The sequence below is a fragment of the Peromyscus californicus genome, unplaced genomic scaffold (assembly GCF_007827085.1).
Source record: "Peromyscus californicus insignis strain IS unplaced genomic scaffold, ASM782708v3 Scaffold_4__1_contigs__length_199733344, whole genome shotgun sequence".
Lineage (NCBI taxonomy): Eukaryota > Metazoa > Chordata > Mammalia > Rodentia > Cricetidae > Peromyscus > Peromyscus californicus.
In genome coordinates, this window is record NW_026294562.1 from 18,842,690 (window position 1) to 19,902,539 (window position 1,059,850).

General features: G+C 41.4%; 5 protein-coding genes and 1 pseudogene across 22 annotated transcripts; 4 read left to right on the forward strand and 2 right to left on the reverse strand.

The window, feature by feature from the left end:
- The first annotated feature begins 26,710 nt into the window (after positions 1-26,710).
- Positions 26,711-696,526, forward strand: Hpse2 (heparanase 2 (inactive)). Of its 2 annotated transcripts, XM_052713473.1 has the most exons (12): positions 26,711-26,997; positions 30,136-30,293; positions 139,451-139,612; positions 469,417-469,590; positions 483,646-483,817; positions 507,620-507,667; positions 547,016-547,109; positions 563,378-563,484; positions 568,137-568,251; positions 669,424-669,569; positions 676,303-676,449; positions 693,974-696,526. In XM_052713473.1, exons 1-12 carry the CDS (start codon positions 26,711-26,713, stop codon positions 694,137-694,139), a joined length of 1,776 nt encoding a protein of 591 aa, XP_052569433.1. In that variant the 3' UTR covers positions 694,140-696,526. The 2 variants fall into 2 exon arrangements, with proteins under 2 accessions (XP_052569433.1, XP_052569434.1); XM_052713474.1 differs by lacking the exon at positions 469,417-469,590.
- Positions 696,527-701,284: 4,758 nt separating this feature from the next.
- Positions 701,285-729,603, forward strand: Hps1 (HPS1 biogenesis of lysosomal organelles complex 3 subunit 1). Of its 9 annotated transcripts, none has more exons than XM_052711766.1 (20): positions 701,289-702,392; positions 703,737-703,821; positions 704,140-704,256; positions 712,052-712,189; positions 712,417-712,559; positions 713,463-713,571; positions 716,016-716,176; positions 716,468-716,585; positions 717,103-717,201; positions 717,363-717,432; positions 719,598-719,647; positions 721,057-721,224; positions 721,319-721,498; positions 722,579-722,640; positions 723,042-723,176; positions 723,259-723,323; positions 724,244-724,389; positions 726,848-726,961; positions 728,384-728,466; positions 728,965-729,603. In XM_052711766.1, the coding sequence occupies exons 3-20, from the start codon at positions 704,140-704,142 to the stop codon at positions 729,125-729,127; spliced, it is 2,121 nt and encodes a 706-aa protein (XP_052567726.1). In that variant the 5' UTR covers positions 701,289-702,392; positions 703,737-703,821; the 3' UTR covers positions 729,128-729,603. The 9 variants fall into 9 exon arrangements, 6 of the variants coding, with proteins under 6 accessions (XP_052567728.1, XP_052567726.1, XP_052567727.1 ...); XR_008212792.1 differs by having other exon boundaries at positions 701,290-702,392; positions 726,848-727,083; positions 728,965-728,993; XM_052711767.1 differs by lacking the exon at positions 701,289-702,392 and adding an exon at positions 702,458-703,142.
- Positions 729,604-730,938: 1,335 nt separating this feature from the next.
- On the forward strand, positions 730,939-758,523 carry Pyroxd2 (pyridine nucleotide-disulphide oxidoreductase domain 2). Of its 2 annotated transcripts, XR_008213004.1 has the most exons (17): positions 730,939-731,294; positions 734,119-734,138; positions 735,765-735,858; positions 735,930-736,003; positions 740,921-741,076; positions 743,225-743,378; positions 746,701-746,762; positions 746,842-746,939; positions 748,693-748,834; positions 749,163-749,297; positions 750,523-750,595; positions 750,815-750,971; positions 753,727-753,881; positions 754,802-754,908; positions 756,745-756,865; positions 757,487-757,664; positions 757,810-758,523. XR_008213004.1 is itself a non-coding variant. In XM_052712965.1 (16 exons), exons 1-16 carry the CDS (start codon positions 731,168-731,170, stop codon positions 757,555-757,557), a joined length of 1,746 nt encoding a protein of 581 aa, XP_052568925.1. In that variant the 5' UTR covers positions 730,939-731,167; the 3' UTR covers positions 757,558-758,523. The 2 variants fall into 2 exon arrangements, 1 of the variants encoding a protein (XP_052568925.1); XM_052712965.1 differs by having other exon boundaries at positions 757,487-758,523.
- A 9,814-nt stretch (positions 758,524-768,337) lies between these two features.
- On the reverse strand, positions 768,338-769,435 carry LOC128095161 (actin-related protein 2/3 complex subunit 1B-like; annotated as a pseudogene).
- Positions 769,436-864,237: 94,802 nt separating this feature from the next.
- Positions 864,238-883,607, forward strand: Loxl4 (lysyl oxidase like 4). 6 transcript variants are annotated; one of them, XM_052762249.1, is made up of 15 exons: positions 864,249-864,385; positions 868,744-869,039; positions 869,594-869,772; positions 870,561-870,766; positions 872,144-872,182; positions 872,333-872,552; positions 873,174-873,360; positions 873,502-873,656; positions 874,305-874,472; positions 875,250-875,412; positions 877,571-877,814; positions 878,895-879,010; positions 879,660-879,796; positions 880,140-880,251; positions 882,362-883,607. In XM_052762249.1, the coding sequence occupies exons 2-15, from the start codon at positions 868,763-868,765 to the stop codon at positions 882,430-882,432; spliced, it is 2,274 nt and encodes a 757-aa protein (XP_052618209.1). In that variant the 5' UTR covers positions 864,249-864,385; positions 868,744-868,762; the 3' UTR covers positions 882,433-883,607. The 6 variants fall into 6 exon arrangements, with proteins under 6 accessions (XP_052618205.1, XP_052618206.1, XP_052618207.1 ...); XM_052762250.1 differs by having other exon boundaries at positions 873,177-873,360; XM_052762247.1 differs by having other exon boundaries at positions 864,242-864,385; positions 880,140-883,607.
- A 224-nt stretch (positions 883,608-883,831) lies between these two features.
- R3hcc1l (R3H domain and coiled-coil containing 1 like) lies at positions 883,832-972,550 on the reverse strand. 3 transcript variants are annotated; one of them, XM_052762251.1, is made up of 7 exons: positions 972,441-972,549; positions 917,031-918,811; positions 902,785-902,960; positions 897,206-897,276; positions 896,225-896,320; positions 895,617-895,757; positions 883,832-887,286 (listed from the first exon to the last, which is right to left on the reverse strand). In XM_052762251.1, exons 2-7 carry the CDS (start codon positions 918,795-918,797, stop codon positions 887,219-887,221), a joined length of 2,319 nt encoding a protein of 772 aa, XP_052618211.1. In that variant the 5' UTR covers positions 918,798-918,811; positions 972,441-972,549; the 3' UTR covers positions 883,832-887,218. The 3 variants fall into 3 exon arrangements, 2 of the variants coding, with proteins under 2 accessions (XP_052618211.1, XP_052618212.1); XM_052762252.1 differs by lacking the exon at positions 972,441-972,549 and adding an exon at positions 919,036-919,151; XR_008223106.1 differs by lacking the exons at positions 883,832-887,286; positions 897,206-897,276 and having other exon boundaries at positions 895,730-895,757; positions 972,441-972,550.
- Between the last annotated feature and the right edge of the window lie 87,300 nt (positions 972,551-1,059,850).

Here is a 1,059,850-nt window from a genome sequence, read left to right on the forward strand (position 1 = left end):
AGGAGGCGCCTGGGGACCTGAGATCTGGATTGGTGGGCTCTCTCTCTGTTGCGGGACCCTGGACTGGAGAGGTGTACCAAGCAGAGCTCCAGAGAACACCGCTGGACTTCGATACACCTCTTCAGTATCTGTTTACCTTGTTTACGTGAAGCCTTAGTCCTTAGGTTATTTCGGTAGATAAGACTTATAGATTTATAGTCACCTATGCTTGTCATCTCTATAGTTACGTTAGTTAGGTTATCCAGATTTACAGATACATAGGTCAGATGGACAGGTAATCTTCAAACACTTCATAGACCTAGAAAATATGGCATTTAAATAACTTAGAATTCTGTTGATGTGAGACATAATTGCTCCTGGCTGTACCAATTTGATCCCGAGAGAATGTTGGGCTTCTAAGACATTTCCATTTGGAAGTTTGTCTTCTTGGCACAAAATGGCCTACTGGGCAAAGAACTGCCCTTGCCTCGACGGCTGACAGTACTAATGCAATGCTATCCTTTCTGGACAAGCGGGACACAAGGAAAGCGACCACTGTACTCTGCCAAGACAGGGTAAGATGGTCTTTCAGAATTCCTGCTTCTGAAAATGGTCTGTCAGATACTTTAGGCCTGTAGCCAATTTGAATGCACCAACAATGCTGAGAAACATTAGGTGACTGTCCAGGCTGCCAGCTGTCTCCGTCTACTCTCGCAAGATTCCCGAAAGTTGCTTGCATCCATCTACCATTTCTCAGGTACCATTATATTCCTTCTCAGGTCTTTGATGGGATTGAAGACTAGCAGTTATAGTTACAACTTAGTAGATAGAACATATTAAGTATTAGATTCAGGTTCTTTAGGATAGGACACCTTTTGGAATGATCTTTGTAACATGCCATTTACCTATGCTCTATACTTCTCTGGATTATAGTATGTGTTTCTTGCTTGATATTGTTTGCATTGGTTGTAGTTCCATCTTATCTAGGTCATTATCCCTCATTATTCCTGGACTATATTTGATAACCATTCCTTTGTATATAGTCTTGTATTAGGTTAGAACTTTCTTATTTAGACAAAAAGGGGGAGATGTAGTGGGTAGCCATTCCAGCTTTGATCTGGAAGTTCCAACCCCCATTGAGACTTCGGCAACTGTCACGCCTACAAGGCGGGGCGAAAGGAGGCGCCTGGGGACCTGAGATCTGGATCGGCGGGCTCTCTCTCTGTTGCGGGACCCTGGACTGGAGAGGTGTACCAAGCAGAGCTCCAGAGAACACCGCTGGACTTCGATACACCTTCCCCAGACTCCGCGACCTACCTATCCCTTAATTTGTAAGTTACGCCATTAAATAAATCTCCTTTTATCTACGTGGAGTGGCCTTAATAATTTCACCAATAAATGGCCAATCAGTGTTTTATTTATTGACCAATCAGCAACACACTTGACATACAGACCATCCCACAGCACTTCCCCCCTTTTTTTTTTCAAAAAGGAAGGTTTTAACCTTAACAAAGTAAAATTACATATAATTTGGGAATTTGGGCGTAGCTTCTCTTACTACTTCCTGCTGGAGGGGGGCGCTGTATCTTATGGGGACACAAAGAAAATTTTAGGATTATGGAATAGTCCATGAGGGTGTATTGTCTGAGCCAGTTGCCTTCAAACCATTCTGGATGTTGGATCATCTGGGCCATGGTTCATCGGAGACCTTTCAGGGGGTCTTGGCTGGTCAAACCTGATGTATCTTTTTTTTTTTTTTCGAGACAGGGTTTCTCTGTGTAGCTTTGCGCCTTTCCTGGATCTCGCGCTGTAGACCAGGCTGGCCTCGAACTCACAGAGATCCGCCTGCCTCTGCCTCCCGAGTGCTGGGATTAAAGGCATGCGCCACCACCGCCCGGCCAAACCTGATGTATCTTAATCTGGAACAAATCCATAGCCTCTGGTTTTCTGTGAGAACAAAAGCAGAGTCTCCTTTCCAAAGCAACATATCCTTATATTCAAATTTTGAAGTCAAAGTATCTTTAAAATATACATATTGGTTGTGAGCCTAGCCTTTAACGGCTGAGCTATCCCTCCAGCGCAAAGCTACGCAGAGAAACCCTGTCTCGAAAAACCAAAAAAAAAAAAAAATACATATTGGTTTAACTCAACATCTTTTACGATCAAATGTTTTTCTGCAGTTAAAAATCCCAAAGACAACACAATCCAGATTCTCTGTGTAATATTCATCTTTACGTGGCTTATTTTTTATATTAATTTTACTGTCTCTTTAAAGACTTTATTATTTTAAACTATGTATTTGTTTATATAACTGTATATATCACCTTTTTTGTCTCTTTCAAGCCTATGTATATTTTACACACATTGTAAACTATTACATCTGAATCTGTCTTATTGTGAATCTCTTGCTTTAAACTGCAGCAGCTGTGGCTGCTGGCTCTGCCCACCTCACCTTCCCAACATGGCATTTTCCACCAGCTCTGGGAGCTATCGTGGGTCTCTGTGCTTTTATCCAAGCAGCGTGTAGCCCAAAAACCTCTTTTTTTGTTTTGTACTAGCAAAGGCTAAATCCACCACGCAGCTTAATGTGCCACTTGCAGAGGCCTCATTCCCGCCATACTGCAGGTTGAGCGTGCACGCTAGAAACCCGCCAGTAGCTCAAACCCACAGCTGCCGCTCATTTGAGAGAGACAATTAGGAACTGTTTTTAGCTCCGTTTTAGAATCTTTTTTCTCAGTTTTTAGGTAGAAACTCTTGCCCCACGTTGGATGCCATTTGTAGCTAAAGTTTTCCTGCCTGGCCCACAGTCAGGACAAATCTCTCTCACCTGCCAGTCCCACAGCCGCTCAGACCCGACCAAGTAAACACAGAGACTTATATTGCTTACAAACTGTATGGCCGTGGCAGGCTTCTTGCTAACTGTTCTTACAGCTTAAATTAATCCATTTCCATTAATCTATACCTTGCCACGTGGCTCGTGGCTTACCGGCATCTTCACATGCTGTTTCTCACTGTGGCGGCTGGCAGTGTCTCTCTGACTCAGCCTTCCACTTCCCAGCTTTATTCTCCTCCTTGTCCCGCCTACACTTCCTGCCTAGCCAATGGCCAATCAGTGTTTTATTTATTGACTAATCAGCAACACATTTGCCATACAGAACATCCCACAGCAACAGTATAGATCAAACAAAATCTTATCAGTTAAATAATAGTAAACATCAAAATAAAAACACAACAATTTTTTTGTGGATTTCTATGTTGCAGTCATTTGATTGGGCATTTTATTTGCAATTTTTCTTCAAACAGTCCCATGGATATAGATATTATTGTTCTCATGACTATTTTGCTAGTGAGAAAACTGGAGATTAGAGAGCTTAAGTGATTTGTATTTTATCAACTAGTATATGGAAGAACCAGGACTTAAATTCAAACCTGTCAGCCCTTACAGCGTGCATTTTTAAGCTTTCAAAGAAATCTTACCAAATGGTCTTTGGTAAGATACCTCTCCTTTTGAGTAAAATGCCTGAGATTTGTTTTGTAAAGACCAGGTCTGGCTGTATAGTCCAAACTGGCCTTGTATGCTCCTGTGTTTGCTTTCTAAGTGCTGCTCACAGGTGTGTGTCACCACTTCTGGGAATTCTTTACAGTTCTTTTAGACAGGATATTCCTGTGTAACCCAGGCAGGCTTCAAACTTGCGATCCTGTTGCTCTCATCTTTCAAGTGCTAGAATTATAGATGTAGGCCTCTATACCTCACATAGAAGTTTATGATACACTAAAAACCATGTGATAGACAAAGAATCTAATAATGTCAGACTGTCTACTGAAGATGAAGTGATTACTGGCATTAACAGCATCATTATTATTATTTTTTTGTTTTTGTTTTTGTTTTTTTGTTTTTTGTTTTGGTTTTTCGAGACAGGGTTTCTCTGCGTAGCTTTGCGCCTTTCCTGGAACTCGCTTTGTAGACCAGGCTGGCCTCGAACTCACAGAGATCCGCCTGCCTCTGCCTCCCGAGTGCTGGGATTAAAGGCGTGTGCCACCACCGCCTGGCTATTTTTATTATTATTATTACTATTATTATTATTATTACTATTATTGAGACAGCGTTTCTCTGTGTAGCCCTGACTGTCCTGGAACTTGCTTTGTAGACCAGGATTGCCTTGAACCCAGAGATCTACCTTCCTCTGCCCCCAGTGCTGAGATTAAAGGCATGTGCCACCACACCCAGCTAAACAGCATTATTTCTGCCGTAAGCTTTTAACAGAACATATATAAAGCTAGAGCAATAATACTTAGAATAAAATTGGAATTTTAGAAGTTCTTAATTACCCTTCTTTGACATTATGAATTAAATTTTATTTCTTATATTGCTGAGTGTATTTTAAATTTCTAAAAATAGTTAGTGTTTTTATTTGTATTTGGTTTTATAAATAATAGGTGTTTTTAATAGAACATTAAAAAATACAGAAAAGAACCAGGCAGTGGTGGTGCATGACTTTGGTGTCCAGAGTTTTCCTTTATTATTCCCCATCTTGTTTAGACATCCTGTTGAGACAGGGACTTTCAACGGAATCTCAAACTCTTCTAGTGTAGCTGGTCTAATTACCCAGCGTCCTTTAGGGACATCTCTGGTTCTACCTTCTGAGCACTGTAATTGTAGGTGGATTACCAAACCCACTGGGCATTTGCATGACTTCTGGGCATCTCAGCTCTGATTCTCATGCTTCCTGCTTGCTTGCACGTAAGTGCATTTAACCACCGAGTCTTCCTCCTTACAGTATATATTTTTGGGGTAGAGTGGGAGGGGAGGAAGGTAGGGTGGCTGGTGCTGGGGATTAAGTTTAGGGACTTTTGAATTCTAGGCAAATATTTTGTTACTGAGCTACATTTATAGCCTCTAACATATTTTTGTGTATTTTAAATGTACATTATTTTATGATGTAGTAAATATATGTAATTAATGAACTAATATGTGGCTGGGTGGTGGTGCATGCCTTTAATTCCAGCACTCGGGAGATGGAGCTCTGTGAGTTTGAGGACAGTCTGTTCTACAGAGTGAGTTCCAAGAGAGCTAAGGCTACACAAAGAAGCCTTGTCTCGGAAAACCAAAAAACCCAAATTAAACAAAATAAAAAAAGCGAACTAATATGTGTATATTTGATTTGTTAAAATATTGTATAAAATTTAGAATCACTTTTATGTCTGATAATTCTTCCAACTATTTGATGGCTCTTTTTTTATAGCTCATTTTCCAGCTAAGAAGTCTTCTGAACATTTTTTTTTACTTGATCTTCTTTGACGTAGTTTCTCTTCCCAGAAGGTTTCTAGTTTATTATTGTTCTTTATGTGGGCTGTCAAGGTAGGATAAGATTTTGTGAGGATAAACTTTGTTGTTATGCTGTATGGACATAATATGAGTTATTTAACCTTTTTGTTTATGGGTTTAGATTCTTTCCAACTTAAAAATAATGCTTGGTAGTTATGTTTGTACATGAGTACTTAATGTAGCACTCTATTTCTGTAGGAAATTTTCTAATGGGAATTGGTAAAAAAAATTAATAAACATGAACATGTAGAGAGAGCCTTTGATATATATTGATAATTTGTCTCCTATAAGGATTATATGATTTGATTTGTCTACTAGAAGTAGATGAGGGTGTGATAGTGGCAGTGTACACCTTTAATTCCAGCACTTGGGAGGTAGAAGCAGGTGGATCTCTGTGAGTTCAAGGCCAGCCTGGTCTATAGAAGTGTTCCAGGACAGCCAGGGCTACACAGAGAAACCTTGTCTCAAAAAAATTAATGAAAAAAAAGAAATACATGTTATTATATTATGGGCCAAAATTAGCTGTATTATTGAGTATTAATATCTTATTTTACACTTTTATAATTAAATGGCCAAAAATGAAATTTGTGAGTTTTACTTTTGCTTTCTTTGACTCTTGATATTCTAGTTTGTGCAACTAATTTGTTTTTCATTGAGTATTGTTTACCTTGCATGTCACAAATGTCACAAATGTGCCCCCTTTATCTGTAGTCTTGCTTTCTGTGATTTTACTTGCTTGTGGTTAACCAAGTCTGAAAATATTAAGCAGAAAATTCTAGTGGTAAGTTCATGTTTTCAATTGCACACTGTTCTGAGTAGCACAGTAAATTCTAATGGTGCTTCACACAGGGCATGAATCATCCCTCTGTCCAGTGTGTCTGTGCTGCATGTGCTGCTTCTTATTAGTCACTTAACAGCTGAGTGGCTAGATTGATTGTGGTGTAGCAGTGTCAGGTAACCCTCTTTTACGTAAGGATGACCTGAGAGTGCAAGTGTATTGATACTCACAATTCAGACAAATCCTGAAATGTTTTCTGTAAGTGAATGGCTTGACTTAATAAAGAAAATTATATGATGATGTTGGTATGGTAAGAATGAATTTTCTGTACATAAAATTATGAAGGAATAAAAGAGAAACTCTAATTTTGCTTTTGTATCACAAACTTCAAAATTTGTTGCTACAGTGTATTATAATTACTTAGTAAGATATCAAATTTGTATGTGCACATATAAAGAAAAGAGTACTGACAGGTTTTAGAGTATTTTCCCTGCAGATAAGTGATAGGGCTAACAGTTACTGGATTTGTTCAGAACATTGTGTATTCAGTATCTGCTAACTACTTTCTTCCTTGATTTAATTTTTGGGTTAAAAAATAAATATAAAGTATTAAGTAAGGCATTTTATTCTCTATAGGAATAAAGAAACAGAACCTTAATACTGACAAAGTTGATTTAGTATATTACTGCTATCAAAATGTAGATCAGTAGACTGGAGAAATGCAAACAATTTTATTGATTTAAAGTTAATATTTAGTTTATTTTAGGATCTTAGCAAAATTTTTTTCTTTTGTCATAGTGTGTTCATATTTCTTAAATGATTCAAATTGCTCTGTATCCCTTGAGTGTTGTGTGTGCATGTGTACATTTGGGCTTTATAATATCATATATATATGTGTATATATATATACACACACACACACACACATATATATATATACACATATATATAAATAAATTGTCTTTATACTATTTCTACCTCTGAGAGATATCTTGACTCATGTGAATAAGGGTAAATCAACTTCCAACAATTTCCCATAATTTTGTTTTAAATATTTTCCCTGTAATTAGGTAAAAGCCCACAAGATGGCAGTCATTATCCATTTTCTCCTCTTTGCCCTATTTCAGAATTGGCAAAGTAAAGATTATAACTGGATAATATAGGAGCATAATTTAATATTTGTGTTCTAACTAGGTGGTAGAAATGTAAATGGTTGTAAGCAGATATTTCTACTTTAGTTTTTAATTACAAATATTTCCCGGTATTATAACAGAATAATATTTTTTTTAAAGATTTTTTATTTATTATGTATACAGAGGAGGGTGACAGATCTCATTACAGATGGCTGTGAGCCACCATGTGGGTGCTGGGAATTGAACTCAGGACCTCTGGAAGAGCAGTCAGTGCTCTTAACCTCTGAGCCATCTCTCCAGCCCCACAGAATAGTATTTTTATATTTTAATGTTCTTTCTGGTATCCAGATCACTACCTGGTATTTAATTCAGTGTACTAGACTGTTCTGAAGAACTGAATAACCCCTGTGGCTTGAAAAATGAATTTGCCTCTAAGTATTTGTGTCATTGTCACTGTTTGAATAATCTCTGAAGAAAACAGAACTCAATATTGTTTCTTGTCTGTTGTTACTAATAGCAGCCTTTGCCAGCTATGGGATTTTCAAGTCTCTCAGCAAAGATTTAAAGAAATAACACTGATTTAAAAAAAAAAAAAACTTCTGGAATGCCTAAAAGACCATTATAAATGTAAATTGGATGAGGCTGTGAATGTTTGAGGGCATCAGAGAAAAGAAGGGATCACCATCACCACCACTACCACCACCACCACCACCAATGTAAAATGCTATTTGAAACCTAGACATGATAGAGATCAGTGTGTATTGAAACCTTTGAGCTGGAAGAAAAGGTTTTGCCTAAGCAAAAATGCTGTACAAGTGCCCAATCATGAAATAGTAGTGATTTTTGTTTTTTGGTTTTTCGAGAGAGGGTTTTTCTGTGTAGTCCTGGCTGTCCTGAATCTCTGTAGGCTAGGCTGGCCTTGAACGTAGAGATCCACCTGCCTCTGCTTCCTGAGTGCTGGGATTAAAGGCATGTGCCACCACCACCTGACTTCCATTTATGCTAACAAAATAATGATATTTAGTGACACATGGAATAGTTCTTGGCTGTAGGGTAAATATGATATTGTAAAGAGAGTGTTTTAGATGCATTGAAGATAGTGTAGTTAGTAAATGAGCTATTACGATTGCTGTTTCAATGAACAATGTTATATTACTCTTTTTTGATGAAACTAATACTGAGTTTTGGAGAGACTAGATTCTAGATTTAGCTGTGTCACATACTATATGACTTTTCCCTCTCTGGCTTTACAAGAGTCTCAGATGAAGGATTGAATTAAATGGTTTCTTAGGTCTTTTCTAGCTCCCATATCAAATGATTATTTTTTCATGAGATATTGGGCTAGAAAAGAGCGCTCTTGCAGAATTTTGTCATAGTGTCAAAAGTTATACTTGTGAGATAATTAAATCTGTTATGGGTGAAGTATATTTCCCAGTTGAGCATTGTGTGTTTGTTTTTATGCTATGTGAAGACTTGCTTACTTGTTTATTCTGTGGAAATGTATGTGTGTGTGTGTGTGTGTGTGTGTGTGTGTGTGTGTGTGTGTGTGAGAGAGAGAGAGAGAGAGAGAGAGAGAGAGAGAGAGAGAGAGAGAGAGAGAGAGAGAGAGAGAGGTGGGGGGGGCAAGAGTTTCTTTTCAGATAGCTGCCATGACACCTTGTTAGAGACTTTTGTTATCTGCATTTAGCCCCTAAAGAAATGATCTCAGAATGGGAAACAATTTCTGTTCTTGTTTCTCCAGGCTTCTTAATTGGCATTTGGCTAGTTTTCAGTTATACAAAAGTTGCATGCTATATGACCTGAGAATCTGTTTACCTTTACCTTCTGAGAGGGTTTGGTTAAGATTATGTCTTAGAGCCAGGCGGTGGTGGAGCACGCCTTTAATCCTAGCACTCAGGAGGCAGAGACAGGCGGATCTCTGTGAATTCAAGGCCAGCCTGGTCTACAGAGTGAGATCCAGAACAGGCACCAAAACTACACAGGGAAACCCTGTCTCAAAAAACAACAACAACAAAAAATCTTAGAAATCATATCTCTGATAGCAGAAATAGTTATATAACTTTACTGGCCAGAGCATCCTGGTTTTCTTTTTGTCTCCACTGTGCATAATAACCGGCCAGAGCATCCTGGTTTTCTTTTTGTCTCCACTGTGCATAATAACCACTCCTTTTGTATTGTTTATTATTATTTTAGTAGGTTCTGTTAGTGGATCATTTATGTGTCTCTTCCTCTGTCCATCCATCATTTGTCCATCTGTCCATGTAATATGGCTTTGATTAAATTTCTACATGAAGCAACTTCAATAGAGACATGTGTCCTTTGCTTTTCTTGGTAATGAATCCCATACCTGCACCTCTCTCTCTCAATCTCTCTCTCTCTCTCTCTCTTTCTCTCTCTCTCTCTCTCTCTCTCTCTCTCTCTCTCTCTCTCTCTCTCTCTCTCTGTCTCTGTGTTGGTATATGTTGGAGGCAAGTTATGAAGGGCTCAATTTTTTGAAATTTTAGTGCCTAGTTTTAGAGCCCTGTTTTCCTAGATTCTATTTTCTTTACTCTATCCTTTGTTAGTTGTTACATTTAGGTTAAAAACAGAGTCAGGAAGAGAGAGTTCACAGGCCATGATTTTTTTTTTAACATTAAAAAACCCCTTTTTGTTGTACAGTGTTTCCGTAAGATCTCCAAATAGAATTGTATAGTGAGCTTCTCTCACTCAGATTCAGTAATTAACAGTGCTTTGAGAATGTTTTTGTCATTTGCCTCTATTGCCTTTTCCTAGACTATCTAAAACAGCCCCAGTATGTAACTTGTAAATATTTCAGAATACATCTCTTACTATTAACTTGAAACAAATATGAATCACAACAGCCTGAGTTTTGTAGAATTTTTGTGACTTAGGTTTTGCTTACAGGAAACTTCCATAATGGAAAGATTATCAGAAATGAAGGAAAAATTGGGGTATATAAACAGGGGTTGGGGGCTTTGTCAGTAAGGGCCAGAGTTATTTGTTAAAAGAATTTTCATCCATTTGCTACCAAAAACATGTAGTGAGATAATTTAAGCTTTGATTCCAGGACGTTACTATGTTATACCCAATTTCACTCACAAGTAAATGCTCTTTGTGGACTTTTTGACATTGGGCCAAGTTTTAAGGATTTTTGTCATACCTGGCATGAAATTCCCTTCTCTGGAGCAGGCCTCAAATACAATCAGAATACTGTGAGTTGCCCTATAACAGTCATGTGACTATTGCAGCAATGGATGCATCTTGCCTGGCAGGTTGGTATTACAGCATGCAGAGTCTAATGCTGCCCCCCAGCAGCCTGAATTTCACCTTCTGGCACTGTGACAGTTAGCCAGCAGGTAGGAAGCTTCCTGGTCCATTTGAGATTATTAATTGTTTTTATGTCCTATTGCCAAAATGAGTAGTATTTTCAGAAATAGAGTCTTCAAAATTTTATCTTAGGTTTTTTCTTATTATTTTAGGTATATTTTGCCTGCTTATATGTTTGTGAACCATGTATGTGCTTAGTGCCTGTGGAGGTCAGAAGGGAGATGTTGGATCCTCTGGAACTGGAGTTACAGACAGTGAGCTGCCATGTGGATGCTGGGAATCAAACCCAGGTCCTCTGGAAGGGCAGCCAGTGCTCTTAATCAGGGAGACATCTCTCCAGCCCAGTAATAGGATCTTACTAACCTTGTAGTTATTATGGGTAACCAGGGGTGATGACAATAGCTTGAGTTGTTTTAGAGACCTCTGGTTCCTCCTTGACCAATAACTTATGTGGTAGTATCCCATGCCTTATGCTGCACTTTTCATTTAATCGTCTTCTGCAAGTGACATTGTCCACCCAACCAGGGTAGTTTCATTTGAACTTATTTTTTTTTTAAAGTTGTATTTGTACTTACTAACTAGTGTGTTTTCACATTCATGGGCTTTTTCATACATACTTAGTTTCGGGTTTTCTTCATTTAAATTCAGAGCTACAAGATTTTTTACTCAGCCTCATAGATTTGTTTGATTTTTGATATTAAGTATTGTTCTAATTATAGTTCCCTTCATCTATACAAAGAACTCCAGTTCTCCTGAATGCTACATACTATAGACTAAAATAGACTGCCACATAAAAATTTATTTCATTTATTAATCTATATTATACATATAACAGTTTAAGAATAATAATACCAAAATTATCACTAACATACTATAGGGGTCATTAGAGATGCACAGTAATATTCTGATATAAAATCACTTGAAGTAATTTTTCCATGTATGGTTAACTTCTGCCTGGACACATATTTAGGTTGCCTTGTTTTATTTTCAACTTTAAGAGCTGTCTTAAAAATATATGTTCTGTTCTGGGTTGGTATGTAAAATGAATAAAAATATTTCTTTGAAAAATATATTTTCTTTTGTATTTAAGTAAAGTTTACATCAAAAAAGTCAAATTAATAGAGCAAGCTATATTTCAAGAGTCTAACTTCCCTAGGTAATATAATAGTCTACTTGTGCTTTAGTTTCCTTTTTTTGCCTCCTAGTAATAAGCATTATTGAAATGATGCATAACCTTCTTTGTCATTCCTTCTTTCCCAGCTTCTAATTTAAAGTTCTTTTTTTTTTACTTCAGTAAATCAGTCAGCAAACTTAATATATATATGTATATGTGTGTTTATATATATATGTATATATATATATATGTGTTCATCTTTGACTTAGTTTTTACTTGTAATACTGGATCTACATTGTTAGAGAATACAGCTGTTACCTCCTGTGTTCTATTCCTTGTAACCATTGTTTAGTTTAGTTCTATAAGTACATGTATAGCTAATGATTACAGTCAGTTCTTAAATAGAAATCTTGTCAGTCATTTGTGTTATATGGAGGTTTTTTTTTTTTTTTAACAGATTTCTCTGGAAGGCCTCCTGGGAGCATTCTTTGAGTTATTACATTCTCTAACAGGCTTTTGTGTGGCATTTATACTTGGAAATCATCATTTTGGCTTCATATAAAATCTCTGGTTTACATTTTCAGCCCTTGGGTATCTCCAGCCTGTTGTTTTATCATCGCCCAGAATAAAATATTGGTGTTGAAAACTGATGATAAATTTAATTTTCACCCTTGTAAATAAATCTTTTTGCCTGTGCCCAAATAATAATTTTTCTTCAAAAATAAGATTTATTTTTATTAGTTTTAATTGGTATTGGTGGTGGTGGTGGTGGTGTGTGTATACTTCAGAGGTGAGAGGTGTCATATCATACTGGAACTGTAGTTATAGGTGCTGGTGATTTGCCTGATTTGGGTAATGGGATCTGAAGAAAGACTTCGGGCTTTTCTAGGAGCAGTACATCTTGCACATGTACATCTTAACTGCTGTTTCCATATCTTCTGGCACTTCTTTTTTTATGGAACATTTTACTAGAATATATGTATCTGTGATTCACTGTAATACAACACCCTTTTAATATATAGTTTAATTTTTTCCAAAAGAATTTTAATTATTTTTATATGTATTTTTGTCCCACTACTTGGTTTTCTTCTGTAGGAGCTCCTATCATACTTATGTTACATCTTTCTTAAGCCTATTTTTGATATGTGTCCCTTTCTGTGTTCTTTTTATCTTATTTTTTTACTTTATTTTAATCTGTTTTCTCTTTTGAAAAATCAATTTCTTTTAAGACTATTTAAAGTGCTTATTGAATCTTTTCTTTGACAATTTTGTACATATGTAAAGTATATTCTTATTACTATAGTCCCCTATCTTTTCACCAGACATAGACAGACTTTTCTTTTTGGGCTACCAGCTCACAAAAAAATGACACTGAGATTTATTATTAATTATGAAAGTTGGTTTTAGCTTAGGCTTGTTTCTAACTAGCTCTTATAACTTGAATTAACCCATATATATGTTTTTAAATCTATGTTCTTCTATATGCTCATTACTTTATCTCCATTATGCCCATCCTGGTTATTATGTGTCTGACTGGCGACTCCACCTTTCTTCTTCTCTTGAGACCTTTCTGTCTCCAGAAGTCCTGCCTAACCTCTTGCCTAGCTATTGGCTGTTTATCTTTTTATTAAACCAATCACATGACATATCTTCACACAGTGTAAAGGAATATTCTACAACATTTTGGGTGCCATATGTAGTTGGACTTTTTCATCGGGACTGCCAGCTCCCCAAATATGACATGGAGACATTATTAATTATGAAAGCTTGGCTGATAGCTTAGGCTTATTTCTTACTAGCCCTTATAACTTGAATTAACCCATTTCTGTTAATTTACTTTCTGTCTTGTGACTTTAGAGAAAATACTCTATTATCTATCTTATCTTGATGAATTTAAAGTTTTATATCGGAACCATTTTCCATTATAACTTGTATTACCATCTTAAAACTATCTTTTTAGATCTCAAAACATTTTTTAGATAAATAATTCAAGCTTTTATGTCTCTGAACCTTATAAACTTTACATCTTTTATGTAAGTTTTCTTTCTGAATTTGGTAACAAGGAAAATTTTAAAACTATAATCTTCAGTCTCCATCAGAGACCTGAGAAGAATAAAATATTATTTGAGTAAACAGGAAGTGCAGAGCTAACAACTTCTAAAACTATAGAAATGACAGCAACAACTGGTTGCCTGGACAGTCACCTAAGGTTCCTCTCACACACTGGAGCATCCATCTTTGGCCTAGAGGCCTAGAATATCTGACAGATTTCTCTGTGAAGCAGGAATTTTGAAGGACTGTCCTATCTTGTCTTGGCAAAGTTTGGCAGTCTTATTCTTTTGTACCCTGCTTGTCCAGTTTGGACAGTATACTGTCAGCAATTGAGGCAAGGGCAGTTATTTTGCCCAGTGGCTAGCTTTTGCCACAAAGAAAGCAAATTCCATATGAAGGTTCTTCAATACCCATCATCTTTAAGTAGATTGGGAGCAGATGTATCTCACTGTCATGAAAAACTTTGTTATTATAACATTTTAAATGCCATATTCTGTAGGTCTTTGAAGTGTTTGAAGATCACTTATCTAAAATATATCTCTTTATGACCTTGAAAACATACCTAACATGACTATAATTTTGATAGTTATAGATGACTATTTAACCTGTATTTCTTTATTATCCTAAATAGCTTTCAAACACTAAAACTTTACATTACATTTTTAAATGAGACTCATAGGTACAATACCTTAAACAAGAAATAGAAACATATAGTATAACAAAAATAACCTTAAATTTGTGGTAATATGCAAAAATTTATATCAATGTAAAATATTTGAGAGTAGTGGTTGTTCAAAAGTAGACTCAATAATCCACCCTTTTATCCCATAATTTCTATACTATATCCCCCCTTTTTCCCTTCAGAAAGAGATACCTGAATCTAATCTTCTTCGTATAGCTTTCTCCCTGACCATAACCAGTAACAATTTGTAATCAACCCTCGTAAATGATGACAAACATCCATAACCCACCAAACATCCATAACCCACCAAATGACCAGAACCCACCCACCCAACTCTTGGGAATGTGGGTGTTGTGTTCTCTAGACTGCTTTTTGTTGTCTGGGGGGTGCTGGCATCTTTAAGGGACCCTGGGAAAATTGGAATAATGGTCAAGTCCTGGGAGAGCTAGCCATAACATTTGTTGTCCAATCTCTGTGCAATGGGAAAGCGCAAGGCTTATCTGCAGTCCTGGCTAGAATAGTCTGTGAGGCTCAACCATCTCAGCAAGCAGCCTTGAAGCTCTTCTGGATGTAGAACTCTAAGGAAACTGCAATAGAGGCACTCTGAGAGGCTGGATCACCCGGGCCACCTGTTTTCATTGGTGTCTGCCTTGCTCTGAAAACAAACTTTCAAAGGTAACAACATTTCTGCATTAACACAAGTATGGAATGTGCAGTGTGCACAAGTCAATTAAAGATGATTTTTTTGTTCTATGTTTGAGCAGGTAAAAGGCATCTGTCAACTTTTTAGATCTGTTTGGACTGCATAGCCAAACTGTAATATAAATCTCTATCCATGCCATATGAAAGGACGGTATGTAATAATAAGTCATGAGGACTCTGTAGTCAACAAGATTTACCCACTTCCTTATAATCCTTTTTAATGATTTCTTTAACAGTTTTTCTTTCATTCAATTTCATATATTTTTTTTTTTTTTTGGTTTTTTCGAGACAGGGTTTCTCTGTGTAGCTTTGCGCCTCTCCTGGAACTCACTTGGTAGCCCAGGCTGGCCTCGAACTCACAGAGATCCGCCTGGCTCTGCCTCCCGAGTGCTGGGATTAAAGGCGTGCGCCACCACCGCCCGGCCAATTTCATATTTTTAATGACAAAGTAACAACTAATATAATTGAAGGTTCTCAAGGATCATGTCCAATGTTGTTTTCATCTAGCTTGCTCTTGTTCATCACTTGGGCCGTCATACTGTCTGTATCAAAGAGGTGCTGCTGCTGGGTTTGAGATTGCTGATCCATGGCTCAGTATTTTATTAAACATGTACAAAGGTATCTGTAGGCATTAATTTTTATGTTTATGGTTGATCTATTCCATAGTTTGCAATGGCTTATTGATCTTAGTAACAGGAACCCTGTACTTTCATAATCTTTGTGGTATTTGCCCAGTCAATTTACGTTTGGGCTTTGGAATATTACTCTATTAATGACATATTGTTGAATATGATAAGATGAAAAGGTCAGTTTTTGAATCTACTTTTAAAAAGGAACTACTTGTTTTAAATAGGATAAGTAAGGAATTTTTTTTGTCTGAGTTTATCAAATGTTACTGGACTGGACATTGTTATATATTAATGGAGTTATTCGTCTGAATCTTTCAAATGTTAATAAACTAGACATTGTTAATTTAACTCTTGACCGTATTGTATATACTTATTGGATAGTTTTTCTTGTATTAGTTATAAGCTTTTTTAAATTTTAGACAAAAATAGGGGAAATGTGGTGGTATTGTGTTCCCCAAAATATTGTTCACTCTAATGTGAACAATATTATCTGGGGTCAGAGAACTGGAACAGCCACTAGATACAGAGGCTAGAAAATGGTGGCACTCACACCTTTAATCCTAGCCTTCTGGAGGCATGGATCTCTGTGAGTTCAAGGCCACACTGGAAATAGCCAGGCATGGTGACTCACGCCTTTAATACCAAGAAGTGAGCCTTTAATCCCAGGGAGTGATGGCAGAAAGCAGAAAGGTATATAAGGCGTGAAAACCAGGAACTAGAAGCATTTGGCTGGTTAAGCATTCAGGCTTTCGAGCAGCACAGTTCAGCTGAGATTCATTCTGAATGAGGACTCAGAAGCTTCCAGTCTGAAGAAACAGGACCAGCTGAGGAACTGGCGAGGTGAGGTAGCTGTGGCTTGGTCTGCTTCTCTGATCTTCCAGCATTCACCCCAATAACTGGCCTCAGGTTTGATTTTATTAATAAGACCTTCTAAGATTCCTGCTACATATTGTTATTGCTGATACCTTTTTTCCTTATTCCCCTGGATTGTATGTTGTATATTATATGGAGTACAAAAGTGAGTTTTACTGTGATTTTAAAAAAACTGAAGATTATGTACTTAATTGTTAAAATTTAGATACATTTAACCAAAAGGAGTTGAACGGTAGTAGTTTTAGAAGGTCTTCTGAAATAATGGAGTTAGATTTTGTTTAGCATCTAGGTGATACTGATACTGCTGAATCTGTGGACTGCTCAGATATGTAGTATACTATTACAACACATTTTACATCCTACGTGCACTTTTCATGAAATCAGTGTTATGGGGTGTCTTAGATTTTTCAGGTATTTATAGTATAAATGCAAGCATCAAAGAAAATGATACAGGATTTGATTTTCAGCTTCATAGGATAGGTTAGAAATCACATTAGTATTAGGGGTAGTTTAGTCACTAAACTTTTCTGACATTGCCGTGTATTTTATTTTTATATACACACTCCCACATTATTATAAGAACTCTCTGCTCTTCCTTTGTGCATGAAAGGGGATACAGGAAATTTAAACATCTTCCTTAAGGCTTTGTAATACATGATAAAGGTGAAGTGAACGTAGGTCTAATCTCAAAGCTGCTTTTTATACTGAAATAAACTGTCTTCTAAGGAGTTCTACTTGGAAATGAGCTCTATAGAAAAGTTTTAAAATTTCTTTCAGAATCCTTTAAAAGGGTTTATGTTTATCTGGAAAATAAACCTTGCAAGTGTGTATAGCCATCATCCTCTACTTTAAAGAAGATGAAATCTTAAACCATAACTGATGGCTTAGGACTGTAATCTCAGCTACTCATGAGGCTGGAGCAGGAGGATTATAAATTCAAGCCTGAGAGACAAAGTAAGTTCAAGGACAAGTTGTTAACTTAGTGAGACTCTGTCTCAAAATAAAAAGTAAAGAGAAAATGAGAAGTAGGACTCAGTAGTAAAATGATGGTTTTGCATTCCCAAGGTCCTGTGTTCAATCTTCAGTCTCATAATAAAATGTGAACTCTTATAATTTCTCCTTTATAAAACCAGACCCCTGAACTAGGTGATTTCTAAGATTTCTTTAAGCCCAGTTATCCTACTCTAGATATGATGATTTTGTTTATATTTTTGAAAACAATTTGTGAAGTAGATTGTGGGGAGCAGAGTGAAGTAGTAGTGGGGGATTTGAAATATTTCTACCAGCAGATGGCACCGTAACATTTCTACAACCTGCACCCTTAACTAGTCGCAATCAGAAAGTAGGTGAAATCTTACATAGACCCAGGGTGGTGGTGTGCATGCCTGTAATCTCAGCCCTTGAGAGGCTGAGACAAGCTGATTCTGAGTTTGAGGTCATCCTAGGCTATATAGCATGACTTTGTGTCAGATAAACCTACACACCTTAATTAGCTGGGCATAAAAGTATGAAATATTTCATTCATTATTGTGATATAAAATATTATATAATCAAGTAATCGACCTCAGATATAAAAATAAATAATAATTAATAACCTTTTAAGTATTCCTTGGTACTTTTCACTAAACTCTGTCATAGTACCTATCAAATGGATATATGTTTGTCTTCCCAGCCAAATTGTGAGGTTAAGGAAAGAATGTTTATTCTTTTATAATCTTGGAGGGGAAGAGACCAAAGTTCCTGGCCCATAGTTGTCACTCAACAAATATTTCTTCATTTCCTTCATTTTCCAGAAAAATTGTTAGGTATTGCTTTGAAGGCATATGAGAATTTATGAGCATTGGTCAACTCAAAGCTTTTTTGTTTTTCCTGTTAGCAGCTACATTTCAGGTCCAATTCTAATGTGTTTGATGTATGTTTCATGATATTTTAAAATCATCTTTCAAAATAATGTTTTTTCACATGTGTGTTTAGTTTTCACTCATATTTTTATAATATGTTCTTGTGTGTGTTTTGCACATATCACAGCATTCAAGTTCTATGTTGTTGTATATACACAAGTTCATTGTTTCTAACAGCTGTCCTCATTTTACCTACCCATGTCCCTACTGATGAAAATCTAATTCCTCAATACTAAACTAGCACCCTCATTCAAATTACTTTATGAATCTTTTTTGAGTTTCCTGGAAGTTTATACCCAGTATGGGATTACTGAATGTTGGGGAATATATATATATATATATACACACACACACATATATATAGACATATATATATGTCTATATATAATGTTAATAATTTATTTTATGTATATGAGTAACCTGTCTTCACAAACACCAGAAGAGGGAATCAGATCCCATTACAGATGGTTGTGAGCCACCATGTGGTTGCTGGGAATTGAACTCAGGACCTCTGGAAGAACAGCCAGTGCTCTTAATGCTGAACCACTTCTGCAGCCCCTATGTACTTAACCTTTACAAAATATTGATGGATAGCTCTCTAGAATGGCTCAGTTTACATTCCTAGTAACCTGCAAATGTCTCCTGCCTCCCTCTGTTGAACAATTAGAGTTGTATAGTATTTCAGCTTTTGCTACTGTATAAACTGAAAACATTTCTCAAGTGAAAAAACAACTGATCAGTTGAAAATCTATTAAAGCTAATGGGAGTCAGGTATGTAGGATCATAGCCATAACCCTAGCACTTGGGGGACTGAGGGAGGATGATCTCTGCAAGTTCAAGGCCAGCCTGGTCTATGTAGTGTGTTCTAGGTCATTCTGCACTAAAGATTGATATCCCATCTCAAAAAGGAAAAAAAAAAACCAAAACACCTGCATAATTTCCCCCATTTGATGATGGTTCTCTACTATCTGAACTTTCATTGTTTATGCTTAGTATTAACGTAAGTTCCAATATGTATTGTTAGATATTTCTCAGAATCTGGAGTCCAATTATCTGAAAACTGCGAATCAAATAGGTTCAAATTATGTGACATCCTTTGTCATCTAAATTTTTTCTCTGGAACCAGAAAAAAAAATAGCATTATTGAGTGAGAGATTCAGGTTCTGTTCAAGCTCTACTCCAAATTATGATTTGAGTTTTTTTTCAAATTTTTATTTATTTTATGTATGAGTGCACTATCTTCATGTATGTCTGCATGCCAGAAAAGGGCATCAGATCTCATTATAGATGATAGTGAGCTGCCGTGTGGGTGCTGGGAATTGAATTCAGGAAGGACCTCTGGAAGGGCAGCCAGAGTTCTTAAACTCTGAGCCATCTCTCCAGTCCCAAATCAGTGATTTGAAACCTCCTAAGATGATTTCAATATGCAGCTGGGGCTGAGAATCACTGCCCTAGAGTCTTAGGTTTTTATCATTTTCGCCTGACATGGAAAATATTATTTTAAAGTAAACATAAAACACTATTTTGTTACATTGGCTAGGTTTAATTAAATCAAAGAGGAATTTAAAAATTTAAATATCTTGTGGAAACTACACACACTAAGAGTCATCAATACTAAGTGTTTCTAGTTGTTCAAAAGGATGAGGAGAACTGGAAGATTTTGGTGGCAGTTAAGTCCGGTAAGGCTGAATTTAACTTACATTGAACTAAGGAAGGACTTGGATCTGCTTATCTGGGGACACAGCTACTCCAAAGAATTAGAAGTAGATTCTATTTCAGGCAGAAATAAAATATTCAAGTAGGTATGTATCTGCAAGTACAGTCTTATCATCCATCCAATTTTGGCTGTCGAGGAGTAGACTGAAACAAGTACTGAGCCAACATTTGTTTAACTCTCATTATGAAGTAAGCACATTATGGTATTTTGAAAGGACAAAATGTGTCATTAACAGTGGGATCCAAAGCAAATGCAATTATAGCTAGTCACTGTTTTGAGGGTCAACAAACAACATTTTGCTCTAGATAAATGTTTTTTATAGGTCCAATTTCTCAATGTCAGGATTAGTATATCAGATATATTGAGACAAATAGATAAGGTTTATGTATTTCATTTTCTTGGAAATTGTCTTCAGCATTGATACTTAAGAGTAGTCTGACTAGGAAAGTAGTGTGTATAACTAATCTTATCTCTACTTGTATAGTTAATGAAACTATAGAACACCTGAAAGGCAATCTAAATTTGTTTCTCTGGGACACTAAATATTAAAGCCCTAAGGTATTTTTAATAACAAACATGTCAAAATTATAATCTAGTTATCAGTCAGAAGAGCAGACTTTGGTTTCATTTTCATCAAGGAACAGCTTGACCTTTTGACTCCCTATTTTCTTACCTGCATTATGAGACTAAATCCTGTCATCTAAGCATAAAATGAAATACAATACTTTTTATTTATTGCTGTAATATTTCAAAACCTTAGGGTTCAAGTGCATAGTTTCCTTCTGACCTGTCTATGCAAATTAAACTTATTTCCCCAATGAAATCCAACCAGGAGAAGAAAAATAACAAGTACTGAAGATACTACTGTGTTTAATTCTTACAACACATGTGGAACGGCAGTACTTATGCCCACTGTTCAGGTGAGTCACTTGGAGTAAGGATGAATGACTTGTCCAACAAGGACCATGTTAGAGATAGAGTAAATTGTGATCTATATTTTAATCAAAGACTCCAAAACCCATGCTGTTTCCAGTATATGATACCCCTTTTTTTTTTTTTTTGTAACCGAATGGACTACAATGTAAAATACAGACTTTTTAAAGGGTATGATTAAGATGTGAATAACTTTCATCTGTTACTTGATTTTCTACATATAGAAGTTCTTCAAATTAACTGTCATGGTCACTTAACATGCCAAGGGTTCACAGACAGAACTTATTAAACTATATTTATTATGGATATGCTCTTCCCTGTACAAACGTGCTGCTTGATGGCAGTGATGGGCTAAATACCATCCAGGTATATATCAGGAGATAGAATAACCGTAGTCTCAGATGCCTTCTTCTTCAGCTGTTCATAGAAAGTATTTTCATCCCTGATCTTCCAAATATACAGTGTCTTCACATGTATAGTTTGCAGCAATACTAGATAGATGGAATTTGGTCATAAGCACAGGGAATATCAATCATTAGTCCCAGTCTCTAGTCTTAGTGTTCATTCTGGTAACTGGTATATTTCCACTTGTCTGTAAGGACAGCCAGTGTTTGAGGATGAAATGACACTTTCTAACTAGCATTTGCTTTTACCTGCCTTTGTTTCTCTTCTAGTGGAGACTCAGAAAGACACGTAGAGCTCACTTAATGTCGCTTTTCCTTCTTTAGATGTAAGCTGTTATAAGAGCCTGAAATATGTGGTAGGCACTTTATTGCCTCATTTACTGACATCACATTAGAGTTGGTTTTTTATTTCAAGGTTATTATGAAGACATTTACATGTATTATATAAACATTTATGTTTATATTTATATATACTATTCTTAACTCTGCCATCAGTTAGGAAAGTATATTTGTGAGGTGTAGAAAACAATGAATAAAAATGGGAAACAAGTAGCACAATTATATATTAGAATTTACAAAGCACTTTCCTTAATATTAATTTATTCAATTACTGTTGCATTCATTAATATTATGTTAATTTTACATTCTAGATGACTGAGGGTTAAAATATTTTAAAAAATTACTCAGTATCACAAAGCCAGGTCCAGCAAATTCAGGAGTTTAAATGTAGATCTTGCAACTCCTAGTTTAAGGGTCCCCCCATATACACTTGTAAGTAGAGGGTGGTGATAAAGAACACACACAAAAAAATAGGCTTTGATGGGAAGTATTCCTGGGTGTGTTGCCATTTATTAGTTATGTGCATGAGAAATTGACTATCATTTGAACCTTCATTCACACACACACACCCCTATGGTAAGGAGTTATTCTACCTCTCTGAACTATTCAAGGTTAACAAGATAATGTGTATAGCCATTGAGTACTGTGTATGCTCCCCACAATCTCAGTAAACAATCATCACTGTTCACAAGTTCACAAGCATGAATAGTGCCATAGTGAGTAGACTGCTGTATCCTTATGTTTTCCCTTCTTGCTTATGATAAGAAGGGTTTTTTTCCCTTGCTATTAGACAGGCTGGGCATAACATTCTTCAGAAAAATGGAATAGGTATAGAGATAACTAATCTTTATTTAGTAGAAGGAAAAGGAGGTGGTGTATATGAGCTAAAGTTTGTGGACAGGCTGAAATTGAGAAAAAAAAGCACAAAAAAAGTGAGGAAAAAATTATGTAGTCAGGGTGGTAATCATTAAAATCATGTAAATCTTGCTGTAATATCTGTGTGACAAAAAAGAATTGACCATAAACAGAAGCATTTATTAGTTTCAGTCCCAGTTCTAGTACTGTGTTACTCACTGGCATATTGTACTTCTCTGAGATAAAATGGTAAGAGTGAAAATATGATGATTTTCACAAAGCTTAATTTGTCCAGTTCAAATACCTGCTTTTTGATATTCAATTTTTCTGATGATTAGGTATTCTTTTCTTTTGGAATGTAATATTAGTAAACAGTTGGTAGATTTTTTTTTTTAGAAAGGCCTTTACTAGTAAAAATAAAATGGCAGATAAATGTCTGTTCTTTACATTGACTAATATTATTCCAAAATCCCAAAGCCTAGAAATTATGAAATGGTCAATCATCAAGTTTTTTATAGTTTTGGGAACTTAATCTTCTAGCTAATAAAAGAAAAACCATACAGACTATTCAGTAGAGAATCAAACATAGTGTTCTGAAGGAGACATTGTGATCTTTAGTTTTAATTGTCAGCTTGAAGTCATCTAGCATCAACTGGAAAGCATGCCTGAGAGAAGGGTTTCTAGAACAGCTTGTCCTATGGGTTTGTCTGTGGATATTGTCTTGATATGTTAATTGATGTGGGAAGACCCAGCCTAAAGGTGGGTGGCACCACTCCCTGGGTTTGGGTCCCAGGTTCTCTAAGGCTAGAGAAAGCAATCTTAGCAGTAAGCTTACATTCATTCCTTCTCTCTCTGCTCTCGACTGTGGATGTGATATGACTGGGTATTTTTAGCTCCTACCGCCTTACCTTCTCTGTTATGATGGACTGTAAGTGGGAGTTATGAGCTAAAACAAACCTTTAAGTCCCCAAGATGCTTTTTGTCCAGGTATGTTGTCACTGCAGAAGAATTGAAAGTAGGGTGGAAATCAGTGCATTAGTTTCTAATAGTTGATAGTTTTGGACAGAGTCTCAATGATTAGTCTGCAGGGAATTGTACTCTAAGATAGAAATGACATGGAGGTTGTTGTCACTCAGCACAGAGAAAATATGCTAGAAGCATCAGCATAATATATAGATTAGTAAAGAACTATCTACAGGATGTAGTTTAGGGGCAAATGAGAGGCAAGATAAAAGCCATGGTAGCAAGAGAGATTATATACAAAGAGTAGCTCTGGAAGTTTGTACCAAGATAGATCAGAGGCCCCCAAATCAGATCATCGTGGAGTCAACCAAGGCTATCTGGAACTCTTTAAAATGTTACCAAATTGATTTTTTCCCGTTATGTCCTGAGGCTGGATATAACTATTGAATTTCAGTGGGTAGGCTAGAGATGGTGTTCATCAGCAATTAAGTAAGTTTGTTTTGTTTTTACTACTACATACAGGTTTTATGTAAACATTAAACATCAATAGTTAAAGTAACCAGGCAACCAAAGTATTACATAACAGTAATCAGTAAAATTGCAGAAACTCACAATTTAGCAGATTCTCCATATATTCAATATACCTTAGTTGAATGAATACCTTTGAAAGATATATTAATTACAGACATCTAATAGCTAAGTGGTTTATTTCATTGAAATGATTTTCTAATGGTCTTAATTAATGTAGCTTCCAAAGTTCATTTACTTGTAAGCCAAAGGGTGTTTTGGTCTTTGGAAAATTTAGCTTTCTGTTAAGAAGATATAGTTTATTTTAATTCTGAATATAATAAATGAACTAACAGCTTTTCAAAAGAAGTACTTTCTGAAGGAGATGGCCAGGAAAGTGTTAATAACTATGAAAACAAATCAGGGAACAGATACTCAAAATACAATTATTGTGACAAATAACATTCTTCTTGAGAGCAGCATATGATCTTAGTGCGTTCAGCAGGGTTTGACTTACTATTACTGTATGTCCTAGATATTTCTTGGGTGTTCACTAAGTGTCTGAGTCTGGGGATACAGAGAAGTCTTTGCTCACCAGGCTGTTACTATTTCCAGGAGGTGTCAGTAATCTTAAAAATTACAGTGCTTTGTACTGGAACTTATGGCTGTCTCATCCTAACCCCAGGAGCATGAGTATATCTTTAAGGACATAGGGGTATTAGAAAATTGAAGGAAGCAGGTGTTAAGGCTAGAACCAGTATTTAATTCATGTTATAACTTAGTTTTAGACACCATCTCTCCATGATCCAATCTGAGGTTAGCTTCATTCTGTGTAGTCATACCTTTAGAGGGTTCTCAGCACTTCCCAGTTCAATACAGCATAACCTCCACATTTTCTGCTTGCTTAGATTGGCAGAGAATTACCAGGGAATGTTAGCTGAAGGTGATCTAGTCCAGTTCTATCCAGATTTGTTAATCCCTTCTGGCTGAAGGAAGGAAAGTAGATTTTTATAGTGTTTTCTGAGCTCTGATACTGCCCACCGTGCATCTACCTTAGGCTGGGTTGGGTGGGGTGGGGGAAAAGGGGTGGGGGGGCTGGGGTGAGGGATGGACCTATGCTCTGCATTCAACTGTCATCTAGTCTATTTTACCCAAGAATGCCCTGGGATGTTCCTATGTACCCATTTTTCGTAAAGTAACTACCTTCATCTGCCAAGTAAGAGGGCTTGTATTATCCCAGAAAGAAGCTGAAAGTGGGGCCAGGGGTGCGACTGACTCAGAGTGTGTCTGGATTTTCTTCTTCTTTCTGGTGCTAAGATGGGCCTCAGAATAATCTACAAGCTATTGAGGGTGGGAATTTAAAGAGCAGAGGTTGTAGTGCATCTGGAAGCCTAGACTGATCTGTGTCCAGGAGTTATAAGCAGGCACACTCTAATTTTTGACCAGGGGCTGGATCTGAAAGGCTTTATAGCCCCTTTCTTCATCAGACACACTCACCTGCAGGAGGGCTAAGTCTGAGGGTTGTTGTTAAGGAGACATTGGAGGAGCATCTTTACTTTTACAGTGTAATACATCGGCCAAGGAGTGGCTCAAATCTACAGAGTACCTTGAAGTCCAAGTGCAGTCCAATGGATTGCTTGACCTTGCCAAAGTCAACAATGTATGGAAAGCTCAAGGCTCTCTCTCCTACATAAGTAGCAGGACCATGGAGCATACTGATTCTTTTGGACTCTCCTGATTAGGAAACTCTTTGACCTGGGCATTCTGTTTTCTCTCCCCCAGCTTGGTCTCCCATTTCCCTTTTCAGGAGAAATGATGTTTCTCTATAGCTGTCCTGTGAGGCTCAGAGTTCTGCACTCCTAGGCACGGACTCTCCTTTGCTCTCTGTGCCTTGGCAAAAATTATAGTCACCACCACAAAACCCTTTACAACTAACAACATTTACTGCTTTAACCCCCAAAGGAAGGCACAGAGTGGACAATATGACAGAAGTACTCAGGACAGACTGACACTCAGGCAGTGAAGTGCCCTTCCCAGAGCCTCCTGGGGAGGGGATGTGAAAACAAGACATCTGCTCTTGCCCAAGATGGTACCACAGTACTGTTTCAATCCCACTGGCCGCTTCCTGACCCTAGAGGGTTAAATCAGTAGGGCACAATGACCACCCTTCCCCCTTTTTTCTTCCTTCCCCACCCCTTACCTTTAAAAAGTTAAAAAATGTCTGCAGTCAAATCTCTTAAAGGGGCGGTGCTGGTGAACAGTGCTCTTGGCACGAGTTGCTGAGAAGGCTGGCTAGGGGCGTGAGTTCGCTCCACCAGCACCAAAACACTGAAAAAAAAATGCGAGCAAGCAAGCAAGAGCGAGCGAGCGAGAGCGAAAGAGAATAAGGGGGGGGGGGAGGAAGGGGAGGGGGGCAGATAGACACACACTTTAGATAAGGACAATTAGTCACCATCGAGACCCAGTAGGGAGAGAAGTTTAAATCAGAGGGATTTAATGAGGGTGCTCTGTGCTTTCCCTGAAGCCATGTCCTCCAGCAGCTCCTGCCCCCCCTCGTGCCTAGCCCTGGTGGCTCTCTTGGCTCTGTTGCTCCATCTCTCTCTCTCCTTTCAAGCTGGAGACAGGAGACCCTTGCCTGTAGACAAAACTACAGGTTTGAAGGAAAAGACCCTGATTCTACTTGATGTGAGCACCAAGAACCCAGTCAGGACAGTCAATGAGAACTTCCTCTCTCTACAGCTGGATCCCTCCATCATTCATGATGGCTGGCTCGATTTCTTAAGGTAAGGCAGGGGCTTCGATGGATCATTTAAAAATTTAAGTACCCCCACCCCCATTCTCTTCCTGTCCCCTGCTCCAAAGGGGGAAGAAAAGAGGAGGAAGAAGAAGAAGGTGGAGGAGGAGGAGAAGAAGAGGAGGAGGTACAGCAGCAGCAGCAGGAGCAGCAGCAGAAGCAGCAGCAGCAGAAGCAGCAGGAGCAACAGCAGCAGCAGCAGCAGAAGCAGCAGCTAACTGATCTGTCTTTCAAAGAGAAAAAAGGAGGTTTCCCCCCTCCTGGAATATTTGCTGTGAGGCTGTAACTAGTGATTGAGAAAAGCAATGTTTTCTATTAAGATGCACATGTTTGCAATGCAGAAGGCATTTCAGAAACTTATCAGTTATGACTGAAAAAATGTTGTGCTTACATATATCCACAATTAGCTTCCCCTTCTGAGAAAGAAACAAGAGGTTCAGGGAAGTTACAAAAGGGGAGATCTGGAACAACAAAGACTCCAGAGGAGTGGCTGTGTGTGTGTGAGAGAAAGCAGTGTGCGTGAGTCTGGGTGTTCAGTTGGATTGCATGAAAGTGGAATTTGCCACGGAAAGATGGTTTCATCAGTTTTTCACTCCTAGACAGAAAATGAATTTAAGGAGAGTCTGGAGTGGTGAGCGAATTGAATTGGAGTTAAAATGTTTTATTTTGTATTCTCCGCTGTCATTACCAGACTTGAGGACTTTGTAAGACACTTTTTATGGATGTAGCCCTTCCCCCTCCGCCCTCTTTGAGTTTTCCTTGGTAACTGCATAGTTTAGTTTTTCTTTACAGTGAGAAAAAAAAAAAATTGTTGCTCGGGTCGTAGTGTACATCATACGCGATCCATAAAGGTCCCAGAAACTCTCAGGGGGAAGAGTTGGGGGTTTTGAATCCGACCCTGGCGGTGGTGGATTAGCAAACTCGGAGGTTGAGATTCTCTGGCAATCTAATTGGGTTCACCCTGTTCCCCAGTTGTTACTATTCTGGCAATTGAGCAACCTCGATCCCTTCTCTTCAGGGACAGTTGTAGGGAGGGGGGTGCTGGAGATAAAAAGAAAAAATACAAAAGAAAAAAGGGAGGAAAAACTTCTGTAATATCGAATCTCCAAGTGTTAAGTTTTTGAAAATTCCCTCCAAGTTAGAGCCTCGGTTTGGGCTCTTCCAAAGAGCCTAGAGTGCTCTCCATCTCATTCCAGATCCGAGGCTGCGTCCGACACACATCTTTAGTGAGCATTTTTCACTCATCGAGAAATTGGAGTTTTGCTTTTCCGGGTGCGCCCGCCCCTTAGTGCTCTGCCTCCAGTCTGCGGATGCAGCAGGTAGCTGTGGGCGCTGCTCTGAGCGCTCCTACCAGGTTCGGGTAGCGTAGCCCAAAGACCCAGAGGTCGCCGCCGCCAATGCAGAGGCCGTTTTGGGGTTCCAGAGGGTACAGTTGTTGGGAGGGCAGGAACAGCGCTGCACTACCGGGTATCGTCCTTGAAAGCTTTTCTGTGCAGAACTCTTCTCTGAATTCATCCAAATGTGGGGTGCAACAGGGGTTTTCCTAAATGCACACCCCACTTGCATTGCACTGTTCAGCTGCCCGGACTTGGAGTTTCTTCTTCCTCCTCCTCCTTAAAAAAAATGTCAGCTTGTTCGCGCTAAATATTTGCCTGCTGCAGAAAAATTCTGGAAGGCAGCTTTTCGGGGAAGAAGCCGTGGCGGGGCGCATTTGCATTGGCTGTGCAGGCTTTATCCGGAAGATTGGAAATGCTGCGTTTCCCTGGGGCCACACTCGCACGGACATCCCTCCTGTGCTCAGCCGGCCCACGCGACGCCTAAACTGCGCCCGCACTGGAACTCGGTCCGGGAAAGCCTAGCCAAACCTTCGGCCATCGGAACTCTCAGGGTAGACATGTATCTTCCCCACAAGTATCTGAAAGTGGAGTTTCCATTTGTTCTGTGCCTTTTGAATCCACCTCCTTTATGATACTCTTTAACGTCTCCATTTTGATTTGGATTCTCAGAACCTGAACCAGCAAAGCGTTAAAAACAATGTATAGACCGGAACTCAACAGCTGATTGCTTCAGCATTTACAGCATCTGCAGGGCTGGTTCCCCCTTCCTTCCCAGAGTAGCAGTCTTTGGCTTTTAAAAACCTGTTGATGGAAATCATGAACTTGAATAGATGCAAATGTTATTGTTTTGGTAATCAAAATTTCCCCGACGCTCAAGTTCCAACATTCGCCAAACTTTTTTTTTTTTAATCCGTCGCTACCAAACTGCTTCAAGTGGCAAGGAGTTGGGGCCAGGAGTGGTTTGTGTGTGTGTCGGGAGGGATGGGGAGAATGCTATTTTTCTTGAAATCAGGTTGAGTTATTTCAAGTGCCAAAAAGACACAGATTCTAACTGTGGGATTTTTTTTTCCGCGGCGGGGGTGGGGGTGGGGGTGGGTGGGTGGCGTCCTCTGAAAGGCTGGGATTTAGCCTGGGAACCTCTCTGCCTTCCTGGAGATTTGGGAAGCTACTAAGTTACAGTGTAGTTAATAGGAACGGAAAATCAGTTTTGGCATTAAAAAAAAATCCTCTTAACCTTAGGTGCTGTGCCTGGATTTAGACAAAGTAGGCCAAGTTTCACCATCTTAGAGGTTACTATGCCCCTGGGGCCGAGAGGCAACGCGGACTTCAGCTTGGAAGTTTGGCAGCAGTAGGCTGGCGGTCCGCTCTTTGCGCGTCTGTGCCAGGAGCGCTTTCCTAGTAGTGGCAGAAGCCAGCCAGTTGCGTCTGGGCCCCAAGTTCGCCGCACAAATGCCCCTACCCCAACACACGGAACAAACACTTCTCCAACCCTTTAAAAGTCAGTTCTTAAGGCATCCAGGTGGGAGGGCGCAGCTGCGGCCGGCCGGGTCAGGAAGAACAGCCCCAGGGAATCCGGAGGCTGAGGGTAAGGCAGGCAGCAGAGCCGGTTCACCCGAGCCGCCGCCGCAGAGCAGCCCCCTGCCTCTTCGGACAGCAAACTGGAGAGGGCTTAGATAATAAATCTCCCGCCGTGTCTCCTGCAGGGAGTGAGAAGGGGCCTTGCTCCCTGACCAGTGCGCTCTAGCTTTCTCCCGGGATCCTTTCCTCTCTCTCTTTCTCTACCCCTGCAGCTCCAAGCGTCTGGTGACCCTGGCCCGGGGACTCTCGCCCGCCTTTCTGCGCTTCGGGGGCAAAAGGACGGATTTCCTGCAGTTCCAGAACCTGAGAAATCCGGCGAAAAGCCGCGGGGGCCCGGGCCCGGATTACTATCTCAAAAACTATGAGGATGGTGAGAAATTTGGTCCCGATTTTGAGTGTTGGAGGAAATTGGGGGTGGGAGCAAGCACTCTGCCGTGTGTGTGTGTGTGTGTGTGTGTGTGTGTGTGTGTGTGTGTGTGTGTGTGTGTGTGTGTGTGTGTGTGTGTAGGGGGCTAGGGGGCAGACTTGGAATAGAGAGTCTGTTTAAAGTTCCCCTGAGAAACTACAGCAGCATGCTAGGGTTCACAGAGTGTGAGACTCCTGAGGTGACCATGCAGAGAGAGCTCCCCAGGTTGTCTATACCCAGGCTGTCTGATTTTGTGCTGTGCCTTGGAGACTCCAGAGTTCTGGAACCTATAGGCCACACTTCGTTTGCCTAGTTCTGAGTTTTATTTTGTTTTGTTTTTGAGAAAATATAGCCAGGTTCCCAGATTATTGAAGAGCCAGACACAGTTCATTCCTAAAACTCTAGGCACGTGTACCTTTTGTTTGTCTTATTTCTTATTTTCCTGGAACGGAAGATAGAGAATTTAACCTTTTTAGAAGCCCACTCTAAAATTTAATGGAATAATATGTCTTAGATTGTTTCTCTGTGAGGAAACCTTCTTTGGACTGCTTAATCTGCCGTCATATGTTTTCCCTCAGTTTAACAGTGGCATTGCAGATGTCAGCTTTCTTTACAGCCAGAATCAGATGACTGAAGTTTTGCAAAGGCTTTGAAAGCTCCAAATTCTAGTCCTGTGTAAGAAGCCAATCATTTTAAATTTGAACAATTTTGTTTTTATTAAAATGAATGAAAATGTAATTTGAAAGTGTTCTGTAAAAGGTTTGGTGTTAATATCTATGAACTTTTCAGTGTGACCAGAGATACAATTTCTTTCAGAGATAGGTGGCAATTGTAGCATCTTCAGCTACCCATGCTGTTAAAGTTGGTAGAAGAGACATTAGTGTCTCTTTTTTGAGGGCTCTTTCTCCTGCTGTTCCTTCTCATATTATTATTATTATTATTATTATCTTAAGGAACTGGGCACAGGTTTTCAGAGTCCTTGGGATTTTGTTACAGCTTGTTCTTATAAATCACCCAAACAAGGAGATAGCTGTTATTTTGGGACTTCACTGAGAGGTATTAGGATCTATTTCAAGGATAGGGTAGCTGATGAAATTGTGTATATGTGTATGTGTGTGTGTGTGTGTGTGTGTGTGTGTGTGTGTGTGTGCGCGCGCGCGCGCGCGTACCCGCCAGAGTAGACAGAGGGCAAGATTACAGCTTGTTGAGTTTGAAGCATTACTAAGACTTACTCTTTGAAGTATTTGCGCAGAGCAAAGGTATTTAAGACTTTATCTTTTCAAAGGTGAAAGTCATTGCTATAAAATGTGAATTGCATGTAGCATGAAACACTGAAAGTAAAAGACAATCTGAACAGCATCTCTGGTGGTGATGTGACCCCGGGTCTCATTGCTGTCAAGGTCACTGTCAGCTCTGGCATCAGACAGAAGAGGGGATGTATTAATGATTTTCCTGATGAGATAGTTTTTGTTCAAATTCATTAAAACTACTTCCTCTTTAGTTTGTGGGAAAACTTATAAGACATCCAGAAATTGCTGGGAGGAGAAAAAGAACAGGGTATAAATTTTAGAAATTGACTCTTTTCTTCAAACCTTGCATTAAAATTCTGCCAACCCTTCATTGAGTATAGTGAATTCTGCTTAAAGTGAAGAATACAATTTATTTACCTTTATAAAAGGGGAATGTGGGCATCATGTGGAGAAAAGGAATTGGCAGAGTTGTGTCTGTAAAACTTCGCAGAACTAAAAACCAAAACACCAACCCCAAACCGAAGACTAGAAAAGTCTATTCCCTTTCAGTCCTTCTACTACTTCGGAGTCAATATAGGGCTATCCCAGGTGAGCTTTTCTACCCACCAAACCCAGCATTAAAACCCGTAGGAGGAGAGTTTTCATGCCTGAGGGAGAGAGTTCTCCTACCTTTAGTTTTTCTTTTTTGCCTGCAAATTTCTCCTGAACTTACTTTTTCTAAATATTCTTCAGATATTTACAGTGATACTTGTATATTTTTAAAGATACATACCTTCAAAATAGCTTGTCTTTGGTGTGGGCACCAACCCCACAGACTACCTGGATTTAATTCTTTTAAAACTTTCTTTAAAGTCAGCCCTTCCAGACCCTAATCTGTTTTATTGCTCCTAGCTGAACTCCTTCTGATTTATGTCTCCCTGGTAATAGGATGCTATGAACTATATCAGCAGTTGAGGCCTTACCAGAGTTAAAGAGAGTAGGAATGCCCTATTCTTGCCCTTTGATTCTCATGTATCCTTAAATCACCCATGGTGTCTTTGCTGTTAAATGTTACATTGCAGAATTTCAGACAAAAGTATTTTTGGTATAATAACAGTTTTACTAACATTCTATTTCCATGTCACTTTTTACCCAGTGATAATTGTAATTATCACAGACATCTCAGAATAATTAGATTCTTTTAGTAAATGGCTCTGCATTACATGCTTGACTATCAAGTCATTTTATTAAAATATATTCACTTGAGGTTCAGGCCACACTAGTCAGAAGAACAGATGACCTGTCTATTGGAGAAAGCAGGGTATTGAAATAACTTATTGTTCCAGGCTATGCTCAACATTTGTAACTAAAATAAATATCTGTGCAAAATATAAATAAAAAGACTACTACTTGAGAAAATATTCACTTAAACATGTTATTGAATAACAATGTACTCATGAATGAATTATGAAAACCAATGATACAGTGAAGAAAATATGGAACTTGGGCTTAGAAAGCTCACACTGTAGGCCTGGATCTAACACTTAGGCCTGTGTGGCCCTGAGCTTCTTGCTTCTCAATAACATGTAAATAATGATGATGATACCTGCTCTGCATTTTTTTTCTGTGAGGACTCTAAAAGGTAATTTGTAAATATTTTATTGATGACAAAGCACGATAAGAAGGCTAATGCTTCTTACAACATTTACATTTAATGTTGTAAAGTGGTAAGTGAGTAGGATTAAGATCAAGAAAGATTCAAGTCAGTGTGAAATAAAGAGTTTGGCTTAAGGGATCATTTGAGAGAGAATTTAAAGAATATAGGGACACTATAAGATAGCGAAGTGAGATGCCAAAGAAGCCTTTTTGTGTGTGATGATTAGAGAAGAGATTAACCTTTAGTTTTATGATATACTAACATTAAAATGAAATGTAGCTCCTGCTTGGGCAAACCCCACATTTTTCTAGTTAATTCACTCATAATGCTACTCTGTTGTGAATTTTTCTCTTGAATTAATAATGTAATTAATAAGTCATGTGGTTTCTATTTTTCAAATGCTTTGAGCACAGTAGAACAATTACACTTTCTTGAAGTTTGTGAAGCCATTGTTTATGTATCAATTTGGTACAATTACTTATTTTACTGTGTGCTGGGGCAATTTGAATTTCACCTAAGCATAGTAATGATGGAGGAAGTAAAACAGTGATTTCTTTTTTAAACCCTCTGAATCTCACTTTGCCTAACTCTCTCTCTTCTGTGTGATGTGTTTTACTTGTTTGCTACAACATAATGGGTGAATATTTTCTTAGGTCTGTTTTGTTCTAGCCTACCCCTCTTCATTATGTCTTTAGTGTTCTTTATTTGTATGACCTTCTTTGTATGGCTATAACCATATCTGTAATGAAGATGTATACCGTTTATTATGCATATTAAAAACTAAATGTGTAAAATTATATGTTTATCATGTTTACAATTTTTTTTTTCTGCTAAAAAGCCTTGGTTATTTGCGGATTGCTTATATAATCTTTTCAAACTCTTCAACATGGTGTTTAAAACCTTTCACATCAGTCTCTGCTTTTCCTACCCTGTATTTCTGTGTACTTTTTAATATGGCCTTCTTTGATTATTCAGATCTCCCTAAAGTACCTTTTTGTTTTAAACCCATGGTTTTTCTTTTCTTTCTTTTTTTCTTTTTTTTTTTTTTGGCTAGCATATTTCTGCTTGGATGTCTTTCTCCTGACTTTATTCAAATCTCACCCCACTGCACTTGATTCTTAAAGGGATACTGCAATACTTTATTTGTACAGTCTCTTTTGAGCAGGAAGTTCCAAGTGATCTTTTCTTATTCTGGAAGGCATGCTTTTATTCTTTATGCTCTTTTGGCTCTTTCTACTTTGTCTTGACATGTAACTTCCCATAAATATGTTCGGTTCACCTTTCCAAGTGAAATGCAAAGTATAGGAGGGTATTGTAGCTACATATCATAAAATTGACACATGATAGATCTTCAGTAAGTATTCCCAGTAGTTTATTATTTAGCAAATATTTCCAGTAGTCTAATAGTCCTGTGAAAAGCTCTAGGAAGATAGAGTGACCAATGAAGCAATGAGCCAAGGTAGATGTAAAGGTTTTTTTTTTTTCTTTTTGGTTTTTTCGAGACAGGGTTTCTCTGTGTAACTTTGTGCCTTTCCTGGAACTCACTTTGGAGACCAGGCTGGCCTCGAACTCACAGAGATCCGCCTGCCTCTGCCTCCTGAGTGCTGGGATTAAAGGCATGCGCTACCACTGCCCAGCAATGTAAAGGTTCTTTATTCTTTTGCCTCCATTGCATGTGCCTGTGAAGTCCATTCTAAGTGCTATTTTAGTAAATTTTTTACTTTTTCAGCTCCATATACAGACATTTTATCTCTGTTTATTAAAGTTGTCTTGGTTATGTCCAGGCTATGCATTAAGTCTAACTTTACCATTAAATTTGAACCTTTGCATTGGGACAGAGGTAACTGTTACTGTACATGCTTTTTTGTCTTTAATTTTGCTTTTCCTTGTTTGCTTTCTGTAGTTCCTATGTCTGATTTTATTGTTCTTGATATATTAGTGCTTTTTCACAATTTCATGTACCTTTAATCTTCATTTCTTGAAGACTTTTCAGAGAGCTTCTGCTATTCTTTTTTTTTTTTTTTTTTTTCGAGACAGGGTTTCTCTGTGCAGCTTTGCGCCTTTCCTGGGACTCACTTGGTAGCCCAGGCTGGCCTCGAACTCACAGAGATCCACCTGGCTCTGCCTCCCGAGTGCTGGGATTAAAGGCGTGCGCCACCACCGCCCGGCCGAGCTTCTGCTATTCTAAACAATGAATTTGAGCATACATTGTTAAACTCTAAGGCATAGTAAAAATATTATTATTGTTCTATTTTTTTCTAGGAAGATTTTCCAGTTTTCGTGAAGATGAAGTAGTTAATTCCTCTTCTTTCTGTTCCTGTTTCATCAACAGACTCATGACATAGGAACAGAACAGCTTTCAAAATACGCATATTGTCTTGAACTTACAGGGTGTTCATTATCTCATTTTATTTCACACAATATTTCTTGAAACTCAGTTAATAAAAAGCAAATATTATTAATTACCTACTTTGGGTTTAATTTATGCTAAATGATGAAAAGAAGAATAGAAAATGAATAAAAGATAGTGTCCCAAATCACCGTTTGAACGTTAGTGTTAATTGCTTTGGGAGAAATCCATAACTCAGTGTTGAAATAAATAAGCCAAAGTTTAAAGCAAAACAGGCTATTTACACTGCCTTGTAATAATTTATTAACAGATGATAGTGCTGGTTTCAGTATATGTTCATAGCTTTTCTTCTTGCGTGAAGAGCAACACCAAAACAACATAGAATTACCATCTAAGGAGAATAAATTAGTTTGCTCAAGTATAGCAAGACTTAGGTAGCCAGACTTAGGTGCAAGTCTGGTTGAGTCTGTAATGATGGTAGATTTTAGAGTTGTAAAGACCAGGAGAGAAAGAATTTAACTTGAGAGAGCATGAGGTAATAATGGGCCTGACTGGATAGTAAGGTGACTGATCATCCTGAAAAAGTTCATTAGAAATTTTCTTGCTCCATGTACCAGAACGGTGTCAGATTTTTTTGTACAGAAACATATTTCTACATTTTTGTTAATTATGAAAAGTTTGTATTTAAAGAAAAGTACATGTTATAAATGATTCCAAACAAATGTATGTTGCTAGAAATTACATCTAAATTGGTTTTTATGATGTTCAAATGCATTTTTGGTAGACATGAATATGTAATTTTCCCCCACTTTCCCTTTCTATCTCCCATACTTCTTCCCTAGCCCCTACCCTGTTGACCTCCCCAGATTTTTTTCATGGTTCTGGGGGCATGTAACTCTAGGTTTTTGTACATACTAGGCAATAATTCTACCAGTGATCTATTAATATATCCCCAGCTCAAGGGCATACTTCAACCTGGGCTTTCAATGACATTTGGTTTCATATATCCTTTTCTGTCCATTCATGTCCTTTAGCCAAAATGTGTTATAATAACTACACTTGATAAAGTTTGAGTTATGAAGCATATTTGAAAGATAGATGATTTAAAATTGAATTATTTATTCACTTACAATGGCAGGCTTATAAAATGAAGGCCTTAGAAAAATACTTAATAGTTGTTTTTATTTATTTAAGAAAATTTCCCACTCATTCTACATATCAACCACAGATGACCTTCCCATCTGTCCTCTCACTCACCTCCTTCCCCCCAACCATTGCTTTCCCCTCCGCAGATTCGGAAAGACAAACATGGTATATACTCACTCATAAGTAGATACTAGATGTAAAGCAAAGGAAAACAGACTACAACCCACAGCTCCAGAGAAGCTAGGCAATAAGGAGGACCCTAAGAGGGACGCATTTTTTTTTTTTTTTTTCTGAGACAGGGTTTTTCACTGTGTAGCCTTGGCTGTCTTGGAACTCACTCTATAGACAAGACTGGACTTGAACTCACAGGGATCGCCTGCCTCTGCCACCAGAGTGGTGGGATTAAAGGCATGGGCTACCACCACCCATGCTTGATATCTTTTATGCTATATTTTCTTCTTTTGTAGAGCAAAAGCAGGCTAATGTTTTGTTATGTTAATTCATTTACTCATTGAAAAGCTTTTAGTTTCAGATCTGTAGTTGTTATTTATTTATTTATTTATTTATTTATTTATTTATTTATTTATTTATTTATTTATTTGGTGCAGTACTAGGGATGAACCCTGGGCCCCATGCCAGCTGGGCGAACAGTATCACTGAGCTACAATCTCAGACCTTTAAAATTTTATTATTTAAAAATATTTTAACTTTGTGAGTGTATATGTGTCTGTGTGTAGTTAGTACATGTATGTATGGGTACCTGGAGAAGCCAGGGCATCAGATACCTTTGGAGCTTGAGTTAAGGACAGTTGTCTGACATAGGTACTGGGAACTGAACCTTACAAGAGCAGTATGTGCTCTGAACTGCTGAGCTACCTCTCTAGACCCTTAAAAATTTAATTTTGAAATGGTCTCTCTAAGTTGTCTAGGCTGATCTTGAATTTGTGATCTTCCTATCCCAACCTCTTGGGTAGCTGAGATTATAAGCATTTGCCACCATGTCAAACCTCAGATATTTGTTTTCATGGAGTCAGAGAAAATAAATGAAACCAGGTATGGTTGTCAGATTAGTCACAGGCAATCGATCAAATTTCTTAAACCACATAAACTGTAGCACTGTTACCCATATGAAACATCATTATTTCTCCTGCCAAATTTATTAAAAAATTTCCTTCTGTTATCCTAAGTCCTGGGAGATGGGGACTTTATAAAAACTAAGTTGTTTTCCCTTCAAAATTGCCTAGGCTTGTTTAGTCTGCCAACCTTCTGGTCAGGTTCTTGATGGCAGGAGCTTTCTCTGAGAGTCCTTCAGAATGGTTAGATGTTAGTCAGCTTCTGTGCCTCTTCCTGCCTTCTGTGACTGCTCAGCTGTCTCAGTTCTTTCATGTTCTACCCAAGCACTCACTGTATATGGGAGGGAAGGAAGAGGAGGAGATGGGAAAATGAGAGAATTCAACATTTTATTTCATGCATTTGTCTGTGGATTGTGATTTAGACATAATGAATGCACACTCCAGACTTGTTCTATGAATAGTTGTGAAAAGTTGTTGACTCTTTTGTCCTTGACTTTCATGTTCCTATCAGAGTTCAAATCCATTCAGTTTTCTTTATATAGGAAAAGTGAAAAATAGTATTTTTTTATTTTAATAAGTATCTTTTGATTATTAGTGATATGTCAAGATTGTGCTAGATTTTGAGGCCATAAGAGGACTAAAACATGAGCAGTGCTCTCAAAGTGCTATGGTCTTAACATAGTCACTATAATTTTGCAGTAATCTTTAGCATCATCTTTTGACTTTATTCAGGCTAATGTTTGCTTAGTCCTTCTACCTAAGTAAGTAGTAGATGGTATACCTGCCACCTTGAATCCACATCCTACCTTTTAAAATTCCAAATTTCACTTGTCTTTCATAGCTCCAAGTCCACTTGTTCATTAGCCTAGTGCTAATCTAGTGTGCACTAATCTCTATTTTTCTGAATTTTTAAAATTTTTCTGTATGTACTATCTACATTAGTGCAGGTGTCTTCAATTTATGTTTGGTTAACTTAAGGAGATCATTTGTTTGTCTTTATAAGTTTATCATTAAAACATATTGGCCTTGATAAACACATAGAAATTCAAATAGATATAATCATACTGCATGAAGTCAAAGTATTTTTGTTATTTACAAAGATAAATGTATTTATTTTATTTTATGTGGCAAATAACGAAGAGTGAAAGATAAAACCTTCATAGTTAGAAAGATGGGGTGCATGTATGATATTGTTACAATTGCTGTATTTTCAGTTTATTTTATTTTATGTGTGTGAGTGTTTTGTCTACATATATATATATTACATATATATGTAGAGGCCTGGTGCCCTCTGAGTTCTAAAGAGGGTATGGGATCCCTTGGAACTTCAGTTGTGGATGGCTGTGAACTGGGATTCTGGGAACTAAACTTGGGTTTTCTATAAGAGCAACAAGTGCTCTTAATCACTGATTGATCTTTCCAGCCCCAAATTTCTCTGTTTTAATATTAGTTATTATTGCACTGTATTTAATTTATAAATAAAGCATTATCATAAGTATGTATATGCAGGAAAACATAGTATATGTATACATATATTTATTTATATGTACACAATTCAGTACTCTCCACATTTTCAGATAGCCACTGTAGGATTAGAATATATTCCCTGTTAATAATGGGAAGTGGTTTTGTGTGTGTGTGTGTGTGTGTGTGTGTGTGTGTGTGTGTGTGTGTGTGTTTGAAGGAATTAGATTTTAAACTCAACTCTTTTAATTTGTTCTGGAAAGAAAATGCACCAAAGAAAAGTGGGGTTGTAAAGCTAGGAAAACAAATTATCCAGGTTTGTATAATTTTTAGATTTCTTGAAGAATGACTGTTTCTCTACATAGCAATAGTTATAATAATTACACTACTCAATATTGTTGTGTACTTATTATGTGCCAGGCACTAGCTAAAGCAGTTTACATGCATTAGCACATTTATCCTATCACAACCCTCTGAGGAAAGTCTTATCTAATTCTACAAAATGGTGGCACAGTGCAGGGAATCATCCAAAGCTACCTACCTAAGGAGTTGTGGAATAGGAACTTAATGATGTCGGCCATTGAACTTGCAGACGTAAACTCTACCTCCTTCTGAGAGATTCACAGGGATTTCAGCAGTAGTCTAGGTTCTTATACCAATTGTATACTATTGGGATTGTTGCTAATTCTTCTGAAACCTTCCTTAAATTTAAAATGCAGATGGTTAACTCTGTAGTCTCTGTATAATGTCTGATTTTAATATTCTGTGAAATACAGACTTCTTAAGGTTCATAAGATACACCAGGAAAATAGCTATAAGATCAAAAAAGGAGCTAACCATAGGTCAAAGGATATAGAAAAAGCTTTTAGTGTTGTTATAGTTGAGAGAAGGTAATTAATCGAGAGCTGAATTATCAGAAGAGGAACCTAGGAGAAGGGGTTTCAGCCTGAATAATGTTAGTGAAAGTTATTGACCTCTGTCCTACTTTGATTTCTATTGCTGTGATGAATACCATGGCCAAAAGCAACTTGGGGAGGAAAGGATTTGCTTGTCTTACATGTCCTGAGCACAATAGATCACTGAGGGAAGTCAGGACAGGAATTCAAGGAAGAAACCTGGAGGCAGGAACTGAAGCGGAGACCATGGAGGAACACTGATTACTGACTTGATGTCCATAACTTACTCAGCCTGCTTTCTTACACAATCAAGGACCACCTGCCCATGGCTGACACCACCCACAGTGGGCTGAGCCCTCACACACCCAATTGTTAATCAAGAAAATGCCCCAGGGACATGCCCACTGGACAGTCTGATGGAGATAGTTCCTCAATTTAGGTTCTTTCCTCTCAGATATGTCCAGGTTCGTGTCAAGTTGACAAAAACTAAGCCAGCATACATATAGAGTAGATAGTACAACCAGGATTAGCATATGGTCCTCTACTCACTACATTTGGTTTAGAGAAGAGAAGGATCTGGCCTTTTACTTATGAATTTGCTCATCCATTCATTTATCTGGAATCTGGAAGCCATATCTTAAATCTTGTGGAGCATCAAAAGAACTATGTATCATATGCATATTCAAAGGTCTTGTGGGTTAGGTTACAAGATGGTTGTTAGATAACACAATGAAAAGATAATTACAGGGGAACACGAGAATAATTGAAAGAGATGATTGTCATCTTTTAGGAAACACTGACAGTAGACTAAAAGTGCTGGTGTGGACAGGTCTTGTAGTTTCTGTTGCAGTGGGAATATCTTGGAAGCTCATGTATTGGAGGAGTGATGGAAATGGATCAGCTGTGTTATTGAGGTAAGGAATGGCAGCAAAAAGTAGATAAGATTTTTTTGAAAAAATATTGGAAAAACTTGAAAAATTCTTGGGTAATTTTAGATTCTGGTTTATTTTTCCTTTAAGTTCTAGGTATAGTGGAAATTTGTGAATGGAAAGGGTGAAATTTTAAGAAAAGCCTTGTCTTTGTTCCATTCCTTTTTTTCTATCTTTCTTTTGAATTGACATTTGTTAAATCCCATAGATAACCTTTTAAACAGCCACTTGAAATGAAGACTCAGAGGAATCGAGAGGTTCCATTTTTCACATTGTCTCAGAGCTGTTTAAGTAACCATGCTAGTAATCGGATGGCATGGTTGATTCCAGGACAGTCTCACTTCAGAATGTAAGTTTCCCCACTCATTTCTAGCATAGTGAATAGGGATGGGTACTTGTGTTCTGTGGTAGTGGGTTGATCACTTCTCTGGGAGGCTAGAATGGCACTGTGGTATTTGTGAGAGGCATGTCTGCTTGTATATGTGCTGGAGTTCAGTTTAGCCCTAGATGCTTCCATGTTTTTAAACTATTTTTTATTGACAAACTCAAAAAAAATTGCAGAATGTCACTCTTAGAGATTTAGGAGTCAAATTCCAGGTACCATTTGGATTTAGGACCTGAGCCTGGGATGAGCGTAGGAGTACAGAGAATATCCAGAGGATAGAGGAGATTTTGAGAGTGTCCTGTGAGACGCCAAAGTCACTGCTGAGATTTCCACAAAGCATTTAGAAGCTTTTCAAATGAAGACATTAATTACCTGTTACAATACACCTAACACAAGGGAGGAGGTGTGTGTTTCATTTATTATGTAGGAGGTCTGTGGTGAGTAAGCAAAACTGAAACTAGAACTTGAGATTTCTGGTGACACAGTCTTAAGTTATGAACACTGCATGAAAAACACATGCAGTCACCACTAAGATAAATCTTTGTGTCTCTCATTGCCCTGATATAGCTATGCTATTCTCAATGGAGTGTTTATTTTCTTATAATTAGTGGAAAAGCAGATTGTAGATTTACTTGCCCAGCTGTTAGGAGCCCCCTTGGAAGAGTAGACTTTAAGCAAATCTAGTGAGATTTAGATTTGAAAGGAACTCCTGGCCAGACTTAGCCAAGTTCAAGTCTGTAGGTGAAACTGAATACGTAACATAAAACCATTGGAAAAATAAATGCTATTGTTTCCTAGAACATTTGTATAAAAACCAGTGACTGGCACCCAAGTCCAAAGGTCAGGATTTTCAACAGAAAACTTACACTTATTAAATGTCTTCACTAGGGCTTTTTGTGTTAGTGGATGACTGAGGTCTTTTGTTTCTTCTGTTTTCTCATGGCAGTAAAGTAGAAATTTAGAAAGCTTTAAAAATGAAATTTCTCATAGAAGTTATAACCACAGGTTTTAAGTTTTCATCACCTAAATGTGGAGCTGAACAATTGAAAACTTGGGGCGGGGGTAGAAAAGAGAGTTGAAGACACATGTGGTGTGTATCAAAAATCCGTGTAAATCAGGAAGGTGCGTTAAGGGGATTTCCTGTGTTACAGAACTGAAGTTCTTCCCCCAGTTTCCATCAGTAAGTTGCAAGTAAAGTGTTGGCCTTTCTGACACCTTGGAGACACCTTTGCCCCTTATTTGACACTGTGTGTTTCCTTAAAGCTACAATCAACATTTTGCAGCAAGAAGAAACCTTGTCCTGAGGATAATGTCCTCTTTGATTGTATCCTCTTTGATTGCGGCAGGTACCTACCTGTATTATGGAACTCAGGCTAGTATTTCTCAATCTCTTCATGTTACCTCTGCTGCAGAAGGATTTATTTCTCAGTTTCTAAGTATGACTGTGACACGGTTTGTTGAATACTTAGATGTCCCAGCTACTGGGCACGGCAAGCTCTTCAAAGGTGATCAGTTTTGGGCTGCTTACTAATTATCTCATTTGATTTAGGATTGGAGAAGTTCATCATGGCTTCCAACTTCTGACTCGCCATTAGAATTAGCCAGGGAAATTTTTAAAACTTTGAGCCCTAGGCAAATTAAGTCAGTATCTGGGAAGCAGCTCCAGCATCACAATATATAAAGCAAACCATTTTCCCCTGTGGGTCTAACGTGTAAGAATCTCTGGGTGAAGTGGTTTGTCTAAGATATCTTAGCTGTATAGAATTCCAAATCTAGAACCCAAGTGTAGCCAAATATTTTAGAATGCCTAAACTTATGATGTGCATATTCATCATTTGGGGATTTGGTTAAGAGTTACCACTTTCTGACATGTTTCCATGTGATTTTTATGCTACTAGCTTGCAGACCATACTTGGAGTGGCAAAGCTTGGCTCTATGGATACTAGTATTGATATTGATGATAGCCATAAAGAAAAAATGTTCACTGAAAGGCAGCAGTAGTTGGGAGCTGGGTGGATTTTCCCATCCAGTTTGCTTTAGCTATGATGGCAGTCTGATTAAATGTACTGTTTTCTTTGGGCTATTGTTGGCTTTGTTAGGGCTACATCATCTGATTAAAGTTATTATTCTGTTCTTGAGATTCTTGGAGGTGAATTCTTTGAATGAAATGTCATTGAGACAATTTCATCTGGTAGAGATATTGCAATTGTTAATTGGTTGGTCATTAAAACTCCTTTCCTTTTATTAACTAATTTTACTAGTTAATTAATTTTATTATTGAGTGTATGCATCGTGTGTGTACACAAGTATGTCACTGTGTGCAGGTGGAGGTCAGATGAAAACTTTGTGGAGTCGATTTTCTCATTCACATTCACATGGTTCCTGGGAATCAAATTCAGATCCTTAAGCTTGCACACCAAATGCCTTTACCCACCGAGCCACCTTACCAACCCATTTACTGCTTGTCTTAAAGGAGGCACAGCAGAGTTTTAGATAAATGACAAATTTTTAAAAATTCAGACATTTCCGAGTGAAATCTTCATTTAATTGGGTACCTACTGTGTACCAGCCCTTCAATAGACTCCTCTTCTAGGCCCTAACAATGAGGAAGACATTGTCCTTGACCTATAAGAGCTCATGTTTTAGTGGGAAAAATGACATAGACTCAATAATGGTAAAATAAATACAAACACAGGCATTTCTGAGGAAGAAATAATAAAATGTTTCTGAAATAGTTGAGAAAGACTTCAAAAGGTATCACCAGATAAATTTACTCTTGTTTCTTATTGTTGAAAATGTTTATAACTGGTCATGGGGCCCACTGGTCAGACTGTGATTATCATTACACACACACACACACACACATACACACACACACACACACACACACACACACACACACACACAATGCATTTTTCTGGAATCTGCATAATGTCATCAGCCTACATTTATTGAACATTTCTAAGATTGATACCATGCTATGAACTTTATGAGCATTTGTTTGTTTAATTTTTTTAAAAAAGCTTTTTTGAGATGTAATTCAATTTGCATACAACTGATATTCCACTTAAAGTTTGCAGTTCAGTAACCTACTGTATTCCTAGAGTTATGCAACCATTTCTTCTAATTTTAGAACATTTCCCTCATCTCTAACAAAAGCCTTTTAGTCCTTAGCTACTTCCTCATTACTCCCATAGTCCCCCAGTGGTAGACAACCACTGATCTTTTTGTCTTTCTGGAAGTTCAGATGAATGAAATAATATGTTATGTAATAATACTTTCTGATTGATTTTATTTGAGACAGGATCTATGTAGCTCTGGCTATCCTGGAACTTTCTATATGGACCAGGCTGGCCTCAAACTCAGAGATCTGTCTGCCCCTGCCTCCCAATGGCTGAAATTGAAGGCCTGCACCATAATATCTTGCTTGTGATTGACTTTTTAAAACTTAACACATTGTTTTCAGTGTTCATCCCGGTTCTACCATATGTCAGTGCTTGATTTCTCTCTATTATTAAATTGTACCCAACCATATAGATACCAATAGATATCCATTTATCAGCTTAATGGACATTTCAGTTTTCTTTTTGACTCTCATTTATAATGCTTCTTATGAACATTTATATGTAAGTTGTTGAGTAGACATGTGTGTGCCTTTCTCTTGGATATATAACAAAGAATAGAATTATATTCTGGGACATATAGTAATTCTATGCTTAAACTTTTGAGGAACTGACAAATATACCCGAGGATTGTACTATTTACATTTGAACCAAAAGCTATGAGGGTTTCATTATTACATCTTTGTGTTATTTTTTTATATCTTTTTTTGATTCTAGCAATTCTTAGTGCATATGAAATGGTATCTTACTGTGGTTTTGACTTATAGTACCTAATGGATAATTATATTCAGCATCTTTTCTTGTGCTTTTGACCATTTGTATGACTTTTGTGAGAAATTTCTATTCAATGCCTTTGCTGTTCTTTTTAAATTATGAAGTTGTTAAAGGTTTTAAAAGTATATATTCTAGGTATGCAAGTACCTTATCAGATATATGGTTTGCACAGTTTTCCTCTAATCCAGTGGCCCTTTCCCCCTACAATTTCTTGGTTATGTCCTTGCAATATAGTCCAGGCATGCCTCAAATTCATGGTTCTCCTGCCTTAGTTTCCAAAATGCTGGGATTACAGGTGTGCACCACCATACCTGTCATTTTAAAGTTTCATAATACCACAGAGGTAAATTCTTTATTATACTCGTTTTGTGGAAGAGGAAACTGAGGCTCAGAGAGGCTAAATCTTTGCCTAAATCCTATATAGATAACAAAGAGCAGTGCCAAGGCATTATGCTTCTCTGCACTTTGGTGGACTATTTGACTCTAGTACTTAATTCTTAACACTTCTTTCGAATTCCTTTTCCTGAAGAAGTTGAGCTCAGAGCACCAGTACTCAAGGGAAACATAACCCTTCTCATCTCATTTGAGTGCCTGTTTTCTTGACAGTGACATTGAGTAAGGTATCTACTTCAAACTGCTTCGAGTGTGTTTACCTCAAAGGAACTGCCCTCCACCCCAACTTTAATGAAATAAGATGCTGTGTTGTTGTTTGTGTTTTACTCTTTTTGAGGAGCCGACCACTCAGCTCCCAAATAAATCACACACAGAAGCTTATTCTTACTTATGAATACCCGACCTTAGCTTGGCTTAGTTTCTAGCCAGCTATTCTTAAGTTAAATTATCCTATCTACATTTTGCCTCTGGACTTTTCCCTTTCTCTTACTTCTGTGTGGTGATATATTGTGTACCCTAATAAAATTTGTCTGAAGATCAGACACCAGAACAAGCCACTAGATTAAACATAGATGTCAGGCAGTGGTGGCACACATCTTTAATCCTAGCACTCCAGAGGCAGAGATCTCTGTGAGTTCAAAGCCACCCTGGACTACATGAGATTGATTCAGTCTAGGAGAGAAACAGAGCCACGCAGTGGTGGCACACACCTTTAATCCCAGCACTTGAGATCTCATGCCTTTGCTTGGGAAGCATGCATGCCTTTAATCCCACCACTAAGAAGGAAGTGATATGGTGGGCGGAGAAAGGTATATAAGTCATGAGACAGGAATGGGCAGAGAAAGGTATATAAGGCATGGGGAGACAGGAACTATGAGCGCTTTTTGGCTGGAGAGCTTGCGGCTGAGGACTCAGAGGCGTTCAGTCAGAGGATTTGTGGAGTTGATGAGGTGATACATGGCAGTGGCTTGTTCCATTGTCTCTCTGATCTTCAGGCAAATTTTATTAGGGTACACAATATATCACCACACTTCTGTAAATCTTACACCGTGACTTGCTGTGTAGCTGGGTGGCTGGCCCCTGGAATCCTCCTCCTTCTCTGGCTCCTCCCTCTCTTTTTCATTGATCCTTCTCCCAGTTGTCTCCTTCTATCTGTACTCTCTGCCAGCCAGCCCTGCTGTCCTTTCTCCTGCCTTGTCATTGGCCATTCAGATCTTTATTAGTCCATCAGGTGTTCTAGACAATCACAGTAATACACCTTCACAGGGTTAAACAAATGCAACATAAACAAAAGTAACACACCTTAAAATAATATTCTACCACAATGCTGTCCTTTGGTCATGGACCTTGTGATCTTAGGTGCATTGGCGTGGAGCTCATGACCAGATAAGGCCTGTGTAATCATTGTGTAACTCTGTATCAGAGATTGTGAAGGAATTTATTATTAGTGACTTCCTCAGAAGTTTTTTCCTCTTAATCAAGTATAATGATTTAAAATATTTTACCCCAAGGATACCAAGGCTATCTGTTTTCTCTTCTCTGCCTCTGCCTCTTGGATTTTTCCTTAGCAGTATTTTCTTTTTCTTTAAGATAAAAAAAAATCATCCATATCTTGACATGAATCCTCAAACTGAAAAAGGAGCAGTCTCCACCTGCCTTATATTCCTATCTCCACCTCCCTAAACTCCAGGCAAGCTTTATTTGTTAGAACACAAACAAAATATCATACAACGTTCTATTAGTCTATCAGTATACTGACTCCTTTACATGTAGTGCCAGCTCTCTTCCCAGCCTGTCTGACAGCCTTTAATGTCTTTAACCATTGGTCTGTTACTGGACTATTAGGCTTTCTCCTAAAATGGTAGCCTACTAATTGGAGCCAGAGATGGTGATGCTTTAAAAGAAAAAAATAATTATGGAGCATCTACCTTTTGCAAGATGTTTTATGAGCTTACCTTTTAATTAATAAAAGTTGTATGTGTTTATGTATAACATATTAAAAATTTCTATACATTTTGGAATGGCCCATTTGAGATAACTAACATACATAATCTCACATACTTATATTTTTTTTGTGGTGAGAACATTTAGCGTCTACTTCATAGTGATTTTGAAGAACCTAATAAATGATGATTTACTTTTTTCTGTAGTGGTACTGTACACACAAATCTCTCACATTGTCTTTATCCATTGGTTGACATCTATATTGCTTCTATGTGTTGACTGTTGCAAATGATGCAATGAACATAAGAGTGAAGGTGTTTCAACATACTGACTTCATTTCCTTTGGATATATATACCTAGTATAATGATTACCAATCTTATGGTAGTTACATTTTAATATTCTGAGGAACATTTGCATTATTTTATACAATGATTGTACTAGTTTACATTCTCAACACTGTACAGTGACTTCCTTGTTTTCCTATTCTTACCACTACTTACCATTCATCTTGCAGTGCTGGGGATAGAACCCAGGGCTCTGAGCATGTCAGTCAAGTATTCTCCCAGTAAGCTATACCCCCAGCCTTCATCTTCTTGATAATAGATATTCTAGCAGGTGAGATTTCACTGTGGTTTTTAATTTTCATTGCTCTGATGATTAGTGGCAATAAACATTATTTACATATACTTACCAGCCATTTATACATTGTCTTTTTTTTGTTTTGTTTTTGTTTTTTTTGAGACAGGGTTTCTCTGTGTAGCTTTGCGCTTTTTCTGGAACTCACTCTGTAGCCCAGACTGGCCTCAAATTCAGAGATCCTCCTGCCTCTGCCTCCTGAGTGCTGGGATTAAAGACGTGCACCACCACCGCCCGGCCTGTACAGTGTCTTTTGAGAGAAGACTGTTTAAGCCCTTTCACCATTTTAAAGTTGGATTGTTTCTTGTATTGATTTATTTGAATATTAATCTTATATCAGATGATGGTTCTCCTGTTCTAGAGCTTGCCTTTTCACTTTGTTCTTTTCTTTTCAGTTGGATGTAATCTCATTTGCCTAACTTCTTTTTCCCTTGCTTTTGGAGTCGCCTTGTATCACTGTCTAGACCAAAACCATGGAGCTTTCTTCTATGTTCAATGAAGTAGCAGTTTCACTGTTTTATTCATTGATTTTTAAATCTTATGTTTAGTCATTAATCCAGTTTGAATTGACTTATAAAATTGCATTTACTTATTTAGAGTGTATGTGGTGTGTGTGTGTGTGTGTGTGTGTGTGTGTGTGTGTGTGTGTGTGTATGCATGTGACAGCATGGATGTGGAGGTCAGAGGACAGCCTGCAGGAGTTGGTTCTTTCCTTCTACTATGTGTGTCCTAGTGGTTGGATTCAAGTCATCAGGCTTGTCAAGAAGCACTTCAAACCACTGAACCATCTTGTTGGCCCTGAATTGACTTTTATATATGGTATAAGCTAAGGATTGAATTTCTTCTTCTGTATCTGGATATCCAGTTTTCTAAGTGCCATATGTTGAGGAGACTAACTTTTCCTCATCTCATGTTTTTGGCATCTTTGTTGAAAATGAGAGAATAAATGAGTGAATTTATTTCTGGGTTCTTTATCTGGCTCCATTGATATATGTGTCTATTTTAATGTCTATGTTCTACTGTTTGGTTTCTATAGCTTTGTTCAGATTAGCTTGTGGATGCTTAAAGCCCTATTCTTTTTTGTTCCCCTTCAGGATTTCCTAGGATGTTTAGGGTGTTTCCCTAGTTCCATATGAAGTTTAGGGTTTGTTTTTCTGTTTTTATGAAAACTAGTATGAACTTGGGATGGACTATGGGACCACAAGAGCCACCCTAAAAGGTATGGTTCAAGGATCAACCTGGCACTGAATAGGTCTGAAGCAGTATGTATAGGAAGCAGGGCAGTGAGTGAGGTCAGGGTTGCTGACCTGGCTGGGACTTATCTGAAACTTGTAGTGGGCCTGAAACCTGGGACCACAGGGTTTGAGCTGTATCGAGTTGTTCCAGGGCACAGGTCAGCATGGAGGCAGAGGTCTAGCCTGGTGTCAGGAGTGGTGTGGAATCTGAGATTGTTGAGACCAGCTTGGCCTAGAGCAGTGGTTCTCAACTTGTGGGTCACAGCCCCTGGGTGTGTGTGTGTCAAATGACCCTTTCACAGGGGTCATATATCAGATATCTTGCATATCAGATATTTACTTTACAATTCATAACAGCAAAAGTACAGTTATGAAGTAGCAACAAAAATAATTTTATGCTTGGGGGTCACCACAACATAAGGAACTGTAGTAAAGTGTCACAGTATTAGGAAAGTTGACAACAACTGGCCTAGAGTCTGAGTCTGTGGGTCTGGCCTGTTGCTAGAGCAGCTCAAAGATTGTTTTCTTGATGTTCAGTTTTTTTAAATTATAGTCTAGATATTACTCCTCTATTACATACTATCAGATGTATAACTGGTAAATATTTTCCCTTATTCTCTAGACTGCTGTTTTGCTGGAATGATGGTGTCCTTATAAAGATCTCTCTCTCTCTCTCTCTCTCTCTCTCTCTCTCTCTCTCTCTCTCTCTCCCCCCACCCTCCTTTCCTTCCTTTCTTTCAACTTCATTTATTTTTATTTTATGTGCATTGCTGTTTTGCCTGCATGTATGTGTGAGGATGCCAGATTCCCTGGAACTAGAGTTACAGACAGTTGTGAGCTGCCATGTGGGTTCTGGGAATCACCCAGGTCCTCTGGAAGAACAATCAGTGTTCTTAACCGCTGAGCCATCTCTCCAGCCTCTGTAAAGGGATTTCTTTTAAAAAAAAACTTTTTTTTATTCATTTTACATACCAACCACAGATCTCCCTCTCATCCCTCCTCCCACTCCTCCCTGGCTCTCCCCCACTCCTCATCCCCTTCTCCAACAGGCTAAATTCTCCCATGGAGGGACAGCTAAGCCTGGTACAAACAGTTGAGTTAGGACCAAGCCCCTTCCTGCTGCATCAAGAATGAGCAAGGTGTCTGACCATAGGTAATGGGATCCAGAAAAAGTCAGCTCATGCACCAGGGATAGATCCTGATCACACTGCCAGGGGCCCCTCAAAAAGACCCAGCTACACAACTGTCTCCCATATGCAGAGGGTCTAATTTGGTCCCATGCAGGTTCCACGGCTGTCAGTCTAAAGTTCGTGAGTTCCTTTGAGCTTGGTTCAGTTGTCTCTGTAGATTTCCTCCCAAGATCATGATCGTCATGATGGCTCCCTTGCTCATATAGTCTCTTTTCCTTCTCTTCGACTGGACTCCTGGAGCTTGGCCTTGTCCTTGGCTGTGGATTTTTGCATCTGCTTCCATCAGTTATTGGATGAAGGCTCTATGATGACAGTTAGGATATTCACCAATCTGATTACCAGGGTAGGCCAGTTCAGGCACCCTCTTCACTATTGTCTAGTCTGGGGTCATCCTTGTAGGTTCCTGGCAATTTCCCTAGCTCTAGGTTTCTCCCTTACCCCATAATGTCTCACTCTATCAATTATCTTTTATTGATCTCCCACTCTGTCCCTCCCCCAGCTCAACCATCCCGTTCCCTCATGTTCTCATCCCCATCCCCTCCCCTCTATTGTCCTCCCTCATCCCTAGTTTACTCATGGGGATCTCCCCTGTTTCCCCTTCCCAAGGTGGTCTGTTCATCCCTCTTAGGGTCCTCCTTGTTTCCTGGCTTCTCTGGAGCTGTGGGTTGGAGTCTGATTATTCTTTCTTTGCCTGTAGTATCCAATTATGAGTGAGTACATACTATGTTTATCTTTCTGAGTCTGGGTTACCTCACTAAGGATGATATTGTCTAGTTCCATCCATTTGCCTGCAAATTTCATGATGTCATTTTTTTTTTTAGCTGAGTAACACTCCATTGTGTATATGTACCACATTTTCTTTATCCAGTCTTCAGTTGAGGGGCATCTAGGTTGTTTCCAGGTTCTGGTTATTACAAATAATGCTTCTATGAACATAGTTGTGCAAGTGTCCTTGTGGTATGATTGAGCATCTTGTGAGTATATGCCCAAGAGTGGTATCACTGGGTCTTGAGGTAGATTGATTCCCAATTTTCTTTCTTTTTTTTTTTTTAAGATTTATTTATTTATTATGTATACAGGAGAGGGCACCAGATCTCATTACAGATGGTAGTGAGCCACCATGTGGGTGCTGGGAATTGAACTCAGGACCTCTGGAAGAGCAGCTAGTGCTCTTAACCTCTGAGCCATCTCTCCAGCCCCTGATTCCCAATTTTCTGAGAAACTGCCATACTAATTTCCAAAGTGGCTGTACAAGTTTGCACTCCCACCAACAGTGGAGGAGTGTTCCCCTTGTTCCACATCCTCTCCAACATAAGCTGTCATCAGTGTTTTTGATCTTAGCCATTCTGACAGGTGTAAGATGGTATCTCAGAGTTGTTTTAATTTGCCTTTCCCTGATGACTAAGGATGTTGAACAATTTCTTAAATGTCTTTCTGACATTTGGGATTCTTCTGTTGAGAATTCTCTGTTTAGATCTGTAGCCCATTTTTAAAATTGGATTGTTTGGTATTTTGCTGTCTAGTTTCTTGAGTTCTTTATATATTTTGGAGATCAGCCCTCTGTCAGATGTGGGGTTGGTAAAGATCTTTTCCCATTCTGTAGGCTGTCATTTTGTCTTATTTAATGTGTCCTTTGCATTACAGAAGCTTCTCAGTTTCAGGAGGTCCCATTTATTAATTGTTGCTCTCAGTGTCTGTGCTACTGGTGTTATATTTAGGAAGTGGTCTCCTGTGCCAATGAATTCTAGGTGACTTCCTACTTTCTCCTCTTTCAGGTTCAGTGTAGCTGGATTTATGCTGAGGTCTTTGATCCACTTGGATTTGAGTTTTGTGCATAGTGATAGATAAAGATCTATTTGCAGTCTTCTACATTTTGCCATCCAGTTATGCCAGTACCATTTATTGAAGATGCTTTCTTTTTTCCATTGTACAGTCTTGGCTTCTTTGTAAAAAATCAGGTGTTCATAGGTGTGTGGATTAATGTCAGGATCTTCAGTTCAATTCCATTGATCTACATGTCGGTTTTTATCCAATTCCAAGCTGTTTTTATTATTATAGCTCTATAGTAGAGCTTGAGGTCAGGGATGGTGATGCCTCCAGAAGTTGCTTTATTGTAAAGGGTTGTTTTAGATATCCAGGTTTTCTGTTTTTCCATATGAAGTTGAATATTGTTCTTTCGAGGTTTGTGAAGAATTGTGTTGGGATTTTGATGGGGATTGCTTTGAATCTGTAGATTGCTTTTGGTAAGGTTGCTATTTTTTTTTAAATGTATCACATTCTCTTTATTCATTCATCTGTTGACAGACACCTAGGCTGTTCCCAGTTTTTGGCATAATGAATAGAGCAGCAATGAACATAGATTAGCAAATGTCTCTGTAGTAGGATTTAGAGTCCTTTGGGTATATGTGCAAGAGTGGTATAGCTGAATCTTGAAGTAGATCTATTCCCAGATTCCTGAGGAACCACCACGCTGATTTTCATAGTGGTTGTACAAGTTTGCAGTCCCATCAGCAATGGGTAAGATGCTCCCCTTACCTCACATCATCTCTAGCATGAGCTGTCATTTCTTTTATTCATCTTGCCCCTTCTTACTGGTGTAACATGAAATATTCAAGTAGTTTTTATTTGCATTTTCTTTTTTATAAATATTTTTATTTTATAATTAGGAACAGAGTGGGAGAACAAGGAAAGAGATATCATGATAAATGAAGACTCCATGGGAATAGGAAGAAGCAGAGTGCTAGAGAGGTCCCCAGAAATCCACAAAGACACCTCCACTGTAGACTACTGGCAATGGTTGAGAATATGCCTGAGCTGACCTACTCTGGTGATCAGATGGCTGAACACCCTAACTGTCATGATAGACCTCTCATCCAGTGACTGATGGAAGCAGATGCAGAGATCCACGGCCAAACCCCAGGTGGAGATCCAGGAGTCCAAACAGAGAGAGAGACAGAGAGACAGAGAGACAGAGAGAGGGAGGGAGGGAAGGAGGGAGGGAGAGAGAGAGAGGGTAGGGGTTGGGGGGAGGGATTATATGAGCAAGAGAAATCGAGACCATGATTGGAAAAAGCATAGGAACAAATTGCCAAACTAGTGGAAACACATGAAATGAACCAATAGCTGAGGAGCCCCCATGAAACTGGACCAGGCCCTCTGGATAAGGGAGACAGTTGATGAGCTTGAACTGTTTAGGAGGCTCCCAGGCAGTGGGACCCGGACCTGTCCTTGGTGCATGAGCTGGCTTTTTGGAACCTAGGGCCTATGCTGAGACACTTTGCTCAGCCTTGGTGCAGGGAGGAGGGGACTGGACCTGCCTCAACTGAATCTACCAGACTGGGCTTACTTCCCAGGGGGGACCTTGCCTTGGAGGAGGTGGGAATGAGGAGTTGATGGGGGTGAAGGCTGGGGGGTGGGAGGAGGAAGGACAGGGGAATTCATGGCTGATATGTAAGATTGCTATTTTTATTACGTTGGTTCTACCTATCTATGAGTATGGGAGATCTTTCCATTTTCTGATATCTTCTTCAATTTCTTTCTTTAAGGACTTAAAGTTGTCATAAAGGTCTTTCACTTGTTTGGTTAGAGTTACCCCAAGGTATTTTTATATTATTTGTGGCTATTGTAAAGGGTGATGTTTCTCTGATTTCTTTCTCGGCCCGTTTACCATTTGTGTATAGGAGGACTACTGATTTTTTTTTTGAGTTAATCTTGTATCTTGCCACATTACTGAAGGTGTTTATCAGTTGTAGAAGTTCCATGGTAGAATTTTTGGGGTCACTTATGTAGACTATCATATCATCTGCAAATAGCGAAAGTTTGACTTCTCCTTTTCGATTTGTATCCCCTTGATCTCCTTTTGTTGTCTTATTGCTCTAGTTAGAACTTTGAGTACTATATTGAATAGATACGGGGAGAGTGGACAGCCTTGTCTTGTTCCTTATTTTAGTGGAATTGCTTTGAGTTTCTCACCATTTAATTTGGTGTTGGCTTTTGGCTTGCCGTAAATTGCCTTTATTATGTTTATGTCTGTTCCTTGTATCCTGATCTCTCCAAGACCTTTATCATGAAATGGTGTTGGATTTTGTCAAAGGCTTTTTCAGCATCTAATGAGATGACCATGTGTTTTTTTTCTTTCAATTTGTTTATATGATGGATTATATTGACAGATTTTTATATGTTGAACCACCCCTGCATCTTTGGGATGAAGCCTACTTGATCATGATGGGTTATTTTTTTGTTGTGTTCTTGGATTCGGTTTGCCAGTATTTTATTGAGTCTTTTTTTTTTTTTTTTTGGTTTTTCGAGACAGGGTTTCTCTGTGTAGCTTTGCGCCTTTCCTGGAACTCACTTGGTAGCCCAGGCTGGCCTCGAACTCACAGAGATCCGCCTGGCTCTGCCTCCCGAGTGCTGGGATTAAAGGCGTGCGCCACCACCGCCCGGCTTTTATTGAGTATTTTTGCATCAATGTTCATGAGGGAGATTGGTCTATAATTCTCTTTCTTTGTTGCATCTTTGTGTGGTTTGGGTATCAGGGTAACTATAGCCTCATAGAAGGAGTTTGGCAATATTCCTTCTGTTTCTAATGTGTGGAACAATTTGAGGAGTGTTAGCTATTCTTTGAAATTCTGGTAGAATTCTGCACAGAAACCATCTGGCCCTGGGCTTTTATTGATTGGGAGACTTTTAATGACTTCTTCTATTCCCATAGGAGTTATAGGTCTATTTAAATTGTTTATCTGGTCTTGATTTAATTTGGGTATATGGTATCTATCAAGAAAATTGTCCATTTCTTTTAGATTTTCCATTTTGTGGAGTACAAGTTTTTGAAGTGTGACCTGATGATTCTCTGAATTTCCTTGTTGTCTGTTGTTATATCTCCCTTTTTGTTTCTGATTTTGTTAATTTGCATATTCTCTCTCTACCTTTTCATTAGTGTGGATAAGGGTTTGTCTATCTTGTTGATTTTTCTCAAAGAACCAACTCTTTGTTTCATTGATTCTTTGTACTGTTCTCTTTGTTTCTATTTTATTGATTTCAGCTCTCAATTTGATTATTTCCTGGCACCTACTTCTCCTGGGTGAGTTTGCTTCTTTTTCTCCTAGAGCTTTCAGGTGTGCTGTTAAATCGCTAGTGTGAGATTTCTCCAACTTCTTTTTTTTTTTTTTTTTTTTTTTTTTTTTGGTTTTTTCGAGACAGGGTTTCTATGTGTAGCTTTGCGCCTTTCCTGGAACTCACTTGGTAGTCCAGGCTGGCCTCGAACTCACAGAGATTCACCTGGCTCTGCCTCCCGAGTGCTGGAATTAAAGGCGTGCGCCACCACCGTCTGGCCCAACTTCTTTATGTAGGCATTTAGAGCTATGAACTTTCCTCTTAGTACTGCTTTTATAGTGTCCCATAAGTTTGGGTATGTTGTACATTCATTTTCATTGACTTGTAGGAAGTCTTTAATTTCTTTCTTTATTTCTTCCTTGACCCAGTGGTGATTCAGTTGAACATTATTCAGTTTCCATGAGTTTGTATGCTTTCTATAATTTGTGTTGTTGAATTCTAACTTTAAGGCATGGTGGTCCAATAAAATACAGCAGTTTATTCCAATTTTTTTTTGTATCTGTTGAGATTTGCTTTGTGACCGAGTATGTGGTCAGTTTTAGAGAGGGTTCCATGGGTTGCTGAGAAGAAGGTATATTCTCTTGTGTTTGGGTGGAATGTTCTGTAGATGTCTATTAAGTCCATTTGAGTCATAATGTCTGTTAGTTCCCTTATTTCTCTGTTAAGTTTCTGTCTGACAGACCTGTCCATTGGTGAGAGTGGGGAGTTGAAGTCTTCCACTATTAGTGTGTGGGGTTTGATGTGTGATTTAAGCTTTAGTAATGTTTCTTTTACATATGTTATTACCCTTGTATTTGGGGCATAAATGTTCAGAATTGAAACTTCGTTTTGATGGATTTTTTTCCTTTGAATGAATATGTAATGTCCTTCTTGGTCTCTTTTGATTAATTTTTGTTTGAAGTTTATTTTGTTAGATATTAGGATAGCTACATCAGCTTGCTTCTTAAGTCCATTTGACTGGAAAGTCTTTTCCCAGCCCTTTACTCTGAAGTAGTGTCTGTCTTTGGAGTTGAGCTGTGAGTCTTGTATGCAGCAGAAGGGTGGATTCATATCCATTTTGGTAGCCTGTGTCTTTTTATAGGCGAATTGAGTCCATCGATTTTAAGGGATACTAATGACCAGTGATTGTTAATTCCTGTTATTTTTTGGTGCTTGTGTTGTGTGTTTCCCTTCTCTGGTATTTGTTGGTGTGGGATTATCTATTGCCTGTGTGTTCATGGGTTCATCTAACTTTCTTGGGTTGGATTTTTCCTTTTAGTGCTTTCTGTAGGGCTGGATTTGTGGATAGGTATTGTTTAAATCTGTTTTTTTTTTATCATGGAATATTTTGTTTACTCTGTCTATTACGATTGAGAGTTTTGCTTGACATAATAGTCTCGGTTGACATCCATGGTCTCTTAGTGTCTGCATAATGTCTGTCCAGGACCTTCTGGCTTTCAGAGTCTCTATTGAAAATTCAGTTGTTATTCTGATGGGTCTGCCTTTATATGTTACTTGGCCTTTTTCCTTTGCAGCTCTTAATATTTTTATTATTCTGTGTGTTTAGTGGTTTGATTATTATGTAGCAAGGGGACTTCTTTTTTGAGTCCAGTCTATTTGGTGTTCTGTAAGTTTCTTGTATCTTCATAGGCATTTCCTTCTCTAGGTTGGGAAAGTTTTCTTCTATGATTTTGTTGAATATATTCTCTGTGCATTTTTGCTGGTATTCTTCTCCTTATATGTCTATTAATCTTAGGTTTGACCTTTTCATGGTGTCCCAGATTTGCTGGACGTTTTGTGTTTATGACTTTGTTGGCTTTAATGTTTTCTTTGACTGATGAATCTATTATGAATCTATTTCCTCTATCATATCTTCAATGTCAGAGATTCTCTCTTCTATCTCTTGCCTTCTGTTGGTTATGCTTGCATCTGTAGTTCCCATTTATTTACTCAGATTTTCCATTTCCAACATTCCCTCGGTTTGTATCTTCACATTTTTTCATATATGTATATATTTTAGGAAGCTTCTACAGTAGTAGGTTTCTATATAGTTTTTCAAATGGCCTTTAGTGTTAGTTGGCCCTTTCCATATTCCTTTCTTTATTTTTCTCTCCCATCCTTATCTCTATTAATCCTCCTATTTTAGTTTTCCTCTTTATCCTTCCATAACACTACATTTTATTTCTCCTTCCTTGGGAGATCCTTTGCTCCCCCAAGTCCCTAGCAATGTACCTAACCTCTCTGGTTATTTAGATTGTAGCACACATTTTGAAAGCTTAAAAGCTAATATCCACACATGTGAGAAAACATACAATATTGGGTGGGATTATCTAAGTCAGGATGATTCTTTCTAGTGCCATCTATTTAGCTGTGAATTTCATAACTTCATTTTTATCAGGCAAGTAATATTCCATTATGTAAATGTAATATATTTTCATTATCTATTCATCAGTTGATGGACATCTAGGCTGTTTTCAATTTCTGGCTATTCTGAATATAGCAACAATGAACATGGATGAGCAAGTATCCTTGTAGTAGGCTGAGAGGCCTTTGGGTATATACCCATATATATGTGGACTTATGTCTGTGCCTTCAATTTAATTCCATTTATAAACATGTCTGTTTCTATGCCAATACCATACTGTTTTTATTACTGTAACTTTATAATACAACTTGAAATCCTGGGTAGTGATTCCTCTAGCAGTTCTTTTATTATTCAGAATTGTTTTAGCTATTCTGTTTTTTTTTGAGGTTTATGTGGGTGTTTCTACAGGAAGTTGAATATTGATTTTGCAATTTCTGTGAAGAATTGTGTTGGAATTTTGATGAAAATCGTATTTAGTCTGTAGATTGATTTTGGTAGGATGGCCATTTTCACAATGTTAAGCTGCTGATCCATGGGCAAGGGAGATCTTTCCATCTTCTGGAGTTTTCTTAAATTTCTTTCTTCAATCTATTGAAGTTTTTTATTATACTTATTATAATTTATTATATATTATATTTATTATAGTCAAGTCTTTTATTTGCTTGATTAGAATTATCCTAAGATTTTTTTTAAGTACTGTGAACTGTGAAAGTTTCTGTTTCCCTGATTTCTTTCTGGGTATTTTTGTTTTATGTATATAGTCAGGCTACTGATTTTTGTGTGTTAATTGTGTATACTGCCACTTTGTTGAAAATGTTTAACAGCTGTGGAAGTTTTCTGATGGAGATTTTAGGGTCTTTTATGTATAAAATTGTATCATCTATCAATAAAGATGTTTTGACTTCTTCCTTTCCTATTTGGATTCCTTGATCCCCTTCAGTTGTCTTATTCTGGTACCTAAGACTTTGAGTACTCTATTGAATAAGTTGGAGAGTGAGGACATCCTTGTCTTATTCCTGATTTAATGGAAATGCTTTGAGTTTCTCTCCATGTAGGTCAGTGCTGGCTGTGGTCTTGCTGTAAATTGCCTTTATTACGTTGAGGTATGTGCCTTGTATCCCTAGTCTCTTTAGAACTTTTATCATGAAGGGATGTTGGATTTTTGTTAAAGGTCTTTTGTAATATCTGATGAAACAATCATGTGGGTTTTGTCTCTAAGTCTGTTTATGTGGTGGATTATGTTTATTGATTTATGCATGTTTAACCATTCTTGCATCTCTGGGATGAAGTCAAATTGATCATGGTGGATAATCTTTTTAATGTGGCTTTCAAGTATTTTAATGAGAATTGTTGCATTTGTGTTTTTAAGGGATATTATTCTATAATCTTTTTTTTGTTGAGTTCTTGTCTGGTTTTTGTGTCAGGGTAATAGCAGTTTCATAAAAAGAACTAGGAAATGTTCCTTCAGTACATGTTTTAAATAATAATTTGAGGAGTAGTGGCATTAATTCTTTGAAGTTCTTCATTAAATCCATCAGGCTTTGGGCTATTTTTTTTCTTTTGGTTAGAAGACTTAATTACTTCTTCTATCTGACTGGGGATTATGGTCTGTTTAAATTTCTTATTTCATCTTGTGTTAACTTTGGTAGGCCATGTGTATCAAGAAATTCATTCCTTTTTTTTTTAAAGGTTTTCTGGTTTGGTATAAAAAAGATTTTTTAAAAGTATGATCTTATGATCTCTCTTTCCTTGGTGCTGCCTGTTTTAATTCCCCCTCTTCGTCTCTAATTTTATTAATTTAGATCTTTTCTCTACATCTTTTACTTAATTTTGTTAAGGAGTTGTCAGTCATGTTGATTTTCTGAAAGAATCAACTATTGTTTCATTGATTCTTTGTAAATTTTTTTGTTTATCTATATTTCATTGATTACACCCCTGGGAGTGATTGTTTCTTTCCATATACTATTTGTGAATATTTTTCCTCCTTGTGTTTTTTTTTTTGTTATAGGCACTTAATGCTTTGAACTTGCTTTTTGAATGGCCTTTATGCATCCCATAGACTTGGGTGTGTTGTATTTTCATTTTCATTATATATATATATATATATATATATCTATATATATATATATATCCAAATATATATATCCAAAAATTTTTATATTTCCTTCTTGATTTCTAACTTGACCCACTTTTCATTCAAATTGACTAGTCGCTCAGTTTCCACGAGCTTGTACACCTCCTGTTGTTTCTGTTGTGATACCTACTTTTAGATAGGATATAGGGTGTTATTTCAATTTTATTATTCTGTTGACACTTGCTTTGTGTCCTAGTATGTGGTCAATTGTGGAAAAATTTCTATGAGCTAGTGAGAAGAGAGTATATTCCTTAGTGTTTGTGTGAAATGTTCTGTAGATGCATGCGAGATTCATTTGATTTATGAAATTACTTAAATCCAGCTTTTCTCTGTTTAGTTTTTTTTCTGGATGATTTATTTATTGGTGAGAGTGGGGTGTTGAAATCATCCACTATTACTGTGTGAGTGAGAGTCAATGTGTGATTTTAGCTGTAGCAGTGCGTCCTTTATGAACTTGGGTGCCCTTGTGTTTGATGTATAAATGTTTATAATTACAGTATCTTCTTGCTGTAATTTTCCTTTAATGAGAATGTAGCCCTCTTCTTAATCTCTTCTGATTAGTTTTGCTTTGAAGTCTATTTTTTCAAATTTTAAAATAATTACACCTACTTGCTTCTTGGGTCCATTTATTTTGGAATAACGTTTTCCATCCTTTTGACCTGAGGTGATGTTTATCCTTGATTCTTATGTGTGTTTCTTGGATGTAGGAGAGGAGGGATCCTGTTTTATAACCCAGTCTATTAGTGTGCATCATTTTATTGGTGAGTTGAGACCATTGATATTAAGAGTTATCAATGAGAAATGCTTATTGATTCCTGTTATTTTGTTGTTGTGGTATGGGTTTCTCCACTTTTCTTGATTTACTGGTCTGGAATTATTTATTCCTTGTGTCTTTTTTGGGTATTGTTAGCCTCTTCAGACTGATATTTCTGTTTTAGTGCCTTCTCTAGACGTGGGATGGTAGGTTGAAATTGCTTAAATTTGTTTTTATCATAGACTTATTTTCTTTCTCTGTCAATTGTTATTGATAGTTTTGCTGGGTATTGTAGTCTGTAGTCTCTCAGAGTCTGTAGAACACCTGTCCAAGACGTTTCACAGTATTCATTGAAAAGTCAGGTGTTATTCAGCTGGGCAGTATTGGTGAATGCCTTAATCCCAGTACTCAGGAGGTAGAGGCAGGTGGATCTCTGTGAGTTCAAGGCCAGTCTGGGCTACAGAGTGAGTTCCAGGATAAGCTCCAAAGCTACACAGAGAAACTGTCTTGAAAAACCAAAAAGAAAAGAAAAAAGTCAGGTGTTAATCTAATGGGCCTGCCTTTATTTATGAATTGAATTGACCTTTTCCACTTGCAGCCTTTAATATTTTTATTTTGTATACTTATTGTTTTGATTATTATGTTTCATGAATAATTTTATTCTGGTCCTACCTATTTTGTGTTCTGTATGCTTTTGTATCTTGATAGGTGCCTCCTTCTTTAGATTTTGGAAATTTTCTTCTATGATTTTATAAACTTTTTTTTTTGGACTTTGATCTGGGTTTCCTCTCCTTCCCCTATCCCTATTATTTGTAAGTTTGTCTCTTCATAGTGTCCCAGGTTTCCTGATTGATTTGTGTCTGAATTTTTAAAAAATTAACATTTTCTTTACTGAGCTATCAGTTCATTCTACCTTGTCTTCAAGATCTGAAATTCTCTCTTCTATGTTTTGTAATCTGTTCTTGAGTCTTCTTTTTGAGGTTTTGGTTTGAAATCCTATGTTTTTCATTTCTGTTTTATTTCACTTTGGGTTTTCTTTAGTGATTCTATTTCTTTTTTCATGTTTTAAAATGTATTTCATTATTTTCAATGTTTTCATTAATCTGTGTTTTCGTTACAGAGTTTATTTATATCACCTTTAAGATCTTTGAAAGTGTGTGTGTACACACACACACACACACACACACACACACACACACACACACACACACTATTGCTATTTTGAAGCCCTTGCCTTGTGCTTCACCTGTATTGCATATTTCAGACCCTATTGCAATAGAGTTACTAGATTCTGGAGAAGGCGTACTGTCTTGGATGTTCATGTTTGTGTCTTTGTGCTGGGATCTAACTTATGATGATTAAGGTGTTCCTTGATGTAGATGTTAGGTCTTTTCCTTTTTGGGTAGGTTTCCATTCTTGCGTTGATGTTGCATAGTCTACATCATAGGCAAGAGTGATAGATGTGGAACCCCTGGTTGTCTTAGTTACTGTTCTATTGCTGTGATAAAACACTATGATAAAGGAAACTTATAGGATGAAGTATTTAATTGTGTCTTGCTTACCATTTCAGAAGGCTAGTGTTGGACGAAATCTAATTGGTTTTATAATAAAAAACCCAGAACCAGATATTGGGGTGAAAGCTGAAAGATCAGAGAAGCAGAGCAATCCACAGCCAGCCTCACCTTGCCAACTCCTCAAGCCTACCCTGTTTCCTAAGACTGAAAGCCTCCGAGTCCTCACCTGAAAGAATCTCAGCTGAACTGCTTTAGTTCCTGTTTCCTCATACCTTATATACCTTTCTCTACACAGCCATATCACTTCTTGGGATTAAAGGAGTGTGTGATTCCCATTACTGGGATTAAAGACATGTGCCACCACTGCCTGACTCTGTTTCCAGTGTGGCCTTGAACTCACAGAGTTTCAAGTGGATCTCTACTTCCCAAGTGATTGGACTAAGGATGTGTGTCACTACTCTCTGGCCTCTATGTCTAATTTAGTGACTGGCTCTGTCCTCCGAAACTCAGGAAAGTTTATTAGGGTACACAATATATCATTACGTTTCCCCCTTTTTCATCTAAAATAATAAAAGAAGGTTATAACTAATATAAGAAAAACTATATACAATAAGTATATACAATATATACAGTCAAGAGTTACATTACCAATGTCCGGTCCATCAATATTTGACAGATTCAGAGAAAATACTCCATTATTTATCCTATTTTGGTGAGTCCAAAATGTTGTACCTAATTCACTTTGTATCCTAACTTGTATTACCAACCCAAAACTATCTTTTGATGTCTTTCAAACTTATAAACTTTACACCTCTTTAGTGAGTTTCTTTTCTGAAATTGTTAACAAGGAAAACTATAACTGTAACTATCTAATCTTCGACTCCCTCAGAGACCCGAGAAGGAAATATTACCTAAGTAAGCAGGAGTGCAAGCAAGTGACTTCCAAAAAATGTGAGAAATGACATAAATAGCTGGTTGCCTAGACAGTCACCCAAGGTTCCTTTGCAACATTGGGGCATCCATCTTTGGCCTACAGGCCTAACATATCTGACAGACTCATCTGTGAAGCAGGATTTTCTGAAGGGCCTTCCTCCCTTGTCTTGGCAAGGTACAACAGTCCTTTCTTTTGTGTCCTACTTGTCCATCTTGAACAGCATACTAGTATAGGCAAGGGCATTTTCTTTCCCAGTGGCTAACTTGCCACAAATCAAGTAAACACCTTATGGAGTTTCTTCAGTGTCCATTATCTTCTCGGAAGTATATTGGTGCTACCATGAACAGACATGTCTCATTGTCATAAAAAAAAATCTATGTTATTAAAACGTCTTAAATGCCATATTCTGTAGATCTCTGAAGTGTTTGAAGATGACCTGTATATCTAAAATATATTTGTTTGACTTTGAAAACATACCTAATATGACTACAAGTTTGATTGTAATGACTATTAACTTGCATTTCTTCTATCCTAATTGGTTGGTAATAATAACTTTCACGGACTAGCAATTTGCATTACCTTTTTAAATGAGCATTATAGGTATAATACCTTGAACAAGATTAGAAATATATGTATAGTATTTTCTAATAAAATCAATCTCAAATTTGTATCATTATACATAATTTGTATACAATATACAAAAATCCAATCCAATGTAAAATATTTAAAACTACTAGTTGCTTTCTAAAAGTAGATTCAATAATCTACCTTCTTATCTTATCATATCCATATCTTCTCTGTAGCTAAAGTTTTCCTGCCTGGCCCACAGTCAGGATAAATCTCTGCCACCTGCCAGTCCCACAACCACTCAGACCCGACCAAGTAAACAGAGACTTATATTGGTTTCAAACTGTATGGCCATGGCAGGCTTCTTGCTAACTGTTCTTACAGCTTAAATTAATCCATTTCTATTAATCTATACCTTGCCACGTGGCTTGTGGCTTACCGGTACTTTACATCTTCCTTGTCCTGATGGCGGCTGGCAGTGTCTCTCTGACTCAGCCTTCTACTTCCCAGTTTTTTCTCCTCCTTGTCCCGCCTATACTTCCTGCCTGGCCACTGACCAATCAGTGATTTATTTATTGACCAATCAGCAACACATTTGACATACAGACCATCCCACAGCACTTCTCTTTTTTCTTTTCAGAGTAGATTCAATAATCTACCCTTTATCCATCATTTCTATATCTTTTTTTCAGAATAGATTCAATAATCTCCATTTTATTTTATTATATCTGTATCCTCTTTTTTTTTTTCAGAGTAAATTCAATAATATACCTTTTATCATATCTATATCCTCTTTTTTCTTTTTCTTTTTCTTCTTCAAGTGAGAATCCTAAATCTAATCTCCTTGTTTAGCCTTTTTTTGACCATTATCAATTAACAACTTGTAACCAATCATCCTAAACAATGACAGTTATCCATAACCTATTGAACAGACCAAAACCAACCCATTGAACCTCTTGGGAATGTGGGTGTGATGTTCTTAAAATTAGTTCCTGTTGTCTGGGGGTGAAGGCATCTTTAGGGATTCCTGAAAAGAATTTTTTTGCATCAATTGTCAAGTCCTGGGAGAGTTATGCAGAGTTTGTTGTAGCTGGAGATTTTCTCTCCAGCCCCTGCCAAGCCCTGGCAGTCCCGCAGCCCACTTATAATATAAACACACAGACTCTTATATTGGCCTAATGGCTCAGGCTTCTAGCTATCTAGTTATTACATCTTAAATTAACCCATTTCTATAAATCTATACCTTGCCACATGGCTCGTGGCTTACTAGTATCTTATATGTTGGTACTCATGGTGGCGGCTGGCATCATCTCCTGACTCAGCCTTCCTGTTCCCAGAATTCTCTTCTCTGCTTGTCCTGCCTATACTTCCTGCCTGGCTACTGGCCAATCAGCATTTTATGTATACAGAGTGATATCCACAGCAGTTTGTCCAGTCTCTACATAATGGGAAAGTGCAGGGCTTGTCTCAGTCCTTGCTCGAATAGTCTGTGAGGCTGGATCATCACAGCTAGCCATCTTGAAATTGTCCTGAGCAGTTTGTAGTCCAAAGCTGATCTTTCGGTGGTGTTTGTCAGCTTGGTGACCTTATCATTATCCTAATGGAATTGTCATTGTGGGGTCCTATCATCGTTTTGGAGACATCAAGATTGCATTGGGTTAGATTATTCCTTTCCTTGGTAATTTTTTCCAGGTAGTTGGGTAGTTCTCCCTTCTTATTTCGATGCTTATTTGTCCATAGGTCTTTAAATTCTTCAAGATGGTTGTTTTTATTTTCCTGGAAGACAAAAACAAGACCCTTCTACAACCCTAACTTTCGGGAGGTTCTAGATCTAATCTTTATCAATTTTGATTTATGGTTTCTCCTGAATTTTTTGTTCTGTCTTCTATAGCTGTTCTATCATCTAGAACAGTATGGTTTTTTACACTAGGCATTAGATTATTTAATTTCTCTGAGAAGGAGTTTCTTCCATGATGACAGGAAAGGACTGAACTGTATTTGTCATGGTGGCCTGCCAGAGGCCCCTCAGGGAGTTTCCCAATGGCAAAGTCAAGGGATTACCTTGTCTGTCCTTTGTTGATCTACATTCCTTAGTCCAGTGTTTGCTTTTGCCACACCTGCATAATCCAGAAGGGAGGGGCATTCTGTTGGGATTATTCCTTGAAAAAATATTTTTTTAGGAATGCCTTGTTTACAGTCCCTTTTTAGGTGACCTTGTTTACCACATTTGAAATATCTGAAATTACTATTTTTCTTTAAACCTCTGGAAATCACCTCTCCTATCCAAGTGTCATCATGGTCATGAGATTCAATATTAATTGTATCTCAAATCCATTCCTCCAAGGGTGCTGATCTTGCCTTTAATGGCCTAATTACCCTTTTGCATTGTGCATTAGCGTTTTCAAAAGCCGGAGATTCAATTATTGTCTGTCTAGCTTCTGAATTTAGTATCATTGTATTTACTGCTGAAGACAGCCTTTGTAAGAAGTTTGTTAAGGTTTCTTTGGGGCCATGTATAACTTTTGCAAATGACTTGATTTTCTTTCCTACTCTTTCAATTCTGTTCCAAGCATTCAAGGCTGCCATTTGGTATAAAGCTAGGGTGTAGTCATCATATAGAGATTGCCTTTCTACATTAGGATAATCTCCGCTTCCAAGAAGTTGATCTTGGGGAGAGTTCCATACCTCTAGCCCTACTTCATTGTTCAGTGGTCTTAGCCTCATTCTACCAGGTCCTCCATAGTAATTGGGGACCAGTTTCTAAAACAGCTGTAACCAATTCTCTCCAGTCTTGAGGGATAATTCTATTACAAGTTGACCACGAGTTTAACGTCTGTTTCACAAATGGGGAAGGCATACCATATGACACTGTAGCTCCTCTGAATCTCCTCAAATTTAACATTTGCACAGGAGTCCAGTCAGCTCTTACATAGCCTTGAGTATTTGGCAGTTCCTGTAAGGTTACTAGATAGATTAAGGTTGGTTATTTGAAAGCCTTAGGCTGTTTCTCTGTAACCTTATAATGAAATGCTGAGATTGGTTCACCTTTAAATTCCTCTGTCTGTATCTGAATATCTCTATGATCTGTTTTAACAAGTTTTTCTAAAACATTTATCTTGGCACTCATATAACCAACTTTTTAAATGATGAAACAAAAATTATCAAATAATATTTATAATTGACATTACATCTATCCCATCAACATTAGTTATCCTCTCATCTAATCATTCCATTTTCAGGACATCAATCGTATTATCAAGCAGAGAATTCACACTATCTATTATAGAAATGTTTCCCATTTTTTAATGTGGGGGGAAAAACTTTCTTTTAACTAATCCCTCCCTTTAAGAAATCTTAATTGACTCACCAAATCTGCTGACAGTGACGATTCAGATAACGGTGTGGCAGCAGCCCAAGGAGTGGACCCAACGGAAAGCCAGAACCCACCAGGAGAGGAAAGAAGCCAAAAAGCCAGCTTTCTGCACTGGGGAACGTGTGAAAGCAACTAATTCTGGGGTGTTTGGAGCTTGAGCCTGGGGAATTTGCTGCAGAGAGGATGCAACAGAAATTTAGCTAGTGGGTTAGGGACTTCAGCCCAAATAGGGTGGAGACTCCAGCCCTGTACAGATCAGGCCTGAGCTGGGGCCTGCAAGGCCACAGGCAAGCAGGTTTTCGTGAATTCATGTCCACAAGTTGGACACCAGATGTTGTTCAAATCCTAGATGGTCTTTTAATGAAAAACCCAGAGCCAGATATTAGGGTGAAACCTGAAAGATCAGAGAAACAGAACAGTCAGCCACTAGTTCTTACCTCTATGAAATCCTCAGTCTAAAGAGAGTGAGTTCCTGTTTCCTCATGCCTTATATACCTTTCCCTGCCCAGATATTTCCTGGGATTAAAGGTGTGTATGCTTCCCAGTACTGGGATTAAAGGTGTGTGCCACTACTGCTTGGCTCTGTTTCCAATGTGGCCTTGGACTCATAGAGATCCAGATTGCCTCCTGAGTGATAGGATTAAGGGTGTGTGTCACCATTGCCTGACCTCTATGTCTAATTTAGTGGCTGGTTTTGTCCTCTAAACCTCATGCAAGTTTATTAGGATACACAATATATCACCACAGGCTAGTCCATGACCATTCTGGCATGTGTGGTAGTTTGAATGTAATTGGCCCCTATAATCTCATAGGGAGTGGCACTATTAGGAGATGTGGTTTTGTTGGAATGAGTATGGCCTTGTTGGAGGAAGTGTGTCACTATGGGGGTGGACTTTGAGGTTTCTTAAGCACAGGATACTGCCCAGTGTCACAGCTGACTTCTTGCTGGCTTCTGGTCAAGATGTAACCACAACATCTGCTGCATGTCACCCTGCTCTCTGTCATGATAATAATGGACTGAATCTTTGAAATTGTAAGTGAGCCACCCCAATTAAATATTTTTCTGTTTGTTTGTTTTTGAGTTGTTGTGGTCATGGTGTCTCTTCACAGAAATAAAAACTCTTAACTAAGACAGGCAGGGAGCATGGAGATAGGCAGGCCAGCAGGGAACTATAGCAGTAACTAAGAGCCTATATCCTGATCCAGAGGCAGCAGGCAGAGAGAGACTGTGCCTGGCTGGCATGGGCTTTTGTAACCCCAAATCCCATCCCCATTGACACCTACTCCAACAAGGCCATACCTCCTAATTCTTCACAAACAGTTCCACTAACTGGAGACTAAGCATTCAGACATGTGAGCCTGTGGGGGCCATTCTTTATCCAAACCACCACAATGGTTGAAAGTGTTTCTGTGTGTCAGTGGGTAACAAAGGAATGGAGGTGGGCTAAGGAGGAAAGACTGGGAGGGACAGCAGTAAAGAGCTAAAACACAAGGGTCCTCACTAAGAGGCAGAGTCCTCAGGGAATGGAGGTAGTGTAGGAAGAGTCTCCTGGTACAGGCTACAGTAGGACTCACGGTTTTGTTTTATTATTGTGATAAATCCCATAAAATTTATCATCTTAGAACTAATTGACTCAGCGAAATTTTTAGATGCAGATACAGCATACAAAAATCAGTTGTATTTCTATACAGTAAAATAGTGTACAGACCAATAAATATTATTCAGGTCAATTAATTGTCTCATTTTAAATAGCATCCAAGAGAATGATACTGAAGAACAAACTTAACTAAAGAATTAAAGTACTTGTACATTAAAACCTATGAAACATTTATGAAAGAAACTGAAGAAGTCACAAATATTTTAAAAGTGATTTTCTGTTTATAGATCATAAATACTATTGACAAATGCCATTCTATTCAAAGACATCTATAGAGTCAATGCAATGCTTATCAAAATTGTAATGTCATTTTTACTTTTTACAGAGTTAGCAAAACCATTTCACTTGTAATCACAAATGACCCAAATAACTAGAACAATCTTAGTTGAAAAGTACAAAGCTGGAGACATCACATGTTCTCATTTTAAAATATATTAGAAAGTTATGGTAATTAAAATGGTATGGTGCTGGCATATAGGTATATATACTAATAAAACAGAATTAAGAGCCCATAAATAATCTTCATGTGTATATAGCTAACTGATCTTCAACAAGGATGCCAAATAGGCACAAAAAGGAAACTTTAATCTCTTTAACAGATGCTTTTGGAAAAACTGGATATGGTTTTAGTTGTACTTCTGTTGCTATAATAAAATACCCTTACAGAAAGCAACTTGGGGTGTGTGTGTGGAGGGTGGGGGGGTTATTCATCTTACAATTCCAGATTACAACCTGTCATATCACGAAAATCCCAGAGCAGCTAATCACATTATATCCACAGTTAAGAGCAGAGTGACAATACATGTATGCATGCTCACTTGCTTGTTCTCAGTTTGATTTATCTTTTACACAGTTCAGGACTTTGGCCTTGGGAATTGTGCCACTCACAGTGGACTGGGTCTTTTCATATCAATTAGTTTAATTAAGACAATCCCACATAGACATGGCTATTTGCCAACCCAATGTAGAGGATATATAATTGAGACTCTTCCCAGGGGAGTCTAGGTTGTGTCAAGTTGACAATTAGAGCTCATCATCACAATATCTATCTGCAAAAGAATTAAGCTGGATCTGTACCTTGAACCATACACACAAATGTACTGAAATACATAAAAAGACGTCTAAGACTTTAAGTGACATAATTACTAGGAGAAATCTCGTGGCAAAATTATGACATTGGTTTTGGCCATGGTTTACTTTTTGGTTATGCTACCCAAACACAGGTAACAAAATAAAGATAGATAATGAGTTTTTATCAAACTAGTCATTTTCTGTACATCCAAGGCAAATATTCAGAGAAGGCACATCCTTAATACATAGATTGTATTAAGAATAGATTGAACTATGTTAAGGTAAAAAAAAATCAGAGAGCGCTTTAGGAGTACAAGTTTGGAAATAGTTGAAATAAATAAAAATGGTAGATGATTTGATGATGATGGTAGTATAAATATGGTAAAATTAACATGTATTGAATTCATCTTATATGTTAGGTACTGTTCTGTGTACTTTATAGGTATTGGTTGATTAAATTATCAATATAACCATATATCAGGAAGTTGATATATACATAATATATTAAAAATCGTAACTAGTTGTTAAGTCATGTTTCTCCATTAAATTGCTTTTGCCAGAGTATTTTGATCACAGCAATGAGGAAGTAAATTAGAGATTTGGTACCAAGGAATTTGATCATTGCTGTGATAATTTTGGCCATGAAGTTCTTAGGCATTTGGAACTGGCTTATGGGGGGATTGTGGAAGAGTTTCAAATTTTGTGTAAGAAAAGCCATTGAGTGCTATTAGCAGAGTTTAATGGACCATTCTGGTGGGAGTTTGGAAGACTAGAAGGTAAAGAAAAATGTGGGATGTGGAGACCTGTCTCAGGAGGTTTCAGAGGAAACGAAGAATCTAAAGGGAACCCAGCTAGATGCCATTCAGTTGTATCCTGATAAAGAATCTGGCTGCATTCTGCCTGTTTCCTAAGAGCTTAAATGAGCCTGAATTTAAAAGTAATGCACAAATTTGTGTGGCAGAGGAAATTCCTAGGAAGGGCAACATTGAGGTGGTATCATTGGTACTACTTTCTGCTCTTATTCAGGTCTACATTGAGAGAAAACAGCAAACGGAACAAAAAGAAATAAAAAAATGTGAAGTTTGGTGAGGAAAGGTGTGTGAAGAAGCTTAAAGGGATAAACAAGGAAAATACAGATTACAATGCTTCTGTAATTGTTAAAGAACTTAGAACCATTGAAGAACTTACTGTGTAGTGGGATAATAAGAAAGGTATCCCAAGGGCAAGACCACATCTATTAAAGGATCCAACTTTCAAAAATGAAAGTTCATTTGAAAGAGAGCTCAAAGCTCAGGATGCTGGAAAGATTTTCTGTTCTGGAAAACAACTGCCTAGGGATGTGTTTCTCTAGAGCAATCACACAAATCTGATGCAACTGTGGTCCAAAGGTTCCAGGATCCATCCTGAGATAGCAGTAGAAACTGGTAGTATCATCCACATGGTACTGGTTTTGTCAGCATGAAGGAGTAAGACTCAGGGGTGGCAAATAGTGACCCTGAAGGGGGGTTGCAAGCTTCTTTTAAGCAGAGTTAGGGGAATTCCAGGGAGGAGAGATTAATCTGGTGCTGATTGGTGGAGGAAAGATTAGTCTGGGAGCTGATTGGTGGGAGGCTGTAGTGGTTAGGGACCCTTTGTTGGTGGTGGTATCTAGTGTCTAGGGGCTTGTTGACAAGAGGGTAAGGAAAGCTATCTTTAGGTAGCAGAAGTCTGGGGGGCATCCTCTGAGCCAGCAGAAGGGGCTTTGGGGCTCCTGGTGAGCTGGCAGGAGGATGGGGGCACTTGTTGATTGGTTGCCCCTAAATTGTGGTTTTCCTGAGAATTGCTTGCTCAGCCCCAGCCCATTCTAGTGAACTGAAACTAAGGCCTGGTCCATGTCAGGGCTGCTAGGGTAGCCTGTAATGGCCCTGGTTTGGCCACCCAGTCCTCTCATTCCCCCCTTGAGTAGTGGGCCATCTCAAATCCTGGAGATGCATCCTCTGGATCTATAGGCTGGTATTGCTGTCTCAGAACCATCAATTGGACCGTAGATATCCACTCCTTTATAAATCTGACTAGGGAATTGATAATGTAAGGTCCACAGTTCAAGGCCAACAGTAAGAGGACCAATGGCCCAGCCAGGGTCAATAGGAGATTAGTTAACCAGGGTGACCAATTGAACAAAGATTCATACCATTCTTCATTTTGTTGTTTTTTCCAGTTTTCTACCATGTAGCTTTTTTCTGATGAGATTCGTGGAGTCTTTTATAATTCCTGAATGGTTAGCATAAAAACAGCATTGTTTCCCAGAGCCAGACATAGACTCCCTTGTTGAATTAACAGTAAGTCTAGTCCCCTTCTATCCTGGAGGACTACCTCAGCTAAAAAGGAGAGTGATTCCTCCAGATGAGTGATGGATTTCTCTAGGGTAGCTATGTCTGCATCTTTTGCTGCACTCAGAATACTATAATGTCAGTCTTGGAGAATGAGGACTGAGATCCCAGTGCCTATGGCCCCTGTTAAGCCCAAGCCTATGAGGGAGGATATTAGGGCAGCTGTGAAAACTTCCTGTTTAGCCCATCCTATTGGTTTCAACTGATGGAGAATCTCTTCCTCAGGGAAATAGGCTGGTCCTGGGGACCAGCTGCACCAAGACACAGAAACCCTGAGTATCATTTAAAACTTGGGCATGTATGAAGGGGGTTAAACCTGTGGTGCAGGCCCACCAGGCATCATCTGGTGAGATTAGATATCCTATCCTGGTGGATTCTGATTTTTGTTGCAGAGGTCAACATCATTAGGTGAGGGTTTGCCCACACAGAGGCTGTTTCCTGTTATAGTCTGTCGGGTAATTCTTCTGGCTGAATGTTGCCATCTGCATGACTGTATATCAGGGGAGCTGGCATAACTTCCCTTTATTGCAATCCCCTTATTATAGGGTGGTTTTGTATCCAGATAGAGCCAACAAGTCTTGGTGGGGCTTGGCTTTGAGGTATGTAGAACCAAATAGATAGCTCTTAGCAGGATAAAGAGGCCTGAATTGGTGGGTAGACTCATGGGAGCAACCTTGGTTGTCAAAGACAATGTTTTAGTTTTCTTAGGCCTAAATTTTTTTAGATTTTGTTTTCTTAAGCTTTGGGGTGCTCATTATCTTATTGGGGCCCAGGGACTTTCATGGCTGGAGGTGTTGAACATCGAATTGAAGGGTAAATAATGCTCCTGGGTCCTTCCCTATTGGTCCTCCAACCCGATCATATAGCCTTAAACCTTAGGTCTTTCCTGATGTCCAACCAGGCGTCTTTTTACCAGAATCAGTAAATTGAATTAATATTGGGTTACATGTCCCTTCTCCAGCAAATTTAGTCCACCAAGCACCCAGGCATTTTGGTTCACTTGCCCTTTTTACGTGGATAAGGTCCCCATCCTTTGGGGCCTTCCATCAAATATGACCAGTGGAGACACAGCTCCATGAAGCACAGAAATAGTCATTGACTCCCCTGCAGGTCTCTATTTGGGCCTTATTTCTATCATACCCAGGGCAAACATAAAAATGACTTCTGGTAACATAGCATCACATTCCTCAGTCAAATCATAAAGCGTCCCCAAGTCAACATGTAAGTCAGGAAACCAGGTCCCCAAAGGGGCTGCATGGGAGGTTTGGTTCAGGACCTTTTCTGAGCCAGCATTGATAATTTTCCACATGAGATTAAAGGGTAGGTGGGGGTTGTGGTCCCTTATGGTGATATGACTGGAAAGTCCCAGCAGGCCCATGCATATGCTGAGGAAGCATATGACAAGCCCATCATTTAGCTGGAATGATGACTTTCTGAATTCTCAGTTTTAAAGGCTCACATGGGTGTGCAATGGCCCTCCAAAGTCCAGGGTTGGCTTCCTCTGGAGGGTAGTTCTCAGGGTCAGTGTGTGGGTCTATAGGCTTCTTGTGGGAATGATGAATCCAAGTGGGGACCCTGTGTAGCTAGAGTTTTCCTGCCTGGCCCACAGTCAGGACAAATCTCTCTCACCTGCCAGTCCCACAGCTGCTCAGACCCAACCAAGTAAACACAGAGACTTATATTGGTTACAAACTGTATGGCCGTGGCAGGCTTCTTGCTAACTGTTCTTACAGCTTAAATTAATCCATTTCTATAAATCTATACCTTGCCACGTGGCTCGTGGCTTACCGGCATCTTCACATGCTGTTTGTCATCGTGGTGGCTGGCAGTGTCTCTCTGACTCAGCCTTCCACTTCCCAGCTTTATTCTCCTCCTTGTCCCGCCTATACTTCCTGCCTGGCACGGGCCAATCAGTGATTTATTTACCAACCAATCAGAGCAACACATTTGCCATACATCCCACAGCAACCCTGTCCACTTGTCCACTTTGACAGTTGTGGGCATTGTCAGGATGACAGTGTAAGGTCCCTCCCAGCTAGGCTCCAAAGTCTCTTTCCTGTGTTTCTTGATGATCACCAGGTCCCCTTGCCAGAAGTTGTGGGGCACAGGAGGTGGTGCCTTCTCATAGACTGTATGCAGCTGAGGCCAAAGTTGTTTCTGCACCTGAGACAGAACTTGTAGGGAGGAGAGAAATTCTTGGTCATCAAATTCAGCCAGCAATTCTGCCCCAAGATTTGGTAGAATGGGTGGTGGCCTGACATACACGATCTCAAATGGAGTCAGGCCTGAAGTGTAAGGAGAATTGCAAACCCGGTAAAGAGCAAAGGGGAGGAGAGACACCCAGTCACCTCCAGTTTCAAGGGTTAATTTATTTAAGGTCTCCTTCAGGGTCCTGTTTATCCTTTGTATTTGGCCTGAACTCTGGGGACGATAAGCACAGTGCAGTTTCCAGTTGGTCCCCATAGCCTTAAATAATTTTTGTGTTACTTGTGAGATGAATGCAGGCCTGTAATCTGAGCCCAAGAGCATAGTGAGGCCATATCTCGGGATAATTTTTTCCAGCAGCTTCTTGACCACCATGGTAGCTGTCTTGTGTTTAGTTGGAAAAGCCTCATCCCATCTGAAAATGTATCTATAAAAACTAGCAAATATTTATAGCCATACAGGCCTGGTTTTACCCCTGTGAAGTCAGTCTTGCAGTTGGCACAGGCTTCATTCCCCTCTCCTTGTGTCCAGTTATTGTGACTTCACTTTTTGCATTGACAAGACGGCAAGTGGGACATCGGCCTATAGCTTCTGTTGTTTTGGACTTAAGGTAAAAAACCTTAAGGTATGCTCTTCTCAAAAGATCCTGTATTTTTCTTTCTCCCAGATGGGCACTCTGATATATTTGTCAGACTAGTTGAGTGGAAAAGTTTGATGGGAGGATGATCCATTCATTGGGGGTCTTAAACCATCCTTTCTCCTCATAAGTGTTTGTACATGAGTGAATTCTCCAGAGCTCTTGGTTGGTGTAAGCTGGAAATTCTGGCAATGTGGATGTTAACATCTTTGGTGGTGTGGTCAGCAGGATGGCTGCCATCTGGAGGGCAGCTTCCTTTGCTGCTTTGTCTGCCCAGCTGTTTCCCCTCAAGATTGGGTCCTCTCCTTTCTGGTGTCCAGGGCAGTGCATGACAGCTATCTCTTGGGGCAGCCATATGGCCTATAAGAGGTCTAAAATTTCCTGTTTATTTTTAACAGTCTTTCCTTCTGCAGTCAACAATTCCCTCTCACTGTAGATGACACCATGGACATGTATCGTGGCAAATGCATACCAGCTGTCAGTATAGATTGTAGATGTAACTGTCTTATTAAATAAGAAATACAGAGCCAATGCAAAGATGAAAGCCCAAGAGGTCAGAGGGATACCTAAGAGCTAAAAACCTTACCCTTCACTACCACTGCTATCTTCCTCAGCAAGAGACCTACTTCCTGTCCATTTGTCTTTTTTATAGACTTACTTTCTATTCTGCCTTCTCATTGGTTGTAAACCCAACCACATGACCTCCTCGTCACTGCCTGTCTGTATAGACCTCCCAGTCTTCTATGGTTGGTATTGAGATTAAAGGCGTGTGTCTCCATGCTGGCTGTATCCTTGAACACACAGAGATCTGCCTAGCTCTGCCTCCCAAGAGCTGGGATTGAAGGCATGCACCACCACCGCCCAGTTTCTGCTATGGCTTGCTATTATCTCTGACCCCCAGGCAACTTTATTTACTAACATACAAATAAAATCACATCAGTACAATTAAAATATCACCATAATAGACATTAATTCTTTTTCCTTTCCCAACTGCAGTGCCTTTGTTAGAGCTATCAGCTCAGCCCTCTGGGCTGACATCACAGAAGGTAGAGCCTCTGTACATATGATTTCTTCCTCAGTTGTAACCGCTGCCTCCAAATAGCTGACACCATCCTTGATGAAACTACTACCATTTGTATACCATGTTACCTTAGCCCTTGACAGAGGGGTGTCCTTGAGGTTTTGTCTGGTCCTATGGAGATAGCTCAGGATGTCCAGACATCGTGAAGAAGCTGGTCTGGATCCGGATCTGGGAGCAGGGTGGCAGAGTTCAAGGCATTGCTGGGGGGTATAATGGATCCTGGGTGGGTTTAGGAGCAAAGCCTGGTAATGAGTCAGCCAAGAATTAGCCATCTATCAGGAGGGTGTTTAAGGACCCCCTCGGTAGCATGGGGGGTGGTCACTTTAAGAGTCTGCCCCAAGGTTAGTTTATCTGAATCTTTGACTAATAAAGCTGTTGCTGCAATTATGCGGAGGCAAGGAGGCCATCCAGCAGCCACTGGGTCCAGCTTTTTGGACAAGTAGGCTACTGGCCTTTTCCATGGACCCAGGGTTTGCATCAATGCCCCCTTGGCCACTCCCTTTTTCTCATCCACATATAGGTGAAAGGGTTTGGTGACATCTGGTAGTGTCAAAGCAGGTGCATTCAGTAGAGCTGCCTTAATTTCATTGAAGGCCCTTTCCATTTGTGGGGTCCAATCTCCCCTTGTGGCCTCCCCTTGTGGCCTCATACAGAGGCTGGGCTAATTTAACAAATGCAGGGATCTAGAGCCTACAGAACCCAGTAGACCCCAGGAACTCCCTCACCTCTTGGTGGTTTCTGGATCTGGAGATCCTCAGGATAGTCTCGTTTCTTGCTTTGGACAGCCATCTTTTGCCCCCCTTTCATATGTACCCCAGGTAAGGTACGTCAATTTGGCAGAGTTGAGCCTTCTTTGATGATACACAATACCCTAGGTCTCCCAAAGTTTTAAGTAGCCTGTCAGTGGTGGCCTTGCTGGCTTCCAAGGTATTGGCTGCTATTAGGAGGTCATCCACATACTGTAGTAAGCTGATGTTGGGGTGGGCTTGTCGGTACTCGCCCAAGTCCTTGTGGAGTGCCTCATCAAAGATGGTAGGAGAGTTTTTGAATCCCTGGGGCAGTTGTGTCCAAGTCAGCTGTCTATTGAATCTGTCCTCTAGATCTATCCATTTGAAAGCATATGTAGGCTGACTGGCTGGGGCCAATGGCAGGCTGAAGAAGGCATCCTTGAGGTCTAACACAGTATAGATGACCTGTTCTGTGGGCTAGACACTTAGAAGGGTGTAGGGGTTGGGAGCTGTTGTATTAATGTCCTCCACCCTCTTATTAACCTCACAGAGGTCTTGCACTAGTCTGTAGTCATTGGAATTGGGCTTTTTAACTGGCAGTAGAGTCGTATTCCAGGCTGACTGGCAAGGGACCAAAATATCCAGGTCTCTGAGGTGCTTAATATGGGGGGGTGATCCCTTGCTTGGCCTCTCTGGGCATTGGGTACTGTCTAATACATGTTGGCATTGCCCCAGCTTTCAGCTGTACTAGAATGGGGGGCTGGTGTGCTGCCAGCCCAGATCCCCCTGTTTCTGCCCATGCCTGGGGAATTTCTTGGAGCCAGTTTTGGAGTAGGTTTTATTGTCTTTCTTCTCTGGGGGGTGGGGCACAAACAATTTATATTTATCCACAAGTGATATGGCGAGCATGTGCAGTGCCTCTCCCTTTTGATCAGTCACTGATATCCTGATCTGGTTAAAATGGATGTGGGCCCCCACCTTAGTTAATAAGTCTCTTCCCAATAGTGGGTATGTGCATTCACGGATAACCATGAAAAAGTGGGTTACCTGGCTTTTTCCTATGTCTACCGATCTTCGAGTAGTCCATGAATATCTTGTTCATCCCTGTGGCCCCTAACACCCAGGATTGTTTTTGTGACATTTTGCCTAGAGTTTTTTTTAAAAAACGGAGTGTTGTGCTCCTGTAATCACCAGAAAATCTGTGTTTCCCTTCCCCCTTTAGGCTTATCCAAGGTTCAGGGAGGGGCTCTGAGCCCCATCCCCTTCAATCACTCATTTCTCCCAATTCCAGTACCTTCGCTTTTGAGTCCTGTCATACAGGGCATTTACTTTTCCAGTGATCCAACTTCATACAGTAGACACATTGATCTTTCTGCAATCTAGGCCTATTGCTCAGTCCTTGCTTCAGGCCTTCCTCCATATGTGGTGAGCTTCTAGAATCCATTGCCCATCTTCTAACCTTTGGGCTGCCTGACATAGGTAGGAGGACTTTGGTGAGCCCCTGTGTCTGCCTTTCTAAAGCCTTCATGAGCCCCTTAGTCTGTCTATCTTCCGGGGTCTCCCTATTATCAAATACTTTCTCAGCAACTGCAATGAGTTCAGCCAACCTCTTACCTTCAAAATCTTCTAGTCTGTGCAACTTACGGCAGATATCTGGTGCTGACTGGTTGACAAAAGCCAGGCTGACTGCAGACCAATTCTCTGGTGCTTCTGGATTCAAGGGTGTATAGGTTTTATAAGCCTCTATTAGCCTCTCTAGGAATGTTCCCGGTGTTTCTTCAGGCTCCTGGCATACTTGACTAACTTTGGACAAATTTGTGGGCTGCCTCGCAGCAACCCAGAGATCCCCCATTAGAGTCTGGTAGTAGACTTTCAGCCTCTCCCCACCTTCCTCTGTGTTGAAATCCCAGTTGGGTCACATCACAGGAAAACCAATATTTATGAGGTATGCATTGGTGGTTGGTCTTCCATCTGGGCCCAGAACCAATTTCTGAGCCTTGGCTATGATCTCCTTCTCAGTAGTAAAGAGGACCTGGAGTTGCTGGAAACAATCATCCCACATTGGCTGGTGTGTGAAAAGGACAGAATCTAACAAATCAATGAGTTTGGCAGGCTTCTCAGAAAACTTAGGGTTTTGTAGCTTCCAATTATAAAGGTCACTTATAGGCAAAGAGCCAATGGACTAGCTGCTGCCTGCCATCAGCATCAGGTGGGCCCACAGCGCACAATGGAAGGGCTATGGCTCCTCCCTCTGAGACCATGCTTGTGTGTGTGTGTGTGTGTGTGTGTGTGTGTGTGTGTGTGTGTGTGTGTGTGTGAACTCCTCGATCCCTCTACTGGAGCCCTTCTGGCTCCTTCATTTTGGGGCGCCTGGGGGTAAGGTGGTAGGGCAGAAAAGAGCTCCTCCTCCAAATCTTCTGGAGATGGAAGGACAGGGTACAGGGGTGTAGAAGGCTGTAGTCTGTCCTTCTCCTCCTTTAGTTTCTCCCTTTTCTCAGCAGCCACAGCCATGACTGCCCCTGGGGGAGGAAGAAAGGGTTTTAACCATGCAGAGGGCTTCTCAATGAAGTGTTGCCAGATGGTGATATAGGGGACCTGATCAGGGTGCCCTGGTGACCCATAGACTATGTTCTTGACTCAATGGACATTTGAGTGGTCGAAAGTCCCCTCCTCACACCATCCCACATCAAAAGCAGGCCCTTCATTCCTACAAAAGACAGTTTTCCCTTCTGGACCATGACTCTCAAGCTTGGAAGTCCTTGAAATGATCCAGCAAGATATTCAGGGAAGTAGAAGCCACCTGTGCCATTTCTTCTAAAGGAACAAATATAACAATGTAACAAACAGACAGAAACACAGGAGGGTTACAGAAATCACAGTGTACCAGTACAGACCTCAAAAGAGACTGAAAATGGGCTGATGGCTTAGTTCTGCTTTTCAGCCAGAGCAAACTGCCTTCCTATTCAACCAGAGGGACCTTCTGTCCCTATTCAACCAGGAGCACCCTCTGCCCCAATTCAACTGAAGGGATCCAGTTTTCCTCCCAGGTGAGTTCAGGATGCCTCCTGGCCCATGTGGCCTCTAGTGCATCTGCCCGCCACCTCGGCCTCCAGATTCACTTAGCTTGAGCTTCCAGGAGGAAGAAATATAGAATAAGGAACAAAACCACATCATGGAACAGAACAGTGATAGTCAGACAGTTAGAACAGTGACAAACCAAGACAAAGAGCGTTCACTCTTAAATTACTGGACAGCCAGGTTTTCAATGCTCATGTGTCAGGGGATCTTGAGGGGGCTTCCCTGCCAATGTACCAATTGTTAGGGTCCAAGAGAAGCCCCTAAGAAAGACCAATAGTCATGTATGCATGAGCATTTATTTCTAGCATGTTGGGGTGGCAAATACCCACCCTGAAGCGGGGGTCACAAGCTCCTTTTAAGCAGAGTTAGGGGAATTCCAGGGAGGAGAGATTAATCTGGTGCTGATTGGTGGAGGAAAGATAAGTCTGGAAACTGATTGGTGGGAGGCTGTAGTGGTTAGGGGCCCATTGGTGGTGGTGGGGTCTGGTGTCTAGGGGCTTGTTGACAAGAGGGTAGGGAAAGCTACCTTTAAGTAGTAGAAGTCTAGAGGCCATCCACTGAGCCAGCAGAAGGGGCTTTGGGGCTCCTGCTGAGCTGGCAGGAGGCTGGGGGCACCTGTTGATTGGTTACCCTTAAGCTGTGGTTTTCCTAACAATTGCTTGTCCAGCTCCAGCCTGTTCTAGTGAACTGAAACTAAGGGCCGGTCCATGTCAGGGCTGCTAGGGGAGCCTGTTATGGCCCTCTCGGCCAGCAGCTTTGTCTCCCCTGCTATGCTAATTGAATACCTCTGGTACTAGGAGCCCAAGCAACCCCTTTCCTCTTAAGTTCCTTTTTCAGGTATTTTATCACAGCAATGAGAAAGTAAACTCAAAAACATGCTGTTTCAATAAAATAATATCTACCATGTTAAATTTGTCTTTCTCTCTCACATACACACACACATACACACACACACACACTTTTGGTTGCTTAAGAACTCTAAGTAAAATTGGGTTTTATGTTTTTGAAAATTTAAGAACTGTGAGAAGAATAAGTTATTTCAGTTTTTTTTTTTTTTTTTTTTTTTTTTTTTTTTTTTTTTTTTTTTTTTTTTTTTTTTTTTTAAAATATTTATAACATATCTAATATGACTACAACTTCTATTGTAATGTCTAACTACTAACTTTCATTTCTTTTTTTTTTTTTTTTATTAATTTATTTTGCAATACAATTCAGTTCTACATATCAGCCACGGATTCCCTTGTTCTCCCCCCTCCCGTCCCCCTCACCTTCCCCTCAACACCCCCCCCCCCATTCCCATCTCCTCCAGGGCAAAGCCTTCCCCACAGACTGAGGTCAACCTGGTAGACCCATCCAACTACTGAGGGATCTGGATGCAGAGATCCATGACTAGGCCCCGGGTGGATCTCTGGGAGTCCAATTAACGAGAATGAGGAGGGTTTATATGAGCGAGAGTTGTTGAGACCAAGGTTGGATAAAGCACAGGGACAAATGGCCAAATGAATGGAAACACATGAACTATGAACCAATGGCTGAGGGGTCCCCACTGGATCAGGCCCTCTGAATGGATGAGACAGTTGATTGGCTTGATCTGTTTGGGAGGCACCCAGGCAGTGGGACCAGATCTTGTGCTCATTGCATGAGTTGGCTGTTTGAAACCTGGGGCCTATGCAGGATTGTTTGGCTCGGCCTGGGAGGAGGGGACTAGACCTACCTGGAAGTTATTTCAGTTTTGAGGATGGCCCATAACATTTTCTTTTCTTTACTTTTATTTATCAGAGTATCTGAATTTTGGATTTGGAAGACACTGTTAGTGAATGTCATAGATACTCTATTAAAGCTGCCCTCCATTCTCCTCTGTCATAGCACCATGATCTTTTCTAGTTCTTGAAACTGAAGTAGAGGTCTAAATGTACTGACAGTATCTTTTTGTTAGTAAAATAATTTTGAGTATTCTCCAAAATTTTGTATATTTATTTATAGAATATAGTTGTATTAGAAATAACTAAAATCCTCATATAATATATGTAAAACTTAAAAACCAAAGAACATTAAATATATAAAAATATGTTACATTGTTTTCTCCTTACATCTAAGATATACACATAACATAGTTTAGAGACAGTTGATGTAGATGGCAGCATTAGATTGCCAGAAGATTATATTCTGTTCCTGGTTCCATTGCCTTGGCCAAATAATTTATTATTTCTGTGTAGCTGCTTATAAAATAATCACTCAGAGGCTTGTATTAATTACAAACTATATGGCCTATGACAGGCTTTTTGCTAGCTAGCTCTTTCATCTTAAATTAACCCATTTCTATTAATCTATGTTTTGCCACATGGCCGTGGCATTAATGGTCTTCCGACATCTTGCTTCTTCTTTGGAGGTGGTTGGTGTCTCTATCTCCTCTCCTTTCTTCTCTCTGTATATCTGCTTGGATTTCCCGCCTTCCTCTAAACTGCCTTGCCATAGTCCAATGCAGCTTTATTCATCAATCAATCAGAGCAACACATATTCACTGCATACAGAAAGACATCCCACGGCATTTCTGAAGTTCTATTTATTTGTGAAACTCTGGCAAACAACTATACATTATTTATTTATTTATTTATTTATTTATTTATTTATTTATTTATTTATTTGAGACAGGGTTTCTCTGTGTAGTTTTGGTGCCTATCCTGCATCTCACTCTGTCGAGCAGGCTGTTCTTGAACTCACAGAGATCCTCTTGGCTCTGCCTCCCAAGTGCTGCGATTAAAGGTGTGTGCCACCACTCCCCAACTTCTATAAATTTATAAAATGATACATGGCTCACATTTACTGATCATTTGATTTCTCCTTCACATAAAGCCTATGGAATAGATTCTCTGTCTTTATTTTATAGACAGATATAGGTACTAAGGAATGAACTGGTCCTAAAACCTCAAGCAAGTTCATTCTACTTATACATGATGAGCTAAGAAAACCCCACACCTAACTTAGGTAGTCTGACTCCAGAACTGATACACTGATACTCTAGCTATTACTCTGTGTTGCAACATCATACTATTATAGAATAGCATCAAGTTTCATTCATATATATATATATATATATATATATATATATATATATATATATATATATATATATGGTGTCTGGTACATAGTAAGTTCTTAATAAACACTGTTCCTTTCAGTTACCCCTTAAAGTGATCTTTGATATATGACTTTTTGAATAAACATGGAAGAACCAAACAGTAAGGTAAGCAGCAGAGTAACCCCTGTAGTGTAATAGAAACATCTACTCAGGCTGATTCTCACAAGATTAGAGCACTGCTTAATGCTCCTGAAGCTCGCCAGAGTGGCTCCTATGCCCTCTCTGACAAGACATTCTAGGTCCTTTCAACGATTTACTACTATCTCAAAACGGACACACATGAGATGTCCTGTTCCTTTTAGAGGTGCAGAGCCTATTAATATTATATTCTCCATTAACAAAAATAAACAAGCAAGTAAAACAGCAGAAAAACTCTTACCTGATAGGTCGTATGTTATCTGTTTCATGAACTCAAGTTGAATTCTTTCAGGACATTTACTTTATTTTATTACTTCCTAATTTAGTGTGAAGCTACAATCTTCAATATTCATGTTAGCTTATTGCAGCTTTTCTTTTCTCCTCCTCCTCCTCCCCTCCTCCCTCTTCTCCTTCTCCTCTTTTTTAGGTCACAATAGTAATCTTCAAAAATTTCAGTAGAGAACACTTATTAAAATTTCCACATAGTAACAAAACCTCTTAAATAGACTCATGCTTTCTAATGGAACTCATTCTTCTCTTCCAAAATTCTGCATGTGAAAAAAAAGTATTTCTGCCTTTTGATGAAATGTAGGATCTTCTATTTAAACTCGATGTTTGCTTTCTTGGCCTTTTTATTTGAATATAAGAAGTCAGAAGCCAGCAAAAATAAATAATCACCAAAGTATCCACAAGACATGCAGAAGCAGCCCTCTTGAATGATGAACAAGCCCAGCTGCAGAAAGATCTGTGGTCTGATATTCATTACTGAAGAACTTCCATTGAGTGGACAGTTTGTCCTGATGAGTTAATTAACTTTAAGGGTTCTCTGTCCTCTTAGAAATACACCATTCCAGATTGGCTGAAAGCCTGTTTACTTTGAACATTCATCAGAAATTCTGGGTCAGCCACCTCACAGCTTGGTTTGTTTTAGTGCCAGCTGCGTGTGGCTGAAAAGTTAATTAGATGTCTCTTGTGGTATTAAAAGGCGAGAAAAGTCATGTGGGGAAGTAGGACTCTCGCAGAGAGCAGAGTACGGAATTTCCACTTTTCTTCAGAACTGTGAGGTCATGAGCATACAAGCTAGTCCATATGGATCCATGAAGAATGTAGGAGCTTTAACCAAGGATAGCTTTTCATCTCTGAAAGTGCATTTCCATTGGAATATTGTATAAATATTTAAACAGATTGTTTCAATTGTCCAAAGGATCTTTTTTCTATTCTAGTTTTACCCTGCCTTCAAACTCCGCTTGCATCCTACTTTTCCTCTCAAATGTGTTCATTGCAATGATTTTGTCTATCTTGTCTAAAGTTTTAAATTTAAACGAATAGGATATAGTAACCACACTCTCTTTCAATGGATTGTACTATTCTTTTTCTGTTTCAAGTGTATTTAAACTTACCTCAATTAAATTAAGGTAAGAAATTACCCATGTGTATGAATAGAACAAGTGACAGCCATGCAAATAACTTTAATAAAGATTCCTGCCTTTACTCTCCTCCTCCTCCTCCTCCTCCTCCTCCTCCTCCTCCTCCTCCTCCTCCTCCTCCTCCTCCTCCTCCTCCTCTTTCTTTCTTCTTTTTTTGAGACAGGGTTTCTCTATATAGTTCTGACTGACCTGGAACTCACTCTATAGTTCAGGCTGGCCTTGAACTCAGAGACTTGTCTGCCTCTCCATCCCGAGTGCTGGGATTAAAGGCCTGCACTACGACCGCCTGGCATCTCCATCTTCTTTTTATTGGCAGTATTAGGTAAAACATCCCAAAATTATTAAACATATTCTTAGGTGATTTTTGCTAGTTTCTACTCCTATTATGGTAAATGATCGAGAAACAATTCTGTTCTTCAAAAAGTTTGTTCTTTCCTCTTTACAGTTAACTCTCTGCTTCACTCTTTCTAAGAACTATAGATTTACTATCTGCTAATAGAGTTTGGCTTTTCCCCTTCACTTAGTGTAATCCTTTGGAAATTCCTCAGCATTGTTGCATTTATTGGAAGTTTGCTCACTTGTATTATTAGGTACTATTTCATTTAGTGTACATACTACAACTTACCTATTCCATTTGGTGGAATTTTGGATTCTTTTCATGTTTTGGCTCTTACAAAGAATATCACTATGAACATTCATATGTGTTTTGTTTTGGGTAAGTACTTAGGGGTAGAACTCCTGGATTCTTTGATAGGTGTGTTTACTTGTATAAGAAATGGCCATTTTCCCAAAATGCTTGGATCATTTTGCTTTTCTCTTAGCAATTTGTGAGAGTCATAGTGTTTTTTTTTTTTTTTTTTTTTCAGTTTGGTGTGTTTCTTTTAGATAAAAAGCAGTTGCACCTGTTAGATAGTCTGCATATTCTAATTGAAGATTTAAGACTGTCTTTATTTACAGTTATCATTGAAAGCAGTTTGCTAATTCTGGCAATTTTGTTGGTGGCTTTTTGAATATTGTTTTTTAATTTTTTTCTCTCACATTCTCAGTAGTGGTGTGCTGATTTTGTAAGTTTGATATCTTGTTTGTTTAATTTTCTTTGTTCATTTATTCTTCTCATAATGACATTTATTCATTCTACTGCTCTTGTTTCAGACTTTTTTCTCCTCTGCATGAATATCTTTTTCAGTGATAGATTTGTGGTCATGAATATTTCAGTGTGTGCTTTTCTTGAAATACCTATTTCTCTGTCTATTAAAAATAACTTTAGTCAGTATATGTTATTGTTTGGCAGTTAGGTACTTTCAGGGCTTGAAATACATTGTTTTATAGTTCCCTAGTTTTTAGGGTTTATGTTGAGATGTTTCAGTGTTCCTCTTTAGGTGTTTGTTTTGTAAGGGAGTTTGCCTCCCTGCCCCCCATTCCAGCTTTTATTGCTCATTCTTTGTTCTGTAGGATTACCACTTTATAACATGCTATGGAAAGACTTTTCTTAGTCATGTTCCTTTGGGGTTCTGAATGATTCTTGTGTTTGGATATCCATGTCTTTCCCAGTTTTGGCACATTTTTCAACTATAATTTCATTGAATAGGTTTTATAAACTTTCAGTTTCTATCTCAACTCTTTCTAACTTATGGATTATTAGATTTGGCCTCTTGATCATGGTGCAGTTATTCAAAGTTGTGATAAGTTTGCTGATTTTTATTTCCTTGTTTATATGTGTGTGTATACTTTCATCAGCTTTGTTATACTCTTTTCTTTCTTTCTTTCTTTTTTCTTTCTTTCTTTCTTTCTTTCTTTCTTTCTTTCTTTCTTTTTTCTTTCTCTTGTTCTTTCTTTTTTTTTGAGACGGTTTTTTTTTGTGTAGTTTTGGAACCTGTCCTAGAGCTCATCTGTAGGCCAGGCTGGCCTCGAACTCACAGATCCACCTGACTCTGCCTCCTGAGTGCTGGGATTAAAGGCGTGCACCACCACCGTCCAGCATTGTTATATTCTTTTCTTATGTCTTGTTTGATACAGTTATTTGGTGAGATTTATATTATGCTTTTTATTATTAATTAACTAATTTCCCCACCCCAATAATATTTCCCCTCCTTTTCTCCCCCCAGTCCCTTCCCCCAACCTTCCCTCTTCTCTCTGCATCCGTTCCTCCTTTCTCTTCAGAAAAGTGCAGTCCTGCCATATGTATCAGCCAGCCATGGCATATCAAGTTGCAATAAGACTAGTACCTCCTCTCCTACTGGGAGGAGACAAGGCAACCCAGTAGGAGGAAGGGGTCCCAAAAGCAGGTAACTCGAGTCAGAGACAGCTCCTACCCCCTCTGTTAGGAGTACCACAAGAAGACCAAACTATACAACTGTAACATATGTGCAGAGGGACCAGATCAGTCCCATGCAAGTTCTCTAGTATTTCAGTTTCCACAAACCCCTATAAGTTCAAGTTAGTTGATTCTCTGGGTTTTCGTTTTCCCGTGGTATTCTTGGCCCCTCTGGCTCATCTCATCTCCCTCATCTCCCTCTTCCACAGGATTGCTCAGTGTCTGCCTAATGTTTGGCTGTGGGTCTCTGCATCTGTTTCCACCAGTTGCTGGGTGAAGCCTCTCTGATGACAGTTGGGCTAGGCAATGATCTATGAGTATAGCAGAATATCATTAGGAATCATTTCATTGACTTCTTTTTCTTTTTTGCCGGTCATGTTTGGTTCTATCCTAGGTGTCTGGCCTGTCCAGCTTCTGGGTTCTGGCCCTCCAGGCTGTGTCAGGGGTGGGCTCCCTCTCATAGTCTGGGTCTCAAGTTGGACCAATCATTGGTTGACCACTCCTATAACTTATTTTCCACCTTTGTCCCAGCGTATCTTGTAGGCAGGGCAAATTGTAGGTCAGAGGTTATGTGACTGGGTTGGGATCCCAATTCCTCCACTTACCTGGTTACAGGAGATGGCCAGTTCAGGCTCTGTGTATCTCCCCTTGCCTGCAGTCTTAGCTAGGGTCACCCTCACATTTCCATTGCACTAGGTTTGTAGCTCATCCCAGAGACACCCCTGATTTCAGGTGTCTTTTCCAGTACTCTCTCCCTCCATCCTCCCCCAACCTGATCCCTCCTGTACCCATGCCCACACCCCCATTCAGACCACTCTCCCCATCTATCTGTGATGTCTGTTCTATTTCCCCTTCACAGTGAGATTCATGTGCTCCCTTGAGCCTTCCTTGTTGCTTAGCTTTTTTGGATCTGTAGATTGTGCATGGTTATCCTTTCTTTTATGGCTAATATTCACCTTTAAGTAAGCATATACCATGTTTGTCTTTCTGGGTCTGAGTTAACTCACTCAGGATGATCTTTTCTAGTTCCATCCTTTTGCTGGCAAATTTCATGATGTCATTGTTTTTAACAGATGAGTAATAATCCATTGTATAAATGTATTACATTTCTTCATTCATTCTTTGGTTGATGGACATCTAGGTTATTTTCATTTTCTGGCTATTATGAATAACACTGCTGTGAATATAGTTGAGCAAGTGTCCTTGTGGTGTGGTAGAACATCCTTTGGGTATATGCCCAGGAGTGGTATAGCTGGGTCTTGGAGTAGATTGATTCCCAATTTTCTGAGAAACCACCATATTGATTTTCAAAGTGGCTATACAAGTTTACACTCACACCAGCAATGACAGAGTGTTCCCCTTGCTCCACATCCTTGCCAGCAGGAGCTATAATTTGTGTTTTCAATCTTATCCGTTTTGCCAGGTATAAGATGGAATCTAAGAGTTATTTTGATTTGCATTTCCCTGATGGCTAAGGAAGTTGAACATTTCTTTAAGTGTTTCTCAGCCATTTGAGATTCTTCTGTTGAGAATTCTGTTTAGATCTGTACCCTATTTTTAAATTGGATTATTTGGTTTGTTGATGTTGAGTTTTTTGAGTTCTTTATATATTTTGGAGATCAGCCCTCTGTCAAATGCCTGGTTGGTGAAGATCTTTTCCCATTCTGTAGGCTGCCATTTTGTCTTATTGACAGTGTCCTTTTTCTTCCAGAAGCTATTTAGTTTCACGAGGTCTCATTTATTAATTGTTGATCTTAGTGCCTGCTTGATTGGTATTTTGTTCAGGAAGTTGTCTCCTGTGCCAGTGCATTCAAGGCTATGTATCAGGTTCATTGTATCTGGTTTCATGTTGAGGTCTTTGATCCACAGGGTGATTGATATGGATTTATTTGCATTCTTCTACATGCTGATATCCAGTTAGACCAGCCATTTGTTGAAGATGCTTTCTTTTTTCCACTGTATACATCTGCCTTTTTTTTTTTTTTATAAAAAATCATGTGTTCATAGGTATGTGGAGTTACCTCTGGGTCTTTGATTTGGTTCCATTGATCAATGTGCTTGCTTTTATGTCAATCCCATGTGGTTTTTAATACTACAGCTCTGTAGTACATATTGGTGTCAGGAATGGTGATACTCCCAGAGTTCTTTTATTGTACAGGATTGTTTTAGGTATCCTGGGTTTTTTGTTTTTTCATATGAAGTTTAGTATTGTTTTTTCAAGTTCTATAAAGAATTGTGTTGGAATTTTGATGGGAATTACATTGAACATGTAGATTGCTTTTGGTATGATGGCCATTTTTACTATGTTTATTACTCCTAACAATATGGATTGGTAGCATGGGAGATCTTTCTGTCTTCTGATATCTTCTTCAAAGACTTGAAGTTCTTGCTATACATGTCATTCACTTGATTAGTCAGAGTTACCCCAATGTATTTTATATTATTTGTGGCGATTGTGTAGGGTGTTGTTTCCCTAATTTCTTTCTCAGCCCATTTATCGTTTGCATACAGGAGGACTACTGACTTTTTTTTTTTAGTTTATTTTGTATCCAGCCACTTTGCTGAAGGTGTTTTTTGTAATAAGTTTTCTATAATGCAATAATAGGTTTCTCCACCAATGCAGTAAGCCAGATCAAGCTGAATTGAAAAAGTAAAAGAACAGATTTATATGAGCAAAGCAACTACTGGGTGAGTTCTCCAGCTCCAGGGATCAAGACAGGAGAAGTCATGTACTCAAACTAAAGCAGGGAGCTTATATAACCTGTAGACAAGGGGTTATGATGTGTTCACTGTTAGATGAATTGCTAAATGGTCTTATAAATAAAAACCTGGAGCCAAATATTGGGGTAAAAACTGAGAGATCAGAAAAGCAGAAAGAAGCCAGCCACGTGTTCTTAACACTTGGAAATCTTCAGCCAAAGAGACCTACTTCCTGTATACCCATGCCTATATACCTTTCTGTTGTGCACCTCACTTCCTCTCTCCGCCCAGCTACATCACTTCCTGTCTGTCTGTACAGACCTCCAGACCTCCATGGTTAGTGCTGGGTTTAAAGGCCTATGACACCATGCCTGGCTCTGTCCCCAGTGTGGCTTTGAACTCACAGAGATCCGAATGGATCTCTGCCTCCTGAATGCTAGGTTAAAAGGCATGTGCTACTGTTGCCTGACTTCTATGTTTAATATAGTGGCTGGTTTTTTTCTCTGACCCTCAGATAAACTTTATTAGGGTGCACAATATATTGAGGGACACAATATATCACCACAGTCCACCACAAGCTGGGTTTGTGCCCAAGTGTGGTCAAAAACTGACCACTTTAGGTGGGGACTTGGGCTGCTGGCAACTTCAGGGGAGGAGCTGCCGTAGCTGCCAAGAATGTGGAACTGGGCTTTTTGGCTCCCTTTCTTTGTTGAAGATTCTCTGAGAAAATGGGGTTTGGAGAGAGAGAAATGGAGCTTTCTGGATCAAGCAGTAGTGAGCCGAAGGGTCCAGTCAAACAATCAGATGTAGGAGTTCCCTGGTAGAATTTTTGGAGTCACTTATGTGTACTGTCATATCATCTGCAAATAGCAATACTTTGACATCTTCCTTTCCAATTTGTATCCCCTTGATTTCCTTTAGTTGTTTTATTGCTCTAGTTAAAACTTCAAGTATTATATTGATTAAGTATAAAAAATGGATGGCCTTGTCCCTGATTTTAGTGGAATTGCTTTTAGTTTCTCTCCATTTAATTCAATATTGGCTATTGGTTTGCTGTATTATGTTTAAGTATGTTCCTTGTAATTTTGATCTCTCCAAGACTTTTATCATGAAGGTGTGTTGAATTTTGTCAAAGACTTTTTCAGCATCTAATGAGATGATCATTTTTTTCTTTCTTTTAGTTTGTTAATATGGTGGATTACATTGACAGATTTTCCTATGCTGAATTATCCTTGCATCTCTGGGATGACACCTGCTTGGTCATGGTGGATGATCTTTTTAATGTATTCTTGGATTTGTTTTGTAAGTGTTTTATTGACTATTTTTTCATGAATGTTCATGAGGGAAATTGGTCTGTAATTCTCTTTATTTGTTGAGTCTTTTTATGGTTTCAGTATCAGGGTAACTGTGGCCTCAGAAAATGAATTTGACAATGTTCCTTTTGTTTCTATGTTGTGGAATCGGAGAACTGGCATTAATTCTTCTTTGAAAGTTTGGTAGAAATCTGTGCTAAAACCATCTGTCCCTGGGCTTTTTTTTTTTGGTTGGGAGGCTTTTAATGACTGCTTCTATTTCCTTAGGGGTAATAGGTTTATTTAAGTTGTTTATCTGATCTTGATTTAACTTTGGTAAGTGGTATCTATCGAGAAAATTGTCCATTTCTTTTAGATTTTCCAATTTTGTGGAGTACAGGTTTTTGAAGTATGGCCTAATGATTCTTTGGATTTCCTTAGCATCTGTTGTTACATCCCCCTTTCATTTCTGACTTTGTTAATTTGAATATTCTCTATTTGCCTTTTAGTTAGTTTGGGTAAGGGTTTGTCTATCTTGTTGATTTTCTCAAAGAACCAACTTGTTGTTTCATTGATTCTTTGTATTGTTCTCATGGTTTCTATTTTATTGATTTCAGCCCTGAGTTTGATTATTTCCTGCCTTTGGCTCCTCTTGTCTGTGTTTGCTTATTTTTGTTCTAGAGCTTTCAGGTGTGCTGTTAAGTTGCTAGCATGAGATCTCCCTAGTTTCTTTATAAAGGCACTTAGTGCTGTGAACTTTCCACTTAGCATCACTTTCATTGTGTCTCATAAGTTTGGGTATGTTGTTCACTCATTTACATTGAATTCTAAGAAGTTTTTCATTTCTTTCTTTACTATTTTCCTTGATCCAGTGGAGATTCAGTGAAGATCGGTAGGGAGTTGTTCAGTTTCCATGGGTTTTTAGGCTTTCTGCTGTTGAAATTCAGCTGCAGTTGATGGGTCTCATAAGGTACGGTGATTATTTCAGTTTTCTTGTATCTGTTGAGACTTGCTTTGTGATGAGTCTATGGTCAATTTTGCAGAATGTTCCATGAGTTGGAAGGAATATTCTTTTGTGTTTGGGTAAAATGTTCTGTAGATATCTGTTAGGTTCATTTGAGTCATAACATCTGTTAGCTCCATTATTTCTCTGTTTAGTTTTTGTCTGGATGATCTGTCCATTGGTGAGATTGGGATATTGAAGTATCCCATAATTCATGTGTGAGGTTTGATGTGTGATTTAAGCTTTAGTAATACTTCTTTTACAGATGTGAGTGCCCTTGTAGCCCAGGCTGGCCTCGAACTCGTGATCCTCCTGCCTCCGCCTCCTTCAGCAAATCCTACTGGCGTGCGCCACCACAACCGGCGTGAGTGCCCTTGTGTTTGGGGCATAAATGTTAAGAATTGCAATTTCCTCCTGGTGGATTTTTCCTTTGATGAGTATAAAATGTTCTTCTCCATCTGATTTGATTAATTTTGGTTAGAAGTCTATTTTCTAGGTATTAGGATGGCTATATCAGCTTTCTTCTTAGGCCCATTTGCTTGGAAATTTTTTTCCAACCCTTTACTCTGAGGTAATTTCTGTCTTTGGTATTGAGATGTGTTTCTTGTATGCAGCAGGAGGATGGATCATGTTTTCATATTCATTCTGTTAGCCTGTGTCTTTTTATTGGGGAATTGAGTCCACTGATATTGAGAGAAACTAATGACCAGTGATTGTTAATTCCTGTTATTTTGTTGTTGTTTTTGGTAGTATGTGTGTTTCTGTTCAATCTGATCCCTCATGTTTCCATCCCCACCTGCCCCCATGCTACCCAGGAGATCTCTTCTATTTCCTATTCCCAGGGAAATCCATGTATCCCCCTTTGGGTTCTCCTTGTTATGTAAACTCTCTGGGGCTGTGGATTATAGCATGGTTTTCCTTTACTTTATAGGTAATATCCACTTATGAGTGAGTACATACATACCATGTTTGTTTTCCTGGGTCTGGGTTGCCTTACTCAGGATGATTTTTTTCTAGTTCCATTCATTTGCCTTCAAATTTCCTGATGTCATTATTTTTAACAGCTGAGTGGTACTCTACTGTGTAAATGTACCACATTTTCTTTATCCATTCTTTGGTTGAGGGGCATCTAGGTTGTTAAAGTTTCTGGCTATTATGAATAACATTGCTATGAAAATAGTTGAGTAAGTGTTCTTGTGTTATGATTTAACATCCTTTGGGCATATGCCCAAGACTGGTGTAGCTAGTCTTGAGGTAGATTGATTTTCAGTTTTCTGAGAAACCACCATATTGATTTCTATAGTGGCTGTACAAGTTTGCACTCCTACCAGCAGTGGAGGAGTTTCCCTTTGCTCTTCTCCAGCATAAGCTGTCTTTAGTGTTTTTGATATTAGCCATTCTTCACCTCCACTGGTGAAGGAGGAAGGGAGGGAGGGAGGGAGGGAGGGAGGGAATCTCAAAGTCGTTTTGATTTTTATTTTCCTGATGGCTAAGGATGTTGAACATTTCTTTAAGTGTTCCTTGGCCATTTGAGATTTTTCTGTTGAGGATTCTCTCTTTAAATCTATACCTCATTTTAATTGGATTATTTGGTTTGTTGATGTCTAGTTTCTTGAGTTTATATACTTTTGGAAATCAGCCCTCTGTCAAATGTGGGATTGGTGACGACCTTTTCCCATTCTATAGGCTGCTATTTTGTCTTATTGACAGTGTCTTTTGTCTTACAGGAGCTTTTCAGTTTCATGAGGTCCCATTTATTAATTGTCAATGTTAGTGTCTGTGCTAGTAATGTTTTATTCAGGAAGTTTTCTCCTGTGTCAGTGTGTTCAAGACTGTTCCCCACTTTCTCTTCTATCTGTTTCAGTGTGTCTGGATTTATGTTGAGGTCTTTGATCCACTTGGACTTGAGTTTTGTGCAGGGTGATAGATAAGGATCTATTTGTGTTCTTATACGTGCTGACATTCTGTTATGCCAATACTGTAGCTAGAGTTTTCCTGCCTGGCCCACAGTCGGGACAAATCTCTCTCACCTGCCAGTCCCACAGCCGCTCAAACCCGACCAAGTAAACACAGAGACTTATATTGGTTACAAACTGTATGGCCGTGGCAGGCTTCTTGCTAACTGTTCCTACAGCTTAAATTAATCCATTTCCATTAATCTATACCTTGCCACATGGCTCATGGCTTACCGGTACTTTACATCTTCCTTGTCCTGATGGCAGCTGGCAGTGTCTCCCCTTCCAGCTTCCTGTTCTCTCAATTTTCCTCTCTGTTAGTCCTGCCTATACTTCCTGCCTGGCCACTGCCAATCAGTGATTTATTCATTGACCAATCAGCAACACATTTGACATACAGACCATCCCACAGCACCTCCCCTTTTCTTTTCTTAAAAAGGAAAGTTTTAACCTTTACACATCTCCAAAGTCAGCTTGGTATATTTGGGAATTTGGGCGTAGCTTCTCTTACTACTTCCTGCTGGAGGGGGGCGCTGTATCTTCTGGGGAAACAAAGAAAATTTTAGGATCATGGAGTAGTCCGTGAGGCTGTATCATCTGAGCCAGTTGTCTTGAAACGGTTCTGGATGTTGGATCATCTGGGCCATGGTGTCATCGGAGACCTTTCAGGGGGTCTTGGCTGGTCAAACCTGATGTATCTTACTCTGGAACAAATCCATAGCCTCTTGCTTTCTGTGGAAACAAAAGAGACTCTTTTCCAAAGCAACATATCCTTACATCCAAATTTTGAAGTCAAAGTATCTTTAAAATATACATACTGGTTTAACTCAGCTTCCTTTACAATCAAACATCTCTCTGTAGTTAAGAATCCCAAAGACAACACAATCCAGACTCTCTGTGTAATAGTCATCTCTACGTGGCTTATTTTTTATATTAATTTTACTGTCTCTTTAAAGACTTTATTTTTTTAAACCATGTATTTGTTTCTATACTGTATATATCACCTTTTTTTTGTCTTTTTCAAGCCTACGTATATTTTACACACATTTTAAACTATTACATCTGAATCTGTCTTATTGTGAATCTGTTGCTTTAAGCTGCAGCAGCTGTGGCTGCTGGCTCCGCCCACCTCAGCTTCCCAACATGGCGGCAGTATGCTTACCGCCAGCTCTGGGAGCTATCGTGGGTCTATGCTTTTATCCAAGCAGCGTGTAGCCCAGAAACCTCTTTTTTTGTTTTGTACTAGCAAAGGCTAAATCCACAATGTAGCTTAATGTGCCACTTGCAGAGGCCTCATTCCCGCCATACTGCAGGTCGAGCGCGCACGCCAGCAACCCGCCAGTAGCTCAAACCGGCAGCTGCCGCTCATTTGAGAGAGACAATTAGGAAGCTGTTTTTAGCTCCGTTTTAGAATCTTTTTTTTCAGGTTTTAGGTGGAAACTCTTGCCCCACGTTGGGCGCCATTTGTAGCTAGAGTTTTCCTGCCTGGCCCACAGTCAGGACAAATCTCTCTCACCTGCCAGTCCCACAGCCGCTCAAACCCGACCAAGTAAACACAGAGACTTATATTGGTTACAAACTGTATGGCCGTGGCAGGCTTCTTGCTAACTGTTCCTACAGCTTAAATTAATCCATTTCCATTAATCTATACCTTGCCACATGGCTCATGGCTTACCGGTACTTTACATCTTCCTTGTCCTGATGGCAGCTGGCAGTGTCTCCCCTTCCAGCTTCCTGTTCTCTCAATTTTCCTCTCTGTTAGTCCCGCCTATACTTCCTGCCTGGCCACTGCCAATCAGTGATTTATTCATTGACCAATCAGCAACACATTTGACATACAGACCATCCCACAGCACAATACCATTTGTTGTTTTTTTCCATTGTATATTTTTGGCTTCTTTGTAAAAAAAAAAATCAAGTGTTCATAGGTGTATGGATTTATGTCAGGTTCTTTGATTCAATTTCCTTGATCCACTGGTCTGTTTTTATGCCAATAGCATGTTGTTTTTATTTCTGTAGCTCTTTAGTAGAGCTTGAAATTGGGGATGGTGATACCTCCGGAAGTTCCTTTATTGTACAGTATTGTTTTAGCTGTTCTTTGTTGTTGTTGTTTTTTTTTTTACTGTGAAGTTGAGTATTGTTCTTTCAAAGTTTGTAAAGAATTGTGTTGTAATTTTCTTGGGGATTGCATTGAATCTGTAGATTGCTTTTGGCAAGATGACCATTTTTACTATGTTAATCCTACTGATCCATGAGCATGGGAGATCCTTTCCATCTTCTCATATCTTCTCTAATTTCTTTCTTCGAAGACTTGAAGTTCTTGTCATACAGGTCTTTCACTTGTTTGGTTTGAGTTATCCCAATATATTTTATATTACTTGTGGCTATTGTGAAGGGTGTTGTTTCCCAGATTTCTTTCTCAATTCCTTTATCATATATCACAATTTTAAAGGGCTGTCTTCACTGGCTTCCTGTATAGGCTGTTTGCTTATTTGCTTGCTTATTTATTTATTTATTTATTTATTTATTTATTTATTTATTTATTTATTTATTTATTTTGTGGTGACCTGGGGTGGGAGGGAGAGATTTTCACAGAAGCATTCAATGTCTCTCAGTCTTAACTGAAAGCTTCCTTTCCAACAACAGCCAGCAGCAGCCCAGACCACTGACATCTACACAGCTTCTGGTGGCAATATTGACCATGGACCTCAACATGGCCCTCAGGGCAGCACAGCTCACGCACATCAGCATGGCTCCTGGTGTCAGCACATCCCATGGATATCAACATGGCTTCAGGTGGCAGCACAGACCATAGACATCATCATGGCCTTTGGTGGTAACACAGCCCATACACATAACATGGTTTCCAGTGGGAGCACAGATCACAGATATCCACACGGCCTTTAGTGGCAGCATTTAACATGACCTCAGCATGATTCCTGGTGGCAGCATAGATCTTGAACCTCATCATAGCCTCTGGTGGCATCATGAACCATGGACATCAATATGGCCTCCAGCAGGAACACAGACTTTAGGCATCCACATGGCCTCAATATCAGCACTGTCCATGATGTCAACATGACTTTGGACAATAGTGTAATCAGACTTTCCTATGGGCTGCCAACTCACAAATAATGACACACACATTTATTATTAATTATGAAAGTTTTTAGCTTAGGCTTTTCCCCTAACTTGCTCTTATAACTTAATTAATCTACATTTGGCCACATGGCTCAGTTACCTATCCTCTGAACCATATGTCCAACTTCTTCAGTGTCTTGCTGGTGTCTATCTTGTGCCTAAATTTGTCTCAAGTTCCTCCCTCTGCCTGGAAGTCCTGCCTATTTTCTCCTGCCTAGTTATTGGCCATTCAGCTCTTTATTAAACCAATCACAGTGACACATCTTTACACAGTGTAAACAAATATTCTACAATACAGCAGCATGGACCATAGACATCAACATGGCCTCTAGTGGTTGCACACTCCATGGACCTCAACATGGAACATGGCATCAACAGTCCCTGGAGTGGCATCATGGACCACAGACAACAACGTGGTCTTTGGCAGCAGCCTGGACCATGGAAGTATTTTGAGGAGGTCCAATCCAAAAAATGAACCATTCTCCATCTCAAACATCCTGTTTTTGCTCAGAGTCAGGGCAATCATGGGTGGCTGGGCAGAGTGTCCTGGGGCAGGACCCGTGTAAGCTCTAGGCTGATGGATACCTTCCTGTCCTTGGTGTCTTCCTGCCCTACAGCTCACTGGGTATGACTGTTGTGCTTGCAGCCTGTGTGCAGCCCCAAGGCTCTGCTCCCTCTTCCTCGCATCAGGGCAAACAGCATGGACCACAGCAGCAGGACCCATGCTACAGGGTCATCACTCCCATACCCTTTGCTACTGTATTTCCAGTTTCCCCATTGTCCACCTTGAGCAGCTCTGCTCCAGCATCTTTCCTTCCAATTTTGTGAGACCACTTTTTAAAAGCATCTTCCTATAAGACCTGCCTTTGTAAAGGTTGTTTCAGAGATACTGCAGGCACTGCAGACTCTTTCTCTACCAACTGGTCTCCCCTTTGATCCTTCAGAGTCTCTTACACTCTTGGGAGCTGCTCCTCCATCTTTCCAGTGGTGGCAGGTGCCACCATCTTGAGTCCGTTCAACCTCAAACTTGTTTTTGAACAGAGTTTTTGAGCAGAGGATGACCTCAAATTCCTAATATTCCTGCCTCCACTTCTCAAGTGCTGGGATTAAAAGCATGCACCACTTTATTCTGCTGTTTGGGGACTCAACCTCGAAGTGCCCAAGGCCTCCACCTGTACTCATGGGGATGTGGTCCTAGGTCTGAGCATCAGCAGGGCCAAAGGCAACTTGTATAAAAGAAAGCATTTAATTGGGGCTTGCTTACAGTTGCATCTGGTTAGTCCATGATCATCATGGCTGGAAGTTCATGGAGCTAGAGCAATAGCTGAGAGCTTTACATCTGATCTGGAGGCAGCAGAAAAAGAGACAATGAACCAGGCCTGGGCTTTTGAAATCTCAAAGCCTTCTCCGAGTAACATACCTCCTCCAACAAGGCCACACTATTCCAAGAAGGCCAATAGTAGCCAACACCTACTCAACAGTTCTATTCCCCAGTGACCAAGTATTCAACTGTAAGAGCCTTTTGTGTGTGTGTGTGTGTGTGTGTGTGTGTGTGTGTGTGTGTGTGTGTGTGTGTGTGAATTTCATCCAAACCACCACATTCTGTAAGTATTCTTTCTTTTCTGAAAATCAGTTTTAAAAGTGTTGAGTTTCTTACTTGTATACAGTGTGTTGATAGCATTTTCCTCACTCTGTTACCTTCTCTTACTCCCTCCTATTCTTGCTTACCCCATCTTTTCCCAATTAGTCCATTTAGGTCTTTATATTTTGAGAGGTGCTGGTCTTTTGCAGGTGATTACAACTACTGTGGGTTTGTTATTGCCACAGTCATGTCATATCCAGAAGACAGTATTTTATGGTGCCCACCCTTACCTCTGGTTCTTAAAGTCCTTCTAGTCATCCCTCTGCAATGTTGCCTGGCTTTGGAGTGGGTGTTATGGATGTCCCATCTGGGGTTGAGCACTTAGTTGTCTTTCATTATCAGTGTTTTAAATGATTATGAACCTCTGAGAAGAGGCTCACTGTGAAGAGATTACTCTGCCTAAGGCTGAGAGTTGCACCAGTCAATGATATCCAGAACTTCTTGGGTTCGGGGGCTCAAACTCAGGTCTTCAAGTTTGGGAAGTAGGTATGTTACTGACTGAGCTCTCTCCCCAGCCTTCAGCAGCTTCATTTTGATGTGCCTTGTTGTTCCTATTACTTCTTCTTAGAGTTTATAGTTTAATCTAATTTATATTTCCAAATTTCCCCCTATAGTCTCTCATTTATTTTGTGGGGGGTCACAAATAACTTGCATGTTATATAATTTAATATTTTCTGAGAGGTTGGTGGTACTCAAAGTTCCTTCCACCATTTCATTTTGGATATTTTGTGATCCTATGTCCTTAACATCATTAAGCTTTCCTTCTATATTATCTGTTATGACTTATCTAATTTGAATATTTTAATTTATGTTACTTTTTATTTCTTTTACATTTATCTTTACTATTGTTACTTTTTATTTCTTTTACATTTATCTTTACTATTGTACTTTTTTATATTACCAAGCACGTGAAATATATTTAATAGATTTTTTCATGCCTTTACTAATTATGTCATCTATGACTGTTGCTCTTCTTAGATTTAATTTTCTTGATTTTTGTGTATGATGAATTTAAAAATTATATTTTAGATATTTTAAACTTAATATTATTTGATGCTCCATTTTCTGAATTTCTTCTAAATATTCTTATATGCTATGGGATCCTAATAATCTGTTTTCCCAGAACATGAATTATGATCATAAACATGACTTTTTCTTGTTCCTGTAATACAGCAATTAGCAACTGTGGTGATTGTTGTATATAAACCTTCTGGTGGTCTTTTCTCACATACAGTGCATAGATTACCAACCAGAGAGGTTAGGTGACTCCTTTGCAGATCTCTGGAGCTTGTGCTGTTGTACAGCTTCTTCTCCTGCTGAACTGTAAGTTATAGTTGCCTTGACTTTTCCTACGTGTGAACTCTGCCTTCTCAGTTCACCAAGACTACTAATTTGTTTTTGGGTTCCCATCCAGTACAGTAGCCTGAAAGCTGTCTATGAGGTAGGATGCATAGAGATAGCTTTGTTTTCTCTTCTTCCTCTGTAATGGTGCTGCGTTTTCTTCTGAACAATTTTTCATGTATTTTGCTCCTTCAAAAATATGTATTTATTTTTTATTTATGTCTTATATGTTTATGCCTACATGATTTTATGAGCATGCCATGTGTGCAGGAGCCAGCAGAGACCACAAGATGGCATGAGATCCCCTGAGACTGGAGTTACAGGTGGCTGTGAGCCACCATGTAGATGTTGGCAACTGAACCTGGGTCCTCTGTAAGATCAGTAAATACTCTTAACTAAAGCATCTTCTTTTATTATTTTATTAATAAAAAATGGTCGGGAGTCAGAAATTAGGGTAAAACCTGATCGATCCACAGAGCAATGGAGAATGTGATCAGCGACCTCTACGTCCATGCTTCACTGCTTGAAAGGGCCCCACATCTCCTTTGGTCCTTCTTTATTCCTCTTGTGTGTCTGTCTCCTCTCAGTCAGCCAGAAAACTCTATAGTCCACTCTGGCCAGCTGAATGTGGACCCCACCCTCTGAACCAAGGCCCAACTCCATTGGAGGTCTCAGAGCAACTACACAAACAAAGCTCCCACAACATTTACCCCTTTTTGTCTAAATAAAAAGGAAAAGTTTTAACTCTAACATAATAAAACTATATTCAGTAAAAACAATTATCAGGTAAGAATTACATCCACAACATCCAATCCATTTGTATTTCACAAATTCAGAGAAAATACTCCATTATCTATCCTCTCTTGGTGAGTCCAAAGTTTTGCACCTAATTTACTTTCTATCATAACTAAGGAAAACTTTAACTATAATTATCTAGTCTTCAACCCCACCAGAGATCTGAGAAGGATATACTATACTTGAGTAAACAGGAAGTTCTCAGCAAACAATTTCCAAAACTATAGAAGTGATAGAGACAGTTGGCTGCCTGGAGCATCACCCCAAGATTCCTCTGCAAAGTTGGGGCATCCATCTTTGGCCGACAGGCCTAGAATATCTGACAGAGCTTTTTGTGAAACAGGAATTTTGAAGGACTGTCCTACCTTGTCTTGGCAAAGTTAGGCAGTCTCCTCCTTTTGTGTCCTGCTTGTCCAGTTTGGACAGCATACTGTCACCAGTAGAGGCAAGGGCAGTTTCTTACCCAGTGGCTAACTTTGCCACAATGAAAGCAAACTCCTTATCAAGGTTCTTTGATGGTCATCATCCTTTTTTGAAGTAAATTGATGCTGCCAAGAGCAGACATGTCTCACTGTCATGAAAAGTCTTATATTATTAAAACATTTTAAATGCCATATTCTGCAAATCTCTGAAGCATTTGAAGACCATTTATCTATTTAAACTATATCTCTATTTGGCCTTGAAAAGATACCTAACATGACTATAAGTTTTTTATATATGATTAACTACTAACCTGTCTTTATTATTCTATAGCTTTCAAGGGCTGGAACTTTACATTATATTGTTAAATGAGCTGCATAGGTACAGTACCTTAAGAGTAGAAACATACATACAATCTAACAAAAATTACCTTAAATTTGTATCAATATATAAAAATCTATTCCAATTTAAAATATTTGAGACTAGTAGTTGCTTTTTTAGTTTAAAAATAGATTCAATAGTTGGGTGGTGGTGGTGCATACCTTTAATCCCAGCACATGGGAGGTAAAGGCAGGTAGATCTCTGCAAGTTTGAGGCCAATTTGGTCTACAGAGTGAGTTTTGGAACAGCTTGAACTGTTACACTGAGAAACCCTGTCTCAGAAAAATAAGCAAACAGACAGACAGACAAACACACAAAAATAAATTCAATAATCTATCCTTTTATCCTTTCATTCCTGTGCTGTGGGATGTTCTGTATGGCAAATGTGTTGCTGATTAGTCAATAAATAAAACACTGATTGGCCATTGGCTAGGCAGGAAGTGTAGGCGGGACAAGGAGGAGAATAAAGCTGGGAAGTGGAAGGCTGAGTCAGAGAGACACTGCCAGCCGCCACGATGAGAAACAGCATGTGAAGATGCCGGTAAGCCACGAGCCACATGGCAAGGTATAGATTAATGGAAATGGATTAATTTAAGCTGTAAGAACAGTTAGCAAGAAGCCTGCCATGACCATACAGTTTGTAACCAATATAAGTCTCTGTGTTTACTTGGTCGGGTCTGAGTGGCTGTGGGACTGGCAGGTGAGAGAGATATGTCCTGACTGTGGGCCAGGCAGGAAAAAACTCAAGCTACATTCCTGTATTCTCCTTTTTTCTTTTCAGAACAAGATCCCTGAATCTAATATCCTTTGCTTAGTTTCCTCCCTGCCCACAACCAGTAACAACTTGTAACCAACCCCTATATACAGTGATGAACATCTACAACCCACTAAATGACCAGAAACCATGTTGTGTGATATTTTGATTGTGTTCTGACAAATAAAGATTAATTAGAATAACACTTCAAACCCCCACCCCACCTCTTGGGAATGTGGGGGTAATATTCTTAACATTACTTCCTTCTCTCTGGGGGTGACAACATTTTTAGGGGACCCTGAGAAAATTGAGATAATGACCATGTCTTGGGAGAGCTAGCTGTTATCCAGTCTTGGTGTGATGGGAAAGTGCAGGGCTTATCTGAAATCCTGGCTGGAGTAATGCATGTGGTTGGACCGTCTCAACTAGCCACCTTGTGTGGTGATATTTTGTTCCCCAGTATATTGTGCAACATAATAAACTTATCTGGGGTCAGAGAACAGAACAGCTACTAGATATAGAGGCCAGAAAATGGTGGCACACACACACCTTTAATCTTAGCATTCCAAAGGCAGAGACCCATCTGGATCTCTGTGAGTTCAAAGCCACACTGGAAACGGCCAGGCATAGAGACACACGCCTTTAATCCCAGGAAGTGATGGCAGGAAGCAGAAAAGTATATAAGGCATAAGGATCAGGAATTAGAGCCTTTGTTAAGCTTTTGGCTTTTAGCAGCAGTTCAGCTGAGATCCATTTGGATGAGGATTCAGAGGCTTCCAGTTTGAGAAAAGATCAGCTGAGGAATTGGCAAGGTGAGGTTAGCTGTGGCTTGTTCTGTTTCTCTGATCTTTCAGCAATCACCCCAGTATCTGGCTCCTGAGTTGTTTTTTTTTTTTTTAATTAATAAGACCCTTTAAGATTTATGCTACAACCTTGAAATTTCCTGATCAGTTTGCAGTCTAAAGCTGGTCTTTGGTGGTGTTTGTCCTCTTAGTGGCATTACCACAATCCAGGTAAAATCGTCATTGTGGGGCCCCATCATCCTTTTGGAGACTTCAAAGGTCACTGTTAGGAATGATAACAGATCACTGCAGATAACTTAAACATTTTAAATGTCATATGCAGTAGATCTCAGAGAAGTTAAAGGACCACAATCAATTAAATACATCCAGGGTATACAGACTTAATTCCTAGTTATCTACTTCAGAATCAAACCTTAAGTCATGTAAAGGAAGCTAGATGAAGACTCCTAGAATTAGTTTATGTTCTGTATGACCATTAATATCATGACAGAAAGTTTAAATACATATGTTTATATATATATTAATCTTATAAATTTTGAGATAATTATACCTTAAGAAAAATTTTAAAGAGTAAAAGTAAACCAAAGGATTATGAGATTAGTGTCAATAGAATATTCCCTTAATTTTAATTTTTATTCTGTCCCATACCAATTGACTCTTCTGACATGAGACAGAGATCTTGGGTTTTTCTTCAACAAGCATGCTTGGGTTTAGAGAAGGAAAGAGCCTTGCTCTAATTCCAAAGCTAGCTTTAATTTTTAATTGAATTGGGAATACATAAAGACCATTTACATTATGTGTCTGTAGAGAACAGCAGAAACAAACATTTGGGAAGATTTATGAGATTTTATCCTATTGGAAGTGTGCTATACCATTAGGTCAATTTAGTCTTTTACTTGGGACATTTTCTCTGGGTGATTCATCTTTCTTCAGATGTCTCATTTGTCCAGTGATCTTCAGATTCTTTAGTTGGATGCTTTTATTCTCCTTGAAAGACAAAAACAAAACTTTCTGACCCAACCCTAACTTTGGGGATTTTCTTTTTTGGCAGGTTATATCTGATCAAATGAAATGCATTTGTTAGTCTTATAAGCTATTTTAGATTGAATGGCCATGCTGTTTGATGAACTATCACCTCTTGCTAATCAAGAAGTCTCTCCTGTTCAAATCTAATTTTTATCAATTTTGATGGTATCCATATCTTTTCTTCTCCTGTGGAAACAAAAGCAAAACTTGTTTTTCAATGTAACACATAACCTAGTTTCCATTCTGAGGTCAACAAATCCTTAAAGTATACAGGCTGATTTAATTCAGCGTTTTTTTTCCCCACTAATATCCAATGTCTCTCCACAGCTGTTCCTTTCTTATTAGCATTTAAAAAATTTGAAGTTAATAAAGCATTGTGTAATCTATTTCTTGGGGTCTTTATTACCATTTTCTGTTTATTAAGCATATCATTTAGAGTGGGATTAGATCTTTCTATAACTGCTTGCCTTATAGATTGTGTGGTATACCTGTGATATGCTTTATATTGTAATATGCAAAAAAACTATTTTATTTTATTAGAGAAATATGCTGGAACATTGTTAGTATTAATTTGTACAGGTATCCCCATGATGTCCATAATTTTAAACAAATGTGTGATTACAGAATTAGCCTTTTCAAATCTCAAAGCAGTTATCCATTAAAATCTTGAATATGTATTTATGGTGTGGTGTATATATTTTGATTTTTCCAAACTCTGCAAAATCAAATATATCCATTTGCCAAATTTCATTTTTTTTGAATACCCTTTAGGTTACTTTCTGTAGCTAGTGGAGTTTGGTTATATAAAGAACAAGTAGGACATTGTCTTATAATTTCCTTGGCTTGTTGCCAAGTGATAGAAAAATCTTTCTTCAAATCTTTGCTATTAACATGGTGTTTCTTATTGAATTCTGAGGCTTCTAGCACATTTCCTATCAATAGCTGATTAATTTTATCATTACGTTGTGCTAGAGGGCTTGGTAGAACTGTATGGGATCTAAGATGAGTTATATACAAAGGATGATTTTTATTTCTGATTATTTCTTGTAATTGAATAAATAACAAAGTTAATTCTGAATCATCTGAAATAATTTCAGCAGTTTCAATATGTAAAACAGCTCTTTATGCATACTGAGAGTCAGTGACTATATTAAGAGGTTCTGAAAAATCTAATAATATCATGAGAATAGCCAGTAAATGTGGTGATATATTATGTATCAAATAAAGCTTGCCTGAGGATTAGAGGACAGAGACAGCCACTAGATTAAACATAGAGGCCAGGCCGTGGTAGCACATACCTTTAATCCTAGCACTCTGGATCTCTGTGAGTTCAAAGCCACCCTGGACTACATGAGATTGACTCAGTCTAGGAGGGAAACAGAGCCAGGCAGTGGTGGCACACACCTTTAATCCTAGTTCTTGGGAGTCACATGCCTTTAATCCCAGCACTTGAGATCTCATTCCTTTGCTACCAGTATTTGGGAAGCACACATGCCATTAATCCCAGCACTAGGAAGGAAGTGAAATGGCTGGGTGGAGAAAGGTATATAAGGCATAAGGACAAGAACTAGAGTCCTTTCGGTTGAGAACTCAGGGGCATTCAGTCTGAGGATTTGTGGAGACAGGATCAGCTGAGGAGTTGGTGAGGTGAGAAGTGGCTGTGGCTTGTTTCCTCTGATCTTTCAGCATTTACTCCAATATATGGCTCCAGGTTTTTATATAATTCTGACTTTTGAGCAGAATCATACAGGCTTTGAGCAACTTGACTTAAATTCCTTGACTTTAACTTTTTTTTCTGGATTTATTTCCATTAGCATAGAATGTACAGGTTCCAGAAATTGGTGTTACGTGTACAATATGAGGAAGGATCCAATTATTTCTTTTTTTTAAACTAAAGTCTCTTGCTTTTGGGATATTTGTTGCTAATCACTCCCAAGAAATTACTGTAAGCTCTTTGCCAATGTTCATTTTCTGCCCATAACAAGGAAATTCCAGCATTATTAAGAGGTATCACAGTTTCTGCTGGGTCTATTCCTGTTAATTGATGAAGTCCAATTTTCCTTTCAGAATCAATTCAGAAATCTTTTCTACATAGATCTTTAGATTTTTAATCTTTGTGTGGCAGAAATATTCATTCTAAAATATTATCTTCTCTCTGCATAAGAAATCCTGTTGGACAATGTGTAGATGGTAGTATGATCAGGATATAATCAAGCTCTGAATCCAACCAATCCACGTATGTCTTGTAGTTTCTTATCTACCAAAGCTAATTCTCTCTCAGTCTCAGCTGATAATTTTCTTAGAGCATTTCAGTCCTTATCACCTTGCAAGGTTTGAAATAAATTACTTATCTCTTGAGTAGTTAATCCAATTATGGGGCACAGCTAGTTAATATCTCCAAGAAATTTTTGACAATCATTAAGAGTTCATAATGGAGCTTTCCTGATTTGCACTTTTTTTTTTTTTTTTGGTTTTTCGAGACAGGGTTTCTCTGAGTAGCTTTGCGCCTTTTTCCTGGAACTCACTTGGTAGCCCAGGCTGGCCTCGAACTCACAGAGATCCGCCTGGCTCTGCCTCCCGAGTGCTGGGATTAAAGGCGTGCGCCACCACCGCCCGGCTCTGATTTGCACTTTCTATGGTTGAATTTTTTGTAAACCTATCTTATATCCTGAATTTCTTTTTTGTATTTTTTCAGGAGCAATTTGTAACCTCCAATAAGACTTTTTTTTTTTTTTTTTTTTTTTTTTTTTTTTTTTTTTTTTACTTTTTAAACATTTTTCCTAAGGTATCTGCATCTGAATCAGCTCGGAAGATATCATCCATATAATGGTAAAATATGGATTGAGGAAACTTTACAAATTATTTCTGATGGCTGTTGTGCAAAATATTGACACAAGGTAGAGCTGTTTAACATCCCTTGTGGGAGAACTTTCCACTGATACCTTTTAACAAGCTGGGAATTATTAGAAGTAGACCCTGTGAAGGCACATTTTTCTCTATCCTGTTCTTGTATAGGTATAGTAAAAAAGCAGTCTTTTAAATCAATCACTATAATAGACCATCCTTTAGGTAATAGATAAGGCAAGGTATTCCAGGATGTAAAGAATCCATTGGCTGAATCACCTTATTTGTGGCTCTTAAATCTGTTAATATTGTCCATTTTCCAGATTTCTTTTAAATGACAAATACAGGAGAATTCCAAAGACTGGTTGATTCTTCATTATATTGAGCATTTAGCTGCTCCTGTACCAGATGTACTCTAATGCTTGTAATTTGTATGATGTCAAAGGCCATTGTTCCACCCAGACAGGTTTGTCAGTTAAACATTTTAAAGGTAAGGCAGTTGGTACTTTTGAAAGATCAGCAGCTGTTTTGACCTGCTTATGTACAACCTGGATGGTCAGTGACTGTTCTTAATAATACCTCTTAATATTTTTCTCAGAAGCATATGTTAGTTTATGGCTTGTTTTCAGATTGGAGGAATATTAATCTGGGTTTTACTTTGCTGTTACAAATCTCATCCTCATAAACTCATCGCTGTGTTAGCCACATATAGCTTTAATTTCCTGAGTATCCCTGTACACTCGACTTTACTTGAGATAAAGTTCCAATCTCTAGATGCTGAATATTTACCTCCTGAAGAGGCCAATCTGGATGCCAAGATTTGGGTGAAATTGTTACATCCACACCAGTATCTACTAAACCTTCAATCACAATGCTGTTATTTGTATTTTTAGCTTTGGTCTTTGATCATTTATAGAAGTTTGCAAAAATACTTATTTTATGTTCTCTCCTGAAAATTTTGTTTTATCTAATGATGCTGTTCTGTCATCTAGAAAAGTATGACTTTAAACAAGCATTAATTCTTTTAATTGCTCTGTGTAGGGGTTTCCCCCAATGCTGACAAAGAATGATTGAAGCAAATTTGACATTGGGGCGTGTGAGGGATCCCCTAAGGCATTTTACAATGGCAAAAGATTACCTTGTCTGCCCCTTGTTGATCTGCATTAATTAGTCCAGTGTCAGCATTTGTCATACCTTCTGCATATTCTAGAAGTCTGGGACCTTCTGTTTGGATCAATTCTAGAAAAAATAGGGTTTGTAAGAACACTTTGCTTGCAATCCTTTTTTTTAGATGACCTGGTTAACTACAATTAAGATATCTAACCTTTTGATTTTTCTTAAAGTTTTTAGAAATCACTTCTCCTATCCAAGTATCATCATAAGACTGAGATCTAATATCAGCTGTTTTTCTAATCCATTCATCTGTGGGTGCTGTTCTTGCCTTTAAAGGCCTAGTCATCCTTTTGCATTCTGAATTAGCATTTTCAAAAGCCAAAGAATCAATTAAAATTTTTCTAACTTCTGGATCTAATATTTTACTTACAGCTGAATTAAATATTCATTAAAAATCAGTGAAAGTTCTTTTGGGCCTTGTATAATTTTAGTAAATAACTCAGTCCTCTTTCATGATTCTTCAACCTTATCCCAAGCATTCAAAGCTGCTATACAACAGCACCAAGGTGTGATCATCCAATCTAAACTGTCTTTGCAAATCACTATACTGCCCTTATCTGAGAGGCTAGTCTTGGGAAATTTCCATACCTCTAGCTCTACCTCATTGTCATTGGAAGGTGGGCTTCAAGGTTTCAGAATGCCTGAGGCAGGCCTTGTAGTTCTCTTTCTCTGGATCCAGATGTAGAGCCCGCAGCTGCTTCTCCAGCACCATACCTGCCTGTGTGCCACCACAGTTCCCACCATTGATGACAGTAGACTAAACCTCTGAAACTGTAAGCAAGCCACAAATAAATGCTTTCTTTTATAAGTTGCCATGGTGTATATGTACCACATTTTGTTTATCCATTCTTCAGTTGAAGGGCATCTAGGTTGTTTCCATGTTCTGGCTATTACAAACAATGCTGATATGAACATAGCTGAGCAAGTGCTCTTGTGGTATGATTGAGTATTCCTTGGGTATATGCCCAAGAGTGGTATAGCTGGATTTTGGGGGAGATTGATTCCCAATTTTCTAAGAAAGTGCCATATTGATTTCCAAAGTGGTTGTACGAGCTTGCATTCCCACCAGCAGTGGAGGAGAGTTCCCCTAGCTCCACATCCTCTCCAGCATAAGGTGTCTTCAGTGTTTTTGATCTTAGCCATTCTGACAGGCGTAAGGTGGTATCTCAGAGTCGTTGTGATTTGCATTTCCCTGATGATTAGGGATGTTGAGCAATTCCTTAAATATCCAACCACTGAGGGATCTGGATGCAGAGATCCATGGCTAGGCCCCGGGTGGAGCTCTGGGAGTCCAGTTAGCGAGAAAGAGGAGGGTTCATATGAGCGAGAATTGTTGAGACCAAGGTTGGATAAAGCACAGGGACAAATAGCCAAACGAATGGAAACACATGATCTATGAACCAATGGCTGAGGGGTCCCCAACTGGATCAGGCCCTCTGAATGGGTGAGACAGTTGATTAGCTTGATCTGTTTGGGAGGCATCCAGGCAGTGGGACTGGGTCCTGTGCTCATTGCATGAGTTGGCTGTTTGAAACCTGGGGCCTATGCAGGATCGCTTGGCTCAACCTGGGAGGAGGGGACTGGACCTGCCTGGACTGAGTCTACCAGGTTGATCTCAGTCTGTGGGGGAGGCTTTGCCCTGGAGGAGGTGGGAATGGGGAGTGGGCTGGGGGGAAGGTGAGGGGGGCGGGAAGGGGGGAGAACAAGGAAATCCATGGCTGATATGTAGAACTGAATTGTATTGCAAAATAAAAAAAAATAAGTTGCCATGGTCATGTGTTGCTAGAGTTTTCCTGCCTGGCCCACAGTCAGGACAAATCTCTGACACCCGCCAGTCCCACAGCCGTCAGACCCAACCAAGTAAACACAGAGACTTATATTGGTTACAAACTGTATGGCCGTGGCAGGCTTCTTGCTAACTGTTCTTACAGCTTAAATTAATCCATTTCCATTAATCTATACCTTGCCACATGGCTCATGGCTTACCGGCATCTTTACATGCTGTTTGTCATCATGGCAGCTGGCAGTGTCTCTCTGACTCAGCCTTCCACTTCCCAGCTCTATTCTCCTCCTTGTCCCGCCTATACTTCCTGCCTGGCCACGGGCCAATCAGTGATTTATTTGTTGACCAATCAGCATCACATTTGACATACAGACCATCCCACAGCACTTCCCCTTTTCTTTTCTTAAAAAGGAAGGTTTTAACCTTTACACATCTCCAAAGTCAGCTTGGTATATTTGGGAATTTGGGCGTAGCTTCTCTTACTACTTCCTGCTGGAGGGGGACGCTGTATCTTATGGGGACACAAAGAATATTTTAGGGTTATGGAGAAGTCCATGAGGGTGTATCGTCTGAGCCAGTTGCCTTGAAACGGTTCTGGATGTTGGATCATCTGGGCCATGGTGTCATCGGAGACCTTTCAGGTGGTCTTGGCTGGTCAAACCTGATGTATTTTAATCTGGAACAAATCCATAGCCTCTGGCTTTCTGTGGAAACAAAAGCAGAGCCTCCTTTCCAAAGCAACATATCCTTACATCCAAATTTTGAAGTCAAGGTACCTTTAAAATATACATTTTGGCATAACTCAACAGCTTTTGCAATCAAATGTTTTTCTTTAGTTACGAAAATATCAAAGAGAACATAATCCAGATTCTCTGTGTGGTAGCCATCTTTACGTGGCTTATTTTTTATATTAATTTTACTGTCTCTTTAAAGACTTTATTTTTTAAAACTATGTATTTGTTTATATAACTGTATATATCACCTTTTTTGTCTCTTTCAAGCCTACGTATATTTTACACACATTTTAAACTATTACATCTGAATCTGTCTTATTGTGAATCTATTGCTTTTAGCTGCAGCAGCTGTGGCTGCTGGCTCCGCCCACCTCAGCTTCCCAACATGGCGGTTGTACATTTTCCGCCAACTCTGGGAGCCATCAACTCTCAGAAATAGTGGGTCTATGCTTCTATCAAAGCAGCGTGTAGCCCAGAAACCTCTTTTTTTTTTTTGTACTAGCAAAGGCTAAATCCACCACACAGCTTAATGTGTCACTTGCAGAGGCCTCATTCCCGCCATACTGCAGGTCGAGCATGCACGCCAGGAACCTGCCATAGTAGTTCAAACACGCAGGCTGCCGCTAGCTTAAAAGAGACAACTAGGAACTGTTTTTAGCTCCGTTTTAGAATCTTTTTTCTCAGGTTTTAGGTGGAAACTCTTGCCACCACGTTGGATGACATTTGTAGCTAGATTTGTCTTGACTGTGGGCCAGGCAGGAAAACTCTAGCTACAGTCATGGTGTCTCTTCACTGCAATAGAACACTAAGTCAGAAGTCCAGGACTGAAGTACCCAAGATTTAGTGTCTTGTTAATCCATGTGTCCTACAACACAAGTGCTGATATATTGCTCTGAAGAAACAACACACTAAGAAAAATAATGAGGAGGCTGCAGAATATGCCAACATTTTGGCTAAGAGAATTCAGGAAACCAAAGAAAACACCAGGAACAGATTGCCAAGAGATGTAGATTGTCCTCACTGAGAGGTTCTGTTTCTAAGTTTGAGTCCAGTTAAAAAAAATAAGTCTTTAAGTGGAACAAACAAATGATCAGACCTTTAATAAAAGAAAAGCATGGAATTAGATGTATGAGACTTGGACAATCACTGTAAGAGATGGACTACTGAGACCTCCTTCATGATGATCCTGGAAGCTAGTACATTAGTTTGCTACACTTGCTATTAACAAAAAATTGTATGCTGGGTAGATTATCACAATAGAAATTTATTAATAATGGTTCTGTTCTGGAAGCTAAAACCACTCACAATACAGTCAGTTGGTTTGGTATTATCTGAAGCCTCTGTGTTTGGTTCTCAGTTTATTTTCACTATGTTCTCTTGTGGGTTTTCTTTGTTCATGCACTTCCTTCATTTCTCTTTGTATGGCATTGGTATCTCTTTTTGTATCTTAGTCTTTTCAGTAAACTGGATTGAAATGAATTAGATTAGAACTCTCTTACTGGCCTTATTTTAACTTAATCCTTAAATGCCCTCTATCCAAATACAGTTGTGTCCTATTCTCCTAAGGTATAGAGAATTAGGGCTCCAAATGGTTTGGGAAATACAATCCATCCTGTAAAAATTAGTATTTTTATAAGCACAAAAATGATAGATCTAATCATTGACCATAAACAGAATTTCTGTGATGTGGCTTGGAAATTTTATCTATTTTGGATTGGAAATGCTGAATTTAAGTAATAATAGTTTATTTAGCTTGCAGAATAGGTTACAGCATGATAGGCCTGACATAACAGAGAGGCTTCCTCTTGTACTATGGCCAATATTGATCATATGTACTCTATATATTTTGCTCTATGACTGGAGATATAGAAGATGTAGAAGTTATAGAATTAGGCCGATGCCTTAGTTCTTAAGAAAAAGTATAATTATATAAACACAGCAAAACTTCCTTAAAACCAAAGTAGGTCACCAAAGAGAATTTAGAGGAACTGGATTATCTATTTTACATGACAATTTAGATATGTTGAACCTAGTAATGTCTGAACAAATAGAATAAGACTTGTGGTAAGGATAGGTACCAAGATGTTCCTTGAGTGATAAGTATGTTTCGATAAAATGAAAAGAAAAAGGTTAGGAAAACTGGACATACATATGTAGAAGACAAACTAGACTCCTGTTTCTTACTCTGTGTAAAAATGTACTTTTTTTTTGGTAAAAATGGATTTAAAAGAACCAAAGACTTAATATCTGAAACTTTGAAACTACCAGAGAAAATATAAGGGAAATAGTTCAATGTGTGCACAGACAATGACTTTCTGAATAGAACTGGCAGCTCAGGAAACAATAGCAAGAATTGAGAAATGGGATTGCATGAAATTAAAAACTTCTGCAAATTAAACAAACAAATACACAAAAAAAACTACAAAAGAAAACAACAAAATAATAATTACGAGTGAAGTGATAATGTACAGAATGTGTCAAAAATATTTGCCAGCTATTATGTGATACTGTGTAATACCTAGTATATAAAAAGAAATTAAAACATGAAGCACTAGTTGGTTGTGAACTGCCCAACATGGGTGCTGGAAAATGAACTCTAGTTCTCTGTAAGAGTTCTTGACTGCCGAGCCGTCTCCTGCCCCTTACCCTTGAGTTCTTAATTGATGTTGTTTATTTAAATGTTTGTTTTTTGGTTTCCAAACATTTTGGAGATTCCCAGTTGTTGTTGTTATTGATTTTTAAATTCAGTTGTACCTGGAGAACATGTATTTTTTTTTTTTTTTTTGTTTTTTTCGAGACAGGGTTTCTCTGTGTAGCTTTGCGCCTTTCCTGGGACTCACTTGGTAGCCCAGGCTGGCCTCGAACTCACAGAGATCCGCCTGGCTCTGCCTCCTGAGTGCTGGGATTAAAGGCGTGCGCCACCACCGCCCGGCGAGAACATGTGTTTTGTGATCTTCTAGAAGCAACATTTTGCCTTAGCATTGTTTTAATTCCTTTACATTTATTGAGACTTTTTTTATGGCTTAGATTTGGTTTTTAGTGACATGTTACCTGTTTATTTAGAAAAAAAACATTTTTTATCTGTTGTTTTTAAAGGAAGCTTTATAGATGTCAACATCAGTTGGAGAGCATTGTTTAAGTCTTCTAAAGTCTGATGATCTTTCTCCCAGTCTATCAATTATTAAGAGACATAGATATTAAAATCTCTGCCTACAATGAAAAAAATAAAAAACAAAAGCCAAAAAAACCCAAACCAAACCAAAAATGTAGTTCTGCTTTTTGATTGTGACTTCCAGCTCACAAATAATTACATGAAGACTTATTAATTATGAAAGCTTGACCATTAGTTTAGACTTGTCTTATACACTACCTCTTATAACTTAAATTAATCTGTTTTTATTATGTACAGTCTGCCACATGGCTTGGTTACCTCTACTCTGTACTATATGTCTGACCTTTTCAGTGTCTCCCTGGAGTCTTCTGCATGCCTAGCTTCCTTCTCTTTTTTCTTTTTCTTCCTAGAAATCCCGTCTATTCTCTCCTGCCTGGCTATTGACTGTTCAGCTTTTTATTACATCAATCACAGCAACACATCTTTACACAGTATATAAATATCCCACAACATTTCCCCTTTTTGTCTAAATAAGGAAAGGTTTTAACTCTAACGTAGTAAAACTACATACAATAAGAACAATTATCAGGTAAGAATTAATTCACAATATCCAGTCCATTTGTATTTGGCATATTTGGAGAAATTGCTCCATTATCTATCCTATCTTGGTGAGACCAAAGTCTTATACCTAAACCAGTTTCTATCATAATTTGTATTACCAACCTAAAAATATCTTTTTAGACCTAGAAATATCTTCTTAGATAAACAACTTAAGCTTTTATGTCTCTCAACCTTATACACTTCATACCTCTTTTGTGAGTTTCTTTTCTGAATTTGGTAGCAAGGAAAACTGTAACTATAACTATCTAGTCTTCAACCCCATCAAAGATCCAAGGAGGATATAATAGTACCTAAGTAAACAGGAAGTGGAGAGCAAACAACTTCCAAAACTATAGAAATGACAGAGATAGCTGGCTACCTGGACAGTCACCACAAGATTCCTCTGCAAAGTTGGGGCATCAATCTTCAGCCTACAGGTTTAGAATATCTGCCAGCCTTTTTTTTTGTGAAGCAGGAATTTTGAAGGACTGTCTTCCTTTGTCTTGTTGAAGTTAATCAGTCACCTTCTCTTTAGTCCTTCTTGTCCAATTTGGACAGTGTGCTGTCAGAAATTGAGGCAAGGAAAGTTTCTTGTCCAGTGACTAGTTTTGCCACAATGAAAGAAAACTCCATATGGAGGTTCTTTGATGCCCATCATCGTTTTTGATGTAAATTAGTACTGCCAGGAGCAGGCATGTCTCATTGTCATGAAAAGCCTTATGTTATTAAGACATCTTAAATGCCATATTCTGTAGATCTCTGAAGTGTTTGAAGACCATCTATCTATTTAAAATATGTCTCTGTTTGACTTTGAAAACATACCTACACAACTACAACTTTGATTGTTATAGGTGACTACTAACCTACATTTCTTTTTTAAAAAAATTATTTATTTATTTTCATTTTATGTGCATTAGTGTTTTGTCTACATGTATATTTATGTGAGGATGCCAGATCTCCTGTAACTGGAGTTACAGACAGTTGTGAGCCACCATGTGGTTGCTGGAAATTGAACCCAGGTCTCTGGAAGAGCAGCCAGTGTTATTAACCTCTGAGCCATCCTTCTAGCCCTACATTCTTAATTATCCTAAACAGTTTGTACTAATTGATTTCAAGGACTAGAAATTTACAGTACATTGTTAAATGAGCTGCATAGGTACAATACCGTAAACAAGAGTAGAGACTTATGTACAGCATTACAAAAATAACCTTAAATTTGTATCATTATAAAAACTTGTGCTGGCCGGGTGGTGGTGGTGCACGCCTTTAATCCCAGCACTCGGGAGGCAGAGCCAGGCAGATCTCTGTGAGTTTGAGGCCAGCCTGGGCTACCAAGTGAGTTCCAGGAAAGGCGCAAAGCTACACAGAGAAACCTTGTCTCGAAAAACCAAACAAAAACAAAAACAAAAACAAAAACTTGTGCCAATATAATATATTTAAGACTAGTAGTTGCCTTTTAGTTTAAAAGGAGATTCAATTATCTACCCTTTCCTATATCCCCCCCTTTTTCTTTCCAGAAAGAGATCCTTGATTCCAACCTCCTTTGTTTAGTTTTTTTTTCCTCTTCTGACCATAACCAGTAACAACTTGCAATTAACCCCCCTAAACAATGACAAACATCCACTGAATGACTAGAAACTACCTCATCTCTTGGGAATGTGGGTATCATATTCTCTAGACTGCTTTCTGTTGTCTGGGGAATGTTGGAATCTTTAGGGGACCCTGAGAAAACTGGGAGAATGGTCAAGTCCTGGAAGAGCTAGCTGTATTATTTTTTGTTTATTCTCTGTGTGATGGGAAAGTGTAGAGCTCATCTGAAGTCTTGGCTGGAGTAGGCTGTGAGGCTGGACCATCTCAACCAGCAGCTTTGAAGTTGTTCTGGATGCAGAATTTTGAGGAAAGTACAGAGTTATTCTGAGAAGCTGAATCACCTAGGCTGCTTGTCTTTATTGGTGTCTGGTCCTTTTTATTTGAAAACACACAAACTTTTAAAGGTAACATATATATCTGCACTAACACAAGTATGGAATGTGTGCTCTGCACAAGTCTTCTAAATATTTCATAAATTTTTTGTTTTATGTTTGAGCAGGTACAAGGCATCCATCAACTATTTTTTTGTTTTTTTTTTCGAGACAGGGTTTCTCTGTGTAGATTTGTGCCTTTCCTGGAACTCGCTTTGTAGACCAGGCTGGTCTCAAACTCACATAGATCCGCCTGCCTCTGCTTCCTGAGTGCTGGGATTAAAGGCATGCTCCACTCCTGCCTAGCAGCATCAGTCAACTTTATAAGTTCATTTGGACTATATAACTGAACTGTAATATAAATCTCTATCCATACCATATGAAAGGATGGCATGTAATATTACATGATGAAGTCTCTGTAGCCAACAGGATTTATTATTGTCTCATCCAGTTTCAGGGCTGTTCCCATAGTATAGGGATCACCTGTCATGGAGTCTTTCTTGGCTTTTTCCTTCATGTCTGTAGCCAGCATCTTCAGCAGGTTTCTCCTGGTCAAGTCTGATCTTGATTAACTTTGACAGAATCCATAGCTCCCCCCACCCCCTGCCACACTGTGGAAACAAAAGCACAACCTCTCCCCCAATGCAACACATTGTCCCACTTCCATTCTGAAGCCAAGACATCCTTAAAGCATATAGGATGGTTTAATTCAGCAGTCGCTTCCACAATCCAATGTCTCTCAGCAGATGTCATTCTCTGTTCATAAGCATTTAAAAAATTCAAAATTAATAAAGCTCTATATAATGTCCAAACTCCTTGTTTTATAATATTTCCCATCCTTACATGACTTTTTTAAAATATTTACCCTGTCTTTAAAATCTTCACTTTATTATTTTAAAACTATTTTTATGACTGTCTATACCCATTTTTTTTCTTTCTTCAGTACCTAAGCACCTTTTAAAGTACTTTGTACCTTTTTAGATGCTTTTTGTGTCGGGACCTGGCTTTCTGCATGTCTGCAGTATTCTCTGGCCTCATGAGCCAAACATTAAAGGGCCAGTACATACACTGCATGATTTTGCTTAGCACATGGCACTGGCTGCTTGCTCAAGCCCATGGGCAGCAGCTGGGAGTCATACCTATGCACACTGTGAGCATAGGCCTGCCTGAGAGGCTGTTGAACTAGGAAGTCATATCCAGCTCCTTGTCTACAACTTTTCTTAACTTTCAAGCTTTCTTAGCTTTTTGAGCCTCCATGTTGGATGCCATATGTACTTTTTCATCAGGACCATCAGCCTGCAAATCATGACATGGAGACTTCTTATTAATTATGAAAGTTTGGGCATTAGCTTAGGCTTGTCCCACTAGCTCTTATAACTTAAATTCACCTGCTTTTATTAATCTATCTTCTGCCACGTGGCTCAGTTACCTCTACTCGGTTCTGTATGTCTGACCTCTTCGGTGTCTCCCATTCCTTCTCCTCTTCCTTTCTCTCCCTGGATCCCACCTATCCTCTCCTGCCTAGCTATTGGCTGTTCAGCTTTTTATTACACCCATCACAGCAACATATCTTCACACAATGCACAAATATCCCACAACACAAAAAATACAAAAAACATGAAACAACAAAAGAACAACTCATAGGCAAGAAATCTAGAAGAAATGAGTGTTCAAGAAATAGGCAAATTAACTAAAATGACATTTTTCATATGAAGAAGTCCTAATAGCTGATAAATACATGAAAAATATTAGTTTTATGCACATAGAAATGCAAATCAAACTTACATTGAGATTCCATTACACCCCCATCAGAATGTGTATCAAAAATTTGATAAGGATGCAGACATAAAGGAACCATTTATACAATGCTTGTTGTAATTTAAATAAGTCCAGCCACTATCTAAATAAGTACAGAGGTTCCTCAAAAAAGTAAATATAGAACTACCATATGATCCACTACCTCCATTTCTAGATAATATCCCACAATGTATGAAAGTCAGTTTACTATTGATATACTTGCACATCTATGTTCTTTGTTGTGCTATTCACAATAACAAGTAATGGAATCAACCTATGTGTACATCAATGGATTAATGGATGAGGAAAATGTTATATACACATGCAACTGAGTTTTACTTGGCTGTAAAGAAGAATGAAATGTCATTTGTGAGAAATGAATGGGAACTGGAGATCATCATATAAATAAACCAGTCTCATAAAGACAGGTACTACATGTTTTCTCTGATATATTAAATGTAAAGAATGAACACACAGGGTGTGAAATAAAAGAGGGACTATTATAGATGTGGAAGGGGGAAAGGAAGTGTGGAGATAGACTAGGAAAAGATGTTAGAAAATTTCAAAATGATCAAAGTATATTACATGTGTGTGTAGAAATGTCTGGCCACTTAAAAACCCTTTTCTGCTTTACTGAAATAAAATACTTGGCCTTTAAAAATTTTTCTTTTAGTTCTCAGATCATAATATAATTGAAAACATTTCCCTTTCCTTTCTTCCTTTCATATCTTCCCATATACTCCTCCTTGTTTTCTTTCACATTCATGATCTCTTTTTTCATTAATTGTTGTAACATGCATATATGTGTATATGCATATACATATTCCTAAATATGTATCCTATTCAGTCTGTCTAATGTTACTTGTATGCATATTTTTAGGGTTCACTATTTGGCATTGGACAACCAAGTGGTGTGTTCTTCCATGGGGAAGACTACTTCTCCTATTTTCAACATTCCTTAGTTGCCCATAGTTCTTTGTATAGGGTCGAGGCCTCATGGTTTTTCCCCATCCAGGCATGTCTATGGTTACTGTCCTTGTTCAGCTTATGTTTAGGCAGTCATGTTAGTGAGAATTCATGGTTGGAGCTTCTGACATTGCTAGGAGAGACAGTCTCACAGCAAACTCCTTGATCCTCTGACTCTTTCTGCAATGTTCCCTGAGACTTCGTTGTGGGAGTTGTTTTATAGTGGTATCCACTGGTGCTGGGCTCCACACCTCTGTATTTTGACTGGTTGTAGTGTTCTGTAGTGGTCTACATCTGTTGCAAAGAGAAATTTCCTTGATGAGGGGTAAGGTGTACACTTATTTGTGTATATAAGGACAAATATTTAGAGTGTAGTTAGGGACTATGCTGGTTTAGTGAAGTGGTGGCTGTAGATTGGCCTCCAAGATCCATAGCTTCACTAGCCCTGGGTAGTTGGCTAGATTTCTAGTGCCAGTCATGATTTTCCTCTTGTTGAGCAGGACTTAATGACCAAAGTCATTACATTAGCTGTCCTTTTCTTGGTTCCATCTTTATAGGCATTTCTTTTCTGGGATAATGGCAAGTAGATTTTTTAGACATTTTTGCTTTGCTTTTTGCTCACACCTTTGTCCATAAACTCAGTTAAAAGCATCCAGCAAAAGCTATACCAAGTATTGAATGTTGGGCTTCTTGGAAAGTTCTTCCATATTATTATTTAGACTGTCAATTTTATTTTATTTTAATTTTTTAAACTCTCTTCTTCTACACTTTTTGTGTCTTTCACATCATGCATCTTGATCCCATTTGTCTCCCATCTTTTTGTATCTGCCCTCTGCACTTGCAACCCCCCCTCCAAAATAAAATAAAATATTGAGACAGAGACAGAGAGAGAGAGAGACAGAGAGACAGAGACAGAGACAGAGAGAGACAGAGAAACAGAGAGACAGAGAAACAGAGAGACAGACAGCAAGATCTTGTCATGGAAACTGTAGTGTGACTCAGTGAGTCACACAGTGTACCTTTTTATCCATATTTTACTTGCAAGTGTCCATTTCAAAGAGTCACTGGTTTGTTTCGAGGCCTTTGGTTTTTGCTACATTATTGTTACTGGGCCCTCACTGGGACTCCTCTTGGATATCCTGTTGTTGTCCTGTGTCTTGGAGATCCTGTAATATAAGATGGTGTTGGAGGGGGAGAGAATCCCCCCCCGCCCCCCGCATTGCTCCCCTTGTGGTGGTTGGGAGAGCTGGCCTTGAGGTCATAAAAGCAGGAGAACTGTTTTTGCCCCTCAGCAGCTGTAGCACTTGGGAGGGTGGCCCCTGCACCTGGCCTGGACAACACAGTAGTGAGCTGGCCCTGCTTGTGTAGGTGTGGGAAAGTCAACCCTGAGGGCATGAGGATAAGGAGAACTAGTCCAGCCCCTTGTTCATTGCTGCAAGGTGTGTACTAGCTGGGGAAATTCAAGAGACCTTAACTTGGTTGTGAGGATGGGGGAGAGCTGGTGGTCTGACAATCCTTGGCAGCTACTCAGGCCCAGAACTAGGGTTGTAAGTTGTCTCACTCCAATATCCACACCATCTATGATCTGCTGGATTATGGGAAGGGGTTGGTCCTACATTTCCAAAGCTGTAGGATCTCCACAACACAGGGTAACAATAGACTTTCAATTTTAAAGGCAATCTCTCAAAGTTTCATGATATGGACAAAATGTAAGTATGTTATTTGCCTCAGTGAACATGACTTCCAGTCTAATTTACAGTAATGTTCTCATTGCCATCTGGAGCCTCTTTACACATTCCTAGGGACAGATTAGTTTCACAGCTGCCACCACAATCATTGATCAATCTCCTTTTACAGCATTTTGGCTTGTCTCTAGTACTTATCTCTAAACTTTTCCAAAACTTCCACAAACCAGTTCCAGAGATTTTTGAACCACATTGTCAGGCAGTCACAAAGACATCTCTCCACTGGTACCAATTTTCTGGACTAGTAAGACTTGTCTCATCACTGTGCTACATACCTGAGAGAAACAACTTAAGGGAGAAAGGATTTGTTTTGGTTTAGTTTCAGAGATTTGATTCCATCGTTGGTTGGTTCCATTTCCTGGGTCCTGAGACTAGTCAAGAAAGACCACATGGAGATGAATATGTTGGAGAAGAATTCCGTAGCATGGCATGCAGCAAGCGAGAATGACGGTGGTGAGGGAGAATGTACATCTTTTAAGAGCATTCCCATTGACCTGCTTCCTCCAACATGGCCTCACCTCTTACATTGTAGTGTTTCTCGCCAGTGCCATCATATTATCAATCCATCAAGGAATTAATCCATTGTTTGGGTCAGATCCCGTAGGATTCTGTTACTTCCACAAAGTTCATCATCTGACAATCAAGCCATAAGCATACGAGCCTTTCAAGTCTTCTGAGATTGAAACTATAACAACTTTCAACCTCTGTGGTTCTTTGTCTTTGTTATAAGTTTCACCATTTACCTATGTCTTAAGGAACTCTGGGTGTAATTTCCATATTTTATTGACCACTATGTATAGCTATTATTATTTCTGGAATCTTCACATTGCTGTTCTTTATCACAGCAGACAGTCTCTTTTTACTTCTTCCTTGGATTACTGTGATAGATTAATAGACTTCCTTGATCTCCAGCTGTCCCAAAATATTCTTCATACAACTTTCAGAGTTATTTGAGTGAATGAACTTCAGTAGGCCACTTCTTTGATTCAGAGACTCTGTCATCTATTCAAGCCATGAAAGATAGAAATTCAAATCTTGAATTTGTTCCTAACCTGTTTTGCTATCTTTCTTCCTGCTCATCTGTGGTAAGAAGTCTTAGTATTCTAAGTATGATGGCAAGGGAGTCATCTAAACAGGAAGCAGAATTAGGGAAGGCTAAAAACATATATGCTTGGGTTCTTATTTAGACTTTTACTTACCTTTTAGTAAAAAAGCCACACCCATTATATATATGATCTCTCATTATCCCTTTCCTATATTTATGTAAGTTATTATATTGTCTTAGCAAAATTCTCTTCTCTTGTTTCCATGATATTTGTTTCAGTTTCACCAACATTTATTCATATTTTATTCCTCACGTTCAATATAGTGTATTTGTTATAGAAGCTAATAAAATTAATAATCAGCATATATAGTGAATTATTTCTCTTCAAAACCTCAGCCTTTCTAAGCTAGCTCTGTAGGTCCCCTGAGGCTGCCACTAGGAGGCTCCAAAACCATCCACATGAGGAAATTTGGTCCGCTTCCAAGTTAGACAAAGATCTGATGATGCTTTAAAAGTCTAAAAATTTAGACATCTAAATCGTTTATATTTTTCAAACTCTACACTTTTCACTTCAGCATCATCAGCCCTGGATTATTAATTTTTCTTTGGAGAACTTATACTAAAATGATAGGGCAAGAATTTGAACATTCTACTCATAGCCAATTTACCCATGTCATAGAGAGAAAGACAATTCTGTAAAAAGATGAGAATGAACAGAATGAAGATAAAGGTGTATTTATTCATCCAAATATGTATATTTAGGGTGATTCTTGGGTTTTTATTTACTAATCATTCTCTTAACTTCCAAAGGATTTAAAAAATATTTCAGTAATTCTTTGAGAGTCTCATAGCATGTATTCTGACCATATTCATCTTTCTACTCTAAGTCTTTCCGTTTTCTCTCCCATTCCCCTGCTCACCCAACCCATCCAACTTCCTGAGGATTTTTAGTATATTAGATTCCAACAGAAATTACCATATAAGTTTATTGCTGCTTAATTACTGAATATGCCAAACTACTGGCCATGTTTGGCATTATGACTATTGTTTTAGTGAAGCTGATACTAAATTTCCAAGAAGGGTGTCTTTCCAAGGTGCCCTTAAAATCGGGGTGAGTCTATGACTTGTGGACATTTTGATTCTTTAATATTTGGAGGTGATGAATATAAAAAGAACATACAGAGCTATTAATACCACCATGTACCTTTTATCTTTTCTTTAAATACTTAATTTTTCATACTTTGTGGAGTTCATCTTTTAAGAGTTATCTAGACTACAACAATCATTCTTTTTTTTAAATTCAAAATAAGTATAACTGAATCTTAGATTTAAAAGAATATTTGTTAATGTAGTCTTTTTTTTAACACAATGCATGGATTCCACTGGGTTTGGTTTAGAGTGAGTGAACCAGCAGATGTCTTGTTTTTTGACCTAGCCTGATTATGTATCGCCTCTTGTCTGAGCCTAATTTTTTTCCCTAAGAACTAATGGTTTGTTCCCAGTTTTATATATCAATGCTGACATTTATGATTTCTTGCAGTCCTTTTATTTAGTATTTTGTGAAAAAAATCCACAAGGCAAGGAAAATATCTTAGTGAATGGAATCTCAGAAATTGCAGATGAAAGAAGTAAAATAGTCCTGATGCATGATGATTCTTTGTTTAGATTAGTTCTAGATCCAGATCTTCAAGGATTCTCTCTTGATAATAGACATCAGGTTGCTTGGATACAAAGACTAGTAGTACTAGTATATAGATGACAAACCAGGGTTGTGGTCAATAGAGTGGGACAGGCCATGAAACATCTAGCAGATGAATGATGCATGCTTATAGAAGACTCTGTTCCATGGTTCAGCATCAGACCCAGTTGTGCATGTTTTCATGAACATGATTGAAACTGAACTGATGTCTTCATCTGGGAATGATGCACAACTAGAGAAATAATGAAGACCACAGAGGAGAGAGCTCAAGGAGAGACTTAAATATTCATGGACATCTGCCAAGTATCAATATATTTATATTTGCATACATTTAGTACAAGTGGAAAAAATACATGCTGAGGCTGGTTCTTTCAGAGGGTCATTTATCCTGTTGAGTGAGGTAATCCAAAGAGCATGACCAGTTAGGAGGCCTGGCTTCTAATCTTTGCTTAGTAGAAAAATCACTAAAATCTCTGAAAAATCTCTTTACATAAACATCCTTTTCTTTTTTTAGCTTTATTTTATTTTTATCTATTTGTTTATTTTTTTGTTTTTTGAGACACAGTTTCTCTGTATAGCCCTAGCAGTTCTAGGACTTGCTCTGTGGACCAGGCTGTCCTTGAACTCAGAAATCCACCTGCCTCTGCCTTCTGAGTGTTGGGATTAAAGGTGTGCCAACTCCCATTTCTGTATCTGTGAAATGTGAGGGTATTTTCTACTTTACCTGGTCCTCTAGATCAGGAGTAAGCAAAGTATAGCTTTTAGATAAAATTTTGTAACCATCTGATTTATTAAAGATACGTTGGAGCATTAGCCATGCCTATTTATTTATATATTACCTATGACTACTTTTTCATTATAGTAGCAGAGTTTTGTAGTTGTAGCAGAGTATCAAATGCAAAATCTAAAATACCTACTGTATCACTATAGAAAGTTTACCAATCCCTGCTCTAGAAAACATTTGAAAAAATTGGGGTTTTCAGCTGTTGAGATTGATTATGTTTCTGGTTCTGGTAGAGCTAAGTATTTCAGACGTTTTGGAGGACAGATGAAGAACTGTGGTGTATGAAATTTCACTAGATTCCTTATCAATACTTATCATTTTTTAAAAGATTTATTTATTTATTATGTATACAGCATGTATGACTACAGGCCAGAAGAGGGCACCAGATCCCATTATAGATGGTTGTGAGCCACCATGTGGTTTCTGGGAATTGAACTCAGGACCTCTGGAAGAGCAGTCAGTGCTCTTAACCTCTGAGCCATCTCTCCAGCCCTCAATACTTATCTTTTTTGATTGTAAGGAGAGCTACTTTTGGAGCTATCAAATGTTTTAAGGCATTAAGTCATCAGTTTCTACATTCCCTATCCTGAAGAAATGGTATCCACCTAGAAACTTATCATTTATTATAATTAATGATGCATTATTATAAGAATTCCATTTAAAATCAGGACAAATACAACAGTGTCTTGAGGTCACTTTTTTTTTTTGGTTTTTCAAGACAGGGTTTCTCTGTGTAGCTTTGCGCCTTTCCTGGAACTCACTCTGTAGCCCAGGCTGGCCTTGAACTCACAGAGATCCACCTGCTTCTGCCTCCTGAGTGCTGGGATTAAAGGTGTGTACCACCATTGCCTGGCCTGAGGTCACTTTTATACTTGGGATACTACCTAGCATCCATCATAAGGTCATCTACTATGAAGGGTCTGAAAATTTTACCTTGCTTGTAGGTGAACAGAGGAGAGCTTACTGTATGCGAAATCCACAAAAGTCTGCTTAAGAGGTATCAGGTATTTATTAAGATATAAAATAGAGAAATACAGGGTATGGTAAACCCAGTTGCAGAGTTTTTTTTTAGGGTGGTTCTACTCCTTGTAACTAGCTCTCCTTGGCAAATGTCTCATGTTTCTGGCATCTTCAGTATTTTAGTGTCTCCATTGCAACCCAGGTTTCACTTTTACACTCCAACAACCTTCTAAAAGGAATTCCAGCTATACCATATATTGCTTGCCCTTAGTAGCTCTCTGCAACCAGGAAGGAAGAGTCCATTACACTGTTTTAAAATTTCTTCTACAAAGAAATTAGTTCATTATTTTTAAATTTAACCTCAGGCAAGTTCTTAGGGCATGGATAGAAGGCAATCAAATTCTTTGCAAAAATATTTTATGGAGCTTCTATAATGGTTCCAGTTACTAACTGAGACTTTATTCTTCTCTGAAACCTTATGAGTCATGCCTCTATTGTCAGCATTATTTTCATCACTACTGTGTTCCGGGGTCTTTCCAAGACAACCTGTTCAACTCTACATAGAACATTCAATCACTTTTCTTGCCCAAAGTCTTTCACATCCTACAAACAAACACACACACACGCACACACAAACCAAAAAAGAAACCTACATGGGCATGTTCCTTATAGCAACAACTTCACTTTTCTGTGCCAACTTCCTTATTAGTTACTTCTTTGCTGTGATAAAATACCATACCCCAAGTACCTTAAAGAAGGAAGTTTATTTTGACTTACAGTTCAAGGGGGCTAGAGTCTGTAATGGTGCCAAGAGAAGGAAGCTGAAAGATTATATTTCAACTGCACAAAGGAAGCAGACAGCACATGCTAGAAACAGGGCAAGGCTATGAACTCTGAAAGCCTGACACCAGTGAAATACTTCCTTCAGAAATACTCCTTATCCTAAATGTTCCATAACTTTTCCAAATAGCACCACCAACTGGGGACCACATTTTCAAATACATGACCTATGAGGGACATTTCTCATTCAAATCACAACACGCACTTCCCAATATTATCATGGTTATGATTAAAATTTAATATTAAGATAGCTAAAATGTTCTTTGTTCCTCCATGTTCAATTGACTATGGCTTCTCATGCCATGCCAGCCATATTACTGAAACAGATGACAAAGACTGGAGAAAATAAATTAAACCCATTTGGTACTTGGTCATCAGGGCTGCTTTTATCTTGGGATAAGTAGGTAGGCACTGTTGCCTTAAGTAACCCCCTTTTTAAACTTAAATTACATGTTCTGCACATTCCAATGTGATCAGTGGCATAATCAAGGCAAAGGACAGGAAGCAAATGATCAATGGAAAGCCCATTTCCATCTTCCAGGAGTGAGTTTGATATCAAATGGAATGATGGTGATATTTAATACACTCCATATCTATAGATATCCCTTCTACCATGGAGAGAACTAGAATATATTTGAAGTGTGGACTCCAAAGCATTCCTTTTTCTGTAGATATTTCCATGTTTGTGCTGACCATTAACTGTGAAAAGTATGACAGCTTCTTGAAGATTTTTTTTTTTTGATACTTTCTGCACCAGTGGATTACCCAGCCTGGGCAAGGTTGTTCTAGACAATTTTGACATCATAGAGGAACTCATGATCATTAATCATGCAATCACTGCCACCCATAAGACTGGTAGACTGGAATATTTTTTAGTTGGAAGACTTTTTATTACTGTCTTAATCTCAGTTATGGGTTTGTTTAGGTTGTTGATCTCTTCTTGGTTTGATGTTGGTAATTTGGATGAATCAAGAAATGAACCAGATTTCCTGGCTTAATGGAATACAGGTTTTTAAAGTATTCCTTTATAGTATTCTGTATTTCTTATGTGAATGATACAATTTTCCATGTTCATCTCTTACTCTGTTAACTTGAGACCTCTTTCTTTTGTTTAGTTTGGCTAAGTGCCTATTGATCTTATTTATTTATCTTTTCAAATAGCCAGCTCTTGAAAATATTGATACCTTGCCTTTTGTTGTTGTTGTTTCTATTTCATTAATTTATGTGTTCATTTTCATTATTTCTTGCTGCCTACAGGGTTTGTTTCTTCTTTGATCTCCCAAATTCTTGAATTGCATCATTAAGTTATTGTGTTCTTTCTGAGTTGGTTTTTTAAAACATGTAGTCGCATTAGGCTATAAAATTCCCACTTAGAACTACATTGAATGTGTCCCAGAAGTTTTGTTGTGCTATGTTTTCATTTTCATTTAGTTACAAGAATATTTTGATTTCTTCTTTGGCCCAGTCATTATTCAGCAATGAATTGTTTCATCTTCATGAGTTTATATAGTTACTAGGGGTTTGCTTGCTCACAATTTTGAGTTTTTATTGCATAATAGTCAGATATTCTACATGGGTTATTTCAGGGTATTTTTTGGTATTTGTGTGGAATTTTCTGCAGATACTAGGTTTATTTGATGTAAGATGTCATTTAATTCAGAGGTTTCTGTCCCTTCCTTCCTTCCTTCCTTCCTTCCTTCCTTCCTTCCTTCCTTCCTTCTTTCCTTCCTTCCTTCCTTCTTCCCTCCCTTCCTTCCTTTATGTTTTGTTTTTTTAAGACAGGATTTCTCTGTGTAGCAGAACCTGGTTGTCCTGAAACTGGCTGTGCTATTTTGGGGGTTTATATTGATCTGTGGTTTTTATTCTATCATTGTGCTTTTTATAAATTAAGTGCACCAGATTTTGGTGCATATATGTTTAGTATTGTAATGTTTTGTTGATTAGTTAACACCATACTTATTGTCTCTTCTGATTAATTTTTAGTTTTAAGTATATTTTATCAGATTAGGATGTCAGTATCTGCTTGCTTTCTAGTCTCATTTGTTTGGAATATTTTTTTCCATCCTATCCTTCTAAGGTGGTGCCTATCTCTAAAGAGAGATGAGTTTCTTGTATACAACAGAGAAATGGATTTTATTAATCCATTTAGTCTGAGGCCATTGCTATTTAGAGTTATTGAATGGTGTGTGCAGATTGTAGTAATTTTGTTCTCTTTTGCCTGGTTTGTGTTCTTAGTTGTGCTTTGCATTTCATTTAATTATAGACTTGTTTCTTTGTAGACTTTCTCAACTGTGCATATTCCTCTCTTTAGGCTGTTTGTATCATGGAAAGATTTTTTTCTTCAACTACAGCAGTTTTGCTGGGTACTGTAATCTAGGTTGCAGTCTTGGCATTTTAGAATTTGGAGTGCATTGTTCTAAACTCTTCTGGCTTTCAGAGTTTTCATGGAGAAATGAGCCATTATTCTGATGGGTTTTATTGTATATATTACCTGTGTTTTTCCTCTTGCAGCTTTCAGTTTTTTTCTCTGTTCTGTATATTTAGTATTTTAACTATGATATAACACAGGGTGTTGCTTTTCTGCTATTTTCTAGTTGGGGTTCTGTATGCTTCTTTATCTGTGTAGGCCTGTTTTCCCTTATAAGGTTCAGGGAAGTTTTCTTTTATGATCTTGTTAAAGTTCTGGTCTATGCTAGTGATCTGGGATTCTTCTCTCTCATCTATGTCAGAGTTTTTTTTTTAATGATGCCTCACATTTCCTGTGTGTTCTTCCTGTGCTTTTAAAGCTTTTTCATATTCTTTTCTTAGTTCTTCTAGATCCTCCACTTTGAATTCCAGTATTCTACCTTGTGCTTGATCCATTCTGCTTGTGAGACTCCTCCTGAGTTTTATAATTGGGATATTAAGTTTTCCAATTCTATCTTTGTTTCAGTTTAGTTTATGTTCTCTTCAATGTATCTATCTCTTTATTGAATTCAGTTTTCAAAACATATTATTTTTGTCATTTCACACAGCTGTGTATTTGTATTTTCTTGACTATAACTCAGACATTTGTTGCTGCCTACTTGAAGTTCAGTGAAGTGTTTGTTGGTGTTTTCTTTAAAATCTTTGGTAAAGGGTATGATTATTATTTTAAATTCTGTGTCTTGGGGTTTATCTAGTCAGTTTTTTTAGAGAACACTTCTATAGGACTAGTGGGTTTGATGGGGAAAACATTCTGTTTTGGGCATTCATGTTATTTTTGTTTTTGCAGTTTGACATGGGCATGTGGTCTTCTTTGGTTGTATGTCTGCTGTGATAATCTGGCCTTCCTTAGACTGGGCCAGTGCAGGAGATATGTGAATTTATCTGGGCCAGGTCAAACTGGTGGATGAACTGTTTAACTGAACCAGGCAAAATTGGTTTTCAAATCATGGGCCTGGAGCTTGGCCTGTGGTGCAGAGATGATGGTCTGGAGCTTAGCCTGTGGTGCAGAGATGATAGGTCTGGAGCTAGGCCTGGTCCTGAGATGATGGTCTGGAACTTGGCCAATGGTGCAGAGATGGTAATTGGTGGAGGTAAGGATGAGAGAGGGAAGCAGTGTCTCGTTTAAACAAAGCAGGATGGAAGGCCACAGATATGGATCTAGGCCTGTGGGTACAGAGATGGCCATAGTCAGAGAGGAATGCAGAAGGGGCATAGAAAAAAGAAGGGACTTACTGACAAAGGGGACTCAGAAGCAAAGAGGATCTCAGGCCCCAAGTCTGGAGCTAGGCTTGTGGATTTGTAATACAATTATTCCTGTTTCTTTCTTTTGAAAAAATTTTCATGCAATATATTTTGCTCATATTTTATTTCTTCCTCCAGCTCCTCCCAGGTCCTCCCCAAACGTCTGTCTACTCAGTTTGATTCTCTCTCTGTCTCAAAAACAAAAAAAAATGAAAATCAAAACAAACAAAATCCAAATAAGACAGAATGTACTAGGCAAGGATGTTCTCTTCCTTATCTCTTATTTAACATCACTGAAGTCCTAGCTAGTGCAGTAGGGGAAGAAAAATAACTCAAAAGCATATACATTGGAACTGTAGATGTTAGTATGTCTATACTCACAGGTAACATGATAATTTACATGAAAACATCGAAGGAATTTTTAAAAACACCTCTAGAACTAATGGTCTTTCTAAGTGCAGATTACAATGTCAATATTCAAAGTAAACTCGATTGTGGTTGGTTATTTTTTAACTCTTTTACTCTTTGGGGGCCCACCACCCTACTCTCAAATAAATCACATGGAGTCTTACTATTTTTTATGAATGCCCGACCTTAGCTTGACTTGTTTCTAGCCAGCTTTTCTTAAATTAATCTGTCTAGCTCTTGCCTTTGGGCTTTTGTATTTCTCTAAATACCTTTCTGTACTTCTTACTCTGTGGCTTGCTCTGTAGCTGGGTGGCTGGCCCCTGGTGCCCTCCTCTCCCTTTGTTGCTCCCATCCCTTTCCCCAGATTTCTCCTTTAATTTTTTCTCTCTGCCTGCCAGCCCCACCTATCTTTTCTCTTGCCTTGATATTGGCCATTCAGTTCTTTATTAGACCAATCAGGTGTTTTAGACAGGCAAAGCAACACAGCTTCACAGAGTTAAGCAAATGCAACATAAAATAATGCAACACATCTTTACATCATTAAAAAATGTTCTACAGCCCCGGGCGGTAGTGGTGCATGCTTTTAATCCCAGCACTCAGGAGGCAGAGCCAGGCAGATCTCTGTGAGTTTGAGGCCAGCCTGGTCTACAGAGCGAGATCCAGGACAGGCACCAAAACAATACAGAGAAACCCTATCTTGAAAACAAAAACAAAAACAAAACAAAACAAAATGTTCCACAGCATAAACAAATGTAATACATCTTTAACTGATATTATACAACACTCTATGTATTCATTTATAATTATAATGAACATTGTAATTTGCTGAATCTATTATTTAGTATAAAAAGATTAACTGTATTTAGCAAAATGTAGAGTACATTTATCCTGAATCATATGAAACAGTGGTGAGAGAAATCAAACGAATGGAGGGAAACTTAAAATTATTAAGACATTATTTCTCCTTAATGTGATCTATAGATCACTTAAATTTCACTTAAATCCACATTACAAAAAAGAAAGCTTTTTTGTAAGTATTTGTGTTGTATGTGTGAACTAGAACATATATTCTTTTTTTCTTTTTTTTTTTTTTTGGTTTTTCGAGACAGGGTTTCTCTGTGTAGCATTGCGCCTTTCCTGGAACTCGCTTGGTAGCCCAGGCTGGCCTCGAACTCACAGAGATCCGCCTGGCTCTGCCTCCCGAGTGCTGAGATTAAAGGCGTGCGCCACCACCGCCTGGCCTAGAACATATATTCTTATATTGCAAAGGAACTCCAATATGTAAAACAGTTACCAACAAAAGCTAAAAAAAAAAACAGAATAAAGCTGAACCTTTTTTTAAGATAGTATAAAGATACAGTAATCAAAAGAACATGATATTAGTAAAAGGATAAACAATTAGATCAATAGAATAGGATAGGATTAGGTTTTTTAAAGTCCCCAAATTTGGTAAAGGGATTTGTACCTAGAACATATAAAGTACTCAAAATTAAAAGATTAGAAAATAAAAAATAAAGTAAATAAGAGCAAGAGATGCGAACAGACTGCTAAAGAAGATATATGGGTAGAAAGTAAATATATTTTAAAATTCTCACATCATTAATGTTAGGGAGATGGAAATTAAAACTACAGTGGGATGCTTCTACATATTTGTTAGAATACCTAATCAAAACTGAATATGCCAGTTATTGAGGAAATAGGATGACCCAAGATGGACTGCATATATGACAAATGAATTTAATTGTCTTATGGTGAATGACACAATCAGATTGAAGGTTTGGAAAGGAAACCAAGTAACATAAGTAACTTTAGTTTTATTTACTACTGAAATACTAAAGGAAATTCAATTACAAAAATACTGTTTTGGAGAGAAAGGGCCCTTGGAGGGAGGGAAAGAGACTGTTATTTAAGGAAGTTTTTTTTTCTTTTAAACAGTTATAAGTTTTATGGGGAAAAAGAATAATTTTGTTAGATATAGTAATTTAAGTTGGCAGTGATCTTATTCAAGGCTTAGAGTACATTGTTCATTGGTCTTAGGGCCTCAAGGATTTCTTATGAAATACCTGCTGTTATTCTGATGAGCTTGACTTTAAATGTGCTTGGATCCTCTCTATGAAACTTTCAATGTTCATTGTTTATCCTTTTGTCTACTGTCTATCATATAATATGTGGAGAGGAGATTCTTTACTTGTCTAGGAGGGGATCTAAATGTATCTTGTACTATACTTTTCTTGAGATTTGGGAAATTTTCTGTTTTAATTTCATGGAATATATTTTTATGCCTTTGTTTAGACCAGGGGTGTCCAATTTTTGACTCTGTGACATGATGTCATCTACAAGCATGTTGGGTTGCATGTATAGCTTTCCTGTTACAGATGTGTTCTATGGGCTGCAGGGTTCACACACCTGATCTAGATTACTAATTTTAAGTTTGATTTCATACTTACATCCTAAATGTCTTGATTATTTTTATCATAATTTCTTTTTCCCATATTACTATTTGAATGTGGCAATGCACCAATATTCTCTTAAAATACTGTTAGTCTTTTTTCCTTATGACCAAGTTGAGACATCAATGTAATCAAGGTGATCAAGTTGAGAGTTAAAATCAATTTTTTTTGAGACAGAGACTTACTCTGTATCTCAGACTGACATTAAACTCAAAATCATCCTGCTTCACTTTCTTGACTCATAAGATTACAGATGAGTAGCATCACAAGGGAAAGCAAATTAGAACAAAAGTTGGTACCAGAGAGTGGGCTGTTGCTGTCCATGTTTTTGAGAGATTATGGAAGTGTTTTGAACTTTGGGCTGAAATAGCCATTGGGTGATTAGAGCTTAATGGGATATCTTGTGGGAGCTTGTAAGAGTGTTGAGAGAAATGCAGATGATGGAGGCCTAGCTTGTGAAATTACAGAGAGAAGCAAAGACTTTATCAGGGCCATTTGAGTGAAGTATTTGAATTAGGAATCTGTGGTTCCTGGCCAACTGGGACTGAAAAAAATCAACTGTGATTAACAAGAGATCATTACCACTGAAATAAAAACTGTTGCTTTACTGGGTAATTGATGCTGATTAGATAGAGCTAAAAGTCAGCTGTGATTAAGAAGAAACAAGCATTATTGAGGCAAAATCTAGGAAATCTTTACTCAGTCTCAGCACACAGAAGCTGTGGCCCAGAGTGAATCAAAGTAGCATCTCAAGATGGTAGTTGAACTTGATAATATGTTTTCCACATGATACTGGTTCTGGCAACATGAAAGCTGTAGGATTAAAGGAGTCAAGAACAGTTGGGGCTTAGTCCTCTGAGAGTCCAGGAGATACCACTGGTGAAGGTGCAAACTCACTTGGAGTAGATACCCAGCATAATGGAGATGTCAAAACTATGGCATAACTACCAAGTATAGAAGCAGGTGTGGAGTGGAGCCAGCCAAAGTCTATCAGCCAAACTGTGTGAGCTGCAGTTGCCAGAGAAGTGAGGCTACCCAAGTCTTTTGGAATCCAAAATATCATGAGGGAGTGCCAGGTATTGGACACTGAGTTTTTATACTGTTGAGGTTTGGTTTTGTTTTGCTTTGTTTTTGTGCTCTCTTTTGTTAATTTTTTTCTTTCCTTTCTTTTTTTCCCTTTCTATCTTTCTATCTTCCTACCACCTTCTTATCACCTTTCTTTCTTTCTTTCTTTCTTTCTTTCTTTCTTTCTTTCTTTCTTTCTTTCTTTCTTTCTTTCTTTCTTTCTTTCTTTCTTTCTTTCTTTCTTTCTTCCTTCCTTCTCTCTCTCTCTCTCTCTCTTTCTTTCTTTCTTTCTTTCTTTCTTTCTTTCTTTCTTTCTTTCTTTCTCTTTTTCTTTCTCTCTCTCTCTCTCTCTCTCTCTCTCTCTCTGTCTCTTTCTTTCTTTTTCCCTCCCTCCCTCCCTCCCTCCCTCCCTCCCTCCCTCCCTCCCTCCCTCCCTTCCTTCCTTCCATCCTTCCTTCCTTCTTTCCTTCCTTTCTTATGAATGCCTGGCCTTAACTATCGGCTTTCTTTAACTGAACCCATCTGTCTTTTGCCTCTGGATTTTCCCCGTTCTCTTCTGTAAATCTTACTCTTTTTCCGTGGCTGGTTGTGTAGCTGTGTGGCTGGCTCCTGATGTCCTCCCCTTCTCTGGCTCCTTTTCTTCTCTTTCTCCCTTCCCAGATTTCTCCTTTTATCTATACTCTCTGCCTGCCAGCCTGCCTTTCCTTTCTCCTGCCTTGTTATTGGCCAGTTCTTTATTAGACCATCAGGTGTTTTACATAGGCACCATAACACTGCTTCACAGAGTTAAACAAATGCAACATAAACAAAAGTAACATACCTTAAAATAATATTCCCCAACATTTCCTCCTTTTTGTCTAAATAAAAATAAAGGTTTTAACTTTAACATAGTGTAACTACATACAACAAGAATAGTTAACAAGTAAGAACTAATTTACAATATTTGTTCCATTTGTAGTTACCATATTCAAAGAAAATAATACATTATCTATCCTATCTTAGTGAATCTAAAGTTTTATACCTAATTTACATTCTACCATAACTAAGAAAAAAACTGCAACTATAACTATCTAGTCTTCAACTACCTTAAAGACCCAGAAGGATGTATATTATCTAACAACAAAGACATCTTTTGTTAATCTTGCAGTAAAAAAAATATTTAATTTGTTTTGGATTTTACAAGAGTCCACAGCTGAGAGTTTGGATTTTTAAAGAGACATTAGGTTTTAGAAGAGAACTTGGATTTTTAAAGTGTTGAAATTTTTAGAGACCATGGGACTATTAAAGTTATACTTTGTGTACTTGGGGAAAAAACAAGGAAAAAAGATTATGGTTTAATGATGGTATATGTTTGTGTATCAAGTTGACAAAGGGTTACTTCTATTGTTTTTTTTTTGTCAGCTTTACAAATCTGGGGAGAGGGAACTTCAATTGAAGAACTGTCTTCATTGGATGGCCTGTGGACATGTCTATGTGTCATTTATTTTGATTGATGGTTGATGTGGGAGGGCTCAGTCCATTATGGATGGTGTCAACATTGGGCTGGTGGTCTTGGGTTGTATTAGAAGGAAAGCAGCAAGTGTGGATGGCAAGTCAGTAAACAGCTTTCCTCTATGGTTCCTGCCCTCTGGTTCTACTTTAGTTCCTGCTCTGACTTCCCTAAAGGATGGACTGTGATCAGGATGTGTAAGCCAAATAAACTTTTTCCTCACCCAGTTGATTTTGGTCAATGTTTTATCACAGCAAAAGAGATCTAACTATGATAGACATGATCTTACTCTGTAGTCCAGGCTGTTCATAAACTCAAGATCCTCCTGTTTCAGCCTTTTGAGGGCTAAGATTGTAAATGAGCAGCACTTTGCCTGGCTTCAACTGATTTTGAAAGCTGCTGTGTTTAGCCTTTCATTTTTAAGGCCCCCCATCCTTTCACAATTTTCATTTCTCTATTGAATTTCTTATTTTTATATCCTATTGCCTTCCTTATTTATATTCAGCTATTTTCCTGTGTTTTCTCAAAGGTCATTGACCCTTCTTGAAAAGCAGTTTTTGGAATTCTTTGTAAATTATTTTATTGATATTAATATATTTTGAAGCAGTTAATAAAGTTATGGACTTTTGGTAGAATCATGTTGCTTATTATTTTTTCATATTTCTTGTGTTTCTATGTTGGGGATTGTACATCCGTTGATATTAATATGTCTTTAACTTTCAATCATAGGTCGTCTTCTGGCATGACCTTATCTTGAGTTTCTCTTTTGTACTGGTGTAGTATTGAGCTTAATTCTTTGTGTGTGTGTATGTGTGTGTGTGTGTGTGTGTGTGTGTGTGAGTGTGTGTGTGTGCATGTGTGTGTGTGCGCACATGCGTGCCAGGGTCAATGTAGTTCAAGATTGTGTTGAATTTACTATATAGATGAGGCTGGCTTAATCATCCCATCTTTACCTGCTGGAATTATAGGTATGTGCTACCACACTCTTGTGTTGAGCTTAATTCTAGTTGGATTATGTATTGTAGTGTTCCTGTGACTTATGAGTCATATTTGGTGGGTTCTGATTGTATGCTTAGTTTTGGAACTTGAGTTACCTACTTTGTGGGACTCAGGTGAGTGTGGTCTGCCTCATAGCTACTTTATAAACAGAAAAGTATAAATGATATGAGGTTTTTGTAGTTATTCCTTTAGATTTGTTACCACTGTGTAGTTTGACAAATAATTGTAGTGACCTATGCCATTGTCTTTTGCATCTGGAGCAATTGCACCAGTTAGGTAATTTTTCCCTTTGTTTTTTAATATACAGGTTAAGGTTTAGTAATCTCTAGCTTTTCCCTTACAGTTTGTACCTCTTTGGAGCAGGAGTGTCAACTGTAGGATTTTGTTTCTCCTTTCTTTATGTTTAAATATCCACCTAAATTTTAGCAGATTAAGTTGTAAACAGTATAAGTGCAATTTCTGTCAATTGGAATATGTCTGTCTCAACATCATAGCACCTACTTTTTGTGTTCAATATGTTAACCTTGATCTTTAGCACCATTTTGGAAAGTAATAACTAAAGTAATTTGAATAACTTAAAAGTAAATCAGTTCTAGAAGTTGCAAAAACAAAAAATGACCCCCCCAACAAAACAAACTCACAAAGCTATTAAAATGACATCTACAATACAAATGACCCTAGAAAAATTATTAATGAAAATATAATTAAACATAAGAATTGAAAAAGAATGAAAATGAGAAAGGACAAAAGAAAATACTGAAGTTAAGTAATTAATAGATACAACTAGAAAAGATTTGCAAAAATAGTGAGAGGAAACAAAGCAAATCTAAAACAATCAAATACATAAAAAGAAAAGAAAAAATATCAAAACAAGCCAGAAGTTCTTCCTTTCCAAGGAAATGTTGATATCTTTTCATTTACTTCTAATTATGTTTTTTTCAAATCACCAAGTGTGGTTGGGGGTATTAGGACAGTGTAATATGTTCCTTCTCAGAACCAGTCAAACTTATTTTCCAGAACCATGTTATATGTGTGGCCTTTTCTTCAAGGGAAGCTACAAACATGATGTAGAGCTTTCAGTCTCTGTAATAGAGGAAGAGAGCACAGCACAAGTGGGTGTATTTCGGGTTTGGGTGAGATTGTCAACAATGTCTGCCACAATCTTTGATAAGATTGTTGTGAGGATTCAATGAAATAATCTAAAGTTTAAATAATTTTAACTTAAATAATTAATTATTTAAAATAAATACTTTTATTCAAAATTCAAAGAAATTAGTAATTTAAATGAATGTGCCTCTTCTATCAGGTAATCTTAAAATCTAGAGTGTGTCTTTGACTTAATTTATTCTCTGTATATAAGTCTCATAAAATCTGAGATTAGTTATTCATGCTAATTAGTTAATTTTTATTGCCTATTTCTATAAATTGGTACAAATATATTTAGGTATAAATAATATATCATTTCCAACCATGTTTTATCTAAGAAGTAGAATGGATGATTTTCAAATCTGGCTAATATTTGTGGTCCATATCCTAGTATGCATTGTGTTGAGTTTCTATTTATAGATGGGATATTCTTTGGGGTGGGGTCTAATAAAAGCCTGCTTGTCCAGAACAACACCCACCCTTCATGCCATGTCCTGCCCTGTATTTTCTGGTATGTGTTTTTTGCACTGCTTAAGGGAATTCTTTCCTATTGGTACACTTACTATGGGCATTTTTACCCCATTGAAACCATTAGTATCAATAGTGTCAGAGACTCTTTTTAGTTCTTAATCATAAAATCTTTTGATTAGCTATGAAAAATTTGAAAATTTCTAGAGTTGCTCTTCAGATTGCTTTGGATAGTATCATTTGTTCCTATCAGAATCGGAAAATTATATTTTAATTGACGAAAATGGACAAGTAACTTCCATATATTATGGTATATAGATTGTGTTTCCTAATGATTGGGAAGCATTCCATATCTATGTTTCTTTTGGAGGAAGACTGGATTCTGGAGGCTATATTTGCTCTTAGTACACAATCAAACTGAGGTACAAAAGGCAACCTGCCATTAATGAAAACACAGCAGGAGAGAGGCCTCAGTGACTTGAGCTCTCTTTCTTACTTCAGAGGCTCAAAAATGTTTCTGAATTGACAAAATGATTTCCTGGTCAGATTGAAACTATTTTTCCAGTAATACATGAAACATAGCAGGAGAGTCCCTGATTAGGTAACTCGTGGAATGGCAGCCCTAACTTAGGCTGAATGGCCTGGCTGGAAAGTGAATTGAAAATAAGCCAAATATTTAGAATATTTATTCTTGATACTAAGGCAAAAGGTAGAGGAAGTTAACTTTATAGTTCCTGGTATTCAAAGTTGTTTTATTATTCCTTCTGGAGAATGGCAGATAATGTTCAGAAAAGACCCCAAAAGGTAAATAAATCCTGGAGGTGAGCTAAGAGGGAATGTGTTTGATTGGAGTCTTTAGTTAGGCCAGAGAGAGCTAAGAAACAGAAATTGCCAAAGAATTGGAAAATAAGGAGAGAAATTTTTAGGATTCAGTATGGAGCTAAAGGACCCTCAGGGTTAGTACTTCTCCATCTTTTCAGTTTGATAAAAAAAAAAAGCTGGTAATTTATAAATTCTGTGATGTTGGGTAAAAACCTTTTGTGCAACTATGCTTGTTTTGTTTTTACTGCCTCTCATCTTTCCTTTTGTAGACATTGTCCGGAGTGATGTTGCCTTGGATAAACAGAAAGGCTGCAAAGTCGCCCAGCACCCTGACATTATGCTGGAACTCCAGAGAGAGAAGGCAGCTCAGATGCAGCTGGTCCTTCTGAAGGAGCAGTTCTCCAATACTTACAGTAATCTCATATTAACAGGTAACAGAACCTTAGAGCATTAGTCTATATCGATGACCTCTGTCAGTGAGCAAGTTAATGCTTGCAAGGTACTAGTGTGACATCCAGATGAATTCACATCTGCCTGTCTTTACCCAACTAAATGCATTTTAATTGTAATGACTCTTTTCTTCCTGTAACAGATATTTCTTGAATTCTGCAGATAATTTTGGTTCAAAGTTATGAATGATTCTCTGTTTTTTTCAAATGACAGAACCAATGAAAAAATAATGAAGTCTTATGAAAATATAGCTTTCTAAATGTGTGCCAATAGGTTTGAGAGGATTACTAAATTTGGAATCTTTTTAAGAACTAGATATTTTCTTCTTTCTGCTTATGTCCTTTCTATGAACTTAGTAAATATAAAAATGAAGTGTAAAAAAGATAATGATCTTCAGGCAGAACTGAGAATATTCTTTTCCTGATAGTGTTTGAAAGTATCTGGGGGATTTGATTTTTCTTTTTAAGCATAAAGAGGTTTCAGGCTGAACTGTACTTGCCCACATCCTTGGTTCTAGAAATAAATATGAGTTAGAGCTGCAAAGAAAAACAACATTTTGCAGGACTGCCTAGGAACCTTTCTAGTAAAGAACATGCAAGTTGCATATTTTATTAGGCTTTGTAAAGATTTTCACATGGATTCTAATGTGAGAGTCCTTTAGGGCAAGGTGAACTAAGAATAGTCTCAGTTGCCTTCACTTTCTTGGGAGCATCTAAGGTAGACTTGATGACTGATTTGAATGAACTTTTAACAAGTCAAAACTGTGTGCTTTCTTTTGTTTATGAATGGTTAAGAATGAAAAAAGATGGAGTATCTGACAGTATGAACATCTCATATTTATTTTTTGTGAACTCTCAGTTAGGAAAATTTTAACTTTTTTTTACAGGCTTCCTGGCATTTCACCAGGAATTGCTGAGTGGCAACCAAATTGTTTTGCTTTTGAAAAAGCACAAGACTCTTCCAACTTTTCATCTTGTACCTGGTGGAAAACCCAGCAGCATGAGATGAAAGCCAGGTTTAAATGTGGCTTTGGTGAGCAGAGAAGAGGATTATGGAATCCATAAGTATAGGCTGTGTTTTGCTCTTTGATAGGTCATTAAGGAGGGAAAACTTAAAAATGATTTATGGCCAATGCATGTATTTCCCTAAATTGGTTAGTAAGACTGAGTTTAAGTTTAGATGTTTGAAAAGAACATAGTTTTTTTTTTCTCCAGGTTTCTTTAGCTTATCCCAAAATGTGCACATGTATACATATTTATCTTTTTCCAATTTAGTGATTAAAATGAAATATTTTATTCCCTCTTATTTTAATAATTTTAGAATTATATTAGTGGGGTCATACCCTGTGTTCTTTATTATGCCATATAGAAGACTTTAGGGTAATTCTAACCCTAAACTGTGGATCCAGAGTATGGCTCAAGGCATATTATCTTTGAAAACACTAGTGTTCTATTGAGTTCAATGGAATCTTTCTAATTCTCAGTAACATAATCCCTTTGGATGTTTATTCACAGTTCAAACTGTTGGAATCAACATTGTCAACTTTTATCCTGACAACTTGCTTACTTTCCACTAAACAAACGTACCCTAGAGGAGAGCCTCTTTCCTGCTCTTACTTCTCCAAGCTGCTTCAAAGCGTCCTCAGGCATTCTCTGCATTTTTCACTCATAGGCCTTTGTACAGAGGTGGTACCTTGCAGCAGACAGAGCATTTGGTGTGCCCTGGTTTGTTTACGTGAAAGTTCAAAAGGTTTCGGTTCCAGGTGTTGGGGAGAGATGGAGTCATTTCAGTTTAGTACCAATGGTAAAACTATTTTAATGTCCTTTAACTAAGTCTTTGATTTTACACAGTGTGGTTTTCTAATTGTTATGAAGTTTAATCCTTGATTTCTTGTATAAATCTTGAGAACATGGTCTCCAGACAGCTAAACATAATATTTAAACATAACTAAACTAAGTTTTGTAAATATTTCCCTTTTCCGTGATGAATGTATATTGGTAAGGAGGATGAAGTTGAAGGGGTAGAGACCACTCTTACGAATTGACTTTCTTTACCAACATATTCAGAACACCCGCTTGAGGGTTTCTACTTGCTGATAGTCTACTTATTTTTTAATAGCTCTGGCATAGTGTATGAAATTTTTGTAATGAAGTACTTAGAAAACTAGGCCACTAAAATCTCAGGAAAAGTTAAGTTTTTCAAAGTTTTTCCTACCCTCCCATATTATTTACAGACTTTCATGTATATAGTTTTGAGTGTATAATAATTGCTTTGTGACAAGTTAGTGGTATATATAACAATATGTTTGAAAGGTGTAGGTCCCCAATCTGATGGCACCTACTCTTGTTTAGGGCAGACCTTCCTCATTAACCATGGTCAGACTTATGTTGTAGTCTCCTTTGGAAACATTGTCATAGACATAGCCAGAATTAGTGCTTTACTATTTTCCTGGGTATTTATTAATCTAATCAAATTAGCATCTGAAATGAACCATCACACCCTTCATCATATGATATACTTAAGAAGTAATTGAGAAGTGAAACCTCTGTGTTATCCTACTCTTTATATGTGCTTAAAGTAGTAAACAATTATAACCATTGACACACTTGATGTGAATTTGTGCTTTTGAAATAAAGTATACATTTATTCAGTCTCTCCTAATTCCTAATGGTGGTTTGAGTTTTAGAATAAATTACTGAAATTAGAGTTCATTTAAAAATATTTTCAGGGCTGGGTGGTGGTGGAGCATGCCTTTAATCCCAGCACTCGGGAGGCAGAGGCAGGCGGATCTCTGTGAGTTCGAGGCCAGCCTGGGCTACAGAGTGAGTTCCAGGACAGGCTACAAAGCTACACAGAGAAACCCTGTCTCAAAAAACAAAACAAAACAAAACAAAAATTTTAGGATCTTTATCCAGGGCAGCAATTCTCAGGTTTGAGAGAGCAAAGATTTCTTTATTAAGAATCAAGTAAACTGGGTGGTGGTGGCACATGCCTTTAATCCCATTTCTTGGGAGGCAGAGGTAGGCCAGCTTGGTCTACAGAATGATTTCTGGGACAGCCAGGACTATTACACAGGGAAACCCTGTCTCAAAAAACAAAACAAAAACAACAAAAAAGAATCAAGTAATAGAGCTTATTTGTGCAATAAAGAGGATTTATAGCAGCTTATTTCCTGCATGGGTGGGGAATGAATAATCAAAATAACTTGATTTAATTTGAAGCAATTGTTTACCAAAGTGCTCATTGCATACTACTGTTTTCTGCTGTCACTCACAAATACTGTACCATGTGAACTTAATGAGTATTGTATAGTCAGCCTTCCGCATGATGTTTCTATGTCAGTTGTTGCCTGTCACCATCCAGACCCTGGTGATCTGTTTATTGGCTCATCTGTAGTCCATGACTACGAATGCATTACTGAATACTATTGGGTCAATGATATCAGATCATGAACGATTGGCCCTTATATCATGATGTTATAGCTTCTTGATAATATATTTTCTCTCCTTTTGTGATAATTAGGAGCTGTAAGGACAAGAGAACTGGAAGGAATTGTGTCATTCAAAAAATTTTCTGCTAACTAGTTAAACAGGAAAATTGTGAGCATATGACTGATTTTTCTAAGGCAGATGATTTTTTTTTCCCCTGAGACAGGGTTTCTCTGTGTAGTTTTGGTGCCTGTCCTGTATCTCGCTCTGTAGACCAGGCTGGCCTCAAACTTACAGAGATCTGCCTGGCTCTGCCTCCCGAGTGCTGGGATTAAAGGCGTGCGCCACCACTGCCCGGCTCAAGGCAGATGATCTTCCTGGTCCTTTTGTGCTTAGTACAGTAGTTCTCAACCTCCCTAATGCTGCAGCCCTTTAATATAGTTCCTCAGGTTGGGACTCCAACCATAAATTACTTTCATTGCCACCTCATAACTGTAATTTTGCTACTGTTATGAATCATAATGTAAATATCTGTATTTTTTGATGGTCTTAGGTGAACCCTGTGAAAGGATCATTTGATCCCAGAGGGGTCACGATTTAAGGTTGAGAACTGCTGATTCAGTACAAGGAACAACTCACTCAAAGTTCTCATGTTTCTTACTTTATCTAAGGAAGAGTCTTCCTCCAATAAATTAACCTTTCTCTTTTGTTGTAAAAGTAATGCATATACATTGAAGAAAACTTAGCAACTCACTGTACCAAAAGATAACAGATAAACCCAGTTCTCTATACCTCAGGTTCTTCACACCATCTCTGTACTGAACATGTATAGCATTTTTCTTCTCATTATTCCCTAAAAAACACAATGTCATACAACTGTTTACATAGTACTTCTATTGTGCCAGAATACTATGTGTATTAGTAAGCTTTTCATTAGTATCAAAATGCTTGACATAAAGTACTTATTAAGGAAAGACTTTCATTTAATTTTCAGTACTGAAAGTTCAAAGTCTAAATTACATTTGAAGGTTGTGTTAGAAGGGCCACCTCTTGCTTGATTCAAATTATGGATGGTTATGTATATATGGAATTATGAAACAGAGGAAGAGTTAGGGTCATTCTTGCTATTTTTATTGCATTCCTCTCATAAGAACTATCTTTCAGAGACAGGATCTCTCAGTTAAGGGTCTCCCACTAGATCACATGTTGTAAAGGTTCTACCACTTCCCAATATTGCCATTTATTAAGCTTTCAATAGATGGACACGTGACTCATGGGAGTAAGTAATTAGAGATTATTTAAAGCGTGAAAGAGTTTTTATGCATAGATGATACACGCATATAATACCAGTTTGTATAAGTGACTCAATTATTTTTGAATTTTTTTTTTTGGTTTTTTTTTTTTTTTTTTTTTGAGACAGGGTTTCTCTGTGTAGCTTTGGAGCCTTTCCTGGAACTCATTCTGTAACCCAGGCTGGCCTTGAACTCACAGAGATTCTCCTCTGCCTCCCAAGTGCTGGGATTAAAGGTGTGTGCCACCACTGCCCAGCTTTATTCTTGAATTTTGGTATTCATAGAGAATCATGAAATCCCTCATGATTACTAAGAATAACTGTTTTTATTTTTTCATATTTAAAAATAATTAAAATATGTGATGTGTGCAGTTCTAGATATATTTTTATAACTAAAATTCTATGTTGAAAAGAGAACATGGTAGATGAGACACATGTATGGAATGCTAGAATCCGTGGGAAATAAATCAGTAATAGTTGAGTGCAGCCTTTCTAAGATGTGGGTGATAGCAGGAAAAATTAGTTTTAGTAAGAAACAAAGAAAGAAACCTTCAGAAAACAGAAGCAGAGAGTCCAGAGTCCATTTTGGACTCTTCTTATTGAATTCAGTTTTCAAACCTGAATTATCTTCATTCATCACCTCATTCATTCAGACTTGTATTTATATTTTCTTGGATATCACTCATGTGTATTGTCCTCTTAGAGTTCAGTGAAGTGTTTGTGTCCTTGTTGAATTCCTTGAACTCTTTAATAAAGTTTATAGCTTTTTTTCCCCTTTTTCATCTGTCTCCTTGGGTTTGTCTAGGCAGTTTTTATTAGAGAATATTCTGTAGACTTGGTGGGATATTAAATAATATAAGCAAATATAAAAAATGCTATAGGAACATAAAAAAATTGATCTTCTCACCCATGTATTATCACTTGGGCTGGAGGCTTTTGTAATTCAAGAAAAACTGTTTGTGGTAAACAGATCTTTTAGCTCACATTTACTGAGTGCGTGAGGTGACAAGCTCTGCCATGCTGCTTCTGTTGTCACCAATGGCTTCTGTACCTCTTGAGGACAGAAATCAAGTCAGGTTTCCTTTTACTAAACAATGTTAAGCATTGTAGTGGGAGGGAGAAGGAATTAAGAAATGATATTTCCTGCAGAGAACTTGTAGTCATGAATTACAATTAATGGAATTCTTTGCATTTATAAGGTGTCTTAAAATTTAACTTAAATTGCTATTTAAAATACTGAAATCAATTAAGAAAAAGATAAGGAAATATAAAGAAGAAATATATAAATGTATAAAAAAGAAACATAACTGACAGTGAATTATGTGGGACAATGTTAACCAACAGAATAAACATTCATAGAAATGTAAGTAAACATTAAAGTGTTAATTTGGAAAGTATCCTAGATAAGGCAGAAGTGTGGCTCTGGAAGCAAAGGTCCCTTCCTTCACAGCTCACTCTGGAAACCCAGAGCAAGTGTCACTAGGCTGCATTTCCATATCCAGCCTGAAGACTATTTAATATATATAATGGAGAAAGCCAGAAGTTCACAGTGTTCCATGAGAAACTGGAACTGAGAAATACGCTCTGAGTTCTAGCTACCACAAAGCGATGGGCTTGGTACCTGTGCCCCACAACTACAAGGAATCACTTGGAGGTAAGGGTACTTGTGTCCTTTCCCCATGAAGGACTGCAAAGAATCAGGCCTTCTCTGCTCTAGTTCTCAGAGGGGAATTGCATACTGACGTTATACCCCTGCCTAGGCCTTTCTTCTTCACTCTTACGCTTCTCTCCTTTGGTAGTTCATTTCAATGTAGTAGGCCAGTGTTGTTCTGTCTTTTATGTTTCCTTCAAGTTTTCAGGTCAGTCTGGGCTTGGGAGTGTTCATGCTTCAGCTTCCTGGGATAGTCTGATTACATTTCTTTTCCTCTTTCTCTTTTCATTCTCTTTAGCTGGAGCTTCCTTGTCTCCTCCCTTCATCTTTATTGTTTCCTCTTCTATTCACTTTTCCTTCTTCTGATTTTCCAATGGAATCTAATGCTAGTTGCTAGTCTTATTCTACTTATTTCCTTTTTATTTTACTCTGAGTAACTAATATCTTAGTGTACACTATACCACCCTTGGTCTTTTAGTCTCCTCAGATGTTTTGAGTTGAAGAAGTGGTTGATAAATCAGCTATTACTATATTTTTGTAGTGAAACTATCCATGGGTGTGCTTATTTACACAGATAGTAATCTGCATTTGGGGTAGTGCTGGAGTGCAAGCCTAGTGCCCTGAGCTTGTGGCTGGGGGTTTCGCTTTTAAACTATACTCCCAATCCAGTGTAATAATAACACCTCAAACCTATTATAATCTACTAACACTTGAATACTGCAAATGCTACTACTAAATGAATGTGGGTGATTTTTAAAAATCCAGGCAATGGCCTAATCCCAGATTTGCACAAATAAACATGAAATATCAAGGTAACATAATTCCTCTGAAAATTACCAATTTCGTAGTAATGGAATACAATGAGCATTAATTATGTGAAATTCCAGACAAAGAATTGGAAAGAATGACTATAACCATGTTTAATGACGTCAAAAGAGTACATGAACAAATCTTAAATGAATTTTAAAAGGACATATCCTCTTCTGAAACAGGATAAGAAAGAGGATTCAATAAAGAAAGGTGTACTAAAAAAATCAAATTGAAAATTTGGAAAGATTGTAGAGTCAGAGTGGATGGAGGACACCAGGAGAACATGGCCCACTGAATCAACTAAGCAGGGCTCACATGGGCTCACAGAGACTGAAGCGGCAAGCACAGGGCCTGCATGAGTCTGCACCAGGTCCTCTGCATATATATTATGGGCGATGGCTTGGTGTTTGTGGGACTCCTAACAGTGTGAGCGGGTGTATCTTTGACTCTTTTGCCTGCTCTTGGGACTCTTTTCCTCCTGTTGGGTTGCCTTGTCCAGCTTTGATATGAGGACTTTTTTTTATTGTCTTACTGTGTCTTGCTTTGTCGTGTTTGGTTGTCTCTTGGAAACCTATAGTGGGTAGCCATTCCAGTTTTGGTCTGGAAGTTCCAACCCCCATTGAGGCTTTGGTAACTATCACTCCCATAAGGCGGGGTCTGGGACGTGCCCTGCTCTCTTGGTGCTGGGAGCTAGAGGTGGACGGAGGAGAGTTCTCCAGAGAACATCGCCGGACTTTTGCTGCGTCTTTCCCAGAACCTTCAACCTAACTATCCCTTCATTTGTAAGTTATGCCATTAAATAAATCTCCTTTTAACTATGTGGAGTGGCCTTAATAATTTCACCAATAGAAACCTGCTCTGAAGGAAATGGAGAGGGAGTGGATTTGGGGGAGGGGGAAAGTGAGGCTGGAGGACTGGAGAGAGGAGAAACTGATCAGGATGTATTATATGAGAGAAGAATTCATTTTCAATAAAAATAAAAGAAAATAGAAATAAAAGAAAAAGTCAAATCAGATAAACAACAGCAATAAACTATAAAACATCTCAGTGAAAGGACTCACCAATAGAATAGACCAATTGGAAGACAGATTATCAGAGCTTGAAGACAAAGTAGATTGAAATAATCAGACAATGATAAAGATAGTATATTAAGAAAGAACACATAGATATAAGATCTATGGAATATTATTAAAAGACTAATCTATGAACCAAGGAAATAAAAGAGGGAGCAGGAGCTCAAGTTAAAGGCATAGAAAACATATTCAATAAAGTAATAGGAGAAAATAACCCAAACCCAGGTAGAGAGATTTTTCATGCAGATAGAGGAGGCATTTATAATGCAAAACAAATGATACCAGAAAAGAACCTCCTCATGTCATACTGTAGTAAAAAATTATGAACATGAAAGACTATATAAACCAGAAAACAACAGCAAATTTCTCAACAGAAATTTTAAAAGCCAGGAGAACATGGGATGTTGAATATCAAGCTTTGGAAGATGGTAGCTGTCAGCCCAGCAAATTGATTCATGAATGAAAAACTTTCCATGATAAGCATGAACTAGAGGAACTCATGACTAAGCTGGGATGGCAGGAATCCTGTATACAGAACCCTATAAACAAAAGAAAAGGAAAACTACATCTACGACGTCACAAGAAAGGGTGAACTGCCCTAGAATAGTAAATAGGCAAATGAAAATTTAAGGAAGTATCAGACATTGAAAAACAATAATGAGTACATCTTTAATCACTCTGATTTTTTTTTGAGATTTTGCTTGCTTTTATTTTATGTCTGTGGATGTTTTTCTTACATGTATGCCTATGAAACACATGTGTGCAGTATCCATGGAGGCTGGAAGAGGATGCCAGATATCCCTGGGATTGGAGCTACAGATGGTTGTTAGCTGCCCTGTGGATGCTGGGAATTGAACGCAGGTCCTCCAGAAGAGCCAGTGCTCTTAACTGCTAAGGTATCTCCCTTTCCACAGTAACTCTGAATCTTAATGTTCTCAATTCTCCAAGTAAAGGCTAGCAAACTGGATTAGAAAATATGATCCAGGAAATACACCTCATTGGCCAAGACAAACATAGCCTTAGGGTGAAAAATGGAAAAAAGATATTCCAAGCTAATGAAATTAGAGAGCAAGCAGATGTAGCAATACTAATATCTGGCGAATTAGAGTTCAAGCTTAGAAGTGAAAGAAGCTAATTTCTTTTTGAAAAATCCGTCATGAGAATGTTGTAACTCTTAATATATGTTCATTGAATACCAGTGCACCTAATGTCATAAAGCAAAAGGTGCAGATTCACCTTTCCACAGTATTAGTAGGAGACTTCAATACCTCACTCTCATGAACAGACAGGTCATCTGAACAAAAAAGTAAGCAAAAAGACACCAGAATTCTAAAAAAATGAATAAATTTATGTACACGTTTGACCTACCAAAATTAAACCAAGAGGATTTCAACAACTTAAACAGATCTATAACAAGTAATGAGATTGAAGCAGAATTAAAAAAAAAATATCTCCCAAGTAAAAGGAAGTCCAGGCTCTGATGGATTCCTCACTCAATCCCACCCAACCTTTAGGAATTAATACCATCCTTCTCAAATTGTCCCATTATGCAGAAAGGAAAGGAATAACAATGAACCTATTCTACAAAGCTGAACTGGAAAAGGAAACAGCAAACAAAAAAAATTATAGTCTAATCTCTGTGACGAACATGGATGTAAAAATTTTCAATAAAATACTTGGAAACCATCATTGCTTGTGTCCTCTCAGTAAATCTTTCCTCATCCCAAGTCCTTAGTTGCCTCAGAACTGATGCTTGTCCCTAAGTAGTATGTAAGTGGAGTAATGAAGTAGTCATTTGTATGATTTATTTCAGTTAGAATAATATTTTTGAGGTTCAGTACTTTGTTGCATAGATCAACATTTCATTCCTTTTTAACTTGATGAGCATTATTTCATTATATGTATAGTCTATAACTTACTTATTCATATGTAGGAGTTAGATTGTTTTATTTTGTGGGAAATGCCTATTTAATTTTACAAAGTATCCCTCAGTCTGTTTTCCAAAGTGACTAAACCACTTTGTGTGTTAAACTTTTGGTTTCTTCACATCCTAACCAGCAGTTGGTACTGTCAGTCTAAATTTTAGCTATTCTTACGCATGAATAATGGTATTCTCTTATGGTTTTAATTAGCATTTCTCCCCTTATAATTTATAGTCTAATTAGGCGAAGAATATTTTTCAATGTTATCTATCGTCCACTTAAGAACATAGTATATCTTTCCACCTGTTCTACTATGTCATTTGACAATATTTTATCATTTTCTTCCTATGACCTCATTATTGATTTATTCTTTAATGTTTCAGTTTTGTTAATGTCAAGGGTAAATTTTCTTATTTTTAAAAAATAAATTTTCTACAATAGAAAGGACTAATATTCAGCTCATGTTCATTTCCTTTACCAAATTTTCATTGTGTGTGTGTGTGTATGTGCTTTATTTCTTTTTACTTTTTTGTTTTAAGTTGTATGTATCCTGTCTGTGGAGCTAATTACAATGTTCATGAGAAGACATGTAGGGTTGGGGTGCCCATTTTCTTCTTGCTAGTTCAAGAAATTCCAGACAGGTATAGATGGGCACAAGCAGGCAAGCACAGTTACCTGCTTGCTGTAGGAGGCTGTAATGATTGTGTTCCTGGTGCAAAATTGCTGGGAGCTGTAGGTGGGCCTACTGCAGGAGGCCATGGTCGGCACCTGGGTATCTTTTCTTTCAATTTTTAGATTTCGTGTGTGTGTGTGTGTGTGTGTGTGTGTGTGTTAATGTGTGTGGGTATGCCTGTGTGCATGCAGGTGCCCACACAGGCCAGGGGTTTTGAATTCCATGGAGATGGAGCTACCAGCAAGTTAATGTGGGTTCTGGGAACTCACCTTGGGCCCTCTTTAAGATTGGTATGTGCTTTTATTTTTTATTTTTTTGATTTTTCTTTTTTTTCCTTTTCTCTTTTTTTCTATTTTATTTTATAATTTAATTTAATTTTACATAGCAGCCACGGATTCCCTTGTTCTCCCCCCCCCACCTTCCTCCCAGCCCACCCCCCATTCCCATCTCCTCCAGGGCAAAGATTACCCTGAGGATTGAGTTCAACTTGGTAGATTCAGTCCAGGCAGGTCCAGTCCCCTCCTCCCAGGCTGAGCCAAGTGTCCCTGTATAAGCCCCAGGTTCCAAACAGCCAGCACATGTACTGAGGACAGGTCCCGGTCCCACTGCCTGGATGCCTCCCAAACAGATCAAGCTAATCAACTGTCTCACTTATCCAAAGGGCCTGATCCAGTTGGGGGCTCCTCAGCTATTGGTTCATAGTTCATGTGTTTCCATTCGTTTGGCTATTTGTCCCTGTGCTTTATCCAACCTTGGTCTCAACAATTCTCGCTCATACAAACCCTCCTCTTTCTTGCCAATTGGACTACTGGAGCTCCACCTGGGGCCTGGCTGTGGATCTCTGCAACCGGTTCCCTCAGTCATTGGATGAGGTTTCTAGAATGACAATTAGGGTGTTTGGCCATCCTATCACCAGAGTAGGTCAGTTCAGGCTTTCTCTGGACCATTGCCAGCAGTCTATTGTGGAGGTATCTTTGTGAATTTCTGTGGACCTCTCTAGCACTTTGCTTCTTCCTATTCTCATGTGGTCTTCATTTATCATGGTCTCTTATTCCTTGTTCTCCCTCTCTGTTCTTGATCCAGCTGGGATCTCCTACTACCCCAAGCTCTCTTTCCCTTGACCCTTGCCCTTCATTACCCCCACTCACGTCCATGTTGTTCATGTAGATCTCATCCATTTCTCTGTCATTGGGCAATCCCTGTGTCTTTCTTGGGGTCCTGTTTTCTAGGTAGCCTCCCTAGAGTTGTGAGTAGCAGTCTAGTCATCTTTGTTTTATATCTAGTATCCTCCTATGAGTGAGTACATACCATGTTTGTCTTTCTGAGTCTGGGTTACCTCATTCAGAATGATTTTTTTCTAGTTTCATCCATTTGCCTGCAAACCTCATGATGTCATTGTTTTTCTCTGCTGAGTAGTATTCCATTGTGTATATGTACCACATTTTATTTATCCATTCTTCAGTTGAAGGGCATCTAGGTTGTTTCCAGATTCTGGCTATTACAAACAATGCTGATATGAACATAGCTGAGCAAGTGTCCTTGTGGTATGATTGAGCATTCCTTGGGTATGTGCCCAAGAGTGGTATAGCTGGATCTTGGGGGAGATGGATTCCCAATTTTCTAAGAAAGTGCCATATTGATTTCCAAAGTGGTTGTACAAGCTTGCATTCCCACCAGCAGTGGAGGAGAGTTCCCCTAACTACACATCCTCTCCAACATAAGCTGTCTTCAGTGTTTTTGATCTTAGCCATTCTGACAGGTGTAAAGTGGTATCTCAGAGTCGTTTTGATTTGCATTTCCCTGACGATTAGGGATGTTGAACAATTCCTTAAATGTCTTTCAGCCATTTGAGTTTCCTCTGTTGAGAATTCTGTTTGGTTCTATAGCCCATTTCTTAATTGGACGGTTGGGCATTTTGATGTCTAATTTCTTGAGTTCTTTATATATTCTGGATATCAGTCCTCTGTCAGATGTGGGATTGGTGAAGACCTTTTTCCATTCTGTAGGCTGTCGTTTTGCCTTCTTGACCATATCCTTTGCTCTACAAAAGCTTCTCAGTTTCAAAAGGTCCCATTGATTGTTTCTCTCAGTGTCTGTGCTACTGGTGTTATATTTAGGAAGTGATCTCCTATGCCAATGTGTTCAAGACTCCTTGTAGCTTGAGTATTCCTGCCTGGCCCACAGTCAGGACAAATCTCTCTCACCTGCCAGTCCCACAGCCACTCAGACCCGACCAAGTAAACACAGAGACTTATATTGGTTACAAACTGTATGGCCGTGGCAGGCTGCTTGCTAACTGTTCTTACAGCTTAAATTAATCCATTTTCATTAATCTATACCTTGCCACATGGCTCATGGCTTACTGGCATCTTCACATGCTGTTTGTCATCGTGGAGGCTGGCAGTGTCTTTCTGACTCAGCCTTCCACTTCCCAGCTTTATTCTCCTCCTTGTCCCGCCTACACTTCCTGCCTAGCCAATGGCCAATCAGTGTTTTATTTATTGACTAATCAGCAACACATTTGCCATACAGAACATCCCAAAGCACTTCCCCCCCCTTTTTTTTTCCAAAAAGGAAGTTTTTAACCTTAACAAAGTAAAATTACATATAATTTGGGAATTTGGGCGTACCTTCTTTTACATTTGCCATACAGAACATCCCACAGCAACCCCTTCCTACTTTCTTTTCTATCATGTTCAGAGTAGCTGGATTTATGGTGAGGTCTTTGATCCACTTGGACTTAAGTTTTGTGCACGGTGACAGATATGGATCTATTTGCAGCCTTCTACACGTTGATATCCAGTTATGCCAGCACCATTTGTTCAAGATGCTTTCTTTTCTCCATTGTATAGTTTTGGCTTCTTTGTCAAAAATTATATGTTCATTGGTATGGGGATTACTGTCAGGGTCTTGAATTCGATTCCATTGGTCCACATGTTGGTTTTTATGCCAGTACCAAGCTGTTTTTATTACTGTAGCTCTATAGTAGAGCTTGAGGTCAGGGAGCATGATGCCTCCAGAGGTTGTTTTATTGTACAGGATTCTTTCGGCTATCCTGGGTTTTTTGTTTTTCCATATGAAGTTGAGTATTAGTCTTTTCAGGTCTGTGAAGAATTGTGTTGGTATTTTGATGGGGATTGCATTGAATCTGTAGATTGCTTTTGGTAAGATTGCCATTTTTACTATGTTAATCCTGCCTGTCCATGACCATGGGAGATCTTTCCATTTTCTGACATCTTCTTCAATTTCTTTTTTCAGGGACTTAAAGTTCTTGTTATATAGGTCCTTCACTTGCTTGGTTAGTGTTACCCCAAGGTATCATTTTTGGCTATTGTAAAAGGTGATGTATCTCCGATTTCCTTCTCAGCCTGTTTGTCAATTGTATATAGGAGGGCTACTGATCTTGTATCCTGCTATGTTGCTGAAGGTGTTTATAAGCTGTATCAGTCCTTGGTTGAGTCTTTGGGGTCACTCAAGTATACTATCATGTCATCTGCAAATAGGGAAAGCTTTACTTCTTCCTTTCCAATTTGTATTCTCTTAATCTCCTTATGTTGTCTTATTGCTCTGGCTAGAACTTCAAGTACTATATTGAATAAGTATGGGGAGAGCGGACAGTCTCGCCTCATTCCTGATTTTAGTGGAATCGCTTTGAATTTCTCTCCATTTAATTTGATGTTGGCTGTTGGCTTGCTGTAAATTGCCTTTATTATGTTTAGGTAAGTTCCCTGATCACTCCAAGACCTTTATCATGAAGGGGTGTTGGATTTTGTCAAATGCCTTTTCTGCATCTAGTGAGATGATCATGTGGTTTTTTTTCTTTGAGTTTGTTTATATAGTGTATTACATTGACGGACTTTCATATGTTGAACCACCCTTGCATCCCTGGGACGAAGCCTATTTAATCATGGTGGATAATTGTTTTGATATGTTCTTGGAGTCTGTTTGCCAGTATTTTATTGAGTATTTTTGCAACAGTGTTCATGAGGGAGATCGGTCTGTAGTTCTCTTTCTTTGTTGTATCCTTGTTTGGTTTAGGAATCAGGATAATTGTAGCCTCATAGAAGGAGTTTGGTAATGTTCTTTCTCTTTCTATTGTGTGGAACAATTTCAAGAGTATTGGTATTAACTCTTCTTTGAAGATATGGTAGAATTTTGCACTGAAACCATCTGGTCCTGGGCTTTTTTTGGTTGGGAGACTTTTAATGACTGATATTTCCTTAGGGGGTTATTGGACTATTTAAATAGTTTATCTGGTCTTGATTTAACTTAGGTATATGGTACCTATCCAGAAAATTAACCGTTTCTTTTATATTTTCCAGTTTTGTGGAGTAGAGGTTTTTGAAGTATGACCTGATGATTCTCTGAATTTCCTCATTGTCTGTTGTTATGTCCCCCTTTTCATTTCTGATTTTGTTAATTTGGATGCTCTCTCTCTGTCTTTTGTTAGTTTGGATAAGGACTTGTCTATCTTGTTGATTTTCTCAAAGAACCAACTCTTTGTTTCATTAATTTTTTGTATTGTTCTTTGTTTCTATTTTATTGATTTCAGCTCTCAATTTGATAATTTCCTGGCGTCTATTCTTCCTGCAAGACTTTGCTTCTTCTTGTTCTAGAGCTTTCAGGTGTGCTGTTAAGTCACTAGTGTGAGATTTCTCCAACTTCTTTATGTGGGCATTTAGTGCTATGAATTTCCCTCTTAGCACTGCTTTCATAGTGTCCCATAAGTTTGGGTATGTGGTGTCTTCATTTTCATTGATCTCTAGGAAGTCTTTAATTTTTCTTTATTTCTTCCTTAACCCATTGGTGATTCAGTTGAGCATTATTCAGTTTCTATGAGATTGTAGGTTTTCTGTAGTTCTTGTGGTTGTTGAAATCTAACTTTAAACCATGGTGGTCTGATAGAACGCAGGAGGTTATTCCAATTGTTTTGTATCTGTTGAGATTTACTTTGTGGCCAAGTATGTGGTAGATTTTAGAGGTTCCATGGGGTGCTGAGAAGAAGGTATATTCTTTTTTGTTAGGATGGAATGCTCTGTAGATATTGATTAAGTCCATTTGAGTCATAATATCAGTTAAGTCCTTTATTTCTCTGTTAAGTTTCGTTTTGGGAGATCTGTTCAGTTGTGATAGTGGGGTATTGAAATCTCCCACTATTAATGTGTGGGGTTTTATATGTGGTTTAAGCTTTAGTAAGGTTTCTTTTACATATGTGTGTGCCCTTGTGTTTGGGGCCTAAATGTTCAGAATTGAAACTTTATCTTGGTGGATCTTTCCTGTGATGAGTATGTAATGCCCTTCTTTTTTTTTTTTTTTTTTTTTTTTTTTTTTTTTTTTTTTTTTTTTGGTTTTTCGAGACAGGGTTTCTCTGTGTAGCTTTGCGCCTTTCCTGGAACTCGCTTTGGAGACCAGGCTGGCCTCGAACTCACAAAGATCCGCCTGGCTCTGCCTCCCGAGTGCTGGGATTAAAGGCGTGCGCCACCACCGCCCGGCTTAATGCCCTTCTTGATCTCTTTTGATTGATTTTAGTTTGAAGTCTATTTTGCTGGATATTAGGATGGCTACACCTGCTTACTTCTTAAGACCATTTGATTGGAAAGTCTTTTCTTAGCCTTTTATTCTTAGGTAGTGTCTATCTTTGAATTTGAGGTGTATTTCTTGTATGCAGCAGAAAGATGGGTCCTGCTTTCGTATCCATTCTGTAAAGCCTGTGTCTTTTTATAGGTGAATTAAGTCCATTGATATTAAGGGATATTAATGACCAGTGATTGTTCATTCCTGTTATTTTTTGGTGGTAGTGTGTGTGTACTTGTCTTCTTCAGGGTTTACTGCTGTGGCATTATCTATTGCCTGTGTTTTAGAGGGTGTATCTGACTTCTTTAGGTTGGAATTTTCCTTCTAGTGCTTTCTGTAGGGCTGGGATTGTGGATAAGTATTGTTTAAATCTGGCTTTGTCTTGGAATGTCTTGTTCACTCCGTCTATGATGATTGAAAGTTTTACTGGTTATATTAGTCTAAGCTGGCATCCATGGTCTCTTTTTTTTTTAATTTTTATTTTTATTTTGCAATACAATTCAGTTCTACATATCAGCCACGGATTCCATTGTTCTCCCCACTCCGGCCCCCTCACCTTCCCCCCAGCCCACCCCCCATTCCCACCTCCTCCAGGGCAAAGCCTCCCCCACGGACTGAGATCAACCTGGTAGACTCAGTCCAGGTAGGTCCAGTCCCCTCCTCCCAGGCCGAACCAAGCGATGCTGCATAGGCCCCAGGTTTCAAACAGCCAACTCATGCAATGAGCACAGGACCCAGTCCCACTGCCTGGATGCCTCCCAAACAGATCAAGCCAATCAAGTGTCTCACCCATTCAGAGGGCCTGATCCAGTTGGGGATCCCTCAGCCATTGGTTCATAGATCATGTGTTTCCATTCGTTTGGCTATTTGTCCCCGTGTTTTATCCAATCTTGGTCTCAACAATTCTCGCTCATATAAACCCTCCTCATTCTCACTAATTGGACTCCCAGAGATCCACCCGGGGCCTAGCCATGGATCTCTGCATCCAGATCCCTCAGTAGTTGGATGGGGTTTCTAGCATGACAATTAGGGTGTTTGGCCATCCCATCACCAGAGTAGGTCAGTTTGCCTGTCAGAATGGCTAAGATCAAAAACACTGAAGACACCTTATGCTGGAGAGAATGTGTAGCTAGGGGAACTCTCCTCCACTGCTGGTGGGAATGCAAGCTTGTACAACCACTTTGGAAATCAATATGGTGCTTTCTTAGAAAATTGGGAATCCATCTCCCCCAAGATCCAGCTATACCACTCTTGGGCATATACCCAAGGAATGCTCAATCACACCATGGTCTCTTAGTGTCTGCATTACATCTGTCCAGGTCCTTCTGGCTTTCAAAGTCTCCATTGAGAAATCGGGTGTTATTCTGATGGGTTTGCCTTTATAAGTCTTTTTTTCCTTTGCTGCTGTTAATATTCTTTCTTTATTCTGTACATTTAGTTGTTTAATTATTATGTGGCGAGGGGACTTTTTTTGCGGGTCTAGTCTGTTTGGTGTTCTATAGGCTTCTTGTATCTTCATAGGCATTTCCTTCTTTAAGTTGGGAAAGTTTTCTTCTATGATCTTGTTGAATATATTTTCTGTGCCTTTGAGTTGGTATTCTTCTCCTTTCCCTATTATTTGTAGGTTTGGTCTTTTCATGGTGTCCCAAATTTCTTGGACATTTTGGGTCATGACTTTGTTGGCTTTAGTGTTTTCTTTGACTGATGAATCTATTTCTTCTATTGTATCTTCAATGCCAGAGATCCTCTCTTCCATCTCTTGCATTCTGTTGGTTATATTTGCATCTGAAGTTCCTGTTCGTTTACTCAGATTTTCTATTTCCAGCATTCCCTCTGTTTGTGTCTTCTTCATTTTTTCTATTTCCCTTTTCAGGTCTCGGACTGTTTCCTTCATCTGTTTTGTTGCTTTTTCATGATTTTCTTTCAGGGATTTATTGTTTTTTTCTGCTTTGTCCTTTCCTCTAGTTTTTTATAGTGTTCTTCCCATTTTTTGTTTGTCTTTTCCTCAATTTCATTTGTGATTTCTTCTATATAAGCCTCTACCCTCTTCAGGATGTTATTCATAAGGTTGCTTTCTTATGCTTCTTCCATTTTGTGATGTTCAGGTCTAGCTGTTGGAGGAGGGCTAGGTTCTGGTGATGCTGTATTGCTCTTCATTTTGTTGTATGTACTTCTGCCTTGACGTCTGCCCATCTCCTTGTGGATTCGTTCTTGGTCTTATCAGTGCTCTTGGTCCAGACAGCTGACAGATTCAGGAAGCCTCTCTCTTGTCCAGATGGGAGCTCCGGGGCAAGATGGGAGCTGGGGGCTGGTGTCTAAGTCTCAGGAAGTGGCTGGGGTCTTGGGCGGATGGGCGTGGGGGCAAGGCTTGGAGATTGCAGGGTCTGCCAGGGGTCTTGGAGAAGGGGAACCTTCCCAGTGGGGGTGGAGGGGATCTTGCCCGATGTCCAGAACCTGGGGCCAAGTTGGGCAGGTCTTGGTATGTGCTCTTAAACACTCGGCCATATCTCCAGCCTCAGATTTTCTTATTTCTAATAGCTTATTTTTTTAGTAGAATTTCTTGTGTATGTAGTTTTTTAGGTATGTCTTATTTTTTAAATCAAAGACATAGTTCATTTTATTTATTCTGTAATTTTCTACCAATTTTACTTTCAGTTTCTTAAAATCTCTAAAATACTATTGTAAAATTATCTTGAACACACATGCATAATATTGTGTATCAATTAAAATGGTATGTATCTATTATTTTGTAACTGTTTTCTTATCAAAATTTGTAGGTATCTCTATTAAATATAGTCTCAATTTTTTTTTTTTTTTTTTTTTTTTTTTTTTTTTTTTGGTTTTTCGAGACAGGGTTTCTCTGTGTAGCTTTGTGCCTTTCCTGGAACTCACTCGGTAGCCCAGGCTGGCCTCGAACTCACAGAGATCCGCCTGGCTCTGCCTCCCGAGTGCTGGGATTAAAGGCGTGCGCCACCACCGCCCGGCTTAGTCTCAAATTTTTATGGCTATATTAGAAATATACTCTGTGGACATAGCATCATTACTCAATATATATATATATATAAAATGGTTTTGTCTAAATTTTCATGATTTTAATGATGTTATAGAACACATCATTTATATATATATATCTTTTTATAACTGTTAAATGTATTATTTTTGTGTCAAAGTATTATACGTTTAAAATTTGAATATGTAGGAAATGCACTTCCATGAAGATGATGCCAGCAATGCACAGGAAAGCTCATTTGTCTTGTCTCTTGCTAATGATTTTTTAATGTGGATTTTAAATTTTTGTTCCTTTTTAATTTATTTTTTAAATTTGTTTTTTATATTATTAAAGGTCTAAATTTTTTTCAATTAAATTTTTTTTAATTCTTTGTTCGTACATTATATCCTGACCACAGTTTCCTATCCCTCCACTCCTCTTAGCCCCTCCCCCTTCTCAGAATACACTTCTTTTCTGTTTCCCTTCAGAAAAGAGAAGGTCTCCCAGGGATATCAACCAAATATGGCATAACAAGTTACAATAAGATTAGACACAAACCCTCATCTCAAGGCTGAGTGACGAAACCCAGTAGGAGGAAAAAGGTCAGAGACAGCTTCCACTCCCTCTGTTGGGATTCTCATAAGAACACCAACCTAAACAATCATAACTTATATGCAGAGAACCTAGCTCAGACCCATCCAGGCTCCCTTATTGTCAGTTCAGTCTCTGTGAGGCCTATGAGCCTTGCTTAGTTGGTTCTGTGTGCCGAGTTCTGGTGTCCCTGACCCCTCAGGCTCCTACAATTTTTTTTTTAATATGCATTGGTGTTTGACCTGCATATCTTTGTGAGGGAGTCAGATCCACTGGAACTTGAATTACAGACAGTTTTGAGCTGCCGTGTGTGTGCTGGGAATTGAACCCAGGTCCTCTGGAAGAGCAGCCAATGCTTTTAACTTCTGAGCCATCTCTCCAGCCCAGCTCCTACAATCTTCCCTCCCTCTCTGCTGAGGGGTTCCCCAAGGTCCACATAATATTTAGCTTTATGGGTCTCTGCATCTGTTTCCATCAGTTACTGGGTAAAGCCTCTCTGATGACAGTTGGGCTAGGCAGCAATCTATGAGGATAGCAGAATATCATTAGGAATCATTTCATTGACATTTTTTGCTAGCTGTGTTTGGCTGTATCCTAGGTTCCTGGGCTATCCAGCATCCTGGCTATCCAGGCAATGTCAGGTGTGGACTCCCTCTCATATCATGGGTTTCAAGTTGGACCAGTCATTGCTTGGCCACTCCCACACGTTTTGTGCTACCATTTCCCAAGCACATATTGCAGGCAGAACAAATTGTAGGTCGAAGGTTTTGTGGCTGGATTGGTGTCCCAGTCCCACCCCTGGAAGCCTGGCCTGGTTCCAGAAGATGACCGGTTTAGGTTCTGTATCCTCCATTACTAGAGGTCTTCACTAATGGATTTCTGGGACTTTTCACTGCACTAAGTTTCCACATTGTCCCCCAAAAGCCACCCCCCAATTCCAGTCATCTCTTCCAATACTTTCCCTCCATCACCCACCATCCATTCTGTTCCAATTTCCACCCATCCCCAATTCACCTGCAAAACCTCCCTTGAAAGGGGAAATAACTAATGTTTTTGATTCTTATATGGTAGGCCATGATTTATGTGACATTATTGTTCTAAGTTATAATTCATTGACTAGTGAACTTTCCTATCTTTTTACATTCAATGTTATTTTTATTTCTTTGGTGAATCTTCTCTTTCTTTAAAAATGTTCATTGAAATTAATTGACTTTTATTTTATGTGTGTGGGTGTTTTGACTGCATGTATGTCTTCATGTCATATGTTTACAGTATCTGCAGAGGACAGAAGAGAGCATTAAATTCTCTGGAACTGGAGTTACAGATGGTTGTTAGCTGCAGTGTGGGTGCTTAAAATCGACCATGAGTCCTCTAGAAAAGCAGCCAATGTGCTTAACCTCTGAGAGATCTCTCTAACTCTTTTTATTCTTTAGTTTGCTTTTTCCTTATGGTACTTTGATGTGTTGCTCAATTGATTGTCAGATGTCTACACATTAGGGAGTAGCAATATTTTTTCATTTTTGTTAAAAAATATTCCAGGTCTTTTAAAATTTGTTGCTTTGTAATCTTTGTTTTCAATTTTATGTTTTTTCCTCCTTTGCTCACCTTGACTAGATTAGCAATGTGGGGCTTATTATCATCCCATCACTAATACCTTCAGTTCAGAATCAGGTTTTACAGTGACATTTGGGGCTCCTACCTTTTGATATTTTAGTATGGGGTACATTGTCCCTGGATCACGTGGTCTGCCTGTGTTTTCAGTGCCATAACTATGTGTTTAACCTCTTGTCCTGTAGCGTCTCCCTCCCCCTTGCTATTTCCCATCTGCAGTTGCATCTGGAAGTAGGCTAAAACCAGCTTTTTCTTCAATTTTCTTTTTAATTAGTGAAGCTGGCTCTAGTTTTCTGTCTCTCAGAGGGAATTTTTAATCTGCATCATCTTTGAGCAGCTAAGCCAGTGCCTGCTGCTGTGACAGTAATGAAGTTGGCAGATGTGGAGCAGGAAATTTCTTCAGTCATGGCAGTCATGGCAGGCCTTTCTCAGTTGTAACTTTCCAGCTGAATAACTGGTTGTTACAAGGCTCAGTTACCCTGCCACTGAAAGGTAAATAGCACCATTTGCATTGCTTTTATCTTGGGATTATTTGGATTAATCATCTTTTTGTAGATTGTTAAAATCGAAGGAACAATGTTCTCTTCTTTTAATTAAACAATAAGATAATAAATGTGAAAATGCTTTATAAATGAAGGAATAAATAAATAAAGTGGTTTCTTGCTGCAGAAATATTAACATGGTCACACCGCTTTCACTTTACACAGCGTTATTGGTTCAACATACTATTTTGCATATTACTTGGCACACAGTGAATATTCAATAAATACCAGATTTTACTATTTTGATTTACTGTGCTTTCATAGTATTTTCTCAACACATTTCAAAGCAAACTCACCTTTGGATAAATCAGTTGCTTTTTTGTAGTGAATTCTTTTTGCTTTTTAAAATCACAGTTAAAATTATGCAACAAAGCTTGAGCATTCAGAAACATTTTTAGTTCTGCTGTTAACTTATAGTAATTTCATGGTAAATCTCCCACTATCGTGAATCTCAGGTTCCTTGGTTTTTTTGGATATGTATAGAGATTGGTTAAAAAAAAGTACAAATAATCACCAAGTTCCCTGGAAAACAAAAATCAGAAAAATGTGTCATGTAGGAAGTATTGTCCCTAATCTTTTGGACAAACATTTTTAATTTTATGAAGGCATAGTACTATTAAATGAACATTAGTTGGTATTAGAATTCTTTTGCTCATCCTCAAATGAAACTGGAAACAGAAATTATATTGTGTTTTCCATATTTAGAATGTGCCTACTTTGGTTATAAACACAATGTAGTATTGGCAACGTGAGGGAATTATAATAAACCACTTATAAGTAGTGGTCATGCATTAGTTCTACTATCTGGAGATTAAAAACACATGAGTAGTAATTTATTTCTTCCACTACTTTTTAGTTCTTATGTAAAAAGATGATAAGACTTTGGGGAATTGAGTGGAACTGACCTGGGAACTTCTTTGAGGTCTGTCTCTCATAGTACCAGAAGATGTACAGTCAGTCAAGCTGCCAAGGGAGAAAATCAATCAATCAGTAGTCTTTCCTAGCTGTAAACACAATGACAAGCATGACAGAGTATCTCCAAGGGTGAAATAGTGGTAGTTAGAGCTTGGCTGTAACCAATAGCTATCTAGTTGACTTAAGGCCTGTTCAACAGGAGAGAATTCATTCCTGGTACTGTAAACCTAGACAACTACTAGTAGCTGGTAAGGTCATGCCTCATAGAGAACTTACAACTGCCACTTTTTAAACCCAGTATAATTTCTTATTTTATTCTAAATATACTCACTAATAAGTGTAGCTTTCACCTCCCACCAAATAATCTTCTTTTTTGCAGCAGATGGAGACTATTAAAAAAAATCCTCAACTGTTCAAAATGAAAAGAACCAACCATGGGATGCCCAATTCCAACTGGTATATCTACAGTACAACCTCATTTCTTATGGTTCAGGAAATATTGTGGGAGGAGGCAGAAAGATTAAGTTACAGAGGACTAAGACACCTGTGAGATAGTGTCTTTTGTAAATCACTGGGAAGATGCACACATGAAATCTCAAAAATATGGTTGCCTAAACTAGAGCTGCAAAGTGACACTGCTAGTTGACATGACAGTGTGTAATGGTAGAAATCTCACAAGGTCCTACCCCTAGATGAATGGTTTTGGTAATTCGTGGCTGCTAAAAGAGGGAGAATCATTCTCTGGAATGAGCCCCCTACATATATAGGCAGCAAAATTAATGTCATGCATTTGAAAGAGAGTGAGAGAGCATGACAGGAAGTGGAGGGAGGAGAGTGATGGATGGAATGATGTAAATATGCTAAACATATATGAAATTCTAAATAAAATTTAAATTAAAAGTGAAGATGCAGTAAGGTATTGTAAATAAACATAAGGAATTGAGCATTGGGTACACTTGGGGCACACTTTTTCCCCAAGTTCTTATCTACTTAATGCTCAAACAATTGGTATCATTGAAAGTGCAGGTCATTTTTTGCTTTAACTTGTAAAACTGTAAATAATGACCATAACTGAATCTATACATGTTATATATAATTAGATTCCATTTAATTATAACAGGAAAGATAGTGTGTTTTTCTGGTGACACAGCAGCTGTACCTGAATCTCTGCTCTTTCATCCAGTAATTGTGTCTCTGCAGTTACTGGCCCGTTTCTCAGGCAGTGGCCAGGTAGAACTTTTATGGCCCACTGGATCTGCCTCCTGCTGCTGCCACCAAATGTAGTTTTTAACTAAATCTCTATTGTTCTATTTATCAATGAGACTCAAGAGTCAGAGGCTAGGGTGAAAACCTGATATTATATTACTTGAGTAAACAGGAAGTACAGAACAAACAACTTCCAAAACTATAGATATGACAGAAGCTGCTGGCTACCTGGACAGTTACCCAAGGTTCCTCTGCACCGTTGGGGTACCCATCTTTGGCTTACAGGCCTAGAATATCTGATAGACTTTTCTGTGAAGCAGGAATTTTGAAGGACTGTCCCATAATGGCAAAGTTCAGCATTCGTTTTCCCTTGTATCCTGCTTGTCAAGTATGTGCAGGATACTGACAGCAGTCGAGGCAAAGGCAGTTTTTTTTGCCCAAATAGCTAGCTTTGTCACAATGAAAACAAACTCCATATGGAGGTTCTTCTATGCCCATCATCCTTTTATGAAGTAGAGTGGTGCTGCCAGGAGCAGACTTATCTCACTGTCATGAAAAAAAAAAAGCCTTAGGTCATTAAACATCTTAAATGCCATATTCTGTAGGTCTCTGAAGCATTTGAAGATCACCTATCTATCTAAAATATATCTGTGTTTAACCTCTAATATAACTACAAGTTTGATTATTATAGATGACTAACTACTAACCTGCATTTTTAAATTATTCTAAACAGTTTGTCATAATAGCTTTTAAGGGCTCAAACTTTATATTACATTTTCAAATGAGCTGCATAGGTACAAGATCTTAAACAAGAGTAGAAACATATATATGGTATAACAAAAATAACCTTAAGTTTCTATCAACATACAAAACTCCATACCAATGTAAAATACTTGAAATGAATAGTTGTCTTTTTAGTCTATATTCCTATATTCCCCTCCCTCAAATGATGACAAACATATAATCCACCGAATGACACAAAATGATCCACCCCACTTCTTGGGAATGCGGGTGTTGTATTCTCTGGACTGTTTCTTGTTGTCTGGGCATGATGGCATCCCTAGGGGACCCTGAGAAAATTGAGATAATGGTCAAATCCTAAGAAAACTAGCTATAACATTTGTTGTGCAGTCTCTGTGTAATGGGAAAGTGCAAGGCTTATCTGAAGTCCTGGCTAGAATAGTCTGTGAGGCTGGACCATCTCAGCTAGCAGCCTTCAAGTTGTTCTGGATGCAGAACTTCAACAGAGGCACTCTGAAAGCCTAGATCACCGGTGGCACTCATTTTTATTAGTGTCTGGTCCCTTTGCTCTGAAAACACACAAAATTTCAAAGGTAACAGACACACAATCAACTCAAATATGGACTGTGTGTTGTACACAATCCAGAAAAAGATGATTTTTTGTTTTACGTTTGAGCAGGTAGAAGACATCTGTCAACTTTATAAGTCTGTTTTGACTATATAACCAAACCTCTATCCATGCCATATGAAAGGACAGCTTGTAAAAATAAGTCATGAGGATTCTGTAACCAACAAGATTTATCATGTCTCATCCAGTCTCAGGCTGTTCCCATGTCAAGAGATCAGCATATACGTCACCTGTTTTGTTGTTTTTTTTTTAGGTTTATTTCTTTATGTCTGTAGCCAAGATTTCAGGGAGTTTCCCTCAATCAAATCTGGTCTCAATTTTAAAAGATCCCACAGCCTTTCATTTCCTGTGGAAACAAAAGTATTACCTCTCCCCCAACACAATACATTTTCTGAATTCCATTTTACAGTTAAGACATCCCTAAAGTATGTAGGCTGGTTCAATTCAGTAGTTCCTGTTATAATCCCATGTCTCTCAGCAGCTGCCATTCACTCATCAGTATTCAAAAAATTCGAAGTCAACAAAACACCATACAGGATCCCAGACTCCCTGTGTGTTTACCATCTTTATGTGGCTTATTTTCTTATATTACTCTACTCTTTCTTTAAAGACTTTACTTAATTATATTTAAATTATTTTTTCCTTTGACTGGCTATATTCATTTTCTTTTCTTTCTTAAGCATCTCCATACACTGTAACTTGTTTAAATATTTTTTTCAATCTGGACCCATTTTTACTGTGCACTAGTATTGTTGTTCTCTGACTGCATGAGCCAAACCTTAAACTGCTAAGTAGCAGCTCGGCCCTCTACTGTGAGGCTTTGGTGTTTAGCTCTGCCCACTCCTTGGGTCTGTAAGAGCCAAGCCTTAAGCCCACAGGCCTGGCTGAGAAATTGCATTTATTTGGGAGCTGCATTTAACTTCCCCAGCCCTACGAAGTTGGTGCCTGCACTGTGGCAGGCGTTTTTACTTAGCTTGCTGTTTCTGTTTAGCATGCTAGCTGCTCAAGTGCTCTGCTGCACAGCAACACTTCTTAAAGGAGCTGTATCTGGTTTCTTGGTTTTTTTTTTTCTTTTTCTTTTTTCAGCTTATTCAGGCCCTGTATGGAAATTTGTTCCCCACATTGGGTGCCACTTGTATTTGCAATTTTTCTTTGGGTCATCAGCCAGCTCCCAAATAAAGACACAGTGATTTGTTATTAATTATGAATGCTCAGCCTTACCTTAGGCTTGTCCCATATTTATTATAACTTAATTTAACCTGTTTCTAGTCATCTATATTGTGCCTTTTTCCCTTTCTTTTATCCTGTATGTCCTACTTTCCAGCTTCCTCTGTGTCTGTCTGTCTGGCCCCTGGCACCTACCTGTCATCTGCTTATGGAGGACCACAAAGTTTTCCTAGTGAGATATGAGCTTGCTTCACCCAGCAGAGCTGCATTAGAGGATTGCTTGACCATGTGCATGGTTACTATGTGATTGGAAGAGTTTGCACTTGACTGTGCTAGGGGGCAGTCTTTACTCCACCCCTTGGCTTTCCTATAAAAAACTCTTTAGAAGAGACAGTAAGGGCTGGTGGATAAGGATCCAGGCCTTCCCGAGGCTATCCTGTATTTCTGTCTGTCTCTCCCCCCTCTATATTTCTATCTAAATCTATTATCCCTTTCTCCTCAAGAGTACCTTGGGGAAAATGTGGGAGCTGGTCTCCCAAAATAGAACCAAGGAACAAGGGACCCAGAAACTTGGTGAAAGGAGAAAGGGGGCTTTGAGGGTATAAGGCATGCCAGGACAAGGAATTGATAAGGGCAATGGTATTTTATTCTTGGGAGTCTAGTTAGGCAGTGGAATGCTGAAGTTGGAAAGTCAGGCTACAGCATATATTTCTCTCTATCTAGGTTTCTTTCTTTTTCTCTCTCTCTTAATTTCTATTTATAAAAATTAAAGAAAAATTTAGAGTAAGGTTGAATATAGAAATATTTGGTTAGGAATTCAGAATATGATAAGCAAGAGGAACTATGTCCTTGAGTTTTCAACTATGGGGCTGTGAACACAAAATCCTGGGGAAGAATCAGAAAAATCTATCAAAGATGAGAAAAAAAGATTCCTGTGGAAGCTTTTGGACTGTGAACAGCTTAAATTCTGAGTCCTAAGTGGCAGAGGAAAGAATTTTCTCTGAGGTGGATGCAGATGAAATAAAACTTTTTGGTCCACTAATGCTGCCACTGTATGAAAACATCATACAATCAAAATTAGTTTCCATTTGGCCATGAAGCCAAGGAGAACAAAGGTCTTAGGAAAAATCTTAGTAATCTCTCTCTAAATATCTAAAAGTTTTTCAGACTTTTTTTTCTTAGATTTTTTCTCTTTTTGTAAAGGCAAAAATTTAACTCACCTGGAAACAGGATCTATCATTATGGGGAAATCACCTGTAATTCCTCTAAGAAAAAAGAAAAAACCTCTTGGAATATGACAAATCCTCTCTGCTAGTCCTGTCTCTCCTTCAAGCTAGTTTTAGAAAAAGAGCATCCAGAGTCCCCTGTGGCTAGAGCCTAGCCATAGACTCTCGTGCAGGCAGAAAGCTAAAGCAGGGACAGCTTCCTCCTCAAAGGTGGAGCCACAACAGAGGCTGTGTGGGACTAGGGGAGGGTCTTCTGTCTTGGAGGAAGCAATGGAAGCTTTGAAATCATCCCTGCAATGAGGGAGGCAGGGCTTAAGTTCTCAAAAAATCTCTCAAAAAGTGGAAAAGACTTTTATTTTCAATACTTGTATTTTCTTTCACTGACATGGTAAGGTGCAGGAGCAAGCCCGGAGGGATTTTTGCTTCTGGCACTAAAGCACCATAAGTGAGCATGCAGATAGATCTGGCCCACTTTGGGGACAGTGAAGTAAAGACACCTATCAATGCCAGCTCAGGGAGAACAGAAACCTCCCATTGCGAGAAAAAGCTCATTTGATCTTGATTTTCAGTATGAAAACAGACTATGTGAATGGAAGTTTTCTCCCAGACCCGAAAGGCTTCCTGGGAAATGTAGTTTGAAAAGTAGCTTGGGAAATGTAGTATGTAATGTAACAGTGTGACAAGGAGAAAGGCAGTATTGAAAATGTAGTTTTTCAGCTCAAAATGGTGATACTGCCCAGAAACTCAGTTTTTTTTTGTTTTTTTTTTTTAAGCTCAGAATGTAGTTTCTTTTCAAAGCAGTGTTAGAAAGCTTAGTCTTACCTCCTGAGAACTAAGAACAGGTGAACAACTTGCCTCTAAGGAGATAATTAAAATGCTAATACCTATTTGTCTACAAGCCACTTTGAAATCTTTTAGAAAACAAGGGAAACCGGTCCTTATACTGGGAAATTGTTTGGGGTGTGAAAAACCTTACCTGATTGAGTTGTGCTTAAGATACAAGAGGCATCATTAAAAGAACTCATGGTAATCTTAAAAAGCAGCTTTAAAAAAATTTAAGAAGAGGGAATTTTACCCTCACTTAAGTTTAAGAGCCACTGATAAATTAGGCTCTGACTTCAAACTCTCAAGAAAACTTTCAGAATGACATCAAAGCTGACTATAAACACTGAACTTTAGAAATGATTTGCGTGCTTTCTGTTTTGTTAATAGTTCAGTTAAGAAACCTCTTCTAGTTGTTTGCTAATAGAGTTTGCTTTTGAATATAAGTTAGGAATCTTTTCTAGATGTTTGCTAAAGTAGTGCTATAGAGTTTGCTTTTGAATATAAGTTAGTTCTGTTAAGAGATTCTTTCTAGATGTTTGCTAATAGAGTTTCCTCTTGAATATAAGTTTGGTAAGTAGTTCTTGTAAGAAAGCTCTTCTAGATAAGTGTTAAAGTTTATAAAATAGTCCTATAGAATTTCCTTTTGAATATAAAGTTTATAAAATAGTTCTATTGAGTTTCCTTTTGACTATGAAGCTGTAAAACAGTTCTATACAGTTTCCTTTTAAATGTGAGTTTGTAAAAAGTATAAATAAGTATATGTTAAATGTGGGTTTGTGAAGGGTATATACGTTGAATGTAGGTCTGTGTAAAGTGTAAATGTTGAATGTAAGTTTGTAAAACATGTAAATGTTAAATGTAAGTTCATACTAGAATTGTTTTTATTACTCCATCAATATGTGTCTAGACAAATTAAGTAACATTAATTTTAAAGGAATGTTTTATCTTCAGATATCTTGAACACTTTTTAATGATTGTCCAAAATATAATTAACAAAGGTGTCATAATTAGAGGAGTTTTTCTGTCTTCTTCCTAGAAGTTTCCACTCCTTCTGTTTGTTTAGAAAGGGGTAGGCCTCCCACAAAGGGATATGCCTCCTACAATTGAGTTAATTTGTAAAAGTGTCTTTATAATGAGCATGCATTTCTGTTTACTTGAGTATGAATAATATTTAGAGATTTATAGAGTGAGGGTGGAAGTATGGTTGGAGTAGGAAGTAGTAAATTGTATTATGTAGCAGATACAAATCTTTCTTCTTTTGGAAATAGCCATTTTTTTCATGTGGCTTATGGTATAAAATACATTATTGTAACAATGATTTTGGGGGCATTGTCTTCATTATCTGATGACTTAATTTTTTTATATGTGTATAATTTTAGAAAGCTTCTAAGTAGCAGATTTGCATATGGCCCTTCAAGTGGGCCTTAGTGTTAGTTGTCTGTCTCTACATTCCCTCCCTTGTCCTTCTCTTCCATCATCCTTCCCAGTTAATCCTTCCACTACAGTCTCTCCGTAACCATATATTCTATTTCCCCTTCCTGGAGAGATTCTCTCTTCTCCTCTAGTCCCCTATTAGGCACCTAACCCTGGTTATAGGGATTGTAGCACACATGGAAGGCTTAAAAGGTAGCATCCACATATAAGAGAAAACATAATATTGTCTTTTTTGGTCTGTATTACCTCACTCAATGCTTTGTTTTTAGCTCTACTTATCTACTGTGTATCTTTTTTTTAATTTAAAATTTTTACTTTTTTGAAAATTATATACATGAGTACTGTATTTCCATCATTTCCACCCTTTCCTTTTTCAACTCCTCCAATGTTCCTTCCATTCCATCTTACCTCTCAAGTTCATAACATTCTTCTGTAATTATTATTGTTACAATGCATCCATATATACATACACATCTATATGCACATATACAACTACTGAGCCCATTTAATTTTGCTCTTATTTACATGTATTTGGAGATGACCACTTGGCATTGGATAGCCTAGCAGGGGACTTGTCCCTGGAGAAGACTGATTCTCCCTCTCTCAGCAGCCATTGATTTCCTGTAGCTCTTCATCCAGGGATGGGGTCTAGTAAAATTTTCTCTGTCTGTGTTGTCATGTCCACAGGTGGTGTCATGATGAAGGTCTCGTTTAGTCAACTATATGATGCTGAGATATCATGAGTGAAGCATCTCTGTCATGTCTAGAAGACACTATTTGGCAGCAGGCATACTGGTCTACTGCCTCTTATAATTTTTTTTTATACCTACTCTTTTATGATGTTCCTTGAGCCTTAGGTGTAGAAGTTGCATTGTAATGTACCAACTGGGGTTGGACACCCTGTGATCACCTAGTCTCTGCTTTTTTTTTTCTTCCCAAATTTTTTGGTGTCTGTTGTAATGTTTCCCTGTTCATCTCTGATCCTGTTAATTTGGGCCTTTATTTCTCTTGGTTGATTGGACTAAGTATCTGTTGATCTTGTTTATCTTTTCAAAGAAACGGCTTTTAGATTCATTGATTCTTTGTATTTTTATTTTGCTTATATTTCATTCCTTTAAAAAATATTTTTAAATATAATAATCACGTTATTTTAATGAAACCATAAGTGAAACAATCACACAACTAGATTAATATAGCCATTCAATATCACTCAGTTTCAAACTCCATACATCTCAATGAACTCTTACAGAGTTATGAATAGCCATTCTGAAGCTATAGATCTTTGTTTAGGGTTTTCCCTATCAATGCAGTTTTATGTACTTATCCCTCTGTCTTCCCATCTCTCTCTCTCTCACACACATAAACCATGACAAAGTTAAAATTAGAAAAACAATTGGCTTGTATCTTTTTTCAGGACTTGTGTCCTTTATTCACATTCTGTCTTTACTTGTCACCTAACATTACCCTTTGTTGTTCTCCTTCCTAAATATTATGCTATGCTTACATGTACATTTAGTTAGGTATATAAATGTAATACATTACAGGTAATGGTCTGTGTATGAGGGGAACGTTTTTTTCCCCCTCTTTCTAACACTGGGTGACTGTCTTAATATTACACATTCTAAGCCCATCCATTTTCTGATTTCATTTTTCTTTAGAACTGAATAATATTTTATTTTATGTATGCACCAGATTTTCATTATCCATTCATCTGTTGCTGAATATCTATGTTGGTCCCATTTCCTAGTGATGATAAATAGAGCAGCAATAAATATGGATCTGCAAATTTCTCTATGGTAGGATATGGAGTTTTTTGGATATATGACCAGGAGTAGAATATCTGGGTCATATGGTAGTTCTAATTTACATTTTTTGAGGCACCTCCAAACTAATTTCTATAATAGCTGTACTAATTTGCACCCCTATCAGCAGTGAATAAGGGTTTCTCTTTATGTTCTCTCCAACATTTGTTTTCAGATTTCTTGATGATAACTATTCTGATTGGGATCAGGTGGTATCTCAAGGTAGTTTTAAATTTTATTTCACTTACAACTATGTATATTGAACACTTTAAAAGTAATTATTTGACATTTGTGTTTCTTTATTTTATTTTTGAAATCTGTTATTCAATTTATTAGCTTATTTGTTGACTGACAATTTAATTTCCTTGGTAATTTCTGCAGTTGTTTGTAAATTCTGAGTATTAACCCTTTACCTCTGTTGTAGCTGGTAAAACCTTTCCCTTCTGTGTGCAGAGTACTTTGCTGATACTTTCCTTTGCTGGGAAGAAACTTCAGTTTTATGTAGTTCCATCTATTGATGTTGGGGGTTAGTTCCTATGCTAATGAAGTTCTGTTCAGAAAGTTGTTGCCTGCCTTAACTCTTGACAAATAGTCCCTGTTTTCAGCATTTCAGAATTTTATATTTAAAATATTAAATTAAAGTTTTTGATCCATTTCAAAATTGGTTTTTGAATAAAGTGGATGATATCCATCTTATTTCATTCTTCTGCAGATAGATCTTCAGTTTTGACAGCACTATTTGTTAAATAGGCTTTTTTCCATTTTTTTTTTTTTTTTGGCTTCCTTAGGTTAAAAAAAATTAGGTGGGAATATCTTTTTTTTTTTTTTTTCTGGATCCTCTATTCTATTCTCTTGGTCTACTTGTCTGTTTTTATGCTGGTACCAGGCTGTATTTATCACTATAGTTTTGTAGTATAATTTAAGATTGGGTATTGTACTATGTCTAGCTTGTGTGTGTGTGTGTGTGTGTGTGTGTGTGTGTGTGTGTGTGTGTGTGTGTTTCTTGTGAATGCTTTGGCTATTTATGATCTTTTGTGGCTCCATATAATTCTTAGATTTTTTTCCAGCTCTGTGTCACAGGGCATCAGGATTTTAATAGGTATTGCATTAAATCTTTAGATTTATTTTGTCAGTACAGCCATTTTCACAGCATTAATTCTGCAAATCCAGGGCCATGAAAGATCTTTCCATCATCTACTATTTACATTTCTCCTTTTTGTGGTCTTGAAGTTTGTACTATAGAGTTCTCGTCTCTTCTTTAACTAGCTATATTCCTAGATGCTTAATATTTTTGGAGATATTATGAATGGGATATTTTTCCTAATTTCTTTCTCTGAGAGTACCTTGTTGGTATATATGAAGGCTGCTGTGTTTTTATATTGATTTTGTATCTTGAAACTTTTTTTTTAGTTCTCAGATTTTATAGGCTATTTTATGTATAGGCTTATGCCCCTTGCAAATAGGAAGTTTGTCTTCTTCCTTTGAATTTTTGTAACTTTTATATCATTCTCTTGTTTAACTGCTGTGATTAAGACTTTGAAGACATATTAAATAAGAGAGGAGAGAGTAAGCATCCTTGTCTTATTCTTGATTTTAGAAGAAATTCTTTGTTTATCTCAATTTAATATTGACTATAGAATTATTGAATATGTATCTTTTATTATTTTGTGGTATGCTGCATCTATTCCTAATGTCTCCAGGACTTTTATCATTAAGGTGTATTGAAGTTTGTCAAATACCTTTACAGTAATAATTGAGATGATTGTGTGGTTTCTATTCTTAAATTTGTTTATGATGTATTACATTTATTGATTTATGTATGTTGAGCCAACTCTACCTTTCTGAAATGGACCCCACTTGGTCACAATATATGGGCTTCATAATTTGTTTATGAATTTTGTTTGTTAGTATTTTGTTGAGAATTTTTGCATCTATGCTCATCAAAGGAATTTTTCTGTAGTTTTTTTTTAAACGTCTCAGTCTCAAAGTTCTTGAAAAAAGAAGCATCCAATCCCAAACCTAGTAGACCACAAGAAATAATTTAAAAAAACATTAAGGATGAAATTAATGAAATAGAGACTAAAAGACCAATACAAAAAAATCAACCAAAGATTTGGTTCTTTGAAGAAGTTAATAAGATTAACAAACTCTTAGCCAATCTGAGTAAAAGAAAAAGGGAGAAGACGCAAATTAACATAATTACAGATCAAAAGGTCTCATTACAATAGACTCCAATGAAATACAGAGCATTATTAGAGAATACTTTGAAAACTTACACTCTAAAAAACTTGGAAACCTAGAAGAAATAGAAGAATTTCAAAATGTATATCATCTACCAAAATGAAAGCCAGAAGATACAAAAAAAGACATAAACAGACTCATTACAAGCAATGAGATGAAAACCAATCAAAAGTCTCCCTCAAAGGAAAGCATAGGACCAGATGGATTCACTGCTGAGTTCTATCAGACTTCTAAGGAAGACCTCACACCAATTCTTTTTAAATTGCCCTACAAAATAGAAAGTTAAGATTCATTCAACAAAGCCAGTATTATTTTGATACCAAGACTGAGTAAAGACACAGCAACAAACAATTCATTAATTTCTGCTGTGATTTTTATAATTTCTGGATTTGGGTTTGTTTTTTTTTTTAACTTTTATTTATTTTTTTATTTAAAAGTTTTTTTTTTTTCCATTTTACATACCAGCCACAGTTCCCTCTCCCTCCCCTCCTCTGAATATGGGTGACAGTTGTGTGGCTTGGGTAGTTTGTTGGGCCACTGGCAGTGGCACCAGAATTTATCCCTAGTGCATGAACTGGCTTTTTGGAGCCCATTCTCTATGAAGGGATACCTTACTGAGCCTCGACACAGGGGGAGACTTGGTCCTGACTCAACTTCGTTTTTTCTTTTTTCCCCAAACTCTTGAGTTGTATTTTTTCTATTTTTTAAATGGTAGGTAAGTAGATCTTTGAATTTCCCTCTTAGGACTTCTTTTAATGTGTCCCAGAGGATTTAAAAAAATTTATTCTTCAATGTTTTTATTTTCATTTATTCCAGTAATTTTTTATTTCTTTTTTTATTTATCATTCATTAGTATGTTGTACAATCTTACTGAGTTCATGTAACTCTTTGAGATTTTTTTTTTTGCAGTTGACTTTAAGCTTTATTGCTCTGTGGTCAGATATACACAGATATTTAATTTTTTTCTATAGTCATTGAGATTTGTTTGTGTTCCAAAATGTGGTCTGTTTTAGAAAAGGTGCTGAGTAGAATATATATTCTTTGGTGGAATATTCTGTAGCTATCTGTTAAGTCCATTTGAAGTATGATGTAATTTAATCCCAATGTTTCTCTGTTTATTTTTTGTCTAGATGACCTGACCATTAGAGAAGGTGGAGTATTGAACTCACTTTATTACTGAGTTGGGTTTAGTCTGTGTCAATTAGGCGCACCAGAGTTTGCTGTATGTATGTTTAGGACTGTAAGTCTTCTTGGTTTATTATTCCCTGGTTCAGGTTGAAATGCCCCTCTTATCTGTTTGCATTAATTTTTGCTGACACCTGTTTTGTCAGATATTAGGATAGCAATGCTGGCTTCTTCTCAGGTCCTATTTGCTCAGAATACTTTTTTAAAATATTTTTTATTTTCCTTATCCTTTCACTTTCAGGTTGTGCCTGTCCTTGAAGGTAAAATGAGATTCTTGTAGACATCAAGAAGATGGCTTTTTTAAAATTAATCTAATCAACTGTGTCTTTTGACTGGGGAGCTGTAGCCATTAATTTTAAAAATTATTATCAAGAAGATGGATTTTTTTATTAATCTAATCAGTCTAGTCAACTAACCTATGTCTTTTGATTGGGGAGCTGAAGCCATTAATTTTAAAATTATTATTGAACGGTGTTTATTGATTACTGTCATTTTTCTTTATTTTTTCTATTTCTAAGTCCTATTTTAAAAAATCATTTCCTTTATTTTTTGAGATTATAATTATATAATTTTCCTCTTCCTTTTCCTCCTTCCAAACCCTCCCATATATTTCTTGTTCTCTTTCAAATTCATTACCTCTTTTTTCATTGTTACATACGTATACACACACACACACACACACACACACACACACACACACACACACACACACACACATACACACACACACACACACAGCCCTTTTCCAACATGTCTGGGACTTGGCCTGACTATCAAGGGAATGGAAAAAGGACAGACACATCGACACCCATACAGAACAGAAAGCTGGGTTCAGGTGGACTCTGTTGGAGCTGCACTTACTACACCTACTACCCAGAACCTCAGCATGTTATTACATATAGGATGGGGGAGGGGCTAGCTAGTCTTAGTAAGAGGTCTCTGTAGGTGAGCAATCTCAGGCTGTAAATATCCCGGAGGTAGAAGTGACACTTGGTAGTCTTTGTATACACTGGTCAATTATTTGTAAATGCTCCTATTTTCACTGGAGGAAGCTTTGCTCTTCTAAGCCTGATACAAGAAGCCTTTGCCAATTTCCCATGGCTCCAGAGCTTTGTTCCTTGACATGCCCATGCCCATCTTAGCAATACATATTCACTTAGGACTTCATCTACTCTTCACATTCAGTCAGGGCTTCCTTGGCTTTCCACACTTTTGATCCATTTTGGATTTCATCTTTGTTCATGGTGAGACATAGGAGTTGAGTTCCATTCTTCTACATATAGACATCCAGTTTTCCTCAATATCATTGTTGAAAAAATTATCTTTCCTTCAGCTTGTATATTTGGTATCTTTGTAAAAAATTAGGTTAGTGTAGTTGCATGAACTTAAATCTGGATCTTTATTCTGTTCCATTGGTTTATATGTCCATTTTTGTGACAGCACCGGGCAGCTTTTATTTCAGTTTCTCTGTACTATAACTTGAGATTGGATATGTAATGCGTCCAGCATTATTATTTTTGCTCAGGATTGCTTTGGCTAACCAAGATCTTTTGTATTTCTACATGAATTTTAAGATTTCAGAAAATATTTATATGAGGAATGTCACTGAGATTTTGATTGATATTGCATGGGGTTTATAGATTGCCTTTGGAAAGTCACCCATTTTCACAGTACAGATTTTTTCAATATAGAGCATGGAAATTCTTTCCATCTTCTAGTGTCTTCCTTAATTTCTTCAGTTCTTTAAAGTTTTCATTGTGAATGGAATTATTTCTCTGATTTTTTTTCAGTTTGTTTGTTATTGTTATACAGGAAGGCTAATTATTTTTTGTTAATTTTGTCTCCTACTCTGTTTCTGAAAGTGTTAATTAGTTCTAGTAGTTTTCTGGTGGGGTCTTTAGAATGTCTTAAGTATAGCATCATATCATCTGCAAACACATACATTGACGTCTTCCTTTCCTATTTGTATCCCCTTCATTTCTTTATCTTGTCTTAATGCTGCAACTAAGACTTTGAGCACTTTATGGACTGCAAGTGGAGAGAATGAGAGGCTTTGCTTTATTCCTGACTTTAATGGGAATGCTTGGAGCTTTTCCTCAATTTAGGATAATTTTGGCTATGGGCTTGTCATATGGAGCCTTTATCATATCAAGGCACATTCCATCCAAATCTAAACTCTCTAGAACTTTTTTTTGTTTTTGTTTTTGTTTTTGTTTTTCGAGACAGGGTTGTTTTTGTTTTTGTTTTTCGAGACAGGGTTTCTCTGTGTAGCTTTGCGCCTTTCCTGGATCTCACTCTGTAGACCAGGCTGGCCTCGAACTCACAAAGATCTGCCTGCCTCTGCCTCCCGAGTGCTGAGATTAAAGGTGTGTGCCACCACCACCCGGCTAGAACTTTTATTATGAAATGATGTTGAATTTTGTTAAAAAGTCTTTCTTGCATCTATTGAAATGATCATGTGATTTTTGTCTTTAAGTACATTTCTGTGTTTTATTACATTTATTGATTTGTGTATTTTGAACAACCCCTGCATCTCAGGGATATAGCCAACTTGATAACGGTGAATAATTTTTCCATGTGTGCCTATATTCACATTGCATGTTTTTTGCTAAGAATTTTTGCAACTATGTTCATTAGGGATATTGGTCTGTGGTTTTCTTTGTGTGTGTGTGTGTGTGTGTGTGTGTGTGTGTGTGTGTGTGTGTGTGTGTATGTGTGTATGTGTGTATGTGTGTGTATTTATTTGGTTTTGGTATTAGAGTAATATTTCTACTTTGTATAGGAGTTTGGAGTGTTCCTTCTGTTGTATGAGTTAATTTGAGTAATATTGGTTGCATTTCTGCTTTGAAACTCTACTAAAATTCTGCTGTGAATCCATCTGGACTTGGGTCATGGGGCGTTTTGCTAATACTTCAATCTCCTTGCCTGTTAAAGGTCTGTTTAAATGATTGGTTTCACCTTGGTTTAATTCAGGTACTAGATGTTTGTGAAAGAGTATTCACAGGAGTTACTACTTTGGAGATCCGGGAACCCTGCAGAAGAGGGGGAGAAAAGATTGTAGGAGTCAGAGGTGGTGGAGGGCATCAGAAGAACATGGCCCACCCAATCAACAAAGCAGGGCTCATATGGGCTAACAGAGACTGAAGGAAGCATCAAGCTTTGGGGCTGCATGGATCTGCACCAGGTTCTCTCTGTGTGTATGTTGTGGCTGTTAGTGTGGGGTTTTAGTGGGACTCCTAACAGTGGGAGCAGGTATAGTTCTGGTTCTTTTGCCTACTCCTGGGACCCTTTTCCTCCTATTGGATTGCCGTGTCAGGCCTTGATATGAGGGTTTTTTGCCTTGTCTTACTGTATCTTGTTCTGTTCTGTTTGACTGACTCCTGCTCTTTTCTGAAGAGGAAATGGGAGGGGAGTGGATATGGGGGAAAGGGGACATGGGGGTATCTAGGAGGAGTAGAGGAAGGGGAAACTGTGGTCAGGATGTATTGTATAAGAGAAGAATCCACTTTCAATAAAAATAAATAAACAAACAAACAAACATAAATAAATAAACGAGTTTCACTTTCAATAAATGTTGTCACTTCCTAAATGCTCTGTCCTTTTTGGACTTGTTCACTCATTTTCTGTTATATGGTTATGGGAGTACTATGGAGAAAAGAATTCTGAAATTATTTAACTTTATCTTATTTTATTTGTTTTTGTCTATGTATGTGTGTGGGTGAGCATGGGCCATGAACATATCTTCTGTGTTTCAAGGACATCAGAGAGCTAGAGACTTATAAACAATGGTGGTATAGAAAGGAGATTTTCTTCACAGGGTTAATGAGGAGGAAGAAGAATTTGGACATTGTATGGGGCAGAGAGGGTCTTAAGAATCTTTCAATTTAGAATAAAGTCTCTAAAATTACCAGAAAGCATCACAGCATTCTGAGTTAGATTTTAATAATCTGGTTAAGAATTGCGACATAAGAGCATTTACAAAAAATAATATTTTAGTGCAGGGGTCATATCTTAATCCTGTTTGAAATCCAGATCCTGCTATTCAACACTAAGTACAGATTTGTTGAATTACATTTATGATTAACTGGCAGAAATAGAGTTTAAGATTGAATCTCTATGTTTAGAATTTTTAGAAGAAATTATTTATAAATTTATTTTAATAGTAAATGCCAAAGTTTAATCAATTTTTGATATTTAAAATGTTGTTACATTCATTCATTAATTTATCTGCTAGAGGTGTGTATGCCATGGTACATGTGTGGAGGTCTGAGGAAATCTTTCAAGAATAGGATTTTATTATTATTTTTTGAGAATTTCATACATAAGTGCTGTACTTACATCACTTTTACCACATAATCTCCCTCTCTGGCTCTTCTCCTATTCCCCATTCCCTATCAAATTCTTGACTTCTTCCTTAATTATTATAACTACACACACACACACACACACACACACACACACACACACACACACGCACGCACACATCCTGCTGAGTCCTCTTTGTGTTCACATATGTTTGTGTATTCAGAAATGACAATTGGGACTGAGATGCTCATTGCCAGAGAAGACTGGCTCTTCCTGCTTTAGCAACCTTTAATTTCCTGTAGTTCTTCCTCTAGGGTTGGGACTTTGTGAGGTTTCTCATATCATTGTACAGGTCTTGTAATTTATTGTTGATATAAACCTGTCATAAATTAGCAAATTCAAGATATGAATAGTCATTAAACATTCTTTTTGGATTTAAAAGCTATGTCTTTCAGTCTTGATAAATTTAAAAACTGAAATACCCTATATGTGTCCTATTTTTATAACGAATTGTACCCATGGCATTAACATATTTATTTATTATCCTTAAGTTATTTAAATCTAGACATTAAAAACTAACAAAGAAATCAGAGCTTAATTTAGATTGCCTTAATCTTATTAATGTGATGGGCAGGTTCATGGCAAAATATACATAACTTTACTGAATTTGTAGTTTTAGACAGTTCATATAATGGGCTATTAAGTATTATCTGAAGAAAATGAGGAACCATTGAGTTATGGGAGTACCATTCTTAGACTTGGAGTTGAAAAGGATCACTCCGTAGGAGTGGAGATAAGGTTCCTGGTTAAGAGCAGCTGCCTTTCCAGAGGATCAGAGTGAGCTTGACTCCCAGCACTCACATCAGGTGGCTTACAACCATTTGTAGCTTCAGCTTCGAGGGATCTAACTCTTTTTCTGGCCTCCAGAAGTCAAATTCTTACTTCTTCCTTAATTATTATCACTACACACACACACACACACACACACACACACACACACACACACACACACCACACACACACACACACATACAACACACACTCGCACACACGCACGCGCGTGCCCACACACACACACTCACACTCACCTGAGTAGTCTTTGTGACCAGTATTTGCAGGCATGGTGGTCAAAGTCCGATAGATGGTATCAAGGCCGAAAGGAGCATATTTGAGTCTCAGGTTTGTGGGTAGTTTCAGATTGCCGTTTTGTCTGTTTGTCTCCATGTATATCAAGTTGTACAAATGTCCTAGAATTATCAGAGGAGTAGTAAAAGTTCAGTAAAAAATAGTAAATATCAAACAATGAAATGCAGCAAATTAATTACTAAAGACTAGTAGTTAATTTGTTTTGCTATTGAGTACATCATTCTAATATTCTTAACTTCTTTAAAGATTACTAGTATCAATTTGATTTCTCTTTAACTAGAAGATGGCACCAGAAAAGGTTTTTTTTTTTTTCCTTCCTTTCCTGACTGGTCATCATGAGCATTACCAGATTCAGGAACTTAATAGACATTTAAAAAACCTCATTATTTGCTTAGGTCAGGAGTCCTGTCCACTGTCCACTGAGCAGTATAGCTCTTTATTTGATCACAGCCTTCATGCATCACTTCTGGTGTTGTATACTCATTGAAGAGGAACAGAGTCAAAATCAAAGCAGACTTAACAAAGAATTTCGGCAGTTACTTTGGGAATATGCAGAGGACCATAGTCTGTCCTCAGATGCACACCCAGAATTTCCATTGACGTCAGTACTTTCTGCTCACACGTATCCAAGGGCTGGCTCTGGCCCTTAGATATTAAACTAAAAAATTCCCTGTGTGGGGACGCCAGAAAGCATCACAGATCAGCCGAGAGGGACAAGCTATTAACTAGGAAAGGGAGGCTTTTCTGCAGTAATTCCAACCCTGATGAATTAAAATGGCCCAGGGACACAAACTGTAAGCCTGAGCATTACTCTTCAAATTTACAAATATGATCTGCAAATGTGCTTTCAAGAATGTACATGCTTTTTCAAGCATGAAGGAGGTGGTTCCAGTGCTTTTTTTCAGCCTTTGCTCATTGTACACATTTAAATGTAAAGAAATAAAATTCTAAGCCCTGATATTCTAAGATTACTTTCATTTTTATAATTTTTGATAATACAGAGTAAACCATAATTCTTTAAACTACTATAACTTTTCATTTATTAGATGTGCTTTCCATGATGGAAGTATCAGGAGTTAAAGAATTGCTAGGAATTCTTTTCCTTTTTTCAGAGATTGATATGCTAGCTGTGCAGACTCTCCTAAACTCACACTCTCTTGTCTAAACCTCCTCAATGCCTAGGCTACAGAGATGCTCAGTCTCCCTTCTCCCAACTATTAGGATTTTGGGTTTTTTTTGATTAAACAAATGAGAAGATCTGACTTGGGGGTTAGATAGAGATGTTGCTAATCCTCAGGAAGAGAGAAATAGTAAATAAGAATGTCACAAAATGTAGGAATGAAAGATGAAATTACGATATTTTTTCCTCCTAGAAATATGACTTGAATGTATATAGAGACATCATTTAAACATTTTTGATGAAAGTACTCTTCTATATCTTCATATTTAGTATGTGTAAGGCTGACTCATGTCATTTCCCCAAACCTTCTATTCTATTAAAGAAAATTTGCTCTATTTCTGCTGTAGTCTAGTTCTAGAGATGGCACTCTGGGTTGAAAATCCAGTCCCACATAGGCAAGTGCTCAATATTTGTTGAAGGACAGACATACTATACTGTACTGTACTATACTATAATAGAATATTTCTATGCTATCCACAGAGGATAGACTATGGTAATCTCTTTCTCCCTCCCTCTTTCTCTCTTTTCCCCCTCCCTCCCTCCTTCCTTCTGTCTCTCTTTCTTCCTCCCTCCTTTCCTCCCTCCCTCCATCTCTCTTTCTCTCTCCTCCTTCCTTCTGTCTCCCCCTCACACACATATTTCTGGAAGATAAGAAGTTGAGAGAAATCTCAGATTTGTCTTCTGTTTTCAGAAAGGCCTCAAGTAACCCAGACCATCTGTGATACACTTTCAAAATGAATGTGGCTTTGACTGGTAACAGAGGTGTGTGGGGGCAGGATAATGAGAACAATAATCCAGGTAGAGTGATATCTGTGAACAGAGAACTAGGCAAGTGTTGGACATGGATACTAGAGAGCAATGAGGTATCTAGTGTGTTAGAACACAAGGTGCATTGAGTGCAGCTGGGACCAACTTTGAGTCCTTGAGTACCAAATTTTGGATTTTGCTTTGAAAACACTTGACATTTGTGACTGTTTTTGGTTATCTTCAATTCATCAGGATAAAATTCCAGTCATTTCTTTAATATTAACATCACAAATAGATGATAAACTTCTGATGCCTAGGGCATGTGTATATGCATGTGTGGGAGAGGGTTTCTGGGAATTGAGCCTGGAACTCCCACATGCTAGGCAAGCACTCTTGCCACAGTGCTTTATTCCCATCCTTAGCTGCATGCCTAGCTTTATTCTTTCATGTAATACTTCTAATAAATATGATTCTCTTCAGGAATGCTTTAATACTGCATATGTAGATTGATCATCTCCTGTGATGGCCATTGGAAGGGATTCAAGTGAAAATCAATGATAGAAAATCTTTGGATGACACACAAAACAGAAAGAGCTTCTAGGTTCTTTTTGGAGTTTTCCACTACTTAAAAAACATCAGGTGGCGTTGGTTTCTAGAACAGCCATACATCTAGCTCCAGCATGGCAGACTGTGGTGCTGAATTAGAAACTTGGGTCTTGGTGTTAACCACAAATATATAGGCTTGGACAAATATTCTTGGACAAATGATTTTGAGATAAGTTATCGCTATAGCCCTGGCTGTCTTGGAACTAGCTCTGTAGACCAGACTAGTCTCGAACTCAGAGATCTGCCTGCCTTTGCCTCCTGAGTGCTGGGATTAAAGTGCTGTGCCGTTCCACCTGGATTGACAAATGATTTCTTTAGACTTCATTTTCTTGGTTCTAAAATGAAGAGTTGGTATAAATAAACCTCAGGTTCCTTTCCTTTTCAAGACTGAGCTTGCATGGCCACACCTAGTAGGAGTGTCCTTTTGGTTCCTTTGCTGTTGCTGGGTGGAGGGAGAGCAGTGGCCTTCACTGAGGATGCATGTGGAGACTGCTGTGTCTGCCTTGTCACCCTTCCTTTTCCTGCCTTGAAGCACATGGACAGGCCAAGTAAAGGGTGACAGAGAAGAACAGTGGTACAATTGAAGGGAATGCTCTAAGAGGTTGGCAGGAAACTGCTAGTTAGAAGTATCCTTTGAGTCAAGAAAGGGAGAATTATAAAATAGGAAGAGCTCATCTTCCTCATTGTGAAGTTTGTTGCTTTTGAAAGTGCTTTATCTGCTAAGCACAGTGTCTACTGAGGCAATTGATATATTGGTTTGTCTACAGTTTTTAAAGATGCAATTGCTGTTTGCTAGCACTCCAAAGCATGCGTTCATAACAGGTTCTGCTGCTCATCTGACTAGGTTTTAGTTTCTGCTTTTTAGATTTTTTTTTCTTAAAGAAATAAAATTTAAGCCATTGGCCTTGTGCAAGTCAGTTTCAAACAGGCAGAGCTGATCCTCATAGTAAAAAGTAGTTCTCAGTGTGATTCAGCACTCATGTTTGTGGAAGCATCTAAATGAAAGCAATCCTTTCAATGTGAGGGAAGGCCCCGACTCTGAAAATCCGGATTTTCCTTTCAGGAGCTTTGGCTTACCTAGGAAAGGATGAGCCACTCTCTGGGGGCTGGGGGTGGGGATGGGGTGGAGTGGGAAGGTTGTATGTGTGTGAAAGGGACAAAGCATAGACAAAGGGCTTCTCTGCATTTTAGTTTTCCCCCAGCGTTTTCCTTAGTGGGGAAAATCCTGAAATCATTGTTTTGTCTTTAGTTTTCTGGAATTCCAAGTATGGACTTCAGCGCCCTTAAATGCACTGGTTACCAAGAAAAGCAAATGTTTCTCTGTGGCATTCTGTTGACATTCTGAAGCATTACTCTGCTTAGCATTTATTTCAGGCTGGGGAAGAATTGTGTTTTATGGTCTTCACTGAAAAGGGCACAAGGCAAATAAATTTGGACTTCTGACCTGGCTGTAAATGGCAGCCTTTTCCCAATAGCTGGTGGTATTTTTCATTTCATGTTTAAAAGGGGGGTAATTAGAGTTTTTCTTTTGGTGGGAAACCTTGAGTGATTACTTGAAAACAAACAAAACAAAACAAAAATCTTTCATATAGCCCCACAAGGCTTTGTGGGTCTTTTGTTCAAACTCTTTAATGAACAATGTTCTTAGGCTCATAGGCATTTTCATTCTGTGTGCTGCAGTTTTTGTTTTTCATAAAATGTATTAGTTATTCTAAAATACCTTATTACATTTTTTTTTTTTTGAGATAGGGTTTCTCTCTATGTAGTTTTGGTGCCTGTCCTGGAACTCGCTCTGTAGCCCAGGCTGGCCTCGAACTCACAGAGATCTGTCTGTCTCCCGAGTGCTGAGATTAAAGGGTGCACCACCACCGCCAGGCCCTTATTACTTTATTAGCTTTTAAAGTTAGTAGACATGGGGCTGGAGAGATGGCACAGCAGTCAGTAACACTGGGTGTGCTTCCAAAGGACCTAGAATTGCTCCCAGCCGCGCATGGCAGCTACAACCATCTGTAATTCAGTGGGCTATGACACCCTCTTTGGGACTCTGTGGGCACCAGACGTACATGTGGTTGATAGACTTACATGTAGCCAAAACCACCTGGACACTTGAAATAGAAAAAAAAGTTGTAAAGTTGGTACAGAATGTCACTATGGCATGTCTATACACATTTAAAAATGTATCCCTCCCTCATCACTTCCTTCTTCATCCCCCATGTCTTTACTGGTGGCCCTGCTCTGCAGTAGCGCCTCCCACTGCTTTTATGTCACAGGGACTCCATTATCCTTTCTTTCCCTTCCTCCCCTCTTAAGAATTCTTCTTTCCCTTTATACTCACACCACACGTGTGTGCACACACACATACACACACACACAAAGAGAGAGAGAGAAAGAGAGAGAGAGAGAGAGAGAGAGAGAGAGAGAGAGAGAGAGAGAGAGAGAGAGAGGAGAGAGAAAGAGATTAAAATCTAGAATCTGCATATGAGAGAACATGTGGCATTTGTCTTTCTGAGTCTGGCATATCCTGCTTGACAAAATTTCCAGTCCCATTCATTTTTCTGTAAATCTCATGATTTTATTTTGCTTTATAGATGAATAGAATTCTATTGTATATATGTGCCATATTGTCTTTATCTGTTGTCTGTTGCTGGGCATCTAAGCTAGCTCTGTTTCTTAGCTATTATGAATAGTACAGCAATAAACATGAATGCGCAGGTATCTCTGTGATAGAACTAAAGAATTCTTTAAGTACCCAGGAGTGCTGTACAAGGACCATATATTGGTTCTATTTTAGTTTTTTTGAGGAACCTCCATACTGGTTTCCATAGTGGCTGTACAAATTTACATTCCCACCAATAGTCGATAAGGACTCATCTTTCCCCATACCCTTGCCAACATCTTTCATTTGTTTTTTAGATGTTAGCCGTTCTTACTAGGATTAGGTGGAATCCCAAAGTAGTTTTAGTTTGCATTTTTCTAGTGCCTAAGGATCTTGAATACCCTTTCAAATGTTTATTGGCCACTTACGTTTCTTTTTTAAATAACTGTCTATTCAGTTCAATAGTTTATGTGTTGATTTGGACACTTTTGTGTTTAATTTTTACAGTTTTCATAAGTTCTGTGTATTAACACCTTGTCTGATGTGTAGCTAAGAAAGCTGTTCCTCCCATTCTATAGGCCATCTCTTCACTCAAGTGGTTGTTCCTTTACCCAGTGGATACTTTTAAATATCATGAAATCTCATTAGCCCATTCTTGGGGTTATTTACAGTCTATTGGAGCCATTTGAAGAAAATTCTTGCCTATGCCTAGGTCTTGAAAGTATTTTTTTCTCTAATAGTTTCAATCTTTATATTAAAATCTTTGATACATTTAAAATAGATTGTTAATGAGATGTATGGATGAAATTTCATTCTTCTGTATGTGGATTGCAAGTTTTGTGCCATTTGTTGAAGAGGTTTTATCCTAATGAATTTTTTGAGATGTATGTTAAAAATAGGGTGACTACAGCTTTGTTGGATTCATTTCTGTCTTCGGTATTCTATCCCATGACTCTCCATGTATGTTTTTATGCTAGCACCATGCTATCTTTGTTGCTGTGGCTTTGTTTTTTCAGGGTCTTTTGTGTTTCCTTTGAATTTTAGGATAAAAATATTTTAAAAAATATTTCTTTATTGAGATTAGGCTCCACAGTGGATACTTCTACGAAATACTCCTACACCTAAGGCTCAGGGAACATTGTGAAAGAGGGGTGGGAAGATGGTAACAGCCAGAAGATCAAGGAGTTCACTGTAAGATTGGGTCCCCTGGGAGTGCCAGAAGCTACACCCATAAAGCCTTACCAACATGATTTCCCAGATGTCAGCTCAACAAAGGTGATGCCAATGGACATATCAAAATGCATGGGGAAAAGCCCACAAGGTTTCAACCCTACACAAAAAACTGTGGGAGACTGAAGAAAGCTGGGAGTGGGAGAGGTGGTCTTTCTCAGGGAAGAGCATACTAACTGATTGTTCAGTGCCAGTGCTCAGCCCTGAAAACATACATATAAGTATGAAAACATACATCTAAATGGACTGAGCAGGCTGTTTAAGATTATGTATGTATATACACACATGCATGCAATAACAGTGAAAAAGGAGACCATGGATTTGAAAGAGGGTAGAGAGGGATATATGGGAGGCTTTGGAGGGAAGAAAGTGAAGGGAGGAGTTTTGTAATTATATTATAATCTCAAAAATATTTATTTTTATTTTACATGTAGAAATGATTTATCTTTATGTATGTATGTATGTGTACCATGTGCATACTTGGTGCCTTTGTTGGCCAGAAGAGGGCACTGGATCTCCTGGAATTGAGGGTACAGTTATGAGCCACCATGTGGTTCTTGGGAACAGAACCTGGGTCTTTTGCAAGAGCAGTAAAGCACTCTTAGTCTCTCTCCAGCTCCCCAGGACATTTTTTTTCCTGTGAAGATTATCATTGGGATTTTTATGGAGATGTGTGTAATCTGTAGGCTGCTTTCAGTAGTATATTTATTTTTAAATATTCTGCAAATCCAGAAGCCTGGAAAGTCTTTCATCAATGCCTGAAAATTTTTAGTTTTAGGATCTTTTATCTCCATAGTTAGATTTATTCATAGGTATTTTATTTTATTTGAAACTATTGTGATTGGACTATTTTTCCTAATTTCTTTCTTGACAAGTTTGTTATATTTTATTTTAATTACTTTTTTTGATAATTTTATGTGTTACATATTTGTATCACTTCAACACTTCAACCCCCTCCTCCTTGCTGAAACTTCTCCCATGCATCCCTCCTCTCAAATTCATGACCTTTTCTTCTTTAATTTAGAATTTATTTCTTCTCTAATTTGTTTTATACACCCCCACACACTTAAATGTAGCCTCTGAGTCTGTTTACTGTTGTTAAAGTTTGTCAGTCTTATTTACCTTTTCAAAGAATCAACTTATTGATTATATTAGCCTCCATTTATTAATTTCTTTTCTATTCTAGTCTTCAGTATTTCTTACTATCTAATACAGTTAAGTTTGGCTTCTTTTTTTTTGTAACTTTGAGGTATCTTAGGTTGTTTGAGATCTCTTTAACTTTCTTTGTAAGTGCTTAGCTATACACTTCTTTTCTTAAAACCCTTTTGGCTGTATCCTAGAGGTTCTGGAAGGTTATGCTAGCATTTTCATTTGATTCTAGGGATCTTTTAATTTCCTCCTTGATTTCTTCTTCTTTTTTTTCTTTATTAAGAAATTTTTTATTCATTTTACATGCCAACCACAGATCTCCCTCTCATCCTTCCTCCCACTCCCCTCCAGCGGTCCCCCCAAATAAACCCCCATCCCCTCCTCCGAAAAGGTAAGGCCTCCTATGGAGAGTCAGCAGAGCCTAGTATATTAAGTTGAGGCAGGTCCAAGTTCCTCCCCCATGCATCAAGGCTGTGCAAGGTGTCCTACCATAGGTATTTGGCTCCAAAAAGCCCACTCATGTACCAGGGATAGATCCTGATCCCACTGCCAGTGGCCCCTTAAACAGACCAAGCTACACAATTATCTCGATTATGTAGAAGGCCTAGTCTAGTCCCATGCAGGCTCCACAGCCATTGATCTAAAGTTTGAGTTCCCAATAGCTTGGTTGGGTTGTCTCTGTAGATTTCCCCATCATGATCTTGATGCCCCTAGCTCATAGAATCCCTCTTCCCTCTCTTCGACTGGACTCCTGGAGCTCAGCCTGGTGCTTGGCTGTGGATCTCTGCACCTGCTTCCATCAGTTACTGAATAAAGGCTCTATGATGACAGTTAGGGTAGTCACCAATCTGATTACTGGGGTAGGCCAGCTTTGGCATCCTCTCCACTATTGCTAATAGTCTGAGTGGGAGTCATCCTAGTGGATTCCTGAGAACTTCCCTAGCACTAGGTTTCTTTCTATCCCCATGATGTCTCCCTCCTCCTTGATTCCTTCAGTGACTCAGTGTTCATTCAAAACTGTTTTGTTCACTCTCTAAATGTTTATATAGTTTTCTTCATGTTTATTTTTACTTTTATCCCAATGTGGTCTGATAATAGGACTTACTTTGATTCTTTTGTATTTGTTTCTTTTTATCCCTTTCATTGAAAATAGATTTTTTCATATAATATATCTTGATTATGTTTTTTTCTCCCTCTACTCCTTTCGGTTCCTTCCCACCTCTCCAGATCCTCTCCCTTTCTGTCTCTCATTAGAAAACAAACAGGCTTCTAAGGGATAATAATAATATAGAGGAAAATATAATAAACTATAATAAAATTAAGACAAAAACTAACTCATTGGAATTGGACAAGACATAAACAGAAGGAGAAGAGCCCAAGAGACACAAAGGCACAAAGAAACAGAGACTCATTCATTTTCTTCTATCAGGTTTAATGGATCTGGTTTTATGTTGAAGTCTTTGTTCCATTTGGAGTTGAGTTTTTGGTAGGGTGTAAAATAGAAACAGAAAGAACATTGCCCAATTCATTTTATGAGGCCACAGTTATTGTGATACCCAAAGCACATAAAGATCCAACAAAGAAAGAATTGCACACCAATTTCCTTTACAAATATAGATGCAAAAAATTCTCAATAAAATATTTTCAAACCAAATCCAAGAAAACATCAAAAAGATCATCCACCATGATAAAGTAAGTTTCATACCAGAGTTGTAATGATGGTTCAACATATGTTAATTGATAAATATATCCACCATATAAACAAACTGAAAGAAAAAAATCGCATGATTATCTCATTAGATTCAGACAAGGCCATTGACAAAATCCAACATCCTTTCATGGTAAAAGTCATGGAGAGACTAAGGATACAAGGGAGATACCTAAATGTAATAAACGCAGTTAACAGCAAGCCCATAGCCAACATCAAAGCAATTCTGCTAAAATCAGGAACAAGACAAGGTTGTCTACTCTCTCCATACCTATTCAATATAGTACTTGAAGTCTTGGATAGAGCAATAAAACAGCTTAAAGAGATCGAGGGGATACAAATTGGAAAGGAAGAAGTCAGAGTATCTTTATTTTGCAGATGATATGATAGTATACATAAATGACCCTAATAATTCCCCTGGGGAAATATTATAATATTACTCAGTTAATATTGTTTCCTTCTTGGGTCTCTGAGTTGAAGATTAGATAGTTATAGTTAAAGTTTTCCTTGTTAACAAATTCACAACAGAAACTCACTAAAGAGGTGTAAAAAGATAGTTTTCAATTGGTAATGCAAGTTAGGATAGAAAGTGAATTAGGTACATTTTGGACTCACCAAAATAGGATAAATAATAGAGTATTTTCTCTGAATTTGTCAAATGCAAATGGACTGGACATTGTTAATGTAATTCTTTACTGTATATATTGCATATACTTACTGGATGTACTATGTGAAGTTTTTCTTATATTAGTTATAACCTTCTTTTATTATTTTAGACAAAAAAGGGGAAATGTGGTGATATATGGTGTATCCTAACAAACTTGCTTGGGTTTCAGAGGACAGAGCCAGCTACCAGATTAGACATAGAGGCACACACACTTACCCTATCACTGGGGAGGCAGAGATCCGTCTGGATCTCTGTGAGTTCAAGGCCACACTGGGAACAGAACCAGGCATGGTGGCACATGCCTTACCCTATCACTGGGGAGGCAGAGATCCGTCTGGATCTCTGTGAGTTCAAGGCCATACTGGGAACAGAACCAGGCATGGTGGCACACACTTTTAATCCCATTACTTGAGATCTCATGTCTTTGCTTAGGAAGGACACATGCCTTTAATCCCAGGAAGTAATGTGGCAGGGCACAGAAAGGTATATAAGGGATGGGGAAACAGGAAGTCTCGCTCTTGTGGCTGAGGATTTCGTAGCGGTAAGAATATTTCTGGCTTGCTCTGTTTCTCTGATCTTTCAGCTTTCAACTCAATATGGCTTTTTTTTTTTTATAGTAAGACCTTTTAAGATTCATGTTACACTGCTTTCTGCTGAAATTCTCCAATCTGAGATCCCCTGCCTGTCAGCTACAGTTTCGTCTCCAGTGTCTGAGGGATTGTTGTTTCTACTTGGGGCTTTCTGTGACTGTTGTAACTTTCTGTGACTTGAGTCTGTGAAGATATTGAAGGTCCAGCCACATGTGTTTAGCTTTGTTACTGGGATGTCTCTTCCTGGTTGTGCCCATCAGTGAGACTGTGCCAAGTTCAGAAGGGGACTTCTCATGTTCCCCTGTTGTCACTTGCGCAGGCAGTGGTGAGGATGATTCTTTCTCAGGCTATTAACTCCAGAGTATCTGTTGGGAATCACAGTTTGAGATTCTCACTTTAGATTTCTGCTCTCGTCCCCACAGACTGTAACACTTTGTTTCTCTGCTCTTGGTATACCTAAGACATTTCTGCAGCCGGGTCAGTTTCTCTCCAGCACACTGTGCTTGTGATACAGGGAAGAAAAACACCTCCTTGGAAGCCACCACTGACTCCATCCTAGGATGAGCTAGCACAGTATGGCTGGGTGCGGGATGTGGTGGCTGCTCCTGGATTCTTCTTGCAGACATCTCATCTAGGCATAGCTCTTCTGTCTTTGGCTTTCTTTTATCAGAATAGATTTGTTGCTTTTTGTTTGTTTGCTTTTTTTTTTCATTTCCATTCTTTTGCCTGGTTACACAGAAGATACTTCTAACTCCCCATCTCTCCTAGGACCTCACAGTATCTTCTGTGACTTTTGTTCTTCTTTCTTTCATGATATATATTTAATTATTGACCCCTGGAGCATTATTATTGGAGAAAAGGGAATTCAGAATCTCTTTCAACAAATATTTCTTCCATAGAAAAATAAATAAAAATAGTTGAAGGGGGATATAAAATTTGTCTTATTCAAAACCAAGTGTCCTGCTCTTTACTCTTTTCTCTTTAATCCTTTAAGCTTGGGCAGGAAGTCTGGGGTTTCATGTCACATAAAAGAGAAATAAAGAGATGAAATATACAAAAGCTCATTGCAAATTGTGAAGTACCCTCTAAATATAAGATCTCATAAAAAATAAAAGGGATTGAGGTTTAAAAAGATCCCCTGCACCTATTACATAATTTATTTTAGGTACTTGCCAACACCCTATTTTCATAGATAATTTTTATTAAAAACTTTATAAAATAGTGACCATGAGATATATAATTCACTCTTGTCTCTGGTCAGAAATGTACTTAAAGCATTTTAGAAATATAGATATTCCTTTTATGGAAATCTATAGAGTAGGAGAATATATTTCTCTTCTGGCAGCCTTTTCCAGTTTTCATATCTTTGAGAAAGGAATTCTGATTTTTGATCTAAGGTATTCTTGCCGTAATTGATGGTTCTTCCTTTTGCCACATTCTCATGACTTTTACAATATTCATAGAATATTCCTTTAAATTCTGGAAGTCTCAGCCTTGTTAGAAGATTCCCCATGTAGTATATATTTCTTAAAACATAATTTTTAAAGCAATTATTCCTCCAGGCATCTTTATTCTCAAACCCATATTGGTTGTAGAGCAAAAAGTAAAGATCTCTAGTTAAAAGCTTGCTGAGTGCCATGAGGTGCATTTGCATCTTTTCATTATTCTTTTTTTTTAATAGCATAATTCTTTATAGATTCTTTGGGAATTTCACATCATGCTCACCTTCCAGTCCCTCCATATCCTCCCTTCATCCCTGTAGCATCCCCCCCCAAAAAAACCCAAGTCAATTAAAAACAAAACAAACAAACAAAAAACCACCTAGCTCCTCTGTCTTTCCAACACCTCTTCATTCATCCTAGTGACATTGGGTGCTGCAGTGTGTTACACAGTATACTTTTTTGTCTGATCATCCCCATCCACATATGTTCATTACAGTAAGTCATCGGTCTGGTTCAAGGCTGTGGTGATATTTTATCTGTATACCCCAATAAAGTTTATCTGAGGACCAGAGGAAAAAGCCAGCCACTATAGTAAACATAGAAGTCAGGCAATGGTAGCACATGCCTTTAATCCTATCACTGGGAAAGCAGAAATTCCTCTGGATCTCTATGAGTTCAAGGCCACACTGGGAACAGAGCCAGGCATGGTGGTACATACCTTTAATCCCAGTACTAACCGTAAAGGTCTGGAGGTCTGTACAGACAGACAGGAAGTGACAGAGCTGGGCAGGAAAAGGAAGTGATGTAGCTGGGCAAAAAGAGTAAATGAGATGGTAGAACAGAAAGGCATTAGGCGTGGGTATACAGAAAGTCGGTCTCTTTGGCGGAGGATCTCCAAGTGGTAAGAACGTGGCTGGCTTCTTTCTGTTTTTCTGATCTCTCAGCTTTTTACTCCAATATCTGGCTCTAGGTTTATTTATTTACTTATTTATTTATTAATAAGACCATTTAGCAATTCGTCTACACACACCATCATCAGTGGACCCTCACCAAAACTTCTCTCAGATACCCTATGGTTGCCCCAAGTTATGGAGATCTTGCAGTATTGTACTGCAGGACCAGTACCTTAATGCACTGCAGCAGTTCTTAGATAGGGTAGATGATAGCTGAACTGGTTGGTCTTGGCCAGTGAGGGGTAGAGTCAAGTCAGCACCTTCCTCAGATTTCAATGTATGGTTCCTATGATCCTCTATGGCAACATGGGCCATGGATACCATCATAGATCCCATCTGCAGTAGGACCACAGACCCAGACATGGCCCTCAGCAGTACCTCCGGGCTGGATGTCGCCATGGCCCCAGTGACAGCACAGGCCACCTAGATCAACCTGGCCCCAGTGGTGGCATGGCCTTTAGACACCAACATGGCCACAGATTGCAGCCCAGACCCCAGACATCTTTGTGGTCTTTGGTGGCACCATGGGCCAGGGACATTAACACAGAGCCCAACTGTGGTAGAACCACAGACCTAGACATGGTCCTCATCAGCAGCCCGTGTGTCTTTATCTTCGGTCTAAATAGGTTTGGACAACTTGAGATCCTGTCTCAAAAATAAAAGTTTAAAAGCAGGGAGGGCTGAAAAGAAAAGAAACTGGCTTGTTTTATTTTTTCATTCTTTTCATAAATATTTTTAATTATAAGTCACAGGCTAATATAAGGAAGGAAAAAGAGGAAGAAGGACTATGTCAGGGTCTTTGATTTCTCATGCTTCTTGGAATATTACTCCTTTCTGTATTCAAAGAAAATTCTGAGCTGATTGGATGCTCTGTCTAGAGAAAGCTATTAGTGCTCACTTGGTCACAGATGTGAACATCTTGGACTTGCTTTGAGTCTTACTGAACTTTCTCATATTATGCAGCCTTTAGGATTATGTGCTTACAGAGCATCATGAAGTTGTATGTGGAAGAGGTGGCAAGGAATGGTAGAAGGTGTATATATATATATATATATATATATATATATATATATATATATATATATTACTCATCTACTCATATTTAGGTTCTGTTTTTCCGTTAGACCTCAGTTACAAAACAAATATAAAAGGCATAATTGTTAAATCACTTCAAGATGATAACAACAGGACATTAAAACAGTAATGGAGTCCATTTAATACCAATGCCTTGTGTATAAGGTAAGTATGTTGTAGAAACTGCACAGTTAGTCTATCATTTGTTATATACTAATGGGGCAGTGAGAAACCATGGAAGACATGTACATTCTTATGTCCCATTAGACTTCACTTAAAAATACAGGTTATAAGATAAAAGGATTATGAACTTAAAGGTGGGAATAATAGAGAATCAAATCAAACCTGGACCACTGCATGACAGCACAAGTTGCACATTTATGAAGTCTGTCTTAGTTTTTCCATTCTTATTTGGTGTTCAGGATAGGAATACTGAAGTTTGGAACTCAGGTAGGCTGTTGAATAGGATACCTACACTTGGTTTTTCAATGAGCCTTGGAGCTTTTCCAATGTGGTAGTTGGGTTCCAAATTGTAAGTTCTTTATAGAGACCTCCCAAGAGCAAGAAATTCAGGATGTCAGATATAACTTATTTCCCTTTAATGACCTAGTGTTAGATATCATATAACATCAGTTTTGCTGTAATGTACTTGAAGTATAATGGTCAGAAGCCTATTTAGATTTGAAATAGAGAGACATGGAACCTAATTTTTGATAGAAAAGAGTGTCAAAGAACTTAGAATCATGTCTTATAACTACTTCAGTGCAGGATATCACATACTTACTTATTTTCTATTTTTTTCACTTTCTATTCCCACATCTTCTCATCTTGGTTCATTTTTCCCTCTCTTCATCCTCATTTTCTACTTCCTTTTCTTGTTTCACTATACTTTTCCTTAGTGTTGAGTAGGAGAAAATATTTAGTGATTTGGAGAAAACCATTAAAGTGAATAGGCTCTCTGGAAAGAAAGATTGGATTGATCTTAGTCCTCACTTCCCTATTTTTTAATGTGGATTCATGGCAGTATTTAAGAGCTCTAGACATTGAGCTTATCATTGTTTATTCCTTGTGTCTGACCCACATTCATTTCCAGAGATTTTGGTTTATACACATTTAATTTTTTTCTGCTTATTTGTCAACTATTTGCTTTTGCATGTAAACACTTCTATGAACCCTGATCTCCTTCTGTGCTTGCTTCTTTACCAAACCAAACTACATTTCTTGAATCTTCTGAAATACAAGCAACACTGCTTAGGTATTCTAAAGTTAGCTTTATATAAAATGCAGGAATTTGTTCCATATAAACTGTGGCAAGATGTGGCTGTTGGAGAAACTTTGGCCTGTAAATGTGAAAAAAGTCTTGTATATGCTAAAAGATGTCATTGGCAAGAACATAGGCTTTAGTAGAAACTGATAGAACTATTGTATGAATCATCTTTGACCCATATGGTACTTGAGTTATAGCTCTGACTCAGTCTCCTTATTTCAAAGGACACTGTTTGAGTAACGCCTCCATATCTCAAGTATCACTTATAAAATATAACCTTGATTAGTTAAATGTAACTATATCAGAAACATGGGATCATTCCCATTTATAAGATGATTGAACAGTGTCAGGCAACACAAAATAAAACAAAATGAACTTTTAAGTATTATTTTCTTATACACCTAAAGCTAGTTCTAGTGTTTTCTTAGTTAGGATGTCTATTACTGTGATGAAACATCCTGGCCAAAAGCAACTTGTTGAGGAAAGGCTCTATTTAGTTCAAGCTAAATAAAGGCTTTTATTTACAGTTCAACACCACAGTCCTATCATTGTTGGAAGTTAGGACAGGAACTCAAACAGGGTAGGAAACTGGAGGCAAGAGCTGAAAAAGAGGCCATTGAGGAGTGCTGCTTCCATGACCAGCTCAGACTGCTTTCTTATACCATCTAGGTCCATCTACCTGTGGATAACACCATCTACAATGGGCTGGGCCCTCACACTTCAATCATCAATCAAGAAATTGAACCACAGGCTTGCCTACAGGCCAGTCTGGTAGGGGCATTTTCTCAATTTAGTTTTTCTTTTTCCCAAATGACTCTAGCTTGAGTCAAGTTGACTAAAACTAGATAAAATTAGCCAGCATAAGTGTCTTGAGAATCAATGCCAAAGGCTTTTTCCCCATGATAGGATTATATGACATTAAGGATGAAATTTACCATATTTGTCCCCAAAGCCATTATTTCCCACAGCCAATATTAGTGTTCTTTATATTGTTTGCTAGATAAGAAACAGTAAGAAACATTTTGCTTTGTTGTTGTTGTTATTATCCAAGGTAGTTCAAACTAAATTCATTAAAGTTGTGTGTTATAATGAATAACTATTAAACTAATAACTCAGAAATAAAACAAAAATACTTTCAATGTAAGAAATTATTGGTGATAAACTAATAACTCAGAAATAAAACAAAATACTTTCAAAATAAGAAATTATTGTTGATCGGTTTAGTCTAATGGCAAAAGCCTATAATCTCAACTACTTGGGAGGCCGAGTCAAGACCACAAAAGATACCTGCTTAGACAACAGAGTGAATTTAAAGCCAGCTTAGACAACTTGGTGAGGTCCTGTCTCAAAAATAGAATGTTTAAAATGGGGATGATTTGGGACATAGCTCAATAGTAGAGTCTTGCCTACCCTGCAGATGATTCTCGGTTCACTTCCTAGTACCAGAGAGTGTGTGGTGGGAAGAGAGGAAGGAAGGAAAAGGAAAGGAAAGAAAGAGAAGAAAAAAATAGGTGATTTGGGATGAAGGAGGTAGGAAGCTATAGATTCTCTTTCCCCACAAACTTATCAATTCAACCATAGAAAAAAATGAAGACCTTCCATTTTTGTGAGATATCCAAAAATTAGTTGAGAAATGCCTGTAGCTCGGGGAAATACATAACCTGCTACTTAGGAATGATAAGAATTCCAGTAAATCCTTTCAGCATTATCTCTTCTAAGGCACAGAACTAAATAACTGGAGGGAACTATCACTCTCCCAAGATCTAGTTTTTTTCCCGGGAATGGATAATGTGTATTGTCTCCAATGTCCTAGTCTATCTGGGGATTGTTTAATAAGACTACTTCTGATCTGACTGTTGGAGAGTGTCAAGGACATAGTGAGGCCAAATTGTTTTGGCCAGCAGTCACTATAACCCATCGCTTAGCTCATCATGGAGTGAATGGAAGAAAACTTCTAGCTTCCACATTATCTCTGGTGAGAAAAGGAAACAGATTATGCATCCAGTGCCCTAGCTTCTATTTTATTTTATGTACATTGGTGTTTTGCCTGCGTGTGTGTGTTTGTGTGTGTGTTTGTGTGTATGAGGGTGCAAGATCTCTTCGAAGTGGAGCTACAGACAGTTGTGAGCTGCCATGTGGGTGCTGGGAATTGAACTTGAGTCCAGTGGAAGAGCAGTCAGTGTTCCCAGCTGCTGAGCTATCTCTCTCTCCAGCCCCAGTTTCTTTGGGGCTGCAGAAAGAATGGATTGTCTTATGGTACTGACAAGAAGCTGGCATAATCTAGTAGCCTTAAGACCTGTGAGGTCAGAGAAAATGGTTTATACTAGCTGTTATTATAGTCTGCCTTCCCCCTGGCTTAGCATGGAGCAGATGAGTAAATGACCCTATAGCCCAGATTCTCTCTGTCTCTCTGTCTCTCTGTCTCTCTCCCTCTCTCCTCCCTCCTTCCCTTTTCTTTCCCTCCCCATTTCCCTCTATCCCTCCTTCCTTAGGGGCCTTGTTAAAAGATTGACATACTTAAATTTCTTTTTTTTTGAAACTATTTCAGCTAAACATTTTTGGTTTTATTCACTTTATCTTTCATTTAAAAACATTTCTATTTAATTGTATTCCACTCTAATCTTTACTATTTCCTTTCTATTTCTGTGATTTGGGTTGAATTTGTTCCTCATTTTCAAGGTTCTTGTGGTGGAAACTTGGCTTAGTGATTTGGGATCCTTTTCCCTTTCTAATAGAGGCATTTAAAGCTATAAATTCCCCTTTAAGTATTGCTTAGTTGAAAATAGATAAATTTATTGCTGATTATTTTTACTTCAGGAGATATAGTAGTAGTTTGTAATCTTGATTTGGCAGAGACTGTCCAGATATTTATTCTGTTAGGACATTGGGGTTGAATATTTACTACCCTGCCAAAGCTACAATCGTTAGTGGTATATACACTGTTGCTGAAAATTCTGTTTTGTCCAAAACATTTTTTCCTCAGCAGATTTTCCAAAACCATTCCCCCAGCCGTCTGCTTGTACTTGTTCCGTTTCTGCCTTGTGTTTGTGGTTTTCTGTGACTTCTCATTTTACTAGTTCAAAATTATTCTATAGGATTCCTTGGAGCTGCCTGGAGGTCAAGTGAGAGAAATGGTATTCCAGATGATGAAACGAACTGGAAATTAGGAAGCTTACATTTAATTCTCAACTTTGGTGCTCATCTGCTGTGGGATGTTCTGTATGTCAAATGTGTTGCTGATTAGTCAATAATTAAAACACTGATTGGCCATTGGCTAGGCAGGAAGTGTAGGCGGGACAAGGAGGAGAATAAAGCTGGGAAGTGGAAGGCTGAGTCAGAGAGACACTGCCAGCCACCACGATGAGAAACAGCATGTGAAGATGCCGGTAAGCCACGAGCCATGTGGCAAGGTATAGATTTATAAAAATGGATTAATTTAAGCTGAAAGAACAGTTAGCAAGAAGCCTGCCATGGCCATACAGTTTGAAACCAATACAAGTCTCTGTGTTTACTTGGTCGGGTCTGACGGCTGTGGGACTGGCAGGTGAGAGAGATTTGCCCTGACTGTGGGCCAGGCAGGAAAACTCCAACTACACTCATCAATACCTTGGATGAAGAGATCATGTGATTTTAGAGGTCTCAGGATGTCATTCTTCATATGTCTTCTTCCCCCTGACTTTCTCTGGTTAATGACCACTCATTCATTAAGCCTTGGCTTGAATGTTTCTTCTAAAGATCTGTGAGCATTTGTACGTGCTTTACTTTCCTCTTCTTTAACACCCTGTCTTAACTGTAGGTCTAGTTTCTCACCTGTCACTTTAACAGAATAATACCCTGACCAGAGAAACTTAAGTGAGGAAGAGTTAGTTGAATTTGCTCACAATTCTGGCTTACAGTCCATCACTGTAGGGAGGTCAAGTCAGCAGGAGTTGGAAGCAGATAGTCACATCACATACATAATTAACAGTAGAGAGCAATAAATTCATGCTTACTCTCAGATAGCTTTTCTCACTGTTATCATAGTTCAGGACTCCAGTATAGTGAATGGTGCTACCTGCAGTGGATGGGTCTTCCTATCTAAAGTAAGGTAATCAGGATAATCCAACACATAAAAGCCCACAAGTTGACCTGATCAAGGTTATCCCTTATTGAGATCCTCTTTCCAGGTAATTCTATCAAGTTGACAATTCAAACTAACCAATACTATCTATTAAAGCAATCACCATAGTTTACTGTACTGCCTGCTTATTTATCTGTTCTCTAAGGACCAAGTCATCAATTTACTTTGCATTGTGTCTATAATGCAACATTTGGTATTCATGTTAAATAAAAACAATTGACTTAGCCGGGCGGTCCTGGCAGATGCCTTTAATCCCAGCAATCGGGAGGCAGAGCCAGGTGGATCTCTGTGAGTTCAAAGCAGAGTGAGATCTAGGACAGGCACAAAACTATCCAGAGAAACCCTGTCTCCAAAAACAAACAAACAAACAAACAAACAAACAAAAAAGAAAAAAAACAAAAAGCAATTGATTCATAAAATTTAGCTTTATTATTTTGTGTATGTTTACTCATCAGTGTGTATTTTTCATGTCCTTTCATTCAAATAGTTTTTGTTAGAGGGGAGCATAGGTCCTTTTTAGAAGTATCACTAGAAGAAAATTGGTACAGATGGGGGAAATGGGCTTCTTGATGGCAGATTTCCCTGACCTAAGGGCAATTTTTATACTCACTTTCCCCAACTCTGAGTAGTGCTTCTTTATTTAGATCAACATGTGTAGATGTAACCAACCGTCTTATTAAATAAGAAATACAGAGCCAATGCAAAGAAGAAAGCCAAGAGGTCAGAGCTAAGAGCTAAAACCTTACCCTTCCTCCTGCGGTGGTTCTACCTCTCCGAAAGAGAGCTACTTCCTGTGTTAAAGTCTTTATAAAGACTTTCAGTTCTGCCTTCTCATTGGTTGTAAACCCAACCACATGACCGCCTCGTCACTGCCTGTCTGTACAGTCCTCCAGGTCTTCTATGGTTGGTATTGAGATTAAAGGCGTGTATCTCCAATACTGGCTGTATGCCTGAACACACAGAGATCTACCTAGCTCTGCCTATCAAGTGCTGGGATTACAAGCGTATGTCACCACCACCCGACTTTCCTATGGCTTGCTAATAGCTCTGACCCCCGGGCAACTTTATTTATTAATATACAAATAACATTTTAATATAAATAAAATATCACCACAAACATGATTTTCTTATAATTATTGTCTTGATTAAATGGCAGCATTTAAATATTATCAGTGATAAAATGAAAAGACTATATATTCAGAATACTAATCCCACAAAATTGACCTGGTAATCTTTTGCCAGAGAAATATGTTCAGATTTAAAATTATGTCAATACCAACCATAGAAGACCTGGAGGACTGTACAGACAGGCAGTGACGAGGTGGTCATGTGGTTGGGTTTACAACCAATGAGAAGGCAGAACTGAAAGTCTTTATAAAGACTTTAACACAGGAAGTAGCTCTCTTTCGGAGAGGTAGAACCACCGCAGGAGGAAGGGTAAGGTTTTAGCTCTTAGCTCTGACCTCTTGGCTTTCTTCTTTGCATTGGCTCTGTATTTCTATGTAGGCCTATGTTCTAGGAATAATGTTAATGTTTGTAATATTCTTTAAGCATGAAAGTAATAATATAAAAGGAAAATTTTTTATAAAAATTTCCCTTGATTCTATTTTCTGTGGTGTGGACCTAGAACATCCTCCAGTGGCCTGCAAGGGGTGTTATTGAAAGGTGCTAAAATCTCTCCAAAGCAAGTCCCAATCAGAAGAGGGTCATGAAGTCATTGGGGTATGCCTTTGAAGGGGATAATGAGACCCTGATCTTCCCTTTCTTTTGTATGGGTCATGAGGTGAGAGACTTTTGTCTGCCACATCCTTTCATCATGATGTGCTATCTTGCCACAGGATGAAAACAACTGAGCCAATCAATCATGAACTGAAACCTCCCCAAATGTAAGCTGAAATAAAACTTTCTTAAAGTTGGTTATCTGAAGTTTTTGTAGCACAAGTTCTTTCTGAAGAGGTATTCGACCCTGAGATGACTCTTCAGTAAAAGTACTTATCAACAAGACTGACACCCAGAGTTCAGTCTCTCCAGCCCACATGGTAGGGGGAAAGAGCTGACTCCTCCAAGTTATCCTCTTTTCTCCACATACAAATCACAGCGCGCGCGTGCGCGCGCGCACACACACACACACACACACACACACACACACACACACACACACAGGAAATAAATGTAAAAAATAGAGAACTGTTTAAAATCCAGAATGATAATATTGTTACGTATACAGAAGCTGACACATTTTTTTTCATTTTCTTGACTTTAAGATAGTTATAAGAAATTATGTTAAGAAATAGCACATTAGTTTTGTACATCATCTCAAGTTTATTTTTGTTAATAAATGTAATTGTACAATATAACCTCTGTACATTGTTTTATAATTTGTACATTGTTGTATATAGTAGTTTTTTTATTTTTGTGATATACTCACACAGTAATAGATTTCATAAAAACAATTGTTGAGGTGCACTATGTACAGTGACTATTTACTTACCCCTCCCTCCTATTTCCCCCACTTCCCTCTTTTTAACCCCCTGTCGTCTTCCATCACTCAGTCTTACTTCTGCTTTGTATGATTTTGTTGTTGTTCTGTTTTTTGTTTCTTCACATTTAAAATTTATTAGTTATTTGAAGTTTTTGTGTGTGTTTTGGCCATATTCACTTTCCCCAACTCTTCCCAAATCTGGTCCTGCTTCCTTACCAATCTAGCTCAATTTTGTTTTCGCATAGCCCAAACATTCTTAGATATATTGTTTTCACTGTAGCGTGATTGACTTATCAGAGCATTTTTGTTTGTTTGTTTTTTTTGAGACAGGGTTTCTCTGTGTTGTTTTGGTGCCTGTTCTGGATCTCGCTCTGTAGACCAGGCTGGCCTCAAACTCATAGAGATCCAGATCCATTGGCTCTGCCTCCCAAATGCTGGGATTAAAGGCATGTACCACCACAGCCCAGCTTACCAGAGCATTTTAAGAAAAACTTTCTCCATCTTCCAGCAACTAATAATTAATAACTCCATAGCTAGGGGTGGGATTTTGCGCACAACTCCCATCTCCTTGATGAGGTTTTGTCTGATTTAGACTTGCATGAATTTTGTGCATGCTGTTTCACTTGTTGTGTGTTTATATGCGCAATAGCCCTGCTGTGTCCAGAAGGCACTGTTTTCTTGTAGTTATCCACTGTCTCTGACTCTTACAACCTTTCTACTCCTCTTCTGTAATGATACTGAACCTTGGGAGAAGGGGGCAAAGTATACATGTTCCATTTAGGGTTGGATGTTCTGTAGCCTCTTATTCTTTACACTTTAGCTAGTTGTGGGTCTCTGTGTTAGTCACCATTTACTGTAAATAGAGGCTTTGCAGATGAGGGTTTAGAGATATATTGATGTAGTATTATAATGCTAAGTTATTAAGGAGTCAGTACAATAGTCTCCATTTAGAAGAATAATAGTAGTAGGTTCTCCCCTAGGGCATATGACCAGTATAGCCACAGGTCCTTGCCCATAATGGTGCCAGGTACCATTATGTGAAACAGGATTTGCATCCAATCAGAAAGTACTCGTTTACTCTCACGATGTCCATGCCACTGTTATACCAGTGCACATGTCTTGCATATACATCTCTCAAGGTTCACAGCTGGCTATGATTGATGACTTTTCTCATCAGATAGTATACATAGCACCTTCTAGAACTATGAAAACTAGCCAGTAGAGATGAAGTTTCTAAGTCTGATTTTTCTATGTTCTATGACTGTAGTATGTGATACCTTCAGTAATAGATTCTTACCATTAAATTCTGGAGGGTAACCAAGAACAACAGTGGCTTTTAATGTTTGGGTATCTATAGGACCTCACTGGTCAACAAATCCTAGAGAAGTAACCCATTTTTGGTACCTGGATTTTTATTTGCTAGGAGAGGCATTGTTGCCTTGTTATAGAGGAACTTCATTTTAACTCCTTATGAATGTATATGAACACATATATGGAAGTTTCTACAGCAGTGGGTTTCTATATCTTTTACAAATGCTTTTAGTGTTTTTTATCCCTCCCCATACTCCCTCCTCTATTCTGCTCTTCATCCTCACCCTAGTTTAATCCTTCCTGTTCCATTATTCTCCCTTTATCCTTTATATCCTTTTCTGGCCCCTCTATTGAAAGCCCCTCTCCATGGTTACTTAGTAATTTTGTGATATGTTTTGGTATCTTATATGAGACACATATATTTTAGGGTAGAAAGCTAACATCTACAGATGAGAGTAAATATGTGATGTTTTTATTTCTGAGTCTGGGTTATCTCACTCAAAGTGATTATTTCTAGCTCCATCCATTTACTTGTGGATTTTATTTCATTTTTCTTTAATGGATATATAAATATACCACATTTTCATTATCCATTCATAACTTGATGAAGAGCTAGGATATTTCCAATTCCTGAAATTGTGACTAGATCATCGATTAACATGATGAACAAGTATCTCTATAGTAGGTATGGATTCCTTTGTACTATGCTTAGGAATGCTCTAGCTGGGGTGTGTGATAGACCAATTTCTAGCTTTATGAGGAACCTACACATTGATTTCCACAGTGATGCTCCAGCTTGCATTCCCATCAGCAATGGTAAAGTGTTTCCCTTTCCCCATCTACACCAGAATTTGTTTTCACTTTTTTTACCTTATCCATTTTGATTGGGGTGAGATGAATCTTTTTATTTAAAAACTATGAGAAGTTTATGTGGATTGGAAAATACTGTGAAATGTACTATAAGAACAACATACATGTATTTAATGAGCACATTTATCTGCTGGATCTGTGTCTGCAAGCAAATAAAGAAAGGCTGCATTCATTCCTTTGTTTCGGACTGGAAAGGACTAGTTGTGGACAGTTTCTCTATCAGGATAGGTGGGAGATATACAGACTATATAAAGTATAAACTTTCCCCTCTATCCTCTACTTATGTTCCCTGATTTTACTTATGTGGACTAGATACTTTAACAGTTGTATAGATTTCCATACTTTTCTTATTAATGTCTAAAAATAACATGTGTAACAAACATGTAAATAAATCTAAATATCTAGTTTTGGTACATATTTTAGTTATTTTAATCTATATCTTTATATATATTTTTTCATGAAATTTTACTAGAAGTAGAATGGCTATTCTTATTTTAAATGTTACAGGTATATTGCTTATCAAAATGGTTTATATTTCTCAAACTGTGAATGTGTCTTGCCCCCTCATACCCTCACCAACATTAATCTTATTGATATTAAATTTCTGTCAAATTGAAAAATGCTTTCTCCCTGATTAGTTTGCAATTTCCTGATCTCTTAAGACAACTGGGCATTGTTAATTTGTTCTGTGAATTACTGATTATTTCTCTTGCCTTATTTTCAAAATGTGAGTTTTTGTTCTATTTGTCATATTAATGTGTAGATTTTATTACAGATATTAACATTTTTGTGAAATATGCATTACACATGTATGTATCCATTGGTGGGGGTTAATGCACATGAGCTTGTGTGTAAAGGACCTGTGAATGCCCAGGCTAACTTCAGTTTGCCCATTGTTCCCTAACTTATGTGTTGAGATAGGGTATCACTAGGAAGGCTAGCATAGTTAGCTGTCTTGCTTAGGGGACCTTCTCTCTACTTTCAGTACACTGAAATTAAGGTGAACTGCCATGCCCACCTAACATTTATGTTGGTTCTGGAGATCTGGACTCAGGTCCTTATGCTTTCTGTTCACATGGCAAGTACTTTAACCATGAAGCAATCTCCCCAGATCCTTATAGTATATTTTATTTAAAAAAATCCATTTTTTCTATTTTGTAAAGTCTCTCTGTTTTTAAAACAGAATTTTTCTATAATTCTGAAATCTATGATACTACTAACATTTAACTGAGGTTAAATGTTTATAGAGGTTAAATCTCATAGAGATTCAGCTACTCACCCAGGGAGGAAAGAAGGGTACACACTTAAGCTTGAACTGCTAGACACTGAATTCATCCTCTAATAGGAGAAACTAGAGACCAGATGAAAAGCGAAGATGCTGCAGAATAAAGAAGACTCTAGTGCCCCGCCCATGCTCTTCTCCAGACTCCACTGAGGCCTCCTTGGGGCCCACTTATTGGTCAGCAGTGTCTTAGGAGGCTATCGAAAGTAGCGGTGATAATCTTGCAATCCCTCTAGGTGGCTGTGGTGAGATGAGGTGTTTATAACTCTCTTGGCTTAGATTTGACCCCATTTTCCTTTCTGGCTTCTCTCTGCCAACTTTATATTATAGTTCTTGGCTTAACTTTTGGGTTTGAACTTTGCTTACATCATGGCTCTGGCTCTGACCACCAACTTTGCTTATGGACAGATTACTGGCTGAAATCTCTATGGATCCCCTGGTTCTAGATGTAAGTCTCTGGTTGAAGGCCACGGGACTGATATTGGTCTCTTAGGCCTTAATATTGTAGAATCAGAGATGGGAAAGATATAACAAAAAAGTCACCTTTTAAAACAGCCTCAAAATAGTTAATGAGGAGATTTAGCTACTTGATACCAAGTATATGTGAGCAAGTAAGGAAAGGTTGGAAGGTCACTATATTTCATTATTCTGTTTATAACTGGAAATAACGAGTTATTTCTCTTTTAGCATGTATTACTGAAGGCATGTAAATCCTAATAATATGGGCATATGGTGGTTAAGAAGAGCAGGGATATTAGAAGAACCTCCCATGTGTCTCCTAGCCAGTTTGAAACCTAGAAAGCAAAGTAGGAGGAGGTTATTACCAATTAAAAAAGAAAACAAACAGGATATATGACAATGTACATGACATAGTATTGTTACTGTAAAATTAAAGACTACTGTACAATGCTATGATTGGTTGTAATTGGAACCCATAAGCAGGAAAATCCTACTGTGGCTAATTGAAGGAGAAAACTTCTTCATAGGGATTGTGGGGAAACCTTGGAGTGACTTCTCATTCTATTTTCCCCTCCACACTTTTCCCACCAAAGTGAACTTATTATATGTATGTACAGTCATTGTCCCTTTATAACCATGAGAAAAGCCAACATCTTCTTTCTACTACCTTTCACTAGATAGAAATTTCTATCTTACAGGTTTAATTTTATTAATAAATATACTTAAAGCACCTTATGTATAGTATTTAATTTGCAGTGTATTGCAGTGGCAATTTCTTGGGTAATTTGGGAGACAATGAGCAAGAATTGGAGTTCTAGCCCTGTCTTCAACTCATTTTGTAACCATGTGTGAATTAGTTTCTCTCTCTTAATCAAAGATTTACCTATAAAATTGATGCATAGGAAGTTCATGTGAAAAGAACTTTTTTATTCTCATCCTCATTGATTACTGTCACAAATTGACTATGTAAAGGAGATGTGGATCTGTCATGGAGTTACATTGCCTAACTATCCAATCTGACATTGTACCATCTAGGCTTTGTGAATCTCTCTCCCACGATTGGTAGATTTTCTTCCTGCTTGGGTTCTGCATCCAGCATCCTCACTCTGTCACTGGTGTACCACTGCTTCCTCATAACATCTGGATATTTTTCTTTGCATAAGCCTGTATGTGGGACCATATTGTTAGAAAATCCTACCCGGTCCACAGCCTTTCTGAGTTTTTTTTTGTTTTGTTGATAAATTTTCATTTATACATGTCACCAGGAAGTTAATTTGATTCTTTTAAAATTATTTATTTTATTTTGAGTTTATAATATAAATCTTTCCCTTCTCTTTCCTCTCTCCAAACCTTCCCATATGCCCCTCCTTGCTCTTTTTCAAATTTACTGCCTCATTTTTCCATTGGTGGTTGTTACTTACATGTATGTACACACACACACACACACACACACACACACACACTACTCCTAAATACATAAATACAACTTGTTCAGTCTGTATAATGTTATTTGTATGTGTGTTTTTATAGACATGCCAACATGGATGTGGGAAAACCAAGAGATCCAACCCTGTGCAAAGAGCTACAGGCAGCTAAGGAACGCTGAGAGTGGGAGAGATAATTTTCCCCAGGGAAGAGCCCACCAGCTGATTAATTTGATTCTTTATTGTTTCCTATTAAAATTTTTTGGTAGAATTTTAAACACTACTTAAACTTTTAAATATATAGTTTACTTTAAATAATATATTCCCAATATATGCCTCAAGGATATTCTTTTAGGCCTTATTATACTTTCATTATGTCCTTTGTGACCTATTTCCCATATTTAACTGTCTTTGTAATGCCTTTTTTTTTTTTGCAATGATCACTCCTTTAGTCATAGTATTTTTTCCATCAGTATTGGGGAGAATGTTTCATTATATTATGATTTTTTCCTTATAGTTTTTATAATTTTGTTCTTGGTAGGAAGAAAAAAATGTTTTCCATATATTTTTGGGACTTGGTATTTTTCATAGTTTTTATTTTTAACATTTATGAGAGATTCCATATTTTCATAAAATTTTAAGAATGACAAATTATGTGAAATATTGAGATCATTGTGCCACTCTTTTATGCATTTTTTTTAATGCACCTACAACTCATGGTGTGAGAGTAGGACCATGTCTATGGTTGTAGCTTCTGGCCTTATAGTCCTTTAAGGGAAAACTGTGAAATGTGTTCATCTGCACTTTAATTATACAATTTAAACTATTCTGTAATTTTTGTACCCGTGTCTATTTGTTTTAATGATGTAAGAATTTCATTACCAGGAAATGAGTCTGTTAAGATAAATATGCTACTTTATTTGGGCTGGCATGTTAATGTTTTGATCTAAAAAAAAAGAGAGAGAGAAATTGAAGGTATCTATATTAGACTTTGTCATCATCAAAGTAAAGCCATAGATACTTGAAAATGTTCAGTATTACCATAAACCAACTTTCTTGAAACTGATAAGAATAAAAGAAGATATACTAATAGAATATGTAAACAAAATATTCTTGAGATTTTAAAGGTGGGAAAGGAATTTATTTTATGTATATATGTCATTTGACCTCCAGTATTGATCTTGAGACTGTATACTACATTCCTTCACAATGCGATGGAACACTTTAATTAAAAAAAAATTATAAAGGAAGGTCATAGGCAAGACTTCTGTTGGAACCATTGTGTAATTCAGGAAATGAAAGTAGGATAATGATCTTTATTGGTATAAAATAGAGATTAGGAAAGTATAGCCCAAATCTGACCTGTAGTAGAATATTATTTTAATGTGTGTTACTTTTGTTTATGTTGCATTTATTTAACTCCTTGAAGCTGTGTTACTGTGCCTGTGTGAAACACCTGATGGTCTAATAAAGAACTGGTCAATAGTAAGGCAGGAGAAAGACAGGCAGAGAGAATATATAGAAGGAGAAATCTGGGAGGAGGAAGAAAAAAAGAGATGGAGGAGTGAGGAGATCTAGGAACCAGAGGAGGAGGAGGACTCCAGGGACCAGCCACCCAGCTACACAGCCAGCCAGGGAGCAAGAGTGAGATTACAGAAGGAAGAGAACAGGAAAAGCCCAGAGGCAAAAGGTAGATGGGATAATTTAACATAAGGAAAGCTGGCTAGAAACTAAGCCAAGCTAGGGCCAGGCATTCATAAGTAAGAATGAGCCTCCATGTGTAATTTATTTGGGAGCTGAGTGGCGGGCCCCCCACAAAAGAGTATAATATCAATAACAACACTGACCTGTTTTTGTGTACTCTGCAAGATAACAGTGGTTTTAACATTTTAAATGACCAAAAAAGAACAAAAGAAGAATATTTGATGACATGTCAAAAGTCTATGAAATTCAAATTTCAACATCATTAGTTATATTGAATGCCACTGCATCTACCCATTTACATGTCTGTGGTGGCTTTTGTGCTACAATGGCAGAGTTGAGTGACTGTAACAGAGCCTGTATGACGTAAAAGTCTAATAATTACTGTCTGGCCTTTTATATAAAGAGGGGATGGAACACAAAATAAACAGACCCAAACTAATCAAACCCAACAGAAATCAAGTGTGTGTCTGTGTGTGTGTGTGGGGGTGGGGTGGGGGGTAATTAGAATTCCTTCAGCTATCTTTAATCCCCCCAATCCTTCTACTTCAAGAAAACTCTTTACTGTTTTCTTGTACACATGTTCCTCTATAAGCCTACATCCCTATTCACAAATATGTATGTTTATGAAAGAAAGAAAACCAACTCTTCATTATTATAAGGACTTGTGTTCTTCATCTCTTAAATTTTATTTTCCTTTAGTGTTTAAATCTTGACTTTGGGCCATCTGGGAAAGAAAATTGAGGACCTTGGTATAAACTCTCCATTTGGCAACTGGCAGAAGTAGTTAGTGCTAAGAAGATCAGTCAAGGAGTAGACTGAAAACAAGGCTTTGTTGGCCTGTACTGGAAATTTGGACCAAATCTGACAGTTTAAATGCCTCTTCTGACCACTATACTAACAGTATTGTTTTGTTCCCTACACAGAAAACCTTTAGGAGTTAAAATCCAAACATTCAACTAGTTGTAAGGAAACGGCACAGAACTAGAGGCTCAATTTGGAGAAGCTGAAGCTACTTCAAACAAGATTTCATTGAATAATTTGGGGAGCATTTGAAGCTATTCTGAGCTATACAATCTCCCCCTTTTCTCATCTCCATTGGCACTCAGAATCAGATCACCTGGGGAAAGCACATTTAAAAAATTCCAGATGGTGTGTGCGATGCTCCAGCTGTGGAGAATCTCTCACAAAGTCAGGCAATCTGCTTTTCTGCCTGAGCCCTCTAAAACTGTGCTGCCCATTTGTCATGCTTCTCCAATTGCAGCCTTCTGGATAGCTTCTCTTTGCCTTGTCTGACTCTTCCTTTCCAGTTTTTATCATCCCCCTCCATGAGCTAATGTAGTAACATCTCTTCATTGGCTATAAATCCATAGAAGAACATGATATAAAATATAGTTTTGTGAAGGAAAATTGGAAAACATCTGGCTTTTTACCCATAAGATTCAGTGTTCACTTGTCTCATATGACGACGTGACTGTTTGTGTATGTGTGAAAAAGAAAAGAAACAGGAAGAGGGGAGGGAAAGGCTAGCACAAGGGTGAGCAAGAAAGAATTTATGCATATGTTTTGCAGCCAGCTGGACAAAATAAGTTCATCCCCATGTCAGCTTGGTAAGAATCCTGGGTTAATGTTGGGAAAGGTCAGTCTTATGACTTGAATGTCCTTGTTGGGGCTAATGGCAAATGATTGCTTCTGGGTTGGTACTGGCTGTTGTCTTGATGACAATATTTGTCTGGAGCTATTCCCAGTTTATGGGGCCAAGGTTGGGAAGGTTATAGGCATTGTTTGATGTTCAGATGGGTTTTCTTTAGAAGTTGAGCACTGTATGGATACAATGGGAAGAAGCAACTGGCAGATTAAAACCATGCTATTGGTTACCTTCTGTCCTTGTCTTTCTGTTGTGAATATTATTGTCCTAATCTGTAGAAATTAAATGCATTTTGAAACTTTCTATTTAGGCTATGTTATCTTCTATTGAAGTTATTAGGGAAGAGGACCCTCAGCTGAGAAAATGCCTCCATTGGATCGCCTGTAGGCAAGTCTTCAGGACATTTTCTTGATAGATGATATGGAATGGCTCAGGCCACTGTGGGTGGTGGTACCCTGACAAGTTGTCCCAGAGCATCTAAGAAAGCACAGTGAGCAAGCCAGGAGTGCAGTTGAGTAAGCAGCAGTGCTTACTCTGCTTCAGTTTCTGCACCCGGGTTCCTGTATGAGTTCCTGACCTGAGTTCCCTTCATTATGGGATATGTATATATAAAACATACACTAAAATAGACCTAAAGAGACCTTCTCTTTTTCAAGTTGATTTTGGCCAATGTTTTATCACAGCAATAGAAAACAATCCCAAACAGTAGGTCTTATTTTACTTAGAAATTGATATCTTGCTTGGCGGCAGTGATGCAAGCCTTTAATACCAGCACTCAGGAGGCAGAGCCAGGTGGATCTCTGTGAGTTTGAGGCAAGCCTGGTCTACAGAGCAAGATCCAGGACAGGCACCAAAACTACACAGAGAATCCCTGTCTCAAAAAACCAAAAAACCAAAAAACCAAACCAAAACCAAAACCAAAACCAAAACAAAAACCCAAAAAACAAAAAAAAACAAAACAAAAACAAAAAACAAAACTAAAGAAAGAAATCGATATCTTTTGATATGTAATGGAATGAACTGGCACTTTAAGAGAATCATATGTAGTACAATGAAAACTTTTTTTTTTTTCCGAGACAGTTTCTCTGTGTAACAACTCTGACTGTCCTTGAACTTGGTTTGTAGACCAGACTGACTTTGAACTCATAGAAATCCTCCTGCCTCTACCTCCCACTGCTAGGTTTAAAGGTGTGTACCACCACTGCTCAGCTTTGAAAACATTCTTAAATGCACTATTTGATTAGTTTTGATGAAAGTATTAGTAGTGTAAACACCATCTCAAACAAGAGTTGTCATGCTTCCTTCACTCAAGAAGTTTCTTTTATTCTTTTCTAGTCATTTCCTTTGAAACCAGCCATTGTTTCTATTTCTGTTATCATAAATTGTTGTTTGATTTTGCACTTTGATATATACTCCTTTGTATCTGGGCTTTAAAAATTATACTTACTTAATGTGTGTGAGTGTGTGTGTGTCTCTATCTCTGTATGCTTGATGCGGCAGAAGACAACCTGAAGAAGTTGGTTCTCATCCTCTGCCATGGAGGTCCCTTGTGTTGAATTCAGAGTGTCAGGATTGGTGGCAAGCACCTTTACTTGTTGAGACAACTTATTGACCCCTGAATCTGAATTTCTAAGGTTGACATTATATCCTCAATACCCATCCATTCCATTATGTTCATTAATTTTCTCCCAATTTCTTTTATATTTATCCATTTATTTTATGTGTATGAGTGTTTTATCTGCATGTATGTATGTGCACCAATTCCTATGCCTGGAACCAGAATCTAGCCAGCTTCCCCAGGCTAGTGAGGTCGTGGATCTTAGGAGAGAATCTGTTACTGTCATTCTGTTAGTCTGGCATAATTCCTAACTTTAAATCTTATCTATACCCACAGATAAATGTAGCTATCACCTCCAAGTCATTTTTAACTGAAAAAACACCCCCAAATTTGTATATGCTTTCTTAGATGATCTTGAAGTACTTTTAAGTTCTGCAGAACACAAGGTTTTGTTTGTGATGTCTAATTTATCAAAACTTTTCTTTTATAGTTAATGCTCTTTGTGTCCCATCTAAGAAACCTTTTTTCTACTCCTAAATCTACATTTTTTTCTCCTATTTTCTTTCAGGCATTTTATAGCTTTAGCATTTATATTAAGTTTATTACTTGGATTTTAAAAGGAGAAAATAATGCTTAATTTTTCATATGTTTATATAGTTGTTATAGTGACATTTGTTGAAAAGAATGTTTATTTCCCATTTAATTATGTAGCTAAGAACTTAGGCTACTGGTCTATAGATTTGTTGTTGTCGCTAAGTTTGATTTTGGTGTCAGTGTTAAGTAGGCTTATTAAGTGATTTAAAACATTTTCTCTTTTATGATTTCAAGAAGTTTTTTAAGTTTATTTTTTAATTGATACTAAGGTTTTTTTTAGAGTTTTATAGAGTTTACCAGTGAGCCCATATGGGTCTAGTGTTTTTGCTGCTGGAAATTTTTCTTATCAATATAACTTCTTGCATACATATTCAGCTTTTTTCTAGTTGTTCTTAAGTTCATTTTATTAAGTTGTAGTTTTAAAAATTAATTTTCTCACCTTACTTAAATTGCTACTTTACTGGCTTATAGATGTTTATAATATGCCCTTATTTTTCTTTAGTGTCTTTAGATTCCATAGGGATGCTGTTTTATTCTTGTTAATTTTCAGTGTTTTTAAATATATTTTTATAGTTACTCCTGTGAGACATTATTAATTTCATATAGGAAACATTTTGAATTTTGTTAGCCTTTCTTTCTTATGATTTCTACTTTGATCTGTATTATTCCTTTCTTGCTACTTACACTGTAATTAATTTGTTTTTCTATTTATTTTTGACATGCCGATTTCTTTTTTGTATATGTAGGCAGCATGGGTTTCTGGTACATAAAATGTTCTATTTTTGTCACTTTGAGAAGTACTCACATTGTATTCCACAGTGCCATGTCAGCAATGTACCAGCAACGCTGGTTAAAAGTTCCCTTTCCGAATCCATGGCTGATATGTAGAACTGAATTGTATTGCAAAATAAAAAAAAAAAAGAAGGAAAATAAAATTGATATAGGTAGAAAAAAAAAGAAATACCCACTTACCTCAAAGTAATTTCTCATGAATTGACCTTAATATAATACAATGTCAAACCATTTTAACACTTTAACTGCACAATACTTTTTTATTTTATTTTTAAGATTGTAACATAATTACAACATTTCTCCCGTCCCTTTCCTCCCTTCAAACCCTCCCATATACCCCTCTATTCTCTCTTTGAAATTCATAGTGTCTTTCTGCATTAATTTTTATTACATGTACACACACACACACACACACACACACACACACACACACACACACACATATATATCTGTCAAGGTTTTAGTTGTTTTATTGCTGGGCTTTATCAGCATTTTCTAAGGTTACACATATGATTATATGTATGTATGTGTACATATATACATATAAATATTCTTGTAGAAAAATCTTTGCATGTACATCATTATGGAAAAGAGGCTCTTGGTGTATTTATTTGAATCATGTAAGAGATGAATATTAATTTGGAGATATTTTGGACATTTTTTAAAGTTGAGCTTTCACTTGACATGTTTGGAATGCAGCAAGACATTAAAACCTGTTGCACCCCAGTTCTCGATATTTTAAAGTTTATCTTCTTATGGATTATAAAGCAGGCTCGGGTTGTTTTTAAAGTATTTTATTTAGGGGAGTGGCATGTATCGATTTGACTTTTTCATCCACTGTATCTTCTGGTGGTCGTACTTTTTATACAAGAAAACTATTTTACTGTTAACTTCGCAAATTTGTTAAAAATGTGTTGTCTTTTACTAGTTTGCACCTGGATTGTCTTGAGTTTTGTGAAATAACAACTGTCACTCAAAAAAAAAAAAAAAAAAAAAAAGAGTTCCCTTTCCTTGCCGGGTGACAGTGGTGCATGCCTTCAATCCCACCCAGCACTAGAGCCAGGTGGTACCAGGCCAGTCTGGTCTGCGGAGTGAGATCCAGGACAGGCATCAAAAACTACACAGAGGAACTCTGTCTTGGAAAAAAAAAAAAGTTTCCTTTCCTCATCTCATGGATGCTTGTTATCCCATGCCCTTCTGATAATATCTATTCTTACACAGAGGTGATACAGTGTTATGGGTTTGGTTTGTATTGCACCGATGATTAATGACACTGTACCTTGTGTAGTTATGGCTGTTGAGTTGTTTGAATCCCTTAAAATGTAGATATTAAGCCCTTAGTTTGTAAGGATTTTCTCCCATTATTTCTCTTCTTGTGGTTTCTTTTTTTCCTGAAACTATTTTGCTGTAAGCCCATTTGTGTTGCGGATTGCCCTATCTGGATGCCCCTTGGGGGAAGGGCTGAGAAAGAGCTGAGTGAACAACACAGACACCAGGAGTCAGGTGAGAAACAAGCAGTGGACGCCTTTATTGAGGCTATGGGGTGAACCTATGTACCTGCTCCCAATTTCCCATTGGCAGCTGGAGACCCTCTTAGCTCTGTTGTCTTTTTCTCATTGGCCCCCAGCATTCTGATGGTTGTGAGTCACCAATCACCAGGTGCAGCGACAGACTCCAAGTTGGCTCAGTGGCAACAGTTGTGGTTTTATCAGGCTAGCTGGCTTCGCTCCTCCTATATATTTTTTTATTTTTTGCCTTTGTTGCTTTTGAGATAATATAAATATGTCCCATCCAGACACATCTCATAAAGCATTTCTCTGTGTTTTCTTTCAATAGTTTTATAGTTTTAGGTATTACATTTAAGTTCTTACTCATCTTGAGTTTATTTCCATATGTGGCATGAATCTAAGGTCCAACTTAATTATGCAAGTGCATACTCAGTTTTCCTACCACATCTTATCAAAAGGGCTTCATTTCCACATTGTTGTCTAGGGACCTTAGTGAATATTAGTTGGCTGTAGATGTATTTCTGGGCTCTCCATTCTGTTTTGTTGACCCATGTGCCATCTTTTATTCCAGTAGCATGTAGTTTCAATTATTATATTTTGAAAACAAGTAGTGTGATTCCTACAGCTTTTTTCCTTTTGATTAAGATTACTTGGGCATTCAGTATCTTCTGTAGTTCAATATAAATTTTAGGATTTCTTTTCTAAATTCTATGAAGAATGTTATTAGGCTTTTATATGGATTTTGTTGAGTCTATAGAGAACTTTGCTGTGAACATTTTAACTGTACTCTCCCAAATCATAAAAATAAAGTCTATTTCCATCATTTTCTTTAACTTCTTTCATCAGTGTTTCAGAGTTTTCACTCTAAAGGTGTTCTCAGATCCTTGAATAAATTTATACATTTCATTTTATGGTATTTTGGTAGCTGTTAGAAACAGGATTATTTTATTTTTCTCTTACTTATTTTGAATCAGGACTCTCTATATAGTGCAGACTATCTTTGAAGTTGTAGTGTAACCCAAACTATTTGTCAAACTAGTCATGCTCCTGCCTCAGCCTCCTGAGTCTCTACCACACTGCCTGGAAGGATAATTTTATTTTTTGCATAGTTATTGTTAGTGAATAAAAATGCTTCTACTTTTTGTGTGCTGATTTTTATAGTCTTTAACTTTACCACATTTGTTTAGTATGTCAGTTATGAGTGAGTCTTTAGGGTTCAGTATATGCAAGATTATATCAGTAGTGAACGTTGATAGTTTCACATCATGCTTTCCTGTTTTAATGACTTTTCACTCCTTACTCTTGTCTATAAATGCAGTGCTGAATTGAATACAACTGATTGTGGTTGGCCTTCTTTTCTTGTTCTTGATCTTAGAGGATAAGCTTTCAACTTTTCACCATTGGTTAGAATGTCAGCTGTCAACTCCTCAGCATACATGGGTTGAATTATATTGAGGCACATTCTTTTTGTGTGTAATCTGTTGCTTTTATTGCAAAAGGATTTTGCGTTTATTGTTCAAATAATTTGTTGTCTCTCCTGAGACTATCATATGCTTCTTTGCCTTTTATTCAATTAATGTGATATAGCACAGATATAAATTTGTATAAAGCCATCTTTTAATACTTGGTATGAATGTCACTTGTTTATGGTGAATGATTATTTTAAATATGCTATTGAATTTGGTTTGTTGAAGCATTTTGCATTTTTGTACACAACATATGCTATATATTATATGCCTATGTATATAAATATACTATATATATGACTAGATTCTACATATGAGGGAGAACATGCTGTGGGATGGTCTGTATGTCAAATGTGTTATTCTGATTGGTCAATATATTAAACACTGATTGACCAGTAGCCAGGCAGGAAGTATAGGCAGGTCTAACAGAGAGGAGAATTGAGAGAACAGGAAGGTGGAGGGAGACACTGCCAGCTGCCGCTATGACAAGCAGCATGTGAAGATGCCGGTAAGCCACAAGCCACGTGGCGAGGTATAGATTTATAGAAAAGGATTAATTTAAATTGTAAGAACTAGATAGCTAGGCCAAACAGTTTAAGTAATATAAGCGTCTGTATGTTTATTTTTTAAGTGGGCTGTCAGATTGCCGGGGCTTGGCAGAACCCGGAGAGAAAACTCTCCAGCTACAAGAACATGTTTTTTTTTCTTTTTTCTTTCTGGGATTGTGTAACTTTACTTAAAATTATACATTTTAAGTCCGTCCAATTTTCTGCAGCTTTTGTGATTGCATTTTCTTCAGAACTGAATAGTATTCGTGTGTGTGTGTGTGTGTGTGTGTGTGTGTGTGTGTGTGTGTGTGTGTGTGTGTTTCATCATCCATTCATCTGTTGGTGGACAACTAGATTGATTTCAATTTGTCGCTATACTGGATAACGCAGCAATAGGCATGGGGGTGCAAATATCTCTATGGTAGGGTATAAAGTTCTTTGGGTATATGCCTAGGAGTGAAATAGCTGTGTCATATGGTATTTCTATTTGTTATAGGGCATTTATAAATTACACATTTCTCATATATATTGTATTTATTGGCTTAAATACATTTAATACAATATATTTTGATCATATTCTCCTCCCACCACTTCTTCCGATCCTCCTCACTTTTCTGACTTCATGCAATTTCGTTCTCTAAAAAAAAAGCAAAAAACAACCCCCGTACCCCCAGAAGTCAAAACAAACAAAAAAAGGCAAAAAATACCAAACCAAACCAAAACAGCATACTAAAACCATGGAGTCCATTTTGTATTAGCAAGCCCCTCTCCTGCAGATGAAGCCTGCTCTGGAGTGCGGTGCTATATACTCAGTGTCATTCCATTGGAGAAAACAGATTTTCCTCTCCTGTCATATATCAATCGCAAATAGCTTCTTGGGTAGAGACTTTGTGTTCAATTCCCCTTCTCCGTGCTGGGATTTTGTCTGGCCTGAACTTGTGCAGGTATTATGTGTACTGTCACAGACTCTGTGAATTGAAATGTGTATCAGTCTTGTTGTGTCTGGAAGATGCTATTTCCTTGGAGTCATTTGTCCCCTCAGGCTCTTACAATTATTTCTGACACCTTTTCTGTATAGATCCCTGAGCCTTGAAGAGAGGCATTTGAAAATACATCCTATTTAGGTTTGACTGTTCCAAGGTCTCTTGCTGTGTGCACAGTGCCCAGTTGTACGTCTCTGTTTTAATTTGCGTGTACTGCAAGAAGAAGCTTGCTGGGGATGCTGTGAATGTGTTGCTCTGATTGATTGATAAATAAAATGCTGATTGGCCAGTAGCCAGGCAGGAAGTATAGTGTAGGTGGGATAAGGAGAGAGGAGAATTCTGGGAAGTGGAAAGCTGAGTCAGGAGACACTGCCAGCCACTGCTGTGATGAGAAGCAAGATGTAAAGTACCAGTAATCCATGAGCCATGTGGCAACTTATAGATTAATAGAAATGGGTTAATTTAAGATATAAGAACTAGATAGCAAGAAGCCTGAGCCATTAGGCCAAACAGTTTAAATAATATAAGCATCTGTATGTTTATTTGGGTCTGAGTGACTGTGGGTCTGAGTGGCTGTGGGTCTGAGTGGGACTGGAGAAAACTCCAACTACAGAAGCTTCTCTGATAAGGGTTGAGTGAAGCACTGATCTATTGGTATAATAATATGTCAGAAGGAGTTATTTAATTGCTATATTCCTTTAGCAGAATAACAGAAGTAGGTTTTCCCTTTGGGCCTATTACCTATCCAGTCTCATGTTCTTGGCCACATTTGCTGTATTGGGTATGGTTATTTTTGAGGAATCTCCAAATTGATTTTTACAATAGCTATATTAATTTTCACCACCCACCAGCAATGAATATAGGTTCCTTTCTCTGCTCATCCTCTGCAACATTTGTTGTCAGATTTATTGATGATCACTGTTCTGACTAGGGTGAGATGGTATCATATAGTAGTTTTAATTTGCATTTCCCTAATGGTTAGTGATATTAAACACTTTAAAAATAGTTATTGGCCAATTGTGTTTATTTTTGAAAACCCCATTCAGTTCATTTGCTGATTTATTAATTAGACAGTTTTATTTCCTTGGTATTTAAGTTTTGCAATTCTTTATAAATTATAGATAATTAACCCCCTGTCTGAAATGAAGCTGGTAAAATTTTTCTTCCATCCTGTGGGTTATCTATTTTGCTTTGCTGATTCTTTTCTTTGCTGTGCAGAAGCTTTATTTTTGGTAGTCTCATCTATTGGCACTTGCACTTAGTTCCTATGCTATTGATATTTTCTTCACAAAGTTCTTGCTTACTCCAATATCTTGACGTGTATCCACTATGTTTTCTTCTATAAAAGCATTTTTCAGGTGTCTTTGATCCATTGTAAATTGATTTTTTTTGTACAATGTGAAATATATGAGTCGAATTTCATTCCTTCGCAGGTAGAAATCCAGTTTGGCCAGCACTCTTTTTTGAATAGGCTGTCTTTTTTCAAATGTATATTTTTGCCTCTTTTGTCAAAACTTAAGTGGACATAGTTTTGTCATTGTATTTCTGGATCCTCTATTCTATTGTATTTGTCCACCTTTTTTATTTTTATTCATGCAACAGGCTATCTTTATCACTGTAGCTCTATATTAGAGTTTGGGTATTGTAACACCTCCAGGAGTGTTCTTACTCCTTAAGATTGCTTTGGTTATTCATGGTCTTTTGTGGTGCCTTATAAATTCTTGTGTTCTTTTCTAAACTTGTGGGACTTGACAATGGAATTTTAATAGGTAATACATCTTTTTTTGTCTTCTGGATAATTGCAAATGGTCTGTTTTTGAAAATACTGATTCTTCTGATTGACAGAACTTCTTTTGAAAATTTTCTATTATATTTTAAATTTTAGTTTCTGTGTTCATCATCTCTAGAATATCTTTTAAATTCTTTCAGGGAGACATGGCTTAGCAGTTAATAGCATATTCTTTGTTTACAGAGGACCTGAGTTTGGTTTCCAGCACCCATGTCAGGCAGCTCACACCTTTTTCTAAGTGTCATGATTCTGATTCTTTGTATTCCAGTGTCCCATATAGATGTTCATATATTTGACTGTATAACCATTTATGATTTTTTTGTCGGTATTCTTAATTCAAGCAGGGACAGGTTTTTTCCTATGTATTATAGCTTCTGATTTTGGATAGACCATCAGGCAATGCCCCTTGCCACACATAGGCTTCTGGGTGGGCCTTTCTCTCCACTGAGACTACTGATGCTAGGCAGCTGCTGCCTGGGCACTATTGATTCACCACAGGCTATATTTCCTAGCCAGGTGGTACTGTTACTTCAGTTCTCCATGTGGGCACAGTTTCAGGCTGAACCAAAAGGATGGGCAGAATTTCTGCTTAGGAGGATGGATGGATCCAGCTGTTATACTTAGAAATGTTTGTTTGAGGTTTATTTCCTTGTCTGTGTGGTAACACCTGGTGAAATTTGAGGTTAAGGTAAATGCTTAAACTCCTGGATATGGTAGAACTGTTCTTTACTATTTACTGAAGTATGCTTAGTGGCTGTTTCCTTTTGTGGACAAAGTGATATTTAAATCATGAGCGACAGAACTACATTTCTCACATTTAAATTATGTAATTCATCTGTTTGCTTACTATATGTGTAGCTTTTATTATTTGCTAAGCTGCACCATGATAGGCATGTCTCTTACAGTTAGAGGCCCTGTTTGTTGGCTAGCTATCTGGAGATTCAAGCAGGTGGACCTTCACACCACTTATGGGAATGAGCATAATAGCTTATGGCCCTGCTATGCCTGGCCATTGCTAGCAGGAACATGGAGCCCACCACCATCATTTACATGCTCATTGCTGGAGCCTCCTCCTCCTCCTTGCTGTTTCTACCAGACCTCTTAGCTCCTGTGATTTGTGAGCTGATACTAGGCAGAACTTCCTGGGAAGTGTCCCAGAGTGTTAGGTAAACTGGGAATCTTAACAACATATGGCATCAAGCTGATTTGAGGAAAGGGAAAGGACCGTTTTTACTCTTCTAATGATGAACTTATTTTATTATAATATCAGCCTTTTCCTCAAATTTTATGATTTTCACAAAAGTATTTTTGTCTGTGGATAAGTATTACTTGAACTTCCTATGGAAGGTAGAGAAGCCTTTGTACATCTTATTTTACCACATTGACACTTTTCTAATTTGGATCTTTGTAATTGCTACATATTTGTACATATATGTACCAATACATATGTACCTGTGATTATATATGTATATATATGCACATATATACATATTTGTGTATATATGCACTAAGGAGGAAAAAGAAGACCATTCTTTTCCTTAGATTTCTTTCTCTAGACTTAGTTTCCTACTGTACCCCTAGTACATCAGAGGTTAATTTTTTAGTGATGTTTATTTCAAATAGTTTTTCTACAGTATTACTCTGGAAGTGGCATTAGTAATACTGAAATTATATTTGTGAATTAGGAGATCACTGATGTATCAGGGGAAAATTGTTTTCTTTTCTTTTTATTTATTCTTCTCTTACAATGCAGCCTGGCCACAGCCTTCCCTCTGTCTACTCCTTCCAGTTGATCTTCCACAACCTCTCCTCATCCAGATCCACTGCTACTCCTTTTCCTTCAGAAAGGAGCAAGCCTTCCAAGGATATCAGCTGAACACAGCAAGATGCAGTAAGACTAGGCACAAAGCCACAAGATTGGACATGGCAACCCAGTAGAAGGAAAAGGATCCTAAGAACAGGCAAAAAGAGTTACACCCCACCCCGCCACTCTTACTGCTAGGATTCCTACAAAAACCTTAAGCTAAATATCCACAACATGTATGCAGAATACCTAGCATAGACCCTTGAAAGCTCTGATTTCTGCTTCAGTCTCTGTGAGCTTCTTTGAGCCCCAATTAGTTTATTCTGTGGACTGTGTTCTCCTGGTGTCCTTAACCCCTCTGGCTCCTACAATCCTTTCTTTCCCTCTTCTACAGGGCTCCTCAAGCTCCACCCAATATTCTCCACCCAATATTTGGCTGTGAGTTTCTGCATCTGCTCCCATCAGCTGTTGGAGGAAGCTTCTCTGATGATAGTTGGACTAGGTACTGATCTATGAGTATAGCAGAATATCATTAGAAAACATTTCATTAACTTTTTTTTGGCCAGTCCTGCTTAGTTCTACCCTAGGTCTCTGGGTTTTGGGTTCCTGGCCATCTAGGCTGTGTCCAGCATGGGCCCCCTCTTATGGCATGAGCCTCCAGTTAGACCAGTCATTGTTGGCTAATCCCACAAGCTCTGAGCCACCACTGCCTTAGCACATCTTGCAGGCAGGACAGGTTGTAGGTTGAAGGTTTTATGACTGTGTTGGTGTCCCAGTCCCAGCACTGGAAGCCTTGCCTGGTTACAGAAGATGACCGGTTTAGGCTCTGTATCCTCCATTACTGGGAGTCTTTGCTGGGGTCACTCTCATAGGTTCCACTGCACTGGGTTTCCACTTTGCTCTCAAATTCCCCCCAAATCTAGTCCTCACTCTGTGCTTTCTCCTCTGCCCCTCCTTCCTTCACTTGATCCCTCCTGTCCCCATCCTCAACTGCTCCCAGTCCACCTGCAAAAACTATTCTATTTTCTTTTCCCAGGAAGGTTCATGCATCCCCCCTAGAGCTCTCCTTGTTACTTAGCATCTCTGGGTCTGTGCATTGTAGCATGGTTATTCTTTACTTAACAGTTAATGTCCCTTATACGTGAGTACATATCATGTTTGTTTTTCTGGGTCTGGGTTGCCTCGCTCAGGGTGATTTTTTTTTTCTGGTTCCATCCATTTGCCTGCAAATTTCATGGCATCATTTTTTTCCCTAACAGCTGAATAACACTTCAGTGTGTAAATGTACTACATTTTCTTTATCCATTCTTTGGTTAAGGAACATCTTGTTTCCAGTTTCTGGCTATTATGAATAAAGCCACTATGAATATGGTTGAGCAAGTGTCCTTGGGGATAGAATGACCTTTGGGTATATGCCTAAGAGTGGTATAGCTGGGTCTTGAAGTAGATCAATTCCCAATTTTCTGAGGAACTGCCATATTGATTTCCATAGTGGCTGTACAGTTTTGCACTCTTATCAGCAGTGGAGGAGTGTTTCCCTTGCAACACATCCTCTCCAGCATAAGCTGTCATTTTTTTTTTATCTCAGTCATTCTGACAGGTGTAAGATAGAATCTCAGGGTCATTTTGATTTGCATTTCCCTGATGGCTTAGGATAATGAACATTTAGGTGTTTTTCTGCCATTTTAGATTCTTCTGTTGAGAATTCTCTGTTTAGATCTGTATTCCATTTTTAATTTGGATTATTTGGTCCTTTGATGTCCAGTTTCTTTTTTTTTCTTCAAGATTCATTAGCTTATTATTTTTTTTATTAAGAATTTTTTTCATTCACTTTACACACCAATCAAAGATCGCTCTCTCCCCCTTATCGCCCCCCCCAGTCTCCCCCTCCCAACCCACTCCTTCCTCCTACCCACAAGGAGGCAAGGCCTCCCGTGGGGAGGCACATTCAGTAGAGGCAAGTCTAGCCCCTTCCCCCTGCCTCAAGGCTGCATAAGGTGTCCCATCATAAGTAGTGGGTTCCACAAAACCTGCTCATGCACCAGAGATGGATTCTGATCCTACCGCCAGGGGGCCTCCCAAACAGATCAAGGTACACAACTGTCTCGCCGTGCAAAGGGCCTAGTCCAGTCCCAATGGCTCCACAGCCATTGATCCAACTTTCATGAGTTCCCTCTAGTTTGGTTTGGTCATCCCTGCATGTTTCCCCGTCATGTTCCTGATGCACTTGCTCATAGAATCCCTCTTCTCTCTCTTTGACTGGACTCCTGGAGCTCTGTCTAGTGACTGGCTGTGGATCTCAGCATCTGCTTCCATCGGTCATTGGAGAAAAGCTCTGTGATGACAGTTAGGGTATTCACCAGTCTGATCTCTGGGGCAAGCCAGTTCAGTTCAGGCACCTTCTCCACTATTGCTAGTAGCCCAAGGGATTCCTGGCAACCTCCCTAGCACTGGGTTTCTCTCTATCTCCATAATGTCTCTCTCTATCATGATATCTCTTTCATTGCATTCCCCCTCCCTCCCTGTTCCAGCTCAACTATCCCATTCCCTTATGTTCTAATTCCCCATCCCCTACTCTCCATTGCCCACCCCTCATCCCCAGTTTACTCATGGAGATCTCCTCTATTTCCCCTTCCCAGGACAGTCCATGCCTCCCTCTTTGGGGTCTTACCTGTTAGTTAGATTCTCTGGAGTTGTAAGTTGTTGCCTGATTACCCTTTGCTTTATATCTAGCATCCATTTATGAGTGGGTACATACCATGTTTGTCCTTCTGAGTCTAGGTTACCTCACTCAGGATGATATTTTCTAGTTCCATCCATTTGCCTGCAAATTTCATGATGTCATTGTTTTTCAATGCTGAGTAGTACTCCATTGTGTATATGTACCACATTTTCTTAATCCATTCTTCAGTTGAAGGGCATCTAGGTTGTTTCCAGGTTCTGGCTATTACAAATAATGCTGCTGTGAACATAGTTGAGCCTGTGTCCTTGTGGTATGATTGTGTATTCCTTGGGTATATGCCCAAGAGTGGTATAGCTGGGTCTTGAGGTAGATTGATTCCCAATTTTCTGAGAAACCACCATACTGATTTCCAGAGTGGCTGTACAAGTTTGCACTCCCACTAACAGTGGAGGAGTGTTCCCCTTGCTCCAAATCGTCTCCAACATAAGCTGTTTGCAGTGCTTTTGATCTTAGCCATTCTGACAGATGTAAGATTAGGTATCTCAGAGTCATTTTGATTTGCATCTCCCTGATAATTAAGGATGCTGAGCAATTCCTTAAATGTCTTTTGGCCATTTGAAGTTCTTCCTTTGAGAATTCTGTGTTTAGCTCTATAGCCCATTTTTTTAATTAGCTTGTTTGTTATTTTGATGTCTAGTTTCTTGAGTTCTTATATATTTTGGAGATCAGCCCTCTGTCAGATGTGGGGTTGGTGAAAATCTTTTCCCATTCTGTAGTCTGCAGTTTTGTCCTATTGACAGTGAGCTTTGCCTTACAGAAGCTTTTCAGTTTCATGAGGTTCCATTTATTAATTGTGTATCATAGTGCCTATGCCATTGGTGTCCTGTTTTAGAAGTTGTCTCTTGTGCCAATATATTCAAGGCTATTTCCTATGTTGAGATCTTTGATCTAATTGGATTTGAGTTTTGTGCAAGATGGTAATTATGAATCTATTTTCATTCTTCTACATGCAGACATCTAGTTAGACCAGCACCATTTGTTGAAAGTGCTTTCTTTTTTTCCATATTCTATTTTTGGCTTTATCAAAAATCAGGTACCCATAGGTGTGTGAATTTATGTCTGGGTCCTCTATTTGATTCCGTTGATCAACATATCTATTTTTATGCCAGTACCATGTGGTTTTATTTATTTATTCAAGTTGCACGCAGTGCAACTTGAAAGGAAAATTATTTTGAAGTGAGAATGATGGTATCTGGTCAGAACATATTTTTTACTTCTACAACTGTATCTGTTTTCATTTCGTTATCTACAATTTTCAGGTATATTCAATCTCTGGTACTCTCAAAGTAATAGCTATCTGATATAAGTTTTGGGAGACATATTCATGTGTTACAAGCATAGATTTTTGGAAAATGAGGAAAGTTAATTACCAGACCTGTCACTTTATTGCAGAGTTAAAAAATTCTAAGTAACCTGCCAGTGTATGGGATAGTTATAAAACACTTGTAAGTTGTCATGGTTCATTGTCAGCAAATTGAGAATCCACAAATGTTTATATGGCCATATAATATAGCATTATTATGGGAATTTCACATATATTTAGTCCTGCATGCTAATGAAAAAAGCCCATTAAATTTGTGTGCATGTATGTTGTCTATTCCTGAGGCATATTCCTTAATAAGAGATACTATTAAGTTTTTAAATAATTATTTATTTGATATCTGATTATTTCATGATATTCATTTTTTAAATTATCATTATATATATATATATAAACTTTTACATTAATTATCATTTCAATAATGTAGGTTGCTACTCTTTGTGCCTTGTATTTTTGTAGTCAGAACAGTATTTATAGATGATGAAAAAGAAACATTATCCTGCCTCCTGAAAAACTTTGGTCTCAGTAGGGGTTGCTATTAATATAGGTAATATCAACACAATACTGTCCAGAATACCCATTTGAAAAATAGTTCAGAGCGGTGGTCATTACCTTCTTTGACTGATTAATATGTTATTTCTAGTAGATATGTCCTTTGCTTATGGTTACTTTATTTTGGAATGTACTCAAGTCTAGCCTACAAAATTTTGGTAGCTAAAAAATAAGCAACAATGTGAAAACTGACCAATCCAGAGACACCTATATCAAACTTTATAAACACAGCAGAAGAACAGTGAGTGATATAGTTGACATGCTCACATCACATTAAATTTTAGTGAGTCTAGAGAGATATAACTCAAAATACCATTAATAAATTTGTGTCTAAGCCAGGCTCCCTTTCTTAGAAGTGGCTTCCCAGCACCCAGCAGACTAACTGCTCTCACTATCTCCTGTCTTTTTCACTTTAAATTATGCTTCCCCGATTGGGTTAGGAGTCGTCACCTTGATGTCCATCCACCCTCCAAATCAGACATTGATAGTAATCTCTATGAAATGTCAAAGTACAAATCTTGAAACTACAAAATATTCTTCTTTTATTATCCCAGAAGCATTGACCAACAATGAGCTAGTACAGAAAACTGAGCCAATCATCAGGCTGAGAGACAGTTTTTTTATATACTGTGAGAGAAAGAGTGAAATACTTCATTATATTCTGACACTGATTGGGAAGTTGACCCTGTCAAATAATCTGTGAAGACATTTGAGAAGTATAGTCCTTGCTTTTATCCCCTCTTTCCCTTCAGGTTTTATGGTAGAATTCCACAATGCTCTGAAGCCACAAAGGAGCAGCTGTTGTAGAAAGTATAGAGAATGAAGAAACATTTTTCAAAGACTCCTGGGACTTGCCATTATCTGGAAGTTTTTTAAAGTCTTAAAATTGGTGCAGAAAATGAAAGTTTTATTTGTTTATTTGTTTTAAAATAGTCTACATTATGCTAATTGGCTTCACCTGTTTGGAATCAGCTCTTCTGTTTTTCACTTAACATGTTGCTGCACACATTTGATTTTTTTTCTTCTCAGAAATATGAATGTCATCAAATGAAAATGTATAATATTACAATTTGAAATAAATAGCAAGTTGGCATTTTCAGGAGAATCATTTCCATGAAAATTTAAACTTTATGAGCTAATGCTAAGCATTTTCAAACTAATTGTTTTAAGGATTTGAAAAATATTCCTATTAAATGTTGGCTAGATAACTAACAATAAAGGGTTATATAATTTCACATTTTTATTTTGGGTCATCAGAGATAAAATGCAGTGGAATATTTTCTGTGAAACCAGAAAAAAAGCTTTGGCAAAGAGATAAAAAAAAAAAAAAAGGTTGCTATTTTGGGAGTCTCATCAGAATGGGAGATGAGATAATACTACTAAAATGGTGTGGGACAGCTTTTTCTCCAAATGATAATTGTAGGATTTAGCAGTTGTTTTTAGTTTACTAGCCTGGGGTGAAGATATTTAAAGGAATTGTTTATAATCCAAGGTTCCAGAACAGCTGTCATATACAGTGATGGTAGGGCAGAAGATGTAGCCAGAAGAGTCTTGAACTTACCTTCCGAGACTAGAGAGGTAGCTTAGGCATTAAGATCACTGACTGTTCTTCCAGAGGACCTGGGTTCGGGTCCAAGCTCTCGTATGGCTGTTCACAACAGTCTGTATCCTTAGTTCCAAGGGATCTGATACCCTCTTCTGGCTTCCAGAAGAACTGCATGCAGGAGGTGCACTGTAGCTGGAAGTTCCTGTGTCCCACCCAGTTCCAAGGTTTCTCGGTTCCAAGTAAACACACAGAGTCTTAAATTAATTACAAACTGTATGGCCTATGGCTTCTGCTTATATTAGCTAGCTCTTTCAGCTTAATTCAACCCATTCCTATTAATTCATACGTTGTCACGTGGTCGTGTCGTTACTGGTCTGCTGGCATATTGCTGTTCCTTCTGCAGCAGGCTGCTGTCTCTCCCAACTCTGCCCTTCTCTCTGTATCTCTGCTTGGGTTTCCCACCTAGCTGTAAACTTTCTTGCCATAGGCCAAAACAGCTTTGTTTATTAGCCAGTGGGAGCAACACATAGTCACAGCATACATGAAGACATCCCACAGCACTTCCCCTTTTCCGTCTAATCAAACAGGAAGATTTTAACTTTAACATAGTAAAATTACATACAACAAAACAGGTATTAAGCAAGAATTACAGTTACAATATCTAGTCTATTTGTATATGGTAAAAATTAAAGAAAATATTCTATCTATCCTATATTTGTGAGTCTAAAGTTTCATATCTAATTTATCTTTTATCATAACCAAGGAAATTATAATTACAACTATCTAGTCTTCAACTACATCAAAGGCCCCAGAAGGATAAAATATTACCAGAGTAAACAGGAAGTACATTGTAAGCAACTTCCATTATTCTAGAAATGGCAGAGACATCTGGCTGCCTGGACAGACATCCAAATTTCCTCTGTAATGTTGGGGCATCATCTTCAGCCTATAGGACTAGAGCCTCTTGACAGACTTTTAGTGAAGCAGGAAATTTGAAGGATTGTCTTGCCTACTGGCAAAGTTCATCAGTTGCTTCTCCCTGTGTCCTGCAGAATATCTGGCAATCTCTTCTGTGAAGCAGGAACCTGAAGGACCACCTCACCTTGCAAACTTCAGTGGTCACCTTTTTATTTTCTTTTTCTTTTTTTCTTTTTTTTTCTTTTTTGAGACAGGGTTTCTCTGTGTAGTTTTGGTGCCTGTCCTGGATCTCGCTCTGTAGACCAGGCTGGCCTCACACTCACAGAGATCCACCTGGCTCTGCCTCCCAAGTGCTGGGATTAAAGGCATGCGCCACTGCCACCCGGCTCAGTGGTCACCTTTCCATGGGTCCTGCATGTCCAGTTTATATAGCATCCTGTCAAGCAGTCAAGGCAAGGGCACTTTTTTTTTTGTCCAATGGCTAACTTTTGCCACAAAGAAAGCAAACTCCATAGTGAGTTTCTTTGATGTTCATCATTCTGGTGCTGCCAGGAGCAGACATGTCTGACTGTCCAGAAAAATCTAAGTTTTTAAAATATTTTAAATGCCAAATTCTGTAGGTCTTTGAAATGTTTGAAGATTGTCTATCTAATTGACATATTTTTTTTGTATACCTAAAAAACTTAACTAACAAGACTATAAGTTTGGTTATCATAGATGACTATTAATCTGTATTTCTTAATGATACATTACAATTTTTAATGAGTTGAATAAATATCATACCTTAAACAACAGTAGAAATATATATATATATATTATAACAAAATTAACTTTAGACTTGTGTCAGTAAACAAAAATCCACAGCAATGTAAAACATTTCAAACAAGTTGTTTCACTTTAAATGTAGATTCAATAATCTATCTTTTTCATCCTGTCATATCTATATCCCCTTTTCTTCTTTAGAAAGAGATTACATTTATAATTAACCCCCTTTAAATAAAAATAAACACTCATAAACAATATTTTGGGAATTTGAGCATAGCTTCCCATACTACTTCCTGCTGATTGGTGGTGCTGGCAATCTTATGGGTATTCTTAGAAAATTAAGAATTATAGTTAAATCTTGGCTGTAGTGGTCTGTGAGGCTGGATCGTCCCAACCAGTTGCCTTGAAGCTATTTTGGATATTGGATCATCTGCGCCATGGCTATTATCAGAGACCTTTCAGGGGGTCTTGGTTGATCAAACCATATTAGTCTGGAAACAATCCAAAGGTTCTCATCTTCTGTGGAAACAAAAGCAGAACCTCTTTTCCAAAACAACATATCATTAAACATAAATTTTGAAGTCAAGATACCTTTAAAATATACATATTGGTTTAGCTTAGTAGCCCCTACAATCAAATGTCTCTCTGTGGTTAAAAATCCCAAAGACAATATAATAATATGCAGTATCCAGATTCTTTGTGTAATTTTCATCTTTATATGGATTATTGTATTTTTTTATATATTATTTTATTTTTTGAGACTTTATTTTATTCTTATGACTATATCCTTTCTCTTCTCTCTCTCAAGTCTATGTACCTTTTTATACACAATGTAAACCGTTTAGAGTTTTATTTCTTCTGAATCTGTCTTATTGTGTATTTATATTCCTTTTCTGGCCAGGAGAGATTTTAAACTGCTAAACTGTGTGGCTAGGACAAAAGCGGCAGCCCTGGGAGACATGCTCACTGCTGACTCTTGTAAGCAGTGGGTCTATGCCTCCATCAAGCAGCATGTAGCCCAGAAACTTTTTTTTTTTTTGGTCTGTACTAGCAAAAGCTAAATCCACCATGCAGTGCACTGTATGGCTTGGAGATGCTACTGTGTACCACAGTGGGGGTCTGCCATGCTGTGCTCAAGCTGAATTGCCAGAGCGTCTCTTATGGCCCCTATGAGACATACAAACTAGCAAGCTGCTCTTAGCTCTATTTTAGTAAGTTCGCTCAGGTTTTAGGTGGAAACTCTTGCCATCACGTTGGGGGTCAAATGTAGCTGGAAGTTTTCTTGTGTCCCACCCAGTCCCGAGGCCTTTCAGTCCTAAGTAAACACACAGAGGCTTAAATTAATTACAAACTGTATGGCATATGTCTTCAGCTTACTTTAGCTAACTCTTTCTGCTTAATTCAATCCATTCCTATTAATCTATATGTTGCTATGAGGAGCATATTGTTGCTCCTTCGGTGGTGGGCTGGCATCTCTTCTGATTCCACCCTCCTTCTTGCTGTATCTTTGCTTGGATTTCCTGCCTGGCTGTAAGCTTTCTTGCCGTAGGCCAAAACAGCTTTATTTGTTAGCCAATGGGAGCAGCACATATTCACAGCATACAGAAAGATATCTCACAGCAGTGCACAGCTGTTCATGCAGGCAAAATACCCATAATACATTGTGATGTAGCCTGCAATAGTGCAGAACACAGAGTCCCAGGCTTTGTGAGACCATTAATGTTTTCTTCACCACCCAGCAGCCTTGATAGGACAGCCTGGCACTAAAAAACGGTTAGCCAGGAGGGAAGAAGTTTGAGATTGATTTTTCTATGTCCTCCAGCTAAAGTGTGCACTTCTGTAGCTCTGTCTCACCATGTAGTTGTGGTGGATGACCAAGGGTAATGGCAATCTCCTATGTTTTTTGGAGACCCCTGGAACCTCCTTGATCAATAGCTTGTAGGGAGGTATCACATGACTTGTACTATGAGATTTTTATTTAATAACCTCTGTCTTCTATAAATGACATTGTCCACTCATGCAGGGCAATTTCATTTAAATTGTATTTTAAAGTTTTGAAATTAGATTACTAAATAGTATGTTTTCAAAAGACTTTTTCACACATCCTTAGTTTTGGTTAATCATCCATTACCCTTCCTCTACTCTACCTTTCCAATCTATTCTTGGCTACATAATTTTTTAACCCTCAGTATCTGCTCCTCTTCTTTCATATCACATGCATTCTACTATACCTCCAATTATATTTGTAATTGGATTGTGAAATAATAGGTTTCCACATATCTTTTTATATATCCTTCTTTTGGGTTAGCCCTCCTCCCTCCTCTGACCTCCTTCATACTCCTGCTCCTCTTGCCGTTTAAGCCTCTCCCTCCCCGGTATTCTGCTTTTCTTTCTTAATTTTACTTATAATCTAATATTTCCTCTCCCTTAACACCCCCATCTCAGAGGCCCCTTTCTGGTGTTTCTACTTGTATTCTACATTAAATACACAAAACAGAAGGTTTGAAGCTAGGATCTACTTATGAGTGATAGCATGCAGCGTTTGTCTCTCATGGCCTGAATTACCTTACTTGGTATTTTTTTCCAGTTCTATTCATTTGCCTTTGAATTTCATGATTATATTTTTCTTTATAGCTTAGTAATATTTCACTGTGTATATGTATAACATTTTTTTACCCATCTATCTGTAAATGGACATCTATCATTCCATTTTCCAGCTATTGTGACTAAAACAGCAATGAACATAGACATGCAAGTTTCTCTGAAGTAACATATAAATTCCTTTGAATATCTGCATTTAGGCTCTTGGTTGTCTTTTAGTAGGAAATTTTAGCCCATGAGATTAGAATTCCAAAGCAAGATGTTAGGTTAGATGTCTTGTAGGTATCTTTGTCTTAGTTAGGGTTTCTATTGCTGTGACGAAACACCATGACCAAAGCAACTTGGGGAGGAAAGGGTTTATTTCAGCTTTCACTTCCAGGTAACAGTTCATTACTGAGGGAAGTCAGGGCAGGAACTCAAACAGGGCAGAAACCTGAAGGCAGGAGCTGATGCAGAGGCCATGGAGAAGTGTGGCTTACTGAGTTGCTCCTCATAGCTTGTTCCACCTGCTTTATTATAGAACTCAGGACCACCAGTCCAGGGATTGCACCACCCACAATGGGCTGTGCCCTCCCCCATCAATCACTAATTAAGAAAATGCCCTACAGGCTTGCCTATAGCCTAGTCTCATGGAGGCATTTTCTTAATTGAAACTCACTTGGGGACTCATCCCAGATAGAGAAGCAATGTGGTGGGGAACCAAGGGTGAGGTTAGAGGAGCAATGTGGCTTTGAGCCAGGAGTAGGTGGGATAATTGGGGTTCCCACAGAATAGAACAAATAACTGGAGATGGAAGGACTATGTGGATGCAAAATAGAGGTAGGTGAGATGGACTATAGTCTGAAGGTGAAGGAAAAACTCACTGGAGCTGCAGGAATCATATGTAACAGTGGAAAACAGAACTGAGGTAGAATGAGTCTTGAAAACAAACCCAGGACAGAGGGGCAATGTGTCATGGATTATGTGACATTTTATGTTTTTTAATGCTTGTTATATAAAATTGAAATCTCAAAGATTTAGTGCATAAATATTAACAATTGCTTTATCTTTTTGATGAATTGCTCCCCTTTGTTAATATGCAGTATCACAACTGGACAATGTGCAGAGAGAGAGAGAGACATTGGAACATTCAGTCCTAAAAGAACTTTCTTTATCTTCCCCCTCCCTGGGGCTCAGGGAGCTATTTGGAAGAGGAGGCAGAAGGACTGTAAGAGTCAGAGGGGTTGATGATTCCAGGAAAAGAGTGTCTTACAGACACCGCAAGACTGAAGCACATATGAACTCACAGAGACTGGCAGCATGCACAGGACCTGCACAGTTCAAGCCTAAAGTCCCAGCATTGAGAGGGGAAAGGGGACACAGACCCCATCCCTAGCTAAGAAGCTATTTCCAGTTGACATCTAGTTGCAAAAGAGAACTTGGTCTTCTCCAGTGGAGTCCCAGTGGGTATATTAGCTACACTTCAGGGGAGGCCATAAGCCCAGCTGTAGATGGCCGACACAAAATTAACACAATGGTATTTTTGTAGACTTTTGTTTCATATTGCTTTGTTTGGATATTTTTGGTCTGCTGGTCATTTGCTTGTATATTATGGTTTCTGAGTTTGTGGTTTTATGAGTATGTTTGTGTGTGTTTCTTGTGTTATTTCTTCTTTAAAATTTTTGGGTTTAATCCTTTTCTGTTTGCCTGTTTGTTCTCTAAAGAGGGAGAAAAGGTGTGGAGTTGGATGGGTGGTGAAGTGGAAAGGAGCTGGAAGGAGTTGGGAAACAGAAAACAATGATCAGAATATATTGTATAAAAAACCTTTTCAATAAAAAAGTGTCATTTTCTAGAGGTGGAATATTCTTTGACCCTTTCTGTAGCTAGAGTTTTACGGCCTGGCCCACAGTCAGGACAAATCTCTGTCACTCGCCAGTCCCACAACCGCTCAGACCCAACCAAGTAAACACAGAGACTTATATTGCTTACAAACTGTATGGCCATGCCAGGCTTCTAGGTATCTAGTTCTTACATCTTAAATTAATCCATTTTTATAAATCTATACTTTGCCACGTGGCTCGTGGCTTACTGGCGTCTTCACATGCTGCTTGTCATGGCGGAGGCTGGCAGTGACTCCGTCCATCTTCCTGTTCTCTCCATTCTCCTCTCTGTTAGTCCCGCCTATACTTCCTGCCTGGCCACTGGCCAATCAGTGTTTTATTTATTGACCAATCAGAGCAATTTGACATACAAACCATCCCATAGCACCTTTCTCTCTTTCTTTCTTTCTTTGGTTACTTTAATTTTCAGCCATTTTTTTCAACTATGTTTTATTCTACCACTTTTGTTTTGCTCTCCTTTTACAATATATCATGATTGATGTTGTCCCATATGTTTTTGAAATTTTCATTTTTTCAATATTTTGTTCTCTCATCATAATAATCTCTAGTGATGCCTTTCTTCCTCCTTTTCTTTCTTCCTTTATTTTCCCCTTTTCTTTCTCCTTTTCCCCCTTTTATTTTCTTCTCCTTCTCCCTTCTTCCTTCTTCCTTTCCTCCCTTCCTTTGATCTGCTGATGGTTGTGTTGGGCAAGAACCCTAGCACTGGACTATGTCCTCAACCCTTTTTGTTATTTTTATTTTGAGACAAGTCTTTACTAAGTTGCCCAGGCTGGCCTTAAACTCACTGAATATTTCAGGCAGCCTCTGAACTTTCAACCTCTGAACTTGTCCTGTGGCCTCAGTCTTTCAAGGGAAGGAATTACAGGATTATGACTTCAGGTCTAGCTCTGTTGACCTGCCTATTATGCTATCTAAAATTTGTCATGTAGCTGTTTCTTTTGAGCCAGACATGACCATCACTGTTTTGAATTTTTTGAATTAGGGACTTTTGATCATCTACAGGTAATACTCATGAAATAGGGTCTGTTAGAATTTCCTCATGGATAAAGGGCTCATGTGGCTTTTCTCCTCTACAAGGTAATATAAGAGTAAGTAATTGACTGGAGCAGAATTCTTAGCTCCCCACACGTTGTCTATGGTGTAGCTTTTCACGAGTTATCTTGTTGTATGTTGAATTGCTTGTAGATTGTTCAGGTGATTTCTTGTTAGTATAGCAGCCTTTTAGTCAGTGATGTTCCTGTGAGTGAGCTTTAAAAAATTCATTTTTTTCACTGATCTGGATTTGGATGGAATCCTATCTTTGGTTTTTCAGTACCTTCTCTGCTTCAAGTAGGTAGATTCTTTTTATTAATTAAAATGTTCTTTAACAATTTCATATATACATGTAATATGTTCTGATTAATCTAACAACTTCTCTTATCTCCTCCTCACCTATGCCAGATTTCTCTACAAATCTCTTTCCTACATCTATGCCTTTTATGCTTTGTTTTGTGAATCACTGAGCTTCTGTGTGACCATGGAGTTGGAATTATCTCTTGGAGGCTGGTGGGCTCACTGATGAGTATACAACTGAACATGATGACTTCTCGTTTCCCAGAATCTGTTAGTAGTCAGTAGTTCAGGTAGGAGAGGTAGGGTCCACTTAGTCCCTCTACAGTCACTGATTGACTGTTGGCCTTGTCTTCTGCAGTCCCAATGAAGGCAGCCACATCTGCTGTGAGATAATATGAGACCACAGCACTGGCTGTGCCACACCCTGAGGAGTATTTTCCAGTATTTCTCCCAGTCTTCTATCACCTACATTCTTTATCCTCTTCCATGATATTCCTTGAACCTCATAGGGGGAGATATAAATGTCTTCTTTAAGGCTGAGCCCTTAACTGCTGTGTATCCTCAACATCTTGGGCAGCCATGAGTCTCTGTGTCCTTCTCCAATTACTTCAATGAAAGGCTTTTCTGATTAAGACTGAGAATAATGTTTGTCTATGGATATAAATACAGATATTTAGAAGGCATAAGACTGAGAATAATCTTTGTCTGTGGATATAAATACAGATATTTGGAAGACAGCTTGACAATATGCCAATTTAGCTAAACAATAGTGTAACCCTCTGCCAGGGACTACATTCTTCCCAGGCATGGGTTTTTGACCTGATTTACAGTATTAGGCTATAAGTGTGTGGTGATATTGTGTTCCCCAAAATATTGTGCACCCTAATAAACTTATCTGGGGTCAGAGAACAGAACAGCCACAATATTAAACATAGAGGTTAGGCAGTGGTAGCACACACCTTTAATCCTAGCATTCCAGAGGCAGAGATCCATCTGGATCTCTGTGAGTTCAAAGCCACACTGGAAATAGCTAGGCATGGTGACTCATGCCTTTAATCCCAGGAAGTGATGGCAGAAAGCAGAAAGGTATATAAGGCATGAGGACCAGGAACTAGAGCTGGTTAAGCTTTTAGGCTTTTGGCAGCAGTTCAGCTGAGACCTATTTGGATGAGAACTCAGAGGCTTCCAGTCTGAGGAAAAAGGATCAGCTGAGGAACTGGCAAGGTGAGGTGGCTGTGGTTTGTTCTGCTTCTCTGATCTTCCAGCATTCACCCCAATACCTGGCTCCCGGGTTTGTTTTTATTAATAAGAACTTTTAAGATTCATGCTACATTGGTAGACTTTTCTGTCCTGCCAGTCAGTTCCCAAATAACCACACAGAGACATATTATTAATTAAAAATGCTTGGCCAATAACTCAGGCTTGTTACTAACAAGCTCTTACATTTTTAACCCATTTCTATTAATTTATGTGCTGCTCTGAGGCTCAGTTTACCTCATTTACATATTTCTCATCCTGTTTGCTCTACATCTCATTATGTGTTTGAGACTCTACCCTTCTTCTCAGTGTCCTCTTAATCTGGCTCTCCCGTCCAACTTCTTCCTGCCCAGCTATAGGCTAGTCAGCTCTTTATTAACCAGTGAGCGTAATACATATTTACAGTGTACAAAGATTGTTCCACAGCACTAGATATCTATTCTTTTCTATGGAGTAGGTCTCAAATCTATACAAAAAGTAGTTGGTTACCTCCATAACAGCCGCGTCGCTGTTGCACACATGGACATACCTTCTATGGCAGGTTGTATTGCAGTTCATAAGTTTAATGCTGTGCAAGATTGTTGATGTCCCTCACCCCCTTACCACCATCCTGGGTAGTATCTTTCAGCGTTATGAAAACTAGCCAGTGTGGAGAAAGCTCCATTACTTTTTGGGTTTTTTTTTTTTTTTTTTGGTCTTTTAATCAAGGTGTGTAGTGTCTTCAGCAGTAGGTCTCATCATATGGACAGCCAAGAGTTATGAAAGCTTATATATGGTTTGGGGGATCCTCTGGGGTTCAGACAAAATCTTGCAATAGTTCTTAAACTAATTTAATAAATTTTTCATTCCGGTTATTACACTTTAAAATTTAGAATCTCTATTTATTAGTTTTTATATTTTCCATTTTTATTTGTCATTCCCTGTTTGTTGACCAATTGTCCTCACATTGTTCTTAAGGCTCTTAAACAAACTCTTTATAATTGCTTGAGCATATTCAAAATAGTGACTTTGAAGTATTTATTTAAATGACATCTAAGTCCACTCAGATTTGGTTTCTTTTTTCCTGTTAATTTGAATATCTCATTTTGTTGTTGCAAGTCAGAAGTGTTTTATAATTTATTTAGCCACTCTAGATTGATTTTCCCCCTGTAGATATTTTTGTTATTTTTCATTGTTTTTAGTAACTTCTCTGAAGTCATTTATATCTCTGCTTAGGATTTTGATTTTTTTAAACATTATAATTTCCTAAAAGTTTGCTTTTGCTTGTATCAGTGGTTATTAGCGATTTGACAAGAAATTATGTTCAAGACTCTTAGGGATCTAAACTTTATGCCTTATCAGTAATGAATCTGTAGTGGCCTAGAGAACATATTTTATACTTCAACCTGTTCATAATTCTATTTTTATTCCTTACTGGGCTCTACCTATTCTCCTCTGTATGTTCTTATTAACTAGGATGGTTTTATTAGCTTAGTTTTATAAGTTTTTATAAGTTGGGCAGCAAGCTCTTTTGTTTCAAGGCTCTCTCCATTCAGTTTTTTGCTTGTATTTCATACTGAAATTGTTTTTACATGGAATGCTTGGTCTCTTTTTCATTTTAAGCTAGACAACTTAGCTTGTAAGAATTATTTGCAATCATAGTTTTTTTCACTTAAAGTCTATGAATTGTAGCTGTCTTTCACTTGGTATTGAAGAGGATATTTTTGTTCACATATATAGTTTTGCTTGAATGATTCCCTTTAATTTTGCTTAAAACTCAACCAACAGACACAATATCTAAATAAAGAAAACAGTGAATCCTTGATGAAATTCATTAAACTGTATATGAATAAATACATACCACATTCCAAGATAGGAAAACAAAATCCATTTCCCTCAAGTTTTGTGTGCTTTATCTTTCATTATATCAGGTGAAACATAATATTTGGTTGTCCCACCATTAGTAATACAATCCTAGTCTGAATTTCAAAGGAGTTTTTGCAAGATAGAATATAAGAAGTTGATTTTAAAATTCATTTAAAGAATAAATTTTGGAGTAAGATATTTTTTAGAAAACCTATCATAATTAAAAAACACTGGAATTGAGGCTAGGGAAATGGCTCAGTTAAGTGTTTGCTGTGCAAGCATGAAGATCTGAGTTTGATCCTTTAGAATATACATTAAAAAAATCTAGAGTGATGGTATAATTTTAGCACTAGAAATTCCTGGATCTCAAGCTGCTAAGCCAGTATAGCTGAATTGACTAGCTCCAGGTTCAGTGAAAGACCCCATCTCAGAAAAATAAACTGGAGAGCAATCGAGAGAGACACCTAGCATCAATCTCTGGTCTCCACAGCTTGCACATAGATACATGCATGCCTGTATACACATGTGAACATCCTTAAAAAAGTCCCAACTGGAATAGATGAAAATACTCTAGACAAAGAAGTATAGTAAAATCAATATGGTTAAAAGTTTTGACATTTGAAATCAGTAAAGGAAAATAGGTTCTGTTTTACATCAGTCATAAAATTCCAGGTAAATTAATCTAAATAGATGGGTTGGAGAGAAGGCTCAGCACTTAAGAGCACTTACTGCTCTTGAAGAAGCTCTGGGTTCATTGCCCAGCACCCACATGATAGACCAAAATTGCCTATAACTCCAATTCCAGTGGATCCAGTGCCCAATTCTAGCCTTTATGGGTTCATGTTTACATGTGGTACACATATCCTCAAGCAAATTAACACACATACAAATCAATTTTTAAAAATATCTGTATAGAGAACTCCTTTCCTAATTATAGAATAGTATGTAATGTGGAAGAATATCCTAAATTTGGGTATAAATATGTAAGTTATAAACTTAGAAATAGTGAAAGAAATTAGTGGCAGATTTAACCTCATAAAATTGTTTTCTTCCTGTTTTATAGTATATGCATGTATATATAAGTATAATTATATATTTTATATTATATTATGATGTATATTACATTATAATGTCATATAATATAGAGCATCATGTATGTTATGTAATATACATTAATTTAAATATGTATTAAAATGAGTAACAGAGAAGAGAATGTATGTGAATATAGAAGACAAAATATTGATTAAGATATGTAATAATAAACATTTCTGATAAGAATATAAACTAGTATAAAATTAATGTTAAGCCTACAGCTCTACCTTATACTAATAATGCAATGAGGTTGATCTTAAACTCAAGATTTTCTAATATTACAGGAATTCACTATTATATTTGTCTGTGTAAGACTTTACAAAATGATTTACATAAACTATCTGTAGATTATTCTAATAGTCCTGTGAATTTGGAACATCAAACATTCACTTGTAAAAGCAGCTTGGCTTGTTTGAGTTCTTATTCAAGATGAGTAGTAAATGTAGAAAGCAAACAAAAGGGTGACAACATGGCCAATGAGAGTGAAATAACTCCATATTTTTAATTTTTAGCCTAAAATTATGTTTTAGAATTTCATATATGATTACTGTATTTACATCATTCTTCCCCTTCTCCCTCCAATTTGTCCCATGTCCCTCCTGCTCCTTCTCAAACTTCATGGCTTCCTATTCTTTAATTATATTGTTTTACACACACAAATATATATATATATATATATATATATATATATATATATATGTCTAAATATAAATAAAAACTACTGAGATCATTTATTATTATTCAGATGTGTTTAGGGATGACTGTAGATATAACCAACCGTCTTATTAAATAAGAAACAGAACCAATGCAAAGAAGAAAGCCAAGAGGTCAGAGCTAAGAGCTAAAACCTTACCCTTCCTCCTGCGGTGGTCCTCCCTCTCCGAAAGAGAGCTACTTCCTGTGTTAAAGTCTTTATATAGACTTTCTGTTCTGCCTTCTCATTGGTTGTAAACCCAACCACATGACCGCCTCGTCACTGCCTGTCTGTACAGACCTCCAGGTCTTCTATGGTTGGTATTGATATTAAGGGTGTGTATGTATATCCAATGCTGGCTGTATCCCTGGACACACAGAGACTTACCTAGCTCTGCCTGCCAAGTGCTGGGATTACAAGCGTACGCCACCACCGCCAGGCTTTCCTATGGCTTGCTAATAGCTCTGACCTCCGGGCAACTTTTTTTATTAACATACAAATAACATTTTAATACAAATAAAATATCACCATAGATGACCTCTTGGGATTGGCTAATTTATCAGGGGCCCTGTGCCTAGAGAAGATAAATTTTTCCTCTCCTAGCGACCATCAGTGGTCAGTTAGTGGTCAATTCTATGGAGGAAGTTCAATGAGAGTTCCCAAACCCAGATTGGCATAATTTTTAATATCATCTTTTAGGTCTTGTTTAGGTAACCATTGCTGTGGATATCTCTCTGTATAAATAAACACTGATTGGCCAATAACCAGACAGGAAGTATAGGTGGGACTAACAGAGAGAGAATTGAGGAAACAGGAAGGGAAGAGATAGACTGCCTGGAGCTGCCACCAGGACAAGCAAGATGTAAGGTACCAGTAAGCCACAAACCATGTGGCAAAGTATAGATTAATAGAAATGGGCTAAATATAAGAGTAAGAGCTAGATAATGATAGGCCTGAGCTAATGACCAAGCAGTTTAAATAATGTAAGCATCTGTGTGTTTATTTTATAAGTGGGCTGCAGGACTTGGCGGGACCTGGAGAGAAAAGTTCTCCAGCTACAAACTAGGTTGTTGAAATTGCCTTAGTGTGGCTTCCCTGTCATATAAATAGAATGTACTACCTTGCAACAGACATCCCATCCTGGTCCTTTGGTGTTTTTTGGTTTTGTTTTTGTTTTTTTTTCCAGTCCCAGAGCTGAGGACCGAACCCAGGGCCTTGTGCTTGCTAGGCAAGCACTCTACCACTGAGCTAAATCCCCAACCCCGGTCCTTTGGTTCTTACAGTCTTTCCATTTCTTCTTCTGAGATGCTCCCTGAGCCTTGAGTGTAGGGTTGTGTTGTAGATGTATCAACTGGCTCTGGGCATCCCAAGTCAGTTGTTCTCTGCCTTTTGACCAGATGCATCTTTCTGTAATTGTCTCCTGCTACAGAAATACATGTCTTTGGTAAGATGTGAGAGCTACACTTATTTGTGAGTATAAGGGTAAGTGTTTAAAATGCAGTTAGAAATTATACCAGTTTAGTGAAGTTGTAGTACTTGGTTCTCTTCTAAGTCCTTGACCTTACCAGCCACAGGTGGTGGGCTAGGTTTACGTTGCAATGTATGAATTCCATACTATTGAGTGGACTTAAGTCCAATTAGATGGATGTTAGTTACCCTCAGGATATAAGTGCTTTTATTGCACCTTTGGTGGTATTTTTTCCATTCTTGTCATTGTTGTTGTTCTTAGATGTTGCAGCTGGGTAGGACTGTTTATTGTTTTTCTCCCTTGGCACCTTGCAAAGCTCCTGATACTATGAGAGCTAATCCTTGGGTAGGAGGCTTTAGGTCATTTACAGCTTGGTTCCTCCAAGTTAGGTGTCCAAAGTATGTTGTATCTTCAGCAATAGGATCTTACCTTCAACTTTATGTGTCAGAGGAGTCCCCAAATAAAGTCCAGAAATTGTGAAGTCCATTCGTCCGTCCTTCCTTCCTTCCTTCCTTCCTTCCTTCCTTCCATCTGTCCCTCTCTCCCTCCTTCCCCCTCCCTCTCTCATTCCCTCCCATTAGCTTGCAAAGAAACAGTTCTCTTTGTAGCATTTTCATACATACTTATTTTGGTTGATTCTTCCATTACCTGTTCTTACACCTTCCTCCATCTAGGCTGAACCCTTCCACCCTTCCACCCCACTCTCTCTTTTATTTTCACATCATGTTCTATTGCCCTTCCTAGGATCTTCTTTTAAAGCTTGCATGTTCTCTCTTCTAAGTAGAGCCCAATTTCTAGTTGCTAAATCTGTGTATTTAATGGGAGTAAGTGTGAGCAGAGGCCAAAAATGTAGAAAGTGATTCATGAGAAAGGAAAAGAGGTTTTATTTAGATTACCCAAGTTTTTTTTTTTAAACCAATATCTCCCTTTGTGATCCAGAATCATATACAGGATAATTCATTGAATTTATTTGTCATGTCTCATTAGTATATTCCAATACCTGGTAATTCCTTTAGTCTTCCCTTCTTTCATAACCTTGACACTTTTGAAGGTTACTAGTCAAATAATTTGAGAAACATCTCTCAAATTTGGTATTGTCTTGTGTTTTCTTGTGTTCAGACTAGAGTTATGGATTTGGGGGATATATCACAGAAGTGGTATGTCTTTATCATCCTATCATTTCAAAGGGTACGTAATAGCAATATTTCTCATTTATCAGTGATATTAATCTTTGTGTTTTAGGTCTTGTGGTGGTTGCTAAGTTTTTTTCATTAATTAATTTTACATCCAGACTACAGTTCTCCTTCCTCTCCCCAATTCCTCCCCCATCTCCCATGCTCCTTCCCCCATCCACTCCTCCCTCATTCCTGTTCAGAAAAGGGCAGGCCTCCCATGGATATCAACAAAACATGGCATATCAAGTTGTAGTAAGACTTAGCACCTCCCCTTATGTTAAGGCTGGGCAAGGTGACCCAGTATGAGGAATAGGGTCCCAACAGCCATCACAAAAGTTAGATACAGTCCCTGCTCCCACTGTTAGAAGTCCCACAAGAAGCTACACAACTGTCCCATACATGCAGAGGGCCTAGGTGAGTCCCATGCAGGCTCCCTGGTTGTTGATTCAGACTCTGTGAGTGCCTATGAGCCCAAGTTAGTTGATTCTGTGGGTTTTCTTGTGATGTTCTTGACCCCTCTGGTTCCTATAATCCTTCCTCCCTCTCTTCAGCAAGATTCCCTGAGCTCAGCTTAATGTCTGGCTGAGGGTCTCTGTTTCTGTTTCCATCAGTTGCTGGATGAAGCCTCCCTGGCACCAACCCATGAGTATAGCAGAATATTGTTAGGCATCATTACATTGACATTTTTTTCTACAGTCATGTTTGGTTATATGAGGTCTCTGGGTCAGCCAGCCTGTGGGTCCTGGTGCTCCAGGCATTGTCAGGGGTGGGCTTACTCTCTTTGTATGGGTCTTAGGCTAGACCAGTTATTGGTTGGCCACTCCCTCAATCTCTAGGCCACGCTTACCCCAGCACATCCCATAGGTAGGACAGACTAGGTCTAAGGTTATGTGGCTGGGTTGGTGTCACAATCCCTCCACTGGAAGTCTTACCTGGTCACAGAGATGGTCAGTTCAGGTAAGATATCCACAATTTCTGGGAGTCTTATCTGGGGTCCTCCTTGTAGATTCCCTTGTACCAGGTTCCTATCTGACTCTGAGTAGCTAAGTTTTAACACATCAAAATCACCATTCTTTATCTTTCATACTATATTCATTTTAAGCAACCAAACATATTAATTACTACATTGAAAATTACTCATTCATATAAAATTGTTCTAAATACAAACTGATCCACAACAGAGGCCATATTACTGTCTTCTTGGAGAAAAGTGGGTGAATGACAAATGATCAAAAGGAAACATTTGCTGTCTTGTTATGTCTTCTTTTTAGCCATACATAGGTAGGTCATGATTACTCAGTCAGTTCTAATTAATTTTAATATATTTACCAGTAATTTGTTTAGGAATGACCAAAGAAGTAAACTTGGAAGACTCCTGGGGTGCTTCTGAGAAAGTTTTCTGTCTTTAAGAAAAAAATGAATTAGAACAAAAAGTTCCTTTTCAATCTATAGAAACAGTATGTGAAGAGGTAATAGCTAGAGCTGCTATAGTCACCCTGCCACTATTAAGGTCTAAACCTGAAGACAAAGTCATTACTTAAAGGAAAGTGGCAAATAGGTTGTAAAGAAATTCACATCATTAGATGTATCTGTCGAGCAAAGGTGGCACATGCCTTTAATCCCACCACTCATGATATAGAGGCAGGTGGCTCTCTGTGAGTTTGAGGCTAGCCTGGGCTACAGAGCTAGTTCCAGGACAGCCAGGAATACACAGAGAAACCCTGTCTCAAAAAAATAAAAATAAAAAATAAACAACAACAAATACCACATCACTGAGCCATTTAGTTAAAAACACCCCAGAACACCTTACATCGTGTCTTTTATTTTTATATACAATACTATACTTATGTATTTTTATTTAACATTTTCTTAATTAAGTGTCTTAATTAGTTCAGAGTAGGGCTCTGTCCAAAGAAAGTGTTTATCTTATCTAGAACCTCAAGGAAGCAATAAATCTGGTAAGTAGGAGCAGGGGAGTTGAAGTGAGTCAGACCTGTGTTTAAATCTGTGCTGTGTCTTGCACTAGTTGATTAACCTACAATGAGTTATTTCACGTCTCTGGACTTTCTTTTCTCTTACCTATGAAATGAGAACAGTATAGCTATCTTACAGTATAATTAGGATTAAACACAATAATAAAAGTGAGAGCTTAATGAATTCTTTTTTTTATGTAAAGCGACATCCTTTATTTGAGGTCTCACAAGTTCTAGACTGCTGCAAAGCACACATCTATCCTTTGCCATTCTATATAATATGGGTTTCATTTTACCTACATAAAAATCTCATTATTTTACTCAGAAAATTGTATTTTTTTTCATTTTTCTTTATTAAGAAATTTTCTACTCACTCCACATACTATCCACAAACCTCCACTCCTCCCTCCTCCCACCAACCCCCATCCTTCTTTCCCAAGCCACACTGAAACCTCACATCCCCCAAATCGAGGTCTCCCATGGGGAGTCAGCAGAGCCCAGCACACTGAGCCTAGGCAGGTCCAAGTCCCTTCCCACTGCACCAAGACTGTACAAGGTGTCACACCACAGGCACTGGATTCCAGAAGCCTGCCCATAGACCAGGGACAGATCTCGATCCCCCTGCCTTGGTGCCCCCCAAACAGTTTGAGCCAAACAACCATCTTCCATATGCAGAGGGCCTAGTCCAGTCCCATGCGGGCTCCACAGCCACCAGTCCACAGTTCATAGGCTCCCACTAATGTGGCCAGTCATCTCTGCACGTCCTCCCATCATGATCTTGATGTCCCTCACTTGCAATATCTCTCCTCTCTCTCATCAATTGGATTCCTGGAGCTCAGTCTGGTGCCTGGCCATGGACCTCTGTATCTGCCTCCATCTGTCACTGGACAAAGGCTCTATGATGACAGCTAGGTTATTTGCTAGGCTGGTCACCAGAGTAGACTGGTCTAGGCACCCTCTGGACCACTGCCAGCAGACCAAGGTGGGGTCAACCTTGTGGATTCCTGAGAGCCTCCCCAGCACCCTGCCTCTTCCTATTCCCATGATGTCCTCATCTATCATGGTATCTTCTTCCCTGCCCTCCCACTCTGTCCCGGTTCCAGCTTGACCCTCCCATTTCCCTGTGTTCTCTTCCCCAACTCCTTGCCCTCTGCCACCCCCCCCACCAAGTCCACTCATGTAGATCTCATCCACTTATCCTTCACAGGATCATCCATGTGTCCCTCCTAGGGTCTTTTCCTGTTAACTAGCCTCTCTGGAGTTGTGGGTTGCCATCTGGCCATACCTTCCCTCCCATTTAGTATCCACTTACGAGTGAGTACATACTATGTTTGTCCTTCTGAATCTGGGTTACCTTACTCAAGATGATATTTTCTAGATCCATCCATTTGCCTGCAAATTTCATGATTTTTTTTTACTGCTGAGTAGTACTCCATTGTGTATATGTGCCATATTTTTTTTAATCCATTCTTTAGTTGAGGGGCATCTAGGTTGTTTCCAGGTTCTGGCTATTACGAATAATGGTGATATGAACATAGTTGAGCATGTGTCTTTGTGGTAAGATTGAGCATTCCTTGTGTATATGCCCAAGAGTAGTATAACTGGGTCTTGAGGAAGATTTATTCCCAATTTTCTGAGAAACCACCATACTGATTTCCAGAGTGGCTGTACAAGTTTGCATTCCCACCAACAGTAGAGGAGTGTTCCCCTTGCTCCACATCATCTCCAACAAAAGCTGTCTTCAGTATTTTTGATCTTAGCCATTCTGACAGGTGTAAGATGGTATCTCAGAGTTGTTTTGATTTGCCTTTCCCTGATGACTAAGGATGTTGAGCAATTTCTTAACTGCCTTTCAGCCATTTGAGATTCTTCTGTTGAGAATTCTCTGTTAAGCTCTGTAGCCCATTTTTTAATTGGATTGTTCAGTATTTTGATGTCTAGCTTTTTGAGTTCTTTATATATTTTGGAGATCAGCCCTCTGTCAGATGTGGGGCTGGTGAAGATCTTTTCCCATTCTGTAGGCTGTTGTTTGGTCTTACTGTGTAGCTAGAGTTTTCCTGCCTGGCCCACAGTCAGGACAAATCTCTCTCACCTGCCAGTCCCACAACCGCTCAAATCCGACCAAGTAAACACAGAGACTTATATTGGTTGCAAACTGTATGGCCATAGCAGACTTCTTGCTAACTATTCTTACAGCTTAAATTAATCCATTTCCATTAAACTATACCTTGCCACATGGCTCGTGGCTTACCGGCATCTTCACATGCTGTTTGTCATCGTGGTGGCTGGCAGTGTCTCTCTTGTTCAAATCGAACCTTTATCAATTTTGATGGTACCCACAGCTTATCTTCTTCTGTAGAAATAAAAGCAAAACCTCGTCCCCAATGTAACACATATCCTGGTTTCCATTCTGAGGTCAGCACATCCTTAAAGTATATAGGTTGATTTAATTCTGTAGTTTTTTCTATTATCCAATGTCTCTCTGCAGCTGTTGTTCCTTTCTCATTGGCATTGAGAAAATTCAAAGTTAATAGAGCATTATGTAGTCTATTTCTGGGGGCTTTTGTTACTCCTTTTTGTTTATTTAGCATATCCTTTAGAGTTCTGTTTGATCTTTCTATAACTGCTTGACCTGTAGGATTATGTGGTATACCTGTAATATGGTTTATATTATAATAAGCAAAAAACGGTTTCATTTTAACAGAGACATATGATGGAGCATTATCAGTTTTGATTTGTGCAGGTATACCCATGATGGCCATAACTTCTAGCAAATGAGTGATTACAGAATCAGCTTTTTCAGAACTCAAAGCAGTTGCCCATTGAAATCCTGAATAAGTATCGATAGTGTGGTGTATATATTTCAATTTTCCAAATTCTGCAAAGTGAAACACGTCCATCTGCCAGATTTCATTCCTCTGAGTACCCTTTGGGTTACATCCTGCTGGTAATGGTGTTTGATTGTAGAAGGAACAAGTAGGACATTTCTTTACTATTTCTTTGGCTTGTTGCCAGGTTATGGAAAAATCCTTTTTTAAACCTTTACTATTTACATGATGTTTTTTTTATGATATTCTGAGGCCTCCAGCACATTTCCTATCAATAATTTTTCAATCTCATCATTGCCTTGTGCTAGAGGGCCTGGCAGACCAGTATGGGATCGGATGTGAGTTACATATAAAGGATGACTCCTTTTTCTGATTGTATCTTGTAATTGCATAAATAATGAAGTTAATTCTGAAGCATCGTGGATAAATTCTGCAGTCTCAATATGTAGTACTACTCTTTCAGCATACTGAGAGTCAGTTACTACATTGAGAGGTTCTGAAAAATCCATTAATACCAACAGAATAGCATACAATTCTGATTTTTGAACTGAATTATAAGGACTTTGAACCACTTTACTTAAATTTTCTGATTTGTAACCTGCCTTTCCTTGTTTGTTGGCATCTGTATAAAATGTACGAACTCCAGATATGGGTTTTTTCCTCACAATTCCGAGGCAAGATCCAATCAGCTCTCTTTATAAGATCAATTCTATTGCTTTTGGGATATTTGCTGTTAATTTCTCCCAAAAAATTACTACAAGCTTTTTGCCAAGCTTCATTTTCTATCCATAATTTTTCAATGTCCTCCTTAGTTAAAGGTACGACAATTTCTGCTGGGTCTATTCCTGCTAATTGACGAAGTCTCAATTTTCCTTTCCAAATCAAGTCAGAGATTTTTTCCACATAAGTTTTTAATTTTTTATTTGGTTTATTTGGTAAAAATATCCATTCCAATATAATATCTTCCCTTTGCATTAATATTCCTGTTGGGGAATGCCTAGAAGGTAAAATAACCAAAATGCAATCCAGCTTTGGATCAATATGATCCACGTGCCCTTCATGTACTTTCTTTTCTACCAAGGCCAATTCTTTCTCAGCTTCAGGTGATAATTCTCTTGGACTATTTAAGTCCTTGTCACCTTCTAAGGTTTTAAACAAATTATTTAGTTCATAATTTTTTACCCCAGCAATAGTTCCTAGATGAGAAATGTCTCCAAATAATCTTTGAAAGTCATTAAGAGTCTGTAGTCGATCTCTCCTAATTTGCACCTTTTGAGGTCTAATGTTTTGAAGTTCTATTTTATATCCTAAATAATTAATAGAATCTCCTCTTTGTATCTTTTCAGGAGCAATTTATAATCCCCAGCAAGGCAAAATTTTCTTTACTTCTTCAAACATTCTTTCTAAAGTATCTGCATTTGAGTCAGCTAATAAAATATCATCCATATAATGATAAATTATAGATTTAGGAAATTTTTTACGTACCACTTCTAATCGCTGTTTTACAAAATATTGGCACAAAGTTGGGCTATTCAACATTCCCTGTGGGAGAACCCTCCATTGAAATCTTTTAACCAGTTGAGAATTATTATAAGTAGGCACTGTGAAAGCAAATCTTTCTCTGTCTTTTTCTTGTAAGGGTATTGAAAAGAAACAGTCTTTTAAATCAATAACTATGAGAGGCCATCCTTTTGGTAACAGAGTAGGCAAAGGAATTCCAGATTGTAAAGAGCCCATTGGCTGAATTACTTTGTTAATTGCTCTAAGGTCTGTTACCATTCTCCATTTACCAGATTTCTTTTTAATAACAAATACAGGAGAATTCCAAGGACTGGTTGATTCTTCAATATGATGAGCATTTAACTGTTCTTCCACCAGCTCTTGTAAAGCCTGGAGTTTCTCTGTTGTTAAAGGCCATTGCTGAACCCATACAGGCTTGTCTGTTGACCATTTTAAAGCTAGAGCTGTTGGTGTTTTTGGAAAATTATTAGTTGTTGTGCCCTGTTCTTGTATGACATGGATGGCTGGTGAGCACTCATTAGAATAATATCTTTTAATATTTCTCTCAGAAACATGTACTAATTTATGATTTGTTTCTGAGATTGGAGGGATATTAATCTGAGTATTCCATTGTTGTAACAAGTCTCGACCCCACAGGTTCATAGCTATGTTAGCCATATATGGTTTTAATTTTCCTTTCTGTCCTTCTGGACCTATACATTCAAGCCATCTTGCACTTTGTTTCACTCGAGATAATGTCCCAATTCCTAACAGTTGAACGTTTACCTCCTGAAGAGGTCAAGTTGGATGCCCAAATTCTGGTGCAATTATGGTAATGTCAGCACCTGTGTCTACCAGACCAGACAACATGGGAAGATCTTTTCCCATTCTATAGGCTGTTGTTTGGTCTTATTGACCATGTCCTTTGCTCTACAAAAGCTTCTCAGTTTCAGGAGGTCCCATTGTCGCTCTCAGTGTCTGCTGCTGGTGTTATATTTAGGAAGTAGTCTCTGTGCCAATTCATTCCAGACTACTTCCTACTTTCTCTTCCATCAAGTTCAGTGTAACTGGATTTATGTTGAGGTCTTTGATCCACTTGGACTGGAGTTTTGTGCATGGCGACAGATATGGATCTATTTGCAGTCTTCTGCATGTTGACATCCAGTTATGCCAGCACCAGTTGTTGAAGATGCTTTCTTTTTCCCATGGTACAGTTTTGGCTTTTTTGTCGAAAATCATATGTTCATAGGTATGTGAATTAATGTCAGGGTCTTCAATTCGATTCCTTTGGTCCACATGTCAGTTTTTATGCCAGTACCAAGCTGTTTTTATTACTATAGCTCTATAGTAGAGCTTGAGATTAGGGATCATGATGCCTCCAGAGGTTGCTTTATTATACAGGATTCTTTTAGAGAGCTTAATGAATTCTTACTGTTGATATTCATAAATGCAGACTGATGCCATTGCTCACATCACTTATGTATTCAGCAAATACTGATTAGGCACATACTTTGTAGACTGAGTACTGAAGACATTTGCTTTTTCCTTGTGGAGAGAGAAATATAAGCTATGAGATGAGTTGTATTTATGGGAGAATGTTTTATGGCTTACAGGAAACTGTTAAGCTTTCAGTGGAGGCATCAGGTATCCAAGAGTTCTTTATTCCTGTCTCCTCGAGGATGAGGAAATGGACTACTTGGTCCTGTATCTCTGAAGTTTGAAACAATGATAAAGAAGGTCATGAATCATCTTGTGTCATAGCTGAGTGTGTTGTCCTTTGCCAGGTCATTTTCATGGCTGTTGTATTCCCTGGCCCTTAAAGCTTTTGAGCTTGTCATTTTGTTTGTTTGTTTATTCATTCATTCATTTAATTTATTTGGTTTTTCAAGACAGGGTTTCTTTGTACAGCCCTGACTGTCCTGGAACTCACTCTGTAGACTGGACTAGCCTCAAACTCACAGAGATCCACCTGCCTCTGCCTCCCAAGTGCTGGGACTAAAGGTATGCACTGCCACCACTATCAGGCAAGCTTATCATTTTAAAGTAGTCTTAAGACAAATATTAAAAGTGATTCTAGAAAATCATGCCTTTCTTTAACCTGTTCCCAGATGTACTTCTTTCTGAAAAGTGATCATGAAAGTGGGCGCTTCTATCTTTTACAGCTTAGCTTAGGAGACCTTCTCTATGATGTGCACCTCAAGGCAACATCCCTTTCCACAAGACATGAATGCACAGATATAACACCTTGCTCTTCATTCAGCTATACCTCAGCAAAGAGTAAACATAAGTAAGTGTATTATTGTTGTAATAGGATGTTAAAAAATTGTAAAGCCCCGCTATTGAGAACCTGCCAAAGAGCACCTTGGAAATAGAATATCCAGGAAAGGCTGGCATCCATGCACTGGAGGACAGAGTAAGAGAGAACTGGGCTAGGAATCTGGTGACCAGTATTCTATGACATATTTACTTCTACACCTTAGAATATTCTAATACTTTCCTGTGTTTATTTACTAATTCTCAGCTAATGAACATGCATCGATTAAATAATTATGTAATATTTTGCTGTCCAATTTATGAATTTTTGATTATTTAATTCAGTGTCTACAAGAGATGAGGGGCCATATCTACTTATTGTTGTAATTGCTTAGGGCAATTCTTGAATACAATAAATGCTCAGTAAATAAACATGAGAAAGTTATGACTAAAGTTATGAGTCTTTAAGGTGAGGGGACTCTAGGGAGAGTCCCCAGGGCCCTACTATATAATAAAAAGAAAGTTACATTCTCTCACACCTTCCTTAGTGTAAGACTGAATAAATCCTTCCTGTAAATTCTGTTTCATTTGAAAGAGTGGCAAACCACCTCAAGATAGAGGTACTAGGAAGAACTTTCAGACAAATTTGATTATTTTAACTTTACAAAATGGGTTTGTCAAAACTTTAAAGTACATACAAATACTTATTTTAAAGACCAATATAAGTGCATGTAAGGACAAGACCATTAACCCAGACTATTTGGTCTCAGTCAGGAATAGGAAAAGACTCACTCAGGAATAGAAAAAAAGCTCATTTCTTTATGTGTTGAAATAAGTTTAGGGGTTCCCATAAAGATTGTTGGAAAAATGAAAGGTTTTTCAAGAGAAATGCAGTCTTACATTTGAGATGCCTCTGATGCTGAGGACATCTTGAAGTAATATGCAGCTCTTGATGACACCTCTTCAACACTTAGTAAATCTGACCTTTCCTTTCATCTGTCATTATGCTGAATCACATGGCCCAGCAAGCAGCAAACACATTGCAACCAAATTTCACAATTGCAGCCTGGGAACATGTGCTCCTTCAAATTGATTAGTGATATTACCAGTGTTTAAACCCATTTCCTGTCACCTTGCAGAATGGGGGTTACTTGACAGGAAGTCATTCTGCTGTCATCCAGCAGGGTTGCCAATGCAATTCTTTAAACTTGTCAGTGAGCAGAGAGGCAGCCGGCTTTGCTCTGGTCTAAAGCTTTTGCACATGTGAGTAATGCAGTTTTTAGAATATCATGGAAGCACCTAGTTTTGATAAAATGGAATGTGCGTTTCCTTGAGATTTCTAAGTTCCCAGGGGTTTTAGAAAATGCTGACCTGGAAACTGTTTTAGTTTTTAAAAAATGACCTTATTTTATGCTTAAAGTTTCATTCTGCATTAGGTGTATCTTCAAGTCTATTTGAAAAATCACCACTTTGGGGAGTGGGCAAGAAAAGAAGTCCCAAGAGGCAACACATTTCCTCTAATAAATTCAAGCAACTCATTCTTTGTATTGAAGATATTATTTGTCATACGTTTCCCTTGTCATATTGAGCATTCCCAGACCATCATTTAAAACAGATTGGTAATTTGGCCCTTAATTTTGGCACCTGTACATCTTTTAAAGCTGTGGACTGTGTTTGGAGACTTTACTACTCTGTAAGTTAATACCCTTTCAGGGCCTAAACACCACCATTAACTGCAAATTGGCCTCTTAGGATGCTGGATAGAACCATTTTTTATATTTATTTGTTTAATCTTTATTAGCCAAGGGTTGTCCAAGAGCTCTAAGGGAATTATTTGCCCATGGGACTTGGAGGCATGTTTAAATCTTTCCTTGTAACTTAAGGGTTAGGAGAGAGTTTGATCTCTGTAAGTACTTTAGGCTGCGTATGACTCTAACCTCTGTGTCTAGGCAGTCTTGAAAACCAAGCCATAAGCTATTGCCATTCCCTGGCATGTAGGCCTAGTGAGTTCTAGATTTTCATAGCTACAGAGGATCACAGCGATCATCTGGTCAAAAACATTTATTTTACGATTGGGGAAACTAAAGTCCAAAGAAAGGAAGTGATCAAACTGCTAGAGTTTTAAGTTATTTCTCTCCCCAGGTGGTATGTGCTTTTTAGTAGAATTTTATAACATAAAAACCTTTACACCCCAGGGGAAAGATTACTACTGATGAGGTTTCACGACTAGTAAGTCATGAGGAGCTATTCCTAGATTGGGAGCTCTTAATAAGGTGCTTTTGACTTCTACTTTTCTTTCTATTACTATTAAGTCCTCCTCTGCTTAGTTAGTCTGACGGTAAACAGGCTTCATTACACATTATGTCAGGTGTGTATGTTTCAAGATACATGTAAATACAATGTCTGGTATGAAGTAGCTTCTTAAATATGTTTCTCAAAAGCAGAGGCCAAAGTGACTTTAAAGATTGGGAAGGTATGTTCTTAACATTGTTACTGTGTCTAAGAAGGATGAAGATTCTAAGCAGGCTGTTTTCATGTTCATTTTCTTAAGTATGCTGTATTTGCCTTTCATAATGATTTCTGCTAAAATATTTTCAGGGAGGTAGCCTGTGAATTTACTTGGTTTCCTTCTTGGTCTTTTGACTTTATCAAACAATAGTTGCCTTATGTTTTTGTTTGTTACTCTAGACAAGTCATTCAATGTCATCTTCAAGTAAAGGATCTTATTCCTAAAGACCTGAGTTTTAAACTACTTCTTTATTGACTAATAGTTTCAGTTCCACAGACTGGAGTCTAAGGGTCTAAGTAATGAAATTTGGGTAACTTTGTTTTCAGTTCAAAACAAGTAAATAAATGGACAATAATATAATGTAGTGTTTCTCTGATCAAAAAGTTTCAGTGACCACAACTATGCTGTATTTTTACCTGAATGTTATTGCATGTTGTGGTGCTGTTCAGCGTTGTCCAGAGTGTAGTAGTTTCAACATTATCTGGGACTGTTAAATCCAATGCTTTGGTGATGGTCCCAAGAATCTGAGACCTGGTAACTTTCAAGAGATTCTTAGATACACTGCAATTTGAGCTGCATTGGTATTAGCTTTTAAAACTGATATTATCATTCACTAAAATGCCCCCAAACCTTTCTTATTCTTTCTGATGATTTTGGCTTTGTCCAAGTTTACACACGTGATACTTCATCACATTTTTTAGCCTCATGTATATCTCAAAGTCTCCACCTATAAGTGGCTCCACCTTTTTTTTTTTACAGCTCATAAGATTTAAATTTCCCTGTACATTAAATTTATCTTTAAATTAGCTCTTCTCCAAAACTCTACCCACTTCCCTTTCCACTGTGCATTATTAGTAGTATTTGTGGAACTGAGTCTCAAATCCAGGACTTCGTATATGTTACTCAAGCACTCTATTATGAGCTATACCTCCAGCCTCTAATTATACAATTATTAAAGAGATAATTTTTTTTATTAATTTTCCATATCATGTAATCAGCACCAAGAAAACAACATACTTAGACTTCAGTGGGTTTTGATATAGCTCTGCCATCGATCATTTTGATTTCTTTTTTGTTTTTTTTTTGGTGTGTGCATGTATGTATTTGTGTGTGTGCAGACCCACATAAATGTGCATATGTGCATGTGTATGCATATGTGTAGAGGCCAGTGGTCAACCTGGAGTGTCATTCCTCAGGCGCTGTCAACCTTGAATTTTTGTGTATATCTATGTATGTCTGTGTATATGTACATGTATGTGCAGATGTACATGTGTGTTCATGTGTATATAGGTCAGATGTCAAACTCAGGTGTCTTTCCTTAGACCCACCTACCTTCTTTTCTGATACAGAGTCTCTCTAGGTTTTGGAACTCACTGATTAGGCCAAGCTGGCCAGCTAATGAGCCCCAAGGATTGACTTGTCCCTGCCTCCTCAGTACTGTGTTTACAGGTACCACTATGCTTGGCTTTTGTTGCATGAGTGCTGGTGATTAAATGCAAAGCCTTATGCTTGTGAATGAGTACTTTATTGACAGAGATATTTTCCCCGGCGTACCTCTTTTGTTGAGGCAGCTTCCCTTGCTGACCTTGAACTTATCAAGTAGGCTAGCCTGGCTGGTCATCAAGCTCATTAGATCCACCTGTTTCACCCTCCCCAGCATCTGGGTTACAGACAAGTGCCAGCATGCCTAGATCTTTACTGGGTTCTGGGATCAGATTTAGGTCTTCATGCTTGCACGCCAACTTCATCGACCAAGCTATATGCCTGGCCCTACCTTGTTTTTGAGACAGTTCTTTGATTGGCCTGTAATTTGCCAAGTTTGGTAGCCTGGCTAGCTAGTGAGTCCCAGAGTTCCACCTGTCTTCATTTCCCTAGTGATGGGATTAAAGCATGTGCTAACATTCTCCGACTTATATTTTTAAATTAAAATGTGAGTTCTGGGGAACAAACTCAGGTTCTTAAGCTTACAATGGAAACACTTTACCAACTCTGCTATCTCTACAGCCCCCAATCTCTTCATCTTCTAGGAAGTTAATGTTTGCATCAGTAAGCTAAAAGAGTTAAGTGAAATGAACATTCCTAAACAGTGGTCTATAAGTGACACCAATCTATGATGAAATTTTCAGTAGCACAGGGTAGAATGAGAAAATAAAAACAAAATTAAATGAACTAAATTTATTTAATTTTTGTTTCAAGCTTATGCCCTAACATTTTTGTTTTTAAAATGTCTATAATATTGTGATAATTGATGATAACTGCCATTTAAGAGTCTTTGCCTTGCAAAAATAAATGACTGGAGAAAATGTACAAAATTATTTTGGTGCTTTCTCCAAAGTATTTATTTTAAAATATTACCAGTTTGTGGAATCTTTTTGTAGATAAATTTTTGGCTTTGATGTGTTCTAATTTTCTTCCAGGATCAGTGTCCTGCAGCCTGTAAGTTTTAGTTCAGTCAAATCTGGAGATGAGGTGGTTATAGAAAGTCAGGTGCTAAAGAAACAGAAATTTCGAGTTCTACAAGAAGCTGAACTTCCTTGCCTCTTTGGTCTACTGTTGAAGTAATCCTGCTGGACAGTGGTGAGCCATGTGGCTGCCAGTTACCCTGTTCTGGGGGAGATTCAAAACTGGGCCTGTTGTTCAGTTTTCTTTTATGAGCCTTCAAACAGCTCTAAAAGCCTTTGCACTGAAACACTACATAATTGAAGCAAAATGGAGATTTTCCTTTTAATTCTTCACCACCCTTGCAGAGTCTGGTTTGCCCTTGATGGGGTGGGAGGAACTCTCAGGTATTAGCTAAGAAAGAAGTGTCTGTTAATAGTGTATGGCAATTCTTTAAAATGTGCGTATTTTCAGACGTAGGACTGAACTTTCTTGCAACAATAAAAGGGTTATTTAGGAATAGCTTATCGAAATTGTCCTGAAGACTGCTTCCTTCTGCTCCACTCCCTTTGCGCATCCCATACTCTCACCACAGATTTGACTGACTGAGTACTGGAACACACTGAAACTTTCTGAATATAATTTTACAGTAGCGTATCTTTCGATTATTAACACATTAAAGTCAATATACTTCTGGCTTAGAAATCTGATGCTAATTGGTTTTGGAATATTTTATTTAAAAATCTTTTTCCAAATGTGGCTGTGAATTCTTCAGTTTCTTGATTCAGAACTAATGAAAACATTAATTCTGCCAGAAAAAAAATTATCTGATGGGGCAGAAACATTTTGCTTTTGGAGGTTACCTGTCAATTTTGTATTTTCATGTTCTTTGTCTAGAAACAAGCCTACAGCTAATTGACTTCTGTTCCTTTCCTCTTGACTTCTCATTTTTCTGAACATAGAAGACTCAAATTAAAACAAAGATAAAATTCCAAGAGAAGCTGGCATTGATCAAGGTTTGCGTTAAATTAAATTAAGTGCTTTTTATTGAACTCAGCAGTATTAGTTATTAAAACCAGAGGGTTTTACCCTGGCTAGTGTAAAAAAAAGAAAACAATGACTCACACAACGGCAAGATTTTATTGGAAAATTAAAGCACTCATTTTCTCTTATTCCACTAAAACTTTTGCAGACAAACACATGTAAACAAGACCAGGAAATGCAAGGCAGTGAAGAGTTAGTGCCTGTGTGCTCAGTGCTGCAGAGGTGCTCGCCCTCTGTTGTAGGAACTTGAGGGAATGCTTTATCTGGGAGGAAACAGAAGGCATTCTAAGGGTTGCCTTCTCTGGAGGACTTAAATTCGTTGACTTTCCTAAGTGCTTTCATGCTTCTGGATTGACTTGGAATTATACATGGAGCGAAAAGCAAGAAGACAATGATGTGGTATAATATAAAGAACATTAGTCAGAAAGTTAGACCTTGAGTCCCAGTTTTCAAGCTGTCACTTCCAAACTGCTTGGCCTGGGATAAGAAGGACACTTTGCACAGCTTCTGCTTTTCGGCTGTAAACAAGGCTCTTTTCTCATTCTGTCTTCCGTTTCTGTGTTTTGTTTTGGGCCTGTGGGAGACCATTGTGACCTATAATGAATATGGAAGGTAGTCCCTACTGGAGTGAAGAAACCATGTCCCCTAGGCAAAATCTTAGCTTGTCATCTATTATTTCTTTTTACAAATGAACTAAAATCCAGACTGATTTCAGTAAAGGTCAGAACAGGACTTTCCAGGGCTCATCCTTCTATAAAAACATCAATCTGAACAAGCATTCGTGCATGGAAATATCTTTACAAGAGTCTAAGAAATGAGGCCAGAGGCTGTAGCACCTGGGTATAACACAGAGCTAAGAAAAGATAAAATCAAGTTTTACACTAGCCATGTAACTGTAAAACATGGAGAGAAATAACCATTCCTTGGGGAAAGGAGAAGTTGACTATTAGATGATGCCTCAATTAGGTTAAGCTGATAATTTTGTTTACTTAAATGCAAAGGAAGATAGAAAGCAAGGGGACAGCGGATCTTGATGACAACCAGAAAAAAGTGTAACAAAACAGGTGTAATAACCTCTTTCCTATCAAAAGTACTTTGAATGCAAGCAGTTTAAATTTTACAATACAAAGGTAGAGTGGCTAAACGGGTTGCAGAATATTCTGTCCAACAGCAGCAGAAAACACATTTTTTTATTTGCAAGTGCACATAGAACATTCTCTATTATAAATAACTTGTTAGGCCAAAAAACAAGCCAAAAGCTAAACACAAAGATTTAAATACTATCAAGTATTTTTTTTCTGGACCCAATGATGTCACACCAGAAATCAATAGTAAAAAGAATTTTAGAAAATTCAAAAATACATGAAATTAAAACACCATGCTCCTGAGCAATCAATAGCACAGAGGAAAAAGAAATGAGAAATTAAGATAATCTTGACTCCAATGAAAACATATACACATAATATCAAAATCTATGGGATGAAACAAAAGCTGTTCTATGAGGGAAGTTTATGGCCATAAATAATACAAAAAGAGGAAAGATCTTCATTTACCACCATATGATTGGTTAAAGCCAAAGGATATAGAAAAAGTACTTGGCAAAATTCAACATCCTCTAATGATAAAACTCTCAATAGAATCAAGTGTGTAAGGAATGTACTTCAATGAAATAAAAATCATGTTTGGCAAACTCAGAGCTAATAATTACAATAAATGAAATATGTTACTCTAAAACAACATACCCACACTTGCCACTTCTATTCAATAGAGTTGTTGTGGCTTGCATATGAAAATTCCTTAAAAGCTTATGTGTTTGGACATTTGATCCCTAACTGGTAGTGTTATCTTGGAAGGCTGTGGAACCTTTAGGAAGTAACCTTGCTGGAGGAAGTATGGAGAAGGTCTTGAGATCTGTAACTGGGCACCAATTCCTGTTTTATTCTGTTTTCTGACTGCGAGTGCAATGTGACTATTCAATCTCCAGTTCCCACTCCAGACTAAAACTGTAGTCTAGAATAAACACTTTTTTCTTTAGATTGCTTCCAGTCAATTTTGTCGTTGTTGTTATAGCACTGAGGAAAGCAACAAATAAAAAGTAAATAAATGATAAGTGGGGCCATTGTTATGAAAAACCTATGTGATTGTTAAGCCTTTGGAACTGGTATGTGGGAGGAATGTGGAAGCGTCCCATGTTATAAAAACCCTCAAATGCTATAAACAGACTAAAGCACCATTCTGGTGGGAATTTGGAAACTAGAAAGCTGAGAGAAATGCAGCCTGTGGAAACCTAACTTATGTTTCATAGGGGAGCAATGACTCTGTCAGAACAGGGATAGAGGGCGTTCAGTTTATATTCGACAAAGAATATGGCTGAATTATGCCTGTGTTCTGAGATCTTGTGTAAGGTGAATTTAAAAGCAATAGAGCTGGAAGGGAAGGACAACACATGCTCCTCAGAGTAGAAATGATACCATCATGGGTTCCAAAGGACAGATGTACACGTGCAGGGTTTCGTAGTTTCCTTTGTGGTTTTGGTTTTGCTTTGGTTTGATCTTTCCTTGCTGTGCACTCATTCCTCTGTTTTGGAGTGGGAATATTTACTCTGAATGCTATATGTTAGAAGTATGTATTTTGTATTTTGATTTTACAAGGGCTCACAGTGAAGAGTTTGCCTTGAAACTCAGAGGGGACTGAGGGTTTTGTACTGTTAGTATATTAATACTGTAGGGACATTTGAAGTTGGAACAAATGTATTTTGTGTTATGAGATAGTAATCAGCCTGTGGGGGCCAGGTACAATGTTGTGGTTTAAATGTAAAATGCCAACCATAGGCTCAGGCTTCTGAATACTTGACCCCCAGCTGCTGATGCTTGTTTGGAAAATTGTGGAACCTTTAGGAGATAGAGACGTACTGGAGGACACTCAGGGCAGGCCTTGAGATTTATAATTTAATCCTATTTCTGTTCATTCTGTTTTCTGACTGTGGAGATCATGTGACCAGCTGGTCTTCTGCTCCTGCCATTTCACCTTTCCTGCAGGGCTGGGACCTCTACCCCAAGACTTCAAACTGGCATGGATACTTCTCCCTTAAATTAATTCTTGTCTGATATTTTGTTAAAATTATGAGAAAAGAGACTAAGAGTTGTGGAAACCTTACCTAGAGAACTTAAACAGGGAGGAAAGAATACAAGCATAATTCATATTTTAAAGGAAGAAGTTATGTAAATGGATGTTTCCTGTCCTGACCACCTGGTTCCAAATAACTGACTCAGAGGCTGAATATGAATTAAAAATGCTTGACTGATAGCTCAGGCTTGTCACTAGCTAACTCTTACACTTAAATTAACCCATATTTCTTTTTGTGCTTTGCCATGTGACTCATGGCTTGTTACCTCATTTTTTAACACATCCTGCTTGTTTGGCAGCTGGCTGGCATCTCCTAACTCCAACCCTTCTCCTTCCTATCATACTGAGTTTGGTTGCTTCCCTGGCTACTGGCCAATCAGCATTTTATTAAACCAATTTGAATGACAAATCTTTACAGTGTACAGAAGGATTATTCCACAGCAAAGTTAAAATGTCCCTTTTTGTGTATGGCATGATCTTATATACAGAAAACTCTAACTACATAATCGAAAAGCTATTTGAACTAATACAAAAATTTGTTGTGGGATATGCCAAAATAATAACAAAAATGATTTCAGTCTAGATTACATAGCAATCCAGGACAGCCTGAGCTATAACATAAGAACCTGTCAAAAACCAAGAAAACAAAATCTGAAACAGAAATCAGGAAGACATTCTCATTCATAATAGTTTCTAAAGAAATATTTAGGAATAAAAGTAAACAATGAAGTTGACAAAAGAAACTGAAACAGAAATAGTGGAAATATGTCACATGCTTATGTTTAGAAGAATTAATATTCTTTAAATATCCATTTATTATTATGCACAGATTTCATACACTTTCTATCAAAGTTCCATTAACATTTTTCACAGAAACAGAAAAAAAATCCCCAGATTTACATGGAACTACAAAAGGATCTAATAGCCAAAATGATCAGGAGTTAAAAGAAGAAAGCTGAAATGAGAAAAAGTAGAATAAGCAAATAAACATTTTTTAAAAGAAGATGCCTAACAGCCACATGATCTCATATATATGGAATAAGGAACTCATGGAAGTTTTGAGTGAAATAGCAGTTACTAGGGCTGATAGTGTTGTGAACCAGCAAGTTAAAGTACACAGAACTTCAGCTAGGAGAGTTAAGTCAAGAGCTCTAATTTATACATAGTTACTGTAGTTAATAACAGATATAAAAAAGTGCTTACCATCACCAGTTATCTGTGAAGTAAAAATTAAAACCACAATTAAATATCATCCCATACATGTTAGAATGCATTATTTTTAAAAAGTTATACAGAGAAAGGAATCCTTAGCACACTATACTGGTGAGCATGTAAATCAGTGTAGTATATCCATTATAGAAAATAACATGTTATCTTTCCCCCCAAACAACAAAACACAGCCAAGTAAACAAGCAAACAAAAACTAAGAACAACAATATGATCCAGCAGATCCAATGCTGAGTATAAGTTAAAGAAAATAGAATCAGTGGATCAGAGAGAGATTTTCACTCATGTGCTTATTGGAGACTACTCACAATAACTAAGATATGGTATTAACTAAGTATTTATGATGGATAGTAGAGAAAATATGATGTATTGACACATAGAATCCTATTCAGACTTAGAAAAAAGAACATTTTATCGTTTGTAACCTTCGGATGTTAAGTGAAGTAAATCAGAATAAAGCCAGCCTACCAACCAACAAAACAAAACACATAAAATCACGAACAAAAACAAAAACAAACAAAAAACGCTCACATGATTTCATATGTAGATTCTGGAAAGATTGAATTCATCGAAGAACAGACTAGAATGAGTTACCAGAGGCTAACAATGGTGAAAAGGTATAGGTTAAAGTATATAGAATTTCAATCAGGAGGTATAAGTTAAAGAAGTCTCATTTGTACATGTTTTCTATAGTTAATAACAATGTTCTCTATTTTGAAAATTACTAAGAAAATACATATTAACTGTTCACACCACATATTAATTAGCCCAACTAAGACATTACATAGTGTATATATATTTTTCAGCATGGGTTATAATAAATGTGTACAAATTTTACTTTTCACTTGAGACAAATTCCAACCTAAAAAAATTAACTGAAGCATATAAATATTCTTAATTTCTTAGATTTTTTTCAAGTGCTATTTTTCTGGAATTTGTCTAGCATGCCATACATCACTGAGTTGTCATGCCTCCTCTTGACTGTTAGTTTATCAATCTCTTGTTTTTAGGATCTTGACAGTTTTGAGTATTGGACAATTATTTTATAGAACATCTCTCTATACTGGTATTACTTTAACATTTATCTCATGTTTAAACTAGAGTTATAAATATTTGGAGGGTAAAGGTCATTGCTATTAAATCATATGAAGACTCTGGTGTCACTTTGATATATTACTGTTGATATTTAACTCTATCACCTTGGATATGGTACTCTCTGCTGAATTTCTTCACTTACAACCTTGCTTTTCTTCCTCCTCTCCCGTGGTGGTTTGAATAAGTGTGGCCCTCATAGACTGTGTGATTGAAGGCTTGACCTATAGAGAGTGGCACTGTTACGATGTGTGGCCTTGTTGAAGTAGGTGTGGCATTGTTGGAGGAAATGTGTCATTGTGGAGGCGGACTTTGAGGTCTCATTTGTTCAATCCATGCCCACTGAGACAGTTCAGTTCCTCTTGCCTGGGATCAAGATGTAGAACTCTTAGCTTATTCTCCAGCACCATGTCTGCCTGCATGCCACCATCCATGATGATAATGGACTCAACCTCTGAACTATAGGCTAGCCTCAATTAAATGTTTTCCTTTGTAAGAGTTGCCATGGTCATGGTGTCACTTCACAGCAATAGAAACCCTATCTATGACATATTCCTACACTGTACTTTTTAGAAGGAAGTGCTATATACACATCACTTAGGAAGCAAAGAGGTATTACCCACTTCCTTGAGGATAAATTAGTTACATAAGAAATTTGTATTATTATGCACAAGAGCTTTATCTCCACATTTATAATTACCTATCAGTATCATTATGGACTATGATACTTATATATTTCAGTATAATCAATATTACTTTATGTACTTCTTTGTTCCGATCATCTCAACTTTGATGAGGCAGAGCTCTTATGGTTCCCATATCCATTTAATATATCTCATCATGTGTGTGGTTTTATTGTTGAATAATTGCTTTTGCCATCTTTTTTTTTATAAATAACATTTATTGGAACATAGCCATGTTTGTTCTATTGCATATTCTTTATGGCCGCTTCTGCATTACAGTAGCAGACTTTAATTATTGCCACAGGGACCATATAACCTAAAGACATAAAATATTTACTGTGGGATTGTTTACAAAATGTTTGATGACTCTTAATCTAGGCTATTCTGTAGCCATTCCCACAAGGCACTGTAGCTGTAACTTGCAGGAATACAACTTTCAGAATTTTCAAATTTACATTTATGTCATGTTTTCTTCAATTTATATCTTGATATTGTTCCTAAAATGTAATCATCAATGTTGCCCTCAGCAAGGCTATTTGAAACACTTATGATTTGGGGTGGCTTTGTTTCTTTCATCTATAACTGACAGTTTCCTTGTCTGGGTACTGATCATTTAGTTTCAAAGTACCTCTCCTCTCAGTGCTTTTTCCTAATTGAAAGGGGAAAAACCCGACCATCAGGTCTACTGTGTCTTATTTCTTTTACTGACTCAGATTTAAAATGTCCATATAATCATCACCTAAACTGTTTCAATGGCTGTACACTTGAGAAATTACTTGTTGATAGCACTAGGTCTGTGCAATGAAAGCAGTTAGGTGCAAAATTTAATATGAAGTGAAAAATGTTGACTAGAGTTTTGTGTAAGTCCATCAAACTTACTTCATTGGTAAATTTAGTCAAATTAGAGTCAATTGTTCCAGCAGTGAAATGTGAGCACATGAACCCACTTTTCCTAAGTGTTCTCCAAGCCATATGCTATGACCTGCATGGAGAATATAAATCACCACACTTCATAGTGGTTTAACATGTTTCAACATCTGGATTTAGACATAAAGCTGATTTCAACATGTTTTTCACACTCCAACATCATAATCTCACCAAATTAGTAAAATTGTCAATAGAGAGTGATTAGAAAAATGGGGTGATTTATTTCAAGTAATAAATGTATTAAAATCCTAATGAAGAAACATTAGTTTTATTAGTTCAAATTGCAGTTCAGTCCTGTAATAACACAGATAGGAGTGGTGTGAACAAGGCTATTGCTCATATGTTTTCTCTGGTGTGTGGAGACCAATGTCCTGTACAATGCACAGAAACAAGGGACAGGATTTGAGGTATAGCCTCATTTAGATCATAGTATAATGGTGCTGTGTAAGAGAATTTTACTGTAAAGATACAAATTACAATAATGGACTGAGAAAGTTAACATTCTGTCAGGCACATGATGTCAAGTTTTAGTTCTTTCATCTTCTACTGCAATCTTTTAAATGAGGAGTCTTTTACATATGCTCGATTCTCTCTCCCTTTAGCTATTAGAAATATTCATTTCCTCCATTCCTTGTATGAACCTGAACTCTTGAAGGTCACTGTGACTTCCTAATTGTCAACTTCAGTTGCCTTTCCAGCTGTGGTCTTCTTGATCTAAATTGATGCAACATTAGATTCTGTTTTGCACTTCTGAGTGCGCTTCTTATTTTACATGTATATCTGATTCTTAGCCTTGGTGTCTCATCACTTCACGTAATTTTCTTTGGTGATTGTTCTCCACTTTGTTTGTAACTCCATAGATGATAGTTAAATATAAATTTACAAACTGATAACACTCCTAAACATATTCATGGAGTGTCTTGAGTTGTCTCCATTACAATGTGCCTTAATCTTATAATATTTTTCTTTCTTTGATTTTATTCCTGTTTCTTAAATTCTTTATATTACTAGTTTAACTGTTACCAAGGCTGTCTGGAATCTAACATTGGAATAATATTTGATACAGTTTTTTTTGTTTTGTTTTTCAAAGCAAATAAATTAACAAGTTTTCAAGATTTTTTTTCTTTCACTGCCTTTTCTCTCCCTTCCCTGTCTTTTTATAAATATTTATTGAGTAATGGCCACTGGAAGCCAGAGACTTTTAAAAGATACTTTCTTCCCCATTCTGTGTTATCTGTGTTGCATTGCTGTGTCAATCTATATGTTTATTTTTACTCCACTAATCACCCCATCATATCTCTTGCCAGATATCTTCCTTAAAATGAGTTTGTTAATGTCATACAAAGAGCTGTAAATGCCCCTCTCTGTTAAGAGAACAAGGAAGTGAAACTAACCTTGGTTCACTATTTGCAAGAGAGTTATGAGGTAACCTGGCCTAAGTGGGAGGGAGGGAGAGAGGGAGTGAGAAGGGAGAGAGAGAAGGGGAGAAGGGAGGGAAGGAGAGAGAATCTGAGAGAGAATTTCTAAGATTAATGGTAGAATTTTTCTATGATTTAACCAAGCCTATCATTGTAGTGCTATTCTTTTTCTTTTCTTTTTTTTCTATGTAATTATTTATTACTTACTGAAATGATCTTTTTTTTTTTTTTTTTTTTTTTTTTTTTTTTTTTTTTTTTTTTTTTGGTTTTTCGAGACAGGGTTTCTCTGTGTAGCTTTGTGCCTTTCCTGGAACTCACTCGGTAGCCCAGGCTGGCCTTGAACTCACAGAGATCCGCCTGGCTCTGCCTCCCAAGTGCTGGGATTAAAGGCGTGCGCCACCACCGCTCGGCGTGAAATGATCTTTTGTTTGGGCTTTTCTGCTTGAAAATTAATAGAGTCTAGCCTGATTACCTAAAAAACTTTCTCCATTCATTCTAGAGTATATCTTTCAAGTCTTAGCTTACATGTAACTTTCAGCAAAATTACATCAGGATGGACTGGCATGAAAGGTAGCATGATCTACAGCACTGGTTCTCAATCTAAGGGTTGCAACCCCCAATAGGGGTCACATATCAGATAATCTTTGTTTCAGATATTTACATTATGATTCATAATAGTAGCAAAATTACAATTATGAAATAGCAATGAAATAATTTTATGGTTGGGGGTCACCACAACATGAGGAATTAACTGTATTAAAGGGTCACCGCATTAGGAAGGTTGAGAACCACTGATCTACAGAAAGAAAAATAAGAGCTTTGAACTCAAAGGACTTCTACTGGCCGTCACATGAATCACTTGGAATCCTGTCCAACCCTTGTTTCCTAACTATAAAAGTATTCATTAGTATTCAGAAACTGCCACAACAGCCTCAATAAAGGGCAGACTGCATCTTAGGAATAGGTGTGCATCTTCTATTGTACGGAAATGTAACTACTGGGTTATCTTTACCTGGACTTAAATAGTACATGACTATCAACAGAGAAGCATTGAAATGCAAGGCACACATCCTTATATAATCCCAAGATTGTTAAGGGAATTACTTTCAGAAGGCTGAGCTCTCATTCAGTGCTTTGTTTGGAAAAAAATGATGTGAGGTCTAGCATCCAGAACAGTTTAGACTAGCAAAATGAAGGATGATCTGTGTTTTGAAGGAGCTGGAGTCATAGTGTGATGAATATTTACAGGCATATTCATGTCCTTTCTAGAAAAAGCTTTCATAGGCAGATAGAATTGGCCGAAATAGTGTGAAGAATCTGTGCTCTTCTCATCTCTTCTATGATTAGTACTTTCCTCTAGGCCCAATGCAAACTAGCTGAAGTTTCTTCATCAGGTAGATGCTTGAAGACAATGGCAGAAAAATATCATTCAAAACTTTAATTTGGCAAAACAAAAGTTTTCAAAAACTATCTAGAGGAAACTGTTTGAATGACAGTGTATTTATAGTCCTTTGACTCACTTCATAACTTTCTCTGGTCTATCTGGCTGTAATGAAATATACTCAAGTAAATGCTGGCTTGACCCTTAGGATAAAGATGCCGCCAAATGTCAGCGTAGTTAAGCTTGTGTGCATTGTAGTGCCTGCAATAGAGCCTTCAGAAAGAACACTTTTGGTAGATGGGACTGGTGGGAGCATGTTTCCTGTTGTATTATAAATAAACTACTGCCCCTGATGGAAGGGAAAGGTCACTGTGCTGTGCAACACGCCTTCTGTGAGATGAGGCTCTGACCACTAATGACACTTGTGCTTTTCATTACGACAGATGTGTTAACCACATCATGCTGGCTGTGCTCCAGCCCCAGCCATTGCTGCCTTCTGCTTCTGCAGCCTTCCTCATCTTTGCCTCAGTTGGCTGCAGAATTCTTCACTTCCTGTCCTAAACTTTTGTGAGGTGTCATGACTGTTAAACAGCTGCCATGTTGCAGGCCAGATGTGGCTGTACTTTAGTGTTCATGAAATGTTCCCTCTATAAAATATTAGATAGTTTAAAAATCTGTTTTGAAGGTTTGTAAAACACTTAGGATTCCCTAAGATAAGAGAGATATTTGTATATTCTTAAATTGTGTGTGAAAAATGTCCTGAAGTATAAACTACAAATGGTGGTAATGCTGTTTCCTTTATTCTCTTGTTTATAAATATAGGTTTGCAGCTACTTCGAGGGGGCAAGTGGATATAATCCTGTTGGACTTTCAAAAATCTGTAACAAGGGTTCTAATCAAAGGCTTTTAAACTGTTGCACTGAGTTTAGAATGGGAAGGGTCTGTTTGAAGTATGGACATTATTTAGGAGCAGAAAACAAAAGGAAGGAATAAGCACACACTTACATTGTTAAAACACTGTATTTTGAAGCTGCAATTTATATACAGTGAAATACGAAGATCTCAAGTGTGGATCAAGTTAATCACAAATAGTTAACCTTGTAGTAGTCCAACTCTATTAGATCCAGTAACTTGGCATCAGCCATTCTACTACCTTAGCATCAGCCATCATCTTCTTTTCCTTCTCAGTTAGTGCCCACCTCCAAACAATCAATGATTGAGTTTTATCACTGTTGATTAAATTTGACTATTCTATACCTGCAAATATATTCATGTAATATTACTGTATGTGTCTGACTTCTTTCACTCAGAATAATGACTTGAGGGTCATATGTATTGTTAATATAAAGAATTCATCCCGTTTTACTGCTGAGCACTATTCTAATACATGAACAAATTACAGTATTTAAAATAATCCGCAGTCTTGTTGATGGACATTATGAATCACTTAGAGTCTTTGCTGAATAAAGCTCCTGTGACCATTCCCTAATTGTTTTTGTGTGTTTGGTTTTTAGACAGGAGTTTCCAATCACTTTTAACTGATTTGGGTTAAATGATGTTCTGTTGGCCTGAGAGAGCTGTAATGACTGACACCTGCAGCAGGTATCATGTGCTCTGCGAGTCAGCTATTCTTGCATGTTTCCCTAGGTTGAACAGTACCCCTACCAATGTTTGGCTGTATTTTTTTCTCAAGCATTCTATGTCAGTATGTTGATGATTGTACTTACATAGTTGAATTAAATGGCATGTAAAACAATAATAAATTTTAGTTGCTAAGTTAAAGAGCAGAGGGTATTCTCTTTCATGTTTAAGAAACTGTGGAACTAGTTTTCCAAAGTAGCTGTCGTCATTTACATTCTTACCAATATCTGAGAGTTCTGATTGTTCTACACCTCTTCCCACATTATTTCCATATTACAAGCCTAGTGTGTATGTACGGGTATTTTATTATGTTTTTATGCTTCTTATTTTAAAATAATTTTGAATTTTACAGTTAAGTTCCCATCACATAGATTCCCCTAATGTTAATATCTGATCAAAACATTATTACAATGCTATTAACTAATGTATAGGTTTTATTAGAGCTTTCTCATTAGTGTTCTTTTGTTGTTTTTCTAAAATCTAATCCAGCACTCCACATTGCATTCGAATTCATTATGGTTGCACTTTCCTGGTGACTAGTGGTGATCATCTTTTCACAGATCCTATTTGTAAGGTGTCTGTCAAAATCCTTGTCTGCTTTTGTTTCATTTTGTTTTGGTGGTTGAGTGCTAATATTATTAATTTTTCTCTTTGATAATTTTTAAAGATTTCCTGTTTGTTCTGGATAGCAGTATATTGTCATATACATGTGTAGTGAGTATTTCTAGTCTATGACTTGCTTATTTTCTTACTGGTATCTTTTGATAAGTAGAGGTAGTCTTAGCTTCATGGGTAAGTATAATATTAGCATTCTTATGAATAAGAAAGAGGACTCAGATTTAGTGTTGAAAATTAATTTGGAGAAAATATACAGTGATGTCTTCAAAGATCAAAGTTGAACTAAAGTTATCTTGACATTGAAATATAAAACTAGAGGATGATATATATCAGAAATGGGACCATATAAATGTAGTAATAAGGATAGTAGCTGTAGCAGTTCCTGGTGATATGTAGTAGACTCCTTTTACAGTCAATATTTTACTTATATGCATTATGTACAATTTTAGTTAAATATAAAATAATATTCCAAATGGCATATAAACTCAGATTTTTTTAAGCTAATATAAACAATGTGACTTTTTAGCTCAAAGCCTTCCAGTAGATTCTCATGTCTCCCAGATTAAAATCACAGTTTTAAATATGGACTACAAAGCTATCTGGTTGGCCGTTTGCCTCCTACTTTATCCTCCACTGACCCCTCCATTCTGACCTGTCTCTAATTGTTCTCATGTTATTCTAACTGATCTCATTGTACTGCTTTGAAAAGACAGATTTGAGTTTCTTCATTGAGGTTCCTGTGTGGCTAGGTTCTAATTCCTTCTCTGTCCAAATGTTAAAAAGGATTCTCTTGGTCATGTATGTAAAATACCAGTCCTTATTCTGACCTCAGTACTTTCTAGTCCTATGATTATTTCTCTCCAAATTTTTATTTATCTGCTTGTCCATTAATTCTATATTACTCCCCATTTGAATGTAAGGGAGTTAATTTGTTGTTATATTCTTGGAGCCTTTGTGTTATAGTCACTAAATGATTGAATAATTGAGATAACTTGAATATGGATAGTCATTTGAAAGGAGAGGCTAAGGGATTTATTCCCTGTTGTTGTTGTTGTTGTTGTTGTTTTTTTGACAACTTGACATATGCTATTATTACCTGGGGAAAGGGAACCTCAGTTGAGAAAATGCAGCCATGAGATTGGCCTCTAGGCAAGTCGGCGGGGGGCGGAGGTGGTTGGCTTTTCCTTGACTAATGATAAATATGAGAGTGCCCTGCTTACTGCTATCCCTGGATGGGTGGTTATGGGGTATGTAATAAAAGAAACTGAGCAAGACAGGAACTAAAGTCAATAAGTAACATCTCTTTGTGGGTCTCTGCTTCAGTTCATGACTCCAGGTTCCTGCCTTGAGTTCCTGCCTTAGCTTCCCTCCATGAAGGTGTGTTAAGTGTAAGCCAAATAAACCCTTTCTTCCCCAAGGTAGTTTTGATCAGTGTTTTATCACATCAGTAGAAAGCAAACTAGGGCATCAGGGAAATGGTATGAGAAAAAAAGTGGGGGTAAGAACAACCATAATTATAGAAGCAGTGGGTAGAGCAATATGATTGGGGTTTAGGCTTTGAGATGGGAAGTAATCAGACATGAATTAGAAACTAATTTGTTGTAGAATTTTCTGAGTAATGAACCAGATATTTTGAATATAAAGTGAATGTGAAATTATTGCAGAAGAGTAAAGCTTCCTTTTTTGAAATATAGCTTAATGCATTTTTGAGTTGAGAGAAACAGTTGACATTGTGACGTTGAAGTTACTAACATGATGTATATCGTAAGGGCTTTTATGATAGAATGAAACATGTCTCAAAATTTTTTGAATGGCTTTCCTTAAACTCAGCTAGCAAAATGTTTTTCAAGCTTTAGTCTTTCAGTAAGTGTTCTTCCTGGTTTCTTGGAATTTGAAAAGTTCTAATTATAATATCCCTTTTTATTCTAGATTAGTATTAGTTGGCTTTCTTATGTTCTTGAGAACTTTTGGCATTTCTGTTTTTGGTGGTTAAATGTTCCTTTGGAAAATAGGAAGAATGCTTGAAAGAATGCATCAGTAAGGGGGACTTCTCTTCTTGCTGTTTTAGGTTTCTTTTCTTATGAACTGTCATAGTGTAGTAGGTGCAGTCTATGAAGTTGTGAACACCACGTTATTACTCCTGGGAGACAAAAAGAGCTACATTTTTGTGAACTTCAAGTCACATTCTTATCGATGGATTAATACTTAACCTGCTTTATATGTGGTTTTACTTAATCACGTATTATTTAATATACAGTAATGCATGAAATTTAATTAAATAACAAATCATATACCTTTCCTTTTGATAAATAGTTGCTGAGAGTAGTGTAGTATTTTCCCAACCTTGAGTGGTATATATAAAGAGACTATAAATTTCTTTGGCTTTCAGTGTTAGCACAATGCTGTTTGATACACTTTTGTAAAACAGGTGATTATGTCTTGAACACATAAATATACTTTTTCAAACATTTCATAGCTTTGTCATGTACTATGGAAGTTATTCTAGTACATTCAGATATAGTTCAGAAAGATTCTTCCCTTTTTTCTGAATGTTATTAATTCCTTACCATTGCATTCTCTGCCAACTGTACTCTAGCTGATGTCTAGAGGGAATTTAATCTAAGAGCTGTATCTTCTCCATAAGGCTCATCACAGCCTCCTGGAACTTAAGAACACTAGACAATAATTACACTCTATGCTTATGATCCATTTAAAACAGCAAAATCACCAATTAAACAAAGAAGTGTGTAAGATGTGAAACTACATAAGTCAAGAACAAAACAGTTGTTTACATTTTGACAATATAGAAGACCATCCCCTAGGTTAGCCTCAGTTGTGAACCTGTATGTCTGGTGACTTCATGTTTTTAACCATTCTGCCATAAAATATCATAAAATTACCAAGAATACACTATAATAAAATACACTTGTATTGAACCTGGCATTAAAAATAAACTTTAGTAAGGAGCCAAATTTGCAAAGATAGATTTAAGGAAAGAAGGGTCAACAATAATAGGATTATTACAAACCACAACTTTTTTCTTTTCTTTTTTTTTTTTTTTAAGATTTATTTATTTATTATGTATACAGTATTCTGTTTGCATGTATCCCTGAAGGCCAGAAGAGGGAGCCAGATCTCATCACAGATGGTTGTGAGCCACCATGTGGGTGCTGGGAATTGAACTCAGGACCTCTGGAAGAGCAGCTGGTGTTCTTAACCTCTGAGCCATCTCTCCAGCCCCACAAACCACAACTTTTTATGTCTTGCAATTTTTAGACCTTTTATGATGCTTTCAGTGAATTGGGAAGAATCTTAAAGTTGCCATGTGTTTTTTTTTTTTTTGTTTTTTTTTTGTTTGTTTGTTTTTTTTTGGTTTTTCGAGACAGGGTTTCTCTGTGTAGCTTTGCGCCTTTCCTGGAACTCGCTTTGGAGACCAGGCTGGCCTCGAACTCACAGAGATCCGCCTGCCTCTGCCTCCCGAGTGCTGGGATTAAAGGCGTGCGCCACCACCGCCCGGCTTGCCATGTGTTTTATTACTATATGTTTCTCAGAATAGACCTGTAAAGGAGACTTTTGGATTAACTGAACAGAAGCTGAAGTTACTAAAATAGTTATTTTCAGTAATAGAACAAGGTACTGGTTAGTAAAAATGCAACTGTCAAATAGCACTGAATACCAGGTACTTTTGCCACTTCTATCCGTACTATCCTAAGCTCCACCCACTTTTTAAGGTCTGCTGATGAAAGGTGATTCCTTTGAGATTATCATTTTTCCTATGCTCACTCAAAGATACATATTTATTTAACAAATGCTTATCTAAAAAAATACTATCTTGAAATTTTGCAAATTAAAATTTTTCATATCAAATCTGAAGTTCTGGTTAACACCTTAGGCAAGAAGCTGGGGAGATAACTCTATTGGTTCAGTACCTGACACACAATTATGATATGAGGATCTGAGTTCAGACCCCCGGCACCCATGTATAAAACTGGACAGGCAATGTATGTCTATAATACTAGTGGTGGGAATTTGGAAACAAGTAGATCCTTATAGCTGATTGGCTGGCCAGCATACTCAAATTGATGAACTTCAGAATCAGTGAGAGATCCTGTCTCAAAAAATAAGGTGGGTAGAGAGTAGTAAACTCCAATGTTGGCTTTACATGTACACACACATATGTGCACATACACACTTATATATACGTGTATGCTTAGCTATATGAACACATACATGGCACACACACACATCACAAAACCAAACCAAACCAAACCAAGCCAAATCTCAGCTTGATTCAGAACTGCCTCTTATTAGTTATGTGGTTTTAGACCTGATATTTGTGCCCAAAAGTCTAATTCTCCATTTGTAGATGAAATAATGGCATATTATATATAATATAAATATAATATAACCACATATAAACTATATAGAATATGTGCATTCTATATTTTATTCATCATATAAATAGTATATAATTCCTTTAATAAAATTTTAGGTTGTATAAGTTAGTTTACACAAATTGAGTATCTCAGAATGCCAAGTAAATATAAGTATCTTATAGAAAATTATGGTGATGATGAAACTCTTTTAAATGAAAAGATAACTCTCTATTGTAGACTTTATTTTTATTTACTTGTTTTATAACGAAATCACAGAAGAAGTTGTTTGACTTGTTTCTAGATTCCACTGCCATTAAGTCTGAGTTATTTGTTCCTCTTAGGAATTGGTAATAAATCCTGTTTTGCTACTCTTGCAGTATTAATTACATGATAATGTAGTAAGTTACTTGACATGACACATGGGCAGGGATCATATTTATTGCTATTTTGGTTCTCAGTTACATAACTGAACACATTGGGTTCTCCTCTTCATAAGTACAGAGAGAAGAAAACATGACTAGAGTATGAAAAATGGAGAGGTGACTTTACCTCCTTTAGCTAAAAGGACATTGGAGTTACTCCAAAGGCACTGAGCCCCTTGAACAAGGCAACAAGGATATTTTAGTCAAGACGTGTATATGTATTATTTGGGTGCCAGGCACATTACTGAACATGCTCAGTTTAAAGCCATACTTCAAGAAGGAGACACATTTCTGGCTATGCTTAACTCGAAGTCATGAAGTAAGTGTCTAAAAAGTAAAAATGGCACGTGAGAACATTCAGATTGTATTATAAAAGATGGTGAACAGTGATACTTTCTGGACATGCTCAGTTTCTTTTGTACTAAAAAGTTTTAGTTGAAAGAAAAGCAAAAGGCATTTGGTTATAATGTTGGGGAGTTTATGGACCCCTTAAGAGGTATGGTCCCTGGCAGAAAGCTTAGAGGGTTTATAGCCTCATCTTGCATCCAATTAGTTCTCTCTGCTTTGTGTTTGTTGTTCAAGATGTGCTCTCTCAGCTTCCTGTTCCAGCCACCTGCTGCCATGCTTCCCCTGCCATTATGGATTCTCTCTCTGGAACCACAAGCTCAACTAAACTTTTTCTTCTTTAATTTGGCTTTGGTACTGGTAGTTATAGCAACATAGGGCAACTAGTAAAGTACTCTACCACTATACTTTCAACTCTTGTTTTTGTGAAGAACAATCTCATTATGGGCTTCAGGCTGTTCTTGAACACAAATGTAACCCAGGCTGACTTTGAACTTGTAATTCTTCCTCCACAGCCTTGTAGCACTTGGATTGCAGGCATGTGCCACAATACAGATTCCACAATGTAAAACAGCTTTATCATTTCTTATTATTATTCCTATTTAATCTACATATTCTTTGGTATTACTCTAGGTTGACAGAGGGAAGAGCACAAAGGCACATAACACACAATTATTTTTCAAGGAGCTACTAGTTTATTACAGAGAGGCAGACAGCATTAATTTTCAATGTGTGCTGTAATAAATTACCTCAAACATGATTCTATAAAACCTTAGAAAGGTATTATTTCATAGTTCTGGAGTCCAGAAGTCTGAAATCAAGGTATCAACAGTGTTAGGCTTCATTACAAGGCTCTAGAGAAGATTGATTTGTTTCCCTTCCACAGCTTCAGTGACACCTGGTGTACCTTAGCTAGTTGTCTACATTATTACTCTGATCTTTACTTTTGTGGGCACATTGCTTCATCCTGTTCTATTTTTTCTCCTTTGTGTTTATTATAAATTCTTTTGTCACTGAGGTCCATTCTTAGAACTCTGGATGATCTCATTGTAAATTCTTTATGCAATTACCTCTGAAAGAACCACACCACCTTTTTAAAAATAAAGCTTACACCCACAGGTTCTATGGATTTAATGTGGATCTTCTGAGTGCCATTTGTTAGCATAGAACAGGTAGGAACAACTGTTAAGTCCATTTACACACATCCTTTATTCAGGTATGAGGGATGATTTTGCTGTCAAGAGTAAATAGGAAGATGGCAGTATGTACAAAGCACAGGTAAGTTACACATAGCAATTTTCTTTTTAGAGTCTATTAGATATCAAATATTTTCCAATCTAGCCAAGCTAAATTTGTATTAGAACAGCTAATGTGCTGCTCCTGTCATACAGTGGAACATAATGGAATGCGGGCTCTGAAACCCCTAGAGAGACAGTGACACTTAGGCTTTGTGGCTACCTTAAGTGGGACTTGCCTATAAAGTAGGAGTTATAGTAGTGGTCATTGGTTTTGTTGAATGGATTAAGTTAACTAATACATATAAATCAATTAGAACAGGGCCTAGCACATAGTGAACACTTAATATAGGTTAACTAGTGTCCTTGTTAGCTTTAACTGTCAATTTGACATAGCCTAGAATCATCTAAGAGGAACTGCCTACATTAAATGGGCTATGAGCATGTCTGTATTATCTTTTTTTAAAGTTGAAAATAGATTCTTCTCTCATGCTGTACATCCTGACTACAGTTTCTCCTCCCTCCATTCCTCCCAGCCTTCCCTCTCCTCTCCCCCAGATCCACTCCCCCTCCATTTCCCTTCAGAAAAGAGCAGGCCTCCAAGAGACAACAACAAAACAAGATAAAGTGAGACAAGACAAAAGCCTTCCTATGGAGGCTGGACAAGGCAACCCAACAGGAGGAAAGGAGTCCCAAGCACAGACAAAAGAGTGAGAGAAGCACCTGCTCCCACTGTTAGGAGTCCCACAAAACACTAAGCTATCAGCCAGATTGTCTTGATTGTTAACTGATACAGGAAAATCCACCCCATTGTGGTCAGTACCCTCCCTAGGTAGAAAGCTAGCTGGAGAGAGCTGACTTCCACTATCACTTGAGGAATTTCATATATTGTATTCCATTGTCCTTCCAGAGGTATTGATGAGAGCTGCATAGTAAATGTTTTTAACAGAAACTTAGCATGGGAGGCTTGTAAGGAATATTTGGAATTGAAAACATATGTATTTATTAACAGTCAAAAGAAAAAAGGAAATAAAAGATTTATGATGAATATATTATGCCACTATCAACACAATATTTTATGATAAGTACATTGACTCCTAAAGTTGAATTGCTCTGTCTAACATGTTAGTTTTAAAAATTCAGTCTTTTTATGTGATTACAGTTATTTATTTTTCCCACAAAGAAGTTACTAAATTAGCTGGGCAGTGGTGGCGCACGCTTTTAATCCCAGCACTCGGGAGGCAGAACCAGGTGGATCTCTTTGAGTTCGAGGCCAGCCTGGTCTACAAAGCGAGTTCCAGGAAAGGCGCAAAGCTACACAGAGAAACCCTGTCTCGAAAAAAAAAAAAAAAAAAAAAGAAGTTACTAAATTATAAAATCCTATATTAAAGGTAATTAAGAACAAAACTATTTGGTATTATGAATTTTTCTTTTTGTTCAATATTTTTTGTTTTGCACCCCTCTTTTGTTACTGTATGTATGTGGTGGGAAGAGTATAGAGTAGAATATGAATATATATAGTGTTTAAAATAGAAGTAGTTTTATTTTTCTGTTTCACTCATTGTAGGCATTTTGGAAGAAAAGAGCAACCAGCAGAAAAGAAAATTAATAAAAACTATCCAAATAATAGCCAGGCATAGTGATGCATGCCTCTAGTCCCAGCACTTGAGAGGCAAAGGCAGGTGGATCTGAGGTTGAGACCATCCTGGTCTTCAGAATGAATTCCAGGATAGCCAGGGTTATATAGAGAAACCTTGAAAAAAATCCTAAAACCAAAAATCAAAACCAAATCAAAATTACCCAAATGTAGTTCTGGAAATTTTCAATGAAAATCTTTGGTCCCTTATTTTTTCCCATTACAAAGTGTTATATTCTTTTTGCTTAGACATTGTTCACATGTGGTAGAGCAAAATTAAAATGTATCCTTTGTTGTAATTGAGATGTGATGATCATGGCGACTGCCTAATACAGAGGTGGTGAATACATGCCCAGTGCATTTTAATTTCATGGGCATGGGTGTTTCACTTTGGACACAGTGCCTTCACTATGCATGGGATTCACCTTCAGAGACAGAAGTGTCTGTGGGAGGAAAGTCTTTGATTCTTCTTGGATGCTGATATAGTGGATTGGACAAATATTCTGAGGTCAGTGGGTCAGCTTGGAGTTGTTACTTGAACAATAGCTATCTTATAAAAGATGTTTTTGTTGTTGTTGTTCTTGTGGCTGACAGTTCATTTAGATAAAAGATTTTTTTTAATTCAAATAATAGGTATAAGCTTAAATACAGAAAATAACAAGCACTGTCATTTTGTGTAATTACTGTATTGGGTCTTTTTTGGCAAGGACTTCTGTAGAATCTGATTAATATAAGGCACTGTAAGCCTTACATTTATAGTTCAATAGTGTTTTTATTATCATTGCTCCTAGAGCTGTAGAAATTATGGGGAAAATATATTGTGTAGTAGAAATCATTGCTGTCTATAAAAGTAAAAATTCAGAGTTTTTGCTGTTGCTTAGTACAATCTAGAAGAACTTGTGAAGTTCATCATGGTGGTAATATTACATATCTCAATAATCAATATGAAATTGCTTAATGTAAAGAAACCCTGATCGTCTGTATCAAAAGTATTTTTTTAAATTTCTGACAAAGGCACATGCCCACATAGAATGCCTCTCTCTCTCTCTCTCTCTCTCTCTCTCTCTCTCTCTCTCTCTCTCTCTCTCACACACACACACACACACACACACACACACACACACACACACACACACACACGTGCACACACAAAACAAAACAAAACAAACAAAAAAAAAACCATGCATGCTTTGTAAGAGAGAATAACAGCATCCAGATACGACTACGTTTATTTGAACTCAAATGTGTTCTGCATTGCTAACCTGAGGTGGAACTTGAAATAAAGAAAACAATTAGCATAGTATTTGTAGACTTCTATTTGTAGTCTGTACTCTTCTATTTTAGGGTGGAGAATTAGGGAGTGGCTTAAATTAAGAGATGAGAGGAAGGAGGGACATTCGCATGGTTGTTTTTATTTCTTGTAAAAAGTAACCTAATAGTACAATGTTAAACAAATAACCCAATGGCAAAGAATAAGAGATCTAGAAGAAAGATCTGGGTGTATGTACTCCTATATAATGAAAGAATGCCACAAATCAATGGGCATTATTATTCATTAAGTTTATGAAGTTAATAGATTGAAAGGTAAGTGTATATTTGGGTGAAGGTCTCAAAGAAGACTTCCCAACAAAAATTTAAATGCATATTCCATAAAGGAAATGCTGACAACTAAAATTGAAAGACTTTGTTTCCATTGATTGTCCATCCACAAATAAAAGCTTGTTGATAGGAACAGAAAATACAGCTATGAGGAAACGCTAAAGCTAAGATGCACATGCATAGAATTCTTATTAATTTTGAAAATATAAATTATAAAAGCATTGAGATACTAGTTTCTGCTTATTAGACTGGCAAAGTTAGAAAATATGCTCAATTATGATATCAAAATTGTAAAAATGTGGGGTAAGGAATGGGGAGAAAGTGAATAGAAGGAAGGAATTTAAACTGTGCACTTTCTGAACTTTCACACTGAGGAAGCAAGGGATGAAGGCCCTTATTAATCGACTCTGAATTCTACTTGTGCTTAGACCTTCATGGAAATTCTCTTGAGGGCTTATAAATGGACACACATATGGACAGTTCTACAGTGCTATTTATGTTTGGGACAGATGTTGAAGCAATTTGGGTGTCCATTACCAGGAGGATGCTAAGATAAAATGTTGTAATTGAACAAGGGAAAATATATGGCCATTAAAAAGTGACTGACTTGCTGCTGCATATAGCAACATACACTTATTGTAACAGTACTGTGAACAAAACAGTACATGTACATGTGTGTGTACACCTGCAATCCCAACATTTGGGAGGCTAATGAAAGAGGATCATGAGTTCAGGGCCATCCTGAACCACACAATAAGGCCTTGTCTCAAAAAAAAAAAAAAAAAAACAAAAACCCTAAAATGGAACCAAACCAAATAAAATTCACCAAAGCAAACAAACAAATATATTATGCTCACACAATAGTGGACATTCATAAAAGCACACAAAGGTAAAACAACAAATATGTAAATGATTGTCTTTTTAAAAGATGGGATATGTGAATGTATGGTTTGTAAGTAAAGAAAACCAAAAATCAATGCAAGAAGGAAGGGATTTGCCAGGATAGATGTTAATGTTATGAATTGAATGTAACTGATTTAATACCTACATTTGAGATCATAAGCAAAACAGAGCAGCAAAAGGCACTATGGAGGATAACATTTTTATCTATCTATCTATTTATTTATTTAAAAATAAAATAGGGCAAGTACAGTTAGTCCCAATAAAGATGACTAAGATTTAAGGAAACAGTGATCCAGTGACCAGTAAGTCCATGGAGCAGGTGCAGTGTGACCACTGGAGAATGCTGCGTATCAGAAGCCAGAAGAGAATAATTGTTCTTATTTATTGGCCACTTAAGGCCCAGATACATTTTCACTTAGTTCTCACAAAAATCTCTTGACCTCCAGTTTGCATATAAAAAAAGCAGTCTTGAGAATAACATTTTTAATACACAATTTCGCTACAAATTTTAAGTTGTTTGAAATAGTTAACTTGTTTTTCTTGTTAGTCTTTGTAACTTTTTCACCTGTTACATAGTATTATGTGTTAAACAAACTTTGGTAATTGAATCATTACAAAGAATGGATGAATACAATTGGGGGTGGGTTCTATATTCCTCACAGTTGTTTCTGTTACATTTTAAACTGCTGGAGATGTCTGCTCACTGTATCAAAGATCATCTCAGTGAGACAGAGGCTTCTTTCTGATATACTCATCTGGTTGCTTCTATGACTAAACACTTTATTGGTTCAATTTATGTCTTAGAAGGAAACATATCTTTCCTCAAAATTTAACCAATACAGTTTGGCATCTGCCTATACCTTTCTTTCCTGCGTCTTTCTCAAGCACCTGCGTCCACGCCTTAGGGAACTTCTTTCATTTCTCAAATATGACATGTTGTTTGATGACATGTGCCTTTCTACATCTATCTTGTAATAATGTAGACTTACAGGACACTTGATACAATAAATAGAACCTACTTTTCGCTATTGTTTGTGATCAACTCTGTCCTAGACTCAAGACATACAGTGCTGAGACTAGGGCCCATTATACTACCTGAGTCACTGTGCTCTTTTAGCATCAGCTCACTTGGCGGACTCTGATTATTTGCAGAGTTTCATTTTGCTTCTTATCCAACCCAGTCTTTGCTTCCATTTGAGCCAGAAAAGCTTCGATAATTATAAAACATTGGAGTTTCAAGGGACCTTTGAAGTTACATTGGTGCAAACTCTTGGGACACTGATTAGTGACTAATAGAAAATATGACTGGCTTGATATCACGGTGCATTCTCTACTTAAGGGTGCTTTATAGGAAGCATACCATGTGGCCTCCCAGTTACCCTGAAGCAAAGACTCAATGTGAACTATTAGTATCTAGGAAGAGAAAACAAGAAATAAGGATTAAAGTACAAACTCCATTCGCTATGTAGTGAAACTTTTTCTTACTGACTAGAAGTTTGGGCATAAATAGTTAATATTGGGCTCCAGACAAAAGCAGCTATTTGTTTACCTGGTTAGCAGTCAACTATGCACCTTACCTTTCTGATGTAAAGAGCGGGTAGGTGGAGAAAAGAAAGGTTGTTATAGAAAATTCATTGGTTAGTAAGACTTCTGTGTAAACTTAGATTTGCATAGTTTTGCAGCAGCCTAGATAACTATTCCTTGGTGAATAAAGTATATATATGTGCCCTCCACTGGGTGTATTTATTGCATGATGAATAAGAAGATCAGACATGAGTTTCTTTGGGCTATCATAGTTTTCCTGTTTTAAATTACATATATGCATTTAATTTTCTAGTAATATAGATAGAGCACCCTTTGATTTATGTGGTTGACTAGTTAGCTAATGTTTCTGTAATAATAACTTTTGGAATTTAGGGAAAAGCAACTGTCAGAATCCCAAAGAATGCTGTTGTGGAGATCCATATAGTATGAATCATTGAAAAACAAGCTAAGCCTATGCTTTGAGTGTCATCAAAAGTTGAGTAGCCAGAATTTTTAGAAAGAAGTTAATTTTAAAAAGTATTAAAGTGGCAACCATGGGAAAATCAGAAATGTGTTAGATTTCCTTATACTAATTGTTTTTGCACTTGGAAGGTAATATTCTTTTACTTAATTATATGATAGGTTATGTGGGGGGAGGGCAAAAGTCTGTATTTTTTATTCCTATAAAAGTCTAAGTGTCATTAATCTGAACAGTTTATAATTTAAGCCAGGAATGAACCATGCATCTGTCAGACTTTCCCCCAGTATTTCCCAAGGCCTCAGATTTCAATCTTTACGGGGTCAGTATTCCTTTCTTCTAGCCCCTGGTCAATTTGGAAAGACACCCACCATAATTGGGTTGTTTCTAAACTCTCCCAACTTAAAATCTTTTGAGGCAGCTGTCCATAACAAGTGGCAGTTGGAGGTCACTAGTTTTTACTCAGCTGAATCGTCATCCAAGTATTTCACTTTATTTGCTTTGCCAGATCATTATTTAAGTTATATTTTTCTAAGCTTAGCTTAGACTGTGTTTAAGGCTTGACCACATGTGAAGTCTGACATTTTAAAGGTCAGCTGGTTTGAATTATTTGTATGTAAGAGTCAACAGATTTATTTTTTATTTTTAAATAGGGAACCATCTATTGTTTTTCCACTTGAAAACTTAAATGAAACATATAAATATCTCACGAACTTTCCTCAGACTTTCTCAGAATTTATATTTGCACTGAGATGAGTCACAGGGAAGATGCAGTCTCACATGGCTTGGAGACAGTTCACATTTCAATAGCTGAAGGGTAGACAGAAGTAAACCTGTGGGAGGGGGTCTTCCCCTGGGTGAAGGGCCAAGAAGAAAACAACTTCTTTGTTTCTGTGGTATTAACACTCTACAGTACCTTAAACTCCAGCATACAACCACATCTGGGGTATAGTTTAGGTGGGGCTTATATCATGGCATGTGGTATGCTACTTCTGGAATTTTCTGTTGCCTCTGAGCTTATCAATATTACCTCAGTTTAAGCCTCTATGGAAAGCTGCTGCTACATGCTCAAAAGAAAACTAGTTGGAGTCTACCACTTTCTCTAATCTGCTCAACCCTCTCCATCTTCGCTCAAATGTGGAAGACAATCTTAGAATGCAAAGTAGACAGAAAATCTTCTTGCATGAAGCCTTAATTAACAGATTAATTAGTTAATTTCTGCATATCTGTGTGCATGTTTGCACATGTGCAACTGAACATGTGCAGAGGAACTGAATGCAGGTCCTCTGGAAGACCAGTAAATGCTCTTCTTAACTACTGAGCCATCTCTCCAGCCCTAAAGCTTTAAAATGTTAACTCGGGACTAGAAAAAACATGGCATGATCTGAGATCAAGTCTAGAAGGATTTTAATATCAATTGAGTTGAGAGGGATGGCTGAAGAGGGAGTGGAGCATCTGGCCAGTGTTTAGTAGAAAAACAACAGAGCAATAGTCAAAATAAAACACCAGTGTTTAGCTTCTCTTTTTGTTATCCTGGCAACATCCCTAAAGTTGTTGCATTATAGAATTAGTGGTTCTCATTCAGTATTATTACTGGTACCTTTGAAAAGAAGTGTGGGTTTGCTCGGGAAAACCAACTGCTTTCCTGTATAACACCTAACTTTTTTTTTTTCAGTTCTTGAATTACCAAGTTCTTTTGGGCCCCTGGATTTTTGTACAAGCTGCTTCTTTTTCCTGAAACTTTTCCCCCCCTCTCTTTATATCACCAATTTCTATTCATCTTTTGGTTTAGGGTTATCTAGTGAAATGATTTGCCTCCGTAAAGAGAGAAAGAATCCAGGAAGTGCCACTAATTTGGGAGAGGCGGCATGGGAAATTGGCTTATTAAAATAATGATGACAAGACATTAATTAGCGAGATTCTGCAGGCATAGTAAGATATGATTGGAGCTTGGAGAGAATGCAGAGGTTTATTGAAATGACTCTTGTTCCTAGCTCCATAAACACTGCCAGAGAAGAATTCTGTGTAACATAAAAGAGATCTTTAAAACATGATGAGTCTCTAACTTACAGGTCCTACATAAGGTTTGGAGGAAATGAGAAATATGCTTGGCCTGCTACAATTCAGAGAACATTAATTTGTGATCTATAGAGGTAAAAAAGGCAGCTATGGGACTATAGAGGAAGCAAAGAATAGTTCTGGCTTTGAGTTATAGAGTGTCTTAGTTAGGGTTTTTATGGCTGTGAAGAGACACCATGACCATGGCAACTCTTATAAAGAAACATTTAATTGGGGTGGCTCACTTAGTCCATTATCATCATGACAGGGAACATGGGAGCATGTAGGCAGACATGGTGCTGGAACAGCTGAGAGTCTTACATCTTTCAGGCAACAGGAAGTTGCCTGTCATACTGAGGGAATCTTAAGCAAAAGAGACCTCAATGTCCACCCCCACAGTGACACACTTTCTTCAACAAGTCTGCTCCTCCTAATAGTGCCACTCCTTTTGGGGGCCATTTTCTTTCAAACTACCACAAGAGTAATATATTTAAAAATGTTTGGTTTTAGATTATATAGTTATCTCCATTTCTAACATTTAACTATCCCACTTTCGTATTTCCCCTTTCTTACAGAGCATTTGTATTTGATCTATATTTTTAACCTTCGTAGTTTAAATGGATTCAGAAAGTAAATCCTATTTTACTTCTATAAATGGAATAACAGTTCACTCACCATGAATAGATGGTAACTAAAAATAAAGACAGTATAAATAAAATGGTGCTATTAAATTCTATCTTAGTAGTGTTGCCTGTTCTTTGGCTCTGAGACTGAATCCTTCTAACAAGAAAGCTTAGTGAGTGTTGGAGATGTGCTAATGATGTATTAGCATGGTATCAAAGACATGCTTCCTAACAAATCAGAATTCAGAAAAAAGAACTGGAAGTTAAACTACTTTCTCTCTGTGTGAATCAATGTTATTCAGTGTCTTTCTATATACTCTGGTACCAGTCTCTATATTTTTGCAAGGACTTTGGTGAATCAGTTGTCTAATTTTTAGGTTTGATGCCAACAATACAACAGAAAAAAAGCCTGAGCTCATGGAAGAAGTGGTATCCGGGGCTCTTGTTTGGCAGAATCTGAAGCAAGAATATTCCTGTTAAAAAATGTAGAAGCACATAGGCTTCTGCCATGGCAGGAGAAAGAGAGATGAATGGAGCTTGCCTCTTCTTTGTAGTCTTACTTTCTTGTTCTCATTTGGCCAAAGTAAGAGTGAGCTAAGGATCAGCTTTCCTGTCTCCTTTCCAGTTGTCTTCATCTAGATGAATGCCAACACCCCCATGCCACTGTATGTCTGCTTTGGATGGTAAAGGTTCTGCAGATGTGAATAATTGGTGCCTTTTCATATGCAGACAAAGTAAACATATGAAAAATGAACTTTACTAGTGACGCTTGCTGGAGTTTATCCTTTCAGAAATTCAACCTTTCAAATATAGATCATCAAACACATCAGTATCATTTCACAACATATCTTGGGCACAAATAGTGCTTTGATGCCATGTAATCCAGATAAATGCTGTCAGTTGAGATAGAAAGTGTTCTTTCTTTATGGGCTGAACCTCTGAAGAGATACTGGTGTTTGGATTTGGCAGGGCATCAGCAGCCACTGGGACTCCTTTCCCATCAGCTCCCCTCCCCCTCCTCAGAGATAATTTTGACAAGAGATTGGAGGGAATCCCTCTGAGTTCTATGAGGAATGTGGAATTATTTGTTCTGTAAGATATATTTTGTTTGTCCTAGAAGAGTTCTGCTATAAACCTAAGAATTGTAATTTATAGCAGTATGTAAAGTAATAACTAAGGCACGCTTAGAAAGTATAACTATGCATCTCATGCTAATGCTTGCAAAAATGATCAATATCCTAGTTACACTCTTCTAGGAACAAAGGTAATGCTCTGCTTTCCGTACTTGCTACATTACATGTCAGGCATACTTTCACTTTATGCGTAGTTCCTCTGTTCACATCTACTCTGAAAAGGTAATATTATTCCCAATTTCAGATGGCAAAAATGATATTCTCATTCAACTGGTCAAGGTCAAATAGCTGGAAGTGATGGAACCTGTATTTTCTGAAAGTCTGTGTCTTTAATTTTTTTCTTAATTTAACATGCAGGTAAACTGTGATAGAAATGTAATTTGGGCAATATGAACTTTGCATATTTGTACAGCTTACGCTTATGTTTTCTTTGCTCCTCTTTTCTTCTCCCCTATTGCATATTAGCACCGCCTAAGTGTAAGAAGTTGTTAAACTACAAGGCTCAGAGCTAAGAAGATTTGATTTGAGTCCAGCTCTATCGTTTACTAATTGGCAAGAAATTCAGTTTGTCCTATGCACAGTTTCTTTATACAAGTTAAATGTAATAGGACCTTCCTTTTAAGGTTATTACTATTAAATGAGATAAGAATAAATAAAATGCTGGTAATAGAGCTTAGCGTGCTCAATATTATCATTATTAACTTAATTCATTTATTTAATCCACATTCCTATTGCCACTAGATTTTCTTTTGTTTCATAGGTCTCTGTGTGAACTTTATATTTTCATTTATTTATGTCCTACTATCTGTTTAATTCTTTACTTTAATTTGGTGTTTACAATGTGCTCTGCTACATTCTACATATATATTAGAAATATGTTATAAACAAATTATTTGGCCAAAGGTGTGTGTGTAGATGCTCACGCTCATGTACACGCGTGCATGTTTGTGTGTATTAGAGTGTGATATGTAGAGAGACAGTAAAGGCCCTTGAGACACTATGGCCTTTATAGGGCATTATTTTATTAACAGTGCTGCTGATCTCTAGGGAATCTAGATTCTTCTTTAAACAGCCGAACTTTCCTGGAAGATCAGAGACTCAGATTGTCAAAGCTTATAAAGGATAAATGCTGGAAGTAGACATCTCTTCCAGCTGTTCTCTGTCTCAGTTCTGCAGATGTGTGCACTCCCATAAGCCTCTGTATGGAATCTAGGGGAAGTAAAATGAAAACTGTTGAGCCTCTTATTTTATTGAAAACAAAGTTTGAGAGGCTTTCCTGAATATTTTTTTTGGAAGCCAACAATGAAATCTTATTTTATTTGACTGATATGTTTACTTTGGGGGAATTTAAGATTTAACTGCCTCAAATTGTATCTCTCTTCATGACATGCTTAAATAATCTTCCTAAAGCCCAAGCACTCTGATGTAACAATTGGGAAAAGCTGCTGAGGAAATCAGCGGGAAGCATTTGTGACTCAGGGACCAGAGCTACTTTAGTGATGGTTCGCCTAGAATCAGAAGGCTGCTGTGTGGACACTGTTTGCAACAAGGGAACTAAGGTAAACTACATGATGCCTGATGATCTCAAGCTGAAGTGTTTTATCTGTTCTTATCCCAGCGTGGAGGACTCTTTCAAGGAAAAAAAAAGAAAAAAAAAAGACTATAAATACTCTAATTTATCCTTTTTACCATGATCCACTGTGAAGTACAGGGAGCCAATTCCATGACTTCATGCTGTGCGATTCTCTTCTTCCTTCAATTTACATCAGTGACCTAGATGTTTGTCTTTCCCAGTTAGGGGGTTTTATCTGTTTTTCACAGAAAGTTTCTACCTCCAGGGCTTTTCAGGGCTGCTGTCTCTCACTGAAGCTTCAGGTCTTATGTTAACGCTTCAGAGAGGCCCCTTCTAACTTCTTTCAGCAAGAATGGTGGTTATTTCCCAATGTTTTTCTCCTTTTTGTTTTTTAGATTGTCACATGGCTAAACAACTATATGGGTTGAATATGTTGAATATGCCCTGTAACTGAGTTCTGGCCCATGAGATGAGAACACTGAAAAGAAAAGAAATGCATTCTTTCCCTCTTCTCTCCCTTGACCCCTATAACAACCTAGTATGGACTGAGTACTAGAAGTCATCTTGGATTACCTGGGAAAGGGCATTCACTAGGTATGGTAGAGCAGAGCTCCTGGGGGATTTGAGAGTCTCTAAAATGTCTCTGGGCCATCTACCACCAAGATTCTTTCAAATGAGAGAGAAAAGATTCATTTCATTTAAATCACTGTTACTTTGGATTCTTTTATATGGTAAGTTAAGCCTGCCACAGCAGTTTTGATTGCCCTCCCCTGCCTGTACAGTGCTCTGTGAGATAATTAGTCTTTTTTTTGCTTTCTATATGGCATTTTCAATGACTAGAAATTCTCATTTCTTTGATTCTTTTGTTCTTGCTACCTAGAATATAAGCTCTGGAGGGAGGAACCTCATTTTTCATGTTCACTGTAGTGTCCTCAGAGAAAATAGTGTCTAACAGACACTTTTTTAAAAATTACTAGGTGTGCACTGCACCAGGGCAGCACAATAGAGCCAACCCTGTGAGTGGAGATGTGGGTGAACCAGCCCCACAGTTGTGAGCATGGGAGAAATGACCCCAATCATCTGTCTTGTGGTGGCATGGGCAGGAGAATGAGCCCTTCCCCCAATCAGTGTCTGAGGGAGGTGGGAAAGCTGGCCCTGTGTTCATAAGTGTGGGAGACCCATCCCCAACCTCTACCAGCTGCAACACCTGGAAGAGCAGGCCTTGCACCTCACTAGGGCAGCACAGTAGAGCCATCCCTGTTAGCCCAGGTGTGGGTGAGCCAGCCCTGAAATGTGAGCATGGGAGGGCTGTCCCCATTACTCATCTGTCTTGTGGCAGCATGGGTGGGGGAGAGTTGTCTCCCCGCCAATCAATGCCTAAGGCAGGTGAGAGAGCTAGCCCTGTGGTCATAAGAGTGGGAGAGCCAGCCCTGTTACTATAGGTGTGTGTGAGCCAGCCCCAAAGTTGTAAACATGGGAAAGCTGTCCCCATTTCACATCTGGCAGCCAGCTACCCAGGCCCAGACCCAAGATTATGACTTGGCTGGCCCAACATCCACCCCATCTATGATCTGCTGGAGCACATGAAGGGACCTGACCTGCAAACCCAAAGCTGTAGGATCTCCACAACACAGAGAAACAACAAAATGTTGAGGAAGAGCTGTACCGAGGGCCCAGAATCAATAGGGTAATAGAAACCAGAGGCCTTGAACCAGACCAATGACTCTTTGCAATGAACATTTGCAGATAAAGATATATGGACAAAAGGCGTGACTCACTGTGTCACACTGCAGCTTCCATGATGAGATTTTTAAGTTTTTCCCCTTTTTAATTCAATTTTTATGTTTTTCTTTTTATTCTCTTAAATTTTGTTTTATTTGGGGGGTGTGCAGGGGCAGAGGATGGATGTGAAGAGCTGAGGGAATGAATGGGATCAAGATACATGATGTAAAAGATACATAGAATAAATAAATAAATAAATATTTAAAAATTGCTAGGTGAATGAAAGATGTAAGCTAAAATTCCCTCTACTCGTTTCCCTATAAACATTTGTCATTGTGGTCTATTTCTTTGGCTGGCCACAGCATTACATTTCATTATTTGGGTAGAATCATGTGGATATGTAGATTTTAGTAGCCTTAGAGTTTTATAATTATTGATGCTTTGATTTATTAAGTACTTAATGCTCAATTTCACCTTCATTTCTAAGGTTGGTTTTTGGTGTATGTGTGTGGGAGGGGAGGGTCATCATTGTCATGCCTAAACATTTATAATTGGGTTATTTTTGGTTTCATTACAATACAACCTATACTATGATAGAAAGGCATAAGATGGAAGCTGCTGTGTTTATGTTGTTGTACTGACATTGTAATTTCAACTGTTGCCTCAAAAAGATTGAAAGATGCTTCCCTTAATTTACTTTTGCTGTGTTCAATGAGCTAGGGTTGGTACTTTGCAGAGCTATACTCCCAGGATCCAGGTGGCTGTGCAGTATTGATGGTATTCGTCTTGCCGTCCCTTTTGATCCTACACTGTAAAGCACTTTCTATTTCCTTAAAGGTAGTTCAGAAACAAGCCAAGCTACTTCTGATATGAGAAAATACTCATTTAGGATACTTTGCAAGTAATGAAAAACCAAGGATGTTGACTAATTCTTGACCATTTCTAGTATTTTAAGGAGGAGAATAAGGATTCCTTAAATCCAAGTGCTATTGATGTGTATAGGGAGTATCAGAACAGGAGTGATTAAAGTAGATATCCTAGGCTCATTAAGTCAGGAATCAGACTTCTGACTACCAGGAAAAAGATAAACTACAACAAGATAAGAAATTTCAGGGTTTTGTTGGAGAGACGATGGGGCAAAGAAGACTATGAGACTGGAAGTAAATATGGAGACTGAAAGAGGACATTGCCAGAAATGCATAGGAGGGAGCACAACACTTCCCACCGAAGACTAGGTCTCCCTCTTTCGGTGCTCTCGGTATTTATACAGGGTTGGCATTAAAGGATGCTCAGAAAATGTTAAATTGAGTAGGAAAAATGGAGCTTTTTGTCTAAGTTTGGTACCGTCAATATTATTCTTTATATCAAGTTGGAATGAGGAAGTAATAATTTTTTCATGAGTCAACAGGTTTTCTCTATCAAAAAATTTAAAGAGCTATAGAAAATACCTCTTTTTAGAGTTGGGAAGATGTGGATAGAAACATTTGCTTCTGTGCAAACAAAAGGACCTGAGACTGGATCTCTAGCCCCCAAATAAAAGCTGGATGTGATAGCAGGTATCTGTGATTCCAGTGTGCAGCGTGGGAGACAGAACCAGCAGTTTCTGAGGGGTCACTGGCCAGCCAATCTAGCCAAAGTGGTGAGTTCTCGGGCCACTGAGAGACCCTGTTTCAAAACTTACTTAGGAAAAAGTGGAGAGTGATAGAGGAAGACATGTAATGTTGATTTTGGCTTCCACACATAAAGTGAGTGCACCTATACACAACCACAACCACACACAAATGCATAGCACACATACACATGGGGGGTGGGGACTGACTTGCTAATCTGAATTTTTTTTTTCATTCACAGAAAAGTAGAAGTATAGTAAATAAATATTTAAGGAATGTCAGGAAGTTACATCAGTACAGTTGCACATATATTCATAGCAGTTGAGTCGTTATGTACAAGACAAGCTCAAGCTAGACAAAATTGGAGAAGGAGGTGGGCACAAAGTCTCACCCTAGTTGAGGAGCTACTAGCAACTGATAATTGCTGGAAGAAGAGTTAGTTTTCTTTAAGGGTGCAGCTCCGAGTGAGTTGACCACCCTCCAGTGAACGTCCTACATTCAAGAGTCTGTAGGCAGAACAAATTGGACTTGATGGTTAAAAAAAAAAAAAGAAAGAAAGAAAGAGGACACGGTTATGTCGGGATAGATCTGGGAGAATGTTGGGAGGAGTTCAATGTGATCAGTATAGTAAAAATATTACTAAAATATAATGAAAGGGAAAAAAGCAAAGGTAAAACAAAGTGTTGAAGTACATGCATTGGAGAGATGTCAACTGAATTTGTGGGCTTTTATCTTTACTATGGTTGATGCTGGTGTTGTGTCTGTATTGGACACGTCTGATGTCTGCCAGAGCTGTTTCCACTTAATTTCCTTCCTTTGAATACCAAGACCTCTGCTGGCCAAACTTAACTTGGCAATCTGTGGACTGTGCAAGTACTTTCTCATCTTCCAAATCTTTCCCAACACATACCTTCTTGGGTGTCTACTCTTCTACTTGGGGTTGGCTTTCAGCTGTGTTGGGAGTATGCGAAGCTAATTATAGCCCTGGTATCAGTACAGTGAAGGACCTATCTTCCTCCTTCCAAGATCTCCTGTTAGAGAAATGCAGCTGTGCACATCAGGTAGCTCACTGGAGCTTCAGTGTTCTCGGGCTTTATACCAGTCAATAGCAAATAAGTGGCTTCAGAGGCTGATTGCTTCTCAGCCTCAGAGCTATCAAACTCCAGTTGCTCCCAGTTGATGAGGCCTGCCCCCAGCAGCCCTATGCACTCACTGTCAGCTTCTGTCCTACCCTCTCTCCACTGCCTCCCTAGGCAGTGTCTAGCTCGGGCTTTGCCTCTTAGTTGTTCACGGTTCTCAGATCCCCAGGATATCTGAAACCATAGGTTCTATCTCCAGGTGGTGCCTAGCTCCCACCCTATGCCTCATACAAAATGACAGAACCGGAATCTTAACCACTGCTGACCCCTTTCCCAGAGGAATCACTATCTCCCCAAACCCACAACTCATCTAGAGACTTGTGAGGGCAGTGAATTTGCCCTGAGGTGGACCTGCCCTGTCTTTGGTTTCAAACCTGGCCACCTAGTTTCCCTTCTGGAGGAGTCCTCCACTTCCCTCCCCCTGCTGGGGGCTCAGTGACTCCCTTTCTCTTCCCTGTTTGGCCATCTCTTCCCCTATGCTTTCCAGATACCCTTCCTAGTTCATCGCCAGGTTATATTTCTGTAGCTCTTCTTTCCTGTCTCCCTTTGAAATAGCCGCCTTTTCTTTCCTTATTTTGACTTTTTACCTTCACTGGCTCATATGGAGGCAGCTTTTAGTTCCCATCTCACCCAGAAGTGAAGAAATTATTCAAATTCATTATTTTAAGATTTGCTGCAACCTGGTCTCACAGTTTCTCCACCTTCTAGCCCTGACTCATTTGTCCTGTCATCCCCACTCGCCCACCACACACACTTTTGATGAGGGAATTCTTCCTTAATAGTCCTTGATTTTCTTGACTACTCTCTTTTGTACACATGAGAGAGGTGGACAGAAAAAGAGGTGATGTATTTAGTAATTCACTTGTGAAAGAGAATTCACCTCTCATAGTAGATTATTTTCTGATCATAACAAGTAAAAAACAAAATCCTGTAAAATATAATCATTCCCTTTCTGTTTCTAAGAATGGCATTTCAAATCAGCTCTCTTTGGTGTGGGGTTCAGAGGGGTTGTGTTGTTGGAGTTAGCCATCTGGGTTCTACAGTATAAGAACAGCTATGTGAATATGGCCATATCGTTTTCTCTCTTTAGAGTTATATGATGGGCTTAGGATAGTATCTGTGGGATTTAGTTGAAAATTCATGTTAAATTTATAGCAGAGATTCTAATGAAGTAGTGAATAAATTGTATGTGAGGGGTGCAGTAAAGAAACCACAAAATGGCTGCTCCATCATTAATCGGGGAAGGTTTTTATTGTAGATAACAGCCAGAGGCATCTCTGGGAGTCTGCTATAGCTACCTCTAGGGGACACAGAGGAGCCTAAAGAAAAGGCAGGCGAGGACCAGACTGGCAATTTCCAGGGCTATGGGAACAGAGATGAGGACACAAATGATGAGAGAGTCCTGCCAGTTCTGAGGGGTTATGCTACAGGGGAAGGAGGGCAGGTTATTTGAAATAGCCCTGTAACCACCATGGAGCTCTGATATGTTGGAACCTTGTTTGAGTTAATAGAGAACTAAATGCCCATTTCTGGAGGCTTGGTGGGTGGATGGGATTGGTGTGGTGGAGGATTCGGGGGAATGGTTAGGGGTGTAGGAACTGGTAAGAAAGTCATGGCTTTTCCTGGCAAGAAAAACCAACTCAACAAGGTTTCTGAGGAATGCTCAGTATTTACTAGGTCAGAGTCCAGCCTGAGCTGATATCAGACCACCATCTTGAGGTTTGGGACCCAACTTAAATGTTTGCTTTTTGTTTTTACTGATCGTCTGTAAAGAACATTATATTTGAAAATAAAGAGTAAGAGAAATATAATGTTCCCTTCCTGCCCTCAGGGAGCTTATATTATAAAAAACAACTTGCAAGATTTCTGTGAAATTCAGAGGACTACATCAAATCTTTTTAAACATTTCAAAATTCTCATATTCAAGTAAAACCACTGTCACTTTTTCCTGCACAAACATTTCATCTGTCTTTTTAACCCCTTTGAAGTCAGTTACACAAGACGTTTTTTGCATCTCTCTTCCTTCCCTGTACACAATGTGGCCAGATATTATACCCAATGAATTGTTTTTGTCATTTCTCTGGTGCTTCTCCCAAAAAGACCCTTGGGAGAACAGATAGTCCAGAGTCTGAATTTCTTGCAAAGATGGTATGTTTTCTTATAATAGCAAAATGAAACAACTCTGTAAGAATGATCTGAATATCATAGTGGTACCAATTAGAATAAAATATGCTTCCTTCCATTCTTCATTAGATCCAGGCCAGGAATATTTCTGTAGTCATATGGTTTTCATCCAAAAAGGAGTATTTCAGTGTGATTTTTTTTATTTTAAAAAGGAAAAAAAGGGCAAGAGTTTCTTTTATGCTGTAGACGGATCTTTCCTACAGCACCTTCAATCTTGTATTGCTTCCCTTCTCTACTTAAATTAGTTGAGGAGGGGCCAGCCACCACTTCTTCTCACCTGTGCTTATAGACCTGACTTCCTTCTAGTCTCTGACCTGAGGTAACACAGAAAGCTACAAAGAGGTTGTGTGTGTATAAACAGTGATGCCAACACCCTAGAAAGTCAAGGGGAGTGGGTTTTTACTACTGTATATTTCTTTAATGTATATGTTGGCCATTGTTCATGTATGTGTGAATGAGTGTTTGTGTGTTTTGTGTGTGTGTGTGTGTGTGTGTGTGTGTGTGTGTGTGTGTGTGTGTGTGTGTAAGCTGGAAGGTGTCATCCTTTCATATAGGGTCTCTTGTAGGTCTAGGCTTATCAATTAGGTTAGACTCGCTGACCAATGATCCCTAGAGATGCTCTTATCTCTGCCTCCCCAGCTCTGGCATTAAGAGCACACACAACCATGCTTAGATTGTTATGTTGGTTCTGGAGATTCAAACTCAAGTCCCTATTCTTGCCAGGTAAGTACTTTATTACTAAGCAATCTCCCTGTCCCTCTTACCTTTCCTTAATTGGCTGAATAGTGCAATGGCACTGTTTTTTTTTGAAGAGGTACTACCATGTTGTCAGCTTATACCTTGATATTTAAACTGTGAGAGGAAGATGCTTGTTTATCAAGCATGTTAATTGTTCTATAAAAATGTACTGATGTATTCTGCCATTATGTAATATCACAGTAAAATGCTACATTACTTATATTGTTTCTGTTTCTGTATTTTAGGAAAATCAGTATAAGGGAAATAATTACAACTATGGATATGGTCAGAAACAGTTAGAAATATTGATAACACAGAAAAAATTATGTCAGAATGGTGTATATCATTTTATTCTTTTATTCATCTTTTTGTTTATGTGGGTGGAATACTGTTCATTTTATTTTTATTTTAAAATATTTTTTGAAATTGAAATATAATTACATATTTCCCCCTTCCCTTTACTTTCTTCAACTCCTTTATTCATTTTTTATCAAAAATAGATTCTTCTCTCCTACACTATATCCTGACCACAGTCACCGCCCCCCCCCCCAGCAGCTCCCAAAGTTCCCCTGTCCCCTAGATCCACTCCCACTGTTTCCCTTCAGAAAAGTGCAGGCTGCCAAGAGACAGCAACCAACCAGGAAAAAAAATTATAATAAGACAAGGCAAAAGCCTTCCCATCTAGGCTGGACAAGGCAAACCAACAGGGGGAAAAGAGCCCCAGGAGCAGGCACAAGAGTCAGAGATACAGGTGCTCCCACTGTTAGGAGTCCCACAAAACCACCAAGGTAACAGCCATGATGTATATGCAGAGGACCTGGTGCATGCCCATGTAGGCCCCGTGCTTGCCTCTTCATTTCTGTGAGCCCTTCTTAGTTGATTCAGTGGGTCATGTTCTGGTGTCCTTCATCCCTTCTGACTCCTACAATCTTTCTGTCTCCTCTTCTGCAGGATTCCCTGAGCTCTGAGGGGACCTCTAATTTTGACTCTTTCTTACTCTCTGTATAATGTCTGGCTGTGGGTTTCTGTATTTACTCCCATCTACTTCCAGAGGAAGCCTCTCTGATGACAACTGGACAAGGCATCGATCTATGAGTGCAGCAAAATATCATTAGGAATAATTTCATTGATTTTATTTTTATTTTTTGCCAGTCATGTTTGGTTCTACCCTAAGAGAAGAAATACAGTCTAGAAGAGGACAACCAGGAAATCAGAGAAATGAAGTGAATCCACTAGAGCCTGACTAAGATGCTCATTCTAGCATTTAGTCTTTTTTTAATTGAAAATAGATTCTAGTTAGGCAGTGGTGGTGCACACCTTTAATCCCAGCACTTGGGAGGCAGAGACAGGCAGATCTCTGAGTTCAAGGCCAGCCTGGTCTACAGAGCCAGTTCCAGGACAGCCAGGGGTGCACAGAGAAACCCTGTGTGTGTGTTGGAAGGTGGAGGGGTAGGTTATTTTCTCATATAATATATCTTGATTATAGTTTCTCCTTCCTCTACTCCTCCACGTTTCTCCCCATCTCCCCTCCCATCCAACCCACTCTCTTTCCATCTCTTATTAGAAAAGAACAGTCTTTTAAGAGATAGCAGCCAAATATGATAAAATAAGATAGAAGATGAAGCAAAAACCATCATATTGAAATTGGACACAGCAACCCAACAGGAGGGAAAGAGTCCTAAGAGGAGGCACAAGAGTCAGAGACCAACTTGTTCTCACAATTAGGAATCCCATACAAATACAAAGCTAATAGCTATAATATATACTCAGAAGACCTGGTGCAGACCCATATAGGTCCTGTGCTTGCTGCTTCAGTTTTTGTGAGATTATATATGTCTTGCTTAGTTGATTCAAAGGGCCTTGTTCTTCTGATGCCCTCTACCCCCTCTGGCTCCCATACTCTTTCTGCCTCCTTTTCAGTGGGGTTCCCTGAGCTCTGAGAGGAGGGATTTGATGGAGACATCTCATTTAGAGCTGTGTGTTCCAAGGACTCTCTCTCTCTCTCTCTCTCTCTCTCTCTCTCTCTCTCTGAGTAATACCTGGTTGTGGGTTTCTGCATATGTTCTTGTCTGCGGCAGGAGGAAGTTTCTCTGATGATGACATTGACCTATGAGTATAGTAGAATATGATTAGGAGTCATTTTATTGATACTTTTTTTATGAATAGTACGTTTGGTTTTACCATAGGTCTCCTGAGCTATCTAGTCTCTGGTTCTTGGTTACCCAAATGTGTTCAGTATGGGTTCCTTCTTGTGGAGTGAACCATAAGTCAAATCAGACATTGGCTGGCCAATCCTCCAAGTACTGTGCATGCCACCATTTCCCCAGTGTACCTTGCACGAAGGACAGATTGTATGTCAAAGGTTTTGTGGCTGGGTTAGTGTGTAGGTTTCTCTTTTGGTAGCCTGCAGAGTACCTTCCCACATCAAAGAGACAAAGAATGTAGGGGTGAAGGCTCCATGCAGGCACCAGCTCAACCTTTCTACATTCAATGAGCTATGTGTATGTTGTCCGTGGCAATGGGGCCTTGCTGTCAGTTTGCAGAGGTAAACCCAGTCCTATCATCAGTTGGGTTGTTTGGGGGATCTCCATAGGACCCGCTTGACCAACAGGTCAATCGAATGCAACCCAGTCCAGCCACTGGGAGGCTTGCTTGGTACAAGAGATGACCAGTTCAGATTTCTGCTCCCATCCTTACCTGACCCCAGTCCACCTGCAAAATCTATTTTTTTCCCCTTCCCAAAGAGATCCTTGTATCACCCCCCATCCCCAGAGCTCTCCTCCTTACCTAACTTCTCTGGGTCTGTGGATTGTAGCTTACCATTTACTTAACAGCTAATATCCACTTATAAGTGATAATATTTGTATTTCTCAGTCTGGGTTACCTCACTCAGGATGACTTTTTTCTAGTTGTATCCATTTGCCTTCAAATTTAATAATTTTTTTAACAGTTAAGTAATACTCCATTGTGTAAATGTACCGCTTTTTTTTTTTTAACCTATTCTTCAGTTGAGGGACATCTAGGTTTCTGGCTATTATCAATAAAGCTTCTATGAACATCATTGAGCAAGTGTCCTTGTGGTAGGATGGTGAGGTATAAACCCAAGAGTGGTATTCCATTTCCCCAGTGGCTAAAGATGTTGAACATTTCTTTGTTTCTTGGCCACTTAAGATTCCTCTGTTGAGAGTTCTCTGTTTAGATCTGTACCCCATTTTTCAATTGGATTATTTGGTTTGTTGATGTATAATTTCTTGAGTTCTTTATATATTTGGGAATCAGCCTTCTGTCAGATGTGGAGTTGGTGAAGATCTTTTCCCATTCTGTAGGCTGCTATTTTTTGTCTCGTTGACAGTGTCCTTTGCCTTACAGAAGCTTTTCAGTTTCAGGAGGTCCCATTTATTAATTGTTGATCTTAGTGCCTGTTTGATTGGTATTCTGTTCAGGAAGTTGTCTCCTGTTTTCTCTGCCTTACACCTTTTTAAAAGCTGGTATTTCCTTCTATGGGTCACATATGTCAAAGCCCTTTTTAAACTTGATGTTTTGATTGTGAACCTAGCTTTTATTGGATGAGCCATCTCTCCATTTCTGACTTTGTAACCTTAAATTTTTCTACACCTTAGAAACAGGAACAATGGTAACATGCTATTTCAAGCATTTTTTTTTTTTTTGCAAAATAGAAGTATAAAATTTATTTTAAACCACCCATGAAGTTCTATATAATCAGAAATGTTACGATTTTCAATAGCTAAAAAAAAAAACTCATGATGAAGATCTAAAATATATTTTCAATACAGTATTCATTTACTCTTATTTAGTTAGAACAATTTTTAAAAGAAATTTTGAGAAATTTTATACTCTAAACCAGTAGTTCTCAACTTTCCTAATGGTGTAGTCCTTTAGTATAGTTCCTCATGTTGATGTGACCCCCAATCATCAAATTACTTTTGTTGCTACCTCATAACTGTAATTTGGCTACTGTTATGAATAATAATGTAAATATCTGTGTTTTCTAATGGTCTCAAGTGACCCCTGTGAAAGTGTTTATGACCAGGTTGAGAACCTCTGCTCTAAACAAATGAGACATATAAGGAAAATATACAATTTCCACAACTATTTTTATATTTATGTTTCCATATTAATACATTTAAATATGTTTTGCTACATAAAAGAAATAATGTACAACTACTGTGCACCAAAATTTAGTTTAATTAGTAAGTAATATACAATCCCAACTAACAGTATTCAAGTGCTGCTAGGAAGTGTTCTATGTATGCAGAGGTGTCGTTATTGATCATGTATTAGAACCATCATGATTATGAGATTGTTTCTTTTCCTTTTACATGGTGAGGTACTTTCCTTAACTGTTTCCCTCATATGTGAAGAACTGAATCAAATATTTTGTGTAATTTTAACAGCATTTTTACAAAATCATTTCAATTAATGAGATATGTACAAAGTAGGATGGCAGTAGGTGAAATCACCCAAAGCAAAGATGCAAAGCTAACCAAATAAATAATAAACATATTTGTAGCTGGAGTTTTCCTGCCTGGCCCACAGTCAGGACAAATCTCTCTCACCCGCCAGTCCCAAGCCGCTCAAACCCGATCAAGTAAACTCAGAGACTTATATTGGTTACAAACTGTATGGCCGTGGCAGGCTTCTTGCTAACTGTTCTTACAGCTTAAATTAATCCATTTCTATTAATCTATACCTTGCCACGTGGCTTGTGGCTTACCGGTACTTTACATCTTCCTTATCCTGATGGCGGCTGGCAGTGTCTCCCCCACCCAGCTTCCTGTTCTCTCAATTTTCCTCTCTGTTAGTCCCGCCTATACTTCCTGCCTGGCCACTGCCAATCAGTGATTTATTCATTGACCAATCAGCAACACATTTGACATACAGACCATCCCACAGCACTTCCCCTTTTTTCTTAAAAAGGAAGGTTTTAACCTTTACACATCTCCAAAGTCAGCTTGGTATATTTGGGAATTTGGGCGTAACTTCTCTTACTACTTCCTGCTGGAGGGGGGCGCTGTATCTTATGGTAATCTCAGGTGAAACAGAGTGCAAGATGGCTCGAATGTATAGGTCCAGAAGGACAGAGAGCAACAAATGGCGTCCAACGTGGTGGCAAGAGATTCCACCTAAAACCTGAGTAAAAAGATTCTAAAACGGAGCTAAAAACAGCTTCCTAATTGTCTCTCTCAAATGAGCGGCAGCTGCCGGTTTCAGCTACTGGTGGGTTCCTAGCGTGTGCGCTCGACCTGCCACCAACTGGCGGGTGAGAGAGATTTGTCCTGACTGTGGGCCAGGCAGGAAAACTCTAGCAACACATATTCCAGAGGAGTCAGGTGGAGAGGAGGGGCCTCAGGACTGATGATTTCTCTCCTAGGAATTCACCACTACTGTATGTCACTGTGGTAAAAATGTGAATGTTTTACCCTCACCAATGATAAACATTTTGCCATTCCTGTAAACCATGTCAATGACATGCATGTGGATTCTCATGGTAGAGCAGTAGATGAGATAAAATAAGCCAACTGGAATTCATGTTGATCTCTCTGCCATGGATCATAGAACTTTCTCCTTACAGACTCTTCATCATTTCCTAGTAACCCAAATAGGACCATCCATCCATGTTTGATTTCAAATGACAGAAATTTGTCTCAGACCAACTTAGGCAGATAATGAAAGTAGAAATTTCTTGATTCAAAGAGAGGTGCGATTGAGACTTAGTATTAGTGACAAGAGGGACTTAGGTGTGCTAAGAATTATTGCTTTTCATCTGCAAACTTGGCCACTCTCTGATTAGCTGAATTTTCTTAGACTATTTACTTTCACATGGCTGGGAATATGGTTACCAGAAGTTCCTATTTAAGTCTCTGAGGTGGCTATGCCACCAAAAGGCACTAAATTTCTGTAAAGCAATTTACAAAGGTTTACATGTCATACATCTTGTAGATAAAACGATGAATTTGCACCAGAGTTCACAGTTGATTGAGTACCCATTACATTATGACAACCAAACAATCTAAAGCAGTCTCAAAGCTTATCAATATATGTGTAAAGTCCATTGAAGAGATACAGCTCCCCCACCCCCATTGAAAATAATAGTGTTGGGGAAAGTACTCAGTCAGCACTGTGGAAAGGTAAAATATAAAATGACTGTCTTTATTAGGATTTTACTGCTGAGACTCTTATAAAGGAAAACACTTGATTGTGGTTAGCTTACTGTTTGTTTAGTCCATTATCATCATGGTGGGAAGCATGGTAGCATGCAGGCAGACATGGTGCTGGAGAGGTAGCTGAGAGATCTACCTCTGGATCCACAGGCAGCAGGAAGAAAGAATGACACTGGACCTGGCTTACTCCAAAAAGACCACACCTACTCCAACAATGCCACAGCCCCAATAATGCCACTTTCTATGGCTCTATGGGGGCCATTTTCATTCAGATCACCACAGTCACTAAACTTGAAAATGTCAAGGATGAAGAAACTTGAAGTTATTTCTGATGGGGATGTTCATGCGTATACATGTGTCCTGGAAGCTTCATAGAGCTGCAGTTATAGGCATGTCTGACATGAGTGCAGGGAACCAAACTTGGGTCCTCTAGAAGAATAGCAAGTGCTCTTTACCACTGAGCCATCTCTCCAGCCCCTCTGATGTTGACAAAGGAAAGAGGTCCCTTTACGCCTTTGGGGAAATTGTGACTGTGTTCGACTAGGCAGAATTAGTAGTGTCTTATGCATTTTCTGGTGAATGCTACTGCATTTCACTGACTTTTTAAATCTCTCCCTGCCTAAAGCCTTAGATACTATGCCTTGGTCTGAGGAAGCAGTCAGTAAACACTTAAGGAATAAATGATATGGCATATTATGAGCTGATTTGCTTTCCAGAGTGAAAAGATGCTTTACCATACCCCTGTCCCTGAGTTCACTGAAACAGTAAACCGACTCACCAAAGCAGTGCTGTTATATCTAGCATTGTGTAAAAAGGGTGCTCCATTGGTAGAGCTTATAATAGTCATTTTACACAATTCTTCCCTTTTTAGATTAGAAAACAGAAGTCTCAGAGTCCAAGGGATTTGTCCAGTTTCTCTTAGAAACACAGCTGGCTCCTAAAATGCTGTTCTCTTGTACCCCCGCTGCAGCGGAAATCTTTCCTTGCCCTCCCTCTTCATGATGCTGCTTTCTGTTGCCGTCAACACTGAACTGCACATATACTGATATATCTATTTGGTATTTGCCTTTTCAACCCTCAACTTTCCTGTGTGTTTTGACTCTCAGCTATGTTCTACCCTTTTCTTTTTATCTTAAAAACAAAAGGTAGGGCTGAGGGTGTAGCTTAGTTATGGGGTAGTTACCACATAGCGTGTATGAGGCCCCAGTCTCTAGGACAGAAAAAAGGCTAAATATGATGGCTTTGTTAGTTGTCTTTTATTGTACGGTAGACTAATCTAAACTAACAGGCTTAAATGTTTATAATCTCAGCTTCTATGGAGAAGGAATTCAAGAGTTATTTCAATGAGAGGGTTTTACTTATATTCATTACAAGATTTCAGTCAAGATACTGCTGGGGACTGCAGTCTATCTGAAGTCTCAACTTGGTTTTGGAAGGCTTCAGTTCCTATTAGCCATAGTTAAATGCTTAAGTTTCTTACTGTATGTGTCTTTCTATATATTGCCCAAGTGGTTAGAAATCATTGACTTCTATGGTCATGCCACCCTGAACATGCCCAATCTTAGAAGCTAAGCAGGGCTGGGCCTGGTTAGTACTTGGATAGGCGTCAGCCTGGGAATACTGCTGTAGGCTTTAAAAGAAAGGAAGGAAGGAAGGAAGGAAGGAAGGAAGGAAGGAAGGAAGGAAGGAAGGAAGGGAGGAAGGAAGGAAGAAGGAAGGAAGGAAGGAAAAAAGGAAAGAAAGAAAGAAAAAGAAAAAGGAAATCATGGACTTCTATCACCCATCTTTGAATAGACAACTTGCCACACATTATGTGTTACATAGACTTCCTGCTGCTGTGTGGAATTGTGTGAATAACAAGAGTTATGGATTACTTATAGACTGCTCTTTGAAGAAGCAATTAAAATTTATTATTTTATTTTATGTTTTTGAGAAAGGGTCTTATTATGTAACCCTGGCTGGACTAGAACATGCTATATAGACCAGGGTAACCTTGAACTCAGAGATCTGCCTGTATCTGTCTTATAAATGCTGGTATTAAGCCGGGCGGTGGTGGCGCACGCCTTTAATCCCAGCACTCGGGAGGCAGAGCCAGGTGGATCTCTGTGAGTTCGAGGCCAGCCTGGACTACCAAGTGAGTTCCAGGAGAGGCGCAAAACTACACAGAGAAACCCTGTCTCGAAAAACCAAAAAAAAAAAAAAAAAAAAAAAAAAAAAATAAATGCTGGTATTAAAGACATGCACAGCCATACCTGACTAGAAAAAATTTTAAAGCTGTTTTAATGGGTAACATTTATATATACCTTTTAAATGCTAATTTAGAGCAGGTTTGAAACCTTTCAATGGTCAGTTAGCAAATACTTTAGGCTTTATTGATCATACAGTTTCTGACACAACTGCCCCACTGAGTTCTCATGGTATGAAATTGCTCACACACAATGAATAAACAGGAAAGCATGTATCTGTGGCAGTAAAACTTCATTTATAGACACATTAAAATTTAAAAAACAATTTTTACTTTATGAGACTTTTTTAGTTATTAAATATGTAAAAGTTACATTATCTCATGGGTTTCATTTAAAACAGGCTGATTCTGTTACTGGCAGTTATCTTTCTGGTCTAGACTTTATGTAAATAAAAGCAACTATGTATGTATAGTTTTACTTTTTCTTCATTATGAGGCTTTTATCTATAGTTGCTCAATCTTTGGATGTTGAAAAACCTTCTGGAAACTGCCATAGGTATCTACATGAATACATGAATATCCCTGAAAGCTGGGCTTTTCCTCCTCCCATGTTTTGTTTGTTTTCAGTATAAGATATATATATATATATATATATATATATATACATATATAATATTTTATCCTTAATATATAATATCCTGTATCAATATAGTGAGAGCTTTTCTTGGATGTCATATTATTTGTCTCCAGAATTTTCTATTTTATTGACAATGGATCTGAGATCTAGAGTTTATTTGTCATTTTATCCAAGATACAGGTATTATCATAATTCTAATCAAGGAAGATGTTGCTCCTCTGTGGGTCAAGTAGGAGATAAGAAAGTGAAAAAGGCCAAAATAGGAAAATGAAAATTTACAGACATATGGCACCTGCTGTCATTGAGGGGTCTCATTTCTGTTTCTTTGCTTGGCACATTGACACAGGCAAATCCACACGTTTTTGTTTGCAACTTTGCATTGACAAGGTCATGTTTGATGTGTGGTGGGTGTTAATGAGACTGTGGCTGAACTGATGTCTGTTAGGGAGCATCAGAAGCAGGAGATGACTTAGAAAAAGAATGGGCTTGTGGTAGAGTAATGGAATTTGGTGGTAGCTGGATATAGAAAGGCTTATATTTATATTCTTTTTCTTCTTTTTACTTGTTTGTTTTCTTTTAAAAGTTTATAGTTGGGGCCAGGCAAGGTTTTAGTGGAATGGAAAGAATAAGGATGAGTGAGGGACAAGATGTATTATAACTTTTCACTTAGTGTGTCCCAATTACTGCCTTTCTTTCTACCATTAGTCTTGTGTAAACAGCATGTCTCGTGTTTTATAGTGCCCTGAGGACATGCTGATTTTTTTGTTGTTGTTTGTTTTGTTTTTTTTTCCTTGTCACAATGACTGTTGTCAATTCTGGGAAGACTGAGGTTAGATAAGGAACATAATAAGAAGGTATTTAGGCATAGGTTGATGACAAATTGAGGAAACCTATTTTATTTTTTTTACAATTCTCTAGAAAGCTAATATGAAGCATGCCATTTTTTTTCTGTTGCCTCATGCTTCATGTGGTGCTTGCTGATCACAGAGGTTTTGTGATGTGTGTGTGTGTGTGTGTGTGTGTGTGTGTGTGTGTGTTAAATATATGTATTTAAGTATGTGAGCACAAATGGTGGTTAGAGGTTGACATAAAATGTTTCTACCATACATCTCTGGCGACAATAGGGTTATAGATGTGTATAATTCTGATGCAGGATTTTACACGGGAGCCAGGGGTTCGAACTCAGCTTCTCATGTTTTTGCAGTAAACACTTTTCCATTGAGCCATTCCACCAGACCTAAAAGCATGTCATTTGGAGCCTCATTTTCTAGCAACAGAATAAAAACAATAAACATTGTAACTGAAGAGAGTATTTTGAAAGGTAATGTCTTCTACTTCCAAGAAGATGGAGTACACATAGTTTTCCCTTTTATTCTTGCTAAGTACAACTAAAAACCTTGGCTATTATGTATCTAATATGAATATAAGAAAACCCAAGGAATGGTACCAGGTAAGTTCCCTGAATTTTCTCTTTTGCTTTCTCATTTTTATTGGAAGATTAAGAAGCTTGCAATTTGAAAGTACCAATGAATAACAGACCACATAGCTCAAACTAAATCAGTTTTTTTTTTCTTTGCAAGAGGGACAATAAAGGCCTAATCTAGCTTGACAGAAAACTTTTCACAAAAATCACTCTTTACCAACCACCATCACAGAAATGTTGTGTCCTACCTCTCATACTAACAAAGGCCAAAGTGGGGAGCCTCTACTTTTACTTTCATGAGGCTCTGCTCTGGTTCCCCACCAGGCTAATATCTAAGTAGGGAGACCTAACACTCTTCCACTGTGGGGTAACGATGCGAGTTCATCCCTTTCACTGCACTGTAACTTACACCCCTCAGTAATAACAAGAAAACAGCACCTTCTCTACTCTCCAGAGATTGTAGGGAAAGAGCCTCCCTTTGTAGATGTAATTCTAAATGGTCTTATTAAATAAGAAACACAGAGCCAAATAAAGAGTTAAAAGCCCAGAGATCGAGCAGTAGCCAAGATCTAAGACCACCTTATCTTACCACTTGCTGCTGTCCTTCCCCTGAGAGAGAGTCCTTCCTGTGCTCTGTCTTTTTATTACCTTCCCGTTCTGCCTTCTCATTGGTTCTAAAACCAACCACATGACTTCCTGCCTGTTTATACAGACCTCTAGGTCTCTATGGTTCATACTGAGATTAAAGGTTTGGATCACTGCTTGGCTGTGTCCTTGAACACACAGAGATTCTGCCTGCCATGTGATTGGATTAAGGGCGTGTGCTGCCACTACCAGACTTCTGCTTAATGGCTTGCTCTTAGCTCTAATCCCCAGGCAACTTTATTAACATACAAATAAAATCACATTTCAGCACAAATAAAATATCATCATATCCCTTGGTCATCAGTGAAGGCTGAGTGGGCAACATGAACTTTTACCTGCACCTGGTGGCAATGAATCAGCAACTCCCCAGCCCCAGTGATCAATGTCCCAAAACACAGTTACACAAAGATGGCACATACTTTGCATCTCAGCAAAGTGGGAAACTGAGGCTGGAAGATGGATTGTGCCTAAGAGGTCAAGACCACCCTGAACAATAGAGACACTATCTCAAAAAACAAATGGACCAATAAACCAACCAACAACAACAAAACCCCAGAGGTTTAAATAATATGCAATTTCATAATAACATGAAAATATCCATGTTTCAGTAAAAAATTATATCAACCAGAAATATCTCAAACTGGATAAAAAGATAATTAGTAGAGAATAAAACCAAGATGAAAGAAATATTAAGATTATCTGTCACATTTTTAAAAAAAATTTTATTTACCTTTTGTAGGGATTGAGATTTAACTTGGGCCCCCACACATGGTAGGTAAGCACTATGCTACTGAGTTATACCCCAGCTAATAATTTGCTTTTTCTGAGATGGAGACTTACTTTGTTGGCCAGGCTGGTATAGAACTCATGGGTTCAAGTGATCCTCCCAAAGAGTTAGAAATATAGATATGAATCTATATACTCAACCAAAAATTTTAAAGTAATCAAATCATGAAAGAAATACTTCATTATGAAATTATGAGTAGATTTTAAACAAAGAAAAAATAGAAAGTTCCAAATGGAAACAGCCCATGTGCACACACACATATGCATATACTCAGTGCATATGCTTAAGAGCACCATGAAAAAGCTCAGTGTGCATATTTCAGAGAAAAACTAGGAAACAGAGGAAAGAAACATTGAGCTAGGATATAATGATAAAAAGTAATCTAAAAAAGAGAGCAAGTAGAATGAATAGAAGTATGAAGAAGGCTAGAAAGAGAAGGAAGAGAAGGCAGCCCTGGAAAGTGTAATTGCAGCAAGAAAGTTAAGCTAATATTCCTGTCACTAGAATATAGGAGAGAAACAATGGTGATAAAGCACTTGAAGTTTGTAATAGGTAAAGACTTGATAAGGGATGTGAACCTACTGATTAAAGAAGCTGAGTGAACTTTAAACAGAACTAGTCTAAATGCATCCATACCAAGACATAACATAATTAAACTTCTAAAAATTAAAAACAAAGAAAAAAGTTAAAAGCAACCAAAGAAAGTGATCCTTTACCTACAAAGAAGAACAATTCAAACAACAGCAGATTTCATTAGAAACCACAAAGGTCAGAAGGAAGAGGCATAATGTTTTTCAAGTACTGAATGAAAAGAGCTGTCACCTCAGAATCCTATCCTATGCATGAAAACACAGTTTAGGAATAAAGAAGTAATTATGACATTCTCAGACTAAGGAAAATGAAAACAGTGTATCACTAGTAGACTTATTCTAAAACAATGCCTAGGGAAATTCTCTAAATATACCAAAATATAAAAAGTGGAACTTGAAACATTAAGAATGGAGAATAATGTGAACAAAATATGAATAAACACAATAGGCTTTTCTTCTCTGAAGTCTTAAAACTATGTTTGACAGTTGAAGCAAAATGTATTACAAGTCTGATGTGGTTCTAAATGTAGTTAGAGAAAATATTTTAAACAATTACAGTAGAGGATGGTGGTGGCGCACGCCTTTAATCCCAGCACTCGGGAGGCAGAGCCAGGTGGATCTCTGTGAGTTTGAGGCCAGCCTGGACTACCAAGTGAGTCCCAGGAAAGGCACAAAGCTACACAGAGAAACCCTGTCTCGAAAAAACAACAACAACAAAAAATTATAAAGAGAAGAGACATTTCTTTTATTGGTTGGTAAGATGATGACTGACATAAGTTGCGTATGTATGATATAAGTAATACCTAGAACAACCACTAAAAACCTGTGTGGAGAGAGATCATATCTGTGCTTTAAAACACCATAGATAAAATAGAATCCTAAAAATTGTTTAACACAAAAGAGTAATAATAAAACAGAAGAATAAGAAATAGGACAAATAATGGAAAATAAAATGGAAGGCATATGTATGTATGTGTGTGTATATATATTTATTTCCTAATATATATCAATAAATACAACAAAAGATAGAAAATGGAAAAGTGGGCCAAAATATGACCCATAAATATATTGTCTCTAGGAAACTCATTTCAGATACATATCATCAAGTTTAAACTACAAGAATAGCAAAACTATACCATGAAACAATTAATCAAAGGAACTCAGGTGAATATATAATAATAACAGATAAAATTTTAATGCAAAGAGATTTGACAGAAACTAAAAGATCATATATAGTGTTACAAGTGACAATACAACATCATTGCCATTGTATACAGCAAGGTTCAATTCAGCAAGAAAATACAGTAATCCTAAATGCACCAAATAATAAGGCTTTAAATATATTAAAAACTGACAGAACTGAAGGTGAAATATATTAATTCACAATTGTAGTTGAAGAAGTCAGTATCTTCCCTTCAATAATTAATAAAAACCTAATAGAATCATCAGTGTATAAAATTCAACAATATCTCAACCAAAGATTCTTATTAACACTTACATGCTACACCACCTTACAGCAACGGAGTACATGCTATTTTCTGGGGTATATAGAATAGCTACTAAGTTAGACAAATTCCTTAGCCATAAAACAAAATTTACAAGTCTAAAATTGAAATCACATAGAATGCTTATTTAATCACAATAGAAATAAAGTGGTTATTAATAACAGAAAGATAGGTTAAATATTAAAACCCTGGAAACCAATAAAAAACCACTTTAACAATTCATGAGATAAAGAGGAAATTTCAAGGGAAATAATTTATCAAAAGAGAATAAAACAAATGATAAAATCAAAAGCACAAATAGATGACATTGAAAACAAAAACAGAAAATCAGTGAAATAAAAATGAATCTTTGAAAAAAGGCAATAAATTAATAAATTAGCAATATAGAAATGAAAATTTTACATATACAAATTATATATTAGGATAAATAGAGTGCCACTCTAGTCCCACAGACATTAAAACTTTAGTGAGGGAATATTTATTATTTAGTGTGTGTGTGTGTGCGCATGCTCACCTGTGCACATGAAACAGTGTATCTGTGGAGATCAGAGAACAATTTTTGGAATCTGTTCTCTTATTTTGCAAGTCCTAGGGCTTGAACTCAAATGATTAAGTTTGATAGTAAGGACCTTTACTCTACTCAGATATCTTGCTGGCCCTTACATGACATTCTTTAAAAAATATATTTTTATTAATTCTTCATTATTTCATATATGCATATAATGTATTTTGATCATATTCAGCTTATTTCTCAAGATTGATCCCTCAACTCCTTCCAGATTGACCCTCTCCACACACAACTTCATGTCCTCTTTTCCTCCCCCTGCCCCATCGATTCCAGTTTGTGCTGCTTGTATGCCCATGGATTGTGGCCATCCAGTACAGCATGGTCAGTCGACCAGGGGCACGTACATAAAGAAAACTTTCTTTGCCTCCCTCAGAAGTCACCCATCAATAGCTCCTCAGCTAGGGATGAGGGCTTGTGAAGCCATCCTGCTGCCTTGAAGTTACAAAATTATAGAAATGGAGAACATTTTAGTGGTTTCCAAAGGTGACATTTCAGGTGGGGAGCATAGAAAGTAAATGAGTGTGGCTACAGTAGCAGAACCTGAAGCATCCTTGAGATGATGAAAATACATGTGTACCATACTGTATCACTGTCAATTTTCTAGTTATGATATTGTACTATAATTTAAATGATACTATCCCGGGAGGAGCTGGTTAAAGAGATATGAGGCCTCACTGTTTCATTCCTTTCAACTGCATGGGAATCTGCAGTAATTTCAATTAAAAATATGATAAAAATCATTATTATGGCTTAATAAAAGGGGAGTTAGGGAAATGGAATTTAATTTTGTATTTTCAGGGAGTGTGTATGATTTTAGAGTACTCAGAAACACCAAATTGAGACAATGACATATGAGCAAAGACTGTTTTAATCCATTTTTCTGTGGAATATAATCCAGTACTACAGATGGAAAAATTTAAAGAAAGCTTTATTTTTAGATCATAGGTCTAACAGTCCAAAGTTGAAGACCACAGTCAATAGTTGAATAGCCAACTTTCTTTTACTGTGACAAAATACCCAAGATAATCAATTCTAATGAAAAGAGACTTACTTTTTAGTCCAGTGCCCTGAAGTATAGCATCTGACTTTGAACCCACTAATAGCAACATGCATGTATTAAACATTTGACTGGTTGGTCTAAATTGAGGTGTGTGGCAAGTCTAAAATATACATGGGATTTTGGAACAGTTTAAAGTTTTTAAAATCTCATCAATAATTTTATAGTGATTACATGTTGAAATGTTTTAGATATTTTGTAATTAAGGAATTTATATTATTAAAATTGATTTTACTTGTTTTCGTCTTTTGGTTATTAGACATTTAAAAGTACAAATATTCATTTGCATTTGTGACTCACATTGTAATGCTGTTGGATACCACAAGTCTAAAGTATATGTAGAGTACATTTACTCTAGACTTGTGGTATCCAACTCAAGGATAGGATATAGAACATACCCTATATTTCACTCTTTTCTTACAGCTGATCAGCTGCATCTAGCACACAAGTCTTTCCCATGAGTTGTCACGCACCAATTTTTAGTTATCAACCTTTACCTTAAAAGAAGAACATGGCAAGAGGTGACAGAATGGTGTGAAAGATAGTCCCTTGGGAGGATTTCTTCACAAGAGCTGGCTCCAACTTCTGGGGAACGGACTTTGAAAGGAGAGTCTGTGCTGATAAGTGACGTCACAATTGGGCAAAGAAGTATGTGCTAATGAACCATGGAAAGCTCCAGTCACTAAAGTTGGGGGTTTACAGATGTATTTTTATGGGTCCTTATTTACCATGAACATTTAGATGGTAATTGGAGCACAAATCGTCTGTTAAAATAGTTATTTCAGCTTTCCCCTGACCGCTGTAATCTTCTGGTAATCCCTCCTTTGGCCTTTTCCAGCTGTCTGTCCCTTTTCAGAGAGAGGCCAGCTTCCCCTTTGCTGCTGTGAGTGAAGGCTGAGCCTTAATGTGTGGCCACTTACATAGCTTCTCAGCTTTCTTGTCAAAAAAGAGCCAGATCATTTTATATGACCATTGGCTTCTCCAAGTATGGAATAGTAACTGTCCACTTTCCGAGCAGATGCTCCCACTAACAATGATGACATAAATAAATAATTTCCAGTTACAGAGTCCTTACTACATGCCAGGAACTGTGCTAAATGTATAACCAACCCTGGCTCATTTAACCCTCTCAACAAGCATGAAACAGGTTCTATTAGTATACTCAATTTACAAAAAGGGGACTGAGGTTAAAACAGGAAACAAACAAACCAACCCTCTGGTCACTCAGGTTGAGCACCTAACGGAACTGTTTAGATGCAAGTGTGTAGGAGCACGGAGCTTACACACTGAGCTGTTGTGCCAGATTGCCTCCCTTGACTAGAATTCCTATGTGTTGACTTTCAGACAGTGTTGTCCAAATATTCTCCTGGCAGCTGGATGAAGCTGTGAGCAGCAGGAAAGGCAAATTCTCCTGAGAGGGAGATGACCGCTGTACTCAAGAGGAGACTATGTTGTCTGCCCGAATTGCTTGTGCCTCTGGGGCTCAAAGAAGAGACTGTGATTATTTAAGTTGAGAATTCATTCTGTTCAAAATAAAATTCTTATGGATAGAGTTTTCACTATTTTTAGTTCAATTCAGTTTTATGAGAAGTTTAATCTAATTTAATTCAATTATATGAAATGTTAGTAAAAGATGTTCTGGAAGTTAGAATGGAACATATGACCCAAGGGAGGTGGGTAAGTTAGGAATAAAGTGTCTGACTATGTGGGCTGTTAAACACTAGGCTGGGTTGTGTAAGCCCAGAAAAATCCTCAAGGTCAGCTAGATTTGTGTCCCTGGGGTAGCTGAGGTGTGAGACTGTCTGAAGGAAGATTTACCTTTCTCTGTAATTGTTCCTCTTACTAAACTTCTTTAAACTGTTGCATCAGTTTGGGAATTTTGAGTAACAGATACTAAAAGGGAATTAGGTTTGGTCTTGAGAAGTTTTTGTGCAGAGTAAAGGGGGAAAACACAAGTGGTCAGCAAGAGCCTCCAGCTGGTGGTGGAGACACTTAAGAAAGGAACAGGCAATGGGAAGAGAATTGGGAAGAGGCTTGGGCTGCAGTGCAGCTCTGAGGAAGTCTTGCGCAGGCTGTTGGGGAGTCTTTAAGTAGAAGTTCCCTATTGGGGAGCTGGCCTCCTTCTCCTGTCCCTCCTGTGCTCAGTTGTTGCCTGGGAGTAGGCTGGGTTTAGAGGGAAAGGTTGGGGTAGTGAAATGTAGAGGATGTAGAGGTATAACAACAGACAGCCCATCCGACAGCCATGCTTCTAGCAACAGGTTCTCTTGAAGGGAGCTCCAAGCAGGGGATGTCTGCATCTGCTATTATTTATGGTCTGGCCAAACTGGAGTACTTTCTTAAAATTTACAGCAGTGTCAAGTGAAGCAAAAAGCAAACTTTCCTTTCCTGTGGTGTTTTTTTCCTAAAACTAACTGCCCTCCTTCAAAGAGCATTTCCTATAAAAATTCCTCATTCTTTCCCCCTGGACACCATATTGAACTGTGGACTCTTTCCCTTTGGAATATGGTAAAACTGCTGTTTTTGTTTGTAATTTTTTTCACATATGTATATGTGTGCAGATTGTGTATGGGCTTGTTCACATGCACACGTGTGCTTGTGTGTCAAAAGCCTTAGGTTGACATCAGGTGTCTTCCTTGATGGCTTTCTACTTTGTGTTTTGAAATAGGACCTCTCCCTGAACCCAGAGCTCATCAGCTCTGGCTAGCCATCTTGTTGGGAGATGCCATCTTCACCTCCAGAAAGAATGCTGGCATTATATGCAGGGTGTCAGCACATGCACCTCACCTTATGTTGTTTCTTGATTGTCAGCAAGTACTTTATCTGCCGAGCCATTTCCCATTTTAATGCTTCCCTATTTTATTGACTGCAAATCTCTACGTAGATGAAAGCTGAAAGAGCATTCTTACTGTACTTTCCTTTCCCTTAAACATTGATAATATGATTGTTAATTTTGTCTCTTGAATATATTTAAAATGTGATCCTTTTGTTGCTAGTCTTTATTACATTGACTAAACTCTCTCATCCGCATGTTTTTGGATTATATTAGTAGCTTTCTGTCTGTTCTCTCTGCCTGTAGTCTTGTCGCTGTTTAGTTTACCTTCTGTGCAGTTATCTGTAATTTGAATTTCTAAACTCACAAGTATTGGGATTAAAGGTGTGTGCCACCACTGCGTGTCTCTGTTTCTCTCCTAGACTGAATCAATCTCATGTAGTCCAGGGTGGCTTTGAACTCACAGAGATCCAGACGGGTCTCTGCCTCCCGAGTGCTAGGATTAAAGGTGTGTGCCACCACTGCCTGACCTCTGTGTTTAGTCTAGTGACTTGTTCTGTCCTCTGATCTTCAGGAAAATTTATTAAGGCACACAATATATCACCACAGTTACCAAATACAAATTTATTACAGAGACCTCCAGTGACTTACCAGTACAAATTGCGTAAAAAACACCAAGTTGGCTTAGTAAAGTGGATGTTGTAAGTTCTCCTACAAGCGCATGACTTCACCAGACTGGGGTAGTTGGCTATGTTTTGTGGAGCCTAGGCCCACCTGATCTGTCTACAACACAACTCCTTCACTTAAGTCTTAGGGATCATTGCAGAAGACAGGGCAGAGAGCCTGTAAAAGCCAGAGGACCAGGGAGTTTGCTCTGAGACTGTGTCTCCTAGGAATGTCAGGAACTACACCCATGACATCTCATCAATGTGATTGCCTAAACATGACCTGAATAAGGATGACCCCAATAGACATGGATGGGCAAAACTTACCAGGCGTCAATTTAAACAGAGAACTACAGGCACCTAAGGAATGCTGAGAGTGGGAGAGATCGTCCTTTCTAGGGAAGGCCACTAATTGCTTATCCAATACTAAAAGCTCAGCCCTGAAAATATACACACAAGTAACATTATACAGATTGAGCAGGTTGTGTGAATGTATTTAGGGAAATACACACACACACACACACACACACACACACACACACACACATATTCACAAACACACACATGCAACAATGATTAAAGAGAGGTCATAAATTTGAAAGAGAGCAAAAGTAGGCACATGGGTGAGTTTGGAAGGAAAAAGAGAAGAGGAAAAAAACAAAATTATAATCTAAAAAAAATAAAATGTTTATATTTGACAAAATCATTGTCTCAGGATAGTTGAAAGCTGAAGATTTCATATTCTTGTTTTTATCTGTCTTGCTGACTTTATCTCCTTTATTCCAAGTCCCTCCCTCCTTGCCCTCTCTTCCAGTGCTGTGGAACTAATTATAGTTCTGTCCACCGCCTGCCTGAGAAAATTTTATTCATAGAATATATTCTTTCACAATTTCATGATTATGTATGCTATTTACTTTGAACATACTACTCATTATCCTCTCTTATCGCCTTTTCCCTCCCACCAAACACTTTGATCTTCTCAACAAGGCCCTTCCGACTTCCGTGCCTATGTGTCTCTCTTCATTTAATTAAGGTTGTCTGCATGAGCATAGATGGGGAAATAGTTGCTTGAGTAACTGCAACTTACTAGTACACCTCTGAGGAATATGACCTCCCCTCCCCCAGCAACCATTAACTGCCTATAACTCCTTGGAGAAAGTGTAAAGCCTGATGATCCCTTCCCCCACCCATGACAGAATGTCGATGGTTCTATTTTCATGCAGCCCTCTTGCAGATAGCCATTGTTGGTCTGAGTTCATGGGTACAACAGCCATTAAAAGTGTTTCACTGTATTCTTCCCATCTTCTCCTTCTTAAATTCTCTCAGCCCCTTCTCTATGATGTTTCTTGAATTTTGGTGGAGAGAATATAGATGTCCCATTTAGGGCTGAGCATTCAACAATCACTTAGTCTCTTCACTTTGACTAGTTATGAGTCTCTGCATTAACTGTTGCCCACTGCAAACAACCTTCTCTGACTAAGGCTGAGACCAGCACTAATCTATGGGTATAAACATATATGCTTAAAGACAGTTTGACACCATGTTCATTTAGTAAAACATCAGTAGATCTCCTTCCCCTTTGGATCTATGACCTCTCAACCCTGAGCTTTACAGTTATTTCTGTAAATACGTCCTGTGGACGCAGGCCTAAAATCCAATCAGGAAGTGGTTGGTCTCTCCCGCAGCAGTCATTGTGCTATTGCACCAGTGGGCATCTCTTGGTTAGAAGGCTGATATCATAGCGTGTAGGGTTCACAGCTGGGTAAGTCTGTTAATGACTTTTTTTTCTCAGCAGCTTGCATAGTACCTTAAAGCACTATGAAAATCAGCCAGCAAGAAGGAAGCAAACAGAGTTCTCAAAAGAAATGCCAATGGCTAATAAATATTTTTAAGCATTTTATATCATTAGCCATCAGAGAAATGAAAATCAAAATTACCTAGAGATTTTATCTCATTCCAGTCAAAATACTATCATTAAGAAAGTGGCTATATTCTTTTTGTCCACTTGGCACACTACAGATTTGGTCAGCGTCCTCGCTGAGTGTTTTCTCAATTTCTGTTCTTCATCTATCACTTGGTCTATTGTATTCTGTTACATTTCTTTCTGCAGCTCCTGCTGCAGGCCTCATGGTTTCCACCACAATTATTTGTTCTCTTTCCTCAAAGATCTAGTCTGTGTCTTGCTTTTCCTTAGAACTTTTTCATCCAACACAGTACTTGATCCATGAAAAATGCTCAATAAATACTGGTCAAATTGAACAAAAATTGAGTTAAAATTTTTATGTTTCCCAAAAATGTCTACCAGAATCTTATTCATAAATATTTGTGCAAAGGGAGTTAAGTGAGTAAAATGCAACTATGTTCCAGAAGCCAAAGAGATACCACTTTCAACATGCAGTAAATGGCTTTGTCACTGATGATCTTACACCTTAATCTCACCTGCTTTATAACTTTGGAAGAGTGCTGTTATCTGCTTTGAATTGGTCAATACCATTCATATTCATGTATTTTCACACACGTGACGGTACAATAGGCAAGAACTAAATGCTTGAGCTATCTTAAAAGAGCTTCCTTGATTTGGTGTCCTTTTTATTTATATTTAGTCTATACCCAAACAATCAGATTGGGTTTAATCTACAGAAAAATATTCCTAGTGATAAGTGACTGCTCTTCATTCTAATTTTCTGTGGAAATCACTGAAATCACAAACGATAACAAAGAAATGAAACTTCCTTGCAAGATGTCTAGTGTCTCCTTTACAAGTGTTTCTAGGTGTTTGTTTATTGTTCCTTTACTTACTCACTTATTATTCAGTTTACAACAGAAGTAAAAAGAAAATATGATAAAAATAGTAGTAGCAATAGTAAGAGCAGGTATCAGTTTTTGAGGGTCCATAAAAACACTTAACTAAGTAACTTGTTCAGTTGGGGAGTGTCATAGTCACTGTTCTACTGCCGTGAAGAGATACTGTGACTAAGGCAGCTCTTATATAAGATACCATTTAATTGGGGCCTTGCTTACAGTTTTAGAGGGCTTAGTCCATGATTGTTGTCATGGTGGGAAACAAACCATCACAGCTCTGGAGCTAGAGACGAGAGCTTTACATCCTATTTCCCAGAGAGAGAGAGAGAGACAGACAGACAGACAGACACAGAGACGCAGAGAGAGACACACAGAGACAGAGACAAAGAGACAGGCAGACAGAGAGACAAACACAGAGAGAGAGAGACAGAGATAGACAGGGATCTGACATGGCCTTTGAAACCTCAAACCCTACTCCCATTAACACACTTCCTCCAACAAAGCCTCACCTCGAATCTTTCCCAAACAGTTCTACTAACAAGGGACCAAGTATTCAAACATACAAACCAATAGGGACCATTATCATTCAAACCACCACAGGGAGGAAATGTTTCCTTTTTAAAGATGAAGGAGTTGGATACTTAAAGATGTTAAGTGGCAGAGCTAGGGTATGAGGGCATGATTAGTATTGGGATAGTCCTATCGGTGCTATAACTGATTTCAGAATCATTCTCATCTACTTACCTCAGGTTGCAGACATAAATTATACTGCCACCCCCACCCCAATCCGTCCAGGAATCTGATAATCAACTTCTGGGTTAAATGATGATATATAAAGTAAAATTCTGGAATCAGCATTGTATTTACTTACTGCTCAGTGTATAGAGCTAGAATGGTTGTAGTTTGGTTCTTATTTTATACTTGGATTGTTTCTATCGAAAATGCTCATTGTTCTTTCTGAAATCTTCAGATTTTCAATAGACTAATGGTGAATTTTGGTTAGAGTCTCTATATTTAAATTGACAGTGATAAAATAATCATGGGTAGTTCTATTTGTATGGCATTTACAAATGACTTCCTCCTTCCCTACTTCTCCCACCAAAACATCAAGACATTGAAAACTTGGCATAACCTGGAATAGTTGGCAATTCCCTATATAAGACTTTTATTTTGCTTTTAATAAAGACAGACCACAATGTAGCTCAAGGGAAACTTCAGTCAGACTATAGCAGCCTCATTTCCTCCCAGCAGGAGGCCTTGTGTGGGACAAAGGGCTGTGAGGGCAGATGCTGTAGAGATGCTCAGAGCAACACTAATGAGGAAAAGGCTGACTGAAGAAAACCCTGGGTGAGGTGGAAATGTGTAGAGACAGAGGCCAGGCTTAAGTGTTACGGTTAATTAGACTAGATGAGATCTGACTATCGGCCAGAATGTAATGCCCTCCAAACTTAATCACTCTATTTATGTTGATGGAAATCAAGAAGCAAATTTTGTTATTTGGAATAAATCTGTATAGACTCAGCAGAACCAGACACCATTGGAAGTTTTGTGACAACCCCAAAACATACATGAATGTGATAACTTTTCCTTTTTTGAAACACTTGATTTTATCAGCATGTTTACCTCTCTGTCACAATCTAACGTAAGACCAAAGAAAGAACAAAGCAAAACAAAACACTTGCATTGACTGATATCTGAGAAAGAGAGTCATATATCAGTTTTCTGCTCTTCATTAAACGCAGTAACAAACTAGTTCTTTGAAAATCACCTAACTAGATGTCAAATAGAATATGACAATGGGCAGATTTATAGCAAAGGGTAGACATTGTCTGTGTAACAAATTGCTCCCTTGCACCACTATTTTATGCACTTAGCAGATAAATAAAAAAACATTTGTTACATTCTCAAATTTATTTTTATTAAGTAGTTAAACAAGGCAAATAATTTTGGTACAGTGTCCTACTTTTCAATTCTTAGGGGAAGGATACTAGTTAGAGTTCTGATAAACCTGTATGCTTACTGTAGCTGGAGCAGAACTGGTTAAATCTTATTCCGTCTTCCAACAGGGAGCTAAAAGTAATTGCAAAATATTTCGTCCCCCTTGGCTCTGCATGTAGATTTAAAATTAAATTGGTTCTGGTTAGCAAGCTAGAACGGGGCAACTAAATTGAATTTTCTGAGGAATGTTGTGAATCCTATGTGAAAATAAAGAAACAGTGAAGGTTTGTATGTCTCCTGCTGTCCGCTCCTTGTGCCATTCTCTGTCCTTTGCACCCTCTTCATGCTGTCCAGCTTGCTAGCAGGGAGAGCCTCTGTTTTATCGCCTGGGGAGTTTAGATGCATTTCTACTACTCCAGACATAGTTCTCCTTTGGGTCACTCCTAAAGCATCTTTCCTCAACTACGTAGTAGTCACTTTCTCTTTTCATTTATGTGTTTCCGTGATATAGAATTAATGTGAATATTTTACCAAATTTACATGGAGGAAAAACAAAACAGAAAAGACTTGATTCTGGGACATTTAAAGTTTTAGGCTGCCAAGGCCGTGACAACACAATCATATACTTTTGATGATGCTAATGTTCAGAGTAGATGATGACATAAAAACTATTCTAGAATTGTTCCCTTGACACTAAATACTTCACTCTCATTGTTTCCTCTCTTAAAATTTTCTTCCTGTAAAACTAATTGTTACTCATTGTAGGAAATATAGAAAAGTATACAGAACAATATAAAAACTGTGTAAAGTTCATTGAAATACATTCAAGTATGGAGAAGACAAAATAATCTTACTAACAAAACAGAAGCAGTTCCTGATTTTGGCATCTTTTCCTCTGTGCTGCTCTTTTGTTTTAGTTTTGTGCTTCAGAACACATTACCTGCTAAACTTGTTGAGATGTTATTTGCATACAGTTTGGGATGTTGCTTTATCTTTGTAATTTTATAGTAAATTTTCTTAAAATTATCTTGATATAGGTACAGGCCTTGGGGTGAAGCCCACTACATGCCTCCCTGCTCAGGTTTTCTGGCAGCTTAGGTAACAGCATTTGGAATGTGATAGAGCTGCATAGTTTTACAGCAGATAGATGATCATCTTCAATTTTTCTCTTTGTTCTCGAGCACAGAGGGCAGGTATCTTAATGTTCCTGTGGCTCAGCTTTCTCAGCTTGTGCTAGGGTGATTTTGTCATAGAACCTGGGCAACTTTTCCTCTTAAACAGTCATTGTATGTGTAAGAAGATAGGGCTCAGACATACATCTGATGCAGAAAGTTACTAAGGATGGCTGTCCTGGATTAAGAAGTGTTTGCTATTTGGCCTTTGGGCAGCACATTGGAACAATCTTACTTTTTATTTTATGGTTCCTTCCAGCAACATAAATGCCCCAACTGATTCTAAATTGTGTGGGCTTAAGAAATCCATGGTGGTTTTTCTTTTGTTTTGTTTTGCCTCTTTTGTTGAAGAAATTGTACCACTTCTCGAAGTACTTAAATTCTCCATTTTCACCTTCTAAAATTTCATTTCCCTCAATGATCTTAAGGGAAAGCAGCAAAACAAAATAAAACAAAACCATAGGTGTTTATTTATTCCCCTAAATTTAAATTTTAAATTCAAGTTATATTAGTCATTTGGTTGATGTGTCGATTTTATTAAAGAAATTTCTCCTTAGTTTTTAACTTATTAAATGCTGCCTTTTTAAGAAATCTTGAAAAAAAAGTTATTATTAGTGTTGGGGAAAGAGGAAGCATGTGCTCCATGTGGAGGTCAGAGGACAACTTGTGACACTTGGCTCTTTCCTTCCTTCCTCCGGGTCCTTGGGATCAAACTTGGGTCATCAGCTTCAGCAGCAAGAGGCTTTACCCACTGATCTATTTTGCTGGCCCTGTTTATAATTTTTTTTAAAGATCCATGTTAGATGCCCGCCATGAGATTGATTCCATTTGATCCAATTCTAATTTAGCCACTTCCAGCTGTAGTGTTCAGTAAGTGACCTACATCCCTGCCACTTTCAGTAGTCTTTACTGCTCGTTTGTAGATTTTAAGCCATTTTTTTTTTGTCGCAAATTAAATTTCTTTAATTGATAGAGATTTCAGAAAGAATCTCAAAGAGAAGAACATGTCAGTATCCTCTGAGGCCATTTATATTTTCCAAATAATGTTAGACCCTGCTTCATCTCCATTGTGTACTCACTGAATATTTTAGATAGGAATTTACACAAAATTGACTTTGCTGCATGAAGAATAATTTGCAGTGACTCCTGTCCAACAATTCATTTCAAAAGATATTCCATTAAAGAAATATCTTTCCATTTGTCTACATCTTCCTTAAAACTTATGTCCAATTAATGTGCAAATCCTATCTATGTTATCTCTCACGTGCCCCTTATGCCACTGTACACCTAATACATTTGTTACGGATGTTCACTACCTAATATGTAGCTAGATACGACAAGATATGTTATCCACCCACGTCACCAGTGCACCGTCAGCTGCTGGGAATTCAGTAGTGCTATAGGCTGGCTGAGAAGTGGTGTCTGTAACTTTGAAGGAAAAGAAATGGAAGCTGCAGGCGGCCATGGAAGCTAAAGCTGAGGTTGAACAGTGCCCCCTGTAGAGGGAGAAAGAGTTCACAGCCAAGGAGGCGGTAGCAGTGAGGTCCATGAAAGCGCCAGCACTGAAATGGAGGAAGCCCCAGGAACACCACCATCCTGAAGACCGACTTGACATGGAGGAAGCCTTAGACACACCTTTTGGACTTTGCAACTCTTGGCCAGAAATACGTGAAAACTACCCATAAACAGACTGGAGAAAAAGGCAGCTCTGTTCTCTAAGTGGGTACTGTGGGCCTTCCTGGTCCATGAGGTCTTAGCAAAGCTCCAGCTCAGCTCTTAAGAAAGATGTTAAACTGTCTCTGCGTGCTATGAAGAAGGTCTTTGCCTTTTCAGAGTAGCAAATCTAGCTTTTTTTTGGTACAGGTTTAGTACTTGTCCAACAATGGTTTCATCTCTTCACTTCATATTTTTAAGCAATTTTATGAGCATTTAGATTAAACAATGTATGTATTAATGTTGTTGTTTTTCTTTCTTGCTTGGATTTAACAGAAAAAAAAACTCTTTGAAGAAATAAAATGATTGAATACTTTTTCTCTGTGCTTTCTTGACAACCAGGGATTTTATGGAACTTAAGGAAAAGTGGTAAATAGTTGTCTTTACCTTATCTGACACAGCAGAAGCCTTGCTGTTGTTCATGTGGGGAGAACAATGAATATTTGCTTTGGCTCTTTTCAGTTTTTCTTAGTCAAAAATGAGGCGGTGATAGAATCCAGGAGCCAGCTGCATATTATTATTTGATGGATCAATCAATACTCAATTTAAAAGTAGTCACTCATTACCATGTAAAAAAAATGAAACAAAAAGCCTATCTTATTTTATTCTCATAATAACAGTTCTGTAAAAACAATTTCTTTGTGTGTATATGTTTTGAGACAAGGTCTCTCTATGTAATCCTGGCTGTCCTGGAGCTCACTATGTAGAAATCCCCCTGCCTCTGCCTGTCCCTCTCAAGTGCTGTGATTAAAGGAATGTGCCACCATGTCTGATCTAAAAACGATTTTTATCTTAGAGGAAACAGATTATTTGAATTATTTTAATTTATCAGTCATTTTTCCTACATTCCTTCCCATTTTTACTTCTTTTCAGTCTTTTTTTTTTTGGTAATACTATGTGAATTCTAACAAATGCAAATGTGTATGTGCACTGTTGCCTGAACAATGTAGTTTAGAATTCCTTGCTTCTTTCACTCTGACTCCAGCTGACCCCTTTCTTCATCTCTGACTACTCGTTGACATGTACCATACTTCTTTGCCTCCCAGTTCTTGGGCTGAAGTTGCATCACACCTGTCATTACCTGAATTCTTAATGTCTCTGGCATTTGGGTTGCCTGGAACACACTCCATCTGCCATTTTTGTGTATGAACTCTTGCTAATCTTCCTAGACCCAGCTCTAATATTCCTTCCCTTATGAGACCTTCTTTAGACAGAATTAGTAATTCTGATCTCTGCACTTCTATTGCATACACAGAGAGCCTTGATAATGCTTATGTCTATTCTCTTTTACAGGCCTTCAAGCCTTTAAGACCAGGAGTCAAGACATAATTGTACTTTTTCCTCCAGCTACTAACAGTCTTCCCATAGACACTAATGTGCTGTCCTAGAAACTGGAGTCACATCATGTCTTAGACAAATACAACTCAGAGACTACAACAATCTTTATTAAAGTCCTCTTTCTCTTCCTACTCTGGGCTCAACAGACTTGCTTCTCATCTGCCTTACACTTTATCCCCTTTACTTCTCATCCTTTTTAGCTAAGTTCTCCTTGTTTTTTCCCTGGGGCTTAATTCTTCCTTGCTATTCTGATTTTTGATATTGTATATTATGAACACAAAGACAGAGATGGAAACTTCTGTAGATGCAGGGATGACCAGCTGAGGTTAAACAGGCAAAAACTCAGTTCTTTCCAGTTAAGCAAGGTTTTAGAGGAACACTCTGAATATTCATGCCTTAATATCATTAGTTGCTTTTTCAATCCACAATGTAGTTTTGTTGAATTTGGTATGGTGAAAAGTAACTGGATATTATTAGCTATCCTTAGTTCAGGACATCTGTTCTAGGTCATCCAGAGCCTTAAATTAGTTATATGATGTAGAAATGTAACAGTTTAGTATCTGCCACTTGAAAAGAACAGTGATTCAAGGTCAATCAAGTTATTTAATCAAGAAAGAAAGTTTATTTGAAAACTAATTCCAACAGTGAATGAAAAAAAAAAAAAGAAAGAAAAAAGGAAGGACATGACTGCTCCTAGGTATGGGGGAAGAGAAGGTTTATTGTTGTGAGGGAGAGCATAGCCAGAGGCAGGGACATCTGGGAGAATCCGGAGTGAACATGACCCTGAGCAGGACCATGTGAGGAGAGGGAGGAGGGGGGAGCCAAGAGTATAAAGGGAAGATGAAAAAGGCCAGGTAGCCAAAATGGCTTGATATATAGGGAAGCAGAGCTAGGGGAAGGGGCTGGAGTAGTTTAGGGTATGGGGCAGGATATGCTGGCCATACCCTGTAACAGGTAGGGACTGAGGGATTCTGGGAGAACCTGGTGTGCTTTGATATGTTAAATAGGCTCCTCAGTTAGCCATTTGTCAGAGGTTTGAGACCTAACAGACAATTACAAAGACCACCCTGCCTGGATGCTGAGGTTTACAGCTTCGGTAAGGAGTTCTGGAGCCATACATCCCAGGTACACAGGCACCAGAGCAGTTACACATTTCAGGTACTTTGTTTTCCTGACACATGGACTTCTCTTAGCTGTAGATTATTAAATGTTCTGGGTTTTGTAAACCTAAAGAAATGATCCTCATTAGAAAAACATTTTTTTGTGATTTATTTTTATTTATTTTTATTTTTTATTTTTTATTTTTATTTTGCAATACAATTCAGTTCTACATATCAGCCACGGATTCCCTTGTTCTCCCTCCTCACCTTCCCCCCAGCCCGCCCCCCATTCCCATCTCCTCCAGGGCAAAGCCTTCCCCACAGACTGAGATCAGCCTGGTAGACTCAGTCCAGGTAGGTCCAGTCCCCTCCTCCCAGGCCCAGCCAAGCGATCCTGCATAGGCCCCAGGTTTCAAACAGCCAATTCATGCAATGAGCACAGGACCCGGTCCCACTGCCTGGATGCCTCCCAAACAGATCAAGCCAATCAACTGTCTCACCCACTCAGAGGGCCTGATCCAGTTGGTGACCCCTCAGCCATTGGTTCATAGTTCATGTGTTTCCATTCGTTTGGCTATTTGTCCCTGTGCTTTCTCCAACCTTGTTCTCAACAATTCTTGCTCATGTAAACCCTCCTCATTCTCACTAATTGGACTCCCAGAGATCCACCCAGGGCCTAGTCATGGATCTCTGCATCCAGATCCCTCAGTAGTTGGATGAGGTTTCTAGCACGACCATTAGGGTGTTTGGCCATCCCATCACCAGAGTAGGTCAGTTCGGGCTGTCTCTCGACCATTGCCAGCAGTCTGTTGTGGGGGTATCTTTGTGGATTTCTGTGGGCCTCTCTAGCACTTTGCTTCTTCTTATTCTCATGTGGTCTTCATTTACCATGGTCTTCTATTCCTTGTTCTCCCTCTCTGTTGTTGATCTAGCTGGGATCTCCCGCTCCCCCAAGCTCTCTTTCCCTCGACCCTCGCCCTTCACTACCCCCACTCATGTCCAGGCTGTTCATGTAGATCTCATTCCATTTCTCTGTCATTGGGCGATCCCCGTGTCTTTCTTGGGGTCCTGTTTAGAAAAATATTTTAATCGTGTCTTTTTTTGTCATTTTTTTCCAGAAATGGTTAATTCTTAAATTCATTATTAGGTGTCTTACCCCGCACCCCCCAAATAACAGCAGACTAATTTGTTCTGAGAGGACTGGGGATATGGAGAGCAGCAGCTTTGCTGTGGTCCACAGGGGAGCATTCTCTGGAGCACTGTTCTTCCCCTGCCAGATGGCTTCAGTCAGATGTAATCTATAGCAGTGCTGCTGCTGCTCAGTTGATATCTTCCCACGGAACTGAAGCCCTGTGCAAGCCTTTATCTGGGCCTGTTTTCAGGCCTGAGAGGAGAATTGTCACTTCCTGTCCTGCTGCCTTCTCTGTCAGCTAGAAGGATATGGTTGATAAAATTTATAAATTTTATTTTTAACTTTAAAAATGAAAGTATCATTGATTACAGTTTCCTCCCTTCAACTTCTTCCGTTTTCCTCTCCCTCTCAATCTGTGGCCTCTTCTTCTTTAATTGTTATTATTATGTGTATGTACACATATATGCATACACATATAAATACAACCTGCTGAGTCCGTCTAGTGTTGCTGTGTGTAAGGGATTTCAGGGCTGGGGAACTTGGTATTGCATAGCCACTTGCGGGGCTTTTCCCTTGGGAAAATTCGACTGTCAGCATTCCTTACTTGCATGTAGTTTTTGTTTGGGGATGCCCGCCTCCAGCAGATTCCCTCCTTTGTCATTGCATGTCTGTTGGTGTGGTCCTTGCTCAGGTCCTGTTTAGCAGTCCTATAGCTGAGGAGCTATGGATGAAGCTGGCCTGTCATTTCCAGGAGACACAGTCTCACAGCAGGTTCCATGGTCCTCTGGCTGAGATCATTACTAAATATAATGTATAAGGTGAAAAGTCTACAAAACATTATGTAATCTTTAACAAAGGAAACCATGTGAGCATAGAAAGAGTATTGTCATCACCCGGAACAGTCTTTTTTTTTGTCCTGCTGCTGAATTTTCTAACTTTTAGTGCTGGCCTCTTTATTACTTTCAATTAAAAATTTTCTTTCCTGATGATTGAGATTCTCCTGGAGCTGCGGCTGTGCTGAGGGTGGCGGGAGCTGAGCAGGGAGAACTATCTAAGGCACCGCTCTAGCTCAGTGCCCACCCCCTGCCTTGGAAGCCAGGGCAGCTAACCTCACTCACAGCAGTCTGTCCCTATGGCTCTGCCATGAACAATGCTGCTGCTGGTGCCATTCTCACAGCTCTGCTAGATATTTCTACACTTCTTTTGAACAATAACATTATAGTCTTCTTTTAGGTAACTTCAAAAAGAGTATAAAGTGGTAATTACATAGAGATCACATATATTTCTGATTTTTCCATATTTGAGCAACGTTCTTTTTCCTTAATGAATTACTTTTATTGAAAAGCTTTTTTTCATACAGTATTTTAGACATATTTTCCCCTCCCCCAGTTCTTCCCAGATCCATCCCAGCCCCCACCCACCCAACCTTGTTCTTTTTCTTTCTTTAAAAACAAAACAACAAAGAAACACATACACACACACACACACACACACACACACACACACACACACACGAAACTTCCACAAAATGGAAATCAAAATAAACAAGCAAACCAATGAGAGAAATCATGCCCCCAAAAAGCAATGAGACAAAAAGTCTACAAAAATAGTGTTGAGTTCATTTTGTGTTAATAAACTAGTCCTGGGTACGGGGCCTTCCTTGAAGTGTGTTTGATATACCCAATGAGACTCCATTGGAGAAAACTGAGTTTTCCTTTGCCAGTAGGTATCACTTGAAGACAGCTTTTTGGTTAGGAGTTTGGCTAGTACCCACTTTCCCTTCTCTTACCCCCCCCTGCCCCAGGAGCTAAGGACTGAACCCAGGGCCTTGTGCTTGCTAGGCAAGCACTCTACCACTGAGCTAAATCCCCAACCCTCCCACTTACCCTTCTCAATGCTGCGACTTTGTCTGGCTTGAACCTGTGCAGGCCTTGTGCCTGCTGCCACAGTCTCTGTGAATTCATATAGGCATCAGTCCTGTTGTTTCTGGAAAACACTGTTTCCTTGAAGTCATCCATCACCTCTGGCTCTTAAAATCTTTCTTCCTCCTCTTTCTGCCTTGAGTTGAGGGGGTTGATGAAGTTATCCCATTTAGGACTGAGTGATAAAAAAGTCTTTCACTCTCTGAACATTGTCCAGATGTGTTCGTTACTGTATATTTCAAGAAAAAAGCTTCTCTGATGAGGGCTAAGTGAAGTACTTATCTATGGGTATAGTAATATGTCATCAGGCATAATTTTGTTGCTACGTTCCTTTTGCAGAACAATAGGAGTAGGGTTTCCATAGGCCCACGACTTATCTAGTCTCGGGTTCTTAGCTGCTTTAGCAGTGTTAGATATGGGTTCTATCTCATAGAGTGGGCCCTAAATTCAATCAGAAAGTAGTAGGTTACACAGTAATGTTTATGCCACTGTTGTACCAGTGTCCTAATATATCACTTAACATAGTATTATAGGCCTTTGCCTATGCCATTAAACATCTTCATTACAATTTTTTGAGTGGCTACCCAATATTCTGTCACATGGGTCTGGTTTATTAGTGTATCTTTATGATTGACATTTTTTTCCTACTTGTTTGTTATTGTTCTTTTTTGGGGGGCCTGCCACCCAGCTCCCAAATAAATCACACTTGGAGACAAATTCTTACTTATGAATGCCTGGCCTTAGCTTGGCTTATTTCTTGCCAGCTTTCCTCAACTTAATTTATCTCATCTAACTTTTTTGCCTCTGGGCTTTTCCCATTCTCTTACTTCTGTAAATCTTACTCTTACTCAGTGGCTTGCTGTGTAGCTGGGTGGCTGGCCCCTGGAGTCCTCCTCATTATCTGGCTCCTAGATCTCTTTCTCCCAGATTTCTCCTTCTATATATTCTCTCTGCCTGCTAGCCCCACCTACCCTTTCTCCTGTCTTGCTATTGGCCACTCAGTTATTTATTAGACCATCAGATGTTTTAGACAGGCAGAGTATCACAGCTTCACAGAGTTAAACAAATGCACCATAAACAAAAGCTACACACCTTAAAATAATATTCTATAACACTTGTTTACAAATTTTAACTTAAGAGGTAGTACCTTTCTGCATAATATTTTTCATCTGCACTTCAGCATATTGGCTGGGTGAAATTTTCCAAACTAAAATTACTAAGTTTAAAGTATTAGATTAAAAAAATTAACATTTTTTGCTAATCACAGAAGAATTATAAGTTTCTTAATAATGATTTGGAAAATAAAGGAAAAGAATAAAAAAGTTTTGTGCAAAAGTTATCATTTAATGAAGTTCCAGATCTTAAATACCATTACCCTCCCTATCGCCATTAATACCTTGACACATTAGTAGTTTCATTTCTTTTTTATTAAATGAGTTCAGATATTTGACTCTCCCCTAAGCATCAGAGATACATGTTGGTTCTCTTGTGGGTCTGTTATTTTGAAGTCACTTTGATGTCACAATTAATAGGAGAAAACAGTTTTAACTTGCATGTTTCTGATGGCTGAAAGTGTTGAAACATTTCTCAAGTATTTATTGACCATTTTATTTCTTCTTTTGGAACTGTCTATTAAGTTCAGCAGCCTACTTATTGATTCTATGGTTTGGGATTTGGGTGGTTATTTTTATAAGTTCTTTATATATTCTGTATATTAATCATTTTTATATAGTCAGCAAATGTATCCTCATTATGAAGGTTATTTCTTTATCTTGGTGATTGTTTCTTTTGCTGTATAGCTTTTTAATTTCATGTAATCCTATTTGTCAATTTTTGGGATTGTTTCTTGTGCCATTGAAGTTCTTTTCAGAAGGTGATTGTATATGCCTATATCTAGATGTGTTTTGCCTGGTTTTCTTCCCCTAGTAATTTTAATGTTTCCAGCCTTACTTTAAGGTCTTTGGTCCATTTTAAATTTATTTTTATGGAAGATGGATCTGATTTTATTTGTCAACATGTGGATATACAGTTTTCCTGGTACCATTTGTTAATTTGTTATGCTGAGGCTGTCTTTTCCCCCCAGTTTTGGAACATGGCACAGGAATGGAGCTGTGTAAAGAGAATTCTGAGTGCTTGTGAGAACATTCCAAGAAAACAAGAGTCTTGGGACTTTAGTTTCTTCAAAACACAAAATTGTTTTTGGAATGTCTTTCATGCTCCTCCCAGGTGTACTGGGTAGGAGTGAATTTATTTCAGCTGTTGTTATTCATATGCTTTTGTGGAAAAGCATGTTTCTGCCATGTGCAGCTTGTCCTTGTGATTGTATACTTTTACTCAAGTGACTCTTAAATTAACCCTCATAGTATAAACTGTCTGATGCTCTGAATAAAACTGGCTGTTGCATGTTGCATGAGACTTTAGTTTGCCTCATTTTTAGGCCCCATTCTTCTGGATTCGTTCTTCTGGATTGCCAACTAGAATGGTAAACATCCAGTGTATGTTTTTTGCTTTTGTTGGAAACTAGGTGGCTGTAGCTGTGTTGGTTTATTCTGTGTACTTAATTAATACTATTGGTATACATGTCTATTTTTTTGTGCCAGTATCATATGAAATTTGTTACTCTCCTCCTGTAGTATAATTTGAGATAAGGCATTATGATATTTCCATCATTGCTTTTTCTATATTGATTATTTTGACTATAGGTATTTTGTGTATCCATACAAACTTCAGGATAATTTTCCTCTAAATTAAAAAAAAATAACATCATTGGAATTTGAGTAGAGATTGCTTTGAATATGTGGATCTCTTTCAGAAATATAGCTATTTTTACCCCATTACTTCAGTCCATGAGGATGGGGATGAGGGTCTTCTCTTGTCAGTGTCTTAATGTTTTTGTTGAAGAGGTCTTTCACCTGTTTTGCTACTTTATTACTAGTATTTTGAGCTACAGAGTTTATGTATGATCAGCTGTTAGCCATAATTATATTAAATGGAGGAAATACTGAGAACATTTCCTTTAAAATCAGGGGAAAGATAATGATGTCCAGTCTCACTGGTTTTATTCAATATATTATTTGAGGTCTTAGTGCAGTAAGACAATTAGAAGAAATAAAAGGGATACAAAGAGGAAAGAAAGAAGTCAAAGACTTCCTGTTTGCAAATGATATCTTAGAAGACCCTAAAGATTCACCAGAAAACTAAGACCCAATAAACTCTTTGAGCAAAGTAGTGGTTCCAAATCAAATTTAAAACAAAAACAAAAACAAAAACAAAAAACTGGCACCAGTGTCTGATCTAAGAACCTGTGGTTAGAGAGATTATAGGCCCTATGGTGAGGGGACCTATTACCATTATTGTGCTAAGTGGACATAGTATTAGATGAACTTTAACAATTTCTCATTATACTTACAGATTAGTGCATCTCTGAAACCTCATCAGAGAAGCTTCTGTTTGCAATAGAGAGTGGTAATGCAGAGATCCACACCTAGTCAAGGAGCAGAGAATAAAAAGAAACCATGGAATGCTCAGTACTAAATGGGACATCTGTATCATATCTCTTCCTTCCAAGGCTCAAGGATCAATGTAGAAAGAGGGAAAAGAAAGATTGAAAGAACCAGAGGCAGTAAATGACTGTAAGAATACAATGTTTTCCAAACACAGCCAGGCAACTCCATGTATAAACTCAAAGTGATTGGACAGCATATATAATACCTGTGTAAGCTTAAGTCAGACCAAATTTCGGCATGAAGAGAGGATGTTGATATGAAGTCCTACCCCTAGTCAATTGCTATTGGCAATGGATAACTGCTAGGAGAGGGAGAGCCTGCTTTCTTTAAGAGTGTATCCCTTTGTAGATTGACTGTTGCTGGAGCTTTCTTTAGTCCTGCCTGGGCCAGCAGCCACTCAGACCCAAATAAACACACAAAGGCTCATATTAATTAAAACTGTATGGACTAATGGCTCAGACTTCTTGCTAGCTAGATCTTACATCTTAAATTTACCCATTTCTATAAATCTATGCCTTGCCACGTGGCTTGTGGCTCACCGGTATCTTTACATCTTGCTTCTCATGGCGGCGACTGACAGTGTCTCCTCCCTCAGCCTTCCTGTTCCCAGCATTCTCCTCTCTGCTTTTCCTGTGTATACTTCCTGCCTGGCTACTGGCCAATCAGTGTTTTATTTATCAACCAAGTCAGAGCAACACATTCACAGCATACAGAGCAATATCCACAGCAATTGACCATGCTCCAGTGGAAGGCCACACATCCAACAGTATATGTACAGCACAAATTGGATTCCCTGGGTAGTTTTAAAAGAAGATACAAAGTTGAGTGGATAGCAAAAGGATGGATCTGGGAGGAATTGTGGGAAGAAGCTGAATATGGTTAAAATTACATAATTCTCAAAACTAATAATATGTGTGTATATTCATATATATGTATGCATATACATAGATTTCAGAAAGTGTCTAGGTAAAAATTTCCACTCTTTTATTTTGAGACAGGGTTTCTCTGTGTAATAGCCCTGGCTGTCCTGGAACTCACTTTGTAGACCATACTGGCCTCGAACTCACTGAGATCTGCCAGCCTCTGCCTTCGGAGTGCTGGGATTAAGGGCATGTGCCACCACCGCCCAGCTAAATTTTCCAGTCTTTTATACATATAACACAAATATCTCTACATACATATACATATAATTGTATATCTACAATATTCTCAAACTCAGTAATATGTTGTAGATATCCTAACTTGTTAGTGAATGAAATATTTAAATTATTATAATAAAATTATAATTATACTATAATTATAAAAATGGTAATGCAGAGGCTGGGAAAATGTTACAGTGGATAAAGTATTTGCTGTATAAATATGAGGATCTGAATTTGGATTCCCAGAACCCATATAAAAAATAAACCTGGTACAATGGCATGGTGGCACATTCCTGCAACTCCAGTGCTAGTGGGTGGAGACAGGGTCATCCCAGGAGTTCATTGGCCAGCCAGTGGAGAGGAAGTAGCTCACTCCAGGTTCAAATTGGAGATCCTCTTTTAAAAAACTATGTGGGAAAGTGATTGAGGAAGACATCCAGATGTCAGCATTTCTTCCCATATGCACCAGCACAGGTGAACACACACACACAGGCACACACGCGCACACACACACACACACACACACACACACACACACACACACACACTACAGTCATATATAAATACTACAGGTATGGCCCTAGCGAGTGCAAATGTGTTCTTGTGTGCAGCTTGAGTTTTCCTGCCTGGCCCACAGTCAGGACAAATCTCTCCCACCTGCCAGTCCCACAGCCTCTCAGACCCGACCAAGTAAACACAGAGACTTATATTGGTTTCAAACTGTATGGCCGTGGCAGGCTTCTTGCTAACTGTTCTTACAGCTTAAATTAATCCATTTCCATTAATCTATACCTTGCCACATGGCTCGTGGCTTACCGGCATCTTCACATGCTGTTTCTCATCGTGGCGGCTGGCAGTGTCTCTCTGACTCAGCCTTCTACTTCCCAGCTTTATTCTCCTCTTTGCCCCGCCTACACTTCCTGCCTAGCCAATGGCCAATCAGTGTTTTATTTATTGACTAATTAGCAACACATTTGCCATACAGAACATCCCACAGCACTTCCCCCCTTTTTTTTTTCCAAAAAGGAAGGTTTTAACCTTAACAAAGTAAAATTACATATAATTTGGGAATTTGGGCGTAGCTTCTCTTACTACTTCCTGCTGGAGGGGGGCGCTGTATCTTATGAGGATACAAAGAAAATTTTAGAATTATAGAATAGTCCATGAGGGTGTATCATCTGAGCCAGTTGCCTTCAAATCATTCTGGATGTTGGATCATCTGGGCTATGGTGTCATCTGGGCCATGGTGTCATCGGAGACCTTTCAGGGGGTCTTGGCTGGTCAAACCTGATGTATCTTAATCTGGAACAAATCCATAGCCTCTGGCTTTCTGTGGGAACAAAATCTGAGTCTCCTTTCCAAAGTAACATATCCTTATATTCAAATTTTGAAGTCAAGGTACCTTTAAAATATACATTTTGGCATAACTCAACAGCTTTTACAATCAAATGTTTTTCTGCAGTTAAAAGTCCCAAAGACAACACAATGCAGATTCTCTGTGTAATATCCATTTTTACATGGCTTATATTTTATACCACCTTTACTGTCTCTTTAAAGACTTTATTTTTTAAAACTATGTATTTGTTTCTATAACTCTATATATCTTTTTTGTCTCTTTCAAGCCTACGCATCTTTTACACACATTGTAAACTATTACATCTGAATCTGTCTTATTGTGAATCTATTGCCTTAAACTGCAGCAGCTGTGGCTGCTGGCTCCACCCACCTCAGCTTCCCAATGTGGCATTTTCCACCAGCTCTGGGAGCCATCGTGGGTCTCTATGCCTTTATCCAAGCAGCGTATAGCCCAGAAACCTCCCTTCTTGTTCTGTACCTGCAAAGGCCAAATCCACCACGCAGCTCAATGTGCCACCCGCAGAGGACCCATTCCCGCCATACTGCAGGTCGAGCGCGCACGCCAGGAACCCACCAGTAGCTCAAACCGGCAGCTGCCGCTCATTTGAGAGAGACAACTAGGAACTGTTTTCAGCTCCGTTTCAGAAGATTTTTTCAGGTTTTAGGTGGAAACTCTTGCCCCACGTTGGGCGCCATCTGCAGCTTGAGTTTTCCTGCCTGGCCCACAGTCAGGACAAATCTCTCTCACCTGCCAGTCCCACAGCCTCTCAGACCCGACCAAGTAAACACAGAGACTTATATTGGTTTCAAACTGTATGGCCGTGGCAGGCTTCTTGCTAACTGTTCTTGCAGCTTAAATTAATCCATTTCCATTAATCTATACCTTGCCACATGGCTCGTGGCTTACCGGCATCTTCACATGCTGTTTCTCATCGTGGCGGCTGGCAGTGTCTCTCTGACTCAGCCTTCTACTTCCCAGCTTTATTCTCCTCTTTGCCCCGCCTACACTTCCTGCCTAGCCAATGGCCAATCAGTGTTTTATTTATTGACTAATTAGCAACACATTTGCCATACAGAACATCCCACAGCACTTGTGTCTTCTCTGGACTTCATAAAGGATGGTGTTAAGTTTTCCCATATGATTGAACATGTTTCTTTCTTTTTCAAAGACTAAACTTCCTTAAACATGCCAGTGTATTCTTAATGTTGCTCATGTTATTCTGTCTTGCTTGAATGATCTGCCATATTACCTCACATCTATCCTGATTTTAAAAGTCCTCTGATGCTCATTTTTATCCAAGGGTACTTTCTCTTGGGAATCTTCCCATCCGATTTCCTAATCCTAAATTATTCTATTTTCAGAATTCCTATTCATAATCTTCTCTGGTCTCCAGACATATATGGAGACCTTGTCTTTTATAAGGACTGCTTATAAGGATGTTACTTATGTTTTTTAAAATAGTCTACACAAAGAAGCTTCTTTTAAGTTATACCATTTAGTTCTTAAAAACAGAACATTCTGGAAAAAAAGAAACATTCATCAAGATATTTAACCCTAGATTTTATTGATAAATGGAGCCTTAGGCAATCATTTGCTTTTCTGAGTGTCTCCAGGCAAGAAAAGCACACTGCTATCTCTTTTTGACAGCAATCCTGGTCCCAAAGGATTCCATGATCTCTCTGTTAAAATATTACACTTCCTCTGCATTAAGGAGATCCTCTGATCCTCTCAGCTTCTCAGCTTCTAGCACTGTATTATATAAATACACACACACACACACATACATGAGAGAGAGAGAGAGAGAGAGAGAGAGAGAGAGAGAAAAGGAGATTGAGAGATTGAGAGATTGAGGTTTAGATTTGAGTGGCAGTCAGAAAGACCTAGGCCTGAGATCTTACTTAACCACATTTGAGTTGTGTAACTCTAGACAAGTTGCTGTGTTTTTTAAGCCTTATTTTTTTGTAATCTGTTAAATTAACATAAAATAGTGCCTTTTCACAGCATTATTGTGAAGATTAAATAAGATGACAAATTTGACTCTTAACATAAGCTTAAGTCATTACTCTTATAAATAATGTTAAACTTAATCATCAAATTGTTCTAACAATCTAGCATTTGGAGGGGATTTTTGTTTAATTCAGATACATTTTCTATTAGTCACTTTTCTTGTTTCTGTGACAAAGTCCTTGATCAAAAGCAACTTGAGAAAGAGAGGGTTTATTTGGGCACACAGTTTCACAAGGGGTGTAGTCCTTCAATGATGGGAAGCTGGTGGCAGTGAGAGACGGAACAGCTGATCATGTTGCATTTAAGACAGGAAACAGAGGGAGATAGATTCTGTACTCAACTCCCTCTCCTCTTTGTCTCTTTTTATTCACTGTTGCACTCAGCTCATAGGATATTGCTGCTCAACCATGGAGACTTCCTTCCTATATTAAACCTCTCTGGAAACACTTACCTAGCCAGACATGGCTTCTAGGTTATTTTAAATCCAGTGAAGTTGACAGTGAAGATTAAAGCCACATTTCACAATCTTATATTAAATTGAATATCATATTTTTCTATGTTGCGTTTTTTTTTTAAACCCTATCATTTGTCTCTAAAGTAAATTATTCAAAATCCTTTCACATCTCCTCAAATTTTCTTACAACTCTTTTGATGCTTCTCCAGGTCTTTTATGCCTAATTTAGATGTTGCATGTTGAATTAACCACCCTAACCAAGGAAGAACCTGACCAACAGCTAAGTGTTCTAGGTACCTTGAGTCCTACAGTGTTGCTAATAACACATTCTCTTCACAAGGAAACTACGTGGAAAGTGTTGATTTTCTGGAAAGCAGATTCGAAGATGGAAATTGACACTGAGAGACTTGTTGAAGAGTGCATTCTAGGCCAATACTTCTAGAAGGGAGATAGAATTGGGCAAAGGATATTTAGACTTTAAATGAACTTAAAATAAGATCTTAGGGAATTCTACCAGAAGCTTGGTGGTGGGATAGTTTCCAAAGTAGAAGTGAGGGGCCAGATTTTCAAATCCTGCATACTGGCCAATCATTGCATGCCAACTGCATGATATTGAGAGAGGTTCCTTTCAACCAAGGACAATTCTGGGAAAGAGATATCATCTGTGGGTTGTTAGTCAAGGAACCAAGTCTTTATAATGAAAGGAGATGTAGTGGATACAGCATAGAATCCATTACAGTTTGCTTTATTTGATTTTCCATGACCCCAGAGGACATTATAGTATATCATTCATAGTAAAAATTATTTTTGTTGCCAATTTTTCCCTCTGTGGTTGTTTTGTATAAAAATGGCCCCCATAGGCCAATAGGGAATGGCACTATAAGGAGATGTTGCCTTGTTGGAAGAAGTGTGTCACTGGGGGTGTGCTTTGAGGTTTCAAATGCTCAAGCCAGCCTGCCAACTCAGATGTAGAACTCTCAGCTCCTTATCTAGCACCATGTCTGTCTGTATGCTGTCAATATTCCCACCATGATGATAATAGACTAAACCTCTGAAATTGTAAGCCAGCCCCAATTAATGTTTTTCATATTAAGAGCTGCCATGGTTATCTTGTCTCTTTACAGCAATAGAAACCCTAACTAAGAAACACCCATATTCTGCTCAAGCCTCTAAAATGGTCGCGAGTACATATGAACACAGCTAAGGAACTCTCATTTGCTGTGGATGATTGATTGATAAATAAAACACTGATTGGCCAGTAGCCAGACAGAAAGTATAGGTGGGACTAACAGAGAGGAAAATTAAGAGAACAAAAAGACAGAGAGGAGGAGACACCAGCCTGCCGTCCAGGGAACATCATGTAAAGACAGAAGGTAAAGCCATGGAACACGTGATGACATATAGATTAACAAAAATGGGCTGAGTATAAGAGTAAGAGCTAGACAATGGTAGGCCTGAACTACTGGCCGAGCAGTTTAATAATATAAACATTTTATAAATTGGCTACGGGACTGCCAGGGATTGGCGGGTTCCAGAGAGAAAAACTCTAGCTACACTCATTTCCTTCCATGTATTTTCTCTTTTTTCCCTCTTTGTATTTTTTTAATTAAATTTATTTATTTATATATTTTATGTCCCAACTGCAGTTTCTCCTCCCTTCTCTCCTCCTATTTCCTTCCTCTTATCCCCCCAATCCACTTCTCATCTGTTTCTGTTCAGAAAGGGACAGGCCTCCCATGGGTATCAACACAGCATGGAATATCAAATTGCAGTAGGACTAAGCTCCTCCCATTGTATTAAAGCTGGGCAAGGTGACCAGTATGAGGAATAGGGTCCTAAAAGCCAGCAAAAGAGTTAGGGACAGTCCATGCTCTTACTGTTAGAAATCCCACAAGTAGATCAAGCTACGCAACTGTAACATATATACAGAGGACCTAGGTCAAGTTGCAGTAAGGCTAAGCACCTACCCATGTATGAAGGCTGGGCAAGGCAACCCAGTATGAGAAGTAGGGTCCCAAAAGCCAGTAAAAGAGTCAGAGACAGCCCCTAGTCCCACTGTTAGGAGTCCCATAAGAGGACCAAGCTACACTACTGTAACATATATGCAGAGTGCCTAGGTCAGATTCATGCAGGCTCCCTGGTTGTTGGTTCAGTCTCTGTGAGCCCCTATGAACCCAGGTTAGTTGATTCTGTGAGCCTTCCCGTGGTGTCCTTGACCCCTCTGGATCCTACATTCCTTTCCCCTCCTCCACAGGATTCCCTAAAGTTGCCTAATGTTTGGCTGTGGGTCTCTGTATCTGCCTGCATCAGTTGATGGATGATGCCTCTCTGATGACAGTTGGGCCAGGCACCAATCTGGTCACAGGAGATGGCCAATTCAGGCTACTTATCCACTATTACTAGGAGTCTAAGCTGGGGTCCTCCTTATAGACTCCTGGGAGGTTTCCCCTGCACCCGGTTTCTGCCTGACCCCCAAATACCCCATCAGCAGTCCCCCTCATCATACCCTCCATGCATCCCCAGCCTGATGGATCATGTTCTTATCCCCACCTGCCCTCAGTCCACTCATGAAATCTTTTCTGTTTCCCTTTCCCAGGGAGATCTGCATGTCCCCCCATGAACTCTCCTTGTTACCTAGTCTCCCTGATTGTGTGGATTGTAGAATAGTTATCCTATAATTTACAGCTAATATCCACTTATGAGTTAGTACTTGGCATGTTTGTCTTTATCTGTCTGGGTTACCTCACTCAGGATGATTTTTTTCTAGTTCCATTCATTTGCCTTCAAATTTCCTGGTATCCTCTTTTTTAACAGCTGAATAATACTCTATTGTATAAATGTGCCATATTTTCTTTATCCATTCCTAGGTAGAGGGACATCTAGGTTGATTCCAGGTTCTGGCTATTATAAATAAAGCTGCTATGAACATAGGTGAGCAAGTGTCCTTGTGGTATGATTGAGAATCTTTTCGGTATATGCCCAAGAGCAGTATAGCTGGATCTTGTGGTAAATTGATTCCCAGTTTCCTGAGGAACTGCCACACAGACTTCCAAAGTGGCTGTACAAGTTTGCACTTCCACTAGCAATGGTGGAGTGTTCCCCTTGCTCCACATCCTCTTCAACGTAAGCTGTCGCTTGTATTTTTTACTTAGCCATTCTGACAGGTGTAAGAGGGAATCTGAGTAGGTTGATTTGCATTTCTTTAATAGCTAAGGATGTTGAATAATAAGTGTTTCTCAGCCATTTGAGATTCTTCTGTTGAGAATTCTCTGTTTAGATCTGCACCCCATTTTTTAATTGGATTACTTGGTTTATTGATATCTAGTTTCTTGAGTTCTTTATATGTTTTGGAAATCAGTCCTCTGTCAGATGTGGGGATGGTAAAGATCTTTTCCCATTCTATAGGCTGCCCAGAAAACATAACTATTTTGAAGCATTTGAGGGAATTTAAATTGTTATCTTTATGTTCATCTATTAATTCATGTCTTTTTTATAATTTTCCACTTTTAAAAATAATTATACTGAAATCTTAAATATTTTAACATACATATTATTAACTAAAGGCTATTTTTGTGAGTTATGAGATGACTCAGCAGGTAAAGGTACTTGCTGCCAAAACTGAGGATGTGAATGTAATCCCCAAAATCCACATGGTAGGGAGAACTGACTCTCAAATTGTCCTCTGACCTCTATTTGCGTGCTATGGTTGTACACACATGAATACATACAAAAACACACACAAATATTATTTGTATATAGAGTATAAAATTTTTTACAAAAACTTTGCATACATGAAATGTCCAAATAACAAATATGCATTCACTGCCTCAATAAATACATACAGGTATTGAATTGGGTTTTAGGACTTTAATTTAGACATTTAGAACCTCCTCCTTTGCAGAGGAAGCCTGTGATGTTCAAAGAGAGAAAATAACTTGTTCAAAATTAAGCAGAGAACAAAACATTCACTTTGACTCACATCATTCAAACTTAGGTAATGTGATTGCTATGATACATAGTACCCAGAGCTAGCAATAAAGCCACCCATATTGTACATAGACTTAAGCAAAGTAAGATTTTATATACTAAGCAATAAAGTCTAATTTTGGATTACCTCATTAAACAATGGAAAATCTAGCCATGGTCAAGAGATAGTCTCACTTCTTTATTCGGCTAAGCTCAAGTTTATTCATGTTTTTTAGTTTGCAAAATAATATTAAAGTCTATTTCCACTAATACTTTGTACAAAATTTCTTCTTTCTAATCCGTTCATCCTTATCACTTGTCTTCCAAAGGGCAGCATTCGGATTATAAGATCTGATGAAAGAAATAGGAAAATAATGGCTGTGTGAGTTGTGGTTCCACTAACAACTTACAGAATTTTCAGAAAAAAATCTTCTGGGAATTAAAAATGTTAGAGACTACTGAATACCTGGTATTGATTAAACTGTGTAAGAAAGCTAAGATGAGCTGATAGTACTATTCTGAGCATGTGTTCTATGCCAGAAACTGTGTGGCATGACATACTGATTATATGTTCAATCCTCTTAAATCTGTCAATGCTGTTACTGTGAATATTTAACCACTGGGGAAACTGAGGCCAAAAAATGATTAAGTATCTTGCTCAAGATACTAATGAATACTTAATGCTCAAGATACAATCATGAATGATATAGTCAGAATTCAATTCTAGGCCTGTCAGATCTCACAGCCCATGTTACAACTCTCTCTGCTGCACTGTCTCCAAGATACACATCTTTTTATATATTAGACTGTCAAGAAAGACTATGTTAGGGTAGCTCAGAAGGCAGAATTTGGATCAGAAAATGGCTAATAGAGGGAAGTTGATTTAGACTCAGCATGGGGAGTTTTTATGACAGAGCTGTCAAGAAGTGGGCAAGGAAGCACTGTGGAGCAGCAAGCTTCAGACAGAAGAAATAATCAGGTATTTGCATGTAGTCAAAGATTGAACTTTCTCAGAAACTCTCCCAAACTGTCATCACTTGGAGAAACTTTATGAGTTACAAGAAATTCTGTTCTTTTCAATTTTATGTCTTTGACAGTTTATACAATTAAATGCCACACTATAAACCAGACCTAAAAGCATTTCTATAAGCTTCAAAGGTGCTCTTGTACTCCCCTCCAACCAAAAACACCCTATGCCATCCCCAAGAAATCCAGTGTAGAAATGGAGTGAAAGCACTAATGCTTTTTCTGTAAGTTGTATTAGTTTTTCCCAAAGTTCCATGTGAAAAGAATCAGTACCTGGGTTGGTTCTCAGTACAGGGATCCCGAGTCAGTTATGCTGTTGCCTGTATCCAGCAGTCAATTCATTTTACTGCTGAGTGATACTCTATACCGTGATGACCTTTTTCATACACCTACTGATAGAGATTTCCAGATTTTAGCTACTATGAATAAAACTACTGTAAATACTTGTGGATGCATTTTATATGACCCTTTCTTTCAACAAAGGCATAAGAATAGAATTCATGTTAAATGAAGGACATTGCCACAGTTTTCAGAGTGGTTGTACTATTTTATTTCCTCATCAGCAATATATGACAGAGTTCTAGTTATTCCAAATATTCACCAGTGTTCAGCATTGTCAGTCTTTTACATTTCATCCATTTTGATAGGCATGTATGTAGTAGTAGTCTATTATACATGCTTTTATAACAGCTTTGATGAGTGTAATTGACATGTAGTAAACTTCATTTCAGATATTCAATTTATTGAATTTTAACCTAAGTGTATATCTATAAAACCACTACCATCACCTGTACCAGACTTTCTTTCTTGATTTTTTTTTTGAGCCACTAGCCAGCTCCCAAATCATGACATGGAGACTTATTAGTTATGAATGCTCAGCCTTATATTAATCTGTTTCTTTTCATCTACATTTTGCCTTGGGACTTCTTACCTTTCTTTCTGTATATCTTACTTTCCTGCTACTTTTATGGCTGGCTGGCTGGCAGCTTCTGGCCCCGGGCATGTCCCCCTCTTTCTCCTAGTTCTTCTCCTTCTCCTCTCTTCTTCCTCCTGTTTATTCTGTCTGCCCACCAGCTCTGCCTATCCCTCTCCTGCTTGGCTATTGGCTGTTTAGCTTTTTATTAGGCCAATCAGGTGCCTTAGGCAAACAAATGTAACACATCTTTGCCTAGTTAAAGTAATATTCCACAACAATCACCAAGATAGTGAATATATTTATCTACCATGCCTAAAAGGTTTATAATATCCTTTTGTGACTCTTCTTTCAATCCCATTCATCTTCTGTTCTGTCACTATATATTAGTTTTAATTTTCTAGAATTATATGTAAATGGATAATTATGTTATATACCCTGTTTCTGGCTTCTTTCACTCATGATTATTTTGATATTCTCACATGTTACATATTTTATTCCTAAATTATATTCCATTGAATAACTGTGACACAATTATTTTATTCCATTTGTATTGTTTGCAGTTTTTGACTATCATAAGCAAAGTTTCTGGGAACATGCATATAGAGGTTCTTATGGTTAATATTGATTGTTTTGAGTCACCTCAGAGAAAAATTCCAGGAAATAGCTGTAGAGGTCTATCAAGATTAAGTCAGCCTCTGGCATGCCCTTGGGGGTCTTGGCTAGATGAGGCTAGTTAATGTGGGAAGATCCACTTTTGAACTATGGGTAGCACCATTCCATGGTCTGGGTTTTTAGATTAAATAAAAGGAAAGAGTGAACTGAGCACTAACGTTCATCACTCTGTTTTCTAACTCTGGATTCAATGGTGTCAGTTGCCCTAAGCTCCTGACAGGAATTCCCAGCGACAGTGGACTTCACCCTTGACATTTGAGCCCAAAGAAACCCTTTCTCTCTTAAGTTGCATTTTGTCAGAGCAACAAGATACAACTAATACACAGGTCTTTACTTGAACATATGCTTTTATTCCTTAGAGGCAAAAATCTAGGAGTAGAATACTGATCACATGGTAAGTGTATGATTTTTTAATATTTTTATTAATTCTTAATGAATTTAATATAATGTATTTAATCATATTTATCTCCCTCAGCCAACTCTTTTCAGCTCCTACTCTACCTCACTATTCACAGACTCTCTCCCCACTCCCATGCAGTCTAGTTTGTACTGGCTAATTATTTCCCAGTGTAGGGCCTGCTCTGGAGTGTGGTCCATATACCATTGAGAAAAAAATAAGTCTCCCTCTCCCAGAAGCAATCAAATGTAAATAGCTCTTCAGATAGAGTTGAGACTCGGTACCCACCTCTCTTCTTCCATGCTGGGATTTTTGTCAGAGATTTTTGCAACCTAACAGTGGGAGTGGGGTGTCTCTGACTCTTTTGCTTGTTCTTGCGATCCTTTTTCTACTGGATTGCCTTATCCAGCCTTGAGGGTTTGTGCCGAGTCTTACTGGATCTTTTTATGCCATGTTCAGTTGATATCCCTGAAAGGCTTGCTCCTTTCTGAATGGAAAAGGAGGAGCAATGAATGGGGGAGGGGAGGGAGAGGTTGCGGGGGATCGACTGCAAGGAGTAGAGGGGGCAAAGGCTGTGGTCAGGTTGTATTGTATAAGAGAAGAATAAAGAAATAAAACTTTTCTCCTGGTAAATCAGTGATCTCCTAATACACAAATATTGTTTTAGTATTTTATATTTAGCCACTTCCAGAGTAATATAGAAAAACTATATTTGAAATAAACATTACTAAAAAATTAAGACACTGTTAGGTTTCCCACAAAAACCCCAAGCTAAACAACCACAACATACATGCAGAGGACCTAGGGCAGACCCATGCAGGCTCTGTAACTGCCATTTCCGTCTCTATGAGTCCTTATGCTTAGTTGTTTTGTGGACCTTGTTCTCCTGGTTTCCTTGACCCCTTTGGCTTCTACAATTCTTCCTCCCTCTTTTCCATGGAGTTCCCTGAGTTGTACCTGATGGTTGATTGTGGGTCTCTGCATCTGATTCCATCAGTTGCTGGACAATGCCTCTCTGATGATAATGGGACTAGGCACTGATCTATTAGTATAGCATATATATATATATAAATATATATATATATATATATATATATATATATGTGTGTGTGTGTGTGTGTGTGTGTGTGTGTGTGTGTGTGTGTGTGTGTGTATTATCCGTAGTGTTTAGTTCTATCCTAGGTCTCTGGGTCCTGGCCATCCAGGAAGTGTCCCAGTCCCACCACTGGAAGCTTTGCCTAGTTACAGAAGATGGTCAGTTCAGGCTCCATATCCTTCATTACTAGGAATCCTCACTAGGGTCACCCTCATAGGTTCCATTGTACTAGGTTTCCATTTTGCTCTCTAATGCCCCCCCCCACCCAATTTCAGTCCTCTCTCCCCATGCCCTCTCCACCAGTCCCTCCCTCCCCAACCTGAACCCTCTTGTTCCCATACCTACCTGCCCCCAGTCCACCTGCAAAAACTTCTATTTCCCCTCCCAGTGAAAACCATGCATCCCTCCTAGAGTCCTCCTTGTTACTTAGCATCTCTGGTTTGTGGATTGTAGCTTGATTATCCTTTACTTAACAGTTAATGTCCCTTTGTAAGTGAGTACATACCATGTTTGTCTTTCAGGGTCTTGGTGGCCTCGCTTAGGATTATTTTTTCCAGTTCCATCCATTTGCCTGTTAATTTCATGATGTCATTTATTTTCTAACAGCTGAGAAATACTCCACTGTGTAAATGTACATTTTCCATACCCATTCTTCTGTTGAGGAATGTCTAGGTTGTTCTCAGTTGCTGGCTATTATGAATAAAGCTGCTATGGACATATTGAACAAGTATCCATGTAGTAGGGTGGTGTGTCCTTTGTGTACATGCCCAAGAGTGGTATAGCTGGGTCGAGATAGATCAACTCCCAATTTTCTGAGAAACTGCCATATTGATTTCCAAAATGGCTGTACAAGTTTGCACTACCACCAGCAATGGAGGAATGTTCCACTTGCTCCATATTCTCTCCAGCATAAACTGTCCCTTGTGTTATTGATTTTAACAATTGAGACAGGTGTAAGATGGAATCTCAAAGTAGTTTTGATTTGCATTTCCCTTGTAACTAAGGATGTTGAACATTTCTTTGAAGTACTTCTCAGTCATTTGAGATTCCTCTGAGAATTTTCTTTTTAGATCTTTACCCCATATTTTAATTAGATTATTTGGCTTTTTGATGTCTAGTTTCTTGAGTTATTTATATATTTTGGATATTAGCTCTCTCTCAGGTGTGGAGTTGGTGAAAATCTTTTCCCATTCCATAGACTGTCACTTTGTCTTATGATGCTTTCCTTTGCCTTTCTTTTTCAGTTTCATGAGTTCCCATTTATTAATTGTTGATCTTAGTGCCTTTGCTATTGGTGTTCTGTTTAGCATGTTGTCTTTTAAGCCAATGTGTTCAAGGCAATTCCCCACTTTTTCTTCTATCAGGTTCAGTGTGTCTGAATTTACATTGGGGTCTTTGATCTACTTGGACTTGAGTTTTGTGAAGGGTGATAAATATGGATCTATTTGCATTCTTCCACATGCAGACATCTAGTTATACCAGTACTATTTGTTGAAGATGCTTCATTTTTTCCAGTGCATATTTCTGGCTTCTTTATCAAAACTCAGGTGTTTGTAGGTGAATGAATTCATGTCTTCGATTTGATTCTGTTGATCAACTTGTTTGTTTTTATTCCAATACCATGCTGTTTTTATTACTATAGCTCTGTAGTACAGCTTGAAATCAGGGATGGTGATACCTCTGAAAGTTCTTTTATTTCAGGATTATTTTAGCTATCCTCAGTTCTTTGTTTTTCCACATGAAATTGAGAATTGCCTTTTCAAGGTCTGTAAATATTGTGTTGGATTTTTAATGGTTATTGCATTGAATTTGTAGATTGCTTTTGGTAGGATGACCATTTTTACTATGTTAATCCTATCAATTCATGAACATAGGAGATCTTTTCATCTTCTGATACCTTCTTCAATTTCTTTCTTCAAAGACTTGAAGGATTTGTCATACAAATCATTCACTTGCTTTATTAGGGTCACCCCCAAGATATTTTATATTGTTTGTGGCAATTGTGAGGGGTGTTGTTTCCCTGATTTCTTTCTCAGTCTGTCATTTGTATATGCGAGGGCTACTGATTTTTTTAAATTAATCTTGTATCCAGCTACTTTGCACAAGGTGTTTATCAGCTGTAAGAGTTCCCTAGTATAATTTTGGGGGTCACTTATGTATACTATCATATCATCTGCAGATAAGATACTTTGACTTCTTCCTTTCCAATTTGTATCCCCATTGATCTCTGTCAGTTGTCTTCTTCAAGTACTATATTGAATAGTTATGGAGAGAGTGGACAGCCTTGTCTTGCTCCTGATTTTTGGAATTGCTTCAAGTTTTTCTCCATTTAATTTGATATTGGTTATAGGCTTTCTGTAAATTGCCTTTATTATGTTTAGGTATGTCCCTTGTATCCCTGATCTCTCCAGGACTTTTTTCATGAAGGGGTGTTGGATTTTGTCAAAGACCTTTTAGGCTTATAAAGAGATGATCATGAGTGTTTTTTTTTCTTTCAGTTTGCTTTTATGATGGATTACATTGACAGATTTTTGTATGTTGAATCATTCCTGTATCTCTGGGATAAAGCCTACTTAATCACAGTGGATGATCTTTTTGATGTGATATCAGATTAGGTTTTTGAGTATTTTGTTGAGTATTTTCACATCTATGTTCATGAAGGAAATTGGTCTGTAATTTTTCTTTCTTTGTCGAAACTTTGTGTGGTTTGGGTATCAGGGTGACTGTGGTCTCATCAAATGAATTTGACAATGTTCTTTCTGTTTGTATTTTGTGGAATAATTAGTTCTACTTCTATTTGTCTTTTTCATTATATAGTTTCTTTCATGTTAGTTTAGTGGTTGATCATTAAATCTTTTAATTTATGCCTTTCCTGAAATTTCTGTTTCTTTTTGATTTGAAAGACTCTTTGGTGAATGAAATAATATATGTTGGTAGCTGTTTTCTTTGAGTAATTGAAGTTTATTGCTTCATGCTCTCCTGGCTGTTGAGATTTTCTGACTTATACTTCATAGCCCTTGTTGCTTCTGTCCCTTCTGCTTCCTCATTTCTAGATTTGCCACTCTCTGTAACTCTTCAGCTGACATTTCAGGCTGCCATGGATATTTCTACTACTTTCATTACTGGTACTGTACCCTCATAGTTGCTACAACTTTTGTATCCTCTCTCATGTTACCAGCTTAGTTCACTCTATTAGTCATGAAAATGAAAATTAAGCAAGTAAAGAATAGTCAAGAAAATGCTTTTATTGGTTCTATTAATGTCACATCTCAATTGAGTCAATATATGAGTTTGTATCTACCAAATATCCTGATTGTAATCCCAGAAAGAGATGTTTTTCACTAATTACAGGCATTCTGTATAGCAGGCTTTTTGGGATCATCAGCCCCCAAATCATGAAACAGAGATGAAATTAATAATGAAAGCTTGGCCTTATCTTAGGCTTGTTTCTAACTAGCTCTTATAATTTAAATTAACCCACCACTATTAATCTACATGTTGTCACATGCCTCATAGCTTTTACCTCTACTCCTGCATATCCTGCTTCCTCTGCATCCAGATGGTGACCCCACCTTTTTTCTTCACTGAGATCTCTCTGTCCCCAGAAGTCTCATCTAACCTCCTTCTGCCTAACTATTGGCCATTCAGCTCTTTGTTAAACCATCACAGTGACACATCTTTACACAGTGTAAAGGAATATTCCACAACAATTCTGCTGGGTTAATAGGAGAAATAATGTCCCTCTGGCCTTGATGAAAATGGTTGTAGGGTCAGTCATTTAGAACTCACAGAAGCTTGTAATGGCAAAAGTTGGGCATAAGTTGTTCAGATAGCTGGAATTGTAATGTAAATTCCTCATCATTCACATCATTTATTGGGTGTCCACTGTAGCCGAGCTGCCATAAATGTAATCTGGCAAGTTACTTTAATGGTAGCTCTCAGCTTAAGGCAGCCAGAACATCAAGGAAGATTCTAATTATGGTAAATTAGAAAGTCAAAGGCTTATTATTAATAGCTGTTTAACTGTATTTAATTGTGATCTAACAACATTCAACTTCTGTTCCAATGCCTTAGAGAGAAGTGAGTCCCTGTAGTTTGTCTCAGAAATTAGAGAGAATTCTTCTAGACTCAAACTATTCTGCAGATCCAATAGTACTTATGGTCAAAGGCAACTTGTGTATAAGTTGTGTCTACTGGGTCTATATCTTTTCCCACTGCCTATCCACATACCAGTCATGTTGCCATATATTGGATGAGGCATTCCCTCATCCCCTCACCTGAGTTTTTGCAAGTCTCTGTCTACCATACTTCAGCATGTTCCCACAGTTACCCTCCATCTCATAAAGATGTGATCAATGTTAACTGCTTTCAACCAATCATCTTCTGTCACTTGTACATCAAGTTTATGGTCTAAATATTGTCTCTTACCATTAATGCATCATTTCCTTTGAGATTTTCTTTAGACTCACTCCAGAACTTTTGCAGTACCTCTTCTCCTATATTTTACAGTGCTTTGATTTTATATGAATGATCCTAGATACTTTCTTTAGCTTTTTCTTCCATTTCATCCATCATTTTTTGCTTTCTTCGTGTGTGTGTATGTGTGTGTATGTGTGTGTGTGTGTGTGTGTGTGTGTGTGTGTGTGTGTGTGTGTAGGTAGGCAGGTACGTAGGTATGTCGGTACATATGCATATGTGTACATGTGTGGAGGCCAGAGGTCAACATCAAATGTCATTCTTTAGGTAAGGTAGACCATTTTGTATGAGTTGCTTGTGGGTTTTTTTTGTTTTTGTATGTTCTGTTCTATTTTTATTTTTATTTTTTTTCAGTCAGGACATCTCACTGATCAGGAGTTCTCTGAGTAGACTAGGCTGGCTAACCAAGGAGCCTCAGGAACCTGTGCATCTCTTGTTTCCTCAGTCCTGGTGTTATAGAAATATACACTTGAGGATTGAATTCAGGTCCTCACACTTGCAAAGAAAGCACTTCATTGATTGCACTGTCTCATCAACCCCTACTTCTGCTTGTTAAATCTGCTTAATCTTTCATTGAGTTTCATATTTGAATGGTTCCATTGTTCTCTGCTACAAGTTTTATTTTTCTTTTTAAATTTGCCCCCATTTTTTCCTTGTTTAAGATCTATTGTATTTCTTCTTTTAAACAACTGGTTTGTCATATTTTGTAAATGTTATTTTCAAATGTGATAATATCATTTCGGTCTACTTATGATACAGTTTTATTCTTTGCCACTTCTGATTAGTGATGCCTGTCTTCTGTTGGTACTTGAAGAGATTCTTTCCGTCTTTAAAGGTTGCTTTCTTGATAAGATTGGGTACTGTTTTACTAGGTACCTTTTGAAACCAGCAGTCTACTACCACTCAAATACAATTATGATACTAATGACTTTTTTTAGCCGCTAGTGTACGTTTAGGGTGTACATTCATTTGAAGGCCAATTTCTATCTCTTTGTGTTCCAGAAAAAAATTTTCATCACATCTTGTGAAGATCAAGAGATGCAAATTCCATTGCTACAATTTTTATGGAAATTTTGTTTGCAGGTTTTATTGTTTAATAGTTTAATGTTTTACTGTGCTACAGTCTTTGATAACCTGGTTTTATTCAGAATAGTCTATTTGATTTTCTTCTGTTCTGAGAAGTTCTTGACCTAATCCTCTGTTCTTATATTCAGTATACTCATGCCAGAGGCCAAGATTTCTTGGCAATGATGAATATATCCAAGGTTTTGAGCTTTAGTGCTTCATTTTTATGCTGTATTCAATAATTTCTTTGCCTATTTGTTTCCACCTCAGTGATGCCCTTTATATGGTATTATATTCAGAATTTAATATTTGTATATTTGTCAAGTAGTATTTGTAGAATGTAATTTGTTCTTTGTCTAGACACAGAGCAGACATTTTCTTTTAATATCTGTTCTCTTAACTGATGACTTGCTTATTGTTATTTGCCTATATGAAAACAGATGTTTACATGGAATTATAGCCTTTTGTCTTAAAGAGAAAGAGATTATTTGACTAGCTTTTTGGTGTATACCAATTACTTAATCATTTTAACTTAATTCTAAAACTGAAAGTGATGACATTATGTACAAGAATTAAATGGTGCACATAACACTCTTAACCAGTGAACAGCACTTGGTAAGTACACAGTGGCTTCTAACCTGTTATGATATAGAGGACAACTTACAGAAACTTAGCATTGCAGATGAAACAATCTTACTGGCTTTTTTAACAATGTACTTCTGTCACAGAAGTTAGTGGCAATTCTTGGCTACAGGGATAATTAAAATCATTCAGGGAAATGAAAGTCTTTTCATAAAGCAATTAATTTTAGTTGTCAGACAGTTAACTGGTTGATGAATCAGTTTGTGGTTTTAGGAAATAGGAACTGGAACTCAGTAGAAAGGACATTGGAACAACTTTATTTGTTCCTCAAAGTGTCTTTAAATAGTTGTAGATTTCTTAGAAATGTTTGAAGTTCATAGATTTTATGAGATCTGGAGTATTAGATTTATGTTTGTTGATTATTTTTATTGCTTTCTATAGCTACTATGATGATAAACACCCAATAAGTATTTGTCAAATTAAGTAAAAGATGAACTTGTTGTCAGAATACATTGAAATATTTTTTATTCAAATTTATGTCCAAACTCATTTCAGATACTTGTGGTCGAAGGGCTGGGAACTTGGTTAAATGCTCTCTTAAACTTTGACAACAAGGATTTGGATACTAAGCAGCGATATAGTGCCCCAAATTCTGAGGGCCTTCTTAGATTTTGATGACATTGCATTTCCTTAAGTTTTTCCCCTATATTAATTTAATTTTGATGTATGTTTGCTTATCTTTTTAAGGTCCTCAGTCCCTAGTTTTCTTTCTAATAGATATGTAACCAAGTGTTGTGAGTATAAATAATTTGCTCACACTCTCAATTTAAGAATGTAAGTGTTAAACTGTTAAGAATTAAATATGCTAATGTAATTATATTATGTTTCATGAATCAGATAGAAATGAATATCCTACATCTCTGATCTTCAGGTGAACCTATTCAATAGGTGTTGGGTTATTCATTTAGTTTGTTGTCAACTCTTTTGTCCTGTGGATCATTCTGAAGCTTTGATGACTTGTTAGTTAATGTTATTCAATGCTTGTTGCTACTGTTGGATATGCTTGTTTTTTTTTTATATATTTTGGGGAAGACACCAAAATCAGAGATATTTATATTTAACTAATTATTTCCCAGCCCAATCACATTTTCCCCTCCCTCTCTCCTCTCCTCCCAGTTCCTCTCCCGAACCTTCCCTTTCCCCATATACTCCTTTCTCTTCAGAAAAGGGCAGGCCTCCTATGTATATCAGCCAGCCATAGCACATCAAGTTACTGTAAGACTAGGTACCACCTGGAAGGACAGACAGACAAGACAACCCAGTAGGAGGAAAGGGTCCCAAAAGCCAGTAACAGACTCTGAGACAGCCCCTACTCCCACTGTTAGGAGTCTCACAAGAAGACTAAGCTACACAACTGTAACATATAGAGGGCCTAGTTCAGTCCTGTACAAGTTCTCCAGTTGGTGATTTAGTCTCTATGAGCCCCTATAGGTACAAGTTAGTTGATTCTGTGGGTTTTCTTGTGTATCCTTGGCCCCTCTGGATTCCGTAATCCTTCCTAACCCTCTCCACACAGGATTCCCCCTAGGTCCACCTAATGCTTGGCTGTGGGTCTCTGCATATGTTTCCATCAGTTGCTGGGTGAAGCCTCTCTGATGACAATTGGGCTAGGCAATGATCTATGAGTATAGCAGAATATCATTAGGAATCATTTCATTGACTTTTTTTTTCTTTTTAGCCAGTCATGTTTGGTTCTACCCTAGGTCTCTGGGCTGTCCAGCCTCTGGGTCCTAGCCCTCCAGGCAGTGTCAGGGGTAGGTTCCCTCTCATGGTATGGGTCTCAAGCTGGGCCAGTCATTGGTTGGCTACTCCCATAATTTCTGTGCTACCTTTATCCCAGTATATCTTGTAGGCAAGGCAAATTATAAGTCAAAGGTTATGTGGCTGGGTTGGGGTCCCAATCCCTCCATCGGAAGTCTTGCCTGGTTACAGATGGCCAGTTCAGGCTCTATATATCTCCCCTTGCTAGAAGTCTTAGCTTCTAGGGTCACCATCATAGATTCCTGGGAGTTTCCATTGCTCTAGGTTTCTAGCTCATCCCAGAGATGCCTCTGATTCCAGTTGTTTTTTCCCAGTACTCTCTTCCCTCCATTCTCCCCTCATCTGATGCCTCCTGTTCCCATGCCCAGCCCCCATCTAGTTCCCCTACTTGGTCCATCTGTGAGGTTTATTCTGTCTCTTCTTCACAGTAAGAGTCATGTGTGTCTCTCTTTCCTATTGAACCTTCCTTGTTACTTAACTTCTTTGGGCCTATGGATTGTAGCATGGTTACCATTACTTTATGACTAATATCCTTCTACGAGTGAGTACATACCATGTTTGGCTGGGTCTGGGTTACTTCACTCAGGATGATCTTTCCTAGTTCTATCCATTTGCCAGCAAATTTCATGATGTCATTTTTTTTAACAGATTAGTAATACTTCACTGTGTAATTGTACCACATTTTCTTTATCTATTGTACCACATTTTCTTTATCTATTCTTCAGCTGATGGACATCTAAATTGTTTCCCACTTTCTGGCTATTACGAATAAAGCTGCTATGAACATAGTTGAGCAAGTGTCCTTGTGGCATGGTAAAGCATCCTTTGAGTGTATGCCCAGGAGTGGTCGAGGTAGGATCTTGAGGTAGGTCGAGTGATGATCCTCTGTTGAGGATATGGAGCATTGGGAATAGGAATATTTTAATGTACACTAGAACTTCGATCATAGATGTTTTGACTGAAAATCTCAGATTTATAAAAGAACAAGGTGCTGTTCCGATATTCATACATTTTAAAGTATCTCCAGGAAAGTTGATTGACAATATAATTAAGAAAATCATACACAATGTATGCACATGTAAATTATAGCAGTCATATTACACCAATAAAGTTCCTAATCTTTCTTAAGTTGATGTATAGAATCAGTGATTCAATAGAATGCCCAAAGAAATTTGAATTCTAATCTTATCACTAAATAGCCATATCAAAATCATCTTTTCTAGTCACCTTAAGCATACAGCACAACTATATCTGAGGCTATAGCTAGCTACTCATCTTGGTGACCCTTTTCTAACACAAAGTATCCAAAAGTGCCACTTATTAGTATTATCCTTTAACTGGACTTTTTTTTTTATACTCAGCTAATTTAAAAAAATGTTTTGTATAACAATAACACTAATCTTGAAAAAACTTTAAAAGGAAAGTTATAATAACTAAATTTATCTGATTATAAACTTATCTCAATTATTCCATGTTCTTTCCTTGAATGCATATTTTCATGTGGTTGAATTTCATAGTATACAAACAATTTGGGTCATGTTTCTTTAGAGTTATATAATAATGTTATCCATCTTTTGCAAAATTCTTGCTATGGCTTCTTAATTCTCTATCAGGATTTTTGCTACTTTTTAGTTGTTAAGAATTTTGATTTAGGGCATTTTTCCTCTTCAGTCAGTAGGACTTTTTAATTAAGTGCTCTTGTCTTTTTTTATTTTTATTTATTTTAATTTATTTTGCAATACAATTCAGTTCTACATATCAGCCACGGATTCCCTTGTTCTCCCCCTCCCGTCCCCCTCACCTCCCCCCCCCCCCCCCCCCCCCCCCCCCCGCCATTCCCATCTCCTCCAGGGAAAAGCCTTCCCCACAGACTGAGGTCAACTTGGTAGACTCAGTCCAGGTAGGTCTAGTCCCCTCCTCCCAGGCCGAGCCAAACAATCCTGCATAGGCCCCAGGTTTCAAACAGCCAACTCATGCAATGAGCACAGGACCTGGTCCCACTGCCTGGATGCCTCCCAAACAGATCAAGCCAATCAACTGTCTCACCCATTCGGAGGGCCTGATCCAGTGGGGATCCCTCAGCCATTGGTTCATAGTTCATGTGTTTCCATTCATTTGGCTATTTGTCCCTGTGCTTTATCCAACCTTGGTCTCAACAATTCTCGCTCATAAAAAAACTCCTCATTCTCGCTAATTGTACTCCCAGAGATCCACCCAGGGCCTAGTCATGGATCTCTGCATCCAGATCCCTCAGTAGTTGGATGAGGTTTCTAGCACAACAATTAGGGTGTTTGGCCATCCCATCACCAGAGTAGGTCAGTTCAGGCTGTCTCTCGACCATTGCCAGCAGTCTGTTGTGTGGGTATCTTTGTGGATTTCTGTGGGCCTCTCTAGCACTTTGCTTCTTCCTATTCTCATGTGGTCTTCATTTACCATGGTCTCCTATTCCTTGTTCTCCCTCTCTGTTGTTGATCTAGCTGGGATCTCCCGCTCCCCCAAGCTCTCTTTCCCTCGACCCTCGCCTTTCACTACCCCCACTCATGACCAGGCTGTTCATGTAGATCTCATTCCATTTCTCTGTCATTGGGCGATCCCTGTGTCTTTCTTGGGGTCCTGTTTTCCAGGTAGCCTCCCTGGTGATGTGAGTAGCAGACAAGTCATCCTTGTTTCATGTCTAGTATCCTGCTATGAGTGAGTACATACCATGTTTGTCTTTCTGAGTCTGGGTTACCTCACTCAGGATGATTTTTTCTAGATCCATCCATTTGTCTGCAAACCTCATGATGTCATTGTTTTTCTCTGCTGAGTAGTATTCCATTGTGTATATGTACCACATTTTGTTTATCCATTCTTCAGTTGAAGGGCATCTAGGTTGTTTCCATGTTCTGGCTATTACAAACAATGCTGATATGAACATAGCTGAACAAGTGCTCTTATGGTGTGGTTGAGCATTCCTTGGGTATATGCCCAAGAGTGGTATAGCTGGATCTTGGGGGAGATGGATTCCCAATTTTCTAAGAAAGCGCCATATTGATTTCCAACTCTTGTCTTTTTTTTACAATTGAAACTTAAGAACTAGTTTCCAAGAAGTGGAATGTTAGGTCAAAACATTTTTTAGAAAGGACAGATTATACAGTTTTGATACTAAATAGATATGGAGTTTTGCATGAGTGGTGCAGGCCTTCATCTGAATTTAATTTAAATTTGACAACAACTGTTTTAGACAACTACATCATCATCTTTACTGTAGATGATAAAGCTAAGCTAAACAACTTTAAAAAATGGGTTTTGGAACCTGATTCTGAAAACACTGCATGAATGTCTTGTTTTGGATAAAGTCTATCAAATTGCTCTTTGGTAGAGTTATATTAATCTCTAGAGTTGAACCCTGGCTTATCTGTACTAGTCATGAGTGAGGATATAAAGTGTTATGACCTTTACAAAGGACATTTCCTTCATCTTTTCACTCCTTTCTCTAACATATCTATTGTGTTTAAAATAAAGGAAAGGAGTGTCCTGTAGCTAATAATAGAATTTTTGAGTTGGCAGAAAACTCCTGGAATATCTCTTGAACACTTAATAAAACAGGGTTCAGAAGAGATAATTAATTTATTCATCATCAAACCAGTGTTACTTGATTCCTGAGCCTTTAACAGTGCACTTTGCTGCTATGCAGTTGCTTGTGTCTCTTACTCTTGTATATAGATTCTGACCATAAATTTTGTCAAATGAGCCCAAGTTTAAAACTTTAAAAACCTAAATAAGCCTCATCTCTAAGACTGAATTCATTTTAAGTTCTTATTTGTTAGGGATGAGGAAAGAAGAAAACAAAAATCTAAAAAAAGTAGTGTTTTACAAGAGAATGTTGTAGCTGGAGACTTACTCTCTGGGTCCTGCCAATCCCCCGCAGTCCCGCAGCCCACTTATAAAATAATTACTCAGAAACTTATATTACTTATAAACTGTATGGCTGTGGCAGGCTTCTTGCTATCTAGTTCTTATATCTTAAATTAACCCATTTCTATAAATCTATACCTTGCTACATGCCTCATGGCTTACCTGTATCTTACATCATGCTTCTCATTGTGGTGGCTGGCAGCATCTCCTGACTCAGCCTTCCTGTTCCCAGAATTCTCCTCTCTCTTTGTCCTGCCTATACTTCCTGCCTGCCTACTGGCCAATCAGCACTTTATTTATTAACCAATCAGAGCAAAACACATTCACAGCATAGAGAACATCGCACAGCAGCATGTGATTGACCTGATAATGGCAAAACTGGAATGGTTGCTGATTCTGATGATGTGAAGACTAAATTACTAGCTTTACAGATCCTTTGAGAAATTCCAGATAGAAAGGAATCTCGTTTATTTGGATTCTCACAATTATTTGTTTTTGGTGGGGAATTCTGTTTATAGCTAAGAAGAGACTTACTAGGACCTTATGGATTGCAGAGAAACACTTTCTAAAATAAATAAATAGATAAATGTTTGATATTTTATGCTAGCCAATCTGAAGAGAAAAAGAGTAGATGAGTATTTACTGTATTACAGTTTTATGTATAATGTATTTTCATTTATATAATCTCCAAACAGAAAATATTATTATTCCCATTTTGCAGAGGATTTGATAGCCTAAAAGAAAGTGCCAGGTGTGGGTTACCTCCTTTCCCGTTGTTGGTCAGTAGGTTCTCATAGACAACTATCCCAAAGTATTACTAGCTATTGTCATTATTCTTTTTTTTTTTTTTTTTTTTTTTTTTTTTTTTTTTTTTTTTTTTTTTTTTTTTTTTTTTTTTTTTTTTTTTTATTTTTTTTTTTATTTTTTTTTTTTTTTTAATTTATTTTAATTTATTTTGCAATACAATTCAGTTCTACATATTGGTCACGGATTCCCTTGTTCTCCCCCCTCCCGTCCCCCTCACCTTCCCCCCAACGCCCCCCCCCAATTTGTGTTGTTTCTTTTTTTTTTTTTTTTTTTTTTTTTCCCCTTTTCTATTTTAATAAAAAGGAAAAAAAAGAAAAAGGTTATAACTAACAAAAGAAAAACTATATACAAAAGTACAATGACTATATACAATATATACAAGTAATAAATGTCTAAACAATGTCTAGTCCATTTGTATTTGACAAATTCAGAGAAAATAATTTCATTATCTATCCTATTTTGTTAAGTCCAAAATGTATCTAATTCACTTTCTATCCTAATTAATCTTCAACTATAACTAACTAACCTTCAACTATAACTAACTAATCTTCAACTCCCTCAGAGACCCAAGAAGGAAATAATATTAGCTAACAAAAATAAAAACAGAAAGTGCATGCAAGCAACTTCCAAAAAATTTGTGAGTTGACAGAAACAGCCAGCTGCCTGGACAGTCACCTGAGGTTTCTCCACAGTGTTGGGGCATCATCTTCAGCCTATAGGCTTAGCATATCTGACAGACTCATTTGTGAAGTAGGATGTACACAAGGTCGACAGTTCAACCTCACATTGGGTGAGAGCATGGGCATTGAAGAAACTGCATATGGAGTTAACTTTCATTGTGGCAAAAGTTAGCCACTGGACAACAAAGTATCCTTGAATCAACTGCTGACAAAATGGACAGACAGGACATGAAACAAAGGACTACTGATTCTTGCCAAAACGAGTGTGGTTATGGCTTTATCAAAAGGCATCTTCTGAGGCCAGGACAATATGGCACCATCCCTGAAGTGGCCTTCGCAATTTGGAAAAGGTACAGTGCCCTTTTCTTCGAAGGCAGCTGAATAGGCAGTGGGCCGATGGCTTCTGATGTGCAATGGAACAGCAGCTGAAACAGTTATTCTTGAAGAATAACTAAGCTCACGCCTCGCAATAGTAAACTGGCATTTGACAGAGGGATGTGGAGAAGAACGGGATGTTAAGATGAAGCCATATATACACAGCCAAGAATGGACAGCTGAATTAAAAAATCAACAACAATTTCCAGAATTTAAAATCCTGAATCATGACATGACACTAGTGGAATTCAGGTGTTTCTGGTACATGGACTGCTCTCACCCAATGTCATTATTCTTAATTGCCCTATAGAACTTACTGAAGACACCACACACTGGGACTATTGATTGCAGAAAAATCAAGCTGAGACTGGCCTAAGAAATTTCACCCCCACTGGCTATCTTTCACAGTGCTAGAAGATTGTATGTACTTCAGTGACTTTTATACAAGTATTCAAGAATCAATTGTGAACACTACAAGGTATGATAAATGACTAGATTTGCAAGATGTGTTCACTAGTACAATAGTGGCACAGATGTTACAGGAGTAACCAACCACTTTCTGATTGGATTTAGAACCTGTTCTCTAACAGATCCCATATCTGATGTTCTTATCTATGCTCAAAATCTATGATTTGGCTAGGACCTTTGCCATAGGGGAGAACCTAATACTATTATTCTACTAAATGGACATAATATCAAACCAACCCCCACCAATAATCTTTTATACTCATAGATTAGGGTATTTCTCAAACCTCATCAGAAAAGCTTCTTTTATGTAGTGACCTACACCTGACCAACATGCATGCAATAGAGTTTGCAGAGTTGTCAGCTCTAAATGAGACATCTCTATAACCCCCCCACAAGGTTCAAGGATCATCACTTAAGATGGGGTAGTGGAATTAAAAGGGCCAGAGTGGTGGATAGCTGCAACAGTTGCACATATGTCATTGCACATATGAATTCATAGTGGCTGTGACCATAAGCACAAAACATATACAAGACCAAGCCAGCCAAATTCCCAGCATGGATGTTTAAGGGGTTCATAAAGTCCCAAAGCTAGTTGTAAAACTACTGGTAATGGATGGCTACTGATGAAGAGAAAATAAGTTTTCTTCAGGGTTATAGCCCCTGAAAAGCTACCTATGCTCCAGTAGATGTCCATATGCCCATGCACATACAGATAGCAGTAAGAGGACTAAGAGAGTTTAAAAAGTTGTTCAGTTTTCTGTTTTTAATGGGATTGCTGTGTGTTCAAACATGTGTGTGTACATCCATATGTATTGCTTGTATGTTTTCTTTTGCTCTTTTTCTTCCATATGTTTTTTTTTGTCCTATGCTGGTTTTTATTTTATTTTCTTATTCTTATTTTAAATAGTTTTCTAATGAGATTGGGCATGTATATGGGTGTGAGGGGAGGTGGGAAGGTTCTAAGAGGAATTGGGGGAGGGGAAGCCACAGTCAGAATATAGTGTGTGAAAAAAATCTATTTTCAATAAAAAATAAATGGGGGAAAATCACATGAAATTGGGAAGAAAAGGTATGTGTTGGGGAATAGCTGAAGAATTGAAGAGGAAGGAATGGGGTTATTATTTGATCAAAACATTATATACATGCATGAAATTTTTAAAAAAAAAAAACCTTAAAAAGAAGAAATATGGATAATAAAAAAAGAGGCCACAAATTTGAAAGATAGCAATGAAGGGTAGGTGGCAGAGTTCAGAGGGAGGAAGCGGAATGGAGAAATGGTGGCGTTATAGCATAATCTCTACAAGAAAAAGAGACAATTAGAAAGAATCTTTTTTCTGCTTCTTTATGGACTAATTACCATAAATTTTCAGCTTGAATTCTCATGATCTTGGGTGTAAGAGATGCATAACTAAGTGTCATTTAAAGGCCAATACCTATTAATTTGGTTAGGTTTGTTTTGTGTGTTTTCATACTTTAATTTTAAATTGAATTAATTATTTAAAACTGTTTTTGCCAAGACTTACATTTATTTCCTATTTTTCAAAAAGGGTACATGTGAACCAAGATTGGTTTAATCTCTTCCCTATGAACTTCTCTTATTTTTCTTCAGTATTGTATCACTTATGTCCCTCATATTTTGCTCTTTATGATGTGTGAACTGTGTCTCTGTAAGGCACATCTTTCTGACTATCTCTGATTAACTTTGCTTTGCTTTTGAACACCCTGCTCCTGAACCTTGGATGCTCTCTCTTCTCTGACCTTATGGCTTTCCACATGTTTCTGTCTCCCCTTCTTGCTTCCCCACTTACTAGACTTGCTGATTCTATGTTGTCCACATGGTTTACATTTTTAAAACCAGAAACATCTGCATGGGGAAGAGATGCTATTAATAATTAAATTTAGACTTTTTCATGTCTTAAATCTCTTTATCAATGTAATTTTATTCTTTCACATAACAATCAAGCTAGTAGGTAATATAAATTTTCTCTCCCTGTGGAAATAAGAAGTTAATAATTTGAGAAAATGGTGATAAAATTCTCAAGATCCAGTCCTAGAATTCTCATGGCATTAAAACTGATATTATGGTCTTTTTAAGTGTTGACCCCCAAAATTTACCTTGTATTTGACGTTTTTGTTCTGTAAAATCTGAGGCGATGATCTAGATACAAGAAAACTCACTTCTTGATATCTTAGTTACTTGAAATTTGAAACATTTTGACAGCACCGAAGCATTCTTTTGTATCTTTATTAATTTCAGAGTGCCTCAAATCATTAAATTTTTGCCATTTTCTTCAGAAATTAGAAGATTGGGGAAGATTGTTATAACATTATTATCTTCATGTGTACATAACTAATTGAAAATAATGATCATTAAAATTAATTTTAAAAAGCACCACACAAAATAATGGATTACACTATGACATTTTTATATATATATGTATATATATATATATATACATATATATATATGTGTGTGTGTGTGTGTGTGTGTGTGTGTGTGTGTGTGTGATTCTGCCTTTCTCATATTTATCCCTCATTACCTTTCTTGTTCACTGTTACCCTCTTGCTTGTCCCCTGCCTACCTTTAAATAGTCCTTCTGCTTTTCTGTCATTCATTCATATATTCTAAATCCCACATACGAGAGAAAGCATTCAATATATTTGTATTTTTGAGTTTGGCTTATTTTACTTAATATGATGGTCTCACATACCATTTTCTGCAAAAGAAATAATTTTTCTTTGTGGCTAATTTAAAGGTCCATTGTGTTTCTATATCACATTTTTATTATTTGTCTGTTGATGTATAAATAAGCTGATTCTGTATCTTGACTTTTGGAAATAATGCCACAGTGAACATATATCTACAGGTATTTCTGTGTTATACTGACTTAGATTCTTGTAGTACATGTGACAAAGTATTTTTAGATTTTTGAAGAACATCAACACTGATTTCTACAATGGCTGAGATGATTTCTGATCTCACCTGATATGTACAAGGTTTATTTTTGCCCCTACTTTTTTTGTAAGCATTTGTTGGTGTTTGTTGACAGCCATTATAACCAGTGGCAGAATATGAGTATGTAAAATTTTCAGTGTAGATTGGTATACATTTTCATGATGGCTATGGATGTTGAATATTTTTCATTTATTTATTAACCATTTTCAGTTCTTGAGTTATATATTCAGTTGATTTCTTGTATACTTATTAGATGCTTTGGTTATTTTGATGTTCAATTTTTGAATTCTTTGTAGACTAAAGTTTCTCAGTCCCACCCAGTCCCACTCAGGCAGCAGCTATTTTTTATAAAATAATCACTCAGAGGCTTAATATTAATTACAATCTGTTTAGTCTATGGCTCAGGCTTATTGCTAGCTAGCTATTACATCTTAAATCAACCCATTTCTATTAATTTGTGTATCGCCGTGTATCTCATGGCTTTACCTGTGTTCCATTACATCTTGTTCCTCTGGCAGCTTGTAGCATCTCCCCTAACTCTGCCTTTCTTCTCCCAGTATCTCTCTTGGATTTTCTGCCTTGCTATATCCCATGTTGCCATAGGCCAAAACAGCTTCTTTATTAACCAATAGTAGCAATAGATATTCACAGAGTACAGAAAGACCATCCCACAGCAATTTTTTATATATTCTAGAAGTCAATCCTATTAATACTTGCAGCAGGTGGTTCTTCCCATTCTTAGAGCCCCCTTCTTTTCCTTGCTGTGCAGAAGCTCTCTCCTTGCACATGGCCCCATTGTAATCTTTATTAGGAAATTCCGTCTCTGTGTGTCTTGAAGTATTTCCTCTGCTTTTCTGCAGTGATTTCAAAGTTTCAGTTCTTAGGTTAAGATCTTTCATTCATTTCCAGTTAGTGTTTGTACAGGATAAGAGGTGGCGGTCTGGATTCATTCTTCTAACTGTGGATACCCACAACAATGGTGTCATGTCCTGAAGTTAGAATCTTAGGTCTATTAGAAGGAATTTAATAGTATTCAATGTTACTTATAATTCAGTGACATAAAATAACAAATACTTAAATTTAAGATAATTTTATAACTTTATTGTTTCAGTCTTTTGTATCTTGGTACATGCTTATTACCCCCAAAATTAGGAGGCAGAAGTATTGGTAATTTGTGGCCAGCCTGGGCTTCATAGCAAGAACCTGTCTCAAAAATAAAAATGAAAAACCCAAGTATTTTGTTTTTGTTTAAATATTTTTATTTCTTAATTAAGCGTATGTTTATTACATATGTTGAATACAATACCATGATATTTAGTCAGATCCTTGAAGGGTGGATTTAGACATTATATTTGGCAGGGCAGGTCATTTCAAATAGTAATACTAGATATGAATTTACTGGAGGTGTAAAATAGTAAAGAAAAAGGTAAATTGTTTATGGGTCATACAATGAGAATCTGATATGCTTTTTTCAATTAATTTATTACTTTTATTTGAGAGAGAGAAAATAAAAATATAAGTTGTATTGTTTTTCCTTTCTCCCATTGTTAACTACTTATTCTGTTAGGTATCTTCCTATGGGCTAGGACTAAAGAGTAGGTAGGAAATAAGTATGCTGTTTATAGTGTTTTCTGTAGAAGACACTCCCCACCCTTTATTAAGAATTAGAATACCATCAAATTCCTAGTGAAGGATTGAAAGGCAAGGACACCCTTCTCTACTCTTTCTCCAGTCTCTGAAACAGAATAGAATGAATATCTTCTTTTCCTTCTTGGGGTAGAAAGATTATTAAACCCATTTCTGGTAATCAGAATGAGATATATATATATATATATATATATATATATATATATATATATATATATATATATATATATATAAAATCTCAGCATTAGCTTGAAGTTGCTTCTCAAATATTAGTCATTTGGTATCATCATCGTGTTTTTAAAATATACTTATCACTTGTTCTGTTATTGACTTCATATTTATCTTTATAATAAAGTGTAAAAATATTATATTTATTGATATATTTATCTCACCTAAAGTTAAAAATACCTAGAAAATCAATGTTTTTATTTTCTAACTATATTTTTAATCCTCAGTGAAATTACCAATTTCAGTATCACCTGGAATCATCTCATTAGCCACTCATGTAGTATACATTTTATTCAATCATAGTTTTAATTAAATGCTGTCTGTTGTCATCACTAACTGAAGAAGTTAAGAAGATATTATAGATGGACTTTTTCTGTCCTGCCAGTCAGCTCCCAAATAACCACACAGAGACTTATTATTAATTATAAATGATCAGCCAGTAGCTTAGGCTTGTTACTAATTTGCTCTTACAACTTAAGGTAACCCATATTTCTTATCTATACTTTACCATGTGGCAGTACCTTTTTACAGCAGGACATGTTCATCTCCTGCTTCCTCTGTATCTGTCTGGTGACCTCATCCTCTTTCTTCCTCATGCTCTCTTTTTGTTCGCAATTCCCATCTAACATCTACCTCCCTAGCTATTGGCTGTTTAGCCCTGTTTAGCCTTTTATTAAATGAGAGCAACAAATATTCACAGTGTACAAAAGATTATCCCACAGCATTTCCCCCTTTTTGTCTAATTAAAAAGGAAGGTTTTAACTTAACATAGTAAAACTATATACAACAAGAATAGTTATCAAGAGGTTGGGGATTTAGCTCAGTGGAAGAGCACTTGCCTAACAAGCACAAGGCCCTGGGTTCAGTCCTCAGCTCCAAAAAAAAAAAAAGTATCAAGTAATAATTACAATTACACTATCCATTCCATTTGTATTTGGCAAATTTAGAAAAAATACTCTTTTATCTTTCTTATCTTGTGACTCTAACATTTTATACCTAATTTACTTTTTATTATAACTAAGAAAAACTGTAAGTTTAACTATTTAGTATTTAACTCCATCAAAGAACCCAGAGGGTGTAAGGTTACCTAATGACAAGGACATCTGGCTGCCTGGACAGTCACCCAAAGTTTCTCTGTAATGTTGGGGTATCCATCTTTGGCCTACAGGCCTAGTATATCTGACAGACATTTCTGAGAAGCAGGGAATTTTGAAGGACTACCCTAACTTGTCTTGGCAAAGTTTGGCAGTTGCTTTCTTTTGTGTCCTGCTGGTTCAATTTGGACAGTGTACTATCAGCAATTGAGGTAAGGGCAGTTTCTTTGCCCAGTGGCTAGCTTTTGCTACAAAGAAAGCAAACTCCATAATGGAGTTTCTTCAATACCCATCATCTTCTCTAAAGCAAATTGGTGATGCCAGGAGCAGACATGTCTCACTGTCAAGAAAAGCCTTATGCTATTAAAACATTTTAAATGTCATATTCTGTAGGTCTTTGAAGTGTTTGAGCATCTATCTATCTAAATATATCTGTTTAACCTTGAAAACATACCTAGTATAACTACAAGTTTGATTATTATAGATGACTAACTACTAACCTGTACTGCTTAATTATGTATTATATTTTCAAATGATCTGCATAGGCACAATACTCTAATCAAGAGTAGAAACATACATACAGTATGATAAAAATAACTTTAAATTTATATCAATAAACCAAAATCCATACCAATGTAAAATATTTTGAGATTAATAGTTGCTTGTTTGATTAAACTAGTTCAATAATCTGCCCTTTTATCTCATCATTTCCATATTATATCTCTCCTTTTTCCTTTAGAAATAGATCTTTGAATTTAACTCCTTTGTGTAGCTTTTTTGCTGACAATGACCAATAACAACTTGTAACCAATTCTCCATAAATGATAACAAACATCCATAACCCATCTTTTGGGAATGTTGGCCTTGTTTCCTCTAGACTGCTTCCTGTTGTCTGGGTGCACTGGCATCTTTGGGGGAACCTTGAGAAAATCAGGATAATGGTTAAGTCTTGGCTGGCATATTCTGTGAGACTGGATAATCTCAGACAACCTTGTAGCCTTGTAATTTTTGATTTCTAAGGAAATTGCAACAGAGGTTCTCTGAGATGTTGGATCACCTGGGCCATCTGTTTTTATTGGTGTCTTGTCCTCTTGTTCCGAAAATACATAAACTTTTAAAGATAACATATCTTCATTAATACAAGTATGCACTGTGTGTTGTACACAAGCTAGCCAAAGATCATTCTTTGTTTTATGTTTGAATAGTTAAAATATATGTTACATATCTTGTAGTTCTTCTAGGTTTGTTTCTTTATGTCTGTAGCCAAGATTTTTAAGAGTTCTTCCTCGATCAAACATGAGCATCTTTAACCTTGAATGAATCCACAACCTTTCATTTTTCTGTGGGGACAAAAGCACTACCTTTTCCCCAAAGCAACAGATATTTTGACTTCTATTTTGAAGCCAAGACATTTTAAAAATATATAGGTTGGTTTAATCCAGCAGCCTTCATAATCCAATGTCTCTTAGCAGCTATCATTTATTCATTAGCAATCAAAAAATTCAAAGACAAGACAATAACATATAAGATCCAGACTCCCCATGTATTTTCCATCTTTATATGGCTTTTTTCTTTTATATTATTTTATTCCCCTTTAAAAGTACTTTATTATTTTTAAATTATTTTTTCCTATGAGTATCTATATGCTTTCTCCTTTCCTTCTTAAGCTTATGTACATTTTTAAACACACTGTAACATGTTTAGAGGTTCCTTTCATCTGGATCTGTCTTATTGAGCATCTGTGGTCAGTTGTGGAGATTGTTCTGAGAGGTCTTAAGAAGAAGGTCTATTCTTTTGTGTTTTGGGTGAAATGTTCTTTAGATATGTTAGGTCCACTTGGTTCATAACATCTGCTAGCTCCAGTATTTCTCTGTTTAGTGTTTGTCTGGATGAGCTGTTCACAGATGAGAGTAGGGTATTGAACTTTCCCACTATCAATGCGTGATTTACTCTTCAGTAGTTTTTCCTTTACAAATGTGGGTGCCCTTGTGTTTGGGGCATAGATGTTTTGAATTGAAAGATCATCTTGGTGGATCTTTGATGATCTCTGTCTCTTTTGAATAGTGTTTGTTCAAAGTCTATTTTGTTAAATATTAGAATGGCTATACTAGCTTGTTTTTTAGGTCCATTTGCCTGGAAAATCTTTTTCCAAACCTTCACTCTGAGTTAATGCGTATCTTTGATATTGAGATGTGCTATGGGCCGGAGGAATATATCATAGGAACTCAGCTGGTTATGGCAAAGGCACTACCTGAAGGAATCAAGGAATTCCTTCAGAGGAAGCCAAATTCCAAGGAGCATTTGCTATTATTTGGCTTGCTATATATCAGCTGTCTTCTGTTATGAAAATCATGTGTGCCTTCATAGTCTTCCTTGACTTTTCCCTAAGAAGTGCTAACAGTGTGGACTGATCTCTCTCTGGACATATACATTCAAGGTATTTGGAGAACAGCCTCAGGAAAGGCTTCCTTCCCCCCAACCCATCTGTTTCTCCCCTTTCAGCACTGAAATCAGATATCTCCCTTAGCCGCTTTCAAGGACTAACAGAAATAACAGCCCAGACCACCACATGCTAGTCTCCTGATTTAAGGTAATTTCTGCCTAGGTCAGATGGGCCTTAAGTAATAGCTTTACACAATTTAGCTTGGACCCTCTTTCTTACAGCCTTACTAACTTTATAGACCCCAAACTTCTTACCTAACTACTTCTCAGAATGTAGACTGAACACATAGATCCCCTTTTTCATATACTACCAGTCATTAGCACTCAGTTGACCCCCTCATTTACCACTCCCATTTTGGATTGTAAAAGAAAGCCTGGTGCTCACTGCCTGAGGAAAATTCTTACCTGCCTTTGTGATCCTGTAGAATTCAAGCCTGGTGACCTTGCTCAGCCAGAGGACTGCTATTGCTTGGGTTTATAACTGGATTCCTAAGAGACTTAGGGAGAACTGAGAGAATAAGGAGATGGAGAAAAGAGACTGGAAGAACGACATAGGTAGGAACTGGAGAGGAACAAACTGAGATGGGGAAGACCTAGATTAAAGGGCTAGAAGAGAGGACTGAAGAGAATACTTAGAGGAATGAGATGGAAGATGAGGAAGAGCCAGATGTGGAAGAACAAGATGAGAGAGGAGGAGATGGGAGAGGAGCTGATATGGGAAAGAATTGGATGAGAACCTAGAAGGGGCAGAACTAAGATGAAGGAATTTAGGTAGAACCTAGAGGGGACAACAGATAAATATAGAGAGAAGTCAGGCAAGAAAGGAGCTAAAAATGAGAGCAGAATAGAAGCTTGTAGAGAGAGAGAACTGACACAGAATAATAAAGTGTATGTACTAAGGAGTTTTGTGTACATAGATTCATTTCTTTTCATCAAACATTAATTATCAGCCGGTTGTAGATTCTTCCCGGGCCCTGGGTGGGGACTGTCAAGGGATTGTACCCCCATAGTCCCTGATAGAGATATGTTTCTTGTATACAGCAAAAAGATGGATCCTGTTTTCACATCCATTCTGTTAGTGTGTATCTTTCCAATGATTGCTAATTCCTGTTATTGTGTTGTTGTTGTTGTGTGTGTGTGTTTCTCTTCTTTTGGTTTTGATGGTGTGAGATTATTTATTTCCTGTGTTTTCTTGGGTGGAGTTAACCTCCTTGGGTTAGAGTTTTCCTTCTAGTACCTTCTGTAGAGCTAGATTTGTGGGTAGATATTGTTTAAATTTGACTTTATCATGGAATATCTTGTTTTCTCCATCTATGGTGATTGTAAGTTTTACTGGGTATAGTATTCTGGGCTGGTATCTGTGTTCTCTTAGAGTCTATAAGATATCTGTCCAAGCCCTTTTGGCTTTTAGAGTCTCTGTTGAGAAGTCAGGTATGATTCTTATAGGTCTGCCTTTATGTGTTACTTGTAGATTTTAATATTTTTCTTTGTTCAGTATGTTTAATGTTTTGAGTATTATGTGGTAAGGTGACTTTCTTTTCTGATCCAATCTATTTGGTGTTCTGTATGCTTCCTGTACTTTTATAGGCATGTCCTTCTTTAGGTTGGGAAAATTTTCTTCTGTGATTTTGTTATGAATATTTTATGGGCCTTTGAGCTTGGATTTTTTTCCTTCTTTTATTCCTATTACTCTTAGGTTTGGGATTTTCATAGTGCCAAATATTTCCTGAATGTTTTTTGTCAGGAATTTTTTAGATTTAACATTTTCTTTGGCCAGTGTATACATTTCTTCTATAGTATCTTCAACATTTAGATTCTCTCTTCCATCTCTTGTATTCTATTGGTGAAATTCACCTCTGTAGTTTCTGTTTTAGTCCTAAGTTTTTCATTTCCATAATTCCCTCAGTTTGTGTTTTCTTTATTGCTTCTATTTCCATTTTTGTGTCTTGGGCAGTTTTATTCATTTCCTTCAACTGTTTGTTTGTTTTGTTTTTCTTTCTTTTGCTTTCTTTAAGGGATTTATTCATTTCCATTTTAAGGACCTCAATTATCTTCATAAAGTTGGTTTTAAAGTTGTTTTCTGGAGTTTCAGCTGTATTGGAATATTCAGGGCTTGCTGTAGTCAGATAGCTGGGTTCTGGTGGTGATATATTGCCCTGGCTATTGATTATGTTCTTAAACTGGCATCTAGACACCTGGGTTTGGGTTAATTATAGGTCTAGATTCAGATTTCTAAGTTTGTCTTTGCTACCTATTGACTGTGTTGCATTCTTTAGATTTCTTGCCATCTCTGTCTCTCTTGGATGTCCCATGTGTATGTCTTTTATTGTAGTGTTGGAGTTCATGTGAAGATCAAAATGTAAATGTATACTATCGATACTAAGAAATACTTAATACATTTATTTTCAGAAACTAAAGATGTGTTTTCATTATAGTAGGGAAATTATGTTAACATAAGATTTTAGAAGTAAAAAATTAAACTATGTGGAGAAAATTCTTAAGTACGTAGTAGCAGCAGATGTAGCTAAAATCATGAAGATACTGCCAACTTGGAAAATACTATGCTGTAATATTAGTTACAAGTGAGTTAAAGTCTGGTAGGGCCACCCCGTTGAAGAGGGGGGCTTCCAAACTAAGTGTTTCATGGTAATATGCCAACGGTTTTCTGGAACTAGTGAATTTAACACAGAGCCTTGTATTTAGCAAACACTCCACAAGTATCTGTTGAACACTTAATGACTCCATATAACTGGTACACTAGCAGAATTTGCTTGGCTAAATCATTTTTTATATTTTACTTTTTGTGGAAAATATTGAACCCATTTCAAGCCACCCTGGAGTCCACCTCTATTCAGTCCTAGGCTAGATTTTTCTAGTTATAATAAAATAGCAACTTTGCCAATTATATATTAATATTCAAAGCATATGGACTTTATTGTAAGCAGCAGCAGCAGCAGCAGCAATGGAATATCTTCACTACAGGCTGTCACTAAGAGCAATGTCTTGAAATGGCATTTAGAAAATTGTTGTTTGCATCTTAGCTGAGACCATTTATAATAGAAGTTAAAACATTCTTCCCCTTTCTCCATGCTTTTCTATTAATCTGAAGTTCTAAGTTCTAGTTCATTCCAGACAAAAACAGCAGATGACTGCTGTCTGAATCTCATTATTCCACATTTCATTAGGGGTTTTGTTTTGCTTTGTTTTTTGTTTGTTTTGTTTTGTTTCTGGGTTTTTTAGATTGTTTTTGTTATACTTCTAGTTTAGTGATAATATTGGGCATGAGCTTTTTATGGATGTGAATATATTTTTTAAAAATCATGCTAAAAGCATGATTTATTTTATTGTGAATTATCATTAAATAAGAACCTATTTACACATTCCTCCTAGCCATAACATCATCATTTTATTTTAAAATAAAGTGGATTTATATAAAAGACTATTGGGGTCCAGCCCCTATAGCCCTTTCCCAGCATCTAGGTCAGAATCTACAACCAGCTGAGGATCTAATCTTAGGGATACCAAAATAATCTAAGTACATTGAGCTCTTTAGTACATTCCCTTTATTCTTCTAAGTCCATTCTCTCTACACAGCTTCTTTTCTGCTCTTATACTTAGCTCCTCTCTTTCCTGATTCTCTGTACCTCCTTCTGCTATTCTCTTATTGTTCTATCTTAGTTCTTTTTTCTTTCATTGTTCTAGCTTAGTTCTCTCTCTCTCTCTCTCTCTCTCTCTCTCTCTCTCTCTCTCTCTCTATCTATCTATCTATCTATCTCTCTCTCTCTCTCTTCCCTGAGTCTCTGAAGTTTCCAGTTTATATACCCATACAATCAGCAATTCTCTGGCCAAAGCAAGGTCACAAGGCTTGAATTCTATCAGGGTCATAAAAGCAGATATGAGTTTACACCAGGCAGTGGCTGTCAGGCTTTCTTTACAATTCATGGATGAACTCTTAAAGGGAAAAGGTCAAATGAGAGTGAGAGGGACCTAGAATCAATTAGGGAAAACCCAAGAAGTGAAAAGGGGGAATCTGTAATACTGCATTCTGTATGTGGTTTAGATAATAAGGTGAAAGTAAAAGGACTTAAGAATGTGTTAGTTTGAGGTTAGCTTGAGGCAACACTTTCCTATCTGCTGGCAGGGAAAGTGTTCTGGGTTGCTAGGCAACCTGTATCAAAGCATGATGTACCTGGTTTGTAAAAGCCCTTTTGTTCTGAATTAATGCTAAAGGGGAAATCTTTAGAACTAAGGATAACATTTGGGCTGTGGGAAAAAGGAGGAATTAAGCTTAATTTTCAGAAGAAACGAAGTTTTTTATCTAACATCCTCCTGGCCTTGGCAGTTGTCTCAGTGTAAATTTTTACCTTATCTCAGGAACTAGCAAATAGTCTGAATGCTTATCTATCTGCAGTCTGTCCTTGGATGTTTGAAAAGTATCTCAAATAAAATGCTTCTGTTTGGGGATTGCCCTGGACAGATGTCTGCTAATGAAGATAATTACAGATAGGCAGACTTCTGAGTCTAATGCTAAAAGGGAGAACAAAGGCTTGAAAAAAGGAGGTCTTGACTGTGTGACTATTGTCAACATAGCTGGAGGATGTTATCCAAATACCCCAAATGTATAGTGGAAATTGTGCCCAAATTAATGACCAGCCACACTGTTAGAAGTTCTTGAGAAAAGAATAAAATGGGAAAGCTACAATAGCACACAATAAATTCACTGCAGGATATAGCTAATACATTAAAAATCTAGTATCTCCAATACTCCTTGAGTTTTGGCTTTATCCTCTGGAAGTCCCCTTGGTTTTTCCAGGTATAGCTTTGCTAGTGTCAGCTGAATTCCTACTTCATATTTCTGTGACTTGCAGCAGATTTGAACAACTTAATTTCCTTTTGCTTCTTAATGATGAGAGATTTGGCACTGAAATACGACATTTTACAGTAGTACCTACTAACATAGGTTTGTAAGGAAACATACATTGTCTCACTATGAATTTTATATTAAATAAAATTTAAGATGTATTTTCATAAAATATTGTGTAGATGTATTGTAAGCTATTTTTAATTTTATTTGAAAGTTGGAATTACTTGAAAACAGTTTACATACCTTAAAGTATACATTTCTAACTCTGTTCACATGGCAGTTGTATTGCCTCTGCAGTGTTCTGATGGTTTATTTTGTTTTGATTTTTTTAATTGTTTGAGGATGTCAAATAGGCACATAAGTTCTGATCAACCCCTCCCATTCCCTCCCCTCTAGTTTTAACCCCTATTTCCCCACCACTTTTCCCGCCTGACATTTTGTATACTTTTTTACTAGGCCCGTTGAGTGCTCTCAGAGTTGCCTGTGTGTAAATGGGTTTAGGACCATTCTCAAAGAAAATGGACTTTCCATCTCTAAAAGCCATCAGTTGCCCATAACTTCAGAGATAGGGGAAGGACTTCATGAGCCCATCCGTGTTGGGGTTTTGCCTGGCTCAACCTTGTGCATGCAGTTTCAGCTTTTGTGAGTTCGTGTGTGCAGTGGCACTGTCATTTCTAGCCAATACTGTTTTTCTACAGCTGTCCACTGCCTCTGGCTCTTACAGTCTTTTCTTTCTTTTTTTCTGTTTTCCCTTTATTGAAAATAGATATTTTTTCATATAATATATTCTGATTATGCTTTTCCTTCCCCCAACTCCTCCAGGTTCTTCCCCACTCCCATACCCACTAGGATCCACAGCCTTTCTGTCTCTTGTTAGAAAGCAAACAGGCATCTAAAAATAATAACAAAATAAAACAAAAAATTGGAATAAGGCAAAACAAAATAGTCTAGGTGAGGGCTAGAGCCAGCTTCCCTAAACCTATGCCATCAGGGTTAGATTCCCCACCCCTGCCTTGGTGAGGAGTGGGACCATCTTGCCTGAATGTGAGGGTTGGGGGTAGAAAGCACCTCTCCTATGAGGGTCAGGGCCAGCTTTCTTGCTGCAGCATCCAGGGAGAGGTAGGACCAGCAATCCCAGGGCCAGCAAAGGGCAGGACCAACTCAGCATTGCCTTCTGATTCCATCACTGCATGGTTCCCATGGTGTCCAGAATTAATACAGGCCACAGACATCAACACTGACTCCAGGTGCAGCAGGACCATGGACCCAGACCCCAACATAGTCCTAAGCAGCAGCCTTGGCCTGGATGACATCCCGGCTCTGGGTAGAAGCACAGGGTACTCAGATCAGGATGGCTTCAGTGGCAGCACAGCCTTTGTACACCAACAAGGCCACAGGTGTGGCCTGACACTGAGCTTCCACATAACCTTTGGTGGCAACACAGACCCTGGCTGCAGTGGGACCATGGACTCAGACATTATCCTTGGCAGCAGCCAGATCTGGATGTCACCATTGTCCCAGGTGGCAGTGCGGGTCACTCAAGTCAGCACAGCCCCAATGACAGTATGGTCTTCAGACATTAACATGGCCCAGAGCTTGGGCATCCATGTGGTCTTTGATGGTAACAGGAACCTGGGCATCAATACAGACCCTGGCTGCTGCAGGACCATTGACACAGACATGACCCTCAGCTGTACTTCTGGCCCAGATGTCACCATGGCATTGGGTAGCAGTGCAGGGCACTCAGATCTGCATGGTCCCGGCTGCAGCATATCCCACTCAGGTGGCTGACCTGACTCCAGGCAGCAACATGGCCCTTCGTGGCAACCTGGGCCACAGACTTCAACACAGACCCCAGCTACAGTAGGACCATGGGCCCAGACATGGTCCTCCGTATCAGCCTGGGTCCAACTGTCACTATGGCCCCAGGTGGCTGCACAGGCCGCACAGACTGTCATGCTCTCCACAGCAGCACAACCCTCCGGCACTAACATGGCCCCAGGTGGTGGCCCAGACCCTGGGAATCTACATGGCCCTCGTGGCAACAGAAACCAGGGACATCAACACACAAACCCTGGCTGCTTTAGGGCCATGGACCCAGACATGTGCCTTGGCAGCAGCCCAGGCCAGACTACACTGTAGCCCCAGATGTGATGTCTGTTCTTAATGGTGATATGTATTAGGATGCAGTAGAAAGACGGATCTTTTTTTGTGATTCAATCTATTAGTTAGTGTTTTCTTATTGGAGAATTGGGACTATTAATACTGAGAGTTATTATTTAGCAGTGTTTATTAATTCCTGGTATTTTTTATGGTAGTATTGATGGACTGTTCTGGAGTTATTTATTCCTTGTGTCTTTGCAGTTAACCTCTTCAGACTGAAGTTTTCCTTTAATGCCTTTGTAGAGTTGGTTTGGTGGACAAATATTGTTTAAATTTGTTTTTATCATGAATTATTTTCTTTCTCTATTGATTGTGATTGATAAGTTTACTGGGTAGAGTCGTCTGGGTGGACACCTATGTTCTTTCAGATCTTGGAGAACATCTGTCCAGGCCCTTCTGTCTTTCAGAGTCTGTAGATATATTCAAATGGGCCTCCTTTATATGCAGCTTGTTCTTTTTCCCTTGAAACTGTTAATATCCTTTCTTTGTTATGTACATTTCATGTTTTGATCATTATGTATCATGAGGATTTGATTTTCTGTTCTTGTCTATTTGGTGTTCTGCATGCCTCTTTTGCCTTGATGGGTATCTCTTTCTTTAGATTAGGGAAATTTACTTCTATGAGTTTGTTAAAAATAATTTCTGTGCCTTTGACCTGAGATTCTCCCCCTTTCTCTATACTTATTTCTACATTTGGTCTTTTCATAGTATCCTAGATTTCCTGGATGTTTTTATTACCTAGATTAAAAAAATTAACATTTTCTTTGAAATATTCATTTCTTCTACCTTGTCTTTAGGACCTGAAATTTTGTCTTCAGGTCTTTTAATCTATTGGTGAGACCTATCTCTGAGGGTTTTTGTTTGTTTGCTTTGCTTGTTTTTTTCATTTCCTGAATTTTTCATTCTTAGTTTTACCTCAGTTTGGCTTTTCTTTAGCAATTTTATTTCTTTGTGAAATTCTACTTCCATACCTTGAACAGTTGTCATGATTTCATTCAATTGTTTGAGTTTTCACAGTTTTCATTAAGGCACTGTCTCATACCCTTTTAAAATCTTTAAACATATTCATAATTGCTTTTTTGAAGTTCTTATCTTGTGATTCAGCTAAACTGCTTTTCTTAGGGCCTATCACGATACAATTGCTGGCTTCCGACAAAGGTATATTGTCATGGTTGTTCGTGTTTGTGTTTTTGTGCTGGAATTTAGGCATCTGGAGTTGTGCTGTTTGTTGTGTTTCTTGATGTAAATATCCAGAAGAGAATAGAAGGGGTGACAGACGATATCTTGTGGGTGGACTGGGGGTGGGTGAGGATGGGAACATGAGGGATCAGATTGGGGGTTAGATGGAGAGGGAGATTACTGAAAGAGACAACTAGAAAGGGGGGAGTTTCGGGGTCAGGTAGAAAACTGGTACAAAGGGAACTTCAGGAATCTACAAGGATGCCTCCAACTAGGACTAGCAATAGTGGATACATAGCCTGAACTGACCATCTCCTGTGACCAGGCAAGACTTTTAGTGGAGGGATTGAGACACCTTTCCAACCTTTGACTTGTCTGTCCTGCTATGGGATGTGCTGGGGTAAGGGTGGCACAGAGATTGTGGGAGTGGCCATCCAGTGACCCAGATACCTAGGAGATAGAGCCAAACACAACTGGAGAAAAAAAAAGCCAAGGTAATGATGCCAAATGATATTCTGCTGTACCCATAGATTGGTGGCTACCCCAATTGTCACCAGAGAACCTTCATCCAGTAACCAATGGAAACAGATGCAGTGACCCACATCCAAACATTAGGCCAAGCTCAGGGAATCCTGCAGAATAGAGGGAAGAAGTATTGTAGGAGCCAGAGGAGTCAAGGACATCATAAGAAAAGCCACAGAAACAACTAACCTGGGCTCATAGGAGCTCAGAGAATCTAAACCAACCAGGGAGCCTGCATGGGACTGACCTAGGTGCTCTCTATATATGTGACAGTTGTGTAGCTTGGTCTATTTGTGGGACTCCTCACAGTGGGACTCCTCACAGTGGGACCAGGAGTTGTCCTTAACACTTTGGCTAGCTGGGATGTAAAATAAATAAATAAATTTAATTAAAAAAAACTGATCTGGAACTTTCACTTCAGGGGAAAAAAGAGAAATAGAAACCAGGAATATTGTCCTCACTTAAACAACTAAAGCAGTAGTCAAAATATATAAGATAGGCTTTAGATTTTATATAACATCAGAGGATTATGATCATTGAGCAAAGGGGACCAAACTCCTCTGACCTATTACTTGGAAGTAATTTCTACATTGCAGCCCAGGTACAGCATGCTAAAGGGTTTGTGTATAATACAAAGATACACCTTTCCTCATATAAGGTCTACTTGAGGACATGGTGTTTATTAATTTGTTCAATAAGTGTTTTATTAAGCATTTATCTTATGCATGCAGTCTCCTTGGTGTCAGTATGGCAGAGTTGAACAAGACAGAATAGTAGATATTTTCTGTAGACTGACTTTTCTATCCTACCTGCCAGCTCCCAAATAACCATATGGAGACTTACTAATTATGAAAGCTTGGCTGGTAACTTAGGCTTGTTTCTAACTAGCCCTTATAACCTAAATTAACCGATTCCTATTAATTTACTTTCTGCCTCATGGCTTTATTACCTTTATTCTGCCCACATTGCTTTCCTGCTTCCTCCATGTCTATCTGGCGACTCTGCTCTTCTTCTTCCCAGCATCCTCTTTGCCCTGAAAAATCCTGCCATTCAGCTTTTTATTAACCCAATCCAGGTGACACATATTACAGTGTACACAAAGATTATTCCACAACAACTTTCTATGATTACATTTTTATTCATTTTTGGTAAGTGAATAAAATAATCAGGACAAAGGAGGAAAACAATGTTCCACTTTAAAGAAAGAGACTAACAATCTTTTTACCTCCTCTTCAGCATATCTCAGGAGTTGAGTGGGTGGGGAGTTTGGAAGGATCAGGAAAGTTTGGAGAGGGGAAACCATGATCAAAATAAACTGTGAAATTTTTTAAGAAAAAAAAAAGAGGTTTAATGAGCCAAAATTTCAAAAGATTATAATGTGTCCTAGTAACTACAAAAATTCTTTTGATTAGAATGAGAAAAGAAGGGATTGGTGGTCGACGAACTGCCATAAAGATAGAGGATGATGTAAGTTTTGGGTGAGAGCTATGAGAGGTTGCTAGGATAGATTAAAAACATCAGGCTACGGAGATGTTCCACAGAGGAAAGGGGCATTCCTTCAAGCCTGCAACCTAAGTTGGGTTCCTGGATCCATGTGGTAGAGAGAACCAACTCCTTCCAAGTTATCTTCTGACCTCCATAAGTTTGGCAAGCTCACACACAGACACAGACACACACAGACACACACAGACACACACACACACACACACACACACACACACACACACACACACACACACATACACACACACACTCTTACACCCCACACAGAGTTTTAAAAATGTAAAAGAAAAGATAAAAGGAACATGATGCATTACCCTAGTGTCAATTGAAAATACTATTGTATTTCTTAATATATTGAATCAATTTTATACTGTTAAAAGAATCACTTTGTGTCCAAGTCATGAGTAAACTGAAATAGACTAGAGTCATGGAACTGTTTATTATCAAAGATTCAACTCTGTGGAATAAACATATTTAGAGGAGTTCAAAATTAGTCTCAATTCATATGTATTATACTTGAAGTGCTTTTGAAATTTACAGGTGGGATTTTCTAGGCCATGACATATGGGTCTAGAGTTTAGCTAGCAAGTTATAAGAGAATTCACTATAAAGATGATAATAATGCCATGGTTGTACATTGAATTAGTCCTGTATCACTGTTATATGTCTAAGTTCTTATAAATAGTGTTTCATGCTCTTTTCAATGTGTTTCATGGACAAGTGAGAGATATTCCTCACTTTTTATCTCATTCAGAGCACTTCTACATCTTTCCAAATTATGGTATAAGCATAGCACATAGTACATGCACCATGAGTTGGGTTATATGCATTAGCTTCCTACAATGCATGCTCCATGAATGCTGGTCATAGGCATGAGCCTCCTTCAATGCATGCTACATGAATGCTGATTATGGGCATGGACCTTTCACAGCACATGCAGCATTAGTGCTGGATTATAGGTGGGAGTTTTCTATAGTGCATGCACTATAACATTTCTGGTAGCTAAACCAGAGATCAGTAGTCTGTTCCTGCTTGTAACTGTTGAGGGCTCATCTCTCTCTCTCTAATAGTATGATGTTCTACATTTGAAGCAATGTATTTCCTAGGAATTACAGGAATTTTGAGAATTTTTTCTTAACATGGTGTATATTCAGGGAAAATAAATGTGCATGCTCTTACTGCAGCAGGCAGCCAGGAATGTAGAACTCTTGGAAACCCCTAAGTAATGAGCTGTACAGTGTAAAGATGCATGTAAATCATTTCTAGGGCAAAGTTGATGGAGCTTGTTGCTAAGTTGGCATGGGTTTTATTCACTAACATCTATGGCCTTGGTGTACCTCAAGAGAGAACAGACATATAGTTGACAGTTGTTGAGTTAATACTGAAGAAAACTACAGTTCTTTGTGTTCATGTATGTACGTGTGTGTAAGATGTGTTTCTGCAGAATTTGACTCCAAAAAGGAACATAAGTTTTACATTATGGTTGTTTGCCTTTCTATACATGACTTTGCCTTCAGTCTTTTTCTTGCTGAAACTCAAGTTCTGGTCTACTCTGATGTTTCCTCAGTGCAGCTGGAGGCATCTCTTTTGGCAAGGTTCTGTGTTTATTATGATTTCTGTGATGTGCAAAAGTAAATTTCTTCTTTAACTTTCTCTTTAAATACTTAGAATTATGAATGTGGTTTTAATTAAGGATTTTAAATTGAAACATTTCCTTTTTCTTAGGACAGTTAGAATATTTTAGGGTTTTGAGAAATACCAGATTCCCAACCCACAAAGTATATATATGGATATATTATGTATGTCCATATATATCAGTCACTCCTTGCAGCTGCTGTAGTGTGGATAAGGTTGTAGGGCATGGATTTGGTTCATAGTCGCAAATAAAAATTCTGCAACTCATTATACCCTCTTTAAAAATAACCACAACTGATACACAGATTTGGAAGACCTTTCCCAAATCATGGTGAGTGTTTCTTCTTTATGTAAACTCTTGCCCCAAACCTTGCTCTTCATATCAGATACTAGCTTTTCCTCTTATAGGCTTATAGCCTTGACATGCCAGTTAGCCTATGTGGACCTCAGGAGCTATTGATAACTTAGCTGCCCAGCTCTTACCACAGGCAGAATAAATGTTTAGTATGAATACATTCCATATGCTTTGCTTCCTTTGATTATGAAACATGTATGGACGAATTGATATTTTTACATGGCAGTAATTCTGTAGAACTGTTATAGAATCTGAATAACAAATGTGGATTCTAACTTAGAGAGATTCAATTACACAATGCATATACTGTTAAACCATTGGTCTCTTCACCTACTGTGGTCCAATGTCACTTTTTTAAAAACAATAAACAAAAATCTATATGACAACCAACACCTACCTGGTAAATTATGAGAAATACTTTATCTTTGTGGAGTTTGATTTTCAGCTATTGCTACCACTGCCTTTTCAGTCCTAAGCAATCAGCCCACTGTAATACCAACTGAATGTCTGTCATGCTGCCGGAGGATTTATATTTCACTCCTGTTTCTGCAATCTGTGCCCAATAGTGTTGCTCCTCTACTTGAGGACCACTCTTAAAGCCCTTGTTCTTCTCCAGAAGTATAGTTGAGCTTTTACTCTCCCTGCTCTGTCATCTCAGTGGCCTCAGCAAAGGCTGGAAGCTTCTGCTTAGAATGAATACAGAGAATGATGAATTCATGGAATTGCTAGAGTTTTCAAGATGTCTACTTTTTCTGGAAGCCGTCAGCCATTTTTATGGATAAAAATTCTACAGCTATCCTTGGTGGATATCATCAAGTTAATTTAGACCCTCCTGTGCTGGCAGCATAACATTTTTTAAATGATTTGGTTTGAAAGTAGAGGATGTTTGTGTGATGGGCAGGGGGAAGTACTGCACTAAGTGATAAAATCAGGATCCAAAGCTACATAAATAGAATATCCCTAAAATATAACAAGATGGGTGTGGTGATACTGTGTCCCCAATGTATTGTACACCCTAATAAACTTATCTGAGTTCAGAAAACAGAACAGCCACTAGACAGACATAGAGGCCAGAAAATGGTGGCACAAACACCTTTAATCCTAGCATTCAGGAGGCAGAGATCCATCTTAATCTCTGTGAGTTCAAAGCCACACTGGAAACCGCCAGGCATGGTGACACACACCTTTAATCCTAGGAAGTAATGGCAGGAAACATAAAAGGTATATAAGGTGTGAAAACCAGAAACTAGAACCTCTTTAAGCTTTTAGGCTTTTAGCAGCAGTTCAGCTGAGATCCATTTGGGTGAAGTTTGGTTCAAATAAGCTGTGTGTGTCTTAGAATTCTTCTTGTTCTAGTGACTTTCTGGAGCATATTTTTCCAGAAGATGACCAAGAACAAGCAAACTGTACAAGTATTTTTGAAGCCTCTGATAACAGCACATCTGCTGGTTTTCCATTGGTAAGGCAGTTCATAGGGCTAATTTCAGTATCACATAGACAGGAAGATGTGACTCACACACAGTGGTACACCCTGGATAGATGACAAAGAACGTGAATGTATAATTTGAACTCATGGAGAATATGAGGGGCTCAGGTCAATGTCTGCACAGTTCAGTGAAGTGTTGTACACAGGTTATTTATCTGAATCATTAAAGCAGCACTGTAGAACAATACCATTACTAATTCTCATAGGGATGAAATACATAGGTGCTAAAAGGATGATAAGTATTTAAGTATCATACAATCAACAAGTTATTATAAGGTTTGAACCCTAAGGGTATTGAACCTGATACTGAATGCTTTATCACAAATGATTCAGCTCTTCCCAAATATGCCTTATAAGCCATATTTAAAGCAAACACAACTGCTTGCCTGGAGAAAAGCCATGTGTTGACCATCCTCCTACTTCTAAAGGGCTATCATATGGAAGAGAGAGATAAGGGTTTTTTAATGTGTCATAAAAATATAGTATGCTTGGTGTAAAAGTAGTGGAGAGACAGATCAAAGGGATATACATTTTGGCACTATTGAAAAAAAAAACTTTTAATACTCAAAACTCAAAGATGGGGATATTTCCAAGTAAATACATAGGTGATCACTAGACATTACGTTGTAGAGTAGATTCTAGTATCATATGGAGAACCAAATTCATTTTAGAGAAGGTTGAAACTTTAAGGACCCTTTCATCCAACAAATTCTGTAATTCTGTGAAAATGTAAATTATTTCCAATGTACATATCCACTGTTAATAGAAATTTTTATTATGGTGGGAGTGAAGCAGACTTTTCTACTGTTTATAATGACTAAAAATTTTAGAGCTAGTTAGTAATTAGAAACCTTATATCATATTCTGAGTTAGCTATGCCTCAGTCCATCACTTTCCAGACATATGGATCAGATAACTTAGATATAGGTTGTTTATGACAGTGAAGTATAAAGATAATAGAAGCCACTAACTTACTTCGCTCTTGTAAATGGGTAGTATTAAGTGAGATACCTGTAAGTGCTTTCAACTTGACTCAGCCTGTCAGTCTACATACTAAATATATAGAACTTAAGAAGTTTAAACTTATTTTAAAATGTAAAAGTAAGTTAATTCATCTCAAATTCACATAATTGTTCTTTTAAAAAGATACAGCAGGGACTGAGGCAATGGCAGCACAGGTGTGTAACCCCAACACTGGGAAGGGGGTCAGAGACAGGCAGATCCTAGGGGCTTACTGGCTAGCCATTCTAACCAAAATGGCAGGCTTTAGGTTCAATGAGAGAACACCACAATCTGGCCTTCATATGCATGTGTACCCACACATACCTCACACACACATACACATACACACACACAAATACACACACACACTACACACTACTTTTATTGAAAAATTTTGACTTTATTGTTATTTTAAAAATTTCCAAACCTTAGTAGAAAGGAAGGAACTGAAGAGAAACTGCATTCTGCTATATTGTAACATGGCATTCTGTAGCATTTGTCTGACAGTCTTTACTGCATTTAATCATGCGTGGTTTGCCTGAGTGTGGTTTTCAGTACAAGTTTCACTACTGACTAAGCAATGGGCTGACATGATTGTAAGTGTAAAAACATTGTTTAAAATAACATTTTCTGTTGCAAAGAGAAGTTTACTTGATGAGAAGCGATGACTTCACTTATCTGTGGGTATAAGGACAAACATTTAGAATGTAGTTAAGGATTATTATGGTTTAGTAAAGTGGTATTTGTAAGTTTTCTTCCAAGATCCATGGCTTCACTAGTTCTGGGCAGTTGACTAGATATGGTATCAAAAAATAAAAGAAATGATTAAAAAATACTTCTTAAACAGTACTTACTAGGTAACACAGGTTACCGAAGTTTTAGTAAAAATCTTTTTCTTAGCTTGCTGACACTGATGCCTGATTTTTATGTTAATCAACTTAAACAGTACTATTAGCAAAGTTTTGAGGACAAAACCTGGCACTCCAGCAGCCCCAACAGGCTAGACTGGACCATCTATTGCAATACCAATTAAAGTGATGAGTGATGGTTAAAAAAAAAAAAAGCAGTGAAAGGGGGTTTATTCAGCACAGCCACATTGGGAAAAGGAAAAGATAAAGGAATCCAGGGACCCCAAGTCTCCAAGTTGATCCCTGGACATTAACATGAGTTTTAGTTTAAGTAGAGAAAGAACTGAGTTGGGAGTAGGTGAATAAGTGCATCCTAGTGAATGTGCAATCTGCTTGATCATTGATAACTTAGTTCTGATTTCACAAGGAAATCCTGAGAAAGTTGTTATCACTGTCACGCTTGTCACTGTTTTGAAGATAACAATCTGTATCTCATAAAATGATTAGTTCTGTCTAGGGTGTGTGTAGCTAGAGTTTTCCTGCCTGGCCCACAATCAGGACAAATCTCTGTCACCCACCAGTCCCACAGCCTCTCAGACCCAACCAAGTAAACACAGAGACTTATATTGGTTACAAACTGTATGGCCGTGGCAGGCTTCTTGCTAACTGTTCTTACAGCTTAAATTAATCCATTTCTATAAATCTATACCTTGCCACATGGCTCGTGACTTACCGGCATCTTCACATGCTGTTTGTCATCGTGGAGGCTGGCGGTGTCTCTCTGACTCAGCCTTCCACTTCCCAACTTTATTCTCCTCCTTGTCCCACCTACACTTCCTGCCTAGCCAATGGCCAATCAGTGCTTTATTTATTGACTAGTCAGCAACACATTTGCCATACAGAACATCCCACAGCACTTCCCCTCTTTTTTTTTTCCAAAAAGGAAGGTTTTAACCTTAACAAAGTAAAATTACATATAATTTGGGAATTTGGGCGTAGCTTCTCTTACTACTTCCTGCTGGAGGGGGGCGCTGTATCTTATGGGGACACAAAGAAAATTTTAGGATCATGGAGTAGTCCGTGAGGCTGTATCGTCTGAGCCAGTTGCCTTGAAACCATTCTGGATGTTGAATCATCTGGGCCCTGGTGTCATCGGAGACCTTCAGGGGGTCTTGGCTGGTCAAACCTGATGTATCTTAATCTGGAACAAATCCATAGCCTTTGGCTTTCTGTGGGAACAAAAGCAGAGACTCTTTTCCAAAGCAACATAGCCTTATATCCAAATTTTGAAGTCAAGGTACCTTTAAAATATACATTTTGATTTAACTCAACATCTTTTACGATCAAATGTTTTTCTTCAGTTAAAAATCCCAAAGACAACACAATCCAGATTCTCTGTGTAATATTCATCTTCATGTGGCTTATTTTTTATATTAATTTTACTGTCTCTTTAAAGACTTTATTTTTTAAAACTATGTATTTGTATATATAACTTTATATATCACCTTTTTTGTCTCTTTCAAACCTACGAATTTTTTACACACATTGTAAACTATTACATCTGAATCTGTCTTATTGTGAATCTACTGCTTTAAACTGCAGCAGCTGTGGCTGCTAGCTCCGCCCACCTCAGCTTCCCAACATGGCGGTGGTTTACCGCCAGCTCTGGGAGCTATGGTGGGTCTCTATGCTTTTATCCAAGCAGCGTGTAGCCCAGAAACCTCTTTTTTTTTTGTTTTTTTTGTTTTGTACTAGCAAAGTCTAAATCCACCATGCAACTTAATGTGCCACTTGCAGAGGCCTCATTCCCGCCATACTGCAGGTCAGGCACACACACTAGGAACCCACCAGTAGCTCAAACTGGCAGCTGCCGCTCATTTGAGAGAGACAATTAGGAAGCTGTTTTTAGCTCCGTTTTAGAATCTTTTTTCTCAGTTTTTAGGTGGAAACTCTTGCCACCACGTTAGACGCCAGGTGTGGCTTAGCAACCATGGATAAGTGCCCCATTTGCATGTAGACTGTCCTGCAGGCCTGCCTGTTGTTGTTGCTGTTATTTGAATCCCAAGTCACAAAGATGTTTAAGAAGGCGGGAGGAACAAGATGGATTTAAGCCAGTGGCCAGTGACCTCCCCTGAGAGCACTAAGAAGCAAACTTTAAACTATGTACAGTTCATTTGGCTTTCCAGCCTTAGAATTGTTTTCATCACAATTTACGATATTTTGCACATAAACTGAAATTTCTTTTCCATTTTATAGAAAACATTTTTGAATTTGAACAGTCCAAAATTAGCATAAACTATAATGGCTAATAATAAATTGGTGATCTGGTTGTATTTTTAAAAACTTTTTTAAATTTTGAGATTACAGTTGTATTTTCTCCCTTTCCTTTCCCCACCCCAACCCTTCCATGCACCCTTCTTTGCTCTCTTTCAAAATCATGGTTTCTTTTTTCATTAATTGTTATTGTATGTATATATATATATGCATATATACATATATATATGCATCTGTGTTCCTAAATATAACCTCAATCTGTATAATGTATACATATATATGCATCTGTGTTCCTAAATATAACCTCAATCTGTATAATGTTACTTGTATATATGTTTTCAGGACTGACTATTTATTATTGGACAACCATGATGATTTTTTAAGAGAGAAGAAAGAAGTTCAAAGTTTCTTTCTTTTTAGTTTAAAATTTTATTTTTTAGGGGCGGGGTTGTGTGTCACGGTGCACCTGTGGAGATCAGAGGATAGCTTTCAGGACTGTATTGTCACCTTCTGCCATGAGTCAGAGTCGCACTCAGAATGTGAGTCTTATACGTGCAGTCACTTTACCCCACTGAATGCTGAGCCATCTTGCTGGCCCATTATGAGGTTTCTATAGGAACTTCAGGGTCATTTTCACTACTGTATTTCACACAGTGAGCAGCACTCTCAGATTAACGGTGAACACATTTACATTTGAAGATAACATGCTGAAGAAATGGTATTTTCATCATCAACAACCAGCTTAGTTGATCATCTGCTCAAAAACCAAAAATTCATAAATGTGTTCACTCTGATTCTTCTTGACATTAAATTCTAAAGAACTTATCTCTAGGTTAAAAAACTGGAGGCCATAATGTGGACAGTTTCTGTCTGTGATGTAGAAAGGTATAAAGGGAGCCATTCCTACACAGACAATTATAAAAGTCAGATACAGCCGGGCGGTGGTGGCGCATGCTTTAAGTCCCAGCACTCAGGAGGCAGAGGCAGGAGGATCTCTGTGAGTTAGAGGCCAGCCTGGGCTACAGAGCGAGTTCCAGGACAGCCAGGACTGTTTCACAGAGAAACCTTGTCTCGAAAAACCAAAAAAAAAAGTCATAATGCATAGAAATCATGCTTTATCCTATCTGGCAGAAAGGTTGGTTTCTAAGAGTTTAACAAAAATTAAATCCTCACTGAATATTTACAGAGATTTCCTTGAATTTTTTCTTAAATACTGTACAAGAGATATTTTCATAAAATATACTTTATATTAGACATCGTAAGTTATCTAGAGGTGATTTAAAGTATATGTGAATGCTGTCAAGTGTGTTGCTGATTAGTCAATAAATAAAACACTGATTGGCCATTGGCTAGGCAGGAAGTATAGGCGGGACAAGGAGGAGAATAAAGCTAGGAAGTGGAAGGCTGAGTCAGAGAGACACTGCCAGCCTCCACGATGACAAACAGCATATGAAGATGCCGGTAAGCCACGAGCCACGTGGCAGGGTATAGATTTATAGAAATGGATTAATTTAAGCTGTAAGAACAGTTAGCAAGAAGCCTGCCACGGCCATACAGTTTGTAACCAATATAAGTCTCTGTGTTTACTTGGTCGGGTTTGAGCAGCTGTGGGACTGGCAGGTGAGAGAGATTTGTCCTGACTATGGGCCAGGCAGGAAAACTCTAGCTACATGTGAAGGTATGCCTAAACTATATGCAAATACTATGTTATTTTGTGCAAGGTAATTTGGGTGACTGTAGATGTTGGCAGCCTGAGGGAAACTAAGGGATGTGTTAGTGTACTTGGGAGAGATAAAATATAGCATTCTTTCTCTCTTTAAATATTTTGGGAAAAATAATAGTATATTTCTTTTATTGGATATGATATGTCAGACATTGACAATTCCATCATGCCACACATGGATGTTAAGGCTGAGAATAAAGCAAAAAAATTACTTGCTTGATGTCTTCTACCCATGATTTGTTGGTTTAGTACAGGGTGTCTAGCATCACCTACTAACTCCTATGACCACATTGCTAACTGGAACTGGAAATTGCTGACACTGCCCAGCATCTTAGGAGAATATTCTTATTGCATATTGCTAACCTGGGAAAAGATCAAATTAATTAATAAACATTGCCTCTGTGTAGTTCTCAGCTCCGCCATTTACCAGTTGTGTGGTTCTGCAAGTTCTGAAAGCTCATCCATAAAGTGAGATTAATAATATTTACTATATTTGTTGAAGGCTTAAGTAATCTAACAGGAAAAATGTTGATCATATTCAAGTTAGTCCTCGAATATATTCGTTATTGATTTAAATCATACAGCTCATTTTTAAGAGAATATTTGGAATTACATCTCTTTGTTGGCACTGACTTATCAGGAACCAGGTAACTTTGCAGTTGTGTTTTGGTTTCTTATTAAGAATTGTCTGTAGTGTTACTTTAGCTACTAAGAGAGTATTTCTACTCTGTAACTATAAGAAGATACCTCTCCTTATGTAAGTATTTTCATAAAAGTTTGACCTGCTTTTTAACAGTATTTGAAAATGTGGCACAAATACCAAACATAATGAACAATATGTTCTAAATATATTCCTTTTGTGCACTTTAAATTAAAATTACAGTAAAACATTAATTCAATTTATATAGAATTCCTATTAAAATAGGGTGAGGTCTGCCAGATCCTGTAGCTTTTGGGAATATCTCCTAGAAATGACTCTTTTTGGCTCATTTCTAGAAATGAAAGCCAATTAGAAGTTAAAAAGCAGTTGAAAACTTTCCTGTCAATGACAATATAAAATATGGAAATATGGAACATTTTAGAGGGAAAAAATGAGTATGATCCCAAAGGCTTAGTGGCCCTCAATAAATTCACAGAGCAAAAATTATTCTTATGAATTAATTTCAGGACAAATTACTTGTTCGAAAGATAAGGAAATTTCCTTTACAAACATTATTAAACTAGTTTCAATGTTTTTGATGGCTTTCATTAGAAAACACATAAAAAACAAACCCTTATTACTTAGCTTATTTATCAGTATTGCCCAAGTAAACAAGTCCTACTAAAATTGAGAATATTAAGCTATGTGGCTATGCTTTGGACTAATCATGTATCTGCTTCTTCATTTGCTCTGTAGACTTTTATCTGATAAGCTATTCATATTTTTAAAAACAAATTTATTGAGATATATTAGTTGACACAAACAAACTCAAGTATCTGAAGTATCTAATTTGATAACTTAAAAATATGCATACATCATAATCGAAATAGGGAATATGTCTATGCTTATCCCACATTTCTTAATTCTTGTTTCTTTTGAAGTTCTTCTGCATGTCTTCAAGCACTGTATTAAAGCCAGTACTGTTGTGCTCTAATGAACATGTAAGAATGTCCTGCAGGCATCCAGGTTTATTTTCTCTTTAGCTCTCTTCACTCTTGGACCTTGAAATAGGTCCCTGCCCTTATTCTCTCCAGATTCCCATCTCCATCCTTTCAAACCAAGAAGTTTACCAGACTCCCTCTCGTTTCTTCTGTGTGATGAGCTATAAACTCTCTTAAAGTAGAATCCTGAGGAATTATAGTACTCACCTAAATTTGGTTTCCATATTTCTAAGTTCACTGTCCTTTGTTACCTAATGTATAGTGTTTTGAAACCATGTAGTGAATTTGATATTCTGTGTTGGTTGGAAGTGAAGTTTCCCACATTTTCCTTAAACTATGTTGTTATTTAGAAGTATCATAGGAATCATTTAACATATCCTCTATTTTTAAAGTCTGTAATTTTAACCAGGCATAATGGTCCATACCTATACTCCTAGAACTCAGGATGCTTAGGCAGGAGGTTCATGAGTTCAAGGCCAATCTGGACTATGTAGCGAAATTTCACCTCTAGATGGATGGATGGATGGATGGATGGATGGATGGATAGATAGACACATACATACATACATACATACATAGACAGAGCAATTATGGCCATATAAATTATATTAATTCTTCTGGTTGAGAAAATGTTCTCTATTAATTCTGATTTTTGTTCTACATCTTAGAGGCATGATTGTTGAGTGTCAGTCCTTTTGTGGACTTGGTGGATTTAGAAAATTAAATAATTATGTTCAACCACCATATTAATCAGTTTCAAATTACCACACTGAGATGCCAGAGTCAATCAATTTAGAAAGAGAAAAAATAGTGAACTCAGGGCAGTCCAATTGCTCATGGCTTTTGGTAAGGGTTCATAATGGCAATGGTGGGAAGTTCATGTTAGAAAAAACTTCCCATCATGAACTAAGCAGCAGAAGAAAGAATAAGAAGAGATTAGGATCTATCAATCCCTGTCAAGGGCGTGTAGCAGTGGCTTCAGGACCTCTCAGGTGTGCAGGGCGTTTACCCACCAACCCCACAGTTCCCCAGAGTTTTCTTGAGTGAGAGCAGCAGGAAATATTAGATAGAAGGATTTAAATTGTGGAGATAAACAGAAAATACAGGATAGCCTCGAGAGGGCCTGGAACCTATTCCAATGGGCCCTGACTGTCTCTGCCCTAAGGTATTTATAGAAATATCAAGGGGTGGAGCAAAAGACCTCCCCCCCACCTCCCAGCACAGCTAAGTGCAGACCATCTCAGACACCTGCACTCAGGCCAGTGGTCCTAATCATCCTCTATGTAGACCTGCTGGTTAAAGCCACCAGGAACCTGAAAATGGGCTCCCACACAGGTGCCTCATCTTCTATAGGTCCACAGCATCTCTGAATAACAACTATCTAGGGACACTCACTCTGGTGTCCATGCCTTAGTCTGTTCTGTGGATAGTAATAGTCATCACAGTGTAAAGATTAAATAGGATCATCATGAATAAAAATGTATTAATCCATACATTCTCAGCAAAAGCAATATAGTCCTCAAGCTGATTAAAACTTGGTTCTGAGGTATTGTATATAGGAAAAACTTAGATATAATAGTTTGTGACCCTCCAAGGGAGTGTGATACACAGTATGAATCAGATATGTAAATGTGTGTGGTATTAAAATTTCATGGGCAGGAGGAAGAAGTTAAGAAAACTCAAGATCTCTAAGGTCCCTTACAGAAAAGTTAGTAATATTTTAAAAGTTAAGATATATTGCTTTAGTCCATTAAACAATGTGTGTCACTGTTAACTCTGATCAATTAAAATCCCAAAGACATTTTCTATTTGTGCCAGCTAGTTTTATGTCACCTTGAGACAAGCTATGGTCATCTGAGAGGAGGATGTCTCAGTGGAGAAAATATTTCCACAAGATCAAGCTGTAAGTAAGCCTGTAGGGCATTTTCTTTTCCTTTCTTTCTGTTTCTTTCCTTTTTCTTTTCTCCTTTTCTTGTCTGTCTGTCTGTCTGTCTTTTTGATCAGTGATGATTTTTATTTGTATTTCCCTAGTTTGCCTTATTTCCTAGCATTTGTCCAGAAGGTGGTCTTACATCTAAGAATCCTATTTCCCTAGACTCTTTCTGGCTATAAGTAAAGAGCCTTCTTGCTTTTTACTTGATTTTATTGAATTTGATATATTTAACAGAACTAGTCCGACCTTCTGTTCACTGTCCCTCTACTGGAATTTAGCTCACTTTTTTTTTTTCATAATTGAAGATATAGAGTCTGTATTTGTCAGTTTTGTGGCAAGCAGCTGAGGGGAACAATTCAAAAGACAATGGTTTTCCACTAACAGTTTTAGAGTTATGATCCACAGTTGCTTGGCTGTGTTGTTTCTGCCTGTGGTGACATGATAGAAGAGCTTTGTGGAGGAAGTAGCCAGAAAGCAGAGGGAGGAGCAGGAAGGCTTGAGGGTAATATTGGGCAGGGTATTTTCCTAATTAGTAATTAATGGGGGAGGGCCCAGGCCATTGTAGATGGGCCATCCCTGGGCTGGTGCTCTTGGGTTCTATAAGAGAGGAGGTTCAGTAAGCCATTGAAGACCAAGTCACTAAGCAGCACTCCTCCATGGCCTCTAAGTCATCTCCTGCCTCCAGGTTCCTGCCCTGCTTGAGCTCCTGTTCTGACTTCCTTCAGTGAATAACAGTGATGTGGAAGCATTAACCCTTCCTCCCCAAGTTGCTTTTGTTCATGGTGTTTCATCACAGCAACAGTAACTGTAACTAAGACACTATTTAAATCTAGAGTTGTAGGGCTGAGGAAATGGCCCCGTATGTGAAGTGTTGCACCAGGGTGAAGCTCTGAGTTTGAATGCCTCATTCCTAGGTAAATGATAAGCATGGTGGCATGCATCTGTATCTCCAAGCTGGGTGAAGAAGAGACAGGAGGAGTTTGGGAGGCTTGCTGGAAGGCAGTCTAGCAGAAAGGGTGAGTTCTCCACTCAGTGAGGGACTCTCAGTGTTGCCCATCAGTGGTTTGTCATGTAAACTAAGGTTGTTGGGATCCTAGAAATAGAAAAGAACTTTGGATCCATTTGCTCATAAATCATTAACTCTACTTATGAAAACATTTATGTTTCACATAGTATGTACAGCATATACATTAGTATATAATATGAACAACTTCTCAAGTATTATTTTACTATTATAATTAATAAAATGAAATTTGCTTAAAAGTTTTGTAGTTCATAGCAGTTCATTATTATGTAATTTCTAAACCAAAGGATTAAAATAAATCTAGCTATCATCATTTGAGATCATGGATATTAGATATTTTTCTATTTAAAAAAGAATCCTTATATTGCTGAGCTGTAGGGCACACGCCTTTAATCCCAGCACTAAGGAGAGCACAGGATGGCGGATCTGTAAGTTTGAGGCCAGCCTGGTCTATAGAGTGAATTTCAAGACAGCTAGGGCTATACAAAGAAACCCTGTCTAGAAAAACAAAACCAAAAATGAATCTTTATAATGTTGGTAAATACACTTCAAATGAGAGTTATTCTTTTAGGACAGCCATTCAAGTAGTACTTATCCATAGGTCAGCTAATAGTTTCCCATTTGCAGATGTGAGCATCTCTGAGACAAAACTTTTCTAAATTTGAAATAGGAAGCTGCAGACATGGTTTCCCATTATCCATATCATGGCAGTCTATGCCTGTGCATGTAGGGCAGCACTAATTGAACTCCTGAGTTTTAGAAGAAAGAGGAGAACATGAAGTTTGGAAGGGATGCATGGAGGGTTCAGATAGAGTTGGAAGGGTATTGGATATGAGCAAAATACATTGTATTTATGTATGAAGTTACCAAAGAACAAATAAAAATAAAAACTTTATCAACAGACACTAGAAGTTCAATTTCTGTTCGATAAATAAAATTTAATTTTTTAATGATTTCAGTACCCAAACTATTTTTTTTTTTTTTTTTGGTTTTTCGAGACAGGGTTTCTCTGTGTAGCTTTGCGCCTTTTCCTGGAACTCACTTGGTAGCCCAGGCTGGCCTCAAACTCACAGAGATCCGCCTGGCTCTGCCTCCCAAGTGCTGGGATTAAAGGCGTGCGCCACCACCGCCCGGCTCAGTACCCAAACTATTTTTAACTTTGTTTCATAGAACAAACAAAACTTAATAAACAGGTATTTTATTGGACCCATGAGCCATGATGCTGTTCCCTGGTTTGTGCTGTTATTCTATGTGGAAATGAATTTTGCAACTAACTGACTTTAAAATAGACTTTTGCAATAGGTTGGGTCCTGGGTTTCATGTACTTCTTAACATTTCTTATAAATTACAATCCAGATGATTTTTCTGCTAGAATGCTCGTCCTTGAAGACAGCTGCAGTCACATCTACTATCTGCACATGTTCTTTGCCACCTCCCTGTAGAATATGCCTTATATGTAATAGATTTATATATGTTTGCCAAATTCCAAATGATGTAATTCATTTTCAGTATAGATCATTCCACTCCTGTGCCTTTGGAGTGCCATTTTATTTCCTGAAAGGAAAGTTGTAAAGTCATTATTTGACCTTGAAAAGCAGAAATGCTGACCTGCTGTGACTAATGATATATTTCAAAAATGAAAAGAAAAGAAAACACATTTCAGTCTTGGTGTGTGAGCAGCACATTTAGAAATTCATAATTGAATTTCTTGCAACTGAACCTTAAGACAATTCTCTGCTGTATGATTGCACAGTAAACCATTTCTCATAAAACATCATCAACTAATAAAATAGTCATTATGATGCAAAGTGAGCGTGAAACATGCAGCATAAAGGAAAGCAGCCTAGAGGAAATTAAAGCAAGAACAGAAGTCATTTCAAGAAATCTTCACTTTTAGCAGTATGAGTTAGTTCATGCCTGTAATTGCAGCACTGGGGAGGCTGAGGAAGGAAACTATATTTTAGTTTATTTATGTATATATGTACATATATATTCATGTATTTTAGTCTAAATACATGTATATACATATACATCATATATTTTAATATAGACAGTTCTTAGGTATTGCATATAATATATAGTATATGCATTTTATATATAGCTTAAATGAATATATGTATATATGTACATATAGTTGTATTATGTACATATTTATGCATGTATTTTTAAGTTAAAATAATGTTTCCCTATAGCTTTCTCAAACATTCCCTGTTGTTTTTCAAACAATGAACATTGTTGTTTATTTCTCTTTTCTTCTTCTACCCTCTCTAGTTAAAGTCCTGCCCAATTTATTCCTTTTCCCCTTTCATAGCATTTGCATCTTATTACCCACCTCTCTAATGCTCTTTCCCCCAAATTCTATGGTTTCTTTTTACTTTCTCTGTTTCTGTGGCTACTCCAGGTTGTATACTCACATCTAAAAATTTTCTAGTTCCATCCCTTTACCTGCAAATTTCATTTGTCTTTATAGCTAAAATCTATTCTGATATGTGCCTGTGGTGCTTTGAAAGAAAATGACCCCCAAAGGGAGTGGCACTATTAGAAGGTGTGGCCTTGTAGAGTAGGTGTGGTCTTGTTGGAGGAAGTGTGTTACTGTGGAGGTGAGCTTTGAGATCACATATATGCTCAAGATACCACCCTGTTTCTTAGTCTGCTTCCTGTTGCCTTCTGATCAAGATATAGCCAGCACCATGTCTGCCTGAATGCCACCATGCTTTCCATCATGAAGATAAGGGACTGAGCTTCTAAAATGTAACCTAGCCACCCCTTTTTAGAGTTGCCATGGTCATGGAGTCTCTTCACAGCAATAGGAACCCTAGCTAAGAAGTTGGTACCAGAAGTGGGGTATTGCTGTGATAGGCCTGACCATATTTTTGTTTGGAGGAATTTGGATTTTGGTACTTTGGGTTAGGAAAGCAGTGGAATGCTTTCAGCTCTGCTTAATGGGCCATACTAGTAGGAGCATGGAAGACAGTGGTACTGAGTGTGATTGGATGAACCGTGGGGATCAAGAGGTTTCAGAGGAGAAGGATGTTAGTATGTGGCCTAGAGACTGGTCTTATGATACTTTGGTGAAGAGTGTGGCTGCTTTTGCCCTTGTCTGAAAAGTCTGCCTGAGGCTAAAGTGAAGAGTTTTGCATTAATTCCATTGCAGAGGACATCTCAAAGCAGCCTAATATAGTCTGTCATGTGGTTATTAGTGTTAACTCTGATGAAGATTTATAATGAAAAGGAATAAGCTGACCAAATAAAAATATAAAATATACAAATTGAGAAAAGGGGCACCAGTAAGTGGAATAGAGCTAAATCATCCTATGTTCAAGGAGATAAATAGATTAAGAATTTGAATAAAAGGAGTGGTGACCTCAGGGCAAGATCCCACACAGCTAAGTTTCCAACTTGTGAAAAGGAATTAAAGAAAAGCTTAGAGCTAGGAAATGTGGTACATTCCCTTAATCCCAGCACTCCAGAGGCAGAAGCTTATGGATCTCTGAGTTTGAAAGGCCAGCCTAGTCTACAGAGAAGGTTCAAAGACAGTTAAGCTTAGGCAGTAAAGATAACAAAGATAGAAAGCTGGTGAATATGTAATTGAATGTAGGGGTCATGTTCCACCCCCAGCAAGCAGCAGAACCTGGCAGAGTTAAGGATAGAAGAAAGGGGCTATGGAATTTGCCCCTGAGACAAAGGAAAGATGCTGAGGCCATGCATTTGTTAGTGGTGTCCCTGAATGGACGTCTAGAGAGGCCATTGCATGAAGCTGTGAAATTAAGCTCTGAAGCTGGATTGTCTTTGAGACCCCAGATGTTAGAAATGCCAGAGATATGGGATACCTGTCAAGGATAGCTACTAACAGGGAGTGTAACCAACCCCAGACAAAGAAGTATGTTTCAATCAACAAAGCTGAACAAAGTTGGGGATCTGAAGAACATTTTGACATCAGTCATGGAGATGCAGAGTTTTGAGTTTGTCCAGCTAGTGTTTGGTCTTGCTTTGGTCCAGTATTTCATCACTGTGCTTTCTTCTCTACATTTTAGAATAGTAATGTATACCTGTGCCATCATATGTTGGAAGTATGTGATCTGGGTTTTTTTTTATTTTTATTTTATAGGGGATTACAGTAAAGAGATTGCATGAATCTCAGAAGAAACTTTGAACTCTGGACTTTAAAACATTGTCGAGACTGATAGATGATGAGGATTTTTGAAGTTGGACTAAATGCATTTTGTATTATGATATTGTTACAAGCTTATGGGGGCCAGGGAGTGGAATGTGGTAGTTTGAATATAACTGGCCCCCATAGTCTCATAGGGAGTGGCATTATTAGAAAGTATGGCCTTGTTGGAGTAGGTGTGGTCTTGTTGGAGGAAGTGTGTCACTATGGAGGTGCGTTTTGAGGTCTCATATATGCTCAAGATACCACCCGATATCACAGTCCATTTCCTGATGCCTTCTGATCAAAATGTAGCCAGTACCATGTCTACCTGCACACAGCCATGCTCCCCACCATGATGATAATGGACTGAGCCTCTGAAACTATAAGGGAGCCACCCAAATTAAGAGTTTTCCTTGTAAGAATCATGGTGTCTCTTCATAGAAATATAAACCCTAACTAAGACAGTTCCCTGCTGTGGGATATCTTTCTGTATGCTGTGAATATGTGTTGCTCCCATTGGCTAATAAATAAAGCTGCATTGGCCTATGGAAGAGCAGGATGGAGCCAGGTGAGAAAATCCAAGAGAGATAGTGAGAGAAGAAAGGAGATTGGGAAGAGATGCCTACTCACTATCCAAGGAAAGCCATGGAATATGTGGCAATACATAGATTAACAGTGAGGGATTGAGTTAAGTTATACAAGCTAGCTAGCAAGAAGCCTGAGCCATAGGCCGTACAGTTTGTAATTAATATTAAATCTCTGAGTGATTATTTTATAAGTGGCTTTGGGACTGCAGGGACAGGTAGGACCGGAGAAACTTCTGGCTACATTTTGGCACCCAGTGTGGGCCACGAACCCACAACCCTGAGATTAAGAGTTTCATGCTCTACCAATTGAGCTAGCCAGGCCATGATACAAAGAGGCTTCTCTCAGCCACTGCATACAGGCTTGGGAGCACAGCCATGAGCTTAGAAATACATGCATATTACTTAATACTGCTTCCCAGAATTGAGGAGGTAAACATGACTCGTGGTAGCTGCACGATATTGAAAAGCCGAGTAGGGCAGAGCCAGGAGCCAGGGCTGCTGCTACTTTCTTCCTTGCCATGCAATTTAACAGTTTAAAACCTCTCCTGGTCAAAAAATGATTACAGATACACAATAGGACAGATTCAGTTGAAAAAAATAACTCTAAACAATTTACATTGTATGTAAAAAGGTAGGTAGGCTTGAGAGAGAGAAGAGAAAGGATATAGATAGTCATAAAAGTAAAATAAAGTCTTAAAAATATTATATAAAAATATAATAAGCCGTGTAAAGATGGAAATTACACAGAGTCTGTGTAGATGTAACCAACTGTCTTATTAAATAAGAAACACAGAGCCGATTCAGAGAAGAAAGCCAAGAGGTCAGAGCTAAAAGCCTTACCCTTCCTGCTTCAGGGATCCTCTTCAGCCAAGAGAGCTCTCCAAAAGGGACCTACTTCCTGTGTGTATGTCTTTATATAGTCTAGCTGTTCTGCCTTCTCATTGGTTGTAAACCCAAATACATGACTGCCTTGTCATTGCCTGTCTGTAGAGACTTCCAGGTCTTCTATGGTTGGTATTGAGATTAAAGGCGTGTGTCTCCAATGCTGGCTGTATGCTTTTACACACAGAGATCTACCTAGCTCTGTCTACCAAGTGCTGGGATTAAAGGCGTGCACCACCACCGCCAGGCTCTTGCTATGGCTCTAATAGCTCTGACCCCCGGGCAACTTTATTTATTAACATACAATTAAAATCACATTTCAGTACAAATAAAATACCACCATATTTCCCCTTTTCTATTTTAATAAAAAGAAAAAAAGAAAAAGCTTATAACTAACAAAAGAAAAACTATATACAAAAGTACAATAACTATATACAATATATACAAGTAATAAATACCTAAACAATGTCTAGTCCATTTGTATTTAACAAATTCAGAGAAAATAATTTCATTATCTATCCAATTTTGGTAAGTCCAAAATGTATCTAATTCACTTTCTATCCTAACTAGTCTTCAACTATAACTAACTAATCTTCAACTGTAACTAACTAATCTTCAACTCCCTCAGAGACCCAAGAAGGAAATAATATTAGCTAACAAAAATAAAAACAGGAAGTGCATGCAAGCAATTTCCAAAAAATTTGTGAGTTGACAGAAACAGCCACCTGGACAGTCACCTGAGGTTTCTCCACAGTGCTGGGGCATCGTCTTCAGCCTATAGGCTTAGCGTATCTGACAGACTCATTTGTGAAGTAGAATGTATACAAGGTCAACAGGTGAACCTCACATTGGGTGAGAGCAGTCCATGTACCAGAAACACCTGAATTCCACTAGTGTCATGTCATGATTCAGGATTTTAAATTCTGGAAATTGTTGATGTTTTTTTAATTCAGCTGTCCATTCTTCTTGGCTGTGTATATATGGCTTCATCTCAGCATCCTGTTCTTCTCCACATCCCTCTATCAAATGCCAGTCTACTATTGAGAGGTGTGAGCTTAATTACTCTTCAAGAATAACTGTTTCAGCTGCTGTTCCATTGCACATCAGAAGCCATTGGCCCACTGCCTGTTCAGCTGCCTTAGAAGAAAAGGGCACTGTACCTTTTCCGAATTGTGAAGGCCACTTCAGGGATGGTGCCATACTGTCCTGGCCTCAGAAGATGCCTTTTGATAAAGCCATAACCACACTTGTTTTGGCAAGAATCAGTAATCCTTTGTTTCATGTCCTGTCTGTCCATTTTGTCCTGTTGATTCAAGGATACTTTGTTGTCCAGTGGCTAACTTTTGCCACAATGAAAGTTAACTCCATATGTAGTTTCTTTAATGCCCATATTTTCTCTGAAGTAGATTGGTACTGCCAGAAGCTGACATGTCTCAAAAAAGAAAAATTTTCTAAGTTATTAAAACATTTTAAATGCCATATTCTGTAGATCTCTGAAGGGTTTGAAGATGACCTGTCTAAAATATATCTGCTCAATTTTTAAAACATATCTAATATGACTACAAATTCTATTGTAATGTCTAACTACTAACTTTCATTTCTTTATATCCTAATAGTTGGTAATAATAACATTCAAGGATCAGAAAATTGCATTGTTAAATGAACGGTATAAGTACAATTAGAAATATACATATAGCATTTTCTAACAATATCAATTTCAATATATATAATTTATATACAATATAAAACAATCCAATCCAATGTAAAGTATTTAAAACTAGTAATTGTCTTTTTCTTCTTTTCTTTCTTTCTCTTTTTTTTTTTCTTTTTAGAAAGACTTATTTTATTTTAAGCTATGAGTGGAAAAGGTCAAGTAACATATAAAGGCAGACCTATTAGAATTACACGCAACTTCTTTTTTTTTTTTTTTTTTTTTTCATTTTTTTTTTTCATTTTTTTTTTTTATTAATTTATTTTGCAATACAATTCAGTTCTACATATCAGCCATGGATTCCCTTGTTCTCCCCGCTCCCGTCCCCCTCACCTTCCCCCCAACCCCCACCCCCCCTTTCCCATCTCCTCCAGGGCAAAGCCTTCCCCACAGACTGAGGTCAACCTGGTAGACTCAGTCCAGGTAGGTCTAGTCCCCTCCTCCCAGGCCGAGCCAAACAATCCTGCATAGGCCCCAGGTTTCAAACAGCCAACTCATGCAATGAGCACAAGATCTGGTCCCACTGCCTGGATGCCTCCCAAACAGATCAAGCCAATCAACTGTCTCATCCATTCAGAGGGCCTGATCCAGTGGGGACCCCTCAGCCATTGGTTCATAGTTCATGTGTTTCCATTCATTTGGCTATTTGTCCCTGTGCTTTATCCAACCTTGGTCTCAACAATTCTTGTTCATATAAACCCTCCTCATTCTCGCTAATTGGACTCCCAGAGATCCACCCGGGGCCTAGTCATGGATCTCTGCATCCAGATCCCTCAGTAGTTAGATGAGGTTTCTAGCACAACAATTAGGGTGTTTGGCCATCCCATCACCAGAGTAGGTCAGTTCGGGCTGTCTCTCGACCACTGCCAGCAGTCTGTTGTGTGGGTATCTTTGTGGATTTCTGTGGGCCTCTCTAGCACTTTGCTTCTTCCTATTCTCATGTGGTCTTTATTTACCATGGTCTCCTATTTCTTGTTCTCCCTCTCTGTTGTTGATCCAGCTGGGATCTCCCGCTCTCCCAAGCTCTCTTTCCCTCGACCCTCGCCTTTCATTACCCCCACTCATGTCCAGGCTGTTCATGTAGATCTCATTCCATTTCTCTACTTGTCTTTCTCTTTTTTTTAAACAAGAACCTTAAATCTAATCTCCTTTGCTTAGCCATTTTCCTAACCCTTGACAACAACTTGTAACCAACCCCCCTAAACAATGAAAATTATCCCAGACCCAAAACCCATTAAAAACACCAAAAAACCACCCGCCCCACACCACCTCTTTGGGAATGTGGGCGTCATATTCTTAAAATTGCTTCCTGCTGGATATGGGCAAAGTTATCTTTATCCTGAAAGAAAAATTTTAGGTTAATTGTCAAATTCTAGGAAAGGTAACTATATCCTTCATTATCCAGTCTGTGTATAATGCCAAAGTTCAGGGTTTATCTCAAGCCCTTATTCAAGTAGTCTTTGAGACTGGATCATCTCAGCTAGTCATCTCAAAATTGCTCTGAGCACCTTGTAGTTCAAAGCTGATCTGTAGATGATGTTTGTCAGGTTAGTGATATTATTATTGTCCACGTGGAATTATTGTTGTTGTGGGGCCCCATCTTCTTCCTGGAGACTTCAGTTGATGTTAGGCCTGGCCGTGATTTCCTGCAGAAAACTGATAAGAGACTCGAACACAAAGACATATATATGCAGCTAATTGAAGCCTTTTATCTAGAATTAATTAATTAATAGTACTCTATATGACCATTCATATCTTAACAAAGTTTAAAATGTATATATATCTATATATCTATATATTAATCTTGTAAATATTGATATAAAATTTATACTTTAAGAAAAGTTTAAAACATCAGAATAGAATCAAAGAGTTGAGATTAGTAATAGAATAGTCCCTTAATTAATTTGGCTTTTCTGCTGTCCCATAGCAGAAGATGGCTCTTGTAATCTGGCATGATACAGGGAGATTGCATTTTCCTTTTAACAACATGCTTGAATTTAAAGAAGGAGAGAGCCATTCTCCAACTCCAAAGTCAGCTTTAAATTTTAATTGAACTGGGACTATTAGAGGACCAATAGTGTTAAATCTTTAGAGAAAAGCAGAAACAAACATTTAGGAAGACATAAAATTTTTTTAGATAATATATACCCATACGCCGTTTCACTCTGTTTCCTGGGATAGATGAATTGTCCCTTTTCTTCAGTTGTCTCATTTGTCCAGTGTTCTTCAGATTCCTTAACCTTCATTCTCCTAAAAGACAAAAACAAAAACCTTTCCCCAAGACTAATTTTGGGGATGTTCCTTTTTGGCAAGTTATTATCTGATTAAATGAAAAGACATGTGTTACTGGTATAAGTTAGTTTAAATTGGACGTTCATGCTGGTTGATGAACTATCACCTCCTTGCAGTGGGATGGTCTGTATGTCAAATGTGTTGCTGATTGGTCAATAAATAAATCACTGATTGGCCAGTGGCCAGGCAGGAAGTATAGGCGGGACTAACAGAGAGGAGAATTGAGAAAACAGGAAGCTAGGTGAGGGAGACATTGCCAGCCGCCATCAGGACAAGGAAGATGTAAAGTACCGGTAAGCCACAAGCCACGTGGCAAGGTATAGATTAATAGAAATGGATTAATTTAAGCTGTAAGAACAGTTAGCAAGAAGCCTGCCATGGCCATACAGTTTGTAACCAATATAAGTCTCTGTGTTTTTTTGGTTGGGTCTGAGTGGCTGTGGGACTGGTGGGTGTCAGAGATTTGTCCTGACTGTGGGCCAGGCAGGAAAACTCTAGCTACACCTCCTCTAATTAAGAGGTTTCTCTTGTTCAAATCGAACCTTTATCAATTTTGATGGTACCCACAGCTTATCTTCTCCTGTAGAAACAAAAGCAAAACCTCGTCCCCAACGTAACACATACCCTGGTTTCCATCCTGAGGTCAGCACATCCTTAAAGTATATAGGCTGATTTAATTCTGTAGTTTTTTCTATTATCCAATGTCTCTCTGCAGCTGTTGTTTCTTTCTTGTTGGCATTAAGAAAAATCAAAGTTAATAGAGCATTATGCAATCTATTTCTGGGGGTTTTTGTTACCCCTTTCTGTTCGTTTAGCATATCCTTTAGAGTTCTGTTTGATCTTTCTATAACTGCTTGACCTGTAGGATTATGTGGTATGCCTGTAATATGCTTCATATTATAATAAGCAAAAAACTGTTTCATTTTAACAGAGACATAGGATGGAGCATTGTCAGTTTTGATTTGTGCAGGTATACCCATGATGGCCATAACTTCTAGCAAATGAGTGATTACAGAATCAGCTTTTTCAGAACTCAAAGCAGTTGCCCATTGAAATCCTGGATAAGTATCAATGGTATGGTGTACATATTTAAATTTTCTAAATTCTGCAAAGTGAAACATGTCCATCTGCCAGATTTCATTCCTTTGAGTACCCTTTGGGTTACATCCTGCTGGTAATGGTGTTTGATTGTAGAAGGAACAAGTAGAACATTTCTTTACTATTTCTTTGGCTTGTTGCCAGGTTATGGAAAAATCCTTTTTTAAACCTTTGCTATTGACATGATGTTTTTTATGAAATTCTGAGGCCTCGAGCACATTTCCTATCAATAATTTATCAATCTCAACATTGCCTTGTTTTAGAGGGCCTGGCAGACCAGTATGGGATTGAATGTGAGTTATATATAAAGGATGACTCCTTTTCCTGATTGTATCTTGTAATTGAATAAATAGTGAAGTTAATTCTGAAGCATCAGGGATAAATTCTGCAGTCTCAATGTGTAATACTACTCTTTCAGCATACTGAGAGTCAGTTACTATGTTGAGAGGTTCTGAAAAATCCATTAATACCAACAGAATAGCATACAATTCTGATTTTTGAACTGAATTATAAGGACTTTGAACCACTTTACTTAAATTTTCTAATTTGTAACATGCCTTTCCTTGTTTGTTGGCATCTGTATAAAATGTACGAACTCCAGATATGGGTTTTTCCCTCACAATTCAAGGCAAGATCCAATCAGCTCTCTTTATAAGATCAATTCTATCGCTTTTGGGATATTTGCTGTTGTCCTCCTTATTTAAAGGTATGGCAATTTCTGCTGGGTCTATTCCTGCTAATTGACGAAGTCTCAATTTTCCTTTCCAAATCAAGTCAGAGATTTTTTTCCACATTAGTTTTTAATTTTTTATTTGGTTTATTTGGTAAAAATATCCATTCCAATATAATATCTTCCCTTTGCATTAATATTCCTGTAGGAGAATGCCTAGAAGGTAAAATAACCAAAATGCAATCCAGCTTTGGATCAATATGATCCACGTGCCCTTCATGTACTTTCTTTTCTACCAAGGCCAATTCTTTCTCAGCTTCAGGTGATAATTCTCTTAGACTATTCATGTCCTTGTCACCTTCTAAGGTTTTGAACAAATTATGCAGTTCATCATTTTTTACCCCAACAATAGTTCTTAGATGAGAAATATCTCCAAATAATCTTTGAAAGTCATTAAGAGTCTATAGTCTATCTCTCCTAATTTGCACCTTTTGGGGTCTAATTTTTTGTAGCTCTATTTTATATCCTAAATAATTAATAGAATCTCCTCGGCTAGCTCAGTCGGTAGAGCATGAGACTCTTAATCTCAGGGTCGTGGGTTCATGCCCCACGTTGGGCGCCAGATATTGGTGAAATTATTAAGGCCACTCCACGTAGTTAAAAGGGAGGTTTATTTTGTGGGGTAACTTACAAGTGAAGGGATAGTTTACAGAGTCTGGGAAAGGTGTGGCGCAGTCTGGCGGTGTTCTCTGGAGAACTCTGCTCAGTCTACCTCCAGCGTCCCAGGTCCAGGAAACAAGAGAGCCAGTGTATCCAGATCTCGGGTCTTCAGGGTGCTCTCTTGGCCCCGCCTTGTAGGCGTGACAGTTACCGAAGTCTCAATGGGGGTTGGAACTTCCAGATCAAAGCTGGAATGGCTACCCACTACAAGTCTGGATTATGTTGTCTTTGGGATTTTTAAGTGGAGAGAGACATTTGATTGTAAAGGCTGCTAAGTTAAACCAATATAAATATTTTAAAGGTATCTTGACTTCAAAATTTGGGTCTAAGGATATGTTGCTTTGGAAAAGAAGTTCTACTTTTGTTTCCACAGAAGATGAGAAACTGTGGATTCCTTCCAGGTTAATATGGTTCCATCAAGGAAGACCTCCTGACAAGTCTCTAGATGATCCAACATCCAGAACAACTTCAAGGCAACTGGCTGGGATGCTCAAGCCTCACAGACTACTCCAGTCAGGACAGATTAACAGTGCTCCCAATCAGCAGGAAGTAGCCTAGAACACTATGCCCACATTCCCCAAAAATGGATTATGGATGTTTGTCTTTGTTTAGGAAGTTGGTTACAAATTGTTATTGGTCATAGTCAATCTCTTTCTAAAAGAAGAAAGGGGGATATGATATATAAATATATGATATAGAAATGATAGGACAAAAGGATAGATTACTGAATCTATGTTAATCCAAAAAATAACTATTAATCTTACATATTTTACATCACTGTGGATTTTGGTTTATTGATACAAATTTAAAGTTAATTTTGTTATACTGTATGTATATGTCTACTCTCGTTTAAGGTATTATTTTTATGCAGCTCATTAAAATTGTAATATATAATTAAGAAATACAGATTAGTCATCTATGATAGTCAAACTTATAATCATAGTAGTTAAGTTTTCTAGATATATATAGATATATTTCAATTAAGTAGGTAATCTTCAAAAAACTCACAGAGCTACAGAATATGGCATTTAAAATGTTTTAAGAATGTAGACTTTTCTAAACAATGAGACATGTCTACTCCTGGCAGCACCAACTACTTCAAAGAGGATTATGGGCATCAAAGAAACTCATTATGGAGTTTTCTTTCTTTGTGGCAAAAGTTAGCCACTGGGCAAACAAGTGCCCATGCCTCAACTGCTTGACAGGATGCTATATAAACTGGACATGCAGGACCCATAGAAAGGTGACCACTGAACTTTGCAAGGCCAGATGGTCCTTTAGGTTCCTGCTTCACATAGGAGACTGCCAGACATTCTACAGTACATGGGGAGAAGCAACTGATGAACTTTGCCAATAGGAGAGACAATCCTTCAAATTCCTTGCTTTACTAAGAAGTCTTCCAGAGACTCTAGGCCTGTAGGATGAAGATGGATGCCCCAATGCTACAGAGGAACTTTGGATAACTATCCAGGCATCCAGATATCTCTGTCATTTCTAGAATTATGGAAGTTGCTTGCTATGCACTTTCTGTTTACTCAGGTAATAGTCTATCTTCCTAGGGTCTTTGATGTAATTGAAGACTAGATAGTTATAATTTTCTTCAGTTATGATAAAAGATAAATTAGACATAAAACTTTAGACTCACAAAAATAGATGATAAAATATTTTCTTTAATTTTGTCAAACACAAATAGACTAGATATTGTAACTATAATTCTTGCTTGATAACTGTTATATGTAATTTTACTACGTTAAAGTTAAAACCTTCCTTTTTGATTAGACAGAAAAGGGGAAGTGCTGTGGGATGTCTTTATGTATGTTGTGAATATGTGTTGCTCCCATTGGCTAATAAATAAAGCTGCATTGGCCTGTGGCAGGACAGGATGGATCCAAGCAGGGAAATCCAAGAGAGATAGTGAGAGAAGAAAGGGGAGTGGGAGGAGACACCAACCCACTGTCCAGGGAGCAACATGTAATGGGACGTAGGTAAAGCCACAGAACACGTGGCAATCAATAGTAATGGGTTGAGTTAAGTTATACGAGCTAGCTAACAAGAAGCCTGAGCCATAGGCCATACAATTTGTAATTAATATTAAACCTTTGAGTGATTATTTTATAAGTGGCTATGGGACCACAGGGTCGGCTGGGCCGAGAAAATTCTGGCCACAGTGCCCCATTTTCATTTTCCATTAGTCAGTTGAAGAACATTTGGGTAGTTTTCATTTCCTAGCTATTGTGAATAAGGTGACAACAAACAAGGCTGAAGAACTTTCTGTGGAGTAGGATGTTGAGTCTTTTGAGCCTATGCCAAGAAGTGATATAGCTGGGTCATACAGTATATTCATTTGTATTTGCTTTTGAGAATTCTTTACCCTGATGATTTCCATGATGGCTTCAAGAATGAGAAAACTGAGTCATAGGTGTTCAAGCATCACATTGTTTATCTCTGTATTTATTTATAGTATTTATTTATAACACTTGTTTCTCCAAACTCTCTTGTAGGTTTATGTAACATAAAAGCATTGCCAACCTGAATTTGTATAGAAGATTCTAAATGATCTGAATTATGACATATTAGTTTTATAAAAGTTGAACTTTGTTCCACAATGATGCAGTTTTTAATTTGAAGTTAGTATTTTTATAGACTAAGTTGTAAAAGTTCATTCAGTTTTTTTATTGAAAGCAATTTGGTGAGATTAAGACTACCTTAGACGCTATTTATGGAAAATTCTGATCCTATCATGAGAAAACAGAATGAGTCTTTTCACTTCTTTGGTTCTCACCTTCCTCTCTGTTTAAAAGAGACTGTGGCTTCTGACTTTTACTTCTGAAACCTTTTGTGACCTGCTCCTTAACTTCCTAGTGATGAGTCTAGGACTTTCTTACCTTGGTAGAATTTGTGTGTGTGTGTGTGTGTGTGTGTGTGTGTGTGTGTGTGTGTGTGTGTGTGTGTGTTTCTCAGGATCAAACTGAGGGCCTTGTAACATGTTATGCTGTTACTACACATCTGAGCTACTTTCCCAGTTTCTGCCACACACTTTCTATTTGATTTTTCCAGACCTCTTTAGTTCCAATTGGTTTCTTGCATAGTTTATCCTGAACCTTGAAATGATTACCTTCTGCACCTAGAGTGGTGGCTGCCAGTTCTTTCAAATATCAGCTTGTAGATTTGCTTATTTGATTTTTTTAATATAATGGTGTTAACTTACATTTGCTTAGCTTTTGTAAGGTACGAAGTACTTTAATGTGCATCTAATATTATCTTTTACACATATGTGTATGCGTGTTACTAACATAAAAATAGAGTTTGAATTAATAGAATTTGAGGAAGAAACATAAAGGATCTGAAGGTGATCCAGAATATGCAATTATAGTATAGCAAGCTACATTTATAACAAGAAACACAGGAAATAGCAAACAGAGATTACTGAACTAGAACTGTTTGCCATTTTCCTTATTTGGTAATAGTTTGGCAGCTGTCAGCCTGGGATAGACTGAAGGGTCAACTGCTGTAGTTATGGAAGCACTGTTGCTTAGCTACCACAATGTATTATTAGGTTAGGTCACATAGCTCTGGGAAACCCTTTGAATAATTCTGAGTTTATGTGTCTTGTCAAATGTTATTGAATTTGAAGGTGAATGGCAAACTCGAGAAGACCATGACAGACTGTGTGTGCAAAAGGAGCATAGATTGACTTTATCCATCAGTAGTCTCCCCTATAGTTTAAATTTATTTGAAACTTCTATGAGGTTACAAGGTCACTAGCATCTGGCCATGATCTCTGACCTGCACATGCTAGCTGTGAACTTTATCTCATGGAGTCATTGGTGTGGACTCAAGTCATCAAAAACAATGTGTTTGCTATAGTAGTTTGGTGCCTGACTAATGAAGCTCACTTGAAATAAATGTTCACTTCACTATTCTTCATTTGGGACTTGAGATTCAGTGGCATTTTTGTTTGATTCTTTAGAGCTAAGTATAGACTCTATGTTAGGGAACTCCACTGAGATACACTCCTAGGCAAGCTTTTTGGTTTTTCATGTTCTCTGAGTTTCTTTTCATCATTAATGAAGCTGTTTAAATTGTGAATCACTTATAGAGGGTCCAGAGGATGCTTGCTTGTTCCTGGGCTTTTTTGACAATAGGAAAGAGATGTGTGCAGCAGAAAGCACAGATAACTTTGTACCATGTGTTCAAATTTGTTATTTCTAATCTAATAATAAACTTTAAAACTGGGGTTTAATTGTTTTTCACATCCAAGTAATGACACATTGGATGTACATAGAAAATTATGTTTTTAAAATTACTTTCATATAAATAGATTCATATAGTGAATCCAGGATATAGCTAATAGTGGCATATATGATTATCAGAAATTTAATCCTTGAACTAGGACACAGCTTGGTGGTTGGTAAAGTTCTTGCTGGACTGTTCAGAGGACCTGTGTAGCACAAATTCTAATTGGTCTTAATAATAAAAACCCAGAGTCAGATATCAGGGTAAATGCTGAAAGATCGGAAAAGTGAAAGAGCAATCAAAGTCACCTCTTACCTGCACAAAATCTCAGACCAAAAAGGGGTCAAGCTCTTGTCTCCACCCAGCCATATCAGTTCCTGTCTCCTGTCTGTATAGACCTCCAGACCTCTATGGTTAACTAATGGCTAACTCCATCCTCTGATCTTCAGACAAACTTGATTTGTTAGAGCACAAACAAAATATCACCACAGACCTGCATTCCATCGCTATTATGCAAGCTTGCTGGCCAGCCCTTCTAGTTAAAGCATCAAGCTGCAGGTTTAGTGAGAGACTCTGTCTCAAAAGAAATAAGGTGGCAAGCAATAGAAGAAGATAACTAACACTAACCTTTGACCTCTACATGCACATGCATGGTCCTGTGCCCCCTCCACATATGTGTACATCCATATTCATGCAACATACATAGAACACTCAAACTTTGACTCCTTTCATTTTTTAATAGCTTCCTAAAAATATTTTTTCTTTTATTTTTGAGATTATAACTACATAATTTTCTTTTTTCTCTCCTCCCCCTAAACCCTCCCATATACCCCTCTTTCTGTCTTTCAAATTATGGCCTCCTTTTTTCATTAATTGTTGTTACATGCATATATTTGTGTGTGTGTGTGTGTGTGTGTGTGTGTGTGTGTGTGTGTGTGTGTGTGTGTGTGTGTGTATGCATATACAATCCTAAATATAACTTGAGTCTGTTATATTGTATGTATGTTTTCAGGGCAGACCATTTGGTGTTGGTGTGTCTTACCTGGGAAAGACTATTTTTCCCACTCTCAGCATTCCTTAGTTGACTGTAGTTCTTTATGTAGGGTTGAGGTGTTGTGATCTTTCCCATGTCAACTTTGAAAAGTCTGTTATTGTCTGTGTTCAGCTATGTTTGTCCAGTCATGTTGATGGGATTTTATGGATGTAGATTCTGGCATTACTAGGAGAGACAGTCTCACAGCAAACTCCCTGATCATCTGGCTCTTACAGTCTTTCCACTCCCCTCTTCCACAATGTTCCTAGAGCCTTGGGTGTGGGAGTTGTTTTGTGGATGTATCCATTGGAATTAGACACCACAACTCTCTTTTGGTTCATTGTGTTTTCTGTTGTAAAGAAAAGTTTCTTTTATCTTGTGGGTACAAGGGAAAATATTAAGAGTATAGTTATGAATTATGCTGCTCTAGTAAAATGGTGGTTGTTAGTTTCTCCTCCCAAGACCCATGACTTCCCTAACCCTTGGTTGTAGATGAATTTTTAAATGGTCTTAATAAATAAAAAACACAGAGCCAGAAATTTGGGTTAAAACCTGAGAGAAAGATCAGAGGAACAGGACAAACCACGAGCTAATCTCACCTCACCAGTTCTGCAGCTTCCAAAGAGAGCAACTTCCTGTCTACCCAGGCTTATATGCCTTGCTGTTCTGCCATCTGATTTGCTCTCTGTCTAGATACATCACTTCCTCTTCCTGGCCAGCTCTGTCACTTCCTGTCTGTACAGGCCTCCAGAACTCTATGGTTGGTACTGGGATTAAAGGCATATGTCACCAAGCTTGGCTCTGTTCCCTAGTGTGGCCTTGAACACATAGAGATCCTGCCTGCTAAGTGATAGGATTAAGGGCGTGAGCTACTGCTGCCTGACTTTGTTTACTTAAAATGGCTTGCTATTTCCTCTGATCTCCAGGCACTTTATTTATTGAAGCACAAATAAAATATCACCACACTTGGTAGTTGGCTAGGCTTCCCATACCAAGCTGATTTCCCTCTTGCTGAGTGCGTCTTAAGTTCAATTAGAGAGCTCTTAGTTATTGCCAAGGGACGTATGTCACTACTGTATACACTTATAGTTATTGTGCCATGCTGATTATTGTTGTGGGTCATAGGTATCATAGCTGGGTAGCACTGTTGGTTGCTTCCTTCCTTCAAAAGCTTGCATGGTACTTTCTAGTACTATGAAAGTTAGTCCTCAGGGAGGATGCATTCATATCAGTTCTAGCTCATAGGCCTCTGAGTTCTGTGTCTGAAGTGCATGGTGTCTTGTAATAGAGACTTACTGTAGTTAGGTATTCCTTTGGGCTGTCAGCTCATTAAAAAAAAAGACACAGAGACTTATGATTAATTATGAAAGCTTGGGCTTAGCTTAGGCTTGTCCCACTAGCTCCTATAACTTAAATTAACCCATTTCTATTTATCTATGTGTTTCCATGGGACTTGTGGCTTTACCTGTCCTCCTGCATGTTTTTTCCCTCTACATCCACTGGCAACTCCTCCTTTCTTCTTCCTGGGGCTCTCTCTGTCCAGAAGTCCCAACTAAACCTCTTGTTTAGCTACTGGCCATTTAACTTTTTATTAAACCAATAACAGTGACACATCTTCACACAGTGTAAAGGAATATTCCACAAAATTTCCCCCTTTTGTCTAAATAAAAAATAATGGTTTTAACTCTAAAGCAGTAAAACTATCAACAATAAGAAAAATTACCAGGTAAGAATTACATTCACAATGTCCTTCTATTTGTATTTGGCATATTCATAGAAAATACTCTATTACATATCTTATCTTGATGAATTTAAAGTTTTATACCTAAACCATTTTCTATTATAACTTGTATTACCATCTTAAAACTATCTTTGTAGACCTTAAAACATTTTTTAGATAAATAATTTAAGCTTTTATGTCTCTCAACCTTATAAACTTGACATCTCTTATGTATGTTTCCTTTCTGAATTTGGTAACAAGGAAAACTATAAAACTATAACTATCAAGTCTTCAGTATCCATCAGAGACCAAAGAAGAATGAAATATTACTTGGATAAACAGGAAGTACAGAGCAAACAACTTCCAAAACTATAGAAATGACAGTTGGCTACTTGGACAGTCACCCAAGGTTCCTCTGTAATGTTGGACCATCCATCTTCAGCCTACAGGCCTAGAATATCTGACAGACTTTTTTGTGAAGCAGGAATTTTGAAGGCCTGCCTGCTTTATCTTGGCAAAGTTTGGCAGTCACTTTCTTTTGTGCCCTGTTTGTCCAATTTGGACAGCATACTGTCAGCAGTAAAGGCAAGGGCAGTTTCTTGCAGAGTGGCTAACTTTTGCCACAAAGAAAGGAAACTCCATATGGAGTTGTGAATAAAAGTGTGTCTGTTTTCTCTTTCTCCATTTGTTGGTGGTGTATTTAAAAAGTTATTGATTTGTATAAGTTGATTATGTGTCCTGCCACATTGCTGAATTTGTTTCTAAAAGTTTTCTAATAGAATTTTTGGGATCTCTAATGTTTCATGGCATCTGCAAATAGAGATAGCTTGACTTCTTCTTTCCCTTTTGTATCCCTTTAACTTTCTTCTCTTCTCTTTCATTGTCTCAACTAGTACTTTGAGCACAATATTGAATAGAGTAGGGATAGTAGACTTCCCTGTCTTTTTCCTGACTTCAGTGCATTGATTCAAGCTTTTCCCCCTTTTAAGATGATGTTGGCTGTGAGTTTGTGGGTTTCTCATTTTATTATTTTGGGATATGTTCTCTCTAGCCCTACATTCTCTAGGACTTTTATCATGAAGGCATGTTGGATTTTGTCAGAGACTTTTTTATTTTCTATTGAAATAATTATGTGATTTTTGTCATGAAGTCCATTTATGTAATTTATTACATTTATTGACTTGCATATGTTGAAATATCCCTGCATTTCAAGGATAAAGCCAACTTAGTCTTGATGCATACATAATCTTTTGATGTATGTCTGTACTCTGTTTGAAAGTATCTGGTTGAGCATCTTTGAGTCAATGTTCATCAGGGGTACCTGCCTGTAGTCTTCATTTCTGTTGTGTCTTTACCTGGTTTGTGTTAGAAGATGCTGCCTTCATAGAAGGGGTTTGGTAGTGTTTCTTTTCCTCTCTCTCTCTCTCTCTCTCTCTCTCTCTCTCTCTCTCTCGCTCTCGCTCTCGCTCTCGCTCTCGCTCTCGCTCTCGCTCTCGCTCTCTCTTTCTTTTGGCACTTGAAGAAGAATTAGCCATAGATATTCTTTGAAAGTCTAGTATAATTCCTCTGTGAATCTATATGGCCTTGGATTGATTGATTGATTGATTGATTTGCAGGAATGCTTTTTATGACTGGGTGAATCTCTTCATTTGTTGTTGAACTCTTTAGGTTATTTCCTTATTGGTTTAATTTTGGTGGTTTGTCTAAATCTAGAAATTCATCCATTTCTTTTAGGTTTTCCAGCTTAATAGAGTATGAGATTTTAAAAATATTATCTTAAAATATTCTAAATTTCTTTGGTGTCATTGTAATATTTCCCTGTTTGTTTCTGATTCTGTTAATTTTGGTAATTACATTTTTACAACATATGCAAGTCAATAAATGTAATAAATTACATACATATTTATTCTCTTAGGTTGATTGATTCTTTGAATTTTTTTGTTTCTATTTCATTCATTTCTGCTTTTTATTATTTCTTGCCATTTATTGGCTTTGAGTTTGATTTATCCTTGCTTTTCCAAATTCTTGAGTTGCCTCAAGACATTTATTTATGCTCTTTCTGATTTTTTTTAATGTAGGCACTTAGAGCTATAAATTTCCCTCATAAGGCTGTGATCAATGTACCTGAGAGGTTTCATTGTAGTGTGTTTTCATTTTCATTTAGTTCCAGGGATTTTTTTTTTATTTTGTTCTTGATTTCTTCTTTGACCCATTCATCGTTCAGTGATGATTTGTTTAATCTCCATGCATATAAATTAGAACTTTGTTTGCTGTAAATTTTAAGTTTTATTGCCTTGTGGTCAGATAGTATACAAGGAGTTATTTCAGTCTTTTTGAATTTGTAAAGATTTGTTTTGTGTTCCAGGATATAGTCTATTTTTAGAAAAACTTCCATATGCCACTGAGTATAATGTGTTTTCTTTAGTATTTGGATGGACTATTGTGTAGATATCTATTAAATCCATTTGATGTATGTTGCCAATTAATTCTGATGTTTCTTTGTTTTTGTCCAGATAATCTGTTGATTGGAGAAAATAGGGTATTGAAGTCACCTACTATTAATGGATCAATGTTAGTCAGTGTCTTTAAATCTAGTAGTAGATTGTTTTGTTTTTTAATGAAATCAGGCACTCCAGAGTTTGGTGCATATATATTTAAGACAGTAATATCTTCTTGGTAAGCTGTTCCCTTGATTAGAATGAAGTGTCACTTTTTATCTCCTCTTATTCATTTTAGTTTGAAGTCTATTTTGTCAGATACTAGGATAAGGGTACCTGCTTGCTTCCTGGTTGTATTTGGAATAATTTTGTCCATACTTTTACTCTAAGGTATTTATCTTTAAAACTAAAATGTATTTTGTATAGACAACAGATAGGTGGATTTTGTTTCTTGATCCAGTCAATCTGTCTGTGTCTTTGATTGGAGAATTGAGGCCATTGATATTCATAGTTAATGTAATGGCTGTGTTAGTTGCTGTCATCATGCTGACTTTGGTATTGTTTGTGTTCTTGGTGGTACTTTGTGTTTTAATAATTATGGCTTCATTTCTTTCTTTCTACAATCTTTTATGCTTATTCCTCCCTTCAGCCTTAAATAGTGCTGCTTGTCTTTTCTTTAGATTTGGTTTGTTGGGTCTAAATTTCTTTTGTGGGGTTTTGCTGTTTATATTGAGGAAAGATTTTCTTTTTCCTTAAACTTTTGCAGATAGTTTTTCTGGGTATATTAGCCTGGCTGTCATAGTCTTTTAAGACTTGGAGTGCATTGTTCCAGGCTCTTCTGGTTTTCAAAGTTTCCACTGATAAATCATTCTGATGGGTTTTTCTTGATATGTGTCTTGTTTTTTTTTTTCTTCTCTTGTAGCTTTCAGTACACCTTTTTGTTGTTTATAGTTAACTAGGATATGATGTGGAGAGTTTCTTTTTTGGTCTTGTCTTTTTGGTGTTCTTTGTGTTTCTTGTGTCAGTATAGATGTGTCTTTCCTTTAGTTTGGGGAAATTTTCTTCTATGATCTTGTTGACAATCTGGTCAATGCCATTGACTTGAGATTCTTCTCTTTTGTCTATGCCTTTAATTCAAAGGTTTGGTTTTATCCTGGTATCCCAAATGTCCCCTGTGTTCCTTTTCTGTGATACTTATTTATTTTGTTACTATTATTTTCTTGTATATTCCTTGCTTATTTGGTCTAGATTTTTACTTTAAGTCCTAATACTCTATCTTCTGCTTGATTCATTCTGCATGTAATGCTTTCCTTTGAGTTTTCCAGTTGAGTTATTGTGCTTTTTCAATTCCACCTTCATTTCAGATTGAGTCCTGTTCAATATCTTTGTCTCCTTGTTGAATTCCATTTTTAAGCCCTGAATTGTCCTTGTCATTTCCATGAGCTTTATGTTTGTAGCTTTTTTGGGCATCACTTGGGTGTTTAGTCTTCTTAGGTCTTTTTCCCTAATTTCATTAAGGGGTGTGTGTGTGTGTGTGTGTGTGTGTGTGTGTGTGTGTGTGTGTGTGTGTTATTTAATTCTTTGATAAAGTTTATTATTGTTGTTTTTTAATTTTGTGTCCCTGGGTTCATCTAGATAATTGTCAATGGCAAACAGTTCTATAGAACTGATCTATTCTGAAGAGAAGACATTGACTCCATCATTCATATTGTTGCTATTTTTGTGATGAGATCTGGGCATGTGTACTTCTTTAGTTTTAAGTCTGATACGGACAGAGTTGGAGCAGAAAAGAAGATGTGTGGGTAGGTTGGGTCTAGAGGTTGGAAATAACTTGGGATCAGTGAAGTCAGGTGGACAGAGGGGAATGTACATCTTAGTCCAAGCCTGGAGAGTGGAGTTAGATCTAACTGGGTGAAAGGAGAGTGTTGAGTGAGAGGGGCCTGTGGGTTGGATAGGTAGGAAGGGTTCTGGAAAAAGCCTAGAGATTGGTTGTGGCACAGGCAAGAGAAGGCAGACTAGGCCTCGGCACTAGATATAGGACCCAGCATAGATCTGGTGGGTTGGGGAGGGTCAGGGAAATTTACACGACTAGACCCTGGAGAAGTGTATGGGAGATGTAGTTATGTGAAGAGGTGGAATACAGCATAGAAGGGACCTATAGGCTTATTTCTTTTTAAAAAAAAATTGAAAAATCTTATATAGACTTTTGACCCAGCTTTTTTCTTTTGAAGTTGTATGTCAGTAAGTTTAGAATACTATTATATCCCCCCAAAGTATTATTCATGACAAACACCCATGTGATGGCAAACAAACTGTGACTCTAAAAAGAATCTTAAAGTTATCTTGCTTGATAGGAAACAGAAATCCCATACCATATGGAGGCCCAAGGCCTCTCTCTAATTCTACATCTGTTCAAGGGGAAATGCCCAGAATAGAGAATTCCTATTGGTTGGGAAATATAACTATTGGTAATGAAAAACTTTCATTTTTTTACTGAGAAGTCCCATGACAATCGGTAGGAGCTTGTGACCTAGTTCTCAACCTACTTTTTCAGCTCACAGGTGAGGAAACAGAGACCCAGAGTGAGCATGTGACGTTCCTGTGCACAGGTCAGCACATACTGTAGAATAGACTATAAGTTCACTGTCCAGCCACTCCCACCCATATCAGAAATGCGCAACAGGTGTGACTGGAAAATAATGTGATTTAATTACACAAAACCAAGACAAGCAAACCATAGATTTAGGCATCCAGTTGAGAATTGTTCCTCAAAATGTTCACCATGGAAAACATTAAAATGCAGCCATTGCTCATAAAGGTATTACTAGACGTGAGAGATTGTCATTTTCCCGTAGAAATTTGATTATTTTCCCTATACCTACATGCCAATCTTTTCAATATGATTTGCTCTATAGATTTAGTGTGATCAGAACCCAGGTAAACAGGAAATAGATGCTATTAAAGAAGTTCTCATTGCTACCAACCACCTGGAACAAACAGAATCATGGAGAAAGTGATGAGAAAAGACTAGAGATTACTCACCTAACCTCCAGCATTATAGTCTTCTTTTTCTTCATTTTAATTCTTCTCTCAGACATTACATCCCTGACTATAGTTTCCCCTTTCTTCACTACCTCCCCCACCCCCGCCACCTCCCCTGTCCCCATGATCCACTCCTCCTCCATTTCTCTTCAAAAAAAAAAAAAAAGAACAGGCCTCCCAGAGATATCAACCAAATATGGCATAACAAGTTACAATAATGCTGGATTAAGCAACCCAGTGGGAGGAAGGGGGCTCCAAGAGCAGGCAAAAGAGTCAGCGACATCTGCCCCCCACAACTTTCACTATTAGAAGCTCCACAAGAACACCCAGCTACATAATCATAACTGATATGCAGCGCACCTAACTCAGACATATACAAGGTCTGTGATTGTCACTTTAGTCTCTGTGATCCCCCATGGGCCCTGCTTAGTTGATTCTGTGAGTGATGTTCTTGTGGTGTCCTTGACCCCTCTGGCTTCTACAGTCTGCAGGATTCCCCTGGCTCTTTGTAGTATTTGGCTGTGGGTCTTTGCATCTGCTCCCATCACTTGCTGGGTGGTGCCTCTTTGATAACACTGGGCTAGAGACTAGGGCACTACAGTCTTGATTTGAGTAGGAGAGTGGAGAAAAAGAATGAGCTATCCTGCCCTCCCCCGACTCTTACTTTGGCGAGTTGTTTCTACTTCCAGGTCTTCCTCATCTCTGCTTATCGATCAGAATTGTTGCCTAGAATTATCCTATTCCCTTGTTTCTATCAATCCTTTAGCACAGTTCCCCACCCAGTCTCCATAGGAGATACCTCCATTTCACTTGTGAAACATTTGGTAATGCCTTCAGCCTGGAAAATAATGTCTTAATGGTATTTAGCAGCTGCCTTGCCTGCACATAATTGAAATATTCCTTTTTTTAATAAATATTTTTGTGTCTTTTATTTATTTTTACTTAATATTTTTATTTTATAATTAACTTAATTTCACATATCAGCCACAGATTCCCCTGTCCTCCCGCCTCCCACCCCCAGCCTTCCCCCCCAATCAACCCCCATTCCCACCTCCTCCAAGGCAAGATCTCCCCTGGGGAGTCAGTCCAGCCTGGTAGACTCAGCTGAGGCAGGTCCAGTACCCTCCTCCCTACACCAAGGCTGAGCAAAGTGTCCCAGCATAGGCCCCAGGCTCCAAAAAGCTAGTCCATGCACCAAGGACAGGTCCTGGCTCCACTGCCTGGGGGCCTCCCAAACAGTTCAAGCTAATCAACTGTCTCACTTATCCAGAGGGCCTAATCTAGTTCCATGGGGGCTCCTCAGCTATTGGTTCATAGTTCATGTGTTTCCACTAGTTTGGCTATATTCGTCCCTGTGCTTTTTCCAATCATGGTCTCAATATCTCTTGCTCATATAATCCCTCCTCTATCTTGCCTATAGGATTCCTGGATCTCCACCTGGGGCTTGGCCGTGGATCTCTGCATCTGCTTTCACCAGTCACTGGATGAGAGTTCTATCATGACAGTTAGGGTGTTTGGCCATCCGATCACCAGAGTAGGTCAGCTCAGGCACTCTCTCGACCATTGCCAGTAGTCTACAGTGGAAATATCTTTGTGGATTTCTGGGGACCTCTCTAGCACTCTGCTTCTTCCTATTCCCCTGGGGTCTACATTCATCATGGTATCTCCCTCCCTGTTCTCCCACTCTGCTCCTGATCCAGCTGGGACCTCCCGCTCCTCTAAGCTCTCTTTCCCCCGACCATTACCCCCCCCACCCCCAGTTTGCTCATGTAGATCTCATCCATTTCTCTGTTGTTGGGTAATCCCTGTGTCTTTCTTAGGGTCCTCTTTACTAGGTAGCCTCCCTGGAATTGTGAGTTGCAGTCTGGTTATCCTTTGCTTTACATCTAGTATCCACTTATGAGTGAGTACATACCATGTTTGTCTTTCTGAGTCTGGGTTACCTCACTCAGGATGATTATTTTAGTTCCATCCATTTGCCTGCAAACCTTATGATGCCATTGTTTTTCTCTGCGGAGTAGTATTCCATTCTGTATATATACCACATTTTATTTATCCATTCTTCAGTTGAAGGGCATCTAGGTTGTTTCCAGGTTCTGGCTATTACAAATAATGCTGCTATGAACATAGTTGAGCCTGTGTCATTGTGGTATGATTGAGCATTCCTTCGGTATATGCCCTATTTTTCAAAGTAAGTGTTTCTGAGAGGCTAAGTGAATTTCTGTCTTATGGCTGATTGATAACCTTCATGAAAATAGATTTGTGTGTTGAGTCTATTATCACTACTAATCCCTGGTGTTGATGTGATTTCATCAATATTTCTCTGTCTTTGTCTCTGAAACTTTCATTTGCATAAGGAAAATACTGATAAAAGTTCAGATTCTTCTCTGTTTTCTAGTTCTATGGAACTTTTACTTGGCTGGTGTCATTTGCAGGGGATAACCCACTCCTAGAAGTCATCCTCTGATCTCACACATGTCTCATGGAATGTATGTACCCAAACAAACATGCACACACACCGTAAATGAATAATTATATATGCCTATCTTTAGAGCAAATCATTCTTATAGTTCAGATACTGACCATTACTTATTCATCTAGCTGTTATTTCTGAAAACATTAGCCTTGCCTGTGCTGTTTTTTGTAACATTAAAATCTTATGATGTTTATTTACAAAGGTAAACCCTGATCCTTGAGATGTGCCTATTGGTAGGATTTTTGGTAGCAAGCACAGGCACTAGGACCTCCAAACTTTCTGGACTTGAACCAACAGGGGTCAGCTACCAGCAGAGTCTGGTCATATTAGATGAAGATAAGGCAGATTTCTTTGGAGGAATCCCTCTAGTCCTCTAGTCTCCTTTTGTATTTATCATTCTAATAGTACAAACATACACACACACATATGTGTGTATGTATGTATATATATATATATATATATATATATATATATATATATATATGAAGCAGAAGTAGGTCAGTTAATCTCTTATGTGAATGAGCTCCCAGTCACTGGCAATTCCTCTTCAAAACATTGAGGAATCCCTGACTTCCAATGAAACTAACCATCCTAGGAGTGAAAGAGAATCAATCTTCAGCCAGAATTAGAATTGAAGTAATATCAACATTTCTAAAACTAGATGATATATATGTAGCTAAAATTAAGTCAAAAGACTCAGGATTTTGTTTGCTTTTTCTCACTAGGCAATAAGCTCATCACAGGAAAGCTTTGGAACCCAAACATTCCAGTACCCTTGTCTCAACCTGGGCAAAGAGTAACACACAAATATAGCTATTTATAGAGAAAGAAAGATTTATTACTTGTAGGTTTGTTGTAGAATGCTAGTTTGTCATGGAAAGTGATGTTTTGTCTACTTTCAGCAGTGAGCACTCGCATGAGAATAGCTGTTAGCAGGAAGTAGTAGGTTAGGGAATTCAAAGACCTTTTCTGTTTTCTGCTTGTCTTTATGCTATGACTGAATTTTAATTGTTGAAATTGAATATAGTTCCCAAATCTCTCTATTTTCAAAAATAACTGCCAAATACCAAAGCCAAATACACGGCACCTCTTGATTTAGTTATATCCGTTTCACTCCAATTTTGTAATGGTTGAGAGTATATTGTGTTTTACATTGGAATCTCCCTTCTGGTATCAGCCATTTCCCATACACCCGAAAATGAATTGGAACATGTATCATGCCATATTGACATGACTATAAAATGTTAATGGATAGTGTTTGATAAACTCTACCAAAACCAGCCCACCTAACTGGACACTGTGATTTGTAAAAGTATATTTGTGGAGGCAGAGACATCCCATGTTAAACTTGGAGGGGTCACTATTGTTGTCACTCCTTGGAAAACACAGACATAAAAGGTAGGATCATTTCCTTTAGGCCACATTGTTTCTGTGTATGACTTTCCTTTGCTCTAACATGTGCAAATTTATTTTCAGGAGAACCAGTTATGATCTATATGGATTGACTTATGAACAAAGATACTTAATTTTTATCATTAGCCATGGAATTTATATTCTACTGGAAGAAAATAAAGTATTTTGCCATATCGATAGAAACTTTCATGTTAGCTTCATATATTAATGTTATTGAAAAGGCATCCTTGCTGATGATATATTTAGGTGAATTTATTGCTGCTTCTACTTCACTTATAGGCTCATTTCTGAGGCAAGCCTGATATGATTCCAATTATGTATCATAGCTGCTTAATTTTTGTCATTATTTCATCATTATTCCTCAGAACCATAGTAAGGGCCAGATTACTTATGAGTATAAAAAGTCAGGATATATTATCATAAAGCTAAATCCAGTTAAAACTAAGAAATAGTCCTTCTAAATAATACCTACATGATTAGCCTATTTTTAATAGCCAAATGGATCATAAACAAAAGACTAATTATGTCAGAAATACTATAGAGAAGTAGTGCCTAGGATAGGGAGGAGCATATAGATCAATTCATGATATTATATTATTACAGTTATTTATTGGGTGTCAAGTTTGCATCGTAACTAGCTTACTAAACACTAATTTAGAGTGTCATGAACCAAGAATAATCTAATGCTATGTGCAGTGGATTAAAATAATTTCCTTTAAGAAAAGCATGGCCAGCTGGACTGTGGTGGTGCACGCCTTTAATCCCAGCACTCAGGAAGCAGAGCCAGGCAGATCTCTATGAGTTCGAGGCCAGCCTGGTCTACAGAGTGAGATCCAGGACAGGCACCAAAACCACACAGAGAAACTCTGTCTTGAAAAACAAACAAACAAACAAAAAACAAAAAAGAAAAGAAAAGCATGGCCAACATGGCTTCTTTTTACTTCCTTTGTTCCATAGTAGAACTTCATTCCTTTAACTCATATTCATATATGTCATTATGACTGAAACTTGATGTTTTCTTGCCAAACATTTTGTCCTGCTACATTTCATGTTTCATTTGATGATACCATCATGCTTGAGACTTTGCTATTATCTCTGAATACTTCATTTTGTCTCGTTTCAAATCCAATCAGTTTTCAAGTCATCTGGGATCTATCTCTGTTTGCCATGCCAACCAGTGTTCCCATTGGTAGTCTCCTTCCTAACAGTACTGACAGGGCACCCAGTTACTGTCAGTCCATAGCCTGTCACCTCTCTGATCCATTGTCCACCGTGCTGCCAGATTTAATCTCCCGCAATGCTTCCATTCTTCATTCTCCTTAAAACTTTTTAGTCTCTATATGGATAATAGCTTCTGTTCAAGCCCTTTTGCCATCCACTTCTCCAAACTTAAAACTGTATTGTCTACTCTCCCTTGTTTACAAGCCAAGGTGAAATACTTTTCAGCCTTTTATTTGTAAAGTAAAAATTATTTACTTTTCCTTGTAAAGATCTCACAAATTCCTGCCTCATTTAGATAGTTAAAAGATTTTCTTATTGAAAGAATAATTCATTTCCTGGAATGAGTAACAGACATAAATACAATAAAATGAGACCAACAGCCATAAGATTTTGAACAATTAACTCAAATTCCCTATGCCTTATTTACAAAAAAGAAAATCCAAGTAAGAGATTGTCATAAGATTTAAATAAGAATGCATATTTAAACACTTTCAAATATTATTACATGTTCAGTCCATATCTGCTTCTTAAAAATTATCTTAAGAGCTGGGCGGTGGTGATGCATGCCTTTAATCCCAGCACTTGGGGGGCAGAGCCAGGTGGATCTCTGTGCATTCTAGGCCAGCCTGGTCTACAGAGTGAGTTCCAGGACAGGCTCCAAAGCTACACAGAGAAACCCTGTCTTGAAAAGCCAAAAACAAAAACAAACAAACAAAAAAAACAACCCAAAAAAAAGAAAGAAAGGAAGGAATTATCTTAAGCACTCCTCTTAGTAATTTTCATTTACCATCTTCTACCTCGTAAAATCCCAGTAGTGTTTTTTCATTATGCTCAGATGGGCCACTCAGGTGCCAGTGGTGGGGATCAGGTGGGGAAATTGACATCTTCCTGCAATATTTATGATCATTTGATCACCTACCACTCTGTAAGAAATGAATTAGACCTGGTCATTTAATTTTATACTTCTTATAAATAATTATGTATATCTCCTGCCTTCTTAAACTATAAGAATTTGGGAAACCATCTCCTTATTGCTTTGTCTTTGAACCTCCCCTTTTTAACTTGGTGTCTTGAACCTGGTGGGTATAAATGAGTGAAGAAATCAAGTTCATTATTAAAAATGTTATTCACCCTTTTATTTTTCACTTCTTGTCTGAGCTCCACATTTCAAAACTAGTGTACTGATAAGGCTGGGGGAAGGGTTTGGATCTTGCAGGAGTTTAGAGCCATGTAATAAATAGCAAATGTAGTAGCAGTGTTGTGTGAATTGGGTTGCCAGTCATAAATAATATGAGAAAATTATCTCTCTTAACTTTTGCATTTAGACTTTCATCCTTAATGTTGCATGACTGTGGGTTTGAGTTTTAATTTATAAAGTTTCCATATTTTAATTATGTCTAGATGAGTAAGTGAATGTTCTTTATATGGATCATTACCTATATTAGTAAAGACATACTGTAGTAAAACATGGATCACATATTTTTCACTGGACTCTTTCTAGAACTGATCTATTTCAGTTTTATATTAACTTCCTAGATGTTTTATGAATTTTAAATATAGAGTACATGATAAATTTCTAATCTCTTGGTCCTATGAAGCCTATATGATATCCACATACGTATATTCTCAGAAGGGTTCTACTGATGGAAGTTAGTTAAGGGCTCAGGAGGCCAGTAGCATGAGAAGATGAGAAAATGGACATTTTCCTATATTCCTTTAACAAAAATCTAAATGTCTAGCACTGTCCTAGGTGTTAGGAAAAACAGTAAAACGTATCATGCCTAGATTCATCTCTAAAAGAGAAAATAAAACAGAAAAAGATAATTGTGTTACAGTATAGAAATAATTCAACATGCATTCAGCACTTCTGTGCCAGACTTTATGTATAATATTATATCTTAATATAATTGATCATTTCAATAAGAGGGCATGAGACAGACTACTGGCTATAGATTAGAAAATAAAACTAAACTCAAAACTGAAGTAATTTGTTTGTGGTTGCAAAACCAGCAAGCTATGATACTGCAATTTAAATCTAGTTGTCCAACTTGAAAGTAAATTACAGAAGATCTGAGCCATAAAAACTACAATTGGGAGGCGAGAGAGAAATTGGTCTCATCTATTTGGGGCATAAATTCAAGTGTTTTTATATAGGAGTTTGAAATATCTTATAAGCTGTAATCATTTAAATTATTATTCTAGAATAAAGAATAATTATAGAGGACAATATTATGAATATTCCTGTATCTATACTTAAATATGTTGTATATTAGTAAATTTGCTTACATTTGGAAAACAAAATCCATAAATATAGTTAAATGTTTGTGTTCTTAAATCCAGTTTCTTCTCTCCCCGGAGGTAATCAATTCTTTTGAATAATAGAAAAATAAATAATTTTTTTCTAAATTTAATATTTTCATTCATATAGATAGAAAACAAAAGACAGTTGTAGTGCTCAGGGTTGACAATTGGTGGTAATTTTAGCACTCTCTGTTCTGGTACCCCCCACTCCCCATTCCTTAGAACAGGTCATTTTTCTGCCTTAGTACATTGTAGCACAAATGCTGTTCAAACACCCCTTCTAACCGGTTTTCTGCCTTCAAACCTCTCCAACAGAAAATAGTCTTATCATCATGGATTAAAATTTAGTGTATATGTTTCTTCATGCTGCTGTTTTAGACTATAAATATTGATTGTGCTGTTTTATACTTGAAGGTGTTTTTAATATGTTGGTTTCACAGAGCTAAAGTTCCAAGCTCTTTATTTGTATTCTAATCCAAATCTACTTTAATTTGTAGATATGGTTAAATTTTATAATTTGGGCATAATATGGGTGAGCCTAATTCTGTCAGTTGACAACCTTTTGAAACAGATTTAAGGCTTCCCAAGAGAATAATCATGGTTTTGTTTAGAAACTTTAGCCTGTGCCTGCTTCTCTGTGTTCCTACTAGGTCCAATTTCCTCTCTCCCTTGGAATAGTCACCACTATTCTGTGATGGCAATCCTGCAAACTGGCACTCATACTTGCATACATCTTGTATGAGTCTCTTAATGTTTATCTCTCATTAGTTCTGATCTCCTGGAAACTCTGACACATAAACCATATTAAAACTTTTGGTAGCATGTCTCCTCCCACCTCCCCACTGCCTCCAGTTTCACTTTATCTCCATTTACCTCTTCTGAGTTTAATATTAGACAAGTCTGTTTTATTCAGTTATTAAAATGTTGTTTTGACTTGTTTATCTTCCATCTCACTTTGTGGTGGTTTGAATGAGAATGACTCAATGGGCATATATATTTAAATGCTTGATCTCCAGGTGGTGGAACTATTTGGGAAGGATTAGGAGGTGTGGTCTCTTTGGAATAGGTGTGGCCTTGTTGGAGGAAGATGTGACCTTGTGTCATTGGAGGTGGGCTTTGAAGTTTAAAAAGCCCACACCCGGTGCTCGCTCTCTCTCTCCGCCTAATGCCTGCAGATCAAATGTAAAACTCTCAGCTACTGTCCCAACACCATGCCTCTATGCCTTTCAGTTCTGTTCTCTCATTTGCTCTCTCAGCCCAGCTCCATCATTTCCTCTTCCTGTCCAGCTCTGTCACTTCCTGTCTGCCTGTACAGACCTCCAGGTCCATAATTAATGCTGGGATTAAAGGCATGTGTCACCATGCCTGGCTCTGTTCCCCAGTGTGGCAGACAGATCTGTGCCTCCCAAGTGATAGGATTAAAGGCATGTGCTACCATTGCCTGACTTCTATGTTTACTTATAGTGGCTGGCTTTTTCCTCTGATCCTCAGATAAATTTTATTGGGGGACACAGTATATTGGGAAACACAATACATCACCACACACTGCCTTTATCAGTAATTAATGAGCTTCAGGACATCTCACTAAGAAGCAGAGACTGCTCCTCTGGACTGAGCAGAAGATTGGATTTTAGGGTAGAGAAATATGAAGACAGTAGAAACAACGAGCAAAAGAGGATTAGTTGTTCTAAAATTACTGTCTCTTCATGGGTTTAAAGTAGAAGGAACTTCTTTGTCATGCCAGCTTGGGTTGACTGGACTCTTTTAATTGGTTGTTATGAATCTTTTGTTTCTTGTTTGCTTTAAATAATGCACATATTTATTCTTCAAAAATTTTTATATATATATATATATATATATATATATATATATATATATATATATATATATATAATGTATCTTGGTTATATCCATCCCTACCACCCCTTCAACTGCCACTGTATACTCCTGCCTTTCATCCAACTTCATGTCTCTTTTGTTGTGCTTTTTAAAAAAAACCACTTGAGTCCAATTAATGCTGCCTATATGTGCCTGGGTTTGAGGCCGTCCTTGACAGCATGGGCCATATCTCCAAAGAAGTGGTTTTTTCCTGCCCCTTTTGCCACTATAGCTCCTTAGCTAAGTGTGGGGCCTCAGTAGCCTTTCCCATTTGTGCTGGAATTTTACCTGGTTAGACCTTTTGTTGGTGATGTGCAGATAACCACAGCTGCTGTGAGTTCCTGTGTTCAACAGGTATTTCATGTCCAGAGGCCAGCATTTCACAGCTCTCCCTTCATCCTCTGGCTCTTACATTCTTTCTGCCCCCTAGTCTATGAGACATGTAGGGAGGGGGATTGATAGAGATGTCCTGTCTGTAGCTGAACGCTCAGTTGCTTATTCTCAGCACTTTGACTAGCTGAGTTTCTGCATTAACCACTGTCTAATGTAAAAGAATCTTTTTGACCAAGTATGAGGACTGTACAACTGTATAAAAATAAATATTTAGAAGGTAGTTTGACAATATGACTGTTTAGAAAACAGTAGTGGATTCCTCATGAGGACCAATAATCTCCCAACCATGTTTTGCTTTTTCCATTTTTTTAAAAACCAGGCATGAATTACCTTTCTGTTGAGCAGACCTGAAATTCAGTCTGAAAGCTGTTGGTATCTCCCATGCCAGTCCTGTCACTATTGTACTGGTAGGCACAGCTTGCCCGGCAGATTGGTGTTGTAGTATATAAGGTCCAACACTGGGTAGGACCAGCTCATGCCTTTGACCCCTAGCAGCTTGCATAGTACCTTCTGGCACTTTGAAATCTATACAGCAGCAAGAGTGTTGCTGGTCAGTTCAAGTTTGGTTTCTCTATGGCTTGCAACCTGTTTGTTTGTTTGTTTGTTTGTTTGTTTGTTTGTTTAAACATGGCTTGTTTTTCAGTTCAGTTTAACTCTGAGGCACCTACCATTAGTGACAACTCTGGTTTGATCTGCTCTGGGTGGGTCTTGTGCAGGAATTCAGTCCAAAACAATGACCTCCATGAATTTTATTTTCCAATTTATTGGATATAATACGTTTAGAAACAGATCCTCCCCTCATTTCCTGGTCAGTCATTGGTACAGTTAGAGGGAAGATGACGGATGTGATTGATTCTTTTTCCTCAAGATACTGAATTGGCTTTCTATTATCTTTCAGAGCTGACCAATTTGTTTTTTTTTTTTTTTTTTTTTTTTGGTTTTTCGAGACAGGGTTTCTCTGTGTAGCTTTGCGCCTTTCCTGGAACTCACTTGGTAGTCCAGGCTGGCCTCGAACTCACAGAGATCCGCCTGGCTCTGCCTCCCGAGTGCTGGGATTAAAGGCGTGCGCCACCACCGCCTGGCTCAATTTGTTTTTTTTAAAGTATCAGTATGAATTAGGGGAACTAAATATTTTTCATGAGTTCCAGTCAATTATATTTATTTTCCTTTTTAAAGCTTTTTTATTGCCCCATCTTTAACTTGTGCGGCCTCTTGCAGTTCCCCTCCAAGTCCTGAGAGTGGTGAAGTCAAGCCCTACAATTTCATCATGATTTAGCATCCCTGAATAAAGGTGAAATTTATTGACTAGGTTTATAATCACTTGGGGAGTCATTATTTATTTGGGCATTTTTCCTTCCTAGTGACAGGTAAGATAATAATAGTACATATCCAATCTGTAGTATTTTAGGCTTACTAAATACCTTGTAATATTTAGATTTATTCCTAGTCAGGAAGTGATGGCACATGCCTTTAATCCCAGCACTCAGGAGGCAGAGACAAAGGCAAGTGAATGTCTTGAGTAAAGACCAGCCTGGTCTACTGAGTGAGTTTCAAGGCAGCCAGAGCTACACAGTGAAACTCCGTCTCCAAAATGAGAGAGAGAGAGAGAGAGAGAGAGAGAGAGAGAGAGAGAGAGAGAGAGAGAGAGAGAGAGAGAGATTGAGAGAGATTGATTTATTGGTTAGAGTCTGAGATGTGTTAGGCAATATCCTACATCTTATTGTATCATCTTTAATACTGGTCTCCAAGGTTATTATTGTTAGGGCTATTTTAAAAAAGAATGTTAGCATTATTCCCAACTTTTAAAAGTCTAGGCTCAAAGGGGTTTTGTAACTTCTATCTACAGGCTTCAGGCTCCATTTGGTAAATTTAGTCACATGATTGCAACAACTGCATGTGGTTGTTCTGTTATCTTTGGGAAAGGTGGTGGGATAAATGTGCTGATGCTTTAACACCTATGACTCAGTTTCCTTATCTGTAAAATGACAATAGTGATAAGAGCAACGTTAGAGAGTGGTGTGAAGGATTAAATAGACTAGTGCATGAAGTGGTTCATACAGTACCTGACATGACTGTGTTTTAACTTCAGTTTAAATATGTGATACCTACCACAGTGACTTAATGTTACCTATTAAACTGTTCTGGATAAATGTTAACTATATCATCACAATGGCCATGTCCAAACACATATTAATATGTTCCAGTAGGATTAAATATGGTTATTCCTTAAAGGTATCCCTCAGAGGATGTGCAGATTCAAGAGGCACAGGATACTATGGTAGATATACATACCTGTGGTATAAACCGTTAAAAAAAAATTAACCTTCCTCTGCCAGGTCCAAGAGTAAGGATATTCAGGAAGAACACTCATTTATAGTCATGACTTAGATTTTGCTTTCTCTTCAAGGAATCTAGCTCCATGTTTGTCTCTAAGAGCTCCATAGATTGCTAGGTACTTGGAGAGTGGTCTACTTCTTGAATGTTTCCGAATGCTTTAAAAGGTTTCCAGAAAACAGTGTTTGTTGATAAATCAGAATAATCAAAAAAAGATTATTAGTGAAGCTGTAAAAGTAAGAACAAGATTTTATGCAGTGATGCCAGCTGTCATCCCACTTAGGAACACACATCATAGATTTCCATGCTTTTCAGACATCTGCTCTCTCAGCCATATCAAACAGTCGTCCTGTCAGCAAAAGTCCTGGCAGAAGAGCCCCATTATTTAAAAATCACATCCTCAGTCCTGGTGCCTGCACCCTTCTCCACAGTTATGGATATGGAGAAGTCACAGAACACTCTGGTGCAGATTAGCTCCTGACCTAGTACTGGAATACAACTTTTCTTACTCTGTGGCTGGAATTCAAGCTTCTTTCTATGTTAGCTACCCATGTAACACCAGAACAATCCTATCTGGACACCAGTACAGTACTCCTGATATCAGAAGAGTAGCATTATCTAAATCCTTTCTCATGTGGATCATGACTACAAATTATCTCTAATTGTCTTCTGTACATTCTTAGCTACCTAACCTAGCCTCTTGGAATCCTCAAAACTGAACTCATTCTTCGCGAAAATTATTGAAACCCTTAACGTTTCAAGATTGAACCCAGATCTTACAGCTTATTTCAGGCTGTTCGTCAGCTTTCACTTGAACCTAGAAACCATTGTTGTCATTTGAACTCTTTACCATCTGACGATTGAAACCAGACTTCACGCTGGTCTTCCAAGCTTTTTCATGACGAGAGATTGAACCCAGACCTCATTCCTGACATCCAAAACTCTTACCATTTGAGGATTAAACTCATTCCCAAATGTCATCCAACCTCTATGCCATTTGGGGACCAAACTTTAGGTCTTGGGACTTTTATCTGAGTTCCTTACAGTTTCTAGATTTAACCCATGCTTCTCATGTTATCAAAGCATTGTATCAATTGGAGATTGACTGCACACCACAAGGCAGACAGCCAAGCTGTTTAGTAGTTAGATATTGAACCCAGGCCTCACTGAGGATTGTCTTCCAGTTTTTGTGCCAGCTGGATTTCCAGCCCAGTCTATGGCTGCCTTCCAACCCTCTTATTGATGGGGGAGAAACAGAGGTCCCCAAATGATTTTAAACATTCTGTCCCAAGGGATCAAACCTATTCGTGGTCATTATCTAACTTATTTACCAGCTGTGGATTGGATTCGGCTGTCAAAAACCAAGTGGAAAGACTGGGTGAAAGCTTATTTATCTTTTTCAGCTGCTAAAGGTCTTGAATGCTGATGATATTAGTAGCTCTGAGGAGGAGTGCTTCTCAAAATGTGGTTCTCTACCACCTCAGAATCACCTGAGACTGCTCACTACAAAGCAGATTTCTGGGTCCTATCCCAGATCTTCTGGCTTAGAATTGTTAGGCCCATGGCCATGGGACCAGCATTTTTAGCAATCACTTTAGATGATTCCCATGCATACTAAAATGTGGGAACCACTGCCCTTGAGCGAGGTCTCCTCTATCTGTTGGAGAACAATTGCAGATCTCTCAGCTGCCATCCAGCTGCTCACCAGCTGGGCTTAAGATGCAGGTTCTTATTAATACACTCTATCAGTGTGTTACTTTATTGGCTTGGATATGTAAGCCAAGTTTTTCCTAACAGTTACTCAGTTGTGCTAGTTTATAGGATGGGGCTCATTCCCTGGTTCAAAAATAATGAGTGGAAGGGAGTGTGTTGATTTTGGTACAGCATACCACCTTTGCCTTGGGGATTTTATTTCCCACTCAGTGAGGACCTCCAGCACTGTGCCTTGCACTGGGGGAAGCACACCAGAAGCCCAGATGCATGTCATTCAGGACTGCACCCTTCTTTGAGCATAGAAAGGTTAGTATTTCTGTTAAGGTGAAAACTAGATGTTTTCTAGTTTCTCTTCAAGAGACAAGTTGGCCAGGGCTAGGGCAATTGCCTACTCTGCAGGAAACACTAAGTGCAACCTACCAGTACTGCAAAAACTAAAGACAGTGGGTCAAATTAACATGGAAGACAGTACTCTAAGACTCTTGATCACCCTATCCGCTACTGTTCTCTTGCTCTACCCTCTCCCAGTGTAAAACAAAATCTTCACATTTACAAATTACTGTTTTATAAGGAGACACAGAAGGGGAGAGAATGAAAACAAGAAATCTAGATGTTAACATCTGGAGCAGACCAAATTAAGATGTAAAAGCTCATTACTGTAGCCATTTCTTACTAAGTGTGTGAAGCTTAAACCTAAATCTGGGTTGAATCTTTTTAAGCATGCCTTTTATAAAAATAACTTGGGAAAAATCATCATGAACTATTGTGAATCAAATTGAATTTATGTCCTCTATTGAAAATGCATAGCCCTACTTCATTGCCATTGATTCTGAGTTGGAGAATCATCTTCCCTGAGGCCAAAATGTGTGCCTTTACTTTTGGCTAAGGAGTGTTAAGTTATCGACCATCTAAGGCAGACCTCATGTTCAGGAGCAGTTGACCGACATATAATGGACTCCACAGCTTTTTGTGTGCCTTTATTTGTTTACAGTTTGGTGGTTTTTAAATTTCTTTTTAGGTGGTGTTTTATTTTGTTTTCTTGGCTTTGGGGATTTTGTCATTATATTGGGTTTTTGTGGTTTTTTTGAGAAAGATCTTAAAGTTTAGTGGGAAGGGAGTAAAGAATTTGGAAGGACTTGGGGAACAGGAGGAATATTATCAAAATATATTTAAATTTTAAAATTGTTTTAAATAATAAAAATATAATTCAAAAAGAATATTTTATATAATTGTCCTTTTCTTATATACAATATGACTTTTTGTCTATTAGTTAAAGAATATTAAATTATAATAACAGGAGTTTTATTAAGAACCCTTACTAATATCCGCATGAGCATTTTTCCTATAGTATTAGATTTTATGAGGTATCAAGAATAATTTTTACAAATTCATTGTCCTCCTTCTAGGAGAGTGTAAGCTTTGAGGTTCAGTGTTCCACCAGTGACTAGAACCTTAGCAGCCTTTGCTTCCTGGAGCATAGGTGTCCCTTGCCAGGCAGAAGAAGAAGTGATGCTGGCCTGTTCTCCACTAGACCCATTTTGTCACCACTGCTTCTCCCCCGCATTACATTGCTGAGATTACCACTGGTATTAGAGAAAAGTGGAAGGTAAAAAATTTGTAAGTAAAGATCATATTTTAAAAAATCATTAACATAAACTTTATCATTTCCATCATTTTTAACTATACAATTTAATGATATTAAATATATTTACAGTGCTGTAAACTATTATCACCATCCATCTCCAGAGCTCTTAGCATCTTACAAAACTGAACTCATTGAATAACAGCTCTCCATTCTTTTCTTTCCATAGTTCTTGGCAACTATTTTGTTTCTGTCTTTTAGTTATTGAATATGTAAATATATAGATATATGTTTATTTTGCAACCTTATTCTTTTGACTAAATCAGTAATTTAATTGCTGAATAGCAATTCTATTTTTAATTCTTTTGAAGAAGCACCGTACCATTTTCCATAGCAGACACACCACTTGACATTTTTAGAAGTGCTCAAGGAATTAAATTTCTTCTCTATATTCTTGCTATACACTTATTTTATTTGTCTTCTTCCTCATCTTCCTCTTTGATTCATCATAATTGATAGAAAGTAGTATTTAATAGTGATTGTGTTTCCCACTGCCCTAAAGAATAATGATGTTGAGATTCTTTTGATATGCATACTGGACATTTGTGTATCTTTGCTAAAAGGTCTGTTCAAGACTTTTGTCCATTTTTAAGTTGAATAGTTCTTTTGTTGTTGTTATTGAGTTTAAGAGATGTGTGAAGTTCCTTTGTGAGAATGTATCAGAGTTAATACACAAGTCAAATGATACACAAACAATGTGTACTGGCAATCAGGTGGTTGTTTAGTTCTGACCAGGCTGTAATGCTTGTTTGTTTAGCTCTGTGACTTTGGTGGGAGCTGGGGTCTGGCGGGGGAATCCTGATTCTTTCTAACTTTTGGCATCCTTGAAGTTGTCTCTCTATTTGTATTTTGAGGACATGATTATCCAGTAATACAATGTAAGTGGACACTATATTCATTTCTGGTTACTGTGGACAAAATACTTGAGAAGAATTATGTAATAAAGGAAAGATTTATTTTTACTCAGTTTCAGTTCCTCATGTCAGGGAAGGCATGATGTAGCAGCTCAGTTTATAATGACAGAAGTATATGATAGAAGCTATTCCCAGTGTAGTAGACCAGGAAAAAGAATGAGGCAAGAGCCAGGGTCATATGTAACTTTCAAAGCTCACTCCAGTGACCTACATATTCTATCTAGGTCCTACCTCCTAAAGGTTCCATGGCCTCCTAAAATATCACCACCAGCAGCTGGGACCAAGTGTTCAAAATATGAGCCTATGGAAGACATTTTAGATATAAATCATAACATTTTGCTCTTTGTCCTTAAAGGTCTGTGGACTTCTGGTGATGTAAAATGCATTTACTTTGACTTCAAGAGTCCCATTTAGCAGTTCTAACATTCTTCAGTAGTCCAGTGTCTCTCCTAAGACTTAAAGCAATCTTTTGTAGGCAGACTTTTCTTTCCTGCCCGGAAGTTCTCAAATACTGACATGGAGACTTAATATTAATTACAAATGCTCGGCCAATAGCTCAGGCGTATTACTAACTAGCTCTTACAACTTAAATTAACCCATTTCTATTAATCTACATTCGTCTATGTGGTGTTACCTCTCTTTCATCTTGTACCTTCTGTTTCCTCTCTGTGTCTGGCTGGCAACTTCTCTGACTCCATCCTTCTTCTTCCCAGTGTCTGGTTCTTCTGCCTAACCTTATCCTGTCCAGTTATTGGCCAGTCAGCTTCTTTATTTTCTATCTATTTATTTATTTATTTATTTTTGATTTTTCAAGACAGAGTTTCTCTGTGTAGTTTTGGAACCTGTCCTGGATCTCGCTCTGTAGACCAGGCTGGCCTCGAACTCACAGAGATCCGCCTGGCTCTGCCTCCTGAGTTCTGGGATTAAAGGCATGTGCCACCACCACCCATTTTTTGTTTTGTTTTGTTTTGTTTTAAGATTTATTTATTTATTATGTATACAGTATTCTGTCTGCATGTATACCTACAGGCCAGAAGAGGGTGCCAGATCTCATTACAGATGGTTGTGAGCCACCATGTGGTTGCTGGGATTGAACTCAGGACCTCTGGAAGAACAGTCAGTGCTTTTAACCTCTGAGCTATCTCTCCAGCCCCAGCTTCTTTATTAAACCAATCACAGCGACAAACACAGTGTAAAAGAATATTCCACAATCTTTGGGGTTTGAATGAGAATGGCCCCCATAGACTCCTAAGTTTGTACTTGGTCCTCAGTTGGTAGAACTGTTTGGATAGGATTAGAAGGTGTGGCCTTGTTGGAGGAGGTATCTCACTAGGGATGGGCTTTGAGGTTTCAAAGACTCTACCATTTCTAGTATTTCTCTCTACTTCCAAGTTGATAATCAGTATGTAAACTCTCAACTGTTCCTGCCACCATGCCTTTGTTGAGCCATCAAGGACTCCAACCCTCTAAAACTGTAAGCCCTCAAATTAAATTCTTTCATTTGTAAGTTACCTTGGTCATGGTATTTTAACACAGTGGTTGAAAAGTAATGGAGACACAATTTCTTAGCTGTGAGCCCCTAAAAAAAAAAAGAAATTTACAATCTCCCATTATAGAATGACACAGAGTAAACATTTCCATTCCAAAAAAGAAGAACAGAAAGATGGCAAGGAAAACTATACTAAAGGAAAAAAAAACATTAGCAGGGTAAACATTGAATGTGAGCCCCAGTTCCCACATCTGGAACATATAGTGGCATGATAGGAACTCAAATGGGCTATGCCTTGCCATGTAGCAATTCACTGGACTGGCTCCCATTGGTACCTTTAACCTTCCTCAGCAGACATCTCACATTCCTAGCATCTCCAACATTGTGTAGTCCCCTGTAAAATTTAGGCTTCACCCTTGTAGCTTCATATATAGCCTTTTAGGGCTGACCTTCGTGTAATCCAACATGACTACACACTGCCTGGCAACACAGGTTTTTCATAGATCTTGATGAAAGCCTCTAGACCCCTTAATTCTTACATTCTACATACTTGAAACACCAGTACCACAGAGATGATACCTAGGTCTGCTACATCTCCAGTAGTAGTTTAACCTCCTTGAAACATAATTGCAGTAACCTCTCTGTACTTGGGCAATAATATCAGGGCATCTGTGGGGCACATTTATTTTAAAGGACAGTATTTCAAATGAGTTGATAATCTCCATGAGGCCTTGGGTGGGTAGCATCTACTCACTTTTTGAAGTACCCTCAAGGCACCTTTCCTACTGTTCCAATATGGAAGTGTTTGGCCTCTCTTTACTAACAATATTCTATCGATCCAGGCCTCTTTGCTTGCAGCTTTGAATGTTCTCATGTTCCTTTTTCTGGCAAAATTGCATGTTTTTCACACCTTTATGCTCTCTCTCTTTTGTTCTAAGTTCTTATTTTCAACCTGCCCCAAAGCAACCAACAATGGCCATTCCACATCTTGAATGCAATCTATCCCAGATTTTCCTCTGCAAAATTAATTTAATCCATTATTTCTAAATTAAGTCTCTTTCAAATTACCAGAGCATGGGCCAAATATAGACAAATTCTTTCAAAGAATGCAACATGAATGACCTCTAGCCTAATTCTTAGTAGAATCCCTGTTCCCATGTGAAATGCCATGAATACAGTTTTTATTGTCTGTTGACATTCTAGTTGTGGTAGTGCTGCCTGTGGATCATGATGTAGTTTTCAGCTACTGCTCCAGCTCCATGCCTGTCTGCTTCCCACCATGATGATCATGAAATAACCCTCTGAAACTGTAAGCAAATCCTCAATTAAATGCTTTCCTTTGTAAGAGTTGCCTTGGTCATGATGTCTCCTCACAGCAATAGAACAGTAACTATGCCACTGGTTATATTAGTGACTAAAATACCTAATGGAAATAAAGGTGGAATGTGGTGATATTGTGTTCCCCAATATATTGTGAACACTAATAAACTTACCTGGAGTCAGAGAACAGAACAGCCACTAGCGAGGCCAGAAAATGGTGGCACAAACACCTTTAATCCTAGCCTTTTGGAGGCAGAGATCCACTGGGATCTCTGTGAGTTCAAAGCTACACTGAAAACAGTCAGGCATGGTGACTCACACCTTTAATCCCAGGAAGTTATGACAGAAAGCAGAAAGGTATATAAGGCATGAAAACCAGGAACTAGGGCTGGTTAAGCTTTTAGGCTTTTAGCAGCAGTTCAGCTGAGATCCATTCTGGTTGAGGACTCAGAGGCTTCTAGTCTGAAGAAACAGGATCAGCTGAAGAATTGGCAAGGTGAGGTAGCAGCTGTGGCTTGTTCTGCTTCTCTGATCTTCCAGTGTTCATCCCAATACCTGGCTTCAGGTTTGTTTTTATTAATAAAACCATTTAAGATTCGTGTTACAGTGAAAGATTTATTTTGGCGTCCAGTTGTGGAGGCTTTCATCCATCATGATGGTGAAGACATGATGGAACAATTCTATTTATGAGGATCGAGGCTGTTTATGTAGTGGCATATCAGGAAGAAGAAAATAAGGCAGGAACCAAGAATGGGTATAACTTTCAAAGGCTCATACCTAATGGCTTACTTCTACCAGTTAGGCCCTTCATCCCAAAGTTTCCACAGCCTCCTAAAATGTTATACTAGCAGAGGCTTAGCATTCAAACCACAAGCTTGTGGGGGAAATTTCAGTCTCAGTCTATAATAACTATTCATGCCCAAAGAGGAACAAGTAAGTATTATTAGAGTTCTCTTGAGACACAGAGCAAATAGGTTTTATGTATACACATATATATGAGCACACACACATACATATATGAACATATATTCATACACACATACATGTACAGAAATAAAGTTATGCTTGTTATCCCTTGTTCTTTTGCATGAGTGAGTAACATAGATTTTCCTCATGTCTCATTGGCTAGAATTTTATCACATGCATGCAGCAGAACTAATTCAGAAATAGGAATAATGAAATAACAATAAAAGATTTAGATTTAGCCAATTAGTATTCTGCTCTGATGAGGGCCTGTCTCCTACAAGCAGCATTCTGTTCAGAGAGGGGTAAATAAAATAGATTTTGTTAGCAAGGAAGAAGAACTGGCCTTAACATTAATGACTGGATTTTAGGTTAAGAGGTTAGAGAAAAACTTTCCAGTATGTCTCATCGTATCAGATAGCTCAGAGGCGTGAGGAAGATAGCCTAGCTCAAGGTAAAGGAAACAAAGATATGTTGCCATCTTACCTTGTTTTCCAGCAGTTTCTCAAATATTTATCCACAAATCCATTCCAGCCTTAGCTTATGATGTACTCGCCTTGTGTTCCCTTCTCTTCTCATGCTTTATAGGAGCATCTTTTTCCTCCAAACAAGCTTAGGTCAAGTACCTTTGCCTTTTCTCACACCTTTGAAAATCAGACCAAACCTTTTAGATTCATGACCTTTAAAGAGCCATGCATCTCTTTGTTGTAATTAACATCAGAGGCTGGGATATGATTGGATGAGTGGGGTCTACCACTTACATAAGGCTACAAAGACACGGACACCATATCCAACTCTTCCAAACCCCACAGTGCATCTAGTAGGTGCACAGGGAATGCATATTGAGTGAATGGAAGGGATTAAGGGTGGAAATACTTTCTACCATAAAGACCCACAGGCTTCTGAAGAATATAATGAACATGAGCAGATTTAACTTCAGTGAGGCCTGATAAGTGTTATATTAGAAATAAGCTATCAAAAGGGTTTTCAGAACAAAACTAGTTATATGTTATTTTACCTGAGAGGTTTTCTTGAAAAGAAAACAGATTTAGGAGTCATTTGGATATTCTAAGTAATTCAGATCATCTAACCCTGACCTCAGAAAATATAAGTGAATAGTTCATGGGAGTTAAATTATTTTAGAATTAGAAAAAGAATGTGACTAAACCTTTCTGCATGTTTTGGAATCACAGGAGATAAATTTAGAAAATTTCTAAATCACCTGACATTTTATTCCATTTTAAAGCAAAAATGTATAACAGTTTCTTACGTAGCCAGAGAGTGACCACAGAGATGAAGATAAGAAATACAGGCACACATAAAATCTTCATGTATCACAGGAAATAAAGATGAAGAGAAGTTGTATTTTAATGGCATCTTTATGAGTTAGGACACACATGCAAAAGTATGAGTGCAATGTGATCAGCCGTCTAAGATCAGGAAAGCAGTCATTATGAGTGCTATCAAAATCCCCTATGTGCCAGGCAGCGGTGGTGCATGCCTTTATTCCCAGCACTCGGGAGGCAGAGCCAGGTGGATCTCTGAGTTCGAGGCCAACCTGTCTACAGAGTGAGATCCAGGACAGGTACCAAAATTACACAGAGAAACCCTGTCTCAAAAAACTAAAAAACTTAAAAAAAAAAATCCTCTATGTAGTTACAGTAATCTTTCACGCTATCTTGAAAAGCCACAAACTGGGTTTGCCTGGTTTTGAACTTTATATATATGTAATATAGAATATTTACTCTTTAATTGGGATTCTTTCCCAATACTGTTTCTGTGAAGTTTGTATGCACTGTACTATGTACCTGTAGATATCATTGCTACATGGTATTTGAATATATCAAATTTATTAATTCCATTATTGATGAACACCTGGAGTTATTACAGCCATCTGGTATTTGACAAAGAGGCAAAAAAGTACAGTGGAAAAGAGACAGCATCTTCAACAAATGGTGCAGGGGAACTCAGTTTCCACATGCAGAAGAATAAAATTAGACCCATATCTATCATCCTGCACAAAAATTAGATCCAAATGTATCAAAGATCTCAATTTGAAATCCCAAAATTGAAATTGCTAGAAGTAAACATAGACAGTACCCTATAAGATATAGATATAGGAAAAGACTTTTTGGACAGAACTCCATTTGCCCAGGAAATAAGGCCAATTATTGACAAGTGAGACCTCATAAAACTAAAAAAAAAATTCTTTATAGCTAAGGAAACAATCAAGAGAATAAACTATTTTTATATATGTATGTAAATATTTTATGAATTATCTAAAAGTAGGTTTCCATGTGGCATTTTATTCTATTGTGTAAACGTATCACATTTTTATTACTCATTCATCTTTTGATGTCTAAGCTGTTTCCTTTTATTGGCTATTGTGAATAGAGCAGTTATGAACATAGATGAACAACATATCTTTGTAGTAGAAATAAGTCCAAGAGTGTTATAGCTTGATCATATGGTAGCTCTATTTTGAACATTTTGAAGAACCTCCAAACTGATTTCCATAGTGGCTGCAGCAGTTTGTATTATCATCAACAGTGACAAGTGTTCCACTCCCCACACATTCATGCTAGTATTTATTGGTTTTTTTTTATCTTAACCATTTTGTCAGGGATATGTTGAATTATTGAAGTAGTTTTAATTGATATTTCTTTAATGGGCTAAGGAAGTTTACCATTAAAAAATATTTCTCAGTTATTTTAGTTGTGTTTCTCTTTTTGAGAATTCTGTTAGTTCCATGTGACCATTTTAATTGGATTGCTTGTTTTCTTGATGTTTTACCTTTTGAATTCTGTGCACTTTTTAGATACTAACCCTCTACCAGATGTAAAACTGGTAAAAAATTTTTCCTAGTCTATAAGTTGCCTCTTCATTAGGATGATGGTGTCTTTGTTGTACAGAATATTTTTAGTTTCATGAGGTCTCATTTGTCAATTGTTGGTCTTAATGCCTGTGCTACAGGGGTCTTGTTCAGAAACTCCTTTCCTATGTCTGTAAATCTAAGCATGTTCCTTAGTTTCTCCTCTATCAGAGGTACAGGTCTTATATTGAAATGATACCTCCAGCAGTTCTTTTACTGTTCAGATTTACTCAGGCTATCTTTGGTCTTTTGTGTTTGCATATGAAGTTTAATGTTATTTTCAATTTTTGTGAAAAATTACAATGGAGTTTTGATGGACATTGAAATAAATAGTACTGCATTTATTATGGATATCATGATCAAATGGCATTTATCCTGAGAATGTAAGACGGTTCTTCTCTTCAGTGTTACATTCTCAGAATTAAATCATTGCTTTTTAGACTGAAAAATATATCTCAATACATGCAAAAGAAGCAGTTAATAAAGCCATCACCTACTAATGATAAAAAGTCTCAGAAAACTAGAAGTATAGGGGAATTTTCTCAGTCTAATAAAGTGTGGGGGACCCGTTCCCACTTTTTTTCCCAAGGGTACTCTTGAGGAGGGAGGGGTAGGAGATTTAGATAGAAATATAGAGGAGAGAGAGACAGATAGAAACACAAGATAGCTTCAGGAGGGCCTGGATCCTTATCCACAGGCCTCTTCTGTCTCTTCCAAAGGGCTTTTTAAAGGAATGCCAAGGGGTGGAGCAAAAGACCTCGCCCTAGCACAGCCAGGTGCAGACCCTTCCAATCACCTGGTAACCACACACATGGTCAATCCATCCCCTTATGCAGCCATGCTGGGTAAAGCAAGGTCAGATCTCACTAGGAAACCTCTGTAGGCTCCCACAATAATCATCTTCAAAACCGCCATTATACTTAAAGATGAAGACTGGATGTTTTAATCAATAATAATAAAGTAAGGATATCCACACTGGCTGTAGAATACTAAAACGTCCATTTTGGAAGAAAATGAGTAAAACTTTCTCTATCATAGATGGTGTTGTCTAGAACAAAAATACCACTGAAATGGATGAGTGAGTTTATGATTGTTGTGGTGTACAAGAACAATATAAAAATGTATTTCTGTATCTAACTGAAAGTAATTGGAAATCAAAAATTTTGAGAGATAGCATTTAAAATTTACCCTAAACCATGAAATAATTAAATATAACTCTCTTGAAATATGTATAAGATCTTGTATGCTAAAAACTTTATATAATACACTTATTGTTAAGATGTCAGTCTAGGCTTGATATACAGTTCAGTTGGTAGAGTGCTTGTCTAGCAAGCCAGAAACCCTGAATTTGAGCTGCAGCATCATATAAATCATTTGTGATAGCACATGCCTGTTATCTCAGCACTCAGGAAGTAGAAACAGGAGACTTAGAAGTTCAAGGTCATCTTTGGGTGCATAGTGAATCCTAAAGTAGCCTGGGTTACATGAGACCCTGTCTCAATGAAGATGAAGAAGAAGGAGAAGGAGAGGAGGAAGAGGAGGAGGAGGGGGGAGGAAGACGGGGGAGGAGGAGGAGGAAGCCTAGGAGGAGGATGAAGGAAAAAGATATCAATCTAATAATATAATAGAATAATCTGTAAAGTGGATGCAGTTTCAACCACAATCAATCAGGTTGTTTATTTCCTTTATTTTGTTTTGTTGTAGACATCAACAAGTTTGTTTAAATTTGTTCTAGCATCTATTTGCTTATAAAGCTATTTTGAGGTTCAAATAAAATAACTGCATTTGGGAATTTTACTGCAAAGCCTAGCATTTAATTAGCAATAAACATCACCTATTTATGGAATTTTTTATTAGTTTCTTTGACTAGTTGATATATTTGTTCCTAATACCATATTTTCACATTTCTTACAATACATGCCAAGTAGTACCTTTTAGGGTATTAATCCTCATTCGTTTCTTCTTTTATTTTAAAAATACTTGTTGTCTACTCTGTATATTTCTAATTCCATGAAGTTTTCATTCCAAAAGCAAAGCAAGCATTCAAATACTCCGAGAAGAGCTTTGTGATAAGAACTGTGAAAGAAGTGGGGCTGAGATGAGATGCATGAGATGGCTGGATGTCTTAACCCAAAGTATTCCTTGACAAAGTAGCATTTAAATTGAGCTGAAGGATGAGATTCAAATAGAAGCAGGATCTAGACAGAAGGAACTACCTATGGACAAGCCTGAGGCAGTAAGAGAAGCCTGGTGTAATTGAAACGTAAGAATGTAGGAGAAGAGATCAAGAACATTTAGCCAACAACAAGCATATTAGGCAGCTTTTGTCATGTGATGTGAACAACATAAAGGAGGAACATTTTCTTTCTCCTGTGGCTTCTGGAGCTTTAGTCCACGGTTGTCTAGTTTCATGGCTGTGGCCCTGAGGTGAGGATTAACATCAGGGTGAACAACATTGGTTGATGGGCACTAGAGAGTGTGAACCTATAGTAGAGGGCTTTGTCACCACCAGCCCCACACACCTTTTACTATATCTAGGCTCTAGCCTATTAATGCTGCTGCCCACATTCAGGGGCAGGTCTTCTCTGTTAGTTAATCATCTATGGAAAGTCCATCATGGACATACCAGAGATCTGCTTTATTGAGCATCCTTCAGTCCTGTCAGCTTGACAGTTAAGATTAACTATCTCAGCAAGGACTATGCAATTACCTTTTAAAGAGCAGCTTTGATTAAAATAATAATACTAATAACCTGTCCATTCCTTACTTCCTGTATCACAGCTACACTGGAGGTATTAATATGTACAAGGCAATATGTTCAATGCTGGAAGTACAGAATGAGGCAGTCAGACAGATTTATGGTACAGTTAGTCAAACCTAGACTTAGCATCTATCATCCACACAGTTCTTGTTATGATTATAGTACTAAGAGGAGAAAGAAATAGCCAAGTTGTAATCAGAATGCATTTCTCTGCAAACATTTCTGGTAAATTGTCTAAAGACACCTTGGAAAGTACATGATCTTAATCTCCAAATCTGTAATAATCTAAATTTTCTTTTCATTCTAAATAAATGTATGAGTTTATACATAATTTGGTATTTGGATTTTTTTTTGTTTGTTTCTTTTTCTTTTCTTTTTTTTTTTTAAGATTTATTTATTTATTATGTATACAGTGTTCCATCTGCATGTATGCCTGCAGGCCAGAAGAGGGCACTAGATCTCATTACAGATGGTTGTGAGCCACCGTGTGGTTGCTGGGAATTGAACTCAGAACCTTTGGAAGAGAAGCCAGTGCTCTTAACTGCTGAGCCATCTCTCCAGCCGCCCTCCCCTTTTCTGTTGTTTTTTTTGAGACAGGGTTTCTCTGTGTAGTTTTGGTGCCTGTTCTGGATCTAACTCTGTAGACCAGGCTGGCCTTGAACTCACAGAGATCCGCCTGGCTCTGCCTCCTGAGTGCTGGGATTGAAGTCGTGCGCCACCACCACCCGGCTGGTATTTGTAATTTTAGATTCTTAGCAAAAGTTCCCTAAGTTTTATTAGTTTCAAGACCCACAAAATCTAAATCCATCCCTGTGTGTAGCCTTCTTACAGTCTTACAGAAGTTTGTGAGTGACAGTTCAGCATAGCTGACCAAGTGCTACAATAGAGAAAGACAATTAATCAGCATAGAAGTGGTGCATAGTGGTGCATAAAAGGCAAGAAAACTTGAACTTGAAAATGCTAAGAATCAGCAGTACAGAAGCAAGAAGTCTTTAGAAGGGAGAGTAATAGGAATGTCTTTAGGCCAAACACAAAGTTAGAACATACTGGTTGCTATAGAAACACAAATCAACTTTGATCATGATTTTATAGAAAATTATGAATTTGGGCTAAACTAAAAGGAAAGAAATCTTTTATGGTTTTTCTCCATCTGTTCTGTCTAGAACAGGAAAGATCAATGGACTAAATAAAACCTGTTGGGAAGTAATAGAAGGTGGCCCCAGATAAGGCTGTTAGGAAAAGCACTTAATTACAGTCAATGACTTGAGAGAATAGGTCAGATAAATGGATTTTGACTTCTATATGCAGCATGATTTGAAGTATAGATATATATCTTTAGTATTTATTAGCATCAAGCTTTTAAGAATATAATTTTGAAGTTAATCTAAAATTATAGTTAATACCATTTTTTTTATTTTTATAAAAGGTTATTTTAGTATATGGAATAAGCCATGACCAACTGCTTTAATTCTTCCTAGTTGCCAGGATTAAATGCTAGTTTGGTGGGTTTCTGTCCAGACTTTTATCTGTGGATACACAAATGTATGAGTACATGCATGTATCCATAGAAACACAGAAAGGGAATTTTTTTAACTCCCAATTTGAGCCATACTTAACTTATTATTTATCATCTTGTTTTCTTACTTGCTGGTTTATTATTGCCTTATTTCTATGACAACAGGTTGATCAATACTAGTTGTTTCTACCAGTTATATTAATAGTAACTTTATTATAAGGAAATCACTTTAAACAAAAAGTATAAAGAATATGTACATTGAATCATTCAGTTTAAATAACTATCAACTCATAACAATTTTATTTCATCTATACCGTCATCCTCTCTTCTACCTACTAATGAATAGGCACTAAGGCTGTAACTAATTTTTCTAAGCAAATGCAACTAGTACAAATACATTTCTAAAAACTGGAAAGGTAGATTTCAGGCCTATGCTAGATTACATGAGAAAAACTAAGCAGAAAGCTAAAATCTGGAATGTGGATGTTTTGTACAGCTGGGGACTTGATTTTAATGGAAACCAGTCATTAAAGATAAGTGTTCTCAGTCAAGATGAGCTCTAGCTTGTAAGTTATGCTAGTAAACTAGAACTTCAGAGCTGTGCGGCCATGACACTAATTGGAGACTGTTAAGACTGAAACTTTATGGCACCTTTGAAGGATGCTCTCAATATAATTATGAGAATGTAAGTTTTTATATAGAGACTGTAAAAATTAGGTGAATGTGAGCTGAATTTGAGATAGCCCAGATTGTGCTCATATTTTGTTGGTGTGATTTTTCTGAAGATTATCAGATGTTTGCATTATTCTGACCTCGCTATAAAATAACATACTTTACCAATAAAGAAAATTTTGTTTTGATTTGTTTTTTTCTTACCCACAAAATAGATGTATGTCTTTTTTTTTTTTTTTTTTTTTTTTGGTTTTTTGAGACAGGGTTAGATGTATGTCTTTTTAAACTCTCTTAAGTGTTTGTTGGAAGGCTTCTGACACATTACTCTCAATTCCTAAAAGATCCCAGAATTTAGCGATTTTAGTTAAATGTAACATGTTATAAAAGGACATTGTCAACTTTTGCATTAACTGGAATTCTAATGCCCCAGTTACTGAATCTGGGCAGGGCGGGGGGTGGGGGGGGAGCAGTACCAAGTACACATGCTGTGTCTAAGAAAGAATTGCTGTTCTTAGACCTTGCTTGATGAAGGAGATTAGAGATTTTAGGATGGAAAACTGAAGCTGTAGTTTTAAATGGATGGACAAATACAGTACCAGCCACAGAAACTGGGAGCTTCTGAGAGGGAAATAAGAGTTTGAGGACTTGATAAATCCAGTCTTAAGTATTCTCAGTTCAAGACTGAAGAAATGGGTGGAGTCAGAATTCTTAGCTAGTAATATTGATTTTAGAGTACCTTATTTAGAGATGTAGGTTGAATCCATTTATATGAGTCATCCATTACAGATTTGAAAAAAAAAACAAGGAAGAGGAGTATGTTTTAGAATATTTCCCTGATTAGTGCACAGAAAGTTAAGTGGGGCTGAGTAGAACCTGTCACAGATGAGACCCTTGTGGAAAAAAGAACCAGAATAGGGTATCCAGCACTTCCTCTGTCTTTCATAGTGAATTTGCCCTTGAAGGAGAGCCAAACATGGTTTTACTTGTTACTTGAGAAAATGACTGCAGTACTAAAGCTTATGTTATTATACAATCAAACAGTGTCACTGTGATGTAAGGTGCTTTTCTGTAGATGTATCCAACCTTCTTATTAAATAAGAAACACAGAACCAATGCAAAGAAGAAAGCTAAGAGGTCAGAGCTAAGAGCTAAAACCTTACCCTTCCTCCTGCGGTGGTCCTACCTCTCCGAACCAGAGCTACCCCTGTGTTAAAGTCTTTATATAGAGTTCCTGTCCTGCCTTCTCATTGGTTGTAAACCCAACCACATGACCGCCTCCTCACGGCCTGTCTGTATAGGCCTCCAGGTTTTCCATGATTGGTATTAAGATTAAAGGCATGTGTATCCAATAATGGCTGTATCCCTGAACACACAGAGACTTACCCAGCTCTGCCTACCAAGTGCTGGAATTACAAGCGTATGCCACCACTGCCCTGCTTTCCTATGGCTTGCTAATAGCTCTGACCCCCGGGCAACTTTATTTATTAACATACAAATAACATTTTAATTCAAATAAAATATCACCATACTTTTCATTTTCTTTCACAAAGATTTACAATATTGGAAACTTAGTTGATGTCCTACTCACATGAGGCACAATGAAATACTGACAAGAAAATGTTCCAAATAAACTTGAGAGCCATTACAATGGGGAAGTGGAATTTAGTTTTGCTATGAGTGCAGCTTTCTTGGCACCATACCAAAAGGGGAAGACAAGAAAAAATGAAATAGAGCAAGGTCCTACTGTGTGACATAGCGTATTCACAGCAGAGATATTCTATGAAACTCATTTTTATAAGTAGAAAATTGAGGCTTAGAGCAAAAGTGTGGCCTCCAATTTGGAAGGCTGAGGATAGAGAAGCTGGAGGCAGGAAAGAATTGGAAGGAAGGAAATGAGCTATGAATTTTGTGTTTTAATCAAAACACAAAAATAAATTTCTTAAAAAGGTGTGTAAGAATCAGACTGGAATCATAACTGGAGAGTGGTAGGAGTATAGAGGGTATGAGAACAGAAGATAAAATAATGTGACTTAAGACCCCTGATGTTTGCACTTAGAATTGTTAAAATGGTAAATTTATTATTTGATTTCACCTCTTGCACACAAAAAATGGCAGAATTTTAAAATATTGAGGCTGATTTGCTTGTGTGAACAATTATATTCTATTTACTTTCATGCTTATAATTTTCTACAGTTGTGTCTAAAATATTAATAGTTTTTAAAGGAAAATTAAATATACACAAAATATATTTCTGAAACATAAATATTATGGACATATCTGCTACATAATATCCACAACAGTCTAGTTACTTGAAAACACCATTATCCTTTTCCGGGTAGTGAATATAACATCGTAAGTTCTAGTCTTGAAATTTTATTATGTGTGTGTGTGGGGGTCCATGTTGCCACAGCATGGGTTTGGAGGTCAGAGGACAACTTTCAGAGGTTATTTCTCTTTCCACTGTGTTTTTGAGACAGCATCTCTAGCTCTTGCTGTTCTTGCCATGCTGTGTATTCCAGGCTAGATGGCCGCAGCTTCCAGATAATTCCTGTCTCTGCCTCCCAGCCCACCGTGAGATACCATACCACTGTATCTGTTTGTTTTAACTGGGTTCTGGGGATTTAGTTTAGATCTTCAGGCTTGTGGGACAAGTGTTTTACCTTCTGAGCCTTCTTGCTGGCCTTATAATATATTCTAAATAGTGTCAATAGTTAATGTCTTGTATAAAGCATTTTTATATTGTGGACTGTAAATGTAACATTTTATGGTATGGGGTTTATTATTTCCCTTTTATAGAGAACAGCAGTGAATTGCCCATGTCCTCACAGAAAGAAGAAGCTGAGACTCAAACACAAGGTTTTGACTCTAAGTCCAGTGCTCTGACCCCAAAGTCCCTGGTTATTGTTATTTTGCTAGTGACATCTTTACAATGTCTCTACCAGTGTCCTGAGGCTGTCAGCCTAAACTATTTGCTTATGAGTAGTGTCATTAGTGAGTCAGTTAACATTTTTGAACTTCATTTCCCTCTCTTTAGAACTGATTAATTGGACTGGATAAAAGTTTTGAATCTTCACCTACACAGTTCTACAGATTAGATGTGATTGTGATGCAGTAGTACAGAGACAGAGTGCTAGGTGGAAGATCTTTGCTTTTATTCATGGATACCAAACTTTATGAGAGATACTAAAGAGGAAAGAGTGGTAAGACAACAAACATGGTCCATGCCCCAGAGGCCCTTATGATTCAATGGGCTGTTCATAATCCTGTCATAAAACTTGCCACTTAATTCTTATCCTTTTTTCCTTATACTTCTATACAGACTTCTTTTTGCATATATGTGGTTGGTGTGTGTGTGTGTGTGTGTGTGTGTGTGTGTGTGTGTGTGTGTGTGTGTGTGTTGTATGTATGGGGGCACAGTATTTTACATACATGGGGGAGGCCCTAAGTTGATGTTGGGCGGTCTTCCTTGATCACTCCCTGCTTTATTTACTAAATCAGGGTCTCTTGATGAACTTGGAGCCGTCCAGTTCTGGCTAGTGTACCTGGGAACCCTGTCTCTGGCTGGGATTACTATACCTCTTTTTCTAGGCTGCTGGAGATCTGAACTGTTTTCACTGTGCAGAATAAGCACTTCATCCATCCACTAAGCCATTCCCCAGCCCTGACTTCATAGTTTCTGATTTTTCCCTTCTCTGTTTTTCCTTCTGATAAAATGTCCAACCACACTTTGTTTATTTGCTTGTAGTTGTTATTTCTGATAAAAGGAACTATACTACAACGGAAGGAAATATTTTTTGATATAATAATAAGAAAACACCAGACAAATATAATATAAAGGACACATTAAATACATGGCTTAGATATCAATGTCATAAAAGACAAAAGGGGTAAAAAACAATTTAGATTAAAGGAGACTAAATTAGAGTTGAGTTGTAAAAATTAAGTGCAGTATGTGATTTTAGATTTGATTAGTATAGTTTCTTTAAAAGACACTTTAGGAATTAAGATTTAGGAAAACTGAGTATTGTGGCATATGCCTTTAATCTAAGCACTTGGATGAAGAGGCAGGCAGATCTTTGTGAGTTTGAGGCCAATCTAGTCCCCATATAGAGTTCTTGGCCAGACAGTGCTATATAGTGAGAACCTGTATAAAAACTTTTTTTGGAAAAGTTCTATAAGATATATAAAATATAAATTATTATCTAATTTTGATGCCTGTTCTATAGTTTCATTAGTGACATTTCTTAATTTTAATAATTATATGATATATGAAACTCTAAAAAAAAGAAAAGTCCATTCAAATGACTAGGAGTTTTGAAAAGGCTTGAGATCTACCCTCTGTGCCTTCTTCATGGTGTTGCAACCTTGGCCTGCCTCTGGGATTCTGAGAACTCATGTCCTACTTCCCATTCCCTTTTATTAGGATTCAATAACACTGGCCTACTTTTTGTTTCTTAAACTTTCCAAGCTTGTCTTGCCTCAAAGCTAGTGTACTTGCTATTTTTCTCTTACAACATTCTCTTCCCAGATCTTTGCTTGGCTGGCTTCTTGTCATCATTGGACCCAACTCAAATTTGACACTTCAACACCTCACCCCGGGACAGCAATCTGACTAATCAGACAAAAGGAGTTCTCAGTTGCACTAACCTGTTTTCTAGTCTTCATGGAATGTTGTTATCTGAATTTATCTTGCTTATTTATTGCCCAGTCCCTCTCTGACTCCTCAGTCTTTCAATCTTACCTACATGGAATGTAGACCCATAAAAGGGTGAACTATGAACTATGAACTGTCTAGAAAAATACTTGGCCCATAAGAAGGTTCTTGGTGACAGTTGCAAAATGAAAAATAGATGAATTCATTTGCATGTAGAACGACTAGTAATGAGTAGCAACAGAAAAGAAATTATTTGAAGAACGTAATATCACCTATAGCTTTAAAAAGAGAAGGAAAAAAGTTTATCTTTCACACTGTTGATGTTGTAATAGGAAGTGGCCAAGATACCAGGAGACATAATATCTGAAGTGCTGTCTGCATAATGGAAACAGCCACCTGTCCCTTCCTACTTGGAGCAAAGGACTGAAACATAAGGACTGGAGAGGAAGTTTCCAAGCCTAACTGTGTAATAGTTAAAGAAGAACAGCTGAAGTCCAAATGACCCTGGGCCATTCATGGAGCAGTTGATATGTCCCTGAGACAGGAGGGGTCCTCAGGCTGGTGGAAATGGGGCATTCACATACTTTGAAACAACCCATAGCCTGAGGGCTCATCCTAATGAAAAATTTCACATTCCAACTTATGTTTTGTCTGTGAAGTAGGCATGTCATTATTACTTTACCACATTTTGAGACATGCTAAAGAAGAGCTAAGGCAAGCATTTGTTTAATAAAGACACTAAGTAACAACATTCCTCATTTCATCTTCTTCCGACCTTTCAAAGCTCTCTTTCAAAAATATTCTCTTTGAGGCTGTATTTACTCCATATTAAATGTCTCTCAGAGTAAATTCTTTGGGTAAGGGCCAGTCTTCATAGTGTTCTTGCTAATGTAAGACTTCGGAGCTATCTATAAATGACAGGTCTCCTTTGTACAATTGGTTGGAGCAATAACCACCACTCTGACCCCTGGGTGGCAGTAACCCTTTTCCATTCTTCAATTTTTGTAGGAATTTGTATGGAGCTGGGCTTCATTAGACTTTTTTAAATGCATAAAAATGCCAAGCACACTTTGCAGACATGATGTTTTTAGGCACTTGTGAGTTCAAACATATCCTTTATTCTTTCCAACTCAGTAAGAAGGCTGTTCCCCATGGAGGCCTAGCCACAAAAAAAAGTTTGAAATTTTCTTTGGTTTATATGGAGTTACTGACGAAGTATCTATAGAAGCCCTTCACCCTCTTTTGTGTACATTGGCGTGGAGGATCCATGGGAGAAACAAAGCTAAAGTTGTCTTCATTTCCCTCTTGTTTATATCAAAAAAGGGATAAAAAATATCCCTTACAGATGGTAATACTGTTTTCACCTTGGTGATTGAAAGAGATCACACACACACACACACACACACACACACACACACACACAGAGAGAGAGAGAGAGAGAGAGAGAGAGAGAGAGAGAGAGAGAATACATTTATTGGTTAAAAGGAGAACTATTTTGACTTGTGTAGTGAGTTTATATTCTTTCAGAAAAACCTACCCATCCCACCCCTGCAAAAAAAAAGGGGGGGCACAGAATTTTATCTTTTTAAACTTTTAACTATTATGCATTTGAAATAGCATGGAAAATATTCAAAACAGATTGCTCTCAAAGAACCACTGGTATGCTAGAAAAAAGAAGAAAGAGCCAGTAAGATGGTTCATGAGCTGAAAGTGCTTACTGCCAAGTCTGGTGCCCTGATGCTGATCCCCCAAGCTACTTTGTAGGAGAAAACTGACTCCCACAAGTGGTCCTCTGACCTCAACATGGGCACTGTGGTATGCACCCCACTAAATAAATAAATAAATAAATAAATAAATAAATAAATAAATAAATAAATAAATGTAAAACTAAAAAAAGTTCAACTTATTATCTAAGTGGAAATCTTGAACTACAAAACAAGTAAAAAGAATTCAGTAAAAGGAATATGAAATTAAACATCAGAAAACTTTGTCCTATGGACGTTTCTGTCTAGCTGCACTTTGGGCAAATAATCAGTAGATAATAGTGCATGAAACATATATGACATTATTTGAAAATAAATAAGTTGTTGAATACCAAGGAACTAAATGATTCTTAGTTAAGTAGAAGTATCTCTAGAATGCAGTTGTATTTGTTAATTAAAGATTTGTTTATTTTTGATTGTGAGTCTAGCCTTTAATGGCTGAACCATCTCTCCAGCCCTTATTTATTTTTATTTTATATGTATAAGTGTTTTTTCCGAATGTATATATGTGCACTGCTTGCATTCCTGGTGCCTGTGCAGGCCAGAAGAGGGTGTTGGATCCTCTGGAACTATGGATGGCTGTGAGCCACCGTGTGGGTGCTGGGAACCATACTGGGGTCCTCTTCAAGAGCAGCCAGTGCTCTTGGCTGTTGAGCCATCTCTCCAGCCTCATAGTTGCATTTGTTTTATGCAGGTAATTTTTCTGTAAAATAGTTATCACTCAACAAATAATTGTTTAAATATTTGAAACACGTATAAATTAGAGAAAGCTTCATTTAGAAATGGCTGCTCATAGGAAAAAGCTCACCTGTTTTCCCTTTCTTTTCTAGCAGATGTGTGAGTGACCTACATTCACTGCTTTGACTTTCCCAGCACATACTCAATAGCAGGCAGTCTAGCTTCCCCTCCTTGTTTTGAAATCCCTGGGTCATTAACTGATGGTCCAGTCCTTTTTGTTTAGGTTTTATATTGAGAATCTGCAAAAGCATCACATTTGCTCCTTCTTCCAGATCTTCATGCCCACCCTGCCCCCCAATGAATTTCAGCATCATTATATTTCATGCCCTAAAAGAAAAGCAATGCTCTGCACAAGCAATGGAACATAAGAGTTTCTTTGTTCTAGTACAGCAAAACCTTGCTGAATGTTTGACAAATTCAGAGAAAGAGGAACTGTGAGTGCCACCTTGTGGCAAGGCATGTCCTACCACATCTAAGTTAGTACACCTCAACCCCCAGCACCCACCTGCTTTGGCTGTGGTCTGCTTGCCTCTGTGTCCTTCTGCAGTGAAGCCTCTTTTTCTTAAAACTTTGTTTTAAATGCAGGCCGTCAGACCCACTACCGAAAATTTTTAAATCTTTATCCTACTCATTTCCCAAGATTTAATATTGTAGCCCCTTGTTACTTTGATAACACTTTCAGCGCTTAAAAAATCACTGTTATTACTACTGCATCTTGATTCTCAGATCATTTTAATTCCTTCTTATACATTCTCCACAATTCTGTGCACTGGAATTTCTTTTCTGTCTTAAATTTGTGCAAATCTTCTGTATGCTGTCACAATCACTGTAAGTTCAACTGGGCAATTGCCCTGTTGTTTCTGGAAAATACCCACTTCCTTAATGTTATATGCCACCTCTGGTTCTTACATTTTTCCTACCCTATCTTTCTCAAATCCCTGAGCCCTAGATCACACATGACGGCTAAGCTCTCTCTGCACTTTGACTAGTTGAAGATTTCTATGTTAATAGCAATCTGCAAGGAAAAGCTTCTCTGATGAGAGCTAAGAAGTGTTCTTATCTATGAATGTAGAAATAAATCATGCCAGGTAATGGTGGTGCACGCCTTTAATCCCAGCACTTGGGAGGCAGAAGCAGGTGGATCTTAGTGAGTTTGAGACCAGCCTGGTCTACAAAGTGAGTTCTAGGACAGCCAGGGCTGTTACACAGAGAACCCTGTCTCGAAAAACCAAAATAAATAAATAAAATAAGAAAGAAATCATTGGGAGTCATTTTAATTCTATGTCCATTTAGTCTGCTAAATAATAGTATTGTGTTCTACTCTAGGGCCTAGGGACCATCTAACCAGAGGTTCTTGACCCCTCTAGCAATACCAGGTATGGGTTCTATCTCCTGGAGCGGACCTTAGATCCAATCACAAAGAGGTTGGTTGCTCCCATAACCTTCTTGGGGAGGGGGTCATCCACACTGTTATCCATAGTGGCTGTGCTAGTTTACCCTCCCCCACCTCACACATGGGAAATAAAGTTTCCACTTTCCCCTTACACTTGCCAGCATGTGTTGTCATTTGTTTTCTTGAAAATAGTCATCCTGACTATAGGGAGATGGAATTCCAAGGAGTTTTGATTTACATTTCCATGGTGGTTTAGGATGTTGATCACTTTTAAAAATATTCATTGCCCATTTGTTCTCTCTCTCTCTCTCTCTCTCTCTCTCTCTCTCTCTCTCTCTCTCAACTCTCTGTTTAGTTCCAAATGTTGATTGGATTGTTTGCTTGATTATCTGGTTTTGAGTTTTTTGTAAATTCTAGGTATTAAGCCTCTGTTAGATACATAGTTGGCAAAGATTTTCTCGCATTGTATAGGCTGCCTCTTCAGTGATCCATAGTCCCCTTTGCTGTGTGTGCTCTTAGAATTGATGAGACCCCATGTATCAATTGTCAGCCTTATTTCCTGATTAATTGGAGTTCTACTTAGAAAGTCCTCCCCTAGGCCCACATCTTAAAGTGTTTCTCTTACTTTTTCCTCTAGCAATTTTAGAGTTTCAGATCTTATGTTAAGGTCTTCGATCCATTTGGAATTGGTTTTTTGTGCAACACAAGAGATAGGCTCTATTTTCATTCTTCTACATGTAGACATCCAGTTTTCCCAGCATCATATGTGTGCTTTTAGTATTTTGGTAAAGAATCAGGTGGCTGTTGATAAGTTTTCCAGGTCCCAGGACATATGTTCTTACCCACGTTTATACATGCAACCGTAATAAATCCCAATAGGTCACACATACTGAACGACATGAAAGTGAGTGGGAAGACTCCTGAGAAGACAGGTTTCAGTTCTAGAGAAAGGAGGATCAGAGAGGATAACTGGAGATGAAAATAAGTAAAATTCATTACATACATTTATGAAACAGTTAAATACATTTTTACTTTTCTTTATTTTTGAGATTATAATTCACCCCTTTCCTGTCCTCTTTCTTTACCCTCTCATTTACTCATCCTCCCTCTCTTTCAAATTTATGAACTCTTTTTTCATTAATTGTTGTCTCATGCATATGTGTATATGTATATACATATACATTTCTAAATATAACCTATATGTTAGTTGTAATATGTTTTCAGGGCTATTAGGTGTTGAGTAACTAATTAGTGTGTTCTTCCCTGAGGAAGACTTTTCCTGCTCTCGGCTTTCCTTAGTTGCCTGTAGTTCTTTTTTTAGGGTTGACATCTTGTGGGCTTTCCCCCATCAATTTTGGCATGTCTGTTGATATCACCCTTATTCAGGTCATGTTTGGCCAGTCGTGTTGATGAGATTATAGGTGTAGCTTCTGACATTGCTGGGAGACACAGTCTCACAGCAAACTCCCTGATCTGGGCCGTACACTCTTCTCTCGTCCTCTTCCACAATGTTCCCTGAGCTTTAGGAGCGGGAGTATGCTGTCGATGTATCCACCGGGACAGTGGGGGGGCCGGGGGGGGGCATGGAGGTGTAGGGGGGCTCCACAGCTCTGCATTTTGATTGGTTATGATTTTCTGTAGTGATCTCCATCTTTTGCAAAGAGAAGTTTCCTTGGTGAGGAATTGAGACTACACTTACCTGTGGGTATAAGGACAAATAATTAGATTGTTGTTAGGAATCATGATAGTTTAATAAAGTAGTGGTTGTAGATTCTTCTCCAATATCTATGACTTCAGTAACACTGAAGTTTCTAGTAGCAGACTTGGGTTCCCTCTTGTTGAGTGGGTCTTAAGTTCAATTATAAAGCTATTGGTTACCAACAAGGTATTCTTTTTTTTTTTTTTTTTTTTTTTTTTTTTTTTTTTTTTTTTGGTTTTTCGAGACAGGGTTTCTCTGTGCAGTTTTGGTGCCCGTCCTGGATCTCACTCTGTAGCCCAAGATGGCCTCGAACTCACAGAGATCTGCCTGCCTCTGCCTCCTGAGTGCTGGGATTAAAGGTGTGCGCCACCACCGCTCAGCCAACAAGGTATTCATGCCACTACTAGGGTTATAGTGTCATGCTGGTCATTGATAATGGTTCACAGGCATCATAGCAGGGTAGGACTGCTGGTTGCCTCTGTCCCTTGGAAACTCGCATGGCTGCTTCTGGCACCATGAGAGCTACTCCTCAGGGAGGAGACGTTCAGGTCACCGAAACCTCTTCTTTAAAGGTATGATCGGAACTCAGTGCATCTTTCCAATTCTTGAGTTTGGTTTTGGTTGGGAGACTATCATGACTTCACTTGTATTATACAGCTCTTTGGATTATTTAATTATTCTTGATTAGTTTTTATATGTAATAAATATCTAGAAATTCATCCACTTCTTTTAGATTTACTAACATTTTTAATCTTCAAGAAATTCCCTTACTAGTCCATATAGATATCTACTGAAAAATGTCTCAGTTTAGTAGTACTCACTCCCTCCCTCTTTTTCTCCCTCCCTCACTCCCTTCCTTCCTCCCTCCTTCCCTCACTTCATCTTTCACTTCTTCCCATTCTATCTCCCTCTCTCCCTCATTTTCTTTCTCTTTCCTCCACAAATTTTTATTTTGAAATATTGAAACTTCCAGGAAAACTGAAAGACTAGACTCCATCAATTGTTTACATTTTGCCATATTTCCTTTCTTTCTACCTAGATATTTATTTTTTGCTAAATACTGAATGCATCTCTTATCAATAAGAGTATTCTTTTTAATAACCACAATACCATTGCTGTACTTAATCTATAAAGTGAGAATATTATCATCCCAAGGTCTGGTTGAGGGGAAGGGTTTTATTGTAGATATGAGGAAGAGTACAGCAGAGGTATCTGGAAGAGTCCAGAGCAGGGAGAGAAAGTAGTCCACGGAACGTGGCCAGCAGAGTGGACTTGGCCATGTGGAGGGGGAGAGCAAGAGAGGAAGACAAAGAGAGTGTGGACCAAAGAGACCAAGAGAGGAAGACAAAAGAGAAGACCAAGTGAGCACATGCTGAAACGGTAGGGTTCTATAGGAATAAGCAGCTGGGGGAAGGGAGGCCCATGAGCTGGAGAAGTTGGGTTGGGGACAGGGTGAGAAGAGCCAGGATCCCAGCATAGACTCTGTTATAGGCACTTGTGATGCTGAGAGAGCCTGGAGGCCAGCATGCACTTTAGTATGCTAATGAGCAACACAGTTAGCCATTTGTCCTGAGTATCTTTTAAACCTGCCACTTAATATATAACTTGTTGATTCATTGTCACATAGTATACAGTTGGTATTATATGTTTTTCTAATTAGCACAAGAAGGTCAAAGGTCCCACCTTCGACCGTGTCAGTCCGAGACTTTCCAAAAGGGTCCTGCTTACATTTAGTTTTCTTTAAATCTACCAGTTTCCCCCAATTATATTTTGTCTTTGGTGACATTCACATTTTTTTACTATATGTTTGTGGCTTTCCTTTTAAGAATGCAAATCAATTTTCTTGTAGAATATCTCCTGTAACAGGCTTTCTTTTGGGGGCCACCAACCAGCTCCCAAATTATGATATGGAGACTTATTAGTTATGGACTCTTGGCCTAGCTTAGGCTCATTTCTTGCTAACTCTTATAACTTAACCTGTTTCTCTTCATCTACATTTTGCCTTGGGGCTTTTTACTTTTCTTTCCTTCTATATATCTTACTTTCCTGCTGTCTCAATATGTTGCTGGCCATTGCTTAATTTCTGGCCCTGGTGTGTCCCCCTCTTCCTCTCATTCTTCTCTTCTCCTCTCTAGAGCCTAGGTTTCTCCTCCTATTTATTCTCTCTGCCTGCCAGATCCACCTATCCCTCTTCTGTCTAGCTATTGGCCATTCAGCTTTCTATTAGACCAATCAAGTACCTTAGGCAGGCAAGGTGAAACAGCAACACATCTTTTCATAATTAAACAAATGCAACAGAAACAAATGTAACACATCTTTTCATAATTAAGGCAGCAGAAACAAATGTAATACACCTTTACACAGTTAAAAATAATATTCTGCAGCAGAAACAAATGTAACACATCTTTGCCCAGTTAAAATAATATTCCACAACAATCTCCAAATGTGAATTTGTAAGATTGTTTCCTTATGGTTAGATTCTTTTAAATGTTTGGTAAGGATTCTATATAGGGGATATGTGGACAAGCTTCAGTATGGATAAACAGTTGAAAGATGTAAGAAGAGGGCATGCATGGCAATTCATTTGGTGAAGAATTTAGTGGATTCAGTTGAAAGATGTAAGAAGAGGGCATGCATGGCAATTCATTTGGTGAAGAATTTAGTGGATTGAATCCGAGTAGCAGTGGTAAGGACCTGAGATCCAATCTAGGAAAGATTTTAGATTGACTTTCTGACCGACTCTTGTTGTGGTAGATGAGAGACAAGGAGGAACATGTAATAATTCCAAGATTACTAAGAAATGACTGACATTCATTAATTCAGGGAATTAGAAAAGAAATAAACTTATTGTGTTGGCTTCTGAGATTTTTTTGCATGTATAGTTTGAAATCCACATGAGACATTTAGAGAAAGATGGTTGACATGGCAGATCTGGGCTTTAGACAAGCCCTAGACTCTTTAACCATCAGTGTGGGTATAAACATTATCCTAGAGTTAGAAGGTAAGCCTTAGAGACAGATGAGACTGTCCAGATGCAGCATTCACTGAAAAGGGCAGGTTATCGATGACTCATAGCTAAGATCCTCTGCTCTTTCCTTGTAGTTGTCTACTTTGTCTGAATTTTAAGTTCTGAAGTCATTCCATTAACTTGCTCTTTAGACATCAATTAAACCCAGATTTCCTGGGTTTCATTACAAATTGTGTTTGCCCCAACTAGACTACAAAACCAGTGGCACTGACCTCATAGTTACATTTGCAATGATCCATGTTTTAGCCAGGTGAGTGTGAAGTGTATCCAAGGATAAGAAGCACACCTCAATTAAGATGGGACTGTCCAACCTACCCACATTGTTATTTGGTTCAGTCCCAGAATGTGTGGATGTGTGTTGTGCAAATCGACCAAACACACTAAAGATAATCATAAATCAGCTGTGCATGTCCTTATGCATGATTGTACAACCTGGATTGCAATTCTGCAATGGAACAGCTCCAGACTGACTTTGAAGAAGACAGTGAAAGGAAGAATGTCCTCTCAACTCTGTGGAATAATTTGACTTTATAAAATTTTGATGCTGTGTTTCTGCTGATAGCTCTCATCACATGGAGGAAAGAGTCAGGATTCAATTGTTCTCCCCATTCCTCAAAAAGTCTTTTATACTTTCTCTACAGGTAGAAGCTTAGGATATCATCAGCACTAAAGAGTGTTGTGGCACTTGTGAATTCCTTCATCCCCAACCATCCAATTTCTAACATGGTTAGAATCATGTCAGATGAACATCTACAAAATGGAAATTATTATTCAATGAACTCTGAAGCGATAAAGAGGATGAGGCAATGTAAGGCAAGGGGAAAAGCCCAAATTCTTCTTGTAGAGAAAGACAAGACTGAGCCCAGTGGAGAAGGCTGAGTGTTTGGCTGCCAATATCTATTACTTAACAACTGACATTTTCCAGATCTCACTTCAGGGAAGGCAACACCTGATTTCACTTAAAGTTGCAGCATCTGCCCTACTGCTTTCCCCAGCCAGCCTAATGCTTCACCCACCAGCACCATGAAGAGCAAAGGGAAGGAGAATGCAATTACCTGTGAGTGGGGGTTGGGATGAGTGGGAACCTAAGAGTCATCACTGGAGCTCTGATCTGATAGTGCAGATAGCTGCCTTGGGGGGTTTCTCCCACATGTGCAATAGCAGCAAACATAGACAAGTGCCAAGAGGCAAGAGCAGGACTGGCAGGGTAATCTCTACATACTGTGATTGGCTTTGGTGGTAGTGATCCTTTTCAAAGCTGTGGCTCTAGCTATGCTTTCCCCAATCACAGTCACTGCTGGACATGTGGAGCAGATAAAAACATTTCTCTCAAACATTAGTCTTGCCAAAGAGAACTAGTAAAAGATGATCAGAGCACTAATGTTGAATTATTTTGTCTCTCATTTAGAGCTCTTGGGCTCTACTCCAAAATGTCCAGTGATCATGCCCATGGGGGGAAAACAACACACAACTGAATACTGTTCAGAATTTAAATTTGCAAATAATTCTCATATTCAACACTTTGCTAATGACATGTTTTTCTCTCTAGAATTTAATATGGATGATTAATTTTTGTGGCGTGTTCAAAGCATGGGGCACTTTTTTTTTCAAACCCATTCTTATAGTGAATCAAATTAATCAACAAATGGTAGACTTCTAATTTTAATCAAGCATAATTCTGGAATTCTGTTTATTACATACTTGTATATTTGTTCCACTTCCCAGTGAGGATCATGATTGTACTTCAGTTCTCTCGGTACCACTGTCCATTCAGATCCTGTTTAAACCCCCTCCAGGGTCTGAGTAGTCCCTTTTCCTCAGTTTAGTAAGTTGAATAGGTGGCTATAGATCCATCTGGGGAAGGAGAATTATAATATATAATCCTACATGTTTTCCCCTAAATACCTGACCATTTCTTCTGTTAAAGGGTTCTCTATACGAAAATCTGCTCTGCATCAGGAATTCCAAGTGATTGGAGCATTTTGTTAGGGTGACTGTCCTCCTAAGCCCACTGATTCATTTTTGGTTTGTGTGTTGTTTCTTTGTGTGTGTGGGGGTGTGGGGGTGTAGTCATTAAATAACACCCATATTTCTGTCCATATATTTGCTTCTAGGGATGTCATATTTTGCTACTTCCACAAGTCTCTAATAGTCAAGCTCAGCTGGCATCCCTTTGACCTTGCTAACTCCTTGGCCTTTAGGAAGTAAGTAAGCATCAGCACCTGGGTCCTATTGCTTTACCTACCCACTTCCCAAATCATCTTCATGGTTTTGACAAGACCAAATTTTGACAGTAGATAAAAGTCCCCATCAGAGTGCTTAATGATTCGGTGTTCCTCTCACCAGCAGACCCATACCAGCGTTGGTGAATATTGTCAAATAAGGTTTGAATATGGACCATTTCCTCACTAGCTTATGCATTAAATACTTTGTCTTCAGCTTGTAATGCTGTTTAGGAAGGTTGTGGAAACTTTAGAAGGTGAAACCTGCCTAGAGAGTAAGTCTCAAGGAGTGTGGCTTTGATGGTCTCTGGTCCCTTGTGCTTTTTGTCCCCTTCTGAGGTAAACAGTCTCCTTTCACATGCTCCTTTTACCATTACATCCTGCCTTACATTAATGGAGTCAAGAATTATTGATTGAAATCTCTGTAATCATGACCCAAAATAAAAATAAAAAGTCCTCCGTTTAAGTTGTTCATATCAAGCATTAGGTTGCAGTGATGCACATGTAACTATTACAATATTTTTTAGATTTCCTCTGGAACATAACATTCAGACAGTCTTCTGGCCTTATATCCATTTTAACATGGCAACTTTTCTAAGCCCCTCATATCTCCCTGTATAATCTGTCAGTGCAACTAGAACATTTCTATTTTGCTCACTATGGTCATAACCCTTCCCAGGCTTCTAAATATGACAGTAGCAATAATTTTGCCCCATCTCCAGCAATCCTTGCCAGGACATTAAGTCTCATGTCCAGGAAAGTAATCTAAAATCCAGTTCCTTGATCACGTGCCTTTAAAATCCAGTTCCAGGAGAACATCCTTAGCTCCTCCTAGTAATTCTTACAACTCTTTGGCTGTATACTATCTTTATTTGTTTAACTGGGTTCTTTTGAGTTCTAATTCTATTGTAGTTATTTGACTGTTGTCCAGGACACTAGTGGGGACAACTGCTAACTACCTATTGCCTCTTATGGGAGGAGCATCTTCATCATTTTCTAACACAATGTGGTAGTGCCTCTTACGAGGGAAGAGTCATCTTCCTTGGAAACATTTGGTGTTCAGTAAGGCATTTATTTCAAATGCCTGAAACATCCATCCAGATGCCCCAATTCATGTTTTAGAGTTTGGAGTTGTTCTAAAAGCCTCTTGGCAGTGTAACAGAGCAGTCTTGATTCAACATTCAAACACCTCTGAAGACCTGTAACTATCAAGATCTCCATATTTGTGTTTAGCCATATTTATCCTTTTATCACATGTTCTCAGTTACTTACTTCCTGCATTCAGCTTATTCCATTTCTTCAGGGTCTCAATTCAGTTTTGTATAACCTAAAACTCTGTTCTCTTTGTAGACATTTCCTCCAATATGTTTTAAATCCATGAATTATTAAAACTACAGATGGGTGTTTTTTCAAATCAGTGCCACCAAAATCTTTAGCTAATAAACTGTCACTTTTGTCAGGAATTATCAATGCATGCCCAGTACCCCATTCAAGACCGCCTTCTTTTTCTCTGCTGTTAGCCAGTTCCAAATTCTTATCTCACTACCGGTTTTCTTGGACCATTTTCATCCTCATTTGCAATAGTCTAGTTTTTCTAAGCAGGAGACACCAAGATAGGATTTGATGTGTCAGAAATGATTGGTGGCAGTGGAGAATTGGTGACAGTGAAAAAGACTAAGGACCAGTTTAATGTCTATGTAGAGGAGACTATAGTATAGTTCCAAGAAGGGTACTTCCAGACCCATGTGGTCTTCAAGCCAAAATTATCTGTAGAAATAGTCTTGCAACTTATCGGGATGAAATTGCCTTAGCATCTTTAGTGTCAATGCTCAGTTATTGAGTAAGCAGCTCATAGAATGTGTGACATTAGTGTGAATAATAAAGGAAGAAGAGCAGTCATTCTGTCTGTAGGAGATTTGGGTGATACATTTTCAGGGCTACTATACATGTACACACATAAACATAGGGTCACACAGTTGTACCTAGAGATCAGATTCCACCATGCTCTTATTATTACATTTTTTTAAGTTTTAAAATTATAATTAAAATATAATTATATCACATCCTTCATTTTCTTTCCTCCTGCCTGTCCCAGGTGCCCCCTACTCCATCTCAAATCGGTGGCCTATTTTTCTTTGATAATTATTGTTGCACATACTTCTTTACATGTGCATAAATATATAAATACAACCTGCTGAGTCCATTAGTGTTGCTATGTGTGTATGGTATCAGTGCTGACCACCTGGAATTGGATAACCAGTTAGGAAGCCCTTTCCTAGGAGAGACTAATTCTTCCTTCCTCAGTAATCTAGTTGCCTAGAGTTCTTTGTTTAGGAGTGGAGCCCTGTGAAACTGTCCCCTCCATTATAGCATGTCTATTGATGTTGTCATCCTTCAGATCCTATTTAGGCAACCATAGTGTTGAAGTATCATGGGTGTAGCTTACCTTTCATTTCTAGAAGACATAATCTCATAGCAAACTTCCTAGTCCTCTGGCCCTTAAAATATTTCTATCCCCTTTTCCACATTATTTCCTGAGCTTTAGTTGTAGAAGTTGTTTGGAGATGTATCTGTGACCAACACAGTATCCCTGCCCGTACTTTCTTTGGCTATAATCCATGAATCTATAGCAGTGATCCGCTGCACCTAAGGGTACATAGGATTAGGGACGATCTAATGGCTCTGGCCCCTGTGCACACAACAGTAGATGTGTGATGTCCATTTTCTTTCTACTCTAACCACAAGAAGGGTGGCACCTATCAAGTGATGGATGTTTCCTTAGGTATTACTATGGTTAACTCTGTTGGTGGGAAGAACCTCTGTAACTAGTAGACCAGGTGGTAGAATGCATCCACACACTACATGGATATGTGGCAACAGGAATTGAGAGCTCACAAGCTCTCTGTTATTACAGAATCATGCCTGCAGATATAGCACCACTTATTTCGTTTAAATTTTCTCAGCTTTGGTCTTGGAAGGAGAGATTTCTTCCAGTTGGCTGCTATGAGCTTTTGACATATCTCCATCATTGTTAATCATTTTTTCAAATTTTATCACTACAAAATCTCCTAGGTACATGTATATTATAGAATATTATTTTAAGATGTGTTACATTTGTTTATGCTGTGGAACATTTGTTTAATGATACAAAGATGTGTTACATTCTTTCATATTGCAGTTGTTTAACTCTGTGAACCTGTGTTACTGTGACTGCCTAAAACACCTAATCAGTCTAATAAAGAGCTGAATGGCCAATAGTGAGGCAGGGAAAGGATAGGCTGGGCTGGAAGTCAGAGAGAATAAATAGAAGGAGAAATCTAGTAGGAGGATCAAGGAAGAAGCAAGAGAGATCAAGAAACAAGAGAGGAAGGGGTCAGCCACCCAGCCACACAGCTAGATATTGAATAAGAAAGAAAGAAAAGTTATACAGAAATAGAGAAAGGTAAAATCCCAGAGGAAAAAGGTAGATGGGATCACTTAAGTTAAGAAAAGCTGGCAAGAAACAAGCCAAGCTAAGGCCAGGCATTCATAAAAAAGAAAAAGTTTCTGTGTGTGATTTATTTGGGAGCTGGGTAACAGGCCCCCCAAAAGAGCAAAGAATAAAAAAACAACTAACAACACGTGTATTCTCTAGCCTTGACCTGGCAGCCATTTTTCCAAGAAGTCCTGAATGTTTTGTTATAAAATGGTAATTATAAACCAAGATCTTGGTGCTAGGTATGATTGTTTGTTCTAGAAATCCATTGTTGCTAGTATTATTCTTAATATTGTGAACATATTGGGAATTTATATATGTATATATAGTAGAAATAGTATGTAGAAAGATGCATGGACATATATATATGTGTGTGTTTATTATATATATTATATACACACACGTGTGTTTGGAATATTAGGAATAGAGTTTTAAAATAATATATCTAACCATCTATACATTGTATCCATCTGTCTATGTATCTTTCTTTCTATCTATGCACATTCCCTGACTTGGCAGGCATTTAAATTAGTGAGTACATTCATTGGCTCATATATGAGTATATGTACATATATATAGGTATGTGTGTATGTATGTATATATATATAGGTGTGTATACAAAGGTATGGACATGCATATATGTATTTTTATCTATGAATATATGTATGTGTTTATATGTATATATGCATATATATGTGTACTGACACATATATTTGTGTTATATATATATATATATATATATATATATATATATATATATATATCGATTCTACTGATACTCTGATTTCAATCCAACTCCAAAATTGATCCTGGCCTTCTCTCTTTGTTTTTAGTATCTTTTTGTAATTTAGATGTTTTCATAATTTATTTAATCAGTTCCCATTTTAAATGAGTTTAGATTGTTTTTAGTTATTGACAATTAGAACAAATATTGCAAAGGTACTAATTGTACATTTATCCTACAGAACTTTTATAAACATTTATGTTGGACAAATGATGGTGAGTAGATCTTAGAGACTGTACATTTACATTTTTAATAGATATTCCAAAATATTCTCTAGAATTCTTTTTCACATTTTTAGAAACTTGTTTTAGGAGTACATTTCTTAAAAGTGATATTAGCCTCTTCACTAATGTCAGGGTCTCTTGTGATTTCCTCCTGTCATCATTTTGATTAGTTCTAATGGAATCCAAAAGACTTGCTGGCACTCAGTTTTCCCTTTAATCTAGTTAAAATGATTAATGGAACAATTACTCTCTAGCCCTGAGTCTTCTGATAGTGCTGTAATTTTTTTATTCACAGACATTTCCAAAACCTCATTCTCCTCTGACAGCCTTGGTGAAATTGTTGGCGTTTATGCTGATTTCTTTATATCCTCGTTAAGGTTTCACTGCCTGACTAACCTGGAGATAGTAAGCTCTCAGTTTAGAGATATCTTCACTCTTTCAGAAGGCTATGTTCTCCTCCTAGGCAATTTTCAAACTTCTCTTAATAGCTGCAATTAAATGCCCCCTGTTGGTTGTACTCACCAAGCCAAATAGTTTCACATTTAACTGGTGTGCTTCTCTGAATTTCAATAGGCAGATCCAGAGGGTGCCTCACTCTGAGTGTTCTTTCTCATTTTTCTCGTTTTCTTGCTTTTTCTCTTTTTAAAACCTCTACCATTAAATGACTACCTCGGGCTCAGCAGTATTATTCACTCTAAATTGAAACTTAAAACAATGAGTCTATTTTTTGAATGTATTGAACAATGTTTAGCAGTAGCATGACCTGAAGGAAATTTGCTACAATGAACAGTGATAACTGAGGTTGGATAGCTAGAGTACAGATAGTAAACGACATTGAAAGGTAAAAATAGTACCTGTTAAGTCAGGTATTTATGAAGGCTTGTTATATACCAGATACTGACTTGATGCTAAAAGGGCAGAACAAATGCTCCAGTCTGCCTTGAGAGAAAAAGACAGAGCTGAACAATAAGCCTCATTAGCTAATTGCTGTAATAAAAACAGTTACAGAGCCAAGACAGAACAGAGATACAATGTCTCTACTTGGCAAGTCAGAAATTCCCACACAGGAAACCATTGATCTTGCTATAAAGAGTGAAGAAATGAGGAGAAAGGACGTACCAGACAGAGTCAACAAGCCTGTAATAACATGGGACATGAGAAAATGTAGTTTATCAAAGGATGATGGGACGTTCTAAGATAGCACAAATTTCATCAAACTTACGGTCTCTTTCAGCTCACATCAGTGATGTGGTTGTGTGTGTGTGTGTGTGTGTGTGTGTGTGTGTGTGTGTGTGTATCTGTGTATAGGTGTTAGAGATCCAAATGATATATTTTCCTAAATTGCTCTCCACCTTATATTTTGAGACAGATATTTCAGTGAAGCTAGTACTCACCAATTCAGCTAGACTGGCTGGCCAATAGGCCCTAGGATTTTTCCCACCTCTGCCCCCCTAGGGTTGGGATTGCAGGTGCACATAGCCTTGGCCAGTGTTTTGAGTGGGTGCTAGTGTTCCAGACTCAAGCCCTCAAGCTTGCATGGCAAGCCTTTTACTGACTGGGACTTTCCCCGGGCCCAGTGCCAGTGTTTTTAAGATGGAAGCTGGACTGTGTTCAAGAGTCTGGTGTTCCATGAGCCATTCAGGGTGGAAGCCAAAGTTCTTACAACAGCTAGTAAGGCCCTTTGTTACCTGGTCCTGCTCCACTGTAGCCTCTCCTACTATTCTCTCCCTCATTCTGGGGCAGCCATACTGGCCCCTGCTCCGTCCCGCCATTTGTCAGTCTCGTACCTGTCATGCCATGTCCTTTGCCCTTTCTATGGCATTGGCATTGAAGTCCTTCTCTATTTACCCACTTGACTTACGCCCTTACCTATATCACATCTCTACTTCAGTGTTGCCTTCTCAGTGATGCCTGTTAAAAGCGGCATGCCAGCCTCTGCTGTTTCTAGTTCCTCCCACTCTGTTACTTCTCCCACCAGCCACACTAAACATGAGTCCAAGGAAGCAAGGTCTTCAGCCTGTTTTGCTCATAGCTAGAGAGAGAAAATGAGAGGAGGTGGCTTCCTAGAACATAACGTAGTAGGTGCTCAATAAACCTTTTTAAATGAGTTGCATGCCCTATTTTGTTTTGGTTGTTTATTGAATTGTTCCTTGTCTGGTTTGTTTCTTAAGTATGGAATCCTAAGAAACCTCAAAGAATCATCAATCATTTGCATCTCAGTTTGCATCCTTTGATATTCATCTATCCACCCCCAGTATAAAGCTAAGGCTAGCCTCACTGAAGAAATGGAATGGTGTTTTGACAAAAAGGCGGTTTACATCTTGAATTTAAGAAAATCAACTTCTGGTTCTTCTGTTTCATTTTTCTGAGTTCTTTTATTTTTCCAAAACTTGAACAAATAAGTTGTGTTTATCCTTTGCTCTCCATCTACATATTCTTTGAGTGTCCCCCTTGACCCTCAATCTATCCTCCAGTCTCCCTGTCTAATGAACTCAGTGGCTCTCCCCACCTCTACCTTTTCCTTAGTAGCATTGCATAACATTGCTCTGCAACCCTCTTCTTTGTGGCTTTTAAAGACTGGACTTCTCTTTTTTATTTATTGGGGTTTGTTTTGTTTTGTTGTTTTGCTCTCCTTCTCCCTCCTCCCAGTTCCCCCACTCTTTCTTCCTTTGAACCTTGTATGTATATATGTATATATGGCCATGTTTTCAAAAAAATTCAGCCATCTTTCCTTCTCTAGTTCTTCAGAAGTCTCAAGAACTTTCAGAGCACCAACTCTCAGCATTGCTTGGAAGATTCCCAAGGCTGTTGATGCTTAGCTCTTTCTGAAACTCCACTGCCTTTTTGCTGACCTGTAAAATGATGCTCCTTAGCGTGAACTGCAGGGCACGTCAGGGCACTTGTACACTGTGGTGGAGAGTGGAAAGTCAATTTTAAGTATCTACTTGTTTGGATGGATCTCAGAGTAGGGGTGGGGGATATTCCAAGGAGGACTGTATTTGTTAAGTGCCTACTAAATTCTCTGCATTCAAATACATGTATTTCTTTAATGCACTTTAGAGCACATTTTTTTTTAATTTTTAAAAGAAATTTTCTATTCGTTTTACATACCAACCACAGGTCCCCCTACCACCCCCCAGTCTTCTCCCTCCAATTCACCCCGCATTCCTATCTCCTCCAAGGCAAGGCCTCCCATGGAGGACATACTCAGTTGAGGCAGGTCCAAGCCCCTCCCCCTGCACCAAGGCTGTGCAATGTGTCCCACCATATGCAATGGGCTCCAAAAAGTCAGCTCATGCACTGGGAATGGATCCTGACCCCTCTGCCAGGGGCCCCTTAAGCAGATCAAGCTATATAACAGTCTCGCCTATGCAGAGGGCCTACTCTAGTCCCGTGGAGGCTCCACAGCTGTTGGTCCACAGTTCATGAGTTCCCACTAGTTTGGTTTGGTTGTCTCTGTACGTTTCCCCATCATGATCTTGATGCCCTTTGCTCATAGAATCCCTCTTCTCTCTCATTGACTGGACTCCTGGAGCTCAGCCTGGTGCTTGGCTGTGGATCTCTGCATCTGCTTCCATTAGTTACTGGATGAAGGCTCTATCTATGATGACAGGGTATTCACCAATCTGATTACTTGGGTAGACCAGTTCAGGCATCCTCTCCACTATTGTTAGTAGTCTAAGCTGGGGTCTAACCTTGTGGTCTAACCTTGTGGATTCCTGGAAACTTCCCTAGCACCCAGTTCCTCTCTATCCCCATGATGTCTCCCTCTGTAAAGATATCTCTTTCATTGTAGAGTGCACTTCTTAAATTAGCAATAATTATTGTCTCTCTTTGGCCTCTTTCATTTTTATACTTTGATTTCATTACTCACATTTTTATGAAATATTTGAGTTATAAGAACTCTTCAAGATGACTTAAAGGCATAAACTAATATGTGTTAGGTGATTAGTTTATTTGAAGGATACAATGAGATACAGTGCTAGACATGAAGGATTATATGGAAGAGGCCAGAATTAAAATTATCCTTAATAATGTTTTCTTAAGCTTATAACATTCTACTTCTCAACTTTTACCTCATTTACAAACTCTAAATTATTAGTCTACAGTTCTCTATTTTGAATGAATCTATAGATCATTTTGTAAATTGTTTTTTCCTTGCTCTGGACCATCAACTCATGAAGTGACAGATTGAGATGCTTTTGTTTGATGTGTATTTACCAAATATACATGAAACATCATTACGTAGACATAAGTTCCAGAAAAGCCTAAGTAAAAGTGATCAATTTTTCTAAAATGACTATCAACCATTTATACTAAATTTTGATACATTCTATTAGGATTTTATTTTATGGAAACTTTTTTATGAATAAAACTAAAACTTACAAATATAAGCATCTGTCATTGTACAGCTGACAAACTGTAAGTGGTCATCCTAAGTGTAAGAAGTTTGGATGGACAAATATTTTTCTGTCAGCATAAAGTTTTGTGGCACATATATTAAAGGACTTCACGATGGACCTCTTCTGATCTTTCAATATTCAGACTATTTGAGGAAACCTATAATAATTTTCAGGTGTTAGGGAACCTCTAGATAAAATTGTTTTATCTAAAGCAAAGCATGATAGTGTAATTATTCAGTTGTAGGTAAAACCTTATAATTATTGCCAATGGTCTTTTAAATGATGATGGTTTTCCTTTAAAATATGTTTAATTTGGCTAGTTTCTTAGCCTATTCTATTTTATATAGTTTCACCTTCCTTACAACGGATACTGAAAAAAAATTTGAGTGTTTCCTTTTTAAAAATTTCCTTGTCTGCCAGGTGGTGGTGGCGCACGCCTTTAATCCCAGCACTTGGGAGGCAGAGCCAGGCAGATCTCTGTGAGTTCGAGGCCAGCCTGGGCTACAGAGTGAGTTCCAGGAAAGGCGCAAAGCTACACAGAGAAACCCTGTCTGGAAAAACAACAAAAAAAAAAACAAAAAACAAAAAAAAATTTCCTTGTCAGCCTTTCTTATATCTACGTAAGAAGGCCTAGAAGTCTTCTCACCAGTTTCCAGGGAATGAGCACTATTGAGGTGTGGCTGTGCTGAATGCAAGGACAGAGTTCTTCCCCTGTTCCTTAAAATTAAAATAAAATTTTTGGATGAATCTTCTTTTTTCTTCTACTTCTGCTTCTTCTTTAAATTTGATTAAAATATAATCACATCATTTCTCCCCTCCATCTGTTCCCTCTAAACCACTGCCACCCTACCCCACCCCAGTGTCACTTCCATATTCTCTTTCAAACTCATGGTTTCTTTTTCAAAATTCTACTTGTTACATATATATGTAGTAAATATGTAAATGAAACCCACTGGGTCCATTTAGTATTGTTATGAGTGTGTTTTTTAGAGCTCAACATGAGATCAGATAGCCATTTAGGGCCTCATTCCTGAGGAAGGCAAATTCTCTTTCTCTCAGCAGTCCTGTCTCAGAGCCTGTAGTTCTTCATGTAGGCCTAGGGCCCCATGAACGTTCACCCATCCACATTGGCATGTCAACTGCTATTGTCATCATTCAGTTCTTGTTTAAGCATCCATGTTGTTGAGATTTAATGGTTAGTTTCCCTGTCTTATCTAGAAGATACAATCTTGCAGTTTACTTCCTGGTATTGAAAACTGATTAAGACTTTCAGGAGTGAGAGAAATGGATTACACTAATAAAGGGAAGATGGTTGGCAGGGTGGAAAGAATCAGGAAATAAATGGGCATTGCACCAATCCATGAAAATGGAAATGAGAACCAGACATGAGCTGCTGCAGTGAAAATGAAGGAATGGGGTGGATATGAGACATTTGGTATCGAGTTCTGGGTTCAAGCTGATAATGAACATATATGCAAAATTGTTATAGAATTTCCATTTCAAAAACACTAGAAATGTGGACCAGAGTGAAATACTTCAGAACTCTTGTTCAGCTGAGTTATTTTCTAAGACTGACCAGCTAATCTTTTGTGGCTTTGTACTTTAACATGATTACTGTCAGGCAATCATGAATATAGACTTAAGGGTACTAAAACTTTTGATCGTCCCCCCAAATCTAGAAAACCAGCTAGTTTGGGAAATCCTCCTCTGTTAAACATCAGCAATTATACCTTTTGTTAACAAGCAAATGCACTATGAGCTAGGCTTGCTTGCCAATTTGCAAGCTCTGTCTGAAATTCTGAGTGCTATTTCCCAAAAATTACCTCAAAGTGCATCCTGGGTCAGAAGGTAATAGTCTCTTTTAGAAACTTGTCTGTGCAGTTCCTTACTAGAGGGAAGGCTTTCTGTAGAAGCTAATATTTTCCTTTTGTTGAGATTTGAAAGTTATAAGCCTTTCTCTGCTTCTTCCCAGCCAGGTCTCTAGACAAACTTTATAACTTTGCTGATTGTTCTGGACTCCACCTGATATTTGCTCTAAATGCACTGCGTCGTAATCCCAATAACTCCTGGAACAGTTCTAGTGCCCTGAGCCTGTTGAAGTACAGTGCCAGCAAAAAGTACAACATTTCTTGGGAACTGGGTAATGGTAAGTAAGGATGTCATTTCCTATGAATTGATAAAATAAAGGGGAAAATAAGTTGGCTTGAAATAGAATCTTAGTCGGAGGCTCTCTTTAGGGGCTTGGCCCAGAAAATGATTGAAATCCTTGGCCACTGAGTTGACTGTTGTCTTTGAGTTTCTCTTACTGTGATGAAACAACATGACCAAAAGCAACTTGGGGAAGAAGAAGGGGTTTATTTGGCTTACATATCCAAAGTCACAGTCCACAGAGGGAAGCCAAGGCAGGAACTCAAACCAGGTAGGAACCTGGAGTCAGGAGTTGATAGAGAGACAGACCATGGAGGGATGCTGCTTACTAGCTTGCACTCAGCCTGCTTTCTTATGGAACCTGGGATTACCAGCCCAGGGGTGGCTCCACCCACAATGGGCTTGGCCCTCCCCCATCAATGACTAATTAATAAAATGCCCTACAGGCCTATCTACAGCATGATCTTTTGGAAGTATTTTCTCAGTTCTCTCCTCTCAAGTGACTCTAACTTGTGTCAAAAAAAAAAAAGTAGCCAGCGTAATTGTCAATATGATATAAGAACAAAATAGTTAAGGACAGTAGATTTAATTAATTCACACCACATAGGTCTCTCTGGATACCTCCTTCTAAATATTATGGAAATCACACACACACACACACACACACACACACACACACACAGAAAAGAAAAAGAAAGAAAGAAAAAATAGTATGTTGATCAATGACTAACAGTTGATGTTAAACCAGATAAAACCTGAGCTTTATAGTGTAGTGCATAGTATGGAGAACATTGGTCCTGTAATATGATCCTTATAAAATAGCTCATTGGTTCTTTGCCAGACAAATTCTTGGAGCACTACATGCATTGCACAGGTGCACTTGCTCATATTTATTGCATACTGGAATTTAAAGTTTTCTTAACAAGAAGGCAAAGGAGAAGAAAAATAAGAAATTTCATATATTTTAATGGCATCCATCAATGGAACCCAGCATTCACCTTCTTCTCTCTTCTTCTGTTCTCTCTTCCATTCCTGGAATAGAGGAAATTTAAAAAGAATTGTGGCATAAAGTAATAAAGACTTTACTAAGTCAGAAGATAAATGGTTTTCCTTTGGTCTGGCTTAGTTTGTTTGTTTTTTAAATATATTGTGCTGCATAACTAAAATTTTAAAAAAACTAGTTACAGATAAGCTAGAAAAAAATCAAAACTAGAAAAAAAAATCAAAACCCATGGGTGATTGATGGGAATACTTTTTCATAGGTTTTGAGATCTTGGAGTGTGAGAGTTTGTTCACATAAAATAAATCTTCATCTGATGTAACTGGAGCAGCTTGCTAATAAGATCTAGTGAGGAGAGAAGAGTATGCCTCTTTCTATACAGTTATCTATTACAAATTGCCCCTCCCTTCTCTTCTGTCCTTCAAACTCTCCTACATAGTTCAGAGAAGGAGTGAAGCACATTCAAAGATTGTTATTACTTGGCCACAAAACACGATTCTCACCATCGTTCTTTTAAATGCTCCTTCAGGGCATAACAACAGTAAAGGATCATTCGAAGGGAGGTAAAAAGGCACTATCGTGGATGTGAAAACAGGGATGGAGATGGGACTAGAGAAGCATAGTACCAAATTCATGAATTTAAAATGTCAACCAAGCAGAAAGAAAGCACAAGTTGGCTTGTTGTGAGTGTTTGGTGGGTTAGCTTTGACTCTCTACCCTGGACATTTTATCATGACCTTTTCTTTTCTTTACTTCTTCTCTTTTATGTTCTCTTTTCAATTATCAGACATCTCAAGTACATTCTCACTTACAAACACACCCTTCCAAGCAGGGCATGATAATTTTCAGGCTGCAAGTAAAGTTGGTAGAGAACAAATTGTGTTACTGCACATCAATTATGATCTCTTTTTGTTATTCTTTGAAATTTCATATATTCCTTTAAAATAGTTTTACTGTTGACAGTTTCATTCCCATCCTCCTAACCTGCCCATCTCAGGTTATCCTTTAGGGTTTCCAGAAGATTAGTTTGTTTTTGTTTTTGTTTTTGTTTTTGCAGTTACTGGGTACTTGTATCAGAATCTTATCTTACAAGATACCAATATACTCTGTTCACAGTTTTTGTGTTGTATATGTGTCTTTTCCCTGCTCAAAATTCTCTGCATGTTCACCATTCTTGCCTAGACTTGTTTCTCTAGTTTTCTGTCCATTTTCTTTTCTATAACCTTATCTTTTTGGACAGAATGAATGACAAGGGCTCTGGCCAATCCTTATCCCCACATCCTTCTAGCTGCCCATTCCCTCATCTCAAGAGCAAACCCAGTGTCTGAAATCCAAAGGAGGCATTTGCTCAGCCCAACTGAAAGCCAGGTAAACATTCAGCAAAATATAAATGCAGCTGGATGGATAGTACGGTAATATAACTTCTAGAGTGGCTGGTTTCAGTTATCTAAATCTACTTTTCAGTTTCTCCTTCAAAACCAAAGAATAATGAGGAGTACATGCACCAAATCAAGGCATACCTGATATCAAGAGGCAACAATTAAGAATGTGTAGGATTCAAAGGTCTAAGAAGCAAGACTTTCTTGGCACAAGATTTTTATTTTGTGGCTATGAACTGTGTGCAATGTTCAATATCCATAAATTGTAAACTTTGTAATTGATTAATCTTGAATATTATTAAGGACTAGCCTTAATAATATCCTTCCCAGGGGCTCAGAAGAGAAGCCACAAATGGCGATAATTATTTTTGGGAAAATAATCTAAATACACAGAGCTCTTTGTCTGTCTACTTTATTCCTCTGGGATAAAATTCTGTCTACACAGCTACAATTCTGTTCTCGTGCCTAGCTCCTTCTTGCCTGATTTATCTCTACATTTATCTGCTGTCCCCTCTATGTTCTATCTTAAATCTCTCATCATAGTTCTGCCCCGCCTCTTTGTCATCTCGTTCTTACCCATCTGGCTCTTCCTCATCTTTCAACTCATTCTTCTAGTACTCTCTTCTAGCCCTTCATTCTAGTTCTTCCCCATCTCAGTTCACTCCTCTCTAGTTCTTACCCATCTAGTTCCTCCATTCTCTTTTCTCTTCTCCTTCTAGTCCTCTGAAGTCTGAGGTTTACAGTTATATACCCATGCAATAGCAATGCTCTAACTAAAGCAAGGTCACCAGGCTTGAATTCTTACAGTATTATAAAGGCAGACAAGAGTTTTCCTCAGTCAGTGACCGTCAGGCTTTCTTTTATAACCCCAAATGAGAGTGGTAAGGGAGGAGGTCAACTGAGAGCTAAAATCAGTTAATATATCAGAAAAAGGGAATTTATGTGCTGAAACTACATTCCTAGAAGTGGTCAGGTAAAAATATTAGGAGTCTGTGTTAGTAAGGCTGTATAAGAAAGGAAGTTCTCAGCTTAAATTGCACAAGAAATAAAGCTATCCACCTGACCTAGGAGACAGGCATTGTTTCCATAAGGGTGTTACCTTAGTTGAGGAGATCGTTTGGCCTTGGATGCTTGATAGGTATTTTAGATAAATACACTGTTAGGAGTTCTTCAAAGCACACATAGTATACAAGAAAGTCATTGTAGAAACGAGCTAATATACATACAAAAGCTAAAATATCATCAAGACTTAAGCCATGGCTTGACCTTCAGAAAAGTCCTTGACCTTTCCAAGTAGTTTTTGTGATAGTAGCTGGATTTCATTACATTTTCCTGCAGCTTGCAGCAGTTTAATACTGGGTACTGATTATAATGGTGAACTGAGAGTAAAGAATAATAGAGAATTCCAAAGCTGGGATGCACACTGGGGAAATATAAAAGAATTTCAATTCAACTCTGCCCTAGGGAAGTAGTATTCACCTTTAGAAAACTGTATTTAACAATAAAATTTACCACAAAATAATGCACCACTTTTAATTAAATGACCATGATCCTACATTTTGAGTTGCAAATGCATTATAGAAATGCATATTTCCATAGACTAGTAAAGTCTACTCCAGTTAATTATTAAATCAATGTCATATATCTGTAGCCACACCTGGCCCGTATACAGTCACTTGTGCTCTTCTGAATTTAGCTACAGCATTCAGTTCCTTAGAGTCTATTCAGTTATTTGACAAAATTAAAACTTTGACTTTAGGAAGCTTAGCCTTTTAAAGATGATTATTATTGTCATACTTGCTACCCAGCTTTATTCATTTTTTTTTGACTAAACATTTACTTGGCTTTCAGTCAGGAATAACTGTAATGCATAAATAATATTTATACATTTTTACTCTGTATATCTGTGTATGTGATAGCTTTGCAACACCCAAACACAAATTGAACCACAATTTTTAAACCCATGTGCTCTGCAACTGAAGCCACAGTCCAGGAAGGCCAAGTACCTACTTGAGCTAGTAGCACACCTCGGTGTTGTCCATCTATTGCTTGTTTTTAGGCAAGCAAAACACGAGTTACAGGGTCATGGAGGCTTCTACCCAGATTTCAGATACAAGTCTGGAAGGCAGGCTAATGGATAGCAGGGATAGATCCTTTACAGGGGTCCCCAGAGGAGCAATGCATGAAGCAATGAGAGTGAAACTGAAGGTGGTTGGAGACCACAGGGAGTTGGAGATTCCAGGAACATGGAACATTTGCCAGGGAAAGCCAAAGGCAAGAGAAGCAGCTTAGGAGAGAGTCAGGTGGGCTGAAATTCACAAGACAGCAGGTTTGCAGGTGCCTAAGCCCTTTGAAGCTCACATGACACCACCATGTGCCTCAGGTGCTGGACATGCATCCACAGAATATAAAGGTTGCCCTACTGGATTGCAGTTTTGCTTTGGTTCCACCCCCTCCCTATACCCTCATTCTTCTCTTTGGAATTAACACTGTTTACTCTGTGCCACTGTATACCGGAAATGTTTCATTTCATCTTCTCATTTTATAGAGGCTCACAGTTAAGTGTTTATTTTGACTCTCAGTAATAAACAATAAAACAACTTTGAATTTCAACTTTTGAGCAATGTTGGAACTTTTGAGAGTTTGGTAAAGGATTCATGTATTTTCGTAGTGAATATACAGAATAAAGAATGTGTAGTCTTCAAGAGTTTATTACCTAAAATCAAAGATAGGATAAACTTAAAGCCATTACTCATTACTTCTATAACAGAAGGGCCTCTTTAATTTGAAGAGATTAAATTACAAATCATAAAAGCTATTAAACCAACCTAAAATATGGATTAAAATATATATTAATGCACAAAATTATTGATAAATTAATAGATATTTTTAAATATTTTAAAACACTTAAGTAGCTTGTAGAACTGGTACTGACTCTATTTACAGATACATGACTTTAATGACATATTAATGGCTTCTCTAATTGAGGTTCACAAGCAACTGAAAACATAATACAGCTTTTTTTGCTTATGATATTGAATATGTACTAGCAGGTGACGGTTTACAAGACATGAGGCCAAATTCTGAATCTTATTAAAAAGAGTTAAAGCCATGATTATGATTACGTGGCATCTTAGAAAAAGCAAAACCACACAGAGAGAGTAAATGGAGAAAACATTTCCAGGAGTTCTGAGAAGAAATAAAGAGGGGAATGAATATGTGGAGCAGGCAGGATGTTTAAGATAATAAATTAACTCAATATGTTACTGTGACTATAGATGAATAATCTTATGAACTTTCCAAAGTCCACAGTACTATATAATACAAAGAGTATGCCATAATACAGATTATAGACTTTAGTGCCAAAAGAATGTATCAATATTGGTTTATCAACTGTACCAATATACCAAACCAAATCAAAACATCTATAATATGGGAAATGAGTATGTTTTTGTGTGTATACATGCCCGTGTGTGGTGTATAAACATCTATAGTAGGGGAGCGCAAACCATGCTGGTCTCTCTATACTGAATGCTCGACTCTGCAACATTAAAATTGTTCTAAAATACAAAAATGAGATACACTAAGAAAAATAGATTATGAACCATGATGAAAATGAACACTTTAGGAAGATAAGTGTAATTTTCTGTGTTGGTTTCACTTCGTATTAAACACAACACTAGAAGCAGTTGACAGAATATTGTTAAACAGAATTAACGTGGCCACATCTCAAAAGAAGATGCACAGATGGCCAATAACCACATGAAAGCATATTTATATTTTTGGTTGTGAGCCTAGCCTTTAACGGCTGAGCCATCTCTCCAGCCCATGAAAGCATATTTAACATCATTAGCCACCGTAGGAAAGTGAATCAGTATTTCACCATTAGGTATGGTAGCCATAGTTTTTTCTCATATAATCTTTATTAGGATAAGGAAGTTTTCCTTCTAGTCAGAGTTTGTTGGGAGGATTTATCATTTGCCAAATGCCTTTTTGTGTTTGCACATATTGATGTTGTACTCTGTTGTTTAATCCATCAGAACAATAGTTTATATTCTTTGGGTTGATAGTAAATCAATCTTGCATTCCTTGCATTAGTACCACTTGATCATAATGTTTGATTTTTTTTGTATATGCTGTTGAAATTGGTTTGTATATATTTTGTGGAGATTTTTTGTATCTATGTTTATGAAGAATATTCATCTGTAGTTTTCTCTTAATGTCTCTGTCTACTGTTGGTAACAGAAATATTGGCCTCATAAAATAAATTGTAAAACATGCTCCCTTTGTCAGTTTTCTGGAAGACTTGTGAAGAATTGATATTTCTTTCAATGCTTAATTAATCTATCTGAGTCTAGGCTTCTTAGAAAAAAGTTTTTTTTTAATTACAAGTTCAATGTGTCTTTTCTTTTTTATATGTTTATTTAGAGTTTCAACTTTCTTTGAGTCTGGTGGCTTTGTTTATTTTGTGAAACAGAGTCTCTCTGTAACTTAGGCTAGCTTCAGACCTGCTATATATCTCATGCTGACCTTGAACTTGTAATTCTTTTGCCTTCAAAATGCTAGGGTTACATGCATGAGCTACCAGACTAAGCAAAGTCAGTTTAATGATGTGTGTCCTTCTTGAACATTTTTCATCAGTCACTGTCTAAATCATTTCCATAAAGTTATTCTTAGTAGTCCTTTACCACTTTAACTATTTGAGGCCCTTTATGGTCTTTTGTTATTAATTTTGTTAATCCAGGACTTTTCTGTTTTCTTCCTTAGTCAGTCTATCTAAAGGGATGTCAGTCAACTTTTCCATTTGTTGATTTTTTCTCATTTTTATTACTTCTTTCGTTTTAGAGATTATAATTACATCATTTGCCCATTCCCTTTGCTTCCTCCGAACTCTCCTATATAACTTGTCTTGCTGTCTTTCTGATTCATGGCCTCTTTTTTCGTTAATTGTTGTTACATGCATATGTGCATATTTATATGCATAAATATTCCTAAACACAATCTGCTTAGTCTGTATAATGTCACTTTATGTATGTTTTCAGGGCTGATCATTTGGTATTGGAAACCCAATTAGTGTGCTATTCCCTGGAGAAGACTACTTCTCCACTCAACATTCCTTAGATGCTTGTCCTCCTTTTGTTTAGGGTTAGAGCCTCATAGTCTCCCCCTTGTCCACTGTGGCATGTCCTTGTTCAGGTTTAGGTAGTCATGTTGGTGAGACTTCTTTTTGTGTGTGTAAAGAGAAAGACAAGAGCATATTAGATGTCATCCTCAATTTCTGTCCATCTTATTGCCTTGAGACAGAGTGCTCACTGAACTAGAAGCTTGCAATTTTTTTTCTGCTAGGCTGGGTGGCCAGCAATCTCTCAGGTCACACTGCAGTACTGGCTACAGGCATCCGCAGCCATACTTATTACATACATAGGTGGAAGGGCTTTAAACTCAGGTCTTCTTGCTTGCCAAGCAAGTGCTCTTACTCACTTAGGTACCTCCCCAGTCCGTTTTTTGTTTCTTTTTTCCAAATTTTTATCAAAAAAAATTTTTATACAAAAACTGTGAGTCTGTTTTTCTCTCTTTCAACTCCTCCCAGATCCTCTCTAATCCCTCAACTTCATGTTCCATCTTCCTTCATTTCTCCCCCAAAACGCCACAAAAAACAAACATCAAACAAACCAACAAACAAAAAGACAAAAAACAAAAAAGCCAAAACAAAGAGAAAGGCTCACAAAACCCCAACCAAAACATCGAGTTTATTTGTGTTGGCCAACTATTCCTGAGCATGGAGCTTGCCCTGGAGTGTGGTTGATATACTCAGTAACACTCCGTTGGAATAAACGGATTGCTTTCCTTTGCCAGTAGGTTTCTTTGTTATAGATGCTACCCCGCATCCACTTCCCCCTCTCAGTCCTGAGATCCTGTCTGGCTTGAACCTGTGCAGGTTCTATGAGTGCTGCCCCCGGCTCTCTGAGTTCATACTACATCAGTCCTGTTGGTCTGGAAGTCCTGTTTCCTTGGAGCCATTGCTACCTCTGGTCCTTACAGTCCTTCTGCCTCTTCTTCTGCATAGATCCCTGAATCTTGTGGGGAGGTGTGTGATGAAAACATCCCATTTAGGACCAAGTGCTCCAAAGTCTCTCAGCCTCTGCACATTGTCCCATTGTAGGTCTCTGTTAAATTCCATCTGCTGTAAGAATGAGAAGCTTTTCTGATGTTGGATAAGTGAGGCTCTGATCTATGGATACAGCAGTATGTCATTAGGAGTCATTTTACTACTCTGTTCCTTTAGCAGAATAATGTAGTAGGTTTTCGCCTAGGCCTGTGACCTGTTGAGTCTCAGGTTCTTGGTTACATTAGCTGTGGACCTCATGAGATGGAGCCCATACCTTTTTTCATTTTTTAAGGAAGAATTTTAGGTTATAGATTTAAGATCTCTTTTATTTCTAATATAGGACTCTCAGGCTACAAATTTTCCCCTAAGCATTGCTTATTCTGTATCCTATATATTCTTTCATGTTTTCATTTCACTCTGTTCTAAATATTTTTTCTTTCCCTGTTATCTCTTCATTGGCCTATGTACTATTCATTTTCATAGTTTCTTAATATTTGTTAATTTTCATATTTCAATTAGTTAATTAAAGTGCAATTCTGTAAGTCAGGAAATACACATTGTATGATTTAAATTATGTTTAAAGTTTGAGATTTGTATATGTCCTGGCATAGGCTCTGTTTAGAAGGTTGTTCTGGGGGTTGGGGATTTAGCTCAGTGGTGCAAGGCCCTGGGTTCGGTCATCAGCTCTGAAAAAAAAAAAAGTTGTTCTATGTGCCCCAGAAAACAAAGTGTATTCTGCTATTGTTAGGTGAAATGTTTGTTAACCTGTAATGGTACTCAAATCTTCTACCCAGCTTCTTGAACTGTGCACTGTGACCCTCTGTGGGTTGTGTAACTGAATGTGGGGGTTGAAAAAAATTTGCTAACAGAAAATTTTTAAATGTGCAATGACTAAGAATTAATTCAAGATTATCCCAGTGCCATTGGAAAATGCTCAACAACAGAAACTTTCAGGGGAAGTGTTTTAGGCATACAGTTCCAAATTACAACCCATCATTGCAGGGGAGTCAAGGCAGGGACATGGAACAGATATCCACCATCAAGAGCACAGAGAAAGGCTGAACGCATTTCTTTTTTTTTTTTTTTTCAGTTTTTATTAAGAAAATTTTTTGTAGCAGGAATCTTAGAGAGTCTGGCCAACTTCTCAGCTGGTCTTGTTTCCTCAGACTGGAAGCCTCTGTGTCCTCATATCTAAATGGCTCTCAGCTGAACTACTGCTCCAAAGCCTGAAAGCTTAACTAGCCAAATGCTTCTAGTTTCTGGTCCTCATGCCTTATATACCTTTCTGCTTTCTACCACCACTCCCTGGGATTAAAGGCTTGCTTTCTGGCTTTAAAGGCGTGATGAGTCACCATGCCTGTCTGTATCCTTGAACACATGGATTTCTGCCTCTGGAATGCTAGGATTAAAGGCGTGTGCTACCACTGCCTATCCTTTATGTTTAATATTGTGGCTGCTCTGTCTCTGATCCCAGATAAGTTTATTAGGGTGCACAATATTTGGGGAAATACAATACCACAATTTTTTATTCATTTTACATACCAATCAAAGATTCCCCTTTTCCCTCCTCCCTCCCCTCTAGCCTCCCCCTCCCTATCCACCTCCTAGTCCCTCTTACAAGAAGGTTAGGCCTCCCATGGGACGTCAGCAGAATCCCTGATTATGGTGGTTTGACCTTTTGAACAGTAGCTGTCACTTGCTGAATACTCCCTTGGCCTTTTGCTACCAGCAGCTCGTAATAACTTTGACTATGTAATCATCAATATTTAGAACACTTCATGGCATATAATATAAATAAAAGTACAAAATGACAGAAGTATGCTTATGGCCACTTCAGAAAAATATTGAAAATTCTGTCTTAATCCCAAGCAAAATTAATTTAATTTTTAAAAATGAAACTCAAGTCAGCAACTCAAATACCAGTTTTTGAAACCAAACTTTGTGACACAATCCAGTCTGGAAATAATATTAATTTGCTATTTTAATACTGAGGAGTGATATCACAAAAATATTAGAAGTCTTTGTTTTCCATAATTATTATATACATGTTTTTCTGTAAGAGCAGAAAACTTTGTATTTAAGAGGAAATTCATAATACACAGTATACTTCCAATCTGAGCTCAGACTAACACAGAAAATAATAATCTCTTCTCAGTCTAACACAAGCTGCACACATTTAGCTCATTTTTACCTCAGAGAAAGTTCAAACTAGACGAAAGGCATTTGTAAATAGATCATAAGTTTAAAACTTTACAGTTATACACAAGGTCAGAGTTGCAGGTGTCTACCAAGGTTACTAACACAAAACACCCTAAAAGCCTGTCAATTCTTCACTTTCCAAGTCTGCTGATAAGAAGCTATGCCTCAGAGTTTGTTGCACTGGGCATTACATCCCCTCCCTCTGGTCCTGAGACCTTGGAACCTTGGGTTACCATGGTGATGGCTCTGCTCCTTATTGTCTATTCTAGGCATGTGCTATGACCTTGAGAGTTTTGAAACTTTTCTCAGGATTGCAAGGAGTCTCTTGTTAGAAATGTGTGGATAGTCAGGTAAGAGAGGGGCTAAGAATGAGAGCTGAAAGAAGCTGTGGATTTAGAGAAGCTTACTAAAACAATAAAGAGACATGGACTGAAAGAGCACAATGCATAGACTCATTCCTTATCCCTCAGATTAGATCCTTAGCTGGTTGTAGAATCTCCTTCCAACTCTGGGAGAAAGCCTTTGAGTCTAGCTCCTTAAAGGCTTTCATTACAAAGTATTAATCAACTCTGAAAACATTGAAGATACTTATATTCTTCCAAGATTTTGTCTATTTATTTGTGTGGGTGGGTGCTTTACCAGTATGTATGTGAGCACAATGCCCAAGGGGGCCAGAAAGTGGCATCAGGTCCCTTGAGGCTGGAGTTACAGAGGGTTGTTAACAACTGTGTGGGTGTTGGGAATCAAATTCTGATCCTCTTAAAGTGCAGCTGGTACCCTTAACTGGCTCTTAATGTCTCTCCATCTCCATGGTTTAATTATTTATATAAAATAAGCATGTCTATATATCTCTTCAGTATGCTCTCTCATCTTTAACAACTGGTAAATTTTTGTGTGCCAAAGAATTAAAGTTATCTTCTTTGTTTAAAATAAGATGTACTTGTTATTTTTATTTTGTGTGTATGAGTGTTTTGCCTTCATGTATGTGCATGGAGGCCAGAAGAGGGCACGAGATACCCTGCAACTGATATTAAAGATAGAAGATAGCTGCCCTGTGGGTGTTGGGAACCAAATTTAGCTCCTCTGTAAGAGCAGAGCAGCCAGTGCTCTTAATAATGGTGTCATCTCTTCAGCCCCTAAAATTAATTTCTTTATTATTATCAGTAACTGTATGATTATACAGATATACATAAGGTCACATAAAATTTGTGAAGAGTTAACTTATCACCATCTGTTTTTGAGCAGCACTATTTTAAATCCAGATGAACAAAGAAATGTTGCTTCAGTGGAGTGTTTCACTGGACTTTGAGTGTATCATCTCACTCTCTTTTTGCCTCCTTTGTTGCTGATTTTAAAACTCAGTGTTAATCTCATTTTGTTTTCTTGTATGTGCTGTATCATTTCAGTTCAAGAGTTCCCATTTTATTTTTATATTGTCTTTATATCCCTATATAAGTCAGTAACATACTTTCTATTAATTCTTTTATTCCTTTTAGTTCTTTGAACATATTTATAATTTTGAAGTTCTTATCTGCAAAATAATCTAATGTTAAAGGCTTCAGAGAGACAGTTTCTATTGACTGCTCTTTTTCCTTTCATGTAGATGGTAGCACTTTCCTATTTTCTTTTCATACCTCATAATTTTGTTCTTGAAAGTAATGCATTTTAGATAATGTGTTAGAGGAATGCAGAATCCTTAGTTGTCCATCCCAGAGGTTGAGTTTATCACTTTTGGTTTGGTTTTTCAGTTACGGGTCTAATGCTCTAGTCCACCACTCTTGTATCAGGTAGTTACTGATATGTCCATTTAAAAAACTTAATCCTCTAGGGGCTGGAAAGATGACTCAGTGGTTAAGAGTACTGTCTGCTCTTCCAGAGGACCTGGCTTCAGTTCCTGACATCCATAGAGTGGCTCATAACCTTTTCTAACTCCGGTCCCAGAGGATCTTATATCCTCTTCTGGCCTCTGAGGCTCTGGTGCCCATGGTACACAGACATACATGCAACACACATACATGTAAACAAAGCACCAGCACATATTAAATGTGTGTTTGTTTGTTTTTTAATTAATCCTTTAAAGATATTTTAAGGTCAGCTTTTTCTAGGGGTTGCCTTCACATTGATACAACTTCATGATGAGCCAATAATTGATCAGAGATGTGCATACTTAGCTTGAGCCAGTAAGGCCAGGCCAGTAGATATGCTGACGAATGGGGAACACAGTAAATACTTGGTTAGTAAAGTGCCATCCTGTGTCTCTCCTGTGAGAGTCCACGGGTCATATTCATGCTAACACTCTCTACAGTTCCCCCTGAATATATACAGCCTTCAGGATTAAAGGGTTTGTAAGAGAGATTATCAGTTTTCACTGTGGTTGTCTTAGTTCCCCAAATTTCTCTTAAAACTTCATGTGAGTCTAATTATCTAGGCCTTGTCCCTACTGGAATCCCAGCTTCAAACTATCTGAGACAATGGCTTTGGGGCACCTACCTCAAACTCTTAAGAGCTGCTGGTTTTTAGGACTTTTCATATCCTTCCAATGCTAAACTCGGGGTAAGTGGTTTTGCTCGAAATTATTTCACTCAGCTACTATGTTACTGATCAACAGCAAGGATGTTTTTCCTAAATTTGTGTTCAGTAATCCTGTTTATGAGGGCAACCCTTCTTACCATTTGTATTAATTTCCTAGGCTTTGCAATAACAAATTACTATGGCTTAAAACAAAAGAAGCAAGTTTTCTCTTACTGTTTATGAAGCCACAAGTCTGAAATCAAAACATCAGCGTGCTTGCTTTCTTCTGGAAGCTCTGAAGGAGAATCTGTTCCATTCCTTTCTCCTACCTCCTGGAGCTGCCAGAATTCTTTAGCATAGTAGCATCTCTCCAGGCTTTGTGTTTGTCATCACACAGCATTTTTCCCTGTGCCTGTGTATCTGAAGGTCCTTTTCCTTTGTGTTATAAGCACAGCACTTATTAGATGTAGGGCCCACCCTAGTCCTGTGACTACATAATAACATTACATCCTCAATGACCCTATTTCCAAATAAGGTCATGTTCTGAAGTTCTGGTACACAAATTTGGGGAGACAGTATTCTACCAACTGTACCATTCATTACAAAGTATCACTAAAATTAGATATGGTCTCTTTTGTGAATTCGGTGATGTTTTATGAAGATAAGTTTGGAAGGAATGAAACATCAAGTTGGCACTGCTAACATGACAGTTTCTGTGTTCCTTAAGATAACTTATGTCCTCCTTTTGTTATTTTGTTCATGATAGTAAGAAAAAAGCACTGTTTTGTAGAAAGGAAAGGGCTGGCAGAATCTCGCTCTTCTCCATTCTAATTTATATGTCTGTTTTTAATCTAGAGCCAAATAACTATCGGAGCATGCATGGCCGGGCAGTAAATGGTAGCCAGTTGGGAAAGGATTACATACAGCTGAAGAGGCTGCTGCAACCCATCCGGATTTACTCCAGAGCCAGTTTGTATGGCCCTAATATTGGACGGCCCAGGAAGAACGTCATTGCTCTCCTAGATGGGTAGGTCAGATTATTTAGCTGTCCTTACAACAGTGCTCATTAAATATAATGGAATGAAGTATTTGTGTTTATTCTGGTTATTTTCATATTTAAGAAGAGAGGCTTTCTCATAGTGGTTTACTCCTAAACAGGGATTCTTCAACAAACAATAGCACTCATCTTGAGGGCTCCTGGAGTCGGGGATGGGGGAAGACATATCTTAGTCTCTGAGTGACTTGGACAGAATGCATTATTTGCACACAAAAAAAAATCATTTAATATAGGATTTCATTGAATCATCTCATATTTTTAAAAGGTTGGAAACATTACAAATATTTCCAAATAAAAATAGAACCGAACTAATACTTCAGTAGCAGTCATCCTGTATAATTGTTATCACTTGCTTCATTTTGACTGACCTGACAAACATCTTTTGTATGTTGGTGCAAAGCATGATGTGAAATGTTCTCCAACTCAGTTCTGGCAGTGGGCTAGCCCCAAACTGAATAATGGATATGTTCATGCAGATTTGATCTAACGTTATACAGGGTTAGAAGAAATGTCTGACCGTGAATTTACAAATAGGAAGAATGATGATTAGTGGGAACTACAGTGGAGTGGGGGAGACTTAATATAGATAAATGTTGAATCAAGTGCCAAGGTGACAATGTAACTGAAGCAAGAATAGGAACAATGAGGTTGGTAGAGTCACATGGTATATGTGGCATGTAGTCAGAATCTAGAATAGGGACAGTTATCCTTACAGTTCAAGTGAGTAAGATAGCTTGCAATGAAGTGTGTAGACAAAGCAGTTGGAGAAATGTCATGCAAGCATGATAATTATCCCTACAGTTCCAAATGAGTAAGACAGTTTCCAATGAAGTGTGTAGAGCAAACAGTTAGATAAAAGTCATGCAAGCGTAAACAGAGATGAAAAGAAAGAAAAAATGGTGTCTCCTGAGTAGCTGTGTGTGTCTTGACGGTTTGTAGGACTCCTTTCATTTCTGATTACTTAGTGTTGATTTGAGCTTGTGAACATAGCAGACTTTACTGAAGGTCTGGGGAAAAGCATGGGGATTTATATTATAACAGCACCAGCAAGGTGAAGTTTAATATTAAGCATTTTTCCTTTATATAAGTCACTGAATTTTTACCTAAACTACCTTTTTGTTTTGTTTTCTTTTCTTTTTTCTAGACAGGGTTTCTCTGTGTAGTTTTGGTGCCTGTCCTGGATCTCACCCTGTAGACCAGGCTAGCCTTGAACTCACAGAGATCCACCTGCCTCTGCCTCCCAGAGTGCTGGGATCAAAGGCATGTACCACCACCGCCCAGCTTAAACTACCTTTCTTAATTGCCTCTTCTTTCCTTCTCTCCTTTTCTTGCTCAAGAACAATTTACTTCCTTTTTGTTGAAAAATTGCATGGCCTTAGTCCATACTCATAAGCTTCCTTCTGCATACTTTCACTGAACTTTGAAATTTCTCTTTGCATGTGTGTGATGGAGTAGGACAGAGATGAAGAGGTTGCTTTCATTTTTCCTGTTACACTTTGTGTATAAAAGTCAGTTATAGTATACTCACTCATATTTCACAGGTTCATAATAAAAAATCTAATCACTCTATCCTTTAAGTCTATACAGTTATTATTTTAAAATATTCTTTTTCTTTAATGACTTCATTAATGTGTCCCCATATGACCTACTAGTGTCATTCTAATAGTATGAAATGATGCCAATTATTTATTCATTCTCAATATATTTCTTGAGCAACAACTATGTTTTAAGTAATATGCTAGGAGCTGAGATAATAATAAACAAAACAGATACATTCTTTGCCCTCATGCAGTATTTACTAAGTTAGGAGAGACATAGATATTAATGAGAAATGTAAAACCAGAACAATATGAACAGCAGTACATGGTTATATTAATAACTATAAGTGCTATGGCTTGATTGAATTATGAAAGTCATGGAAACATTCCTTTAAAAGGTGTAATATAAAGAATGACTAGTTGACTACACAACATGAGAAGTCAACAGTATCAGTGATTATATTTGTTTATATAGTTCTAGAATGAAAAGCATGTACAGAGACCCTGAGGATAAAAACTGGCTAGGTTGGCTGGGAGTGTCAGAGAAGGAAGAGGTGCGTTCTGTCAGGGCTTGCAGGCATAATGAAGGGCTTGCTGTTCCTTCTAATTGCATTCAGGATGACAGAGGATGTTTTAAGCTGGGGAAGGAAACTAATTGTTATAAGAAATGGATGTAGTATATACTGTGGAAAATAGATTAAAGAGAAATCAGGAAAATCCATGAAAAGATTGCTTCAGCAATACAGGGGGGAAACAATGGGGGTCTGGAGCAGAGTGGTGGTGACTGGAAGTAGAATCTATAAGATATGGTAGTACATGGGGAAAATCTACAGTGATGTGATGTAGATAGTAGTAACTAAGTAGATGGTGCCATTTCTGAAATGGGGAGACAGGAATCCTTCTAACTAACTAATTCTGAGAATAAAACTGTGATTTCAGTTTTTGTGCTATCAAACTAAATATAGATGTCAAGCATACCATTTAATAGGTAGGAAGAGATGAGGTTCTCTGTTAGACATATTTATTCATTTGAGAAGTTGTTAGCACAAAAGTGAGATTTAAAGCCCTGGGAATAGAGGAGGTAAGTTAGCATACAAAAAGAAAAGAAAGGGCTTAGGTGACAGTCTGAAGAAACTGAGTGAAGAAGTAAGAAAACTGGTAAGAAGAATAAGGCACATGAAGGAAGACCTCAGATAAAGAGAGAGGGGATCAACTAACAGGACGACAGAAAAGCATCTTCTGGATTTGGTAGCATGTAGGTTTTCCTGACCTTGAGACAGTTCAGGAGAGTGAGAACTGAAGCTGAACTGCAGTGACTTGCCGAGAGGAGAATGAGAGACTACAGGCAATAATGTGGATAAGAAGACTTAGAATAGCATTACTGTGAAGAAACCCACAGACAACTGTGGGGAGATGTGTCATCAAGGAAGATGACTGCTTCCTTCCCTCAATGCAGAATGCAGTCAAACAGGTTTGTAGGTTAAGGTACACCCAGAGAGAAGAAAAGGGGATAGAGCCAAGTTAAGACGCCCTTTAAAGCTGGAAGAAATGGAAATCAGAATGATTGACATTCTGTAGAGGACAATTCTCCCATGGTAATAAAAGATAAGAAACAGGTATTTGTCTGCATTGAGAGGTTTCAACAGTCATATTTATGAGGAAACTCTGCTCCCACTACAGTAAGTGTAATTAAGATATTGAGTTTGTACACATGATACACACATGAGTGCATGCAGTTAGTATGTAGGAATAGGCTGAGAAACTCCACAGTGGTGAAAGAGAAGAGCATGTGCTGTTGTTTGACTATGAAATGTCCCCTCCCAGGCTCATGTGCTGTTGTTTGACTATGAAATGTCCCCTCCCAGGCTCATGTGCTGTTGTTCGACTATGAAATGTCCCCTCCCAGGCTCATGTGTTGAAGGCTTGGTTCCCAGGTAGTAACACTGTCTTAGGAAGTGCTGGAGTCGTTAGGAGATGAGGTCTAGCTAGAGGAACTGGGTCATGGGACAATGGAGGGGTGATCTGAGGAGATAGAGCTTTCCCTGGCCCTTCCTGTTTCCCTGCTTTGCAGCCGCCATGGTGTTCTGCTTTACCTCAGGCCATAAGCAAAGGAGTCAGCAGACTGTGGCCTGAAACCCTGAGTCCAAATAAACCCTTCCTCCCTTCATTGGTTTCTCTCAGGTGTTGGTCACAGCAACATAAAGTCTGACTAACAAAGCATGTGGCTAGGGTTTTGTAGTGGTAACTTCCTCCATATCTAAACATAAAATAGGACAGAAACAAAAAACAAACAAACAGGCCGGGCGGTGGTGGCGCACGCCTTTAATCCCAGCACTCGGGAGGCAGAGCCAGGCGAATCTCTGTGAGTTCGAGGCCAGCCTGGTCTTCAAAGCGAGTTCCAGGAAAGCTACACAGAGAAACCCTGTCTCGAAAAAACCAAAAAAAAAACAAAACAAAACAAAACAAAAAACAAACAAATGAAAAACCAGAAAAAGTCATTTAGGGCAAGGAAAGATATTAATAAAAATTTTTCTTTTATTTGCCAAAGTGAGGATTAATTTTCTTAATATATATGTGTGAAATAAAAGTAGAAAGAAATATCCTAGAATCTTAACCAACAGAACAGAAACATCAGCCTTGTAAATTGTCCGCTCACAGCCTTCCCCAGCCCTCTTGGTTATACAGGCACACTACTACATAGATGTGACCAGTGTGGAGGCATCATTGAGAGTGCTGCGCTTCCATTCATCACTTCATAGGGCCCTTATTTCTGCATTCTTCTCATAATTGTCATTCTTAGTGGAAATAAAATACTCCACTGCATTAATGTACCAAAGTCTAACTAAGCATCCTCCATCTATTGGACATTTGGTCTGTTTTGAGTTTTTGCTTATAATGTAGTACAACTATAAATATCTTTATACATATAGATTTTTAAATTTTTCTTTTGGATCATATACTTGGGCTGTATCCAAAAAGTTGGATTTCTGGGTCAAAAATGTATATTAATTTTTATGCCTTTATATTTGCTGCCAAATTTCTTTTCAGAATGATTTCACTAGGTGAAAGCAGTGGTATATCACTGTAACATTTCCAAATATCACACCATGAGCATTGACAGTATTATTAATAAACTTTGTTTAAATTAATGCAGGGTCATGTTGCATACTTGTTTATATTTGAATTTTGTTAACTTCAAGAATAGCTGAATATTCTCCAACTCCTTATGTTGTCTTATTTCTCCTATTTATTTATGTTGGTGTGTGTGTGTTTTGTGTGTGTGTGTGTGTGTGTGTGTGTGTGTGTGTGTGTATGTGTGTGTGAGATGGGGGGAGGTGTACATGTGTGTTCCTATGTGTGTGAGGCTCAAGTGTGAATGAGCATGTGGAAGCCATAAGTCAACGTCTTGTCTCTTCCTTTTTTACTCTCCTCGGTTTGTTTTGTTTGTTTGTTTGTTTGGGCTTTTTTTTTTTTTAATTTTGAGAGAGGATCTTTCAGTGGTTGCCGAAATGGTGGTTGCCATTTTAGATAGATTGACCAGCCAGTGAACCTCTAGAATCTGCCCGTCTCTGCTCTTTACACCCAGCACTGGTGTTTCAGGTATGTCCCACAGGGCCCAGATTTCATGTCTCTGATGGAGATCCAAACTCAGGTCCTCATGCTTGCCCAGAGAGTACTGTACCCACTGGGCAATATCCCTAGCCCTGTCTTTATTTCTCTCATCCCAAATTTGATTAATAATACAATAACCATTTTGCCTGAATTTCAGGCTATTTTTATTATTTATCTTTTTTTTTTACAAGATAACTAATAGCCACAAAGAGTAGATGAAATGAAATATTATAAATCTCAGGACTGAAATCAGTGAGATGGAAACAAATGAACAGTATAAGAGTCAATAAAATTGAGATGATTCTTTGAGAAAATCAACAAGATTGCCAAACCTTTAGCCAAAGTAACCAAAAGACACAGAGAGAAGACCAAAATTAATAAAATTCAAGATGAAAAGAGACAACAGACACTGAGGAAATTCAGAGACCCATAAGGACATACTTTAAAAATATGGAAAATGTAAAAGAAATGGATGAATTTCTTGATATTATGACCTGCCAAAGTTAAATCAAAAGGAAATAAATAATTCAAACAGACCCATAATCCCTAGTGAAATATAATCAGTAATCAAAGTCTTCCCATTAAAACAAGCCCAGGGCCAGATGGATTCAGGGTACAATTCTACAGACCTTAAAGAAGAAATAACACCAATACTCCTCAACTTACTCCACAAACAGAAACTGAAGAAACATTTCCTAAATCTTTTTATAAAGCCAGTATTACCCTGATACCAAAGCTGCACAAAACCCCAACAACAAAAAGGAAATTATAGACCAATATCCCTTATGAATGTAAATGGAAAATTCTCAATAAAATACTTGCAAACTGAATTCAAGAACACATCAGAAAGATTATCCACCATGACCAAGTTGACCAGAGATGCAGAGATGGTTTAACATACATACATACATACATACATACATACATACATACATAGATAAATAAATAAATAAATAAATAAATGTAACCCATTATACAAACAGACTGAAAGACAAAAGCCACTTGATCATCTTATTAGATGCAGAAAAAGTCTTTGACAAAACCCAACACCCTTTCATGATAAAAGTCCTGGAGATAATAGGGATAAAAGGGAAACAGCTCATATAATAAGGCAACTTGCAGCAACATCATCCTAAATGTAGGGAAACTCAAAGCATTTTCACTAAAACCAGGAACAAGACAATGATGTCCACTCTCTCTATACCTGTTTAATATAGTGCTTGGAGTCTTAGCTAGAGCAAAAGGACAACTATAGGAGATCAAGGGGATACAGATAGGAAATGATGAAATCAAGTATTTTCAGATGATATCATTGTATATATAAAAAACTACAGACTCCACTAGGAAACTCCTACAACTGATGATGTTCAGCAAAGTAGCAGAATACAAAATCAGCATACAAAAATCAGTAGCCTTCCTATATACAAATGACAGACATACTGAGAAAGAACTCATGGAGACGGTACCTTTCACAATAGCCTCAGAAAATATCTTAGCATAACTCTAACCAAGCAAGTGAAAAACTTGTATAACAAAATCTTGAAGACATTGAAGAAAGAAACTGAAGATACCAGAAGATGCAAAGATCTCTCATGCTCATAAATTGATTAATACAGTGAAATTACCAAAAGCAGTCTATAGCAATACAAAGTAAAATTCTAACACAGTTCTTCATAGAGGTTGAATAATATCACTATTAATAAAATTATCAATAAAATTATTATTAATAAAATCACCAATAAACTTGTTAATAAAATAGTGTCATAAAATAAAATTATTAATTAAAATTAATAAAATAATATCAAACTTCATATGGAAACACAAAAACCTAGAATAGCTAAAACAATACTTGATAATAAAAGAATTGTTTGAGCTATCACCACCCAGATTTCAAGTTGTACTACAGGGTTACAGTAATAAAAACAACACTGGCATAAAGAAGGACATATTGATCAGTGGATTAAAACTGAAGACAGACATAAATGCACATGTGTGGACATCTGAACTTTGATGATGTTGGTTTAGATTCGGTCTTCCTTGGACACACTCTCAGCTTGCTATTGAGCACTTCTTAGCATCATTCACATCCCATCTTCATTTGTTTTTCTAGATCCTGTCATTTTTCCCTTTTAATAATCTATCTGTAGCTGTTCTCAGACTCTAATGATACCCCCATGTAGATTTCTGAGTCGTTTTTAAGGGTGACATCTGGTCAATTCAATTTTGCTTATAAGTCAAGTTTTTCAGATTCACTGACTCTTGGCCTTTAGTGTCTCTACCTCCCTAACTTCCAATCTAGTAAACTGCTGTGCTCCATTGTACAGTCTACCTTCAAATATGCCAAAGTATTATAGATTTTGGGAAATGCCATGCTCAGTTTGACTTATTGTCTTTTTGTGTGTGTGTAATTGTTTATAAAGCCTTTTTTTCCATCTTTATCCCCAGATCTTCCCTGACATGTTCAGATCAGATTTCAGTGGTCTCCTCTGACCTTGTGTGACATTTTATTTTTCTGCTTTAGCATTTACCAAATTGATTATAATATGTTTGTTTACATATTTGCCTCCCATAATAGACTGTGAACTGTGATCTAGATCTTGCTGCTTTATACCTTTAGAACCTAGGAATATGGTAGGTATTATATAAGTGCTTGTGGAAAAAATAGTACCTGTCTATATAACAAGTAACTGTTTATATGATGTGAAAAATAGAGTGCATGAATTGTGATTTTGAAGCATTATAAATTGTGGTGTCATTTGAGTGAAACATGATGATTTTATGAATAATAATAGTTAGCTTTAATGTCATAGAATCACACCAGCTTTTAAGCTTTTCAAAGTAGGAATAGATAGGACTGCCTCCTAGTTAGGATAGGAAATGGATTAACGATAGGATCCTTGTATTTGTGGCATTATGGTGTTACAAGTCTCTTAGAAAATGGGAAATACTTAATAAAATGTTTGCTTTATTGTTTTCATGTCCTCAATCAAGATCTGGACAGTTCTAGACATTGCTTTTTAGCAGAAGAACTGTTCTTTAGGGTCATATCAGTTTCATCTGTTTTTTCCCTATAAACTTCTTTGCACCATCTATGTGATGACAAACTATATTTAGTTTGTTACTTTTCTTTTATCAGGCAAGATATTTTTCTTGCTTCTGAAGTTCACTATAATTGTTTTGTCTCATGTTGATCAAAATGCTATGCAGACACAGTAGAAATCCCAGACCAAAGAAGTATTTATCATAAATATCGGTTTATTAATATTTAAATCTATACCTGTGATCTAGAAAATATTCCAATACCATTTTAAATATAAATAGACAGTCAAAGACCACAGATATAATAAACCAATAGCATAGATGAAAAACTAAAATAACAAAAATAAATAAATGATTAATCTAAGAGAAATTATAATTCAAGATCAACATTTAAAATATCTATAATTTAATATCCTTATATGTATATAACAAGATATATACAGTAAGATATTGCATTTATAAATTAAAAACATTTTTATAAAAATATGTAATTAGAACAAATAAAAATATTTTTAAATTAAATATATCCTTTCTGAAATTAAGCTTAATAAGTACTTGGATTATATGCATTAGTGTTGAACTTCAAGCCACGAATAATGCTTCAGTGTCATATCAAGGAAAGAAATATAAACTCTTCCCCCTTGGAGTCATTTTGCCAAGGAATCCCGATTTGAATCCTCTGCTTCATGCCCATGTGTCTTCTGTCCTCTGTCTTGCATGACCTGAATATGTACCTACCTGAAGGCTGTCTTGTGAATCTGCTTGTCTCTGTGTCTCTGTGCCTATCCCTATGTATGTCTGGTGTGTGTGTGTGTGTGTGTGTGTGTGTGTGTGTGTGTGTGTGTGTGTGTGTATGCTGTGTGTCTGTCTCTAACAAAGGGCTTTTCTCTGTTTATTGAATAGTATAGAAAACATCACATGGGGGAAGGAATTCAATACTTTACAGAAATCTTTAACAGAGTTTTATAAGGGATTAAGTCACTGGCTCCAACTGATCCCAACTGACACAGATAACAAATATCATTATTTATCAACCAATTTTCATAAATGCTTGCTTTTAACCCTTATGGTAGATTTTAGAAAATTGCTTTCAACTTCTGTATTTTATACTTTCAGCAAATGATACACATGTATTATTCTGGGTCAGGGGTATGGAAGAGTAGTAACTTAAAATTGCAGCTATGCATTATCTTATGCTATAAAAGTTAATTGTGTGGGAAATCTAAGGCAAGTAAAGTTGATTGTCACATTGTTCCCTTACAGACAGGTTAAATAACCAGTCTGATTACATGGTAGGCTAGCAGTCCTAAGTGACCTCAAGGTGGATTATTAACTCTGGCTGTGAGGAGGTCCAGCAAAAAGTTCCAGTCTCCTAGATTGTGATATAATTACAGAATATTGCATCACTACAAATAAGGATTAAACAATGCTTTCATTTTTTTCCTGCTTTAACAAGAAGCCTAAATTGCTGAATTTATAAAGAAGAGAAAGTTTTCCCTCACATTTCTAGGTACTAGAAAGTCAAGATCTAATGTGAATACTTGTTTGCATGATGGATTGTAGTAGGACAAACACAGTGAAAAATTAAAAAAATATTTAAATTTGGCCGGGCGGTGGTGGCGCACGCCTTTAATCCCAGCACTCGGGAGGCAGAGGCAGGCGGATCTCAGTGAGTTCGAGGCCAGCCTGGGCTACCAAGTGAGTTCCAGGAAAGGCGCAAAGCTACACAGAGAAACCCTGTCTCGAAAAACAAAAAAACAAAAAAAACAAAACAAAAAAAAAACAAAAAAAGATTTAAATTTGTTAAAATTCAGAGAATATATGTCTACTTCAGGAGCCTTACTATTTATCCTTTCCCTTCAATCTATCCACTATTCAGTTTCCAAATATATATTATTTAAAAATTATAACTCATTTAATATCAGTCAGTAATCATTCTGTTGTTCTTTGAGTAGCAGGTGAGCTTCTTATTTTATTTTGATCCACAGGACCCCACAGTTAATGATCTGGCTACTGCCTAACCCCATGTATTTATTATCTACCACGCTCCCTTTTTCTTCATCCCAGCTTCAATACCTCCAGTGTTCTCTCCATCTACCATATGGCTGATTTGATTTCATCCTTTAGAGTACTTTCTTATATAGCCTATTCATTCATTTTACAATATTTATCACAATTCGTAAGTATATATTTACTGTTTGTTTACTTATTGGTTGTAGGTTATAAATTGTGAGGGTATGAAAAATCTCTGTTGTATTTATTACTGGCAAAATGCCTACTACTTAATTTCTCACATTTGTTGAGTAAGTTTGTGAATAAAGAATGAAAGTTACCATCACATCATACAGTTTTCAGCAAAATAATCTATTGTTAACCTGTATAAGAAACATACAGCCAGTCTTAACTTTCTGCTCCCAAAGTCACAGAGAATTCTGGAAAATATTCAAGTTAGAATAATGGGGATATAAGTAGAAAAGAACTAGGAAGCAAACAATGGTCTTTGCTAAGTACTGTGTTCAGTAGTCAACAAACCAGTGCTGTGAGATAATACTCTTGTACACTGGCTTAATAAAACACCGATTGGCCAGTAGCCAGGAAGGAAGCATAGGTGGGGCAAGCAGACTAAGAGAATGCTGGGAAGAGGAAGGGCAGAGTCAGGAGTCACCAGCCAGACACAGAGGAAGCAAGATGACAAGGCAGAACTGAGAAAAGGTACCAAGCCATGTGGCTAAACATAGATAAGAATTATGGGTTAATTTAAATCTAAGAGCTAGTCAGTAATAAGCCTGAGCTAATGGCTGAGCAGTTATAACTAATATAAGCTTCTGAGTGATTATTTTATAAGCAGCTGTGGAACCACGAGGTCTGGTAGGACCAGAGGAAAACTTACAACTACAAACCAGAAATAGAAAAATTGACTTTTTGTATCTTGAATTTCTATCCTTGATTATGTATGATTACTAGCACTTCTGTTGAGTATCTGGTACCAATGGATGACTGTGTGTGTGTGGGTGATGATGGAAATTGCATTATGTTACTCTAATATGCTTCTATTATGACTTTTTGAATCCTAGGAACTTTCTTTAATGAAAAAAATCTTTTTCATACAATATATTTTATAATATTTCTCCTCCTCTAACTTTTCCCATACCCTCTCCATCTGACTTCATGTTCTCTGTCTATCTCTATCTCTCTCTCCCTCTCCTCTCTCTCTCACTCCCTCCCCTCTCCTTCTCTCTCTTCCCCTCCCCTCCCCCTTCTTCCTCTGTCCTTCACAAAACCCCCCACAAAATAAATCAAAACACACAAGGAAAAAAACAAAAAGACAAAAAATTGCCAAAACAAAACAAACTGTCTACAAAAATACCATGGTTCATTTTGTGTTGGCCATCTACTCCAGGCTTGTCCTGGAGTATAGTTAATAAAAACAGTGAAACTCCATTGGAGAAAACTGATTTTTCCTTTGCCAACAGGTTTCAATTGCAAATAACTTCTTCATTAGAGTTGAGACCCATGTCCACTCCCCATCTCAGTGCTGGGATTCCCATCTGGCCTGAACCTGTACAGCCCTTGTGGGTGCTGCTGCTGTCTCTGTGAGTTCTTATGTCCATCACTTCTGTTGTGTCTGGAAGACACTGTTTCCTTGGAGTCATCCATCCCCACTGGCTTTTCTGATCTTTCTGCCTCCTCTTCCACATAGATCCCTGAGTCTTGGGGGTAGAGGTTTTGATGAAGGTATCCCATTTAGTACTGAGTGCTCCAAAGTCTCTCACTTTATGTACTTTGTCCAGTTTTGGGTCTCTATATCATTCCCCATCTATTGCAGGAGGACACTTTTCTGATGTGGATTGAGCAAGGCACCAATCGTGGTATAGTGGTATATCATTAGGAGTCATTTTCTTGCTATGTTCCTTTAGTAGAATAATAGTATTGGCTTTTCCCTTAGGCCCATTATCTATCTAGTCTCAGGTTCTTGTCATAAAGAAAAATACATCAAACCATTTTCTGTAGCATAAAACTTAATTATCTTCTGATTTTAACTTGAAGCCACAGGAACAGTAACTTCCCTGCCCTCCAGAGGTGTCAGTTACTCAAATGTGTTATGAGCAATGCAAGTAGAGAAAAGAGTGCAAGTAGAGAAAAAAAGATAATATTGGATATTTATTTGTTGTCACATCTGTTATGGATATCAGTCTTCTCAAAAGGTGGTAGTGATTATTTCTGAGGTTCCTTTCAGCTTTGAGATTCTAAAATTTGAAGATAGTTTAGCACAAAACAAAAACTTTTCCCAATTAATTTCTTATTTTGTAAAATAAACACTTGGGATTTCTCTTGTGCAGGTCAATTCAGAGGAACGATAGAGAATACATTTTGAAAGTAGGTGAGAATTACTTCTCTACTGATCCATCAATCTAAGGACCCATTTATTCTCTTCCAAGCCTCCATGCCTTCATTTGTAAAGTAGAACTATGACCGATGTCTTGGCCTTTCATAAAAATAAGTGAGTGATGAATTGAAAGTGCTTAGTACCGCTCCTGGCATGTGTTGACACCCAAAGAAATGACAACCACAATTATTGAGAACAGATGCATTTTAAAGATGAAAAAGGCAATTTTTAGTCTAAGGCATTTTACGATGACTCAAATGCAGGTTCCTAGGCAGTTAGATAATTGAGTGAGGAAGGAAAATCTGAAGACTAACTCTATAATGCCACATCAGTATCAGGAGGTGATCACAGCTCTACTCTCTGCCTAGAAACCCTGCTTCTGCCACATTCTTTCTTTGAGCAGAAGATGCGCAGCTGGGGACAGTTTGGTGTAATTATCACAGTGTTATTCCTAATAATTCTGTTTTATTTCAAATGTGAAAGCACTATGTGACTTCACCAAACTCCAGGACAGAAGACAATAATGTATTCCTTTCTTACTTTGTAAGAATTTACCTCTTTTTGCCTCTAGAGAGAAATCCAGCTTGTTCAGTGCTCGTTAACAGGGAGGCGCTGGCTACTGCTCCTACCACTGTCAGCTCCCTAGATGACAACTATGTTAATGGCCCATAACTCTAACTTCTCTCTGTTATTTTTTATTTATTTTTTAGAGAGCACTTCTTTCCAGCTAGAGAAGGAGCCTAGTTGCTTACCCAAGATCAGGCTTATGAGTTACTGCTATTCTGAAAGATGTATTCTTCTGTCTTTAGCATCATCTATCAAGGTGTAGGAGTTAGAAAGAGCATCAGAGAAGGAGTCCAGAATCCTGGAATGGACACTCAAGTTAGCACTTTGAAAGTCAGTGATCTTGGGAAATATTCTTCCATACTTCCTTCTTTTCCATTCTGTTCCTCCTGAACCTCCTCCTTACAATTCTACTTTCTCCTCTAAGAATATTCCATTGACCCAGAACTGCTACGATTAGAATTTGTCAAAAGTCTGGTCCATTGCTTTCGTTGCTTTTCTCTGTCACAGTGACCAAATTCGCCAGACAGGAAGCAACTTGAGGGAAGAAAAATTTATTTTGTCTCAGGGTTTGAGGTTCTAGTCTGTTGTGGCAATAAAGATAGGATGACAGTGGTATCAGGCCTTTTGTTCACATCTCCATAGATCAGGAAGCAAAGACAGGACAAGAACAGGTGGCACTCTAAGCTTGCCCCAAGCATCCACTAGCCTGGGTGCCATTCCCAAACTAGAACCACCAGCTAGGAGCTAAGTGTTCAAGCAGGAGCCTGTGAAGGAAATGTTGCACACCAATCACAGAACCCACAAGCTACATACATTAGATGCACCTACAAGGATAATGAAAATGCAGTATAATTCTGTTTTTCATTAGTTTATAGTTAACATAGAAAATAATGGATTTCATTATGATATTTCATGCTTCTTTATAATGTACTTTGATTATATTGATTCCCTGTTCCCCTCTTTCGTCCCCCACCCTCACTTATGCTGTGTCCCTTTCCTCTTGCCAAATAGTCTCACTTCTATGTTTGACCTTTTTCTGAAAAGAAACACGTAATGTTTATCTTTTGGAGTCTGACTTATTTCAGTTACCGTGATGATCCCCAGTTTCATCCATTTTCCTGTAAACGACATACATTTTAGTCTTCTTTAGGACTGAATAAAACTCATTTCATCGTGTACATACACCACATTTTCTCAACCCACTCATCTGATTTTGGGTATCTAGGATGATTCCATGACTTAGCTACTGTAAGTAGTGTCACAGCACATGTGGTTGTGCCAGCACCTTATATTCCTGATATAAACATAGGTGTGTTCACTTAGATTCCTTTATGTATATACCCAGGAGTGGCATATCATCTGATAGTTTTATTTCTTCATCCCTCCATTCTTGCTACAATGAATGCTACCCATCTTTCCCTCACCCCTTCCTTTCTATGAGACACTTTCTCACACTGAATTTCAAACTGTCCTGAAACTCACTACATAGTTTAGGACAGCCATGATCTCATCGTGGTTCTCCTGCATTGGCATTTTTGCTTATTTCCTTAAGGACTGCTATTCCAACTGGGTTGAGATGGAAATCTCAGTATAGTTTTGATTTGTGTTTCCCCAATGGCTTAGACACTGGCATTTTCTTCTGTTTGTTGATCATTTGTACTTCTTTTGAGAACTATCTGTTCAGTCTGTTTGCCCATATATGAACTTGAGGATTTATGGATTTGAGGCTTCAGGGTGATTAATTTCTAGAGTTCTTCATTCTAGTTTCCAGTTTATTGGAGTATAAGTTTTCCATATTCCCTAATGATTCTCTAGATATTATTGGTATCTGTTGCAATGCTGTTTTCATTTCTACTCCAGAACTTCTCTCTTTTCCAGCTCGATTCTTAAGTTCCAGCTCAGATTTGCCAAACCTGAGTGTGTGGAGATGGAACCAAATATTGTCCTTTCAAACAAAGGCTCCAAAGAATATTGGTACTGCAAAATCGAGAATCACTACCATGTATGGGCAGAGTGGGTTCTGTTTCTATTTTATTGATCAAGAAATAAATGTGTACAAATGTTAAGATAACAAGCCATGACCAGGAAAAGGATACTCATATTTATTTAGTGTCTGCACTATACTACCCAACATCCTTATTTCTTCATCTATGTGTAGCTGAAGTTTTCCTGCATCCTACCTGGCCCGTGGTCAGTACAAATATCTCTCAACCGCCAGTCCTGCAGCCACTTGGACCCAAGTAAACACACAGAGGCTTATATTAATTAAAACTGTATGGCCTAATGGCTCAGGCTTCTTGCTAGCTAGATCTTACATCTTAAATTAACCCATTTCTATAAATCTATACCTTGCCACGTAGTTCATGGCTTACCAGTAGCTTTACATCTTGCTTCTCATGGTGGCAGCAGCTGGCAGCATCTCCTGACTCAGCCTTCCACTTCCCAGAATTCTCCTCTCTGCTTATCCCGCCTATACTATACTTCCTGCCTGGCTACTGGCCAATCAGCATTTTATTTATCAACCAAATCAGAGCAACACATTCACAGCACACAGAGCGATATCCACAGCATCTATGTCTCCCACTAGTCCTCACAGAATCTTTGGGGGGCGGGGTATGTAGGTGCTGTTCTCTCCATATGAAAAGATCCAGGGAAGTGAACCTACCCAAAGTCACATAGCTAATGATGGTGCCAGGTTTCAAAGCAGATATCTGTTTTACTCCTGGGTCCAATGGAGTTCTAGTTTATGGTGCCATTTTCCTGAATTTTCATCTTTCAACTTAGGATGTTATAAACAATCAAGAATATAAAAAATAACCGTCTTCACTTGAGGCCCACAGTATTTGCTCTAACTCAGTCAGCTTCTTACCACAGCTTCAGCTCCTGGAAATGTTCCTCCCTCTGTGAAATTCATAATCATATCCTGATGCATGTTTCTTCTTTCCCACCAGTTTCTATAGCCAGGACAAATCATATCAAGGCAGCTAAAGCCCTCTGTGCTTGAATCCAAGTCTGTACAGCCTCCTCAGCAGCACTGTAGTTTGCCAAACCATGCCTATCATAATATTCCTCTAGCCAGCCCCTTTCAGTTACAACGAGAGCCTTCCAGATACATTTCAACATGGTCCCTCAAAACCTCTATTCTCCCAGCTTTCCTAATCAAACAAGTCGATTTGGCTCTCCTGTGTGTGTTATTCTCTTCTGTATGCTTCTGTCTTGTTTCAGACATTGTCTTACAGTCCCCCTCTGCTCAACCCCCACCCCCACTAGAGGCAATTGGCTCTCTCTTGAGGGCTAGTTACAGGTAACAAATGCTTGGCGATATATCTAGAGATTCTTAGCCAATTCCCAGACAGGTGGTAATGTATTGTGATCACTCCCAGCATCTGCCATGGACTCAGGAAAAGTGGCTGCACAACAAAGACTACAAATCTGTTCCTGCATGGTTGTAATAAGGGCTTTAGAGTAGAAGCAGGTTTAGTCCTGCTCTGTAATGAGTTACATGGGTGGTCCTGAGCAGTTTCTTCATCTGTCAAATGAAAGAGATAATGCCACCAACCACTCCTAGCTGATGGGTGCTGTAGGACAGAAAATCTTTGGGATGCTGCCCTGATAGGCTGCCTATGCTCCAGGGGATGACCCTAAACTCATGCACATTCTGGCAATACTATGTGAACTTGGTAGATTTAAAAAGAATACATGAAGTTAGAGGGTGAAAGTGGTGGGTGGAGTAGGGGAGGACTTGGTGAGGAAGGAGTGGGGTGGATTTGATCAAAACATTATCTGCATAATGAAATAAGTAATAAATAAAATACATAAACTGCTTTACAAATGTGCATCAATCAGCAAATGTTAGTTTGTTTTCTCGTCTTTATTCAAGATCAAAATTAAGTTAATCATGAGTGTAATTTTTATTCTAGAAGGAGATTGGTTGGAGATTCTCACTCATTTCAAACCCTGTGTAGGAAGTCTTTATAAACTGCCATATAAGGAGGTATATAAGCTGTCAAAGAGGATTGTAAATAGAGACCTCAACAAACATTCAGCTATGCTATTTTTCAGTCTACTATCACTGAATTATTGTATACAAATAAGGTAGAAATGGAGAGGGAGAGAAAATAAGGAACAGAAGAAATAAGAACTGAAGGGAGAGAGACAGCCACACACTCATAGAGGAGAAATGGGGAAGAGGGGCTACAGGAGTGATAGGAGGAAGAGGGGGAGGGGAGGGGCAGGAGGAAGAAAGAGACCAATGGTTTGTTTGCTCTATCCAGAACCCATAATAACAAGCATATGAAACAGTTAAACATGACAAGGGAAGACACCTGAAATGTGTCTAGAGGTCAACTTGATTTACTGATGGGTAATTTTTCTCTCAAGTTTTTCCTGGGCCGGTGAATAGCATGGTTGTTACACCATATTTGTGCTACTTACATAATCAGTGGTTCTTTTTGTAGACAAGGAGGTCAGGCTTATATATTCTTACTGAAGTGTGCACTCATTTAGATACCCAGTTCTCTGTGAAGTATTATATTTCCTGGAAAAAATTCCAGAAACCAGTTTTTAAGATTGTATACTTTGTAGTCCAGAAATAGAAATCAAACTCTAAAGATAATGAATAAAGCTGGGCTTTATTGTAAGTGAGAGTTGTGATCTGCCCCGGGAGAGAAGGCTCAACAGTAGTTCAGATACCACGTACATGCAGGTGGATAAAAGGAAAGAAAGTCTCCTAGATTCAGTCTCCTGGAGGAAGAAAAGACTCTCACAATGAAAGGGGATTTTTCTCTATAGTGGTAGATTGGCTTCCATGGGAAAGACACCCAAATACAGGAATGTCTACTTGGCACTGGCCAGTTTTCTCTCTTCCAAGACTGTTTCCTTTCCCTGCTACCCTTTCACGACTGGAGGTCAGATAAAAGCAAGCACTTCTTCTCTAGGGACGTAGTCCAGACTTCCAGCCTCATGACCAGGTACAGAAGCATACAACTTGGGAAAAACTGAAATTTCCCTTCTTGTCAGTATTTATGTCCTGGGTCACCTTTGACTTATGTTGGAAATCTTCCACTAATGATAGAGCCTACACAGTGCTCTTCTGTGTGCATTAATCCCCACTCTAACTTCACTACTGCTCAACACTGTGCAGCTCTGTTGAAATTGTCCCTTTATGTGCTTTGGACCTGTTTCCGAGAAAGAGGCAGAAGGAAGGAGCAAAAATATCTGCCATGAACCAGAAGATAATGATCTTTTAGGACTCATTGTCTAAAAGACAATGTCTTCCACAGTCTATGACAACATAGACATAGAGCAGAGGGTAGATATGATAAAGAGCAAAATAGATATTGAAAGCCCTAATTTTCAAGAAAAGAGCATGAAGATGAGGAGCAAACCTCAAATTCATTGACTAGCGTGTCTGTTTGAATATGATATAATCCATTTCCCTGTGTATTATTTCTGTCCTTAACATTTCTTTATCTGGTGGGTTTTTAAACAATGCTATTCAAAGACTTCTGAAAACAAAGTATCCAAACCTATGATAAGTATTCATAACCCTTCTCAAAACAAGACTGTTTGGTTCATATGATTTAGAAAAACAATTTATTCAACATTATTCATAAATTTCATTATAGTTTTCATCCTCAGAATAAGTGTAGATATATATTCTTATGCTTTGTCTCATCAATTTGCTAAGAAGAATAAAATAAAAATGTAGTTTATAATAATTTTCAAATGAACACATGTTCACTAATAGTGTTTCCTCAAAGTTAGCTATAACTTTTCTTTTGCCTCAATATACTACTAGAGTCAAATGGTAATAAATAGTTGGAAATAGCAAATATTTGGAGATTAAAACGCTGTAAAGACTATAATGAAGCTAAACTCCATTTAAGTATTTTTACATCTTCTACAAAATAGTATATTAGGTAAGAATCTGACTTTAATTTCTATTTCAAGAAAAATAAAGCTAATCATGTGGTACTATTCTAAATGCTTTTCATATAGTAAATTCTTATTCATTTAATACATTTTATACTTTATATTTTTTATCCCATTCCATAAGATTTCCTTACTAATTCCTGAACTAGGAATCTTTTAATCATTGTAGTGTTTGGGTTATAAATTAATCCATGATAGAACAAAGAGACACCTCTTTATTATTTCAGTTTATCTAAATTTCTTGGCTTCTTTCAGGCAAAAATTGGAATGATTTTGTAAAGTTTCAAAAATATCTACTGGGGCTTTTGTATTAAATTTCACTAAACACATAAGCTAGTATAAGAAGCAAATTGTTTCCTCTCCAGGATCATCATAGGTGGGTTTTTTTTTTCTGTATTTGATTTTAAGATATTTCTCTGTAATTTCCCTAAATAATCTATTTATATGCTTATCATATCTCATATTTTATGTTTATATAGAGAAATCATTGACATTATTTTAAATGTCCCCAACATTTCTTCCTTATGTTAGTTTAAGAACAGTTTATTGAAGAGCTTACTACATAAACAGCAGAACAAATTAGCAAATGAATGCAGGTCTCTAAGATGAAATGATCCTGAATAGTTGGTTTCCAGTTTTCATCATGGAAAACTAGTTATCTTTTAGTTGACTAATTGGGCAAGCAGGATATCAGTGCTTTTTATCCTGTTGTGCCTACAGAGCTACTATGCTCAGTGACAGTTTCTTTCTAGTCCACCAGTATATATTCAATGGGACTAGAAGGTCCTGTTAGAAGCACCTCAATAGTGCTACAGTTAAAACTCCCACAGCCTCTCTTGCTCTACCATACTAACCCATGCTTCATTCTCACAGTTCAAAGCTTCTCATCCCTCTGCAATAGACTCCTGCAAATGTCCTCACATCACTAACTTTCACATTTACTACAGCTGGAATAATCCTCCTGAAAGTCAAATGGGACCCTGACATTTCTTTTAGTCTAAACATAGGATAAAATGAACAACATCACTCATGAAGGACACACTCATGAAGGACACACTTGACATATTTCATAGTCCTGTCAGCAGCTGATCACACAGATATAAATGGGATTTGGACGAATATCACTGTTGGGACAAAGGTCCAATTATTATCCTAGGCCACTTTCTAGAGCCCTGACAGCTTGACCTCTTGCTGCTCCCTCACCTGTTTCCTGGCACCCAGCCACACTAGACCCTGAGAACATAGCTTGTCTTTGCTCATGCTCACCATCAGCTAGGATGCTCCTCATAGCACAAGCTGTCCCCTCCCTAAATGTACTATTCAGTGTTATACATGATATGAATCTGGTCTCTTTCCACATCCCTTTAACACCGTAGATAGTAGAGCTAACTGCTCTCTCAATTATGACCCTCTAAGTAGTTAGTAACTTTGGTAGTTAACTGTGTACATTTCTGACTTCTGGGTTCCACTGTGCTTGTGCTGTGACTGGGCACTGACTTGGCCAACTTCTGATGTGTACATTCAGCACATTTTCTTGCAAATAAATCCTGAAGAGCTTAATTTGGGAGTGGGGAATATCAGAAAGGGAAAGATAGTGTTCAGGCCATGATTTTTTTTCTAATAAATATGGTTGTATTCTTTCAACATAAAACTTCAACTTTTTCTTTTGTATTTTAGAGCTCTTCTATGCTACTCAGCTCTAGTGAATATAGCTTAGAGGCATCACAAGGTGCCAGAAATTGGGTTGGATTTGGATTCTGAATCTGGTCTTATTCCATATCGGCTGTGTAAATTTGAACAACTCACATACCCTTGGTTTTTTTTTTTTGTTGTTTTTTGTTTGTTTGTTTGTTTTTGAGACAGGGTTTCTCTGTGTAGCTTTGTGCCTTTCCTGGAACTCACACTGTAGCCCAGGCTGGCCTTGAACTCACAGAGATCCACCTGCCTCTGCCTCCTGAGTGCTGGGATTAAAGGTGTGCGCCACCACCGCCCGGCTCTCACACACCCTTGTAAGATGTGGCCTTCTGTACTTAAACAGAAACATCTCCATAATTGCTTTCTTTTGGAGAGTGTGTGACCTACAAATATAAGAAGCTGAAAATGGCTTATAAGAACATGTGTCAGTTTCATTGTGGTTATTTTTATATGATTTTGAAGACAGCAAACTATTTCTATTTCAGAGATGATAGAAACTATTTTGGAGGATTAAATCCTGTGCAAATGTATGTTTGATTCTTTGTTTCTTTTCCTTTTTAAAAATGAATGAAGTTGGGCAGTGGTGGCACTTACCTTTAATCCCAGAACTCTGGAGGCAGAGGCAGGTAGATATCTATGAGTTCAAGGGCAGCCTGGTCTACAAAGCAAGTTCCAGGATAGCTAGGGTGACACAGAGAAATCCTGTCTCAAAAAAAACCAAAACCAAAACAAAACAACAACAACAACAAAAAAAACCAAAGAAAAGAAAATGATGCTTACATGTAAGACTGTCTAAAGGGAAGAGAGATGGCTTAGCAGTTCAGAGCACTGACTGATGTTCCAGAGGACCTGGGTTCAATTCCCAGGCCATCAGGTGTTCGATCACGCCAGGATTTAAAAAAAAGAAAAAAGACTGTCTAGGTTTTCTGACTTTTACAATGTCCTGAAGAAAGGATGAAGAGCTTCATCTCCCTCTCTTTATGTCTAGGCCATGGAACTCCTCAAGCATCATCAAGTCTCCATTGCTTGGAATACATATGCAGCAAAACGAGGATTTGGGGTTCCCATTCCTTTCCTTCAACCCTGTAGCTGTTCCTTCTCTTTCTCTGCATCTACAGGTGCTGACTCTGTGCTTGTTGACTCAGGATAGCACAGACCAGGCTGGGAAAGACCACGTACATAAACAGTTCTACCATTTAATTCCAAAAGGGGACTCCTAAACACAGGCAGCGAAGCAGGGAGGAGGCAAATACTCTGCCAGACTCAAAGGAGATTTCCCTGCTGTGAAATGCAACAAAGTGGCACAACCCAGCTAGATCAACTGTGTGGATTATCTGAAAAGTCTACTTTTCTAGCCGATGAAGAAGCTGTATATGGTGTATATAAAGTGATAAATAACATCTAACAGCCTCACCACCAAGCAAGTCAATGTTAAGAACTGTAAGAAATTATACAAAACACACACACACACACACACACACACACACACACACACACACACACACACACGGTGGGTACTAACCAGATACTCAGAAAATGCTAAATATCTACCAACCCACATTGACATTTTAACTCAAGCCATCAAACTAATTCCATTCTGGATCACACACTGTGTTATATTTTCCACATTCTTGGTCCTGGATTTCATTGTGGTACTACTGTAAGAGAAATGCAGAAAGAAGAAGGAGGAGGAGGAGGAAGAGAAGAAGAAGAAGAAGAAGAAGAAGAAGAAGAAGAAGAAGAAGAAGAAGAAGAAGAAGAAGAAGAAGAAGAAGAAGAAGAAGACAAAATCCAATCCAAGACCACTATAGTGGCTGCTTCTTCCTCCAGCTGTCCTTCCTGCCTGGCCTGAGCTTCTCTCTAGTCCTCTTTTCAGTTTTCACTTTCTTCCTTTATATACCTCACGTTGTGGCTAACCAAAGTCCTGATTTTCCAGCTTCGTCCCGTTTGTTCCACAGGTACACCGAGTCCTTTCCCACCATCCCAGGAAACAGACCTGGGGTGCTCATTACATCCTTTGCCCATCCATCTGTCTCAAGAGATTCTTCTAGGCAGGATACAGCTAGGGCCTTACAGGAAGGAGCCCATCTCCTCTTCTGGTTCAAGAGTTCTTGGATTATAAAGCAGAATTAAATGTTTCCTTCAAAGAGAAACTTCCCTTTGGAGTCTTGAGGCTGAAAGGAACACTTGAAAGAACTGGGATGTTTCCTTCAATTTCCAGTTTCTGAGTGATAACTCTCTCAAAGAAAAGTAGTAGCCATGGTAATACATGTCCTCAAACAAGTGAGTAGAGGCAGACAGTTACTTCAAGCATATGGTCCATGGCATCTGTGACTCACAAATGAATCCTCCTGACTTTGGTTCTTCTGAACCTCCAGGAGATCTCAAAGGTCTGTGAGCAATTGCTCACAAGGTTCTGCTGTGCACTTAGCTTCCCAGAACCAGGCCTCCCCTCCGCTTTTTGAGCTGGGCATACTTGATAGAGGATATTTAGTTTTCTATTTAGCTGCTCCAGAAGTAGATAAATTACTCTTTGTAATGCTCATGTTTCTACCCCACCATGTTTCACACAGATGTGGCAGCTTTGCATTGGAGCATATTTGATAGTGCCTTGCAGATGTATAAATAAAGTGGGTTTTCCCATACTTTTTCTGAGGAGAGAGGCCTGCAATTTTTCAAAAGTGTCTATCGTGGTGCCATCCTTGGGAAATATCGTTGTTTCCCAGCAGAGATCAGAGTCTTTAGAGAATAGGAAATAGCACAGATAAGTTTTGATTATATGAAATCAATGTGAGAACTGTCGGGCTTGGGCTTGGGAAGACAAATGTAGTTGAGATGCTATACTGGGATTTTGATTTCCATGGCTGGGGCTATGGGTTCTCTGAGAAAACATCTCCGAGTATGGATTGGCCCAATGTATTTCTTCATCGACCTTATTTTAGCTTTGGAGAAATGGTCTATTTTAAGTCACACCATCTTTTTTTTCTCTATTTCTTACAGATTCATGAAGGTGGCAGGGAGCACAGTAGATGCAGTTACCTGGCAACAGTAGGTATTCATCATTTTTTATCTCACTTATTATTGGCTGCTGTGAAATGGAAGATAATTAGTTGTCACCAAGTTCACAGCTGACATTTAATAAACTACCCTTTATCTTTCAAGAAAAAAATTAAAATCACCTCTAAAGCTGTTATTATAATACATGTTGTCTGATAGTGCAATGACTTTATTTTGTTATTTCAAAATCATAACTGCCCCCCCAAAATACTGACACAAGTTGGAAATTTCATCTCTTAATGTACACTCTTAAATTAATCTGTCAGGAATGAAGGGTAATGGAGATTAAGAGAGGCGCCATTTCCCTGTAGGCTTTCCCTTTGGAAGTAAATTTCCCTGTTTAAGAGAGGAAGCAGTTTCAATTGTTCAAAATGTCATGTGAAAATAGAATACTTTATTATATTACTAGCTGTGGTGTTAATTAGTGCCAAGAAATTTGATAATATAAAGCATGTTAACAGAGAAAAAAGAATATTAAGAAAATGATGCAGCTCCCAGAAAAGGGATAAACCTCAACAGTCCAGTAAGAAGCTCACACTGGCATCCTGTTATGGCAAGCGTTACTTGCCTTGGAAGGGTAGCTCTCTGCGATGTACATTTAAGTTTTCTGTGAGTCCCCTTCTGGGTGTCTGTGCCATGGTGTTGGGTTGGAATCCTTTTCTCTCCCTACAGCATCTCAGTCATTTCTTGATGTGATGCAGTTGAGATGCCTCCCACTCCACACCCTGCTAGCTCAGACTATGACCATCCTTCTTAGTTAACCACTCCCACTTGTCCGTCCCCTGTTTTGTGTGTGTCCATTATGGTACAATGAAAGCATGGAAGGAAAAAGAAGTGGATACAATATTTATTAAAATATCCAGAAAGGACTTTTGGGTTGTTTGTAGTCAATAACTCAAATCATTATGGGAACTGTTTTAGCCTATGTGTGTACTTAGTTTATCTAAACAGGAAGTTTCAGGGTTTTTTTGTTTTTTTTTTTTTTTTTCAGGAGTTCTTGTCCTTCATCCTGTTTTTGTGAGGCATAGAATATCCATTTGTCATCTCTTTACTCCATAACCAAAAGTCAAACTTCTCTTCCCAGGCCTTTGGATTTACTGTCTGTTGTGGTTTGAATGAGAAATGTCCCCCATATGTTCATGTCTTTAAACATTGGTTCCCAGTTAGAGGCCCTGTGGAACCTTTAGGAGGTGGAGCCTTGTTGGAGGAAGTGTGTCACTGGGGACAGGCTTTGAGGGATTATAGCTTTCCTCACTTCCTGTTCTATCTACCTCCCAACCCCCCAACCCTGTCTCTACCTTTACCTCTCCTTCTTTTCCAGTCTCCCTCCCCCCTTCTCCTCCTGTATGCAGATGAGATGAGATCATCCTTCTTCCTGCCTACTGCCATGCTTTCCCTGACTGATCTCAGTCTTCCCCACCATAATGGACTCTTCCTCTGGAACTGTGATCCAGAATAAACCCCTCCCTCCCCTAAGCTGTCTTGGTCTTAGTGTCTTATCTCGGCTATGGAATTAATACACTACCTCCTGCTCTCATCTGGCGTCATTTGGCCTCATTTATGCTGTCCCAACCGGCTAGAGGCTTTCTTGCCCCCGAAGGTTACTGGATATGTGGACCTCAGCAGTTTTGTGCATGCTGTTCCTTTTGTTGTCTCCCTGTCTAACCATAACTAAACCAATAATTATATTTGGTACAGTTGTGCCATACTGTATAATTAATGCAAGGATATTCAGACTGAATGACGTAGAAAACCCAAATATTTTGCCTATAGGAGACACATTTTAAGGTCTTTGAACCATTTTGAGTTGATTTTGTACAAGGTAAGAGCCACTGTGTCTAGTTTGATTGTTTTATGTGTATATGGATATCTTTTCACCAATGGTATGTTTTTGACACATTTGCCAAAAGTAAGATAGCTGTAGCTATGTGTGAGCTTGCCCCTAGAGCCTCTGTTCCCTTCCACTAGTCTCTGTGCCTGTTCTCGGGCCTGCTTCACCAGAGGACGGGCTCCTGCCGTTCCTCTCACTCTCTATATTATTTGAAATCAGTTGTGGTACCTCAAGCATGGCTGTTTCTAATCAGGGTTGTTTTGTCTATATGAGGTCTTCAGTGCTTCCATCCGAAGCATAGGACTGTTTTCTACTCGCGAGGATATTTCGTTGGAATTTTGATGTGACTGCACTCAATTTGTAGGCCACTTTTGATAGTATTGCAGTTTTCATATTATTTTGTCAATCCATGAGCTTGAGAGAAACTCAGAAACTGGAAGGCAAAAACACTTCAAAACATAATCACAGGCAAGGATTTTCTAGCTAGCACTCCAGTTGTCCAGGAAACAGTTTACAAGACCTGACAAATGAACTTGCATGACATTGAAAGCCCTCTACACAGCAAAGGAAACAGGTAACAAAATGAAGAAATAGTGGTCAGAATGGGAAGCTATCTTTGCTACCTCTACATCGGACTAGGGATTGATATCTAGAAGGTATAAAGAACTAAAAAATTTAAACATCCAGAAAAGTAGCCAAATAACTCTGTCAATAAGTGTGTAAATAAGAGAAATCGTGCTTCTCAAGAGACCAAGTGCAGATAACCAATAGATACATAAGAGAGTCCTGCATCCTTAGCCACCAGGGACATGCAAATCCAAAGTATGGGGAGGTTTCCTCTCACCCTTGTCAGAACGCCTGTCACTGAGGCAATACCAAGTAGCACTGGCCAGGAACCCCTAGGTGACCGTGGTGAAAGTCACTGTGGAAGTCAGTTTGGAAGCTTCTCTGAAAACTAAACGTGTGATTTCTTACGGCTTTTCAGACATTGTTGTTGCTGTTTTACCCCCTTTCTGTATTTACCTCTTTACCCTAAGAAGCCTCTCTTTTCCACTTCCTTTACAAGATCACTTGTACCCTGCTGTTCTCTTTTACCCTCCTCCATCTTCCTTCTGTATTGACCTCCCTCCCACTCCCTACAGAGCCCCCCTTTTCTGTTTCACGATCAAACCTCATGTATCCTGTTACTCCCCTCTCGGGCAATGCACCCACTAACTTTCCTGGTTTCTGCAGTTACTATTACTACAGGATCAGGATATGTATTCATATCTGAATATTTGGAGTTAGGAGCTGCCAGTGAGGGAGAACATGTGACATCTGTCTTTCTGGGTCTCAGCCACTTCACACAATGTGATCTTTTCTAGTTCAGTCCATTTACCTGCCAAGTTCATTATTTCATTTTTCTTTACAGCTGAACAGTATTCCATTTTATTTATATATATGTATATGTATGCCAATAATTATTACATCATAGTGTACATATTCCATATATATATATATATATATATATATATATATATATATATATATATCACCACGTTGTCATTATCTATTCATTGGTTGAACGATATTTAAGTTGTTTCCATTTCTTAGTTATTCTGAGTAAAGCAACAATGAACATGGCCAGACAAGTATCTGTGGACTAGGATATAGTCCTTTGGGCATATGTCAAGGAGTGGTATAGCTGTGTCACATGGTAGACTTATTTTTAGCTTTTTGAGAATTCATCAAACTGATCTCCATAGTGGGTGCACCAGTTTGCAATCCCACAGAGCATATTTTTGATGACATAAATATTAGTAATACAACATCTACAAAATGTTAATTTGGAAATTAACATGTTTAAAAATAATCTATAGCTCAAAAATAAAACCACAAAGTAAAATATAATAATTATAGATTATTATGAAAATATATGATATCAAAACAATATTCAGCAAGAGAGGGACCTTTGCAGAAGTCTAGGCCTTCCCTGCTTATAGTAAAAAGAAGAAACTGTCAATCAGTGATTTTTCTTATCCTCTGAAGAAGCTAAAAAGGAACCAACAACCTAAACCAAGTAACAGAAGTGTAACAGATAAAACAAGCTTCATGTAGATCCCCAAACCACAAGCCTAAAGCAAAATAACAACACAGAATATTCATAGCATTTCAGTTATGCAAAGTACTAGGATAGATTTTATAAACCAGAACAGTGACAGACTAGGGATATGGATTAGGAGGAAAGGGGCGGGGCTTCATGATTGCCCATCTGCACAGGAGTAAGCACTTGTCCAAGTTCATCAAATGATATAATGAAGATTTCTGCATCTCATTATGTGTAAAATATACTTTAAAAAAGAACTATAAACATTAACTCTGGTTAATTGCACACCTAATGACTTGTTTAGAATAAAATTTACAAACTACAATTTATTTTGAAAAACCTAAGAAAGTAAAATGGATCAATGATTGAGTAGAGGGATAGATAAACTGGTAGGCATATGGAAAATAAATACAGTAAAATGTTAACTATGTGGTAGATATGTGATATCTACTATATAATTCTTTCCACTTTAAGTTTGAAAATGTTCTTACATTTGAGCCAGATGGTGGTAGCACATGCCTTTAATCCCAGTACTTGGGAGGTAGAGGCAGGCAGGCCTCTATGAGTTCAAGGCCAGTCTGGTCTATAGAGTGAATTCCAGGACAGCCAGGACTACATAGAGAAACCCTGTTTCTAAATAAATAAATAAATAAATAAATAAATAAATAAATAAATAAATAAATAAATAAATAAATAAATAAATAAGAAAGAAAATATTCTTACTCAAATAGGGAAACCTAAACTATTAGATATAAAAATATCATATTGATTATAAAATAATACAATGCCATGATACTATTCATGAAAATATGAATGAAAAAATGTCTTCATTAAAGAAAGTAAAACATAGAATTATAGACCATACTTCAGTGGCATAAAGTTGAACATAAAAAGAATACCAAAGAAAAGATACCAATGGATTAATAGTGTTAGGCTTTGGATGTGTGGAGTATGGGGGCTCTTTTTTGTTCATTTTTACTTTTCTGTAATAGCTAATGTTTTATTATAAGTATGTAATGCAGTTTTGCTCATGTTAAAGAAATTGTCAATGCCCAGCTCCATCATTCCTGCCCTAATTTTCCTACTCCAGATGCAGTTTGCATAGCTTGCCTGCCCAGATTCTTAATTTCCATGTTTCTTAATAACAGTCTGAATCAACTCTTGATCTTCCTCTGATTCTATGAATGGTTACTATGGAGACAAGAATTGAGTTCTCATATGCCTCTGGCCTAACATGACCAAACATTGTAATTTTATCCCTTTTCCAATATCTTATTTTTCAGTGGTTAGATCAAAATTAATTGTTCACATTGTTGCTTATGTAATTTTAATTAATTCGGTTTGTATGAGAGAGAGAGAGAGAGAGAGAGAGAGAGAGAGAGAGACTTACATATTGTACAGTTGTACATGCATGGAGTCTAGAGAAGGGTGTCAGATTTCCTCTGTTACACCCTGCCTTATTCCTTTGAGGTAGGATCTCTCTCTCTCTCTCTCTGAACCTGGAACTCACACCTTCTATGGGATAGGCTAGCAACCAGCATGCTGCATGGATCCTTCTGTCACTATATCCTACATTACTGAAGTTATAGTCACGTGATAGGCCCAACCTGAATTGTTATGTGGGTGCTGTGATCCAAATGCAGGTCTCATGTTTTCATAGAAAATGGTCTTGATCACTGAACCTTTTCTCTAGCCACCGACTATGTAAATTTAATTCATAGCTTAGATATATGGTGACCCAAGATCAGTTTTTATCACAAGTTTTTGTTTCTACAACAGGGTAAATTTTTGTAAATGCAGACCTTTTGGTAGCTATCAGTTTCATCTCCTCAGAGATCTGCTCGTGGAACCATCTCTACTGTTCCATCTTGGTGCTTCCCGAACGGCTGTTGCCCTGGGATTGCTCTTTACCATCATCCTCAGGGTTCTTTTGATTTTTTTATTTATTAGATCCATGTTCTTCTTTGATGTTTATTCCCTCAACCTAGTATAGCATTTTTCTCAGGAACTTACTAGGGAAAGATAAATGAGAGCTAAACACATTGAGCCTTGTCTTGGGGTTGATTTACGTTTTAGGAGCAGATGGCTGTCCCTTAGAATTCACACTCATGCTCCTTTCACTCTAACTTTCCTTGTAACTATTTAAAAAATCCATTATATTAAAATTTTCCAATCCTTTCATTTAGCTGGCTCTTTTTCTCTTGATAATTTTCACATCTCCCTGTCCCCAGGGGTTCTCTATGTGACACTCCTTTTATTCTGTCCAGTTGGTATGTAGTAGGCACTCTAGTCTGAAATCCACACCCCCAGTCTAAGAAGACTTCCTTAGACCCATTTTTCTTTGATAAAGATCCTCCCATTTGGATATAGTCCTCTGGGGCCTGGTCTTTGTCAGGTTAAAGTCCTCAAGTTATACTCTGATCTTTCCATGTTTTCTCCATTTTATTCTTCTGTTTTCTTATAGATCCCCTTCATCATCTAAATTGTCTGTTGTTACTTATACCTCTATAATGCCCATTCCAAAAGCTCTTCTGTTACTCAGAACATCCTCATCATAACTCCTTCCCTTGTTTCAGGATGTATTGTCTCCTCTTCCTCTTGAAGGGTATCGGTTTAGATTCTGCTGAAATCTGTATCTCTACGACTTCCACAGCCTCGGTTTTGCCACTCCCTGCTCCATCACTCCTTATGTCTGGCCCTACTGGCTCCTGGTGTCTGCCTTTGTTTCTTCCTTTCCGTTTTCTCTTGGTGCTTCTTTCTTTCCCCCACCCTTGTTCCTATGCTCCCTTCATTAGTGTTGCTTCCTCTATTGCCTCCCCTTTCCTCATTCATTGGTCTTAGTTTCCAACTTTAAAACTCAAGCTCCCTCTCCCAAATGCCTGATTATTCTGAATTTCTGTTTTTGTTCATAAGAGCTGATTGGATTGTTTTTGAGATGGGCATTGATTCTCAACCAGTGGAAGTCTGTACAGAAAGGTCTGGCCAGAACATCAAACTAACCATTCATGCCTATTGGTCTTTTAGTTGTTGTTGCAGAGAATTCTTTACTCACCTAACTTTCAAGTTGAATCTGCTAGCATTCTCACATGGAAAGGGGTGTTTGCCTTGTTTGGAAGCCTCTGATCTCAAGTGTGACTGCTCTCCACCTCCCCTGTGCTTGTCAGCCAGACTGCCACTCAGCCTCTGTCATTCTGCACGATTTTTTTCTTTTTTTGATTTTTCAAGACAGGGTTTCTCTCTGTAGCCTTGGCTGTCCTAGAACTTACTCTGTAGACCAGGCTGGCCTTGAACTTGCAGAGATCTGCCTGCCTCTGCCTCCTGAGTGCTGGGATTAAAGGCGTGTGCCACCACCACCTGCCACTCTGTCTTCCTTCCTTCCTTCCTTCCTTCCTTCCTCCCTCCCTCCCTCCCTCCCTCCCTCCCTCCCTCCCTCCCTCCCTCCCTTCTTTCTTTCTTTCTTTCTTTCTTTCTTTCTTTCTTTCTTTCTTTCTTTCTTTCTTCTCTTTCTTTCTTTCATTCCTAAATAAGGCAGTTGCTTCATCAACTCATTCATCTCAGGACACCATTCATTCATTCTTGAAAACCATTGAATCTTCCACAATTTTTTGTATAAAAATCAGATGTGTACCTATTTGCTATACTAGAGCTATAACAAATTTAAAATTACTTATTTAAAAATAAACATTACATTTGAACATAAATATATTTTTATAGAAATTTACTTTATTTTTCAAAACCAGGAATATTTGTGAGAAAATGGCCTTATTGTATCTCTTAACATCTCATTAGTTAAAACACACATTGTTTTGGTTTAAGGGTACAAAGAAAATCTGGCTTCATAGAGAGAGGTTGTAGAAAGAGGAAGAAATATTAGAATGTCGTTTTCCAGACAGTTTAGGTGTTCTCAGCTGTTCAAACAGTACATTAAGTGACAGCTTCTTCAAAATTATCTACAGTGTGGAACATAAAACCTTGCACGTGAACTTCTCATACTCTGCTCCACTAAATTACACAGGTCTTGAACTTTGAACAGAGTAATGGGTAATGTAACATACTAAATTCATCATTTGAAAAATGTTGCTTTACTGGGTTATGAGTTATATAGATCTTCCAAATGTTGGCATGTTTCATTATAAAATATCCAAAACCTCAAATTCACTACTACCCCAGTGACCTATCATAAGTCTGAAAGTGTGGGGAGGGTGACAGGTTCATAGTGGCAAACAGAATCATCTACAGTTTTAATTTGCAGTTAGGCCATAAAAGAAAGAGTTCTTCAAGTGTCAACCAAGCTTCACTATGAAGGGAGATATGGTACTTCCAATTTAGCTATATGAAACACTTTTTAAATGTATGCTTAAGGGATTAAATTTAATTTTATTAGTTTATCAGAAACATTCTCAAGTGAAACTGGCATTTTTGGTAATGGCCAGATATAACAGTGACCACCAGTACAATTTGATTCATGATGAGTTATCAACAGTTTTACCCACTGGTACCTCAGACCAACAGTCCAGATACCAGTTATTTTTCCAGTACAAACCATAAGAGTCAAATATTTTAACACTATGAATTTCATCATCATGTGTATTGATTTCCAAAAATTTACACAAAGGATCTTCATCAATGATTAGCTGATGCTGATATTAAATAGAAAATTTTAAGTTTCATCTCTGAATGGATGCATGATGCAAAAGTACACTTCTACTGACGTAAACTTCTTTTTCTTGTTTGTGGACTACCTCTAGTGTGACCTCTTTTGTAGCTTGAGTCTTTCTCTCCGGGTCCTGCCAAGCCCAGGCAGTCCCATAGCCCATTTATAAAATAAACATACAGACGCTTATATTATTTAAACTGCTCGGCCATTAGCTCAGGCCTACCATTGTCTAGCTCTTACTCTTATACTCAGCCCATTTTTGTTAATCTATATGTCACCATATGTTCCATGGCTTTACCTGCTGCCTTTACATGCTGCTCCCTGGATGGCAGGCTTGTGTCTCCTGACTCAGCCTTCCTGTTCCCAGAATTCTCTTCTCTGCTTGTCCTGCCTATACTTCCTGCCTGGCTACTGGCCAATCAGCATTTTATTTATACAGAGTGATATACACAGCACTCTTTGCTGGCCTTTCAGCTCATAGGCAATCAGAAAAGCTAAATGTGTAATGCTCTACTTAGCTAACTTCTAGACTTTTCTAGCCAATGCATTTGAATAACTTATCCCTAAGATGCTTTTCTAAATGTTTAAATTCCAAGATAATTCCAAAACTTTTCTGTAAAACAAGATACTAGAGTAATTTTGTTTTATTGAGGCACAGGAAAACGTTAGAATTTCAGAATGATCACTTATTTTATGATTTACTGTTACACCTGTTGCATCCTGTATAGTAAAAAATATAGCTTGTGTTTTAGTTAGGGTTTCTATTGCTGTGAAGAGACACCATGACAACAGCAACTCTTACAAGGGAAAAAACATTTAATTGGGGTAGCTTCCATTTTCAGAGGTTTAGTCCATTATCATTATGGTAGGATATGGTGACATGAGGCAGATATGGTGCTAGAGAAGGAGCAGAGAGTTCCACATCTTGATCCATAGGCAGCAGAACTAGATACTGCACACTGGAAGTAACTTGAGCATATATAATACATCAAAGCCTGCCTCCACAGTGACACACTTACTCCAACAAGACCACACCTACTCCAACAAGACCATACCTCCTAATAGTGCCATTTCCTTTGGGGGCCATTTCCTTTCAAACCACCACTGTAGTAGAATATTATTTTAAGGTGTGTTACTTTTGTTTAAGTTGTGTTTGTTTAAGTCTGTGAAGCTGTATTACTGTGCCTGTGTAAAACATCTGATGGTCTAATAAAGAACTGGTCAATAGCAAGGTAGGAGAAAGGATAGACAGGGCTGGTAGGCAGAGAGAATATATAGAAGGAGAAAACTGGGAGGAGAGATCTAAAATCTAGCAACCAGAAAAGGAGGAGAATGCCAAGGGCCAGCCACCCAGCTACACAACCAGCCAGCCACAGTGTAAGAGTAAGATTTATGGAAGTAAGAGAACAGGAAAATCCCAGAGGCTAAAAGTAGAAGGGATAATTTAAAGTTAAGGAAAGCTGGCTAAAAACCAAGCCAAGCTAAGGCCATACATTCATAATTAAGAGTAAGTCTCCGTGTGTGAATTGATTTGGGAGCTGGGTGGATGGCCCCCCAAAAGACCAAAGACTAACCAACAACAACACACCACAGCTTATAAGAATACAATAGGAAACATTGAGAACAAACTGAATTTATCTTTCAGAACATTTATACATATAACTGAAAGACATTCTCTCAGAAGGAATGGTCTGGAAAGGCAAGAATATACAAGCAGATCTTTTGTTAGTTGTCAGGACAATGACTTTGTTACATCTAACATGCTACTCTATATTTCTTACATAATGGAATGGGAAAACCACAAATAATGCTTCAGTGTTGTTAGGAAACATAGTTTTTATCTCAAATATTTCTGAACAGATCTGGGGGTTTCCTAAGAATCCCTGGATTACACCCTGAGAACTGTTAGTGTAGTGTAATGGTAAGACTCTAAGGGTTTCTTTGATCTCAGCCCTCCCATTTTCAGTCCCCAACTCCTTCATTCTTAAAGGTACCTAGTGTGTACCTAGTGTATGGATATCTGTAGGAAAAATTAATACAATTTGAGGAATTTCTACCTGTAGGAGTACCATTTAGCTTTCTCTGGTCAGATAAGTTAGTTACCACACTTATGTTTACAAATACTAATATTTTAAGTGGTATTTTTTCTTGCTCTCTTCTCTTACCTTTTTTTCTCTTTCCAGTTTGTGCTGTGAGATTCGAGAAGGAATTTTAGTAAAATCCTGCTGTCTGCATTTCTTGCCTCTAGGATTACTTTTAATATGACAAGATAAAATTTTAATTTCAAAAAATTATAAACTAAGCCAAATTCAGGAGATCCTAATGCCTAAGATCCACCATAGACAGTTACCATATCCTCTTCCTCCTATTCCTTCATTTTATTTTTCTTCTTTGACTATGTGGTCCAGACAGCAATATTCTTTTTTTAAAAAATAATTAATTAAAATATTATTACATCACTTCCATTCCTTTTTTATTATTATAGATAGATAAACAGATAGATATGCATGAATATATAAATACAACCTGAATCTGTTTAGTGTGGCTTGTGTGTATATCATTTCAGTGCTCACCACATGTTATTGGTTAACAACTTGATGGGGTTCATCCCTGGGAAAGGCTAATTCTTATCCTCAGTAGCCATTAGCTGCCTATAGTTCTTTGTCTAGGGGTGACATTCTTCTACATTAGCATAGCTATTGTCAATGTCATTGTTCAGACCTTGTTTAGGCAGCTATGCATAGTGTTGAGGTCTCATGGGTAAAGCTTCCCTTTCATTTCTGAGATAGGATCTCACAGCAGATTTCCCATTCCTCTGGTTCTTACAATCTCTCTGCCCCATCACCCATATTTTCCCTGATCCTTAGGAATAGGAGTTGTTCTGTAGATATATTCTTTGGGCTCTTCATGATCCATTGGCCTCTGCATTCTTCTTTTTTTTTTTTTAATTTAATTTAATTTTATTTTACAATACAATTCAGTTCTACATATCAGCCACGGATTCCTTTGTTCTCCCCCCTTCCACCCCCCTCCCCTTCCCCCCAGCCTACCCCCTATTCCCACCTCCTCCAGGGCAAGCCTCCCCCGAGGACTGAGATCAACCTGGTAGACTCAGTCCAGGCAGGTCCAGTCCCCTCCTCCCAGGCCGAGCCAAGTGACCCTGTATAAGCCCCAGGTTTCAAACAGCCAACTCATGCAATGAGCACAGGACCCGGTCCCACTGCCTGGATGCCTCCCAAACAGATCAAGCCAATCGACTATCTCACCCATTCAGAGGGCCTGATCCAGTTGGGGGCCCCTCAGCCATTGGTTCATAGTTCATGTGTTTCTGTTTGTTTGGCTATTTGTCCCTGTGCTTTATCCAACCTTGATCGCAACAGTTCTTGCTCATATAAACCCTCCTCTTTCTAGCTAATTGGACTCCTGGAGCTCCACCCGGGGGCCTAGTCATGGATCTCTGCATCCAGTTCCCTCAGTAGTTGGATGGGGTTTCTAGCACGACAATTAGGGTGTTTGGCCATCCCATCACCAGAGTAGGTCAGTTCGGGCTGTCTCTCGACCATTGCCAGCAGTCTATTGTGGGGGTATCTTTGTGGATTTCTGTGGGCCTCTCTAGCACTTTGCTCCTTCCTATTCTAACCGGTTGTGGTGGCGCACGCCGGTAGGATTTGCATTATTCTTAAGATGATTCTTGATCAGATGATTGAGAGTTCGTAAAGATTGAGAATGCCATTTCCCCAAGGCCTAGTAGTTGGGTTCAGCAACTGTTGGGAGATGAAATTCCATAGAATCACTCCTAGTATGGTCTCTAGACCAACAGTGTAAGCATCCCCTGAGAGCTTGTTAGAAATGCAAATATTTAGGCCGTGTTTGAGACCCAGTGTATTAGTCAGGGTTCTCTAGAGTAACAGAACTTATAAAATGAATCTCTATATATGTATAGAAAGAAGGTTTATTAGAATGGCTTACAGGCCATGGTCCAGCTAATCCAACAATGGTTGGCTAAGAACAGAAAGTCCAAGAATCCAGTAGTTGCTCAGTCCACGAGGCTAGATGTTTCAGCTGGTCTTCAGTGTACACTGGAATCCTGAAGAAATAGGCTCTAATGCCAGTGAAGGAATGGACTTGCTAGCAAAGGGATAGCAAGCCAGCAAAGAGCAGGAGGCCTTACCCTTTTGGAGGAAGGGATGAAGGGTAGGGGGTAGCTGGGGGGGGGGATCAGGAGGAGGGAGGGGGGATCTGTGGTTGGTATGTAAAATGAATTTTAAAAATTTAAATAAAATAAAGAACAAAAGCTTCCTCCTTTCATGTCCTTATATAGGCTTCCAGTAGAAGGTGTGGCCCAGATTAGATCCAGATTAAAGATGTATCTTCTTGCCTCTAAGATCCAGATTAGAAATGATCTTCCCACTTCAAATTAAGCAGAAATCACTCACAGGTGTGCCCTCTATTTGAGGGTTTAGTTGATTCCAGATGTAGACAAGTTGACAACCAAGAATAGCCATCACACCCAGCAAATAAGTAACCTTGAGACTCCAGGTGATTCTGATGTACTTGAAAGCTTGGAGACCACTGTGATATAAGAAAGCAGTCTGGATCTGATTTCTAAGAATACATCTGTCACCATGGTTTTTTGCCACAAAACATTATGCAGAGACTTCTGTTCTATGGAAAAAAAGATCTAGAAATATTATCCTGGACATTGGCCTTTAGAAAATTCCTGCTCTTAGTTGTCAGGACCATAGCTTGAAGTCATTTAATTTTTAGTAAGTTTTTCTCATATAAAAGATGGTACTTTCCTGTCTTTGGCTTCAGTCTGTTTTGATATACATCATTCTTGACTCCTGCTGTGGCAGGAAACAAAACAGGGCAGGTACACTATAGCTGGAGGCCTAAGGAGATTAATTTTAAGAGAACAACTTTTAAATTTGGGTTTTTAGTTACATCCAAAATCATAATAAATGAACATTTGAAAACTTCATTGCCAGAACAACTATGCATTTACCCACAGTATAAATAAGTGTGAGGAAAATGGCTCTGAGAATAGCATCAATTCATGAGCAATCCGCAGGCAATGGTACATTAGAATGACTTGCTAAACAAAGACTCTGCATAAAATGAAAAGTTAAAGAAATAGATCATATAGATAACCAATTTCAGAGCAAAAATGCTAACAAAGTAAAGAGCTTATTTAGAAACAAAGTTGAAAAAGATAAGAAAGCAAATCACAGAGATGTCAAAACATCTATAAATACTCTTTTGGAAGCAAAGGACTTGTAGGATTGTGCATCACGGTTTGGTAGAAATAGGAAGGGCTTTGAAGCAAAATAGACCTGATATAATCCCTCTGATCTCTAGTAGATTGAGGAGAAAAGTAAATCCTTCAAAGCTCACTTTCCTCATCTATAAATTGGGTTAATGCTGCCTCAGCAGACACTGTGAAGGTTAAATGTAACACAGAGCAGCATTTGGCCCAGTGCACACATTATATTGAACCCTCTTCAAACATGAGTTCCATGCTCTCTCTGATCTCTTAGAAGCTCTGTATTTATGAAATCATCTCACTATGGAATATGGATATATTTATTACACATTCTATTCCTGACCACTCTAATAGCACTCTATGGATATGTCAAAACTTTTTCTTGTAGCCTTCTCAACCTCAGGAGGTTACTGAGTGATTTTGTAATCTTGGAATATTTTTATTAATTCATAAAAATATTTTCTTCTTGATTACCTACGGTGTGCAGGTACTATGCTAAATGCTATGGATAGACAATAAAGCAAAAAGAAAATTCTTTGCTGTGGAAAGCTTAGAAGTCTTCTGGTTAGCAGGGAGATTATCCCTCTAGTGATCACTTCTGCAAAGCAATGCTTATTCTCTTTTTTCTGTAATGGAAAAGGGTTGTTATTAGTCAACTTAGTAAGATCCAGAATAGAAAGAAAATTCTTCTGGGCACCAGAGAAGGACAGAGCTCTACTCAGAAAGACAGCTGCGGATGATTTTAAAAGGAGAGACTACCAGATGAAGAACCAAGAGCTTGCAGAGAGTAGACAGGGAAGGGAGGGAAGAAGGAGAAGAGAAGGAGGAAGAAGACTACAATATTGAAAGACGGGTCTTTTAGAAGCTGAGATATGAGCCAAGATAGGAAAAAGAAGTATGGGAATTAGCTAAGAAAATACTCTGGGGAACGGTGTTCCTGGCAGAAGAACCGCCTGAACTAAAGTCTGTGAGGCAGAACTGGGTCCTAGGTGTCTTAGTAGCTTTTACTTACTCCAGGATTGTAATGCTGACAGCTGAGAGGGTGAAGAAACAATGATCACACATGGTACTTGCAATTGCAAGTGTTTAATGAGCTTGGTTTAAAACTACTGTCATTATGGAAGTCACATTTCTAAATATTAATTAAGTTGCAGGATCTCTAAAAATGATTCATATGAGCCGGGCGGTGGTGGCGCACGCCTTTAATCCCAGCACTCAGGAGGCAGAGGCAGGCGGATCTTTGTGAGTTTGAGGCCAGCCTGGTCTACAGAGCGAGATCCAGGAAAGGCGCAAAGCTACACAGAGAAACCCTGTCTCGAAAAACCAAAAAAAAAAAAAAAAAAAAGATTCATATAGCACATTTGTGCAAGGATAACTTTTAAAAGTTGCTGTTTTCTTCCATATACAATAGATTTTAAACAGAATTAAGTGAAAAAAATATATTTATTGAACAGGGGGTATGGCACAATAGTAGTGTGCTTTAAATGTACAAGGCCTGAGTCAATCCCTAGCCTCACAAAAGTAAAAAAATAAATAAATAAATAAATAAATAAATAAATAAATAAATAAATAAAATGGGCCTTAACACAATAATGTCTAATGAGATACAAGTAAAGCCTAGAACTTAAATGATGATAATATATGTATGTATATATGTATAATTTTACAAATGTAGAATTTCTGAATCATTTACCTTGTCAAGAGCCATAAAAAATGGTCAAGCTATGGTATTAAAAATGTTTATAAAGAATAGAGGATGTGACTAATACCCTTTATCTTCGGTTGCTTTTATTCAAGTTCTTACTGGATTTTACATAAAAGGTTTCTGTTTTAATTCACTTTCTATTGTTGTGATAAACACTTGCCAAAATCAGCTCGGGAAGTAATGAGCTTATTTGACTTATATTTCTCAATCACAGTCAATCATTGAGGAAAGCCAAGGAAATAATTCAAGCAGAGCAGAAACATGAAGTCAGGAACTGAAGCTGAGTCCATAGAGGAATGCTGCTTATGGGTTTGCTCCCCATGACTTTCTCACTTTGCTTTCTTATACCACCCAGGACCACTTGTTCAGGGCTGGCACCACCTTCCAGGGGCTAGGCTCTACCACATCAATTATTAATCAAGAAAATGCCTCATATACTGTGTACAAGCAGTCTGATGGAGGCTTTTTCTCAACTGACATACCCTCTTCCCAGATGCTTGTGTCAAGATGACAAAAAAAATAAAAATAAAAAATAACCAGCATAATTGATCTCTTGTCAACATACTAATATGTCACTATTAAGCCATAGCTTTTCCTTTCTCAATTATCCCCCAAGATGTTGTGTTAATATCACAGTATAACTTTAAAAGTCCCACAGTCTTTAAAAAATTCAAATATTTAAAAAATTCAAAGTCTCTTTGAAATACCCAAAGTCTCATAACAGTGGGTCCCTGTAAGTAAAAACAAACAAACAAACAAACAAAATTAAATACTTTGTTACTCCAAGAGGGAAGAACTAGGGCACAATTATAATCTGAAGAAAGCAAAACCAAACTTCAACAGTGTTAAATCCTGTAGTTCTTATCTGGGCTCTGCCATTTAAAGCTCATCTCATAGGTTCCAGCCAGCTCCACTCCACTGCTGTTGCTGACTCTGGTAGTCCTCCCAAGGTCCTGGTATCTCCAGTATGCTGGGGTCATCACGGGCTGCACCTTTACCAATGCCATTCCAGCCTCCATTCGGGGACTCTAACTCTGTCACATGGTGCCAAACCTTCCTGACCCCTTCTGTAGATGAAATTCTAAATGGTCTTATTAAATAAGAAACAGAGCCAAATAAAGAGTTAAAAAGCCCAGAGATAAGAGCAGTAGCCAAGAGCTAAGACCACCTTATCTTACCACTCGCTGCCATCCTTCCCCTGAGAGAGAGACCTTCTTCCTGTGTCCTGTCTTTTTATTGCCTTTCTGTTCTGCCTTCTTATTGGTTCTAAACCCAACCACATGACTTCCTCATCACTGCCTGTCTATACAGACCTCCAGGTCTCTATAGTTGGTACTGGGATTAAAGGATTTGTGTCACCATGCTGGCTGTGTCCTTGAACACACAGAGACTTTGCCTGCCATGTGATCAGATTAAGGGCATGTGCTACCACTACCAGACTTCTGCTTAAAGGCTTGCTCTTAGCTCTGATCCCCAGGCAACTTTATTTATTAATGTACAAATAAAATCACATTTCAGCACAAATAAAATATCACTATACCCTTCAATCCTGGGTTTTCCACTGCTACTAAGGCTGCACCTTCACCAATGGCATCTTCTAGTTTCTAATGGTACATGGCTCAATTGCTCTCAATGAACCCTACAATCCTGAAGCTCTCATAACCTCAAAACCAGTACCACCTGGAAGATTCACATTACCAAGCTCAGCTGTCAGCATGAGGTGCAGCCTTAGCCTCCTTTGGACCACAACTGCGTGTGCTAACTCTGAGGAAGTATCCCTCGGATTTCACCTCAATAATGCTGGTCTGTTCTTAATGACAGCTAATTTCTCAGTCTCAGCTAACCAGCATCATATGCCCCAGTACAGGAAAAAGTGTCATCTCAGTGGTTTTAGTCTCTTGATAACCACAGACAATTCTTTATCCCCAACTAACCAGAAACCACAGATTCTTAATACAAACACCACAGGAATGACCGACTCTGATAGGGTTTTTAAGGGACTTTCAAACTTCCCTCTGAAACTTCATAAGCCAGGCCTCCATCATACACTGCTCTTATCATTGTTTTTTCATATTTCCACAAAAGCTCAGTAAGCTCTGAGTACTCAATGGCTTTTCTAGACCAACGTTCCAAACTCCTTCTACAATTCAACCCCCGAACAACATGGTCAGATTTGTCACAGAAATACCCCACTCCTGGTACAAATCCTTGGGAATAGAAATGCATCCCAAATTGTCATTATATAATATATTGTTGGAAATGAAATAACAACTAGCATTAATTGAAAGCTTTCCATGCACCAGTATTGTTGTGGCTTCTTATAAATGTAAACCTGGAAAGCCCCTACTACCTGATGTAAAGGAAAATCCAGACTTGCAGCATTATTATCATCTGCAAGTTTTAGAGAGGGGAGAACCCAGTTCCCACTCCAGTCCTTATATGTTAGAATGTGTGTTTTAATAATACACTCAGATGTTTTATGCACACACGAGTCCCAGAAGTACTGCACTAACAAAGCTCATGGATACCAGTTTCCTCTAGATAAGTAAGCATCAAAAAGAGTGTGTATCTTGTCTGAGGGATCCCAGAGAGATGGTGGTCCAGGATTTAACTAATTTTTTTTTTCACAGAGCAGAGCCCATGATCATTCCATTACACCATTCCCTTACTAGTTATTTTGAAGAGGCCTACGTCATAACATATTTTCTAGGGGGAAAAAGTAACCATTCCACTTCCACTTGAAGTTTTCACTTTGAAAACCTTTGCCCAGACAGAAAGGCTCTGTTTAAGCTCCTGGTTTGTAAGAGTAAACCTGGAAGGTAATAGCTGAGTTTTTGTGTGACTAGGAGTGAGGCAATCACATGCTTCCTTGGCTTTTGAAGAAACTTAACTCTGTTATATTTGGGAACCTAAGTATAACTGTTGTCAGGATTCTCCCACAGGCTTGTTCTGAAGAGCAAAAGACAAGAGCAAGTGGGATAGGCAACCTTAGCCTGAGGAGATGAGCTAGCCGGCGTGCAAAACAGAAGATGTCTTTTTTATGAGCTAGGAGGTATTTTTATGGTTGCCTTGAGTGAATAGTCTCTGATGTTGGGAAAACAGACTGGGAACAGCTGGACTGCACTTTGGATCAGTTGCCACAGCAACTTGATACATTTGTCTCTGGTGTCATTTGATCCCATTAAGAGCTGTATTACCTCAGCGTGGATGTTTGACTTTCGGGCTTTCTGGGCAGTAAGCATGTCTGATTGTATTTCTCAGATTACATGCAATGTTAATTATATTCATTTGGAAGTTTGGAGTTTAGGATTACAGAACATGGCTGCCCCACAGGTGACTGGAACTCAGGATCCTATCAAACTATCATTATAACTGTCAAAACTCTTATTTCCAAGAGCAAACCACACCTGCTGTTACCAGGGAAAACCAAGCAGATTTCAAAGTTACCTCAAAAATCTCAGCCTTAGTAGAATATTCCACTTTCTCACCTCAGGTAAATTTTGTGAAGAGTGCTTTTATAATTTAATCTGAATATAAACTTATATTGGTAGTTGCATTTAATTTTTTCTTGGAATTAAGCAAGAGGTACTCCATTTGGACTTTCAAAGTAAAACTGAGCACACTTGTGGAGTATCAAAGGCAGTTTAATTTTTTCTCTTACGCTTATGAGTGATTGATGTCTCGATGAGAAACTGAGAGGAAGCCCAGCTACTGGCCTTAGAGAAAGGGCTGAGTACATTCTGCGAGTCGTTTACCCTGACAGACATCTGTTCGCCTTTGGCCAAGTGTCTCCTTTCCCTCTCTGTGATGAGAACTGGTCAAGCAGCCTTAGCCCATCTCCCACGCTGATGGCAGCTGAAGCTGGAAGTCTTAACCCCCTTGCATCACTGTCTGTGTCCACATGAGCCCACCCTTTTCTCTAAAAGTTGTGACTCTTTTCTTGAGGAGCAAAAGCTCCTAAGAGTTCAGCAAAGAAAGAGCAAAGTGTAATGTCATTAGAATTTACATTGGATGGTTTTGGGAATTGCAGAAAATAATTTCATTATTGTCTAGAATTACATGGCTGTTTCTGGGCAGACAGTTTCCTGAACATTGCCGTTATAAGGGAGCATAATTGTGGCTTCCTGCTGGCATTTGGGTGTGGAGATAGAAGCTACTTCCTGTCTTTCCCCTTTGTTTCTCCCTTCCCACTTCATCTCATACAAATAAAAGGAAACAAAGTTAGCAGTAAGTAAAAGAACCACCACCAACAAACACTTTTGTTAAAGTTCCTTCTCAGACGTCAAGGAATTCAAATTTTCTGTAATTTTTAAAATTCACTTACACTGTATGTAATTAGTATAGTTTTTCCAAGGCATGTTCAACTTTCACATGAGATGCTTTAATGTGAATCACATGAAAAATGTGGCCAAGCATTGTAAGTGCTTTTAACATTTGCATTTCTCATTCTTTGTGGGTAATTCTGTAAATCTGGGGTTAGCCTAATAGGCTTGAAAGGGGGTAATGAGGAGCCATTGGGGTTTGGAAAGCACCCCTCCTTTGTGAAAATTAGGCATGAACTTAGTGACAGAGTAATGGTTTCCTATAACATGAGGGATGTTTCATTTCCTAACAAGCTGAGGTTTGTTGTGTGGAGGGTACAGAGACTCTCTTCCAGGCAAGGAACACACAGGAACATCACCATCACCAGCACTTGCAATGTCAGGAAAACCAACTGATTCAGCCTAAGGAATGAACAGGCTACATCCTCAGAAGTCACAAGAAATGCCAGGCTGTGGTGGCACAGGCCTTTAATCCCAGCACTCAGGAGGCAGAGACGGGTGGATCTCTGTGAGTTCAAGACCAACCTAGTCTACAAGCGAGTTCCAGGACAGCGAGGGCAGTTACACAGAGAAACCCTGTCTCAAAAAATAAAAAATAAAAAAAATAAAAAGAAAAGAAAAGAATTCACAAGAAACACCTTCAGATCATAAGCCATTTCCCAGATCTGTATCCCTCTAAACAGTAGGCAGGACCTCAGTGAGTCCCTTTGGGGTTTGTAGAAACCCTGTGTTGAGTACCAAGATTGAGCATCCTTCCTCCTGCCCTCATACTGCACATTGCTAATCCCCAGACCACCAAGAACTCTTCAAAATGCCTTTTAAATAGAACATATAAAGGCTCCATAAAATTATAACTTAGTTGTTTGTGTATAAGAGAGACAAGAAAGGCTTGTGGGTGTTGGAAGAAAGTAGAGTCTGTCTTAGCCCTTCTTCATTGCTTTGGTCAATGTTTTATACATGATTAGTGCAAAAAATAAACACCTTGGAAAGAATTGTAAATGACACACAGAAAAATATAGCTGCCTGCAAACTAACTTCCTTTCAGTCATGTATTTTTACTGGGACTGCTCTTTGCTTGAGTTTGAGTTCAAGGCATGGGAAAGAGACAGTGTATAAGATCATGATCTACCCAGATTTTATGAATCCTCTACTCAGAGATTCATGGAATGTTACTACTGGATGGCATAGTTTCTTTCCCAGCACTTTGGGAAACATCTGTGGGTAAGCATATTTTAGTCCAATTAAACTAAGAATTTTAATTAACAGAAAAAAATGCAAAACCTATGTATTGAATGTTTAGTGAACAGATTGAAAAGAGCCACTGAATTCTCTGTCACAACACATTTTGCAGACTCTACTCAATAATTAATAGTTGATTTCTGATCACTTGTGTCTGTCTGTATTCAGCTTTGGCTTTCCAAGAAGCTTTACTCTGTGTGTTTAGCTAATAGCAAAGGGGGTATAGTACATGTTAAGGGTTAAATCACCTATATATCTAATGATCAACTTTCTTTCACCCATAAAAACGGAGCTTCATAGGCTTCAGCCTAACACCACACACCAACTATTGAAAATAGATTGAATCTTAATGTTTCGCTGGGGAGGGATGGAACAATGATATTAAAGGTTGCTAATAAGATAACTTTCCTGATCACAACATAAAAATGCATGTGAATTCCTGAAGAACACTCAGAGAAGGTATTTTTAAGGTCAAATATCACAGCTTACTGTAGGTTTTATGATATATAGCCTTTATTATGTTCATATGTAATCTTATGTATGTTTTCTCCAGTCCTACCCTCTCTAGAACTTTTATCATGAAATCATATTGGGATTTGTCAAAAGCTTTTTCTGCATCTATTAAAATGATCATGTGAGTTTTGTCTTTAAGTCCATTTATATGATTTATTCTATTTATTGACTTACATATATTGAACCAGCCCTGAATTTCTGTGATGAAACCAATTTGATCTTTGATTTGTACCTGTATTCTGTTGGCTAGTATTTTATTGAGGAATTTTACATTTGTGTTCATCAGGTATCTTGGTCAGTAGTTTGGTTTCCTTGTTGTGTCTTTCTGTTATGACTAATTTAAGAAGTATTGGTTGTAGTTCTTCTTTGAAAGTCTGGTAGAATTCAGCCGTGAATCCCTCTGGGCCTGGGCCTTTTTTTTTAGTCAGAAAGCTTTTGATTAGATTGATCTCTTTTGTTATAGATCTGTTTAGGTTGTTGATCGCTTCTTGACCTAACTTTGGTAGTTTGAATGGAGCAAGAAATGCATCCATTTCTTTTAGGTTTTCCAAATTATTCTAGTATAGGTTTTTAAGTATTCCCTTATAATATTTTGAATTTCTTTGGTGTCTATTGTAGTGTTTCTCCTGTTGATTTCTGATTTTGTTAATTTGGATCATCTCTTCTTTCTTTTGGTTAGTTAGGCCAAGAGTCTGTCAATTTTATCTTCTCCAAGAACCAGCTCTTAGATTGTGGTTTTCCTTCATCACAGTAGTTGGGCTTTAAATTACTTGTGCCTGGCTACTAAGGCCATAGCCTGGAGGGAATTCTGTTCCCCCCAACAATGGCTTTGTTGCTGCTGCTAAAGGAAGCTTTAACTAAATCTCTGTCGTTCTAATAAAACTTGAGATTCAAAGGCTAGGGTGAAAACCTGCAAGCTTGGAGAGTTCGAGTAGCAACTGGCTAATTTTCTCTCTTAGCTGGGCTGGCATCCCCAGAAGCCTCTCTCCTTCCACACCACCCCAACTGAAAAACCCACACTAAGCTCCTCCTGATGCTGCCTGCCCACTAGTTGCTAACCCCACCTCTCTGAGCCCACATTAATTTTATTTAATTAACGTAAACACTTTGCCACATTGAAAGAAAACTCCATATGGAGGTTCTTCAATGCCCATCATTCTTTCTGAAGTAAATTGGTGCTGCCAGGAGCAAACATGTCTCACTGTCAATGAAAAGCCCTATGTTAACAAAATATTTTATATTTTTGGTGATGAGCCTAGCCTTTAATGGCTGAGCCATCTCTCCAGCCCAACAAAATATTTTAAATGCCATATTCTATAGGTCTTTGAAGTGTTTGAATACCATCTACCTAAAATACATCTCTATATGATCTTGAAAACATACCTAACATAATACAGGTTTGATTTTTATAGATGACTAACTACTAACCTGCGTTTCTTAATATCATAAATGGTTTATAATAATAGTTTTAAAGGACTAGAACTTTACATTTTTTAATGAACTGCATAGGTACAATGCCTTAAACAAGAGTAGAAACATATATACAGTATGTTGTAACAAAAATAACCTTAAATTTGCATCAATATACAGAAATTCCTTTAACCAGAGTAGATATGTATACGTTATAACAAAAATAACCTTAGATTTGCATCAATATACAAAAATACCTTAAACAAGAGTAGAGACATATATATATATAATAATAATAATAAAAACTTTAAATTTGTATCAATATACAAAAATCCATACCAAACTAAAATATTTGAGATTAATAGTTGTCTTTTTATTCTATATTCCCTCCTAAACAATGACAAACATCCATAACTCACCAAACAACCAAGAGCTACCCACTCTTCCTCTTGGGAATGTAGGTGTTGTATTCTCTAGACTGCTTCCTGTTCTCTGTGGGCAATGACATCTTTAAGGAACCTGAGAAAATTGAGATAATGGGCAAGTCCTGGGAGATCTAGATATATCGTTTGTTGTCCAGTCTGTGTGTAATGGGAAAGTACAAGGCTTATCTGAAGTCCTGGCCGGAGTAGTCTGAGGCTGGACCAACTCAGCCAGCAGCATTGAAGCTGTTCTGGATTCAGAACTCTGAGGAAACTGCAAGAGGCACTCTGAGAGGCTGAATCACCTGGGCCACCCATTTGCATTGGTCTGGTCCCCTTGCTCTGAAAACACACAAACTTTCAAAGGTAACAAATGTGGTGATATTTTATTTGTGCTTTAATAAATAAAGCTTGCCTGGAGATCAGAGGGAACAGCAAGCCATTTTAAGTAAACAAAGAAGTTGGGCAACAGTAGCACACGCCCTTAATCCTATCATTTAGTAGGCAGGATCTCTGCGTTCAAGGCCACACTAGGGAACAGAGCCAAGTGTGGTGACACACACCTTTAATCCCAGTACCAACTATAGAGGTCTGGAGGTCTGTACAGACAGACAGAAAGTGACAGAGCTGTGTAGGAAGAGGAAGTGATGTAGCTGGGATAAGAGAGCCAATGAGAGAACAGAATAGAAAAGGCATATAAACGTGAGTATACAGGAAGAAGCTCTCTTTGGAAGCTGCGGAGGTGGTGAGGTGAGGTTAGCTCGTGGCTTGTCCTGTTCCTCTGACCTTTTCTCTAAGGCTTTCATCCCTATATTTGGCTCTGTTTTTTATTTATTAAGACCATTTAGAAATTTGTCTGCAAACATACATTATTTGCATTAACACAAGTATAGACTGTGCATTATACATAAGCCAGCCAAAGGTGATATTTTATGTTTGAGCAGGTAAAATATACATCACCTGTCTTATAGTTTTTCTAGGTTTATTTCTTTGTATCTGTAGTCAAATTTTCAAGAGGTCTTCCCCAATCAAACCTGATCTCTATAAATCTTGAATCCACAGCCTTTCATTTCCTGTGGAAACAAAAGCATAATCTCTTCCCCAACACAGTATGTTTTCTGACTTTTATTTTAAAGTTAAGGCATTCCTAAAGTATCTAGGCTGTGTTAATTCAGCAGTCCCTTTTACAGTCCCATGTCTCTAAGCAGCTATTGTTTGCTCATCAGCATTCAAAAAATTCAAAATCAACACCATACGGGATCGAGACTCCCTGTGTATTTCCCATCTTTGCATGGCTTGTCCTTTTTATATTACTTTACTCTTTCTTTAAAGACTTTACTATTATTTTTAAACTATTTTTTTCTGTGACTGTCTATACCTATTTTCTTTTTTTTTTCTTAAATCTACGCACATTTTTAAACATACTGTAACCTGTTTAGAAGTTTTTTCCATCTGAACCTGCTTTACTAAGTGCCTGCAGCTGAGCACTTGCGGTATTCTCTGATGTGATGTGAGATGTGATGATGTGAGACAAACTTTAAACTGCTAAGTGGTGGTGGCTAGGCCCTACACTGGTGGCTCTGGTGGCTGACTCTGCCCCCTTCTTAGGTCTGTGAAAGCCAACCCTAAGCCTGAGGCCCCAGTCTGGAGCTGCTTTTGACTGGGAACTGTGTTTAACCACCCCAGCTCTAGCAAGTTGATGCTGGCATTGTGGCAGGTGTTTTTACTTAACTTGCTGTTTCTACTTTGTGAACTGGCTTTTTTTTTTTCAAGCCCTGTGTAGAAATTCAGACCCCATGTAGGAGCACCAAATGTAACAGGCTTTCTTTTGGACCACCAACCAGCTCCCAAATCATGACACGGAAACTTAATATTAGTTATGAATGCTTAGCCTTATCTTCTGCTTGTTTCTTGCTAGCTCTTATAACTTGAATTAACCTGTTTCTCTTCCTCTGTGTTTTGCCTCAGGGCTTTTTACCTTTTTTCTTTCTGTATGTCCTACTTTTCTGCTTTTTCTGTCTGTCTGGCTGGTGGCTACCTGGCTTCTATCCCTCTTTTTTTCCCTCATTCTTTTCTCTCTTTCTTCTCCTCTTGTTCTCTCCTATTTATTCTCTCTGCCCACGAGCCCTGCCTATCCCTCTTCTGCCTAGCTATTGACTATTCAGCTTTTTATTAGACCAATCAGGTGCCTTAGGCAGGTAAGGTAAAACAAATACAACACATCTTTACATAATTAAAAAAATGCAGCACAAATGTAACACATCTTTACATCATTAACAAAGGCAGCATAAACAAATGTAACATATCTTTACATAGTTAAATATTCCACAACATAGATTCATTGATTCTTTTTATTGTTTTCTTTTTTCTATTTTATTAATTTCTGCTTTTATTTTTATTATATCATGTGATCTACTGGTTTTGAGTTTGGTTCTTGTTTTTCCAAAATCTTGAGTTGCATCATTAAGTCATTGTTTTGTGATCTGATTTTTTTTTAATGTAGGTACTTAGACCTATAAATTTCTCTCATAGGACTACTTTCTGTCCCAGGAGTTTTGTTGGGTTAAGATTTCATTTTTATTTAGTTTCAAGAATATTTTGGTTTCTTTTTGTGTGTGAGTCTTCTTTGACTCATCATTCAGTAATGAACTATTAATCTCCATAAGTTTATATACATATTAGAATTTTGCTGTAGATTTTAAGTTTTATTGTATAATGATCAGATATGGTACATGGAATTATTTTGATTTTGTCTATTTATTAAGGTTGGTTTTGTGTCCAGCGTTAGGTCTGTTTTAGAATAGTTTCCATGTTCTTCTGAGTGTAATGAATATTTTTGTTCTTTGGTGTTTAGGTGGGATATTCTGTAGATATCTGTTAGGTCCATTTGATGTAGGTTGTCATTCAGTTCTAGGATTTCTTTCTCTTTTGCCTCGATGACCTATCTATTGGAGACAGAGGGGTGTTGAATTAACCTACTATTAATGGGGTTGTGTTAGTCTGTGTCTTTAATTCCATTAGTATACTTTGATGACATTGAGTTGCCAGAGTTTGATGCAGATACGTTTAGTATTGTGATAATTTCTTGATTCCTTGATTAAAACAAAGTACCTATCTTTTCATCTCTTATGATTAGTTTTAGTGTGAAGACTATTTTGACAGACATTAGGATGGCAATGCCTGATCTAATTTGCTTGGAATATTTTTTCTATCCTTTAAGGTGGTGCCTATCTTTAAAGATAAGATAAGTTTCTCGTAAACAACAGAAAGATACTTTTTGTTTCTTAATCCATTCAGCTAGCTTTTTGTTGTTGTTAATGTTTAAAGTTATTATTTAAGGTATTTGTTGACTGCAGTCAGTTTTTGGTTCTTGCTGTTTGTGTTCTTAGTCATGCTTTGTATTTCATTAATTATATTTTCATTTATTTTCTCCTTGTGCAGAACTTTCTCCCAGTCTACCATCTGGTAAGACATCATCAAATCTTGCCAGTTATATCTTTAAAAGAGGTTCAGAATCCAAAGACTTTGAACACTTTCCAGCACTACAATCAAAACTCAAATAATTTTAAGTTTTCATCAGCTAATGCAGTCAGCTGCTCCTGGTCCCCAGCTTCCACTTCAGTGATCCCCTAGTTCAATCTTGTCATTACTTCCCAACTAATGCCTTTAAAATGGCTAATGGAGTCCTAGACTAACTGATTTCCTGAACTCTTCTGCTGCCACCCTCCCACCCTTACCGAGCTCTACTTTGGCCTCCTTCCTTTCCAAGAAACCTTCCAGGGATACTTATTCCCACCCGTAAATCTTTGAGTTTACTTTCCCCTTTGTCAAAAACTTTCCTCCCTAAATCTATAGGAATTTGGGTGTCTTCCTTACATACATCCTCTACCTCCTTTGAGAATGAATTCTTCATTGGCCTGGAGCTCACGATTATAGGCTAGATGGACTGGTCAGCAACCCCCAGGTACCATGCTGTTTCCACTACCCCGGTGATCACAAACATGAACACCATTCCTGGCATTTTTCTGTGGGTTTGGAGAATCAAAATCAGGTCTTCATTTTTGCAGGATAAGCTCATTACCAACTGAGTCTTACACCTGGCCCCTTTTAATACCTTTTGTCCTCCTTTTATTTTTCTTTATTGTATTTATCCCAATATGAAACAACTTACTATTTTTAATCTTTCCAGAATGTAAACTTTACAGGAACAAAGAAATTGTCCTATTCAATGCTTGAGTCCCCAGTACCTTCAATACGTGGACCATAATAGATATTTGTAATGACTGAATGGGAGAACTGATAGAAGACTGGTAAATCTAGAGACCTAGCCAGACTTGTTTCCAGTATGTTCAGACCATACTTCACTGTTCTTGGAATGTATAACCCTCACACTGTCTTGGACTGTTTATCTTTGATAACTTATATTGTCTCACTTCCTCCACAAATGTTAAATAACTTCATCTCAGAACTCCAGTTGCTGTATCATAGTATATTGTATTCCCATCAAGTTTTTCTTATTTTTTTTTAATCTTTCCGGATTCATCTTTCAGGCTGTGTGATCTCCCTAGGCAGATTTAGGACTAACTAAAGCAAGGCAAACAATATTTATTGAACTCTACTGTTTATATTCATTTCTTTTCTCAATGCTGCAACAAAACACCTGTGAAAAGCAACTTAAAAGACTGGAGAGAAGGTTCAGTGCATAAAGTGCTTGCCACACAAGCCTGACGACACGAGTTTGATTCTCAGAACCCATAGAAAAGTAGAGGAGAACCAGTGCCCACAAGTTGTTCTCTGACCTCCATACTATGACATGAGCACTCATATAGACGCACATCATGTGCAGAAACACATCGTACACACATATAATAAGAATAAATTTTCTAAAGTTTTTAAATCAACTTAAGGAATGAGGGTTTATTTTGGTTTGCAATTCAATAATACAACTCCATTTGAGAGGAAGGCATGGTAACAGGACTGTGAGCCAGGAAGCAAAGAATGGTGGCTGCTGCTGCTCACAGGACCCCAGCCCATGGAATGGTGCCACCCACATTTAACGCAGTCCTGAAATTCCCTCACAGACATGTTCAGAAGCTTGTCTCTTAGTGATTGTAGATCCTGCCAAGTCAGCAATCAAAATGAACTATCACACTGTTCCATCGTGTTTCAGATGCTGAACATCCAACACTCTCTGAGTTCTTAGCTATGAAACAAGAGGACATTGTGGCTAGACTAGATTTGTTTCTTCACAGTGTGTTATAAAGAACATTCATTATACAGTTTGTTCAATTGTCAAAGCCTAAGAAACTAAATAAACTTGTGAAACTTTTATTTAATTCATATTAATTCAGCATAGTTCTCTGTCTTGAGGAAGTATTCCATGTATATGTTTTGGGAAAATGCTACACCTACTGGTCATTAAATTTCTTCACATTTCTAAAAGCTCAAAGCACTAACTGACTTAGGGTTACATAGTGTGAGAGCTCATACTGAAACCTACTTCCCTTAGGTGTGCATCACAGTGTTATTTGGTTCAACTTTGTTTGTAATAACAAAATTTAAAATAACTAAATGGTTTCAGTAATATAGAATTTGCTAAGTAAAAGCCATAGTATATTTATGTAATAAAACGCTAATGTAATTTTAGAAGATAAGAAGGTTTGTGTACTAATAAGAACTAGTCCTCACATGACAATGTTTAGAGTAGTCAAAAACAGTGGAGAATATTCTGTTTCTATGTGTGCTTGAAACTGTTAACGTTTGTTGCATAGAAAGGGGGAAATGAGGTCACAAGGACATGGAGGTAGAGGGGCAACTTCTCACCGTAGAGTCTTTTTTCCTTTTGATTTCTGAGCCATGTGAATCTATTAGCTATTTGCAAACTGAAATTAAATAAGCTGAAAGTAGTCCTAGGCAATTCTGATAAAATGTGGATTTAGAAATCACTGAACTATGCTTTGCTCTTCTAGGCCAGAATCCTCTGAGACTTCATTAGTCCAGGTTTCATCACACTGCCGGTGCATCCTTCCTTTTGCTTCCTTTGAAGATAGAATCATTGCCTGTTCCCTTCACTACTCCTCCTACATTTCATCTTACACTATTGATTCTTGTGCTAGTACATAGTGTTCTGTGCCAGACAGACTCACAAATCAGGGAGGAAAGCTGTGTCTGGGAGAGGAGGAGCCAAGGAATGTCAATCATTCTAAATTCAAGGTGGAGGTCTTGAGTCTCAGCCTCTAGTGCCAGTCCTTCTTACTCTTATCTTGCATTTCAGCTTCTCTGGAAATGGTCTAAAGAACAGAACCTCATTTGGGGAGGTTCTAAGAATCAGTGAAACGACACACAAAAAGATGCTTATCAAGCACAGTGGATTCCATATGGATAGAAGATAAGGGTTGTTTGTGAAAATTATTTGAAGCATCTGATGTCACAACCCTATAGTAGCATTGTTATGGGGTCTTTGGTTACACTACCTTTCATTATAAGGAAGCACAAAGTACCAGTATCTTCAGGCTCTGGAACCTCATCCTTAGTACACAGGGGACATCATGAGGAAGCTGAAGTGCAGAGACACATCGAATGCCAACAGTTGCCTCTGTGTTTCAATGGCTCCTTTTCCAATGTTTTCCTGTGACCAGGAAAGATGATAGTGCCCATTAGCATCTGCTCTTTAGTGGGGGAAGGCTAGATTTAGAGGTAGAACTTGGATAGTTTTTTTCAGAAGTGTCGGAAGGAAGCTTAGTGATGACATTTATGACAAACCAACACTTTTATCTCAGGGTCTGCATGCCTATAGATGAGAAGGCCCCTGAAGTCATATAGTCCCTTCTGGTTCTAAGATGGAAATACTACAAGTAGAAAAAGAAATCTCAGGGGTCAGCTTAACACCCATACTGTCATTACACTTAGAGAATAAATTGGCAGTGAAAACCCTGCCAAGAACCCCTCCAGGACCAATCCCCTCCTCTACTCACAAGCCAGGACTCTTCTACCCAGAGCATGGCCTGTCTTCATTCTGACAGTTACACAGGGACCTGCCCTGGGAACTGAGAAATCAGTAGCAGATAAAACAGTTTCTTTTCAGGAACAATACAGCCTACTGAAGGAAGACTCATTTTCCTCTTGGTAGCCTCATAAACCCAGTGAAGTTCAGTCCCATGTAGGCTCCCAGAGAGGAAGGTCCTGGCCTCTGTTGTCCCTTTGCCTCTCTACCTTTACACATGAACCTGTTTTCCTGAATAGTTTCTGTTTGTTTGGGCCAGGATAATTTTTACTTATTTTCTTTATTTTTGAAAGTTCTTGTGTGTGCATTTTCTCAGAGAGGATTCATTGTTGACTCTTCCTGAGGAGAGAGGATGATTTAACCATATGAGATTTCCTGTTATAGTAGCCTTAATAAAATAAAATAAAAAATGGAAGCAGAATTAGATATAAATTCTCATATATCCACCACTCATAATTGACAAACATCACTGTTATTTTTGTTTTGCTTGTGATATTTTATGTGAAACAAAATATTTAAATATAAAAGAGAAGTATACTTGTTTCCCAGTTTAGCTTCATTATTTTCCCAGACATATAACTGAATAATTTCAGATTGCATGCTTCTAGCACACATTGAATATTTTTACTATGTACATGAGAATCTATAAACCATATATAGTGTTGCTCGCGTGTTTGAAAAATTGTGCAAATCACATAGATTTAATTTATATAAGACCACATGAATATGGAGAGATTTCTCCCTGTCCTAGCTCACAGATTAACAAGACTAGTTGGCCAGCACACTTCAGGGACCTTCTTGTTTCTGCCTCCACAGCATTGGCATTACAGGCATGGACCACTACACCCAACTTTGTTGTGGGGTGCTGAGGATCCAAATTGAGGCCCTCAGGCTTGTATGGCAAGTGCTCTATCAACTCTTCCTAGCTTGACCTCACATGGTTCTTTGCATTCAGCATACTAACCCCTGTTTGAGGAACAGCAAGGAAAGCTTTTCTCCCATTCTACAGGCTGTCCCTTCATTCTGGTAATTATTTCCTTTGGTATGAAGAATCTTTTTTACTTTTATGCAATCTAACTAGTTAGTTCTTAGAGTTGCTTCCTTTTCTGGAAGTTCTTGCATATGCTAACATCTTAAAGTGTTTTCCTTATGCTTTTCTAGCAATTTCAACACCTTATGTTAAAGTTCTTGATCCATTTTAAATTGATTTTTTTCCCCCCAGAGTTAGAGATAGGTCTCTAATTTCACTCTTCAACAAGTCAATGTCTGGTTTCCCCAACACTGTTTGTTGAGGAGGCTGACTCTTTTATAGTGTATGTTTTGGCATCTTTGTCAAAATTGAGGTGTCTGTAACTGAATGAGTTTACTTCTAGGTCCTCTGTATGCTGTTCTGTTGGTCTGCATGTCTGGTTTTGCACCAATACCATGTTGTCTGTCACTGTGGTTCTATAGTATAATTTGAGGTCAGATATTCTGATATCTAGCATTATTCTTTTTGCTTAGAATTATTTTATCTAATCAAGATCTTGTGGGTTCCTGTATGAATTTTATTTATTTTTTTAGTGTCAAGAATGTCATTGGTATTTTAATGGGAATTGCATTGCATCTATAGACTAGTTTCATTATTGTATTTTTCAAAATATTAATTATTCCAATATATGAACATGAAAGTTCTATCCATCTTCTAGTGTCCAAGTTTCCATGATAGATGCTGTCACCTCTAACCAGAAACCAGTTAGTTACACCTGTAACTGTTGTATGCTATTGCACCAGTGAGCAAACCTCGGTAGGTGGGTTGGTATTGCAGCATGCGGGGGCCAGCACAAGATAATGATCGTACTTCATTGCATACATATGTGCAGTTCTCAAGAGTAAAGAGGCTTTTTAAAAATGCTACATGCTGATAGTAAGTTCTGGCATCTTAGGCCCTGCCATTCCTCCTACTGATACCCCACTGTCAGGGTTACCAGGAAGGTAATGATTTTAACTACTAGCCTTTTCTAGAATTGGTTTCCTCTACTGCTAGGAAATATTGAACGTTGTTAGATTTTCTAAAGAGTGCTGCCAGGAAGTATTTCTGTGTATATATTTCTGGAAAACTGCCTAAAGAGCAGGAGAATGAGAGAGAACTAGAGGAAACGGGGAAGGGGTGAGGATAGAGACAGAAGAGGAGAGACTTTTAAGTTTCTGGGAGCTAGTTGTCATTTATTTTGTCATTCTATATAAATATTTACTTTTGAGCCTAATTTCTTATTTGTTACATTTGATCTCATTGCAAGGATGGCCCCACAATCAGTTTTCAGACATAAAACACCTGGATGTGTTCCTGCCCTCAAGCTCAGTGCCATTGCCTGCTTAACTCTGCAATCTCCTGAGGGGGCCTCTTCAGAGCCACTCCCATGGCTGGACAGTGTAGAACTTTCCCACCATTCCTCTCCAGCTTCCTGCCTGCTCTCTGCAGCACTGACTGCTGGGATCAAGGTCCAGCTGTTTGAGCCTCTGCCAAGATACAGTGTCTCTCCACTACACTCTGGGCTTAGGATCCAAAATCTGCAAGGGGTTAACTGAGAGGGACTTAGAAATTAGAAATAGGGTGCTTAGCCCTGAGACTGCAGCCACAGATCCAGATCCTTTGGCTCACCGTGAACTAAATCATGCAGCCACTCTTTATTTTGTTGAGTATATTTTTGAGTGTTCATTGTGTGCTGGGATGTCCATAACCCTAGCCTTTGTGTATACCGATTTGCTCTGTTTTCTTTTCATAGTACAAACTCAAATTCCTTAACTGTAATATGTTAGTCTATTGAATAATTTATGCATGGGATTATTCAAACAAGTTTCAGAAAGCTCAACAAGCATTTATATTGTCTAGAATATTTCTTTGTAGCAGTGTTCTCTTCTTTCAAGCTTTCCTGCCCCAAGTAATTTTAAACACAAGATAGGAAGTTTGACACACTGTAGAGAAGATGGGGAATGATGCCGCCTCAGAATCAAACCCAATGGCAAGTGCAAAGAGAGGTGCCTCAGCAGGAGCCCAGAGTGAGGCCCTTTGGAGGAGGGGGAAGCACACTTAAAGAGCTTTATAGAGTCTCCAATCAGCTTTTTCCACTGTGTGACTTCGAGGTGTCAGACTAGGTTTTACAGGTCAAAAGGGCTGTTCTAATGACTTTTTAAGCTTCTCCCCATTTGGAGGGAAAGGCTCCAGTTTTATGGAATTACTTGCCCAGTCAGCAGGCTGGGTGTTAAAATTCTGAGTAGAATACCCCTCCTCCTTGAAAGCAGCAGGCAGCAAAAAAAAAAAAAAGGTCCGGAAATTCCTGAGCATTGGGAAGCCAGCCCTAATGCAATTATGTGAAATAAAAGAAGGGGTCAGATAATAAGGGCAAAGGTTTTTCCTCTTAAAGTAAAGGGCCAGGTAAACAAAACCAGCTGCCCCAGAGCCAACAAACTCTCTTCATTAAACATTTGAAGAAGCTAATGGGCATAAGTGGCTAATTGTAGTGCAACCCTAAAACTGAATCTTGCAGCTGGATGGCAGGGTATCCCATGGTCGAGATGGAGGGAAAATCGAAGTAGGATGTTTTGACAAAAAATCTCTGTGAGATGACTTGGGTGTCTTAGATGGGGCAAGCTTAAATGTATATGCTAGTACAATAGGATCTAGAATAGGTTTTACTTAGCACATTGTATGAAATTTCATGTACACTAACTATGAAAAACTCTGGAAGGACATTTATCAAAATGTGAACAATGATTCAAAGTGTCGGTCTTATAAGTGACTCCTCATTTTATACTTCTATTTTGTTTGTGCTTATTTTTTAATTTGCATTTATTTCTTTTATAATAAAAAGACAATGCTTTTAAAAAATAAGATGAAGTAAATCATATAGTAAATAAAATTTTAAATTTTATTTAAATGCATAAGAAAGTTAGTGAATAAATTGATAAGAGGATCCATTTGCTTTGAATACTCAGCCATTCTTGCCATGCTTGGTGTGACCTGCCAGTCTAGAGACAAGAACGACAGTAGGTGCCGTCAAGCAAGACTATTCTGATCATGAACAAATGTTTCATCTGTTACAATAGTTATGGAAAGGTTATTTCAACACAGCCTTCCTGGCTGCACCCATCAATTGAGTGGCTCATTTCTTTGTGTGACCTTAGTGAAGTTGGAGCTTATAAGGGTTTGGAGGAGATCTAAGATTTGCTTAAAAGTGTTACTATAGGGAATTCTAAAATCACCCTGCTGGGATTTTATATGGACATGTCTAGAGTTTCTCTAATTGAAAAATTTCTTTGCTCTCCCACTGCCAGTTTCTTTCTTTTTGGTTTATCTGTCTTCAGAATCCTCTGCAGCCATTGCTAAACTAATTAACTCTTGTAGAGACTGGTGAGTAGCTAAGAATCATCATTATCTTCTGAGGGCAAAAGACAGAAAGGAAGAGAGTTGTCCTCAAATCACTGAAAAATTAGCATCATCCAGCCTGGCTTCCTTTTACCCAGTCATTGTTAGAAATCCGTATCATTGGAGCTGGGGCTGTAGCTTAGTAAGTAATAAATAAATGACCCTCATCATCATGATTAGCAGCCTGCTGGTGAGCACAGACTGCTTCACTTCCTTCATACCCATATCTGTGTGCTATATTGGTCTGTAACTGTGACACTATGGAGAGGTATTATTGGTACCCAAGTGCTCTGATAAGCAGGGCTTCCAATAGGCTGTGAATTGAGGCCAGCTTGTGATGTACAGTGAATTATTCTAGACTAGATTTGATTAGAACGAGATCCTGTCTAAAATTAAAAAATCGAATATAATAAAAGAGGCTTTAGGGTTATCCAGTTCATGCTATGTTGTTAATTGATCCCCTTCCCCTCTCTTCAGAATGATCCCAAATTTTAGTGACCAAAGTTCCTGTTTCAATAGTTTAAGACAAAGGTGAATTTAAGTTGCAAATGAAATTCTCAGGCTAATATGAGGAGTCCTTTGACATCCAAATATAAACTAGACTCAGACTGAGGTGGTTAGAAAGATGCTGTTTTGCTTAGGGCAGTAAAGGGGTTCGGTTCCTTCATTGGGTCAAAGGTACAGGCAAGCCCAGGGCCATATTTGAGAAGTACTTTAAAGGGTCTCTGACATCTCTGTGACCTTCCCTTATTTGCTTAGTAACCTCATCTATCGCCATAGTTTCACCCATGACTTTTAAGCTGAAGAAGAGACCAGGTCAACGTTGCCCATCTCAGTTTTCTGCTGTGTCTAACTAGCTGCTGTATATTTCATCTTTGATAGTCTGTGTATGTTTGATCGATAGTATGGATCTATCAAACTGCTTCCTTCGTCTCTCTTGACAAGCTGTGGCCTAACTCTAATGCCTGATTGTCCTCAGCATAATGTTCTCCAAGGCATCCTCTCTTGAGCTCATGGTCATCCTTCACTGCATGCCTCGATTTCACTCAGAAGGAAATATTGTGAGTGCTTTCGTCACAGTCTGCCACTTGCATGTCTTCGGTGTCTTCCCTTGTTTAGAGCCACATCACTTCTTGCCCACACCATTGAGGTAACTTTGTCCCCTGGTTTCTCTGCCTGGAGCTCTTCCTACCCCAGTCCAAATTCAGTCTTCAGGAGTAGCCAAGGAACAACTGGGAATAATTGGATCCAGCTTGTTAGGTTAAAAATGGGGTCAATAATGGGCTCTGAAAGGCTTAAGTTAAAGTTTCTGTTGGAGCTCCTTCTCCTGTGCTGAATGAAGGAGGACTTGCACTATTTCTGGGTCCAGACAAACAGAATGTCAGTCACTGAGCAAACAGTAATCCGGAGCATATTTCACTGAGCAAACTAATCCAGAGCATATTTCTCTCTGCTCCCACCTGCAAGGAATCCAGAGTTTGTCTTTACTGATACATATTTTCCTCCTTCAAACCTTGTAGTGGATGAGAGTGTTCTCCTCTGGAAAGATGCTCCCCCTGCAGCCCCAGCGCACAGCCTTTCAGTCAAGTTTCTGCTACCTTGAGCCTGGCAGAGTATATTTGGTTATTGGATACCTTCGATGTGCTAGGCTCTGTGGCCAGTGTTTTTCCTTATTTGTTCACCATAGCAACCCTATAAAAATATTACAGGCTTGAATTTTAATTTTTTTTTTACATTTTTATTTATTTCATGTGAGTGTGTGTGAGAGAGATAGACACACACACACATGGTGGGAGAGTGGGGGGAGCGAGAGGGAGAGCACACACATGTGGAAGTCAGAGGTAGGCCTCATGAATCCAACTCCGATCATCAGGCTTTTGTGGCAAGCGCCATTGCCCACTGAGCCGTCTTGCAGGCTCCAGGCTTGAATTTTTTAACTTATCTTACAGAAAGAGAAACCCAGATATATGTGTATGAAAATGTTATAACTAAATCCATTACTTTTTATGCCAACTTGGAAAAAAGAGGTGGAGATCAAATATCATGTGGGTAATAAGTGATAAAGCATAGTGAGCCAGGGTTTTTAACTCTAAGTTCTATGTAACTTGAACAAAGGAATAAAAGAAAAGAGGAAAAGAATGAAGGGACCATAGATCAGATGGGTTAGTCTAAATGTTTGTGGAGAATCCTACATACTGAAAAATTACATCTGGCATCTTTGTGTCAATAACTATTAAACTCTATGTGTTGCCAGCAAAAATGATAAACACTGATTGTTAGCATAGTTACTGGGAAATGAATGTAGAGAAAAGGAGAAACGACAATATGTTTGCTTGAATATTGAGAGACTAATTACAGCATGCTGTTTGTCATAGGACGTGTCACCATGTAAGTGTTCACTTCTTCAGCTGTGCATTAGAACAACAGTGCACAGCTTGCTTTTCTTTAATTTTAATGATCCCATCCCAGCATGCCCATTTTTCATGTAATGCATGATCAAGCTCAACTTGTTAAAAAATTAGAGATGGTAATAACGAAATACTAGAGAGGAGAGGTTATGAAATGTTAAGGCAGTGGCCATGACTGAAACTATGTTATACATAATAAATGTTTGTTGAACTTGAGTTTGGCATTTGAACCAGAGATGCGGTAAAATGTCATATTATTGTTTTATTCCATTATGTAAGTAACCACACAAAAAATATAAGTACATATATTCTGACAATATTTCTACTTTTTAGGATTCTATACTTATACATAATTTTACCAACTAGTGTCCTGTGCCTTAAATGAAGTTAGAAAGGTCAGAAAACAAAAAAGTTTTTGTGTACCTTCTGTGTGCCTGCTGTGTGTCAGGCATCTTAGGTTTATTATCTCCTTGATTTTATAATTAGCCCCAAGGAGCAGACATGTCACCCCTCTTTCACTAATAAGAGAACTACCAAACATGGTGGCACACGTTGGAATTTCAGAATTTAGTAGGCTGAAACAGGAGGAATACTATAGTTCAAAGCTAACCTGAGCTACATAGTGAGTCCAGGCAAGCCTGGACTACAAAGTGAGCCCTTGTCTCAGAAACAAACATGCAAACAAAAACTAGACAGATGATAGATAGGCAGGTGGGTAGGTAGGCAGGCAGGCAAGCAGGCAGGCAGGCAAGCAGGCAGGCAGACAGACAGTTTAAATATGCAAGAACTGAGGTCTGTAGAGACCAGGAAAGCCTCTGAGATTATATAAGCAGCAAATGCCAAATCAGGAATCTGAACTCAAATGTCTCTGTCTCCAAAAACACATTTTTCTTTGTTTTTTGTTTTTTAACATATCAGTCATTTAAACATTGAGTTCTTTGGAAATACCTTATGGTGGTGAGAGAGGCCGACAGAAGGCTGAGTAAGACCTGTCTCCTTCCCGTACTTCAACTGGAGCACCTGTTTACAATAATAGGTTTTTAAGCCTGACCATTCCATACAACATTAAGAAGGACTTTCATATAAGTCTGTATATATTGATGGATAGATCTTTTATTTCAAACGAAAGAAAATCTATCATTAGTTATCAACCAATAAGACTTTAGTGGATTAGGCTAGGCATATGGGAATCATAAGCATTTAAAAATTTTCTTAGTTCAGATTTTGCCAAGATAGGAGTAGGGCGGGGTTCTAGGTGATGAAGGTCACCTCACCTGGAGCCCATGTCTGCTTAGTCTTCGGAATAAGTGGTTCAGAAAAGAGGAGCACATGAGGTGGTGGGGTGGGCCTGTTTTGGTCAAATGTTCAGAAGTGTCAATGCAGCTTGATGATTCTCTTAAGTCCCTAATGAAAACCAGACTGAAAGCAGACCAAATGAGCACCAGCCCTGTTCGATCAGCAGAGAGCTTTGGGGCCAGTGTATGGATTTCTTTGCATTTGTTTGTTCATTATTCACTCATTCATTCATCCAAATGATGGGGAGAGGGCTCCACTATAATGAGTTTTACCAAGGAAGCAAGCTAGAAACTGGAAACACTTGAGACGTTTGACTGCACTGCATCAGAATTTTACTCTGTTGTTTATTTTCTTATTTAAAAGTGGAAACCTAGCAAATGTCTGGGTGTTCCTTTGAAACTCTCCCATGCCTTTGTTGCTTTAAGGTAAAGATAGAGACAGCCATGAGATTGGAGGCTAAGTCCCTTTCCCAAGAGAAAAAGCAAGTTTTTCCCCAATTGCCCAGTTTAGATTATGTAATATCTGTCAGTTCCCAGAGAGCAAAATATGGGTTTTTACCTGAGCAAGGCTGAAAAAAGTCACAGTAGCTGACAAATGGAATTGGAAACAGAGAAAATACAAAGAATATTATTTGCTTGAAAAGTATGAAGAGTCAAAATCTATCCTGTGATGGATACAATCCTAGGTTTCCTCAGCAAACAGAGACTTCTGATTAGAGAAGTGTATTTCCAGCCCCCTCTTCAAGATTTTATCTGACTGTTATTTTATTTTTATTCCAGTTGCTACATTGATGGCCGGGTGGTCAAGGTGATGGACTTCCTGAAAACTCGTCTGTTAGATACACTCTCTGACCAGATTAGGAAAATTCAGAAAGTGAGTAGAATTATCTGTGAGCTGATGTGTTTTGGAAGAAAGACAAGGAAAAGGTCACAGGGTCTCAACTGGAATTTAGTGCTGTGGGAACCAGGCTAGGAAAAGATTCCAGATGGACGTGGCCACACCCCCTTCTTTCAATGATGATTGTGGATCGTTATTGTTTTTCACATTTCGAAGGGTTTATATTTGTCACATCAAGATCTAGAGCTGTTCTAACAAATGATTTCAAGGGTAAGGAACTCTTACACACTGTTGGTGGGGATGGAAGTAGTATAGTCATGGAGAATGGTGCAGAAGTGTCTCACAAACCAGAACTAGAACTACCCATGACCCAGTGATCCAAAGTATGGCCATCATATCAAAGAGCTGCTTGCACTGTCATGCTTCCTGCAGCGCTTCCTGTTGAGACTAACTGAGATACAGTCAACCAAGGTATCTATCAGTGGACACATGGATAAAGAAATAGTGTAAGGTTTCTTACGCAATGAAGAATGAAACCCTGTCATTTTTAGAAAAATGGATGGAACTGGAGGTCATTGTGTTGAGTAGAATGAGCCAGACTCCGAAAGACAAATACTGCATGTTCCTTTCCCTGTGGAAAAGGTAAGACAATTCACTCAAACTAGAAAATAGCAGAAGCTAGGAGAGGAGAGAGAGCGGCGAATAGAGAAGTGAGCTAAGAGGTACCACACCACAGTGAAGTGGTGCAGACACATCCATGTCTCCAGCATAACAAGGTGACTGTTCACAGTGATACAGCTTAGCAATACCTGAAGAGAGCTCAGAGGCTCTAAATGTAAAGAAATAACAAAGAGGTGAAGCTCTTCATTATAAAAACTGAAATAGTGCACACAGTACCCTATAAATATGTGCAGCTATTATAAATTAATTAAAACAAAAAGTAAAATTCAAAGAATAAAAACTCCACATGGGAATCAAAGGTTTGTTAAAACAAACAGCAACAACAAAAAAGAAAGCAGACTTTTTCTTCATCCTTCCAACGTTGCCCTCCATTTAAAATTAAGTGAAACTATTATTTTTATTTAAAGGGCTTCTTTAATGACAAGTTTGCTTGTTTTGTTCTCCTGGGGATTCACTTGGGGCTAGTTTAAGGGGATTATCATTGCTCATATTCATTGAAGTTCTGGTTTTGAGAGCTAATGATTCTGATCCATATTTACATCATTCTTAGGTATCTTAGAATCAGCCATGTAAGAGTTGACTTTTGTAAAAAGGAAGAGAAAAATTAAATTGTATTAAGCAATTGCATGTAAGTCTTCCCAGCAAGACCCCTTTAGTTATTGGACCAATCCAGATAACCAATGGTGCCCATTAGAAACATGCCCGGTCTTGTTCTTGACACTCTGGTTTAGTGTGGCTAGAGCTGAGAGCTCTACCTTGAATAGTAGTCATCTGTCTAGTGATTGTGTGTGTGTTACAGGATATAGGGTCACATTTTGAGGTATACTATATTCATTCATTCTGAATAATGAGGATCTTGTAAGTTCCACTAGACCTCATCAAAATACATCTTCTGCTGTCCAGTAATGTTCTTTTCTAGAAATTTGCACTCTGTGGGTACTCAGCTATCCTTTTGAGCAGATAAAATACTTCTCAATAAGTAGTCCCTCTGTAAATATGGGATGGATGAATAAGTAGACAAATGAATGAATGGTTCATGTTTAAAACTATCTCTGAGAGAAAATTCTACTTGAAGCCATCATAGAAAAGCACCATTGAGAACTAAAGTGGAAGTCTGAACCTTTTTTATATTCTCATGCTAATGTCTTACTCAAATAACATACAGTCTCCATGTTCACTTGTTCGTGGGGAATGTTAAAGCATGGGAACTCTCAAAACTCCTGGATTTCTATATCCTAATGTAATCACCATGGGACAGGGGACATTGACCAGAACCTTTTTCTATCACTGCCTTCTATTAGACAAGAAGAACTAAATGATCTGAAATATTTCTGCCAGTCTGTTTGACAACAGTTAGTGAAAAGTATTGCAAGCACCATGCAAAGTGCCAGATGCTGGAGATAGAAAATAGAATAAAATGTGGCCTCAAGGAATTCAGTTTTAATATTTGACTAAGTTGGAACATGTTGCCTGGTGCAACAGAATATCAACCTTTTGTTGATCATGGTAATACATGCCTATAACCTAGCCCCTGGAAGTCTGAGGCAAGAGGATCATGAGTTGGAAGCCAATCTTGGCTGATGAGACTTAGCCTCAAAATCAAACAAAAATCAACCTACAGAATGTTACAGTTTTCTAGACTCACTGTGCTAATTCAAGTGTTGCTCTCTAGAAGAACTTTTCTTTTATTCCTTTACTCGTAAGTTAACTCTCTCAGGCAATATACTTCAGACAGCCTTCTAAGTGTTTGTATTACAACAATGTACAAGATAGTCAAGTCCCTTTATTTTTGGTTCTTCTATCTTTGAACCCAATTAAAAGATTGTCATTAGTAATAATATTGACCAAGAGAGACAGTTCTAACTGTATTCACGTTATTATTTAAGTGTAGCAAGTGAGTATAAGTTAGAACAAAGACGAAGGTGTTCTCTCTCTGCTTCGCCCTTTCTCTCTGCGTGGCCCTTAATCATCACAGAACATTCAAAAGCTAAAGGAGCAAAACTTACTTCCTGGTTTATGTAGGGTCCCAGAAATATACATGAAAGAATTAAAACCCTATGGAAAATTGAGATTCAAGCCTTTAAAAATATGCCTGATGCCCTTGAAGTGGCCTCCCACTTCAGGAAGAAATAGTGGAAGCCCTCAGGAGGAATGACCTATAAGTAAAAGGCTCCTGGAAGGGAGGGCTAGATTTAGCAGCAAGATCAGGCATCATCTTTTGGCCATAGAAACATAACCTGCCCAGAGGTCCTTTCAAGTCATGGACTCTATTCTGGTTTTCTATGGCTGTATAAGCAATCACTCCAAAACTTCATGGCAAAAACAGTTGTTATGTGATGGAACAGATAAGTGGGAATTTGCACAGAGCATAGCAGGGATAATTTCTCTGCTCCATGGTAGCTGAAACTGTTAGCTGGAAGATTTTATGGCTGAGGTGCATCAAGATTGTCACATAAGATTAATCAGAAGTCATTTTTACTCAGCTGGTGGCAGCTTTCACCTTAGTTGGGGCTGAGAGCCAGAATATCCATAACTTTATTTCTTTACCTATAAAGTGAAGATGCTAAGAATTCTACATTCCCTCTTTTTTAAGGAAGTTAGGAAGGTCACACACAGCTGGTCTGTTAATTCATATTAAGCAATAGTTGTTGTTGTTGCTACTTTGTTAGTTATTGCACTTGTTTTAATAATTTTTGTGACTATAAATGCTCCATACTACCTTTATTCTCCATTTGTTCTTTGCCTTTTTTCTCTTTCCTCTTTCTTTGAACCCTAGAGAATATAATAGGTGATATTTTTGGCACCTGAAAGGCAATGACTCAATTGCTAAAAGCAGCTGTGGTTTCCAAATTTGGATTGCCATTTAGAGAAGAATTCTGTTTTCTCAGCAGTCAGTGAATTATCAGGTTAGAAGAAAATCTATATGATACTTTTGGAAACCAGTGAAATGTCTGGACAACCCACACCTTTGGATGAGCACACACTCCTTTCCATTAGAACAAGAATAATCATCTGTACTGGGAGGGGAGTCAAAGGAAAGAACTGAGACTCACAGTGCAGAGAAGGTCAAATGGGAAAGTGAGAGACATTTAGGACACAATGCAGATGGTATAGTGTGGAGAGCTGGGCTGACTCCAAAACAGTGACGTAAGAACCAAGAAGAACCACTTTGGCTCAACTCATTTGGACTCTATGATTTGTGTCTTCATCTCCTGGAGGAATCAGAGGAGGAAATAACACTTTTTACATTATTTTCAGCAATTCAATAAGCACAGGAAGGAGTTGGTGAAATCCCAGTCAGGAGGAAAGTATTTCCACAAGTACTGTCCATATGATTGCAGTTTGAATATGAAATGAACTGCAGCGGGCTTCCTCCATATTTGAAAAGTTAATTCCACCTCCTTCCTTTACACCCTTCTCCATTCATGTATCAGTGTTTGTGCCGTTTGTAGTGTTTTCCAGACTTCTGAAAATATGAGGGTGAGCAAAACTAACGTGATGCTTGTCCTCACAGACCTTACAGTCTAGTGGGGGAGAGCAGTTACCGAAGCAGTTGATAATGGAGTGCAATGATGGTTGTGATAGTGTGATATGGGAACTCATCGTGGCATGTATCCATCTTTCTGGTTTTTCGAGACAGGGTTTCTCTGTGTAGCTTTGGTGCCTGTCCTGGAACTCACTCTGTAGATCAGGCTGGCCTTGAACTCACAGAGATCTGCCTGGCTCTGCCTCCCCGAGTGCTGGGATTAAAGGTATGCGCCACCATTGCCCAGCTCTGTATTTGACATCTATTAACTGTTTATTTTGTAGCCTATGCAAAGTTTCTTTCTAACCACCCAGGATTAGAAATGCTTTCAAAGAAGAATAGCAGTGTTCTTAGTAAGAGGGTACCAGTGTGTTCTTAGTGAGAGGATACCAATGTGACCCCACAATTAGTTGGTATGGGGTGACTGCCCTGGAAGTGAGGGTTGGGTGAGAATTTTCAAGCTTTCGTGGTATCAGACAAGGGATGGTGGAAGAGAACAAGGCTTCTGAAGACTTGACTTTGATGCATTGCGCTCCATTCCAGTTGTTCTCTAGAGAGGGACAGTGCCAGGGATGGCAGTGTGGAAGAATATGCCACCTGTGGGCAGTTGGAGGAATAGGCATTTAGAGCCAAGGCGTCTTCAGTAGAGGGGGCAACCTGAGGAGCTTACGACAGTTCAGCATAGAAGTAAGAGGATGTAGTGCTTGTCCTAAACAAGAATAAAATCACCACTGAATCATCATCCTTGGTGGAGTCGGGCATTTGAGTGGGCAAAGCATCCGGTAGCCTCAAATGTTGGTTAGTCAGAGAAAAGGACGGAAAAGGAAGCAGCCAGTAACTGCTTTCTGTTCTGTCTTCACCATCACTCATCAGTGCTTTAGGACTCTGGAACATTCTTCCTTGTTTTCTTTCATATGCTCAAAATGGCATTGCCTCCATACTGACTCCATCCTGTCCATGTGTTCTTATCTTAATATTTTGTTGTCTCATTTCATTCCATTGTTTTTTCTTTAGTTTGGGATAACAAGAACAGAGAGTAACATTTTAAATCCCAAAAATGTCACTGAAACAGACCAACAGTTGATCTAATACCAAAAACCTGGGAAAATATGGTACTCTGTAACAGAAAGAGAATGAAAAAAAATTACATAGACACTCGACAGAAGAAATAAGAGGAGTGTGATGAGATAATGGGATGTCTCGGCTCAGAAACGCTCACCTTGTCTAACTTAAGAAGGACATTTTAAATATGGAGGCAGCTTAGGCAAGCAAAGGCTTGTGGTTCTCCTCAAGCAACAAAATTCAGTCAGAAGGTAACAGAGCCCTAAATGGAACTGTTGAGTGTGTGATATCTGCCCTTGCTGGCTGGGGGTTGTTAGTTATCTTCTTTGAAACTTAGTATTTTCATCAATAAAATATTCTCATTTGCTGACTAAATATTAAACAAAGTCATTATCAAGAAATCCATGGGGCATGAAAAAAAGGGAAAAATACAAAGTTACATTTATGTGCAATAAGATCAAAATCAGAGATAGGTTCAAAAAACTTTAGAACTTAGAAAAAAGAAGGAAACTATCTGGAGTTGAGGACTGTTTCATAGAGAAAATAACATTTAGAACAATCTTCGAAAAAACTACCAGGAAGCGTGGGTGAGAGGGCAGGAAGGAAACAAACCGCAAAAGTATACACCGTTTTCTAAAGCAGGCAGACCATCCTGCCTGGGATTTACACGGAAGGAATGGAGAATGGGGAGCTAAACGCTGGTTGTGTGTGGTAGTCAATACCATCTGAAATAAAGCAGTCCGAGTCCTAACCTGTGGTCAGTGCTCACTGCAGGAACATCAGCTACAAGTCACTTCCTGTTCATCTCTGCTGGTCAGACGGAGCTCTCAGAGAACAGCAACAAAATGGTTGGTTCCCACTGCTGGTAACGCAAGGAGAAACCACTGACGGTTCTTAAAACTGGAGAGGAGTTCCAGAGTTAACCAAGGGCAGCAGGCTGGAGACTGGTCTAGAAGAGAAAGAGGAGAAAGGCAGGAAGACAAGGAAAGACATCGTAAGGCCCAGACTCAGGAAGGAGCAGAGAGGAAGGAGAAGAGTCAGCTTTATCCCCTCCTCTTCCGGTGAAGTTGGTAGCATCAAGTCAACAGCTACACACAGAGTGGGCAAATTAGGAGCAATACTGAGAGTTCACCTGACCATTCACAAGTACAATGGAGAGTCAAGACTGCTGAAGTGCTAACAGGGTACGTAGGTGAGGAGTAAGGAGCTTCCTGAAGACCAGCTGGATGACTCAGTGGGTGAAGGCGCTTGCCACCAAAACTTGTCACCTGAGTCCAACCCCTAGAACCCACATGCTGGAAAGGAGAGAACTGACTCCCTCAAATAGTCCTCTGACCTCCACGTGCACACGGTCACACACACACACACACACACACACACACACACACACACACACACACACACACACACAGTATGTAAAGAATATTAGAGTGTGTTTTAAAAACCAAGAAGAGACTTCCTAAAGCAGTCCTTTGTGACCAGCAGTATAGGAGGCTTGTTCTGGTTCCACAGAGAGCAACCGCTCTTCTGAAGTTCAGGGGAAGGTTGACTCCCAAGTCCATGAGATCCTGGAATTAATGGGCTCCAGCTTCTTTCGGAGGGTGGGCCCCCTGCCAGGGCTGATTAGCCCAGCTGGCCTGTCCACTGTTCCTGTTTTATTGCTTCCTTTCTCATTAAGGAAGGTGTTGGTTTGGATAACCATAAACAACATGTCTGCTGCAACAATGCTACCGTCTCTCGCACGGCCAGCGCCTGAAGCCAGGTCCTCAGGAGTCTTTTCAAAGATGGAGATTGCAGCTTTCGAGGGGGGATAGCAAGGAACTAGAGGAAAAGGAAGATCAGGTTTGGAAAATGTGCCCCATAGATGGTTATGTTCTTATTTTATTTTTTAAAAAATCAAGACTCTTTCCCCAAAGTGTGCTCCTCTTCCTCTCTCCCCCACCTTACCCATACACCTCTACACCTCTACCCCTGCCTCAGTATGTCTCATCCGTATAGAGACACCAAACATTTTTAACTCAGTCTCCACTTCTGAAATGTAAGATAATGGAACTGGAAATATCAAATATTTCCAGAATAAAAGAAGAATTAAAACTTATACTTCTAGTAGATGGGAAAATGAGCAGCTGATGGCCACTGAATGGACTTTTCTTTGGGTGCCTCCAAGCTTCTTGACCACATGGGCCCCAGGACTGATTTTGGGAACAAAAGAGTTGGAAGGGAGCTAGGCAGCCAGCCTCCTTCTAAGCTTGCTCAGGTAACATCAACCCCTGTCCCCTCCCCAGTGTATCCTGAGAATAACCTTCATTGGCACATCATTTCTCACCAGGAGCCCTTTCACTTTCCAAAGTCCTCGCCTTTTCTCTTTCCAGCACAGGGAGAATCATATTTACTCAGAAAACCACAGTTTTGAACCATAGCCCTTGGTTTCTTAGAGTTTCATTTTCTGAGGGAATTTTGCAGCTGGTTCCATCTGCTTTTTCTGTTTTATTTTTTCCCTTTTTGTTTGTTTGGTTTTTCTCCTCTTTAGCCCAAGCTAATTTTCTCCCCAGGCTCAACTAGCGCCCAGCCTCAACATCCATACCACCACCACACTTCACCATGCTGGCCTTCTCTGTTCTTGGAAGAGTCCCAGTTCATCAAATTTCCCACCATGTCCTCAACAGAAAAAGCATAGAAAACATTTGCTCATTTGTGTTGACTCCTTAAACTTTCAACATCAGTGCTTTTAGGAATTTCTCCCTGGTCAGATAACTGCTTTAGTTTATATCCAAGTTTTACTTCACTGTGTAGTTTTTGTTCATGTGGGTAACAGGATGCTTATGCTGAGAGTAGGTGAGTATATGCTACCTATACTCCATATATATGTGTGTGTATATATATATATATATATATATATATAAATTATGCTTATGTGTATTATCCATGTGAATTTTAAATCCTAAACTCCCTTTCCTAGTGCTTAACATATATCTGGGATATTACCCATTAACCCAAGTTATTTATCAGAGGGAAGAGCAATCAGTGTGGATATTGAACTTTTCAAACACAAATTCATGTAACTTGAACAAGGAGAGAAATTCTGAAAATATTTGGGTTTAAGTGCTTACTATACATCAGGAACTGTTTTTAAGTTCTTTTACAAATGTCAGTTAGCTAAAGCATAAATACACTGAGGTAGGTATTCTATTCTATTCTACACTAGAACACAAAGAAGTAGTCTTAAATATTCAAGGTCACACAATGAATATACAATAATGATTGAAATGCAGGACTCTATCTCCAGAGTCCATGCCTATAACAACCACTGAATACTACCTCACCAATCATAATGCTGCAGGAAGAGCTAGCTGAGGCTGAACCCAGGGCTTCATGCAAGCTGAGCATGTGCTTTGTACCCTCAGCTCTGAGAGCAAAAATTAAAGATGATTTTCTTTTCATTCTTCCTACATTCAGAAGAGAATTCAGATTAACTTTTGTCTTTTGTATGAGTGGACAGTGTAGGATCCTGTATACATAGTTTTTATAATTCAAACATTTTCTGGAGTCATAGCTTCATTTACAAGAGGTAGGTTTTGAACTCTTTGAAATAAAACCATCTCATACAAATTACCCCTCCAAGTTCAGCATACCACTTTCAACTCCAAGTGTTGACAGCAAACTTGCTTACAGTAGCTGGACATGACGATCTTATTTTCAAGGTAAGAACATCATAACGATTCTTCATAAAGTTCTTGGACATTCAAATCACGTTGGATGATAGTTTGCCTTTAAGTCTTGTGAGTTTGTTGAGTTTCATATATAAGTCACATGTTGCAAGAGTTAGGATTTCTCTTTTCCTCTCAGAAATCAAGACTTGCTACACCAAAGCTTAGAAAATAAATGAGCAGTGTTCTTGCTTAGGTCTTTCGTGTTCTTACAGGTTTTCACTGTATATCTCTGTTTTTCCTAGTCTCTAGATGTGTATTTTCAAGCAACACGTGGCTTCTGATTTTTTGACCTGTGCAATCACCCTTCCTTAAGTCCTACAGTTTCCTTCAAGAGTGGGGTTTACTGTGAGCCGGTACAAGGGAGGGCTGGTGCATCAGCCCCTAGGTGTGACTCGAGCCCTATTTTCAGTGAAGCCCAAGCTCTGTGCCAGGTACTCTGATAGGAAGTCAACACTTAGTAAGGCTGAAGGGTGTGGTAGAGAGATGACTGAGCAATTAAGACCAAGTACTACTCATGGACCAGAGGACTCAAGTTCAGTTCCCAGAAGCCACATTGAAGAGCTCACTACTGCCTGTAACTAACTCCAGGAAGATCAAAGGCCAGAGGCAACCACAGGTATCTGCACCCACATGCACATAGACAGACAGACAGACAGACAGACAGACAGACAGACACACACACACACACACACACACACACACACACACACACACACACACATATACACACACACACAATTTTAAAGTAATAATAAATATTAAAAAGAAAAGATGACTGGGTTTCCTGCCCTCAAACAGGTCATAGTTCAAGGCTTCCTGGAAGCATCATGAATGGTTTAGATTCCCACTGCCAATAGGAATTGTAGGCATATCTGGACTAGATCTCTGAATTCATGCATCACCTTAAAGGGCTCCTATAAATCAATGTTCACCCACTGGGTCCACATCCCTTTCCACTAGCTCAGGATTATCCTGTCACTGGCCTCATGTTATTTATTCTTTCTTAAACAGCTGGGACCCTTAGTACAATCCTGTCAGGTATTATTCCATCTATATATAAGGACATTGAAGCTCAAAGTGGTCATAGAAATAACAGAACCTTTAATTTGTGTATCATGTTACAGGTTTCACAATCCTTTTAAGACATGTGTATGACCTCATAGCAGCTACAGTGACCTGACATAAGTCAGATCAGACCCCTCTCCTGCTTAAATCCCTCCAGGAGCCTCCGTCACACTCAGAATGAAAGCACCCTCCTTTCTTCTCTGACCTCATAGGTTCAATCTTTCATCTTTGTATGTACTGTACTCCAGATGGCCTTCCTTTTGTGTTACAAGCAACGGTCCTGTTTTTACCCTATATCCTTTGTCTGTGCTGTTCCTTTGGAAGCATCAATGACCTGGCTTCCTCTTCACCAACTCTCAGTTCAGATACCGCCTTGCAGAAGGCTCTTCACTGATGACTGTCAAAAGCATTCTTGCTGACAAGCTCCTCCCTAGCATTGTATTGTCTTTTTTTCTTCTTGACTCTTATTCCTCTTCTTTATTTGTTTACTAATTGTTACTTTCCTCACATGACAACAGTATAAAGCAGTGGCAGTACACCTGCCTGTAGCTAGAGTTTTCCTGCCTGGCCCACAGTCAGGACAAATCTCTGACACCCGCCAGTCCCACAGCCATTCAGACCCAACCAAATAAACACAGAGACTTATATTGGTTACAAACTATATGGCCGTGGCAGGCTTCTTGCTAACTGTTCTTACAGCTTAAATTAATCCATTTCTATTAATCTATACCTTGCCACATGGCTTGTGGCTTACCGATACTTTACATCTTCCTTGTCCTGATGGCGGCTGGCAGTGTCTCCTCACCCAGCTTCCTGTTCTCTCAATTCTCCTCTCTCTTAGTCTCGCCTATACTTCCTGCCTGGCCACTGACCAATCAGTGATTTATTCATTGACCAATCAGCAACACGTTTGACATACAGACCATCCCATAGCACCTGCCCCTAGAAGTCTGGTTAGCATTTAGCAGGTGGTTAATAAATGTTTGTTGAAGTAATAAATTAAAACACTTGATAATGCCTCAATGTTTTTTAATGGAAATCTTTAACTCTTTCTACCTATTTTTAAAATATCCTCCCTAGGTGATTTAACCCACTTCTGTTGTTTATTATATAATTTTAATTATTCCCTACCAATCCAGATCTTTGTTTCTGGGATGATACTCTCAATGGTGTTTTTAACCTTTATTTGTACCCCACAACCCGTTTAATTGTAGCTTCTATAATCAAACACTTGCTTTAAAAAAATAGTTCTTTGAGAGTTTTGTACAGTGTGTTTTAATCATATTCACCCTTCTCACAACTCTCGAAAATCCACCCACCTTTCCTGCTCACCCAACTTAGTGTCCTTTATTTTAAACCCATCAAAACTAGTCTGGGCTGCTCACATATTCTGGGTGTGTGTTCTTCCACGCAACACTGTCAACATTACCAAGGGCGACACTCATAAAGAAAGCTGTCTCTCCCTTTCCTAAAAGCCAGTAGCTCCACAGATGGGGTAGAATTTTGTGCCTCACTTCCAGTTCCTTGCTGAGATTCTCTGAGTTGGGTTTGCATAGGTTTTGTACAGACTGTTGCAACCACTGTCAGTTCATATTTATAGCTGCCCTGTTGTGTCTAAAAGACACTGACTCCTTGTAGTCATCTACCACATCTGGCTCTTATACTCTTTCCTCCACATTCTTCCACAAAGATCCCCACGCCTTGGTGAAGAGGAGATATAGTGGATGTCCCTTTTAAGGCTGAACATTCTACAGCCTCTTATTCCTTGTATCTTTTGTGGGTCTCTGTTTTAATCACCATCTATTGCAAATAGAAGCTTCTCAGATAAGGGTTGAGAGATGCATTAGTCTATGAGTATAATATTATGTGGAATCAGTTTAGTACTATGTTCATTTATCAGCATAATAGTAATAACCTCTTCCCTGGGGCCTGTAATTTGTCTAACTGTAGGTTCTTGGCCTGATGATGGTGCCAGGTATGGGGTTTCATCTTATGATGCAATCAGATAGTGGTTGGTTATTCCCCTGATGTTCATGCCACTATTATACTAGTTAGTGTGTCTTTCTAGACCAGTTATTATTATAACTCATGGGGTTCAACAGGTTATAATCAAAGGCAATCTTAACCTCTGACTGTTAAGGGCCAAAAAGGCACGCATCCACATTATAAAATACTAATACATTTTAATATATTATTTTCAGAAGACACTTAGTGTTGCTTGAGTTTTCCTGCCTGGCCCACAGTCAGGACAAATCTCTCTCACCCGCCAGTCCCACAGCCTCTCAGACCCGACCAAGTAAACACAGAGACTTATATTGGTTACAAACTGTATGGCCATGGCAGGCTTCTTGCTAATTGTTTTTATAGCTTAAATTAATCCATTTCCATTAATCTATACCTTGCCACATGGCTCGTGGCTTACCGGCATCTTCACATGTGGCTTGTCATCATGGCGGCTGGCAGTGTCTCTCTGACTCAGCCTTCCACTTCCCAGCTCTATTCTTCTCCTTGTTTGCACCTTTTGGGGTCTAATTTTTTGTAGCTCTATTTTATATCCTAAATAATTAATAGAATCTCCTCTTTGTATCTTTTCAGGAGCAATTTGTAATCCCCAGCAAGGCAAAATTTTCTTTACTTCTTCAAACATTCTTTCTAAAGTATCTGCATTTGAGTCAGCTAGTAAAATATCATCCATATAATGATAAATTATAGATTTATGAAATTTTTTACGTATCACTTCCAATGGCTGTTGTACAAAATATTGGCACAGAGTTGGGCTATTCAACATTCCTTGTGGGAGAACTCTCCATTGAAATCTTTTAACTGGTTGAGAATTATTGTAAGTAGGCACTGTGAAAGCAAATCTTTCTCTGTCTTTTTCTTGTAAGGGTATTGAAAAGAAACAGTCTTTTAAATCAATAACTATGAGAGGCCATCCTTTTGGTAACAGAGTAGGCAAAGGAATTCCAGATTGTAGAGAGCCCATTGGCTGAATTACTGATTGGTCAGTGGCCAAATCAGTGATTTATTTATTGACCAATCAGCAACACATTTGACATACAGACCATCCCACAGCAACTTAGAGTTGATCTATTCCAAGCCCATACCTTCAAATATTAATGAAGTCCAACGTAATGATTTCCAAAAGTCAAAGCTAACTTGGGATACATACCAGAAGTCTCAGGGTACATTCTTCTTCTTACATTATGATTTTTTGTATGTTTAGATACTACCTCTCCTTTTGCTAATGATTTATATATAGATATATGTTTATAAAATATTTAGACATGGAAAAATAATACCCATGCCATAGCATTCACACTTTTAAAATATGAAAGTCAGTGGGTTCTAGTATATTCATAAAACTTTTAAATCATTGCCATTTTAATTTTAATACATATCCAAGATTCACAAAGAAACCTCATACTCATTAGTAAGTCACTCTCTCTTGTCCCTCACCTTAAACTTCCTCCTCTTTTTCGACTTTGTGAAACTACTAATCAACTTTGCACCTCTATGGACTTTCTAGAACATATTCTGGCTGTTTTAAATACGTGGATTTATATAAATTCATATAATACATGACCTTTTATGTTGGGTTTCTTTCACTTAGCATAATGTTTTCAGAGCTCATCTGTGCTTTAGTTTTATCATTTTGTTTGACTTACCTAAACTCTCTTTCTCTAGTATCCTTGCTAAAATATCTGTCTCTGGGAACAAAGTTAAATTATAAACATCCTGGAAGCTAAAGGTTAAAAAAAAAGCATAAATACATTCTTCAGCTTTAATTAATTATAAAGGAAGCAAAAAAATTATTGCATGCACAGATACAGTGTGTTTTAAGGAATTATATATAAATATAGTTTTCAACTTCACTATGTGATTCTTCTTTTAATCAGTTAAAGTATTTCTCTTGTTTTCTTTTTTTTATGATTTCTAATTCCCTTTGGGATGGACATTCTGAGCAGTGTTAAAAAGAGTGAGAGAATTACTTTGCAATATACAAGATGTAGGCCCTGATGGCTCTTTTCTTTCCATGTACAAAGATGGTTAGGAGAGTGTCGTCTTATCTGGACCAATAGAAATTGAACCTTTGCTTTGTGCTTGCTAAGCATATGACCTATAACCTTTGACAATATGCCAATGTGGCCTCCACCATTAATTCTCATTCTTCCATTCTTGGCTAGAATCCTTACTTCCATCTAATTTATTTTGCAATTTATTTATTTTGCAATTTTGTTTCTGAAAAACTCAGTAACTTTGCCAATATCAATTTTAAGTGAGTTATAAAACAATGCAAATCCTCTCCTAAATGGGAATGGAACAGTTGTAGGAAGCTATACCTAGGAAGAAATATGGTCACTTGCTGATGCCTACCTGTGGGTTTGGTCACGTGTATGGATATGTATCTCATATTAAATATTTGTATATGTGTTCATATAAATACATCTACACATATTCTTTCTGGGAGCCCTCAGGTACAAAGAGCTAAATTATATTATGTTCTACCTCAACTTACATAATCAGTTCACAGAAGGTCCTGTTTCTGTTTTGTCTGTTTTCTTCCTTTGTGTCTTCGTTATGTGTTTGACATATCCTTAAAAAAATGTGTCTTTGTTCTTTATTGTGTATTAATAAATGGTTATATAAATGGTGTCATACCACTTATCTTATTATGTTACTTTCTTTTTTTAACTTACCTCACTGAAGCTTTAAAGCGTATTTGTGTTTCTGAACTTATGCTGAATATTTTGCTCCAAATGCTGCATAGTATTTCATATTATGCATTGAATACATTTCATATTTCAGTCCTCTAACTATGGACACCTGCCACTGATGGTGACATTGTGAAATCTTCACACTCTTTTCTAGAAACCTGAAGAATAATGGCTAGTGAACATGTCTAGGAGAGGAATTAGAGGGTGTCTACATGCACTATTTTGTCTATCAGCCTCCCTTGTGTATCCCAGAATCCTCCAGCCTTTCTTCAGACCCTAACCATTGTCGCAGCGGCCAGAGCTTGGTGCCAGTGTAGTGCAGCAGGAACCTGCTTCTCGCTCCTTCTCTGGGGTCTCTCTGGACAGAGGCAACAGACATCTGGGGGGTATGCTCAGCTCTCAGCGCTGTCCATGAAATAAGAGGAGGAATAACTTCATTAGGCTACTCCTGACCATCAGGAGACAGACACCACAAGACAAATACTTCCCATTGTGTTACTTGGGGGACAGTTGAACAGTTTTGAGGTTTGCATAAGCTTTGACCAAAATCTCTGTGAGGTTGAGTACAGGTTACCAGCATTGGTGGCCAGTTTGAAAGCACGGCCTCCTATTGTCAATTCTGTGTTTCAGTCCTAGAGGTCACCATTCCTGCCAGTTATTATTATTTCCTCCAATGAACTAGCTGTAGACAAGCCTGCAACTCAGACTGTACTTTCAGAAGCTACTAGTATTACCCAATACAAAAACTGCCTAATTGCTTTCCAGGGCATCTGCACCCTGATCTGAATAGTTTGGCCAACCTCCAACTTGTAGAACAGAGACTGGGTAATTTCAAAACTTCAGAGGGACACATTTTAACAAGGCTTTGCCTCTGCTTGGAAGGCATGCAGCTGTAGTTTCCTGTGCAGATCTGACCCGTGGGTCAGGGTCTTTTCTTTTTATGCTTACTTCAGTTATCTTCAAAATATGGTTGCAATATACATGGCATGCTCATTATACACTTCCCCAGAACATTTTCCTCTCCCTCTCATGGATCATGACTTCTGATACATAGACAGTGTACTTTATTGTAGAAGTGTGGAAATATGGTCCTGAAAAGCATTGCTTCTCAGTACCTGTTACTATAAAAACATGACGTGGTTCATCTTTTCCAGTGAAGGATGTTGCATCCCTAAAGTCATCTTAAACTCTAGAATATGCATTTGTTCTATCACACCATCACTTGGGTTTATTAAAGGAGAAAAATGAACATGTGTGAACACTAATACTTTTGTATGCATGTTGCAACTCACTCTGCCTTCCAGGCAGTCTGCTCCAGAGTCAGCCTTTTAGCTACTGCAATTGACCACCTCTTTTGCTCTTTGCATGGTCTTCCTGTAAAAGGAAAGTAACAGATACACATCTTCATGAAACAAAGCACAAATCATGACTACTTGGGATCAGGGAATGAGAGACACTTCCTTTAGGGAGTGACAGTGCTTCTCATTTGGGAACAGCTTTTACAATCTCATCTATCCTCTTGTGTTTTGGTTTTGTAAACAGGTGGTCAATACATACACTCCAGGAAAGAAAATTTGGCTCGAAGGCGTGGTGACCACCTCAGCTGGAGGCACAAACAATCTGTCAGATTCCTATGCTGCAGGATTCTTGTAAGTAATTCACATTTTCACTCCCAGGAACTTTCAGGAAAGACAGTGAAGCTGTACCACACTCACTAGCCACCGCAAGGCAGAGCTGATTTCCAGTGGAGAGCTGAACCTCTGTTCATTTGTGGAGGTGTTTAACCCTTTACCAACAGTAACTAGTCACTTCTCCAGCTCCTAACACTTTGTCGAACCTAAGTGTCAAAGCACAGATGACAGCTTGAGTAAGACCATGGTTCAAATCCCAGAGTCAGCACCATACATTCTCCCTTCTGCATTTTACTGTAGTTCGGGGAGTCAGGTAACAGCAGCATGGTTTTGTCCTCCAGAAACATGACGAGGGGGACTAGTATGAGTGATAACTGCATTGCAAAGAATGATTATGCTGTAGTAGGTCTTTGAAGTATACTGGATCTACCAGGTGCCAAGTACTGTCTGAAATGCTTTCATACTTTGACAACCAATGAGATTGATGTGAAAGAGAAGCTAGTGTTGTCCTCACATTACAACCAACAAAGCTGAAAGGCAGAGCTGAAGTAAGTTAGCCAAGGGAGCTCATTTAGCTAGTGGCAGAGATCAGACTCAAGCTCAGATGGCCTGCTCCAGAGTCCAGCCTTTTCACCACCACAAAAGAACCACTTCTCTGTCTGTCTCCACAGCCTTTCTATGAAAGAGAAGCGGTGGGCTTGCAGGGAATAAAGAGTCTCCCTGAATGGGGTTATCAGGAAGGGTTTCATGGGAAAGGTGGCGGTTGTGTGGCACGTGGAAAGAGTGCTCTGGTTTTCAGAGGTGAGTGGTGGAACTGACAGCCAGCTCCCTCAGGCTGAAGAAACAGCCCTCAGGGCATAGCAGAGGGCCAGTGCCTACTGTGAGGAGAGCCTTGTTTCAGCAGGGGTGGAATGGAGGCTGAGACTATGATGAGGGTTTATACCAGTTCGTGGAGGGTCTTAAAAACCATATAAAGGAAGTGAGGCCTTCTTCTGGGCTATCCCAAGCCCCTGAAGATTTCAAAGAGAGAGATAACCTGCCAAGCATTTTAAAATTTAGACCTTGTCAATGGTATGCATGGGATCTTGGAAGGGATAAGAAAATGAACTCAAAGGCTCCTGTAGTTGCCTGGAGAATGACTTGAGCCAGAAGCATACAGTTCTGCTTGGCTTGCCAGTGTCGTGCCGCCAGGACAAACCCCTCTGAATCAGAGACTAACCAGATGATAGTTTTCCTGGTCCACTGTGGCCCTTTGGCTCTGGCTTTCTGGCTGAGCAAGGCATGGACTGTAGTTTTTCCTCAGCTGTGTTTCACTCCTCACAGCTGTCTCTAATTAGACAGATGCAGTTCCCTTCCATTGAGACAGCTTCTTACACATTGTGAAGAACAGGTCAGGCTGGCCAAGCAGATGGCATTTTCAGATGGAATCTTGTCAAATGTACATGAAGACAACTGCTCAGTGTAATTCATGGTGTTACTCTGGGGCATCCATGTTTGTAACCTCAGTATCTAATGTTGTGTTTCACAGAGATGTCCAATAAACATGGTTGAAATGAATGAAATGGAGTGAATCCGAATTTAATGCAGTACTGCTGAGAGCCTTCTTTCATAATTTACTCCCTGCTAGTTTGATATGAATCCTGTTGCAAGGGGGAAAAGCCAGGTTGGCAGTCGGTACTAAGGGGACCCCTTGGAATCAGCTCAAGAATGGCTTTTTCTCAGCTGTTGCCAAATGATTTTGCTTTGAGGTCCCGCAAGCAGCCCAACTCTACTGAATGTTTTCCTGAACACTCTTCCCTTTAAGGAGAATGGTGTGAAGTAAGAAGTACCACAGACCTTCATGGAGGCAGCTGAAACAGAGACCTCCCTTTGCCTGAGCATCAGCCAGACAGCCATAGAGTTCTCCATGGACTTTGCAGATGAACATAATTGTCGATATTTGGGATGTAGTTCAAATTATCAGTGCTTGGTTGACAGAGATCAGATGAATCTAGTTCACTCTGCTCCTGGTCTTCTGTCTTACTTCCTGTCATCCATACCATCTGAGCTCCACAGGCAGCACATAGCAATGTGCCGTGTTCTTAAAGGGATGTCAGTTGCTTCCTAGACAAATGATATAGCATTCTAAGAAGGTTCAAGCAGCTAGAAAGCATGTGAAAAGGTGGCCTTTTCCCAGGACCTTTTCAGTATATCACCTAACAATGTAATTCCTAGGGCATGTGCAAATGCGTGCATGAATCAGAATTCTCTGCTAATGAGGACTCAAAGATAGTGCAGCCCTGACAGTCTTGAAATTCTTTGCAATACTGCAAATTCGTCTTGATAGGATGCTGTGTCTCCAGCATCTAGCAGCATGCAATAATATATAGTAGGTGCTCAATAAACACCCATGAATAGATACTGAACAAGTTTTGTGTATGTATGGGATCATTGTACATACACAAAACACCAAGAGACTGTCCTGTGTTGCTGTACAGATGGTGCTGATGGAGGGGCTCATGCATATATTCAGATTTTATTTCTTTTTTTTTCTTTTCTGGTTTTTTTTTTTTTTTTTTTTTTTTTTTTTTTTTTTTTTTTTTTTTTTTGGTTTTTCGAGACAGGGTTTCCCTGTGTAGCTTTGTGCCTTTCCTGGAACTCACTCTGTAGACCAGGCTGGCCTCGAACTCACAGAGCTCTGCCTGCCTCTGCCTGCCAAGTGCTGGGATTAAAGGTGTGTGCCACCAGCCCGGTGATTTTATTTCTTCTAGAAAGTGAAACTCTCTATTTGCTTTCCTAGATAAATATTAAATATAGACCATGATGTATTTGTACTTTTGAACATGGCAAGAGCTCTGCTTTAGGAGACGTTCCCCCCAGAGATTGATGATGTTACAGCCCCAGCCCAGGGCTTCCTTTGAGAATCCATCTGCTACTGAGCCTCAGGACCAGAGCAAGAGCTGAGTCTATCATCCTGGCTTCACAGACTTGCCAAACTAATGAAAAGAATAAAGGCAAGTAGCTTTGCCATGGGATGTTCCCAAAGTCCTTCAGCTCTCTGGGTCGCAGTGTCCCAGTGTGACAAAACGAACACGACAAAGCTTCTGCTGTGCTGTACACACAATTTCCTTTACTTCAGACTCTTGGTTTTGTGCTTTGCTTTGCTTTGGGATTTGGTTTTGTAACTCTAATTGTCAGTAAATGTGTTCATTTTTATGAGAATAAAATAAAATTGTAAATGTAAAAAAAGATTTGAAAATGTGAACATTATTTATTCATAATATAAGAATTAGAAATGCTCTTTATTCCAGCAAGGAAAAAACTTAATTCTAGAAGTCATGGGTTTGTAGCCCCATATGGTTTCAGATTTGGGAAATCATAACTATGTGTAATTTTTCCCATGTGCTGAATGGTGATTTCCAAAGTTCCTAAAATCTAATTTTATCCAGATAAATGTCAACCTAAACAGTGCTGTGTACCTACAACATGCCAGGAACTGTGTTGGGTGTTCTGAGCCTAAGTTCAAATGCTGTATGATTGAGGACCTATAACTAATGGGGCATAGTGGAGAGAGGGGAATGCTCACCATCACCATGCTGGTGGAGGGCATAAATAAAAAGAGCTCTGTGAAGGTAGAAAGTGATACTGCTGACTAGGATGCAGAGTTTAGAAAAGAACACTTGCTTTGGAGATTAATATGGTAAGAAATTGACCAAATGGAAAGAAATGAGTTAGAGGAGGTTGGGTAGGAAATGCTAAGGCAAAGTTAAAACTTGTGAAGATAAGGGTCAGTACAAGGAAGCATGCTATAGTGGCTGCTCAAAAGTGGTTTTGTGCAACTTAGGCCTATGGAGAATGAAGTCGGGGGGTAAGAGCAAAGATAAAGTGGTATTTCAGCAGTGGCAATACAGAGAGAGGAAACAGTCAATGCCTAAATTGATGAATGAATTGAATGTGTCAGCAACAAAGGCCGAGTCAGCAGGAAGTTTGGTAAGAACCTAGAAGGCAGGCTTTTTAAAAGAGTAGCATGTTGTGTAAACTAGGTACTTTGCATACTCAGGGATAAGTGCATGGTCAATGCAGGTTTCCTAATGTAACACATATGAGAAGGAGATAACAGAACTTAATCTCTGAATAGTTTTTTGTGGTGTTGAGGAAAAACAGTATTACATTGACGGGACAGTGATATATGAGGGAACCAAATGACAAGGCTGTTTTTGCAGAGGTCATAGTCCTATGTAGGTTAGCATCCTGTGAAAAGTGTGTGCACTGTTATAGAGTGAGGAGGCTGAGGATACAAGGTACACTGTGAAATCCTGGGGTTGCACGTTTGTGGCCAGGGAGGATGCATTAGACTTTTAAGTGGTCACAGTATTCATTTGTTAATATTCTAGAAGTAAAATATGACATAAGCTGTGATAACTTTATGACCATGAACAATTCATTTTATTCCCCCAGACTTCAGTTTCTTTTCCTGTAAAATAAAGAGATTAGATCTGAGAATCTTTGAGATTTCTTACAGCTTCATGTTCAGCACCTAAAATGATTTTCTCTTTTAAAGCAACAAATAAATTTGGTGGTGCTTGTGGGGGGGTGGGAGGAGGTAGAGTTTATTTGTGTGTTTTAGCTAATGTTCTTGTAAAATGCCATTTTAAATGTGCTGATGTGGCTTCTTTTCTTTTGCTTTTTAGATGGTTAAACACTTTAGGAATGCTGGCTAATCAGGGCATTGATGTTGTGATACGACACTCATTTTTTGACCATGGATATAACCATCTGGTGGACCAGAATTTTAACCCATTACCAGTAAGTACCTTGGATAAAGATTCCCAATTCATTTCCATATCATTTGGTTCTTTTAATCATGCCTTTTTCCATACTAGGAGAATGTTTCTCCTTCTGCTATTGGCAATCTCTTTCATAAATCAGACAGAGCATTCTTGTCTTTGATTTCATGAACCATTCCATGGGCTTTGGCTTCACTCCCCCCTACCACACACACCTACACAGACATACACACACATACATATATTTATATGTGTATAATATATCAATTCGTTACTATTACTTTAGCAAACTTTGTGCAATTGAGATTCCACATCTCCTTGTGTCCTGTTTGAACTCTGCTTGAGAGTGGATTTTTCCAGATTGTTTTCTTTTAATGCTAATAGGAGACATTAGTTAACGTCAGATGCAGCATGTTGAAAGCAGATGGGGGTATGCTAAGATCAGATAAAATAGGAGCCCATCTCTTAAGGCTAAAGTGCACTTGGAGTTAGATGTTGACCCCTAAGTGATGATGAAGAGATTTTCCCCAAGGCAGCATTCTGAGTGACCTGCTGCATAATCATCAGAGAAGTCTTAGCCCAGAAAAGCTGTTTTTTGTTTTGTTTTCTTTTCTTTTCAGAAAAATCACACAGATGATTATTTGATGTGGGTCTCATATGGTATCATATCATTACATGGTCCTGATGGAAAGACAGACTCCTCTCCCCATCCCTGTGGTTGCCCTTAGAGATGTTTTATTTGACAAGGTCACTGAGGATGAGACAGGGAAAGGGGAACATAATGGCATCCCTAGACCCAGATCCTGTGCCTTCAATTACTGTTGCCTTAAGGGTCCTGGGAATAAACCCAGCCTGGAACAGTTCCTGCCATTTGCTACCCTTTACCTATTTCTACCCCATTGCTTCTACCTTCCAAACCCCAAGTCAAGAGGCCTTCAAGCCCAGAACAAGAAATTGTATGGCCCACAGGAGTATCACTCCCAAGTCTCAAAATTGAAACCAGTTGGCACAATTGTTTTTATGCACAGAACAAGAATACGACTCAAAGTGTGTATGTGAGACTGAGGTAGGAAGGACGGGGAGAGAGTTTTCTACTCAGAACTATAGAGATTTGTTTTGTTTTCATATATCTGTGTAAATAAGCCAAAACAATTAGAAAACTACATTCATGGCATAAATACTAAACAAACATAGAGCACATCTTCTATTTGGCATAAATATAATTAAACATTTTTGAGTAGCAGGAGTTGGGGAGGATGCAACAATGAATAAATAAATAAATAATAGAATATGATGAGGGTTCCTAGATGTAGGTACAGGAGGGGCTTTTCTGAGCATAGGACATATAAGTGAAGAGACAACTGGCGTTCAAAAGGCAGGTATGCAGATTTCCCACAACTTTCTAAGCAGAGCAGAGGCTAACACAAACATTTCACTACAGGAACTAACTTGGCATGTCTGCAGAAACACAGGACCATGAGTGCCTGAGACATGGAAGGCAGGGAAAGACTGGATAGAAATTAAGTAGGCAGGAGTCAGATTGCTCAGGCAATTGAACTTTAATCACAGTACTAAGAAAAATCACTGGAGAGCTTTAACCAGGAAGACATGACCAGTCTAACATAATGCTTCAGGTCCATTTTCAGCAATGCAGATAATATTTACCAATTCACAGATGCAGGATGCTCTTTGATTTGGTATATCAGCAAAACTCCTCTCCTCCTTTTTTTCCTTCTCTCCTTCCTTCATTCAAATTTCATTCATTCATCTTCATCATGTCCTATTTGCTTATTGATAGTTCCTGGCAGTGGATCTCTGTGGTGAACCAAAATGACAAAGTCCCTGTGCAGTGTGGTGAGAAATGGAAAATAAACATATAAGATAATTGTGGTTTATCACAACTGCTCTAAACAAAACCTACTGAGGTAAATATGACTTTATTAATTTTCCTGAAAAAATAATAAAAAGCTGAAGTTCTAGGAATAAGTGAATGTCTAAGGTCAGAGAAGTCACAGTAGCTGGGTCTCCCTGGGTTTTCTAGCTCTAAATCCTATTTTCTGTTTACTGTGCCACATTATTTCCCATGATGCTGACTTAGGTGTCCTTGTCATGGCCTGAGGCAAATTCTGCCTTTTACTTGAGTCTGGAGAGAAAGATGGGTGTTAGAAGGCTAGACAGGCCTCATTTCCAGGGTTGGACCACCTGAGTATCTGATCACATTGCTGTGTGACTGCCCAGGACCATGGCCATGTATACAATAAAGACACAAACCTTTATTCTCCACAAATAAGAGTAACTGCCGGTTCAAAAAAAGCATTGCATAGTAGTCCTCAGTTCATACCTAGTGGCCCCAGAATTCGCATAAGCCTTTAAGATGCTAAAACAAGTTCCATGGATGCAGCCAAAGCCCCGAGTGAGCTGGGCAGCTGCGTTTCTGGAAACATCAAGCTCTAATAAAGAAATCATCCGTAAAAGCACTTAAAAAGGTAGCCAGCTTTCCTTTTTATCTTTCCTTGTGGTAAAAATTCTGCACCTTATAAGTAGGAAACTTGGCAGCTGGGAGAGTGTGTCCTAAGTCTCCCCTGGAAAGAATTTACAAGGCCAGACCAGGGCGTGATCTGAGAGACACTGCTGGCTGGTCTCTAAGATGGGTGATGGAGCTAGACCTGAGGATCATATTGGTTGCCATGTCAGAGAGCTGTGGAATTGATAACTAACATTGCCAATAAAAGCTTGTGGATTTTACATTGTGGTTACATCTCCAGAAGAGTTTGTTAAGAGATTAGAGGATTAGTGAACTGCACTTTACTTTGTCTCCCAGAAAAATAAGTATTTTCTCTTCCCATTCCTTCAAACCCAGCTTAGTATATTTCAGGAAGGAATCCTATTAGCAAATTCTTTTCCGTTTCTGCTGGTGCTCTTGAGTAAATCCAGAAACTGTGAGAGCTGTGCCTCGGGGCTCCTCAGGCCCTGTCCCATACCACCCCTCCCCTTCCTAGTTAGCTTTGCTGCATTCCAGCTCAGCTCTGGCAGGGCCATTCCTAAAGCACCAGTCAAAGGTAAGAGACAATATTGAGACAAGACGACACTTTAAAAGTGGTTTCTAGGAGCTAGGGTGAGGGAAAAATGGTACAGAAGATTTTTAGGGTGGAAATGGTTCTGGATGATACTAAATGGTGGGTACTTTATATGTTGATCCCAAACCACAGGATGGACACCATAGTTAAATCCTACTGCAGAATGTGGGCTTTCTGTGTCACTGATGGAAGCACCGCTCTGATGAAAGACACTGATAATGGAGGAGACAGAGCACGTGTGAGGACAGGAGGCATGGGGGCTGCTCTGTGCCATCCAATCAGTTTTCCTCTGGACCTGAAGACTTCTCTTTTACAAAAGAATTCTAAGAAGTAGGATGAGACAGATGAAGAAGGGAGAAGGAGAAGGGAGAGAATGAGAATGGGTTCTACATCCCCCTGTTCTGCTCAGGAAATAACTTTTCAGCTACATTCCTTGTTTCCTCATGGTTTTTCTGCTAGAAAAGTGGCACCCTCCTCCTGAGAAAAGGAGCACATTTTAGTTCAGCCATGCATTGTCATTCACGCCCGCCCTTCCCGATGGTTCTGTCACTGGGAAAGAGGGGACATGTGAGTCTCCACAGCTAGGCAATCAGTCGTGGACTCCCTTGGGAGTAGACGATGTTTGTGCAGAAGAGATCTGCACATTCAGTGGACAGAGTCCAGACCCCACCAACCCTGGGCACTTCTCCTAGGAGAGGGGTTTGGAATTCAGCTTGTCGCTTTTTTTTTTTTTTTTCCAGATTGTGATTTACAAAGCCTTCAGGAAAAGGAATGGGGACTTAGCAATCTGCGTCCTCCTAACTCCCACGCTAGGGCAGAGGGCAGCAAAAAGAGTCTTCACACAGATGTAATTTAAAAAAAAAAAAAAAAAAAAACCAACAAAAAAAACCCACTGAGCTCTGAGCTCACCATTGTGTGGATATACAGATAAGACATGGTCCTCCATCTGCAGAGCCAATAACCCACTGTGTGTTTGTAAGATTACAGGTCAGTCCTGATTAGGACTACTACAAAGAGCTAGATCATGCTGTCTTAACATGTCTACGCTGGGCATAGGGGTGTAGCTGTGGGCTGTCGGCACTCATTTTTGCTTACTGTTCTTGATGAGTAACAACAAATATTCAACATCCCTGTGCATATCCATTGAACACTCTCTATGTACATTGTTCTGGATACAATCATCAATCATGGATTAGAGCACAACTCAGTACTCTATAGTGAAATTAAACCTATGGTTGCAGTTACTATAGCAACATACTCTGAGCCAAGCCATTGCTGTTCAGCTCTTATTTAGCTTTTGGAAAGAAGCTCTGCTTTTTATTATTCCCAGTTTGGCTTACTTGGTTAGCCTATCTATCACAAAATTGTAGGACAAGTTGTTAAATAATCCTGTCTTTTTTCCCGTTCCTCTAAGGGGACCATCCCCTTAGAGAAGGTACCCCTTATACATAGCATAGCTGAGATATGCAAACAGGATCAACTTAATGCACCCTTTTTCTGGAGGAACACCAAATTACAAACCCATTTATCCCAGTGTAGCTGGATTGACTGAGACTTGAACCATCCAAACAAGAGGTATCACAAGGAGCAACAGAGCCTAGAACTGTGACAAAATTTGTGGTTCCTAGCTCTACCATCAATTATGTATGTGTGTTTGGGTTCTGGTTTCCCATTGATTGAGCTGAATTGAAGATAAAACTGCCTCCCCCTTATACTTCCAAATTCATTGTCAGTATACTTGAAAAAATAATTTAAAGCATAAGATTTTGATTTTGTATTTACATATAAGTAAAGAAAATTATTAGATAGGACTGTATCTCAGGGCAAGAAAATTACAGGCACTTTTTTTCTTCTTTGTAAACCTTTTGTTTGTAAAGTTGCTGCACTCAATAATATTTTTTAATCTGAAAAAGGATATCTTTATTTTAAAAGGCTATGATGAATTAAGTCCTTTAAATAGCCAAGTAAATAGAAATCTTAGCTTTATATGTGTTCCATTCATTCTTATGGATTTATTATAGTCATCATCACGCTGGATGCTGGGCTGAGCTCTGTAGACAGCATCTGCCCTCCAGGAGCTGACACCACAGATACAGACAGACGGTAGAAACGTTAATAGGGACTATGGCAAAAGCATTTTAAGGAATAGGAAAGAACAAAAAAAGGCAGTCTGATGAAGGCGTGCAAGGGCTGTCTTGGACGGCCTTCTGGGAGAGACAATGGCTAGGTGGATTCTCACTAAGTGGCAAGTTAGATGTAAAGAGGCAAGTTTGGGTGGGATTTTCTAAACATGAGCAGTAACATATACGAAGACACAGAAACACTCATTTTCCAGAGAGTCATGGTAGATGAAGTGTGAGTAATTATCTCAGAAAACTTTTCTCATTACTATCCCATGGCCACACAGGGTGTGTGAAAATTGAAGAATTCAAATCTACAAACCTGGAGGTGGTATGGCAGGAGAGGTACAAACCCAGACAAACTAGCCTGCGACCTGTCTCTTAGTGTAACCTTTCTTCTCTTTCTTTCCTTTCCCGTGGGATCCATCAGGAACATGAAAGAAGCAAAACGTACCTGTTTAGGGGTAGCTGTGATGTGAAATCCAATCCTGTCATTAGGGGCCCCAACAAAGACTTTTCCATGCACAGCCTTCTTTGTGAAAGGCTGCTGCTGAGAGAAGGGCAGCCTTGGCTGTGGGATCAATCACTGGGACTCCGGCTGCCTCCGTCAATGGCCAGAGCACCGGGCTGCATGCCCATGAACATGACTCGCTTCTTTCTCCTCTGAGTTCTAAACCAAACCCTGGCTGTTGAGATCAGAGCCTGCACTCTGCACCATCTGACGGGGCAGGCAGCGCTTGGCCCTAATGCTTATACATACAGGCTCCTCTGATTATTATACTGACCATTCTCATCTTTTGTCTATTTATCAACTTGAGCAGTATGCACATTCTGTCAGTAACATGCACTAGTAGTTGTGACAGCTCATCCCTTTGGGAAGTAGAAACAGCTCTGGGCCCAGCATCAGATGGAGCTCAAAATGCAACACAGTAGTTTTCTAGTCATGTGAGCCTTTATTTCCTCTGTGAAAGTGGGTGATAACTGCAGAAGTTGGAGAGCAGGAAGTGTTTGAATTTACTTTTTATTTGTTTTTTTTTTGTTTGTTTGTTTGTTTTTGTTTTTCGAGACAGGGTTTCTCTGTGTAGCTTTGCGCCTTTCCTGGAACTCGCTTTGGAGACCAGGCTGGCCTCGAACTCACAGAGATCCGCCTGGCTCTGCCTCCCGAGTGCTGGGATTAAAGGCGTGCGCCACCACTGCCCGGCTTGAATTTACTTTTTAAAAGTACTGACTTTGAGATCAGACTGACTAGCTTTTCCAATTACCCCCTATATGTACTTGAAATTACTAGAAAACTTCAGTGACCATCAGTTACCGACCCTATGAGAATAGCATCTATCTCAGAGGGTTACAAAGGGTTGGATGAGCCAGTGAATTTGTATCTTTCACCCCATCATAAATAAGCAATGGTTATTAAGTGCTTTTTGTTGTTTATAAAGCTACTTTGTAAGATATAAAATTGCAAATCACAATAGTTATTAACAATAACATGAGCATAACTGTGGTGAGAATCTTTAAACATTGTATAGATATATGGAAATAGATTCAAGTAATGATGATTAAAATATGACATTTATTTTTTTAAAATTAAATTGCCAGAAAATTAAAGGAACAGAAGGGAAAGCTGTGATTCCTGAATTTGAGAGGAAGTGACTGAAAATAGATAAAGACAAATTAAATATTACATTTTCTTTCCCTCCAGAGAAGATGTGGCCAAATACCCTGTGAAAGCGGTTAAGGGCCTGACAGGTCTGCATTGCCGTGTTTATGAATGGCCCAATAAGCCCTGGAAACCGTGGTATGTCACATCAAAGGGCTAATGACAGCGCATTATGTGAATCACTGAGTAGCAACAATTGAAAATCTCACTCTGCCATCAGCCATTTATATTGTTCCCAGATTAGAATACTGAGGGATCACAGCTACTGCAAATTTTGTAAACCTAAATAAGTCAGAGAGAAGAAGCAGTCTCAGCATTGCCGTGTCTGAGCTCAGGGGCGTGCTGTGCCACCCTGGAAGCAACCTGCAGATGAAGATGAACACAGTCGGCTCTGGGGTGAGAGGAGCCATGCCCAAGCTGCTCAGCTTTCCCAGACCATGAAAATTTACTTAGAATAATCAGTCCAGAAAGAGAGAGGAACAAATAATGAAAGATGTAAAAGGAGGGAAAAGGGAAAGGCCCTTTGGTGGTTGGAAGGCTCTTTTGGTGAGTGTCACAATGAGATGAACTTAAGCTTATTTCCTCAAAGATACTGTATTTGTAGGCAGATAGGTAGTGATTCTGGGAACCAACAAAAAAAAAATCTCCTGATTACTGAACTGTTAGGACCAAAAATAATATGTCTTTTTCTTAACTCCGTTTTTATGTTTTAGAAGCTATTCATTTGAAGTGGAAATGCTTTATAGAAATAGAACAACCCTGGAGTCAGCATTCAGCAAACACACACACACACACACACACACACACACACACAGAGGTGTGCACATGCATATACACATGCACAAACACTCATGTACACATGTACACACATGCTTGCACATACATAAAATATTAGGGCAGAAATGGAAATATTAGAAAGAAATGGGAGTAAAGACTTGGAAATAGAACAAGTAAACAATTCTGCTTTAAATTATTTAAGTATACCCCACAATTTATCAATTTTCAGAACTTGATAAATCATTAAATACTTCCATCACTCACTTTGAACTGTTAGCAATGTCTTATTTCATCTCAGATTTCGTTTTAAGCATGGCAAGGACTGAGCAAAATAAACTGTTTTCACTTATTCTGGACATTGGAATAAGTAAAATGGAAGATGTGGAGGATATGGATATGGAGGCAGTTTAAGAACTAACTTTCACATGCTACTTCCTATGCAACATATCCTGTCCTGTATGTGACTCTTCCTGATCAGAAGAGCCCTCAATGTCACAACCCCCACAACCAAAGCCTGTGACAGATCAACACAACATACACTCAGCAGGGAAAGCTACACAGAGCACTGAATTGCTGTAAAGGGTGCCTTTAGGTTTGTTTTTTTTCCTGCTGGTAACCTAGCCCAAATTTTATCAGTTAATTTTAAGAGCCACTCCCCCTCTCCCAACACCAATCACCACCAAAAGATTTAGCTATGAAAGTGACTTGGGTGTCTTTATCCAATAAATCCATGAAAGTTTGAGGTTTTCCTCCCCAAGGTTTCTTAGAATTTAGCTTTTGATTCTCCCTAGAAATATGGCAAACGGAGTTCATCTTTCTATTTAAACAGCTATTGGAAGTACAGGACAAGAAAAGGATACATGTACTGCTTCACAGCAAAAGAAAATAACATTGGAGGGTTTTTTCCCTTTGTGTGTGTGTGTGTGTGTGTGTGTGTGTGTGTGTGTGTGTGTGTGTCTGTCTCTCTCTCTGTGTGCATCTGTCTCTGTCTCTCCATCTCTGTCTCTGTCTGTCTCTCTGTGTGTGTCTCTGTGTGTCTCTGTCTGTGTCTGTCTCTGTCTCTCTGTCTGTCTCTGTGGGTGTGTGTCTCTCTGTGTGTGTCTCTGTGTCTGTGCGTGTCTCTGTCTTAAGAAGAAGGAAGGCACAATTAGGCCCCTGAATGATATACTGTGGAGGAAAGATTAGAAGTGGAAGAAATACAGTCAGATAGGAAATGGGGAAATACAGGCAGATTGGAAGCTTCATCAACAGAATACAAGAGATGGGAGAGATGATCTCAGGCATTGAAAATATGATAGAAGAAATGGATACACTGGTCAAAGAAAATGTTAAATTTAATAACACTCCTGACACAAAACATCCAGGAAATGTTTGACACTATGAAAAGAACAAATCTAAGAATAATAGAAATAGAAGAAGGAAAATAATTCCAGTTCAAAGGCCCAGAAAATATTTTTAACAAAATCATAGAAGAAAAATTATCCAGGCCCTTCTGACCTTTAGAGTTTCTACCGAGAAGTCAGGTTTAATTCTAACAGGTCTGCCTTTATTTGTTACTTGGTGTTTCTCTCCTGAAGTGTTTAATATTTTTCTTTGTTCTGTATATTTAGTATTTTGATTATTGTGTATGGAAGGACTTTCTTTTTGGTATAATCTATTTGGTGTTCTGTGTGCTTTCTTAAGATACCTTTGTCAAATATCTCTTGCTGTTGCAGACCTCCGAACTCATAGGCCTGGTAGTCAAAGATTTTAATAATCTGTATTTGTCCTGTGTTATTAATTCTGTTTTCAACTAGATGCTCATACATTGCCTATCTTTGATTGGAACCACTTACTCATAATTACTCCAACATCCTCAATAATTAAAGTTTTGCCTCATTACTATCTTTTCTAATGTCCCTAGTAAAAATTCATGTCCCTGGTTCTCCCAAGTTATACAAATTAGTGTTTACTTTTAGAAAATAAGCAAATTGAAGGCAGAAATATTAGGACATGATAATGCAAAGTGGAAGATTATTAAATCATCTATGACTAAATTCAAATGTTTGAATTTTTTTTAGTAAATCGGTCATTAGAAGAAGCCATACTCCACTCCAAAGAACAATTATGATGTTGCCTAAAGGGACATTGACCACACATTTGTTGATCCCCCCTTGTTGCCTCTTAATTGACAGTATTTGTGCATGTGTATGTCAATGACAGCATGGGCAGAATGCATCTCAAATGTTCAGAACAACTTCTCCAGGTATTTTGCCAGGACTGAAAAGCACCTGAGTGCAAACCCTTACCAACTCCTATAAGATAAAGGAGACAAATAGCTTGCCAAATGAAATGTCTTAGAAACACCAATTTAATGATACATATAAATTAATCATAAACATATGGATTAAATTTCCCCCAGAAAAGGGCATATTTAGGCTCTCTCTGGACCACAAGTGATTGAAAAATGATTGGAGACATTTCCTGAGCCCAAAGAGAAAAGGAGTATGTCTATACTTCTTTAACTGTAAATATTAGTGCAGTAGATAAATTATCCAGGGGATCTGGGATAGTTAAAAATGTGGACAGGAAATAAGAAGGAGATTTGACTTTAAAATATGCTCCAGGTACATCTGGGGCAAAATAATCAGAAACAGGAAGATTTCTGTTTGACATAGAACTCAGTATAATTATAGAGACTGTAAGATATTCAGGGTGATTTCTAATTGGCATGGTACACATAATAGAAAGCTAATTGTTATTCCTGAAGATGCAAAGGTGAAGGCCTTAAACTACAGAATATGAAATTATGAAATGGTGGTTATTGCCCACAGAACACACACAAGGTCTGCAATGTTTGTCCTGTCAAGATTCCTTGGATGTAAGAAAGGTTTAGCAAAAAGTTGACTAGCTTTTCTACATGACTCAGGAAAAAAAGAAAATGACCAAAGTCTATACAGTAGTCTTTAAGCAAGGAGTCCAGAAGCAAGATGGAATCTGAGAGTCAAGACAAGAGAAAATGAAATTCAAGTTCAGGCAGGACAAAATCTCTTAAGGATAAAGTTAAATCTGTTTGTTTGTTTGTTTGTTTGTTTTTAATCCAGAAAGCCATTATGGAACATTCACAAGAAACTTTCTGATACTTATTTTTGTGTTTTCTAATCAGTTGTAAATAACTTTTTGAAGATATCAGATATTCATCCAAATAGGGGAAACTAAAGTATACTTATTATAAGCAAGCTCTGACCTTGGGAATTGGACCATATAGTACAGTGTTTTGTTTGTTTTTAATTAATTTTATTTTTTAACATTTAGTTTATTATATTTTTTGATAATTTTATACATAAATACACCATTTCCACCCCTCACTTTTCCCTTTCTAACTCCTCCTCTGTCCCCCTACTCCCTCTCAATTTCATGATCTTTTCTTTTTTAATTATTATTGCTATACACACACATGAGAAAGAGCGGGGTCTATATTAATACAACCTGCTGAATCCATTTAGTGTTGCTCACATGTATATGTGTTTAAAGATGATTATTTGAGATTAAATAACTTATCAAGGAGCTCATTCCTGAGAACACTGATTCTCCCCTTCTCGGCAGCCTTCAGTTTTCTGTAGCCCTTCATCTAGAGGTGGAACATTGTGAATTTTTCCCAGTTTACGCTGGCATGTCAACTGATATTGCAATTGTGCAGGTCTTGTTTAGACTACTGTATTATTGAAATTTCGTGGGTGCAACTCCCTGCCAATTTTTGGAGACATCTCTTATCAACTGCCCTGATCCTCTGATTCTTACATTCTTTCAGATCCCTTTACCATAATCTTCCCTGAGCCTTAGGTATAGGGGTTATGTTGTAGATATATCAGTTGGGGTTGGGCATCCATAGACAGTTGTTCTCTTCATTTTGATCAGTTGTAGAGTTCTGTGATGGTCTCTGCCTGCTGCAAAAAGAAGCTTCTTTGGTGAGGGGTGAGAGCTGTACTTATCTGTCCATATTAAAGATAAGTATTTAGAATGCAGTTGAGAATTAAGCTGGTTTAGGAAAGTGGCAGTAATAGGTTCTCCTCTAGGGCCCATGGCCTCACCAGCCACAGTAGTTAACTATGTTTACATTGCCAGGCATGAATTCTCTTCATTGAGTGAGCCTTAAGTCCAATGAGGTAGCTGCTGGTTATCACTGAGCTGTAAGTGCCACCATTACATCTTTCATTATATCTTGCCATGCAAGTCATTGTTGTAGTTAATAGGCTTTACAGATAGGTGGAACTATTGGTTGCTTTTCTTCCTTGGCAGCTGATATAGCACCTTGAGATGCTATGAGAGCTAGTCCTCAGGAAGGAGGCTTCCAGGTCAGTTCCAGCTCAATTCCTCCAAGTTCTGTGTCCGAAGTGTATGGTGTCTTTAGCAACAAGGTCTTACATTCAGGTTCTGGGAAGCAACAAAGAGCAATGGAAATAGCTATTTTCTTTCAGGAGTCTCTTAGGCTCTTCTGACCAATGACTTGAAGGGAAGTTTCCCATGCCTGGCACTAGGGGGTTGTTAGATAGTGGCTCTTGGAAGGACCTCTCAGTAAAGTCCCACCCAGTTGTTCCATTTCCCCCTCACAGCACCTTTGTCCGACTGCCATCCCCCTTCCCCCACCTCAGCAATAATATTTTTTCTCTTTCCTGGTGTCTGTGGTTACTGCAGGTTATAGTCACATCTGAGGATTTGGAGCTGGGTCCACAAATAAGATAGAACATGTGGTATTAAGGTAACAGGTCATCTGTGGGAGTGAGACCAACCCATGCTGAATTATTGTATTTGACCAAAGTATTCAATTAAGCTAGTTATCCCATAAATGTAGATTTAATAGGATATCACTTCTGCGACCCTCAAAGTTCTTAGGGGTAATTTCTGAGTGATCTTTAATTTTTTTCCATATTTATGTTAGCTGTCAGGGTCGGTGTTTGGGGCCAGATTTATGGTCTATATATGGAGTACTCCCTCAGGTCTCACCTGAAATCAGTTCCTTTCATTGTGTCTTGGGTTTATCTTTCACATTATGGGAGCATGATGGGGCTCAAGCTATTAGTTGATCACCCCTTATGTGTACTGTACAGAAACAGGGTGGTTATGTTGTCTTGGCTTCCCTGGGAAGTTATTGAACATCCTGGAGAGTCCCCCCACACCTTCACACTGTTCCACTTATCTAGAGTGTCTTTATGGCCAGGCCCTCATAGAATCTATGAATTAAAAGGGACAAGCAGGAGAGAACACAGACAGAAGCCAGAGATCGATAGGAGAGGAGTGGTAGGAGAAAGGCCACAGACAGCAAAGATACACTGTGAAAGCAAACAGCTGTTCTAAAGGCAAGTGCTGTGGGCAATTGCTCCCACACAGACAAGAGGGCACCCAACAACCTATTCAAAATAAACCAGTGGCCCATCGGCCAAACCAAAATGGTAGTCCAAGACCCCCAAAAAACTCACATTCGTCCACCTAAGGAGACAAATGAGTGATCAGGCAAGCAGAGCTTGAGCTGGTAACTTGGAGCTGACTCAGTGACTCCTCAGATCAAGTGAGTTATCTGGAGGTCTCACATGGGATGCCAAAACTGTCAACACAAAACCCAGCTATCACCTCAAAAAGCATAAAAGATAGTTTATTCTGAGTCAAATGAATGCACAGCCCAGGAACATGGGTTTAGGTTACCTCTTATCATCTCTCAAATATGGAAGCAGTTTTATGAGCTTTCTGTAGTTAAAAAACAAAGAAAGTCATAAGTAAAGTTGTTTTTCCAGCTCTGTTAGTGAGAATGTCAAGGAAGTTGATTACAGCACAGTGGAGAAATCTGTATCAGAAGCTAGTAAGTCCCACTCTTAGATTGTGAATTGATGAAAACTTGTAGATTCATTTGATAGAAATACATTCCAAAGATGTTACCTAATAGTCAAAAGGATATTACATCAGATACAGGGGTGGGCAATGAAAGCCTATTAAAAAGACTAAAGATAATCCAAGACAATTTGGCTCCAGATCTGCAATATTCCAACTCTCCTCCATATCATGAAGTTCTAATCACACCACCAGCCTTGTAGAGCTTCAGCAGTGATGGGGTATTTTCTTGGAGCTTCCGTTTACATGACTTGTGGTGGCATTCCCAAATTCTCATTGGTGAGATGATGAGGCTTTTATTCTTAAGGGGAAACAGAGAGAATTTAAGACATCTTTTGGGCTCAGAGGAAGGAAAATGGGCTTTGGAGGTAGTGTTAAAACATGCAGAAACCCCTGTCTTACACTTTGATTTTTCTTTCCTTGGTTTGTGAAGAAGTAGTGACCCAGCTTGAACCCAACAGCTGACCTAGTTAAACACATCTCTTTGTTTAAATCTGCTGGCTAATTGGAGAGAAGACTGGAAAAATTGTGAACATCTGGATAATTGAGTCACAGTTGCCAGAGGGCCTTCCCTGGGAGGCTGAGTCAGTTCTCCAGTACTTCCAAGAAGGGTCTGAGTTAGAAATGAGGATTCAGGGGGAATGAAATGACCAGGCTGGGTATAAAAGTGGATTCTTATGAAGCAGTGGTGTGGAAAGATGTCCTTGTGTAACCTGTAGATGGCCTTGAACTGTGACAGGAGACAAGCCGGACTGTGAAGGAGCTACAGTTCTGAGGATGGGCTGAAGGTGTGTGCTAAAGAGCAAGCCCAGGAGATGGAAATGTGCTCTTCCGGCACCTGGAGGGCTGTCATGCCTAAGAGTGCTTAGATTTCTCCTACTGGACCTGTGATTATTGTAAGAGCAAAACTGTCCCTCTGGATAGAACCTAAAAGGAGAGACAGGGAGTTCATCTGCTGCTGACGGTTAAAAGCATAGCCCAGGATTTGAAGCCTGAGGTCTGACTCTGGAACCCCTCATCGCCCCTGTGACAGACACTGTCTACTAATGGAGGTACAGGCATGGTCTGTAGCTCAGATACCCAACAACAAACTGTTTAGAAACTGACCTCTTGTACACATCTAATGCTTCTTGAGCTTAACAAACAACTTTTTTTTTTTTTTTTTTGAGACAGGGTTTCTCTGTGTAGTTTTGATGCCTGCCCTGGATCTCACTCTGTAGCCCAGGCTGGCCTTGAGCTCACAGAGATCTGCCTGGCTCTGCCTCCAGTGCTGGAATTAAAGGTGTGCACCACCACCACCACCTGGCCCAACATTTTTATTTTTTGTTTTTTGTTTTTTGAGACAGGGTTTCTCTGTATAATAGTCCTGGCTGTCCTGGAACTCGCTTTATAGACCAGGCTGGCCTTGAACTCAGAGATCTGCCTACCCTCTGCTGGGGATTAAAGGCTCCAAGATTTTTGCCTTATGAAAGATTTTTAAGCTAACTTGAAACTCAAAGCTGAGGACTGATCTTTTTGTTTTAAGTGCCATATGACCTTCAGCATCAGCTCCAGTGTCTAATTAGGTATAAGGAGCTGAAGGACAGCAAGAATTCAAGCTGCACATGGCCGTGGAAAATAAGTACTACCCTGGTCATTCCATGTATTCTTTCTTTTACTTAAGTGAAATGTTTTATAACAAAACTTTTGTACCTTTAATGTTTTTAGTTTAAGATTCCAAAATATCATTTTATCACACTTTATTACCTTCTACAGTGAGAAAAATCAACCAGAGCACACTGGCATATGTCTTCATTCAAAAATGCAAAGAGGGGGTTCAGAAGGGGCAGTCTGACTTGGGAAGGATAGAAGTTTTTCTGAACTTAGGCAAGAGAGGTTAACAGAAGTTCATTTGATTTCGGGAATTTTGGGACCAAGACAGTTCTCAGAAGAGGGAGGAAGTGTGCTTGAAAGTTAGCAGCCATTGTTTAGGCAATTTGAATTTTATTAAGAGGGGTAGGAAGGAACAGCTGTGAGAGACACAGACATGCTAAGGACAGGGACGTAGTGGAAAATTCTCTGTACTTAAGTGTCTCTTCATTTACAAAGTGGAAAATATACCCATGCTGTTTTCAGCATGTGTGAGTAACTCTTCTGATGATGTGGCCATAATCCGCCTGAGGACTCAGTCTCTTCAAAACTACATTTACAAACTTTTTACAAACTATGGTATGGTTCACACACTTTGAACATAGTAGGATTTCAATCAATGTTTGCTTTTATGGGCTGGGAAAATCTGTTTTCTTCAAATAATGACTGAGACAAACATAAGCAAAATTATCATGGTGAAAGTATGTTCATAGCATTGTGAAATGTCATGGGAGAAAGTGGTGATTTTTGCAAAGAGAATGATATTGGATCTATGTCTCAAAAATGATAATGGTTATGGTAATTTTAGAGATAATACAAAGTAGTCATTAATTCTTATCATGTACTATGCATTTTACAAGCATATCATCTCAAATCTTCCACATATACCACTGATATAGATCTCATTTACTTAAGGAGTAAAAAGGGAAGCCCACAGAGCATAATGACCTGTCTTAAGGTCACATTTATAAATGGCAAACCTTAGATTTGAGCACAGAACATTCTGGCTCCTAAGCCCAGTATTATTGTCTGCATCAGAGTTTCCCAAAGTGTAAGATGTGCTCTCCTCGTAGGGAAAGAGAGATCGAGTTGTGCTGTGTCTGTAAGCAGAACATTACACAGTGTTGAAGCCACAGGACAGCTGTCACCTTCCCATTGTTCTGATAAGATCAGAAGGAAGTTTCAGTTTGATGGCACATGGCCTTCTTTAACCTGCCAATCTCCCACACTCCAAATTACAGAATAGCATAGCCCCAGCTAGAACTGGACAATGTATCCATAATGTTCATCTTTATGCTTGCTTTCTAATTATGGAAAATTATATTTACTTTTTTACATAATATGATATAAGGTTTCTGACATATGCTTATTTGAATTAAAAAGTAAACATTTAAATGATTATTAGAAAAATGCCAGTGTAGGTTTATGATGGTGTGACCTCAGCTGAGGTGTTTAGGGCAGCGCAGCCCTCCACAGCATAATCAGGTTCCAAAGACAGGCAGTGAGGATAGACAGTAGCTGGGGGTGCTCAGGGGAGCCAAGAGCATGCGATGGGGAAGAGCTGCTAGTAAACCAGAAACGCATCAAAGGTGACGCTTGGAAGCAGTGACTAGTCTGGAGAACTAAGATAGATACGTTAGATCCTGAGGCAAGAGCGTGACCGCCCTATGCATCCTTTAGTAAACAGTTCCTAATAGAGATGAGGTACCCAGGACTGTCCGCCTCTTCTGCTGCCTGCTGTCCTTCCCTTGATTGTAGGAAGGTGCCAAAACTTTGATAAAATGTTAGGAAATCTTCATTTTTTGTAAGTAGGTAAGAGATAATGTCCTTTTAAGCAAATAAGCCCTATTACACATTTCTGAAAGGGGAACATGGGGAAAGAATGAGATTGTTTTCATTTGAAGAATATACTCCTATACAGTAAGGCATGCCCATCTCCTTAAATAAATCTTTATAACCCGCTACCTCCAATTACTTCAAGGAAACTACCAATGAGGAAAATAAGATGGAAATGGATATACAAAACAGTTGTATTCATTCCAGCTGAATAAGTGAAATGGTTTCTAAGGAAACAATAAAAACTTATTTGGTGACAATTAAACATTCTAGAGACAGCAGAGCCTGAAGAAGCCCTGTGAAACGTGGAGCTAACCGCCATCTGCAGCCCTGCTTCTCTCTGTGTGGTCCACAAAACAGACTCTGTAGAAAACAGAGGTCAGGGCTGAGCGCAGTGGGCATGCCTGGGGTCCCAGCACTCGGAGGTGCAGACAGGAGGAGAGTGATTTGGAGGATAACCTTGCCTACTTACATAGTGATACCCTGTCTCAAAAAGAAAAGAAGGGGAGTGGAGGTAGAGCGGGAACAATAGCCTTATGATTTGATCCACACCTCAGACAAGGTGAGTAAATAAAAATACCAAAAGCTGTGACTAAAGAGACTTCTAAGTACTATCACCAAGCCAGCCCAAAGGATGAAGGGAAAAATAAAAAACCAGGCTGGCTGAAGAGACGGCTCATCAAAAAGAGCACTTACTGCAGAGAGCATGAGAAATTGAGTTCAAACCTCCAGAACCCACTAAAAGAAGCTGCATGTAGGGTTGCAAGCATGTGACCCCAATGCTGTGGGGACAGAGACAGGAGGATCCCTGGGATCTGCGGATGGCCAGCCCAGCTCCAGGTTCAGTCAAAGGCCATATCTCAAGGAAATATGGTGGCCAGTGATAAAATAGGACACCTCATCTCCTCCTCTAGCCTCCATGTGCAAATGGGCACTTACATACATGTACGTACACGCCCCCCCCACACCACTCACACTCACAGAAAAAAAAAGTCTAAGGTAGAAATTATAGCTTTATTCTAGCATGATAGCAGTTTCAGCTATCTTTGTTTTATTATCAGTTATCAATAATATTCACTTACTAAAAATATACCTCTTTAGTAGAAAATAGTTAACATTAAATAAATATCAGGAAATCATTAATTCAAAATGATACTATTTTAGCACTTTTAATACAAAGCTGTGTTTATGATAGACTTTGGCTCCTGGCTCCAGAGCAGATGATGTGACTTTAAGTTGTTTTGGCTGTGGCTCTGTCACCCTGCCACCACCTAAGAGCAGTGACCCAAACTCCTGGGAGTAGACACCTCTTTGAGAATGGGGACCAGGGTTTGAGATTATGCTGACTCACGTATTTGGGTGCCGCTTCCTCCTGGAGAAGGACCCTCCTATGAGCCTTGCTTTCCCTCTTCTGGACTGGCAGAGCACAGTGGAGCACTGACCACACTAAATTATGATTTGTGCATGACTAAGGACTGGTGATGGTATAGCATTCTGGGCATTTCACACCCATGAATCAGGAACTGGGACTTCTTGTGTTTCCTATTCTCTTCTAGAGATCTTTGTGAGAAGCATATTCTTATAATGAGGTCATCACCACTGAAAAGCAAGAATATGCATTGTTAGAGAAATTCTAAATTATATTGTAGCACGAATCTTAAAAGGTCTTATTAATAAAAACAAACCCGGAGCCAGGTATTGGGGTGAATCCTGAAAGATCAGAGAAGCAGAACAAGCCACAGCTAATCTCACCTCGCCAACTTTTCAGCCGATACTGAGTCCTCACCCGAATGGATCTCAGCTGAACTGCTGCTAAAAGCCTAAAAGCTTAAAAGCCTCTAGTTCCTGGTCCTCCCGACTTATATACATTTCTGTTTCCTGCCATCACTTCCTGGGATTAAAGGCGTGTGTCTTTCCCAAGCAAGACATGAGATCTCAAGTGCTGGGATTAAAGGTGTGTGTCACCATGCCTGGCTGTTTCCAATGTGGCCTTGAGCTCACAGAGATCCAGATGGATCTCTGCCTCTGGAATGCTAGGATTAAAGGCGTGTGCTACCACTGCCTAACCTCTATGTTTAATATAGTGGCTGTTCTGTTCTCTGACCCCCATGTAAGTTTATTGGGGTGCATGATATATCAACCACATTATATTTTTCTGTCTTTTTCCATTTCACAACATTCTTTTGACTTTTGAATATACTTTTCTAAAAGGACTGAAAGCACTTGTGTGCAATAGTGAGGACCTGAGTTCAGATCCCCAGGCCCATGTAAAACCAGATAAACATACCTAGAATCCCAGTTCTCCTACAAGAGATAGGAGGTGGAAACAGGAGGCTCCCCAGAAGCTCACAAGCCAGCCAGCATGGTATACACCACAGAGAACAAAAGACCCTATTTCAAAGAAGGTGAAAGGCAAAGAAACCAACACCTGAGGTTGACATTTGTCCTCCACACATCCACCATGGCATAGCATACTGCCTATGTGAGTGCTATACACACCCACACCCACAACCCACAACCCACACCCCACACACACATTTTCTAAAAATACTTTTCTGTAATTATTCAGGAACTTTTTACCAACTAGGCAGTTCTTTCACAACAAACCACCACCAAATGCTAGCTTCACAGACTATCTCCATAGGACAAAACCAAACTTATTTTTAATAAAGAAAATGCTACCTTAATAGAATGTTAGGGCATTTTGGAGGGGAAAGAGTGGTGAGCATATTTATGAGATTTTTGAAACTCTGGTTTGGGGCAGGTCATTCGTTGTGGAAGCTTGGTTATGACTCAGTAAGATCATGATATAATAGTTTAGTGTTGGCGGGCAGCCAGACAAGGATTTTGAGTGCAGGGTTCAAGGGGGACTTGAGGTGTCAGCTTTGTTTTCTGCATTCTATTGGGAGGTTGACGTGACTCCAGTAATTCCCTGGAATTCACAGTTCAGTCATGTTCTGCTTCAGTCTTCTTGGTGGAAGAGTTCCTGGAATACCGGTGAAGATACACGTGTGAGGATGGCAGAGTGTCCGGCCAGGTTTCTGTGGGCAGTAGCAATGTAGCCATGGATGATTTGGGTTCTTACCACACAACCACTCACTTTGTTTCTGTTCTTACATGACTGAAAATTCAATGTGATGGCTTTGTGGTCCTCATGGTGTCACAATGGAAAGTGATAAATTTTTGTACTTAATATATATATATGCTTGATACCAGTGCTTAATGATGCTCATTCACTTTGTCTTCTTTCCTTTCCTTCCTCTCATATATTTTGATTAGGAGGAACAACCCCAAACTTTCTTGCCTTGCTAGTGGCTCTTGATGGAGCCACTTGGAAGTCAGTTCATTAGCTATTATATGTACTGACATGCCCACTACTAGATATATAACCAATATAATTAGTAGCATGTGCCTACACAGTACCATTTCTCAGGATTGCTAAAGAAGTAAAAAAAATAAAACAAACATCCACCAATTGATTAAAATGTGGTGTATCCATGCAATGGAATGTTATTTGTCAGATAAAGGAACAAAGTATTGATATATGCTACAACATAGATGAACCTTGAAAACATGTTACATAAAGTACCCATAATCAACAAATACAGCAGGTAAGTATTTTGGAAGAAGGGTTGGGTAGAGCAGAAAGAAGAATGAGGAAGAGGTAGGAAACACCTGTTACTGACTATGGCATTCCATTTAAGGAGGTACTATGCTCTAAACCTGTTTGTGGTCATGGTTCATAACTCCATAAATACACTAACGGCCATTGGATCATGTACTTTAAGTGAGTAAATTATATGATTGTGAAATATATCTCAATAGATCTATATTTTAAAGAGGTTCTTCACACAAAATACAGTGAAGACCTTGATGCTGAATAAGAATTTCTAACTGCCTGAAAGACAAAGCATTCTGGGGTCTGAAACAGTGGCGTCCCTCCACCCTGTCTCACTGTACTGTCTCACCTTATCTTAGCAATCAGCCCGTTCACAGGCATGCTTGGTGCATTTGATACCCAGAGACAAACTGGTTTTAGAATCTTCTTCCTAATTTATGTGCAGTGAAAATCAGCAATAACATTATTTTCCAGATTCTTTTTTTTTCCCCCGAGACAGGGTTTCTCTGTGTAGTTTTGGAGCCTATCCTGGATCTCACGCTGTAGACCAGGCTGGCCTGAAACTCACAGGCCTGGCTCTGCCTCCCGAGTGCTGGTATTAAAGGCGTGCGCCACCACCGCCCAGCTTCCAGATTCTTTTTATTGTAATTAAAACAATTGACAGTTTAAAAAGAGCAAATACATTTCTTTTTTTGTGGGGCGGGGGAGGGATTGAGACAGGGTTTCTCTGTTTAGTTTTGGAGCCTGTCCTAGGACTCACTCTATAGACCAGGCTGGCCTCGAACTCACAGAGATCGCCTGCCTCTGCCTCCCTGAGTGTTGGAATTGAAGATGTGTACTACCACCACCCTGTAGCTTGAGTTTTCCTGCCTGGCCCACAGTCAGGGCAAATCTCTCTCACCGGCCAGTCCCAAGCCGCTCAAACCCGATCAAGTAAACACAGAGACTTATATTGGTTACAAACTGTATGGCCGTGGCAGGCTTCTTGCTAACTGTTCTTACAGCTTAAATTAATCCATTTCTATTAATCTATACCTTGCCACGTGGCTTGTGGCTTACCGGTACTTTACATCTTCCTTGTCCTAATGGCGGCTGGCAGTGTCTCTCCCTCAGCCTTCCACTTCCCAGCTCTATTCTCTTCCTTGTCCCGCCTATACTTCCTGCCTGGCCACTGACCAATCAGTGATTTATTCATTGACCAATCAGCAACACATTTGACATACAGACCATCCCACAGCACCACCCAGCTGCGAATACATTTCTATTTTAAAGATATTTCTATCTATACATAGTTTTCAAATTCAGCAAAATGTTTTAGGATGAATTAAAATTTGTATTTGCCAAACAAATACCTCATGGCCTATATTGTTTTATTTAGATTTTCAACACAAAATCTTCATGTGATCATGTAAAAATGACAGAATTATATAGTCCTGAAATAATGGCTCTGCCTTGTCTCTCAGATCACCCTGCAGTCACAGTTTAAGAGTGTGCAGAAGTGACATCTTGGATGGAGGATGGCTTGCACAATGACAAAGAGTCCTCTCTGTTACAGACATATTCCTACCAGGAACATGTGTGTAGGGGGCAGATGAATAATTGGGATTTCCTGAAATTAACTGATATAGAATGCAATGTTTACTAAGGGGTGGATTCTTAAAATGTGTTCATTTGAGACTTGCACATAAGTTATAAAACTGAGCAGTACCATGAGGGCTGTGAGAAGTTAGACCACAGAAGACTGTCTCAGGAAGGAACTTATCTCTGCTGCTCAGCATCATTGGCACAGGGTGATAACAGGAAGCAGACTGATTCACAGTCACTTGGTTATCCTTTGGAAGTCTCTGCACACCGTGTGCCCACCTCAGCTCCTGTTCTCATGGGAACTGATCTCATATCTCACATGTGAGACACTGCTGGTGTTATGCTGCCTGAGTCTGCACAGATTCAACCACACCTGTGATAAATGGTTGTGTCTATAGTCTAGCAGCTATAGTTACTATGATTTAACCACATAATAGTAAAAAAAAAAAATGAATAATTTGTATGTAACTTTGCTGTTCTCTAGTTATATCTTAGACCTGAAACTGTAAGGTCAATTTTTATCAAGTCTTGGAACTCATTGAGGTTCTAATACCAACACTAAATTGTAATAAGTTAGATTTATGCACTAAAACTCGTTTTATTCATAAAGAGGAAAGAACTGTGTAACCAGAACCTTTTCTGTGTTCCGCCCAGCCAGCAGCAGCTTATAAAATAATCACTCAGAGGCTTACAAACTGTTTGGTCTATGGCTCAGGCTTCTTGCTAGCTAGCTCTTACATCTTAAAGTAACCCATTTCTATTAATCTATATATCGCCACGTGTCTTGTGGCTTTACCTGTGTTGCATTACCTCTTGCTTCCCTGGGCAGCTCTCAGCATCTCCTCCGACCCCGCCTTTCTCCTCCCTGTATCTCTGCTTGGATTTCCTGCCTGCTTCTAAGCTGCCTTGACATAGACCAGAGCAGCTTCTTTATTAACCAATGGTAGCAACACATATTCACAGTGTACAGAAAGACCATCCCACAGTGCTTTCCCTTTTCTGTCTAATCAAAAAAGGTTTTCATTTTAACATAGTAAAATTATATATAACAAAACAGTTATCAAGCAAGAATTACAGTTATAATATCTAGTCTATTTGTATTTGGCAAAATTAAAGAAACTATCCTATCATCTATCCTATTTTTGTGACTCTAAAGTTTTGTATCTAATTTACCTGCTGTGGATATCTGTGTGCTGTGAATGTGTTGCTCTGATTGGTTAATAAATAAAGTTCTGATTGGCCAGTAGCCAGGCAGGAAGTATAGGCAGGACAAAGATAGAGGAGAATTCTGGGAACAGGAAGGCTGAGTGAGGAGACACTGCCAGCCGCCGCCACCATGAGAAGTAAGATGTAAAGTACCAGTGAGCCACGAGCCATGTGGCAACTTAAAGATTAATAGAAATGGGTTAATTTAAGATATAAGAACTAGATAGCAAGAAGCCTGAGCCATTAGGCCAGTTTAAATAATATAAGCGTCTGTGTGTTTATTTGGGTCTGAGTGACTGTGGGCCCAGGTGGGACTGGAGATAACTCCAGCTACATTTACCTTTTATCATAACTAAGGAAAACTATAATTATAACTATCTAGTCTTCAACTCCATCAAAGACCCCAGAAGGATATAATATTACCTAAGTAAACAGGAAGTGTATTGCCAGCAGCTTCCATAATTCTAGAAATGACAGAGACAGCTAGTAATCTTATGGGGATCCTGAGAAAATTTAGAATTATGGTTAAATCTTGTCTGTAGTAGTCTTTGAGACTGCATTGTCTCAGCCAGTTGCCTTGAAGCTGTTCTGGATGTTGGATCATTTGGGCCATGGCTGTCATCAGAGACCTTTCAGGGAGTCTTAGTTGATCAAACCATATTAGCCTGGAAGTGATCCACAAATTCTCATCTTCTGTGGAAACAAAAGCAGAGCCTCTTTTCCAAAGCAACATATCCTTAGACCCAAATTTTGAAGTTTTCTTTAAAATATATATGTTGGTTTAACTTAGTAGCCCCCACAATCAAATGTCTCTCTGTAGTTAGCACATTAACAGTCAAAAAATTCAAAGAAAACATAATAATATACATAATCCAGACTCTGTGTATATTTTCCATCTTTATGTGGCTTATTGCATTTTTTATTACTCTATTTCTTCTTTAAGGACTTTCTCTATCCTTTTTTCCTCAAGCCTATGTATATTTTAAACATATGGTAACCTGTTTACAGGTTTTTTCCATCTGAATCTGTTTTATTGTGTATCTTTAATCCTTTTCTGACCAGGAGAGTTTTTAAACTGTTAAGCTGTGTGGCTAGGACCAAAGCAGTGGCCCTGGCTGCTGGCTTTGCCCCTTTCAGCTTTTCAACATGGCACAGGTACACTTACCTCCCCAATTCTGGGAAGCAGTATTAAGTAGAATGCCTGTATTTTTAAGCCTGTGGCTGTGCTCCCAAGCCCACAGACAGTGACTAGGAGAAGCCTCTTTGTATTGTAGCCCCTGAGAGACCTTGGAAGTCCACCATGTTGCCACTGAAGCCCACTGCTGAAGCCTGCTGCTGCCAAGAGACACTTCTCTGTACCACACCCCATAATGAGTGACATGAACTAGGAAGCTGCTCTTGGCTCCGTTTAAGAACTTTTTTTTTTTTAAGCTCTCACATTTTATGTGGAAATTCTTGCCAAAGGTCTGGGCGCCAATTGTAGACTGAAATTTTTTCTGTGTCCCGCCTGGCCCGCAGCAGCTTACAAAATAACCACTCAGAGGTTTAATATTAATTACAAACCATTTGGTCTATGGCTCAGGCTTCTTGCTAGCTAGCTCTTACATCTTAAATTAATGCATTTCTATTAATCATGTGTCTTGTGGCTTTACCTGTGTTGCATTATCTCTTGCTTCCCTGGGTAGCTCTCAGCATCTCCTCCGACCCCATCTATCTCCTCCCTGTATCTCTGCTTGGATTTCCTGCCTGCCTCTATCTGTACAGAAAGACCACGCCACAGCAGAACTGTTGCTAAGTTGTTATAGTCATAGTTTGAGCTTTTGAGACACTCAGAACTTTTTGTTTTGGGAGATAGAGTATTGCTGTGTCTGCCAGGCTAGCCTTGGACCCCCAAGCTCAAGACCCTCCTACCCTGACCTCCAGTGTAGCCGCTACTACAAGAGTACATCAACATAACAAGCTCACAAATTTTACTTTTAAATGCTAAAAAATTTAATATGAAAAGTAGTGCACAAAATAAGGGATATTAATAAGTAAATGATTTTAGTAATGTTTGACTATAAATGCATTAGAAAATGTAGCTTGTCACAGGTCGCTGTGAATTACTCATCTTCAACAGAAATATATAAATGTACGTGAGGGAAACAGAAGTACATGACTGAGTGACCTATAGCATGAACCACTGAGAATTCTGGGGATTTTCCAGGTGATTCATTCATACATTCAAGCTCTAAACTTTATGTGGCTAATAGACTATCCCATCTATCCATCGATCCTTGATCTGTCTTTCTGTTTCCTTTCATTTTTTTGTTTATTCAGTTTCTCTTGCATTCCAGACACTGTCACAAATTATATATTACAAATATGACTGTTAATTTCTGCCCTCAGAAACTTTGTCCCATGGCAAAGGCCAACATATAAACAACTTGTTAGCATTCAGTGTGATTAGCGCTGTAAGAATGTCCAGTGAGCTCTAGAAACACAGAGGAGGGACCAATGAGCTGTGTTGAAGCAGAAAGAAACTCTATCTGGGAGCTGATATCCAAGTTGAACCTTAAGGCTGGGAGAATTTTCCAGGAGGTGGGTCTGTGGTGGGGAGGTGGCCTTGAAGTAAAGGGACAGCACTGTACAGTCAGAGTCCGAGACTTGCTTCATTTCTTTCTCCTACCATTTATCAATTTCCAAGTGAAGCAACATTAAAACTGCCATTTTACTTAATGCTTTACCTACAAGTGGTACTTCCTATGTGCCACATTCCCACATTTTCATCAGCTTACAAACCATGAATTTAACTGTGTGGAATAAGTCATCAATCTCACTTAAATAGGATTTTCATAAATTTGAATTCTTGTCCCAAATCTCTTGCATTACTTAATAATTATTTTAACATCTTTAAAGTTGAAGGGGGGTTGTTAGTTCTAAAAGTCTGTATCTTAAATGCAAAACCTGATCACCCTGTTAGTACACACACAGAGGTGAGGGAGAGAGAGAGGGAGGGAAGGAGGGAGGGAGGGAGAGAGAGAGAGAGAGAGAGAGAGAGAGAGAGAGAGAGAGAGAGAGAGCTACATTAGCAAAATCTTTAGCTCCCAAGGCTTTTCCCCAGAAAACAGTTTTGGGGAAGGAGTCTGCTTAGCCACACAGCAACAGTATTCACCCCACACACTCCTTTATTGTCATCTTAACCCTCTTTCTAAGGATTAGAGGGCGTGTCCCCAACTCCAATCTGTGTGGAAGATATGCTATGTGCTATTAAGTCCCAAGAGCCCAACAGAGGGGCCATATATCAGGATTCAACAGTTGCTGTGCTAGCTGCCAGCCAACACCAACCACCAAAGAAGAAAATACTTCCAGATGCATAGGACCCAGCCTATGCATCCCTAAACTTATTATTGTTTTGTTCTCCCAATTGACCTGATGTTACTAACCTGTAAGTCTATATGACTGTATATACTAACATAGCTTGGAATATGAATCTTCATGAATTCTGGTGCTTCTGGTTCATGTCGGGTGATTATAAAAGGAACACAGCATAATGAGAATTATCAAACAGATCTCTTTAAGGAGAACTCTCTTTTCTTTTCTTCTCTCTTCACATCTGAAAGGAAAAAAATGAAAGCTAGTCTAGCAGTTCTGCCCCCTCCTGAGATTGTAATGCTTTCATCGTGCTAGGTGTCTGAGAGCTACAGCTGGAATCCAAGAGGAATGATTTAAGGTACCCCACCTGTCAGACTATCAGCCTATGATTGGAGAGGGGTGCTCCCCCATACCTCTGCTTCCTGAGTCTGCTCAGCAGGCTCTGTCACCTGTCCTCCACCTGGTTTGCACACAATCACAGTCTCCTATCATCCTACTATTCTTAGTGGTTAGCCTAAAGGAATGTCCCAATGAATCAAGGGATCAGTGGCTCAGAAGAAAGCCTGGCCTTTCTATGGTCATATGGATAATAACCTGCCACAGATTTGCCTACCCTTTGAGATTGGTCAAAGCACCTTCTACTGCTAGTGAGGAGCCAGTGGAACTCAGTGTCTCACAGATTCCTTGTGGATGGAGAGGGTTATACAGCCACCCTAGAAAAGCATTTATTAAAATTAAACACAAATTTACCGAATAATCACACAATCCCACTCCTTAGTGCTGGACCCCCAAAGATAAAACCTATATCCATACCAAATCATGTGTACTCTTTTTTATGGCAGGCTTCTTATTAACAGCAAAACATGTTAAGGATCAAAATGTGTGTCTATGGCTAAATGGTTAAATGCTGATGCTTCCATATCATGGACTACTATCAGCAAAAGGCTAGTGGGGGAACTGTTAGCACACACTTAAACAAGTCCTTTTATTCATCTGTGTTGTCCCGTGTAACTGGAGTTTTTCTCCAGCTCCCGCCAAGCCCTGGCAGTCCCGCAGCACACTTATAAAATAAACACACAGACTCTTATATTATTTAAACTGTTTGGCCTAATGACTCAGGCTTCTAGATATCTAGTTCTTACATCTTAAATTAACCCATTTCTATTAATCTATAAGTTGCCACGTGGCTCGTGGCTTACCAGTATCTTAACATGTTGCTTCTCATCATGGCTGCTGGCAGCCTCTCTGCCTCAGCCTTCCACCTCCCAGAATTCTCTTCTCTGCTTGTCCTGCCTATACTTCCTGCCTGGCTACTGGCCAATCAGCATTTTATTTATACAGAGTGATATCCACAGCAGTCCCACTGTATATAATCTCAAAGGCAGGGTAATTTGTAGATAACAGCAATTTGTTTCTCAGAATGTTCATGGCTGTGAAGTCCATGATCGAGGCACTAGCAGATTCGGTTGTCTGGTTAGCGCTGCATCTTCCAGAAGGGAGGAACGCTGTGCCTTCCCATATAGGAGACAGAAGGCAAGTGATCTGACTGCTACAGGATGACTTGTTTAAGGCCCTTCATGCCACTCATGAGAGAAGAGCCTTCACTCTTAAAGATCTCAATGCTATCACCTTTACAGCACCCAAATGTTAAAGGCAGCACCTTGAAACCACAGATCTCAAAAGAAAAAAAAAACTGCTGAATAGAAAGCATTAATCTCAAAAGGCCAGATATATTACTACATTTAGAGAACAGTTTTTAAATGGCAAAATTATAAGATAAAGAATGGGTTCACAGTTGCTAGAGATTGGAGATGGTGAAATTTGCAAGGTAAATGGGACTATTAAGAGACAACATAAAAGAGATCTTTATGGTGGGTATACTCTTTGCTTTCCTGTTGCTCTTATAAAACACTATGACTGAGACAACTTAGAAAAGAGTTTATTTTGGCTTATGGTTCCAAAAAGGTGAGTCCAGTGTGAAGGATGACAGTAACAGGCATGGTGGCCAAAGCAGGAAGCTAAAAGCTTATATCTTCAACCATAAGCACAAAGCAGAGGGAGAGCATGCTAATTAGAAGTAGGGCAAGGGTATAGAATCTCAAAGCCCACCCCAATGACATGCTTATTCCAGCAAGGCTGTACCTTATAAGCCACCCCAAACAACGTTACCAGTTGGAACACAAGTGTTCAAATACCTGAGCCCATGAGAGACATTTCCTATTCAATTCATCACAGTGTAATAGTTTTGTATATTGAATGTGGGAGTTCTGTAAGTATTTTTTCGTTATTTAATAGTATATAGCTATACATCTGGTATACTTAGGCTGTTTCTGAGTATAATGTTGTATTATAGTCACATTGTTGTAGTCATACTGATGCAAATTACATGAACACCATATAGAAAGACCTTTTAGAAACTATGAAATGGAGGAGTGAGAACCAAATAAAGTCATGATTAAAGTGTAAGCAAACTAAAAGTTGTTATACCCTTCAGCGTTTTTAACATGCAGAACATAACCTTCAAGTAAGAATGGAAGATATTCATCATTACAGAATAAATCATAAATGTCAAAGTAAAGCAAAGATTCCAAAAGCTGGGAGGATGCAGAAGATGAGAGGAAAGGTAGAGTGAAAGATGCCAGAACTGATGACTTCTTACAAGTGAGTTGATTGCTAGCTCCCTAAAAACCCCACCAAAATACCACCGAAACTAGGCAGTGGTGAGTAGGTCACTTACCAGGGTAATAGAGGGCACTACTCTGGCATTTCTCATGCTGCTCTTAGTTCTGGGATTTGCTTTAAATAGTTAGTGAGATGTTGAAGATCTCACAACAGCCTAAATTTTGCTTGTTTTCATCTCCTGTTTCTGCCTTCAGGCCATTCAAGAGAGAAAGCTGGGCTATGTATCACATGCTTATAATCCTAGCACTTGAGAGGCTGAGGCGAGAGGATTGGTACTTGAGGCTAACTTAGATTACATTGGGTGACTCTGTCTCAAAAATTAAAATGAAACAAAGGTGAGAAAGAATTAGCGTCATTGCTTCAGGATCTGCTCTTGGATGTTGTCTAACAACAGTATTAGAGAGTGTCACCTTGCATTCTCTTTACTGATAAAACTGAATAAAAACTTCTGTTGCAAATCTGAGTCAATTGAATCATCCTTAGTGTATGCCCATTCTACCTTCTCCATCCAGCCTTTTGCATTTGAGGTCACATTAATATACAAACTAAGGCTGTAGATCTGGAAGCCTGGCGTTATATATGATTAGTCAGTCTATTCTAGATTTCTCTAAAAAATTCATAATTCTTATCTAGACTTTAAAGCATCTTTTTGATGGTTCTAAGCTCAAAATTAGACCAGAAATTAAAAGTCAAAGGTTTTGTTCCTCTAGTGAGAGAGGTTTAGCTTTAAGTAGTAATTAAATCCTGAGCTTCTGGCAAGAAGGATAGTGGACCTGAAGAAAAAGCAGGACTAGAGGGAATGGAGAAGAGAAGAGAACGTTGTGAAGTGTAAGGGATAGCTATAAAAAAAGTTTTATGTGTTTCACATTTTTTTCCTGTGCCTTGGCCAAGTGATCTCTTAAACAATTTTAGAATTTGAATTTCTCTTGGAAGTTTCTTCACACCAATTAAAAATGAAGATTATTTGATATTAACTCCCTGTTTCGTTCTAAGGTATTTCCCAAATGAACATTTTTGAGCATATTATCCTTGATGCAATTGTGCCATGCAGAAAGTAGGCTCATGAATTTGGATTTTTGTATAAGTACATGTAAGAAGCAGGAATGAGCCAGAAAGGTGGAAGCTTTAGATTAGTCTGAGAAACCCAGGAGAGCATGGAAATAGCTCCTTGTAGGTGTCACTGTGCACCTCATGACTTGGGTTCCCATCCAGATGGCTGGACCATCTCCAGTGGAAAACTTGATGAATTTTCAGTTCTCAGGAGACAGGCTTGGAGAGGCGATCTCCCACAGACAGTCTCAGAACAGCCGGAGTCCTAGAGTTCTCAGAAGGATTAGAGCCCAGTTTGTTCAAAGGAACCAGTTTGTTCAAAGAAGAAACCTTGTGGGTGTTTTCATCCTGGGGGCTGTTCTCTTCCCACAAGATTTCTATTTAAAGATATATGAGAAATGCCAGGGATGGACAGACAGACACAGGGCATTGCTGATAAGAAGACATTCCCACAAAGGATAAAAGTCCCTCCTGCTTGGATGGATAATCACATAGATCTGCCGGGTGTGGTGGTGCATGCCTTTAATCCCAGAGCTCAGGAGGCAGAGGCAGACAGATCTCTGTGAGTTCAAAGCCAGCCTGGTCTACAGAGTGAGTTCTAGGACAGCCAAGGCTACGCAGAGAAACCCTGTCTTGAAAAACCAGAAAGAAGGGGAGGTGGGTTCTTAAAAAGGACCCCTCAGCATTTGGAGAGCTCAAAGAATGAAGAGATCAGGGAGGTCTCAGAAGGAGGCCTCAGAACTACATTTTCTAATAGTCCTAAGTGGTGACAGGGAGGAGGGAGGTCTCAATTTGTTGGATTCTCCCTCCCAAATATCACCAAATTAGCCTTCTAATAAAGTGAAACTGAGTTTATTGCTTGCTATGGTAAGAGAAAAACTTCTTCACAAAATTTTAATGGCATCTCCGAAAGGCAAGAAGCAAGTCAGACAATGTTTGAGGCTTTTGGAGGAGGTATAATTTAAAGTTAGCCTTTCAGTGTAGAGACATGATTGACACTGGGTAAATGGCTTCATATGACAGCTGGAGATTGATGGCCCAGTTGAGCAATGATTTCATGGTGAAGGCTTCAGTGACTCTTAGAAGGCCACTGTCATTTACTGCCATCAAACACCTAAGCACTCTAATGTAAGTTTAAGCTGAGCTTTCTGGACTAAGCCAAAAACATATTTTCAAGTTGTGTCCTCCTGGACAAGAGCTTCATGGGATAGGAACATCATGCTGACAAGCAGAAATGATGGAAATCAAAACTCTACCTGTAGGTGGTTTCTGCTCTCGGTGGGTTATTGTAGGTAACTGTGTGTGATTGCTGACAAAAGAATTATAGGTTTCAATATGTTGTTTGAAATGGCTGAGATCAACAGAAGAGGAAGTGAGAATAAAATTTTATCAAATTGAGAAAATGAAAGTGAATTGAAATTGGAGGCTTTAAAACAATCAAATCCTCATCTTTCATACCAGAAACTGAAGGACAATTACATAGGTGCTAATCAAATAGTAAAATGCTTGTGTGAGGCACCACCCCCACCCTCATGATAGAGCCTTTGGCACTTAGCAGTGTGAAGGTTTTCTTGGCAACAATGGAAAGACCTAAAGAAGGAAGGGCTGGTGTTCAACTGAAAATTCAGGGTAAAGACTTCAGAGAGCAAAGGTTGAGCTTCTGCAAAGGCAAAGGCTTTGTTACAGGCTTCCTCTTCCTGAGTGATGGAGGAGGAGGAGCTCACAAAGTAAGTGGCGCTGGGGGAGAAGGTGGAAGGAAAGGGCACTGGAGCAACAGGGAGCCAGAGAAATAGGATCGATCTGAGGAGGGCACCCTGAAGGGCAGAGGTCTGACAGTGATGGATGCAGAAAAGGGCTGGGGACCCTACTGAGCTTCCCTTCTCTCATCCTCCCTCTCCGCTCTAACATGGACCTGAAGTCATTTTTATTACAGTGTGTAGTGCATTTATTGAATATAGTTTTATGTTTCCTGTTCATAATTGAAAAAGCAGATGAATTCAACATTTTCTGTTTCTCATGAATACACACACAGGCACACACACCAACTGAGTTTCCTATTTCTCTGTGGTCTTCAGTTGACTTCATTCTGTGGGCGAGTGGTCTTCAAAGACTTACTCTTCTTCCTTTCTCAGTCTATATTTATTCCCTGTGGAATATGCCAGAATTTATTATTCCTGATGCCTTTGACAATTTTAACCTATTCTGTGTAAATTGGTCACTTTATAGCTTGGTATATATTATTTACTTTATTTTTTTGACTCAAATTTTATTTCTGTTTTTGTTTTTGTTCTGCATATTTTAATCTTTACACATGTTTCTTTCAGTAAAGAGTGGAGGAAGCTTTATTCTACTTAAAAAGCAAGTAATCAATTTTAATACTTAACACAGTAGTGATAACAAACACATGAATTTTAAATGTCAGCCTGACTTATAGTTGTGAACATAAGAAAACACTAACTTGGTAAAATTCTTGAAGATAATTATTTACAAATATAACCCCTGTCTTTTTTAGATGAATTTGCTGAAATATGCAATGAATGACAAAATATTAAGCTGTTGGTCCTTAATTTGCAAGCTTTGGGGAATTAAGTTTTTTAGTCAGTTTAGGAGTCCTGAGGAAGAAAACTAGGAAGTGGTACCACAGCACTGTAGCAGCATTAGGCTGGGAGCAGGAGCCGCAAAGCCTAGCTTCACACCAGCTGGCAGACCTTAAACACATCACTTAGTCTCTCTGAATGTCCATTGCTTTATCCATGTAATGAGGCTAAAAAAAGTGTCTACATCATAGGGCTTTGTGAGGATTGGTGTAAGAAAGAATCTAGATAAGTTGTTCTCAACCTGTGGGTCATGACTTCTCTTGAGGTCAAATGACCTTTTCACAGGGGTCGCCTAAGACCATTGGAAAACACAGATATTTACACTACAATTCATAACAGTAGCAAAATTGCCTTTATGAAGTAGCAATGAAAATAATTGTATGGTTGGGGGGTCATCACAACATGAGGACTGTATTAAAGGGTCACAGCATTAGGAAGGTTGAGAACCACCGCTCTAGATGGAAGGCAGTGAGTCTAGTGTTCTCTTCACACTGAAGCAATAAGCAATAATTTTAAGATTGTTTATCCACACAGACCCTCTTCAGTTCCCTAATGGATGGGGAAAAAATAGGCCCTTTGGTGATGGTGAGAGCTAGAAAATTGTTCTATACATACTGGTCTCAAGAATCAGGCTTATAGCCAGGTGGTGGTGGCGCACGCCTTTAATCCCAGCACTTGGGAGGCAGAGCCAGGGGGATCTCTGTGAGTTGGAGGCCAGTCTGGTCTCCAAAGTGAGTTCCAGGAAAGGCGCAAAGCTACACAGAGAAACCCTGTCTCAAAAAACCAAAAAAAAAAAAAAAAAAAAAAAAAAAAAAGAATCAGGCTTATGAATAAGTCTGAAATAATTTCTTCTTGTATGTATTCATTGTATCTCTGAAAGCTTTTCTACAGTAGAAGTAAGTTCCATATTTTATGTGGATAACTCTAAGATCCTCATATTAAATGCTATGGTTACATTTTAAAATATAATAGCAATAAATAATGAAATGTACACTGCCTAGTACACAGCATTGCACTGGTGGGTCCTCACAAGGGCTCCTCTGAGGTAGATATCCTCTCCTTTTACCATTGAGGAACATATGGTTAAGTAACCCAAAGCTAGTGCTCTTTCCGACACCATGCTGTCTTCTCCTGTTTCAGCTTTGAATATCACACTATGTATTCTAGAGCACCTTGAGATCAGGAGCCTTGGTTGACTCATCCTGCCTCATTCACTACTCCTAGCAGGGACTTAGCACACTTGGGTTCCTGGCATGTATCAGCAGAAACTCCATCCCTGACCCATATGTCCACCTGAAGCATCCGAGCCCTGTAGACAGAGTTCACACAGGGGGCCATGTGGATAATTCCAAGAAGGGATTTTCTTTTTTAAAAAGAGGATGTTAGAGAAGAGTCTAAAGGGAAATGTTAGGAAATTAAAATCTGTGGAATCAGCATGAAGGCTGCTTACGGATTGCATTAGTCATGGAAGGTGAGTTCACTGTTGAAAAAGCAGGGACAGGGAGAGACGGAAGGGATGCATTGGAAGGATAAAATGACAGGTATGAGAGTTCACAAAGTGCCTTCAGCTGCAGGAGCTCAAGCCCAGTCATCCCAGTGCGCATGAGCATGTGTGGATCAGATTAGAACAACGGGCTGATGCAGAAAGATGCACATTAAGATGCGATCAAATGTTCACAGAAATAAAACTGACCTCTGGGACATGCAGACTCTCTCTCCAGGGAAGAAATAAATCATCATCCATAGCATCTCTCCTCAATTGAAAGAAGATACCGTGTGTGGGAAGCACTCTTGTTTTGAAATTACAAGCTAAATCCAGATAAGAAAAGAAACAAATAAGGGAAGCCTCTTGCTTTGAAGTAGAACTCCAAGGATGTTGCGTCCCAGAGTAGACATACAGCACGGGGGCTATGGTGAGACTCAGAGCCATAGCCATATGGCTGGTTTAACTGCCAGTGCCCAAAGTGAAACAAGCTGGGCCTAGAGACCCTGCCTCACAGAGAAATTACTTCTGTGTGAGGATTCTTTTCAGCTTTGTCTTGGAGGTATCTCTAGGTGCCCCACTGCTACTCATCATTTCTTAATCTCGGGAAATACGTCAGCAACCCATGAGCACTACAACTTCAAAGAGCAAGAAGCTAATTAGTCCAACTTCTACTGTGGAAACATGGAGATATGACTTTAGTCCTTTTCCTGGTCTTCCTTTTCTCTTCTTTAAAAGGGATAATTTAGTTTAATTGGCTAGTTGTATCAAGATGAGTGCTTTTTTTTAAATATATAAAATTATCTTACTCTGTTGAAACTGTTCAGCAATCTTTCATTAAATATTGGTCTGCTTTTTACAAGGGTTAGAGTCTGCAATATGATTCCCATGCTTAATCCAAAGGATTATTGTGCCAAGCAGCAAATGGACCAAATGCTGACATATATTAGGTCCTTCTACTTTCTTTTCTAGAGATATCTATCCTGGAATCCAGCTCTGGAATTTCCTGACTTTCCAAAGTTTAGATAATAAATCTCCCATTGAAATAGCATAACTTAATGCCCTTTTGCATATATATATACACATATATATTATATATATACATATATATATATATATATATATATATATATATATATATATAATCTGTATAGTCCTGCTGCCCTGAGTAAGATCACAACAAGCTATGTCATCAAATTTATACACCTGAAGTTTTGCACAGTGCAGTACTAAGAATTTTAAATAGCCATAAGCACTATATAGTTAAAACAGGATCGGATAGAAACCATCTTTCTGAAGTTGGACATGATGATTATTTCAAACTGTAAGGTTTATAAAGGGTCCAGTTGACCTTTCCTGGCTAGTTGTCCACTCCTCAACCCCTTCAGGTCCGTGGCCTGGATTTCATTCTACAGAATGACTGCATTTCTGATAACAGATGGAGTGACCCACCTTTCCTGAAGACAAGGGGTCGGTAGGTGGGAACTGAGAAGATAAAGCTCTGTATCCAGCCATGGCGGCGTTACTTATGCCGGTTTTCCTATTTGGATGGCCAAGGGTTTTTGTTTGTTTTTTTAACAACGTTGCCTAGTGTGTAAACAATTTAAGCCTTATTAGTTATCACTTTATTGTTAAAAACAAATCTTTTCTCTTAGTCCAGAGGAAGAACTCTGGGGCAGGCGAGAGAGTTTCTTAAGAGAAAGCCAAATCAGCACTCATTCATTTGAGAACTACCAAGCACAGACCACAACACCAGACAAGTAAACACAGTTCCAAAGCTGTGTCAGACAGGCAGCACCAAACTAACAGACCACAGGCAGAACACAGCAAGCCCGGATAAGTGGAAGAAGTCCCCTGAGGAGTGTCTTTCTTTAAGAAACAATGTTCAAAAAAGAAAAGAAAAGAAAAGAAACAATGTTCAGATCTGACTTTGGGGAGAGGCAAGGAGCAAGGAAAGAGCACCCCAGGTGTGGATTCCAGACACAAAGAAAGAACCCTTGAATAAAGACTGCCTCCTGGAGTACAGCAGGCACGGAGCGAGAGGAAGGCAGGGATGCTAGTGGAACGTAACAGAACCTTCAGCACTTGGTTAGACTCCACTGGGTGCTTTACTTTGTCAGTAAAGTAAGAAGTAGTGTCAGAGGACGCTTCTTTGTGGTCACTGTTTGGGAGTGTGCAGTGCGGAGATCCAGGAGAAAAGAACATTACCTGGATATGGTCCTGAGCTGTTCTGAAAGAGCTGAATGAGAGCTCTGAATGGAGGAAGCTGTAAGAGGGGCATTGCTAATATCCTCCACCCCCTCATTTCTGTACCATCAAGTCGTGTCCACACAGACAGGAGTAAGCAGCACATGTTTGTTAACAGAGTAGAGAAAAGACCAATAAAGACTGCACGAGATAACCTAGGAAACTGAATTGAACGTTGACAGGTATAGTAGTATTTGGAGGAAGAGCAGGAAGGAAAAAAGAGGAGAAGAAATTATATGTGGCTTTGAAAAGAGAAGGGTGGGTTTTATAGTTTGAAATGCTACATGGTATGTCATGGTCTTTTGTATTTTAATTAAATTTCTATTTTAATAATTTAAATTTATAATTAAAGTATAACTTACAGTTTAATTAAAACTAGAAAATAATAAAATAATGGGAAGATAACTGAATAGGCTGACCAATTTTTAACAGCTTTATTGATCTATAACACACATCCCATTAACTCTTTAAAGGTATACAATTCAGTATGTTTTGTTTTATACACAGAATTATGCAGCCATCACCGCTGTCTAATTTGAGGGCACTTTAGCACCCCCAAAAGAAACTCCACAGCATGTCTTTGTGTGTAGGTATGGAAAGGGGTATTTGTGTGTGTGTGTGTGTGTGTGTGTGTGTGTGTGTGTAGGCTAGAAGTATATATCAAATGACTTCCTTTCTCACATGCCACTTGATTTTTTGAGATGTGGTCTCGCATAGAGCCCAGAGCCCACTGATTCAGGCATATTGGCTGATCATCATGGCCTAGAGATCCCTCTGTCTCTGCCTCCCCAGCACTGATGTTGTAGCCATATGCCTCTTTGCCTTTACATAGTGCTAAAGGATCGAACTGAGGTCCTTATGATTGTGCACCAAGTACTTTGCTGACTAAGCCATCCCCGTAGCATCTCAACATGGCTTCTTAGAAGCAATTCAATCCTAATATTTATCTCAGAACACCATAGGACAAAGAACTAGGGCAGAGTGAACAGTCAACAACCCAAGAACTTACTGTGATTATTTTTCAAAAGGTCAACAAGATGGCTCTGATGCAAAAGGCATATGCTGCTAAACTCGATGGCCTAAGTTCAATCCCTGGGACCCACACACATAGTTTTCCTCTTGACTTCCATACCCATGTCTCCATACCATGGCCCATATGTCCCCACCCCCACATATAAAAAAATAATAAATGAAAATGAAAAAATTGAGCCCTCCACAAATGTTTTTGAGAACTATATAGTGTTCTAGCAATGTCTTTTCTATGTTAGCCCTGTGCACATCTGGAAAGCCTGATCCCAGATGTGTTTTTCATCCCATGGGGTGGGGCCACAGTTCTGGGGATCCTGCCGGTCCAGCTGTGCTCTCAGAGGCCTGTTTCTTTGACAGGACCTGCAGGAGGTGGCTAGTGGTGGTTGTGTAACCCTTGATTTATGACTGTTTCCAGCCAAAGACAAGTGCTACACACACACACACACACACACACACACACACACACACACACACACACACACTGCATCCATCCGTCCATCCTTTGGAGATGAACACAAAGGAGGAAACACTCACAAGGCATCACTGTTGGCTTCTCTTTTCTCTCAGATCAACCGGTCTGACTTCTCCCTGTTGCCTCCTTTGCCTGTGGTCTGTCAGCCAGAGGTGATGACAAGGAATATTTCAGACTCTTTCTCCATCTGCTCCAAACACCAGGAAGCTGCAGGCCTGCTTCCCTCCAGGCCAGCTTAGAAATCCTAGTGTCAGGATAGAGCAGACTTCCAAAAGCCAACCACAGAACATTTAATACCTGTGCAAACCCATGTAGAATTCAAATGCCACAGGGTCATGGCTTTATGAGTGTTTCCACGACATGGTATTATTACACCCCAGATCTCCCACCTCATATGTCACTCAAGCATTCTCTGTCAGGAAACTAAGGAATAAACATCCAAAAAGAAGATTAATATTAGAAAGACTTAAAGAGTAAAGTTCACCCAACCATATGGTTCAGCTCAGAAGGGACGTGTGTGAGCCCTTCTCCCCATCCCTTCACCCCACCTTACACTTCATCCTGTCTCACTCTACACAGGAATGCCTCTGCAGCAGTGTGCTTGGGCTACCTATGTCAGAGGCTGCTTTCTTAAAGAATGAAGGTTCTTAGCAATCATTGTCCCTGGGATGTGACTTAGGAATTTTTGTGTCACTTGCTGTCTAAGTAGTTTTTTGTTTTGTTTTATTTTTGTTTGTTTTTGTTTTTCAGTACAGACTACTCTATTTCCTCCCTGAGAAGCAAACCATCTCCCCCTATTTGAGTATGGCTATTCATATAGAACTCAGTGCTTTGGGGGGACAGATAGGGCTAGAGAAGGATGATGGTCATGACCGGAAAGATCTACTGAGCTGAATTTGACCTTCTTTATACTTGTCCATTTTTTTTCTTTCCTCTGGAGCCACAGGAATTAAGTCACCTCTCATTGTGTGGGAAAACCTCTAACTCAGAACTTCTATGTTCTACCTTGGGAAACAAATGGACAAATAGACAAAATCAAAGCACCCTTCTGGGAATGAGCCAAGTGTCTCCAGAAACAAGCTCTTCCAGTCCTTGGTGGCACACACACTCCAGCACAGACTCCATGTCCTGCAGTGCCGCAGAAATGCTTGGAGGAAATGGGCAAACGGACTACCTTCTAACAGAAACTGTTGACTTTAAACCAAATGCATAGTCGTTCCTGTGGAGCCAGGCCTTCAGTGTGGCTTCATAAAGAACAGGAAAAGACATGAGACTGAGAAATGTGGTCTGAAAGTCCCTGGAGAGACCATCTCTAAATGCCTCCCATATAAGTCACCACGCCATACCCTCTGGGCTCAAGGGTGGTAGACTTTGTGGTGAGTGTTACACATCCAGTGCATTGCAGTTAAAGAAAAAAAGACTCTCTAAGAGGAGCATCACAGTCAGAGCTCAGTCCTGGGCCATAGTCCCAGCCATGCCACTTTCTCCCTGTAGAGAATGTGTTTTCTCTCTGAGCATCAATTTTCTCCACTTACTACATATGAAAAATGAAATTTTCATTAACCACCTGGCAGAGCTGTGAGAATTCAAGAGATACGGTACATTCCATAATTTCTGAAGTGTTCTTATTCGAATGCACTATTACAAAGGCAGTCATTCAGGGTAGGGCTTTGTCCTGCCAGGTGCTACAGAAGGTCTGGAAGTGAGTTCTGTGGCTAAGAGCCCAGACTCTGGACTCCAATTTAGGATGTAACCTTGGGGAAATGCTCCATTCTTTCCCTTTCTCTTCCCTCCCCCCTCTTCCTTTCCATTCTCTCCCTTCCTCTATTCCTCTTTCCCATCATCAGCAAAAACAAGATGATGATGATGGTGCTGGTAATAATATCGCTTTGGGTAAAGATGAAATGAAATCAGACATGAAGCATTCACTGCGTCTGGTTCATGTTAAGTGCTCTGTAAGTATCGGCATCATGGCCATCCAATACAGGGGCCAAAGGACAAATTCTTCAGGTTTTGTCGGGTTGGACTTCAGCTTCTTTTTCCTCCTCTCCACAAAATAACTAGAAATGACCACGTAAGCATGTAAAGTGCTTGTGCATGCCCCTGAGCCAGTATTCCTTGCTAAGTAAAGAGATGTGGGCATCACTCAGAGCAGGAAGGCCATTCAGAAGGGTAACCCAAGTTACAATTTGCCCAGAATTGCCCCAGTTTATTCCAGTGGTCATGAGCAAATACCCAGGTTGAATAATAAACTGTAGTCACTCCAGGTATCAGACTCTTCAGAACTTTCAATAAGGGTTGGAAACATTAAGATGGGTTACTGGGAAAACTTACCAATTTTTTTCCCTCAGAAACATTTAAAACACGCCCATCTGGCTGAGATGATTTAGAACAACTGCAAATAAGCCTCATTTTTAAATGCCTAAAACGCTTTGTTTGGTTTAGTTTAACTAAACTGCCTTGCCCTGCCTCCGGGAGGTACGTAGGTAGTAAAATTAATGGAAACAACATTCTTAACTACTCAATTTGCCAAACAAAAATTGCTTTGTCCTGTGGGCTAGTGGATGTGGATGAGCAACCATTATGAGTATGAAGCTATAAAATTCTGTTTCAGATTGCAGGAAAGAAATACTGTGGGTTTGGACATTAACAAATTCTTGGACAACTATAAATTTGGAAGAAGAATATAGATTACTACATAAAGAAATTATAACAATAGTTACCAACGTGCCAGGTTGTATAAATATGTGAACACATTTCACCCTCAAGAAATCCTGTAAATTTAGTACTACTATTAAAAAGTGTTTACAGATGAAAAAAATGGAGTCATGTAGATTTAAGAAACTTGCTCAGTTAATGACAGAGTCAGAATGTCTGTCCCAGGCCTGTCTGTGTGTTAGTGTAAATGAAGTAAGTGGGAAAAGCAATAGCACCAGCAAGTTTGAGTCCCTGTTCACCAGCTACTATGAGAGCAGCCTGCCCTCCTTCCTTATGTTTCTCAGGGCAGCAGGGAATGGGAACCCCTGGGAATGCAGAGAGGCTGAGAAGAAAAACAAGACAAGGTTTGGTTTGATAAGAAAGCTAAGGACAGGGCTGATGCACTGCACTGTTCCTCTGACTCCTAGCAAGGGTGACCCTCCTGTCACCTGTGCTGTCCCACAAACTTTGCTGCGGTGTATGTGTGTGCACACTAGTGTGTGCATGCATGTGCATGTAGCTTCTTTAAAAAAAAATGGAAATCGGTTCATGGGACTCACCTCGAAGAATCCTGAGGCTGAGTACAGGCTGCACCCTCCAGGGAGGGTGTGCAGCACTCTAGCTGTTTTAATACAAAATGTTCTCTGTTTGGTCCCTATGGCATTTGCATTTGTATTCTTAGGAATCAAAGCAATTCTGCCTATTGTTTCCTCAGTTCAAGTCCCACTTTCTAGGGCAGAGCTCACACTTTTCTCTGTCCATTTTCCTCTTCTGACCACTGCCGCACTCCACTATGACTGTATCTCTGCAGCCGTCTTACCCTGCAGGCTTCTCCTGCACTGAGACTTTCTCTGGCTGTCCCAACAGCCTCAGCTCCTTTTTCTCTTTCTTTTTTCTATGCCCTTATTAATTCGACTATCCATTGATTAAACAGTTACTGAGTACCCTTATGTGCATGACTCCACCTCAGGGACAGGCGAACTAGTGGTCAGTTTTATCCTTTAGTGACTTATCAACTGATGAGTTAATGTGCAGATAACACATTGTAAGAACCTAGCAAGTCCCAGATCAGTTCTGTCTGGGAGGAAGGTGCAGAGAGACCTAGGGAGTCCTGTGGAAGAGATGGTTTCTGAGCTACATTTTGAAGAACTAGCCGTTATTTGGGTTTGGACATGCAGTTAAATGAAGAAGGGATTCCGGATAAAGGCTGAATTCTATTTCACATGGCAGAGAGTACTTCATGTGGGGGGATAGGGGGTGTAAGTTAGGAAATTAAGTTGGTACCATACTAGAGGGTCATGTATGCTTCACTCAGGACCTCACTATATTTGTAGTGCAAAGTTTAAAACAGAGTGCAAAGCTAGGGTGATAGTCCATTTGAAGCCCTGCTCAGCTTTCTACTCTGACTCCTTCAAGCCCTGTCTGCTAGTACTGGCAGCGTCAACCCCCAACCCTCCCCCCAACCCTCCCCCAATCAGTAGAGCAGATTCTGTGTCCTCGTAATGATGGTAACCACCTTCTGCTTTCTCTTTCCCTTTGTTGAGAAGCCACAGTCTTCCCTAAAGTATGACCAGATGCCACCGTGACAAGCAAGCAGCTGGTGAAGGGGCAAAGCCACATAGTACTTGTCCCATACCCAAGATGCACCTGGTAGATGGTCTGTGTTCTGTCCATTTCAAGATTCCCAGTGACCCTTGAGCAGCCTGAAATCAGAACCTAACCCTACTGCTCTCAATCCTCAGTTCTTTTATTTTTCCTCATCTGAGTACATTGCCTCTTTTGGATGCTGTGTACCCACTCACAAGTAGGTAACCATTTAGTTAGCAATTGTCTATCACAAGTAGACATACAATATACCTGCGTCCTCACAGATATCTTTGTGTGGTTTGGGTATGTTTCTGCTTTTTCACTCATGATCATGTTCACATGAAACATCCTTATTTTCGGGCAGACTTGTGGGTTGCTCATTCTCACTACTACCTAGTATCCTACTGTGCAGATGTGCCACAGCTTACCCAATTTTATTGCTGAGAATATTTACATTTTCAGTATTTTAATTTATGCACATCATGGTACTACAAACATCTAGTAGATATCTATTGGTAGACGTGCACATTTCTTTTTAAGATTTATTGAATTTTTCTTTTTTTAATTAATTAAATAATTTTACATCCCATCCACGACTTCCCCTCTCTCCTCTCCTCTCAGACTTATTGTTTTTTTCAAGACAGGGTTTCTCTGTGTCGTTTTGGTACCTGTCCTGGATCTCGCTCTGTAGACCAGGCTGGCCTCAGACTCACAGAGATCTGCCTCCCGAGTGTTGGGATTACAGGCGTTCACCACTGCTGCCCGGCGACTTATCATATTTTTAATTATGTGTGTGATGGGATGTGCACATGAGTTCAGGTGCCCATGAAAGCCAGAGATGTCAGATCCTCCTGGAGCTAGAGTTACAGGCAGTTGTGAGCCACCTTATCTGGGTGCTTGGACCTGAACTTAATTCCTCTGGAACAGCAACACATGCCCTTAACCACTGAGCCATCTCTTCAGCTCCAACATGCCATTTCTATTGACTATATTCCTAGGAATGAAGTAGCAGGGCCATAGACTATGTCTATGTTCAAATGTAGATACCCTCTAAATATTTGTAGAGATTCCCATTCTCACACGAAGTTCATAAAAGCTCTAATTTCTCCACTCCACACTTGATTATTTCTTTTATCTTAGCCATCCTTATGGATGTGTAGTTGTATCAGTTCTTGTCCTGATCACTGTGAAGTTGAGCATCTTTCCTTATGTTCATTGGCCAGGACAGTGACTTTGATGAAGTGTCTGTTCAAGCTTTCTGATCCATCCCTTTGTCTGTGCTTGTCACTGTCTTCTGAATATGAAGTTTATGAGAGATACTTGTGCTGTGACTATCTTCTTCCCTTCAGTCACTTGCCGTTTTCCTCCTTCAGTGGTATCTTTTGGTGAAAACCCATCCTGAATTTTAGCATTACCTAATCAGTTTTCTCTTTTGAACTGCCGTCTTGGTCTTGTTTAAGTATGAGCTGCATGTTCTACTGTTACAAAGATGTTCTTCTGTGTTTCCTCCAAGCATCTTGTTATTTCACCTCTCATATTTATATCTGAAATGTACCTGGAATTATTTATTAGGTGGGAGTCAATAGAGATTTTTCCATGTGGATTCAGTTGACACATTATCTATTCAGTAAGATCATCCTCTCCCTAATGTATTGAATTGGTGCCAAGTCTTACATGTGAGGGTCAATTTCTGGACTCTTGGGTTTCATTTGTCAATTTGTCTCTTCTTACACCAAAACCTCAGTGTCTTAATTGCTACAGCTTTACCATAAGCCTTCATATCCAGAGACCTACATCCCTTCCAGCTTTGTTTTCCTTCTTTAAATTTAGTTATGCATTTGGCCTTTTGCATTTCCATATAGATTTTAGAATTGACTTATTAATTTGTGTAAAATAATTTGCTAAAACTTTAACACAGATTGCATTGAAGCTGTAGTTTAAGATAAAAAGAATAAATATTTTACAGTGTTGGTGGCCACTCTATAAATATGCTAAATCCTTTTATTTGTTTAGACTTCTCAGTTTCTCTCTATAATATTTTATCATTTTCAGAGTAAAGGTCTTCTCTGTCTTTCATTAGATATAGTCATAGGTATTGAACATCTGTTGATTATTAGGGTTTTGTTTTCTATGCAGTTGTTCCTAGAGCATGATAATAAAATTGATTTGGTATATATCAGTCTTATATTGAATGACATTGTTAAATTCATTTTTTGTGTGTATGTTAAGGAGTCAACATAGGATCTCACATATGTTAGACAAGCATTCCACTACTGAACTATAAAAGCAGCCCAAATTCACTGAATTCTAATCACATGTAAATGCTCGAGTTTTCTACAAGTGCAATGATATTGTCGGGAAATTAAGACGATTTTATTTCTCACTTATTCTACATGATACTCACGTGTGAATGGGGCCATATTTTGTTTAGTAAGAGTGTTATGGGAGTCATGTGCCCTGCATCCAGCGATCACTGTCAGTCCTTTCTCCTAGAGCTAACCTCTCTGTGTTGTCGCCTCGTGGGTGGTTGTCCTCTTGGTGACTGTCACTCTTGCTTGACTGGAAGTGCACATGATAGAAAATAAAGCTGGATGGCCAAAGGGCTCCTTCTTCAACTCAGTCTTTCTGTGAAAAGGAGAAGTCTCCTAGGGACAGCTTTTCTCTGGGCTACCTGTGCCCTCTGCTCTCTTCACACTAACAAGAATGTGCTTCCAAGGCAGTAGCACTTCCGAGTTTCATTCTACTTCAAAGAAACCTAACTTGGTATTCTGAATACTTCCTTATTTTGTTGATAGTGGAACTTTTTTAATGCTGTTTTTCATTCTTTTTGTTGTTAGCAAATGGATGTGAAAAAGAAAGTGAATTATCTTTATTCTGTCATCTATGGTAAGACGTCTTTTTAACATTTGTAAAAACTAACATTTATAACTTCATTACAAACTTTATATATGCCCATTGTAGAAAGTATAGAAGATAAAAGAAAGTACACAAAAGAGCAATAAATACCCAAATAGTACAGACCTAACTTGCTTGAGGCAAGAGCAGCAAAGACTTTGGTAGAACTGCAAGACAAGAGGTGTTAATGGATGAAAGAATTCCTTAGAGAACCAGACTGTGCCAAAATGTATAGTCCTCAAAGGGGAGTTTAGTTAGGCAAGTCGGCGGGACCAGCCGAGTGTGCAAACATAAACAGCTCTCAAGAGGGCAGATCTGGGCAGGCAAATATATACTGGGCTGTGCAGGGAAGTGGAGACCGCAGGAAAGGCAGCATTCAAAGAGCAGCATGCTCAGAGGGGAGGTATAAAGAAGGTGGAATCTCAGTCATTAGAGGTGCTGGAAGGCTTATTATGTTACATTCAGATCCCTGGGGCTCATGCTGAATCATTCCCCTCAAACACATTCATTTAAAGTGTTTGGCTAATGGCTCAAGAGACAGTTATGGCTTCACCCTAGGGAAGATTTTAGGGGCCTTAAGAGTGAAAGAGAGTCAAGCTAAGTCTAGACTAAAGCCCACCAAAGCATGCTCCATATACAATTAGTAACATAGGAAGATATTTTAATGGCACACAGATTTATGTCACTTTAGTGGTTATATTTATTTTGGGTTAAAAAAATCATAGCTACTACAATGAGACCAAGATTACCTAGATAATCTTATTTAAAGTCTAGGTGACTTAAAGAAAAGGATTAAGCAAATAAATCACAAATATTGTGCAGATATTGTAAAAATTAAAAATTTAAAAATTCTGATTATAGAGCAAAACACCTATGTAAGCCTTGAGAAACTAAGCTAGAAAGAAAATGTAACCCTCCAAAGGCAGATCTGAGATGAAACAAAACATAAATCTCTTGATTCCCAGGCCTGTGAGCCTTCTTCTGCAATGGAGAGATTTCCCATTGATTTGACAGAATTCAAATTACAAAGGTTTCCAGATCCTTAACTTACCTTTCTAGACTACTGTTGAACTTGATGAAATTCATATTATTATTTAAAAAAAAAACTCTCTGCTTTCATGTAATTACTCACTTAAGTATTCCAAAGTACTGTTGGAGGTGACAGAAAGAAGAAGATGAGGACCCTGACCACAATGAACAAAATTTTATGAAGAATTAGATATTTAAGTACAAATCATTATTCAATACACAATTAAGTCAAATGAAGCAATGCAAGAAAAGTACTGTAAGATGAGAGAGAAGAAAGTATTTCCAGTATTGATTGAGAAAATTCATGGAGAAAATGCTACTTGAGTTAGTCTTAGATGAGTGGGTACATTTCAGTGGACAAAGGAGAAAATTCCAGTTTAAATAAACAGCAGTAATAAAGATTGAGAGCTGCCTTGGCATAGGGAGTTTGTATAATGGTGAAGAGTCTGACTTGACTAGAAGCCCACAGAAAAGAGCCAATGGGTAAGAAGCAAAGGGGTAGGCCTTAGGGGTTAGGATGAGTCTTGGTGGGTGCAACACATTTCTGTCAAGATTATAAAAACAAGACCGGACTGAGGAGCCAATATGCCTATAGTGATCAGTATATATCTATATCTATATCTATATCTATATCTAGATATAGATATAGATAGATAGATAGATAGATAGATAGATAGATAGATAGATATAGATATATATATAGATATATAGATATATCTCCACATTGTATTAACATTAGAAGTATACTAAGAGCCTTTGTGAGTTTTTTTGGAGCAGAAAGTACTCATGAGTAAGACGACAGGGCTAGCTTCTGTGGTGAGAATAAGCATGGATAGAGGAACACAAACAGCTTGGCTGCTGAACTAAAGAAAAGAAGTCCTGATGGGATGAATAGCAATCCCAACTGTTGCCCCAAGTGCTATGGAGAGAAAAGAGAAAGACCAAATAAGTTACCAGAGATATCAAAGAAGTCCCCTCTTTCCTGTTGTGACAGTAGAGACACTTTAACAGACTGTAGCCTTGGGTGAGTGGGGAGGCTAGGGGCTTCGTGTGACCTGAGAACCTAAGAGGTGAGGGGTATTATTAGGTCTTGATCAATGGGATGGCAGGGCTAGAAGTGATGGAGAGAAAGATAGTAGAAAGTTTAGCTGACACAGACCAAGGGTATTCACTTGGTCCTTGCAACGGATCAAAGCATGGTCTATAAAGAGAGTAGGCTTAAGGAAGTGAGCCTTTACTTCATTAATGATGTGCTGGAGGACCCCAATAAAAACTGCTTTGACTAAATTCAATTCCAAAGCAGAATAGAAACCATTTTTAGAATTTCTGATGTTTTCCTACTCGTTGCTGTTCTCATTTCTTAGTTAATTTGATATGCATGAGCACAAACTTCTTTTCAGAATCTTACTGTCATACCTGATTCAGAGCAGCTGTCATTTGAATTCCCTGGGTAGCTGATTTGTATATTCAGTATTTGGGGGGATATTTGAGATAGGACCAGACATCTCCCCGTGAAGTTATACTGAGAACCTAGAAGAACATTCACACATATTAATCATTACTATTAGCTGTGGAGCTTCAGTAAGTGCTAGTTCTTTCACAGTGTTCTGGGTTTGTTGTTGTTGTTGTTGTTTGTTTTTTTGAGACAGGGTTTCTCTGTGTAGTTTCAGTGCCTGTCCTGGATCTTGTTCTGTAGACCAGGCTGGCCTCGAACTCACAGAGATCCGCCTGGCTCTGCCTCCCGAGTGCTGGGATTAAAGGCGTGCACCACCACCACCCGGTATCACAGTGTTCTGTTTGCACCGTGTAGTCTTCCTACTTGTTAAGGAAGCTCTATTACCCTTCCAGGTTTACATACAGAATTTTGAGGTGGCAACCACTGAAGTATTTATTCTCTCCCAGGACCCCCAGTGGTCAACTACGTACATGTAAGAGCAATGAATAGAGAAATATCAGAACACCCTCCCATCAGAGTTCTGAGTTAGATGCTGCAGAGAATGACGAACATAAGGAATACTCAATCTGAGAAAAGGAAAGTTGGTAGTCTGTCATTGAAGAATTAACTTTACAAATCACTGAAAACAATGAAAATCTATACTGAGGAGAAATATAATCTAAGTGTTATCAGGAAAAGCTTTGAGAGAAATGATTTTTGAGAATGAATTTAGAAAGCATGGGTAGCATGTGACTGGGGCTGGAGTTGTGAGTGTCAATAAAAAAAGAGTAAGTAGGAAATTCTGAATGTGTTCAAGCAATATTAGTTACCTACTCCATCAAGAACTTCAGTTAACGTTGACTTCTAGAAGACAACCTCAAAAAGTTGAGTTGGAAATCCTGTGAAAAATCATCTCAGGATAGATGTAACATCAGTTTAGAGTCAGAAAACTAACTAAAAAGTTCTATGATTCTGATATGAAAACTCTGAAGACGAGTAAGAAGCTAGAGAAGAGAGAACGATGTGGGAGAGTCTAAACTTAAGATGATGCAAAGCTGTAAGGCAGAATGAAGGTGATGGTAGGAAATGAGTGAGTAGCTGTAGGGAACACGGTGCTGGTGGAAACATCACAGTGTTAGAATACTACGGATCTTGGCATTTGGTGACTGGGCAGTGCAAGGAAAAGGAAGTCAAATGTAACCCACAGTTCTAAGTCAGAATGATCTAGAAATGATAGGATAGAGAAAATGGGAGGAAGGGGCACAACTGACATCAAGTTTCTGGTAACGATATTTAATCCAAGAGACAAAAAGCCATTCAAATGGCGGTCACCGAAGGCAGGTAGAGGACAGTTCTGGAGCTCAGGTCTGGGAAACCTCATTTTAGTTGTTTCCATGTTGAAGCCATCATTGGAATTGCAGGAGTAAGAATTGGAATAGTTTGGCATTGGAAGACAGATGGACAAATCATGGAGGGTATGACTTACTTTTCAGAACACCTGGAAGAAAGATAACTAAGAAAGGTCTGCAGATATCCCCAGAAAGAAGAGACACAAGAATATGTGCAGGTATGCAGACACACATGTGTGCACATGCATGTGGAGGTCAGAGGTCAACCTCAGCTATTGCTCTTCAGTATCTGCTCATCTTATTTTTTGGACACGATATCACACTAGGACCCAAGGCTTGTCAGTTAGGCTAGGCTGCCTGACCAGTGAACACGGGGATCTGCCTTTCTCTGTCCCCCCAGTGCCTTTTGTCCATAGTTTAGTAAAAAGAAAAACATCAGAAAGTCTATAAATAGTTTCTATTCTGCTTTAGAGTTTAATTTAACCGAAGCAGTGTTTATTGGGGTTCTTTGGTAGGCAGAGCCATTAAACATACCCTCAGAGTCTTGACCTTCAGAGAGTTTTGGTTTAGTAGTTGATGGGCAACTCTACTATACAATCAAGTATATATAAGGATGTGTGCATGTAGGGTGTCTTGGAGGTACAAAGAAGAGAGATCACTCATTGTGTATGTACCACATCAAATCTAAGATGCAGGCAAGTAAAAGAGAGATCATAAGGAGCCATCTCTTTTCCTGGGATGTATAACAGTGGGGAGAAGAGTCATTGCAGAATTGATGAAGTGGTCATTGAGAAACTTTGATAGGATGAAATAAGAGAAAAGGCCCATCAAGTAGAGATGCTTCTGGTTTTTACATACTACATATGCCCTTTGATCATTCACTTCATGGTTTCAGACACTCTCTCTAGGATCATAATTCACAAGGCCAGGATACCTACCCAAAACTGCAGTCCCGTATCCAGCTTTATTTCATTAGTTTCCTTCACACTTACATGGTACCTAACACATGCCAGACCTTGTTCTAAGTGTTTTAAACTGTGTTGTTTAAAAGTCTGTAACTAGGTATTATTATCATTTTTTTTAAAATAAAAGCTAAGTAATTTGCCCAATTGGCAAAACAGAACTTACTAGCTACCCATTTTCTTGTAAATATCCTTTGTTATATAAAACTCAACATACCTCAAAATTGAATTCAGTGCCCCCCATAACAGTGCTTCTCCTTGGGTTTCATGGCCTCAATACCTTCATCATCATTCCCATCAGGCCTCTCTTACTCATTTACCATATGCAAGTTATCACTATGCTGCTCCTTGTATTCCTTTTTCTTTCACTATCTGTGTCTTAGATCAGTGTATGGAAAATGTGTCTAATGATTGAAATTTGCCAGTTTTCTTAGTGGTAAAGATCTCAAGGCCACCCAACTGTGGTTTGAAGTCAGTGACTTTAGTGAGTGTGAATCCAAAAATAAGTACTTTTTTTTTCCTTCTATGCTTGAGTAAATCAGATACTATTATTAAGGAAGAAGTTAGATCCATATGGACGAAATGATAATAATATCTGGGATGATTTACTTGGAAATGATCTAGTGAGCATGGATATGAGTTACAGTGAAGGAGGGTAATTTTATTTGGGGTTCACCAGATGCCCACCATACTTCTGTACTTGCTCAGAATTTTTCCCAAGTTCAAAACCAGAAGACTTCGTGTAAACAATATTATTAAAATATTGTATAGTCATTCTTCAGAAGACACTTATGAAGAATTTTAATCAAGTAGTATACTACAAAAATCAGAAGTCAAACTTTTTTGACAAAATAAAATATAATGAGATAGAGCAAAGATCATCACATCAATGCTGGACAAGGCAACGGAACAGAAGAGAAAGAGCCTTAAGAGCAAGCACAAGAGTCAGAGATCTACTCATTCATACGTTCAGGAGTCCCATAAAAATACTAAGCTGAAAGCTATAATATATATGCAAAGGATTTTCTGCAGACGTATATATGCCCTATGCTTGCTGCTTCAGTCTCTGTGAGTTCATATGAGCCTTGCTTAGTTGATTCAAAAGGTCTTGTTCCCTAGTGTCCTCTATCCTCTCTGGATCTTACACTCTTTCTGCCTCCTTTTCTAAGGGGTTCCCTGAGCTCTGAGGGGAGGGATTTGATGGAGACATCCCATTTAGAGCTGTATTTTTCAAGGACTCTCTCTCTCTCCTCATAATGTCTGGCTGTGGGTCTCTGCATCTGTTCCCAGAAGAAAACAAGAAATAATAACTGAATAAGGCACTGATCTATGAGTGTAGCAGAATATCATTAAGAGTCATTTTATTGATACTTTTTATTTTAAGAACAATAGTGTTTGGTTTTACCTAATGTCTCTGGGCTATCTAGTCTCTTTGTTCTTGGTCATCTAAGCAGTGTCAGGCATGGGTTCCATCTCATGGAGTAGGCCTTAAGTCAAGTCAGATATTGGTTGGCTACTCCCACAAGTTCTTTGCCAATACTGCCCCAGCATATCATGCAGAGAGGACAAATCATAGGTCAAAGGTTTTGTGGCTGGGTTTGGTGTTTATGTTTCTCCCTTAGTAGCCTGAAGAGTGTCTTCCTGTACTAAAGACATTAGAATGTAAGGGTGAAGGTTCCATGTAGGTACAAGCTGTACTTCTCCATGTTCAATGAGTTGTGTGTGTGTGGTCCTCGGCAAGGGGCCCCACTATCAGTTTGTGGAGAGCAACCCACTGTCTTAGCAAAAGCCTGGGTTGTTTGAGGAGTTCCATGGGACCCCCCCCCTTGGTCAACAATTCAACTCAATTGAATGCAACCCAGTCCTACTATTTGGTGACAAAAGATGGCCAGTTGGGACTCTGTATTCCACCTTATTAGAAGACCTCATTAGGATCACCTTCATATATTTTAGGAAGTTTCCACTACACTAGATTTCCATATCATCCCTCAAATGCCCCTCAATTCCAGCTGTCTCTCTCCGCATGCTCTCCCTCAACCCTATTTCTTCTCCCCTTCCCCACCTGATTCTCCTGTCCCAGTCCCCACCCACCCCCAGTCCACCCATAAAATCTATTTTCCCCCTCCCAGGGATATCCATGTGTCCTCCCCAGTCCCTTCCTCTATACTTGGCCTCTCTGTGTCTGTGGATTATAGGTTTGTTATCATTCATTTAATGGCTAATATCCACATATAAGTGAATACATACTATATTTATCTTTCTGGTTCTGGGGTACCTCACTTGGGTTGATTGAAAAATAAACATTTTAAGCAAGCCCTTTAAACTGTGTTTCTATTCAGATAGTATGAAATACAGTCCTTAATCAGTTGGGGTTTGTTGGTTGTATGCAACAGATATTACCTAACTAGGTTAAATGAGAAAGTATTGCATTAACTAAAAAGACTTAGCTAGCACAAACTATTTTTAAAATCCCAGCAACCCCAAAATGATAAGAAATTTGATATCTGTGAGGACCCAAGGAACAGTCATTGATGAAAAGTTTCATCAGAGGCCACAGCTGGGATGAATTTGCCCAGCCTATGTCACTAGGTTCAAATCTCAGATTTCAGAGAGAGAATCTGTTTGATTAGTTAACTTAAATCGTATTCTTGACCTTTGGTGGGAGGACAGGATATCTTTGTTGACACTCTCCATAGAACATCACTAAGGAAGAGGAACTTTTCTAAAAGGAGATGGGATGCTGGTGCCAGAAGAAATGAGAGTTGATGTTAGGTAGGCAAAACCAGCAGATGGTCACTATTGACAAGTCCCCATCTTCTCTCCTATAGAGAAACTTGGGCCCTGTCTGATCTCCTTTTTCTGCCCTACAGTGAGCTCTTCCTAAAGCAGATATCCTGATCCAAACATAGTATGACCACTTCCATTTGCAAATAAAGATCAAACTTCACCTGCAGTGTGATAATCCCTACACACCTCTTCAGTATTCCCTTTTGCTCCTCCCCTTTTCCACCATCTCAGTCATTTCCCTTTATGCTTTGGTCATGAAATGATAGTTACCCCAGTATCCATGTGGTCCAGGATTCTATACAGATACCAAAATCCATGAATGGTTCAAATCTCTTCTGCGCAATAGCACAGTGTTTACATATAACATGTACACACCCTCCTGTATACTTTAAATAATCTCTAGATATTTATAACACTTAGACTGTGTGAACAGTCATGATGCTGCATTTTAGTGAATAGTGAGGAGAAAAGTATTTATAGTGCAGATAACTTTTTCTCAAATATTTTCAATTTGTGGTTCATTGAAGTCACAATGTGAAACTTTTGGATACAGAGTCCCCATTGTATTTGTGGTTCTTCAAATATGCTGTAGTGTTATATGCACTTTCATTCATTTGTGGTTTTGTCCTTTAGTGATTCATTCCTGAGGGCTCACCATAAGCTAAGTACTGGAGCTACAACTGGAATCAAAATGGACTAGTTTACTGTAGTCATTGAGCTTGCCTTTAGCGGGGTAGAGGACAAGAGAGATGTTAAAAAAATTAATCATAGGGAGAAAGTGTTTTATGTACTTTGAAAAAATATAAATTCTATGATAAGAAAGCATTAATAAGATTGGGATCATTTAGGTCTTCACTCTGAAAATTATATTTGAGCTGAAGAAATTGACTGAACTAGGGAGAGAAAGGATGATTCTGGTAGAAGTACCACAGACTGGAAAGTGATGTTTTTAAAGATCAAAAAAGGCCAGCATAACTAGAGGAGGGAGCAGAAGGACAGTATGTGAAGAGTTTGCCTGACAGGAATACATAAAGTACAATCAAAATGTTTTCTTTGGAAGAAAACCATTTAAATGTGAACAAGTTGAGTTTTAAGTGCAGAAATAAATGCCGGTACAACTCTGATTACTCCCACCTCCTGCCCTCTCCTGTCTCCCTCCCACCCCTGTGAGCTCCCTCTCTTACCTGCAACTCCTTTCCTGACATTCTTATATTTTTGTTTTGTTTTGTGACCTACTGGATTTAAGCAGGCCATCATCATAATCCTGGATGGGCTTACCTGTGGCACACACGGCAGACGATGACTGGTTCTCCTCCAGAATCCATCAGCAGCCGATTGTTCATCAGGGAAGGGTAGAGCCAAGGTTGACGAGAGACAGACCCAGTCCTACGCAAGCTCTGCCAGGCATAATGCACCCATGGTGTAACAGTGGCGCAGCTGTTATGGGGACAAACAACCAGTCTCTGACTGGATTTGAGGCCTGCTCCACAGGAGGAAGTTCATGCCTGCTGCTGAAATCTAGTCAAAAACCCATGGCTGAGGTCTTAGGCCCTAGGTTGAAACTTAATGTTGATGTGAAACAGGTTTTTTAAATGGTATTTTGTAGCAACAAGGGAATAGACTTAATGAACGTACCAAGATATGATAAGATAGAGTAACTAGAGGAATTGAGCATAAGACAAAGTAAGGGGATCCTTAACAAGTGCGATGCTTCATTCTCAGTGTTGGAAGTGTGGTGATAATAACAGTTTTCACTGTCATAGTGTCAGGAAGCATTTTACTAAATAGATTAAAAGCATCTAACTTAATCTATATTCTCCTCACTTAACCAATGAAAAACTGAGGCATTGGGTTTTAAACAACTTTCCCAGGATCTCAAAGCTAGTAGGCAGCAGGAAGATAGAATTTAATCCCAAGTGCCTTGATTCCCGACATTCTACTCTTACCCAGTATATTATAGTGATATATATTTAGAGGTTGCTAGAATGGAAGTTTAAGATAACATATGGCCTGAAATTATGTAGAAAAAATAGTATTTGAGGGCACCCAATACACATACACTAAAGAAGGAAGCTGTACAGGACAGGGATAATTTATGACTCAATCATGGGATAAACTCAACAAGGCTCCAGTTGAGATTATTCACAATTCTGAATCTGGATTGTTACTTGTCACAGTGAAAGAAATATGAGTATCTGTGTGGAAAGATGTGTTATTTTTCTTGAGCATTTCAATATGGATTTCATACATGTGTTGATGTATTTAGATATATAATTAAGGAGGGAAAAATGGACCTAAAGTGTCAAGTACTCAGCAAACCCAAACAGGATCCCTACCATGGTATGCCCGGCAGTATCCAAAGGCACCGTCTCACTTTCCACCACATGAAGGTTGAAAAGGTACACACCTATATCTGATTTTCTGAAACTGACAAGGATCAAAGGAACCTGTCAACTTACTGTTAGCAATATGCTTTTTCTGTCTAGTACCATTCATTACATTATCAAAAAAACAACTTGTATAAGGACTATCAGAACTCAGTAAAACATCTTATCTCTCTGAAGAAGTAGTGTTTGTCCTCCTATTAAATATGTAACTGTTATCATATTAAGTATTTGTGTGCATTTTGGCCCCACAAGGTCATCAACTTTGGAAGCAGAGACTGTGGGTGAGTTGTTCATGTCTGTATTTCTAAGACCCAGGGTAATACCTAGATGCCCTTAAGTAGGTAAGTCTCCAAGATGAATGATTGGAGAAGAGAAAGACATTTTACTTTCCTTTTTGGAAATTGTATAGTTTAAATGGTTATGAATTTAAATGAATGGTTAGACACACACCAATCAATTTAAATACTGTCACATTGATTTTTTTAAATAATTGTAGAAACAAATTCAATTTTCAGTGAATGTAATGCTTTTATGTGGTTCAGAATTTCACTTAAACAATATGTATCAGAGAAGCATAGTTCAGTCTTTGTTTAATTAACTAATTTATTTTTATTTTCTTTTTTATTATATTGGTTATTTATAGCTCAGCTTAATTTTCACAATTAAACTCTGCCATACTATAAGGATATCTTAATGTTAAAGCCTTCTTAATTATAATTGGAAAGCAATAAGCTATTTTCTAACTACTAGTATTCTAACAGTTACTTCACACTAACTTGTTCTATTTTTTAGTCATATGAAGAGAATTAATGAGTAATTTTTAATGAGCCATCTGAGTCCTAAATAACAATTAAATCCTAACCAAAACCAAAACACAGCTATTTCTTTTCCTCATATTTTACTTGATTCTTTTTAATTTGATACAGTTTATATAATAGTATTATAGTCTTAAGTTCACACAACCTTAAATTAAATTATCCCAATATTTCCTTTTTGCATCTAGAATCCAATTATATCATGGTGGATACATTTGAGATGGCTATGCAATTCCAGCTTGCTGTTTCCTAACTGGATTATAAGCCTTAATGTGCTATGGATTAGTTGCTGTTGTTTACTTAATTTTCTTACTGTTTAACTTTCCCGCTACCTTACAAACTATATTTTCAGAGAGCAAGCATTATCTATTTAAATTATTTATGTTCTTTTGAAGGAGTTTATGTTTTATGTATTTTGCTTATTGTTCCATGATCTTTTGGATTCTGTTCTCTATTCATGTAGCCTTATTTTTTAATGATTATTTTGCTTTGTTCATATGTTCTTGATTTTCCCAAAAATATGTTTAATACACACTTGTAAATGGTTTTAGAGAATGGTCAAGCCAACCATAATTACATTTGGCCTGTTATATCTTTACAGTGAAGGGCAAGGCCATAAGCCCTTTACCATCTGGGCCAATGTATGTCACACCATTTACAGATGACAGAACTTGCTCATGACCTTGTTCAAAATTCACACAAATGTATATTTTTACCCACACTAGGGGAAAACATATGTATGAATAAATCCAAACCCAACCCAACTGCTAAAAAGTAGTTCAGTGCATGTGCTCTGCCACTTAAGTTTTTTTTCAAGCAAAAATGTATTCCCTAACACTGAAAGAGAGGGAGAGGAAGGGAAGGGATATGTTTGCCTCCTACACAATCAGTTAGTTGCTGAGGTGAAAATGAGAGGTATCATTTCAGGTGAACCATTAGGGTCATCTCCAAAAGTCTAGCCCAAAGTGTATAGAATCCTAGAATGTAGGGACCCCTTAGACATCAGTCTTTCTAGATGTCCTATTTACAAATAGAAGTCAAGCCCTAAGAAGAGTACAATCATTTTCTCGGATTATATAATGAATTGACAGGAAGTGGGTCTAGAATGGCAAATTCTAGTGTAAAAGCTCCACAGGGTAGGGACTTTCATCTATTATGTTCACAACCAAATTACTAATACATAGACTCGTGGCTGTTTCCTGAATCAAAGAAGGAATGAATTGCCATTTTTTTCCTTTCTCTATTACAGAGTTCATTCATTGCAAAACTGTGATAGGCACTAAGGCTAAGTATGACGTATGATGTTAAACAGACAAACTCCCTGTCCTCTACTACATTACAGCTGTGAATCTCAAGCCTTTGGTTTCAGGGACCTGCTCAAACTCTTACAGGAGTCTGGCCAGAAGGCCCAACTGGTAAGGATGCTTACTTCCAGTCCAAAAAACCTGAGGTCAGTCGCCCAAACCACATGGAAGAATGAGAGAAAACAACTGTGCGTACACACACACACACACACACACACACACACAAATAAATAAATAGTTAAAAAATTCAAACTCTTACTGAAATGCAATTATAATAATTATTAAGGAACCCAAAAATGCCAAAATCTACCTTATATTGTCACAATATACCTACAGAAATTAAAGCCAAGAAATATTTAAAATATTTAATTATTGATTAATTCAAAAATAGCAATAAATATGGTAACATAAGAAACACATTTTATGAAAAATTGATGTATTTCCCAAAACACAAAATAGCGGGAAGAGAGGTATTGTTTGACATTTTTACAAATTTCTTAAGTGTCTGGCTTATCTGATGATTGTAAGATGAATTACTTAATAGTCTTACTAATAAAAAAAAAAACCCAGAGCCAGATATTGGGGTGAAAACTGAGAGATCAGAGAGCAAGACAGCCACGTCTTACCTCTAGGAAATGCTCAGCCAAAAAGAGAGCTACTTCTGTGTACTCATGCCTATATACCTACCATCTGTGCCCTACCATCTTACTCTCTCCGCCCAGCTTCATCATTTCCTCTTTCTGCCCAGCTCTATCACTTCCTGTCTGTCTGTACAGACCTCCAGACCTCTATGGTTAACTAGCACTGGGATTAAAGACATGTGCCACCATGCCTGGTTCTGTTCCCAGTGTGACCTTGAACTCACAGAGATCCTGATGAATCTCTGCCTCCCAAATGGTAGGATTAAAGGCATGTGCTACCACTGTCTGACCTCTATGTTTAATATAGTGGCTAGCTTCTTCCTCTGATCCCCAGATAAGCTTTATTGGGGTGCACAAATAAAATATCACCACAGATGATACCTGATTCTCACCCATAGCTTCATTCATTTTGTTACAGTGTGTTGTTTTGGTTGAACTACATTAAGACAAGCTATACTTACACACATGTAGGTGGAAAACGGAGGAGTATTGAGTAGCCCTCCCAAATAATTCAACTCTTCTTGTCTGACACTAGGGAGTTTTCAGGGGTTAATTGCAACATAGAATCCAAAACCCCCATCAGTGAAGTTTTAATACACTATTTAAATAAAAATTCCAATATTAGTGTATACTGTCATTTAAATAGAGATTAGCATTAATCATTGGGCAATTTGGAAAAATATTAGCTCATTGAGTTACACAATAGTCTGAGCTGAATAGTCTCATAAAAATTTTTAAAAATCAAATCATGAATGTGATGTCCATTTCTTAAAAGTCATTACTAAGATATTTTCAGTCTAATGGATAAATTCTCCAAACCTGATTTTCACTTGAAAACTCAAATTTCTATTATTATCAACAAATAGTGTCAGTTGTTTTCCTTAAAATGAGAGTCTAGAGTTGAAGGAAAGGTTGTCAAATGTTCATCTGGGTCATCATAGTTGTCTCCTCGTAGCTTGTTCAGGACAAAGTGAAGTTACACGAAGAGAGCAGCTGGTCAGTTACGACTCAAGAGTCACGGTAGTTTTTCTTCAGATAACTGCTGTGTTTCAGAACCACAGGCTCTCATGTGCTCATCCCACTTTGTCAGATGTGACAAAAGGGGATGTTTGCGAGAGTCAGAGTTAAGAAACCAGACTTTTGTTTACTGTTTCAGGAAGAACATTCTGAGCCATACATTGTGGTATATGCTGTAAGCCCCTTACTGCCTAGAAGAAGTTGTTGGGGTTTTTTTTTTAATGTTATTTAATTAAATGTTACTAATGCCCAATCCTTCCAGTTCCTCTGTCAATCCGTAGTGCTACTTGCTCACTGCCATTCATTTTTAAACCTGGAAACTTTAAGTTAGCTGAAGTTTCTGCAAAGTAAAGCTAGATTGCTGTAAGCAAAGAAATGTGTCAGGGACTCCAAGGATGGTCTCCTTCCCATGCAATTCCCTAGGCAGAGAAGCAGATCTGGTTTTACTAGTCTGCGGTGAGGTCCTTCTGCTGGGATTTCTAAAAAGGCCTTCCAGGTGATTTTACCCTATATAGTCAGAGTTGAAATCCACAGAGCCACACCAACTGACGGAACTGAATCCTAGAGTATGTACTACCTCAGGAATACAACTGTCAAAGCTGAGTCTGAAACCTGGACTTCCTACTTCTCTACCCAGGGCCCTTGCCTCCCATAATAACGTCTATTCTAGATGGGAGGAGGTTGAATGGTGCACCAAACACACCTAGAAAAGGCATGCCTTGTGAGTCAAACCAGTATGGAGGCTAAAAAAGAAAATGATGGACCGACTGCAGGAACCAAAAAAGCAGAGGTGTGAGAGAACGAAGAAAAGATAAAGAACAGGAGGAAAGAGTAAAGCGAGTGGAAATGAGGCGTGGAGAACCAGGAAGACAGAGAATGCAGAGGTGGAAAGAAGGACTGTGGGAAAGTAGTTGAAGTAGAGTGCCACCCACACTCTTCTAAGAATATAAGTGAAAATGTAAAAATAGGATCACACAAACAGCTTCCCTAACATGCCTTTTAAGGAAGGGTAAGAGTCATGCCTTGCAGTACCAGACTGTTAAATATTGTGGAGTTGATTTGTTGATAAAGCAGTTTGACAAGAGAGCCAAAAACAGATTTCACTCTCTTTGTCATTCTTCGGAGCTTAGTGTTCAGCTGTGGCTGATTCTTTAACAGTGCCGCTGGAGAGCCGTAGTCTGGTCCTCTGCTTGGTGCTGCCATGGAGAAGTAGCCTATGTTGATGGCACGATTCTGACAAGATGTTGCAGAAAGCTCAGCAACACCCATAACCCCATTGCCTGTGGCCCTACTTCACTGTGCCCCAAAATGGCTGTTTATGTCTCCGTTTGCTTTCATCCCTCCAGAGCTTGCCCAAACTGTTACTATTACGCTAAACAAAGTACTTCTTCAGAGATTAATGTGTGTATTTTATCAGGAAACACTGATGTAAAATCAAGTTACCTTAATTAAATAGCATCTAGGTCAGTTGTTTTCAAGCTTGGCTACACATTTAGAATCATCTGGGGATCTTCTAACAAGAGAAGACAAAAAAAACAAAAACCTAATTCCCAGGCAGCATTCTAAATCAATTAAATCAGAACTTTGTGAGGGATAGGATCCATTTATCAGTATTTTGTAAACTCCACAGATGGTTCCAGTGTACAGCCAAGGTTTGAGAGCCACTAACAGGCTTCCTCAGTGAACTGTGCTGGGGAGCGTTACACAGCTCACCAGGATAAATCATCTGCCTTGTTTGCTCCGAGCTGCCCCAATAAACTAACATAAAGTATTCCTAAATTCATTCCCATAATAATTCCAGGCCCCACAGGAAGGTTGAGACAGCCAGTAGAGGAAGATGAGTCTAGCACCTCACTTGAGTTGCCGTTTTTTCTTGGTTTTGTGCCTAACTCCCTGCCACTCTTCCTTTGTGGCTCTTCTACCCAGCCTGGAAAGGTCGGTCGTCTCCTACATTCTTTCCTAGGCCTGCTTCTCCTCCTACTCTACCTGTACCCAACTACCCACAAATCTCTAGGTGCCATTTATTCGGTGGCCACTTGCAAGTACATACGTCTTTCTCATTTCTCTCTGGCCTTGCTTACTACTAGACATATCTGACTGAGTGTTCCTGTCTCATTGAAATGTGAGCTCAACATTTCTACCTCCCCTCCACTCCTTTCCATTCCCTTGTATTTAGTTTGAACCCCCTCTAGTGTTCACATCTAACTAACCACTAGAGGTTGTTTGATCTCAGTTTAGCCCTTTATCTCGTGTCCAAGTCATATGCTCCTCTGCCTGACCTCTCTCCCTCCTACTTTCTATCCTGCAACCAAATTGAATTGCCAAACCACAGTGCTTTGTAGTGTCTACTTAAACTCTTTCATTCATTGCCTCTGGATAGATTCCTTAAAATAACCTGTAGGAATCTGCAAGATTTAGCCTTTTCCCACATTTTACCTCCATATCTTGCTGACCTTCTTGCACTAAATTTGCTAGCCTAACTCAGTTGATGCTAGTCACCTGGACGTGGTGTTTTGTCTCTCCCCTGGATAGACTGTTCTGTTTATCCTCCAATCCTTGTGCTTACTGCAGTCTCCACAGAGTCAGAAAGCCCTGGTGTCTTATGTGTTCATGCCTGAGAAACTGAGTACATTTTCAGACACACAGTCTTGAGCATCCTCTTCCATGGTGATGAATGGATTCCTTAGCTCTGATTTACTCTGTGAGACCCACCATGTTTCTCTTGCCCACTTGATCTCACCTTTTTTTTTTTTTTTTTCCGGAGCTGAGGACCGAACCCAGGGCCTTGCGCTTGCGAGGCTAGCGCCCTACCACTAAGCTAAATCCCCAACCCCTCGATCTCACCTTTGTTTTTCTTCATGCTGGACTTCGGTGCTTCTCTTTCTGATGTTTCGCCATCAGGTCCAACCCTGTCCTTTCTCCCGTCTCTCCTTCCCAGATGCATATCACTTAATATGCCTTAGGTTAAGCAGGAAGGCCATCCATCAGTCTTCTCTGTTCACATCAGAAGTGCTTTCTTCCTCCCTCATTGCCTCAATTATTTCCATCCAACCTGCTCCTTAGTGATTTTCTTTGGGTTCTCTAACCCAAAATAAAATAGCTTAATTATTTTACCTGAGGTGAGTTTTCCAATGATAAATTCAGTCTCCTCAGTTCTGCCTTAGGTCTGATTATCACTGAGCCTTTGCCTCTGTAACTAGTAGGACTTCTGTCATCCATGTCACTGAAGTCCAAATCCAGAAAGAGTAATTATTAAGTACAAATGCCTTTTCAGGGGAAAATATGAAGTCTGAGTATTGACTCCTTAAGGAGTAGTTCTGGACACAAACAGAGCCTGTCTCTATCAAGGTGGAGGTTGGAAGAGAACATATATGGTGATATAGTTGTAATCTAAGAAATAAAGCCTGTCTGAAGATCAGAGGACAGAGTTAGTTAGCCACAATGTTAGCCACAGAGGTCAGGCAGTGGTGTCACACACCTTTAATCCTAGCACTCAGGAGGCAGAGGCAGAGATCCGTCTGGATCTCTATAAATTCAAGGCCACACTGGGCTACATGAGATTAATCCAGTCTAAAAAAGAAACAGAGCCATGCAGTGGTGGCACACACTTTTAGTTCCAGTACTTGGGATCACACACCTTTAACCCCAGCACTAGGAAGGTTGAAACAGGAAGTGGTATGGCTGGGCAGAGAAAGGAATGTAAGGCGGAAGGAGACAGGAGTTCACCCCAACCCTCCTTCCCAGCTCTTTGAGGCTGAGGAGTTGGTGAGGTAAGAGGTGGTGGTTATGGTTGCTCTGTTTCTCTGATCTTTCAGCTTTCACCCTGATGTCTGGCTCCAGGTTTTTATTATAAGACCATTTAGGATTCTCGCAACAAACATCGTGTCTCACGTTGAAGATAGTCTTATCAGCATGGCATAAGACAGAGGACAGCTGTTGTGCTCCATCCAGGCCACATATGACTTTCTTTGGCTTCCAAAGGGTATGAAGAGTTTGGAGGAGGATATGGCAGACACAGAACAGAGTACAGTGCCTCTTAGCTCCTCACCTGGAAGGGCTCACTGAAGACTGTCCTAGTTAGGGCTGCCATTGTTGTGATGGCACACCATGATCAAAAGCAACTTGGGGAGGAAAAGGTTTACACTTCCACAGCACTGCATGCCATTGAAAGAAGTCAGGACAGGAACTAACGCAGGGCTGGAACCTGGAGACAGGAGCTGATGCAGAGGCCATGGAGGAGTGCTGCTATTGGCCTGCTCCTCATGGCTTGCTCATGAGGCTCCCTTCTCTCAGATGACTCTAGCTTGTATCAAGTTGACATAAAACTACCCAGTACAGAGACACAGCCTGGAGTTGTTCCTAATGAGTGCATGGGGGGAGACAGCACTGTTTTATCAAGTTACAGCCTAGCAAAGGCAGGAAAAGTGTTCCAATTTTTCTTGGGCTATAGTGGCTACCACAGAAGGTAACTGAAGTTCTGTTGTTGTGAAAGGACCGCACCCCAACAGAAGAAGCTGTGAAAGTGAAAAGCATAGAAGCACAGAGGGATTTTAAGTGGTCAACCACGAAGAATATTGCCTGCGTAAGAGAACAGTACAGGACACTGGGGTATAGTTCAGTGGTAGAGTGCGTACCTAGAAGGTCCTCCTCAACAGTGCACAAGTGCGCACACACAAACACACACACACACAACACACACACAACACACCACACCACACACACACCACACATACACACACACACACACACACCACACACCACACACACAGACACACACACACACACAAACCATACACACAAATCACACACACACACACACCACACACACACACACCACACACACACACACACACACACACACACACACACACACACACACACACACACACACGGGGGGGGGGTTAAAGGAGGAAAGAGAGAGTAAGGGGGAGGGAGAGAGAGAGGGATACAGAGAGAGAGAGTGTGAAGAGGAGATTCCCAGAAGGAAAGCATTGGAAAAACCCACAAAAATTTGCCACAAGAGAAATGATTTTCAGAGGATGTAAAAAGCTGTATTACAAAACCGACCAAAGGACATTTTTACACCAATTTTGCTTTTCTTCTTCCCCTCTGCTTCAGAAACTGGTGGAGAAGACAAGTAAAAACTAGCAAACAAAAATATAGAACTCCTTCCCCATTACAATTTTCTAATTTATGACGAGCCTAAACTAGCCAACAATGAATCAAAGTGGATTTTAAAAACTAGAGTTTTGATATAGAAGTGATAGACTTTTTCATACCTGAAAGTGAACTTATTCATTACTATCTAAAAAGTAAGAAATCTGGTTTAGTATGACATTAGGGTTACATAGGTGAATTTGATACATAATAGTTTTTTCTTAAAGTACAATTACATCACTTTTTCCTTACTTATCCTACCTCCAACTCACCTTCTGACCCCTCACTTCCTTTTAAATTGATGGCCTCCTTTTCTTTGATTACTAGTAGCACGCACACGCGCGCGCACAGACACACACACACACACATACATATGCATAAATTTGTAAATTCACCCTGCTTAGTCTGTTTGCCATTGCTTGGGTCTATATGGCTTCAGGGCTGACCACTTTGTGCTGGATAACCAGTGAGGGCTCATCCCTGGGAGAGGCCAGTCTTCCTCTCCCAGCACGCATTAGCTGCCTGCCATGTTTTGTCTTGGGAGGGCCCCTTGAGAGCTTTCCCTTCACCATTAGCACGTCTGTTGGTGTTGTCATTGTTTAGGTAGTGACATTGTTGACCCTTAGGAGATGATATGCTAGATTTCTATCAGCTACCCTGGAACCTGTCTACCTGAACAAAAGAAGTTTATTTTTAAAATGAAATTCACTTCAAAAGACTCTGCAGAAAGAAGTGTGAGGGGTGGTGAAGGTGTACCTCAGTAGTCACATGCTTGCCTGGTGTGTATGAAGTCCCAGCACTGGACAAAAAGAAGGAACGGAAAAGGAGGAGGAGGAGGACAGCTTTAGTGGCGATCTGGATTTTTTTTTTAACCCCAAAGTTATCTAGAACTAAGATTAATGAATAGGGTAGATAATTAAACTGAAAATGTTCCTTTGGTTAAAAACTAAAGCAGAAAGCCCTGGATTATGGCCAAGCATGGTGCCGCACACTTGTAAGCTCAGCTCCTGGAGAGCTGAAGACTGAGCTACTTACACAGCAAGACACGTCTCAAAAGGAAACAAGGAAAAATCTAGGTTAGGACTGTGAAGTGGATTTCTTCCATGACTTTTACTGGCTCAAAAGGCAATTCCAATTTAAATATCCAAACGATCATGAGTCATGGTAATGTCATTTCAAACAGCAAGTGGGAATGAGCTTTAAGAAGAAAGCTGCCCTCAGCTTCTGGGTAGGCTGATAGAAGCAGTATCTGTCTCATCTCCAGAGCAAGTGCTGCCTACGTGTGCCTTGGTGTCGTGGCTCTTGCCAGCTCCTCCAGTTGTGGTGCCCTTGCATTTAAAATCCGGTGCCTAGCCTCATTTCTGTTGCTTTGAGAGCTATAAATTTGTTTGTCCTAAAGGCTAAGTCATCTTCCAGCCGCCTTTTCTTCAGACAAACAGCAAGCACAGTTCTTGGATACCAACAGTCTGGTTAATTGCTCTCTGAGGACAAGCAAGACTGTTTCACATCATTAGAAAAAAATGAAAATGGTCATTTTGAAATTCAAAATGACTATTAATGACCAGCAAAATCAGTATGGTCTCCATCTGCATTTCAAGTCCCCATGAAAGGGTCCTCACATCGGCTGTTATTGTTCTGTACAGTTTTCAAATTTCCAGATTCTACCCGAGTCTGCAGGACAGCTTCCTAACTGCCTCCACTCCTGGGTGCACAGTATCCACTGAGCTATCCCAGGCCTCATGCTTGGCTTAGAAAGCTGCCTTCTTCTACTGACCCACTGCTGGAGTGATCTAAAGATTCCTCCCCATCTTGAATACCAATTAGAGCCACCTCTGGAAAAACAGACCCTAATTTCATCAAAGAGTTAACTGGTGTTTGGAATCACACAGGTCTACTCAATATAAGAAACATATGTTTAAAATTGACATTTGGACCAATTTTTGCATCCATTAGATCCCAGATTTAGAAGAATTGCATGTGATTAACATTACGAAATATAAACACTGTGTTCCAGTGACTCAAAAGAAAGCCAGGAAATTTTGTATTAAGGCATTATTATATCTTTAGAATGTCCCATTGTGACTCCCATAAATACCGCCAAAAACCTCTTATATAAAATGCTACATTTTACCGTTTGAGACTCAAACCATATCCAGGCTACTTGACATCACAGCTGCTCTGTTTGCAGTCCTAGGCCATCAGGTGAAAGCTTCATTGCCCAAGCTGACCCTGAATGTGTCCAGCTTTGTAGCAGCCGATGTCCGGCAAAGTTAGGAAAGGATGCCAATTAAGAACCCCAGAATTTGGAAGATTCCTTAGAAGCCATGAAATACTTACACCTAAGATTTTTGAGATTCCAGAAAGAGACAAGCCTAGTGCTCTGTCTCAGCAGGCATCAGGATACATGTAAGTAAGCCCAGAGCAGCTGCCAGAATGGGAAGAGACCCAGACTAAACACATGTACATGTGAGCAACACTAAATGAACTCAGTAGGTTTTGTAATAATTAAATCAGAAGAGACCATGGATTTGAGTGTGGGAGAAACTGGTGGAGTTGAAACAGGAAAGGGATGGGTGGAAATGATGTAAATACAGTATTCAAGTATAAATTCTAAAAATAAAATTTTTAATTTAAAGAATGCTGTGAAAAGGAAGAGAAAGAGAAATCCCTCCAAATCAGTGAGATCAAAGTGATGTAGGTCACAACAGACAGAAAGGGGAGTGGGGAGAGGAGGGAGCTGTCAGCCAGGAGGCATGGGGAGGGTGTGCTGAGATCAGCTTTCTCACTCCTGCTTTATAGAAATTGAAAGAGGCCCCAAGATTCTAAGTATTATTATGCTAATAGTGTTGTACCCAAAATGTATTATGTAGTCCTCTCAGTACCCCCTTGATAGACACTCGTAGATCCTCTTATCAGTTAGAGTGGCAAAGAACAACCAGAATGCCCACGCCCAAGAACACAAAGCAGAGGCAAATTCAGACCTAAGCTGACTAGAGCCTGCATGAGCTCACCATTCAGTACACACTGTGGAGCTGGGGAGCCTTTAGAACTCTGTGCTGCCCGTTTGCTTTGTAAATCATCTCCTGGATTCAGTGTGCCTGCTCCTCAGTTTTGAAGCCTTGTACCACGTAAATAATTGGGGGCTTATTGAAGAAATGCTAGAGAATCCCAACATGCAAGACAGAGTTTTCTTCCCCAAATATCTAGAGCGATGGTCAACTAAAGAAAGACTCTGCCTTCTTGAACTGGTAAACACTGCCCAGGAGCTGACTTTTAATAGTATCCTCCTGGGCCGGAGAGATGAGTCAGCAAGTAAAGGCACTTCAGCTTGACCACTAGAGTTCAAGACCCAGACCCACACAGTAGAAGGAGAGAACTGACTCCGAAAAGTGGTTTTCTGACCTACACACACACACACACACACACACACACACACACACACACACACACTCACACACTAAAAGATAATTAAGTAAAAGTACCCTTCTGAAATCAGAAAAAAAATAATTTTTAAAGACATGGAAAAATAAAAATAAAGGTCTTCTGGGGCTAAGATACCTAAAAATATAACTACTTAGTTTAAATGTCAGTAGAAAAAACTGCCAGCAGCTATCAGGGCTTCCATGTGTTAATATAATTCTTACAGCCGTGAGTTTAGGTAGTAGTGTGATCTTTATGTTAGTTTCTATTGCTGTGATAAAGCCCCATGGCCAAAAGCAATGCATAGAGGAAAGGGTGTATTTCATCTTTCAACCCTCAGGCCACACTCCACCACTGAGGGAAGAAAGGGCAGGAACTTGAAGTAGGAAGCTGGAGGCAGGAAGTATAGCATAAGCCATGGAGGGGTGCTACTTCTGGCTTGTTCCTCGTGGCTTGCTCAGTCTGCTTCTTATACAATCTGGCACCACCTGTCCATGGCGGGCACCACACACAGTGGCCTGAACCCTGATATATCAAGCTTTAATCAAGAAAATGCCAAATAGACTTGCCTATAGGCCAATCTGATAGGGCCATTTTCTCAATTGAGTCTCTCTTTCCAAATGATTCTAACTGTGTCAAGATGACATAAAACTAGCCAGCACAATCCTCATTTAAGGATGATGAAAACTGAGGCATGAATTTAAGTAGTTTGTTAGCAGTCACACAATTGGGTATCAGATTGTATGGTGGATATTTTCCCCAGACTTTCTGTATGCATTTTGTCTTAGATACCCAGACAAAGAACTGCTCCATTTCCTATATGACATGAACTATTAAAAAGAAAACAAAACCCACCTAGCTAGTAATGCTGACATGTAGGTACTTTTAGGAAGGCAAGATATTACCTATATAATATATAGTGTAATTATATATTACACTATAATAGGAAAAGTGAACATTTCCCCCAGAAACATAATTTTTGGGTTTTTAACCATGAGTTAATCATCCATGTGCACTAAGGTTATTTGAGTACCAAGCTCAGAGTAAAATAAATCATAGCAACAACCACAAACTTAGGAGGTGGGCCAATACCCCTAGCAAGAAGGAAAGAATCAATTTGATGGTCTTGATGCTGGCACTAAGTGAAAGTTTAGAAGATGCTACCCCTAAACCACCTCTCCCCCAGCTCTTTTAGCACACGGCACACTGGACTAAGGGAAGAATCCCATGTTGTCCTTTCCCAAAAGCAGAGTCCTTGTTCTCTCCATTCTCCAGGGGCAGTGAACTACGTCCTGTATTTGAAGTTGCCCCAAAGTTTCTCAATCTGTCTACGTTTCTAAGAATTTGTATGTAGCATTTAATTACTTTAGGGATTCTATTGTAGGCACTTAGATATTTATCTTATCCACTCAGTATAAACTGATGGGAACGGGGAACTGAGTTTTCCACACTTATTGTCCCTAACCTCCACAGTGTGACAGCTGGCACTATTCAGCTAATACTCAGAGAACAGGAAGTTGGGATAGGCTCAGCACAGAGCTGGAATGAGTGACTAATATCAAGGCCCTTGTCCCCTGGGCCCTGACCCTCTCCTTCAGTAGCTCACTTCACTATATGTCCCTTGCTTTACTACCCAGGAGGCCACCATGGGAGAGGGCATGGCTCCTGTGAGTAGATGGGAATGCAGGGATGTATCCTGTCCCATGTCTCCTAGAGGTTAGCTATGGAATGCTGTGTCTACACTACAGGCTTGGGGCAGTCTGAAGCAGAGGAGCAACATTCCACACAGTTACTCATTACTGCTCTAAAGCCGAGCTTGTGGGCAGCAAACTCAAAGGCTTTTGGACTGAACGATAACAAAGGGATGGATGCTCTCCTTTATGGCCCCAAGAACCTTGCTAGCCACAGCATCCCTCCTCTGCAGAGAAAGGAGGGGAAAGGTTGCTTGCTGTACTGGAGCATCATTCTCAAGGTCAGCCACAGACCACCAGCCTCACTAGAGCTTAATAGAAATGCAAACTCTGAGGCCCCCAGCTTTACTGAATCAGAATCCACGGAGATGGAGCCCAGAAATCTGGGTTTTAACAAACCCTCCAGGTGATCCTTATGCACACTAGAGTCTGAGAACCACTAGAGATTTAAAGACTTCCATGTGAGTGTGGAACACACAAGTATACTGAAGTCAATCTGGCTGGGCTTAGAACCTCGGAGAAAGAAAGGGCACCAACCCCATTCTACCCTCTTTCCCACATATGTACACTCCTCCATTATAGTTGTCTATAAACACAAATGCAGTAACAAGACAGAAACCAAAAGGAGCCAGTGGGCACCAATTTGTGCTGCAGGTTTTTCCAATCAGACAAGTCCCTGGTGGTTGGTGAGGATCCAGGAAATCTATGCCAGAGGCATCAGGGATGACTCCAATCATCTAAGCACTCTATAACAGAACATTCCATAACTATTTATGTACAACATAAACCTTTTTAAATGTCATGTTCTCCAGTTTTCCTTTTTTGCTTAATATATCTTAGGCAGCTTGCTATAGATCCATAAATCCACCACTTAGTATTCTAGGGCTATGTCATGATTTATATAACCTTTTGCATATAACCTTATTATCAAAATAATATGTATTTTACTTGTTCGTGTCATTTATGTTATAATGCTATAATAGATATTTTAATTAATCCATTCATTTGTTCAAATATGCATAAATATTTATTTATCTATTTTACATGTGACATATCCTGGAAAGAACTATGTATACAAATGTGAATAGTGGCCCTTGTCCTGTGGAACTTACAATATATTAGCAGAAGTAAACAGTGAAAGAGAAGGAAATATAGTGCTATACATCATGGTAAGTGCTTGGAGGAAGAATGTTTGTGAGAATGCAGCAGAAAATCTTTAGCTGGACAGCAGAACCAGAAAAGGAGGTTTGGACGAGTGGGCCAGAAGGCTGTAGAGGCATTCCAGGCATGTGGGAAAACATTTGCAGACCCCTAAATGGGAAAGCACTTGGTATTTCCAGGGAACTGAATAGAAGCCAATGTGGCTGAAAGGTGACAGATGAGGGAAAGCAGCATGAAGTGACCTTGGAGATATTGGCAGAGACCAACCATACAGGATCTTGTAAGGAATTTGGGTTTTATCTGAAATGCTATGGGGAGCCATTGGAAACATTTTAATCACAAGAGTAATGTTATCATATATATCAAAGATTACTCAGCTACTCTGTGTACAGTGGGTGGGAACAGAACAAGAAGAAATGTGAAAGCAGGCAGGAAACCATTTCAGTAGTCCAGTCAAGGTGGTTATGGATGGTTTGGGAGAGGCCAACAGCTGTAGACACAGTCAGTTTCAAGATGTATTTAGGAAGGAGAAACTAACATGCAAAATGGGAATCGAGGTGGGGATTGAAGAAAGGCCTAAATAACTAATGAGCAGTGAAGCCATGTGTTGCCAAGAGGAAGACTGGGGAGAAAAATAAGTTTGTGCAGGGAAAGTGAATCAGGGGTTCGCTTAGAACATGTCAAGTATGAAATACTTTTAAATCATCCGTGTGGAGTATCAAGCATGCACAAGTCTAGAGCTCAAAAGAGACATCTTCACTGAACATCCCATGTGTCCATATGACTGAATCTCAGTTAAAATGAGAAGAGCACTGAAACGAGGGAGAAATGCACGAGGTGACGGGCACAGCACAGCAAAAGCGCACTTCTGAGCTGCAGAGGAAGAAGGAGGTCCACAGGCAACCATGCCTAGAACAGTGGTGGGCAATAAAAGGAGAGCCCACGCCATAGCTGGGGCACTGCTTGGAAAGCAGGGCAGTCAGCCGCTGGCTGGGAGGAGAGGGCATTTGTAGAGATCTGAGGAGAAAAGGCAGTGTGTAAAGCAAGCGTCATCTCCAAGGGGAGAAAAGCAAGTCCAGTAAAGGATGCATAGAAATGTTAGGGACTTTCCAGCTTGTAGCACGAATTGTTAGAAGGTCTTATTAATAAAATCAAACCTGAAGCTGGAAGATCAGAGAAGCAGAACAAGCCACCGCTTCCTCACCTCACCAGTTCCTCAGCTGATCCTGTTTCCTCACACTGGAAGCTTCTGAGTCCTCATCCAAATGGATCTCAGCTGAACTGCTTCTCGAAAGCTTAACCAGCTTAGTTCCTGGTCCTCACACCTTATATACCTTTCTGCTTTCTGCCATCGCTTCCTGGAATTAAAGGCATGAGTCACCATGCCTGGCTGTTTCCAGTGTGGCTTTAAACTCACAGAGATCTGGATGGATCTCTGCCTCCCAAGCGATAGGATTAAAGGCGTGTGTGCCACCATTTTCTGGCCTCTGTGTCTAGTGGCTGTTCTGTCCTCTGACCCCAGATAAGTTTATTAGGGTACACAATATTTTGGGGAACACAATATCACCACATTTCCTTTTTTTGGCTAATATTTTGGGGAACACAATATCATCACACCAACTGCATTGCGAGGGCAGCTCAAGTTTGAGATCACGATCAAGAAAAACATGTCTGCTCAGTTGTGTGCTTTTTCTCCAGCTACGCTTGATTGTTTGGAAACAGAAATAAGGAAATAGGTTGGTAACATCATTGGGTAACTTTGCAACTCAACAGTAAAAATACTTTTTAAATTATAATTCTTGAGTAAGGTGTTACGTTATCCATTTTGTGTTGCTAGATAGAGAAATACCTAGGTATGGATAACATAAAAGTAAGGCTTATAGGCCTGGACAGATAGCTCAGCAGTTAAAGAGCACTGACTGCTCTTCTCATGGACCAGAATTCAATTCTCAGCACTTATGTGGTAGCCCACAACTTTCTATAACTCTGGTTCCAGGGATCTGATACTTTCTTCTGGCTTCTGTAGGCACTAAGCATGTGGTGTGTAGATACACATGCCAGCAAAACACACATAATCATAAAATAAAAATAAATTTTAAAGTAATGAGGTTTGAGTTCATGGTTCTGGTACCCGGCATCTCTAAACAGAATGGTACCAGTGATCTAGTAAGAGTTTCTTAGCTGCTACTGTACGGTGGGAAAGTGGAAAAAAGAGCCACGTGCAAAAAGAGGCTGCCAAGCACATGGGGTGACCTCCTTTTGTAATAGCCTGATTCTGAGCACTAATCCAATCATAGAGAAAGCACTAATCCACACAAGGCTAGAGCTCTTGTAACCTAATTACCTACCACTCTCCCCCATCTATTAACCACCACCACACTGAGAACAAAGCCTTTAGTACATGAGCCTTAGGAAAACAAAGTGTATTCAAATCATAGCACAGTATGTACATTTTTTGTGTGTTGGTAGATATCACTATCTATATCACCATTTTAATCTCTGTTAGTCTATTTCAACACAAAAAATCAAAACATAACCTATAATGCTACTATTAAAACTAGTAACTCGAGTTTCAAAGCAGAAAAGTTTAATACAATTTTAAAGAGAGACACAAATTTTTTATAATTTATTTTGTGTAAGCAGTTGCTATATGTGTGTTGAGTAAGGTGTGTGTGTATGTGTGTGTGTGTGTGTGTGTGTGTGTGTGTGTGTGTGTGTGTGTGTGTTTGAAAACTGACTGCAATCTACCTTGCTTAAAATGCACATGAAAGCATTGTGAGTGAGCCCAGGGGTGTGACACAAGTGGTCTGTGGTGATCACCACTGGTGTTTCACAATGCCTTCCCACTGTGAAAGTCTCTGTTAGAAAAATAGAGTGGTTTGGCCAGAGATGACTGGGATTCGCTATGAGTGGGGTGGAGCTGTCAGATTTATATGGCTTTTCCTCTTAAAAATATATGGCCTTCTCTTTTCATCTGCAGTAACTGTAAAGCTCATTTGGGGCCATGGCTGCCCGGTCATTTGGCTCCTTGTGCTCTAATGAATGTTTGCACATCTCTCTGGAGGGCTACGCTGCCGGCTTATACATCAGATAGGAAACTTAGACTGGTTTGATCCTGAGATTCATTCTGGGTGTCCATGTCTCTGTATTCCTTTCCTTTCCTTTCACTTAACAGTCAAAGGTTAGTATGACTAATTGGGTGTCTGTTCTGCACTGGCCCCTGAGGTTTGATCTATGCACACTTGGCTTCACTGACGGCTCTGCATGTGGCCTGGGGAAGGAGGGTTGACCAAGTGCAAGGCATCCTCCTGCTCCTCCACTGTTTTTCTGAAACTCCAGCTCTGCCTCCAGAAATGCCCTCTAAAACCTGAACCAAATGCTTTTTTGATAAAAATGACATCGACTCAGAGAACGTAAGCATCTCGAATTACATAGCTCAGTTTTCAAAACTTGACTGTGTTTGAATCTAAGCCAGTCAAATGAGCTGAAAACTGGCTGGAGGAAGGAAGTCCAGGAGGATGGGGAGTGGCTGGGACTGAGCTGAGGAAGCCTGCTGGGAGGCCTTCTGGAGGAGAACCCACTTATTTTTGTCTCTTTCGTCATCATGGGTGATCTAACACAGATACCAATGTCTCCCTAATGTGAATGCAGATAATGTGAAATTTAGAGCCATTCTCCAAAACACAGGGGATAAAGATGGAAAGTACAGAAGAAAAAAATAAGTGTTTTCAAAGCCACTGCTTCTATATTAGAAGGTTCAGAGGTCACATGATCACTCACAATTCCCACCTGGCCCTCCTCTAAGATTCTCAGAGAAGCAACATGGGAGCTTAAGAAAATAGATATCTTTGCTGTATATTCGTCAGCTCCCTGACTGATACCCTCCTTAGGAATGAACAAAGCATTCAGAGGTCAGGTTTTAAATATGCTGGGCACTACACTGGCCTTGCAGCACTAGTTCCTTATCAAGTACTTAGCGAGTGTCAGCCACCTCCCGCTGTCCTGTGTTCTGAAATGTTGCTCTGCAGGAAACAGACATGGCTTACTGCACTCAAGGAACTCAGAGTCCATCTGGGACAGAGACAAGTAGAAAGTAAGTAGCTGTTAGCATATCTACTGGTATCTCTCTTGTTTAGTTCATGTTTAGGCAGCCATGTTGGTAAGATTTCATGGTGTAGCTTATGCCATTTCTAGAAGACACAATCTCGCAGCAAATTTCCTGTTACTGACTCTCAGGGTCTTTACACCTCCTCTTATGCAGTGATCACTGAGCCTTGGATGCAGGAGTTATGTTCACGGATAGACATGCTAGTGTGGAAGGGGGAAAGCTCACAGGCCTAAACTCTAAACACAAACTCTTACAGGCAACTAAGGAGTACGAAGGACAGGAGAAATAGGAGCACACCAATTGAATATCCAGTACCAAATGGGCAGTCCCAAAACATACATACAAGTAATGCTATAAGAATTGGGCAGATGTATGGGATGGGAGCTTCTGGGGAAGTGGCTGTTTTAGGTAAATCAGTGATATTATTCTCTGTGCAGACCCCTGAAGGATAAAAATAAGATACCCTGGGGAGGAGCCAAGGAAGACAGTCGTGTGTGCAGGGGTCTTAGAGGGAAGAAGATCTGGAGAAATCATGGAAGAGAGAGTAAAGTGAAATGTTGTGAGTCAATAGAGTGAGCAGAGATAAGATGGAGCGCTAAGCAACAATAAGGAACAGTGAGCAGCCAGTGAAGGGATTGGCCTGGGACTTGTGATCAGATCCAAGTGTCAGGAGATGACTCCAACCCCCTGTGGACAGCAGAGTGTAAACGGTTAAGCATGAAGGCAGCAGCCTAGCTGGGGTAATGGCAGCATTGGCTAGGAGAACGACAGCAAGGAAGACGAAGCAGGAAGACTGAAATGACGGACATGAGAGAAGTGAGTGGGGAGAGGTAGTGGTGAGAGCGGATGACAGGGTCTTTTCTACGTTCTACCCTTTTATGTGACCTCCAGGACGGTGTTATCTGGAATCACATGAACATCATACAAATGCCAGTGTGGGTTGAGTTCCCCAGGCTGGGGAGTTCCTACATCTCCACAGGCAAGGATGCTTTAAAATCTTTTCAAGAGATGTGAATTTTTATTAGCACTCTTGGATCCAGAATATTGTGTCTCAGAAATTTATACCAGCTTCATTCTCCCCAACCCCAGTGGGTCCTGATCCTAATCTAGTCATGAACACACAAAGCCAGTCCTTCCTCATCATTTATTTTATGATTAAGATGTTCTTTCCAGGCCTCTACCCTGCATTTATTCCCATTTGGAATTCTTATCCCATGCTTCTTCTCGTTAGTGTCATCTGTAAACTTAATGATGACCATGCCTGTCTTTTAGCCTCAGGTCCTTAGAAACACTGCTCTCTCTATTTATTTTTAAAGTTGTGAGCAGATGGCCATGCTGCATGAGCTCAGGCACTGAAATCTGAACCAAACAACTGGGAATGAAATATGTTCTCTAGAACTAGTGCTAAACTATACATTACAGGACTTCAATGTAGGAGTTGGTGTTGTGATCCAAACAAAACCTACATCAAAGTTGTGCTGATACATCTAATAGTATGATTACCATAATGCTATGAGAGAAATAACATTTGTCTAAATGACTTCCACACATTTCCATTTCACAGCCACACCAAAGTTACAGTTTTCCTTATAATTATGCAAATAGCCACTTACAGTGGGAAGAAAAGAAAAAGATTCTGTCTGTGTGGCCCAGTCTTCCACTTAGTCACCTGACAGGCCCAAACAGCTTCAATTACTCTGTCCTACCTATAGCCATAGAAACATCTTAGAAAACCAGAAACAGAAAGTGTAGCTTTGGGGCCTGTGGGTTTCTTGGCCGCAGAATTCTGGCAGTTGTCATATCCCTATGCTATGGAACAGCCAGGATTTGTGTCCTAATGGGACACACACCCTAGACAGTCTGTTCTTAGATGGCTTGTAGGAGCTGAACTTACAGCCTTGCCACCATCCCCTGAGCATCACAGCAAAGCTTCACTCTGAAACACTGTTCTTGGTTGATGCTAAAAGCTGCCAAACATTACCATCCTCATGCCACCAAATTTCTGAAATCTTTGCTGAAAGTAGAATACTGGAGTCTCTCTACTGGTATCTACCTTCAGAATCACATGTCCCTGGCCCATCCTCCTGTCTTGTGTCACTTCCTGTTCCTCTGAATTCAGAGACCACACACTTAGCTCAAGGTCACAATAGCAGCCTGTGGGATTGCTTTGCTTTCTCCTTAATTAATATAGGAATTGGTTTTGTAATCAGAATAAAACTCTCATCCAAAGTATTCTGAGATAGGCCACCCAACTACCCACCAGGCTTCCCCCCGGGATCTCATGAGTCATCAAACCTATGCAACCCTCACTCTCGTCTGAGAAACTTCTTTTTGCAGTGCATGATAGTTAATGACACAGAGACTCACAACTGTTAAAGGTGCAGAGAATACATGACTGGGAATGTTTAGCCCTAAATAGGACATATTTCTCTCACACCCCATTCCCATGAAGGCTTGACACACTGGAGAAGGAGCAGAAAGAATTGTAAGAGACACTGTAAAATAATGCCATCTGAGTATGTGAAGACCATCTCACTCATGAACTCACAGCAGTTGTATTTGCTAGCACAAGACCTGCACAAGATCAAATGAGTCAACACTCCATGGGGAGAGGGAAGGGCTCCGGAGGCTCCACATCTAGCTGAGGAGTTACTGTCAGTTCATGGCCACAGAGGAAGGGAGTCAGTTTTCTTTAGTGGTGTGTCCCTCGGTCAGTTGCCTGTGCTTCAGTGAATGGTGCCCTACCCTCATTCACATAGAGGCAGCATAATTGGACCCAATGGGTTCTGAAGAAGGAAATGAGGAGGCAGGAGAGGAAGAAACAAGGCTTAGTGGAGGGAGCAGTGATAAGGATCTTGGAGGAGTTGGATGGGAGGAGCAGGGAGTAGATAAGATCTAAATATATTGGTGTTTGAAGTTATCAAAAACTAAATATTTTAATTGTTCTGATATGTCTAATAATACAAATGTTATTGTACTATGAGAGACAATGCTCACCTATCTAACTCATTTTTTACCAGAGAAAACCTCCTATTTCTGCTAACTACCAGTTACCATGTTCTCTCTAATTAAAGGCCTTTCCAGTGAGGCATGGTGATGTAAGCCTATAATCCCTACACTTAGGAGATTGAAGTGGGAGGATCTCCAATTCCCAGGTTAGCTTGGGATACATAGCTAGACCCTCTCTCACAATAACAACAATAATAGTAATATAGTAAAAGCTTTCCTGTCATTGTAAAACAATAACCCATTTCATATTTCTCCTAATCCTGCCTTTTCAGTGGGTAACTCATAGGTCTGTCTTCTAGATTTTGGAGTCTATTCCATCTGATAGTAGATGATGCCTATGGAATATGTAACAAGAGGGGAATATCACCGTGGCATAGAGTTTTAAAGAGCAAAGATTGATTGGTTATGAAAATGTAGAGCCTTTGCTTCAAAACAGTAACCCAAGTGTGAAAGCTTTGTTCTTTCTTTCAGTTCTCTAGATTTGTTATATTTTTATTTTCTATTTAATATTGTTCTAAGAAAAATTGAAACTTAACTAGCATTAATTTACCATTCATCTTTATGTTATGTATGTGTTTTAACTACTCATATAGGAGCTTTACAGAATTACCAACACTATCCAAGCTGCATCCTATACGCATGTGTACTGTGGTGATATTTTATTTGTGTCTAACAAATAAAGCTTGCCTGGGGATCAAAGGGAAAAGCCAGCCACTATATTAAACATAGAGGTCAGGCAGTAATAGCACACGCCTTTAATCCTAGCATTTGGGAGGCGGAGATTCATCCAGATCTCTGTGAGTTCAAGACCACACTGGGAACAGAGCCAGGTGTGGTGGCACATGCCTTTAATCTCAGCACTAGTTAACCATAGAGGTGTGGAGGTCTGTACAGACAGACAGGAAGTGATAGAGCTAGGCAGAAAGAGGAAATAATGTAGCTGGCTGGAGAGAGGAGGTGAGATGGCAGAGCACAGAAAGGTATATAGGTGTGAGTATACAGGAAGTAGCTCTCTTGTACTGAGGATTTCCTAGTGGTAAGATCTTGTGGCTGGCTTGTTCTATTCCTCTGATCTTTCAGCTTTCACCCCAATATCTGGCTCCGGGTTTTTTATTAATAAGACCGTTTAGCAATTCGTGTTACCTTGTGCCCATACCCTGTACCAACACAGGGCCAAGTCCAAAAGCACTGAAGCAGAAAGGAACAGTGTGTTGCCCTTGCCTTCTCTTTCCCTCTTTTCAGGAAAGGTGGTTAGCTGATACTGAAAAATCACATGAGTAAGAAAAAGTGTGATAGGATTTTTAGTCATTTGTGTCTCTTAGAATTGCCCTCTCTGTTCTGAAAAGGTTGTGATATAAACAGAAAGTGTCCCCTCTGGGGGTTGTTAGCCCCTCCATTCCCTCTCGCACACCTTACACTTGAGTTCCATTCAACTCCTGTGAGTTGTGGCTCTGTGATCATGAACTTGGGCAGCAAGGGACTTCAGACATACCATGCACGTCTCCTCTGCTTAGAGGCACATCCATTGTCCCATTGTATGGCATTTACAGAACAATTCAATTATAAAGTTACTGAGATCTCACAGTGGCAGCAACACAGTGTAAGCTAAGTCCTTTGAGCACAGGTTCCTTTTGAACATAGGGCCCTGTGCGCTTGTGTGGGTAACATGCCATAAAGGCATCCCTGCAACTAAAGGGCCATAGGGTTTGATAGTGTCAAGGATCAAACATTGCAGATGAACATGTTAACTCACAGAGACTGTGACAGCATATATAAGACCTGCACAAGCTCAAACCAGACAGAATCTCAGCATGGAGAAGGGAGGTGGGCATGAAGTCCCAACCCTACTGTTGGCATTTGATTGCTGCTGACAGAGGGAACATCAGTTGTCTTCAATGCAGTGATACTTGATATCAACTATATTCCAGGGTAGGCCCCAAGCCCAGGAGTGGTTAACCAACACAAACTGGACTCCATGTTATGGGGGGGGGGGGGGGGTGTGAAATGGGGGTGGGGTAGGGAAGTTGGTTAGTATCGGGAGGAGTTGGGGGAAGTGGATGAATATGATCAAAATAATTGTATAAAATCATCAAAAAATAAAACATTAGTTTTTAAAGATAATTGGGAGAAAGAAAGCAAGAGAAGCAGAAACCATTGTCCCTGTCAAAGTCTGACCTACTAGGTTTCTAGTCCAACTTATGTCAAAACCATCTGAGTTTTTAATTTAAATCTTTGACTGGGGAACAAAAAAAGATGTAAGCAGGCTCTGCCAGTTTCTAATTATACTTGTTAAGGAAACTTCTGGGAGGAAATGAGGAAACAGGTAGTAAGCCTACACTGTGGAGACTTCAATCCCTAACATACGGGGAATTTCTAAACATGGCTTTCCACTTACACTTTTAGAACAACTGCTACCTCCTAAAGCTTCAGAATGGTGTGGGGAGCGAAGCTGCTATGAAGTGTCCCACCTAGCTGACTAGGAGGGCTGGGGCTTCATACAGTTCAGCCTTGTGTCACTGTGCTTTCAGAAATGTCAGCATTATCAAGCCAGGCAGTGCTCTCCAGCAATGTCTTCATTCCAGATTCAATAAGCTATTTTTCAGCCTGAAGATTTCTAAAATTGGACTTTTCCTTTGAACTTTGAAATTTTTACACAGTTTAAAGAATTTGCGTTCTATTTCATATTAGCTTCCCATGACAAGTTTGATGTTCCTTTCAACTTCTCCATCAACTGATATTTCTTTATGCAAACCCTGTAAAACTATAATGACTCTCCTTAGTGTTTAGTGATGGATTTTTAATGTTTGGGTGGTTGTACAAGAAAATGTCTAAGGTAGTTAGTGGAATAACACCTTGGATCCTCCTTTGCATTACAAGGATAAGAGCTTATTTTGGCAAAGGTCTGCTCCAAATGCTCCCATCACTAGCCCACAATCTGTTCCTGAACAGTAAAGACAAGGTGATGGCTGGAAGTTTAACAAGTCTTCAAGTGGTCACATACTGTGCCCATCCACAAGTGCCACTTGTTGGCCCTGGGTCAGTATAGGAAGAGTTGAGTCACAGCCCAGAAAAACCTTGGGCTAGAGGTGACCACTTTAATGAATTTTGTTTCTAGTACATTTTCTGTTGGAAACAATCTAACTTGGCAGGGTGAGTTTGCTATTTAATGACAGAGCCTCCTCTTTACTGGGTATCCACAAGAGTAGTCCTTATACAGAAGCCTCTAAACATGCTGGGATAAGATCCAAGCCTTCTACCTTTTATCTCCACTGCCTCTGTCTCCTCTCAGGATTCCCTACTGGAGACAGGCTTCATTCCCAACGCCTGTTTCCCCTCACCCGGCAGCTACCTCACATACCTCATATACTCCCTTCTTCATAAATAGCAAAGGAAACAGCCTTCATCATCACAGGACTTAAGAAGAAACAAAGACATTATCCCTACATTGATTCTCTTTTTATTATTTGTGTGTCTACATTCATGCTCTGGCTTTGGCATACCCTAAAGAGTGCAAAACTATTATTTTAATCACATAAAGCCTGATATAAATGAAAACATTCTAAAAGTCATTGGATATACAGCTGTGCATGCCTGTGTGTATGTACGTGTGTGTGTGTGTGTGTGTGTGTGTGTGTGTGTGTGTGTGTGTGTGTGTGTGTGTGTGTTCTCACCTGTGCGGGCACTGTGGAGGCCATAGGTTAAAAATGGGATGTCTTCCTCAATCACTTCTCCACCTTATTTTTTGAGAGAGCCTCTCACTGAGCTGAAGATTGCCATTCTGGCTAGACTGGCTAGCCAGCAAGCCCCGCGATTTGCCTGCCTCCACCCCCAGCACTAGGGTTACAAGTACACACTACCAAGCCTGACTTCTTTACATGGGTCCTGGGGATATAGTCTACATTTAAAAAGCAAATGGGATATAATTTGGGGCATTTCCTGCCAATCCAGGTTGAAATCCCTAGGTAGCTAGCACTAGGGTCTGTAGATTGTGCACTAGTCCTCTGAGGAGTGAGGGGGTGAGATGGAGGAACTAGTTACCTGTAGCTAGCACCTCTTCCCTTCAGGAACTATCCTAAACTTAGAAGTGCCTCGGAAACAGAAAGCCTTTCTCTGATGTTCAAATATCCAAAAGGAAGACAGCCTGGTCTCTCTCATCCAGCTCTGGCATGCTTGTTCTGCAGGACAGACTCAAGTCAGTCTTTGGGCCATGCTTTCCCACCCATCACACACTGTAGCCATTTCAGGTTCAGCCATGCATGCCAGATTGAATTAAATGCTTTTTTAAGTCTCCAAAGCAGGAAAACATCTTTCCCTGGATGGCATTTTTTTTTCACGTATTTGTTAATGAGTGTCTGCACAATAAAGATGTGGTCTGTAGCTTGTTTTCCAATTTGGCTCCTATAGATGTTGCTGCTGCTCAGTGATAGTTTAATTCTTTAACTGAGGCAGCTGCAAACGAGTTTGTGAACAACACGGTGTCCCTAGGTTTTCCTGGAGCCATCTGGGAGGAGGCCATCTTCTCTGTGTGTCCTGGAGCCCCAAGCTTGTCAGAGCACTTGGCTGTCAAGAAGGCACTTCCTCTGGGGCCAGTTAGCCCTGCCTGCTAGAGCCAGGGCAAGTCTGCGCTGACTTCCCAGTCTCCGTTCTGCTCCTTATACCGGGGAGGTCCTGCACACCACCACCCTGGACAGGAGTCAGCTGACTCCTCTCCAGCCATGCTTCCAGAGTTTTCCCTACTGGATCAGCTTCTGTAGCTTGCCCAGAAGACAGTGATTAGAAGCCCGTTCTCTAAGCACCTTAACATTAAATTTTCTACCTTAACTAAGTACTTTTGGTGCAGAAAAGTGTGGGTGTTAAATGTAAGCAAAGGCCTTGCGGGGGAAGAGAAGAGCCACTCAGACAAAAGGGCCTGTAGTTCACCTGCCACCTGAAGGATGAACCAATTAAGGAAGCAAGAATTGAATTTCAGGGCTCAAAAGCTCTGCTTAGAAACCTACTGAATCTGCACCAACTAAAATCCGAGCTCTCCACAGTCTGAGAGTGTTAGTTATCACGTTGGTCCTATGCGTGACAAGTGTGAAGATGACGATGACGACTAAGATGACCACAACATCTAGCCAGGAAGTCAGCTGATGCACTTCTGTCGTGTATAGACAAGGCATGGCTCTGCCCTGTCCTGACCCTAAGGCCTTGGAGCACACATGCAATTGGTTCCCACTTTTCATCTATAAGTACCGTTGTTCCCTTTGAATCTTGGTCTTTCTGCCTACTCTATCATTTTCTTGTGTATTCCCCCCACGGACATGTCATCTTCTTCATGTTCTCCCTTCACTGCTTAGCTGTTGACATTCTCTTATCTACCTTAAACTCTGTTGGCTCCATCATTGAGTCTTTCAATAATATATTAAAATAGGATATACGTGGTCATAGGCATTTACAGAAAATCACTATTAATGGGTACATCATTGAATATTTTAAGTGAACCCCACTCACCAGGCACTAGGCCGCTCCCTTTACATATACTGTCCTGTTAATCTTCAGCCAGCCTCACGAGGTAGGCTCGTGTCTTATCTTATTTCCAGATGAGAATTCTGAGACTCTAAGGGAAAGTGCCTAAAAAGGGACAGTCTTCTCTACAAAGTGCTGGAGCTGACCTGGAATGCAAGTCTAACTTCTGTCACTGTCACCCATAGTGGAGCTTGCAAACGTGTTTAGAGGAGAGCTTCTCAGAGAAACAAGACCTCAGCAGCCACTGAGGACACTCCCTGACAGAGCTGCGCCCCTCACGTCCCATCTTTCACCACTGCCTTCCTGGATGCTTCTGATCGCGGCTGGTGCAAAGGTGTGAGTCACATTCCAGAGCCTCCCTGGCTGTCTTAGCATTGCTTGCCTATCTGCCTTGTGCTCTGAGGAGAGCTAAATGAATACCGAGGCCCTGGACTCTGGAGGGAAGTGTCCCCTTATGCCTCCATCACAGTAATCAAACACTGAGCGAAGAAAACGTAGGCAGGAAAGGGCTCTTCCTGCCAGAAGTGAGTCAGGCATTTTCCTAGGCCTCATCAACTGCCTGCCACAGTCAAGCGAGGCAAGTTTTTAATGTTCGGACCATGAAGCTTAGTGCAACTGAGTGGCTTACAATGAAAACAAGGAAGAGATCTGGAGTTTGTATGCAGGGTTCTGACTCCAGAGCCCAAGATTTTCTGCCACTGTGGTGAATGAATGCAACAGCCAGAAATCCAGACTGCTCCAGGAAGCAGCCCTGTTGTAAAGGCTGTAATCTAAGCGTCCCACGCCCACAAACTTGGATTGGCTTAGGTAAAAGAAAGGAAATGTTCTTAAATAAGCAATAACAAAAGATTAGACATCTTTATATATCATCTTCATGAAATGTTAGGAGACACTTTCTCCCCTCCACCACCCAAGCTAAAGCAGGTCTGCACTCAGGCTTCTGAGAGTACATATTCATGGAATATTCTAGGATGTTTCCAAAGGGGACACACAGTGTTTCCCATTTGCCACTCTGTAGGTCGGTGACTTTCCAAGTGAGGAGGTGAGGGTGTGATTCTGCTCCACTGGAGACATTTGGCAGTTGCTGGGGACATTTTGGGTATTACAACTAGGGAAGAGGTATGCCAGTATCTAGTTGGTACGGGCCAATGCACAGCACAGCCTTGCACGATAAGCATCACCTGGCCCATGTTGTCAGTAGTGATAATGACCAAAAAGGGATATCTTAGCACAGCTCCCTGTGATTCTAGAGAAAGGATTACTCCTGATGTAAGATGCTGGGTCACTTGGGTTGGGTTGGGTTGGGCAGGGCTTTGGGATAGGATCTCTCACTATGTAGCTGAAGATGCTTGACATCAAACTTGAGATCCTCCTGCCTCAGTCTCATATGCTGCTTACAGTCATGTTCCACCATGATGGGCTTGCTCCCTGCATTCTTTGTAACTATGTTTAGAACCAGGAATCTCTCAGAAAATCAAGGAGACTCTGAAACTTGGCAGTCCTAGCAAAAATAGAGATTCCTTATTACTTGCCCTTCTTCCTGCTGAGTTCTACATTTAAAGTTGAGACTTTTGGCTGCCTGCTCCTTTGATCTTCACTGGATAATTAATCTTCAAATTTGTCCCAAATGGCTCTCTGCATTTTGGACCCCTCACCACACAGTGACGGTTTAGACAATGACCTTCACACCTGGGGATCTGGCTCCGCAGCAGGATAAAGAGCGGCAAAGACGAGTCTGTGCCCCTAGAGGCAGTCCAGGCGAGAGGAATGCCTTCACCTCTTGCTTTCCTAAGTACCTAATTCAGCCAGTGAAGTATACCCTTTGATTTTACTGATTCTCTCAGAAGCCTTCAGAGGAGGGAAAAGGATGAGGCTGATTTGCAGCTGGAAGCAACAGTCTCTTTGAAAGTGAATGAAGTTTCACAGTGAAGTCACTAATTAGTGAGGTAAGGTGTTTCCCTTGGGCTGTGTGCTTACTTCATTGATCAGGCTGTCACTTTTAATTCTGGAAAATAATTTTTATTTATAATTTGGGGATCTGTAATAAGGAACTTTACCTATATAATTTCATTCATTCATTCAACATTTATAAGACCTGCTGTGTGTCTAAGCACTGCATTTCCAGCGAGGACTACAACTTTATCACTTAGATAAACTACTTTATGTCTCCAGGTCTTGTCTTCATCTATTAAAAAGATCAAATAGTAGTGATTGTTACCAGAATTCACTGAAATATTTTATGCAAAGATTGAGTATATCTTGAGCACTCAAGAAACGTTCATTGGCCCACTCCATGGAAAGAACTACAGCCTTCTATTGGGTGGAAAACAAAAGAAATCCTAACCTCAGTTTAGGCATTGAGGGAGGCTTCCCTAGCATTTCTGGAAGACAGTCTCATAGCAGACTTCCTGGTCCTGTGACTTGTATAAACCTTTTGCCCCCTTTTCCATGCTCCCTGAGCCTTAGGTACAGGAGTTGTATTGACAATGTATCTATTGGAGCTGGACTCCTGGTCCATGGATCTCTGCATTGTGTCCAGTTGTGGTTTCCATGTAATGCTCTCCATTTGCTGTAAAGAGAAGCTTCTCTGATGAGGGATGAGAGCTACATTATCTGTGGATATAAGGATAATGTTTAGAATAAAGTTGGGAATTTTGCTATTGGATTTCCTCGCCGGAAATTGGTCAAGAAATTGGTGGTAGTAGGTTCTCTTCCAAGAATCATGACCTCACCAGCCCCAGGTAGCCGGCTAAGTTTCTAGTGCCAAACATGATTTCCCTCCTATTGAGTTTGCCTCAAGTCCAATTAGACAGCTGTTGGTTACCACCAAGATATGAGTACTGCTGTCGCACCTTTGGGAATATCTTGCTATACTAGTCGGTGGTATGGCTTATACTTTTCACAGCTGGATAAGACTATTGCTTGTTTCCCTCTCTGGGCAGCTTGCATAGTACTTTCTGGTATTATGGAAGCTAGACCACAGGAAGGAGGCTTCCAGGGTCTATCCAAGTCTATCCAACTTGAATCATCTGAGTCCTGTGTCCTGCATATTTGATGCCCTCAGCAATAGGAACTTACCTTTGACCTCTGAGTGGCAGCCAAGTGAAACAGCAATAGCTTATATTGTTTTGGGGAGTCATTTGAACTACACTGACCAACAACTCAAATGGAGGTTTCTCATGGCTGATACTAGGGTTTTGTCAGGTAGTCTATGGCTCTTGTGGGGAACATTGTCAGCCCAAATAGCATAACTCTGTTTAAGGTGTGTATGTGTGTGTGTGTAGACTGAATATAATTTTAGGTAAATATAAAATAATGTAGTCCTTTGAGGCTTTATGAAACAACCTTGTGCTATTTGCCCCTCCTCTCTCCTTCTATTATGACTTCCTCCAATTAAAGCTCCCCTCCCCACTTTCCCATTTCCTCTCTTCCCCCCTTCATATCACATATATCCTGCTATCCCCCTCTCAAGTCCCTCCCCTGCCACCATGGTCCTCTTATAGTTTCCTGGCTTCTGAAGTTACTCTCTGTTTTATACTCACACCTGAAGATATGGAGCTAGGAACTGCAGATGAGAGAGAATGTGCTGTGTTTGTCTTTCTGGGTCTGAGTTAACTCACTCACATGATCTTTTCTGAGAAATTCACGATTTCATTTTCTTTACAAGTGAATGGTATTCCACAGTGTGCATATACCACATTTTCACTGTGCACTCATCCATTGTAGGACACGTAGCTTGTCTCCTTTTCCTACCATTGTGACTAGAATGGCAGTGAGCAAAGCTGAGCAAGTGTGCCCAAAGTAGGAAGTTGGGACTTTGGCGTATGCCAAGAAGTGGTATAGGGGATTTATTTTCAGCTTTTTGAGGATTTTCCATACTGATTCTCAAGTGGTTCCGCCAGTTTGCACGCCTACCAACAGTGAATGAGGATTCCTCTTTTCTCACATCCTCAACAGCATCTTTTATCAGTTCTTTTGTTGATCTTAGCCGTCCTGACTGAGGGGAAATAAAATCACAAATTGTCTTAATTTGTATTTTTCCTAATTATCAGAGATGATGAACGCTTGTTTGAGATTTTTTTTAGCCATTTTTATTTCTTCTATTGAAAATGCTGTGTTCAGACCCCTAGCCTACTTTTGAATTGGGTCGTTTTTTTCCTTGACTCTTTGTTTGTTGAGTTCTTTGTATATCTGGATATCAATCCCTATCAGATATATTCTTTAAAAAAGTTCTCTCCGGTCCTATTATAGGAGAGGACTGCCATGCTCATTTAGATGTGTAGCCTGCAAGTGTGGTCGCAGAGACAGTGCCCCTCATATGATCATTCTGCCCTCTTTCTACAAACTCTAATGAACATAATTTGAAATCCTTTAATATTCTTCTAAAATATTTTAGGAACTACAAAGTATCCATAGCTGAATCTGTCATAATGTATCTATTAGTTCTCTTATTGAACAGTTGTTTCCAGGTTTTACTCCTATTGACTTTTCAGCCAATTAAGATTTCTTGATTATAATGAGGAAAGGATAGGAAATCTTTTTAATATTTATATTATTTTTAATTGTGTGGAGGGGAGCAGAGGCATCAGATATCCTGAAGTTACAAGTGTTTGTGAACTACTATGTAGATTCTGGGAACTGAACTCAAGAACAGAATGTACTGTAAACTAGTGGATCACTGAGGAGAGGAGACATTAAGTAAAGAAGACAAGCTAAAGTACCCATGGAGTCTAGACGACAGTACCAGTGAATGGTATTGCTGCATAGAGTAAATCTTCTCCAGACATAGAATGGTGTGGTCACACCATTCAGTTTCAGATTCCATGGAGGAAGATGTCCAGCTGGCTCAATATTGTCACTCATCTCAGGGAGATCTGATTAGCTGTAACCAGGCGGAGCAGAATTGATATTCGCATATCAGCAAGGGTAGCTGCAACCATCTCACAGATAAATCTTTGCACGTATCTATTATCATTTCTTTGGAGTAATTTATGAAATGTAGATTGGATCAAATGTAGATATCAACAGGAGTTTGAGAATTCGTTCTTGTAAACAGAAGGAAATGTTTTATTGGCATCTTAGACCTTAGTCTAATCTGCCTATCCAGGTTCCTGAAACAAGAATAGTTCAGAGGCATTTTGCCATAACTAATTCACCAAACACATGTGTGGGGGGCAATTTTACAATAAAATTGTTAATTCTGTCTTTGGCATTTTGGATTCAGACCAGACAGTATTACCTGTCTTATAAAAACCACAACTTTGAAAATGAAAGGCAGGGTAGAAAGGGTTGGGTTCATACTAAAGCAACGTCTTCCTTCTCTAGCCCAGTCAGTAGCTCTGAGTGGTAACACTGGGTAGGAGAGAATTTCTTTTCCTCCAGAAAAGAGAGAACATTCAAAGCACACTTCTATCACATGGAATTTTCTGGATCTGGCTTATATCTCCCTCTCTGGAGAAATTATAATAATAGGTTCCTTTCCCCAGCATATTAGCTCTAGCATCGTGCCACACAGCTAGTGATGGACCAATGGTGGTATTCCATTTCTTCTTGGCTTTCCAAGGATAGATGTCTAAATGAAGAGTAGCATCTGTGTCCATTCAGAGTTAGCTAAGTTTTTGTGACTTTGGATCAAGTAAGAGTCTCCATGAAGAGAAAGAAAAAAAAACTAATTTTGTTAGCCATGTCAGTCCATGTGTATTCGCCAGAAGCAAAAAGTAGTGAGACCAAACAGGCAGCAGTACCTGAGGCAAGGTCCGTCTGCTCTCAGAACACCCCAGCCCCTGACCCCGGAAAGGTCCGTCTGCTCTCAGAACACCCCAGCCCCTGACCCCAGAAAGGTCCGTCTGCTCTCAGAACACCCCAACCCCTGACCCCAGAAAGGTCCGTCTGCTCTCAGAACACCCCAACCCCTGACCCCGGAAAGGTCTGTCTGCTCTCTCTCAGAACACCCCAACCCCTGACCCCGGAAAGGTCCGTCTGCTCTCAGAACACCCCAACTCCTGACCCCGGAAAGGTCCGTCTGCTCTCAGAACACCCCAACCCCTGACCCCGGAAAGGCATTGCTTCATTCCCATTCAACCTAGAAATCCTCCCATCAGCTTCAGGGAAACCTTAATTTGATTGTTCATTCAATTAAAGGTCATTTATTAAATACCAGTGTCTAGGCCCCTTGAAATATAAAGATAAGTGCTTCAAGGAGCTTTTATCCAACGATCTTTAACCTTCCCAACACACACATACACACAAGTGTGTCAGGTATTTTTTAGGGCAACATAAAACATAACAATGTACATCAAGAATATTTTCATGAAGCTAAAAATAATCTTTCTAGAATAAAGATAGGAACAAGCAATGTTTATTAAATATTTTCATACATTGGGTACTGTGATGGATGCTTCTAGATATATTATCTCATTTAATTAATGCCTATAAGGACAAGTTTAGAAGCAATAAATAAGTTTCAGGCCTTGAGTAATATTTATATATTTCAACTTTAAGCAAATTATTTCTCTGCTTTTGTTTCTCTAAGCAAGCATCCCTGAATTCCTCAGTCGTAAAAACAATGTTTCTTCTTCTGCATTTCCAAAAGGATACAAATGTTCCCTTCTCACCTGGTATTTTCTCTAGTTAGCCTCATTTTTTGGAGAGATGTCTACATGTGTCTTTGCCTTTAAGTCTCTCACGGATGGGAAGATGTCTTGTTCTCTTTTCAACTCCTAGGATGGATGGATAAAATGCTTGTGCACCACTGATATACACTCGTAAAATGCCAGGCTTGGTGGATAGCATGCTTGTGCACCACTGATACACACTTAGAAGGTGCTCATAGCAGCAGAGAATCCATTAATGTGTCCACAGCTTTCACTGGGCTTGTCAGAGCCTAGCTCCACATTCCAACTCCCTTCCTCCTCCTTTGTCTCTGATATATCAGTAGTCTCAGGGGTAGACAATTAAACAAGCTGGTTGGTCCACAAGCCCAATCCCTGTTCATATCTCCACAAGCAGTGTCCTCTTGTCACCTTTTTGGTCTATTGGCACACACAGTTCAAAGCCGTGATCCACCAGGCCACTAGGTCTATAGCCAGACCTCAAGTTTCAGCTCTTAAGGATCCAGACAAAATGTTAGAGGAAATCTGGGCAGATTCCTAGGGTCCTGTTTATTCATCACATGGTCTAGAAAGTGCTAACTTTTAAGGACCCTTAAGGATGGGGCATGTTGCTCTTGGCTCTGTGGATTTTTGCCTCGTGAAGAGGAAGGCAGAGCCTGGCCCTCTAAAGTAAGGGTCCCTTTGTCTGGCTCTAAATTTTTATAGCTACTAAGCTTGAGAAATAGTGAATACATAAATATAAACCCTGCAAAAATATGCAGTGGATTCATCTGCGTTAAAGAAAAAAAAACCTGTCAAAAAGAAACCAAAACTAAACCATAGTGGCATATATCTTTAGTCATTACCACTTTCTTGTTGACCTTGTTTCTTATGGATATGTCTTTACCTCTTTGTCCCTGGTAAAATTTGGCATCCCCAAGCTTTGTTGGGTCATGGGTGGGTTAGAAGGAGATGGCATTAAGCGTAGAAGGGAAACACTGCTATTGTTGCCAAGCAACCAGTTTCTATCCCATCTTCCAGAGTATAAGATCTGAACATTTCAAAGCCATGAATCCTCCTCCATACTTACTTTATGTGTCCAACCAATCATCCAGTCCTATCAATATTATTTATGTCCTAAATAGCTCTCATATCCCTCTTCTCTCTAATATGACTTCCTTAACCAAACCATGATCACCATGGTTTTCACAACTATGAAAGCCAAATTGATAAATATAAACTAAATAATGTCACTGTCTCAGCTTCACTCCATAATAACTTCCCATTTATTTTAAGGTGACTTCTAAAACCCTTAGGATTTTTTTTTTGTTTTTGTTTTTTGAGACAGGGTTTCTCTGTGTAGCTTTGCACCTTTCCTGGAACTCACTTGGTAGCCCAGGCTGGCCTCGATTTTTTGAACTGGCTCTGCCATCCTTGTTTTGGTCCACCCTTTCCTTCGTGTCCAAGGCCAGTTGAGGCTGGACTGGTCTGCATTCAGGCTCTAAACACACTGAATCCCTTCCTGTCCTTAAAGATGCTCTCTCACACTCAAAACACCTTCTGTTCTTGCCCCCTCACTTCCTCAAACCTTAACTGCCACTCTGTGGGTGACTTCACTACTGCTGCAGGCTATATCAGACCCTTTGCTACAAGGATCTCGTTGACTTCTATTCTGTCCTTGCATTTCCATCAAAACTATGGCCATTAATTAATTGCCCAACTCATTGGATTAAGGACTTTCTTAGTAGATTCTAAGCTTCAACCATAACCCAAGGTACTGATCCAGAGCCTTAAATACAGTGGGCATTCCACAGTTAAATTTCAGCACCGCCTATAGGCACTGGATGGTAGGAATTGGTTTGGTAGTTTCGGACCTCCAGGACCATGCAGCTCAGCAGTTAATCTAGTAAATTCTACAATATTCTGTCAGTTTCTCTTCTCCTATTTGTTTTGGTTCAACTCATTCCATACACTTCCTTGTCTGCCTTTCAGACAACAATTGACTTTTTGACAAATACTGAATGAAAAGGAAAGATTTAAAGCCCCTGTCATTTTAGTGTCACCTGCTATTAGTTTTCCCTCTCCAACTAATAAATGGACACTATTTCTCTTCAACTTCTCATGCCTGATACATTTAAAGAATGTCTGTGTCTTTCTTTGTCCCTTGGAAGCTGTAATGCATTCCTTCCTTTGGAAATTGCTCACTGTTGACATAAAAGGTCATAGAATTTTCTTTTCCCATTAATGACTCTTACTGTCTGAAAATTTCTGCAGTGTTCTTTCATCCAATGTCTTTGTAGTTATTGTTGTTATAAATATATGGATTGCTGTTTATTCTCTTTGAGATATAGATATATTCTACTTTTTCATGTTATTCCCTTAAAAATTATCTAGAGTCATTACATTTGTATGCATTTGTTGTGGTGTAGAAATAGGATATATTCATTTTAAAAAAGAGAGAAAGGAGGTGAGCGGGGATGAAACAAGGGAGGAGAAAACACATTTGATTCTGTGAAAAAGTGGTTTTCACAAGGGAAAGATACCGGCAGAGAGGTGAAGAGGAAGGGGAGAGGTGGGAGAGAGAGTGGATGTTTCATTTTTTAAGAGGCAGGCTAGATAGGGAAGAAAGGAAAAGCAAGAATCAAAGGACAGTCTGAAAATGGTTCAGGATGAAAGTGCCTACTCTCAACTCACGCGCCAGTCACAATCCTCCATTCTCCCAAGAGAGGAGATGATAGAGTAAGAGGTAATCACTGTAACTCATCCCATGGCAGCAAAACAATCCAGAGATGGCCACCTCTAGGCCCGTCCGTGATATTATCTGATAACAAACCAGTCATGAGATTTTATTTGTTGTGTTTTATATATTATTTACCACATACAAACATTATACCTACATGCTACTTTTAGGAGAAAACAACACAAACAGTAATTAGGAGTCCACCATCCAACCAGAACTAAAACAGCCTGAGTTACTCCACTCTCCTGTTCCCCTGGTTCTTCCCATCCTACCCAAGAGAACCACTCTGTTTCTCAGCCCATTGCATGAGTACATATGCAGTAATACCATCTTATTACACATGTGTACATACCTTTAAACTGTGAGCTTGTGATTAACTGATACTTTTAAAAGTAAAAAGCAAATAGTAGCCTTCAATGTGTGAGAAATCCATAGCTATTGCCTAGGTCACACACTTTCCCAGGACACATTGCCCTTGAATTGGGCTGGGAAAGAAAACGAAGGCTTTTGCAGTGATGAGCTCTTTTGGAAGTAAAGAGATCCTTCACAAATAGAACATCAAATGGATAGACAAGGGGAAAGGAATCTAGAGGCACTTTAAAGTGCCTTCTCTCCAAATGGAAAACCAATGAATCTGCCAACAGAGCAAGTTTGAGGCTTAACACTGAATTCTCTTTATTGCTATGCTAACTACCAAATCATAACTAGTACATTCTGAAAAATATTTTCAGATTTCATGCTCTGAGCTTAAAAAGTTTCCATGTTTTTCCCAATGAATATTTTTTATTATAAAAGATAGAAATACTCTAATCAAAAAAATTTATATAATTGTGAACAACTTCTTCATCTTCAGAGCAGAGAGAAATATGTGTATATATAGATATAGATATATATAGAGAGACCCCACCCAGTTATTTATTAGTCCTTGTCATATTTATGTATTAAAATAATTTAATATCATAAAATATAAACTTTCTTCTTTTGAGCTATAAATTCATTATAATTCCAAAGTCTCAGCAGGTTTTATTTAGGTATTGGGTATCTAATCCTAAAGTCTTGTCTGAGCAAAGTCCCACTATGAACAAAGCTAGTCCTGAAGGACAGAATAGGAAGACTCTCTCTACCAGGTCCCAAGCTAGAATATAGACCAGTGGTCATTAAAACAATATAGTAGGAGTGTAGGCCAGAAAATGGAGCAGAATAGGGAGCCCAGAGAAACAGGCCCGGGAATATATGGAACTTTAATATGGGACACAAAGGGCATTAAAAATGACTGATGAATAGATAGACTAAAGCCAGACTTGGTGTCATATGTCTGTAATCACAGCACTTGGGAGATTAGAGCAAGAAGATCGTGAGTCTGAGGCCAGATTGGGCTACATAAGACGACCCTATCTCAACAGTAAGCAAAAAGAATGAAGAGCCTAATGAAAAATTATGCTTACATAATTGACTTTTCTTATTAAAAAATGGAAATAAGCACTTGGGAGGCAGAGCCAGGCGGATCTCTGTGAGTTCGAGGCCAGCCTGGTCTCCAAAGCGAGTTCCAGGAAAGGCGCAAAGCTACACAGAGAAACCCTGTCTTGAAAAACCAAAAAAAAAAAAAAAATGGAAATAGATGCTTACCCAGTATCATACCCCAGACAAATTCTAGGTTGATTAAAAACTTACTCCTAAAAGAAAAAATTAAAAGTTTCAAATGAACTTATATAGTATCTTTATAAATGAGTGAGAGCCATTTTTAAATATCACCTGGAAAGGGCTACATATTTTGTGCCCGCTAGACTGGCAAACGTTTTTTAAGAGAATCTGAAAATACCTGGCACTAGTAAGTATACAGCTATTGCTAGAAAGAATATTAGTTGCAACAATGGATGCCACTTTAGAAAATAGGCATGGCATTATAGAAGTGAATATCAATAGACCTGTGTAAGGCACAGTGATCTCACTATCAGATAGGCACTCTAGAACTCCTCAGACTTCAGTGGTTATCAGAATCGCTAGAGTGCCACAATTTTGGAGCCTACCTCTGACGAGACTAATGTATCAGAAGTCAGAGAAATCTCTAAGTTTGTTCTTTGACGTTCACACATAGAAGACTGATACGCCCATCACAGTTGGAGTAATGCTCTCATAAGTTCCTTTTACCTGTGTGTTAGGTAGAACCACATTGCATATAGTAGCAAATTCTGGACACAACTTAATATCCATAAGCAAAATCATCAGTGTTCACACAATGAACTAATATGCAACATTGACAATGAATATACTGTTAGTGCACTTAACAATCTTAAGACAAAAAGTTAAGTGAAAAAAAGAAAAGTACATACAGCATGATACCACTTTTGTAAGCTAACATCAACTCTGACATGTATATGAACTTATTATATGATGGAGATGAACTAAGGAGTAAGTTATTCATTGTATGATTCTATAATAACTATTATATTCTTAAAAATCAAGTTGGTGCCATATATCAAATGATTTTCAGTAAAGAAAAATATTGTTATATTTTCTATATAGTCCTTGAAATTCTCCATTTCAAACCAGTCATAAAAATTATAAGAACAAACTACAGATTTGACAAGAGTGTTAGTACCCTGTACAATTAAACTCATAGGCATGTCCAGCCTTTTGACATTGCAACACAACATTGTCATCTACAGAGTTCACACAAAACAGTCTCATAGTGTGTTACGCAAACCTACAGTTTTGATTCGGACCATGTTCATAGCTACCCTGGGATGCATGTGACCTGTGGACCACAGATTGAACACATCAGAAAATTTTCTTACTACTACAAAAGGATGGGCTACCAGGGAATCTGAGAATATGGCATCATGGGTAACATGAATATGTTTCCCTGCCTAAGTAGCAAGTATACCAGCAGAATCTGACTGAGGTGACGATCTTGGCACTCTGAACACTTACAGATTCAAGCAGAAGTCTTGAGTGCTAAAGCTCAGCTAATTTTGTTAAATTTCAGCTCTCAGTTCAGTAGTGACTAACATCTCTCCCCCCTCCGCCCTATAGTAGGCAGCTGTACACATGTAATGGAGCTGCTTACAAATCAGCTTACAAGAGATTGTAATGAACTAGATGAACTAGAAAGGTCCTGTCATCAGAATATCAGTGAACTATGACCTGATAGGCTGGTTACTCCTGATCACAGGTGTGGAGGCCCACAAAGGTTTTCTAGTGAGATCTGAACTTGCTTTACCCAGCAGAGCTGCATTCGACGAGTGCTTGACCACGTGTGTGGTTACCAGGTGTTTGGAAGGGTCTGCACTTGGCTGTGCTAGGGGGAGATCTTTTGCTCCACCCCTTGGCATTCCTATAAAAAGCCCTTTAGAAGAGACAGAAGAGGCCAGTGGATAAGGATCCAGGCCCTTCCGAGCTATCCTGTGTTTCTACCTGTCTCTCTCCCATCTATATTTCTATCTAAATATTTCTCACTTCTCCCTCCTCAAGAGTACCCTGGGGTAAAAGTGGGAGCAGGCCTCCCACACACAGGAACAAAGAATCAAGCCCCTACTGTTGTCCCATTGTTGCAGGCCGATCCCTCCCAGCTGAGATGACTACTGGTGATTTAAAGGCCAGGACCTTTTAATTTACATCCTTCATCTTCTTTTTCCATTTTTGGGAGCTACATAGTAAAGACATAAACATTTAAAAGTAACAAGATACAACACATGACCAGGGAAAGGCTGAGTGTGGGGTGGTGGGGGAGGCAGGGGGTGCTGACAAAAACCACAAGTTTACATATACAATGGTCCTTGGCACAGACACAGCCTAAAACAACCTAAATAACAAACACTAGCTTAATCCCAGCACTCAGGAGGCAGAGCCAGGCGGATCTCTGTGAGTTCGAAACCAGCCTGGGCTACCAAGTGAGTTCCAGGAAAAGGCACAAAGCTACACAGAGAAACCCTGTCTCGGGGCGGGGGAAAAAAAAAAAAACACTAGCAAAGTGTAATGAGAAGGAGAAAATGTAATTTCTAGAAGTTGCCACATTGTTGGATTCAAATGCCAAGTTTGAAACAAAAATCACAAGGCGTAAAAGAAGCAGTGAAGTATGATGTATTTAAAAAATAAACTGTCCCTGAAGACAACCTGATGGCAGTTCTACTAAAAGTTCTGTCTTAAAGCTCCTAGAAGATGATCTTGAGAAAGTCAAGAACCAGATAGGTGAACAAAATAGAAGTATCAATAAATAGCAAGACTAAAAGGAGAGCAGGAAGAAATTCTGGAGCTAAAAAGCACAATAATTGAAATGATACATTAGGTGGGGAGGTTCAAAGGCAGATTTGAGTAAGCAAATGAAATCAGGCAGCCTAAAGATCTGATGTTGGAAATAACCAATGGAGAGGAGCATAAAGAAAATCAGATTGAAGATTAATAGAAACCAAATACTACTCATTGTGAGAGTTCCAGAAGAAGAAGAGAGAGAGAAAGGAGCTAAGAAAATATTCAATAAAATAATGGCTATAAACTGCCTAAATTTGATGAAAGACATGAATACAAAACTTCAAGAACATATATTAAGTCGAAAAAAAAAGGAACTTATATGCTAATCAAACTTTTGAAAGCCATATAAGAATATTGAAAGCAATTGAGGGAAACAAGTCGTTATATGGTAGACATTGCTCAGCATGATTACCAGCAGACTTCTCATCAGAAGTCCAGAAGTTAGTGGGATAATGTATTCAGAGCACGAAAAGAAAAAGGAATCCCCTCAGTGAAGAACCCCATATTCATGAAAACTTTCTTTCAAAAGTGAAAGAAAATTATGACATTTCCAGGTAAATGAAAACCTGAGGGCATTTTTGTCAATAAGTCTATCCCATAAGACATGCTCAAAGGAGTCATACAGCTTGGACTGAAAGCATATCAGACAAGAAATGGAAGTTGTAGGAATGAATTCATGCTAAGCAGAGATAAAAATTATTGTAACAACAATTTGTAACTCTGCTTTTTGTTTTTATATGATTTAAGAGATTAATATATTTTAATACTGATTAAAATATGCATTATTATAATTTCGATTGTTAACCTAAATTTTGTTAAATAATTGAAGATACTTGTGTGTTTAAAAAAAACTCATTGGTATGTCTTAGGCATATGGCATATAAAAAATGTAATTTTGTGACATTTGCTACTGAGATGAGGTCTGATAAGTAAAAGAATAGAATTTTTATATGTTGTTAAAGTTAAGCTAGTATAAGTACAAATTAGTGTTTCATTAGGATATTAAATGTAATCCCAGTGGTATTATAAAAGACAGTAAGAAAGGAATTTAAATTCCTTTTACTATGAAAGAAAAAACTAGCCAAACACAAAGGAAACTAGTAATGCAAGAAATTAGGGGCAAAAAGCTATAAGATAGATAGAAAACAAACAGCAAAATGACAGAAGTATGTCCACTCCTATCAATAATTGTTTTGTATATAAGTAAATTAAACTCTGCAGTTAAAAAAAATAAGTTGACAAAAAGGATTTAATAAAATAAGCATGCAGTCTAATTGTATGCTGTCTATAAGAGAATCACTTTAGATATAAAGGTACGAACAGATTGAAAGGCTGTAAAAAGATATAACCAAGCATAGTAGAGGTGGCAATACTAATAACAGATAAAATTGACCTTACATTATAAAAAGCATACAAGGTACAAAGGAAATAAAAAATTTCAATACATCAAGATTTTAACTATTATACCAAACACTTGACAATATACCATAGAAGTATGAGGAGAAACAGACAAGTCAACGGTTACAGCAGAAGACTCAGTGATGGAGAAGGCTTCCAAAGAGAAGGCCCAAAACCACAATAAATCAACCAGTTCAAATAGAATTCTACCCAACAGCAGCAGACACATTATTCTCATTACACCTGGGACATTTTTCAAGATAGACCACATGTGAGTCCACAAATTAAATCAAAGATGATATATACATAGGATGGAACATTATTAAACCTTAGAACAAATAGAAATTCCAATATGTACAACATGCATGAGCCTTGTGAGTATTATGCTAATAAAATAAGCCAGTCATCCAAAGGAAAATACTTTTATGAGATGCAGAGACAGCACAATAGTGATCACAGGAGACTGAGGGGAAGGGTAAAGTTGATGGGTCCAGGTTTCGGTTTTATGGCATGGAAAGCATGTGGAGACAGATAGTGGCATTGGTTATATAACATTATGAATGTATTTAACTGCTGAGCTGTGCATTTCTAACTGGTTGAGATGCACGTTTTTATGTGGATGCCACAATAAGAAAATGAGCTTCGCCGGGTGGTGGTGGCACACGCCTTTAATCCCAGCACTTGGGAGGCAGAGCCAGGCGGATCTCTGTGAGTTCAAGGCCAGCCTGGGCTACCGAGTGAGTTCCAGGAAAGGCGCAAAGCTACACGGAGAAACCCTGTCTCGAAAAACCAAAAAAAAAAAAGAAAAGAAAATGAGCTTCATCATCTTTTATCATCCATCATAAACTCCTTCGAAGCCTCAGCCAGTGTCTTCAAAGTCTTAGAGATGGTGTGACCTTTAGCTCCCCCATAACACAAAAGACTGCTTCACATCAGTAAGTCTTGGTGTGAGTTTAAACTTAAATTAATTTATCATTTAATAATGATAAAGAGTACTTAGGCTGATCTTTCTGAAGTATGTTTGTCTTTACATAAATTTTGAGATTAAACTTAATACTGTTCCTAAATGTTAATTGTTTTGTACAGATATGCCTAACCTTAGTTGGAAATTGCCATGACACAAAGACCGTAGCCATGCCTAAATGCAAAATTGAGAGCAAACCTATTTAGCTTTTTCAGATTTTCTAAATAAAAAGCCAAGTGTTTGTGATAAGACATTGGAATGAAGTAATCTTTAAAAAGGAACAAATTGGGTTGGAATCAGAGAAATGGGTGTGTTGTGCTCTGGCCTTCCTTTTATTCTAAATGCTCCAAGAATGTAAGAGTCATAAGTTAAATCTTAGTCACTCTCCACACTAACAGTAAGGCTCACTTCCAGATTCTATGTCCACAGAATGTTTGCTTGTAAGCTTCCTTATACAGTGTGCCTTCGTATGTCTCAGAGTGAGTAAAGTATGTTGGAGGGAAACATACCCCTATTTTCTTTTGTGGGCTACCAGTTTTGTGACCTCACATGTACCTTTGAGCTTTCTGAGCCCATCTCGTATCTATAAAATAAAACATCTCCAACAAGAGAGAGTATATCATACCAAGCTATTAGTAGCCAACTTAAAGTTTATTAAATTTTTATTATTTTTAAACATATTATAAGTCAGATAGGAAACAATGGAAATCCTATTGGAACATAATAGACATGAATAAAACACATAAAAATTACAATCAAGTAAGAACAAATTAAAGCAATGACGTACGTCTTCTATCCCATCTAATTAAAAGTTGTCAAATATTTGCATTTTAAGTACTAGGAGACTTTATTTAATAGCCATCCTAAGGCCATTTAAAATAATTCAGTTAAACAGTTGGACAGAACTTAAAGCCTGATGTCAGAGCAGATGTGGGGCTATGCTGTTGACAAAGTTTCTTTGAGAAGTGTATTCTGATTTGTAAAATTCACCAGACATCTTTAGGCCACTGATGTTATAGATAATCACACAGTTTAAACACACACACACACACACACACACACACACACACACACACACACACACACACACACCCAGGAAACTTCTGTCTGGAAAGATGAACACAGTGAAGACACACTTGATGTCTTTAACACTAGAGAGTATGCCCCGAATTCCAGGATTTATAGTGGGGCTTTACATGGGTGAGTTATAAACACTGAGTTCATAAAGCAACAATCCATATTAAGAGTTTGTACAATACAAATGTCAGTTTTATATTGCATCAAGTACAAATACAACTTGTATTTGGTTGTATTGTTGTAAAACAGCAAATACAATCAAAATTAAGATGATGGTAGGCAGACTTCTGTACCCTCAGACACATGGGTTGGCTACAGAATGGGTATATTTATTAATTGGTTATACAATCTTTTCAGTTTACGAGCATTCTTTTGATTGTAGAATATTGAAAATGACCAGAAATTAGAGTTGTGTGCAAACTTTATTGTTTGTCTTTCTGGCTCTGGAATGGAGACCTCAGCCTGGGCTCCTGCTGAAGAACCTTCGTCTCCCTCCCGCTTCGTCCTCAGTGACAATATTTGGAGAATGATATTTTATGTTCTCATATTGATGACAATCCTAAGGATTACAAGTTTCCCATTCCTTCTGTAGTTTCACAGAAACCACAAGCCAGCATGAGAGTGCAGCCAGAGGAAGTAGAGTTGGAGATGTGAGTCCCCCACCCCAACTGCTCGCTTCATTTGCGAGAAACTTGATTCATTATTCATACACAGCTCTGAGTCCACTCCACTTAACCAACCCTCGCCCACTTAGTGAGTGAAAAGGTTGTGCTGACAAGTGCTATCTTCATTATCAGGGTAGCCAGCTCCCCATGAGGGTAACCATACTGTCCTCCCGGCAGGAAGTAGTTTCTGCCCTGTGTTTTGTCCTGTTTACTTAGCATACCTAGCTATGAGTTGTCTCCTTGACTCTCCACCTCTCCACTCTCCCTAGGACTACTGGCTCTCTCTCCTTTACAAGCGTCTGATTGGCCCCAAAGTCCTGGCAGTGCATGTAGCTGGGCTCCAGCGGAAGCCACAACCAGGAAGAGTCATCCGAGACAAACTAAGGATCTATGCTCACTGCACAAACCACCACAAGTAAGTCTTCCCAAACCAACAGGGGAAGAGGACGGCCACCCAATGGGCTGCAGCCCCTCTTAGAATGCCATGCCCCTGGAGCCGTTCAAAGTTCACCTGTGTTCATGGATCTCAATTGAAAACTGCCTCTGTGGTCACCATTCTCTCTGCAGGTTGCAACGGATGCCTGATAGCTTTTTTGTCAAATAAGCCTTCTTCTCATACAGGATTTACTCAGGAAGGGTTTATGAAATGCATCTGTTTGTTCATTCTCTTACTCATGCAACAGATTTTTATTGGGCACTCTATCTGTGCCAGTTGATACAATGCCCACAAACATTTGGTATGTGTCTAAGCCTGAGCCAAGACAAGAGGCTGAGTGTGATCCTTTGACCCACCACAGAGCTTAAGAAAATACATGGCTGTGTCTGCCATATAAGAGCACCTGCCTAGACTAGTTCCCACTAGGTCTCGGGAACTAAACGAGTACCTAATGGGAAACATGCTAACTTCCAGGACATTTCCCATAGTTCAGAAATCTCAGCTACTTTAAGTGTTAAAGGGCTGTGAAATGGAGACTTCCTTTTGAGGGAAAGGGGCTCTGCAAGCATAATAACCCAGTGGTGCTAGGAGCTGAGCCTTTTCTTTTTGGCACTGGGTATCATCCAAGTTCTCTTTAAAACAGGTAAGTTAATTATCAGCAAAGTTTGGCAGGGTTTGGTTTGGTTTTGTTTTGTTTAAATTTAAAACCTGAAGAGCATAAGGGAAAATTTTTAAACTGGATCAAAAGCGAAGACTATCTGGTCAACTATGTCTTTACCATCACTTCCTGTTTAAGGCAGAGGAGGTTACCCTGGAAAGGAGAATTCCTTCTCTTACTCCAGAGCAAACCTGGGAGGAGGGACTGCCTCCTGCCTTCTGCCTCCTGTCAGACCTTCCATCCGGGGCCTATCAGGGCTGATCAAGGGGAGGGAAGCACAGAGAGCTGCCCTGGTCAGATTACACCATATGCTCCTTCTCTGTCCTTGATGAGACAGAAGCCAAGCCTTTTAGTTCCTCATGATAAAATGCTTTCAAAGACTCACTCTGAGCAGAGGTGGGCGCCAGGGGCCAGTTGTCTTGCCTGTAGATACAAGTGCCTATTGTAGGGGAGGGGAGGCTGTCTTGGGTGCAGGCCAGAAGCTTTCAACATCCCTTTTGCCCAGCAGGAAGCTCAGTCCCATACCTGACAGTGACTGACTGCTTTATGGCCTTGCCTGGAATTATCTGATCCTCACACAAGGCAACATTGTCTTCCTTGTCTATGACAGGCCCGGAGGCAACCACCCAAAAGGGGGACCCCCAGCCTCAAGAGAGAAAAATTGCTCTTGGCACCTTCTGTCCCTATTGGAAAACACACCAGTCTTTTGTAATAGTAGTCTGTATCCAGGAATAAAACAATAATACCTATGTGGGCTAAGAAGGATTTGTATGTCCTTACTGAGGGCTCCCCATGGAGGCCCATCCCAGGGCTCACACTGGTATTCTTGGATATTCTCATGAGAAGGTCTCACTTATATCCTGAGGGTACCATGAGCTTGAGGCCAATGATCATATTTATATTCTTCGTATCTAGTACAGTGATGGACATGAGAAGGTCTTGTAATTATTTGATGAATAAATGAATGAATGGGAGAAGACAGAAACTGAGAACCATGTGTTCCTGGTGGTTTATAGTTATAGTTCTTGCCCTGTATATCACATCAGCCAGAGGAGGGAGTGTAATAAAGTGGTTCAGAATTCTACCTTTCACTATCATGAGACCTCCAGCAAGTTAGTGAAAATAATCTGGATTTGAACCCCTCTCCACCTCAACTGCCCCCAACTTTCTATGAGAAGTCAATCAGAACCACTTAAAAGGAAGGGGTTCCACCAGGCTTCTACCAAAATAACCTCTTCTGCTCTTCATTAAAGGAAAGAAGACTTTCATAAACCATGTTACAATAATGATGATAAGAACCAAGTTAAGGTCTTTTTCATTCCTCGAAGCCCAAAGAATGGACACTCTGGGCCAGCTGGGGTTGCAGGTTTCCTCCTTGCAAAAAACTGTCAGGTGTCCAGATAGCAAGGCACAAAGATAAGAGAAACATCCTCTCCCCTCTCTGCGAAGCCATGTGTCCTGTCTGTGTCTTGCATCCTCATCAGTTAGGAGCAGAACTACTGACTGACTCAGTATTATGTGTGGCCAAAGAAGACAAAATTACAGAATCATCTCATAATGGACATTTTGGCTTTGTACTACTCAACCTTGATGAGTCTGAAATAAATATCTTGGATCAAAACAGGAGCTGGGTGAGAAATAGAAGCTTACTGGTGCTTGCACTTACATAATCTTAGTTCTGAAGGCTCTGTGGTGTCACCTGTGTGCTTGTGTTGCAGAGCTTTTCATTTGAAGGGGCGCTTAGAGATCATTCAGCCTCATGCCCCTGTTATATCTCCTCATAGTCATCTGTCACCTACTCACACACCTCATGGCTCTCACACATTGTGGATTATTTCTGACCTAGCAGAGCCTGATGTCCTCAAACTGATTTCGGAGAGCTTGGGTACTCACACCGACACTGGCCACTGCCTCTGTCCTCTTCTGGAGTTAACCAGTTAGAGAGCATGGGCAGGACTGCCCACATCAAGTGTTGACAGCCACACTGTTTTATGGCCATTCTGCTGAGACTATGTGTGTTTCTGGGGTGGAGCTGAGGTCCTCAGCCACACTCTGAACCAACTGGAACCTGGTGGATGTTGAAGCAAAATTGAGCCTTTTGGGGTTCAGATTCGTTTATTATTGGCAAAACATGACTTCCTGTTTTTCAGAAGAAGTTTTTTTTAAAGACTCATAAAAAAGGTTCCTGAGGCTTCTTGGACATCAAATGACTCTTACAAAACAATATTTTGATGAGTTAAGTGTAAATGAATCAGAAACATGTGGATTAAATTTCCCTTAAAATACACAGGGGCTTTGAAATTAAGGGGAAAAATGTTTGGCAAAACAGGGCCTGACTTTTACCAAACCCCAAACCTTTGAATTAGATTTGGAGACAGTGGACTGACTGAATTTTCAAGCACATTAACTTTCGCTGGGAATGATCAATGACTAAAGGGCATCATCCTCCCTTCCTTTTCCCAGACGCCCCGCTTCACTGGAGATGTTTCTAGAACATGACTGTTTTCTATCTGGAACTCAAGACACACCTCCCATCTGACATCTTCCACCTCTTATATCCAGGATCTTCCCATTCCAACATCCCTCCTCTGACTCACTTCCTCCTCCTCCCATGGCAACAAAGAGAAGATGTCAGGCAGGAAAAGAACAGCCAGAAAAGATGAACTCCAGATACATGGGCTGGCTGCTGGTGAAAATGTCTCACCACAAGTGAGGCACAGAGCAGGATAGATATTCTACCGAAACAGCTTCTTTCCAGAAAGGGCCATCCACTTAGATAACCAAAAGCCATCAGACATTTAAAAATGGCAAGCTGATCAAGTCTCCAGACACCTTTTTCTAACAGAAGTCATACTCCTTCAGGATTGGTTTCTTGTGAACAGAGAATATGCAGGAGTCTGACTTCTCACCATAGTATTCTAGGTTGGTGTGGGAGTCCCTACCCAAGAATGTGTCTTTGAAGTCCAAAGAACTCTGCTTCATGCCCTTGCCCATCGACTAAATAGGGTGATGTATTGTTAGGGCAGTCTTCATTACCAGTTCTTACCTAAGGAAGGTTCATGAGTTCTATGAGAACCTGTTCAATCGGGTCCCTGGGCTGGGCTGGTTTATTTCTCCCAGGAGAACTATGTACATAGAAATCAAACCCTTGCCAAGCAGCTTGGAAAGACAGCTTTCCCTACAGCAATGCTGTGATTTCAGGTCTCCCTCCAAGCCACCAGTTCCTCACATCCCACCCTTCATCCTGTAGTCTCCAAGGGCACATTCTACCCCAGCCTGCCAAGGAGAAACTCATAAATGTGAGCACGTGCTTTTCTCCTCCTCCACGGTTGGCCTTTAAAACTATTGTTTATAGTATCTTGCAAAAAGGTTTACTGTGGTCTGGCTAAATCACTACCTACCCATGCCTATTTTGCTCACACTCTGAAGCCCAAAGTACCTGTAGTTAATGATGTTTTGTACCTAGCTAAGCTAAGCTGAAATCCCACCTGTAGAAACGAGCTGATATTCTTCTTCAGTGGTGGTCACTGGCCACACGAGCTGCCAGCATCCATCTTCAGAGCTCTATTCACACAAGTCTGCTCAAATCAATTGACGTTCTCTTCTGAATCATTTGACTGCAGAAGTTCATTTACATGGTCCAGGGGATTAGAATGGAATGGAGAAAGGTGGACTGCATAGGGGAGCCATTTAATGATTTATCAGAACATAATTGCACATCTTATCAGACCAAAAAGTCTTGAACACAACAGTGTACCTTCTTATAGATATAAGGGGAAAAAATATCTGATACACAGCCAGGGGACTGTTCTGGGAGTCCTTCTGATAACCTTAGTGTTTTGTTCTGAGTTCCCAAACCCAGCTCATCAGCCAAAAAGTTTGGCAAGCTTTTAATACAGATTCCCAGGCCTCGAGCCTAAATGAATAGAACCCCGAAATCTGTGCTTTAAAGCCCCCACATTATCCTACTGACCTGCCCTTGGCTGCTCAACTCTCAATTGGCCTCTTTAGGAGCAAAGACAAGTGACCCAGGGATCGAGGGGTTTCATGTCTGCAAGCAATGTTTTCCTCTGGGCAAAATTGTCTTAGAGTTTGTCTGAGCTCCTCTTTTGAAGGCTGAGCTGGGTCATTTTTTCTGTTTCCTCTCATTAACCCTTCCAGATGGGGCCCCAAGAGACCCCTTAGAAACAAGATCTTTTTTTCTACTGAAAGGAAAACCATTAGAGCTTTGCTGGTACACACTGACAGGCTCGCCTTGCTTGTCAACGTGTGTTCTCCCTGGGTTCTGCTTACGCTGCTCTGTCTAAAAGGATTCTAAAATGGTGGCTAGTTCTAGACATCGTACAACAGAAAAATGGAAGTGGCCACTGGGTAAATAAAAGAATATTGTGCTTCAATATGAACAAAAATACAACATCACACTCCCATTTTCTTCTCTCAGGTTGGCAAAGATATTTTAAGAGTTATATCCAGTAATCTTGAGGGTATGATGAAATGGGTGCTCTTAATATAGATCTTGTAGAAGCAAATCTTTACAAACTGTCTAAATAACATCAGTATTATCAAAATATGTGCATTTATCAGAGTAAGTGCTGTTATGCCATGTTTTGAAAAGAATAGAGCAGCACCCAAGACCAGATGCCTGGGTGAGTAAGGCCATTTGCTATCAATGGTTGTTATCTGAGTTTGAGACCCAGAACCAAAATCAATCTTTTTTAAGAACACCCAAATTTAAATGGCTTCCAGGAAGAAAAAAAATGTTTTTTTCAAGACAGGGTTTCTCTGTGTAGCTTTGGTGCCTGTCCTGGATCTCTCTCTGTAGCCCAGGCTGGCCTCTTGTTCTTATCCACCATGGCTCAGCTGTAACTCTGCTTTAGGTCTTCATTTCATCATCCAGGTCAATGGCCTTTGTGACCAACATTTTCAAACAGGGAATGGTGGTGGTGGTGGTGTGGGTGTAGGTGTGTAATCCCAGCACTTGGGAGGCTGAAGCAAGATGATCACAATTCAATGATAGCCTGGGCTACATAGCAAGAGATTATGTTCCAAACATAAAACTAAACAAGAAGATACTGTCAATCTTCTCCTAGCATAGGGAACAAAACATGTCATCACATGAACAGTTCCTATGGCGTCTACATGTCTTAACATGGCGTCTACAGGTCTTAACATGTCCAATCACATCACACTGGACAAAACAGACATGTAATTACTTTGGAGTACAAGAGCACAAGGAAATAAACTCTTCTTTCTCACAGGGAGGGCACCACAGAAAATGGAAATCTGATGAGGAGTTGTCAATGCACACTTGCCTTGACTTAGTGATTCCAACTCCTAGGATTTTTACCACCAGAAATAATCATTATACATAAAAAGGTTGTATAAAATTAAGGCTTTGGTGGTGTAATTTATAATAGCAAAAAATGAAAACAACAGGAATCCACAAAAGTGGTATATTGGCTGAGTAAATTATGTTGCATTTCTATGATTAGAAATTCAATGTTCCTATATAAGTAAAAGAAACTGTAATAACACAAGACCATGTGTAATATATATGCTAGCTGAAAAGGGCTATGTAGACAATTTGATCCTAATTATATAAAAACTGAGTGGTATAGTCACATGTGTCAAAGTACTTAGGAGATAATTCTCAAACTAAGAAGTAAAAATACTGAATGTTGCCAAAGTGTTGTATGATTTCAAGATTACATAACTATGGGCATTTTCTTTTATTCTTTGTTTCTTTATGTTTTTCTGGATTTTCTTTCTTTTTGGGGAGTCATCATATTTTACTTTCATAATGTATATATACATATGTGTTTTTAAAGTAATTCCAGTAAATTTAAACAAACACAATGGGGTGAAGGGTGAGCACCTTCTTTTCAGGAAACAGCAACAACCAGGCATTCCCATCTTGAAGGTCTATTGGAACTCTCCATAAAATAATCTGGGGTGATCCTGTGTCATACAGCCTATTTTAGGAGCAGCTAACTGGCCACCTTGTCTCATCCTCCCCCTCTCCTCTCTCCCTCCCTCCCTCTCTCTTGAACTCAGCCACAACTATGTCCGCGGCTCTATTACACTTTTCATCATCAACCTACATCGATCAAGAAAGAAAATCAAACTGGCTGGGACTCTCAGGGACAAGCTCGTGCACCAGTATCTGCTGCAGCCCTACGGGCAGGAAGGCCTAAAGTCCAAGTAAGTGCCAAGCTAGAAACAGCTTAGGACCATGTAAGCAGGAGCTGAGTGAAAAGGGAGCTGGAGTCACCCTTTTTACTGAAGGCAACAGGTTGCAATCCTTCACTGGGGCTGAAGGAGATAGAGGAGGATAAGTAGTCTGGAATAGGCGGATTTCAGATCCATTTGGGGGAAATCTCTGCTCTGGTCCCTGTCTATCTCCATGTTTACTTTACATTCAACTGCAAAGTCAAACAGGAGACAAAATATTTCTCAACAAGGGTACTCTTGGTATTTGAGCAAGTCAGTTCTTCATGATGCCATATGATCACATGACAAGCTATTTAGCATCCTTGGCCCCTACCTGTCCACTAAATGCCAATAGTGCCTTTGTTGTGTGACCATCAAAAGCCTTATAGTTGAAATCTTTGTCTCTTTCAGCTGTAACATTCTAGAATGTTATGGCTCCTCCTTTATCATTAGCTGCAAACCCGTGGGACTTAAGAAGAAGAAGCACTAGGAGAAAGCCCCAAAGTTCAGAGATGGAGTCATTTTGGCCCTTAACTATATAGCTTTGACACAGCATTGCTGGATATGTTTTATCTGTCTGGACAATAAGAGGGAAATTGTTTTCCAGATCCCTGTGACCCTTCAAACCACCTCCCTCAGTCTCTCCTGGAGAGTGTTTGGCAACACTAATACACCAACCTGGGCAATGCTGAACCACACTGAAAAGGGCCTGGTCAAGGGCAAAATCACCCCGGCTCCCCGAACAAGGCCCCTTAGAACGGGCATGGGATGCTGTGCAGATCAGGGGCGTTCCCATTGCATTTTTAATGTTTACCAAGTTTAACAAAGCTGTAAACTTGGAGCAGGTGGCTTGCACTCCCACAGCTGCCCACAAATATGTGTGCTATAATCGTTCAGTGCTTCATTGCAACCTTGGTGGCTTGCATTTGGCTTCCAACTGTATGTGCAGTGGGAACAAAACAGTCTGGGAAGTCATTTACTGAGTCCTTTTAGCCCACCCCAGATCTGGGTTTTCACATACTAGTTCTTTTTGTCCACTGCGTGTATATAGCTTTTACTTTTCTTTCTTTGAATCCTGCCTGTATCAGCAGGACTCTTGAGAGTTTTATCATTCTATCTATAACCATGTGTTTCATGACTGGCAGGCTAAATTCTCATCCTTCATTCTCAGCACGACACCCAGGGCTGGTCTGAGATTTGCCACAAAACGGTTGTCTGACCTAGGTAAATCCTGAATCTGCTAGTCTCAGTCTCAAGTCCTGAACATAGAACACAAGTGTTGCTCTGTATTTGCTGACTTCTCATCCTACTTCTGATTTTCTTAGGACCATGAGTGCAGGTAAGCCTCCTGCTAGTGTTCAGTAATGACCTGCAAAGCTATTTCTGGCAAATCAGCAGTGATTGATTGTGACAGCGTAGAGTCCCTGAAACCAAAGAGCTTGGGAGCTGAGCCTGGCCACTGTCAAGAAGACGCTATACACATAGTGTAATGCTTTATATAAAATTCAGTAGGCCAAGATGTCAGTCCTTATGCTGCATGAGACAAGTTATGTTATATAACCTCTATGAGCCTCAGTTTCCTCTCAAGTGGAACATAGCAAATGAGATATTCCATGTCAGGTCCCCAGCACATCACAGGCCTGAATAAGTACCCATTGTCTTCCGTATCCTGAGCTCAAAACTCTAGACTGTTGTAGAAGAGGAGAAATCACCGTTGGTTTTAAGAATGATCTTTTTCACACTTACTTGTGTGTTTAAGGATTATGGTTTTATAAAGAGGCACACTGAGAACAGCATAAAAGTCAAACTACGTTGTAGCTAGAGTTTTCCTGCCTGGCCCACAGTCAGGACAAATCTCTCTCACCTGCCAGTCCCACAGCCGCTCAGACCCAACTAAGTAAACACAGAGACTTATATTGCTTACAAACTGTATGGCTGTACCAGGCTTCTTGCCAACTGTTCTTACAGTTTAAATTAATCCATTTCTATAAATCTATACCTTGCCACGTGGCTCGTGGCTTACCGGCATCTTCACATGCTATTTGTCATCGTGGCGGCTGGCAGTGTCTCTGACTCAGCCTTCCACTTCCCAGCTTTATTCTCCTCCTTGTCCCGCCTATACTTCCTGCCTAGCCACTGGCCAATCAGTGTTTTATTTATTGACCAATCAGAGCAACACATTTACCATACAGAACATCCCACAGCACTATGTGGCCAGAGGGGATGATGCGAAGAAGACAGCATCTTTGAATGAGCCTGTTTCCCTAGCAACCAAGGACATAGTTCTCTACCCTCTTTGTCCCAGCACTGTGCCCCTACCTCCAAAGCCTTGTCCCAATACACCTGTTCTTAGGTTACCTGAAGCAACTGGTTATGATAGACTTTGCCACCCTGTACTTCACCTTGTCAGCAGACTCATAAAGTGCTGTGTTGCAGTCTTGTTAAGACTATGAGGCAAGGACAGGACAAAGTGAATTCCATCCCACAGGGATCCTGAGGAAGGACTTGGTAAACTGCTGAGATCAAACCAGGCCAGAAGACTTGCATCTGATGTAGAGGCTGATGTTATCTGTGGGATTAAGCCTCAGTTTCTTTATCTGTCAGAAAAGAGAGAGTGAGAATCAAATTAGAGGACACAAGTGAAATAAAGCCTTCTCCAAGTGTAAAGCACAAGCACTCAGGTCTATAAATATAAATCCAGATACACATCTGTAAGATAGTTATGTATTGTTTTATATATGTGGTTTAGATAGTTTAGAATCCAAAGTTTAAAAAAAAAAAGACAGATTCCAAATCTGACCCTGTCACTAGTTCACTGCTGCATTTTGAACCTTAGAGTAGTAACATTTTAGTCCATTCCTCTCCTACAAAGTGCTAATAAATTATCACTTCTGCTATCTTAGCCCCTGGTGGCTCTGACCCTGTGCTATGCCGTCTTGGCCTGTATGTTGCTGGGTAGGGTCTGTCAGACAACTGTTAAGTGGATTTTTTGGTACCACATCCAGTGCTCAGTCACTGCCGAAGAGCACGAGGCCTCAGTGAGTCCCACTGGGGGTCTCCAAGGAAGCACGGGTGGCGTCAGCAAAGCAAACTGCTCAGAAAGGATGAAAGGAAATGCTAGGAAGTGATTTCAGTCTTCAGTGTCTCTTTTCTTTCTTTTATAAGCCTCCGGGGCCAGGCTCTGTTCTGTATCTGCTAATTCCTTGCTACAGCCGAAAGCTGTGTTAACTCAGAAGAGAATGGAAAGTTCTTGGGGCAAGGGATATTCCTATCTGGAGCAGCCAGAAGAGGCTATAACACAAGCAAGCCACGCTCAAACCAGCAGTTAGGTCTACATTAGGAGGATGCCAGAAAATATTTTTGTTGAGAACATGGACATAATGCTCATTTTCTCAGATTTGCCATCAAAGCTGGGAAGATTTGAAGTCTCTGGTAGGATGTCACTATGTGAATGGAAAATCAAGGTGTGTCAGCCATTATGTAGGAAGCACTCAGGGAGCTGCTGGTTAGATATCACTCTCAGCATCCAAGTTCACAGTCTGCCGTCTCAGTGGTGAATCCGTTCCAAGACCCGTACATGTCTTAATTCTTTATATAAAAGATTATAGATATCATTGTAGAATGATTGTATCATCCCACAAAGCAGACCGAAGGATAGTACTCTTGGCCCTACATTGTAGGCCTTTTAGAAACTGGTGTGTTCAAGGGAAGAGTATTCTGCATCTGGAGGACATACTCACCACAGAGTAGTTGACAGAAATGGGGAGAATTGCTTCAGAGAAGAAAGTAAGCTTAGGACTTCATTAGGTAGTCGTTCAGCTGCCAAGCAAAATTCAGCAAACGTGGCCCAAAATACTGCAAAATGGCAGAGATACAAGGGATTCAGTTTAAAAGAGATAATTTTCACTTCAGAGTCACCTGATCTGGCCTGGTGGAGAACAAGATGGGCATCCTCAGGAGAGAACTGTTGATGAGGAGGGTGGCATCCCAGACACACTCTAATTTTTTTGGGTTTTGTTTTTTTGGTTTTGTTGTTGTTGTTGTTTTTCAAGACAGTTTCTCTGTACAACAGCCCTGACTGTCCTGGAACTCTCTGTGTAGACCAGGCTGGCTTCGAACTCACAGAGATCTGCCTGCCTCTGCCTCCTGAGTGCTGGGATTAAAGGTGTGCGCCACCACTGCCCAGCCACACCAACAGTGCTATCACTCTCCTTAGTTCCCTGTCCTCTCCACTCCCAGAACCTGTGGTTTCAATGGTGACTGCCAAGTAACTGCTTCAAACCACTGAAGGACCACACACAGAGGCTGAGCTCTGGGAATGAATGATGCCAATAGCTGGCTGGCTTCTCTCAGAAAATCCCCAGCTGTGGGTCTTCTGTGGGCTTCATCTCAGCTTTATGGGAAATGGTCCCATTCACAACCCAGGACAGTGGTCCCGTTCTGAACATGTCAGAGGAGAGGATTACCTACCTCTAAGGCAGTTCCATTGACAGAAAGCTTCCCATGGCCTCTCGTGACCATAGATGAAGAAATGTTCACCTCTAGGGAATCAGTCTGCCTGGACATAAATATCTCCAAGATTTCTCAACAAACAGAAGCAACATCTGGGCCAGAGAGGCCAACTAATATCTGAAAGTGAGAGGTTCGCTTTTCCAGGGGAATCAGGCAGGTTTTAGGTCAGGTCCCAGGGTCTCTCTGTGTGTCTAGTTCAATTCCGTTTAGAGGGGAGTTATACAAAAATCAGAAGAGAAGGAGACATCTCTCATCAGAGTAGACATTCTCACACATGGATCCCAAGGAGGGAATCAGCATCTGCTAAGAATTCTGGGGCCAGGCGACATTTTGAGGTAATCTGGCTTTGTCCTCTGCCCTCATTCAGAGTCTACTAAGCCGCATAGACAATGTTTACTGGCCGCAGTTTCAGTCTGTCTGAACACTTAATTCAATGCTAATACTGAGGCTTGCTCTCATAGCTGTGGTAGCCATTACCTCATATAACCTTTGGAACAACACCATGCAGGGTGTAGAATAATGCTTGCTGCCCTCCCACATTAGAGACAGAGTCTTAGAGTGTCACCTCCTTTACCTAGGAGTTGTACAGCTAGTAAGTGATGAAGCAAGAAAGCACCTAACACACTGTGACTCCTTTCCCACAGCCTGTCTTCAGCACTGTGCTGCCCCAGAAGTCCAGCAGTGAGCTATCATAATTACAGAGGACAAACATACCACCAAGTAACTGAAATGTCAGGAGACTGTCTGGGTTCGTCCATCTTAAACTCTGCCTAGAATTAATATAGTTGAAGAGATATTTCCATAGGGCTAATTCATTCCAGTCCCGTTCAATAATGCTAGGTAGTAATCACTTATTGGCTGACTACAGTTTGGTGTGCATGCCTCAGACCAGAATGCCCTTGACTTTCTTGTACAGTATAAACACCTGACCTTCAGGAGCTCTGCAATGTGGGATTTTCAGTGGTGAGACTGTCAGGAGAGGTCCTTGCCTTCAAAAAACTCACCACTATTATTAGAAATAAGTCTCCCAAAAGAAGCTGCGTGGGGCCAGTGTCACTGTGGGGTGCCGTTTCTGCCTTGAGGGTCATAAGTTCCACATTGATGGTTAAACCTCAGATCTGCATCAACTTCTCCAGCAGTTGATGTGACTGTAACTGGAGAATTGCAGGGCCCTTGTGAACCACACAGCTTTTTGCCCATCCTCTGAAGAAATGAACATTTTCCTTTCTTCTTTATCCTCAAACTGCTTGGGTTGTTGTTTTTGTTTTTGTTTGTTTGTTTGTTTGTTTTCAGCTCTCTAAGACATAACTTTTTCTTTGCTTTCATCCCCATTAAATTCTATGTCAAAGAGCAACATTGGCCTCTAGCTGCATGCTGATGGAAAGGTGTCATTCGGTGAGAACCAAACAAAATGGTTCTGAAGACTCAAGTTCACTCCTAGTGCTAAGACTTTTTAAACAGATCCACGTCCCTGTTGCAGCAGACTGTATGATGCTGTTCCGTGGCTGGGTTCTGAGCATGCCTGTTGTGGAGGTCTGAACTGAACTGGCCACTGCTTTGACAACCCCTTATTATCAGTAAATAGGGAAATGCTGTGGTTTGGGTTTGGATACCAACAGACGTGGCAAAAGGATTGTGGCCTCTGGGCCAGCACTCTCCTGACTTCTAAATGTTTTCATTCAGTGCTACTGACAGTAGTTGGTACTTGGACTGATTGAACCGGATAGACTTCCTAAGGGTTTTTGTGACCTTCACTGTCTAGGATCATTCAAATTAATTTCTTTAAAAAAAAAAAAAACCTTCTTTATAAAAGTTATGCAGTTATTAAAAGATGGCTGTCTAGAAGAAAATTGTCAAAAGATTCAATAAGAAGTTTCTCCTATGACGTGCCTACCTAAAAGTATTTCAGCTTCTGTTGAATGGTGCAGCCGAGCTCCTGAGCTGGTCAACTTCAGGACTAGATGGCTCCAATTGCAGGAATGGCCCTCCTTATATGAGGCTAAAGGGATATTGCTTGTCATGTCTACCCTTGCTTTAAGAAAGATGAGCAGAATAAATCTATACCCTCTTCTGTGTAGCAAGTTTCGGCATATCTCTGCTCTTATCTCTGCCCTGGTGATCCTTAGTTCCAGTTTGCTTACACTGGATTCCTGATCCCCTGGTGGTCACTGAATTGTAGGACCTTAGCTCACGGAATCAGCTTTTCAATTTGTTACTCATCCAGTCTTGGGTGAAGAGGTCTGAGAAAGAAGAGGAAATGTGTCATCAGCGCAGTCCACTGGTGTCTTCGTATCTCTGTTAATTCCGTATTGAAAGATGGTGTTCTTCAACAACGCTCTCTGCGTACACAAGGCGAGGATGCTTGCTATCTGCCACTAGTGCATTGTTTTCATGAATTCGCTGGGTCCCTTGCTTATTTTTCCATTTGGAGTATTAATTTTTTATTAAAAGCATGAAATTTTGCTCTAATACAAGTAAATTTTTCCCTCTGACATCTATCACATATATTGAACTATATTTCCTAGTATTTTATTTATTAATTTTCCACGTATTTCATTTTTAGGGTATTATTTTGACATGCAGTATTTGTTTTTCATCTTGTTCTTTATGGTTTCTTCCATTCCACTTATATTGCTTAAATGTGTGTGCATTTATATTCCTGAGATCAGATGAATATGTGCTGCTATCTCCTAATATCTCTCTCTCTCTCTCTCTCTCTCTCTCTCTCTCTCTCTCTCTCTCTCTCACACACACACACACACACACACACACACACACACACACACACACACACACCTTTGCTCTCCTTCTCTGCACTGAGGATTGAACTCATGACTTTCTGCATGGTAAACCTATGCTGTACCACCAAGCTATACAACCAGAGCACTTATATTCATTTCTTTAGTCCATTTGTAAGTTAGAATTTGTTTATATACAGTAGCAAGGAGGGAACTCCAAGGTGTGATACTTAGACAGAAAGGGTGTAGGAGAACCTACTGGCCCAAGCAGACCTCAGGGTAGGTCTTTAAATATCAGGAGAAAATCAGAACTTCTTTTTTAAAAAGCATAGTTTAGAATGGAAACCTCCTTTACCTAGAGAAAAAGGTCCTGTTGGGGCAGATGCAGCCCTTTTGAAAGGTCATTTAGCGTCCCTCAGGAGGAAAGGCAAGCTGGCTGGAAGCCCCCACATAGCAAGAAAGCTACCTGGGGACATTTATGAGCTGGCTGTGAGTAAGCAGGAAGATGGCACTTTAAACACTACCAGCCAAGCCTGTGCTCCAAGTGGACACCATAGAAAAAAGGAATACAAGTACAAATATGTGAACAAAAGCATTTGTTACAAATGATCATACTCATTGGTGGCCCACACCTTTAATCCCAGCACTCGGGAGGCAGAGCCAGGAGGATCTTTGTGAGTTTGAGGCCAGCCTGGTCTACAGAGCAAGATCCAGGAAAGGCACAAAACTCCACAGAGAAACTGTCTGGGGGAGGGTCATACTGAGGATTTGAGAGAGTCAGATCGCAGACCCGTAAGGTACTCTGTGGCTCACAATGAGAAGGTAACTGTAACTGTGTATGTGGCGTGGTCTAAACAAATCATCACACACACATCTAAAAATGCAGTACAGGTGCTGAGTGGCTATTCTTTACCCCCATGTTCTTCCTCTACCTGAACCAAGCTTGTCAGGAAGGAGATTATAACAACAGCCAGGACTTAGGAGGAACCGCAGGATGTTAAAGACCATGCAAAGGGACAGTGTGTTCAGAGCCTTCTTCCCGGAGTGTGAGGTCACCACTAAGCCTTCCTCGGCCTGAGTGCTCACTTCACCTTGTACTAAGAGCAATCCATGTCACCAGTGTTCAGGCCTGGGTCAGGAGACCTTAAATGAAGCAGCTCTGTCATAGGAAGTAAATTCAGAACGTGACAGTCAGGGGTTACTTAACTCCCTCTCACCCTGACTGCAAACATCCCTACCCCTCCTGACACTGGTACTACTTGGCCCTGGATGCGCTTTCAAACCCCAGTGTCTACACAGCACCCCAGCGCAGTTAACCCAAAATCTCTGGGCTGGGGCTCAGGCTGAAGTGATTCTTAAAGCTCCCTTGATGATTCAAATCTATGACCAAAGTTGGGCACCACTGGCCTTCCATAAACCCTGGGACAGGGCCCCAGATGATTTCCATCTTTGATTTCCCCATCCAGGCCCCAAGCCATTTTACCAAAAGTGTGAACGTGCCACGAGCCCCTGGGGAATTTTCCATGCCTGAGTGAAAGGCTGAGAGCTGGTTTTCAAAGCTTTATTGTTTGTTTTGTTTTAAATCCCAGATTAGTAATGTGCAGATTATAGGATTATGAAATGACTTTCTATTTTACAGTGGCTTGACATCTTAAACCAAGATGTTTGCAGGTCCACAGTTCTCACTGTGTTTCCTGAGAGTTTTCCATTTGTTCTTAGCTCCAAAATGTCTTTTCTTCCAGCTCACTTCCAACAGCTGCAAGCTGTCTGTGTGGCTGTCCATCATGGCTCTGGTCTGTCCCCATCCTCACTTACTTGGGGACCCTCTGTTCAGGCAAGGATTTAGTCCTTTCCCATGGGATGAATTCTTCACCACACAGCCAACATGGCTCTGAATAGTTGGCGCTGAAGTTCACGGGAAGGAGCTAAGGGTGTAGGCAGTTCTTGTAGACCAAGAAGAGACTGCCTTTGTCTTCCTTGTGCTTTGGTGACAGACATCTATAACTTCAAGGATGTGACAAGTTCTCCCCCAGTTCATTCCCGAGTCCTGAACTCATGCTTCTGGACGTCAGAAGGTGGCTTATTCCACGTAAGGAACCTGCAGCACAACACTGCGGGCCGGCTGCCGAGCACCAGCAGGCACTTGGAAGACCACCCTTCCATTCTTCTTGCTACTAAAGAGGCTGAGAGTCACAGCACACATTGACATCTGTGGATTCTGCAACAGAGGCTAGGTCACATGGAACATTTTATTCTTTTCCTTGGAGGGTCACACAGAGCACCTGGTATTATAGGGAGCACTGTCAGAAGCCAATAAAACTGAGGTATTTTATCTGCTTGCTTTAATGGATTTCAAGAAGTATCGCATGAGCCGTGGCCATAAAGTAACTGGTCTACTTTGAGTGTGGCTCATAGACTAACTCATCCTCACATTGGAAAAATTCTGTACTACCTGTACCCCACTGAACAGGAATGCTCTTCCCCACACTGCCTCTCCCTGTTTCATACAGAGAGGGCTGGGGAAAGATGCCTCCCTCTCCAAAAAGGATGCATTAACTCTCAGACAATGGAACACTGAAAATAACACAGGAGGTTGGAAGCATGAGGGAAGGAGAAAGGAAATCTGGCCTGGGATCTGGAAAAGCCTACAGTTTGGGGGCCACTGTGCTTAGCCAGGATAAGCCATGCTTCTAGGAAACGCTTGTGGTTTGGGAGGCCGTTTGAGGCTGCAAGATAACCTTACAGAGGTTTGGAAGTACACACATTCAGGACTCATTTTGTCTTAGAGGTAGCAAATCTCCCCACATAGTACTAGCATACAGGATGCCTGTGGGGTGAGGACAAAGGCCACAGAGATACACTGGGACCAGACCACAGAAACTGTTGAAATCCAGGCTAAATTTGATTTTCCTTCTATTTGTGTTTTTCTTTATAACGTGTTTATTATGGTTTCTTTGGCCACACATTTGCATGCTGCAGTGATTTCTGGCTTAGTGGGCAAGGCCTAAGTCTCTTATAATTGACTTCATACATCACAAAGAACTATGGAGATATGAGAAATACCCCTTAACCCCCGCTTGGTGATCGTGGCTCTGTTCTTTAACAGTGGGAATAAGACATAGTTAACTGTGGGGTAATGTCTCTGCAGTTTTTGTATCTGGTTTCTAGTGTGCCCTGAGGTTTGAGTGTGATATGCCTATGACATGGAGCTTTGAGATGGTTGCAGAATCAAATTTTCTTCTCAAACTACCCCCAGATGAGTCCCTCATCTGTTGAAAGTTAGCAATATCAATATAAATCCAGGTTTCTTAGCTAGGCACTCATCTTGTCTGCCAAGAGTGGAACACCAATCAAATCATGCCCCCCCCCCCCCCGAACCTACTGTATGCAGAAAAAGCCCATCCATACCCCTTACAAGGAACCCTGTGCCTCGTGAAACCGTCCTAGTGGGCAATGCGGGGTGGGGTGGGGCCTATCACAGGTCTTGAAACCCTCGGTGTGCCCTTCAGAGGGTAGAATGAAGGGTAAATGATTTCATCAATTTCAAGCAGTGGGGCTTCTAGAGGGGTGAAAGGATCCAGAAGCTTTCTTCCCATCTTTCCTCTCTCTTGAGAGTAAACTGAATAGAACTCAAGTGTTCCTGAACTGCTGTGGTAGGCGAAAAGGCAGACGGCTAAGTAAGTATTACTGAGGATGAAGAAAGGAGTGTAGCAAACAGAGCCTATGGAGGAAGCTACTTCTGATGGTGCCTAGAGGAAGAATGGGCTTTGTGGTAGGGTCTCCCTGATCCCAGATTAGTCAAAAACTCAGGGAATTCTCAGGGGATCGACATTGCTCAGGGACGCGTGAAAGGAACTTCCTTTTCTCTGCCTCTCCTGGAGCAGGGAGGGAAGCGAGCTTCAGGGTCCAAAGCCTGGCTGGGCCCCTCCAGGCTCTAACCTGGCTCTGACCTGGAGAAGGGCGGGGCAGCTGTACACACCAGTTTCCCAGCCCAGCTCTAACAGGTGCGGCCCCGGGCGGCGGGGAACCCGAAGCCCCGAGAGCCTGGCGCTGCGGCCAGCGACTCCGCACCTGCGGCGGGATCCCCCTAGGCACACTGGCTGGGAAGCCCGCACCTCAGCGGGAGCTGCAGCCCTGCTTGCGCCTTTCCTTAATATTGGGCCCCACTCCAGGCGGGACCCGTGCCAAGGGGGCCACAGTGCAGTTTGGGTTGAGGTTTGATTGATACTGCGATTTGTTCCTTTGACACGCCAAGCACAAGGTACACCTCCCGGCCTTGGGGAGATGGAGTGAGGACAGCAGGGACTAGAGAACGAGTTTGGCTTCCTGGGAGCAGCCTTGCAGGCTGGCTCTCCCCTTCTGTTGTATAGGACAAGAGTGCCCCCTAGTGGCTCAAATGTAAGCACAAGGAATTAGTGTCTAGCCAGGAGAGAGCACCTGTGTATGAAGCACACATGCACATTAACCCACACATTATTTGTTCTGTCCCTACTCCTTTCTTGCCCTCAATCACATTATTTACAATCTAGAAGCCTACAGGAAGTGGCCGAAAAACCTTTCCAGACCTGCACATTTAATGTCTGCGATCTAGACTGAATTCAATTTCTGGACTTGTAGTCTATTGTCTTTCCCGTCTGGGTTGTAGTGCTTCTGGCTGTAAAGTTACCTTTAATATTTATTTTATGGACCATTGGTTGTGTGCGTGGATAGATAATGAAGGCTGAGACAGTCACCGGCCCTCCTATCTGGGGAGAGGATAAGCAGCCACATTGCCATCCAAGTTGAGACCCCAGAAGTGCCAGGAATTATGGGACACTTTTGAGGAGCACTTGTACCTGATCTGAATAACAAGAAAGATAATCAAGAAAAGGAGTTGGGGGCTGGAGACGGTTCAGTGGCCACAAGCAGGTGCTTGTGGCGCTCTGTTCTTGCAGAGGACCCAAGTTTTGATTCCCAGCAGCCGTTTTGAACAGTTTCCAGCCTCCTGTAACCCCATCTCCAGGGAATTCAGCGCCCTCTTCTGGGCTCCATGAGCACTTGCATTAACGTGCAAATACCACCTCCTCCATGTACACTTAAAAATCAATCTTTAAAGAAGAAAACACAGCGGCCCCTGGGGCAGAGTGTGGAGAAAGTTTCAGGCAAAGGAAACAACAAAGACAACCCTGAGACTAGAAACATTTACCAGAGAAACTGCAGCATGGCGTAAAAGGTGAGGAACTAGAATGGGTAGGTGTTAGAACCAGTGTCTAAGGAGCTAGAGGTGTTGATAAAAGGCCAGCTTATGGGAACTTCCAATGTTGTTCTAAGAGCCATCGAACATTTGGACAGGGGAACGTCATGCTCCGATTTCTGTTTGTTCAGGATCATTCTAAATCAGGCATTGAACTTTGCCTTAGGCTAGCTGTTAGGTATGGGCGGCCTGGCTGACAAATAGCCAAGACAAAGGAGACCTGGGGTTCATCTGATCTGCCTGTCACTCATTCTCTGGAGAAACCTAAACTCAGAGAAGGCAAATAACTCATCCTAAGTGACTGAGGCAGAGCTGGGATCTCTTTATCTCCCCTTGAAGGCCCCCCAAAAGTTTGGTCAAAATCAGACACCAGCTCTCAAGCCTGAACACACACACACACACACACACACACACACACACACACACACACACACACACACACACACACAAAGACAGAACACAAACTGCCTTCATTAAACTTTCTATTCTGGGACCTGAGGAAAGTTGGGCCCCATTTAAATACCCATGACTCCTAAGAACCATAATAAGACATAAAGACCAGAGGGGAGTGACCAGGCCAAGAGGCTCCCATGGAGAGCTGCCAGGGCAGAGGGCTTGACTCCAAATTGACACATCGAATCCCATTTCAATTAACACGCAAAAATGAGAAAACAAGTGTAGAAATTGGAAAGTAACTCAATCTTTATAAAAACAAAAGGCGATAAAATGCAGTTGTCCCAATATTTGGGTAGTTTAGACACCCTCAGCAATTCTGGGAAGTAGGGAAATTAAGAGAAATAGTTCAGCCTTGGCTGGGTCACTTAGCGTTTGCTTGGAAAATCACGATCCAGTAAGGAAGCCCTCGGAGATGATGAAAACGCGGTGATAAGAAAGGCTTTTGAAGAAAGAAATGTGACTGTGGTGAGTGCCTCCTGAAACTGAGCCACACAGCATGTAATAGAAAGAGGTGGCCAAGAGGCCAGAAGTCAGCCTAACTGCCTGTTAGTTACCTGCCTAGGCCACTGGACCCCTCTGAGCTTGTCTCAGTGGTGAAGTTACAAGCATAACAAAGCTTTGCTGTCGCACAGGACCCTTTAGCAACTGTGTGTCCAGAAGGCCAGGGAAGACAACAGTTAAGGGAATCTCTGCAAACATCGGGCCTGCCTTTTCCTGGCTGGGTGACTCAGATAAGTTTTAACCCTCTAAACTCTGGTTTGCTCACATGGAGCCAGAGGCTGCTGAACGCCTGGACTGAACGGTCCAGGCAAAGCAAACCTGAGCACCCTGCCTTTTACACAAAAATGGTCCACCGTCTGTGATCTTTTCTTCTGCCACTGATGTGATTGCAAACTATACAGGTGTGTATAGCTGAAAGACACTGTTATAGTTAGCATGACATGATTTCACCGGGAGACAAATATTAAATGATGAACACAAGCAGAAAGAGGAGGACAGAAATGGTGATAAAGCACATTGTCCCTCTTTAAATGAAAGGATTTCAAGATAAGGACATGTGAGGACTCAAGGTCTCGCACAGCCTTACTCTCAGAATTAACTCATGGCAACCTAGCTATAGATTTTTTTTCTTTTCTTTTTCTTTTTTTTTTTTTTTTTTGATGAAAAACTCTAGCAATGATCAATGGCCTCCTGTCAGGTGGGAATAAGGTGTCTGGGGAGTGACTGAGAATCAGCGGTAATTCAGATCTTATCTAACATCTCCACTGAGGGGCAAAGTAATCTCTAGTTAATAGAATCTGTAGAGACACTCCACAAACCTCCAGGGAGTCCCTCTAGAGCTGAGAAACTAATGGAGGAAGCCTAGGAATTAGGCAAAGAGTCTCAAAGACCATTCACTTATTCCAAAAACGTTTATTCCCTGCCTCATGGCTTTGTGCACTGTGTTTTCACAGCCCAGTGAAGGACAAAGCATCAATTCCCTACACCCCAGAGAAGAGGGCAAATGCTGAGAAAGCCCAGCCCAAGGCTTAGAGAAGGTTGTCCAGAGCCACTAACACCAAAGCGGACCTCCAGGACTCCTGCAGCTCAGCTGGGAGTGCAGAACTGGCGGCTGCCTACCATGGGAAGGCATCATCTCTCCAAAGAACCCATAAACAAAACTGCAAACCACTTCATTTGCACAAGCCAGGGTGAAGGTGCCCAGCTTCTTCAAGTAGAGCGGCCCTTTGAAGTGCAAACAAACGCCTTACCTTCACGCACCAGTCTTTGTCATAAGGTCTCTTTCTCGGGATGGAGAGATGACTCACCATTTAATGGTGTTTGCTGCTCTTCCAGAGGACCACGTTTGGTTCCTAGCACCCAAATCCGGCAGCCCACAGCCAGATGGAAGTCCAGCTCCACTGACCCTTGTAGCCTCTGTGAGCAGCCCCCACATATATAGCATAGATATAGATACATAGTCACATAAATAAAAAGTTTAAAGATTTAATTATCTTTTAAAATGGTAAAAATGTCTTTCCTCACAAAATAATAATAATTTTACAACAGTTTTAAGTGAACCTGTGTCTTATTAATCCCAACCACATCCCTTGAATATTTTAATCCCACTGTATATATCTGTTTAATATTTCCCTTTGAAGAAATTTATTCCATCTATGTACAAGGCATTTTTTAAATTCTAAGCCTATGTACAAGGCATCTATGTACAAGGCATTTTTTAAATTCTAAGCCCTTACATTAACTGCTCACCCCACCCCCACATGCCCCTGTGGGCCACAGCTGGACTGAAGCCTGGAGACCACAGGACTGAGACTGGAGAGGTAGCTGGAGTCAGCACCAGAGGGGAGAGATGGAAGGTGCCAGGCGAGCGGTGACAACAGATCATCTGTGAACAGGTGGCACAAAGACGGGCTAGGAGGCAGGTTAGGGATGAGGGCAAAACTCAGCAGACTAGCAAACATTAAAGACAGGATGGGTTTGACCCTGACTGTGGGGGGATAGGGAAGAAGTCTCAGGGGACCCCAGCTTTCTAGCTCATGTGACTGGGTAAGTGGCAGTGCTGTCACAGGAGCTTTTAAAAGCAGATACAGAGCTTGAATTGGGCCATGTGACTTGGAGGCTTCTGCAGGCTGCTAAGTAGACATACAAGTCCAGAAGAAGGGCCTGGGGAAGTGAAGACCTGTGAACAGTAATCAAAGTCATGGGTGTGGGTAGTGCACCCTAAAAGGAGCACACGGCCTAAGAAGAGTCCAGGACCAAAGCACAGGGCTCTGCGTCTGAGTGGCAGGTAAACGAGGCATGGTCCCCATCAACGAGAAACAGCATCCAGCTGGAAGAGACCCGGAGAGAGGGGAAGCAGCGGAGGCACGGGGAGAAGGCTCTGCAGAAGGGGGCTTGAGAAAGTCGGTTCCACAGAGAAGCCAAGAATGGCCAGGAGCAGAGCTACAGTCCACAGTGACCTGAGGAGAGTAACAGCCAAGCGCCTCCTGCTTGCCTGGCTCTGTATGCCTCCAAGGCTCTTCCTGCTTGTTAGTTCAACTCCTTCACACTACAGCCAGGGGCATTCTTACAGGAGCAGAGGCTGCAGGGCAGTGCAGGTGAAGGATTTGTCAGTCGGCTCCTGAGTTAGTGACCCCGCTGCTAAAAGTAGACATTTCAGTCCAGGGTCCTGTCCATGCTCCCCGGTTCTCCCTACAACCCACGATGAGGAAACTCTGGAGCGACTGATCCAGAACAGCTACTCCTTAGTACAGATGATTGAGCATTTGCTTACCAGACTTTGTTCTGCGCTTCCCAGAACCCAAAGGCCTCGGTGCTCTAGCAGCATCTGAATCTAAAATGTGTTACCTAATTCCTTGCACCTAATTCTACATATAAGGGAGAGCACTGAGGTTTGCAAGCAGAGAGGTAATGTACATTCGCACATGCTTTAGAAAGTTAATTTATGTTATTGGACAGCTGGTTGTTGGATACACCACCTGAAATAAGAAAATAGACTACAAAGATAGACTTCTTTTACATCTGGATCCTCCCCCTGCTTTACCTGGCTTGCTGCTCCAGTAAGAGTAAACTGTCTTCACAGTGAGGAAGTAAAGGCATCCTGACATCTGGAATCAAAAGCTTCTTAATATATTTGATGAAGTCAGTACTGACCTCCGGGTCCATCGCCCACCCCCACACCATCCAGAGACAGTTCCTGCTTGCTCATTCACTCCTCAGTCATTCCAGCAAGAGGGTGGGCTGTTCCCTCAGGTCTGATGGAGCTCCTCAACCCAAGTCTACCCATGTGGGACCAGCCTGGAGCTCTCTCTGCCCCACTCCTCACTGGAAGCAATTTACAGCATATTTGTCTCTGGGAATCCACTGCTCTATCAGGCATGGGTCTGATTTTCTCTCTCTAAACTTGTTGGTCATTTGTAATGCAGAAGGAACAGCAAACAGAGGTCTCTATATCACTTGATAGTGTTTTGGTCTCATGTTCACATGACATCATGCAGTGTTGTCACTGTGAAGGTTGAACAAGGACCAAAGACAGTTATCACTGTGCAAAACTGATTGATTGTCTGAAAGTGACTTGCAACCTTATTTCTAGATTCTGATTTGGATTTTTCTACTGACCCATAAACCTGAACTTCTACCTAGAACACAAGTGTCAGGAATGGATGGGAAGCTGTTGAGATTCTGTAGCTTAAGTCAGTGATGGTTGGTTGCTATTTCCCTCCTGTTCAGCCTAGACGCACCATTTGTCTTTAATAAGTTTGCTATGGATGTGGTCCCCTTTCTATGAGCTGCAAATGTCCAGTTACACAGAAAGAATACACACAAGCAGGGGAGGTGAGTTATGGTCACAGATGCCCACATGATCACCTACTTTGTTGTGTTGCGACAGTGGAAACATCTATTAAGTATTAAATGTGAAACTCCCTCCTACATGTGAAACATTGGAACTGTTAGCTTGTCTTTGTCACTTTCAGAATAACTCTAAACAAATTGCACGCCAATTTTCTTGCCTGTCAAAGAAATTAATGCAAGATGCAAGTATGTGATAATGGGTCCTCTATTTCCCCTGCTCTAGGTCAGTGCAGCTCAATGGCCAGCCCTTAATGATGGTGGACGACGGGACCCTTCCAGAACTGAAGCCCCGTCCCCTGCGAGCTGGCCGGACATTGGTCATCCCTCCAGTTACCATGGGCTTTTATGTGGTCAAGAATGTCAATGCTTTGGCCTGCCGTTACCGATAAACAACCCTCTGCTTGTGAGCTCCTGGTGGGCTTGCTGGACTGCCTTCTACTCTCCACTCTTGTAGCGCCCTTATTCCTCAGCCTCTGCTCCCATCCTGCTGGAGTCAACATAGACTTTCACTCCAAAGAGACGAAAAGTCATAGTACGAGCTTAGCCTAGGTAGGTGACACCCATCCCTAAGAAAAATGTAGACACCCTTTATTCCTATGCAGAGATAAAGGTGTGTGTCTGTTGATGCACACCTCACAACCAGGCTGGCAGCATGCTTTCAGAGCAGTGTTTGCAAACAGCTGCCTGTAGTCTTGATCACACAGCAATGTAACTGCAAACCCCAAGCCCTAGCCTACTGCTGCTGCTGCCCTCAGCAGAGGATGATGAAGGAAAGAGCAAGGGAGGGCTGCAAATCCAATCCTCCTCTAACTCCTCCTTTGTCTGCTTCCTGCTGCTGCCTTGGGTTTCCTGACACCTCTCTTCCCATGGGGAGCAAATGGGTGAGTCAGCTCTGGCCTGCTGGGTGAGCTGTTTATATAATTTCCTGGCTGATGTATGAGTGTGTGCATCTGGGTTTCTGACAGTGGCATCCATCACTGGCTATTCCTCTGGGAAGCGGGTGCTTCACAAGTAGAATTACAGTCATATTCCGCAGTCTGTAAGGTTCTATTCCTCTGTGACTCTAGATTCCCTCAGGCCTGGAGTGGGAGTCAGGTAACAATATTCATTGAGTGGAGAGCAATGTATTAGTCTCCACAAAAAGAAATCATCATTCTTCATGTTGCCAGGAGGGAGAGAATTGTAGTACAAAGAAAAAGCACATGGCAACATCCAGCACATACATGCATGCTCACACACACACACACACACACACACACACACACACACACACACAGACCAATCTAGTAAAGCAATTTAGACCTTGCCCTCAAACTGAAAGGATTTCAAAGACTCAAAACAATAAGCCCTTAGTTATTTGATTGACCAAAACCCTTAGAAGAAGACAGTGTGAATCACAGTCATCATAAACATAGCCAAACCTTTCTGCTTCTTCCCACATAGCTGAGTCTTAGTGGCATTTACTAGGGAGAAATCCCATCTGGTCACATCCCAGGTGGGTGTACTTTAGTATGGTACAAAGTTTTCAGTTGGCTCCGTTGAAGAAGAACGGGGAATTGGTCTGATAGCAAAACTGAAAATGATAGGTGGAAGCTTTCTGAGTTGGACAGGCAGGAGGACTGACTTAACGTCTATGGCCAGGACTTTAAATGAGCTATGGGGTTTGGGAGTCTTTGGAAACAAGCTGCAGCGGCAGAGACTCTGTGGACATGACTGACCTCAGGATAAATGCCAAGGGTGATGCTGCTTTTAAGAGGAAGGGGGTCCTTGACACTCTCCTGGGTGCCCGTAAGTCAGTGACACAGTTTTGATGTGAACAGACGGGCCTGAGGGAGAAGCTGAGGCCAGTCGTGAGGGAGGCAGCAGGGGCACACCTAAGATGTCTGAAGAATAAGGATGTGGTCCAGTTTGCAAAGTGAGAGGTGAGAGGAAGGTCAGACAAACAAGGTCCCCAGCGCTTTTCATCGAGGAGAACTGGGAATTTCAGGGGTGGGGGGCCCATCTTAGTCTGTACAAGGGAGACCGTGGGATCAGATTGTGACGTGCTTATTTTCAGTATAGGAGAGGCATCACACAGCAGTCATATCAGGGCAAGCAAGAACAGAAGACTCAGGACAGTCTAGACCTATCAGTGGTCAGCTTGGAAGATCTGGAGATGGGGGCCCGTGAGACTGCTTACCCAGCAAGGCTCCCAGGGAGCTTCCCTTCCCAGGCACCTTCCGTGGAAGCTCCAGACAGAGAGAAGTGTTGATATTGGAGGTAGGAAGGAAGGAAAAGAAGAGAGATGTGGGAAAGGGAAAGAAAACAAACGGATGGGTTTTCCTCGAACACATATCAAAATCCCTTCTAAGTACCTGTCTGGGGGCAACTGCAGGGCCCCTGATAACTGCAGGGTAACCAGAGCCTCCTAGTGCCAGGCCCTGGGCTAGTTTGCTTTCATATCTAGAACCCCCATGACAAAGCTGCTCTTGTCATCGCCATGCATCTGTGAGGCATGGGAGAGTCCTTACACTGCCCAGCATCACCCAAGGCAATGAGTTTGCTTGAGGAATAATCCAGAACCGGCCTACTTAGTCACCAAGCTCAGTGGCTTTTCATGTCACAGACTCACCCCTCATCTGGTAGACTCTGCTTGCCCAGGATAGCCAAGACATCCAGAGCCCAGTGCAAACACATTTTCTGTAAATAGGTGCTGACTCTTCACTAAGCCTTGCAGAATGTAGGTCATTTTCGCTGCTTTTGTCTTTCTCTGTGAATTAAAAGCTGCACCCAAGAGGTTGAAGTTTTGTTTGTTTTCGGGCTAATAAGGGGGCGAGGGAAGCCCTGGAATTTGTCTCCAGAGCCTTGCCGTTCTGTCTTCACAGCTACCTCGCGGAAGGAGTATTTGCGTCATTCACTGGAACATCACACTCCACAGCAGTTTTAACTCAGGGCATCTGTCTTGATGCCCTGGGGAGGGGTGGGGGGGACAGTTACTAAAGCAGTGATGTTGCTCTTTACAGGGACCCTGCCTTTCACATTCACCCCCCAAAGACAGTCTCTGGTAAATACAGCATCACCACCCACAGCAAGAGTGCAGCAGGCTGAGGCAGCGGAGAAGAAAATAACCCAATTCTCCACCAGCTTCTTTGGGTCAGTTTTCCTTCATCAAGCAAGACACAGCAGAGATCATGAGAGACTTAAGAGCCCTTCTTTTTAAACCAAAGAATGGGCTTGGGGAAATGCGTATTGAAGGAGTAATCACGCATAATGAGAAGTCTGTGCCTTTTGTTGAGATGGTTTTCTGCTCCTCTTGCCTCTAGGAATGATTTTCTTTCTCATTTCTTATCACAAAGCCTCAGAATAAATTCTCATTGTTATTGGGAGAGAAAGACCCCATTTTTCTAATGCCCTGCAAAAAGCTGCCACTGTGGGATATTAGTATTATCTCTAGCTAAGAAAGGCTTGGAAATATCAGACTCAAGCAACCGTGAGGCTGAAGACTTGAGGCCCCCCCCCCCCAAACCAGGATTCCTCCTGCAGTCTTGCCTTTCTTGGACACTTAGCTCCAAGAAGGGTGGACTCGAAGCCCTGTACTCTCACGCAGGGGTACTAGGGATGTTAACTACTGAGCGTCTACATCCAGCATATTCTGGATCAGACCACAACCTGCACTCAGGTGTCCTGTATGCACACAGAGATTCAGGCTACAGGCTGTGCCTTGCAAGCCATGGAGAGTGGCTTCCTTTCTGAAAACAAAAGCCCAGCGCTTGACCTCTGGAGATGTAAAGGCAAAGCAGGCAGATTCCAATGAAGGTCAAAACACTGGAACACAGGAGGACTTGAATGTTTCGAGGTCCAAACAAAGCAAGCCAAAGTAATAGTGATGTGTCTCTGTGACGGTGAAGAGGGTAGAGCCACTCTGTCCCCCAGAGGGATCCTGCCCAGGAAATCTGCTGTTCCGAGACAGAGTGAAAAGTTCAATTTTAGGATTCTTCGTGCCCTTTCCTTAGGCTCTATCCGTTGGAAAGGTAGTATTCCAAACAGAAGCAATGTTGAGGTGAGTTACCCTCGTATAGTGAAGGAACTGCCCTTCCTTCTGGGATACCTCTTCTTCAGTATTTAGACTCTGTTGTCACCAGGAGGATAGAGGATGAACCTGCACACCCATCCAGATAAACGGAACAGAGCAGGCTTAGACCCAGGTCTGCTGAACTTCAAAGCCTGCTCAGCTGACACCTTGCCATTAACATGACAACAGCCACCCTGGCCTCAACTGGTGTTGCCCACCACTAGGTTTCTCAGCACCCTGTGCTCCTCCCACAGAGAACTCACTTGCCTGCCTGGACAGCAGATGACCTCAGGTTTGAAGCAGTCAAGGGGCAGCTCTGTTGTAGTGAGGAGGGCTGTGACTCGTCTCTGCAGTCCAGGCTCACCATAGCCCACAGTGGCTTCCCTGTGGCCCACAGTGGCCTCCCTGTGGCCCACAGTGGCCTCCCTGCTCTGCTTCTCTGGGTTTCTCTGTAGGACAGTCTAAGGACTATTCCCACCACACTGACCCAGCCTTAGGTGAGGATGCTTGGCATTTCTGCATCCTAGGAGGTAAGTAGCAGAGCCAGCCAGCACTTCCACGGCCCTGTCTCCCTCCCTCCATCACTCAGGTTGGGAAGTCTGCATCTGCCCACACTGAACAGTAAGTGGTGTATCAACAGCCTAGGGGGGATAGTACATGCAAACACTTGCAAATCACACTCTGAAACGTAAGAATAAACCAACCACATTGTCACCACTTTGTTCTAAACACCAGAGAAGCTCCTGAGAGCATTTGGGAGGAGCTGAGAAGTTTCCGTTTGACTGGCTCATTAATCCCCCCCCCCCCCCCCCCCCCCGCCCCTCGTGGTCCTGTGAGCTAGCAGTGGAAAAGGTGCCCTCTGACAACCCACGCCAGGAACATTACTCTTCTAATTATTATTCAGGAAAACATCCTAGGGTTCTTTTTCAAGCTGTAAATGTTACGTAATAAATTATACTTAGGGAAGAAATAGAAAGAAACCTTCATTTTATCCATCTGGAAGCTACCAAAATGAGCACAGGAGCACCTCCCAGGGAAGGCTGTCTCTGTGCAGGGATTCTAACAGGTGTTAATTTTCCCATCCAGAACACACATTACAGGGTGGTTTATGCAAACCTGGTGATGGCAGGGAGTTTGAGTCCATGAGGTAGCTTTTATTTTGAGGTAATGTTCTGTAAGAAATAAAATACGACTACTTTAACTTTCTGTTGTCAGGGTGTTTTGTGGGGGAGAGGGAGGCATCAGTTTTCCACACCACACCTGCCTGGAACCTGAGTCTGACTGCGTGAGCACTAGCACACACTGGAGCCTTGGATTTCATGGTGGTGTCCTCCTGCCCCCCAACAAGCTTTGCCTCAGCCATTAGAAGGAGAAATTGTATTTCATAATTCAAATCAGATGTCATTGATGTATCAGTTAAGGAAGATGTGATTAATTATAATAATATGGAAACTCCATAATCTTGATGGCTAGCATGATCAAGGTTTAGTTCTTGTTCAAAGCTCACCTAAAGCTCAGTTGGTGGTGATGTGAAAGGGGGCGTGGCTGTGTTTCTTCCAGTCACTGGCATCTAGACTGATGTGGACCCACTGACCTCTTAGGCACTTTCCTTCAAGGCTCCTCTGGGTAGCGATGAGTTGTTGACAAACCAGGAGAGGAAGCGTGTAGTGAGACTAGTCAGGGGACGGACCTGGAACTAGCAGTCAAATCCCTTCCACTCAGTTCCACTGACCCATCTAGGACTAGGGTCTAGGAAATAAAGTCCTTGTCTACACCACTTTCCGACACCCGCACAAAATGCTGAAGGGTTGTTGGGAAACGGGAGAATGCATCGATGGCGTGAGCCCCCCACCACTGGTTTGCTGTCAGGTGACTGTCACTGCTTGTATGGTGATATCAAAATCTACAGAAGCTGTTACACTGTCCACAGTGACTTAGATGAGCTTTCTTCTCCACCCCCCACTCCTGGAGTCCTGACAGTCCTAGTTCACAGTTATTATCAGAGAACAATCGGCATTGTGGCATGCCTGCCCAGTAGTGAGCATCAGTACTGGATGCTGTGCCCTCTACTGGACATATCTAAAACATAATTTTAAAACCCAAGCAATGTTGTGTGACTTTTTTCTGGAAAGATGTGAACAAGATCGATTCAGCGAAGACAAGGCATCAACAACAGATCAAAGAAATGATTCCCTCAAAGTCCAGCTTAATGAGCCAACGAATTGACTAGGGTGACTTTGGGAGCATAGACTACTCAGGGACAAGTGCATCCCAGAAAGTACAACCTGGCTAGATGACAAGCCATGAAGGCAGCCTCCCTAGCAGGAAGCGATCCCTGAGTCTCCTCACCCTAGCTTTTATAACTTTGGGGAGGGACTGCGGGAATCCTATCATCTACTGAGTTTCCTAAAGCTTTTAAGTTTTGTGAGCATGAGCCTCTTACTCTCTCCTCCCACCAAAAGAGAGCATTTCAATTCAGAAGAAGGAGCTATGCAACAATCCTCAAGGTGGGCAAATGGGTCACTGGAGAACCAGAGGCCAGGTCCACACCCAGAGACCATGGCGGCTCTGCCCGACTGATTCAGACTCTGGTCCTCAGAGTCCTCATCCATAAAATGATGACTTTGGGTTAGGTGCTCACACAAGCATGAAGGTTCTCCAGCCAGGAGTGGCCACATGCAGGGGGGGGGGGGGGCAGAGACAGGAAGTGCTCTGGAGTTTGCTGGCAGCCAGCCTGACCAAAAAGCAACAAATTCATGTTTAGGAAGAGATCTTATCTCAGGAGAATAAGGTGCAAAGGACAGAGCAGGACAAACCGCGTTCTCTTCTGGCCTCTGCACATGCACTCATGGGCAACCCTTACACACCACACACACACACACACACACACACACACACACACACACACACACCTCTACACACACAAATTGGAATGTATGATGATCAAACATTCTCCTGGTCCATCAAAATAGATTAGACTGAATTACATCAGAACTGAAAACCCTGATGCTTCCAAATGACACCATTAAGAAAGTGATGAGGCCAGGGGGAATATCTCAATTGGTAAAATGCTTACTTTGCAAGCATAGGAACCTGAGTTAAATCCCCCAAACCCACATTAAAATCCAGATGAGGTGGCCTGTGTTTGTAATCCCAGTGCTGGATTCAGGAGAGTGGATTTCTGGGGCTTGCTAGCCAGGCAGTCTGGCTTGATTGGTAAGCTCCACACAGTGAGAGACCCTGCCTCAAAGAGATGGATGGCATTCCTAAGGATGACGCTGAGCATCCACACGCACACATGCACACTCACATATAAAAAAAAGTAAAAAGACAGACCACATAATGGGAATTTTAAATATATGTGTATATTTAAAACACATCTAAAACAAAGAATTATTTTATTACAATCCTTAGTAAAGACAATTTAAATGGATAAAAACAGAAAACACAGTAAGCACCATTCCACAGTCATTGGTGAAATGAAAGTCACTATCACCAGGTTGTATAACATCTACTAGAATGGTTATACATTTTTAATGGGTAATAGTTATTCAAGTTCACAAACTATTTGAAACAAGAGGAAAAACGTGTCACCAAACTCAGCAGGATAGCGTTCGCAGGCGCAGACGACAGTCCTCTAGGAGAAGGGTGCCCACCATGTGGCTGCACTGTGTAGAGGAGCTGGGCTGGGCAGGGTGGGTGGTGAAGGGGCAGGAGCGATCCTCTGTTGGCTTGTACCCTAGGTCGCTGGAGTGGCAGAGGCACTCATTCTCAACTTGGCTTCTGCCTTTCTGGTGGGGGTGTTAATGTTCCCTCTGCAGCATCTCAGCGGCATCTCCTTCCCTGCTGGGCTGAATGCAAAGTTCCCCAACAGCACCAAGGTACCCAGTGAGGACTCAGGTAGGCATCCAGACCCTTCTGCAGACTACATTGGCTCCTTCACTCTTTTGACCTCTCCAAATACAAACAAAATCTAAATAGGTTGCAATCACAGGTTCAAGACAAACACCCTCAGTCGGATTGGGAACCCCTGTAAATCAAGGAGCCACAGCACACGCCCACGTGAGACACTTGGGCTCTCCTGCTCAGGTAAGGGAAAACACCCACAAAAGGGCAGCTTTCACCCACAACCAAATTCAGCAAGAAAACCAGAGGCTGGAAAGATCCCGGCGGAGGTGCAAGGAAACCTGGGTTCTGCTTCTGTTTGGCTCCTCTTCAGCAAGTTTGTTCTCTCTGGGGCCTCAGTTGCCCCTTCTGTAAGTGTGTGGGGAGTCGCTTTAGCTAAGTCAAGCAGAAGGGTCTCTGAAATGTCACCGGCACACAGCAGGTGCCTCTAATGGCAGTGGGAGCCCTCCTTATGCCAGGGGGAACGTGGGACCACACACACCCCAGCACCCACAGCTTGCCAGACCGGTGACCAGCAAGAGCAGTGCCCTGCGGGGCAGGGGCAATGTCAAGCCAGAGCAATGCCAGGCGGAGGCGGGGCTCGAACCCACACTGAAGGCCCAGGTCATGTGGCTGGGTCACATGGTCCCACCCGGAAGCGAGCCGCGGGCTGGCTACACTCCGAACGCTGAGAGCAGCGGATCTGGTATGTGGGCATCGTGGGTGGTCTTAGCGCCACCCTGGGTCGCCCCTCGGTGGGCACCTCCGCCGCCCAGCCCTCCCAGCTTAGAGAGGCCCGGGGGTCCCCGGGAACGGCCTCAGTCTCACGCTCTTTCGGAGCGGGCGCCACAAGCCAGGCCTTAGTCCCCAGGGTCTCCGTGAAATTCGGGGAGTAGGGGAGGGGACGTGAGGATTTGAGGGTGACATTGCAAGAATGCTAAGTGAGCAGCCTGTGGGCGGAGCCCCGCCGTGACGCGGTGCTAAGTGCGCGGGGCGAGACTCCACCCCAGGCTAGCTGTTCCTGCCGGGGCTTCGCAGGCTCTAGTCCCTACCCCTCGCCCCCACTTCTCACTGGGCTGTGGTAGACAGGACAGAGGCCACAGGGACAGTTTGCTGGGGATAATGAGAGAGCTGTGGTCCGGGTGGAAAAAGCGGGTACAGGGGATTTTCTCAGGTTGGCCCTCCTCCAAGTTCCCCCTTTTTAGAGCAAGCTATAAGGAGAACAAAAGTTTAAAACATGAGATTAGCGACCTTTGAAGATAATCACCGAAGCAGTAAAACCTGATCCCCACCAAGAAGCACGCCAGTGTTTCCAGGAAGTTGTCATCAAGGCCAAGCCCGAGGGTGGTTCAGCCAGGCTCAGAGTTTCACTGCAAAAGGTGCCGAACCCCGAGGATCGAACCCTCTTTGACTTGACATACTTCTTGCCTTTTATCAAAAGAGGGAGGATTCAGGAGTGAGTTTGTTTCTCGTGTTATTTGAAGCTGGAAAATAAGAATAGCATCCACGCACCATTCTTGTCCTTAAGTTGAGCCTACTGTGCTGAGGGTGCATCTGGCTGGGTCTGGGTGACTCTCCCTGTAACCGGGTGGGAATACCTGGGAGGAAGGTGCAGATCCCTATCTGTTCCTTGGTCTCCCAGGGCGAGTTTGAGGCTCAGAGTTGAATGTGGCCTAGGAAAGCCCAAACTGGAAGCAAACCCTGATGCTTTTTTTTTGTTAGTTTGTGGCACCTTCCCAGGACACCTTCTGTGTGGTAACCGGTCACTCACTCACAGCAAGCTCCCCAGGGCTGCTCAGGGTGGCTTTGCTGACCACGCCACGTGTTTGAGTGGCACCGAGTATATAGAACAAGACCTCCCCTGCAGCAGAGGAGGTAGGAACTAGAGTGTTGGCGACGCTTGCTCCACACAGAGGGCTCCCCGAGCTCATGGTCCCTAAAATGGGGGAGCCTGTGACTTTTCAGCCCTTCCCCAGCTGGTCCACTCTCAGGGACAGGCAGCGGTAGAGACCAGAGCTCCTGCGTGCTCTCATGCCCTCTCTGCCTTAAGCTTTTGCAGGACCAAGGATGCTGTGCTCTTCCCTGAACTGGTCAGAATCTAGCTCCTTGGAAGCTCTGCTGTATGCCTTGCCAAGGTAAATGATGTTCCTCTTCTGGGGTGGGGGCGGGGATGGAAAGGTGGGCGGCACCCACTTTGAGGGCTGTGGAAAACAATGAGAATAGCGGACTGAACCGCTGTGGGCTCTGTACACCTCCTCTTCCCACCCACCTTTCCACCCCGACCCTCATGTCGCTGCTGCTTCGTCAGGGTGTAACGAAACGACCTCAGAATGGCTCTCTCGGTGGTGGCTGGCATGCCCAAAGGGCTCAGTGAATGTCCAACAGGCTGAGGGTCTTCTCATTCCTCAGGCTGAACTAACAGGTGTGACCTTTGCTCTTGCTTCTCCTGAAAGATGAAGTGCGTGTTGGTGGCCACCGAGGGCGCGGAGGTGCTCTTCTACTGGACAGACGAGGAGTTTGAGGAGAACCTCAGGCTGAAGTTCCGACAGCCGGAGAATGAGGAAGAGGAGGTAAGTGCAGCATGGGCTGTCTCAAGACAGCTCCTTGGGAGAGGAGCCACACAAAGCCACCCAAGGCACCCAAGCCACCCGGAGGGCCTCCTCCTGGCCAGCAGGAGCGCTTGGCAGGGCCTGTGCCTGGCCAGCAGGAGGGCTGGGCTGCCTGGCCAACAGAGGCAGCCTTTTGATGTTCTGAGTACTGTAATGTCATACCTCACCAGAGCTGTCTAGGCCAATGGGAGGGAAAGGAGGTAAATTTTAGCCACACACCAGGGAAACCTGATATCAGGTCCTTACCCCCAAAAGCTTGGCATTCACATAATGCATTCGTTTTTAACAGCTCTATTAAGGTATACTAGACTAACCACTGTCTTCCTGTTTAAAGTATACGATTTAATGTGTCTATTCTGTGATTCAGTCACAATCACTGACCTGCCTGCCATCCCAAAAGTTACAAGCCCTCTTTTACTTCCTTTGCTCCCTAAGAACCAGTGAGCACCTTGCTGTGCTGGTGAGTCTGTGTTTTGTAGACGTACCCAGAAGCGTCGTACACAGTGTGTGTGGGTTTCATAGTGTGTTGTGTTTGGTTTCGGCTGTCTCTTCTCAGTCAGCACGATTCTTTGTTGTGTCTTCATCCATCTTAGCACCTGTGGGTCCTCTCCTTTCTGTGCAGCGTTCCGCCATGTCACAGGCCACAATTCCTTCCTTCTTTCCCCTCTTGGTGGACATTGAGCTTGTTTCCAGGTTTTGATTACCATAAACACATTGACTGTGAACACACATCTTTACATGGGTTTGGACTCTGGATGTATTTGGTTTTTGTTTTTTTGTGTGTGGGTGTTTTGCCTGCATGTGTATCTGTGCACCAACCATGTGCATGCTTTTCCCACTGAGGCCAGAAGAGGGGATCACATCACCTAGAATTGGAGTCACAGATGATTCTGAATTGTCACGTGGGTACTAGGAATAGAACCCAGATCCTCTGCCAGAGCAGCAAATGCTCACAGTGGCTGAGCCATCTCTCCAGGCCCTGTAGTCCTTAAGAAACCCCCTAGCTCTCCACAGAAGAAGTATCTACCATTTTACATCCCACCAGCTGCTTTCCAGGTCCTCGCTGATACTTACTATTCATTCTTTTTAATTTTAGACAGTTTAATAGATGTCAGCTAGAATTCCATATTTCATTTTTCATCCTTTGGTGACTAATAACTCTGGGAGGCTTTTCATGTGCTATTTTGCCATATTGTTTCCCATATTTTATCTAATTGGACTTTGCTTCGGACTGTCTGCCAGCTCCCAAATAATGACACAGAGACGTTATTAATTATGAAAGCTCGGCCTTAGCTTAGGCTTGTTTTTTAACTAGCTCATAACTTGAATTGGCCCATTTCTATTAATCTATGTTCTGTCATACACTGTCCATCCTGCTTCTTCTGTGTCTCCTGGCATCTCCCCTGAGCCTTGACTATCTCCTCCTTCCTCTCTCTGTGCCCAGAAGTCCCACCTATACCTCCTGCCTAGCTATTGACCATTCAGCTCTTTATTACACCAATCACACAATATATCTTCACACAGTGTACAAATATCCCACAACAGATCAGTTTTCTCAAGTTGTTCATACTGAATTTTCAGAATTTCTTACGTAGTTTGAACATGTCTTTTATTAGATCTCTTTTGCAGATATTTCCTCTCAGGCTATGGCTTGTTTGCACGTGCTCTTAAGAGTGCCTTCAAAAAGGGCTGTCTCCTGGGGGTGACCTCTGTGATGCTCTCACTAGAATCATCCTGAACTGGAGTTGTGCAGAGAAGAGGATGGATGAGGGAAGAACTCTCTGCTAGGACCACCACATCTAGAAGACAGTTACAACTGTACCCAGGGATCCATATGTGCATTTCTGTGAAGAGACTTGTGTTTATTGTGCACAAGTTCATTCCACAACATCTGAACTTTATGAATGTCCTAAAGGAGAGCATATGGTTAAAAGGATAGTTTGACAGATTGACAGAACAGACTCCTCTTGAACATACAGTTGTTAAGCCATGTCTGGACAGTGTGAGTTCATTCATGTTGCTAGGCCGACTGTGGAGGGGCAGAGAGAGGCTCATAGGGCAAGATCTGCAGCTCTGTGCTGTGTTGAGATTGACATCCTGAGAAGCCCTGTCATAGGTAACCTTCAGCTACTCCATAGGAATTTGTTTATTGAGCAGGAACACACCTTCCTCATATTTTAGTATATAGATCTGATGATAAACTCAGGAAGGCTGTACTCTGCAGTCTGTGGCTTTGTGTTTCCTCGTCAGCTGAGCATTGAGAGATGCAGAATTTTAATTGTAACTTTGCCAGTCCTTCTGTCTAGAGACCCACTGCCATGTTTGTCTTCAATGAAATTTTTGTTGCCAAGGAAGACAGGATTACAATTTTGTCTGACAGATTGAGATGGCATGGTGTATTCTTGGTTATCAAAATACTCCTGTAGCATGGGGTTTTAGTTGGTGAATATTCACAGTGTGGGGGAAAGCATGGTACATGCTGTATAATCTCAGTTCCCTAAATGCACGTACACTTGCAGGATCTAGAAGCACAAGCAAAGCTGAGCTGCTGTGACTCGGTGACTTTGTTCTTGGCTTCTTGTGTTGTGCTTCCTGTTTGCACATACTACAAAATAAATAAAAGCTTCTTTTAAAGGCTTAGGGCAAAAAAAAGAGTCCCTTCAAAGGGCCATGTTTTTAGTTCCGACAGCACAGTCTTCCATTTTTGCAATTACGGATCATGCTTTTGGTGACATGTCTAAGAAATCTTCGCCTAACTGAAGATCACAAAGAATTTTCCCCATATCTTCTTCTGGAATTTGTATAGTTTGGGGTTTCTTTTGGTTTGGGAGTTTTGTTATTTTTATTGTTGCTTAACTTGTATATTTATTTGTGTGCATGCATGCAAATGTGTTCACATGCCACAGCCCATACGTGGTGGTCAGAGGACAACTTGGGAAAGTCGGTCTTTCTTTCTACCATCTTGGCGATCAAACTCAGGTCGTCAGGCTTGGCAGCAAGCATCTTTATCTACCAAACCACCTCCAGCCCCTATTTCTGCCCAGACAAGATCTCACTAGGTAGCTCAACAACCTCTGTTGGATTTTATATTAGACCTAATGACCCTTTTTAGACTTGAATGTAGTATAAAGTATGACTGAAAGCTTTTCTGTATATGGACATCCATTTTATTTAGTATCACTCAGAAATGGTTGCCATATTCTCTTATATAATTATTTAGTATCACTTAGAAATGGCTGCCATATTCTCTTATATAATTTCCATTCTACATAAGAGTCATTTATATTGCATTTTTTCAGGGTTGATTTTGGATTAAATTTTTTTTATTAGTGTTGCAATGATCAAGCCATTCTTGCATTTCCTGGCAGCACAATCTAGCTGCTCCCCAGACCCAGGGGTGAGACTAAGGCCTGGCTGAACTTCCCCCCTTCGCTGGCCACATCACCCTCACCATCAGCCACTGATGCCATTGTCCTTAGTTAAGAGAAAACAAAACTTGGGAGACCATGGACATTCGGATGATTTTCTAAATTAAAAACGAGGCTCATATCATTGACACTTCCATTTTTAAAAGTCAACATATCTAATCTTTAGCCTCTAGTCTTTAAGAATTTATAAGAAATATTTCAGTTCTTCCTCCTAATTAAAACCTGGTACGAGAACAAAGTCCCACGTTTTCAGTTCCTAAACAGCTAGTGTAAAGGAACACGTCCTCAAGTTCTGTCTGTGTGTGTGCCATACTGAGTTTCTCCGGGATAGCAGTTGTTATAGGGAACCTGAGAGCGCAGAGTAGTTTTAAATAACTCATAATCCCATCACCTGGCACCATTAGCTCCTTGACATTCCTGCTTTGGGTCTTTATCTTTTATATAGTGGGGGTCATACCACATTTACAGTTTCATTTTTTGAATTTTTTCACTTCATTATATGAAATCACTTTTGCATTTTGTTAAATGAACCCCAAAGCATAATTCTTAATGGTACCATTATATCTAAATGAATGAATAAATATATCATCATTAAACTACTTCTCTAAATATATAAAGATATTTATATACATATGTATAAACATATACACACACATATACATACACATGCGCGCGCACACACACACACACACACACACACACACACACACACACACACACACATATATGTATATCCTAGATAGCTGTCACTGTGGGGAACAGTCATTTGTGCTTGAACTTTATCCAACTATTTGATTCAATTATTTCTAGAAATAAAAATGAGTTAAAAGCCATTCAAAACCGTTTCCACACTTTATAATTTATCAATATAAGAATATTCCTTTATACTCTGTATATATTGAAAATTTTTGGTCTCCTTTCACCACAAAATATTCTCAATAGAAAAAGCTACTACTGGGGCTGGAGAGATGGCTCAGAGGTTAAGAGCACTGGCTGTTCTTCCAGAGGTCCTGAGTTCAATTCCCAGCAATCACATGGTGGCTCACAACCATCTGTAATGAGATCTGTCTCCCTCTTCTGGCCTGAAGGGATATACGCAAGCAGAACACTGTATACATAATAAATAAATAAATTTAAATTTAAAAAAAAAGAAAGAAACAAAGAAAAAGCTACTACTGCAGGGCAGTGGTGGCACACACCTTTAATCCCAGCACTCAGGAGGCAGAGCCAGGCAGAACTCTGTGAGTTCGAGGCCAGCCAAGTCTACAGAGCGAGATCCAGGACAAGCACTAAAACTACACAGAGAAACCCTGTCTCGAAAAAAACAAGGAAGGACGGAAGGAAAGAAAGAAAGAAAGAAAGAAAGAAAGGAAGGAAGGAAGGAAGGAAGGAAGGAAGGAAGGAAGGAAGGAAGGAAGGAAGAGCGAGCTACTACCTGTAGATGAGTTACTGCACTCAGTCTAGATTTTTATAATGACTTTCAATATAATTTGTGACAGTTGAAGAAAACAATAGAATTTGAATAAATTGCAAGCGTTTGTTCCTACCTGTGTTAGGGTGCAATCGTTTACCAAATACTGAGAGCCTGAAGTTTGCTGGCCTCTACAAGTATAGCAGCAAGTATTGCAATGTAGTTCCTGCTCTCGGGAACGTAGGATCCAGGGAGGCACCATGAACAGTGAACTGTAGGTTGAGTAAACCCCAGGAGTGCAGGCCGATCTCTACCAGCAGTCAGAACTGAACAGGCTGTGGACTGCCAGTGACAGAGTGGGTAGCCCAAACTGGCACCCAGACCCGGCTTCCTGAGCGATGGGAAGGTTGACAAGGAAAGTGCCTGATCCCTCTCTGAGCCACTGCTACTCACCAGCCAGTGAGTAGCTTGGTTCTGTTTGCAAGGTGAGGGGTTCCTCAGCTCTTTGTGTACTTCAGCGCTCTTCCTGCAAGGAGCTTTTGAGTCTTGTGGAATCAGCAAGGCCAGCCATTTCCTCCCTTCTCTTCACCCCAGCACCGAGGGTGGAACTGGAGTCTTTGCGGGGCTTCCTCTGGTGTTTTCACAGACTCTGGTATCCACGGTTCCCTTCTTCTACTGGGGAAGGGTGGAGGAGGAGTGGGAATGAGGAAGAAGAGTCTGCCCACGTAAACACGTGCTTGTTAGGGAACAGAGCAAGTACACAACGGGGGAGGGGGGTCATTCATAATTTCTTTATCCAGAAGTAATAGCTTGAATGGTGTTGGGTTTCTTTGTGCTTTTCAATACTTTGTCTATTTCTATGCATTTTAAAATATAGAGCATTCACATCCTTTTAGCATATACACTGTGTCAGAGGAATTCCCTGTGTTGTTGAAACAATAATATTTTAAGTAGCTAGATGGATTCTTCATCACTTAGCTAAGAACCTCATAAACTTTCTAACTGCAACTTCTTTTCACCACAGAAATTTTTCCATGGTCCCTGACGTATAGGTGTAAAATGTGGAACCAGGCGCTTGCTGATAATACATCCTTAAAAAAATTTTTTGAACAGTTTATTTGTATACATTTAAATTCATTAATGAAAGAGGAAAGCAACATTAAACACTAATGGCATGGTGTACTTGTTTACTTTTACAAAAGACTGAAACCTGGGGCTGGAGACGTGGCCCAGTATTCAGAGCATTTACTGCTGCCTTAGAGACCTGAGTTCAGGTCCAGCACCCTCAGTGACGGCTCACATCCACTTGTAATTCCAGCTCCGGGGTGTCTGGTGCCCTCTTTAACCTCTGCAGGCACCTGCACATGTACTGGCTCACGTACGTGCATGTGCGCGTGCACGCGCGCGCGCACACACACACACACACAGAGTTTAAAATAAAATAAATGTTTTTTAAAAAAAAACTAATAGCTTTCCCATACTGTTTGGTATTGCAGCACATGAACCATCTTCAGTATTTCTGAGCTGATTGATATTGTGACTTTATAATTGTCGATCCTGAGAACAGCACTTCACCTAAACATTGGTATCAAATAGTAGAAGTATTTCTATTATTCTGCCATTTCTCAAATTTTTTATAATTGTGCCTACACCCAAATCAAAATTTATCAAGTTATTTTTATGAAATTAAAGTCAACCACTGAAATATCTTTTTTTTAAATCAAATATTCTAACACAATATGGTTTGAGATACACTAATTTATTATATGCACAGGAATGGCAATAAGAAATATTAAGTCTTTGTCTTCCATGAGTAAATCATTTATGTTTCTGTAAAAACAGAAGACTGGTGTAAAAAGTCTAAAATCCATAACATAGAGTAGTCTCAAATCTGGAGCGAGGTGTTTAAAGGCTGTGTTCATCGGTGCTTTGTGATACAATGGTGTGAGAAGCAGAGAGCACACTGGTAGTTAGGACCAGTGCTTCCTTTGATCCTTTAGACTTTCTATTTTGTATTAGTTTTTGATGGTTGTACGTTCAGAACCGTATTACCGTTGCCAAATATTTTGCAAACCGTTTATTTGGTTAGTCAAACCTGTGTCATATTGTGACCTCCAGTTTAAGAAACTGTGGTTTAGATGTATTACTTATTTAGTTGTTTCTCTAGGATTGGACATTTCTCTGTTTTCCCAGTTGTTTGAAATTGCACGTTGCTGTTGTGAATGCTCTTGTGCACACATATTTGTTTTCTTGGGATAAAGTCCCTGAAGTAGTTCATGTCTGCAGATGGCATAGACTTTGATATGTCTAAGAGACTTCCTTGGGGTCACTGAGTTCTCAGTTAAATGCTCCGAGCATTCGATGGGGGAAATGTGGCTCAAGTTCTTGCAGGTTTGTTCAACCTCCTAACAGCGTATCTGCAGGAGTATCTGCAAAGGTCATGCTTGAAAACCATTCAGTTGAGTTACAGAAGAAAAAAAGTCACCCAAACTACCCTCATGTGTTTAAGCAAATTTGTGGGTTTGTGTTGGGCTGCGCTGATAGCTTCTCTTTGGGTGCACGTGGCCTGTGAATGCGGTCAGACATACCTACTTGACTGTTTCCTTCTGGGTTTGGACCCTGAGCCACGCAGTCACTAGGGTGAGCCCAGCCTCCTAGGCACCACACAAGGTCGGGAGCAGTCTCACCTCCTGCCTTCCCCATCAGGGCTGTCGTGGTCCCTCAGGCAGGTCTAACCCTGTGGGTTTCTTGCTGTAAGGCCTGGGTCTTGTTTGTTCCTTTGTCCCCAGCATCTGGCACACTTTCAGGCTTGTCCAAGCTATGAATGGGTCCCACTTTGTTTGTAGACATCATACCAGTGTCGAAATGTCAGACACCCCTGCAGGGTAGGCCGTGCTCTGCTCTCCCTCTCCTGCAGCTCCCTGCACTGGAGGACCAGCTCAGCACCCTCCTGGCCCCGATCATCATCTCCTCCATGACGATGCTGGAGAAGCTCTCAGACACATACACCAGCTTCTCAACGGAAAATGACAGCCACCTGTACGTCCTGCATCTGGTAAGTATATGACCCTGCAGCTCTCAATGCACCCACAGTCCACGCCTGTCCAGTCCTTGGGAGCCCCGATGCCACTTTCTTACCTTGGACTGTACAGCTCTTTAGAAGGCAGAAACTGCAGCTTAGTAGAGTCCCCTGGGCCTCACCCTCCCCTTAATTATCCTCTGAAACCCGGAAGGCGAAGGGAGTCCCCAGGGGACCAACTGACGCTACGTGAGTGTCCACAGTTTGGAGAGTGCCTGTTCATCGCCATCAGTGGAGATCACAGTGAGAGCGAGGGGGACCTCCGGAGGAAGCTGTGCGTGCTCAAGTACCTGTTCGAGGTGCACTTCGGGCTGGTGACTGTGGACGGCCAGCTCATCCGGAAGGAGTGAGTCATTGGCCTCATCAGTTCTTCTGCCGAGTCAGGCCGTAGAAGCAGAGCTCAGAAGGGCCTTGGAGAGCATCTGCTCTGATTTCATTTTGCAGATGGGGAAACTGGGCAGAGAATTTAGACCTCCCCAGCACCACCTAGCTGGTTAGTGGCAGCATCCAGCTCTCCCAGCCTGGGGCTTCCCAGCATCAGTACTCTGTCCTTACAAGGGGTATTAGCGTATCCCTTCTGACTTCTCAGAGCAGCCATTTGAACTCGCTACAGAAAAATATGCAGTCCCCCCCAACCTTGTGACGTACTGGGCCTATACGAATCGCCTCAGTGGCTGAGAATGGCGCCATACTTCACAGCATTCATGAGCGAGAAAGGACCGTGGCGAAGGGTGGGTTGAGACGTGGACCCCAAGGAGAAAGAAGCGGGATTGCCTGACCCACTAACATGAATGGGAAAGTCACGTGGTGTGAGATGCTGTGTCCTGAGTTTTGAAGGGATGTGAGCACATGGTCATCGCTGAGGCACTGCTAGGTCCACTGTCATTGTTTTCAGGGATCATTTTAGCCCTCGTGGCCGCGGGGTCAATGACACAGACTATAGTTATAGCCATGGGTGCCTGACAGCCACAGTGGTAGTGCTGGCTAATACCCCGAGTTTAAACCTGATTTTAGGCTAGGTCGTCTGTTTACGGAGCCCTGTGGAGATGAGAAGCCTGGGAAATGCAGGTGCCTTCCTGCCTCCTTCTGGCTGCCTGAGTCCTGGCTCCCTGCCCAAGCTCACAGCCTCTCTGTGCACTGTTGGCCTGACCACTTAGGTGTCTGATGCTGACCTGGGACAGGGTCCTTGGATCGGGTCTGGAGATGACCAGCTTTTCACTGACCCCTGCTCTCCCCGGTTCTTCCCCAGGCTTCGTCCCCCTGACCTGGAACAGCGTGCCCGGGTGTGGAAACACTTTCAGGGGCTGCTGGGGACCTACAGCCACCTGAGGGAACAGGAGCAGAGCTTTGCTGTGGAGGTGACAGGGGCCTTAAGGGTGTCAGGCCTCAGGGGTGTTAGGTCACCGGGGGTGCCCAGCTGCAAGACCATGGTGGGCAGGAGGACAGGTGGACCCCGAAATTCTCCCAATTGTCCTGTTCTCTCTGCCCATGCAGTAGGCTAGGTACTCTTCCCATAGTGAGCAACTCGATTCTGGGTGAGAGTTTGAGGGCAATATTTGGGGCTCACTGTAAATCACAGAACCCTCTGAAAATGGCCTCTTTGACCTCATTCATCCCAGGGAGGAACTACATTGACCTTAAACTGGAGTGGAAAGCAGTGAACAGAAACAGCAAGTGAGGCAGGTGGCTTTGGTCAGTCGTCTCCGCCACTCCCTTGAGGACAAACACAGGGTCCCTCTGTGTCTCTCACTCATGGCATTCGTTAGAGTGAGCACGTGGGCTCATTAAGGGCAAGGTAGTCCTCATCCACACAGGGTCTTGTTCAGCGGAGTTTCAGCTCTAACAAGTGCCCAGTGATACTCTGCAGTCTCATTATTCTTTGAAAACCACTAAATTAGAGGGTGTGTCTGTCTGTCTGTCTCTGCTTCTGCCTCTCTCTGTCTCTGTCTCTCTCTGTCTCTGTCTCTGTTTGTGTGTGTGTATGTGTGTGTGTCTGCATGTGTGCGTGTGTGTGCGTGCGTGTGCGTGTGTGTGTGCGTGTGCGTGTGCGTGTGCGTGTGTGTGTGTGTGTGTGTGTGTGTGTGTGTGTGTGTAAAATGTGCTCATAGTTTAAGATAGTCAGATACACAAGAAAATAAGCCACCATAAGTGAGAGTCAAGACATCAGGCAATCAATTACCAACAGGTTTGGATACCAAGGAGTTGGAATTACTAGATTAAAAAAACAAAATAAACCTTTTAAAGGTGGGGCTGGAGAGATGGCTCAGAGGTTTAGAGCACTGGCTGCTCTTCCAGAGGACCTGAGTTCAATTCCCAGCAACCACGTGGTGGCTCACAACCTTCTATAATGAGATCTGGTGCCCTCTTCTGGCCTTCAGGGACACATGCAGACAGAGCACTGTATACATAATAAATAAATAAATCTTTTTAAAAAATTAAAGACATGAAAAGTAACACCACAAATAGAAATAATAAAAAATTCCAAAATGGCCAGGCAGATTTAAAAAAGAACTCTAGCAGGCAGTGTAGACGTGAAAGCTGATTGGCGAAGCAATTCAGGCCGTGCCAAAGAGCAGGTGAGACATGGCTGAAGAGAGTTTGTAAACTGGGAATGGATCTGAAAGCATTCATTTTCAGAGCCCTGCTCATTCACTCTGCCAAGAAATGGACCTACTGTGTGCCAGAAGATGGGCCAGACTGTGATGTCTAAAGACACCTCCTGCTCTTAAGAGGAAACCAGGTGTACATACAGTCTAAATACGGCCTGGTGCCATATTACCTTGTCCATCAAAATCTGTGGCAGAGCCTCTCTTGGGCGCCAGGAAAGGCTGCTGCAGAAAGAGGCCTGGTGCAGTTAAGATGAAATCCAAACCCCTCCCCAAGCCCCCCGGACCCTGGAGGCTCTGTCCATCTTGACCCACCTTCCTAACAGGCTTCTCTCACTATACAACGGTGACATGGGCCATCCGTCAGTCCCTGGAATCCTTGTGTCTAGCGCTGCATAATGTGCTTGTAGCTTTTGCACATGTGAGATGCAGCTGGTCCAGACTCAGCTCTGCTGGGTGTGTAATGTAACCAAGCTTTGATAGCAGTACAATGGATCCGATGCCTTTATACGTCATCATTTATATTATGTCAGTAATATTTTGTGAAAATCTTTGCACTTTTTTACATTGGCTTATTTTGTGTGTATGGATGGATGGGTGGGTATGGGCAGGGTACCATCGCGTGCCAGTGAAGGTCAGAGCAACTAGTAGGAATCAGTTCTGTCCTCCCGCTGTGTGGCTCCCAGAGGCCAAACGTGGCTTATCAGGCTTAGCAGGCACATTTATCTACTGAGCCGTCTTGCCGGCCCTGAGAAATGGTTTAACTGTTCATAGGATTTGCCTTCTACTTCATTTGGACAGTACTTCTCCAGACTGTCTATCTCATGCCTTTGTATTCACTGCCTTTTGCTTCTTCTCTGCTCTATCTGGCAGGCTTTCTGGTCCCTTCTATGTTAGTTTAAAGGTCATCTCCTCAGGGACATTTCGTTTAACACTATTCCAGTGGGTCTCAGCTACTCCTCTCTAGTTCAGTATCGTGTGTTCCTGCTTGGCACACACTACAGTTGGTTTTCCATGTTTCCTGTGCATTGTTTGCCTCCACTAGAGCCTGGACCCAGGCAGGCTTGACCTTGGCCATCTTAGTCCCCCAACTTCCCATACCCGGCATCTAGCGTTAAGCGTCCTGTGGGCTAAGGGAATGTACCATCCAGTACAGGCTGACACACTGACTTCCTTCACTGCCAACCCCTGGCTAGGCAGTGGAGCGGCTGATTCACCCCCAGCTCTGTGAACTGAGCATCGAGACGCTCGAGCGACACGTGGTTCAGGCTGTCAACTCCAGCCCTGAGCGGGGCAGTGAGGAGGCCCAGCATGCCTTCCTGCTTGTGCACTGCAAACTGCTGGCTTTCTACTCCAGGTAACCCTGAGGGCCTGACCTTAGCCAAAACCCTTCCTGATCCTTGTCTGCAGGACCTTGACAGCCTGGATCTGTCCCAGGCTCAGGTCTCAAACCTCAGCCCACTCCCTTCTTGGGGTTGGTTCTAACCAACGCTTGGAGTCTATTGCTGGTCCCTGGGGCCTCCCTAGTGATAATTTTTGTTTATTATACACCTTTGATTTTAACAATTGATAGGCTAATCTTTAGACCTTGTATATCCAGCAAGATTGAGGTTGCATGCTCACAGGCTGCCCTGCCCTGTCTCTGCAGCCACGGTGCAAGCACCCTGCGCCCGGCAGATCTCCTGGCACTTATCCTTCTGGTTCAGGACCTCCAGTCCACCCAAGGCACCGCAGAGGAGGACGAGAATGATGACGACAGCCCTCAGGTCTCAGGGTGGCACAAGGAGAACAAGGGGGCATTTGTCCTCCGACTCTAAGATGGAAGAATTCTGGAATGGGTAGTCTAGAGGGTTGTGTAGATCTGAGAAGCTGGCCCTGGTTTGATACTTGGATTTTCCACTTAGCTGTGTGAGATGAGCACACAAGAGCTTGCCATCTTAGAGCCTAGAGTCCCTTACTTGTGCAGTGGGGATGCTGGGAACATGGTGGTGTCACTTATGCAGGAATCTAAGACGTAAAGGAGACAGGCCATGTAGTGCCTAACAGCGCCTGGCATCATATTAGCCATATTATCATTCATCAGTGGTACCAGGTTGTGCTGGTTCAGATACCAACACATCAAAATTTCCAGGCTCAGATCACCCTGGACAGCTAGAGGGCCATGTCCCCAGGCTAGCTCATAGAGCAGAGTGGAGAGGAGGGCTTCTGTAAGGAACTGGGTGTCAGGGCTGTGGGAGCAGCCAGATCAACCTCACTGACTGCATTACCCTGGACTTCTCACAGCCTTTCCCTCAGAGGAGACCCCTGAGCAGCCAAAACATCCCAATGCAGCAGGCTAGGAGCCAGAGCACCTCGGGCCCTACCAGGAATTCTGAGGAGACGGTATGTGCTGGGTGCTGGGAGGAAAGAGTGTAGCCCCATCTTGTCTCAGGCCAGGCCAGGCCTTTCCAACTTTCCCCACCCCAAGAGCAGGCCCAGCTGAAGCAGTTGGAAGAAGCCACCTGGCCTTTGACCCTCATCTAATGTGATGTCTTCTTTCCCAGGACACAGACAGCATCTCCCTCCCTGAGGAGTACTTCACGCCTGCTCCTTCCCCAGGCGAGCAGAGCTCAGGTGAAGCCCATGGCGTGGATGGGTGGCATCATGGGACAGAAGCCAGTCTGCATCCTAGAGCATGTGTCTTGGGGGTCAGTTTCTCCTCGTTCTCTGGGAAGGGCTAAGCACAAACTCAGCTATTACTCAGCTCTGTCGGCAAGGCCTCCCTGTCAACCCCAGCTTGAATTCAAACACTGCTAAGATCGTGCAGATGATCCCCAAAGCTCTGTATACTTCACTTACAACTGCATGTGTGAGTTCTCTCTGCCTCCTCTGTCTTCATTATAATTAATATTGAAGTTAGTAAGTAAAATTAAACAGTAGACCACTTGGGTTCAAGCACATTTCAGAGTGTAAATATTCAGTTTCAGTGTTTTTAGTTTTTTTTCTAGACAGGGTTTCTCCATGCAGCTTTGGAGCCTGTCCTGGAACTCATTCTGTAGAGTAGGCTGGCCTCAAACTCACAAAGAGCTGCCTGCCTCTGCCTCCCAAGTACTGGGATTAAGGCGTGCACCACCACCACCCGGCCAGTGTTTTGTTTTTTGTTTTTTTGGTTTTTTTTTTAACCTGTTTTTCCAAGATCCGTGAGTAAGTAGTAAAATTAACACTATTAATAATCAAATGGGCATTTGAATACACAGCCTTGCTTAGAGGAGGAGAAAGGCCAAAAGCCAGGCTGTCGCCATCACCAGGAAAGAACCAAGTTCTTAGGATAAAAGGCGGGACCCTGTGGCTCACCCAGCTGACAGAAGGCCGGCTTTGTGGAAAAGACACATTGGGGACTCTTCTTGTAAGAGTTTGCCGTCTGCCTTCCCTAGACCAGTGGCTCTCAGCCCTAGCTGCGCTTAGCATCCCTAGCCAGCTTCAGCACAGCTGAGGCAGTCCTCAGACCTGGGTACAGGTGAGCCCTGTGTGCCTGGAAGGGAACCTGTGGTGTGCACTGGGCTGGACCAGTGATTCTATCCCCACCTACAGCTGGACTGCCCTGGGCATCTTCGCAATCCACCTAAGCCGAGCTGGTGCGAGATTCTGACTTCATTAGGCCGAGCTGTGCAGGGTTTTCTTACAAAGGACCCTAAGAGATTTTCACATATGGCTGAAGTTGAGCACACTGAGTTAGGTGTTCTTAGGAGCCTTAGTTAGGTCTGGACTGGGCTTCAGGGCACCTGGGAGACCCAGAGATTACAGAATTCATATGCTTGAGCTTTTTTTCTGGGGGAGGGTTCCTAGCCACGTTCAGCTTTACTAAATATCCCATGACTCAAGGTATGATTGCAGGCTTTGCATGGCCTTGGCCTTCATGACATACCACCTTAGAATTATTTCCTTGTCTATCGCGACCCTCCCCTGCACCACCACCACCCCCTTTCTGGGTGGCTAGGTTTCTGGGCCTCAGTGCTGATCATCATGTTCTGACATGCCCGGAACTCCCAGCATACAAATGGAGCAAGTGCGTCCCTAGGTTTCAAACACCTGATTTACAAATGGATGACTGCAGTACAAGTCATTTGTAAACTGGGAGTTCGTTCATGCCAGAGCATTATGCATAGCTCTGAAGCAGAGCCACCCGGGGGGGGGGGGGGGGCTGCTTATAAATGAGGGTTATTTGCAATGAAGTGCAAGAAAGGATAATATTACAAACATGTAATATTTCAAACATATAGTGGCTTCAATAGGCTGGTGAGCCCCATAGGAAGGAAATCAGGCTCAATCCCCAGCACACAACGGCGCTCAGCAAGCTTGGTGTGTGAATAACTGAATGGGGAAATTCTGGCTCTCTATGTGGGGCAACCTGAAGGAATAGAGAGCAGAAACAAGGAGGGGGTTGGGGGCAAGGGAGGGTCTGAGGAATGTGCCACCCCACCTACCCATCCACCGCCACCACCCCACCACCCACCCTGTGTCCAGATACCTACCACAGGCTTAGTTCCCAGCAGGAAGCTTCTGTCCCCCGCTACTTTAACCCTGGAAATGCAGAGTTCAGCTGGCACTGGAGAGCTCTGAGGGAATGGTTTTCTGGGGCTACAGCCACAGGAAACAGCCTTGCCATACCCAGTGTTTGGGGCTAAATGGCTTGAACTGTCAGTGATCCAGACCCCCTAAGCTGCGGGAGTGGGAGATGGGGCTGTGGGGTCATTTACACTCTTGTAGTATTTCCACAGTTCTGTTCCCATTTGTGACAGGTAGCATCCTCTGGCTGGATGGTGGCACCCCACCCACCGATGTTCTTCCGGTGAGTCTCCTGTGTCCCCCTGGGCACCGCTGCTCTGAGATGCTGAGGGCTGGGGTTTCCCTCCTGGGGAACTCCACCAGCCACAGCTGCACCGCTGTCTCCTCGGGGCTCTCTAGTGCAGCTCAGCATGGAATCAGGGCTGGGGAGAGTGGTGTAGGTGACCGCCCCCACGTGGAAGTGAAAGTCCAACTGAAGTGTTAATACTGAAAAATTAAAGTTTAGATATCTTTCTTCTATTTAGATATGAGAAATAACAATAGTCAAACATGGAAGTGATACTCAGTCCCACCCTCAAAGATGAAAAATGTTTTAGGTGCTGCCTTCTAACCATTTATTATTTTGTACACACACATGCACTCATGCACACACACACACACGTGTACACACACATGCACTCATGCACACACACACACACATGCACTCATGCACACACACGTGTACACACACATGCACTCATGCACACACGCACACACACACATGCACTCATGCACACATACACACACATGCACTCATGCACACACACACACACATGCATTCATGCACACACACACGTGTACACACACTGCACTCATGCACACATATACACACACACACACTCATGCACACACTGCAGGAACATGTATGCGTACTGTATGCATTTTTCTTTGTCACACTTGGAGCCTACCATACTTCCTTCTCCTTTTTACTAGCGTTCTCCTGTCCGCACAGAGCCCTCCAACATTACAGCTTGTGAGGGTGTTTGGAGAGTCCATCCACGCGTATGTTTCTATTTATTCAGCAAGACCCAGAACAATCAGCATATGGCTCCCACTTTTTATTGTTGTAGATAACTAAACTGACCTTCTTACAGAGAAATGTTTGTGCTGTCTCTCGTGATTTCTTCAATTCTCTAATTTTTCTTGCTAAAAGATTTCTTATGCATGCAGAGTCCCTTTGCCCCCACCTCAGGCTGGAGTCCTGTTCATATAGTCATTTTATACCTCAGTTTCCCCAGTGTGGAGGGCCGTTGCAATGTTCTGAGGGTGACTGAAACGTCAAGCATTTAACAAGTTCCTTCCTCTCCCTGAAGGCAGAGCTTTCTCCCACCCGGCTCTGTGTCTCTTCAGATGGCCCTTGACTACTCACCCAGCTCCCGCACCCCCCACCCCCACTGCCCATCATGGCATGCAGTCCTGATTGGACAGAACAGCCCAGCAGAAGCCAAGAGGCAGATAGCAGAGAGAATGGGAGCTGCTAGGGCAGCCTCAGCAGCATGGAGACCTCAGGGCTGGGTGTTCTGGGAGCTAAACTTGTTTGTTCCATGTTACTTAGAGGTTGGGCAAGGGATGGAAGCCATGGGTGGGGAGTCCAAGTTGTAGAAGAACCTGGGCCTTTCTTCCACCAGACTGACAGGTCTTCTTCCTCCACAGATGGCTGAGAACACCCTCCAGGGGCTGGTGCCACACTCCCCAGAACCGTCCAGCCCCAGAAGGATCTTCCTGGATGCCAATGTGAAAGAAAGCTACTGTCCCCTAGTGCCTCACACCATGTACTGCCTGCCCCTGTGGCCGGGCATCAACATGGTGCTGCTGACCAAGGTACAGAGCCGCTGTCCCACCCTAGAGCTTTCGGGGCCTGCCTGGCCTCTCACTGGGTACCCCATTCCACCCTGGCATCCACTCTTCCTGGCAGAGTTCCAACACACCACTGGCCCTGGTCCTGTACCAACTGCTGGATGGTTTCTCCCTCCTGGAGAAAAAGCTGAAGGAGGGTCAGGAGCCTGGAAGTGCCCTGCGGTCCCAGCCCTTTGTTGGAGACTTGCGCCAGAAGATGGACAAGTTTATCAAGAATCGGGTTGGACAGGAGATTCAGGTGGGACCCGGATACTGCATGCACCCAGCTTTGGAGAAGAAGCGGAGCTGGCAGGGGGCCCAGTTCATCCCCGGTAGATGAGGGGCACACAGCTCTGGTTCCCGTCCATGTTCGCCTCAGTCTATGGCCCTAGTTATCCTTATTAAATAATAAAAAACAAATAGCTGGACTTCACATTGTCAGAACCTCTTTATAGGAATTTAGCGGAACTCAAAGTGTAACTCCAGTGCTTTAGACAGGACACAGGCTTGCTTAGATGGCCATGATGTAGCCAGGAGTAGCCAGCCCATGAGCAGTGGCGCTAGAACCTGCCCATCACGGGGCACTCTCCCAGCTGGCCTCAAGGAGAGTAGAGCTGGGTGGAGACTGAGACCAAGCACTGAGCATGTAGGGAAATCAGTGACCAGGCCATCACAGGCTCCCACCAAGACCTCCTCAAAGTGGCAGAGTTCTAGAATAGAAGGCTCACTGACAGTTTGGGGCCTCTGCTGTAGCTGGCTCTGCCCGAGTCTGTTTGAGGAGCTGGAATATGTGTTGGTCTGAAAGGGGCAGAAGGATTAGCGGGGAGAGAGCAAGTAACCGGAGCCCTGGCTTGTCGGCAGGATGCCCTGGGCACTGTGGTGGCTTGTTGGCGAGCAGCACGGTATCCCGGATGCCCTGGGCATCGTGGTGGCTTGTCGGCAGACAGCACGGTATCCCAGATGCCCTGGACATCATGGTGGCACAGCTGTTATAATATAATGCTGACTTCTCACTTTGGAAAGAGCCAGCCAGAATCCCCTTGAGGCTACCCCAACCCATCCCCAGGCCACCTGCAGCAGCTGCTTCTCTTCGGTCCCCTAGCTTGCTATGTTCCCTTGAGGGACTTGCCTAGTCCCTCTGATGGGTGCATGTCTGTGCCCGTCAAGGCCACGTGACCCTCACTTGCTCTTTACATCATGCCCTGCTAAGTGACTGCCGGGAAGGCCAGATTTGACGGCAGGAGGGCAGGTGTTCCTGGAGGGTCAGGGTGTAGACGGAGTCTCCCTTGACCTCCCTGCAGAACACAGCCTGGAACATACCTGTTACTCTTCTTTACAGAGCTCCTGGCTGGAGTTTAAGACCAAGGCCTTCTCTAGAAGTGAAGCAGGATCATCCTGGGAGTGAGTAGCCACACTTGGGGTGAAGGGGAGTTGTTCACAGGGAGTTGCTGCAGGGTCTCCCCAGGCCCTGGGGGACAGAAGATTTGCAAATGACAGAGAGGGAGTCTCAGGGAGCTAGGACCAGACCATGGGAGGTTGGAGGGGAATGAAGGCCAGGAACATGAGAACCTAATGCCAAGCACTGAGGCCTGGGCTGTACCCGAATGCAGCACTGAGCAGGCACCACATAAGGCCAGTCACATTCCCACGTATTAGCAAAACGATGGGGTTCAAGGAGATGCTGTGTGGCAAAGAACACCCCTAGGGAAAGCTAGGCAGCTGCCTCCCAGTGCAGTGGGAGGGTGTTGGGGGGGGGGGTGGCCAGAGGCCCTGTGTGTCTTTCCCTCGGTGTCACGGCCCAGGCTGCTCCAGGCCTGTGGAAAGCTGAAGAGACAGCTGTGTGCCATCTACCGGCTCAGCTTCCTGGCCACTGCCCCCGGCAGGGGAGGCCCTCACCTGCCCCAGCACCTGCAGGAGCAAGCCCAGAAACTCATGAGGTAAGTGAGGGTGGCATACATGAGCAGGGGGTGGGCAGGCCTCTGCACAGAAGCTCATCTTCCAGTTTCCCTCCCTCTCCAGGGAGCGGCTTCTGGACTGGAAGGATTTCCTGTTGGTGAAGAGCCAGAGGAACGTCACCCTGGTGTCATATCCTCTGCCTGGCTCAGCTGGCCCAAGAAAGCCTGGAGTCCCCAGGGCACAAGGCCCCAGGGGGAGCTAGACATGTGGTTCTTCTGCCATGGTGTCCCATGTGCCCATCTATAGCAATAGCCCACAGCTGAAATTTCAGAATCCCTGCTCTTCCAGAGTTGTCTTAGAAGTCTTCAAGGACCTTTCTGTCCATGTTGTCCATCCAGCAAAATGGCAATCCTATTCCATGAGGGCCAGGGTGGTCTACTTGCTCTGAGACCTCCATGGATGGTCACAGTGCTATGGCAGGTGAAAGCACTGGGGAGGCCCACCATAGGCGTGTGTCCGTCCCTGTTTCCAAGACACGCGTCTGTGCATTATAGGAACTAGTTTTATTTACACTGGTTTTCAGGGGGGTTGAAGCACCTTTTCTGTTTAAAACCTCCTACATTTCTGAGTTCAATCTCTGGGATTTTGGTCTAAAGCAGGAAGATGACAGGAAGCCACAAGGCCCCTTAGCCATAAGCCACTGCCATCCCATGGGAGTCTGTTCCCCTCTCAGATGTGATGCTTCCAACTTCTCAGGTGAAGAAGAAGAGCATGGTGAGGGGTGGGCAGTCAGTCAGGCTCATTCATCAGCTAAGTGACTCTTTACACACCAGCCTCAAGGAATGACCAGCTGTGAACACACCATCGTCCTTTCCATAGAGTGCAGATTATATTAAACGTGCAGGTGCCAAGAATCTTAAGACTGGATGCGGGGAGGGGGAGAGAGCTGAGGGAAAAATCAGATTCCTGGGCCTTAGTGGAGGCAGAAGCTTGTATAGAGGAGCAGCCCGGTCCCCTAAGCCTCACCTGTGTAAATCTGGAACCCCATGACCAGGGCTGAGGCACCCCCACTGTTGCTGGCTTTTAAGTCCCTTAACTCAGGCCTTCACCTACCTGGAGGACTTCCCAGGCCTGGTCCACTTCATCTATGTAGACCGTACCACTGGGCAGATGGTGGCCCCGTCTCTCAGCAGCAGCAAGAAGATGTCTTCCGAGTTGGGCAAGGGGCCCCTGGCTGCCTTCGTCAAAGCCAAGGTAACTGGTCCTCTGGTGCGGGTGCTCCTTGCTGCTTGTCAGGGTACACTGAGGCCTGACCCCTGACCCAGGAGAAATAGACCACTCTGGTCTCTGAGGCTCTAATCGCTTCTAGCCTAGCACTGCTGTGCTTGTCCACCATGACCTGTGTGCCTAATTACATCTGCCGTGAGCTCCTTAGGCTCAGCAGCTCATCCTCCAGACCCAGAGATCCTCAGGGCACATCAGCAGCCGCTCCTGGTGTATTTGGGTGTGCCTGGCATCCACAGTGCTGGAACCCGGTCGGCGTCCAGCATAAGTGATGCTCAGCGAGGGTCTTTTGAATTGGCCAAACTGGAAAGAACATCAGGGTCAACCAATTTGGGCATCAGAATTTTGTGATGAGTCTTTCTCTGTCCCACCTACTCCCAAATAATGACATGGAGATTTATTAATTACGAAAGCTTAGGCTTTGTTCCTAACTAGCTCTTACAACTTAAATTAACCCATTTATATTAATCTACCTTCTGTCATGTGGCAGACATTACCAGGTGTCTAGATTCCTCCTCCTCTTCCCTCTGTCCCCAGAAGTCCCTCCTGTACCTCCTGTCTGGCTATTGGCCATTCAGCGTTTTACTACACCAATCACAACAATACACCTTCACACAGTGTACAACTAGCCCACAACAGAACTTTATTTCTTTAATTTTGTCATGCTAGGTACGGACCTGAGCCAACACTCTGCCCCTGAGCTACACCCTCAGCCCAGCCAAGTGTAAAACTGGCAGATTTCTGCTAAAGAAGCACCTGTCTCTGTTCTTCTAATTTAACTGACTCTTCTTCATGACAGACTGGTAGTTTTCTTTTTGAAGGAAAGGGACACCTCTGCCATTTCTAAAATGCTGTGTTTTTATTTTGTCCACATAAAGTGTATCATGATAGGTAAACCAAGCTAGATGGTGGAAGGCCAGCTCTGTTCCTGCTCACCGTGTGGCCTTGGCGTGGTTTAGTGACATTTCAGGTCTTCTTTAATTCCAACATCTGTTGCGGAGATGCTACTGTTTTCGGTGTAATATTAGTGCAAAGGGCACAGGTCACTGAGCACAGGTGAACTCTCGTAGCCGGGGCAGAGCAGGGGCTGAGCAGGGGCTGCTGGGCCCAGCACCGCCACCTCTCTCGCCTACCACCTCTTCCCTCCGCATCCTGCTCGGGCAGCAGGACGCTAGCCCATCATCCCTCAGTCCTTCTTTTTTTTTTTTTTTTTTTTTTTGGTTTTTTTCAAGACAGGGTTTCTCTGTGTAGCTTTGCGCCTTTCCTGGAACTCGCTTTGGAGACCAGGCTGGCCTCGAACTCACAGAGATCCGCCTGGCTCTGCCTCCCGAGTGTTGGGATTAAAGGCGTGCGCCACCACCGCCCGGCCCTCAGTCCTTCTTTAAGGTCCATCCGAGTGCTGCTCCCTCTGCGAGCACAGGGCTGAGTGACACATTCTCATCCACACTGTGTCAGGTGCATCGCATCCCGCCGTTAACTCTTCACATGTCTCATCTTTAGCAGCCCCATGATGGCCCATCATGCCGACGTAGCATAATTCACAAAGCCATCCCCTGCTGAGTGAACCTTTAGAATGTCTCCAGACTGTCACTATTAGAAATGATTTGTGGACACACCTGTGTGTACGCCTAAGTCCTCATCCCTGGATGTCCTCAGTAGGATCCCCAGAAATGCGAGTACAAAGTCAGGTGGGAGGGATGTTATTAAAGTTATCTATTTGTGTTGTCAGGTTGTGTTCCTGGAGCTTGGAGCTGGCTCCTGTGTCTGTTACAGATTTAATTAGATAGTACATTATGGTCAAGTACGAAGTAAATCCCACATCCCTTCCACTGAGGCTTTTGACAGAGTGGGTCATTTCCCGGCCCTCACATGGGAAGTGGGCAAGTCTAGTAGAGAAGACCTTCCCTCAGGCTGCTCTTAGGCAACTTAGGTATCAATACCCGCTTTAGACAGAGCATTCCCAGGAAGGGGCCTAAAGCGGGAAGTCCCTCAGGGCCACTGTTTATAGCCACCCTATAGTGAGCCTCCATTCGGGCCTGACCCCTGAAGCAGGTGATGCCACAGCTCAGAGTTCACTGCCATGTAGGTGTGCTTCCTGGGGCCTCTGGCACAGAGCCAGTCCCATTGCCTTGCAGTCCTGCAGACCGGGCAAGTGGGTTTATTCACAACCTTCAGGTCTGTTTTCTGGGTCGTGTGTATAGTAAAGTTGCAGGAAGCACTTCCACATGTATTTTATCCTCACAGCAGCTGGAGGGGGAGCCCTTCTGGCATCCATCCTGTAAAGGTTTATTCCCACTACTCTGAGCCCAGACAGCGTCTTGCCTCTGAGAAGCCCTGGACTCCCAGGAACCCCTCAGCTCTGTGCTTTGCTTTTCCATACGGAGACCATGGCCGTGAGAGTAGCACTAAGCAATCTCCTCCTCCCCAGGTCTGGGCTCTGGTGCGGCTGGCACGCAGGTACCTGCAGAAGGGCTGCACCACGCTGCTGTTCCAGGAAGGGGACTTCCGCTGCTCCTACTTCCTGTGGTTCGAGAATGACATGGTGGGTGTGCCCAGTCTCTGGGCGGGACGGTCCTGAGAGCTGTCTGCTGCTCCAAGCCCTTGGATAGCTTTCTTCTGCGCTCTTCCATCTGTCTGTCTCTTCTTGTCCCCGGTGAGCAGCAGGTGAGCACAGCGCAGGGGTGTAGGACTGTCCAGGTAGATGTGATGTGAGCTGAGGACGGGAGACACTCCCTAGTCCGAGAAGGCATTTTGCCCTGATTGTATCTTCAGCTCTACTACTTCAGTACCGTCCCTGTGTGTACAAAGAAGGCTACACCATGACCCCCACTCTCTGGGAAGACCCAGGTTCAAGGCTGTTGACCAGCCTGCCCAAGGGTTGCTCCCAGCAGCCTGTGCAGTACTGAAGACCTCACCGCCACCCCCCGTACCACAAGCTCATTGAAACCCACTGCCTCTGCCTTCCCCGCCCCCTTTCCTTCCTCTCCTCTTTCTTAATGCTTCCCTCTCACTTACTGCTAATGGTCCAAGGATCACGCCTCCCTCCCTCAGGGTCTCTTGTCCTGCTCCTGTACCCTTCCTGGCTCTTGCTCTCTTTCCACTCACTGAGGGTGACAACCCAACCTTACCATAGTGCAATGTAGTTTCTTCATCGGTCCCTCACAACCCGAGGGAATGGTTGGGATGGGTTTTGTTGACCCATTTTGCAGATGGGGACACACTGCTGTCTTGGAGATAAATACTATGGCTAGGTCCACAAAACTCAAATGATGGAGCTGAAACCCAAGGTTTGCTGCCCTGACCCTCAAGCTCCTAGTCTTCCTAAGTGCCCTCCAAGTGCTAGAGCTTCTGGGGACAAGGATTTGGTGACTAGAGTGGTCCCATGGGGCAGTGGGGTACCACGGAGCTGTGGGAGACCAAGTTTTGATCACTGACTGTGACAGGCCACACAAGGGTCCCTGAACACTGCTGAGCCATCTCCCTATGGGGCAGGCCTCGTGGTGCCACCTGAGCCCCTGCTAGGAGACTCTGAAGGCACCGGAATTGTGCCTGACACCACACACATGCTTTACAGATCTTCTGTCTCTCCCCAACCTTGTCCTGCCCCAGGAATTCCCACTTCTTTCAAAACAGAGACTTGGAGTCTTTTGAGAACACTTTGCTTCTCAAGACCCTGGAATAACCCCAACCCCCAACCCCAACCCTCGTGTCCCTCTCCTGGGCCTTTCTGAGCTCCTCAGTAACCCAGTCCCCATGGGAGGCTGTGTCTACCTCCCAGGCAAGAAAGCAAGGTAAAAAGGGGTACAGACGCTGTCCCCCAGCATGGGGCACACACAGCACAGGGCACACAGAGATAAGGCACACAGCCGGGCCCTGCCAGGGCTCCACCTCACACATCTCTCTCGAGCCCACCCTCTGCTCCCTCCCTCCTGTCCTAAGACTGCCTGCCTGCCTCCTCCCTCAGGGCTACAAACTGCAGATGATCGAGGTGCCTGTCCTCTCAGATGACTCAGTCCCCATTGGAGTGCTGGGAGGTGACTACTACAGGTGACGCTGACCCTCCCTAGAACCCCATGTGCCCCAGGGGTTGGTGGCGAGAGCTCCAATTCCCAGGGGATAGCCTTTCCAAGAGTGAGCAGCTGCCTTGATAACACAAACCTGGGGGGAATCCTGCATGGAGAGAGGAAGCCCCCAGAAGCACACTCAAGTCCCTACTGTCCTGATGCTGGCAGTCTTAGCTGCAGCACGGGAAGACTTCAGTACACCCCCCCCCCCCAACTACTACTACTACTACTACTACTACTACTACTACTACACACACACACACACACACACACACACACACACACGTTAGCTAAAACACCACTGTTCAAGGATAGAGAGCCCAAGAAAGGGACTGTGTCCCTAGGTTGAGCTGGAGCTTAGGAGCAACAGGTGATGTCACAGCCTAGGTCATTCTCCGAGAACTGCGGGGTGGGCATTTTGAGGCTCGTGTGGCCAGGAATCCCCCCCAGCCTTGCCTGAGTCCCACCCTATCTCCTGCAGGAAACTCCTGCGCTACTACAGCAAGAGCCGCCCCTCGGAACCCATCCGCTGCTATGAGCTACTGACCTTGCACCTGTCCGTCATCCCCACTGACCTGCTGGTGCAGCAGGCCAGCCAGCTAGCCCGGCGCCTGGGGGAGGCCTCCCGGGTGACCCTGCCCTAGGCAGAGTGTGCTGTCCTCTGCCTGGTCTCCAGCCAACCTTGCTTGCAGGCATTCCCCACAGCTAGGCCTCCTCCCGTCCCCGGCAGCCCTGGGTCTCTCACAGGCCACCGCTCACTCCTCCACGCGGGCTAATGAGCAAGCCTTCTCTGAAGGGAAGGGGATGCCATGCTTCTGTTGGCCTCCAGCACTGTGAGGTCAGAGATGGCAGCAGCTTCCCTGGAGAACTGCCTCTCTGGGTGCCCAGGAGAGCAGAAGGGAGTCTTTAGTGCTCAGGCTGTGTGACGTCGCCCTCTTCCCACCATTCTGAATGGGGTAGCTGTTTCTTACTGCTGGCCAGCGTTCCAGCTTGGCTACCTCCCCCTCCAACTCTGGGAGAATCCGGTTTCTTCATGTTTGAACTGGTAATACCTACCTCTCAGGGTGGTCAGGAGAAAACAGTAGGTGCTCAATAAATGTTGGTTTTTGTCATTATCCAAGCCATTTGTGCCTGTGTTTCTTGCCTTTCTGGTGACATTGAGAATCCCTCCATAAGTCCCAGCCTGCCCAAGCGTGCTCTCTCTCCTGCCCTGGGCCAGTGGTTCTGAGATCTGTGCCCAGAGATTTGGATTCACTTGTCCAACATGAAGACAGGGCTCTGCTCCTATTTAAAGCTCCCCAGAAAAGCAGTGTACCCAGGGAACTTCCTAACGGTACAGCCCTCCCTTCTAACCAAGAGGTACCAACTTCAGGATAGATACAAGGACCAGGGACCACCAGAATGTTGGGGTACAGCCCTGCTCCCCTTGGACCAAGAAACATGCCCCCAGCAAGTCACACGGAGAAAAGACACTCTGCAAAGCAGTGGGGGGACTCAGGAAACCAAAGGGCTAGGGGTTTGACAGGTATTTGAGGGGGGCCTCCTCTGCCAAGTTAGGCTTGGTCAGTTTTGGCAAAAACAGGACAGGGAGGCTGAGAGATCCACATCTTTGGGGTAAACAAGCTTAGTCTGACCTTGAACTTGTCATGGTCCACAGACAGGTGGGCCCTACTGGCAGAGAAAAAGCCTAGCCAGGCTTTTGTTTTAAGCTGCCAGGAATTTGTCTCAGGACAGAAGGGTGAGGTGGAAGCCAGCCATCTTGGAGTTCACAGTCTTTATTAGCTAGCCACGGCCCCTCCCCCGTCTGTCTTCTTATCAGGTCTCACTTCCGGCCTCTCACTGCCACACTAGGTTGCCCAGCTCAGAGTGCAGCACTCTCCACTTCCGGTGCCCTTCTCCTGCAGCGGACTGACTCTTGAGGAGTGGACAGGACAAAAGCATCCCCCGTTAGAGATGGGACACAGGGATAGTAAGGAAGCACACTAGTTGCGGTGATTTGCAGGTATGAGCTCGAATCCTTGAGAATCCTTGGAAAACGTGAAAGGTCCCAAACCAAAACTGTCCAGAATTTCAAAGGAGTGACCCTCAAGAATCACAACAGTGTTTGCCTTTGCCCAGCAAGACTAGCCTCGGTGGAGTGTGCAGGAGAGAGCACACAGCTCTCAGGGAAGTAGGTGGTCTTTTCTGTTGACCAAAGGCCCTGGCCCTGGTCCTGCTGAAAGGTGGCTGTGGAGGCTCCCGCCACACGGAGCAGCTGCCGCTTTGCAAGATCGGACTCTACCCTTCAAACAGGAGTGAAGTCTGACTGGACTGTGCCCCTCCCACTCCCAGGATCTCTGCCCCGCACCCAGGCTTGTGCCCTGTGAAAGGAGGCACAGGGAAGGCGGGGCCTCTGCTTTGGCTCCACCCCTCCCTCCCACTCTCTTCTGTCCCACCCCTGGGCCCCAGGCAACCTAGTTAACTGTTCTCACTCTGGTCCTTGAGTACTGGAGGTGGCACCGACTGTGATCCTTAGGCTACCCGCCCTCTTCCCAAGCCTAGGGTGCGCAAACTCAGAGCAGCCGAAGGCCAGGCCCTGGGAAATGTGGCCCAAGGCCAAGGCGGACACTGGGCTGTAACTCAGCCCCTCCCCCTGCCTGGGCCGCTGGAAAAAGCTGACTGCAAGAAAATTGCTGGGGGCAGAAATGGCTGCCAGCCGCCGAGGTCTCTGCAGGGCTTTGCACTCCTCTCCCCGCCCTGCTTGGAAACGAGCTCAGTCGGGAGCCGGGGCCCGCCTGAAGCCCGAGTACGATGCCGTGGTGATAGGAGCAGGTAAAGCTAAAGAAGGCAGAGCCAGAGCTCAGAGAGGGAAGGCAGCGCCCTTTGGGGGGCCTCCAGGGAGCCCCGCTGCCGCCTCGGTTGTGGGCACTACCTGGCCAGGAGTGCCAGTGAGCAGAGCTTGTGATGGAGTCCTCCTAGTCTGGGAGTCAGGAGCCCTTGGTTCTGGTTCCATCCTGGGCCTGCTATGTGGTCTAGAATGGTTCTTGCCTTCTGAATTTAAATCTTTCTAGACTGCCAATGAGGACTAAATAAACTCAGGAGCGTCCCCAGATCTCCTGTGAAAGGAATGAGTTCCCTCCGCGGACTCCGTGAGTTTCCTCAGAAAGCATATGGTACTTAAGGGTTAGGAAGAAAGAACTTGGACTGCAGGCAAAAGAAATCCTGCCACTCTGAGCCCTGAGTTCTGGTACCCATCTCACCACTGAGGTCACCTATCCAAAGAGGAAAGAGAGTTAATTCATAAAGAAAAGAGGATTCTTTTTTTTTGGGGGGGGGGGGGTCCCAGATACCCTGTTGTGCATGCACAGATGGTGCCCTTCTCCACCGCCTTCCCTCAGACTTTGTGGTGGCCCTGCAACATTTTGCTGACTGGGGCTCAGAGCACTGAAGTGTGCTGGGTAATGGGGTGAAGCACAGCCTAGGGCCAGGCTGCATTCCACCCCAGGGCCTTCCATTTCACACTCTTGGGGTCTGAAGGCATTTCTTTGCAGATGGGCTTTATATAGATGGTAGCAGGTTCCCATTTCCATGGGCGCATCACACAGCTTTGAATGCTGGCCCTGGCTGGCTTCTTTGGGTGTATGCTGAGAGCCATCCTCTCCGAGTGTGCACTGATGGGTGTTTATTACACACCGACTTGTGTTTATTATTAATACTAAAATAAAGATGTGTCTCACACGATTTTAAAAATCAAATAGACAGTGCTCTTGATTTAAATGCCATGTTTTTCGACTGAAAACACGCCGACCCAGCACCCCACACAGGGAGTAAGTCTGGAAAAGGCTGGCAGCAGGGCCCAAGCTCAGCAAGCTCCATTCAAGGGCATCAACTGTTGAGTGGGCATCCCTTGAGGCCTGGGGATTAGCAGATCCCACAGCAGAAGGGGACAGGTCACTAGACGCCACTAGAAGAGAGTCAGCCAGGGTGTGGAGGTAGGATTCTGATGTTTAGATCGTTGCCCCTTTCACTTGAAGTCTGGGTGTCCATTCATGGCTGAACTGGGACCAGCTGGCCAGGAAGACTTTACTAGTTTTCCAAGATTGATAAGTACAGCTAATGAAAAGCCAAATAATAACTACAGTGCTTGTCATGGCCTTGCAACAGACTGAGCGCTTCTCGGAGACTACTAATTCTCCTCCCTCAACACCACGGGATTCCACATTCACATGAAGAAAACATGCTACATACATGTTACTCTCTGCCTTGCATATGAAGGCAGCCACTGGTTGTTAAATGCCTCTCTGAGGGCCAAGCCAGATGAAGCTGGGAGCTGCCTGCTTTGAATTTACGTGTATATTCGGAGAATGGCTTCTCCAGCTGCAGGTTCAAACCAATGGCAGGTCCAACAAGCATTATTTTAAACTTTCTTATGAAATGCTTCTAACATTCTTAAAATAAAACCACATAGATTATCATGTAGACTGATCACAGGAGGGGTTAATACTAGGGCAGGGAGCTTTGGTTCTGTGAAAACATTTGTTAGTCAGCCGTATGCCAGGTCATGATGTAAGCTACATTTATTCTCATGAACCGTGAGCAAAGGGGCTTGAAAAACCCAGTTTCAGAGGCTCCATTAATGGACGAGAAGTTGGCTCAGTGACCTCTAAAATTCTGGATGTCTCCATGTGGGAAATTTAAAACAAAAACAACTCAGCCATGGAGAAATTCATCATGGGGGTCATTGCTGCTCCCCTTCTTGTGGACATTTGTCAGGTGAAGAACTGAGAGTTTTATTTGAGCCCACACTGGGTCCCGGTAGGTGCTGAGGGATCACAACCATCTACTGACATCTGAAAGGCTAAGAGTGGCATCCCTCACCAAGGAGAAAAGTGACCAGAGGCCCCAAAGCTGGCTGATACCCTCTGAGCTTTTCTCTGCCTGTGAGTGATTCTCCACCAACAGCTGAGCTGTCTCCCAGGCAGAGGAGCAGAGCAGCCTGGGGCCTGGGCACTCAGTGTGGCTCTGCTGCCGCTTGCATGGAAATTACTGGGAACCTGTGAGAAGTCAGGTTCCAGCACACACCCCAACCTGCAGAATGGAGCTCACCCTGTTACCGGTGCACACCTTGGAGGTATATGTGTTAGTCACTCCGTTCTTTTTTCATTTCAAACTATTCACATTTCCTTGTTGGAGCACTAGGGACTGACAAAGATATTCCTGTGTGGATAAAGCCTTTAGGGGCACAGCTGTGCCTGGTATGAGCCACACTTGGGTCAAACAAGCTATGTGTGACAGCAACTGTCCCCCTGAATGGCACTCAGCTGGCCGAATAGCCCCTGCCCACACATACCAGCAAATGGCCACCTTCCCTTCACAACCCTGTAAACCATGGTGGTTCCATACACGGTCACCAGCTCCCTCTAGGGACAGAAGTCCAGGTATCTGTGGACTTCTCTTGACCTTGAAACAAGGAACAGAGCTTCTTCCAAGCCAAGGTCAACAGAACCAGGGGTGGGCTTCCTGACCCCCGTGAGACGCGGTCCTGCATCCAAATGTGGACAGGGGAGAGGATATTTGTGGCCTGGGGATAGGAATGGGGACTCAACATTTAAAGAACCTGTACTTAGTAACACTTCTCTCTTTTGTCTCATTGCAGGACACAACGGGCTGGTGGCTGTGAGTACCGCTTTGGTCCCACTTCACTGGCCCCTGAGCGGGTGACTTCCAGAAGTGAAGGGGAGGATTTGAAAAAGCAAGCAGGACAAAGGTCACCGGGGAGAAGGAAAGGGCAGTTTGTCCATGCATGTAGTGCTGACCCAGAGCCAGTTAGAGAGGACATCACGGGTCCACAGGCATGTGGTCCCCATGGCCTGTGAAAGGCTTATAAAATGTCCCTGGAATAGAGTTGCAGATTGGAGGCTGGGGTCGGGAGGATCTCTCACACCAAGTTGGAGACAGTCTGTGCTCTCCAAGGAAGAGAGTGCTGGAAAGAACTGGAAAAGGATCTGAAAAAATAGGAGCTTGCTCTCCAGTAGATGCTCTCAGCAAAGACAACCTGGAAATCTCAAAGCTTATCTGTAGCCGGGGGTGGGGGGGGGTGGGGGTGGAGGGGGGGGGGTGGGGGGGGTTGGTATTTCGTAGATAGTACAGAGACCTCCCGCTGTGCTCACACACCACAGTGGGCTTGCTCAGAGCTCGGCCTCACTTCCACGGTCTCAGAGCAGTCTGGTTTGCTGATGTCATTCGGGGAAGGAGAACAGCATGGCTTCCCTTCGTGCCAGGCCAGCTGCCCAACGCCAGTTTCTTCTCAATAGGATCTATCAGGAGACTAGATTCCCGGCACCTACACAGCAGCTCTGGGAGCCCGAGGCCAGCTGTTACCACCCTCACTGAGCCTCAGTTTCCCATCTGCACAGTAGGGAGTACCACAGCAACTGTTCCTAGCATGGCAGGCTAGGAACACCCGCCTAGTAGTGACCAGTGAACTTCGCAAAATGTAACTCAGGAACTTCACCCTCTGTATCGCCTCATTGATATCAGTGGTGCAAAGACATACAGACAGACAGACAGACAGACAGACAGACAGACACACACACACACACACACACACACACGACTGCAGGGCTAGACTAGACTAGCCTGCAGTTCTAGACTAACTCAGGTCAATATATATTTATTCATTTCCCACTGAATACTAGAGAAAGGTTTGTAGAACCTTTCAGTCATCAGTCATCTCTTCCAAATGAAGCTTTGCTCCAGCCACAGCATCCCTTTATTGCACGTGCCACAGGTGTCAGGGCACATGCAATGAAGCATACTGTAATACTTGTTAGAGAGCAGCTAAGGTAACCCTCCCCAGCCCCGTGAAGCTACGGAAGTTGGAACTGTAATCATTAGCTCTGTCTTTACATGGGAGGGAACTGGGGCACATGATCAGCAGAAATGAGAATGACAAGTTGAACTGAAGATTCTGGCTTGATGTTCTCAGCCTTACTATACTGCCTTTGAGATATATATATACACATATATATGCCTGGGTGGAAGAGAGGGGCTTGTTCCAGCCTAGAGGAAGGAGAGGGACATCCAGGGCAGGGTAGATAGGATACAATATGTGTCCCCCAGGCACTAGGCCTCCTCTAAAGGAAGGACAGTCATCTTCAGCTGGAAAGTGGAGGGGCAGATGTAGGTGCACCAGATCTGAGAGAACATCTAGACATTGTGACCAAGGACATGGTGTAGGCCCTGCAGTGAGGCTCCTTGGTCAAGGCCAAGGGATCAAGAAAGAGCCCTCTGTCCTCCCAGGCAGCATACCTCCAGAGACTGGGGGTGAACACTACGGTCTTCGAGAGACGCCATGTGATTGGGGGTGCAGCTGTCACTGAGGAGATCATTCCAGGTGAGCCCAGAGAAGTGGGGAGAAGAGGCAGGGATGATTTGGGGTGACTGTTTCTTCTGATTTGGTTCCAGGATTCAAGTTCTCCCGAGCATCCTATCTCCTCAGCCTCCTGAGGCCACAGATTTACACAGACCTGGAGCTGAAGGTACAGCTGCCCCTCTTGGCCTGGTGGTCAAGGGCTGGAGTGATTCCTTCTTCCTGGCCTGGGAGGGAAGCATCATATCCCATGCTCCGATCCGCTCCCTCCCTGAGGTCTTTCCTGTCTTCCAGGCTCTGTCTACCCCACACATCTCCACCCACATGCCACAGCTTGGTTTTGTCTTAGCTGCCCTCTGTTTTAAAAGCTTGGAAATCTCAAATGAGAAACAGGCCTCTTGTAAAACGAGGTCTGTTAGATGAATCAGACCTTCAATCTGCACGGCAGCACCTGGTTGGTGCCTTGGACGGGGCTTCCAGCTCCCTTTGCCTCCTGGAATCTTACCTGGTCTTCATGAAGCCCCTGCATGCAGCTTTGGGTGCCTGAGTTTGCAGAGCTCCCTAACATGCCATTGTTAAACTTTGGCATATCTACCGCCGTTCTTGACAGCACGATCAGGAAACCGTGTCGCCGCAAGCAGAGTCCCCTTTGCACGTTCTTGGTCTCAAAGATAAAAGAACTTAAAAACAGACACAGAAAGGAAGCCAGAGACAGTTTATTGGAGCTAGCGGGGAGTGCCCTCAACATGGATGTCAAGGTATCAGGGGAAAGAGCTGGAAGATGAGGGGTAGACAGATTTTTTTTTTTTTTGGTTTTTCGAGACAGGGTTTCTCTGTGTAGCTTTGGAGCTTGTCCTGGATCTCACTCTGTAGCCCAGGCTGGCTAGATATTTTTAATAATGTGCAAAGCAAAGCTATGCCAGTGAGACACAGTGTAGGCACACCAGAGAAAGCGAGAGTTGGGTACCCATAGCCTCATCCCTGGGTTTTTGTTGAAGAAGCAGAAGGTTGCTCTCTTCTCAGGATGGCGTGGGCCTTGGATGCGCCACCTTTTAAGGCCTAGTCAAGGGGGAATATTTAACCTTAGTGTCATTGGCTTAGGCTTACAGTCTGCTAAGAGTCGCTCTGGGTGGCCCAGAACTTGGAAAGCCCCTAAACCAGGGAGGAATTACGTATCACCCTGAGTTTGCCTTTGACTTGTGTGACCAGGGAGGAAGAGCTTGTATGACCATTAGTTTACCCTTTATGTTTGTTGACGCTGGGCCAGGAGGGACTAATTGTATTTACTGTCGCCAGTTACCCTTCAGGTCTGTGACCAGGTTAAAGCCCTCACCTTGACTCACCTTTAACCCCACCATTAGTGACAGACAGCTGAGGACCTCCTCTTGCTGGGAGGCCAGTGCGGGATTATTTTTAATATAGCCATGAAATATATATATAGCTAGAGCATGAAATATATAATATAGCTAGAGCATGAAAACAGGTTAGAGGCAGCTCGGAGATTTTCCATTGCAGTACCTGAGATGTGCTCCCTGTTTAATCTGTAACCCCTCCCCCAGCAGCGCTCCCCCATCCTGGCCATAGGCCCGCAGTGAAGGTCTGAGACCTTTGGGTACCACTTGGGGGTGTGACAGTCCTCTTAAGGGGACAGTTGTTTGTCCCGCTTCCATTGCATTTTGCTGTCCTTGCCTTCGGCTTGGCCTTAGTTGTAACATAGGGCTTTCTCTTTAACGTGTGTGGTGATCTTGCCTAAAAAGAGATTCCCCTCCCTCACCTGGGTCAGACTGGTATAGAAGGAGTTACTGACCACCACTGTGCCGCTTGTCTCAGAGGACTGGGGCCTCTTCAGGCTCCTGGGCCGTTTGGAAGGGATCCTTGAAGCCTTTCCCTGCCCCCTGTTCTCTCCTGGTCCCCTAACCTTTGTCCCCTGGCATGCCTGCCTCTGTCCCCGCCCCCTCCTCCTCAGAGCAGCCACAGCCTTAGAACTCAACCATCTCATTTCTGGGCTGACTTAGCTCCAAGGTGCTTGCTGGGCTGTCTCCCACCTTAGAGAAAAGAGCCAGGGAGTCTCCCATAGTGTTCGAGTCCTGCTCAAGTGGAAATGAAGAAGACGCCAGCCACTGTTTGTAAAGCTCTTTGCTCTAATAGAACCAGGTACAAGAGCCTGTGGACTGGGTGATAACAGAAGCCCAAGGGAAGAAATTATTATCTCTGAGAGAGGAGAGTGGAGGAGACATAGTATCAGAAATGGATAGAATTTAACCAAAGCCTGAGTTAGGTCCAGGCTCTTCAGTCCATCTCATACTGTAGCCGAAGGGAATTTGTATTGTGGCGGATTTGGGGGCCAGAGGCAGCCTCAGCCTTCCCTCCCATCCCTGGAGGATCTTCTAGGTCTCTCCCATCCACATTCCTTCCAGTCATGTTTTACTGGGGAAATCTGCCTGCGGTGAGTCCTTCAGAGCTAGACATTGGTAGGGATGACCTAGGTATGAGTCGGGAGGAGTGAGGAGTGCCAAGGTTCTCACTCAGAAGCCTGCTTTAGCTGTGGGACCCCAGAGCAGCCTTTTCCAGCATTCTCCGGTCTGTGAGACACAGCTGGTCCTTCCCTGTCCCTCTCCACCTGGGATGGCGGTGCACGCTGAGACTCGGGCAAGCAGAGGAAGGGCTGCTATTCCCGGCTAACTGCATTCCCTGAACAAACTCCTGGACATCCTGGTAGTGGCTTAGCATTATCTTCCTCTTCCTTCTCATAATTGAACAATCAGGAATGACAGAGGTAGAAGCCATAGGATCAGTTTAGGAAAAAAAAAAAAAAAAAGAGTCATCCATGTTCAATTAGTTACACTTGAAATAACTCAGCTTCCCCTGGGCTGCATATCCGACTGGTTTGTTCAATGTCCCCAGAGTGCCTGCTTTGTACCGGGCCCAGAACAAGCCTGAGGGGAGGTACAGTAAGCGAACTTTAACTAGAGGTAAGTGACAGAAAGAAAAATGGAAGACAGTGTGCTAGGAAGAAGTGAAGTCCCACCCTCACCTGGTGACCAGGAACTCCTTGAAGGGATGATGCATGAGCTGATGTTCAAAAGGCAAGAAGTCACTAGACATCTGAACAGAGAGCGCTCTGGCCAGGGGATGTGGAAGTAGGCAGGTCAAGGCAAGTTTGAGCCGAGAGTCCCCTGCAGGCCGGAGCAGGCCGACTACGGGGGATACGGGAAAGGGGGCAGGACAGCTTGTGCTAGGACTGCTTTTCCTGTAGCATCAGTGAAAAGGCAGAAGAGGTGTTTAGTCAGGAAGCAGAGTGTGGGACTGACAAGTTTATAGAAGATCAGCCCTCCGGCCATGGTCGAGGTGGCATGGAGGGCCCACAGATACCAGAGGCAGCTGCTCAGTGGACCACCAGATGGCAGTCTGTGATGAGGGCATGGGGCTGGAGAGGCATAGACAGCTTCTGCAGACAGAGCTGACAAGGTTCGGAGATATAAGAGACGCCAGTGGTGAGGGAAAGGGAGGAGCTGAGGATAGCCCCCACAGTTAAACAATTCATCATGTCAAGAGGAACCAAGGTAGGGGCTGGAACACTTCCTGCTCCTGTAGAGGCCCTGACTTTAATTTCCAGCACCCACATGACTGCTCACCACCATCTGTAACTCCAGTTTCAGAACACCTAATGCCCTCCTCTGACCTCAACAGGCATTTGACATACAAGGTGTTACATACACATACACACAAAATGCCTGTATACACAAAATTAAATTTTAAAAAAAGGGCCCAAGGTACAAGTTGCTCCAACCTGCAATAAAGAAATCTCAACTTTAATGCTTTAAAAAAAAATAATAAAGCCTTAAGTTGCCCCAGCCCAGTCCCTACCCACATTTGGATTCTGCTCTGCAGAATCCCGTTGCCTGGGTAAAGTGTCCAGGTGTCCTCTGGGAAGTCTCCGGTTTGCGCATCCCCTGGAATGCTAGGATGGGCTTCTTTTTGCTTTCTAGCTTTTATCCTCTGTGGCACCATCCTGTCAGCAACGTTCAGTCACTAGAACACTTAGAGAATGTACCGCAGGAGGGAAACGACAGTAGCAAGACAGTGCCCCCACCTCGAAGTATTGTGTTCCGCCCAGAGAGGTGGAGACAAATGTATGTGTAATTAACCATGTGGTGATAAGCATTCTGGGCAAAATACATATGAAGGGGACAGAGAGCCTGCCAGTGTGTTCGGGGCCGGGGTGGGGCTTGTTGCTAGGCAGTATCTGAGCAGAGACATAAAGTGAGGGAGCAGGCCATGGGTCAGGACAAGAAGTCTCCAGAAAGCAGCCACAGTCCATCCAACTGATGTTAGCACACAGTCTTGCATTGGCTCCTTTGGAGAAGTAGATGTGCTCTTAGGAAGCGCTGTGTGCTGGTGAAATGTCTGTAAATCAAGTCCTGATTTAAATGCATCAAGGGAACTTCCACTTCAAGTGACCTTGTAGTAAATTAGACTGGCATGTCCATTTTAAAAATTATGTGACTAATTTATCCACCTTGTACATATGGATTTTCACACAACCATTGCTTTATTGTTTATTTTTAGTTTACTTATTTACTTCTGAAGTGAGGGAAGGCAGTTATAGATGAGGGCTCCAGGGCCTGGGAGTCATGGATATGTGGTTTTAAAATACAGATCTGCCTTCTAAAATGACATGGGACAAATTAACTCCTCTGAACTTCCATTGTTGTGTGTATGGAGAGGGTAATAAGCTCTCTAGAGCTGTAGTGTGGTGGTAACTGTAAATCTGAGTGCCCTTTCTGATGAAGTAAGAACAGTGTGTATGGATGGGGCGGTCTGACATGTTACAGGATGGGGTGCATGGTGGAGTGTTGTGTGTCATGGCTTCATTGGTCTATCAGTGGGTGTCTGGGCAAGAGGGTCACTTGTAACATCTATTAAAAAGATAGGAACTGGGTCTGTAGACCTTGGGACCAATCACAAACACACCTAGCTGGTCACACAAAGGGAACTGGAGATCCCTAAAATATCTGTGTTTTTTTGTGTGTTTTGGCAGAAACACAGATCCCTAAAATGTCTGTGTTTTTTGTGTGTTCTGCAGAAGCATGGGTTGAGGCTTCACCTCCGAAATCCCTACTCCTTCACTCCCATGCTGGAAGAGGGCACACTGAGCAAGGTGCCAAGGTCCCTTCTGCTGGGCACAGACGTGGCTGAAAACCAGAAGCAAATCTCTCAGTTCTCACAGAAGGATGCTCAGGTAGGGAAGATGGACAGGGATTTAAATCCTCCTTCAGCAACCCAGAGCAGGCTTTCAAGAGGAGATGGGTGTCAAGGCTGTGGGGCTTGAACAGGCCGCTTTCCCTGGACAACTTGGTCCATGCTGGCCTTTGACCTTAGGCACTCCGAGAAGAGTTGTGGACAGTGGTTCAAACCAGTCGACACTGGGACTCCTGGAGCCTGCATGTGTTCATCTGAGGCTGCTGAGCAGGTGGTCTCTGCATGCTGGATGTCATAAAGGAATCCCTGGAATGCATTATCCCTCTGCTTTTGCTCAGAACCCCACGTGTTACCCATCCTAAAGCCCAGGAAAGCCCACAAGAAGAACTTAGGACAAGAAAATATTCTTTCAGTTTGACATCAATCCATGACGGCCAAAGCCAGAAAGTGTCTGTGGTGGTGTGCAGATCTGCCTCGCAGAACACACACCAGATGGGGAATGCAAGCTGCTTCCTGCAGATCTAGTGCAGGAACATGTTTGCTGGCTTCATCCAGATGAGTCAGTGAGTGACGCAATGGACCTGGTATGGAGGGTTCTGCAATTGAGGAAGTGTTCTGGAATGGCCGTTCTTGTAACAGCCTGGGTGCCAGCCGCAGGTGTGGCACCAAATCCTGTCTCAGTGGAGGCATGCTTGTGAAGAAAACCTAGGTTCGTGCAATCGATGCACTTGCTTTCTGGTGTGCTAATCTGGCATTGGGCAAAGCCCGGATGGCCGCAGGCATGCAGCACTCGCCCCTTTACCCAGAGCATCCTAAGCCTGGCCATGTGAGCTGCTGGGACTGTGAGACTGTGACAGAATACAGACTAGAAGCAACTTAAAGGAGGAAGGATTTATTTAGCTTGTTGTTTGTTCGTGATGGTGGGAAGGTGTCGTGACGGGAGCAGCCCACAGCTGGGGCGGCAGGAGTGTGAGGTGCTGGTTGTTTCTTGTTGGCCGTCAGGGAGCGAAGAGCTCAGCAGAAGCAGAGCCAGCCTGTATCCCTCAGAGCTTGCCTGTAAGCCCTACATCCTGCCAAACAGTCCCATGTCTTCTCCTGAGCAGCGTCACTTAACCTCAACAGCTGAGCCTTGAGGGACGTTTCTGCTGGAGATCATAGCGCCCGGCTGACAGCGGAACTGCCCTCCGGTCTTCAGGAACATCCAGTGCCGTGGGCTGAGGGCCATCTCTACCCTTGCTCAAATCCTGCCGCTGTCAGACACACCTGTGGACATCAGTGCATGGCCAGGTCCCAGTGCCTGTGTCCCTACCTGCTAGTGACCACACAGTGGGAGGCCTGGAACATTTCCCAAGGAACCCAAGGGCCTCAGTTTATGGTTTTGTGCTTGAAAGTTGTCATTTTGCAAGCCTGGTCTAGGGAAAACTTTATTATTAATTATGATTTTGAAGAAGTTCTTTACCACAGAACTTTATGTAATACCACAGTTCCTGGGTTTGTTCATATGTCTAGCTGAGCCCAAATCCGAAGTCCTGGGCTAAGAATCAGTAAGAATCTCTGGTGGCAGCAACTTCTATCCCTGTTCCTGTTACCAGCCCATGCGAGGAGGGCGGAGACTGGGCCCCGGCTGTGAGCAGCTCTGCTTTGGGGGCTGCTAAGCGAGAGAACACAGGCTTCTGTGGCCATGTGGGATAAGGCGGCATGTCAGCCTGAGAGATGAAAAAAGAGTGGTCAACATGCTGGGAAGCCATCTGCCTTCCATCAGTCACACACAAAGGACAAAGAACTTCCGAATGGTTTCATCACAGGGCCTATACCCATACCCTCAGGCACTGGACAGTTTTGTGTGGCTGGTGTTGGCCATACTGACCTTTGGCCCTGGTGGCTGTTCTAATGCACAGGCTTCTCTGTCCTTCACATGTGACATATACACCTGGAAGTGGAAGAACTGAGCAGAGCCAGGCTGAGCCACAGCTAGATGTGGCCTGAGGAACCGTCAGGGCTGTGCTATGGGCCATGACAGCCATATGTGGAAACGTTTTAACTTTAACACAGTAAAGTTATATACCACAAAAATGGTTCTCAAGTAAGAATCAGTTACAATATGGAAGTGTGGCACAGAGAACCGGGCATGGGGCAGTATCCTGTGGGGTTCTGGACTGTGGAAAGCTAACCTGAAGCTCTGTTGCAGGCCTTTCCCAGGTACGAGGAGTTCATGAAACGCTTGGTGCTAGCCATTGACCCCCTGCTGGATGCTGCCCCAGTGGACGTAGAAGCCTTCCAGCGTGGCTCCCTGCTACAGAGACTCAAGGCACTGTCCACCCTGAGGCCGCTGCTGAAGGCAGGTAAGTAAAGTACAGGAAATCAGGGTGTGGAAAGTGACCTTCATAGAAACAAGTCCACTTTCTGGATGCCTGGACCTAAGCTTGAAGCTCCAAGACACCACCAGTGTGTGTGTGTGTGTTACAGCTCTGAGGGGAAAGGGATCCTGGCAGTCAGGAGCCGAGGAATACCACAAAGTCACACTGCACAGCAAACCTCACACAAGATATTTATTGGGAAAGACACAAGAAGGTGGCTGCCTCTGCTCAGGAGAAGCAGCAAAGAATTGAGGGGGAATGGAGGGATGCAGGCTTTATATAGAGTTTCTTGTAGGAGAGTGGAGGGATGCAGGCTTTATATAGAGTTTCTTGTAGGAGAGTGGAGGGATGCAGGCTTTATATAGAGTTTCTTGTAGGAGAGTGGAGGGATGCAGGCTTTATATAGAGTTTCTTGTAGGAGAGTGGAGGGATGCAGACTTTATATAGGGTTTCTGGGGGGGGGAGTGGAGGGATACAGGCTTTATATAGGGTTTCTGGGGAGAGTGGAGGGATGTAGGCTTTATATAGGATTTTTTGTAGGGGAGTGGAGGGATGCAGGCTTTATACAGGGTTTCTGGGGGGGAGTGGAGGGATGCAGGTTTTATATAGGGTTTCTGGTGGGGGGATGCAGGCTTTATATAGAGTTTCTTGTAGAGGAGTGGAACTTTCCAGGATGACCTGGGATTGGCGGGATTTTGGGGCCTGACCTTGGGGCAAGTTCAGGAATTGGAGGGATTTTGTGGTCTCATCTTGGGGCAAGTTCAGGAATTGGGGGAATTTTGTGGCCTAGTCTTGGGCTTTTTTTCTGTAGGGTGGAGCTTGGCCACCTGAGAGGCTGGACACCAAGTGTAGTCAGCTAATAGACCATGGACCACAGAAGCTGCCAGGCACTCCCCCCAAAATTTCAGCCTACCCTACCCTAAAAATGGGGCACAATACAAAGGGTTGTGTATGCTTAGAAGGGAAAGGGTGACCCCAAGGCACCCAAAGAGGGGACTGAAGGAAGAAGCTAGCTCGAGTGTATTAGCTGTTTCGTGTTGCTGTGATGATGTACCATGGCCAAGTGACTTAAGGAAGGAAGCGTTTATTTTAGCTTAAGGTTTCAGAGTCCATAATGGTAAAGACAGCATGGTAGCAGGTGGCCGGATCAGGAAGCTGGTGGATCACTTTCCATTCACATGTAGGAGCCAGAGAGAGAGTGCAAACTGAGTGGAGGGAGGGGCTAGAAACTCCTAAGCCCCACCCCCAGTGACATACTTCTTCCAGCAAGGCTCCACCTCCTAAAGGTTCCATAACCTCCCCAAACAGTGCCAACAACTGGGAACAAGTGTTCAAATGCATGAGCCTAGGGGGAAATGTCGTATTCAAACCACTTAGAGGCAGCACCAGTACTAGGGTGCATGTTGGCACTGGCCATGGGTGACAGGTGATAAGACACTGGTGCTGCTGAGACTCTCTGAGGAAAGTCCTTTATAAGAGGTGTGTAGGTCCTTGACCATTTCCAAGAGAAGGAAAGGGCCTTTTCCCCCAATGGTCAGAGGTTCCCTCATGAGACAGTGGCCTCTGGGCCATGCATCTGTAGATGAACTGGCATGGTGCCAGAGAAGCCCAGAGAAGAAAGGAAAGGTACCTCTCACAGAGGCCTTCACTTGATGCTGTAGGAATTCCAGTGTGTGATCAGATCACAGCATGGAGCTCATTGCCACAGCCATGGCTAGAACATGATGTAAGAGCCAGGAGAATTTGAAGAGTTGCCTCCAAATGAGAGAGAATACTAAATTTAGACCAAAAATAATAAAAGGTCTGTGATCAATTAGGGAGGTCTGCCGTGGGTCTACGATAGAAGCTTGATCAGGAAGTATGCTGCTCTTTTCTACCACCCTTTGAGTACACAGACAAATTCCCACATCCTAGAAAAATACTGAATCAGTTAGCTATGGTCGCAAGAAAAAGAAACCCCACAAAACTCCTTTGGCATCTACGAGTCAGCATTTTTTCCCATGGGTCTTTGTAGTTCAGCTGATCCCAGCAGGCTCAGTAGCTCTGGTCTGGTCTCATGCACATGTCTGGGGCTGGGGCAACCAGTGGGCCAACTCTGCTCTCAGTGTCTCTCGCCCTGTGTGTGGAGGCAGCATGCTACCCTGGGCATGTACTTCTTACATCAAAGAGATGCACAGGGGTAAGCCCTGCTGCCCAGGCCAGCTACAAGGCTCCATTTGTGACACATTTAGAACTATTCCATTGGCTGGTGAGCCACACGGATAAGTCCAGAGTCACGGTACAGAGTAGGTCAGCAGCTTCACTGGGTCATTGTCACTGCATTAGGTCAGCAGCTTCACTGGGGTCATTGTCACTGCATTAGGTCAGCGGCTGCACTGGACCATTGTCACTGCATTAGGTCAGCGGCTACACTGGGCCATTGTCACTGCATTAGGTCAGCAGCTACACTGGACCATTGTCACTGCATTGGGTCAGCGGCTACACTGGGCCATTGTCACTGCATTAGGTCAGCGGCTACACTGGACCATTGTCACTGCATTGGGTCAGTGGCTACACTGGGTCATTGTCACTGCATTGGGTCAGCGGCTACACTGGACCATTGTCACTGCATTAGGTCAGTGGCTACACTGGACCATTGTCACTGCATTGGGTCAGCGGCTACACTGGGTCATTGTCACTGCATTGGGTCAGCGGCTACACTGGGTCATTGTCACTGCATTGGGTCAGCGGCTACACTTGACCATTGTCACTGCATTGGGTCAGCAGCTACACTGGGTCATTGTCACTGCATTAGGTCAGCGACTACATTACATGGTTGTCGCTGCATTTATACAGCAGAGAATCTGGAAATGGAGGAAGCAAGTGGACTTTGTCATCAACACCAAAAGTAGACTCCTTTTCAGATTACCAGTCCTAGGAGCTTCATGCAATAACCATTTATTATGATAAATATTTATCAAGCAACTACTTTTGCCAACTGCTAAAGTATGCAGAGGGGCCACAATGGCCAGAACCCTGTCCTGCGGCTAAAATGTAACTGGTGCCCTTGAAATTACAGATCTTTCCTATTTCATTCAATCCTTACAGTAGCATATGAAATATGTCTCCGATCTTACAGAGAAACAGCTCAGAGCTGAAGATGGTTAAGAGGGCCCACAGCCTTGTTAAGGCTTGAAAAGTACACACTGCCCTTGAGAGTCAAGCTTTCTCCACCAGGTCTCTGCCTCTTCCTGTTACTTCTTCCCTGGGGATGGGAACAGAGTCTCCTCAAGGCCTGTCTCACTTGATGTTTCTACCTCTCTTACAGGGCGCACCCTGGGAGCCCAGCTCCCCCAGTACTACCAGGTCCTCACAGCCCCCATTTCCAAGGTGAGTATGGCCAGATGATGGCCCAGGGACCTCTCCTGCCACCCAGGCCCTTGAGCCTTTCTTTGACATTGTTCTCCAGGTGCTGGACCACTGGTTTGAGTCCGAGCCTCTGAAGGCTACTCTAGCAACAGATGCTGTGATTGGAGCCATGACAAGTCCCCACACTCCGGGGAGTGGGTGAGTAGGGCCCAAGGTGACAGGGGTGGGGAGACTGCTTGAGGAGAGCATATTTCCCAATGAAGACGCTCACAGAGCACCATTTTCTGAGCTCAGCTGGTGCACCAGTTGTGAAGCTCGGCATATCATGCATGATGAATGGACTCTCAGAGTCACATCTGAAAACTGGAGTTCAAAGAAGTGTTCTGCCCAAAGCTGACTTGCAGCACATGCTGTCTGAACCCCAGAATTCCTTCTTAGCTGCTCTTCTCCATGAGTCTCCAGGAGAAGCCTCTTCCTGCTATCAGTATCTTCTGTCCTCCCCCTGCTCCTCCTCCCTCCCTCCTCCTCTCTCCCTCCTGACTCCTGCAAAGCCCATGTCTCTCTGGCTGCATACTCACACAGCTTCCTCCCGGGGAGGAGCAGCTGCCCGTCTCTGTGAGCAGCTGTGTCTAGAGCCCAATCGGAGAGGGGCGGTCAGTCACAGTGAGGGCTGTGGTTGTGGTTTGAACTCCTAAGATGCAGCTAGAGCTGTCAGTGTGGCTTATCTCTCCAGGATGAAAGCACCTCCCCAGGAAGTGGCTTTTCGACAGAGGTCAAGCCAGTCCTGAATTCCCCAGGGCCGTGGAGAAGAAGCATTGCCAGTGTTGGGTGCCCTCTGCCAAGCTCTTGACTAACCAGCCAGTGTGGATCTGGGGCCTCCCTTCCTTTTTGCTTGGGTCTTAGGGAAGCTGAGCCACTGGTCAGCTTGTGAAACATGCCTTTTAGAAATCCATTGCTTCACTTAACAACTACTGATGAGCATCTGCCTGTGCTGGGGGCTGGAGACACAGTAGACAAGGGACCAGAAATCCTCACAGGAGAGAGACCCGGAGCAAGCAGAGACCATGCAGTGTGGAGTGTGTTCTGATAGTGGGTCAGCAGGGAAAACTGCCCTGCTGTGAAAAAAGACCTGAAGCAGGGAATGTTTGGTCTGAAACAATGGGAAGAGAAGGGGGTTGCTGGCAAAAAGCTGAGGAAGGAGAGGTTCCGGGCTGGGGGCACAGCAGGTAGAGAAGCCCAAGTGGCATGGACAAGTGCTCCATTCCAGCAACCAAAGGACTCGGCTTAGTAGGGGTGTGCAGTGTGAGGGAGCATGGTAAGACCAGGCCGACACCAGGCAGGAGCCGTGGACACCACCTGATGAGGCTGGCCTTGCCCTCGGGCAGTACTGTACAGCAAAGGCTTTGAAAGGGAGGCTGACGGGAGCATCTGGCCCTGAGACCAGGGATCCAGGCTCCACAGAGGGTGGCCTCCAGGGAAGCAAGTGCTGAGGAGTGACCCTGGTCTGGCTGTGTCTAAGGGAGAGAAGGGAGAGGCATCTGAGCACTCTGAGGAGTTGATACACAGTCAAGGGTGACACCAGGGTCTCTGTTGGAACTCTGAAAGTGCCCTTCATGTGGGTGGGGACACTGGAAAGGAACAGCTCAGAGAATGATAAGGTGCTGGGTTTAACATGCATGCCAGACATGCACCCACGAAGAGATGCCTACGGGAAGTAGACACAGGCAGGGGCCTGGAGTGATTGTGGCACAGGGAGGCTGGAGTCCTGCATCATACATATGCACAGGGAGTGGGTGTGGCGTGAGATGGCAGGGCACTGAGCTCCAGCAAAGGCTCAGGGAAAGGGCTGGCTTGGGAAGGAGGTGAAGGTCCAGGACAGAAAGGGTCATTTGCATCTGAAACTGAGATGGGATCCCGCCTCAACCCCTGGTGCTCTGTGCTCTGCCCTCAGGTATGTGCTGCTGCATCATGTAATGGGCAGCCTGGAGGGAATGCAGGGCGCCTGGGGCTACGTCCAAGGTGGCATGGGTGCCCTCTCTGATGCCATTGCGAGCTCAGCTACTACGCATGGAGCAAGTATCTTCACAGAAAAGGTGTGGACCCCATTCCCCAACCCTAACTGTTGGCAGGATAGAATAGATTTAGAGATCCTGGAATTACTGATGAACAAGGGAAGCCCAGAATCTGGGCTCTACATTTCTGGGGCCTGGAGGCAGCTGAGCAAACCCTTCCAGTCCACCAGTCATGAAACCATGCATGGATTATGCTCCATGGTGGATAGGTTGCATCAAGGCTTCCTGAGAAGTCTCTGGTTAAGGGCATGGATTGGGGTGAGGAAGTTTAGGTGCCTACGAGACACACCCACTATTCTTAACCTGGGCTTTCTTCTGGGGGCTTTCGGGTCTCTTGATGGGACCCCAGACTGTGGCTAAGGTGCAGGTGAACAGTGAAGGCCATGTTCAAGGAGTCATACTGCAGGATGGCCAGGAGGTGAGGAGCAGAGTCGTCTTATCCTGTGCATCACCGCAGGTCACCTTCTTGGAGCTGACGCCACAGGTGAGGTGGGTCGGAGTAGAGGTAAAATATCTGCCACACAGGGCTTGGAACGTGGGGTGGGGAGCCCAGATGACGTCAGGGTGGGAGATCCAAGGACTAAGCCTCCTTCTCTGAGGAAGGCAGCTTGCAAACAGTAGAAAAGCCTCATGAGTGAGAGGACGTCAACCACACCACCTGCAATAGGCCAAGCTAGTGCCAGAGCCCAGGTCTGCCCTAGAATTCTGACTTGTCTACTACCTGGATTTGGATTTCCCCCCTCACTGTCTCTGATTCTACCTTCTGCCAGTGATCTATTGCAGCATTAACTCTGGGAATGGAGGTTTGGGAGGTTTTTTGTTGTGTTGTGTTGTGTTGTGTTGTGTTTTTAGCACAGCCATAAAACTTCTGGGCAGCTATGACCTTAGCCCGTAGACAGGGAGAAATTGGTTGATCTTGACCGAGTCGCTGCTGAGGCTTGTCTGTCACCTGCTGTGGCTGTGCCTCTGCTGGTCTTGACTGGACTCAGTTCTGTGACTGGGACCTGGCTGGCTGTGGTGGGTTCAGGACAGACCCTGTGGCCTCTGGCACAGGAGCTCCAGCATGTTCTCCGGCCTGGCAGAGGGTAACAGCAGGCAAGCTCGGCCATGCAAGCTCCAGATTGTTTGATCTGGAGCTATCTTATTTGTTGACATTGGCTAAGTCTCCCAGCCAGTCTAGGGTCGTGTGTGAGTGGGGCAGAGGTGGGGGATACCGTGGAGAGACATGGAAAGGGGCGTGAGTCCGGGAAAGGCTCAGGACTTCGGAACATTGCAATTGGCCATACCTTCCCTGTCCCTGAAAGATAAGATAATGTGTCTGAGCAGGCAGCCTGCTCTTGGGGGCAAAGCACTACTGTCTCTGAATATTTCCACTCACAAAATTCAACAGCTCTCAGTGCATATTGTTAAGGCAATTCTGAAGTAGCAAGAGCTACGGCTCAAAGAAATAGGGTGCATAGAATTGTCATCCCTGTCCCAAGCAGGACGTGATGAGAGCTACTCCCAGCCAGGACAGTGGGCCACGGGCAGAGGAAGATGTGCTTAGCCTAAAGTGAGGGGACTCCAGGAAGTTCTCACAGAAGGGGTAGTTTGGGGCTGAGTTCTGAAGGAAGAAGAGGATCTCCTCAGATAGAGGTTGAAAGACTGGTGTGGGCAGCTTTTCTGGGCCTTGGCTACCCCAGGCCTTTCACAGAGCTCTCTCCTTCCAGGAGTGGCTCCCTGGGGCCTTTGTGAAGAGGATCTCTCAGTTGGACACACAATCTCCTGTCACCAAGATCAATGGTAAGAGACGCCTGGTTCATCTGCCTTTTGACACCATCTGTGTGGAAAACTCTAAATCAGGGAAACCCAGCCACACTGTGTTCTCCTTCTCCTGTCCCCCCAGTTTGTCCTACTTTCAGACTTCTGGTCCATTAGCTAGACAAGCACGTTGTGACTATGGGCGGTGGGGGGGGGGGGGCTGCAAGACTGGGGACCCGACCTGACCTCTTGTCTTCTCAGTGGCTGTGGACAGGCTGCCAAACTTCCGGGCGGCCCCCAATGTTCCCAGGGATCAGCTGCAGCCACATCATCAGTGTTCCATTCACCTGAACTGTGAAGACACCCTGATCCTCCACCAGGCCTTTGAAGATGCCAAGGGTGGCCTGCCTTCCAAAAAGTAGGTGAGACCTGGCCTTTGTGTCCCCTGTGTGTTCCAAGGCAGGGGCCTGGCCTCTTCTACCTGGCACTAAGCCTTCATTCAGTGTCCCAGGGCCAGTCTGCCTAAGTCTCTTCTGATAAGTATTTTTGAAAAATCCCCCGGTAGTGGTAACTCTGCTGATGCAGAAAGCCAAATCAAACTGAATTAAAAGTCTAGATTTAATGAGCCAAGCATCCCCAGGTGATCTCAGGAGAAACCACGTGTAAGCTTTAGGGACCGGAGCTTAAGTACCCTGTAGGCTCAGTCTCTGAGCGGCTCCAGGGGAGGAGCCACCACTTGGTGGGCTTTCTTTGGGCAGGGTCTGGAATGGGAGGAGTGGGCCGAGTTCCCAGCCCAACATCGGGGCGGGGTTTGGAATGCCCCCCCTCCCCACCCCACCCCCCAAGCTGGAGATTCCCAACATCTCCATGTTCCAAGAACACAAAATGTATCTCAGACAAGAAATCTGGACATCAGAGCAGAGGAGGTGAAGAGGGGGGCATGCTGGGAGAGTCCCGGGTTAGTGGAGGACAGTCCCAAGGAGAGCAGCACTCTGAGAAGAGGAGAAACTACTTTCTGAGAAAGAGAAGGGGCTTCTCAGGTACCGTGACGCAATAGGAGACATGCTCACTTGTCCCCTAGTCATGTCTGAGGAGCCCCTTCACCCACGCTCCTAAGAGCACCTCCCGTCCTGGCTGTGTCTCCATCCTTTAGAGCAGACGGCAGGCGGGGCTCTGTGGGACGTACACCCTTCATCCTCTATGTTGTTAAACAGACATGTGCCGGGATCCTACTCAGGGCCAGGCTCCCACCGGGCACAGGTTGTGGGGTCTGGGATGTGAAGCCGACACAAGTTTATGATAAGCCTGGTGCATAAGAACTCACAGCGTGGGGGCTGGAGAGATGGCTCAGTGGTTAAGGGTATTGACTGCTTGCTCTTCCAGAGGTCCTGAGTTCAATTCCCAGCGACCACATGGTGGCTCACAACCACCTGTAATGAGATCTGGTGCCTCTTCTGGCCTGCAGGGACACACGCAGGCAGAGTACTGTATACAAATTTATTACAGACTACTGTAATAAATGAATGAATGAATGAATGAATGAATAAAAGAACTCACAGCATAAGATGAAAGAGAGACGCTAGGTTGCTCATGTGGTGCCAACTCTTTGTCAGCTCAGACACAGAGCAGGAAGAAAAGATCTTCTGCCTCTGTGCTGGCCTCTGCTGGCTAGAAAACAGCCAACACCATGCACTGATAACAAGCACTGAGGAGAAAAAGAAGGCAGGCCGGGGGAGGTCTGCTTTTCCAAAGAAGGACACTTGAGCAGTGAATTGAAGGAGGCAAGACAGGTTGTGGAGTAGCTGAGGAAGAACACCCAGCGCAAAGAGCAGGTGCCCTTGGGCAGGGATGTGCTGCTGGATTAGGAACATAAAGACAAGGCCAAAATGGAGCGTGCAGAGCGGCAGCAGTAGCCAGGCATTGTCCACTGCCCTGGCTCTCACTCGAGGAAAGCCTGACCGTTCCTTTAGAAAGACCCCACACACACACACACACAAAAGTGGACAAAAAGAGAGGCGTCCTGTTGCAATTGGTTATTGAATGCAGAGTGCGAGGAGAACAGGACAGTGACTGGGACCTGGGTGGACACAGCAGAAAGAATGGCCAGTGTCCAAACCCTGGGTGTGTTTTAAGGGTAAGGTGGGGGAGGTTTGCCGTTGGACAGGAAGTGGTGTGTAAGAGAGGAACACCTGGACAAGTATGAGAAAGGAAGGGGCTTCTGGGAGGGTTGAGAGGATTTAGGCAGTGGGTTTGGACAGTGGCTGGATAGGCTGGCAGATATCTAAGGTGAGAGGTGCAGCTGAGGGCTGGCAGCCTGAGAAAGGGCATTTCACATGGCCTTGAAAGATGCTCATGCGGTCTGCGAATGGTTCCGGGGAACGGTTCCGGGGAACGGTTCCAGCATCCCGGAGCCCGTGGTTACCAAAAACTGACATTCAGGTCCCTTCTGCATTTAACCTTCTCACATCCGCCTGTAGCTCAGCAGTCACCTCTAGAGGACTTAAAATACCTGTGTGGGTGCTGGGTAGAGGGCTGCCATGCAATGTTGTTTATGGGGTGATGCCAGGGGGACAGTCAGCATGTTCAGTGAGGCATAGTTTTCCTTTTTTATAGTATTTTCAGTCTGTAGTTGGAGAACGCACAAATCACCCAGGCATGGAGGGCCAAAGGTAGCTAGAGAGCTGAGGGACTTGTGCTTCAGGTAGGAAAGGGAGTAGGCTGGACGTGGGGCACCATTCTGTGGTGGTTCAACAGGTCTAGATGCTCTGCCTTGGCCTATTCTAGATAAGGTTCCTGGGCCAGCAGGGGAGGGACAAGCTTGGTTGGACCCCGGACACCTGAGCACCTGCTGACTTGAGCTCACTCTCTGGACCCTGGTAGTGTTTGAGTTGGGGAGCCCAGATTAGAACACAGGTCTATGGGGAAGGAAGACAAGACTGGACCGCGTCTCTGAGCCCGGTGAGAAAGGACCAGAGCCCTGGAATCTGGGGCTGTGGGTCTAGAGGAACACCACAGAGGTGGTCTGGTCTGTGCTAACCACCATGGTCTCACAGTGATAATCAGCCCAGGTTGGTGGTCTCTGAGGGCCTTAATTTTGACTCATGTCACCTCGGAGTGGCCCTGAGCTCTTCTCAGTCCTGACCCTCTCTACCTGCCACCCGCCCATGTCACAGACCTATGATTGAGCTCTGCATCCCTTCATCGCTGGACCCCACCCTGGCTCCGCCTGGCTGCCATGTTGTCTCCCTCTTCACTCAATACACACCCTACACCCTGTCTGGAGGCAAGATCTGGGATGAGCAGGAGAAAAACACCTATGCAGACAAAGGTAAAGCATGCATCACAGGATGCTCTGCAGGGTGAAAGCTGGCCGTGGGATCCACTGGGCACGCCCACACACAGCTTCATCCAGGCTAAACTCCGCAGGTGCTGTCCCAAGGGAAGAGATGTGTCCGAGGCAGCCTTCCACCAATCTGGTGAATGTTGGCTGTGACCAGGCACTAAGTTAAGAAAGCCAAAAGGATAGGGTCCCAGGCTAGAGAGATGGCTCAGCAGGTAAAGGCATATGTCGTACAAGTCTGATAAACCTGAGTTTGGTAGTCTAACATTCAGTGGACGGAGAAAACCAACTCCCAAAGGTTAGTTGTCGTCTGACTGCCACACACACTGGACCACATGTGCACACGCGCACGCGTGCGCACGCACACACACACACACACACACACACACTCAATAATTCATAACATTTTTATAAAGCAGAGGACTCCACTCTTACCCTCCAGTTGCTCAGAGTTCAGTTGGGGAGACTAGCGAGGGGGTAGATCACCAGAGTACACTGCACTTGATGAGCCGGAGACGAGGAGAGGGCTCCGGGGAAGAAACACTGAACTGGCCTTTCCACAATGGATGGGGTTGGTCCAAGTGCGAAGAATGTCCCCAGCAAAAGAAACAGTTTGGGCAAAGCAACAAGAAGAAAAATATGTCACATATTCAGGAAGTGGCAGTAGTCTCGTGCTTAAGTCGGGGTAAGAAATGAGAGCATGAGGCTGGACTGGCTACATGCCTCTTTGATAAAGCACTTGCTTAGGGACCATTTTTCATCTTGTTTGTTTTGTACTTACTGGTATGTAATTTGCATAGGATAAAATAAACCCCTGACTCACATAATTCAATAGATTTTAGTAAACTTAGGAGTCATACATCCTTATTGTCCACCCTTCTTCCCAATGCTTTCCCTGGGTTCCACAGTGTTTGACTGCATCGAGGCCTACGCCCCCGGCTTCAAGAGTTCTGTGCTGGCCAGAGACATCCTCACCCCACCGGATCTAGAGAAAATCTTTGGGCTTCCTGGAGGGGTGAGTGGAGGTCTGGGGCCTCCTGACACTCATCTTCCTACCTGCCTCCCTGGCTGGCCGCCTTGGGCTTTACCCAGCCTTCATTAGGAAGTGATAGAGCCCATGGCTGAGTGGGGACAGGAGAGGAGACAGACACACAGATGCCACTCGAGAAGATCACCAGGCCTGAAGCACTTCTGCCCCAACATCCCATCAGCCTCTTCTAAAGAGAGCTCCCTCCCTAAGGAAACAGGCTCTTGTAGTGAGTTTACTTTACCAGATAAAGGAGATGGGAGGTCAGAAGCTAAAACCTGGCTAAGAGTCCGAGAGCCTGTGAGGAGGCAGGGAGCCCATGAGGAGGCAGGGAGCCCGTGAGGAGGCAGGGAGCCTGTGAGGAGTCCAGTTCCATGAGGAGGCATCACCAACGCCTTAGCCACCAGCCATAGCAGCTACTGAGCCGGAAAAGGCCAGAGTGAGCTGGGTGGTGTGTGATAGGGGAGACCCAGCATGGACACAAGTGATGCCATCGTGTTAGTGCTATTACATTGACTATGTACCAAGATGATCAGATTTGGCATCTATTAGAGGAATAAAATACACTATTGACATAAATGTCACCAATTTTCCTCTTTCTTTTTAAATGTAAGTCTGAAATTGCGTTCATGGCTTTGGTCATGTTTTTGTTTTGGCAGCTCTGATCCAGACAGAAGGCAGAAAGTCAGGGAGGGAGAGGGACTTCACAGACTGTGTGTGACGTGAGAAATCCGAGGAGTCTATTTAATGAGCAAGGGAATTTATTAGGGGATAACTCACTATAGCACAGGTATTTATTGTAGGATCCGGGAAAGCCAAACTATGTCCCATGCTGATCTTCTTCTAAGATCTGCCTGGTCTGTCCCAGCATCCAGAACCATCATGAGGGAGTGAAGCAAGGGCCTTGTACGTGCATCCCAGGTCTTCAGGATCCCGAGCAGCCACGCCCCAGGGGCATGTACTTCAAGGTCATAGGCAGGTGTAACAATTACCTGCCACCTCACTAGGGGTGATGCTTCAAGGTCGTAGCTAGAACAGCTACCCACTACATGTGTGGATAGTCAGTACAAGGCAGGGATGGGTGAGAAAGAAGTGTTGATGACGGTCTGATCTGGAAGGTGGGCATGACATGAAGGTTGAACCAGAGGCTAAGGATAGGATGGCAGTGTGGTCATGAAGGCAGGATGGCTTGAGAGGCGCTGGCTTGGGGGAAGAAGTGGTTCACGTGGGGACCAGATGAGGGGGCAGCAAGAACAACCCATGGTGACATCTAGCAGATTCTGGTCTTCTTGTTTAGGACACCCACTGTCTTTCTGGGCCAGTCTGGCCCAAGCTAGTGAGCAGAACCAGGTCCCACTGTGCCATATCTGCTGCTGACAGTGATGTCCGTGGGACAGGTGTGGGAGTGGGGACACTCAAGGCCCAAGAGAAATGGTGGCTGCCCAAAGACCCATGCCCCAGCAAGAGCCTGTGCCAACAGAGCAAGTCGGCCTTCCCAACAGACTCGGGGGCTCATGGTCTACAGCAAACCCTCAGAATCCCCCTTTTCTTTCCCACTCAATTTCCCTGCATTCTATAGAGGCCCCTACTCCTCTCTTTCCAAATAAAGCACCATGGGAGTTTCACCTGCAGCCCAGGACATGTCCTTCTCTCTCACCTGAAGCCTGGGACATGTCCCTCTCCTCTCTCACCCTTAGTTAAGAACCCAGGGAAATATCCAGAAGCAAAAGGACCTGGGTTAGAGAATAGAGAGAGGAAGTGCCAGCCAGGATGGCAAAACCCCATAGCACACCTGTGCTAACAACCGTAGCCCTGCCTCCACAGAACATATTCCATGGTGCCATGTCCCTGGACCAGCTCTACTTCGCCCGTCCAGTGCCCCAACACTCTGGCTACAGATGCCCTATCCAGGGCCTGTACCTCTGCGGAAGTGGAACCCACCCTGGTGAGTGACCTAATTCCTATGTGGACTGCAAGGGCTTGTGGGATGAAAGAGGTTGTAAGCTTGCAGACAGAGGAGGATGTGGGAAGCCATCCTCTGTGCAGGGTAAGCATACAGCAGGATCTCTGCCAGGCTGCCAAAACCCTCAGCTGTGGGTACACACCTCCTCCCACCGAGGTGTAGGGACAAGTTCTGATGGAGGGTGGAGAAAACTCCTCCAGGTGTTGTGGGAGACTCACATTCCTTAATTCCTCGCCCATATTTGAGACCAGAAAGGATCAGTAATGTTTTTCTAGTTAGAAATTCTTTGCTGTACCTACTCCAAGCCTACCTGACTTGGCTGCATCTGTCATTTCCTGGTGACACCCTCTCAACAACAGCTGTGTCCTCTGTGCCCCTCCTGATTCTTGCATTTCAGCTTTACCTGCTAGACTGCTAAGTGCCTCCCTGTAGTCTGGCAGACTGAGGAACAGGAGGCCAATGTGACCACAGCCTGGCCTCCCCCAGCCCTGCGTGGAAGCTGTAGGGAGCCCAGACAGTGTGGTAGTTGTTCCAATTCTGGCTGCTCTCTGAGCCCCGCCCTGTCCCTTTTTGGTGGGCTTCTGAAAGGAGCTTTGGTTCCAGGAGGAGGTGTCATGGGAGCGGCTGGACGGAATGCAGCCCACGCAGTCTTCAGGGACCTCAAGAGCATGTGATGCTGGACCAGCTCTGACCCTGGGAGACAAGCTTTCCCTGCATTTTTGAGCCACCTGCAAGATGCCCTGCTCGGAAGGACACCACTGGAGACATCTGCATTACCAAGGTGCCATTGTTTCTGAATCGGGGCCCGAGTTACATTTAGCACAGTTTCATCTGTGCCCCAGGCCTCTATGGACCATCTGGGAGTGTCTTATTAAAAACAATGTTTTGTACAGACTGTGTGTATTGTTTCTCCTGTGTGTCTACAGGCGGGAGGAACTTTGCATATGAGCTGGACACCGTCCACTTAATGAATGGAAGAGCTTGGCCCTACTGTCCCCTTCTTGACAGCTGATTGGAGGGCTGGCCTGCCAAGGCCCAGTCAGCTACTGTCATATTCCTGTCACTATGAGAACAGACTCACAGCCCCAGTGACCCACAGCGTCACCCACATGACGGACCTGAGCAAAGCTTTGCCTCTCAAGCCATCTGAACCTCTAGTCAGGAAGCAGCAGTTGAGGATGACTGCAAAGTGGGGTCGTCGTCGGAAGCTGTGTGGGAACCACCTGCCTGATACCAGAGCGCTCCACCTTCTGCTTGCCAGACGCTAAATCTGCCATGTCTGTCACGAAATATTTCAACACGGACAGGTGTCATTCTGCAGTGAGTTGGGCTGTCACTATCAGTCAGAGGAAAACACACACACACACACACACACACACACACACGAAAGTTCCACTAGTAACACAACTGTGCCGGCAGCCTCTCCACGTTGGGTTAAAGGCCACCATCCCAAGCTGCCCACTCTGAAGGTCAGAGAAAAGGTTACTGGGATCTCACACCTCACACCCAACCACTCCTGCACAGACAATCATGGCTACCATTTTACAACATTTAGTCTTTCACACAATCAGGATATATTATAATATTCTCTGTGTGATTTACATCTGTCTACCTTTGAATTTACTTTATATCAAAAACTATTCAGTCTGGTAAGAGTTCTTTTGAAAACATTTTTAATAGCTGTCGAATATTCCCATGTGAGGATGGACCATAATTATGGGACATTCAGTCCAGCCTTGACCTTGATTGCTAATTGACACCAGCCCAAGGCCAGGCAGCTGCTCTTTGGCATTCTTTCTCCTGTGTGGAGCCTCCCTACCAAAGCCAGGCTCACAGACACAGCTGCTGGCCATTCCTGCAAACAGAGAAGGAACTGGGGGTGGGGGGAGCTGTTTTAACTTTGTGAGGAAGAACTTCCCACTGTTTGGAGATTCCCCACCGGATGTCTCACATCTCTGAAATATACAATTTTTGGTCCAGATGGATGGAAAGAGAAGATGAGGCTTCAATACTATGGAGTGCCTCAGCTCCTCCAAGGCCCCAGCTCATGCCAATCCACTGAGAAGGGTGGGTTGGCTCCACTCAAAGTGATGGCTCCTCAGATTGGCCATGAATCAGGTGAACAGGTCCCTTGCTGACTTCAGCACATAAAACTCTTACTGGGATAAACAAGTCAGGGCCCTCCCCTTACCTGATTTACAGCTGCCTAGTCCCCAAGCAGGAGGGAAACTTCCTCCCAGGCGCAGATCTTTAAGAACCTCAAGTGGACAGGAAGCTCGCCTGGTGAAGTCATTATGTCACACAGCGGCAGTGACAGTGAGCAGAGGTTCAGCGACACGTGAGGTTTATTGCTCCGGAAGAGATCTGGCTATCCTGGTGGGAGGAGGGCCAGATGGGGGTGGGGGCGGGGAGGGGGGGTGGCAGCTGTGACAGCCTGAGTTCTGGGACACTGATGGAACTCCAGTGGTGGAAGATGGGACAGCGACAGCGAGCACAAAAAAAGCATTTGAACAAGGCTGGGGAGGGATGGGAAATTTAAAGAGAGAGAAGAGAGAGTGTGGGGGCAGGACATGGGTTAGCAAGCCTGAAAAAAAAGTCATTGTAACCTCACCAGAAGTTAACGAACTGTGGTCCAAACCACATGATCACATTTGATCTGGAAAGTTTAAAAACACCATGATAGAAAATGAACATTGTGGATCTTCCCTGATTTTACTTCAATTTTGTCAGCTCTGTAACACAAGTGGTCAGGCCAGCAGTTCTGCAGCTGGCTAGAGAGGCCTCCCAATAACAAGAGAACTGGAAGACAAATTAGATGATATTGAGCAAAGGGCATTTGCTCAGGATGCAGCGATCTTCCAAAACGACGCTTAAGATTAAGTACTAAAAGAAGGTTGTCTTTGATTGTTCAGGGCCTGCAGAGGAATGTAGGTGACTCAAATGTTAATGTATATAAAAAGGGAAATGATACCTTCCTCACCAAGGAGCTTCGAGGGTTATAGCTCTCATAGCTTTCCAGAATATGTCCACAGAGCCCTCTGACCCAGCGTGTTCATTTCTAGGTAGAGAACCAACAGAAATGTGTTCATGGGCTCATCCCAGACACACAGGCGGGTACCCCTTGTGAGACGTACACAGGACTGAAGTGTTTTCAGATTTCAATTTTCTAGATTTAAGAACATTGGCATAGACTGTCCTGGGTGAGCACCCCCAGGTGGGATATTGAAAACCTGAAACTTGGTGAGCGTGGGCCCTTCAAATTGTTGGGATTCCAAGCATTTGGGATATTAGATTTTCAGATTAGGGTACTCAGCCAGCATCACTGTTTACAGCACCTCTAACCTGGAAACTGAACTATCCAGACGGACACCCACCAACTATGAATGGTAAACAGCGTACACTCACGTGCTGAAATGCCATGAACAATGTAGAATGAGCACTCTAGAGTCACACACAGCAGTATTGTGGTGAGTTTCAGGAACCAGAGATAAAGTAATTCATGCTGCAGAATCCCATTTGTGGAACGAGTAAAATCAGGTCAAAGAAAGCTATCTTATTAGATTTCATCTTCATTGGTTTTAGGGCCTTGGGGGCAGATGGAAACCCTCGGGGTGCAGGTGATCTCTGTAATTTGATCTGTGTTACAGTAACGAAGATGTGTTCTCCTTCCTAAATACTGGTTGTGCTTACACATTTAGGATGTGGCAGCTTCTGTGTACATATTATACTCACATAAAAAAGTTGAAAACCAGCTTGGCACCTGAGCAGTAAGTGCCATCACTTATTAGCTTCCTGGCTTCAAAGCTCTCATTTCCCAGCAAAACCGTAGGTCTGAGTCTAGACGCAGAAGGAAGGATGAAAAAGAAGAAGGGAACAGAAAACCGTGATAGGCAGGCCCTTGGGGTTCCCTACCCATGACCCCTGCTTAGAGCCTGTCTTGTGTTATCCCCTCCCTTGAATACAAAGCAACCTGTGAATTGCTTCTAAGCAACAGGCTATGACAAGGGTACCTGGACATAGGCAATTAGGTTACATAAGGTGACAACACACATCTTTCAGAACTCTCTGGATCTCTGGCTCTCTGTGAGGAAGAAGAGGGCTACACTGCAAAATGCCAGGTGGCAAGTAGCTCCAGCCAGCCTCCAGGGGACAGAAGGGCTCGGTCCTGCACCTCAGAGCACCTGGTGCTGCTAACAGCTATGTGAGCAGGAAAGTGGACATCCCTAGCATCCTCCCAATGGGAGTGCAGCCCGGCCAGTGCCTTGGGTACAGGCTTGTGAGGCTCACACAGAGAACTTGGCTAATCCAAGCCTGGATCCTTAAACATCTGAAACTGTGTGAGAACAAATGTGTGTTGTCTAACACTACTAAATAAGAGATAAGTAACTACGGCAAGAGAGAAGACCCACAACCATGAACATGATGGGAACAAAGTAGGTCTCATGGTGGGAATTGAAATTGTGTTTATAGATTCCACAATTACTCTGTGATAGGACCCTCTTGGTGGCTGGTCATCTGTCCTCCAGGAGGATGAAGCCTGGAGTAGGCCACCCCCGAGGGCATCAAGGCCGAGCACCTGGGAATCCACCATCACCGGACCTCTGGCCAGTCTTTTGTTCAGCCAACTCTCGGTTCCTTCTGTAAATAATGGAGATGAAGACGTTTTGCCTCACACAGGCACACAACAAGGAAAGTTTTCTTCATTCTTTACAAAATGATAAGTTACTATGCTCATAAATGGATTAGACAAAGTGAGAAGCATATGGGAACATTCTGGGCCCACCTGGAAAAGAATGAAATGTAAGCCATCATTTGAAACGGAAAAGATACGCATCCCCTCTGTTGAAGGCATAGGGCTTGTCTCCATGGGAGAGGCCCCAACCGAACAGCCTCTATCCTGGGACCTCCATAACACACACACACACACACACACACACACACACACACACACACATACACACACACACACACACACACACACACACACACACACACACACACACACACACCCCTCTACAATAAACCACAGCGTCTCACGCAGATCAATACAACAGGACAGCAAAGAAGGAAGCAGGCTGGGCAGCTTGCCAAAGGCAGAGGTCCGAGTGACTGCTGTGCTGTATTTCTGGTCCAATAAATCAATGTGCCTGGGAAGGGCTCCTCCGACTCTGTGGCTGTAATTGGAACTACCTTCCTCAGGGGCTGCAGGCTACGTTCAAGGTCAGGAGACAAGCTCTGGTTTTCCTGGTCCCGCACATGCATTCCACACCCGCTCTGGGCAAGCAAGGCTCTGCAGCTCCTGGAGAAAGAGTTGGTGGTGAGTTTGCCTGCAGGCTGTGAGAGACCAGGAGAAATGGGATGGGGACTGGCCTCTGATGTCTCTCCTTGTTGGACTTCCAAAACTCACCCAGCATTCTCTCTGGATGCCACCCCTAAAACTAGTATCTCCATTCATTTGCTGTTGAGGGACTCACTGTAACAGAGGTACCAGCCCCCCACAGAATCACACACTAATAATGGTAGCTGCTGTTTCCTGAGCTCCGATGGCATGCCAACCAGGCACAGCACGAGCATTACTTCACGTAGGTCCACAATAAGCCAACCTCACTTTACAGTGAGGCAACTTTATGCAGCTGAGCGTCGGCACAGTGACGTTGACCCAGCCAAGATGAACTGAGGTTTTTCTGGTACGGAAAGTCACGTTCTAAGCAAAGAGATACACTCTGACCCAACTAGAGACAATTGATTACATGGTCACCATAGGGTTGACCACTTATTGTGCCCAGAGTCTCAGCACAGTCACAGTCCAGTGGGAAAAACAAAGAGCCCAGATAGTTCCATCGTAAAACAAACCGGCACAGGCACTCGTGTGATGGAGATAAACTGGCCTGACTGCATGAGCTCACAGGGTCAGGAGACATTTCTTTTCTTTTCTTTTCTTTCTTTCTTTCTTTTTTCCTTTTTTCCCCAAGACAATGTCTCTCTATGTAGCTCTGGCTGGCCTCAAACTCAGAGAGCTGCTCGCCTCTGCCTCCTGAGTGCTGGAACTAAAAGTGTGCACCACCACATCTGGCTAAAACATTTCCTGCAGTAGAGGACAGGAGTGGACTGGATTTGGTGAGTGCAAAGGACAAGGAGGGCATTCAAGCTTTGCTGGGACCATGTGGTAAAAGCTGGACGGTGGGATCGGGCAAACTACTCATGGTACACCATGGCATAGAAGAGAGTTCGTAAGAAAGATGGTGGGATATGGCCAGGCAGGAGGTCCAAGCTCCTGAGAGCCTGAGCAAGATTGAATGAGTGGGGGTTCATTCATCAGTCAACAGGATGGGAGGCAGGTTGCCCTTGGCTGGTCTAAATGATCCCATTCACAATGTTGGCAAAGGCCCAGAGCCAGAGTCCAGCATTCCCTCCTCTGCCACCCCCAGCTCTTTGCCAGAGACCTCAGTGAGTTATCTAGAGTCAGAAGTGGGTTAGGAATGGGAACTTGTCACCAGGAGGCTAGAACAGACCATCAGCTTGTCATACCCACTGCTTGGCCAAGAGCTCAGCGCTCAGCACCTTGCAAGTGTTTCCCATAAGAGTAACCCAGACCCCTGGAGTAAGAATCCACTTTGGTACTTGGTGGCCATCTGCACTTCGTCCAGGACCAGGACAGACAGAACCAGTTTCTCCCAGAGAAGCCAGAGACCCATCTGCGCACTGTCGAAGCTGGAGCAGCCCATATTTGGAGTTGGGAAGAAGCTGAATGAGAAGACAAAGATTTCCTTGGAATGGGGGGGGGGGGGGGGCTTCCCGGGCAGCTGGGTTTGAGGAGCAAAGAAAACAACATTGTTTTTACAATAACCCTCCTCAGTCCCTAATGAGAAAAGCCCTCTGCCGAGGCGCAGAGCAGCCTCCTAATGTGAGTCACCCTGAGGCTCGGAGTCAGCCTCTGCCCTTTAGCACAGGAAACAGGAGCAATAACGGAGCAGCCGGGTGTGAATTATAAAAGTCCAGCGGGGCGGGAAACTGGGTGAGTTATAATAGCAGAGTAAATTAATTTCACATAAGTGGGATTAGCAGTTAAATAAATGGCAGTCCCAATGCTAACAATGTCTGGAATGCTGTGTCTGTCCCCTGCCAGGGGACAGAAAGAGTTCTCGCTCTTGGCTGAGCAGAACTCAGGCGGCCGGAGGTCACCTATCCACAGTTAAGGATAATTCTGAGAGAGCAGAAACACTGTTGCATTAGAACAGAAGCCATGAGTTAGGAGGAGGATGTGGGGGAAGCCTCCATCCACGGGTGCTTCGGCTGCTTTTCATGGTGCCCAGCGCACTCTGCGCCAGTGCAGCCTGAGCAGGGGGCTTGGTGTGGCCCAGGACTTGGGAGAAATTGGGGACAATGGATTCCAAGCAGGGTCTGTCAGGAGTTTCTATTCCAAACTGAACTTGTATTGGTTTTGTTTTAAATTGTCAGCCTCTTGTTTGTTTGGGCTATTTAAGGCTCCTGACTCTTTCTCAATTTCAAATGACCTTTAAACTCGGGTAAGCACAATTCTGGGCTCCTTGGGACCACAGCAGTGGTCGAGAGGCCAGAGCTTGATGTGGGTGAGGTCACAGCAGCTGGGCCTGGATTCCAGCTGAGTTCCTAACCTACAGAGCAGGGTTGGCCATACCCCATGCATTGCTCAGAGGATGAGTTCATGCAGAAGCAAAAGACTCCCAGTTCAAGGGGCTGCAGGTGTACGTAAGTTGCAAAGCTGCCCTCCATCCCTTGGTCCCTGTGGAGTCAGGTAAGCCAGTCCTTACTGATACCACCCTTGAAACATACTTTGGTAGGGTGAGGCACCTGCCCTTTAGTCTGCTGTCTGTAAGGACCACTCCAGGTGTTCTGTGAGGCCCGTTCTTATACTCCCCTCTACTTAGAGTAGTGAGCTAGGCCAAGGTGGGCTTAGTAGCAGTGTGTGTGTGTGTGTGTGTGTGTGTGTGTGTGTGTGTGTGTGTGTGTGTGTATGTATGTGTGTGTGTGTGTGTGTGTGTGTGTGTGTGTGTGTGTGTGTGTGTGTATGTGTGTGGTGAGGGAGTGTGTGTCCATGCACATGCATGTGGAGACCAGAGCTAGATAGATTCCCTTCTCTATGAATCTCTACCTCATGGCCTTGAGACAAGGTCACTCACTAAACTCAAAGCTTGCCTTTCTGGCAAAGCTGGAAGCCAAAGCTCCTGGGATGTGCCTGTCTCGTCCCACAAGGCTGGGGTTATAGGCTTACACAGCCATGCCCGACTCTTTCAACTATACCTATGTGGATGGGGTCAAGAATACCATAACATACACACACACACACACACACACACACACACACACACACACACACTCCTCTATAGAGTCTGTCAGTGGGCCAGGGCTTGCTCCTCTGGGGAAGTATGTGAGAATCGCACAGGAACTAAATGAAGGTGTTGCTTTAAACCTGTCGAACACTTCCTGTTAAACCCGGCTTTCTCACTTCCTGTCTGGATTAAAGAACCTGCTCCCATTTTATGCTATAGACTTGATCTCAGAAACAATCCTACTACTTTTATTATGCTAGATTTGATTTTATATTAAAATAGCTCATCTCCACAGATGTATCAAGGAAGTGTCCCTATATAATAGGGTTACCAAGGGTGGCAATTTGCCCAGGATCTTCCCAATTTTAGCTCTGAAGGCTCCACATGTTGACAAGTCCTTCAGTCTGTGCGAACGAGCTGGTTTAGAGCCAGCCTCCTCTAAACAAGCCACAGGGGGACTGTGTACACATCTCCTTTAGCAATGGGGCCGCACAAGAGGTCAACTAATCTACTGCTATTCAATTACATGTAATACTTAAATATTGAACACTTTTATAGGTCAGTTTTTCTCTTAGAGTAAATACTCTATGACAAACCAGAAACTCTCATCAAGCTAAATGGATAATGAGGACACAGAACCAATAATACTTTATAAATAAAAAGTATGACTAACAGCAACCAAAACCACAGCAGCTCAAAACAGCAGCTGAAGCATCAGCTAGAAGTTCACAATCACCCCTCCTGTGCAAAGCATAGTATGGAATAACAAATTTAGGGAACACTAAGTTTAGTTTGTGAATATCAGATTTTTGCGGATTACTGGCAAGTAACCTTTAATTGTGTACAGGAGAGTCCACAGAGGAGGAGAAGGGAGAGAGAGAGGGGCGGGGGGTGGGTGGGGGGGAGTGGGAGCAAGGTGTCTGATCCACTACAGAAGCCATGAGAATATTTGTTTGCTGGGGTCAGCTAATGTCATCAGAACGACTCTCACCCAGCGAGAGTGTCAAGGTCAACGCTTTGAAAGTCGCTGCTTTAACTCAGTTCATAAAGCAGAAAACTGAGGCCCAGGGAAGTTGCTTTCACAAAGCTATAGGTACCGTAGCCCCTTGACCACAACCACGAACACCGCTACCCAAAGCCGCCACGGCTTTTCTCCCTAGCTGGGCAGGTTAGTGCGCGCCTGGAATCCCAGCACCTGAATGTCGGGGCAGAAGAAGGAGTCACCAAACCAGGTTACTGTAGGATGGAGAGTGAGACCCTGTCTAAACACCAAACCCAACCCAAAATAAATCGTCTGGGTGTTCCAGCGCTATGGGCAGCATGTTTAGTCATGTTTAGTTACCCCTTACTGGTCCTGTCACGGTTGATTGTGCCACCCCTGCTGAAATTTCAACCTTTGCTACTTGTGAAAATATTATTTCCTTGGGAGACAGAACTTTATATGTATGACCAAGTTTAGACGGTCATGAAGTGAGCTCCAATCCAGGTATGATTGCTGCCCTGATGAGAGGAGGGCGGAAGGGGGAGAGCAAGGAGAGAGGTGTGAGAGAGAATGAGCTTGTGTTGCTTCAAGCCACCAGGCTTGGGACACTGTTTCGGCAGCCCCCGGAGTGACCGCCTCTGAGTGGCTCAGGCCCCTAGCTATCAGGACATCCCCCTCTTCACTTTCTGCAGCTACCCAGGGATGAAAGGGGCCCCTGGGCCGAAGCCAGTCTGCTTTCTTCAGCATCTCTTCTGTTCCTGCCACAGCAGGATCAGACAGCCTTGGGACTCCCTTCCCCTGGGATCCTGGCTGCCAACCCTCCTTCTCCCGGGGATGCCGTGAGGATGGGGAACGAGCCAGCTCCAATGCCTCAGGTAGAGCCATTTGGCATTTGCCTTTCCACACACCATTTGGCAAGGCCAAAGGTTCAATGAGCCATTCTGCCCTTCCCTCATTCTAGAACAAAAGCACCATGCTCGTCGTGTGGCAGCAAAGGGTAGGCCTGTGCAGGGAACTGGGCAAGTTACAAATCACCTTCCTTCTCCCTCCAACACCTTCTTATAGATTCGGCAGAGGAAGTCACTCGGTTGGATTATAGAACATTCTGGTCTGCCAGAAGAGAAAGAAGGCAGTCCTGATGGAGCAGGTTGGTGCTGGCCCATGCAAGGCCATGGTTGTAAACATCCTCTAGCGATAGAGGATGCTCCCAGTTTTATTTTTAAAATGTGCTGACATGTCTGTCTGCATAATAAAGTGTCTGAAAAGAAAACACAAAATGTTATCTATCCAAGGCAGAATTGCAAATGTCATTGCTTTATGTTTATGCGTCTCTTTGCTAATATTGCCACAATAAACAAAAATAAATGATGGAATAAAAACTAACAAAAAATTGTCCCTGGTTACAGCTCTTGAGCACAAATGTTATTAATAATTTGATGCTTAGTAGATGCTCATAGAGAGGGCCTTACCCACATATAGCGGAGAGTATTCACTGTCCTTCCTCTGGGGAGGAAGAGATGAGGCTTTTCCCAGTGAAACACTGGTGTGGTCTAGCCTTGGACATCCTGTGTTTACACTATCATACTTTTCTTGTCTTCATAACAAGTGTCCCCCATGTTGTTCTGAACCTTCCAGTCACAATAATTGTGACATTTAGCAGGAGTACAACAGAGCTTTCACTTACTTAACCATCCCATAAATTAGAAATTTTATATTTGAAATCTTAACATTAGAAATTTTGTATTTTACTTCTAACATCAAAATCCAGAGGTCCAGGCAATTTACAAGTTGTGTGATTTTTTATGCCATTTGGGTTATTTTTGATTAATAAACAATGATTTATTTTGTAACTATCCATAGTATATACGTAAGTATGTATTTATGTTACCATGTTGTTCTCTCCTGTTTTTAAATTACAAATTTTCTTTTTTTTGGGGGGCCAGTTTTTTTTAAAGCAATAAGTGAAAGCATTTCTTTAAAAGGCACATGTTCCTTAAATAGGTAGGAAAGTTCCCCACCTGTCTCCTCCCCTCCTTGGGGAGCAGCCTGGTACTCGCACCCTAGAATCATTCAGCAAAGCAACCTTTAGCCTCCTCATCCTTTCCCTCCCCCCTTTCCCAGCAGCTGGAACAAGGGTGGCACTCTTGACATCTCATCTGATCTTCAGAACTCCAAGCTCTTCACATCCCAGATGCTCACGCCACCATCCATGTCTGTAGTGCAGAGCTTCGCGTCCTTGCCCTTGACCCTGCTGAGCACTGAGATTTGGGGGACGCTGTTCTCGTGCAGTGAGTCTAGGCAGATGCCCGCGGCTGCACCGCCCTCAGAGCTGGCCTTCTTGTCGAGGTTCGGAAAGTTCTCACAGGCATCAGGCCACACTGAGAGCTCTGCTTGGGCACATTCAGCTGCCCACCAAAGCTCAGCATCCTCGCAGCACTGTCATAGGTAAACGGCACCAGGAAGCAGCCATGGCCCGCTGGCACTAGACTATTTTCTGTGATGAAGGTGATGGCCAGGAGTGGCAAGGTTTCAGAGGCCAGGGTAGTGATGGCCATCTTCTTGTCAGCGTCCACCAGGCACATGGTGCTGTCAGGGCTGACCCAAGACACATAGCTCCAGCTTGCCAAGAAGCAGACGCACGCACGCACCCAGCCATAACTGATGCTGGACTCGAACATCAGCTCCCACAAGGGCATCTTAAAACCCCCACAGTGCAGCGGCTGGCCACTCCTCCACCTCCTTGGTATTGGCAGAGAAGATCCAGCACTTGAAGTCACAGGAGCCTGCAGCCAGGAGCACATTCTTGGGGTGCCAGTTGAGGCTGAGGACAGTGGAATGGATGGGTTTCTTGATGTGCTTACATACCCGCCAGTCATTCTCCTGCTCAAAATAACAGATGGAGATGACGTGATAGCCAATGCCCACGGTGAACTTGTTCTCATTGGGGGCCCAGGGCACACAGCGGGTGCCTAGGTTGATCCACAGGACGGCCGTTGTGGGCTTCCACGTGCGGCCCTTCAGTGTCCACACATGGGCATTGCGGTCTGTGCCCCAGGTCACAACACGTTTACTCATAGGGGTCCAGGCGATGTCTGTCACCTGCCCATTGTGCTCCTTAAGCTCACGAACATTGTTCCACTAGGCACCACTCTTCTCAAAGATGTACACCTCGTGGTTGTTGGGGCAGATGGCAATCTGTGTATGGTCCTTGCTCCAGGCATGGCAACTGATGGGCTCCACCAGGAAGCTGTGGTAGGCCATAGTCACTTGTCTCCTGGGGTGCCCAGGCTGCAGATTCTGGACTGTCTCTAAGCCTAAGTTTTCTTTAAATTATGTTTTTTGTGTCCTCAGAACCAATTTGATTTGTCCTTAGGAAATGGCAACATTTATTTCTGCAGAAGTGGAAGAGGTTTTCCGAATGCCTAAAGAGCACGATTCCCATAATTTTAGTACACTTGTTGTGGGTAAGGGACATGTGTCACTTTCCTGTCCCTGTCACTCCTGGTGATGCTCATAAGAATGGAAATCTGCTGAACTCACAGTTGGACATTTCACCATTGTTTGGACTCAGACCTTCTTTGCCCTAAAGCTGCTTACCTGTGGCCAGGCATTCTTGTTTTTTAATCTGTTCCCAACCTTGTCATTTTGGAAGAGCTTTTGAATACCAGTTGACATTGATACCATCTGCTACCTGCTTTCCATTTCCCTAAAATCCAGTGCTATTTTTAACTTGAGACCATCTCACCATTGATCCTTGAGTCCTTCCCACCCCAACCCTTGAGTCCTTCCCACCCCTGACCCATTGGGCATCCCTGCCTTCTGCAAAGAGAAATCTGTGGCCATTTGCCACAAATGCCTCACCCCTTGCTTGTGGCCAACATCAGGCAAATGATCTCAGCATTCCTTCTGGCAAAAGCCCCAGCATCACTTGGTACTGGTGCCTAAGACAGAGAACTGTGTGTTGCTGGGCTCAATGGTGCTTCACATCTCTTCTAATTCAGATATTCTGTGCACCTTTGTCCAAACCGCCCCATTTTCATCTTTTGAATTTAAAATCTGAGTTATGTTTGATTCCAAGCAAAACTGAAGAAGCCTTTGCAATTCCTCAGAGAAAACTCTCAGATTAAGGAAATGAACATCCCTGTGATGACCAATGTAAGTCAGGAGCAGCTTGCAAGGTGGGATGCAATAACCGGTGTCATACAAGTGATGAAGCCTAAGCAGATGCTGATAAGACATCTCCATGACCACATAGGCTATGGATTTTCACCAGTCCTTGGTGAGGAGGGATTGGAAATTAACACCAGAATCCTACTGCATGATTGTCGCTCATGATATGTAATTATGTCAGGTTTACAGTAAACTGTGTAAAATTCTTACCCCATAAATTAGGTTCAGTTTCAGACAAGTTTCTTATTGTCTTTAGAAGCCCTGTAGCAAAAGCTTCCCTGGATATCATCATAATTAGAATCTGTACTGGAAGTTCCCCTAAATAACTTGGGGAAATAAGATTCCTGCTTCCAAAGTGAAGGGGCAGGTGAAATAAAACCATTTCCAAAATGAGGGTGCAATAATCCTTGGACTCAATGAGGGAGGGGCTTTATATACTGTGGCATCATGATGTAGGTGGAAGTTTTCCTGTGTCCCACCCGTCCTGCAGCCGCTCAGACCCAAGTAAACACACAGAGGCTTATATCAATTACGAATTGCATGGCCATGGCCTATGGCTCAATTTTCTTGCTAGCTAGCTCTTAAAACTAAACTCAGCCCATTTTTATTAATCTATGTCACCATGTGTTCCGTGGCTTTACCTGTGTGCTATAACATGCTACTTCCTGGACAGCGGGATGGCGTCTCCTTCGCCTTTGCCTTTCTTCTTCCTGTCTCTCCCCTGGATTTCCCACCTGCCATAGGCCAAACAGCTTTATTTATCAACCAGTCAGAGCAACACATAATCACAGCATACAGAAAGACATCCCACAGCATCATAGCTCTGGTCCACACAACTGTTCATTCTTTGACATGTGGTTACTGAGGGTCTGCAATGCACTGTTCCAGATGCCATGGAATATGGCAGAAAATAAAGTCCACAATCTAAAGACAACTCTTAGACATGAGTGGGCCCGGGACCTCAAGACAAGTGTCTAGAACAGTCACTAAAAGATGTGGATGAGGAATACCATGAGAAGTTAGTAAGAAGAATGATGAAGACCAAGTCTGTATTGCTACAAATCAGTCCCCGGCCTCGGTATTAAACGTGTAAAGAGACAGGAGGCCTGGTCTTCCTGGGTTGCTCTCTTAGGGCATGCATTGTGCGAATTGTGAGATGTAAGAGGACTTGGTGGGTCTGAACATTGCGATGTTAGGGGGAAGTGCCTTGCAGTGTGTGCAGATGGCTTGGAGTGCGGTGTGTGAGTGAGGACAGGAACTCACTAGCTCTGGAATTAGTGGGGAATAGAGTTATTAGGAAGCGGTGACTGAAGTGCTCATCTTGAAGCACAGCTGCAGTGAAGGTCAGCCAGCCAATGAGATGCAGGTGGCAGAGGGGGATGTGGCACGTTACCAGACTCCACCCTGCATGCTGCCAACCCGCAGGAGGGAAGGCAGGGAGGGAATCTGGAGACGGCCCAGCTCTGTGAGCGTTCAGCCTTTAGAAGTTTAATTGCCAGGAAGGGCTGAACGTTTGGAGTCTTAGTAAAGAAGACAGAGCTTAGATGTGACTAGGTAGAAGTTATTAAATTACTGACTAAACCCATAGCTCTACCCTCAGGACATTTAGTCTTGGGGTGTGTGAAAGGATGTGGAGGATCCTCGATTCTTCCTGGGGCTCTAAACGCAGAGCAAATGGAAGGTTCCAATGACCACAACCCCCATGACCTACCCTTAGGCTCTGAAAGCTCCACTTTCGTCACCGAGGTTTAAAGGTGACTGTCCACTTTTCCTACCCAAGAGCCTGGGCTCCCTTGATGACAGTGAAATTCACAACAGTGACTGCTATAGAACTCAGTATATGTGCTTGTGACAATTCTCACCTCATGTAATAAAACAACGTCTAGACAGAGGCAGAGTCTCCATTACTATCTACCTTCCTGTTACCAGACTCAGGAGTCACAGCCAATGCCCCAACAAGCCAGATTCAGCCACCCATATGCCAATTGGAAAAAGCCAAATTAACAGTGAAAAGCGGAAAATGGAGATTTATTCAGTGTGGCCATAGGCAGAAGGACAAAAGGATCCAGTGATGCCCCCAATTTTGGGGACCCTGATATGAGGGCAGGGTTTAAATAGAAAGCAAAAATAATACATAACTAAGCAGTTCAGCAAGGAGTGGTCCTCAGCCCATTGCCTCAGCTCCAAGTCTCTCCTACAAGGTCATGTGAGAAACTATTTTTCTCTAGGTGACAAGTTCCTCCTCTGGATTCCCCCAGAACTTCAGCCATTTCCTCTCCCAGCAAGAGATTCCTGGAGAATTCTAGTTTCTTTCAAGAGTCTGGTAGAGAAAGAGGGGGACATGTGTAGTTAGAATTCATTCCTTCCTTCCAGGTAGATCAGTTACACTTCCACATTTACAGAGCACGAGCTGAGGCCCCGAACATAGGTTGTGGTGACATTTTATTTGTGTACCCCGATAAAGCTTATCTGAGGATCAGAGGAAAAAGCCAGCCACTATATCAAACATAAAAGCCAGGTAGTGGTAGCACACGCCTTTAATCCTAGCATTCGGGAGGCAGAGATTCATCCAGATCTTTGTGAGTTCAAGGCCACACTGGGAACAGAGCCAGGAGTGGTAGCACATGCCTTTAAACCCAGTGCTCGTTAACCATTGAGGTCTGGAGGTCTGTATAGACAGGAAGTGATAGAGCTGGACAGAAAGAGGAAGTGATGTAGCTGGGCAGAGAGAGGAAGTGAGATGGCAGGGCACAGAAAGGCATATAAGGCGTGAGTATATAGGAAGTAGCTCTCTTTGGCTGAGGACATAGTGGTAAGAACATGCCTGGCTTCTTTCTGCTTCTCTGATTTCTCAGTTTTACCCCCAATATCTGGCTCTGGGTTTTATATTAATAAGACCATTTAGCAATTCGCATTACAGTAGATGGTGAATATAGCCTGTTATGGGGCCAGATTTCAACTCAATTTGCTTGACTCTGGTGGCCTCTGCGTGATGAGTGACCTTCACAAGATGTATCCATGAGGTAGATTACGGGCTGCCAATGGATCTGCAGACTAAAACTATGTAAGTTTTGAATGAAGACCAACTTCCAAAAAGAGAGAGCTTCCCTCCAGCCTCAGGTTTGGAAGATGCGGGCATCCTGCTCATCCTCGTATGGTGATGGTTACAATTCCAATAGCATGAGAAAAACTCAGCCTGCTGAGCTCTGCTTCAGCCTGCATGTGGTTTAAAGAGACCAGAAGGCAACAACCTGAAAACGTCCAGTAGAAGAGTCATGTCAGCTCTCAGCTCCCACTCTCCACCGCTTTCAACAGCATTTGAAGAGTTGGAGCTCTGTCTTCCATTGGTGTAGGTTAGTGTTCTTCCCCAAGCAGATTGAGGATGGTTATGAGGAGGTGAGGTGACTCAGGGGGCAGGAGGGGGTCACCTGGAATAGCTGTAGGCAGAGTCATTCAAGGGTCATCTGAAGCTGTCGTGGTCAAAGTGAAGTCTCCCCAAACTGTGCAGGGTATCTGGTTTCTGAAGTGGCCCAAAGCAACGCTTTCCAAAGCATAGCTATGGTTGAAGAGGAGGAAAAGATCTTTGTGTTGAGTCCCAGGCTCTGCCTGGAGTCACTGGCTAGACTGTGGCCTCCTCTATCAGTCATGGGATATTGAAAGCAGGAGGGACTGTTATAATGACAGCAGGCACTCTCTTTGAAAATGGTGAAGTTGTTTTCACCTCCCCAGAGGAGAGCCTCAGAAGAGGCAGCGATAGAATGCACAAGCCCTCCAGACTTAGGAACTATGCAGACAACACTAGCAGCTCCAATCTGGCTTCCATCTTTTCCTGGAGCTCTGCCCCCAGGCAGCTGCCATCATGGACAGTCCTGGGTCTGACAGCTGTCGATCAAGCAGCTAAACTGCTTATGCCTAATAGCTCCGGCCCTTTAAAAGGGGAGAAGGGAGTTGCGATAAAGACTTAACATACATTAACCTTTTTCTCCAGTAAACTGTCATCCAACAATGCTTAACCCCAGCTTGCCCTGAGGGAGGGTTGGACCCTCCAGATCTGTCACTACTTCCCCATAACTGAGTGACATTGGACAAGCCACGTAAACTTTCTGAAAATTAAGTCCCCTTACCAAAGAATATGAGTAAGAAATACTTTCTGATCAGTGTAAGGATTATGTGAAAATGACACAAAGGCCCTGGTGTGGTACCTGACACACCTCAGGTATGTATGTCCCTTTAGGTCTGGTCCCTGGCCGTATCCTGGGTGTTTTCCCACCCCACACCCAGTTTCCTTATTCTCCACATAAACTTTCCTCTCCTCATTCATCTTCTACATCTCCTCCAGTAAGCAAACCTCCTCATCCCTCTTCCACCATGCCCACTCACCACTCAGAACCCTACCTCTCCTCTTTACCTTCCGGATCTCCAAGTAACCAGCACGTACGATGTGCAGGGCCAAGGTCCCGATGCAACAGCAAATTGACGGCGAGTTACATGCACACAGAACATTGTTAGTGGTAGTTGACCATCATGGGATGGCAGGTCAGCTAAAAGCGCCTTCTGAAACAAATAAGGAAAGAATTCAAAGTTTCTTGTCGTGTGGAAAGGAGCTGGGTAGAGAGCAGGATCTAGGGTCCTTTTGGACTCTTGAGGGTTGCCTTGGGTCTTGGTGAGAAAGAGAAGAAAGGTTCAGAAACATTCCTTACAAAGAAGAATAAACACATTGGCACCCTAACTCCCAGTAAGACAACTGTCCCCTTTCATCCGGGGATAAAGAGGGCACTGAGTTTGTGACCAAGCTGAGGGTAGGTTGAGGTGAAATCAGGAACTCCCACTTCATCAGCCTGCCCCCAAGGCAGCCAGCATGTTTCCGGCAGAACAAGCCTTCCCTGTGCTGTGTCTGACCCTTGTTCCAAGCTGGGTGTGGACACTGGGTTACTGGACTGTGCAGAGGTCACTCTGAATTACCCAGATGAACATATTGGTCCTCAGACCACGAGCAGGCCTCAGGATGCCAACAGGAAGCTAGAAGACCAGAACTTAGCCCTGGCATTCGAAATGTAGACTGCTTGCTGCTGTGAGCATCGACAACATAACCTAGGCTTCCACCCATCTGAGTCCCTTTTGACAGAACTTGAAAACAGCGTTTTTGTTTCTCTGGATGATAATTAGCCTTTGACTTCGCTCCATCCATGCCATTTCCCACAGCCTTAGAGGCAGGAGCCTTTTATGCCAGAATGGCAGAGTTCTGATAGGGGTGGCCTGACCTCCTCCCCTGCTCAGAGCCATAATTCTCCTCAGATACCTTCTACATCAAGTGATTGTGTTGCCAAGCAGATACACATGAGCACCACAGTTTGTACCGTACCAACAAACTCTTTGAGTTCAGTGTGAAAGTTGTGTCTTTCACCAAGCACTTGCAGGATGGTCAGAAACTATATCTAAATGTGGAAAGTTCTAGTGGCCTGTGAGTGCTCAGGTAACAGAGATTGGCAAGGGAAAAGAAAAAGGATGTGATCTTCAGGCCATTGGGATCATGGGACACACGGCTTCCCCCTCCCCTCCTCTCTTTCCTCATCCTCAATAGTAAGGAAGAAAGAATCATGAATACACAAGATTATCGTGTCTAATAATCAAGGTCCCCCTAGAAATTGTGCTTGCTCTCTTAGGCAAGGAGCAGGGGCCACCTGGTCAATCTTTCAAATGAACTCCTGTCTGGTCTCATGGTGAATTCTCACTGATCGGTCTACATTACTCTCAGTGGGTCCAGCTCTGCCCAGCTCTGCAATCTTACAGGTTTGGAATACCTACCTGATAAAACCAGCTGGGCAGGAACTCAAACATCTCTGATTGATGCGTCCTCATCTGTAAATAGGGAAGCTGATGTTTCAGACTGTGTATAAAGGCTAAATAAGACTAAAAGGAAAGTATCTAGCATAGCTCCTGACGTGCAACAGATGTTAACATCAGTCTCTCCTGTGGCAGACTGATGACAGACTTAGCTAGAATTTATGTCTTGTTTCCATCCAATTGGTGGTGTCCTCTCACACTCCCGTGCTGGTTTTGGACTTTTGGTGTGGTTTTCTTTAGTACCAAATAGGAAAATTTGGAATACTTAGAGATAAAGAATCAAGTAAACCACAGTAAATGGTTTTAGAATAAGAGTTATGAGCCCAGAATGGAGGCTGAGACAGGAGGATAGCCACAAGTTTGAGGCCAAGTTGGGCTACACAGTAAGTTCAGGACATTCTGTGCTATAGAATGAGACCCTCTCTCAAACAAAAGAAAACAAAAACCAACCATGAGTACCGTTAGCGCACTAGAGGCGTCTCTTTATTTGGCCCCATTGCCTCTTGCTAGAGCAGTTGATCACCGACTTCCAAGTCACCAGTGACACCCAGTTAGACTTGGCTTTGAATATGACCTTAGCAAACCTGTCAACTGCTGGTTCTGATGAAGTACTAACTACTATATGTAGCTAGAGTTTTCCTGCCTGGCCCACAGTCAGGACAAATCTCTCTCACCTGCCAGTCCCACAGCAGCTCAGACCCGACCAAGTAAACACAGAGACTTATATTGCTTACAAACTGTATGGCCATGGCAGGCTTCTTGCTAACTGTTCTTACAGCTTAAATTAATCCATTTCTATTAATCTATACCTTGCCACGTGGCTTGTGGCTTACCGGCATCTTCACATGCTGTTTGTCATCGTGGTGGCTGGCAGTGTCTCTCTGACTCAGCCTTCCACTTCCCAGCTTTATTCTCCTCCTTGTCCCGCCTACACTTCCTGCCTAGCCAATGGCCAATCAGTGTTTTATTTATTGACCAATCAGAGCAACACATTTGCCATACAGAACATCCCACAGCAACTATATGCTCAAGGTTGAGGTAGGCCCTGTGAGGACTATAGATACAGGCTAAGACCCCTATCCTCAAGTAGCTCACAAGATACCTCCTGGAAGTCATGCCAAGTAGAACCAAAGAACTATGCTCAGAGCAATAACAACAAGATGAAAAAAATAAATAAAAGTTGAACAATGCTATATGATCTTCCGGAGGAGTAATGAGTCCAAGAGGAACAGCTAGAATTTTAACAACAAAACCCATTGGCTAGAATCAACAAGACAGATCAGCGTGAGAGAGTGCCATGATTGATTAATGACGCCATGATTGATTAGTGATGTTCGCCTGAGCACAGGAACGGTTCATCTACTCACCGTCTCTAGCCTAATGATATTTAAAGTTCTTTTAACCTTTACAGGTCCATGACTAACACCTTGTGTCCTTGTCACTTGCATTGCTCAGGAGAAAGAAAAGCCAAGAAGTACTGTACCAGGCTTTTTCTCCCAACTCCCAGCCAACTCCCAAACCATGACACAGAGACTTATTCTTAGTTTTGGGTGCTCGGCCTTAGCTTACCTCTTTTCTGGCTTTAACCTCTTTTAACTCAAATGAACCTGTTTCTCTTTATTTACCTTTTGCCTTGGGACTCACTTTCTTCTGTGTATCTTACTCTCCCTGCTTCTCATGTCTGGGTGGCTGGGCACCTGGCTTTTGGCTCCAGGGGTGCCTCTCATTCTCTCCTCCTTCTCTGGTTCTTCTTGTTCTTCCTTTTGAGCATAGATTTCTCCTATTTATTCCCTCTGCCTGCCAGGCCTGCCTATCCTTTCTCTGCCTAGCTATTGGCAGTTCAGCTCTTTATTAGGCCAATCAGGTACCTTAGGCAGGCAAGGTAAAACATCTTTTCTTATAATCAAACATATGCACCATCAACAAAAGTAACACACCTTTACACAGCTAAAGTAATATTCTGCAGCATAAACAAATATAACACCTCTTTGCCTAATATTTGTAAAATAATATTCTACAACAAAGTACTCCTTTTTGTATAGATTTCTCATCCTGAAAACTGAAAAGCTTTGTCAGTCTTGTCTAGAGGCCTCTCCATGACAAGAATGCTAATCACTAGGAGCAGAACAGAAAATTTCTCAAACAGTGGATAGGAAAAAAGATGAGGGTATGATTAACAGAAAACTTGGAACTACTTTTGAGTAGAGAGATGGAAAGTCTACTAGAAGAACTTTATAAGAGAAGCTAAGTTCCTGGCAACACTCTGTTTTGAAAACTGGCTGCTAAGTACTTGGGTGATCATTTTATTACATTGTTTTAGATTTCAAAGACACTTTTTAATAATGTGATATATATTGCATAGACATCAGCCTACATACTCACAAACTATTAGGTCAGTAAGGGATAACAGACTGGGCACAGTACCTTACAGCTGTATCTAGATTGAACCTTTGTCTTCCTAGCCTGTCCACATCTAGTTACAAGTTGAAGGAGTGTTCACCGCATAAGTCTAGCAAGTCCAGCACTGTGTGGTCAGCCTGTGCTGTCACTCACCAGCTATATCACATCTTACACATGTTATTGTTATTACAGTCTCATCTGTAAAATGGGGATGACAGTTGCCTACTTAAAGGCTTGGTAAAGACAGACACAGTAACAAACACTTGTAATTCTAGGACTTGTGAAGCTGAGGCAAGGGAACCAGGAGTTTAAGGTGAATGTAGTTGGGTTGAAATAATGAGATCATGTCTCTAAAAAGTGTTTTTGCATAAAGATAGAATGTAATGATGATGCCCAATCTTCTAGGAAGTTCCATATTTTGTCAGTAGCTTCCCATGTGGGCATGAACACCATCTCCAAGGCTCCACTAATATATTTTGCAACTCTGATGAATTCTTCGAGCCTCTTGACATCTTAGTTTACCTCAGAGTTTTGGGCAAAGTTTCAATGAAGCCTGTCTTCTCCCAATCAAGCCAGACTGTCAAAAAAGAGACACATTTCTGTGGACATTATCTCCAGATCATTTTCCCCTGATGTGAATAGCCAATTCTAAGCCCCCAGAAATTGGCATCTGTGACTTTTCTAAATGATAAGTTTCTCAGAAAAACAAAACAGAGGACAGCAGAGTGCTGGTACCTTAGAAAGCCCTTCCCAGACATCCAGGAGATGTCCAGCATCCCAATCTCACTGACTCCTGGAAAGCACTGGCGTATATCAAAAGTCCTTATACAGCCTATCCCAAGTCATCAGGCAGGAGGTTGTAGTTGAACTAAAGCCTTTTATAAGCCTCAAATCAAAGTCTCCCTTTCCTGTCCACCATCCTATAGTCTCTGGTCTCCACACAGGGCTGGCCAGACCCTGCTCTCGGCTCAACATGCCACATCAGCCTGGCTGTTCATAAACTACCTTCCCGCAAGCATTCAGAGAGTCATCAGCATTGGTTTGCACAGATACAGCTGCAGGATGCAGAGAGTGGATAGTGACGGGCCCAATGAGGTCTGCGCAGTTCAGTTAGAGCAGATAGTGACGGGCCCAATGAGGTCTGAGCAGTTCAGTTAACCTTGTTGCTATAGCACATCTCTAAGGTATTGTACCAAATTTCAAAATATGCTTCCATTTGCCTTTTATAGTTTATTCTCAATAGCTAAGCTCCTTAATAGTTATCCAAAATGCATTACTTCCTTTAAAAACATACTTTAGGATATTTCACAGCATCAAATACAATTTTATTATACCCTAAAATCAAAATGTTTTCTAAAATTAATGTCAGTTTTATGACTCAATGCTATAAGAAAATAAGCCTACTCAAACATTCAAACATTGCATTACCGGATACTTTTATGTGTGCTCATTCTGAAAAGAATTGTAATATACCCCTCTGTCCCTCCCTCCCTCCCTCCCTCTTATGAAATTTCAAGAGATATCAGAGACTGACTGATGGGCAAAGAGACAGTCTTTAGTCCTCAAAGACGTTTTAAACCCTTTCAAACATTAAATTCATTTCCTATGGAGAGGATGTTTGCGATCTGGAGCTTTTTCACTGTTTGGACATTTACCGTTACTAAAAGCTGCTGTGTTTTTCACCTTTAGCACATAAATATGAAGCCACACAGGCCAGGGGAGCTCTCTTTGTTGGTAGATTTTTCCATGCCACCTCCAAAGTCCTGGAGATGTTATGTTTCTAAGAAAGGACAGCTACTCAAACTCAGTGCTCCCAGGGCTTTGGGTAGATGCAGAAAAGGCAAATAGGTTTAGGAAAGTGCCTGTTTGTCTTGCTGTATTTAGCTACATTAAGTCAAGTTCTTCCAGGTCACAAAAACAAGCTGTAGAAAGCCAAAGGAATGCCTGTATCTCCAATGGGGGGCTTTACAAATGCCAGTGACTGCTACCCCCTGGTTCACACAGGCTGATCCTCAGGGCTGACTAGACAGAGCAGGAGCCTCCTCACTGGCCTCCCTGCCTCTATAAGGTTCCACACTGCACAGACCCTTCTCAAGTGCCCATATCCCTTCCAAGCTTAAAAATCATTAGCAGGCAAAAAAGAAAAACAAAAAGCATTATGAATGTCATGAAGGAGTTAAACAAACAAACAAATCAACTCAAAATCTGATGACATGGGGGTCAAACTCCCCAAAATTCACAGGAAATACAGGGCTACGGTCATATGTTAAATGACATCAGGGATGCTCACCTCCTAAAACCCAGACTGTGGGAAACTCTGCTGGGCATATGGCCAAGTTTTCTACACACACACACACACACACACACACACACACACACACACACACACACACACACACGGAGGAAAGGAAGAGTTAGGAGGAACAGAGACAGGCAGAGGGACATGTGTAGAGAGGGAAGGAAAGGGAGAGAGATGAGAGAGGAAGAGGATAGAGATAGAGAAAGAGAGGTGGAGGGGGAGAAGGAAAGAGAGGGAGGAGGAGGGGAAAGGGAAGGAGAGAATGCTTTAAAGGGCTTTCAATGTTTAAAGGTTGTTTTTTAAAGCAGTGCTTGGAACCTTTACAGGAACCTGAAACAGAACCTGTTTTCAGCAAGTGCAGAGGCAATTGGGGAAAGGGAACTCTAACTGGACAGACACTGTTGGTACCAAGACAGTTTCGTTAAAAGACTGTAGACGACTGCTCTGGATGTGATTTTTTTAGGCCATTATCATATTTTTTAAATTCATAAATATAGAGCGTTTTTGCAGTTGAAACTATGATATCTGAGATGAACATGTTGATCCAGGGGTGGTGAGCAGACTGGCCACTGTCGGCCATTGTTAAGGTGGATGCTGAGCCACCGTATTAGTTTCTTATTTTGCTTTTCATGTGCTTGAAAATTCTCCAAAGTAGAAAATTTGATACTGTAAAGGAATGTCCTTTTGAGTTTCCCACGGTCCATATCGTTAGTGATGGTTCTGGGTCTCATTGAGGACCCAGTGAAATCCACAGACTCTCTCCTTTAAAAATTCATGTCTGTTAGATATTTGCACAGAATCCAAGTGATCGAATGCCCTCTAGACCCTTACTTAGCCTTTAGGTTCAGACCATGCCCTTTGTAGTCCGGGCCAACTGCTTTCACTCACTGTCTGCCACACCTCCCTCTGCCTGCACTCACGGGGCTGCCTCTGCCTGAAGACCTTTCTCAGGCAAGCATCAACCTCACCTCCTTCCTGTGGATCTCCTCAGCCAGCAGTACACCCACATCCAGGACCTCTGCCCCGGGGATAAGGCCTCTTCCCTCACTCAGCAGCCCAGACAGTCCCACAGCCTTGCAGACTTGTGCCTAGTCGGCACAAGCCTTCATGAGGCCAAGTCACTATTTTCTATGCTGAGCTCAGAGCCTCAGCCATGGCCAATAAACATTGGATAAAATAAATTCAATGGAAAATTTAAAGCCCCAGGGTCAGAGGAGAGTTAATGGAACCTCACAGCTCAAAAACCCATATTTGCAATATGCTGGAGCAGAGGAACAAAATGCTGAACCTGCTGCCTGTCTTTGGTTACATTTGTTAGATGGAGTCCATGCCTTGGAGGGGCAGGTTGGAGGGGAAACCTCTGCCAGGTCAATGGATCACATAGCCTCAGTCACAGGGACTCTGTCCTTAACTTCAGCTAAAAAACAGAGGTTTCCAGAAGGGAGGCCCTTTGACTCCACATCAGGTATTTCATTTTCTCCCTGACAGTCCTAAGAATGCGTCTATATGGAGGAGTGGGGGATTTTCTTGGGTGAGTGGCATTCCCTGCCCCTGTAGATGTGAGTGGTCCCACATGCCCTAACACAACTCCTCTGCCCCTCACCTTTTGTGTCCCAGGGCCTCAAACACATTCCTCTGGGAAGCTTCATTCACCCAGTGTGAACTGGTACAATCCAGTAGGTGGCATGGGGCGGGAGATTCCAACGTCCAGGAGACAACAGAGATCCAAGACTTCTGGGACAGCAAAACAGGACACAGAAGAGCCCAGAAAGAGAAGATCCAGGAATGGGGAGCAAATCATGTGTCAGGTGGAAATGAAGGAAGAAGCTTCCAGGCCCCAGGAAAGAGAAAGTAGCATGGGCCAGGAACCACAGAGCCAAACACAGGGCCACTCTCAGGCACAAAGGTCTGCTAGATCCCCACACACCTACCTCACTGTTCTCCAGGGTGTCTGATATTTCTTTGGTAGCTCCCCCAAAGGGATTTTTATCAAGTAACAGTCTTTGTGTCTCACGTAGGTTCATCATTTGGAGCCCCTATTTTTTAAGAGGCACCTTGTGCTCACAATATGAGAGACGAATAAAAAAGGACCAGTGGCAATGTTGGCGGTAGTCGGCGCAGCTGCAAACAGCAGTTCTGTTATCTATCCAGGCACCTCAGTTGCCCTTCATGGGCTGAAAGGAAAATCCCTCGAGGACTGTCCTGGGTCTACTGGTGAACGCCTCACCTACTGCCTCAGTGGCTTCCTTGTCGAGTCAGAGAGGGCTTAGGTCATTCCCACCTACAGCCTTGAGTGCTGAGTCTCAGGGCGTACTCAGGCAGCCTGCCCATGGGGATGTGATTGGCAGGTAGTGACCCTGGAGTCAGAAGCCAGGTCTGACTGGGTAAGAAGCCCAGGGCTGGGGACAGTTGCGGTGTCTCACTGACCCTGGCTGCCTCAAGCCAGTCAGGGTTATCCTCAGCTAACATCCTTATCACTCCATCAGCTCTCATCAGGACCACTGATGCAGTTTAGGCTTCTTCTCTGGGGTCAATAAGGATGCAAATGTAATAAGGGCTGGTCAGAGAGCTGGACTTGGCAGGTAGGGAACGTGCCCTGCTCTAATCCTCTCTGGTCAATGAGGCCATCACCTGCAGAAGGTTCTTAAAAAAAAAAAAAAAAAAAAAAAAACAGACCCCTCCTCAAAGTGCTGCTTCCTCTCCTGGGCTCCTGGATCCCTGGATAATGTTTCCTAAACTCCCCATTTCCCCTCCGCATCAGTATTGTAGAAGAGGCCCCACATGACCATCCAGTCTGAGTCATGCCCTTGTTCACTAACACATCTGGAAACTGCTGCTGTGGGATGGTCTGTATGTCAAATGTGTTGCTGATTGGTCAATAAATAAATCACTGATTGGTCAGTGGCCAGGCAGGAAATATAGACGGGACAAGGAGGAGAAAAAACTGGGAAATGGAAGGCTGAGTCAGAGACACACTGCCAGCCGCCATGATGAGAAACAGCATGTGAAGATGCCAGTAAGCCATGAGCCATATGACAAGGTATAGATTAATAGAAATGGATTAATTTAAGCTGTAAGAACAGTTAGCAAGAAGCCTGCCACGGCCATACATTTTGTAACCAATATAAGTCTCTGTGTTTACTTGGTCGGGTCTGAGAGGCTGTGGGACTGGCGGGTGACAGAGATTTGTCCTGACTGTGGGCCAGGCAGGAAAACTCAAGCAACAAACTGCTCTTATAAAGGTCCCATTTTCTCCTTGGTCACTTGGTTTGGACTTCTGTTACCTTGTTCCTTGTAGCTCTGAGCACCAGCAGGTCGTTGCTGGTGACAGGTGGACTTGCTAGCAGACATGTACTGGCTTCCCCTCCCTTCTTTCTCACTTGTAGACTTTGCGTCTCCAGGTCCAGCCTGTCTTCCATCCCAAGGCCTCACAGCCCCACTTGTACTTCCCAGGTCTCCCCCTCGCTCTTCGCAGACTTCCATCACTGCTTCCGGGGTCTGTTCCGTCCAGAGCATTCCTGCATGGATTACGATCATGTCCTTTTCCTCCTTGGACTCTAACTCCTACACACCAGTTCCAGGCACTTGGTTCCAAGTTCCAGTTCCAAGCGAAGCTACTGCACCGCTTTACCTGCCTATCTCTGAGAAAACACCCCAGACTACAAGTCCCCTGCCTCTTCCTCTGCCACAGTTACAGGACTAGATCTGAGAGGAAGCCACCACCATCAAAGTCTGCTCACCTTCCCAGTCACCTTCCCAGCTACCTCAGGGAAGACACTTCATTTCTACCCAGCAGAGAACACTGAAATTCAGAGACTACCCCAGGTTTCCTGCTGGTGAGAGGCATCATGGGTGGGAAGCTCAGAGCAGTGCAGAAGTATTGCACCTTTCATTCTGTTAGCAAAATCCCAGAGATGTGGTCCTCCCCAGGAAAGCCGTCATAGACATGTCTGGAATTATGAAACTGAGTTCTCCCAAATCATTGCATGTACATCCACGCCTGGGAATGGGAGTGGAGACTCCTCCCTAAGCTCAGCAACGTGAAGGAACAGAATTTTGACTTCCTGTTTGTCGCTCCTAAGAAGGCGCCCAAAGGTTCGCCTCTCTGGCTGGGGTTCACCTCTCTGGCTGGGGTTCGCCTCTCTGGCTGGGGTTCACCTCTCTGGCTGGGGTTCGCCTCTCTGGCTGGGCTCGCCTCTGGCAGCTGGTCTCATCACTGCTTTCACACCTTTGCAGCCTCAGCAGAAGCTGAAGGCACATCTTAGAGACACCCACACCCCAGACAGTCTCCCTGTCCTGTGTGAATGGTTTTAACACTTTCCCTCAGACTCCTGTGGAAGCTTCTTATCTGCCTTATCCAGCCGCCAAAGGCATGGAGGTCTTCGACAAGCTCGCCCTGCCTGCCGAGGCCCCATGCCTTCCCAAGCCTACTCGATCCTCCTACTTTCTACACTCCCTACACTTCCACCCTGGCTCTCAGCGCGGATTTTAGAATTTGTCAAAATGTTGTATTCTCTGTATCAGTTACTTTTATGTCACTGTGACCAAAACCCCTGACAGGAAAATGGTTTCTAAGAGATTTCAGTGCATCACGGTAGGGAATGCGTAGAGGTTGGAGCCGCTCTGTGTATGGCTGTGGGAGCACGAGACATATCTGTTCACATATTTGTGTACAAGAAAGCAGAGGCAGCAACCCAAACCAGATGTGGGTAAAACCTTTAGAAGCTCACCCCTGCTGACCTACTTCAACCAGCTAGGTCCCCCTCCTAAAGGCTCCACAGCTTTTGAAAACAATGCCACAAGCTGAGGGGTGGAGTCGTGAGGATATGGGACTGTGGAAGATAATTGTCATTGACATGTTCTGCATTTTCTCATTCTCACTGGGAGAGAATCTTGAGGCTGAAACTATTGTATGTTTCAGGGTAGAACTTCTATGAAGACTTGAACTCACAAAACTGGACCCATTCCCCGCAATCCTGGGGCTGCAGCAATACTTCAGCTCCTCAGCTTCCCTCCAGGACCAGGCCTACAGACCCATAAGAGTCATGCTCACACACTGAATAAGCCCGGTTTGGGGCTGGACAGCCTTTTCTGTTGTCTGGGCTTTACTAAGAAGTCACCCATGGCACATACTAAGCAGGGTCTACACCTATCTGCCTGTGTCACACACTAAAAGATGGAGGCTTGAGAGGGGCATGTTTCTTGGCTTTATCCCACAGTAGTAAGAGTCAGAGGACTCAGGCCCAGGTCACATTGATAGCTGCGTCAAGCAGCCAAGCGCACTCACTGTGCTGCCCCATGGAGTGGGCCAGGAGGCCCTTCAGTCTAGGTCCGTCAGTGTCCGATAGAAAGAACATTCTCCTGCCTGTGTGGTTTCACCAGTGAACCTGGAGGCCTGATTCTTGTTACTGAGCCTTTAGTCAAGAAAGTGGGTTTGGGATGATAATAGAACAAAATGAATCAAGAAGACTCGGGTAGTGACACTGAACAAGAGAATGCATTTGTAAGTACAAGATAAAGCAAGAATGTTATCTCGGAAATTGCAAAATAGGGCCACCTAAGAACAGTTAGCCAGAAACCCTCACAGAAGAATGGGCGCAGGAGCTCAGCAGCACCGAGGTGGGAGGCTCTTGCTAACAAGACAATGAGAGTGAACCTCTGAGGATGTGTGCAGAAGGCAAAGCCCCGGGAAGCTGGAACCTTCAGCAGGAAGGGACGGTTGGCTCACATAGATGATGTAAGTCTCATCTCCTCCCAACATGGCATGATGCTGATGATGCACCTGTATTGGTCCTTGCCTCAAGGACTCCCTACTGAATCACTTTCCCCTTGCTGAGAAATTTGACTCAGAGATATCCAAGTGGATGCTGTGTCTCACACCTACTAATTCTAAGCAGCCCAAGCTCAGAAAGGACCATGAGCTGAGCACACCCCACTCCACCCCACCCCACCCCCTACCCTCCACCCCACCCCATGCACTGACCTCAGGAGATTCTTCGGAACAGTGGAAACTGAGATTTGTTTTAACTCACCACGGACAGATGTGTGGATTTGTAGTGTGAGCTTTTGGACACATTCTACGCTATCTAGGCTGCTGTAACCATTGGTCCTTAGCTCACATAGCCACAATGAAACTCTGGTTTCTGATCGTCAACTCCCCAGGCTCATTGCCACCCAGGGCTGCTGTCTGTTCCCTGCTGAGGGAGTTCCCTGGCGAGGTGAGGCCCGCAAGAGGGCAACCTTCTTTCCTCTTCTTATAAATTTATTTGTTTGTTTGTTTGTTTTACAACCTGGTCACGGGTTTCCCCTCCCTCCTCTCCTCCCAGTCCCTCCCCCAACCCCACGCTGTTCCCACTCCCCAATCCACTCCTCCTCTGTTTCTGTTCAGGAAAGGGCAGGTCTCCCATGGGTATCCACAAAACATGGCATATCAAGTTGCAGTAAGACAAAGCACCTCCCCATGTATTAAGGCTGGGCAAGGGGACCCAGTATGAGAAATAAATAGGGTCCCAAAAGCCACTAAAGGAGTCAGAGACAGCCCCTGTTCCCACTGTTCAGAGTCCCACAGAGGATCAAGCTACATAACCATGACATACATGCAGAATGCCTAGGTGAGACCCATGCTGGCTCCCTGGATGTGGGTTCAGTCTCTGTGAACCCCTATGAGCCCAGGTTAGTTGATTGTATGAGCCTTCCTGTGGTGTCTTTGACCCCACTGGCTCCTACACTCCTTTCTAATCCTAATGTTTGACTGTGGGTCTGCATCAAACCATAAATCCACACACCTATGGACAACTGATTTTTGATAAAGAAGTCAAAATTATACAGTGGAAAAAAGAAAGCATCTTCAACAAATGATGCTGGTCTCACTGGATGTCAGCCTGTAGAAGAATGCAAATAGATCCATACTTAACACCCTGCACAAAACTCAAGTCCAAGTGATCAAAGACCTCAACATGAATCCAGATACACTGAACCTGATAGAAGAGAAAGTGAGAAATAATCTCAAACACATTAGCACAGGAGATAACTTCCTGACCTCAGCTTTCTAGTTGTGTGGCTCTTGGTCTTGTCTTAACAATTTCCTTGTCTCCTGGTTAGGAAATCACTTCAGAACACAAGTTGGATGGATGTACTCCCGTACATTTTCCCTCCCTACCCACCCTTCCATTTTCCTCACAGTGCGATTCCTTTATCTTAGAAACCAACTGGGCTGGAGAGAGAGGTGGCTTAGTGATTAGGCGTGTGCAGGGCATTTGCGGGGGACCTGGGCTCCCAGCACCCACATCCACTCATCTCCAGTTCCAAGAGTTCCAGCACCTTTGGCATCCTCTGTGGGCACTTGTGCTCACTGGTACATGTCCACACACAGACACACACATACACAAAATTCAAAACAAAAAAGCAAATCTAAAAGAAAAGAAATTAATTCTAGCACATCAACCTTGACTACACTCTGCCCTTGAGAATAAGCCCCCGGCCTTTGAGATGTATCCCCCTGCAGGATACATCTTTGGGTTGTTTTTGTTTTGGGGGGTTTTGTTTTGTTTTTGAAAGTCAAATGCAAGGGTGTTGGAGACCCTGGTGAGTTGTTGCAGCCAGGATCTCTTCTGCCATTAGTCAGTGACTGGCTCTTGGCAAATGCACTGAGGTGGTGGAACAAGACGGCTGCGGCTTAATAGTCTGGGGCTTTGCGAAGCGGCTTGGCGTGGCCATGAATGCAGCTATTACTTATGTGAACATTTCTCACTCCTTTTTTTGATGGCAGCGGCGTGTTATAGTTACATGTTAATCACATTTGCTACCTCCCCTCCACTGCTGCAGCAGGGCAGCGATGAGCTGGAGTCCCCTCTCAGCGTGCAGCAAACATGCCTGGATTCCTGTCTGACAGCGGCTCACAGACTTGGAAACTTCTGTCACTCTGGAGAAGGCAGGATCTTTGAGGTCAGGATGCTGGAAGTGTCTGTGCTGTTCCAACCTGCTGGGCCCCGGGAGAGCCATATGTCAACAACAAGAAAAATGAATAGTGTTCGCTCTTAGTTGTGAGTCCAGATGTGCACTCACGAGGAGGCAGCACACGACGAAACGCTGAGGCCCACGGCCAGGCAGCTGATCGTTAGAAGCGAGGCCTGATATTTGGCACGGAGGATCTTCTCCCGGTGCTTGTCTGGAATTGACATCGCTGCTTGGGATGTTTTGAGATAAGCTGTAAATCTCTCCTGTCTCTCATGTGATCTGGGAAACTGACCACACAGACTCCTCTATGGGGTTCTTAAGGCTGCCCCTCAAGCAGTGGCTCTGGATGTGAGTTATAGCCTTGGGGGACCCATCTGTCCTTGGAATTTGCACATGGAACTATTACCTATGTCTGCCCATCCCGGGAGGGTGGGTGCTTTTTTGATGTTTAACAGATTGGTGATTCTCTCAGCTGTCATCCTCACATTCCCTGAAGGGTACGCGTCCTGCATGTGAGCACCTGAGACCAAAGAGCAGGTGGTAGGAGATGACCCATCTGCTATCAGCTCCCAAAGTAATTCAAATTGCACGTCCAGAGGAGGTGGTCTTGATGGCGGAGGGGTTTATTTTTCAAATGATCACACCAAGATGTTGACTGGAGGTGAGAGACTTTACATCTAACGTTTTCTAAACTTCTCTCTTGATCCCCAACTCTGTGATGGGTGCTGGGATCCACATTTTACCAATGGCACTCATGTTCACAAGCAAAAATCTGTACAAGAACCCTGAGCCAGTAAGTATCAGAATGGCATCTGGAAGAAATTCTTCCCTTTGTAATATTTTCCCTCGAGAGTGTGGCTTAGTCTGTTTGGGATACACAAAAAAGTACCGTAGATTGGGGGCTGTATGAGCAGACATTTATTTTCTCAGAGTTCTGGGAACCTTCTGAAAGTCGAAGAGTCACAAGCAAATAGGTTCCAGTTCCTACTCAGGTGTGTGTTGAGATCTGTGGTAGTTTGAATGAAAATGGCCCCATAGACTCATAGGGACTGGCACTATTGGGAAGTGTGGCTTTGCTGGAGTAGGTGTGGCATTCATTGTTGGAGGAGGTGTGCCACTGGGGGCAAACTTTGAGGTCTTAGAAGCTCAAGCCAGGCTAATGTGTCTCAGTCTCTTCCTGCTGCCTGTGGATCCAGACATAGAACTCTCAGCTCTCTTCCATGCTTTCCGTCATGACAGTAATGGACTAATCCTCTGAACTGTACGCCAGCCCCAGTTAAGTGTTTTCCTTTATAAGAGTTGTTGTGGTCATGGTGTCTCTTCACAGCAATGAAAATCCTAACTAAGTCAAGGCCATACACAAAGAATCCATCATAACCAGTTCAGCATGAAGCAAGCTATTGCCTTCCTTGTGCTAAAGAGAATCCTGCCTGGAGGCTGGATTGCAGAGCTGGGGACTTGATCAGGCCACAGGTCCAGTGAGGACATATGTGTGACTTGAGGAGATGAGGATCACAGGCCACTCTGGGATGGGAGTGGTTTGTGTCGTGTTCCCAGGAAGCCTTGGTCTGACAATGGGAGGAATCCTCAGAGAAGAATAATGGCAGAGGTCCCAAATCTTCCCTGCCCTTTCTCTAGTCCTCCTCTATCTCTCCCGTTCCCTCTCTTGCCTTTCTTCCTCTCTTTCTTTATTTTGAACTTGGCTTACAGAGCCCCACAGGCTAAGATGAGATGTGACCACAGAGAACAACCGGCAGCTCATCTGCCATCATAGTTCCTCAGCTCTCACAAATCTGTCCCACCTCTTCTACGTGGGAGTGGTGGGGAGTAAGTGTAGAGTGCATTGTGTGCATGTTGAATGTGCACGTGTCTGTGCAGATTCGCAGAAGTCAACAAAAGACATCCATATTCTGCTCTCCCACTCCCTGTCTTATTCCCTGGAGGAGGGGTTTCTGACAGAACCTGGAGGTAGGCTGGAACCCAGCAAATCCCAATAGTCCTCCTGTCCCACCCCGAAGAGTTCTAGGGTTACAGACTCACATGCAACCACACCCAGCTTCTTACAAGGGTGCCAGAGATTTTAACTCAGGCCGTCTATGTAAGTACTCTTATCCCCTGAGCCATCTCCCAGGCCCTGGCCTAACCACCTCCCCTCATTGACACATCTCTGTGGACCCTGTTTCTACATTCTGGAGTAACACAAATAAAGCCAACCCCTTAGAAAACCTAAAGAACTAATCTTGCCCTACTCAGGATCTGAGATCCCTTACCTAGTGTCCTTCCGTGTTTCCATCTCCCAGGCAAACTGGCCACTTCCTACAGTACATTTTATTTCCACACCAATAGAAAAGTCTTAATTAAATACGCTTGACAGAATGAAGCCCACATTAATTATCCCAATATTGCCTCCTTCCAAGCGATGAGACTGTCAATCACACCCTCATAAATTACTTAATGAACATAATGGTGGTGCCAGGTTGCCTCCTGGCACTAAAACCACAACTCCGAGTTACAGAGAGAGTTCCTGTGTGCATAGATGGGGTTATTGTCGGAGAGCACTTACACTGAGTGAGACAATTGCTAATTGTGGAACTAACAGTCTGGTATACGTATAGAGTTTTAAGAAGAGGTTTCACAGGGCTTTGTGTGCTCTGATTATACGACAACCTTGTTAGGCAAATAGGACGGGAAATATTTAGATAATTAAGCCCATTTTGCAAATGAGGAAACTGAGACTTATTTTAATGGTAATGCAGCCAGGGAGCTTATGGGATTCACAGCCCTCTAACACCGGCATTCTGTTCATGGTGCCTGGCTGCACAAATTAACATTTACGAGATTTCTGGTAGCTTCTGCCTGTTCCCAAGCCAGCTCTAGCTCGGTCGGTGGGTCGGTCGTTAGCAGCACTGTCTGCAGTTTTTAGCATATGTATGCATCCACAGATTTATGTGGTGCCTATGGTGGTTTGGAAAACGCATTTTGCATCTTGCTGTCATCATCAGCCTTGGACATCAGACCTTGCTCCTGGGAAGCAGGAGTAGGCTGGCCAGCATCAGGAGACACTATTGTATCGTGGGGCTGGTTTCCCCATCAGGAAGTACAGGGGAGACATCTGGGAGGTTAAGTGGCCCCACAGTTAATAGCCAGGATTTCACAGAGATGACATGGTCAGGCACAGGCAGGGAGCCCCGGCATGGGGGTCACAGGGCACAGCTGTGGGGAAGCAACCACACTGGACTGGTGGATCACAGGGGATTTGGGGGATGAGTAGAATTAAGCTCCCAGCAGTTGAGGAGATGGTGATGTTTGGAAGGCTGCTAAATGAGGTGTGTGGGGGGAGAGCCCACAATTCTGTGGCTGAGCAACACCCCAGGTGTTCTGTCTTTGCTGGCCCCCTTGGCCCTCTCTCCCTCTTCTCACTGGTGAAGGGACAGGTAGGAAAGAGCACACTCATCTCTCTTCCTTAGGGATTCTCATTATTCCATTTTAAAAACCTGCACGCAGAGCATGGTTTGTTCATTCTCCAGTCAGTTCTTTATCCTCTGCTGTGTAAGGTCTTTGTGCCGTACATGGATGTGGATCTATAGCAGTCCCTCATATTCCCAGGTATGCTCCAGTTACCTAGGCCAGGACCAACCAGAAAAGCTCAGGGGTCGCCCTCGAGGTGCTTCAGGGCTCTGTTAAACTCATCGATAAAAGGGGAAAGTAGCAGGAAGTACATAGGTAAACATGCAGAACAAAAAGCAACTCCCCGCGGGAGAGTGGGACTGTATCAGTTACTTCCCCTGTCCCTGGAATACCCGACAGCGCACCTTGAGAAGGAAGGGTTTAGAGCCCCAGTTCAAGTGGGGGGTGAAAGTCGCGGTGACAGGCGCTTGAGGCAGCTGGTCACATTGTAGCCACGGTCAGGAAGCAGGAAGAGACCAAGGCGGGTGCGCAGCTCCTCTACTCTTTATTCGGTACAGAACCCCAGCCCATGGAATGGGTCTTCCTATCTCAATTAACCCAATCCACAAAGCCTCGCAGACATGCCCTGAGGTTCTTCTCCTTGGTGATTCTACCTCTGGTCAAGCTGATGGCCAATATCAGCCAGCACAGGGACCAAGCTGTACTGCACAGGAGAGCTAAGGTTGGCCCAACGTTCCCACCTTGCCTTGCAGAAGGCCATCCGTCTCTTGAGCAGCTGGGTTACAGTAGCAGAGATTCAAGGCATCTGAGCTGAGGAAGTATTACTGCTAAGGCTGAGAGAGTGTCTGCCATGTATTCAATTGTTAATGACAGATGCCACTAACTGTAGTAACCATGTGACTGTCATTCAAATGACCCGTGGAATGAAAGTAAAACAAAACAGCAAAAACAAAGAAAGCAAAACATGCATGCTAAGGTAAACAATTTTAGAACCTTTGATTTGGGGGGTGGCACTTGATTTGTTCTTTAATTAGTCATGTGTAACTTTAGCTAGCACTATGTGATAGCTGCTAATTTTGGTTGTCAACTTGACACATCTGGAATCAGTTAAAGCCTAAACAGCTGGTCATGCCTGTGAGGGATCTTCTTGATTGGAGCGATCATTTGAGGTGTTCCAATCTAAACACACCCTGAATCTGGGCCGTACCTTCTGGTGGCAGCCCTCATAAAAAGGTGCTTTTGTTTTTTGCCTATTTGCTCTCACTCTTGCTGGCAAGTTCATCTATCCTGATGCTGAGGCATTCCTTCACTGGAATTAGGACGTACTTTTTCAGAATTTCAATGTAGACCAGAGACTAGTAGCTTTCTAGGAATCCTCAGGGACTCCAGCACCAGATTGGGACTGCTGAGACATCCAGTTTTGTGAATGGAACAACTACCAGATTCTTAACTTTCTACTGGAAAACAGCCATTGTTGGACTACCCATACCACAACCTGTAAGCCATTCTAATAACAAATCCCCCTTTAATACATACTGCATATACATTCATTCATTCAATGAATTCTGTTCCTTTAGAGAACCCTGACTAGAGATTCTCCAGAGGAACAGAACTGATAGAATGTGTGTGTGTGTGTGTGTGTGTGTGTGTGTGTGTGTGTGTGTGTGTGTGCGGATAGATAGATAGATAGATAGATAGATAGATAGATAGATAGATAGACTGACAGATATAGATACAGATATAGATATAGATTTGGGATTTACTAGAATGGCTTACAGGCTGTGATCTAGCTAGTCCAACAATGGTTGTCTGCCAATGGAAGATCCAAGAATCTTGTAGTTCTTCAGTCCATGAGGCTGGATGTCTCAGCTGGTCTTCAATATGCACCAGAGTCCCGAAGAAGTAGGTTCTAATGCCAGTGAAGGAATAGACTTGCCACTGAGAGAAAGGGTGAGCAGACAAAGAGAGCCAATTTCCTTCTTCCATGTCCTTTATATAGACTGCCAGCAGAAGGCATGGCACAGATTAAAGATGGATATTCCCACCTCAAAAGGTCTGGATTAAAAATGGGTCTTCCCACTTCAGATGATTTAATTAAGAAAAAATCCTTCACAAGTGTACTCAGCTGCTTGGGCTTTAGTTAATTACAGATATAGTCACCGTGACAACCAAGAATAGCCATCACACCCTCTGAGCCTGTTTCCTGGCCTATAGTGACAGAGATGTGCCAAATGAATCCTGAGAACCTGTCAAACTTAGAGGCCCTGGGTTTCTGTGAACAAACCAAGGAGAAAGCCAGGAAGACTAAGAAGTACCTGGAAACAATTACTCAAGGGTATCGATTGTCTTTAAATCCTATTAACTTCTCTTCCTTTTGCATTACATTTCTCAGCTTACAGTGTTTGCAAATTATTTGTTTATTCCTCATGGTGACTGTGAACCCCCTGGCTTCTCCACTGAGGATGGGCTTTGGCAGAGTTGAGGGGTCCCGGTGGCTTCTACCACAATAATATGCAAGCCCAGGGTGTCTGACATGGCCACTCGGGTTGTTCTCCTGCTTGATCTTGAAGCAGATCACCTGTCTTTGTTCCCCATTCCTTAAACTCTTCTTCACACACTGTTCTATTACCTTGACTCCCGCCTCTGGCTCACGGTTATCCCCATCCGTGTGAGAATGGGCTTGCTTCCTTTTGACCTTCTCTGTCAGTCACTTGTCATTGCTGTGACCAAACACTTGAGGGAGTTGACTTAAGGAGGAAAGACTGACTTTGCCTCATGTTTTCAGAGTTTCGATGTTGGTCATTTGCGTCTGTTGTTCCTGAACCATGAAGTAGAGTGCACAGAGGGAAAGGTGAGTGAAGTTTAGCTGCACACCACTGGGAAAGAGGAAGAGAGGAAGAGGGGAGAAAGGAAAGGGGGGACACAGAGAAAGAGATCAGAGCATGCCTCTAGCAACCCACTTCCTCTGAGGGGACCCCCATCCAGATTCCATCACATTCCCGTTGTCCAACAAATTATAAAGCCATCAGTGGACTGATCCAATGATGAGGTCAGAAGCCCATCAGCTGGGGGACAGTCTAGATCTAAATCATAGCTCAACCTTAGGGTCCCTTTCCTGCCACACCCCACAACTCAGCATTGGGTTGCATTTGTGACTGTTGACCCAGAAAGAGCTCAGCTCAGACTCAGAGCTTTCCCTGTAGTGGTTGATGAGACCGATATCCACAAGGAAGAAATTCAACAAGAGTCAAACTAAAGAATTATGCTCATAAGGCAGGAGGGTCTTTCTGCCATGTCTCTGAACAGGAAAATCAATTCAACAAATATTTATTGGCACTTACTCCGTTTGAGGCATGGTCTGTATATTAAAAAGAAAGATGGTATGGCCTTGAGGTAGTGGAAAAAAATAAAAACACGGTTCAGCCAATTTGTAAACGTCTAGGCAAGTGCAGGGAACCAGGTAGGCTCCATAAAGCCCCTGTCCGATCGGACCAACATCTCTCTATTTATTTCTCACAGAGACTCAGAACAGCTAGAAGGATACGTCCTCCTTCTGGACAGCTGTTTGGGTATGGCTTCTCTTCCAGAAGCCAAACAATGAGTGTCAGGAAGGGACATTGCACCCAAGGCATTGAGTTAGAGAGAGCAAGCCACCGGGAGAAAAGGTGCCCTAGAGCTGGGGTGAAACCGCGCCTCTAGGGTCAAAGCCCTAAGGCCAAGCTTGGGAAAGCCTGCTCTGCTCTGTCCCCTTGACTTGTGATAAGGAATTGGACTCTACACAAATCCCACCTTCTCTCTCTCTCTCTCTCTCTCTCTCTCTCTCTCTCTCTCTCTCTCTCTCTCTCTCTCGCACACGTACACACCCTGCTTATGTCCACACCTTTTGGATATGTGAAACTGGGAAAGTCATATAAGACTGAGTCCTGCATTTGCCAGATAGAAACTAAAGATAGAAAGAAAGAAAGAAAGAAAGAAAGAAAGAAAGAAAGAAAGAAAGAAAGAAAGAAAGAAAGAAAGAAAGAGGCCTCCTGGAGCACACCCCTTGAGGGCCAGGCTCAAACTACATTCCTGCTGGAATATCACAGAGTACCGGAACACTGTGAGAGCCTAAATCCCTACGACATTTCCCAGCAAAGGGCACCCGGCACCAGCTGCCTGCAATGACTTTTGTCACTGTCAGTGAGTGACAACCTGCCAGCCAATCTTCAGGCAGCTGTGCCTCCCAGAACCATCCCACTGAATGTTCAGTTCTCCAATAACGTCCGCTTGTGGTGACCACTGCTTCTCAAGGCGTGAGGACAAGTGGAATTGTTACTTCGTGGGACTCTGATGCAGGAGGAAGAGTCCCTGGAGCATAGGAAGAAGCGCATTGAACATTTGAGAATCTTTGTAAATTATGGAAAGAAACACAAGCTCGGTGTATAAAACCCAAACCACACAGAAACAGGAGCAGTAAAAGCTGTAGGCCTTCTTCACTCCTTTCCCCAAGGCATCCGCCATTACGGGCTTCCAAGCTTTTTACGGTTAATCGGGGTGGTGGGTTAGTCCAATGTGGACCTTTGAAAGACTCTCTCTGGCTTTAGGAGGGAACATGAACTGTGGGAGACATTAGTGAAAACAGGAAGTGCCCTGGCCAAGGCGAAAAGAAAGGGCAGCTAAGGCAATGTTGTGGCAAAGGGAACGTAGCCCCACTAGGCAGATTTGGTGTATTTTGGGGCAGTAGGACGAGTAAATAATTGACGAGTGATTCACTGGACCAACGTGTGAGGCCACCTTCTGAGTTGTGGACTCCTCTTTTGTCCACAGGGTCCCTGGCAATGATTAGAAAACCAGAAACCTTTAAAAATAGAGTCAGCTTCCCCCCACCTGCTCTCTAAACACGTCCCTGGCTGGCAGAGCAGGACAGCCCTGGGAGTGGCCCCCAGACACATTGAAATCCCTATTTTTAAACCCTGAGCACTTACTAGAAAGTGTCCCTCAAGCTTACACAGATATTTATTTCTTGATGGGTTCCAATCTGTGAGTGGAATTCGAAGTGGTTCCGTATTTGGGGAAAGAACTAACTCCCACCACCTTTTCAATTGCCCCAGATTTATCCCTGGGGTGCAAGCCTATTTGCAGATTTCTGTTCGCTTACCACTGGTGTTTAAATTGCAGAGCCATCCTATACATAGCCAGGGAAGCGGCTGGCTGAAAATAGCTACTTTCAGAAACAGAGCAATTTGGAATAAGCAAAAATAGCCCTCTGTGGTAACTCGAGTGTCTCATTTTCCATATTGATTTCCGCCTCCCCTTGAGTGTGGTTTTCTGGAACTGAGTGTGCGGGCAGGTGACGCCACACCCTTGTGTATTTCCTGATGGACAACATACAGTGTTCCTCTGGTCACGTGTGTCTAGAAAGCTGAAATAAATCCACAAAATAGGTGGGTTTTTGGATGTGGCCATTAAGCTTGTGGGTTCAGTGTGAGTATCCTTAATCTGAAAAGCTTGGAACCAGAATTCTTCACATTTCTGATTTTTCCACAGATATCGGAATCTTTGCTTATACATCATGAGATGACTTGAGGATCGGAGCCCAAATCTAAACATGAAATTTGTGTTTCATATACACATTATGAACACAACCTGAAGGTAACTTTATATAGTATTTTTAATGAGTCCGTGTTGTTGGTGTCAGCCTGGCACATGAGATCAGGCATGGGATTTTCCACTTGTGGTGTCATAGAGGATCTCAGAAAGTTTCAGAACTGGATTACTTAGGAGTTTGGCTTTAGAGATGGTCAATCTATATTAGCCACGTGAGAGCTTGAGGGTGTCATAAGGGGTTTCGGGCTCAGCTCCCGCCCCCGTATGAAATGTCGCTCCCACTACCTTTTGCTTTGGTGACACTGCTCAAATGGCCTTCAGAAATTAGTGTCAAGATTTCAGAACAGTGGTTTTTCAACCAGGCCACACCTCAGCCCTGGGCATGTGTAATAAGGAAGAGCTGCACCCCAGTAAGCCCTGTGGCTTTACAGTCACATGCACTTGAACACTGTGGGACATGGGTGTGTCAGAACACTCAAAGTGCACATGTTCGAAACCCCCAGCACCACGAGTCCAGACTAGAAAGCCCAACAAGACCCCAGAGAAGACTCCTCTATCCCTTGTCGTTCACTGGGAGATGTTTGCTTGCCATGGGCTGGGGAAGGTATGTTTTAAAAGCCATGTCAATAACAGAGAAGATGGTCAAATCTCAAGTAGTTATGCTGAGTCAAGGCAGACCCAAACCAAGTGCATATCATATCACCCCATTATAAAAGTTCTGGGGTCCGCAGGCTAACGTCATGTCAAATATCTGAGGAGTGTTTGCAGGGCGCTGAGGAGGAGGCAGGAGGGATGGCCTACAGGAGGCATGAAGGATCTTTTGTGGGTGATGGATCTGTTCATTATTGTAACTGTGACGATGCTTCACAGATGTGTTCCTATGCAAAGACTCATTCAGTTGAACTCATCAGTGTGTGCAGTACACTGTCGGCCAGGCCAGTCATGTAAAAAAAAAAAAAAAAAAAAAAAAAAAAAAAAAAAAAAACAACCCTGAGCACTCCAGCAGTGCTTCAAAAGAATTGGGCGGGGAGTATTGTCCCTAAGCCACAGCACAAGCGCCAGACAGCAGTTACAGTTCGTCTTCACACTGTGCCAGCCAGGCTAGACCAGCACTTGCGCTAACTCATTCAATCCTCATAAAACCTTGGGGAGGAGGGGTGTAGACAGGGTGAGAAGCTTGCTCATGGTCCCTCAAAATGACTCCTCAGCCCAAGCTCTTAAATCCAGAGAGGCACTTAGATCTGGCTCTGCCACTAAACGGCCATGTCGTTGAATTGGGTGGGTCTCTGGGCAAATATCCTTTTAGTGACTGGACACCTCCAAGCAATATCCCATAAGATTTTCCTTTTCAGGGTCACCAAATCGTTCCCCCAAATTAGTCAAAGCTTATATAGGTCTTAAAGTATAAGCTGCCTGGTGTTGCTTAATTATAAAGTAGCAATTCGAATTTCATAGTCCCTGGAAACAGTAGTGATTCCTAGGAGGCACACTGTTACAGGGTACTGGGTCACTTGTGCCCAGGAAGCCTCACTCCTCTCAGTGAGGCCTGGGGCCACCTCTCTGGGGCAGCCAAGATCACAGGCTGTCCACATGGTCAGTGCAGTCCTGAGCCCACAGGCAGAGCCCACTCCTGCCCCTCCAGAGAATGCCAGAATGTCAGAGCCCTTCACCAGACCCACATGTTCTTCTTGGGGAGGTGTGGATGCTTCCCTCCCTCTTAATGGACCAAAAGCTTGTGCTTCCGACATCCTACAAGTCTCTAAGTCTCCCCCAATCCCTTTTTTCCCCAAGTCAGAAGGAAAAGAGCTTGCTGTGAATGTCCCCTCTGAAACTAAAAATATATCCTTTAGGCAGAGGTTCTCAACCTGTGGGTTGTGACCCCCACAGGAGTCACATATCAGATATCCTGTATATCAGATATTTATATTGTGGTTCAAATCTTCCATCACTCAGAGCCTGGCACATCATTCACAAGGATAGCCACACTCCATCAATGTCATCGCAGGTAGCTGTTTACAAAGAGGCTTAGAGGTGTTCTCTTCATACCATTTTATAGAAGAAGCTTCAACATTTAGGGAAGGCAAGTAGCTTGTTTAGAGCATGTGCAGCAGAGGCTGAGTAACAAAGGTCCCTCCTGCTCTAGCCCTTTATCATCATTTGATGAGAAGTCTGGAACATCCTTCACAAAAGACCCCCAAGTCATTTCTAAGTCTTGCATTGTCAGGGGTGGGCGGTCATGGTAGAGGAAGAAGGCCATGGGTAGAGGGAACTTCTCTGCTAGCCTGCCCTGCTGACAAGAACAAAGAAATGCAGGCCAGTAGGAGCAACCAGTAACTACTCTGTCCCCTGCTGGTAAGTTCACCAACTCCTAAATCTTGAGCCAGAAGCCCACTGACTCCTGCAGAAGAGGTTGTTAATACACTTCCTAAAGTACCTGCTGGGGGAGGACATGCAGAGTTCTGGTCAGAACTCCACAGATCTTAGGCTGCATGAAAAGCACCCCCGGCAACACCTTGTCACAGCAGTGCTGAAGGACACTGTATTGATTTAGAGGGCTGCTGTGGAGGCAAGACCAACACACGCACACACACACACACACACACACACACACACACACACACACACACACACACACCAGGACAGCAATGTCAAGACTAACTTCTGATTCCTTATTTACTGCTGCAGAATCCCAGACTTTATCTAGCAATCCTGTGGTCTGGTGGTGGCGCCGTTTTTCAGGGACGGAATATTGAACTGACTTTGCCTTCGGAATCGAAAGGAAAGGACACTGCCTAGAGTTTGTTCATTCTCAGTGCCCTAACATTCCATGCTAGCTCTTGGTGCAAGTAGTGGAAACCCATTTGGGTTAATTTCAAGAATCCCTAAGTAAAGAGAGAGCGAGGGTCGTCTGAGGGCTGTGGGCTTGCGTACTCATTGCTACGGCATGAGTGTCCAAAGAGCTCATGTCGAAATCCAATGCCCATTGGTCAATATTAAGAGATGACAGTAGGTGAGATCTTGAAGAGGTACTTGGCTCATTCATGGACCAGTGAGTTAATGGGTTATCTCCAGAGTGAGTCTTTTGACTTACATGCCTTGCATCACCTGAGACCTTGCAGAGTCCCCATCAGTAAGACCTATACAAGATACAGCTTTTCAAGGCCCTATCTTCCATAAATGTGTGTTGAGTAGATCTTTATTCTTTGTAAACTTTCCAGTCTGTAGTATTTGTTTATAGAAATAACAAAAATGACCGAAGGCACTTAGTGTATCATTTTCTCCAAGAAGATCCCCAAGTTATACAAGCTTCAGTCTCCTCAAATGGTGGATCTGTCTTGTCCTCATCCTCTCCACAGATCAGCCCCTGCTGACACCCCACCAACATGCTGAAGTCAGGGTCTATAGGTGATTCCATTGCCCACTGTCGCCACTGGAATTGCCATTCTCCATTCAGCCCTTGGTCACAACTGCTGTTGGCCAACCAATGCCTTAGCTGTCCCCATCCAGTGCCTTTGGGAGTGAAGGTAAAGGATGAATGAGGCTAGTTTCCAAAAAGGAGGCTCTAGATTGTTTTTATTACAGAAGAGAATAAGACAGACCCCCAAAGAAGATGATCAAGTCCTCAAATGACTCTTCCTCCTTGTATCCATCCTCTTCCTTTGGCCAGAGTGGCTGATGGCTTAAAGGCAACAAGCCTAAACAGGTGACATGTGGCTGGAGCCCAGGAAGTTGTAGGGAGATGAGGTCAGAGTGGCAAGACCAGATCTTCAGAGTCAATTGACTTTGTTAGACCATTAGTTGTGGAAGGAGATGAAATAAGTTAAAAACATAGAAGAGGGGAACACTGACAAGAAGAAGGTTCAGTGTGTAAAGATGCTTGCTGCCAAGTGTGATGGCCTGAGTTCAAACCCTGGCACCCACATGGTGGAAGAAGAGAACCAGTTCCCACAAGCTGTCCTCTGACCACCTCTGCTCCACATACCAAGGCATACATGTGCCCCCCACACACTCACATGCAAAATAAATAAATAAAGAGTAATGGAAAATAAAAGAATATTTGATTTGGAGGCAGGCTGTTTTCACTGTTAGAGAGGTATGTTAGGTACTTTTCTTGTTGCTATAACAAAATGCCTGGCAACAGCAACGCAAGAAAGAAAAGGTTTGCTTTGGTCAGTCTGAAGATGTGATCCCTTACGGCAGAAAAAGCATGGTTGTGGGACTACGAGGCAGCTGGTTGTTGGTGTCCTGTGTTGTGCAGGATGATCAAAGAAAGAAGGGCACTCCACGATGTCATTCAGGTTCTGTGGCAACAGGGAGGAACTGAACCCCAAACAGCCATGCAGAAGGGTATTTATTGATTGTTACATAAAGGTTGTTTTTTGGATAAAGCAAGTTCCTCATACCAAAGCCCTTCGATTTATGTGTTTTCCGAAGGAAATCATCGTACCCCACAACTTTGGTCCTTACTGTGCGCTGTTTGCTGTACCCAATAAAGCAAGATGCTCCAGGTGTGCCAGGATAGTCTTGTGACCATCATGAAATGGATGGAAAACCCCTTCAGAAAAACAACTCTATAAGGCATGGAAAACAATCACTGTTCTCTACAATGACTTCTTCAAGGTCTAAAAACCTCCCATAAGCAACTATTACATTCTAATGTTACCCTGGATGCAGTGAAAAACAATTATTTCATCCTAATGTTTACCCCAGATACGATGACTCTACTAGATTCCCACAACAGGTGGTCACACCACATCTGTAGTAAGGAAACACCAAGAATTAACTGAATGCCGAGTCTCGGCTTTCTCTTTTTCACCTTTTTATTCAGTCCAGGGTCCCAACCCATAAACCAGTGTTGCTCACATCCAAGGTGCACCTTCCCTCCTGAGTTACATCTCTCCAGAAATGCATTCAGAGATGTGCCCAGAGGTGTGTCTCCTAGGTGATTCCAAATCCAGTCAAATTGGAAATGAAGATTGTCGACTACAAACGGGGTAGATAAAACCCAGAAGTGACGTCGTACAATCAGAAATGTGGCAGTGAACTTGTGATCAAATAGATGGCTGAAGATAGATAAGCGTGTGTGCTTGCTCACATGCACACACACAAATATACAGTAAATCGCATACATGAACATCCTTGCACGCACACATTGATTCCTAACTCCATCAGCTGAAGGAGCTTAGCCAGGAATGGCAGCACAGAGGCTGGTTCCCAGGTACCTCCCTCCACTAAATGAACCAGGGCTTTGTTAGAAACGGCTGATTCCCAAGCAGAGCAAAGACAAAGAAAGTGTGGAACACCTCATTCCAGGAAACTCTTCAATGATCTTTATGTCAGAGGGGACAAAGACCTGTTAAAAAGATACATGAGGCAGCCTAAAGGGCCTCATAGCCAAATTCAGGACAACTGGGTACCAAGATAAACAGTGATGTTAACAGATTGTGACCCATCGTGTGTACTATGTGAGTTGACAGGGAGGGAGGCAGTGGGTAGGTGAGTAAATCAGAAGAGCCAGCTCCTGTTAAATAAATATATGTAGAAGGGACAGAAAATCAGTGGTTGGCCCTTAGAAACCATTGCAGGGGTTGTGGATAAAGGAAAAGAGGAACCATCAGCAAGCTTTGAATCAAGTCTGTGGACTGAACAATCATTCTATCAACGTCATTGCCCAAGGCATAAGATTTGTGGTTGTATGTGTATGTGTGGGGTGGGAGTGGGGTGTCCTTGACATAGGGAAGTGCACACTGGAGACTTTAAGGATGAGGGCATCATGGCTGCAACTCACTCTCAAGTAGTTCCAGAGAAGAATAACGAGAATGGATAGATGTTCAAATGCAGAGAGAGGGTGAGGAGACTAAATGCTGACCTTCGAGGAACGAGGGTAAAGAGATAATGGAGTTCTCACAACATTCCTGTGAGTGTGAAAGTACTTCAAAATAAATTATTAAAATGGGTTATCAAACCACCATGAGCTGCAATGATGATCTGAGCCCTGCAGGCTTCACACAAGGAGAGAGTCTTCCTGAAAAGTCCCTTCCATTACCCATTATCAGTGAGCCAAGTGCTGCATCCCATCTCCCTCTCCTGACCACTGCAAAATGCCAAGGCAAAATCAAATAAACTTAAAAATCTCTCACAAGAGCCAACGAGAAGTTGGCACTGCTTTGGTAGAACACCAGGAAGTGACACTTGCGTGCAATCTCAAAAGCCAACAACGGAAGCATGCCGGAAACAGAAAGCACTGAAATTTTTCCATCAAGTGCCTCTGGCAAACAGTTGGTACTGTTTGGTCACTGCTAAGGCAGATCCATGCCCATTCATTTCCATAATTTGTTAACAATAAACATTGGTGCTGAAGGAAAGCCACTCGGTGAAAATCAGGCACTGATTTCTAGGTGTGTGGTACTAGACATGTTACTCGACTCCTCTGAACTCCGGTATCTACATGTGCTGGAGATGAATAATGCCAGCTGCTCCCTGTGGGTGTGTGAGGCTTTGTGGTACCTAGCACAAGCACCCAATGATTGGTGCCATTCTGACTTGTTTCCTCACTGTCCACACAGCACCTAGCAGCTCTCAAGTCCCACCCACAGCTCTGGGCTACAGACAATGAAGCCTTTCCAGTTTTATCTGGACTTCTTCAAACTCAGGATTCCTGTGGTCTACGGGTCTTTCCTTTGCCCCAGTGACATTTTTCCTTCGTCCGTCTCTATTTCAAGCAGGCATCCCTTAATTCCATGGCACGAGGTCCAACAACATGTTCAAATTTATTCTTCTCCTGGAAGACAGGTCCCTTTACTTCTAGGGGCTTACAAGCCAAGGAATCCAAGGGGAGAGGCATTCATCGGTCTTAGCCTGTCTGCAAAGATGAGCGATACAGTAAGAAATTGGACTGAGATGGATTTTTGAAGGACTGAACTTAATAACGAAAAGCCAAATAAATCTCTTGAAGTGTGTACACGAGGCACAGGGCACGCTTTGGGGTCTGGTCTCTGGGAAACTGGTTTATCCAGAGAAGAATGTGTCATCTTTTAGAAGGCAACCTGATGGTAGTACTACCAATTGTTCTCATGCTCACCGCCATCATTTTTCAATCCAGTGGGCTATGTCACCACAGGCCACTGTTTTGAAGCAAGCCCCGTTATCACCCAGAGCTAATTCTTCACTCCTCTGTCCGTTGGCACAGGAGAAGGGGTGGAGGATGATTGTTGAGTCTCTGGGCTCTCACAAAAATCCCTTCAAACTCAGAGAAGAAACCCAGGGAAGAAAGAATAAGAGACAGGTGGCCTAGAGGTGTCTCATTCCAAGCAGCTTCCTACCCTGAAACCAGTGTCAGCTTATTCTAAATAAACTCCTTAAAGCTGGGCACACTGACACATGCCTGCGATTCAAGCATTATGGAGGTGGGACAGGGCATTTTCAAGCTCCAGGTCAGCCTGAGCTACAAAGTAAGTTTCAGACCAACCCAGGCTATATAATGAGATCTTGTCCCAGTTCCCTCATCCTAAGGGTGTTCCTCCGCCCCCAAAGATAGGATTATGAAATAACACTTAGCGTTTTGGCGGGGAAATGCTCCTACTTTTATCTTATTGCCAAAAATAAAAATTGTAATAAATACACAGAAACGGAGCAACTAGGCAGAAGTAAGAGGAAGTATAGCTGGAGAGTTTCTCTCCAGCTCCCGCCAAGCCCCGGCAGTCCCACAGCCCCGCAGCCCACTTATAAAATAAACACACAGACTCTGATATTATTTAAACTGTTTGACCTAATGGCTTAGGCTTCTGGCTATCTAGTTCTTACATCTTAAAATAACCCATTTCTATAAATTTATACCTTGCCACATGGCTCGTGGTTCACCAGTATCTTACATGTTGGTACTCATGGTGGCAGCTGGCAGCGACTCCTGACTCAGCCTTCTAGTTCCCAGAATTCTCTTCTCTGCTTGTCCCGCTTACACTTCCTGCCTGGCTACTGGCCAATCAGCATTTTATTTATACAGAGTGATATCCACAGCAAGGAAGAACAGAAATTACCTACACCCTGAGCAATACATACAGTTTTTCTTTTTTCCAAAACTGAAGTGGTCCACTGTGTGAACTTTCCAATCCACACTTTTCTCTTAGCAGAGGCTGTAAAGCATGACCGACACCTTCAAGATCCTTCAAGCTGTCCTTCAGGATGGGTATATCATTTTCTCTGGGATGTCTACTCAACTAGACCTCCAGGAGCCAATATGCAGGTTGTTCCACACGTGCTTTATGGCTCAGTAATCACACATAGCCGTGAGTCTTTCCTTAGGACAAGTTCCCACGTGTAAACCTAATACAGGGAGAAGATACATATTTTTTCAACTTTTGACAAAAAAATGCCAATTTTCTTGCCAAAGAAATATGTCAGTGCAATGTCACCCTTAGGTCCAGTGGATCACCCTGCCACCCACGCCACTCATTATCTTCTTTACCCCTCGGTGGGATGAACGGCATGGGATTTGTTTCTGAAATCAGAAAAGTGGAGTTAGGAGATTGTGAGAGAAGCAGAAATGGGGATGAAGAAGAGCTGTAGTTCTGAGAGTCTCATTCCCACCTGCCTGGAAGTTTCAAGAGAACACGGGTTGTAAATGTGATTCTTCCTCCCAACCTGAAGACGTCAAAAGTCAGGACTTAGAAAAGAAATACTTTTTCAACGTTTTTTTTTGCATGTGTATGTGTGGCATGAGTGCATGTGTGTGTATTGCATTTGCATGTGCGTGGAATCCTCTGTGTGTGTGCATGTGTGTGTGCACGCACATGCATACTCATATGGAGGCTCAACGCTGACATTGGGCCTATTTCCTCTATTGTATTTATTGAAGCAGGGCCTCTTGCTGAGCCCAGAGGTCACACCACTTTCAGCCAGGACAGTTTACCAAATTGCTTGTGTGGAGGTCCCCTAGCTCTGCCTCCTGGGTGCTAGGACTACAGGTGACCATCACACCTACCCAGTCTTTGCATCAGTTCTGGGCCTGTAACCTCTGGTCCTCACACTTGCTCAAGCAAACACTTTACCCACTAAGTTGTCCCCACAGCCCCTCCCCAGTTGTTTTAGACTGAGATTTTACAGGTTCCATGAGGAAAATGTAGTAAGTTCTAAAACGTAATAAAGAAAAAGAATCCTCCAAGTTCACAGAGCCCCAAAATGACTTCTGGGAAGGAGTGGGTGGACTTCTCAATCTCCTCTTTTTTCTCTTGGACATTCTGTTTCTGTCAGTGAGAAGATGTGGCTACCCTGGACTCTGCAGCCTGATTTTCACATCTCTTTTTAGGCAGCGGACTTCCCTACCCTTTGCTCATTGAGGACACTGCCTTGCTAGCCCATCATGACTGCAGGATGGCATGAACCACACACACCATGTCAAGCCAAGGAGTTCCTTCTCAGCTTGGCTTCCAAGACTCTTGCTGTTGGCTCTATCCCTGGACTTCTGAACACCATGCCTGAAGCAATCTATAAGCCATTAGCCAAGGCTGTATTAAATCTGGACGGGTTCATCCCTAAGTCCTTAGCTTTTATCCTGGGTCGATATAATAAACGACTGTCTGAGGGATGTTTCTGCATCTTCTGCAAAAGTCTTTGAAGAGAGTGTCTATTATGTGCCTCTCTGTCCCGTCTACTGCAATTCTTATGATAAATCTGTGCTCACATGGAGTGTCAGGGAAAAGTTTGGCTCCCCTGACAAATGGCTATACTTTCTTTTATCCAATAACTCATCATATTTCCCCCTTCGCTTTAGCTCAATTTAATGTGCAATTGCAGTGAGTATCTTCTGTTAGGTTTCTGGTTTAATCATTTCCTCCCTTCATCCGTGTGACTTTGGATATTCTATCTTTCATCTTGCTGTCGCAGGGTCTATCTTTTTAATTATAAATCATCTCAAAGTTGTTTGGAAGTTCCTAGGAATCCAAATCATAAATAAACAAACAGCTGTCTTCACCCCAGTCCAGCCCTGTAAGATGCTGCTGCCTGCCCTGCTAATTGGTAATTCCCCTCGCCAGCCCCAGATTCCCTTCTGGTATTTTCCAGCTCTTGGACGAAGAAACTATAGCAAGATGAACGTGAGGACAGTGGAGTCGACAGAGCAGGATGGGGTCTTTAGGAATGGACTATCACGTGGTGGCATCCACCAGGCATTTTCCTGTATCCATGAGAGTCTTCCGAGTCTGTCATACACGCTGGCTTTCTGATGTGACAGTGGCTATTTCCCTGTAAGGATGACAGTCACCCTGCTTTCAGGCTGGTCCGTTGGCACTTGGTGGGTGAAATAGGGGGGTGTTGGATGGTGATTCTTTTGCTCAGGGCACTGGGACCTATGGGAAATGGACAGCCCTGCTACTTCAAGGGACATTAAGGCTCCATCTGGACCTTCTCTGGTATTCATCTCCCACTTTGATGTGTGTCCCTTGGTGTCCCCCTCGGGCTGTTTCTGCCTCCTCTCCCACTCCCATCTCTGTGAGAAATCACTGCGCATAGCTCCTCACTCCTCTCTGCAGTTACACCCTTGCTGTGGCCTCAATGTGGCCAGGGTGGACTCTGTTTCTTGACTTTGAGCTTGGCTCTGTGGCTTGCTTTAGTCGCTAGAAGGGACACAAGTGGTAGTATGCCTAAGACCTAGTGACCTTCTGCTTGTCCCTCTGTGCTTCTGCCAAAGTCATGAGCATTTCAGCTCCTTCAACATGGAGCCTTATGGAGCAGAATACACTGCCCACCACTGAGATGCTAGGGCTGTTTGTTATATAGCAAAAGCTGACTGATACACTATGAAACAGCCTTCCTGGAAGACCTGATTCTCAGTCTTACCCTCTGACCTTGATTTTCAGACAAAGATCCCCAGAAATTTCACCCCCACTTGTATTCTATTCCAAGTCTGTCTCAAGACCCCATTTGTTGTGGTTTGAGTATGAAGTGTTCCCCAGAGGCGCATGTCTTTGAGCATTACATTTCCAGTCACCGAGCGTATTAGTTACTCTTCTCCTTGTTGTGACAACATGCCTGACAAGAAACAGTTTAAGAGAAGACTGTGTTTGCGCCCACAGTTCAAAGGGATGCAGTCCATCATGGCGCCGTGAGGGAGGGGTAAGGTACGGCACAAGCATGTGATGCAGCTGCCACACTGTATCAGCAGTCAGGAAAGCATAGCGAACAGGTGGGGCCAGGCTATAAAACCTCAAGGCTCACCCCTAGTAACCCACGACCTTCCCCAACTGCACCACCAGCTGGGAGCCAGGGATTCAAACCACAACATCAAACTAAAGGGGCAGAGCTGGGTAAGGCCCTAGGGAACTGTGGCCCCAGTGCTCTTATTTAAAAATGGAGAAACCTGTTTTTCCCCCCGTGCTATGACTTAATGCCCACTTTGCAGGAATATCAGCAAGAGTCACACTCCTGGGGCAGCCCCTTAGTCCATTACCATTGGACTATCAAACGCCTCCCAAAGACCCAAGTGTTGAAGGCTTAGTTCCCAAGACGGTGCTGTTAGTGAGTGATGAAACCTTCAGGTAGATGTGCACCCTTAAGTCATTGGTGGGAGGGTATTTAAAGGGAATTGTGGGACCTCAGGACCTTCCTCTTCTTTTGCTTCCTGGCTAAGCAGTGGGTAGTTTACTCTGTCACACATACCCTGACATTACCACTCAGCACCCTGCCAAAGGCCTAAAAGCAATGAGTATCCAACTATGGACTGAAGCCTCTAGAACCGTGATCCGGAAGAAACTGTTCTCTTTATCAGTTAATTATCTCATGAGTGGCAACTCAATTTCCTTATGGAAATGTGTGCACAGTTTAATGTGAGGTGATATTGCTTACGACTAATTCTGCATCTGGCCCGTGCCACTGCTGGTGCGACTTCATCCCCCTGAGACCCAAGCTCCCAGGCTGCATGGAAGCAGAGACAGTGTTCTGGTTGTGGTGTGGTTGGAAGTGGCATGTTCACCTGTGGATGTCCTTGCAGAGTTCTTATTTAACCAGGCAGACATGTTTATATCCCGGAAACCTGTTCCTCTGGGCCCTCACTACTCTACAGGTCCTGAGCACAAGTGGATCTGTCCCCAGAGGACAATGTGTTTCTGAGCAGATGCATGCCAAAGTCATCCTTCACAGACTTGCCTTGCTCATCTGCTTGCTTTCTATATCCCCATGAGCCTCTCTGCCCTCCCGGTGAGACACCCTACATGATCATAGGGCCTACTTCCTAATCCCGGGGATGGACACCAAGAGTGGTCTCCAGTTCTGGTCAACTGTGGTCCATTTCTCTTTGACTGATTTCCTGGATCAGGGAAAAGAACCACTACATTTGTAGCCTCCTCACCGCACCCGACATCCATTCTCTGTAGTAATAATAGGTGCCCCCAAACCAGGCCTGAAGTCCACTCAGTAGTACGCCAGAGGCTCCTGCCTGTCTGACCCTCAGTGGAGTCTATGTCCTCACTGCCCTTCAACGAGTGCACTGGAGGTGGCAGCCTCTGCGTCTCTGGCTGTGACTCTCCGGCCTGCCCCTCCTCTGATGGGTGTAAATTGGTTCACAAATCCTGCAATTCGTTTAGCTCACGCTCTGCTGGGTTTCCTTGGCGGTTTTCTGGTTTGCTGCCCGTTGCCTGGTTGCTAAGATTCCTTGTAAATTGCCTTGCCCTCTGCTCTGGGCTGCCATTTGTCCAGGCTCCGTGTGGAAGCTGCTGTCCCGGCACTTGCCATGTGCCGCTCGTGAATCGCTCCAAAGCAACAGATCTGCAGCGGGCCCGCCCGCACCTGAATGGCACCGAGGCGGCGTGGTGACACAAAACCCAAGGGCACGGAGTTAATTTATGCCACCAGGCGGAAGTCATCTTTCTCTCCTGCCTCGTTCAGTAGGAGGAATCAATATATTGAGACGGTGGGATTGCTCACTCTTGAAAGGTTCCTTGATGTCGTCATCCCTAAGGAACCGCAGGTGACTGAAAGACAGACAGATGGCCCTCTGCAGACAGAGAGGATATGACTGCCAAGAGGTAAACGCTTAGACGGAGAGCAGGTGTTCTAGGTTCAAACGTAAGCTCCGCCACTTCCTGTCTGTGTGACCTTGGCTAAGTTACATTAACACTCTGTGATTTAATTGCCTTTCTACTAAAAGAGCATCTACCACAGTGGGTTGCTGGAAGGTTTGAACGAAGTGATACACGTAAAGCTTAGTCCTTGACACACAGTACGTACTCAATAACTGCCAACCAAGATCACTATTACCCTCACCGCCACCCGGCAGATCATGCTACCCCGTGGCTTTGCTATTCGGACCACCCTTTAGGCATGTTCCCTGGGAGTTCCCTGCCCACCTCTGCAGCTGCCTCTGGCTAACCCAGGGGCTCTTGCACTCTTTAATTGCGAAGGATGAGCCACTGGTCGTGACAAAAAAGGGGAAACATCCTCTTCAGAGCAGAACTGTAAATTACATGCCACATCTCTATAGATGCCACAGAGCTGTGTAATTGCAGGCCAGGTCTTTGTAACCCAGGCTGGTGGAGCTCTGTGCAGAGAGAACCTCTGTATAAGCCCCTGTAAGAAGGCGTGCCCTGGGAGCCAATGCTTTCTCTGGGCTCAGCGGCCACCAGGCTCCAGTCCTGACTGCACATTCTTTCATCTGTGATGCTTTCATCTTCCAAAAGATGGGCAGGGCCTGTTCCTCTTCACAGAAACTCAAAGGGAAGGAGGTTGAGAAGCCCCAGAAGGTGAGGGAAACTGTGGCCTGACCCGAGGTGCTGGGCGAAGAACCTGCCAGACTGTGAGGCTCAGAGCCAGACAGCAGTCCCGTAAGCGGGAAGGACAGCCCCCACCCCGTTTCTGAAATGCCAGCCTGCCCCTCACTTTGCTCAACTGACAGAGGGAAAGCTGCTCGCTCACCCACTGGGCTTCTCAGAGCTGGGAAACTGCTCTTCCATCTCTCTTCGAACTACTCTTTGGGCTGCACATCCTGAATCCTCTCCATTGACCTGGATTGCTCTGAATCCTCTCCATTGACCTGGATTGCTCTCCAGCCATTTTTCATCCTCACTCTCCCAGGCCAGCCCCTAATCTGTCAACCTGTGACTCAGAACATGGGGCCAGCTCTGGAAGGCCTCGACCTAGCATTGCTCCTACCAGCCTGTGTCCAAGCACCCCAAGACGCGACCCCCATATGTTCCTTCACACCAATGCCAAGCTGGATGTCCACTAGCAGGAATTAGCATAAAGGGAGTGGGCTCAAGCACCACAACCTTTTGTGAAGGGAGAATCTTAACCAGAACACCAAAACAGATATGTGTGTTTCAACGGCCTCCGTCACAGGCTGTGGACACAGCAAACACTCGGTGGTAGCCGCATCTCTGTCTGTGCTGCTGTGTCCCAAGTTCAGATCCTAAAACACATGAACACTCTGAACATATCGTCATACACTGTGCAGGCATCATTATCATTAACGTTGCTATTATTGCCAAATAAGTGAAGCTAGGAGCCTTGCTACTTTTCTCTACTGCCACAAGACTGCCATGGTATCTTGTGCGCAGAGAGGCACTAGAAGTGTCAGCTGGACGTAATTGGAAGGGCTTCACAGTATCATAGGTGTGTCCTTGACCAGAGTCTACTGTGGTGGTATTGTATTCCCAAAATACTGTGCACTCTAAAAAACTTACCTGGGGTCAGAGACAGAACAGCCACAATATTAAACATAGAGGTTAGGCAGTGGTAGCACACGCCTTTAATCCTAGCATTCCAGAGGCAGAAATCCATGTGCTCAAAGATACAGCCAAGCATGGTGACACACGCCTTTAATCCCAGAAAGCGAGCCTTTAATCCCAGGGAGTGGTAGTAGAAGGCAGAAAGGTATATGAGGCGTGAGGACCAGAAACTAGAAGCATTTGGCTGGTTAAGCATTCAGGCTTTTGAGCAGCAGTTCAGCTGAGACCCATTCTGGATGAGGACTCAGAGGCCTCCAGTCTGAGGAAACAGGATCAGCTGAGAATCCGGTGAGGTGAGGTAGCTGTGGCTTGTTCTGTTTCTCTGATCTTCCAGAGTTCACCCCAATAACTGGCCTCAGGTTTGATTTTATTAATAAGACTCTCTAAGATTCCTGCTACAGTCTATACATATGATGAAAGCCTCCAGGAAAGATGTGGCAAGGTGCGTAGGACAGAGCGGGGCAGGAAGAGTCTTCCAACTCAGGCATGCAGCCACGCTGGCCTGGAATACACAGATTCCTGTGGTCTCTTCCTTGTGTCCAGCAGCTACCATGACATAACTAGCCTCAGTTAGTACTCTAGGAGCAGCTGACATGTGTTCCCTGTGTGATTGGTGCCTCCTTGAGCAGACCTAAGTCAAGTGTGACCAACCCTGCCAGGGCTCATAACAACCTCGGACCTTTCATATATATGGGTGGCATGTGACGGCTGTGAGAAGGATGGAAGTGTGGCTGGCCCACATGTCTGTCATAACGAAGTCAGCTCAGACTTAGTCACTTGGCAGCTGAACACGGCTCTACAAGAGAGAACATTCCAAGAGGTGTCGTGCCTTTTCTGGGAACTGGCGACACTTGCTTCCACTAAGTTCCATCAGTCAAAGCAAGTTATAAATGCCACCTAGATTTAACAGAGGGACCAGGTATGCCACTTCTCTGACCAAGGAGCTTTAAGCCACATTGGGAAGGTGTGAATCCAGGAAGAAGAACTGGGGTCATTTTCATGATCACTAGGCCCTGCCCTTCTCCTCCTCCTCCTTTCCCTTCCTTGCTACCGTCCCTCCCTCTGTCTGTCCATCCTTCCATCTATTATCTGCTGTTTGGGCCACATGCAATGGGCTCCAGACTTTTGGCATTGCAACGCAACATTGCGACCCACAGAGTTCATACCAGAGAATTGCACAACCAAGTCACAGAAGCAAATCACGCGCGCGCGCACACACACACACACACACACACACGCACACACGCACTGTGTTTTAAGTAAGTTTACAATCATGTGATAGACAGCATTCATAGCGCCCCTGGGGTGCATGCAGCTTGCATGTCGGATGGACCGTATAGGCCTGTGCAATGTGTTGGAGACCTAACTGGAAAATAATGTTCAGGGTGCGAGCGCTGAAACAGATTAGGAGGGGGCTTCTGATAGTTATGAGCTGCTCTGTGGGCCCCAGTGTCTGGCTGTGGCCACCAAAGCATGACCCTGTGCGGATGCTTGTCAGTGCTCATTGGATTTTGTCACCAAGCTGTGCCCCGATGCCCAGTGCTGTTCCTGCTTTGGCTGCTGCAGCCACCCCCATCACCACCATCATCAGAGTCCCCAAGAATGTTGGAATCCCACTGATAACTCCACATTGTCACTCCAGAAGCTCACTGAGGTCCTGGCAAGGACGTGATAGCCCGATGGGTCCCCGAGGATGCAAGGAGATCAGCAGCTTTAACTGACTACAGAAGTGTCCTGGAGTGACCTGGGACACAATCAGGGCCCCTGAGCAGAGGGCAGCCCAGGATAGAGAGCCCATGCAAGACACTGTCAGGTCATGTTATAGCTCAGTTTTATAGGCTCTTAAATCTCTACATTTTCTAAAATGAGGGAGCCTAGAAGCAAGATTAAGCACTGTCGGGCCCCTTAAATCATTGGCAGCAGCCGTCCTGGGGGTAGATTTGTTTTAGGCTCTGGCATGATCTCTGTGTCAAAGACCTCAGGAAATATATGGCTCTTAAGCTCTGTCACTGAGTAGCTGTGTGACCTTGAGCAGGTAACCCAACATCTCTGGGCCTTTCTTCTGCTGGACATAGTTGTAGGCACTACAAAGAGAACACGTCAGCAATCCAGCTGCCCCACTGCAGAATCAGGTGAGCACTAACATCTGGATCCTAAAGGCCTCTTGTTTCAGGAAGTTCTCAATCTCTGTCTGTCTGTCTGTCCCCCGATGATACAGGAGCCTCAGGACCGATGGCCCTCAGCTTGTACCAGCCCGATGCCCCAAGCAAGCTCAGACAACCCAGGCTCTAGGATGTATAGTCCCTCAGGGGTGCCATGGGCCCATGCTGTGGCAGAGTCCCAGTGGTATCATTTTCTTGGTTTGCTGTGTGACTCTAAACAAGTCACCAAACCAATCTGAGCCTCTGAGAAGTGTCCCTAGGAACACATGAGATATGAAATCCTTTGGAGATGGTCACTCTTTAATGCGGTCACTCAGCAATGAGCACTGTGCCCAAGCACTGTGTGGAACACTGGGGATTAGACTCACTCAACAATGAGTACTGTGCCCAAGTACTGTGTGGAACACTGGGGATTAGAGTCACTCAGCAATGAATGCTGTGCCCAAGTATGTGGCATTGTATTCCCAAAATACTGTGCACTCTAATAAACTTATCTGGGGTCAGAGACAGAACAGCCACAATATTAAACATAGAGGTTAGGCAGTGGTAGCACACGCCTTTAATCCTAGCATTCCAGAGGCAGAAATCCATGCGTTCAAGGATACAGCCAAGCATGGTGACACACGCCTTTAATCCCAGAAAGCGAGCCTTTAATCCCAGGGAGTGGTGGTAGAAAGCAGAAAGGTATATAAGGTGTGAGGACCAGAAACTAGAAGCATTTGGCTGGTTAAGCATTTGGCTGGTTAAGCTTTCAGGCTTTGGAGCAACACAGTTCAGCTGAGATTCATTCTGAATGAGGACTCAGAGGCTTCCAGTCTGAGGAAACAAAACCAGCTGAGGAATTGGCAAGGCGAGATATCTGTGGCTTGTTCTGTTTCTCTGATCTACCAGCATTGACCCCAATAACTGGCCTCGGGTTTGATTTTATTAATAAGAACTTTTAAGATTCATGCTATACAAGTACTGTGTGGAACACTGGGGATTAGAGTCACTCGGCAATGAGTGCTGTGCCCAAGCACTGTGTGGAACACTGGGGATTAGAGAGATGAGTGAGACCCCATTCTTGATTCCCAGATGCTAGTGGCCATGAGGAGAAGGGGCCAGTTAGTGAGCTCCTGCCTGGGGCCAAGGCCTCGGGGAGGACAGAGGTGAGGTAATAGGACCACTGATGTTAGACAAGCCCCACACAGAAATTCTAACAGCTAAAGTATCACAAGTCTGAAGGAGCCAGCCAGGAGGAAGTGGGAGGAGCCAGCATGTGGGAGTGAGGATAGTGAAGCTGTGATGAGCCGCTGTACCAGCAGTATGGAGGTCAGGATGAAGCCCAAGATAGGGCAGATGGAGGACTGGCTGGCTCTTAACCTGGTAGGCACAGTGGAGGCAGGGGCAGGTGAGGGTGGGGGCGACATCTTCCTCTATGGCAGCATCCCACATGTTCCCAGGAAAGAGGAAAACAGAGTTCACAGGCAGCCTTCCCATGTCTGGGGACCCTGGACTCAGTTTATCCCCCTGCCACATAGGCTGTGGGAAGATAGGCAGCCTGCTCTGTCTCACAGGCTGACAGGACTGTATAAATCCTGGGCCTCCCAGAGAACAGGGAACAGAGCTGGCTCTGGATCACTGTTCCTTGCTGGGATGGCTTCTCACCTCTCTGGGAGCCAAAGGAAGGCAGCTTTCTCAACTGGTCCCTGGGATGCGCCACCCCCACCCCTCAAGTCCCTTTGTCCTTGACCCTGGTATCTGAGCACCAGCCTCCAGCTACCTCTCTCCTGGAGCTGCCCACACCCTCCTCCTGGAAGCTCCTGGAGCCTGCCTGTGACCCGTCCCCAGAGTGCCTCTCTCTGTGTTAGACTCATAATGGAGGACACCAAAATGAGGTGCTTGGAACTCTTCAAGGCAGCCAATAATGTCAACACTCACACTGTTTAAGATCAAATATTTACAACTGCATTGCCTTGTTTGTGTTTCTGGGTTAGGCCCAGTCATTCCAATGCTTTCAAAACCATTGGCCCCAATAACTCCCTTGTGAAGAGGGGAACCTCAGCACAAGATCTTCTGCCCAGGGCTGAGCGGGCCTGGGCCTGCTGGAGAAGAGGCCCCGCCCTGGAGAGAGGCCCCGCCCTCTGGAGAAGCCTATAGGCAAGAGACACTAGGAAGTTCTTTCTTCCGGGTCCTGATTCAGAGTGGCGTAGCTCTTTCTAGCTCTTCTGTCTTTCTTTCTGAGCCCAAGCATGCTTTTAAATTTCCAAAAGCTCTGAGCTTCCTTGCTCCCTTTTTAAAATCTCTCCTCCCCACCATGTGGCTGCCATGTGGCTGACCCTCCCAGCATTCTCTCCTCCCTTCTCTTCCTCCGGGCAGCTGTGAGATGGACAGCTTGCCTGCCCAGGGGCTTTCCCTTTAAACTCTAATTGGCTGCCCGCAAGCTTGCGTTTGAGTCTGTTCTTAAGTTCTTTTTGTTAATGGAATTAGGAGCCGTAAGAGGGGACCCTGACTTCCCCAGCACCGTAGGATGGCCCTGCTGGGACGCCTCGATGATTTCTGGTGACACTTCTGCCTTTTGATTCTTCAATCAGCACAGAAAATGAGCCCATGCCTGCACCCTTAGGCGGCATCACTTTCTGGTAACATACTCCATTTTACAAATTAGCATGTCTTCCTGGCTCATTCCAAGCCACTCTGTCCAGCTCTAATGTGCGTCCATCACCCCCTTGCTTTTTCTTCACCATTTTTAATCCTCATCATATGATAGTATGATCCTGGCATGCACAGAGTTCTATTTTGACCACCATTGTATAACGGCTTTTAACTTCTCTGTCTTCTTGCTCCCCAACAGCACCCAGTGGTCTTGAGCAAGCCTCTCTGACCGGTCTCCTGTTCCAGGGCCTGCAGTGGTGGGTAAGCACGCTGCACTCCAGCTGTGCAAGCTTTTTGTGCTGAGAGGCTGAGGGGGGCATGCTGGCAGTGGGCCAGCATCCAGGCTTCTTGCCCTCTGCAGAGCAGAAACAGCTGCTGAGAGCAGTTTCTGGGCCTCAAGGTGACCTAGGTTTCATGTGATCCCCCAGTAGGAGGCAACTCAAGTCAGGAAAACAATGGCCTTGGCCCCAGTACTGATGATGGCTTCCTCAAGTGAAGTCTTCCAGAGCCAACTGACCACAGACGGCCCACAGGAGCTGTGATGTGGCTTTCACACACGCCATCTATCTATGTGGACAAGTGGAAAGAAATCAAAGTATGACGCTTACTCATCAGGCTACAGCTGGTTCACAATGTAATGAGGCTGATATTTTAGCTGGCCTCTGGAGCCAAAGGAGGTCCTCAAGGACATCTCATGTCAAATCTACCAGAAGTGATGTATATCCAAATACCTTTGTGTGTATATGTGTGTAGGGCATGCGTGTGTGCGCACATGTATGTGCAGGTGCAAATGCACATGTGTGTGCATGTATGTGGAAACCAGAGGTGTACATCAGGCATCTTCTGACCTTCCAACTTTTTCATGTGGATGTCTAAACTCAGTGTACTGATCAGGGTTCTCTAGAGTCACAGAACTTCTCTCTCTCTCTCTCTCTCTCTCTCTATATATATATATATATATATATATATATGTGTGTGTGTGTGTGTGTGTGTGTGTGTGTGGGAAATTTCTTGGAATGACTTACAGGCTGCAGCCCAGCTAATCCAACAATGTCTAGCTGTGAAGGCAAAGTCCAAGAATCTAGTAGTTGCTCAGTCCTACAAGGCTGGGTGTGTCAGCTGGTCTTCTGTATATGCTGGAGTCCTGAAGAAGTCGGCTCTAACTCCAGTGAAGGAATGGACTTGCTAGCAAGGTGATGGCAAGCAGGCAAAGAGCCTAAGGTTCCTTATTCCATGTCCTTATATAGGCTTCTAGCAGAAGGTGTGGCCCAGATTAAAGGTGAGTCTTCCCACCTCAGGATCCAGATCAAAAGCTTGTGTCTTCCTGCCTCAAAGGTCTGGACCAGAAATGGATTCACCCATGTCAAAACAAGCAGAAAATCTCTCCCAGGTGTGCCTTCCGTTTGGGGGTTGTAGTTCATTCAGATATAGTCAAGTTGACAACCAAGAATAGCCACCACACTCAAGGTCTCATGTTTGCACAGCAGCACTCTATCAGCTGAACCATCTTCCCAGCCCCCCAAACACTTGCTGAAAAATTCGAATAACCTGCATTTATCAGATCACCTACACACACACACAGTTACACCTTACAGGAATTCCAATGGGTTCATGACAAATGGTTGTTTTTTTTTTCTTTCTTTTTTCAAACATCCTGCTTGCTTCTGTGTTCAGTGATTTCACCCTTCATTATAGATCAGTGGTTCTCAAACTTGTTCATGTGGCTGAGCACCTGGAAGTTATGGGGCTTTTTGCGGAACACCATGAAATACTGATATATTTAATCCCATTATATGAGCCAGGAGCAATTTTACTAGCAAAATTATGACTGCGTTAATGTGTGCAATATAACACCACAACCACAAACACGCATGTCGTAGGAAAAGAAGAGGAAAGGCAGGCTGCAGGCAGTGCCTGGCTGTTCGGGAACCTCCTTAGCATTCTTTCCACCTTGGTTTGTGCTTACAGCCTAAGGCTGCCTGGACGCGCTGGTGCTTAGGGGAAAGCGTGGATCAGAAGTGAGAAGACAGAGCACCTGAGAGCAGGAACCCACTCCTTGGAGATTCAGAAAGTCCCTTCCAACTCCAAGCCCAGGTGTCTGTTGTCAGAGCACCTCATGGTCTTGGGAAGCTCCCCCAGAGCCACCAACACTGCCCTAACCCCCTGCATCTGCTGGAACATGGGTTAAAGTACCAGATCCCAGTGTGACCTGGCTGCTGGTGAGATGATGTCCCTGTGCCGTGCTTTTGCAGACATCCTCAAGTCACCTGGGTGAGTCTCTTCTTTGTGACCATGACAAGTCAGAGATTGTAACTGGAAAGATGAAGGAGCATGAATGAATGGGAGGGCTACCCAGGCTGGGCCTTACCCAGTCATTCGGGGATCTCCTCAGGCTGAATGAAGATGGAGATGGAAAGCTCTGGACTCTCATCCGTCTGTCCCACAGCAGCCCACCCTAGACCCAGCGCCACCAGAGACCCCTTCTACTCAGGGGCTGATGTCTTCCCTGGTTCAACTTTGCACCCTGGGTTCTCACATTTGCTTCCACACCCACTGCATTTGGTTCCTAGGGTGTCATAGTAAGCCAGTACAAACTCAGGGACTCAAAACCACAGAAACGTATGTGCTCATAGCTCAGGTGGCCAGAGGTCCAAAACGCCACAGAAGAGTGACCCGCCTCCACAGGAGACAGCCTCCCTCTCCTCAGGTTCCCAAGACCCCAGTGCACTCCCTGGTATCAGCTGCAAACTCCAAGCTCTCCCTTCTCTCAGGGACCCCTCTCCTCTCTGTTGTAAGGATTTGGAGCTCACTCAGATGATCGCACCTTCAAGACCCCTTTTCCAAATAAAGTAACATTTCTGGGTTCCTAGGGTTATGGTGTGGACAGATCTTTTGGGAATCTACCGTTCAACCCATTATCCCACCAAGACAAGACCACTCAAATGATCTCAACACCTGCAGGGAGCTTGCTCAGCCTTGTAGGCCTCCTCTTTCTCACCCTGGTTCTCCTCCACCGTCTCAGCTTAGCATTGCTGCGAGGTCCAGATCACGACAGAGCTCTGTTAGTACTACCCAAGAATGTCCCCACCAATCAGCAGCCCAGAGTCACCTCTAGCTTCAGCCCCATCTCTGACAAGTCCAACGCACTGTTCTTCCCAGAAAGACGGTTTTCCAAATATACCATCATTTACTTCAAGATTGTATTTAAGGGTTTGTTTTTTTTTTAAGTCTTTCAAAAATACCTCCTGGATATAACTTTTGGGTACAAACTTAACAATATAAAGCTAAAAATCAAATCATTTATTTTCTCTAACTAGACTTAAAAAGTAAGAAAACCACAGGTTTAATTGAAGGTGAGACTGTCTGGAGCCACTGGAGCCCAAGATCATGAGTTAATAAAGCAGGTGATACTTGGGAATTAGGTCCTGCCACGGAGGAGTGAACCTGATCTACACGGCTGAGAGTTCCCCAGAGGAATTGCACTAGGCCAGGGAGTGAGGGTCCTTTTCTGTTTCATTGCTTCCAAAATGCTCATCGCCTGCCAGGGGACGATCACTTCACGGGTGGCTTGTCATCATGCTACTAAATGTCTTGCTTTTATGTATTCATTTGGCCATTTGGAGTTCCCATCTCATTGTCTCTTGTCTGCACCGCAGAATCGTAAAGCAGCCTTGGCTGCTCCTTCCGCCCGGAAGCCTTGCCCTCCTTTTAAAAGGTGAAAACACCCCAAAGTGGCACAGGCACCTAGCCTGGGCCCCAGGACTCCTGGCCCACAGCAGGAGTGTTTGAAGCTGGCCTCAGCCCCAGCCCCCAAGAGAACAAGAGAAGAAGGACTTCTGACCTCATTGCTCCCAGCAACTCAGCATCACTTCCTGGCCCAAGTCATCAGGAAATTATCTACTTCCTTTAATGTCTGTGCCTCACCAGACAGTCAACTCCCAAGGACAGAGATAATAATAGTTCTAACAGCCACCACTTGTTCAGCTCTTACACAAGCGTGCACTATTCTAAGTATCTGATGTCTATTACTACACGGAGGCCTCATTATAGCACAGAAGCTGTGCTACCTCCGCCCCTCCCCCTGCCCCAGCATCACTCAGGAGGGAAGGACGTTGATGCCTGGAAGCTTAGTGACTGGCTTCAGATGGAGGTCAAACTCAAGTTCACTGAGATCTGTCCTTAACCCAGTGCCAATCACAGTGCCTGACATGGCAGGTGCTTAGTAAAATGTCTCAAAGGAGCCAACAGATAAACGGGTGCCTTTTCCCTACTGCTGGGCTCAGCCTGTGTGGACATCCATCACTCCATCCACTCTTCCCAGTACAGCATCTCCATGGCCTGGTGCTTTCCAGCTGGGCTGAGTTTGTGCCCTGAATTCCCTTGTAGTATTCTGGTCCTGGAACCCTGAGTACACTGAAGGACTGGAGATTCTGTGTAAGGAAACACATGAGTTCTGGACAGGGATAGGTCAAGGGGCTGAGAGGAGAGAGAAATCAGAGTTCCCGCAAAAACTATTGTGGCTGTGGTCATCACAGGTACAAGGAAATTGTCTTAGCTTCTTTTCCTGTTGTTAAGATTTAAAAACAAACAAAATACCCAGATGAAACCACGCTAAGAGAGAGGGGTAGAATGTGGCTCACAGTTCAGAGCAGAGAAGTCGTGGTTTGAGGCTTGAGGGATTGAGTCCCATCCCATCCGTAATCAGGAATGGGGAATAATGAACATGCATGCGCTAGCACTCAGCTGGCTTTCTCCATTCATACAGTTCGGGACCCCCGCCAAGGGAATAGTCCTGCCCACGATTAAGATGGGTCTTCCTACCAATTAGTGCAATCAAGATAATCCCCCTGGGCATGCTCAGGAGCCCATCTCTCAGGTGATTCTAAATTCTTTCCAGTTGACAACACTGCCCCAGCAGGTGACTCAGTGTCCCCCATCAGCCTCCCCCCTCACCCCCCGGTCCTAATGGTTTGTATGTGAAATGTTCCCATAGTCTCCTGTGTTTGAACGCTTGGACTCCAGCTAGTGGTGCTGATTTGGAAGATAATGAATCCTTTACAAGGTGGAGCCTTGGTGGACAAAGTGTTAGGGAGTGGGGTGAGCCTTACGTTTCGGTAGTCTTGTCCCACTTCCTGTCAGCTCTCTCCTTCCTGACTGTGGATGCAATGTGACCTCCAGCTGCCTTGACCTCCCAACCACAGTGGGTTTGTGTCCTAAAACTGTGAGCCAAAATCAGCTCTTCCTCCCTTAAGTTGCCTCTTGATGGGCTTTTGGTCTTACACCTTGCCCTTGGGTCTGGATGCAGAGGAAAGGGACCCAAGGTGGATAGAGTCTGTGGCTTCCTACAATATGAGGATGAGGGCCCATCTCTTCCTCTGCAGGCCTGGTCTGAGAACAAGGCCACATCTTCCCTCTTCAGCCCTTCCAGAGCTGAAATACAGCATGACATACAGCAGGTATGCCCAGGGCCAGCCACTCTGAGTTTGGGCCTCAGCTGTGATGCTTGCTAGTATGTAACTTTATACATTTTTTCCTCTGTACCTCAGTTTCCCCGACTTTGAAATGAGGCATTTGGTTATTCCCTTCTCATAACTGTTGGGAGGACACAGTGAGATAATAAAACAAAGTGAGCTTGATGGACGTCCTCACCACTAGTCATGACACAGCAACAAAGCTACTGGACCTCTCATAACCCAGTCCCCCATGACCCCAAGAGAGGACAGCTGCCTGCAGGCCAGAGTGAGAAACTTCTCCTTTCCTCACACCTTTCTCTAGGGCACCTGGCAGGAAAGGTCCTAAGAAGGAGCCTGAGGGCCCTGGGCCCTGCACGTCCCCCAGGCCCTCTTTGTATCCTTCAAATACAAAGGAGGAAGGACACTTCTGTAGCAGAGATGAAGAGGCCAAGACGTGGACTCTGTAAACAGACCTAAGCGAAGGTACCAGCTCCACCCAGGAATGCTGGAGCCAGTTTAGCCTTTCTGGGGCTGTTTCCAAACAGGTAACATGAGGAGCGCCCTAGTATCCCTGCTCATACGGTTGCTGGGACATTTAAATGCATGTGACTCAGAAGAGAACTACTTGGTAAAGTTTGCAGAGATTCCCACAGACTCTTGACAATATGAAAGCCAAGCTCAGGGGGTCCATGCCTCACAGAGGAGCTGGTGGCTCAGAAAGCCTGGTGACAGGCCCGAGGCCAGGCCAGGACTGCGGGACACAAAAGAACATCCTTTTCGTCACACTGCCAGGCTATTTCCCAACCAAGAAAAAAAAAATGTCACCACACCCACACAGGCATTTCATTTTACCACAGTCCTGGCAAGCTAAGTGGCCCCTTGCACTGGCTCTGCTGGGTAAACATCCCTGGCTACGTGTCACTTCTGAGAAGAGGCCATGGACATGAGGTCCAGGCTTGGAGGCTGGGTCCTGTAAACAGTCACTACCCCCTCTTCACCCTGCACATGAATGCTGGGAGTCTGGCTCCTGGGAGGGCGAGCTCAGAACAGAGGAAAGCAGTGTCCTGTGCACCAAGCCTGCGTGCTGGAGGCAAAGGGCCCTCTTCTGTTGTTTTCCAATGTGTTCTTCCCATTAGAATTCAGGCAGCATCAGCCTCCTGCTGGAAACAGCTCCTGCATGTGTTAGGAAAGCCACGCAGCACTCACATGCCCGAACACTTGTTTGCTGACCCGAGGGATCCCTCTAGCTCAAAGACTGAGAGTTTGAGCAATCCCCCAATTTGGAAAGACACCCATTTCAAGAAAGCAGCCAAGCTAGGTCCTAGCCGTAGCAAACACATTTTCTATCCAAGAGAGCAAAGAGAGGCATCAGCAGAGCCTGATGGTGGGCTGAACCAAGAGGGTGTGTTCCTCTGCCTGCCAGTCTACCCACCCACCACGGAGCTGCCTGTAGGCCCAAGGGGCCCCATGGACTATTCCTAGGATGTCAACAAATATTCCCCAGAGGCAAGAGAGTATTAGGGGCAGAGACCATTGCCAAAGAGGTTCAGAGAAGTCTGGACTGAAGAAAGTTAAGCCTGTACCCTTCCACTTAGAACCTTAAGAAATGATGTGGGTGAGCTCCAAAAGAAGATTCTGGAAGCAATGCCTCCCAGGTATGCTTGACAACTTCACCAGAGAACCCTCCTTCTACCACAGTAGGATGAGGGTGCCAGGATGGTGGCACCAGAAGTGCCCCATCCCCGTCTCAAGAGTTCCAGGTCTGCCTTACTAGCCTTCCCCACCCCACACATATGTGGCTCTAAGAAGGTAGCAATAAAAACTTGTTAAATTTTATTTAATGCTAAAATTCCTTTCATGGATGTTTGTCAGCAGTTTAAAAGAACTTTGTCCTTGAAACCCTAGAAGTACATTTTAAGGTCCTCAAGGGTCCCTCATTTTCTTGGGACAGTTTCTACCTTTGGCTCAATTAAATGTGGCTTAAAATTCCATCCCAAGGTGTGGCTGGCTTCATTTTCTTGGTGTTTTTTTTTTGTTGTTGTTGTTGTTTTGTTTGTTTGTTTTTGGGTTGTTTTTTTTGCTTCATTTATGATTGATGGGTGGGGGTACCTTAGTACAAGTGTGGAGGTCAAAGGGTAACTTGGTAGAGTCTGGTTTTTCTCCTACTCTTACATGGGTTTCAGTGATCAAATGAAGGCAGACAGGCTTGTAGAGTAAGCTCACCTGCTGAGCCATGTTGCTGGCTTCTGAGAAATATTCCTGTGAAACTGACACTCACAGGCCAGGGAAAAGCCACCAGCCACACTCAGCCCAAGACCTTAGTTCTCCTTTCCTGGACACATCACAGACTGTCCCTGTCTGGAACCTGAGTTCTGTTATCTGCTAGACTCACACAGAGGATTTGAGGAGAGCATGTGTTAGACACACAGTAGGGGCTTGCTCAGTATCAATCTCTTTCCTTGTTACACTTCCAAGACGCTGGACAAATAACAGAGACAAATAGAACCTGAAAGATTGGAGACCGTGGAAAAGAAAATAGAAACCTTTACTAGCCTGTCGTTGTAAATGCCAAGGAAGATTCTAGAACATTGGCCTGAGTGACTGGAGTTACGCATCTCCTGCTGTGCCGGCCCAATCAGTGGACAGGGGCCTCTCCTTGAGGGAAGGTGTTTGCACTGAGTCAGAACCACAGCGTGCCTCTCACCCTGAGATTTCAGCAAATAACTTATAATCCTCATCATCTAAGTCCACTTCCGTTTTCTGCACTCAACTCAGGCTGCAGCCTGAGGCTCTGGTCCACAGGAAGGGCCAGATGCTGGAGGAGTGAGGTGAAGGCTTGTGTCAGCTCAGATGCCCCACTCAGCCACCTGGTAGATGTGGGATTTGGGACAGATTCTTGTCTTTGGGTCTCAGTTTCCTTGTCCATGAAATGAGTGTCTTGAGACTGTCTGAGAGAGTAAATGAGCCCCAGAAGGTGGCAGAACCTTGTGGGCCACACACCACTCTGCCATCCAGAGAGAGCTGCTAGTGGTGTTTCTTGGCAGAAGTACAGGGATGTGTCCAGGCATCTGACGTGTCACACGGACTCCCCGTGGGAGGGGCTCCTGTCTGACAGAGTCTGCAGCTTGGCCAGCCTGCAGCAGGGCAGAGTGGAACACTGTGGTCTGGGTGCAGTTACTGTTGCTGCTCCTGCAACTGCACCCAGCCTGGGGCTTGGGAGGGGCCTGCAGTTTTTCTCTAAGTCTGCTCCCTCAGTCTTGGCGCCCCTCAAGGGATAACTAGATGTTGCCTCCTACCCGGGGGGTTCAGTTTATTTCTAGTCCAGCCCTACGACCAGGGTACGATCCTGCTTCTTAGAACTGAAGTTGCCTCTACTGAGCGTGTTCTGTGTGTGAACCTGACAGCAGGCACTATACGTCATCCGGGTCCTCACACAGCCCTGTGAGTTGTGTAATGGCCTCCACTTTCTAATGAAGGATGATAAGACCCAGAGACCACATCGGGAATGAGCGATGAAAGAGGCAGAGGAAGAAAAGAGATCAGTTTTCAAGGTCAGTTACTATTTTGAAATGAAGGTGAGCCAGGAAATTGTCATGGAAGAAGAGGGACCATTTAGGCTTCCCGGTCAATACTGGCTGACCCTCCGCTCTGACTCTGGTCCTGACACTGGCGGAGTGACTTTTGGGCATCTTCATTTTATCACCCAGAAAACAATGAGTCAGAGATGAGGAGTGACTTCCCCAAAGTCATACAGCTCAGAGACAGCAAGGCTGGGATGGGAAGTGGAGCCCAAATTCCAAGCACAGGGTTCCTCCAGGCACCACATGGTTTTCTGAGAAGCATCCATGTGTCACACATACACCCAGGGCCCTCGGAGCACATCCCCAGTGAAACCTCCTCTGGGAGACTCCGAAGGGCATTTCCTCTGAGATGGGTTCCTCTGGCAAAGTGACAGCAGAGGGTGAGAGACAGAGTCAGGCCCCTCCTGAGCCCTGGAGGGTGGTAACAGTTGCTTCTCCATCCTGGTGCCTCACAATAAACTCCTGCCCAGGGGCAGCTGCCCTCTGAGACTCCAGAGTCTCCCAGAGCAGGGAGCTGGTCACAGGCCCAAATTACCCCATGTGCTAGGTAATTATGAACTTGAACTTGCCCTTCCAATCTAGGCACATTCCAGTTCCCCTGCACAGCACCCTACACGTTTGGCTCCACCTGTGAGGGTCTACTGTATACAGCAATTGTGCCAGGCTTGGAGATGGCAGGGCCCTAAGCCTGCCCCTTGGGAGCCCGATTTTAATTCAAGGGAAAAAGCCCGTGTGCTCTTCCAGAAAATGAGGGATTGTGGGCAGGAAGATAAAGATGCCCAGGAATACTCCTTACAAAGAAAAGAAAGGGGACAAAAAGAAAGTCTGTACACCCCAAACCATCCTCCAAGGCGGTGCACCCGGCTGTGCACACCTCCTGCGTTTTAAAGTACAAAACGTTGGTTCAAAGAAACTCTTTCCTGACACACCTGCTGCCTTGTACGAATGTTGCTAGTGAAGCCGTGAGAGGGCAGACAAACACAGAGCGCCTGCACAAGCGGCACTTAGCCCACACACAGACTGAGACCCCCCAGCAAATCTAATAAACGATCAGGCGGTTACTGCCGTAGCCCAAGGATGCCACCGCCGCAGAGTGAGACAAAACCCCCAAACAAGAAAGCCAAGAACAAAATTCTGGGAGCCCCATGGCACTTGCTGAGAAGGCTTGAGGTGACTTCCCATTAAGAGCTGCCTGCTATGTTTCTGGCGTCCCACAGAGAGGGAGGTGGGTTCATGGTCACCAAGAGTGCTGGCGCTGGACCAGCATTTCAGAGAAATAGAGCAAAGATTTGTGGGGCCTGGAGTCCAGAGGCTGAAATAGAGCATCGGTGGGGGCGGGGGTGGCAGCGGTGGAGGGGGGGGGGGAGGGGGGGTAAACAGAGTGAGGAGGGAAATTTGGAGGAAAGACATGAAGACACTAGAGTGTAGCCAGCCCATCACTCCGCAATTTTGCTTCAAGACAGACAAGGACTGGGTTTCTGAGCAGGGGACTGCCTTGAGGGACTGTCCTTGTTCCCTAATGGAAGGAGAATCCAAGGGTGGCCCACTGGGTGGTCCCTGGGGAAGGAGCCTCTGACTCAGGGTAGAATCAAGCCTTCTGTCTCTCTCCCAAGAGCCAGGGCCCAGGACATCTCTCTAGGCTGCTGCTCTTTCAGGCCTGTGACCTGGGAAAGGCTCTAATCAGGGGCTGGCTCCGGGGCGGCCATAAGAGGGCAGAAGAGTGCTGGTGATGGGCCAGCGGCAGCCATCTGGACAAGAGCTGGGTTTTGACAAGCCCCAGGGGCCAGTGCTAGATGCAGAAGTGAGGCGGGAAGGTGGGGGGGGGCGAGGAAGACTAACCCCACACTGAAGGACAATGCCTAGAGAACTGACCTGTTATGGGACTCCCAGCCGGTACATTTCCTGGCTGCATGAGAATTAGTGAACTGACTGGTGGAAAAATCGGGGTTCAGTGATGCTCATAGAAAAGAAGACGAGATACAGCAGTGTAGCCCCAAAGCATCAGTGATAACTGCCCTTCAAATATGTGCATCTCTCATATTTCTAGGAAATGGGGCCTCCTGGGCCTCTTTCTGCTGCTGCACCATAGCCCTCTGCCCATCTTTCTTCCCATCCGTTACTTTCCCAAGTCCCTGGGAACCCTTACCCCATCCAAATGGTAGAATGGGCTCCAGGCATAGGCAGCCCCACTAGGAACCCCCACAGCCCCACCTGTGACTTGAGAAATCAGAGTGAGCCACAGCCCCATGCTGAAACAAGTCCAGAGACCAAGGAAGGTGTGTGCACACACAAGCACATGCATGTATGTGCACACACACACAGACCACATACTCGTGCACATGGACGAGAGCACAGACCCAGAGTGGAGGGCTCCCCCTCCCGACTCCCCTGTGTCACAGCCCCAAGCACAACTGAGACACATTTGCTGACCTTGGTCATCGGCTGCCGTGTTTGTGACCTGGCATCACCCGGGGACCACTAGTGTTTCATGAGTTGCATCCACACGACCCTCTGCCCTCCCCTCATCTTCTGCCCTTTCTCCAGAGTCTTCACAGCTGCAGCGGGCCCTGGATCTCCCTCCAAACAGAGAGCTGGGGGTGGAGGATGACTGAGAACCAACTGAAAGAAGACGTCCATGCACTTCCTGAATACATCCTTAGAGGAGCAACAGGTTCCCCAGGGACTGCCCCTTGGCCCTCTGGGTAAGAATCTCTGCTCAGTTCCAAGACAGCCCCTCACTCTGAGAATCAGGAGGTTCCTCCACGAGACAGCCTGGGCGAGACAAGAACTCCTTCTCAACTTAAAGAGGACACTTTGCCTCTGAGACGGCGCCATCCGTGAAATGGCCTCGCTGAGCTGTCTTCAGTCCAAGTGCATGGCAGAAGCTCAAGAGCCTGGTGCTAGGCCTTGGGGAGGGGCCTTGGGGTTAGCCTCCCCTCTAGACAACGGGGCTGCGCAGCCCCACCCCAGTGGAACTACCACCAGAAACAGAAGGAGCAGCGGTCTCCTTGACCAATTTTCCCTCTTCCGAGATCCCCATCTTGAAGAATACCAGAGGCCACCCTGGCCGGAAGCTTGGGCTCCTCTTCTGCATCCACTCCATCACAAAGACCTGCTTGTTCCACGTCGGAGATGAATCTCAGCACTGTCCTGCCCGCCCTGACTCCACATGCACACGAGGTCCTCCACCCTGTCGCCAGCTTCAGCTAAGGACTGAGTGAGCTCAGCTCTTCTGAGGCGTGACTGGGCGGGCCTTCACACTCCCGGGATCTCCTCCAAATTCCCATCTGCCCCATGGCCCTGTTGTGGGGGGCAGCCCACCACCCTGTCCTTTGCATGCTTCTCTATCTGGCTCCAATTTGAACATGGCCACACTCTTCACAGGGGGAGGGGATGGGGTTAGTAGAGCTGGTTGAGACCCCAGGCCACCCACCCCACCCCATGGAGATTTCTAGCTAAGCCTTGACAAAGATGGATGGCTAACAAGCTGCAGAGGGGTCTGAGCCAGGTCCTTCACTTCCACTAGATGCTACCCGGTGGGTCCATTTCCCATGACAGAGCTTGTGTGCACATTACAGGACAGAGGGATTTGACTTCTCAAAAGCCCCTGAAGGGGACTCCAGTCCTCAGCAGATTCTTCCATCCCTCCGAGCCAGCCAGGTGGATCTCAGCCTCTCTCCCTTGTTGTCACCTTGCAGATATTTATCGCCTTTCCGTGTCCGCTAGAGAGCATAATGGGCTTTTTAGGCTAAACCAATTAAACTCTGTCCCGTAAGTCATGTCTCCTGCATGACTTCGGTCGCCCTTCTCTGGACTTGCTCCATCTTCATTATTTCTGCCCCTTGTGGCAAGGAGGGCCTGGGAGCTCACATGCTGGCTAAGGGATGTCTGCCTTCCTTTCCAGCGGCCTGGTCCTTTCGCCCATCAGCCCCACCCTCCCCACACCTCCTGCGTTGTATAGACACAGCCTAAGCCTGGGCAATGCAGTTGACTAAACCAGGAAGCCGAATATACTCAAGAAGGGGCCCTTGATTTTCCCTCCTTTTAAAAATTATTTAGCTTTTTCCCCCTCTAATATTATGCAAATCACAGATTATGCACCAGCAGCAAACAGCCAAGCTTTTATAAAATACCATAGGCTGGAGATGGGAAGCTGCAGCCCACAGAGATTATCATATCTCAGATGTGCACCAGGCTCTGATGGGTGACTGGGAACATTCCCCCACAGCGCGCTTGTGATCTGCAAGGGACCCAGGTTCCAAGGCCGTGACAATGTATTTCCAGCTCTTTCTAAATCAGTAGTGAAATGGTTACTGCTTCAAACCGAAGGGTGGGAGGGAGGGAGCAGGAGGTATGCAGGTGGTACATCTACACACTTGCCCACAGTTGTGTGGAAGACAAGGCCAATGTGGCCGCATGACTCCTTGGTCTCCAGCCCCTTGGCTCATCGTTCAGCTGAAGGAGAACCATCCACGGATTTCATCAGCATTTAGGGTTAAATTCTTTTTGGACTTAGTCATACTCAGTTTAATTTACATCGACTATGGACCATTGGCTTAAGACAAGAAACATAAGGAACACTGAGGCAGAATGTAATATCAGGTTCATGAGGAACATAAAACACAGAATAACTCTAGATGTTTCCTAGCACTCCATAAAACAGTGCTAAAAAGGGAAAATGCAGTGGCAATTAGAGCCAATTTAGCCTTTTTGTTGTTGTTTATTAAGAATAAAGATGATCCACCCCCTCCAATGTTTTTAAGACATGCTGGCAAATAGCAGTTACAAGCATTTCTTTTAATCTCAATATTCAATAGAAGAAAATGCTTTACATTTTTAAAAGATGAAGTGATTTTTCAAAACACAAAACTTTCAATAGCTTTAATCTGAGGTTTTGGAAACAGTTTTTTTTTTTAAATGCTGTAACTTATAATTACAATCTGCATTTTAAAATACTTTTGGTTCTCAAATAAAACATAATATATCAAATTAGATTTGTCAACAAATCGCCTTTTTTCATAATTAACTTAGAGTAAAGTAAACAACATTTATCATATACTTAATGAGGAGAATGCCTCAATTCCTCTTCATACATTATGGATATAAAAATGGATTAAAATAAACTTTATAATATACTTTTTAATAACACTCTGATGTAAAATAAAATTATTGTATTAAAAACACTTTATATACAAAATTATTTTTAAATTCATTAGCATTTCTTTAGCGCTTCCTGGTTTTAATCATCATAGTCCCCAGGGCATATTTCATTCTTTGGAGGCCCCATACTTAGTCTAGGCTCAGTAGTCACTCTGGCCTAGAAGTTCTGACTGAAAGCTTAATCTCACCCTCAGTAGCTCCTTTCCCAATTCTGACAATGCACCAACCACTTGTGTGTCAACTTGACACAAGCTAGAGTCATCTGAAAGAATGGAACCTCAATCGAGAAAATGCCTCTGTGAGACCCAGCTGTAAAGCATTTTCTTAATTAGCGATTGATGGAGGAGGGCCCAGCCCATCATGGGTGGTGCCACCCCTGGGCAGGTGGTCCTGGGTTCTGTAAGAAAGTGGGCTGAGCAAGCTAGAGGGAGCAAGCCAGTAAGCAGCACCCCTCCTTGGCCTCTGCATCAGCTCCTGCCTCCAGGATCCTGCCCTGCTTGAGTTCCTGTCCTGACTTCCTTCAATGATGGATGTAGGATGTAGACGTGTAACATGAATAAAGCCTTTCCTCCCCAGGTTTCTTTGGTCATGTGTTTCATCACAGCCATAGAAATCCTAACTAGGACAGACAGTGATAGGCAACACTTGAAACAGCAGCTATTCAGTCCGTTCATCTCTTGCAGTTCTTGTGATGAACACAGTTCTCTTGCTGACCTGTAATGGCCATGTCCATAGATCAAGAAAGAACTTTAAGCCACTGAGATTTTGGGGCTGTTTATCACTGTCTCCTAACCAAGTCTGTCCTGACTAATAAAATTCCAAAGTGAGAACATGTGACGTTATCAGCTTACATCTAATAACAGATCGTCTCTATTACCAGGAATAACGGGACCGAGTTGGACCTTGAGGAACAATACAGCTACATCATTTGAGTTCTGGACCAGGCACTTACTCACTAAGTGACTTAGACAAGTGACTTTACTTCTCTGAACTTGGTTTCCTCCTTTTTTAAGATTTGTTTTATATACATGTGTGTGCGCATGCGTGTGTGTTCACATGCACGCACGTGTGCGGATGCACACATATGTGTGCAGATGTCCAGGGAGGCCAGAAGAGGGTGTCAGAACCCCTGGGGCTAGAGTTCCAGGCAGTTGTAGCAGCCTGACCTTGGTGTTGAAAACCAATCTGGTCCTCTGCAAGAGCAACAGGTGCTCTTCTCTGCTGACCCGGCTTTCTTGTCCTGCTTCCTTTATACCTACGATGCATATTCCTCACTTTGACTCTACAACGCAATCATAATTAGTGGTGTGTTTTACGTGTGGACACTCTAAATAGAAGCAATTATACGATCCAGGTAAACATCTATCATTTCCAACTTCCTGGCACCTTTCCCCCATGGCTCTTTCTTTTAGCAACCCTCTTCCTCCCTCCCCCTACATGTGTGTGGCATGTGCTGCAGATGAAGGGTGGTGACCAAGGGATTGTCAGCCAGTCTCTTCCCACTCACAGGGGCTGGCCAAAGAGCTGGAGTGACCCAAGCAGTGCTGAGCTGGATGCTGCCATGCGGTCTGAGGACATGGGCTCATTCCATGGACAGTAATCAGTGATGCAGGATGCCTGGGTCTGGCAGTGCTCATACACCATGCACAGCAAAGGAGAAAAAAATGGTACTTCCACAGGGAAGAGCCTGAACATGGGGTGATTAGGGGAGAGGAGAAAAAGAGGGAGACAGGAAGGGGAAAGATAGGAGAGGAGGAGGAGGGAGGGAGGAGAGAAAGACAGAGGTGGGAGGGAGGGAGGGAGGGAGAGAGAGAGAGAGAGAGAGAGAGAGAGAGAGAGAGAGAGAGAGAGAGATCATAGCTACCCTTGCCCAGCCCTTGAATGTCGTTCACCTCATCAGCTGGAGCACCACCTTCTCATTGACTGGAGCACCACCTTCTCATTGACTGGAGCACCACCTTCTCATTGACTGGAGCACCACCTTCTCATCAGCTGACCACCTTTTTCACTCCTCACTAGTTCGGTGGATTTGACTGGAGTTCCTCTCATTGGCAAAGGCATGTAGATGAGTCCAAACATGCACAGCAATTCCACAAACACAGGAACTCTGCCTGAAATGGCTGAGGCAGCATCTAGGAATCAAGCGAATACAGAGGGATCAACCACATCTGGCCAGCTGAGTGAGGCAGGAGGTAGTCGGAAAGGTCTTCTTGAGGAGGCGGCATTTGAAGCAAAGCCTTGAGGGAAGGGGAACTGGTCAACAAATGCTGTCGATATTTATTGTACCTTGTAAAGAATGAGCAAAAACACATATATCCCTGGACAGCAAGGCTGGAAGGGATATGATTCCCTCTGCGTCCCCATGCCAGAAGACTAAATTAATGTTAAGAAAGCATTTCAAAAGTCACCAGAGATATTTCTGCAGCCTTGCTGATCACACACACACACACACACACTCATACATATAGCACACACAGTGTACACACTCACATGCACATACCACACATACATACTCACACTCTTACACACACACACACATCACTCACACACACCACACACACACACTCTCACACACATATTCACATTCATAAACACACTCACACGCCACACACACATACTCACACTCACACACCACTAATAAAACGATAAAGCAATAGGCTGTGGGGATTTACAGTTATGCAAGACTGATTATTGGGTCCTTTCCAACCTCAGAAAGTTGATGGTAGCTGGAAGCACCCGGGAAGGAAGTTATCCTGGGACGGTGGCGAGAAAGAAAGAAAAACTGCAATGGGCAGTGTTTGGGGACAGAGGTGGAGGCATCGTCTCAGAGAGGCATCCAAGCCTGGAGTCTTCCCTTAGGACTGGGGCGGGAAGTGACTGCCCGTGTAGATAGCCAGCCTCTCAGAGCTTGGAGGTGGAAGCATGGAGGGAGAGCCATGTAGACAACAAAGAGGCTGGGTGGGCAAGGCCAGAGAAGTGGCCTAGGGCATGGCAGACAGGACCCTAACAGACATGAAGGGAGCTGGGTTTATTCTAAGGGTGCAGCAAGTCCTGTAAAGATCAGGAGACCTCCCTCGACTCCCTGGGAGTTCCTCTTGGGAACCCAGGATCTGTCCTGATGGCAGCTGGCCCTTCTCTGGGTCCTAGTGCCCAAGCTCCAGGCTGGACTGCCTTCTTGCCTGTTCCCATTTTCTCTGAGATGGGACCCGTCCTGCACTCTTTAAGTCTCTTGGTGAAGTTTCCTGGTGTGGTTGATCACCTAACTGAGAGTCACTCGAAGAGCTTGTGCAAGCCTGGTCCCCATCCCCTCCCTCAGAGAGCATTATGGGCAGGCCCAGGTTCTGACTTACGCAGGCTTCTGAGAGCTTTGAAAAATCCTTCACGTGTCAGGGGCATCCCTCTCTGGGCCAAGTACCTGTCTATTGAGTTACCTGTTGTGCTCTTCTGCCAGACACCCAGGCAAGGGCCACTTGTCCGGGGCTCCCCCAACTTCCCAGCCCCTGACATTCCTGACGCATGTGCCAGACCCATACCCTCATTTCCTCTTGCACTGTGCACCTCACATACTGAAGAGCTCCCCAATGCGCTGACACCCACCACTGTTCTCCACTCATGTCTTGGCTGGGAAGCCCTTAGTCTGGCAAAGTAGATCAAAAGGTCTGCTGCACACACCACCAGTGGTTAGGCATGTGGCTTAATGGTTGGAGAGGCCTGAGCTAGGAGTTGGCATGGCCGCAGATCAGCTGGGTGGCTTCAGGCAAGCTCCTGTTGCAGCTCCTTCCTGCCTGGGAAGTGGAGCTAATGGTATGCAATACACCAAAATTCACATGGAAATCCTTGCGTGGTGGCCTCAGGAGTGGAGTCTTCAGGGGGTCAGTGTGAAGGTCTTGAGGATGGAGGCATTAGGAGTGCAATTGTTGGCCTATTATGAAAGGGACTCCAGAGTGTGTGTACACTTATATTCTTCATTCTCTCTCTCTCTCTCTCTCTCTCTCTCTCTCTCTCTCTCTCTCTCTCTCTCTCTCCTTTCTCTCTCTCCCTCCCTCCCTCTCTCTTGCTCTCTGTCTCCCCTCCCATCTTTCTTCCCTCCCACATGTGAGAGTGTAGTATAAGTCCAAGGTCTGTAGCTTGAAGAGTGTCCCAACCAGAACCTGACCATCCAGGGCATCCCCGTCTTGAGCTTTATACTCCAAAACTGAGAGAAATATCATTTCTATGTTTATTACCCCACCCAGTCTACAGTGTTTTGTTACAGCAGCCTGAACTAACTGTCGCAGAATAATTCATTGGCGAATGCTCTGGGAACTATGTGAAGTGATAATGGTCAGTTCCTAGTATGTAGCTAGCTCTCAGCAAAGGGGTACCATGATCACCTAGGAATAATAAACCCAGTTCCTGTTACACTTGGCCAAGTGTGATTCTCTTGACAATCAAGTTCCTGTTCTCCGCTAAGGTACGCTGTGAACCCTCATCCTGCTGTAAGTCCCATGTCCTCCCCTGAGTGAGGACATAGTCCAAAACCTGCATTCAGAGGGCCATTGGGGCCCCTTCCCCAGGTAGAGCCCAGGGCTGAGTTGTCGGGAAGGTTGAGCGTTCTGTTCCTCTTTCCTCTTCTGCTGCTTTGACTGCAATCTATTTTTTACCAGCCTTGAACTCCCTGAACTGTTTGGCTCCGGGGAACAGTTTCTCCAGGGGATGGAGAAAACACACACGACCTCGGAGTCGCTGCAGAATCAATTGCTGAGTGCTTCTGCTGCTCTGGCATCTCTATGTGCTCCAGCTGGGAGAGCAGCTGTCTAGAGCTGGGGCCACAGAACTGGGCTGGGGCAATGCTCCATTCCCAGATGGGAAAGGAATGTATTTCCTCCCATCCAAGCTGTCTTGGGGTGGTCTGAGAGCTTCAGGCTCCAGGGAGAAGACCGAGGTGGACACAGATCCACCTGTGAGCCATCCCCTCGCCAGGCGCCTACAGTCTATGTTAGGAGGTGAATGGTCCCGACTCAGCTGAGTCACTAAGGCCTTCCGTGACCACCTCTTCCAGCCTTCCTACTGATTAGCTGAGAGGAGGCACTGTCTGTGTCCTCGCAAGGCAGCCACAACTCCTGGCCTCCCAGTGACCTCCCTGAGGGACTCTGGCTGGCTGCTCAGTTGGGTCATCCATTGCCCAGAGTCATAGCTGCGAAGCTGTCTCACCCAGGGCCTTCTGCAGCTGCCTTGCTGACCCTGGCCTCACACTTCTACCTCCAGCGATGCCTGTGTTTTCTTACGGGAAGAGCCAGAGGGGCAGGGCAGGGCCGCAGCTATTGAATGGCACTTCTGAAGAGCAGACTGTTAGTCCAGCAGCTCTGGAATGTCTAGAGGGATGAAACGGAACTACTGTTTGCAGGGGCAGATTGCGGGGGGAGGATCTGGCCCCTGCCTGTGCAACTCTGTGTATATTATAGGATCAGAGTTTTTAAACAACTTCAAATTCCAGTTTCCAAAGAAAGACAGCATCATTTTCATGCCTGCACTCTGACATCCAGTACATAAGGTCACCAGGCTTTACAACCATCATGGTCCACAGAGGATCAGCTGGGTCCAAGCAGTCATGTGACTGATTCCAGAGAACCCAGCTACCCTGTCAACAGCTCTCTTAGTTTTGGAAACAAGTTTAGACTCACATTGCTGGGGCCCAGCAGGATGGACAGAATGAGATTTGCTCTAATTGAGATGCAGAGATGTCCCCCAGTCCACTCCAGTGGTTGAAACAATATTGTCAGGTATTGATGTTGTTAGTGTAAGACACTTGATTGCCAGAAAAGTGCCCTAATTCATCTGTAAATCTGTTATAGCAGCAGCAAACAGGACCTGTCTTCCCAGCTTGTGTTGTGCATCATCTGCACAACCACATGTGGTACACTGGACTGGTTGCCCTGTCGCTTTCTGCCTCCCCTCAGATGAGGTCCCGTTAAGGACTTTGATTTTCCCCTTCAGTTCCCTCAACTGTTGGTTCAGCCTGGAAGTGACGGCCTCTGGTGACCCATAAACTCTGGGAGCAGATTGGTGGAGCCCCCCACCCCTGCCCTTCTCAGGCCCAGAAAATAGCTGAAGTATGGATGGGAGCCCAGGCCAACCTCTGATTGGAAGGGAGGGCTGGAGGGCTGCGAGCTGGCCCATCAGTGTAGAAGCAGGAGGCTAGGGAGGGAGAGCACAGGGGTTCGGGCCAGTGTGGGGGCCACAAGGGCTGCAAAGAAGAGTACAGGCAAATACATTCAAAACCCATTAGCGTCCTGCCCCAGGGTCTCTCCAAACTAAAAAAGAAAAACCCCAGCTAACCTCTGTTCCAGAGCATAGACGCAGCATGTCACCTTCCCACCCAGGCTGGAGACAGAACTGCCATACCCCAGGATGCTCCCTCCCACGTCTCTCCAGATGGAGGGAGGAAGTGGGCCTCAAGGAGTCTAAAGTTCTACCATCACCTTTCTTTTGGAGCTGAAAACTCAACATTGTTCACCGTTTCCCCCATCACCCTGCCCCTCCCTCCATCTGGGCCCTGGCCCCACCCCTGTCTCGAGACTCATTATCTGCCCACTGGTATTCAGAATGATTTCATTAATGTCATCAAAATGCAGTCATGAAGAACGTATTAAGGAAGCCTGAACCAGCCAACACTACCCACAAAGAAACAGCTTAGACACCGAGCAAAAGATGCATCTATATGTCAAAGAAAACCCCAAATGTACACAGCCAAGGAAATACTGTTGCTCTTGGTCGATGTGGAAGGTGCTGCCAGAGACACTGCAGGAAAATTATGAATATCTATTTCGGGGACGTATGAATTAAAAATAAACAGCTGCGGCAGAGGGCAGACTTTGATGACGGAGCAAAGGGGAAACGCAAGTGCAAAGATGGCAGTCACACATTTCGAGCCTGGATGATCAAGCTCTATTTGTTCCCTCAACGGCTCATAATTTTAACCTTTTATTATGCAAAGCAGTCAGTTTGGTTTTCCATTGCCGAAGGAGGCTTGGCATGATTAACAGATCACAGTTGCCAGTCTCTTCATCTATGAAAAAGGTGGACTGGCTAGGAAGAGATTAAGTTATTTTCAACTCTCTGGCTATAATGATCCAGGCACCCTAAGCCAGTATCCCCTCCCAAGAGCTGATGCAGATGAAGCTTGGAGTGGGTTAGGATGGAGTGGGGAGGGTGACCTAGGGTACCCCCAGGATGAGCTGTCTCTGTCCATGCCAGTGAACAGCATCCTGATGCTCCTGATGGAGGCTGAACTGCCAGGTAGGCTCATGCCTATGGAACATACTGGACTTGTGCTCAGTGGGAGCTCTCCAGGGTACTGGACAACCTCCACTGGCCACTCTGACCCAGCAGACCCTCCGGTCTTGAGCTGCGTGGCTGTCCATGTGCCAGCTACATGCACTCCCAACAGCCTGACAGGGCCCTGCATTCTCTTCACTCTTACCGTGCCTGAAAAAAAAATAGTGTGGCAGCGTGGAAAGTCAATAGATTTTTCAACCCACACCGATTTGGGTTGAATCGCAGCTCTGCTGTTTATTGTGTGGAGGGAGCTGTCTCTTTTCTTTGAGCCTCTGCTCCTGTTTCTGAGATGAGATAATAACATCTGCCTCTTAGGGATGTAGAGATTTTTAAAGTTGGCGAACATAAAACACTTATCCGTGTCTAGCATACATCTGGTGCCTCAAAACAAATGCCTGGCATTAATATCCACATCAGCGTCCCTGCCGTATCTAGGCTGATCCTGTCACCTGACCTGGTGACTCCTTTTCCCCAATCATGAGTTCGGACTCAATGGTTGCAAGTCACAGAAAATGAGTGTAGGCTTGTATGATAGTTGAATTTGATTCTCCTCCTAGGGGATTAGTAAAACCAACTGCTAGGTGTGTATCTGCGAGGATGCTTCCATAAGGGGGATAGCCACACTCAATGTGAGCTGCGCCATCCCATAGGCTGGGACCAGCATTGAATAAAAAGGGGAAAGGAGAAAGTCAGCCAGCATCTAGCAACCTACCACTGGCATTCTCTCTACTGGCATATTCTCTCTCCCTCCCCCTCCCCTCCTCTCTCTCCCTCCTCTTCCTCCCTCCCTCTCCTGGCTACAATGAAATTGTTGTTATGGTATGCCAGATTTTTTTCCAGCATGATGGGCTAAAAACTATGAACCAAGCCGGGCGGTGGTGGCGCACGCCTTTAATCCCAGCACTCGGGAGGCAGAGCCAGGCGGATCTCTGTGAGTTCGAGGCCAGCCTGGTCTCCAAAGCGAGTTCCAGGAAAGGCGCAAAGCTACACAGAGAAACCCTGTCTCGAAAAACCAAAAAAAAAAAAAAAAAAAAAAAACTATGAACCAAATAATTCCTCCCTTAAGGTGCTTGCTCAGGTACCAAAACCCAGAAACACAAATGGTGGCGTGCCACAAGGATGTGATAGAAGTGTGAGCATGAGGGCAGAGCCTCAGAAGGGCTGTAACCAGGGTCTGTAAGGCCACAGGATCCCCACCATCTCCACCTCCCAGTGGGGTCTCCTCCTTGGTTCTGCTCTTCACAGCACTCAGCAGATTATCCCCCGCCCCGGTTCTTAAGTACTCACTCTGTAGGTTCAGAACATACCTTGACCAACCTGTTGGAAGAGAAAAATATGATTGACTCTGTTTGGAATCAACTCAATCCAAATGGGCTAGCCTGAGGACAAGAGCATATGCGCTGGAGCAGGAAGAGTTATTTCCAGGATGGACACACATCTGATGGGGTTGCTTGACTCCTTCCTGGTGTACTCCATTTTCAAATGTTGGTTGATGCATAAATCTTCTGACGCTATCATGATAGATGGATGGATAGTTAGATAGAAGGATGAGATAGATGATAAAATTTAGAAGTGGTAGAAGGAAAAGTACTTTAGTCACATTTAAAAATTAGTGTGTGTGTGTGTGTGTGTGTGTGTGTGTGTGTGTGTAGAAAAGAGGTTGATTGTCAGGGACCCCCAAAAGCCTCATGACTTGGGGGGTGGTCTGTAGGGGAGGTGAGGAATGAAACTCAGGACAGCGCCATCTTTGTGGGCACTAGGTCAAGATCTCCAGGGACTGACCTCATGGTTTACTTTTCTGACACATTTAAACATAGTAGAACTTGTGACTTGTGACCTTTACAATAAGAATAACTTCTACTGACTGATAAACAGAGCTCAGGGCTAGAGCCTAGAGAAGGATCTGTGATAAGCATATGGATAGATTCTATTGGTGGAGGATACAAAGTACATGGGGCCTCTGTCATAGGGATGTGTTCTGTTCACTGCAGGATGTTGGGGATTCAAGTGCATTTTGGCTCCTACTAGAACAGCAAAGAACCACCAGGTTGATTGACCACGTTCACTCTGGCATTCCAGGTTAATAGGCATCATTCATTTCCTTCCATTGAAGAAAATAGGTCTGGGTGATTGACAATCCTGGTTTCTCCAGTGCTTTCTTTAAGCTGAGCCTCCCACAGTTGATGTCTTCCTCTGTTGCTCTCCACTTTATTTCTTAAGGCAGGTTCATTCACTAACCCTGAGCCCACAAATTTGACTAGACTGGCAGGCCAGCAAGCCCCAGAGATCCTCCTGCCTCTGCCTTCCCAGCGCTGGAATTTTGGGTACATACCACCACTTCATTTGGCTTTTAACATCAGTACTGGGGATCCAAACTCAGGTGGCTTGCATGGATGAGCCACTTTCTTTAGCCCCTAGCTACACCTTTTTTCAAATGTGATTTTATATATATATATATGTGTGTGTGTGTGTGTGTGTGTGTGTGTGTGTATGATGTGTATATGATTTATTTGTATTTCTTGTGCACTGGTGTTTTGCCTGGATGCATATCTGCATGAAGGTGTAGAATACCTTGGAACACGAGCTACAGACAGTTGTGAGCTTCCAGGTCCTTTGGAAGAGCAGCCAGGGCTGCTACCTGCTGAGCCATCTCTCCAGCCCCCAAATGTGATTTTCTTATTATCCGACTGGCGCAGAATAAAAGTAATGATTTTTGTCAAAACCTAAGTGAGACAGCAAACGCCATCAGATAACTCTGTGTGGGGCAGATATCACAAACAACACATTTTCACAGAAGCCCCTAAAGGGATGTATGGTCCTGGAGCCACTCAGCAGGAGAGGACAGCAGAGTAGCAAGGTCTCCAGTTTCTCAGCCTGGGTGCCAGAGGCAGCCAGACCCCACAGGAGTCGCCCTTGAGCGAGAAGAAGGAATCAAAGAGCTGGGCCCAGAATCTGACCCCACGAAGCCCATTTCTGGGACAGATGTTCAGCTTCAAAGGGTTTGATGGCATCTCATCATTCACCATGCACTTCAGACCCCCATCTATATCCTCTCTCCCCACACAAGCGTGATGATAACCCTGATGCACGGCTGTGTATCTGTCTAGGTGGTGCATCTCAATTTGTCTGAGCATGAGACTCCTCGGACACCCCACCACACACAGGGGACTGCTTGGGAAGCTCAGCAGGGAGGAAGGCAAAAGCATGATGTTAAGAACCTTCCCACCAAAAAAAAAAAAAAAAAAAAAAAAAAGCCGGGCGGTGGTGGTGCACGCCTTTAATCCCAGCACTCGGGAGGCAGAGCCAGGCGGATCTCTGTGAGTTCGAGGCCAGCCTGGTCTCCAAAGCGAGTTCCAGGAAAGGCGCAAAGCTACACAGAGAAACCCTGTCTCGAAAAACCAAAAAAAAAAAAAAAAAAAAAAAAAAAAAAAAAAAAAAAAAAAAAAAAAAGAACCTTCCCAGGTGACTTTTAGTCCCGTTGGACTTTAAAGGCATTAAACCAGGGTAAAAAGTCTCCTGCCACAAACGGAAATTGTGATTCTATTATGCTAGGGACAGAATCTAGATGAACTTTCTAAGAACGGCTGCTGCTTTTGCTGCTCAAAGAGAGAAGATATCTTTCTTCTGTACTGTCAAGCTTGCCGAGAAAACGCCTTAGGGAGTTACTGGAGCTGATCAATAGAACAGTGTGTCTGGACTCCTATGGATGGGATGTTGCCCAGATTCCCAGGAACCTTCAATAGAATGGTACCTCCAAGCCTGTGGTTTGAGAACAAGATCTTAGTTAAAGGCAGGCAAGTCGATGTGGAGACAGCTGGTCAGGTTGCCTCCACATCAGAGGTGAATGCTGGTGCTCAGCTCATTTTCTTTGTAGTCTGTCCAAGACCCAAGCCTATGGGATGGCATTACCCACATTTAGGGTGGGTCTTTTCCCATCAATTAACCGAGGCTATAAATTCTCTCACAGAGTAAGACAGAGATCAAGGGGAGAACTCTGAGGAAGTTTGAGCTAAGTCAGGGCTTAGCAGAGAGCTCTTCTAACTTCACACGAGGCCCCAGACACATTGAACTCAGCAGTCTGTGGAGACCTGGGGACCAGAGTAATTTCAGTGTGACCCTTGAGAGGAGCAAGGAGTCCTCTAGAGACAGAAAATTCTGCTTTAGCCACAGCTTGCTTCTAATGACTGTGAGGCTTTGGCAAGCTCTCTGGGTCCATCTGTAAATGGCAGGATAGGGATGGTTGGTCCTTGGGGAGTCTTCCAGTTCTGACTTTCTGTTGCTGCTAAGATGAGAAAGGATCAACCTGGCTGCTGCTGCTGCTGCTGCTGCTGCTGCTGCTGCTGTGTGTGTGTGTGTGTGTGTGTGTGTGTGTGTGTGTGTGTGTGTGTGTGTTGGAATTCTCTCATTCCCTCTGGGCCCCAGGGAACTCCACCACACCATGGGGATCATTCCTAACTGGCTATGGGCAGAGAGATGGGCACAAAAGGGTAACCCTGGAGAATCCCTGGAATTGAGAACTTAGAGGAATGTCTCATGACCACAGGGGTGTCTTCAAGCTCAAGGAACTCTGAGGCTAGACAACTGTACCTTCTCTTCCTGTGATCTTGGCATCCAGCTACTTCTAAAGATGAAAGGGAATCCATAATTTTGCTCCTGGTTGAGTTACAGGGCTGGCCAGGATATCAGGATTTCTTGCTTTGGGCTGGAATGGCCTCAGCACAGTGTGGTGACTAGGTAAAGCTACCTAGCCTTTGGATGAATGAAAAACAGATGGTAAATTACAGCCTCCCCATTCGGTCTGCTTGGCAGCCGAGAGGTGTGTGGCAGCCAGTGTCTGGTCAGGAAAACAGAAACCGCTGCAGTTACTTTAGCAAAGAAAATTTAATCTAGTTAAACTAGTTATTAGATGACAAAAAGATAGAGATAGATAGATAGATAGATAGATAGATAGATAGATAGATAGATGATACACACACACACACACACACACACACACACACACACACACACACACACACACACAAATAAACATTGAGAGACCAGAATGGATTGGCTGAAAACAGCAGCTGCCAACTCAGGCAGAAACACACAGAAAGGCATTATTAGAAGCTGGGGCTGGAGATAGGATGAGGGTTGCTACCTACTTGGTATATCTGAAGGATGCCAGGAAGTCGCGTCCAGGACCTAGTGTCAAAGCTAAACACCGGAACTGGCTGTAGCTGCCAAGACAAAGAACCATCGTCGGGCGAGGTCTCCAGGGACCTTGTCTCCCGCTGGCAGAACCTAACAGGAACCAGCTAGCAAAAGCACATGCCCCCAGAGTCACACCACAGAGTGAAGACTAGAACTCTGGGCTTGGGCTGAGAGATACTGTCAAGCATAACCACGGGGTCCATGGTAGGTAGGAGAGAATCACGGAAGCCCTAGTCTGCAATGTGACAGTCAAGCAGAGGCTTCGGGGCCATGGAACTGCAAGGGCCCCTGGCAGCTGGGTTTAGCTGAGACTCAAGTGTGTCATGGCAGTGGTGACTCAGTGGATAACCAAGTAATTCTGGGTTGAACAGTCCCAGCTGGACCAGAACCTACAAAAAGGCTGCCTCTGACTCTTTCTACAGGGAGAAGGGTAGCCATCAGACGTGGATGAGACCCGAGATTGTCCTTGCTGGGTCAAACCTACTTCCTTGCTGGAAGGAGGATGGGTGAAGGTTCGCTGTCCACCATGGAGATGACAGTTAACTGTAGACATAGAAAATGTAACCCTTGCCAGGTGGTGGTAGCACACGCCCTTTAATCCGAGCACTTGGGAGGCAGAGGTAAGTGGGTCTCTGTGAGTTCAAGGCTAGCCTGGTCTACTGAGCAAGTTCCAGGACAGGCTCCAAAGCTACACAGAGAAACCCTGTCTTGAAAAACCAAAAAGAAAAAGAAAATGTAGCCCTGGCCCACTTTCGCTATAGAGGGTGGAGTCTGAGGCGCCTACCTGCATAGTTCAGGCTTCAGAAACACAGACAGGTGACAGCTGGGTCACCTGCTGGGTCTCAGGTTCCTTATCTAAGGGAACTAAGATACTGAGGCAGGAGAAACAAAGCAGAGGGTCCTCCTATTGGCACAGGAATTGGCCCCAAACACACAGCCAGGGACACCAGGTGTGCTCCAGGCTCAACCCCTACAAGTGTCCCCAGAAGCCCCCCAGGAACGTGCCTGAACAGGCTAACCTCTGGAGGCAGGCCAAGCACAGGTTTGAGAGTTCTCTGAGTGAAGTTGCAGCTGTGTTTTGGTTTCTATTTTCTTTGCAACTCTGTCACACCCATGTCTACATGACACCCGGGCCTTTGAGCTCTAAGCATATTTTTGAAAGGGGGAAAATCTGGGTCAGGCAGTCGCCATCCAAGCCAGGTTTCAAAGGACTTTCCATTCCCCAAAGCCCTTCCCTTTGAACTTGGCCAAAACCTTCCTCCTGGGCTGATATTTCTTCCTTGGCATGATAGCCCAAAGGTGAAAAATGCAGGGCAGCCTCCGAAGCAAGTGGGTGGAGATGTTTTGAAGCTGGATGAGTAATCCGGGAAAAGTACTGGCTGCTGACACCAGTAGCCCCAGAGCCGCCTGGGATGGCCCAGTTCGGTCCACTACCTAGCCCCTCACTTGTGCCATAAGAGGCCCCTCCAAGAATCCCCCTTGTGCAACCACAATGGTTAGAACCACCACTGAGTCTTTTCCCCTCCTGACACAACCTTGTATCACACAAATCATCACATAGCCAGCAGCCTCAGACGGGCCAGAGGCCCTGCCAGCATCAGCTTCAGCACCCTAGGAACTGGCTACCCTTGGGTCCCTCTTCCCAGTGTCCTTGGAGTCTTCATTCGCGATTTCCCAAGCTCCCAGTTGGTTTAGCTGACTGCAGCTAATTTGCTTCCAGAGTCTTTCCTAGTAACAGGGTGGAGTGACCGGTCCTTGAGAGATGACTGGGGTGGAAGCAGAGGGTGGGTTTCCTTTCTCTGGAATCCCAGGGAGTAGGCAGAGGTCCAAGTAACAGCCAAGTGTGATTCACACCTCTGTCCCTAGAGCCAGCCAATTGCTCCCCAGTATCCAGAGAGCAGAGGGTCTTCTTCTGACCGACTTCAGAATACTCCAGAAAAAGCCTCAGAACTGGTGCTCGTTCCCAACTGGGTGGGGAGGAGGTGGGCTGTCAGGAGAGGGCATTCCTACAAGGCAAGTGAAGTGCAGTCCAGGGTCAAGGCAGAGCAGAAAGTGGAGTCCTTGTCTGTGTCACGCTCCTCCTCTTGGCACTGTTAGATCTGGATACATGCTAGCAGCCATGGGGCCTTTCTTTCATGCTGTTTATCTTATTTGAAGTGTACAGTGCCCTGAGCTGTTGCTGTTGTTGACTGGGGAATACTGGAGATCAAACCCAGCGCCTGGAACACACCAGGCAAGCCCTCTACCACTAAGCAAAGTGCCAAGCCCTGCTGTTATGTTGGTTACCATGGGGTGATTGTATCTTTGGGTGTGTGGGGCTTACTGATTGTCAGGCAGATTCACACATAGCTCACCACAGTCAGGTTACTTTAGCTACCCCATCACTCCCAAACTGCCGTCTACCCCCTAAAGTCACACCCAGAATCCCTGGCCACTGATAATGCATTCTCCATCACCTTGGCTTTGCCTCTTCCAGAACGTTCTATAAATGGAATAAGGGTCTGAGACTAGCTCCTTTGGCTACAGGGTGCCTCTGAAGGTACCTGGCCATTGCATTTGATCCTTGTGGCTGAGCAAGAGCCACCATATGGGCATTCCTGTTTTACTTATCTACTGAAAAATATTTGGCATGTTTTCCAGGTTTTTGTTTGTTTGTTGATTATGAATCCAGCTTCTAAAAACATTCATGTATACATTTTTATGTAAATCTATTTTTATTCCTTTGGGGAAATATCCAGGAATGAGTTAGACCATGTGCTATGTGTATGTGTAACTTTGTAAGAAAAAACTAATTGTTTTCCCAGACTTGCTTTTACCACTTTGCATACCAAGAACGGACATCCTTCCTTTTTGACTCTCACATGAAAGTCAAGTTATCTTCCCTGCCAAGGTAGAGGCCAGAACTTGATGAACTGAAGTAAAACCCAGGTCTACAGGTGAGTTGAAGAAGCTGGGCAGTAGTTGCACACCTTAATCCCAGCACTTGGGAGGCAGAGGCCAGCCTGGTCTACAGAGCAAGTTCCAGAACAACCAATACTACACAGCTCTCTGTGTAGACCTGTCTCAAAAACAAACAAATAAACAAAAACTAACAAAAAAGATGAGCTGAAGGATGGATTGAAGTGGGTGTGAGCCAGGTGGGGCCATCTCCAAAATACCAGGTGTGCCCAATGTTAAAATCCCTTAGGGTGAAGCTTCCAGTGGACATGATTGGGGGAGCTTTGACTGGGTCATAGGCATTGGCCCGGTCAGGACTCTGCTGTGTGCCTGTGGGCAGGCTTTTTTGCTTCCCTGGCCCTCAAGTTTCTGCTCAGAATGAGTCCTGCAGGTTCAGTGGGGCCACAATTTGTGGTATTTCAATTGTTGCATAGTGAGACTCTGAGCATCAGAATTAAGCTCTAAATAAAGGCTTAGGATTCAGGTGCGGTCACTTCCAGTCCATCTGGAGGACATGACATCCTCCAGTAATACTGAGGTGGAGATGCATCATACTGGTGCAAAGTTTGAAAATGCTTTGCTTCAAATAAAGACGTTCTGGGGATCCTGTGGAATGTTCTCAGACCAGGGACTAGATTCAGCCCAGGAAGCTGCTCTCTACATCCTTCTACTGTCTATCTGGCAAAAGTGGCCGGAAGTGTGGGCGTGTCTCTAAGCTTTCTCTCGGGACCATTCTAATGCCTCTGACTCCTCATTCACCTGGATTTAAACTCACCCTCCACTCCCAATCCTATAAAGATGTCCCAGGGGAAGGGCAGGAGTGTGTGGAGGATTCAAAGGGGGGGGGGCTCACAGCTGAGCTGCCTTCTCACTGGATGACATTGACAAGTTATTCAACTCCACCCAGCCTTCTTTTTCTCCTCTGTAGGTAAGGATGGGATTCCCACAGGGAGGCGCTTTTCTGAGAGACAATGGGACAGGACAGCCTGGTATCTGTTGTGTTTTCAGGAAAAGTTGGTTTTCTTTCTGTATTGCTTAATTGTACTTTTTTCCCCTTATCTTCAAAGGACATCTGCCTCTAAACCTTCTTCCAGGTTTTATATTACATGAAACAGCCCACCTCATCCATTCTAGACATGTAAAGTTATATAAAAATCAATTCACTGAAAACAAGGGCCTGTGTAGGGAAGGTCAGTTCTACTCACATTCTACCACTGAGCCAAAACCAACTTCAACATTGGTTTCACTGATGGTAGAAGACCAGGAAATAGGGGCTGGAGAGATGACTCAGTGGTTAAGAATATGTATCATTCTTGCAGAGGACCCAAGTTCAATTACCAGGACCCACCATCAGGTAACTTACAACTGCCTGTAATTTCAGCTCCAGGAGATGGCCCTAACCTCAGGTACATGCACATATACAGAAATACACACATGTACATGTAAATTAATAATAATAATAATAATAACAAACCACGAAATCTTATATAAGAGTCACTCTAGTCTGTCCAAGGTTCTAGACAAGTCAAGGAGCAGAAGGAGGCCTGCATGGTCCTCACCCAGCTCTATGCATCACTCACACCAACTCTGTCCCACAAGGAATTGCTGAAGTCATGTCTTCAGTCAAGAACTTGGCTTCTGAGCATTACTTTGCTACTGTGAGGTCAGGGGACAGCCTCACAGGCCGTGAGTATACCAACAGCCTCACAGGCAGTGAGTGTACCAACAACCTCACAGTCAGTGAGTGTGCCAACAACCTCACAGTCAGTCACCAACAACCTCAGTCAGTCACCAACAACCTCACAGTCAGTGCACCAACAGCCTCACAGTCAGTGAGTGTGCCAACAACCTCACAGTCAGTCACCAACAACCTCACAGTCACCAACAGCCTCAGTCAGTCACCAACAGCCTTAGTCAGTCACCAACAGCCTCAGTCAGTCACCAACAGCCTCAGTCAGTCACCAACACCCTCACAGTTAGTCACCAACAGCCTCACAGTTAGTCACCAACAACCTCAGTCAGTCACCAACAGCCTCACAGTCTGTGTACCAACAGCTTCAAATTTGCCTCAAACGAGTCCTAAACACGGCACAATAAAAAAGGGTTGTAGTAAGGAGGCCCTGCATCCCACAGGCACGGAATAGTGAGTGTGGTTATAGCTCTATTAGCAGCAACCCAACAGCAAATTTATCACGGTTACAACCAACATCATAAAAGCAAACACTGGATGTTTCTATAATCACTGAGAACACTCAAGTTATGCTCCAAATCCTATAAAATGGGCATGAAGATACGGAACACTTATTATATGAAAGGAGTCAGTGGCCTATAGGCAATATATGGGCAGCAATAAAAAATACAACAAGGCCATAAATTGTAACTAAAACCAATATGCTAGCTTTAATGGACATGAATTAAATATTTAATTAATTCTGGTTTTCCCTGCTTGCTTAGAATTCGAAATGAATAAGGGGTGGGTGATATGGGTAGATTTGGTCTCTTATAAAACTTCCCAGGGACACATGAAGGCCCTGAGAAGAGCAGCAACCTCCAACTCGCTGAACAGTGGTTGTAAAATGTTTACCGCACAGGAGAGAACATTCCGGGGAAGGGCTGTTCCACACAGCTCTCCCGACGCCTCCAACACTGCTTGCTTCACACAAATGGAGGGAAGTCACCTGCCCCATTACCAGTAAGACTGACGGCGAGCAGGCTTCCTGCCAAGCCAAGGGAGGGAGGCAATTTTGTTAAGGGTTATGGCGGAGCTTCAAGGGTACCCAGGCATCAGCATCAGCATCAGTATCATCAGCATCACGTGGTGTTGGCTACTATGCCAAAGCCCAAGGAGCTTCCCTATCACCAGCCCCTTGGTAATTCTAGTGCACACTGGAGTTGAGAACCCCTGACAGGGAGTGAGTTCTTACCTCACCCTCTCCTGGGCCGCCACCACCAGAGGCCACAATCTCCCCAGTGACAACAAAGCGGAATGGTCTTCCTCACACCCATTCTGCAACTACACTTTTTTAAGGCCACGCACTCATTTCAATTCTGTTGCTTTTATAAAATACCCTGACAGAGGGAAAGTATGAACTGTAAAGTGTCCACACACACTGTGGCATACACATGCCCACACATACATGAATGCAACAAATAAATGTAAAAAAAGTTGTGGGCAATTTCAGAGGATAAGACAGATTTCCAAAGCCCTGGCCATCAGCTTAAGGAACCTGTTTTATCCCAGCGATCATCAACGTTAATGCACAACAAGATTGCCTGGGAAGCCAGGCACAGTGGCCCATACCTGTAATGCCAGTACTTGGGATGCAGGGCTGGAAGAACCTGAGGTCTAGACCAGACAGTAAGGCATGTGTACTTCATTTTCTCAACTGAAATAAACCATCACCAGGAACTTGAGGAAATAAAGATGCCTCCTGAGATTCTGATTCATCCTATGAGGGCAGAACCAGGCCGTGTGGCTGTATGATATGCTTCCAGTCTGAAAATCAGGGCAGCTTGTCTCCTTGTGCCTGATCTCCAGCCCCTCCTCGGTTTCCTTCACTGCCTCTGGCAGAGGCAGCTCAAGCCCCCTCTTGCCTCCACAGGTCACTGGCCAGGCCCGAGCCGCCACTGCCTACCACGATGAATGTGGGTAGATGGGGCAGCTTGGTGTCTGCGTGGGGTCACCTCTCCTCAATTTCCATCCTCACAGATGTTCATAGCTGATCTCTAGACTGTGTCCTTGTCCTCTGAGAGGTGTCTGGAGCAGTCAAGCCCATCCTTCCCTCCTGGGAGCAACTGTATGCACCATTAACTGCACTGCTCCTCACTCAGGTTCGGGTTAGTGATGGCGGGAACTACCGCTCTGTCCTATCTCAGAAACAATTACGATGAGCAAGGATCCCAAACAACCCACAGAAAGGTGTGCTTCAGCACAGAGCATTGGTATGCTGAGGAGACTCGCAGTGGTGGCTGCGTCCCAGGAGAGTACTTGGAGATTTTCAGAACCAGGAACTCTGTGATCAATACTAGGAGGCAGCACGGACGGTGGCAATTGATTAAGTGAAGCGCTTAAATAGAATGATCACAGTCTAATTATCGCTCATCGCTGACTCGAGGCATCCTCTAAAGTCAAAGGGAGTGGGGGGTGGACTGGGCTTGATGGTTCAAGCCTGTAATCTCAGCACTCCAGAGGCTGAGGCAGGGGAATTGATGCAAGTTTAAGGTCAGCCTGGGGTACATGGTGTGTTTCAGACCAGCCTGAGCTTCAGAATGAAACTCTGTCTCAAAAAAAAGAGAAAAAAACCCCAAACGAACAAACAAAAACAAAGAAAAACCCAGTGCCCTTCCTGCTCCTGGCTCTTCTTGGGCACAAAGCAGGCAGTTGTGACTGGGAAAGAGAGCTGGAGAAGGAACAGCAGATTGGGCCCATCCTTTGCTGGGCAGCTGACATTCTGACCAGTGTCCTTTTCTCCTTTTTTGGTACTTGTATCTCACTCTCCTCCAGAAACTACCCTCTCACTTCATGGTGTCTCGGGCAGGCTGTCAAGGGGTCCCTTTCTCACCTCTGCACCCCCCACCTGCACCTCTGAACACTGGCATCCTCTGGCCCAGCTGGACATTCTCTGCTGGGAACTTAGAGCTACATGGTCCAAGTCACTTCATGGGTAGCTAACTGAGTCAGAAGCCTGTGGTTTCAGCTGAAGGGCAGGTATCCTGAACTTAGCCTGACCCCACAGTGTCCATCCTTTCCTACCAATTTCCAATAGACTCCTTGCTGTTAAAATTATATAAAGTTGGTTTTATTGTTTCCAAATAACACAGGCCTCACATCAATGTTACCCCAAAGGCTGCCACTAGGAAGATCTGAGGGATGATGCTTGTGTCTTCCAGCAAAGCTAAGCCCTTTGACCTCCAGCCCTTTCTCCCATTTGAGGGCTAAGCAGAGACACTATGCAAGTCACAACAAACACTGAGTAGATATTAAGACTTAGGCACAGACGAGTTTCAGATGCACTGGGAGTGAGATTCAGGAGGTATGTGAAGGGCAGGTCATTGCTGTGATCTCCAAAGTGGCAGTGGGGTCCTTGATGGTCTCTCAGCCACTTCTCATCTGTGAGTGTTGCGTGATTTGCCTGCAGCTGCCGAGAGAATTCACTACAAAATAGGTGGGCAGTTTAAAGTAACAGAAGTTGGTTCTCACTCCCTTCTTGATTCTGTAGTCCAGGGCCAAAGCCAAGGAAAAGATGCCACCGCAATCAGCACCATCACGATAGTCCCTCGGAGGCATCTCCAGAGACTAATATAGTCTAGATCACCCCTCCTGGGTGCCAGGAAGCTTGTCTCCTAGGTGGCTCCAGATCCTGAAGGTGACAGTCAGCATGAGTCATCATGTCTTCCTTGGCTCTTCCAGCCTTTGAAGGCTGTAGGAGTTCCCTGGCTTGTGGCAGCATTAATCCACTGTCTGGTTCTGTTTCCACATGGGCTCCTCTCTGTGCCTGTGTGTCTCAAACTCCTCTCTCTCTCTCTCTCTCTCTCTCTCTCTCTCTCTCTCTCTCTCTCTCTCTCTCTCTCTCCCAATCATGAGATGTAGGACCCTTTCTAAAAAGAAGAGAAACTCTTGCCAAGAGCCTAATCACATCTTTAAAAACCATTTTCCCAACTAAGGTCATTGTATTCTGACTTTTCTGTTTCTGTGATAAAATAACCACAACAAAAACAACTCAAAGAAGGAAGCATTTATTTTGGCTTATGGCTATAGAGGTCCAGACGTCCATCAAGGTGGAGTAGGCCTGGCAGCAGGAGCAGGGAGCTGGAAGATCACATTCCCATCCACACAAAAACGCAGAGTGTGAACCAGACGAAGGGTAAGACTATAGACTCCCTCAGCCTGCCTCCAGTGACCCACTTCCTCCAACAGGCTCCACGGCCTAGGGTTCCATAACTTCCCAAAACAGCACCATGGACTGGCAACCAACTGCTCAGATACATGAGCCGGTGGGAGACGTTTCTCATTCAAACCACAACAGTCACCTTGGAAGAGTCTAGGACAGGAGACTTGAAACATTCCTGGAATCTGTCAACCCACTCAAGGAGAACTGGATAACCCAAATAACCTAGATATAGTAAAGAAATTCAGTTAAAACTCTTCCAACAAAGAAAACCTCCAGCTCAGTGAGGAAAAAAAATCAAATTTCCCTGGAAAATTCTACCAGACATTTAAGGAAGCAAAGACACCAACCCTACACAGGAACAAACCAAGAGGAAGCATGGGCCAGCTTCCAGGAAGATAAAACTAAAGTATTTTCTTCCATTGCAGTTAAGGGAGAGCTGAGGTAGAACTGAAAAACAAAGCAAGAATAAAAAGGAAACTTTGGAACAGAAGAATGCAGTCAACATTAATCTCAGTGAGTGTGCTCAAGAATACTATGGGAAGGACCCAAGAAAGAGCAAGGAATTACATAATTCCGACATAGAGACCCATAAAGAATGGCCGGAGCCTTTGGGAACTGTGGGTTTAACAAGGTCTTGTATTTATCACCCACCCAACTGGAGTCCTGAAGGCACAGAAAAGAAGATGGGACTTAAAAATACCTGAAGGAATAATAGCAGAAAATTTCCCTGATTTTTCAAAATACATAAACCTACAAAGTCAAGAAGATGAATAAAACCAAATCAATCTGTATCAAGACATACCACAGTCAAACATCTGAAAACCAAAGCAACTGTGAAAACAGCAAGAACAGATCACCTTCTGAAAGGTGACAATTAGAACACACAGGTCGGAAAGAGTTGACAGGGCATCCTCAAGGAAGGAACTCTTTGCCTCGAATTACACATTCAGAAAGTCTTGTATTCTTATTTATCTATGAGTCTGTGTCTGTCTATGTGAACATAAGCCATGTGTGTACAGATGCCCTTGGAGGCCAGAAAAAGACACTGGACCCCTCAGAGTCACTGGCTGTCATGACCTGACAGGGCTGCTGGGAATCCAGCTTCAGTCCTCTGCAGGAGCAGTAAATGCTTACCTGCTGACACATCGCTGTAGCTCCTGACCTAGAAAGTCTTTAAAGACAAAGAGGACAATGCCAGGAGAGATACAGAGACAGAGACAGAGAGACAGAGGGGGGGGAGAGAGAGAGAGAGAGAGAGAGAGAGAGAGAGAGAGAGAGAGAGAGAGAGAGAGAGAGAGAGAGAGAGAAAGCGAGCAAAATAAAATGGCAGACTGGGTTACTGATATGCCAGTGGTTTCACTAAATATAAATGTAAATGCCAATTAAGGTGCAGAGTACATTTAGAAACACAACCCAACTATAATCTGAGTACAAGAAACTCACTTCAAACACAACAATATAATCAGTTTAACAGGAAGGGATAAAAAGGGCACATTATGTAAACACTGATCAGGAGAAAACGAGGCTAGGTGTGGAGGTACACACCTGTAATCCCAGGACTCCAAAGACCGAGGCAGGAGGATTGTGTGTTCAGAGATCATGGGCTACACAATGAGATACTGAAATAAATAGAGAGAGGCAGAAAGGAGAAAGGAGAGAAGGAGACAGGTTTATCTGTATTCATATCAGATATTTTACTTCAGAGCAAAGACAGTGAATGAGCAGACAGAGATGGGCTTTAACAAGGTGAGTCTACCCAAAAGACACAGCAATCCTAACCTCGTGTGCACACACAAAGGAGCACAAAGTACATGAAGACAAACTTGATGGACCTCAAAGAAGAAAAGAGGTAAATTCACAAGTGCAGTTGGAGACGTTAGCATCACGTCGTATGGTAACAAGCAATAGGACAGCCAGCCCAGACGTCAGGGGGTGCAGAAGATTCAAAACACCACTAAACACCGGGACCCAAAAGACGCAGACAACTCTACCTGCCCACACAGAACACACATCCTTCCCGGGAGTACCTAGAACACATGCTGCCATTTACCATGTCCTGACCATAAAACAAGCGTCAACAAATTTGTAAATCAGAGGGTATATTATCTGACCACAACAAAACCAAACGGAGATTAAATAAGAAAAAAAAAATAAATAACAGGACCAGCCAAACTCAGAAACAAAGCAACAGATTTCTAAATAATTCACGGCCCACAAAGGAAGTCTGAAACCTGAACTAAATGACAGTGAAAATACAACTCACCAAAACTAGTGGGATGGCTGGAGAGGTGGCTGAGTGGTGAAAAGCACTTACTGCTCCCGCAGAGACCTGGGTTCAGTCCCCAGCCACCCACACGGTGACTCACAACCACCTGTAACTCCAGTTCCAGGAGATCCAAGCCGTCTTTGGGCCTCCACGAGCACTGCATACACGTGATGCACAGACATATATGCAGACAGAATATCCATGCACATAAATAAAAATAAATGAATATTTAAAAAGAGCAAGAAACACACTATTCACAGATGACAGGCTATTCAAAAAAATCCAATGTGACTAGAAGTTGAGCAGTTTCATAGGACATAAGGTCAATATGTAAAAACTGGTTGTTTTATATACTAGCAATGACTAGGCAGAATTAAAGAACATTTATGTGCTACTTATAATGGTACCAAAATGTGTAAGTGTTTAAATATAAGTCTAATGAAATGTTAGGGCCTGTTGGCTATTTATGCTGAAAACTACAAATCACTGATTAAAGAAATCAGAGGAGACCAAAATAAATGGAGAATTCTGCATCAGAAAACCCAATTTTCTTGAAATGCCATCTCTCCTCGAGCTGATCTCCAAATCCAGTGCAATATCAATTAAAATCCCATTGGCCCCTTTATGGTAGCAAGTAATAAATGGATTCTAAAGTAGGTATGGAAATACAAAGGAACTACAACAAGCTGGGCAGTTTGGAAAGAGAACCACTTGGAAAGGCTCACGCTATGTGATGTAAAATGCAGCATAAATTGTGATAATCAGCAGTGTGTCTCAGTGAAAAGCACAGGTCGGTGCAGGTGACACATGGAAGTTCAGTGGGGAGGCATGGTCCTCACTTCTAAAGGAGAAAGTACCACCTCGTGCCTGGAGCAGTGACTGGCCGGGTCTTACCATTTTGTTGTGGCAAGTAGCCACCGAGACTCTAAAAGATTTTCCAAGAAGCTTCTTGGGTAATGAACATCTGTGGGAAGACGAAGGAGCAAAGCTGAGGTGGACAATGTGGAAGATACTGCACTGAATCAGAGCTCAGAACCTGTTGACGGGTGCATGGCTCAGAAAATTCCTCAATGGAAACTGAGTGATCACCTGATTAGGGGTGTGGGCAAGGGCAGGAAGTGCTACTTGAATGACAGAGAAAAGAATCTGGAAAGTATGGCCCTTACCATTCATGGCCCTACCAGTATATAGAGAGTGTTGGGAACTTGGGTTTGATTTTTTTTGTTAGAGTCCCCAAATTACTACATAAACAACAAATGCTCAATAAGTATCTATTGAATGGACAAGTAAATGAATGACCTCACAGGCCGATGGGATTCATACTTTTGTACCATGACAGGAGTACAATTCATGACTTGGGCGGTTCACACTGAGGCCAGGAGCTGGGTCTTTGCCTCCTTGTGTCCCTGTAGTGCCTAGAAAAGTGTTCTTTTTGCAAAGATGATGGATCTGTGCCCAGGAATTAGTACAGGACAACACCCTGTCTTGAATGAGATGCATTCAGCCATTAGCTTTGATTTACTGATGCTTGCCAAAGGCATAAGGCGTTGCACCAAGTTCCCATCAGTCCACCTCACCACAGTGACTGTAACTCAAAGAGCCCTGGTGGGCAGGAGCTATGCTCATTAATTGGTAATGAAAAGAGGAAATTACTTCCCCTCAGAAGCACATTGCTGCTGCTATGTTGGTGGAATTCCTTTCCCCACCTTGTTTACTAGCACTCAAGGCTAAAAGGAGGCACAGGTTATCTGCATTTCCTCTGGATGCTTCAGTCAGCTCGTAGAGGTCAAGCTGTCCTAAGAAAAGTGGGTTTGGGGAAGTGGCTAGGAAATGAAGCTTTTCTGTTCTTTTCTGGGCAGGTTTTGTCTGTGAAAATGTTAACAGCCCTACAGGTAATTAACTCTTCTTGGGTCATCAGGGTATCTGGGATAGTCAAGGACTAAGATTCGATGTCAACTGTAGGTTATAAGGCCAGGACCAACCTTAAGGAGAAGGAAAACATTAAGAATGAGCTCTTGGTCTTTCTGCAAGAGCTAATGTTGAGGGAGATTTGTACACCGTGTGAAAATGTGTTGCTATTATTGGTGTAGTAGATAGCTGAACGGCCAATAGTTAGACAGGGGGTATAGGACGGACTTCAGGGCAGAGCGAGAACTCTGGGAAGAAGAAAGCCAAGAAGATGGCCAGACAGATATGGGGGAAGAAGCATGGGCAGTATGGAGAGATAAGGTAATGAGCCATGGGACAGCATGGAGATTAATAGAAATAGATTAAAGTTATAAGAGCTAGGTAGAAACAAGCCTAAGCTAAGGTCAATCTTTCATAATTAATAAGATATCTTCATGTTGTTATTGGGAGCTGGCAGTACAGAGATAGTGGACTTCAGGGACACCTGTTGGCCAACTATCTCTGAGAGATTTCAGATTTTATAGAGTCTGACATTTATAATGCCATTGATTCTTACGATGTTGAAGAAAGGCCAAATTTCCTATCCCAAAGGAAGACTCTGCCACAATCTATATGTTGACCCAACCGCCTATTCTTGGCCCAGGAAATGGGAACCTCCTGGGGACAGTAATGAGGAATACTCCTACATGATGCTTCACAACAGAAAGGACTCTTCAGCAGACCTGTAGACCCACCCACTCCATCAGGAAGAGATTTGAGACTCTCAGATGCATTTGAGAATAATTCTGGATGTAGAAGCCTGAAATTTCCAGAGACTCACCATACATGAAAGAGTCCTATCATAATCAAGAGGGCTGGAGAGGACTAGGTTCACAAGGCAAGTTGGAGATGCCAAGGAAAATGGCATCTACAAGACTCTAGATTCTGTAAGAGCAAACATTTTCTAAGACTGTGAGTGGAGAAGTTCTCCAGTGTCAACAGGTACTGGAATTATAGGGGAGGGGAGGCTTGCTGTGTACCAGGTACTGCGTCCCATGCCCAGTTTCTGATTCAATTAGTGGGTCTAAGGTGGGGCTTGGTAATTGTCATTTCTAGGATGTTCTCAGGTGATGCTGATGTTGCTGGTCCAGGACCACTCTCAGAGAATGGTTGGACCAACACATGGTGCCAGGAGTGCCCCCTGCCCTATCTGAACATGACATGTCCAGTGGATTGATCTCTGGCTTCTGATGGGGCCTGTCTCCTATCCCTTCATCCTCTGACCTGAGGTCTGTCTTAGTCTTGGTTACCCTTTGATGCTAATGGACCCACATCCCCCTGGCTCTCTGATGGGTGTCTTGGAATGACTCTTCTTCCTTGATATCTATTCTAGCAGGTCCTTCCTCAACCCCTTGGCAAACAAAGTCAGCAAAATTCCCACCAGCACACCTCCTATCTGCCCTCTGCTGGTTTCTGAGAGCAAGATATATGCTGATTACATGGAAGTAAACTCTTAGGAATCTGTCAGTCCTAATCTCCAATAATTGCTGGCCATGGTGGCACAGGCCTTTAATCCTAGCACTTGGGAGGCAGAGGCCGGTGGATCTCTGTGAATTTGAGGCAAGCCTGATCTACATAGTGAGTCCCAGGACAGTCAGGGCTACATAGAGAGCCCCTGTCTCAAAAATACAGAAGAATAAGAATTAAAACTAAAAATTAAAGCAATCTTACATTATTGCTGGAAAGATAAAGACCAGTTCTTTATAAAGATAATATAATTTGCTCTCAAAGGTCTAGGAATGACAAACTCCAATTCAGGAGAAAAGGAAACCACAGATATCTGTGCTAAAATTAGATGGGGTGTTCCTCAGTCAACAGCTTTCTTCCTAAACTCTTCTTTCCCTCCAGTCAACTCCAGAGTGATTCACAAGTGGTTGACCCAGGGCTAAGAGTGAGTACTATAGTGTTTCAGGTGCCTCTGTTCTCAGTCAATGATTTTCCCCAGAGAGGGTGTGATGAGGTAAAACCCTAAATGAGGGGAGCCATCACACAGTCATTGAAGTTCCCAGGCTAGCCCACTAAGGCCTGGTAATCTCACCTGCCAAGAGAGACTGGAAGCAGAAATCTAATTACTATTCTTGTTGCTATGAACGACCCAGGAAAACATTATAGAATAAGAAATGTCTTTTAATTTAACTTGTCTGGTGCCATGTGAGGAAAAAGGGCCTCAATTACTGGTGGGTAAAAAGGGCACAGAAGTCATGGTGAACTCCTGACGGGACCTCAGGGGCTTCTCGGCTCTGGCACTGTCTTCATTCAGTCTGATCTTCCCTCAGAATGTATGGCTTTAATTTACCTGAACAGAAGCATGCCCGGGCATTGTGCCGTGCCTACTTTTAGCTGCTGAGACAGGGAATCGAAGGGTTGCAGGTGACCCTGGATCAGGGCACAGGAGTGTGTGGGGGGGTGTTTCTGAAGGAGCTGGAGAGGTCTTGGAGAGAGAGGGTCTGTGGGTAAGAGGGAGAGAAGGGAGATGGGTCTAGAGTGGTCTGGAGGGAGGGAGAGAATGTCAGGATGGCAGTGGGGGAGGGGGGGGATGGTGACTTCAGCCTTCCCCATGTGAGGAGTCAGACATGAGAAGCTGGGGGAGTGAGGTGAAGTGACGCTACAGCGGCAAGTAAGGGGCTCTGGGGAAGAGATGAGCATCACGTTGTTGGTAGCAAGCAAAACTGAAGGTCTGAACATCTGTGGGAATCCCGGAAGCAGAGGCAGACATGCAGGTGGGAATCTGAACCCCGCCTTTAGCACTTCACTGCTTAGAAACTCCTTAGCTCTCGCTCCACCCCAACCCCAGCCCGAGGTGTGAACATGAGGAATTGGATCCCACTCCAGTCAGTGCTTAAAAAGTACCAGGTTCTTAAAATCTGAACCCACACCTCCTCAGAAAGCTGTCACACACACACACACACACACACACACACACACACACACACACACACACACACACGCGCACACGCGCACACACACACACCCCTGCTGAGGAGGTCAGTTCCCACCTGGCTCCGGGGCTGGAAGCTCACAGCTCTCAGGCCAGGCTGTTTCTGTCCCTGTCCCGTGTCCTGGGTTCTAGTGTTCTCTCTCACCCTTCACTCTTCAGCCTTCCTATTCAATATCTTCAACTTCAGCCCAGCTCACACGTCTTCACTGTCCTCCTGGGGGAACCCTCCCCCTTTATAGCCCCAAAGCTGAATGACCCGCCCCTCCGAGGTGTGCACCGGGCACAGTACAAGACCATGTGTGCAGAGATCTGCCCCGCTTAGGGAGCTGTGACAGCTCAAGGCCCCTTGTCGTGGGATGGAGAAAGGGCAGAAGATGGACTGAATACATGGGGACCCAAGGCTAGAAAAGGATCCGTAATGACATGTCCCACCCAGAGCTGTAAGCACTGGAAAGTTCTGAACTCAGGCCTGGTAGGTTTCCCTAAAGGTATGCATGTGCACATCAGGGTTGGAAGACAGACAATGTTTTATTTAGCAGTCAGAGTGATTTATAAGTTGTAAACACTTAGGCATATGTATGGAATGAGGCCCCTCTGATTCTTACCCTGGCTCCCTGTGGATGTTGGGGTAAGGCTGTCTAACTCCAAACTTCACTTGGAAATAGAGAATTCTCATTAGTTTTCCCAAAGGAAGAGGTGTCACACAAACCCCTCCTGTCTTGCCCATGGTTTCCTCTTCTTGCTGCCAGCTTACCCCGTCTCTCTCCCTGGGAATCATCTCCTGGCCCATCACCCTCCCTGCTACGTTTTCTTTCTTCACAGTACCAACCCAACCTCCTCCGAAAGGTCCCCCAGCTCCCACAGCCATGCCTGCTAAACGTCTCCCACGGAGGGAAGAGCCCATTTTGCTGGTTTGTGCTCCCTCATGCGCCCCGATTTCCATGATCACAGTCCACCTTCCTCACAGCTCTGTATGCCCTTGAGCCATGAGATCCTTGAGGGCACAGACTGTCTGCTTCAGCTCTGTGGCTTGGTTTTGTGTGTTTGTTTTCCAGCACCTTTTACTGTGGGAGCATTCACGCAAGGAGCTCTAATGGAAGAATCTGGGACATAGTTAGAATCTGAGTTAAGCCGGGATAGGAAGAGCAGGAAAATTACGTCAAGGAGCTCTGAGCAGAGGTGGTAGGAAGGCAGAGGCAGGGCTGTCAGCCCTTTACACGGCTCAGCCTGTGTGAGGTATAATGGAGCCAGGGACCACGGAGGAAAGGAAAGCAGCTTCCAGGCTGCTGCCAGAGCACACTGGTGAGGCACTTGATGTCAGTGGAGCAGCAATGCCAAGGAGGGATCTGGGATGCAAAGGAGAGATAGACATGCTGGAGGAAGTGCCTTGGCTGGGTCAGACGACTTCCAGGAGCCACGCAGCTGTCAGAGCTGGAATTGAAGTTCCCTGGTATGTGCGACGCACAGCAGCCTCCAGTGCACGGAAGCCTTTTTTCCCTGATCACCCCACGTGTTGGCTACTTTCTCTTTGCTGTGACAAAGGCATTTCAGGAATGGTTTCTTTTTATTCACAGTTTGAGGATACACACCCCCCCCCCCCCCCCCCCCCCCCCCCCCCCCCCCCCCCCCCCCCGTCATGGCAGGGCAGGAGCGGCAGGCAGCAGGGGCATGAAGTAGATGCTCAGGCTGCGTTTGCCGTCTGGAAGCAGACTGATTATGGCAATGCCTAGCTCTCTTTCTCCTTCGGGTCCAGGGCCACTGGGGACAGCGCCACCCACAGCTAGTGAACGTCTGCCACCTCAACTCACCCAATGTAGAAATCCCTCTATAGACACGCCAGAGGTTAGTCTCCTCAGTGGTCCTGGCTCCTGTCAAGTTGACAGTCAGGACTAGCCATCATACCCTACTTTTCACCTTCCCCTCTCATGCGATCCTCCAGGGCACAAGGTACTTTTGGGGTGACTCTCTCCCCTCACCCTCCAGCCCTGTGTTTCTACTTCCATTCACCGCTGGCTACCCTCCGTGGATGATAGCTGTGTGGCTTTGACCGTGTTGTATAACCTCTCTCTGCCCCATCTTAGTACCTGTTATTAAAACTGTGAGACTGTGAGGCACGGAGGCTTTTGAGAGGATTGAATGAGATGGAACTCAGCAACTGTCCCCCACCTTCCTGTCGGTACCATGGTCCTGGCAGGGGCCTCTCCTGGCTGCTTGGTTGTATGCATCCCCTCCTAGGACTCGGCAAACTCACTAAGGGAGGACAGGACCACAGGTGGCTTGTCTGTGTCTTTCTGGGACCAGTCTGGGGACCTGTGACCCCTAGGCCCATGTACTCCATCTGTGAGTAGTGACTGAGTACCTGCTGTGTGCCAGGCCTTGTAAAAGACTCCTGGTTAGGATAAACAAGAAGGTCAAAGAGCGGCAAGGCAGACACAGACTTCCCTGAGAAGAGGATGGTAGAGCATCAGACACTGGGCTGAGGTCCTGTGAGTCCAGCCAGGCTGGAAGGAGGAAGCTGCAGGCCCAGTTAAATTTCAGAATTTCAATCTAATCACAGCCAGCGGAGATGAACTGAGCTCTCCCTTTTGATCCTCACAAAATGGCACTTAAGAATGAGGGTATGAAGCCAGGTAGTGGTGGCACATGCCTTTAATCCCAGGCAGAGGCAGGTGGATCTCTGAGTTTAAGGCTAGCCTGATCTACAGAATGAGTACCAGTATAGCCAGGGCTACACGGAGAAGCCCTGTCTCGGGAAGAAAAAAAGAAAAAAGAATTAGGGTATGGTTCCTTCGGAAAATCCCACTACAATTAAGCCTAAACCCTCACTTCTCAAGGAAGACCCTCATCCACTGCCCATTACGCCTCTGCCCCGTCTTACAAGGTACGGACTTCCGGACAACATCAATTCATTCATTGGGCTCCAAGGTATTTTTAGCTCTGGGCAGCCAGGCCTGGTGGGTGACTGGCAGCAGGCGGGGCCCTCCGTGTTGCTCCTGGCTCAGCATTAGAGGTGGCTGGGCAGAGGGCGGAGGCCCGCGCATACCTGCTATCCTGGTCCACAGCCGCTTCATTGTCCCTGGGGGAGGAGCCAGGTTGCTGCCTCTGCCACTGACCCGAGGCTAGGAGCATTCTTTCCTGTTGATTCATCCCAGGGAATGTTTTGGGCCCAGGTCGGGTGGGGCAGGGCCACTGGGGGGACATCTTAGACATGAGCAGCCAGGGGTGGACCCAGGTCTCTGGCAACAGGGTGAGGGTGACCTGGCCGACATGTGCCATCCTGGCCCTCATGACCTTTTGCCTTGAGGCCACGTTTATTTGCACATCCCTCCCTCTCCAGACTGGGACAGGCCCCTGCCAGTGTCTAGCACTGGGGCCCCCTTTCTAGCACATAGGAGAAAATCAACAGAGGGTCCCGAATGAAGAAGCCCTTACAGGGGGACGCCTGGGCAAGACAGGAGGTGGGAGACAAGCCACTCGCTGCTCTGGGACTGGACCAGGAGCTGAAAAACTTCTGTCCATTTCACAAGTGGGATCCTGAAGGAGTTGACAACCGAGACTGGGAAGTCTGAGGCCTGGAGCCTGGGAGCTACTTGAGCTAGGGACTCCCTTTCTCAGGCCTTCCTTCATTTATGTTCCACAGACTCTCACTCCTCACTATCCGTCATCGCTCCTCCATCCCCCACCCCCTTAAGCCTGACAAGGGCCAAGTCTTAAATTCTCCCCGGTGCGGTTTATGACTCTGGGAAGCAAGTCCTGTCTCCTGGGACAGAACTTCACAATGAGCAGAGTACAGCTTTGCTCTCAGGCTGCATTCAGTAACCCTTGGGGACCAAGTCACAGAGAAGCTACCCCCTGTTACTGTAGCAGCAGTACCCTAACACTGAGCAGGGCTCTCACCCCAAAAAGGGCTCCTGCATTGTCCAGCATAAGCAGCCCTTGGAATTCAGGATCCAGACCTAAGACTGCAGGACGCTCTGTGCCACGAGGTCAGTGGGACACAGCCTTGATCTCCCGTTAGACAGAGGAGGAAACTGCGCGTGCATCGGGACTCGCAGACCCGATCATCGCCCCCACAGCGCCTCTCCCGGGACTCCATCAGCCCCCGCGCTCCCCGCAGCGCCCGGGACTTCCCGGCTTGGCCCTGTCCCGAGCTGCGCGCCTGGCTGATGGCCGGCCGGGCGGGCGGGGCGACCGTGCACACAGGCGCGCCCGGGGCGGGGCCTGCGGCCTCCCCGGGGAAGGCCCCGACTGGGGGCGGGAGGCTGGCGGATAAAAAGCCCCCAGGGCGCCCCGAGAGGCCCGTTAGCGCTGCTCGGCTGTGGCGCCGGCCCAGCCTCAACCTCCGGATCCAGCCGGTGAGCTCCAGCTTGACGCGATTTCCCCAGCTTGCCTCTTGCTGTCTGTCCTGTCTCTCGCGGGTGGGCAGGCCTCTGGGAGTTCCGAGGGGCTACGAGGGATGGGGGACCCCATGGACACGTCGGCCTAGCCCCTGTGGGTCACAACCTGCTTCCCCACTGGACAAGTGTCCAAGTTGGGAGAGTTGGTTCCAAGGCTGCATGGGTGGTGCGCCCCGGCCCAAGGAAGTATGTGTGTTAGGTTTCTGAACACTGTGTAAAACCATTTCTCACCCTGCAAGAATGCTAGGGACAGGGTAAAATAGGACCAGATGTCACTCCTGCGATTTGGGTTATTAAGCACTAGGGCAGAGCTGGGCTCCCCCAATTACCCACCCAGAGCTGACTTCTGGAGACGAGGTGGAAGAGGGAATGGAGGCAGAGGGCTTTAAACTCCACCTTCCCCAGCCCTATACAGGTGGCGGCCCATTTTCAGGCTCTGCTTTTCCCATGGCAATAATGTCATGAGGGTACAGGGCCTGGAGCAGGCCTCAGAGAGCTACAAAGGACTAGCAGCGACCCACAGCTGGGGACCCAGCGCAGCTTCCCCGCATTCTTGTAATCCTTGGGGCAATCACCCTTTTCTAGCCCTTCCTACTGGCACAGGTGCTCAGCCTGGAGCTGCCAGGGTCCTGGATCTGCCCCTCTTAGCAGGAAAGGCTGGTACCTACACCAGTGCCCTCACACTTCAGCCTGAGTCATAACCAGCAACAAGCTGTTGTTCCTTCCATTCACCTACCCAGCCCCCCCAACCCCCCTCCAGCATCCTTCACTCTTTGCGGTTTTGAGAGCCGAGCCTGTAGCCAGGCGGCCTGTTTGAATCCCGGCCAGTCCAGCTATTTCATTTCTCTGTGCCTGACCTTTCCATCTGTAAAATGGAGATGCCTATTCAGACATGTTTCTAACGGGCATTCCTATTCTATCCCCCCTCCCACCCTCCAGCTAGTCCCTTCTTCCCTTGAGAAAAGGGACTGCTTCCTTCTCCAAGGGCTAATTCTCAGCCCAGCCCTCCTCCTGCATTCAGTTCTGCAGAAACAAATAGGAAGGTAGGACCCCGGGAGGCCTTACTGGAGGAAGTAGCACTTGAACTGGGTGTTGATGTGTGTGTAGGAGTCTTGAGAGTCTGAGTAGAATGAGCGATGGGAGCAAACACTTGAGCACCTGGAGTGAAGGCTCTGTTTTGGGAATGATGCGAAGAGTTTGGCGTGAGTAAAAGTTATGGGATCCCGGAGTGGGTGGGAAGTATGGGAGGGAACCCCTCTTAGGGTCTGCCTCCTGGTAGCTGGAAAGGAAGGGCATTGCCCTGGCTTAGAGCCCAGGATCTTGCAGCAGAAGATCCCTGTCTTGTGCCTTCTGGGGAGACCTCCTCCATGCTGTGTGGACTTCAGCCACAAGCCCCAAAGCAGAACAGCCCAGCCCATCCATCGGAGACTCCAACAGCGTGTTATACCCTAGGACCACTTCTCGCTTCACAGGTGTGCACAGAAACCTGGACTCCACACGATCACTGATGGTAGTTAGAAGTTCCTTGACTCCTATCAGGAGCAGTGTAGACTCATCTCTCAACTCAGACCCCGTGACTCCAGGCTGTGAGCCCTGTGCCTCCTCTGTGGAGAGAAAATGTTCTCTGGGGTGAACATGTTCTCTTTGGTGTGGCTCCAACCCTGGTGCCCCCCTCCTCAGAGGAGCACAGAGGAGAGAAAGGGACACGGGGAAGCAGCAGAGAGCATTCTGGTCACGACCAGCTAGAAGCCCCCGGGGCCCCTGAGTTGGAGTGTCATCTGGAAGAGTGCAGTAGGGCCAGTGGAAGATGGCAGGGGCCTAGCCTCAGTGTGGGGGAGGGGTCTGACTTCACAGTGTAGGTGGAAGGGACAGGGGTGAGTCTAGGACCCAGTTGGACAGGTGGAGACCAGCAGTTTTGTTGAGCTGTTGGTACTGATGGTCCGCTGCTTCAAGCTGCTCTTCTAAGGGACTGGCTGTGTCCATCCAGTGGACAGTCCTATTGATCTGGTACATGCAGATGTCGCTGTCACCCCCATTTTACAGAAGGGAGATACTGAGGTACAAAGTTGCCTCACTTTACCTAGACTTGTGGGGAGGTGTAATTTGAACCCAGGCAGTCTGACTCCCCAGTCTCAAGACTCATAACTCAAGCCCCATGCCATGGTGCCTCCCACACAGGCAACCATAGAGGGTTTGGAGTGCCTCCTTCACATCTGGCACCATTCTGGGCACTGGGGATACAACAGGAAGTCCTCACTGCCACGGAGTCTCATTTCTCAAGGCCATCTGGTATATTTCTATTCCCTACCATCCAGCCTTGCATTCATCAAGGCCATAGGGTTCAGGGCAGTGCTGGGTCCTGGAGGAATAAGGAGTGACTCTCAGCTGGATACCAACCTTGGGGATTGGAGTAGCAGGGCCTGAGACCTTCTCTACACCGGCTGATGAGTTCCCCCATGAGCAGGACTGCTAGGTAGCTAAGGCTGTCCTTCAACTCTTGACCTCCCTGTCTCCAGCTCCCAAGTGCTGGGATTACACGTTCCCATTCCTGTTTGACCTGCCCACCTTTAGAAGCTTTCCCAGTTCTCTTTCTCTGTGTGTGGTGAGAATAAGTAGTAGTGTTTAATGTCTTCACCTGTCCTAACTGATAATCCCCAAGAGGTCAGCTGTACGGGCACATCCTGGAATCCCGGAGTCAGGAGGCAGAGGCAAGATGGTCCCAAACTCAAGGCTAGCTCTAGCTGTATAAGCAAGATCCTCTGTGTGTTTCTCTCTGTCTCTCTGTCTCTCTGTCTCTCTCTCTCTGTCTCTCTCTGTCTGTGTGTGTGTGTGTGTGTGTGTGTGTGTGTGTGTGTGTGTGTGTGTGTATGTGTGTGTGTGTGTGTGTGTGACTCAGAAGACACAAGTATTGGCAGGGTGTCAATCTTCTCCCTCCACTCCTATAGTGACCCCCAGAGCCAGGGTGGAGGAAACTCAGCAGCAGTGGCCTCAGAGGACTCTAGTAACTGTTCAGACATGGTTCATCTCTGTGCCCTGCCCTACCCTCCAGTCCCAGGACTAAGGCTGCTAAACGCTAAGGGGCCCAGCTTGGCCCTCCCTCTATGTATGTGTCCCTGCCTGAACCCTCCCAGGGTTCCTCATTTCTGACAAGATGAAGGGAACATGCTCTGCTAGGCACACAGGACCCTTGATCATCTGGGACCTGCCTCCCTCTCCCCTTCCCTTTCAAATCTCAAGCAGGGATGGGGGATGGGTACCTGTGCTTTGCTCCTGCATTACTCCTTTTCCTCTTCCTTCTTTTGCCCACCCTGACCTCTCTAAGCTGGACTGTCCCCTTTCCAGCCTGGGAGAACTCTTATACGTCCAACAAGACCAGGTTCAGTGGTCCATTCTCTCTTTTTTTTTTTTTTTTTTGGTTTTTCGAGACAGGGTTTCTCTGTGTAGCTTTGCGCCTTTCCTGGAACTCACTTGGTAGTCCAGGCTGGCCTCGAACTCACAGAGATCCGCCTGGCTCTGCCTCCCGAGTGCTGGGATTAAAGGCGTGCGCCACCACCGCCCGGCCCATTCTCTTTTTTATGTTTGTTTCTTCATTTGGTTAGTTGGTTTTTGAGACAGGGCCTCATGTGGCCCAGGCTGGTCTTGAACTCAACATGTAACTGAGGCTGACCTTGAACACTTGATCCTCCAGCCTCTATCTCCCAAGGGCTGTGATTATAGGTGGGAGCCACCCTGCCCAGATTACACATCTCTTCTTTAAAAGCCTCCCCCAACTCCCCTTCTGTGTGTAGTAAAGGTGAGGAGTATATAATGCTTCACTGCATGTCCCTATACCTGGCTGAACAAGTGGACCAAAGCAAGGTCCGTCCCAAGAGTGTAACCATGCATGGGCCATACAGCGGCATGGGCCTGGGCTGTGGCTGAAGGGACAGGCCACCCAGGCCAGAGGAGACAGCAGATGATATTTGGCTCAACCTCCTCACCTTGGAAATATGGAACTGGGGCCTGGAATTTAAGAGACTTGGCCAGGCCACGCAGCAGTGGTGGAAGGGCCCTGACTCCTCTGAATATTCCTGCCCACCCCAGAATTCCACGCACCTTTTTGCGGGTTGGGGAGTAGCATTTTACCCTTTACTTGGGGTGCCAGGAACATCAGGTGGCCGACAAGCGTGTTACCACTAGGCAGGTGTTTCTGACCTGAGGGTACTCCCGGAGGCTCCAGGAACAGCATTTGGTGAGCAGGCCGCTCTTCCTGCCTACACACTGTTGAGGAGACGAGGTGGGGTGGAGGCGGTGATCACTGTCCATTCCTTCCCCAGGTCTCCTGAAGTCACCGTGATGTGGCCCCCACCAGCCACCTTCTCTCTGTTCCTGCTGCTGCTGCTAGGCCAAGCCCCTCCCTGCAGGCTACAGTCCTCAGGCACCAAGAAGCTCAGGCTGGTGGGTCCAGCGAACAGGCCAGAGGAAGGCCGCCTGGAGGTGCTGCACCAGGGCCAGTGGGGCACTGTGTGTGATGACGACTTCGCGCTCCAGGAGGCTACTGTGGCCTGCCGACAACTGGGCTTTGAGTCAGCCTTGACCTGGGCACACAGTGCCAAGTATGGCCAAGGGGAGGGTGAGTGAGTGACCGTGACACACTGCCCCAGAGGATGCAGAGATGGGAGCCAGCTTTTTTTTCTCTTAGAACTAGGCTCCCTGAGGCTCCAACAGACCTTTCTAGAAGCCCATCCAACCTTTCATGACCAGTTCAAATGGCCTCTTGAAGACCCTTCCTGAGTATAGCTGCAGGTGACCTCTGCTCTGACCTTCCCACTCTCTCTTGGAATGAGATCACCAGCATCACCATCACTAATCTAACTTCTCTGAGCATGGTGATTTACACATAGTGGGTATTTAGGAAGTGACTGATGGATAGAGGGTAGACAGAAGGACAGGTAGGTCTGATCACTAGATCTACCTGCGTAGCCAGAAACAGTTTCTGTGGACCTGTCTCCAAGAGGAAGCAGTGGGCAGGGGTGTGGATACTAAGACCCCCCAGCCCCGAGACTCCCCAGAGAACCAACTCCCTCCTCCTCCTCCCTTGCTCCTCTGTGCTTGACAGTGTAGGGTCCCACCCAGGAGAAGGCTGTCTCTCTCCTCACCCTTCAGCTCATCTCCCCTCCCCCACAGGCCCCATCTGGCTGGACAATGTGCGATGTTTGGGCACCGAGGACACCCTGGACCAGTGTGGATCCAACGGCTGGGGCGTCAGTGACTGCAGACACTCAGAAGATGTTGGGGTGGTATGCCACCCACAGCGCCAGCGTGGCTACCACTCTGAGAAGGTCTCCAATGCCCTCGGGCCCCAGGTGAGGAGGCTGTTCAGGTCCTGTCCTGAGCCGAGGCCTGGACAGGACAGAAAGCCTCCTGCAGGGTGAGCCTGGAGGAAGGAGAAGGAATGAGTAGCACTCGGGCTGAGCAATCCTGACCCCCGATTAATGTAGAATCAGTCAAGGGACCAGACACTAGGCCTGGTGGGAACCTCAGAAGCTGTTCCCCATGGAGGAGGTGGGCGCGGGGCAAGGGGACTGCTTCACCCACAAGGCTTGGCCACAATTGCTGCCTCTTCCCAGCACAAACAACCCCAAGCTAAAAACAGCTCAAGCCAAACAACAGTAATGGGCAGGGCAGGGAGCCGGCTCCCACCCTCTGCTGCCAGGCAGCCTCTGCCTGAGGACAGCTAGGTGGCCCTGGCACACTGGATCTGCAATGGGCCACCATGGTGGGCTCCACACTGGTGTAAGTCACTCGGAGCTAGGGTGGTGGGTCCACAGGATACAGGGGCTGGTCTCAAGCAACTGCTCTTGCCCATTTCAACTCTTTTCTGGGTGGCACAAAGAAGACCCCTCCATGCCCATCGAATATCCCCATCCTCCGAGGGCTCCTTTCCTGACCCCAGTTAGAGCTAGACAAACCAAGACTTCGGCTCACACTTCCCCTGCAGTCTTCGGCAAATGCTTCCTGTTCTCTCGGCCTACCAACGAGGGGCAGGAAGATGGCTCTGAGCCTGGCTTTCTCAGGAAGATCTGCAGTGGCTTACAGGAGACCCAGGACCCTAGGGACATGGCCTATGGTGAGGTGACTCTATGCCTTGCAGGGCCGGCGGCTGGAAGAGGTACGACTCAAACCCATCCTCGCCAGTGCCAAAAGGCACAGCCCAGTGACGGAGGGGGCTGTGGAGGTGCGGTACGAGGGCCACTGGAGGCAGGTGTGTGACCAGGGCTGGACCATGAACAACAGCAGGGTTGTGTGCGGGATGCTGGGCTTTCCCAGCCAGGGACCTGTCAACAGCCACTACTACAGGTAGGAAGGGGCTGGACGTGTGTGTTCGAGCATGAGTGGTGTGAACCTTGAAGGGTTCAGGGAGATTCTGGAGGGACACATTGATGGGGTGGAGGTCTGTGGTAGTGCAGTCCTCACATGTTGGGAACGGAGGAAAACAGACCAACTGGGGACATCTCCTGAACTTGCTGAGTTATGGATCTCTCAAGAAACCTAAGGGTAAGCAAGGAACTTCAAGGCCCCGAGAATCATCTAGAAGTGGTCAGAAAGTCATGCTTGCCAACCCAATGGAAAGAACCGACTGTGGCACACAATGAAAGCAATTGGATGGAAACTGTGTCCCTTGTTCAGGACTTAACTGAAGGTCCTTACATTGTCGCCCATGCAATTGGATGGAAACTGTATCCCTTGTTCAGGATTTAACTGAAGGTCCTTACATTGTCGCCCGCACATATAGACAGAATGCATCCTGGTCTTGGCTCCATCAGGAACTAGCTCTGGTTGGGGTACACATGGCCCTCAACCACCCCTTGGGGGGACTCTGTGCTGTCCAGGGAACTCCTGCTCTGATCCAAGCCAGACTATAATTGGGTTGCATGCAAGCAAGGCCTGGGGTGGGGAATTTGTGTAAAGGAGACATAAAAATACTCTGTCAGAAATGTGGCCAAACTGTCAGAGAAGATTGCGTCAGCTCCACAGACAACCCCCCCCCCCCAGCCCCACAGCTGTGTCAGTGACACCCTCGAGCATTTCTCAAGACAGAGGACTCCCTGGGGGCCTCTGCGTCATCTAGTCTGCCCCACCCCTACTGGGTTGCCACGCTTCATCTATGGGCAGTTGCAAGTCCCTTGCTTCTGGCTTACAGCAGCCTGGTTCTGAATAAAAAGCATGGTGAGCAGCCATATGGCCCCATCCTTGGGGATGATGGGGACATGGCCCCCTGGCTCCCCACCACCTAGTAACAGCAAATCAGGCCCTGTGGACTTACCACCCTTCAGCAGAGCAGCAGCTCTGGTTACAGCCTGCCTGGTTACCCTGCCCCAACCCCCCACCAAGGCTCTTGGCTGCTACTGTTCCCAGGGGATGTTTTCCAGGTGCCTTCTCTCAGAGACCCCCTAAAGGATCCCTTCATCTGGACTGGGAGCCGCAAGAATGAGTTGTTTATTCCGTGGCAGCCCCACCACAGTGGAGACTTTAGAGGGAGAAACAGAGAGGAAAAGAAAAGGGGGGAGGGGGAGGGGGAAGAGAAGGTCTGGGGAAAAGTCTATGAGCTATGATACGAAGTCTCGGGAAAAGTCTATGAGCTATGATACGAAGTCTGCTATAGACTCAGAACTGAGGGATCGGGGCAGGCGATTCCTGCATCCCTCCTCCACCCTATCTGTTTTCTCTACACAGAAAAGTCTGGAATCTGAAGATGAAGGACTCCAAGTCTAGGTGAGGAGTGATATTTTAGAGGGCAGACTTGGGTATGGCATGGAGGGCTTCCCCCTCCTCCTCTGATCCCCTTTTCTCTTCCTCCCTCTTTCTCCCCTGAGCTCCCGCATCCCCATTCAAGCCCACCACCCATATTTCCTTGTCTTCCAGGCTGAACAGCCTGACAAAAAAGAATTCCTTCTGGATTCATCGGGTTGACTGTCTGGGGACAGAGCCCCACCTGGCCAAGTGCCAGGTACAGGTGGCTCCAGGAAGGGGCAAGCTTCGGCCAGCCTGTCCAGGTGGCATGCACGCTGTGGTCAGCTGTGTGGTAGGGCCCCACTTTCACCCCCAGAAGCCGAAGCCCAGGCGCAAGGAGTCCCGTGCAGAGGTAGGTCCCAGAGTACTCTCGACCAACTTGAAAGTGGGGGGGTCCTTCTCAGTGGACCTCTCTCCGCTGCCCAGTGGGTAGCAGAGAGAGGAACCATACTGGTAGGAGGAGCTGGCCTCACAGAATGAAAGAACCTTGGGTTTTTGTTGTTGTTTAAGGAGACCATTTATCATCCCATCCATCACTTAACATAGATAGAAGGCAACTGTGAAAACAGTAATTAAATTGTAGCTGTAGCCCTTTGAGGGTGAAGGTATTGAATCTGAGCCTGGCCTTTTGTTTAAAAAGTAGGTGAGACCCAGGCAGTGGTGGCACACATCATTAATCCCAGCACTCGGGAGGCAGAGGCAGGCAGATCTCTGTGAGTTCGAGGACAGCCAAAGCTACACAGAGAAACCCTGTCTCAAAAAGACACCCCCCCCCTCAAAAATAGTAGGAACCCCCTCCCCACCATGTCACTGAAGAAGCAGAGGTTGAGAAAAGGATAGTTGTGGGAAGTCAAAGGCAGGAATAGAATCTGGGCCTTGGCTCTGGCCTTGAAGCTTGCAGGAGTCCCACCCCGAGTTCCATCCTGGGGGCTCTGCCTCTGGCTGCCCTTCCTGAAGCCAGCTCTCTCTTTAGCAGGAGCTGAAGGTGCGCCTGCGCTCTGGGGCTCAGGTGGGTGAGGGCCGTGTGGAAGTGCTCCTGAACCGCCAGTGGGGCACAGTCTGTGACCACAGGTGGAACCTCATCTCAGCCAGCGTCGTGTGTCGTCAGCTTGGCTTTGGCTCTGCCCGGGAGGCCCTTTTTGGGGCCCAGCTGGGCCAAGGTGAGCAAGGAGGTATGGGGTGTGCAGGACGGTCCAGATGTGCCACGGGCTCTCTTGGCAGCCTAGAACAGAAAGTTCACTCTCCAGGGAGGGCAGGTCACGGGTGTGGTTTACAGAGAAGCCTCACACTCTTCCCTGCAGGCTTAGGACCCATCCACCTGAGTGAGGTACGCTGCAGGGGGTACGAGCGGACCCTCAGTGACTGCCTTGCCCTGGAAGGGTCACAGAATGGTTGTCAACATGCAAATGACGCTGCTGTCAGGTGCAACATCCCTGACATGGGCTTCCAAAATCAGGTGGGTCTAAGTCTGAGTATGCCCTCAGGCAGGTCTGGGGAGCCCCCGGGCACAACCTGGAGCCGGGGGAGGGGTTCAGAAGAACAGCTACTGTTTCTGCCACGGTGGTCCAAGTGCCCTTGGGGCTGGCCTGAAGAACTCTCTTCTGTCACTGGGCCCCACATACAGTCCCACAGACGGCAGAGGGACATGGGGCTTTACCGGTATACACATTGGCCCGCACTCCCAGGTCCTGAGCAAAGTTGAGAAAGACGGAGAATCAAGCCAGGGCCACCAGAGAGCAGTGCTGGGGAGCGGCCCTGGGGACTGTGGGCAAATGGCTGATGTCTTGGGAAATGGTGTTAACTCTCTAACGGGTTGACAGTCAACAAGGTGGCAGATACAGGTGCCCTTGGCAAAGTGAGTCATCACTGACGGTGGGAGATGTTAGGTAAGAGGAAGGCATGGTCCAGGGCAGAAGCCCCTGCCATAGACACTTTCAGTCAGATTTCTCTAGCATGCATGGACATCACACACTAGCTAATGAACTAAGCTCACGACACAGGAGACGGTGGTAGTGGTGTCTGGTGTAGATCATAGCACACTTCTCTGGCAGGCTTCCCAGCCTGTTCTCCTGGCTTCTCCCTTCACACACCTCTGCTATTATAGGTGCGCTTGGCTGGTGGGCGCAACCCCGAAGAGGGAGTGGTGGAGGTGCAGGTGGAGGTGAATGGGGTCCCACGCTGGGGGACTGTATGCAGTGACCACTGGGGGCTCATGGAAGCCATGGTGACCTGCCGACAACTTGGTCTGGGATATGCCAACTTCGCGATCCAGGTGGGTCCCAGTCTGGCTCCTTCTGTGAAGCCTCAGCCTCCTGGGCTGGCAGGACTAAATGTCTGCCAGAGCTCCAGTCTCCTTCATTCAGCAGTTACTGAGTGAGGCTATGGGCTGGTCCAGGCTGGGCGTTGGGGATGGTGTGACAGACAAGGGCACAGCTGAGGGAAGGCTGCTCAGTTGGCCTGCAATCTGTCTTCATCTGTGGGAATCATGAATGGAAGTTAGCCAGATAAGAGGGAAGAAGAATAAACAGCCCGTGGAAAGGCCTGCGGCCAGCAAAAGTTTGACCCAGTTGAGGAAATGAGGGGCCAGGGTTGCAGTGTGCTCTCCAGGGAGAGGGCCGCAGAGTTCAAGGGTAAAGGATGAAGAGGCAGAATCACTGTAGTCAACGGGCCTGCTGGGCGAGGCAAGGGCAGACTTTACTCAGAGGCCTGGGCTCTGCCCTGGCTGGGGTGTGAGGAGCGGCTGGGAATGGGGACACACAAGTAGGAATGAGAGGTCCGACTTGTCCTGCTGCAACAGCAGAGCTGCCTTCTTGGAGATGGACGGGACAGTGCCACAGGCAGCAGGAAACTGCCCCACTGACATAAACTTTAACATCAGAGGGGTCCAAATGTGATATATGGATTGCCCATGAGCTAGGGTTCTCATGAGTAAAGATTTTAAGGCCTATGCTGGACTCTCTGGTGGGGATGGGGTGATGTGGGCATCAGAATGACTTGAATTGCAGTACCTCTGCTCTGACGGGACGATGCTGGCTGGCTGTCTCCCCAGGACACCTGGTACTGGCAGGGGACACCAGAGGCTAAAGAGGTGGTGATGAGCGGAGTCCGCTGCTCGGGCACAGAGCTAGCCCTTCAGCAGTGTCAGAGACACGGGCCTGTGCACTGCTCCCACGGCCCGGGGCGCTTCTCAGCTGGAGTCGCCTGCATGAACAGTGAGTAATGGGACCAGTGGGTGACAGGGTCAGGGAGTGGACACAGCAGCGCCACCATTCTCCAGCTGTGCAGCTGAGCCATCTGTCTTATCCAGATGCAAAGCCTGCCCTGCCCACCTCCCTCATGGAGTTTCTGTGAGAATGAAAATTGAGAAAACGTAAAAGCACAAGAAGCTAACAGGGCTTTTCAATTGGGGATTGTGAACAACATTTTCAGAAGAGTGAAACCGAACAGAAAACGTGGCAGTCCATTCCATTTAGTAAGGGTAATGGTTTTTCTAGGAACTGTGTGTGCGCCGAGTTACAACATAAAGTGAATTTACTGTTGTTTGTAGGAAGTACTTTGAAATACACTGTAGAGGATACACAAATGTGAGGGACACCAGAGCCGAAGGCCGAGCTGTGGGTTCCCTTCCAAGCTGTGGCGTTTACCCAGCAGGCTTGAGGACAAGACCATTCTGTGGCAAGAGTTTGCCCCATAGACCCAGATTCTCAGGGTAGCAGCATCTGTTTGACATTGACCAACAAGGCCGGAGCCAAGATAATTACATCCAGTCCAAAGGCTGCAGGCTGGCACCAACCCCGGAAGCCACTTGACCTTCTTCCTAGACACGCTCCCAAGACATCCTAACCTGTCAGTGAGCCCTCTGTGTGGCACCCTTGGGAGAGCCCTGGGCCCACCCTTCTCACCGTCCCCTGAAAGAGATGGGATGCCAGTGGCGCCCTCTGCACCCAGGCCTCACAGCATGCTGGTTACCTGCTCTCAGTCCCCCTGCTTGGCCGCCTTGGACTGTCCCTTTAACTACCTCCAGGGCAGCTGTCCTCTTGAGCACATCTGGACTAGCAGCTTGTACTTACCCCCACCCCCGGCTTTTCTCACATCTTTTTGTTTGCTTTCCCCCCACTCCCTCTGAAAGCTGCCTTTCCTTCAGGAGCTCAGGTCTGTCAGTGGCCGTCTCCCAGCTTTCTCTAACATAAGCCACAGGACTTTCAATAGGCACCGCGTAGCATAGCACTCCAAGCCCAGCCAGAGAAACAAGCCAGTGTTCCCATCCACTCTGGTCAGCACAGAGCCTCACCTCAGGTGCCTCTGCCCCGATACCTAACCCCAAACCTGTGAGAAAGGCCACTTTTCTCCTTTGAGTTTACATGGTAACAGCAATGGCTCACTCCACGCCAGTATTGACACCTGAAGGACAGCGGCGGTAGAACCTCAGAAGAGAGCCCTTTAGTGAGGGAAGAGGCTGAGCCGACTAGCGAGACGAGGCACACTGGAGTTTTAAAAAATTAGTTATTATTGTTGTGTGTGTATGTATGTAACTTCTGGGAGTCAGTTCTCTCCTTCCACTTGGAATACAAGGATTGAACTCAGGTCGCCCGGCTTGCACGGCATGCACTTTTACTGGCTGAACCATCTTGCTGACCTCAGGCTGGACTTTTGCATGCAGAGAGGCACTGGAGATACCCTGATGCCTGAGAAACACGATGCATGGGGACACCTGTGGAAGTGGTTAGGCTAGAGTGGACCACCTAGAGGGAGCACAGAGCACACCTCGGCAGCCTGAACAGCACAGTTGAGGGGCAGGCTCCAGGATCACCTCCTTCATTTTCCAATCTGGTCCTCTCACTCCAGCCCAAGAGACACTGAGAGACTGAGGCCCAGGGACTTGGCTGAAACAACCGAGTGAGGTATCAGTAAAGCCTTTGAAAGGCTTTTACCCTCTAAGCTACTTGAAATCACTTTGTAAGATTAAAAAAGATGTAATAGCTTACATTCATTTCCTGTTTACTGCAGGACAATGTTCTAAGCACATTACAGATACCACCTACTAATATCACCAATGACTCCCACCTTGTAGATGACGAACACGAGACACACAAGCATTAAGCAGTCACAGAGCTGGTAAATGGTACAGTCAGAAGCTCAGGCAATAATGAATGCTGGCTCCAAAGCAGCAAGCTTAACCATGGCAATGGAGCGGCTCCCAGGTCACAGGGATGGGCTGCTCTCCTTAGCATCAGAACTCACACCTTCTGACTCAGCTGCCCTGGCTCCTGCGCTCCTTCCGGAGTCTGCGGCGGCGAGTCTGCGCTCACGCTGGAGAGCAGGCTCTGCTGCCCTCCCACTGTGCCTTCCACCTTGCCCTCTGCCACCCAGCTGCTCCAGACCTTGTGATGAATGCCCAGCTGGTACAAGAGACGGCCTACTTGGAGGACCGTCCACTCAGCATGCTGTATTGTGCCCACGAGGAAAACTGCCTCTCGAAGTCTGCTGACCACATGGACTGGCCCTACGGACACCGGCGCTTGCTGCGCTTCTCCTCACAGATCTACAACCTTGGCCGGGCCGACTTCCGTCCCAAGGCTGGACGCCACAGCTGGATTTGGCACCAGTGCCACAGGTTAGTTCCTGCCCACACTTGGCTCTAGAGAGTGAGGGACAAAAATAGAGTCCAGGGATAAACAGTTTGGTTTTCCCTGGCCTCAGGTAAAGTCCCGGTAAGTCTGCCTTTCTAGCCACCTGGCTGGCCTTACCCTAGGAGACAAGGGGATCCCTGGAGCATCTACCTGCCCCCACACCCTCACATCTCCCTTGGATGTAACCACATGGATGGTGCTTATGGGACCGGTTGCCCAGAGCAATATTCCAAAGAGATGTGATTGCCAGCAGGTGGTCTCTGCTAGCATGGTATGACACACATCTTCCATATTAGACCTCAGGTGGCCCCGGTCTTCAGAAGCCAAGTTAAGTGGGGACCCCAGAAACCTGGAGACCCAAAATAAGATGCTTGCTCTGCAGAAAGGTTGGCAGGTTCCTGTAGTAACAAGGAAAAGCCTCAAAGGAATAGCAGGGAACAGTCTGGTACAGAAGGAAATAATAAGCATCCTTTCTTATAAGGACGCTCCATACCAGAAAGAGGAGAGGTAATGCCTGTGACAGAGGCAGAGTGGAAGGGATTTGTACTATTTTCTTTCAAGACATAGCTGTGTGTAGGAAGGCTGAGAGGCCTGGGCAGCGATTTGGGGACTTGGCCTTGCCTGAGTTAATAAGCACCTTTTCCTGTAGCATGCACAGGGCTGTCATTGCCACTGGACTGGAAAATATGGTAGCAATTTGGTCCCAGGTTGACGGAGTACTCTCTCCCCATCTTCTTCACTACGAGGCCACCTCTGGGCTAATGCTCCCCACCTTGGACCCTGCAGCCAAGGTCCCAGCCTTCTGAAGGCTGCCAGGAGCAGTTTGTACCTCTTTTACCTGAATTAAGACTCCGGGTAAAGGAGACAGTCGTGCCTTGCTGCCTGACGGGAATGCCAGCAGAGAAGTCTGTGAGCAGGCTAATCTTGAGTTTGGGAAGAAGGGCACTGCCCTGCTATTACAACTTCCCTCCTTGGGTAATGGCGGGGCCTCAACCTTCCCTGCTAACCTCTCCAGGTGACCCACTCCTGTTGCTGTGGGGCTGACAGCTCTGCTTCTTCCTCAGGCACTACCACAGCATCGAAGTCTTCACCCATTATGACCTGCTCACACTCAATGGCTCCAAAGTGGCCGAGGGGCACAAGGCCAGCTTCTGTCTAGAAGACACTAACTGCCCCACAGGTTTGTGAGTTTCTATTCACATAGCCTCCTAGTGCACTCTCAACAGATCTCAAGTACCTTTGGGGTCAAGCTCCTCTCTTTCCTGGTCAACAGCCCATACTCCTGAAGAATCTAGCTTGGCAGTAGCACTCAAGGGCAATTCAAAAACTTCCATTTCTGCCTTCTGAAACCTTCAGTGGAAAGCTCTCATTTCCTCTCAATCCCCAGCACTCTCTACCACCTTAAAGAGGCTTAATACTTCCAGCAGCTCTTGGAGGGCAGGGAATGTGCTCCTACTTGTACCCCCAGTCCGATCCCTTACTGATGTAACCAGGTGAACCAGACCTTCTGAGGGCTGAGGGACAGAATCAGCACCAGAGGGCTAGAATCCCCACCACACTTCTTAGACCAACAGGGATTTTTACTAGTGCATCCAAAATATCACTGTCCTTGTCACAGATGTAGTTTGCCCATGCCAAATTCAGTCAGCATGAATCCTCTATTTGGGCAAGTCACTTAACTGAACCATAGGCCCCAAACTCATGTGCTGGGCAGAACAGAGCTGCTAAAGCCAGTTTGAAGACTAACTGCTGAAGCCTATGAAGGACCACACAGTGCCCGGTCACAATGCCTTCTTGATGCCATGGTAACTGTGTACTCTCCTTTACAGGAGTGCAGCGGCGTTATGCGTGTGCCAACTTTGGGGAACAGGGGGTGGCTGTAGGTTGCTGGGACACGTACCGCCATGACATCGATTGCCAGTGGGTGGATATCACAGATGTTCGGCCAGGGGACTATATCTTCCAGGTAAGGACGATTTCCAGCAGTTACAGATGATCTGGGGTCAGAGGAAGGTGATTTCCCACTGGATCCAGGAGCCCTAACCCTTTTAGGAGCTGTGTGGTAGGGGAAGAGCCCTCACAGGGATCCCACAGCTCTGGGCTTGAGTCCCTAGTCAGTGGACACTGGGCAGTTCCTAGTCTTCATCTGTGAAAAAGCACGCTGATGTGTACTTCCTGGGGTGACTAAGGATCAGCAAATCAGGGCACAGAAAGACCACTTTGTAAAATACTAGGTGAGGTGTAAAGAACTCTACATGTCAACTCACTCGGAAACCACACCGCCCACTTGGTTGTCCCCTTCACTGCAGGTGGTCGTGAACCCCACAAACGATGTGGCAGAGTCAGATTTCTCCAACAACATGTTGCGCTGCCGCTGCAAGTATGATGGGCAGCGAGTCTGGCTGCACAACTGCCATACAGGTAACTCAGCCATGGTGACAACAGCCTTACATAGGATGGAGCTGGAAACTTTAAAGGTGCACCCAGGTGTGACTTGTAGGTATGGACAGATGGCTATGGATGGAGGACATTGGTCAGACCATCAACCTCACCACCCAGCAACTACACTCCATTATGAATTAATTTCCATTCTCTCAAAATCTTTCCTGTCCTCTCAAGCCACATCAAGATTTTCTTTTCCTGGCTGGGTGTAGTAGTGTATGCCTTTTAAAATGCTTTTCCTGTCCATACTTGTCCCTTTTCCTGTAGTGTTCCTGAACTGCCTTCTCAGGAAGTTCCCCTTGGTCTCTCCTGTCACCTCCAGTTATAAACAGGGCAGAGAGAACTGTAGTGTCTGAGAGGCAGTGGAAGGGGGCAGTTGCCTTTTGTACAGAATCCCTCCATCTTACAGCTGAACAGTGCCTACGGGGGTCTGTGTAAGGGTAAGGTGCAGGGCTGAGCTGGCCTTCTTGTCAATGTGTCTGACAGCAGGATACAGGAACTCAGTGCAGTCGAGGGTGGACAGGCACACAGATCCCCCTAACCTGGTGAGTCCCCCAAAAGGGTATAAAGTAAATGGGGAGCAAGCAGAAGCCTGGAGCTGGATGAGATCAGGAAGTGGTATTGGAGTGGGGTTCTGGAAGTGGGGGAGCTACAGAAGACGAGCATTCTGTGTGCCTGCCTTCTAAACTAGCCGCACCGCTCTAACCCAAGACAGGAAGTCTCACCCCGAGGGGTCTCTCCTTTACTATTTTTAAAGGTTTATTTTTAATGATGTGTGTGTGAAGGTAAGTGCACAGGTGTCAAGTGTCCCTGGAGCCCGAGGCCCTGGACTCCCCTGGAATGGAGTTACAGGCCACTGAAGCCCTGCCACTAGTGCATGCTGGGAGCCAGAGTCAGGAGCTCGAGAGCAGTGCATACACTTAACTGCTGGGCCATCCCTCCAGCTACAGATTTTTTAATTAAAATTTTTTGTTTGAAACAGTCTGGTATACAGTTCAGGCTGGCCTTGAACTTGGGGCACCCTCTGCCTCAGCCTCCTGGAGAAAGGCATGTTTCACTTTGCCTGGGTAGTTTTCTTTTACAGAAACAGACTACGAGCTTCCAGATCACTGAGGTGTTCTTCAGGGAGGGGTTACTGGAGGCTGTGTTGTGACAGAAAGGCAATCCTGGGGATCCCAAGGCCCTGGGGTTTGAGTCCTGATTCAGCGACACTGAACCAGCAATTTCTGGTTTCCACCTGAAACAGGGACACTGATGCCTCCATCCCATGGGCTTCTAGGAACCACTGACAAATTCCAGTCAAGGAACAAAGTTTGTTTTTAAATTTCTTCTGCGGTCCTGAGTTCACTAGGCAGGCACCCCATCACTGAGCTACATCCCTAGCCTCGTTTGTTTTAAAAGTAACTCTGCCAACAAATCGGGGAGAATGAGAGGGAGCATCTAAGCTTCCCATCTGGGTAACTGAGCAGACTTTGCTGACTCTGAACAAGAACGTGAGAGGAATTGGGACTGTGCACACAGAGCCTCCATATGCAGACTGCTAGGGACCCAGGGCAGTGACAAGAACAGACAAGCAATGCCAGAAGGCAGAGCCCACTAGAGTCCTCACACAAGTGTGAGGGCTAACTGCAATGCACCTCAACTTATATGACAAAAGCACAGAGAGGCCCAGAAAACAAGGGACACTGAGCCCAGAGATAAAAGGAATGGAAAACTACTGTCCCAGGTGAGCTTGCAGGGGGAAGGGCATCTGCAAGCCAGGCGACAGCTAGTGCCATGGAGGAGGGTGATGCTGGTTGGAGCTGCAGTCACAGACAGTCCCTGCCACTGCAGAGCCACAGCAGAAGACATGACTGGCCTCTCCTTCCACTCCCAACCCCTTGCTGCTGTTGAGTTACCAGGTAGAAACCAGGGGACAAGGCAAGTAGGGTGGCCAGTCCCCAGGGCACAGAATGAACCTAGAGAGGGAGCAAAGAACTAGCATAGCCCTTTCCACTCAGTAGACTGACTGTGTCTGTGCCTATGACTGCCCTGATGGAAAGGGGCTGTAGGGGTTTGACTACTTAAGCTATTTCCCTTTGGCCCACAGGAGATTCCTACCGACCCAATGCAGAGCTCTCCCTAGAGCAGGAACAGCGACTCAGGAACAACCTGATCTGAAGCCATTGCTGCACACTCCCAGCTATGCTTACACACCAGATACCTCAGTTTATTGGAGCCATGCCCTTCACAGAGCCCTGACTCACAGGACAAGGGGCCAGTGACAAGGAGCACCAAGAACCTGCTCAGGAAGCCTTTTGATGGCCAATCACCACCTGGATGGCAGCACTCTCAGGGTGGCTCTGGACCTCTTCCAAGTGCCTATGGCCTATACAGCATGGCTCTGGCCAGCTAAGCCTTCTCTTCCTTAAGGAGACTCAATCGATCTTAAAATTTGATGCACAGTTCCCAGTTTCAGGAGCTCTAAGTTCCTTGGGATGAACTGTGGCCAAGGCCCCCTCTAAGTGGTGCTTTGTAAACGTTTTGGAGGAGCAGAGGACCGAGGACCAAAGAACACAGGAAGTGGAGTCAGTTCTCCGTTACAAGCTCTGTGCAAAATAACCATGTCAAAGTCACAGCTGGCAGAGAAGTTGGTGACTGCAGTCCCTCACCTTATCCCCACTCAGAACCCATGTCTCACCCTCTGAAGCCTCTCCTTCATTCTGTCACACACAGAGGTGTTTCTAATACCTCTGAACCCTCAGGCCTCCCTCCATTTCTGGATGGATCAGCATCCCTGATTACTGGGACTGGGGTGGGAGGCAAGTTTCACAGAAGTAGCAAGACAGAGCCTTTCCTGCAGAGTAGCAAGAGATCAAGAGGACAGCTGAGGTCACATAAACTCAGTCTGTTAGGATCTCTGCCAAAAGAGACAACAGTATGTCCCACATCTGGCAGGCAGTCCAGTCTCTTTTAGAATCACCCACATTGCAGGGTTAGCCTAAACTTTAGATTTCACCAAGGCTACTTCACCTTAAACAAACTTCTGCAACTGGGAAGAAGCTGGCCAATCAAGTCACTCTGCAGGAACAAGAAGACAGGTCTGGGAGAGTTAGGGAAAGAAGACTGGGGAAACCAGAAGTGAGAAAGAACACTTCATCAAGGACCAAGCCTGGGAAAGGCCACTATTTGTGTGTGAGGTGGCTGTGCTCCGTTCCTGCTCAGGTGATGTAAGACCCCAGGGTCTTCTTGGGTGTGTCTGGACATTTTCTCCAATGACATGAGCACCGATGATCCTTCTAGGTCTTTATAATACCAATAAAGTTTGCTCACTACGGACTGCTACAAAGACCAGACCAGCAGTGCTTCTGTAGCTTCAGCACACAGCACTCACTCCACCCTCGTCCCTCCAGAGCTGGCCGAGGATGCACAAAACAGATTCCTTGGGACAGCCCACCCCAGTCTGTTTCTCCAGTCAGATACCAACCTGCTTTACAATTACCCTCCCGAGGCTCAACACTCAAACTAGGGTCAGAAAGGTTGAGGGGTGATGGGGAGGAGTGAGAAAGTACAATCCAAAGACCGTAAACTTTTATAATAGAGGCTACAAAACAAATGAATGGTACAGACAGAGCTGATTTACAGTACTCACCTCCCCGCAATACACAAGCTACCCCGCTAGTGAAAAGGGACATGTTTTGGGGGTATCTTCTGTGAGTACAAAGTGCCTTTTTCTATTTCCTCCATTCCCTCATCTCCTTCATTTGGCACAGGAAGCCTACTTTGGTGTAGCAGTTTAGGTAAACAAGGGAAGGACTGATTTCCTGTTGGATCCAGCAAACAGTGACAACATTATACTCATACATGAAGCTAATGGTCTGCGAAAGAATGTGCAGTTAGCTAGGGGGTTGGGGTGGGAGTGGTGACTGATGACTAGATTTGGGCAGGGAGCTTACCCTCAGGTTCTTGTTAGATCTAGTTTCCAAGAGGCCATAAAAGCAGGTCAGGCGGACAGTAACCGGCAGCACGGGTCTCAGCCTCCCTGCCCACATCACACAGGTGGTAGGTCAGCCAGTTCTAATTCCTGGAAAAAGCTACACAAGGGCTGTGCTGTTAAACTTCTGAGTTGAAAGAGAACGACACGGGAAGACTGGTGGCTGGTATGACTTATAACTAGATGAGGAATGTTAACAGAATACCAACCACCAAATTCCAGACAGAACCAAAACCTCAGAAGACGTTCACCTTGGCACTGTATGGCCTCAGGTAAACTGTCCCTGAGGTGCTAGGAAGCTCCCTCCTCAGAAAGTAACCTCCCAATGCTACAAGGGTCTTCACGCTATGAAGAGAAAACTAGACTCTGTAGGAAATGTAACTTTCTACTACAGATTTTACGTAACTCTGAGATTTACATGTTCACCATACACAAAACATGTACACACAGCATAAAACATGAGATGTCACTCCCAACAGCTAATATTTCTTTTATAGCAGCCACATCATTTAAGCAGCTCTTATTTTAGAGAGGTCTGGTCCATGAGACAGTGGCAACCACACACTGTTCATTCCTCTGACAAAAGTTCAGCTTAGACATAACAAAGGATTTGCTCCTACGTGGACGAGCTCAAGGCAGTCTGTATTGGGCCAGGACTTCTTACCACTGGCCAATACACAGCAAGCCCAACTACTGGAATAATGTCAGCAAAAAGCACATTTTCAATTAGAAGTAAAAGAGCAATACACCATAACTTTCAAATGCTAAGTTAAAGAATTTATTCTCTGAGATGAATTATAAGAATAACCCTGAGAGTTAAGCTGATCATCAGATGGAAGATATGTTGCTAGAACACTTAATGAGAAAAAAATTTGTTTTGGAAATGATGAGACTTATTTAAAAACTGAGTAATAATATGGGGCTGTACATTATCATGAATAATGCCTTTAAAGGGCACTAAACAGTTAACAAGGAGTACTTTCACAGACAAGTGACAAGAGAAGTCATTTTGTTTGTTTGATTCTCAAGATCATTCCTAGTCTTCAAAAATCCAAACACGGCCCGGGAGTACAGCTCAGAGGTAGAGTGCTGTCCCATCCAGCACATGTGTGGCTATAGGTCTGCTATCTAACACGGGGCAGGCTGCCAAAACAATGAAGTACACCTCTCAGTATAAAGCAATGCTGGGGCTGGAGTGATGGCTCAGCAGTCAAGATCCTGGCTCTTTCAGAGGATCCAGGTACAATGCCTGGCATCCACATGGTGGTTCATGATCACCTGGAATTCCAGGTCCAGATCTGACACACTCTTCTGGCCTCCAGTTACCAGGCATTCACAGACTCAGGCAAAACACCGACACACATAAAATTAATAATAATAATAATAATAATAATAATAACAACAACAAAAGCCAATGCTAGAATCCTCGGCATTTTCTTTCAATGCACCCACTGTTCAAACAGACCTACCGATATTAGAGAAGTCTGTTCTATGAAGACAGAGAACAAACCCACACATGTACAGGCCAAAGCCTCCAGTGGAAAGAGAGGATCAAGAAAACAGCACAGTTCCCCACATATGGGATGGAGGCACTCACAGAATAGGGCCACTGGAAAGGAAATCTGCAACGAGAGACAATCTGAAGAACTGCGACAGGGCTCCAAGACTGGACTAGCAACAGACAGATCGAGACTCAGACCCCAGGCCAGTGTCACCCAGAGGACCATGTTCGAGACAAAGCTAATAATCCACCACTGTCATGGCATCGATAGAGGAGGCTTCCACCCTAGATGAAAGCACAATGTGAGACCACTTCCTGCCTCCTCAGCACCGTCAAGACTAGCACCTTCCACTTCTTCAGCACAGAACTACTTCCCAAACAACGAGGAAGGCAGATGTGAGACAGAGAGGCCTGATCTGGTGGCTCTGACCTGTCCACGTCCTTTTGGGACCTGCTCACTGGAGGTGTTTATTTCATGCTGGCAGCTCATCGCTCTACTGGATGATCTGGTGCTGTTTGCCAAATGCCGTGGACAGCTACGGAAAAGGCAAGAAAACTGCATCAGGAGGTCAAGGCTGCCACACAGGAATACCAGGGCAGTCACTCAGCGAGTATACTCCGGGGGGTTGATAAAGCAGCACCTGTTTAAACCGTGCATGGCATCAGAGACATCAAGATTACAGAGTTCATCTACGGGCTCTTCTTTGTTTTTTCTGCTTTCGCTGTGGTTGGGTTGGGGGGGGGGGCAAAACTTATAAACACCAAAGTGATTATATTATAAAATAGCCTTTAATCTCTCCCTCTCACAACGTATTACTGCTTAAATTGGAGCTGGCACTCAGCGCCCTAGGACTGGCTTACTGCGAGGAAGGAAGGGGGAAGACCCCTGGCTTCTGTGCAGCTGGAGCAGTACCAGGTACCAAGTTTAGTACAAACTCAGGGGTCCAAACAGCCACGTGTGCTGCACTTCCCTGGCTTTAGAGTTCTGGAGCCGGCAGTGTAGACGTTACCTGCCGAGTACACCAGGCCCTTCTGTCTCTATGAAGGCTTCCCACCACCCGCTCTGCTGGTCTCAACTTGGTGAAGTACTAAGGAATACCCTGCCCTGTGGGCCTCCACCTTCTGTCACTGCAGGCTCGGAATCCTCTGTTCTGCTTTGCACTCGCTTTAGACTCCGTGGAAGTGTGACCCACACTAACATGACCTCTTCTCCCCAGAGGACTCTTGGAAGCCACTTCCTCCATTTTTCTTCTCTCTTGACGGTGCCTTTTAACATCTACCATAGGAGGGCAGTTCTGAACACAGGGGTGAGGATAGGACTCCTTGTTCTTGCTATACCCTCCAGTCTTTTGTCTTGTTCACGTTTTCTTTAACATGCTCATGTGCATGTACACGGCTCTGGAAGGATCCTCTTGTCTCAAGAATATGAAAACACTTCCTAATTCATAGATTCGCCCTTTTGTAAGTGATGTTCAAACTGCAGATTGGCCTCTGCCTTCCCAGATGTCTTCCCGTTGCTTGGCTTCCAACCGTTTTCTTTCTGTAAATAAAAGTCGATGTTAATCATATGATTATATATTTCACACAGCCAGTGAGTCTCCTTTAATCAAATTACAAGACAAACTTTATTTATGAGACAGGTAGGCTTCCTGATCAGCCCACCTGAGTCCAAAGGTTACTATCTTTTTAACTTTCCAAGTGCTTTATAGAATTGATACTACTCTAAGACATTTTTATTCTTTTGTTTTTCCTCTCTCTGCCTCTTGCCCCATTTTCTTTTCTTCTTCTTCTTTTTTGTCACACTGAAGACAAAGCTCAAGGCTCCACACGTTAAACACACACTGGACCACTAAGCTTTGGCCCCAGGATAACTGTGCTGCTTAGTTCCTGTGACTCTGACACAAGCTTAGGTCATCTGGGAAGAGGGACCCTTAACTGAGAAAATGCCTCATCACACTGCCCTGTAGGCAAGTCTGTGGGGCATTTTCTTGATCAGGGATTGATAAAGGAGAGCTCAGACCACTGTGGGTGGTGCCACCCCTGAGCAAGCCAGGAGGAGCAAGTCAGTTGGCAGCATTCTTCCATGGCTTCTGCTTTAGTTCCTGCCCTGAGTTCTTGCCCAGACTTCCCTCAGTGATAAATTATGACCTGGGAGTTACAGGATGGAATAAACCCTTCCTTCCCCAAGTTGGTTTTGGTCAGACTGTATCAAAGCCAAACTAGGAGGCCAAACTAGGAGGTCCACTGTAAACTGCCCCCCCCAGCATTTTATAGTATGTATGTTCATTTGTGTGCACGCCACAATGACATGTGGAGGTAAGAGGACAACTTGTGGGAGTCAGCTCTCTCCTACAAGGTGGGCTCTGAAGACCGAACTCGGGTCATTAGGCTTAGTGACAAGTGTCTTAACACAGTGAGCCAATAAGCACCTTTACACAATGGGCCATTTCCCCAGACCCCCACTGGATGGTTTCTGAATAATAAGTAAAGATTTGGAAAATAAAATCAATTAAGCTATACTGATAAGTCAGAACCTAGTAGGACTCAGCTGCTAGTCTTGCTAGTAGGTGCTTAAGTCTACTTTTCAGGTGCATTTGAACTTTCAAACAATTGCCCCTAATTCCTTGTGTACTGAACTTTTTTTTAACATTTCAATAGGGATTGAGAATGTTTTATTTATTTTTGTGTACATAAGTGTTTTGTCTGCTTCTGTGTCTGTGTACCACCTGCATGCCTAGTGACTTTGGAGGCCCGAAGAAAATGTTAGGTTCCCTGAAACTAGAGTTACAAATAGTTCTGAGCCATGATATGGTGCTAGGAATTAAACCCATGTCCTCTGGAAGAGCTGGGTACTGGGAATCTGAGCCAGGTCCTTGGAAGAATAGCTAGTGCTCTTAATCATTGAGCCACCAATATGTTTTAATCTTCCAAACTGCTCAAATGGCAGCAGCATCCCGTGGGTTTCACTATTTCCCTACTGAAAGTTTAATGAGAAACAATTCAGAGGCAAACTTGTGCCAGTATTTCGCAGAGCACTTTAGGAATGAGAAATGTTCTAGAGCAGTGGTTCTCAACCTTCCTAATGCTGTGACCCTTTAATACAGTTTCTCATGCTGTGGTGATCCCAACCATAAAAGTATTTTCACTACCTCTTCATAATCGTAATTTTGCTTCTGTTATGAATCATAATCTAAAAATAGTTTCTTATGTACATGATACTGGTTCTAAATTCATGGCTGACAGCCATTCACCTTAATACTAGAAAATGCATACCATAAGTCTTAATTAACTGCTTCTTTTTAGGAGTTCTTGTTCCAGATTGACAACGTCTATAAAAGATCCCTCAAGTCATAAACCAGGTGGATTATAGAAATCAAAGTGAGTTTAGAATCAACACCTGCTATTTCAACCTATGTTCAAATCAGCAAAATCACTTACAAAATCTCTGAATTATACTTGACTATACTTCAAGGGAAAGAAGTTGGTTGGGAAACTGACTGACACGTGGGAATGTGAGATAGAGAAATTCCTTGCTATTTGGGCACCATCTTGTGGCATCATCTGAATATAGCAGCAAAGTTACATGAGGCAAACAATGAGGATCAACAAATTGTGAGCTGAAGGCTGACTGATGTTAGGACTCAGCTGCAGAGCAGGCAGGCTTGAGTTGGCTGAGGTTCTTCATGAGCACTGCCAAGGATAATGGGCTTATCCAAAGGATGCCAGGATTTCTTAGGGAAGTAGTATAGTTTTGAGTCTTAAAAAGAGACAAGTTAGGTAAGATTTAAATACAAAGTAGTCTTGGATGAAATTAGTCAAAGACTCGTTGTGAATTCCAAGGAAAAACAAAGAAACCAGGAAAATGAGTTACTAGAACTCACAAATTTCATTAAGATAGGAAACAAATCAGAAATATTATCCATAAACAATAGAAAGATATGACCAACCTATATAATTCATGAGTCCAAAATCAAAACAGCTCTGAAAACAAACTTTTCATTTTTATCTTAAAGTTTGGGCCAAAATTCATTGCTGGTGGCAAATCTAACCAGATACGAGGCCCCCTGGCTTACTAATGTGACTCGTCACACACTTTGCTTAAGACACATCAGTGAGAATGTGTTTGCTTTCAGTATTACAAAACATATTACAGAATCCGTGTCATCTTTGTAAAGTCCGCAAAGTTCACAGTTTTGAAAAGTAAGTCTAGTGTTAAATGCTTGCTAACAAAAAACTCCCCAACTCTTGGAGTGTACGTGTGTGTGTGTGTGCGTGTGTAAATTCTTGTGGTAAAGCATGAAACACTAGTAAGAGCAGGAAAACAAACTGTGAAGCACAAAGAAATAGTGCAAACACAAAACACAAAGTATATGAAACAGAGGAATATGGTCAAATGGGACTTGGTTTTTTTTTTTTTTTTTTTTTTTTTTTTTTGGTTTTTCGAGACAGGGTTTCTCTGTGTAGCTTTGTGCCTTTCCTGGAACTCACCTGGTAGCCCAGGCTGGCCTCGAACTCACAGAGATCCGCCTGGCTCTGCCTCCCGAGCGCTGGGATTAAAGGCGTGCGCCACCACCGCCCGGCCCCAAATGGGACTTGTAAGTAATTCCCTGCTCTGATAGGGAACAGAATCGGAGAGCCTGAGTAACTTGGCTAATGAAAATAATCAGGAAAAACTGAGGCTGAAACCCAGATCCTTATTAAGCAGCATACTTTTTACTATCCTGACATCGGAAAATACCAAAAAGGAAAAGCATGTGAAAAAATTAAATGAAAGAAACATGTTCCTTTATCAAAACAAGACATTAATTAGATGATTGGCTGCACGAAAAAGCCGTCATTAACACTGCCTTTATAAAAATAAAACAAAAAAACAACTGACTAAACAGCCCACAGCAGCTGAGAGAGCAAGGAACTAAGAGAGACTAGAACATCAGAAGAGAATGATTAACCTGAAACATTTACATAAACTGGCCCTGAAGACTTCTCTCCCCACTATGCAAAGTAAATGGACAGAAATGCCTATTGAACAAGCTGATTTTAATGAGGGAAGGTTCTGCTTCTCACTGAGGGAGGAGAAGTGTTGACGACTGGAAAGGGAACACTCTAAGGTCATGCTTTATTTGACAAGAAAAGGGAAGGAAAGGGAAGGGTTGCGAATTCAAGACTTTCAAAATCTCCTTGGACACTTTAAAAATGAGCACAAAATCCACTTGTAGCCACCTACAGAGTAATAATCAGCAAGCTTTGTGAAGAACAAGCCTGGGCAAATTTAATTGCCTTCCTTTATTCCCTGACAGACTTGGTAGATCAAGGAGAAGTAAGCAGTCTACGTAACCTCTTAATTTTAGCAAGGCTTCAGATAAAGTTTATCAAGTATTTATATACGCATCAGTACACTAGGAAAATATAATCGAGACCTCATCAGGACCCATTTAACTGGAGAAATTATTTGCAGTGTATTAAACACAAGGAGCGACATGCTATTTATTTTAGCAAGGCTTGATGTGGTCAGTTAGTCCTACTGTTGACATTTTTGTCTCTGATTTAGAAGCAACCAAAAAAAAAAAAAAGGTAAATATTACACATCTGCAAAAAATTTCACATATTTATAATATGGTTAAAAATGAAGTAAACTTCAGATAACAGGACAGAAAATAAAACATGAAAATACCCTGAAAATCTTATTATGGTCAGTAATGCAGCACTGTACACTAATGGCATGCATAAGAAGGTTTTCCAGAGTTAGTTACCATGGGTAAATCTGTTTTACTACAAAAGAGCAAGTACTGTCTAGATGATTCCAAGTTCACAGTGATTTAACTAATCAAACTATATGATCAAATGATTTACTTCCTCTGCTTTAGCCTATGAACCAAATGCTGGCCTTTTAGAACCAGTCAGTTAATCACCTACTCCTAAGAATAAAATGAAATGAAATTATGAAACACAATTATAGCAGACTTTGAAGATGAGAGAGCAGCTTATTTTGAGAAGCAATGCTCTACATTTCTAATTTTAGTCAGCAATCAAATATCTGGAATAGCGAACATGGAAAAACTGTACAGATATTCCTGTGTTCAGTCTTTCACTCATGTGGTTTCATCATTCAGCATGAATCACTGGTTGAAAACACCTGATTAAGTCAAGTCCAGAGCACTCAAGGATGACCTGCACTTCCATTTCCCACTCTGAGTACAGCTCTGCACTCAAGAATGACCTGCACTTCCATTTCCCACTCTGAGTACAGCTCTGATCCGTTGTGTACTCTGCTGGACCAAAAGGGACTTTACTCATGTTCAAGAACCATGGACTAAAGGTTTTCTCCTCTTGGTACAGTGTGATTTGATCTGGCACTTCCTTCTCAACTCTTTCAGAACTAGCTTTAGTCTGTGACTCTCCCTTAAAGGACTGAGGTAGAAGTTGTCCCACTAAAAGGTTAGTAGAATCCAAGTAGGACAGAAAAATACTATCAGAAAAACCCAAAAGATTAGGTGTGTTCAACTCTTTTGAGGGTGGTGGTAGAGAAAGCTCAGCGTAAAATACCATAACATTTATCAAGACAAACTAAAGTAACCAACATCATTCATACAGAGAGTCAATGAGTACACGTTATGCACCCTTTTTTGTCCTCAACCACATGGGAGTCAACAGAATTCTTCATGCAGCACAAAGAAGGGTCAGATTATTATACAATACTAATGAAAGGATCTATGACAGAATAGTGTATAGTTTTCAGTACATGCTAATTCTCATCAACTGGCAATGGGCATGTCAGTACTTGCCAAAGGAGAATGCCATGATTGATCAGCAACATCTGTTAATGTGTAATGGGAGAGTGGCAATACATAAAACACACACACACACACACACACACACACACACACACTACTGCCTCATGTCATATTATAACACAGAAAACAGAATAGTATCTTGAATTTGCAAAGCACTTTCTCAACATTTTTACACATTTTGTTATGCTCAAAACATTCTCCATGTTAGGCAGGGCAAGAATCACTTCCACTTAGTTGGAAAGCAAACAAAGAGTGATAACTGACCTGCCCAAAGCCACACAGCTAGTTAAATGGCAACAGCTCTATTACAGTCCAGATTTCTTTATTTCCTTAGCGACCTGCCCTTGCCTTTATTGTAAGGGGCTGCTAGTATAGAACGACATCTAGATGTTCTGGATTCCTACTAAGAAAAAAGGAAGGAGAAACAGGTTTAAACTACCACACAGATTTAAGTCATACTGAAGAAAATTTTTCTGTCAAAGCTGCTAGTTAGCCTTTGGTATCTATAACTAAAAAGAAGCCAACTGTAGTACATTCTCTGGGGACTTAAAACATTTATTTACGAAGGTAATATTTTTTTCTTGAGAGAGAAAATAGCAGTTGTCTCCAAAACCCGTCAAAGGGGTAGAAAAAAAGTCTGAGTTTTAATTAGAGAAGTCCACATTCAAATCCCTCCTCTCATTTCCTAGCTGAGTAACCTACTTAACTTCTTGGGGCCAGTTCTAAACTGGAGAAAGCATCTTGCATCAGAGGTATCAAGACAATACCATCAAAATAACTACTATGAGTCTCCTCCTTCCAGTCTCTTTCATCAACAAAACCTTATGCATTTCTTATACTAAAAATTTTCAGAAACAAAATGAGGAGAAACTGGGGTATAGCTCAGTGACAGTGTTTTGTTTGCACTGGCCCTGCATCCAATCCCAACACCACACGGAGAGAAAGAGAAGAGAGAGAGCCATGGAAGAGCGAAAATATGGAAAGGAAAAACAACTGCTTAAAATATCTAAAAGCAATCCCTGTTTTGTGCTTTGCTTAATGCAGATAGCACTGGACTCTTAAGTCTTAGGGAGAGGAACAAAACACATTGAAATGAGATGCCTGGACTCCATACAACTCCTTGAGAATGCTCAATACAAAAGATGCCAGAAAGAGAAGTTTCCCATCTTCATTTTCTCAGACACAAAGAATAAAAGAGCCCGGATGTAGAATGAGGGAAGGTTCTTCTGTAATCCACACATTGATAGAACCTATCCTTGGTCTCTAATTACAACCAAAAGCCTTCTTGAGTTCCAGTTACCAGGGAAGCTGAGAAGCTGAGGCAGGATGGTTACAAGTTTAAGTACAGCAACAGTGAGAATATCATTTCAGATAATTAAATAAATAATAATGAAATGTTCTTCATTTTAAAAAAGCAACAGAGAAGTTGGCATGGCAGCTAACATCTATAATCCCAGCACCCCAGAATCGGAGGCAAGACTGACATAAGTTCAAAAGCAGCCTAGGCTACATAGTAAGTTCTAGGCCAGCCAGGACTACAGAGTGAAACTCTGTTTCAAAAACAAAATAAAATCAATAGGGTGCTCATTCAGCCAACAGTCTCATTTTTAAACTGCACCACGGAAATGTCCTCTGGATAGCAACGCATTTAAAACAAACACTTCAAGAGCAAGCGCATGCTGATGTGCCTGCCGAGAAGTAGAGGACACTCAGATGTTATCCAAGCAAAGTAGCAGCCGCAGTATTCGCAGAGACACAGGTGATATCACATTTATAGGGAGGGCATGGCATATGCAAAAGGAGTCTAGCTTCACTAGATACCACTGTCATTACCCTCCACTCATCATTTTTTGCTTGCTTTTGTTCAGTGCTGGGATTGAACCCAGGGCCTTGGGGCATGTTAAGCAATGCTTTACAACTGGGCTACATCCCCAAGCCCTTTTATTCGTTCACCCTCTGAGGTAACTGTAGCCACCACCCAAGAGTCATTTTCATCAGAGATAACCAATTAACAGAGGATTAAGGATACCGCTCATTCTACTTTAATCCAGTTCTACTATTTACCATCTATAAAAAAGTAATCCTTTCCTCTTTCTAAGAAACCTTTTAATGAACAATGTATTAGAAAAAACAAAAACAAAAACAAAATTGCCTCATTATAATCATTAAGGTAAATTAGTTGGGTTCAATTCTAAAACTCTAACACCTGCCATGATGCTCTCCCTCACTGGTTATCTGGCCAGTGCAGCTGGGAGTCCAAGAGCTGCCTGCTATCACCAAAGCAGAGTGGACAGGAAGTATTAATGGCCTTGTTAGACGGCAATAAACAAGGAGTTTGAAACTTCAATTGGTTTAAGGAAAAAAAAAGTCAATTTTTGGTAAGTGAAATTTTCAGAATTGTCTTCACTGATTCTATAGATATTGAGTAAAGGCAAAGAGCCTGTCTAAAGCTTAAGGCTAATTAAAAAAATACTTCTGTATCAAGCCCGAGTTCAGGTCTTCACAAAGAACTCAACAGTCTATAAAGAGAAGATGTATTTTAAGCTTGACTCCAAACTCTAAGAAAGAAAAACTCTGCTTGTGGATTGTAGAAATATTTTCTGAGAACTCTTCGGTGTTAGAAAGAAATCAGAAGACAGGTGGATCTACTCCGGACTGTCTTAAGACGACAAAAATCCCTCTTACGGTCACTCTCACCACTATCAGTTGCTGGCTCTTCCTTAATTTGCCTTCTACCAAAGACCTAAGCCATCTGATTACACCACGGCACTGTCATGGCCCAGGAAAAGCATAGCAAGCAGCAAAGTCTTCAGAGGAAAATGTTCTCTCCGTGTGGAGTAAGCTGTAGAAAAGCCAGGAATGAGCCGAGATGGTGGGGCCTATCTCTCAGTAACAGTAAATTAATTAGACAAATCCTGACTGCTTCTCTTGAATCGAAGGCTTGAGAACAACTACACTTGAGAGGCTTCTGAAAAGGGAGTTTCAAAGAATGGAGTGGACTGCATTCTTTCCTGTTCTCTTTTTCAGCATGTGCCTCCTAGTGAACCCTGTGGACCGGACAACACTACCATCAACTCACCTCGGGCTTCTTGCAGTTTCTTGAGCTCTGCTTCCCGTTCCGTTTTGCTCTGTTTGCTTCGAACCCCAAGGGCACTGATGACTAACCTTCTGGCTAAAGCTGCTGAAGTCTCAGGGCGCTCCTTGGCTGGCTGGAGAAACTCTGGGAAAAAAAGGAGTAAGAGGCAGTAAGAAAGAGAAACCACTACAGCTCCAAGTGATTTAACACAGTAATTAACATACAAAACAGACTAACAAGGGCGGTATCAGCAGTAATTAATACAACCCGATAGATGATGATCCGAGGAAATTAGTATGGCAAAGCACAAACAACCCTGGCTGCATTATCTGCACTAGCACAACGCCTCACAGCAACTCTATCAAACAACTGAAATGCCATCAGAATCTGGTCACTGCACTGCTTGCTCATAAGCTCTCCCACACTTCAAGAGGCTGCTCGTTCAAAGGGCATATTTCCAACATGTTTTTTTTCCTTTTGTCCTTAAAAAGGTATCAGTAGAGGTATTAACATAAAACAGACAGTGTCTATTGAGCTCTGGGTGGTGTGAAACTGCTGGAATGAACAGTGACTTCACCATTAATAAACAAAGGCAGAGGTTGTGGGCTCACCAGCACAAGCTCTAGCTTTGGCCTTGGCTGCTCTTGTGGCCTGTGACAAGGGCCGAATCTTCACCATGGTGTGTTTAATACCCAGAGCATCACGAGCTGCAAGGAAGAACAGACATAAGGAAGTAAAGTGATGCAGAAGAAAATTTAGGGTTATTTCTTAGAAAGCATTTATTCTTAGACGTTATGTTTGTTGATTTTCATGGCAAGGAAAAAAGATTATACAATACAGAACATCTGTAAACAGTAAGTTGGGTGATGATCACTTTAGAACAGAGATTAGACCAAACCCAGCCAATGGACTGTCTGTTTTTGTAAATAAAACGTTATGAAACAGAGCCATGCCCATTTGCACACTGTAGCTGCTCTCTTGCTACAATAACCAGGTTAGGTTAGGTAAGGACAGAAGCTTTTTTGCCTTTCCTGCTACAATGCTGGGTTAGGTAATGACAGATTTTTTGCTCCACAAAGCCAAAAATATTTTATCTGACCCACGAAAATCCATGCTCTAGAGATGGTTCAGACAGGAACTAGCAAGCTAGCACCTCTGATTACTGTGGATTCCTCTGCATAAGTTCCATCATGAGCCCAGGATACGTATGTGTGCAAAGGACTAACCAAATATTCAGAGAGTAGCTACTACAGTAATCTCACTGGATACACTACTTCAAATTCATTTGTCTGAAGGAAAAAAACTGCAAAATTTAGTCTCACTGTGGTCTTTACCACACCTGACATTTTTGTGTGCAAATAGCCTGGGATGAAGTGCCTACCTTTGCAAATACCAAATGCTGGATTAAAGAGAAGAAGGAGAGAACATGTGGGTACCAAGCCACCTGTCTCAAAAAACAGTATTTATTCTATCACAGATACTGGCTGAGCAAAGTTCCAATTGGCTGGAATAGAAGGGAAATAAGAACAAGAAGAAGGAGCAAATCAACAGTAAGAGGGACCTGGAATTCCTGATAGTCACTGGACAGATACCTGTGATTGGACTGGAGAATACTCCTAGGGCATGTGTATCATCTACCCATTTAATATCAAATCCTTTCTTTCTGTAACAAAAGAAAACAATTTTTACATTTCTTATAACTTGTTTTATGAAATGTCTTTAAAACAGTCTTACGAAGCATTTCATAAGATAGAGGAATGGGAATAGTGACATAAAAACAGCTTGGCACATAGAAGCCACTAAAATTTAAAAGCAATAATACCATCATAAAGAATTACCTGGGAGCATTTTATAGATGCCAACTAATTAATCTTCACAAATCTGCTGGAGATGTAAAGTATTTAATGCACTATTTTCAAGAGATGTCCTTATGAGGAGAAATGGGAAAGGATGAAGAAGGAAGCCAGAGGAAGTATAGAAGAATTCAGGAAGTCAGGAAGGGTCACCTGGATTTGACGCAAATATAAACTGTGTGTTGGGGGTGGGTACTACATTGCTAGAGATGTGATTCAAACTGTAAAAATAAAAAAAAACAAACAAGTCAAATAATAAAAAATACAACTGTACTCACAAATGCTTACTACTCTTTCTTGTAGAAGGAAAATAAGGTATGTGTGTGTGGGTGGGGGAGGTTAGGAATAACCATAGCTAGCCAGAAAAATTCAAGAAAAAAAGAATCAAATAATGAACATTTATACTTGAAAAAATACCTTTTTAGTTTAGAACAGAGTTATACAGTGAGCACAAAGAATATCAGGATTGTGATACACACACACACACACACACACACACTCTTAAAATTCCCTTAAGCCGGGCGGTGGTGGCGCACGCCTTTAATCCCAGCACTCGGGAGGCAGAGCCAGGCGGATCTTTGTGAGTTCGAGGCCAGCCTGGTCTACACAGCAAGATCCAGGAAAGGCGCAAAGCTACACAGAGAAACCCTGTCTCGAAAAACCAAAAAAAAAAAAAAAAAAAAAAAAAAAAAAAAATTCCCTTAATACATGAATACATTTTATTTTGATTAAATCCACCCCTCACCCCCCAACTCCTAAGTATTTAGGTGTTGGATACCATATCAATTTAGCAAAATGACAGTAATAGACTCTCCCCTAGGGCTTAGGACCCCTCCAGCCCTGGCTTCTTGGTCATTTACAGTATGAAGCATGAATTCCTCCTGTTGGGCAGGCCTTAAATCTAGCCGGACAGCCAGTGGTGGCCAGCACTCCCCCATACACGTGCACTACTACTGCACCAATGGGCGTACCTGGCTGCAGGAATCATTGCTGTAGTTACCGGGGTTCACAACTGGGTAAGACTGTGGGTATGTTTTCTCTCCTGGCAGCTTGCCTAGCACCTTGAGGCACTATAAAAGCTAGCCATTGGAGAGGAAAATAGAAATGAGATTGTCCACGAGACGCCAAGAAGATAATCAGCACTCAGAAGGCAACTTGTAAACCCAACAGTGCTCATTAATTTTATTATTAATAGCAATAATCACTAGGGAGATTAATACTGATGATGTTGATGAAGCAAAGTTGACTCTGGTATTTGACTCAAGTATTACTATAGACTTCTGCATTATGACCTTTAAAAAATTATAAATCACTATAAAAGAAAAATGCTAAAATAGCTTTCCTTTCTTAATTTCCTTGACAGAAAAAGTAATAAAGGAAACTTGAAAGATTAGCTAGAGAGCTTCTAAAGCTAGACCATGCTATAAAATGACCACAGTAAGAGTCTCTGCTGCAGAGTTTAAAAAAGATGGGAAAGACCTTGACAGCTAAAAGTCTTGTCTTGGCCCTGGAGACTTCACAGTCCTTTCAAATCCTTTTGAGAACGGATTTAGATTTATAGAAAATGCTCTAATATGTTAAGAAAAGACAAAGCAAAGGGAAGCAAATGACGCAAAAGAATTGACTATCCTAAAACCCAGTACTGGGGAGGTGAAGATGGGAAGATTTTGAGTTCAAGGCTAGCCTAGGATGCATAGTAAGAAACTGTCTCAAAAACAAAAATAGCAGCAAAGCCCAATAATCCCGAGGAAATTTTGGACATGGACAAAATGATCCTTATTTTATTAATGACAGTCTAACTTTATCAATGATAATCTAAGATAGCTCAAATTTGAGATTTAAGTCTTATTGACTGCTCTGAAGGATCTATTAGGAATTGAAAAGCACTTGACACTGGTCTTAACAAAACTGAATTAACGACTTACCTACACTACACATTTACAGTAAGGTTATAGTATAGATCAAATGTCTTCCAGAACCCATTCACTCCTCTCTTTCAATTGTCTTCCCCAATGGAGTTTAACTGATAAAACAAGTATACAACTGCTAGTTAATTTCATCTATGCTAGCACTTAAAACTCTTCCTTAAGAATAAGACAGGCCAGATGTGGTGGTAAACCCTAGCACTTCTGAAAGCTGAGGATCAGGAGTTGGAGGCCAGCCTGGGCTACCTAGATCCTATCTTAAAACAAAAACAAAAGCCAACCATTTTTATAAATAAAGTTTTACTTTCTCAACCACACTCATTGTTTACATCCTGTCTATGGCTGTCCTAGTGAGACAGCAGAGCTACCTGAAATATTCACTCTCGGATCCTTTACGAAAGAATTAGGAGCTATGCTCTGAAACAGAATCTTACAACTTCAATGTAAAGTTGGGATCTGACAGAGCATGTCCATAATCTTGGCATCTGGGATATAAATAAACTGAATTTTAAGTTTAAATTTGTAGCATCAGATAGACTTGATTCTTTTTTTTTTTTTTTTTTTTTTTTGGTTTTCCGAGACAGGGTTTCTCTGTGTAGCTTTGCGCCTTTCCTGGAACTCGCTTTGGAGACCAGGCTGGCCTCGAACTCACAGAGATCCGCCTGGCTCTGCCTCCCGAGTGCTGGGATTAAAGGCGTGCGCCACCACCGCCCGATAGCAGGACTGAAATATTAAAGTATACTCCTTGATATTGACTTTCTTCTAGACCCTGAACATCTTTTTCTTAATAACTTTCTGGATTATCTTTCTGTTCCTGAGTCTATTTTTTATTGTAAGTTAGAAATAATGTGTATACTTCTGATCCCTTTACCTTCTTCCAAAATGTACCACCTACCTACATACCAAGAGTCAGCATAAATGTTCTGAAGAGCACTTGTAACACACTTGAACTCCTCACTATATTTAATAATACAAAACTGAATGAATTATGAGTGCAAAGAAGAACTATTGTGTCTATAAACCTAACTGAACCAAGAATGGCAGCTTGTGATTAAAATCCCAGCACTCCAAAGGGTGAATCAGGGAGGAGTACAAGGCCAGCTGGTTTTACATGGCAACCTGTCAGAACAAACAAACACACACCAGCAAAAAAGTTAGTTACAGGTGGTGGCGCACGCCTTTAACCCCAGCACTCGGGAGGCAGAGGCAGGCGGGCTTCTGGGAGTTCCAGGCCAGCCTGGCCTACAAAGTGAGTTCCAGGACAGCTAGGACTGTTACACAGAGAAACCCTGTCTGGGGCGGGGGTGGGTGGGTGGGTGGGGTGTGGGGTGTGTTAGTTGAATGATTTGGAAGACAAAAGAAAAGTTACTTTAAAAACAACACTAAAAAACAGCCCCTGGAACTATTCACTGAGAAAACTCTGAAGATGTGTTAAAATTTCTTGTCTTTCTTTACAGATTTGACTCTAAATTACAGACAAGGCAGTATGAGATGACTGAGAAGAACTGTCCAATCAACACACTAGCAACTAAGAAGAGAGGCGTGACTGACTGGACAGCACATTAAGTAATCAGACACTTAACTGTGTCAAGATAAAGCATCTGTGATGTACAACAACTAACAAAAGCACTCTCCATTTGACTTTTCTGAGTGGTCACAAAAACCTCAGATTACAATTTAATCTGAAGACTCAAACTGGTAGCATTTTTGGCACATGGCACACAAAAAGGCACAGAGGTTTGATGAGAAATCTTCTTTTTTCATTGGCCTTAATGCCCATAAATACAATCCCCCAAAAACATTGACTCCCATTAAAAATATAACTAAATCCTCAAAAAGGAAGACACCATGCGCAAGCACAGACGTGAACAGACGTTGACCAGGAACAAGCGACAGCCGAAGGGGCTGCAGGTAACAGAAGGGCTCCAGGAGGCCATGCTCGGTGTACTTAGGGAAATGGAAGAAATACTGAAAACTGAAGGTCTATGGAGGGGGAAAAGCTGTAAAAAAATGACCAGGCAGACTTTAAAAATATTTTTTTGAAAAATTCAAGGTATCATAAAACAAACTTTTAAAATACAATATAAATATTTAACAATTTAGCACATCTTGGAATAGATAAACTAGAGCCCCCAAACTGAAGAAATTATTCAGAATGTCTGAGGCAAAAAGAGATAGAATATACAAAAAAGAGGTAACAAGAAAATTAAATGAGAAAATCTACTCCACACCCAATTTGTGTCTTGGACAGGGTGAAAGGCGACTGGGTCTGAGGCAACACTAAAGAGACAATGTCTAAGATCTTTCCAAAATCAATGAAAATATTAACCACTGATTTAATAAGCCCACATAATCTCAATCTGGGCATATCTGAAAAAAAACCCTACAAAATCCACATCACAGTGAAAATGATCAATATCAAAGTCAAAGAGAAAATTTTAAGAGCATCCAGAGAGGAAAAGAGATTACAATCAGACATGGCATGGAGACAGTCAGCTAACCTCTCACCCAAAGAGAAAGCCATATGCATTAGGGTATCTCCATGTTTTGAGAGAAAAATAACTGCCAATCTAGAATTACTAATATACACACAACATAAACCTTTTCAAGAATGAAGGACTGGGGTATAGTTCAGTGGTAGAGCATTATCTGGCATACATAGGACCCAGGACTTATCCTTTGTACAGTAAAAAATCATTGTAACAAGAATGAAACTGATATAAAACCATTAAAGTAACAACACCTGAGTTTGATACTGGAAAACCATTAGTAAGTTAAATGATAAAGACTATAGCTCATTCAGAAAGAAAATGAATCCAACAGCTACAACAGCATATAAGTTGGGTGCAAGGTAGGAGATGGAATTAAAAAGACCTTGCAGTATTTAGAAAGAGGCAAAGGAAAAACATTAGTTTTAGCCACTAACAGTTTAAGCACACATTTTTATAATTTCTAAAGCAACCACCAAAGAACAGAAACATTACATTAAAAAAATGAAGTGTTAAAAAAGTCAATCCATAGGTCTAGAAAAGGGAGGGAAAGGTAGGAGAAGTAGACTCAGGAGAGAGGCCAGGCAAATATAAAAGCAAATGCTTGGATAGAAGTTCAAATACATCAACAATTACAACAAATATAAATGGACTAAATGTATCTACAAGACAGAATTAGGAGTCATCAACAGTGGTCATTGTAAATGTCTACAAAGGCTACCTGGCCCTTTCAAGGAACTGAAGACTAGTCTGATATACAGGCTTTCTAATGGATCTGAACAATACACAAACCCGATGCTAAAATAAATGACTGAAAAACTTAAAAAGACATAATTTTTTTTTCTTGAGTATTAAGACTTTCTCTCACCTTGTCTATCATTTGGAACCACTTGCAAATACTTACTGGTAACTGCAGAAAATCCGCAAAAGGTCTTCCGTACGGAATTCTTGTGGAAAATCATAAATTTCAATGACATGTGGGAATTCACATTCACTGAGGTCAATATCAGGAAGTTCATGGCTGTAATAATCAAATCTAGGTTCCTGGATGCTTTTTCTGTTCTTCATATTCCCTGATAACTAGAGAGCAATAAACATCGTAAAGTACCTACTAACGGGAAATCAAGGCATTATAAAAATATCCTTCCATGTATAAACAATCCTGCTCCCGTCTCCATGTTCCTATTCCTTAACTTTTAGCACTATTTCTGTATTAGTGGTGTTTGTGAACACAATAATGGCTAGATGTTTACCACCACCTTTATAATCATACATGTGGAACGTGGGAAAAGTATGAAAATCTCAGCAGATAAGCAAGGCATAAAACTTAACTTGTTTCTATCAGTTATCATGTGAGAGAATGTAGACTAACCAGGAGTGTGTGGATGCAGCTCAGAGACACAGCACCTGTCTAGCACATGCAAGGCCCCAGGGTACATTGCTGCAGGGAATGGCTAGAGGAAGGATGGATGGATGGATGAATATAATGAGTTACAAATGGCACATCCTGGAAACTGAGAGACAACAGCTGAAGAGAAGAATTAACATTTGTTTTAACTGGGCTCACTGTTCAGGCCCATCTCATAATTTTTTTTCGGGAAGTGAACAAAAATAAAGTTTTAAGGGTGAAAAACTTTTAGTTCACCTTTTGTTGTATATTAAAAAGTGAGGAGGGCTGGAGAGATGGCTCAGAGGTTAAGAGCATTGGCTGCTCTTCCAAAGGTCCTGAGTTCAATTCCGAGCACCCACATGATGGCTCACAACCATCTATAATGAGTTCTTGTGCCCTCTTCTGGCCTGCAGGCACATATGCATGCAGAACACTGTATACATAATAAATAAATAAATCTTTTTAAAAAAAGGTGAGGAGAAAGCTTACATAGGAATATGTTAAGACAAATATAAATAGCATAAGCAGTTACACTCAAGGTCCCTAGTATAAGAGCTACATAAGGCTCTAAAAGAATTAATAGTAACGAAACTGCTGTTAAAAAGAAAACTCAACCCTTTAAAGCTATTACCTCCCCACACTGGAAGCAACAGAAAAAGGGGAGGTGACAGCAAAGCCATGGCATCACAGTGTCACCAGGTCTTGGAGGAACCTGTGATCCAAAGTGAAGCCAGGGCCCTCAAGCACTCCCTCTTTGATGGTATATTTCCTTCACCATCATCTTCACTACCATCATAGAAAGGAAGGGAGGGAAGGAGGGAGGGAGGGCATTTATAATGTCAAAGATACATATCCTCTCTTTGGAGAAGCAAAACAGATTCAATCAAATTATTGGGGAGGGAGGAAAAGGAAGGTAATTTAGACATTATTCTTGTGCCTCTAATTTCTGCACTAAATCCTGCTTTACATCTAAAAACATATAACAATCCCTTCGCCTCAGAGTCAGACATGTAAAGTAAATGAGATGTGGTAGATCCTAGGCATACTGCTTGGTACACAAATACTAAATGGAGAAAAACAAAAACATAGCCCACTTTTACAGGCCAGGCACTATGGTAGTAGCTCCAATGTTTTTCAACAGAGAGCAAGAAAAGGCTGTTCCTGCAACTCCACCAACTGAGCCAAATATCAGTTTTTCCTGGGTGCACAAGAAATCTAAGTTTGTCCGTTAGGTTTCAAACCTGGGACAAAAGGCTGAGGTGCCTATTTAACATATGAAAGCAGACATGGTGACCTGCAATCTTTATACCTCCTGGCTGTGTACCTGGTCCCACTCTCTCCCCCTCTCAACTTTCCCCACATGGCTCAGGGTCAGGTTCATTCTATACTCTCCCAGATGTCCCTGCCTCTAGCTATGCTCTCCCACATATCTTCAATAAACCTTCTCCTCCACCATATACCAAGGAGCAGTCATGTCCTTTCCTTTCTTTTTATTTCCTTTTTTTTTTTTCCATTCAGTCCTCAATCCACAAGCACAGAGGCAGCTCTCCTCTCTACATGCAGACCGTGGCAGGAAGTCATCACAAGCAGGTGAGATGATATTAGTAGTGTAACACCCCACAGACTCCAGAATTCTGCAGTCATTTAGAAATCAAGCCTATGCCAGAGGTACACTGTGATTACCAGAACTATGTATTTAGTTTTGAAATCAGCAAGTTTGAGGACTACAACTTTGTTTTTCAAAATCACTCCGGTTAAAATGGGCCCATTGTATTCATTAGGAATTTGAAGATCAGCTTGCTCATTTCTGAAAAAGTAGGCATCAGATGTTGTCCAATTTGGAAAGTTATCTTAGTATTGCTTTCCAACAGATGAAAATGGGATATATTTTGAAATGTATTACATACTTATTTATTTTGTGTGTACATGGACATGTGTAGGCTCCTGAGGAGGGATCAGATGACAACCTTGAAATAGCCAGCTCCCTAATGCAAGAAATCCACAGTCTGTTTAAAGGGCAAAGGGTTTGTTAAGGGGAAAAACCCACTGTACGGAACAGAATTGATACAGGTTCTGGAAGGCTGTTCCTGCAGCCTGGATCAGTCTCACATCCAAGTCCACCACGGAGCATAGAGTGACCAATGCCTATGTGCCTCAGGTGTTAAGGGTCACCGAGAGGCCACACCCCAGGGGCATGCACTTCAAGATCATAAGCAGGTGGAACAGTAACCTGCTGCCTCTCTAGGGACGATGCTTCAGGGTCATAGACAGAATAGCTCCCCACTACAGCTCCCTCCTTCCACCACACAGGCCCCGGGAAAAACTCAGGTCTCTCTAGGGGCGATGCTTCAGGGTCATAGACAGAATAGCTCCCCACTACAGCTCCCTCCTTCCACCACACAGGCCCTGGGAAAAACTCAGGTCACAGGCCTGCTGGAGGCACCTTTATTCAAAGAGCCGTCTCAAAGGCCTCATTTGGAGTTTTAGAGTACCAGTTTGATACTTCTTTTGCTAAACTTAGTCCTTAATACTTTCTTTGTGGTGCTATTGTAATGTAATTGCTTTCTTCATTTCATTTTATGATTGCTGGCATTGACATTTTTATTTACTTTGCAAAAGCTAAACAAAGCACTGTGTATTTGTACATTTACAATTAGGGTTAAATAAGGCATTGTGAGAAGTAAAATACAGACTATAAAGTATCTTTGAAAACAGAAATCCTATGAACTGATTATCTGGATAGTTTGGTAAGAAAAACTGACTAAAATTCTTTGTTCTAACCTAGTAAGGAAAACTGAATTTGTATACCTACTCTTCAATGATTGAGCACTCTGGCTTCTGAGACTAAAAACCTAGTGTTAATAATAGCAAAACCCCATGTAATGGTTAATATTGTCAGCATGACAGAATCTAGAATAACTAAGCGACAAGGTTTTGGGTACACCTCTGAGAAATTATCTACATTATTGTGAGGTGGAAAGAAGCACCCAGAACATGGGCAGAACCATTCTATGGGTCTGGGCTCTGAACCGAATAAAAAAGGAGAAAGCGAGCTAAGCAGGAGCATTCATGGCTCTCTTCTTCCAGGCTGCAGATGCGATGTGACCAGCCCACTTCCTGGTAAAACGACTGTAACCTGGAACTGTGAGCAAAAGTAAGTCCTCCTTTAAACTCCTTTTATCAAGAGCATGTCACTGCAGCACAGTGTCAAGACAAGTAACTAATACACCCCATAATTCTTACTCAACACTTCAAGACCATCAGATAGAAAGTCTATAAACTGTACACCCATGATGAGTTTTTCCATTAACACAGATTCCATTATCACCAAGAATTACAGACCTTCCATAAAAACAATGTCTACTTCCCTCATGCTTTGGGTATTATTTAGAGCTGTTCACATTTCTATTCATAACACTCTTTTGTGTGAGTGTGTGTGTGTGTGAGAGAGAGAGAGAGAAAGAGAGAGAGAGAGAGAGAGAGAGAGAGAGAGAGAGAGAGAGAGAGAGAGAGAGAGAGAGAGAGAGAAAGGGGGGGGACGACACAAACTGTTAATGCTCTCTGTCCTGAGAATCTCAGCAAAGTATAGGAAGGAACTGGCGAGCTAGAAGGAGAGACATACATGGGACATAAAAGAGGGAAATGCACAGAAAATAAAAGAGTATAAAGATGGAAGAACAAAGCAAGATTGTGAAGGTAGGACCACTAACATAGAGGGATCAGGGTTAGATACCCAGTACAGAGCTTTACGGACATCCGATCACACTGTGAACTCTGAGTTTGCATTTGCGTTAATTAAATAAAATTAACCTTGGGTTAGGAGGCTGCATTAGCAACTCCTTGACAGAAAGTAATCATAGAGTATCAGAGGGCATCTGGGAGAGACAGACACAGGAAGTAGTAGGGTGGGGTTTGGAGTGGCGCAGCCTTTTCTGGTTTAGGGAAGCAGAAGCATGGGTCTTGTGGAGACACCAGCAAGGAGAGAAAGTTAGCTAATTGCAACCCAGCCTCTCTGAGCTAGAAGGCTTTTACCCCAGTCTTTGAACCTTGAGTCTTATTTATAAACAGAACAATAGAAGACAGATACTTATACTGATGAACTAGGTACCTTTGAGGCAGACCTAGACTGTCTGATACAGTACCTACACATGACATGAGGCTGTGGAGTACCTGAAATACAGCTAGTTCACATAAGATGAGCTTTAAGTATAAAGTACATAGCAAGTTTCAAAGATTTAATACAAAAACAGAACGTAAAATATATCTTATTTATGATTTCTTACACTAATCACATGTTGAAATGGTATGTTGGACATATTATGTTGAAATACATAAATTATAACTACTTGTTCTTATTTTTTCTAATATGACTAGTAGAAAATTCAAACTTATTGCCAGGTGTGGCGGCACAGTCCTTTAATCCTCAAACACTAGAAGTAGTGGATCTCTTTGAGTTTCGGCCAGCCTGGTCTTCATAGCAATTCCAGGACAGCCAGGGCTTTACAATGAGAATGTCTCAGGGATGGAGGGAGGGAGGAAGGAGGGAGGGAGGAAGGAGGGAGGGAGGGAGGGAGGGAGAGATGAAATTCAAAGTTTCACCCGTGGCTCATATTTCTATTGCAGACAACTAATCCTAAGTGTTACAGGTTTGGGGGCAATATTTACTAAAGTCAATATGAAATATTTATATTGTAAGACTCACTTTTTTATGGTTAAGTAATGTTTGATTTTAAAAAAGGAGATGAGAGGTTTATAATTTAATCCGTTTTAATGCATCTACAGCAGACCAAAGGGAAGTTTGCATATGACTCTGGGCTAATGATTTTTAAAATTATTATAATGTGTATATGCGATGTGTGTACAGGTGTATGTGCCACAGTAGACAAGTGGAAGAAGTCAAAGGAGAACTCTGTGCAATCTATTCTTCCTTTGACCTTTACATGTATTTTGTGGATCAAACTCAGGGCAGGTTGCCACATTTATATGACAGGCGCTTTTACCTGCTGAGTAACCAGACACAAATATTTGAAGACTTTTTTTTGTTTTGCTGCTTAGAAAGCATAGGTGAAACCAGAATATTCCTTCATTATTCAACTTGATTCCACAAACTAATCAACTAGTAAACTTCTTTAAAGTATGGTCTTGAAGATTCTTACTGCCCTAGTAGTCTGGCCAGCTCCACAAAATAGAGCTTAACTTATTGTGACGTAATCATCCAAATCTATTTACAGAAGATTTTTTAAAAATAAAAGAATGGTGAGAAGTAAAAAAAAAAAAATCCACAGGCTCTTTAATTCTTCATTGTTTAAAATACAAAAGGAAAATAAAAAGGTTTGATTTATTCTCTATAGATGAAAAATTAAAATATGCTACATTATTTTGGGAGAGTTATCTACATCTCCGTCAGATGGGCTGCTATTATTATCCCGAATTCTTTGTGCAGACAGAGAATTATGTCACAGAGAGACTAAAAGGATATCCCTATGGTTACAAATCAGATTACTGACAAAGTCTGAATCATAATTCCAGTCACCTGGCTGCTAATCTAGCTTTCCATCCAATAACACAGTAAAGCGGCCTTACAGTAAATGGAAGCAGAAGCAATGTCCTGTCAGAGCATCACTCTTTTGTATTAAGGATTTATGGGTACATCTGTTGTAGGTGGGAGGGAGGAAGTATCAATAGCAAAGATGAAAAGGTAACAGCGGCTTTCATTGCACACCTATATTCTAATAGGCTACAGAGTAATTAAAAAAAAAACCATTGCCCATGATAAGCAGAATAACAGCCTCCTAAATATGTTCACACCCTGATTCTTGAAACCTGTAAAAACACCACACAGCATGTGAATTAAGGTAGCAGACCCAGATGTGCCAATCAGCTGACCTTAAAATAGATTATCTTGGTGGGTCCAGTGCAATAACAAGCATCTCTAAAAGCTGAAGACCTCACAGAAAAGAATCAGTGAGTAGACTTGACTGGTCACTGCTAGCTTTGCAAGCAGAAATGGGGCCATAAACCAGGGAATGCAGGGCAGCCTCTGGTACTGAAAAGGGTTTTTAAAAATAAAGTAAATCACCTCCCTTACAGCTTCCATAAGAGATCACAGCCTTGCCAATACCCAGAGCTAGTCCAGAGGTGCTCTGTCTTGGGACTTCTGATCCCTAGAACTGTAAGAATATTAATTTGTGTTGTTGTAAGTCACTGAGTTTCTAGTCACTTATTACAGCAGCTGTATACTATATGCTATATGTATACTATATGTATATCGAATATACTACTTTTTCTTTGCCTCATGTCACCAAACAGATATGACACATCCCAACCAAAGAGTATGCTTTGAAGGCCTACACGGTGCACACTTCCTCCTACTATTCTGAGCACTGACTAGGATGTAACTTTGTATCTGCCCTTTGTACATCTCAAAGTAGCATTCTCCATGGACTTATTCAAATACTGCCCATACTGTGAATGCTCCCTAAACACCCCATGGGTCACTCATATTGTCCTCTGTGCATCTAACAGTACTAATTTCACCTGCACTTTCATAGTATTCACTACACAGCACTTTGTACCAGGGCTAGACCTCTCCTTCTCTAATTCTATCCTAACCCCCAAATCATCCATCAGGCCTCCAAATGTGTGGATGATCATTTATGGACTCTGGTGCCAGAGAACAAATGGAAGCTCTAGTACACGCCTATGAATTTAGCACATGACTCACTTAGCACATGAAAATACAGAAAAAAGGAACCAAGTGAACGTACCAACTATCATGAGTCAGGACCTGCTTCCTATTCAGACAGCACAGACAGGTGAACACGGTGGGCTGACCTTGGCATTCTTGGAAAGCTGTTATACAGATATACTAACAGTCGAAACACATAGTAGGTTGCAAGTACAGTTAAGAGGAAAACTGGGGGGTTTCTCCTCTTTCCCATAGGCTTCTAAGAAAAGACGAGGAGATACCACTGATAAAGTAGAATGGTAAGAATAACCAGCTGAATGGAATAAAAAAAAAAATAAGTCAAAGGAAGAATGCTAACAGGTTTCAACCTTTTCAAATTAGTCCTCAAGTACTGCTATGATACTCAATGACAACAATTGTCCAAGAAACTTAAGAAAATATTAAGCTAGCAAAATTGACATTCATTGTCATTTTGCTTCTGAATTTCTCTAGAACCCAAAACCATTTTTCCTTATGCTACTTTGAGTTACCCAGAGTCTTGCATCATATGCACAGCTGGTCTACCACCACACAAGTTACCTTGCTTCTACTTTAGAGGGTATTACCCTTGCCCATCTATTCCTCTCAGCAACAGGCAAGAGACATGTATTTCTGACGTTTGACAGCAGACTCAGACCCACTGCTTTAAGAAGAAAGCTAATCTTAATCCAAGCAAGCAGTATAATACAATAGCACGAAGGATTAGCTACTTAGTCTTGATGTTTAATCTGGTATCCAGTATGCCTGGCATCTTTTTGCTTTTTCCTTAATCATTTCAGCCTTTGGCCAATCTATACAAAGCTCTGTATGAGATTACTGAGAAGGACTCCCGTTCCCTCTGTCTTAATTCTAGGCTTCATGCAAACCTCCATCTTCCCACACTCCAGAGTTACCACAACAAAACCAACTCTGGATTTGAATAGAGTTAGACTATCCAATACCATTTCTGCAGTCAGGACTACAGCTGGTCACTCCTTTCTTACACCTAGCAACAGAGTAACTCACCAGTAGTTTTTGATACAAATTATAACATTAATTAAGATCCAAGCGTATGCAAGATTGAATTTCCCTAAAGTATGCTTTGTCTTTAACCAACTTTCCAACATAAATGGATCTTTAATTCTAGAGAAGCTGTTGTCTGTTTATTTCTGACAAGGACAAAGAAGTAGATTCTTTACCAACTCCCGCCTCTCCTCTCTGCCAGTGTCCTTGAACATGTAATGAACTGAATGGAATAGACATTGTGAGTCAGGTCACTATCGCATCTCCATCTGCCCCAGTCACATAGACATCATACAGAGTTTGCTGAACAGAGCACACTCAAGCACAGAACCAGGAGCACCAGGAATCTGGTGCTGCAGAAGGAAAGCCTCCTTCACGCTGACAGTACGGACTCAGAACTGTTTTCTTTTCTTCAGCTGGTAAACAGCTCAGCATTAAAGTGTTAATGGCTTGTACATCACTCAACAAATCTAACAACACTCAGAAGGGAGTTTTTTAATCTTAGGAATCACCAGGTTTAAAACAACAACAACAACAGCAACGCAAAGGGATCTACTTAATGTTCCCTCTTTTGGTGTGACCCAGGGGTCTCCAGTCACCATGCACTAACAGACTGAACAAGGCAGATGATTCAATCAAGTGCACCTTTGCATGGCCCATGTGATCACAAGAGAACACACAGCAACTGGAAGATGTCACTACAAATTCCCACTCAGGTAGTCAATAACCTATCAGTTCAGGAAGTTTTACAAAAATACAAAATATAAAACCTGTTAAGATGAGCTGGAACTAATAAAAAAAAATTGTGAAAATAAACAGTATTAAAAAAATGGAAAGTATATGCTTTCGTCATTTTTTTCCTGTAAGTCTAAAATTGTATAAAAATAATATATACATTAAAAGAAACAGGAGAAAGAAGTTAGGCACTCAGAACAATATGGAAGAAAGATCTATAGTCTTTTTCTTAACTTCATGGCCTCACCAACATGGAACTGTTATTAACCAGTTCAGCCCTGGGAGATCTAGTTTGTTTAGAGTGTGTGTCATTCAGACAATCAAATAACATCTTGCGTTGCTGTTTTAGTCATTGATTTAAATTAATTACCCTTCAGATTGCTATGTGGCTATGTGATCAAATAATCACATATTTTCTCTCTAAATAAAATATGAGCAATTTTAGAACATAGCCAGCATACAGTACAATGCTTTTAACATAGTAGTAAAAATATCTTGCAATTTGCAATTTAGTGTCTGGTGGTTTGAAAGAAAATGGCCACCAAAGGGAGTGGCATTATTAGGAGGTATGGCCTTGTGGAGTAGGTATGGTCTTGTTGGAGGAAGTGTGTCACTGTGGAGGGCTTTGAGGTCTCATATATGCTTAAGATACCTCTCAATGTTAGTACACTTCCTGCTGCCTTCTGATCAAGATGTAGCCAGCACCATGGATGCCTGCATGTTGCCATGCTCCCTGTCATGATGATAATGGTCTGAACCTCTGAACTGTGGCAGCCACCTCCATTGAATGTTTTTCTTTATAAGAGTTGCTGTGGTCATGGTGTCTCTTCACAGCAATAGAAATCCTAACTAAAACAATGTCAAAACTCCAAGTGTTCAATATTTGCTGTTCAACTGCTAAGTGATGAGAATACAATACCAACCAGTTAAAAGAGTGGTCTGAAAGCAGCACTATAAAGGGTTTTCCTCCCTCTGTATTTCATATAGGCTCTAAGGGGCTGAACTCTAAGTTTTTTTTTCTTTCTAACTTGGTTTCTCCACTTAAAAACAGACAACATTTTTGTAGCAGACTATAGGGAGACAGAGGATGCCAGAATGTTGATTAATATAGTGAGTGGAAGTGGGTGCAATTCCTTACTTTGGTCCCCAGTTCTCAGGGTTATACAAGGTTGGTGGCTTTCTGTAAACAAAAAGACAAAAATGAAAGACTACCTATTTATTTCTATGCAAAAACTCAAAGACCAGATATGGCCAATGAAGGTGACCAATGCCAACATCCATCAACATTGTTAGTGCTATACTGTTGGTACCTCACCTGCCCTTCTACCAATAAGTTTGCTGGCCATAATAGGAGGCAGCAAATGTTTTGTTGTTGTTGTTTTCCCTGGGAAATAGTTAATTACTAGAGAGATAAAAGAGGTCATGCCAACATTCTCTCCTTTATTGGTTACCAGTTTAAATTTCTGGGCATCCAATATCCTGGCTTTAGAAGATGAAATGTAGTTGCCAGGCCATTAAAGGTAGTGCATATCTTTAATCCCAGCACTCAGGAGGCAAAGGCAGGCTGATCTCTGAATTCGAGGCCAGCCTGATCTACAGATCAAGTTCCAGGGCAGTCAGGGCTACACAGAGAGACTTTGTCTTGAAAAAATAAATAAATAAACAAATTAATTAAAATGAAAATAGAAATGTGATCTTTGACAATGCAACAAGGGTTGCAGTTCTAGGAGCTCTTATGACTTCACTATGTTCTATTTTCTTTTGACCAGTTTTAGAGGTTCAAATGTAACTTATCAATGTTTGCCATACCCTACTTTACAGCATATCTTCCTGCCTATTAGAAGCATTAGATATGCTTCTATGTCTAGCCCTTATCAACAAATAAATAGGCCAACTGGGAAAAAAGCCAAAGCCTTCTGTTGGAACACTTTCAAGGTAGATAAAGCACTCTAGTTCTGCATTTAATTAAGTATGTTTGAGTAATATAAATAATAAACTAAGAGCAAAAGTCACCAAAGGGCTATTATATTATTAGATTTGTGGTAGAGTTGGGTCTACTGCATCCACAGCCCATCAGATTCCTTCTATTTGCACCCATCCTCATCTCTTAACCTAGCCCCACCCCTCCTTAAGTACTGCCAAAGACATACAGGCACTAGCTCTCTTCGGCTTAAAGCACTACATACTTCATTTTCTCGGCATCCCCGGCCTTCAGTCATCCAGCATCCTCTCACTGTTACCATGCTTCTCAAAACACTTGACTGCTGCCTAAATTCTTTTGTACCTGGATGTGAAAGACCAAGTTGCATGCATGAATCCCCTCTTCCAAAACACAAATGAAATTGAAATCCCTAAGAATCTGAGTCCTCACAACATACGTGTCTTGAAAGTGAATAGAGGCCAACCTAAAAACAGACAGTACATCAATTCTAACTGGTCATTTCCACCCTTCAGTAGATAGTTATCAAGCACCACCATGTGTACAGATGCTTTTTGCAAGAAGTTATTCTTTCTCTCCCAGTCTCAAGTCAGCCTTTTGTCGACTCCTATAACAGTTTCCTTTCTCCGACTAAGATCCTTTCCCAATGATCTGAACCTTACAAAGCTGCCCCCATTCATCTAACTCCTCTATTAGTATTTCCTAACCTGAGTTGGGCCTCAAACTCCTGTTTGATAGCAATTTTATAACTACCACTAACAATAGTTCCCCAGTCACATTCTGACAGACATTTAAGGCAAATATTGTAAAACTTTACTATTGGTAACTATGGGGGTCCAGCCCCTCAATAGTCCCCTCCCAGGGTCCGGGAAGAATCTACAACCAGCTGATAATTTAATCTTTGATAAGAAATGAATCTACGTACATGAAACTCCTTAGTCCATACACTTTATTATTTTGTGTCAGTTCTCTCTCTACACAGTTTCTATTCTGCTCTCGTGCCTAGTTCCTTTCTTGCCTGATTTCTCTCTACATTTATCTGCTGTCCCCTCTGAGTTCTAATTTAATTCTCTCATCTTAGCTCTGTCCCATCTAGGTTCTCATACATCTAGTTCCTTCCCATCTTAGCTCCTCTCCCATCTCCTTCTCTCTCATCTTGTTCTTCCCCATCTGGCTCTTCTTCATCTTCCATCTTGTTCCTCTAGTACTCTCTTCTAGCCCTTCAATCCAGTTCTTACCCATCTAGATCTTCTGTTCTTTTTTTCTCCATCTCGCCCTCAAGTTCTCTCTCAAATTCCTCCTCTGAATCTCCTTATACCCCTCAGTTCTTCCTCCCCTAGTTCTCTAGGGTATCCAGTTACAAACCCAATCCATAGCAATCCTCCCCCTCCAGCCAGGTCACCAGGCTTGAATTCCTACAGGGTCATAAAGGCAGGTAAGAATTTTCCTCAGGCAGTGACCACTGGGCTTTCTTTTACAACCCAAAAGGGGAGTGGTTAAAGGAGAAGGTAAACTGAGAGCTAATGTCGGTCAGTATATCCGAAAAAGAGAATTTGTGTGCTCAGTCTACATTCCTAGAAGTGGTTAGGTAAGAAGTTAGGAGTCTATAATGTTAGTAATAGAAAAGGAGGGTCTCAGATTGCACATGAAATAAAGCTATCCACCTGATCTAGGGAACAGGTGTCGTTTCCACAGGGTGTTACCTTAGTTCAGGAGATCCTTTTGGCCTTGGATGCTTGATAGGTATTTTAGATAAATACACTGTTAGGAGTTCTTGGAGGCACACAAGAAAATCATTTTAGGAACTAGCTAATATATATACAAAAGCTAAAATATCACCAAGACTTCTTAAAGCCATGGCTTGACCTTCGGAAAAGTCCTTGACTTTTCCAAGTAGTAGCTTTTGTGATAGTAGCTGAGTTCCATTACATTTCTCCGTGGCTTGCAGCATGTTACATGTTTCAGAATCACTTGAAAAAGTTAATAGGTAAGTTGTTGGACTAAAGAATATGCAATTCTTAGAGGTTCCCAGATGATACTTATCCTGCTGGTCCAAATATCATACTCTAGGAAGCACTTAGGGCCTCTGCGAATCTGACGAAGGAAAGCAATGAAGAAATGCACTGGATATATGCAATTCTGATGTACATTCAAAAGGTTCACGGATGTTCACTCACAACTACTCTGCCTTCTGTATGTCATTCTAAGGAATGTTTGTTGACGATGTCTCCTGATTTGGCATCAGAAAACACTCATGATAGCAATAATGAGACCCAGTATAGACACCCAAGAATGAGGGGGACTGCTTGGCAGTGGAGAGAGTAAGCTCTGTCCACGGTGCTGTTCTTTTCAGTCGTGGGCTCTCTTTCACAGTGTGTGGCATTTTTCTATACACCTGATTTAATTCTTAGAAACAAGAAACTCATCATTTAGCATTTAAAAGGCTCTTCGGTGGCTCAAACAAAACCTTTCAGGTGAAGACATGGTCTGTTAGAAAGAACATGAATGTAAATGACAGCTTCAGTTGTCAGTGACAGAACAGGACTGAAATCCTGATGTCTTTCCTAAAGGATAACTACCTGGGGAGCTCATAAACAAACCACTCCTCCCTTCCAGACCAAGGCCATTTGAACCCATAATAAGAGAGAGAAAATGGTTCTCTATTTAAAAGCAGTGGCTCTAATTTGTAATAAAGAATTTAAATGGCAGAGAGAATAAATGTTAAAATATGAAAATGACTGGAGCTTAAGCATTTGTACAATGCATTCAAGTCACACATTTTGTATTTATGAATTCTAACTCGTCAGCACATCATTATTCACTTATAGGTCCTTATATGTATCAGTAGTCATTTATTCAATTGATCTCAGTATTGACTCTGTAAAAAATAGTCATATTCTTTCATTTTCTTCTCTACTTCCTTTACAGTTTTCAACATTCCAAAATTTACTAAAAAGTAAAAATGAATGATTAAGTTATAAAATTATTTCCTTCCCCCAAATGGCTTATGTAAAAATACATGTTGTCAACACAGAAAAACATTTTGAAGTTTCCTCTCTGTATTTCCTCAATGAGCAGTCAGAATCCATTAAATTCATATTTAATCTATTCAGTATAACATCCCTTAGAATTTAGCAATTACAGATATAGCAGGATTATGTATGTTTTAACTTTTCCATATCTACCAGATATTCTTTTCTCAATGTATAATCCTGTCAAGCTATTGCTATTGCAAGAACTTAAATTGAATGTGAGAAAGTGAATAAATGTATACAATGTCTATCAGAAATACTTCCAAATCTAGATTTCCTAAGTTTATAAACTGTCTAAATATCAAGTAATTTCAACTAAGCATACCTCTTGGAGAAGACGCGGATCTACACAGTCACCATCATCATTAAACATAGATTCCCAGCTTTCCTCCACAGCAATACTTCCTTGAATGTGGGAAGTGTCTGTTTTTTTTAGCTCTCCGGATGTTTCCACAGATGAATCTCTATCAGAAAACGATAGGCCACACACTGCATTCTCTGAATCATCTTCCTCTTTTGTTTTAAACTCTTCAGCAGTTCTTAGTTCGTGCAATGCCTCTGTTATCTCCTCAGTACTGTTCAGATCACTGCCCAAGGCACTCTCCAAAAGGACTTCTGTCCCATTTGACACACTCAGTTCAGAGTCCAAACAAGTGGTACAATTACTATCAGCAATCTTCTTTATGGGTAAAGAGGAAGCACAATCTGACACACTCTCTATCAACTTTCCTGTTGACTCTGTAAAACTAGATGCAATACTCTCAGCATAAACATCTGAGCAAGCAGTTAGGCTGCTAACGTTTTCAGAGTCATTCTCACTTTCAGCCGCATCGAGAAGGGCTGCGTCTGCACTCATTTCTAGATAATCTGAGAAATTACTTGTACTGCTACTACCCTCATCAGATTCTCTAACCGCAACTACAAATGGGCTGCCTGCAGTCACATGATCACCAAGTGCACCTGCAACGTCCTCCATACACGCCTTGCTGGGCGTGTCACATGCGTTCTTAAATCCATTATCGGTGTCTATTTCACGAGCAAGGACAGCTGTATCAGACGGTTCATACTTTACACATAGCTTATCAGCAGAGTTGGCACTCTTACATTCTCTAGTCACTGTTGGATCAATAATGACATTTGTGCTCTCTACTTTGCTAACTATAGCCATTTTAAGAGACATGTTACCCATAGTCTCAGGAATGGAATCTACACCTTTCTGACCCAAGACAGACTCTGTAGTGTTGACTGTATCCTCACTCTCAACTTCAAAGTCTATAAAAGTCGTCTCAACATCATCACCTGGACCTCCAGGAACAGAAACTGCAGAGTTGCTCCCAGGACTGTGCTCTGACACTCCATCTGATGTTTCCACACCGGGTGGTGCAGTTGCAGGATCAGAACTTAGTGTTACTGGTATAACCATACCCTCTGGTTTCAACAGAGCGGTAACAACTTGAGGAAATTGGGAGACTAGCTCCATAACTTTGGCCTCTGTTTCAATTCTGCTTTCCAACTTTCTATTTACAAAAGTTTCTCCACTAAAAGCACAAAGCCCCATGTTCTGGAATGATCTGTTTAGAACCTGAGCACCACTGACTTCTGAGTAAGACTTCGATAGAAGCACCTCCTGGTGTCCCGTCACTCCTGCAGATGGAACTTCCAAACACTCCATTTCCTTTGGTTCAAAAAGTCTTTGTAGAGGTATATTAGATAGAATCCCAGCACAGGGGGCTTCTTGAGATGAGGCTTCTTTGGATTCTTCACTTCCTCTCTTAGCACAAACCTTATCTTTATTCTTTTTTTGAAGACACCTGTCTTTCCTTAATTTTGATGAAGATCTCTTTCCTTCCTTACAGTCATACTCCTCTCTATGAGAACGGCCACTTAGTCTTTGAGACTCAGGGTTATTTCCAGAGATCTTCTGGGGAAGACAACCTTCCTTTTGCTCTTTCACCACAAAGGCAGGAGGCTGACAGCTTTCTTCCTTGTCACCTGCCTTGAGAAGTGCTGTACCCCTTCGAGCTTTGGGTACATAAAGTGCCATGTCAGGCCTTTTGGTTCGAACTCTGCATCTCTCTGCTTCTTGCTGCATGGCACCACTTCAATCTGAAAGAAAATGGAAGATTTAATAATAAAAACTAAGTATAATGTATTGAACCAAGAAAAATTTAAAGAATGGGTAGAGAGAGGGTCTACTAATCTATTCCATAGCAATCACCAACATTAAAAAAAAAGTAAAATCTGTCATAAAATACTTAATGCAATCATGCATGTAACTAAGGAAAGTAGATCCCCAAAGCCCCATTAGGTCAGACTTTATCAAAACACACCCTTTTGAGAGTCCGCCAATGCCTATTGGACTAAGAGAGCCTTCATTCAGTAACTGATGGAAGCAGATACAGAGATCCACAGCTAAGCACCAAGCCGAGCTCCAGGTGTCCAGTCCAAGAAAGTGAAGAAGGATTCTATGAGCAAGGGGCATCAAGATCATGATGGGGAAACAAACTAGCAGGAACCAAACCAAACTAGCAGGAACTCATGAACTGTGGACCAAAAGCTGTGGAGCCTCCATGGGACTGGACTAGGCCCTCTGCATAGGCAAGACAGTTGTGTAGCTGGATCTGCTTAAAGGGCCCCCTGACAGTGGGATCAGGATCCATCCCTGGTGCATGAGAGGGCTTTTTGGAGCCCACTGCCTATAGTGGGACACCTTGCACAGCCTTGGTGCAGGGGGAGGGGTTTGGACCTGCCTCAGCTGAGTGTATCAGGCTCTGCTGACTCCCCATGGGAGGCCTTGCCTTGGGGGAAGTGGGATTGGGGGGTGGGTTGGAGAGAAGGCTGGGGGGTGGGAAGAGAGAGGGGAGGGGGACCTGTGGTTGGTATGTAAAATGAATAGAAAATTTCCTAATAATAAAAAAAAAGGAAGAAAACACACCCTTTCTTTGGATCTTCAAAACCACTTGCCCTACCTTTCAAGTTTTCTCCTTTTAAAAAAGTAATTTGTCTTAGCTTGAATTTAAAAACAGATTGTGTGAACAGTGATGGCTACTCTGTCCTCATAAAGAATAGCCATCTCCATGTTCCAAAGCTTAGACTTCTGCTATGAAGAATATTTTCAAGGAGGATCTCAAAACGCCACAACTGCCAGGATAAACACACACACACACACACACACACACACACACACACACACACACACACACACACACTCATGCACATACAGAGCCAAGTGTGACAGCTATACAATGAAGCAATTGATTGAGGAATTCTTCCTAGAAAATGATACCTGTGAATCATGATATTGCTGAAAAAAAGAAAAAAAGGTAGGGGAAAAGAGAAAGGTACTGAATTACCATGGTCTAAACATTACACATTTGTGCTTGTGTGTGTGTGTGTGTGTGTGTGTGTGTGTGTGTGTGTTTCACACCAAACTTTGTAAATATACATATTCCTTTGCATCAACAAAACAAAAATACAATGTTGAAGAAAAACATTTTTTTTAAGTTTAAGTCAACCATCCCTAAACTAAAAAACCAAAATTTCAAAACCCAAACCTTTTGGAGTGACATGTCAGCACTCAATATTGGGTTTTGGAGCTTTCAGAATTGTTCCTGGATTAGCAAATGTTCAGCCAGTAAGTCAATATACCAACATTCTAGGAATAAAAAAACAAAAGAACAAAAACCCCACAACCCCCTGAAATTTGAAACACTCCTGCTGCAAAGCATTTCAGACAAAGGAAAGCCAGCCTATAATTAGTCACTTTAGTGACCCACTCTGAGTTTTCTCTGCTTCCAGCAGTAACAAGATAGATCCAAGCAGGAAGAAGGAGAGTGGAGCATGGGGAAACTATGATGAGCCAATGCACACTAGTAATCCCTGACGACCTCCACCATGGTTTGTCAAAGGATTAACAGAAATTTAGGAAAGATTAAATAAACCTTTATCTAGTGCCACTAAATACAAGGAAACATGCTAGGCACATTGGATTATTCTTTTAATTTTCAAACTAGTCCTGTGAAGTATGACAGTCTTAGGACAAAGAGAAAAAAGGGCTACATAACAAACCCATATATATATACCCTCTAATATTCCACAACATATTATTTTAGGAGAGCGATATGAAGAAAGATGGAAAATCTGTCACTCCTGTTCACTCTGCCTTAGATTCCTAAAAAGTCATCTGATCACAATATTCTTGCATCACTGATGACACTCTTGCATGGCAGGATTTGTTTTTGTTGTTGTTGTTGTTGTTTGTTTTTAAGCATAAAAAAATGCCATGATCAAGTATCTCCAGTGATGGTCTTATTTCTGGGTTGCTTTTGTTTTGTAAGATGACACAAAGTCTCACTGTGTATCCTAGGCTGACCTAGAACTTGGTATAGAGCCAAGGCTGACCTTGAATTCAAGATTCTCATGCTTCAGCCTCCCCAGTGAAACCTCCTTATACATTTAGCCTCTCATCTTCTACTATTTATTAGTACTTATTTAGTTAATTTTATCTGTGTCTGCACACACACGTGTGCATGCATGTATGTACTTGTGCACACGCACCGTTGTGCCATGTGGTACCGTGACAGGAATCGGTTCTCTCCTTGCATCATGCGAATCCTGGAACTTGAATCTGGTTGTCAAGCGTGGCAGCTAGCACCCTTACTTGGTGAGGCACCTAACTGAAGCCCCTTTGCTACTTTGAACTCTTACTATCTGGTCCAACACTGTTCATAGATTTTCTATTATTCTGATTGTGGAAGAATATATATTTTTTAAATTTATGTGTATATCTGTGTATACACACATGAACACCACAGCGTACTCATGGAGGTCAGAGTTGATTCTTTCCTTCCATGATGTAGATTCTGGGGACTGACCTCAGGCTGTCAGTCTTCGCAACAACTACCTTTACCCACTGAGCCATTTTGCTGGCCTATGACTTTAATAGTGAGTCGAATTTCAAAAAGGTCTAAGTTTCTAAGGTACATGCATCCTACTTGAAGGGATATAATTAACAGTGTGTCCATTTCAATTAGTAAAGCGCCTATCGGTATATACGTTGGCAAACTTCTGGGCAAAAATGGGCAGATGTGGATTAGCTGAAATAACTTGTAACTCGCTTCTACTGATTAAATAACAGAAGTAATGATAATGAATAGAAGTGAATTTACAAGGAGAGGGTACTGAACAGTATGGACTTTCATCCCCACAGTCCTTTCAATTTAACATTTTATATGGCAGTCAGATACACACAATAAACAAAGAGTACAAAAGAAATGTCCAACTGACACAAAACTGATGGGATTAATCAAGACAAAAAACAATGAAATTATAATTTAGCATCATTTCTCTTGTATAATATTAGAGGGACCAGCCTTAATATTATACATCCCAGGGGCTCAGGAGAGAACTACAAACGGTGAGGACTATTTTCAGGAAAAAAAAATCTCAGCACACAGAGCTCTTAATCTAGTCATTTATTCTTTCAAATCTTCTTCTCCATCCTCCCGTGCCCAGGGAATCCCAGTATATATATGCACTTACAAGCAGTAATCCCTTGGCAGTGTAAAGCCAGGCTTCCAGGGTCAAACGGAGGGGTGATAAGAACCACATAGAGGGGCAGTAATTGTTAATTATCATTTGCAACCCAAAAGGGAAGTGACTAATGGGGAAATGAATTAACTAAAGGCTAAATTCGGGTAATATCTAAGAAGAGGGATCTTATGTGCTCAAACGTGATTGGTAGAAAATGTTAAGAATCTGTAAGTTGCTAGGTCAATGGGAGAAAATAAAACTGCCTTCTTTTTTCCTGTGGCTCCTATCTGGCCAAGGTATCTTCCGTTTTTCTGCAGGTTGGAGGAAAGTGTGCTCAGTCACTAGTCAACCTGTGTACAGCTAGATGCCTCTGGTGATAGTTAAAGGGAGATCTGGAACCAGAGGTAAGATTTGGGAAAGGAGGAAATTAAGCTTAATTGGCACATACGGCAGGCCTTCTCAAACAGGTAGTCTGGACGCTTAAGTCTGTTCTTAGAGAATACTCTGATAAGGTACTTTCCTCGTCTGCGGATGGACCTGGACGGATGCTGCCAATAACGATAATTACAGGGAGGCTTGAACTGGTGGGGTTCTGCCTGTGCATAGCTGTTAGCGCAGAAGGTTATCTAAGAAGAGGGGAAATGGTGCCCAATAAATGATGAAAAAGCTACAACAGCTCACAAGAAACTCATAGCAGAAAATGGCTGATAATCAAAAGCCAAATATCACCAAGGCTCCTTAAACCTCAGCTTGACCTCTGAAAGGCCTTTGGCTTCTTCCAGGTATTAGCTTTGTCATAATCAGCTGAAATCCTACTTTGTATATTTTTGCGGCTTGTAGCACACTTCTAGAATCTGAAGTGAAAAGCAAGATGAAGGCAACAGACAATAAACACAATGATCTGTTTGGAATTAAAAAAAAATCTAACAGAAGATTTACTTCTGTAAAATCTACTCAAAGAAGTATCTGAAGTCTTCCATTTCAGACACAAGGTTAAAGAAAAGCCAAAATGTGATGAGGAAGTTTTAAAAAGAACCACTTCGCATGGAGGGGAAGGCCATCCTATGCATGATTGGGAGAACTAACCGAGGGATGCTTCCTGCCCTCTAGAGGGGTGGAAATGGAGCATCACACCAAACGTTACACCAGAGACCAGCCGCTCTACATAAGGGACATTTTTCTTCCATAGTTCTAAGTGTCTACATTTCTCCAGAATCAACTGGCAGAAATTAAAAGAAGCAACAACTTTAACTCAATGTAAGAAAAAACAAAACAAAACCCTGTATTTCTATATTTTTCCAATGTTATTATTGGGTAATGAGTGTTGTTTCCAGTAAAAACTATACATCTAAATGATTGGCATACACTAGAGAAAGCATTTCTATTTATAACAAAGATGGTCTAATTTTAAGCGTCTTTCATACTCTAAATCAAATTACTATCTCTAATCTGTAACTAGACTATTAGAATCCCCAAACTATATACTTTAAAATTGTATGCTATAGTGAACGGTTTCTAAAACAATCCCTTTTCCTTAATGATCATATATCATAATAATACTATTTCTTAAATCAGAATAGCATAAACTTATATTGTCTATTTCCTACCTAAGAGCTAAATTCAATTGAGCCATAACAAGCAGTATGTTGGTAAATTACCAACAAGCTCACGGTGTATTTCAGAGTATTGGCTGTTTATATCAATGATGTCTATAGTGACTCCTTTGCTCAAGGAATAATGGAAGAGTATATCTTCATTTTTTAAGCTATTCACAATATAGTAGCTAAAGACATGACATTTACATTAGTAGTATTTTCATCGTTGTCAGTCTAGACAATCAATAAGTAAGTAATCAAACCCTGATTTATGGCATCTGTCAATCTCTGTACAGTAAATATTCTTACCGTGGATAATTTCAAGCTACTAATGTGATATCACTGAACACAAATTTGGGAAAATTTGTAAGGATATATACTAGTCTTGAACTATAGAGATGCATGATATACTATAACTTCCAGAGCACGGATCGTAAGCAGTTGTTACATTTTAAAAATTCAGCATATTTAATAGTAAGCCTACGTGCTTGGATATGGGACCTGAGGAGGTGGCTCAGATGGTCAAGTACCACTTGCCATACACACATGAGGATTTGAGTTCAACCTCAAGCACTCATAAAAGGGAGCGGGGGAAGCTATGCCTGGTGGGCTTGCGTCTGCAACTTCAGGGCCAGAGAAGCAGACAGAAGGATCCCAGCCAGTGTAGCATGGCCAACATGCTCTAGGGCAAGTGAGACTTGTCTAAAAAATAAAGTGGAGAGCCACTGAGGAAGACATCTGAGGTCAACCTCTGGCCCCCACACTTGAACACACAAAACCTCCCATCCAGGTATTTACTCACCGCATATGATTTCTTACTTCCGCTCAGCTTTTCCCCATACAGTTTAGCTTTTTTTTTTTTAAGCTTTTTTTAATGTTGAAAGAGCTCTTATTAACTTAATTGAAGAAAAGAATTAGTTATTCTACATTTTGCAGCTTATTTACTCCAGAAAGACTAGTAACATTCAATTCTGTTCAAAATTACATTTTCTAAAAGGGATAAGAAGTCAGATTCCTTTTTGATAGACAGCAGCCAATTACTAAATTTTATCTTTGAAGCAATTCTGACCATATCATTTTCTCTGTAACTTATGTACATTGGGACTATACTTCAGCACCTTTCCAACTGCTTCTACTGTTTTAAAGTTCTCTTGAGAAAAAAATGTTAGTAACTTTAAGTGCCTCTCTGATCTATCTTCAGAAGAACATAAATAACACAAACAAATCAAGCTTTAATGTTTTCACAACAGGTCCACACTGTTTGTCCTATATCTGTCATCTGAATATACACAGCTCTTCAATCAACAACAGGATGTTAGCCCTTTAAATACTCAATAGACAACCATGAATTGACTAAATTCAGGATTTAAAAAGGCTCAGACTATCTAATATTTGAAAGAAATGACCCAATGGGTGTGCGAACTATGCTTTGAGAACAAATTCTCTAATGTTCTATATTACTTTGTTGGTTCATATAAATGTACCATAACTACCCCATTTACATTATCTCAATTTTTTATGGGGGGCATCTCAATGTTTATTTCAGGTTGGCCTTGAACTCACTAGATAGCCTAGACTGGTCTCAAATCGAAATCCTGTCTCAATCTCTCTAGTGTTAGGATCACAAATGTGCCACCATGCTTACCTGTATCAACTTTTTATTAGCAAGGTTTGAACTGAAAACCTACAGGTAAGTTCTAAAAGTTAAAAACAATACAAAATGTTCATATACTCTTTATCTAATTCACCTACAGTCAATACTTCACCACGTGTGCTTTATCATTTACAGTAACACATGGCCCTTCTTTCTGTCCTACTTCCTTCCCTCCCCTAGGCTGAATGTTCCCCCCCCCCCCCAACTGTTTGAGAGCATTTCGCTAAATCTGATGGTTTTAATATGACCCAGTTTTTATGAGGGCTGGCTGCAAAATGATGATTTTTCCATCAAGTAGAAGTCACTCCACATTTACCACTCAGGCCAGAGCACTTTTCTGAAAACCAAACCAAACCATGTATCTTAGCTCACAACACATGCTAAGATTTCTTAAGCTAAAAACACAATACTAAAATCCCAGCAGCTGTGGTTGGACAATACAGGAAATTTCCACCTGAAAAACATTTTCTAACTTTTGCAAAATCAAGGATTATTATCTTATCTAATGTTCCATTTGTAAAAGAAAAAAAGGGCATGTCTCCAAAAGTTATATGGTCCCTTCACTAGATACAACAAGTGCCCTTTTTCTGTTCCTTTCTGAAAAAATCCTAGACCTAAGATGCAACAATTAATACAAACCAGATGTCTATTTCTTTCTTTCATTTTTTTTAGCCATGTCAAATTCCTTTGAAAATGAGGCAAAGTACAATCAATTCATATTAATAAACAAAGATATGAGGGTAAGAGATGAAAATATTCTTAATTGAAAATACTTCCACAATAGGTTTATTTCAAATCAATTTTCTGAAGACTAAGTTTCATTAACTTTGTTAAAAATTATGAAATGTTTTAGAATAAAGAAATGTCTCAAGAAAGATACATAGCGAGTTCTGACTCTGGCATCCTCTTAAGCATTCTTTTAAAAAAGAAAGAAACCCAATGTAGTATATTTACATAAAGGGTACACTACCAGACTACAATTGTCACATAATAAAATGCCAATGCAGCTGTCTTGAATACAAGATTCAGGTGGTAGACGGAAAGTCCTACATCATATGGGACTCATTTTAACAGATGTGGTACTTCAAAACAGTGGGAAAATAAGAACACTCCCTGGCTATTCACTTGGTTTACCTTTCTGTATATTCAAGTGAGTTTAGTCTATAGCTATCAAGGTTACTGTATAACACAGTCGGTTATTATTTTTTTTTATTTATTTACAGATGGGTTTAATGCTCCTTGAAAACTTGGTAGACCTCATCTGTAGCTGTCAGGAATAATTTTGAGTACACAAAGCCCTATTTGAGTCTCTCTTGCTGACTCTTCTTAACAAACAGATGTTTAGTGGTATTGGAATGGAGTCTAGGGCCACAAACAGGACAAGTAAGTGCTCTATCACTGACTGCACAATGATCAAATGTTCAAAATTAAATGAATTTAGAGTGTTTTGGGCACGAATCACCTGTGTTGTATCCTATATTTTACTGCAGCCTTTGTTCTGAACACACAACATGCACACTCTGCACTAAACACACCAGTAAGGCACACATACTACTGCATGTTATGAATGACAATATTTTGACTGTACTACAAAGTTTTCTGTTCTCATAGAAACAATGGCTTAAGCACAGAAAACAAAGATCTAACTTTCTTATTCTCATTCCTCAGCATGCATCAAATTACTGTATCTTTGTACTGTGTTAGAATGTTTTATTCTAAAAATTACTGTTTGAGTTAACTTGATGTTATTTTAAAAAAAATCACTGCATAAATTTTGACTTGGTATTCAGAGTGGAATTTCCAACAATTTCTGAAAATAACCCAAAACATACTTCTGTTATTTAGTACTATGTGTTTATGTGAACTGACAATCTCAGCATTGATGTGGTTGTCTGAAGGAGAATGGCCCCTATAGGCTTATAGGTTTGAATGCTTGGGCACCAGGGAGTGACTCTATTTGAAAGGATTAGCAAGTATGGCCTTGTTGGAGGAAGTGGGTGTGTGAAGGGGGAGAGTTTGGGGTTTCAAAAACCCAAGCCAGTCCCAGTGTCTCTCTTCTCCTGCTGCCTGTGGATCCAGATGTAGAACTCTCAGCTACTTGCCCAGCATATGTCTGCCTGCATGTCATCATGCTCCCCACCACAATAATGGACTAAACTTCTGAGACTAAGCAAGCCTCAACTAAATGGTTCCTTTCATAAGAGTTGCCTTTACCATGGTGTCTCTTCACAGCAAAAGAACACCGACTAAGACAACTGACAATGATAAATTATTAATAAGTTCTTAAAAAACACTGTAGATGCGCTATCTCCTGGAATATCAAATATTCAGCCAAGATTTAATTATTTAAAAAAATCTTTAAGATTACATTTATTTATTTATTCATTCATTCATTCATGTGTGGTGGAGAGTACTTGCTTGCTCCAGTGCTGATGTAGAGGTCAGAGGACAACTTGCAGGAGTTGGTTCTCTCCTTCTACACTAGGGTCCCAGGGATTGAACTCAAGTCATCAAGCTTGGTTGCAGTCACCTTTACCTGGGCCCACAGACTTAATTCTTTATGTGAAAATAAAAACGGCCCACACAGGCCCACACATTTGAACACTTGGTCCCTGGTGACTGATGCTGTTTGAAGAGGCTATGGACCTTTAGGAAGTGCAGCCTTGCTACAGAAAGTAGATCACTGAGGCAGGTTTTGATGGTTCCAGCCTCCCCCTATTTCCAGTCTCTCTGCTTCCAGTTGAGATGTGATCTCCCAGCTTCCTGTGCCAGCCAATTGCTGCCATGTCTCCCCCACCATTATGAACGCTCCCCTAGGGAACCACAATAAACTCTTTCTTCCCTAAGTCCCTTTTGGTCATGGTTTTTGAACACAGCAACAAAAAGTAACTAATACATGCATATGGCCAAAGCTACATAAAAACTCCTCAGGCAAAAAGAGTTTATAAAGTAGAAAAATTTAAAGAGTTCTGCACAAATCTATTCTATCTGAGAAATGATAGAACAGAAGACAACAAAAAGGGTGCCATCAGACTATTACATATTGACTGTGCCAAGAATATATCGCATATCCTTTATTTTCCTTTTGTTTGATTGATCCTGGAGATGGAGTCCAGGGTCCTGTGCATGTTAACATGTGCTCTACCAGTGAGATACACCTACACACTCCATTCTTTAATTTTGAGAACCAGCACAGCTAAAATTTACTAAATATGAGGTATAATAAGAAATGTTTCCATTTCTAAAGACTGTTCATGACAACTTTTTTTAAAATTCATAGATAATTCATAGTAATGAGGGGCTGGGAATATAGTAGAGTTGGTAGAATATTTGTCTAGCATGAATGAGCTCCTGGTTTGGATCCTCAGAACTGCAGACACCAGGTGCGGTAGCTCAGCCTGTAATACCAGCACTTGAGAGGCACAGTGCGGGGTCAGTAGAAGGTCACCTTGGTTACACTATGAGTTGCTAGCCAGCCTGGGCTACAGGAGACTCTGTCTTTAAAAATATATGTTGCCGGGCGGTGGTGGCGCACGCCTTTAATCCCAGCACTCGGGAGGCAGAGCCAGGCGGATCTCTGTGAGTTCGAGGCCAGCCTGGGCTACCAAGTGAGTCCCAGGAAAGGCGCAAAGCTGCACAGAGAAACCCTGTCTCGAAAAACCAAAATATATATATATATATATATATATATATATATATATATATATATATATATATATATATGTTGATATAATGAAACTTTAGTGTCCACTTTTAATAGACCATCTTTTAAAAATATTTTCCAGGTACACTTCTTTCAGTTAGCAATAATTTTTCCTAAATGTATATTTCTAAGGAGAATTATCTACACTGTTACATATGAAAGAACAGGAAATGAGAGAGAAAAGAATGATGTCAAAGGACTACTTATTTTATACTACATGCATCACATTATTTAAATTTGTTACAACAAGCTTGCAGTATTTTGTAATTAAAAACAAAATCACCGAAATTCAAAGACCATTTTAGTAAAACAGGATAGTACAATAAGGTGGCATAAGAGAAACCAACGGCAATGAACATTCATAAACAGATCTTTACTGAACAAAACTACTGTAGGTAAGAAAATGACGAATGGAAAAGAGAGGGAATGCTTTAACTACTTGGCAGTACAAGAAAACAAGCCGCACATAAATTACTGGATGGTGGAAAGAGCGGCGAGTGTTGCGGAATGCCAAGCAACCTCTACTGGCGGGAGAGTAATCGAGGACTGCACTGACCAACAGGAGCACACGCAGCATCTGAGCAGCTGAAGTGTGCTCAGTCCGAATTGAGAGGTAACCCTCTGGGGTTTCAAAGACTTGGGACATGCATGTGCACATGCGCACACACAACTTAAAGTGTCTCATTATTTTTATGCCGATTATATGTAGGGATGGCAACTGCTTTGGATATACTAGCTGACATAAAACATTAATTTCATGTTTATTTTTATACTTTAAAAATGGTTGGTGGATTTAAAATCATTTACATGTTTCATATTCCTGCCCATGTTATGCTTCTAATGGAACAGCACTGTCAAGATGTTTCCATATTGCTAACCATAAGCAAAGGTAGCCTGTTTTTCCTCTTTGTAGTGTCTACTTCAGCAACACAGTAATACACCAAATTAATTCTGCAAATGCAAAATGATTTTAAATGCAAAAATCTACTCATATTTCATAAAGCCCAAAGTAAGACAAGTTATACAACACGCCCTTGAGATAAAACTGATCAACAACACATTCAGGAGTACTGCTTACCACTTTAACATTATTTCCCTAAAACAGAGGCTTTAACAAAACGTATGTTAGAAACCACAGAAGGCCCTGGATTTAGAATTGTTTCTTTGCACATTCAGAAAGCACTGCCCCTGACTTTACAATATTTTCAAGAGTATTTCTTGCTTTTAGTCAACTTACCAACTGGCAAAACTAGGGATGCACAGGCCCTTCAGGTCAGCAATGTGTATCTCATCTGTAAAGAACTGGCTAAAGGTATCTGGAAAATTAAGTCAGTGTACTTACAAAATGAGAAGTCAGATACAAAATACAGCAACAGACCAAGGGTTTCTGGACTCTAAAATTATTACACACTTAAAGTTTTCACTATTCTCACTTCAAGTAATCATTGTTTTTCCATCCTCGGTTTCATAGTCTGATTAATGGTATTATTCAGCCATTCAAGACACAACTGCAGAAGTCCCTGCCCTTGGCATTATCACAGGTTTGGTCATAAGACTCTTCAATGGCTCTTCACTACCTAGAAACTTAAAATATCCTTCATAGTATATAATCTTATGTAATTTAGCCCCATTGCCCCAACACTTCCCATCTGCTGCTCTAGGTACTCCTAACTTCAGGCTTCATTTGCTATAATTTTGGTAGTATTAGATGTACTAGAAACAAGTCCAATTGTCTTCTACCACCTCCGTGGTTTAAAATATATTATTTTTCCTCAGTGAGATGCTTATTTATCCTCATTCCTCAACTCTTAGCTGAAAAATAGTCACCTCTTTTATAAGGTCATCACTGATTCTCCTTGACAGACCAAGGTCCTATACAAAAGCTGCCAATATATGTTTTTACATGTGCCTTTATTAAAGCAATGAACATACTGTTTTATGGTTGTTTCAATATCTGTCTCTTCAATATAGGGTTAGACATGCAATCTACTTGGCACTAAATTAGTAGATGTTAAATCATGGCAAGAGAAACCTTCCAATGAGTGGTGCTCTCCTCTATGCCACAGCTGATATTTTGGGACCCATTCATGTTTTCATTCCACAAACATCTATTGAGTACTTCTTATATACTAAGTCTCATCTTATCATCTTAGGCACTAGAAACGTTGCAATGAATACAAGGCCCCAAACCTCAAGAAGCAAATATTTCAATGGTGAAAATAATAAACATTTAAACATAAACCACCAATGTGTAAGTGAGAAACATTACATAATAAAGTAAGGATGGGTATGGATTAGTGGGCTGTGTATGGCTGTTTTAGAAGGGGAAACTATGTGGTAAAACAGGAAGAGCACTCTGAATGGTCAACGCCTTAACCCATACTGAATTGAGTCAATGTGGTACACAAATTGTGTGTGTGTGTGTGGGGGGGGACCAGGAAAGAGGAAGAATGAGTGCAGAAGTCCTAAGGCACATACAAGAATGAAGAGCAGAATACATGGAAACAGCAGTTAGTAAGATAGCCAAGGGCCAAAAGAAGTAGGGGTTAGAGTTATGACAGAGCTTTGGATTTTACTTTCAACGTGTTCAGAAACTACTGGAAGGCTTTAGCTGGAACACTATCTGACTGATCTTTGCTAAAGATTTGTCTCCAATACTGAGTACAGAAGGGTAACGGAAGGAGGGAAACCTGCTACTACACTGTTACAGCATGCATAGGTAAACATGGAGGAAGCCACTAGATAAATGACAGACTTTGAAAAGGAGACAGCAAAACAGAGTGAGCTGAGCGGGGGACGTGAAGAGAGGAGTCACTGAGATTTTTGGGATGATTCCTTGTGATATTAGCTACATATATATTAAGATGTGAGGGTTGAAGAAAGAAATAATTAAGAGTCTGATGTGGACATAAATTTGAGTGCCTAACCAGATGTCCTGGTACAGATAAAGAAATAATGAGAAATTAGTCTAAAGCTCCAAGGACAAGGAAGAATTGATGGTGAACATTTGTGAATAATCACCACCAAGATCCAAACCACAGAGTAAGATAAGAGCACCTAGCAGTGGCAAATACAGTGGAGGATAGATAAGCAAGCCATGAGGGAACTCATCCCTAGAGCTGAGGACAAGGAGGTACTACCATCAAAGGAGGGAGAGAGAGCACAGAACACAAAAAGGAGCATTAGTATCTCCGAAGGCACAGAAAATACTTTTGTGTTAAAATACTAACAGGAAGCACTGAAATGTTTCTACTAAATTTGGCAAGATAAAGGTTGTTGGTAACGATGGAACTGCTTCAGTGGTGCTGAAAAGGGAGTGCCTCACTGGAAAGGGTTAGAAAGTGCACAGAGGTAAGAATGCCCAGTGGGAAGGGATACATAGAATGTAAACAGGGGTGAGATGGCTAACCTCGAAAAGGGTATAAATAGGCTTTGGGTCCTCAAACAAAACGTTAGCAATGGGGAATGTTAAAAATTCTAATAATACCTGCTTCATCTTATTTTTGTTAGAAACAGAAATGTTATAAAAAATATAATATTCTATATTGTTCAATTATCCACCAAATGACAATTAAAATCTCAGTATTTGTACCTAACAAAATCTACATAGTCAAAATCTTGTAAAAAATATTCTTGGCTAAAAACCCCATTTATAAATTCACTATTTCTACAGAGCGAGTTCACATCTCTGGAGTACTGAGTGACCAGAGAGCTATTAACAGTCAACCTGCAGCTTTTATATAATGCTCAGTAATCTGATGATCAAACCAGACTTCAAACACTTTATACTTCGTCACTGAAGGCTACTATACAAACAATGAGGCTTCAAGTAGAGGGAATGAGGGTATAACACTTAAAAAAAATAACAACAAAACAGATGGATCCAACTTCTGTAAAAGAGGGTAAGTTAGTTTTAAGAAAAATGTAGAAATAACAAAATAAAGACTATATATGATAAACCTACCGCCAACACTATACTAAATGGGGAAAAATTGAGAGCATTTCCTCTAAAGCGTGGGAGAGGATAAGTGTGCCTAATCTCTTTTATTTAATATACTGCTCAGTAAGAGCATAAAGATTTAAAGAAGATAAAACGGGTACAAACAAGAAAGAAATCACATTAACCCTATTTGCAGATAACACGATCCTATACTTAATTTTTTATACTTTCTTACTTATTTACCATATGTATGTACAAGTACACACTCATGCCATGGCACACAGGCAGAAGTCAAAGGACAACCAGAGGAATAACAGCGTGGTTCTCTCCTTCCATATCTGAAAACTGAACTAAAGTTATCATCTTGGCAGCAAACACCTTTACCTGCCGAGCCATCACAGGGACCCCATGATGCTATGTTTACACAAACAGTGGAGGTAGGGCCCTAAAGACTCCACCATTAATCTCTTAGAAACCGATAAACACTTTTAGCAAAGCAACAGGATACAAAAATCAACATGCAAAAATCAGTTTTTCTACATACCAATAATGAACTTGCTGAGAAAGAAATCTAAGAAAAAACTCTAACAATAGCTTAAAAAAAATGGAAATAAATGTAACCTAAGGGGTAAAAGATCTCCACAATGAAAACTTTAAGAGACTGTAAAAAGAAATTGAAGAAGACATTAGAAGATGGAAAGACCTATATGTTCATGGACTGGCAAAATTAACATTATGAAAATGACTATACTGTCAAAAGTAATCCACAAGATTCAAATGCAATTTCAAGCAGAATCCCAATAATATTCTTCAAAGAACTTAACAAAAAAATCATAAAATTCATATGAAAGAATAAAAGACTCCAAACAGCCAATAAAAGACTCCAAACAGCCAACGCGAGTCTAAAAAGAAATAGCAGTGCTGGAAATATGACAATATTGGACCTCAAACTGTATTACAGAGCCATAGTAACAAACAGCAAGACTGTACAGATGTAAAAACAGACATGTGGACCAATACAACAGAAGACCCATTTATAAATGCATACAACTACAGCCATCTAGAATACATACTGGAAAAAAGCCTATTCAACAAATTGTGTTAGAAAACTCAATTTCTAGTGCCCTTTGGGTATACACCCAGGAACACATAGATGGGTCACATGGTAATTTTATTTTTAGTTTTTTGAGAAACTTTTACTCTCATTTCCACAGTGGTTGCACAAGTTTATGGTCCCACCAGCAATGTATTAGGTGTTCCTCTTTCCTACATCCTCACCAACATTTATTAGCACTGTTCTCTTGATAAAACTAGGTATCTCCCAGCACAAAACAAAAATAAATAAATAAACAAACAAATAAATAAATAAATAAATAAATAAAATGGATCAAGACCTTAAATTAAGACCTTAACTATAAGAAAATACTTCAAGATACAGACAAGGTAAAGACTTTCTGAAAAGGACTCCAAAAGCACCGGGAATAATTGCAGGAATTAACAAATGGGATTACAAGAAATTGAAGTTTCTGCACAGCAAAGTAAACCATTAGAGTGAAGAGACAATCTGTAGAATGAAAGGAAAAAAATCTTTGCCAACTACACAGCAGATATCTAGAATATATAAATATCTGCAAAAATTAAACACTAAAAATAAAACATCCAATCAATAAATGGGATAATGAACTGAACACAGTTCTCAAAAAAAAATGCAATGGTCAATAAATACATGAGTAAGTGTTCCACATCCTTAGCCACCAGAGAAATGCAAATTAAATCTGCCCACAGATACACCTAGGTTAGAGTAACTGAAAACAAACCAAAACAAAACCCACCAAACAACAAATACTGGTGAGAATGTGGGAAAAGAAGAACCCTTATACACTGCTGGGAGATGTAACTTGTGCAGCCACTAAGGAAATCACGATGGAGGTTTCTTATAAAACTAAAAAGAGAACTACCATGACCCAGGGGTACCACTATATACCCACAGGAAAGTCAGCAGACCATAGAGACCTGCACATCTATGTTTATTGTCACACTATTCACAGTAGCTAGGAAATGGAACCAGCCTAGCTGTCTAGCAAAAGATGAATGAATAAAGAAAATGTGGTACTTATACAGTAGGGAATTGTCTTCAGTTGTAAAGAAAAAAAAATTATGACATTTGCAGAAAAATAGATGGAACTAGAAATCATTATGTTAAATGAGTAAGCCAGATACCATAAGACAAAATACTACATGGTTTTTCTCATATGTGGAACCTATGTCTACCTGTGTAGTGGGGAGGCCATGAAACTAGAAAGTGTTTCATTAAAGAGGAAGAAGAGATATTAGAGGAGTAGAGGAAGAGTGGGTAATGAAAACAGAAATAAGAAATATTTAGAGGTGGAAGGGAACCAGCAGAGGACAGAGGAATGAATTAGAAAAACCTCTAACAACACATGTATAAAAACGCCATAGTGAAACCCATTACTTTGTATGCTAACTTAAGAAATTAATTAAAAAAGAAATCCACAAGAATTCAAAGGAGAGGCCAGATGGTGGTGGCGCACACCTTTAACCCCAGCAAAGGCAAGCAAATCTTTGAATTCAAGGCCATCCTGGTCTAGGGCTACACAGAGAAGCCCTGTCTTGACAAACCAAAAACAAACAAACAAAACAAAACAAAAACAAGAAAGAGAATTCAAAAACAAGAAAAATATAACAAAGTATAACGCTAACAACAAAAAGGTGAGAACTACAATATTTTGGTAAAATATTAGTCTTATCTTCCAAAGCTCTATTTAGACTCTCTGTACACACTCTACATTTAATTTTTAATTATTGTGTGTGCAAATGTGGTGTGCAGATGCCATGGTGCAAGCATAGAGGCCAGAGGACAACTTGTAGTAGTTGGTTCTCTCCTTCAAACATGTGGGTCCTGGGGACTCACTAGGTCAGCCTTAGTGACAGGTGTCCTTACCAGCTAAGCCATCTAACCAGTCCCAATCTTTAAACTGTAATGAAATACACATTATATTTGCCTGTAGAGTATGTTACTTACACATTTTGAATGTTGCAGGACACTGTTAACTTACACATCTTGTTGAACACTGGAGAACAGCTTACACGTTACTGAATATTATAAAATGCTGTAACTTGCATATATTATTGAATATATTGGAGGATACTGCTAACTTACACACATCATTGAATATTGTAGAGTATTATTACTTTACAGTGGAATATTGTAGAATTCTGTTAATTTACACATTGTTGAATAACAGACTAGCATCACCGCAATTTTACATTCACTGAACAATTAGTCCTTGTTTGCCTCTTTCTACAGTCCTTGGCAACTAGTCTACATTTGCTTCTTTATATCTGTTTGATTTAGATACCTCATGTAAGAATAATCACGTAGTGGGATGGAGAGATGGCTCAGAGGTTAAGAGCACTGGCTGCTCTTCCCGAGGTTCCTGAGTTCAGTTCCCAGGAACTACATGATGGTTCACCACTATCTATAATGAGATCTGGTGCCCTCTTCCAGTATGCAAGCATGCATACAGGCAGAATACTGTATACATAATAAATAAATCTTAAAAAAAAAATCATGTAGTGTGTGTCATTAGGAGGAACTCCTTCCTCTTGAAGGCTGAATTATATTCCACTATGTATCACCACACTTTCTTTGTTCATTTAGCTACCAATGAACGGTCAGGTTGCATTCACATCTTTATTTTGTGAATTATGCTGCAATGAACATAAGAAAAGATACTGCTTCAAGATACTCTTTTCAATCTTTTCTAATGGTACCTAAAAAGTGAGTACTTGCTTATAAAGTAATTTTATTTTTTAGTATTCTGAAGAATTTCCACACTATTTTCCATTACAACTGCACCATTTTACAATCTTACCAACAATGTGAAAGGGTTCCAATTTTCCCACATCATGGCCCACTTCTGTTCCAGATTTGGTTGTTTTTACAGTAGCTATCCTAACAGGTGTGAGATAATATATCATTGTAGCTTTGATCTGCATTTCCTGTTGAACATCTTTTGCACATATTTTATGGCCACTTAAGCATTTTCTTTGGAGAAATATACATTCAGGCCTGTTCCTCATATTTTAATCAGGCTATTTGTGATTGAATTACTGGGATTCCTTATATTTTCTGGATATTAACACCTCTGACACATAGTATGCAAATATATTCTCCCATTCTGCAGGCTGTTTTCACTCAGCTGTTTTCTCACTATGCAGAAGTTTCAAAGTTTAATAGAATTTATAAAATACCATTAATAAGACACTGCTATTTATTTTTAACCTATTTTATTTAGTTTTTTATTTAAAAATTCTTATAATTTAAACTGAATTTATCCATTAAAGTTGACTTCAACTCACTATCAGTTAGAAAAAATTTTAAGAGCATATTCATATCAGAAACTTACACAAGTACAGAAAATACCTCTATTTCAAATGGTTTGGAAGTCTAGTTGCAGTGCAAAATAGAAGGTAAAGTAATGCGTAAGTTAAAAAAAAAAATCATACTGTATCACCTGATCAGAAATCTTACTCAACAAAGTAAAAAAGAAATCAGAACTACACGTAGTCTTTTTTTTTTTTTTTTTTTTTTTGGTTTTTCAAGAGTTTTTCCGTGTAGTTTTGGGGCCTGTCCTGGATCTTGCTCTGTAGACCAGGCTGGCCTCGAACTCACAGAAATCCGCCTGGCTCTGCCTCCCGACTGCTGGGATCAAAGGCGTTCGCCACCACCGCCCGGCCATATGTAGTCTTCTCTACCTTGGAAACCCTCTCCTCCCAGTATCAGATATAAACACCATATATGCAAATTTGAACAAGAAGGAAGCACAAGAAATAGACTTTTCTGTTCTATACTAACATAAAAAATTATAACTCAGAGCAGAAAGCCAGGACGTGATTAAATCTATGAACTCTGTTAATGAAGCACAACTGATTCCCCTAGTTTTCTTAAGGCATACTCTGTAAATGCACTTGCACTTTCCCACTTGAAAACACAAAATTCCTATCTCCATTTGAGGTTCCTATTTTACTTCTCTTCAAACCAGACTCTACAAAATATGTATCACAATTTTAATTAACACAATAAGACAATAATCTGTTAAGAGTATGTGAAAAAGTTACTTCAGTGTTTCTCTTTAATGCACTGGACCTTTAACTGGGCTGAGGAGAAATAAGTCAGGTAGACAATCATTTAAAATCCTTTCTCAAAGGCATAAAAAATGAGAGTCACAAGCAAGAAGCAGAAGGAGACGTCAAACAGCTGCATTCACACTGCCAAACTGGGCCACATATAAGCCAACATCTATTCACTGTGAATAACCCTCACACAGGATACCTACATTACCACCTCCAGGTACATGACTTTTGTCATTTTCCTTGCCACCTGTCATTTCTTGCTATTCTTAAGCATTTTCAGTTTCTCAATTGTTATGAAATATTCCTTAACACTGTGTGAAGATATGCCATTGTGACTGGTTTAATAAAAAGCTAAATGGCCAATAGCTAGGCAGGATTTTCGGGGCAGAGAGAACACTGAGAAAAAGATAGAGGAACCGCCAGCCAGATATGGAAGAAGCAGGAAAGCAGCATGGGCAGTACAGAGTAAAAGTAATAAACTCATGAAGCAGAAAGTAAATTAATAGAAATGGGTTAATTTAAGTTACAAGCACTAGTTAGGAATAAGCCTAAGCTATTGGCCGAGCATTCATAATTAATAATAAGTTTTTGTGCCAATACTGGGGAGCCAACAGTCCCAACGTAAAAGTCCAACAACAATCTATTGGGCAGTGTAAATCTCACTACCTCCAAATTACATGCAAAATTAAAAAAAAAAACTTTTAAATAAGGATCGGGGTACCTCCCATTACAGCAAGACATATGATATTCACCTTAACTTTATTCTACAGACCTATTTTGATCACTTATCTGATTTTACTACTCACCTGATGACCTTGGTTGTTCTCACAATAGCATGATTTCACTTAATCCTCTTTAAAACTCCACTATTATTATTGCATTATTACTAGTCCAATTCTAAAAACCATAAAAGAGATGTTATATAATACATCTAAGGCCAAAGAACCAGAAGTACAGTAAAAGATTAATTTGATTGTTCGCACAGATGCTTTGTGGAGTTTTTAGTACTGTTCACTTTTTTTGTTGTTTTTTTGAGGCAAGTTCTTACCATGTACCCTAAATTGGCCTGGAGCCCACTATGTAGCCCAACCTGGCCTCAAACTTGCAATCCTCCTGCCTCTACTTCCCAAATGCTGGGATTATAAGTATGTGCCACTCTGCCTGGCCTTCACTTTAGTCTTCGATACAAGGTCTCATGTATGTAGCCCAAGCTAGCCTCATTCTTCCCTTACTCTTGTGACTATGGGGATTACAGGTGGGCACCACCACACCCAGCTCCACTTTAATATCTGACAATGCTCTGGAAAAGAGGACCGAGAATAACGGTTCCAATTAGCTAATGCCTAGATCATCAGAGGTCCTAATTCACTCTCTTTCTACCTCTAGACAACCTAACAGATAAATCTTCAGAGATCCTTCAAAGCTCAAGGAATACTAGCACAAAGCCAATTTCAACAGACGTTGCTTGAGTGACCAAACCCAGGTAAGGCGTTCTCTACTCCCTGCTGCCACACCAAACCATTAACCTGTCGGACTCCCAATTAGCCCTTGAGCTGCTTGAAAGCAAAACTAAGTCATACTGTTTTTTATATTCTCCATACTTTAGCAGCATTCTTAGCACATGAGTGTCATTAATAATCTGGTCAATAAATGAGTACAAAAGCAAATGTCCCTTAACAAAGCAGTAGCAATTCAATGTTTCATTGAGACTGTGTATGTATGTGCTCACCCATGTGCATGGGCATATATGTGTGTGTGTAGTCAATAAAAGGAACACACATTCTTTAATGACAAATTCTTTGTCACTATATTATTTCTTTGACTCAACTCATTATTTTCCTAGTAAAGCATGTACATGTGATACGTGTTAATTATTTATAGAAACTAAAATCATGTGTAAAGTAATAGTGATGACAAAATTAAACCAGATGCACATTTAAGCCCTTACCCATCAGGGTTCATTCTTGAAAAACACAATTTCATGCCATTATTAATAATAAAGTGCTACTCTGTATTTTTAAAGCACTACCCACTTTTGCATCGAAGTATTGCATAGACTCATTGCAATGATATAAAATAGCATTAAGGCTATGACGGTTTCTGAGCTTGCCACAGGTGTGCATCCGAGGTAACAGCAGGGTAGAAAGAGGGAATGACAAACGCACACATGCACACACAGGAAGTAAATAAATACATGCCAAGAACCCAAGACTGCTGCCTCCAGGAAACTGCATGTACATGACAATGTAATTTCAATTTGTAATGCACCGAGGAAGTGACCAAATGAAGCACTGGGCTGAGTGCTCATCCATGCCATCTCACTGAACCATCATCATCACACAACTCCTTCACAAATGTGCACCTTCAGGAGTACTTTACAAAGGTCACATCTCCCACAAGTTGAAGAATCAGAACTGACACCCTCTCAGCTCTAATACCCAGGTTTGTAATTGCTTGTCCGCTACGCAACCCCAACTCTTGGGCCACCTAACTTTTAACAATGGACAGATGAATATTTGTTTTAAATCCCATCATTTTGAGACTGTCCAGCTTTACAACCCCTGCATATACCTTCCTACCTCAGCCACTGCTATCTGACTCATGAGGGCCACTGATGAAGCTAGAAAGAATGTTCTCATTTGTAAACAAAAAACTGACGGTGGATAATGTATCAATCAATTTTCCAGAATTCTGAAGCGTGACCTTTGCTGGTTTCAAGAAAATTTGTGATTCTACACATCACAAAGCAATTAATCCAAAGATGAAAGACAAACAAATGCCTTAAGTCTAAAGAAAGGCTCTTCAAAGGACAAGTGGGACAAGAGATACATGCTGGACACTAGAGAAGCCAGCAAAAACTCAGCCACAGATCAAATATGGATTACCATAAGTTCAATACAGAACTCTTAGTAGCCATGGAAACAAAGGAAACTCTTACATACAGTATCTTCTCCATAGACCTCAATGGAGATACCAAGAGAAGGACTACAGGCAAAGAGAGGCACTTGGGAGGAGGGAACAGTAGGGACCGTGGAGAAGTACCAAGGCTCCCTATGTCCTCTTCAAGAAAGGCCTAAGTGTCTGGAAAAAAAAAAGAGCAAGAGCTACTGCCCTCCAGGCACAGGCACAGATCCTCTGTAGCTAGGTAAAAGAAAACAAACCTCTACCCCTGAAGACCAAGGGCAGAATCACTGAAAAGTCTCATGCCTGAGACCCAGAGGAAAACTGAGGTGCTCATGAAAAAGCTGAGATTAAACCACATCTCAGGAAATACCCCACATGGCTACAAAGTCTCAAGGAAGCAACTACTTAGGAGAAGAGCTAGCAGATGGAGAAATACCCTCTATGAAACGCAAGTTAAAAGGGCAAACCTAAAGCTGAATGTAGACCACACATTAAGAAAACCCTCTAGTAGAACTGGAGAAATAGCTCAGTAGAATGCTAGTCTAGTGTGTATACAGCCCTGGGTTCAATATCCAACCTCTCAACTCCCTCCCTTCTCTCTCTCTCCTCTCTCTCAGTGATTCACTATAGCCTACAAGATATAAATCAAGCTTACCTAGCACTAAAGTTCCTCTGACTTGGTATCAATCTACTATTTTAATTATGATGCTACCACTCTCAGATACGAATCCTCCATTCTAAGCAGAATGACATCATAGGCCTGCTCCTTCTAACTTCTGAAATGCTTTCTTTGAACTATATCAGATTAAACAGCACCAGTCACTATTAATCCAAAAGATGTATTCACAAATTAAACTTTATCCTATAACTCTGTAAAGGCAACTGATTCACACTTCTGTGAATTCATATGCACTCATCATTTATGGCACTCATGTTATTATTTATAGGATATTCTTATTTAAATGTTGCTTTTATGGCCAAGCATGATGTTGTATACGTAAGGGTCCAGGTAGCCTGCACAGATGACTGCCTGAGCCCAGGAATTTGGTGCTACTCTAAACAACAGATATCTCCATCTCTTTTTTTAAAAAACAGAGGAGGGGTTACATTTATGCATTTGTGAATGTTATCTTATACCCAAGAATCCTGGGCTGGAGAGATGGCTCAGCAGTTAAGAGAGAGCATGTATTGTTCTGCAGAGGACCTAGCATCCATATCAGACAGATCACAACTGTCTATAGTCCAGTTGTAGGGGATCTGAAACCCCTTGACACAACATACACATACATATTTTAAAAAAAGCAAGCAAGCAAGCTGTAACTTTCTTGAAGGTAGATATTGTCCCTAACATGTTCCTTGTAAATCTAAACACAGAACTAAATAAACACTCGGAGAAAAAGAATGAATGTACAAGTTAACTTTAAATTACTTTAACAACTTCCTGGAAAAGTTTGCTTTTATATTTTTAGAAAATGAGACGAGGAGCATTAGACTGTGCTCTGTGAAATCTGCAGCTGTATTACACTCATCTTCCACAGCTGAAAATAGGGCCTGGCACATGGAATACACTAAAGTATTTCAGTACTTAACTAATTTCCTTTTCTATAGGCATAAGGTAAGAAATGGAACCCTGGAGTTCTACTCCAGTCAAATTGTATTGTACCTAAAATAACTCCTACAGTATATTTGTTCATATATTGTTTCTGAATAAAACACAAGCATCAGAAATGCAAAAGCTAGGCTTTTTTTTTAATTTATGTGTTTGCGTATGTGTACACGCACAATGTGTTGTATAGGCACACATGCAACAGTGTACACGTAGAGGTCAGAGAACAACTCCGTGAAATCACTTCTCTCCCTCCTCCTTTATATGGGTTCTAGGGATTGAACTCTGGCCACCATCCTTGAGTGGCAACTGTCCTTACCTGCTAAGCCATCTAATCAGCCAGCCCACTTTGCCCTCTTCCCTATGTATGTATCTATGCATGCATAGATACATATATAGTAGGCAGCCAATGCTCCCTCAAAATTTTAAGGTAACATAAGAGCAGCTCATATACACTTACCTTCCCCATGTAAAAACATGCTCTTCCTACCAATAAGATTTATTTTTCATCATCTTTGGCACAAATTCTAAAATGCTATCTGCCAGGTCTTATGCCCAATAAATATGCATCCACAAGCAATTATGGAGATAGATAGCTTATAGGGAGGGGGTACTCTTTGGTCAGGTCCCAATGCTGGCCTGTGGTTAGGGGGAAAGGAGTGGGGGGAGGGGTGTGGTCCTGTGATTAATCACTGCCCACTCTGCTTAGGGGTATTTATCACAGCCCACTGTCAGGTAAATCACTGGAAAAACACCTCTTCAGTAATTAATGTGAAGTGACGGATGGACAGCCCCTGGGCCCATTAATCAGGAGCATCAGCAGCCTACTGAGATTATGAATGTCAGGATGCATAAACTGCCGGTGGATCAATAAGCCCAGGAATTCATCCAAGGCTCTCATTTCCGAGGCATCTCCGGTACATTAGGTCCCCTCAACCCCTCCCTCAATCTGAAGTGAGAACCAAGGCTTCAGAACAAAGAACAGGAGCTGAGGCCTCAAGTGACCACTGCAACAATATGGTCAAGGAAGATGGCTATGACTAGGGAAGACAGCAGGGTGGGCAACAAGCACACAAAGTGCCATATACTGACCAAGAGGCTCTTTCAGAAGGCGGCGTGGTACACTGGAAACACAGTAACTAGGAAGACACAGTTGATTTCACTTATCAGAACCTCATTGTCCATTTAGGTATCATCCTGTTTCTTGCTTATAATTGGTTACCCATTTCCCTGTCCATATTTTCTCCCTTTCATATAAGAACCACTAATGTAGGGAGAAATAAAAATGAAAATTCAATTTTCACTACTTAAGAATTTGGGTAAATTTTTAATTTAGTAAGAAAAAGGAACTTGTATGAAATTAAATAATTAAATTATTTAAATTTAATTTAATCTCATCACTCATTATTATGATGAATATGGAAAAAGTACCTATAGTGCTGAGCAAAAATATTCTCCATGAAAGACATTTGTTTAACTTGCAAAATTGTCTGGAGCCCAAAGAGAATGACTGTGTTATAATCCCAAGTTTAGCCAAATTTTGTATGGGAAGGAAGGCTGGGCTAGGGCCTCATACTGAATACTGTAGGCTGGCAGTGACGGGAAGGAGACTACCCTTATTGCCACATACCGCCAAACCCCAGTGCTGTGGTTTGTGGTCAGACTCAGGCCAGAGCTACAATTGTTGGTTAGAAAGTGTCTCAGAGTTACGGCTGCCTGTTCCGCTAAATCTCATTTCATCCTACTGATGGATGGATGGACAGATGGCTGCTTGGTGAAAGCAGCATTATCAGCCAGCTTCTATGGAGCCTCTGAATGATGGATAGCCCTCTCTCTACTTTCTCCAAACCACCATCGATCCAAGCCATATTTCAGCGGTCAGAAGCCCAGTAATATTAAGACACACAATCAGGTTAAGTTACTTGCAGTATAAACCTCTAAAACAGAAATCTTAACACCTCTGCTTTGCTGTCATGAACTAGGCTAAAAATGCTACAGTTTGATTCTTTCTAGCTGCTAACACAATGAATTCCAACAGCTCAAAGCCCAAAGGGAACAGCTGGGCTCTATTCCTAGCAGTACTTGAAAAGCTGACTTGCCTGCCAAATTTTTTACTAGCCAGTTCATTTCTGGGAAATGAACTCTGCAGCAGTGGTGAGCAGATCTGTGAGTATGTGTATCCAGTGGAGTGTGAAGCTATTAGAACCATCAAACCACCTAGAGTTTGTCAGCGATGCCATCAATAACCCCAAACGTGTGGAGTCTTGCATCTACCAAGTACACCAACACCAAGAATGCTCATTAAAGCAAGGCCAGATTTAAAATCCTGTCTTACACAGAATCCAAAAACGTTGTATGGATCTAGCCTGCTTGACCAGCCTCTAGTCTCTTATTTGCATATCAAATTGATCGATCCTAATCCTTGCTTGCACATGTCTGTATCCATTTGTTCTGTTGCCTTCTCAACACCATATGATTGTCTGACTATTTGGATTCCACACCTGCCTTTGTTCCTTCCATCTTACCCTTGGCTCTCCAGCAACGTAAGAGTCATACAACTGGATTCTATATCAAAATTATTTCACTTTTATGGCTAGAAAAAAATAGAATGTGACATCAGCTTTGTGATATGGAATCCTGGAACTCACAAATCTTTTTCTATGTTTACTCATTCCCAAATAACCTCTAAATGATTCATCATCAACTGCCCCCCTGCCCCAATCAAGATGACCTGCTCCTAGTCTTTCAACTGGTGACTGAACTGCTGCCACTTTGAACCTATGCTCAGATAATTTATTTATCTTTTTGTGGGGTAAGAAGATGTCTCTCACTGGAGTGGCAACTGTCTGTCTGTAGTACTTATGTCTTAATCACCAACAGCTGTTTTTATCAAAACACTGTGCTATATTTAAAATATGTACCTTTGCTATAGTGTTCTATTTAAGAACAGTATTGCTTTTCACATAAATATTAAAGAATTTCTACAGTATCTCTCACTACTAAAAAAGGATCAAATAGGTTAAAAGTAAGCATCCTAATATTTCAAATAAAGATACTGTAGATCCAAGGATTCTGTTCTGTTCTGTTTTGTTTTTGAGATAGGGTCTCATTATGTAGCCCCAGCTCGCCTGGAACTCATTATATAGATCAGGCTAGTCTCAAACTCAGAGATCCACCTGTCTCTACCTGTCTCATGAGCGCTGGGATTAAAAGCATAAACCACCACGCTCAGCTCAGATCCAAGGTTTTAGTGCCCATGGCTACATAAATATTAAATAGCAATACACAACTGGGACCTAGTTACAAATGCCATGCTCCATCCACTACACTTTTCACAAGACAGTTCATTTTCATCCCTGGAGTTTCAACAAGAGGAAAAGTCATGGGTTGAGTACTGTTTGTGTATGCCTGTGTTTGAACAAGGGAAGTGATCACAAAGGCCCAAACCTGGTGACTCATTACTACTGTGCTTCCCATCTAAGATACACACTGGTCATCTGAGAGTCATAAACTATCTTACAGAATAAAATCAGATAAAGCCCTGACAATCTCCACTCTCTTTATTTGTCCCAGTTCTACCGAGAACATTGAAAAGAAGAAACAGGAATCAGAGAGCAAGAGGCACCACAACTCACCCTAAATGGACAAGGATATGGGTGAAATGTGCCCCTTTCATTTCCATGAATGACACACATTCTGGGCAGAAACAGCATGAGATGACTGACTGGACTTCCCCCTCTGGTGGCCAGAATGTGTCACTACAGCATCTATAGAGTTTCCAACCTACCTCTCCACACAGCTCAAAATGAAGCAGAGGACATCACTACAAAGAACAAACACGTGAAGGACAGGTGGGAAAGATAGGAAAATAGAGTGGTGCGCTCTACTGAGAGAGGCAGAACCAGAGACGTGATGGTGGTGACCAGTGCTGACTCTGGGCCAAGCGCTCTTCTTGGCATTGGGGAACATGGCAGATAGTTTCCTGCTCTCATGAGCTTGGAGTTGGCTGGAGAAGAAAACTTCAGAGAGACAATAACGATAAGTAGGATTGACTCAGTGCCAAAAAAGAGGCCTGGTACCTTACAGAGAAGCTGTGTGGAGACCAACTGAAGTTCAGATTCGGCTTCCAGCTCTTTGTAGTTTGGGGCTGAAAGGTAAGAGATACCACAGAGGTCCCCCACCCACAGCCATACAGTTTGGGTGCCACTGCAATTAGCAAGTACATGGTGGGGAGATGAGGAACTGCCCGATGTGAGTAGCCTGCCCAGCCACCTAGGCCATAGAGATGTCCCAGCCCATGCTGTTGTTGAGGGTCATGTCTGGGTCCATGGTCCTGCAGCATAAGGGCACTGGATCAACGTCCATGTACCAAAAGCCATGCAGACACCTCTGGTCTGGGTTGCCACTTAGGCCATGCTCATGCCTGAGGGCTATGAAGAGCTAGCCACACCTCTCAGGGCTGCAGCACTTGGGAGAAATGGCCCCACACCTCGCCTGGGCAGCACAGTAGAGCTGGCCCTGGTGGTGGTGGCAGAGGTGAGCCAACTGAGGGTGGGAGCTCAGGAGAGTTGGCCCCACCCTCATAGGCCATACAGTGGTGTGGGCAAGGGAGAGATGCTCTCCCTTGTGGTAGGCAGAAGAACTGGCCCTGAGAGCAGAAGAGATGGCCCCATCCCTCGCTGGCTACAGCCTGGATAGTGCAGAACACCAGAGCTAGCCCTGGTAGTGTAGGAATGGGAGAGGTGGTCCCCACGGCAGAAGAGCTGGCTCCACCCCTTGCCAGGGCAGTGCTGGAGAGCTGGCTCTGGTGGTGTGCCTGTGGGAGAGCTGGCCCTGCTCCTCACCTGGGCAAAGCAGGAGAGACCTTGGTGGCACAGGAGAGCGGTTGGGCTGAGCAACTCAACTACCACCCAGGCCTAGATCCAGGGCTTTGAGTTGGCCCACCCCAACATCCACCTCACCTAAGAACTGCTGGAACAATGTGAAGGGGCTGGTCCTGCAGAACCAAAGCTGCAGGATCTCCATGACATGGAGCAACAACAGGATATCTGAGAGGAGCCCCAGTGAGGATCCAGTACTGACAGTATAGCAGAAGCAGAAGCCTCGAACCAAACCAATGACCATTACAATGAATATTTGCAAGCAAAGCTGTTCCTGCAAAAGGGTAGACTGGGTGACACACCATGACACACCGCAGCTTCCACAGTGAATTTTTTTTTCACTTTTATTCTTTATTTTTTTATTAGTTTTACTTTTTGTTTTCTTTTGTGGGGAAGGTTGCATGGGCAGAGGGCAGATATGGAGAGACGGGGAGATGAGTGGGATTGGGGTACTTGATATGAAATTCTCAAAGAATCAATAAAAAGTTTTTAAAAATTCAGGTTGTATAATCTCTTCATTTTAAAGATGAGAAAACTAGTTGGAGAATTATCTCAGACTCACAACTATTTGAGTGGAAAGCCAGACCAAAATCCGTATCACCTACCAAGTAAACTAATAATTTTATCACCCACTTTTCCACCAAGTGTATGCTCAAGATACTCACTCAGTGAAGTTTAATCAGGAAGTTAATTGTGCTGCAAAAATAATCACATAATGCACATCAAATCCAAATATATTATCCACGCTAATGCTCATCTCCATTAGTGTAAATGGTCAGGACAGCTTTCCTATCTGAATCCCACAAAAATGAGCCTCATACACTAGACAAGAACTCCATAACTGTTTTCCCAAGGAGAGGAAAAAAAAATTCTTTTAAGAATTTCAAAAAAGGGCACATCACTCAAAAAAAAAAATCTGGTGTTAAATTAGTAAACAATGGCAATTCTTTGAACCATATAATCCATAAGTTCATAGAAAGGTTGTTTTATATGCATTAACCAAATATATTTTAAAATAATCAATTTTTTAAACTCATTTGTACAGCTATCTTAAACCAATATGAAGATCCCGATCTTTCATTTTTCCAATGTGGTTTAGAAAGTATTTAGTCAATGCCTAAGAAAATGATGACTTACTTCTTTTTTAATCTGCTGCTGTGAACCATATCTAATTATGTCTTCTGTTTCATTAAGGTCTAGGCCCTCCAAACAAAAGGGAAGCAGTGGTGGAGTAGCATCGATAGAGGTAACAGAGGACAGGAAAGAAAAAGGAACTGTCAGCTAATAAGTGTGTCACATTAAGTGCCACAGAGACTGCATTAAATAGTGTGTGTGTGTGTGTGTGTGTGTGTGTGTGTGTAAAAATCTCATCTGCTACCAGCATCTAACACTGAAATTAACTGCTTACTGTACTAAGATCACACTGACCATGGAGAAAACCATGACAGAATATTTAGGGAGTTGTGAGGTGTGACCAAAGGCCAGCGTTTTGGGGAAGTATGAGCCCAAGATGGTAGTTTGGTACTCAAGAGCCTGGAAAGGCAAGCTCTGAGATAGGAGTTTTGAAGACTCTTGGAGAGAAAAATGTCATGTTGATATTATCCAATAAAAAGCTGGACCACATAATGCTCATTCACATGGGCTTCTGAGGGTATACTCAACTGTCCCTATCCTGAAGAAGAGATTCCCTGGAAGGAATGCCATGCTGAGGCAGACAGGGGACCGTTATGGAAACAGGCAAGTATACAGTCAGGTTCATCTACACCACAGTATTAGTTACTTTTCTTGTTGCTGTAACAAGTTTCTGACAAAAGCAACTTAAGCAAGAGTTCATTTCTGGCTCACAGTTTGAGGGGTAACAGTTCAGCAGAGAAGCCATGTCAACAACAGCAAGAGGCTGCTGGGCACATTGAGATTGCAGTCAAGAAGCAGAGAGAAATGAAATCTGGGGCTCAGCTGGCTTCCTCCTTTTCTTCTTTTTATTGAGTCTGGGACCCTGCTTCATAGGAAGGAGCTACACACGCTCGGAGCAAGCCCTCCCTCCTCAGTGAAACCTTTCTGGAAATCAACAACACACAACACACACACACACAAAACACAACACAACACAATACAGACACAGACACAGCAGTCTTCTAGGTAACTCCAAAATCAGCAATGATGATTAATCATCACAACCAGGATTTGCAAAATATAGCCCCAAGTCTAAATCTGGACTGTGGACTGTTTCTTAATAACTTAAGATTTAATGGGACATGGCCAGAAAAAAAAAAAATAAATAAAATCTCATTTACTCTCAACTATAATAAAAAACGACTCAAGCTCACCTAGCTTCTGTTAGTTAGGATATCAAAGTTCCCACACTTAACTACTTACTACATTAGGCTACATGATATTCAGTAAGACACACCAATGTATTAATTCCATAAACACTTATAAGTTGATTAAACTCTAAATGCAAAGCAACCAAAGACAATTCAAAACTGCCTCAGTAAAATGAGAAAACCACCAGGATAAAAATGAAAGAACTTGCCTTCATGTCATGTCTACTTCCAGTAACCTTCTAGACTTAAAGTGCTGACAATAATAGCTGACTATTGTCTGAACTTCCTCATTCACCTTGCCTCGCCCTCAAAGCCATATGGTGAAGAACCTCAGCAGGTGTCAGGCCAGGAACTTCCTCTCTTCCATTTCCCAATAAAGTAATGTCTGTACTTCTTCCCCCCAACTCTCCAAGTATTTGAAAGCATTCAGAGGCACATATACACATGGGAATAATGACCAGTAAAACTGATAGATAGCACAGTTTTCAGACTAGAGAAAGCTTCAAATCAGAATACAGAAGTTCTTCCTTGTTGAGCTTTAGAATTGAAGAAACAAAGCCAGACATGGTGGCACACAACCATAATCTTAGAACCTGAGGCTGAGACAAGGTGATCCCAAGTTTAAGGTCAGCTTGAGCTATAAAACAAGACTGTCTGAAAAAAATAATAAAAAAATCTCAAAATGAGAAACATGTATCAAATATGAGCTGTAGATGGTATTTTCAGATGCAGTCTTACAGAGGACATAATAATCACAGTATTTTGTGTTTTCCTTAGGCATGGATAGCCTTTGCTTCTCTGCATGCAGTTAGACGAAGAGAATACACCTTCAACATTTCATGAAAAATCCGAGTATCGGGATGACAAAAGATACCTAACACATAATTCCAGCAGAACTCTGAGTCTTAAACTATAGCATGAAAGGTTCTCCTTGCAAAATAGCATAATTAATGTCCCAAACATTTCACACTTTACTAGCTACAGTCACCACGCATGAGCACCAACTGATTTCACACTTTATAGGCTGGGAAACAGGCTGAAACTTAGTCTCTTTCACACTCCACTGGCATGGCAACCCCATGGCTCACCAACTTAACTCTCCCAAACTTAATGTTAGCTCTATTACTGACCATTTCTAAAAGCACTCAGATCAAAGGTTTTCTGTAACTGAACAAGAGCAATATAATAAACAGGAAAGCAGACTTTTCTGTTTCCTATTCTGCATATACACTTGGCAGTAGGGAGCAAGCAGAGACGAAAAGAGAAAAAAACTAAACTAAACAAAAAATTCTTTTTTTCTCTACACATCTGGATGTTGGTCTGTGTTTCTAAAGTTACTTAACAGTCTCTTTCCTGGGTCTGTTCTGAGTTAAAATGGCATCTCATTGCTGACAATAAAAGCACTCAAAAGGATAAAGCTTTGGGGGCTGTGTCTCAGCCCTGAATACATTATAACTTTCCCCCTCTTTAGGATACACTGCCTAAAGCCAATAAACCATTAAGTGAACTTTTAAAGTTAAGGCCACTATACTTAATTTGTGCTTAGTGTCTCTTTGTATTATCTCTTTTGACTCCAACCAGAAAACTAAATGTTATCTATCATTATCTCAGCTCCATATATGAGAAATCTGAAACTTCAATTACTTAAGATCACAGAGCTTCCAGATGTTAATTCAGAGTTCCAGACTCTGCATTTAACTACTATGTTAGACTAGAAGACAAACTTTCTAAAACCTGTAATGGAGTAAAAAGAATAGCAGAGTATAGTTTAATAAACACCAACAAAAAAATGAGTTAACTGTAAATGAAGAAGGTGGAGTCCACAGACTATAAATAACTACAACCGTTTATCTGCCTCTCCCTGCAGCTACATCAGCATATATGAAAGAAAACTGTGCCTAGAGATGGAGAAAACCAAAAATCAAGTTTCTCTTTGAGCAGGCAAAGAAAACATGAAGTTAATAAATAAGAACTTCTCTCCCATGCAGTTTTAAAGTTTACTAATTAAGAGCTTCAAGAATAACAATTACCTCAGAATATAAAAACACCTTCACAGCAATGTTTTAAGGATCAAAAAACTTGCACAGAGGGCTGCAGAGCCTTTCAAAGAAAACAATCTACTGAACAAACATTGCTCAAATACTTAAAGCACATTCTAATCTATTATTCTCATGATTCAAAAACAAAGATAAATGTTAAAAGAGATAAAAACTAACAATAGGCAGTGGCATTTTCTCACCATCAAACAAGTATTTATTAAGTGAGATCTATGCTGGGGCAGTGGAGATTATAAAGCAGACTACAAGTAACAACATAATTTGAGACACATGAAAAGAAACGGAGCCTCCCCCAATAAGATGTCTTTAACTAATTAGAAAGATGAAACACGGGAAATAAGTTGTCTGAATGGAGTACATATAATTGCCAATAAAGAAAAGGCAATAAATGACAGAAAGCCAAAGTAAAGAGGCATCTTTAAGGCCCTGGAACAGCTAAATAAAATGTCATGAAATACGTGGTACTAGAGGTAAGCCTTTAGGAAGTATTATTCAGCCAGGTGGTGGTGGTACATGCCTTTAAGCAGGTGGATCTCTGTGAGTTCGAGGCCAGTCTGGTCTACAGAGCAAATTCCAGGACAGCCAGGGCTACACAGTAAAACCTTGTCTTAAAACAACAACCACAACAAACAAACAAACAAAATGTTATTCAGACAGAATTTAGGGGAGACATTCCAAACAGAAAGAAACCAAACAACAAACTTACAAAACCACCACCACCACCACCAACAGCAAAAACCATGTGAAGAGGCAGTAAGTCAGAAAGAGCCACAGACATGGTGGTGACTTACACAGCTGGCCTGATCTGGCAGCATCAAGGGGCTACTATGGCCAAGCTCTTAGGAGGGCCCTCTTCTAAGGCTAATCCTCTCTGTATCCTCATTAGACTGAGAAGGTGAGCTGATGCTTTAGTGTCCTCTTCTCTGAGCACTAATCCAATCTGAGGGCTTTACCCTCCTAACAATACTTCCCAAAGACTGGACCTCTAAAACACCATCATGTTGAGATTTAGATTTTCACATGTGTAGTAACATGGTGGGAAGAAACAAGAACATTCAGGCCATAACATGAGATTAAGTAAACCAAAGGATTGCTGTGAGAAAGCTGTGAAGACTCAGGCTAAGACTTGACAATGAAAGGCTTCAACACCAGGGATTAGGCATTCGAATAGAGCAGTGGGGAATCCAGTCTGGGCCCTATAGATGATTTGAACAGTGACACCATTAGTGCCTCTGGGTCTCGACTAGTTCCCTGATCACCACGTTACCCTTTTATCTTTTTAAAAGCCAGGCTAAGCAACCTCAAGATTTACTCATACTTCTCCCATTGCCAACGACAAAGCAGTAAAACTACAACCTAAAATCAGAGCAGAATCAGCAGGAAGACCAGACTCCAAAGCAATGGCTCCCAAGTCTAATTCCATATTTAGAACAAGTTAGTAAAAGAAAACCATAACTTGTCCCTAGGAAGTACTCCTCAGAATCTAGAAACTCATTCCTTGATATCTAACACTATTATGGTGAGCTGTGTATTCCCGAAACCATACCAGCTGGTGGTTGTATGTAAGTTTATGAATCAAATTAATTGAACCAATTAACCAGATACACTGGCCTGTGTTAAAGGCCAAGCTATTTGGGATCTAGTTATGTTACAGGGCCTTACCACCACTACAACAATTCCTAGAGAGGAATTCCTAAGCTCTCATCTTGATTATACTGATACTTAGTTTCTTTTCCTGATCCTGATATACAGTGATTTATCTGGTCTCTTTAACAATTTAAATTCCATCTTATCCAAACTTACAGGTTTTTTTTCATCATTTTATGTGTATGGGTGTTTTTTGCCTATATGTATATCTGTGAACCATGTGTGTGCCTGAGGCCAGAAGATGGTGCTAGATCCCTCGGGCTGGAGTTACAGAGTTGTGAACAACCATATAGTTGCTGGGAATCGAACTTGGGTCCTCTGAAAGAGCAGCCAGTGCTCTTAACTCTTCAGCTCCCTGAACCTCACAGTTTTGACGACATGACAGAACAGAAAATGACACTTTTGAACGGGTGTTTCTGTCCCATCAATCCTCCCTCGACATCCTATTTTTTGTCTCCCTGCTTATAGCAGAGTTTAACTACTAGAACAGCTTGCATTTAAACTGCCCACAATATCTAAGAGTTGCTCCTCTCTGCTCTCATTTCTCCCCTCCCCTTTAGCTTACATATAACCATTTATTCTGCTGTCCACCTTCCCCAACGGCTGCTCAACAATTCACAGTCTGTCACAGATTGTAAGTACTGCATTTGGGGACTTAAGAAGTACTCTTGTGGGACAGTACAGAGTGTTAGTACAGCATTTTCCCGGACACAATGTCACTCTTTATAGCCAGTAGCAAATTAGCTTCCTCTTTAAGAAAAAGAAAAAAAAAAAAAAAAACTCCTAATAAGACAGGTACAAGGAGATTTTAAATAACCAAGATTCAAACTCCCTTTGGTTTGCTCTGAGATCTAGGCTGTCTGTTATGTGAATGCATCTACTCACTAAATCACACATCTAGAAATACCTGAGAAGCAGCTTTCTGATGCTAACAAAAGCAAAACCTTTATCAAAGGCAGAGTGAGTGTGTGTGTGTGTATGTATGTCTTATTTTCTCTTTTCTGTGTATGTGGCCTCTCATCCTTGTACTCTATTGAAGCCACTCTGTTTAAACTTGGGTCTTGACATCAGCATTTATTTCTGACTATGTCTCACTGTGCAAAACCATTTAAAGGAAACTTCTGAACCGGGTATTGTAGAACACACCTGTAATCACAGCAGTTAAGAGGTTGAGGCTGGAGGATCAAAAGGCCAGTCTGGGCTACAAAGACAGTTCAAGGCCTGCTTGAGCTACATAGAGAGACACGGAAGAACAAAAGGAAAAAAAATCACCACTATCATGTTTGTTATAGTTTCCACCCAAGTTCTGCCATGTGCTTCAGCAACATAAGTAAACTATCATCTGACAGCTGCTGTGGCCAACCCTCTGATCACCACTAAAACCTCTACCCCAATACCAGTTTTCCAAATTGCTCCCAGCTATACATAAGGCAAGCTGCAGAACAGTGACAAGACCATCAGGATGAGTAGGAAAAACTCTCACAAAATAGCAGTTCATATTGATATACTGTCTTCTTTGAAAGAAAAAAAAAGTTAATTGAAAATAAATACCTAAAAAGTAATATTAAAAATTAAAATTAGTTACCTAATTATTTTCATCTCCAAGTTCTCTAATAACATTATTCATTATACTTTACTGAGGATTTAAATGGTCATCTATTCTTCTTGAGTGAGTTAATTAAACCCCTATAAAAACACTGCATCTTTGCTGTCCTCTATATGAATTATAGCAAAGCTAAAGCTTGATAAGAGTACTAATTCTCAGTTGTTACATCAAAAAAGACTAAGCTATGGAAGGCTAGGGATCCAACCCTGAAACCTAAGTCCACTCCATAACCACTAAGTCTACTAAAAGACTGTAAGCAGAAGCAAAGGACACAAGTCTTGCAAGAAACGTGTTTCACCTGAGAGTTACAAAATTACATTCAAGCATCACAAATAAGCAAACATATTTAGAATAAACAATAGGTCTATAAAATATGCTTATGTATTAGACCACTTTTATTTTTTAAATAAGAAAAACTCTACATACAGACAAGCTGTGTCTAAAAGCAAATTATACAAAACTTCCCTTCTGACAGTCCTGCCTAAAAATAACAACAAAAATCCTTTCTAAAACTACACAATATTTCTGTGACACCCATCTAAGCGTTTAACTTTTCTTATCTCATTTTGTAAATAGTAAAGGCTTACTACAGTGATTTACCATGGACTGTATAGAGAAAACACACACACACACACACACACACACACACACACACACACACACACACACACACACATTTTTAGACAACCACCAATAAACATGAGTAAAGAAATGACATCTCGTTGCCGGGCGGTGGTGGCGCACGCCTTTAATCCCAGCACTCGGGAGGCAGAGCCAGGCGGATCTCTGTGAGTTCGAGGCCAGCCTGGACTACCAAGTGAGTTCCAGGAAAGGCGCAAAGCTACACAGAGAAACCCTGTCTCGAAAAACCAAAAAAAAAAAAAAAAAAAAAAAAAAAAAAGAAATGACATCTCACTTTAGGCCTCTGAGAACTGGTGTAATGGGAATATCTTCTAACTGCCATCAAAAAAAGATAAGAAATAAAATAGAACAAATTACAAAAAAATACAAAAAGATGTTCAACTTCCAGCCATTACTGTAGTTCAATATGTTATGTTACTGGCAGGTGCCGAATACACAGGCTGGCTGGCCATAAAAAGAAACATCAACAGTTAATAAAGAAAAACCCATATGAGTTAGCAAAGAAATGAAAATTAAAGATGTTCTCTTTTTTTTTTAAGAATTTCCAAATTTTTTTAACTTTAAAATTTTTTTAAATAAGTCTTGTTTCAGTGAAGTCAGTGAAGAAGGCTCAAGAATATTATCTAGTAGACACATATTTTTATTAGTAGAGACAGCATCTAAACAATATGCTTAATAAACTCATAATTCAAAGGTATTTTGACAAGGCAATTCTCCTTAGAGGACTGATATAAGGAAACATCTATTTCTACATATACTTGTTCTAGAACTGTTCAGATTGTTGAAAATTATAAACAAATCTAATGTACACTGATATGGTATACTCATACTATACATACTTTAAAAAGAATGATATACAGCCAGGTGGTGGTGGTACACGCCTTTAATTCTAGCACTCCAGAGGCAGAAGCAGGAGAATCTCTGTGAGTTCAAACCAGCCTGGTCTACAAAGAGTTTTAGGCTAGCCAGAGTTACACAGAGAAACCCTGTAGATAGGTAGGTAGGTAGATAGGTAGATAGATAGATAGATAGATAGATAGATAGATAGATAGATAGATAGGTAGATAGGTAGGTAGGTAGATAGATAGATAGATAGATAGATAGATAGATAGATAGATAGATAGATAGATAGATAGACAGATAGATAGATAGGATAGATAGATATTTTTGTAATTGATATAAATATCTGTAAGGTATTATTGAATTAAAAAAAAAGAGGTCAAGAAAGAGTGTTGAGTGTTGGCCTAGCATGAGCAAGGCCCTGGGTTTGATCTCTGGCACCACACACAAGAAAACTAGTTTTAAAAGGAATATACACACCCAAAATGATGACACTTTGAAGACATTCTTGAAGCTGAGCATGACAAGCTCCACTGTAATTCCAGCACTTGAAAGACTAAGGCAGGAGGATTACCTCAAGTCTGAAGCCAACCTAGGCTACTTCAGAGACACAAAAGTAGGCATGGGCAAATAGGAAGGCATTCCTTGTTCTCAAAACACCCAATCATCATTAAATTATCAACTTAATGTAAATTAAATAAAAATATCAACAATTTTTTAAAAAGATGTATTTATGTCTATGAGTGCTCTATCTGCATGTATGCCTTTATGCCAAAAAAGAACATCAGATTCCACTCCAGATGGTTGTGAGCTACCATGTGGTTGCTGGGACTAGAACTCAGGACCTCTGGAAGAGCAGTCAGTGCTCATAACCACTGAACCATCTCTCCAGCCCCTCAGCAATGTTTTTAATGGAGACAGACAAGCTAATAACAAAGTTTAACGTATGAAATTATATAATAGGTTTTTTTCTATTTCAGAATGGGCTGGGGAAATGGCTCCATCAATACAGTGCTTACCACACAAGCACAAGGGACTGAGTTCAGATCCTCAGCACCTACTTAAGAAGCTGGGCGCAGCAGCATGCCTGAAAGGGTGGAAAGAGGAGGAGCCTACAGCTCACTGGCAGCCAGCCTCACCGAATCACTGAGGTCAACAAAACTGTGTCTCAAAGGTCAGCTGGGGAGCAAATGAGGAAGACACAAGTGACTCCTGCTCTCTGCATGCATGTGCACACATGTATACACAAACCTTATGTACATGTGCTTGACACACACAATTTTTTAAATAGCCTGATACACTGCAAAGACTTTATAACCAAAACAATGGGATAATGATGCAGGCATAAAAACTCCAGAAACAGCCAGAGAGATGTCTCAGTGACTAAAGGTACTGACCTAAAAAGCCTGGTGATCTGAGTTCACATAAAGGTAGGAAAGAGCCAACTACACAAAGTTGTCCTCTGACATCTCCATAAATAAACTTCCAGAAATAAATTATAAAAATTTCAACTGTGATAAGGTGGCATCTCAAAAATTGTGAGGGTAAAAAGGGTTTTTTAAAGAAAATATGTTCAGTCTAGTCTGCAAAAAAAGATTATTAGGTCCACACATTCGTAACAACAAAATATCAAATGGAGCATGGATCCAAATTAACAACTAAAATCATATAAGTACTTAAATCAAAATATAGGTGAATTCTTTTCCACAATATAAGGAAAGGTTTTTCAATTTCAAAACAATATTCAAATGAAACGAAAGACTAAGAAACTGGATTACATAAAAGCCTGAACACTCAGAACACTGTAATGACAGGAAACTGACAAACTGGAAAAAAGCACTGTTTAAAACCACACGGAGGCAGAGCACGGTGGCCCACTGACCACTCACTGACTTCCAGACTGCCTGGGCCAGGGTGAGACTCTGCTGTCATCCCCACCAATAGAAAAAAACAAAAACAAAAAAACAAAAAAAAACCAAAAAACCAAAAGCTTACTGAGATCCCATTCTCTGTCTACCCAGTTAGAAAAAGTCTAAGATAGCTAAACTCTCTAAGGGGGAGCGTGAGAGAAACTAACACATCTCTAGTGAGAACTGAAATTTGTATAATGCCTTCAGAACGGAATTTAGCAATGTTTAAGAAAACTATATGGATTTGGTCACCCCCTGGATAGTGGAATCAAAGTAATCCACCCCCTTCACCCTAATCATTATTTTCTACTTGTTTTACAATAAAGATGAAATGCTTCTACGGACTTTTCCAATTAAGCAGCTAGCTCAAAAATCAAAGGAGACACAACATTTTTCCTCTTCTAAAGTAGTACTCTTTCTGCAAATCCATTTGGTTACTGTATTTAACCACTATCTTGCTATTAATACTTTACCTTTCACTTACTAAAATTTTAACAGTGTAGTATTATATCACATGAGAATATTCTAGTCTTGTGTCTGTATGCATATGTGTGTGGTATGTACATGTTCATGTGTGTGCAGGTGAATATACATGGGTACAAGCCTGCATGTACAGGCCAGAGGTCAATGCTGGGTGTTATTCTCAATCACTCTCCTTTTGAAACAGGGTCTTACACTGATCCTGGATCTCACCAATATGGCTAGGCTAGCTAGTCAGAAAGCTACAGGGACCAAGCCGTTGCCACCTCTCCAGTGATAGGATTACAGGTACATGCCACCATGCTGGCTTTTTATATAGGTACTGGGGATCCAAATCAGATCCTCATTTTACAGGACTGAACTATCTTATCTCTACGTCCAGGATATCTAATCTAATCAAGTAAATTCAGTCTTGTGGGAAAAGTGGGCAGAATGTACATACAAACATGTAATTCTGCTTCTTCCCCCCAAACTCTACTAAGATAATAACGGACATAAGATCCAAATCCACAAAGAAAGACAATAGCAAAGAAAAAAACTAGCAATAAAATTTTAGAAGCTAGAACATAGAAAGGTATATACATTATTAGCAATTTGTTTTGTTCAAAAAGATTTTGGTCCTGATATTCTACATAATATGTGATGGCCCCATCCTTTTGACAAGTACAAGAAGCCAAAAGAAGAAAGCATGAATATGGAAAACAAGATCTCCAACATGAGAAAGAAGTAAAAGAATGGTAGAACATCAGACTTCCAGAATAATTGTGCACCACAAGTCAAAAGCACCAACCCAGACCAAAAGCGACGTGACAATAGGTACGTTAAATGAAGACTGCCATTCTCCCACTCTTGGCTATAGTGCCATCTTTTTATTTCAGACACTATGAGAGGACATGTTCCACCTACCAATAGTGCCATCTTTTTATTTCAGACACTATGAGAGGACATGTTCCACCTACCAAGAGGGTAAATGAAGAATGAGGAAGATAGAAGTTCTGACAAGACTGGAAATCAAACCCAGAAGAGAAGTCTACAGATCACAAAAAGAGAAATAATCCTAGGGAAAGAACTGCACAGTAGACCCAGAGAGCCATCACTCAAATAGGATAATGGAAATCTGTAGAAAAGGAGCTTCAGAACAGAAGGGAGGAGGGTGAGGGAGGACAGAAGAAGGGAGAAGGGTAATTGGAACTGAAAGAATACTACGACCTTGTGGAAGACCACAGCGAGGCCATTTAAGGCACTATCAAGGAATAAAATTTGCACAGGCATAATAATGTAAATGCAACACTATTTAATTTAGCCAAATGTCAAAACGTAACAACACTGGGAGGCTAAGAAGAGAACACCACTGGATATGGCTGTTTAAGAAGAGCAAACCTGGAGCTATGGGAGGCTGCCACCTGATATGAGAGCTAAGAACCTACTTACGTACCCTGGAAGAGAAGCAAGTGCTCTTAACCACTAAGCCAGCTCTCAGCTCCCCTAGTGTGTCTTTAAATTACCTCTACAAACTGTATTCCTATTGATTAAATATAAAGAAAAATTTGGAAAATTAACTCAAAGAAACAAAAAACAAACAGGAATATATACTTTGATCTTAAATAAGTTATTTATTATTCAAAAATGTATAAAGAAAATAATTTCAGTTGAAGGAAACAAAAAAGGCCTTTGGAAATAGTTCTCTTTTTTGTTAGGCTTTTATATTTCTAATATTGACAAGGCATAAACATAGCAAATATGAAAGCCTTAAAAATTTAAAATAACTTAAAGCAATTACCATTAGAGTAGACAGACAGGATTTAGTAATTGTAACACTAGGAGAGTTGTAGGTCTGACCTTACTTACAAATTCATTAATGATCAGGAGGCAGTGCAAATAACACATTTAATTAAATTTGCTCATTTATCTATTTTGGGAAGTACGATTAACAGCAGTGAGAGAGAGAAGTAATATAAAAAGACAGAGATGGATTAAAAACATTGGCTGAAAACCAACTAAATCAGAGAGTGGTGGAAGACTATATAAACTACAGGCTTAAAAACAAAAGAGTGATCTAAGAGGCTTATTTACTATCAATTTTTCTGCAAACTGCCAAATAAAGTAACTGTAGTCAACATCAATATTAGCTGAAAATATACAGGTACACACACATATCCAGGCTCAAAAGCAGATCAAACTCTAAAAACAATGTACTGGGTGAATATCCCTTACTCTAAACTGGAAACCAGAACACTGCAGATCATTCTGGATTTCATTCTAAAGTTGTTCAGTTTGGACTGTTAATGTAGCTTGGTTAGAGCAAGTTTTAGATATTCTCACCAAGTCTTCATTCACGGACACTGAAGATTCAAAACAAAGCCTACAGTTCCCAACCTTTCCAGCATCAACTTGTGGTATGTGACCCAGTTTAATCAATAGCACATAAGCAAAAACGGTATATATAACTCCAGAAGTACCCTACCAGGGAGAGAGATTTAGTCCCTCCTTTCTCCTTTCTGCTGGGTGGAGTGTGGATGAAACAGCTAGAGCTGGAGTGCTCTATGACTAGAGTGACTTTGATTTTTATGGCTACCCTCCCACCTCAGTGTTGGGAACTAATCTTGAACTCCTAAAGTGACAGACACTGTGAAGAACAGAATCTACACACAGTGGAACAACACAACACCACAGCATGAAGCTTTCTGGGATTCTTCACATTAAGAGAAAGAAATTTCTACCATGTCTCTCTTACTTGGCTGCAACCAAATCCAATCCTAATTAAGATAACTTCTATAAGCATAATCAATCACATAAAAGTTTTCTTTCCCTCAACACCTTCCATCAGTTTCTTTGCTGCTTCTTTTCCTGCCCCACCCACTTCTCTACCATATTTTCCCAATATTGCATCTTCATTCTTCTCTGTTCCTCTCTCACGAAACTCTACAACATTCCTTTAAAAACCTACGTCTGCTCTTTTGAGCTCCAAATTTATCTCTAGCAGCTTTTATTCCACTAGTGTAAGATACAGTTATACAAGAACATAACTGATTTTTAAAATAAAATGATAAAGTGATAGTAGTAGCAGTTATCTAGGAGGTGGTAATATATAGCTAATATTTACTGAGCTCTTAATATTTGCCAGGTACTGTTCTAAATCTAAGAGCTAATCCTTAACACAATCTCATCAAGTAGTACCAGCTCATTTAAAAATAGAGGAAGTTGCAACCCAACAAATAACTCATATAGGATACATGCTCACACACACACACACACACACACACACACACACACACACACACACACACACACACAAAGATCAATCAAATCTATACTTCCTGAATCCACTCAACTAATGTGCACTCAGAGTACCTGGATCAAGGTGCTAACCCGCCTAGAACCTCTTTAAATCTCTTCAGCAGTCACAGTAATTACTCAAAAACCTCCTCCAGTAGTAAACCTCATGAGTTTGCAGATTAATTTTTAGAAATTACCAAACATCACTTATAAAGTGGTAGGTAAATAAGATGGGTGGTCAAGCAGAATTAATACTCCTTTAGAGTCAAAGGATATAAGCAGCAGGTGATAAGATTGGCTTTCTTGTATGGCTCTACTGCCCTAAAATCAGTTCCATAACACCATTGCCAAGAATTTATATTTGCTAGGATAACTTTGTGGCCCCCAAAACAGAGTATGAGGAAGCACTCATTAAGATTAATGCATATTTAAAACTACCACATAAATTATATACTTAGAACTTAACAAATTAGAAACTGCAATCATTATCTTTCTCTCAGATCTGAGATCCTTTCCCAATGCCATTACCAATGACACAATATATTTGATATGTCATTCTCACAAATTTGTATTCTGACTCTTCCAGTTCCTCTAGCTCCATTACTTTACTGCTCTCCCTCAACAACTCCTTTCTATGTCTACATTACCACCACTACTCTTGAAACACTCTCCAGTCATCCATAGGGTTATCTTACATAGAAAACCACCAAAACTACTTTTCTGAAACACTCTGACTCTCAACAGAAATTCTGTCATCTACAGGATCACATTCAATTAGGGTTTGGATAATTTATAATTAAACACATTAAGGGCTGACGATATAGCTAAGAATGCTCGCTTAAACGCACAAGGCCCAGGGTTTAATGAACAAGGCCCAGGGTTTGACACCCAGCACCACAAAAAATTTAATAGCAAAAATTTTAAGAACTATTAATGACAAATAACTACAACAACCAGTCTAAATTCTGCTGCCAACTAAATGCACCACAAACATAAAACACACCAAAAACAACAAAACTTTTCATTTCAGAAAGATTCAAATTTAGGAACTATGGAGCCAGGCAGTGGTAGCACATGCCTTTAATTCCAGTACTCGGGAGGCAAGAGGCAGGTGGATCTCTGTGAGCTTTGAGGCCAGCCTGGTCTACAGAGGCAGCTCTAGGACATCCAGGGTAAAACAGTGAGACCCTGCCTCAAAAAACAAAACAAAACAAAATTTAGGAACCATGAATAGAAAATCATGGATTTAAAAGCTGGCTGCACCTGGAAAGTTAGATTATGGGTTGATTTTGTTATTTCCTGATTGGCCAAATTATCTACAGTAAACATGTATCTCATCACTTACAAATTAAGACTGTTGTTTTAATATGGGAGGGGGGTGTTAAAGGCAAAGTGCAGAAACTGATCAACTTGAGTTGAAAAGAGAAATACTGGCCAGTTTAGTGAGTAGCTCATGCTAATCTTAGCAATTTGGAAGGCTGAAGCAGGATGGAAACTATGATTCTGGAGGTAGCCTGGTAGGTTTCAGGCTATCTGGTATAATTGTGGAGTACCATATAATCCTGTGCGACTGTGATTCTGCCTCCTTAAAAAGGGGGTTGGGCGCCAGGTGGTAGTGGTGCACGCCTTTAATCCCAGCACTTGGGAGGCAGAGGCAGGCAGATCTCTGTGAGTTCAAGGCCAGCCTGGGCTAGAGAGTGAATTTCAGGAAAAGACACAAAGCTACAAAGAAACCCTGTCTTGAAAAACCAAAAAAAAAAAAAAAAAAAAAAAAGGGAGTGGGGGAGATGGTTCAGTAGGTAAGAGTACTTGCTACATAAGCATGACCTGAGTTCAGATCCCCAACAGCCATGTTAAAAAGCCTGGGTGTGGCCCTATACTGTAACCCCAGTATTAGCTTGTTGGCCGGCCAGCCAGCTAGATGAAAAATGACAAATTTTAGGTTCAGTGAGAAGCCCTGTCTCAAAGGAATAAGTTGGAATGTAATAAAGCAAGACACAATGACCTCTGGACTTCCAAGTGCACACATGGATGTGAGCACACATAAACACATGCACACACTCATGCACTTGTGAAAGGAAAGATAAAGGGAGAGAGGGAAAGAGGAAGAAAAATAAATAAAAACAGAAACCAGGCCAGATATGTAGCTCAGTAGCAGAGTATTTGCTTACCACGAACAAAATGGTTGGTATTCATTAGTAAGTTTTGGAGTACCATGCCACACAACAAAAGCCAACTGGGGGGCGGGGCGGGGCGGTATCTTTACTTGTTCAGTGGCTTCATATTAAATACACTCCCCCAAATCAAGCTTTTCCCAATTTTTTTTTTTTTTTTTTTTTTTTTTTTTTGGTTTTTCGAGACAGGGTTTCTCTGTGTAGCTTTGCGCCTTTCCTGGAACTCACTTGGTAGTCCAGGCTGGCCTCGAACTCACAGAGATCCGCCTGGCTCTGCCTCCCGAGTGCTGGGATTAAAGGCGTGCGCCACCACCGCCCGGCGCTTTTCCCAATTTTAAGGATGTCCAAAGCACCAATGTACAACTGGGAAGACCTGTTTAAACAAGGCGATCTTCATTCAGAGGGTCTAACAATTCATCTCAAACATACTGTGCTTGAAACATTTTGCTGGATGCCTAAGCCAGAGATTGATAATAAAAGAGGCTCTGTATCTAGCAATAAAAGTAGGTATATAGTTTATGAAAGATTAAAATAGGTATATAAAGATAACTACCACCAATGGTTAATTTATATTATAATTTTGGTTTTATAATACAAACACTTTTTTATTCTTTAAAGAAAACAGAACGTAAGTGAGAAAACTTTTGCATAGAGATGGAAATATTAGGGGAAAAAAACACATGAACAATAAGGGCCTTGTTATGTGTTGTTTAAATCTTGAGATTATGAAGGTTTTGTGTTTTTCTCTTCTAAAGTTTTCTGTACTAAGTTTCCTACAATAAACATTCATTAGTATTTTTAGACAAAAATATTTCTAAAAAGAAGTTATTCGCCGGGCGGTGGTGGCGCACGCCTTTAATCCCAGCACTCGGGAGGCAGAGGCAGGAGGATCTTTGTGAGTTCGAGGCCAGCCTGGTCTACAGAACGAGATCCAGGAAAGGTGCAAAGCTACACAGAGAAACCCTGTCTCAAAAAACAAACAAACAAACAAAAAAGTTATTCTATTTTCTAAAATATGTTTAAACTATAGTGTAAAAGGACAAGTAAGTAGCTAAAATGACTACACTATAAACATTTGGTGGTTCTATGCTGAATGTACAAAGTATATTTACTATTTAAGGGAAAATGGTGATGTAATAACTGCAGGAGCATGTCACTTTACCTCCTGCTTTTCCTTCCTTTCCTGATGAAATGCAAATGCAAGATCTCAAGTATAAGACACAAGCAGACTCGGTAAGCTCACACCCGACACTGTTCTCTCTCACTCACTCACTCATCTCCGGCCCCGTAACTATCCACCTCTCATTTCTCGCGTGACCTTCTAGAGCTACCCTTCTCTGCATGTCTGATCACCCACTTCCTGAGAGGCTGTGGCTAGTGTGCTGCCTGGCGTGTCTGACTCTTCTGACGGACCTCTTCCCTGTAGTTATTAACTGATTTCAAAACATCCTTTTTTACTTTTTCCTTGCATGTTAAAAGTAGAATTAGTAGTAATATGCCTATTTTACAGTTATGAAAACAGAAATAGACTACTGGTACAAAGCTGACAGGATTTAAATCAAAGTACTTCCCTTCTTTCTTTAATTCTCTTGTGAAATTCCATGGCAAAAAATTCAAAACAGCCCAACCATAAGCTAATATTAACACATGTTCAGATTACTTCTTAAGAAGCAAATTTGTTATTAATGAATATTACACACCTTTTGCCCACATTTTCAATTCTGCATCAAGTTTAATGTTAGGTCATGAGCAGTCAGCACTTGATCATTCCAGAAATTCATATCATCATATACACTTAATCTACTTGCCTGAAAACCTCACAATACTATATACCAGAACTTGCTGACTCCAATATTGCTTCTTTTCTCTTTTTCCCTCCAACACTGCTTCTTTATGTCTGTTTTTATCCCCAATCCTAAATTGGCCATGTTTGGCATAAAAAGAGAGAGATACAAGAGAGAGGCAACAAATACTAATAAAGTGTAGTGAATTTGAAAAATGACCATCTACACAGAACGCTAATATGATATAGTAAAAAAAAGCAGACCATAGACTAGGAAAAAATGGTGTATGGTTTATTCAGAGAAGAAAACACTCTCCAAATGCAGGCTTGCTGCCACTGAACAACACCCTATAACTTTTCTCCTATCTAATGCTTTGACAACTCAATTTCTCTGTAATTCACTAAGCTCTTAGGAGTGACCCAAGCTGTATCCATCCTGCTAGGCTCATTCATGCTTTCCCTGCACACCATGAGCACCTTTTCTGGTGAGTAGCACAGTTGGGTCCTCTTTCAACACATCAACAGTCTACTCTGCATTTCCATGGCTAGGAAACCTACCATAAATATAACTCAACAATGAAAAGAATGTTTCAATTATAGCTCAGGTAAGTGGTTGATCCTATAGGTTGCCAGTTTTATATATTATATGAGGGCTAGCTTCATACATTTTTAATTAAAAAATCCATACTTTTACTCTTGGCACTATTTCATTTACTTATATCTAATGAGTTACATGAATACCAAATTAAAAAATATGTCAGATATCTGTGAATACTTAGTGCATGAAGTTAATGAGAACAGGTCACAGATTCAAACTCCATGTGGGCCAATTAGCTTTACAATGTTTCAGGCTCCATGGTCACAGTCAACACCTTAACCTTGGGTAACAAAGAAACCCAATGATCGTGTGAAACATTAAGAGAATAATTATTATAAACAAAATCTATAACTGTCATAAAATAATAAAAACTAAAAATATTAATATGAGCAACTCTATTTTCTACTAAACTCAACTAGTATATGCCTAGTTCAAATATATCTCTTTTCAGCCATGCAGGCTAATATCTCTACTTTACAGATTACGTGAAGTGAATTCATAAGTAGGAACTAAGGCTATACCCAGCAGAAACTGGATTCAGAACTGTGACTCCAAAGCTTAGGGTATTTCCACAAGAGTATGACCTTGCCTAACTGTGCCATATAGCATAAGATAATCAATAAAATGTTCCTATTCAGCAATCATCACTAACTGAGCATCTACTACATATATAGTTAAGAATGAAATCTACCTTCCAACGTCCTTTTAAGTAAAAAGGAGTCAAAAAGCAAGTGTTTGAAACAAAGGAGACAACACAATATGCACAAAGTAGATTTAAATATATATTTCTATTGCTATAGCTATATATATATATATACATACACACATATATGTGAATATCATATATATATATACACACTATTGTGCAAAAAATCATGTTGAAGCGTAACTAAAGGTAAGAAAGAATGAATCTAAAAAGCAGAGGGCACAACATGAAAGAGAATAATTGCTTCTTGGCCTTTTGGTGAAGATCAAGTATTTAAAAAAGGAATAAAGGAAGTATTTTCTTAGCATCCAAATGTGTGGATATCTGGCAGTCAATGAGACACCTGAAGAAAATAAAAATTAGTATTTCAATTCTTTGTTTTGTCTTTTAAAGCCAGGGTTTCTCTGTGTAGCCATGGCTGTCTTGGAACTTGCTTTGTCTACCACGCCGGCCTCTAGTGTTGGGATTAAAGGCATGCACCTCCACCGCCCAGAATATTTCAATTCTTAACCCATAAGATTTTGCCCTGACATGATGATCCTCGCCTTTGATCACAGCACTCAGGAGGCAGACATGTGAATCTCTGTGAGTTCAAAGCCAGTTTGGTCTACATAGTGAGTTCTAAGACAGCTAGGGCTATTACACAGAGAAACCCTGTCTAAGATTTTGCCCTGATCAACAAATCATTTATGTCCATAAGGCTGTCCTCCTTGGTTTCTCTAAACTTATTCCTTACAGATACACACACAGACAGGACATCAGCAGAGGTAGTCATTAAGTTTCCACCTTTAAAAAATGAGGATCATCAAGCTTCCTAGACTCCTTTGGGCTAAATTTTTGTTTTGTTTTTGTTTCAGTCTCAACAGGTAGCTCTGGTTGACCTGGAACTGATATGTAGACCAGACTAACCTTGAATTCACAGAGATCCTCCTGCCTCTGACTCCCAAGTACTAGAATTAAAGGCATACACCACCATGTCCAACTCAGGCTAAAATCTGACAACAGCCTAGCTTAAAAAGTGTACGCATATACATATGTGCCGGGGTGGGGGTGGGGGGTCATGTAAACAGACACAAAAAAATTGCTCTATAAAATTCTATTCTTGTCAATAATCTGAGTCATAATAATTGTCCTACTACAAGCTACACTGCACAGTGAAATACACTTAGTACAGGTCATAAATAAAGCACCAGTACAAAAAAAATTGAAATCTCTAGAAAAATTTTAACTAAAGCACATACTAACAACCATTTCACAATAGCACTGTAGGAAACCCTAATAGTGAAAAAAAGATATATATGTATAAATAAATTATATATATATATATATATATATATATATATATATATATATATATCAATTCTTTGTTTTGTCTTTTAAAGCCAGGGTTTCTCTGTGTAGCCATGGCTGTCTTGGAACTTGCTTTGTCTACCACGCCGGCCTCTAGTGCTGGGATTAAAGGCATGCACCTCCACCGCCCAGAATATTTCAATTCTTAACCCATAAGATTTTGCCCTGACATGATGATCCTCGCCTTTGATCACAGCACTCAGGAGGCAGACATGTGAATCTCTGTGAGTTCAAAGCCAGTCTGGTCTACATAGTGAGTTCTAAGACAGGGAGCCAGATCTCATTACAGATGGTTGTGAGCCACCATATGGGTGCTGGGAATTGAACTCAGGACCTCTGGAAGAACAGCCAGTGTTCTGAACCTCTGAGCCATCTCTCCAGCCCATAGTTTTTAAAGTCTGAAGAGTACAGATAACTATCCCTGTTTTACAAACAAACAAATGGCTCTCACTGTATCACCCTTCCTGGTCTGGAACTCACTCACTACATAGACTAGGCTAGCAAAAAACTCAGAGATCAGTCTGCCTCTGACTCTTGTGCTGGGATTAAAGGCTTTTGTTGGTAGTGGCTGTTGTGATTGCTAATCTTAGGGAGAGAACCCAGAGCCTATGCACCTCAACCCTTGTAATGTTTATTAAAAAAAGAAATTGTTAGAAAAAAAATCTGTAATTTTGAGAACTTTTTTTGGTTTGTTTTGTTGGTTGGTTTGGTTTTTCTAGATAAGGTTTCTCTGTGTAACAGCTCTGGCTGTACTGGAACTCACTTTGTAGATCAGACTGGCCTGGAACTCAGAGATCCACCAGTCTCTGCCTCCTGAGTGCTGGGATTAAAGGCAAATGCTACCATCGCCTGGCTAAGAACTTCTATTTACAGCTTTTTGGTAGTGGTGGTAGTGGTGGTGTCTGAGAAAGAATCTCACTAAAATGGCCAGACTGACATCAAATTTTTGATTCTCCTGTCTTGGTCTCCCAAATGATGAGATTATAGGTGTGTTGACACCACAGCCAGTTCTACCATAGTTTTGTTTTGGTTTTTTGTTTGTTTGTTTTGGTTTTTTTCGAGACAGGGTTTCTTTGTGTAGCTTTGGAGCCTGCCCTGGAACTCACTCTGTAGTCCAGGCTGGCCTCTGCCTCCCGAGTGCTGGGATTAAAGGTGTGCACCACCACCACCACCACCACCACCACCATCACCACCACCACCACCACCACCACCACCACCCCGGCAAGGATTTATTTATTTATTATGTATACAGTATTCTGTTTGCATGTATCCCTGCAAGCCAGAAGAGGGAGCCAGATCTCATTACAGATGGTTGTGAGCCACCATATGGGTGCTGGGAATTGAACTCAGGACCTCTGGAAGAACAGCCAGTGTTCTGAACCTCTGAGCCATCTCTCCAGCCCATAGTTTTTAAAGTCTGAAGAGTACAGATAACTATCCCTGTTTTACAAACAAACAAATGGCATCTCAGTAAAAACCTAAAATTAGCAATCACCTTGTCATCATTCATCAGTAACAGCCACAAAATTAACTAACATACCCTTACCATCACTAATCTCTTTAAAGTCACAACTTACATAATCTTAACAAACATCTTATGAGGTAAATGCTGTTAATTCCATCTTAGAAATTAATAAACGGGCTCAGAGAAGTCAATTAAGTTGCCCAACATTAAGTCTCAACACAAGGATTTGAATTTGTTCAACTTTATACCCTAACCTAATACACTTTCCTTCTATCCTTGTTTTTTCTAAACCATATTTAAAAATTTTCCAATCAACAATTTCAAACAAACAAATTTAAAAATTACTATATCCCAAATCCTTTTAAAATTTGTTTGTAAACTCCCAAACTTCTCTACAAGGGGGACAGGGGACTACTCACAGGCACAATACTAAGCAACCATTCAGAATCTCAAATCTTTAGAGTCAGAAAACAGACTCCAATATTAGCTATTTATATTCTGAATCCTGTGAGGAAAGACTCCTAGCAAGTACACACCAAATAGCTACAGCGATTACTGCATGAGTAGGACCTGGAAAGGAGGGGGAAACCCACGAGAAGTGGACACTGGGAAGAAGTTCAGCACTGAGCTTGGGGAGCTCTAAGTCTTAGGAGATGCTTGTTATGTATAGCGCTTACAAGAGGAGTTGTTCCGGAGCAAGAGGGGCAGCTAGTAGCTGGGTGTGGAGAACAGTCCACATTCTGATAAATTGTCTCCACAGGTGGCAGGGCCCTAATGTCACCTCTCTAGTAGAAACCTAGCATAACATTTGTATGTTTCATCCGTTTCTAAGGAGACCATTTATTAACTCCAGTCTTCATAAAGACATGAACACCATTTTAAAATGCAACCGGCCTGTACCGCACAAGGGAGAATACTAAAGCTTTATTTTAAACACGCTTTATAGTCCAAACGTTTCATACGTACATCACTTCTGCTGAAACCCATAACATCGAAAGGCAAAGTACCAAAAAGGCTGTCCCCCTTTTTTTTCAGACAGGGAAACTGAGGTAGTGGTAATAAGACAACAAAAGATCACAAGTCCCTCTGGGCGTTGGTAGCGCACGCCTTTAATCCCAGCACTCGGGAGGCAGAGGCAGGCGGATCTCTGTGAGTTGAAGGCCAGCCTGGGCTACAGAGTGAGTTCCTGGACAGCAAGAGCTACAAAGAGAAATCTTGCCTCGAAAAACAAAAAATAAAATTAAATTAAAAAAAAAAGATCACAAGTCCAGCAAGCGGCTGAGCCATCATCCTCTCAGGATTCAAACTCTGTGCTCCTTCTCTCACAACTCAGATTCGGCGTAAAAAGTTTAGAGGAAACTTTCGATAAAGAGATTTGGAAGCTTTCCGAGGACCGCCCATGAAGAGCAGGAAGTACACTCTAGTTTATAAACTGCTCACTGCCAGCCCATAGCCCGGGGCTCCGGGCAGCGGAGCAGACATGCAGCCATCCATCCAGCACTGCCCGGGAACCCGCGACCCAGAGGTCATGCCGGAGCGACCTCGGTGACCCACAGCCCCGCAGCCCAAAGGGGGTCCCCACAGACCCCGCTACCTGTTGACACACTGGAGGGAGAAGATCCCTACGAGAAGCATCAGGGCTGAGGCTCAAGGCAGGCAGAGCCTGAGACCCCTGAGAAGATAGAAGGAACCCGAGAAAGGCCCTCCCGTCCGGGGGCCCTAGGGGTCGAAGGGCAAGAGCTTCCCAATAACCCCCGCCCCAGGCGGGGGCCTGCCCCGCAAGTCACGTGAGAAAACTAACAAACAAACAAACAAGTGGGCCTTGTCCCGGGCGGGAGGGGAGAAGAGGGGGCAACCAGCCCCAGCTCAGGGTGAGAAAGAATCGGGGACAGGGGCTCGTGGTTACCAGGACGCCGTCGCTCTCCGCTTCCGCCGCCACCATGAAGCTCCAGCTCTTCCGCTCGCCGCTGGGGTGCGCGCCAGGCCTTGGCTCCGCCCGCGCCGCGGGGCCTCCTGGGAGTTGTAGTCTTCGTGAGGCCCGGTCGCGTCACGTAGGGGCGGAGCTGGCAAATGAAGAGGGCGGGAGGGTGTTGACGCCCCTTTATCTCCTATACGGTCCATCCTCCATCTCTACCCTCAGCGCTCAAATCTCCTCACGTCCTACTCAATCATACCGTGTCTCTTTCCCCGTCCACAGGCGAGTTTCTTCGAGCGTAATCTACGCTTAGTGTCTCCACTTCCTTCCTTGTATGTGCTGTGTTCTACACTGCAGCTTCTACCCCCGCGGAAAATGTCCTTGTTGCAGCCAGTGTCCTTGTCGCCAAACCCACAAGAGGTATTTTCAGGCTAACTTGAGCATTACTCATTTGATGCTGTTGGACATTATCATTTATTTTCTATGACACTATCCAGGATTGCCTTCCTCATTCCAAATCGTTCGACTCAGTCTATTCCTATGCTCCTTTTTTTTCGAACTCTCCTTTTAAATATTGTTCTCTGCAATTCTAAGAATGGGGGGAGGGGGAATCCAGCTCAGCCCCTTTTTGCCTTAGCTTATTGTACTCCCAACTTCTAGATAGCCTTGTCTCATCTCTGTCTTGCAGGCTTGTCAAAAATGGCTTGAAAGCTTTGGTGGACTAAGGTTATAGCCCAGTGGTTGCCTAACAAGTGAGGTGCTCTGGGTTCAATCTTCAACACCATAAAAAGGAAAGAAAGAATGAAAAAGAAAGAAAGAGAGAAAGAAAGAAAGAGAGAGAGAGACAGAGAGAGAGAAAGAAAGAAGGGAGGGAGGGAGGAGAAAGAAAAGAGATATTTGAAAAGTACATACTGTCTCTCCTCTCCGTTCACTGACGTTCACTCTTCCCTTTGACCTGGATTCCCATCTGTCTCCATTGCCTCTTCCGTCCATGTTCGAATGTAACCAAATCCTGTAGATTCTCTAACTCTAGCACTTGAGTCTGTTCTTTTTTATGTCTACTGTCTGTTATTTCATTCCCACCTGCTTCGCTTCTTAGCTGATTACTGTCCTCCTTACTGATCTCAGTACCACTGTGGGGTCCTCCCTACTGCCAAAGGCCGATTTATGTAAATAACAAATTTAATCAAGTCATGTTTGTGTTAAAATCCTGTAAAGACACAGTTTAATTGAGTTTGAGAGAAGGGATGAAGATGAACACCTTGGGTAGGTAGCTTTTACAATATAGGAGTCCTCAATCCACTCCCCTCATTCCCATCCCTTAGGGGGTCCAAAGAGAAAAGACATACCAAATTTCATTATAGGGTATGTAGGTGTGAGCCTTCCTTAAAAGTTCCTCCTGAGTGATCTGATCATTCAACAAAATTATTATATTTTGTCGTTTACAGTGTACCAATTCCAGGGGCTGAAAATAATGGACAGAGCAGTCCCTACCCCTATGGAGTTTATAGTCCCTAAGAGACAGAGACTAATGAAATAGCCCCATGTCAAAAAGCAAAAGCAGCAACAGCAACAAAACACAATCATCAGCTGTGATAGGAATTGTGGAAGAAAAGTAGCCTGTCCTTTCCTCCTTTCTCCACGACTACCACAGCCTACGTTGGTGTACTGGCTAGTTTTCTGTGTCAGCTTGACACAAGCTGGAGTCATCAGAGAGGAAGGAGCCTCAGTTGAGGAAATACCTCCACGAGAACCAGCTGTAAGGCATTTTCTCAATTAGTGATCAGTGGAGGAGGGCCCAGGCCATGGTGGGTGGTGCCATGCCTGGGCTGGCGGCTGGGTTCTTTAAGAAAGAAGGCTGAGCAAGCCAGTAAGCAGCTTCCTTCCTGCCTCCAGGTTCCAGCCCTGCTTAAGTTCCTGTTCTTCCTCCAATGAAGGACTATGATGTGGAAGTGTAAACTAAATAAACCCTTTCCTCCCCAGCTTGCTTTTTGGTTGTGGTTTTTCATCACAACAACAGAAACCCTAACTAAGATAGTTGGGAATCAGTGTTCTTCAGTCTAAGTAGAAAGTCAGATCCAGGGAAGGTTAGACTGTTTGAGGCTTGGATTGAGTCATGTTTTAATGCCCAGGTAAGCAGAATAGGATGGGTAAGGAAATCAGGGACAGTTGAGTGTGGGCTACTGGGAAACAGAGCTATGTTAATTAGTTTGGCAGAAGTGGGACTGAGCCAGCAAACCACAGATTCTGCCAAACACAAATCAAGTATTGCTTCATCCACCAAGGCTTTGTTGAGTATCTGCTACCCCGTGGTGAGTTACTAAAACCACTGGCAAAAGGAAGTATTTGCACCACAAAAATCAACTAATGATAAAACCGGTGTTCCCCATCCGCCACCCCCCCACCCCACCCCACCTAGCACACCACAGCCTTTGTCATAGTACTTGTCCCCACATTATGTAGTCACAATACTTCTCTCCTGGATGGATTCCATTTAAGAATTTGGTCTAATGAGTATTATTGATATTTAGTACTGTGTATCAGAGACTTAGCAAGGCACTCAGGAAGAATTAATAAGCAAGGTCCTCACTGGTTTGGCATTCAACCATCTATCAGCTAGGTCAGAAGGTGTGGAATTCTCTATTTTCAAAGTAAGCTGGGCTGCTGTATAATAGAATATCTTGGTAACTTTAACAAGGTGGCCCAGGGAGGCTTCTTTGAAGAGCTGACTGTCCACTTAGGGCTGAAGGATGAGAAAGAGATGGCTAAAGGGGAGAGCCGAACAGTGTTCCAGCCCAAAGGGTTAAACTAACTGAAGAGCTGGGCTAGTTAAAGGACAAGATGGTTAGTTTTGCTTCAGGGGACAGAATGTGAGCCATTGTAAGAACCCTAAATTAAATTATAGTCACTGAAGGGTTGAAATGGGGTAATATTATCTGATTCACATTTTAATACAAACACTCTTGCTTTTGTTTGAAGGACAGGAGTAGAGGTGGGGGTCCTTGTATCACAACGAAGCCAAGTGCTGGCAGTGGGACGGAGAAAACTTGAGCGTTTGACAAGACTTGTTAGTCGACTGAATGTAGTGGAGGAAGGCCTGGAGAAGGAAGGGTAGGTTGAACCACAGGTATTAATTGCCTACATCCATCTGCATATCTTCAGCCCTAGAATTGGGCCTGGCATGGAGCAAGCATTCGGTGGCTGTGTTGAATTTGTACGTTCTGTTTGCTGAACTCAACGTCCCATTCCTGTCAAGATGCTCGATTCAGGGTCTCCACTCACCCATATGAACATTGTTGTGTAAAATAGAAGGGCAAAGCACCCTCTTCCTCTGAATGGACACAACCCACTACCAGGGTACAGACAGATAGCCGAGTGTGGACCACATCCTATGCCCCATGTGCACCTTCAATTGGTACCCTTCCGCAGTGCACAATCTGCACAGCCACATACGGCCAGGCTCAACTTAGCATCCCTGGGAGGCAGCGTTGTGGCATCAAGCCCAGTATTCATGGGAGAATTTGAGGTCCAGGGGAAGGAAGCTGCTTGCCTTGGGTCACCGGAGCTGCTGCTGTGACTGAGAGTCAAACCTTTGCCATCGAAATCCCTGTGGGCTCTTTAGCCTTGGAGCCACATTGTCTCTTCCAAATCACTCAGCCCATCGATAAAAGCTAAATTCAAAATGGTGACTCCACTTCCTTGAGTTTCTCATCTGTCTGTTACTATTGTTAGAGTATTTCACATTTACATAGTATCCAATATGTGTTCTGTACCTTACAAAATACAATAAAGGAACATGAAACCCGAAGACCTTCCTTTTTTTAAAACAGAGTAAATGGGAAATGGCTGGTTTAAAGGGCCCTTAGCGCTGAATGAAAATGAGCTATGGCATATTGGTTTAAGATGACACTGTAAGCAATACCAAAAAATAATAAGAGCTCATATGCAAGGTGCTTTTCCTCCCCATCCCCGACCAGAAGAAAGAGAGGCTGCTGGAACAGCTGGCTCCATAAATGTAAATTAGGGAGAAGGTCACAGAGTGGAGGTTCCAAGGACATAAGGAAGAAAAAGAATCATCCTGAATGCAGAAAATCCCTCCTTTAATAAATAATAACATTTAGCACTTAACAAGTGCTTCGTGTGTGCTGGGTCTGTGCCAAGCCCTTTACACACCGACCCAAGTCAGTCCCCATGCATTTTATTATATAGGTCTGATTATATATGTACTATCATTTCCCGTTAGAGGAAACTGAGGCATGGAGAGATTTCACAATATGCCTGAGGCCATGGAGCTAATAAGCATGAGATTTGAACTAAAGCCATTTGGCTCCAGAGTCTGAGCTCTCAATTGGTACACTAGCACCTCAACCTCATTACTCTATGGTTCCTAGTGCCAGGTCCCCTATGTCAACGGTGTGACCCTTTGGAGTGCTGAGATAGCTAGCAGATGTTGGGGGACTTCGTTAGGAGACAGTTAGCTCCAGCCTAGCTTCAAAGCAATCCTGATGAGATGATGTGTGTGAGAGGTAATGGGCAGACACAGGTTATATAGGAGACGAGTTCTAATCCTGCTGGGGAATGTTTCACAGAATTCTCCAAATACAATGCCATAATTACCCATATGGCACAGAAGATGGAAGAGAAAATGTTATCAGGATAGAGAGACTAAATAAGCCTTCCTCCTGGAAACGTAGGCTCTGACCGGTGCCTCCTGACATAAGAAATCTTTCCTCTTGTGGATATCTGCTTACAAACACAGAGGATCCAAATGTCACTGGGCCTTTGGATGTTGACCCTTTCCCTCCCGACTAGTATTTGTAAGTACTGCTCTTAAAACAACATGGTATAAGCCATCAAATGGTGAGTTTGTAGAACACTAGGAGGGCAGGACATCTGCAGATAGCTCTCATTCAATTCGCTTTGATAATGATGATGACTCCAAACCCTAAAACTTAACTGAAGCCCAGAGGACTCTCCATCTCTAACTGAAGCCACCATAAAGAAATCATGGGAGCAGCTTCTGCCTTGTTCAGCCTCGGGACTGTGAGGTCACAGCCCCTGACGTATTTGTCACTTGTCATCACATTTATCCCCATAGCCACTTCTTGAGGTGTGTGTGGTTAAACCTTTGCCATACCACACATCCCACATGGAGGGATGAGCTCAGTGACTTTGTGTCCACAGTCACTCTACCTGGATCGTCTGAGAAGGGCTTGGTCCCTGAGAGCTGTAACCGATAACCAGTCCGCACATTTTGCCTCATCGCTGCCCTGTATTTGATACCATCAAGACCTAACTCACCATGTGCACCAAGCCGTACTTCTCACTCCACTGTGCTGTCAGGGGCATCTATCTGGCACTTAGCTATATCTGTGCGAGCACCAGCAGGAGCTGGAAGGCAAACAGGGAACAAGTTTGAGACCAGTGTCCTGGAAGAGTACCTTAGATGAGTCACTAAAACTCAACTGCAAGATGGAGACCCACCAAGACCACATGCCACACTGGCTAATCGTGAATATCAAGTTACACAATAGCCAGAAAATTATTAAACTATAAAGAACTAATAAGGAAAAGGGAGATACACATTACATAAAGTTTTGCTCACAAGGGACAGATTCTAATAGGGAACAAACAGGGCTTTAAATTACAATACCAGGGCCAATGAGATGGCTCAGTGTTGGGGGAGGTGCTTGCTACCAAGCATGACAACTTCAGTTTGATCCCTGAGCCCCACATGATAGATCGAAGCAAAGAGCCAATTCCCACAAGCTGTCCTCTGATCTTCACACAGATGCATGTTATCATGTACACACACACACACACACACACACACACACACACACACACACACACAACTCCCCAAACAATATAGATTATGTAGTCCTTGGTTGACTCGCAGGAACTGAGCATGGACCCCTGTTGCTGAAGAAACCACACACTTAGGACACAGAACTTGGATGACTTGAGCTGGGTCTGACCTGAAAGCCTCCTCCCTGAGGTCTAGCTTCCATGGTTCCAGAAGACACTAAGCAAGCTGCCCAGGGAGGGAAGGAATTGAACATTCCCACCCAGCTGCAGCACCTGTGAGCCATGACAATTACCAGCATGACAAGCTATGCATAAAGAGGCAGGAACAGACACTCACATGTTGGTGGCAACCAACAGCTGTCTGGTTGGACTTAAGGCCCACTTCATAGGCGGGAAACCATGCCTTGTACTGGAAACCTAACCAGCTTCCCAGGGGCTAATGAGGTTAAAGACCTTAGAAAAGAATCTACTACTGCCACTTTACTAGACCATCACCATTCTTTACTACATTCTAAATCTTATACCTAGAAATAAGTGTAGCTACCCTCCCTCATCAAAGAAGCTGCCCTTTGCAACAAACAGAGACCACCACAGAAGATCACAACTGGACATAATGCAGTCTTACCCCGTCACAGCACCTATGAACCACACATCCCAACATGGCAAGATGTGCATAAAGACACAAGAACTGGCACTCACATGGTGGTGGTAGCCAACAGCTGTCTAACTTGACTTAAAGCCCACTCAACCAGAGCAAAAACAGAGATCAATGGATCGTGGGGATCCCAGCTCCTACAGATATATCTGCATCACACCTCCTGCATCTATCTATGGCTCAGGGAGCGTTGCAGAAGAGGAGGTGGGAAGATTGTAGGAGCTGGAATACCAGGAAATTTGCCATAAAACAGTCTCTCCTAGAAATGTCTGCTTGAGCAAGCTGAAACAACAGCAGTGTCAATGGACATGTTAACTTGGAATGGGAAATTTTCCCGGGACCCCACCCCTAGACAAAGAACTACAGGCAACTAGTGACTGCTGAGAGGGAAATTAGCCTCTCCCAGGAATGAATTCCCTTACTGGTTGTCCGCTGCAGAGTGGTCAGCCTTGAAATCATATGCACACAAGCAACAAAACAGACTCAGAGGGTTGTATTTATATATATATATATATATATATATATATATATATTTGTGTATATGCATACATACATGCATATGTGTACATAACAAAAAGAAGCTATTAACTTGAGACATGGGAGAGGTCTGAGGGAGGGTCACTGGGAGGGACTGGAGAGAGGAAAGAGAAAGGGGAATTGATATAATTCTATTTCAATTAAAAACATTAAAAATGTAAAAGAATTAAATTACAACACTGATAATTTCCCCCCTAGGAGAGAAAGAGAGACAGAGTGACTCTTCTTCAGTTTCTTACCAGGATACAATGCTTTCAGCTCCAGGCCGGCTCAATGGCCTCAGCACTCTGAAAGGTGTGGTTCCCATCAAGGGCTCCTGGGGTCGGTACCTTGTATATAATAGAGACTTGTCAAACATCAGTTAGATAAATTATCTGTTTTAATCAACAAAACACCAAGGTGAAAATTTGACCGTTCTTGTCACAAACAATTACATTTTCAATGGCATCCTAGAATTTTTGACCCACTCTCTCATCCAGGACTTTGGGGCCACAAATTGACCCCTGAATGCAAGAAAGCAAGGGGCTAGAACCTCCTGGCCTCCAAGCCTGCCTGCTACTTCACACCTCCACTCTCCTTGCACTTACTGACCTTTCTTCTCTTGACCTACATCAGCACGTAACTCGGGTCACCTCCACAAAACTTCTGCAACCTCTCTGAGCCAACGGGTCACTCCTGTCCCCCTCCTTTGTCCCTACAAAGAGCTCTCCCAGCCCTTGTGCTCTGTCAACCAGAGTGTTGTCATTAACCACAGTGCGTGGCACACAGGCCCCCCGCTTATTTATTTAATATCGCATAAACTGGTCCTCTCTCTGCACTTTGAGCGAGACTTTGGAATGGAAAGCAGAGGAAACCGAGGACCCAACCCCTTTAGTTTACACACTCAGTCTTCACAAACACACTCTCTTATTCTTTTACCTGCAGAAATAATTGTGCAAAGCATATGATGAATTGTCCAGAAGTGGGCAGAACTTCACAGAGAGCAATTCCACTTGACCTTGTTCATCTACCTACATCTAATCTGGCTCAAAATAGTTAAGACCTCAGAAGCTATCTAGCCTGGGTTTAAACCTAGCTCTGCTAATTACTGGCTGGGAAACTACGTTGGTTGCTTAATCTTTCTGTGCCTCGGTTCTCCGATACACAAACTTCTGATCTTACAGAAGATGGACAAGGGTCGAGAGAATTAAATGACACAATCTATGTAAAGTGCCTGGGTCCATAAATGATAGCTGGTTTTGTAAGCAGTTCAATCTTAAAGATGACAAATCCATTCTATTTAAACCTTCTGAGGGCTGGATTTGTTCCAGGACAGCCTGGTGAGGGAGGGTGTGTCGTGGCCAATGTAGAGTTCTGTCTGGAGACACAGACAACTGGTGTCATCGACCTTTGGTGCTAATCTTGGTCCATCACTCATCAGCCCGGGTCCCAGCCTAAGTAGCTTATCTTCCTGAAGTCTTATGTCCCCAGTAGAGCTAGCAGTACTGAGCTGCCTCGCAAGGGGGTGCCGAAAAGATCAATTCATGTTAGCAAAGTGCTTTGGAAATGTAACATGCTAAATATTAATGGGTCTCTCTGAGTGTCGGGAAATGTGCAATCTGAACTCTGCTCAGGGCGAACTGAAGGCAGGGGGAGTAATTCTGGGCAGCCTGATTGCCACATCCTTATTCTAGCTGGGAGGTGGTGCTGTGGAGGAGGAGTGAGGGCAGCGGGGCATGGGGGGTGGGGGCGGGGCTGCTGTGAGGTGACTGGAAGGAGGGCTCTGAGGAAGCATAAAGAGTTCACAAGCAGACCCAACCTGGAGTGAGTTGTGAGAAAAAGCAGTAAAGTCCTTGGGTCTCTTTATGAAAAGCAAATGTAAGGTCACTCCCTCTATTCTCCACCTCTCGGTCTCAGAGAGGACCACACTGTGAGGATCTGTTAGCCGTCAGAGTTCTTGTCCCGCTCTTGACCTCCTGGCCCTGTGGTAGGACAATCAGAAGATGGCTTATTACACCCAACCAGAGCTTGCAGTTCTCAGTGTGGCCAGGCATCAGGGCATTTCTGCTCATGCATCACTGAACAGCTCAAGAAGGAGGTACCCCGTCAAGGGGTAGTGATCAACTGTCAGCTCTTCAAAGAAGACACACAACTAGTTTAAGCTGGGAGCTTCCCTTCCAGCATCCATAACACTCTGTGCTTCTTTCTCTAAGTGGACATAACAGACACTTCTGTGTTCTGCCATGTCCTCTTAACATCACTGCTTCTATCTGCACAAGACTATTCTACTGTGTGCGGCCCCAAGAAGAGGCTAGTCCAGCGGCCAGGGCAGGCCAGAAGTGGGAGTTACTGGACAAAGGCCACAGATTACACATTCTAATGGGACAACAGCAGACAGCTTCTGCAGTGTCTCTGCGAGATCCTCAACAGGACTGAGCCCACTGCCCACAACAGTGGCCTGCTCATTAGCACACCTGTATTGGTTTTCACCTCTTCCCTGTCCAGCGTCTCTCTCCTTTTCTTGTGATTCATAGGACCCACTGTATACTCAGTCTAAGACAATGCACGCAGCCTGCTGTATACCCTACCTCTGTGCCTTTCTTTCTCCTCAGATATGACTATTTAATGAAAGAGACTTGATGCACTTCATATTTTCATGCTGGTGTTTTGCATTATGTCTAAACTATAACACCCAGAAAATCTGTGTTAAATGTACAAATGAGTGAGTCAACTATAGGCCCAAAGGATGATAATAATAACATCTGGCATTTATTGTGTCCTTAGGTAACATTTTCTTCTCTAATCTTAATAACAATCCAGGAACAAGACGTTCCATACTAGGGCTAAGAAGTGAATATCTGTAACTACTGAACTTTCCAGATGTGCTCAAAGCTTGGCTTCTACTCTCTGGCAGTTAGCCTGTCTGCCAGGCTGGCTGCCCCTGACAGCCCTGTCCTCCAGCAGCTCTGGCCTGTGGGAATTCATCACCTCTGTTAGGACTGCAGCTTTTGCCATATATAACAGTGAGTGTTCCTTTCTCCTCATGCCAACTCTTCAGGCCTTGCTCTCTTCTGCTCTTCACATTAAAAAAAAAAAAGAAAGAAATTCTGGCTGGCCATTTTTCATTAATTTTCTGCTGTGTTGCCTTTCTTTCTGACTTTTTAACTTTCTCAGTGCTAAAAGGGAAGAACATGAATCTGAAAAAAAAAAATCAAAAAAGCTGAAGCCAGAGAATAAAGGCAGGATTCCAGAAAAAGCTTGAAGCAACTGAAAGGACTCAATGGCTTTGTTTGTAGGGAGTCATCAAGAGAAGGCCAAACTCATGGTTAGTGGAGGCATGGAAATGTGAGAGGGACGGATGAATAGGTCGAACTATCCCAAATCTCTCTCTCTCTCTCTCTCTCTCTCTCTCTCTCTCTCTCTCTCTCTCTCTCTCTGTGTGTGTGTGTGTGTGTGTGTGTGTGTGTGTGTGTGTGTGTGTGTGCTTGTTTGTTTGTTTCACTTCTACCTATCTCTAGAAAAGCATACAAAGTAGGGCTTGTATGGTAATTGATAGAGGGAACCCAGAGTTCCAGCAGAGATGGAGCACTGGAGCGAGGTCACATCGGACAAATGCTACCGTTGGCATCTGAGGAAAGAGAAACAGAAAAAGCAGGTGAGAGAACAAGCAATTGCAACTGAAATAGTCTAGCACATTCTGCCCGCCTCTCCACCCACCCAGCCTACATCTCAGCATGAACAGGAGATGAGAGATAAAATGATTTGCAAATATGGATGGGCATGCTCAGCACGCACAGGTGCTAGTCTAAGGAACTCATATAGGTTAATGAGTTTAGATTTAATGTAACCAGTTGAGGCAGGTACTATTATTATCCCACTTCACAGATAAAGAAACTGACACACAGCCGGGCGGTGGTGGCGCACGCCTTTAATCCCAGCACTCGGGAGGCAGAGCCAGGCGGATCTCTGTGAGTTCGAGGCCAGCCTGGGCTACCAAGTGAGTTCCAGGAGAGGCGCAAAGCTACACAGAGAAACCCTGTCTCGAAAAACCAAAAAAAAAAAAAAAAAAAAAAAAAAAAAAAAAAAAAAAGAAACTGACACACAGAGAAGTTGAGTAACAGTCTGTACTCATGGGGGCAGTAAGTGTTAGAGGCAGGATTCCAAATCAGTCAGTTTAGCTCCAGCCCAGAACTACATGGCTATAGTAGAGGATACACAATGCTGTCTCTTCAGCCTTAGTTTTCACACCACAGGGCACCCAATGCAAACAAACCAATTCCCTGGGTGCACAACTACAGAATCCGTTATCTGTTTTGATGCTAGGACATGCAGGGAAATTCTGGTGATATGTCAATTTTCCCTTTGCATGCTGACTTGAAAATGTAACCTTATTCTAGATGAGAATCCTTCACGCGTGCAATTTGTTGCTACCTCAGCCTGGCTAGAAAATCTCCTAGACACTGGAAAGACTTGTAAATCTCAGAGCCATGGTTAAAATCCTTTGAGAAATCATAGAAAGTAGGAAATAGCACAGGATTTCAAATGAGAAACTGTTTGGGTTCATTTTCAAAAGGATTGGACTCGTGTCTAGAAACTACAAAGTACATCAAGTGTTAATGTCTCCTGCTGTTAGTTTTTAAAAAAATAATATTTATAATAGGTTATCAAAATTAACTCATACATTTATTTTGCCAATGTTTATGTTTACATTTGTTATGTGTTAGGCCGTGTTCTTGGCACTGAGGATGCAGCCATAAACAAAACTGACACGCTCCAAGCTCTCATGAGCTCACATTCAATAGGACGATAATAAGGAGGTTTTAGATAGTAATGAACACTGTGGGGTACATACAGCAGAGTAGAGGGATTGCAAATGAACAAGTCATGGTGCATGGGAGGACTTTTGCACAGTTGAGTGATGTAAAGGAACAAGCCATGGAGAAGCCCGAAAAGCGGTCTAAAGCAGAAACACCAGTGTAAAAATCCCAAATCAGGGACTAACAGGTTCACAGGACATCAAGATCAATGTCATCAGAAAGAAAAATGTGAGGGTTCACATGAGCAATGCGAGGTCATGAAACACCATATTGTAGGGAGTCCTGAAGGGCCTGGCTTTCATTTCCAAATGCGGTGGAAAGCCTGGAAAGGTCCAGAATGTAATGTCATCTGACTTGGTAACTCAGATTGCTGCATACACCAGAGAACAGGCTGTCTCTGCTCCCCTCAGAGAAGCTGACTGTCTTTTCCTTTGTGCGCCCTTGGTTTTTAGTTCTCGTCTCCATAAAACGCTTGTTTTGCTCTCTTTGCCCTGGGCTTCCCCCACTACAGTTCAAGTTCTTTGCAGACAAAACTCAGCAATTATTTGTCCTGTTCCTCCTCCTTGATTATCTCTATGGAGCATTCAGGATCCCCCACGTGTGCCCCTACAGAGCTACACACAGAATGCTTGGAATAGCACTGAGCAAATGAAATGCTCAATAACTCTGAAAAATGACTAACGTGGCCATGGAGCAGGCTTCAGCTGAAACACAGGAACTTTCAAACAGAGAAGTAAAAACACTGAATTATCTGCTTCAAAAGAGCAACATTCCCCGTCTCCAAAGATACTCAAAACCCACTTTTTGTGGGCAGTGGGCAGAGAATTTTGTAGCCTGGTCCTTTAGTCATCTGACGGGGTCTTGTACACATCCAAGGATGTCTGTAACTCTGAGATTTCATAATTCTAAGAATAATTTTTAAAATCATGAAAAATGAATGACTTGGCTCATACAAGCATGGACATAATCCACCCCAGATAAGTCACAGCCATGCTTTGGCTGACTTCTCCCTGCTGAGAAATGCTTTGGTGTACCTTATCAACTAGGTGAACTCCTTCTTATTTTGTTAAGGCCCACCTAAATGTCCCTGTGTGATAGCTTGTACTCTATAGCACCCCAATCACAGATGAAGTATGGAATGCATTGTGGGTACTCTAATAAGAGATGGATGATTCGGGGCATGACCAATAAAGGCTAACCAGAAAGCAAAGGATCTTAACAAACATAAGAAACAGCTAGAATGACTTCAAAGACTTCCTGTAGGAAAGAGACACAACGAACAGCAGCAGGGATTGGAGGACACAATTGCTGCCTTTGAGCGTTGCCATATGCACGAAGAGAATGTTCTGTGATGCCTTGATGGCAAGTACAGGGCCAATGGAAGCAATTCCAAGGACAGAGGCCCTGCTTAAGGAAACACCCTCTGCATACACAACTTAGGGTTTGCCCTACAGTGAAAACAGTGGGTTTTAACTGAATTGGAGCTTTAAGAATTTGAGCTATTCAGCAATAAAACATGCTCACAAAACCTCCAGAGCCACTCACCAGAAAGCCATAGAAAGGGAGTCCTTTTGGAATGACATTAGATTGGATTAAGCAAAGAAAGACAGCAAGTCTTCATGTAGAGAGCCAAAAGGGCTATTTGGCGGTGGCTCCTGGTAGCAGTGAGAACATTTGGAAGCTGTTATGTCCAACAGGTGTATATTATCTTGAGCATGCCACTGTGGATAGGGGAGCAGAACATACCTGTCACGATATTAAGACCCTTTTGGTTGTATGTTCCTCTGTTGCTGTACGCTTGTGTGTTAGGCCTCTGGCGGCCCAAGTACAGTTGTTGGAATGAAATTCAGTAATGTTTCTCACAGTTCCCCAAACAAATCCACACTGTTGTATTCTACAAAGTCAGCATGAAGCCTCCATCCATGGGCCTGTAGCTTTCAGATCTAGTTTGAGACCTGGGGCAGCTGGCATTGATTCTGTTTGTTTCCTTAGAAGAAGCAGTATTGATCTCCAACACCGTGAAGCCTGCTCCTGGGTCGCCTAGTTCCAACAAACAATTCCCTTGTCTTCAGCAGCCATTTCAAAGGCCCCCAGATACTCAACTTCTATTTGGCTCAGCCTCCAGCTAACAGGCTGCTTATGCTGAGTACCACTAAGCATTCCTCAGTTCAGTTCGTGTCACTGTCCTTTCCTGCCTTCAAAGCCAGCATACTGAACATCAAATTCTTCAGTGTGGGGCACAGTTGGCCACTTAGATATAGCTGACTTCTCACCTCAGTTTAGTGTAGACAAAAGATAAACAGATGAACCAGGAAGTCTGCTGTGGGCAATGCTGATAAAGAGAAGAGCAAGTGGAGCTGGGAAATGGTGGAGCAGGGAAGTCAAGCTCTCTTGGGGGCTAGCACTGGTTCCAGGGAGAGCTTCGGCCGAATGCTCAGCAGAGAACGGAAGTGGAGGGGCCAAGGTCTCAAAGAACAGTGCAGATCTCTCCTAAAGTAATTAGTCTAGTGCGATAGTTTGGAAGTTACCACTAACAACCTGACAAGAGTTCTGAAAATGAGTCAACAAAGTGTGAAATTGTGGCCAGCAGCTGCCCAAACTGTGAACCAGATGAAGCCTGGCATTCTCCTTCCTTTGGATCCTCTCCCTTGTGTGTGGACAATTTCTCAGCCTCAGGAAGTCATCCCATCCTCTTAAGTCCAGCCTAGTCTAGAAGAAGGCATCCCTGTGCTGTCCCTTCTAACTCAGAGCTAATCTGTTCAAGGCCCTACTGGGACCCTGTCTCATCTGAATCTGGCCAAGGGTCCCAGAATATCCAGGCTGCTGCCATCAAAACTGATCTTCTGCACCATGTTCACAGTACATTCACAACACCCAGAAAATGGGAGCTATCCAGTATCTACCCCTGGATGAATGGATGAGCAAATGCAGTGTACACAAACAATAAGGAGTCATTCAACCTTGAGAAGAAAGAAAATTCTGATATATGCTGCAACAGGGATGAGCCTTGAGGATATTACGCTAAGTGAAAAGGACATATCCCGCATGATTCCACTCACAGGAGGTAACCAGAATAGTCACTTTCATAGAGCATGGTGGGTACCAGGGGCTGGGGGAGAAAGGAATGAGGAATTGGTATTTCATGGGTGTAGGGTTTCAGTTTTACACGGTGAAAATATTCTAGAGATTGGCTACATAGTAATATAGATGAATTGAACCTCTACACTTAAAAATGATTATGATGATAAATGTTATACTGAGTGTATTTTACCATAATTGATGGTGGGAATTTTTTTTTTTTTTTTTTTTTTTGGTTTTTCGAGACAGGGTCTCTCTGTGTAGCTTTGCGCCTTTCCTGGAACTCACTTGGTAGTCCAGGCTGGCCTCGAACTCACAGAGATCCGCCTGGCTCTGCCTCCCGAGTGCTGGGATTAAAGGCGTGCGCCACCACCGCCCAGCGATGGTGGGAATTTTTGCTGTTATTTGTTTTTAGTATGTGTGTGTGTTAAAAATGTAAACATCTGAAATCAACTAAAACTCAAGTTGTTGTATATGTCTGCAGAGGATTTAATCAGATTATTTGAAGTGGGAAGACCCACCCTAAATCTGGGCTACACCTTCTATAGGGCAGCCTGTGTAAAAGGACATGGAAAAAGGAAGCTTTTGCTCTTTGCCTACTTGTCCTTACTCTCACTGGAATTCATCTACCCTATTGCTGTGGTTGGTATTAAATCTAACTTCTTTGGGATCCAATGTGAAAGCTCTCCAGGAGTCCCACACTGCAGCACCAGCCTGGGACTGCAGAGACATCCAGCCTTGTAGACTGGACAACTACCGGATTCTCAGCCTTTCCATTGTAAGACAGGCATTGTTGGACTACCCAGACTATATCCTGTAAGTCAGTCTAATAAATCCCCTTTTAATATCAGTTCTGTCCCTTTTGAGAACCCTGACTAATATAGCAATAAAGCCCTGACTTTTCCCTCGTTCCTTGTGTGAGAAGTATGCCCAAGCGCCTGAAGGAGCTGGCTTTGCATGATCTTTCATCTGAAAGCCTGATCCTGTGATCTCATCTAAAAGAGGCCAGTGCAGCCAATAGACCAGTTGTGCCAAATACATGATACCCTGGAACTGAGACCATTCCTTAGTGTACAGGACAGGTGTTCGAGCCTTCTTGAACAGAAACGCTGTCGGTGGAAGCCTGTATTTTGTCCCTGTCCTGGCCTTGGCACCAGGACATTCAAAAGCAGGAGACTTTCAGGACAGTTTGTTTCCTCTGAGAGCAGTGAATGAATACACAGTAAACGAGAAGGGCCCTTTAAAAACACCAGGTGGGCAATTTTACACCCCGGGCATTGATGCAGTTTATATGCTGAACATCTCCAAAGCCTCCAGTGTGGAAGGCTGTGGTCCCTGGAATGGTGTTATTGAGTAGTGGCGGCACCTTTAGGAGACGGGGCTTAATGAGAGGTTCTTGGGTCAGTAGAGGTATGACCTATAAGGGATTGTGACACCACAATCTCTTCCTCTACTTTCTTGTTCAAAATGTAAAATGCACCCCGTCTTTGCCATCTGACACCCCTTTTCAGAAGTCAAAAACAAAAACCATGAGATCACCTGGACTTGGATTGGAACCTAAAGAACCAGAAGCCAGATAAGTGTTTCTCTTTAGAAGGTAATTAAGCGCTAGAATTAAGGGTGTGCACCACTGATAATTGAGTCAGTTTTCCCCCATCCACCATGTGGGTCCTAGGGGTCGAACTCAGGTCATCAGGCTTGGCAGCGGATGGCTTTCCCACTGAGCCGTCTTGCTGGTCCTTACAGGCATTTGTTCTGTTTTGTTTTGTTTTGTTTTGTTTTGTTCTGTTTTGTTTTGTTTTGGGGACAGGGTTTCTCTCTGTAGCTTTGCACCTTTCCTGGAACTCACTCTGTAGCCCAGACTCACAAAGATCCGCCTGCCTCTGCCTCCCAAGTGCTGGGATTAAAGGCATGCGCCACCACTGCCCCACCGCCCGGCCTTACAGGCATTTTTTAAATAGCAACTCAAGCTAATTAATACAAGAATTTTATGGGAAACAGAGTGCTAGTTTCTGCTTGTGCACACAAGTTACTTTTGTCTGCTAGCACCCTTCCTATGGAATGGACTACTTCTTTGTTTCTTAAGGTCTACGGGGCTGTGTGCCCCTACATCTTTCCCACTGGCCTCTACAGAGTAGGCATGGGGCCCTGTCAGAATCCACCACAGTACTGTATCCTTTGTACCCACCAACTAGCTTAAATGTAGGCACAGTGCCAAGCAGGGTCAATGGTATTTGCACATAGACACAAAGACAGAAAAGACTTTTCCCTTTCGGCTTATAAGCCAGCATACATCCTTCCCACTAGCTGAGAATAAAGCCACAGAGGCAAGGCCCAGAGCTAGAAACAGAAAGCGTCCTTACTTCAGTATTTTAACCCTGAATGTAGCCGTGCTTTAAGTCAGATCTGCCCAGTACTTCCCAATTATGGGGGTAAATAATTCTTTCCTTTTTTCTTATAAGCTTGTTGAAATCGAATGTGTGGAGCTTGCAACAAAGAATCCTGACAAATACGGTTTGTTCATTTCAGTTCAAATGCTTTTCATATTTGTTTCACCTTGTGACACTGGCTATTTTTGAGTCCACAAAATGTATTCTACACAGTTTTCATCCAGTGTACCAAGACACAGTGTGAAAATTCTGGAGAGAAAGAATTAGTAAGGCCACTGTTTGTCTGTAAGGTACATCATAACGGAGGTGAAGGTTTGGGAGAAGGGAATAATTCTATTTAACAAGTACTTTTAAATTATCTTCTATGCACCAGATGTTTCCACGTAATTGCAGCTAAATGGCACCAACCCTGAAAAGACGCTATTTCGTGACAACCCTGTACATAAATCATGGTTCTGAAAAGTTAAACAATTTGCCAATACCACCAGCTTTTACACTGTAGAGCAAGGTTTCCAATTCAGTCCTGTTAACTCCAAGGTCAGTGTCCTTGCCTCTGTACAATCCTGCCTCCTGGACACAGGACAGAAGAGGGAAGAATTTGTTCATCAGTCCACTTAGAAAGCGCTTCTTCGGGTCAGTGTTCTGATACTTATGCAAGTACTTCTCAGATTAATATACATTAAATAGATGTAAAGTATTATCATCATGTACAGGGCACCATGCTAGGCCCTATAGAAAGCATCACACAGATGAAGACAATAGCCTTTTTTCCTCGGGGGCATACAATAGAGTAGCTCTAGAAATACTGCATGGCAAAACATGATTAATGGCATAAGAGAAATTCAGAGTGCTTTGAGAGTTCTGAGCAGGAAATGTTTACATCTGATTGAGGGAGCCGGAAAGACTTTGTGGAAGAGAAGTATATTAGGTAAGTGCAAATGAATGTATTCATAATGATGTATTTGCCCAAGTAGTGATGGGATTTGGGAAAATGAAAGAGAAAAGAAGGGAGGGAGAGGAGGAGAGAGACAAAAATAATTGGGTAGGTAAGATGGGAGAAAAGGCAAACAGAAGACCAGGAGAGAGACCATGGGGTAGGAGAGGGAAAGAAGGAGGTGGCAAGGTGTCAGGGGTGTGCCGCACCTGGCCCCAGCACTGTGACCCAGCTACTTGGCTATGGGTGAGAAGGACTCTCTTCTCCAGAGACATTCTCTCTACTCACTCATCCATTCTACTTGCTGCTTCTAGCTAACTCAAACTATCCTTTAACCCACTAGCCCCCATATCTTAGAACAGAAAGGAGCAAGGGAACATTCTGGAGGTTTTCAACCTGGGAGTAAGAGTCACCTGGGAAGCTTGTTCAATTGCAGACCCTCAGGCTCCAAAAATCCTTTTTGAATAATGCTGGCTTCTGAGCAGGGACTTTGTGTCTTTTAAAGTCACTCAGGGAGAATCCAGCACAAGTGTTCTGAAGACCACACCTCAAATAACACTATGACCTAACTCACTTGTTCCCTGATAAATAAGTTTTAGATTCCAGGGAAATTAAAAGACTTGTTCAAGATCACGAAGCCATCTAATGAAAGACCCGGTCTAGAACCCAGACCCACGGGCTTCTCAATCCTTTGCTTTCCTCCCATTTTCCTCAATAAACTAAGCTTGTCTGGGGACAGGGTTCAGTAACATGCCCACTGAATAAGCATGAGGACCTGAATTCAATCCCCAACACCCACGTTATTAGCAAGGTTTGGTGGCACATGTCTGTAACTGGTGCTAGGCAAGAGAGGGGCTGGTAGATCATTGGAATTTATTAGCCAGCCAGTCCAACCAATGAGCTCCAGGTTCACTGAGAGATAATCAATCAATCAATCAAACAAACAAACAGAGAGTGATGGAGGAAGACATTTGATATCAACTTTGACCTATACACACATTCACAATCCAAAACAAATAGCTATATAACTCAGAGTTCCCCTAAATATTGGTATTGTAAAGACAGGCATGGTGATTCCAGCACTTGGGAGGTGGAGGCAGGAGGATCAGGAGTTTTAAGCCAGCTTCAAACATACCAAGTTCAAGACTAGGCTAAGCTACATGAGACTTCGTCTCAAAAAGGGAACAAAAAAATATTGGTTGATACTATAGGAAAGAAAATCATCCCTCAGTTTCCAGAACCATCCATATGAACCACACTCTGAGAACCACAGCACTGAGACAGGTTGCAGCAGCTGATGAGGTAATGGTAGTTCACACCTGTGGGCAATGAAGGAGAGAAGGATATGAGAGTATCAAACTTGGGCTACCGAATAATCAGATATAGTGATGCAGTAAAGTTAATTTTACTTGTGTAATGTTGAAAATGTTGGCGTGTAGCTGGAATTTTCCTGCCTGGCCCACAGTCAGGACAAATCTCTCTCACCTGCCAGTCCCACAGCCTCTCAGACCTGACCAAGTAAACACAGAAACTTATATTGCTTACAAACTGTATGGCCGTGGCAGGCTTCTTGCTAACTGTTCCTACAGCTCAAATTAATCCATCTCTATAAATCTATACCTTGCCATGTGGCTCGTGGCTTACCGGCATCTTCACATGCTGTTTCTCATCGTGGCGGCTGGCAGTGTTTTTCTGACTCAGCCTTCCACTTCCCAGCTTTATTCTCCTCCTTGTCACGCCTACACTTCCTGCCTAGCCAATGGCCAATCAGTGTTTTATTTATTGACCAATCAGCAACACATTTGCCATACAGAACATCCCACAGCATTGGCGTTAACTAGTCTAAGAATAAAGTCTCATAAATCGTCCAAGTACAGTTCTCTGGCCACAAGCTAGAAGTGCTGGACTCAAGAATGAGGAGACAGTTGTTATACAGGGGTATAAAAGAATCATCTATACCAACGCAATCATATCGTATGCAATATGATTACAGAATGGTGGAGAGCAAGGGGATGCAGAATATTAAGGGCAAACGAGGATTGTGTGTTCAATTGCAAGTAACAGAAATCCTTACACACTATGGTTTAAATAATACAAGAAACACTTATATAACAGAAGAATCCAGCAAAGTGGGCTATGGGCCTGGGCCTGGATCAGTTCCTACAAGTCTACTCTATTCTGTGTTTTGTGTGGTTTTCAATCTAGAGTCCTTACAGGCTATAAATGATATCAACAGCAATTAGTCCACATTCTTTATTACTTATATCCAAAAAGAGAGAAATAACTAATTTCTCTCAACTATCAAACGAAGTTTGAACTTCACCAGATGTCACATGTAAATGTCACATGTGGGTTGCTGTGGTCTGGTTTTTCCCATCACTGTGGCAGGAGGCATACATTTCTAAGACAGGGCTGAGACTCGTCATAGTTTACCAGGCAGCTGGAGATAAAAATCTGTCCTACCCAATTCTCCTGGCTGCTTACACAATGAGAAGCTGAGATCATTTAAAATGCAAAAGGTCCAAGAACAGATTCGTATAGTGGTGCAATGTGGATGAGACGGACAGACAGAGCTCCAAGGAAATGGTGCTACTATGGAAACCTGGGCAGGAGAACGTGTCAGTGAAGACACACCTCCAACAAGGTGGTAGGAATGATGACAGATAGAGGGTCACTTGTTTGGGTGATTAAGGAAAGTATTGGTGGCCTTAAGATGGCAGCTTCAGCTGCGTGCCGGTCATGGATGAAAGAGCAAAGACTGAGAATGGACTAGAAAAGGACCCAGGTGGACTATTCTTTCAGAAAGACGCATGATGATGGAAGAAAGTCAGGGAGAAAGGGGCATTATTGCTTTTAGACAAGGGGAGATGAGAATGCTTGCAGGCTGAGAGGAGAGAGCAGCTGCAGAGGGAGAGATGGATGCTGTGAGAGGTGGAGCAAGGGAAGATGTGGGAGCGTGAGGGAGACCAGAGCAGGAGGTGAGGTCAGGTGTGCAGGCAGGGAGGTTTTTTTGGAAAGGAAATTGGACACCTGTTCCTCAGAGACACCCTAGGAGGGGAGCCAGGACGGAAAGAGAAATGTTGGAAACAGAAATGTTGACATGGTAGGAACTTGGGGAGCCTCAGGGGCATGTGGGCAATGGTCTCAGTGAGATCACCTCTAGGGGGTCAGGAGGGCTGAGTGTTCCAGGCAGGCCATGAAAATCTGAAACAACCCCTGAGGGATCATTAGGAGGCTCTAAAACACAAACAGAGACTGGAAACTTGCAAATCAACCCTGTCTTTCTAGAGAATAGTCTGGCACTTCACAACTAAAGCCATAAAAACATTCCTGACCTTTGACCCAATAATCCCTCTTCTGGGAATATCTATACCATGGAAGTACCCAAAAAGTAAATACAAACTATTTGCAAAAAGATGTTTATGGCCGCTCTATTCATAATAATAAAATCCTGGAAAACACCCAAATGCTCTGCAATTGGGGAATGGTTAAACAAACTACAGAGAACATTAATGTGTTAGAATGTTAGAGAACCATTACAAGTGACAGATAGGAGTACTCTGCCAATGCCTGAGAAAGCATATTCAGAAAAATGCTAGGTGAACACAGTGGAGTATGAAATAAGACAGGTAAGTTGATTTCTACCTAGGAAAGTGATGCTTATACAGTGGTATGGTTCATAAAAGGTCACTGAATTATGTAAATAGTCGGTGTGAGAAGATAAAGAGAATTTTCCCCTTTAGAAAGCTTCTTAACTATACATGTTAAAAGGAATTGGCAAGCAGTTGAAGCAAGCCAGTATGAATGTGTAGTGATGGTGATCCACAGGACCCTTGGGCTACCTCCCTTTGTAGAAAAACAGATGAGAGTGGATGGACTGGTAGCTAATTACTGTTAAGGGGGTGGGTCATGAGGGCAGAGGTCACCAAGAGATAGTCAAGTTCTTTGCTGAAATAGCTTGTAATGTGTAGGGCTTTGTAGAGAGTGAAGCAGGTCAGAAGATAGGGGAATCATGGGAAGAAAGATATGGGAAGAGATAGTTATGCCAAGAGCAGTGAATGAGCAGAGGCTCTGGGCCCCCGAGAGGAGTGTTAACATACTGGAGGTCTTGTGGATGGTGAGGACAAATGGTCCTTGAGGGGAAAGCTGGACTGAGATTCCTGGAGTAAAAGAAGTTGATGGATAGAGACATAAACAGCAGTGAAGTACCATACACACAGCAGCCACCCATTTGTTTCTTCACCCCGCAAGAATGTGTTGACCCTCCCTTGTATCAGGCACTGTTCCGGGCATCGGAAAACAGTGGTGAACAAAACAGTGTGACTTGCCCACCATGGACTGTGCCCCCCCATCTGCCCCTGAACCAGATCCCTTGTTCATTCCTAGCACACAGTTGAGGTTCAGTCACCTACTGTTGAGTGGGTGTAGAAATGAGGTGAATTCTTGCTGGTCAACTAAAACAGGGGACAATTGGCATGCAAGGGCTTGGGAGCATGGTGGGGGGGGTCATCAGAGCTTGTGCCAGGGACTGGGGCATGAAGCCAGTTGGAGAGGTGCTGTCCAGGGAGGTGGGCACAACAGAGATAGAGAAGAATCAGAGGGAAGCACAAAAGGGTTGGTACAGGATGTAATGCATTAGGATTAAATGCTAGATTTGAGAAGGCATTCATGAAAAAAAGAAATTAAGGTGATAAGAGATAGCTTATTCTGGAGTCAAAAATGGAGTGACCACGGCCTGGGCATACAGATTTAGGTTAACCCCAATTCATGTCCCAACATGGAAGAAGTTTTATCATGACACTTTTCAAAAACATCGGTGGAAACATCGGAGAGGTGGCTTACAGCAAAGCGGGAAACTCTGCCATAGGCCTCAGATGCTGCCTGGCGACACTCTTAGCTTGTGGACCGGTGGAAACTAGTTATCTGCTAAGTTAATACATTCCAAAGGGAAACGGTGCTCCGCACGTTCCAAATGATTCACCTGGTGGCCACAAAGCTCTTATGTCGGGCACAGAGCGGGACGATTGCTCTCAAGAGGCCAAAAGATGGCCCAATATAATTAGGCTCTGGCCTTGCGACACTCCAAACTCTTCATAATCACTGAAGCTCTGGTCAATGGGTCAGCCCTGTAGAAAGTTCAGTTTGAAGGTGCATGAAAACATGCTTTTTGGAATTGTATTTTTATTAATTATTGTTGTTTCTGTGTGTATGATGTATGTATAGGAGGGCAACTTTCAGGAGTCTGCTCTCTCCTTCCACTGCGAGTTCCGGGGACCGAACCCAGTTGTCAGGCTTGCACACCAAACGCTTTTGTTGGCTGAGCCATCCATCTCCCTCTCGGTCCTCATGGAATATGTTCAGGGTTTTACGGGCCTCGCTTATTCACTCCCTGCACATCTGCCTAGGCACTCACCTCCCCAGTAGGGATTGTGGGGTCCACAGAATGGGTGAGAGATCACCACTGTGGTTACAGGGCTTACAAGGTTGTAAAATTGGGATTGGTCTTCAAAACTGGGGCTGAGACAGAAGCTGCTTCCGAGTCCCCCAGCGGAAAAAGACGCTGACGACTGCCCAGGGCTCCGTCCTCCCCAGGTTACCTGGGACCCGGAGGCAGAAACAAGAATGCTGTTGTGCGCAGGTTTTCCAAGGCTTGGCTGGAGGTCTGAGGAACACTGGGGACCACACTGATGGAGAGAAATCAGACAGACGGCAGCAGGGGCTGAGAGAGAGGGCAGGAAGGGCGTGGTCGGTTGGGACTGATGGAATGGAGGAAGCAAGCAAGCATGTTTAGTGGTGGGGCTGAGCTCTGGGACAGTGACACACACTTTTTCCTCAGGTCTTGCCTTGAGAAAGTGACAATAGAGTCAGAGCACTGGTACGACACCCCAGAGCAGAGAAAGCCTGAGCTCACAGAGGCCGGAAAGGAATGAACTGATAACGCCCGGCTCAGGAGCTGGACCCTCTGCTAGCTTATCTGATGGACAGCTGACACCAGGGTTGGGAAGCTGGCAGCAGGCTCCATTAGTCAGCCAGCAAATCTTTAACATACTTAGACAGTCCAGCTCTGCCCCTCACTCACCACATGCTCTTGGGCAGGTTCTGTGACTTCTCCAAGCCTTGTTTTCCTTGGCTATAGAATGAGCTGAGCAGCATGTGAAATAAAATATATTAAGGCCCCAGAGTTCTGTGCATAAGAGGGAGGGGAAGGAAGGGTGGAGGAGGGAGGGAGAGAGGGGGAGGGAGAGAGCACATGCAAATGTACATATGCATGCACACATGCATGCATTTGTGTACACCTGTGGATAAATATGGAAGCCAAAGGTCAAGGTCACGTGCCTTGCCCAATCACTCCTCTGCCTTATTTTTTTGAGACAAAGTCTCTCCTTAGCCTGGCACCCACCAATCAGTCTAGCCGCCAGGCCCCAGGGGTCCTCTTGTCTCTGCCTCCTAGCACTGGAATTACAGGTAACTGGCTTTTTAAGTGGGTGCTGGGAATTCAGTACTCCCATTTGTGCACAAGCCCCTTCCTGCTACATAGGGAGACCCTGTTTCTAACAAACAAAAAACTATGCCAAGTCTTATGGTCCTCCACCTCCTCCTCTTGTATGTAATGAGGAGACACAGACACCAACAAGGATAACAGAGCACAGAGCATGGCCATTGTTAGAGCAGGAGCCTTTGTACTGGAACCATGAGGAGGAGTAATTAGTTCTGCCTGGAGAGGGCAGGGAGGGCTTCCCCAGGAGAGGACACTTGAGCTGGCCCATTAAGTGGATCACCTGGCGGAAAGGGGGAGGAAGGCTGCCCAGGCAGGGCGGCTAAGGTTCGAGGAAGAGCCACCCACCCTTCTGCCAGCCTGCAGCCTGGCAGGAAGCAGCAGCAGCCTGGAAGGCGGCTTGGGGCTTTCAGTACCGGTCTATGTGTTAGGGCCAGATCTCTGGGCTGATTGTGAATGAGCTCCATTTGCGGTGGGCATTTGTTCCTGAGGGTGACATGGCCACATGGCTCTGGTGAGACAGAAGCCACAAGGGAGAAGGAAGGAAGACAGCAGGTACAGGGACGTCAGAAAGGAGGCTGCAGCTTAGTCCAGGCCCTGCTCCTGCAGACACACTGCAGCACCAGCCCCAATGCTTCTCTGCGGTAGTTAGCCATCACTGGTACCACTGCATCCAGCTGCAGTCGCTGCTGCTGCCGCCGCCCTTCGGACGGTCCCTGCAGCAGATTCTCACTTGCATACAGGCCAGGACTCTGGTGGTCTCAAGACCCTCACCGCCAATCTGGGGAGCACTGTGAGCCCCAGGCAGGTTCTCGGGCTGACAGGAGGCAGCCTTAGTCTCTTTCACAGGAGCGAAAGGACAGTCCCCACCTGTTAGGTTGATTTTCCTTTTCAGAAAGAGCGAGCTGTGCTGATGAAGAGTGATAAGTGTCTTTCACTGGGGAGGAAAGGATTTTAATAACGTCTGCTGATGACTCTTGCCCTGCTCCGCTGAGATACAGAGGCCCATTCTTCTTCCTGTTAATAACCCAGTGCAACTGTACTGCAGAGGGAGCCGGCCTGGGCTGTCTCAGCCCAGTGTACCACCACACCCCCTCCAGCTAACATCTTTTCTTCCTTCCCCGGTATCCTTCTTGCCCCTACCGCCAGATCCCCTGTCTGCTGTCTTCTTTCCTCTTTCTTCCCTTTGCTCTTCCTTGCTCTGAGAGGCCCACAAGCCTGGGACAGACCTTATCAACAGGAAACAGGAGAAGGTAAGCTGTCATCATGCGGTGGAGACATAAGCAGGAGACCTCACCCAGAAGCTTTGTGTCAGTGATCTTCAGCCTGCATTTGAGTCCCCTTTAGCACTTACTAACAGCAGACTTCTAGATGCTACCCTGAGCTTCTGCTGTCTAGGTCTGCAGAGAACCCAGAGAATCGCAGTCCCCACCTGTCCCTTGGAACACAGGCAGGTTATTTACCCATCTGAAAACCTCAGAGACCAGGAGAGACAAGCTGCAGGCTCAAACATAGTGTGTGTGTGTGTGTGTGTGTGTGTGTGTGTGTGTGTCCTCTCTCCTCTCTCTCTCTCTCTCTCTCTCTCTCTCTCTCTCTCTCTCTCTCTCTCTCTCTCTCTCTTTCTCTGTCTGTCTCTCTGTTTCTCTCCCTCACTCCCTCCCACCCCTCTCTCTCTGATCTCATCTAACAGCCTTTTCCCAGTTCCCACACAGTTGAGTATACTGGGAACTTGAACTGCATGCTGTGTTGAAACTGGTTTTGTCGAAAGGGTGCCTAATATGAACTTAGCATGTATGTGTTAGGAACCCAAGCAAACATTATGCATGCCACACATGTCATCTCAATGATGCTGAGGACAGATTTTACCTTCTCTGTATTGCCCGTACGTGATGCACCCAGGACTCTAGGCTGGCAGAGTCAGCCAGGACTGATATCCAAGCTGCTAGTCTGCTAGACAGAGCGCTAACCCTTCCCTCTGCTCATAGCGCAAGTACACTGTAGTTGGTTAAAGAGGAGGAGCCACCTGGGAGGAGCCACTGGGGTTTCCACCCAGATGGAAAGCAGCTGTTTTTTACAATTGCTATTTACCTATGGTCCTTCCTGTATTTGGTCTTCTGTCCTTCTTCCTGAGTGATCTGCCTCTCCCTCTGGCCAGCTTGCCTTCAGAGAGGCCATAGAGATTCCTTCACATCTCTCTCTTTCTCAGCCCTTACACCAAAACCGGGAGGCCCGGCCATCACAGCCAGCTTTATCCTTTAACTGTTTTCTGGCATTCATACCAGCCCTTGATACCACCGCTACTTCATGATTTCAAAACTTCCCTCTACCTAGACAAGAATCCAGTCAGTTGGTCCTCAAGATTCTAAGATATCTATCATCCATTGCATCTTTCCAAACCAGCGGTTCTCACCCTTTCTAATGCTGCGACCCTTCAATACAGTTCCTCTTGTTGCGGTGACCCAACCATACAACTATTTTTGTTGCTACGGCACAACTGTTACTTTTCTACTTGTTATGGATCGTAATGTAAATGTCTGATATGCAGGCTATCTGACTCACGACCCACAGGTTGAGAACCACTGTTCCAAACCGACTGCTATCATCTTGCCTATCTATCTCCTTGAACATTGCACACACAGCATTGACACACCACACCCCCCAGCGCAAAGCCCTTGCCACATAAACCAGCCCCTGCTTCTGCAGTGTGGATTCTCCTTTCCGCAAGACCATCCTATTATACGGAGTATGTTATTTCCAGCCACCAGGACTTTGCCCATGCAATGTCCCCATCAGACAAGCTCCCTTTGCTCATCCTCTCTAACCCAAGGCCCTCATTCCTTGTACCAGCTGAGTTCAAAGCCTTCACCCTCATAAGCCTCCGGAGGCTGACCCTCCCTCCATTGACTTCTAACTCCTCGCTGCTCCAGGTCCGTGGTTGACATCTCATACTCGCCCACCTACTTGTTTGTTTGTTGTCCAAGAATTATTCGAAGGTTGTTTTTAGTCCGTGCGTTTCTCTCTCCCCAGCCAGATGGTGTAGGTTTTTAGGAACAACAGCCAGACCCTTGCTCTTTAGCACCTGCACACCCAGAGCACGGAGCGGCTTTAGTGACTTTGCATTGAATTGTAACAATTCCTAAATGGCCATCCCTTTAATTACCACAAATGGCTCTGAAGTCCCAAAGCCAGTGGAGTGTGTGCTCTGTGGATGGGGATGATCAGATGATATAGTGGGGACAATGAGTGCAGAATTAAATGGTAGACTCCTGCTTTATAATTTCATATCATCTACTGACCCATCATGGAAGTCCAAGCCAGGGAGGGTCACTCCATTTCTGTCCTGAGGGGTCAGGCTGTGTGTTCTATGAGCCCTTCCCAGCTTTTCCATGTCTTATGTCCTGTGCCAAGCTATCCACCTTTTCTCCTGGCCAATAACCAAGGGCAACACACTTCTCTGGGCCTCACTTTACATACATATTCAAATGTAAACTATGGTAACAGTAGATGACTAATAAAGTTTTCGTAAGGATTAAATGTAACAATTTAGAAAGCTCTTGGCCTGCAGCATGGCCCATAGAAACTGATCAATACATAATGGTGATCATTGAGTCACTTGGCCAAAATTGGGAGGGTGGAGTGTGCCAGAGAGAGAGAGAGAGAGAGAGAGAGAGAGAGAGAGAGAGAGAGACAGAGACAGAGAGAGAGAGAGAGAAGGTCCATTTCCCTGGGTTCTAGCTCAAGTGAGAAGCTGGAAAGCACACAAAGCCATTTGAGCTCTGAATAGGTCACCTGGGGCCCTGGTGCTAGGACCTTGCCCAGCCATCTTACAGTGTCCCATTAATGACAGCTGCTGGCAGTTGGGGTGACCCTGTTGTATAGTCCCATCGATTTTCCCATTACCCTTTAATGCTGTGTATTAAAGTCTTTGCAGATCCACTCTGTTACCTTCTTTCTTTATTATCTCCAGGGCCTGCCCAACTACTTGGGAGGATTAAATTGCCTGGATGCAGTAAACCTCTCTAGGGGGTGAGAAACCCCTTCTTGGGAAGAATTTGGAGGCCAGGAGCCATGACGTTCCCCCAGACTCACTGCTCAGGTCATGTTCACGATGACAGCACCCTACAGAGCTGGAGACTGGTTACAGACTGGGATAGCCTCCTAGCCCCCTGCCGGCTGCACAGGAAATGCCTCTATGCTGGAGCCTTGCCCTTCTGTTGTTTAGTTCACTTGGGCTCTGTGAGCCTGGTTAAGGAACCAACTGTCTTTGCTCCATCCTCCTCCCCTGTGTTATATAGCCTGCTCTCTGCTGACCCCATTTATCTCTGGGCTCTTTTTATTCAGCAATTCCATATGTTATCTTGGATTCTAACATATACGCAGTTTGACAGAGAGCTGTTCAGAATTTCAGTTAGCCTCGCTCTTCTTCTTTGTGAAATGGGAATATGAGTTCTCCCATTAAGACAGGGAGGAAATGAGAGTCCATATGGCTCTCTAAGCAAAAGAGGCCAGGGGAACTGCTGTTATCTTTAAAGTATGACCAAAGATAATGAGGTTGATATTTCATGAGACGACTCATTTATGCAAATCAATTCTCTCCTAGTCACCTTGAAAAGCAGAACACTCATTCAAAGAGTGCCTGCCACCCATCCTCGGCTGGCATCCTCATCACTTAATTCTCACTGTCTGAGATGGGGTGGACCCAAGTTTAGGGAACGGTCATTCACAGTCAAGTCCAGTGAACAACCAGGATCAAACAGAATAATCTCCCCCTCCCTGTGATAATAAAGTAAGGAGATGACTTTGTTGTTAAATTGGTAGCACGGGTTATTTCACTAAGTTTCCAAAACTACTTTTCAGTAAGTGTTGCTTCGCAAGACATGGCTTTAAATGGAAATGCCCTTCCAGGAATAAGCTTTGATCTGATTAGGTATTAGGCAGGGGTTTATTGGTAACATGTGAAAGAGACTCACTCAAACTGGCTTCAGTGGAAAAATAATTTATCAGCTCAGAAACAGAAACACTTTCAGTTAGATTTTATTTCAGACACAGCTGGATCTAGGGACACAGATGACATGATCGGGCCATTGGAACCTGGGCTTTGATCTTTCTTGTCTTCTCAGTGTGCACTTCTACACACACACACACACACACACACACACACACACACACACACACACACACACACATACACACATAATAAGTCAGCCTTTAGTGTTGTTCCTTGGGAACCATCCACATTATTTCTTGAGCCATCATCTCTCAGTGGCCAGGAGCTCTCCAAGTAGGCTAAACTGGTCAGTGATCCTCAGGGGTTCGCCTATCTCACCTTTCAGATGCTAGGGTTATAAGCATGCTCCTTAAGGCCCAGGATTTGGCTTTTTTCCTTTGGGTTCCTGGAGACTGAAGTCAAGTCCTCATGCTTTTCAAGACCAGTGCTTTACCAACTAAGCCATCTCCCCGTTCCCACCTCCCTGATCTTTTCTTTCCATCAGGCAGACCTAAACATAGTGACCACCAGCAGCTCAATCTTAAGATGCAATGAGGTAGAATGCCACTTTCTCACGAGCTTCAGCAAAAGCCTCAGGTCTGAATGTCCGTGGTCTATCTAATGTCATGACTCCCCTACACGTGACCATGGCCAAGGACATGGAATTTCTTGGCTCATATTTGTATTCTTGGAACTAGACTGACCTACATGTAAAGTGATAGAATCATGAAAGATTTTCTCCCTTTCTTCCTCCCTTCCATCCCTCCCTTTTCATTTTTTGTGAGATGATGTCTTGCTATATAGTTCAATCTGGCTTTGAACTCACAATCCTTTGTGCTCCAGCCCTCCTAGAGATGGAATTACAAACATGGGCTACCACATTTGGCTTACTTTAATTCTTTTTTTAAGTATTTATTATTTTGTGTATCCATGTTTGCCTGTATGTATGTGTGTATATGAAGCAGTACATGCCTGGTGTCCTCAGGGACCAGAAGAGAACATTAGGTTCCTGGAACTGGAATTACAGATGGTTGTGAGCTTCCATGTAGGTACTAGGAACTGATCTGGGTCCTCTGTAAGCTCAACAAGTGCTCTTAACCACTAAGCCGTCTCTCCAATCCTTGCTTTAATATTTCATAAAATAAATAGAGCTCTAGATATCCTTAAAAGCAATTTAGAGGTTGAGAAAAGACTTTGGTGGGGTACTGGGGGAACTGAACCCCTGGCCTTATTTATGTTAAAATCATTCCATCACCAAGCCACATCCCCAGCTCTTAGTCTTCTGGGACAGTACCTTACTGTGTAGCTCTGGCTGGCCTGAAACCCTCGGTCCTTTTGCCTCTACCTCCTGAGTTCGGGGATTTTGGTATATGCTACCATACCCAACTGAGAAAAGAGAGAAACTGATTTTTCACTGTGGCTTGCATTCTGCCCTGAAGTGTAGTTTGTCTGGAGAGGTTTGGGAAAGTTCTGGCCCAACAGCATGGATGTGTTCTCCCTTGCTTTCCCTTTTACACAATATCCGGCCAGTACGTTGGGCCAGGCTATGGCTTGAGTAGTGAGTTACAAGCCAAGTTTGGAAGCAGCACTCTTTTCAAGGGTTATTAAATGTCTTTCTGTACACTGTGAATATGTGTTGCTCTTATTGGTTGATAAATAAAACCATTTGGCCTATGGCAAGGCAGCTTAGAGGCAGGCAGGAAATTCAAAGATAGAGACAGGAAGAAGGCAGAGAGAGACGCCAGCAAGCCGCCCAAGGAGAAACAGAACATGTGGCAACTTACAGATTAATTGAAATGGGTTAATTTAAGATTTAAGAACTAGACAGCAAGAAGCCTGCCATGACCATAGTTTAAAAATAATATTAAGCCTCTGTGTGTTCATTTGGGTTTGAGTGGCTGCGGAACTGCAGGACCATGGGAGCCAGGTGGGATCAGGAAAACTTCCAACTACAGGTTATTCTCTTCTTCACCTACCAATTAGATAAAAGCAGAACTGCACAGGCTGACCTGGAGTAGGAGCACTGATTCTCTGTCCTGAGCATCTTTCTCCCTGGTTCCTTCTCCCTTGCTCCCAGCCCCTGATGCGTGACTGAAGAGTCTAGGCACTGGCAAGCCTAAGTTGAAAACCACTAGGACATAGTAAGTTAACATTCAGTGCTGCCAACTGTCTGGGGCTTCAGGCCCATAGTGATAAGGGACACAGAATGGACACTTAATGAACATATAATGCCATTTCCTACACACTCATTGTTTCCTTTAACTCTTGTGGCAGCCCAGGAGATAACCATTATTCTCGTTTTTTGCATGGATGGGAACAATGAGATGGGAATGGCATTATGGCTGGTGAGACACGGAACTGGTGTCAAATGACCATGCTTCCTTAGAGGTTTGAGGGGTGCTTACAGTGTGGCGGGTGCTGTGCCAGCTACAAAGCTAAGGACTATGGGGTCATTTTGACTTGACAAAACTCTGGGAAGGAAAGAATCCAGATACCAAAAGACATACTATGTGAATCTATATGACTTTCAGTATCTGTCAACCTATTGTAAATACATGGAGATAGGATTGTCTTAGTTTGGGTTGTTATTGCTGTGAAAAGACACCACAACCATGGCAACTCTTACGAGGAAAACATTTAATTGGGGTGGCTTGCTTGCAGTTTCAGAGGTTCAGTCCATTATCATCATGAAGGGGAGCATGGCAGCATGCATGGAATCATGCAGGCAGACGTGGTGCTGGAGCTGAGAGTGCTACCTCTTGCAAGCAACAGGAAATTGACTGACTGTCACACTGAGAGAAGCTTGAGAAAAAGAGACCTCAAAGCCTGCCCCCACAGTGACACACTTCCTCCAATAAGGACGCACCTCCTAGTAGTGCCACTCCCTCTGGGGGCCATTTTCTTTCAAACCACCACAGATTCAGAAACAATAGTTACCCTTCATGCTAGGATGCATGGTGCTCGTTCCACTGGGACAGAGTCCTACGCTGGCAATGTCCTGTATTGGGCTGGTTGACGACACAGGGACACAAGTATGTCAAAAGCCACCAGGCTGTACCTTTAACGCTTGTGTGATTTATTAGAGTTGCTTGTTTTAGTTTCAAATTCTACTGTTGTTTTCAATTAAAAATTTGTTTGTGAAGGACTGCCGAGATGGCTCAGCAGGTAAAGATGCTTGCTGCCAAGTCTGACGACCAGAGTTTGAGCCCCAGGACTCCTGTGGTGAAAGGAGAGAACAGACTCCCACACATGAGCTGTGGCATACATCATCCCCCGCACCACACACACACACAAATTTAAAATGTTTATTGAGAAAAGCTCTCACTCTGTAGACCGTGTCCTGGAACTCATTATGTAGCCCAGGCTGGCCTCAAATGGCAGCAATCCTCCTGCCTCTCAGTCTTTCAAGGGCTAGAATTATAGGCATAAGCCACCATGCCTGGCTAATCACAACTGTCTCTTCAAATTAAATGTGAGGACACTGTACCAGCAAATTAACCAATCTAAGACCTTTTTGTCAGGATTGGAATCTTCCAAGGACTGTGTGACACGGTCCTCCTGGTACCTCAGCTCAGTGGTATCTTCTGTGACTCAGGTGGCAGCGGCACTGCTCAGGGATAGTCAGCCAGGAAGATCTGTGTTGCTCCAGGTGGCCTGGGGTGACTTCCGATGCCCAGAGCCGTGTTTCCATCAGCCTTACTCTGCCAGCCCCTTCCGTACCTTCACCCCCAGCTCTGCACCTCGGGCTTGCTTTAAGTCTCCTTTCCTCTCCTCAGTGCCTGATGGTTTTGGTGGCTACAGCGGTACATCCTAGAGATGAGCACAGAACACTGACCCGGGCCGGAGCCCATAACTAGGACTGCAATGAGAGACTTGGGGAGAGAGAAGGGAAGTGAGGCCTTTCCAAAACAATCTGAGCCACCCTGTCTCCTGCCCCTCGTGCTCAATGCCTCATGGGACAGTCCTCAGGCTCTCCAGGGAGCCCTCCAGGGACCCCATCTGTATATTTAAACATTGCCTAGGCCCTTTGCCTTTTCCTTCCTCTAGAAACACAGCTTCTATTTTTAGGCTCCATTGTAAGAGAGACCCTGGGATTCAAGCCAGGGATCATGGGAGCTAGGAAACCACAGTCCCAAGGGCCAGATCAGAGCATAACTGAGTGGATAACATGGCAGCAGCCTTGCCATCAGCTGGGATCGTTGTGACCAGAGGGAGCACCACTTCCAGAGATATGCAGGTGCCATCTGTCTCCCCCACCTCTCACCCCACTCTACCTGCAGGAAACTTGAGGTATACTCAACCCAAGCCAGAGCCGGCACATCACTCCTACACTTCAAACTTCACAGTGCCTCTTTTTTCACCTGGCAATCAACAGAGCCATAGGCTAGTCCATACAAGGGAAGTGGCGTTCTGATAGAGCTGGCCTTTAGCCCAGGCCAGGAGGGTGAGGGGGACTGAAGCAGTGGGCCCACCTCGAGTACTTGAGATGGGAACCCAGATAACTAAGAGGCACAAGTTTCTCCGGTCAGGGCCAAGCTAGGATATTTGGATTTCAGTTGCAAGCCACAGCAAACTAAAAACAAAACAAAATGAAAAAGATCTGGCCGTGCATTTTTAGAAACTTGTTCCTGGGAAGGCAAGATGATTCAGTGGGTCAAAGTGCTTGTTGTGCAAAATAGCCTGATGATCTGAGTTTGAGAGTCACGGTGGAAGGAGAGAGGTGGCTCCTGGGAGTTTTCCTCTGACCTCTACGTATGTATGCACCACCGGCACATGTGCCTGCACTTGCATGCACATAATAGTAAGTGAGTGAGTGAATGAGTGAGTGAGTGAGTGAGTGAATGAATGAATGAATGAATGAATAAATAAATAAATAAATAAATAAATAAATAAAATTACTTAAAATTACTTCATACAGGATGATCCAGAGAAGAGGCTGGAGTCGGCAAAAGCAAAGAACCCACAAAGCATTTATCCATCACTTACCGTGTGCCAGGCATTGTGCTGGGTCCTCAATGTTCTAAACTTGGACATCCTCGGGAAATCGCTAATGAGATGAATGACAGGAAGGAGCAAAGCACAGTTTGACAGCCATGCTTATCAGGGAAGTCTTGTCTAGTCTGGCAGGAGCTGTGGGAAACCCCACAGCTTTAAAGATCATTCTCTGAAAGAATGGATGGGAATTGGGATAAAAAAGGAAGCAGAGCAGCCATGTAGAAGGTCATTACCATGTCATGGGAAAGCAGATAAGAGCATCACTAGGCTGCAGCATGGGATAGAGAGCAGCTGGATTATAGGCCTCATGGAGACAGAATCTATAGGACCCAGTGGGGGTTGGGGAAGATATCAGTGGATTCCCGAGTCCCTGGCTTGGTGGTGGCTATAAAAGGAAGGTGAAGGCCCGCCTCCTTCAGTCTCTCCTGAACACGCAGTCAGTCATATGTTCTCAGGATCATATATACCTCAAAGCCAAAGACCAGGTCTGTGAGGCTCTGGACAAGCCCTTCCAGATACAATACGCTCCATGAATAGCTCCGAGTGAACAAGTGTCAACCATCAAGAAAACATTTGAACCAATCCCAGTTGTGTCCACATGGATTTCCCTCCCATGTCAGTACCACCTGCCCCCCACTTCTTCCTTGTACCCCACCAGTGACAGGCAGGGCCCAGGGCCCAGGGCAGAAGTGGCCAGTGGGCACAGTGCCACCTGGAATACTTAAAACATGAATTGCGAGTCAAGTGGCCCCTCTCACAGTTAATCGATGGCGGCATATCCTGATCGCTTTCATTATTATTATTTTCTTATGCATGTGTGATCGGGAGATTTATTGTTGAGGCTACAGAGGCAAAATCAATTATTCATGTTATAAATTAGAAAATGATTTATGTCTACAGGAGACGGGGCCTCAGCGAGCCGAGCCCATTACAGATAAGCTTTGCTGAAAGGACCAAGATTTATCTGTAAACTTCACAAATTGCAGCTCAACAGTCCAGTCCTGTTCCCAACCCCTCCCCCAGGGCACCCATCCCTCTTCCAGAGTCATTCTGTCTTTCTCGGTCACTGACTGTCCCCTTGACTCCTGGTTCCTCTCCCTAGTTCCCCTAACTTCTCTTGTGTTCTTCTGTCCTATTTTTCTCATTTGACAAATGTCCCCACTGCGTGCTCATATGTCTTTTGGGGTCAGACACGCTTGAAGCTTCTACATAAACTTTCCAGTTGTCCCTATGAAGGGGACAGTGAGATGACAGACTGAGGAGGAAAGTCCCTGGGGTCCAGTTCATTCACAAACTTTTGGAGGGTGAAGGACTGAATCACGTTTCTCAGAACAGTTGAAGGCAATTATTACCCAGCATCCTCCTGTTGCCTAGCCCATGCTCTGAGATTCTTCTCAGAGAGCTGGATCAGAAGCAATGGGATGATGTGAACGGCTCGTGGGCTTTGGCGTCAATAGATAAAAGTCGATCCTCGCTGTGCTACCAAAAGCGTGACCCTGGACAAGTCAATGATACTCTATAGACCTCCATTCCTCTACCACAAGATGGGTTCCCAGCATGAGCACTTCCTCACTGCACTGTTGAAGAATGAAAACTGCAATAGGGACTTCAGCCTTACAGCTGTGCCAGACACACATGGAGTGCCCAGGCTGTGGGTCTCACATGAGTAGACACCAGACTGGGGCAGAGACATGGCTCCCCTTGTCTCTCATGCACCCATTCTATGGAATGGCATGATTGCCCTGTATTAAAGGAAGAATGTGAAATGAGTTCCCAGCATCCTCTGTAGCAGAACCATTACCTCTTCTCTCACTCTCATGGCTCCTTTGATGGATGGGCCAAAGTCCTCTGCTCTACCAGAGACCTGCAGCTGGAGGGCTTTGGGACCTCTCTGCTTTGTGCCAGGAGAAGGGACTGAGAGGAGCAGAACTCCAGGACCCAACATAACTCTTTTTGGGGGGGCCGATTTCATTCTAGAGAAATGTCATTGGGGTCTGATGGCCATGTCCTCACAGCCTTGAGAGAGGGAGGTCAGGTGACTACTCAGGACCCATACTCTACAGTTTGCAACACATTCATTTCACCATTTGAGTGGACTTTTACAATCATTCCCTAAAACACAAATCTTTCCCCATTTTTCAGAGAAAAGGTAGAAGTGTGTCCCAATGACAGCATTTCCAGTGAGGGTGTCATGGGTAAAGGAAAAGGAGCACTTCTCCCCACAAGCAGGGAGAAAAAAAAAAAAGGACCATTGGCTTACATCCTAAGAGCCCATAAGACAGTTCACACTTGCTCCCCTACTGCCACCCACGCTACCCCACCCTGTTGCTTAGATTCTAATGGTTCCCTCCGGGGAGGGGGTGAGAAGGCACGGCATCAACAACACAGACACTGGGAGTCCGTTGAAGGCAAATAACAAATTCATTTATTCAGTAACAGGGAAGGTCTTACATACCCTCCTCCCAGCACCCATTCTGTGTGGTCATCCCTCATTGGCTAGGCACGATCAGGAACTCTGACATCAACTATTGCTAGGTCCTCAGGCAGACTCTTCATGACCAGGACCTCTGACAGTGACCAGGAACTCTGACAGCTCCTGTTGCTAGGCCCTCAGGCAAACTCCAGCTTGGCTCTTAAGGAGTATGCTATGTACATGCCTTGGCAACTGGTCTGCCAATTTCCTCAACCCTATGGGCCTGTCCTACTACACCACCCCATCACATAGGGACTGTAATGTCCTCTTGCTCACCTCCCAGGTTGCTGTATCAAGTGTATCAAGTCTTAAGGATTGTGACAACATTGCACAGCAATTCTTACTGCACTTTGCTACAGAAAAAAAAATTGCAGGACAGGAGAGAGGAGAAGGGGCAGAGAACAGAGAGGGGGAGGAACGGAGGGAAGGGGAGGGAGGGAGAGTGAGAGAGAGCGCACTTCAGGCTTTTGGAGGACAACCACAACAAGAATCCACTTAAGAAGAATTAGTCTCTTAAATGATCCAGTAAATGCTCTCAGGATGTCTTGGAATGGCCCCAAAACCCTCTGGGAATTCTCCACACTTCCCAAGGACTGTGGCAGTCCTGTCAGGCCCCTGATACCTGAGTCCTGGCCCTATAATCTCATGGATCTGAAGCTATTACCACAGCACAGGGCACACTCACATGTGGTCCAGTGGCAAGCAGGAAGGGCTGACCACACGGAGGCTGCCCTTTGCTGCATGCCCACTCTGTACCAGGCCCAGATATACCAGGAAGTAACTCAGGCACAGTGTGTGGTCTAGTGGAGGGAGCAGATACAAAATACACACACCAGTCTCTAAATGCAAGTGCTGAGGGAAACTCTGTAGTGAGTGAGTACAGGGAGTGATGAGATGGGGGAGTGCAGGCTCTAGGCTGAGGTGACTCTGTTGAATCTCCTCCGAGGGAACTAATGTTAAAGGGCAGAACACCTTTGCCCTCTATTTGCCCCCTGGATGACCGTGGGCAATCAGATCTCAGGCTCTCTTTATTCCATAAAGTCCATTTGGCACTGTCCCCAGAACCCTGGACTCTTCCCTGCTTCCATGGAACCCTACCCCCACAGTCTTTTCCTAAAGTGTAAAAGTAACTGTTCTCAGCACTTCCAGGTAGTTTCCTAAAGTCCACATGTCTGTGCTTTGAGATGATGGAAACCTGGGAACCCTTCTTGCCTCTGTTCCTTTGGAATAATCCCCAAGCTTCCAACATAGCCCAGGAAAGCGTCAACTTCATAAGCTTCTGGGAAGACGTGAGTCTTTTTTCTTCTAATGCCCTGGGCCATTGACTCTAGGGCCTTCCACATGCTAGGCAGTGTTCTATCCAAGCACCTAATTTTTTTGAGGCAAGGCCTCAGTAGGTAACTCAGGCTGATTTTGAACTCACTCTAGCTCAAGCTGGCCTTGAGCTTGAAACACTTCTGCCTCAGCCTCCTCAGCGCTGGGATTATGGGTATGTGGCATGTTCCAACATGCTTAGATTGACAGTCATCTGATGTTTTCCTTAGGTTGACAAGCTTCGGACTTGTCTCTGCTCCAGGGACATTCTCACTGGGCCAAACCACTAGATTCAACTTCAATTCTTTCATTGGAATTTCCTAATACTGGAGTGTCAGCTCTTTCCTTCTGACTCCCCACTGCCTCAAACACAATGAGGTGATGCCACTTCCCTCCTGTTGTGTAACAGTTTCTTCCAAGATTAAACCATCCCACTTTGCAGGAAGCTCCTTAAGCAGAAAGTTAACAATTCAAAATAGCTTCAGGAAGTCCCTGAAACTGACCAGATTCACTAGACACCCCCGCCCGCCCCCCGCCAGAGTAAACTATAAAAGCTGAGAATCCCCCTCAGACAGAAGGAAGCTGAGCTTTGAAGAAGACTCTGAGACCAGGCCAGCTGCCTGGAAGAGGTTTAGACCAGAGTCACTTGGAAAGGACACTCTCCAACCTTTTGAGCTGCCTGCAGGCTGTGCAGTGTGCTCCAGGTTCCCAGCTTTTGTGAGCTGTCACCCATGCTGGAATGGACCTTGATGATGCAGCTGTCTTTGAGTCATTTCTGCTCCTATAAGTGACCTCTCACCCACAAACTGTAAGTAACCCCAGTAAAATTCACTGATTTACCAAATTGGACTTTGTGGTATCTGTACTTTGGCCTGTCATGGGATCCCTATCTGGGGTGAGTAGATGTGTGTGTTGTCTACAACACCTCCTAATGGGCCATGCCTATGGTGAGGCTGAAAGTCATTGACACGGCAGAGAAGGTTCTTTGAAGAGAAATTTGTTTCCCTTTCTAGAAGAACCACTCACTATGAACTGTCCCAACTTCATGTTCCCTCAGCATCAATCCCTTGTACTTCATGGCCCAGCTCAGACATGACCTTCAAGTTCTCGTGGAGAAGGGGATAGCACAGTTTACATGGAGAAAGAGACCTGGGTCTGGCTCTGGGCTTCTCTACTTGATACCTATCTGATGTCACTCAAGACGCTCGTAGAGCCCTAAGCATCCCTATGTCTTTTTTGTTGAGGCAGGATCTCAGTATATAACCCAGGCCTATGCACCACTACACTAGGCAGTATCTCTTTATCTCAACCCAGCTTAAAGAGACAGATGGAACTGAATCCAGGCAAAGAGTCGGGTAGCAGCATTTCAGAATGTGACCAGGCTTTACAGGAGCCACCCAGCATGCACTGGAACAAAGTCCTGATGCTAATGCAGAGTGGATTAAACATAGCAGGTATGAGGATACTTGTGAAAAGGCATCCTAAGGGCTGACAGATTGCAGCACATCTTTTGGTCATCTCTGGACTATCCAGGAAGGGAGCTGGGGACTTGGGGAGGAGAGAAGGTAGCAAATACAGATACATAACAGGAGCCAACAGCTGCCCTGGGACACCAACCTGCTTCGATGGGAATGGAAGCGTCAGCTCCCGCTAGAGAGGAAAGTGAAGGTTGATGAACTAGCTTTGGCAACGCTTGGTTACCTTGTCCTGCCAATAAAGTCACCAGGATTGAAAAATGGAACCAGCTCCCTCCCCTGTCCTTGTCCTCGGGTGTTCTATGTGTCTGAGCTCTGTCCTTTACGCTGCCAAGTTACCTTGGCCACCCCTCACTCCTAGGTGGTGGGATGCCCACCCCTCACTCCTAGGTGGTGGGATGCCCACCCCTCACTCCTCCCATGTTGGTAATGTAGCTGTTCTTTAGTAAGTGTGCTGGTGCTGGGACTGAAGATGTCTGAATTACAGGGGAGGGGACTGGAACTGATGATGTCTGAATTATAGGGCATGAGTTAGAAAGGAAGGGGCCCATCTGGACTCTCATAGCAAAGGACAGATACCCATGAATCTTTGAAGACTAAAAGGATCAATCTAGTGTGCTTATTAGGACAGATAAAGTATATGGTAGCTCCAGCATCGAATATGGACTCTGCTGCTTGGTAGCTGTGTGACCTTGGACAAAGTAACTTAATCTCTTTGGGCATCAGTGTGCTCATCTGAAAATCTAGGGAAATGATGTATAGCTTACAGAGTTCCTTGTAAGGACTAAAAAAAGTTATTTGTTTAACACAGTGCCTGGCATTTTTATGACTGCTTCGTAAGTGGTAGCTGCTATTGTTATTAATAATAATAATACTCCCAGCTAAAGTTTCCTGCTTTCTCTTGAAACCCTGTGGGAAGGCCAGGAATCAGAGCAAAGCAAACAGAAAGAGCATGCGATTGACATTAGCAAGATAATTATGGTTGAGAAGAAGATAGGCTCCTGTAAGGAGGAGACTGTGTGTGAGCATTTTGTGTGAGAGTCCTACTTCAAATCCCCTTTGGCATACCATCAGCCGGGTCAGTGGGCATTAGAATGGAGTAGCCCCAAGCTTTCTCTTGCCCAGCCCAGGCTGGGTACTCATGGGGTCTTCCAAAGACTCCAGCTGGGAATCCGGAAGAGAAAAACAGAAACCAGGCCTGGGTTTTTCCTCTCTCAAAGGATCTCTAATGCTCCGTGCAGAAGCCTGGCATGCATGTAATAAATGCTTAATACATTTTCGTTGCTTAGAAGGAAAGAAGGTAGGAGGGTGAGCTAGAAGAAGCAGAGGAGTGGAGGAAAAGAGAAGGGGGGGGCTACAGAGGAGGCCAGTAGGAGCAGCCTGGGGGGCTGGGCCTACACCTGCTCCCTGCCTGTGATGCCTGCCAGGTGAGCACTCTGCATCGTCTGAAGCTTAGCTGCATGTGTTCTCATCTAAACAGTTCTCACTTCACTCAGTACCGCAGCTGCTCCATGGCTCAGCTGTGCAAATCCTGGCAAAGCCCGGGAGCCCCTCCCCTGCAGCGCAGGCCTCAGGTGGCAGTGTAGGTAGAAGCCGACCCCCTCCCCCCAGATGCTTCCTGCCTCCCTCCTCCACTGACCCTGTGGATCTTTTCGGCTGCCATCTCGGCTCCTCTCCTTGCTTCACTGCCCAAGCAGCTCATTGCTGCGCTCTCCCTCAGGCTTTGGAGCCTTGCATGCCTTTGCGGCTTGGCCTGTTTCACCCTCTGAAACAGCATTGTTGAAGGCTTCCATATCCACCTGCCTGCTTGTAACTGGCCCTTCCCCTGCCCCACCTCCCACCCCCACCTGACCCACCACTACTACAAGGAACTTCTCCCATCTTTGGGGTGGTAGCTCCACTTAGCTTTGAATTAAATCAGAGTATCGGCTCCTGTTCTCTGTGGGCACTACGACACCCAGTGTAGAAGACTCCCCCCCCCCCCAACACCAGCCACCTCCAAATTTAGCCACATCCTTGGACCAGAACATTTTCTACTCCTCATGTCACCCTGTGCCCTTCTTCTCCTGCCAAAGTCAGTAGATAATGCTTCTACAATTTCCTGTATTTCTCGGTCTCTTGCATTACAGATAGCACAAAAGGAAAGGCTCAATTGCCACCTCCTCCATGAGGCCCTCCCAGAACTCAGCTTTCAAAATAACTCACTTTGCTTATGACACTTCAAAGAGGCTCAGGCTTCCTGCATGAGTCAGGCATGTGTCTGCCTGCCCACCCCACCCAACACTAATTTTAGAACAGGGACCCTCTCTTACTCATCCCTGCTTCCTTGGTACCTAACGCGTTCCTTACATCAGGTTGCCAGGCACTCAGCTCCCTTAGAAGATGAAAAGTTGTATTGTTAAGAAAGATGATGTTTCAGGCTCCTGATCCCCCAGGGAAGGAACAAGGACCCAGCTATTTTCTTCTCCAGTCCTGTGGCCTCCTCCGATGCACAGGGGCATAGCCACTGCACCTGTAATTCCCATCTGTCACTGGGTCTCCACTTAATGGTTGTTTTCCTGTGTAGCACTCACCTGTGGTTTGGAATTAGTTTGCTGTCTGCTAGGACCTTCACATCTTATTCATCCCCATGAATCGGTAGCCACTGAGTACTCTCGTGCCCCACACATGCACACTCAAATGCTACGCACATATCTTAATTCGTATAGTTTATTTCTCCCTATTTAGAGAAAATGCAAAGTGGGTTTGCCTCGCTTTCATCTGTAATTGCCAGGAAGCTATTTCATGTGGGCTAGTGTTCATGTTTTTTCTATGTCCGCTTCTATTTTTCCTTGTCAGTGACACTTAGGGTTCAAAATCTCAGCACTTTTGCCCTCTCTATCCCCTTTCTCCATACCCATCAGTCACTTGATTCCTGGGAATATTTCAGGACCACACTTCCACTTCATGTTCAGAGTTGCCGCAGTTGTCTTCTAGGTCCTCATCCCATCTTGGTTCAGAGACATCTCTTAAAGAATTCTGGAACAGGAAAGAACATGAGACATCACAATCCAAATTTCTTACTTTAGAGGTGGGGAAACTGAGGTTCAGAAGTGAACTAATTGCTCGGGGTTACAGTGACAAACTGAATACCCCAAGACCTCAGGGTCCATGCCTGTCATGTGTAAACTCTGTTCGTAGCACCTGTGAAGGGCATGGAACTTAGCAAGCACAGGCATAATGGACAGAACCAGGTTCCAAGCAGGGTCCTCTGACTTCTGGTCCAGGGCTCTTCATACCTGCTAGTGCTTAGGCTGCCTGGCCCATCTCCAGCCTCCACTTAGTTCTTTTCATCTGAACTGTGTTCAACATCCAGTCAGTACATCCCTTGGCAAGCTATCCTCCTGCCTCAGAACTTAATATGGGAACCTACTCCATCTGGAAGAGGATCATACCTCTTCTTATAAGACTCTATGGACATCATGTTCTTCCAGGGGGGAAACCAAAAACAAAAGTCTATCTTGTTGAGGATGACAGAAAGGAGAGAATGGGATTAGACATCCTAAATACATGAAAATAGACATCCTTGTGGCAACAGGATCCCAGGCTAGGAAATTAATGGATTCATTTGGCCAATGGCAAGGGGATGAGCAGATGCAGGAGGGCTGCAGGACCAGACAGTCAGTGGGAGGGAGAGGAGCTAGAACTGGGGAACCTTTACCTAGTCCAGGAAGCAGAGACAGGAGTTAGGATCTGTCCCACAGGAAGTATGCTCAGATTAAGAGCTCCTGAGAAAGAGAGGCTGGCCATGCTCAGCTGTCAGAATGTAGACCAGCAGGTGTTTCACACAGATGGTGTCTCTGCCGAGTATTTTCCTGTCTGGGTGAGCTGTGCTACCAAAGAAGGACTGTCTCAAAGCCTCCTGATTTCTTTGGTGGAACATCCAAGGCCAACACACCTTTACTAGGCTACTGGGGCTGCCATAATATGGTGCTGGAGATGGTGGCTCAGAAGTAGCCATCTAGGGCTAGCAAGGTGGCTCAGTAGATACAAGAGCTTGCCACAAAGCCTAAGGACCTGAGTTCAATCCCTGGAACCCACATGGTGGAAGGAAAGAACCAACTCCAACCAATTGTCCTCAGAGTTGGCTGTGTAATTTCCTTTGGCCAATGAGATGAAACAAACACATTGGTTAACAAAACACTGAGAAGTACCTGTGTGTTCCAATGTATTGTATACCGGGTTTGTTAGTCATATGCCTCTGCCAGGCCATGAGAATGCACCTGGGCTAGCCTTCTGAGCATTCACTAGCTCATTCATTTCATTTGTCTCAGTCATCCAAGTCATCGAGTTGAGGCTATCCTAGATCAACCAACAGCAGGCTAACAGCCCCATGAAGTGAAAAAAAAAAAAACTTCCAACTGAGTCCAGCCCCAATCACTGGCCCACAACAAGGTAAACAAATGCTCACAGGGTTAAGCTCTGGGGTACCGGGGTGGTTTTCTAGTCAGCATCACCTTCTGTGGCAACAGGAAGCTGGTGTGAGACACAAAGCAAGACTCAAGCTCTGGAACCCGAGGGAGTCGGAGGCTAAGATCCTGACGAACCAGAGGCTTCAACCGCGTCATCAGGGCATCGTCTGCCTTGCCGTGTGTCTCCGACTGTTCCTAAGCTCTGTCCTTCACCCCTGCTCCAGTCAGTTCTTTGTGCACCTGCCTGACTCTGGCACTAGATTATATATGCCTTGGCTTATCCATCACTGTCTCTCTCCTCTCTGTCTCCCATGGGGGAGGGAAACATGCTGCACTGAAAGCCAGAAGCCCAGGGTCTGGGTCTGCTCTGCCAACTCTAACTGAGTGACCTTGGGCAGTCTCATTGTCAGCGAAGTGAGAGCTGGGGAGGATGACATCTAGCCCCCTCCCCCTGGGTCCTAAGTAATCCCAGGCTTTTTGTTCCTTGCAGGTGCTGTCCTTGGCCCTCCATCTCTGGCCCTTGTCCTTGCCTTCTTCTAGTCTGTATGCGGTTAGTTCCAGCTACTCAAGGAACAGAGCATTAAAAACCTATGCATTTCTGGTGTCATCTATTATCAGCTTCCCCTCATCATCTATTAGGAAGGAACATTCCCCTTATCTTTCCTTTGTTCCCAGTGTATTTTAAAGAATGTTTTTTCTATTTCCTTTTATGTGTTTTGCAGGTCGCATCTCATTTCTTTCTTTGATTTTTCTCTTCTTATGCCTATAAATTCTAGTGATTTCTTTGTTCTCTTCTTGGGCAATCGGGCCAAGCTTCCTGATTTTGCCTTTCCAACTGGCAGAGCTGTTCCCTCTGCAGCTTTTTGTCTGGCCAATGAGATTTGCCCTTTATCACTTAACCAATCTTGCTTCCCGTTGGAATTTTTTCTTAGCCTTTTAATTAAGTCTTATGCTGGAGAGCTGGTTAAGTTACAGCCTTGCAACTTAACCAACAGAATGACCTTGGGAAGGTCACCTTAGCATCCCACTACCTCAGTTTGCTCACCTGTGAAACGGGAAGTAACACCTGACCTTGTTCCCTCAGAGCTGTTCTGAAAATCCGAAGGGGATGTGGTCAAACAGCCTTTGGCCAGTGGCTGAGAAATGGATATGCTTGATCATCTACATTAGAACAATGAGCTGTGCAGATCAGAACTACCCGCTGTCCTCAAAAATCTCCAGAGCAGGGCCTCTTATTTTCCTATATCTAGCCTCCCATAGCCCTGCTGCTTCTCCTCAGATGAAAACCACACAGGAAGTTTCCAACCTGACTGTACAGGGCTGTGTGTTCCACTGGGTGTTTGCCATTTGTTTTCATCTAGCTTGATTCCTTGTCCTTCTCCTAGTGTTTAGGGAGTTCCTCCTCACTTCCGGAGACTCTGAGTCTGTGCCTTGTGTGCCTGACCCTCCCCACCAGTGAAACCATGTAATCCAGGCTGACCCATCAGAGCATGTCCAGTGTTGGCCTATGCAGGGGAATTCAACATCTCATCTGTGATTGGTGTATGGAGATGGAAGGGGGGGAGGGAGGGAGGGAGGGAGGGAGAGAGAGACAGAGACAGAGACAGAGACAGAGACAGAGAGAGAGAGAGAGAGAGAGAGAGAGAGAGAGATTATTTTCATGCTGGTGTTACAGAGATAGGAGGGTGGGATCATGGGACTCCTAGAAGTCATCTTGTTTCCATGTTCAAAGAAGGAAGTCTGAAGCAAAAGGACAGAGGCATGAATGAAGATAGAATACGATATCCTCCTCCACAAGGTTCAGCCTGCCGAAGCTTGTCAATAGCAGACTTCCAGGTCCCACAAGCTACTGACATTTTTGCTTAGGCTTATTTGAGATAAGGAAACTACTAGCCTCCTGAAAGCTGTCTAATGAGCTTTCAACATACATCTCAAACAGTCCTAGAGTCTCTACTCTACCAGGTGTTGTTCCAGGGTCAAGATGGCAAGGGGGCACCTCGGGGAAGGGAGGGACAAAGGAGCCAATCTTCTCCTTCAGAATCCCAACAAACACATCCATTCTCCTCCCTCCCCAAGGTGAAAAGAACTCTCCTGTGGGATTGTGAAGGTGGAGCAAGAGCGCAGGCTTTGGAGGGAAATAACATGGACCTCCATGCTGCTCCACTATATATGTCATGTGATCTCAGACCTATGTCCTCTCTCCATGGCTGTCTTGTTAACTGTTAGAAATGATGCATATATGGATGCCGGTTTATAGCAACACTCAATTGACAACAGCAGTTATGAAAACTTCCCCAATCTTTCCTTTTAGTGGTTTACTACTTTTGAATTTTCATTATCATGTTTTAATCCTACAAAATAACGGGTTCTGTTTTCTCTTCACATTCATGTATAATATGCTTTGGTCCTATTTGTCACTGATTCTTCCCTCTCTTGGATCCTCTCCCTTTGCCTGCTGGGCCTCATCTTTCTTAACTTGATCTCCTAAACTGAAATTGTCTCTGTGTTCCCTGTTTGTTTCTTCTCTGAAACCTGTGTTGTATTCTGGCCATTTCCTCCCAGGTGATATTCAGCTTTAAAATACTCAATGATGTCTCCTTCCCCTGGCATTTGGATGCTGCCATGTGTAATAGACTCTCAGTAAATGTTTGTGGGGTGAATGAATTGGTGAACAGTGAATTGGAAAGAACACAAGCCTCATTATAACTCCACCTTCAGCACCGAGGAACTGTCCGCAGTTCTCCCCGGAACTGGAGTCGGAGTTTAGAAGCTAATATGGATGGCCTAGCTGACATCTTCAGCTGTTTTGAGTGTATTAGCTGGTCTCTTCAACTTGGAAGTAAACCATATCGTTTTCCTGTTATTATTGCTCATTCCTTCAGTTATTTACCAACAAAACGCTGTGTGGCCTACTGCTAAGAGAGCATCTAAGAGCTTACAGACTCCAAAAAAAATAAAACATAACATGAAACAGAAACTTCCTGTCACAGATCCTACCACATCTATTTTATTACCATAGAAATGCTAATAGAATTACACAATAATGAAATGATTTTAAATACCATTCTTAGCACCCCATTCCCTTCTTTCCCACCATAACTTGTTTAAATAGAAATGCAGAAACCGATTGATGGTTCATTTCTTTCTCAGGGCATGGGCTCTCCCATCTCTGGGCTCTCCCACCATCTTGTTTCTTTGTTTAAGTATCCCCTGCTCTCTTGGTCTCTCAGATTGGTCCAGCCAAAGAACTGGCACAGAAGATTACTCATACACATCAAATCATTGGTACAGGTCTCAGGAACACCTCTGAGAAGGATATTTTGCTTCACAGGCAAGCAGCTTTTTCATGAATTAGTACCAAGAACGTTGGGCGCCAGATGTAGCATGAATCTTAAAAGGTCTTATTAACAAAATCAAACCTGGTGCTAGGTATTGGGGTGAATGCTGGAAGATCAGAGAAGCAGAACAAGCCACAACCACCTCACCCTACCAGTTCCTCAGCTGATCCTGTTTCCTTAGACTGGGAGCCTCTGAGTCCTCATTCAGAATGAACCTCAGCTGAACTGCTGCTAGAAGCCTAAAAGCTTAACCAGGCTAGTTCCTGGTTTTCATGCCTTATATACCTTTCTGCTTTCTGCCCTCACTTCCTGGGATTAAAGGCTCACTTCTTGGGATTAAAGGTGTGAGTCACCGTGCCTAGCTGTTTCCAGTGTGGCTTTAAATTCACAGAGATCTGGATGGATCTCTGCCTCCCAAGTGATAGGATTAAAGGAGTGTGTGCCACCATTTTCTGGCCTCTATATCTAGTGGCTCTTCTGTTCTCTGACCCCAGATAAGTTTATTAGGGTACACAATATTTTGGGGAACACAATACCACCACAGATGACCTCTTGGAATTCAGGATATCCCAGAATAGTCTATCCTCATCTTTTGTTTCATTTGTCTACAGTTGCTAATGCCATTTAGTGAGGGAAGTTATGTAAACTTTGGACATTCTACTGACTCTAAAAGCGACGGATAGAAATCACCTGGTGGTTCCAAGCAAATGGGAACCCAGGTGAGATTTTTCAAAGATGCTTTGGCCTAGAGTTCTTTTATACTGATACACCTCCCCATCCCATCTTTGTCTTCTATTCTGACAGAGGCTTCCTGAAGGACAGCTGTGCTTGGAGAGGAAGAAAAGTCTGTGTGTGTTTGGTAGTCAGCTTATTTGAAGTTGTCTCCTTCACCAGACTCTCAGCTCTTTGAAGACAGAACCATTTTGGCCACATTGCCCGATAGGCACCTGGTTCATAACAAGTGTTCAATGAATCCTTTTGGAGTGTAGACATAAATAAAAACAGAAGAGAGAACCCAGAGAGGCAAGTAGAGGGGAGGCATGTCTCTGCTGCATGTCTTTGTCTTGCAGCTAATGGAATAGGATGGATGAGAGGACAGGGGGTCCTCAGAGGCTTGTCCTTGGAGGAGCTCATGTGCTCCCTCTCCTTGCCCAAAGGCCAGGGTTGCTTCTTGTGATTTCTGATCCAGGGCTGACATCAGTTCTCAGAGGAAGACGCAGTGGGCAGCAAACTCTCTCTCCTTATCCTTGTCCAATCATCTGTAACTGTGACAGATGGCAGCCAGGGAGGGCTGCATGTGAAGAGGGGCAGAAGCAATGAAAAGACCAAAGCAGAGAGAAAGGATCTGCCTCGGGGCTTCAGAAGCAGGTCATTTCTGAGTTCTGAATATGCAAGATGGACAAGCCTTTCTTTGCTCTTCTGATACAGGCTGAATTCTCTGTCAACCCACCCTATAGGCTCTGGGAACATGGGTGTTTGAGCCAGTCTGTAGCTATCTATGAGAAAAGCTCTGTAGACAAGCCGTTTAAGGGAGAAAGGGTCTGGACAATGTCTTTATAAGTACCCAGGAGTGCTATGGGCTTCGCCTGTCTTGGACAACTGAAGTCTCCAATATTTGACCTTCAAACTACTTTATCAGCCTCATGGTCCATTACACTCCTTCTATGCCTCACAGCATTCCCTTCCTGCCTCCCATGATTTTTCAGGGAATTTGATTAGCAACTTCTAAAATGTGTATGGAGAAGGCAATGGGCGAGAATAGCCATAACTGTCTTGAAATAGAACAAAGAAAAGGCTCTTGTTCTACTACATGTCAAGACACATTACCAAGCTATATGAATCTAAATAACGTGGTACTGGCCCTGATACAGACAAAAGGGGACAATGAAACAGCACAGAATTCAGAAACAGGTAAGCCTTTGAGGGAACTTGATTGTGAAAGGGATTGTTATTAACTATGGAAGAAAGGATCGATGATTTGCTCAATCATATTGTGGTCTTTAGCAATCCACATGGAGGAAAACAGCCAGATCCCTGCCTCACACCACAGAAAATACGTTATGGATGGGTAACGTATTTTAAATGCCTTTCAATTGCTTTCATTTCTTCAAACATGTACATCCTTACCACCCGCCCTTACATTGCTTCTTCTGTGTAGGGTAATATAATGCTAACAAGATTCCTCCTCTCTTACAAGCAGCCCTCCCCTGAAGGGCCAGGCTAAATTCCCACCACAGTGAGGCCCTCTCTGGTTTCCCATTGGATTGGAAGTTCTACAATACAACGTATATTATACTTCTTTATATCCATCCTCAGAATCTAGAAAAGTGCCTGGCAAGCATAAAGGACTCTGTAAATCTCTGCTGATTGATGATGATGGTGATGGTGGTGATGGTAATGAAGAAACTTAGCTGAATGCCCTGGGTAATGGGATGGATGCCTCATAGTTTGTAAACAAGATCATCATCATCAAGCTCCCTAATTAGACCGAGAGTCAGGAGTTCTAGCTCAGTTACTTCTCTGACATCTATCTATTAATTCCTGATTTGAAATTCAGAACTTAGAGCAATACTTGGCAATCAAGGCCATCCAAGATCTTCAATGTTGTGTATGCAAGAAAGTTAAAATGCCACATTTGGAAAAAGATAATGAAACCAGAGGACTGAGAGCTACCAAGCAAAAACCCTCACCATGAATTGGTGAATTACAAAGCATTTATTGAGCTTATTCTATGTGGTAAACCTGAAGATATAAGGTGGCAGAGGATATATTAGTGCCTACGCTGAAGTCATGATTAAGAACATGAGCTTTGAAACCAGAAATATATGTATCTAAATTCTAACTCTGCCATTAACTATTCCTGTGGTCTTGAAGGAATTATTTTACATTTCTATACCTGTGTTTCCTCATCTCTAAACTGGAGATAATGTAAGATGTCTCTTTTCATAAGGTAGCTATGAGACTCAGTTAGAGTTGTGCCTGCAAAATATTTAGCATAGTGATACATCTAGGGAACACTCAATATGTGCTCTCTCTCTGTGTGTGTGTGTGTGTGTGTGTGTGTGTGTGTGTGTGTGTGTGTGTGTGTGTGTTGGTTTTAAAAATAAAGAAAAGCAAGCAATTCCTAGCATCTGAATGACAGAGCTAGTAGGATCCCAGATTATCACAAAGGATTCCCAATTCTGCATGACAACAAAGAAAAATCCATAGAATGAATAAATAATATGTTTTTCATACATCTGTCTCGCTATTTTTCAAATAGATATAAGTGCTGCTGTAATGGGAAGACTATGATCTAAGACAAGAAAAGAATGCCATTGTTCACTTCATCACTTGATATTGTCCCAAATTCTAAGCTACCAAAAAATTAATCTAAAGACAGATGAAAGTTTTGCTTCTTCTCTTGAGAAAAGCAGAAACGTATGCACACACAGTGGCAGAAGATTCCAAAAGACCATTATTAGCAGAAGAAATCTGAGAGAAAATCCCAGAGCCCAGGACTTTCTGGACACTGTGTTTTCTAATGACTCTCTTTTCCCTCCCAGATGGGGCCAAATGATCAGGACCCTTCCTGGGTTCAGCATAGAGTGATTGACTCTACAACGGCCATCCTTCCTGTGTTCCCACATCTGAGGCAGAACAAGATCCAGTTAGGGAGGGTCCTGGTAATAGAGACCCAGGGAAAGGTTAAAGGGTCATTTTTTAATAGAGTGTAAGGTTTGGAATTGTGCAAGGCAACACTAAGATTGATTTCTCTGCAGAGTGCCTTTTTCGTAAATGCTATCTTTGGGTGTTTAAGTGAATCATCTTTATTTTCAGGAACTTTCTGAAGAAATTTAGCTTGAGTCATTTAAATGTTGAAGTTTCATTTATTGGAACCCCTTTGGTCTCTGGTGGCCCAACATTTTTGTCTCCTTTTTAGTTATTGCCAATTTTAGATTTCCCAACTAAACCCCAGGCACCTTCTGGGAGGTGTGGCCAAGAGGGCATGTGCAGAAAGCAGGGTCAGCCTGAAGAGACTGCCGCTAGCCCTCAAGGCATAATGCAGACATAGAAGTCAAATGCTCGGCCTGAATTCTGGGCTGCACTTCCTCCCATTCATGGGGGTGGGAAGAATTTGAGACGTCACTTCATCATCGGTTCCCAGAACGATCCCATCAGCCAACCAGCTCAGAAGCTCAAGGAGGAAAGACTCTCTCCAAAGGCCAATGGATAAAGGTCTTGAAAAGCTGGAATTAGACTCTGAATCTCTTGGCTCCTCAGTTATGACCTCTATGAGATAGTTCGGGAGAGGCAGAGCCAGGCTGACACAGCTTCCAAGTAGCTCTTGAATGCTGTGGGCATACGGGTTTAGAGGAGCCAGAGGGTGGAGAAGAAAGGCTGCTGACTAAGTTTTCCTATGTACTGTGGTTAAGAATTCTAAAGAGGGTGCCTCCCAACTGCTGACTCCCTCCATCACCACTCCCAGCAACATTTACTGCTCAGGCTTATTAAATGTTTGACTCACTCAGGCCACAGAGACACCTTCCCTGTTCAGGAGCACCATATATAAAGTGCGCAGCTTGGAGACACCGCTGTGTAACATAGTGTAGGTCAAGCACGCACGCATGCCATGAATCCGCCATAGAGTAGCTCAAACCCACAGGCTGCCGCTAACTTGAGAGAGACAACTAGGAAGCTGTTTTTAGCTCCATTTTAGAATCCTTTTTCTCAGGTTTTAGGTGGAAACTCTTGCCAACCCGTTGGACGCCATTTGTAGCTAGAGTTTTCCTGCCTGGAAAACACAGTCAGGAAAAATCTCTCTCACCCGCCAGTCCCGCAGCTGCTTAGACCCAACCAAGTAAACACACAGAGACTTATATTGCTTACACACTGTATGGCCGTGGCAGGCTTCTTGTTATCTAGTTCTTCTATCTTAAATTAACCTATGTCTATAAATCTATACCTTGCCACATGACTCGTGGCTTACCAGTATCTTACATGTTGGTATTCATGGCTGCGGCTGGCAGTGTCTCTCTGACTCAGCCTTCCACTTCCCAGAATTCTCCTCTCTCCTTGTCCTGCCTATACTTCCTGCCTGGCTACTGACCAATCAGTGTTTTATTTATTAGCCAATCAGAGCAACACATTTAACATACAGATCATCCCACAGCAAGGGAGTGCCACTATTGGGTGGTGTGGCTTTGTTAGAATAGGTATGGCCTTGTTGGAGAAAGTGTGTCACTATGAAGACACGCTTTGAGGTCTCAGATAAGCTCAAGCCACACCCAATATCTCAGACCACTTCCTGTTGCCTGTGGGATCAAGATGTAGCTCCTTCTCCACTCTCAGCTACCTCTCCAGCACCATGTCTGTCTGCATGCCGACATGTCCCACCATGATGATAATGGACTGAACCTCTGAACTGTAAGTCAGCCCCAGCTAAATGTTTACCTTGATAAGAGTTGCCGTAATCATGGTGTCTCTTCACAGCAATAAAAATCTTAACTAGGACATGGGCATAGCCAGAGGCTAACATAATCTAGATAAGTTCTCACAAGTATGTCTCCTAGGTGTCTCAATTCTATCAAGTTGATCGATCACAATATTGACCATCACAAGCCTCCAGGAAAGCAGCCAATATTCTTGTCCCCATTTAACCCAAATTGCCCCTTAGATGCATTTTATGTTTTATTTGTTTGTTTGTTTGCTTTTCTTTGTGGCGCTGAGGATTAGATCCAAGACCTTATGCATACTAAGCAATCATATTAGCATATTGCTGGAGCCCCATCTTGTCCCCTTTGATTGGTCCCAATTTCTCTGTAATATGCCAAGCCACAAACACTGATTTCAGTTTCCAAAATCCATCCAGCCATCTCCTGTTTGCCTGTTTTCATCTGGATGAGCATTCTTGAGCTTCTGAATTTCCCATTTGTTTCTGCACCTTGTCTCCGGATACTAACACCATTCTCTACCGATGATCACTATGGAAATCTCACCTAGCTCTACCTCCATCTCTCTACAGCCTGTATATTTTACATTTTCCCCAGACTCCTCACACAGTGGTTCAGAAAAGGTCCATCTTTTCAGCTTGTTTCTGCCCTAGGAGAGCAAACTAGACCATCTTCTTTACCGTGGCCACTTGGCTTGGTGTGAACTTTCTTGGTGCCTTTCTTCTTTGGCTGATACTATTCAGTTCTGAAGATGTACTGTGTTAGACAATGAGGATACAAAGATTGATAAGGAAACAAATCTCTGCTTTTAGAAGCTTATGGCCTGGTGGACAGAAAGAAGAATGCACAAGCAAAACATATCAGTCAGGATTCGGTTTCTGACGACAACCTTGGGGAGAGGGTAAAGGAGGAGGGGAAGGAGGGAGAGAAAATGTATTAGTTCACCATATCATGTAACTTAAAAGTTGACGGATAAATTGGCTGCAGGCGTGACATGATCCAGGGCTTCTAATGATGTCCTGAGGGACATGTCCCTCTCCTTCTCCACTCTGTTTCTCTGTCTTCCTTAACTCTCAGGCAGGCTGTTCCTCCTTCTCGTCTCCCACCCCAACCTAGACGCCCCAGATTTATATTCTATCAGCTTAGCAACCTTCAAGAATATAATCCCATCTCTTCGTAATAGCACATGTCTAAGATACCCCACCTTTGGCTTGATTCAAGTCATATGCCTACTCTTGAACCAATTATAGAGACCAAAAGAGTGCAATGATTGCTCTGATTGGCTAATCCTAGGCCACATACCCACTTTCACCCAATCACTGCCCACTGAAGTATCATGGAGTAAGAAAGTTTAGACAGAGGATAGTTTCCTCTAAGAAAAATCGAGCTCCTGATCCTAGGGGAGAAATGGTGGTCAGCAGAGACAAGTTTCTACTCCACAGCCAAATCATACATACCTCACCGCCTGTGCGCTCAGCTCTTCCAGGACATTGGCTGGCTAGAGTGGTACAAACCATGCCTGGTATCTATTGTGCAGAGTGCACTAATCTGCTACCACTTACTCACCATGTGTTTGTGCTCTGGCTCTTTTATAAAAGACCCAAACAACCATCTGCCAGTGACCAGTGATCAAAAGCCACAGTTCTGAAAACAGAATGAGTTTGAGTGAATTAGGGAAAGAACTGCCTTTGGGGTGCCTCTCTCATGCCATTCCCCTTCAGCACCTCTTCCTGGGACGCTCAAAGAGATGACCCCAGCTAAGGCCACAATCTACTTATTATCCCTAACACCACAGTAATTGCACCATTTACAGGCAAACACAGCTGTTTGTACAATAAACACCAAAGCTTTTCATCACAGAGCGTTCGTGTATTTGTGTGCATGCCTGAGTCTTTTTTAAGCACAAATAACCTAGCCTGCATTGTTAAAGGCTTCATCACTTACAGTTTACAAATAGACCCCTCCAGCTTCCACCTACCTCCACCTGCCCTTGAAATTGCAAACGCATTCTGCAGGGACCAAAGGACTGCCATTGATCTTTCAATGACTCCCCAGAACAGGGGTAAACTCGGCCATGTATAAAGAAAACAGATAGGTTGGCTAACTAAGCCACTTGGCCTACATCAATTGTCCCAACTGCCACAACATTGGCAATGTCCTGCCAAGGAATGACTCAACATTGTCAAGAATTCAGGAACAGCTAAAAAAAAATTAAGAGAAGTCTACCTGCCAACCAAGGATGATTCACTCAACCTGGAAAAGAATGTGCTTGCAATAAAGTCAGTGGGCACGATGTTTGTGGGGCTATGCTGTCCCCAACCACTGAACTGAAGTAACCCGTACGTCCTATAATCACAAGCTAGAGGAGTTCTGAGACAGAGCCTGCATCCCAGGCCTTCCCTCTGGGAGAGATGATGCAGAAGACACACCATCCTCAGGCAGATCCATAGAATAGAAACTCTCCCCTTTTCATTCACCCTTAAGTCCTGGATCTACCATTTGCTCTGTGCCTGTGGGTGAACGTAGGTTCCTGTATTTGTACATTCTCTTAACCACTGAGCCATCTCTCCAGCAAGTTCTTGTGTTCGTAAACTAGGGGTGACAATAGCAACCCTCGAGTTGTCTAGGATGACTTCAACAGTATTCACGGAGTGCCCTCTCAACACCAAACCCTGGACAACGGGGTTGACCTCAAGTTCTCCCTCCACTGAACAGCCATTCGTGAGTACTGCACCTTAAATAGGAAGAATCTTCTTAAAGTCTTAGCTGAGTTCATCAACACCCCTGAAGCCTTATAGCCATTTTGATAATAGCAGATTCTTGTCCTTGTATCACTGATGAGGAAGCTATGGATCAGAGGAGTTAAATGCCTTGCTAAGGTCACACCGTTGGTAAGCTATGGAGCCAGAACCAGGACACGAGTCTGCCCAACGCCTTCAATCCTTGCAACATAGCACCTTTCTCTGCAGGTCCCTGGAAGGGATGTAACATGGTCAGGTTCTAAAGGAGGTGCCCTCTTTCTGAGGTTCAGCTGGCTATAAGGGACACTGAGCCCGAGGGTTACTCAGAATAATTATTCTTCCATTCTTTTGAAAATTGTTATCAAGTTCCAGGCACTCTTTCAATTGGGGATTCAACACTGAAACAGACAAAAGTCTCTGCCCCTAAGAAATTTGTATCCTGGAACTGGAAAGATGGTTCAGTGGTTAAAAGCACTTCCTTCTCTTACAGAGGTCCTGAGTTTGGTTCCCAGCACCCATATCTGGTGGCTCACAGCTGCCTGTAACTGCAGTAGCTCCAAGGGTATCTGATGCCTCTGGCCTCTGTGGGCCCCTGTACTCATGTGCATATATCTACATGTGCACACACACACACACACACACACACACACACACACACACACACACACACTTAAAAACAATAAAAGTAAACTTTTAAAAATAAACTCATCCTAGGAGGAGAGAGAAACAGTAAACCCAATAAATGATAAAAACAAAGAGTAGGCTAAAGGTGAGAGTGAGTGAGAAACGTCTGGGAAGGGATGGGGGTGTGGATAAGCTGAGATCTACTGACCATGAAGACCTTGGGAAGAAGGGGATGATGAAAACAAACCATATGGGTGCAGAAAGGAATGGGGTAGAGTCGCCTTCCACTGAAGTCCACACCCAGCCTGTGTACTGGTTTCTGGCTTGCCTAGGTCCACAGAGTCAGTGTGGCCCTAAGACCACACCAGGCAGGCCACTGAGGCAGGCAGCAGGACTGCTTATCACTGTTCATCCCGAGGTCATGCTTCCCAAAGTCTGCTCTCAACCCGGGAGGGAGCTGAGCCGGGGAAGTGCAGGTCCATTCTTGGACAACACCAGATTCTCCAGGCCACCCACTGCCTAACTACTGAAGGAGGCTGTGTCCCCAAAACGCAGAGGAGCCAAGCCCCTCTCCTCACTCCTCTCCTGCACTTGGAAGGCCAACCTGTGGTGCTTGCCCCATTCAGTCTGAGCCTTTCTCCCACAGGAGTTTCTCCCACCCCTATCCATGCTCCTTGAATCACATCTTGGCACATGGTGCCTGGGAACTTCAAACTAATACAGGGCACAGGCAAACGGGGAGAGAGAAAGCAAAGGGAAGAGGGAGGCCCAAGGCGGCTCTGTGTGTGGACTTAGGCATCCCTAGGCCTCTGAAATTCTCTTCCCTGGTTGGTTTTTGTAATTTACTAGTGGAGCTCCTTTTCAACTAAACAACTACAAAGCCTCCATTTGTCTGTCGAACCTGAGGGGTGAGAGCGCTCATCCACATCTCCGCACACTGTGGAGCCTTGATGACAGTAGCCAGGGGGGACCAGAGGCCAGATGTGGTGGTGAGGCAGCCAGCCAGCTCCTAGGAGGCTGAGGAAGGCATTAAGGCTGGAGGCCATCTGAGGTAAAGGGAGGGAGGAAGAAGCCGGGCCATCTGGGAGAGCCTGTCTCATCCTCCCTCTCCCCCCCATTCAGGGTTTCAGTGGTGTGGGAGTGGGTAGGGTGATGTGTGGGAGGGTTGGGGATGGGCTAGGAACATCAAAACCCCCTTCACAAGGTTCAGCAAGACCTGTCCTAGGCTCATTGACTTCAGTTTCCCTATTGGTTTTGAAGCCAAGTAAGTCATTTCCGGCTGTTCTGCAAACATCAGCTCCAATCGATAGCATCGGAATCGTTTCTTTGCCCCATTTGTTTTCAACAGTCTGCCACTGGCAGTCCCCCACGCTGACTTCCTCCAGCAGCAGCTGTGCTCTTGGGGCTCCCTGTGGGTGTGTGGCAGAGATCCCCAGCCGAGCTGCAATCATAAGTCCAGGCCTTTAATCTCTGGCTCAGAGGGATAAGGCTCTGGGTTTGCCTCCCTGAGCAGATTATAGGCACTTACTGTGCAAGCACCAGCCAGCCTTCCTCTCCCTGGGTCTGTCTGCTCTGGAGAGGAGCATTTCTGGGATAAACAGGACCCTCCCTCCCCTACAGACATTTCCTAGGACTTTGCAAACCTTAGCAGCTGTGGGGAAGCCAGCACAAGGTTCCTAGGAATTAAAGATGAAAAGAAGGAAAGGGCCATACTGTGAAGGCCCAGGATTGCGTGGCTCTGAGATAAAGTTCCGGGATGGTCATACATCACTAGATCACCTCGTCATGTTCTCGCTCACACAGTTCCACCAAGCTCCCACCTCCTCGAGTTTATTCAGCAAACCTTTCTGAGCCTCTGTTGCATGGCCAGCACTGTGCTCCTCATCTAGCACCCTGCCCCAAACTTCTTTTAGAGAGGCCCCTGGAGACAGCCAGCTGCCACCACTGTTTATCCAAACTGTGATGGTCATCAAGCCCTGGGAAACAGAAGGCTGGATCTAAGACATAGGGAGAGACCATTGACTTGACCACTGCTCTGCCTCTGCCTGTCTTCATCATGCTGGCCATGCTGGACAATGGATTTTCACCAGACTTGGGGCTGTTCTGCAAAAAGGATCTCTCTTCTCTCTCTCTCTCTCTCTCTCTCTCTCTCTCTCTCTCTCTCTCTCTCTCTCTCTCTCTCTCTCTCTCTCTCTCTCTCTCTCTCCTCTCTGTCTCTCTGTCTCTGTCTCTGTCTCTCTCTCTCTCTCTTTGTCTGTCTCTCCTCTCTCTGTCTCCTCTCTGCCTCTGTCTCTATGTCTCTCTGTCTCTGTCTCTGTCACACACACACACACACACACACACACACACACCAGGAAGAAAGTGATACAGAAGAGAAGAAGCCGCATGTAGGCAGGCTGCCTTGTTCATAGCTGGACCTCCACCTAGGCCAGTGCTGGGCTCTTAGCAGATGTGTAATGAGGACTTAGTGGACAAGTAAGTGCTGAGAGAGAGAGAGAGAGAGAGAGAGAGAGAGAGAGAGAGAGAGAGAGAGAGAGAGAGAATTTAAAATTCAGATCAGGGGCTATAGTGTATTATTCATTAAAAACAGAAAGTAATGATGAATGTACTTCTATTTATGGCTGAGTAAGAGTGGTCACGGGAGGAGACACAGGAAGGAAAGTCATCAAGAAGGAGACAGTGAATCGGGACCAGCAGAGCACCACAGCGGGGGAAGGTCCACTTCCCCTCCAGACTCTCAGAGAGTCTCAGCCCTCTCTGCCCTGTCTGCTACTCCTGCTTTGCTCCTCAACAAAGAAGCAAAATCTGCCTTCAAAACACCACCATTGTTATTCTTTCAAGCTTCAAGATCTTTCCAATGACAGAGACACCTTTTCTTTTTTTCTTTTTTTTTTTTTTTTTTGGTTTTTCAAGACAGGGTTTCTCTGTGTAGCTTTGCGCCTTTCCTGGAACTCACTTGGTAGTCCAGGCTGGCCTCGAACTCACAGAGATCCACCTGGCTCTGCCTCCCGAGTGCTGGGATTAAAGGCGTGCGCCACCACCGCCCGGCGAGACACCTTTTCGGAAGGTGGATATGTTCAGGCAGGAGGGTAGAATGTCACCCAGACTATCTCACTGGCCCTGGGCTGAAACCCGGTTCTAGTTTTGGTTCCAACACAGCCCATATAATCCTGGCCTCAGTTTCTCTATCTAGAAAGCAAGGAGCTCACAGAACACCCAGCAGGGACAGTCTTACTTTGAGAGATCTGTCTTTCCATCAAGATGGGTCTCCATCAGTCCTTTCCGCTGGGTACCCCATCTCTCTAGAAGTTAGATCCCCATATAGCAAACAGAAACCCCAGCAGTCCCACCGTGGGCCTTCCCCAGTTGGAGCCCTCCTGATTGCTATAATGTGGCCCCACCATCGGATTCTTCCACTTTTCCTGCTGTGACAGATGGGCATGAAAAAACAATCTGAAAATATAACACAGGTGGCTACCATTTTCTTTCTTTACTTATTTTCACCATTCCACATCCTAGGACCCAGAGTTCAGCCTCGTATGCAATGCAGCTCAGCGTCATTATGTCCGGGATGGTGCCATGCACAGGACAGGACAAGGGCAGACAAGCACAGGGGTGAGATAATGCATCAAGTGGCTGGGAGAAGCCATGATTGATTACAATGTTGGGAGCTGGCCAGGGCACCTGGGCAAAGGGGTTGGCAAACAGGTTGGTGTCTTGGCACATCTTCTCCTGGGATTTGGGTCAAGTTCTAGGCTGGAGGACAAAATGTCTCCTGTTAAGTCCTCTGAAGGAAAATGGCGGGGTGGGGGGGTAGGATGTCTGGAGAAGTGGACGGAAAGGTTCTAAATCACCAGCTGTAGTGTAGTCATAGGAAGTGTACTCCCCTAGACCACAGGGATAGGTGTGCTAATCCAGTAACAATGGTTATACCCTTGGTTGGGCAATGCCCAGTGTTTACAGACTTCATCCCAGGGGCCTGACCCCGACCTCACCTGACCCACACAACCTCTGTATGGAGCTAGGACAAGAGTCTCCACTTTACAAATAAAGAAATGGGTCAGACGCATCATTCAAAACAGGAATGCAGAAACAGTGCCTTGGCTCAGGCACCCTTGTCCCAGCAAGGCCCTGATGTGGCTGTATGAAGAGATGAGGCAGCAGGGCCAGGAAACAGTGCTCTCCTCCTGGGGAGGCGATGTGTCACAGTAGTTAAGCATTTGTGTTTACCAAGCCAGATTGTCAAGCCCTGTGTGACCATGGGGAGGTCATGAGCTTCCTCTCCTCATGTCTTAATTCCCTTCTCTCTTAGCAAAGGACCATCACATGGCTAGTTTATGGGGGCATAAGTGCATTTAATGCTGGCAAAACCATACTGCATAACACCACAATTGTTAATCATTCTGCCATGAGTTTGGGGCTTTAAAACCTCTCTCCCCATGGATGAACTCCATTGGACACTCTTCCCTTATACCAAGAGAGACCATCTACTCTCCTTAGCATCCAATGGGTCTTAAACAAGAACGTCCCTTGGCAAAGGAAAGGTAAAGGAGGAAAGAGAAGTGCCTATCCCACTGCCTAGAGCAAAGCTAGGCTCTAAGAAGGAGCTCCTGGAGCATGGGATAGCAGGGATAGGACTGCCATGGAAGACAGGGAAGCAAAGAGAAGTCATGGCATCTTCTCACATGCATTACAGGGACTAGACCATGCCCAGCTTCACTATCCTCAAGAGTGAGTAAAAGCATTAACAGCATCATTTGATAAAGGACCCCCAACATTTCTCTGCCTCTCCTACAAGGTTCCTGTGGTAATCAAACAGTCCTTGAATTAGGTGAGTCCCATTGCCAGACCCTGGACTATTGCACAGCCCTCTCCTTTGTTTACAGAGGCTCACCATGCTAGTTTCACTGTGCGCAGAAATTCCAGAGACCACTGTTGTGAGCTCTAAGCATCACTGTTGACAAAGTGCTCAGTGAGCTTGCAGGCCTGCCTGGGATTAACCTGACCAGGAGACGAAAAGGTTTTGCAAATGGGCAGGCCTATGTAGGGCACAACTCACTAGCTCAGACTCACATGCTATGCTCCCAGAAGCAAGCAGGGTCTGGCAGCTCTGACCTTGGATAGATTCCCCGATGCTGGAGATAGATCCAGAGGAAATGAACCTACACTGGGAAGTGCCCCAGATGTGCATGGTGTCTTTCTATACCCCCAATGTTGTGAAATGTTAGTTGAAGATGTGTTACATTTGTTTATGCTGTGGAACATTTGTTTAATGATGCAAAGATGTGTTGCATTCTTATATGTTGCATTTGTTTAACTCAGTGAAGCTGTGTTACTTGCCTGTTTAGCTGAACGGCCAATAGCTAGGCAGGAGAAAGGATAGGCAGGGCTGGCAGACAGAGAGAATAAATAGGAGGATAAATCTGGGAAGAGAAGATTGAGGAGCAAGAAAGGGAGAAGGAGAGGAGAATTCCAGGGGCCAGTCACCCAGCTACACAGCAAGCCACAGAGTAAGAAGTAAAGAAAGGTATATAGAAAGGTAAAAGCCCAGAGGCTAAAGGTAGACGGGATAATTTTTTAAAAGCTGGCTAGAAATAAGCCAAGCTAAATCTGTGCATTCATAAGAAAGAGTAAGTCTCCATGTGATTATTTGGAAACTGGGTGGTGGGCCCCTCAAAGAGTAAAGAGCAAAGAGTTAAAAAACAAAAACCAAACTACACCAAAGGGAACCCCACAACTCAGAAAGAACAGCATTGGGAAACTAGTTTAATTTGTTCACCTAGGATAGTGTTCCTTAATATTCTGGGATTTGTGGGCTCTTTTGAAAATACAATTAAAGCGAGAGACCCTATGTTGTGTGTGGAACATACTTTGCAGACAGTTTTGAAAGGATCACAGACATACTCCCCAAAAGATTGTCCCTGGATCCCTAACTTGGGGCATCTCCTTGGGTTTGGTGTGTATACAAAATAGTGAGACTTCCTAAGTTCTACAAGCAACCATTAAGATTCTTTTTTTTTTAAACCTTTGCTGATGCTTTAAAAAACATATCCCATCTCATAGCCTCACAAGTCTTAGAGGTATCATGTTCATGAAAATGAGACTCTGAGAAGTTAGGTGACTTTTCCTCCGAAGTCACAGAGTTAACAGTGATAGATACAGTTTACTGCAGCCACCTGGACAGCATCCTTACACACATGTTCACTCCAACTTCCCAACAGAAGCAAAAGGCAGATATTATTATTATTCAACTTTGCGGAGAAAGTCTCCAAGAGCACAGAACCTCACCTTCATTGAAATATGGAAAACTTTTATTAAAACAAACAACAGGCAGCTGTTTGGTGAAGGACTTTATAAGGAACACTTAGAATCCCAACACCCACTATGAAGCAGGGAGAGCATGGAGTGAGTTCACAAGCTCTTAAACTGTAGGTCTCAACCTCATGAGAGGTCACATAACAGAATGTGGGGTCACAAAGAACTTGGTCACTGTAAAAACTTCTGAACACATAACAACCAAACATCAACTCAATATTAAACATGAATGGATTTGAGGTGCTTCCAGCCTCGCTTACCTGTGTTGCATCCTGTAACTTCACTTCATAGGGAACACATGACATGCATACTTTATGCTGTACATGCCCTCACACCTCATCAAAGGCCGCCTGAAACACCTTGGCTCATACTCAAGAATATTGTTAAGTTTAAATTGCAATTTTTTTTTTTTACTGAAATACAGTTTTCTGCTCTTACAGAAACGAATGGTTTAATAACAGAAAACAAGACTTTTAATATTTTCTACCATCATTCTCTAGCATGTAAGCATCAAAGTATGTGTCTTTGGGTTACTTTGTGTTAGAATGTTGACTTTGAAATTAACTGTTTGAGTCAGTGAGATGGCTCAGCAAATAAGGGCTCTTGCTGCCAAGCGTGACGACCTGAGTCCCATTCTTGGGACCCTCATGGTAGAAGGAGAGAACAGACTCCTGGAAGCTGTCCTCTGACCATCATATGAATGCCATACCATGGCATGTGTAACCCCCCTCAAGAAAAATAGACACAATGAAAATGCAGTTTGAGTTGCCGATTTTTGTTTCACAGAAAATTACTAAATGAATTTGCATTGGGATTAGAACAGAATTTCCAATACTTTCTGAAATGGCCCTAAACATTCTTCTGTCATTTCTTGTTACATATTTATGAGAAACAGTGTTCTCAATATTGATGATCACAAAATCAAAGTCTCAACTGTAAAACAAGAAAACTAAAGGTGCTTCACTTCCTGCAATATCAAATGTTCAGCCAAGTTAGTTCCTTATGTCAAAACAAACACATCAACCCCATGAGTATGTAGGTTTACTTTAATCTTTAATAAATAGTAAAAGTATATACACAAGCCGGGCGGTGGTGGCGCACGCCTTTAATCCCAGCACTCGGGAGGCAGAGCCAGGCGGATCTCTGTGAGTTCGAGGCCAGCCTGGTCTCCAAAGCAAGTTCCAGGAAAGGCGCAAAGCTACACAGAGAAACCCTGTCTCGAAAAACCAAAAAAAAAAAAAAAAAAAAGTATATACACACCAAAGAGTTATTTTTAAATAGATTTCTTTATGATTTATTATCAGAGAATGTTTTATACCTATTTCATATACTTGGGGTCATATAAGAATTACTTGGATAAAGAAGGGTCACATGGAAAAGTTTAAGATGCCGTGAGTCAAGTCACTTAACAGTTTGCACAGATCTGACTCTTGTAGAGAGCCACATGTCTCAGGGGCCATGCCACTTGCTTCAGTAACAGTAAAAGCCGAGGTTAGCTGGCATGTATAGGTAGTAATGCACACCGCTTTGGCCCTGAAGTTTTCTACAATTCACTTGCCACCTACACTCTTGGTTTCAAGGCCTGTGTCCACCTCTCAGCCTCAGTAACCCATGGACTTTAACTTCCTTTTGAAGCATGGCCTCTCTTTGAGCTCATCATTTGCCCCTGCTCTTACCCTTGGGATCCCTTGTGTCTCCCCATACCTAACGAAACCCCTTGGGTTTACATCCTCTGGCCAGGCATGTCTCCCCAGAGGTGGAGTGAGAGGGAAGTTGCCCACACACATTGTATGTGCTGTCAAGCAGAGAGAGGTCTTGGTTCTGGAAACCTGGCTGAGGATATGAGGGATGGAGAAAGGACAGACACACGTACAAAAAATCTGGGATCCGGTGGGCTCTGAGCACACTGATGGAGGGTGCCGACTGAGCCACAACCCAGGACCTCTGCGTGTTTATTCTGTACAGCACGGGAGGAGGAGTTGACTAGTCTCAGTAGGAGGTTTCTGTAGGGAAGCATTCTCAAGCTGTAAGCATCATAGAGGAGGAAATTTGCTTGTTGATTTTTGTACATTCCATTAACATTCACACATGGATCAGAGGAAGGCTTGGCCAGTTCCCTGAGCCTGAACTTGGGAAGGCTTTGCCAATTTTCATGGGTCTGAGGCACTGGAGTCCTTGACATGGTTGTGCCCATGCCAATCATACACATTCACTCAGGACTTTGTCCCCTACAGGCATACTAAGTTGCCATGGATTATATATGCAATAATTATGCTCAGCTCCACCGTAATCTGAGTTCTCGGCATCCTGGCACAATCATTTCAGTATCTTCACCAGTGTGAATGCAAGCGAAGGATGACATCCACCTCCACCAGCTTCAGTTATGTATGTGTGCCTCATCCACACATCTATCAAGCACCAACAGAGTGCAAGGCTTTGAGCTATATGCTTTGGATGCACAAAGCAAATGATTTTTAAGCTCCTGCATCTATCCAAGATCTATGCTTCATAATTTTTTACACATTTGAATTTAATGATTTAGATAATCCCTGATGATTTAGGCATTTTTGTTTTTGTTTGTGACGATAAGGACAGAAACCAAGGGACTGCACACAGTGGACAAGAGCACTACCTAGCTTACGGCAGGCGTTTCCTTCTTCTTTTAATTTTAATGTATTTGTGTGTGTTGCACACGTGTGCACCTGTGTATATATGCATGTACCAAGTCACGCGTCTGGAGGTCAGAGAACACTCATAGGAGTTGGTTCTCTCCTTTCACCAAGTGAGGCCTGGAGACTGAACTCAGGCAAACAGGCTTAGTAACAGGCTGCTTTATCGGCTGAGCCATTTCCCTAGCCACAGAGTGATAAAAGATAACAATGTAGCTTAAGAAGGGGAGGAAGCATTTCAGAAGTTTATAGGGGAGGAAAAAAAAACACATGTAACAACCATGATATACAACAGACTATTTTAAGGACACAGTATGAATGCCTGAGGGAGGGAGATGGTACTTTCTAGAAGGAGAGATAAACTTTGATTTCAAACGGGCTTCTCCCTTAGTCGGCCACACAATTATTTTCCTTCTCCTCCCCCGACCCCACACAAGTAAATATCTTGCGCCTCACACATCAGCAGCAATTCGCTCCAGCGGAAGATCAAAGCCATGGCCCGGGCCCAGTGTCACGTGGTGTTTGACAAGAACTTCGCCTGGCACCCTTGAGGACATTGTGGGGAAATGTGAATAAGGTCAGAGGACAGGAAATGGAGTCATAGCCGGATGAGCAAGGACAGTCAAAGAATGTTGATGAGTTTTTCCGCGTCAACCCAAAGGATGTCTCTAGTGGCACGCTACAGAGCTCCGTCCTTGGCGATGACCTCATTGGCATGGTTACCTGTGACTCAGAAGACAGCCTACAAGGTGCTCTAATCAAGTTTACAACAGACACAAAGCTGGGAAGCAGAGTTACCGCTACAGATGTCAGGATGGAAATAAGAAATGACCTCAGCAGGAAGGAACAGGAGGGCGAAACCAACATGATGGAAAGGGACGGAGAGAAATGCAAAGTCCTGCATTTAGGTTAAAAATTAATTGCCTGAGTACCGGATGGGGTCGACCTGGTTTGGCAGCAATCCACGTGAAAATGACCTATTTGTTTGTTATTTGTAAGTCGGCCACTCGCTCATCCTGGTCCAACTGTGTTATGTGGTTGACACATGATACATAAAGTGAACACCATCTTGGCTGCCTCACGGAAAGTAAAGTGTCTCTGGTCTAGACCATCACATGGCCTGTATGCTCAGAACTGGCCGGTCCTGTCTGGAATGCCATGCTCACCTTGGGCACGACAGACAGAGGGGGAAGGTTATTTAGAGATGGGAGCGTGGGGCTGGGGAGGCAGGCCAGTCGGTGAAGCACTTGCTTTGCAGCAGGAGAACTTGAACTTGACCCCGGCACCCATAAAAAAGAAGCATGTGGCACATGCTGGTAATCCAGTACTGGGGAGCAGGAGATGGCAGGCCCCTAGAGCTTTCCGGAGCAGCTAGCCTAGTCTACTTGGTGAGTTCCAGGCCAGCGAGGGACCCTGTCTCAAGAAAATAAAGGCTGTCCTATGATCTCCATATGCACCTCATACATACGCACATGTGCCCCCACACACATGAACACTCATACATGTACACAAACACACAGGAAAAGAGGAAGGGGAGAAACACATTCTGGGAATGGCAGGCAGACAGTGCAGAGCTAAGCCCTGCAGCTGAAGCAGTCTGGAGAGAGTGGAGAACTGTGGTCCAGAAGGACAGCACCAGGGGAATATGAATACTGCTGCAAATCCATAATGAGCCACCACAGGGGAGCCAGAGTAGGCCTCCTTATGGACACACCCACCTGTGTTCCTCTGCTGTACCCACATGACACATAATGTTCACATGCCCAGCACATTCTCACCATAGATCCCAGTTGCAGACCCGCTCTCTTCCCTGTTCTTGCTAGAAAGCAGAGAACTAACAATGGCTTGCCATTGTCACAGCAGTTCAAGTCATACTGGCCATGATGATTTGGCCTCCTGTAAAGTTTGCTGGCTGGAGAAGTGTCACAGTTTCTTGTCCTATTTGCTCAGCTGGCATCTGAGCAGGGCTGGAGCCTGGAGTGGGAAACACACATCCACACCTCACCACTGTGCTCCTGGGCCTTGATGTTCTCATTTGCTTCTTATTGGAAAGTGTGGTTTTTCCTCGAGTTGAAATGTTCAAAGCCAAGAACTGAGTAGATGTGTTGGCATAGAAGTCAGCGAAGCCAGCTTGTCCACCGGCTTTAGTTCTAGGCTATTCCTGACGGAAGCAGAGCTCCCCAAAGGGTCCATCATAGCTCAATGGAACTCTGTCCCGGGGATGGGGTCAGAGGGTGGTCCTTGCCCTGTCTGGTTCCCAGTGTTCTGAGCATCTGGAGTCCTTTTCTAGAAGGGAATCCAGGTTGTCTTTTGAGTTCCCTAGACAAGGATCATCCGGGTCCCTGCAGTCACCTCTCATCATCACGGAAATGGAATGCCGACCAAGAATGCTCACAGTCTCGTTCTGACCTGTTGTTTACCAACTGGGTGACCTTGAGCAGGTTACCTCACCTCATTGCTCAGTGTCTTCATTAATAAAACAAGCCAGCAATGAGTCCACAGTCCACAGATTACTGAGAAGATAAGTGGGGAGTGAAGTGAGAGAACAGCCATAAGGTCCTGAGCTCACTGCTGACCACAGAGCAAGCCACAGTGCTAGTTAACAGGTGACTCAGTCCTTGCTCTCCTGCACTATGGAATTACTGATGTCCCTGGGCAGGGACAAGATGAGGGATAAGTATGCACCGTGACATCATGTGCCAGCAATGCCACACCCTTCCCTTCTAGTTCAGAAAGTGCCCTGGAAACAAGTGAGAACAGGTCACAAGCTTGAGAGGTAACCATGAGCATGCACGTGTTAATTTAAGAAGAGATGATTGAAAACTTGGCACTTTGCTACTAGGAAAAGTTACTGACAGTGTGTGGCACATCTAAGCACACCTGAACACAGGCACTGGTGACATCAAGACTGGGAATTTCTGACCGTCCCCCTGAGGGTCTGATTCAGCAGGTCTTAGGAACACTGAACTCCTTTTCATGTTTTCCAGAACTTTGAGAAACATAGTTCCAGAAAATAGAACTCAGAGTTATTTTGGGTATTTGAGCTCCCGATAAAGAGGTTCAATATAAAATAAGAGCCTTAGAAAAAGTGGAGCTATCCTACAGTGGCATGCAGGGGTATTACGCTGTCATTAGAAGAAGTACCCACAACAGGCAGAGCTGGTCTTGACGGCCCTGAGAGTGAGCCCAAGGCTCCCCCTCTGCCAGGCCTGGATGACACTGGCTGAGATGTCAGCTGAAGTTGATGGAACTGTCCCACTACCTGAGGCAGAAGTGGGGAGCAAACTCTTTAGGGACAAACCCTCTTTTCTTTCACCTCCTCCTCTAGGCTGGGCGGTGGGGAGGGACAAACACTCAAGGTCAAAGCCTTGGTCTCTCAAGGCCTTTCCTGGATGTTCCTGGAGAAGGCCTGATACTGTATTTACTCAGGGGTATGCATATGGTAAAAAGGGGCCTCCAATACATGACAGAATCCTGAGGGGCAGCGTTTCAGATCTAGCAGCAATTTTACCATCACATCAAAACATAACCTGGTACTTCAGTCTCCACATGTCCTCACTGCTGGTGACAATATGGCAGGGGGTATAAGAAAGGGTTTAGGCCATGCAGTTCAGTGACCATGCGATGCAAGCCCCACATCATTTCATTTCATTTCTTTTTTTTTTTTTTAATGCTGAAGATTGAACCAGGACCTTGTGCATTCCAAGTGCATTCCAACCACTTAACAAAAGTTTTCTAGTAATCAACATTGAATATGGGACAAAGAAGTATAGTTCAATAAAGGAGTGTTTGCCTAGCAAGTGTGTGAAGTCTTGGATTTGATCAAAAGCAACAGACACAGACACACGTATTCACACATACACCAAAGAAGTGGATGAGATTAGTTTTATAACTTCAATATAAATCCAATATATCAAATATGTCATCAATATAAAGTATTAGTGAGTCATTTGACACCCTCTTTGCTGTTGTTACAGTCAGATGTGGACTTCTCTAACTACCATCAAGGGACGTTTTGGTACCCTCAGCTGCATCTGACAGGTCGCTACATTATTGCATGAAAGTTCCAGGTGCCAAGCATCCTAGAGCTCCCCAGCCCCCTCTCCTGGTGAACGACCTCAGGCTAGTTACTTAACATTTCGTTACTGGACTCTTCACTTCAGAAGTAATTGTTATAATACTCATTACTAAATGGTCATACTAAATAATAATAATAGGGTCTCTGTTGAAAGTTGCCACAAGGATTATGAGTTAGTATGTATAATACATGTAGAGCAGTGTCTAGCACATAGCAATTGTCTAGAAGTTCAGCTCTTCAGCTCTGTCACATAGAAAGGACAAGTTTTCTTTTTTTTTTATGGCTAAAACTCAAACGTGTATTAAATATCTACTCTGAGGCAGGCGAGATCATAGTCTCATTAAATTTCCCAATATCCCAAAGAGGGAAAATTATTGCCATATTTTAATAATGAGGCTCAGAGTGCCCATCTAATTCATCTGAGTCGACACAGCAAGCGCATGGCAAGACAAGAATTCAAACCCAGGTCTCTCAACTCCTAGGTCATGGTCTGTCCATCAAACCATGTGGCCCAAGAAAAAGCAAGGTGATCAGGTCTCATAGCTGTGGTTCTGAGCTGTTCCCTTATTCTCCCGTGTTTTTCCTTTTCATCTACAGCGGAGGTCTGATACCATGATCGGATGTAAGGCCATTTCAGCACCATGATGAATATAGGGATGTTTTTGTAAGAAAACTCAGGGCCAAAAGTAACACACACACACACACACACACCAAAGGAACATTGTGTGTGTGTGTGTGTGTGTGTGTGTGTGTGTGTGTGTGTGTGTCCCTAAAGCTGTCTTAGCATCTGAGTGACAGAGAAAATGGAAGGAATGAGCTATTGAGAACATTAGCACCCAGTTCCTGCCCAGCTTCCCCCAGTTTGTGTGTCCTTGGATCCTTGGATCCTCTGTACTTTGAAAGAAAGAAGTAGGCATTCTAGCAAAGGCTGTGTCCAAATGTCTCCCCCTGGTTCCCAGGCTGTAGTTGAGAGGTAAGCAGAGGAGGAGGCCTAGAAGGAAAACGGGAAACCCAGGAACCAGGATCCAGTTACAGAAAGAAAGGGGGGAAGAGAGATAGCAAGAATACCCGAGAACAGCAATGTAGCAAAAAGGGCTTTTAGTGATAATTAATAATTAACATTTCTAATGATGTCCCGGCGACAGGAAGAGGCCAGCGCAGGGCTCTGGGGGCATGGCTCTGGGTGACAGTGACCTCCAGGAGGGCTAGCAACCTGAGCCTCATTAACTCTCATAAGCCCTATGTTTGTGTAGCTGGTGGGCTCCTTGATGGTGCCATGGACACTGTCAGGGCAAAGCCAGGAAAAGGGAAGGCTGGGGCTATAAGGACCAGAGCTTCTTTTCTGGGACTGGAGATCTGGCTCATTTAAATGTGTGGCTTCAGGAAAGGGGTGTTCTAGGACCTAGAACATTCCTCATGAGCAGCAAAGTGCTGAGAACCAAAGGAAGCGGGGTAGGCAATGGCAGGTGGTGATGACAGGGGACACCTGCCTGTGTGGGAACCGGGACAGCGAAGGCCAAAGCTACAATAAAGACGATGGTGTTGACGGACAAGTGGGTGGTAGCGGGTGTGACTGGATGTTTGTAACCTCTCAAAAGTCACAGGTGACTACTTTGGAGAGGGGGCTTTTTCAGAAGGAATTGCGGGTAAAATGAAGTCACCGAGGTGGATCCTACTCTGCCTTGTAAAAAGAGGAGACACCAGGAGTCACTTTCATCCTGTGAATACAGAAGAAAAGCCCTCACCAGGGACCTACCAGTAAGAACCTTGACCTTGGCAACCAGAGCTGTGAGAAACTTAGTATCTGATGTTTAGATGCCCAATGTGTGATATTTTTTATGGCAGCTCTGTTCTGGCTAATACCATGGTATGTGAAGCTAGCCCGGCAACTTGCCCTAGGTGACTAGCCCTCCCAGTTTGCCCACAAGGAGAGGGAGCAGGTCTATCAGGGCTAAGACTGGGATGTCCCAGGCAAACCGCGTGGCTGGCCACCCTAGTCATAGTAACAATAGCAGTAGTTACGGCCTGATAAGTAACTGACATTTTATGGTATACGTACTTAATTTGCTCTCGAGCAGGCTTGTTCTCTAAGGATGCAGGATACCCTAAGCCCTGTGATGCATACGGTGCTTTATGGACACAAAGCGTTTTCGCAAACACAGCTGCCATGCTAACCTGAGCCAGCTCTTTGCCCGCCAAATTCAAGCTCGGCCCTTTCTGTGCCAATGGCCAGTGTGGACTCAGCTAGCTGGAGGGGACCTCTCTTGCCAAGGCCCCGGGTCTTGGAGAGCTCGGACTGCCTTGCTTTGCACCGAGCGGGGACACCCAAGGCCTCACCCGCAGAGCCAGACCTGGGCTGTGGCAGGGTTGAAGATGTTCCAGAGGATTCCGAGAAAAGACTTGTGTTCAACATGCTCAGTGGTTCCTCTCTGTCTACTGATATTTATGTTTATCTGGTGTAAAATTTTATTTTGGCATAATGCCAAACTAACAAAAAAACCTTCAAGAATTAAACAAATATTTTCACATTCCCTTTACCAATTATTTATGAGTCATCCTTTTGCTTAATAATTTTCTTGCATTTGTTTTTATCTTTAAAAAATAAGCTTTCCTAGCATGTCTGACAGAGTGACGGCAGGACCTATGGGGTACAGTAGTCATATCATATAATAAATATATACCTATACTTCCGCTGTCTGGCAGTTGCTCACTGGTAGAACTGTGTCCTCTCTACCTTTGGTGGCAAAGATCGGGGTTGCCTGAGCTGGGGCTTGAAATAAAGGGGGGCTGCCTGGGATGAGGGCAGGTAAGCTTTGTGGGGTAAAGGAACCTTCTGCACCCTGACTGAGGCAGTGATTAAGAATGTATGTGCCTGTCACAAGTCACTCATCCTAATGTACACTTACACACCATGCATAGAACTAGCCACTATAGGAACATGGTTAAGCATATATTCACAGTAGGTGGTACAAACAACTGTGGCAAGTTTATATTTCAAGGGGACCAATTTTTAAAATCTATTCTTCTTTTTGAAACAGGGTCTTACTATGTAGCTCTGGCTGGCCTGATAGTTTGTAGGGCAGGATAGCCTTGAAGTTGGAGCTTCCTCCTGCCTGTTTCCGAAGTGCTGGGATAAGCTGTCATGTCTAACTAAAATCTAACCATTTTAAGTATAGGCAAAACCCAAAACCTGAAGGAATAGAGTCGCTTCTTTGCTTGTTAGGTGTCCTAGTTGTCATATGTTTATACAGCACTTATTACACCATTGTCTTCTGGTTTGGACACTCTGCAAAACTCACTTGTTTGATCAAACCAAGCCTGTGGTGTGAAGGGCCATCAGGGTCCCCATGTCATGGTCAGGAAAAAAGGCTGGCTAATGGCCTAAGACGGTGCTACTAAATAGCAAGACGTGACTGAGCCCAAGTGACTGGCACTAAGACCTAGCTAATCCACACTGGGCCAAACTGGTTGATAACAGTGTAGCCCAAGGACAACTCACAACTAAACTGTCACTATGTGGCAGAAGAGCCGCCTGAGCCCCCGGGACCAGCCAAAGATCACTGGGAAGCCAACTGTTTAGGGGGCTCTACCACATAGCCTAACTCCCATCCTTTCTGCCGGTTCTGCCAGGCCCTTTCTCTAATGGCCCTTTCTTAGGAGGTGTCCTTTGGTGCCTGCTAGCCTGGCTCTGGAGACAGAGTTGGTTGTCCGAGCCGCTCTGTCTGTCCCTGAGAGATATTAAAAGAAAATAAATACCAGCGTGGGGCTTCCTGAAGCCCTGTGTTCCCTCAGATTCTGTGTACTTGCTGTAAGTCAGGTCTCTGCTGGGGGCGGCCAGGACCAGCTCTCAGTTACTGCCAATCACTGTCCTCCCGTATACCCATTTTCTCCTCTAAATCATCAGGTTAGAGAACATTAGGAGTACTCGGCCTATTGAGTCCTGGATCACTCACAGATGAACTTCTAACATGTCAGGAAACCCTGATGCTTGGATATAAAGTGTCTCATGTATGTTGAAGGGGCGGGCGCATAGAGCATGCCTAATACTCAAAAGGATCAACTTTCCTCTACGGTGCCTCCCCATTTGCTTTCCAGGCAATACTATGACCCCGCCGCTGTGCGTACGTGTGTGTGTGTGTGTGCACACCCCTTGCCTGCCGAGGCCAGTTATCAATACTGAGTGCCTTCCTCTATCGCTTGTCACCTTATTTGGGGGCAAGGTTTCTCACTGAACCCAGAACATACTGTTTCAGCTCCAACTCCCTCTTCTCAGTGCTAGGGTTATAGATGACATGGATCTTCCAAAGTCAACTCTTCAAGCTTGCCTAGCAAGAATTTTACCCAGTGAGGCATCTCCATAAGCCTGATCCTATTTCCTTTTAAAAAAATTATCACAATTATTTATTTGTATGTGTGTGTGTGTGTGTGTGTGTGTGTGTGTGTGTTTGCCACAGTGCATATGAAGAAGTCAGACGACAACTTGAGGGAATCATTCACCCCTTCACCACGTGGGTCCCAGGGATTGAACTGTCACCAGGCTTGGTAGTATGTGCCTTCACCCACTGGGCCATCTCGCTAGCCCTTATGTCTTAATCCTAGTCTTCATACTGGATACTGGCCTGGAAGGTTCATTTTCAAAGAATGATGAGGAGTTCAGGACTTGAGTGGCAGAGCAAGCACTAACACACATCCCCTGACTCATTTATTCATCCAGTCTCTACCTCTTGTACATGTGATTTCAAGGAGGGTTTTGCCATAGTTCCCAAGTGTATTCAGAGCCTCTTTATTGCTCTGGCCCTAGCACAGCTCCTAGCACACAGTAGGGACTCTACAACCAATAAACGAAGAGGTGATAAACTGAAGAGCTGTGTAAGGGCTGGGAATAGGAATGGGGTGTAAAGCTGAACCCCAAATCAAGAGACCTGAGTCTTGTCTCGACATGTCTACACATAAGGCAATTCCCTTTTGGCCCCACCTTTCCTATTTGTAAATGAGGGAACTAGGCTGGCTGCATCTGGATTTAAAAATCTCAGGGTGCGCCGGGTGGTGGTGGTGCACGCCTTTAATCCCAGCACTCGGGAGGCAGAGCCAGGCGGATCGCTGTGAGTTCGAGGCCAGCCTGGGCTACCAAGTGAGTTCCAGGAAAGGCGCAAAGCTACACAGAGAAACCCTGTCTCGAAAAACCAAAAAAAAAAAAAAAAAAAAAAAATCTCAGGGTGCATGAGTATGCTAGCCATTGAGTTAGGGTGAGAGTGCCCAGGGATCCCTCACCCTAATGAGGACTGGTTATCTGCTGTAGCCATCCTATTCACTTCCATTTAGTCACTTTACATTTGTTTCTGGGGATCAGGACTCTGGGAACAGCTGAGCCATGTGGTTCCGGTTCAGATTCCCTTGAGTGGCAGTCAAGATGTCAACAGGGCCGCTGTAACTTGAAAAAACAGGGCGCTCTGCTTGGAGGCCCACTCCGGTGGTGGGTGGCTGGTGTCCTGAGGTCCTTGTCCCTTGGGTCTCTCTATGTGAGGCTCACAAAGTGGTAGCAGGCTTTCCTCAGAGCAGGTGATCTGTAAGGCAGACAGATGGAAGCTGCACTCTCCAGCCAAACCTAGGAACAGTGCCCCGTCATCTCTGGCATATCTCGTGGTCATGGACCCTCCCTGTTATAATACAGGAGACAGCCTGCACAGGACATGACTCTCAAAGACAGGAAACATTGGGAACCATCCAGGAGGCTTGCCTCCATATCCGAACTGGCACCCACTCCAGACCAACTCTGTTAATTTCTCATAATTTCCGGGGAAGGGGCACTCCAGTGGGGATACGTACATGAGCCAGTCCGTGTCAGCAGAATACCCTGCCTGCTCCTTCTCAAACCAGCTCCAAGCATCTGCAGGTTCCTGGCAAAGTCTAACAGCCCAGCAGAGTTCTGGGAGTGGACAGCACTTCCTGGGGTTTTGGAGGGTCTCCCCAAATAACTCAAAAAGCCTTGACTGCCTGGGGCATGGGGAGTCAGGTCCCTGGCTTGACCAGAATGCTCTTATCCACGGCTGATAAAGAAATCTGCAGTAGGTAGCAGTAGTAACTGATGGTGAGTTTGAGGGCTGCTAAGGCTGTGTGCTCTGTATTATGAGCTGAATGCTGCACTATGGTAAGGCCCAGGGTTATCCGTGACTGAATGGGTGCCTTTGCTTCACTTGCTAAGGCAGGAAAGCGGCATAAAACATTTAAGGAAGTTTTTTAAAAATCCACATTTCTAACAAAGAAAGCTTTCTTCAGAACTTCCATCTAATTAGGAAATTAAATTAGCCAGACCATTTCACTTCCTCAGTAAGTAGGGTTGAATTTCTTGTGGCAATGCGAGCTCCTTCCTCTGTTTCCCTGACATCTGCGTTTCCCTCCCTGGCCCCATGCCCTCTCTCGGCCTGGGATTCTTGTTAGGTGAGAGCTGGAGTGAGAAAATGTGGGTTCTAGGTTCTGATCCAGCACTTATCATCATCGTGTTGGGGAAGCTCTTTTCTCACTTGTGCATAGAATTCTTCAGGTCCCCAGGCCCCAACATCTTCCTATCTGGCCATCCTCTCCCTGGTAATCTTCCAAAATCCAGCAGTTTTCCAAGATGCAGGTCAGATGGTAGCCTCCCTGTGGAGTCTTTCTCATCTCTGTGGAAGACGTACTTTCTCCATCCTCTGTGATCCTGTAGTTAACAGATGTTAACTGTGTACGGGCATCCTGTCTCTCCTATAAGACTCTGAGCTCTTTGGGGATAGGGACCTGGTCCTTCTTATATCCCTTAGCATTGCACCTAGCACATTGTAGGTGATGTTACCATGGTTTCTTAGCACATAGTAGGTGCTCTAAGCATGGTTTCCAGGGAAACCAAAGACAAGGCTGTGATTTTCCAGCACAAAGGTATATTGGCAACTCTCAGCCAGCAGGGGGAGCATGTTGGTTCCTTAAATGAAAAAGCTAATACTGTGTTTCGGATTCTGGGAAGTGAAGATGAGTTTATTGAAGGAGAGAGGCGCTGCAGGGTTGGAGTGAGGAAGAGCCTATCGTTTCTGAGTAGGAAGGCTGTCTTCACTTTGGATCTCTCGGTAAACAGGACAACAAGAACAGAGAGCACCCTTCATGATAAATTCCGAGCAGTGCCTATCTCCAAGGCCAGGAAGCCCCATGCAGTTACAGCGGGGATACATTCTTAATTAAACAGCGTGTAACTTGGGGCATTAAGTCTATGATAAATTGGGAGATAGGGACCCGCAACCTCATTTCTTTTAAGGATATTTAATTACAAACTTCTGTAACAAAATTACAGCCTTATTAAAATGGTTTCTCACTGAAGAGGGGGTTCGGAAAGGTGAGGTGGTGCCCAACAGGAAAGGTGCTGGAAGGGCTCTCTATATCCACCGGGCTCTGTTCAGAGACCAGCAAGATCAGGTAAAAGCTCTCCCTGTGGAAGATAGCCCCTTGAGGAAGGGTCTCTCTCTACCTAGCTCCATGGGGCCTATCCTCTACAGAGCCTGGAACGCCAGGCAGCTGGGATCCTGTGAGTAAGACATCAACCAGAATCTTTAAAAAGAAAGACATCTGTCAGTGCAGGTGGCTGTCAGTCATTCACATCTTAGTGTGAATTATACCAATCAGTTGTTAAAATTTCCACCAAAATAAGCGAGGAAAGGATGATTCAGGCTGGCAACAGTTAGTTTGGTTGTAGATATGAAGTGACAGTTTTGAAGGTGGGGTACTCTGGAAGGAGAGACAGGTCAGAGTGATAAACCTTTGTGGGAGGGATCTGGGTAGCCAGACAGTGACAGGATGAACAGGGAATGTGGGACAGCAGGGCACCAAGAAGTAGGAGACCATGCTGAGGACAGTGCTGACAGCTGCTCCCGATCCTGTAAGGTTTTGCTCAGGAGCCAGTGTGTCGGGTCATGTTTCCTAGTTTTTCATTGAGAAAAATAAAAGCCTCTTGTCTTGTCTGGTGGGTTACTATCTTCCCAACATAAGGATGCCTATCCATTCTGGTAACTCAGCCTTGGGGGTGTGTGTCTCAATTTTTAGGAGCAGGAGACCCAGCCTCCATAGCCAGGAAAAAAGGGGGTTATGTATCCTTTTCACTCTCCTCATAGACAACGTGTATATGAGTGTGTCACTGTGCCTGGGGCCCAGCCAGTGGCTGCTGCTGGTTTTGCTGCTGCTGCTGCTGCTGCTGTTGGCCTCAGCACAAATGTAGCTCTCGTTGGACAGTGGATGATGTAGTTACAGATTTACACTGTCCCGTAGGGCCAGTCTGTGACACAGGCCCCACTGCCCATTACTTACATCAAGGTCAGCTTTCACCTCTGAGCTGTCTAACGAGGAGCCAGGAGCAGTCTGGAGCAAACCAAGCAGTCTGATCCCCAGCTGCGCTGTCCCTTCCGAGTCACTGAGGGGGTTAAACTGGTGCACCGCGGGAAGGGACAACCATCCTGAGGGACAAGGCTTCCTGGAGCAGAGGGTAGGAAAGGGGTGAGGTGCCAGCTGCCTGTGATAAGTGAGAGCAGACTGGCCTGCTCTGCTCCAGGCCCTCTAGCTGTGTGTGCTCAACCTCCTTCCCTCTCCCGACAACTAGAAGCCCCCAGCACAGCTGCTGGGAAGACACGTGGCCATGTGCCCAGCTAAGCACCTGAGGCCAGTGGGATCCTGCACAGTGGACAATAACCTCCTTTCCTCGGGTATTTTCTCACACCCACTCCCAGAAAAAGGCCTAGAATACCAGCACTGCCAGGAGTTAGTGATCATTTGGCTCTGCTGATTTTTTCCCAAATCAGGAAGGAAACACAGTACAACAATGGTCTAATGAGAGGGTGAGAGGCTTCTCCTGACACCTCACAGCCACTCAGTCGGCAGCCCAGCTCTCCTGCCTTCATTCACTCTCTGAAATGGCATCAGTTCGACAATGATGCCTATTAACTCCTCCTGTCATGGCCACAGCCTCACTTCTCCAAGCATACAGCCTGCTCCTCCAACCAGCAGGTCACAGGCACTGAGCCTGGGTCTGCCTTCTCTGTATAGGAACAGGACTCTAAATTCAAATTTGCAAGCCGGAGTCTGCCTCCTGGAGCCTGTCCAAGTGTGGGTGAGTGAGAACAGGCAGTTTATAATCCCGAGATGCTAATCTACCTTTCCAGGTTCTGAATGTGGTGGAGGAAGTAATAAAGTTGGAGAACAGAACAGGGTCCAGGCTTGAATGACCAATTAAACCCCTTTCTAAACGGCCAAGAGCAATATCAGTAGGATACAGGCTAATTACCAGAATTAACAACAAACTCCACCAAAAAGCCCAGGCACTAAAACTACATCAAACCCAGAGCACCCAATGTGGCCTTTCCTTCCCCACTGCACTGATACTTTGCTGTAGATTGAACCAAGCCTGGGCTCTGTCAGGAGCTCACGACTGGTCCTGGATAGACAGAAGAGGCATCAAAAGGTGGGGGCGGGGAGGGGGCATCAAGAGTGATGGGAAAGCACAGGGGATGAGAAGGCCTTCCAGGCAAATGGACAAAAGGCCAGTCACAGAACCTCTTCTCTCCGGCCTCTGCTTCCAGTCATGTATCCAGCGAATGGAGCCACCATGAATGGACGATCCCTGCTCTCAGCTGACCTGCCTCCTGCCCCAGGAAGAACACAAGGGCAAAATCCACAACTCTGACAGCATTAAACCCTAAGAAGTCCATGCAGTTGGCTGACTGGATAGTGGGCAACTTGGATGCGTGGGTGGACTAGCCTCTTTAAGGGAGTGGCCTAGGTGAGATGTGTGACGGGGATGGGCAGACCTGAGAGAATGTTGCAGACAGAGGGAACAGCAAACGCAAAGGCCTTATGTGAAGAGAAAGAGGTTGGGGTGGCTGCAGCTGTGGAAGAGTCAGGATGGGGAAGAGTGGGTGAGAAGACGCAGGCTCAGTTGTCAGAAGATCCGAGATTGGAATGCCAGCTTGGGGGCTGAAGGATGCATGACCTTGAGGAGGTCATTTAGCCTCTCAGCCTCAATGCCCTTGCCTTGGAAATGGGAATGATGCTGTAATAAGACCAAGTTCACGAAGTGTGTGTGAAGACCGAGTGAAAGGGGCCAGGCTAAGTGCTGGGCAGAGCGTCTGGCACCGTGGGTGCTCTGGAAGGTCACCCTTCTTACACAGCTCACGGCACCAGCCCAGGTCCCTCGCCACCACCCAGGAAGCCACCAGGTGGCGGTCTTTTTAGCTTTTCTGGACAGTGTGGTCAAGACTGTTCTGTCATTGTTTCACCCACCAGAAAAGTGCAGACCCAATGCTCCCCCAAAACAGGTGGATTCGGGGTGACTGGAAATATACAAGGTCTGTGCGGCTTCAAAAGCGAACGCTCTAGGATGAAGCCCAGCCAGGTGTCAGCCCTGGACCTGAACTTCATCTGCACCGTAGACCAACAGAGCTTAAACTCTCAGCCTTCCCAGACCTCAGCTTCTGGATCAACACACCTGGGCGGTCACGAGGCCCACAGTACGTGCTGTGTGGGCAATAGCTGCGGTAGGATGGCCGGACTTTCTCAGCTTTTCTGTTTACGTGTGGCTTCCTTTAACTCAGCTTTTTTAAAAACTCTGCGAAATGGATACAACAGCAGAATCACAGGTTTGTGGGGCAAATTAAAGCATTAACGCAGACATGTATGTGCCCAGTAGCCTCTGAGGGCTACCAGCCTCTGTAAAGGAAGGGTCAGCTGGTGACCCAGGTTGGGCTGGCTTTTGGTTGAGGTGACTAGTGGGAGCTGCTGAGAAAGAACATTTGACAAAGGGTGAGGATGAGACCACAGTGCATGAGAGGCTAGAGAAACAGGTAACTAGAGGCATGGCCTCCAGCTTCACAGCGCCCCTGCTGGCAGGAGGTTGCAGAATGCTAAAGGAGGATGCTGAGGTCCATCTCTTCAGCCCATTGTTAGTCTTTATCTCTTTCCCAGCACGATCTGGGCATCAATTCCCCGCTGTGCTGTAAGCTCCTTGAAGGCAGAGAGGTCTTATTTATCTTTGTTCCCCCCGTGGCCTAACAGAGCTTGCACCTAACAAGCCCTGGATAGATGCTTCCTAGTGAGCAATCCATCCTGGGCCATTCACCGAATTGGTTACATTCCAGGCGACCCTGGGCGATGCACTGAGCCGGAACACCACTGGCCAGCTTTGGAATTGGATGCTCTGCTCCTGACCTGGGGATGCTGGTGACTCTGCGCTAATGTCCCTACCTGGAAAAGTGGGCACCAGAAAAAGCAGAAAGGCACCGGTACATCTGATGATCCTGAATTTTCCATTTGCCTACAACCTGTCCCTCCTGCCAGGGAGTCTCTGTGGAGGGTGGAATGTGGCAAGAGTGCGGGTAATTGCCGAACGGAAGGAACAAGCGTGGGGGTGGATGGCCCATCATGGAGAAAAAAGCCTGTGAGGGAGAAGGGACAGCACCTGCCAAGAGGGAGCCCAGTCTAGCCACGTGAGGATTTGGCGGTCCTTCAGAGCCCATTTCCTCATCTCAGCCACAGGGAAAATACAAACACCCTCATGTCTGTCGTAAAGCACAGTACCTGACGCACAGGTGTGCAGATGCTTGAAGAGTCGTACATGGGCTGCCGGGGTGTGGCTTTGTAGCCATGAGAACAGCTCTGAAGTCACTTCCTGCAAAAAGCGCTCTGGACTAGGAAGAGTAGGGTACCCCACCTTGATCTAGGGGCCACTCCACAGAGAGCCTTAAAGCTCTGTTTGAGGGCCATGCTCTGTCTACCATATATTTACACAACTTTGCATGTACGTGCATGGTGCACTTACATTTATTAGTTTTGTGCACTTCCATTTATTAGTTTTGATTTTTTTTTTTTTTTAGTTTTTACCCATCACACATCCTCCCCTGCCCCACACACATAACAGAAGTAAATTTGGTGAAAATGGGGGCCCCAGGAGGCTGTGACACTCTTATCCGACACAGTTTGTGCTCCTGAAGAGTGTTTAAGACCAATCTGCAGGTTTATCTGGGGTTTCTTCCTTGTTTGCTTTTGAGGCTTTCACTGTATAGCCCAAGTTAGCCCTGAGCTTATCTTCCTGCCCCAGCTTCTCTGGTGTTAGGATCATATGTGTGCCAGTCATTGCCCAGGTCACTCGTAGGCTCAGTGGTCCGTGTTTACCATTTTGAAAGACTAGCCTCTGCATCTCCTCCGCTCAGAGAAAAAGTGTGGCCCGTGTCCCTGAAGGTCCAGTCAACCCAAGGACCCAGAATGTGTGCTCTGCCCTATGCTGCCTCACCCAGTGCACCAGCCCGCTCATACCAATGGATAGCCAGGGCTGTGCACCAGGAACTGGGCAGTCTGTTAGGGGGCTCTTGCTGTCTGAACCTCTGACCTGCCTCACTAGGTCTGCTACCCCCCTCCCTCACCTTCTCTGCCCTGCCGCTCATCCCCACCTTTTAGTTCTGACCTTACCCCTGGAGATGCTGGGTCGGGCCTGGTGCGTGCTGAGTCCTCCTCCAGCTGCCTGTGTCCTGGCCCCACACTCATGATTGCCTTCATGCCCACATTCTGCTGGAAAGCCAGTCACTCTCCAGCTCTTAAAGACCTCCAGGGGAGCCGTTTCTACAACCTCTGCAGGAAATCTTGTTCTAACATCTCAACTCTCGGGGAGAAGAAAGCCTGCTTTTCATGAAGTCTCAGTTCCTTTCTGATGCAATGAGAGTGGAGTTGCTTTTATTTTCTACCTGTCTGAGCTATACATAAACAAATCTAATTCCTCCTGATTTTCTCCTGCCTTGCTGGAACGTGGACCAATGGCTGGGCTCCTGGGCAGCTCTCCTCTACAGTGTACACAGGGCTGGCTCATTCCGGGCTGTTGCTCTGAGGCCTGAGCAGGCAGCATCTAGGCAGAAGTGGCAGTGTGGAGGAAAGGCCAAGCAAGGGTGGCCAGGGCTCCCGTGGGTACCTACAAGTGAATTGACTGACACTGATTGAGAGCCTGTTGTGGGCCAGACCCCGAAGATGTTTATGGGAAATAGAAAACCAGGTCTCTACCCTCAAGAATAGCACCATGAAATAATCAATTACTTACTCAACTCTGGACAGTGCAGGATGTACTGATTTGGACCCAAGAGACCAAATTTTCATTCCAGCTGTCTTTCATTAGCTGGACTGTTCTGGGCAAGGCATGCCCCCTCTCTGAGCTTTTGCTCATGTGTCCATGTCATAAGTACGCATTAACGAGGATTGTCTTATTCTGAAAAATGCTGTGTAAATTAAAGGGTTCTAGTAGATTGGGGTAGGAATATATGAAGGCTGAAATACCTACAGCTCTGACCTGGAAAAATGAGCACACTGTACACTTCAAGACTGAGGAGAAAAGGATGAAACCGAGTGGCCTTTCCCAGGAAGAAAAGGCAGGAGGAAGTGACTCGTGAGCACGGAGAGCAGAGGAAGGGAAAAGGAGATGACTGTTGTCATTTTTGGCACACCCACTATGTGCCAGGAGCTCTGCTGAGTGCTGTGCACACCCCCCCGACATGTCCCTTGTCAAAGCTTTTATAGCCCCACTTGACCTTGCATCTGGCAGGCTGTCACACATCTCCAGATACATACAATGTTGCCCAGGACAGAACTTCTGCAAAGCCCATCCTGTCTGTGCCAGGTAGAGGATGGGTTTCAGGACAAACCAGAGAAGAGTCAAAAGGTGCTCACCAGCTCCTGGTTGGTGAGCCCAGGGCAGAGTAACCAGAGAGTAACCCCTGTCAATTTCAAATGCAGGTTCCTTTGTTGAGGTGACATTGGCCTTTGTTCTCCTGCATTCAACCCTTCATGCAGAATCCAGCTCTGCCCTTCCCTTCTCTTTTCCCTGTACCCCCTCCTCTCCCCTGCACACACACTGGGTCTTCTTTTCATCTTCAACGCTTGACCCTTTGCTGCTGCTCACAAGACTCGCTCAGTTTCGACATGGGAAAAAGACTTCAAACATTCTCCTCCCTCGGCTGGAGTCCCTCTTCCCTTTCTCTCTTCTGATTCTTCTCCTCTCTCTCCTCCTTTCCCACCTTCCTCTCCTGTTCACTTTTCTCTCCTCCTACAGGATGAAACTGGCAGAGGAGTGCCCAGGCTGGGAGCTCTCCCTGGTATTTGCTGATGATGAGGATGGGTTTCCACAAACGGATGCTTTTCTTCCTTAAACCAGGATCACAAGCTCCTGTCTATCAGAAATCTGACTGGGTTGGAAGTTGGAGATGCCAGACTGAGAGGGGCGGGAGCCTGGAGCAAGACCTGACCACCAAAGTACCACAGGAGAGAGGGGTTCCTGGCAGCTGATGGTAGAGGAGGTAAGGCCAAGCTTGAGGATGTCCGAGAAAGCTGGCGTGAGAAAGTTCGCAGAAGCTGAGAAGGAAATTGATGTCAAAAATATGGGGCAACAGGTGACAAAGACTCAGTTAGCCACAGGAAGGGAAGTAAAATATGCAGATGTCAGTATCCTTAACCTGAGGACCAGGAAGAGAGAATGACATAGAGCTCCAGCTACTAAACCTGCAGGTACCAAGTCGACTGTCAGAAGAAAAGGATACTGGGCGGGTGCTATGGCTTAGGACAAGACCAGCAGACTAACCTTAAAACTCAATGTGAAACTTACTGTTGACCTTGAGCTCCAAAGAGCCCCGTGACATGGGGGAGCCTTTGTGGTTAAACAACTCGAACAGGGTCAGAGAACTGTGTAGTCAGAGGTTCCCGAAGGCTTTCCCTGTCTCCATATTGTTCCCTGCCTCAGACTCTCATGCAGCCCCTTGGGTTGCAGGGTCATTTTGACTGCAACATGGAGGAACCCCCAAAGAATATTCCACACACAGGCAGGTGAGCACCGAGGACCTAAGCACAGATGAACACGGAAACCAGATGCCTCCCCCCATTGTCCCAGGCTTCTACTCAGTCCTGAGCAACTCTAACCTTGACACCTAGTCTCCAGGACTCAATAGCATCTCCCTGCTTCTTGGCCACCTTTCAGGTCTTCATCCTGCCTGGGAGAGCTTGCCTCTAGCTGTCCTCCAGTTGTTCTGAGCTAACACCGGCCGCCTGGAAGATTCCTCTCTATGTCTGCCACAGTTACACCCCTAGAACAAACTGTCCCCTGGGAGCTGAAGCATCCCTACAAGAAAGAATTCCTGTCTATTTTTACTCCAGACAAAAGCCCATTCTGCCCACCGGTCACTCAGAGCATACTGTTGACACATGATTCATGTGTACTCCCTGAGAAAAGAGGACCACACTGAGAAGTGGCTTGGCTTGAGAAGGGGCTTACTTCCTCACATCCCTGAATGCCTGTCACAGTGTGTGGCTTCCCATCCACTGTTGCTGCTTCTGCAATTCTCAGAAAGAATCCATTTCTTCAGGGACCAGCAGTCTAAAGCCCAGTCCCTGTCTGCAGTTTCAAATGTCCAAATCCCCAAACGTCAGAAGGTTTGGGATGTCTTTGGGGTTTTGCTAGTTTGGTGCTGCAACTCATCTGAAGACAAATCCTGACCTAAATCGACACGAAACCACTTTATTCTCACACTCACTCTGGAAGGCCCGACATTTCATTGCGGAAATATGAATGTGTCTGATTTTCAGATGCGACTCCAGACCTCACAGGATGGTGCAACATGTTTGGCACCTCTCTGAATTCTAAAACACCCTGGCTTCAAGGGTTTCCAGACATGGACAACATTAGAAGAATTAGAAATTCTCGGACCAGATCTTCCCAGCTCATTCCTTGAAGGACTCCCCGAGTGGAACACCTGTCACTGTCATTTCTCCGTCCTTCCCCCCCCCCCCCCCCCCCGCACCTCTGCTCGGCTAGCCCCTTACCTGACTAGCTGTGGGAAATGTGAGATCATTGCGGAATTGTTTTGCACAGACAACCTATTCACATCTGGATGGCTAATGCTGATAATTACCGCGCTGGTTACTAAATCTGTCAGGTTTAGGTGAGGTGAGGTTCCACAGCTGGGGCTGCTGCTCACAGCTTCCCAGGCAGAGAGAGAGAGGTGAGAACAAAACCAAGAAAGGTGTGTTCAGATGCTCAGGATTGAGTGAGACTGGTTAATTACCAGTCACTTGCTGTCTCCCTGACTTGGAGTTTCTGCCTAAGGAACACTCATGGATTAGACAGGATCTGACAACCTGCTACTTATTTCCACGCAAAGTGGGTGGCAGGGACTAAGGTGCAGAGGACAAGTGTGGACACAGTCTCTCGAGTGCCAGGACCACAGCCACATGATGCAGATGTCCTCAGCCCTGGGGGGTGGTGTGATCCATCAGAGTGCAGAACCTACTGCTGTTCTTATGGAGGGAGCAGGGGACAGAAGTGCCCTTGCTGCCGGATGCAGAGCATTAATGTGGAGCCTTGGATTAAGTTCTAACAATTCTCACACCCCCTTGTGTGTATGAGAGAACATCTTTCTGAGAAGCACAGCCACACATCCATCAGATTCTCACAGGGTTCAGAACACTCTCTGATCCCTAGCGGGTGATTGTAAACCACTGGCCTAGAACCCTGGAGAAAGGTGGATAATGGGCAGAGCCCCCAAAGACTTGGGATTCCTAAAGATCCTGAAATTATACTCGAAAGCCACTTGTGTGTAAATGTTTGCCAACTTTTCCAGAAAAAGACTTCAGTAACTTTTGCCAGATTCTCAAAGGTTCCCCGCCGCTGAGGGTTAAGAACCTGAGCTCCTTGGCAGCCCAAGAGACCAGCTTTGTCTATGCTCAGCTCCTGCTTTTAAGAGGAGAACACAAATACCTTCAAACAGGGCTGAGAGCTCTGATCAGGATCTGGGGGTAATCGGGTCCAGCCAGGAACTGGTTGGCAGGGCCCTCTATGGCCTCATAGGAGTCATTTTAAGAGTCAAGTACAGAAGCCAGGCTAGGTAGTAGTGGTCACAAAAGCCTTTGGAGCTGGGTAAACAGTCCCAGCTCTTCGGACAGTAGATTCCCAGATCCTTCTCTTCAGAAGCCCTGTATCTGGCTCTCAGAAACCCATGGGCTTACTCACAGAAGGTCAAAACTCACTAAATACTTGCTGAGCACCTACTATGTGCCTGGTTCTTTGATAGATGTAAAAGGAGGGACCTGTCATTGTTGTTGACCTAAGCCAGTTTCCTGCCACAGACATCGGAATCTGAGGTGCTGCTGACCAAGACACTCTTCTCCATCTTGGTCGCCCTCCCACCACTACCCTTGGGCCAGAGAGACCAAAGCATCGCACCCAACTGAGCCAGCTGGTGGCAATGGAGAGAGAGCAAGCCGTAGCAGTTCGTGTGGGCAAAGCAGGTGGGCCAGGTTCAGCCCTGGTGGGTGCTGCTGGAACGAGGGCTAGGTGGGGTGGGGGCTCTGCCCGTGCGGGGTGCGGATGTTGGGGAGCAGACGCTGCCCGCAGTCGCCTGGGCCGCCGCGCCTGACCGCCGAGCCGCCCTCGCCTGCTCCCCACCCGCTGGGACCGTGGTGAAGCTCTGCTCCCCATATTGAGCAGTCCCCGGGAGGCGCTCGGACACGTCCCTAGACTAGATAAAGATCGACTCGGAGCTCGCTCCGCAGCGAGAAATCTCGCTATCGGCGTGGCTCGCGTGGCCGCTCCGGCCGGGCCCCCGAGACGCCAGATCGCTATCTGGGAGGCAGAGAGAAGGCAGCGCCGCCGCCACTCCCGCCCTGCGCGCAGGGTGGCTGCGGGGTCCTGGGGCTCGCCGGCCTCCCCTCCCCCATTTGCACTACCTTCCCCGCGCTCCCTCCCTAGGGACATCTGCTTCCCGCCCGCCCCGGTCCCCAGCGCCCC

What these genes read in the sequence shown, in the direction of transcription:
- Hpse2 (XM_052713473.1), top strand. Translation starts at nt 26,711, where the DNA reads ATGAGGGTGCTCTGTGCTTTCCCTGAAGCCATGTCCTCCAGCAGCTCC. An exon ending in GGCTGGCTCGATTTCTTAAG is followed by an intron (nt 26,998 to 30,135) that starts GTAAGGCAGGGG and finishes CTACCCCTGCAG; the next exon opens with CTCCAAGCGTCTGGTGACCC. An exon ending in CACTGCACAAACCACCACAA is followed by an intron (nt 669,570 to 676,302) that starts GTAAGTCTTCCC and finishes TCTTGAACTCAG; the next exon opens with CCACAACTATGTCCGCGGCT.
- Hps1 (XM_052711766.1), top strand. Translation starts at nt 704,140, where the DNA reads ATGAAGTGCGTGTTGGTGGCCACCGAGGGCGCGGAGGTGCTCTTCTAC. An exon ending in CGGAGAATGAGGAAGAGGAG is followed by an intron (nt 704,257 to 712,051) that starts GTAAGTGCAGCA and finishes CCTCTCCTGCAG; the next exon opens with CTCCCTGCACTGGAGGACCA. An exon ending in GAGGAACGTCACCCTGGTGT is followed by an intron (nt 723,324 to 724,243) that starts CATATCCTCTGC and finishes CTCAGGCCTTCA; the next exon opens with CCTACCTGGAGGACTTCCCA.
- Pyroxd2 (XM_052712965.1), top strand. Translation starts at nt 731,168, where the DNA reads ATGGCTGCCAGCCGCCGAGGTCTCTGCAGGGCTTTGCACTCCTCTCCC. An exon ending in CACTGAGGAGATCATTCCAG is followed by an intron (nt 735,859 to 735,929) that starts GTGAGCCCAGAG and finishes ATTTGGTTCCAG; the next exon opens with GATTCAAGTTCTCCCGAGCA. An exon ending in GAGGCCGCTGCTGAAGGCAG is followed by an intron (nt 743,379 to 746,700) that starts GTAAGTAAAGTA and finishes CCTCTCTTACAG; the next exon opens with GGCGCACCCTGGGAGCCCAG.
- Loxl4 (XM_052762245.1), top strand. Translation starts at nt 868,763, where the DNA reads ATGTGGCCCCCACCAGCCACCTTCTCTCTGTTCCTGCTGCTGCTGCTA. An exon ending in TGGAGTCGCCTGCATGAACA is followed by an intron (nt 875,413 to 877,570) that starts GTGAGTAATGGG and finishes TCTGCCACCCAG; the next exon opens with CTGCTCCAGACCTTGTGATG. An exon ending in ATTTGGCACCAGTGCCACAG is followed by an intron (nt 877,815 to 878,894) that starts GTTAGTTCCTGC and finishes CTTCTTCCTCAG; the next exon opens with GCACTACCACAGCATCGAAG.
- R3hcc1l (XM_052762251.1), bottom strand. Translation starts at nt 918,797, where the DNA reads ATGCAGCAAGAAGCAGAGAGATGCAGAGTTCGAACCAAAAGGCCTGAC. An exon ending in ATCCGCGTCTTCTCCAAGAG is followed by an intron (nt 902,961 to 917,030) that starts GTATGCTTAGTT and finishes ATTGCTCTCTAG; the next exon opens with TTATCAGGGAATATGAAGAA. An exon ending in CAAAGCTAGAGCTTGTGCTG is followed by an intron (nt 895,758 to 896,224) that starts GTGAGCCCACAA and finishes TTTTTTTCCCAG; the next exon opens with AGTTTCTCCAGCCAGCCAAG.